Source organism: Anser cygnoides, chromosome 8, assembly GCF_040182565.1.
Source record: "Anser cygnoides isolate HZ-2024a breed goose chromosome 8, Taihu_goose_T2T_genome, whole genome shotgun sequence".
Classification (NCBI taxonomy): Eukaryota; Metazoa; Chordata; class Aves; order Anseriformes; family Anatidae; genus Anser; species Anser cygnoides.
The window spans coordinates 29,023,836-30,177,268 of record NC_089880.1 but is presented as its reverse complement, the minus strand read 5'-3'; the positions used below and the strand labels follow the sequence as shown (position 1 = coordinate 30,177,268).

The 1,153,433-nt window shown below is 42.6% G+C and overlaps 11 protein-coding genes and 4 long non-coding RNA genes across 72 annotated transcripts; 11 read left to right on the top strand and 4 right to left on the bottom strand.

The window, feature by feature from the left end:
- Positions 1-173,860: 173,860 nt before the first annotated feature.
- On the top strand, positions 173,861-190,915 carry CYP2J2 (cytochrome P450 family 2 subfamily J member 2). The gene is made up of 19 exons (XM_048061996.2): positions 173,861-173,947; positions 174,605-174,873; positions 176,476-176,638; positions 177,247-177,387; positions 178,934-179,094; positions 179,871-180,047; positions 180,573-180,714; positions 180,889-181,076; positions 181,984-182,122; positions 182,739-182,915; positions 186,150-186,352; positions 186,915-187,077; positions 187,320-187,469; positions 187,929-188,089; positions 188,784-188,960; positions 189,218-189,350; positions 189,625-189,812; positions 190,319-190,457; positions 190,740-190,915. The coding sequence occupies exons 2-19, from the start codon at positions 174,667-174,669 to the stop codon at positions 190,913-190,915; spliced, it is 2,985 nt and encodes a 994-aa protein (XP_047917953.2). The 5' UTR covers positions 173,861-173,947; positions 174,605-174,666.
- A 2,150-nt stretch (positions 190,916-193,065) lies between these two features.
- Positions 193,066-194,930, top strand: LOC136791392 (uncharacterized). Its single transcript, XR_010833332.1, has 2 exons — positions 193,066-193,148; positions 193,308-194,930. It is a non-coding gene; the product is annotated as an uncharacterized lncRNA (long non-coding RNA).
- On the bottom strand, positions 194,531-234,789 carry HOOK1 (hook microtubule tethering protein 1). 3 transcript variants are annotated; one of them, XM_048061975.2, is made up of 24 exons: positions 234,718-234,789; positions 233,559-233,618; positions 227,032-227,092; positions 217,946-218,031; positions 216,043-216,115; positions 215,669-215,719; positions 214,054-214,186; positions 213,044-213,111; positions 211,748-211,810; positions 210,614-210,697; positions 207,607-207,773; positions 206,893-207,033; positions 205,908-206,109; positions 205,055-205,165; positions 204,743-204,830; positions 204,598-204,658; positions 203,861-204,001; positions 203,118-203,205; positions 202,472-202,506; positions 201,779-201,861; positions 201,295-201,395; positions 200,860-200,961; positions 199,302-199,370; positions 194,531-198,234 (listed from the first exon to the last, which is right to left on the bottom strand). In XM_048061975.2, the coding sequence occupies exons 3-24, from the start codon at positions 227,077-227,079 to the stop codon at positions 198,076-198,078; spliced, it is 2,154 nt and encodes a 717-aa protein (XP_047917932.2). In that variant the 5' UTR covers positions 227,080-227,092; positions 233,559-233,618; positions 234,718-234,789; the 3' UTR covers positions 194,531-198,075. The 3 variants fall into 3 exon arrangements, with proteins under 3 accessions (XP_047917932.2, XP_047917933.1, XP_047917931.2); XM_048061976.2 differs by lacking the exons at positions 227,032-227,092; positions 233,559-233,618; positions 234,718-234,789 and adding an exon at positions 226,482-226,880; XM_048061974.2 differs by lacking the exons at positions 227,032-227,092; positions 233,559-233,618; positions 234,718-234,789 and adding an exon at positions 224,812-225,138.
- LOC106032987 (E3 ubiquitin-protein ligase RNF170-like) lies at positions 225,149-247,338 on the top strand. Of its 2 annotated transcripts, XM_013176230.3 has the most exons (7): positions 225,149-226,379; positions 231,440-231,497; positions 234,661-234,807; positions 239,823-239,931; positions 244,422-244,495; positions 244,985-245,095; positions 246,177-247,338. In XM_013176230.3, exons 3-7 carry the CDS (start codon positions 234,733-234,735, stop codon positions 246,480-246,482), a joined length of 675 nt encoding a protein of 224 aa, XP_013031684.2. In that variant the 5' UTR covers positions 225,149-226,379; positions 231,440-231,497; positions 234,661-234,732; the 3' UTR covers positions 246,483-247,338. The 2 variants fall into 2 exon arrangements, with proteins under 2 accessions (XP_013031684.2, XP_047917955.1); XM_048061998.2 differs by lacking the exon at positions 225,149-226,379 and having other exon boundaries at positions 231,358-231,497.
- A 1,995-nt stretch (positions 247,339-249,333) lies between these two features.
- FGGY (FGGY carbohydrate kinase domain containing) lies at positions 249,334-529,801 on the bottom strand. 23 transcript variants are annotated; one of them, XM_048061981.2, is made up of 20 exons: positions 529,002-529,295; positions 527,173-527,294; positions 520,646-520,721; positions 477,238-477,302; positions 443,810-443,970; positions 376,910-377,122; positions 374,877-374,988; positions 372,961-373,112; positions 364,304-364,392; positions 336,265-336,380; positions 322,864-322,992; positions 318,301-318,404; positions 295,862-295,969; positions 292,424-292,485; positions 287,215-287,362; positions 285,485-285,559; positions 281,773-281,893; positions 278,367-278,461; positions 250,296-250,357; positions 249,334-249,560 (listed from the first exon to the last, which is right to left on the bottom strand). In XM_048061981.2, exons 5-20 carry the CDS (start codon positions 443,942-443,944, stop codon positions 249,479-249,481), a joined length of 1,803 nt encoding a protein of 600 aa, XP_047917938.2. In that variant the 5' UTR covers positions 443,945-443,970; positions 477,238-477,302; positions 520,646-520,721; positions 527,173-527,294; positions 529,002-529,295; the 3' UTR covers positions 249,334-249,478. The 23 variants fall into 23 exon arrangements, 18 of the variants coding, with proteins under 18 accessions (XP_047917938.2, XP_066857764.1, XP_066857769.1 ...); XM_067001663.1 differs by lacking the exon at positions 529,002-529,295 and adding an exon at positions 527,613-527,741; XR_010833326.1 differs by lacking the exon at positions 249,334-249,560 and adding an exon at positions 253,703-253,845 and having other exon boundaries at positions 250,304-250,357; positions 529,002-529,306.
- On the top strand, positions 476,515-482,155 carry LOC125182583 (uncharacterized). Its single transcript, XR_007162610.2, has 3 exons — positions 476,515-476,782; positions 479,836-480,031; positions 481,110-482,155. It is a non-coding gene; the product is annotated as an uncharacterized lncRNA (long non-coding RNA).
- Positions 493,446-514,655, top strand: LOC136791391 (uncharacterized). Its single transcript, XR_010833331.1, has 4 exons — positions 493,446-494,070; positions 504,726-504,875; positions 511,983-512,133; positions 514,522-514,655. It is a non-coding gene; the product is annotated as an uncharacterized lncRNA (long non-coding RNA).
- Positions 529,802-533,131: 3,330 nt separating the features above from the next.
- Positions 533,132-534,292, top strand: JUN (Jun proto-oncogene, AP-1 transcription factor subunit). Its single transcript, XM_013176141.3, has one exon. It carries the CDS (start codon positions 533,328-533,330, stop codon positions 534,273-534,275), a length of 948 nt encoding a protein of 315 aa, XP_013031595.2. The 5' UTR covers positions 533,132-533,327; the 3' UTR covers positions 534,276-534,292.
- A 2,484-nt stretch (positions 534,293-536,776) lies between these two features.
- LOC125182582 (uncharacterized) lies at positions 536,777-558,454 on the bottom strand. The gene is made up of 3 exons (XR_010833330.1): positions 558,318-558,454; positions 551,061-551,233; positions 536,777-541,682 (listed from the first exon to the last, which is right to left on the bottom strand). It is a non-coding gene; the product is annotated as an uncharacterized lncRNA (long non-coding RNA).
- On the top strand, positions 554,472-557,799 carry LOC106032925 (CARD- and ANK-domain containing inflammasome adapter protein-like). The gene has a single exon (XM_048061972.2). The coding sequence runs from the start codon at positions 554,710-554,712 to the stop codon at positions 556,969-556,971; it is 2,262 nt and encodes a 753-aa protein (XP_047917929.2). The 5' UTR covers positions 554,472-554,709; the 3' UTR covers positions 556,972-557,799.
- MYSM1 (Myb like, SWIRM and MPN domains 1) lies at positions 558,228-577,665 on the top strand. Of its 3 annotated transcripts, XR_010833324.1 has the most exons (21): positions 558,329-558,527; positions 559,578-559,653; positions 559,837-559,907; positions 560,936-561,013; positions 561,143-561,169; positions 561,734-561,812; positions 562,500-562,598; positions 563,198-563,961; positions 564,903-565,033; positions 565,869-565,972; positions 566,947-567,024; positions 568,105-568,193; positions 568,474-568,528; positions 568,614-568,664; positions 569,351-569,425; positions 569,798-569,986; positions 570,295-570,427; positions 571,682-571,787; positions 571,913-571,970; positions 572,513-576,239; positions 577,084-577,665. XR_010833324.1 is itself a non-coding variant. In XM_048061970.2 (20 exons), the coding sequence occupies exons 1-20, from the start codon at positions 558,457-558,459 to the stop codon at positions 572,675-572,677; spliced, it is 2,496 nt and encodes an 831-aa protein (XP_047917927.2). In that variant the 5' UTR covers positions 558,228-558,456; the 3' UTR covers positions 572,678-577,665. The 3 variants fall into 3 exon arrangements, 2 of the variants coding, with proteins under 2 accessions (XP_047917927.2, XP_047917926.2); XM_048061970.2 differs by having other exon boundaries at positions 558,228-558,527; positions 571,916-571,970; positions 572,513-577,665; XM_048061969.2 differs by having other exon boundaries at positions 572,513-577,665.
- Positions 577,666-585,432: 7,767 nt separating this feature from the next.
- Positions 585,433-668,097, top strand: OMA1 (OMA1 zinc metallopeptidase). 4 transcript variants are annotated; one of them, XM_067001660.1, is made up of 9 exons: positions 585,433-585,731; positions 586,391-586,919; positions 587,385-587,613; positions 588,654-588,827; positions 588,923-589,030; positions 590,736-590,864; positions 594,749-594,823; positions 596,567-596,716; positions 597,109-602,297. In XM_067001660.1, exons 2-9 carry the CDS (start codon positions 586,411-586,413, stop codon positions 597,349-597,351), a joined length of 1,617 nt encoding a protein of 538 aa, XP_066857761.1. In that variant the 5' UTR covers positions 585,433-585,731; positions 586,391-586,410; the 3' UTR covers positions 597,352-602,297. The 4 variants fall into 4 exon arrangements, with proteins under 4 accessions (XP_066857761.1, XP_066857763.1, XP_066857762.1 ...); XM_067001662.1 differs by lacking the exon at positions 597,109-602,297 and adding an exon at positions 667,950-668,097 and having other exon boundaries at positions 585,499-585,731; XM_067001661.1 differs by lacking the exon at positions 597,109-602,297 and adding an exon at positions 604,244-607,042 and having other exon boundaries at positions 585,516-585,731.
- Positions 668,098-668,127: 30 nt separating this feature from the next.
- DAB1 (DAB adaptor protein 1) lies at positions 668,128-1,106,797 on the top strand. 25 transcript variants are annotated; one of them, XM_067001657.1, is made up of 18 exons: positions 668,128-668,145; positions 891,808-891,879; positions 981,306-981,418; positions 1,002,619-1,002,818; positions 1,047,922-1,048,061; positions 1,049,962-1,050,060; positions 1,069,715-1,069,846; positions 1,070,423-1,070,542; positions 1,071,133-1,071,171; positions 1,072,410-1,072,475; positions 1,077,194-1,077,253; positions 1,085,961-1,086,017; positions 1,089,302-1,089,364; positions 1,090,546-1,090,654; positions 1,091,858-1,092,406; positions 1,093,220-1,093,347; positions 1,094,278-1,094,376; positions 1,103,485-1,106,797. In XM_067001657.1, the coding sequence occupies exons 4-17, from the start codon at positions 1,002,752-1,002,754 to the stop codon at positions 1,094,359-1,094,361; spliced, it is 1,713 nt and encodes a 570-aa protein (XP_066857758.1). In that variant the 5' UTR covers positions 668,128-668,145; positions 891,808-891,879; positions 981,306-981,418; positions 1,002,619-1,002,751; the 3' UTR covers positions 1,094,362-1,094,376; positions 1,103,485-1,106,797. The 25 variants fall into 25 exon arrangements, 23 of the variants coding, with proteins under 23 accessions (XP_066857758.1, XP_066857760.1, XP_047918037.1 ...); XM_048062080.2 differs by lacking the exon at positions 668,128-668,145 and adding an exon at positions 688,813-688,860; XM_013176237.3 differs by lacking the exon at positions 668,128-668,145 and adding an exon at positions 689,240-689,373.
- Positions 1,106,798-1,110,863: 4,066 nt separating this feature from the next.
- Positions 1,110,864-1,132,549, top strand: C8B (complement C8 beta chain). 3 transcript variants are annotated; one of them, XR_010833323.1, is made up of 14 exons: positions 1,110,864-1,112,336; positions 1,113,689-1,113,842; positions 1,114,624-1,114,765; positions 1,115,925-1,116,066; positions 1,117,864-1,117,996; positions 1,118,603-1,118,800; positions 1,120,827-1,121,067; positions 1,122,314-1,122,442; positions 1,122,826-1,122,989; positions 1,125,196-1,125,349; positions 1,126,532-1,126,600; positions 1,127,936-1,131,645; positions 1,132,187-1,132,267; positions 1,132,363-1,132,549. XR_010833323.1 is itself a non-coding variant. In XM_067001654.1 (12 exons), the coding sequence occupies exons 1-12, from the start codon at positions 1,112,242-1,112,244 to the stop codon at positions 1,128,085-1,128,087; spliced, it is 1,773 nt and encodes a 590-aa protein (XP_066857755.1). In that variant the 5' UTR covers positions 1,110,864-1,112,241; the 3' UTR covers positions 1,128,088-1,131,778. The 3 variants fall into 3 exon arrangements, 1 of the variants encoding a protein (XP_066857755.1); XR_010833322.1 differs by having other exon boundaries at positions 1,132,187-1,132,549; XM_067001654.1 differs by lacking the exons at positions 1,132,187-1,132,267; positions 1,132,363-1,132,549 and having other exon boundaries at positions 1,127,936-1,131,778.
- Positions 1,132,550-1,132,555: 6 nt separating this feature from the next.
- On the bottom strand, positions 1,132,556-1,152,848 carry C8A (complement C8 alpha chain). Of its 2 annotated transcripts, XM_048062076.2 has the most exons (12): positions 1,152,631-1,152,848; positions 1,150,498-1,150,594; positions 1,149,432-1,149,576; positions 1,148,398-1,148,542; positions 1,146,699-1,146,888; positions 1,145,004-1,145,204; positions 1,143,494-1,143,734; positions 1,139,421-1,139,549; positions 1,138,482-1,138,639; positions 1,136,162-1,136,384; positions 1,134,477-1,134,649; positions 1,132,556-1,134,131 (listed from the first exon to the last, which is right to left on the bottom strand). In XM_048062076.2, exons 1-11 carry the CDS (start codon positions 1,152,747-1,152,749, stop codon positions 1,134,498-1,134,500), a joined length of 1,800 nt encoding a protein of 599 aa, XP_047918033.2. In that variant the 5' UTR covers positions 1,152,750-1,152,848; the 3' UTR covers positions 1,132,556-1,134,131; positions 1,134,477-1,134,497. The 2 variants fall into 2 exon arrangements, with proteins under 2 accessions (XP_047918033.2, XP_047918032.2); XM_048062075.2 differs by having other exon boundaries at positions 1,132,556-1,134,649.
- Between the last annotated feature and the right edge of the window lie 585 nt (positions 1,152,849-1,153,433).

The following is a 1,153,433-nucleotide window of genomic DNA, read 5'->3' as shown; positions in this document are numbered from 1 at the left end:
TGGCAATCTTGAAACTGCCGTTTCTGACCATGAGGCTTTGGCTGTCTGATTTGTTGATTCATTATCTGCAAAAGGGTGGTAAAAAGAGATTTGATCAGTGAACATGCGTTGTGTTGCATTTGTGTAGCATTTAACTAATTCCATGCTTTAGGGCTTCTGCTTTTCTTTAAAGCACAAGAAGCTGGCTAGATACAACATTTGGTACCTTGTAGCCTAGGTGTAGCATCTAGTGGTGTGGCATTGAAAGATGTTTTCCTGTTTGCAAAGGTACTTATTTGCTCAAGTTCACTGCTGGGTTTAGCTGCTCAGCTCGTGGGATCTGGAGCCGGTCCTGCTCCGTCCTGCTCCTATTCGACAGCAGATAGCTTTCCATTCTTCTGCAGCAAACACCCAAAGGCTCGCTCACGCTCTTTGGGAGGCGTTTTGTGCCGCATGAAATGGGGGACCTGCGGTCGGTTCTGGCTTCAGCGTCTGTGCTGTGGCTACCTGCAGCCGGAGGGGCGCCGGAGCACCCCGCTCCCAGCAGCTCCCATCGCCCTTCGCCTGCCGCCTCCTGCCCGCGTTCGAAGGCAGTCGCGCTGCGCCTGGCAGATGCCGCTCAGCTAATGGGATCCCTGCAAAGGGTGCCATAACCTTCGGCAGGCAGTAGCACGGCTGTCAGCGCTAGCACGCTGAGCTGTTATTTGTGGTATATTTCGATAAGGAAAGATAGCTGAGGAAATAAGTGTCAAAACTTAAATCATTTCACATTGTAAACTGTTGAACTGCTTTAATCCTACAATAGTTCTGCTTTTTTTTTCAGTTTATTTAAGTTGAGTCACAGCTAGAAAATCAGCTCCTCAGTATTTTTGCAACCACAAGTAAACCCTGCCAGCAGTAAGAAAAGGGTGAAAAGGTGAAGGGTTGAAACAGTAAAGCCTAGAAAATAATGAAATGTCAGCAACACTGTGCTGGTAGCAGATCTCCAGCAAACCCACAAAGAACAGAAATGATCATATTAAACAGCCAGCAATAGCAGATCAAAGAACGCTGGACCTGGGAGAGTACTCTTGTCTCAGGCAATCTCCAGGAAGGTGTGGGCAGACTTTTCTTAGAAATCCAGAGAAGTTGAGAGCAAGTCTAGCTTCCATTTCACTCCTTAGAGCATTTATTAAGGGTATCATCCTGAAGCTGCCTCTCATTTTCTTGAGGAATTCTCCTGGAACAGATAAAACCTTATGCGTGCTAATTTTAAAAAAAAGATATTCAACAGATTCTTCACTGCACTTATCTTGTGTATATATAGGTAGAATTTCATTCCAGCACTGCTCGTGTGTAGAACAAAGTGCTTACATAGCAAGCTATAATTTCCCTCCTCCTGCTTTGGAAAGTATCAGTATCACATGATCGAGGCTTCCCATCACATACCAAGAACGTTGTCTAATTGAAAACATGTGAAACCAAATATCTGGTCATCAACCCTTAACTGAAATGGATTTTCAGAAAACATTTCAACGATTTCAAACAAACAAAGTGTGTTGATAGACAAGTTTTGAGCAGGAGGGGAAAAGTCTAAATTCATCCATTTCAAGCTGTGAATTAATCGTAGCTTGAGAAACAGCTTTTGTCATGCCACAGGTTTGATGTTTCCCTCCCCAGATCTTACTCATACCTTCCTTCCTTTCATCCCGATGATTAGAGCTTCCCTTGGGATGTCTGCTCCAAGACATGCATATCCAAGCAACCACGTTTCTCGCAGTTCCTCTCTCTCCCTTTCAGCCTAGAGCTCCAACATGCTATTGGTAAAAACATCTCTATAAAACTCCATCCAGCTGCCCCCTGGATATTTCATCCTCTTCCATGCCTTGCTTATCTCTTTCCAGCCCTTTACTCAATGTTTCCTTTGTCCATCATGCTATTTCCTGTTTCTCCTAGCTACATATGAGTTGCTTCTGTCATGTTTATAAGCAGGTAATTTAAATTTTGCTCATCTTTGCTCTACTCTCTTCAGTGTTTTTAGGTACATGGTTCATAAAAGTATGCAGTAACATAAAAAAGTGAAATGAAACCTTCAAATAAACCGAAGAGTGAGGCTGAGACCTATTTGCAGATGTTCAATAAAGTCAAAAAGAAGCTGATTTGAGGGGATAAATTATTCATAGCTAATTATTTGTGCTTCTTTAATGCTAAATATCCTACATTTCAGCCTCCTGCAGGCAACTCAAGCAGTGATTCCTGAGTTCTTTAACAGCAACAACCACACAGTTTTTGAAGTGCTTTTGGTCCCTCCGGGTTGACAGGTGCTACATAAAAAGAAGACAGGATATTGTTATTAAGGCTCTTGAGAGTTTGAAGCATAAAGTCCTGTAGAGTGAGCTGAGATTGTATCTTCAAAACACACAGATTACAGCTTCTGCGCACTCATAGGCTCCGGGCTGTTCTTTTGGCACAGGCTTGAGCAAGGAGCGGTGTGTCGGTTGCTCTGCCCCGGGGATTTGTGACTCCAGCTCGGGGCTGCATTGTAGTTCATCATCTGCCTCTGTGGTGCTGCGAGGAGAGAAGATGGGAAAGTAGCACTTGCCTGCACTGTACCACGAGTTCACAGTCCTCCTATGCACATACTGACCTTGCTGTATGCCCAGACAGCTGTGGATGGACTCAAGGTCCTGGCCTTTCTGCCCCTGAGCTGGTAGCAGCTGGGCACAAAGCTCCATTTCCTCATGTAAAGCAAGTTGTAGCTTGCGCGGTTACAACTGCAAGGCTTTGCTCCATATACATATCTCACGTCTCACATTGACCATCCATGGGCCTTTTGGCTATGAATACTCTGCGCTCTTGCCTGCTTTATTCAAGGAAGATGCTACCTCCTTGTGAGCATCCTTGTTCAGTTTATTCCAAGTCAGGGATATAGTTATCCGTCACTGAACTAAGTATGTGGTGTGTTTTATCAACCCATTATACTTGTAGATCCAACGTTAAGGTTACAGTAGAAAAAGACTTGATTTACATTCCTTTCTTTCTTTTTCTTTTTCTTTTTTTTTCTTTTTTTTTTCCTTTTTTTCTTTTTCTTTTTCTTTTTCTTTTTCTTTTTCTTTTTCTTTTTCTTTTTCTTTTTCTTTTTCTTTTTCTTTTTCTTTTTCTTTTTCTTTTTCCTTTTCCTTTTCCTTTTCCTTTTCCTTTTCCTTTTCCTTTTCCTTTTCCTTTTCCTTTTCCTTTTCCTTTTCCTTTTCCTTTTTCTTTTTCTTTTTCTTTTTTTTTCCTTTTCTTGTTCTTGTTCTTGTTCTTTTTCTTGTTCTTGTTCTTTTTCTTGTTCTTTTTCTTGTTCTTGTTCTTTTTCTTGTTCTTGTTCTTTTTCTTGTTCTTGTTCTTTTTCTTTTTCCTCTTTTCTTCCCTTTCCCTTTCCCTTTCCCTTTCCCTTTCCCTTTCCCTTTCCCTTTCCCTTTCCCTTTCCCTTTCCCTTTCCCTTTCCCTTTCCCTTTCCCTTTCCCTTTCCCTTTCCCTTTCCCTTTCTGTTTTTTTCAGACATATCAGCTACCCGAGACTGATGTGCCTTGGTGTAAGATTAGCATGAAGGAAGCTACAAAGCAGGCAGCTACAATGCGAGGACTATTTATATGCATCATTTTATTTGCATTGTAAAAGGCTTTTCCAACGCACAATGAGTTCCAAGTTCTCTGTGATAAGTTTCAGACTGATTACTGGAGTGCACAATATATTTTGTATGTGTATTTATATGTAGATATATACATATAGACAATGTTAGAAGGATATTAGCTCAGCATCTTCAGAGTCATATCAGGCTATGAATGGAAGTCCGTGTGTTTATACAGACACCAAGTAGTATGTTAAAGGGCTTGTTTTTTGAAAATAAAAGCTTAATTTCATTATCATAATGATGATAACATACAGCTCTGAATGGTATTAGTTCCTGTTTACATTACTCATGGTGTTGGTCTAAGCTGCATTTGCCATCTAGACATAATTACTATTTTATTATTATTTTTTTCACAGTTAAGTGGAGCATTTTAGCACAGCTGAATTGCTGCAAGCCTTGGTGGAACAAATCTATTAGTGGTATGGCTTGAAACAATACACAAAAGAGCCCTGTGTGTGGTCTGCTCTACATGCTTTTCACTTCCTTATGTTAAACAATAAATCTCTGAGTCAGCTAGAACTCAGAGACTAACATCCAACGAGAGCCGCATTTTATCTTTTATTCATTGGCAGGAACATAGCTGTAGGAGGTATTCAAATCACACTTTTATTTAAACAAACACAGCTGGATCACAGCCTCTTAATATAGCAATTCTCTAATGAAAAATAACAACATAGTATTTATCTCTTTTCTTTTGTGCAGCTCTCAATTTGCTAAAATTAGGCAGACTTCAATCCCATACAAAATTGGCATGTTTTCATGACCAGAGCTCATAGCAACTAACTGCAAAATTATAATGGGAATGTAATTATAGTAGGGCATGTGAAATACACATCCTTTTGCTGCTGTAAGCTATATGGGGTTATACAATTATGCTGTAATAACATCATTTATCTTAAAGAAGTCAGACAGCTGATTTCATTTATTTAACTTGAGTTCTCCAGTTATGTGCTGTGTCAGGTTAACCTTAATGTATTGCACAAAGTAATAGGGTGCTAGAAGTCAGGGCTTCCCCAAGATGCACTGCTCTCTTGTTTGCACAAGTTTATTTTCCTCTTTATCCCCGCGAGTATTTGGAGGCAACCAAATTGAGTTTCTAGCTCTTTGGGAGCCTTGTGAAACACGCTTTTCTTTCTTTGTGGCTGCACTGTTCCTTTCTTTCTGTGGTTGACATTTGGGTCCAACAATTTGTAATTAATTGCAGAAGGTCGTAACCAAGAGAAGTAGCTGAGTCACTTGGCCACATGCTGAATGAGAGTTTGAAAATAATCACCTTGCCATTTATGTGGTTTAATAATTAGCATTGGCCAAATTCTGCACTCATCCATGGCAAAGCAATTGCACCAAAACCAGCAGGACTTGTGTAAGTCAGTGCCGCCTTTGATCTCCTCAGGATTAAGCAGAATACCCGGAATAGTGTATTTCTACAAGTGATGCAGTATTTAGAGATTATTTTATGCTTCCAGTCGGGTATAACAGACTGCATGTGGTGGCTTGGGGAGGGTTGCTTAGCAGGAGTGGGTCAATCGTGTCACGGAGGGCAGTGTGGTGCTGGGTTCCCACTTGGTGACCTGGGGAGTCGCGTGGCTCTCAGCAGGGAAGGGACGTATGGGGCAGGGAGCAGAGTTACAGGTAAGGCCTATTGTGAATAAAAGTAAATGTAAAAAACCCAGCTTAGGGATGCAGACCGATCTGGCCTGGGAAGCTTTATGAGGTTGAATTGTCTGGGAGACTCTAGGACTGTGGGTGTAGGACTTCTAAGATTAAACAAGGGCTTGTTCTGCAGAGGGGTGCTTATCACCAGCACTTTATGCCATCAGGCTTCCAGACATTTGGATGCTTGTTCCAAAGCTAGAAGCAGATCTACAGCCTATACAGCACCAGTCCAACTGCTTCTTCAGCTCATCGTCTTCCTGTCTCAGCTGATTCATTTCTCAGTATCTGGTGACCGCTGCCAATTCCATTCATATCTCTGGAACTATTTAACCAAGCAGTGGGCACTGGGACATGTATTTCTTTCAAGTCCAGTTCTATATTTGGGGATCACAATGCCATCCTAATGCTGTGTTTCTTTCCCTTTACCTTGTTCCTCAGCAAGTGTTTTTAATAGACGGACACACAGTGAAACATTTTAATTTCAGCCTGAGCTCTTGATGTTTTAGGGGTGTTAAATATGTCTATTGTGGACCAACAAAACACTTTTATTGATGAAGGCAGCAGGTTTGGCTTTCCTCAGCAGCCATCAGATCGCTATACACATGTAGCTCCTGATGCAGACAGGGCTAAACAAACTCTCTGTTCGTTTCAGAAAGCTGGTGTTTAGCACACTTGCTGTAATGGATTTTGAAAAGAGTTCAGCCTGCTTAAAACAACAGCCATATGGTTTTCAATACTGGAGGGCTGGCCAGAATGTAAATGGATATGACACACATTGTCAATAAAAAGTCATTTTACCGCTACACGCACATCTGTAAGTTTAAGGAGAGGTTTGGGTCCAAGTCCCCACTGACCAAATGTATGGGGTGGGGAGATCTGGTGTGGGGTTGAATTTTAATATTGCTTGTTTGAATGGCAAGCAGCATTTCACAGTAAAAATATTAAAATCACGTTTCTTAATACTGAACGTTTTTCTAAGCAAGATCATTTGTATTTATACCTAACTTGTTGTGTTGGCTACTCTTATTTTTTTGAGGTCCCCTTCTTGTTCTGCCACTGTAGATATATCTGTGACATAATATCTGAATTATACCATTCTCCAGAAGTTTTTGTAAGTCCTAATAGTGTAACTGTGGACTGGATAGACAAAAAAGAAATCACGCCCTCACTCGTGTCTGATTGCCAAACTACAGCTCCAGAAAATAAAAAATTACTAATAGGGACCTTTGCTTTTTACTTTTTGCCATGAAATGCACAGTGTAGTCAAAGTGCAGTCCTTTCTACAGTCCAACTTTCTTTAAATAAGTGTACCTTTGTCAATATGCACTTTTCTTCTCTGTTTTGCAAGTAGATTGCTGGAGCTGAGGTTACGCACCATAGAAACATTTCTATGTAAATGCTTATTTAAGAGAAGTGTGGTTCCAGAGGTACAGTTGTACCCACGACCACACCTTTGAATCTCAGAAGCTAAAGAAAAATACAGGGAAGAGTTAACCACAGTCTTGAAACCTCTTCTCAGGTAACATGGAATTTGATTGCACAACAAATTCAATATGGGGCCCCAAGATTATATCAAATAGGAAGTTTAGAGAGACCCTGTAAGGATGAGGAGACCTCAGAAAATTTCACCAATACAAGTGCAGATTCTCAGTGAGCTACCATCTCACATTACGAAAGAAACCATGGAAAAAGACCAAATATTTTGCCCTTATCTCAGAGAGCAGTTCTTGAAGGTAGAGAGGGCTTTCCTCTTCTGTCAATGCGTGATTCTACATTCCAAGCAAAATAGGCCTGTATTCTTTTTAGTGTTCAATTTTCTTTTTTTTTTCTTTTTGTTACCCATCTCTACACTTATTTCTCTCACCCGATGTCTATCTATCATTTATTAGTATCTTTCCAGTGTCACCTGTCACTGATAGTTACCTGTCCCAGTTATCACTGTTACAAATCCTGGAAAATTCTGTAGGAGCCACTTGAGTGGAGTGAAACTTGGAGAAAAAAAGAGTTTATGAGCACAGCCTACGTTCCTGGAGATATTTGGGAAGGTGTGGAATAGACGCAGTAGTTGGTGAGCAAATACTCACAGAAATGCATTTGACAAACAACGCTACTCTTCCAGGGACTGTCCACCCCCAACTCAAAGTGAAAAACAAATAAATTAACCTTGGCGTTGTCCTTGAGGAACGAAGCTCAGTCAAAATGATTTCTTTCTATGGATGCCTTTCAGATCATCATAATGACAAGTAACTTGTCTGGGCACAGTGACAATTTGTGGATTTTGTCTATGGATGTGAAGTTTCACTAAACACAGCACTCATGAGTGCAGATAAATTCCTTTTGGATCTAATTTCACTGTGGTCCACTCCAGTATTAGAGATATGGGTCAGACGTTTAGATGGGATGAAGCACTCAGCTGTTCCAGATGTTTGCTCAAAACTGTTTAATTAAACTAAAGTGAGGTATAGCAGTCTCGGGAGAAACAGCTCTCGGAAGTTGTTTGATGCTTTGTGTTTCTGATTTTACAAAAAATAAATATTTCTAAACACTGTTCAGCTTTTCTTCTTCTATCCATGATTAGAACCAGGAAGTGTGGCACCAGGCTGGAGAGGTAAATGAAATCAAGAGAGGGAAATCAAGCCAATTCTTGATCCCTCACAAGAGCTGTGACCTGATTCAGGTTCTTGGAGTCAGTGAATGGTTCTCCCATTCCCAATTTGTAGATCTTAAGAAAAAATGCAGCACTGTCAATTCACAGGTTCGGTAACATAGAACAAAGTAACATTCACTGAAAGAATGCCCATTCCCCAAAATAAAGTGTGGTTATAGTTATAAAGTCAGCATGGCTGAGCGTAGTGGCAGTATGTTAGTGGATGATGTGCACAGTTTGCACTAAGTGCAGCCTGGAAAAAGCACAATTTTGGCTGCCTGGAAGCCTGTCTAAATGTGCATCTCATGCATTCTTTCTTGCAGGGAGCTCTGTCCTCTCCATTCAGCTTCATGATGAAATTTGGAAAGGGTGTCTTACATGTTTTTCTTAATGATATAGCGCAGAAAAACCTTTTGTTTGCTCTTATGGATGAACATAGAGTTCATCTGCCAGTACATCATCAGCAAACGCAGCCTCGCTCTGTGTTCCAGCTTGTCCGAATTCCATGTGGCTGGGTTAACCCAGCACCAAGCCCAAGTTCATATATTTAGTCACAGGCAGGGCTTTCCCATTCAGGCTTGGCATGATGTTAACCACAAGTCTTTGACCACCTTGGAAAGTGGACAGATTGAGCTCGTGCCTGTGCACAGTATGTCACATAGACATAACTCCCTGGAACCATTGGAGTACTGGGGCCGCTTTCACTTTCATTTACTTATTTGCTCACTTTCTTAATGCATGGTCTTCTGCTGTCCCCCTCCTCCTTCCTTTCAGCAGCGTTAGCACAAGGCTAATTTTGATATAATGCCTGCAGCAACCTGTCAAAAAGTTTAAAATCAAATTTTTGATGTATTATATCATCATGAAGAAGACATCAAATACATTTTATCTAGATGCTTTTGCTGAATTGTTCAACTACTACCTATGTTTTCTCTAAAATTAACTACTGGTTGAATTAACTACTTACCTGAGTACCTACACCAACATTTTTAATGCTTACTCTTAAGCATGTTTAATGCTTACTCTTAAGCATGTTTAATGCTTACTCTTCTATGGAGCAGTGGTACCTAAGACAGAGAATATTATGATGGCAAGCAAGGTTTTGAATGTGGAGTGTTAAGGAAGTGGCTTTAAAAGTAGCCACGGAGCTGGTTCAAGGTGTAGATTAAGTGATCAGCCCTCTCACATGGCTGCAAAATGCCTGAGCTGGTGGTTCCTGAGAAGGTGGAGAAGGGTTTTTGTAGATTCTGTCCATAATTTCTGCTCCACTTTCTCTGTCAAAAGCAGCACTTAGAGTGCCTTGTCCTGTCCTGGTCCCATCACTTTTCCCACCCGGCTTTGTCCCTAGCCCCCAGTAAGAAAAACAGAGAAGAAAGGATCTAAGTTCTGGGATGCAGTAAGTACAGAGATTAGTTATCCCTGGTTAGTTACAGCCAAAATATTACTTTTTAGGCTTCTATTTATAACCTTATTCATCTTCTCACAAATAGCAAAATTCCATAAATCCCCATGTGAGGTGGAGAGCCTTTTTGTTTAGATAAACTTTCTCCAGTTAATTTCTCCTAGGAGCATATGTAAAACAAGGAGAGCAAACAGCAGCAAAGCAAGACATCAGTCAGCCAGACAAGCAGCGCTCACATACTGCTTAGTTCTCTCTAGCACTACCAGCACAGAAAGCTTTCCCTGCAAACACATGTTGAATGCTGCCTTATAGACCCACACAGACTGTAGCTCCATGGACTTGCCTTTTAGGGAAAGATATAAAGAAAAAGTGGGGAAGGGAGCTGCTTCTTTCCGTCCTTCCTGTTTATCCTAGACCTCATTTAGCAAAATAAGAATCAAACAAAGAGACGTATGGAGACAAAATACATGTGTTAGTTTCCAGAGTCTGCTATTTTTAAATGTTACCTTGGATAGAGGAAAAAGTTTGTTCAGAATACTGCCTTTTCACCCAACCACTTCACTGCCTCATTTACTGACAATAAATAGGATTAAGAATATACATTGTTTTTACTTTCCAGTTAGATGTGCTGAATGACACGTCTATGAAAAAGGAGCATAGGGTTCAATTCCAGAAGGCACTTCATTAACAAAAATGACATATAACCCCCCACACACACTTGGCAGCCACCTGAAAAGGGTTAATGAAGGACCTATTTGCCTCCCCCATCTGTGAAAATATGCCAATCAAAAAACAGCTGCTATAAAAGGCTGCAGCCCAGCAGGAATAGGAGTAGTAGGTGGAGAGGTGTTGGAGAAGCAAGCTGTGTGAGGCTAGCCTGCCAAGGAGGGCTGAGGGAGCTGGAAGGGGACTTGGTCCTTTGCTTGTTTGGTGCTAGTGTGGAAGTTGCAGGAGAAGGTGTGGGGGGGGCCTCTGGTCTACAGCCTGAAATGGATTGAGTTCTCAGCTCTGGGAGCCCCGTGTGTTTGGCCCCACTGCTGGACGTGTGACCCTCCAAGTTTCGGGGAGTCAGTCAGATGTTTGTTGCTGTCACTGGGGCTGGAGAAAGACAAACAGGCTGGAAAGAGCCTTCCCAGATCTCTTCCCACCTCTTAGTGAAACGCAAACAGAATCAAAGCTTCTGAATACCTCCCAAATAAAAAGTGATGATTCCTTTGAAGAATAAATAAATAATCATGTATCACTTTTTCCTCTTACCACAAAACTCTTACTTGTCTTCTCAGTAATCCAGTCCTTACTACTATATATTTTGTATGTTTGTGCTTTTGCTTGCTATGAATGTGCTGCAGATGGCTTACTTAGAAGAGGTGCTTGCTGGTTTAGGTTACGCTTCTCTTCAACCCCAGCTATGCAAGAGACATACTATAGAAAAGGAGCTAGAACTTGCTGGGCATTACTGGAGAGGAGAAAGGGGCATGGCATACGTATAGTCTTATACCTCCTATAAGACACTTTTGCCTGTGAGATGCCTTGCTCCAGCCTTTACAGCCTAAACGGGGACTGTACCCCTGTGGGTGTTGGTAAGCACAAGTATAAACCTGGGATCTCATTAAATTTAAAAAGCAGGTTTAGGGGGAAAAAGGTTATTTAAATTAATACTAGCACAAAAACGTGCATAGGAGCTGGGAATAGAGAGGCTTAAGGGAGCTGAAAAATGCCTTCAGCAAAATAAGATGTGATAGAAACGATGTGTCAGCTATCAAAGACATTGACTAGGAGCTGAAAATGGCAGTAGGAATACATTAATAAAACTTGAAAACAACAGCTTAAGGTGTTTGGTTGCTTGTTTCCTTCATATCTGTTGAAAAGATGGAAAGATTATACGAGAAAATAGCAAATATTCCCTAAACTTGCTTATGCCATTCTCCAACAAATCTGGTGTGGACCACGTCAATGAGCTGTTTCTCAAGTGCTTAATTTTGTACTCGTTAACTTTACTTGTAAAACAGAAAGTACAAGAGAGCACCAGCCAAACGGCAGATCCCTAGATATGTTCATTGGGAAACTTCACTTGTATAATTACAATTAATTTTATTGCATGCCACAGCAGTGAACTGGATATTGTAGCTATCTGCTAACCAGGTTAAAAGCTGGAGCCATGAGCCCAGGAAAAAACAGATAGCTCCCCTGCTTGCATGAGGGATGAAGCCAAAGTGCAATTGTCCAGAGCCTTTTTCTCTTGGGAATTGTGATTGCTATAGCTCAGATGGAACTGCTTAAAATGTTCTAGATCCTGTAATTTCGTCTATTCTGTATGATTTTTGTGTCCCTTTGGTATTGGGAGGTGAAGCTGCTGCCTTGTGAGGGCTCCCTGTCTGCAACATAATAATCCCCAAGCCAGGCTTGCCCGCTGAGCTTGGTGATCTCCAAGGCCTGGGTCTTCAGGATCTTGGGGTGCCTGCAACCCAGCTCTGTTTGTGTGCCTCTGTGGAAGAGAAACTTGCTGGAGCTTGTGATCCAGGAGGAAACGGGCCACCTTGGGCAAAGCAAACGTTTATTCTTCAAGAAGAGTGACTCCACGCTATGACTTAAAATTGGGATTCTGATTCTTATCAAAACCGTGTTTCTCCTTGGTGTTCACAAAGAGACAGATTTACAGTTTTGTAATGCAGATGCAGTAGCAAGCCTTGTTTTGGGAATATCTCCTCTGGTACTTAAAGCCTGTGCTGTAGTGCCTTCCCTCTGAACAGGGCTGTGTTACACGTGGAGGCTTTCCTCGGCTCCTCTTCCCAGCCAGCTCAGCACCTTCTAGTACCCTTCCATGGGTCTGCAATATTTCACGTTACTGAACGTGAAGTATTAATGACACGTATTCTGTTAAGCTTATGGCCTTTGCTGTATTCTTAGCTTTTTATGGTGATTGCCTGATGTATTAACAGTGATGGCAGCCGCCAAGCTGCTGTGTCTGAGCTCCTGCTTCCCTTCTCACCCTGCCCTTTTGCCAGGTCAGGGACTCCAAACAGCAAGTTCCCTCTACTCTGTTTAGTATTACATATATTCTTTCCTTATTTTTATTCCTAACTTTTTTAAATATTTGCTCCAATTTCCCTGCTGCCTCCCTTGCTTCCCCTTCCTGCCAAGAGAGGAGAAGTGAATGGACCGTGCGATGATGAACGGGAATTTTAGAGTGGCCTCGGGCTGCAGGATCCCCGTGCCCAGCTGGGATGCGGTCCTTGCATTCAGCCTGGCCCTGAGCTAGCTGTTCAGCTGTCTGGAGAACAGGCAACTTCTCCTGCTGAGTAGATTGGTCATAAAATATGCCAGACTGGATTTCAAAAAGCCTCTTTATCAATTTCTGCCGCAATGCATGGGACGATAGTTCACTTAACCCAGTTAGTATTATTGAACAAAGATAATCTGTCTGGACTATGCATGGCTTAAAATTCGACTTTGTGTGTCACATTTAGCAAGGGTGGTGGTCCTTTTTAGAGCTTGATGTGCTACTCAGACACTTTAGTTATCCATATACTATTACCAGATCTGAATGAAAGAAATCAGGAGCGTTGCACATCCTATAGCACAAGACCAGAGCTGTTGATACACATACTTGGGTGAGTAGATCGGTCCCAGTGCGCACACGGTGCTGGTGGCCTGGATGCCAGGGTGCTGCTTGATACCACTCAGCACTGAGGCTTTACATCTGGGGTCCTGCAGGCCTCACAACAGCTTTACAATGCTGCCTGGGGGGGTATTTTCCTGCACTCACAAGGCCTGAAAATTTTAAAAGCAGGAGCTAAGAGTGACTCCAGAAGCAGGGGGTGAATACGCGACAGAAATAGTGCCTGTGACTTAACGAAGGCTGAATTACTCCATCTGGGACCACTGCTGTGCTGGCTCCCTACGAACGAGAGTCCCGAGGTTGCAGCTGGCTGCTGCCCGAGCAGTTCTCGAAGCCGTGCTCGGAAGCAGCTTCATTATGCTCTGCTCGTCGTGTCTGCACCTCCATCTCTTCAGCTGCCTGGGAAATATTCTTGGACAAGACGTGCTTGACGGGTGGGGAAAATCAAGGAAAGCAAGATGCTGGCCCCTTCCTAAGACGGAAGTGTTACCGTGCTGGCTGGGCTCTCCTGTTGCCATGTTAGCCATACAGGAAAATGGCGTGGAAGGGAAAGCTCGAGTGTAGTCGGGAGTTCTCACAGTCCTGTTTTTGTGTTATTTGTGTTTGCGACAGTATCAGCTTTTTCCACATAAATACCCGGAAGGCAAAATTTCATTTTTTTTTCTGCAAAAGCTCCAATAAACAATCGCTTGGTGCCTGCTCTGCAAACTGACCCTCTTCCTGAGATAGAAATGTGAGGGCTTTGCTTGTTGTCAATGAGCCTGTCATGGTTTTCAACATGTTACTTTGCAAGAAATTCATTTCCAGTGATCAGCTTATAAACCTGCCATAAGGAAGTGTGTTTTCACACTAGTCTAGTGTACTTCTTGTTTTCAAACTCTCAGGGACGTAGAAATACACCAGATTTTTGGCAGCACATGGTTTAAAAATCAGCACCAACGTATCTATTGAACATCTCAAATGGGTAAAGGAAAGGGCAGGTTTCATCAGGGGTCAGTAAACAACGAACATCTGCCTTGCCAATCTTTTCTTTTGCTACAGTTTTGTGCAGTCCCAAAAATCCTTCAGACATATGTTGAACAGAGTTTCAAAGCACCCAAGCCTCCTGCTTCTGCTGATATTTTGGCCAGTGCTTAACCCTATGTAGTGCAGCCTGGATTTTTCTGACTGCAGCTGAATCAGATCGGATGGATCAGGTAGCGTTTGGGGCTGGGAAATTGAGGTCTCTGATCTGCAGCAAGTTAGATGAGGCATGGGCAGAAGTTCTGTAAGCCACTTGTGCAGTTACCCAGGAAAAATAGATGAGTGAAGCATTAACTGATGTTCTTCACCCCTCTTTGTCAGATCTTGGCATATGACACTTAGCGTTAATGTGCTTATTAGAGTTTGTCCCTGCCCGGTGCAATCTGCCCCAGTTGGGCATAATAAATTGTTCCACAACGGTCTTCAGCCAAATAAGTGCTTGACCTAATAATGCATCTTAGCTTTGCCTCGAAGCTCAGCAGTGCCGTGCCGCGTAGGACACACGAGTGCTCTCTGAAGGTCGAGCAGCGCGACTCTGCCAGCAACAAACCACCATCTGGTGACCCCTCGCTTACAGCATCAGCCTTCGCTCCATGGACATTGCCAGCAGATGCATTTAATTCCCAGCCTGGATGTTGCAATGGTGTGCAAGGAGAGAAGTGACCCACGACAAAGCTCTGTTCCAGCCCCTGCAAGGCTTTATCGATAGGCTGACCCCCAGCAGCAAGCAGCAGGTCAGGTCGTGGGCAGTAGCTTACTCGTGCTGCTCTGCTCTGTTGAAGCAGTGACAAACTGGAGCTTGGGAGTAATCTTCAGGGATACTCATATGTGAAATCAGCTGCAGCTGCCCAATGTGGTTATGCTTTGCTTTTAGTCTGTGTAACCCAGAAGGCTACCGTCTCTTGGCTTAATTTCGTTGGCGGAAAATGAAAGGAGCCCCAAAGGCAGTATCAGAGCAATTGGGACTTGAGCATGGTCCCAAGAGCACATTTTTGGTAATGTGGAGGTGTACGTATGTCATTCTGTTCAATCCTTGCTTAATTTGTATGAAACATTAAGCATAAGTGGTGCTGATCTTGGACAGAGGTGTCCACTAAGGACTGAGCAGCCATTCATTGTCCTGTTTAACTTCATTAGAGCATCTCTGTCTTAAAATATTAGCTTGGCCATGGTTTGAAAGATGGCTGTCTGGCCTAAATGAAAGGGAAATAAAAGAAAGAAAAATCCCTTTCTCCATTTCAAATTAGGATCTCAGTAACTTGTCCAAAGCCCTGTAGAAATATAACTACATTGTCTTGGTGGTTTCACACTCACTCCACATGTTTTCAGGCAACTGCACGTTGTAGTGGGGCTGCTGGTTTATGCATTTAGACATATGTTGTTCCAAATGTTGCTAGAGAAAGCAGTTCTGATACATGTATTTGAAATAGAGAATTAGAAATATTACAGATACAGTCAAGTAGGATGTCTGGTTAGATATTCTTGGGGAGAAAAAAGCACCAAGTAGATGAATTTTGGATTATTTTTCCCTAGAAAAATATGGTTCTGTCAGAATTGAAAAATTCCTGAAAGCAAGTCAATTTTAGTGAAATTTCACTCATTTGTATGTTCACTTTTGTGAAGGAAAAAGGAAAATTCTAGCAATGTCAGAATGTTCCATTTGGACATTTGCAAATTAAGCACTTCAGTTATACAATGGAATTAAACTGAAAACGCAAGTGCAACAATTTTATCATGGAATATTTTGATTTGTTTTTGACAGTATTTTTCTTGGAAATTTTACCTTTTACCTTTTACTCTGAGTAAATGAAACAAATCCTTCACAAAGCATAATTTCTCTCTTTGTAGCTCTGCAGGTAATAAAGGGTTGGGCAGAGTTTCTTCTTAAGCAATGATTTCAGACTGGTGAAAAAATACGCTTTATTGTTTAAGAAGAATTTTTTACATAAACTTCTATCACACACATTCAGCTTTCATAAAGAAACCTTTCGGATGCGTAGTGACTCTTATCTCCACGCCAGTCACAGGGCTAAATGTGTAATAACTGACAGCGTCTAGAGGATTTTTGCCTTGGCTTGCTTGCTAACAGAATTTTCTCACAAACCAGGCAGGAAGAATCACGTACTCTTCGAACAGGGAATCACTGAATTTATTCAGCTAACAAGTCAATAAGAAATGCTAAGACATTGACCTACTTATAGCCTAAGTTTTGCTAACTTTATGTTGATTAGAAACTGAAGTGGGATCTCTTACCCCCGTATTCTGGTCCAAGCCAGTTTTCCTTCAGTTATAGCTGGTTGTGTCTGAGGTAAATAGGCAAGAAAAGGTTCAAAATCTTGCATGCAAGTAGGTGTTAGGTGATCAAAATGAGTTCGAGCTCCTTGAATCCTGTTATGGCTGAGTACTCCATGAACATGGATTCAGGACCTGAGTGACTCTTTTCCTGTGATGGCAAAATGTGGATTATTTTTTTCAAGGACTCCCCTTGGCTTCACAAGATCGTGAGAGTCTCTTCCAGATGCCACCACGCAGCAGTGGTACATGCAGCCATTGCAGGTCCCGAATTCCCATCCTCTGGTATTTATTAGCCCGTGATGACTGCCTGCAGATTTGGAAGCTTTATATATTTTGATTAATCCTTGTACTCTGGGGCAATGAACAGGGGTGTGAGAGGCCATTTGTGTGAGAATCAGGTAACTTTTCTTCCTTGGTTATTTGCAATGCAGAGGCAAGACCAGAGGTAGGCATACCATTTTTAGCAAGTCTGTAGTACAGCCTTCACCACAACCAAGATCCAGCTGAACTTTGTGTCAGCGGGAAGCCAGATCGGCTTTTTTTCAGGAATAGCCACCTACTCCTTGGGACATCGTGCAGTACCACCCACAGCCGATGAATTGCGGGACATGAGCGCGGCGTCCTTATGCTGTGATCCTTTTGGATGAAGGTACAACGATGTGATGGTGCTGGGCTGAATGACCCCTTCACAGCTGTCTCACTCCGTACCAACGTTTTCTTATTTCATTACTGATTACAAGGAATCGGATTGTATTTACAGGGTCAAAAGTTTAAGTATCCACTGCGTAATTCTTACAGTACTGTGGTGAGGCAGGCTTGCATTAATACCACCTCATCTTGGAAGCCTTCAAAGCCTGTCAGTATGTCTGATAGTGTTTGGCACTCAGATATGACAGTGAATGGTAATTTGCAAGTGCCTCAAATGGACAGAAAATAGTTTTCATTATTTTTACTCGATTTGGAGTAGTGTCAAGCACCCTGTAAGAGCTTGGATATTTCTAGGGCTGCGTGTTCCCTAATGGGTGACTGAACAGTACAGCACATCCCATCCTTGGTCCAGGGCTTGGAAAATTCCTGTTTCAAATCCTGGACTCGGCACAGCTCTTCTGGGTGACCTTGGGCAGAGGAAGCAGCTAGTTTATTGCCTTTTGCAAAATGCTTTGAGTTACAGATGGAAATGCTATATAGAGGCAAGGCGTGACTGGTGTGTCGATGGGTGCTGGGGAAGCACGGGTTATGAAAAAACGTGTGGAGGAGCAGGGAAGTGGTGGAGAGAGAAGGAAGGGAGGAAGAGGTTGCTCTTCTCTGCTGCTGTAGCACCTGGGCAAGGACCTCTGGGAGCCAGCGTGCTCATGCCCTTGCTACCGGGACTTCTGACAAATCAGCCTGTCTGCTCTTGTGCTGGCTTTCGCTGCATCTCTCTGCAGACCAAATGATGCACTTCTTTGAAGAAGCTGTAATTACAGAAGAGCCCGGCAGCACTTTCCTGTGGTGGTAACGGATATATCAGCATTTCCACAAAGTCCCTTGTGAGGGATTTACAGCTCAGCCATTAACATTAGCTACACAGTGGGTGTATAAGCCGCTTGCCCAAAAGTATTAAAAAAAATAGTTTTAAACAGCGTAGCAAATTTTTGCAGGCCTTGTCTAGAAGCAAACTTGCACTGGTTTGATAAAAAGTGAGTTTAACCTAGTTTGGTTGGAGCATTGCTTATTTGTATGTACATGCTCATATCTGGCTTGAGGGTGACTTATTTCAGCCTATTCTGATTTTAATAAACTAGAGGATATGCAGAAACTCTATAAGGATTCCCTCTTCATGCATACCATCTGCTGTACTGAACAAGTCTGGTAGCTACTGGGTTAAATAAAACAAGCTTCTGATCATACAGATAAGGGGCAACAGAAAGAACGAGCAAGTATTTGGTCAAACAGGTTTTGAACAGTTAAAATACTATAGATTGTGCACAGCCACAACCTGACACTGAAGATGGAAGCAATGTTGAGACTCCAGCTATGTTACTACTGTCACAGTGTTAAACTGAGGGGAAATTTCATAGCCTCTCAGCCTAACATAGAACACAAAAACTAACCTTATATCCTCTCTCATCCACCTCATTACACTGGTTAGACATAAGAAAACATTCTCCTTCTGTTTCTGTGAGTTAAAGATTGCATGCACGCTTACTGAAATAAGCGAAACGTTTGAATGTCAGAGGTAAAGCTGAAGGCTTTTTCCCATGGATGATCTTCAGTGTCAGAATTCATGGTTCAGAAGGCACTTTCCTCTGGTAATGGAGTCTGAGGCAGTGTTAATATGTATGGCTTTTCCCAGCCTGAGAAAATACATTTGGCAGGAGGATGTGGGAGAGGAAGGAGGATGACACTCCTCTAGTGTGGCGATTTCCCTGACAGTCAGGTCTATGAAACAATACAGAAGGCCTTGTACTGTCATCAAAGCATGCTTCCTGGAAAGTCAAGCCAGATCCTGGGATGTCCATAGGATGGTGGCCCTCGGGCAGTGTCCAAGTTCTATTTTCTGTGTGTGCTTTGCAGTCCTTTTCCCTAGTTATGATTTTAGAGTAGAAGCTCTTCTGCGCAAGGACTCTCTTCTCTGCTCCCAAACTGCTCAGTGTGATGGGTTCCACTGGAAACTTCGCTCACCATTAATACCTGTTACTACCCCTATTGCCATCACTTTAAAAAACTGATAGAAAATAGCAAATATTCCAAGAGAGCCTAACAGAACTTCTAGATCACGATACACACTGATGTGTTCCTCACCTCCCTTCTGCTTTCTGTTTCTGAAGATGACGTAAGTTAGGAATTGAAGAAAATGGAGAACAAACAGCTGTATGTCTAAGAACAACTTTTATGGGACATACATTTCTGTTGAAAAATGGAGTGCATGAATGCCCACTTAACTAATTTTTCTAGTCTGTGAAGATGTGTTTTTCCATCTGAATGTAAGGAATAACCTTACTTTAGGAGCAAAAAATATTGAACGGTTACATTAAGATGGTGAATATTGCCCAAAATTACACTGACTGATGTCCTTAAGAATTCCTGCATCTCCTGAGCCATAGCAGCAGCCTTTCTAAAGGAGCTCCTCTTGGTGTTAAGCAGTGGTGCTAATGAACAGCTGGAGGAATCATCTGCTTTTCTTATTAATACAGCAGAAACATTGTGATGACAGCTGAAAAGGCACTTAGGTACAGAGTTCGTGGAAGTGGTTTGGTGCTACAACTTCAGTATTTCATAGCACTGCTGCTCGCACTACCAATACAAGAAGTATAGGCAGGTTTCCCTGTGCTGTAAGAGGCAGTCGTACCAGCATCCATGCAGAAGTCAGCACATGGGAGCTGGTAATTTCCCCAGGGAATATGATGAATAGGGTAACTTTTTTTTATTATTATTATTATATACTCTTACCCCCCAGCTAGCAGGTGACAGAGAAAAGTGATGGGGATGTGTTGAATCCTTGTGAAGATGTCCCAGCCATCTGACTACATCAGTCTTCAGAGGAAGATGTGGATTATCCCAGGAGGCAGGAATTAGTACACAGCAAGCTTGCAAAAAGAGAACCTTCTAAGAAATTTGTGTGTCCTGTGCTCTGGGTGGAAACTCCATCCCCTTGAAAGTAACCCTGGCACTTTAGCTTCGTGTTGCCAGATGAGGTGGTGGAGGTCTCTACAGAGTTTTCCTGTAGTATCAGGACTCAGGGTGCTGCTCAGTGACGTGGTCGAGTTCACACAACTTTATATACAGCAGGATGTTTCTGAAAATTCAGTCAGTCTAACATTTTAGTTATAATTGAATAATATTGTAGACTTGTTAAACACTCAAACCATTTCATATTTAATACCTTCAGAATTAATAACTGATTCAGTTTGGGGTATGATGAATGTCCATGTCAAAGTCTAATCATATCTGGCTTTTGTTCCAGCATATTCCAGAGACAAAACATTCTTTTATGACTCTCCTAGTCTATGCATTTTTAAAAACACAGAATAAAAAGTCTTGGCAGCTATCCAGTCACGAGGATGATATTCATTCCAGGAATATTTTTAAGGCCACTGCTTTCTGTTCATCCTCCTGGTATTCTTCAGTTTCTTCATCTCTTTACAATTGAGATATCTTTTTTGTTTGTTTGTTTTTGTCATTTAAAAATAATATGTGGTTTCAGCTTCCTCTAATAAGACCTAAATTCTAATGATAAACTCTAATTATTTACATATATCTATTTACAAACCATCACAGTCTTTTAAACTTCACTATGCAATTTGGAAGGAGGCTGTACTGTCAGACTATGATTACGTATTTCAATTTTCATCCCTTATGAGATACTCAGATGAGCTACTCATACTCGTATTTCTACAGGGGAAAAGTTTGTCTTGGGGAGAGCTTCAGTGGTGGCAAAGAACCATGTTCTTCTGGTGTTACTCAAACCCAAGTAACTGGTCATTTGCCTACCATGCCCATGCTTGAAGATGCAGGACCACAATACCAGAGTAACTACAATGTAAGATACCCTGAAATGTCTCAGAAATAACTTCAAAGGCAGTGCGTGCATTAGTGAATACTGTGTATGTCTAGCGTGGCTTGGAGAATTTGGCCTACGGCAAAAGTCCAAAAGAATCCATCTACTTTACAGATATTAGGACTTACAAAAATAAACCCATGCAGTTACTTTCTGTCATAAAATTAATGACATTTGAATAACAATACTTGGAAAAAAAGAGAATTTGGTCTTAACAAAATGTGCACTCCTTGAATTTGTTTCAGTTATTGATTGCTAGATTATGGCATTTGCAATAACTCTAAATTCTTGAAATGTTTTAGTCTTTTCATTTTCATGCAGAGATTGCGGAGATGCTTGTTCAGCATGATGTGAAGATGAACTCTGCATCCAAATATGTACATAACTGACTTGGCTTTTAGTTTTTCTGTCATAACTGCTACTTCAATCACTTTTCCTGTGGGAAAAGGTATTCTGACCTTTGGTTTTATAAAGACAAAAATATTGTGGAGATCATCAGCGGTTGGAAAATCTTTCCGTAAGAGAAACATTGAATATTAAGGTTGTCATTTGCAAACTGGCAGGAATCAAATATTTGTACCCATTCTGACATTGAATTGCATTGCGTTAAAGGAGCAATTGCAAGGTGGCAGCTTGTAAACTTGTGGGTTATCTTAGGGCAGGAAGGGTCTAAGATCATCTAGTCCCACTTTACAGGTCATAGAAATTTAGCCATTCTGTTTGGATGTAAGCCTAAAAACTGAGTCTGTTTGACATTTCAGTGTTTTTATTCTCTCCAGGTGATTTTTTCCTGAAAAAAAAAAAAAAAAAGCTTTTTTGGTTCAGGAGTACCACATCATTTTACAATTATGTCCAGTCCAAAGACAATTCTGATTTTGTAATTGCTATATTTGAATGGGAAAAACTAGAAAGTACAGTGACTAACTGTGATCTTTGAACAGCTTATTCAGGAAAGGGATAGTTTTTTCTCATCACTTGTAGGGTTGAAGTCAAGATTTGATATCATTTTAGCTCGGTAGGAAGGCATAGGTATTGACAGTGGGTTAACATGAAGAAATTATGTGGCATGGGTTAGAGAAGAGGATCTGACTTGATGAACAAATGATCCCTCCTGGCCCTCAGACTGCTGAATTACTTCATGCGTGCTAACCATAGTTTACAGTAAATGTGCAGTGGAAATCACCAGCATAATGAAACAGGCTGTAACACTTGCTATATTTCAGGGCTTCTCTTTTATTTTTCCATATGCGAATGAAATGTCAAAAGAACTATACAACAAGATAACACATCACGAATGGTATTACCTGTATTCTTCCAAGACAAGCTTCCCTGAGTCTCTAATTGAGAGGGGAAAAAAGTGGATTTTCCTGTAATGGCTGGTGCATTTGTAATAATTAAGGGTTAAGGTATGTGATCGTTATGAGAGGGGTGTTGATACTGGTGCACTTCCGTGCAAAAATTATGGGTTCCCCTTCCAACTCCTGCCTATTGCTAGCTGGCTAGCTGAAACATAACACTGCATGCTAAATATAAGTGGCTAGATCCTACTGTGGATCCATCTGCAAACATACCACGTGCCAGTTGCTCTAGGTAGGGTATCTTGGCATGGACATCTGTTTACAGGGAAAGCCTTTTTTTATTTTTTATTTTTTTCTGCCCTAATTGTTTCCATGTATTTCAGACTTGGGTTTCTCCCATTTCATGGACATGAGAGCAATTAGCCAAGAACTTACAAGCTCAGCAGTTAGGGGAGTAGTTTATAAACAAATCAAGGTTACTCACAAGGCATGTTTGCTCGGATCCGGTGAAATGGTAAATATAGTCATCTCCCAATTAGTCTGACCAGTGAGGGGGGATGGGGCAAGCCAGATAAAGAAAACACAGATACTACAAAACACATGTAAACGAGTCAATAAGATTGTGTGATAAAGGCATAAAGGAAAAAGGTCTATGATGCTTTTGGCTTAGATTCTTGGGTGCAAACGAGCTCTTGAGCTGGGAAGTCTACACGGCACGCTGATACACCTTACCCCAAGTCTACCACGCATGGCATAAACACATTTCCCTGGTGCCACAGCCCTAAGAAAACTCATTTTTCAGTGGGGGTACTGTGCTCGGGCTCAGGGCTGTGAGGCAGTGCTGCTTCTGCGTCAGGTCTGGCCGGGCTAGACTCTGCCCCGACAGCCCCAGGGCTTGTGGTTATGGGGTCGGTGGGCGTGCAGCCCCCCAGGGTTGTAGATCTGCTGTATGGGCACCCTGCCCCAGGGCTGGCTGGGCGCACTACCTGCAAGGTTTTCCCAAGATCTAGTTTATGAGCAGATATTCTTATATCTACTCTGTGTATTGTTGTTGCTCACCCATACTTCTTTAATTAAATAGCTTCTGTCTGCTGTTCCAATATTATCTACTTGCCAATACTTAAACTGACATTTTCATATACTTCTCTGAGCGCACTGCGTCAAAATTCAGCCTGACTTACACCAGTGGGTTTTTCTGAGCTCGAGCGTCAAAACAGGGGAAGTGTCTTAACAAGAAAGTTAACTCATAAAGCATAACACAACTAGACATACTGTACTATAGAGTGTCTTAAAAGCTGTTGACCCGTGGTCACTTGGTGCTAGTAAACTGAAGTATACTAGTACACTAAATGTCTGAAATCGTAGTATATATTTATTAAAAAACGATGAGAATACTCTTTAAGGAATTGCTGTTGTATAGATTATTAGGAATTCAGCAGTTAGGTTTTTTTTCAGCACATCCAAAAATTTTAGTTTTTTTCAGCACATCAGGTTTGGAACGTGTAAATATTATCTACTCCTGAACACTTAAATATCTACTGAGTTCAAGTTTTGTTACTACACATTTCATTCCTACACTGGAACTTGTGTTCTTAGATGTCTAAAGGTATGCAAGGTTGATGCAATTAAGTACGATTAACTTTTTAGAATGGACCCTCAAGAGTTAAAGCCCTCTGTTCTGAATGGGCAATAATATCTCAAGCTATTTTTCAAAACCCAAGGGTTTATTCATATGTTCTTGGCCAAGATTTTCCCTCCTTTCTGCTGCTGCTCCTCGTAATGGATGCCAGTTTGCCAAGTGATGGTGGGAGTAGTGATAAACGCGTAAGCGTAGGTGTTGCATACGGTTGTAAAGCAATCTGGACCTCTGTGGGTCCCAGGCTGTTCTGGATGGGAGCCTGTCTCTGTCTGGTTACACCACAGGGCTCCCATCCAGCATCTTCATCCCGAGCAGCAGCAATGTTCATGCAGGTAACTCCACTGAAGTCCACTGGGCTCCCAGGATGTGAAGCTTTTGAGAAAGGGTTGGAGAATGAGGCCTTGAGTATGCAATGGGCAAACGTCTGTGGATGCCTGCTGTCTTGGTAAAGTTAAGTTTTCTGCACTGTCACCAGAAGTTTTGGGAATCAAGCCCTTGTCTATTTTGTCACTGTCAAACCCAGGGAGGACAACGCTGATACGCATCCCCTTTGTAAATGTCTAAGGAGTTGTTTTTTTAGGAAGAGCCAGGTACACGTATACTAGTCGGCTCCTTAGCACAGAGCCTCTCCGGCACTCTAACCCTATACTTTAGTCACTACTGACAGGTAGAGGGCAAATTTGCATAATGAACTGTTTAAATATTCAGTTTTATCAAGGCTTCAAGGCACTATTTGTCCTCCGCTTCTTCAATAGCTAGTGACCCTATCTAAATCAACATCATTTGTCAAATCAAATTAGGCTTGTTGTTAATTTCAGACAGTGATGTTCATCTTTTTGATGCTTTCAAACAACTCTGAGGTAAATCCCTGTGACATAATGCTGCTTAGATATGCTAAATGAGTCACTTGTTCAATGCTGCAATTGTCAGAAAAATATGAAACTTAGCTCTAAGGTAAATATTGTTGGGTCACTTGAAATGTATGCAAATTTGACATTTCTCTACTGATTAGCATATCTACACATCAAAGTTTTCTATATATCACATCAGATATTTTTGATTCAGGAGAGTTAAGGTCAGTGGCACTTGGCATAGTCTTTACTTTGCATCAGACAAGATGAGAAATGAAAATCTTCTTGGGGAAACTTTCCAGCTCAAACCTTACTTTAGTGAAATAAGAATATTGCAGAGGAATAAGGGAAGATAGCAGAGGCTCCCCTTTATTGCTATGTTCCTAATAAAGGAACATAGAGATTATTCACTTAACTAATTAGTTATAAAAAGAAAAAAAATAGACAATGTATTTGTGTTCAGAAAGAAGAAAAAGCTTCCCTCAATCTGTATTACAAATTTTTCGATGCAAAGTGTACCTCCACAGATGTTCATTTGCTTTTGAAATGAGTTGTTTTTAATGATCAAAAATAGGAAGTATGTCCTGTTCGTGTGAAAGTTGCACTCTGATTTGCCTCGGTGGGAGTTTTGCTTGTCCTGCACAGTGCAGGGTGAGCCCCCAAACCTGCCTGAACGTGAGGGAGTCGCTTAGCTCAGCGGTTGCTCCATGGATGCTAATATACGTGGTCACAAGTTAATTGTTCACACCTTTTGCACATCAGGCCTGTAGAGATCCTCAATAAATTGTCAGTGGATTCAGTGTCCAAAACTCTGTGAAAATCCATTATGTTCAGTGGCAGACGGTTCTCAGTTTGAATGGTCCTAGGCTGCCACGTACGCCATCACGAGAAGGATAATTCGTGCAGCCCCTTGAAATCCTGGTACCTGAATGGATCTGTGTCCATGAGGGGACAGAAGTACGCAAGCAGCCAGTAGGCACTAAAACTCACAAAGAGCATCTTCCTGGGAATAAACGCAGTGCACACACACCGTGGCTTTCTGTTCTGCTGCAGCAGAGTAATCCGGTCATGTAGATTTTTTTTCTTTCAAAAATAGGGAAAGTATCTCAACTGCAGCATACAGTGAATGCCAGCAAAATTTTGTTTTAAAAATAAAACAAACATTTTTCGAATTATTGGAGCAGAAAGATGTGTCAGACACCACTAACATATGTTTATTTTTCTTTTTCTCTCCTATAACTGAAACATGGCCAAAATCCCTTTCCTTCTCCTTTACATTGTGCGTGCGTGCATATTTATCTGTAGATATAAATTTTATGTTTTGCATGGAGACCTTACATCTCACATTCTAGAAATGACCAAATGGACTTCTTTTACTCCAGAAAATAAGGCGTAGAAATGCTCGTTGATCCATTATTACTGCAGGGCATATAGCACCACTTAACCACATTAGTAGCTGATGTTTGATGATAAATCAATAACAGCTTTTATCTTCTAAGTAAAAGATATTTTATTCTCTTCCGCCTGTCCCTTGATGGGTGATATAAAACCAGGATCTGCGCACACATTCTTAAGGCAAGATTTTAAAACTATTTTGGTGTAAGATTCACATTTGCAAGCTGCCCATGCTTCCCATATTGGCAATGATTTTGACAAATGTAAAAAAGTCACTAATATTTTGACACTTTCACTGCCCAACTATGATACCAGCTGGCTGTGAATTCAGTTATTCATTGTTCTGCTGTATTTTAAAGACTGGTCCAGAGCCAATGTACTGGACCAGCTCCATTCATTCATTTTCAAGATTGAAGTTTCAGCTAACTGTAGTGGCCATTTTTCAAATAGATCTGGAAACCTCTTCCAATTTAACAGGATCATGCACAACGGAAAAAGTCAAGTGTGCGCTTAGCTTTAAAGCTATTTTCTTTACAGCAATTATATATATTTCAGCATAGATCAACCTAGTCTTCACAGGATTTCTGACTGCTCTCCTTTATTTTTAAGATATGACCCGTGTTTTCTTCACGGTGAAACAAGCAAAAAAGTATATATTTATAATGAATAGATGGATTTAAAATAAAATAAAAATAAAGGGAGAACTTACTCCTGAACTCTTAAAACCAAAAGTCACTACACTGGACCGAGATGTATAATAACTCAAGAACTATTTTTAAAGAAACTAAAAAGAAACTTACACATCTTTGGCTCCAGGTGGGCAAATATAACTTTTAAATGGACTGAGATGGAGCTCTCAGAAGTCCTTAATGCATCTGCGGGGCAGACCAGAAGTACAGGCTGCTTTGTAGGGCCAATCCTTCCTGATCTGAGCGTTCTGGAGAGCAGGTACATGTCAAAGTTAGCAGGTCCTGCTGAAGTGCCCTTCTTTAACAAATATAAGAAAAATATGCTTACTTAGTAAGTCTTCTTTATTATGCCTGCTAACGTTTTACAATATTTTCCAAAGCCAGTAACAATATTCATCCCTCTGGCTTGTAACTCACTGATTAAAAAACAGATTGCCAGCAGTCATCTGCTATTGTCTGGCTTCTTAAATTCTGTTTCTGGTTTAATTTACTTGATTGTTCCATGCACTATTCATGAGTTCTATAATATTCCGAACTTTAATTTCAACAGATTAATTCTTACTAATTATTCAACATATGAACCTGCACATGAGAATTGTACTGTATGCACCATCCTGAGGCACGGAATGCAATGTCGAATCGTTTTCTGATTTCAAGTGGAAAACAAACTAATTATGTGGAAATATGATAATATATTGTGCTGCAGGGACCAGCCCTTTGTCTGTTTAGAAATGTTTACTTATGATCGGCTCCCTGTGTTATTTCTTCCAGGAGGAGCTGCCCTTTCTTAATGCATAAACATTATTGACTGGTCCATGATTCTTTACTTCAAGAAAGCTGATTTACATAATTTTATATTACTTCCGTCTGGTGGAAGCAAACAAGACATCCCAGGAAAGTAATAATTGAGCTAGCTGCAGCAATGTTCTGGAAAGATAAGACACGGAAGTCCTTGGAAATGAAGGATCACTTATTTCTTTTATTTCCCCTACTTTCTTTTTTTTTTTTTTTCAGCTGTCGTGCAGCTTTACCTCTGCTGTATTTGATTTGATGCATATCAGCATCCAGCACTGCATCACTGCATGGGGTGCAAATCAACCATCAAAAAACAGACGTAGAACATGCTTTCTCTATTGCTTTTTTTTTTTTTTTTTTTTTTTTTTTTTATCAGCGTGCCCCAGTTGAGGCTTAATTGGGTAATGCTGGGGCTGTGAAATGTTGGGATACTGGATCACTTGTCCTCGGGAGAAATCTGCTGAAGTCCCACCGTGGTCAGTGAAGCTGTCAGCAGCCTGGCCTGCAGTGTGTCAGCATTACTGTGCTAAAAACTGTGGGGACACAGCAAAACCTCACGGTAATGCTGCTCACCAAAAAAAAAATATGATTTAGTCCCATGCGTGAAGTGGGGGAGAAGGGAAATATAAAAAGATGTAATACATTTTTGCTTCCCATGCCACGTGAAATGTGATATGTGCTACACACTGAAAGGTTGAAATATGTTTTCAGAAATTAATCACCAGAGAGAACTCCAGAAACATAAAATAGAGGGATTGAGTTTCATAAGGGACCCTGATCAGTAGTGTCTTTATGTGGCAAGTCAAGGCTATGAAAACTAAATACCAGCAGTGATGGGAGGAAGATAAAATTGGAGGTACATTTTGATAGACCTTGGGTGATACAAGAAAGTTTAACATATATCAGAATATTTTCATTCCTCCTAGAAAACCAGTTCTTAAATGACAAGTTAGTATTTGGTTTTCCATCCTTATATCTTCCCCAATAATTTATAGTTTATGAACTTTACAGTATCTAATGCATTTCACTCTTTACCCCGTTTCCTTTTTCTTTTTGATGGCAAAGCTATTTGCAAATAGTCTGCTTTCTGGTTCGTCTGTCTTTTGTTATTATTTCTACTGTATTTCTACTTGCCTAAAGGCCTAAAGGGCTAGTAGAGGTCTCTGTTGAGACCTGTCCTAAACTCCTGCCCCCAAAGTTCTCACTCTAGGATTCAAATTTTAAAATGACTAGCTTTCACTCATCTATTTTTCTTCAGTAGCTCTAACAGAAGCATGCAGTTGCATTATCCCTATAGTGAAGTAGCAAAACCGAGTCAATTCTGTGATGAGAAGTTATTTCAGTCCTCTCCAAAAGAACATCTTCCATCCTTTGTGCTGCTGTAGTATCTAACTGAATGTTGACTCAGAAGTCCTCTTATGCTCCAGACCCACCTGTCCCAGCCCTGCTGTATGCTGCTGGTTGAGGAGTGGGATAGAGAGCAGGACCAATTGTGGGAGGAATCCCTTCATTTGTTCCAGCCACTGATTTTCCTGCCATGAAGACTAATGGAGGAATCAATATTTCACATTAAAAATGTTCCCAGAGAGACCAGGGCAGCTCAGGAAAGATGTGCAAATTCAACGAGGCAGCGTAGAGGGGAAATTTTAATATTCATTTTAGATCTTCAGTTCGGGTTTGATATGAATCTGAAAGTACTGCTTTAAAAGACTGGTGTGGATTTCCTGGTGTCAGTTAAAGACGGTTTTGTTCACAGTTGGTGCAGTGATCAGGGAGTGGGGAGAAAGATAGGGCCGCGGGGGCCAGATGGTTATTCTTCTTACTTGGGCTCAGACTTGAAGAGTAACTTGTTCCTTTGCTCAGAAATAAAGGCCGTGGAAAACTTCCTTGGGAAATGGCTATAGAGCATCTCTAGGGCTCTTAATTGTATTTAAATAATTGAAATTTAAATATCATTGTAACCCGGCAGACTGTGTTTTCTCTCTGCCACAGCAGTGCTTAGCATGTTGGAAAGGCAACAAAAGGAAGGGAAGAAAGGAGGCCGTTTTCCCAGTCCCACGGTCTGTGCCTCGGATCCTGCTCCAGCCTGCAGCCGCAGCACCGGCTCTAGGCTGCGGTCTCGTCTGATCTGCGGCTCAGCCGTGTCAGATCAGGTCACTCCTTGCCTCGGAGACGTTCCCCGAAACAAACTTGGAGAGGTTTCCAGAAGTGAGAGGAGAGGGAAGGTGTTGCTCCTTCCCCCTGGCCAGCAGGAGGGAGCTTGCTGCCACCTCTGGCAACACACCTGCAACCAAATGAGCAGAAATTGCTGGCAGTCTCGTGGAGTCAGTCGTGCAACACCTCGCGCTACCCCTTACAAGTGCTGCTGCTCCACTTCATGGGCTGGGAATGCTGCGATGAGATGTGTTGACCAGGACCAGGTAAGAATGTTTCTAGCACCGCAGAAACACAAAACCCTATCCTCCTTGTCCTGAGATGCTGCTCTGAAAAAAAAGATGATCTATCTTTGCTTGATCTGTGTGTTTTGAGTACACTCAATTCAGCTTTCATAAATTGCTGCTTTTCCTGGGCATTGTTTTGCCAGAAAGCAATATATATATATATATATATATATTTTTTTTTTTTCCACATGATGAATGTATAGGAATATAAAATGAAAAAGGGAAGGTTTTTCTCAGCCTTGGCTGGAGATCTGGGACTGCTCCGGGTGGCCAGCTGCTGCCTGGACAGCGCTAATGTAGGAGATGCAGGACTTGAGAGACGTGGGAGGACTGCTGCAAAGCCTGCAGTCTGCCTAAGGATGCTGCCATCCTCTTGCCCCTTAGCACAGTTTAAGCCCAGGGCAGCCAGCCGAGCAGCTCCTTGCCCATAGGGGCAGGGTACAGGATCCCACCAGAGGCTCTGCAGGTGCTGGGGTGTGGGTGCTGGTGCTCCTTGCCTCGATCTGCCCAGGCTCGCAGTGCGTGGGCTGCTGGTTAATGCCTCTGCGCTGACACAGAGCAATTTGTTGGTTCCCGGCAGCTCCGAGCACGTGGCTGGGTTAATTAAGTTTTGATGCCTTCTGCGAGGTCTGGTGGAGGCGCCAGGGAAGTTTGCGCTCTACTGCTCTGTCCTACCTTGAGCCTCGGGTGTTTCCTCTTCCAGGCACGAGTGTTTTGGCTGGGATTTGTGATGGTGTTTGGAAATTTTGCCCAAAGAAGCAGTGGGGCTAGAGGCATCCTTGTTTCTGTGCTCTTTCACAAAAGGAGCTGTTTCAAATCTCACCTCTAGTTATATTTGGACTTTTTTTTGGTCTCCCTTCCTATGTGAATGTCTATTTGTGGAAGGACAGATTCTCCCTCTTGCCCCTTTTTCTCCCAGGTAAACCCGATTTCCCAGTCCCCAAGTTATTTACCTTCTATCTCCTTGATTTGTGATCTGGTCCCTTCGCTCCATCAGCTCATCTCTGCAGGCAGGATGGGGATCACAGGAGGTTTTCTCTTAAGGACAGGCTCGTGCTCTGCTGAAATTTGTTATAGTTAATCCACAGACACCCCAAGGAAGCTAAATAATGGCATGTCCTCAGTCTGCAGCCGGGTCAGATGAGCAGGGACATATCTTATACCCACCCATTTGTACCCAGTCCACACCAGAATTCCTGGGTAGAGCATAGCCTGGCTGCTCCATCAGAAATTGCCATAAATGAGGTGCTGAGCGTGCTCAGATTGACTGTACGTGGGTTTTGTGGTGTCTCTGCAGTGGGTTTCCTGGTACCACCCATGCTGGATTTCACTGGAAAGAAGCCAGTCATGGCTAAAAAATTTAATATTGTGTTCTGAGACTTTTGTTGAGGGAATGACTGATCTAAATCTTGTTGAAAAAAAATGCAAATAATAGCCTTGTTTCCAGCAGGCTTTGGGTCAGGCCCACATTCATGATCATAGTACAATGATGTATGTCTTTTTAAATAATTTTGTTAAGAATGGGCTGGCTCATTTTTTTATTTTATTTTTTTTAGCAAACCATAGCTAAGGGGAGTGGGGAAGAAAGGAAGGCAAGGAGAACCACAGAAACTGTGCTAAAGGAATTTGAAATGCAAAATGCATTAAAAATTTAGTATGTGAGCAAAAATGGACTACTTTGCACTGGAAGGGTGAAAGGGAGGAAAATTTATTATTTTAATATGTACCAGGCAAGGACAAGCACAAATCTGATCACGTCTGAGGAAGCAGAGAGCGACAGCATTGGCTTATATTGAAATGCTCTGGCAAATATTTTGGTTTAAAAGAAGGAGTGAGAGAAAGAACGAGCCAGATCTGGCACATCAGCCTGCACCTTTTTGCACGAAGCCATGCCACGCTCAGCTATCCAAACTTTCTGTCTTACTTGAATGCATACGTTTGATAATATGAAATGACATATCTATATTTACTCCTTACGTTATTCAGGGGGTTGTTAAAGAGTTCAGGGGTTTAATACAAACTGTTCTGAAAGCTTCTGCGTCATTCTCACAGAAACAACCTGATGATAAGGGTCCCTCTCTATAAGGCGTGTGACTGCACTGGAAGCTCATGCGACTGGGAGTAACTTGGGGATCTCTAGCAGGGAAAGACAAGGTTCTTGCGTGAGCAGAGTGTGTTGGAGTCCGTGTGCTATGGCAAGACTCCAGTGAGATCCGTTGTGTCCCTCCTGGTCACGCTAATCCCCCTGCAAGCATCAACGTGCAAACCGAGACCCGAAGGAGTGCTGGTCAGACACCCTCCCAGTTAGAGTTCGTCTGCTGGGCTATACTTGAATTACCCACAATTGATTTATTTATTTTCCCTGGGGAAAATTTGTCTTCCAGGGGCTAAGAGTAAAAAAAAGAGAAAATCCGATGCAGCCTTTCAGGGCTCTCTGTATCGAGTTAGTTTCTTTAAGAAACCGGACTTGGATGCCAACAGTGTGTGTATGGAGGCTTCGGAAAAGAGCATTATCATGGAATTTCTCTCAGAAAGCAGTTCTTCCTTGGGTTAATTTTCCTTCTAAAAGTCACTGTACAATCAAGAAGGAGATACATATGTGAAAGCGGGAAGATGCAAATGTGTAAGTTTAGGCCATTCACATTAAACACCCAAGAGGGGGAAACAAACCCCCTCATTTTCCTGCAGGAGTAGACACGAGTAAGAGATGTCAGTGCAGCTATGACATCTGTTTACATGGGGATTTTATGCACCTGTTCACTAGGCAATAACAAATGCTTACCATGGTGGTAGCTGTATCACACGGTACATATGCTGCTTCTGACATACATAACACCTCTTTAAGGAAACACATGGCCCCATATGTCATGAGAACTTGTTTACATTCTACAATACAGTAATGGAAAATATGTTTCATAATAAATGTTTTCATCATTTTTGTGTTTAAGGAAAGAATGGGAGTTTTACACCCTAGCTGTCAATCTGAGTGTCCTCCTTCATTGTTCTCATTGAGAGATGTGTGGCTGTGAACTAAACTTCCTAAGAGCTTTCAAAATTCAGAAGAGTTCAGATCTTAACAGATCAGTTTTAAGGACTAATGTCCATGGAAAACGTACAATATTTTTTTAAAAAATGCAATATATATTTGATGCACGTCAGAAAATGTATTTATTTGAAGTTCTATCACATGTCCCATTTCTGGTCAAGCTGACAAGAATGCATGTCTTGTATTGTGTGTGCCCAGCTCTTGAGATACTAAAGCCACTTCAGAAGGAGTATGCCGTTGGCTCTGCAGTGTCACCTCTTAGTTCAGTCATCCTGGAACTGGGAAAAGGCATTATGTTACTTCATATCCCTAAAAGTAGCAGGTCATCTTCCTCTTGAGCATTGACTAGTCCAGCCTCTTGAGAAATTAATTTCTGGTCTGTAGCTTGGATATTTTTTGGCTGAGATCATTCAGATTTATGTTGCCATTTTAAGGCTTTTCCCTTCTAATTGTTCTTCTGTTTTCATCTGACAGTGTTTCTGCCTTGAAGAGTGCTCATACACAGGAGTTTGAGTACTCGATTCAGTCCTTGCTGCTGGGGCAAGATTTGTCCTACAGTTAAACTAATAGTGTTGTAAGAACTCCAAAAAGAAACTTTTATTTCCTATGGCACAGAGGTCCAAGAGTTAATTCTTATTATAGGGATTTTTATTGATGATATTCACCCTGACACTTTCTGAGATTTAGTTTTGGTTATTCCTTTACACTTTTAACCATAAGTCACATTCGTGGAGTTAGTTAACCGGGTGAAAATGAGACCCTACCTTGTCAGCAGAATCCACTCATTTACAGACAATACTGAAGTCTGAATGTGGGGGATATGTGGACTGACAACTTGTATTGTTTTGATTTAAAGAATCACATGTTGATATATTGTTCAAATACTGCTTTTATCTTTTTAGCCCTTCTTCAAAGCAGTATTCACCACTAGTTCAGCAGTTCCCTGGTATAAAAGAATGAATGAATAGATCATTTATTCCAAAACATAATAGCATAAGCTTGTCAGCTCCCTTTGTGCGTAGATGTAATGCTGTCTAACAACAAAGAATTTTTATAAGTTTCATTGAATGCCCCCCACAAGTACATTTTATTACCGCTACCTCATTTAGCATGTATGTATAAGAAAATACATCTTATTTTCTTTATTTTAAATTATCTGCCTGATAAATTCTTCAGGTGCCTTTAACCACAGTCTTGTGAGAAATAGAAAATAGTGCTTAGCTGTTTGTTTTTTTTCCTCTCTCTCTCTATTTATTTATTTATTTTATTGTTTTAGGTTTTGTTCTGGGCAATGCTTATTCCTCTCCTCCAACCCCCTTCCTAGACTGGGAAGTCCTTGCCTGCTTTGGCCAAGCTTGGATAAGTTATGTACCTCTATATGATCTGACAAACAGGAGCACAGAGAACTTTAAAATCTGCTTATGAAATGTGTCCGTGGTAAAATATCAGTAATAATTTTAAAAGGGTTAAACTTCACTTTTAGTGACGTTTTCTGATTTATACTTTCTTGCTGTTAGTTTCTGAGTTTTTTGTGGCTTATGCAATATGTTAAGGCATGAAGATGCTCTTGCCTGTATGTATTGGAGAACAAGGATGCATATTTTGAGTTACTCTATGAGCTGAGCATGTGTTTTACTGTTTTCTGTTTCAAACATGCTGCTCTAGCATATTTGGAGGATCCACCACATGAAAATAGACTTGCTAAAGTAACTCATCGTGCAGAAAGTCTGAAACTTACTCTCAGGATACTGCAGAGCAGCTCTGACATTTAATCTTCCTCTTGACTCTGAAATTGCAATGTCACTGGAAAAAAATAAAAGCAAAACACCTCCCAAACTGTCTGGTCCCTGAACTCTGCATAATAAAGAGAAATGTGATGTATTCTTTTAATAACTATAGAAGCCTAAGGCCCTAATTCAACAAAGCATATATAGGTCTCATTGACTTGGAGGATGCTTAAGGTTAACCATGTGCTTCATTGCCTTGTTGAATTGGGGCTATAGATACAGTGATAATGTATACCCAATGAAAACCTGCCTAGGTAAAAGCATGGGCTTACCAGACAGTGCTCAGCTTCAATTATAAATAATTCCTCTTTTTTTAAAATAAAGTATCCCTTTAACACACACAGACACACACGCACACACGCAGTGTTTTTTGTTCTTTAAGATAAATTCTCATCTGCTGGAATCATACATAAGATTCTGTTTCTCCCCATACTGCAGCTTGGTTTTCATCCCACAGACAGATAAATACACACATATTTCTAGGTTATTATCATAATTAGGCCCAAGACTCCTTTTATAATTGTACATGGAAGAGAGGGGATAGCAAATCTTGTTTGACTTGGAATTCTTGAAAGTAATTTTTTACTTTAAGATACACTTCCCTAATAATTTTATTCATTACAACCATGTACATAGAACAATTCTGAAAATACTAGGGACGTATTTATATTGTTTCTTAATTTATCTACTTATTTTTGATACCCTTTAGAAGGGAATGATGTTTTCCTCTTTAACTGTGCTCGAATACACAAGTACCACCTTTTAAAACACTGCTGACTGTAATCCTGTTCCAAGGTTTTTTATGTTCAGTATGCTACTGAAATTTGGAACAAAATTTTGCCCATTAATTTATCCTATAAACCCTGCTGAACTGGTCTTTTGGTCCTGTACCTAGGTGCCTTGCTTACAGCAGAGTGCCAGCAAGCAATATGAATGGGAGAATGGCAATATTTAAAAAAAGAACATAACTTAAAATCCCGAAGGAAGAACTGGTTCCCAGCATTTTAGGGCAGCATATGATGTTCCATCAGTCTGAAGCCAACATTTTTTTTTGACTTACTTTAAAGTCAAGAAACAATATGATAACAACCTACAGAAACTTGGCACAATAATTGAATAATCACTTTTCTTCCAGTGACTGATCAAGCCATAAAGAGAAAAATCACAAAGATGAGACAAATTTTATTTTGCTATCGTATGCGGTGAGCAGTTTCTGAGAAATATTGTTTCCTCACTACAGGGAACCAGTGCCTACTAATAGCAGAGCCAAGCAAAATTTCTGAAAATTGTTATTGTAATGTTTACATAATGAGATCATATTTTTTTCCCCTTATGAAGTACAGGTGCAAAATCTAAACACTCTGGTCCCAGAAGTACAGCTTTCCAGCCATTTCTTTCTTAAGCAGTTCTTGCAGACTTAACCAGCCATCTATTAATGGGCTATTTACAATCCTGGTAAATCTTCTCTTTTTTTGCCTCTTGCAACCCTACCAATGAAAAACAAACAAACAAACTAAAAAACCCACACAACAACAAACTCAAAATCTTTCTACACTTCTTTTATTTAATTATTTATTTTCTCATATTCTATTTTTCAAGAGGCAGTCAACCTACAGAAGAGCATCTGCTGGACCCTGAGCGGGGAACAGACATACAGAAGCCTTGCAACCGTGAAAGCCAGGAGGGTCGGAGCCCGGATGGTGTTTGCTCTCAATAAGGAGGCTTTCTCCTTCAAACGAAGGGAGGCAGCACCCTCTAGCACTGAGCCTTTGCTACCACTCCAATGACAGGCACTGCCAAACATAAATCAGAGTGATAACAGCCTCTGCTGGGGATTCAGACCCACATTTTCCTGCATGGAAGATAAAATCTTTTCTGGTTCTTAATTCAATCACATACCCAACTGGCAATCTTGCATATCAAAATGGGAATCCTGGGAGGCTGCTGGAATATGCAGATCAACAGAAGCTAATTAGCATTTACTTGCAGCCATCCTTAACTGATTGGCAGCACAGCTGTGGGGACCAAGCAGAACATGCTGAGTTGCATATTTGTATGGCCACCTGCCATTTGGTGGGATCCAAAATAGTGTAAACTACCACTTCATAATAACTCGGTGACCTTAGTTTTGAAGTAATATTGAATAGACATATTTGGCTAAGTGTATAATTAGTGCTTATTTCACCTGACATGCAGTTCAACAATAGGCTGTGCAGCAGTACCTTCTTAATTTGACATGTTGATGTCTTAATTGAGATTGACAACTTGTTAGGGAGGTGCTCTATTTCCAACGCAGGCTGAGATCTACCCATCATCACTGACTTTCCTATACATATGAAACAATACACTTTTATCCCTTAAAACATATTCCAACTATTCAGAACTGAAAGATCAAACGTGAGTAGAGCTCGCTGATGAAAGCACCAGGTCTACTTCTTGCAGAGTTTTTACCTAAGTACTTTTACAGATTTGCTCAAAATTTGCAGTGAAATGGGATGTGACCCAGAAAATAAAAATATCAAGAAACATAACAAAGAAAATTAAGGGGAAAAATGTTTAGGCAGAAGGAATGTCAGCATTGTAGGCCAATTCACACAATGGTGGTGAACTGAACATGAATGAAAGCCATACCAGATATCAACTGTAAGCCATTGAAAAGAGAGCGGTGCCTTTCATGGTTAAGCAAGTAAAGAAGTTTTATAGCCTGGTTGCATCACCACCCTGATCTGGAATTCTGGGTTACCTGGATCTAAGGATGCCTGTGCCTACAGGCAAAAATAAATAAAACAAATCAAATTTGTGTGCCTATCACACACTGTATATAACTGACCTGTGTAAATTGGCATGTTTTCTTGGGGCATCTGGACTGGCTTGTAGCAACTAGGAATTTGGTCCTCTTTTGGGACCGCATGATAGAGAGTTTAAATATATATGTATGTCTAGTGGTGGTAGGAAGAGTATGTGTAGGATTGCTGATCGATGTGAAATATAAAGAAATACATAAGTGGTGCTATAAAACTTAATGGAAGATGTAGTAGCATGGTGACAGGTAAGAAAGGAGTTCTTGTTTGCATGTTTCCAAAATAGGACCAGAGGCTGTGGGAAAATGAGTCCCTTCAATCAAAACTACATCCACATTATTCCTGTGTCACCTATGGACAGAAGCAACACCTGGAGGTCATCTGCTGTTTCTCACCTGAGGATGTACTATTTAAAAACCTGCTATGCCTTAACCAGTACCTGCCTTTCATGGTGTCCTTGGGATAAATAAGTTCAGACGTACTTTGGGGGACATGACTCTATCACATTTCTTGTTTATTAAAATACACACACATAAAATACACTCCTGATGATGCTCATGAACAGATAAATGGCTAAGTTAACAACAACCCTCCCCTTTGCCCCCGTGAACTGTGTAACGTACAGATGGAAAGAGCCCACCAGGCCATTGAGTTCAGCTGGCCTGCCTCTGCAGGAGTCATTACAAAACTTGCTTGGTGTTTGATCTTTGGATGGAGATCTACATTCTCCATCATTTTGTCAGTGCTCTGAAAGCAGAGGCAGCTGTTGAATGTTACAGAGGGGGCAAAGCGACTTGGTTCTTGAGCCCTGGTGTGAAGGCTTTGTACACATGGCCCCAGAATTGCCTTGGCTCTTTCTGTAGCCACACTGAATCATCTCCTCCCATTTGAGGAGAAAAACCTCAGCTTAACTACTAAGAAGCCCTGCCAGGTGCGTAAGCACTTCTGAGCTAAGGCTTTGGAGGCAATTTGTCACTAGTGCAACCAACGCTGCCACACAGTAAATAGTTCAAGGTGTTGTGGATGTAACCTGCTGGCCCAAAGGCAAATGAAGGGAACAGAAATTTTCCCATTGTTTCAGATGCACTTTGGATCACACCCGTGGTTATCAGGAAATCGTGTAGCTCTGTTCCTGGGTATGCACTTGGATGCCCTCAGGTTAGGGAGGTCGTGTGTGTCAAGAGCCTTGCTTCTGCCCAGTCAGATGTTGATTTCCCAGGCAATTACTTGGATGCCTGGTTTTGTGAGAACCTGAGCAAGCTGGTAGCTGGTCGTAGAACGGAAAAGAGATGGGAGTCTGAGCTGACTGGCAGCTTGACAGCCTGTTGGGCAGGTTGCTGCAGCTCTGGGCTTTCTGTACGTATGGGGAGCCAGGAGCCTGGGAGCATTGGCTCCTGAGCCCCGAGACTCCCATTCATCTGGGACTTCCCATGTTCCTTGCTCCGTATTATGCAGCCAAGTGGAATTTTAATTAGAAACTTATCTAAATTGTTTGATAATTTTTCAAACCTTCTAGAATTCCTTTTTTTCCTTCCAAATGGGAATGAAAACAAACTGGAATATTAAAACCATCCCTGTGCCAGAATTACAGATCTCCATCCAACACTACTTCTAAATTCGTGCCACAATAGGGTTTGTGACTGAGCTATGTCATGTTGTATCACACTCTGTGAATGACAGCCTGACATTATAAGTGCTCATCACAGCGCTGTATACGTATAAAGGATGTTCTAAGTTCTGCCAGCAACCAGGCATGGCCGTTTGGGAGCTATCTGTAGTCACTAAACCTCAGGAGCTGTATTAGGGTGCAGGCAGTGAATTCAAACTCCATCAGCCTGGTACGGCTGTTGTGCTGGTAAGACCTGCAGTCTGATGGGGATCTCCCTGTTTCACTGCTCAGAGGGGGGGCTCCCCAGGGAGGGTCCTTGCCGTGCACCACGTGCCCCAGGCAGTGCCACATCCTGCTGTGAAACTCGTGCGCTTTGACCACGGCATGGCATTTGTGCCATGACCCCACCATCACCTCTCCGATGAAATGGGCACTCTCTTAGGAGGCTCAAGAGACTAACGATGTCTAAAATAAGATGAAAAACTACTGAGCCCTGCACAGGGGTTGCTGGGAGATACTTTGTGCCATCCCTGGTATTGGAGAGGATGATCCTGCCTGCATTAAGATGAATCATATGAATCTCAGCTTCCTGCTACTGATGAGAGCAAGCCCTCTACCTGTTTAGGGGCACATTCTGGATTTTTGCTTCGTGCAAGCATCCATCTCTCATATCCATGTGAGATCCCATGAGCAGCAGGACAGCTCATACATCAGGCGGGCTCAGGGAGACCCCTTCGTTAGCATTCGTCCCAGTCCGTGCTGATGCTGTAACAGGTAATTGGACAAGTTTATTTCCAAAGCCTGTGCTGTAAGCTGAAGTGAGATGCAGTCCTCGGTAAAGACTTTTGCTGCTTTTCTGCTATGCAAAATAACAAAAAAGACTAATCTTAAAACTGCTCTTAATGAGTATAACCAAAATATTAACAGTAGTAAACAAGAATACATTTGCTCATAACTTGTCATATCAGTGTAATAAATTAAGCCAGAAACACATTAACATTTGACAGCTTAAACAATGCAGGAAAAAATACAAACCTCACAGGGACTATGTGAAGCATGTTGGCAGTTTAACAGACATTTTGAGATGTAGATACATATATCAACCTTTCTGAATTTAGTCTTGATAACTCCTTTTCCTCTGTGTGCCAAAACACTGCCGTGTGAAGACTAATGAGTTCCAGATTTGTTTATCTTTGGTGGCTGAGGCAGATTCATGAGCCCCTTGAACCCATTTTACAGCGGTCATGTGATAGCAGCGTGCAACACCAGAGGCAGAAACGTCTCTTTTATGCTGATGGATATACAGCGCGTTAAAAGATCCTGCAAGAGAGATGTGCTTGGCCATCTGATACAAGGGCCCATGTCAGATCTGTTTTGGATGATCTATATGAGTGAATTGTCCTGCCTGTTAGCTTTCATATGTGTTTTATGTTTATGTTCAGAGGTGTAATAACAACTGCTCGGAATAAACCTCGTATACGAAATAGGGATTATTATGTCTAACAGCAAGACTTCGTGATGTGTGCTTAACAGATTTTTGTATGGATGACTGTTTTTTTTTCCAAACTTTTTTCTTTTCTTTTTTTTTTTTTGTATATTGCATAAGCCCTCATGTAAACATCACAGCTGAACAAGACTCTGGTCCAGTGAAACTTCTAAGTGAAACCTCTTCCTCTTGCTTGTCCTCTATTATATATCTACTTTTTTTATTTGGCTCTTAGTTTGCTTTCCTGTTAATCAATTTATGGTGTTTTAATGTTTCCCTATGTTAAGACCTGTGGCTGCTCCTGAGGGAAGGGAGTGTTATGAATATGCGTATCTATCAAAGTTAACATACAGCATTTTGTGTAGGTTTTTGTGAAAGCGGAGCAGAGCACTGACCTGCTGGAGGTCCTGTGTGGTGATTTCTTTGCGAACTAATCTTTGCTTAATTTTGAAGAGAGTGGTTTGGGTTTATCACCCCCTTGTCCTTATGACTGCTTTATATCTCTTGACAGGAAAAAACTGATGCAAAGGCACCTTCAACAGCTTAAAGCAGAGAATGCTACACGAATGTCCCTTGATGATGGCTGGCCACTGCTGTGAACCTGCCTCTCCTGCCATGGTCTGGCCAGAAATGAATTATCTTGAATTTTAAAGTGGTGTACATGTCTAAGTAACTCTGTGTTGGTTTGTTTTTGTTTTCCTGTTTTAGCAGATGCATTTGGACTAACTATTTCAGTACAGTAAACCCTTCTGCTGAGACCGCTCCTTATCTTTCTATTTCTTGTATGTAAGATTTTTTCAAAATTTCTTTGACTAGTCATATATTTTAAGTAAGCAAGCAAGACTTTCTGTGGAAGCATGACCGTTTGTGACTACTGTGTCCTGTGCAGAAGGAGATGTAGCACACGTGTATCCTTGTAGTGCATGACCTGGGTGAGGCAGGAGAAGGGAAGGAGCAGAGGAAGAGTAAAGAAAAAAAAAAGAAATTGAGAGAGAAATTGAGTTATGTATAGGGATTATTTGTTGGGTTATTTGTAAGGAAATCTCATTTGTTATTTGAGTACTTAATAAGTCATCTGAAACCTGAACTAGGAATTGGCTTTTGTTAGCTCTTTCTGATAGAGGTACTAAACCAAGGTCAGAATTTGTTCCATAGTAATGAGAGGTAACAAGAACTTTTGGATTTCACTTCTTGTGGATTTCTTCATCGTACACTGTGTAGAGTACACTCCTGGGACAGCCCAGTCGAGCCTGAGGTCCCCATGTGCTACACATTGGATAAATACACAGGAAGAGACAGTTCCTGGCCTGAAATGTTCACAATCTAAATAGATGTGGCAGCTGAGAGGTGCATAAAGGGGAATTTCCTTTTATCATGAGTGCACATCTGAGTTGCTGAGAGGGGAAGTGATTCAGCCACAGACAGGAATTTTGCCTGCTCTGGGTGGTCGCTGAGCCTCTACTTGCACCTTGGCCACAGGTCACGCTGATCCTTCCAGCTCTCTGTTTCATGATTGTAAATGCAACCTCTTAATTATGATTTTCTGAACCAAATAAGTAAAAAGCAGACAATGCCGTTTCACATAAGAACAGTCGTCCATTTCTGTACCATGAGCAATGACTGTTCTTGTTCCAGTAGAAGCCAGACCTCTTCATAACATACCTTGTAACCTGTTAATTATAATTTCTTTCTCTAACACTTGGATCACACTACTAAATATTTTTAAATATCTATATATGTGTTTTTTAAGCTGCTGGGTTTAGGTTACACCTTTTCCATATGCCCAACCCACACAATCCCATCAACGCTTTCACACACCAGTCAAACACTCTATATTTGTGTGAAACTCACTGAAGGAAAAAAATTCCTATTACTACTACTACTAATACAAATTCGTTTTTCACAACTATTAGTATTTTCCTGAATGCCACTGAATGAAATTACTGCAATTGAATGTCTAACTTTTTGTTGCACTGATTTAGCACAGAGGTTTGATTTATATTTATAATTACTCCAGTCCCATCACCGCATGCCTTATTTTTTTCCTTTTTGCTCAACAAAGCTCCCTTTACAAAACTTAATCACTTTCTGTATGAGCAATTCCCTAATACATTTTATATTCTGTTGTTAGTGTGAATGATGTTCAGAAAGTTGATACACATTGCAACAGCAGGTGTTAAGACAGGCAAGTAGGGAACAAAAGCTCTTAGTGCATGAAAAAGTCTAATAATAGACAATTTGTTCACCTGGCACTGGCTACATTAGCATTTGAGATGAGCTCATTGTTATTTGGCAATGAGCTTTCTGCTGGTCGCAGGGATGAAAATATGGAAAATCCAGGTTGTGGAAATAAAGGTTTGCTAATATTAGAACGGCATTAAATGGTGCATGATAGAACTGGAAAGGTTGAGGGTGAGCTGGGGGTTTTAAATAGTGAGACACTTCCGTAATCAGGAAAGCAATCAATAAAGACAGAGTTGTGTATACACTTGTAATAAAATTACACGTGTAAACATTTTCAATAACTCTACAACTGGGCAAGCTGTTCGGAGCAGGTTTGCACTCAGAAGTGTAGTTCCAGCTTTTTCCAGGCTCACTGAAAACGTGGCCATTAGTTAGGGAAGCTCACCACGAAAAGCAAAGTTAGGCAGTCTGCTCAGAAGGGAATCATCAGTCCATAAAGGCAATTCTCTGCCGCGGCCCCGCTGGGGCTGCCAGAGCCACGGGGCAGTGCTGGCAGCACCACTATGTCCTGCTTGTGTCCTGAGCACCAGGTACGTGGGGTGTGCCTCCAGATCCCGAGCAGCTGGTGTGAGGAAGAGCACGTTGATTCCTGGAAGCGTGTTGAACGCTTCCATGTGTGTTGTTGGGGCCGTGAGCATTTGGGAGGCTTTCTCTTCCAGGAGGGGAGCATGCCTGGTCTGGAGGAGGGGAGAGATGGAGCCTGCACTTGTCTGTGCTTCCCATCTATCCCTCAGAAGGTACAGGGGAAGCAGTGCATGAATTAAAAAGGGCAGCGACACAGTCGAGTGGCCCTAAACCACCTTCTGCTTAGCATGTACACTGCCTCCAGAAAGAGGGCCAGGTGCTCTCTCCCCAGAACAGACAGTGAAATGGGTGTCCTTAACCCTGAAGTGTGTTTTCATGTCCTAATCTAAAACTGAGGAAATCATATTAATTTTAATATATAATAATAATATGTCATCATCGTAGTTTTGTTTTTGGAGAGCAAAAGTCCCTCTGATCTTTTCGATTTTGTTTTCCATATCCACACCATCCCATCTCCTGGCTGTGTGCAGCCAAGGGATTTGGTGAGAGCTGCAGGACCCTGTTCCTATCTACTACTCTGAGCCGTGCACACTGGTCTGTGCCTCGATCCCAGGGACATTAGGGATGGGGACATCACAGATCTCCCTTAGGTGGACCATGGAGATGAACCCTGCAGCAGAGGCCACACTGGTAAGCTCCCTGTAGTGTTTTGTTGTACCAAAACTTTACATTGGCTTCCTTAAGTCACACAGTAGTTCATTGTTAATCAAAAGCTTCTGTTCCTCAAAGTTATGTGTACAGTTTCCAGTGATCTATATGTCAGCAAGCCCCCACCACCATGCAGCTAACTGGGCTAACCTTCCAGACAATGACTGTACATATTTTGGGCCAAAAGCCTCTTCCCTATTAAGTGTAAAGTGCATTGACCATTGTATTACAGCCAGGCAGGGCTTGTTTGACATAAGTGCTATTCGTTAGCATCAGATTTGGTATTGCAGACATCTATGACAATGTGCAATCCGTGCTAGAAGAGGTCAATATGATCATATAGCACCAAAAGGAAAAAAAAATCATAATTGGACTATTGGGTATCGATGATGTTAACAAATAGACAACGATTTTAAAATAGTTGAACTGGTTAATATCTCACACTTTCAAAAGTGAATATGCTGGAGAAGTTCACAAACATTTAGCAATCAGTTCTCACATTGCTTGACCACAGTAGTCGTGCACTGATGGCATTTGTGGCAGTATGTATGTCTGGTTAAGTCCGGGAGTCAGCCCATATACATATCTCTGAAAAGTCAAGGACCAGACAATTAGTTTCTTCACATCAGTTGTTTTTGTCCTCCTTTTTTTTTTTTTTCCTTTTAAAATATCAGGTGGAATTTAGGACGTAAGCCTTTAGGTATCTAAAGGGAGGCCACAACTGAGCACGGATCAGATTGCTTTTCCTTGCTCAACTCCCCCTTTGCATTCCAGCCTGACAAAGTTTTGTTGCAGTTACTTAGTACATAGATAACTAAATGCTTTAAATACTAATTAAAATAGATGATGTTTAACTGTTGGCCTGTGCTATTTGTTTATGATGGAAGACAGCAGTGAACAGAATCATCTATTACCATTATCAGCAGCCTTTCTTTTCTTCTCCAGTTCTTATCCAAGCAATACATATGTCCAGGCACTGACTTGGTTCCCGTAAACAGCCTTGTTTCCAACAGAATCTCTTCCTCCATCTTTCCACTGTCTTATCTTTCAATTCACCCCGAAACTACCTTAAAACAATACATCCTAAGTTCCCTGGGGGTTGTGTACTTGAAACTTTATATTGGAATTGTTTTAGCCCATAATGCATGTAGCCTCATTTTCCGTATGCAGAAGTGCATTGCCATTAATCAAAGGAAGAGCTGAGTAAAGTGGTACAATCCACATTCTTATTTTGGAAAATTAAAAGGCAGTATCATTATTAAAAGGCAATTCGGCTAAATGTTTTCTGATGGAGGGAGAATTGGGACACACTACATTGTCCAGTGACTTTGCCAAAAATATGACACCAAGAGGCACGATAAATGAATGTATAAATAGTAATTGTTCTGAAAGGAGTAGTCATAAATCACAAAGTGAGTTTCAGGACATTACTTTCATGGTGATACTTGAAATGTGATCTACCTTGAATTAAAAGAAAATCAGATTTTCTCCTCTGGTTGCGTTGAAAGGAGTTAGATACTGGAAACCCAATTTCCCTGAAGCAAAACCCTATGCAAAATAGGAAGCTCTGCAATAAACATTAGACCAAGTTTTGCAAAGAGGAGGGGGGCTGTTGAAGAGTGCAAACCAGCAATTTTTTGGAACAAGAGGTTATTAATCATGCAACACTTAGGGTTAGCAAAGTTCTGGCCCTGAATCAGCGACGCACTGCAACAAATTGCATCACTCCAGTAGGAGCAGATAAGGTGATCTGTGAAGCTCTGCAACAGATCTCGGAAGACCTTTTCCCTTGCAGAACAGCCCGTGTTATAATGAAATACAATCCTATTATTTGTTGTATCCATTTATCAGCAGAATTCAGCCTGTCTCATGCTGTCTGTGCAGATATTCTTCCCCAGGTTCATCCAGCCTGCTTTTGGGTGGAGAAAATACCTGCAGCCTACCTTTTCCCATTTTTTCCCTGAACAGCATCTCCATGAATGTGTGCACAACCTGGGAAGCAATAGTGAAAACTGCTGAAAAGCTAAGTCTGAAGAGCTCGTAGGATAGCTGAGCACTAGACCTTACCAAAAGAGGGGTCTTTCTTTCTAGGCATTGATATCCTGTGGACATGACCCTGCAGAGCTAATCCCAACTCTGTTTCCCTTATTAGATCAGATACAGGATTCACAGGATGCTTTACAGCTTGGGTCCTCTGTGTTCCCAGAAATCCTCTGGCCAGTTCCCTCATCTCTTCTGGGTCTCTCTGTGACCAGTTTCTGCTGTGCCTATAAGGAGTGGTGTGTAGGTTGGCATCACTAGCTATAATTGCTATAATTATATTTGAAAGTAGACCCTTGATAAGATTTGGAAACGGGGACCAGCTCAATTATGCAGCTTTGTGATCTAATTTTATTTGCTTTGGTTTCACAGTCTCCCTCTTATCCTGCTTGTTGTTTGTCACACTCCTTGTGCTCTGGTTTACATCAAATGAGCTCATCTATGCCTCCTGCTCATATAGCTTATGATATAGGGACAGCCCAGGGAAGAAGCCTGGAGCCCTGAAACACATGGGTTTGCATGGAGAAAGTCAGTTTGGAAAGGCAGGGGAACAAGAAGCTTGGCAGTCTCGGAGCCTAGAGTAAAGGGGATGTAATGTGGTGCTCCTCACCGGGCCTTTCACTGCTTCACAAGGAAAAATGCAAAAGTTTTGGAGCAGGAATTGTTGCCATCAGCTGCTAGCCACCTGGGGCTATTCAAAGAGTAATGAACTTTTGGTATTCCTATAAATTTGAAGTGGTCAAATGATCTCTGGTTGTTTTGTTTGTTTCTTTTCAAGTATTATTCTAGAACAACAGATACGTGGCAATTCCTGCTTTTTTCACTGGTACCTGGACCCCAGATACATGGTGTAGGGAGCAGAGATGCTTGGGCAGCCTTGATGGTTGTACAGTATTGATGCACTTTTTGATTTAATAACTCATGTTCCTCCAACACGGCAATTTCCTCAGCAGCAGCTAAGAAGCTAATCTGGTTGCCAGACTGACCAACACAAGGCTGAAGTTTCTGAAGCTCAACAGCAGGATTTGAAACAGTTGGTAATTTAGGAGCTAGAGCAGTATGTTTCTTCAGTATAGCCTGCAGGTCAGCCATTACCTGCTAATAAATAGGTAATAAATAACCACTAGCAGTGTCAGCTTGCTGCTATTTATTCTCTCATGTAATATTCCAAGTCTATTTGTACCATGGGAAAAATTACCTGATAGGAAAGCAAACAAGCCACAGCCAGATCTCCCCGCTGAAGCTTGCACAAGCAGAGTTGGTGCCTCGGGCTGTCCCCAGTGCCTGCAGGTAAATCACTGCTGCCACCAAGGGAACCTCACTCCTGCCTCACCTTGTCTCTTGTCTCAGGAGTATCTGCCTGGTTCACCCGGTCCCCAGCCAGACATCATTCTCCAGCTGAGGACTTGGCTTTCCAGTAGCGGTTTGGTCATTTTCTGAGAGCAAGTAGCCAGGCACGATTGCCTTCTTTCTCACTGTTTTCTCCAGTATTTCATGTAGTTTATCCACCCTGCTAAAGCTGGCAAAGAGGTCTCTTTCAGAAGATTGATGCAATGAATTTCACGCTGTATCTTCAGTAAGTGAAATATTTTCTCCCCATTTTTCATCCAGCTCCTGGGGCTGGACAGATAGTTTTTTATTAATAGAATATACACTAATATCAAAACATTTTTCAAGCCAAATCTCTTAATTACTTTTTCCATTACCTGCCTGGCTCTCCACATGAATAAATGAAGAGAAGCAGAGAAGATGGACACATGACAAGATCCTCTATGTAAATCGCTCTGTATATCCCAAACCATCTTCTAGGGCAGTGCTAACTAATTTATGATAGGTCACCCAATAGTTATTAATAAGTTATTGAATTAATATAAAATTAATTCAGTAATATTTCTTGAATTAACAATGGCTCATTAGCCAACTCATGGCTTAATCAGCCTTGTTTTTTGCAAAATATTTGGGAAGTGCACTGATGCCATGGGTGCTTGCTAAAGGTGCACGCAGTGATTCAAAGGTGCTTCCCCTTCACCAGTGGAGGCTGGCTCTGTGGAAATATGTTCTTAAAGCATCCAAGATCCATCACTGCTTTGAAAGTGTCAAAATAGCACTTTCTGTCTGTATCCTCTTTGTGTTTCCTCTTCGTTACGTTAATGGGTGGCCACGTGCTGTGCACTTCGCTTGCCTCACTTTGAGTTTTGCGCTGAGCTTTCAATTAACAGGGCTCAAACCAATAACTCTGGCAGCACTTTCCCCTCCAGAAATCCAACTCTTATTGCACATCCATTTTTAAAAAGGTGTTATTGATCCTTCAGGAGTCTTCCGGGATCCTCTCTGCTGCGTCTAAGGGTGAGGGAAGGAACTCGCTTGCCACCAGGATGAAGCTGCTTCCCAGGGCCATCAAGGCGCGGGACTGCAGGGGTGGCAGACCCTTGCTGCAGCCCCCCGAGCCCAACTATTATCAGGGAATTTAATGAAAGAGACTGGGTAGCATAAGACTTCAATTCAAGCACAGAGAATAGTTTTTTACAAATGCATGAATATTGGGTGGGCTCTCACATCCCCAACTTTGAATCATTTGAAGTTTGCCAGTCCTCATGTCTTTCATTAGTGAAGGATATTTACTTCATTTTCCATCCATTTTTCTTCTTTTTGTCACCTCAGCTTTGCTGCCTTCAAGGAAACAATATATTACAGACATGCTGTTTTGCCCTCGGAGAGCGTACGGCAGCTCATTTAACTCTGGTGCTGTTCTCCTGATGCTGTAGCCTGAAATCCATCCGCTACCTGTCTGCAATCCAACCTATACTTCCTAAGCAAAGTTAACCCTTTGTTAAGGGAATTACCTCTTATTTGTGACGGTGTCGGTCACACTGAAATACACACAACTGTGCTGCCTTGGTGGTGCTGTCTGAAAGACATGCGATGAATTCAGCCACAGTTTCTCTCAGGAGTTCAGCTCAACTTTCTGACCACAGTTATCTGAAAATGCTTGGAGCCTTTTTTTTCGCTTCACGTTGTTTAATGCCATCATTATTCCAAGCTGTTTCTGTACATGTATGAACTTTTTTTTTTTTTTTTTTTTTTTTTTTTTACAGTGCTTAAGCTATGGGCTCTTGGTGTGCTGTTACTGAGGAGGCCTGATGACATGGGATTTGGAGCTGGGTGGAACAGGGTGTATTTTGCCACTTGATTTATTGTCTGGTCAGATTAATTTGCTTTTTTTGTGCAGGAGGATCATTACGATGCCAGGTGTTTATTCCATTTGGACTGTGAATCTAGCTAATTGCCAGGGCACCTAGAGCTTGTGAACAACCTTGTGTGAAAACAAAACAAAACTTAATCTAAAAGTACAAAACCACTCGAGGCACCCTGCAGAACAGCCCTCTTTCGCTATGGATTGGGAGCCCCAGTACAGAACGAAAACTTCTCAAGGCTGGGGTTGTGGAGCCAGCAGCATACATGGAAGCAGAGCTCTGACCCCTGGTACCCAGGCAGGACTTGTCTCAGAGCAGCATCCAGAGGGGATGCTCACCTTAACCTCCTGGTCTCCACATGAGCGCATGAAATCAGTTTTGTACGGGCTGAAGGAAGAAGGGAAACTCCTCGTGTTTTTCTTTTTAGGGACTTTACACAAAGTGTTGCTGTGAAAAATACATGTGAAAAACAAAACACTTTTTTTTTTTGGCAAGCTGAGAACCTGCTTCCTGCCCTTTGGTAAAGCAGGCTTTGTGTGTCCCTCCTGCTGCAGCCTCTAAGGCTCCTCTACCTTCTTTTTATTTACAGCCTTGCTAGCAAGAAAATACACACAGATGATGGGCTCAGGGCTCCAGACCCCCCTGTCTATGGGCCAGCAGGGACCCTGGCTGCCAGGCACTGGGCTGCGGTACAAGCCCTGTACAACCCAGTGAACAGGGACCAGGATGCCAGGGTCCCAAATTTTGTCACCAGCTCTTCCAACAGACAGTCTGCATGGTGTTGTTCAGTATCTCCTCCTGCTCTTGTACAGAGTCCCATTTCTGATGCCCAACAGAAGAAGTCTGTGCATCACCTGGGGTCATTGCCCTATAAATTGCAACCCTGGGGAACTGCTCACCTGCTCATTTGACACACCTTGTGTTGTGGCTTATACAGCTGCTTCTGTTTAAGTAACTGTTGTTATTCTTGCATGTGGTGGTGCCTTTTTTCTTCCCACGTTGCTGGTACAGTTGGTAGATGTCTGAAAGCGGCTGAGCCCTAGGGCCCAGCATGGGGGGATGTCCTGGTCTGTCTCTTAGGACGTGGTAACTTCCCTCCATCTTTTCAGCAGTGATGCAATAAATTATTACCCTGCAAGAGAATTTAATCACACAGTTAAATACATCATTTGCAAGGCTTTTAGCATGCCCTACTAAATTCTCCACTTTTTCATGTAATCTCTTTAGGCCACTGTCACAGTTTCAGATACCTGTACTGATTTCATTCCTGGTAAATGTATCAGCAGATCACAGCAGGAAAAAAAAAAAACCCTGACACATCTCCCCAGAAGTTTTTGCTGCAGCCTGAGCTCCCAGCCGCGTCGCGTTCAATAGGTCAGCCGAGAGGCACTTTGCCATTGCCCGGTAATTACTGTGGAACCTCTAGTCCAGGCCACAAATTCCTCCCTGCCCATAGTCCTTTCTACTTCAGAATGCGTATCTAATAGCAACCAAGGACTTTTCCTATTTTCTCACTTGGAATCTGTTTTGGGAACTTGGAATTGCTATCTCACTGAATCAGTAACATCTGTGACTGCAGGGCAGCCCGAGTGGGAATGGTTAGGGGGTTAGGCAGATTTCCTGCATTTCAAGGCTCTTTTCCTCTGAAGAGACTTCTTTGGGACAATCCAATTGCATTTAATGCTGCTTCTTTCCTTTTTTTTTTTTGTTGTTTTAACCCCATCTTTTCTCCCTTTTTCTTTCCCTCCGCAGCCCCACCCAAGTTGTTTGGGTTTAAGAAGTAAAAATGATTTTAAGGACGCACGCCAGCATTTTGAAAAGTTTCGGTTTCAAACACATGAAAAGAAAAGTCTGAAGGGATTCCTAGAACTGTATTGCAGCTTGCAGGTATGGCTTTGATTTTCCTTTTGGCAGGCTTTCGCCATCCACTCTTTCATTGCCCTTCCAAGAAACACTGCTGGGTGCCTAAAGACCAGCATGCTTCTTACACTTGGCAAGAGAAGATAACAGTAATGCTACAGTTTGGGCTTTGAAAGATTAAAAGCAACATTTATTCCTTACAGTACCTTCAAACTTCCTCAAGTTAATTTAAAATCCATTTTAGAGAATGTTTAACTAGTAATACTGGATTTTTTTTCTAAAATTCTGTATATACTGTACCTGTTATTTAAACCGAGTAAGAGGTGGATTAAAGCAAGCACAGTGCTTTAAAGTGTGTTACATGCTTTGAGCAGTCCTTTCCCTCTGTTGGGAGGAATACCCTGCACTTCTGGGACTGGTCTCTTTACGATATCTCCGTAAAAGCACTGGCAAGAAGTGACTGTACTTTGAGAGCAATTTTCAATTGTTCAGAAACTTTTTGCTCCTCCTCCCCCCTTTTTGGTGGTGACTGACCTTATTGCTAGCCAAGTAGACAACAAAAGTATCCTTTCCCCAGCTTGCAGGGCTGCTGATAAATTATTCATACAGCTAATGAGGATTGTGAATTTTCAGGCATTTTTAAAGGCTTGCATCACTTAGTCAACATTTCTCTCACACCTGCATGCTTCAGGCAATCAGGTGTTTAAAATTACCGACACAGAGCTCTGCCCCTTCTCCTCCTGAAAATGCTTTGTTCAACAGCGGAGTCCTGTGGCTATTTTGTCTGTTTGTCTGCGTGAGGCTTTTTCTGTGCTAATTAGTGTGAGGGGAAAGGGGAATCTGAGAGGACTGCGTTAATTAGCAGAAGGGATCACATACCTTGGCTTATATTAATTTTGAAATGACAAGACACAGGTGCACATTTAGTGGCATTGAATGCATGTTAGCATTTAAGGGCCTATTTTTTTTATTTTTTTTTCTTCCTTCTTCCTATGGAAGGATCTTCCTTTAGCGGGAGTTACCAGGGAAAAAAAATCTCAGAGTAAGGAAGCTCCTGCTGAAGCTAAGAGCTATGCGATGTGAAAGGACTGATTATGTTTATATTACATGGTCTCCTGTGAAAAAAATCAAGCCTCCCAGCTAGCAGGGAAAGAAAGGTCCCTGCAACTGAGGAAACAACTGACTCAGTGTCTTAATTCTGAAGGAAATGAGTCCTTTGTAGATGAGAGGGATTCTTCTGATCTAGTTCAGTGAAAGGCATGCAACTATGAAAATAAGTTTTTCCTGTAGGGTTGGAGAATAAAGCAGAGAATCAGAAGGACCGGGGATTGGAAGGCAAAGAGACTTGCATTTAATCTTGTTTTAACCTTTAAATGTTCCACTGGTGACTGTGCATCACCCATGGTATCCTTAAGAAAAACTTGAGAGTGAAAGATTAACAATAAATGAAATCTTTGTTGTGTGTGGCAGCCTGGCTGCCGTGGCTGGGCAGCAAAGAGTTTGGAGAGACCATCACGGGTCTGCCTGATGGTGTAGGGCCCTGAGGACCTCACATCCCTGCACATGCACGTCTGAATGTGGGGGAGATGGCTGAAGGCCTAGACCAATGTCTGAAGAGGATATTTGGTACTTTGAATATGGACCCGAGCCTGTATTTGAGCCCAGTGTTGCCTTCAGCTCATGCTTTGTGGAGTTGAGTTTGCAGTGGGTTTTGATGAATGTGAAATTCAAGTGTGCATCACTGCTGGTCCATACACCAAGGCGTGTCTTGGAAGGGCTGGCCCCCTTCACCTTGCTTGGACACTTCTGTCTGTCCTGCTTGCCCTTACAGGGGTGTCTCAAGACTGCAAAATCCTTCCCATATAGCACTCATCACAAGAGAAAGTAGGAGAGATGGGCAGCATGAAGCAGGGATGCTTACACAACAGCGTGCATTTCTACAGCTAAGGTATAGAAGACATATTGAATTTGGCTATAAACAGCAAAAAAATGAACTTAAATTTATCCTGTTCCCTTACTTGGCATCATAAGGTTACTGTGGACGTAGTCTGTGGTCTTCTATAGGTGCACAGGAATGCATGTGTGCCAGCAGCCAATTTTTATCGTAAGTTGTTTTGGTGAAAACTGCGATAGTTCTGTGGTGTTGCCAAGGGTTTGGAACTGTGCTGAGAAATCTAAATCCTCATATAAACTGCAACAGCATCGTGAAGTATAAGCACTGTAAATCTTTACAAATTATTGGTCACTTGAAATAGATATACTTGAGACATTTGGTGCGTATGCCAGTCATTCGGTCATTCTTGGGCAATAGTTTTGCTCTGAAATAAATCCAGTTGACTAACTACAGATACTTCATACCTTACCAGCAAGTACAGAGTACACTTAGTGCCATGCTTACAACATAAGTGACCATTTTGAAAAAGCAGATCAGTCTGGAAGTTGATCAGAAATGCAGATACAATAGAGGAATGTTTTTAATGGCTTTTGGGGGAATATTAAGATTTATTCACATAAAGACCTACTCAGCATGTTGCACAAACTCCTCTTAGCGTACTAATAAGTCAATGTGTTACCAAATGTTTAGTCATTATAATTACAGCCACATGTTGTCCTTTTTACAAATAGGTCTGGCTTAATTGCATCATTTTTCAGCAGGATTTATGTGGTCCTGTTTAATCCAAAATTAGTACATGCACAAATGAAGTGCAAACTATTTTCCATCACTGAACTGTGAAATATTCTCCAGAATAGAGATATACCAACAAGTTGCTAAAAAGATGCAATAAGCAGTCAGGCAACTTTGCGATTTCTATGTATGTGTGTGTCTGCTTCTATATAATTTGCTAAAAGTAAGAAAAAATATACTAAAATATACATTAACTGCCAAATGAACAAAAAAGTCAGTAAATGATCTAAATCAAGCAGTCTTTTTTGATCATCCCCAGTAAGACAAAGGATGGGAGAGATCATAAGTCTATCTTGATATTGCTAGCTTTCAGCGTTTATTAAATACAGTAAGAGCTAATGCATTTTATATATCACATCAATCTATCACATGCAAATATATCACATTTATAAGATTATCTGTAGGCCAAGATTGTGTAGGCCTACGTTCTAAGTTACCGTGACTAATATTCCATATAACCTACATAGTTCTGAGGGCTTAAGGGTATATGTAGGACATGGTAGATGTATGAGTGTGGGCTACTTGAACCTGGGCCACATGTAGCAATTACAATACATCCATAATGATTTGAAGTTTGGAACATGTGATTTCCAAGAGCATTGTAAGTTAGACATTAAAATAGCAATGCATGACTGAATCCCACCAGGACCCAAAAGCCTAATGCTGGAAGCAGATGAAATCCTGGTTCAATTTGTGTCTTAAAGGGAAAAGTTACTTCGACTGAAGTAGTGCTGAGGTCTTGCCATCCAGAATGGAAAATTTACTTACTGCTGTGAGGAACTCTGCTGATTTTTAGTGGGCAAGTCAGAAAGCCAACAAAGGGTCCCCAAGTTGCTTAAGCACTATTATGGAAGTGCTAAGGATTGTTCTGCCTCTAAAAATGAGAGTTTCTCTGTCATTTTTGTTTTCTTTTTTCTTCTGTTGTCATCTTTGTGCCAGTATGCATAGCTGCAATGTAGACAAATGCAGCTTTTGAAAGCTACTCAGTTTTGTGCAGTATGTGATTTGGGTAGAAAGTAGGAGAATGGCTCTATTAGTAAAAATATATGAATATTGAATATAGCCCTTGTTTCAAATTCTACTCTCCTCATTTTTATGGCTTGAAAGTATTTTTCATTGTATGTCTTAATGGGCCAAAGTTTCAAAGACTTACTCAAAGTAGGGCACCTCATGACCTGTGCAGGATGATCTTAGCCATGAGGAACGTGCACCCTTGTGTGTATGAATGGGTTAATATACTTGCAAGCAGTAGCTCGCAGGTCACTGCCACTTCTCTCTGCTTCAGCGTGTCACCACAGTAATTCACGCTCTGAAACCTTAAGGCTATATCTGGTAACGTTCACTTTGTGCTGCAAATAGCAGCTTCAGCTGAGCTGTCTCTGAAGTAGCGCTGGTGCTCAATGAGCACAGCGATCCTCGGTGAGCAGAGCTGTCCACGAGCTACCCAAGTGTGGCTGGCAGCGATGTTTGTGACGTGTATGATCCCAAACTGAAAGATCTGATAAACCAGCTCTGATGGTCAGCTGGACTCATCGCTCTCAGCAGCCCCTTAACCTGAATGTCTTGAGATGACAACAAAGGTGCTCCCAGGGTGTTCAGGACTGTACTGAGGCTTGAGCCAGGGTGTGAGGTCTGTCTTGCCAGTTTGACTACCTCCCTGACTTATTCTGCTCATTCACAACTACTTTTCCTAAGAATGTTTGTGTTTGGTTTTGTGTTTTTTTTTTTTTTAAATAGTCCAAGTCAAATGCCCAGACTGAGGGACTTGCTACCATTTGTAAATCAGGAGCTGGACATTTACCTGGTATTTCTCATGTAGACATTTCCAAATACACTTTAATGAGAACATATAATCACTGTTAGCTTCACTTAATAAGAGCAAAACATACACGGGCATCATAATCATACCTGGAGAAATCACAGGTAGAAAAGGATGCTCTGCTGCATTTTGGAGAACATTTTCCTAAGGAGATCTCATTTAATGGGTTCCGTTCACAACAAAATCAGCATTTCCAGAGCTGCATGCATGCTTCTGAGCAGCTTCAGGTAAGCAGCTCAGGACTGCTCCGATTTGGTTGTATTGTTTCTCTTCAGCATGTTCCTCTCCATGAGGAGTGACCTCAGCCTGTCTGTGTGCCAGGGGAGCGATCTCCATCTGTTGAACACTTGTCACATGAACCAGTGACCTACACCGATGTAACACCCTACAACACCTGCGAGCTGCTCAACCGTGGCCGCCCTGGCCACCGAGAGACATGGAGCAAGAAGCACCCGCGACAGCTTGGAAGAAACTGGGTCACTTTTTTTATGTACCTTAAAGACAAAATATGAAGCAAAATTCCTCCTGGTAGCTGTGAAGCTGGAAGCAATTTCGAGCCTTTTTTTTTTAAACAGAAAGTCTGCTCTTGCCTTAGTTCACAGAAATTAACACTGAAACATTAGCCTGTCATCCACCGAGTGCTTTAACCACATAGAAGAAGGCACCTGGACTCAAAAGATCGAAGCTCTGCTCGCTTTTCTCAAGTTGGATATTCTGCTCTTTCTGGTGTGTCTTGAACATGTAGAAGCAGCAGAACTTGTCTCGGGGAATAAAGGCATCGCCACGGGAAGGGGACAGATGGTACGTGTTCCTGAGACCCAGCGACGGATTGATGCTCCTAAGGAGAGCCGCTCCCACAGGTGGAAGTGCTTTTAAATAAGCCGGTGGCACAGAAAGTTGGGGAAGGAAGGAACGCCTCGGGTGAGTGATCTTCTGCGGGGTTTCGGACCCGGTACCCCTCTCCACATGAAGCTGCTGAGGTCAGCTCTTCGGAAGTTGGGAAATCTCCCCAGGAGGGCTGGGCTCCAGGGGGATGGAAAGAGCTGGGGCTCCCAGGAGGCTGCCTCCAACCCTTGCACCAGCTGTTCCATGGGTATTTCCTAATACTTTCTTCACTTTTATTTATTTTATTTCACTTCAAAGTTGTCTTTGAAAAGAAGAGCCTGAACCAGTTGTGTGTTCACTGGCTGACTGTGATCCCGAGGCCTTTTTTTGTCTCCAGAAGCCACCTCACCTGCCTGGGGGCACCGAGGTGGGGCAAGTGCCTGAAGGTCGGCTCTCCGGGACACAGCCTGGTGTCAAACTAGCTTATTGTTTCCAAAAATGGTATTTTTCCCACCTGTTTTTTATTTTACTTGTTTGAAAGTAGCTTTTTTTCACACAAATTCCTGCCAAAAGGCTTAGTAACTCACCTCAGCCTCTGGCCAGCACCAGTCTTTTGATGCAAAAGTGCAAAAGTTGGTTTAGATAAGTTACGTGTTTTGCATGGGGAAGATGTTTTCCTAACCCACACCGGTAGAGTATGACATTCTCTGATTCATGAGAACTTCTAAACCTTTCAGAAATCTTCTGTTCGATTTTCAGGCTTTATTATGGTAAGTTGAGATGTTTTTTTATCTGCAACATTAATTGTTCCTAGTGTGATCATTTTTGCAATTAGAAAATAATACAGATTAAATGATAGTTTCGGTTTTGAGTTTTCCAGGTTGCAGAAGGTGTGCATCTATATTTTTCTTTCAAATTCTGCATTTTAAAAGATTTAAAAAATAAATAAATCAGAATATAGCTGAAGTATTTCTTTATCCCCGATCCCCGTAGGCTGTCTGCAGCTAGTCTGGGCTGAGCATGAGCTTGGAAAGAATACTTCTATGCTCCTGGAATATAAATTAATTGCTAACTTCTCCAAGTTAAAATGGTGATACTATGTTTTATCTTCTAAGAACAAGCAGGGATATCAATTAAAGTGTCACAAGAAAACCCTGAATTGTTGTGAAGTAGCATCTGATTTCCTAGATTCATCTGAAAGGTATGCTTTCAGATCTCAAAAGCCTCTCCTTAACCCCTGTTCCACAAATAGCCTTATGCTGGGATGAAGCAAAGACAAATACACAATAGAACTTAAATATCTGTTTAATAGGAACTGCTGAGGGGTGTGTGCTACATCTTCTCATAGCAACCATAGGCCACATTTCAGAGGTGGAGGCTGAATGGATCAAATGCAATGGTTTCCATGGTTGCACAGGGTTTCGTGTACCCAATAACATTAATATTCTGGTCCTTAATAGAATAACTTGTACAAAGGCATTTTTCCCTCTTTATTTCCTATCTTAAATTATTATTCTACGGATGATTGAATGGAATTAGAACATTAAAGTTATATTTAATCTTAAAATGTTGTTGAGATTGTTTTTAGCATGGGCTCAAGCCTTTAGTACTTAAGGGAGCAAAATTTCAGGTGCCTCCTGAGTCAACACTGTAGGATTTGGCTGGTGAAATAATGATTTTTTTTTCTCTTACCAGCTTGCTAATATCATTTATCTTAACAGAAGTTTGATTGCCATTTCTTGTCTGGCAAAGTCAAGTATATTGATGATGGCTGACTGTTTTTGGAAGAAGACAATGTGAGGCTGAGAGCTTACAGGTGGGATCTCAGTTGTGATAATGTGACTTACATTTTAAGCCCAGTAAGTTGTGCTGGATCAATGAAAAATCCTTTTTAAGGGAATGCCTCCTTTTGTGTTTTATTACCAAGTTGGAGGTGATTATCATTCTTGCCTTTGTTATTATCTAGGCTTCTTGCAGGCTCTTCTCTGCTGGAAATTGTCCACTACCTCATTTTTTATGTCTTTCTGAAAAATCACAGTTCTTAATTTTGGTAGCTATTATGAAAACAGCACTCCAGAATTACACCTTAGCCAACAGTCATAGAAAAGTCCCTGGTAAACAGTGTGCCTGGATAGTTCCACTTGACCAGGACTTTCATACAACTTAAAACCACAAATGCTTGGGCTTTATGAAGGATTCCTTTTAAAGTGCCAATAATTTGCAGGTGCTGCCCTAGTTCTGGGATAAGCCATGGCTGAACGAGGAAAGCTTGCTGTGGGGAAGAGGCATTGTGTAACTTTTCAGCTGATTTGCTGGAGAAAGAAATATTTTGTCAGTTTATGTTTGACATTTCCAGTCTCAGTGGGTATATCCAGCCCTACTCAAGCAGGGGGCATAAGCATCCATCCCAGAACCATAGAATAAAATATGCAGAGGTCTTAAGAGAGCTCTTCAGAAAAACAACACAGTGCTTAAAGAAATTGCCCAAATTTGTGTGACTTTGATATCTCCAATGGCTAGTAGCTACTGAGATGTAATCAGTGCTGACTTCTGGCCTCTGCTTTACAACTGGAAATCTGTGTGAGCGTGTAGAGCTCTCTAAACCTCCCAGTGATTTATCTGAAGTGTTTGTTATCTGGCTCACAGATGTCTATTAAAGTGCTGTTTACAGAGAAGAGCTCAATGTGCAAAAAGGTCGAATTTTTAGCTTGTGTAAACTGTTGTTTGCCCACTGAAGTCAACAGAGTTGTCTTTTGATGAACCCCCAGCAGAGGACCTGGTCTCTAACGAACTTTCAATGTATTGTTCTTGGCTGCCTCTATGAATATTTCAGAGTGTGCTGAAGCTGGGCTCTGAATGCATTCATTCATAAACCACTGTATAAATGATCAAAGGCAAGGCTTCTTGATCTTGAATGCAATAAATCCTCTGCTTTCAGGTTTACTGGACTGGAGACTATCGTAGAAATACTTGTTCCTCACATACAGATGAGGAAGCTGGAGTCAAGTATCACTCACTTTGGACAAATGCCTCTGGAAGTCCCCAAATTGCTTTGCACATCTAACAGATTGGACAGAAGCAGCTCAGCCTCCACAAACAGCAGCGTTGGGCTGGGTACAGTCTGCCTGCATGGATCATGTCTTTGGAGACATTTGTTTACTGCTTTAGGCCTCTTTAGTGGCAGAGGAGAAGGGGTGTTTACCTGAGTATCTGCAAAATGCAAGCAGAAGGAAAGGTGACTAATTTTAAATCAAGCAGTATATGTTCATATAAGCTTATTTTTGAATTTCAAACCTTTTGTTATAAATACATTGCATAGATTATTAACAAAGACTTATTTTTTTTTTGCGTTTGCATCTAGGTTTGTTCAGCATCTTGGAGATTTCTTTTGAGAACAGTGGTAAAGCCTTAGAGCAAAACGGATGTGAAGCAGGTTTTGGGGTCATGAAACAAGTACAGACTTCTTAGACAGAATAGATTTTTCCAGCCATCCAAGTAGTTACATTCACGTAAGAATTGTTTAAAGACAGTATTTTCTAAGGGTGTTTATATCCAGATGATGTTAGAGAAACATGTACAATGAAGACTAAGTGAAAATAAAGATCAGAACTTCTTCACCCTTTCTAGGTTTCTTACAGGAATGGTAATTCTCTCTGCAATAAGGTGCAGCACTGTTTCATGGGATTGGCAATGCTTAAATCTGAACTCAGTCAAAATGAACACTCAAAAATACTGTACAGTTGGGATTTGCTTAACCCCATGTATATCACTGTGGATTTCCCCCATGCTATACAGGCTGAAATTTTTCAAATCAAAACCGTCTTCAGTAAGGACTCCCGTGGTGCATATCTTCCTTGCAAAGGGCAGAGAAGCAGTGACAGGTGGGAAATATAGTCTTGAGAGGCAATATTTCCTAGGAGAAATACTTTTATTTCAGGATGAAATATTTCAACTTCAAATATCTTAACTTCTTTCAAGTTCTTTCTCTACAGGATTGCTCACCTAGTGCTAACGCTGGTCAGGTTTGCCAGAAGCCCTGTGCACGTGCTTGAAGGTACACACACTTCCAGTGACTCTCTGTAGGGCACTGATGTATACAGGTATCTTCATACTTCAGTTCATATTTACACATGTATTACCACCTCCTCCTTTTAGTAGGGATGTTTATCTAGAACTGCTAATTGTCGTAAACAAAGGGTTCATATCAGGGTGGTCCATTAGAAATGCTTTCGCAGGAAATGAGACGTAACTTCTTTAAATGTGAAACAAAGCTCTTTGTAAATTGTTTCCTTTAGTTAACCAAACCAAACTACATTACCTAGTAACAGAGCCTGCCATCCAGAGGCAAAAGAAATATGTGGCATGAAGACTAACTGTGAAGATTTCCTGGCTATTGGTCTATATGATACCAGTACCAACCCCATCACCCAAGATGGGTGACAACCCCATTCTGTTAGAAATTACCAGTAAGAAACAGCCCATTTCAATCAAGAGTGGCAGCAGATAATGGCCGTTTGAGATCTAATTAATGAGTCTCTAGCAAGTGGTAAGGCCTTGCCAGCAGCACCTAAGCTGTACCGGTGTACTGGCCAATGCTGTGCTGCTGGGCAGGAGCTGGATGTTGTGGTTTTCTGGTGTCTGGGCTTGTCACACCTCTCTGTGATCAGCAGTCTGAAATGCCTTCTGTGACTAGGTGATATCAATAGGAATTAGTGGTCTAACGCTGTTCATTGATAGATATAGAGAGTACCTGAGATTGCCTGCCTGAACTTATAAATGTATGTCATTTATAAAAAGTAGGGGGCTTAGCTAACATTTCCTTGCCTGCTAATTGTATCTTCATCAGAAGCAGCTACAGCCACTCCTGCACACAGACAAGATCACTGCTGTCAATTTTGAAAACCCTGTGGGCTGTGATCCCTGTGGAGGATGTACGCACCTTTCCCATTCAGAATTCAGGTTGCCTGGATGTACGAGCACGAGTACGGCTTTTGAAGTTTTCAAGGGCTTATCATTCATGCCGTGTCTTCCTATGTGTAACTGGCATTACTAATAAAAAACAGGGGCCCAAATCTGGCAAATTAGTTATTGGATTGCTCCATTCATCTGTGCTAACCTATGTATCGCCCTTCTTTGTGCAGTTGTTCGAGAGGTTAATGGATAATCCTGCCCTTGTGAATAGGAATGTTGCCAGCAACAACAACTGGGACAAGATTATTGACTGTCTGAGGCAAAGCTTAGAAGATAATTGTTGTGTTTAAATGCTAATTCTATAGTATTATCCCAGTAACTTGTTGATGCATCTAAGAGTTGCTTGATGTCTATCTATACACACCCACACATGTGCACACACTTGCCTGTGGGAATTCACATGCTTCTGCTGATATGTATGCAAAAGATTCACTGTGTTTTCTTATTTGTAAACAAAAAATGATTGGATTTATGTCCTGATAAAGGGAGCTATTCCAAACACACCACCAATATATGACTATGTTCATCTTGCAAGCTGATCAGTTCATCCTTGTGATCTTGCAGCCACGGTTCAAGATGCAGAAGATGCAGAAATGCCACAGGACAAGCTAGGGCTGCATGTTACCAACCCCCCACTACAGGAATACTTCACCCATTGGGAGAAGCATACGCAGACCATTACATCCTTCACTCGGCAGGGTTTGTATGACATGAGAATTGCTACCTGCCACCCAATGTGTCTCATGCTGGGAGACAGGACTCTGAAGTACTGGAGCCTGGCTGTCTGCAGTCAGGGCTGCTGTACTACATCCAAAGCAAGCTCGCCAGTCAGCAAATGCTGCATTAATCTTTTGGGGAGTGTTTGTTTTGCTTGTTTTGCTAGGCTGAGTTTCAAGCAACTGATAATGTGTTTGTGAGCAGTTCTCCTGTTGCAGCCCATTTTTCAAAGGAAGTGCGAAGACCGATGCTCCCAAGGTTTGGTGGAACATGGGTGTGAAGGGTTATATATGATCCTGCTTCGATGTGTGAGCGTACAGTGCTTTCAAGTGCATGGTAATATGTCTGTGCAGGTACATCTGGGATAGTGGAGTTACGGCTCTGTGTGAAGTCTGATGAGTGTTTTTAAAAATATGCCTTGGTCGTGGTTCTTCTCTATGGGTGCCAATTCCGCTCGTGCAGCTACCTCACTGCAAGTGAGATGTGCGTTTGCTTGCTCAGTAATAGTCAAATTTTCAAACTGCTGCAGGATAAACTCTGAAGCCTTCCGAGAATTAAATTAGATAACCACTTTATTGCTTAAAGGTTTATGAGTATAGAAATGCCTGGAATTTCAGGAGGAAAATGACAATGTATATGGCTTGTCGCTACTTGCAGTGTCACTGCTCTGTCCAGCTGCATTACTGTTGTTATAGTTCTCATAGGCACTTAAAATCACATCCTTCAATATATTTATGCATTTAGTTTCTCCAAGCAAAAAGGAATATAAATAACTTTTAGGATTTGGAAAGTTCAGATATGATTCCAGAGCCTCCCAGATGTGTAGGACCATAAAAACAAGAAACATTTTTCAGGACTTTTTTAAGCTTACTCTCCATTGTTATTAACCTAATCTTTCACCTTTTCCCAGTCGCAATAAAGATGATTTCAAAGGCAGAAATGAGAAAAAATATATTCTTTCAAATCTACCAGTTTGGGGGCCTGTTGCACACATTTTTCTGTTTCTTTGTGGTTTTAAATTACATTTCTGCTCTGAAGTCAAATCATCCGTTAACATGTTGGTCTGGAAGGCCCCAAAGCTGCTGCAGACCTGGCATGCAGCAAGCAGGCTGGCTAAATGGGGAAAGCTGTCGCTCATCCTCGCCTGCCGCAGACACAAGTGCTGTGAGAATTCCCCTGGTGCAGGAAAGTGTTGTGGTATCAGACTCAACATTTATTGGTGTAGTAACAGGAGAGTTCCTTCAGGCTCAAATTAACGTTATAAAACTCCCCTTCCCCAGATCAGCTGCTTAAATTGGATTTAAGGGAGGGTTTCACGTCTTGTATTTTTCTGTGTACCTCTTTGTGAAGAGTAATGCCAATCCTTATGCTCAGTCTTCAACAGTACTATGTGTGATAGGGTTGGGCTGCGTAGGACAGTATTGTCCTACCACGTAGGGTGCTGTACAGACTGCTGCTAATGATAACAGGGATGCTGTCCAGCTCTTGGTAGTGGAAGGTCCCCAATATGGACAGACCACAGTGTGAGGAATGTAATATCAGATGTGTGTTAAGGTGTGGGATGCAATCCAGTGCCTACAAAATATAAGCACAATTCCTCTTGCAGAACTTATCCTCATAATTTTCCTGAGCAAGCTTTGATTCTTTTGTGTGTATTCTAGAAAAAATAACAGGAGTGCTTTGGAAAAACAAAAGACTTTCATATGCTCTGGAATTTCTGCAGTGAGAGTATGCAGACTTGAGGCTAGTTACTGAGAACAGTCCAATGTATAGCTGAGGGTGAAAAAATAGCCATGTCACTTCTTTGGAACCTGATCTGAAGTTCACTGAAGTGAATGAAAAGGCTCCTGTTGGTTTTAAGTGGATCCAGCCTTTACACAGTGAACAGAAGACATGTGTCTTATCTGCTTAAATGTGAAAATGTTATTGGTAATTTATGTTGATAGAAAGAGCACATGGTAACTTTCTTCCTGCGTTTATATAACAGGAGGAAAAAGCTTCAAGTGCACAGTAAAAATACATCAAGGATGCAGTTGCTTATGGCCAGCACGATGACTGTGACACAACCGAGGATTAGGCTGTTTTAAGAATATTTGATGGAAGGTAAAACATTAGGCACAGGTTTCCCATTACCATCCTGCCTAAAGATGACAGCTCACCACTCTTGGTGAGCCGTGTCATCGCCAAGCTTGCAGGAGGGGAGATGGTTCTTACTGAAACACTTGTGTGGTGTCTTCTGATTTTGGTTCAAGTGACACAGCATTCAAAAGATTTGAAGGCCATGCAGAAGAATATTGCAGAGCAGGAAAGTGTGCAGGGATGGCTGAAGCCACTCATCAGTAACAAAAATAACATGATGCTTCATATGTGTAGGTCCTGCTTTACGTTAATAATTTGATTAAAATCAACAGACTTGCTGTGGATTTTCACCAGTATTAAATCAGGTGAGAGTAAAAGAAAAAAAAAAAAAAAGCTTTTTCTTTTCTTTAGGTATGCTGACTCAATTTGTTTGTTTCTTGGGAATGCTGAAACAAATAAAGAAAATGAATAGAAATGTCAAGACACTGGATGAAACCAACATCAAAAGAGAATTCTTTTGAACTGATGAGCTGACAGCTGAAATGGTAGCAGCAGAGCAGCATCAGTCGGTGGTCAGATACTGTATGCTGGATCTCCACATTTTTTAGCCATCTTTGAGACTGATGCCTTGCATTACATGATCAGAAAACCAATTGCCAGAGGAAGTCCCTGGAACTACACCACTTGTTGTCAAAGAAACTTGCACCATCACAAAGCATCACCTCCGCTTTCCAGACACCGAGTCTCCAGACAATTAACTCACGTCTGCTGTTACTACGTTGTTTCTCTCACACTTCTCCTGGATATGTATGAAACTGTCGAGCTGAATTACACTTTATAAGGTGATAGGGAAAAGATCTAACATCTATTTTTCCCTCTTGCAGATTTTATAGTGTGGGGGACGCTAATTTTTACAGCCTAGAACCAACCAAAAAAAAGAAGTTCTGCTGCTCCTGAACTGACATCTTCCAGGTAAACAAGAACATCTGACATCACTGGCAATTACTATCACTTTTTTTTTTTTTTTTTTTAATCTCTACCTTCATGAGCATATGTTAGGAAAAGCATAAGAACAAATGACTGTTTATTGAAATCTAATTTTTGACATTAAAATGAACCAAATGAGCTCAAAAGGAGAAATATAGGCCTGGACTGAAGTCTGGCATCACCTTTTCAATCCCATTTCAGACTGCTTTAATGTAGTGCAGCCCCACTGCTTAGGAGAATATAACCTTGGTACATATATGCATGATGCCTTCTGTGCAAACAAATCCAACTGTTGCAAAAAGGGCCAAATTCAACATCCCAGCAGTAGCTGAGGATGACCAAGTTCTCAAGGTATTTATCAGCAATCCTACTTGACAAGTGATGTCTTCTTAATGACTTTCAGCAGTGGAGACAGGTAGTAAATAGGGTTATTTGAAGGACTTGGCTATGATAGGAAAATTCACTGCATGAAGTGTTTTCTACATTAGTGAGATCTTTTCGCCATGTTGCTTGAAAAGTTCTGGTTTGCCATTCCCTTTGCTCTGTTAGAAGCTATGCAGCTTGTTCCACACATTTGCTCCCTGACTTCTTCCCATATGTTTGAAATGTTCTTGCGTTGTGCTGTTTGGTAGGTAATTTCCTGCCAAAGCCAGAGCAGAAAGCTTATGCAGGGTTTCCTTCAAAGTGGGCATTTTCTACACAAATGAGAATTACTCATTGAATTTGTTCCACTTGGGGTTTGTTATGTGTGCGTGTATTCTTTGCTAAGTGTTTTAGTAAATACTAAAATCTCGGGTATGTTAAGGTGATCAGCAAAATTCATGCCAGTATTAAATGAATAATTGTGGAAAATGAGTTTAACTGTGCTACATAAAACCTATAATTCTTATGGCTATGTTCTTTAACTAAATGGTTAAACCCTGCGCTTAGATCAATTTGTCCAGGGTGGTAGGAGAGGAGAAAAGAAATGACAGTGAACAACATGCAACCATGTGAGAGGATTATTTGGCAAATGATGATAGGCAGTTGAGGCTTTGGAAAACTTCAGGAAACTTCATTGCTTCCAATAGAAAACTGTTAATGGAGAGGAAAGCAAACAAACAAACAAAAAACCTAAACCTATTTAATTTTTCAAGTAGCTCTACTAACTTTTGAGATGTCTATCAGGTTCCAAGTCAAAAATGATCACCAATTGAAATGATCACCATTGAAATGATCACAAATTCCAAAAAATAACCATAAAAGCTTAGTAAGAAGAAAACAATGCTGATGCTTCATTAGTAAAATCAGTAGTTAAATTACTATGCTTTTTTTTTTTTTTTTGGGGGGGGGTGTTTTTTAAAACTCTGAACCTATTTTCACTTCTGTATAAGTATTGCAGTTCATCTACACTGCTTTTGTACTTGGTCTTGTTCTGATCTTTCTCAAAGCTCAAAGACACACTTTGTCTGTGCACCTCTGGCTATTAGCCCTGTGGATTTCTTTTAGAGATGAGTTGGAGGCCAAGAGACATGAACTAAACAGCACATTATCCAGTTTTACTTATGGAGTGGACCCCATTTTGTGAGCAGTACAGCAGGAAGAAATATATTGTTAAACTGATTTTCTACTTGCTGCTTGATTCATGGTGGCAGGTCAAAAATGTTGTGGCTCATGTGGCCATTGGAATGACCTTTCATCTGATTTTAGCCCTGATTTAGTCCTGATTTTTTAGGACTCCCATCCTCTTAAGTACAAGCTTTTCACCAGAGGATTGGAAATAGTTACTTGTGCCAGTTAAACTCCAGACTGTCCTTTTAAACTCCAAAACAGGGACTTGCAGAGCCTTTGGATCTGCTGGCATGCATTTCAAGGTTCTGAACATGTAGGACAGAATTTGGGAGGAGGGAGAATTCTCCTATTTCAAGAGCCCAGGTACACCAGGGCACCGCAGATTTGCTGCTGCGCTGGTGGGGTCCCGGTAGGGTCCCTCTGGCTGCAGCGAAGCAAAACCCTGCTTAATGACCCCATGAGGATCTGAAAGCTTTTTCTAATTAAGAAACCTCCTCTGCTTAGGTTCATTGAACTGCATGGACTTGCCATGGAGGAAGGAGCTTTATTTAGTCTTTAGGACTTGCAGGCTTTGAAAATCAGTTCCTGAATTTGGGTTCTTCCTTTAAAAAATCCCTGTTGCAGATTACTCCTTGGAGTTTAAAGAATAGATGTTCTGCTGTGGGATTTGTGGGAAAATGAAGCCTATAACTTATCTGTAACTGCCTAATGGTGTTTGATAGTTCACATTTTTTAAAACTACTATAAAAAGAAGCCTTCTAATTTTGCTAGGTGGAATACTAATGGGGGGAGGGAAGGAGGTCAAGAGGAGCAGAGATCAGGGAAGACTGTGGCATAAGCTTTCCCTTCTGTTACCTGCAGGCACATTTAAACCAGCTGTTGCTCTATTAGAGAGGATTTTAAACATCTAAGATATGCACAGATATACAACACATTTATTCTGTTAGTTTGACCGAGCATTTAGAAACAGCACCCTCTACTTTTAATACTCTTCGAAGGCTGCAATGCCTGGAGCTTTCCTCTTGCCATCTCACCTGGTAAGAGCCCCCCTGGCAGGCAGACCTGGGTAAGCACAGCCATTCCTCCTCGTATGGTGAGGACTTCTCAAGGTTTGATGTCCTGCCCCATCAGAAGCTCTGGCTGGGGTGTACACTCTTTAGGTTACTGGTGTCTCCATGCCCTCATGTTGACACCTATTCTCTTGCCCACCTCTGAATAAAGTTGTGGGACCAGGTGCCCGTGATAGCCATCAGGAAACACCAGTGAAACCAGTGGAGCTGATTGTGCCAAGACCAGAGTCAGGAGCAATATTTTAAGTGGCAGCAGCCAACATGATCTATTGTGAGAGTGGGCAGTGCTGGACCTCCGTTCTTCCCTTGCTCCCCCTCCCTCATATTTATAGGTTTCTAATTTCCGCTGGATAATGAATATCACTCTTCATTATAATTATGTTAAAAGGTACCAGCATGATGATTCAGAAACCCTTGAAGATATAGTCATATTTTCAGCAACAGATGGATTTAACACTGCAGATGGAGTGTTAAGAGTGCAGGTAATAACAAACTCAGCAATGTACTGTACTGAAATATAATTGGAAAGTATTAATCATATATTGGTTACTTCAGCTTCACTAAGTAGATGTTTAATTTTCATCAATCTTTTTACCAGATTCCCGGAAAGGTTTCTGTGTAGACAGAGTGTGGCTTCTAGGTGAAACGATTGCCCAAGTTATTAATGACCAAGGCCTTGATCTCGCAGGCGTGTGCCCATGGCTTACCCAGGCATGCAGAATAAAAATCATTTGTGTTAATAAGGCTGTCAGATGGGGCCCCTTTCATATGGCCTACAGTTTCAGGTGGTGAATAGTCAGTAGTAAAACTGAGACCCCTCCGAACTCAGGGGCTGTGGGAGACCCGCCAACAGGAACTGCTGGCTGCAGATTTGGGGCAGAATGCAGGCAATTTGAAAAGCCCAGTTTATGGAGGTAAACCAGGGCTTTAAATCTTCGCAGAACTGGTTCTTAACATGTCAACAAAACTGGGAAAGACTGTTTTCTTCCTATTCCTTGCTATTTTCTCCAAGTACAGGCCTTTTGAAGTTATCTGCATACGGCGAAATGTTGGATACTCTTTCTGTAAACCCATAATTTTGACTGGTTTTTAAAATGCCTCTTCCTAGGGGTTGCATTTGAAGCCTGGATTACTCAGGGGAGTTTTGGCTCTGAGTGGGCCATGCAGGACTAGGGGAATCAGTGATGACACCTGGTTGCATACCATGACTCTGATTCCTTAATTAACATTATTTATAATTAAGATTTCATGCATAGGATCAGAAAGCAGCCCGTGCTCTGGTTTGTCACCTGGGGATGCAGGGAGTGCTGTAGGGCAGATCTCCAGCTTGCACAGCATAAATCTCCATCCATTTTATGGCAGGAACATAAAACATGCTCTTTTTGGTGAAAGCTGATATATTTTCTTTTGACTACGCTTCTGTGGGTGCTGTACCTCAGATGGTTTGTGTTCACATTCTTTGCTGTGGGTTTTGGCACCTGGTGAAGCTGCATCACGGAGTGGCTGAGGTCAGAAGGGTCCCCTGGGTCCCCCCCTGCCCCAGCAGGGCCACCCCGAGCAGGGCCCACCCCACGTCCAGGCGGCTTTGGGAGCCCCCAAGAAGGGAGATCACAGCCCCTCTGGACAGCCTGTGCCAGGGCTCCCTCGCACTCCAACACATCTCCACTGCCTTCCTTTGTAAGTCCCATGAAATACTCTGGCTGAATGCTTTGGTCTTTAGCTGAGATATTTAGTTTTCTAGTGGTTTTTGGATCCTGAGAATGTAATAAAAATCTGGAATTCTCTCTGGAAAGTTGACTCTCACTTGATGGTACAATAAAATCCTACTTTTTTGTCTTGGCTGATGAGAAAAAAGATCAGGTAACAAAATTGAACATGTCTGGAAATAAAAATCGTCATGACTGGAAACCACAGGTGACCACGCTACAGTGCAGGATTAGTGCACTCTCTACTTTCTGACAGGTATCTGTACCCCTGAGAGATGCAAAGAGGTACTGATCAATCGACCGTGATAATCAAATGAAGGTCTGAGAGCGTAAGTGACTCAAAACGTGGTGTCTCTTTACGGGTACCAGACAAGATGACTTGTCTGTAACACAGGTTCCCACACTGCTTGGTGCTAGCATGTGAAAACAAATAATAATTTTCTTTTATTTTCATTCGCACTTGGAAATCATCCCTCCCTATCCTCCCTTCTTATTCCATCCAGACTATGGGGGTGAGTGCGAGCCCCAGAGCCGTGGCAGGGATCACAGGCAGGGCTGGGTGTCCGAGCCAGGACCACCTCCGAGCTCCCCCTGCACCATGTGCCGAAGGTGGTGGCATGGAGCTGACTGATGTACGTGACAGCACAGCTCCAGCATGGGGGTGATACAAAGGACAAGAGTCGTGGTGGATCGATTGTCCCGACTGGATGCGATCTGAAGACCTGTGTGCATACCGGTAGGACAGACTTTTGATCTTCATGGCACTGTTTGTACTTTCCTTCTCTCTCTCCCTCTTTTTTTCTTTTTGTCCTTTTTTTATGAAAATTAATTGTATCAAAAGTGGTTTAAATTGTCAGGCTTCTTAGCCTTGATTTAAATCATGTGTTTCAAAACTTGTTCTGCATTAGTAGCATGGAGTTTGGTTCCTGTGGAGAGGTTCAGCCTCGCTGTGCACCAGCGGGACAAGGACATTTGGTACTTGTTTGTGAGAAGCAGGCAGATAATGCATTGCATATACATGTAAATAACGTAACTTAATACACATCAAAAAACTGTCTATTTCTGTACAGAAGGTACTAAGAGGCAATAGATCGGCCTTAATAAATCATCTCATACTTTACTCTAAAAGGCTTTAAACTCCAGGGGACTGAGCCTGGAGGGCTGCTGCTCAGACCAAAGGGGACTGAGTGACTGGGTGCAGCTTACATCACCGGGATTCACAAGAACTGCAGAGCTCTGATGTCACCCCATTAACTTTGGGACTTCTGCCTGTCCCTGTTTGCCCTGTGTCGTCTTAGGGTATGGGGTTTGATGGTTCTAATTACTGCAAAGATTTTTTTTTTCCACTTGTGACAAACTGTTTTCAGATGAAAATTGCAACTCAAGCAAAATCGCGAGCCGCTGTCTTTATGAAGGCATTTTATCTGCTAACTCAAGCTGTGTGAAACTTGCTAGATGTATCAAAAAAATGAAGGTAAAGTGTGTCTAGTATTTTAAAACTTGATAAATTATTGACACCGGGAAAATGCCCTGAGTTAATCAGTCTGATGGTTTTGTCACCATTTGTCCCTCGAGGATTCAGAAGTAGTGGATCACACTCTAATGTTGGTCTGCTCTCATCGTTCGGAAGAGAGAAAACAAACATTCCTGTGCCTCAGCTCCTCGTCTGTGTCTGCACTCGAATGAATCAGCTATTGAACTGAAGGAAAGGAAATATAAATTGACGTGAAGAAAATGTTCACCCTGCAGCTGCAGAAGCAGCTATAGTCAAAAGTTGATTTTTATCCCTTCAGAGACCAGTAGTTTGGGGCACTGATCACATCATCTCATTCAATGTTTAGACTTTATATAAAAGTGTGGCTTAAAGGTACTCCTTTAATATGCCTTTCATAATTTATTAAAATAAGTTTAGTGTGTGTGTTAATATCAAATGTGATTTTTGGCACACATTTAGAAAGGCAAATCAAAATTCAACCTACTCTTTTTAAACACTGCTACTGCTTCTTGTTCACTATCACAACAACAGCATTTAATAGTCTGACAGAATAATTTGAAAATAAAAAGAGTATTTGTTGTATTGGGACTTGTAAGCCAGTAGTTTGTATGGCAGAAATGTCCTAGCTGGGGGTCAGACTGTTGCATTTACTCACCTTGGTTTTGCTGGGCTTGCATGCACAACTGTGCAATGACACAGTGCTGTAACTTATTTCATAGGCATCCCAAACAAATGCTAAATAGTCTGCTTTGGGAGTGATTTCTGACCACTTACATTTCCCGGACTGTGCCCTAGACCTCTCAGGCTGCTGCACTGAATTACCTGGAATAAATTCCTTGAACTCAGGTTGCCCTATTATCCTTGTTGTCTTTAGCAGAGCCATCATTTAAATGTTATGTTTTTCTGGGCAATTTCTTTGCCATGTAACTTTCCTGTCTTTACTTTGAAACTGTGCTTAAATACACAATGGAATACCACAGTTTCTCCTTGTTCCTCTTCTCAAGTGTGTTTGGAGTAGTGCAGGAACGTTAAAAGACAGTCATCTTGTGAAATGCATGAGTTGTACAGGGGAGAAAAAATCAGCAATTTATTTGTTGGCATTTTGGGTATGTGTTATCCAGACCAGTTATCATTCAGTTCTCTGCAACAGCAATTAGTCTACCACTGTACAGATATCATAGATGGCAGCCCACTGTTCAAGCCACTGGCCTGGAGAAGAGCTCTACTTCTACACGTTAATCTTTCTTTTGAGGTCAAAACCTGCTTCTCTTTTTTGCTGCCTTCTTGTAGTTATTTTTCTTTCCATCTGTGATGGCAGCAGCTCCTGAGTTGGGGAAGAGCTTTCCTTGCTGCTCTGCTCTCTCTCCCAGCAGCAGTTTCTCGTCCCATGGGCAGAGCAGACTTTGTCCTCGCTGCCAGTTTTGTACTACCCGCCTGAACGCTGCTCCTGGCGGGTATTGTCTTTGTAAGTGGATGCCTCCTCGTTGCTGCTAAATAATATATGTCTGCCTTGAGATCAGCTGCATCAAGCATTTGTGGAAGCTGAGTCTTCTGTGCCTCTCGGATCCTCCGAAACATATTCCATGAGATTCCTTTGGTTCTCTTTGAGCTGTTTTTTTTTTTAATTTTCTTAAAGATGCAGTTGAGTTTGGGCATGACAAAAAATCAATTCACAACAGCACTGAGACCTGCTCAATTTATAGGAGTAAATGCTACATGCATACTTCTTTACTTACATAACTGATATTTCTTATTTTATTACAGTACATACTTTTTTTAAGCTGAACTTTGAAGCTGATCCCTCTGTAATGCTTGGTGGCACTGCCTAGCTAAGTAGAAGCCTTTTGTTAGTTTTAAAGGATTTGTACACTGTCAGATGAACAGATGCTAACATGCACCTGTAGTCTGTCTCCACTGGGAGCTGTGTTCACCACTACTGTTTGGAACCAGTTGGACAATTTTTTAAACCAACTTTATGATAAAAGATTTTTTTAATGTAAAAAAACTTTAGTGAAAAGCATCTGCTTTGTGTGTCTAGTTTTTTTTTTTTTTTTGCTAGAACTAAAAATTGATGTACATCTTTTGACTTGAGAATTTCTGTTCAAAATATCAACTGTCTGTGGAAAAAGGAGATGGAGAAGATTTATCTGAGGACTTGTCAAAATTCTGTCCAGACATGGTGATGACAACTTCTGTGTTTTAGCTACTTATCATAATTTGTTGATGTTTTAGATACTCTTGTTTGATATTTGTATTCATGTGGCTTAAGTAAATGACTTAGTTGGGGTTTATTCCTAATTTTTCCATTGGCTTCCTTTGCAACACTGCACGTAATTTTTCGAAGACATTGGCCAGTTTTGCATGCTTTATTTCAGGAACTGGAGGATGAGGGCAAAGGGGTGGGGAGAGCAAACCAACCTGGAGACCCCTTAGCCTTAACTTTGAGGTGCTCGGTGCTCATGTCTCCAGTCAGTGGTGGGTGTCTAGTATGAATTAAATATTAATGCTGTTGCAGAGCACTGGGCAGGCATCATCTGGGCATACAAGCTCCAGAAAGACAAAGTCAAACCAGAATTAGCATAGGGAAAAACTAATGGCATAATCCAAAGAATGGAGAGTCTACCATAACAGAGTTTGGCTTGTTGAACTCAGCAAAACAAAGCCTGAGAGGGAGCTGGAGGTACCTCTAAGTACCTTGATGCAAACAGAGAAAGCTTAAAATAAATAAATAAATAAAAATCCACAAAAAAAAAAATAGACTATTTACACTAATAGACAGTATCAGCACAAAACCAAGCATGCAAACTGCCATGGAAAAGGGTGGTTTCTATCCAGCAGAGGAGAAAGATTCTGAACAGCTCTCAGATGGAGGCAAGAAACTTCACAATTGGAGCATAAAACATCTGTGAAAGGGGCTTTATGTGCCGACTGTTTATGAGTGCATGGGGCAGAAGGTGACAGCCACATCTCCATGTGCTCCCTCCAAACTTCAGCTGTGATTAACCCTGCCTCCCACCCAGCGAACCCCCCCAACCTGCAGGTTTCAGACTGTTTCCATCTGTTGGCAATAACACAGATCTTCGCTATCTTATTAAGCACTGCAGCACTCTTGCTCACAGAAAGCATTGAGACACTGCTGAAGTGCTCATTCCTTTCACTGCTTTGCCTGTTATCCAAATCTTTGCACTCCAGTATCAGGGATCTGCGTTAGCTGATGGCACTAAACACTGGTCACTAAACAAGCCTGGAGCTGCAGAGGCTGTGTTCAAAACCAGACTCTTTTTTGAAAGCCACATTAACTGGCATTGAAATCAGAAAAGCTAAGTCTGTGCTTAAGTGTTAAATGTTTATAAATACTTGAGCTGTTTTCCAAGGGAAGCGATATTCTTGGAGTGGTTTACACGTTCCCTGTGAGTATGGCTTCTGGACCAGCAATCTCTGATCCTTCCTAGAGCACCGTCCTTGCCTGGACACCTTCAGTCCATCTCTGATGGAGGGACAAGAGCAGCAAATAGTTTCTCTCTTGGTGAAGCTCTTCATCCACTTCTACAACCTTGTGCTGCTCTCCCAGTTTATGATCTGAATCGTGCTTCCCTGCCCATTGATAACCAGTGGCCCAAGACTCATGTGGGTATGTTGTCTAACACAATTTCACTTTCATATTTAACCCAAATTAACATTCCTTTACCACGCTGTTTCCCAGCTGTAAAATCCTTTGTGAGCAGGCAGAGACTGTCACAAGCTGGGCTGCGTGGAGCCAGCAGCAGCTTCTCTTGGAGATGACTCATGCCATTTCAAACTATCTGGCTAATCACTAAGCTGAGATCTGCGGCTTTACAGACAATATATAATATTTGCTTTGCCTCTGTGCATTGCGTTACATTTTGTATCCTTTTCCATTAGGATTTGAAGCATATAGACTGCATCTAATCCAATTTATCCTGTTCATCTTGGCAATGCTGGCAATGCTGACAGCTCAGAGAAAACACTTAATTTGACTAAGTGTTTTCAGTTTGCTTCTCAAAATATTTGAAATCATTAAAGCCAGAGTACCCCTGTGCTGCGATACACAGTCCTGACCTACTTTAGCAAGTTAATTAAAATTTGCAGATCCCACCCTCTTCACTTATGCTGCAGGCTGGATGGGAGTTTACCTGGTTAAGGCTGGGCTCGGTGTTTGGGAATAATTCTCCTGGCTTGATGCATTTTAATATGACTCTTGAGAAAGCACTTGAGCTGTCAGAGCAGAACCAGGGAACATCCCAACCAGGGAACAGCGCGGCGTGCTCTCTGTGCCACACTGCCCAAGGTCTCTATGGTGGGCGCTGGGCTCCCCAGGCAGATGCTCCCCTGCTGTAAGGCTGCTCGAGTCCTGGTATTCATGCTTGTATTCACTGCTGCCTGCAGTGCCTGAAGTTCTCGGAGATGCCAGGAAGCTCTCAGCATTCTGGGTGTTTTATGATCTGTTTTGTCACTGGGATCCACATTTACTGTAGAACCAGTAATGATTCAAAAATGATGAAATAGGTGTCTAATCCCAATTTCGTACAAAGATTGCATGAAAGGAAAATCTCCAAATGGCTCCTTTTGAACTGCTGGATAGGAGCAGCTGATTAGGTATTTTAGTTTGGTGGCACTGGAGCATCTGCCTGTGATGGTGAAGCAACCTGAAATTGCCAGGCAGTGAAGGGCAGGTGATATGATCTTGCTACACCAACACAGCGATCGCTTGCTTTATATCACATCAACGTGATATAATTTTCTTTTGATTTTTTTTTAAAGGATTTGCTCAAGAGTTCCCGTTCAGAGATGCGTGCTGGCAAGTTGCAATACCACTGAGAACGGGAGGTCCGGAGCTGCAGCAGGAGTAAGGAACTTGGAAAATGCAACTGGTGCGGAAGAGCGAACAAGGTCACTGGTGACAAGGCTCTGCTCCATCTGTGCAGGCACGCTCTTGAGCAGAAGCATTCCAGCAACGTGGCGTTTTGTCACATTATTCCGTTCCTTTTAAATTTCAATAGCTAGTTATTTGCCTGCCTTTGGTTGGGAAACAAAGCCCCTCTTTGTGCAGCAACACAACGCGGCTATCTCGTGTAACGGAGAAATGAAATGCAAATAACGCAGGAATTGTGCTTGTCTGGGGAAGAAGGCAGCATTGTCTAGTGACAAGAGCAGGAGAAGGTGGTGTTGCCCAGTGCCTCTGACAGTCAGTCCCAAAAGTGGAAGAAACCACAATTTGTGGAGTCTTCTGATAACACTGACATTAAAACCTCCCATGTCCCCATTTCATCTCTCACAGAATAGGGACAAAAATTACTCTGCTGTTTTGTGCAATTCAGCAAAGCATTTAAAATTGCACTTTATCTTTTTAAGTACACAAGAAGTTCTCCAAATACCTGCACAGAGCAACGTTCACACAGAAGTGTTCTGTGACATTGGGTCCGAGTAATTTGTAAAGGAATTGGAGAAGTCTAAGTGAGAGCCATTAAATTACTGAATTAAGAAACTCTTTTAACCATTTTTTTCCTTTTTATCCGTTTTTTTTCAAGGAAGTGAGAATTTTTAAGTTAAATGTTAATATTTTTCTTTATCCTTTTTGTTCAAGCATGGTGCAAAGTGACTACTTAAAAAATACTGAAGAAAAATCAAACAAATGCTAGGGCAAGGCAAACCTTTGAATTACCACTCAGAAATCCATTCAGAGTATTAATTTCTAGCACTGCCAATCATAAGAAATTAGGATTTTGCTCAGACTTGGGTCTCTTATTTTTGTTTTGTTTTACTGTGTTGCACAATGCCAAATTTCTTACTGGGTATGAATGCCTGAGGATCAGTTCTCAATGGCATTACTGGGAAATGAGAGGTTTTGTCCTGCTTTCAGCATATTCTCAGCATCTCGCTGGATCAGGCATTTTTAAGCTGTGCATACTCTTGCCACAGTTTTTTGTTTGCACCTATTTCTTTTCTGTCTTGTTTTACTCTGCTTTCTCCAGCCCTCACCTCATTTTCTGCTCCATCACACCTCTTTGCTACCTTCCAAGGTCAAATCCATAAGAGACGGGCAGCAAAGGAGCAAGGGGCTTGTTCAGGATCAGCTCCCCCCCCCCCCCACCAAAGAGCAATGCTAACTTGCACTGTGCATATGAAGAGCTATTCAGAGCTCAGATTGGTGACAGTCAGGGGACAGTTTAACCTCTGGCATCAGCTAGAACTGGGCAGCGACACGAGCCAGTGCAGTCGTGCTAATTAATGTACCCTGAGGGGACACAGCGAGGCACTGGCCGGGTCCACCTGAGACATACTGCTGTTGGTACCGAGGTGCCAATTAGAGTGTTCCCTCGTAAAAATAACCCATGCTAAAAAAAATTAAAAAGGCAAAATTCCAACTGAAGTAGATAAAGCAAGACCTAGACATAAAATAACAAAGTGGACTTAGTATTGTGGCTCTGTGATACATCAATACAAGGCAGGACAAGCTCTGCTGTCCCTGGGCTGGGCAGCAGCATCGGTGCTAACCTCCCCCACCTGGCCCGGGCTGGGGGCTGAAGGTGCTCACACCCATCATCTCGGGGCATCCTCCGTTAGAGAGCAGGGATGAACATCTCAGGGCCACAACCTCTGCGGCTGGCACGGGGATGTCTGGGAAAGGATCTCATCCGACACCAAATAGACACCAAATAGATCCACTTCAGAGTGAACAAGAAGTCAGGAGAAGCTTTGGTTCCTCTCCTGCTTCTGGTTTAACACCAGCAGTGCATTGTTGATTGCAGGCTCTCAGTTTCAAGTTCTTCTATGACCAGTCAGCAGTCCTCAAGCTGATTATCACTGCATTGAAAATCAAGCTGTTGTTGGAGTATGGCGGGGTCTTGCTTTCATCAGCTGACCAGTTCTTGATAACTGAAGCAAGGAAGCACTTTGTTCAGACTAGCTAGAGTCATGTTAATCTGCTTTTTTTCTCCGTAGATGTTTTTGTGGTGGATGGGGGATCTTAAGCATGTATGCACTTGAAATATCTGAATGTTTCTGATGAAGAAGACCCCAAGGACCTTAACCTCATGTCAAAGACAAACCCTCAGTGTGCCTTTCTAGAAAATGCTCTTCCTTCAGCTGGATACAAGGAAATCAATTCTGAGATTGATGTGAGTATATATCTTACAATATACTACTATTCCTCTAAAAATTATTTTATCAGAGTTTATATGGTGAAAGTACATAGCTATATGGGGCACTACTTTACAGCTGACTGACTGGCTGGTAGGAGAGAGGAACCATTTGGCGAATCAGACCAGACCAAATGGCATTCATCTGGTTAATCACCAGCTATTAAAATAGCATCAAATCATAGCAACCTATTTGTTTATCATTCAGGGCACAATTTTCTGCACAGTATATTCATAACTGCTGTACCCAAGCTAATTTTAAACGAGCCAACAAAGCCGTTTTTCAGCACTCTCCTGGGAAATGGATCTGTAGACTGATCGATCTCGCTGCTTCTGGGGCTAAGGCCCCACAAAATCAGAGCTGATGACATTGGCGTTTAACTATGAAATAAACTGATGCTTGTTTTAGAGACATTTTTAAAGCTCTGCATGGTTTTAGTCTTTTGCATTACTCCAAGGTCCATTTGACTTCCAGTGTCTCCAAGCAGGCCATACCAACCATGTTCTCTCTAAGCATGAATGTTCAGGCACCAGTGCAGACCACTTTGTGATTTGTATTAGAGACAACATTCAGCAGTTCCTTGATGGCTCCTCTCTTTTTCACCATGAATTCAGCAAATGATGAAATCCTTTTTCTTCAGCTCAGGAATATAACAGTAACTTCGATCTTGGTCTTCAAAGTGCTGATCCATTCCTGAGGGCTGTCACCTCGCTGCTGGAGTACAAGCCCTCAATAATTAAGGGAAGCAGAACACTAGAACTGTGGTCTGTGCAATGATTAAATCAATTGATTTTAGCGCTGAGGTAAAAAATGGATGAGTAAAACCTTCCCCAAATACTTTTTTCATATAAGTAAATAAATGCACAGTTCAAAATTTCTTTTCTGCTACAGTGGGTGTCCTCCTAATCTAGCTTCCTCACTCGTAACATACCTGCAGAGAAACTAGGACAAATTTTGGCTTTGCTGGCAGACCTGTTGCACAGATTCCTATGATGTTCATGCTCTCGGTACCGGCAAAATAGGTGTGTGCTTATTTTTAGGGTGCAATAGGATATGATGAAACCTCAGAGCCGTATTAAGGCTAGCTGAATCGTTGGCTTGACATTTCATTCTGCACGTCAGTTGATTGGTCATTTTATCACCAGTTATGAAGTGAAATTAGATAATCTCAATGCCATATGGTATACAATATTTATAGTTTAGTATGTTTTCCATATATGTGTGCTAAAGCCTGCTTCAGGGATTTGTTACGGTCCTTGTGTTTACAGGATTCGGGTCTTGGGTGAAAGAAGAAATTGACAGTTGCTAATGTTTGACTTAAACTGATACATCGGAGGCCACACAGGCGATCCCTAATTAAAGTCAATTCACACTTTCCATCCTTCGCCAGGGACACTGTCAGGTCTCCCGGGGACCAGACCCCAAGTCCACCCAGCTCCATTACCTCCAACAGCAATTGGGACAGAGCATCCCCCATCAGTTAACCTCCACCCCATCTCCTCTCCCAAACAGCCATGAGCGTGCGGTGTCTCCTCCAGGTCTCTGACACAGGTGGGCTTCCACTTGAAGCATCCCTAACAAGGATTATTGTCAGCATTGGGTTTAATTTCAGAAATTCTTGCCTTCCATCAGAATGCTCCATTCCCCTTGAAATCTTGATAAATAAGGAGCTACAGGATTAATTATGTGGGACATTAGTCACTCAATATGTGTCATTATTTTCTCAAAACAAGACTAAATGAATGCCACAGAAGGGTCTTACAGAGATCTGCTTTTGGAGCTGACTCAAATATGATAAAATAGAAGCATCTTCTCAACCCCAAACATCAGTTGCCTGGTACAGGTGCCTACTCTGGGGACCCTAGTGAGCTGTATGATGTGAATACCCTTAATACAAATAATTTCTTCACTGTTTCTCATCAAAAAAGATCCCCATGCACATCTTCAGATCCAGTACAAGCAGCAGGAAAGCTGTGGTAAGCTTTAGAGCAGATGTGTTGGTCTGCTTGAGACCCAAGTCCCAGCCCTCATCCCTGTCTCTGCTGCCATGTCTTGGTTACTCAACATTGTTGTAATGGCAGACGCAACAGAAACTGGCTGAGACTGGACCATTTTATTTTTTTTAAGTGGTAAATAGTAATAACAATCAACAAACCCTGAGAGAGGAAAAGTGATGTTCAATTGCCCCGTAAGAACCCTGTGAGCATTGGAACAAAGAGGAGTTAATAAATGCTACAGTCAGGTTTTTTGGATGGGATTCTTGCAGAATATGATTTCATAATCCGCTGTCTCTAGTGAACAACAAGACCTCTGTAAACACTCAATATTCAAACAGAAAATTGTTTCTTGTAGGCTTCCATGGCACAAAATAAAAGCTCTGTAAATCTGGGCCTCCATATGTGGTTCTCAGCTGGTGTAAGTCCCTGAATGAATTACATGTGAACAGAGAAATTAATGCTACACACATGGTGGCCAAACTTGAAAGCAAAAATTGCAGCTGAGAATATGCTGCAGTGGATTGTGAAATATTTGAAGATAAATGGAAGCTTGAGTCCTTGCTGATATAATGCATCAGTGATGCATTTCAAGGGATACACAACCATCACAGTGAGATATTACAATACTGAGATCATATTTGGGAGAGCACAAGGACTCGCGCATTAAAATCAAAGACTGAATTTAATCAGAATGCAAAAAGGTAAGTTGGTAATATTGGCTCTTTACTGTGATTTTGAACAACAAGTAATTGGGTAAAAAAATTGGCTTGCTCTTTTTAAAGAATCCCACAATTTACTGTTGCAGTAAATGTGTATCCTATCTAGGTTTTGAAATGATTGTTTTCTAAAGCTGCTTTTGTTAATCTGTAAATGTTGATGACAAATTACCCAAGAGTTTTTGTACTTTTGAAGCAGTTGCAATCTTTTTGTTATAGTTTTTTCAACCCTCTGTAGGCAGGGGAGGAGGAAAGAATGTGCATGTTCCAGTGAATTCTAAATGAGGGCTGTGCCTCCCCTGTTTGTAAAAAGCCAAGCAAAGCAGTAAAAATAATAAATAAAACAAATGAATCCCTCTTTAATCCATTCATGAGCTCAAGTGTTTCAAGTAGACCATAATATTAAGACAAAGAGTTCTGAGAGAGATGGATCAGAGGAAAGGGCTATTGCTTAAACAATGTCAGCCTATTTAATTAAATTACGTATTTGTCAGCACTGTATTTTCCCATGTCCTGGATTCTTACTGTTGATTCAAGGCTTAAGGCCTAAACAGAAAGGGCAACAACTGCTGCGTATTTGATCCTGAGCAAGCTGTGGCCTTTGAAATGCCAGCACTTGACGTTTGGGAGAATGCTGGAGTGCTTTTGGGTAAGAGAGGGCACCAGCAAAAGAGATGATGAATATATGTTCCCCCCATGTATCTGACAGTGCCACGGCATCCTGAAGTGCATGGGGAACCTCAATGAGAATTTTTAAGCTTGGTGTTATTTCTACAACAGTTTACTTGTATTTATCACAAGGACAGTTGGGTCTCGGGTAGAGAACCAAGAACAGGGCCAGAAGCCAGGAACTCTCAACTTCTTCCTTCCTTTGTCTGCAATGGTTTGGCAGGTTTTTCTAATATATAAAATCTATAGTTTAGTCATGGACAATTGCAAATGTTTATTGCCTTATGGTCAACTTTTAAACTGTTTTCATAGCTGGTTTGTTGCACAAAATAGGCGGCTGTGTTTTGCTTCCCTAGATGGGTATCTTCTGCTTCAGACTACACAGCAGGGCTGGAGAGAGCCACTGGGACTTGCAATGCAACAGCTTAGGATGAAGCAGCAGACAAATAAATCTTGCAGGCGTTAGGCCAGAGTACCAGCTCTGTGTGTGTGGAGAGAGCTTAGCACTCAGCCACTGCTCCTGTATACATAAGAACTAATAGAAATTTGAGTATTTTTTCTCTTATGTACCCATACCAGTTTTGTTTTTTAAAAAAAATTGAGGACAGAAAGTGGTCTTTGGTTATGAAGAGCACGATCTGTCCTTTGTCCAACTCTTTGAAGCATCTTTGCCAGTATTTTGTGAGCACATTCCCTCTGGCATGTCAAGCAGGATTCGTGCTGTAGCTGGAGTGAACATGTTGGCAGGGCACCCTGACTTCCATAAGGGTGACATTGGTGACATTGGTCCCTCCTTGCAACTGTTCATAGAAGAGAACTCTGCTGAGTTGCTTTTTTGAAATTCCACCAAGTAATCCGTAAGTCTTATTGGGTGATATTGGCCCAACTTGCTATGTCTGCCTCTTCTTTCACATTTCATTTACAGAGAGCCCATATAACCTAGGTACCTCCTTTTTCTTTCTGTTGTACTCAAAATGCCCATGAAATTCCTCTTTTAAAAGGCTGGATCAGCTCTTCCCTGATCAGTACGAGTGGTACAGATTAACACCTGCTTCTGCTCACACTGATTTTAGTGGCATAAAACAAGTTGAGCTCAGTGCTGTGGGATCATGCTCTCAATATCCTGAATGCTGAGCGCAGAATCTGGCTATTTTAGACTAAATTGAACTTAAATTGTGCTTGAAAGATCATGAAAAATGTGAGCATGAGCACCATATTCCTTGAAATACACCATATATGAATTGGGACAAATAAGGCACATTTTTATCTGCCAATATTGCTAAGTGTGGAACATAACAGAAGCAGTGTGCACTGTCGGCTTTTTTTAAGCTTTCATTTTGGGATTGGATGTTTTACTTGAAGAAATGTCTTAGTCAAATACAGGTTAATAGACTTTGAGCAGTGATGGGGAGAAATTCAGCACTTCACATCTATGCAGGGGCCTGACTTCCTAGCTAAGAGTTTACAGTGCCCCCAAGTACACTTGTCCCTGCTAACAAGCCCACCCATCTCTCTGCCACTTGAATTAGCTTTTTCCAATGAATTTTCCCATTGCTGAAAGAACTGTCTTCGTTTTGCTGGAAGTTCAAGGTGAGACAATTTTTCTTTCAGAACTGGCTCTGTTTCTCCCAAGCTATGTCGAGGCAAGGCTTTCCCTGCTGCTGAACATACAATTTTAGCAGCTTTAAGACTAGGCAATCCTTTAAGTGCTAAAATAAGTTCCATAAATGGGAACTTTATGACCCAGGGAATGACTTTCCCAGGTGTAAAGGTCTGCCCCCAGGCCATCTACCCACCCAGCACACCCAAACTCCCCCACACCTTCAACCTGCTCATCTGCAGAGTTGTTTAATTTTGTAACTCCAGTTCATGTAGAGTTGGACCACACAACCTGCTTGTGGGGCTGCCTCGGTCTCTCTAAATGGCTGATGTGATCCCGCTACCTCTGCACTGCAGCCTTCATTTCATCCTCCCAGCAGGGTGTGTAGGAAGAGAAGTGTCCCCTCTGCGCCTGCAGAAGAGGAATCGGGCTGCAAAGAGGGACAAGGCTCACGTGAGCAGGCTCAGGGATGGTATATTGGAATGGAAATTTCACAGCGCCGGGCTGATCACCACCTTATCCCTCTGCAACAGAGCAAATGGGCTGCGTGGTGACAGTGAAAATTTGAAGGAACTTTTGTAAAGTCAGACTGAAAATCTTTTGGCACGCTCTGGCTAACTGAAGAGGCAAAGGCAAAAACATCTCTGTGAGTTCTAAATATTTCATTTGCCATCTTGCCTAGCTATTTTATCAGGCATTCCATTTAAATATGATTTCAAATAACACTTGAAATGCTTTATTTTAAAATCTACTTTTTTCTTTTTCTTTTTTTTTGGGGGTGGGGGCAGGGTTGCATTTTTTTTTATTGAAGCCTTATTTATAGATTTATCTATTTATTTATTTTTGCGCATCATGCAGTTTAGATGCATTCCTAGCAGTTTGAGCTCTGGCTCTGATGTGTGTGAGGAGCACGGCTGCTCTAAACCCGCCCCGCATTGAAAGGAATGAATATTAACTTTTGTTTTCTTCAGAGTGACTCTTTAATTGAAAATTTAAATATTTAATGAGCTATTTCTAGCCAGAAGGGAGGAAAAATAAATAAATAAATAAATAAATAAAAGGCAGCACGCATGCTGAAGCTTGGCAGCCCTGAGCAGACAGGAATTGGTGCTGCCGCAGCCCGCACGTGGGACGTCTCTGCCAGGAGCCCGTCTGCGCCCACGCTCTGCTCCCAGCCCTCAGCCCCTAGCGCGTCGCCCACGTCCAGCGTTTCAGCCAGAAACTGAGTCCTTGCTCCATCGGGGTGTTGGGGTGAAATTCAGTTCTACGTGGATAAAGCCCGTAATCAAAACAAATGGCATTTCTAATTGAGCCAGGCCCTCGTGGTAATGAAGGACAGCAGTCGTGTAGAGATCGCTGCTTCGTGCTTCTCTCCCCATTCGGGAGACTGAACTAATTTATTTATGAAACCCAAGCAGCACGCCAGATTAGCCATATAACTAGCTATCTGCGTTGTTGAGATTCGCTTGTTTGCTTTCTCATGACATTCAAGTGAACAAGCTATATGTCAATGAAAGCGTTGGCGCTCTATCGTATATTATAGACTAGTTTGAAGTGCAAAAAAAAGATCCTGCAATGGGGCTACACGCAGTATTTTTTTTTCCAGTGAGCATATGCTGCGAGTGGGAAAGAACCGTATAATGTGAACGAAGGTTTCGTTAACGATGACACGTAGCAGCCCCTGGGTAAAAGAAGAGAAAGCAAACCTGGGAACACCGGTAGGCTTCGTGGGCTGCTACCTGTGCAGAAGAGGCAGGTGCAGAGACATAGTGAGGGCAACAGCAGCATCTGCTCTTCCCCTTTGCCTCCCTGCAAGCGCAGCATGTTTGCCAGGCCCAGGCAGCCTGGATGCAGGATGAGTCCCTTTCTGTGCAGTCAGCCTCCAGAAAGTGGTTTTGCAGCCAATAGTAAAGTGCTCGCTTCCTTGGGAGGCTCTAAGATTTCTCTCAGGCAGAAGGGAAACATTTCTGTTGGGAAATATTTTGGCCAGATGTCTCCCACATCCCATGGTTCTGGTTTTAAAGGTCCTAGCATAACCTTTATGGAAATCTTGACAGGTCTTTGTCGACCTGCGGGCGATGGGACAGTGTTGCAAACCTCGTGTCCCACTGAGCTCCTCCATCCTCATCCTCCCCGCTACAAAAAGCACCCAGAGGTGCCGGGGGACCCGGGCTGCTGAGCACAGCAATGCTTCGGTGGGAGCATGGAATCATGGCTTTGCCCTCCCGAACTCCAGCAACACCTGGATAAGGGTCCTGACTAAGGTCCTGGGCTTTTCCTTCGCTCCCTTTTATTCTTTATCTGCTTTTTGCTGTATCAGGGCTTATCCAGGGGGGCAGCGGCACCCCGCAAGGAGGCCCGGCTTAACCCCAGCCCTGCTGCCCCGGGGAGGCCGGAGGGAGGCCGGAGAGAGGCCGGGGCCTCCGCAGGGCTGCGGGCCGCTGTTGGGGAGCGCGGCTTTGTGCGAGCTGCGGATGGCCTCTGCTGGGAGCCGCCGCTCACTGCAGCGAGCCCCGGCCCCCGGCTGCCTCCCCCGGCCCCATGCCGCCCAGCGAGCGGGCTCATGGCCTCCCGGAGGTCGCTGAGGCCTTGGCAGCGGCGGCCACTCGCAATGTGGTTTGTGCCTGGGTCAAAGGGCAAACGGCCCCCTTTCACCTCCCCCCCTCCCCCCTTTTCTTTAAATTTATTTTAAAAAATATTTATTTATTGCTTTCTTTCACCCTCCAAGCTTTCACAGGGAGCTGGGCTGCACGCTGGCCTCATGTCCAGGCCTTGCTGAAGGCAGGGGCACGGCGAGGCGGGCACCTGGGAGCCACCCAAAGGCACCCGCGGCGCTGCAGGCCCTGCGCAGGAGCCAGATGCAGCGAGGGGAAGAAAAAACAAAAGAGGAATAAAAAAGAAAAAATAAATAAAAACAATCCCTTCCGCAGCTTGGCATCTGGGCGGCACACGTGCCAAGCGGTGCGGGAGCAGGGGGAGAGGAAGCGGCTGCGGGCTGGGGGCGATTTGGCACCCCGGCAGCCCACAAACGGTTTGGGTTTGAGCTGAGAAGCTAACGGCTGGCGCTAATGCAAAGGGTGTGTTTGGTAAATTTGAAAAGCCCGTGCTGAAATTAAAAAAACTCCAGCCTGGCGGTTCTGCAGGCTGAGTTCAGCAAAGTCAAAATGCTCCGAAGAAAGGAAGGCTTTGGGGGGGTCGAAGGGGCTGTGTGGGATGCAGGCGCGAGGAGGGGCCCCCATCCTATATCTGTTTCAGTTGTGACACTGCAGGATGCACTGATGGTGTCCTGGGACCGTTCAGCACCGACAGGCAGATCCTACAGCTAACATCCTACTTGGTTGTTTAATGTTCAAGCCTGTACGAGCTGCTTGAAGCAAGATATAAAGCAGGTGTTAGAAGTCTCTGGAAAGTTTGCTGTCAATTACTGTGATTTCCTCTCCCCAACAAAGACTTACAAGCTGAATGGATCTTTTCAGTTATGTAAATGCACTTTTCCATAAATATTTTGCAGCAGAAAACAAAAAAATGTCTGTGGGGGTTGTGTGTGTCTTGTTGCTGATGATGGCAGCCCACTTGCATTGCTGGGGTCACGGAGGTGTCCAGGCTGGTGGCCACACTTGTCAGCTCTGAGCAGGGCTGTTGGTGTCTGACACCCTGACATCCCAGCACCCTGACATCCCAAATCCCAGCACCCTCCCGACCCCCCAGGCACACTCTGTTCGCTTTTAGGATGGGGACAGGACGTGGTTTCCAATTTTGCAAAATCACACTTGAATAAGTAGTGCCTCACTGCTACTGATTTATTAGAACACCCCTCCTCACCCCAAAACCTGAGAAGAATATGTCTGCACGTGTCATATACCAGTAATCGCGATACAGTGGATGAGACTGGGAGGACCAAGCTTGAGCTTTGCTCTCCAGCTGGTAGATGTCTGGTGCGTTCAGCAGGTGATGATGCCTGCAACTGGCAACGTGCTTTTGGGGAGGGGAACCTAAGGGATGTGCTGCTTTTATGAGATACCTGAAAAATCCTTGGAGAAGAGAAAATGGCAAAGATTTATTTTTCTTTTTTTGTATCTCTTGCTAGTTGGCAAGGATGACCTTTATTGAATGAAACTTATTATTTCTAGTAATTTCTTTAATTCCTTTGCAGTTCAAAAAAGTTTGAAACCCTATCTCCCAGTGCTTTCAAGCACTAAAAGTTCATCAAAACCTGGATGTATTTACCTGCATGCATTCAAGGTGACAACTACCTTAGTACCAGCTGAGCCCTTTCCATAAACAGCCTGATCCCATATTGCCTTGCCCCAAAATGGGCTGAAGAGCTGCATAGGGGTTGGAAGCTACATCACATCTCCAAGAGCATTGTTTCGAGTCTTCCTGCAGTCACTGAGTCACTGACTTTCTAGGTTACTTGTTAAATTTGGCTTGTGCCTGCCTGTGCTTTCCGACCACATCGGGGGGTTGGCAAGCTGGGGCCACCAGCTGAGTGAGAAGCACTTGGATGCCATGGTGGCAAGGACTGTGCACGTGCCCATGGAGCGTGGCACCGAGGGAGGGCTCTAGCCCCAAAATGTACTGAAGAAATTGCCAGTACCTCAACTAGTGAGCGAGGCCTCCTATGGGGATGGCTTGGCCAGCTCTCTGCTCCGCAGGTTGGTTTGGGAGGGACTTGCAGAGCCCTGCAGTGCTGCTGCCTCCCCTGTGTTTGCAGGAACAGCAGCGAGGGCAAAAGGATCCACCGAGGGCTGCTAGCACAGGCTTAACCCCTGGGGAGGTGTCCGAGCTGCAAGTCCCTGCAAGCTGGGAGGCCATGGAACAAAAATACCAAAATCCTCCCCTGAGGAATGAGCGGCTGTGGGAGGGAGCGATGGAGATGGGGCACCAGCACCTGGTTTAGGTGCCAGCATTGGGCCGTGGGCTGTATGGGTTTGTGCAGGCTCTGCTGCATGACCTGGCATCAGCATCACAGAGGCAACGAGGTTGTCTTTCAGTGGAAGCAGTTTGGTCTTTCTAGGGCACCAAATGTGTAGTATTTAAAGATCACAACACTCTGGTCTTAATTTCCAGAGAGAGATGGGGTGCCTTTTCATAAATAACATGATCACTGTGTTCTAAGATTTTAGAGGAGCCACGGTTTCCATTCTAATTCCCCCCTCTTTCCTACAGGACGGATGCCACCGTACATGCATGATGACACAGAAAGCCTAGAGGATAGTTTTACCGTGCAGCTGACAGATGGCAAGCGCACAGTCCAAGGGACACTTTACATCTACATCACGCCAGTCAACGATGAAATCCCTCATCTTTCCAGGTTAGCTATCTAAGTGACATTCAGTGCATAAAGACTTAGGAAAAAAAAATGAAATAAAAGAAAGTGACCCCTCTCTCCACAAGCATCTCCAGGCTCACCCTGGTGCAGAGGAGATCATGCTTTCTTCTTCTGTGTCCCTGAAAACTGGGTGGTAGCAAGTAGAGCCCCACGATACCATCCAGCAAAAGCCCTTTGTGCAGAAATAGCTGTTTTGTAGTCTCTGGGTAGAGGCTTGCTTATTTTTAAGTTAGTGGCAAAAGTCTGGTTGTCTTCAATGGGGCTAGAACTGCTCTTTTTTCACACTCTAGGACTCTCTCCTGTTTCCTTTAATCCCTTCTGTACTTCTTCTCCATTCCCTTTAATCTATTTTTAATGGTGAATCTTGTTGGGAAGAATGTGGCATGTTTTGTGTTTTTTTTTTTAATACTGATGGTCCAAAGCCCGTTGAAGGCAGTGTTCATACTCACATTCCTTCCAGGAGAGACAGAGTGCTGCCCCTGGGAATAAGGCTTCAAGCAAAGGTGAGGAGCAGTCTGGCCCCCAGTGCCCATGCTACATGGGAGCTCGTTAATTGTCTCTGCTCACAAAGGTAAAGTCCTTCTGAGAGCCTTTCACCATAAAGAAGTCAGCCATGAGATTGCTGAATGGCATTGCTAGTCCACACCCTGTCACGAGTGTAGAGGTTGAGTTTCTCTATACTGGGAGATGCCTGGCCTGACGATGGGAGATGTGGTTTCACTCACTTCATGGCTGTAGCACACGTTTCAGCCTAATTAGGATTTCTACTCTTAAGAACTCACAAGTTGAAAAAAAAAATAATCCTGTGGAGATGCTGAATCCCTCCAGAAATGCCAGATCTGGCCTAAAAAAAAAAAAAAAAAAAAGAGAGGATTAAAATATTGATTTTGCTGCTTGCCTTTTGTAGACTCTTTAAAAGATTCCCACAAGCCATAGGGGGAAGAGCAACAGTAAGACCAATACTTCGGTGCCCTCTCTGCATGGTGGTGGTAACAGCGTCTCCTTGACTCACAGAAATAGTTCGCAGAGATAAAAATATTTTCTATTCTCATCCCACAAGAACTTTTGGGACTTGAAAAAAAAACACAACTTTTGTCTCAAAGAGAGAGAGAAGAAAAAAACAAGCTCAAACTTCTGTGAAGCATAAAAATAATCCACTCATATCAATGTTAAATTTAGATCAAATTAGCTGCAATGTTGCATCTAAATTTTAATATTTTGTGGTTGTTACTATGGCTATTACTATGCTTTTTATTGTGTATTTCTTTTACAAAATGAAAGCCATCTTTATTCCTCAAGTGAATTTCTTTTTAGAAATTGGCAGAAGAAATATTTCAATAAACTCAGACTCCTTGCATTATGCTGCCCAATTTTTTTGAAATAGGAGATTTGTCCAGGTCTGGCTCTAGCAGGGCTTGAATCCCCATTTTCAGAGCACAAGAAACGTGTTTGATCACAAAATACCTGGTGAACTCCAGTTGCGAAGGTAAGCACGAGCTTTCATTTTGAGGCATACATCAGTGCACATGTGAAATAACACGTTTCTCTGCCTGGGTTGCTGGGGCCCCTTTGCTGGGCTCCTTTTTGCAGGGGGAAGCTGGAAGAAAATGGTGCAGGTCGGCCCTGGCTGGAGCAGAGCAGGGGGGCATCAACGCTCACCCATTCAAAAGGGCTTTGGCTCTGTTCCCAGGGCATCACGTGTGCATTTCAAAAAACTTCACAGAAGTAGTAACCAAGGAGTAGTTTCAAAATGGACACGTGTCCGTGTTCCTACCAGTGTCTCTGCAGAGCTCCCAGCCCCTCTTGGCTCAGGGGAAGCTTTGCCCCAGCCTCCTCCCGCCCTCCTTGCCAGAGTTGTGCCTACATCTGTAGTTTCTTTACCCTTCTCTTCTCATTCTGTTCCCTTCATTGTGTGTTTTTTTTTTTCTTGCACATCGTATTTCCCCATCTTTTCCCATTTCTTGCAGTTTCCCCATCATCATCTATCTGAAATGGCTTTACTGGATTCGTGTGGTTGCTCCTACCTAGTGTGAGCAACCCTATGGAGACACCTCTTGTCTGATCTTTTAATTTCCATGTTATTTTCTAGTCTGTCAGAGGCAAGCTTCATCTCTCAAATGCCATTTACTCCTTCTTAGTCCATAGACCAAGTTGAGGCCTTTCGTTGAAATGGGAGGCAATGCAAGGGCAACAAAAGTGCCAGTATCACTATTTTTTTTCCCAGTTTTTCACTTGGCCATGTTGCTGGGAGCACGCTCTCCTTCTGCACAGAGCCATGAAACCAAAGGACAACATCAGAGAAAAATCCCACGCTTGTAAGTGGCAAAGCTTTCTGTCCCAGTCCCAGGGCAGCATATTTGTTGAACAATGTTTTTTAAAAATTCTGTCTGCTTGATGCTAAGAGGAGCCTGCTCATGCTTAATAAATTGGAGAAGTTGCTCAAAAATACTTCATCCATATGAAAGCACGAGCCCTGTACGGCTGCCAAGAGAAGTGAGACCTGCGGTGTCATGCCGAGCAGGCGATGGCCACACGAATTAGAGAAGCTTAGGTACAGATCCCTCGCTACCACAGTTTACCCTGAGACGTGAAAATGTAACAGGGAAAATACAGCACAGCATCCGATCTTCCAGCCAGATCTGCCTCTTTTGGACACGTTCATGGGCTGTGCACCAGGCAGCATAACAGAAACCAAAATAACATCTTTAAATGACAATTCCTGCAGCACATGCACGTATTGTAAATATCCTTCTCCCCCAGCTTCATTTTTTCTGCTCTTAGTGAGTTCTTGCCCAGCCTCTCGTAGTACAGCTACCTTTTCAACGCCAGCCTGGACAAGGCTGAGCTCGGCTGTGCTGTCCCCGTGTGCCCAGTCTGCAGCTGGAAGGGGCAGAGGCTGCGGGATTGTGTATCTGCCCGTCTGGGGACGAGGGACATCCCCAGGCATCCTGCAGCTCACGGCTTGACTTCACTGGTAGGGTAAGCAGCAGGACAGGAGGCGTGTTTTTATATGAAACTTCCTGCGTTTCGGTGGCTCTGGTAGGTCCCTTGCAGGATTTCCTTCTCGGTTCCTACCTGGGCTTCAGAGGTGCCCATAACTTCTGTACCTGCTGTGGCTGGAGCTCACCCATCACCCTGTGTGGCACTGGGGTGAGCTGGCAGTGATGCCCCAGCACCACTCAGCAGCATCCCAGCCCCATCGGAGCACCGCTCCAAGGGAAAGCTCGGCCCCTGCAATCACTTCTTGCCACGTGTCTCCTTCCACCACCCTTCTCTCTAATGACACATTTTAGCTGACTTTTATATCGGTTTGCTAAGCCACTGTGCTGTCTTCTTCCTTTTATAATTAAGCAACTGGAGAAATCCTTTGAGGTCAATAAATTCTGAGGAGGCTTACATAAAACAGAATATAAAGTGGAGAGCCCTGCCATCAGAAGCCAGTAAAAGTCAGCCTCTTTGTGCGACACCTCCACAAATGGCATTATGTCATTGCATAATATTAGTAAGGAACAGTAAGATTATGTTTTTTTGTTCAGAGCTATAAAAAGTAATGAGTCTCACATAATCTACTGAAGTGAACGGGAGGGGGGAGCACGAGAGGGAAGGGAGGGAGGTGGTTGTAAAAGCGAGCCTCCATTTTTTTGGCATCGTGAGTACATTAGGAAATCTAGCTTGTAACACCCAAATAGACTTTAATGTGCTCTGTCGTGTGGATTTCATTTGTTTTGTTTTGCTTTGCTTGCTGGGAACACACACAAAACCCTTTCAGGAGTCAGGTGGTCTTGCCTGACAAATTTTGTTTCGGTAAATACAGCGTAATGATCAGAAACTGGAAAATGTGGTGGGGCCGGTAAGGATGGCTTTATTCATCCTGGGCTGCCACACAGTGCTGCAAGTGTCTCAGATGCTGCTGATCCCAGCTCAACGAAGCCAACAGTATTATTCTAAATCTTCCCAAACAGGGTGACACATTTCCGGCCCTAAATATTTACTTGCTCCAAGAAGGAATTTAAGTGCCCGGCCGGCAAATCTTTGGAGTCATTCATGTTGGAAGAGGAAGGAAATGATGCTCTGAGGGAGGCTTTGTGCCGTGGACCTGAATGCGCAGGTTGTATGGGAGTTAAATACGAGCTGTGAAGGCTGGGGACTGAGCAGGATGCTTCCCCTGAACATACACAAGCACATGGGCGAGCAGTAATGTGAGATACGGGCTGGGCTTTGGGCGTGGGGAGCCGAGGGCAGTGGGAGATGGTCAAAACGAGAAGCTCGCCTGCTCATCCTGCTCAGTTCTGGTACATGCACATTGGGATGGGATGGCAGGAGAGCACCGTGGACTGAGCATGATAAATACCAATACCTCTCAGGCTGGGGCGAGGAGGAAATATTTTAGCAGCGATACTCTGCAACCAAATGAGAGGATGGCTTCTCTTCACACACCATGACTGCTCACTAATGCATGCATGAACTGACTGTCCTTTCTGTCAAACAGCTTCATTAGCATTCCTTTTCATTCTGTACTGGAGTTGAGAGAGATTACATCGAGAGTTGGCTGCCTATCAGTTGGTCCGATTTTATGTGTTTTTAAAGTACGTGCTTTTTACAGGACAAAAAATGGGTGCGGAGCCTCTGTGTAAGCAGCAGCTACCAGGGCTGGTGGCTGGTAGCTCTCTGGATCACCTTGCGTGCTGTGGGATATTCATCCAAACTACGTGCAAGTCCCCCAAACATCACTGGGCTGCCTTGGCGGAGCTCACCGGGCTGCCTGGTGAGCGGGGAATAGCAGGAGAACCATCAGCGACAGCTACCGTCAGGAAGCAAAATTACCAATATTAATGCAGGGAAGCGTGTATCCAAAATGCAGCAGCTACGGTGGCAGCCCTAGGAGGTGCTTCAGCCTGGTGGGTTTTAGGTGGTTCTAGGTTGGAAAAGATGCAGTTTTTAATGCGCTAAGCTATGTCCTACCCACCTCTGCTCCTCCATGCTCCAGGAACAGTACCAAGATCCCGTTTGTCTCAGGGCACTGCAGTCCTACTCGCCCTGCTTATTTCTCAAGTGATCCCTCTCTACATATTTCCATCAGATCACAACTCTTTTCTAACTTGCCTTCCTGGCACCCTGTAATTTTTCTTACCTTGCGTATAAATCGGTCAGCTTGCGTAGGGCCATCAGAGCTGCTCTCACTCTTTTCTCTTTCTCCTTCCTGAAACCTTATCTGAGGTCTGGGAACTTGGGGATTTACCCCAAGCAGCAAGGCATGGTGTGCCACCAGCACCTCTGATAAAGTCACCAAGGGCTGCCCAGCCGCTAGAAACCCCGCGTGGGTCACAGCACAGGAATTGAGCAGGGCTTTACGGCCTATGCTCGGCTTCTCCCAGGCTTTCTGGTGCTGCACACTTGCTCCCCACGTGTGCCGCAGGTTTGGCGCATCCCGAGGCGTTGGAGCCTGCTCGGACGTGCTGCAGACAGCTGGGGAGCCCCGCCAGCCAGATGGTGGAAAGGCTCCCTGCACCTGAATCCTGAAAAACATTTGTTCTCAAAAAAAAAAAAAAAAAAAAGTAATAATAATAATAATAAGGCTGAGGGGGAGGATTTTGTTTGCAGATGCCCGTGCCGGTTCGCAGCAGCGCGGGGTTAGCCAAGGGGGCTGGTCCATGCCGTGTCCCTTTGCCCGTCCGCTGCGAACGTTGCGGTGTCACCTGGGGTGTGAGGCTTCTGCTCGTGGTGTCTAGACGGGTGATTACTGAAAATTAATTAAACTGAAGGAAATTAGGCTGGAAGGGGAGTAGGCTCCTGGGAGGGGAAAATGGAAGGGAAAATAGGATCCTGGTGTTAACCCTTTCCAGCCCCTGAAATAGGAACAGCTCTTAAATGCTCTCGGGTCAGCCTGACGACATGCTGAGCGTGCTGTGCTGTGATTTCGGGAGCTCTGCTGCGTATGTGAACCCCCAGCCCAGGCGTGCCGAGCACATGGGGTACCAGCAGCCCTGTTCTCCCTCTGCCTGTGCCCCTGTTGCTAGGCAGACCTGCAGTAACTTGCAGATCCGCAGTAGGTTTGAAATGAGGTGGTCTGGTTGGGGGTAAGGTCAGATGCTTGGGTGTAATCCGATAATAAATCAGAGCTTTATGGGGATGGGACTGGAGGCTTTGACAACACTGCATCCTGGAATAGGTTTCGATCAGGAGGATACGGACAGGTCTCCCCGTGCTTTTACACAGTCTCTTACCTGCTCTTCCCTCTCCTAAAGCCTCTCTTATATAGCTTTTCAGCATGGTATCCGAGTGCTTTGTGCCTTCCCCTTGGCACGAAGCCACCGTCTGGCTAGCGAGCAAATACAAACTGTAACACCTGGGTGTCAGCTATGAACATTAGGGTGTGCTACAATGGACCCATCTGTAGTACTTGGCACATGCCGAAGATTTTTATATGTGGTTGGCTGAAAAGCAGGATCAGAGAGAGAGAGGAGGGAGAGCAGGGGAAGAGGGCTCCGCTGGGCACGCAGAGAACATCGTTTTGGCAAAGGTGCCAGTAGGTTTCCATGGGCTTGTCTGCTTTTTCTCTCAGCTCATGCATTCAATAAAAATATCCAGGTTGCTTCTAAGAAAAGCAGGAGTAGATTTCCCCAAAGAACAAGCTTAGAAGCCTTATCCTTTGTCTCCGGAGAACAAATCTAATGCTATAACTGGATTTAATAAGAATAGATATAATGGTAATAGATATAGTAAAAACTGATTTAATAATGACTAGTTCCATTGTTCTTCCACATGCGATAGGTCTTGCTGTCCCAGCTGGGTTTGGAGGGAGGAGGGCGTTGTGCTCAGAGCCAGCCTGGATTTCGGGCCGCGTCGGCTTCGACAGTATTGCATCCAGGAATATTGTTCAGTCAGGAGGAGAGGGACAAGGGCCACCTATGGTATGTCCACACTGGTATCCTGAGCCCAATAAGCCACGATGGATCCCAGTTTTACTTGGTGGATGGAAAAAAAAACATGTCCCCATCTGAAAGTGTCTGGGTATCTGGGGAAACAACAGCAAGGTAGGGAAGGAGTTTACAGCAGTAAAAGGAGCCATGGCTTACGGCACTGGGTTCACCTAAGAGAACACTGCAGTGCACTGACAGAGAGGAAACATTTTTTTTTTTTCCCTTTATGTGGCACTGATGTGTTTTAAAATGTATGGGCAAAGTTTGTAGTTTATTTCCTCCAAAGGGGCCAAGTCCTCCTGGCATTCTTATGAACAAGCTCATTAGAATAAAATCCATTATGCGCATAACTAATGACACAAATTTACAAATCTGTTGACAATTATGACCACATCCCTCATGCATTTGCTTGCAGCTCACTGGAGTGACCAGGAGAAGGAGTTCAATCCAGAAGTTTTACAGCTCACGAGCTCTGAGTGCAGTGATGTGAGATTATTTCCCAACTGGATTACAAAGCTGTCATTAGTCAGGGCAACGCGGGAGGACCAGGGCACGAGACCGTAAACTGTCCTCAGGAGACCTGAAATCATTTTGAAGGCAGGGCGAGATATTCCTGGCTACAGAGACCCTTTTTTTTTTCTTTTTTTTTTTTTTTTCCTTTTAGCTGGGGGGGAAAACACACGCGGGTGCACACAAACGGCGTCTGTTCCAAGGAGCGCCTCGCGTCCTCTGGAAATGAATAGAAATCAAATTGAGACACTGGTGTCCTCAGAGTGTTAAATATTTCCAAGTTCTTGCCAGGCGGGTGTAATTTATTGAATGTAGGTTTTGTGAAATAGTGCTGCTGTCAGGGCGAGATTGGCACCAGAGAAATGAAGGCGGCTAATTCTCAGGGGGTCCTCCCTGGCAAAAACCCTCTATTGAGTCCTCATGCTACTTGTGCTCATAACTGCCGAAAAACCAGGAGTGCCATCTGCAAACTGTGATTCATAAACACTCTGTCAGTCTGCCATGTACCCTGACATCATAAAATAACAAGAAGCAGCATTGTAATAAAGAGAGGAGGTTTGCAGTCGACCAATTAAATGCATCTAATTTATTTCTGTTACAGCTGAGGCTTTATTTATTAGTAAACAGCTGCATTTGTTACACTTTTTTTTCCTTTTTTTTTTTCCTTTTTTTTTTTATTTTTTAGCTAGGAGTGTGCCAACTGGCACTTTTGATAATCCATTAATCCTAAATAATCATCTGGGTACTTCATGGTTGGTAGGAAAAAAATAGCGAGAAGGTTATTAAAAGTTAAAACGTCACCTTGCGAGGAGGCTGGCGAGGGCTCCTCCGCGGCAGCTCTGCGTGAGTTATGGCGAGCTCCAGTCTGCCGGCCAAGTCCTACGCTCGATTTACACCTGTGAGTAAGTGGCGTGGCAGCCAGTTGAAAGGGCTATAAATCCCGAGCAGGATCTGGCCCTTGCGGATAGGTTTTGTTGTGTTGTGTGTTGGTTTTTTTTTAAGGACAGCCTGTTTGCGGTACAAGAGGAGCATTTTGCATGTTTGGTTTACTTGCCTCCTACTTTCTCAGCGCTAACTTGATTCTCAGCAAAGCTAAAAATCTGCTAATTGGTTGTCAAAGTCTAATTAGCTGATATTACCAAAAAAAAAAAAAAAAAAAAAGATAGGTTTGCCTTTTATAATTGGAGCTGAAACCCCCCACTTCCCCTCCCCTCAAACCCCCTGGTGTGTGTTAATTGAGCTCCAGGACTTTTCAGTGTATTTTAATGCTCTCTCCTTTTCAGTGCCCTGGAAAGCTTTGCAGTTAATGAGACAATAATATGTACAATCAAGGAAAAATGTAGTAAAAGCTAGGCGAAGCCTTATGGAACCGGGATGGTGTGAACGTGTGCGGATGTGGGGAGGGCGGGAACGGTTCACCAGCCTCCTCGAGCAGCGTCAGACAGTCAGCACCGTCCCCTTTTATTTCCTTTACCTTCCTGAGCATTTCCTTCACCTCCTAAGGAGGAATATTTTTTCCCATAAAGAACCATTTCAGCAGTTCAGGGAAGAAGGCCGTACTCTGCATGGGAGTTGAATGAACAGGCTACACCTGAATGTCACCTGAACTACATGAACATTGGTGTCTGCTATATTTTAGTGTGAGTGTATGTGTGCATATAGATATGAGCTAAGCCCACCCTGACATCTCCCACACCACCCCTACAGGACCCCAGAACCTCCCAGCAATGAGTTGGGTCAAGGGGACAGCATCCAGCCCCCATGGCCACCTCCAGGCCAGCAGCGTGAGCCACTGTGTTTCAGTAGCTCCATTTTAAAGCCTATCCCCTGCCATGTATTAAAAAAGCAACGTTCAAAAGCAGTGAGCACAGGTGGGTGCTCTATATATGGGTGCTCTTTTTTGATATGTATAATAACGTTGAGTTTACTTACTCAGTCATGTTTTCCTCTTTCTCCTCCTCCTATCTTCCTCCTCCACACCTGCTTTCAATCGATCCCCTCTGCCCCGCCTGTCATCCCATCCTCTCTGCTGCTTTTACCACAAACCCACTAACGTTATATTTCAAGTCAAACTCTCAAGCCCACGACGTTCAAGCGAGTGAATCCAAAACCCGAACGGCTTCGCCAGCCTCCCCAGGCAGGGAGCCCATGTGGCGGCGCGGCCTCGGGGAGCAAGGTGCAGCCAGGAGCAGGGTTTCACCCATCTTTTCATCCAGCAGGAGTCTGTTTTTCCTTTAAATCCGAGACAGCTTTTTTTCTAGTATCTAAAAAAAAAAAAAAAGAACATATTAAGGCCAAACGTTGCTGCTAGATGAACAACTTCAGATGTACGTGTCTTATTGTTGTACGTCGCATCCGCTTAGCAGTGTGTACCCTCAACACGGTGGGTATCTGGCTGAGAAAAAAACAAATAGGAAAGTGCTGCTGCTTGAAGAAGTAATCGGGAGGTCTTCTCCATGTCATGGATTTTGGGACAATCTCCCATCACTGCATCTCTCTGGGGTTAGCAAAAGTCAGGTCCTAGTCTTGAAAAGCTCTTGGTGTTTTTAAGCTTGGCGGACTCCTGTTTACGGTTGTCATTAATGGGGCAATGCAGAGGGGTGGCAGAAAGGAACAGAAAGCTTTTTGAAAAGGAACAACCTAGGTGAACATCGCTCTCCCCTCATGAGACCCTGACACTGTGAGTATCAAAATATTTCCAAGCTGCTATGGGGAACTTGGCCTTTTTTCCACATGACTTTGGGTCAACTGCATTTGTGTGTTTCATGGTCGCCTCCTTACTTTATCCTATTTGTTTGGATTTCCTATTAAAAAAATCAGTCAACATGAAGCGCCATTTCTGCTTAAACAACTTGGGCTGTGGATTTGCTTTACCTTTAAGCAAAATATGCAGCAGGCTGATGTCCTGCATCCCTGGCTGCTTCCAACAGTGTCGTGCCATCCTTTCCATTTCCAGGTCCTCTCTTCTGCTATCCTCCTTGATCTCTGATCACTTTTGGAAATGGTCTGAAAAGGAGTCCCTGTTCACTGAGATCTCATAAAAATTTAGACACCTTCAGAGATGCAACCCAAAAGTAAGAGCCCTCAACTTCTCCAACACGGCATAAATGATTTGTCCAATGTCAGCTGCTCCACGCTGGTGAGTTTCAGTAATTCTTATTGCACAGGTGAAGGGGCTGATAGCTTTTCTTTTTGATGATTTTTCTCAAACACAATTAACAACTTTTCTATATGAAGACAAGCTGGCTGGTATTTATGTTATGAATGACTGTCATGTCCATAGACTAATTTCCTCAGTTATTAGTCGCTTCTTGAATGTATCAAATCTCATTCATGGGTGTCATTTGCCATGCTAGTTGCAGAGGAGAAGTGATGTTAAAGGGTTAATAGCAAAGGTGAACCATCAAAGGGGGTGAAAAGCACCAAAATTAATGCAGATTTTGCTGCAGAAATAAATCTAAAACAAAAACCAAACCCTGACAACCACTATTCTCAGATGTTGCTGGCAGCCTTCTACATTTAGTGGGAACCTGTTGTTTCTGAAAGTCAGTTGGCAACATAATGAGAAGGCAAGAAGCAGAAAAAGGATCCTGCGGAGTCTGTGCTGTACATGCCGTTATTGTGCATTGTCATCAGCAGGTTGACTGACAGCAACCCTAGCTGGTTGTTGTTATCCTCTCACCTTTGCAAAATCCTCAGATAAAAAGTTTGTCCCTGCTTCTGCCTTTGGCTGTTGTGCTGCGGTAGAAGCTGAGGTCTCCGAGCCCGTGCTGTAGCTTGGGCAACCCTCCAGTTTTGTTGTACCATTTATTTGGTGGCCCTCGGGGTGCCACCCCTATTCGGACCCCTTTTTAAAACTAAGTAGACCAGGTAAATCATCTCTACTCCTCTTTGGAAGACCACTCAATCAGTTTTCTAGCAGTTTTAATTATCTGTGGCTACTGCTTTGTAAATGGGAAAACTGCACTGGTCCTTGGGCGAGGCGGTGGAGCTCTTCATAAATAAATCTAATCGAGCCAGAACCTCTGTTGCTGAGGTTACAGCATCACTATTGGCTTAAAACACAGTGCTTGCTCTTAATGCTTAGTTCATTAACGCATTCTGTCCATTGGCTCATTTGGATCTATTAACATAATTGTTCTTTCTAAACAACTGGGTCATTCTCTCTGCCGAACAGAAGATCAAAGCAGGTTTCAATATTTTGGAGAAATCATGAAGCCAGATAAATACAAGTACTCTTCACAAACTCACCTATTAAATAAAAATGTTATTAGATAAAAAATGTATTAGATAAAAATGTTGTGATTCCACCTAGCATCAGCCTTGAAGTGAGAGCACAATGGCGGTTATTTGAAAACAAATATCATAGCTCAGTAGCTTTTTATTTTGTAAATGGTCTGTTTTTCTCTAAAACCTAAAGCAAAAATATTTTCCTGAGCCATTCTGATAACCTTCTTTCATTATTTCTCCCTGCCATGCTCTTGCTCCCTGCTCTTCTCCTTCCCCTGAACTGAAGGGCTGATGTCTGGAGCATAAAAGGAATATTCCCCTTTTTAATTTCTCTCCCCTTTTACTCATTTAATTTCTTTTTTTTTTCTTTTTTTTTTTAGGTGACATTGTTCTACTCGCCAAACCTGTAACTTTAACAGAGGGTGACAGGGTGACCTTGACGACAGATGTTCCTGTGGCAACAGATGGCACTAGCAAACCCGAGAAGCTGCTGTACGCCGTCTCCGTGCCACCTGTGCATGGTCAGATTGAGCACATCAATTATCCCGGCGTGCCCATTTCCAGATACAGCCAGTTGGGTGGGGTGGCCCAGAAGGTCCCCTCCATCCATGACAATAGCCACGAGGCCAGGAAGGAGGCGCTCAGGTGAGAAGACCTCCCCTTTGCACGCCAGCGTGCTTGAAAGCCCTCGGCGAGCTAAGGGTTAAGCTTGCATCTCTCGTGTGGTATTTAACGACCAATATGGTTGTGCAAAAGAGACTGCTGCAAACAGGAACACGATGTAATTTTACCATTACAGTAATTACATACTTTATTAACTGTAATAGTGAAGTTGTACGGCCAAAGGCGATGGGAGTCTTGCAGGCTTAGTACAGGGGTGTATCCAGGTAGGCTTTCGTGATCGATTAGCAAGTGAAATCAAACAGTTTAGGTTCATATAAAGAGTTCGCTGTGCTTCTCAAGGTTGCCAGCAGTGGAAAAGGAAAAAGCAAAAAATACCCATCTGCAACTGTGGTTGCTTTCTGGGCAGTTCTTCCTCCTGAAGGGGAAAAAAAAATAATAATCGTAACATTGTCTGAAATGATCAGGAGAACTTAATCCAGATGGTGGTGTCATTTCTAAGAAAAAGCATATGTTGGCCATTATGATACTTAAATATAATGGTTTTACATTCCTCTAGTGGGCACAAAAGGCACACAACAGAGTTGGCGGGGTTTTTTAATCTTCTGAATGGTGGCAGTGGTGGTGGAGTGGTGGGAGATTTTATCTTCCAAATGGTGCGTTTCCCAGAAGATATGGCAAATTCAATTGCCGAGAGCCTGCTGTAAAAGCCATGCTCCGGTGGAATGTAAATTCGTGCATTACTCTATCCAGCAACAGTGGAGAGGCTTAATTTACTGCCCCCTTTGGATTATCATTATTTTATACATATTCTTCCGGCTTCTTCTTTTACTTTTCCCCTTTATTTTTTATTTTTTTTTTGCTTTAACATGTTTTTCTTTCTGATTTGCTTTAAAAGTTATTTACGCTCCCTTTGCAGCAAAGTGGGCACTATAACTAATTTTATTCTTACCATGATTAACTATGAATAATTTCCTAAGAAATGAGTCAAATTAACAAGGGGAAGAAGGAATCAATAAATCATGAAAGCAGACTATTTCTAAGTGGGGTTAAAACCACCATTAAATAAATCACAGACTCTAAATGATGACCCACTTGGATATGGGGGGGGGAAGGGAAATGTCCATTTAAATTGCAGAGAAAGGAAAAATGAGAAGAGTGGGCCAGCATCTGTGTCCCTAACCCCCCCCCCCCCCATGCCATGCAAGGAGGGGGGCACAGGAGAGGGAAGGACCCCAGGAAAAGCAGAGAAGAGATGTGGCTTCCCTGCCTTCGTCGCTGTGGTCCAGCTGCTCAGGGGCCATAGGGCTGCTGCTGCAGCCAAGCACGGATCAGAAGAGCTCTGGCTTTTGGACACGGAGGCATAAATGTTGTTTAACAGCACCTTCTGCCTCCAGCCCTGCTCTGCGCAGGAGCAGAGGAATGCCAGGGCTGACCCGACCTCACTCAAAAAATCTGAAATGTTTTCATCTTGCTTTGATTTTTTTGTTTGTTTTTCACTGGGTTTCAGTGGGTTAGTCCCAATTTAAAAGACTTGAAAAGGACTGCAGAGTCAGGTCCACTGTGCTTCCTAGCTAGTTTATGTTATATCCTTCTAATCACACATTAAGGATCATACTTGGTCTGATGGCATGGTGAGTGTGGCAATGTCACCCGGGCCTTGATTTTCATCTTTCTTATTCACTGAAACTCGTAGATGTATTTTTTACAAAAGGAATGCCATTGCTTTTGCAGGGGAGTTGCTCATCCATCTTTACGCCCGCAGGTGAAGAACTCTCTAAACTGTAGAACATTGGGCAGGCTTTCTCCTCAAGTTTTCTGTGGGAAAGGAAGGGTCAAAATACTTATTCCTTAGTTTAAAAAAAAAAAAAAAAAGGCAAGAGAAAAGCAGTTCTGCTTGTAACTTCCTATTTGCAATTCTTTTTATGATCTTTTCTCCTCCCTGAACACATGTATGAAATGTAACCAATTCGCTGCTTGCTGGGAAGGTTACCTCTTACGTTGCATTATGGGCCAAAGATTGGCAGCTGGTTTAAATTAGTCTATCTACATTTGCTGAAAGGATGCTGTAGCCATTTTAACTGGCTCTGTGGCTTATAAAGTTAGGTCATAAAGTTGCTGAGAAGGTCTCTTTCCTCATGGTCTTCGTGGTCATGGGAGCTCATCTCCTCTTTTGTGGGACCTGTGAGTATCCCATGGACTGGAGGTGAGGGGAAGCTGTTTGTCTTCCCTCTCTTTTGTCCATCTGACTGCTTTGGGCAAGATTTGGTGAGTTGGATTTTTTATTTTTCAAAACTATGCGCAGCATCAGAGGGTCACAAGGCAAGGCACAGTTACTCCCTGCCCACACCACCTACGTGTTGGTGAGATCAAGCACTTCAGGATATGCTCTGAAAACGAACACGAACCAGCGAAGCCCAAAGCCTTCACCTCTTCCTCTGAGCCAGCATTGAAGCAGAGGACATGCATGAGCATCTTATTCACCCCGGTGTCCTCTGTGGTGGCCTCAGCAGGTGAACCACGCTGCTTATCTAGTGCTTCTGCACTGCTCTTAAATCCTGGTCTAGCTCTTTGGTAATAAAAACTGAACAGAGTAGTATTCACAGACCATCCAGAAATGAAGCCTGTTTCTTCCTAAATGCTCTGTAAATGTGGACGAGCACATCTCCCTAGGACAGATGGCCCTGTGTGGGGAGAACCAGTCCCATGCGATGGCCCCAGAGCTCCTCTCCCTTTCCTGCTGCTGGTGGGGAGCATAGAGGAGGGAGGAGGACGGGCAGGGAGCAGAGGGGCAGCAGTGGGGCAGATTGGGAGTGAGGTGAAGGTCTGAGGGAAGGTTGCAAAGGGCAGAGCTGGGCTGGTGGGACAAAACCCAGCAGAGCCTCTGGCAGTGACCTTTGTCCCAGCATGGTGCCGTATCTGGCTCCCTTCTCATTGCATTTCTTTCCAAAAAGCGTATTTATGGGCAGGTATGGGACTGCCTAGTGCAAGCACATCGGTGGCCAGGTTGTCTCTGAGGAACCTGCAACCTTGGCCTCTCTCTGTAAGCGGGAGATGTATGTGCAAGGGACAGTGTATGAGGAAGCGGAAGGAGAGGGACCCGCTGCCTGCCTCCACCACGGCGATTTAAGGCAGGTCCCTCAGGTCTGCAGGGAAGGGCTGGGGCTGAGGTAGAGACCGATGACTTGTCTGTCAGGCACGAAGGAGTTAAGACACAGAGATTAAAAAAAAAAATCCTTAAAAAAAACACACTCACACACTCACACACTCTCACAAAACCCTGCACCCTAAATTAATTTCTGCTGGTAATCTATATCGGGTTAAATAACGCCTCATTATTCTGCAACACAGCTGAGGCTTCTCAAAATGTTTATCTTGTTTTGTAACTGGTACCTTCTGGCATATTCCAGTGCCAACTCTCCTAGCTCTTGCTATATTTCATTCTCACTATTTTTGGAATGGAGCTGCTGGTTCCAGGTGATTTAATAAATTGCTTTTTTTTGTGTTCCTTTTAACTTACCCATCTGCTCAACACATGCGTAACTTGCAATCTGTCGGCAGTTTGCAGAAAGACAAACTGTCAGAGCTGCATGCATTTGACAACTTTGTTCCCAATTAGATTAGTGGTAATTTTAACAGATTTCAGGGCAATCGAAAAAAGGGATGACATGTTATTAAAGCATCAATTTTGACAGACCCAAGCACATACAATTTCAGTGTAAATTATTTTAAATGCTTTAATTAAAGCTATGAAAGATTTACCCTTTTAAGCGGTAAGTGATTGCAAGACAAATATAAAGGGAAAGTGGATAACAGAGTTTCCTAAATGGTTTATGCTGCGCATGGCAGTCCACAAGTCACCACCACCATAATCTATGACTGTAATGTTGGAGGCATAGTTAATTATTCATAGCCTCATCTCTGGAGCAGACGTGATTAAGAACATGAGGAGCATTCAGAGATCTAAGCAGTACCTATGAAAATCAGAGTTTGAGCATTTCTGAGATCAGAAGCTGATAGGAAACAGGTTAGGAGTATCTTACATGGGAGATATTTTTATAAATATACTTTATTTTTGCCCCAGTTCTGCCCTGGTTTAGATGGCCAAAGCCCAGTGGCCAGGGTGATTGTGTATTTAGAGCAATTGGGGATTTTGTATACTTGAAGACACTTTACAGGCTGTACAAGCCCTGTTTAAAAAAAAAAAAAAAAAAAAAACATTTATTATTTAAACAGAATACAGCACTCTAAATTCGTCACTTCAGGAGCACTGTGCCACATGTGTAGCCCATTTAACCGTTTAAATGATTTTGTGAGTCATGGCCCCCTTCCAGCAGCCTCCCCTTGCTGCGACGGCGTGGCTGGCCATCGTGGCGAGAGCGCTGGGCTTGGCCCCTTTCATCCAGCTCCCAGGTCCTGGCGGCAGGACCTTCGGCCTCCCCGCTCTCACACCTTCATCGTGCACCCACGTGTTGGTCTGACTCGGAGCCCAAGGCTTCCAGGAGGACGGCTCCAAGGGTTTTGTTTATTTTCTGTGTGGCTGGCTGCGCGATGAAGAGCTGTCTCATTTTCAGATTGTTAAATGTGCATATTGCGTTAGTCTATAAAGCATTGGTCCCACAACCTGCACTGAAAGTTTATTTCCTTTTTAATTCAGGGACTGTAGGACTTCCCGATACTATTTAGAGTAACAAGCGACAAGCATGCTGTTCCCACCCTTCCCTCTTCCCTAATACCAAGCTTGTGTGCATCTGTTTTGGGTTTTTCTCATTTCCTTTGGGGATGGGTATGACTTGGCATGACTCTCTGAAAAGCCTGGAAGTTTTTCTTTGGAGGTTGCTGGCCCAAATGTTGCAGTACCAAAATGCAGTGGAAGTGAGAGGAGCTGCTCCAGCGAGTGCTGCAGGTAGCAATGGCAGGAAGCTCCTCAGAGCCCTTGGTCTCGTGCCCTTCCCAGCTGTCTCAGCACTGGAATATGCACAACGGGTAACAGGCACAACAAGCTCAGCAGGTAAGATGAAGTCCTGAAGGAAGTATCTCACCACCTTTGGGACTGTTTAGTCCTGTGAACCAAACTTTAAAGGGTTTTGCAGCTGGGACAGCTCCCAGATCCACTCAAATCCCTTCCACTACTGCTCTTCTTAGCTGGTGTGAATCAGTGAAGCTCCCTTTAATTCAATCAACCTACTCTAGTGTGCACCAGTGTAAGATCTACCTGGTTGTTTTTTGATCAATGAGCACAGACCTCTTAGGATGTCTGAGTTTGGTGTGAAAAATCACCTTCCTTCTTAAAAAGTGAAGGACATTGTGCATCACAGATCAGTGTAAGAGCAAGACTCTCCCAAATTGATGACGCTAGTTGGCCAGCAAGAGGACTGGTCCAAAATAATGGGTAAAATGAGAAGGCAGATAAACATGGGCAACCAGGCCATGTTATTTCAACACTGACCACAGACCATCCATACTCATCCACAGAAAAATGCTTGCACAGCATGGATAATCTGCCCAGAGATCCTCTACCAGGCAGTCAAGCACAGCCCATCAAAACACCTCACACCAGTATAACCATCTGCGCATGTAGACTATTGTACACTGGGGCCAACTTAATAGGGTGAAAATACTCTACTGACACAATGGAAATGCTAGGAAAATGGGAAAATTTTATTTCATTGATGCAGTTAATCATGGATTTCTTGTCCACAGACCAGGAGAGGAGCCAGCAGGACCTACAGTGCAGGTGAGTTACTGTCTCCAGTGCTCTTCTGATGCAACACCAAATAGTATTGAATGATAAGAATGTCACGTTTTACATAAACACTGAGACTTAGCAGGAAGACAGATGGAGAGAACTGCCTCTTGAATCTTGTGGTCTTCTCCTTGCTTAATAGCATTTCCCCTTCTAGCAGAGCTCTAGTTGTTTTGGCTCGAAACATGACATTCAGGTGACTTTAGAGAGTTCATCTTCATGGCAGATGAGAGTTGGTGATAAGGGCTCGAAAAGCTCAAAGTCTGAAAAATCTTCCTATTTTTAGCAAACTTTTTTAAAGGTTGCAGGCTCATTGCAGTTTCTGAGATCAAATCACTAGTGAAGGTAGTCTTTGTAAACTAAACAGAGACCTAAAATTGCTTATTTAATCAAGTCACATACAAAACAGAGCAAAAAAAAAAACCACAGCTTGCATACATATCAAGCTTTGCTGCTTAATCTATTTTATAATGTTTTGCAATTAACAGGAAAATGTTCATCAGCTGATAAATAATTAACAGCTGTTGTTGTTTCTAGGGCATGACGTAAAAGGCTTACATAGGACAAAAACTAGCTTGAGTTGTTTGCCAAAACTCTGACCAAACACACATTTATAGCTCACAAAAACAAATTTCTTTGAAAAATTGCACTTTATGGTATCTCTAAGGGAGTCCTCTTTATGAGCCTGCCAAACATATTAGAAGAAGTATTCACATGCTCTTTTTGTCAGCCAGGTATTGGAAATTTAAGATGAAAGCTTCTCCTTTTTACTGGCATTATTCAGACATATCAACAATTCAAGCGTAAACACAAAGAAATTTTTTTATGATTCACCTACAAGTCACTAGTATCTATAGTTTTCTGACGTTGCACATGGGATTGTTTGATCTGTGTTCAAAATCCTCAGCTCAAGGAGGAGAGGGATCTGAGTTTGGTGAGAAGTAGCCACTCCTCGTGGGTTTGAACAAATGTAGCGGTCCAGTTGTTATTCATCTGAAGTAAAATTAAGCATTGACTTGCTGTTAACTCTGGCTATAAATGGGAGACACAGAAAACAGATCGTTTGGGAATACCCTTTGGATGCACCTGGCTGACTGTCTTGTGGGGGCTCACAACATTTTATTTGTTTACTTGCATCTGTTTTGAGTAAGGGTAGGGTCTGCATGAGCCATGAATTCCAATGAGAGGGGTGTTTACAACCGGATTGTAACTGGTGGTGTGCTCAGTAGTTTCTTCCAAAGCTTTTCTGATTTATTTATTTCTATACTACACACTCATCAAGCAATTACAATCCGTCTTGACTGAGAGGGGGTATGACTCCTGTTTACAGCAAACACAATCATCTGTGATTAAGCAAGTTTATGCCATGCCCATGCAAAAGTTCCTTCTCCCACCTAGACAAGCTTTTCTCCCATTGTAAAGACTTCTACTGCACCAGAGAAATGCAGTTCTTGATCATAGTAATTATAAAATAGTTTTGTGCAGATTCTTGATATTGTAGCTTTAGACCAAGGAGCATCAGAAAGAAAAGAGTCAAAAAACTTGAACAAGTCTCCAAATTAAAAATGTGAAGCTATTGTAGACAGCTGAAGATAGATATGATGTATTCATGTCAGTGCATGTCACTGAAGAGGTTTTCAGTAACATTTTGTACTATTTGGAGTTTCCTAAGTGTTGCAGGCTTCATGCCCAGGTATATCGGTTTGCTGTAATACAGCCAAGTGACCAAGGTGTGAAAAACTAAGGCCAGGTCAGTATCTGCCAGGTTGGGATGCAGTCTCCCAGCCAACTGGAGATGGTTGGAAGTGATAATTGCTGCTATGTGAGAGCTGAATGTACTTGTCGATTCTTCACCTAATTTTTAAGTATGGACTTAATCATGAAAGTGCGCTTTAACCACAAAGTCGTCCAAATTCTCTCCTCTGCATACTGACATCTGTCTCACTTGGATTGAACTTCACCTACCTGTTGTGTGTCTCAGCTTATCTTGACTTAGCATTGGGACCTCATCCTGGTGTTGGCATGATTGTGTATGTTGAAAAATAGAGATGTATGTTTTCTGCGCCTTGCCAGCACAGAGACCACTTACCCTCGGTTGCACATAAATACTGAAAGAGCTGGAGGTATGCCTTGGCTGATACCCCAGGGTGAAGATACAGGCTCAGGCTTTGCTCTGAACTCACATTGCCTCTTGCAGGTAGAACTGGCAATGCCCAGTCTAAGGGGTGGTGTATGAATACAGAGAAGGAAGGATGAGAACAGACCCTCTTCTCCATTGACAGGAGAAGACCTCAGGTATCTAGTGTAGATAGAGGAGGCTTCTTCAGAGTTGGCTGTCTGCTCAGAGGAACAAAGAAATCCTCCTTCCCTGTGTTACATCTTGACTATCTGGTTCAAGGGGAGCACCAGTTGCTTGTGACTCTTCCTCCAAACCGTGGTGGTAAAATCAGGTCTGCTGGCAGCTCCTGTTGGCTGCTTGTCCCCTATAAAACTCTGGAGTGACCACTGCTGTAAAGTGCTCACAGCCAATATTACTGACGGTTGCAGTGTCCTCAACGTTAGCAGGAAGGCTAAATGTGATCCTTACTGCCTTGGATGAGAAATGACCTGAGATCCTTTGCCAGGGTTGGCCTGTCTATGAACACAGAACCTGTAAGGTTTTTCTCTCATTTTCTTTTGGTAGCAACTTAGTTTTCACTCTTCTCCCCCTTTATCTTCCCACTAATTCGGATTGCCCCAAAGCCAGATTGCGCATAGCACTGCAAGAGCAGAACTCAGTCTCTTAGGAAGGACAGATTTTTAAGCTCTCCACCCCAGGGGATGTGTCCCAGCCTGCTGGCAGTGGGGTCCCCCAGCTCTTCCCAAGCTCTCTGGGCCTCCTGGTGTATGCACAAGGCCGGCAGCTCGCTCTGTGAAGGAAATGCTGCGCCTTTAAGCGCCCTCCCCGCAGTGGGTGCGCACTTTTCTGCTTATTCTGAGCTGACAGGTTTAACATGTCGCCTGGTACATCAGCCCGCGTGGTCACCGGAGAGAGGCACCTCTGGCAAAAGTTCAGAAGTCAGTGTTTTGGAAAGATTGGTTTGACCAGCTCTCAAGCGAGAGCAAATCCCAGACCGAATGCAGTCAAATCTTCAACGACATTTAACTGCTGTGGTGCTGCGGCGTGCTGATATCCTCTTAACCTGGAGAGGGGACTGCTTAAAGCTTCACGTTTTACTTATTGTTTCTTTTCTGCTGTGTTGGCAGGGGGGGCCTGGGGTGAAGACAGCTTGTTTTGACTTACTTTTAATTAATTAATTAGTTTGCTTATGGTTCTGGCCCAAGACTACAGGATAGACAAGCAATTTTGGATGTTGCCTTGGTATCTGGACTGCTGTAATACATAGCGTTGCAGTAAGTACATATGTTCCTTATTGCCTCTTCAGGGCTTTTTATTAAGGGATCTTAAGATTTACTGCACGTTGCTTTATAAAATTGCCAGGTCGAAAACTTTTTCTCATCCTTTGGTATTTACGTTGAAGCAAGCAAACGGTTAATAGTAAGCAGTGCCCAAATTACATATTTCTTAAACTCATGGCCTACTTTACTAATCAGTTGTCATAAGATGTCAGATGGAGACCCGTCACTGAAGAATTGCAGAATGCAGCCAGTGAAGCAACTAATTAGTTGGACAGTGGCATGAAGGTGTGCATCCCAGAGGAGCTGAAATGATCAGAGCAGGTGAAGAAAGTTTGGAGAGATCAGTATCTCCGTAGTATACAACCCAACACTTGGCTGAATCGCGGCGATGCTGAGGGTGAGGGCAGCGTGGGTCCTCCACCAGGGACTTGGTGCTGTGGGGGATTGCAATGCTGCTGTTTTTGGAAAGAAGCACGAGTCAGCTGCGTGCTTGAAGGAACGTGACCTGAGATGCGCAGGGACTGGAAGAGCTGAGCAGCTTCTGGGTTTCGTTTGGAAGGGCTGAAGCTGGCTGTCTTGCCAGCAGAGCAGCTTCTGCTGCACCTGAGGACAAAAGCCAGGAGTAAGGGCCTGTCAGACCTCTGGAATAAACGTAAGAGCCTCTGTTGTGAGCCAAAAGATGTAAAAGATTAAAGCTTATAAACTTCTATAGGTGGCCCACATGCTCATTTAGTAGTTTAAATTGTGTCTTATGAGTGCTGCATCACTTTCTTCCCTTTGTACCAACCCAGTGTAGGTGCACCCTGTGGGTGCAGCAGCAAAACAAATCCTCTCCAAAACTCCTCCTAAGGGTGAGCCCCCACCAGGAGAGTGGCTCAGCCTGGGATGCCGGGGTCACTTTCTCAGCAGCAAGTTCACAGCAAAGATGAGGATCGTCCTCAGCTTCCCCTCCTTGGGTACATGGAAAACTCAGAAATGGATATTTGACTTGAGGTCCTTGGTGAAATGAATCTCAGTAGAAAATCTCCGTTTTAGTGCTTTGATTTTCAGAACGTTTTTGCATACTGCTGGAGCAGTTTCACAAGATGATAAGAACCAATGCACTGTATTCAGGATTACACCTAGCTGTGTCACAGGAGTTACTGGGAGACATGTTTCCACTTCTGAAGTCTTGTTCCTGTAATGCTCGATTCAGTGCAGTGGACAACTTCCCTGGGACAATGCAACGCTCAGCCTGGAACAGCGACCGCAGGACTGGCCCTAGCCGAGCAAACAAGTGCCACCAGAGGATGATCCTGCTCCCATGATGGTTTGACTTTGTGGCAGAGGCTGGTGGTTGTCTCGGAGGACACCTCAGACAGGTAGTGCACACCACGTTCCCTGGCAGAAATTCTCTCGGCAAAGCCACGTAAACGCCGTCTGAAGGTGTAAAAGCAAAAGGGCAACGGTGCTTTTGATCCCGCTAAATTCAGGCAAGATACTTGCTCAAGGGACAGATTCTTGGTTCCAAAAAAGCTGCTTCGACCTTTGAGCTGCCAAATTCCTTCCCCCATTACCTCCCATCTTTCTTTCCAGTATAGCACAGCTACTCTGAGTCATTGTTTATCTAATTTAATTAACATTTGCCAGTGCCTGCAACCTAAAACACTGTCTTAAAACATTTGCTTGAAAAGCCTCCTTGTCCCAGAGCTGTCATTTTTTAGCATGATGGATAATGGATAGAAATAATTATCCTGAACAAGGTTAGACAGCTTAAATGATTTGAGTTTCAAGGAATTAGTAAGCTTAGCTAAACATCTTATTTTTCAAGACACATTAATAATAAAAACACAGTGATGGCCATAATGGATCATAAAATCTGCACTCTGCTAAAACACGTGCTGTTTCTTGCAGGTAGCTGTGCCCACCATGCCTTCACCTAGGGAGATTTAAATCTGATATGTCACAAATATATGATATATCATCTGATAGGTCACAAATCACTGCATCGAAAGGACTTCAGGTAACTTTGAATCCCAAGTAAAATGCTTCCAGTGCCAGTGTCTGATTCAGCCTGTCCAAGTAGGAGGGCAATGTATAAATGGGTCTAGGGAGCAGACAAAGATTTTATCCACCAGCCATGCAAGTATATATCAGCAACCCAGGTGGACTGCAGAGATAATTGCTTGTCCAAGATTATGTTTCTACTGCACAGGTTGGCTACAGTGACTCATGGGCTGCCTAAACTACGCTGCCTGCTGAGGTCCATCAAAAAACAGTCCTACAGCCATGTCCCCTGTAGCAGCCCTGGAAAAAGCCAGAAGAAATGAGAAAGCAGAGCCTCTGTGCACACCAAGTGAGTTACTTCAGGTTTACAAAGGTATAACTGAGAGCAGGATTGGGCTCACTGCCTCTGCATTATTTCCCCCGTCCATAATTTTGGGGGAAATGTAAGTTTTGAATTAATCGTTGACCTTTAGCTTTGAAGAAAAACAGAACTTCTGCATGAAATTGCCAAAAATGAGAGTAACGATTTGTAATTGCTTAATTTTGCTCCTAGAAACCCAGGTGCAGCTGGGCCTCCGAGGTGCTTTGCGCAGCGCAGGAGTGGGCTCTTCTCCAGGGAGCCTCAATCCAAGATGATAAGGCAGACAAAGCAAGCACGGAGAAAAATAGGCTCTTGGCGGAGAAGTGACAAGCTGCATGCAACGGGACACAGGAGACGCCCACTCCCTGCCCCGTGCGTTGCACCGTGATGAATGATCAACCTCCTCTGTGCAGCGAGACACCTGGACCTGGTGCTGTTCCCCTGGGTGCGGAGCAAAGGGTCACATCCTGATGCCCGTCAGCTGCGGTGAGTGCTGCTGGTGGCAGCGCAGAGCCACCCGGTCATCCTACCCCAACCCGCATAGTCTGAAGCATCAAATGCATCAGCATGGTGGAGATTTCCACCTCAAGTGAATTCTTTTTTTTTTTTTTTTTAAATTTCATTCACCAAGTTTTATACTTCGGGGGCCTTTAGGAAAATTAAATAAAAACCTTCATCAAAAATTACGTCCCTTTTCACTGCTGAAAGTAAATGAAAATTTCCTGTATAAAGATGGAGAATTTGCAGACCCACTTAGTAAAATCCAGAAGTTTCACTTCAATCCTCACTTTTTATGTTTCTAAATTTGTTTTTTAAAGATCTCTGCATCGGTGTCGAACGATTTAAAATTCCTCTGGCAAAGTACAGTTTTATTGCTCCGAAGCTAGCATAAAGCTGAATGGGTGGCTGTATTTCAAGCGAGGAGCTGTGGGAGAGTGCAGCTTGCAAATGGCAATGGAGCCCAGAAATTGAACTCTAGCCTTTCTATTCAGTGCTCTTTTTATTATTAAGTCACAGAATAAGTAAAATGTTACAGGGACACTTTAAATCTGCACTTGTTTGTACAGCATCCAATGAATATGTGATGGGGTAAGAAAATGAAAAATGTGGGGCTGCTGGAAATAAGGAAAAGATTGGGTGTTGAAGAATCAAGTATGGTAAATTATGGGGTACAGTTAAATCCATAATTCTAGCGTGAAGGAGAAGAACAGGGCTTTGGTGCACTCTTGCGGCTGTGGGGCATCTTTGGGGTAGGTGCCTCTGTTTGGTGGCTCAGAGGATGGGAGGAGGCAGCGATGGCCAGAAGCTGCCTCAGCTGTAGCAAAAGGAAAAAAAAATGTTATTTTAATATCTGAAGATCTCTTGTTCTCTGATTTTTTTTTTCCAAACTTGAAATAAAATGGTCCAGGACTGAATTGCACAAAACTTTTTATCATGCCCGTGAAAATGTTGGGACAAGTGGCAAAGGCATGCGAGAGTGTGGAGCATCAAGGTAGGGCCTGAACCGCACTTGGGTGGAGGACACCTGCAGGCTACCATTAACACCTCTTGATGATAAGAAGCCTAAATGTCTGGCTGATGCATCTGATTTAGACTAATGACTCCTGCTTTGTTTTTAAGGGCCAAGAAGTTTCAGCCAGAGCTGGCTAACGTTCACTGGCAGGGCTACAGTTTAGTGCAGGTGGATTCTGTGCTGTGTTTCCTTACGGCTCTTCTAGCTGTCGTTTTAAAAAGACAAATACCGAGTGCAGTTCTGAGGAGAGATGTGTACGTCCTGTGCTGCTGCACACAAGATGGGCCACAGGAAGGCTCTTCTCTTTGGGCTTTCCTGAGGTTGCAGGTCCCTGAGGAGCTCCCTCTGTGGTGCTTCTCACTGCCAAAGGCAGTCATGGCCATGGCCATGAGGGGGCAGAAATACATCAGTGCAGCTCCCACGCTGGGAGGAGACCCCGTTGCCTGTTCCTTCCTTCGTAAGACAGTGCAGGGGACCCACCACCAGCATTTCCCCATTTTTTTTCTGCTAGGAGCCAGTCTTGGTGAGTGGTTTGGGTAAGCGTCCCTACCCCAACAGGCATTAACATCTCCCATTGAGGAGAAAGCCAGAGGCAGGGGAGCACGACTGCTTTCCCAGGCAAGGACTCTGACCAGCCACCCCAACCCTGGCACTACGGAGGCTGTACTTTTAAGAACAGCCCGCAATTTTGATGTCCTTAGTTGCGGTTTGATAACCCAGGGTAGGAGATGCATATTCCTATGCCCTTGTGAATGGTGGAAGAGAAACCTCCTACAGAAATAAACGTTTCCTGTGGTCATGGCTGACTGGCCAGGGACTGATTTCTGTTTCTCACCAGTGCCGAACCAGTTCCTAGGGGATCAGCACTGGCCCTGCAGCTCCTACGCTCACCTGCCATTTTGTCCAGGCCTTGTGACTGTGCTTCTCATTGCCCAGGTGGGAGGAGGTGTGAATCCTTATTTCCGACACTCTGGGAAAGAGTGGAAAGGGCTGACCCTGCTGCTGTACTTTCTAGCCCTGTTTTCAATGTGTTTCAGATTTCACAAAGCCATTGCAACTATTTTTTGCCCTTCTCCTAGCTTGAGAAAATAACAGTTACATACTATTTATTGCCTGACAGCATTTTTACATGCACGTTTTTCCTGCTATCGAACACTAAGGAGCTGTTACCTGTGTTTTCCGTGGTCCAAATGAGGGACAAATGACCCATGAGCTACCAATTTCTAATGTTGTAAAAAAACATGGTTTTTGTTTTCTGTAGGTCAGAGATGGACGGGTCAGAATTGTTAGGCAGATGGAAGAAATCACCAAAGCAGACAGTCCTGTGAGTAAGAAAAGCCCCTTTTGTTTGTCCCTATGAAAAAAGTCCCTATGTTTGTCTACTACGAAAGTGAGTCCGATGAAGGGGATTTAGATGGGGCACCAAACCAGCCAGCTGGGCAGTGGCTTATGATATGGTGCTGAGAAAACACCATGGAGAGCTACTAAGGCTTGGGCCTACGGTGTAAGGGGAAACATGCCAAGGATGAAATTCTGCTCCTAAAAGGCATTAGCAAACACCCTACTAGCATCAGTGGATGGAGCTCTTGTGGCATCCAGGATCATTGCAGCTCTGCGTTCAGGTTGTGGCTGGCGAAGAGCAGCAATGAGGAAGACCTGGAGGTGACAGGGGTGCTAATCCCCAACCTGCCCTGCAGGGCAAGAGAGAGGCAGCTTTGCCCCTTGGCCAGAAACAGGAGAAAGAAATCATAACACATGATGGGCATCTGCTCCTTGGGTTCGCCTTTCAGTAGCACGGTTGGGTTTTGATGCAATTTGTTTCTCATGCTTGTGGACGTGTAATGGGAGGCAGAGCGTTCATTACTGGGGAGCCACAACCGAGAGATGAATAACACGGCCAGGTGCCAATGTTAGCATTGGCCCCGCGTACCGATCGTGTTGGTAACCTGCATTAATTGCTCATGGCAAAACCAATGGCTCGGTTTTCCTTAGGAACTACTTGGTAATTACAGAGCGAGTCCAATGAAAGCAGTAGTAAAGTATAATTACGTAGTTACTTTTTTTTACAGTTACCAGGTTATTGTTGGATGTATATGTGTAATTAATGTGTCAGCACTGTGTGCTGGGAGGCTGGGGGAAGCCTGGAGCACGAAATAGCTGCAGCTTCCCCCATCGCTGGTGTTTTAGGAGGTGTGACAGCCTCTGCTCCTCCTTGGTGGGAGGCAGCGCTGCTTTGTCCCCTGCCTTTCACCCGTGGTGCTCTGGCCAGTTCTTGGCATGCATCTCTCATCTCCTCCCATCTGCCAGCCTCTTTGCTTCTTGCCTGCCCCATGTCTGTGTGGCTGAAGTGTTTCTGGTTGTCCCTCAGGGGTGTTAGCCAAACACCACAGCAGAAAGTGCTCGTAGTGCATCAGGCAGCACTGGGGAAGTATGGGGAGGATGGGTGTGAGCACCAAAAACCACTCCTAGCACAGCTGTATTTTTTTAAAGACTAAATGCAGAATGGATGCAGTGGGTCTTTTTTTGGTCACGTGCAGACTCTTCTACATTGTGCATGCTGAGGAGAGCAGATTGTGTGTTTTTTATTGAAGGAAAAGGAAATTACTGTACAAACTTAATTTTTCCCTTAGAAAATTTCAAGTTGGCTACTGGAAAATCTGACGGGGGCAATCAAAACGCAGCACTGTGTTCTGGGTTGCTTTAGGGTCACACCAATGTACTGAAATCCACTTGCCCATGTCCAGCAAGTCTCAGGTGAAAGCCATGGTCTGAAAACCTCATGGTGTCCCACTCTAAGTCCCATCAAACATACAACAGTTGTGACTTGATTTTTCTTCTGCAAAGAAAACATTTCAGCATTTGGCTGGAAACAAGTGCCAGTTAGTGTTCATTATATCTATTAAATAGGAAATCAGTGAATATGAATGAAAGAGTGAAAAATGTTCTTTAATAATTTGGGACTTTGTAGATAATAACATAGATCTTTTCCCCCATTATATGAAAATCAAACAACAAGCTAACCTATGAAACATCTAGAAAATCCATGATCTTCTGATCATTCCAGCAGAAAATGTTTAGGTATTTGCAGAGCAGTCTCTAAGGTGGGTTTAGATTTAGGGATTCACTCAAGCATCTGTTTAGGTTCCATTGATGCTGTAACACCCAAATCCCATTCCTAAATAGCAGTGCTTTCCCAGATGAGGATTCAGAGTGGAAAAGTGTCTCCCTGTTGGGTCCATTTCACTGGTCCCTGCAGAGCTGCTCCACCAGGGTAGGTGGGGTAGGACACTCCGCACTGCCTCTCTGATGTGTTTTCAGTGATATTTCAAGGGTCAGTTGACTTTTCCTAAATTTAAAATGTATTTCTATGGTAACTGTGAGGCTAGAAGAATGATCTGAAAAAGTTTAATAAAATACTTAACGGCAGCCAAGAAAATGGCAAAAGAACAACCTCTAATGGTGTGTGGGATATGTACATGTCCTAAATGCAGATGCAGGTGAAATGGAGGTTACACACAGTATTCACCGGTCAGCCTGCATGCCCTCTGCTCCCCTTGCGTGGTGCTGAGCAGCCTGCTGTGCACAACCTGTGGCCATGGGCAGCCATCACAGCCGCTGGTGCTGGGAGGCAATTTGGGCAAACTGGAACAGGAGAATTGAAATGGGATGAGGTGGTCTCAGTTGGAGCAGATTTGGTTTCCCAACCTGTCTTCACTCTGAGCTGTTTTTGTGATCGTTTTATTTTCCCTCCTGTGTAGGTCAGATTGGCTGGGGAAGTACTACAGAGGCTAAAAATCATTTTTGCTCATTGGTAATCACCCCAAATCTCTCTGGTTCCTTTCAATATTCAGTACTGCCCACTGCAGAGAGTGCTGGGTTTCTTCCAGCAGGTCCCTCAGAGCAGACTGGGCGTCTTGCACAACCGAACCTCTCCCTGGAGGGAAATAAAAGCACACGGGGGAGTAAAGCCTGCGCGGCTCACTCGGTGCAAACTGCAGCATGCCCTTGTCTGGGCACGGAGGTCGGCAGTGGTGCAGCAGTGCCTGCATGGAGGCTATTTCCGACTCCCATAAAAATCTTTATGTCTCTGCGATCGGGATTCAGCAATGCAAATTTGCTGTGTCAAAGGAAGATGCTGCTGTAAATGAATTAGTACAAGAAGAACTTCTTATTTAAGAAGTGCTGACTCTGCACTCTCCCCTGTGCCCTCACTTTTAAAATTGGAGTCTGGGTTTGCTGCATGCTATGATCTATATTTAGGCACTTGTAAATGAAGTTTTGCGGTCACATGGCTGCATTCTTGTACGACTTCATGAAGTAGTTTTTTCACATTACTGAGATTTATACGTTTGTGTTTGCATATTGCAGGTGTTTCCATAAAAGCTTGGGATAGCCACATTAAGGAAGATGGCCTGAAAAAAAACAAACATGAAAATTATACTGAGCACACCTAAAAGCACTACCTTGGGGCAAAAGTGTGAAGTCACTGCAGAAACAAGGGAGTTGGAGACAGGTAAGATTGATGGATTTAGACCTTTTTGGAGCTCCTCCTCCAAGCAGAGGGTGGAGTTGTGCAAGGGGACAGCATCCCTTTTGGGATGTATCCCATGCGGTGCCCCAAGTAAGCGGCGAGCCCTTAGCAGAATATTTCAAAATGTCAGAGAGTGCTGCAGTGCTGAGCTCATGCTATGCAAATGCTAGCCTGATGAATTATGTGCTGTACACACTACACACAAATCCTGTCCCAGCCAGCCCTGGAAGAGGAGATAGCATTCTTGCCGGTGTGTCCTCTGCTCCAGGAAACTTGCCAGGAGGTCACACCATAATTCACGCTCTGCTGATGCTTTGTAAAAGTTGCAGCCTGTACCTTGGCTGCTGCGCTGCTGACCCCAGCATCCATGTCACCTGCCGGCCCCTCGGAGCCTCGTGGCTGACAGCATCCCCCTGCAGCTCTCATGGGCAGCACACGCACCCAGTCCTGCCCTGCCCAGGCTCAGCCCAGCAGAAGCTCAGGGGGTCTCTGCTTTCGGGCTACAACCAGAGCTGGCTCAACCCCTGCTTCGCCCTCCTGATTGCAGCAGAAGACAGCTCGATACACAAAAAGGCAGTAATTCATAGGGCTTCTCCTGATCTAAAGAACCCATCCAAAAAAAAGTTACAGAACCCACCTCTGATAAGCAATAGCAACCAAAACCTCGATATTATCAGCACTTAATTTCACCTGGTTCAGGACACGCTGTTAAGTGGTTCTATCACATCTTCCATGAGGCAGTGCTGTGAAACAGGAGGTTTGCTGGAGAGAAGGGACAGCCAACAGCATAGGGGGATTTCAGAGCAAAATGAAATAGTCCTGAAAGGTTGAGGTGGTGTGGTAAAGGGTTGGGGCAGAATGGTGCGAAGTTTGGCAATGGGAGGAGAGGCTTTTCTTCCACTCCCTTTCCCTTTTGCAGGAGGACCCCTGTACAAATCCTTTCCCTGGGAAAGGACAAGACAAGGGCAGGCGGGGGCAGAGGCTGCACGCCCAGAGGTGCCACCCTGCTTTTTTGGAGGCTTCTGGCTTGTTGGGGAACTAAAATCTTCCATTTCCTGCTGCCACAGACAAGGCTGGGCGCTGGCCCAAATGTGGGTCAAGAGTGACACCCTGTGGACAACTTACTCTTTTTCTCGTGTCCTCCAGGATTTTCTCTCCTGCTGCTTTCTTTTCTTTTCCTTTTTATTTATTTATTCATTCCTCCTTCCCCCTTGCCCCCCCGCTTTGCTTGCAGAAACATTGCAAGCACCCAGTCTGCACAGGGGTTGTTGCTGCAAGCTCAGCCAGCCCCAAGCAGTGCGTTTGGAGCAGCATTCCTCACCCCTAAAAAGTGTGGGGTTATAGAAAGAGCCCCAGAACCCCTTTCTGTTCCTTTTTGGTTTGTCCCTGGTTTGCACTTGGTTTCCTCGGTATCTCTCAGGGCCCGGCCGTCGCTCCTGACCCTCATCAGTGCCTCCGCTTTCCCTCTGCTTTTCAGCTCACCCCAGCTCTTCTGTCGTGCAGCTCATCAGCTGGAGCACGGTGAGCTCCTGGGGCTCATAAATCTAGCTGCTGCTCGCAAAATTTGGCAAGTATGACCCCAGGCTGTCTGTTAAACTGGGAGAGAGAAATTGCATGGGCTTCCCTGCAGTCACCCCCCCCCCGCCCTCCCCAAGCTGCCCTGGGTGAGGATTCCTGCCTGAGCACAAGAATTCATCAAAAAAAGGGTTTTATAGAGACTGCTTCTCCTCTGGTCACCACAATGGTCCCTTCCTAATCTCAGACCTGCTGGGGTTGGACCATGCTCTCCTGATGCTCCTGGCATTATCCCCAGTGAGCAAGATCTGAAGTCCCAGAGCAGGCTGATCGACACCCGCTGACAACCTGGACACCCCGTCTCCACAAAATAAAATTAAAAAAAAAATAAAAATAAAAAGGTACAGTTTTACTTTAAGCAACAAATAATTCAGTTTTATATTGGTGAGAAATTCCTCATCACTCATTTAATTATGCGGGCCTAAAAGAAACCATAATGTTCTGGCATGCCTGTGTGCTGGGAGTGAGAAAGAGGGGGGTGTCAGAGCCCTTCCAAAAGTTTATGTCCTTTCTTACCCCTGGCAGTTTAACCCTGCCAAATCTGCACAAACCTATATATATATCCAAAAGCCAAGGCTGGAAGGAGATTCCTTAAAACCCACAAAAGAAGCAAATATAAGGGCAGTAATTTTTTCCAATGACATTTATATGCTGTCATTAACTCTGCTTTAGCTGGTACAGTTTAAAGCTTTCAGAAAATGTAACTTCAGCTGCACCAACTACCACATGTTTTTGCTGACAGGAGCTGCGGGGTTTGCCTGGTCAGCTCACATACCCTCTCTGCCTTTTCCATAGTATGCAAAAGCTTGATGAGGAATAGGCCTTGTAGAGCAAAAAGTCATTTTTGCTGTTATTATGCAGTTTTCAGCAATCTAGGCCTCAGCATGCATCCTTGTCGGAAGAAGAGCTATAATCAGGTCTCAATCTCTGGCATTGCATAGAACAATATTAGGTCAAAAGAGATGGAGTTTGTCTGGGGAAGGGTTGTTATTTTTCCAGACCTGCTCATGACCCTCCATGTGTTGTATCCTGTCCCTTGAGTTTAGGAGGCAGCACCCTGGCAGGCATCGGAGCACTCAGAAGGCACCAGAAAAAAAAAAAAAAAAGTAGAAAAGAATCAAACAAATCTGCATTGTGTCAGGCACTTAATGAACAGCAGGAGTGGGAAGATCTGCAAGGAAAAGAGTGTGGGGCAAGAGCGTGTGGCTGGTTGGGTTGAACTCAAATACGCAAACAAAAATATGAAGATTGTGACAATACTACTGGGCTGTGGGAACGGGAGGTGAGAGATGCCAAGGTGAGCACGAGAAGCTTGTATCACCTCCAAGATGTGGCAAATCTGAAAAATTCCCCACCTTGAGAAACATTTCATCCCAGTTCCCAACTCAATGCAGATTTAGCCACTCTGCCTGCAGAAAGGTGCCTTCAGGTGTCTGTTTCAGTCTTACTGCGCTGTGGGAAGGTGTGCTGTGTGCTGTGGAGCAGGTGATCTATTTCACCACAGAGATGGCTGCAATTTGCAGGAAATCTATTGCTTGTAATCTTCATAATTGCACTGGATGTTCTTGCTAAAGATGTGCAGCCTGGATCAGCCTTGCTACCAGGGCCTTGGGGGGAGCTCTGCAGTCGTCGTGCTCGGATACAACAGCTATTGGCAGAGTTAGAACAGGGTCAGGCCATCACGGTCCGGTTTGGAATTTAAATTTGGTGGATTTGAGGTAAATAACATGGCCCTGCTGCCTAGTTTTCAAAGGATAGTTTATTTTTTTGGAAAGTGTAATATGCTTTTGGAAAGTGTACAGGCAGCATTGGGGATGAAGGGCTCTGTGTAACAATCAAGTTTTTACCTTTTAATTAACAAAGCTTTATGAAGAATTTCAATTCAGAATTGCTAAACAAAGAAACTATACAAGCCCCAGATGAGATCTAAACAGCTTCCAAAAGACATTAAAAAAAAAAAAAAAAAGAAAAAGAAAAATACTGGGCCACATGTTTTTTCTTATGTCTCTTGAGTCCATTTATTCCAGACATCTGACATGCAATTCAAATTTCCAATAGTTTTAGGTAACCATGTCCAATTTAGAAACCACAGCCTTCAGCTAAGCCTACCTACCTCCCAAATCAGTCCAGAAAACCAGAGCACTTGCTGATACTATGCATTTTCAGATTTGCAGAGCTTTGTTATGTATGTGCCATATATACTTGGGCTGAGATTTCTGGCTCCGTGCAATCCATTTAGATATATTTCATAGACCTGTAGTCGGTGGTCACAGTTAGATGAATTATAGTTCTTAATGGAGAGCCTGTTTGTGCTTTCAAAGAGTAAAACCGCTATAAAATTGATCTCCTCTTTTGAGATGCCTTTGACGGCGGTTGTCGTGTGGCAGTTTGGATGAGACGGAAGCGAAGGGCTCCCTGTGGATGAAGGACTAATGAGCTTTATTTCTGGCTTGCAGACTTGGGCTGAATTCTTAACCTTTCTGTGCCTGATTGTTCATATCTTGAAAGTGGAGATTAAACAGGGCCTTCATGAAAAGTAAAACCAAACCACAGAGGAAATCCTAAATTCAGATACGTGCAAATAATGTCCTGCTATGTGCCTTTTCCTAATTCCCCACAGGAAACTCCTGGGTAAGGATTTCAGGGTGTCTGGGATGAGGCTGGTAAGGCAGGGGACACCACAGCTGCATTAGGCACTGGTTTCCACTTCACCCTTCTCACCTTGCTCCATAAAACCTGGGTCATCTAACCCCACCTACAGCAGCAACCTGATAGATCTCACATGGAGAGGTTCCTGTCATCAAACATCCACTCTTCCAGGGCCCTAAGGAAATACTTGGTGGTCAGATGTAATTTCCAAGAGAGCTTGGCTGAACAGAAATTATGGAGCAGTTTCTCTGCTGCTAAACCCCAAAGTCAGCAGAGACTTCGTCAGCCTTGAGCAGTGAATCTTGCTCGGCTGGTAAGTGGCCATCACTTTATCCTGTAATCTCTCATTCATCTCATCTATTTTTATCTTTCCAGTTCTCTTTCCAGTGGGAGCGCTTATACACAGTCACAAACTCTGCTACTGGGGAAAAAATAGGATTTGAATCAAATTTATTGCTGTTAATTTCTTTCAAATTGTTTCATGAATCAGAGCTATCAGTGGTGAAACATCTGTTCATCTGCAGCATAAAGGCAGCCTCTGACATGGTGACTGGGGAAGAGGCCAAGAGTGGAACCAGTCTCTGGTAGGGTTTATGGCTTGGGAGGGCAAAGGGGAAAGTTGGAAAAGTCACCTGAACCATTTTGATATCTGATGGTTTTTCTGGCCATTTCCCCCAGTCTCCTGCTTGTGGAGGTGACATGGGCAGAGTCGATATTCTTTCTTACAAATAAAAAGGAACGAAACAGAGAATAGAGTAAATAAGGAGTTTCCAATCTCATATCTGTTTTTCATGAAGGCCTTTGATCTTCCAGCTAGCTAAATGCATGGGAAAAGAAGAGTGATATTTATGTCCTTCAAAACCAGCACTGCCAATTGCCACAGCCCCATCAACGTGGGGGGAGTTGTGCTGATTTTTATCAGCAGGGCCTTAAGGACATAGCATGCAGAATTAAATGTATTCTGAGCACAGAACAAGTGGCCAGATTATGGCTCTTCAGTGGGAACACAGCAACAGACTTTCTGCATCTTCCTTTTGTATATATACAGGGGCTGAGAAGTAAAAAGGGAAATGCTGAGTCTGCTAAAATCTGTTCAGATTCTTGTGGGTGCTTGGAGAATCTGGTATACAATTATGAGGCCATTCTCTCTGCTGGCAAATTAACAACTTAGGAAAATTACAACAGGGGAGAAAGAGAAAAAAAAAGACATGGAAATTCTGTTAATGAAACAGAACAATGAAAATCAAAGCTAAAGATGGAAGAAACTGAGTGGGCCCCATCCAGTTCACTGCCTGCTAGGCTGGATTTCTGCCTATAGTAATTTATGCCATAGCTTTGGAAGTGAAAACAGATTTCATTTACTACTGAACAGTACTACTCTGTGTAGACAGAGTTCATGGCCTCAAAGCATTTCTGAAAAGGTATTGTGGGATTATTGCTCCCACTTTGCAGATGGGCAAGGTAATGTCACTTGAATTCTTTAATTTAGGTTCTGGTGATGGAAAATCTAATTAGGACTCGGATATCAGAGGGCTGTCCCCTTGTCTTCTGCTGTCACATTGCCTGGCTGCCTTGGAAAGTGTTGAGATAAAGAGGTCCCAGTTAAGACTGGTGCTCATGTGCGCAAGAAGATCATTCTCTCCCCAGTGGTTTGTCACTAAATGGTTTGGTGGCTGAGTTGTATGGAAGATGCTCCTCTACTAAAGCAGCTTTAACTACCCCTTAAGACAGAAGGAAACTTTTGGCGTCTTTTTCTTTTTCACTAGTTTCTAATTTCTAGTGACTAGTTTCACCTCGGAGAATCCAAAGAACAGCCTGCCCTACCAACTAAGATCAAGACAGTGATGGTGGGACTCTGCTTGCTCACATCACCATCGCTACCACAGTTTCAACCTTCCTCAGAGAGCTGGGCCTTGAGAAAAGCACAAGTTCTGTTGCAAAATAGCAAAAAGCAGGTAAAATTAGCATTTGGAGAAAAGTTCCTGTGGAAAAAACTATATGTTCCCCGAGAGCCAAATGAAAAAAAAAAAAAAATCTCAAACTCAAGCTTGCAGAGTCTGCTGTAATTTATGATATACCATATGAATCTAACTATAGAACTTCATTTAAAAATTTTATAAAGACTGTAAATCTACAGTGAAATGTTCTAGGGACAATCTGCTGGCAGAAACCCACACTCTACAGACTGACCTATGGGAGAAACAGTTTGTCAGGGGCTTGATCTGAAGCCCACTGAAGACAATGGAAATACTCTCATTGACGTCAGTGGCCTTTAGATCAAAAAGCCCAAAAGCCCCGCATGGAAAAATGAGTAGTAAGAAGAAGCAAACCACTCTAATCAATAGACACTGCTGTATGAGGGTCTTTAACAATAGCTTAAGGGGCCACGATGAGCCGCTTAGGACAATTTTATTTTGTATTGTATGTATCTTATAATCTTTCTCCTGAAACTTTTAATGGAATTTATCTCACTGGAGAATTTAGGAGAACATCTGCTGCAAATGATGGGTAAAGACATAAGCTGTTGTGGGTGGGGTGAGCCTCAGGAGGTTCGCAGTTTGGGTTTGGCTGCTGCTTCGGATTCTTATCTGAACTATACAGATCTCCTGTGGCTGCAAAAATTGGACTGGAAATCACAAGAGTACGAGACTTCTTGTGAGATTTCCAGCACTTTTCTTATGGTTTTGACTGAACACCAGATGTGGAAAAAATATTTAACAAAACTGGATGCAGTTTTTTTCATGTCTAGTTCTAAAAAGGGATGAAGGTTCAGGAATCTAATTTTATCCTTTCCAGTTTCAGTCATTGCTAAGATTCAAAAAAAAAAAAAAAAAGGTATTTAACCCCAAAATGTAGCTATTGCAATCAGTCCCCAAAGAATCGTTCAGGTAGATGAAACTCTGAACATTACATTGACCATGAACAAAATTAAAACCTTATGCTTTTGGCAAGTGGAATGCAAAGAATCATCAGGGTGAATGGTGACCATTAGGAAACATCCACTATTATTCTTTCCCTTCAAAGATTATTTTTATTTGCTTTCCATGCAAATGTATTTATATTTTTGACCCTTTCCTGCCCACTTCCACTAAACAACCAATCTCTTAGGCTTTACCTAGCACTGGTATTTTTAAGAATACTTGAGCAATTGAGCTTGTCACATGGAAATTTTAAATTTTACACCTGACTGCGAAATTTACTTTTAGTCAAACAGACTTTGCAGGCTACTTGAACAAACCGACCTTACTTTTTCTGTGCAATGCCAGTACTGGGATGCTGAATCACTAAGCAATCGTGAGTTCTACCAGTCCATATGTTTTATGTGATTTTTGTGGACAACTCACAACTGCCAAGGTGAGTCAATTCATTAGTGGTTTACTCTGATCGTACCACCTACTTACACTTGCTTTTAAACTGACAGTCCCTCATCAGAGGTGAAGAAATTCTTTTAAAGCCAAATAGTGAAGATAGCTTAGGAAAGCTCTGAAGTTACAGGAGGAATTCAGGCCATGCATAGATATTCTTGGGTGGTGGAAAGTGATCTGAAGGGAAGTGGGTGATGTATCTCAGAGGACTCTCACTGTGTTTGGATCACGAATGTTGGAAGCAAATGTGAGCAGCAGAAAACCAAATAGATCAAACCAGGACAAAAAATGTTTTAAAGTGACAAGTCTGGTGATGACCAAATTGATTAGAATATTTTATCAGTTGTGAGTGCATTTGAAAACTTAGGTTTCGCTGCAGATGCAGGAGTAAGTTTCTCCCTTTGGGGTACATAAAGACCAGTCTGAATGGAAACTGAGTTGTCATTTCTTTTAAACTCCTAATCTGGTGTGTATTCTCACATATAAATCAAATACGACTGATGAAAAGGCCGGATATTATCCCATCCAGAAGCTATGGAGCAGTGAAACATAACTCCAGTGCCTGAGGAGACTGCCTAGAACTCACCATGCCTTGACATTTTGTTGAATTTTTGGCAATATTGGGGAGTTTTCTTCAAAGATCTAGAGCCAAGCCTCCTGTGAGCCTCCACTGTCTTTTAGCAGCAAATAAACCGATTAATTATAGCAAAAAACAGCTTCGAAGTGTGGACACAAATGCTAGAAAAGGACAGGGAAGAACACCCCCAGTGTTTGTTTTTAATCCTATTAGTTTGGAGGGAAGGAGGGGCTCTGGTGAGCTTCGAAAGATTTTATAGCTGTCTTTTTGGGCCCCTGGAAGGAGCGGTTTGCAGAGCGGGATGTGCCAAGGCCCTGTCAGTGCCTCTGCTCCTGCTGGAGATGGGGCCCAGCCCCGGCAGGCCTGGTGCAGGCCTGGTGCGGGGGGAGGCAGCTTCCTCGGGAGCTGTGTACGGAGGGGAGGCTTGCTGCTTCTTCCTAGAGGGCTAGGAAACATCCACCAGGACGGACCCTCCAAGAAAAATACGGGTTTTAGAAATGCAGGCTGGGGAAGCGCTGAAAAAGGCTGTAGAGAAGGGTGGGGAGGGAGGAGAGAGCCCTCCCACCGCTCTCAGCGTGCTCCTCGCACCGGGCTGCACCTCCAGCCCATGTGGAAGCAGTTACGGCCAAATAACACATCCTGCGGGACTATTTCTAGTCATTTCACAGAAGCCTTATTAAAAAATAGAGACTTTATTAACCTGAGATTCAGGGACTTGAAGTCATGATGGAGGCTGTAAACTCTCAGCCTATGGTTGGGTTTTACAAGGATGATTTGGGGGCTGCAGAAGGAAACCTTGTGGAGAGAGACTTAAGGAGCTCAATTTGGTTAGCGTAGCAAAAAGCAGATCACGCAGCGACCTGACTCTGTGCTGTAAATGCCTTTGCAGGAAAAAATACCACATACAAAGGGGCTTTATAGCCTAATGGAGGAAAACATAACGAGATGCAATGACTGGAAATTTAAGGCAGGCAAAATACAGCGATGGAAAAGAGAGAGGGGGCTGAGTGCTGGGACAAATTGTTGAAGGGGGCAGGGGATTGGTCATCCTCATGCATCCCAAAATCAGAACTGGAGGCCAGCCCAGATGACTTTGGTGAAACATATATTAGTAGGCTCAATTAGTGAGTGAATGTGTGAAATTATTTTCTTGGGGGCTTATATGGAGCATTAAACTAGATGATCTGAATTGTACCTTCCATCCTTAAAAATGGGGGAAATATGCCAGAAAAGGAGCTAGATACCCAAATTGTACCCAAGTGCAATTTCTAGGGTCTCCAGACCACTTTGGAAATGCAGTAAGTGAAGGGACAAGCAGTTTATTGTGAGCTCTGGGCTTATGGAGGGACAGACAGAATGATGCATGCCACCACATGCTGCTAGCACAAACCAATTTTCTTCCTTGCTCCCCCCAGCATGCTTTTCTTTTTTATATTTATTTTTTTGAAACTAAAAATATATCCTCAGAGGCATTAGTCACTCTGCCCACATATTAATAAATTGCATAATGATGCTACCAAGCATCCAAAAACCTTTCAAACTGTTATATATTATTTCTTTCAATAATGTTCTAAAAGGCCAGTGAGGCTTAATGGAGCCACATGGTATTGTATTTAATCCAGAAATCTGGAACTGTCTAAATTCTCATATATAAATTAAGATAATATACAATATGTTTTTTCATTTAATTTGGTTCTCCCCATTTGGGTAGGCTATAACTGAAACTCCATAGGGCTGCGTCTTTTGCAAGAGATTTTTGTCTACCAAATCTTAGATTTGTAGATGCTGTTCTCACTTTTAATTGCTCAAGGCTGTTTGTCGTAATAATTCAGTCGTTTGCCAGCCAAAGGAAAGTTTAATGGAACCACAGTTTAACTGGGCGAAGTTTAAAAATTGTGCAAGTTACAAGAGGTTTCCCGGGACTTTTCCTTATGGTCTCCTCTGTACAGCTCTTTTTGCTTTGCTGCTGAGTATCTCACTGCCCTGCAATCGTAATGGTAAGCTCTGCAGAGCATTTAACACTGTTTAGCAGGTGTCTCCTTCTTTAATCTCCATGGACTCAGCTGGGTATCTGGTAATTACACATGGGAATTTCTAGGAGATGAGGAGTTAAAATAGCCAAGAACTACGGAGTGAAGAAGAGTGAAGAAATCCAAACCCGGATACAATTTTACATGTTGAAAAAATTTAAGGGCTTTAGATCTGGGTTTTGAGCATAAGGCTGGCTTTCATAAATGTCATCTCTGAACAGGCCCACCTCTGCTGTGCAGTGTCTGTATAAGGTGACAAGGGGATTTCATGTAGCCTGGCAAGTCATGGGAGATGTCACAGGCTAGAAGCTGCAAAAGGGTCAGTAAATGCTACCTCTCCCTCCTCCCGTCTTTTCATCGCGTGTTCCCTTAAAGCTTTAAGAAACAATGGCTGTCAATAATCCAGGGTGGAATAAGATCGTGGAACAGGAGCTGTGTCGATCAAGACCAGGATTCATGTATCTTCTTTTTCAGCTCTTATAATTTGTAAATCCAAAGACCCCAAAAATGCACACCCATTCACCAGATTAGAGCTAAAGTGCTTCAGAAGATGGAGGGAGAAAAGAATATATTCTTGGGTATAGTCTGCTCTGCAGTTTGGCATCCTGCAGGAGAAGAAAGCCAGGTGTGGAAACAAACTGAATGAGATGATTTCTTGTCGGCTCAGTGGAGTAGACGCAGAGAAGGTGCTGAAATCTGGGGCATACCTTTCATTTGAGAGAATGCATATGAGAATTAAACACATTCTGGAAAGTAACAGGACTGCATTGTGAGTGAACAGCTTTGGATCGTATGAGCCAGGGTTTTGTTATCACCTGAATAAAATCTCTTTCAGGCTTAAATACTTCTGTTGGTAATTTCTGTGGATTTTTTGTTGTTGTTGCTGGGTTTTTTTGGTTTTTTTTTTTTTTTTTTCAGTTGGCTTTGAATTTTCCCTGGCTTCATAAGGACTAGACCTGACCTTGGATAGCAATAGTCTCAAGGCTATAATCTGATTTTGACAAACTTTTGGTAGAAGCAGGGCGAACAGAGACCCCTTGTCTCCCCATGTCCACAGAACCGATCCGGTTTTTGGAAAGTTATGTGATAGATGCTTACTATATTTACAAATCTCCTTGATTTCTTCCATTCCCTTCCTGATGTCTCACCAGAAGTGCAATCTAAAGTGCAATCTAAAGCTTTCTCATCACTCAGTGCAGTAGGGACAAAGCTGCTTTGCTTGAACTGGCTTGTGTGCCCTCTAGTGCCCAATTCCTCTCCAAACTGGGTTCTACATCGCTGCTGCTGTACAGATACCAAATTGCAATAAGAATAAGCATCTCTAAGTGCTTTATTTAATACCAGATTCATTAACCTGAGAGTTCTCCTAGAAATATCTGGGATATATAACCAGATCTGTGTTGGTCTTCTTACAAACAGCAGTGTGGAGGGCGGCTTGGTTCAGAGCAGGAGGCACTACACACGAAGGAGGAAGGTTATGCACAGAGCTATAAAATTTCATAAGCAGCAGTTGTGAAGAGAAAGACAGGAGCAGGTATGATCCCTCAAGGCCACCACAGCCCCATCACCTCTGCCCAGAAGGCACCAAGGTGTCGTATACACCTTCCTCACCACCTCTGTCCTCTCCTGGCTGCTTTGGGACCAACAATGAAAGTCCAACTTTGGACTTGGGGCACTCTTCCAGGTCTCATAAAACATTATTGTAGGGGGCGAGTGAAAATTTAGTCATTTTTGAGCAGGAGGGCAAGGTAAATTTCTCGCAGTCCAGTATTTCCCTCATTTTTATTGCTGGTGTTATAGACCAGCTTCTCCGAGGTGCTGGGATTTTGCCTATATTGCATCCTTCTTCACATCCGGTTCCAACAATAAAACCCGCACGTTTTTGATCTCTTGCTTTCATGCTTGCTTACACACTTCGGAAAATTTAAGAAGGGCGCAAGGAATGGGTTAGTCACACTTGTTAATATTTATCCCATTGCAGAATGAGTAGGGCTGACCTCAGAGCTCGGGCTTTGGAGAATAGTTATGAGAACGATTCCACCAAGCTGAAACGAAATCTGCATGCAAAGCTCGTTTGGTGCCTGGAAAGAGCTAGAAGGAAATAAAGGTCTTAAATGATATATTTCCGCAGTTAACATTTTGTCCTGTTTACAGAATCTCACTAGAATACTGGGGGTTTTTGTTTTGTTCATATGTTTTTCATAAGGATAAATATCCATGCAGTTTAAACATTTTCATTAGATTCAAAAAAGAAGGCGAAGGATGTGGGGCTATTTTTTTCTTTAATTGTTAATATCTTTTTTTTTTTTTGTGGTTATTTATTTGAATGCTCTTTAGAAATAAAAAGTCAGGTAAATCAAAGGGAAAAGGAAAGTGATTCTCTTTAATTATTCTCAGAGCAATTTTGAGTAATGTAGGCTAAATTAAAAAAATACACAAGTAAGATATTTTGGCTGGGATGTATGTGTAAAGTATGAACAGCAGGAAAAAAAAATAAAAAAAAAAAAAAGCCTTCCTTTCTAAATAGAAAATCTTTGAAAGTAACAGGGGGAAACTGATGGGAAGGGCTGAAGTCCATATATTCCCACCTCCTCCGCCTTGTGATCTCTTAAAGGTGAGCTGCAAAATGCAAAAGAGAAATGTGTTAAATTCAGATGACTCGCTTGGGTGTCAGGAAGTGGCTCGAACAAACACACCAAGTTAACTAACACATTTCCAGTTTTTTTTGTTCCTCCTCCCTCCCCTGCTCTTCCCATGAAATCTTTTTTTGCCGGTGTGGTTTCTGCCTCCACGTGGGAGCGCAGCCACTTGTCCACCCGAGCAGCACCCCCCAGCCCCCCCGGGGCTTGCAGGCAGCCAAGACGTTCTGGGAGGATTTTCCAGAAAGTAAGAGAGGAGGAGAATTTAAGAAAATGTATTCCTGTGTTAAATACCCTGTCTGCAGGAGAAATGACTCAAGATGTGAGGATGGATGTGGTGATCTTTAGGTGCTGTACTATTCACATTTAGTCCAGTCCCTCCTTCTTGGGCCATTCACCTGCTCTGCTGTAGGTCTTCTACAGCAGTGTGGTTCCTGGCATCCACGACGTTAAGCGCCGTGGCCACAGTAACATAAAATTTGTGTGATGCTGTGTTTGCCAGTGAATGTGTTCAGTTGTAGGCACAGACAGAAGCAGTTGGATGTGGGGAATGCTTTTCGAGCTGCCAGTGGCAGAACTTGGTTTGCAATCGGATGTGTGAGATAAGTCTCACTCAAAACACTCTGAAAGTGGATTAGGTCACCAAAAGAAAGTCTGGAAGCCAAGACACCCAGATCCGTCAGTAACTGTGCCCGCTGCAATGTTTCCTATCCAATGGACTGAGCAGAGTCCCACCCCGCGGCAGCCGGGACAGGGGAACGGCACGGATACATGGCTGTTTCTCATTAGCTTCCTCTTTTCCCTCTGGAAATCTTCCCCATGCCTTTCTCCCCCTGCTTGGCAGCAGGTGTGCTAGGCAGAAGTTTTAAATCTAAGTGGAACGGAGTTATCTGATTTACAGTAAGTAGATTTCCTATTTGAAATAGCAAAGCACAGCATTGTGTGCATTACCTTGCACCAATATAAGATATGTATGCACACACCCCACGCATATATGTCTAGAATATAAAAAGATTATATTATTGCAACACTGTCTGCACAGAGCTAATTCACGTACTACAGCATGTTTGCCAAGGGACACTTCATAATTGCATCCCAGTATTTTTTAATTTGTGATCAAGTTGTAAGACTATTAAAACGCTCCCTGATGATTTATGTTTTCTTCAGCTACAGCTTAACCGAATTCTGTAGCAATTCCTGATTTTAGTTTTCTGTCCTTTAATAATACAGGAGACATTTAAATTTTCAGTTTTCTGTTTTTTTGTTTGCTTGTTTGTTTTGTTTTATTTTGTTTTGTTTGTTTGTTTTAAGAACAAACCCAACTACACATCTGAGACTCTTTAGCTAAGGAAAGCCAAAGTAGTTTATGAAAACAATTGCTGCATTCCTTTGTTAGGGCCATTTTGGTTCTGTTTTCCCCTCTAACAAAATTTTCAGAACTGTTTGCTTTCCATTATGGACAGAGAGATAAACTAGATTTGGAAATGTCTCTGCTTAGTCTCTGGAATAGATAGTAAGTAAATTGAAATGAAATGAGAAAGTGAATATTAATTCACATTTCTTCTTTGGAAGAAAGATTTAATGAATTTAAGGAAGAGGTTCTGCTCCTACTGAGTGTTGAATTTGATGAAGTTACCCAGCTTATCACGGTTTAGTGGAGGAGGCTCAGCATTTGATAAAAACATAAGACAGAAATTCAAGAAGCAATCCCCTTGAAAGGAGGGAATTATTCGTGCAGAGGATCTCTACTCCTTCCATTTTTTAGCTCTTTATTTTTCTTTCTGGTGTAAGCAGCTGTCAGCAATGGAGGAGGACAGAAGTTAATGCACTGTTGCGGGGACTTCAGGCCAACTGCATGATATATCCCAGCTTTGAGGCTGTTTTGGATGAATTTCCTGTGTCCTCTTCCCGCAGAACAGCAGTGGGACCCTGGCTTCACCCTCGGGGCTGCATGTCAGTGACACCCAATGGCACAGGCACAGGGACGGGGAGATGGAGCAGTGACAGCGTGGCCAGCTCCAGGTGGGTTCGACAAAGCACAGCCATGAGCCCTGGGCTGATGTGCCAGAGGGTCTGCACACGGTGATGGTACATTAAGCATCATAAAATTGCTACCCTGTGTTCCCTGTTTCATAAAGTCAGAAGGAAAAAAAAAAAAAAAAAAAGGTTTATTTTTCCCTGCTCCTTTCTTTTTCGAGGTGTAACAAAAATTTCCCCCTCGTGTCCTGTTTTGGCAGCCCAGCAGAAAGGTGATAATCTTGTACTGCATTATCTTACCTGAACCTAATAGGCACTAACTGGCCACCAAGGGAGATGAGAAGGTTGTGATCCAGCTAAGCTAAAAGAGAAGGCTTTAATAATGAAGTGCTGGTGCCAACATTTATTCCCACACATAGCTGCAATAGTAGAGCTGGTGCAGGGAAGGGTCGAGGCAGCTGTCTGAGATTATCCTGCATGCACCCCTAAACCCACTTTCACCATGAAAGCCCTTATGATATGAAGTGGCCATGCTGATGGCAAGATGTTATTATCACGATTGCTGCGAGTCCTGTTACCAGCTTTGTTTTTCCACCACCTCTTACCTTTTCCATACTGCCCACCTTGCGGGACAGTGGCTTGTGTGTGGCACAGGGCTGGTTTCTCTGTTTTTATTTATCCCTCTATTAATACAGCACTGTCATGCTATGGTTCCCATCTGGCATGAGACACCGCGTTGCAAGACTCATGTTTACAACACATCATGGTGCAACAACCGGCTCCGAGACGTCCGTTCGTATTACAGCCGGTCACCTTCTCCTTGACACCTTCCTGTGCCATCAACTTTAAAAAAATAAAAAATAAATAAATTACTGGTTATTGAGAGTTTAAAACTTTGTAAGCCACGGTGGCTTCATTTACGCAGCGGAGCTGTGTATTGAAATATGAATTAGTACCGTGCGTATCGGCAGGGAGGACCATCTGCTGTGCTCAGCACCCGGGTTTGAAGCTGGTTGGCTGGCAGGACAGCATGTGTTTACAGAAAACCCTAACAGTTGTAAAGGAGCCATTTAGGTTTATCGTGTCAATTCCTGTAAAACTCCACGAGGAGAAATTCCTTTCACAAACTCACATAAAAAAGACAGATAGACTAGTTTTGACCTCTCTAAAAACATTTGACAGTTAAGCTTGTTGCAAGGGTAAAATATCTAGAATGGTGAAAAAAAAATCTTGTCATTTCCCCCTCTGAAGCATTAGACTCCTTGAACACAACATCCATTCATAGCATAGTTCTTGCATTATAATTTAACTGCCTTTTATTTTCCTTCTGAGATACAAATGCAGGAGTCGTACATGATTTTCATACCGTATTATGCGAGCCATTGTGAAAAAGCTGTCCAGAGTAATGGCTCCATTTCAAAAGGATGCGCGTGCCAAGATACAGAGATCATTTATTTTTCTTAAAAATGAAATGAGGATGGGATTAAAAATGTTATGTTTTGTGTATACGAGCAATATTCCTCTAATCAACCAGTCCAAATGTATTGCCTCCCTGTAGCTTCTCTGTAATCAGAATTGTCCAAGGGAAGGCACGTGCGAGCACACCAAAGGCGCTTATGCTGCCACAAAATTATGTCTTACAGGGGCTGGGTACCTTATAGAGCACCCAGGACAGCCTCACCCACAGATCACTGATGTACTGATGACAGGTATCTATCTATATTGTATAATTCACATGCATATGGGTGCAGAATGAAAAGGGGATGTCCTTCAATGTAAAGGTGAGGCTGAGTTGAAGCCTTGAAGTTGTGGTGTCCCTTGCATGACTTTATTTATATATATATATAAAATAAATAAATAAAAAATAAAATTTAAAAAAGCTTGTTTCTTTTGACAGAAAAACCCATGCAGCAAAATTTATTTTCCTGGCAAGATGAGAAATGGTAGGCTAGGGGAGAAAGCTGCCTCCTGCAGACATGCCCTGGCCAGTGCTTTGTTACAAAGGCCCTGTGTATAGGTGCTTTGGGACTGGTAACACACAGGGGAGCATAAGCTTCACACGAAGTGGATGTAATTGATGTCTTAAATATGAACACAGGATGCTGGTAGTTCACAAAGAGCCGTTTGGCTTATGTTAAGTAGTTAAGATTGAGTAAGGACAGGAGACTGGTGGGAAGAAGAGAAGATTACCCTTACGTAGTTCAGGTGCTGTGTTCCTTAACATCCTCTAGTTAGGTCACATCTTGGGGTCTTAGCTATGAAATACAGATGACTTGGTTTTCAGTATCATGGAAGTTTAGATAATTTTTGCTTGCAGTCTTGTGTGTCTGCATGTATTTAATGCATGTGCCTCCGTTTTTTTGTCTTGAGTTTGTTCTTGCTTTGGTGTACAACCCAAAGCAACACACAGCTGCTTTACCCACCACCTACTAAAAGTGCAGTGACTTTGGGTGTCACATTTCCATGTGCTGTTTCTCTTTTTATTATTTTTATCATTATCATTACTCTCAGGATGCATTCTTAAAACCTGTCTACATCTGCTAGGTGGTGGAATATAGGTCAGACCAAAGCCTGGCAGTTCTTAGAAGAGCAGGATTTTCTGCCTTTTTCTGAGCATCCCTGTGAACCCCACCAACGCCCGCCGATGGGACCGGAGCGCTGAGCAGACGCGCGCCGGCTGCGGGGGCCACGTCATCTCACTGCCTATTTTCAGGCTGTGTGCAGTGCCCTCCTGGGTCAGAGCAGAAAGGGAAGAGCATCATAAGCCAGAGCGTGTGGAAGATGACTCACAGGATTATTTTCTACATTTAAAATATAACCCTTGCATTCTTGCCAATGTATCGATAGAGTCAGGCTCTCTCTCCTGCAGCAAGGCTCATGTGTTTATATTTGTATGTACTACGTAATGCCTCAGTCTATATTTCTACCCATTTTTTATATCTTGTTTATGTTGTTTTTCACGTTTCTTCTCCCAAACAGGCAGTAAAAGATTGAAACTTCAACCCACCCAATGCAATTCCTGTAAACACAATGTACCCTGAGTTTGAGCAGCAATGTGTTTGGGAACCATGATCCTTCCCATTTCAGGACTGGTGAAACTGGTCAAAAATGTGAGTGGTTGCAGAGTGGGTCATCTAACAGGGCTGGGATTTTAGCCTAGACCAAACAGTAGGCCATTTTCAATTGATAAAGCCATGGTACATATTCCCCTACAGAGATCTTTCTTACCTTCCACAAGGTAGGATGCAGGGCATCCTTGCCAGGGTTTAATGCTTCTCATGGACTTGGGGTTGGGAGGTTCAGCTGAGACAGTTGTTACTGAGGAGCTCACAGTAGGGAAACGGTGTTGATACCCCAGCTAAAACCTTCACCATCAAAGCATCCTGTCTCAGGGATCATTTTATTCTCAGAAAGTGGGACATAAATACAGAGTTAATTGTGACCGGAATCCATGGCAATAACCTGTTTATGGGAAAGCTCCATCCCTAGTCTAGAAGAGCTGTAATCTTACTCTGCCATCTAAAATTTGTTGCTTTATTAAGATTACATTCTCTGCCCTCCCCAAAAAGTGAGTTAGTTTGATATGTTTATTGCCCTTTGTCAGGATGGCAATATTTTTTTCTGCTTTGAAAATAGATGTTACTGCTTATATAGCTGTATATTTATCCTTTCTTTTAGCTTTTTCATTACTGTTCCCTTTAATCATTTAATGAGGAGTGTTCAGGTTCCTGATGATTTAAAATTATGACTCACAGAGACACTGGCAATATCTTTGCTGGAGTAACGTTGATCCTCTAACTTTAAGACTTTAAATTCAAACCACATGTTTTTGCCACTAACTCTGAAAACAACCCCTGGAGTTGTGTGACTGTCACTAGAATATAAACCATAGCTATTCTGTAACCCTCTGCAAACAAAAGCCGCAGTATTTAAATTGCGGTTATGGTCAGAGAAGTGACTATTTTAATCATTGCTCTGGTTTACTCGGGAGATCTGCTCCCTCTGCACATTCCAAATATCTCTGCAGATTTTTATAGACTGAAATGAGATTTTACTGCTTTCCACTCCTCTTAGCCCTACAGAGGCCAGACAACGCGGGGCGAGTGAGCCAGATTTGTTCCAGACTCACACATCAACATAGCTGTTAGCTGAATTCCAGCGGCAGGACCTGTGTAACTGATGATGTGCCCGCCAGGACAAGCAGCTACACTTTCGTGTCCCCAGGGAGCTCGCGGGGTGCGTGGCAGTTAGGGGTAAAGAACGAGAACCTAAAACACGGTGTTCTCCCTTACCTATAAAGTAAATTGTTTTGAAATGGGAAAAAAAAAAAAATCCCTGAGGGGCCTCTCGGGCTGAAAGGGCTCTTTGAACGCAGCTACCTGGATGCCACCCTGCCCCAGGAGCAGAGGCTCGGAGAGAAGGATATCATGTTTAAAAAAATGGCATTACATGCAGAAGTTGAAGATGCATAAGTCTTAAAGGGATTTTCTGCCAGGTTTTGAGGAGATAATTCGCTTTTTGAACATCTCCCTTACTCTTACGTGAAGTTTCTTGCAGCCTTTTGGGTGCTGAGCTTCAGCCTCTTGGGACTTGCATAAAGTGGTTCGCTGCCTCCCCCCGCCACTCAAGCCCCTTTTTTCGTGTGTTTGCTGCGTCAAGAATAAATCCCATTTAGAAGGTGGCTGCTTTAACTCACTATCTGCATTTACGATATGTAATATATGTGTTTTGTTCCTGCAAAAAACTCCTATTGCAGTATCACGAATGTTGCTCTGATAAATGTGTATTCAAAATAAACGTTGGTAGGATAAGACCTAATTCATTTTGGATGGTTTTATTAGGCGTCTCTTAACAAATCCCAGAGTATGTAAATGAAATATAACTATACGTACATATTCATCAGTCTGTTCTTGGAATTAAATATGAGCGCTGTGACATTTGGTTTTCAGGAATGACAAATTAACATGTGTGCAGGATGTTCTCATCTTCCTGCTTTGGAGTCCTGGAGTCAGGAAAAAGCAGACAAAACATATTTCCACTCTTTCTGTCATAGTTTGCAAAGCAGAAAGCCTTTCACGACAGCCAAGAACTTCTCGGGCTTTTTTGTACCTGTTTGGTGCTGACACGGGGCCCCTTCTTCAGCATTCAGTGTTGTTAAATGTCATCCCTCCTGTGCCGGGGTGGGAAGCGCATAAAAAAATAACCAGCTTTGTATCTGAACTGCCTTTTAGTAAGAGCACCAACAAGTCACGGAGCGAGGTAAGCAGCAGAGCAACTTGTGGAGCGTAGCCACTGCTGCTGGCGATTTATTGATTTATCTCCCTGCCCGGTGGGGTGGATGCTGCAGAACTGGGCTGAGCCCCGCGGCGCTGCCCGTCCCCGCAGCACCGCGCTGGGGATGCTCTCCAGGAAAACCTGGGCTGGATCCTGTGGGGTTTTTTTGGGCTTTGGTCGATTCGCCACCACGCTCGGGAGCACAGGGCTTAGCTGCGCTGCTCCGGAAACCCAGAGAAAAGCTAACTTTTGTTTTCGGCGGTTCGAGCTGGAGTCACTTTTCTGCGAGAGCAACGTGTGTGCAGGGCATGCACTTTCTGCAGCAGAACAAAATAAAAAAAAAATAAAGCAAACATGATTTCTTTTTGAGGCAGGGAGGGCTGGCACCACGCCACCCCATCTGAGCGTCCCGGAGAAGCTGACCAGAACAAATCCCAGCAGGAACACACAAACCTCTTACACCTTCTAAAAAGCTCCCCATTGAATGCGACCAGGCAGATGGGAAGGGCCCCTTTATTTCCTTTTTTTTTTTTTTTTCCCTTTCTCCGCCTGGGTTCATTCCCTGCCTTTTGGGGAGTCAGGTTCAAAGACATGCCAAATGCATCACAACCTTCCCCATAAAGTCCTTTTCACCTCCCAGTGGAGCTGGGCTGCGCGGGAGCATGCGGGGAGCCCTCAGTCCATCGGGGACTTTCAGGGCTGTGTGTGGCAAATCCTGCGCGCGGCTCCCACCAACAATAACATGAATTGGACACCTAATTCCCTGGAAATTAAACCCCTCAGCCAGCCAGGGACAACAGGAGCCAAAGAGATTAAACAGCGCAGCGGGGGGGGAATCTTTGGGGTAGTTTGAGGGGTTTCTTGGTGTCGTTTTATTCTTGGCAGGGGGTTATGAAGTAGTGGCTCAGTATTGCCTTTACTGTTTTAATTTGAAGCCCTCTTCCCCTTCTAATAATCCTGCATCCTCATTGCCCAAGACGAGAAATCCACCTGCCCTGGCTCCGTCCTAAGGATCCTACAGGTCTGCCCTTGCCGTGCTGCAGTGATTTGTGCTGGGGAAAGCTTGGGCTGGGCACTTTGGGTGTCAGGGAGGGCAGAACCAGGACTGAGACATTCCCATTTCTTTTCCTATCATTTTAATTAACTATTGCAGGCTCTAGTCGCAGATGCAGTGCGCTGGGATGATGTGCTGGATGGCTGGATGCTGGATAAAAGCACAATCCCTGCTCCTCAGGAAGCGATCTTTCCCTGCAGTGCTGCTTTTTAACTGCTACAAGTCAAAACTTAACTGGCCGAGCTGTGGTAATTTTTTTTTTTTACCAAAAAAAAAGCAGTTTCCTATGTATTTTACTGACAAAAGCCTGAAGCTTCCTTTATATGCTTTATTTTCTTTCTCCTCTGAAACGATCATTAGACAAAAGCAGTTTTGCTGCTGGTTAATCAAGAGAGTGATGTGGCCCTGCATTTTAATCCTAAACCAATTAGCAAGATTTGACATCATGCCATTAGACTGCTTGAAACAAAAATCAAGGACAGCGTAATGCAGATACAAAAGAACAATAACCATCAGCAATGCCCTGTCAAAGGGGAAGGAAGAAATTTGGCTGCGTGTGTAATTTCCAAGCAATCCCCCCTTCCCTCAAACCTGAGCATTCAAATGAGGGAGCTAAATAATAATGAGAGGGAAAATGTTGAATCTCTAATCACATTGCTCTAAACCGGACCAGTTTTAAAAGCAGAGCTGGCTATTCTCACTCTGAGCAGACACAGATTCGTTGCTTTTTTTTTTTTTTTTTTTTTTCATCCCCAGGTCTGTTTGATGATTTATTTATCTGGTGCTCCGTGCTTGGCTCTGCAGGGAGGTTGCACGCTCGGCGGTAGCACCGATGCAGATGTACAGCGAGCAACCCTGCCGGGAACACGCCAGCGTTTGGCCTCCCTGAGAAACAACTTCCCGGGCACGTAAACCTTTTCTTTGTCCAAACCACCCAGAGATAACCAAGGAACGAAGCACCTTTAAACATCTGTAGTTTTTGCTGCCATAAATGCATCCTATGGCTCACAGAGTTGCCGATCCTGCAGCGGCCGAGCCGGTGCCAAGGCTGGATCTGGGCAGGAATAAGCTGCCCGCAGGCAGAAATAACCCTCGGGAAGATGCACGGGGAGAACAAAGTGCAGGCAGGCCCCTGGGATGCGGTGCTGGAGGCACGAGAGCCCAGAGCACATCGGGGGCTCTGCGCCCCGCTGCGCTCCGAGGCTGGCAGCGGAGAGCCGGAGCAGAAGTGAAACCCGGCGTCTCGTAAAGCAAGCATATGGACGGACCACAAATGGATGGTTTTATGTCCCGCGCAATATTTTCATTGATATTTATTTTGATTTAATTTGGCTTGTGTGCAGGAGAAAATGAAAACGCGCTGTGCTCCTCGGCATCTGATGGGGAGCTGAATGCTTTTGGAAATTAGCATTCACACATAGGCGGCGATCTTTAAGGTCTGCCCAGCAACTGTGCTTGAAAATCATGAGTCACTCCATGTAAATCACGGGCTGACCCTCGGAGCAGCAGGTTTTTAAGAATATTGAAATGTTTCTATGAGCAGTGCGGTTTCTCGTCTTTCTTCTTCAGCCTTTTGTCCATAGCTTAATTTTCTTTTTAATGAAAGTGGAGTTTCCTGCACCCTCAAACTACTTCAAAGAGAGAGAGTTAAAATAAATATATATATATATGTGAAGATTTATGATCAAAAGCTAAAGGATAGCACTGCTTCTAGTCCCCACGTGGAGAGCAGGGAGCAGCAGAGCCAGGGAAGGCCAGGAGTGGTGGTCACTGATGGCAGGGGGAGCTTGGGCACAAATCTCCGCCAAACACTTCCAATGCAAACCTGGGCATGTGGCATAATTCTTCCTCTCTTGTAACTGCAAAGTGGGGTAAAAACATTTCATTTACTCCACGAGGATCCGTAAAAATACATGCCTTAAAAATACAAGGAGCAACAGCAATGGCGGGGCCATGCATAGGCTGGAGAAGAACACAAAAATAATTCCGTGAAGATGCTGGCTGGAGATAAATCTGTCCGCTCAGAAGCAGCACTCCCAAAGCTTCGTGGCTCTTGGTTTGGGAGGGGAGTAAATTTTGAGAGGACGTTGTGGTGGGTACAGCAAGCAGGGGCTGAGAGGTACCCAGGGCCTCCTGCTGCCAGGCTGGGGTTTTAGTGTCCTGGTTCCCTCGTGTGTTAATAAGGGAACAAAAACCACATTTGCCTCCTCAAGGGTGTTGTAAGACAAAGTTGGTAAGTGTTGAAAAGAAACCCAAAGCTGAGGAGAAAGCCGGCTTTGTTGCCTTCGGACACAGACCACCGCAGACCTTTCTCAAATTTTGCTGTCACGTCTCTTGAATGAAAACATGTTCTCCCAAAATTGCCTGGCCCCGTCCTCCTGACTTGGATCTGCTGCCAGGGTAGTGACAGGAGCTGCAGGTTACAGATCCTCAGGGGTCTTGTGGCAGCAAAATGTTTGTCCCGGGGATTTGGGCTGGATCCAATGAATCCAAGCGGTGCATGGAGAGGCTGTTTAACCCGTCCTGCAGGGGAAAAGAAATCTAAACAAACAAAGAAGCAAAGGGGAAAACGAGAAACAACAGCAAGAAAAAAAAAAAACTTTATATTAAAATAATAACAATAGTGAGGCATTGGCCAGGAAAAAGGAAATTTGGAAAGTCAAAAGGCTAAACTTTACCCTGAATCTTAAACTGAATTGGAAGAAAAGGGGGAAAAAAATCAACTGATCAAAACTTTTACAGTGGGCTTGGGTCTTAAAAAAGCAACCTGCCCTCCAAGGAAAACAGTAGCATCAAACTGCTGGAGCTTTGGCATTGGTGAGTGCACCTTGAGCTGAGATGAATCTGTGATATCTATCATAGAAAAAGGTATCACATAAAAAATAATGATTCTCTATTTATTCTATCCTATGTCTCACTGAGACTTACAAAAATAAAAGCCATACCTTTTTTTTTTTTTTTTCATTTTTACATTTATCAGAGTGAAAGTTTTGTGATCATGACATCTGGAGGAAAATAAACTTTTTAATGGGAATACATTTTTTAAAAATAATAATAAAAAGCTGTTCTAATCTAGAGAAGAGCTGAAAACAATAAAAAAATCTCTAAGCAAATACTTGGGCAAAATTATCACAAAAGGAAGCAAATAAGTTGTGCACACACAGTCTGGTATAGCTGAAGAATGAATTACTGCAAGTAATGCAAGTAATAGATTGAACATGAAGGTGTTTTTCTGCTGTATTCCAGGCAAGGCAATGCATCAGTCAGTGTCTGAGATGCAGAGCAAAAGCTGCAACTACTTGGTGGTTTCCAGGTGCAGGATATATACAAAGTCAGAGATTTTGTCTTTAGGGAAAAAAAAAAAAAAAAAGCCTTTTGGAGATCTTTGGTTTTGCTTATTTAATTCCTCTGAAAACGAACACTTTTTTTTTTTTTTTAATGATGCAGTTATCCATCTCTGGTTTTCAGCTCCAACGTCAGCCTCCTCAGCCTCCTTAGGCTTGCATTAATTTTATGTGCATCCATCTTAATTCAAGTTGATCCATTTTGATCTTGACAGCAGAGTGATAGCAAATGGGAACAAAACACCATCCTGCGACCTCCACCGTACCTGCAAGAAAAACTCAGGGCGTCTCCTGGAGCCAGTTCCTGGGCTGCAGCACAGCAGTCCTTGTGTGTCTCCGACGGTTTTTTAATAGCCAAGCAGTTACCATCATAATGGTGTTTGTAATTTTAAGGGTGCATTATCATTCTGAGGGATGATGATCACTCAACAGTTACAAGAATCATTAATTAAAAAAAAAAAAAAAGTTCTCCTGTCCTAGCAGGGAGAGTGCTCCCTAATCCCCTTTATGGAAATTGGTTAAGCCAAGAGAATATTTCCTTTATAGCGGCAGCTCTTCAGGAAGCCTTTGATGTCCTAAGCCAAAGCAACTACCCATCAGGATCTGAGAGATGTACCCCATGCCAGCTTTTTACTTACTTCTGTCATTTAATTTCCCCCATAATATGGGGGAAAGTCTTAGCCAACATCTTCATTTTCATTCATTAGTGAAACCATCATAAAAATACTACTCTGCACTTAGCTCTCTCCTAGGGATTGGGAGGTGTCTGTCACCACCGGGTGTGCACATAAAGAGCCCTCCATCCAAAAATGACCGGTCAGAAAAGTTTCCAAATATTAAAAAGGTCAAAGCACTACAGGTCTCTGATTATCACTCAGAACTACACAAGGCAAAAAAAAATCACAGGAGTGGGAAAGGTGGAACATGAAGCTGGTTCCCCGGGTATCGCTGAGGCTGTAGACGAGCTCCCTCTCTCCATCTCTGCTCAGGCTTAGCAGTCGCTCTTCTTGCTATTACTTGTTTTTGTGGGGGTTTTTTTGTTTTGGTTTTTTTCCCTGAATAAGAGGTCATTTTGTGTCGTGCCAGAAGGTGCTTTGTGCATCTACTATTATGCTGTCCTTCGCAGCTTTTTTTATCTGCATAGGTGAGCTGCATCCCTAAATAGTTTAAAAATTAACAGAATAAACCCACAACGAAATTACCGCAGCTTCTCTGTTCTAGAAGGAAAAAAAAAATGTCCTGAAGAGCTCTCTTTATTAATATGAGATGGCAAATATTTTTTCCTGTTTATTAAATCATATGAAAGGTTAATTATGGTTAGCGACTGTGGGTAGAAAACAATTCTTGGAAGATGCTTTTGTAACAACAGGTTGGCAGTATGCAGAAGCCATCTGCTTCCTGCAAATGTTAAGGTACAATCTCAAACTTGTGAGGTTAAAAATTACAGATTGCATAGTAGTTTGGTAGAAGGAAAACCCATGTTGTGTTGATGTAAAGTTGCTCAGTCTCCTTGACACGCAGCCTGGAAGGAATGCCAAGTTCCCCAAAGGACGGTGTTTGGCTGGAGAGGACCCTCACACGGGGTATTCTGTGCTCACGCTGGCGGTCTCCTAAGCTAATTAAGCCGGTTTTGCACTGTGATTTGTTTTTCTAATGCAGGAATTGGTTTCAAATCCCGACCCACGAAGAAGAGCGGATTGCGGATTTAGTGCGTGCTTCTTCTAAGCAGGGAATTCGGCTCCTTCCACAAAGGAGAATAAAGCCCTGCCATCGTTATCGAGGTGACGTGCTCCCGAAACTTGTTGCTTCAATCTGCGATGTGTAAACGTAGCCGCGGCTGCAAACCCTTCAGGGGAAGGATTATCTGTTTTAAAAGGAAGAGTGACTGCCCTCATTTTGTATTGTGAGCTGGGCAGAAAGACATTAAGCGATTTGTCCAAAAGCGCGGGGGGAGGCTGTGGCTGATGGAATTAAACCCAGATTTTTCAGATCACAGTTAAGTGCCTTAACCACAAAACCATTCTTCCTCTCTGTGGATCAGCTACTGTAACTTCAGCATTTGGGCTGGGTTTTCAAACATGTTTATCTTCTTCCAGGGATCGAGTTTAATTGCGCTGAATTTTCCACTTGCACAGAAAGCATCGCTCCGTTCTCCCCCCCCCCCCCCACAGCCTGACCTGACTGCCCCCAGCGCAGAAATACACCGCCAGCAAGAGGAGGGATGAGTCTGCCGCTGCCAGGTCTGTCCCCTTCCCTTTTCAGCCAAACAGGGGGAAAGTCTCGTGTTCTTTTTTTCCAGAGACTGAACGTGGGGTGATGTTGCACCACCGCCAGCCCCTTTCGTGCTCTCCTCCCCGTGCCCGTCCCCAGGAACCAGCTGCCGGCTGCCTGCTGAAATGCTGCGATGCACAAGGGCTCGTTGGAGATACCAAATTATTCACTGTGCAATGAAACATTTCGGTCCCTCATTTCTTGACTCTCTGCCCTGAGCAATTCTTTCAAGGATGCATGCGTGTACAGAGGTCTTGTCACTAACACAGCATTTTTTTTTAACAGATGCTTTCCAGATAGACGACTTATTTTTTAAAGCACCCTGTAAAGTGTTTTTTTGCATCTTCCCTCTTTGCACTGCAGCCGGTTACCCACTCTGCTCCGGAAACCTCCTGCCAAGAGCTGTGACCTGGTGCTAAAAGCCCCGGGGAATGGAGGAAGGAGGTGCTGACCCCCTGGGCAGCACTGCAGGATGCCTTCCCATTAATTTGGGATCCTTTGTGGCAGCTCTGCTCCTCACCAGCAGGGTCTGTGCTGCTGATCTGTGTTAGTCCTTTCTGCACACATGGTCCAAGCATGGGGCTTCTGGTGGGCTGCGGGGTGAGGGATGTGCAATATCTGGGCAGAAAGCACTGATGGGGAGCAAGGAGCCAGCTCTGCTCATCTGCCTGTCATCCCGTCAGCAGGCCGGTACCTTTCTGTTCCCCGTGCTCTGGTCTCTTCAAGGAAACCGAGGATGGTTACGGGTAATACCAGTAACATTTATCGGGCTTCCCGGAGCCTTCTGCAGGAGTTGGCTCTTGCTAGCACTGCGTGTGAGGAACTGAGGCACATAGAAATTAGGGATGAGATTTTTCAGTCCCACCGAAGGGATTTGGATGCCTGACATCCATTAAAATGAGTAACAATTCCTGTCCCGCCCTAAATGGCCGGAGCCCAAATTGCTACACGAGCCTGAAACCATCCTGGTTAATGCATGGACACTTAAGCCCTCGGCATCTGACTTCACTTATATTTTATTTCCAGAAAACTTGGTTGATAATGTCCAATGAAGCACTCGTGCACCTCCCGCACCCATTACCTGCTCCCCGACAGCTCATCGGGCCAGCGCCTGCCAGCTCCGCCATCAGAGGAAGGTGATGAAGGTAGCTAATTTGTTTGCAGATTGGTGAGTGATGTAAAAGGTTCGTCATCCATCATAATAAGGGCTGGCGAAAAGGAAAAAAAGAGACAAATGGTCCTTCCTCTCATTTCGCCTGCGCTATATGGGGACATTTTGAAACTGAGGGAAAGTTCAGCCTGGCCATATGTACGGAGGGATGCACACAAATCACAGCTGCTGCTAATTGGATCCAGAAAGCTAATTGGTCCCTGCTGGCTGGCCGGTGCTGCGCGTAGGGTCAGCACGGCGGTACCGCGGGGCCGTGCCGGGGGGCTGCCCCTGGCACCTTTTGCTGTCCCCGACCTGCGGATGGGGCAAAGCAGCGGCTGTGGGGCTGCACGGGTCGCTGGCGAAGCAGGTTGGGCCCCCAGGGGGACTCCGGGGGTGGATGAAGACATAAAATAGCATAAAATAACTCCAGGTGGTTGCTCCAATTAAAGCCTCATCCAGAAAATGTCCCTGCACCAAATCACCGGGAGACACCCAGAAATGTTTCCCACATCCCCTTCCTGCAAAAAGTGTGTGGCAAGCCACTGGTGTGTGCTAAAGGGTCTCAGTTCTTTTTAATCCTTTTTAGATACCGTCACATGCGCCCACTCTGGGCATGGATGCTCCCAAGGCACATGGAGCTGGGGGTCAGGAAAATGGACAGGAGAGCCCAAAAGTTCAGCCCAAAGTGTACGAAAAATCTCAGACCCACTCGAGCCCTGGAGAAGGCTCCGAGTCTTCTTTTTTTATGCAAATCTCCTCAGCCAATCCTAATTTTAATAAAGTTGATTAATCGTTGTGCTGCGGACAAGGACAGTTATTCCCTGACTTATGCCACAGCGTTTATTGAAGCTGTATCCTTAAATGAATTACTGCAGGGATCATTAAATTTTGACTTAAATTGGACATAGTAAGCTCATTTAAAAAAATAAAAAGCTTAGCAAGTTATATATAAACTAGAGGAAAAATGAATCTCTACAAACTATCCACCGTCCCCTTTTCAAGCAGTGACTTAAAGGGCAGACTTGAGTTTTAATTTGCAGGGCCCCTTTTGATGAGGGAACTTTGAAGCTGCATTTGTGCAAATCCTAATTGAATTTTGGGCCCAAAATTAGGTTCTTTATATTCAATCAGCTAAAGGGAGGAATAGAAATACCATGTATATATTATGTGTATTATTTGGGTTCCGCACAGCCACTGGTCCCCAGATTTGGAGTTGACAGTCCCTGTCCCTGTGTAGTGCTGAGGGAGTCGGTGTGAAGCCTGTGTTCCTCTGAGAGGTAAGGACTGCTTTTGAGGGCAAAAAGGGCAAATTGGAAGGGCAGTACCCAATCCCCCATCCCGTGTGCTGCTCCTGGAGACCCCATCCCCGACTCTCCATTCTCCATGCCTCTCTGTATTTTAATTAAAAATCGTAATTAATTTTTCACTTTGTGTCAAAATTTATTTTGGTACAGCTATCAATGATTGACATATCTCTCGGGAAACGGAGCGTTTAGCCAGAGAAAGGAAAGATGCCTTTTTTAAATTACCATTAACTCTAAAGGGCTGCAGGTTACTGCTGTTGTGTGCACATTCACTCATTCATGGTGGGGTCTGTTCAGCTGCTGCTATAACACAAGATTTCAAAGCAGTTAATAATAATAATAATAATAAAAAGTGCAACACACTATGTTCTGGATCTCTAAAAATGCGTGATAAATGCAGAACCATGTATGCATTAAAAAAAAAAAAAAAAAAAAAAAGGGAAAATAATGTAAAACTTCCATTGCTGTGTAAGTGCCCTGTGTTTCCTGGCGGTGGACTCAGCACCCACCTGGACGCCCAGGCCTTCCTCCCTAACCCCAGCACACTCCTCCTCCCCACGGAAATTTCTATTGCATCGCCATCTCGTGGCTTTCTGCGAAAATTGCTGGCATTGCAGAGCGCCTTCCTCGAGCTGCCTGTGCTTCATCGCACGATGGCACCTATTAAAACATCACGTCCACTAGACACGAGGTATAGGGACAATGTCAATTAGCATTGCCTAGGCAGGCACATTAAAAAGAAGCCAGGGAGAGGGCAAAGTGCATTGCAGAGCTGCTTTGCACAAATGCTGGGGAGATTTCGGTGGCCGTTTGTGTTTGCGTGACGTTGCTCATGATGAGCCACCAGGTCGTGGATGGAGGAGGATGAGGATGCAGTGGTGTGGATGGGTGGTGGCATCAGGAGGAGACCCCCTGCACACACCGTGTGCGTGTGCTCGTGAGGCTTTTGCATTTCCAGCTTGTCCACAGACACGTTTCTCACTCTTCTCCATTACACAGGCTTGGGAATACTGGAGAGCTTAGACTTGTTGTCCAACGGGCTTTGCTTTGGCACCTGCAAAGGTGGGGATGGGCCAGATCCTGATGCTTGGGAGGACCAGGAGCAAACTCCTCTCTGAAGGATGAAAGACACTGGGACTGATTTTGAGACTAGGACACAGGGCGCTCTCACATCTACACAATTGCTTTTTTTTTTTTTTTTTTTTAACTTGATTGGTTTTTCACATCATTTTACGTCTCTTATTAGCTTGAGCTGCACTGAAACTGTGAAGGGCAAAAAACAGATTTAGGATGTTTATTGCATTATTATTCTGGCACTGGGACTGCTTTGGGGAACGGTCACTTACTTCAACCTATATTGCTGTTCCCATCTAGACAAAGATGCCATTTTTGTAAAGCCTGTAAGCCTGTAAGTTTAGCCTGTAAGCCTGTAAAGCCTGTAAGTTTAGTCCTGTGGACCCCAAAATGTCTATTCTGATGGGACTGTATGGAAATATGTGGATGCAGTTGATTAGGAATGAAAAAGAGGTGTTTTTAATAATAGACCTTCGCTTCGTCTTGATAGTGTGCCGTAGCCTGCTGGTAGTGCCCAAGAGGTGCCACCAGAGGTTAAACCGATCAGCCCAGATCCTCCTCTCCCAGTGCAGACACCAGAGGATCGAAGCACAGCACCTCTTCTGGCTGGGAAAGAAGCAGCAGGTGGTGAAGCACTCATCCCACTAAGGAAAAGAGGCTGCCGGTATGACCAGCAAAGCCTAGAGGTGCTCCCAGCTGCCAGGCACGGTCAGCAAGAGAGAGCCCAAGCTGCCAAGGAGCAGCTCCGTTGCTGCACCCTGTAGCAGAGGATCTGACTTGCCTCCTCTGCCTGCAGGTTCATTAAACCCTTGCTACTCACAACGGATGCTTTATCCAGCCCCAGACACCCAGATGGGAAGAGAGATGTTCTCAGATTTGGCCAGGCCCTGAGCAAACACGGCCCCCCAGGCTGAAAATCTCAGCTCCCCGCATGCCAGTGACAGCTCTCCCATCCAACCCGCCCCACCGCTCTAGTCAAAATACCCCCGTGACAGTTTCCTCCTGCTGGAAATGGAGCAAGTCCTTCCACGAGGCTGTCTGTGTGCCCCTGGTTTTCCTCAGCGCAGCAAGGAGAGCGGCAATCTTGAATCTCAGCCGGCGGTTGGGAAATTGCCCCCCTCTAATACAAGCCAGACCTGTGGAAGCCCTCCAGGTCTCCAAAGCCCTAGGCAGCCCAATCAGGACTTTGATGACGAAAAGCAGAATAAAGGCGAACAGGAAGAAAGCGAGTTTAAACAAGCCCAAACAAGAAACAGCAGATTTTGAGAAAGCAAATTGAGCAGCTATGGGCAGCACCAGCTGTTGGAGCTGCTCTGGAAAAAGCGGAGAAACGATGGAAAATACCTCGTGGTGAAGAGAACGGGCCCTTCATGGTTCCTGGGCCTCTCCATAGCAGTATGCATGCAACCATGAGCAGTAATGACCAGGGAGGGATACACGTAAACCAGGGAACAATTTTGCTGTTGAAGTCTCCTAGAGAAGCTGGGGTTTTGCTCAACTTTGGGGCTTTCTGATTGCAGCCATCCCCTCTCCCCAGGAAAAATCCCCCTGAAGACATCAGCTAGTGGCCACACACTTCCCACCTCTGGGCCACATTGGCTCTGCTGCCTCGTGCCCATTGCTGCTGGGGCAAAACACACGGTCCTGTCCTCCCTTGTCCCCCTGGCTCTGCTGAACCTCAGACAGGGCTTTCCTTCACTCCCAGCAGAGTGCTGGGGCTTCGCACCGCTTCCATCCAGCCCAATGAATATCAGAAATAAAGCACAGCAGAGCTCATTTGGGAAGGCTGCTGAAGGGGACATTGCCATCACGTTTGGGACCTTTGTGTGCAGGCAGGACAACCTACAGCAGGACCTGGAAAGGTGGGAGCAGTGTTCAGTACATACCACCTTTGGAGGCAGCTAATTATATCATTATTATGCATTTAAGGTATTTGCAGTTCCCAGCTTACATTTCACTCCACCATGGAGTAAGTTTAGGAAGAAATGAGAAACTTGCTGCTCATTTGGATTTCACTGAAATGAATGGCTTCCTTTTATTCCGGTTGCCTCTCAGAAATGTAGAGATTTAATTAATCCCTTGCTGGAAATAATGTACAGCATTAGCCCTAATCTCTAGTGCAGGATATCATTGCTAATGCTCCGCGTAAAGAACAAGGCTCGTTAAACTTACAGCTGGAAACACGACCGTGCCCCGGCGCGGGCAGCACGGACGTTCGCCGACCGGCCTCAGGGTGCTCATGGCTTGGGTGGGTGAAGCATTTGCTGCTGGCTGTATTTAGGACTGTGTTTTCATGCTGAAGCCTTGCTACAAGGGTTGGACAGCAGCGCGAGCCCCAGCTCTCCTGTTCTCCATCTCAGTCCTGGCCGTGCAGCCAGCTCAGATCTCGGTAGCGCCTTACCCGTTGGAGGGGAGTGATGCCATCCAAGGAGGACACGACTGCAGGTGCTGTCAGGAAATGGGTTCCCTTACCTTAGCCCTGCCAGAAATCCTGCAGAGAGGCTTCAGGTGCCAGCTCCCTCCTCCCAGCACACCCCTGGGAAGCGGAGGTGGCCGTCGGGTGCCTGCATTGGGCTGCCTGAGCTTCTTGTAAAGCTTGCAGCTCGCAGCGGCTGCGTTGCCTTGCACGTCTCGGAGACGATGCTTTGTCCTGTTCCTTTGTCCTCCCGGGCATCTAAATGAGGTTAACAGCTCAGCGGAGGTGCTGGGGTGCTTGGATGTGCTCAGCCAGCTTTGTGCTGTAAGAGGATCACCTCCTTCAGAGCAATCCGCCGAGAGGCTGGAGCCTGTGTCTCGGGGGAACGTTTCGGTAGCGGTGGGTGTTGGTGACATCGGCCATCCCTCCATCCTCCCCTGGTATCTCCCAGATCCTGCTGCCAGCTGTCCCCCAGCTCACACACAAAGCAGGGAGCCTGCTGCCGAGCTCTGCCCCAGCCCCATCTACGTTGCACTTCATCCACTTCTACAAACTGCTCTTCTTCCTCACCCTTCGCCTTTGGCTATATATAAAGGGCTAATCCCAAACCCTCTGGTATCAAAGAAAGGGCTGCCTTTGACTTCAGGAGACTACAAAGACCTTAGTTGTTCATTTCTGGGTGCTTTTTTATAGAGAATTGGATAACCAGATGAGAACAGCACAGGCTACTTGCTCCGACACTTTACATTCTGCAAATGAGCCTGACTGTGATTTCTTTTCCCCAGGAGGATGCAAAATGTGAGGGGTTGGGACACGCTGACGCTCACCCGTGTCCTTGGACGGGGCTTATCTCCATATGCATTTTCATAGGTGAGATGTGAAGCGCTGGTGGGGTTTCAGGGGAAGGCTGCAGCAGTTTCAGCGCAGAACACTGAGACATGTGCGCCGGGTCGTCACGCACAGAATCCAACTGGAAAGAATCAAAGGAAAAGGTCTATTTTTGGTTTTACATCTACTAATTACTCCGAACAAATGAGCAATGCATCTGAGTACTCTTTTTTCAGGTTTCCATCTGGTAAAAGTCTTGTAGGTGCTGTAACTTCAGAATAATTTCAAGCCTGTACTTTTCACTGAAGACTCTGAAGTTGGAGTCAACCAGTGAGTAGAAGAATGCAAATTTATTTTTCTGTCACTCATGTCCATTCAGAAAACTACTAAAGCAACACGTTTCAGGGCTGTGAACACCAAAAACACCTACACCCAAAAATGCTGGAAAGAGTGAGATTCATAGGTTGTACAGAATCCCCTCCGCATAGTTTTCATAACGGAAAAATGTTTCCAAGGTTCACTCCTCTGTTCCTTCTGTATCCTCTTGCTGCATTGGCAGAAGACCTCCCTTTGCAAGCTGACCTCACTTCAGGAGAAGGTTTGTCCTGGCAGGCTGAGGACAGACAAACTTCCACGCAGTAACACGAGAGCTGGTTCCTACTCACGGGCTGTCCTCTCCACCTTCCCCAGGGCTGTAGGGGCAATATGCCCGGCAGAGGTAGAGATGTTGCATCTCTGTTGGAGTTCTCCTGGGCATGGTCCAACTGGGGAACTCCAACCACTCTTTCTCCATTTCCAGTGGAGGAAGGTGAAGGTCCAGGAGCGTGGAGCAGGACCTTCCCTGTTCCAATAAATGGACCAAGGTGGTCTTCCTTCCCGTTCCCCATGTCCTGCTGCCTGGCTAGCACTGCATTACACATGGGAGCAGTGCCAGTATGGGCAAGCCAGGTCCCAGGCTAGGCAACAAGGTGCACGAGCTTCCCAGCTCCCCTGGAAATGGTGCATTGGGGTTGCACATCCCGGGGCCTGGGGACTTCCTCCATGCAGCTCTTTTCAATGCAAGGCGAACTGGTGATACCTACACGGCACTTTTCTAGGTCTTTGTCTTCTGGAGACCTGGTAAAGAAATTGAAGCCAATTTTGAAGGGATACAAGGGAGAGAAGCATTAAGTCACATGGCCAGGGCAGAGTCTGACCATTTCATCACCTTTGCAAGCCTTGGTGCACTGGCAGACAATGACATGTCAGGTAACGTAGATAGTGTAAATGCTCTTGCTATTGCAGAACGTATTTGCTATCTATATTTTTATGCAAAAGAAAGAGCAAAAGATGACTGAAAGAAACAAAAAGAAACAAAAGAATGAATGAAAGAAAGAAGAAAAGATTAAAGGGGGTCAAGTCAAAGATGTTTCTGTTTTATAACGTGAAGTTATACCAAGGTGAGCGTTCCCTTTGCCTCGCATTATGCTCTAAATCCTGTTCTGCAGTGACAATAAAATGGCACAGAGGGGAATGAAGAGAGTTGGGGAGGGTAAGGAATCAAGAAGAAGTCAGAATTACTTACTGGATTTACAATGATCTGGTCCTATATAAAAGGGAGAGTCTTGCTATATTATATCCAAGGGGTGCAACATTACTTAAAGAACGAATGTCTCCATCACTCCTTAGGCACAGACGAATTAGCACAGAGATGCAGTCTGGTTCCTTGGGAGGCCAGTGGTGATTCTGGGGTGAATTTCCCAGCTTTCTGTGAAGTTGAGGTTTCACATAATTCGTGAGCGAGTTCCACCCACTGAACCGTCGTGTCGCAGACCTACGGAAAGGAGTGGGAGCAGAAAGGGAGATTTCAGAGCTGTTGCTTTTTAGATGCTGGTTATTGCAGCGTATTCTGTGCATCTTTCTGAATTTGGGCTTGTTTTTGTATGAAAGCCATTGGCTGGAAAGATTGCAGTAAGTATTCCTACTAGTGCTGTGTTGGGAAAAAAAAAAAAGATTCCTTTTTTCATGGAAAATTTTGACTTTTTAACTCAAGACTTGGAAATTTCATCTGAAACCTGCAGGAGCCTTCCCCAGTATGGTTTCTTGTTTTCCATCAAAAATAAAATAGCATAGAGGGAAATGGAAAATTTCTGTTTTCATTTAGAAAACAAGTTTTCTATCAGTTCACATTGCTGGTAGTCTTTGTCCTTGCCTGTCTTCTGGCCTCCAACTTCAGTGCTGCCCTGTGGATCGGTGTTTCTCAGGGGGCAGTGGAAGTTTGCAGAGTGGGAAACATCCCGTGCTTGGCCACAGCTGCTTTTGAGCCTGGAAAATTTCCCTTTGAAGTCACTTTGCCATGGGTCTCCAGCCTAGGCACTGGTGGAGATGAGACACCCATGACTACTCAAAATATGAATCCTACCAGGGTATGACCAAGATATTCAGTGAGAAAGTGTTTTCTAGGTTAAGAAAAAAAAATCTGGGAATAGCAACTCTTTGACCCTCTGCTGTCGAAAGAGTTGCTCAGGAGTCGTGATTTGGGCATTGGAGGCTGAATTGGGTTGGGTGGGAAAGCCAAAGGGGCCCCACACCGCAGCCACGGCCACCCGTGTGTGGTGACACCAAGGGCAAGGCCCCCCCCTGTGACCTTCAGAGAAGAATTACATTTGCAGGGGATAAACTGTTCCCCATGCATCCCATCCCTGGCTAAGGCCTAGCCTGTTAAATTAAACCCATTTTGTTAAGGGTTTTTAATTCTGCTTGCCCATATGCAGAATTATGTCTTTAAAGATTAAAAAATCCAATATAAACAAAATAAATCCAGGGAGCTGAATGCATGAATCATTATTTTAGTACATATTGTCCATTCTAATCTGCAGTCCAATTGTGAAGTCATTCAAAATGCTGCTTCTCAGTAATTAGCAGGAATCTAACTCAGAGCCAATTTCTGATTAAATGTGCTTAAAATCAATAAAACATCATGAGTGATTAGAGTCACGTGTGATTATCCCTGTCGAACAAAGCAGAATAAGTTATGGCCTCACTTTAACTTGTCAAAAAACAGAACTGGGGGTGGGAATGAGGAGGAACAGCTGATATTTCTATAAAGGGTTTTTCCAGTTCTCTGCCTTTCTGTTCACTCCTTTGGAAAAAGTGGAAGGATCCGTTTGTTGTCTGAAAATTACAGGCTGGAGGGGAAAGTTTGGGGCGGCTTTGGCTTCTCTCCTGGGTTTGTTTAAGGATACCCTGGGAACAGGCATTTTTAACCCTGCGTCTCAGCTGAGGGAGTTGCCTGCTTCTCCTGCCCTCACCCTTCCTTCCCCTCCGTCCCGGCTATCAGCAGCAAGAGTGGCCCATACCTGTAGGATAACACATTTTATTTCCCTGGAAGAGGCAAAAAGGAGCCCTCTCCCTCCCTGTGGTCGAAGGGATGTCGTGTCACAACCCCTGCCGCTAACAGAATGGGGGTCCGACACCAGATGCCGCTTCCAGCGAGAGTCTTTTCGGGCAAGCAGCTTTTCACAGCACCCCCTCTGCAGCAGCTCCGGGCGGAGGTGTGCGAGCACCCGGCGCATGGGAAGGAGCCGGCTGCGATCTCGCATCGGGTGCGTGGGGTGGGAGAGCTCCTCCGGAGCCCGGCGCTTGGCAGGACCTGCCAGCACAGCTTCCCCTTGACGTCAAGAGATGGAGAACAGCGTTCATTTATAGCTACAGATTCTTCACGCGCAGCTGTGTGACCGCATCTGCACCGGCCGGGCCCAGGGAGGAAAATCCAGCTGCAGGGCTCTGTGCTGTGGCAGGATCCGGCCCCATGCACGATGCTGCTTTGTTCAAGTCTCAGTAACCAGCATGAAAAACCACATCCGCAACATGGTAGGAGAAGAAGGGAGGTTTGGGAAACGTTGTCCCAAGTGTATTTCTCCTGGCAGTGCCTGTGTTTAATTGTATTGTTTTGTGGCTGATGGGAAAGCATGCTGTTTGTTTCAGTGGTACATCCCCGTGCTCGCTTCCTGCTCGTGGCAAGCCTCTGGGTTTCCACTGAGTGAAGCTTAGGAATTTTTGGCAAAGTCTGATTTTAATTTTTTCTCGTGTCTTTAATCCTGACATGCTCCCTCCTCCAGATAGAGATCGTTCATGGGGTCGCCTGAGACCACCCATCCCAGTGAGACTCTTCCTTCTCCCGTTCCCCAGGGTAAGTTAAGGGCTTGTCACCCCGTGTCACACCTGGGAAATGTAATAAGCCAGCGGGCAAGGCTGTCCTTTACATGGCCAAAGGGCCTAGAGGCATCCCAACCCCACACAGGGAGCCTCCTCCTGCGAGGAGCCCCACGGCCAGCAGTGCCACCATCTCCAGGCACTGTGCTGAGCGCCAGGCTGGCACCTCTTCCGAATGAAAAGGTCTTGCAAACCTCCAGCCAAAATGAAAAGGCAAAGAAAGCTCCCTAAATGGTGTTCTGGGTTCAAAATGAGCCGTGCAGGGTTGGCGAGGGCAGGTTTTCCATCACAGCACGCCACTGGCGGGGGATGTCATTCTTCACCGCGCGCTAACGGGCACCACGCACCTGGCTCTCCACGTGTGCATGTTCTGTCTTTTATGGGTTTTCTTACTGCTGTTCTCACAAGCTGCTGGTCTTGAAAAGCAGAAACAGTGCCGAAACCGAGGAGCAGATCCTCAGCAGATGTCCGCGGCAGGAGCTGGGCTGCCCCCAAATTACAGCAGCTGAGCCCCAGGGGCTGCTGTGCTCCAAGAGATAAATCACCCTGCAGTGACCTCCCGGATCCGGTGGCAATAAGGGACCATCTGCATTGTCCTCGGTGCCACAGCACGTGCCTGGAGCTCTGATGCCCGTTTTGCCAGGCTCAGGGCAGTCGGCAGCAGGGCACTGGGACCGTCCGGCACAGGCTGTCAGTCAGTGCTCCACACCTGGAAATAAAACCCATGGCTGAATGTGGGAATCACATAAATCAGCTAATTATTCCTCTCCCTGCACCCCCCTGTGCATAGTTTGGTGTCTGAGTTGGGGTTTTTTGCTTTTCTCCAAAGCAGCTGGAGATGGGATGTTGAACATGGTGTGTTATTGCTCCTAATGGTATTAAAGAAAAACATCTCAAGTGCTGGTTGGCATGTTTTGATTATATGTGAGGGTAAAATGAGTGCCAGATTTGGCGTGAGGAAGGCTTTTTCCTCCAGATGAGATTTGCAGGAGTTGATGGGGGAGCGAGGAGGGGAAGCGAGGCACTGGGAGGTGGAGGGGGCACTGGATATAATCTCTCTCTTAGAATTAATTTGGTATTTTCACTGCACAAATCCCCGCTACAGAAGACCAGAGCCCTTGGTGGTTCCTCTTCTCTCTTCCTTTGGTGTTACTATTTGTGGCTTTATTTATTTGTACTAAAAGCCTTAAGCTCATTATGGCATTTTGTGAAGTGTTTTTGTGGCTTGTGTTGAGTGAGTGTGTGCAGAGCAGTTGTTCCCTGGACCCTTTTGGATTTAATGTTTGTCATATGATTGCCTGTGATTTCATGACCCCTATGGCTGAAGTGAGCCCTGAGTTGTTTTTTTATGTATGTGCAATTTAGCTTTTAATTAAGGCCTTGTTATCCAGGGAGTTGCTGCTTGGTTGGCTCACATGCCTCGAGGTTCTCCTGGCTTGATGCTGCAGAAAGGTAGCCCATATTTGGAAATATTCGGCTTGTTTCTCTTCTTTCAGCTATCCAAGCTGTTTGAATTAATCTTCAGACTTCTTTTCCAATGTTTACTGAAGAACAGCAGTTTTTTTAACACTCCCTTTTATCACACAGTGTGATCAGCCGAGCTCAGACAATGCGCATTCATGCTGGGGTCTGTTGCTCATTTAGCCGTCTACGAACTCCTAACGAAGTGCAGATGTGCTGAGGAAGAGCCTCCCTCCACGGCCGAAGCCAGGCCATGATGCTTCGAGGAGCCACGTCCTGCAATCTGCAGCAGCTGATTGCAGGGATCAAGGACCAGAATGGTTACACTGGTCTTTAGTGGGACGAATAAGTCCTACGAGGTCACCCTCATAGCTTGCCACATCAGCACAATTAATTAAGCTGGGCTTTATTTTTATTTTTCTTCCTATTTTCATCTATTTTCTATGCTGACAAGGTTCATCAGGTCCCTGTGTTTAGCTCTTAAAATTCATATTATTCACGGGCCTAAGGTCTGCCTTTTTTCCAAGTGAGTGATTCTGTTGCCGTGGTTTTTGGGTGCCCAGACTGTACCACGTGAACAGGATTGATATACAGAGCTGACTTCTTTTTCGCATGCACGATCTCTCTCAGCTGTCTCTAAGATACCCACAGATTTTGGGAGCTTTGGCAGACACCTGGCTGCGGATTAATAGCAGACGACCAGAGCAGATAGGTACCAGACCATCATGCTGTCCCTTCAGACAGACCTGGTCCCCCCCTTCCTCCTGCCCCTCCTCCAAGCAGGGACTGTAAATTCACTTGGCAGCAACTTTCTGAGATGCCACCACGCTCAGCTGTCTTACTAAAGTAACCTGAAAAAGATTACTCCTGCTAACAGGTTTTCACACATCTGTTTTTGGAGAGATTTAACATAATGGGAAATTGAGCTGTGTTTTAAGGCGGTGGCTTGGGATGTAATGCTGTATAACCATATGCCATGCCTATGAGTAATTAGTAGAGGTGGCTCAGACATCAAAACTTCAGGACCAGGCCCAATTTGGAGAAACACTAGGTCTTGAGAAGTTTGTAGCCAGTGCTTTTATTTATAAAATATGCTTTTGTAAATTTAGGATCCAGACTTGAGCTCAGATTTGGTGCATTTTGAAAGTTCCTTGTATGTTAGGTGCATTCCAGCATCTCCATCCTGGTCCAGTTTTAATGGTTTTGTATTTTATACCTAGAGAGTGCAGCTTACTGACACCTTTGTTTTAAAGCTATTGATTTCCCCTTCAGGTTTCTCCAAGCTCAGTAGTGAAACGTCAAGCTGAGTGCTACGATAATCTAATAATCTTTAGGAATAGTTCTGGAGTGTTTAGTATTCGCAGGGTGGTCGAACTCCGAGTTCAGTCAGTCGTAATCATCGTGCTGGAGCATGGTCAGGATGAGAAGTTTGGCCTGGACCCTGTGGCCATCTGGCCATGGGAAAACCAGCTGCCTCCTGCAGTAGCAATGCCCGTCATCCATCATGATAAATCTACATTTCTACCAGCAAACCTTCATTCTGCAGCTTACCTCCCTGTGCATAAATGGCCACGCTCTGCAAATAGCATCATTGAAGGTTGTTTAGGTTTCACGTGGGCTCTTGGAGGAAACTCACACCAAACACCCTGGTGCAGCTGTGGGTAGATGTGCCAAGCCTTGCAAATGTCCACAGCCTTGGTGGTGCCTCCTGGAAAGGAGAATGCCTGTAAATCATTTGGCCCAAAGGGTGTAGAAAGGCACCTGTGAAGGCATGGGGTCCTCCCAAAGAAAAGGCAGATAAAGAACCTTTAAAAAAATGCTCTCAGTGACACAGAATAGGAGCCATCCATCCTGATGCTGACTTCTCTGTCACTTGCTGACTGAGGGAAATAGATGCTTGTGATACAGGAATTCCATTCCACTGAGTTCAGATGCCTCGGGTAGGCCAGATAAATCACGATTTGGCTACTTTGATGCTTTAGTATCATCTCCGCTGATGCTAAAGGGAATCTAGACCAGGAGCTCTCTTGTAGACATCAGCCCCAGAGGCATCTAGCATCCAGGGAGCTGAGACGTGAATCTCAGCTGGCTTGTCTCTGCCTTTAAGCTGCAATCTGAGAAAAAGGAAGCCTGGCTGAAAGCAAAGGCAGCAGAGACATAAAACAGATGCGAAACGTTGAGAAAGATAAAAGCTATGAGATGACCAACAGTCCTGGGAGGCTAAGGGCACTTCTCTAAAAATGAGGCAGCACGAGGAAACAACAGGAGGGAAAAAGGCAGGGTTGGACCAGTGCAGGAAGATGAAAATTTCCTTTCAACACTGAAAGTAACAGTTTCTAAAATCCACCTTCTCTGTCCCTCCCAAAATGTAAATGCTGGTAGTTACCCCTGTGAAAATCTGGAGCAGTTTTGTGGTAGTAAGTAGCAGATTCTTGGCTACTGGAGCCTCAAAGTGGCAGATGGTTTTTTTGGAAAATGACACTTGCGGAGCCCAGCTGGTAACCACAGCTGAGATCTCCCTATCAGGGATCTTACAAGTCAACTGCTGCATCGGCTTTGATTTCACTGGAAACAGCGGCTGGGCTGCTGGAAATTGCACCCAGGTGTTGTGTGAAGAGGTCAGACGTGGCCAGCGGTCCCCAGGCCAAGAACGGACCCACTTCAGGCAATTCCCCACGTTTACCACCAGAAATGTCTGCATTAACTGTGATATTGCTGGAATGTTCGGCAAGTAATTTCTCCTTTATAGGTGATCTGTTAAAAAAAGTCCTCCCCTGGGCTCAGCTAATACTTAGGTCTATTCTGAGCCAGAGCTGGTCTTCCTCTTCCCCTGACTGCCCAAGGCACCTTGCTTTGGAAAGGCCAATCTGCTGCCAGCCTGCTGCTAAACCAAGCCAGAAGCAGGCGTTTTCCACCCCCCGGCAGGAAATGTTGGCATTTCGAAACAGACCCCTTCTGAACCACATGAGAAACTTGGAATATTAAAAGATTTTCCTGAATAAAAGGGTGGAAGAATGTTTCAACTTACACGTGTCAAAATGAAAATCAGTCAACAATTTGCCTCAAAAGTAAACAACACAGCATATGGGGAACTCTGTTGTTGCTGCTGTTGTTATTGAAACCTTCATGCTCCCAGAAAATTTTGCAGAAGTGACATTTTTAGATGCGGGGGGGAAGTGTGTGACATGTATGACCAGTTGTATTTGCTTTCTCCTCAAAAAAAACATCAAAAGGGCTTTTTGACATCATCTCTGCTGGGGGCTGGATGTTGTATCACCAGCACAAATGACGGGGTTGCACTTTTTTTATTATTAATCTCTTGCGCCAGGTCTCCATGTGTCTGACAATAAGTGAAGGACCTCCAAGTGTTTTCAGTGTCACCTGCAAACTGGTTTTCATATCCTAACCTCCCCTCAGATCAAGAAAATACAGCTTTCTTTGTACCATCTGATCTGGATGCGATTTAACCCTCCTTTTCCAATAGTTTCTGTGTCCTCAAACTTTGTCTCTAAAACTTACTTCTTGCGCCCATGCCATATGCACACCCACCTGGATGTGTTATGTGCTATGTTATGTTTTATGCTGTGCTAAGTGCTATGCACACACACCTAACCATGATGTGTTATAAGTAGAGATAGCTGTGGATTTTCCATCCTGTCATTTTCCAACAGAAAAAGCAGATTCAAAAACATCAAATTTCGCTGTGGAAAAACAGAAGTCCTTTTCTCCTGTATGAACAGCCCCCAAATAAAGGGGGGGATTAAATGCAACTAGCAGACAGTACATACTCAAGGGACTGCTTGCATGATGTAGGGTTTGGGAATTACATCTATCCTCTGCAAAAAAAAAAAAAAAAAAAAGTTTTTTTAAAAAGTTTTAAAACTATTTTTTACCAAAGTTGCATTTTCCAAGACAAAAGACCCTATGAACTCTAGCAGCAAGGTTCTCTGAAGGTCAAGATTTACCCTTTGGTAAAGCATAGTCCTGACAGTCCTTCCAGCACCACAGTGGCAGGGCTGCATGACACGGACCATGTTTTCCTGCAGATACCACAGCCAATAATACTTTCCTGTCATGAAGTGTGTTGGGATGTGCTCAGAAACTGATCCTAGTGTCACAGAGGTGAAATACAGTTACCCGGAATCTTCCTGTGACATGGATAATTTGCTGGTTGTTCCCTGTGTTTCTGCGTTTGTTCCCCCTTTAAACCATCCTAGTCTTTCATCTGGCTTTGTAGTCCTCCAGATGAGCCAGTGAGCAGCTCACCAGAGCCAGTCGAGGTGTGCTAACACACAGACTGGATGATAATACACCATAAGAGATTACGTCCCTCCTTTCTCACCCTCCATTTTTGGGGATTTCAACATCTACCAAAGCCAAGGCAAGAGTTATTCAGATTATTTAATGTTTCACCAAATAGATGAGCTGATTGATTGTTTTCTATAAATAATTTCCTTTTTACTTTTAGGCATGCTGGAAAAGGAAAAGTATCTATTCCATAGCTCTAGCCTTATCTACAATCCAGCTCCAAGTCCTCTGAAAATTGCCCCAGCTTTCTGAATGCTGTTGTAGAGCAAACACATGTTACAGCTGCTCTGTGGTGTTTAAAGGACAGAGGCACCTAAACTATTGCTCCCCTGGCTTCTGTTTCCAGTGAGTGAAAAATGTTACGGACCGAACATTGCTGATCACCAAACGCTGCAGAATTGTTGCTTGTTGCCTATTCTCTAACAGGGATGCACCAAAAATAGAAACAGCTGCATCTTTCAATTGGGTGAAATTTGAATAATGTCGCTGTGCTCGAAATAAAATGGGGAAGCCGTGCGGAGTGAGGGGCTCGATCTGATAAGTGCAAAGGAGACCAAATCTCAGCATTCTGTGGCAGATATAATTCGAGATTTTTCTGACCCAAAGATCAAGTAATATTTGAATTTGGGATTCTAGTATATTCTTATGAAGGCAGCAGCATCAGCACAAAGGATTACAGTAGGCTGCTCAGGGAATGGTCTCACCAGCTGATGCTGCTGATGGACAGATGTAGCAGACCAGTGATTGCCAGATGATCTCAGTGAGATTTTAAACCAGGAACATAAGAGAGCTGTTTTTCTTCCGTAACTCTTTGAATGATTTTACTGGTTTTAACATAATTTACTTAAATTGGTGGAATTTTCTGAAGAGTTTAAGTTTTAACCTGACTTGTCACTACCAGCCATTCAAGAGCACCTGTCAGCTGTAATTCTTAGGAATTATACATCTCTCTTATTTAGCAATATAGAAGAAAGCAGCCCCCAAATCCATCCCCTTCTGTGATGCTGCCTTCTGCTGTTCTTGCCTATAAGGCTGAACCCACAGGTGCTCCTCGGCACAGGTGTCGAACCAGTACAGTGCACAGCAAGGCTGATAATTAGTAGGATACTCTGCAACAGTCAAACTGAGAGCAATTTCTGCACGTGAATTGGATGAACAAAGTAATTTAGGTCCTGCAGTACCTAAATATATTTGAAGACTGAGGTGCTGATGTAGGACAGAGGGGCCATGACCAGCCAACGTGGGACTGGTGCTTGCTGCTGAGCTCTGTAGGAGACGAGAGGGTGAATGAGAAGCAGGGCTCAGTCCTGACAGAGTGAGTTTGTGCCTCCAGATCTCCCCAGCACTGACCGAAAGGCTTTTTAGGATCCTTCTTGCCCGGTCTGTTGCCAATCTGTGGTTTTCCTGGGGATCACACCTCTGTGGCTCTCACCCTCCTCTTCCTCCTGGTGGCTGTGGGTCCCCAGGGCCTCCCGCGGGCTGGCCCTTTGCGACGCTTGCATCCTTCACATATTCGAGCTCATTTGTCACGTTCCCCCATTTACTCATTGCACAGTGATGCATATTTACTAATTCTAACATTTCCTCGTTAGTCATTCCCTCCAGGCCCATTAATCACTATAAATTCCCAAACGAGAGGCCACAGTACATCGTTCCTTCCAACAGACAGCTGACACGTAGTAATTAGGCAGCTGAACATAAAAATAATGAGGCTGAGGCTCCCGCAGATCTCCTTCCCCCTCTCGGCACCTCGGGGGCAGCCTCTCTGCAACACGCCTGGCCCCACAAGCCACCGCTCACACCGCGCCTGCACAAGCTGCTCCCGGGCACAGACGTGCCTGTTTCTCCCTCTTTTCCCCAAAAACCTGCTACCTGATCCATTGAAGAGGTACCCAAGCGTTTAGCGTTGTGACTTCTGGCGGTGTTTTTCTGCCCATGACATCAGCCTAGACACTGAATTATTGAACCTCTCTGCCTCCCCTGTGTCCCCATCATGCAGGGACTGGTCCAGCTCCCGTTGTTCCTCTCTACCTGGTGCTCCAGAAACCCTCGTGCCAAGCTGCCCTGCCAGTTTGCCACAGACTCTCCAGCTCAGGGCACACTCTTGGAAATAACGCAGCTTTTCACAATGGGTTTACACGCTGAAATAAATAATATGATTCAGGCGTTGGTTTGACTGCCATGTGCAATGCAAAAATGTTCTGAGAGACCAAAAGGCTTTTTGTGTCCAGCCTAATTTTCCTGTTTTCTTGTATTTTCACTCTTTCTCTCTACGCTGCACTGCTAGGGAGCAGTGCTGTAGATTTTTTTTCTCTTTTTTTTTTTTTTTTTGGTTTGGTTTTGGCCAGGAGGCTTTAGTGCTGTTTTTTTGTTTACCACAGAAATGTCCTGGGAACCCAGTGTCCATGTAGAGGGGCACAGCACCCTCCTGTCCAAACCACACCAGCATGCCTGGCATCACTGGCCAAACAGGAGTTACTGGCAAGTAGGAATAAACTTCCTCTGTAGTTCTTTTCTTCTCCTCGTCCCTTCTGAAGCAATGTATCTGCGCTGCATTTGGCTTAAATAGCCCCTTGATCTGCTTTGTTTATGGTAATTTCTTTATTCCTGTGAGAGAGAGAGGGAAGCCAGCACTGAACTGATATTGTTATGGGACTACAGATGGGCAGATGGTTTGAAAAAATGATTGCAAGATTTCACTTGCACTCTGGGCCTGTCTTTCACATTTGGGTGCAAAGACCAAGTTTGTCTTCTGTCACAGGGAGCCTCGTTTAGATTCCCTAAAACTGGAAATCAGTTTGAAGGCAAATCCCCAAGGTCAGTGACGCCACAGATTTGGAGGTTAAGGATTTGAGGTTAAGAACTGACAATGAGGATGTTGAGGCAAGATTATGGAAATGAGGATCTGCGGCAAATTCTCTCTTGTTTCCCCCTTGTAACCTGCTAATGACATTAGTGTCCGCCTTTGGCGGCCCCTTCTCAAAGGGGAACTTTCTTTAGCACTAAAGGAGCTTCTATGAGTCCCAGAGATACCGGCAGTAAAACATGTGGGCAAATCTGCTAAGACCCAGATATGGGACACAGTCCTTAAAAGCCCGGCACCGACTTAGAAGAAATGACCTGAAACGAGGAGCAGAGCAAAAAAGAGAGCGGGGAGGTGGCCCCCACCGCGGCATCCCCGCACCAGTCCCCACAGCCACTTTCCCCCCCCGCTGCCGCTGAACGTACTCGGCTAAAAACTCAATCTTCGCATCTCCCAGGTGAACTGGAGCACTCCCACTATCCCTTCTTGCACCTGCGAGGCTGAGATTTGGAGGGATTAAAGCCAGGATCATAAAGCACTACCTATTGACACTGCTTGCCCAGCTCACACCACCCAGCTCCCAGCTCCGCGGAGCAATGTGTAATGTGCTTTCGTGTCGCTAATGCAAGTCGCTGCCAGGAGGTAGCCAGACTCGTCTGCTCCAGGGAGAGTTTCTGGACATCTGGCCCACGGCTGGAAATTTCTGCTGTAAGTACTTGGCCCATCTTCCTCTAGGAGCACTGCGCGAGCTGGGCTGGATTTCATGTCTGCAGGGTGGCGGTTCAGTGAATAAAACAAAGGACCCTTGTTTTCCTGCAAGGTCGTGTTTCGTCTCATGCACTGCAGCTTGGCTGCTGCAAGTGAGGCTTCCTCCTGAAGCCAGTGTGACACCACACGTTTCCTCCTTTTTGTCATGATGTTCCCACTCTAACTTCAAGGACAGACGACTGAGGACAGCCAGATAGGAGACATGTAGCAGAAGTGCATTGTTCCACATGAAGGTGGTGGGCTCAGCTGTAGGACTCATTCCCCTGTTTCTTGTCTGAAGGACTTTTCTACTGGTGTTAGTGAGATCAGGCCCACTCCTCTCCTGTGACCAGGTGGCAGAAATTGGGTCAGTTTTCTCCTTTTCTTTAAATATTTTATCGAGCGATAGCTAATGAAAACCTGCAAGATATTTTTTAACCATGAAGTCAGCAAGATATATTCTATAAGGACAGCAAGCTATCCATGTGGATGGAGTTATTAAGTGTGGATAAATAATGTGTGTGCTGTTTGAGAAGCACCTTACGCACCTCTCTAAAAGACCTGCCCTTCTATCGATCTCAGATGTATGAATTTACGGCCCTGTTATGAATTTCCTGATGCCTCAGCTCCCAAACATTGAAGCATTCATTCAAAGTAGCTATAGCTTTACAAATAGATTTTTTTTTTCAGAAATAGTTTTTCCATCTGTTTGTTCCATTTTCCCATCTGTTCCTCCAGCCTCTTAGTCTTGTTCAACCTGTTTATGAAGATTGCTTTTAAGTGGAATATATATATATATATATTTTCCATTACAGGACAATTGTTTCTTTCACAGTGGTTTGATTTGTTCTTAAACTGCCTCTCTGAACTGCTCTGGGTGTTTTTTCTGCTGACCCAGTCACCCTTCCAATGGGTGTTTTAATCCATTGATGTGACCGTATGCTTTGAGGCCACGAGGAGCTATTGTTGGATACCTGGTGGTCACTGCAGGGCCCAGGGCTGGAGCCCTCTGAGACACCCAGCACACCCCGGGGGGTGGCATCAGGGTGTCCTCCTCGGTGCCACAGGGCTCTGACATCAGGACATTTGAGCTGAATCATGCTTATAACCATTCAGCAAAATGGGACACACATACTACCAGAAGAATCAGGGTAGTAGGCAACCCTGCTACTGCTCCCTGCCCCAGTGAGTGCTCTCTGCCCTGATGCCTTTCAGTCATCAGCCTGGGGACATTTCCTGCAAGTACACTTGTCTTATGTGACCCAGGTGTTGCTCACTGGCCAGATATCTTTAAAAAAAAAAAAAAAAAAAGTAGAGGTCCCCACTGAAGATGTTCTGCCACCACCTTCCAAGAGCTCCCTTACTGAAGGACCTGGAGCAGCCTCTGAGAGGTACCCAGGGCAGTCCCCAGCCCATGTTGGACCAGTCTGGAAAAGGTTCCCAGGAACCACCAGACAGTATTTTATTAAAGCTCAATCAGAAGCTGCAGAATTTGTCTCCCTGTAATTGTCTGAGAGACACAAGCGAGCACTCTTCGAGGAGCTATCATTTCTGCTACTAAGAGAGCACACATTTGCGTCTCCCCAGGCCACCCAAAAAGGGATCTTTGATTTGTCAAAATATTCCTTTATGCAGGGGAATGGAGAGCTTGGAAGATATCCAAAAATGTGTTAATCTACACTTTTTAAATTTCTCTTTTTATGTAAGGAGGGGGGGAACTAATAATAAGCTTGTAAATCATGTGGTTAAGTTTAAAGAAAAATGCTTTGGGAAAGTTTTCCAGTCTTCTGTGAGACATTTTGTTTTTGTTCCTTCTGTCTCCACAAGACTTTTGCCTTCTACTCTTTGCCAGCAGGAGGAAGACTGGAAAAATTCTGCTGGTCCTGTTATCACAAGTGACAATGGCGGAGTGCTTTTGTTGTTATCCTTCTCCTTCTGGTAGAATGAGATCAGACCCTCCGTTTAGCTAAAAACAAGACATCTTTTTTGTTCCAGATGTGCTAAGCAAGACAGCTATTTGTAAACAATGCTTTGTTTTGTTTTGTTGTTGTGTTTTTTTTTTTTTTCCCTGTTCAACAAGAAGCTGAAAACTTCCTTGTGTGGTCATAAGTCTTTGTAGGCTGCTGCGCTCCACCTTTCAGGTAAAAGTGCTCACAAAAATCTTGGGTGCAAAGGAGACCCCAACTCCTGGTCACCTGCAGGACTTCTCCAGAAGGACTCGGCCCAAGCACTGGCCTTCCTGTCTCAGTGCAGCCATCCACTCCTTTCAAAGGTGCATGCTTAAGAGCATCGTGCTAAGACACTTATATGATGGGGGAAGCAGCCTTTCGCAGCAGCTTTTGGTCTCGGCAGTGGTTTTATTTTAGGATGTGCTTTTGGCCACTTGGAGCTAAGCAGAAATGACCTACAAATTTACAGCCACGGACAACTCTTTGGTCCTTGGGCTCTTGGGTGCAAGATGCCAGTCCTCCATGTTTGATAGCAAAGCTCAAGGCTTTACAAAATTTAATAAAAAGTTTATCCACCACCAACCTGGGTTGGTTTGGTTCTCTTTGTTCCCAGAAAACAAAGGCTCTGTGTTCACAGATAAATTCCCCCCATATGTGCGTTTCCTTGAACTGGACAAAAGCTTGCTAGAAGAGAACAGTTCTCCCTTTGGGCAATGATGCATTCCCCCATGCTCATGGTACGCACTATTCCCTTCGTTCACTTTGTTACTTCTTGCAGTTCAGCTTCCATACGCCGCTGCTCATGTGTGGTGCCAATGCTGCTGGTGATGAATTTCTCGCCGAGCTGACTTGAGCAATGTCTCTCTGAAGTAATCATTTTCTATCTCCCCAGCGTTTAGCTGAGCACATAGTCTCCAAGACCTTTCACCAAGCATCCATCAGCACTGAGTTCATGCTAAGCAAGACACTACCCTGTTCCAGAGGCTGAGCAAATCACATGCCTACTCTGTAACTAATTATTTCTATTGGCTGATTGCTTTTTAATGCGTCTGTTTTACAGGTAAACAGATTTATCTTAGAAAGGCAAATGTAATAATAATGTTGGGTTTTATTCATTGCCTTCCTTCCGAGACTGAAGGGCTGTAAGCTGAAATAGGTGTAAGCCTCATACAGAATTCAGCTGATTTTCGTACCCATGCAGCATGGATGTCCCAGATTGTTGGGACAGATCAGGAAAGCCTGACAAAAACTGTGGAGCCTCCTAGCAGGACTCCATAAATCGGTGATATTAACCAGGTGGTCTCCAATCCAAAATTCCTTGTGAACCTCCCCACTTGAAAAGGAACTTTTCCTAATTTGCAAATCCCCTGGAGAAAGTGGTTTCTGGTGCAAGGAGACCACCACATAGAGCACCACTCACACACCTCAAGAACATCAGCCCTTTGTGGTATTCAACTCACCCTTGTGATCCCAGTTGCAAATCTGAGCACAATTTCCAAATTGTGAACATGCTTGCACATTGCTAGTACTGCAAAAGTGCTCAGAGATGTCTCAGACCAGACAACCAAAGGAGATCCTAAAAACAGTGCTTGACCCCAAAATCTTGTGACTGAAACATCATAAGGGTGGATGGAGGCACAGAAGGAGACAGCAAAGCACAGCTCAGTTGTACAATGAGCCACAATTAGAGGATCTCGGGAAAGGGAACAGAACCTGAGAAGCTCTTTCAGACTGACAAAATAAGGAAAGAGAAGACATTGGTGAAATTAAAATTCTTGGAGGGATATGTCAAGTGTGTGCTGAAATTGAAGCCCTACCTCCACGGGCTGATAGCACCATCTGGGTGACATCCTCACCCTAGGTACTCCCGCACCTTTTTAAAATTATATTAAAAAAAAAAAATGGGTCTTGAAAATGAAACTTTATGGCCAGAGATATCCAGTAGTGACAGTGGCTGCCTTCTTTTCAGCACATGGCCAACCTCTCCAAAGCACTGGGACTGGGAGAGGGGAGAAGACCTTTACCTGCTGCTCAACGCGGGCAGGGGGCATGGTGAAAAAAACAGGACCGAGGCATCTGGCAGCAGCTTTTGGGGCTGGACTTCGGTTTGCCTGCCAGGCTGGGGTTGCAGCTGGCTGGCCTGATCTCCCTCCCTCCCACTGGCTCTCACTGAGAGCAGAACATGCCTTCTCCTGCTGATTTCTGCTTGCCATATTGATTGCAGCAGGGTATAATGGAGACAAGTCAGGCAGAAAGCCAGCCACCCTTGGGAATGATTAAAGAGCAGGCAGAAAAGGATAGAAGTGAAGAAAAACAGGCTGACACTTAGGACGTGCTGGATTTGGAGCAAATTATGCCCCTTTCTCCACCTCACCCCATCCTGGTACTCGGGACCACGCAGCAGCACCTCTTTTTTCAGCTCTGCCCAAAGAGAGGCACGGTATCGACCCTCATGTATGCGGGGAACAAAATCCCCAGAACTCATACAATATCCCCATTGTGCATGGATTTGCAGACTGATTATTCAGAGCGTAGCCAAGGAAAGGTAAGGCTATGACCCATTGTTTTCGTGCGATCAATTGAATACTGTCATTTGCATTTAAAACGCTCCGAATTCGCACTGTCAATATGCCAAACAGCTGCTCGGGCTTTTCAGCATTCCATGGTGACAATCACACTATCGTACATCATTGGCACCAGGATTTGCAATACTCTCAGTGTCAAAATTTTGTGTTTTTTTTTTTTTTTTCAAAAAAAAAAAAATCCCCCCCCAAATACCCAAACCTGTGAAAAATCCGCTTTTAAAATGATCGTGTTCGATGCTGCTAACCAGGCCTTCACAGATGCCAACATATCAAAATTCATCTCTTTTCTTCCTCTCCTACAATTAAAAGGTAGTTAAGAAAGAGGCTGTTCCTGATAGATCCACCTTCTGTTTTCTCCTTTGTATGCGTATTATTCATTAGCAGTCTAATAAGAGTTTCAAAATGCTCTGTGCCTCTGCCAGCAGGGCATATGTATGTAGACATGTGCTTGTGACAGATAAGTACATAAACAGCATATTGGCACCAGAAAGACATCTGTGCCTAGAAAAACGCTTGTGATATGTACATAAATGACATTTTAGCTCTAGTCAAGTCCTTGTGGCTTTGAGAGGAATATGTGACTGTACTCTTCTCTGTGAATACTGAAAAGGTGCGTCTTAGGAAGGAGAGCGTTTTGAAGGTTTGCTGGGAGCCGAAGGAAGAGCTCTGATGCAGGGAACTGATGCTGGCATGCCGCGAGCACGGCCTGGCACCCCCAGAATCTGACTCGATGAATCCACACAGGGCACATCACTGAATGGGGCTGGCAAAAGCAATGCAGCCCCTGGCTGAAAAGAGAATAGAATCTCATCCCAAAGACCAAAAAGTGGGGGTGAGCTGGGATGTGGGGGCACAGGGAGTGCGCCCCACAGTGTTGCTCCAACCTGCATTTAATTATCTGGCTGACAAATGTGAACAAAAGCCCTTCACCACAACTGCCTCCTATGGTAGAAAAGGGAAATTTTGGTGTGTTACAGAAGGGGACCAAGTGTGCCATCCTCTGGCATCCTTCCTGGGTTGCACCATGGGCCCCTTTGTAGGTGTACTCATAACCCTTGGATAAGGCTCATAATGCCTCAGTTTACCCGCTCATGGTGACAGTTGCCTAGCTGATAGCTGTAATTCATACTGGAAACTTCATTGTGGCCAGGAGATAATGAGTGAGAGGCCTGTGGGAGAATATTTGCATCTGCTCATCGGTAGAAGAAAGAGAAGATGGAAAATTGGAGGCACTTAAGTATTTGCCATGCATGCCCGGCAGTAAATATGAACTGTCCTCCCTGATTTCAGGGCTTGGAGTCAGACTACCGGGGTATTTGAGCCCTGAGCTCCCATGGGAGCACTTATGTCCCAGTGAAGTCACCCAAAGTGAGGAACTTGAGCTTTACCCCTGCATAAGCACTGGGTTCAAGCATGTCATCCAGAGCTTGCTCTGGGAGGTACAGGTGCCCGAGACTCTCAGCTCCTCAATTTCTGCAATTACAAATCTGCTGTAGATTTCACGAGATTCAATAATGCAAATTCTAGAAGGAAATGAGTGTCCAAAGCTGCTGTTGCCCCTGGGTCCGTTAGGACCCACCTGGGTTGGATCAAGAAATTGCAGCTGTGCATGCACGAAGCCCTTTGGGACGTGGCCCTAGCACGCACATTGGGGTGGTCCCTGCTGTTCACCAGCTTGCTCGTGGTGAAAACCCTTACAGCTCTGATGCGAGCAAGAAAGAGCAGCAAAATATGCCGTGGTTCCTTTGACTTTGCTGGAGCCTGTTGGTTGACATGACCCGAGCATGCAGCTCCCCAGGCAGGTGGGGATCTCACACCTCCAGCCTCCTCGAAGCCTTGCAGGCTGCGAGGGGAACCGCAGAGTTGTTACTTGACTGAAAAAAAAAAGTGTTCGGGGGGAAAATTGTCTCCAGTCACTCTCATTTTGCATGTGATTTTTCCTACATATGTTTCTAATCATTAAGAAATTCTGTAGCTTAAATAATGCTCTGAAAGTACGGTAACTGTTGGACTACATTCTGTTGTAACCTTATTGAATTTCACTTCTCTGGAAAAAATAATGGGATACTATATCTTGAAAAACAAATGGTAATTGCATTTTTAACAGAATGTTTCTCTTTGTGTTTCAAAACCTTCTGCACACAGTTAGACATCTAGCCAGGGAAGAAGGTACAAAGCATATGGGCCAATTTCTGTCTGTTGGCTGTTCAAGATGCCTTAATATTTAAGCAGTGATGGGTGTGTGTCCATGCAATATGGCACAGTGTATCTATCTACCCCGTGTCCGCGAGCTCAGGTGAGGTGGCCAAAAAGTTGTGTACTGGGGTCAGAAGAGGCATTCTAGGAGGAGCTGGGGAAGGTGGATTTACGTCTGCTGCCTATTAGGTGTCATGGTACCGTCCTTATCTCACATTAATTCGCATTTGGGCAATTACGAACACTGAAGACTGATGTTCTTGTGCTCATGGTGAGGACCAGAGACACAAGTTCATCTTCCAGGTGACCAAGATGTTACAGCAAAGGGTTCTGTAGAGACTGCAAAAATAGGATTTGTCCAGCACTTCTGCATTGCCCATACACCAAAGTGCTATCACTTCCTGAGTGCTTTGGGGATGTGCACATCACCATGAGCTGATTTGATTAAAAAATGGGACCCAAAACAGCATCGTTGCAATGCAGTTTGGCGACGTGCTGGTGTTGTTGTCTACCAAGGTTAGGAGAGCCGTGGTAATACCAGAATCCCCTTCCCTCATTTTTAGTAAATCTAACATGTTAAGGACTTTGTGAAGAGATGCATTTGGACATGTGAAGCTTCAAGGCAAAGTAATAGGCATGAGGTTTCTGACTGACAAGACACATGTGAGTACATGCAAAATGTGCTCCTCCAGCTAAAAATAACATTTCTCCTGTCAACCACGATGCATCCACCCCCACAACACCACCCAGAAGAACACATTAACACCTTGGCTTTGCACGTAGCCCAATTCACAGCAGCCACAAGTGGTAGAGGGATCTGCACTCTGTGTGCATGCTGACAAATCATATGGCATAGCGAAGAACAGAGGAGTGAAACTGGGCTAGCAGAAGTTGACGCCTTATCATCACAGTCCCTTTGAGCATGCTGTAGGCTGACACCTCCACCAACCGAGTCATCTCCCCGATGCCAGGATGAGGAGCACGAGCCCACTATCCTGATTTAGCCTCTGAGGCTCGGCTCGCCACACCAGGAAGGTGCATCGATGCAGATGGGTGGAGGAGCACCTCAGGTGTGTTGGCATGGGGACAAGCAAAGAATGTCCAACCACTGCTCCTCACAGCCGTGCTACAGTGATGAGTAAAATGCACCTTGTAGACCAGTGATGTGGGATATTTCTCCCAGTACTGCTTCTCAGTTTGTGCCTAATACCATCCAGAAACCTGTAAATAGTATTTCAAACCAAGAAGTGTTGGGTTGCAGATAGGCATCACCCTTGGGAAGGAATCCTACAGTACCTAAGGCACAGGTCTGTCATCCAGGCTGCATGTGCTTCCACTGGCACCACAGTCCAAGGCAGTGGAAGACATGGACAGTAAAGCTTTCAAAAGAGTTAAAAGACTAGAGAAATATCATTTTTTGCCCAAAGATTACTTCCTGTCAAAATCTGCTTCTTTTTTTTCTTATAAGTCAAAGCTTTCTGAAAAGTGCTGAACACAATAAAAAATTACCATGCTAACCTTCTTACCATAATTTCTGGGCAAGTCTTTTTGAAAATCATCATTGACAGTTCAAATTTAGTTTGTTTGCACAGTACAGTTCTTAAAAGGTTAAAAAATGTTGTGAAAATATTGGCAGCTGGCAAGGCTGATTCATGGACACAGATGTCACCATCAGACCATTGCAGTCTTCTCCTGGACAGCACGAAGCTTTACTCAGAGGAGATTTTCGGAAACCCAGGAGATTAAAAAAACGTAAGTTCCAATCTCTCCTTTAGCCGGCAAGCGCATGAGCCTATGTTCTCACTCCTGAAATTAAGCTCCTTTAACTCTCATCTAAGTGGCCGGGCAGAGCCTTGGGCTCTTGCAGCTCTTCCCTTGCCTGAACTTCACCCGACGCCAGCAAAGCCAAGAAGGCTTTGGAGGGCGTTGAAGGCATCTAGCCCTTCACAGACGGTGCTTAGCAGTTAACAGGATCAGCACCTCAGCGACTTGCAGGCTGTCCATCACCTCAGATGCCTTACAGTTTTTAAATTATGCAACGCCCACCATATGTAATTAGCTAAGTAAGCCGCTTTCACAACCTCGAATGTTTGTAATGCTTATAATCCTTGTTGGGTATCTGTATAAAGGAGCTCTTTGTTAAGGGCAGAAGGGAGGAATTTTCTTCTATAAGAAAACCAGGGACTTTTCACGGATGTAAAGCTAAATGTTTGAAAGATCGCTTTTGTTTGGCAAACAGTTGAGTTTTGGGGGTTGTTTTTGGAGGTCCCAATGTTTAAACTTATTTAGCAAGTGGTCTGGCACTAGCCATACATGCAAAAGCAGCTTGCCTATGGTGAGTCCTGTCTCAGTAAGCTATAGGCATCCTAGATATTTTTTCTTTCTAGTCCTTTCTTACTCCTGTTTCAGCAAGTCTAACACCAACATCAAGTCCCTTCCTGGGATGAAAAATTGTGAGTTCACCAGCAAGCATGGAGCTTCAGCTTTGGCCTGTTTTGGTTTATCTGTTGGAAAAGCTGAAGAGTTGGATGCTCTTGGTGATTCTTGTCACATTCCTTTTGATTATTGACTTTGTGAGAAAGAGACGTCCCAGGAATTTCCCTCCAGGGCCACAGCTCTTTCCTTTTGTGGGAACCATTGTGGACTTAAGGCAGCCCCTCCATCTTGAGATGCAGAAGGTAAGGACGTTTCTCCTACTAATAATATTTTACCTCCTCAGTGACTTTTGTCACCTAACCTGCAAAGAAAAGGTAGGTCGTGAAGAACAAGCTATGTATTAACTGTGTATGATAGCAATCATTCTTGGTTTTTTATCCCTTACCACCACCTCCTCTTCCATGGGAGTTGGAAGGTTTGATGGAAAAGAAACTCGTACCAGATGAAAGCCTCCTCTTTCTTCCCGTTGGACCATGGCCATTTTGTGCCTGAGCCCAGGAAGGGTTTGGAGAAGCCATGCCAGACTCAGGGAGGGATGGCATTTTCCATGTGAAAAAACAAATTGTTTGGACAATGAAGATCACGTCCCAAAGTTGTTTTCACTCAGAGGCCAACAGTTTGCCCCATTATATCTGAAATAAACATTAAGGCCCAGAGTCAATCTTCTCCATGGCTTCTTCTGTACCACAGAAAGAGGCAGAGATAGCTCTAGAAAGGTTTCCAGAGCTTTAACTCCCACCAAAGCCAATGACACATGCTGTTTACCTTGTCTGAAAAAGCGGGAGAAAAGGTTCTGACATGCTGGTTGCAAATATCCTTTTAGTGACTTTTTGTCTCTCGCTTTTACTTAAAAGATTGACACCATCCTATCTACCCCAGATTTTCACAGCCCACTAGCATAGCTGTCACCAGGGGAACCTTTGAGGAAGGCTGAGACAGTATGCTCAGGATATTGGGTCAATAATGCACAGTTGTTACTAATAAAATTAATCGCATTAATTTACGCACATACAATGACAGAGTTGACCATTTGACCTCAGGCAGATTTCGTAAGTCACCGTGTCAGTTCAGGGCAACCATGTGTGTCCCTCTTATAGAGTCACACCAAGGAGTACATGGACTGAGACCTTGACAAAGCAGAGCCCAAGACAGGGCATAATTGTCCTTTGCTCTTATACATCAGGGAGTTAAGTACTGCAGAGGAGAGAATAATGCTAGCAATGTCCATGCAAGGAAAATGGCTATAAATTGGCTATAAATGCATTCAGGCTTAAAATTAGAGGAAGTTTTCTAAGCATCAGCAGTTGGAGCCACTTTCTAAGTGTGACAGCTGGAGCAAGAAGCCTCACTACTTCAGACAAAGTTGGTGAAGAGGACTACGTGTTGTGCCCTGCTCTCAGCAGCAAGAGCCTGGGCTTGGACACCCAGGGGGTGCCTTTGCCTCTTGTGAAGAGGAGGGAAGGAACAGGTGCCCATCAGTCACAAAGCAAAAAAAGTCTTTGTTTTTAATAACAATAAAATATTTAACAATAAAAAATTTTAATAATTTTGTTAATTAATAACAGCTGGGTGAAAGCCATTTCATATCTATCAAAGAATATGAGCAAACCATCCCTCCCACACTGCATACAGCTCACCAACATTTTCTGTGCCATCTCCAGCCTTCATGGAATAGCTGAGGTTGGGAGGGACCTGCGGAAGACCTGGGTTTGGATTTTTCTTAAGTCCAACCCATTGCTCCAAGTGGGACTAAATACAAAGTTAGATGTCAGGCCCTCTCCAGGTTAGTTCTGAAAATCTCCATCTTCTCGCTCTCAGAGGGCGACGAACTCTCTCTCTTTCAGCTTTCCGCTCGCTACGGGAACATTTTCAGCGTGCAGTTTGGAAGTCTGACTTTTGTGGTAGTCAGCGGGTACCAGATGGTGAGAGAAGCTCTTGTCCACCAGGCTGAAATATTTGCAGATCGGCCAAATATTCCACTTCTCCAAGAAATTTTTAGAGGCTTTGGTAAGTACAGCTTCCGAGATTTTGCCACAAACGTTTCATCTGTTTGCAATGATAACAATCAGAGTGAAAGAAGGCTGAATTCAACCCTCGGTAACTGTGCCAATAAAAGTTTGTGCACAGACGGCAAGTGCTGAAGTGGGTCTAATAACCTCACAGGTATATATTTGACTCTGTCTGGGGTTTAGGGCTGACGCTGGGATCAAAGTCAGGTGTTGACCTGGATGAAAGACAACACATAAAAGCAAGCTGTCCAATGACGGGCACACTTGAATAGTTTTCCCCTTCCCTTTCTCTGCCCGGGCTGCACGTAGCTCCAGAGGCGGGGTATGGAGCTCCTGCCTGCAGCTCTGCCAACAGCGTGATAGTACTTACAGTATTTTGGCTTACACCTTTTTTCCCACGCAAAGTGATAAAGTAGCAAATTCATAAAGCTAGATCTTTAGCATAAGCCAATTAGTCTTGAATTTTAATTCCCAGGCAAAGCTATGGTTTCTCAATGTCTGCAGTTCTTGTTTGCTTTGGTCTGGGGTTTATAAGACCAATGGCCATTTCTGAATCCCATCACCCATATTCAACACAGAATCTTTGCTTGCTTCTTCCACCCACAGGGCTCATATCATCAAATGGGCATATATGGAGGCAGCAGAGAAAGTTTGCTTCAGCAACACTGAAAAGCATTGCTGTAAGTTTTGAGGAAAAAGTGCAAGAGGAGAGCCGGTATCTTGTGGAAGCAATCGAGGAAGAGAAAGGTAGGCAGCCCACATGCAGCACCGTACCCAAACCTTTCACCTAGCCTTTTGCCAGATGAAGAGAGAGAAGTAAAACTCTTCCTCCAGGAAGTAAAACTCTTCCTCTTAACATGCAGGCTGTTTCTACAATAGCACAAATTTCTATCTTACACTTCCATGCTGTGCCTTTTAGAACATTTTTTTAGACCTTAGGTCCTCAATTTCATTTCTTCCTTATTAATATTAAGCAAATATATGCTAGGTGTTTATTAAAGTTTTCATGTTTATGTGTCTAAGAAGGCCTTTTCTCTACCCTGCGAAGGTATAAATGCAGCTGTCATGATAGCAAGCACGTACGCTCAAAGGCTCTGTTAACCTCTGCCTGTCTCTGGTTTTGCAAAGTATTTTAAAACTTGTTTAGTCAGGCTTTCCTTTTGTATCATGCACAGATGAAGCGTGTGCCTTGCTCTTTTATGGTCCAGCTTTTAAGAACTGCCAGAGGGACATTAGTAAGAATAATTTGTATGTTGGTACATGGGTGATGCTGCACTTCAGCTTTAAATAGAAGCAGATGGGGTTTAGCTAATTCTATGGAGCTATATATAGTAAACAAGAAAGATCTAAATAGGAATTGTGAAATTATATACTGAACTTGCTCCATTTTAATTGCTGTTGCACTGAACAGTCCAAATACTTCATGTTGCCAATTGATTATAGTCCTTTACGGTCCTAATCAATAAACTAATTAAGCTGCTGTTTTGGGCCTTTCTTCCCATTAGTAATGACAAATAGTGATCATGTCCATCACTCCAGTATCTGAGCGCCAGCCCAGCTTAATTACTTTCTCACGGAGTGGAGAGATCAGCAGTCCTGTGTGTGGTGCCTTGCATTTCAACGCGATGCTCCCCACCATATCGACAGCAGCTCAGGGCTGTGCAGGACTCATTACTGATATTAGGCTCTCGTATCACGGCAAGTAGCTCTGGGCTGCCTAAATGTGCCTGAGGAGATGATGGCCTCTGCTCGATAGCCCTCCTTAGGAAAGCAGGTGCAATGAGCATGAGTCCACACATCACTCTTTTAGGAGCCTATGGGCCATAGCAGCCATCTCTGGATTTTCCTTTTTCATTACCTTGTGGTGCACAAAGGCCAGCACAAAGGCATTTCTGCAGTGTGATTTGTCTTGAGCTCCCTGCCCCAGGCTCTCTTGGTGTTTAAGATGGACACCAAAAACACATTGGATCACACAAACACATACCTGCTTGTTTTCCCTGGGAAACCTTTCAGACCCAGCTTCAGCAGCTCTTTGCTAACATCTGTGTGTGCCAGCAGCCTGGGCTCTATGGAAGGGATGTCCTCAGGGAGAGGGCACCATGGCACACAGTGCCCAACTTTCAGGTGGGTGATGGGGTGTTGGGGAGCCCAAGACACGAGGCAAAGCCTCAGCACCACCACTGGTGAGAGGTAGGGGAGGTCTCACCCCAGCTTGACATCTGTAGGTCGGGTACAGAATGTTTTATCTGAGAGTTAAAAGCAAGCTCCGTGGCTTTCCTTTTGTTCCCACCAGGACAACCATTTGACCCTCATTACAAAATTAACAGCGCTGTTTCAAACATTATCTGTTCCATAACTTTTGGGAACCGGTTCGACTACCACGACAACAACTTCCAGGAATTGCTGCACTTGCTTGCGGAAACACTGCTGCTCATAGGAAGTTTCTGGGGCCAGGTAAAGCCAGTCTGCCACTTTTGTAACTTCAGCTCCACGTAAGTGCTTGGAAACAAGTTTCTAAGGTACTGAAGTAATCTGTTTTTCCCTGTAAAAAAGGTCGTGCTATAAGGGAAATGACCACGGGTATTGTTTTACATGAGGCTGGGTTAATCCATTAAATCCTTCAAGAATGCAGGCAAGCAAGTTAAAATTATTGAGGCACATGGAGAAAAAAGATTGTGAGATTGTAAAGCCAACCTTATACCTGACAGAACAGAAAAGCAACGGAAAAATCTTTAAAGTCCCTATATTTCTACCAAAAGAAGAGAAAATATTCACAGCACTCGGTGAAAATTCCCTCCTCCCCCACCCCCTTCCCAGCCAGCCTCTCAAATACTTTTATTTTATGACCAGAAGAACTCAGAGGCACGGTTTATAAGCAAGTAGGCAGCTCTGGGGACTGGCTGCCATAGCTCCTGCATGGCCACGGGCTGGGTCTGTCCTTGCTCCCCCGACACTCATTTCTGACCCCGGCAGCCACCTCCAACCTGCCCTTCGCAAGAGGTGACAGCGTCGGCCACCCAGTGTCAGAGAACTTTATCAGCAGTAAACATCTGCTTGATTCTTATCTTGTTTCTACTTATTTGCATGTGTAACTATATTGACCTTTGTAGCAAAACTGATTTTTTTCCTGATAGCAAGCAGAGCTAATAAATTGTAGTACTGTCTCAACTGTCATGGCCGGCTTTCCTTTTTAACCTAAGAAGTGCTCTTCTGCTCTGATTTCTCACCAGCTGTACAATGCTTTTCCTTTGATAATGAGATGGCTACCAGGGCCCTTCCAGAAAATCTTCAGGCACTGGGAGAAACTTCAGCATTTTGTGAAGGGTGTGATCGCGAAACACAAGGAGGAGTTGGACCAGTCTGAGTCAGGCGACTACATTCACTGTTACCTGAAGGAAATAGAGAAGGTGAGAGGGAAATACCTAAAGCCACCTAAAGCTTAACCCCAAAAACAAGCAGACAAGACTCAAGGCAGTTTTGTTAGAGGGGCCTTCTCCTCCCTACATCATTCACATCCAACTGGAGCAGCAGCAGGAGTCTGATCATTTTGAAAATGCACAGACTTCTTTATTTTTATTTTTCATTTGGAAGTATTTACACTTTGTCTTCTTCCATTTTTCATTCTGTCACACGGTGTAGGAGGTTTCTCAGGGAATGTGTTTAGGTTTCTGTGAGAACTCGCAGGACGGTGCTTGTTGTGGTGAAACTTCACATTTAGAAATGTTACCTGCTTTTAAAAGTTGCTATACAGCAGACTTTGAAGCAGGCTTTGGGGGAAACCTCATACTTTAATGAAAGAAAGGGACCAAAATTTCCAAGTCCAAGCGTGGTGGATAATAAAAGATTCGAGTTACAGACAGATGGTGTTGGATTTGGGTTTTGAAAGCATCCCCTTCCTACTAAGCACTTCCACTCTCTTCTTTTTGCCCAAGTTTAAGGGTGACACAAGCTCTTATTTCCACGAGGAAAACCTGCTCTGCTGCACCCTGGACCTCTTCCTGACCGGGACGGAGACGACGGCGACTGCCATCCGCTGGGCTCTGCTCTACATGGCTGCGTACCCCCACATTCAGGGTAGGGCCACTGATGGGTCCTTCACTATACAGCCCCAAAACAGATAATTGAAACAGAAAATGGAGTTGTTTCCAGGTTCACCATGTTGGACAGGCCTGTGGTCCAGCTTTCTTACTGGGAACTTTTTGAGCATAGATCTTTTTTTTTTTTCTTTTGTTTGTTTGGTTTCTGTAGAGAAAGTGCAGCTCGAAATTGACGCCGTGATCGGCCAGTGCCGCCAGCCCACCGTGGAGGACAAGGAGCACATGCCCTACACCAGCGCGGTGCTGAGCGAAGTGCTGCGGATGGGCAACATCGTGCCGCTGGGGGTGCCCAGGATGTCCACCAGCGACACCACCCTGGCTGGCTTCCACCTGCCCAAAGTATGCCCAGGACAGCAGCCCCCTCCTCGCCCCGCCAGCACGGGGTCTTCACGGCCCCAGCCCCAAATCTCGCCTGGAGACACCAGCCTGCAGGGTCTAATGGAGATATCTCAGCTCTATAGAAAATAGGAGCTGTCCTGATGGACGCTGTAGGGCTGTTATGGGTCTTGCCTCCTTACAGAGAATTGTAAGATCCTCTTGTGTTGGTCATAATTTTCAGTTTTACAATGTTTCATTTCATACAAGATGCCTTCCATGAATTACATGAGCAGAGGCCCAAGAAATATAGGAAAGCAAGCAGCTTGGATTTGTTAATTCCACAGAGTATTAAAAATAATCTATTAAAAGTAGCACTCGATAAAAGCCAAGTAATACTTATTGACGTGTATACATTGTTCTGGCATTATGAAAGCAAATATGAGATTTGGATAGATTGGGTCTCTTCCGTGGACATGATTGGTTGCTTCTTGGTAAATTAAAAATGAAAAATCTGGGCATTTTGCTGCACATTGATTGGAATATTTTTCTTTCTCTGATGGAGGATGCGAAGGTAAACCAGACACAGTTTTAACAAAAAGCACAGTGAAAAGGATCAATAAAAAAATTATTTGGTTAAGTTGCTTCCAGTTCCTCTGGGAACATGATTTTATTGTTTTAAGGTTGGTTTATGTTAACATCACCAGTGACAGCAGCACAAGGTACAGATCAACACCACGGTGATAGTCAGTGGCACATAGAAGTGAACAATCCTGCAGGCTTTCACCCTTCTTCAACCACGTTGGTTATGAAAAACATGTTGTGCTTAGTAGTTTACTTTGTGTGTAGAGCAGAGCTAATAATAAACTAGTCTGACAGCACATCAGCTCTTCTTCTCCATGCAAACTCCTCTTTCCTCCACCTCTTGCAGGGCACCACGGTGATGACCAGCCTGACTTCGATAATGTTTGACAAAAACGTGTGGGAGACCCCAGACACCTTTAATCCTGAACATTTCCTGGAGAACGGCCAGTACAGGAGGCGGGAGGCTTTCCTGCCCTTCTCTGCAGGTAGGAAGATGGATGGGGAGATGGCTTTGCTGTTTGCAATGCTTTCTTTTTTCCCCCCATCAGAGCAGGGGGAACTGCTCCGTGTCCAGCTTTCTGCCTCTAATAGCAGCCCATGCCTGGAATTTCCCACAGTGAAAATCCCCTGGCAATTAATACTGACTGCTCTGAGCCGAAGGGAAATCAATTCTGTTATTGCAGGATGAAAAATAAGGCTTTTTCCTCCTGCAAGAACTGTGTAAATGGGCTCTTTTTTTTTTTGACGAGTCTCCCCTCTTCACCCATCTGAACAGCCACTGCCGTCTGCAGAGCAGGAAACTTCTGGGGACGGTTTCTGTACGATGTGTGGGTGAACATTGCCACCTAACCTTGCTAGGAAGAAAAGCTCCTGCAGCCCGTGCAATCCAACTCAGGCGAGAGGAGCCAGGAGGCAATGGAGACCCCAAACCAGGCCCTTCGGACCCCAGACATCGCCTCCCTCATGTCCCACCGGCCCCACAGCCCCAGCAAGCCCCCATCTCCTTGAACAATGCAACTTCCCCTGCTGCTGGAGCAGCTATCGAGGACGATGCTTAAACCTTGCTCCAGACTCAGAGTGGATTTTTTGCTCCTTTTCCAGGCAAGCGGGCTTGTCCGGGGGAGCAGCTGGCCAGGACTGAGCTCTTCATCTTCTTCACCACCCTGCTGCAGAAGTTCACCTTCCAGGTGCCAGCCAGTGCCAAGCTGAGCTTCGCCTTCATGCTCAGCCTCACACGCTGCCCAAAACCCTTCCAGCTCTGCGCTCTGCCTCGCTGCTGATGCTCCTGAGCCCCCTCCCCGCTGCTTTGGCCCCTCACGCACTGGAAAATGCCCCATTTCCCAACCAGCCCCTCAGATTTTAGGCTGCAATGGCGGGTCACGGACATCTAGCACCCAGCGGCCTTGCTTTACCTGCGGGCAGTGGTAGGGAGGGCAGGAGGGCCACACGGCACACTGCAATGAGGACAGCCCTTGGGACACTTCCCTTTGTCTCCTGCCCCCTCCCCTCTATCAGTTTGACAAAATACATGAACTCTAAAGCCTTATGATTTCATTTGACCCTTAGCAGCTCCCAGGAAGTTCTGGGTTCATGCCCAGCACCATTATGGACACCCAGGTTGCCACAGCAAATCCTGAGCCTCAGGAGGCCTCAGGCCTGGGGCGGTGCACATTCCTCACAACACCCCACTGCTTGTTTTCCTATGGAAAGCCCATATCTAAGCAGGCATTCTTGCAGAGGCAACATCCATTTTTTACTCCCATATATGTGGAAATTTTAAGGAGGTTACCAGGTGGTAGTAGTAGCAGCTCCTACCATAGGCCAGCCCAGGCAGGATGGCACAAGGAGCTGCGTCTCCAGCAGGTCTCCAGAAATACGATATTGAAATTGTACAAGCAGGCAAGGCTTATCCCATGTGAGAAACTAAGTTGTGTTTTTGTGGTAGAACGTGTTTTTGAAGTAGAGTGTGTTTTTGCAGCAGAAAACTAACTTTCTGTGTTCAGAGATAGTTGTGTAGTCATAACAAAGAGAAATGCTAAGTAGATAAGTAGACAGTAGAAGGCCTCACTGTTCCAAAATAAGGTAGAAGACTGAGAAAAACAGGATGAGCAGTGTGGGAACAGTAAAAAAAAACAAAGATCACAAGTTCTCAAAACATAAGAAAGGAGGAAAAAAAAAAAGGAGAAAGGAGAAATTAAAGGGTTGATCAAAAAAAATTGTACATATATGGTACAGGGGAGCGGCGAGTAGCTTGTGAACCTGTAGTACTCTGCCAATGAGGAAACACGGGAGGTGATCAGGCGTCGGGTAGTAGGCAATAAAAGGTTATGATTTGTTTACTATAATGCGCTTCTAATTGGCAGGACGCCCACCATTGCAATCGCGAATAAAATAGCTTCACAGAAGATGCTGTCTGAAGAAAATTATTGAGATTTTTCTCACACCCAAGAGGTCTGTGCTCGTAAAACAGACGACCAGAAAGAAAAGGCCTGGGGCCATGCCCAGGGGGGCCATGTGCCCTTTCCACAGCCCTGGGCTCAGCAGGTGGCCCTGGGGGCCACAGGGCCATGACAGAGACCCTGCTCCTGCCCACACTGGGATCTCCCTGGAAAAGAGCCCACTGAGTATGCGACTGGTGGGGAAATTTTCCAGTTCTGCAACCAGGCATTAATACTTAAAAATCCCAAGCTGTCTCCTATGCACTTTAGTTTGCAATACAGTCACAGCAAAGACCTTTTTCACTCTTTTTTTTTCCCTCCGACCTTTCGTAAGTGACTTTTCTATGTGCACACTTGCAGGACACCGGCTAGCTCACAGAAAAGCTGGATTAATTCGCGTTTCCTTTCCCCTGGGCTGCGGAGCCCTCGCTGTGCAGTGGCAGATCTGGGCCACATGGGAGAGTCCTCTGCTCAGCCCTGCGCGCCTCCCGCCGCTCTCGCAGCCGGACTCTAACCGGTTGCTTTAATCTTACCGTAGCTTTAATTAATGTTTCACGGTTACAGGTGCCTCAGGTGCCTTTTTCTTTTTTTCCTTTTTTTTTCTTTTTTTCTTTTTTTTTCCTTTTTTTTTTTTTTTTTTTTTTTTTTTTTTTTCCTAATAGAGGAAAAATAAAGGATCTGTGGGCTTTTTCCACCTAAGGAGTTTTCAGAGCCGCTCAGGACTGGACACTGGTTTCTCTCCATTTTTATCCACGCCGGTGCAGGTCTGACCTCTGGTGTGTGGGGACAGCTCGTTTTGTTTGAACTGGCTTAGCAAATGTTGATCCCTTCCACTTTAAACTTGCCTTTCCCTGTTACTTTAGTGCCTCCTTCTCTACTCACACTGCTTTGTGGGAGAGAATAAATGGTTGCACTCTTCCTTTTTTTTTTCTTTTTTTTTTTTCCCCCCAATTCAGTGGCAAAAAAAAGGGGGGGGGGGGGGATAAAAAAAAAAGGGGGGGGGGGGTGTAAAGACCCCATGCAATAAAGGCAGGAGGCACGAACTTGTTTATTTTGAGTGGAACATCTCATGTGAGTGAAGGGGAATGCATGCATCTCTGCATGCAGATGCGTAAGTGTGCTTGAAAGCCAGAGGCAAAAAGAGGTTCTCCTCTAAAACAGGCCCTTTCCCCTTTAAGCTCCATGGCAGAGCAGCGATTCAGCTTTTCCAAGTTCATCAGGCGTGCAGGTCACGCAGCAGCTTCGCCCCCTTGCACATGGAGCAGCCCCAGTGGCACTTGGCCACCTCCGTGTTGCCATCGGCTCCGGACGTCCCCGGAGCGAAGCAGCCAGAGCCGGCTCCTCCACCCTAACACACAAGGCATATGTGAAAATGAAGTGTGGTGTGTGCGTGGTCAGACACCCAGATGGCAGCGGGACCCGGCCTCATTAGCGAAAGCAGCGGGAAGGGAAGTCTGCGGGCTGGGAGCAGGGCCAGCGTCACCGCCGGGGCAGGACACAACCATTCCTAGAAGCTGCTTCAGAGTCCAGACGTATTTACGTCCTGCCCTCACCACCCCACAGAGACGAACCCTCGCCCCGTGACTCAGAGAGCTTGTCAAGGGTTTGTGCAACCTTATCTCGTACATCCCAGCTGAACCCGGCTCACTCTGGGGCTGTGAGTACCTGAGAGGCAGTCGCCGCGAACGAGGACAACGAGAGGTGCTTGGACAGGGGCCGGGACCGTCACGGTGAGGGCACGGCGGTGGTGCCAGGAGGGTTTAATCCCTGCCCTGCAAGGCTCGTTTCTGTGCTCTGCAGGAGGAGGCTGATCACTGGGGTTTTGTGAGGCAGCGGTGGGGAGGTGGGAGGAGAGAGGGGAACGGGAATTGCTGTTTTGTGGGTTATTTTTAATGGGACCGGAGTTGATGTGTGAGTTGGCTCAGGAAGGGATTTAATCAAACAGGCCTCACGAAACCCGAGGGAGCAGGAGTCCGAAGGCCGCTTGGAGGCCAGGCCAGCCCCAGCCTCACCGCACGGCTCTGCGTGCCCCCCGCTGCACCCGCACGCCGTCCCTGCCCTGCCGTGTGCTGAGCATCGCAACTACCCATGCTGCGCTTCCTCTGGGACAGCATCTCCTTCCAGGTGCTCTTCATCTTCCTCTTCGTCTTCCTGCTCGTCGCTGACTACATGAAGAGGAGAAAGCCCAAGGATTTCCCCCCGAGCCCCTTTTCCTTCCCCTTCGTGGGAAACATGCAATTTCTGAACCTCAGAGACCCTCAAGCCACGATGCAGAAGGTAAGGGGGGTTCACAGCGTTGCAAGGGGGTCAACCCAACCCAACCCAACCCAGCCCCACAGCCCACGAGGACTCAGAGGGCTCACCCAGAGGGGGCAGGAGCTCGACTCTTGATCAGCAGCAATGTGGATGAAGTTTGCCCAGGTATAAGGAGCCAGACAACAGGCAAAGGGCATGGCACAATGCCACACGTCCAACCGCGGCTGCAGGTGCATCTGATAGGAGCGGAAGGGCTTTGGGGAGGGCGTTAAACAAGAGTTGTTTAGCTCAACTGAGGCTTGCAAGGCCTGGAAAATGCAACCTGGAAAGTTTTACTTGGTTTATTTGAAATGTACACCGACTCCCGAAGACTGATTCAGGAAATGAGGAAAAGAGAGATCACATGCAATCAAGCCAACGCTTGTGCAACCATCCCCTCTCCTCTCGCAAGCTTAGCTTCCCCTATTTGCATTGCAAATCTGCCTGTCCCTCCCTGGGGGTGCAGGACACCAGGGCTGTCCCTGTCCCAACAGACAAATTCTTTGGGAATGAATCCCCTTTTACTTATTTACTCTTTTCCCAGCTTATCGACAAATATGGGAACATCTTCAGCATGGAAACTGGCAGACAAAGGTCTGTGGTCGTAAATGGGCTGCAGCTGGTCAAGGAAGTCCTTGTAACCCAGGGAGACAACTTCTTGGATCGCCCTGAAGTGCCTATCGACGCAGAGATCTTCAGCAGCTTGGGTGAGTTACCACTGGGGACACGTCTGACCCTAGTCACAGCGCTGACCCTGCAGACGTGCCCAGGAGGAGGCTGGGGGGCAGCACCGTGGTTTGGCACTCATGCCAAGCAGAGCCATTGGCACAGGCGAACCCCAGGAGGAAGGGGCAGAGGTCCTGCTCCTCCTTGGGAAAGGCAGAGCCCTCACGCTTCTTCCCCCTGGGGAGGGCACCTGCCTTCGCTCACGGGGGGATGTGTCTGCCAGGGCTGATCTCCTCCAACGGGCACCTGTGGAAGCAGCAGAGGAGGTTCACCTTGACCACCTTCCGAAACTTTGGCCTGGGGAAGAGGAGCCTGGAGGAGCGGATACAGGAGGAGTGCAGATTCCTCGCCGACGTGTTCAGGGAGGAGCAGGGTGAGGACCATGTCCCACAGAAACCAGTCTGGCCCGTTATAATTTCCCCCATGACTCACTGCTTGCTAATGCCTGCTGAAAATACCCCTCTCACACGCAATGCCAGCGCCCTGCCAGCATCCCAGCTTCGTTCCAGGAGTGTTTTGCCCTCAAATTAACTGATGACTGCAGCGAGGTAGCACCCAAAGCCCACCTTTGGCTTACTGTTCCATTGCAGTATCTAAAAAATCTCGTGTGCCTGTAAGCACCAATGTCTCCAATTTATCCAAATGGCATTTGCTCTTCTGCAGGCATTTCCAACCTTCCTTTCCAAACAAGCATCTCCAGTCTCCAGCAGGGTGCCCAGCAGGGGCCACTCACTTCACTTCTACTCGTGGAATGTTTTACCTCTGATGACTATTTCCTTCTCCTTTTCTGTGGAGACTGAAGAGAATTGAACGTTCCCTTTTCCTTCTCCAGGGAATCCCTTCAACCCTCACTTTAAAATCAATAATGCTGTTTCAAACGTCATCTGCTCCATCATCTTTGGCAATCGGTTTGAGTACCACGATGAGAAATACCAAAAATTGCTGCAGCTGATGGAAGACACCGTTAGACTCCACGGGACCATTATGAGCCAGGTACAGCCCTCCTGCCACCAGCACAGACAGCTTGCAGTTTTGCAAGGCCATGGTTGCTTCTCTGGAGTCAACCTCAAAACTTACAGCCTTTTCATCACTGAACGTAGAGGGTAGGTCAAGTCCAGATGTTCTCCTCTGCTGTGGGACCAAGAGGTCTTCCGTGGTGGTTCCTACAGCTGTGTGGCCCCTCTCGCTCCCTGGAGGCATCCTGGTGAAGTGGAGGCCCCACAGATGACAGAGCTGAGCTACCCCCAGCTAGTTTTCACATGCTTTGGGAAGGAGCTGGATACAGCAGAGGGTTTGGGCAGTTCTCCGGGAGAGGTTATGGGACAGAGAAACACAAAGGGTGCCAATTCATTGCCATTCCCCATTCCATTGCACCGTGTAGATTCACCTGTCATTTCTTTCTGCCTGATTTTCAAACAGTGCAATGCTCACCTTGCTCTCTGCCACCCAGCATCACCTTCCCTGCCGACTGGCGGCCAGCCTCCCCGCTGTGATTCCGAGTAATGCACTAGTCACTCTCACAACGGAGACACCAATTTTTTGTAATGCTTTCCTGGAGCTGTTATTTCCATCTACTCCAGCAGTGTAGCAAGTGTGGCAGTGCAAGCTTCTCAAGCTTTGATAACAGAAGTGGTTTTTCAGCCTTTTATTCAATTTGCTTTTTTTTTTTTTTCTTTTGCGTCCAAAGCTGTACAACTTTTTCCCCACAATAGTAAAGTACCTGCCTGGATCCCACCAAAACATTTTTAGAAACTGGAAGCTGATGAAAAGTTTTGTGATTGAGAAGATCAACAAACACAAGGAGGACTGGAACCCCTCAGAGAGCCGGGACTTCATCGACAGCTACCTGGAGGAGATGGCCAAGGTCAGCAAGCAGAGCAAACCCTTCTGCAGTGGGGGTTAGAAGTCAGGAGGGACAAGAAACAAGCCCAAATCCTCCACCTGAGCTGCCGGGGCGGCCATTGATGTGCTTAGGATGGACACCGAGTTTGGGACACCCATCGGTGGGATGGGGCTGCAGGGGGCTTGGGGCTTCTACCAAAGCCCTTGGGGTTGACGTGGCACAGGCAGGACGGGCAAGTCCTCGCTGTTCACGCAGCACTAACACACCTTTTTGTGAAGCCCAACGGCAGCAACTTGCGTGAGGAAAATCTGGTGGCGTGCACGCTCGACCTGCTGTTTGCCGGGACTGAGACCACCTCCACTACTATCCGCTGGGCTCTGCTCTATATGGCTATGTATCCCGAAATTCAAGGTACAGTTAGCAACGGGGCAGTACATTTGCTCGTTTTAGCTCTCAAAGCTCAGTAGGAGACTCTCTTTGAGATAAAAAAACAGGAATCCCCCTGCACTGACACAAAAAAGGTACAAACAGTTTTTTTTCAGGAGTCCCCTGGTGCTCCATGACTAACCTGGGCTGATCCTTCGGGGACCCTCCGGCAAACACCCCGCATTGTCCCCGGGTTTTTTTTTTTTTTTTTTTTAATGTTTTTGCTACACCTTGGCTGACCCTTGCTCTTTCCAAACAGCCCGTGTGCAGGCCGAGATCGATGCAGTCATCGGGCAGTCACGGCAACCAGCCCTGGAGGACAGGAACAAGATGCCCTACACCAACGCTGTCATCCACGAAGTGCAGAGGAAAAGCAACATCATCCCTTTCAACGTGCCCAGACTGACAGTGAAGGACACGGTCTTGGCCGGCTTCTGTGTGCCCAAGGTAACCCCACTTCTGAGCACCAAGGTGCAAGGAGGAGACTCCGCTTCATTTCAGGGGCTGGGTCACTCACTTGCAGGCAGGAGGGACCAACCCGCAGCATCCCTGCCCCTTCCAGAGCTCACTCCTAGCGATCACGTGGGGGTTTTTTTCTGTCCAAACACCATTCTCGAGTGCGGTGAATCGTGCACACCCAGGCTGAAGGCTGTGGGGCAAGGCCCCTGCGCGCACCACTCAGGCACAGATCCCTTATCACGCAGCTGTGGTTTGGATGAACTTTGGCCTGTGGTTGCAGCAAATAGAAATACTGCTGATGACAGAAAATTGTGGTTGTATAATCACCACAACTCCAGCATAGTAGGAAAAACCAGCCACGTGATGGGAGTTAACAAATACTCGCACCAGCTTTGACTATGAATGCTCTTCATGGCAAGAAGGGAGGATAAAAATCCACCTCCTGTTGGCGGTGGCAGAGAAGGTGCAAAGTGGTTTTCTTTTTCTCATCTCAGGGCACTGTTATGATCCCAAATTTAACCTCTGTGATGTTTGACAAGGAGGAGTGGGAAACCCCAGACACTTTTAACCCTGAGCATTTCCTGAAGGATGGTCAGTTCCGGAAAAGGGAGGCTTTTATGCCATTTTCTATAGGTAAGATTTGCTGGATTTAGGTGCTTCTGTACTGAATCACTGGACTGGGTCTTCCAGCTGCACAACGGAGACAGCAAGTCACCCAGGCTGGGGGCAGCCCGTGCTGTAACACCTTGGGAAGCTCAGTTCAGGTGCAAAACTGGTCTTTGAAGAGTGACGTGGGCAAGGCGGTGTGGGCTGGGTGATGCTCCTGCAGGGGGTGGGTGCCGAGGCTTTTTTGGCAGAGAAACCAACGCGGCAGCCAGCGAAGGCTGAAGGCGCGGTGGGTGGCTGTCTCCGCAGGGAAGCGTGCCTGCCTGGGCGAGCTGCTGGCGCGCACCGAGCTCTTCCTCTTCTTCACAACGCTGCTCCAGAAATTCACCATCCAGGCTCCGCCGGACACCACCCTCAGCCTCCAGTTCAAGTTGGGCATAACGCTGGCACCCCATCCCTACAAGATCTGCGCCGTGCCGCGGTAGGGAAGCCGTGGCCACTGTTCTTGTAGAGAGAACATCTTGGCTGCGAGGCACCAACCTCCTGCCTGCAGGGAGAGGCTGTTTTTTCCTTTTAAAGCAATAGCAAAATAATTTCTTTTTACAAACAGACCTTGCACTCTGTATCAGATCAGAAAGGCAGTTAGTGCAGGATCTGCCAAGGCACTTTTTGGGCTTGCAGCACGGCACTGCAATGAACGAGGGACTAAGGAATTTCTTAATTTTATGATGGATGGCCAGAGTTCACCTTTGCATTCTCTAAAGTATTGCTAATTTTCTTGCCATGTTCTCACTGTTAGCCCTTGTTTTACAACATTAATACAGGTAGCAAATGGTAACATTTTTTGCTTTATCTTTGGCAAATAATTTGTAACCAAAAAAAAACAACTAACATCTCTCTTGTGCATCAGTAAATCGTTCCTGAAACATTTTTGCCATAAAGCATTTTGCAAAGCGAAGAGCAGCTCAGGCACTTCCCAGCACTGTCTGTAGCCACCAGTCATGCCAGCGCTTTGGGGGATGGGGACACCCGGGTAGAGGTGGCCGCACAGAGCGGCGCTGAGCTGCGCGGCGCCCACACGCACCACCGCAGCACTGCTCTCCGTTAGCAGAGAGGTTGGCACGGGAACAGTGAAGGCGATTCATGCAGGCCTGATGAATATGAATGACCCCAACAACATGAGTGAGCCAGCAGGAGAACTACAAAAGCCTGTGGCTGGGTTCTGGCACACCACAGTAATTAACGGTGTGACACCCACACAGAGCACAGGCAGTTCCCTCTGCTTCCGACCTCTCTCTATAAAATCTGCATCTGTAGCTACAGAAGTTGTGGGTCCTGCCTCCTAGAACATGCTAACTCATCCCCCTTTACCTGCTCTGCGTTGTAAAGGGGCTGGCATGCACAGGGTGGAGGGGGGAGCTCCGGCACGACGCACGACTGAGCCTGCTGCACTCAGTCCAATGGACAGAAGGGCCCCTGGAAAGCACTGGTGGCAAGTTATCGTTATTTAAAACCACCGCACGCCAGGTGAAAGCGTCCCAGGACTGGCTGAGGGTTAACGCCAGTCGCACATCGGCTCAGAAGGGCTGTGCCCAGCGAGGCCCCAGGCACCAGGAGCCGCAGCTCGCGGCAGCAGGACCAGGATGCCTGGCAGGGAGCCAGGGCGCAGCGCAGCACCACCAAAACATACCTCCAGCTCCCCGGCACCTGCTGAGGAAGCGAGGACAGAGCGATCTTTTCCTGTTCATTTTCCTGTTCATTTTCTCAGCACCAATTTTTCCCAGAGCACTTGTGTGTGCACACGTGTTCCCAGAGGAAGCATTTTTTTTTTTCCCTGCATCTCTTCTGGGAATTCAGTCACCCCCCTGGGAATTCAGTCACCCCCCTAAGAACTTAAAAGCATCTTTTTTCATGCAAGTGGTAATGCCCAGGTGGGTTTTATTTATTTTTTTTTTTCCCCCCACCTCTCTCTCCAAACCTGAGCTTTCTCCTCCACACACGGAGAGGAGGCAATGGGGAACGCTGAGCTGACACTGCAGACCTGCACACTGTACCCAAGCACAGCCACACAACGCAGAAACGACAGTGGGTGAACACCGCTTCTGGCAAGGCTCCTTTGAGCGCAGGACTTGGCAGGGAGGCTCTGCCCCAGCCTCTCATTTTCGGTGGCAGACACAGTCAGGAGGAAGACAACAGGCTGAACTAAGATATTATTTCTGGCACTTGAGGCTCCTGTTTCACAGATCTGTAAGGCAGAGATGTGAGCGCATACAGTGGGAACCAGCCAACCAACCTATTTTTTTAAGATGAAGACTTGACCAGGCGCCTACTAGAAGGATAAGACAACCCTGACCCTCCTCTCCCCACACCCTCGTGCCAGCAGCCCTCCTGTCCTGCTCCCAGTGAGACTCCCGCATCTTCCCTTCACAACAGAAACAGGGAAGTTCCTTTGATTTTCCTGACCTTATGTTCTCTCTTTTCCTTCCTTATGAGAGCAAAAAGGGGAAGGAAGGGTTGAAGTGGGCTCAATGCCTAGAATCAACTGGAAAAGGGAGGTGGGCGCAGTGATGTTTCTCTTGTGCACATTACTCCCAAAGCACTACCAGTCTGCAGGTGTCAGGTTTTTTTTTTTTCCCTCCTCCTTGGCTCAGTTTCCAGTTTCCTTTCCCAGGCTGCTGCTATATACAAAGGCTTCCTTCCCCTCCAGGTCTCCATTTGGTAAGTAAAGCTCTGAGCACAGAGCACATTTCACATGACTGTTCTGCACAGTGGCTCCTTACATGTTGCCCCACACACCCCTAAACCATCTCACACGGGTGGCTGACCTCCCCACCCCTTCTCTGCACCGGGGTCTGTACTGCTGCGGCTCTCTTCCAGGGACATCAATCACCTCAAAATACAAGCCTCCAGCTGCAGCGCTCATCTCTGAAGGAGCTACCAGAAAAGGTGTAAGCAAACAGGGTGCCAGGGCCAGGCAGCCTGACTTGGATGCTGCTTTGGGTAAGCAAGCGCCTGGAAACCAGCCCCCCTGCACACAGCGTCCCTTGCTCTGCTCGTTCCTCCCCTGCTCAGGAAGGCAGCGGGGGCTCCCAGTGCGTGCCCACAGCAGCTCCCCTCAAGCTGAGCCACAGATACTGGCTGAAAACATCCTGCAGCTTGGCTCAGGCTTCCTGTGCAGCTGATAACCCCTTTCCTTCCCTTCTCCCTCAAATAAACACCTGCAGTCTTGTTCTCTGTAAATGTTTTTAAGTCCTGTCTTAGAAATAACACATATGCACACAAAAGAGAGAGTCTTCTGTATCTGGCCATTTGCTTCACCCTCACTGGGACATCTCCACCAGCACAAAGACCCTTCTGCATCAGGATATCCCTCAGCTTCCCCTCCTCATGGATAACAGGCAATACAAGTGTTTGCTTACATGTCAGGCTGCTCAGGCGAAGGATCACAATTCAGAGAAAAGAAAAATCAAGCTCTGTGGTAAAAGCAGGTCTGCAACAAGGCCCCTGAAGGAAATTTGCCACTTGCTCCCTGCTGCTCTTCATGCTAGGGCCCTGAGTGGCTGCCTGGTCTCAGTCTCACTTCTAGGTTGAGGTTAGGGCTCAGGAACAGGGAAGTTGTCCAACTAACAACCTGCAACGCAGACTGAAGAAAGCAGTCAGTTTTCTTCTCCAAACAAAAATGGGCCAGGGTTGTGGAAGCAGGTACCTGTTCATTAGTGTTCTCTGTGGTGTGGCTGAGGAGAGCATGCAGGGATCTGAACTTGTTTCAGTAGCTATAAGCAATTACGTAAGTCATTTGACAGCTCATTTGTAGCAGGCTTTAGCCTTTCCACTTCACCAGATGACTGCCAGCCAGTTGAGGAGAGGGAACCAGCTCGACATAAAAGCAGAACTGTAAGCTGGAACAAGCTGAAAAGACAAGGCGAAGGCAGCACACACCTCAGATTTGCTGCTGTAAGACACGTATCACATAATGGGACATTTGGGACAGTGTGATTGTAACAACATGCAGAATCACTTCATGTGTTGCCTACAAGTATGGATACTTACAGCACCTAGGGACCATTAAAGGCATTGCTTGGAATAAAGACACCAATAAATTAATTTTAAAAATCTTTATGTGAATATAAAAGAATTATTTCCAAAGAAACAAACAAAAAAGATTAAAAATTAGTGCAACTTTTCAGGTTCTATGCAACACAGTGTTTACATTTGTTTTAAACTGACGATGTAGACACTGATACACAGAAAGTCTTAACTCTAGCTTGACTAGTAGGGGGAAAGGGAAAAAAGCAAGGAAGTCTTAAGAAAATCATTTTACTAGACATTATAAACTCAAACAATTGTTTTCATTTTCTATTTCCTAAACTATGGCTACTTAAATAAAACATCGGTATTGCTTATATTACTTATTTCCAAGTAAGTTTATATTGTATAAAATAGAATACCCATATACATATATATTTAATGAAGGAAAAAAAATGAGTTCAGTGAAAATTTTTATCGTTTTCTTAATCCACTACAATACAGCTGCTCCAAAAGTCTTCTCAAAACTGCTGCCTGATCCACCTTAAGAAGAACCTACTAGCGCCAAATTTGTATTATTGCTACAAAACACTTCTCTTCCATAACAGTTATTCTTAATCTCATATAAAGAAAATTATGAGTTAACAAATGATATGTCAATCAGAACTTATTTTTGCTTCTTTGGATCTGTATTACCCGTTTTACCAGAAAACGACCAAAATTACTAATAGTGCTGATTAAATTCAGCAATATTCCATGATTTCAACTCATCATTTGAATCTGTTCTTAACCGTGAAATCTGGATATGACACAAATTAATCCTGCTGCAGAGCCAAGCAGCCTCTTTCTTTGCCCTGCCCCAGCAATGGCCAAGCTTAACAGTGGCGCACGCTGCATCAAACAGCACTTAGATTAGCATCGTTCTGCTGTTGTGCCACGTGACATTTAGCCATAACACAGCAACTCTCGTAGCAGCTGTGTTTGACGTTAATGAAGTTCATATTAAAACGATATTTATTACGATCCTTTCTGCACACCCAGATGAGCTGAAGTGAATACAACAGTATGGCTTATCAAATAGTTATTTCTGCAGATCAGTTCCTCATTCACAGAACGTAATGCAAGTTGAACCAGCTATAAAATAGCCATTCTTCCACAGGTTCTCAAAATCCCAAAGAAATGCTAAATAAGACTGTATTTAGCCACTGACGTTTTATCAGTTTGAAAAATCCCAAATAAGTAAAATCTTTTCTAATATGTGAACACCTGATTCATTTTTGGCATCCCCAATAAGAATCCTGGGGACTACCCTGCCCTGAAAAAGGCTTATCCCCAGTAGTAGTTCAGTATTTAAATTTTTTCATTGCTACTCAGAAGACAAGCTTCTAATTAAACAATAGGGAGGTTCTTGGTCATTTTTGGTCCCAGGGTCTGCAGTTTTGAGAAGCGTACATCAAAGACATTTGCTCCAAGGTTTTCACTATTCAGCACCTGATATAACTACTGACACAGCTCTACCACTGTGAGAACAACAAATGTATCAAGCCTATTAACTAAATGAATACTTGAAGGATGTCCATGAAAGTTTTCATGCTGTAAAGAACAAAAGCTGAGACCCATTTGACACCATCAGTGACATTTTCACATTTCACTAGAACACACCGAAGTACTAGGCTTTAGAAAAGTGAGAGTAAGCCTTAGCAAGATGCTTATGTTCCGCTGCTCACCACCAGCTCCCACACCACTAACGGATTAAATACACAATTGTATCTTAAGAATAATAATAATTAAAAAAAAAACAAACTATCACTGCAGCAGTAAAAGACTTCAAAACCCAAGAGGTAGTCCAAAAAAGCAGAGTCCTGAAGAACACAACCTGACAGCCAAAACTGTCCAACAACACCTCGTTTGCAATATTCTGTTCCTATCACCTTTCACGAGTGTGGCTTTTAAATGCCTCGTGTAGATGTATGTTTTGCAAGGAGAAATTTTCACGGAATGCCTAAACGTTTAACACTGCAAGCCATCACCTCAATTAAGAAGCAACGCTTACTAAGTATTAAAAATGAATACTTCCCTTTTCTCTAGCATTGCATATAATGCCCAAGAAAAAGATTAAGATGCTTGCGAAGGAAGAAATCAAAGAGCAAGCCATACTGAGGGGCATGCAAACTGCAAGACTACACAGAATTCACAATTCAAAACATACTCAAAGTAGCAGAAAATTCTGCAAAAGCAAAGCTGAACCCAGTTCTCAAAAGATGGCCTTAGTGGTGCAGACATATGCTTTCACTCATGCATATGTTTGAGATTTACATTAGGTTTTGGACTGGTACAGCACCCTCAACTACTTAGTGTTAAGTGCATTCATTTAAGGCGTGCTGTAATTTTATTTTGTTTAACCACAGGTATAATGAGATTGTTCTAGACAGTTTGCAAAGAAGAATGGAATTAGCAAACTTCTTAAAAATACAGTTTGCAATGAAAATAAGACACTTCGTAAATAAAGTGACATCATTTTGTGAAAGGTAACAACTTCCCCCACCCAAATTTCAGGTATTAATCCCAATCTCATCTTCCTAGATCTAGATACTGGAACTACTACAGTTCATGCACTCTTCTCCCTGCCAACAAATAATTTTTGCCGCCAACAATTAGCAAAACAATCTTTCATTTGCCTGCATAGCACAATTAGTTCAGAATAACTGCAGTGAAACCACATTTAAAAATGAAGAAAATTAATTTCTATTCAAGAGGTTGTATAAATAGCTGGAAATAAACGGGTTTCCTTCCCACCCACACCAACACTACCTGCGCCCTGGCCTCTCACTCTCCCCCCGCCATAAATGCAGTGTACCAACACTCCAGACTTTTAAAACATAGCCCAGACTTCAGTTAATACAATAGCTTTTTTTTCTCTTAAACAGGAAAAAAAGTCAGCTTATTTGGCTTTGGTGAATTCAACATCTTAAAAGACAGGCTTTCCTTAGTGTATATATGCACAGACTTAATCATTATTTAAATAGACTGAGTAATTGTGCCTCTGACTTGAGATGACAAAGCCTGTCTTCTCTTATACAAGTCAACTAGTACTACATTTTTATTTTTTATTTTTACTTTTTAAATAAATGCAAATATTTTCTTACTTCTAAAACTGTACGTTATATTATTTAAAAAGCATTTTTAAAACTTGGTACTGATCTTTTAAATTTATTTTTAGAAGAGCCCAGCAAAAACGTCAAATATTGCCAGTTTCCTGAAGTACATTTTTGCATAACATCTCCCTGTTACAAAAGTTGACTCTCTAGCCCAAACACTTTAAATAGCTTTAAATATATAGTGCCAATTTTTATATTTACAATATATTCTGAAGGCAAATATAAATCTTAAGTTGTGCTTGTAAATACATACTGCAGTTATTAAATCTACTTCTACTTGGAAAACTATGTGCTACCTTCTAGATACCACTGATCAAATTTATCGCTTCTTGATAGGTTCTGATGTTGAATTCAGATTTGCCCTCCATCATAACCTCCTCTTTCATCAAGTAGTTAAAATGGAAGCTATAAAACATTTAAGGACACTTAAGCTTGTGAGTTTCCCTCATGGTCCTTGTGGTTCAATCAGATGTTGCACCCGGTACTTTAACAGTGAGATTCCTTCTGGTATTGGTGACATGGCGTTGTTGAGCCAGAAAGGAGCGTCCTGGGCCATCTCTGCAGGCACCGCTACTGCCAACCAGTCTAGCTTCCATACCTAGTTTCTGGAGGGTTAGGCTCTGTAAATGAATTAGATAATACTTAACACAACAGCAAAACAGAAGAAAAATGGGTCATCTTTCATACGCAAAACTAACGTTTACTTAACATGCACAAAGAATTGCTTTTATTATGTTTCTAATATAGCCTTGTGGTGCCATGCAAGATATGAACCAATGCAGAAGAACGTAAGATTCACTCATTATATAACATTAATTTTAGTTCATTGTGAACTTGTTCCCTTATTAAGCATGACATTTAATTTTACTTTCATTGTTTGATTTCCCTCCCCAGTGTGTATGAAACTCTGCGCTTTGCTTCAAATGAAAACAAACTATCTCTAGTCCTTTTCATAGTAATCTAACTTTATAAAACCCCTTGCAACAACGCTGCTGTAGGATGGCTCTGGCTTCACTTCACAAACACTGTGCTAGATGCCGCACATCTAAAGCAGGAACGTGAAAATCTTTGGAACCATGGTCTCTCTCAGTCTCAAGCCTAAGAACCTCAACAGTAACAAACAACTACAGAACATTCAAGAATTTAGTTTGAAAAATCCATAAATTCCATAAAGTTATGACAGCAAATGGTACATCATGATGGCAGTCATGGCCTATGACAAATTTTAAGTCTCCTGTTCCAAAGCAAAGACAAATAGAAAAGATTAAAAACATAATTTTACAAAATAGTAGATTGTTATATCATTTTCCCTTTACACTGCTGTCAGGCATGTTGATGCTGGCATTTCCCAAGTTACCTCAACAGTATTGGAAATTCTAGCTAGAATTCATTGAACTTTGCATTCTGGCCTGCAGTCAGGATTAGCAAGTCGAAGAGCGTGATCTCATTTTAAACTGGAACTCTCACACTTGTCTCCTTTTCTTTGTTCAGTGTTTTTAGGCACCAGGCCATGCTAACCTGCAAGCTGGATATTTCAGACAAGTAGCGAAATTACTGGCTTTCTGTCCTAAGCACCAGTTTATAGTGAACTTCAAAAGAAAAACAGAGATGTAAGATTTGACTGCCACACTTAGCAAAATGTGTTTTTCTGATTTCTAAGATACCGACAAATGAACTTTTGACCCACCTTGTTATACCAGGCAGTTACAATTAGCTTTTCCTCATAATCACGTAATTTAGCAAGTTTGTTTTCAGTCTGGAAAGAGACAGAGAAGAATATCAATTAAAACATAGAAATAATCTGCATAAACTTACTGCAGTCCCCCGAGTGAAGTATGCACATGCAGCAGAAATGCTTAAACATGCAAAGTAGCTAGAAGGCTTACAGATGTAAATAAAGATACTTCCTTAAATGACAGAACGAAATTACAGGCTACCTCGAGAAATGCAACTTCTATTTAAAGCTTAGCTGCTTCAACTTCGAAACTTATTTCGAAGCTGGGAAAAAACTGCATGGAAGTCCAGGGTCTATTAGAAAGTCTATAAATAGATTAGCAGTCTTTTTTCACTTTAAAGTGAGGAAAACTCAAGAACAAGAATGTACCCCAGCTGCAGAATATTCTTATTGTATTACTGAATTTCTATTCTGTGTGTCCTCACGTGTCTTGCCCTTCAGACTTCTCACCATCGTTGTTGTCGCCCTTTGGACATGACACAGTGTTTTTATATCCTCCTTATACTGTAGCCCCCCAAACTGCACACAGCAGTTGAAGTGAGGCCACAGCAGCACAGAACACAGGAGGACAGTCCCTTCCCTCACCTGGCCAGCAGTGCTGTGCTTGATGCACCCCAGGGTGCGGTTGGCCCTTTTGGCTGCCACGGCACACTGCTGGCTCGTGTTCAAACTGCTGAACAAAATCCCCAGGCCCCTTTCCACAGGGCTGCTCTCCAGCCTCTCATCCCCCAGTCAGTGCGTACAGCCAGGGCTGCCTGTCCCAGGTGCAGAATCCAGCATTTCTCTTGTTAAGTTTCACCTGGTTGGTGATTGCCCAGCCCTCTAATACGTCAAGATCTCTCTGCAAGGCCTCTCTGCCCTCCAGGGAGTCAACAGCTCCTCCCAGTTTAGTGTAGTACCTGCTGAAGTAACTACTCTAACCAGTCCCATCAGTGCTGCTATAAAACTGAATGCAGCATTTCTCAGTTTTCCTTCACCCTTGGACTACTGCCAACATTCCTTTCAGAGAAGCACAGGCAAGCAAATTTTCCTGCATTAACGGGTTATACTCTTCTGGTTTCAGGCACTCCAGTATACGAAATCACTGCTAACAATGGGTTTATTAAACAAGTCATTGCCCTAATACCTAGTCAATCACACCAACTAAGTTACATTACTACTGAAAGAGGTCAGACTCCACACTTCTGTACAAGTTAGTGTATTGAAACAAAACCATTAGGCTAGTGCAGTTTCACTTGGAGCTTTTCAAAGAGTGTAAAAAGTACTCAAATTAGTGTTTCAGTTGTACACAGGAAGACTATTAAAAAGTAAACTGCCCAGACAGATTCATGCTATGATAAAACGTTAATTTAGCTAAGCTAAAAATCTCTAGGTTGGATCGTCTGCGCAGTTCCTAACTGAATGCAGCATTGAAGGGCACTGGACCATGAAGAAACAGTAACTTGAGTGTCCAATATCTGAGGCAGCAGAACACATAAGAAGTTATTTTTAAATATATGTAAATGTTTACCTCCAATGCTTCGATCTTTTTGTCTTTCTCTGTTATCTGTTTTCTGAGTGACATAATTTCTGCTGATGCTGGATTTAACTTGGGGTCTAAGGTTTTTATCACCTGTACAAGGCAAAACAAATACATTACATGTCAGCTTTGTATCTCATTTGCTCACAGGAAAGATACAAAAGCAGACCAAACTAGTCAAGTAATCACGATGAAAAACAGCCTTTTGCAGTATGAAATAAGATATTAAAACTTATTAGAGAATCATTAATGCATCTCATGGTTCAGGCTGAACGGTATTCTCTCATACATTACACTGATTGCAATTGAGCAATTTGACCAAAAAATGCAACATGCAGCTACTAATTTTAGGGGGGAAGGGGACAGGACAAGTCAACGTGTTCAACAGCTTGTTGGAATGTATATGTTCAGAAATATGCCACTCACATTTCTTGCTTTCTCAAGGTACATTTTATATCTTTCTTCCATTGCTTTCATGTCCTCATCTTTTTTTCGCAAAGCTGCTTCCAGTTCTCCAATCTTCTGGGCTGTTTACAGAAATCATTAACAATGAGATACAAAACAAAAGTAGGCATGGTACTTAACCTCCCCCCCCGCCAAAAAAAAAACACAAACAACTTCAGTTTCTATATAATTTCCTCTCAAAGTTCTTACTTTTGTTTCAGCTGTACCATGAAGTCTTAGATCTGACCCTGAATTCCTACTTTGCAAGCTACCGTTCAACAAAACAATGCCCTCACGAGGCCTCCCTCTGCAAAAAAAGTTTTTTGTTTGTTTTTTTCTTCCCAGTTTCAGGTTTTAGAGCTACACTAGCAAAAAGCCTTATCCTGACAAGTATCCCATAGCCCAGAGGATATGGGAATCATTTCAGAAGAAATGTAACAGTGGGGAAGGAAAAACAACTACTTACGGTTCTGACTGACATCAGGCTGCAGTTCTGCAAGAGCAGCCTCCTTCTTCTGTAACTCATCATGAACTTCACTCAATTTTTCCCTACAAATGAAAGACTATACTAAGGATTAAGCTGACAACTAATACCATGCACAGTTAAAAGAGATGACAGCTGAAACTTGATCATAGGAAACGTTTAAGCAACAACTTTAAACTCTGGTGATTTGTTTGAGTTTAAATAGAAATACTAGTATGTACTTTTGAAGAATAATAGAAGTTGTGACTTTCAAATTGAATCCAGCTTGTTTACCTAAAGCTAGAAGCAAGAAAGTGAAAAAAACATCAGAAAACACTTCTAGCATCTCTTTAGCATAATCTACAATCTGATGGAAGGATAGACATATTTCAGAGGAATTAAATGCATTTTGAGTACAGCAAGAGTGATGGGTTTAACAGTCTGTTATAGAATCAAAACAGTAAACTGCCACTGGCAATGAAGAGATGGTTAAGTGAATATTACTATAACAAGATTATCATGACTGGAATAGACAAAACCTGAATGCTAATACTTAACTCGCTACATGCATGGGTTCTCAAGACAGTGACTTGGAAAAAACAAGGCATCGGTATGAAGATTTAGACAGTTTATGTGCTAAAAGAGTCAAACTATTTGGCATAATTAAGTTATTGAGGATGCATGTGTCATACTTACATATGTGCTGCCAATTTCTGCTTCAGGTTGCTAGACTACGAAAGAAAGTTAAAATTCAGTTAATTTCAATACTTCACACTGCACAATGTTAAAAGTGTTCTTACAGATGAGCCTAGAATACTTAGCACACCTAAATTAGCTAGGCCAAATATAGCTTCAAAAACTGCATTTTTTATGCATTTCCATAACTGCATTCATGGTATCTGTCTGGTGCAAAAACTAACACCAGCATCTTTTTTCTTTAAGCCATCCTTCTCATTATAGCATCACTTAATCCTACAATTAGAAATTTGAAGAAGTAAAAGGTAGAATAGTTAGTTTCTTAAAGAAGGGGAAAAAAAATGGAATCACACAAAATATGGTTCTTTTCCAGTGAAAACAAATGGGTGGTGTATTTTTTTGACATAGAGCAGTAAAGCAGTTTCCAAGTTCGCTTACTCTTGCAACAACATAAAGGTATCTTACACCAATTAAAAAAAAAAAAAAAAACGCACCTACCCAGGATCTTGCCTTCTTAGTATTTATCAGAACTACACATATCCACAAAAAAGAGGCACGTCTAAACAAGACTTGATGGTATACTGAAGGATCTTAAACAAAACCAGAGTGACGAATTCAAGGTCAAGAAGCCTGAGCTTTCACTTACTCCTTCTGTCTTGGATCCCTGCTCCTGCAAAGTCTTTTGTAGATCTTCAATCTGCTGTTTTAACTCTCCAATATGCTCCTCATTTAGCCTTTTAGGTAGAAAAACCAAGAAAAGCCAGTTAATACCTATGTAAATAGATCACAGCACAGTAAGATTTTTCTTCTCCATGCTTAGATGGTAATTTTGCAGAGGGTTTACGCAGCAGCACTTAAGCCACAAAGAAACTGATTTCAAATTCTTTTAGTCTGACTTAAACTTCTGCTGAAACAAACACTTGGCAGCTTTATTAAACATTTTATAATGACAGACCCAGAATCATTTTAAGGTTTAAGCAAGCTTAATTGCTCTGAAATACTCATGTCCTAGTAAACTGCTTTCAGCATTCATTAAGTGATAGAGAAATTCAGACCATATCCCTGCATTATAAAAACATCATTTGTTTGCAGTTCTAGAAGTAGAGTTTATATCCATTCTTGGTCTCCCAAAAATCAGAACTAAGAGCATTCTATGAATAACAAGTTTCTTCATAGCATGCTAGACACAGAACTGCCAAATTTTACAACACATTTAAGCTTTCCTTCTTCTTTTCCTCATTACCTTTTCCTGTTTTTTTCACATTGGTGAAAAGAAAAAGGGTAAATGGCCTCCTGCAGAGTGCCATACTACAGATGGAAGCCACAAGACCATTCTGACGGGCCAGAAACCACATTTTTCTGCATTTAGGATGCTGTTTCACCCATTACCTTTTCTCAGTTTCTAGTTCATTTACTGTCCGATGCTTTTGCTCCAGCTGATTCTGGAGCTCCGTAATACGTTCATTTTCTGATCCTTCCTGTTGCAACAAAAGCATCTTATTTTCATGCTGCAGCCGAATAAACATTTCTCTGAAACAAAAAGAAGAACAAAAAGGTCACTGCTGATTAGGAAATAATCAGAGGTAATATTCCTGTTCTACCTAAATTGAGCAAAGTAAGTTCCCCTCAAGAATATACTCATAGAAATAATTCAATTTTTGATTAAATGTAACTTAAAATTCTCAAACAATACAATAGGTTTTGAAGAGAGATGAGAAAGTTTTAGATTTTATAATTCAAAATTCAAATTTTATTGCATCTTTATGTTTTACTCTGCCAGACTTTCACAGTAAATTAGCTAGCCTTAGCTATTCTGTCTTGCTGTGTATTGTTCATTTGTTTTGTCTGCAAGCCACAAGATGAGAATTGTTTCAATCCTTAGATGGGTATTTTCAACCCAACATTTACATAAAGAAAACTAATTTTTTAAAAAAAAAATAATGCAAATCAATTATATATGGGAAAATAATTATTAAAAGCTACATGGGAGTCTAGAGAAGCATCATGGAGGGAAATCTAAGTGTGAGACAATGTCATGTTGCTGAAAATACTGAAATCTCATGGAGATGACTATTATGCCCCACACACAAAAATCCCAAAACAGGCTCAAGGTTTGTGTGTCTTACCTATATTCTACTGGCAGAATTTCAGCAGCAAGATTATCGGGGCTTTTAACACGAGATGTACCTGAAATTGCATGAGAAGTTCATTTTAACAAACATACAGAAATCATTAGTATACAAATAAAAGCCTCTGAATATAAAGCAATACCTGCTTGACTCAGATGATCCTGCTGCATCTGTGAATACCGGAGCTCTTCATTAGTCTCTTTTAATGCATCACACTGCACTATCAGTCTCTAAGAACACAGAGATGAAAGTAAGTCACACTGCAACATTTTAGGACCAAATAACATTAATAAGGACTCGTACTATGTATTCTATATATATATATATGTATTCTACGTATTCTATATATGCATGCTATGTATATATATATATATCCATAAAACAAAAAATATGAAACACATACAGCACTGATTTTCATTAGATATTCATATAAGTTCTCATTCAAGACACTTACTTCTTTTTCTTTGATTAAAGCTTCATATTTTTCTTCAAGTCGTTTCATCTCAAATGCTAGCTTATCAGCTCTTTTTGATTCTTCAGACAGCTTGTTATGAAGCTCCTGGACCTTTTTATTAAGAGAAGACATTCAGCACATGGAGGTTTCAACACGCTACCTTTAAGAATTATGTTAGAACTTTCACTCATACCCAGTTTAGCTAAAATAAACAGCTGATCCTCCAAACTTTTGCGTGTTTTGGTGTTTTGCTGTTGTTGTTGTTATTAATTAAGAGGTAACGAGCTTTTTGAATGATTTAACAAGTTCAGGTAGCTCCTTTAATTATCGCAGGAACTAAATGTTTTATTATTGAAATAAACGCAACTTTCACAGTTTAAAGTAAATTTCCCTGATGAAAGTTAATATTACAGGCATGTGATCTCAGTAATAGCTGAACAACCTCTCCCCAGGAACACAGGCTACCTTGGTTGAAGTAAAGAAGTAAAACCTCCAAATCATCAACAAATGATTGAGAGGGAAGCTACATTTCAAATTGCTAGCTTGACTCTTTTTCCCAGTTTATTAAAGTAAACTGCAGAGTATGAGGGAGTTTTCACAAAGAGAAAGGTCTAAGGGGACAATACAGGTTAAGTCCACAGCCCATTAAATTAATTTTTGTTGATGTCATCATCGCTAATTAAAATCATTAAAAAAAAAAACTAGTTGCTTTTAAGTCCACAGCCTGTTAGATTAAGCCATTCATTGTTGTTACTTTTTTTTTTTTTTCCAATGAAACATAATAAAAACACTTGCACTTACGATGTTACTTTTTTCTTCAGATATTCTTACTTAAGTATAGATGCAGTCCTACCTGTCTTTTGTAGGTTTCTAACTGGGCACGGGCTGCGTTGGCTTTCTTTAGTTCATCTTCCAGACTGACTGTATTGTGCATATACATCATGTTGGTTTCCTGCAGAGATTTGACTTGTCTGCGGAAGTCATTCAGATCCTGTAGCTTTTTACGATATACCTCAATAGTTGATTCCAGCTTACTTGCTTTGTCTGCAGTAGCCCTTAAAGGATAAGCAGGAATTAGCAAAGTATGTTTCTTCTAAAGATTAAGAAAAGTCAGATTCTTGTTTCACGCAAATTCAAGCAATTTTCAAAAGGTAAATGCAACATGCTTAAGAGCAGAATTAAATCTTACTGCTTTATTTTGCTGACCCTTTGAAACAGTTCATGTAATGTGCGCACCCAGCAGCGCATCCAGTCACTGGATGGACCCTCTCCAGAGGCAGCTAGCGCTCACATTTGTGGCAACACCTGTCTGGACGCGGAGGGTTGAGAAATACTAAGAGTGCCCCCAACATTTATGGACTTGCGTATATTGGCCATCCACATGATACCAAAAGTTATGTCGAAGTTCTAGCTGCACATACGCTTTTTTTTTTTTACATCAGAAAAGGCAGCCTCTTGACAGCATAAGATGTTTTCCTTAGTAAAAATGTCTCCCTTAATAAAATGCACATTCACACTCACACAGAAATGTCCTAATTCATCCAGAACTTAACCTTCCATTGCACATGTAGAACAATATCTGTATTCATCTCATCCTGCTTTGCAGAAGATTTCCATATTGCTGTTATTATACTAAGAAGAGGTTATACATGTAAGCTTGCACTTCATCCCTGCTTTGTCAAAGGGCCTTTTTCAAACATTTATTTTAGATCTTGTTTGGGTAAGACCCATCCACAGAAGCAATACCTCTAAAAAAATTCTTATGAAATACAAACCCTTGGATTTAGTCATTAAATTCTGCCAATGTGGAAAAAATAAAAGCTGTGTATATTATATACCTAAGAATATCATTTTCGTCTTTCAATGCCCTAGATTCTTCTGCCAAAGAGGTCAGTTCATTGTTTCTATGTTGCAGTTCAATCAGTTGTTTTTCTAGATCTTCACAGTGGACACGATAATCATCTTTCGCAGCTTCAAGCCTACCAGATCAAAAACAGGAAGTCTGTTAAGAATCCATATTCATTACACATTTTGCTCATGATGATCCATTTAGTGCTAGAACTATTAAAGTAAGAAAGAAAAGGAAAACCTATTGATTTAAGCACTCAAAAAAGGGTACTGTAAACTTTTGACTGTCTACTTGTTAAATCATGATGGATTCTGTACTGCAAATTTGTGATATGATATTTCAAGGAATCACATGAAAATTTTTTCCATAGGAATTACAAGGAGAAAGACCAATATGTGAAAGAAATCAGTGCATTAAGGAGACTTTTTTTAACACACAAATCACGTTGGTGCTCATTTCTGCTTTCCATCACCTTTTTAAAAAGTGTCAAAGGGCCACAATATTGTGATTACAAAATAACAGCTTTTTTTTTTTTAAGGGTTTTTTTCCATCTTTAAAATAGGTTATGTTGATACAGTGGTAGAAAGTTTTTATAGCAAAGGAAATTAAGAAGGAAAATCCTTAAGGGTTATCGGAAAATCTTGTAATGTATCTGACATGGCAAGCAAGGCTTCTTTGAAAGAAAAATAAAATGGTTTCATACCTGAAGTTTTCTTCTTGCAGTTGTTCTAGTTGCAACTGTGCATGAAAATACTTTTTTGCTACCACAGTATTTGGATCGTCAATAGAGTCATCTAATTGCTCTAGTCTGTCATTCATAATCTCGTTTTCTGACATCAAGCTGTTTTTTTCATCCTGAAGGGCAGCCACCTAGCGTAGATAAAACAGCATCACCACTGTAAGACCTGTCCAGCCAGAAAGAACTAAAGCAAGACAGCAGTATGTCACCAAATTAGTTTATGAAAAAGGTTGAGGGTTTAGAAACTTTAGAATGTAATTTACATAGCATACAGATGCTTTAGTGTATGTAAGTTATGAAGCACTACAAGAGAAGTCCCTCTTAAAAAGACAAATTTTTGTAACTGAAACCATGGTAAAGGCTTACAATGGGATATGGACAGAAGCTGGTACTTTTATTAAAAAGGATACCATGGATGCCATACAAAAAAATAAGTACTGGTGTCAAGGTTACCCTCCATCTTGCTTGTACTTAACAATAAAAAGCAGGATGGCACTGGCTAGCACACTAACACAGTACTGCCGTGCGCTCAGCAGTGGATGGTTGCGCAAGAAGCAGTTTCAAGCGCCATAAGCTAGTAAGCACACACGCAAAAGAAAAAACCTGGACAGCTTCATATAGAGCATGCATTTTTGGCAACAATCAAACAGGTTTGATACTGAGTGTTCACAGCTAAGCAAATGAGAATACAACACTGTACTGAAACAGTCAGTATATTAACAGCCATAAAATGGGGAAGGATTAAGAGGCTAGAATCTTTAAAGTTTTTCTAGTGAAAGCTGTTGTGTTAATTTTAACATCCTGTCAAACATAAGAGCGTGTAGCATGTGTTAGTTAACTGGCATTTAAACAGGGACAATACGCTTTTTGGGTTATGCTTTCCTGAATCATAAAGAAAACCTACCTTTCTTATATTCTTGGAAAATATCAAGGAAGACTGAGACCTTACAAGTGAATTTATTAAGAATTAGTTTAAATGAGAAGTGTCAATCAATATTATGGCTTCAATAAATAAGTTAAAAATATATAAATCGTGATGACATTACTAGATAAAACATCAGATATAGCCTAAACAATGCAACATTAAGAAACAGCTTGTTTGTGATCATAATTTAAAAGTCTATCAAACAGATCTAAGAAACAAAACTATAATTCCTGTACCACTTCATTAGATGCTGGCTTTCTAGGTCCACCCCTTTTTAAATACTGGATATCAACTTACTGTATACATGCATGCACAAACACCTGCGGGTAAGGAGCATATCTGAGCCTTACTCAACGTCCTTCTTACTGTTCAAGGCTCAGCCACTCCTTAAACATACACAGTATTCATACTTTTTGAATACTTTTAGAAGAACACCTGCCCAAAACCTCCTAAAAACAACTCTTTTGCACAATTCAAAGCAAGTTTTCCATCTTTTCTCAGTTCCTTTCTGATAGTTTTCTCTTCTATTACTTCAGCATAACAGAAGTAGTATAAATCACTGGACCTCAAAGTCAACACAAATTATGTAAAAGTATTTAAAAAACACATCACATTATTAAAGAACTACATTGCCATTAACTCATCTGTTTATAATCAGCAGTACCTTTCCCTCAACATCTTTAATGCCTCCACCTGGGCCACACTATGTTATGAGCACCTGGATTTGTTTAACCCAGAATTATTGAATAGAGAAATCTCAGAAGGCAAAACTTGTGGGGGGGTACAGGAGAAAGCTCAAGACATCTCCACTGAGACATACTAAGTCTCCTAATGGAAGCAGAAAGCACAAGTAAATTAGTACCAAAACTTCTAGAAGTGAGAACATTTGAATAGTGAACACAACACCTTGAAAAGTTTAACAACTGTAATCTGCAAGCTCAAGTGTCAAAGCAATCCTTGCACATTTAAAAGAATGGGTTTTCTTCTGCAGGGTTCTCTTCACAAATACTTTTACACCTTTGCTTTCACCAGGGACATGTACTATTTCAAGAAAAATAGAAGTAAAATACTAATTTAATTCTAAAAAGATCTTCCTTTGCATCTGCAATTAGCAAGCAGAGCTCCTTTTCTATACATATTCTACTATTTCAGTTATTACTATCACTATCTGCAAGAAATTTAAAACCGGCCTCTGGATTTATTTATTTTACATAGGTTCGTACAGCCGGTGTAGCACTCTGGCTCCTATCAGAAGATGCCATGCAAATGTTCACTTTGTACAGAATCAAATCTGAATGAACTGCCTTACCACATTAACCTCCTTTTATTCTCAGAGTATAGGGTCATAACATAGAAGTCAAACTTAGGGCTAACAAATGTGTTGGTTTTTGTTTTGTTTTTTTATTATTATTTTATTTATTTAATTATTTTATTTTTAAAAAACAAGTCATCTGAAATGCAAGTTCCTGCTTATTGTTATGAAGTCCTCTCTCTTTCCTCTAAAGAGACTGGATTAACTCCTGTATCCATTAAAAGCAAAAGTAAACCTATTATCAGTGTGGCTAAGCAAGAAATAATGCAAACTAATTGATCCTATTTTGCCAAATATGCTCCGTGTTAAAATTGCATACAAGAAAGAGCTTGTAAATTTTTAGATAAATTTGAATCTTTCATCAACAACTGTTGGAAACAGCATAATTTTCCTATGATTAAATCTAATGACTGATTATTATATGAACTGCTTTTTTTTAGATACAGTTTAAAGGACTAAAGGCAGCAGCGACTAAAAATGGAATTGGCAATTGTTAAATCCATGGTAGGTTTGTTTAGATGGCTATTTGCTACTAAGAGTAAACAAAGATAGAAGACGAAGCAACCTTTGCATTAAGAGTTGACAAAGGACCTCAGCTTACACTTCCATCAGGACGCTATTTCCAGTAATTGTATTCTGGAGAAGAGAATGGCTCCTCTTCCCATAAAGAGACAACTTTCTAAATCTTTAATCACCAACACTACATATTAAATAAGCTGCTTGCTGTTTCTTACCTGCAAATCTAGCTCTTGACATCTTTGTGCCAACTCCTCTTTTTCTGCTAGTGCTTCTTGAAGATCCTCCAAAGCTTTTTTAAGCTTTTAAAGAACAAAGACAGTGAATTAATTCTGGCTTCCACAGTGTCTCAATTGCTTATATAAATTGTTTAAAGAAGGATGTTAGGCATGCACATAGACTTAGAAACCCCCATATACTGTTGGATCAGGATCTCTGTTCGTTTCAGCCACATTTTAAATTTGTACCACTCGTAATAAGTGAATTATTGAAACTCAGAGTAACATTCAGATTCAATACAACAACTTATGCTAGCAGCAAAACAAAAAACACACCCAGAAAGAACTGTATTGTCACAATTTCCAAGTCCCTGCCTGTTAAATGCCTCCTGCTCATTGGTTCGCATATGCTCAGTAACAGAAGCTGTAAGACTCATGTACATGGATGAAGTCTAAAACCCGGTTCCCTGGCTTCCTTCCTCTCAAAATTAAATTCACTGTCAAGACAGCAAGATCTTTCCAAATTCAGGCTTACTGGTCAATCAAACGCTCCTCATTTCAGAGGAGAAATTCAGATGTTCCTTTATGAGCACTTTTACAAACAACTTCATTATACGTGCAGCAACTTGTATTGTTCACATCAATAAAAGTTTTCATGACCTCTTAAAAATAGCGAAGGATTTAGCCTGGTACAGCTGAGTCTTGATGTCCACTTGGCTCTTCTGGCTATGTAGGTTCACATTGGCAGGTTCTACCCCATCAAGGAAGATTACCTAGCTTTCACTTCATATGTTGTAGAGAAGCTGTATTAGAACAAACCTTTTTACCCACTTCTTAGAATTAGCACTGAAACTGATACCTTATTGTATAATCTCAGCCTACACCAGCATGTTGTTCTGCCCTTTGTGAACCACTATGGTTTAATCCTGTCAACACTGATTGGAACACACACCAAGCAGTTTGTGCAGAGAGGAGACAAAGCTGAGATTGTTGAGTGTTTTTTTGTTGTTGTTGTTTTTGGTTGTTTGGTTTTAAAACTGGAGATGAAGAGCAGACCTCTTCATTTGGGGGATGGAAAGATACCAACTAGTGTTCAATCTTAAGCCGTAACAGCTACAAATATTAGGCAGTTACCTGCTGTTCCATTTCACTTGATGTATCACTTGCAGACGGACCCATTACTTCCTTGCTCATGAGCTACAGAAAAAGGCCGCAGGAAAAAAAAAGGTTAAATTAGAGGTTAATATTCTGCAAATTCACTGTCTACTGAATATCAGCTGTATTTTCCATCACGTTGATTCCCTCAATACATCGAAACAGATTAATAATAAAAAACTCATTGTTTGTAAAAGCTTTGAAGAAAATCTAGAATAACAGGGCAGATTTTTTCCCCCTTGATTAAAAAATTAACCAAGTGTGAACAGGAACGTGTTAATGGATGAATATATCCCCTGCTGAACTAATTGCTAGCCCCCAGTCAAGTTAAAAGGGAGCAGACCAGAGGACAGGATTTCACTCAATGAATTTAGTAGTTATCATGCTTCTTTGTGTCACTTAAGCTAATTGTCATTAAGCACAAATGGGAACATTAACACAGCTCTCACTGATCCCCAGAACAAAGATATACATTGTTTGTCAGCAGGTAAAGTGCTTTACTTCTTACTCAGGAATTACAGCGTTATTCCTAGACCTTCTTCAGAAAGTTTGATTAGTCATAAAATAACAAACAATTATTTCTACCAATAGGACATTAACAGCTTTAAAACCTACATAGCTGATTTAAATCTCTACGTTTTAAAGCCTCCTACCAACTCCACTGCTATCTGGAGGGAGGTGCAATTACATGTTACATTTTCTTCAAGCATCAGTTCTTGCCTCCTTGCACACTCTCCTGAGCTTCACAGCCCTGAAGCTCCCAGATGTGACTATAGAGATATGCTGTAAGCTGGATCACTGCAACGATCCAACTAAGAACACAGGAAAATGGCAGGGGGAGGGCACCATGACAAAAACCGATGGAATTCTGCTGGGAGTTCGTAAATCAGGTGCTGGAATGACCTATCAGAACTACACAGCCTCACAAACCGTTGCCATCAGCATAGCCTTGGGTCCGAGACCATAGCACTGGGACAGAAATTTCAGAACCTGACTCGAGTATAAACAGCAGCTGGCATGAGATAGACTTCTTGCGTGAAACAGGAAATATTAAGCATTTATCATCTCCACAAGTTGAACATTTGGGCATAGGAAACTAAAATCAAAACCCTTTAGCTGGCGTCTGAGGTCTCTTGGTTCTAATCCTCCCAGATAACTTAGGCAAGTACTTAGGCTATTCACAGATGTTTCTTTGGATTAAAGAATTCTCAAAAATCAACAAATGGATATATGAACTTCTCAGCTGACAACATTAGGCTAGGAATTATTACTTACCTCTTGAATGGCTGTCATGACAACATGCTGAACAGACTCTTCAAGGGTCATGATATTCTGTATGTGTTCTACGAAAAAAATTGTAGTGACTCACAATACAGACATCTTAATGGCTTGAGTAACATGACAGCTTTTTTTTTTTTTTATAAAGATCCAGAAGTTATTCTCTAAAATGCTGCTTCATAACAGATACTGTTCTTACAGTGCTGTTATTAATCAACATCATTATTATCCAATAATGTAGTAGATAAATTATAAATTCTTAAATGAACAAATTTATACTATGTACAATAGAGAAAGCAGATTTTAAAATATCTGTCTTTCTTCCACAGTTCTTTTTCTAATAACAAATCCATACACATGTATAAACATAAATTTTTGCAAAGGGTGAAAACCCTTGCAGTTGAGTTAATGACATATAATGAAAGATAGTTGTTTCTAGTATCTTCATTTCCAATGCAACCCGACTTAGCATACTTCCTAAGCATTCTTTGATGAAATTATTCCAGACTACCTAGGAATTGCAACTGTTCTACCAACAAAAGCATGCCAAGGATTTCTTAGCCATCAGAGCATTAAGCATTAGCTCCTGTGAGAGGAAACTCAACAAAATTCAGATTTGAGAATCTAAGTTTTGTTATCTCTACAGATAGACAAAAGGCAGTTTCTAATATCAGTTTTTAATTTGATTTGCTTAATTGGCATTTGAATGATAAGTTTTAGGTCTCGGTACTTGTTTCACCAAGTAGGAATAACCCCTCACACACATACACTTCAGACTATTTTCACCCCACCTTGAACAAAATTTGAGTTTTATACACGAAAGCAGAAAAAAATATGGGAAAATGAAGTGAAAGCCAGTTTCAGGTTAAGTATGCAAATGCAACATATTAACAATTGAGACTTTTTGATACATAATAAAGACAATAGTTCTATGTCTCTTCCACTTTATGAATCACTATACCCTGAAACAGTCTGCTGTTTGTTCATCAGATCAAGGTAGCCCATACCTTGTTTCCTTTCACAGTTGACTGCACAGCCTAGAATAAGCTGCATAAGTCTTCCCAGTTCAGTGGGATCTGAATTCTCAGATATCTTATTTAAGTCAGGGATAAGTTCTTCTGAAATCTGTTGACCCAAAAACTGAAAAAAAAAAAATGAAAAGAGTAAGCGGACTTTTGCTTTCAAACAACATGAAAATGTGTTACCGTGTAGGAAATCTGAAGAATGAAGAGGCCGTTAAGAGATTTGTTATGAAAAAACTTATGGAAGGGATAGATTCTAAAGATTAAATGCGGAGATACAAAAAGAGTATATAGTATTAGATCAAGAAATCCATAAAGACCTAAACAAATGTTCTTGTTTGTTACAGGGCTTCATACATGAAACTGAGATGTCACAAAACATCTCTTTTGGGGGCCAGATAAGACAGTTCTAAACTTCCTCTCCTAAATCTTTGTGTGTTGGGGAAAGGGGTACTCAGTGCAGTGCTAGCCAATAACCTTTACCAAACTCTGCATCTATTTGCCTCTGAATAGGTCTAAATTGAATCTGAAGTGGATGGCATTAAACATATACTCAATCCACTCAGCAATTATTTATTGCCACAAAATTATGCACTTTGATAAGAGTTAACTGAAATTGCTCTAGCAAGAACACAAGTTTTGAAAATGTATTAACTGAGCTGTTTTTAATGACCCCTTGCACAAGAAAATAGTGACAGCAGTAAGTTAAAAATTCCTATGATAGCCCTCAAATATTAGAGATTTTTTTTTTCTACCAGCAAGATAAACAAGAAATTAAAAATGTTCCCAAATTCAGTTTCTCCCTAATTCTTCAAAAACCTTCTCACAAGCCTAAATAAATTTGACTGCTGGACTTTCCAGAGCGCCTCAGACCTGGCAATATGAATGGCTCAGCGCTTGGTATCACAACTAAGGCCAGGTGAGACCAGGAAGCAGGAAGATGATCTGGCTAGCTTTTCTACACCATATCCATTGCATAACTGCAGTCACTCTCCACACAAAATTAAATGTTTTCTGTTAGTGGCTTGGTGTCGGGCTTTTTTTTTTTTTTTTTTTTTTGTTTATTTTAAGAACACAGTGTGGCTACCATACTGTCCTGCATAAGCAAGAACAAACGGCAACCGTTCCCGTATCCAGGGGATTCATTATTTATCTACCAGCTTCCAGGTGAATATCAGAAAAAAACTAGACCAGGATCACTAAATGTTCTGTTGTGTAGAAAAGGATTTGAACTTCACCAGACAAGAGCAAATATGAATATACACCCAAAGGTCTGTAGGATTCTGTAGTTCAGCACTTCTGACATGCGCCTGGGCATCGATGGAGACATGGTTTCCAGATTATACTCCAAGTCTTATCTAAAGTAAACTGCTCAAGCATGTGTACATATGATACACACAAACATATCACTTTCATTTGTATCAGACTAATTTTATGTTCATTCAGACCTCCCATTTAACTGGATAATTATCACATACCTTCTATCCAAAAAGCCCTTAAAATAGTTAGCCAAGGGGAATAAAAACCACCCCAAAAACCAGGTTGAAGAGGAAAACATCTGTTCTTTAGAACAATCACAAAATTGCTGCTTTTTCCATACCTCATGATAGTAGTCCATAATTCCTTGCAGTATCTTCTTCAGATTACTGGACTAATAGATGAAAGATAAGGTTACAGGTTTTTATTAAGACTATTAATTTCACTGTAATTAAGTAATTTACAATCAAATGTTTACACAGCAGCTTTATGAGCGGACCACGTAATGACAGGGGAAAAGAAACACTACAACAGAAAATCCCCATGCAACACTACTAGCATGCAATCAAACTATTCATAGACAGTTCAAGTACATTTAAAACAACCTCAAAAAGTCTGCACTTAATTCTGATCAGTAGTTTTTGGACTGCTAGATACACTCAGGGAAGACACCATATCCAACCCCACAAAACTTTCATTAACTTCAGCATCGAATACCTTTATTCTCCAGTTGTCACCAACATCCTCTTTAATGCGATTTAGCCAAGATGCATCAAACCAAGCAACATCTCTGAAATGAAATTCAATGATGAAACATCAATAAGCACACATTTAATTAAATAGGGTACCAGATTCTTAGCATTAAATCATCAGAAAGTTTAACTAGGGTGTCTAATGAGGCATGAACTCTTGCAAATTGCAAATTATACTTATGTCACAGGGAATTTCCATCCTACTGCCTGAATTATGATACTATCTTCCAGGGCAGGAAGAATTTCTGTACATGTTCAAGCTAGCTAAACCTGGAAACACAAGTGTGTAAAGGCCTTTGTTATGCTCAGTTATTATCTTAAAAAGTGATTGCAGTGCTGTGCAGAAACATTATCATTTGAAAAGTGCTGTCATTAAGTTTGCTACCTACTCTTACACATTTAGATTTTTTCTACCTTCACTACAATTAGTCAAAGTCACTTTGCAAGAAAAAAAATAATTTTATCTACTTGCATTTCGTATTTTTTGTATCTCTTTGGCTCCCTTGGGTAGGAATATATTCACTTCACCGGCACAAGTGAGTTGCTGGCAGGGGGGACTTTATATACACTGAACTGCCAAGATGTACAACCACAGCGTACCTAACCGTATCTCAACTTTCACACCACACTGTTTATCCCGTCTCAGACCACCTAATAAGAGGCAGTTATTATCCCCACTTGCATATCAACCACTTGCTCGTAAAGAAATTTGCCCAAGGCCTGTGTCAACCTAGTACCACAAATACATGCTAAGCCAGAGTTCTAGCCGCTAGACTACACCGCTGCTACAGACCTTCGCTTGTAGCACTGCTGATTGTTTCCTATGCTAGCATACTGACGTGGCACTTTGACTGACACACTACTTCAGAAATAGTGGCATCCCACAGGGGCGTGCTAAGCTAAGCCCTGGTGAACAACTGTGACAAGAAGAGCTAGTTAACCGACACAGTACAGAGATGCTGAGAAGCAACCTCGGCGAATCTTCACTAGGCAATCCTCAACCAATATTTGCAGGCTCCAGAGTGGGCTGTCTTTATGCAACACACTTTAAAAAAAAGAACTGTCAACCTGAAAAAAAAGTTTAATTTTTTCAAGTTTAAAAAATAATTTTTAAAAGTAATTCCTTAGTCGAAAACATATTTTGAGCAAGGAAGTGGTAGTTCAGGCTTCTCTTTTATTATGGGAATCACCACCAACAAATGTTGCAGCGATGACTTGTTTCAATAAAAGAATGGTGTTGCAATCCTCTCTGAGGAAACTGCAAATTTCAGAATGAATGTGTCACCCAACCCAGTACCATTTGTCATCACAGCAATAAAACTGGAATTATTTTGCTTTTGTTCGGTCCACTGCAACTACTTTTAATAGTAGTGGACCAGTGTTGCTGAGGTTTCCTGGTTTTTTTCCACACAAATAAGTTAGCATTTAAAACTTAGAACATAAGTCTACAACAATTGAGCAATCCCAAGACAAAGACAGCACAGAGACATGCCTTTTGAACTTTTAGTTCCTCATTCCACAGAGGCACAGATTTCCATGGATACCCGTATCTTAGGTATACCGTCGATAAAAAAAAAAAGATTGTATTTTTTGCCTAATTACTCTTAAGTGTTAATTTAATACTGCAGTATTAGAATATCTGCTCAACTTCTTCTCCATTCTATCACATTATTATTTAACTAGTATATCTTCTCCCAAATAACAATATAAAGTCAGTTTATTTTTTGCTGTAAACCATCTACTCTAAATTTGTAACTATAACATAAACATTTGGGTGGGAAATGTTTCATTTAACATGACCATGCATGTTAAATACAAAAGCCTCAAGAAACTAAATACCTCTTCCTGGAACTTAAGTATCAACTTACATTTGATGAAGTACCTGTGCCATGGCAACCCCATTAGTCAAGTCTTGAACATCTCTGCAAGGTGCCACAGTATTGAACGTCTGCAACTAAAGAGGGAAAAACATTGTGTTTTTTAGTCAGACAGAAGGACAGCAAATTAGTTACCATTTTCCTCTTTAAGACGCAAGCATTTAAAAATACATCTTTCTACTTCAGGCAGCCTGAAATCCTTTTTGAGCTACGCAGCTTTTAAACTAACCCAACTGTCTCAGTATCTGTTACTGCTGATTATAAGCAGTCGCTTAAAAAGTTAGTGTTACCATGCTTTGTTTTTCAACACTAGTCTTTTTATTAGAAATCAGATTATGGAACACTAATTTGGGAAACTAAGTTCATAGTTAACCATTCCTCAGATTACATTGCAACACTTAATTCTGGACGCATACTACCTAAACAAAAAGTGGCATTGGAAGAGGGAATGAAGGCTGATGAGAAATATATATATATATAAATATATAGTCCTTTACTATGTGCATTTAGTAACAGAAGTCACAACACCAATAGAGTGCCCAGAGATTATCTGGGGATTAAGAATGAAAGGAGAAAATTATGTAAAACCACTGGAAAGTTAATGCAGTTATCCAAGAGCTACTGTACACTTTAAGGATACGAAGACAGCTGAGAAAGACTGAAGCATTTGAAGTGGTGCAAGCTGTCAACACAGGAATTCCAACATTGCTCTGAAGATGTTCCTGTTAAAATAGGCAACTCCAAAATATTGCTGTATATCCAAGAAATTTCTATTGTAACATCCACTATACATTTTTCCCAGGTATTCATATATATTTTTTCTGGTATTTTACAAGCATCACACTACCTAGTGTTTGAACACACTGCTGGATGCAAGTTTACTCCATCTACCTATTTCTGCCTGAAGATTAAGCAACAAAGCCCCAGTTTTCACTTTTCAGCTCTATTATAAAACCAGATTACAGATGAAAGTCATTTATTGGAAGTTTACTGATCTATTCTATACAAATTATTATAAGCAAACTTTGCATTCTGCCCAGTGATTCTAGGCACAAGTATAGTTGAAGTCCCTCTGTGCTAGGACTACACAAACTAGGTTCAGTTCCCATCCTAAAGATTCAGATTTATCAGCTTGAGTTTTTTGCAACTACCTTCTCCAAAAGTAACTGCAGGGAAGAACACCTTCATCATTTCTACATTGTTACAGAGCACTGCAAGAACCATTCGCCCACCAGACAGCTCTGTACCCAGTAACCAAGAATCCCATCATCCAGTGATGCACGGGCTGTAACACAAGTGTGGTACACAGCCGCAGGCAGCTCTTTCATCGGGCTACCAAGTTCTGCATGCAACTCTAATAGTTTCAAGCCTTAAGGCACTGAGGTACCCAAGTTCTCAGGTCACTCCACTGACTGTATAAAGCAACCCCAAACTGCCAAATACTTCATCAGGCTCCAGGAATTTGTGTCTTGGAGAACCCCTGGAGCACAGACAGGCTATTTGCCTTTAACAACCCTCAGTGTTGTCTTCTTCCACGAGTTTGGTGGAAGCACTTCTCGTAGCCCCATCTCAGCACTCCCAGCCTCTGCAGGACACCCTTTCTCGTTAGAGCTGCTCATCTGCTGGCTTCACTTCACACCCCCTGCTTCTCATGCAGGAAGAAACAGCGAACAAGGTCTTCCCTGGTTGCATTCTCCAGAAGCTCAAGTCTGTACTGAGCTCTGCCACAGCCACCTCATCCTCCTGTGTCATTCAGGGACTCAACAGTCCTCAGCCGGTTAGCCATTCCTCATACGGGAGCTCTCTCATACTTCCCAGGAGGATGGTCACCTTCCTCTCAGTTTTGTCTTTTCTGCATTTAAGGTCTATAGGATGGGATTACCTCAACATTATACAGTACCCAACACACAGGAAGTATTTTCTTTAAACTACCCCCAAGCTTGTATCTAACATTTGACGGAATTATCTACTAATGACTGCAGTTTTTCATTCCCAAACAACAATCGGCTCAGAGCTCACTACCCACAATGAAATGAGAGAGCTGTTTCCACACACATCAGTTCATCACTTGGTTACTCAGGAAAATAATTCCTGATAAGCTTTATTTTAAGTTCAGCTTCATTTAGCACAATGGATAAAAAGGAGAAAGTTTGCTGTTAATACTGTTAAAAGGTTTCTGTTGGACAGAATGGAAGCAAGAACAGACCTTCATAATCTCTGCCCACTGTGAAAACTGACTTCTGGTATTTACTACGCTCACGATGCCCTAAGCCACCCGTCCATCCCAAGAGAGCTTCCCCAAGCATCTTGTGACACTTCAGCTTCTTCGAAAGCCAACGGTAAATGACTTAGTCAAGTGCATTTGGGAAATGGCACTACTTGGACAAGAGTGGCAGAGAAGTATTGTTTCCAGTTGTGAGAATCTGAAGCTGCTATTTCCCACGCTGTGTTTATAAGAGCGACCAGAGACTCTGAATATTGGTTTGCTTGCTTCAGAAACTGCCTAACTGAGCCCTGAAGAGAAATATACGCAGACAGGTTTTTTTTACACTTGTTTTTCAATTTAAAAAGTCTTTTTAAAATCCCCTATTATGGCAAGCGACAAGTCGGTAATCCCTTGTAGGTTACATAAAGGATTAAGTAGGAGAACACAAAGTGAAGCAGCGGTGACTGACAGCACTGGTTTCTAATACTATAGCAGCCTTAATGCCAGCTCGAGAGCAGGCACAGCAGCTCACAGAAGTCAAGACCGAGCATGCCAGAAGTCAGAGCTTTATGGCACAACACTGCAGCGCTGCCATTTGGATAAGCACCCTTGTAAACTGAAGAAATTGCTAAGTAGGGTAACAGGTTTTCCCATTTCACTTCCCTGATCAAGGTCATCCAAGCTGGTCGAAGCAAACAAAGCCTTAAAAAACCTTGTGACGCACAACGCCGCGCACACCGGTACCTCCGGGAATAGAAAGAGCTAATTAAAATTAAGCAAAAAGCAGGACCAGGAGTCTTCATTTCTCCACGTATTTGAAAGTTACTTAAGTGCCCAGAAATGATATGAGAGTAGAGATATTAATCGTGGGTTCTCCAAATCCTGTGCCAGGCCAGCCACTTCCTCAGAGCAGTTTCTTACTGTATTTATAAACCAACAACAAAAGTTGGGGCATGGGGAGGAGGTTGGCAGAGGCAACCATAGACTTCCGGATTGCAGCAGAGCTATTTTGCTCACATTTAATTAGTTTTTCTAAAAATACGGCCTTAAGGACATGCTGAAGTCCATTTCATGAATCTAGCTTAATCACTCCCTGCCGCTTCCTACTACAACAGGGGCAGATGTTTTTCTCACACACACACAGCTACTAGATTCAAACTATGCATTTGAAAACTTAATTTTCTATCATGCAACACTCCATGCCTTTTCTCTGGGTCTGCTGAAGGTTCTACTGCTGAACAGCTGTACATCAAGCACAAATGTATTCACAGCGTCCGGCAGAAATCAAGAAGCCTACACAACACTTGAAAATGTATGCCCTAAGCCTCACCCAGGAGATCCAGGGCTGCGGTTTCACACCCACGCTACAAAAATTTTAAAGTAACAGTAAACGTTCCCACTCCTAACCCCAGAACTGTAATGGACCAACTCCGCCACAGGAACGTTAACATTACAAATGCTGCTGGTGCCATTTGGCACTGGAGTAAGAGCACAACTGCCGTGGAAAAATCTTCCAGCTCAGAACGTTACCATCCATGTAACACACTACGTGCTGCTGTCAGCTGACTCTCACGTAGCATTCAGTCACATTAGGACAGATGAGCACCTTGACACATTCTACAAGAAGGGAAAAATAAAAGCCTCAAAAATGTCTCCAACAAACACACCAAACCTGTAACCCTGTTCCTGGACCTGGAAAGGATGAACTAGTCCCACCAGACTTTCAAACTCCTTCCTTTCCAAGACACTTTAAAAACTATTTTCTCATGCAGCTTCTAATTTGTGTATGTGAAGCTTTGGGTTATGCTTGCTCAAATGAGATTTCTAAAACACACTTTCAGAAGATCGTAACCACACAGAAACAAAATTTTCCTGTAAACAAACCAGTTAAGTCAGTTTCCATACCAGTGATCGAAAGAAGCAGTTTTTGTAGCGTGGGTCGCTTCCGTGCAAGCAAGATCAAGCCTTTGCCACGACATGATTTTTATTAAGCTTTGGATACAAATAGACTCACGTCACATTTCTCACATTTGCCACCTGTACCTCTTATGCCCTGCACTTCACGTATCCTGGCCCTGATTTTAGTAGAGCAGCGTTCCTGCAAACTGAGCTACGGGGGAAAGAGGCCATCCGGTAACTTGTACTTGCAGTGCCCAGGTATGTGTTTTCCCATCCAGTACCATCCCCCCTTCATTAAACGAATAGTGATTACGGATGTGTGATACATACCCAAACACCCACACGGTGTAACACTGCAGCATATATAAGGTGAGCACACGCCTCACCAACGCTTTAAGGCATTGCAATTGGCTGGCCATACCCCTACAGAGGATGTTTGCAGAACCGACCCACGTGTAAGGATCCTCCTCTAGTTCGGGGGCAGAGACAGAAGACTTGGAGAGGTGCAGTGCCAGAAGACATTCAAGAAACTCTTACTCTGCTGCACAGTACTGCATCACCAGCCCCACTGATGCAACTCTTCCATGCGTCTCCTACCCAGGGATGGAAAACATTCAGGTTTACTTCACATCTAACAACCAGGTTGTCTTTCTGACTTAGAAAATTGTTTCTGCAACAGGCTTGGGAGTTCAATCTCAATCTCAACAGATATTGAGTCAGTTTTTCTTAGAAACTCATACACATTCCCTATATAGTTTAATCTAACTCCATTCCATTTTTCTGTAATGTCCACAAAAATTAAATCCAATCACATTTTTGTTACAGAACCAATAGATAACATACATTTTTATTCGTACTTTCTCTTTCATCTCTGGGCAATGCATGTTTTCTAGTATGAAATTACTAATGTTAAAGAAAAATCAGGATATGGCAGCAGAACACAGAAAGTCACAAGCAAGGGGAACAGATCTTGGTTATCTTGGTTGTATTAAAGAAGAAACAAGCTGAAAAACCTTTACAACTATAGAGATTTACAGAACCATCTTCTCTTCAGACACACGGCACTTCATTCCTCTCTCCCTAAATACCCAACTTCAGAAGATCGATTTTTTTTCCCCAAGATTCAATCTACTATGAAGATCAATTTGAAAGGACTTTTGAAATGTATCTTTATTAATGCTTGGCTTCTACTAAGTTGTAAAGTAGGTCGGAGAAAGAAGGTGTTAGATCTAAAGCCACACACCTAGCAAAGCATCTGCCGGGTGTTGCGTACAGAACGGGAACGCACGGGAGTTGGATGCTGATTTACACTAACAACTCTGTACAATGCCCTTTCTGTTTAAGGCTTGACAAAGTTATTTTAGAATTCTCTTTAGGAACCATTATGTAGTTAGAGGTAAGTACTGTGACTATACTAAAATGACAATTAAACGTAATACATTTTAAAGGAGAAATTCTAAAAATAAATCAGCTGAGCACTGCTGAAAGGATTTTGAGATAGAGTTCAGGACTGTTATTTGCACAAGTTCTTCCGCTGGTTTATTTTGCAACAGAATCATGATAGAGTTATTTTTAACTGATTATCATGAGGAAAAGAAAGTTAAACTGTCCAAAAGGAGAAAGAATAAATAGATTAAAAGATAAGAGATACCTAACTGAAGAGAGGCAAGCATAAGATAACTGAAATTCTAAAAACCAACAAAATGCTAGGGGCATACAAGGGTACCAAAAGGAAAATTGGAGGATGAAATGAAGGCAGAAATTGTTTTTCAGTGTTTTATAACAGACTGAAATGCATTAAAACTGCTGTATTGTCATATACAGAGAAGAAAAGGAAAGTCGGTTCTGGTAGATGCTGCTATCACTTTCGCCAATTTCATTCCTGGATCTCCACAACGCCTCTCAAGCACTCTCTTCTCTCCTCTGTTTATACTTTACATGGGAGAAATACCTGTTATTTCTAGAGAAGCTGCCCACTTAATTGCCACACGAGTTCTGTGTAACAGAGCTCACTCTCTCCTAAAATATTGGCATCTGCAAGACTAAAATTACAGAAAAGCACAGAAGAAACTCAGAAAGGACAAGGGACAAAGCAAGGGAGCCTGACAGCTGAACCCAGTGCTTCTCACACATGCAGCAACACCACGTCAGCATGCTGCACCTGGCTGCGAGCAGCGCTCTGCCCAACCAAAACCTGCAACCGAGGTCTGAGGTTTCCGCTCCTGTCAGCCGAATTAATTTCACGTATTTATTACTATTGTTAATTACGGGGTGGTTTCCCCATTGAAGCCACTGCCGCAGAACCACAGCTTGGGCCTACAGGCTACCACAGGCCCGTCCGGAGGCTGGCAGTCCTGCAGGGGCCTTTTACCGGCTGGAGAAGGAAATTCATCGTGCGGGCCCTGTCATTACAGCAGTGCCTTCACAGCCTCGACCCCGACTCACCATTCCCTGGCCGCGGGGGCCCCTCAGAGCGGCCCCCCCCCGGGCCAGCAGGACCCCTCAGGACCCCCCCCAGCCCCTCACGGCCCCTCATGGAGCCCCCCCCCTCACGGCCCCCCGGCCCCTAAGGACCCCTCAGAGCGCCCCGGCCCCTCACGCCCCCCCCCCGTCACCACAGCAACGGTGCCCTCACGGCGCTCCCAACGGACGCCCCCTCACGAGCCTTCCCCCCCCGACGGGCGACGGCGAGGCCGCACCACCGGCCGGCGCTCGACGCCCCGGCGGCAGGAGGGCCCGAGGCGGCGCTCACCCAGAGGATGAGGCTGTCGCAGAGCCGCAGGTCCGCGGGCTTCGCCTCCATGGCGGCGGCCGGCTCCCCCCGCCGAGCGCCGCGCGGCTGACGTGACAGGCCCCGAGCGGAGGGAGGAGCAGCCCTGTCAGCGCCCACACCCGCCCCTGCCTTCAAACGCCCGGAGTGGCAGCGGGTTCTACCAATCACGGGGAGGAGGTGGCGCTCTCCGAGCCAATCGCCGGGGGGTATTCGCTAGGGGCGGGAGCACGGCCTCTCCCTCAGCGCTGCCCGCCGGCGGTGGTGGTGCGCGGGCTGCGCCCCGCGGCCGCCGGTACCGCCACAAGATGGCGGCGGGCGCCGGCCCGGGGTGACGAAGTGATGCAGGCTCGGCTGCTGGCGTAGCTCAGAGCCGCTTGTGCCCGGGGTGTGGGGCGTCAGCGTGGCTGTAACGGCCTGTTCTTAAACGAGGCTAAAATATCAATAAATAAAGATATTAAATTCCTTTTTTGGGGGGAGGCAAAGGGTGGAAAGTGCTGAAGCACAAGCTTGAGGAGAGGCTTTCAACTCTTCTCCAAAAGTTCTGCCTTCCCCGTCTACATTAATATTTCTCTAACATCTGGTTCAGGATCTTGTAATAGCATGCTTCAAATGCTCCAGAGAAAAGCCTAACTACCTTACACTAAAGCAAAACAATTACTCTGTCCCTCTGCTGTTTCAGCACAAGAACTTCAGTAACTTTTTGCCTCCATTACAAATTCATTTGAACTGTTTTTATTGATTCAGTTTTACAAACATTCTTACAGGCACCTGTTGTTACTGAAATATCCGGGATGACATTAACCACTTTGGTGAATATTGTAAGAAGGGACTACTAAGCAACTTGAGTAATCGCTGTTAAGGGTCTCATACATACTTTTTTCGGCTGTTCTACTTCTTAAGATACATGTTTTAATCCTCTGTTACTGATTCCACTTTGTGTGAAAGATTAAAATTGCAGTGAATGAAGTAGACAGCATTTACATGACTATTTCCCCTCATAATGCTATCCAGCGATGATAAAGGCTATCATTAAAAAATGAATAATGAGTAACAGGTTCTTTGAGTAAAGCCCCACAGACTTCTGTACTAGGTTTTGTACTGTTAAGACCATTTATTTTATTATATAGTTGTCCTCTTTTATAATTTCTATTAGCTTTTTGAAAATTTTTCTTTTAGACCTCTTCATTCGGTTACTGTTCCTTCCTTCTGGTACTTTACGTCCTTTCCCTTCATGGGAAATAACAGTGTCATGTCATTGCTACCCACATCTTTATGCAGTATCCTACTCACTTCCCACAAGCACGTAATTCTCCATGTCTTCCTGTTGATTTCATATGCTTTTTCTCTACAGATTCAGCATCCCACACCTTCACTTTCTTTATATGGTTTCTAGAGACACTTCCTCTTTCCTGGGTTTATGCTACATGTGCCAGAGAACAGCAGAAGGCAGCAGCTTTCCAGGAAACCTGGATTTAACCAGGAACAGAGCCAGCAGGGCAGGGAATGCACCAGCCAGGGCCGTGTCCCACAGTACCTCAGCAGTGCAGGTAAAATGGACAGGTTCAGGGATGATCAACCGTAAATGCAGATTATCAGGCAAGTTCATGGCAATGAGGCAAATACAAGGTAAAGCCAGGAAGGCAACTCACCAGTCAGGGTCAGACACAGTCCCATGATCAGCACCATGACCAGGCAGTTCTGAGGTCAAGCTGGGAATTCATTCCAAAGGTCACAGTTCAGATCAGCAAAATCCACAGCTGAGAGTGAGCTGAAGGCTCAGGGCTGAGCTTAAATAGAATTTCTGGGCCCATGGCAGAGGGTGTAGAGAGAGGTACCCGTTGAGGCCACTAATGCTTATTAGTGCACTCAGGGTCCTAACGACATGCTCTGTTTCAGTGGGGGTCATCTTCCATAAATGCAAAAAATACTGCAGAGAATACTTTTCCTCTAGAGGGCTGTACAGTACTGACAAAAGGGAAGGGTGGAGCTTAATCAGAACCAGCCAAGGCCTAATAGCCCTATTTCAGGATTGCTTCTAGTTCAAAAGCATCCTGACATGAGATGGTTATGCGGGAAAGATGGTACAGACTGTAGAGTACAAGGAGATTGGCTGTAATCTGTAGCACAAGCACTAGTCTGAAAGAAAAGGCAGGCCGTTCGGTTTGGTAATTGGGATTATGTCAGAAGAGATTGGCTCACCCTTGCACTCCTGGTTTTTGCATCCTCTTCAGAGGGCTGACTCCACATAATTGAGTGCTCTCTGAAATAAATCAGTTATTGGCACACTGTGAGGATATTTCCAAGGAATGTTACACTTACAACATAGAAAATTCTACAGAGAACTACAATACCAATCTGTGTAGCTATTTTACATCTTTCCAACTGCAGCTATACATGAGCACATCAGGCACACAGGCACTGTGCTTAGAGTTCAGCTGCGGGGTAGAAGAAGCAGTAACAAAGGGGAGTTACGTAAGTAATGTGGGTGATTTGGGTTTAGTTTTTAAACCTAGCTGGAAATTTCTCCATGAACTGCAGCCCACTTGAACGTCTGTCATCAAATTCTGGTTTTGTGCCAACCAAGGTAAAAGACTACGACGTATGTTAACATTCCATAGACAGGGAAGACTAGCTTGGCACCTCACACCAGGACTTCAGTTCAGTCTCACGATGCCTAATGTCCACTGTTAACAACATTTTAAAGTCAGGCTAAATTACTTCTCACTTATTTAAAATGCATTCACTCCTCTTGATAATGCATCCTTCTTGACAAAAGTGTCTGACAGTTGCTTAGTAAGGGATGTCTACAGTAAAGAATGGCATTTGCTACAATCATTTGAATTGCTAGGCAATAAATAAATAAATAAATAAATAAATAAATCAGATTGTTAAGTCTTTTTGATTTTCATTGGGATTTGCATTATGTCCGATAATATGAATATTTAGTTCAGACAGTACATTTTGGTAGCTTGCTCAAGAAAGTCATATTTTCAGACACTTGAATTTCCCATAGCTCTTGTGGCAAATACACGTCTCTTGTAGTTTAACAATATTCTTGTTCAAAAATCCTCATTTATAGGACTGCAACTAGTAGGAATTTTTTAAGCATTTGGAAACAAATACATTAGAATGAAAAATACCAAACAGTGACACTTGGTGGTTAGTTATGTAACTTGCACATTTATTGACAGAATACATGAGTTGAAAAATGAATCTCAGCTTTTCTGTCATATTTAGTAGCTTCACTGGTACAATTTGTGGAAGTCTACACTTCTCTGCCATCTTGGAAAAGTTTCAGAAGCATCAAGTAAGCCTCTTGATATTCTATGGGACCAACGCATATTTGAAATTTTCAGATGAAAAAAAATAGAAACTAACCAATTGCCAAGATTTATGCAGTTAATTATTACAGAATACAAAATGCTGTAAGATTCCTAATGCCTGCTGTATTTCTTCGACCACACAATCCTTCATGTCCCATCATAATTACATCTTTCTTATATATATACTTCCACTGCCTTTTGAATCAAGTTCGATCTATATTGGAAGTTCTTAATATTTTCATTAAAAAGGCACTGGCTATCTGTTTATTCCCAAAATGTGGATTATAACAACTTAGAAGCTGTTATAATCAAACAAGGATTATTCATCATAACTGAGCATGTAAAAATCATAGAATATGAAGAAAAATCATGGTTCTAATGTGAACTCCTGTTATTTGACTGACTGAAAATTTCATCGATACTTTACTGGTCTCACACAGGTACGTGTCTCCTGAATGCACCAGAAACAGAACAGGCTTCCAAATCTGCAGGTCACTGGCACTCAGCGATGACAGTCTTGTGATCACTGCTTTACCCCCATGGCTTGTTGTAAAGTAACCAGAGATCTGTGCCAACTGGATTAGTCATACCAATCCACTGCGTACTCCTTCTGGGGCACTGGCGTAAGAGTTGAGGGAACAGCTAACTTCATTATTGCTTTCTATCTCACCAGGAACTGCATTTTACAAGAGCAGCAACTCCCAGAGCAGAGAGTGGTTGAGGTTACCTTACCACTATCTGGCTTACCTCTTATTTCTGAGAGAAACATCTTGAGGAGATTAAAAAAAAGGAAAAACAAAACAGAAATGGTAAAAAAAGACAGTCCTGATGACTGGAGTACTACTGGGGTAGCTGCCTAGTCCACTTTCAGGTCTATGCACTTTTGCTAAGGGCAGGAGGTACTGTTATTGGTATTTTACGTAAGAGAATATTAAGAAGACAGATGGCATTTTGGTTATGTCAATATTGCACAGTTAGCCAACATGACCGGCTACACTACGTGCCAATGTATCTTGTGTTCAAAGGAGATCCCAGTAAGATCCCACTTTGAAGATGCTCTGCGATACCTTACAGGTCAATTATGCCCTGAGGGAAATGGGAGCAACGTCATGATTATGAATGTAAATTTTTTCAGTATGTAACTGAAGTATTTATTCTGTAAAATACTCTGAAATATTTTGTCTGTTACAGGAGATGAAAAGCATTATAAATGCATTCATTATCAAAAAAAAAAAAGTAGGAATTCTGGATATTTTACAATTCTGAAAATTAATGCTTTTATGAGAGTATATTCATCAAGAGAGTTTGTATTTGGGCTTTTCTGAAAGGTGGAAATATCTCCACATGGAATAAGCATCTTTCAAATATTTTCATATCTGATGGAAATACTATCATCACTTGAGGCCCTTCTTGGAAGTCATTCAGCTATGAGAACACTTACTTTTAATAAAAGACTGTTTAAGCCAGTGGGATTCCTGGAACTCCTGAGCCATTTACGCTCCTCTTCACACTTTTCTTAGCACATCTTAACTCAATGAGTATTTTCTTTGATCCCCACAGACTTCATGGCGGTAAGAAACTGTAAGTCATCTCATTAAAACTATTGACAGCTTAGGCTGGCATTTTTAGCCTGTCTTACAATGAATTAGTTTTGACTGGAGTAATTTCTGGGGTCCTTGATTACAAAATCGCTGGTATAGTTACCTTAGCCCATACAATACAGTGAGTTTGTACACAGAGTACAAATGCATCTACACATATTAAACAACAATAACATCACAATTATTGTGTTATTATTCTAGTAGGTTTAGTTTACTATAGTAGTGTCAGAAAAGAAAGCAAGTACTTTTAGAAATATTATTTAAAGTTTGCTGCTGATACTAAACTGGGAGGTGCTGTTAACTCTGGAGGGATGAGAGGCCTTGCAGAGCGATCTTGATACCTTGGAGTACTGGAAAATTGTTAATAGCACAAAATTCAATGAGGGCAGATGCTAGGTTCTGTACCTGGGACAGATCGGTGCCGCACACAGGTGCAGACTGGGAGACAAGCGGCTGGAGAGCAGCTCCAGCCTGGGGGTGCTGGTGCCCGCAGCTCAGCAGCGTGCCCTGGCTGCCAGGAGGGCAGATTTGCAAAGTAGGAATCTATTGTTAACCTCATGCACATAAACAGAACCTGGTAGGGTACTCCTATACAGTTTTTGGTCTTTTATTAGATGAAGAGAAGGGAAAAGGAGCTGAATATACAGAGAGGCTGCTTGGACTTGATTAGAAGCAGTTGTGAAGTTGCTTACTCAGTATTCTTCAGTCCTGGGCTCTGCAGAAATGTGGGTTCTTTTCGAACTGTGTATGTTAGTGTGTCTGGCCTGTGCACTGTCTCTAAATTCTCCTGGGGAAAGGAAATTCACTTTGCACAGTTAAGAAAGCAAGACAGACTATACTAGAACTATTTTACCTGATCGCTCCTTAAAGAAATAGAAAAGATGAGTGCAATGAATGACAGATTATCTCTGCCTTAGTATTCCATAATTCCCAATCAAGGGGGCTAGAGGAAATATTGAAATAATGCCACAGAAGCAGAAGTCCCAATATCCCAATAAATTTCATTAAAAACTATACTGGAAACAAAGTAGGTTGGGGTTGGAAAACTAACTAACTAGATTTATAAAAAAGAAAGTGACCAGAGCTTTGTAATTGTACCTTTTGGCTTCATACAGCAGGAAAAATTGGTTAACATCTTTAAGAACTGATCTACACAATCTACCTCAATCATCTCAGGAAAATATCTCAGAATCAGGAATTCTTATGAACAGTGACTTTTGGGGATAAAGTATTTACACCTCTGTGACATCACTTCTTCTCCGCGAGACCTCACTGTCTCACTGCAGCCTTTCTTCCTAAAACGCTCTCTGCCTGCCTCAGTTGTTTTCTTAACATTTGTCAATCTCCTATCTGTCCTTTTCTATTTTAGGCTTTTTGTTTACATTCTCACAGATATCTGCACTTCTATTTTGGTACTCTTATCTTTTTTTTCAGTGGACAAGGTCACACGTGAAAATGGGCTTTGGCAATTCTGGTATTAGCTAGCTGACGTGAATTGACATCACGGAACTGTTTGCACTGTCATGGTAGCAGCTCCTGGCTATGCGAGCTCATACATATTAAATTTCTCAGCTGCAATTTCAGTTTGAGCTAGTAACAAGATAATCAGTCCTAGGACATGAAATATAACATAACTTGTCAGAAACAAATCCACATTCACTTTTTCAAATCCTGTTTCCACAGGTACATTGAAAAGACAGTGCAATGTTGTGACTTCATTTGGCTAAGGAGTATTTGGCAGGTGAGCTTACATCCCAACAAGACCATTTGGTTTGTAGATTCTGATCATTAAAATATCCTTGCTTTTAATTAAAACTGTGCATCAGCTACCTCCAGTTTTCACCACAGTTCAGGACTGTTCTGTGAGTGAGCTCATGAGCTTTTTTTTTTTTTTTTTTTTTTTGAGGATTGAGGGAAAAAAACAAACATAATTTCCAGAAAAAAAGTAATCCCTTTAGACTGATTGTGTGCCAGGGTACTGGTGTGTAGTCTTGCACACAGGAACTAATTGTGGTAATATCTCTCATCTCTCTAAAGACAAAATAATTTTCAGAACTGTATGTGCCGTGGCACCTATTATATACCATTATCTTATTATTCAAAAGCATATCATCAGTATACAAGATTAGTTGAGTGAAATCGTAATAACTGGTTCATTTCCATTATTTTTCAGTTGAAAATTAACAGGTCAGTTATTAAAGATCATTTTTTTCCCTAACATCTATACAGTGGTATAAAAAAATCACTAAAATACAAAGTATTTGAATACAGAATATTCAGATAGTATTCTCTAGCTGAAGAAGAAAGGTCTGTGTTGAAAAACAGAAACACTACATGAAAATGTCACAGCTATGAAGTGCTATTAAATGCCATGGAAATGTCCAAAACACAGTTGTTGATACTCACTATATCATTTACACATTGAATAGAACAAGTTTGCATGCGTGTAAAAAACAAGCTCAGATTTCCTATCGCTTTTATACCAATGTCATTTTTCTTTTTTACTTTGAAAATCAACTTCAGTCTGCCTAAGAATCTTGAACACATTTTATTCAGATTTTTAAGATTCTATGTTCCAGAATGAAAGCCAACTCCTACCGCAGGTGGATTGAGCCTCTTTTTAACAGGTTGTTCATTCCAAGCAGTGCCAGACAGGTTACAACTATTTTAATTGGCATTTTCAACAAAACTACACTTTGTGCTTGGATCATTCTTTAAGATAAAAGTTTTAATAGTCTGGTTTTACTAGCCATTCACTTACATTTCTGTTTAAAGAGATTTCTCTCTTGATTTCCTGATGCAATTCACTGACAGCTGGTCTGATATGCTCTGCTCTTATTTAGGAAGCATGTTAGTAGCAGCTCTGATAACCTGCATCTCCATTTTAGCAGAACACTGTAAAGCCTGTCTACATATTGTGTATTCAGCGGTCAGTCTTCACCACTCTTTTTTCCCAGGATGGAATTAGGTTGGAGCTGGGACACACTGAGAATTCATAACGCAAAGCTCCATCTCAGTCCTAAACCCCTTGGTTTGTGTCAGATATGTCATCATATAAGCCCTGCTCCAAAACACTGCCAGGAAGCGTTATTTCACATCTTTATATGTCTTGATCCTCATTTTTGGTTAGGTAGACATTTGGGAAACAGAATAAGAAATTTTATGTGGAAAATTGGGAATTAATAACGCAATAATACAAGTGGTTGGTGTGAACAGACCTGTTGCCTTAGATGGGACTACTCGACTACGTGAACTGTAATGGTAACTGAGCAATAATAGCTGGAGTGACATAAAGAATGAAAACAAAATCCTGCTTATTCAAACAGTGCAGAATTTAGCATCCAGTTTCCAAGACTGGTCTGTCTGTTGTGTAAGAGCGTAAGTGACTACAAAAGAGACATAGCTCTATGCATACAGCCCCTGGCAAGTAAAAGGGAATCTGGGTTCATTTCACAGAAAGTCTACAATCTTTTTGCTATTATTTCGTTAGGGGGAGTTTCAACTCTGTTTTCAAATAATTCCAATCATATTTTGCGTTAGTACTAATCAAATGCTTGAGTAACCTCGCTAAAATAATTTAATGTGTTCAAACGAAATTTCTAGTGGATAAACATTCCTGTCTAAAAGTCAGAGTCACTGGCAGGAATAACTGACGTCCTTGTTAGCAGCCTTTAAGGATTTAACAAGTTGAACAGAGTAGCTGGGAAAAAGGTGGAGAAAATGAGCTACATTCAGGTATTTGGGGTGTCCTTTGGGGTGAAGCATTTTAATAGAACAGCCCAGGAAGGATGCCACTACTTACCCCGTGTCAGTTCTCTGCGTAAGGGAACATCTCCGGCTTCTGCCTCTGTCAGTCTGGCACCTTTAGTAAGTAATTAAATCACACTGTAGATGTGTATACATACTTAGATAAATAATAAATGACAGCTATCACACTGTCATGCGAGCATGCATGCATACCCAGGGCAGGAAATCACATACAGCATTTCATTTGTTGCCAATCTCTCTCTAACAAAGTGAGGAAGATGCCCTAGGGACTGGTGACTAACAAGGAGCATTGTTTATGCTACAAATCCCATCTGGTTATTAGTCTTTGAAAAGAGCTTTGTTTAGCTTATCAGTGCTTCAGCAGGGATGCCAGGGGCATTACTTTTGTTCTAAGTGTATTTCTATTCCAATATTACCAACTCCCACTCCACTCCTCCATAAGAGGTTATGTGTTACCTGAGGGCTGAAAATTCAGCATGTGCTTCAATGCCTTGCTGAGTTAGGATCAGAGTGGTTAGCTCTGCACAAAACCAAGGCCTCCTTATTAATTTTGCTGCATTTTTTTTTCTGCAAATTGCAGAATACCTTTACAGAATCAAGCCTTTCTAGAGGACTACAGAGCATGACAAAGAATAAATACTTTATGAAGTAAACGTGCCTCTAAATTAAAATTATTTTAACAAGTTAGATCTTCTGCTTAAGTTCTACACTTTGCTTGCTTTATTGGACAATACTGTGTTACACAATCTAATTTGGCACTTATGTAATACCAAAGTATCACAAGTGTCTGGCAAGTTTTAAGCCCATTTCACAACAGTACTTCAGTTAATCACTTGTCTACACAACTGATAGGCTGCTATTTTATCAGGTGATCAAAATACCTGTAGATGCCCTTGATCAAGTTAATATTTAAAAATAGTAATGCACTATTTTTATTACATTCAGGTACCTTTTGATTATGTCAAACACCTTCTGGGGGGAAGAAGATATATTTAGGTGTTTTAGAAAGGTGTTTTTTTTTTTTTTCCCCCCCAGGAGACCTCTGTTTTTTTTTTTTTTTATTTTTTGTTAGCAGACTTGCTTTATTTGGGGGTAAAAACAAATAACAACATATTTCTTTCATAACCATAATTTAGAAAACTTGACAGACCCTTGCCATTGGGCAACGAAGTTAATAATTGACAAAGACGTACAGCGGGCCTTCATGAATGATTCCACACCGTAGCACTGACAGCCCGTGTAACTTACTCAGCTCCTCGCAAGCAGTTCTGCAAAGAGGAATGGTAAGTTGAATTTTGTGTAGGTTTTCTCAACCAGGGTAGGACATGATCATTAGAATGATTATAAATATTTATTTTTATATGTGATTATTTATTTTTATTTATTATGATTGTATATTGGTATATTATTTATTTATATATATTTATAAATAAGTATTTATTTATACTTTTAATCATTAGATTACTTTTGGAAAATTTGCACAAGTCAATTCTTCCCTTTAAAATATGTCATATTCTTATTTTATTTGTGATTTGATTTAATATTCATTTTCAAATAATGAGCTGTCCAGTGTATCCTTGCGGATCATCTTAATTGTGATGTAGATCTCTTTTACTCCTCATTATAGAATTACATCATTGTGATGTAGTTCTCTTTTACTCCTCATTAATGACAGATGCTCATGAAAATATGAATAAATTGTTGTTAGCACTTAAATCTGCTAAGTGCTTTTTAAACTTCAATTTCTTTTCCTCAAACATGCTTACTCATCACTGATGCTTTAAAACCAAACTTCCTAGTGGTAAAACTGAAGGATGTAATGAGCTGAGCTGTGTTGCAGAAGTAAAGGTTTACACCTAGGAGCCTCTGGCTTCACAATCAGTTATATGATTACTACTTCTTGCCTTTCTTTTGCATATATGTATTAAAAATGTATCAAATCTAGTGATAACATTTTAGTACAGTAGGCTTGATTTTGCAGAATTCTGCTAGAATTATTTTCTGAACTGCTCGGCTTTTATTTTAAGACAAAAGATGCATCCACATTTGAAAAGATCTCTCTTTTTTTTTTTCTTTCTCTGAAAAATCTGACTCCATGACACCAGGAACTTCTGGGTTTGAAGAGCTTCAAAACCTAGCCTCTAACCAGGTACCTACATGGAGAGTTCCCTTGGAACTCTGACACCAAAAGCAAAAACACCTGCGGTGCTCACTGAGAAAAGAATAAACATGAGGGCCCAATTGTAGCAAAACTTAAAACTGTATTTAAAAATAAACATGGAAGCTTTCTGTGGTCTTCACTAGCCAGCAGATTTAAAATTTGACATGAAGCTCTATACATCATCATCCATAGTAAACCCTATCGGTATGGCATTATCCAGGCCTGGGATTTACCAAGGTGAGATAGGTGCAAATATCCAGTACAAGGCTATGGAACAGTAACTTAATGAACACTTTCAAAGTTTCTAGCCTAAAATGTTAACAGGAATGACAATTTTAATCGTGTTGTTTCTAGATTACATGTAGAACTACTACATGAGAGGAAGATCCTCAGAAGTCTGGTATTTTGGGCACAGTCACACTAAGTATTTTGTTTTGTTATGACTTTAGCACCATCAAAAACTAACAGGCACAAGCCACAAAATGCTAAGTGCCGTAATTACTACTTCAATCTCTCATTCAGCTAGTTCAAACGTTCAAAGGCTGCCTCAGGACTTTGGAAGGGGGAAATTTATCCTGGCAGACTTACATCTACGTCAGGTTATCATCTGTCTTTTTCTATCAGATCCAGCTGGTCACTATCCTTATAACCAACAATAAACCAACTCAAACACCATTTTGAGTGCTTGGACTAAATAAATCAGAAATTTGATTATGTGCACATAATCTATTCAAATAAATGAAAGATCTAGCATGTTTTTCCCAGCCTAACTGAACTCAGGACAAGACTAAGCCACTGATATCTTTGCTGAAGGTGTCTGCAAGTCCCATTTTCCCCAATATGCTCTATTAATGTAAGAATGGCTACACCAGATCAAACCAGGGCCATCTAGCCCTCTCTGCTGCACTGGATGCCTACAGAAGAATAAAGAAACAGGCAATTATGTGAAGCTTCCCCAGAATACTCTTTCATTCTCTGGCGGTTTATGGTTCATTAACTTGTTCAGTCAGAGGTACTACCTTTGCATTTAATAGCACTTGATATCCAGTACCTATTGAATTCAGAAATTTAGAGCATTCGTAACAAGAATGTCCACTGCTTAATTGTCTGTGTAAAGAACTGCCTATTTCTTTTTCCCGAACCTATGACCTGTCGGTCATATTGTGAGAGCTGGACAAGCTTCCCACCTCGCTTCATTCAGTAAAGGAACGATTCCAAGATAAAAAAAATGCTGCTTCGTGGTAGTGAATTTGCATGATTTTTTCTTCATCTATACATGCACGTATTCTTTACCTGGTGTCACTGTCACAGGATCATTGCCTGGTTCCTTCCTGTGATTCGTAAAGTCCTAACTCAGATGCTCCGAGCACAGAGCTTCTGAACAGCAACTCGCACTTGGCGGCTGAGTTTCCAGCCCTGGTGCTGTACAGCAACACAGCAACAGTCAATTTTCCCATCTTCTGAACAGCACAAACTCTGTTTCTGCAGATTTGCTCATGTAAGTCAGCAGAAGATGAGTCATCTGGAAAAAAGTTACAATCATTTGTCCCCTAGGAATCGTATAGTAAGTTAATTATTGTACAACACATTCTGATACAAAATACACAAGCAGTTTCAACTTGTTGAGGTTGCAGTGAGCGAGAGCTTCTCACAATTTCCATCAGTTACGGTCTGGGAATGCTGGGTTTCCCTTGACTCAGTATCTGTTACATAATCAGAAACACATTTGGTTCGCTTTGTTGTGAGGCAAAGCTAAAGAAATGTGTGTCTTGTTACTTTGCAAAAATAAAGAGCAGATACCTAATCGGTTTATGTAATATATGCCTATGTGTAAACATCAGTAATATGGTTATAAACACACCAATTGAGCACTCCGGGCAGTTCCTCAGCTGATGTTTACTATTACACTTTTCTATCAGTTGAAATCATTCACTTCTGAATCTGCAAACAGCCCATCAGCTTTGCACTTGAAGGCAAAATATAGGGCTGCTAAGTGCTATACGAATTTTAGGAAACATGTCAAACCATGTTTGCCCAGAGGTCATTTGTCAGTGCAGGGGACTCGAGTCTGTCTGATCTCCGTTAGGTTTTAGTTTGCCATGGTCAGTAACCCCAGCTTCGTTGGGCTATTGTGTGGCTGCCACCTTAGCAGGAAATGAAGAGAGCATCTTACTAGTGCACAGAGGGGAAAATCTGAAAACAGCGTAAACACATTCAGCGCCTGAACTTTTTGTTGGGTCTCAGAACCATTTATAACTTCATAAACTGTAAGGAAGAAAGACTTCCCAGCAGTTATGACTTGTTGGTTTAAAACCTCCAGTTCTTTCTTTTTACAGATCCCCATTTTAGGAAGGAAAGACCAATATTAAAGGTGCTGATTTAAAATCACTAATTCAGTGAACTCATTGTTTTAGGCATGGCTATGACAAGAGACCTAGTTTCACACTCATTTATTTGGCAGACCTGTAAGACAACCTCTTTCTTTCTTGGAATTATTAATTAGAAAAAAAAATAATTATTTTTTTTAAAATCTTTGTCTGTTGTCAGATGATCTTACATCTTCATAGTCATTTTGGGTCTTTCAGCATTTGGTATGCAAAATCTAGAATCTGTTCAATTTTCTCTTTATAAAAACTTCCATAAACAGGTCAATTGCTTGGAATTGTATTCACAGATCTGTCATGTAGGTAGGTGCCAATCAGCTATTTGAAAAACAGCAAAGCAATCCCAATTGGGCAACAAGGGATGCAGTGATACTGTAATCTCCAAGTATAGCATCATCACATCTGAATGCCTTATTTAGGTAATGGGAAAATAATACCCATTCCATATAAAGCCAGACCTCTGTGGTCATTAAGAAACACATGGAGTTCATAACTTTTTGATCAAAATGCAAAATAAAACTGTAATTGATGCTTTCTCTTGTTGGACCTCCCTAAACATACCTAGGCAGCGGAGCACAGCCAGTATTAATAGCCTTTAAGATGGTACCTTAAAGTAGAGGACCTTCCTGGGAAGCTCCCTCCGAGTTTCAGAAGAACTCCTCTGTTTCTGGGACTGATAGAAACATTGGAATAGCTTCATCTCCAGAAAGGACACTAGCCACATTATTATTACATTTTCTTCAAAGACTGATCTCATTGTGGTTATGGCAATCGAACATATGGTCAAATATAAGCTTCTCTGTGATGTGCTAAGACAATATAGGCAGGCCCGTTACCCATTATGGACGAGCTAATGCATCATAATAACAGTAGCAAAAACTTCAGATGTGGTGAGGAATCAATACTGAGTGAGAATGGCTATTTTACCTCTCACTGTATCACACAGTCCTGGCAAAGATGAGTATACTGCCAAATAATCTTTTATTGCCTTAAGATAATGACTTAGGAGCAAAATTTAGAAGACCTGCACACATCCTTCAGCCTTTCCCCTACAGGTAGAGAGTACTCCAGGAATATTATAATACAAAGGAATATTATAATACAAATATGCCCACTTTGAATTTTAAAATGCCTCTTTAGCACTACAGAAGTTTACAAAGCTCTTATCTTCCTGCTGTAGAAACAAACCTCAGTTATTCTTAATTATAGAATTTGCTCAGCAAAGGGAAGGACTGTATAAAAGCCATCAAATAACGTAAAGGTGACTTGCAGCCACATAGCCTATGATACACAGTAAGAATACCATTCTGCCAAGGAAGGCAGAAAATGGCCTGGTCCTTATTTCAGTACATTTAAGTGCTAGACATGACTACAAAGAAGGAAGAAAAAGATCCAAAAGCTACTGAGGCAAACCTTGGGTGCTGTCTGACTAATAACGACAGAAAGACAAGCCAGTGGGTCAAACTCTACAGGCCTTCAGAACATAACTATTGCCCCGTGGTATGGGGATTAATCACTGGAAACAGAAACGTGGCATCTTGATCTTAGCTGACACTGGTGTTTTCTGTAGGATTACAGGAATAATTTCTTTCTGCCTAACTTTCCTTATCTGCTGAGGTAACTATTAGTTATGCATGACATCTATGTTTTTTAGCTCCTGTGACTCTCTGCTGTTCATGGGAGATGGTTAATGAACTGAGCATGTCAGCCAAAATACTAATTTACTGAGGACTCTGCACTACTTCTCTTTCAGGAATCACTCCAAATCTGGCGGCCTAGGAACCACAGAGACTTCAGCTGCCCCATCTGTCTCCAAACAGCTACTCTCCCAGTAGAAACCAACTGTGGACATTTATTCTGTGGTAAGGTTTTTGGATTGACAGCACGGTGCTTATAAAGGCAACTAAATGCAGCACGCTTCCTACAGAGATCTCAGGTTCTATGTAGGAACCAGTCCAAGCCCTTCTCCCTAGAATTAAAGTCAGTTCTCTCACTAGAAGCAAGAGTCCCATCTTTGTATCACCAAAAAATCAGTAACAGTATTTTTTATCTGTTCCTTGCCTTTATCTTGACAAGGGGCCACTTTTGAAAAGCAGAATGCAGGAAGTCACAAGACAAGAGGTAACAGATGATTTTGCAGTATACTGTTAAATTACAACACAACTCATGGAATGCTTAAAAGGTCCAGAAAACCACACAATTTTTATTCAACTATGCAAAAACCCTAAGTTATAAAAATCATCAATTTAATAGTCATACAGTTTGTGACTGTAAAAGTTCAAGCTACAACAAATGCGAGGTCTTCTCTTTGAGCATGAACTCACTTCTGGGAAGACAGCTCATCATTTTATATATCAATATTCAACAGCATAAAAAAACAAGTATCCCATAAAATCGATTCAAATTTAATTTACATTGGTAAAAATCAGGCATAAAAGATATCAGGCTTAGGTCTGATTCTGTTCCACAGGCTTGCTTCCCCATGAAACAATTGCCTAAACTAAAGCTGAAATGATTTAGAGCTATAAGGCACTATTATCTTGCTTTATAGTCCTGTAAAAGCTTTCTTAAAAAAATAAAAAATAAAGTGGAAGTTACATACTAAACCATTCAACAAGTGAGTTTCTAGTCATGTACAAACCTTTTAATCCATTTAACTCTTTTTAAAGAAAATCCATGTGGTCATACATGGAAAAAATATTCAGACATCTCATTATGATGTATGCTCAGTAACTGTTTATGCCAGTCTAGGGCCTGTCTTAACAGAAAAGGGACAGATCCAGAGACACTGCCTGGATAAGCAGTGTGAGGGTCCTTCTGTTGAGGCTGCCTGCCGTGTGGCCTCCTGTCCTCAGCCAGTGCAGCTATAGTTGCTGGATAGTCTCAAGTAAAACCATAATTCAGTAGATAAATGTGTCTGCTAAGTGACTTCTTTGAGGCTGCTAAGCCATATGGTTAGGATTACAAAACTTAAATAATTTTTCAAAGGAAGACAAGGACGAAGCACAGAGTAGCGGAGGGAGCTATATTCATAACTGCATTTATAAAGGGGATTTCAGGATTTTTAAGGGCCACATTCTGCACCACTGGAGTCAGTGTGAGCTTTGCACCTGCTCTGAAAGGCTGCAGGATAAGGCCACCAGCATACTTGGCCTGAACGTCACAGTTTTGCTCACACCTCTGACATACATCCTCTGGTGAATTTACAGGCAAAGTTTACAACCTGACTGCCCCAGCTGCTTATCAGGTTCCTGGCTGAATGCTGTCATCACCACTGCACAAGTGGCAGAAAAGAACTGGAGTTTATGATCTGATGAGGTTGAAACTGCCAGTGAAGGTGCTTCAGTGCTCCTGTGCAGCACGACATCAGTCATCTCTGGCAGAGGGTCATGCAGGCAGCTGGCAGTAATATCTGATACTGCAGCACAAGATACATCAAAAGACACTGGTCAGAACCATAAAGCTCCTTCCTACATTTTACAGAGAGCTTAAAAACAAGTGTAAGTTATGTTTACAAGCCAGTTGAACTTTTTTCACCATGTAAGAGTGTTATAAAAAGAGCTAAGCTTAAATGAGAACAAGGCACCGTGTTCTATATTGAAAAGCGCTCTCCCAAACCAGCCCCTCATCAACACTGCCACCATCTCTGTCCTCTGAAACCACAACAAATCAATGGATCAGCAACAGCTATGGACTCTTTGTCTACCACAAGTGACACCATTTAATACTTAAGCCTCTTTTAAGTTTTTGTTACCACTCACTGTTTTATACCACACAGGAAAAGGATGCTTTGAATAAAATTCACTCCAGAACAAACAGTAAGCATATGGCCTCAAAACATGTTTCAAATAACATCACGTAAGTTATAGTTTCGAATACCAAGATAGACACAACAACAAAAGTCATTAACTTTCCACTTTCTCTGGCCTGGTTAGCTTTCCCTTTTCTACCTCTGAATATGACATAATGATTTGGGCTTTATATTTCTTTTGAGATCTGTGGAGAAGTACAAGTTTGGTATATATATTGTTATCATTAACTGCACATATTTAGTTAGGCTTTACATTCCCCAAGTACGTCTTCATATACACTCTAAAGCATAGATTCCAGTGCAATGCATTATCTGGGTTATGACTATGTTTATATAGTAGAAGCGTAACATGTCTGTTTTTCATGTCTTAAACCAATAAAACTTTACATTGGGCTTATCAGAACCATTCTACGTAGATCTAAGCCTGTTGTGACTGAAATCAGTAACAAAACTTCTCTTGTTGCCCTGCAGAACAGAGCTAAGGTAATGCTGAGCACTCTTAATAAATTCCACCCTGGTAAAAGTTTTATTTAAAAAATGTGGTCAACCCAGAGCTTTTAAAGAAGATTAATGTGGACTTATAAAAAATGTCTGATTTTATTATTAGTAGTAATTCATACAGTTTGTCCTGAAGTTTTCCTTTTCAGCTTCAGTTTGAACCATATGTTCAGGAAGTTCAACTGAAAAACGATCCTTGAGCAATATTATTTTTTTCTAATTAACAATAACCACAGAGGTATTTTAGAAAAACCTACAGACTCCCTCAGAAGATTGTGTAGCAGGCTAGATTAAAACAGGATTTTGTCTATTTTATGAAAAAGGCACTGAAGCACAAATAGGTCAACTTCATAGGAGTCTTTCTTTCCTGTTCTACTAAACAAAGGATTCTGCATGTAGCACATTTTAATTTCCACAGGGTTATTTTTTAAAGCCCTTGATGAACTATGGGATCCAGTAGTACCCCACTGTCACCACTGGGACATCGCTGCGTGGATCATGATACAGAATCTGAACCTAAAGGGTCAAAGCTGCTCCTGAAGTCAGGCATGATGTCTGTCAACTGTAAAAGTTCAAGCAAAAGCTTGAAGCTGGCTGCCAGACTGAGTTTATACATACCACATGAGGATTTAGATATAAACATAGCCATGTGCCCAGCTAACTGTTCCATATATGCAAACAAAATAGAAGAGTTAGAAAGAAAAATCCTGCACTCAAATGAAAACAAAAGTAAAACGTACAAGTCAGAGCAAGGTTCATAAAAATATCTTTGGGCCAAATTTATCATCCCTAACATAGGGATGTCCTATAAAGGAAGTAACTGATAGTATCATGAACACTTTTTATACTTGACTTCAGACACATTTCTCCTCTAATATTCCTCTTTTCAGTAACAATTGACAAAGAAAGTCTGGGTGCAGAAAAGCATTGCACTGAGGGCTCCTGAAGACTTCTTGTCATACTACTTAAACTACTTGCTGGTTGTTTTTAGAATACCACTGTTCAATTCAATAAAACAATTCCATCAAAAAGGCAATGCAGTGTTCTGCTGTTGCTTTCACTGTGGTCCTTGTCAAATCTGATCAGTTTACATGTTAAAAGATTTATTTTCCTGACCTGTCACGCTGCACACTGCGCCCGGGAGCTGAAAGTCAAGCTGTGCTGCTTCTGATTAGATGCTATTTATGTTTTGCTGTTAGTACCAGCACTGACATTCATGTATGTCAGCCACTGCTGTTAGTATATGCACACTCTAATCTTAGTGTCCTCAGACTCTGCCCTCCTCCACACCTGGGACCTTAGCACTAAGAAAATGATACTGCATTTGGAAATTAGTTAGCAGTTGTCTTGGCAAGACACATCAAAAAGAATGCAGCAACTCGCTCTTCTAGAGCTATAGAGCTATGCAGTTCCAGAGGGGTAAAACAGTTGAAATACAGAAATTAAAAAAAAAAATAAAAAAAAAGGAAAGAAAAAAAAGGCAAAAAGGCAAAATAGTCCCAAATATGATACTTCATCACCAAGATCTGTGTTGTGCCAGGAGGTGTCTGCAAGACCAAGCTGTCCCTTGGCTGTGAGTTGGTTTATTTGCGATAACGGGCCCTCAGAGCCCCTGAACGCCTTACTGACCCAGAGGAAGTCCACCTTCATGCAGCTGCGCTGCTTTTGTCCACAGCAGCCAGCACAGCGCTCTGCGTTGCACTGTGCTATGTATACATATTGGAAGAGTACCTGTATTTGTGAGTGTTTCAACCACAGTCAAGGGAGCTTCAAGAATAAGATGCTATCCACTGGAATTAATCAAAGTCTCCGTTAATGGGAGGCCCCATGGAGCTGTATACATCGGTGCAGGAGGTCTAAGACTCCATTTTCACACAGTCAGTTTGCCAAGTAAAACCACATATTAAACTGAAAGCAAAGAATTACATTCATTTTTGCAGCCAGTTGTAGAAAGAGGGTTTATTATTTCTGATAACTTCTTTGTAAACATGAAATATCCTCAAATATACTTCATGCATCTTAACACTTTTTTTTTTTTGGTAGGCTCCTGTCTAATCACATACTGGAAACATAGTCCCTGGTTAGGAGCAATAACCTGCCCTCTCTGCAGACAAAAGGTAAAACATCTCCCTTGTACACATCTGCATTATGATAAATACAAAATGACTCGCTTGAGCTCTTAGGATCAACTTTATTTATCCTCTATTTTTCCACTGCATTTCAAAACCCACTTACAATTGAATGACCCTGCAGCCATTCACATTTATCATTTGACACGTCTTATCAGTCAACTCTGTGAAATATTAAACAGGCCTCTGGCATTTTACTTTTGTACAGTTTATTGAGTCTCTTCTGAGATAACATTCCGTAAAAAGCCATAGGGGACTTCCTCATCTCATCTGAACCCTTCCAAAAGCTGCCTGCTGTACTGGTAGGTTGGAGGCAGGTTATAAAAGGAGAATGTTCTTGCTGTCATGGAACTGATGGAACTGGACAAAGGTCAATTTGCTAGGAAGAGATTGTGGAGAGACATACTACAGAACACTAGCCTCTATACTGAAGATTCAAATACACAGTGCTAATACCTACCTTCTTTTCTTATGAAGGTGGTTCTTCTGGATAACATCTCTTGTGAAAAGCAACAGGATAAACCAAGTAAACAAGTTGTACATGACATTAGAGCTTACAACAAGCGTTTCTCAGGGCAAACTCGACCGGTAAGTATTTATAAAGCTACATTTACCTACTTAGTACTGCGTAACACACAGGATTGAAAGAGACCCAACAGTGAAAACTACTTTGTATAAGTACGTGAATTATCTTTTTATGCACTTATTGGTGATATCACAGGGGAAGTCTTACCAGTCACTGCTGGGTTCAGCTTCTCCTACTAAGCACCTACTTCTAGGTGCTTCTCACGAGTTCCTAGCTCAGAGGAATCATTCTGCAGTCCTTCTGGCAGGGAGGAAAAGACAGTGTGAGACGAAACACAGTAAGCAAAGCAGAATTAGAGATGGTCAGCCTGGAACTTTCAGATTTGAACTCCGGGATTTTAAATTGCATAAACGTTTTTTGTTCCAAATGAGATTTCAGCTTAGAAAGCAGCTATTTTTTTCTCTAGGTATTGCCAAATTCGGGCAGTGTACACTGGCTCTGTACTTCATAAAAGCTGGAATCCCATCTGGTGCAGAGATGTGACAGGTAGTGGAACTGATATGAAGGATGAACGCACACACGAGGCCCATTCTTGACAGTGTGTAGAATATCACCAAAGCAAATCCTCCTCTCCTGTCACATCCTGGTAGGGGACCCAAACAGGACTGTGGAGTCTGCTTTAATCTATGGACTATAAACTAAGCGCTGTGGATAAGAATGTTATCTTTCAAAACTCTAGTATTAATGAAGAGCAATAGTCAGTCAGTCCTATGGTTTCTGTCCATACTAAAGTGAGACCTAAGATCTCATTTTCAAGTATTAATAGTCACAGTTGATGCCACATTTTAGAGAGAGGCATATGCTCATTGCAGCCATTAAGGACCAGTTTCCAAAAGCACTCAGTGTCAAGCATAATACTTTCTTTGCAAAGTGCTGGGGGAGTGAGTACTCCTTTTAGAAAGAAGTGTGCTTGTAGATAGTGCAAAACCATTGACCTCTGTAGGCAGACTTGGACAGCACAGAAAGTTTTTGCATTCAGGAGATCTGAATCTAAAAGTGTTTAAAGACTCATTCTTCAACTCAGACTCAGAAAGAAGCACACAAATCAGAATGCAGCACAGTATAACTCATCTGCATATTTAGTTTTCAGATTACCTTTACGACATGCCGTTATTCCTGACTCTTGCCTGGCGAGGAATCTTTACCTGGGGTGGTCTCGTATGGATTTTTTTCATAAGAGTTGTTGTTTGCTCCTTCGGAACAATCATATGCTTATCGTCTCCTTTTGACACGATGCCTGGGCCTCTCTGCAGAACACTTGGGACAGCTGATGACATGGTGGTAGTTTCCCTTCTTTTAATTTGTATGATAAACATTTGTCAGCAAATTGCATCAAACGGGGTAAATATGGCAAGGTCTGCGGCTCAGAGCATGCTGTCGGAATCTTGAGTGACTCAAACATCGATTCTTTGGTCAAACTCCATCAAACAGTGACAGACTTCTTCATTTGGGTCAGCATGTGATGGATTTGTCATTCTGCTGCAGACAAAGGCTGAAGCAGGACTCGGTGATATTTGGCGTGGCCAAGTGATTTGATGTGCAAGTGCTTAGAAGGCTAGTTTTATATACCACTGTATATTTGCTAGGCTCTTTCATGCTTCACTTTTATATAAAGTGCCTGAATTGAAATTGCTTAAGGCTATGAACAGAACCTAAAATTAAAATGCCAATCAAATTGCAGTTGAAGATTTTTAGAACTCTTAAGCTTTGACATTTTACATCTTGGCTTGATTTGAGAAAAATGTTAATCTGAGAATTTAGCAAACTCTGCAATTTGCTAGGTCTCATATAACAAAAGTAATGTTTGGTAATACCTCTACAAAATTGTGTACCGGTACTTTGTGCTATCAGAGCTGATTACACGTCCATTGGAATACAGATTTTTACGGCTCTGCAATGAGTACAGTCCAATTCTGAAATTGGACAACGTGGTAGTAGTACTGGCTTGGAACAAAAAAGCAACTGTAAAGTAGAATTATTACAAGGGGAGAACAGCATTAAAAGGATCATGCGAGAAATGTGAACAAATGTTGGTGTAAGTCTTCCGTGTAAGCCTAAGCAAGGTACACAGCTTTGTTGAAATCTGTGCACCTAAGCTTTAACAAAGTCACCATAAACGTTTGCTTCCTTTGTAGGCTTCATACACTCCTCGTGATTTCCTTGTAAGTCATGGTACTGGTTCAGCCAGACAGATCCAGGCTAAGTTTATGATGGTGATAATAAAGTTTATAGAAAGTCTGCTAAAGTTGGTGGGAGTGGGGGGGTTGTGTTGAGCTGTGAAGAGTTAAAAATGCTGGTACAGTACCAGACAATCCTACACGTCTGTCCCTATACAATCTGTACATTTGCTATGTATTTGGAGTCAGTGAACTTATTTTTACATATGACTTGTATATTAAAATTGATATATTAAAATATATGAATATTTATTGTTCACAATACACTGGTCTCCAACTGTTTTTTTCTTTCTACACATTTTCAATTGACATATTTTATTGTACCCTTGAATTGTATGTTATGATATACCAGTATGTTGCAGTTATTTTCTTGCTTGTTATACTCTTTTTGTTATGATGTTTTCTCATTTTATTCCCATCAACTTTCATTGTCTTTAATTATGTCCCTGAACTTGTAAAGCTGTTTCTCTTAACAATGGGTACTTTGGAAATGGCAACAATTGCTTTTCCATGAACTACAAGGCAGGAAGTGCATTGTTTCTTTAAAAAAATTACCAGATGTTTTTGAATGCTGACTACTAACATAAAAACCCCAGAAACTATTATTTTCCAAGTTCTCTAAGTGTAATTTTGTTATTGTGTAACTTCTGTTTGCATTTAACTGGGAATTACAGCCTATGCCAATACAAAAGAATGGAACTTCTATCAAGCTAAATGTATAAAGATGGAGTCCATTTTTATGAATACTGATGCATGGAGAGGGACTGACTGTAGGTTGTTTCTCTTGCATAATAAAGGCTCACCAAGAGGGTCGAAGATTGCAGTCTGAAGAAAAGAAGGGTTCTCATTAGTGACCTATAACACACTTACAGTTGATTTGAGTACGTTCTGTTCTGTTCCCCCTCACTTCTTAGTCCTTTAGGGGACTCCTTAGGGCCTCTGTTTTTGCTTTTAAAACAGAACAGTATCTTTTATTAAAAAGTAACATACAAATGCAGAGAAAAAGAATTTCTGAGAGAATCTCACTAAAGGCCCTGACAGTGTTTGGAACTTTCAAGATCAAAACAATTTGTATGGTCTGAGGTGAAATGTTTCTGCAGTATACAACCAGAGCGTCCAGCCATGCCACAATCTGGTGGTGTTAGTGTGACAGTACCCTGCAGGACTAACTATCCAGGGCAGCCTTCAAAATCACCTGAAAGCAAATGGAAGCCTCTTGTTGACTGGATTTGGCTAGCAGGCAGCCAGGAAGGTTTCCGAGCACTGACAAATGCAAGTCTAAGGAAGGAGACACTCCCTCTCCTTCTGCATTCTCTGTACCTGCTGTCACTGGGTTTAGCCCTGCAGCTGGCAGGCAGGCTGTGTAGATGCACAAGCTTTGAGCTGGGTCTGTCTAAAGCAACGTGATGAGAATGGCCATGGAGAGCTGGACTGTCTCAGGGCTGACTCCCCGTGAGGCAGCTGGCAGGGTGGAAGGAATGCACCTGCGTTATGAACATATTTTCAGCAACTGTGTCTGCTCAACCTAGTCCTTCAGTATCAACAGTGGGCTGTCTCACATCTGCACAGAGGTTAACGTGTACTGAGGGCGAGCTACTTGCAGAAGACAAAACAGCTCAAGTTATTGATAGCAAAACAACTATGCTGCAAGAGTGGAGACAGAAAAACGAGTAGGAAACAGAAGAAAACAGATAGGGAAGGATTGCACAGCTGCAAAACTGATTTCCAAATATCAGCCACCAAAAAAAAAAATACTATAATCATAGTTAAAAAAAAAAAAAAGAACATTCCAATGGAAGTCACATCTCAGTTGTAGCAGATACCAATATTAAAAGGGCCACGTGTGACACCATTGGTGTGATACCTGTGAGAAGCACAGCAAAGGTCAGGGATTCAGATCCATCCGAGCCAGCGGTGTTGTTCCTCGTGCTACTCTTTCATGTGGCCAGTCTGTAAACACCAGCACCATAGTACCAGCAGCTGGCTCTGTCTTCTCTGATGGGACTGCATGAGTATTCATTGTCCTTGGAGTGCGTGGATTATAGATGGAAAATACCCAGTGCTTCACAGTGTATGCATTTTATTTCTCATTAATAATGAAAATATACAACTTAGATGACAAAAACACGTGTTTACCATGGACAGTACAGTGAAAAGAAATTACCCTGAAATTGCATCCCTGCTGTTCCCAGATTATATGGCTCTGGACTAGAAGCCTTTCATGATGGCGCGATACTCTCTCTGGTGTTCCACAAGTTTCAGAAATACTTCGTATTTCTTGTCATAAAACCTGTATTAAAAATAAAAAAAAAAAAGTTAATTTCCACAAAGCTTGAGATTTTAAGGTTTAAATCCCTTGTAAAACACGTTCACTTTCTCTGCTCCGCACGTCAAGTTCCCCGCAGGGGCCGCAGCGGGCGGGCCGGGGCTGTGCCCGCAGCCCCCGCCGAGCCCCGGCCGCGCCGCCAGGTGGTGCCCGCGCCCCTCCGCGCCGGGACGGCCACGGGCACGGCCACGGGCACGGGGACCGCGACGGGGACCAGGACGGTGGCGGCAGCACCCCGGGGCCTGGGGCAGCGCCGCAGCCGCGGGCCGCCCGCCTGCCTCGGCCTCAGCCCCGCGGCGGGCCCGGTGACTCGGGCCTCGCCGTCACTTGCTGAAAACGCAGCGCTGTGGTAGCCCCCGGCGGCTCCTCACAGCTCCTCACATCCCCTCACAGCTCCTCACATCCCCTCACACTCCTCACATCCCCTCACAGCGCCTCACATCCCCTCACAGCGCCTCACATCTCTCACCCTGCCTGCCTCCGAGGCAAGCTGTGGGCGAGGGCAGGGGTTTAGGGGGTGAGGTGCTTCCACACCACTTGGAGCAAATGTCTTCCTTCGCCCGTGTTGAAGAGGCGGATGCCCATATAATCTTTAAAAAATATGGGGCATAACTGCATTCAAGCAGAGCTAGAAAGAGACAGACCTGAGCTTCCTTTTAGGTGAATTCTCCTAGGTGAACACACAGAAGGCAGGATTACCTTTTGTGCTCGTGGTTAGGCTGCACGACTCGCCCGATTTTTCCCATTTTCGCCATGGCCTCCTAGTAAAAGACAAACACAAGCTGGAAAAGCCTGTTTTGATTTAAAATACTTTTTGACAAGAACAAGATGTTTCAAAACCAATCGGAACATTACTGATGTATTTTGTTTCGACTGAACAGGCCAGATGGCATAAAATATGTTCAATCCCATTATATAGTAGTCATGAGAACAAAGTACTGCAGACCCCTCAGTAAACCAAAATCTGTTCCTCTTTCTTACTGGGAGTCTGAGGCAGAACAGACTTATCTTTTATTATTTACACTAACCAAAGGAAATGTTAAACATTGCATCCCCGGAGGGGAGATTTCTCAAATAAAATGATGCTTTACATGAGATCTCTTAATCATATTCCCAAAGTATTGATTCCCCGTAGCAAGGGAGGACTCAAGCGCGCTCCAGAAGCTCAGAGTGACTTGCAAAGTTCTGTTACGGAGCCTACAGCTGCCCTCACATTCCAGGATAAAGGTGTCAGAGACGATTTTGATCCTAATTTGCTTTTGGCCAAAATAAAGTCAGAGGAAGGGATGTCACAAAATCCCCCCAGAAGGAGTCTCTGGGACAGTCACAAGAGGACTGAGTAGTTTGGTTCCTTTCCCAGTTTCTGAGATTCTGATTTTCTACGGATTTTCCTGAGCAATCCCACTGGCATCAGACATTGATCACCGTTGTGAGCAGAGAAGCAAGCTCAAGCTCTTAGGCCAGGGTGGAGGCAGCAGTCTCAGGCTATTTTAAATGGAAGTTATATCACAAGGCGCATTAAAGCGATAGTTTTCAGATGGAGCAGCATTAAACATAAAAGATCAGGATTCAAGAATCAGTGTCTGACCAAATGTCTATAAGGACTCATAGTTTCTAAGCAGGACCCTAAATCTGTTTTAATATTAGTGCCTAAAGCACAACGCTGTGAGGGTATCAGTGGAGAACAGTCAGTCTGTGCCAAGCTGCTTCTGCTGGAAGCCATCTCATCAAATGCTCCGACCAGATTTGTTAAAGGGCTGGATGCTTTTATAGTCTGTTATATCTGTTGTAGTAAAATCTTTGCTTTCCACTAATCCAGCATACAGCTGAGGAACTCGCAGACCTTTACAATGCCGATGAGCAATACAAGCACAGTTTCACCAACCCAGGACAAGCAGGGAGGCTCTGCGGATAAGCAGGTGACCAGCAGACGTCACATCTTCTGGTTTCCCATTTCCCCCATGTTAAAGAAATAGGATCGCGACCTAAATGCCAGGATGTACGTGGCCAGCAGATCCTGTCTCCCATGCGCAGCAGTGTCAGGTCAGCTGGCACGCAGTGCCTGCGATGCCCTCGTGTGCCAGAGCCGCAGGCAGCCCTCGCTCTGCCTGGCTGGCTGAATCTGTGCTGTTATTACCTGTCATGTTCTGGGTACACTTGCTTCATCCTTGAGCATCAACAAATCCTCTTATACTGCCAATTCAAATGTACTACTCAAATGTGGAACACCTAACTTTCTACATTTATCGAGTTCAGGGGATTAAATGCTGGATAAAACTGTGGCTCTGCCAAAGCAAGAAGCACTGCCCGTGATGGTGGTCAGCATTTTACTGTTAGAGCTTCTGATAGAACAGCAGAGGAGTATTTCTGTGCACTGATATGCCTATACTCTTTCATACGTGCAGAAGTTGATTGTACTTGGACTCCCTAAGAAACACCCTTGAAATAACACTTCCAGTGAGATAGTGTGTTCTCTTCTCTGGGACAAGTGCGCCTGCTGGCACAGAGATCCTGCACAGCAGCCAGATTAAAATACTGGCAGGGAAAGGTTGCTATCTTTCCCAGTAAGAGAAATAAGCATTTATTCTCTGTTCCTTAACAAGTGATACTAGCTCAAGCATTGTTCCTGTTTACAACAGTCCATCGTTTACAACCCCCTTACATGGCCAGATGGATTGAGTCTGCTCACAAAATGAATGAACACAGAAAAAAAAAAGTAAAAGACAATTTCCTCTGATACAACCAGATATCTTTTTTTAAGATAGCTTCCTGTCTTACAGGAGAAACACAGAAAACATAAGACAAAGGCAGAGACCCCGCACACTGCATAGCAAAGCCCCTTGAAGTATTCTTACTAATGGCAAGAGTCACAGTGCTTTCAATTCCCTGCTTTACACCTCCTATTGAATTGCCCCGGTGCTACTGTACACACCAAAAAAAAAAAGTACAATAGGGCCACCTGATAGGGTGCAAATGTCTCAGACAAATCAGCTTTTTTCTCAAGTGCAACAAAAAAGAAAGGGATGGCCAGACTTCCTCCTGGAAGACTGCTATTCCCCCTGTGCACACCAGCAGGGTGTGCTTGCTGCTGGCCCATGCCGGGGAGCGGTAAGAGGACACAAACAGCGCTGATCCCAGGAAAGGTTCTTCTTTGCCATAAATACTCTCCCCTAACCTTGTGTGTTACTCTGCAGCCTCTTACAACTTTCAGTGCTGAAAAATGCACTGACTACTTCTTCGGGAAATAAGCCAGCCTTCTGAGATAAACATATATCCAGCCAGGTTTTATTTTTACACCGTTATTCATCTAGCTAAAGGTCTTCTCACGCTGGTTCAAGAGAGCGCAGACACCACAGTGGGTGCTGTATGGGCAGCGTGGCCCATCCTCGAGCTCCCACCTGTGCCACTGTCACACCACTAGGACCCAACAAAACAGCAGGCACCCACAACACACCAGCTTTCAGACCACAAGTGGTGGTCTTCAAAGAGCCCAACCAAGTCTCCACAGAGCTGATGAAAGCCTCCTAAACTCCCTAGGAGCTGGAGTTTCCACTGCTCCCAGTGTTACGCCAAACTGCAAAAGTTCCAGCAAGTGTCCTAAAACTCTGATCTCTCCCCAAACACGAAGCTTCTCTTTGCATTTAATTTTCCCTCTTCTCCCTGTGACTTCCCAAAACTTGAAATAAGCTGCTCTCAAAGTGACGCAGACCCGTAGCCTTCCTGCAGCCCTGGCCCCATCCCTGGCACAGAGGGTCTGGACAGGGAGCCGAGGGGGAAGCCACCACGCCATGGGGCCGGGAGCAGGACAGGCTAGGAGGTCCCTAAAGAAAAACGGGTTCTTTAAAGCCTGACCTAAATCAGGAAACATGGCCTGGCTGCTTCTTATCTCCTGCTGGCTCACATTTAGCTCATTTTTAAAGCACAGGTAAGGAGGAAGATGCCAAAGCAGTCTCTTCAGTTCATCATGTAAATATTTTGTATTTTTAAATCTGCTAAACATATAGAGGTCTTTGGAAATACACAGCGTTAGGCCTCACAGCAACCACCCCGATAATGTCAAATACCATGTTAAAGAAATACACAGCCAGCAATTTTCAACAACTCACTTGTTCTAGGTTGCTCAAAATATCCTAAATTAATTCCTCTCTTAATTTGCATTTTGGTTGTGTGGTTTTCTTTAAAGTCAGTTTGGTCATTGTTCGTTTGAACAAATACTTTATTCCCAGAGGAGACTCTTTTCAACAATTTTCTGGGGACAAAGAGGAACAGAACATTAAAAATATGAATTTATAATGAAATCAGAAACAAAGGAACATAAGAATCGTATTACTGAATCAGATCAACCTTGTGCACTGTTCTGTCCCTAACAAAGCCTTAAATATAGCAAAATGATAATGCTGCTGTTCAGAAATAGTCTGTTTGAGGGTCAACATCCAAATCCATAATTCCAGTCACCAAGAATTTCACAATCTTAATTTGAATGATGCTCTATCTTCTTTGTTTGCCAGTCTAGACAGTACAATGAATACAGTGATTTAAACACAATGAATTCTCTCTTAAAACAAAATATTTTGTAAAATTGCTTTTTAATCATTTCTTTTCTCTCTTTCCATAAAGGCTATGCTATAAATAAACCCTGAAAGTTCGCATTTGATCATCATTTCTAAAGGCTGGGCAAGAGGCAAGTGAAGGGTTTACACAGAAAAAAATAGAGGCACTGTGGAGCAGAAATAAAGGGATGCATTCATGATTCCTAACCTTTTGTTAGAGTGTCAACGCTGAGACAGATAGAAGCCAGTAAACACTCTGCTCACCACGGAGAGTTAGCCCAATGGGATTACCCTACCCAGGACTGAAGGCAGAGGCCCAGCGAACCAAATTCTCCAAGGCCCGCCGGCATGTCAGAGCCAGGTGCCGTTCTGCTGCTGGCAGGGTGAGCCGGCTGGAGGGGCCGTTGTCATTTGGAGCAATTCGCTCAGCGCTGCTGGCTGAATTCTGCTCTTGAGCACGAGCTGGAGCAGGGGGTACGACACCAGGGCAGCCCCAGGGCAGAAATGGCCCGTGGGGCTGGGAAGCTGGCCCATCACAAAGCCCCCTGAAGTACAGAGCCTTCCCATGACTTACAAGCTGTAGAGCAAACAGAAGGGTCCCCAGTTCTCTAGCACCGCCTTCTAGGGGGATGAAACCCTGTTCTGACACCGAATATAAAACCTGGAAATTTCAACCTTTGCCCCTTTAATAAGAGAAAGGAAAAGGTTTTGACACTACGTGGGAGACGCACTGCAGCAACCTCCTCTGTCATGCCAGGAGACACCAGGAAAGCACGTCAGGCTGGCGTCAGGAGCACACAGGTGTTACAAGGGCTATCTTTAGACGGGAGGACAGCTCTCCTCTGATTCCCCAGTGAAGGGCTGACTCAGAGCACCCGGCACGATCTGGCACATCCCACAAGAGCCGCCCGTCTCCCTCAGGACTACAGAGGGAGCCAAGGAAGATTAGCCTACCTGTGAACGGTCCTTAGGTCTGATTTCTGACAGAGACTCACAGACTTATGTAGCTGAGTATTACCGAAAATTAATGGGATGTAGGCCCTCAAGAGCATACATCACATGAGAGAATCAGATTTACAGACATCAGCCTTAGGTTTAAGATAAACCGAAGAAGTAACTAAATCCCACGGAAATTAATGAGCTGGGAACATCAGTCCCCTCCAGAACTTAGGCTTCTGCTTTACTTAGGTACTTTAAAAATTGTATCCAAAGTTAAATGGATGAGGCATTCAGGCACAAATGTGATTTCACAGCTGTTTTCTTCCCAATTACTCATTCTGAAAATCCCAAGAAATGTCAGGACTTCTAATAACTAGTGTAGTTATTAACAGTAAAAACAGCTATCTGTCATCTAAAGTTTGACTGCACAGTTTCAGTGGCTGAAAGCATTTGGCCTGCACGTATAAAAGCATACATCAAAGCTCACCAAACTGCCCGGGCACACCACGCTTTGGTTACAAAAACAGCGTACCAGCTACTTAGAGGAGGAATCTTTAGGCAATACGAAAACCAAGAGGTGTACTCGAGTGCAAATTCATCATGTTTTCTCTCTGAGTGACGCTGGTTTATAGCTTGTCCAGTGACAGCCGTGGTTCTGTTGCACCAAGAATGACTCATCTAGGAACGATGGCAAGGATGAAAAATAACTGCTGTAAACCAGCTTTGGATCAGAAATTGTAACAGGAGTAATTCAGGAGTCTTGGAACAAGCTGGAATGAGATGCATGGCTTGCTCTCCTTTCCAAGCCAAAGTTGGTAATTCACCTCATCTTAGCACTTAGGCAAAAGAAGGAAATTATACTCACTTTTATTGTAGTAATACAAACTAAGTGATCAAAAGCTGCCATTCTTAGAGCCAAGAGTGGTGAGAAAGCTGAACCAGCAAACATGCTTCATCAGGCATTCTTGAGAATGGCAGGAGTGTTTGCACAGGAGATCAGTCTCAATTTCTGAACCACAGAGAGCTTTAAAATACAAATTTCCCCTTTATTACCTTGACAACATTATCCAGACTCCCACTCAGGTCAGTCTGGACTCTCACGTTTTTGTAGAGCTCTGCTATCACAGATGCAGCATCAGAGGAAAGTAATTTAAAAGTTGGCCCATTTACAATAGACTGAAATTTAGGAGCACTCTTCCCCACCACATTTGTTCTGATTTGTAGAGTTTGACAGGTGTAAGTACCTTCAAAGTAATAGACCAACCTTCTTAACACTTTTAAGTCCTTATAACAAGTACAGTAAATATCTTATATGCAATAAAATTTACTTTCTTCTTTCGTTGAAGAACTCCTTCACCCATCTCCGTTACACACACAAGCTGAGACTAACAGATGCTAGCTAATGTCCTTTTAGGAAGTCCAGTCACAGACATACTTGGATTTGAGGGGAATAAATAGATTTCTTGAAATGCTGATGTCCAAGAAATACTTTCAAAGTGTTTCAAGATTTGTAAGCAAGGCTGCTATCTTCTTACAGGCTTTCATTCAGGGATTGCTTACTCAATAGCATGGAGATGCAAAATTCAGCTTATCTATGCTTACAGGAGTTACATGAACTCATTTATGTAACAGAGCCCTAGCAGAACATTACTTTTCATAGGTATATGACTGCATGAAAAAAGCATGTGATGGACCACATGCAATATTTTTCTAGTGGCTTTCCGCCCCCCTTCCCTTAAATTTGTTTGAGTTATAGGGGCAGACCTTGGCAGCATGCACAAAGCCCAAAATCCGTAACTCAATTCTCTGTGGTATTCTGAACGGAGGGAGCCAAGTTTTAAAACACATTATGGATAAATACTAGGGCCGAGCAAAAATTTCACACCTAAGACCAAAGTGTGAAAATTTGGCTCTTGTTCATTTAGTGAAAAGGTGGAAAATTTCACACAAGCTTGTATTTTCCTTTTGCTCTGTTCCAGCAGAGATGGCTGCATTAGTATCAAACCTCAGAGAGAGAGGGCTGCTGTCTGTGAGTCTACAGTGAAGGAGGGAGAAGAAGAGGATGGAAAGGTGGAGGTGCAGCTAGCAGGACATCAGCTCAGGACTTCAGTTAGAGTCTGTCTTCCATGAAGAATGACTGGCCTTTTGAATCTCACGACCCGTATCTACTCATATGTTAGGTAACAGCATTGGTCCATCTTAAGAGAAAAATGTTAAGCATTTGTTTATTAAAGACTGTTCCTGTGGTGGAGGGGAATCAGGCAGGTAGCACAGATGCACAACATTATTACACCCCAAAAACCTTCCAACTTCAGTCAACAGGATCAATGGGACAGCCCTTGGATGGGGCCTCAGTACAGGGGCAAGGTGGTTTTCTGGTTCAAGCACTGAATCAGGGCACAGAAAGTGCAATAAATTCCCCAAGTTATTTTCAACATGTAATTAACTCTTTTAAGGTTCAGTTACCTCTCCCTAAAATAGGCTGAGCCCATTGTTTCCCTCCAGGCTTGATTTGGCTTGCGCACGCAGCTTGTAACTCTAGGTTTGTCTCTAATTTTGTACCGTGGGTGGCACACGGCGGCCTCAGTCCCACTCCTGCCCTCCATGCCTGATTGAAGTACGTATCACTTGACCTCCCCGGCAGTGTGGGAGGGTGGTTTTCACTCCTTAGCATCGGAGACAAGAACAAACAGAAGAGAGATCACGTAACAGACGAGGCAAGTGCAGATGAGGCCACGGCACCACCTCTACCTCCAGAGCACCTACTCTGATCCCGTTCAAACGACGACGTGGCCGTCGGACAGACCGTGGCCACCGTAGCTCGGTGTCACACACAGCTTGTGCTTTGGCCAGGCTGGCCAGCCAACAGAGCCATAAGAGGAGCAGCAGTGGCAATGCAGCTGCTGTGAAGGGTGGCTTGTCGTGCTTGCGATGATATTAATTACTTATTCTGCAGACCAAATTTAGAATGGGATGAGGGTCAGCTATGATTGTCACATCATCTATCAGCTGGAAACTATGTTTGGGTCTAAGCTCCAGCCACACTGCTACTAAATATAGGCTGTTTTGTTGTTGATCTGACTCTGCACTCCCCCGAGTTGCCTTTGACTATCAAATAATTAAGCAGTTTGCTTTGTGAGGGCTCTGCTGCTGGCAACTCTTCATGTCCAAAGCTACTTGGATGCAGATTTGTCAGCTTAGCATGGGTTTCAGCTTACCCGGGCAATGGAAAGAACCCAAGTGTTTCGCTCCTGTTCCAGTTTCACAGCTTGCTGGCACCGGGTGCCATGAATCAACAGTCTGCAGGCAACATCCACGCAGTCTGCACCAGAGCTGGGGCACAGCTCAGTCGCACGCACCCAGCCGTGAGCTCGCATAGATTATTCATCAAGTTTATGCCCACCGTACAATGCCCGCGGATGAAGAGCCACGACAGCTTTAAATTCGGCTAGCAGATACTGCCAGGATGCAAGCAGAGCAGCACAGAGCTGTGCCTGGTGCCCACCGGGCTATGCCCCACAGCCTGGGGCACACTTTGCCTCCTCACCACACCGTGGGCTACGCCATGTGGCTATACCATATACCACGCGGAGGCTATGCCACTGCTGGCAGCTGTGACACCGCAGTGGAGGCTCCCTGACTACACCACTGGTTAGCACAGACAGTACATTTGAGGTGGAATAGGTTTATCAGCCATACACAGCATCACTGTCGCAACAGACCGAGAAGGTTTGACCATATAAACCACACAAGAAAAGACATCTAGTTAACCCGCTTCTTGGACTTGGAAACGTTATGCTGACAGGCAGCTCTGTGGAACAGGAAGCTCACCTGGGAGTAAAAGATCGGATCCCTACCTCACAGCCTACTGCAGGGGACTGCCACAGAGCCGTGAGCTAAATCAGCCCTGCCCGTACTCATTGCTGCTGGTGATGGGAGCGCTGTTCTGCTGCACAACCTGGAGCAAGTCCTTTTGCTTCTCTTGCTCCCTTCTCGCCCTCTGCTTGCGCTATCTGTCCTAATGCCTTTACGCTCAATTTTAGGTGGGAAAACATCTGGGGCAGGCAGGGCAGGTGTGCGGCTCCGCTCTGAACCGCAGAACAGAAGAAATGAGCTGGACAGAAAGCAGGAGGAGTCGTTTGCACAGGGGAAGGTAAAACAGAGAAGCTGAAGACCAAGCATCCACACAGGATATCCTGACACTCGGCTGTGTATTTGACACAGTATTTTGTTGAATTGTACCACTTCCTTTAAGGTGCAAAACTCAGATTTATTCAGCTGATTTCTTTTCACACACAGCTTTCCTTGCTTAGTTCAGACTTTTATTTGCCATCTGGCAATGGGTTGGGGTTTATGGGGGGGAGGGGATAGGAAAGGGGGCTTTTTCTTTTTCTTTTTCTTTTTCTTTTCTTTTTTTTTTTTTTGCATCTGTATTTGCTTTATGAGCTATGGCTAAGGCATCATTTACACATGGGGAACTTGATCGGGTTCTCTCAATTCTTTCCATATGTTCACTTATGCTGTCAAAACATTTTTTTGATCTAATTAATCTGCACACGTCTCTTCATTCATTCCCCTCTTGGTAAGTTTTCGCATTTGGGGGGTTATCTAGCCGGGATTTTGTCATAAAAACAATTTCTGACTACACTTGGCTTTATGGCTACTTCATCAAGAAAACAAAGGTATATGCATCATTTCATTCTTCATCTAATTATTCATTTGCATCTTTCAAACAGCTTCTGAGGAGACTTTCCTTTTTCCCCTCATCTTTCAAATATATTCTTTGTCATGCTCCAGTGTCTACCTGAGGTTAATGAGGAAAAACCCTGCTGCAAGTTTTGATTTGGGATTATTTTTATCTAGTTAATTTGACGTGTGGTTTAGTATAAAAAAAATTTCAGAAATATGCTTCATTTTACCCAATCTGGACTGCACTTGGGAAATTACTCTGGTCATGGGCTCATAAAAAAACAAAAGTCCTTTAAAAAAAAAAAAAAGTCTTTCACTCCTGTAAACCATTAGAACCTTGAGATGTTAAAGCAGAGCAGAACTACACAAAAATAGGAAGAGAACCTTTCTGGTAACCTTACAGACTTCTACCTGTAACAGGAAAATAAAATATTACTTAACAGGTAACTGGTATTTTAGGGATATCCAGAGTGCACCACGCAGAAAGCAAAACATAAAGAAACCAGAAATCTGCTAAGACTTCAGAACCGGACCGCAGAGCCGTTCCCCCTTGTGAAGCACAGCGCAGAGAAGGTAACTGCCTACTGCAGAGTGCATTTGGTTTCCTTGCTATGATTGCTACATACAAGGATGCTTCTAGCGTGCTGCTCCAGAAAGTGGTTTTCTTTGCCAAATCAGAGACTACCGGTGATTAAATTGAGCAAGAGCTGAAGCAAGGCTCCACCACTGACCAGCTGAGGTGTTGTCTGGTTCTGTTAAAAGCTGCGGCATCCTGTCTTTTCTAGGTCTGAAAAACAGAGGCAGTGCGAGATGAGACGTTACTCACCAAGTGCTACTTGCACTTCTGTCAGTAAAACTCAAGCTATAGCTTACATGCCCCTGGCTATAAACATTTCTTGAGGGATCAAGTGAACAAACACAAGCTGTTCCCTAAGAGGAGTGCTGTTCCTAAAAGGCACTTTTGCTCCACATATTGGATACTTATTGCTAGGAAATTTTAGAAAGCTCTTCCTGATAGCAAGGGAAGCCTGGTCTGATGGATGGGACAGCCAGTCTGTTCCCCAAATGTGCTCTAACAGCAGCAAGGGAGGATCCCAACCTGAACAGTGGGATACCAGCAGGCAGGTGATAAGAAGTGGGGGAGCTCAGGGACATCCTCTATGCAAACAGCAGTGTGCTTTCCTGACAATCTCTGAAAAAAATTGAGAGACCTGCTCAGCTTGGTTTGAGGAGCACCAAGCTGCCACCAGCTCACAGATGGGCTCCTTCCCATACAGCCACGGAGTCACTATGACTATTACAGGAGGATTTGCTGGGCCACAAACAGCCACGTAACTCATTCTTCTCCCAGACCAGCAGTACTAGCCTGTGTGATGTGCATGCTTCTGTGAAACATGATGAACCTCAAGACCTCTTGGCTGAGTCCACGCTACCTGGGCACACTTTGGGTCTTGGTTAATTTCTAGATCTTCATGGAAAATACAGATCTTCAGTGATTTGTATGAGGAAACTGCAATAGTCACATTAGAGGAGGTATACGGGAAGAAAACACAGGAGACAGCCCACGTACTACACCACGTAGATACACCACAGCAACCTACACACGGTTCTGAAGGCCTGTCCCAATTATTTCAGGCTGTTTTCAGCAGAGATGCAGGTGTTGGTCAGGCAGACCCTCCCTTATTCCCTGCACCACTCCTTCCCAGATTCCTCCTCAAGCACTCCGTTGGTTCCAGACATTCTCCTAGCATCCCACGGGACTCTGGCTTCTGTGTCCCCCATCATTTTCCCTGCCCCAGCATTTACCAGAAAGGTTCCCATTTGTTTACAAGGCTGCCCACTGGGCAAACTAGAGCTGGAGGGGAAAGCCTCTGAATGGCTCAGAAACAGCACAAATTGCTCTGTAGGTGTTGCAGGGCAGGAGTACACATCCCACACATTCCTAAGATCGCAGGTCTGAAATCAGCCTTTCTCAAATGAAACTAAAGTGTTTGGAAACTCCTTATGGTCTGCTCCTTTTTCAATATGTGAACTTGTTCAGTTCCGATCCACTTGCTCCTATAAACATTGGCTTGTATCTCTTGGAGACCATTTGGAAACGGCAAATATAGTTCTCTATCATTAAAACTTCTCTGTAAGTAGGAACCCCTTTAAGTACACAACCCCTCTGTGTATTGCAATTACATTTGTTGCACAGAAAAAACCTGTAGGCACCAACTCACGTGAGTGCATTGGGAAGAAGCCATTCTTGTGAGTGTCAAAAGTTACCCTCATCACTACCCCAGCTATCTGTCAAGCCTGGCATTTTTCTGCACAAACCCAAAACCAAGGGCTATTAATCCCCTTCTGCACCATTGCCATAAAGAGCTTTTGACTGCAGTAATGTTACTTAACCTCTTTTAGCGAGCAAATCTAAACCTGCCACCCAGCATTGCCAGCAGGAACGTTTAAAGGTATCTGAGGCATCTTTTTCCTTAGGAGACCTTCTAAGAAAGCATTTGTATTCATTTGGCAAATAGAAAAAGAGCAGATTTTATACTTGACTGTGCCCCAAACAATAGCTGGTTGTGTCTGAAAACACACCAGTTGGAATTAAAAGTGCAGTTAGCGTGTTAGCGAGTGACTCATCGAGAGGCAGCAGAGTCTGGCTGGCTCACAGCCCGAGATCTAATATAGCACCATCCTGCCCCAGGGGTTATCTTTAAAGTTGAGATCGTGCAGAGAAGAGTATGCTAGACAGACCCTACCTTCCCTCCCCCCCGATTTTGGCTAGGTGAGGGGATTGGTGAGCTTGTTTAGAAGCTGTCCCTATATCTCCAGGCCAAACAAACAACTCTGAATCCCCCAGAGGGGCATTCTCACCCTACAACACCCAGCTGGTCACCATTCTGCGTTTATGGGGCTCTCTGCTGTCCCCCCACATGTCCTGTTTTGTAAGAAGCCCCCAGTTATCTGCACCTCGGGGTTCCTATTTCCAGGCAAATCTTGCCCCTTCTCTCACTTTAATGAGAAATTTCTAACCCGCTGCTCCTGAAGTGCGTATGGGGGAAAGCTTCTCCTAGCGCACTGCTGTGACTGTAAGGAGGGCAGTAGGATCATCAGCTCCTGGCTTTTAATCTTGGAAAAGTCACACAAGCCTTCTGCACCTCAGTTTCTCATATATTCCATGGGAATCGGTAACACCACCAGATTAACATCAAACACTCAGGCGGGAAATCTAACCAGTGTAAGGCACAACTGAAGAAAAAACACTTTGTGCTTTACAATTCAGCTGATGCTAAGAATTGAGTCAACTCCTGCTGCTGAGGATCTGGCCTTTTAGTTGAAGACAGCAAGCTGAGAGAAGAGATGAATAGCAGAGGCTCAGATGGCTCATAGAGCTTTTCACTTGTAGGTCACCAAGCAGAACCTCAGCGAGGTCACCAAATGTTTAAAAGTTATCGTGGTATGCAAGCTTTTTACGGTGCCCTTTGCTAAGTGGATTTATTGGTTTCAAATTAATTCCTATTGTACGCAGTTCTCACAACATGAAACACTCCGTTTTTCCTGCTCTGAAGCTGTTAACCCTTTGCAAAGCTACACAAGCGAAGCTGTTCCCACCACCTGAACAGACTCCTTCAAAACTGTATTTGAAGAAGCGTCCTAACTGTGAGCTGAGCCTGGGTGACCTCAGGGAGCCTTTCCTAGGCTCGGGTAGAGGCGGAACCACGACAGGACAAGCTGCACTGCAGCTGCACATTCTGTTCCTTGCCTGTGCATAAATCGGGACAGGCAGAGCCCAGCTCTGCGGGCTCGTCCTTTACTCCCCCCAGGGTCCTGCAGGCCTCACGGGGTCTCCTCATGAGGAGAGATAAGCGTGTGTGCTGGCAGTATCACAGGCCTATTCTTTGCAGAAAGTACTTTCTGCAAGAAAAAAACAAAACAGGAGAAGCAAAAGTGAACAACTATATCATTATCTACTGTGCTGAGATCTCAGCAGAGATCGTTTCAAAGATCCACGTTGTTTACAGCAGCTGATGGGAGTAACAAGTGCTGAAGCTGTGCTCTCGCTTAAAGTGCTAACATATTTACAGTTTTCAATCCTATCCTTGCGCTTATCTGTCATTGCAAGATGAATGCTCCTTTTGTAGAGGCTAATTACTTGCACGAACACCGCACCAGCTCAAAATCCCAGATTTGTTTTACTTTTCCATTAGCAGCAATTTTGTACTTTGGAAATTGCTTAATACAGCAAATATTAAAAAAAAATAGTTTTTGTTCAAAGGTATTTCTTTGGCTGTGACAAGTCTAGAATGGGGGGAGGGAAATTATGTTACTTTTGTCTGATGGAAGTCTTAATTTTACTGTAGAACTTTTGTAAGTGCAACAGCCCATTGTTCTACTCTGGCTTGGTTTCTGGTTTTAGAATAATTTGTGAAGATGTAAAACCAGATTAGGTCAGTAACAAAGTGCTTGAAAAGAAGCTGTTGTCTTATGCTCACCAATCTTCTCTATATATAAAATGTGAGAAGTTTGGTAGAACCCCATCCTACCCCCTCTTCTTCCAACAAATGGGACCTTGAGAGCCTGCAAAGCTGTCAGTCGTTTCAGTTTTACAGGAACAGAAGGAATGCAGGCCGTTCTACAACTCAGTAACTTAATTAAAATAATAATAATAAAAAAATACAACCCAGACACGCAAGAAAAAGGATACAGGTTAAAAAATAAAAGTCTTATCCTGTTTTACATTACATTCATTGGACTACTGGCCTGCCACAAACCAATTTCAGAGACAAATCACAAATGTTCAACAGTACAAGATGCATCTGCTCTTTGTGCTAATCCTGCAGTCAAAAAAGGCTAACATCTGATTTTCACAAGTCTTCAGCAAATAACTTTAACTGCAGTTGGGAAGGCTCAATCCCTGCGCAAAAGGAACATCCACTCTCTCAGTTTCTTGTAGGATACAGCTTTAGATGCCTAAAGCTACAAGCCTGTGAATGAAAATGCTGACCTTGAATTAGCCTTTGCTGTTTCTGAGGAATTGCCATTACAAGCTGTGACCAAATTTGTGCTTTAAAGGATGTGGTCTCCCTTTCCTACCTAAATATTTACTTTAAACAAGAGTTTTGCATATGAAGTGCATTTCATCATAGATGTATAACACAACCTTTAAAGGTCATGAATGCTGTAAATATTAATATTAAAACCTGATACAAACTTCTGAGTGGTATTCATGCCACACTGTATGAGCCATCTTTCATATTATATATTAGCAATGAAAATTACCACATATAATAAACTAGTTACAGTTCTAATGTAAGCTTTTGTTTTCCAGTGAAGTCAAAAGATTTTCTGATTAAGTGCAAGTGGGTCAGCATCTACTCGCCTTTCCACTCTTACTTCTTTTAATCCACCAGAGCAGTATCATTAACACCACCACTCTTTGCACTTTTCATTCTATCACCTTTAATGTTACTATAAAGCTAGCCTATAATGTACTTAAACATTACTAGGTCTACTTCACAAATCAGCTGAATAAAGGAAAAAGTCAAACAATTTGCCCAAAGCCAGAGACAGAATCAGTGGCAAAGCTGGGAATAAACCCACGTTCTCTGATTCTCAAGTCAGGTAACATCTATTGTTTGCTCATTCACAAAATTCTGCTCTTATTTACACCAAAGTAAACTCAGAAGAACTTGGTACTACAGTGGTCTATGTTACATTTGAAGTAGTACAGCTGATAACAGAACTTCACTCAGCATATGTATTATCTCCTACTACCAGGCTGCTAATAGGAATTACATTGGCAAACACAGCTCTTTTTTCCCGTCGGTAAGAAATACTATGCTACAGTTTATATGGTATTTGTTTGATCCATAAAGCAATCCATTTCTTATCTCTAAGACATTAAACAAGTCTGCAGATTTGAGGTGTTTTAACATTTCTGGACATTGGTATCTGCTCATACTTAAGGAGTTACAATATGAACTGGGATGCTGATAAACACAGAAAAGCCCTTCTTCTTTAACCCTTACTGCTAATGCTGCAGAAAAAGTCAGGCACACTTGGGTAGAAAATGTACAGAAACTCTCCTCTCCATCCCTAAATCCTATTCCTGTGTTGCAGATATAAAGTATTATCCACTGCATATTTGCCTGCTTCCTGAAGTCACCATCAAAAAAATTGCAACTGCCCACATTAGGACAAATTAAGAAAGTTACAAAATACAGCAAAAATGTGTATGGGAGGAAAATTTAGGCAGTAAAGTTTAAAGGCAGCCAAATGAAATGCTCATGTGAAACAGATCCTGTGTAATTAGCCACTAGGGGGAACAAGAGTCATGCTGCTTAATTAAGGTGAGGTCACTTTTAGCAGTGGGCTGGAAGGTTATCCTTTCCCAAGCAAGCTGGGGATGCTCAAACACTTTCCCTGTAAACTTTTAAGTGGGACAAAGCTTTTCTGACATTTGGCAGGGTTTCAACTTCCCCTCCCAGGTCTGTGTGGGCCTTGGCACAAGCAGTTAACTAAACGTGAAAGACTCATACACCTTTCGTATTTTCTAGCTGCAGTTAACCTATTTTCCCACCTGTAGCACCTGGTAAAATATTTGAACCAAAACATGGGAACAGAGGGGAGGGGAAGAAGAAAAGGGAGAGGCTGTGTTTTTCAGATAGTGTATGCTTTGGTGTCGTCTCTTCTAAAGTAAAAGGGGAGAAAAACCACACACAGCTCATATGCAAGCTGTGTGAGAGTTGTAAAGCAACGCTCAGTGATATGGTTAGAATAAGGTAGTGGTAAGGGAGGAATTGCCAGGCACCTGCATCCATACCTGTCTGTGTTGACCTGAGAAACTGGCCAAGTGCTGCCCCGTGAAAAGGAGATGAATCTCCTTCCAGAAGGCAAAGGAGGTGCTGATTACAGTTCTCAGCTTCATGTGGCTCCCTCTCATTTTCCTATAGGGAGACGTACTACGTGATGTTCCCTAATCAGAGTGTGTTGCGAAGTTACACCCTAGCCCCTGGGGAACAAACTCTGCTCCACATGTGTTCAAGCTCTCCACTCCCACACCATCCACAGTGACCAGCTTTTTGTGACCCTGGGGCATGGCTGAAGCTGCAGGAGAAAAATGAACGAGGCAAAAAGTAAAAGCCCCTCTCAGGCCACTCTTTGCTGCCGCTGCTCAGGACACCAACCCATTCATCAGTATGGCTGGGACTGAATCACTGGCAAACAATCTTTTCTATTACCATAAAAATGACCAAAAAAGTAATAGTTATAGCCTGTAAACACAAGACCCACATTAAATAAGAGCTCTACGTGGTACGCTGTGACTGGTAAGTGGTACACTGTAACTGGAAGCAGGAGCCCGCTCCTATTAGAGCCAGCTCAGCCTAAAGAGTATCAGATGTTACTCAGGCCTTAGAAGGTCTGAGACAAACTCTGTGTGTAAGAGAAAAAGAAGGCAAATGACTCATGACAGAGTTTGTTTTAATATAAATGACTTTTTCTGGCTCTTTGCTTTTAAAGACTTGCCATTTTCAGATCTTGAACAGCTAACCTAGGCAGCTGGCTTCCCTAACCAGTGTCCTTCATTTTGTGTATAAAACGCTGGCATTTCCAAACTCGTATTCCTCTGGCTAAGGGAGGGCAGTTTATTTTAGCACTGCAATCAATGCCACCATAAATCTTTCCTCTTCCAGTCCAAGAACACTGGCATACCCTAATCAGTGCTATATGGATACGCTGTACCCATAAAAAAAGCAAAATGCACCACAATGCTTAACCGAAGTACTACAGGCCTTGAGAGCAGACCTGAGGAACGAGCACACTGAATGAGCCCCCAACCTCCCCTTCCTCTTTGCTTTTTGCTATGTGAGGATGTGGGCATGGGGCTAAGATATGGAAAGAGTAGAGAAAGTAAGAGAGAACAGAATAGGAATAATATAAAATAGGAGAAGAAGAATCAACAGATGAGAAAAGCAAAAAAGTGAAAAGAAAAAAAAAAGAGAGGCACAAACAAGAAGCTGGCAAGAACACAACAGGGAAAAAAAATCAGAGTGGGAATAGGGATGTAGGCAGAGGGAGATGGTAGGGATACTGGGTATTTTATACCCAAAAAGCCCCATTCTCCACCATAACTACATTCTTTCTCATGTTTCCTTTAGTCTCTTTCCATGCCTGTCCCCTGGGTCTTCTCTGGGATGAGTGGAACTTCCCCATCCAGAAAGCCGCAAGTTTGGCATTTTGTGTCCTATGGCAAATGTGCTGGCTACACGGTGTTTCCATGGGGGCAGAGTCACACAAACAAAACGAAAAGCAAAGCTTGCCTCGTCTCCCTTCCATGCAGTACAAGAATCATCCCTTAGATGGGACCATTGCAAAATTAAACAGCCTTACAACCACAGCCAGTAAATAGTGAGTAATGTGCTTGTATATACAAAGCTTTTATACCAAACAGTCAAAGAAAGTGAGGATAGCTCATCACAAAAAGACCCCATTTATTAGAAGAGCTTCAAACAGCTTAGCATCTTTAGGGCCATTACTCATCTCTTTCACCTAAGCTAAGTGCCAGCTTCCATCCTCGAGGCTAACACATCCAATTTATCAGCTGTAGGACGCTCAAACACAGTTTCCCCCAGTCCAGTCTAAAGATACAGGATTCAATACCTCAACTATTTAATGACAACAGACAGGGAGAAGCCAATCTGGGAAAATTTTGCAAAAATTCTTACCAGACGTTTTGAAAGCAAAAGGAGCCTGACACGAGGCTGCTAGACTCAGAAATACTTTGCTGAATATATCCAAGGAGTTTAACATAGTTGTGAGCTACAGGGCTGGGCAATGAAGGACCTTCCAAATGCAACACACTATCATTCTTCAGCCCCCAGTTCCAGGAGGGAGAGGTTGGGCTGGGTGACAGTATGGCCCTCCATACACATTCTTGTCCTGGAGAGATTCTTCGGAGAAAAAAAATACTGATTAGAAGTCGTTTTTCTTTCCCAGAGTGTTTTGCTTTGGAAGGTCCCCTAGGGACAGTTCTGCTTCCAGAACTCCAGAAGAAGCAACACAGCTGTGCAGGTGAGATGTAACCGTTCCTCAGCCTGCACTGCCACGTCACTTTACTCCGTTCCTCGGCAAAGCAAGGTGCTCCCCTCAGCCCTTCCACACCCACGCTCCTTCCTGAGATCTCTGCCTGGTAAAGGGCTATCTGGAAGCTGCGTGAAAAACAACAACTTTTAGAAGGTTCCCACACAAAGAGGCCCTACGTGGGTCAAAAACATCATGTACTGAAGGTTAGTAATGTTCAGGGGAATGCAACCCCTAGGACTATTACACATGAAGTATATTCCCTATAAATTATTCTTAGCTGAAAACTGCACTTGTGAAAGATAACAACGCAACTCATTTTTGCTGCTTATCCACTCCCATAAGGCACAGCAAGATACGGGCACAGCGCTCCTCCTTATTCATGGTCCCCTGGTGTTTTTCAACCCTAACCTGGAGGAATATCTTTGTGCAAAAATCTGCAAGTTATGCTTTTCTATGCCCAGTTAGTGGTTAGCCTTTCTGCTTATATTTCCTTCAAGAGTGACAATTATGGTCTGCTAATCGCTACGTGGACACTTGTCCCAATAAAAACAAATCAGAACCATACAGCAATTTTATCTGGATTCTCTCTACGGGTCACTGTCCAATTTCCAGTATTAAATTGTGCATTAAAAATATTTAAGCACTGTGGGTGTGAAAAGTTGCTTCAGAACACAAAAGCAAGCAAGGGTTGGGAGTGATCTACGTCTATATCTAAGAAATCAAGGAAGCAAGAACCTATGACTTAGCAAGACGAAGAAAGGAGAATAAGAGCTGGATTCCAACGCTGAAGATGAGGGATGCCAGTATGCTAATAAAGCAACTGGCTTTTCTTGCTAATAAAACTAATAGGGCTTATGGGATCTCTAACACTTCCAATCCATGATTATATAAAAGAGAATAAAGAAATATCTATTTAACATAAACCATAGTGAAATGAAATGCATTGGAAATGTTTAGATGGTAAGAGTCTTATTAAGCTACATTGATCGAGCAAATTTTGAGAAACAAAACCCTCTAGGCACCTTTAGTAGAAAGGATGAGGTAGTACTTACATGGTAAAAAACCATCAGATATAGTATGGCAAAAGTATGTCCAGGTGATACAACCTACTGGCATCAAATCCCGTAAGTAAGTGATCAAGACATTCTTCAAAACTTTACCATAAAAAGACCACGAGCTCTTCAGACAGCCAGTGCACTGACTCTACATGCTCGTGCTTTGCTGCAGAACAGTCTGATCCCCTGCGCTGACATAGCAAGAGTGCAAATCCCAGATGGAAAATTAATCTCACAATGTAGCCAGATTGAGTTTCCAATTCTCTAGTGCATAACTTGAAGGTTGTTCTGCTCAGCTATTGAAGAGGTGAGGGCATGGAGACTTTAACTTGTTTGACATCTCAAACATTATTTAAGCAAGACACTCTGAAAAGGACCTTGCTGGCCACTGACAGTTACAAAGGATGCATGGTATCCTCCTTTGTACTCAAACCTCCCATAAAATATTGCTATCACGCTCTTCCCTGCCTACATGGCCTGGACAGAAGGGGAGTCCAAGGTCCAAATGACTTCAGCCATGTTTTTGAGCATGTGGGTAAAACCTGGCCTTAAAATAGAAAGGAGATGGATCACTGTAGGTTTTACAGAAAGCATCTGTCTACTATAAAGACACATTTATGGCTTCCTCATATTTATGGTTTTCCTCAAGACAAGGCCAGCAAGCTAGAATAACGTTAAGGTAGCAATATTAAAAACACAATTTGTTCTACAAGCTGTTCAGTCTTAGTCTGCTTGAAAAAAAAAATCAACTAATTGTACATAAACTCCACAGCCATGGTCATATCGGGGCTTGTTCCATAAATGTGCAACAGCAGAATCTGAATTATTCTAGTCAGCATATCTTCTCCTGTTTGCCAGGTCTTGGGTTTACTGACAGATGAGAAGAATACTCCTGGTCAAGTAAGAGTCTCAATTGCTGCAGATTAACAAAACGCTGCCTCCTATTCTTTGCCAACATCAGCTGATGTGAGTTTATTAAAAGCTAAAAGGCATGACAATCTAAGTGCTGAGCCCACAGAACAGATTTTATTTACATACATATGGCTGCTTCTAACATGGTCAGCGGGCATGCACAAGCAAGATGTAAAAGTCAGGTGAAGTCAGTGGAAGGACACCAATGTGCAAACCTGACTGCATCTTCAACATAAACACAGAAAACTAAACAGATTTCTTGGGTCGTTCAAGCACCATTGAGGTGCCTTTTCAGTCCACCCTCATAAATTTAAGAATAAGTAATAAAATCTTTATCACCGTTCTCAGACAGAATTAATAAACAGATAAGTCACACTGATATGCCAACACAATGACTTTCACCGATGCCCACATGGAAGGCCACACTTCATGTCATTTCATTAGCACGGTATTTCATTACTCACTTTTAGAAAAATAATATGGCCATATCTTTAGGTATTAGATTTCTGAGATTGTTGCCTCCAACTTCAGTAGTTCTGTGCCAGATACTCAGCTAATGTAAATGGGTACAGCTCTGTTGTAGTCCACGTATCACACAGACTTACTGCAGCTGCCTTTCCTTGTCATTAAAGTTACTGAGAAATTCCAAATCTGAACATTTGTGCACTGGATGACATTTAAATTGGAGCATGCTAAGTTTGCACAGAAAGGACAGCACTGAACAAAAGACACTGCCTTTGTATACTATTACCTATAGCATCCACAAGTCATTTCTGAATGGGTAATAATATGAGCCAATTGCAAGAGCCATAATAGCCTTTATCATTTCAAGATGTGTCATCTGCAAGTGAACTGTGTGTCAGATTCCTGTTTGGGCTCCGATCCAGTGAAGTACTTCAGCAGATGGGCAGTCCTGCTTGTCTTCAGCTGAACTTCTGGCCTACTTGAAAGTTAAATGATGTACCTAAGTGCTTGATTGGATCAGGGCACTGGAGTAAACTGGTGTCAGTCCCCTGCAGTCCTGGAGCAACGCTGATTTACATTAACTGAGAATATTGCATTATGATTATGGACTACTATCATCTGTCATTTTAGTAGCTGTATGACCCGCTACTACAAACTTTGACATTTTCTTAGACAAGTTTTTACCTGTAATAATTTCAAGTGATATAAAATGACTACAAATCATCTAACGTGACAATGAACCAAACACTACCATAACGGCATGTACTAATCTGATAATACATCAAATGTATGACAACATATAGCAATAGACATAGCACTCCACCAAGAACATTTAACAGCAACAGAATTATTTCTCTCAACTCCAATATAAAAAGCAGCCAGCAGGATGATATCAAATGATGGCAGCTCTGCTTCTCATAAAAGGACCTTGGGGACTCCAAGGAGATTTGTGTATCTGCACTTCAACAGCATAGCAATGTGGAAATGTTAAAGTCAGTAAAGCAAACAGTCCTCAAATGAGAAGGGCAACAGATGTCAACCAGTATCACATGTCAGTAAACAGCAACAAGACAGAGGGTACTTTTCTTAGCACTTTTGTGAAAGCATCCTGCTATCAGCTACGGCCACATCTCAGCTGTTTGACTCTCTAAGTGGTGGTGCTTGTATGCGTGACCTAACTCCCACCACGAGAGGATTTCCACACATATGTGAATACTGCCCACTGAATTCAGCTGAAGGAAAGTAAAAATGTTTTCATATATTTATTGTGGCTTTCAAAAAGTGAAAAAAAAATACACTAAATATTCTCAAACTGATTGAAAGCTCATTGTGTGCTTGGCAGAGAGAGACAAGCATTTAAATTTCTCAGCTTTAATACAAAAGGATAATCCTTAGGGCAAAAAAAGAGTCCTGATTCATCCATTTTTTACCCTTAGTGCTAAGACTTCTGACAGTAAGGCCAAAATATGCTAACTAAAAAGGCACTCTTTGTACCATAAACACTAGGCCACAAGGAACTGGACAGTGGCCATCAAATCACCGCCTTTTAATTTTTTTTCTCTCATCTATATTTCTCTAAAGATTTCTGGTAAGAAGGCAGCTGACTCTATACAAAAGCCAGAGGCATTGCCAGTATCTTGGTGGTTTCATACATGATGTATTGAACCTACTTATTTATGCAAGCAAAACAAAAACCAAACCAAAACAAAAAACAACCTGTCAATTAGGCAAAGATGTATTTCAGTGTCAAAATACCATGGAAAGAGGTAAAGGGATAGGTTTCTACTGCTGAGTCACTGCTTTGAGTCCAACCCTGGCTGAAAATATACCCCCAAGTCATTGGACATCTCAGCTGTTCGTTCAGAAAACAGCTTGGTTCTCAGCAAGCAGCACAGTCCACATCACAAACTGTCCCTGACATTGCTTGATAACTTTGCTGACAGTCAGAAGTGAGAACACACGAAATGAATGGACTGTGAAGACTCAGCTGTTTTCACCACCAGAATACTGTCTCTAACAATAGGTATATGAGTTATGCACTGAAATTTAGGGTAATTTTTTTATGGAGCATGTCCTTTCAATAGAGACTGATGATATACTTATCCAAGAAGGAAAGTGAAAGAATTATTTAAATAAAGATGCCGTACCCAGCCAATACACTACAAAGAAAAGCAAAAGCTGTCTCCAAGCCTTGCCCAAGGATGGCCTCCATTGTACCATGGACTCTACCTATACTTGTACAAATGAAGAACTTTTGAAGAAAAGGAATGAAAGATCACAGCACCTTAACACACTCCTTGCGTACGCTGTGGTACCTAAAAACAACCACCTCCTTCCTCTGCATTTCCAGAATACTCTAAGGGAATAGAAGAAAAAAACATCCCAACAGGACAGGAAGGCCTTTAGTAAAAGGTGCATTAATTGGGTAAGACAAGCCAACAAAATGATTAATTTGCTACTCTCCTTCAATATTATGTTTACACAAGTTGATTATAGCACTTAATTACTAATTCACCCTGCTCAAAAACAAGAGTGCTTTAAATTTTTAATGAGATGTGGGAAGGCAATATTCCCTAACTCAACAGGGAGAAGTCATTTTATTTCCTCTTTTGATTTCCCAAGTTATTTCCATTTCTAAGGAAATAACTATCCCCTCCCTGATCTTTCACTTGGTTCTTGCTTTTGAAAATATGGAAATCAAGTAGAACACTTGTATTAATTTCAGTCCATGACCTGACAAGTAATGCTTTGGAAGAGGAATAGAGGATCAGGTCATCAACTGAAGCACGTCCACTGAAATAAGTGGAGCTACACAAAATTACACCAGAGACAGCCTGATCCAGGAAAGAAAATGGCCCCATCTCACCTCTTCCGTCAGCAGAAAACTTGAGCAGGTCCCTGCACTATGGGTGTTCTCAAAAGTGAGAGCTCTGGTCAGCAACTTCTTACCAAGAAGGTATTGCTGGAAGAGGTGCCAGCTTCTCTCAGAGGGGTAGTTCTGCTCAAATGGGGGGTAGCATCTCTCTTACATATGAAAAGACACCAGTGGTCTTGCTGAAGGGAAGCAACATATTGTTAAAATACCATCACCTACTGTAGAGGACTACGCGACCCTAATAAATAAGACAAGGTGACATGCACAAGAGCATGTGTACAACCTGATGGGGTACAAAGGGAAAGAGGCTGGATGCACATCACGCATACGGGACACTACACACAGCACTAAAAACTCACAAAGATGCACACACCCCACACACTGGGGTGTTGACACGTGTACATGCTCCAGCACCACGCGCTGCTGAGCATTTAAGCCGCTCCATCTAACAGAACATCACCACCACGCCCACCTCATTTTTGTCATACATTATTTTTTCTTTGCTGGTATCACTGCTTTGCTAAACACTCTCCAAACATTCCTGATGTTTGGAACAGTGTCAGTGCAAGATGAGGTCCTATGGAAGGAGCATTAGTAGGAAAGAAAACCAGTCCTGCTCAGACCGTAACTTCTAGCTCGATGTTTTACACCAAGAATGCCTGCAGAAAGTTACCAATAAAATATATTGTGGCAGATCATACAAAGTTTCTTCTCTTCCACATTGTCCAGTAAGAACGACCCACGTTAAGATACCAAATCCAAAATAAATCTGGTGATTTGGTTTCATACAGGTAATTTTATTAATTGCTTTAACGTGTAATTAAGGAACAGTCAGTGGGCTGCAGGATTTTATAAGGCAATAATCCCTTTCCCTGGCGTACAGCTTTGTCCCAAAACGTAGGTTATCAAAAAAAGAAAAAGAAAAAAAAAAAAGAGCTGGATGATTGCCAAATCAAACAGCACCTTCTTCCCATTTTCAATTACATACAAGTGAAGCAGAGTAATGAGGATATACTGGAAACTTTGACATTTATTTATTGAATATTTTTACTGAGAAGGAATTGCTGGCTCACTAAACCGGAAACTATATTTTTACTACAGAAACAATCACACAGAAAACCAGGATCCTGCTGCTCTGCATGAAAGGAATGGCTAGGACCAATAAATTGGCCCATCTAAGCCAGCAATGTTACGGTTATTTCATTTAATGTGGCACATATTTCAAAAATCCAAAACCCCAAAGTACAGTATATATTTGTCGTGCAATATTGCACAGCGCTGTCCTCTGTGTCAGCACCGACCCAGGCAGGCTGTGCGGCAGTTCACAGGAACAACGATCAAGACATAACAAAACCACTAAAAGGAAAAGGCTATAGCAGGGGCAAGTGAAAAGATAAACTAAATTGCAAGAAGAAATTCAGAAGATTTTCTCCCTTTTCCGGAGATTCTGGAGACTAAATAACCAAAAGCTGAAATGGGAAATATCTCTCACCACACTGTGTTTTTGTTTTGTTTTGTTTCTCTTTTTTGGATACCAATTGTTTTAATTCCCTTTTACCACAGAGGAAAAAAATGCAGAGAGAGTAAATGAAGAGGAAAACAAGGAAGTCAACATTCTTTGAAGGAACAACATATGGTGACCAGGCATGAGAGATGGAGGTTATAAATCTCTCCTTGATAGAATTACCTAAAGATGAAACTGCAGATCCAAGGGGCTTGAGCTTTTAAAACTACACACATCCAGCAAGTCAACCTGCATGGTTACAAATTTTGCATTAACCTTCATTTCCAGTATCTTTTTGCAAAGGCTCAGCATACTGAGAACGTTGTTACTAATATAGATGTGGTGAACAAAAAGCATGAAAATCTTTACTCCGCAAATCACTCAAAATAAGAAAAACAAGATATGAGAAATGAGAATGAGAAGAAAATACCGCATCCTGAAAATAGCCACTGCTGGGATGAGAAAAGGGATGGAGTCAGGAGGTGTATTGGTGCATGTTTCTTTGTGAGAAGAAACTTATTTAGGGATACCAAAGTATAGAGGAAAAGCTCATTGGTGTTCCAGCTACTATGAACAATTACCCAGGAAAGTGAAGGGTGAGCATCCCATTGTTTCACATACACTGCTGGCTGGGTTCATCATGCAGCGATGGGTTGGTAAATGAGCTCCCTCTCCTTGGAGCAATGATCCCTCACTGTTTCTCTGAAGCAGATACTTTCCCATTTCCAAATTCCAATGATGGAATGCCACAGGACTAAGGATCAGGACCGTACAGGAGTATGAGAGTAAAACAGCAACCACCACGTTCACATATGCGGACGCAGATTCAGGTTAAATCCAGATGAAGATTACCAGAACTGATTTTGAGGGATCTTGGTTTTGGGTGCTATTTCCAAGTATTCCTAAAGATGCCTGAATTTTACAAAATGGAGAACAGCCAAACCAGGAAAACCAGATAGTTTTTTATGTGTTTTGATTTTAACATGGAGCGGAAATATCCAAAAATCATTCTGAGAAATGTGACCAAAATCACTGGGACAAACACAGTAAAAATTCCCCTTCAAACAAACACAGAAATAAGGAAATAGCTTATTGTAAAAAACACGCTTTTCTCCTCTACTGTTACACTGAGCAAACAAAGCTTTGAAAAGCTCAATAACTAAGTACAAAACATCTATCAGAGGACAGATAATTTCTATTATTTGCAAAGACTACAATGCTCCTGAATATTTGCAGCAGCACCTCTAAGAAAGATTTATTTTGCAAGATGTGTTAGAAAAATAAATTTAAGAGAAAGCTATTGAACTGCAATGTTAGATGAACATTTACACCATCCTCCTGAAAAAGACATTTATAAAGTTTCTTGTTTCTTCATAACATGTAGCTGAATTAAAAAAAAAAAAAAAAGGCTGTGTTTGGGAAATCACACTTATTATGCAGTGCAGAGGCACTGGGATGAAATTTGTATTTGTTCTTTTGCTTTATATACTGGTATTCCCATGAGCCAAAAGGCAGGAACCTCCCAACATACTGTAAAAGAGCAAACACTTTTTAAATTAAGAAGTCTATGACATGATGTAGTCTGACTGCAAAAGATTTCTGAAGGAGTGTGCTATGCTGACATATGCATCTATGTATAAAATATGCCTATCTTCTGACATTCTTGAATAAGCTGCTGACATATTTTGGTATGTAAGTGCAGGGATAAAACTAAAGGCAAAGGAATATACCAAAATTATATAAAAACGAATTACATAAAATTTTGCAGCATTAGATTTTTCACATGGATATGAAGACAGAATTAATAAAAACAGATTTGAGATGCTCACTGATTGCCTAACAGTGCAAGATGTCTTAAACTAGGAATGAAATATTGGTGCATTTGAAGGGAGAAGATTAACAGAAGAGTAGAAATTAAATATGAAGTACTATCACCAAAAGCTGCTACTGAGATTCTGAAGTAGAGATGCACATTGCACTATGTATTTGTTCAAATAGGATTCAACCTAATGGAAGAATTCTTATGAAAGCAAGCTGCTCCTCGTGCTAGGAGAGGAAATATCTTATGCTAGTAGAGTTGACAGGTGGGAAAACAAGTTTTGAGCATACAGACCCTTCTTCTCGTTTCTTTATGTTACTATTTTTTTTATGTAGTAGCAGCAAAGTCATGCTTTGGCTGATCCACTGAACGTAAGAGCCTACTGCCACTTTTACAACTGTTAAAGGACTGAAATAACATGAATAAACATGAAGTTCCATTCTCATTATTAACTCTGCATTCACTCTGAGCAAGATAACAAGTGTAGGTGTGTCTTTTTTTTTTTTTTTTTTTACTGTATATATGCTATTTTTCTTATGTTTAAGATTCCTCAATGTGAAGGAAGGAAAGTAGGACAAATATAACTGAGATGAAAGTAGGGCCTTCTTGCAGGAGCAGAGCCTTGCCAAATTCCCTTTCCTGTCTGTAAAATTACATGGTCTAACTTCAGAGAGAGCAGCTTATACTTGCATGTAGCCACAGTCAAAAGACTATTAGATCTTCTACACCCCTAGCAGAGTTTAAAAAAAAGGCTTGTGAGAAAGTGATGCTGGCTCTTGTCTGGCTGTGCAGAAGGTACAAACTTTTCCACTTGAATTAAAGTCTGCACATGGTGCCAAATGTCAAAGTGTAAAATACAAAAAAAAGAAAAAAAAGCAGGTACTACATACCTGTATAGATGCAAAATCCCCAGAAGCACAAGCTCCAAGAATAGCAGCACCCACCAAAACAGACTCCACTTCTTTGGACAGGACAACAGGCTTGCCTATACAAGAAAAAGCCATGCCTCTGTTAGAAAGAATAAAGCAGTACAGCACTAGCAGCACAATAAATAATTAAAGTAAAAATTTCAAATAAAAAAGCAATGAAAAAGGACTCAAAACCATGTTCACGCTTCCATTCATAGTTAAAATCAACTGTAGGTTAATGTAAATATCTCTGCTGTGTGGTTCCAGGCTCCAACAAAAATGCAGAATTTAAATAAAACAATTTCAGCAAAATATTAATACAGAACATAAAGCACACAAAGACCAAACCCCAGATCTTTCACAGTGGTTATTTACCTTAAGGCACCTGGTATAAACCTGTTAACGACACCCTCCAAACCCACCTGCAAATTAAAAGCTGACCTTGAGGGGAAAACAGGGAGGTATCCTTTTTGTTTCTTTTGCAATGAACAAAAAAAAAAGTAATAAAAAAAATGTTTGTGTTTGTTTTTGAATATATAGCCAACAAAGCCAGTCTGTTTTTGCTGGAAGACATAAAAATATGAGTAGTAACCTTTCACAAGCTATGTATGAAATCACAAGAGAAATTTCATCTTCCCAACTGTACAAGATATTTGAAAACAAGATTAAAATCCTGGAAACAACAAAAACACCAAACTTGCTGTATATTTTGAAGTAGAATTAAAAAATATTGTTTCATCACCCATGGGAACCATCAAGAACATGCTTTCCTTCAGTTCACACAGAGTTTTCTGAGATCTGCATTACCAGTGTAAAAAGAGCAGGAAAAAGAATAATAAATTAATAAAAATCTGCCTGCCTTCTTAATTCTCCTTTAAAATCCTAAATAGCACAAGTCTAAATGCTTTTCTAGCTGCACTTCAGATGCCCGTCCTCACTAAGTCAAAAAGTTTCATATTCCTACAGTATTTGGCATATGTCTGAATTTCCATTACTGACATAATTTCATTCAGTGCGTGATGATGCAAATACAGTGGTGGGAGGAGGACTTCCTTCTGTGAATAGCCTCAGTGATATTAAGCCCCCAAAAATGCTGCTCCTGAGAGACAGCTGTAAGATTACAAGGAGCTGAAACTGGAAGGAAGATCCAAAGTGAGCTCTGAGTAACTCCTACAGAGGAAAAAGGCAAATACATGCTTTTGAAAGCGGGAAATAAAATTAATGTAAGAAACAACTATGAATGCAAAGTAAATTCACCTTCCATCCCAGGCATTCAGTTACATGATGCTAACTTCACATTGTTCCACCAGTTAAAGCTGCTAACGATCATTTTTCAGTAACATAAAGGTGCCATGGTCCTTTTTATATAATTTCTTCCTATAGATAGCACAGGCAGAGCAATGGGAAAAGAAAATGAGTACAGCAAGTGCTTGTTTGATCACTGGAATGCCTACTACCAGTGAACTAATGGAATTACAGCCTCTCTTCAATTTCTCTGGATTAAACCAAATGCATCCACCTTAAAAACGTGAGTGGAGGATCAGACACTTGAGCATTCCTCCTGTTAAGATGGACAACGGCTCAGGACTTGGGTCAACTTGGAACAGATGCAGACAACCTAAAGCTAAAGCTTACAGCTCCATGGCTGTTTGCCAGGCATTGAAGCAGAAAGCAATTTTCAGCATGCTCTAAAATTTACTGCACATTTCCTGCATCACCAGAATGAATGCAGAACTCTTACCAGACAAACAAAAAGATCAAGATACTTTTTAAGTGCCCTACAAAATTATCTATTGGATGTCTGCATGGCTGAGTCATGGGCATTTGCAGCTAACAATAATATATTCAGATTTTTTTCTTTTTGTGAAAGAATGGGGGATTGATCCTGGAATGTTAGTTATTTTATCTGATAGGCTCTAATGAGTTCAACACAACCAAGAGCATTTCAGTTAGATGAACTCTGACATCTCTTGTCAGTCACAGATTTTACAAATGGGGGAGAATTCCAGACTGCAAAAAGGCCTTTTTGTACTGGATTGTACTTGGCCATTAGTTACAGTCAAAGAACTCCTGATTACATTTTAATCAGAATACCTTTTCACTGATCTTTTATTTTACGCATCAGGAACCAGCATCCCAAACTTCACATGATGAAATTCACCTAAAACACTTGAGTCATGTAGGGAAAGGTATGCACCTGATAACATTGTTTTTCTGAGTGTCACTCTGACAACAAAGCACTTAGTGAATTTTAAGGTCAACCGGCATTACATTTTTTGCTTCTCCATTTCTGTTTTCATCCTAGCTAAGTACATAAAGCATATTTTCATCTTCCCTCCTGCATCAATGTTATGAAGTGTGGTTTGGTGTTAGGGCAAGTCAGATTGCAAACTAAATGCCCCAAATCTGAGCATTACAACTTTATCCATGGCAGCTCAACTGGTCTTAATTTGAAATATACCCAAAGCACACATCACTTGAAGTTCCTCTTAAGTCCTTCAAACTAAATTCTGTTATTTTTTCCGCATTTTTTAAAGTATATTCAACTGACACACAGGTGTGCTAAGATGTCCAACACACACAGGCTAAGGGGAGACGAGAAGTACTGGGCAAGCCTGAGACCTCCTCTTGTAATGAACTATACCCAGGACCCTCCATCCATCAGGAGTTCTACAAAATCAAATGGAACACCATGCAGGAGCAAGGATCCAAAAACTGTCCCCTAAACTATACTAATGATAAAGACATGGACAATTTGGAAAGGAATAGTTCTATACAATGGAAAACGTCCAGCATGGGCACGAACAGGAAGCTCCACAGAATTCAAATAGGATGAACCTGTTAGAGGTTTTAGTAGAAATAAAACACATCTCACATAAAACACCCTCACCAAGTGTACTCTACAGTATCCTCATCTAATTAAGTTCCTGTAATCTGTCTGAAATAAATAACTTCTACAGAATGGTTAGAATAGATTTATAAAAATCTGATAGTGAGAAACATCCTGGACATGTAATTTATACCTAATAGTTTTAAAAATTCCATACAGATTTTTTTTTTTTTTTAATTCTAATACACTTTCTTAAAAAGTCTTTAAGGCTAAGATCCACAAATCGGACATCATGCTGGAGGACTCTCCAGAAGGCCATTTTCTAACAATATGAATTATGGAGTTTTGTTTGCACCACATTTCTGTGTTATTCAAGTATCTTTAAATTTCAGGAAGCCCAGTTGCGCAGGAAGTAACATTTCATTACAATATTTTTGGCCAACCAGCAAAATACAGTTCTATATAAAGAAAGTATTTATTTTTCCAAAGACAAAGTACTTAGCCACCTAAAATAATAAAATAGTTTACACTCCTTTCCCCACACTTCCTCTAACTTACCAGTAATGTCAGCGTGCATCTGCACAAAGAGAGGGTTCTTGCTCAGCCCACCACACAGAAATAGGGTGTTGAGATGATGCCCTGCAGCCTGCATAGTTTCCAAAATGTGTCTTGTTCCTAACTTCAAAAAGGGAAAGATTTAAAAAAAAAAAAAAAAAGAACAAAAGAACACAACAGATGAGCACAGGAGAACAGCCACGGGAACAGATCTTAAAGAACAATGTGCTAAAAAGTAGGATAGAAACGTGCAGATACTAACTGACCCCAAGCAGTAACCTGAGGCTGGGAAGGGACCTGTAGGGGCATGGACTCAGCTTAGCTTTAGCCAGTAAACGAAATCGTAATTAAAAACAAGAAAAATCGAACAGATGGTGCAAAGAATTGGGAAGTATATAGGCACTACGTATCACACTACATCCTTGGGATGGCTGGGGAATGGAAGAGGCATCTACCAGTCTACAGTGGCACAGGGAAAAGGGGCTTACAGGGAAGTACCTACAAGGGTGAAGGAAGTGATTACGAGAAGAGACTGAAATGGGCACCAGGAAAAACTGACGGCACCGACAAGCAGCTGGTCATCACCATGAGCAGTAGAGTACAGAAAATATTTCCAGACCCAGAACTAAACCCTACAGGGCAAAGACATTCTCACCAAAACGCTTATTTACTGTGTAAAAAAGCATCTGAAAATTACTCTCGATATAGAGATTTCAATTCTGGAGCCAAATGGCAAAACAGAAGAAAAAAATAAAGGCAAATGAAAAACCTGTATTTTCTGTCTTTTCAGCAAAAAGGAAAACCTGAAGAATTTTCTGTTGGCTTAACTATTTCTCTTGGCCTTTGCCATTAGCAAAATAAAATGTTCCGTTTCATGTCTGGATTAATTGAAACATGTCTAAAATGTGGGCATATTTTTAAACTTTTCATTTAGAAGTCTCCATTCTGAGAAACTCAAATTAGAAGATTTCAGTGTTGTGCTCGGTAAATGATGAAAGCAAACACTTTGCCATTTAAAAAATATCTTTGCTTTTCAGGCTTGCTCTGTTTGCCTCTCACTATTCACTGAAGTCAACCTTTTTCCTCTTACAAGAACATTCTCAGTTTCTTTGACAAACTATTTGTCCCCCCAAATTTCCAGCTCTTTATAACACCCTGGAAGTTAATTTTGAAGTAGAAACTTGACAAAATGCCAAATTCAAGCCAAAATTTTACCCAAGCTGACTGTTGGTATGAAGACTCCTCAAGAAACACAACATGGTCAAGTTTTCACAAACCGTTACAGCATAAAGTTTTCTTTATAACCAGGTTTTCTTTAAGCTATGATGCGAGTTCACTAAGAGGTCTGCAGCCTGCAATAAATTCCTCTTAAATAAAAGCTACTGAAAATTGAAACTAGCAGAGTTTCATCAGACTTGAGACATTTACTGTGAACGACTGGCACAACCCAGGACAGGTCTTCAAATATATTTTGGTTTTTAAGGCGAGTGGTTATGAGGAACTTCAGCAGCCGCAACACCAGCTGACTAAATCCATCACTTCCCTATTGACACAGAGGGCTAATTTCCAAATCACACAGCCGCAATTTTAATTATGGAAAAATAAACTACTCAAGAAAGAGTCTGTCTCCTCCGAACTGGCTTGACGGCCACAATTATATCTCTGATCATGTTCTCATCGGTCTAACTGTTGCATCGCGTTTTGGGATGAATAGCTGCAAGGATATTCTCTTCCACTACTTCTGAAATTCAAATTTATGAACAACTTCTCTCACAACATACACATGCCAAAGACCCTGAGAAATGCTGTGAAAATTATTTTGTGTTTACCTGCCTGGAAAATTGTATTCACAGAGCAATTTAAATTAAAGCCAGACTTATTTCACTGTGGGGGGAACTAATTTAATCCTGGATTGGAAAAAATGCAAATTGAGGGGCTTCAAATGCAAATTTTATATAAAAAAGCGTCTCCTGCTGAAAAGAAAACTAAAGATTAACATTCTGTGGGCAGGCCTACACTTTTTACAAGATTTTTGCTTGGGTTTAAAGCCCATCTTGCACCATTGAAGACAGCTAACGGTAAAGGACTGGGGCTGTCCTGAGCAAGAACTGTTTCCATCAGCAAAACAGCTAAAACCGGGAGTAAAATTAAATTTCCTAGGCATCACATCAGCAGTTAGTAAATGTATCAAGTGAAAACCAAGTCTACTTCTGTCTACTTTCTAGTTACTGTTTCAGTAGCGTTTACAGAAAAATCAACTTCTGTGAACTTACAATGAAAAGCAGCGTATGACCTTTTTATATTAAATCTAATGATCAATGCAATTAACTATCAAAATGATCTACAGATGCTGAATTCCGAGTCAAACACAGTGTTCGTGTTTTACAATAAAATGTGAGTTGTATCGCACAATGAGATAATAGGTGACTTTCCCAGGATTTCCAGCTGAGAAGGTTTCCACCTCATTAGCACAGTACAATACCTGAGCACCTGTTCGATACTGGGAGGTTTTGTTTTCAGTTTCTTTCAAGGCGGTATCAGTGGCTGGCATTGTTTAAACTCTCCTACACATTCTTATTTAAATTGGGGGATTATACCGAAGCATCAGGTAAACCAAGCTAGATTTAAAAGGATCAAAACTGACAACAATCAATCCCAGACTCACTGTTATTTGCTGAAGATGGAGGGTTAACACATAAGATGTACAATTCACAGTAAATTTACAGCAGCCGCCCACCCTCCATCCCAGATGGCTGACCCAGCCTAGCAAAGTTGTTGTTTAACCAGTAGAGGAGTTTGGAAGTTTTCCAAGTGAACAGAGTTTTGTCAGGAAAACTCCCCAATTCATCAAACTGTTAATGTTTTGCAAAAACACCTCCAGTTCAACAAGCTTTTTTTAAAAAAAAAATCACAAAAAGGATGTCAAAGGAATGTCAGCTGCAGTCACCAAATGCCTGGGGATAGCACGCCCCATTGCAAATACCCTGCACCAGTGTTTCAAAACAACTTCTTTGACCCAGGTTTTCATTTTAAAATAGAACTTCTTGTGAACTGGAAATCGTGGGTTCCAGAAAGTCTCTCATCTGAGAAAACTAGGGCAGAAAAAAAAGTTTTTCAATAAAATTATCCATCTATGTATGTTAGCAAACATCTGTGTTGTTCTCATAACGATTGTCTCTCGTCTGCTTTTACAGAAACACAGCCACAGACTGGAAATGCCATGTACAAGACAACTGCTTGCCTTGCAACAAAGGAGGAATGAGATCTGGTCCATTCAGTCAGGAGAGCTACCGACTGAACCACTGACCCACTCCAACTTGGCTGCGGTGCAGTTCTGGCTCATTGATCAGGCAACACAGGGAAATCCACAGATTTAGGAACAATTTGAAACTCAGGCATCTTAGGGGAGAGCAAGTTCCACGCCCACGATGTCAACACTGCCCCATATACTATCAGCCTCTTTCCTCACATCTGCATCAGACACAAAGGTTCTGAATTGTCATACACAAACTTCTTAGGGGAACATACTCTCCACGCTCTGTCTCCTACAGCAGGGAGTCGTCACCAATGTGGGTAAACAGTATCTTGCTCCTTTAAGAAGTCCATTAAGTGAATTCAGCTATTATTAGAAATCTGTTTAGCAGAAGGGAATGATCAGTCCGCCACAGAACATGAGACAATTCATTTATTCTTTTATGCACTTAAAATGGCTTACAGCAATGGCTTGAATTGTGGCCAAGTAGATAAGGGCAAGTTCATCCAGACCCCGAGACAATGTTAGTCCAACAACCTGTGCAAAGATAAAAAAATAAAATAAAATAAAATTACAAATCCAGCCAAGGTAAAACTCTTTATTTTCTATGGTTTCTTGTTGTAACAAGTTTAAGTGCTAATTCTAAGCCCTATTTTTGTAAGCTGTACACATAATATTATGTTAAACATGTTATTCCTGATCTGGGGAAGAACCACATAAATTGCTCTTGCCCTTGCACAGAAATAAAGAACAAACAGCATATTGTGTGGGATTAGAGATAGATTAACTCTGACAGTTTTATGTTATGACTCAGACACTGCTTGTGAATGTATTTAATGTAATAATATGAAAATGCTATTACATAAAAATAAGTTTTTAAAAGCACTTCTCCCTCTCCTTTCCAAGCACCCTAACGCTGAAAGACAATTAATAATTAAATACCATATCTTAACCTCCTTTACTCTGACATAAATCAATATTGCACTGTAGTTACTCTGGATTAATATCAACATAGGCAAGACCTGAGTGCAGCGATAAATGTGGCAGAGAAAATGCACTGCTATTACCAATATTTGCGTACAGCCATCATACCAAGAGAAATTCTGATTCTGCTGAAGGCTATGGTTCTTCCATAGAACAATGCAGGTATTAATAGGACCACACAAATATGTAAGCTATCTGTACTTTTTATTGTTTCCCCCATTTGTAGTTTAAAATATGTGGCAGTGCTTACAACTGTCCTTTTATACCTCAGCCTCAAATACAGCAAATTTTGGTGCTGGAAAGTAGCTTGAGATACTCACTTCAAGGACGAGATGACATTTTGATGTATGTTTTTGCATTAATCACTAGGCATTTTGATACCATCAAATTATGCCCTTATGACAGCTTTCTGTTATGACCCTGCACAGTAACATCCTGGCCTGCTATCTAGCCTATCTACCACCATGACGTTCAGCGAAAAGAAACATCCAAATGTTTAAATTGGGGCTGAAAAGCTCCCCAGCAAAGGATCTCTCTGGTTCCAGACTGCAATGCTCTGAAAATTTCCTTGTACAGAACACAACATTTCAAGCCCCTTGAGTTCCAAACGTAGCATTTTGAAAACCACAGAAGATTGGGTTTAGCTTTGAACAAAGACGTATGAAGGACCATGCCTGCATATTTCTTACCATCTATGCCGATTTTTAACAAAAAGCAAAGGAGCTTTTCAGTTTCTGTTGAAGTTTACCACCCAGAAACTCTAATAAAGTACCTTTACTGAACATTTAACTTCTTTAATTAAGCCATCTCTCAAGAGAATGTTTCATTCATTTCCCAGGTAAGTATACTCAAATTTGTGCTAAAACTCATTACAGCAGAGATGCAAAATCAGGTAGGGAGGTGAGTTAACAACAAGTGTGAGCACTGCTAGTCAGTGTTCTGAAGTGTGATTCCTGGGAAAGATACTGGGAGACACACTCCTCATTTTCAGAAAATAAATGCGGCTGTAGTGATATCTGAACTATAATGATCTCTGGTTTTCTACTGAAACATAAGCACACTTCAAAATACAGCAAGAAACCCAAATCCTATGGGATAGTTTAAATAGCTGAGGAGGAGTATGTTCAAAATTGAAAAAAAAGCTTCTTCCAGATTTTTTTTCTTTTTACCCTGTATTGACCTCTTTGCAAAGACAGGCTGTTTCTTACCATGCCCTTTAGTGTCAGATCTGTTAAGGGAGATCTGTTACCATGGAAATCTGGCCAAACATGTAAATCAACAGTGAGGAAACCCACAGGCAAGGATTTCTTAATCAGATCCAGGTGACTGTTCAAGTATGTATATATACTTTGAGCTCTAGAAGAAAAACAAGTTGGAAAAAAAGTGGGGGAGGTTATTCATCAAACATAAAACATTTGTACTACTATCAAATGCAGAAAACCCATCAAAGAATCCCAAATCCCAAAAGTAAAACAAAGGGGGAGAAAGACAAAAGTCTCTGCTTGCCAAGCTCATGGCATTGCAGAGTGCGGGCAGTGGGGCCGGCTTTCTCCATGTCCATCCAACAGATGATCCAAATTCCTCAGGTCTGTAGGATGAGGGAAGATACTAGAAGCTTGTGATCTTGAGTTTGTACATTGTCTCCTATGGGCCTCTACTCAAGACAAAGTAGTCTGATATTTTGTGCTTTGATGCTGCTCGGCTCTAACAGAAAGGTGCTGACACTGAAAGAGAAAGCTGGAGAAAAGAAAGCCGATAGAGTTACGCATGTTTAAAAATTTCTCCAATTAATCAATAGCACTAGGCTTTCAGCTTTCCTTTTTTAAACCGTAATTATTTCAGTATGTGTTATGATTAAAATGCAGCAGTAAGGGTGGAGGAGAGAAACCAAGTGGCTGCTATTTTAGGGAGGAGCCGAACATGGGCCTAAATATGATTGTATCTAAGTTGAGATACTACACCCAGCTCCACAACATTCACCAGACATTTTCCTGGACAACCAGTAATCTTAGGACTAACAGTGAATTCTTCAGTGCTTTGGCTTGCAATAGCTCTAGTGACATTCCATTTAAAAAATGTTGCAATTATGCTCAGAATATTTTTTCAAACACTCATACTATCATAAACAGATTCGTATATATTTTTCAACTCCTTGGAAATCTCCAAGTGGGGCATTTAATTCTAGACATGTGGGTCAATAATACATCTAACCCTAATTACAATTGATTAGTCATTGTCTCATCCACTGTAGACCCAAACAGTGATATTCATTTAGCCTCTACATGTATATTCAATCACACACTAATGAGATCCCTAAGGGAATTTGGCATATGCTTTACTAGTTTGACTTCTGACCTGCTAGCAGCTGTATATTTATACTTTGCATTCAACCATTCAGCTACATGTTTTTTCAATTATACCTTACCATGTGTATGCTATCAGAGGATATCATTCAAACTGAAGTACACTTGGAAGACATTAAAATAACTAATTCACATCATTATTCACATACTTTTAAATGTGCTTTATGTGTCTTCCTGGACCTGAATGATGATAATTTTGAGGTCACAGTCTTTTTTCTTTCTTTTTTCTTTCCTTTTTTTTCCCTTGTGTAGAGGTGGCCCTACTTTCTACATCCCTAAAGACTGAGCTATATGCATTATGTGTAAGGACAAAGTCATTGTATTTCCAGTCTAATCCAAGGTTTGACCGTTGAGAAGAAAAAGAAAGGAAAGTTTCACTCAACCAGAAACCCACTAGAAATCCCAGCTTCCATCTGATCTCCATGCAGCTTGATTACTCTTGCAAGTGTTAGCCATTCGTGCCACTCTGAACCAGAATGCAAGGACTGCACAAAACAAGCTGAAGTTCAACCAGTTATGCTTAGGATCCAGATAACCTTGGAATTACACTTTTTCACACCTTTTCCTCTTTTTGTCTATATATAGGTGTGGGTTTGAGGCACCATATTTGGTCTTAGTGATTGGCAAAATCCTTAATTTCCTGCTACTCCAGTTTCTACCAAGCCTGCAGTATTACACCATGAGCTCTCTGAAGCTTTTTCTATCCAATTCCAGGAGATGGTATCAGTAGCAGCTGGATCTGGTTTGCAGAGCTAGGCACAAGCTACTGCTCTTAAAAAGGAACTATGTTGAAAGTGGAGAATAAGAAATCAATACAAGTTTGCCCAGGGTTATGTTCTTATTAGGGGCATGATTTCAAAAAGCAACTGAGTTTGGTATTTAATCTGTTTAAGAATCCTGGAAGGTGTCAGCATGCATCTTTGAGGAAAAAATCTAGAAATTTTAGATTTTCAAATCTACAAAAAAAGGCTGCAAAAATCTATACATATAGAAAACTGCCAAATATTACAATGTTCTGCTTGAAAGATCCCAGAAGAGCTGACAGATATCGTGTGTTACTTCCCTGATTTTTTTTTCAGGAGCCATTAGATGGGGAAATGGCATCAAAAAGTGAAGGAAAGCAAATTCTGTACCAAAACAAAGCTCTTGACAAACACAGCTCAACACCAAAGGGCATATAATCTTTGATGGCAAACAGTTGGACCTTTTTTCCATTAGAAGATTAGAAACTGTGATTCTAGGAAACATAAGTATTTAAATTTTAAAGCATAAATGATGGTGTTATTTCTTTGATTTCCTACTCTAGACTACATATACTGGATTTTACTGTATGTGATGGGTAGATGTCAGACCAACACAATATATAGAGTGAAGACCAAACGTGTTATCTAAACAGAAATTTCTGCAACTCACTGAACTGCAGGGAAAAAAAAAAGAAAAGAAGCTTTGATGTTCACCGAGTATGTCAATTAGTTAGACCAACTGCTAAATTTACAGCTGTCCGGACAATCCTCATGTAACTCAACCCTCTCCAGTTCCAGTAAAAGAAGGGAAAAGAGAACATGGGAATAGGACTGGGAGGGTTGCACAAGACTGGTCTTCAGCACAAGTGGTCATTGGGAGCTGGCTTCTGGCAAGCGCATCTAAGCCACTCACGCCCTAACAAGTTACCACAAATCAGCTGAAACAATGATAAATGCAGCATGCAAACTCTTGCTCCTGGTATATGCAAAGGAACAGAAATCTGCAGAGTGAGGCTTCTGAGGCCAGCTGCTCAGCAGGCAATTTGACACTGCTGAGCCTACTTGTTTGCAGTGTTGGGAGCCTGAGAGGAAGGAAAGACAGGCTTGGGAAGACAGAAGTAGGCCGCAAATAAGAGGCCTACAAATCTGAGGTCAAAAAATATATTTTTGACCTCAGATGTTTTTCTTTTAAGTGTCCAGATAGACATGTGCTTTTTGTCACTACAAAACCAGCCTAACTCTTCCCAGTGTTGCACCTTGCATGGGAAGTAAAGGGAACATGCAATTGCACACGTAAGCATGGAATTTGTTTTCTTTCAGTGACCATTCACAATTGCGGGACAGATATAAATTTCTACACCAAGAATATACTAAATATAATATAATAAAAAGAGAGACTCTGAAATATTCTGCTGAGATTTCCAGGCACGTAATTTATTACCATCATCAACAATCCTCCAAACGAGACACTATGTTCTCACTAAGTATATGACTTAATGCAAGTAAACACAGTCCGAAGTCTGGGCCAACACTGTTAGCGAAAAAAATGCATCACACTTGTACAGCTACTGCTATAGTCCCTAATATAAGGCTACAGTTTGTGTTCAATATGTAGAAAGAAACTAATACGGAGAACCGATTTTTGTTGATTCAAATTGAATTATTGAAAATTTACAAATATTTGAGAAGGAGAGGGAGAAAGGGGATGGCAGAATTAATAAAAGACTGGTTTACTAAGTTTATAGCTATCAAAACATTTCATTAGGAGTGTAATATCTGGAAAGCATTATAAAAATACATTGAACAAATGAATATTTATAAAAATTTTATAATCCTTTTAATAAAATATTACAATCTTTTTATCAGTGCTCTCTTTCACAGTTTTACTTACCGCAGAAGACTCAAATCCAAAGTTATGATACCACAACCTCAGATAACATGGCTTTCTCTTCCCGATATTCTGTATTTAGTGGCCTATCCGGATCACAATCTAAACTCTTTGCACTATGAAATCGGTTGTGGTCAGTCAGTATCAGACCCCAGTATAGACAAGCAGGCAACCGCATACTCATTTTTTTTTGCAGCACACCAAAAAATGGTTTCTCCTGGCACTAGAGACCAAGCTAATTCTTTGTCTTAAGCTTGCACTTCATATGGGGGTTCGGGGAAAAATGGCCTGGAAGCTAAAATTTTGGAAAAAAACACCCCACAAGCAGTCCAGATCAACGGTTATTCCAACACACAGATTCGTTTCCTGATTTTCTTTTTTTTGAGAACAACAAAGAGAATTCTAGGAAGTATGAATCTATTCCATACTGAATGAAGTCCAATAGATTTCTGGGAATCCTGGTCAAGTTCTTAGCAAACAAATAAGACACTGAAAATTACAAAGCATCAAAGGGTCATCCAGAGAAACCAGGTAGCTTTATCTCCCCAGGAAAGACTGAAAGTAACTGCAACTACCTGAATTTTAATACATATTTCAGGACTGTCACTTGTCTTTTAGACCACAGCGATAAACTGGAGATAAAGTGGAAAATTTGCTGTTTCCTTCTTTGGTCCAAGGAAGAAAAAGAAATTAAAGAGAGAATCAATTTTTCATCCAATGTGTCTAATTGTTCAGTTAAGATCTCTCTGGGAGTGATGTGAACCATGTTAAAAGGAATCCAAGCCAAAATAATCTCAGAACATTCAGATCCAACAGAAGTGTCTGAACTGTCCTCATCCACTTCTAAAGCAGACCAAACTACAATTCTACATCTCTCATATTCGTATGCTCAAGGAATCCTGGAACTCCATGCGAATATCTCCTACATCTTAAGCTTTGTCTGAAAATTTATCCTGGCTTTCTGTGTTCTATTTTTGCTGTCATGCGGGAGTTTCATACAGTGTCTATACTTTCCTTTATATGACCGTTCCAAAAATATTTAATAATCTATTCCTAATTAAGCCCTATCTCATCCATAGAGCTTAATATGTCAAATAAAGACACATCATTAGCTCAAGATGCTCTGCTGAACAGCGCTGATGCTCCGGTACCAAGAAATATGCTGGGTTGGATACAAAATACGCCGAAAAGCAGGAAGTTGGTATCACCACCTAGATACCCTGAAGGTATCCGAGGAGAGGTTAAAGCTTTGATCTCTGAGCAATCGCCTGGGAAGCCTTTGTAAATACTTCCAAACCAGTATCGCTCTGTTGATTCCCATGTTCCAGAATATGTATGCAGCACTGCAGTTTCTCAGTGCTGGGAATAGAGTGTATCATCAATTGGTGAGGCAGGCAAGTTACAAAGAAATAAGAACAGTGACCTGGCTGCGGCTTTTGATTGTAATTCCGGGAAGGCAACATGGCCTCGGACCACATGCTCTATCTGAAAAAGAGGAAAACAACATTTATGGAATGAATACCTCTTAAAAATTCCGTCCTGGAAAAGCGCAATGCAGTTTCATAACTTTAAAAAGACGAGAGCTTCTAAATTACTTATGAGGTATTAAGTCCTCGTGAAGCCGATGGCAAAACTCCCACTGACATTACTGGATTCACAATTTGGCCTAAGAACAGTAAGTAAAAACAACTGTATAGCAAAATAAGGCAACATGCTAAGCATATCGCTCCTGAGTCAGAACAGCAAGCTGAAAGGATGGATTTTTTTTCCCGTCCAACAATATTTGAGAATATGTCCTCTAATCTCTCCTCTTGCTTGTGTGCATACCCTCACTGGAATTCTACCAAGAGCATCTACTTGGCTGAAATCCCTACATCTTTCTATATCACACTGTTAAGATAAAACACAAGGTGTGTTGTCATCCTGATAGATGCTCCATATGCTCAATGCAGGAAACAAAATGTTTCCCCTACAAGCAATTATTGCTATAAAAAATGCTCAGTACAGGCTCTGTCTGTACTAAATTTTAAATCATTCCTCAACTCCAGGATGGCTACCATTATTCACAAAACAAAGTATCAGGTAGAAGTACATGGACTTTTAATACTAATTCAGCAGGTTTTGTGGCCTTTTTATAATATTCCATCAGAGTGACGATAACAGCTAAGGAAGCAAAACTAGAGCTACTCAACTGCACCGACTATGTTTGGCAATACCTACTGGCAGCAAACCACATTAGGTACTTCATTTTTCACTGTATGAGTTTAGACCTTAAACAGTGTAGCAACATTTTTATAATGAAGCATATGCATCTGAACGTAGGAATAAAAATAACGTATGCCTGTTCCTTCTGAGATTTACATCAAAGACAAAACTCAAACATGCAGATGCATTAGAAACAAAGCTCTGGCCTGATATTTTCAATATTGAATAATCTCTGGAGAACACAGGAGCAGCTCATAAATTCAGAAATAAATCTATAAATAAGTATCATATATATGTATGTGCTATGAAAACACTTTACACAAAAATGTTACAGTAGTTATAAAGTTAGACATTTAAATGCTCTGAATTCAAGACATGGCCACATGATGGTTGCATACAGAAACTCTTTTCTGCTATTCTTTATTTTACAGTTTGTAATAATATCATGACATCCTTTGTCTCTGTTATGCCATATCTTTCTTTCTATAAATTAAAAAAAAAAAACAACTTTTTCAAAGCAGAGTTTTCAATTGTCCATTTGGACTCTGTGTGAACCAACGTTCAAAATCCAGCAGACTTTTTCATAGCTATATCAATAAAAAATTAATTAAGAGATTTTTAAAGGGAAGTATATCAGTTTTACTTTTAAATTCAACAGACAGCTCCAATTTCATTAAAATAATTCACCTTTGGGCATAGACCAAGCAGTGAAAAGAATCCCAAAACATGTCCAGAAGGTAAAAGCTTGAGAAAGCAGAAGCCTACAAAGACTATAGCTTTAAATTGTAATGATGCTGAATGTCTATCCTCCACGCTAGTGTGCACAGACTGTTTCTTCCTGTGGCTCCTCATGTGTTTGCTGTACATAAAACCTCAACAAAGCCACATTAAATATTCTAAGAATGTTTCAGTAAGATAGCTTCCCTAATATACCTAATATTACTACAGTTGACTTCTGCTATGCATCCTAACAAGTAAATACATTTTTCCAGCAATTTCTTAAATGACTCAGGAGCACCTTGTTCTCTGGTACTAGAATGGAATCCAATAATTACCAAAAAGGTATTTTGAAACCATCTTTTTGAAATGCCCTAACATAAAGCTCACAGTACATTTTAAGTGTGGAACAACCATATGCCAGCTAACAGAGAACACTGACTTGCTGTATTCTCTCTAGAGCTTAGTTGAATGTCTCCACCCTCTTTGGGTTAAATGCATAGAGACATCTCTGAAAGTGCTCCTACAAAGTAACGCACGAGATTTGCTGTTTTCCCTTTGAAGTGGTTTGTCATGAGCAGTAACTAAATTTTACTTCTGGTTGTAGCAGTTACCAACAAAATGGGACGCTTTGGTTCTAGCCCCAACTCGATCTGAAAAATTTAACACATACACATCCCACCTACTGAGAGAGTGCTTTAGCCATGAGGCTAAGGGTAGCCAGGTGCTGGGATGAGGATCGGAGGCTGGAGGGGAGGAAGAGGCATGACTCTCCCACTGAAGGTGTGACACTGTGCAGACAGGAATGTAAGACTCACGTGGCCAAGGACCGCACACGGGAGGGAACACCAAGTCATAGCTCACCACTTAGGGTGTGTCTGAGCTTCCTGATCCAGGATTATTTCTGTTCCTTGTTCAGTGATTGTTTCATATGGAATGCGTAAATGCAGTGATGCCCGACTCCGCTACTTCCTGGACGGGTACTCGGATCATAAGGCTTTTTAAAAGGTAGGTGGTGTTCGGTCTGAGTAAGACAGAAATTATGCCTGCAATTTGTGAAAGGCCAAACCCACCTGTATGCTTCATGAGCTTACAGAGAACACCCACAGGACTGGGCCCTGCTTCCTGTAGTTTCTCAATAGGAGCCTGGCACCTTGCTGCTCAGGGCTGGTCAGCATTGAGCGAGCAGGGAGCCGCATGGGGAGCTTTAGAAGTTTTTGGGGTTAAGCAGGCATGGAGTTCTTGTTGACACTTCAGGACTCAAGCAGCCAACGTTTGCCTAAATACTGTTTTACACACCTAAGCTTTCTTTAAATTTGACTTCAGTGTTTTAGATCTGAGTGCCTCCCTCTAAATATGAAAATTCACTTTTTGAGGATCCACCGTGTTTTTTTCTTTTTATTGATAAATTAAATTAACCTAACACACTCAGACTCTTTGCACTCAATGGAAGAACTGAGGTGACAATGTATGCGGTATCTAACTAGATAGGATAGCATGTCAATATATCACTACTCTGTCCATACAATACATCTTTCATTTACACCCATCAATGAACAAGTACAATTGTTCTATATAACAAAATGTGTAATTTTCTTTATCTCAAAGTCTATCTCAGCTTCCTGCTAACATAAAGAATGAATGCCTATTTATTTGCCTCTAAAATTATATAAAAAAAAAAATCACAGTCATCATAAAAGGAAAACATGCCCCTAGTGCTCTGTCCTACATATAATTCCCTACCAGTATGAAAATGAACAGGCTGTAAGGACATACTAATCACCTAATTGTTTACTGCTTTCAGCAGCATGGGTTTTCCTATGATCTTGCAAAGATGTTTCAGGCAAAGCTCTGGCTTAATTGGCAGTGAAGCTATACTAAATGATGGCAGTGATGGCAGCTAGCTCCCATCTTGGGGTCTGTGTCTCTACACACTCACCAGTTTTCCTGTAGCACTCTGACCTCCTTCGTTCAACCACAATCCAGGTACCATAGCAGAGAAATAAGGTCCCCAAACACCAGGCACAAAAATTGGTGTTTCACTGACCTGGAAAAGTAAGAAATAGCTTTAGTGACCCAAACTACCTGTCCAAGTCCAATACTGAAAACGATTTTTGCTTCTGCAATGAAGTTACCAACATGAGTGGAGATGTATAAGTAGAGATTTACTCTATCGAGAATGTGGAGAAGTATGTCCCCCGCTGGCATTTAGACAACACAACACAGCTGCAGCTATTGATTGCACAACTCCTATTTCTCCCACTCACACCCATTTACACAACAGCTGGGTCTGGCCAAGCCAAACAAGAAACTTTCAGGAATAGGAGCTGTGTTTTACGTGGAGAGAGAAAATGCCTTGCTTCTCCAGAAAAACACCTTAGCTAAAATGAGCATTTGGAAAAAAACACTCTGTGTTAGACTGTCATCAGAAAATAGAGCTAACATTATCATTAGCCGGTGTTTACAGAGCGCTCCTCCTGTATGTTTTCAGAGTTGAGACGCAAGGGGGAATCCAGCTGACAAAGACAGAGAGGTTCCCCCAAGAGCTGCCAGCTCCCAGGCAGGTGCCTTGGATGGAAACTGCAAACCTGGCCTGGGTAAAAGGGGATTTGCTTGTCCTAACCAACAGGACATATTTGCCTGGATCAACTTTAGATTCTGCTTCTTACTTAGGCTTAGCATTACACGAAACGTTCCTTCCTTCATATCTGTGAGCTCTTTCGTTAAGGCAGGTATCGAAGCACTCCCCTTCAGGAACTGATGTGCTATCCCCACGTACAGCGATGGCTTGTTCCTATACAACACTTCAGTGGCTACATCACTCAGGATGTGGGAGACACTGCTTCATTTCCTTTCTCTGCTTCAGAAGATATCTATTAGCTGTTTATAAGGGTGAAAGGCATTTTCCTTCCTCTGCTGAAGCTGTTCCAGTTTTAAAAGTCTAGACAGATTTTCTAGACTCACATTCTGATCCAGAAATAAACCATGTGAACTGCAGGAGGTTCAACAAGTCCAAGTGCAAGGGGCTGCACTTGGGTCAGGGCAATCCCAGACCTGAGGTCAGACTTGCAGAAGAAAATTGTTCACTATAAGGGTACTGAGGCTCTGGAACAGGTTGCCCAGAGAAGCTGCGGATGCCCCATCCCTTGAGGTGTTCAGGGCCAGGCTGGATGGGGCCTTGGCCAACCTGATCTATGGGGTGGCCTCCCTGCCCATGGCAGGGGGGTTGGAACTAGATATTTAAGGTCCCTTCCAACCCAAGCCATCCTATGATTATATGAATGGAACAATGCTTTTTTGTATTTAGACTTTGTTCTTCTTTAGCAAAATTCTAGACTCCTTAAAGGATGCCTGAGGTTTGCTGTTAATTTCAATAAGGCGAGGATTTCATGTAAAAATAGTTAAGGAGCAGTAAATAAAAATTCAGCCCTGTTTCCGTTAAACTCAATGCACATTCTCCTTACATTTAAATGGGCCAAACTTTAAAGACAGTTTTTGCTAGCAACTGGGGAATATGTGCTAAGATGCAGTTTACTGGCATTTGTGCATCCCACATGTTTAGTAAATATACCAGCAGCAGGGAGGTTTCTGCACAAACAATAGTCTTCTCCAGCCACCAAATTGCATTACAGCTGATTCTTGTCATGATGTTAAGTAGAAGAACAAAGCAATGAAAATCGGTTTCTCAAAACGTATCCCTACAGTTTCAAGTAATCCTGATTTCTCTCTGGAACGTGTCTAAGAAATAGGAGAATCTTGCTCCATTCTCCCCTATCAGCTCTGGTACCCTGTCTTACTTTCGCTACAGATGTATGCATGCACATGTGGCTGTGTCTGCGTAACATTTTGGCTGACTAAACCCATTAAAGAGCAAGAATAGCTGCACTGAATTTAAAAAGGCATTTATGACTCCAAGTGGACAAAGCTACGTCAAAAACATTGCAAAGACATTTGGTTTTGTTTTGTTTTCTCTTAAAACTACAAATTAATACAGCTTGGAGTTTTCAACACCTCTATTGGGCAAGCCTTCTCTTACAATTTCAATAACAAAATGAAGTGCAACAGAAATTATTGACTAAATGTTTCTAAAATTTAAAATCCTAAAATAAACTGATTTTTAAACCAATTCCACATCACTGACCTTACTGAGAACACTACATAAGGTCAAAATTGACGATTGCTATCTGCTCTGAACTGGTGTTGGAACTATGCTGAGGACCCTAGCATCATCTCATTCCCTTCCTACGGCCATGGACACAACACATCTCTCTACAGGTGGGAATGAACTTTTAGAGCAGAAGGGACTTGTTTTTTTGAAGTCTCCTCTCAAAGTATTTTTGATCCAGCAAACTTTGCAGTACTCTATAATCTACTGTGACTTGTGAAGGAAGAATCTAGCTACACCACATGTATCAGGCTTGAAATCCAACTGCTGCATAGTGTGAATAGACCAAATATTCCAGGGATATTAAAGGTACAAAGATGCTTTATGAACACATAAGAAGGCATAAATACCAATAAGGATAGTACACTTAAAAAAAAAAAAAATCTTTCTTCTGTCATTGCTCCACAATTTACCAAATCGGTCTGTGTATCTGATAACAGTAAAAGGTTATACTGATTAAAAGACCAAAGCGCCCCTGGAGCCAGCACTGGCCTGGTATTTTGGGCACCCACAAGAATTTGCCAGGACAGGTATTTCCATGCTGGCTCTTTGCAAATTACACTGAGCCTTTCCTACCATCTTCCTACTGACGTACCATTTGTACACATCCCAGCAAACTTTCAACACGTATGCAGAGCAAACGAGGGAGCTCTGTATTTGATGGACATAGCTAGTGGGATACTAGGTAATCATTTTTTTTCAGCGGTAGGAACTCCCAACCAAAATAAAGAACATTGGCTGTCATGCTTGGATTTATTAGTACTGTATGTGGCATCATTAAATTTCCTATTTCCTCCTTTCACTTAAAAAGTTTAATCCACATTTTGCAGACAACATGACAGGTAGCTTAATTCTGGGTTTTGATGTGCATGGTAAGTGAGAAAATTGGGAAGTAACTGACTCCCAGAAACAGGCACATCCTCTTTGAAAAGCAATAGGGTGAACATTCTTCTGCAAATATATGCGTAAGAGATAGCAAACGGTTTCCATTTCCCCTCCTTGAAATAATTTGGACGACACTTAAGTTTTTCGAGCCATGTAGCAGCTGGCATTTGTATTTTCATAATAACAAGTCTAAATTCTATTTGAGTATACATACCACTCAATCCCACTAAAACACATGACTAGACATAAGCGTAAGGTTGGAGAAATTGTACAAAGTTTGCCGCAGAACCCAGAGTTTTAGGTTTGCCCAGTTTGCCAGACTTGGTTATTTTTGTTCCACTAACACCATGTCCTTTTCATAGTTTTCTACTGCCTTCAGACATTCTTATGATGATATAGATGGATCAATGTGGTGTCATTTCTTTCCTTTAATGAGCTTAAGAAAATCCTTAATCTTTTTAGTAGAAAAACAACATCTGTTTTAGATTTATGGGCAATTGATTTTTATTTTTAAAGCAAATAAGAGATGACATCCTTCTTTGAAAGTTAAAATTTGTATTCAAAAGGAGCCTCAGATTTTCTTCCTTCTATTTAACTTAAATTCATCCTGTAACACACTCCTATTGTGAGGCACATTAACGTTTATTATTTTTTACATATAGAGAAACTGGAACACAGAGAGGGTAAAGTCACTTGCCCTCTGCTAGATGTCAGAATGCACTCTGCACAATTATTGCAGCAGGCATCAGAAGATGGGAGATGAGAAGCATTTGAACCTATGCACATTTTGAGTCATAAGCAGCATCTATAAATATTTCATTTGAAAATATTCACACAGGGACTATTGCCCCATCTATAACAATGCTTACTTACAGAAGTGTTATGCTCCCTGACAAGCAATTCCTCACACTTATTCTAGCTGTGGATAGGGAAGAATTCTTTTGTGCAGGAAAATATCACCTTTCCTTGTCTCCCCAACATGTGCATTCCTACTTGCTTAGCCTTTCATTTCTGTTGAGATGAGCATTAAACAGTTCCAAGATTTCTGTTCATTTAAATGGAAAAAGAGAAGTTCAACATCTGAAAGGGAAAAGAAGGAGGAAAAGGTTCTATCTGGGAGGATTTAACCTCAGTGTGTGCTCTACAAAAGATCATACTAATATGTAAGATATGTAAACATATAGAGCAATCAGAAACAAATGAAATGATGAATTCAGTTTAACAGTATTCAGCTGTGGTGCAACTGCCAGAAGGCACTTTTTGTTATGAATAGATCATTTGGATGAGTTACAGACCAGATTTCTACCCTGGCGTGTGCTAAGAAAATCAATGTCAAACTATCTAAGATCAGAAGGCATCACCAGCACATCTGGCAGCCCACAGAAATGAAAAATGTCTTTAAAATATATAATGGCTATATAGGACTAAGCTAAAGTATGAAAGAACCTGTTTAAATGTCACTAATAAGAGAGCCATAATATATTTAATTTAGTTTAGAGGGAGAGGCAAATGGGAAGGGCTAAAACAAAAACAGAAAAAATCCACCTCTATTGCAAAAAATTATGTCAAAAAAAAGCTCTGCTTTCTACTTATAGGCTAACTTACAGCTCATGTAAAGGAATCGAAGGAGTCCGCGCATTTAATCCAAAATAAGTTCAGCTTTCTGAACTGTCATTCGGGACAAGGAGTGGAACAGTACGCAGACCTTCACAGAGGAGAATCACCTAGGCACACAGCCATTCCATAAAGTGAGCAAGTTGCAATGTGAGATTTGTTTTATTTAGCTTTGTTTTGCTAGACTAGCCATAACGATCAGGCACATGCTTGTGTTTCCTCCTCAGTTCTGTGTAAATGTTAATGGTAATCAGAGACAAGATAAAATAAAACAGGCCGTGCTGGAGGGAGCATGAATTCGAACTATTTTCTTCCTTAGATGACACCTTCTGTTGCTGTTAAATTCCTTAAAACACCACTATTGGAGAACGTGGCTATTACCTGAAAAATAAACTTTTATATTAAGGGTGTACACTGCTATATATATACATCTTCCATTTTCATTTCTTCTTCATAAAAAGGCCATTGGGCCTCTGATATCTGTCAACATTCTAGTATCCGTATCAGCTTCTCTATTTAATTGCAGTATGACATACAGAGATAAAATCAAATTTATGTGGAACTATTCTTGATTTACACTCACCTATCTAAAAGCAAAATTAAGCCTTCACGCTACCGTTGCAATTTCTTTAGAGTAACCATTTGCTAGTGAGAAGCTAGGTCAGAAAATTTGTTTGAAAATCATTTCACTTATCAACTTCTATAGCCAGAAATTCGGAATAACGGCTGCTTTTGTTATGCTAAGGCAGGTATGAAAGAAAATAACAATCGAAGCGAGTACAAGGAATAGCACTGTATCAGTCACCAACCAGTAAATACTCTTTGCATGTCTGGACTTTGATCACTGACAAGTCAAATACTTTCATTAACTTCTTTGCAGATGTTTAACTTTCAAACTTTCTGACTGCCTGTGGGTTGAGAATGCTGATATTCATTCAATTCAGGGGGTTTACACTGATGCATAAAATCCTGTATTAAGAAATCTGTATCATTTTGCTTCTGCTGACAGATGGGTCTTATATAGCTATTTGACCACAACTCTCTGACAAAGAATGAAAGAGATTCATATTAAAAAAAAAAGGAGAGAGAGAATTCAAAGGGAAACCCAAGAATGTTTCATTTCTATGCTTCTGGTTCAAAGTCAGGTCATATTGATAGCTACTGAATGTATGATTTAATAACAGCACTTTCTGGAGACATATATTAACTGGGCAGAGTTGGGGTGTACAGTTTTATTTTCAGAGTAATGATGCCTACTCTACAATTGCCATCCTGGCATTATTTCTCAAGCACTAAATGGGTTTAAAACTAGGTATCCCCATTATTCTGGGGGCAATTCTCTTGGTTGAGATTGCAATGAGTTCAGTCAACTTCTTAAAACATATAGTCATATGGTCTGAATTTTTGGATAGACCTGTGTGGAGCCAGGAGTTGGACTCGATGATCCTTGGGGGTCCCTTCCAACTCGGGATAATCTATGATACATATTATGAGCAGTAATTAAACACAGAACAGCATTCAATCTTTAGCCTGATTATAAAATATATTTAAGAAAATAAGGTCTTGAAACACAAAAGATGTGTTTCAGGAAAATTAAAATTTATTAATATTCCGATTCCTATATGTCATATAACAGCAGTAATTTATTTGATTATATTTCAAGCTTACACCCTCTGGCAATCAGCGTTCTGTTATGTAGCTGCATAGCTTGTGGTGGCACGTCCCATAGCTCTCCTCCCTGTGACAGGTTGGCATTCCATGGGCTGCCCACAGGGATGGAGTTGCTCTACAATGACATTAAGACTATGCCACAACAATTTTTGCACAGAGCTAACTTTAACCCACTGAAAGCATGGAAGTTACTTGAGCGGAGACCACATGCACACAGAACATGGACTTAAGGATTCTGCCTGAACACATCCAACCACAGACAATCTTGGGAATTTGTTTACTGACAATTTAAGTATTTTGGCTTATATCATGAAATCACTTGCGTAAATACCTTGATGAACATAGACACCATCATTAGTTGCCAAGGCTATGTCATGGGTTTATCAAAGTAACCTGGATGATTACTAAACATCACAAATTTGTTTCACAAAATCAAACCAAACACAACCCACATTAAGTAAAAATGACTAGAATCAGAAAGATACACAAAGTTTGCCTGAAAATGCAGACTGGGATCTGAAATTTCTGATGACAATTTGCAGCTAGTACTCTAGGTCAATCCCTGCTTTAATTATTTCCCAAATAAACTTACAATACAACCTAGAGTAGGAGAAGCAGATGAATTTATAGAGACTACTGTGAGCTATTACTCAAAATAGCAACCCATACAAGAAAAGCAGCAGAAGTTGAATGACAGGCACACAGAAATAGTTCTGATTTTCTGAATTTTCCTCAGAACATTGACTGATCTACAAACTACACACCAAACAAGGTATGTGATTAACACCCAGTGAAAAAAAAAAAACACATTCCTACGGCAACTCGACCGCCTCATCTCTGAAAATATTTCAGGTGACTTATGCAATGGGATAATATACTGCTCAACCTGGCTCTGTATCTATCAAGAATTAATTAGAGGAAAACTTCACTGAGATTGTTAAACATTTCCACTGTGAGATTTCTATTCAAGGCCAAATAAGGAAAGGTATTTGATTTTTTTTAATCTTATAATTTTTAATGAAAGAATGCGTTGAATCACAATAATGTTGGTTATTTCAACTTGTACTTAACTTATATTCTTAGGTACAAAGAGAAAGTCATTTGGACCTGGGCTTCTAGCCTTGGGAGCCAAAGCCTCAACTTGTTCAAACCTGCATATTAACCATCAACTTCCACAGAGCTATGCCAATTTACAGTGCTTGAAGATCTAGGCTAACACTTGTAGTTAGACACTCATATGTAGTCTGATTTTCAAAATGCCACATTTCCCATTGACTTCTGGCTCAGGAATACAGAACGTGAAGCCCGTTGGTTAGGTATCCAAATACAGACTTGGGCACCTACCCCTAGGAAGTCTGTCGGCCCTAGCCTTCAAGTGTCTATAACTAGGAAAGCTAGCATATGTCCATACAGGTAAGAGACCCCTCTTCAAATGAAGGACACTGTAGTTAGGTAAGAAAGAAGAAAGGAATTTGTCTGCCCATGTTCCTTATTTCCTAAAATGTAGGGAATAAATGAGTTCCTAAAGACAGCTCCTGCAGTCAGAGCTTTGTCTGTAAGAACTTCATACAACCGCCGTACACACACTTCAGAAGCTGAGAACTGGACATAACTTTATTAGACATGCTCCTAAATCAAGGGAGATGACTACACACTCCTACATTTACTGTTTAAAACTAATCCATCAGCAGAAACTATAAGGCAGGGTTTGGGGTCCCCCCCCCAACCAGAGGAACCTGGTTCATAAACCAGTTAAACACACCAACTAAAATGTTACTTACAACTGATAGTAATCGTTTCCCTCACTTACCCAAAATTTAAATTACAGTTGTTTTGTTCAGCTATATTTTCTTTTACCTTTTCAAATGCAAGAGATCAGGCCCTTGCCAAGAGCTGGGAATGTAAGAGGTCACAGGCTGCACTTGTATAAGCAGCGTTTCTGGAGGTCTGCCACCAGAAGCCAGTCTGAAGTTGTGTTTCTGAGAAAACCTTCTGACAAAGGATGCTGCGGGGCTAAAATAACTCACTGTACTCTTTAACAGAGTAACAGACTTCTCTACAGGGCAGCCCAATTTTAGATACCAGCCAGATCCAGCCTCTTCAGCTGAGCTGACTCTGGGTATTTCATGTTTTTCTCAATATGCCGCATCAGTTTTCAGCCAACGGTAAGTGTGGTATCAGTACCTCTTAGGGTACAGCCACATGAAGAAATGATTATGGACAAAAATAGGAGGTCAGTTGCCTGGCAAAAACCACCTCTACTCATCGTCTTTCTGCAGCGTATCACGGGACAAATCCCAGCAACCTTGCACATTCCAGAGGAAACCAGGGCCAGGAGTGCTACTGCAGTCGCCAACATCGTGCAAATACAGGCTACAGATTATTCAGTTCATTTCTTCACATGTCCATGCTCTTAAAAACTTGATTACAAAAATGTCAATTGCTTTGTCTATGCTGATTTTAAAATAATTTCTCTTTCTTTTTTTTAACTATGAATCTTATAAAAGAAGCTTGCAATGATATCACCCTTCAGAGAATTGTCCAATATTAACCAGGAAACCTGGACAACTGAGATCTGTTTTAAATAGAGTAATATTTTTCACATTATAAAATTCTACCATTTTCCTGAGGGGGAAATACAGTGCAAGAATGATACCTACCTCTCCTGCTGTAAACTTTTGACAACTTCTCTTTCCACTCCAAAACTCAAGGTTGAAACAGTATATATAAAAGTGGGAAAAATACAAAAGTAGGGGAAAAAAAAGAATAAAATGATATTGGAAATAAAATGCTTTTCATTTGCCTTATTATTTTTTTAAAGTGGTGAAATGTTGATAAAGTATCATTTCTCTGCCAGAAAATGTGCTTTTATAAATTTAGTTTTCAGCCAAGAGAGGATGTTAGTTAAATGAGAGACAGAGAGAGAAAAAAATATTCAAGCATGATTAAACCCAATAGGGTGAGTATATATCATCTTATTTTCACTATACATTGCCCACCTGATCTGAGCAAGGCAACTCAGTTATAAGAAAGTTAAGCTTGGCTCGCTACATTTAGGGCTGCATTAAACCTTCCCAGTTATATTTTCCCCTCACAAGGACAAAACAGAGTGGGTGCTCCAGTTCAGAAACAATACTGAAATCCAAACACGTACAATTCTTAACTACTGAACTTTCACAAGGCTACCAGCAAGGTCTTTGCAGCTCCTTCCCATTCAAACAAATCCTTCTTCAAGCTCTGTGTAAGGAGACTGTCCCCCCACGTACTTTGTGATAAAAATACAGGCAGCTTACAAATATATTCTCCTCTCTATGCCATAATAAAGGCATTGCGAGCAGGAATAGAGATATCACAAGCACATTGTGATCCCCAACCCACTATTTAAAAGCAAATGGTGCACCATGGAAAAAATATGCAAGGCAGTGTCAGGAGGTGCAGTGGATCTCTTAGCCACCGCATCTTCCTTTTACCCAGGAATGCTCTGACAACTGAAGCCAAGAGGACCACGTTTGAACAACGTGCTCCTCCAGTCCAGTGTCAATTGTTTGCTGAAATTTGCCAGCAGTTTGCAAAAGATGGGAGCTGTAACAAGACCCGAGTGTCTGGTAGTTGGCTTCTTCAAAGCACAGGCTGGAAAAGCTGTATCACATTACTTCTTACCTGTTGGCACTTTGTGAGACAAGCAATCAAAGAGGAGGAAAAATAAAAATTGTTTAGGAATAAATACAAACTTCTCAACCTTCTACAAGATCTGCAGAGAGCTGGCAGATTTCTGCTAGCTGACTCCTGATGGCTCAGTGATGATTTTACTGACCCACTGTGAGCAGCAGACTCACATGTGCATTCCTGTGGGCGATGTACCCATGAGGCACTACAAAACTCGGGGTCACTAACTTCACATGTGGTGGAAGATGATGGCAGCTTGGAATTAGGCACTATTACTTTGGAAGTCAGATCCTGAGATTCCTGTTATAAAGAGGCAAGTCATGAATGCTATTCAGGTAGAGCTGAAATCCATGAACAGAAGATAAGGGCAGTAAGGTCTGTCCTTGGAATTGAGCAAGAGGCAAAAGGCTAAGAAAGCAGAAAAGGATCCCTGAGAACAACAAACTGGAGGCTGTGATTCAACAGATGATCTTCTAAAAAGATATAATAAACTAAAAAGGTGTTGGAGGGCTAGATGCAACTTTTCTTTGTAGAAGAACGATGCTATTTTATTTGTACAAAGAAGTTTTACAGGGAACAGGCTGTTGGTTGAGACACTTGTCCCAAGACTGAGAACTGACCCCAGAGAGGGGCTGGAGCCAGCTGATCAAACGGCTTCTGTAGCAGTACAAGGAGAGAATAGTTTCAAATTAATAGGTCGTTCAGAGTCATATATATGAGATAGGTCTCCAGAAGATCACAACGGGAACATTGTGAGAGAAGTCTGAGCACAGCAGCCTAACCTAGAACTGTCTTTGCACTGGGTCGCCTCAGACACGCAAGAACAACGCTGTTGTCCTCGACAGAAAATTTGCACCCCTGTAAATTTTTATTCCTTATGTGTGAGGTTAACCTTCTGTGTTTATTCCAGGAAGCAAACTTGGAGCCAAGCCTGGGACAACTTGAGAGTCTCAGCTCTGGAAGAAGTTTAATAAGAATGAATTCATGGGTAATCATTCCAGACTCATTCAAGGTTCACCATTTCCATCTGCCTAAATCAAAGATGCAAGAACTTTTAATGCCTTATCAGGGACTCTAACCGTATGTTCAGCTTTGAAACAAAACCTTTAAACTAGATGAATTCTGATTGTTCCAGGCCTGAATGCTCATATACATTTAATTCCGCCCTTTACCAGTATCCACTAACACTAAGCATATCTTATGTTTCAGCTTGGGTATGTACACAACAGGCACACAGTAGCGTATCATTCTTTAAGTTTCCCAAATTCCAAGGTTTCTCATATAAATTGGAGGAAAATAAATAAATAAATAAATAGATAAAAGCTTTAATCTGTTAAATTGTTTTTAAGGTCCAAAACAGAAAAAAAAAAAAAAAAACACAAACACTTTCCTGATGGATTCAGAAGTTTTTTTGCTAAGCACTTAAAACACTACCAGTAATGCACTGATTTGTTTTATTGTTTTACTTCATGAAATGTCTGGATACAGATATACAGATTAACCTTTTTTTCTTTTTTTTTTGGCTCATATTTACTATGTCGCCTTCCTTGAAATGGGAACTAGAAGTGTTTTGATAAATGGACTGAAAGGTTGTCTGGTTACATGATAGCTTCTGCTTGTGTCCTGTGCTGAAATGCTATTATGTACTCTTCTAAAGCAATGCTGCTCCATGACTCACAGCAGTTACTTCGATGCCTCTCATAACAATAGCTCACTGGGGATATAGGGCTTCAAATGAGCTGGAAATTTATACCACCCATTTATTTTTACTTCTCTTCCAATGATAGATACTCACTGTCACAAAATGCCAGTTTATGTGAAGATTATAAATCTTTCAGCACAGATAACTAATTGCAGACCATTTTATATATTCACTTTATAACACTACAATTTGCTGTTATGGTAAATTAAATCCCTGAAAGTTCATCACAATATGAACTAGCTCTTCTCAATGTTGTAACAACAGAAAAAGTCGAACCAAAGGATCCATATAGCCCACTAACCTGTTGTCAACAATGGCCAGTAACAGATGGCTTAGGGAAAACCACAGGAACAGGGTAAGCATGCAAGTCTTGGAGTTTTTGAAGTGTCCCTGTACTATTCTTTCAGCTCACAGTCTTCCAGCTTCAGTTCTGGTTCCTAAAGAAACATGCCACAGATAAGATTTGCAGCACTACCTTGATTTATGAGACTACCAAGAGCTCACTCCAACCTGAAAGGTTAGGAAACATGCACATGGAACAGCTATCACAAAAATACTGGTGGTTGCTGCACCTCACGCGCCAGATACAAAAACAACTCCACTTCCAAATAATACTTAAAAATCCACTGAGAAGTACTGGTGTAGTGCAAGGCAGGCCCACTCCTTGTCACTGTGGCTGGAGGACAGCAGCATGACATGCCGGGCCAGCATACAAACACAGATTTTCCATAAGAGAGTTTTTGAGCACTGACCTTTTCCCGAAGAGCTGATGGCAGAATTGTCTCAAATTGCAGGCAGATACGGGCTATCCCGTTTCATATCTTTTCCTGTAGATTGTGCCATAAGACCTTTGTCTTCTCTTGAAAAGTATTTTCATTGTCATCTCTAACATGCATGTTAAGTAGTCCAAATCTCGATAGCCCAGTTTGGTCAGCTCATTCTATCAGATGGTGACAATCCTGAAGAACTTGGAGCTTTGTAGATGATGTAACAGAAATTAAGGGAAGAGTGGGAAACCAATCGCAGGTGTGGCATTGAGCAGGTAGCTCAAGTTTTCTTGCACAGATGTATCACTCCTTACTTCATTACTTATGGGGGTGAATTATTCTACAAAAAATGCAGTTCTTACTGCAGTTAGTACAAAACATCAAGGAAAAAAATCTTTTCAAATGAGGTCTGGTTTATTTCCCTACTCTGGATGCCCTTCCCATGTACCTTAAGACATTTCTTATTTATTGCAAAAGGCAGTCCATTTTAAAGATTTTTTTTTTCTTTTTCACTATTATATAAGTATTCCTTCTATATTACTGAAGGCCACTACCAACAATAATATAAAACTTACAGGTAAAACAAAACTTCTGCAATACCCCTGAGTTAATGGAAGCAGATTTACATTACATGGGATATGCCATCACACACTATTTTAAACATGCTTTTATTTGAATAGCTAAATGGGTAAATCCTGAGAACCTTACTTGGTGTTTATTCAGCCTTTACTTACTGAGACAAACTCCCAAGGACAGAATAAACACTGGGAGAGGACCTCAGGCCTTCACCCACAGTTATAAACAATGAACTCAGCATAAACTGTGATTCCCAGCTGACACTGGGAGAAAAGCAGCAGCTAGCTTCTCCTCATTTTGCTTCCAGAATGATTGTATGAAAAGAGATTTACTTTCTTCCTAATAAACCTTGCCACATCTAAGATCCTCACCCCAAAAGAGATGGAGCAGCAACAGGAAACTTGGATGAATAACTACTGCTTCATGAGAGGCTGAATAAAAGTGGGGAAAAAAAAAAAAAAAACAAAACCCTACTAGAACACCTACTGTCCAAATACTGATGAAGTTTGCCTGACTGGGGAAATTGTTGCTGTTCAGAAAAGTAAAAAGATCTAGAAATACTGTTATATCTTATGCCACCTTGGCCCAGGGAGTCCTTAATACCTGGCACTGACATAACACACATTACCAAAATATCTGTCTGCACAACGTCAGTTTGAAGCTCATGCTGTAAGTGGATGAACTGCAGAAAGGAAACAGTCTGGCCGAATCATAAAGCAAACCAACAATACTAAACAATATTTGGGATTCTGACATGAAATCCCACCCTACTCACTGCAAGTACTGCTACCTCCAAAATTTTAAAACCAACAGAAAACAATGAAGCTGCTTTTCATACAACTATTGTATTCCCTTGAAAATTCTATTTAATTGTTTCAGGGCCCAGAGACATCCTAACTGATGACCAAGGATATCATTTATAATCTTTCATTTCATCTGAAGCTTAGTTATTCCTTTACAGTCCAGCTAAGTTCTTATGATAAAAGGGTTAGTATGAGCAAAAGACATCACCTGTCCTTTTGGTTCACCATGAGATCTAGACACACCAAATAAGCAGGCCGCTTAATAAATTCATGCCTACTCACAAAAACAAGGTAAACAAGTCAACTGGAAAGACCATTCATTATATATAAGGATGCTTGTGATCTGAAGAAAATCACCTACCCAGCTCTCCTAGTAACAGAGCACGCCAGTAAGGCACTCAGGTTTGGCTGAGACCTGTGGGCTTCAGGTTAATACCTTCTTTTTGGTCAAGGGGGGGAAGAATCAAAATTGGTTAGCTGGCAGCATCAATGAGATGTTGTACCTGTCAAATCTGGTATCATCACTTGAAGAACATAGAAAACGAAACAGGAAAATCTTGTTACAAAGGAGGGCTGCTGCTGCTGCTGGACTGCTGTGAACATAAACAAGAATACTAGTATATGAAGAATCAAACAGAATTAAGTTGTTTTATCCTATCCCCTACAATCCTATGGTATCTATACATCAATGAAGCAACAAAATTTTGTAATGTTCCTTGCTACAGATTCCAGAATCTAATTTCCTTCCTCCAACAGAGCAAACAAAACCCCTATTAAAATATACAAGAGTTATAGTTCAAGGTACAAGGTGCTAGCCTCTAGAGCCAGGTCTACTAACAGGTAACCTACAATCCCATAGTACTTGCAGTAGAGAGGCCAAGTCAGACAGCAGAGTATTTCTGGCAGACAGACCAGACAAACCTTACCAGTGTCAACAGAAGTAGGTATGAATTCCAGTCTCTTGCTCATGCTTTCTAAGGAAAAGCATGGAACAAGTAGGGATGAAAAGGTGATGAGCCCTATTAGCAGTCAGACCTGGAGGAAGCCCAACATAAGCCTTTACATCCATTGTGCTTTTATCAAATGGATCAGAAAATCCAAGGAAGGAAGAAAACATCTCTGGTTTGTGCATTTATCATACAGTGGAACATAGCATTGTCTGTAGTGTGTAAACACTGTCGTTTCAGAACAGGGAAGTGTCTTGCATGCTCAAACATACACAGCAAAATTTCTCACTCAGATGTCCTGCAGTCCCAAAGCACTGGATAGGTGCAGTTTGTAAAAGTAAAGACACAGCAATTAAAAATCTACTAAACTACAAAGTGCCTCAGTCTCGCACCTAATAAAACCGGAATAACAGTTCTGTCTCTCTTACCCCTTTCATTCATAGTTGCAAAGAACCCTGAGACCACCGAAGAGAAGACACTGCAGAAAGGCTTCGTGTTATAAATCAAATACCCTAATATACGGCTGGGTGTCACACAGGGTAGTTTGCAGTTAACCGCAGTATGAAAACCACTGTGTCTGCTGGAATTTTCAAAGCAAGCATTTTCACTGATGTCTGTAGAATATGAGATGTCTGTAGAATATCAGTCTTCATATAGTCTCCAAACAGAACATTTTTCAAAGCGTTCACTCTATCCACATCTATTCTTTGAGTCTTTGAACTCGAATGATCTGTTCACTAAAGGGAAGGAGAGTTGACTGCAGTTTTCTGGGAATGTTACTAAGCGTTACTTAGTGTCCGTACAATACAGTGACTGTACTGCTTTCAGCTACATTCCCATCAACAGGTTGATTACCTGCAAAGTGATGGAATGGAAAACTTGGATATCTCTGGCAGGTACACACTAAATAGGAACATCCCATTCTCCCAGTCACCAACGCATACCTGAGCTTTGAATTATGTCAGACCAGGAACAAAGGAATCTTGGTCATAACAAAAACTTTTAATAACCCATTTACTGAGAAAACCTTCCTTTCATCTCCGCCAAGCTTTAGAAAAGGCTGGGAGGCAAGCAGAAATAAACATTATACAGACTCACCACTGCTGGCTCTAAAGTAAACTCTCCAACTTCCTATTTACATTTCAAGATCTTAAGCTTTGTGGTTTACTAGTTCTGCAAGTAAGTGCTTTGGGTTTTGGAGGCTGCCTGCACATGATGTCCCACCACTACTGAATTCTTCCTAGCTTTTATTAATATAATAAGGAGGTCAGAAAAGCAACAATCTTTTATATGCCCTGCTAGCAGAAATATTTTACTTCTCGCCTTTTAAAAACAAAACAAAGCAAACAAAGCGTACAATGTCAAATTAATGCCAGCGAAGGGGATATTACAGCTCTGTTTGTTTCTTTTTCAAACCAAGGATGCTAGAAAATGGAACAAGAGAGTCTCATTAAAAAAGGGTGTGGAGGACTTCTTTGAGGGACAAGTAGGAGGCGGCGGCATTTTTATGGATGTGTAACCCTTCGAAGGCCATAGGCTGAAAAGGCTCCGTGACCTTTTCCTCAGAAGGCTGAATTTGTGTACAGAAAGGATGGGCAACCTGTAACAACAGTCGTGAGGAAAATGTGGTTTTCATTTCATGCAGCCCTCCCTGAACGTAAAACGTCTTCATTAGCTAGGAAGTCAGCACTGTGACCGCTGCCAAATACAATATAGAAGCCAGCAGAACTGAACTGAAAGAGGACAGAGTAAGGGAGAGGTTCCTGTGACACTAATTTATTTCTCCCATTTGAAAGACACAGGCTCTGTGATTCACATGTGCAGAACCGGCCTTACGGAAGAGGGGAATATTAAAAAAGCAAGAGGGCAAGCGTTTATCAATTTCAGGAGGCTTGCACAGGTCATTTCAAAAACTTCTCTAGGCAGTCTCTGCTTCCAAAGCTTTGCTTTTGTTTTCAGTTTTTTCCTACCGCGTTCCATCCCTCTCTCCCCACTCCTTACCCTCCCAAAGCCAGCCCCTTTCCCCTGGTCAGCAGCAGGACAAATTGCTGCCTTTGCTAAACCCTGGGTCGCAGCCAGTTGGCACTCAGCTTCGCTGCCGAGGGCTGCTGGCCCTGTCCCCTCGGAGACCGCACGTTTCACGTCAGGGCCGCATGTGCAGCGGTGACTGCAGGGCGCGAGGCTGGAGCGCCGCACGCAGCCTCCAACCCCCTCGCCAGAAACCCATCGCTCAGTGCCACCCGACTGCATTAAACATAGCTGGCAAAGCAAGTACCAGGCTGCTTCGTCTCCGCGAGTTTTCCTCTCATCACAGCTGATTTCAAGCAGCTGAGGAGTCCCTGTGTAGTAATTACTCAAAAGTCTGCTGCTTTAACAACGTGGCATGTTCTGAAGAGGAGACTCGGGTATCGGAGCCAAAATATACTGAATCCACTTGCTGGTCTGGCTCCCACCGAGATTACAGAGATCAGGCTATGAGAACACTTTGAGCCAGCATGTCTCTGCAGCCTCCACTCCAGGATGTACTGCAAAGGACACGTACTGTGCATGCTTTGGGGGTGGAAACGTGCTTTGCACTCTATTTGTGTGAACAAAGCTGGCAGCTTGGGCGGATATTGTGGAGCAACGAAGCTCTATTGTGTTTGCCAGTCATCACGAGAATCAAATGAACAAATTTAGAATAAGCAAATTGGACTGAGGTTCCTTTAGCAGAAAACAGGCAAAGACTAGTCAGGCTTGGTAAAAGAGAGTATGGGATATTCTTCCTAAAATAATCCATAGTAAGCACAGCAACAGCAAAATGAGCTGCCCATTTTGCTCTTTGTGTAGTTGCTCAAGCTCTGTCTCTTAGATTATGTAGTGAATCTGGCAAGATAGAAAGTAAATTACTTGTGCTTCTCAAATTTTAAAAATGACTAAATTATAAGCTTCGAACCACATGCACATTACCACCAGGGGAAAAAAAGCATTGTGCACCAAGCCAGGTGACTCAGTTCACAATGACAAGGATCACAGGAGTAGCAGAAAGATGCAAAGGAAGAGACTGCACCTAAATCAAAAGATGACCTGACAGTCCCCAAAAGGAAGTTTTGCATAGATTGCTGCTGAAGAAAAAGGAATGGCTGAAGAAGCATACAGACCACATCAGCAAGTGAAGATGGAAAAAAACAAACAGAGACCCTGAACAGTACAGAACACAAACATGGTATATTTGGGACTGAAAATGCCAGCAAATTCAGATCTCCCTCTCCCTCAGTAAGCTGAAATGAGGCCAGACAATGTTCCCGTTAGAAGCTGCTCTGGCTACTTCCTTCAGCTGTGAATCCAAAGAGGTGTTCGGGCAGGAATGACAAATATTTTCAAAAGGGAACAACTGTTCTGCAACAAGTGCAAAGCAGAACCCTGATCTCTCACTGCACCTAACTCACCATGGCATAGGCAGAAATAAAAGTTATACATGTTTTATGACCAGGGATATTTTAGGTGGATCTCTTTCTACTTTATTCAATATGCATACATAGCACATAATCTGTACACTTACAAAATTAGTTTTGGGAAAAAATTTACTTAAAACTCCTTTCAAAATCTTCAAACGCAGATTGGTCCCAGTCTGCTAGGTGTAACATAGCTTACTCAAACCTGTAGTCTCAGAAAGGTTAGTCTCATGAAACATTTTACTTTGAGGGGAAAAAAAAAAAGGTGTTATAATGTCAATTTAGTGTCCATGAGAAGAGTGCTATTCTAATAGCATGTATGGGAAATCACTAGATTTATATACCAGTAAGAAGCAGCAACACTGCTGGGTTATTTGCTGCGAGGAAGACTAGGAAATTTCTGGTAAGGGTACCCTTGTTTGTATTACTCTTTTGCTGTTTGCAAGAGTTAACTCAATTCTTCATGGTTTTACACATCTGCAAAAGGGCAAGCATGTTTCTGTTTAGGAGTGGGACATGATAATACAGATGTCTGTACCGAAATCCCTCTGATCACACAAAGGTTTCAGAAGAAAACAAAGGATTTCTGAAAACGTTAAAATATCAGACACATAAGACACTGGCAGGAAGACAGGCTTTTAGGGAAACCAACTGCCTTATTCCCAGCAGTTAAGGCATGTCTGTTAGACCGATGCAAACCACTACTTGGGAATAACATACAAGCTTCTATTTCAATGCCTCAAACCTGCTGCTATTTCACTGTGAGAAACGACTCACGTATTTTGGGTTGTCACCATGGCTACACAAGCAAAGTCTCCTAAAAGTTCCAACACTGAAATGTGGGTGCTGGAGTTCAGAGACCCTTTCTACAAAGTACAGTGACCTGCAGCAGCCCACTCAGAAAAGCCGGCCACTGAGTGTCCCTCACTTGAAAGGAATACCTACGCTGTTCACTGAGATCAAAGCCACAGCAAATGAATCCCAGCCCTAAACTAAGGGACGGACCTTCAAAAGTAAAAGGACAGCTTATTTGCCATTCCAAATGCAAAATTTCACTGATGACTTTTTGCTAGGGCAAAGGAGGCAGCAGAGAATCATGCAGAATGAATAACTGCCCAAAAATATTCCACAGACCATCTTTTTTTTTTTTTTTTTTTTTTTCCCTCTCATGGATAATGGATGAAGCCCCGAGGTGGCAGTGACTTTCAGCAACTACCAGCTTGGACCTGGACGGGGATCAGTAACCTAATTACAACATGCTTTTTGCCTTTTTCATGAGCTAGTCAAGTATCTCAACAGAAACACAATGCTTTGCGTGTGTCTGATCACCCCAAACTGTCAGTGGTTAATTCCAAAAGCGTATCCTCACTTAAAAACGATAGTTCTACCACAAATTAAACTATTACAGCCAGGAGTAAAATTAGGTTCCACATTTGTACTCTCTAAAATATCAAAGGCATGATTAGCAAAGTCTTTTGTTCAAGATCTCCAGAGTCCTTGAGGTAATGAAAACTGGGTCACGGAGTTATTTCTCTTAAAAGTTTAAAGCAAATGCCACGCTCGAGCAATACCTGCTCTGTGACTCATGGAGTATGAGGGCTAGAGAAGGGAAATGCTGTACCAAGACACCCCGAGCAGCAGCAGCACCCCTGCCCCCACCAAGGGGAGGAAGGGGGGGAGGCACAGCAGATGATTTTGAACAGTTTCCTGTTACGATCCCTTGAAAGAAATCCAACCGTACTTTCACCCTGCTTTCTGTTTTCTGAATTTCTCCTGACAGTTGGCTCTTGCGTTTGCCAGAACCACAACAAAGGACGGCCTTGAGTTTCCACACAGGCCATTTTCTCCCTCTCTCTTCTCTGATCATCTCACAAAGGTATTATTGTTGCTGGCTCACTGGGGCTCAGTGCACCTGAGGCAGATCAAAGGCACTTTTTAATGCCCGCCTGACCACACAGGTCTCTCTCCCACTGCATTAAATTAAACTCGATGATTAATCTCTGTAGCCCTGAGGGTCCCTCGGTGCACATGGGGAGAGAAAATATATATTTCTATCAAAACACAAGTATAATATACTTTCATTTTATAGCCCTAATTAAAAAAAGGAACAGCTAATTCCAGCCAAATGCAGCTGCGTATAGGTCTCATTAAAACACAAATACAACTGCTCTGTGTGCTCCACATTTATTTCATACAGTATTTGCAGGTAATAGATAAAAGAGCAGTAAACCAAAACCTTTTCATAGATTAAATCCAGAGAAGTTCAGAATTGGCTTATTGTCTGTTGGCTAGAGATTGCTATACCTCTGATCAGTAGAGTGAAAGAAGGCAGCGAAGGAAATGATTACAAAATGCTGAGTAGTTATATTTAAATAAACCCCAAACTGCACAAGCATCTATCCCCAAGCTTGCACTCAAACCATTAAGAGCCTTAAAAGGTTCTACCTTGCCTATGGCGTGTAGCCTATGCAGGCTTTGGGCTAGCTTTAATGACAGAACAGAACATCGATTCACATCAGCACAGACTTTATCACGCCACTTCTGTTACGTTAGCACAGCTAACAGAGCCACGTCTAACATTGTCATGGAGTACACACACAGAAGGTGCTGTTAAAGTCTCTATACTGACATGCTTTGCTCCATTTTGGCACAGGAAACAAACTGCAGTTGTGAACTGGGTCTACATTGGAACTTACCGATATACATAGATTAAAAATTAATAAATAACCATACACATGTCCTCCTCCAGGGTGAGTTATATTAAAGGAATAAGTTACAGCCAGCTGGCCCATTTCCAGCTGCTCAACGTTGCCCTCAGACCTTTTTGGGAAACTGTCTGAGAGCTCCTTAGCTCATTGCAGCCCAGTAATGTCTCTATTAACCCAGCTTAGTTTAATGATTTAAACTAACTCAGCTAAATGAAACAGGTTAGGAAGAGTTCACACAAACAGATTATTCTGAAGGGGTAGAAGCCTCCATCAAAAGAAGTGGAAATAACAAAAGTAGAGGCAGGTTTGGAAAGGCAATGTTTTCCCCCAGAGCTGGTATCTGCAGGGTGCCTTACCCACACCTCAATAGACACAGAGATACCAATGTGATTTTTCAGAGACAGGGTAAGCTAAGAGTGGTGGAGTTAGAGGTTTGAATCTCTTACTTGGGAAGGAACCCAAATATGTTCCAATAGTTGTACAGGATTTAAGCTTTTGTTAAAAAATGCTCTACTTCACAATACTGGGATTATTCATATCTTTAAGTTCAATCATGTGCTTAAATGCTTTGTTGAACTACAATCCATGTGACAAGACCATTTTAATACATGCTGTTACTACCAAGACAACTTAGAGATTCTGCTAAACCTGACATTTTATTATTGCCTTCCTTTCTTTTTCTCTACTGGATATCTCTCTCCATGAAGCATGTGAGTCCTCTCTAAAGCCTCTAGCACTCCCACTGCCATTTGCTCATTTAGGAAAAAACAAGTTATAATCAGTCTAAATTTAAGAGCAAAATGAGTTTTAAATAAAAAATGTGGCAGAAAAGGGTACTTATCTAAATGGAATGCTTTCAGACTCATACATTTTAAAAAGGTATAAATTTCAAAAGCAGACACTAAATTTTAATTGCAATTTCAGAAAAAGCTTTTGTATTAATTCACTGAGAAAAATTAGCAAAGTGAAAATTGCTTATCGAGGTTTTTCTTTTTAGTCATGATACGGATCATAATTCTATAGATCATGGCAACTTTCAGAGGTAGAACGATTTATATTGATTAAGTGAAGTGGTGATGGAGAAGGGCTGTGACTGGAGACATGTATTCCTTCTCCAAAGACACTATTCTGTAACACATTAGTGACAAGCTTGTCACAGATAACTCAAGCTCAGATTTCAGCCTGCTCTTTAAGCCACTCTAGCATCGCGGTTTTTACTTTTCATGTCATTTTTCAGTATTGATTTCTACTACTATTAAAGTCCTTGCTTAATAGTAAATGCATGGTAATATATAATTAATATCCAAAGTTAAAGATAGAGTTACCAGAAAAAAAAAATCAAGGCAAAAGAAAAGGGTGAGAGGCACAAAGGTCATTTTTCCCTTCAAACACATTAGTTAACTATATTCTGTACAAATTAGGACTATGCATACAACCTACCCCCATGTGGCATGAAGATGTTCCACAGATCACAGCAACTCGTGATGTAATTGGCTGGTTTTCACATGGCAGGTTATGTCCTTTCACATCTGCTCCAATTACTCCTATTAAAATAAAATTAAAATTCAATTTTAAAGAAGAGCAAGCCAACCCTCACAAAACAGTGCTTTTCCACGCACAAATAATTGCCAAATATCTCACGCCGCTACTGAAAATCATAATAAGTCTACTTAGAAAATAAACAAAGCTATAAAATAGCTGATATAATGTGTGAGGTTTTTTAAATTATTATTACAGATGCATGAGGACACGAGATCATTTCTTGTTCATGTTTATCATCATAATCTTTAGATGTTATTTCAACTATAAGCTGACCTTTGGTTATTGTTGACCTCCTAGGCAGTACACTAACATACAGAATAAAAGACTCCCTTGCTAGGAAAGGCACTACAGCAAGTATGTTTATTTGTTGACAGTTTATCTTGCATATACTGTATGATGGGTTTTGTCAGGGGACGAATTGAAAAATTGAATAACTTGGCAGGAGACTGGAAAGACACCAAGTTTGTTGTCTTGCCTGCTGCTGCTGTCTTGTCCGTGTCAGACAGAAGCATCCTCATGAGGAGAGATTCCTCCCTCCCTAAGAGGAGCTGTGCTTGACTATGAGGAGCTTCTGCATGCAGGACAGGGCAGGAAGGACGACATATTCAACAAGCACTCAGCTCACAGCAGGAATTTATACCAGGAGATGCCAGAGAAGAGCCAGGAGCTTGCTTACAGATTTGGGGCAGATCTACAGCCAACTTCAGCATGCATGTTATTATGCTTAGATCAATTAAGGGCAGGCTGAAGTGGAAATTCTGCCCTCTCCTTCTTCTCTTAGGTTGCATTCTTGTGTTGCATTGTCCTGCATCCAGCAAACTGCAGCAGCATGACAAGAAATGTTCTTTGGTTTGTCTTGTTTCTCTTGACCATTACTTTTCAAGCAGATCAATGTGCAGTTTGGTGACTATGGTGCCAATCCTACAAAAACAAAACAAAACAAAAATGACAGCAATCTTTCTCCACACTGTACGAAGATGGCAAAAACATTTGCTGGACATTTTATATTTTCAAAATCAAAGATTTTAAGAAGTGAAAGATGCTGCCAAGTGCTGTGGTTAGGATGCTACATTTCATTAACACCTTCTGGTTTAGGTCACCATTGCAAGATTCTATTATCAAATCAATCTGTTGGGCTTTGTCTTATCAGGGTTGCCATGGTTATCCTGGTATTATCATGGTTGAAAGTTATTAAAATAATCAGAAAATTAAGGGCTAAATTTTAGTGTCTTTCCTTATAAGGAAAAATCTTTCCTTATACCCCTTTATCTTAGCTGGCTTGTGACTACATAGAAGCATAGCTGTCATACACAGAGCTTATTTGTGAGGAACAACAGAAAACTAAAAGTAATGTTTCTTACGCTTTATTTTTCACTGCTCAAGCAGAGATGTGCAGGAGTTTATATTAAGAACTGTGGGTAGAGTTATCTAAAAGGCAGATTCCTGTAGTAGAAAATACTGTATTAAAATTTCTGAAAGGAGTTAAAAATACTGTTCATGCTTCAGAGCGAAGAAATATTAAACTGATTCGTCAGCATATGTTGCAAATGTATTTTCATGAACAATACAAAATTAAAGAGCTTCATGTTTAGATATTTTTTTAATCACTATGAAAACATGCATCTGCAAAATATGCATTCTGCAGAATATGCCTTTTGGGTTTTACTGAAATCAGTGGAATTTTGTCAATGGCTTTAGTGTTTAGAGTTACTGGAGTCTTCCTATTTGTGATTAATTTAAGTCAGATAGCAAATAATAATAGTAATATGAATACGAAAATGTTTTTATTAACCAAAAATAATGTAACTATTTTTAGAAGTTACTTTTATCTTTAATTTAGTTGTGATTTTTCATAATCTAAGGCAGACTAAAATTTTTGTGAAGGTTCTGAAGACAAACTGAGAACAAGTCTGTGTATCACACAAACTCTAGGACAGATTTTATTAAAACAATCAATGCTAAGCATTCATACTTCTGGATCTCTTCCACAATGACAAAGTACTTTAGATACTGAACAATAAATCCTCTAGTTTTGCTGAAACAATGCTCATCTCTTTTTATGAGATCAGTCCCAAAAGACTGGCCTCCCATACTCACATTTTTATCTGTAGACTCTTTTAAATTGGTACAGTAGGTCAAAATGAAAGACATATCTATTTGGCTTTTAGGTTTTTACCTTTCCTTAATAGGTATCAGATGGACTGATTGAGGAGTCATACATGATCTCTACTGACATACGTATTAAATAATTCTTTATCTTTACCTTATTTACTCAAAACTTCAAAGCCTTCATAAACTCCAGGGACCTGTCCAGCAAAAATGCACTTTACATCCAGCCAAAAGCAGATACGAACAGCGCATCAGAAGTTATTAACACTGAAAACAAGATGTCCATCACACTGCTTTGGTTTAGCCTGCAGGATGCAAAAGGGCTGTTTTCCTTACTCTTACTACAGGCTATTTTCAAGACAGAATTTGTTCAAGAATGAGAATAATGGCACCCACTGGATGTTATTGTCCTGCAAACTAACCTGATGTGTACTAATATACAAGCCATATCCTTTACAAAAACTGTAATCCTCAGTATATAATCCTCAAAATACGTATAGCATAAATTCTTCAGAACGGATTTTGTAAGCTTTTTTCTTTTATCTTCTATTTCTGGACTGTAGTCTTATAGAGATTTTGGTCCCAAACTCTAAAGAGGTTTGAGATGCTGCAAACAATTCTCCACTTTTTAATGAATACTTTGCTGTACACACAGTATGAAGACAGGAAGACAAACAGAAACTCTCTGATTAAACATTCATGATTTAGCCATTGCAAAAATGTTTACTAATACATATTTATAGCAAAAGATCTGATGCTATGGTCCAATTAGAAAAAAGTGTAGGTGACTATGAAGGAGTCCATTGGAACACACCAAACACCTGTTTTAATACAATGTTAAATTTAAAAACAAAATTTAAAAACAAGGACCTAATTTAAAATATTTTTCTCAGAGCTTGTTGGCACAATAATATTTGTATTTCAGACCAGCTTATCATTACATCCATTTCAAGAATACAAAACAGCCAACTGCCATAGTTGTAAACACATTTTTTGCACCTATATATCGTATGATTTGGTCAATTAGGATACTAATTGACACAAACTGATTTTTAAATCAGTCTCAATAGTAAGGACTCAACGTATCTACAACTATGACACTAAAACTCAGTCTTCCTTGCTGCATACATTCCTTTCTGCAGCTTGTCAAAACAAAACGCTGGATCCAGAGCTAATTCTTCTGAGGTAATAAGAAAAGCAAGAGATTACAGAAACAAAATTACAGAAGCGAAGTAAATGGACTTAAACATATAAGAAGTTCCAGGCCACAACTTCTAGAAAAATAAATAAGATTTAAAACACCACAAAATATTTGAAACAAAATTGGTACTTTAGCAACTAATCAGATTTCATTTAGATCTAGATAAAAATATTCTGATGAGCAATAGATTTCCATTGAACAGTACTGCTTCAATAACACTGAAACTTTCTGAGGTAAAAATTTTTTCTAACCTACCAAACTAAAAAACCTCAATTTCCTGCTGAAAGTTACATTGAATCACTTTGTTTTTGACTGTATTTAGATAAGGACAAACAGCATAGTATGAAACTGAAGGACTTAAGCCTCACCAAACATTTTTCAATACAGCTGAAACTGAGCATATCAGAATATTGTGCTGAAAAAGAAAAAAAAAAAAAAAAAAAAAAAAAAAGAACTATTAGGCCTTCCACTCCAGCTATGGATAAAATATTGAAAGCCTCAGAAGGGAATTACCTTTCACCAGCCAGTTCTCCCTCCACTCTTGTTTGCTACAAGAACTGCTTATGTTTGTTTGAATACACAGTATTTACATACTCTTACCGCTAGAGGAAAGGCACTGGTTTTGGTATATATTCCATAATCTGCTAGCATAAATGTATATGAAAAAGGCTCCGCTGCATTACTTAAACAAGGGATGAATTGCTCCTAATACTAAAAAGGAAGACCAACTACGAACAAGCCTCAAACATGAGTCTTCTCCCTCTAAACTGAAACTTTTTATTTTTCTTACTTTTTTTTCCCTTATCCCCACAAAAGTTTGAGCAATAGAAGATGTGAACTGTCATCATGTTGGCTTGCCAACCCAATGGTGTCTCAGCTCAGGAATTCAAAGTGGAACTAAAAGAAGTTAATGCACAATTTGGAAACCCAGCTGCAAAGAAATAAACAGTGATATTTAAGGACCTTGCTATAAACAGATATTCAACATTAGTAGTTATTGTGAGGATTTTTTTTATTTTATTTTAGTTATGCTATTTCGTAAGAATAGCATCAGAGCAAATTGCTGGATACAAAACAGGCTATGCAAAAAATGGCTAAAATTAATTCAATACATTCCTGTTTCCAAGAATAGTAAATATGTGACTGAGTACCTAGTCCTCCAGCATGCGCATCAATGAGAGATGCTGCTACTGCAATCCCTTCAGGGAGACCAAGATCTTTTGCAGCTTCTGGTGTTAGACCTTTTCCAACAGACTCCCCAGGAGACAAGACGTGGTTTCCTGGGCAGACACAAGAAAAACCATACACCTGTCAATTTACTAAACAGAAAAACAAACACATATGTTATTACAAGAACTCCCTTCCTCTCCCTGAAGTTAGTGTGGTACATACAAAACAAAAAGTGTATCAAAGAACTCTATCTGATGAAGAAATACGTTTCATTATATGTCTGTATATTAAACACAACCATGCTAGATCAAGCTACCCCATAGTAATTTAAAAGTTCAAAAGCATTCAATGTCCTGTCTAGCCACGGAGAAAGATTGTGCCACAAGCAATTAAATTCTGCTTGGCATCCTTCCAGGAGATATGAATAATTGTGCAGAAATTCCAAGTTCTTGGGGTAGCTGCTGACTACACTGCCTGCAGCCATTCCCTGCGTGCAGCAATGGGATTCAGCTCAGCCAATGCTCGCAACTCCTGTTGCATAAGACAATGACCAAATTTATTTTTCCTTCTGATTTCCACCCTCTCTGAGAGTTTCCACTAGCAATAAGTTGGTTATAACAACAGAAACTCTGAAAGAGAAACTGGCTAAACCAGCAAATTCCTGCTATTACAGCTCTACTCCCTCGTAGGCATAAACCATCCACTTTTGGGACTTTGCTGGAAGTACGAAGAACGTTATGGTCACTCCAAGCACAGTTGGTGCAACCCTTCCCTCTGCCTTGACACCAAGGAGCCTATGTCAGGTCCCGTCTGCATTGGCCTCCACTATCATAACACATTTATTTTTTTCTAGCTGAAAGAGATACTGTTCAGTAATTAAAATACGGTGATAGAGGTAACTCAGGGGTTAGAACAAACCTAAATTCATGAAACTTTCTGAATTTAAGGACGCTCCCACACCCGACAGCCTCCTCTCGGGCAGCCGAGTCTAACCAAAGCCAAAGCAATGAGTGGCAGCTCCTGCAATCACACACACTCCTCTATTTATCTAAAGATTTGGTGGGTGAGAAGCAGTGAAAGGCACAGCAGGAGCTCTCATACACCTTCCTGCCAATACCATGACTTTAAGTCAGAGACGTTGTGCTCATTTAATAGTGCATATCTTTAGCATTACTCAGTTCAGCAAATCTTCAGGGCAGAGTTGACAAAAGTCCTTTTTAAGAAAGAAAAGCCTACTTTCACAGTTGATTCAAGTGAGAATGTTACACCTAAAAAGCATTTTGATGTGTAGAAAGGAAGCAACACGTTGTCCACAACAGAGGTCAATTAAGGGGAACAGCATAGTGTAAATTAGCAGGAATACACCAATGCCCATGAGCATTATCTTCTAAAAACAGTTATGCTACCCTTACTGCTTGTTGAAAAGAAGGTTATAATATTGAATTCACAGGTGGAAAGTGGGTCTTTACTTTTATACATCACCATGGTAGAAGACCTTTGGCTTTGCTGCAGGCGATGTTGGTTCTTCACTAGGGAAGGCGCCCACGCCCTGACTGAAGCCGTGCATGGGGCACTGCGATCAGACAGCACGCAAACTGCTCCGTGCTCGCTGTGCCAAGAGTTTCTGTTCTGTCAACGACCACACCTCTGTCTCTGAAACGTCAGGCTGAATCTCATACTGGAAATTTAAAACAAATATGTATGGCCAAAACTTTGGGTTTATATTCAATTATCAGGCACAGTAACCCAAAGTCATCACTTCCAGCTCTCCACTAACTTATACAGGACGAAGAGATAATATCCTAACATCTCACCAAAAGAAGTCTACATTTTATTAATTCTTAGTGTAAATGCAAACAATTGTGCTAGCTGTTACAAGAGGTGTATCTTTTGTGATTTCTCCCCCTAATAAGTTTTGAGAGCAGGATGTTTCTCTTTAAGAAAAGTTGTGTGTTGTCTTTTGGTTTCTTAAGACACCAGAAAATAATCCAAGTTGTGTGCTTCACCTGACATTCAAAGACCCTGCAGGTGGAAGGAAGTTCAAAAGAGTTCATGCAGCTAAAACCACATCTTTTTCTTCAGAACCAGTTACATGACCTGAAAGCAGACAGATACCTTGTATATACAGCATGAGATGAAAGCAATCTGATATAAAACCTCTTTCCAGGCACTCCATTCCACTGGCAGCTTGTTTGTATCAGTCATACTGGTCAAATATTTTAATGTGTTATTACTATGTGGTTAAGCTCCATTTTAGAGATCAGAGCAACTAAAAAAAAACTTTTTCCTACCAGCTTCTCAATTATTGTATTCCTAGTTAATGAGCACTAAGGGAGCAATTCCAGAGATAAAGAGAATCTGCTGCTTCTAAGGGCAGCAGCAGCGAATGACCCTATCGATGCCTTTGGCACCAGCAATAGATCAAAGTGACCAGCAGCACTGCTATCCCCTACGGGCATCAAGTGGGTGAGGACGTGTCCAGGGATGGGTTCCTGTGAGTTGAAGATACAGCGTAATAATCTTGTATTTTAATAAATAAATTAAAGGTAGAGTTTGGCCAGCCTGTTTTACGTAGAGCTGAGCAATTTCTCGACTGCAAGCAACATTTCCTGACCACCTGGGAAGTGACGGCACGTAGAAGTCACCCATTACCAGGAGTATGAGGAGGAGTCTCCTAGGTCACCCAGGTCAGGGAGTGCAGCAGGGAGGTGCCAGCAAGTGAGTGCAGCAGACAGAATACTGACTCTGCCCCTCTACTTCATCCTCCCAGCTTTAGAAATCCCTGAAAGCTCTGCTACATGCCTATGTTCTTAAGGAGCTTTGTAAAAGAGAAAAAGCAGGCTCTGCATGGCCACTCCTGTCATCACAAGAGCTGCTTCCCCACCCACACGAGAGTGAGTAAGTAGGTGTGGAATGGGCCAAGACCTAGAAGGGGAATTATCACTCCCATGGTTTACTCCTCACCGAAAACCGAGAAAACTCAGCTAAGCATCAGTGTGCCTACAATCTGTAAGTATAAAGCTATGAAATGATAAAAACAAAACAAACAAACCAAAACACAGAAAGCAACCGAAGAGGAGCCACAACTAAAAAGCAAAGGATTTGTAACAGATGTGGTACTTCAGGACTAGGCTAGGAGAGAATGAGGAGATTCTTACTTGAGCAAAAGGCAGTGGCTTGAGAAGTCAAGGGACAGCTACTACAAAACAAAGGCATTACACAGCTACCCAGCAGGACTTCAGCAGCAGGTGCTGCCACGCTTAAATCCTACCTGTCAGGGAAAGAAGCTGTCAGAGATGGAGGAAGGGAAATGAGAACCGCCTGCACACAGAGGCCGTCAGTGAGAGCATTACAGGAGGCTGTGTAAAAGAGGCAGTGAAAGGAACGAGTCTCCTCAAGACTCCTGCCAAAGTAAATGCATCGAGTCTTTTGTTTACAGTAGTCTCCTGTGCAAGTCATTTACCTTTGCTATAATGATTTCCAAAATTAGACCTACCCAAACAAACCCATAATGGCTGAAGCTGGAGAACTTTCTCTTTCACATTCGTACAGCTGTTTCACTAACGCAGTGCCTCCACAACCTTTTCATTTTCTGTGAGACGTACTATTTCTAGCTATTTTTCCCCTATAAAGCAGCAAGTTTACAAAAGGAAAAAGCTGTCTGAATCTCTTCCTCCTCTTTTATCCTTTTTTGAAGACTAATGTTCGAATTTGCTATGATCAGGTTTTGTTTAAAGAATTTATGTGGTACCAGTGACCCTCTACCTTTTCAGGCAGTTTCCACAGCAACTAGCTATTTACCAGACGTAACACACCAGGCAGACAATACATCTTCAGTCAACTTCAGCGATCAAAATTCACTCTATAGTCTTACTAATATTTAACAGAAGTAGGTTTTTTTTCGTACATAGACCTTTTTCAAACAACAAAAGCAGAGCGCAGCAGGGGCCCGGTTGACTCAGCTATGACATACCCGTTCACTTGAGAACAGCTTTCCTTCCATCACACAGAACACGGTTGCACTGCATATGCAATTATATTTGGCTGCATATGTGCATAAAGATACATTAAAAAAAAAAAAAAAGGAAAAGGGGCTGTCCCTTTTCTTCACTAACTTGACACAAGCAAACTTGGAGGGATGTAAAAATCCCTTGTTGAAATCCCTGCAGCCTCAGAAAGAAATCCAGCCAAATGACGCATCGTATCTATATTTTACAAATACTCCTCCAAAACTGGTCAATCTAAACGCTTTTTAATTTAAAAGACAACGCACAAAATAAATATCCCGTTAAATAAATAATTTAGCACGTGGATTGGGAAAGTCATTTGGTTAAATAAAACGGTGCTAAATAAACATCACAGGAAACTGGAGCTTAGTAAAAAGAAGGACCATCCATCCATATGGATCTCATAATAAGTTATGTAAGGGGTTTTTTCCCTTCTCTGAACTGCGTTATTATAGGTTTTGTGGAGCATTTTCTCCAAAGATTTTGTAATACCTAGAACAGCGCATTTAGATGCTTAGTTCATTACAAAGCTTGCAGGCAATCTCTGATATTTGTGTTTTATAATAGCAGCATAATAGAATGCCAGAATTCTGGGATATGCAAGGAACCTGAGTGATATAAATCTTCCGTTATGTCATCCCAACCCTACCTACATAAAACACATTACTGACTATCCCACCCTATTACATACAATACTCACATTTAATTGAGGTGTGACTGACTGTTCTGCAATTTTTCAACCTAGCTGATGGGCAGAAACGGAATCATTAAGAGATGAGGGAAACGGGATAACGATGTGGACTAGAAAATAATATTCACTTTCCTTAGGAGTGAAAGTATGATGGTTAGAAGCGTGTTAGAAATGGTCAGATGTATTTTGTTTTTAACATGGAAATATCTTCCATAAAATTTCTCACGTGGTAGTTGAAAACTTGAGAATTTTCTTTCAGGAAAACCCAAACAAATTGCGATATTATAGGCCGCCTTATTTAAAAGTGAGAAAACCAGTTGATTAAACAAAATCATTTTAGCTTTCTTCAGTTCAAAATTAATCTCTATCTATCTGAACTGCCACAGTAGCTTGAGGCAAGCCTAGTTTGGGTCCTTTCCATCCCACCTTCCCATACAGCTTATGCCTTTCACTGAACTACAGCTCAACTACCTAACATGGAATTACTTAAGGCAGACATTAGGTTGTTAAATACAGGCAAAAGCAGGCAGATCTTGATTCGTTAAGCTGAAAAGTAAATTAGTCTGCAGACCATAGGTGTCTACTTCAACAAATACCATTTCCTTCTTGTCCAAATGAAAAAGGGCTACTTCATGTATAAACGGAAAGCTTTCCTGGTTGAAGGTCAAAAGAAAAAGAGGAAAAAGAAAAAGAAAAAACAACATTCTGCATCACTGGATCATTAGGCATGTACATTGATGGACGTGGTTGGGTTGTCATTACTAGATTTCAGTGAAATAGTGCAGAATGAAGATTCCTCATAATGCATCGTTCGCTACTCACTACACTGACATGCATATGGGTGTACAGTACATGTATTTAGATGGCTACGTAACTAGGTGTAAAGTATTTGCATCCAAACTCAGCTGCCCTACTTCATATTTCTGCTTGCAAACAGTAACTTCAATATGTTGATTATTTCCATTTCTGACACTTCACAGTACAATATTCCTTACAGTCTCTCCAGATACTGTACCTCAACAAGCATCATCAGTGTAGATGACGTGACTATTGCTGTACTTTCAGAGTTGCAAGTAATCAGACTCTGATTTGGTACAATACGTCACTTAGATTGTACAGGCAATTTAACTTGTACTAATTATGGATTACTACATAACAGAATGTTTTTTTATTACTGTATTTTTTTTAGTATAATTCAAATGATAACATCTCCTCTTTGAAGAAATAATTACCCCTTTTCAAAACTGAAAGAAATGACAGACCAAAAATAACCCGATCAGTTACCGAAAGAATGCTTTTGAATCTTTCTGCTAAGCTTCTGATACTTGTACAGTCTTATTCCCAACCACATTCACACGGTATCCACTTCTAATACCCATACTGAGAAGATACTGATGCATTATAAAGGGTTCAGAAATGAATTGAAAAAGCAATTATAGCGATTGAGAAGTATGACAGTTCACATAAGAGTCTGGGTGAAAAACCTTGAGTAGCTCAGTGTTTTTCTTTAGCAGAAAATTTCAGTCTGTGCAGGTCAGGCATGTCACTACAGTCTGGCAGACCAGAGTAAGAAGTTAAAATTTAGATGAAAAAAGAATTATTTAATTAAGTCATTACTTTTGAGCAATGAGAGCAACAAACAATCAACAACCTTTATGTCTGAAGTGGGCTCTGTCACAGAAAATTATAGAGTCAAGACTGGTTCTAAGATACACTTTAAACTACTTAAACATCAATTTTAGGAAGTACAACAGCCTCTGACTTAGAGGATGTCAGCAAATTGTTTGAAATAGCCCTTCTGGTTTTATAAATCCTGACTCAAAGCAGACATCTCTGTTTTAAAAATCATCTCAGCATGAGGCTTGAGCAAAAAATAGGCAATGAACAAATCACGACCAGAGAGATGATGATCCAGGTAAAAAGAAGAAATGACCTACAACTTTTCTGGGAATGGGTGTTTTGGATTTGTTTTTTTCTTTTTTCCCCTCCTTTTGCTTTCCTTTTTTTTTTTTTTTTTATAAAGAATTGTATGAAAAAGCATGTCAACCTAACCGATTTAAATATTAAGCAATCACAACAGGCGCAAAGGCTGCTCAAAGCTTCACCTATGACTATTAAAGTCAAAGATTCAAAGAAAAAGCTCCTAGTTTTCATACTTAATAGGAAGAAGTTTAGGAGTCCACAGTGGGTAGTTTTAAATTATTAATTTATTTTTTGAAAGCTCTAAGCTTTTAATACTAGTCATCTAACCTACAATGAAGCCTGCAGATGAAAGAACACAGCACAGTACTCCTCACTTCTTGCACAAGAGAGGAGAACTGGAAAGGTACAGTCTGCCAGCAGAACCCAACCTGATGATAAAGAGGATGACTGATGGTTCCCTTCCTTAGAGTGGAAGAGGAGTTAAAAATTATCACCCAGGAAAGGCATTGAGATAAACCTGAGCTGTCTTATTCATTTTGAAGCAGTTTAATCCAGCCTATTGAAGAGCAGTTATTGGAAAGAGCAAGAAAATCTCAGGTGGAGAACTCAGCTGACAGGACATTTATGAAATTCAAGAAATGGGCATGCAAAGTCCTGCACTGCAGTGGAAGAACCCCATGCACCAGGACAGGCTGGAGGCTGACAATCACAACAAACAAACAAACAAACCAACCAAAAAAAAAAAAAAAAGGTCCTGGAGCTCCTGGTAGGCACCACGTCGAATACAAGCCAGCAATGTGCACTTGCAGCAACGAAGGCAACAGCATCCTGGGCTGTATTAGGAAGGGCATCACCAGGTTGATGGAGGTGATCCTTGCTCCCTACTCAGCACTGGTGAGACCACATCTGCACTGCTGTGTCCACAGTACTGGAGAAACATGGATGTAAGAGAGCAAGGCCAGAGAATGGCCCCAATGACAACAGAGGCATGTCATACAAGCAGAGTTTGAGAGCTGAGACTAAGCCCAGCGATGAGAGGGCTCTGGAGGAAGATCTTACCAATGTGTATCAATATCTGATCGGAGGGAGTAAAGATGACAGCGCAAGACTCTTCTCAGTGCCACCCAGCAACAGGACAAGAGGAAATGCCCACAAGCTTAAATAGAGGAAACTACATTTAACCATAAGAACAAATGTGTTTACTGGGAAAGGGTGGCGAACACACGGAAACAGGTTGCCTAGACAGACTTTGGAGTCTCCATCCTTGGAAATACTCAAAAAAAACCCCACCTCAATTGGACACAGCCCTGGGCGACCTGCTGTAGATGACCCTGCTTTGAGCAGGGGGGCTGGACTACATGATTCTCGGTGGTCCTTTTAGTCCTCAACTATTCATATGATTCAGTGATGTCAAAATTAAGAAGAAAAAAAATCACAAGAATATGTTGCTTTTCTGAGAAAAAATATTTTTAACATCTTACTGCTGAATCATATATTATGAAATAATGCCTCAAGCTTTGAGGAAGAAGATACCCTAAAACCTCTTTGCACTGTGCCAGTTTCACCTCCTTCACAGTTGCTACAGCTCTTGGACATGCTGAAATGACAGGAAGCCAGAAAAATGTTAGGATATTTGGAACACTCTTCACTTGTAAATTCCATGGATTCTGACAGCGTATAAGTGTAAATATCCTGTGATTCATCCTTTTAATTTTGTTCAAAACTGTAACATGTTTTAATTTATTTGGGATAGGAAAATACGAAAGAAAGATAAAAGGACTCCATACTTAAGAGAAACTTTTTTCTTACTGTTCTCTATTATTTGCATGGCATGGTGTTTGAAGTTCATTGTTACAATCCGGTTTTATGAAGACCTGGCAGTTACAAGCTGACCTGAAAAAATCTGTCTCTCCCAGCCTTCAAGGAAATCCCTCATATGCACTGGAGGATCTAGCATCAAAGGCCTTGGAATAGAAAATTAGCTGAACTAATAGACTGACCATTCCCTTCTAGAGGTCGACTGAGGCAACCTGTGGAAAAGGGAAAGCATTCTTACTAAAGCAGGAAGCATGGGTAGCAGACCCAGAGTGGAATTCAAGTAGAGGGGTGTAGAAGGACCAGAGGGTGTTCTTTCTTACACCACCGTCACCTGCAAAGTCAAAATCAAACATGAAAGAATTCTAACAGCCTTACTCTAAAGCCAATAAAGAGAAATGACAGGTTCAGAGACAAGAAACAGTGACAGAGATGTGCTGCTTGAAGACGGGAATAAAACTGATCTCCAGACTACCTGATGCGAAAGTTTAAGGAAAAAAAATAAATTTAAGAATGTTTTATAATTTTATGAACAGGATTGGCAATGGTAATCATCTACAAAATCCGATCTTGTAATCTCACTATCTGTACGTGCAAGTTATTTTCATTAGTATATTAAATTCAAGTACTCTTAAGTTCAAGACAGACACTAAATTTCCATAAAACCTGTGAGATTTAAGCAATCTAAATACTTCCCTCAGTTCTGCCTCAGATGTTCACAAAGATCTTATAATTATCAGCCGTGTATTTATTCACTTTTGAGGATGTGGCTCTAAACTCCTACTCAGGAAAGGCTGGAAAGTGGGTTTAGAAAAATCATTATGTTGAAGGGCTGTATTTCCAAGAATTATGTCTATTTAATATATATATATATAAATAAATAAAATCAGTGTGCCATCACAGATGAAAGAAGGTAACAAGCTGCTGTTTATAAAGGATCAGTATTTCAGCCTTCAACACACAATCTACAAGAACGCTAAAACCTACCCTGCAGTACCTGCAATGTTCTCTTAGACAAATTGAGCCATATTCAACAAAAATGGGACCTGGCATAAAATATTACCATTCAATAAAAAATCATTATTCGGTCCCTTAAGTAGCCCCTGAAGTAGAGGGTTGTGGTGGAAATTTATCAGGCATTTTCCTCCAAATGGAACACGCTTCGGTACCCTAAGAGGTCTATAGTACATGAAATTTTAACGGAATTGTTAATGTCTTTCTAGGTTTTATAATACCACAAAGAGATACTCATCATGCACTTTCGCCACAGCAGATAAATGCTAATGCTTGTAGTACACAGCATTTTCACAGTGGTTTTGAATACAAGCCATCATCTACTCTCACGGTGGGCAAATTAATGAGATCAATAAATTTTTCAGTATTTCCAGATACAAATCTTTACCTTCACAAAAATGCTCGGTAAATTCACAATGTACAGAAGGGACCACAAACAACTTCTTATGTGGATTCCCTGAAAGGTTAGCCTGCTCTGAGAAATGCAGAATGTCAAAGGCCTGGGAATTTTCATATGTGAACCCACACTTTGATGTGGGAAACGTTTGTGGAAGATGCAAAAGGTCAGAAGTGAGGGTCACCCTTATCAACAAGGTTACATGTTAAGTTAAACTGAAACTACGAGAAGCATACTACCTGGAACCACAAGCAGCGCTCTGATTACAGTAAATATATTTTTAAAGGGCAAGACATTTTAAAAGTGATGTTTAAAAGTGTATTTATCAGAATAAAGAAAATTTTACATTAAATAAGTTTTTCTCAGGTAATTTCCATAAATATTTTCAGTGTCATGAAAGCTAATGCTACTTTAAAAAATCCTCTAGTCATAGAGATTCACTGTCTGATTGGAAACAATACTGATTTCAATTACACAGCTTTTCTGCCTATTTTTAATTGGTAAACTTTCGTTTTTAAAAACAAGAAAATCTCAGCTAATTTTATCTTGTGATTTTTGCTTTGTTTATAATGAAATTATGATTCAGAGCCTAGTGCTGTTAATCTTTTAGGACAGATATGGGAAAAAAATACTATTATCTCTCTTTTCAATGGGAATGTGCAGGCATTATAATCCATCCTTGTATTCGAGCTAAACAAACCTTGAGCAGAGGCATGTGGGCTTGGGCAAGCTCTACAGGAGAACAAAAAAGGAAATTCCACAAGAATTACTTCAGACTTATTAGGGTTTTGTTTTTATTTTTATTTGAGGAGGAGTTTTTGACTATGTACAGTTCCCCTCCAACCTACTCCTACCAAGGTTATCTGTCAATTTTGGGCTCCTTAATCTGCAAGGCAGCCAAGTGCACTGCTGAGGATTCGGGTCTGTTGGGTGAAGCACATTATTATATGCCTCCTGAAAGCACACACGAGTTACTTATACAAAAGGAAGGCAATTTGTTTAATGTGCTGAAGTTAACAGCAGCTGAGGTTGTTCACTTCATGGGACAGTGCCCTGAAGTGGTATTAGAAATATAGCCTCAGCTGAGTTTGTGCAAAGCATAATCCTGTGTTTGCTGTGCTCAGTAGAGTGTCTGCGGACTCCTGGGAGGAAGTCTGTGCAATGATGCTGCCTCACCACCACTGCTGACACCTCTGGAGCTGCTACGAGCCTTCCTTCCACAAAATACAAGACAGTTCTAGCTGCAGATCGACCAGTGCTGCTGGAGTGACTGGCACTTCCCTGGTAGCTGCACCTACACTATCCTGATTAATTTAATCAAGTAAACAAAAGCTGAGCTCATTCAGAGTGCCTTTACCACTCAAGTAACACTGAACACTCATTAAACCAAACAAAAACCCCAACTTTCACTGGAACGATGTTACCACTCCCATACAGTGACACTGATAAGATTTGGGGTGGCAGATTAAAAAAACACTTCCCCAGCACACAACACAGACCTCAGACTTGTGGGGCAGCTTGGGAATGAGTTGGTTTGTTCTGGTGTCTTTTTGTCTCCTTCTGAGGCTGGATCCTACCAAGAAACTAACAGGCACAGCTCAGAAGTTGAACTTGAAGGAAGAGTAGTTGCTGTCTGGTTTCCACATTCATACAGGGAGCTCCTTACTCCCTCTTCATAGACATGTGAATGAAGGTCACTGTCCTGCTTTTAGATTTTATCGCAATTGAGTATAATGAATGTAACAGCTTCCTTTTTGAAAAAAGGCAAGGTCAGAAAAATAGGTCACGGAAATAACCATATATTATACTTGAGGCCAGGTTTCAGAGCTATTATACAAAACAAGAAGCATCTTATACTTTAGATACACCTAAGATAATGAGCCCAAAGATCTAAAAAGGTGAATTTTCAAGGTGCATTACAGTATGTACTCTTCAGAAGGTTCAAGTTCTAGCCTACAGTTTGATGTAATTCTCTAGGTCAGATTCTGTTCCTCCAGCTCCAGCCGACATGTACCCGTGTATTCTATGTGGAGTTTCTTGAAAATCAATGCAATTGCCCAGGGAACTAGATGTTTTGCCATTAACTGAGAAATTATTGTTTTTCTTTCAAGAAGTGCCTGTCAACAGAAGCTAATTTACTGATTTGTTTTGTAAATATTTTTTTTTAAATGTAAAACTGGTATTTGAAGTTCATTGTTTTTGTCTTGCCAAATTTTGAGCCATATATAGATTACTTTTATGAGGCTTCCATCACTACAAAAGGCCCTTTTTATAATGGCTACTGCATCGTTTGAAACATGTATGTTTAGTTACTTAAATGGCAAATTGCTTTGCACTGCCTTTGAAGTACATTGCATAAATATTGAATTAAAACTTTAACTTACACTTCATAAATAATTTATTTTAAAAATACTATTCCACAAGACCATCCGCTGCTGAGATGTTCAATTTTCTGGTAAAAACATGAATTTATTGCAAGTCTTACTTCAATTTATTGTTGAAGATTTGCTAAAAGCCATATGTGATAGATGTTACAAGAATTGTATTCAAACAAAAACCTCAGGAAGCTGAAAGTTTTATGCTCTAGTAGGTTTTAGACCTTTGCATAAGCTGTTTCAGTGGCAGGAGGAAATGCTGAAATCTATTAAAGGAAGCTTTCAAGTACAATTATCTGATACACCTGAAAATGGCTTATAGTACATTTTGTGATGATCAGAATAGCTTATAGATTTCTTTATATTTCATTTCACTACAGTCCTCCCTTTGCCATTTCTTTTTCATGTTGCTGCATTTAAACTGCTGTACAAACTTGTTCAAAGTGCTAGACATAAAAAAAAAAATCAAAGGAAATTTCAGATAATTAACTTTGATGAATGAGCATATTTTAATTCATGTCTGGTAATATTCTTGTTAATGACATGTCTACTTAGGACATCCATTAGAAGTCCATTAACTTAACAGGGAAAGTCTAATAAAGTTATCCTGGAAATTTTCTGGTATATTAACATTATGGACTTTTAATGAATATCTGCTGTAGGAATTGCTATTAGCAAGGCTACCATTCTAATTAAACTTATGCTCTAAGAGAGTGAAGAAACAGTATGAAGATACTAACAAGCAGAAGTAGCACATTTTTGGAAAATTACTGTAAAAGAGATTGGTATAGGTTACAAAACATGCTAATTGTAGCAGATATATATATATATATATTTTTTTTGTAGCTTGCCGTCCAATACACCAATATCAAGTGCTTCCTTCATAGAATCAATTGATGAGGCTCCCCACTTAATTCTCTGTTTTTGAGACTGAGCAGCAATGAAAGGCGAGGACATACAAAATTGAAAAACAATTTTCCATGACAATGCCAAGTAAAAAACTGTATTTAGGAAAACTATTACCTACAGGTATCCAGCCTTGTCATCAACCCATCTGAAGATTCATCAAGGCCTTTCACACTCCTGCTGACAATCACAGTAATATAGCTAAAGGTCTTTATATGTGTGTGTGTGTGTATAAAAGAATCCCCCCAATATACCTATTTTTTCATACTTATCCTTCACCAAATCTTCCAAACCAATGATATTCCAGAAACTGTCATCCCAACCTCCATCTGAAGTGTATGTCCACTTGCACACTAATGTACAGAGGGACCTGAAAGGAAACAACATATGCAAAAAAATCAGGAAAACTAACACAAATGATTTTAAAGTTGTGACTAGAAAGACAGTTGTGCAAAATGATCTCTTCATGACTGCTCCAAAGTTCCAAGCATAATGCTAACTTGAAAACAAAAATTGGTTACTGTTCCGAGTGTATGCCTTGAGATGACCTTAAAAGGACCTTATGTTTAAGATTGTTTCCTGCTAAAACAGCTCATTGTCTTGCCACTTCATTGCATAAAGGAGTCAAATAACAGGTCATGCACATGCATAGAAGACAGTATACCAAGAACATTACAGCTCTTCAGCAAGCAGCTCGGGGGAAGATTCCTGCCTCTCCAGGCTGTACCTAAATAGCAGTGTTTTGCATGCAGCATGTCCTTAGAAAAAACTTCTATTACTTATGTTCAAGCTGAATTACAAGTTGCAGGACATGATGTATGCCCTGATAATTAGATTAAATAGCACTGCCTCAATACCTGCAGGTACAAAATGCCTTTATCAGGTGAATGTGTACGAGCACAATCACATGCAACTACGAGAGCTTCTGTATAGCATGTGTTCAAGTACCACTATCATCAGGTCTGTATCTCAGAAGAAGCTGATGACAGACCAGTGACATGCTGAAATAGCATTAGCCATGATGCAAGTGAGTGCAACATTAAGCTCTTGTTTCAGGTCTCGTTCCTGATAAGATGAGGGTGAACTTCACTGTGACAGTAAAGCATCACAGGGGCAGAATATAAACAAAACACAACAGCATGTGCACAAACTCTATTGGAACAGATTTTTTTTCCCCTCCTAAAGTGACCCATATGCCCAACCTCCCATTTGCCCCAAAACATGAATAATGTTATTGAAGATTTAGTATTTAACCAACCGTTGTCTGTCTGAACACTAAGAACCATCTCAGAACATCAGTATTTAATTGTGCTTGAAAAGTCAGTAAAGTAGAAGGTATTAATAATGTTAACTACTACTGAAAACTTCAGCTATCTTTAATCTTCAGAATACTGTTGAACCACCAAGCACAAGACAGCTGTGATGCATCTCAAAGAAACACAACATCATAACTGTTCTTGAGGAGAAAAGCCCCTTTAAGGGATTAATTCTTTGGTATCTTACAAGATAACTCATTTATGACTCATTTTCAGCTAAGGTGTACTTTCACAGATGTATACTTTTTATTAGGATTTTATAATCTCAACAAGCATCTTCAGCACAAACTGAATTTTACTAAAGCATCTGAACTTATTCTTGCAGTTTTGTAAGAAAATGTTCAGATGCTTTAGTAAAACTAACACAAAAATCCTCTGTACAAAGAATATTTTCTGAGTTAAAGCAAACCCTTCCTTTTTTACTACATGAACTACCTAGGGACCTAAGTAGGGAGAACTAAACTAAAAGTTTCATTGCATTACATATTGTTACATTACCATAACACCCAGGAAAACCAGCCCCGGACAACGACCCCACCACATACAATGTACAAATGCTGGAAGACTGCTGCGTTCAGAAAACTTAAAAATAAGACAGCAACGGAGTTTAGAGAGGTGTCTGAAGTAAGCCATGTATGTCAGCACCTAGAACCCATACCTGTAGGCACATTCAAACCCAACTAGATACTCAAAACACGAACTGTGCAGTCAAACGGAGAGACAAAACATCTGCTAGTAAAGATGCCATTGTACTTCTCCTATCTAGGCAAAGGAGGGCTTCTTATTTTACAGCTGTATCAGAAAAGTATGCAATAAACATGTAAGACATTATCTCTCTCCCCTTGAAAAGGAGGTTGCTAAGAGAATGGAGTCTGCTGCTTTCAAATTCAACAAACACCCCTGGCACAGCTTCCTACTCATCTGATAGAAATACCCTACAAACGATGCGACAGTGCATACCTCTCCTCCACTAAAACCCTAATAACAGAAACAAGGAAAGAAATCAGCAAACAGAACAGAAGAGAAGCTATTTTTATTTATTAGCTGCAAATCAAAACTGCAGCTTCTAGACACTGATACTGTACACATCATACAGCCGAATAAGAACAGAAAGAGACAGCTAGAAAACTTCTGCAACTCAGATTCACCATGTTTTGGGGGTTACAATGAGAACCAAGGATGCAGAAGTAAGGGCAGGATTACAGAATCATAGAACGGCTTGGATTGGAAGGGACCTTAAAGATCATCGACAGCTAAGGACACTGTTCTCAGTCTATATCCTCTTGTCTGACACTGAGCAGAAAAGATCATGCAATTATACGGACTCCGTATCCTCCCATTTTCTCATTCCAGGACAGAAATGTGTATTTTAAATGCATAAATGCATCACATTTTCCTTCATTCTGTTCTTCTGGAGTTACTTTTTTTTTTTTTTTTTTTTTTCAACCAGAGGACTTCTGCTGTTCATTGACATTCCCATTGCTTAAAAAGGTGCATTGCCTTCTCTTTGCAAGAAGCAAATCTTATTGTTAATAAGATCTATCTTGTTAATATTACCTGTCTTGGAAAAAAACTTATGGAGATAACTATTTAGAGCCTTAAAAATACGGTGGAGATTATTTCAGGGTTGCAGTTCAAACAGTGTTGAAGTCTGCTTCTCCTCCTCTTCCCTCCCCCCACTTTTTTTTAAAGCAGTTTAGGAATAGATCAGACAATTACAGTTCAGTGTCTGGTTGGAAAACAGAAAAACATATGACTGTAACTATAGCAATGATAATGTTGATATAAGAAATTCCAATGTCCAAGGATTTAAAAGCCAAACACAGAAATCTAATTAGAACCTTTGACAAAAACTGGGTGAATAAATAAATTCTATGCTGAAGAAAATACTGGGGAAAAAAATGAATATTTTCCCCAAATGAGCTCAAACATCTCATTTAAAAGAAAAATGAAGACACAATTTCAATGAGAGATTATTTCATGACTTTTTAGGAAAAATTTAGACATAAAGAGTGAAACAATAATGCATTAAGTTTTTGCAAATATGGTAAATATCGAATCATAACAATTCATCATCAGAACTGAACATGTATTTTTCTAATTAGATCAATGCTATGAACTGTTGCCACACCCTGAAAAATGCTCTAAGGATGACAGCTAAATGTCACGGCTTCGCACTTTCAAAGACCACAAAGCAACTCCCTCTGAGTCTCTGTGCTTATCCAAAGATAAACTGCTCTGCAAGACTCCAAAGAGCAGGTTTTAAACAAACAGGGGCCAGTTCTTCCGTGCAGCTCACTCTCAGCAGCACTTCATTACATATATTACACACATATACACACATATACATATATTATATAATTACATTACATATAGGCTCACTGAAACGGTGTGAACAGGGGACAGGCAGACTGGCCCCATCCACTGAATTCCAGTTTAATTGGAGTTTTCTTACTGGGTATTGCTGAACTTATAAAAGCGAGCCCGTAAGAGTTTTCATCCTGTCTGTATAGACTTATAAATGCAAAGTGCTTACAGAAAAAAGATAAATAGCTGATTTCTAGATGATTTTTTAATACAATATAGAAAATATGAACTGGGAAGGGCACGTCGTCCCAAATGAATCAGCTGGCATATCTATATAAGTGGAAGGTTTTGATATGAAGGCCAACCGCAAATCTTAGCTACAATCTATCTCATGCCACTAGGTTTTCATTTTCATGGCCACAACAAGAACCTCAAAACTCTTTTTTCGTAAATGCCATACAAGCATTTGTGTTTCTCTGGGATTTAAGGTCCCTATTCCACCCTCGATGCTACTTATTTGCCACAGAAAAAGTATATGTTTAATTAAATAATATAGCTTTACACAAATCTTTAGTATCTAAGAGAAAGTACTGTAATGCAGAAGGGCATTCTGCTCTCTTAGATAACAGATCAAGAAACTCAGTTAAAGGATTTGAGACGTCTGTAACAACAGATAAACTTTACGACATGGTTCAAAAGAACCTAGATGTGTTGGTCTGCCAACCACCTGATAAGGTGCTTTAATGATTATACACAGTTGCTAGATCTGTATAACCTAGAGAGCTGCATACACATGAAGAAAGAATAGCTTATTCATGTTTCTTCACCTTTGAATACAATGGCACAGATGCATATCAGTTTTATTTCCAATCCCCCTTCAACGTATCACCCTGAGGAACTGATAGCTCAAACGGTACCTTGGGAAATCTGGATCCAAAGAGACTGGCCAGTAAAGAGGAAGTTGAGGAACCAAAGCATTTATTTAGCAACTCCTAAGTTTTATGAGATGAAGCACAGACGTTAAACAGTCAAAGTACTGATGTTCATTCTATCATATTCATTTTTTTCCTGATTATTTGGCTGTGCTACCTCAATTATTTGGTCATAAACGACAGGCTTGCAGCAGTCGATCCTGGATGAACCAGGTGCGTAGAAGCCAGTGCCCCCCATACTTCACCACCAGAGTCTGCTGGGTTCAACAGTGCTCAGCTGATAGGCAATAATCCAGGACACAATCCTCTCCTGACTGCCTCATCTCACACAGGGCTTCAGAAGACAAGGAGCAGAACCCATCAGTAACACAGGCTGTATCTAGCCAGGCTGACAGACAATGAATTCGAAACTCTTTTCTTCAAGCACACTCCAAATACAATGAAATTAAAGATTTCCTTTCTCTGTGCAGAACAAAACATTTTGCTCAGCATACTCCCACTGAAAAGCAACACTTTCAAATTGAAAACTTTAATTTAAACCATATTTTCAACAGGAATATGATTATGTTTGAGTTTCTTACAAATTTTAGTCTACAAAGAGCGATACGATCCTCCTTGCATCCAAGAACCTCAAGAAAAAAAATCCCTAAAATTCATTACAAATCAGATTTGGCTGGGCACAGCTTATTACACAATCCTTTCTGTTACAGTCTAGCTTTGAGTTCTTGCACATCTCTTGCTGAGAACTGGCTGCGAATGTGCTGAAGTCCTGTATGACCAGAATCTCAGTATGCCCTCATAAAAAAAAAAAACATGAGTTTCAGTGTCTTCAATGACTGAGCACCTGAGTTGCTTTGGCCATGAGTCTAGTTGCTCTTGATGCCTAACCTTTTGAAGGTTGGTGAAGGCAAATGTTTCTTTCCAGACAGCATTCTGGCATTATCAGTGTGTGCTCCAAGTTGGTTGATACAGGCTCTGCCCCCATTGTCTTCCCATTCTGAATATTTTCTCGCACTCTGTTGTGCTCCTTGGAGAGAATGAAATTAGATACACTTACAGAAAAATGGGAAAGACTGTATGGTCTTAGTTATCTGCATGCAAATGTATCTAAAAAATAAAGGTCATAAAAAACCTTCTGCACAACTTTAATATTACCTACTGAAAAGTTGTCCAAGCTTTCTTCGCAGAGAGAACACTTGCTATCTTTGACAACAAAATACATTTTGGGCCACGTTCTATAATTGCAGTGGTCTTCTAGATGTCATCTGAATTTGGGTTATAGGTTAATTGAAAAGTCTTCTTAACAAGAAGATTTGCAAGAAGAAACAGTTTCTCCCTGAAAAGTGATCCCATAAGGAATTTATACATGAATTTCCATTCAAGATGGTTGGTACAATACCAGTTAGCCTGGAAAGTGCATTGTCTGCCAGCTTTAAAGACAGATACCCTGTCTTGACCATCCTGAGGTGAATGGAAGCTTTGCTCTTGATTCCAAAGCAAAGGGATCTGCTTCATTCATCCTAACGGGTCAGAAATGAATTCAAACTAATTAATGCAATTAATTTTGCAGGCATCATTAAACAATGAAAGGGTTTCAACACAAAATGTGTTAAATGGAGCACTTTAATGAAAAATGCCCCTGCATCCTGGTCTCATATTGAGAGGGACTTGGTGGTGATGAACTAAAACCAACTGCACCTGCTGAGGACTGTACCCAACGCTAAGCCCTGCAGAAGCTAGGATAAAGTACTGCAAGGTCCCAAAAGGAATAGTGTGCAGTAGGATAAAGTAACTTTCTGCAGAAAGTTTCTGTTGGCCAGATTTATTTAAAGCCACAGACAATCAAGAACTAAGAAAGCTGTATGAGGTTCTGAAAGCAAGAAGGAGACCTGAAACAATGGAGTGTGACCATCACAACATCAAATATGTTTTTTCTTTTGTTCTGCAAACTTTAAATTTAAAGCAGATTTCAAATTCAAACTGAAATCCAGGGCTTAGGTTCTGCTCAAATGAACTTCTCCACATGCAGACATCTGGACCAAGCTGTCAATGTCCTCCCAAATTATGCATCCCAGTCTTGAGGCTTTTTACAAAAACGAGCAATTCAACACTCTGTCACAGATCTGACTGTGGTTTTTCACAAAAATGTTCCAGGCAAAAAACTAAGACATAGCACACATACTCTCACTATCCAAGGTTTATATTAAGCAGAACTGTGCATTGGCGCTGCAAAATCCTAAAATATAGCAGAGATTATCATAAAACAATAGGAAAACAGGCAACTATTTTCTGCTCCATTATAGCTGATGTCATATATGTCAATACCTGACCTTTTAAATAGAACCAGATTCTTAGTTACATATACACCACTGTTGTACCTGTCACACCAATGCCTCCGCCTACCTGACGTATTTGGCTGCTTGGGGGGAAACAGGAAAAGAAGAGGGTAATTTGTCCTAAGGGAACGCTTCTCGGTAATAGGAGAAAAAATGTGACACCTAGTCATTTACTCTTGGAGCGTATAAAATGTATGAGATGCTGCCCATGTTAAGTGTTGGCTAAAAAGAATCAAAGAGCTGTGGGTTGAGTTCACAGCAGTGTAAGAAGAGCTGCACCTGTTGTCACTCAGTTACTACCGTAGATCTCCCGGGCAGATTAGTTTTAAACCACAGGGCCAAGTAAATCTGGGTGTGCTCCATTTCACATGTGCTGTCTGCATTTTACTCATTTCACCTATTCAACAGCTCTTTAATTGCATGTACACAAACTGAAACCTGTCAGGGTCTGTTCCTTCCACTTAACTGTGCAAATCCCGAGTTCCTAATATTTACAACACGCTACGTTTTATTATTCATGCCTTTGACCTAAACCCTATGAAATTCCTGCTTGACCAACCCCATTGTCTTAGTACAGCAGTGCAACGTGACTGTTGCCTGACAAGGGTTTGCTTCTAACAAAACATTAAACATGCCAAACAAAAAGACAGGTGGAGAAGCCGGTTCGGGACAACTAGCAGACACATTCCAGTTGCACTCAGAGGCCTCCCCGTCCAGCTTTTTCATCTCTAAGGATTTAAACCCAGGCAAGAACAGCAGCAAGGACATCGTGGTAATCAGCAATACCAGTTCTACTAACTTCATTCTTTCTATGCTCTGGATCACATTTATATTAATAAAAAGTAGTCTGTTTGCCATTTAGACTTTAAAAATTCTTTAAATATCACAGCAAAACCAAAGTTCTCTCCACTGTTTGAAATCTTCACAAAAACTGCACAAGAAAAAAAAAATTATATATATATATATAAAACTTCTTTCTGCATGATGTAATAAAAAGCCAGCATTTGCTAACAGTGAGGTCAATGGCGATTTTGTCATGAGTCACGTGTGAAGTAGGATTTAACTCCACATCTCAACCTTCAAGAGTTCATGTTCCCGAAATTATTTCAATCTTCCTTTCTTTAAGAAGTTTTCATTATCTCACTTTAAACATCTTCAGCATTGAATTGTCCATGAGGAAAACTGAGTCTCAGGAAGCAGCACTTCAGTTTTAAAAAAGGGTCGTTAGAAAAGGCCGCGTTTTACTGCAAGTGTGGAAGTTTGGTAAAAGCTACAAATCCACATAAATCACCAACCCAAAGAACAGTGAACAGCTCACGACCTCTTAGCTGGATACGTTGAAACTAATTCAGATACTGGTATTTGATGATAATAAGACCTTCCCTTACACTTTCAAGCCAAATTCTTTTTTAGTCTTGTGTTTTACTGTTTTTGCACATGCTTTGCTTTAAAATATGTATTGAAAGTATTTGTTTGAATTTCAACTAAGACGTATTATATGCCCTCCATCTTTTTCTTAATGTTGCTGGCTCAGTGTACTTGTATGGTCCTAAGAGATTCCTTCACAACTGATGAGACTAAAGTTTGATTTAAAAAAAAAAAAAAAAAGTGAACTTTTATTCAGCAGCTCTGTTGGCCTCACATCTGGAAAAGTCAGAAGTCTCACTGGACTGGTGGCATAACTTTCATTTAAAAATGCAAAACAGGTCTGTCTGCCTTCCTCCACCATAAATCTTCCTGGCAAAGCGCAGTCCATGGAAGAGTAACGTACTGCTTTATGTAAGAGGAGGGCTCTTAGGGAATAGCAGCTACACCACAGCCCTGGAGGGACCGGGATCCTTTCAAATCTCTGACCAACAAACACAGCCATTACACCAGGATTTGAAAACTTATTGTGTCAGAAGTGGAAATGCACAGGGTTAGGGTTAGGGTAATGGACGACGGGTTTGGTCCAGTTTCCACTGGGGTGAAATGGAGAGTCCCTCTCTGGAGTTTCTGAGGTATTAGCTCAGACGTCATCACTGCTCGGGGAAACCTACACTACTAAGCACACAACTGGCCCCTGTGCCTCCAAGGGCAGCTGTCCCAAGGCAGGCAAAACACCAGATATGGCTACGGCTGCTTTTCTCCAGCATGAAGCAGGAGCTCCGGCTCTGGCAAAGGCCGCGCTCCTGGAAGCAATGCACAAATACAACCTCTGCGCCTGCCTGCCAGCCAGCGCCATTTCAGTATCAGAAGTCTCCTACAACATCCAGGAAGAAAATACTAGAAAATTGCTTGGAGAACCATAACATTGTTTCCTTGCAGACTTTTCCAGGACCTCAGTGAGAGGAGGCGTTTCAAGGCAGATGTCTTACCACGGGCTCTCAGGCCTTGTGTCAGGATGCAGCATGTAGAAGCAGGACTCTGAGCGCACACAAACGTCCATGCACGCCGAAGTCCCACTCACAGCCCTTAGGAACAACCAGAATACAAGTGAGCGGGAAAGAAAGTCTTTCCATTTGTAAACCAAACAATTAACATTATTTCTGTACAGGGGAGAAAAGAGTAATTAACTCAAACCCCACTGTAGGACTTGGTGTTCGTGTTGCAACTCTTAGGAGGTTTTGATTGGCTTTTTAAATTACAGAATTTTCTAAGCAAATATGTTGCTTACTTAAAGGGAAGGATTTTATTGCCTGAAAAATACAATTCACATCTGCAATTTTCTACACCCACATCTATAATTAATCTCCTCTGATTACAGCCACTCCCTGACAAGATTCCATGTTATATTTAAACACTGGATGCCACTCTGAAAGGAGAAAAAAAAAAAAACACACAGAACAATAGGATCATTTTCAAGGACTACATAGCAGCATAAGGTTTAGAATCAGCAAAGTCCTTTAAATTGTGCTATCAACTGACCAACCCCGCCAGAGTGAAGAGTGACCTCCAATTACCACCGTAATGGGCACAGAAGTCTCTTGAGAAATATAAAGTGTAGATGTTTTCTGTGCTCCAGAAGAGGTACGAGATTGATGTTGTATTACACAGATACACTTCAAACTTAACGACACATTGTTGGGGAAAGCACTTCTGTGACACTCACACTCTAAGGATCAGCCCCCCTAAAAAAAAACCTTCACTGGATAAGATATCTTAAAAAGGTAACTTTTGTACATCTTGCCAGAAATCTGAAAGCACACACACACACCTTTATATACATACAGATATTTATTTAGGACTGGGAGGATGTACGTCTGTATTTGTTTGCTGCAATCTATTTAAATCTCTCTTTAAAAAATATAGATAAATGCTTCAAACACTGCAAATGTTAAAAAAGTCATAAAACAGAAGGTGAATCTGTTAACTAAACTAAACTGAGAACTAGTTAACTAACTAAAATGAGAAGATATTTCTTTTACTACTTGTAACAGTGTCCAACTTAAAAAAAAAAAGTGTTTCTCTTTAGGAATACGCTATCAAAAGACTTAAAGCCTTATACTTTTAAATTCAATTTTCCTAGAAGAAGTTATGTCATCAGACCTGAAGGGAAACACCCATCTCAAACACAGCACGGCAAGTCAGATTAATCCCTTGTGTATATCCAGTAATTTTGGCAGGTTCATACCAGGGATGCATTTAGCTAAACATGTTGAGTTGGACCAGAAATTACAAAATAAGAATATTTTATCCACCCACATACGCCTCACCACGTCATGAGGCAAGGGGAAGCAAACAGTCAGCAGACTGCCTGCTTTTTTATTAATTTCATTCTGTATTACATTACAGACACCCAACCAAGATTCAAGCCCATTGTCTTCAGCATTGTTGAAAAACACATAATGAGACACAGTCCTAGACACAAAAATGTATTGTCTAGACAAATCAGACATAGCATGTGGGACTGGAAATATTAATCCATTCCCTCAAAAGATGGCAAATGGAGGAAAAAGAAATTGACAGACTTGGCCAAGGGTCAAAGAGCAAATCTCAGTCGGACCCCTAAAAGGAGTCTTGAATCCTGAGACTCGGTCCAGTGACATAGGAAAAGACACCATTCAGATACCATGATGCTGAACATCTTAACAATCTTCCCGTGCATGGCTACAGTCTAAATCTTTAAATATGAGAGTAAAAAGAAGTGGGTATGTACAAACAACTCCATTTCTTCACCACTTTAAGTTTTAAAACTTTAATAAGCAAAAGAGAGGTTATAAAAAGTCATCCAAAAACAACAATGCAAATGAAAAGCAAAACTGGAAATAAAGCCCATGCATCTAGACAGTCCAGTCCAGCAGTCTGCCTTCTGGACAGACCTCCTGCCATTATGCAACATCAGCAGTGTTTCAGTTCAACAGATTCAGAAAAAATATACTTTTCAACATCAGTATTTCAAGCAAACCAAACTGCAATAGTAAGTAAATATATTTCTAAATACAAACTCTTAGTTGAAATAAATCTCTTCTCCTGTTACCCTTTTCAGACATTTAAAACTATTACACAATTAAACCTGAAAGTACTGGTACACAGAGCCAGTATACAGCTTTCCTTTGAAGTCTAAAATTCCAAAGGCAAATTTACCATACTTCAAGGCTTCACCAGACATTCAATGACGTTAGTCAAAAGATTAAGCAAAGGCTACAAGTTACCAAGAAAAAGGAAGTCAGTTTTCAGACCAGCTCCCTTACTACTCTGTGGTTTTTGATAGAGCAAAATTACTCCCTTACAGCAACATTAATTTCTCCTAATCCAATAAGGGCAGCACACCACTACTCACCCATCCACACGTGCATCACCAAGCACATCTGTCGGTACCAGCTGGTGCTGCAGCCACCAGTCCTCCCATGGCCACATGCATCCTCGTACCTCTTTGCTGTATTATAACAGATTATTATTCAACAGAATTGGCACCAGCAGGGTACGGAAAGGCTGCAGTTCTTAGCTCCATGACACTTTATCCTTCTACCATATGAAAAGTAGATGTGGGAAATGCATCACCAACATCCGTCTTCGTGGAACATAAGGACTTAGGAGGTATTTTGGACTTTTCCAGTGGTTTGGAAAGTGCAACATGATGCTGAGGGCAATGTCTGGCCATCAGCAGTGCAAACACTGCTACTCTACATAGTGGCTGGTACTACAAGTCTCCACACGAGCGATGCTACTCTTCATGATGTGGTGTATGCTTTTTCATAAAATTGTGCAGAATTAGACTCACGGGCAAAAAACAACAACAACATAAAACAAGCAAAAAACCACCACAACAACAAACACACCCTACAACCCTAACACTGATATTTTGAAAAAGGAATATTTTCCAGAATTCTCTTCTCTAGTTTGCTATAGAGACAGATTTTACTAATTCATGAGTAAATAACATATCTATTCCTAACGTTTTAAGTGTTGAGATTCTAATTTCACATGACAAATATATGTATGAATATTAAGTCTTGAAGAAACGTCAGTAGAGTTAATGGAGCTTTTACCAGCTTAGGCAGGCATGTGCTGAATGACTGTGCTGAACTGGAACCCAGGCTGTCATGCACTTGTAGCCAAAGACTAAGTGAAACCAGAACAGAAGCAGGGAAATTGCCAAGAGTGCTGAAATAAAAGAAAGTTTTAGTAACTATATTTTGATGGAGACCGATCAAATTTCACACTCCCAACTACAATACTGAGCCCTCCTGTATTCAGGCAAAACACCTTCAAACCATGTTCGAGTTAGGATGACAGGATTTGGCTGCCATGTGGATGTGAATCAAAAATGCATGTTAGGGATTCCTGCACAGGCAATGAGGTGTGTTTTTACCTCCTGTCACAAAAATCAGGTCAGTCAATTTATATTCTTAAAATCAAAAGTCATTCCGAAATACAAGGTACATTTGGTCAAAACTTACAGTCCCTAATATCATTTTTTTAAGAACATTTCTGATAGTTAGATTTTAATGCAAGGCATTTAAATTATAGGAGAAGCAAGATGGCTCATTTCACATGCATCACATGCTACATTGTATGTTTGTATTTTAATCTTTTCCATGACAGTATCAGTGTGCCTACTTCTAGAGTACATTTGATAGTAAAAATAAAAAAGATTCTGGTTTACAGTCATTTGGAACTGCATTCATGTAAAACAAAGGGTAAACTTCTGAGTAAATCACAAAAGGCAAGATCAACACCAACCTTTGGATTGCTGTGTGTTTGCACAAGCCAAACAAAGAGAACCCCACAAAGTAGGACCACAAGCAGTTCTGAAATGGGTCAGAGAGGTGAGTAAAAGCATAGATAACTTTCCATAAAGTAGAAATGGAAAAAAACAGACTATTTACTTCAGTGGGGAGATGAATACAGAAAATAAGGAAGGCTACAGAGTATATAAGTCAGGTGTGCAGGCTTATTACTCCTCAAAATGCAGCAATCAAGGCATTCAAACAAAACATGCGATCATATCATTGAAAAAGGATATGGGCATTATTGGGACCAAAACCTTAAGGAAAAAAAAGATGACTAGATATATGGATGTTTACACTAGTCCCAATCATAACAACAGAGATCAATAATACAAGGGAATATAACCCTCACTACTCAAGCATGATTAAAAAAGAACTTCCCTCCACTAGAAAGTGAACACATTTTTGTCAGTTCTAGGATCCCTCCCTCCTTTTTCCCCTCAGAAACAAGTACTGCTGCCACTGTAAAAGAGAAGTGACTGGACAAAATGAATCCCCACTTTGCCTTGTTACAACAATCAAATAAATCAACAAACAGGTTTCTTGGAAGAGTAGCTAAAAAAAAAATATGTTATGGTTCTCATTTCAGATGCTTAGATCTTATTACACAAGGAAGGTGGACACCAATGGTTTTTACATTCATTTAAATCTTAAAAACAACTTAATCTGGGAATGAACATCCTCAGCGCTCTCAGGGACAGAGCGAACCCTCCCAGGTAAGCCGGGTAATGCCCGAGCTTGCCTTGCACTAAACACTGTGAAAGGTGATGGTTGAACCAGAAGGGTGGAGTTCACCACTGTTCTAAACTGTAATGAACTCTTTCAGGCAGTTCTAACAACTCTAAAATATTTGTCTTTCCCTTTCCTGATACTTGAATTATACTGCAATACTTGAAGAAAATAAACATGCAAATATTGCAAGCACAGAGAAGAATGGACTTACGGTCAATTTAAAATTCCTATACTGGATGCCAGAAAAAAATATGAATGTTCTAGTCTTTCTTTAGTGCCAGGTATCCCTTTAAAGAGAAAAATATGCAAGAATTTCCACGTTTGTGTGGTTTAACAAATTAGGTGATGGAATTAAGATCATGCTTCGTAGAAGCACTGTACATTTTAATGTAAGAGAAATTAAGAACCAATTTTAAAAATGCAATTTTGCATACTTCTATTTATCCAAGAGCTTGGTCCTACTAAGACTTAGGTATGCATAATCTGACCTGAACAGCACCTTTGACGTCAACTGGAACATTTATATAAGGCAGGACACTTGTACGCATGAGCATCCGCAGGGTTGTGGTATACAGGTAGTCCTTACTAACTCCAACAACTAAGTCAGCAATATCAGGTTACACACTCTGCATGATAAAGTCACTTTCCCTAGCGTAAAGTGTTTTGCCCCTTGTCAAAGACAGCAAAAATAAAACGTGCTAATGTTCTAAGATGGCTCTAGAGGTGAAAGGCCAACTTTCACTTCTGCAAGATGCAGACAGACATCCCGAAGTCTCAAATTAACTGAGTTCTCTTGCCCTGACTTGCCATGGATGGTACGAGAATGAAGAGAAGGGACAGCACAAGATCTGCAGCTCTGCGGTAATCAGAGAGATGCAAGCCTGGACTGCAGTAACAAAAAACAGAAATAAACAAACAAACAAACAAGTAAATCTACTTCTAGATCAAAAATTAACAGCAACTGCCACCTAAAAGGCAGCAAAAAAAATTCTGGAAGGACGAAAGTACAATACCATGGGCCAGACCCACAGTACTCTACCTGAAGATGCCCTTGTCATATGGCAAGTGCTGCCAACCAGATTACTCAGCAGGAGCAAGACATCAGATGAAAACTTCTCTGGGTGAACTGACCTTGATATTTCCCAAATGCATGATTCCTTCATACACATTGCCTATTAATTTCCATCAATAGCCTACAGACTGCAAATTGTTTTCTGTGTCATGCAGGACGTCATACTCAAGTCACAAAGTATCTTTCCTGGGATAAAAATGAACAAAAAGTTCAGAGGAGAAAAATCAACAGTTTAAAAAGAACAGTTCCCCAAACATTCATACAACCAACAGCCTGTTCATACCAACATGCCTGGAGAGCAAATAAAGGCCCCAGCCCAACAAAGCACTTAAGCACATGCTTTAACTTTAAGCACGTGCCTAAGTGCTTTGCTGGACATAGGCCCAAAGAAAAGAATGAACACGGTTAACTGAAAAGCCCTTCAGAATTGGAGTGACTGCTTTGTTTTTCCATTAACTCTAGTTGCTAGTAAACACACACACGTGTTCTCAGCATCCTGCCCGATGTAGTTAACCCGGATCACACAAATAGTGATGTGGTACAAGCGATCTCTTTACGTAGTTCCACGAACGGGAAGGCAGGGACCTGGCAGGCACAAGTGGAAGCAGCACCCTCGTGGCTCTGACAGGCAAAGCCATCGAATGCCCCGACCATCGAACTCCCTAAGTAGCTCGCCACCCACGCCTCGCAGTGTCGTTATTCTCCCACATCAAGCTCTGGAAAACACAGCCTGGAGACCTTACAGAGAAGGCACAAACCGCTGCCCTGGGACCGACGGCTCTCCTCGCCCTCTCCCACGTGAGGGAAAGAAACCCAGGCTTGGAGGAGGTCACGCCGACTTCAGGCCTGGGGACTGTGACTGGCTTTTGAAGAGCGCCGCTCCGGCCATTAACAACATTTTTACACGCATCAAGTTTACCTCAAAAAGAAAGTGAAAGCAGAATTCCCTAAATTATCTTAAGCAAAACACTTAAGTTAAAAAAGACAGGAGAGTCCAAACATGGCCTGATGATTAGGGAGGTAGGTGAAGCTGGAATGAAACAATAATAAAAAGCCTAAGAACACATCGTATATTCCTAGCTCTCGAATCATTAAGGCTCCACATGACAGCTCTCACAAGCACTGGAATGGCAAACTCACTCACTTTTAAGCAGGAGTGAAAGTGGTTAAGCCCTAGGACAAATAAGTTGAAAATTTCAGCACAAGTCTGATCTCAGAGAGTTTAAAGGAATGCAGACTGCCCAAAAACACAGCAGCTGTTTGTTTTTTCTGCCACCTTTCCAAGGTTCATGTCTGGAGTGAGGATAAACAGTTCTGAAAAAAAGTTATGTGGAGTTCAGACTTTAAGAAAATAAAATATCAGACTAGCGTTTCTTGCAGAAAGATTAAAAAACCCCAAACCTTAAATTATTCAGCCCTGGAAGTTTTCAGGTAGAACTCTCGGGAACAGAGAGGTAGATGGCTCGAGGCTTCAATATATTAAAATGCTTTCTCTAAACCAGTGTGCATTTTCAAAAGCTTGGCATGATGTGGTTTGCTTGGGCAATATTCCTCCAAGCGGAGTTTCAAATTTAATAAGGTATTCCCTATTGTATGCACATATGTGCACATGCACTTACACACTGACACACACATACTGGGACCCCTTCAGATAAAACAGGTTAATAAATAAATAAATAAATACCAGACAAAGCCCTAGAGATCTTCCTGAAGTGGTTTCTACCAGCACAGTACATATCGTAGTAACAAGGTAATTTGTGCCATGTCATTTTGGACATTCTCTTTCCACTCTCCCTCCTCCTTCCTCTCCCTTTTTTGTTTGTGCTAAAGCAAATGAGCATCAACTTTAAGTAAATAATTAATATGTCTCTTGATAGGTTAGGCAATTAACAATCCCTTGACACCTAACATTTTTAGTAGGTATAATTTTCTTTTGATCCTCATTTAAAGAGACATTACCCTAGAAGAGTTAATAGAAGATTTACTTTGATAGATTGCTGGTGGAGCTAACCCATATAAATAAGGATTGCCTGTGTTGTTACAGGCGTGTCAGAAATAGCAGTAAATTTCAGGCACCACGTTGAGTTTCAACATCTGTTTATGAACTGTCCTTATACACAAAATGAACAGTTGCTACAGAACAAAGTATACAGAGAGTCTGAAACAAACTGGGATCCATTTAGAAAGCTCTCCCATCACAGTCATACCTGGTGCTAGCGGGGTCACCGTGAGGATCGGGGAACACTGAAGAGCTCTCATTTGTCTGAGACACACACGTGCCCACTCGTCCATTCCCCCCCAGACAAACAACCATCATCCGACATCACAAAAGATGATGTTCATTAAGGAGACTAATGTCCTTGTATACAAGGACAAACCAGCATCAAAATCCCCCGAGTACAGGTTCATGGAAGGAATGGCAAAAGATGGAAGCTACAGGAAAACAGCTTTCTGTACATTTTGTGGGACTTTCTCCCCCCTCACATAACTTTTCACTGAACATAAAAAAAAAAAAAATCCTGTTGTGCAGACCCAGCCTCACCCCTCAGAAGAAGGAGTTCACCTTGGAAAACGAGGATGGAAGGAGAAGACAAGATCTTAAAAATTTCCAACTAGTGAACGAAACTTGGAGTTACTTCCTTCATCCTAAAAGTGTATTACATATGCATGAGCACAAGTGGGTTTGGAGGCGGGGTTTTGTTCATTTTTGGATGGTTGGTTTTGGTTTTGTTTGTTTTTGAGTAAAACTAGCATATCTTTGCACATCCTCAGGTAAGTTTTCCCCAGGCAACCTATGTGGTATGAAGGACCCCAAAACCCTCTTTCTCACTGACAAAAATTCCTTGCACACGGGTGTTAGAGGCCATCACACGGCTCCCTTCCATGACCTCCCTCCTACACTACCACACGCTGGCACGGGGAGCCTGGGGGTCCCGGCGGGGGCCCAGATGTGGGACTGTGAGCTGCCTGCACCCCCCGGGTAACGCAGGGGCAGGCGCTGAGGAATGCTAGCTGTTCCCAAAGCCCCACGCAGCGAGAGCAGAAGGGCACATACATACCGCAGAGCACCAGCAAGTTCATAACTCAGGCTGACAAGTCTGAGATAGCAGATAACTACATGAACCAAAATAAAATGGACAAACATGGGCTTTGACTTAGATTAGCAGCTCCAGAGGCAACTTAAGGCTGAATGTAGGTAATCTGAGATACTAAAATACAACAAAATAATCAAAGTTGCTCATTCCTCTCTCTCTAAAATCTAAATATTCCCTGAAGCCAGCTAATACTGAAAGACAAAATGTAGAACTTCCTCCATTCACTTTAAAATGAAGCTAAAGACATGGCAGAACCTTAAGTTTTAACTATCCTATCCATAGGAGAATTAAGTTTCCTATGCATACAGGGTCTAGCAACCAGTATGTGTAACTCTGGTGCACCATGCTGCCAATCATTCTTGCTTCACCTATTTCTCTCAAGTCAGACCGTCAGAATCCTACCATCGAAATTTAATTAAAGAAGGTAGTAAGAAAACAAACAGCCTTTCTTGGAATGTCTTTGATACTGTAAGCACAAATACATTTCATTCACTGAAAACTGGATTACAACCTCTCATCTAATGAGCAGCTTGATGGAACGGCTCCGGAGTAAAGAGAGAAGGGAACAAAAAACCAAATCCTTGGCGATTTCATATAACACATTATACATGTATATAATACTGGGCTCGCTATCTGGGAACATCAATTTGCTACAATAGAAGTGTTCGCTATCTTAATGTAAGCAGAAGGCACAGCCAGGCACATCGAATCAATAACCAGACCTTACTGAAAGTGGCAGATGGGCTACCACAAAGCAGAAATGGCAGCACACACACCTAAAAGTGTTTGCCTTCTTTAGACGTGTTCTTGAAGGCACTGTACCAGTGACCTAAGATGATTTTTATATGCAGATGACAGGTCAAGCATAAAAGTACACCATTTTAAAGGTTACAGCGCTGGCAAAAAAATCGTATCACCACTATGGACAAAGAATCACTTTCTTTTGAAGTCTGAGCTGTCAGGATATTTACATTTCACAGTTAAAAGGCTCCTCTCTGGACAATATGAATGCTAAAACAAACAAGAGGAAAGGTCCTATGTAAGCTAATGCTACTTTAAAGAGATAATGTAAATCAACCCTGACATCATCAGTGTCATCCTAAAGCACGAGGAGAATTTCCAGTGAAAGTTACTAACATTAAACAGATTTAGATAGCCAGCCAACAAAAATAAAGCAAGCATATAAGTAGACTGCCTTCCAGTCCAAGACTGTTGTTTCAACCATGTATTACAGTGAAAGGGATAGGAGGAACGCTCTGGTGGTGAAAAGCATTTGTTTGGTAAGTCTGGAGGAAGAATTGGTCCAGAATAAATAATTTATAGTATGAACTGTAAAAATACGTATGTAATTTGTAACTGCAAGTTAGCCAGAAAGCTGGACACACAGCTAAACGCTTAGAGAAATCTTACCCTTCAAATTACATAGCTGTATTCCCATATACAAAATAATAATGCCACCTTTTAGTTAAGAAGGCTAGTTATAAGGCTGAACCAGTTAAGACTCTTTTACATATACGATATTACAGAAGAGAATTTTTTTTTTAAAGGATGCCCTTATGGAACAAAAGTTTAAGTGAGTTTTAATACTTTTAAGCACTTTATGTACTCAATACAATGCACAGACTTCATGTTACATAGTTTTCTTTTCCTTCTTTGGATGAGAACATTTTTGGAATGTTATTGTTTTCAGGGGGTGGTTTTTAAGAAGTTCCCGTGAATACATGCATTATACATGTGCTCACTGGAACACTGCTGGGGCTGTAAATGACCCAAGAGTTCCGCAGTACGGCTATTTTCTTATCTGGTTCACATTTAGGCAAGAAAGCAATATTTGCACACTTCTTGCTGAACGGAGACCCAATTTCACAAGGGACAAGGGCCTTGCATGGGGCTTTCCACAACGTTTCATATAAGCACGAGTTCAAAGAAGGTGACATTGTTTATAGCATGTCTTGTACCACGGGGGTCTGATCTGTGATGTTCTCAGAAGCTAAAGCAAAAGAAACGTACACTCTGAACTCCTGGCTTAAAAAATAAGTAAATAAATAAATAAATGAATAAGTAAGGAAAAAAAAAAAGGAAGAAGAGACCTGAAACACAAAAAGCCCTTATGTGGTTTCAGCCTTGTCTTTCCTCAGAATTTTAGGCCCTCAGACCACAACCTCCTTTAATATCCCCCCAGCTTCAGTGAAACACAGTTATGCAGTGCTGCCACCATTACTTAGCAAGTCAACAAGCTGGATCTGAAAGACTCCTAGCCATCTCTTTGCAAACGTTATTAAGGGAAGATTATTATCTGACCCTCCGAGAAGCCAGTAATTACAGTGTTCATGTGTATACTGCTTCTGCACAGGATCAACAATGAAAGGGTTGTTTAAACTCAGCTCCTTTGCCTTGATGGAAAACTTTGTGTGTACCACTCTTCAGCTCAAGTAAATGTTAATGACTATTTTGGAAAAATAAAAGACTGAAACATTTTCTGATGTACCATAGCATACTTAGGCTGCTTATGATGTAGGATGTTGCATTTTGAAACTGCAGAAGTAAGACCTGTAGCAGCAATTAATATATGAACCCCAAATTTTATTTTTAAAAAGTGCTGGCGAATGTCTTAACCATTGCACAGACGCACACACACACACACACTCTCAAACTACCACACTAGGCAAGATCAGAGCTTAACAGCCAACAAAACACACATTCAATCCCTGAGCTCATTTTCCTGAAATAGAAAACTACATATGTTTCTCAAATTTCACATCAAGCCACTGCACAGCCCGAACTGCAGGGGAGACCAGAGCCAAGCCTGCCTTTGGGCTTGGGGGAGTAAGGACCTGAAAACAAGATGATTCCTCCCCTATCGCCGCACTTCTCGGCCACAATCTAAGCTTACAAACACCCCCGTTTAACAGCATTTCTAGCGGGGGTTGCTTATCAAGCAGTCTTTGCTTTGTCAAATTAAGACGCATTGCCTTGGATTAGTGAGACTCCCTGAGTTCAAAATGACTTCATGGTTGGCTCAGAGTTCACTGTCTCTGTGGCAGGGTGCCAGTAATACATCTACTACCGCGCCTGCCCCCAATCCTTTTCTATACTGACCTGGCTGACTCTTTTTTTTCTTTTTTTTTTTTTTTTAGCAGCAAAGGAACACAATAGAAAACTAAATGCTAGATGGTGTCGCAGCTAATTAAGAACCTTAACATCTTTAAAAAAAATAATTGGAGTAGTAAATATTTGAAGATGTGAATTGAGATCTCTGAAACGCGACGTCTCGATGTATGTCAAAGCTGCTGCAGAGGGACAATGCAGGTTTTCTTCGCTGTGCAGATACAGTTAGACACTATGAAGGGCTCCTGTTCTTGTGGAAAACACATTAAGTTTCTCTTGCTAATATTTTGTAAAGGGCATTTGTACAACAACAATAGCTAAAGCTTCCTGTTTGCCTGTATGCTTCCTGGCTAACATTAACGAGACCTGCTAACAATTTTCGTATTTAGCACACAGAGCTCTTTCAGACGACTCTGACCCAAGGACATGCCGTTTTTAAATTAATCATTAAAAAGAAAATATCTAGCAGTAATGGCTCACATTGCACCTGCCCTTCACATTCCTGATCATTTTTGCAGCTACACACTTCCTATTTTCTTACACTGCATCAGTCTGTGTGTCACCAGTCTCCAAAGAACATGTTTTGAATTTATTAAAAGCCTGATAGAAGTGGAATTCTCTCTTGTTTGGCAAAGATACCGTCGCAGGGACACTTGCTATTGGCTTCAGGACAGGAAATTCATGGTACTTTGTTTGTCCAATCCACAAAAACACCATCCCTCCCCTCCCTACCAGCCCTTCAAGATAATTCTCCCTTCTCCAGAGATTTCTCCAAACAAGTCTGCAAGTCTGAAGGCTTGGGTTTCATAAACAGGACATAAAACCCGAGTGCAAGTCAGGATACTGTCACCGTCACATGGACCGCAGTGCTGATCAGGAAACATTCCCTAGCCCCTCTCTTTCCAGAGAGAGGCCTAATTTTTAGACTGGGCATCTTCTGAAGTTGGTACGAAATATAAACAAGAAGTCAAACACCAGAATCCCAGCCAAAGGGTATACATTAGTCACGGCCCAGCTAGGAAGGAAGGGAAGGGCGGCTGGCCCCAGGAATATGGTGTCTGCGCTGCTCCAGTTACCACAGCTCAATAACCAGGATTGCTCAATCCCTTAAAAAGACACAAGCGTCCTTCAGATAATCATTTAACTTACATTAGCTTGTTTCTTCTACACACCTCTAAATATAAGCTCCTCTTCCGAATTCTCTCTCCTTTTGAAGTTCCTAGCCCATCTGGATAAAATGCTTGGTGGGGACTCCACTAATCACAGTGACAAAATCGCTGTGGAAGGAAAAGTGATAAAACAAGGGGAAAAGAAGCAACCTCGTAACAGTATATGTATGCATCAGTTTAACAGATGAAAAACAAACATATGAATGAGTAAGAATCAAATCCTCAAAGGTATACAGTTGCCTAAACACCTGCAAAAATTCACTTCTACAAATCACAGAGGTGACATGACAAAGCAGACTCGAATCTGGGTTCCTGGATTCAAAAGCACCTTCCTAGCTTTAATGTTTTATCACAAGCTCCCAGCACTGCAGTTCAGCAATGGACCATATTCTCCTCCTATTTATCCCAGCACACTCTGCATCAATCCCACTAACATCACGAGTTCTCTGGATTTAAATCAGTACAACAGAGCCATCCTTAGCCCTAACAATAAGCAAGTGGGAAGAGGTTATAAATAAACCTTTAGGACTTAATCACTGCTTAATGTAAAGAGTCAGCTATTTAAATGTACGTGAACCAAGACACCAGCCTCCTTCTCGTAAATGAAGGAGAAGGAAAAAAAAAGTCATGGTATTTTCCTACTGAAAAAATATTGTATATTAAAAAGATACTCCCCCCTCCATTACACACATAAATAGCCTATAACTAGTTATGTGGTTCATCTATTTTTGATTTTTTTTTTAAGAACTACAGCCATTTGTGTTTAAGTTTACAGCCTTCAATTACTATAACAATATGAACTTCTTTCCTATAAAACTGATTTTCTCTGAAGAAACTCATGACTCTGAGATCTATGTTGGATGTAGATAATTTACAAAAGATTTCCCAACAAAACATCTCTGTTATATCATTTTCCCTGGAGTGAACGCTAGCAGTTGAAGACTGACTGGACAAATATTTCCACAGGAGAATCATTTGGGTCAATACTCATACATGAGATGAAGTCTCTACTAGTTAATAAATTACCTTCCCCAACTATTAACATGTTTGGAGTGTAAGCACATTAATAAAATTCTTTTGCATAAATATTCAGCTTGTTCCTACTTTTTTCTGCAACTTTGGGAGTTTCCTTAAAAGAGTTCTAAGTGTCTGACTTCTTCACTCATTCTGGCACTTCTCATTTGCGAACTATTTGCCAACATTTTCTTTAATTTTCTTTTTCTTACTGAATTGTTCCTCCTCATCCAGTGGCTTATTGCACATTGGATACTCTCCACTTCAGTTACCGTCAAGCCTGACATTCCTACCTGTGCTTCCAAAACCTTCCCCACTCTCTTTGATTACAGCTCATCTTGAACCACGTAAATCCAGTAAGGACTACCTAGTTTTCCAGGGAGCGAGTTGCTTGTGACTGGAAGTGTCCTCAAGCAGAATGCTGGACCTCAATGCACATGACCTTTGAGCAATTTGTGTGGGAATTCTACCTGTGGCAACAGCTTAGCCATAGTCTTGTCCACAGAGTAATCCTTCATGAGACTTCAGAAATACAGCAAAATTGTAGAAGTGCATCTCTAATACAAATCCTCCATCCACAACGCAGTAACTTCTAACTACAGCAGGTATGTATTTAGATTTTATTAAGATAGCTTCATCCAAAATACCATATAAAGGAAAAGTTATCAGAGGTTATAGACGGTGGGTGGAAGATAGCAATGAGTCACACTCACCATGAGTAAAAGTGCTGAGCCTCTGAAAAGCACTGCTAACATGTCTGTGAAAAACCAGCTCTCTTCCTCTCCCCAGCAGCACTTGTGCAGTAAGACAACTGAGTACTCAAGTGGCCAAACCAACGCTCACTGCTGCAGCCCTGGGGGGGCAGGAAATGTTCCAAAGGTTAACTAGAGAGACGTCGGTAACACTTCTTAATGCAGAACAGCATCTGGATCATTCAGAACAACCGCACGGTATTTCACCAACCCAAAGGAGCAATAATATAAAATGAGTATTATAATAGGGAATATTGCAGGTGATCTTTTAAGACCAATGGGAATCATCAATTTGGAACTCATCTTTTGCAGCTCATGTGTTGATGCTGTTCACTGAGACATACAGCAATTTCAAGGGGAGTAGGTAAAAATCTGAGTATATTTGAGTCCCTATCTTTCAGGTAAAAAACATTTAGTGCTTACTATATATCCGCTGGAAAAAAAATTCCCTTGGCAACAAGGCAGTTCAAGCCAGCACAATCATCTGAAAGTGAAAGACAAACGATTTCATACTCCAAAATACTTATCAAGAACTGTCTTCAAATACTTCAAATCCTGATCACACACTACTTGGAGCACTGAGCAATCTCAGTGAAGCCAAACAGGCTACACATAGTTTTTAAATGTTAAAAACATACAAGATGTTTTGAACGGACACTTCAAAATGTAAAGAAGCAAGAGTAATAGTTTCGATGCATGCAGAAGTCTCCTACATAAGTGCACCTGCAACTGCTTTGATTCTAGTAGAATACCCACCACCAAAACAGATTAAAAAACTATGTATCTTTTACCAGGGCCATGTAATGTGTGATTCACAATGACTAACACTGTGCCTTGCCCTGTGAATAGGCTCCTTTGTGCTCAAGGGGAGAAAAGGTGGTAAGAATCTTACACTTGTTAATTCCCACTTCCACAGAATTATGAACATATGCAGGATGAATTACTTCACCAAACTACATGGAAATTCTCAAGAAACAGGTGTGCGCAAGGGAGAGCAGAGGATGGAAAAAAAGTAGGTTTAATTTCAACAAAACATTTCTTGTCCTTATTTTCCTATTTCTTCACCTTTGTTACCATATAAGACATTCCACTAGAGCCAAAACAATCATCTTAATGTGGGGGAGCACACATTAAAGCAGCAAAGGAGGATGTGCAAGGAACTATTTTATCCGAAATAGAAAAAGGTTGAACCAAAGGGGGAGATGAAAAACAAAACCAAACACACACACGCCACTTTCTCCAGAAAGTCTTTTCCCTACATTCCTCTCTCCCTTACAACATTCATCAGTACTGTCAAAAACTTCTGGAATAATCAAAATGGCATTTCCAAGGAAATAGACTCGCCACTAATAATTCAGTCAGCTCTAATTTGGAGTACAACCTTCTGCAGTATTTTTTTTTTCTTTGAGAAGAGATTCTCTGCCTCACCTCCAGAAAGCTACAGCTACGAACACAGAGCCAAAGCGAGGTGGGACCAAGGAGCTGGAGTTACCCGCGAGCCCTCCCTTCCACATCTACTTTCAGAGCAACAGCACCTGGGCTTCACTGAGGTCTGAATGCCAGGGGACAGTGCAAGCCACAACTGCTGGACCACATTAAGTGCACAACACTATTTTTATTTCCCTCATCCTTCTCTTCCCTCCCCCAAAACTCACAAATTAACGCTGTCCCTGAATTGAAGGGATCCATAAGGGACAGTGGACAATAACTCTGTTACCATGCTCTAAGCTCCCATGTACCCCTTCCTAACTTCCTTTTAAAGCCTCCTGCCATACATTTTGGTTGCATACAAAAGCTACCGAGGAGGCTGAAAATTTTCATCCCAGGAATTCAGACTGTACCCCTGTACAGGTTAAACCAGCACTAGAGAATACAGTCTTTAGTTCATAAGATCTGTTTGCTCCACCCCAAGTTCCCAGGAGGAATTAGGGTCCTGCAGTGCTGGGCATTGACAACATACCCGAGAAAACCCCTGCTCCTCCCCAAAGACCTCACAGAAATTACAGCCACTGACAGGTACATGCAGCAAACAGATGACAAATATTACACTGGAATAGCAACCACCAGGCATGGCACACCGACTGTGTAATTCTAGCAAGAGTTTTGCAAAAACCACAGCAGGTGGGAATTTTCAGGAATGTGTAAAAGGAAGATGATAAACAGCTTCACTGTCCTGAGCACAGTTATCCTCTTCTCCATCCAGATTCCCCAGTGCTGCAGCATCCGTTGTTAGCAGCGATCCCTTACTTCTGCAATTCAGATAGCTGCCCCGCCAGCGTAACTCCTGTACTTCGATATAACCATTCATTTCCCAACAGCTAAAGAATTAGCTGTAATAACAGCTACATCTTTAAGGCTGCAGGAAGGCACTGCTGTTCTTTTCCATCAGCTCTCACACTAGGTTGGAGATTAAGAGAGATGGAGAGAGAAAGAGAGAACAGAGAGGGGGATTTCTTTTACACATTACAGCTGCCACCGTTAAACCCAGGATGGACAGAGCATGCCATGGGGCAGGGAGGGCTCTGGGAAGAGCAAGAACTCTGTTCATCAGTGCTAGGGATCCCTCTGCTCAAGCAAGACATGAATTCTCTTTCAAGTACATCACCATTCCCTCTGAAACTACCTCGCTTCCTTTAACAACACATTCCAAATGACATTTGACTGCAAGTTCACATGGACTGTACGCTATTTTGGCTTCTTTGGCCATCAGCACAGGGTGATCATTTATTGATTTACCCACACATTTCATCCCATCTATTAACATCCATCTGGCCACAAGGCCAAACTGAAACTGTGTTTGGAACAGTGTTCTAACCAGTGTCCTAGCCAGGTGTAATACAACGGCTCTCCTACCACATGTTGGAGAAGATAAAGATGTTTCCGCCACGTTCTGCTAAACAGAACTATTACAAGACAAATTGCAAAACTCCGTAACCACATACAAGTTGTATTTAGGCATACCTATTTGCCGGGCCATCACATCCCCCCAGCTACCTCAAAAAGGCTCTCTTTAGGACAGGAAACTTGTTTTCTCCCACACAACTGTGCCAAAATTTGAGAAGCACTTGATCTGTAGCACCCTTAAACTGTTTATAGAAAAAAGGCAGTTGCCCTTCTCCACCTAGTCCCCTGAGCACAGGGTGCTAGTTCTAAATCAAAGTCTCGAGTGTTTTCACAATACAGAGGCCCCGCATGGCACATCCTCTGGGAGCCTGGGATTTAACCTCCTGAAATTAGAGTTGGGTCAGGTGAGAAGTCAGCCTAGATTGCAAGATCTCTGGGGTGAGATTTGTTCCCTTGTTACACAGTTCACAGCCACACGGCATAGGAATCTGACTAAACTTGAGATACTATCTTTCAGCTGAAAGCTACTAAGAGTTTACGAAAAACATTTTTTTTAATATAAGTTAAACTTGCACTTTCCTGCTATATAATGCAAAACATTTACCAATAGGTGCCTATTATGGAGACTGACTAGGGAGAAAGAAAGCACTCAAACAAAAAGAACTGTGTCTGATGTGCAGGCATCTTCCACTTCTGGAGACTAAAGCTAGCCTGTAACCAGTTGTCATTTTAGACTAGTTTTCGCACAGTTACAACTCCACAAAGTGCAGTGGAAATATCTGTGAACTGCACAGAGCTGGGTGTGGAATTGGGCCATAAGACTTGTTTTATTTTTTTTTTAACCAATTAACACTGTACCTCACTTTTCACATGGATTTGTTCATCTGCAAATGCATCACTTGTACTGAAGTCACTCTAATCAAGACTTTAAAGGGCTTCTCTCAAAAGGTACTGATAAATTGCTCAGCAAGCGCTCTAGGGAGCAATAGAGCTGCCATGTTTTACACTGAAGCAACCATTTTTAGAAAGATTTTACCAGATGCCCACCATACAGCAAAGTACTTTGTTTCAGTTCTTAGAAAGTCAATAAATTTGTCAATAAAAACAGATTTCAAAGCATATTTCACAGTAACTACAGCAATCATATTTATGTTCCAAAATGGGGTACAAGACCAATTAACCAACAGTTGTAGCAACATACTCTATCTGTGAATTACACTGCTCACAGGAACAACTGTGTTCAGGAATGTACAATGGAAGCAGGAGATGGGTTCAAGATGTTTTGGAGCAGGCAATTACAGACAGATGTATATAACAGCATGTCCAGTCAAAATGAATTAAAGCAGAAACATAGATAAGAAAATAGACTAAGAAGACCAAATCATAATGTTATAATTAACATACCTTGCAGTAACACCTGTGGCTTTCCAAGATAGGAAATCTGGAAGATCAAAGAAGTAGCCTGCCTTCTCCCAGCATGATTCTTGCAAGTTCTAACAAAAAAATAAATAAAAAAAATAGAAACAGATATTAGAGACCAGACATGATCACGTCCTTATTTTAACAAAATTAATAAACCTGCCAGTTGTGTAAAAATGACAATCTTCCCAAATCCAGTATTCTGATCTCTCTCTAGATTCCCACTCTACTCACTTTGCAGCAATTTACTGCCTGAAGAACTGAGTCCTTCCCCCACCAGGGACTGATCATAAGAAAAAAGTTTCCCAAGAAGACTTCATGGAGGCACATGTTTCAGATCAATAACGTGGGCTCTTTCAGTTCCCAGTCAGCTGCTTAATGTCAGAGCAGTCTCAAAATCACAAAAAACACGAATACCTCTGTAAGCACCAGAACAAACCTTTCTAGTCTATCTGGCCAGTCGATCAAAGCTTGCAAGGACCTGTAAGCTTCCAGTGAAGCTGGTTTTCCCCACAGCTAGGACGTTCAGGAGCTCTCAACTGAATGGATGAACCGGTAACAATCAGCTTCAACGCCACACTACAACCTTACAGTTGCCATCAAAGCATACAGATAAATTCACACTAACAACCAACAAAAGTGTGCAAACTCTGCCTCTCTGTAAAATTTGGTTGAAATGAGTACCAAAATACAAAGCAGCATGAATGCCCAGGATCCCAGTTGAGAAGAGGTCCAATGCTATTTCTCCAGCTGAGGGAGTAGGTGAAGATGATTGCAGACGATGATTAGGGGAATTATACCCATAAGCTCCCAATAGCCACACGACATTTGCAAGCTCCTAAAGAACTTCTACCAAGAGAGATCATCTACACAGAGTTTGGTGCTGGTATCAAGAGGATGATCAATGGCAAGGAAGTTCCCCTAAGAGTAACGTCCCGTGGCAGTGCAGCTTTGCCCTGTCCTGCATCACCACAGTAGCACCCAGTGACCACCACTGACCTCAGTGTATTGAGATAACTAGGAAATACCAAAACAAACCAAAGACAGCGCTGCCAGCCACAGGGTTGACGAATCAGACTTCCACGGAAAGAGAAGATTGCTTTAAAAAATCTCCACTGCCTTTTTAAATAACTGAAACAGTGACAAGTTGGCTCACTAAGACCACCACATCCTAGCTGGGGTCTTTTGGGCATGGAGCCCTGCCAGTTTCAGCAAAAACACAATTCAGGTCAACAGTTGCATCTAGCAAGTTACAGCAGAGCTAGAGGGGTACTTCAGAAATGCGTAAGACGGAAAATTACGTGGGTCTTCATCTCTACACAAGAAATCTGAGGGATGATTTATTTGCCTTATTGTCTTTTAGCTTTCAGGTCCTACTGTTTTCATCTACTCTCCGTCAGTTCAGGACAAAACTCTTGCACAAGATTCCAGATGAAGAGCATTTTTTTAAAAAGTGAAAGTATTAAACACTAAGAGTCTCAATAGCACAAGCTTTTGAGCGACAAAACAAAAACCAAACAACCCTGTAAGAATCTGTGGTACACAGCTGGATAGGAGGCTAAACTATTTTAGCAAAGTTTCTAATAGCTTTGTTATTATGATTTTAATTTCAAGGCTTTTTTTTTCCAAATTATTCAATAAATTGTCAATAAGTAGCAATGAAAAATTAAATTATTTGCATTATGAAAGCTGCCATCCATTTTCTGTAGTGAAAGTGAAGGTACATGATGAATTAAAATAAAAGGTAATTCAATTTTAAGAAATACAATTTCCTTTTAACTTAACTCAGATGCTAAGCTATTTCAAACCAAAATCTTATAAGTTCCAGAAAGTTACTAAAATGGAATCTATGAATTCCAAAAACCAAATTGCAACTGGGTAGGTACAAAAAAGCAAAATTTTGTTTTGTTTTGGATCATGAAAAGAATCCATCTTCTTTGAGTTTAGCTCTTCAAAAGCTTCTCTAATTTACTGGCTTCTTACTGAATTCAAAAAATAATGAATGATCCAGTTGCAAACTTTTAACAAAAAACATACAAGCATTGGATGCCTGTTCCAAATCACTTGGGTTTAGCTTATCTGCCAGATGTGTGTTGCTGCTGCTCACATCAAAATTTGACTTTTTACGTGAATGCACAGGTGCTCCCAAGTTTAATACGCAGGTCATTCAGCCTCTTTTGATCATATAAACCATTATGTATTGGTAAATAGTCTTTAAGTAACAACAGAAGTAGATTGGCCTTTAATGTTAATCATAAAAGAAAACAGATTAAGAATAACTGTCCACTTCAAGCAAATCTGTTTTATCAAAGATGTTCCCTGGATCTTTATTCTACTGCTTCAGGAATTCCCAAAAGCCACATGTTAGTGACACTGAAGTATTTTGTTTCATGAACATCCAAATGATTCATTCTTTGCCATCTCGATGCTTTGTCATCACTAATTAGCACAGACAAAAAAAAAATGGCATGTCCTGATGCTTTTTCCAAACAAACTGAAAAGTCTCCACGTTTTCGACACTCACTGAAGTTAATTCTAATTTATTTTCACTCGCAGTCAGAAATTTGTGACCACATTAAAAGCACTGTGGAAAAGATCCAGGAACGTTCCCAGTGCTGTATTCATATCCTGCGACTCACCCTCCAAACTCACTTGTAAAGAAACTAATTCAATCCTTCTATTTTTGAGAGGTTCTCATGGATTCCTCTTTCTTCACTGCCATATTTAAAACAATAAAAATGAACAAACAAACAAAAAACCTACACCTCTAAACAATAACTTTTTGAAATCCTCATAGATGATCTTGAATATCTGTGGGCAGTGAGTTCAAGAATTACAAAGTACAGTGTCTGTTAATATTCCTAAACAAGAAGGATAAAAGTAGAGTGAGGGACTGGCAGAACTGCTATGTAGGGCAGGAAAGGTCTTCACTGTCCATTCCTTGACAAAAGTCCAAAGATCACCACGAAGCCATACTGCACAATTCTGTGTTGTGTTACATGTATTTGTTCACTTCTTCACTGGACTGAAAATACATACATAAGCAGAACATCACGTGAGCTCCAGTATCGAGCAGTTTTTTGGAGATACCTACAGGAACGTTGTGCTTAAGAATAAAGAAAGGAACTTTCACATTTTCATTTGCCTGGTTTGTTGAGGTAGTCTGATTTCTGATTTCTGATTTCTACCGTTACAGGGTACTTTATTTTCTTGTAAAAAGAAGTAATCTACAGATATCTAATGTCAGTGAAAAAGCTTTTTCCCCCCACCAGAAGTAAAATGCATATATAAACACCGAAGCTCTGCAGACTTTCATTATTGCTAATACAGATTAATATGAATCAAAAGAACTTAGATGTTATTACAGACAGCCTTTGCATCTGAACCCTGTTGACCACAGGAATAACTCAAGATGGGCTAGCAGCAAAACAGGATTTAGCACAGGGTATTGGTCTGTATTTCATGGTTACTTGTAAGTCAAAACCCACAAATTCAAAAATCATCCCTAACTGGTGTGTTAGAAACCTAGATTAAAAGGAGGGGGACAAGAAAAAAAAAAAGAGGTTTTTACAGTTAGTGTAAAAAAGAAAGCTGGCATGAGCATTCCAGATCCATATCAGGTCAAGATCTAAGTCATCTGAAAAATCAGAGAAGAAAACATTCACTGAAGAACAGCCTGCTTTTACCAATTCAACCCGAAATTTGAAACGAAATCTCCCAGGCAATCTGTAACAGTAAGCTATGTAGTGTGTCAGTCTCTCTTCTTCTCAGTTACAGAAAACAAACATGCATTGTGTCAAGGAAGAAAAAGAACGACTGAAGACAATGCACACACTCATGAGGATATAAGAAACTGATGTCCCACACCCTACTCCAATTCAGACAAAGCAAGAACTTGGGGCTTGGATCTCCCATGCTTCAGATCAGATGCCAAACCATGCCATAGAGCTACTCTGATACCCAAGATAAGCTCTAGGCAGAAATGCCATCCTTGCCAGAGCCAAGGCAAACTGATCAGTTTGGCAACTACCAGTTGCAGACATAGTAATTGGTAAAAAAAAATAACTAACTGAATTATCAGATTCATTTTAAGGCTGGAAGTGTGTCTTGGGGGTGTGAGGCCACCTTGGAAAGTAACCTGTTGGGTGTATGGCTGGGTGACAGACACTCAGAGGTGCCAGTGTTTCAAACCTTCCAGCTGTTAACCCTTTTTTTTTTTTTTTTTTTTAAGTGTTACTCCTACTTGATTAGCAACTGCAACTAAAAGCCAAACTCAACAGTCCAAAGTACAACCTATGCAACCATGGCTAAATTATGGATTTTGATAACAAAAAGCTGTTAAAGGATTTATAAACAAACCTTATCGAGTTCAGTTCCAAACCCAGCAGCTTGGATCCATTCTCACGGAACATGGAGTTTGAGAGGTTTTTAAATGGTAAAATCTTACAAGTAGCATTGAACAACAACAACAACAAAAAATAGCTGCAAAAGGCAGCAAGGAAAAATACATGCGTGAATGTTGCTGCCAAGCTAATGCCAGTACATCAGCTATTTTTCTCTCATTCCTAGCCCTGGAAAGAGATGTTTTAATTGTTTCTGCAAATTATCCCATTGGCTGTTAAGTTGTGGGTAAGCAGAAAAAAAGAAAAAAAAAGAAAAAAAAAGAGAACAATAATGCATAAAAAGGCATATGTAACTGAAGATGTTAAAGATGTTAACCAGCAACATACAGAATGATCACTGAACAATGTGCCAGAAAAAAATATGAAGAAAATAACTAGAGAACTATCAATTTTAATGATTAATTGCAAAGGAATTATATGCCAGACTGACTTTTTTTTTTTTTTTTTCTAAAGGGAGGCTCTTCTTTGCTCTTACTCACCACAGTTAAAAATGAGGTGTGAAAGCACACTGTAAGAAGACTACATTTCATCAGGGGACTACCAAGCAAATACCTATTCCCAGTTCAGCATCCCCCACCCATTTGGAATATGGTACAGCACCTCTGATTTAATGGGACAAATATTTTTTAGAAATGGTTGATCTGTAATATCATTAGTATGATGAAAATGTAACAAGCATCCTCCTGTTTTGGCACAGGCCGCAGTAAAACTTCCAGCCAGAAATTAGTAAACAAGATTCTTTCTTTGCTACCTCTGGGAAAAAATGCTAACAAGCTAATTCTAGAGCTGAAGAAATAACCACCACAGCTTTTACGTTGCTCTGTTTTAGTTATGTCCTCACTGCTGTACTGTTGGTTTGCCACACCAAAGACAAAAAACACTGTATAGCCACATATGCACTGACATGCATCTGCAGCAAAACAATCTCCAAGTTAAGGAGATGTACCTACGTGTTCAGTTCATAGCACAAATTTACCCACCAGAACTGTCTGTGCTCTCATTCCATCAGTGAACATGCAATTTTTCTAGCCAAAGTCAATAAAACAGAACAAGTGGCTTAAAAAAAGCTGCAAAAAAAATGTACCTGCAACTACAGAGGGGCAAAAAAGAAAAAAAACAACACTATTGGCAATAGTATTTTACAAGATCATTCTAAACAATGAAGTAATTCAAGGAAATCATTGTTAGAAGAGAGAATTTAATTGGTTATTTTGAAAGACCCAGTAACTAAGGGCTATGTTATTTTTCATTGAAGTTTACATTCAAACTTATCTTATTGACTTCAGGAAGACTTTGTCAGAATTATCTTTCCGCTGGTTTCTAAATATTTGTGAAAAGATAATGACTGTTTTTTTCAGTTTCATCTACAGCTGACGTTCTTAATTCAGCTGACCACATTCCATACTGAAATGTGACTGTATCCACACAAATTAGGTTTTAGAAGGTCATATATTCGTTTTGGTTTATATTTCAGATTTAACACTGGACCCTATCACCACACATGGTCCACACGGGCAAAGAAATAAAATGTTCTTTCTAAGTAGGCCACAGATATGCACACTCCAACAAGACGGTCCCATCCCATAGGCTATACAGTAGCTGCATTCAGTAGATCAATTTACTACAAAGAGCTGTCACCTACACACAAACTTAACAAGCAGTGGTGGCTTTGTCATATGAATACCTATCTGCAACCACAAACAACAAGACCATCCAAGTAATTTCATGTAGACTAGCCAGTAGGTGCCACAGGGTAAAATGATTCAGCAGTAATGAACTGAATGTAAGCAAAGACAATTCAAACAAAAGATCTCAAAGACATATAGGCATTTTGGTTTCTTAATGTGAAATCAAAATGGAATAGAGTGAAAGAGTTGGATGACCAGAACATGCTCTGAAGCCTCTACTTTCTAGTTTTTATTTTCTGTACAGTGGAAATGTAAAAAGATTAAAAGAAGTATACAAGATAAAATATTATATGGAAAGTCAAAAAGGAGCTGATGAGAATAACTTGTGATTTGGAAGAAAAACTGCAATATCTCTCCACAAAAAAATACAAGTCATGTATAACAGGAAAGTCATAAGAGACAATGACTAGCATCTACTTCTCGTACAATGAAATCAGCTCCTTCCTCACGGTGAGTGAGGTCATCTTCAACTTCAATTCTAGTAAGAAAAAGATGACAGAAATGGAAAAGCACAGTTAGGTCACCTTAGCCCTCTCCCTCTTCTCTTCCCTCTTCATTACCTCCAATAATTCAGAGTAAATTTGATAAGTTGTATTCTTTAGTAATACCTATAATTGTTTAAATGAAAATTCTGCAAGTAATGGAAATTCAATTTCCAGAAACATGATGGCTACCAAAGGGACAAAGGTCTTACAAAGCTTCAGAATACACCTCAGTTTAGTCAACATAAGCACTCCTTTCACTAGACTGAGTAAAAATCTTTTGCTATATCACTTAAGTAAATTGTCTTCGGAAGTTCCCGAAGTCAGTTTTGATTATGGCCAGTCACATTAGAATACGCCCAATCCATTCTTGCATTCAGAAACGTATAAAGAAGGAAAGGAAAAAAAATCACAATGGTCTATGGTCTTCTGACATCTTGGCTTGCAGTTCTGGCTCCCTCTTCTCTAAGTCTACTGTGGAAAAAAAAAATCAGTACAGAGAAGGGAGATGAGCATGATCAGAGGCATGTAAGCATCTTGCATGAAGACAAATGAAATAGGTGAGTATAATGTGTTCCAGGCTGGAAAAGAAGGGATGGTACAGGGTAAGATCCAAATGGGGTCTATAAAATCATGAATAGCATGGAGAAGTTGTCTGGGGAATGATATTGTCTCATACAGTTCAGTAATTAAAAGACACAGGGAATTTTAGGAGCTTGTTTCAGAATAAGAGATACCTGTTCACACAAAGTACAGGTAAACAGTGTAACTCATTACCACAGGACATGGTAGCTACCGGAAGTGCCTGATGGTTCCTCCCTTTATACTACTGCAGTTATGTCAGAGGGCTTTGAGGCCACTGCCTTACAACTCTGGGTGACCACATCGTGAGACCCCACAACCTGGCCTTCTTAAGTAAGGCACTCACCTGATCTGTCAGCTACTAATATTCCTGACCTTTTGATATGAAAATGTTTCAAACACAATGGCTTCATTTAAGTTTTTTATTATTTCACTATTTACTATTTACAAAATAACTTACATATGATACTCATACCTCAGGAAGCAGAGTACTGGTAGGTTGATATTAGTATTTCTGTGTAGCTTTTACAAACAGCATTTATTATCCTTTGTTACCGTTAATCTGCCAGTATCTGCTTCTACCAATTAACTCCTTCGATTTTTCCCAGCCTGCACCTTATAATATACTGTTTGGTGTGTTACTGTCTGACATTTGTAAGGACAAGAGACTTCAGCTGCTTGAAACTGTCAGAAAGTAATTCACATTTGGGCTTTGTTGAAATGACAGCCAGCATTGAGACCAAATGTAAAAGCCAGACTGGAAGAGGTTATGAAAAATTCAAGTGGCAAGCATTTTTCCTTTTATCTGACAGTTATTATTAAAAAGCTGTATGTCATCCTGTAACACACAAAATTTAAACATGAGACGGAAGCAGAGTTCTACATTATGAACAGAGTGCCTTCCTTCTACAGATGATCTACTTCCTACAGACACTACTGAACTAAATTGTTCAGCCCATTTTTTGGAAGGTTGACGGAGCTCTAACTGAACCATTTCTATACCATTTCTATCCCAGCAGCCAAAGACATCACACAGCCCCTCACTGACGGATGCATTGCCTCAAAGGCAGGACATCTGGCAAGGATACCCAGTGTTGAGACAGCGCTGTATACACATTGCAATAAATCCATCCCAGAAGCAGAACCTACACTCCTGTAAGCACGTCCAGCTACACTGTTTGAAGCAGAAAGAACAGTGTATCACCTGCACCTAAATTCCTATGTATACCTGACCTTAAAATTATGTAAGGCATATGAAATGTTTCAGTGGGGAAAAAACAAATCTGAATAAGATTAAAGATATTTCTAAATAACTGAGAGAAAAAAAAAAAGAATCTCAAAGCACTGGAGATGTTACTGGCCTTACTTTGCACACGTTTGGGTTCACCACTAAGGTTGAAGAATTTTGTTTATGAATCTCATTCTCAGAAGTCAACAAAGAATATTAATTATTACTAAAAATACATCACAATCTTAGAGGTACTCACTTCCTTTATCCACAACAATTTAGGTGGCTGCATTTCCACAGACATCACTCCCCCGACATAGCTCAAAACCCTGTGTTGCGTTGCATTGATGCGGTCTACTTGACTGACTGCACGATGGTCCATCCACATAATAACATTCCTAGAGTTTTGTCCTTTAAAATAAAATAAAATAGAGATTGTTTTAGGGCTGGTATAACTCCACCTAAGTACTATAAGTTACTAGACTTTATGCTACTTCACTTCTCCATAGAAAACTCAAATACTACTTGCTTAAATAATTGACAGTAGATGCCTAGAGATAAAACTCTGGCCAATTTTAAGACATGCTGAGCATGGAGAATGCTGGGTGAAACCAGTCAGGCTTGTGAGCACCCAAGAACTTAGAAAAACCATGCTCTTGTAGAGTGTGTTTCATCCAAAGAACCCACATTTCTTGTCAGAGTGCACATATATTTAAAAGCATAAAGAAGCATTCTGTGACTGAGAATTAAAAATATGACAAAATCTGACCAATTAGATTATAAATTGAAATTAACCAGTCAGCTTGAGTAACAAGGATTCTTTTTCCTCCTCTGTTGTTATGAGAAAACTACCCTAAACCCTTTCAGAAATACTTTCATGGGGGTAATTTGCTGCAATAATTTTATTTTGGATGTGAAAGGCAAAAGCATTTGGCAAGTCTGTGTCACACATAGGAACAAGAAGCAAGAAACATTTTATTTAAATTAACCTGCAAAGGCCATGCTAGACAGGTGGAACAGTAATCCAAGTGACACTTCACATTACTCTCATGCTGAGCACACTGCACACTCAACTTCATGAAACAGCCACTCATGCATATTTCATCTTGAAAACATACTCCAAGACAAGCCAGCTCTACGAGGCACACCAATATTCCTAACATGGATTCAAATCCAACTTAGATCTGCGAGACTGCCTGAAATCAGACCAGTGCACGCTCAGTGTGACAGTATTCTGTCCACTCCTGTCTTTTTATTTAACAACAACATTGTGTGAAGTCAAAGTTCTCGTCTTGTGTATCAGAGAATAAAAAACAAGAACTGAATTTGACTCAACAGACCAAAATAGCCCCAGACATCATTACACATTGAACAGATTGTCAAAAACTCTCAAACTGAAAAATAAATAATCTTGCTTAAATTTAGCAAAGGACATTTCGGGGGCAATGCTGGCTTTTTTTTTCCTTTTTTTTTTTTGGATTGCTTTTTTTGAGAAAGATAGGAGGAGATGACAAATACATCTGAGATAGAAAGTGAACATCAACAGAACTGTGATTATGGCTATGTATGTACTGATTTAGCACACACCTTATCTTAAACAGGATTCTGTAAAAAACAAACAAACAAACAAACAGATTTTTCTTAAGTCTTTCAAAATATCTACTTAAAAAATTAATAAACAAATATTTATTTTAGAAAAAGATACCAGACTATTTCTGAGGTTTAGCACTGTTCTAGACAAAGACAGAACACCAGTGTAATAAAATACGCAAGCTGAATCTCTTGCCTGCAACTCCATGACAGAATAAGCAGTTAGACTATACGAACACTGCATTTTTAGCATTCCTTCAGCCAGTGTGGATGGGCATTTACACACACAATAAAAGCCATGATTAGTAAAGTCTGAAGGGGAACAAACTTGTAGAAAATAAAAAAGAGCAGAGATTTCTGAGCCAACATAAATGAATTCAATCTTAGGATGCCAAACATTTAGCTAAATAAAAAGTAATTCTCATCTCAAATTTAATTTTGCAGTAGAATTAAAGTAGTAAAAACAGAAAAAAGACATTTAACAGAAAAGACATTCTGCCTTCAAGATTCAACCCCGTAACCCTGTATTTGGATGAAACTAAGTTTGCGCTGCTGCTAACACCAACTTCTGTGCTGGAGTCCTACCTTCAGAGTTGACTGCCAAAGGTTGGAACTGCTTATCCACAACAACAAGGGAACATGTAGCATCAAAACCAACCCCTCGAATCCAGCTGGCATCTATGCCACAGACGACTTTCTGCAAATACATAAAACACACTTAAATACAAATATATCCATCCATATACATGAGTGAACCAATGACCACTGAAAGCGAGTTGAAATTTAAATTACAAGCTCAAACTCCAAAAATTTAGAGATTCAGTATTATTTAACCATCTCAATCTTAATGATAATCAAAATCCAACAAATTGCCAAAAATACTTGGTTTTCAAAACTGTATTCAAAGCTCCATTAAAAGCTCTTCAATAGCTTTTAACTCTTACTAGCCACAGCCCTGGATGAAAGCAGGAAGCACAACAATATCAGAAAATAAAACTAGTAGAAAAATAGTAATGCTAATTTTATCTCTTTTCTACAAGCTTTGAGTTAAGCTGCATGAGAAACCTGGACAGAGGGTTAGGGCCAAGTGTTTCCATCAGTTACTTCACTCAGTTACCACCTGTGAAGTGAATCATCTAGAACTGCTCTGGTAATACCGTGCCACAGCTTTTGGCCTTAAAATGGTGAAGGGTTCCAAAAATAAATTTCTGTCAAGTTGGTTAAAACCTGTAGCAGTAATAATACCCCTGTAATGCACTCCTTTTCAAAAACTGCTATTAAGATTTTGGATAGCATTCTTTTTGCAAAATATTTCCCAAAAAATCACTACCCCAAAAGATCTGAACTTCACAGCTTCCAGCAGCACTGGGAAAAAAAGAAAGTCCAACACCCAAATGGATCAAGTGCCAAGTGGGGTTGCAAGACACCTAAAATGTAACACAGTAATAAATTGCCACTTCTCAGCAACAATAAAAATATCATTATCTTAATTAGTACTATAATGACACTAGACTTGCTGCAGTGCCAGTGTCTTACTGGCTCTGTAAAGCTATAGTTCCAGAGACTGTATTTCATTGCTCAAGTAAAAGAGATTGTATTTAAAGAGCAAGAACAAAGCAATATACAAAGAGAAAAATCAAATAAGCAGAATAAAAGACTTGCTCTGCTCTAACATCTATCTGCCCTCCCCTATCACTCCTGTCACGCTGCTCTTTCCCTTCCCCTCCCCTCACCTCGTCTCCTTCATCTCAGGGCATTTCTGCCGAGCCAAGCTCATTAATGTTTGAAAAGGCTGATCAATACCAAGAGAATGGGTGAGCTGTCCATCTGCAAATTACCAAGCATATCATGAATATTTAAAAAAACAACCTTAGATCATGGAGCAGGCTGGGGCTTTATTAAGAGCCATAAAATGGCCCACACGTACGCTGCAAAACAAGGTCAGTAATTTACTTTTACCACCAGCACGTACAGGCTTGGATCAGAGGGTCCAAGGAGATTTTCCTGTATAGTAACGTTTATTTCAGTCTGTTTTTATGCTTAATACTATCCAGAAACATATATAATTTATTTTGGCTTTATAACACTGGACAGATATCTTCATGAGGATCACATGTGATAGACAGTCTCCCTCGGAGCACCATCCACAAACCAGACTGCAACTTCTCTACAATAAATAAAGGAGCTTGTGACTCCAGTGCAACACAGTGCGTGCCTCTAAATCTACACATTATCAAGTTCTGACCAACTTTGTCTCCTCAAAAGAATTGTCCTGTGGCTAGAACATACACCAGTGAATCAAAAAACCCCTGATGTGAATCCTGAAGGCAGTGGTTAAGTCCTTCCTCAGAGCTAACAGCACAAAGAAGGGCTTTAATCCTCTTTTCAGCTGTATCACTCTGGCTTTCAGCTCCTCACCCACCTAACAGACGTTGTGAGGCTACAAGAGCCATACCCTAAAGGTGCCCTTAATGCATACGGGTGGTTACAAGTTAAACAGTAATGCAGCACCTACGGGACTGAAAGTTAAAGGCCAATGACTGGAGGACTTCGAACTTTCAAAACTTGAAGTGCCGCCTACAACACAGATCTCCTTCGCTCTCTTTTTCTTCAGATACCTTGGTGACTGTGCAACAAGCAGCCCATATGTCAGCAGAGGATTGCTCGTAGTGGTCTGGCTGGGGTTCCCAGATTTGGATTGGCTGCTCCGCATGCGCCACTACTGTCCCAAACTCGTCTACCAAAGCCGCACGAACGCTTGCTGATCCAACATCGATTCCAACATAGTATTTCACTGAAGTCTGCTCCTTGCTGTGCATTTTTAATAAAACCTGCGAGGAAAAAAGAAACACACAAAAAAGTGTTTAAAAAACAGATAAAATGAGTAATGATGGAAAGGTGCTGAACAGGACAGGAGAGATGTACAAGTGCTCTGCTTGGTAACTCTTTTTTGCAGCAAATCTTCACATGGCATTTTTAATTACTTTGAGTTTTCAAGTCTTGCACTGTGTGTACTGTGAAGAGGGCCCTGGAGCTGGTGTCTCCCATAGAGCCACCAAGCCAACGAGTGCCACGTTACAGCTGTATGCGACACTGAGTCAGGCTGAATTCTTCAGAATCTGAAAACAGTTTCCTCCTCCCCAAAAAAGGGGTGTCACGTTGGTAATTAAAATAACTAAGTGACATATTACCTACTTTTGAGCCCTACAAAGAAGAAAAAAAGGAGAAATTAACTGCTTAGGTTTTTACGATCTACCCACCATGACTCCACACAATTTTAGACACTCAGAAAATAATTTGCTGAAATTATTTTGTTGAGTTACGAGAGTATCCCAGGAAATCTGTGCCTGCTCTCTCACAACCTACAAGAAGAAAGTGAGTTCAAGTTAATCAGTTTAATTATTCACAACGAGATTCATGCTTCACCATGTTATGTTTAAATAGATGACATTTTATATAGTGACAAATGCACTGTACTTCATTTCTCAGTTTGTCCTTAATTAATAGTTAACATTTACATTTAATCAAGCTGGGAAAATGCTAATTAAGAGCTGATACAAAGTATTTCATAGGTCAGACAAGCGCTTACATGAATCTCCTATCAAGCCTCTGAAACACACAGAACTCAGCTGACACATAGTCTCTGACTTCCAGAAAATGAAAGGATCAATTATCGCTTGATGAATCCATTTACAGAGCACCAAAAGGGCTCTGTAACAAAACAGTCCATCTGTCCCAAAGAAGTGACCTGGATTACATCTGTGTGTGGAAGATGGGTTGTTGAGGAACGTGGGCAGAGGCAGAAAGATTGGAAAAGTACTGCTTAGTAGAACAACAGGATTATTCACATTTTAAACTAATTCTGTACATGATTTTTGGAGATAACTAACATTAGTGGCAAAGTATACCCAAAATGCAATAGAAAGCATTGATACCCAAAACTCTGAAAGCTCTCTTTCTACCTTTACACAGGAACAGCTGATCGTACAGCCATGTAAATTATACTCCATTTTGGAAGCAATGCTTTTTACTTGTTTTACTCCTACAGGACAGGAAACCAAGAATCTACTTTTCTATGAATTATCTTCAGTACAGGTCAAGATCTATCCTTGGGTGTCAGTTTGAACACAGGGCTGGCTGTCCACATCTATGGCTGGCTTCTAACCACTGCTGTTGATGGTTACTACAAATTCGTTATCAGCGAGGGTTAGAGATGAAATAAGGAAGAAAAATAAAGGGTAAAAAAAGGCATTCCTCTGCCTCAGAAAACTAATAATCCATGCATCATCCTGCACGGTAATTAAGCAGCGTAACAGCTGAATTAGGACAACGTTTCAATTGCAGTTAAAACAGCATAAACCAATGGCCTTGGCTAGCAAAAACTGCTCATCCATCCAGCTTCCCTTCATCCCGTCCCCTTAAGTGGTTCTTGGAAATGTGGTTAGTCTGCGAGTTCTGCAGTCACAGCCTGTCCCGTACTATCACTTCGTACTGCCCAAATCTGTCATTGCATGCTCTGACTGCCGTCGCTGTGGGCCCTGAACCATTTTTTTTGTCTGTTGGACGGCACTGGCACCGGGGAGCTCTGGTCCCCCACTAAAGGCCCTTGGCAGTCCAGTACAGTCCAAAGCAGCTATCACACAGCAGTTTGCATGCACTGAGGTAGGCGCATGGAAGGGTTGCGAGAGGAAGTTGTACACATCATTAGTTTTTAATAATACCAGAAATTAGAAAAAAAAAATCAAAGCTAGAAAGTATACGGCAGTACTGAAGGGAACGCTAAGCACTCTCAGCACTCTGATCCTGCCCAGAAGGTGCAACGCACGCTAATCTTGCTAAAGCAAGGTCATCTGCTCAAGCGATGAGCAATCAGCTAAAAATAATGGTGTGCCATGAGTCTAACACCTAGGAATATTGGCAAGAAAGCTCACTTTATTTTCTTGGCCCTGGCTCTGTGACCTGGTCAGACTAACAAAAGCTAATGCCTCTGTCACGGAGAGGACAATTCTCCCGATATCAGTGATTAATACTGCATCTGTCAGCTGGGGATACTTACAGCACTCTGCATCTTCCTCTTAGCCCTTGGCTGTAAAAGGAGTTTTAAGACATTCTTCTCAACAGATGATGTTCACTTCTTAATTTTGCACTCAATCTCCTCAAAGCCTAGAGGGCTGGCTGCAGATGCTGCTAGCAAGAAATCTTAGTTAGGAAGAAATTGCATAGAACTGGTCCTGCTACTATCTCATGAATTTCCCTGTTTTTCCCTAGTTTGGCACTGCCTTTAGCTGCTGACTCATAAAAAGAAGAGAATAAACCACAAGTTGCTAAGATTTTTTTTTTTTGACATAGGCAAATCTTTCTTACTTTTCACAGAACACAAACAGCAAAAGGAGTGCTTTACATCCTGCCTCCTTCTCACACACACAGGATTACTCCAAATTTTTATTTCTCTTCCCTGTATGGCAGCCTTGATTTTAGCTTATTAATGTGTTTTGCTACTTCGAGAATAAACTTAACAGATGTTAGAGAATTAAGCTCATAGTACCTCCTACTCAGCACTTAAAATTATGGCTTTGCATTGGATTCTTCCCACAAACATTTGAAACCTGGAACTCAATCAGCCCATGTAATGTTTACTTTCCTTTTTTCCTTACTAAGCAACCAGGATGCACATGTGTGAGTGAGTTTGTTTCAATGCTCAAGCAGCACATACCAGTCTAGGAACATACATTATTTTATTTCTGTAAACTGGTGAAAAACAAGCAAGAATTGTTAAATGACAGACTTCAAGAAGAAGTACCACAAACCTACTGAAACCGGCATTTCTTTGAGTACAAGTCACCTAGATTTACACAGCAATACTTTGATATCTCATAGAAAAAGGCTAAAAGTAAACATTAAGCTTTTTTTCAGGCCCAGCAAGAGCTCAGTACCGATGCAGCTCAAAGTACAGTGTCTCTAAATTAGGATCTGATCTGTTTGCAGAAACATCATTTGATGCCAAGGGTTTTTCTGGAATACCAGCCCCTTGGTATTTCACCTACTTGTCAACCAGGCCCACAAAAAGCACCGTCATCTCTAGGTCAAAAGTGTCACCAGCCAGGGACTCTGCCTGAAGGTATGGATTGAGAACCTAAGAACTCAGCAGTGAGGCTGGCTGAAAATCTTTAGCTAAAGTACTTTATAAGGAATTTAAAGAGGAATGTTCTCATTCAATTTTGTTTACAGAATATTCCTTTGGCACAAGAGGAGGCTCCAAATCAGAAACGAAGCGAAGGAATGGAGAGCTAGGAGAAGGTCCCAGCACAAACTTGCTGGTTTGGAATCTGGACACCAACATCTATTACCACATGCCACGAAAATTTTGTTGTGCAATAAAACTTTGGTTTGCATTTTGTGCCTGTTAGATTCTTAGCATGCAGTTTCTGCAGTCAGTAGAATCATAAGGAAAAAGGAAAACGATGAACCAGAAGAGCAATTGAAACCAAAAGTCCTAAAGGCCCAGTCAGACAGATCAACTCCTCGAGCACAATATTCCTAACAAGACATCAAAATATTTGATGCATGGATGATACAATGATACTTATGGACTTCCCAGGTGGTGGAATGTGTGGTGATTATACCACTACCCTTTATACACTTTTTTTTCACCCACTTTCTCAGTTAAACAGGAATCTGGTCTATGCCGGCTCCTTTGCCAGACACAACATGAACAGATGATGCCTCTCCACACTGTGACAGAGCAGTGAGGTATCTGAGGCAGAGCAGGCAATAAAAAAAAAGCCCCCAAAACTTCAACAGAGCTTTGTCTGTCTAGTGCAGAATTAGGGCCTCATGTGTACAAGTTATTATTTGAACTTGCAAACAGAAAGAGAAGGAGAGAGGAAAAAAAAAAGAAATTTAAAAAGACATCTCCAGCTTAACCATGTTACGGGCCATGACTACAACCGCTAAGCCAGGACCAGAAGCCAAAATTGCCTCCAAGCACAAGAAAAGCAATGGTCTCTTTCTTTGCAAATCACAGCAGGGACAGAATGGCTTTTCAAACAGGCATTTATGATCAAAGGCCTGCAGCATACGATAAATATTTATATGGCCCATTAAATAATAGTCTGTATAAATATTATCCAAAATGTGCATGCTGGAAACCACAGACTTCCCAGTTTATCCTTAAACAAACGTGCTAGTTTTCCCACATAGGCAATGAAAAAAAATGAAGGGGTGAAATTCATTTGCTAAAACATTTCTTTTTATAAAAAAAGAAAATCCTTAACATCGTTTACTGTAATTTAAATGGAATGACTAAATAACCAGATGACTGCTTCATTACAACTACTAAATTCAGTTTGTCCTACCTTATTTCATGGTTATCAAGTTGCCAGGACATACCTTTCTGTGAAAGCTACAGGACAAGAAGGCTGCACACTCACAAGCACGTCGGCTGAAGCTCAGCAGAAGTATTTATCAGCTGCAAGTATAGCTTTTGGGCTATCGTGAGATTAAACACAAGGAATTATGAAGGACTGGCACGTCTGCTTTAAACTTTGATCTTTGGAACGCTGCAGGCTGCCCAGACCCAGAGATCATGGATAAACAGTATGTTTTGAGTAGTGCAGCTGTGCTTTTCTGTGGATTACCGGGAAAAGATTAACAGGCTCAAATTAGGCTTCATAATCTTGGTGTGAAAAGATGTAAATACTTAAAAAAGAAAAAAAAAAGCTGTTTGTCAGTTGTCGAAAGAAGATAAAATGAAATAAGTGTTTTTGACATTAAATAGGAAATTCAACATTTTGTTGCCTTTCTAGGGTTCCAGTAAACTACCAGAACTGGTGGCAGAAGACTGGCAATCTCTTCTTGAGGAGAGTGAGCTCCTTTTCCTCTTCCAGGATCTTTAATTCCTGTTTGGATCTGAACAAAGAAGGTGGACGTATGTCTGAGAGAGAGTGAGTGCACACAGGGAATTCTCTTGCTGTGTTGAAGGCCAGTACTAATATAGAATAATACCCTAAAATGCCCAAGGGACTGTGCTATAACTACCCACAAACACTTATTTTTCAGCCATCCACCAGCAAACAAAACAAAAACAATGAACAAAAGCACACCTCCCCTCCCCTTGCTCTTCCCAAAACAGAAACACCTACGTGCAGGAGATCTCTGAGACTTCGGAATGTGAGGACTCTGCTAGCAACAACAAAACTGGAATAAAGAAAAAGCAAGCTGGACAAAGTCTGCTCATCACTGTCTTCTTCACTAAAAAACAAACATTCTCCATCAAATATCCATTCTAGGGTAAATTCTGTGAAGCTGCCTCATATCTTAGAAAAAGAGGAAACAGCTGAACGTAGTGGGGCAAAGGCCTAAAATCATGGCCCCAACACCCCATAATACCTAGATTGTTCCTCCGAACCTGCCCAATTTCCCCCTATCCCAACACTGTAACACCGTCTCAATAAATCCTATCACAGGACTGAAAATATTCGACTACTTTCTAGTACCTCCTTTTTTTCCCTCTATAAATAATTCACTATGTACTAATCTGCTGTAATGTCTCTCCTATCCTTTTTTCTTTTCCCCTCTGTGTTCAGGACAAAACCATTACTTCATCACTGCCTTCTGCCCTTTAGTTTTATCATTTGTATCTTAAATACTTTCAGGCCAAACTACTTCCACCTACTCTGACACAAGGCACAACATATCCTGCTTCATCCCGGTGTAACTGAGTTCCGGTTGGAAACACACAACACCAAACCAAATCACTTGAAACAACAAAAAAGTAACACGGGCAGGGAAGTAAAAATGACTAAGCAAACCACTCTAAGAAACGAGATCCAAAATTCATTTATTTTCAGTTTCTTCTGCCTACATAGATCTCTCGTGAACAGCAGAAAGATGTCAGCATGACCACTGTCAACAAATACCAAGCTCATTAGTGCACAACAGAGTTGTTGTTTTTCTCTAGAATCCGCTCTATTATAGATTTGTACTAAAATAGAGAAATTGTGCTCTCCTTCCAGCCCCTCTCTCGAACTCAGGCTGGAAGATGCAGTCCCTACCACTAATCGAGTGAGAGCAACAGCATTTTCTGAACCCTTATTACAGCAGTGCACGGCTGCAGGGGTCAGCTGAAAGGCCTGACCAGAGCAGCCTCCCGCCACAAAGAGCAGAAGCCACAAGAAAAGCACACGCCTGCCCTTCTCGTACGCTGATACTTCCCCCAGGACAACTTCTCAGCCTCCAGCTATCTGCAGTAGAGGCGCTTGCTGAGCCAGAAATTTTATCTTGAGGATTAACAGACCTTGAAGGCTTTTTCCTCTATAAATTTATTTGTGCTCTTTTGGAATCCAGGGAAACTCTTGCAACTGCAGAATACCGTGGTAATGAGTTATAAAGCTCTGCGTCAACAATGCAAGAAAATGTGCTTTCATATGTTCTGAGCAAGCCAGTTCAGAAACCTGCTGGCTTTGTTTGATGTGCCCAACTTCCTGAGCTACACGAAGCAGCCGTTCCCTATCTACCTGCTCAATGCAGCCACGATACCATCAGCACCCCAGATCGCCCCCAAAAGGTTTGCTGCTATCTACAGACCGTGGGTGATGAGTGAAACCCAGGCGTAATGTGGTCAGATCCACCGCAAGGGGTGTTTCTGCTCTCTGACCAAATGACTCGGTCACGGATGTGGCAGTAAGCACTACAACACGATGGTAAGAACTAAAAGATAGCACCTAATGAGCCCAAGGCAGCTTTGGGCACGCCGAGGTACTGCTCACATACGCTCACAGAAGACAAATAACGTGTTGGTGGTAACTGAGAGGAGCAGAGAGGTGCTGCTCAGGGGCATGGAGGCGCCTCTGAAAGGTCAAGGATTTCAACCTGCAGGCAATGCCCAGCACGTTGGCCCTCACGGGGTGTCTAACAGAGGAACCCAGGAGCTCCTCCCAACTGTGTGCTTGGAGAAGACCGAAGGCTCTCCCTGGTTTTCTCTGAAGGGGGAGCGAGGCATCCAACAGCTGCAGTGCGTCCTGGGAGGCTCTCTGCCGCCAACCATGAGGAGAGCCACGCGGGCTCCTGGTCAGAGGCAGTCTGTGAGACCAAACACAGACCGGTTCTCCCTCTGAAAGATCTTCCAACCTGACAGCGTAAAGCTGGGCTGTTCCATTTCTTCCCAAGCCTGCAACTACGCCTCACAAAAAAGGCGAGTTCGGCTCCCTCTCTGCTCCACTGCCTAACACCAGCCCAGCAGGAAACAGCTGCAGGCAGGAGCTCTCAGAGAAAGGGAAGGCTGAGCAAAGAGCCACAGGAACACGCGAAATGGAGACGAGGACTGAAGGCACAAACCACTGGGGAAATCCAAGGGCTCCAATTCTCTCTGGGGCTATCTTGGTCCTGCTTTGACGGGACCATCACTTCCAAAGCAGGGTGTGATCCCGAAACCGCTGGAGTCAGTGGCAAAACTCCCACCCACATCAGTAGTTCAGGATTAGACTCCTGATACTTGTGAATGTTGCAGGTGCACTCTCAAGTCTGCAGGATTTTGAACGCTTGCCATAATCTACAGCTTGTCAAACAGAGGAAATGTTGATCACTCTACGCCAAGACACAATTCCCATGCAGGAAAACCTAAGGAATTAAAAGAGTACACTGCTGCACCCTTTCTCCTCCACACCCTGAAAACATTAGCGGATACAATTCACGCACACCAACCTATTTAGATCCATCCTTGCCTTGACGCTGCAGTCGCATGCGCCCCTAAAGGCTGCTCTAATGATCTGGCAATCCGACGTGTCCCAGATGACACGGCACAATGCCTGAAGCTCTGAAAGAAGCCATTCTTGTTTACACTGGCTGTGAGGGGAAAAAATACCATCTGATTATTACATAAATTGTAGCTGTAACAGCTTCATGGCTAACTGAAAGAAGGTAAGAGGCTCCACAATAACTGATCGATCCCACTGGTTGATCCTTTTCAATGTAATGCTAAGACCTTTCTTATTCATATCAATCTGTCACTCTGACCTAACCCACTCTGGACAGGTAAAACAGGATCAGTTCATTGGCTGTAAAAGACGCACGTTCCTCTACTAATGTTTGTATTTTTTTTAATTCTCTTCTATGTTAAAACAGAAATAAAGAAAAAAAAGTCACGTAGGAAACGCACCCCTAGCATAATAATGTTTAACACGAAAAAAAAAAACCTGCTTAAAATTTAAAATATAGTGCAGAATAGAATGCAATTTGAAAGGCATGAACAGCTCATATAACCACACTCACACTAGGTTTAAACTGCATTACTGGAGCAAACCAGCCTTGGTATCACGAGCTTCAGAGCTGGGTACATAAGCTTACCTGGAATCCTGGGTAAATAAAGCCATTCTGCTACTGCAGATATGGAATTAGTCAGTTTGAGGTTAGTGCTGATACTCCAGCTTTAATCACATTTGTAGTGCCCAGCGCTACATCAAGGATGAACTTGGCCCTAGCTGCGCGATTACGTATCAGTAGATCAGTACAAAAATAATTTGTTCCGAGTTCATAGCGTTATGAAATGACAAAACATCAAAATTAGCATTTTGGCTGAAATCCACTGCCTTTCCCATCAAGGCTTACACATTTAAGCAACATCTGAACCAACTGTCTATAATTACTCCTGGCAGATACTGGAACACTTAGGCCAGTAGTAGATGCAATAGTGAAATCAATTTTTAACGACGTGCTGTAAACCACTTCTATCAAGATGCTCAGCCCAGAAGCAAACATGTCTGTAAGCCGAATCCCGAGTCTACTCTACAGTATTTGTTCACTCTTGCATGGGAAGAGCATGGACTGACAACCCTACATAATCTGTCATTTTAAAATTAAACATTTATTTGGTCTACAATACTAAAATTACTAGCCTTGAAGTTCCTGTCACAACCACTTACAAGCAAGTGAGGTTGCACATTAGGTTAGACTAAAAGAAACATTCTGCACATAACTCAGATATCTAGATATACCTACCACACAAGTGTAACGTGTCTACAACTTTTTTTTTTTTTTTAAAAAAGAATCACATCTGTTCATCTCAAACACGGTGACTTATCTTCCTTCTTCCCACATACAGAGTTTTGGGGGAGTGGGGGTGTTTTTGTTTTCTTTTTATAAATGCAAAATCTGCTTTCTTAATGATCCTATCAGTCCCATAATTTCAAACTCCCACAAAGACACACCTAAATGGGTATCAGGCCAAACCTTCTCTGTAAGTTCCCTTCGGTGACTTTCTCAAAACATCCCAGAAGCCACCAGCTTGTAAACCTGCTTGCCTCAAACAGCTGAGGGTCACACATTTTCCAATTTTATTTTATGAACAGCCTGAGTACTTTCACAAGTGGAAATGCAGAGCACAAACGGTAGGCAGCTCAAGACACTGACCTGAAGGCATTAACGAGAGCCAACAAACAGACAATGCTAGGCAGAAATTCCCCTTTGAAAATGAAACTCTGAAACACATTTCTTACTGAGACTGTGCCACTAGTGTTGGTTTTGCATACCAGAAAATTCAGTATTCCAGTACAAGGGAAAATTTCAACACGAGTGAATAGAAAAACACAAGATACAAACCAGGACCACAGAGGAGAGCTATTCTGATCCCCTCCTGCAAACCTACCAGTTCTCAGGTAGCAGAGCTGCCTCTAACAGAAACGAAAGAAGGCTTAAATGAGAGCTTATGGGAAGACAGAAGACAGACTTACTGAGGAAATAAAAGAAACAAAATATATGAGAACACTTTTTTGGGAAGAGGATGTTTCAAAAGAATTAACACTTTTGAATGATAACTTATGTGTATCCCTGTAAGAAACACACAACAGAGCAACAAAAGTGGCTAAGAACACACACAAAAACTTTCCAGCCTATTACTAGTTTATTTAGTCTCTCCTGACACTGTAAATTAATTTCTACCCTGATTCTTACAGCTGGGAACAGCTGAACATAAAAGAATCCTATTCCCCCTGCTTTCCTCTTCCACCCTCCTATCCCCGTCACCCCTTCCAGGAGAAAAGAAAAAAAAAAAAAAAGACCTTTTTGCCATATCCCAGTACATAATCATGTAGAAAAGTGGGCCATTAATATTTAAGACACTTCAAAATTACAGTACATATCAGTACTGTATTTCAGTCCATTTAGAAAAAAAGTTAATTTCAACAAATTAAGCAAACGGTCTTCCAGGATAAGGGAATACATGAGGATGAAAAACGAGAAGACCACCTCCATGTAACATGTGTTTACTACTTTCCAAGCTCCTCAGAGGAAAGAGAGCCCTCTCCTCTCCTTCCCTGACACTTGTTTCTTAAGTGTTCTCCAGACAAGAAGCACTGTTGCTAAATTTATTAAGCTATCTGTCAAGTCGCAGGCACCTCAAGAGAGAAGAATCCGCAAGGTCACCGGTTCCTGGCTGGTGCCGAGCACGTCACTCGTGAGGCACGCAGCACGAGTAAACTCCACCAGGTTACTGGGGTGGGCACCCTGCCAGCCCCCAAGCTTTACGAGAATACCGGGGCAAGTGTCCAGAGAGGTGACACAAAGGAGCCGGCGCTGCAAAGGTGTGAGAAAGCAGAGCTGCGAGAGGACAGCGAGAGGAGAAAGGAGGCAGCAGTGGAAGCGAGCAGCAACAGGACACCAGTGGCGGCAATGGAATACTGGGCACACAATCCTGGAAACCACCACCTTCATTAAGGGCAAAAAACACGTTTAAGGAGAACTCCCCGGGACCTGAAGGATTAAGCAAGCACCAAGCGATGCACATGTCCCATGCGCCTACGCCAGGTCACTTGGGCGCTGCCATCTGAAGCACGTGAAGGAGCGAGGGGACGGCGGCACAGAAAATGGTGACTCCTGCTGCAGAGCCATGAGAGGAACCGACGGGAGGCGATGTGCAGGCCTAGCTCCTGTGAGCCCCCAGCGCCTCCTCACCTGGTGTTTGGCACCCCGCTTCTGCCCGCGGCCTGTCAGCACTGAGGGGCTGTGAGAGAGGGCAGGCCCGCTCTCATTAATTTAAGTTTTACATGCAGGCTGTGCTTCTGAGAAACGTCAGTAACAGCGGACCTGGGGAAGCCAGGCAGAGAGACCCGAAGTAAATCCTATAATGCCCCCACAGGTACGCAACAACCCCACAAACAGGCTCTGAGGCCCTTACAGCGCACTTTAAATGAGCCAACGCGGACCGGGGGCGCAGCGAAGGGGGCTCCTGTGGGACCAGCCTCAGGGCGGCCCCAGGTTGAAGGAAAAATAATAAAATAAACAACCCGCGGCTCTCCAGAGAGGCCGGGCCCCGACCGTTAATGGCCGCCGCCCCGGGGGCGGGCAGGGGCAGGAGCACCGCGCTCGGCTCGTCCCCGCAGGGCCGGGCCCCGACCGCCGCCCGCTGCCGGGCAGGGCCGCCCCGCCACCCCCGCTCCCCCCGGCCCCGCCGCCCCCCGTCAGGGCGGGCAGGGAGGCGGCGGCGGCCCGGCCTCCCCCGCTCGCCTTCGGGGGCCGCGGCTGCTTTGTGTGGGGGGCCCTGCGCCGAGCTCGCCCGCGGCGATTTCGCAAAGCTCTGCCGTGCGCTAGGCCGAGCTGCGCCGCCCGTGCCCTGTCAGGAATTCGGCCCGTACCAGCGCTCCTGCCTCGGAAAGGAAGCCGTGCTTCTCCTTTCTTTCAAAGCGAATAAAGCACAAGCAGGGGAGGGGTTTGGCTCTCGTTGGTTTGTTAAAGGGGATGTTGCTCGATCTCAGCTGCAGCCCGGGTGCCCTACAGGACTGCAGCAACGTATAGGGGTGTGCAGGAGGGTTTCTGTTTAGCAGCTATGGCAGGAGCCAGGGGAAGAATAAACGCGAGGAAGCAAACCGAAGGTTATGCCTGAAATGAGCATTCCCCAACTTGACCATAAATACGTAATCACTTATAAAACAGATAAAGCAGGACCGCGAGGTGCGAGCCAGACCTTCTGTGCGGGGTTACTCCATTTGAGAGTTTTACCTAAAAAGTTGTTTTAAAAATCCCAGATCTGAGGAATAAACCCTGAGTTTATTTGAGGTTTGCACAAAATGGGGGACAGGGCAGCAGGGTCTGCTCAGACACAAGCGGTGGAGCAGGAGGGAAGGGCCACCAGCAGCGGCGCTCCAGCGGTGGGCAGGATCAGGCCCTGACACCTTCCTCCACCACCCAGCCCTGGAGAGTGGATGGAAACCTTCACCAAACCCGTCTGAAAAGGCCCCAGTCGTCCACCATGGGTTTCTCCCCATACCCTCCTCATCTTCCACGTCTGGAAATCTTTGAACAAAAATCTCTTTTGAAACATTTCCAGAATTTTCCCACTTTGGCCCAGGCAGAAATACTGCAAGAGCAACCTTGCTCAGGGAAAGATGAGTGTTGTCTCGTGGTCAGAGCTCAGGGTTAGTGGTCAGGGGCTGTGGGTTCTCATTCCAGCTTGGCCACTGAATCATTTTGAACCCTTCGCTAGTCACTTCGTATTAGCACCAGTTAGTAATTTTCCGTCGGAATGATTTTTCTGACAGAAAACAGCACTTTACAAAACCGGAATCTTTGTGAAAATTGACTTTCCGTTGGGGATACCTTGCATCTAGACAGGCAGGGAAAGGACGTTAGACCCAAACTGAAATATTCATCGCTTCCTTGTGTTAGTCCAAATGTTTTGCTTTGAATAGATTTTTTAAAAACAAATACCACCCTCCTGGCTGTAACTCCGAGTCAGCTCACTGCGCCGTGGGAGTTTGTGCTCTCATGCTCTGCTTCGCGCCCCGGGAGGTCTGCACCTCCTGTAGCGGGATGCAAATGTCTCTCTCCTGAGCTGTGCACATCACGGTCTGAGTCAGACCAGTCCCAGCATGCGGGACCTGGCCCCTGGGAAAAATTAGCAGCGGAAAGGACTGGTCTGACTGGGGGAGTGGGCCACGGAGAGAAAGTATAAAGTGCATGGACACAAGCTGTTTCACGTTAGTTCAGTGATCCAAAACGAAGTGCTGTGACTGTGGATATACCAAAATGTTTTGTGCAACTGAGAAGCAGTAAAATGAAACCCAGGGAAAAGGACCCAAGTGTTCTTCTACTATCCCTGACAGTCAGATCCTGTAAACTCTTCCATAAACACACTGAGCTCCAGTTTATAGTTCTGGCTCTTCACCCCCCAACTATCTTCCTTCTTTACTGTTTTGTTCCAGAATCCCATTCCTCTGTTCATTAAAAATAAATTTTGTGATTTCTGTGTATTCATAGCTGGCTGACACTTTCTTTTAGTATAAATAACACTTGTTCTCCTCCCACAGTGTATTTATACACACAGTTTAAATCCCTTCTTAGCCTTTGTTTTGCAAAGTTACACATTAACCATTTACATTTTCTTTCATAGCAGCAAGGTTTGGACTACCTAATAATCTTTCTCTGCACTTGTTTCAGTCAGAGTTCATCTTTTCTAAACATGAGTGATCATAGCCTAACATCACGCATAATGTTCAAAGTGATGTCTTGCTAGTGACTTGTACAGTGGTAATAATAATTTCCTATGCACGCTTTTAGTTACAGACAGGGATCAACACTGCCTTTTTTACTCCTATATCACACAAGTATCTCAGTTTATCCAGGTCTTTTTCCTCTCAAATTTATAGGAAAAAAAAAAAAAAAGGATATTTGAAATACATAACATTCCCTTAATACATTTTTACATTTCATTACACTTCTCTCACATGGTTTCATTCCAAGTGGGGTGACAAATGAAAATATTTTCAAGAACAGTTACAGTATCTCCAGTTTCCAAAATCAAAGTCCTGGAAATGCTATTTTTTAAATGAAAGAATCAAACACCCCCATGACCATATGAGACTTATTTCATTACTCCTTTGAAATATTCCGAAAGCTAAGGATTAAGAGGTGTTATATTAGTGCGGAATAATGATGATTAATTTTTGTTTCATTTCAAATGCAGGAAGAGTAGATATGTGTGCTGAGCATCTCCTATAACTTCAAAATCTATCTGTAAACCTGAAAATGTGATGTGGATTTACATACCTTAAATGAAGCACAAGACCATTGTAGTTTTGCTTCAGTTAGTACTGCTTTATACAATCTTCCTCCCTTTCCAAGATTTTGGACAGAATCACTTAAAAGGTATCCTTTTACCTTTTCATTTGAGAGTAACTAATGAAAATTCCGTTTTAAATGAGCTTTCTGTGAGACAGGAATGTTCTTTTTTTCGTGATTACCCAAAGCCCGTATTTCAAGCTACAGCTTCAGGTAGCGTAAATCAGCCTTGCTCTGATATGGCCTGCAGTCCTCTCAACCAGCATCGCAGAACAATTTAGTGTTTATAGATGACAGTTGGCATCTTTGAAATATTCTCTTTTACAGAACTAGACTAGATGTGACACTTGCTGGAGAAGAAATCTTGCATAAATCTGTCTGAAAAGACTCACTTAATCATATTACTTCACTAGCAGTGGTAACCTTTGGAGGCCAAAGTCCAGACAGGTTGAGAAATGGCACATGAGTACATAAAGGTGACAATTCCATTAACTGCAATCAAAGAGGGAGGTGAATGGTGAGATAAAGACAAATGACTTACTCTACAAAGAAAAGAAAATATGTGTGTGAAGGGGAAAGATACAGAACGAACGTTTTCCAGCCTTGTCAAGGAAATAAAGATCCAATCCCGCTCCATTGAGATCAACACAAAAACATCTCTCTGCCTCCCCGAATGCAGGATTTGGCCCAGGATCCCAGCCTGCTGGAGAATGTTAGTGCGACCTGTCATGTCAGGAGCACACGTGCACAAGTGAGATGTCGCAGGAGAAAACTATATGCAGAAAGTCTTACTGAATTGCCCACCATAGCCATGCCGGAAATGCCAACGCTAGCCTAGCTTTGAAGTCAGCAGGATCTTTTGCAAAAATAAGTGGAAAAAACGTTGGCATTTCTGAATGATTCAGAATTCTCAAATGTTCCAGCCACGATCTTTCAGTCCAACTGAGTGCACCCCAGAGGATGAACAGGAACTGCTTTGGGAGTTTCTTTTGGGCCCCAAATCAGAAGGCGTGCGTACGTGTTGGTAACTGAAACTACCACCACAAGAAAATCAAAGTTCTTAGGCGAGTTCAGTGCCAAATTTCAGCACAGATGAAAGAGAGATTGGTGGGATGTATTCTCATCCCATATCCTTCAGTGAGGCCAAGGATGGCATAGATAGCACTGCTAAGACAAGTTCACATTACCCAAGTTTTTTCAGAGGAGGAACCTTAAAGAGAGTAGCCATGCTGGCTACAGAGTTGCTTTCCTACACTGGAAATAAAGCCACAAAGAGATCTGATCTGTTATCTTGCAAACCTTTCTAAACTTATGTCAACGAGGAAATGAATAACATAAATCCACCTATGTATCCAATCTCTTTCTCTTTTGCAGTTTTCCCACTTATATATAGTGTTTTCAGGAATTTCTCTGCAGAAATCCTCATCTACATCCAATGCATTTAGCAAAACAAAACAAGCGGATAAGCAAATGGCTTTACTCATAGAAGCAGAGCTGTAAAAGAACTGGATCTTTGAGCATTCAAAAATTCCGCTTACTTAGGTATTGATTAACATAACAATTGAAGGGGAGAAAAGATTTATAAAGGATCATGTAGCGTGTGCTTGCTTCGGCAGTTTTTACAAGCACCTAAAGTAGTTTTCAATCTCATTTTAAGCAGGATAATACTGGTGTAGGAAATTGAAGCTGGGAAATCCTCGGGATGAAATGCTTACTGAACTATCATATCAAGACTGTTCATTCACACAGGGAAACAGAGAAGTAAAAAGCAACTCAATAATATGTAATGACAAGGGATTTTTGAGTGGAAATCTAAACTCTCTGAAGAGTGTATAATAGGAAAAAAAGGAAATTTCCTTTGGGGGACTTTTTCTGGTTTTAACAGAGATGTTAAGTTACCCTTAGACACTAGAGCAGCCAAAAAGGAAAATCCCTGCTTTCCACAGCTGTAAATATAACTAGCAAAATAATTCAGATTTCATCAATCTGTGACTCATTTGCTCAAGTTTTGGGTAGCTCACCTTTTAATACAAAAGTCAGAAGCTGATATAAACAAGCATACAAGATTTCACGCTCCACCGAAATTCCAGTGTCTTGTCTAGGGCCGGTTCCTGCCTGCTCTCCTGGCTGGATACCAACATCCTTTATTCTCGAGGGAGTCAGCCTTCCAAAAAACTGCTTGGCACTTGAGTCGGTGCTGCTCTGTTTTCCTAACGCTCAGTGCAGGCAGGATGTTTTCAGACTCTGGTACCCAACAGTTAGGCATTCCAGGGAGCTCGGGGATTTTTCTTTTGAAACCACACTGCCAATGCCCTAAGAATAAGTGGGGTTCTGTGATACCGTGTGATCCTGGTGGGAAGATGGGATGACTTTCTTGCTTGTATAGGGATGCACAAAGGGAAAATGCACATGCCACCTTTGTAAACTCTCCTTCTGCGGTGTGAATGCTGATAATTCTGGCTTTAAGTCATGTTTTCATCAACTGGCTCCCCTTTGGGAAGACTGCCAGATCGCCACAGATTAGGCAAAGGAGAAGCCCCCCTTCCAAAGGCTCGGCCAGAAAAGAAGCCCACAGCTGCAGTGTGGCAGAGGGGATGCTCAACAGTCTTTGCACACATTTGTTGCTGTAACCACTCATGGTGCCAGCACGTGAAAATGTCCTCTTTGCTCCCCGGTCTGTGCACACATACAACTTCTGCATATCCCTTTACACTCCTTAAATATCAGAAATATGACTTTATCATTAACATTTATAGCCAAGTATTTCCTGAGGCCACTGATGGCAGGGCCGGCTACAACCATGCAGCCTGTACCTCGTGGGACAGAAGCCAGCCAGCAGGTGAGGGCAGGCAGGTTGCAGTTCGGGGGCAGCACCCGACTGACCCCTCACTGCCCAGGAGCCGACGTACGGCCCTGCTCTGGCTGGCAGGCAGCTTCGTCGGAGCCGTCTTCCCTCCTAACCCTATGGCAAAATCCAGATGTGCAAAATCGCGAAACCACAATGTGTTGAGCTGGAAATGAATTTCACAAGCCAAGCTGCGAGAATCTGTTGAGCTCCTTACATTTCACAATACCTTACATCTCATTAAAAGTAACTAGCAGAGGTTAAATATTTTTCTGCAACATCCTCTCAAGACTTTTGAATTAGTTTATGTGAAGTAGTTCGTTACAAGAGGTGATCTATCATACAGCGATGCCAAAATCCAGGCAGCATGGAGAAGGGCAGAAAAAGGCTCTAACCCTCCGAGCAGCATGTCTTGTCTGTTTCCGTGGCTGGGACTTCCTACAAAAGGCAGATCCTGTTCTGCCCTTTGAATTCAGACGCTCGTGAATACAGCTATGGAAGTCAAAGTACCACCAGCATCTGTTCATTTGTAAAAAACATCATTGTCTGCTCTCCAAGGACAAGACTGTTAACTGGAACCTGTACTTTCCAGATTATAAACAATATGCTGCCTTTCTCCTAAACTCATTGCAAAATGTACAAATGACAATATAAAGCCAGCGCTGTCATCTTTTAAAGGCTGAAATTCAACAGGGGCTCATTCAAGTACATAAAAAGAAGTTTGCAGGGTCATTTAGCCACCTGCAAATCACACACAAATAAACTAAAGAGCACTAGAAACGGGAATAAAATCCCCATATATGTAGCTAGTTCCTATGCAGTTACATTTTCATGCTCTGTACACAACCCAAAACAAATTGTCTGCTTATAATTAAAACACGATACCGATTCCAGAAGTGTTGCCCCTAGGGAAATAATTTTATACCAAAGGGCAGATTCAGCCCTGGTGTAGTATTTCTGATTTCATGGAATTACACCATTAAAGAATTTTGCCCCACATCTTGCCCACACTGATGCAATTCAACTTCTAAGGGACAGTTATGGGTTTCCTCCTAACTCAGGCCAAGTTTCTGGAATAAGGAAAGTCTGTGAGAGAGTCAGCTGGAGGGATGTTTTAGTCTGGGATCTAGGGACATTCACATAGTAGAAAACGTCATAGGATTTATATTGCACTTCTTGGACGTCAGAATTTCTTGCTTTTTCTTCTTTCCTTACAGATTCCTTGTCAGTAGGTAGTCACAACGAAACAAATACCAAAGAAAAGTAATGAAACAATTAGAGGCAGCTGTGAGTAGAAAGACATTTGGGGATCCAGTTAATTCTGCTTCATTTTTGCTACATAAGTCTATTTTCTAAACTTAATGTATTGCCTGAGCTTGTAATATATAATAACAGAGTGTCTGCACCACTCACAACTTTAGAAAAAGATATAAAATGTTAGTTCTCCAACATTTTATGTGACTTCAAATATTTGGGGCATGATTGATCTCACGCTCGTCATAGTGCTTTGGACTTGTGCTTTGCCTGACATAGAAATCAGAATGCACACAGTGATGCTCTCACTGATGTTGAAAACTTCTGACTTCTGAGCAGAATCAGTGAAAAAGAGCTGGAACACTTCCCTCCTCCGGGGGCTAACCTGCTCTTCCCTGAAATCATGCAGCTTCATAGGTCATGGCCCAGAAAACAGGAGTTTCCCCAGCAGTTCCTGTCAGTCCTGCGTGTACCGGGCACCGTGACAGGGGGGCTGCAAACACTGGAATTGGGATGCTGTCAGGGGACTGGGGGGAGACGACTGCATTCTCTCTGCAACTGTTTGAGCTGCCAAAAGAGTGAGGCAGATGCCCAGATTCTTGCTTAAGGCTTCCCGGGAAAATCAACAGTTTTGAAACCATATCAGAACCAAAACTTCAGGAAGATTACTCAAGCTGGAGTAAGAAAAAGATGGTAAACATAATAGAGCCATCAAAGGTACATTTTAAATTTCTCATTCTCATTCTTCACATTAATCTGACAAGCCTAAAGCCTTTCTATAAATCAAATGGAGCAAATGCTATCAGTACATTAAAAGCTGTATAGAAGTAGCAAGGTGGTTGATGCCCCATGCCTGTCGGTGTTCAAGAGGCATTCGTGTAATGCTGTTATTAAAGTGCTTTAACGTTTGGTCAGCCCTGAAGTGGTCAGGCAGTTGGACTTGATGATCTTTGCAGGTCCCTTCCAACTGAACTATTCTAAAATCTTTGTACAGAAGTTAAAAAAGTTTTTGGCACAGAAGACAGCTGCTATTCAGAGCTCCTTCCCGGGCAAAGCACAAGCAACAGAGGGAAACTGTTTTAAGCATTCTTTAAAAATCACAGTACTACATCACCGTTGATAACCTTTGGATTTTACAGGTTTTCTTTCTGAAGCAATGATAAAACCGTCAGAGCTTTAATCAACTTTTCAAATCATTGACCAGTCTGAAAAACCGAAAGTGAAATAAAAAGCAAGACAGAACAAAAATCAGAAATACTGTACGTTCTTGCCATTTCTGCCAGCCACAGCAATGAAGTGTTGCGATGAAGCAAGATAAACATCTGAGGAAGGAAATAAATTGTAGCTGTAGTCGTATTTTAGGCTATTTGATGTCTGATTGTTTTCAAAAACAGGAGGACGAGGCTGCTTGTGTAACTCCACCCTCCCGAAGAATCGCCAGGATCGTTGTTTATGAGCGTGATCGACGCCGCACCAGCCTCCTCACCTACCGTATGTCGCAATCGTGGAAATACCACGGGATGTTTTAATCCACGGGATGTTTTAATCCACGCCTCCTTCCCATCGTCACCTGGTGCGCTGAAATTAACATCTTGGGAGACACAGGACTGAGGAATTAGGATGGCAGATAATTATCCCATGGGCTGCATTTCCCTTGGCCACAGGGTGAGCTGCTGGGAAGCAGGCCCACGTGTGGGGCACAATGCCAGCGCGATGGGCACGCTGCTGAGAGCACAGGGGCCTGCACAGATCCCCCCAAGGTGGTGACAGCGTTTTGGGAGGGAGTCCAGGGGTCAGAGCACCTCTATACGAGCTCGTTAATCCATCCTGATACTGGAAAATGATTGCTGGCAGAAAGAGGCATAACTATCCCATATTCCTATCACTCTGGGAGGGGGATAATTCAACACTAAGCTGTCCATACCTTTTTTAATCTACTGACACAAATCAGTAGATCTTTTCTGTTTTCTTCAAAGGGAGTAATACTTTAACTCTGTCCACTCATTCGTTTGTATATTCTACTGTTATAACTCATTTTCCCCCCAAAAAATCTCAAAGTAAACTGAAGAACTGGGGAGGAAAATTAAGCTTTTACTGAATTAGTCAAGTTTTTCAGAGCAGGAGCTCATCATTTGGATCTTCTATTACAATCTCATTGGCTAGTGCCATGCTTCAAGTTTACTCAGTATTTTTTCCATACTTTATTTTTAAATTGCAGCTGAATATTTTAAATAGTAGCTAAAAACTTAATCTAAAGCTAATTTGTGTGCATTTTTTGCCTTAAAAAAATAGCCATCCAAGAGTTACTTCCACAGCACCAAGCTTTAGGAGGTCAGCTTGATATGGAAGGAAAAGTGTGTGTTACTGTTGCTTTGCTTTAGTATGCTAGTGAAGGGAAAGCCCCTTTCTTAAAAGAAAGACCTCCAGGGCTGAGACTTCAGCTGCTCCACCTTGAGCTAGGGAACTACTTTTCCAAGCTGCTGCCTGTATCGGGCTTCCAACCAAAACTGAATGAATGCAAAGGAGGAAGCATGATGTACAACAGGCTTAAATATATAGAGGCTTCGAGGTTTTTGGAACATCAAACCCTTCACAGTACAAAATATTTGCAATTTGGTATTGCAAGCATTTCCTTTCCCACTGGAAAATTAATTTATCATAGAGGAATATATTGCAGTCAGACAGTATTGCAAGCTGTTAGTGTTCTTGCTACATTAACTTGTTCTCAACCAGAAGAAAATTAAAGTGTAACCCGTGGTGAGGGCAGTCTTTGTGAAATTACTCCCTCTTATATCAAGTTCCTGTATATTCAGGGAACCAACTCAGAGGCTCAGAGCAAGGCTAAGGATCTCAGTGGTATTTTTGGCCTTTTAATTACGGCCTTTTCAAGGTAATCCATATCTTAGCTGTGCCCTAAAGTGTTATATCTCCATTTGTAACCTGTTGCCATATTTATTCCATATGACCTTGCAACAGCACCCCGGAGCCAGTGGGGCTTACTGACTGCAACTCCTCCTAGCGCAGCTTCCAGCAATGCCTCCTGGTCATTTGCAGCTTGTTTAGCATGCAAAAACCCACACTGGTTCTCTGGGTTGAGTAACCATGTTCTTCTTACGTCCCTGTCCTTAATATTGGGTAACAGGAAGCTAGGGGATGAAACAACCTATTAGATTTTGTTTCTAAGGCCCCGATTCTGTAAGCTGTAGTTGTACGGGGGTATCTGCTCTTTGACAACAGTTCCCATATTGTGTTTCAGCCAGGAAGATGGATGTACCTTACTTAAAGTGAGTCATTCACTGAACCTAGGCCAAACTCTGAAGCAAATCTGGGCCAGTTTATTGCCTCAGGAGGAAACCTGGTTTTTGCATGAATTAGATGTGAAAATAAGCAGAGCCTGACTGACATCTTCTCCGAATTCCAACTGCAAGGGTAAAACCCAGCGGGCATCAGCCTCAGGCATGACAAAAATGAGGAGGGGAAAATGAGGCTTCCTGTCTCCCCTCCAAGAACCAGAGACACACATGTTACTCAGAACTTGGAATAAATTGTTAATTATTTATACACTAATTAACCAACGTTTATAGAATGTCTTACACATGTAAATTGCTGTAAATACGCTTACATTTTTCTTGCAGTCTCCAATTAAATGAACTTTCATTCTGGAGCAAAACAATTCCATACCAACTTGTTACACCAGTTCTTTAGCCAGGCACTTCCTACAGCTTTGCAGCTAATGGTCCCAGCTGAAGCTGCTCTATTGTATTTCCCTGCAGAAATTTCTGTGCTGGTTTGTAGCTGCTTTAATTCCATCACAGATCACATTCTGTTTAATGATAATTTGATTTTGCATTGCAAGACCCAGATGTACATTAGGAGGTCACAACCTTTCCATTTATCTCTTAAAGTAACTATTTTTTCCCCAAGTTCCATCAGGTTAAAACAGTTAGCAATTTTTCTCCTTGAAGTGTCCCTTCAGCTTGGCCAAGATATATAATAGATCAGTGTAGCTACGAATGCATTACAACATTAGTCATCAATTAGTTTTAAACCATCACTGTAATATATCATTTATCTAGCTTGCTGTAGCGCTATTGTGAACATTTAATTTTTTTAAGGCATCTTGATTTTTTAACCTGACGGCTGCATCCCCCTTTTGTCTCCTGTACAGACATCTCCTCTAGGAACAATAAAAATGAGATTTGTTTGACCTGCACTCAGGGTTCGTTTAAACGAGATGGATTTTAATTGCTCTGCCTAGTCTACCAGACAGCTTTTATGTAATATTCCAGACATTTACGCACTGTCTTTTCCCTTGCTGTAAGCAGGTGTGTGTGCCCACAAATGCCTGTAAAGCAGCTCTTTCTATTCATTTCACATCTCTGACGATCCTCTGGGAAATTGCTTACTCTGAGGTATCATTGGCATCAAATTAAGGGCCTCGGTCATTGCAACTTCTTTTTTCCTAAGGCTGTTTTCTTTTGTCTTTGAGATTGAACTTTTTGGGTGGCTCATTCTCCAAGGACTTTGCTGAGGACTGTGTTCCTTGTGCTTGCATTGCTGTCACACAGCACAGGTGACTCACCTCTGCCTCTCCTGGTAGTGAGAATGCACACAAAGCCTTACCTGTCGCCCCCAAAATCCACATCGTCCTTCGACCATTTGCAATGCATTTGACTTACATTTATGGTTCGAAAGAGTTTGGAGTGCAAGATAACCAAGGCGGAGAGAAGCATGCCTACGCCGCAGATATTCAGTATCTTGAAGGATCTCTAACTTCAATTAGTAAGTCACGCGAGCCACTTATCACAGCATTGACTCAGGGCCCGAAACACCCTGACTCCTCTGCCAGCTCAGAGTGGAGGCAAGATGAGCTCACATTTGCCCACGATTTGCTGAACCTTATTTGCTCCAGCTGCTCCAGCAGGGAGAGGAGAACCTCATGTAGGGAGTTCTCTCCCTGCTGACTCTCCTCTTCCATGGGTGATACAATCTGAAGATGATGTCCTCTGTCTTTCCTCTTCCCATTCCTAAAAAGGAAGATTTGGCTGTCCCAGGAGTTACCAAATCAGCACAAAAAAATGGGCCTCCTAAGCAGTTATTTGTGCCTGCAGCTGGTTCTGGTCTAGTCTCTGTTGGACACACACATGTACTCAATTCCCCTTTGTGCTGGATGCCTATTAAAAGCACAATCTGCAAGTGAGGAGGGTCTCTTTTACCATGTCAGTGGAAGTGAAATACGTAAATCTCCTGCATGCTAAGGGAGAATGTGTGTTTAAAATGCTTGGGAGAACAGCTGTGAAAAAGAATAAGTGGTTTGTATTATGCTGCACAGTGTCACTGATCCAACGTGCTAAGCTGATCCTCATGTAGTACATTGTGCTTGCTCTGTCCTTGTGTTACACTGCCTACTGCTTCCATGTGTGGGTAACTGAAAATGCACAGCATTTCAGACAGCACAGAAAAAAAAAAGGGGGCAAAACTGGCTTCTTCTGCCACTATATGACCGGCATGGTTCACAGCAGCAAGGAAAAACTGGATTGGAAAGAGCGATTCCAGCTAGAGCCCTGTGTAGTGAAACCCACTCCAACTGGGTTGGAGTGAGGCTGGTGTATGATGATAGGTGAACCACAAAACATTTAAATAAAATAAAGGGTTCTGTTGGGAGACTGTGAAGTGAAGTCCCACTTCCTTTCCTTAGCACCAAAAGCCAGGGAACAACATCAGAGCACAGGGCATTCTGCACAGCTCAAGGGATTAGTCTTTCACCTATCTGAGCCAGCTCCCGAGGCCCAAAACTGCGCAGTTTCCCTCCAAACAAGAGAGAGAAGCAGAACACGTTAGATGTTGATTATGGCATCAATAGAAGAAATTCAGCTGCTACATACACTGAGAGAAATCTTAAAATACTTTAACATGATATAGAAACTACAAACAGAGCAATGACATCAGGAGAGAGATGGGAAGTCCAATGCACTGAATTTGAATACAGATACAAAATTCTTTAACTTCATCTTATGGTTTTCTTCCTAGGGCTTGTATATCCATCAACAACACACCGTATTACTCACTTCTCTGACAGAAGCACTGAAAATCAGAAACCATTTATTTAATACCAAACAAAATCAGAAGTAAGGCCTGGTTTCAATGTTGAAATACAGATTTCTAACCTCTGAGGACCAGGCGCAGCAGAGGTGGAGCGTTGAACAGCTGTAATGTGCACCCAGGAGTCACATTTGTTCAAAAAAAGTCACATTACTTAGATTAATTGGATGTGTCCAGCTCATCCCAAGTCCACTTAAGCCTTGGCAACCCTCTAGCTCGAAGGCTTAACAAAAGTATTAATACAAGTATTCCTTTATATTATCACATTTACATAACAACTCCCACCTTTGCAGCCTAATACGGATTCTTTGGAACATGGAGAACTATTGACTCATAACTGGATGGGGGGTGCCAAAACCTCCCAAATTTAGAGATGTTTGGAAAAAGAGAGTTTAGTTCAGGCCCATCCACAACAGCAAATTAAACACAAGTCATCATCTGTGTGAGTGACATTTTCAGCATGTCCAGAGCCTGGCATGAGCTGACATTCCTTCTCCCAGTAAGATTTACGGAATTTGCACATTGAGAAGTATTGAGATAAACCACGGTCCAAGGGCCAAGTGCATAAATTAGACCTGTCCCCTCCCTTTAGTACATTACATATATACACACTGTAGGTTGGCTAACTATGCTTTTGGCAACTTGAGCAAGTTTCTGTGAGTGTGTGTTAACAGAAGGGGAGTTTGTGTCATACTCATGCATTTACATTTTCTCTTCAAAGACTTTGTTGCAGGGAATATGTTGTACATCATTTTTCTCTCCATTCACATCAGATACTAGATTAAACAGACAAAAAAAAAAGCGTATTATTAAAAGTTTTGGCACATATTGCTCTTTCACAGCACAAATTGTGTCACTTGTAGATCAGATTGGTTTAAATTAGGCAGGTCAATTTAAGGTCAGCAAGAAGTGCCGGGTTAGCATCCTCAGAGACTGAGGTCCTCTCCTGATACACAGAGTAAGTCCAGATCAAGGAGTGTCAAGTAAAGCTTCATGCACAACTCTTCTTCCATAGAAGACAGATGTATTTCCTCAAGAAAACCAAGTGTTCACCCGTTCCTTGAGTCCTCTGTTTATACAGCAAAACCAAATGACCAGTTGGCATGCTGGAAAGGGGACTGACACTACCAAACTTCTCCTTTAAATGTTGTCAAGTTTTTTCTATGAGCTGCATCTTTGCAGTAGTCCATGTACCTGTGAAATATTTGAATCACTGTCTTCCATGTGTCAAAATGATGCCATTTCTGGGCTGTTCCATCTTCCTCCCACAGATCTACCACATTTTAGGTAAATTACATGGCCTAAAAACCCAAATATGGGTTGTAGCTCTGACTGGGTCTTGGTGACTTCTAAAAACGTAATGCAGTGAATGCGACTAGGAAACCCACACATTACCCCAAAGGGATGCAGTTTAGACTCTAGGTGTTCAGCTTTCAAACTAGATTATCTGTGGCAAAGCTTTTCTCTCCTGAAGAACCGGGAGAATTATTTTTAATTGAAGGCTGAAAGCCTCACATAATCAGATGACACAAGAACTAGGGCTTTCTGAAGAATGGAAGACACTGAATGATTTTGGATTAAATCAGGAAAGAACTAAATGCTGTTCCTAAGTCTCCTCCTGAAAATGAATTTCCAGCAAATTCCTCCTCCTTGCAGGCCTCCCAATCAGTTCAAGCCCTCTTCTTGCAAAATTTCTTCATATCCCATCTTCCAGACTGTCTGATGTATCTGCTCCCACTCAACTTCTTCACAGAAAGCCTTTCCTTATGTCCATGGCATTCCAGCACCATGGTGTTCCTTGGTGTCCCTTTGAGCAGCTGGAGGATGCGCTGCTTCACACAACCTGTTGGGGCTCTTCCCACCACGTCTTCAGCCCCTTCCAATGTCTCCTGTGCAGGGTGAGGGAGATGAACAGCAGAAGCCATTGCAGAGCATCTGACAATACTGGGCAGAGGGTCAGAGCTCAGTTCCTTCCCTTAAATCCCATGTTCATCTCTTACCAAGCAGAACAGTTCTAGAAACGACATCCAGAAATTAGCTCATTCCAGAAATACAAGTGTCAGGAAAGGCTTCCGTCCTCCCAGTTCTTTCTAAAATTTTGTCCAGGAAAACAAATCGATCGCTAGGGGATGCCTTTGGGAGTTGGCAGAGCCTAACGAAGGGCAGCAGGGAGGAAATCCTGCATGCCTGTCTGCCAGAGCATTCTGTCCTCTCCTTTCGGCATTGCATGTTCAGCCCCGGTGCAGAAGTGGCCAGAAGAGGGGAGGTGGATTCACCTGAAGAGGGAACAAAAGTGATGACAAATAAAGCAGGCTGTCAGACTCCAGCTAGCGCACGGCAGGAGGACTCGGTGCCATAATGGTGCGCTCTCCATCCATCCCCCTGGAGCACGCGGCCCTACTGCTCAGTGCTGTGCCCACCGGCACCGACAGGGAGGGCTGGTGGCCCCGGGGGATGGGTCTGCTGCTCTGCTGTAGTTGGGGGCCAGAGTCCCAGAGCACCACTGCCTCCTACAGCAGTTCCCTCCTCGGCTTTGTCCTCCTGATTTCGCCTGTGCCTCATCAACAGAAAGAGATTTGCTGCTTCACAGTCCCTTCCCTCCTCTGCAATTAGGACTGCACATCATTAATAGCCCCCAAATATAAGCCTGAATGCAATTCCCAGACATGCCGCCCTGGAGACTCTTTCCAATGTGCATCACATCTTAAAAGAAGTGCTTTCTCTGAAGCCACTCTGTCCTTTTCCCAGTAACAGAACAGCCTGGTAGCAACCACAGCAAACTCACAGTAGGAAAAATAGCATTAGAGGAGCATTCAGTGTTCACAGTAATCTCCTCTACTACAGTTTAGCAGAAGTGTAGCTGGAATGGCCTGAATATAAAAACCAGTCCTTTGAGCATAGCAGAAATTGCCGCCACAAAATTATGCAAATTCCAGACCTGTTTCTGTAAATGAAAATTTTCCAAGGGAGAACATACAGAGAACAGTCATACGCTCTAGCCTGAAGGGCCGTCAGGAAATTCAGGGTTTAGTCCCAGCTCTGGTCGCAGACAGGTACTTTGGCTCACTCTGCTTCCAGCCTCAGACCAAAACGATGATAATAAAAATCACAATGAAAGCAATAGAAAAATATTTGCCTAATTATTTAGCATGTGTTTGCATGCTTTTGGTATGTTAAACATGAGGTTGCTTCTCAACCTACCATCTCAGGACAGATAGAGAGGTAGAAAGTGAGTAGGAGAACAGGAACAAAACCTAGGACATGTAGTAGAGAATTCAGTTCCGTAGAGAAACATAAGCTGAAATGCTTATTTAAGAAAGGCTTAGTATGCAAAGACTCAAAGCCTGCTGGAAAAAGTCAGGGAGTTCATACCAGGAACGTGGGCTGTGACGCAAAAGGAAGCATGGAAATTGTGGGACAAGCAGATACTTGGGTGGACAGGGCTGGAAATACCGGTCGAGCTGAGGGCAGGTACCATGACAGGTGTACAAAGGATGATGATGAAGAATACATTTTCGGTTTGAACGGTGATGAAGCATGAGTCCTGCTGACTAAGAGCGAAACAGCACAGACGGCGACTGTTAGATTCTGCTGCTCCAGGGCAAGACGCGTCGGCCGGCACCTCAACCCAGGCAACACCACCTCGGAAATAACGCAACCGCTGCGAGCTTTATCTGCGGATCTCAGCTACTGCCAAAGCCGTGCTGGGAGCCAGGCACCCGCCTCAAGAAGACATTGCCCCACGACTCTTTGACATGGCACATTTACCAGCAGGTTCAACCAGAAATGCACTGAGCCGTGCGTCCAAGTCAATAGGACAAAGCCACGCAGGAATAACCGTGAGTCACCCTGGCGCAGGAGTGGCACCCCTGCCCGGAGCCGCTCCCTTGGCATCCAGCGAGGGTCTGCCCTAGATCAAGTTCTCCATCTGAAATATCAAACCCTGCCTCATCTGGGACAAATTTACTGCTTTGATCTTTAGACCCCCTCTTCTGTGGACATGCCAGATGAGGTTTCCTAAACACTCAGACATCCGTGGAGACAGAAATATCGACACGAATCAGTGCAGAGGTATGTCACCTTGGCAAATTTAACTTAATACGTCCCCTTTGTGCTTTGGCAACTTTCACCTGAAGCTGGTTGTATGATTTGTCGTACCAAATTAAGTATGATTCAAGAACAAAAATAATATGGAGCTGAAGAGGAACGGAGGTTTTCATACTCAGTGAAGTAATATAATAATCACCTATCAAGAAGAAAATACATGACAGATGCCTCTGGCAGTAAAATTCTTAAGAGCATCATGAGGTATGGGTTACAAGAGAAAAGACAAAGACATAAAGAAGTACAGATTAATTCAGTCATGGCAGAACAGCAAGAAAAGCAGCTGGTTCTGATATTCATATTGACAAAACTCTGGCTGGCCATCAAATATACCCTTCCCACCCAGAAATAATTTGGACTTGAAGGGAGCATAAACATCCCTTATCATTCTATATCATTAATTACCAATTCTACTGGGTGTCCAAATGCCAGAACATTAGTATCTGAATTCCAATATGATGTGGTCCTAATCATCTGAAAGTAACTATACTCTCTGCCCCATGGTATACTGCGTACGGTTCATGTAGGGAGAAGCATGACCTGCCATATGGAAAATATCAGTCAGAATAAAATATTTTTATCTTACGTTAAGAGTCATTCACAGTCTCCCACTAGTGTTTGCCATAAAACCAAGAAAAAGTGAGGTTGTTTAAGCACTATCTAACTCAGAGGCTGTGAATGGATGTCCATCTAGTTTTACTGCAGTCTGGCGTAGTATTTTTTAATGCAACACACGCATTTAGCAGTCTGCAAATTCCATGGATGATTTCAGTAAAAGTGGGAGGTTATGCTACCAAAGGAGAACATGAGCCAGAGATGTTCTATTATCCGTATCCTATTAAAGGTCAGAGAGAGCTCTTACCTCAGTGCTATAATGTGACGAGAAACTTAATTGAAAATATACAAAAAGGTCATTAATAAAGGTTATTAATAAGGAGATGAAGCCATAGTAAATTTAATAGAGCTCAGAGAAGGACTTTTTCTAGAAAGAAAAGGTTATATAGATAGATAGATAGGCCTTTAATTAAGGTGTATTGCTGGGTTAAGTGTAAATTTTCCAAGCAAGCAAGAAGGTAGAAAACTGGTAATTGCTTTCAATTTATATTATAAAAATCAGTCATATTCATTTTGCTTCCTCTGACAGCTTTACTCAATTCTAAGCTTCATTCACTTAATTGGAAGGGAGATTTCTTGGAGTAAAAACACAAGGAATTGAAGAAAGAGACAGACAGATTGCAAGAATTGAATGAACAGCACTTCAAATGAAATCATTTAAACCCCTTGTCCAAGATTCTCAATAGATTCATGTTTGCTGTCCTCAAGAGATATTTATTATCAAAGCTGAGTAGGAAAAGATTGGAAATTATATCAGAAATGGTCTTACTGAAAATTGAATCCAAAGAACTCCCCATTTCTATTACTACAATAAATTGTCCACGTCTCAAAATTAGCACAGACTAGAAACTCACACATTTCTCTCACAGAGACCTCTTGCAATAATGGTACGACTCAGTCAAGTATTACCAAAAGGTACTCATGCATAAAAACTGTATTTGCTTCAAACACATTCTTCTCTTTCACTTGTTCACAGCCAAGAGTTATAGAAAGGAGCATGTTCAAAGAGAGCATTGTTGTAACTATTCATACAACACTTTTTGCATAAATTGGCCTCAGAAAAAATGTCTTATAAATGTGATGAGTCTTTGTGGGTTTGGGAGTTATCCAGTTACGGATAAGGAAACAATACTTGGTGACTTAAGTGGCGAGTAACAAGCGGTAATGATAAGAACTAACGTTTATAAGTGTAGTCCTGGAGAATAATCTACAAGTAATTCACAAGACTAAATACACTGTCAGAATCACTTGCTGACTACTTCCGGATAGTAAATCTACATCTCTTTTGCAGGTAAATTGCCTTTAAAAAGAAGATTAAACTGGGGGGAGGGAGTGGGTATTTAATTTTTCAGTGTGAATATTCACACAGCCTCAGTGATATCTAGAAAACTGCCAGCCCTCCTTCCCCTGACGGTCTTGCACAGGACAGCTGTGCAAGTTTCCACATTTACTGTTTATGGATAAGAGAGAGAATTCTGTAATTATAATCAACCAAGGTACACTGAATTTTAATCTTCCAACACATAAATCAGAGTAAGTGCATCAGGAATACTCCTGGCTCGGACGGTGTGCTCTGCTACAGACAAATGCATCGCCAGTGCAGTGCATGTCTTACTGGGATCCATAAACAACCACTTGAAAAGGATCCACAGCAGAAAGAGGATGGTAGAAGTGGGGAAGGCTGAAGCAAGACTATGATAAGTGGCACAGAGCTAAATCTCTCCCTGTCAGAAGACTAATGATGTTAAAGAAATTACTCCACAGATGGTTTTGGTCTACCATCTTTAGCTTCTGGAGGGAAGTGACATGGGATATTACTCCATCATTAGATGGAAAGAGAAGATTTAAAAAATCCTAATGCTAATCATTTAGGAAATAAAAAATAATCATGTTTTGAAAGTATTTAATACTTTAAGTATTCAAAGTGGTGAGCAAGCCTTAACTAATGAAATAGCAAGGTGAAAGTAAAACCTCAGATGCTAGGTTGCTAATAGGAACAGAGTAATAGATTGGATGGATTATCTTTAAACAATGCAAGGCTAAAAGAAAACACCAAAACATTCCTACGTTAACATGAAAGGAATGAGATCTCAATACATGAAGCACATTAAAGCTAGCAACAATAAATTTTTATCTGTCAGCAGGAAGCGAAGATAGCTCTCCAGAAAGCACATGGAGGATTAGGGAGAACAGCAGACAATCGGCAGTGAAGCAGAGAAAAAGCTGGGAACATAATTGTAGAGTGCTTGAGGAAATCCCTAAATCCATCGGTATTAAAGCATTTACAATGACTTTTCAATTTTGTGGCCAATCTCACTATCGGTAGAGCTCTGTCATCTATGGCAGTGGATCAGTTCTTAATGTCAGTAAGTCAAAAAAGCCTTAGAGAGGTTTGAAGTTATGCCATGAAATGCACTTATGGTGGTTTGCTAAGAAAAATACAGGTAATAGCTACTAGTGGGCCTTAGCTGCGAACACAGAAACAAGTTAAAGAAAGGTAAGACACTGTGAACCTGAAGCATTTCAGGTGCTCCGTAGCAAGCAGGAGCTTCCAGAGCTGAGTGATACCTGCTGCAGCCGCGAGGCTTGGCCCGTCCTCTGCCTCTGCCACCGATGTGCCAGACAACTGCTTGTGGAACTACGTGGGAAACTGAAACAGCACAGGTCTAGAAAATCCAGATAAAAATCAGAGAGAGGGTATCTGTTTTCATTAGGTCGGATTACTTCTCTAATCTAATTTACAGCACGGCTCCACAAGCAGTTGCACAGGCCCCAAGAGGAGACAGTAACCTGCAGCGTGAGGGCAGAACTGAACTTCTAAGAGTAGAAGGAACTTTGTAATGGGGCCTTATTGCTTTGCTTTTGTTTTCAGTAAATGCAAAATAAGATGCCTTCGGGAAAAGAGAAGGAAGCTAACTTCCTTTATCCAAGGGTAAAAGCGAGCATCCAGGCAATTATCACGGACTTGCTGAAATGTTGTGTCTTCACATCCTACTGTACTCTTCTCACTAGCTCTGAGAAGGACAGAGCAAGCACATCAATTTGGCACTAAAACGCAGTTCTGATAAACCTCCACATTTGCTTAGAATTAAGCCCTAAAGAGAACTTTTCTGGTATCTGAAATAGAGCAAGATGTGAAAGACTTGCAAAAGCTGAAGATATATAATGGAAACTCCCCTTGCTTTCAGTAGGGAGAGTAGATAATGTGTAAGAGGGAGAGAAAGGGTCTGTGTTACTTCAAGGAAAAAATATCCAGGGTTCTTGTCCAGCCAGACAGATACAGCTATTCTGAACTGCAAGGACCCCTCATCCCACTCTGTACGAGCTTCTGCCAGCAAAATGAGAGACCTTACACCACATCGCCGTTGTGCAGTGACTCTAAAAGGGTGCAGCATACTCAGAAAAATGCAGCTGTTAAGATCAGCTTCCTCACTCCCTCTTTTACTTAATCCTTTTGCTTGTCCATATGTTTTGAAGCAAACCTGAAGCTCTGCATCCTAACGCTCAGCCAGACACAGGGAAGTCCTGCTCAGCCAACACATCCAGTCACCATGTCACAACATCCTTCACCCATCCCTTCCCCTGCCACCCCCAGTGTATCTTTGCACCTTCTTGTTTGGATCTTTCTCCTACAGTTTTAAACCTCTACTTTTTATCCATGTGCAAAGTCTTTATGCACACAGGGTGGCACCTTATTCTCTGAAGAGCTCCTTTCCTTCATGAAGCAGAAGTCATCCAACTAGCCAACATGCTGCATTTCTATTTAGAGAGGGACAAACTCATTGCTCTCTAAGTAGTTCCCTGAGCACTGGGACAAAATAAATCCACTTCCCACTCTGCCTTTTCTATGTGGACTCTCTGACACAAGGGTTATGTTTGTGTTTCTCTCATAAGGGACATTAAAAGGATCCCTCTTTCTTTAATTGGCCAGATTATATATATATATATATATATAAAATATTATATTTTCACAAAATCTATAACAAGTTTTATTATGTTATGGTTTTGACCTCAACTTCCTAGTCAAATTTGGTTAATTCAGCCAACAACTTTAAACGTTACTAGAAAGGGAATGCCCATGCACATACTGGTCATGAGTCTCGTTTCTTTAGAAAACTTGGCTAAAATGATCCTAGCAGAACTTACCTTTTTTGAGGACAGTCTTCATAAACAAAGATAAGATGTTGAAATATCTAACCACTCTGGTGTCATTGCAAGTTGTGCGTTGTTTTTAGAGAAAACTGTGCATACTAACTAAAGCAAAAGAAAATTTGGCAAAGAACAAAACAGCATCAAAGTACTGTTGCCTAAAAAAATGATACAACCCATCAAAAGCTTGTTTTGTTTCCTGACAGATTTTTTTTCTGTGATTGTCTAATATTTTGTTTTGTTGGCGGATTAATTTCTCATTCAATAAGTTACAATATATTATGCATGTTTTTTACCAGTCCTGTTCATAAAACAACGTTTTTCCAGATTTCTCATTCTAATATAAGAAAAATAAGTTTCCAAAATCAAGTATTATGCAACAACAAGCAAATAATGTAGAACATTTTTGCAATATGGTAATAAATTAAAAAATCTGGACTTTGTTAGGGCCCATCCCAAAGCCCTGTAATGTCTGTGGAAAGACTTCAATCAGATTTGATCAGCCCTCATAAATACAACTATTAGTTCAGACTGAAATGTTGATAGTGCAACTTGGGGCTTTACTTAACCTTTTCACAAACAAGCGTCAGCAACATCAATGAGACTTACGCATGTACAGGCGTGGGCAAAAAGCAAGCACACTGTCGACATCAAGTCACCAGCTTACATAGCAAATGCTGTCCCTAGGTGAAATATCTAGCAAACTGTCAGTTGTCCCATCTGATTTTCTTCCCAAATAACAATTTGCAAGCACCAGGACACAAAACATCACTGAACGATACCGTAGGAAGAAGAGTCCAAAATGCAGGCTGAGACCTCGGGGCAGATCCAACCCTTCCCCTCGCTGACTACCTGTGACAATCCCTTCTCTTTTCAAATCTGGGCTTTACTCCAGAATTATACATTTATCAGTCTTCTGGGAAAAAAAAAAAAAAAAAAAGAGAACTTCTACACTGTCCCCTAAGCCCTTCCATTTTGGTCTGCCTCAACCGTTATTACCCTGACTGTTTCATCTTCATTACCCTTTCTCCTAGGATCAGACAAGGGATGAGTGTGGCCACCAGAAATGAACCTTAAAACAGCCTTTGTGTTTATGGTCCACAAGCAGTTTAGGAAAAGGTTGCCTCATGTCCAACTCTTAAATATGCAAATATATATAAAATCTGCTTCTTAAACTTCTAGCCATATTACCATCGGAATGATATGAAACTGAAAGCAGGAGTGATTTACACAGTCACAACCATGCTAAAAGACACAGCACAGAAGCATTCGTATGCTCTCATGGACAATACATACGGTTGGAGTCCAGAAGCCTGAGCTCATCCTGCCACTGACATCCAGTTCAACCCTGGGCAAATTACACAGCTTGATCCTAGACCTACTGAAGTCATTGGCAAAGGTCCTTTTGACGTAACAGTACAGGATCAGGTCCTGCATCTCCGCTGCTTTCGTTGCAAGGTGTCTCCAGGGTGAAAGTGGGTGAAGTGTTTCAAAGATTTAAAGTACTACAGTTGTCATCCTGCAATTCTTATTCATGCCTGCTAATTTTTACTTGTGGGAGTAGACCCATTGGCTCCACAGTCGTCACTATTCGTAACGTTTCTAGTATTATTCATAACACATCTAGTTTTCTGGCATGTTTTTATTAACTTTAAAAGCAGAACATTTTTAGCATCACATTTTATAAGTTGAATAGATGCATGATATAATTAACCAAAGAAATGTCATAAGAAACATAAAGGAAATATTCTTCTTATTACATTCAATATTTAATTGCCCACAGTTACTCTTAAGTCAAACCTTCTACTGTTCAGAGAGCTGTCACAGATCAATTCTGTTGTTTCATGTTTTTTTTAGTGAGGTTAGATGCCTCCCTTTTTCCCACCCCAAAAAAGTGGCAGTGAGCTAAAAGCTGCTACAAGCGACATCTATAAAGGAAAAGAAAGTTACCAAGACACTGTGAGTGCATGGGCACGTCTGGAACAAGGTTAAATGAAAAATTGCTAGCATCCACAGGACAGTCGCTCTATCCCACATCTGTGTGTCTGTCCATGCCAGTATGACCATTTCCAGGAGCGTTCCCACAACCTGGTTGATTATGTGCAGTTTTGGCCATTTCCATCATTGTTTTCATACAAGTCAGGTCTGGGCCTTACAAGCAGTGTTCTCTTTTATTAAATATGGTCTCTGCACACGGCAATGTGTTAGTGCTAGTCTTTATCTTACCTAACTTTAGCTGTCTAACATCAATCACCAATCATCGTATTTTCTAGAGCATTAGGAAGTGGTATGAGGAAGCAACTTCAAAGGGCAATCCACCTCACCCCAGCAGAACTAACACAGACGGGATGAGTCACCATCTCAGAGTCCCCATTGACAACAGATCAAGAGTTGGGTGGCTTCCTTAGTCTGAAGGCTTAGCTTCAGATGGCTTAAGTTAGGTGAAATGAATCCCACTCAGATTTGTATTCAATATCAAACTCTGCTGCTTCCCACAACCTAAATTATTTTAGTCATCAGGTGCCTTACTCACCGCCTTTCGCTGTTTTATTAAGGAGCTGACTTATGGAGCAAAAATCCTTTCCTACAAATTTAAAGGAAAATGCTTCTTGTGTTTTTAACTGTGCTTCTGTTGGCCAAGTACTTCCTGCAGGATGGAAAAGTGTGGGTGTGGTGAACTCTCTGTGCGTAAGAGATGCCAATGATGCTGAAGCCAGAGTAGGAGATAATTTTCAAAAGCTGCCTGGCAAGCAGTTGGTCAACCAGGCGTCAGAAGAGCTCAGAACCAGCCGGCTTTGCAGCCAGAGCCGTGTTGGTTGGTAGACTTGAAATCAGCACTTTCCAGAGGGCATAATGGAAGCAGATCTCCTGACCCTATGGGACTCCAGCAGCAGCTGGGGGTGTCTGATTGCCACACAGCCCTCCGAAAACCTGAGTGTTGCATTTAAGGACGCAGCTAATGGAACTCCTGGTGACTCAGCATGAGTCAGCCCAATTAAGAACTGAATCAGGCTCTCCAAATATTCCCATGAAGCTCTTCCTCTGAAGACTTCAAAGGGCATTAGGAAGATTCAAAGTGCTAACGAGTAGGATAATCCAATGATGGTATCAATTCCGGCGTGACGCACTTAGCACGTGACCGTGGATAAGCCCATTTAGAGGCAGACTTTTTACAGATATTTGGAAATCACAAATATTTAGAGATTTGGATTGAAATATAATAAAGATTACATCTTAACAATCTTCTCTGTAGAATCCTATAAACCTGTTGTAAAATTTTACAGAAAGATCATTCCTCTAACTATTGTGCTCTGGGGGCTTTCCTATAATAAATACCTGTGCTGCTACATTTAGGAACACAAACTGAGCTTTACTGCTCCGTCAGATCTATTGTCTGAATCATGTAGCCCTAAATTCAAGATTTTGCCATCAAACTCCTGCTTGTTTGATGAGAAAACAGATAAGAGGCAAAGCTGAACAGAACCACGCTACACGTTTTACGTTCGTTGATGGAGCTACAAAATTCATGCATTAATATCACACAGAGTAGCTGTATAGCTATAGGACTCATCTAGTTCTTTCTGAGGACAACGATGAAACCACACACTGGTTTCATTTGGGTGAAGGTGCTGACTGTGTTCTCAGAAAATAATACCGGGCCAGCCCTACAGAATAACAAACAGTTTTTGAAAGCAGTGATTGTAGGAAGAGCTGAGCACGTTCAGCAGCATCGCCGCTGCTGTCACAACGAACATATTGGGGGCCTAAAACTGAACCCACTGAAAACAACCGGAAAAGAAAGTATGTCTGCCCTACATATTGTGCTGATAAAGTATATAAGACATCATACTGTAATACCTGGGGAACACCACAAACACTTGCCCAACATCTAGACAGTACAAGTTATGCTTAACCCACCCTAGCTCCACAACGGTGTACCAAAAGTTAGTGACAGCAGCATCTCAGTGTAACAAGAATGGATTAAGATCGTACTGCTGCAGGTACCCTGTAAAAATGTCCAGAGGACCTCCATGGTCCCTGAAAATCCTGACCACCCTTGAGCTACCTTGGGGTCCCCTGGTTTGGGGGGCGTTCCTCTGTGAACTTGGAGCAGATGTGTGTTGAAGCGCTTAGTGAAAAGTCACGGTGACCTGCCAGTGTCCGCCTTGTTCTCCTGTCCCTGACCCCAGCCAAAACCACCGCTGGCACTAGCTGCCTTCCCTGCTTACAGGTTTCATCTGCAGAGTAAACTGGAGAGGCCCAGGGCACAGGTTTGATCCGTGACCTCCCAAGTGTTTAACAGTCAGGACACAAGGCTGGCACAGCACTGGCCTGTCCCGTTGAGTGCCCTGCCAGACGATGCCCAGACACACGTGGGGGACCGTTCTCTGCAGTCTGTCTGGAGGAGGCCACCTGCTTTGGAGGCAGGAATGGGGGAAAAGAGTTGAATCATATGGATATGAGTCATGATCTGCTACTTTGTGTTTGGGTTGTTCTATTTTCTAGCCATAGCCAGAGAGGCCAGGGAATGAATGGTCACTCTTCCTGAGGCACTGAACTACTCTTCCTGAAAAAAGTTACTTACTGAAAATAGCATTTTGGTGAGAACATGCAAAGAGAAAGCTTTTCACTAGGTTTGCCCTCTGCTGTGGCTAAGCTGAGGCCTGCAGTCTCTTGGGCTGCCATCCAGCTGGATTCAGAACAATTCATTCACTAGAAAATGCAGAAAAAGAAACAGGAAAAAACTATATGAGGTTTCCATGGCCACAGGACTATATACTTTCTTCTGACCGTTATCACAGATTTCAACACTTGCCAGTTTGCCATCCAGACAAGCAACAGATGTCAGAAATAATGTTTGCTTTTAGTGAGCGTTTGTTCCAGATACATCCCAGGGAAAGGTACTGGTTTTGAGCCCAAACAAGTAACACATTTTCATCCGTGGACAAACCACAAAGCGTAGACATCCAGATATCTAAACTCTGGCCCTAGATCTCTTCTTCAATAATAATAATTTCAATGTAATTTCCAAATTATTTTAAATTTCTAAAGTTCATGTTCTTTTGTAATGGTTGTTGATAATACCATGTCAAATGTAAAACAACATAAGGTTTACTAACATATTAAAAATTACAGCATTTGTTGGAGAAATTGCACAAACTTTGACTAATATTATAGAACAAAGAAAAGAAGACAGAAATAAATCAGTTCCTCTGATCAGTGATGCTGGACTATAAAGCAGATTGTCCTGAATTCATTTGTGATATATTCAAGAGCAGCAGGTGGAAGTGCAAGCAGTCTTTCTTCTTCACTCTCCTATGTGCTTGGCCAGCTTATCACTATTATCTAGACAACATAAATTAGTGCTTAAGAGGAAAAAATCTCAAAATGTTCATTAAGCACTACGATTCTCTGTCATACTGTTTCCCTGTTACAAACCCCACATCCTGGTCCACCAGGAATACCTGGACTCTGCATTTGCTACGTAGCCTTCTTCCCTCACTTCCCTGAAAGTTCGTTTCTTTAAAATCCTTGCAGGCTTTACACAATTTAGGACTGAAAGGTTCTGTAGAGAATTGGATATCTCAGCCCAAATTTCAGGCATGTAGTCTAAGGACTTTGCTAAACCAGAATCTCAGTGCTGTCGAGTTACTGTTCCTGTAACTCAAGAGTTTTTTGCCAAAGCGTAATAGATCAAAAAAAAAAAAAAAAAAAGGAAAGGAAAGGAAAGAAAAAAAGAGAGTTTCCTTACATATCTTTGCTGACTAAACGGTCTGCACAAAGCACAAGCAACTCAATAGTTAATAACAACAGGATTATCCCCCCCAACACTTGGTTTGAAAGGGCTACAAGCTCTGAGTCACTGCACAGTTGATTTAAGCTTAACCCTAATAGCTCTGTTATGTTGTGGCTTATTCTTAAATCTTCTTGGAAGCAGGAGAGTGTCAACAATAAACTTGTAAGGTTTAACACTCTAACACCAGGTAAACTGCATTATCTCAATTACAAGGATCAGTACTGTCCTTGCTACTACATCACAGAGCTGTAAAGTAATGCTGGAGCAAAAGCATGTGCCTGCTGGTATATGCCTGAAGAGGTTCTGGGAATTAATTCTGCTTTGCAGAACTATTCCAGTTATTCATGTGACTCAGCGGCTGAGACCGGGATCTTCCTGCACTCACATGCTGGCGTGCTGATTCAGGCTGGTTCGGCAGCGCGGGATAGGAGAGACACCTTATCAAAAGAAAAGCCCTCTTTGGGGACAGGCTCTCCCTGCAGTAGCAAAGGAAATTTTTGTTGCGCTATCTGGCCCAGTCCGGCGGGACAGGAATAGCAAGTTATTAGATCTGGGTGATTTTCCTGAGTAAGAAGGGAACCATTATTTTCAACCAATAAAATATTTCTTAGCGTTGCTGCTATGATGTCTGCCCAGATGTATTTTCAGGGCTAAAGGCTAGCACCGTGTCAAAGGAAAGCAGAGCTCTGCACTTCTGCCTGCAGAGTCATACCTAACTATTTCAGTCACACGTGGTATTCTAGCTTTATTTATAAATGTTTTAGAAAGGATTAATGCCTGGCTAACCCTTAGTATAAGCACGCTGCAGATGGGAACAGTAAATTGTAATTAATTTATCAGCACCCCCTGGACTTATTCAAATTTGTGTATAGTCAGAGAGACATCTGTAGTAGATTAACCCTTTATAAAGCAATTGCAAATAATATCTTGACCTGCAAGGCAATCATCATCCCCATTAGGCACAGAAGACGGGAATTATCTGATTAAATGCAGGCATGGAGGAAACCTTAGCATCCAAGCCAGTCACTCCATGCTCTCCCTAAGGATAACCGAATCAAGGAATTGAGCTGAAACCCCCAACATTCAACATCTAAAATTGGTCTATCCAATGGTAGCCAGAGCATTTCAAGTGACTTGCCTGGGATCTTACAAAGAGACTGTGGCTGATCAGCACCAAGACGCATGTTTCCTAATTCCTGTCCTCGTTCTCAGTCCACACGACTACAGCTGCCCTATAATCACATAATTATAGTGCTGCTTCAGTGAAGCTGTGAATATAATTAATCAAGGGTCTTAAATCTGCCAGCTCCAGAAAAACAGACTTCCCTCAATATTATGCACAATCCAGTATTTTTGTAGTAGCAACTAGTGTAGCATATTCTAGGTCAGCCACCTAAACGCTACAATACACAAACGTACCTGGTTATGTTTGGGGGTTACATCTCACACAGAGTACTATGGTTTCGTGGTCCATGCTGATATAAATAGCAATTACAAAGTATTTTTGCTAAGTATTTCAGCACCTGCGATACCAAAGCATTGTTTCCTGCATTTACTGCTCCTCAGCAGCCTCCCTCCCCTGGCCTTAGAGTTGGATTTTCTCTTTCAAATGAGATTATTTTCTATCTGCTCTGCTGCTCACTTCTCCCACAACAAATGGTACATTCAAGAGGAAACAATACATTTAACCCCTTCAATGGCTAAAAGTATAATCACAGCAGTCCCTGATACATGTCTAAATAAAAAGAAGCCATCTGCTGAAACAGGCCTTGGTAGGTATCAATGGATTGGAGTAGAGGGGAAAAATCAATCTATAAAACTGAAAACAATGATATCCATAACAGAAATGAAAGGGGAAAAGGGGAAAAGAATGAAAGACTCTCAAGATGTTCTCCCTTTCCACCCCAAAGATGTGGAAGACATTAATTACTTGTCAGACCGCAGCTGTCGATGCAGGTACAGCCTCTCACAACTCCCTCTGGAAGTTACAGCTGTAAATTCCTACCAAAACCAGAACCTAAGCGTTTTTATCTACATGAAAAACTTAAACTTCAGGTGCTGAGGCATAAATCCACATGGTATTTGAGGGTTAAAAACCAGAGGAAAATTGTAGCCTGGGAAAACTAGGGGCTTTCCATTCCCGGTGTAATGAAACAACAGATTTAAAGTTCAGAGTGAGAAAAGTCATTGAAAGGAATTAGATTTCAAGCTCCCTGAGACATACAGGCTTTGTTTTTCAAGGCTATTGATAAATCTATCAGTCTCCCGATTACTGTCCCCTCGTCCCCTGAAAAACCTTCTAAAAAGGAGTCTGCTGCCTTAATTGGAAGGAAAAGGGTTTAAAGAACATCCACTGTAAGGCCTCTCTGAAGAAGGAAAGTCCCTGGAGGCAAAACAATAATTGGTTTTGACCTTCCGCAGTTAAGGAGGCGTTGGTAAAGACTAGACTTAAACACAGCCTGACAACTGCGAGTTCCAATCAAATTCAGAAGGAGACGGAAATTGGATAAGCAAATTCCTTTTTGTTCATGACCCCGGTGCCGCTCGCCTTTCCCCCTGCAGCATGACACATCAGAATCTTTCCCGCGTGCCATAAATCACTGGCGAGACAGCAGTAGCCTTTGAATAGCTGTCTTATGTTACGCTCCCATCTCCCAGGCGAGCAGCGGGAGCAGTCCCCGCTCTGCTCTGGAGCAGCCCAGACGTACAGCCCGGCGCGGTACAAAGGCTAGCTGCAGCGAGGAAGGAAGCAGCGTGAGTTCATCGCTGTTTTCAGCACGGTGTAAATTCCCTCGCTTGGAGTTTGGAAGAAGCCTTCACATTAGCGCCGGTAGCAGCTTGCCAATTTGAGGAAATTTGTGTTTGAATGCAGGAACTCACAATCCTCACTCTGTCAGGAGCTGCAGCTGGCAGAGTGCTTTCCTTTCCTTAAATTTGAGCTCACAGAGGATGCTCGATGCCAGCACTACTCCGGGAAGCGTAATGCTTGCTGCGTTACCTTCTGCATGGCAAGTGCATCTTGTCTGGGTGTCCGTGCAAACCCCTGGCAGCAGCTGGAGGCACCTCGGTGCTCCCCGCAGCCTGCGTCTGCCCATACTCATCGCCACCGCTCAGCACCGCCGTGCTGGCCCCGTGCCGTGCAGCTTGCCAAGGCCTCCTCAGACTCCAGGGGTTGTTTGTTACCTACACACTCCACTGCCTCCAGGTAAATCAGAGAACCTGAAACTCATTTTTCTGTTTTAAGGACATCTTAACTTACTAATTCCTCAAAGGCCAGCAAAGCAAAGTTTTTCTTACAATGGCTCTGAATGCAAACTTGCAACCAAATTTTGCTATACTTTCAAAAACGATCACCTATATGCCATTTCTCCTTTCTGGCAGAAAAGAGTCACAACGCAAAGACCACAGACCAAATAAAAGTGCATGAACCTATGGTGAATTTTTCCACCTTAAATGGCCAGCCAGTTTGAGATGGTCACCACTGAAACCCGACTCATGCAATTTGCAGGTATGACTCACAAGAGTTGGAGGTCCAAAAGCAATAAGAGCACAGCTTGGAGACATATCAAGACTTTGGAGACAAAAGTTATTTATTTTTAGGGTCTGATGAGACAGAGGTGAAAGTGTAAGTGGTATATAAGAAGTTAAGCGTGATGTCCAGGTGTTTTCTCAAGGTTGATATGGTTTCACTTTCTCCAGGAAAGGAGCTGAAAGCAGGGAATGGCTTCATTCAGACAGATGTATAGAGTTACGTGCAGTAGGACTGTCCCAGAGTGCCTCCTCCACATGCTCTGACCCTTTCTCAAGTTTTGGGAAAGGTTGCTTCTTTCTGCCTCCTCCCACTGAACCTAATCCCACTTACCATCAGCCATGGTTCTTCCAGCCTTTTTTAGGTGTCGTGCCCGCTGACGCCTGCTGAGTCCATGGAAGGCCTCGGTTCCAGAAGCACTCTCTTGCTCTTTTAGGCCAGAAGCGCCCAAAGAGTCAATGTGACATTGAGTCGGACAGCAAAGCAGAATATCCTGACAGTATCCAAGCCATGCTGCAGCTGCTGCATGTCAGCAATGCTTAGACTCTGACCTGGCACCTTACGTGCTCTCTGAGAGCAGGGGCCCAAGCCCAGTCCCGGTGGGTAGCAATCAACCAGTACAAAAAGCATAACCACGACTGGTCTTTGGAAGGACCAGGTCTGGGACACGTTTCAGGACCACAAATCTCTATCATTTGCATCCTCCCGAGTCTCTGCTACCAACATGCTTCCCCTGTCTCATTCCATGTATGTAATTCTCCCATGTATACCTTTTTAAATCTACCTGGTGATCTCTAAATTTTGCAGAAATAACTTGCCAATTTAAAAGGGATCTGGCTGATTCACATTAATATGGGGAGCTCCAGCAATTTACGACTCTCCTTGCTCTTTATTTTATTCTGTAGACTCAGACTTCTTCTATGCACTGCTCCTGCCCTCAGGAAGCATTACAGACTCCTACCAGGAGGCACAAATCAGGGGGAGATGAATCCTCATCTATAATAATGTTCAAACCGTATGTAGGCAATGGGAATTAATAAATCTGGAACAGGCTCAGCATTGGCACTTTATGTAGGACAATACGTACCTCCTGAGCTGGGTCATGTACCTAGCACGTCCTTGCTGAAGTGCCAGCTTCGCAGAGGAATGCTGACACTTACAGGGTGCTGCTATGTACTATAGTAGAGCAGAGGCTTCTGCAAAGAGCCAGTAATGCAGGTTAGCTGGGAGCATATAAAAAAAAAAATCTATAAATATTGTTCTACAAACGAGGTGACATAAAAGATCTAAAAATACCAAAAGGCCAGTTTGTCAGGGTTTTTTTAATTTGTTTAATTTATTTATGGAGTTCTAAACGAATGGGAGCGAAGGTTTAGTGCCAAATAAGAAAAGAGACAAATCTAACATTCAAACTCCAAGATGCTGTGCACCTTTAATGCCCCTGGAAATCAAAGATGCTGAGTTCCCGTCACAGGGGCACGACCTAGACTGAAAAACCACAGTCCTATACCTTTGCTGACTATTTACACTTGTCAATAGACACTTGCAATAGCGTTCAGAAAGGACGGTCCTTGCTCCCAACAAGTCTCAGTTCAAGTAGCAAGGAATTCTTGCACCTTTTTTGTTTCTGCTTCTTGTTCTTATGTTTCGCAGCGCTTCAAAGTGAAGCAACGAGCTTCAGCCATCAATCTCGAAATAGTTCAGAAAAAATCCCACACAATTTTCAGAAGCCAAAACACAGCCTCAGCACTCTGAAGCAATTTACTCAAGCTCACCGGGCAAGTCAGTAGCAGAACCAGAAAGGAGAGCCCGGTCTTTGCTGTCATCAGCAAGGCCATGTCGACTCTTTGTTCCTCTCCTATTTCCAGCACTCTGAGGTGCAAGAAGCAGAGCCTGTGATGGCAGGGGTGACATTAGGGCAGGAAATGAGTCAAAACAAGTGTCTTGAAAGAGCATTACTTCTGTACAGGGCCACGGCAGAGTTTGCTTTGGTGATCCTTCAGCTCTGTCCTTAACTGCTCTAGTGGTTTCTGTTAAAGAGGAGGTCAGATGAGGATCGGGGACAGACAATTTTCACATACTGTTCCAGCAGAAGGCTGCAGGAGCCCTAACGGAGCCCTGCCATCTACATGGGATCTCAAGTCGGGACACCGTAAGACCTCCTCAATTATCCACGCACAGCTGCTCCAGGAAAACACCATGGTGCTGGGGCGAGAGCATGTCTACGGAGTCACGCCGCGGCACAGTGAGCGGCTCTCTTCACTTGAAGGGCACCATGCCCTACACAGTCTTCTAGGTCACCACATTTGTTTTCAAGGTCTCTCAAATGAAATATATGTTTTTAAAGATCATCAAGGCAGAATCTGCCCTGCTTTCAGCAACACCTCTGCCGAATTCTGCTCTGCTCTAAGAGGGGAGCAACCTAGCTCTTCCCTGCCCAGACATCCCTGCTATGAGAATGACACACCGCCGGTCACACTGTTCACACCAACTGTGGCAGTAAACTTTATTTCAACTTTGACATTTAGTTCCTGTACAGTGACTCATGACCATCCACGATGCTCTGTTTAGGGATGCAAGACTCCAAAGCCAATGCAGGAAAATAAGCAGCAAGCTACAGCAATCAGGAGGCAATTGCCGAAACAATGCACCTCATCATTTTTGTAAACCGTGGGGGTGAAACAATAGATGAGGACACGTTCCAGTTGCTATGTTCTCTTGCAGAGAGAAACTGGCAATTTATATTTAAAGTGCACTTTACTAAGTGTATTTTTACCAAGCGTACTTTTTAAAAACAGTATACCAGTCAATGGCATTAGCAAAGCCATTCTAGCTTAATAAAAGCATCAAGTCTTCCAGTTTCTGGACTTCTACAAAAAATGGGAACACAAAATTGTTTTAGAGTGCTCTGAATATAAAAATAAGGAATACCACAAGCATAGAACACAACTACCTAAATTCTTTGTCTTGTTCAGCCTATTTATAACCCTCCGCAGAGCTGAAGTTGTGCAATGAGTGATGATTTATGTCCCTTCTGACCAGGTCTGAAGATTCTCAGGGCAGGTGGTTGGAACAGCTAACGTGTCCTGTTTCTGATACAACAATGAAGCACGTGGGCATGGGGCTCTGCCACCATCCCAAGGAATCCACCATGGTGGAGAAGCCAAGGCATTAACCACAGCTGACCCAGACACAACAAAAGAGTCCCCTCCGCCTGCCCCTTCTAAATTTACCGTGTTCTGGTCTATTTATGTAGCTGGTGCTGAGAGTGCACTAGGGAAAAATAATAATCCTTAAAATCCTAAATTAACTTTTCATACGTGGGTGTCTAGAATTACATTGCAGATACCACTTAGGACAAATGTGGTTGTATCTAAAGAGTTACCGATTTTGTTTTCACAGGTATTATGGATTGTTCTCTTAGGCTCAGTGAAGACAAAGAAACATACATTTCAGCAATTAGCATTTGCTTAAAATCTATGTTATGTACAAAGACATCTCGCAGGGACGCGTTCTCACTTTCTCAACAACTGAGAAGCACTCCTTTAAATCCTTTAACTTCACAAGGAAGAATTCCTCTTAACTTGTCTGTATATATGGAAACATGAAGCCTACGTTACAGATGAAGCTGAGCTGTGAGGTCAAAGACAGCAGGCAGACTTCTCAAAGCTGGTGTCAACTGGAAAAGCTCTCGATTACTGCTGAGCTATGATGATCAGCTGAAGAACAGCCCAGAATGCCCAAGTTTGCCTCAAGTTTCCACCTCCAGCCATCAAACGCATTACGAAACTCCTGTAGCAGAATACCTGTAAACAGCCAACTGAGGGCATATATGTGTCTGCTGACTGGAAAATATCCAAGTTAACCTACTCAGAAACTCAGCTCCTTTCCCTCATCTTGCATCACAGAATTATTTATTTGCCTGAAGGCAGTTTGAAGCAATTAGTATATTCAAAGGTTGGTATTAAGACTGCTATTGATAGTGGCGTGGGGAAGAAAATTGCAGTGAACGTCAGTAATCTGAGCATTTTTGGACCAGAATAGTGTTCGGATTAGTGAATGTCAATGCTATTTCAAGGTTATGCTTGCTAATATTAGTATGTAGTCAGACATACCAGAATGCTGTTTTTTTTTTTTTCTTCCTTTTTTTTCCCCCCCAATTTTTTCTTAAAGCCAAAGTTCTGACTTAAGACAAAATGTAGCCATGGCAGCAGGAGTGGCACAGGGGATAACACATTACCATTCAGCTGGCCAAGTCTTTTGGATTAGCAAATTTTGGAAGAAAGAGGTTTCAGTGTATTTAATTAACTTGTCTTAGAGTTCTTGATCTTGTTTCAAACCACGTAACCTTTAAGGTCTCTGATGAGTCAATGTTTCTAGACCAAGACTTGCAAGAGAATGTTTGAACGCACCTAAGAGGTTTAGGAGCTTGCTGGTTTGTGGCTGAACTTCTACTCCTGAAAGGCAATTAAAAAAAAAAAAAGACGGGGAATTGTTTGTGTTTTTTTTCAAACAAACAAACAAAGCAACAACAACAAAAAACAGATTGCTTGCCAACAGGTAAGCTAAACTTACTGTTTCACCTTTTACCTAGGTAAGAGAAATAATTATGCTGCTTATTCCTATTTCTAGCTGAAATGAGTTGTCATTTTTTGTTTCCCTCTAACTTGGAAATAATTTTCTAAACTCTAAAAAGCCTCAATATTTGTCTTTTATGTAAGCAAATTCTAAAGGTCAAGCCTAAGCATTTGATATAAGAAAGAAGCCCAAGTTATTAGACACCCTTGCAAGACCAGGCACTAAAATGTGCCCAGACAGACTAGTCAAGTGATACTTATGCAAAGTTATGTTTTCTGTGCCTCAGTCAGACCACCATGGCAGAGATCATGTCAGTGCTTCCACTGTAAACTTGACATAAGGTTTGTAAATGAACCAGAAAGCCAAGCAGAAGCTTAGACATGGGCATATCCATTTCAGTGCAGGGTTGTGTCAGAAGAAGCTTGCCAAGTTTGAGCACTCACGACGAGTAGAAATAAGTGATTCAGGCTGGATTTTGTTGGTTTTGCATGAGGAAGCCTGAGAGAAATGTGAAATGTTGGGAAGGTCCTGTACAGCAGCTCCTGGTGTCCTGCGCTCACTTAACCAGCCCTCAGGAGGATTAGCCCAAAATGGGAGTGAACATGCTGTTGTCAGGATTTACAGTGGTAAAGAAAAGGGTGAGAAGATCATGGATGTTGGTTCTCCTTCTTCTACCTTTCCTTCCCGGGCCTGTCCACAGCTCCCTTTTGTTCACCCTGACAAGCCTTAGACCCGTGGTGCAGGAGAATGGGACAGCAGTTCCCCTTAGGCACTTCTTTTGCTCCTGAGGGGTGAAGTGCTGAAACAGAACTATCTTGCCCATGCCTCGGTTACTTTTCAGAGCAATGCTCGAACACAGGCTTGAGCTTCCCACGGCCAAGCAACCAGACCTCTCTGCCCCTGTACTTCAGGGCAGAGCTGCTGTGGGAGCCAGGTCTCCGCTATTATCGAGTTTCTCTGCCCCGGGGCCAACTGGCTGGCTGGGTTATGACTAGACACAGCCCACGGAGAGGAGGCAGAAGAGCAGCCTCATGAATTCTGCCATTTGGCACAGTCTTTGGAGAAGCCTCAGGCACTCGGTATCACGCAGTGTTGTAGAGAACCCTGACCTTGCTGCAAATCATCTGTTTAACAAACCACCACCAATGCATTTCCAGAAGGAGTTATATCATGAAGATATTTTGCTTTTATTTATAGCAAGGCCTTTAAAAAGTCAGTGTGCCAATAGCACTGCTCTGGTACACAAGCTATCACAAGAGCTTTCTCTTCTACGTGGGAGGAAAAAAAAACAAACATCTTTGCCATAGCTTTGTGTGGTATTTGCAGTCAGAAGGTGACTCTCTGATGGTGACCACCACCCTCATATAACCTATATTACTCTATACACAGATTACATCACACAATCTACATGCTGCTTATTTGCAACCTAGCACTAGTCATTAAATAAACATTAATTTGATAGGTGGGCATCTTAAGCAGGCATACAGAAATAGCACCAGGTGTAAAGAAAACTTATATGTTTGACTCAGTGGTCAGAGGGGCTCTCTGGTACGTAGCATGCAGGCTTCTTCAGAGGCAATGTAGGATTTGGGGAAGTGGGTACTGATTTAAATAAAGATGCTAAAGAAGATAAAAGCTAGAATAAAGCAAAGCAGTAAAAAAGCAGAGGAGAACGATATCAGGGAAACAGAACTCATTGGCAGAGTCTCAGTCATCTCCCCCCTGTAGCTGCACACACAATCGGGTAACACAGAAATGCAAAGTGACTGTTGGGCACAGCAGTCTGCTATCACTGAAGTAAGTAAAGGTGCTTCTTGAACATAAAAGCAAACATCTCACTAAATAGTCCATCAATTCATAGGTGGCTTTTTTTTGTTTGCAGATAGACATAATTTGTGATACCTGAACTCGTTGAGGTTGCCTTATAAATAAATATGGATTGCTTGACAGATGCTGAGGTAGAAGGGGTGGAATGCTTTCTATTGCAGTCTCTGTAGGTTTTTATATTACAGCACATTGTCCAGATGCCCTTAAAAATAATCTATAACATCCTTCACACAAGGCCCTTTCCCCATATAATTTCATCTTATTTCATTTTATAGCAATGCAGCCAGCCCCCCATATTCAAGTGATGATCCTTCATTTTCCTCAACAACACAATTAGTATGGTACAGATGCTCTGCTCTGGGGTCAATTTCAATTCTTAAAAAACAAATTACTCATAGTACGTGTTCAGCTCATTATCCATGTGGGAGTAAGGGAGTGAGAATGTATTACTGTTTACCCACATAACCGCTCTGAAACTAGCAGATTTTCCCCCACACTGCTGTACTGCTTTTCTCCCATCATGACTCCAACAAGATAACTGGCAAATAATATTCTGTGACCAATTCTGCTCAGTAGTAACTTACCTTCAGAGTTAAATAGACTAATGACTACAGATATATGTATAAAAATGTACGTATATGTATACAGGGCCAAACTCTGAATATGGATTCCTATACTCAAATCCAATTGTGTGAAATTCTCACCTTTCTGGCTTCAAACTCAGGATTTCACCCTGGGTACTGAAAAACTTATTGGGCCGCTACTCCCACCCCCCTGAAGTGTCCAGTTTTCAATAAAGTCCATTAAAACCTCCGCTGTAAAGCCAAAGAGGCACTGAAATCTGTTTTCCTTCAACCAGCGCAAACAACAAAGACTCAGAGATCTGATCTTTTCATTGCATGCATGCAACCTTAAGGAAACAAATCTAGAAAGAGCACCACTTATTTTGACTAAATGACTCTAGAAGAAATGGGGAAAACAAAGTGATGGCAGCTTGCCCTGGGACTGCTGAGATGATTGTGATATGATACAGCATGCAGATGTGAGAATGGTCTGGAAAGGACTTCGCTCTGCCTGATAGTCTAGCAATGCAGGGCTTGAGGTATTTTAAAGACCAAGCTGCTGGAAATGAATAGCATACAGCTCTCAAAAAGCTAAGTCTTCAAGATGTTTAGCAGATTTTTTTAAAGAACCTAAGTCATCCCCAAATCACTGGGAGATTCATCATCTAAAACTCCCTAGAGCGTTCTGGAGGATGAGCCTGTCAATACTACGCATTTGACAGGAGTTTTGTTTTTAATGCCATTATAAACACATATTGTCCCTATCTCACATGCTAAATTTTCACTTGAGTTTAAAATTTTTCTCTAAACCTCCCCCCTCTTTTCAATTTGAAGAGGTCTTACTTACAAGAGGTACTAAAACCTGGGCTATGATCTCAGGAATATGCGGTTTTAAATCAGACCTCTCTCCCCCTCTCAGCGTCCCGCTCTGGAGACTCTGTGCCATGAACACCTCCGTGGTGAACACCTCTGCCACCACACAGACAGGCTTTGTAGAGGAGAAGAAAGTTGGCCTTCCGTGGATACCGCAAGCCTTTGTCCAGGTCTTGCTTTCAAAGCAGGAGCAGCAGCATTTCTCCTTTGGCGCATGAAACCACTTTCCTTCCCATGCATAAGCACGGGGTTTGTGGACACGCCGGGAGATGAACGTTAATTTCAGCGCAGCATCTCTCATCTTACTGCCTTTTAAAACTAGGGGAAGACTGTGCTGTTACTGTTCTACTGCCTTTAAACAAGCCCTTTCATTTGGGTGCCTTGTGCAGGGCTTTTTGTTTTGCCTTTGGCTTCCTTTTGACTTTGATTCTTTTGTGAGAGTTTTTATCCCCCTTCTAAATGTCCCACCCACTCAGCATCACTTCAAATGAAAAGATTAGATGTCAACTAGTCTCCAAGTACAGAATTAAAGAGAACAACAAATTCTACCAAGGGGCTCGCTCAGACTGTAAAAATAAAAGATGAGTTTGTATTGGCAAGGGCCTCTCTTGATCTGTTAATATCAAGGAAGACAAAATTATCTGTGTTCTTTGTGAAGCAGCAGTTGTTTTAGTGGGGAAGGAAGCCAAGACAGCTGTTAGATAGTTCAGTACAAAATACTGACAGTGACACACCAACAACAACACCAGCAGTGAGGGGCTCAGCCAAACCGCCAAAACACCGAGTGTTATCAGCGGTGCTGCTTTTAAATAATTTGACAAATTGCAATCATTGAAAAATTTTCAAACAGAGCGGAGGGTACCTTTTCAGCTCGCCTTGGCCTACAGCGTTTACAAAAATACTACAGGAAGAGCAGCAAAATCTCTCAGATACAGAAGACGCTGCTGAGATCAAGGAAGTAGGTCTTGGTCAGCGCTCAAGAAGGGGAGCAGAAGGAGCCGTCCCTGTTTAGCTTGGATGCAGCACTTCTGCTCCGCTGAGGAAGGAGAGGCCGTGAGATTTCAACAGCTTTTGAGGAGTCCTTGGTTCACGCTACTTGAACAAATGGCTCTGTCCACATGACCTGCAGCATGCCCAACCCCATGACAAAGGATTATGAAATCATTTTTTCCACTTCCTTCGGGCAGGATGAAAGACGGCGTGCACCGCGGCCAGAGCAAGCAGAGGTTCCTGGCTGGGACCTTGCTCTCACCCTGTCATCTTGCTCTGGTGACTTGACCTCTCCTGCACATAATTTTCCTCATTCGTTCCAACTTCCCAGCAAGCTTTTAGTTGCAAATCTTCAAGACTTTCAGATAGAGTCAATATCTAAACACAAGGAATGTAACTCCGCTTTCAGTCACCCTTTTCCTGCGCACCACCAGGAATAAAAAGGGTGGCACGATGCACCTAATACACACCGCATGCTAGGCTCAACGGCAGATGTTGGGGAGCAAAGTTTGGCCCATCAGCTCATCAAACACAGCACAAGCTCCAACCACCAGTGCAATGCAAGCTGTTGAAGACTCCAAGAAACTTGCACTCTGGCCTGCCTTGGAAGGTTTCACGTCCAATTTTTCCCCATTCTGGCCCTTGGGTCCTCTGGAAAAGCTTTCTTTTACTCAACTGCACCTTCTACATGGCACATTACTTTTCCCTCCAGCTGCACCTTCAAAGCTTTGCAAACTCCAATTACTGTCTAAATTGCATTTATGAGGAACAAAAAAAAAAAAAAAGTCATTTTCTTTGAGCGCGGAATTACATGTTGGCTGTTTTCTTATAGATTTGGATCACAAAAGAACTTGGAGGAAAAAAAAAATGGAAAGCCCCAACTTGGCTTTATGTAACTGCCTTTGTCCTGCATCAATGGATGGAGTAGAGAGCGGAGCACGATCCATTTCTGCAATAAAGACCAAGACCCACAGCTCTGATGGAAATTAAAGTCCTCCACCCTGCCAACAGAAAGCTCCCACTGATGTTACAGGCCTGTTCTACAACCGAATTCAGCCCCTAGATCTCCCCAAATGCTCACCGCTTATATTTGTAGAGAAGTTATAATGACCATCCTTCTTCACAGCATTACTGACTCCAGCAACCTCCCCTGCAACCCCCACCGCCCCTTTTATAAGGGATGCATCACATCCTAAACTCTGTAACAGATGTTCTTTACAAGGCAAGAATAATTTACAGGGCTTTGTGCACAGGGAACTCATACTTTTGAAAACCCGGGTTTTGCATGGATATACAGCTCGCCTGCAGCACACACGGTCAAACTCGGTGAGAATTCCTGAGATCCTCTAACCTGCAAGTGGGAACTTTCCCATGACAAAAACTGATTTCACAATCCAGTAAGTGAAGAGAGAATTCTTAAAATTCGAAAGCCTGTAGAAATACTTAAATATCCACAGCAAAATTCACTTTCAGTGTACATTATTTCAAATTTCAACTTTATGCGTTTTTTCAGCATTTTTTTTAATTTAAGGGAGCAAATCTCCTTTTCTCAGCAGATTAAAGATGACCTTACCAAATTTTAACGATGTTGTCCACTAATTTGTGGGAGATGAGCGTAAAGTTGCAGCTCAAACAGCAACATCACCTGACAAAGCCTTTGGCACTACATGCCTAAAAAAACTTCTCTGCAATTTCTCTTAGTATTTTCAACAGCTGGATATTACACTGTATTCAGATGCAGGTCCAAATATAAATAGCAGTTTCTCTACTGACCCACATACTTGGCCTATATTCAGAGTCTTTTAAGATGCTTCCATTAACTGCAGAGCAGTGTCAGGTATTTCTCCAGTGTAATCTTATTTATGAGGTTCTGTTTCCAAAACAGGACTAGACCAACTGGAGTTGGGCTCTTTACTCACAGTTGAATGCCTCTCCCCCGCTCCCCCCCCATCCTCCATGGGAATATACCTTTATCCTCAATATCTTTCATGGCTGCTGACATCTTATTTCCAGTTCTTATTGTCCGTCTGCTTCCTCTCTGGCTACTTCTAAATGCTTCTGCTCCCAGAGGCACACCGCGTCCCTCGACAATCCCCACTGCCCACACAGCTGAACTGCAGCCTAGCTGGCAGAAGGCTGTTTCTCTGGGGGTAATGGCTCCTGCTTTACCTTTTCTTCCCCAGAAATAACTTGGCTGCTTTTTACATCTATTCTGAATGAACTACAGTTATCAACACCTCTGGATTGAGTGAAATATGAAGGACAGAGGAGAAAAGCCATAACTGATGAGGAAAAGTGGGAAATTAAGAATCGGTGAAGAAAGCTGAAGTTGAAGCTGGAGCACACGACTGCACAAATATACTTGTGAATATTTTGTAAGTTCAGTTACTCTATGTTTGACTCATCGGGTCTGTGAAATCTCCAAACCAGACAAATCAGAGTAACTGAATTAATCTAAGTACAAAAACCATGGCCCAAATCCTCTGGCCTTTATCTAGGGAACCCTTTTATTGGAGCCTTCAGCTGGAAAGAAACTGCAAGAATTTGTGGCTGTGGAGTGTGCAGTTACAATAAATACATAATTCATCATGGAGAGGTTTGTTAAAACTGTTAGGAATAAAATAAATGTTCTTCTTTCCTACTGAAAAGAGATGTCAGTTTTTCTCTTAAGATTACTCAAAGAGCTAGCCAGGCAGAATAGAGGCTTATTACATTAGAAAGCATATAGAGCCCTTTTATGAACTCTGGCTGCAGCCATTCTCTTTGTGAGACTCTTTGTTTCAATTTGTTTTTCAGCAGCTCTATCTGATCTGTATCTTGCACACTTTCATCCTGCAACAAAACACAGCTGCAAAGTGACTAGAAATTCCTCATCTGTCTGTCTGAGCACATTCGCACGGATGGGACAGGTACCCACGAGAAGCTCCAAACCCGACTTATGGGTGTTAAATGCGATACGTAATTTTAGATTGAGTCACGAGGTCTGGCTATCTCTCTGTTCATCATTCCTGGAAGTATGAACAATAGCACCATCTCAAGAAAGATACAAAAGTTCACCGACATAAAGTGCATGCAATTACTGGCATAGCAGAGTGACCACGCTTGCCACCCCTTGAAAACGGACTTTTAGGACAGAAATACTCTGCTTTCAAATAGAAAACTAATCACTATGTGGTTAATCTAAGCCTTTAATTCTGAGAAATCCTTGACACACAAGTGGCAAGATCACAACCAATGCACAACAATTTCAAGCATCTCCTTGCCTGATTTACAAAGGCATTATCACAGCTGAAATATTGCAGGCTCCCACCACACATAATATGAATGTTAATGCTCCTTTTAGACGAAGATGCCTCAAGACAAAACAGCACTTATGCAAATGCATCCACATCTTCCTTACCAGGTGAGATGAGTTTTTAGAAATCACGTAGGGGTCCACACATCATACTTACACTTGAGGTTTCTGAAGTACCACCTTCCACAATTAGAGTAGGAGAGTAGACCCAATGACATTTGCAAGCTTGAGAGGGGGAATACAGAAGACAATATGCGGGAACAAGTTTTACACAGTAGGGTTGCAATGAATTCAGTGCATCTCAGACACCAGAGGAATATCATGGTCACCATGAATATAACTTCTTCTCCCCACCCCCTTCCCAAAAAAATCAGGAGGGACATGAACATGCTAGGACTGATGGACTTGCCATATCCCCCAAACTATTCCCTGTCCTGAAGTTTCCTCATTCTGTGGTGGAGCCCTCTCCTTCCTGCCACAGGTGCCGGTCAAGGGCTGCTGAAGAATCCCACAGCTGCCAATTGTGATTTACAAAGAGGGAGCTAAGATACACTAACGACTGTGACTCTTACCACTAATTACCACTTATTCAGGCACTAATGGACTGCATTGGCCAGCACAAGTCTAACGCAAAAGCCTTTGCTGCTTGAAAAGAACCATTTTAATTTATTAAACATTGTGGATCTCAGGCACTGATAATGGTAAACATGCCCGCAATTAAAAAAGGAGTGTACACAGAAACACCAGCTGCACCTGCCTGACTGGCCGTATTTGACCTGGACTGCACTTGCAAATTGTACTGGTATACTTACTTTTGAGTTCAAATAAAATAGCAAAAATACTAAACTGGTAAATAGTGACCCCTATTTCAGATATCATATATTCAGATCACTTCCTCTTACTTCCACCATTTTTGTTTGTATCCTTTAAACAAGATTTAGATGCTGAGGAGACCTCATGTCCTGCAGAACTGCTAGAAGCCTCAAGAGAAACCACGAGTTCAGTGCATGAGAAGGAAGTCAGTAACACAACTTTGTTCCCTTCCAGTTTTGCACCCAAGAATAATAAAGCCATGCCTCTTTTGAAGTTACCAGTTCAAATCCAGCCTGCTTGGCAGTGACTTAAAGGCCTTACTAAAGGTAGCCAAAATAAAAAAAAAACACATGTATATATCCCATGGAAGATTCTGACACTGATATTTGCTTTTCTGCTAATCAGACAGAAAAGCAAAATATCAAATGTTTCACAGAATGGAAATTCTGAGTTATTTTTAGCTGAAAGCATTAAAATTAGTTCATTAAGAATTTCTATCTTATAATGTCAAACCATTCATATCTATAATTAATCTTTAATATCATAGTAATTTTTAGAGGCTAGAAAGAGCTTAACTCTAAAACAAGGAGTCAAAATGAAAGTCGCTATTTCATTCTCAAGTAATATCAACATTTCCGTTGAAAACTTCATCAAAATGAACTTCCCCCAAAATTCTAATTCTGCCAAAACAGCATTTTCCAAAAGAAATGTATTCAGAGAGACAGAGAGAGAGAGAAATTGAAAGAGGAAAAGCTAGCTGCCTGGCAGCCTCGACCTCTCTACAAACAACAAAGCCAAGTCAAATCCACCCACCCTCCTTCCCCCTCACAATTGCTGCCTCTCGCAATTTGATTACAAATCTCAGGACATGCTGCGGTTTTGCTTCAAGCTGTTGGTCCTGGAGTCAGGCTGGTTACAGGAATACCCCATGGCTTGCCTACTCTAGAAAGGATTTTCTCAGAAAGAATTTGTTCAGACAGAAATATCAGTAGATCTGTCTTGGCAAACAGCTACGACGGACATGCGGCTTGTTCCAGCAAACAGAGTTCCCCAGGCTGAATGAGCTCTTTCACCAAACTCACTGCTTCGCTGGTAGAAGCCCGTTCCCATCACGGCTTCTGCCCGTGGAGCTGTGCCGCCAACAGGCACGACCTTCGCCTGCTCCTGATGGACAAAGCTGTGGCAGCCGAGCTTTCCAGTGTGCACCGCGGCTCTCATTTAACAAGTGCTTCTCCTGCTTCCAGGACTGAATCTTAAATGAATCTGATAACACCTCGGGACCCAAACTGATTTTTTCATTTGTGGGGTTGACAAAAGGCACGAGTTTAATTAAGAACCTAAATGAAATCAAATGAAAAAGGAGTGCTATTTCCAGAAACTGATTTAAATACTCTTTTGGAACTAATTAATTATGTCTTTAAGCCTAACTTTTTACTTACTTCTTTCCATTTCTACACACGAGTCACATTCAGATAGTCCTTCATATCTGAGAAACCTTCACCTAGCCATTTCAAATTGTGCGAAATCTTCAAAGTTCTTTTGATTTGGTGTTAACATTCCCTTGACACCCCCTCGTCATGGGTGCGATTGACTTCAGTGAGGGGGAAAGCAAAGGAACAAGAAGATGCACGTGACACATCCCATTGGGCTGCAGCAGGTATTTCTCGGCGGCTACACGCTTGCAGGGAGGAGGTGCAGGGGAGGGGAGAAGTCAGGTAACCATTCTGTCAAATCAAAAGGTGTTTCCGGGTCACCAAAAAGTCCCAAAGTTACTCCAACTTTTTTTCTAGCCGTCTTTTCCACTGCGAAGACCGAAACCTGCCCCGTCAGATGCCAGCCAGGCTGTTACTTGTTTTGTTGCGGTGTTGCTAAGAAGCAGGGCTGTTTTTGCTTACTTGCCTCCCTTGGGCTATTTCACAACACTTTGTAATATACACTGCTCTTTTTTGTTGCACATCTGGTTTCGATTTTAGGTTTCAGAACCCCCTCTGAAAACTGAGATATTAGTTTTTCATATCTATCATCTAGACAAAGTGCATCAGCCTGTCAAACTGAGTGCACCGGTGAGACGCGTTTAACCCTCTCAAGTAACACTCAAGTTACCCTCCAAAAAGCTATTTTCATTTGATGTCGAGTTCAGGAGGTGGAAGCAGCTCAAGTATTTTGTCTAATTTGCTGTGTGAAATTAGCTGCAACCACCATTAAATTTTAGGTATGACATAAAATTGCCCATTTCTTGAAGCCATTACACGGGATAGGAAACCCCCACGCCTCACAAACGCTAGCAGAGAGCGAGCCGGCCGGTGGATTAATCGACCATCGCCCCAGCAGATGCTCAACAACCTCTCCCCAAACCTCTAGCCTTTCGTTTTCATCGGAAGCAACTACTCACAGGAAAGCAGCTAACTAGCACGAGGAGGGGTTCTCCTGTGTCTGTGAAATGGTGTCGCTGGATGTCAGAACAACCCTGCTCGTGCCCCGGGATGGCTGCAAACACGGCCTTCAGGCCCTGCAGCGCAGCCAGGCTGAGGTACCCGTGCCTCCGGCTCCAGGTAGGCCACATCCGCGCCTCACAACACACCACCACGGTCAGGGCTGCTCACAGAGAGCTTCTCGACACTCTGCAAGCAAAGCTCTGGCCGAGGAGGTGGGCAGAGCTAGCTGTTTCTTTAGTCTTCACCCGTCTGGTCCCAGCATCATTTAAAGTCACAATTAAAATTTATATCACTAAGCTAAGGTCACTCAGAAAACTTGTGCCAAGAACTACATAAATCTGACACCCTGCAGAGAAAATAAACTGTTTTTGCTTTATCTCGATAGTTTGCTTTCCCCACCACCCCAAAGGATTTGTCTCTGTGCCTTTCTTAAGCCACTCTGGTGACTAGCTGATCCTATAAGGTTTTCTCTCTACAACTAAAGATGGTATTTTTCTTCATTTTTGGAAGGGATAAAGTCTGTTCTAATCAAGTAATTCTGTATCAAGGCTGGACCTCTGCCTTTCAAGTTAGAAAATCATACAAGCTTTGTACAATGGTGTTTCTTGTCTCTGTACAGGTCTAAATATGCAGCCAGCCTTCCAAAACAACGTACAGAAAGCCCCACTCCCTCTCTGGGCCTTCAAACCCATCCGTTCTCTCTCTGGGCCTTCAAACCCACCCGTTCCCTCTCCCACTTGGTTGTTAACTTCCTCTCTTGCTTTGTCAAGAGCTGCTTCACACTCTTCTTCCCCCACTGTGCATGTACAAATACATCAGGGAATCCTCCTTTCCCAATAGGACCAACAGGTTTTGCAGCTCCTGTGCAAGGCCCGGGCCGTTCACTCTCCCAGCCCGGCAGGCTCTGGCACGTGTGGCCCTCCCCAGGAGCACCAGTGCCCGGGAAGCCTGGTAGAACAGCAGGTTTGAAGGATGCAAGTCTCTCTAAGCATCATTGAAACTGTCATTTAAAAAAAAATACCAGATAGTTAGAGCCAGGTCGGGCACCCACACCTGGGGATAGGAAAGCTGCAGGCTGCTGTGGGCTGCCCACTGGGAGCTGGGGTAAGCCACGCAGGACTCACAGGTCGGGAGAGTAACAACTCTTTTTTACCCTTCATACTTGTTCACCTGTTTCAGCAACACCTGACTGAACCCTGTTAACCTAAATCCATGAATTTCTCCCTGTAAACCTTAACTAAGTATACAATTCAAAGTCAGCTTATCACCCATGTCCTGAGACCTGTCCCAGCTGTGCTGGACATCCACATTGAAAGGGGAATTGGTGCCGTGGAGGTTCATACTGTTAAAGGAATTTGGAGAGACACAAATATTTGTTTCATGGACATACCGTCCTTTCCTAAACAGGAGTACAGGATGAAGGTAACAGAGAAGGACTCCACCATGGAGGAGCTGTATATTTTTAAGACTACACAAACTCCAAATCTTACAGATTTTAGAGACCCACTAAGCTCAGGACATGCTACCAGTGGCTGTACCTCAGGGTGACACCCCAGTGTCATGGGGCCTCTTTCCTCACAGGACATTGGAAGAAGCTCAGCAGACGAAGGGAGAGGTCGGAAGGACAGCTAGGGATGTTCTCCACCCCACCACCCCCTTGCCCAATCTTCTCCCACCTACTGGCAGTCACAGCAGAAGCCAGCAGAGCAGGGGACACACGGTGAGCCCAGGGCCAGGCAGCAAGGTACTGGTACGGGGACTCTCAGGTGCTGGCCTAGGACTAATCACTACAGGGTCTCCGTGGTCCACGTAATCACAGGCATTGTGGTCCTGTGGTGGAGTGGAGATTGAGATCATGTGGGACAAAAAGTCTGAGGAAAATCCTCATGATAAAGCATACGGTGGGTCTTATCATTCCCCTTTCACAGCTTTTTATATGTTCCAGGGAAAAATGTAAAAAAGGTAATAACAGTGGTAAGCCACATCTTTCCATGTCCTCGCATCAAATCTGAACCAACCCAAAGCTTGGAGCCCGCATATCCAGTTCTCTCCTCCCACTCCCCTTCTTCTTCTTCTTTTTTTTTTTTTTTTTTTTTTTTGGTGTGGTTGGGTTCTTCCCTCTGCACAGCCTCTCGCCAGTTCAGCCCTGGAATGCTTCAGGCAGCTCCCTCCACCCAGCAAGAGCCCTGCCCAAAATGCTATCCTCCTGCTGGCGTGAGCTCACCGTGACCTTTCAGCAAGGCCCAGCCCTCCGTCCCTCCTCGTGTTTGGAGAGGCTCGTGGAGCAGTGCCTTCTTTTCGGCTTGTGTGCTTCATGCTTAACCAATTAATATCTCTTCCTGCAAGGCAAAACAGTGCTCAGTGCTTTACCAGCTCAGGCAGGCAGCTTGTCCTGATTGATGGATCACGGGTGAGGAGAGGGTTAAGAATATCACAGAGCAGTGGGGACATAAGAGAGCTTGGTCTGGAAGCAGTTTAAGTAACCTAAGGAGAATCTGATACAGACCAAAGACACACAAGTACAGATGCATTTAATAGAAGCCTCTCTCTGCTCGAGATCTACAGCTGAGACTCATGCAGCAAAATGTGCTGTTTGGAACATACTGTGCTCCAACCACGATGGCTATGGGAGGAATTGGAGCCAGTATTATGTGCTGGTGCTGTTAAGTACTCAATGTTCACTTAGCACACACGTTTGGGGAATGTATATTTATGCATACATTTTGGGATGCAGCACATCTCATTGCAAACTTGGACAGCAGCTTGCTCTTCGATCTAAGAACTGGTCTATTAAGAAATCCCAGTATTGTGTAACTATGGGCAAAGCCCCACATGCTGTTCCAGACGCAGCTGAGCCAGGTTAAGAGGTTACCACCTCCAGCCTGCCCACAGCTGTTTATCCACTGCCCCCCATTAGGGGTTACCACCCTTTTCAATGAGCCAAGTAACTGCATGTGCAGACACTCCCAAATCTGGCTCTGTCAGAATGATCCGGCTTAGCTTGAACAATTTTAAGTAGGTTTATTGTTTGGGCTTTTTTTTTTTTTCCGGCTAGCTCATGTTGAGAGTGATAGTTTCTTGACTCAATTCGGCTGCAACTGGAATAGCATCTCTGACCATGCTCCAATAAAACTGTTGCAAAATTACATGTCAGTCTCTTCAATCAAAGCCTGTGGGACTCATTTAAGGATAATGCAGTTAATATTTGTTCCCTAAACATTCTTTTGTTCCCTAAACATTCTTCTGTTCCCTAGGTTTTAGTGGAAATTTAAATATCTCATGGCAAACTGATCACTGGTGCTTGCAGCAGTCTGTATTCTCCACCACTTGTTTAAGGAGATCTAAGACAATCAATGCTCTGAAGAAGCCATCACAAGAATCTCCCCACTGCCTCCGTATTCCAGAGGATTTATAGTTTCCCTTAGGTGCAGAACTGCAAGATTCCAGTAAGTCACTGGGGAACTTTAACAGAGACTGTCAATGCATTTACACTGTTAGCATTATTACTTTACTTCACTTTCAATTCTTGGCATGTGGGACTTAGAAGTCTTGTCAAGCTTGGGCCTCACAAAGCTGTGCCAGGATGCAAAAAAGGTAGTTTGGGGAGACAAAAATATTTGCTTCTCTGACCTCCGTGTTTGGCTCCTAAGGAGTTTGATTTGTATTCACGGCTGTGCATGTGCTCTCAGGGAACACACATAGCTGAGGCCAATTGTATGAGATTGGAGTACAAAGAGAAGCCCTACTTCGGCTCTGACATTTAGCAAGCCAAGAGGTTTGAAAAGGGAGCCAAGTCAATTGCCTGGCTTGGCTGTATGAACCAAAACACAAGCCTCGCCACTGGAATTGATTATATACACATGAAAAGAAAATACATAAAATGATACATAAGGTTCTTGTAACCTCCAGGAGCTGATGCCAGAATATGCTCGTTGGCTTGGTCCTTCCCTGGCTCAATACCACAACTGAGCACTGAGCTCAGCCGAGGCCGTGCTTAAGTTTTCATCAGATTAACTCTTCAGCGCAGGTCAAAGCACCCCTTTTCGCGTGCTCTAAGATCTAAGTTTTCCCTCAAGCCCCCAGGGAAAGTAGTAGCTGACTATATGAATACAGGATTTATAGCCCTTAAAGCTGGTGCAAAAGGTGCTATAGCTGCCCACAAGAGGCAAGTAAATCGAGTTAAATGAGATTGGGAATATACAGAGCAGAGTAACCAGGAGAGTGTTAATGCAAAATACTTCATGAGCCAGCCTTACATAAAGTGCATTTTTCCTCCGATACAGATCCCATTTATCTCTCAACATAAATCGGGGTCTTTGACTATGCATTTCTTTGCTTAATTACACTTAACACTTTAGATAGGAAGCTTAATCCACACTGACTACTACATTGATTTAAACAACAAAAACCAGCAGGCACTGAAAAGTGACATTTCTTGGAAGAATATGGGTTATTAAAAATATTCTTTCCAATGCAAATATTTGTGCCTTTCTGTGGTATCTCACTATTCTCCAGACAGATAGTTTTTTCCTCAGTTTGAAGTATTTGATATGATTGTTTGATATGATTAACTTACCAAGCAGCACTTAATGCTTTCAGGAAGGGCTTGAAAGCAGATATTTTTATTTTACCAAATTTTATTACAATAACAGGGAGACTCAACATTTCCCTGGAAATGAGCAGAGCTAACAAGATGTTAAGTGTTTTCCAGTAACCCTTGTGCCAGGTGCTATTGGAAGCTTTCTGAAAATATCACTAATGAGTTCCTTTGAAAAATGAAAAACGCCTTTATCCAAAGACCTCAAAAAGTGAGTTTTCTCAGCTAGTTTTACTTGTGGATAAGCACCTTTCCATTCTGAAACACCAGACCTAAGGGCTTGAAGCAAATAAAATGTTCCTGCAGGACGGACAGAAGCAAAAGGTAACATTGTGAGAGCCAGTAATTAGTATAATACCTGTTGGACTCATTTCTAATCCCCAGAATTTCTTGGCAATACGCTCAGCCTCAGTGTCTCTCTGCGTGGTCGTATTGGCCATTAACAGCCTGCAAAACTCAACTCGCAGCTTGCTTTCCACAGTAGTGGAGTCTAACGTTTGGGTCCATCGTAGAATATTCTAAGAAGCATGCTGCTCTTGTGCCAGCTGATAGAGGTAAAATGATCTCATCTTTAGGATTAAAAACAAAACTAAAACAAAACACACAAACAAGCAAACAAACAAACAAACAAAAACAAACACCACCACCACCAACAAAAAAACTTTGATTAAATAAAGGAAAATCAGTCATTGCAAAGACAAGCTACATCCAACGCAGCATCCAGGTTGCTTCTTTTCCTTCAGACACTCCCTTACATTTCAAAAGCACAGTCAACACCACAAGAACCTCATCTTCACAGGTGTTAAGCCATACCCGGGTTGTATTCTCCTGCAGAGTAGCTGTAGGATATTCTCTTTACAGCCCTCTCTTTCTTAGACTACTCTGAAGGCAAACAATGTGCTACAACAAGCCCACATCTCAGCACACACTTCTCAGCCTACAAAGAGCTGTGACCAGGCAGAAGTTGCAAACAAAATGCAAAGCACGTTCCACCCCACCTCAACATTCACAAGATGGGAAAAGGCACACAAAGTGTCCTAACTGATGTCAGTTGTGTGCTGGGTGGATTCTGAGCCACTGGCGTGAAGACTGGCTTCCTGGTACTCTGTCCATGTATTTGACTCTGCCATCTGCATTGTTCCTTCCATATTTTGGACAAATTCCTGAATCCCAGGGAAGTATAGAGACCTGTCCACCAGTTAGATGCAAAGTGGTGGGCTACCACTGAAGTTAACGATACTTGCAGCTTCTTGAGTACAGCAAACTCACTTCAGTCAGCTTCACAGGTTTCTCTGACACTCTTCACACACACATTTATTGCTCAAAGCCTACAGTAATTTACTACTACTACTGTTACTCTTACATCAACTTCTCTCCAGATTCCAGAACTCCTGTATTCTGCTAGCAGAATGCAGGAAGAGTTCAATAGTGCATTCAGAGTCTCCTATTTAATAGGAGACTTACTCTCTTACAGTTTAAAGACATGTCATTTCAAAGTGTTTTTGCTTTACAATAAACAGATAATAAACAGATTCTTGGTTTCCTACAATAAAACCAGCAAAGACTATAACTTCAAACATTTAAAAGGGCACACGGGACTGTTCTTTAATTTTACTCTTTGGCTGCGGAATCTGTACTCATTAAAAGTGCCAAGTGAAGATCTGACTAGTATTTGTGCTTTGGAAGTTTGCATTTCTACTCCCCTGCCCCAAACGGAAGGCAAAATGGGCTGATGTGCTCTCACTTTCCATTTCTAGACTTTTTTACTTCCTGTTGCAATGTGGCACCAAAATGCAAAGTTTGGATTTCCTAGAGTGCAAAGAAACAAGGGGCTAACTGCACGTATTTCCTTTCAGAAAATAAATAAATAAATATTTACAATGGTGCTACATTAGAGATATAAAATACTTTCAGTATTTTATAAACTACGAATTTTGACTACTAAGTGGTAGAAAGAATAGTAAAATGGACCGACTCCTTCCTTGTTATGAACGAGCCTGATGTGCTGCTGATCTGAATATGTAATTCCTTCCCTATTTTGCTGTATTTTTTTCTGCAGAAGCATAAGATATATTAGTAATAAAAATAACATAACTGCCCTTACAGACCTAAATGGGGATTGGACTCATAACAGCTAGCAAGAGACGGCCAATGGTCTAACCTGATGGGATGGGAGAGGGCAAGAAGGAACAACAGTTTCAGTCTCTTCATTTTACTGTTGGAAGCAGAAATATGGCACTAAGTATAAAAGGCCATATATTCAAAGATGCTGAAGTCATATACATCTTATCATCACATTAAAATTAGGAGGATTCAGAATATCTGAAAAACAAGATTTGAACATAGGAAGCTGGTACCAGAGCCAGGATCCATGTTTCATGGGTGAATAGCTCTCTGGGTCTCACTGTAGGCGTAACCACATCCACGCAGCATCTCGCTGCTGCATCCCGGCCCCGATGCAGCTGCTGGCCCTGCCCAGGCAGGGGCACACCCTTGCTCCCTCCCGAAGTTTGCCAAGTTTTAAATGTTGAGCTGTTAGTTCACAGCAAAGGAAACCAAAGCCTCACAGCCCATGTGCAAATGAACAGCACATGGACAAGTTTTCTCTGCTTGTCCCCCACGACTTTCATACGGTTTGACTGTGGAGTTCAGAACATGCTGTCTGCTCTCTCCTACAGCTAGGAAAAAAAGTCAGATTTCTGTTTCATAAGAAGCTGTTACTTCAAAACTTGTTTACATTCCTATACAGAACCCTAATGATCCAGCCGACCCTCTCAGTGCAAATACGCATAACGCAAAATGTTCTCTAGAACAAACCGTGCATTTCAAGATATCCCAGTAACGCACATTGCTCGTAAAGCTAATATTTTTCCATAGAATTAGTACTAGAATTAGAGTTAGTACATACAGTTAGTACTATCAGGGTTGCAAGACGTTATTTCCTACATAAAGACACTAAAAATAGAAAGGCATTATGTGTCAACTGAATTATTTCCGTTGGATCAAGTGAATCCATCACATCCTGATTTCCAAACTTAATTCTTAACACTTCTTGAAGGAACCAAGAAATATGTAAATATGAACGATCATTTCAGACAAAAATATGCAGCGTACGTTCTGAAAATATTGACATGAAATGATTGACATTATCAAAAGATCTCTTTGCCTAAAGATATCTGAATGAAATTAAATTGCTTCTGACAAGTTCCTGAGGAAATTTTTAGTTCAAATGAAACCATATTTTCAGAGGAAAACATTTCAGAGAAAAATCTGCCCCCCACACACTTAGTGCAGCTCTGCCCCAGAGTCTCTGCTCAACTCATTAGCAGAGGGGAGCTGTTTGCTGTGCTGTAACTTTCATTCTGAATTTGCCTATTTTTAGTGCCCTGTGTCAGAACTCGGTGGCAATTTGGGGATTTTGCTTTCATTTTTCTGGTTGTGTCTCAATATGAGTCATTTCTGCTGTACGTTTATGTTACTGCTGTTTGTAAACAGTGGATTATGAGCTGTTCCTAAAAACTAGAACAGGTTTTACCAGAAGGCTGCCCAGCTACTGCTTTTCCTTTAGGTTTCCTTTCTGTGTGTTCCTCGTGCACTTAGCTATATGCTCACTTCCACGTATTCTTGTAAATGTAAGAGCAGAATAAATTTAGGAACCACAGCACTTTCAGCAGCTCCACTTCATTCTCACACCAGAGGTTTCTAAACTACTCCTTACAGTCAGCTACTACAGATATGCATGAGCAGCAAACCACCACTGCCTCCAAGGCATGTCTTGTCTGCACGCTTATTTGCAGCATTTTCTCTGGACCAGTTGCATGGGGCAGATTCTGAGTCTCTTTTTTTATTTTTGCAACATGGTTGTACTGAAGTCAGTGAGGTAAAATGCAAAATAGTGCATGATCAATGCAAACAGAACTGACAAGCCAAACTGTTTCACACAGAAACTCAATGATCTAAATACATTTCTGGGACACAGCAGCCAGCCTTGTCAGCCCTTGGGTCAGTGGTGGGTTTGGCAGTCCTTGTGGGTCTTACAGATCATGCAGCCCAGGTAGCTAAAGCACCTGACTGGATGTAAATAGTGTAGATGGAATTCAACTTACAGACTTTGTAAGCTCTCCTTTAGATGTTCTCCCTCTCCTCCAAGACAAAAGGCTGGATGAAAAAATGATGGAGGATGTCTTGTAATACTTGCACTGAGTCTCTAGCAGCAACACTGCATGTAGAGCTTCTCTCATGCTGTATCAGTATTTCTGCTTCCATGCTAAAAACCAGAAGTGAAAAGCCATCTTGTTAGAATAACTCCAAATCAGGAAGAAGTATGGAGCCAGGTTACAAAACTAGGGAAAAAATCAGAGGGAAGTCAGTGACCAAAAATGAGGAAGAAGATGGTTTCTAAATAATGTTTGTATTTGCCTAAATGGATGGCAGAGTTACCAATTAACCAATCTGATGAAAGGAATTCTGCATTTAACTCTATTTCTTATGGCAACACATAGAAACATCTCCAAGTCATTTCTGGCCGTCACTTTCTCTCTCCCCAAAGGCATCCATACCCATGTCATAAGAAATCTATGAAATTCAGCTGGCAATTTTTTGTCATATAAAGGACAGAGCTGAAAAATGCAAGATTATTTCATAACAGTTTCTCAGTAACAAGGTTTTTGATCTTCATAACATTATCCAGAAATAAGACAGATATTTCTGTTTAGCTGAACCCAGCTGGCTGTGTGGAAAACATTTCAAAATCTGCCATAAATCTTTTTTTCCCCTGATGTCTGTTAATTTAGTTAAAACAAACCAATTAGATGTCCTAATTACAACTGAAATATATAATTATATTGTGCACTCCGTTCAGAGCATATTAATGAAGCGATCATCACCTTCTTATTAGTCACTTGAAAACTAAACCCAAGTGGGAGCTGAAAAATGTTTTTCTGTATCTTCAAATAAGGCACTTGATCCATTCTTCACTTGTTTCTGAATTTAAAACTTGAGCAAAACAGGCAGAAAAACATACAGGATCATTACATCTTCTTTTCTTATAGTCAAAATTCAAGAAGAATTATCATACAGTAAGGTGGATCAGCTCACTTATAAATTAGAGACTCTTCACAACACGTATTTTAATCTTTTACCATAAAAAAACCTTTCATAAAATTAGCATAAAGTTAAAAAGACAATGCACAGCTCTTTTTAAATTACTTTGCTCTAATGTCTACCTTGAGGTTGGCTCCTAAACAGGTAGGGCTGGCTTTTAAACAAGTTGTCAACGCAGCCTGCTGCTGTTTATTGACATCTATTGGAGCTGACAGTGCTCAGCCTACTGATCCTCATCCCTGCTGCCATTTTGTAGGTAAATCTCTCAGCCAAATATACATAGCCCTCATGAAACCTACCGATCTGCCTAACCGGGGGAAAAACAGTTCAAAACAAAATTTGCATAACTTACTACAAAAATGAAAGAGTTGGTGAAACCCATTACCAAAGGATTCTCATTTCAACACCACTGCAGCTTTGTCTGATTCCTCTGCTATGAAAAGCCAAGGGCAAGCACACGGGTGCCATCAGAGGAGGTGGGTGCACACAGGAGCCATCTGCGGCCTCCTGAGGTGGCGGTGGGACACGGCCCTGTCCGCCCGTGTCATCCGGCTCCAGGCCGGGCCTCCTGGGCCTGCTGCTCCTCACACCAGCAGCAGCCATGGGCACGGGCATGGAGGCCCTGCACAAATCCCCTCCTTCCCTCCTCCAGGCGCTGCTCCGTGGTTATGGCCATGCCTGGTACTTCAGGCAGCGGCAGCAGTGAGGACAAGGCCAAGAGCCGGGTGGGGAGGCAGCCAGCGGCCACAGTATGGCCCCCAGGAGCCAACTTGTGGTATAACGACACAAAACACGCTAGCCTTAATTCACCACTACCCTGAACCCCCTACAGCCATATGCAGCTGCATAAAGTGGCCACGAAGACTTAGGGTATCAGCTCCTAGGGGCAAAGATTATCTTCTTCATTTGTTACAGTGCGCCACGCAAAAAAGCCATATTTTTCAGCATAACTGTAACTCATGATATATTGATAAAACTGATTGAAAAGGCAGTATTGAGACCCTCTTGCATCACAAAGTGTGCAGCAGAAAAGGATTTGCCCAGTAGGCTAAGAATCTGAGCCTCCTCCTCTCCCCGCCAAACATATTTTTGCTAGGCTCAATATTGTTTCGTATCAGGAACAAGCAGCTCTGAACTCCTCATACTTTGGATGTGTTCTCTGTTTTGGGATTACTAGAGTACTTCATACCAAATCTAATTAGATGAAAAGTATTTTGGGAAGTGTGCTTTGCCTGCCTAAACAGAAATATTATAGCAGCTACTTAAATGGTAATTGATAAATGCATAAAATTACTACCATTCAAACTGCAAATCAGTTAGCAAAATTCAATGAAAGTTTAAACATTTCATTGCATTAATGATATAAATGCATAAATTTACAGAGAACAGCATCCAGGCATTTGGCAGTCTTCCACTGTATTTACTTAAAGGTGGTAATGCATTTAAAAAGCACTTGAAGCAGAATATGTATTAAGCACTACTAAACTTGCATAGATTTATTAGCACAAGCTTTTAGACTGTCTCTGCCCTGAAGCAAACTCTTTTTTATTTCTGGAAATTAAAAAAAATAGAGCAATACTTCATTTTAAGACACATCAGAGAGGTCGGAACGGTAGTTATCTTTAAAATACTGTATTTCTTCATGACAAGTGCACTTTTGTAGCCTTTAGTATGTATGTGACTGACTGATAGGACTGTCTAAGAAATGCTGATATTATCCACAGGATCTTTCATTTACATGTTAGTGAAAAAATGGTAGTTTGGAAAATTCTCCAGCATCTCTAGAGACTAATGATCTGACACCTCTAACAACTTAGAGTGACCTGATTTTTCAGACGGTGTTGAAAACCTGTCCATCTAGAAGAAAAATCAGACGCCTTCAACAGTGCTGCAAGCAAGGCGTTTCAAATTCTCTTGGGGAATTTCAGCTGAAGAACTTTATTAATTCTCACAACAGATATAAGCTAATATGGCAAGAAAATATTTGTGTGTATTTAATGGTATTTGGAAAATATCTCTGTTAGCATTCACTAGATAAACTGCATGCCAAAAGAAATACCCTAAATACTACATATCTCAGGATAAAATCACAGGCTGGATATGTGCCTGCATGAATATCTTCCTTGAAGAGACATCAGTGGAAGATCTTGATAAGTGGGAGGCAGGGCTTAGGACTTCTCTCAGAGTTGGAAGAAACCAATGTAATTTAGACTGTCTGTCAAACATTTGGGAATTGTGTGTGTTGTGTGTCACACAACAGTGACAGGCCACAGCAGCTTGTGATAGACACCCATCTCTTGGCTTCAGGAGCAGGACAGCAAAAAATATTTCTGTCTGAGGAGCTAAAGTCAAGCCAACCTACTCACTGTGAAGAGTTCACATGCTCCTTTCCTATATGTCAAGGATCCTTTTAACGCACCTGGACCTTACAAAGGTCAGTGCCTTCACTTTTGTACAGAGGACACAGAGGAAGGGTGGCATTTCTTGTCACCCAGCAATGGTGCAAGTCAACAGCGTTCATGTCCCCTGATTCCTGGGCTCTCTCTAGGGCCACCTTGCCCGTCTAATTAGTGTTCAAATCACTGTAAGAAACAACACAAATTAGTAAAGATCTGCTGCACAAACCACCACTCTTTCCACCTCCCATTGAGGTCAGAGTTGCTGGCACTGTGTGGCTGCCTCCTGAAGCCAGCACAACTACTTCATCTGCCATGGGAAAAGTGAAAAAGAATTTATTTCAAGTGCCAGTGTAAGATTTTTTTCATCATCCCAGAGGCTTTTTTCACTTGTTGCCTCCAGCACACCGCCCCAGCCTGCCTTCCCCTCATATCCAACAGTATGTGGTCAGCACTGATTTGTTTTAACGTGGGGAGAAACCTATACAAAGAATCAGGAAGTCAGTCCGAGATGGAAGAAGTCTGCTGAGACCATTGTGGCCATTCCTCTGCTAACAGATGAACAGTACCCAAAATATGGTCTTGGGAATTTAGCACAGACAATGGCATTCCCGTTATGGCTAGACTTTGGTCAAAGCTTTGGAGTTTGGAGCTCTGAGCCACTACATCACCCAAGGCAGAGGAAAGGTAGAGTTTCCTTTCCAAGACTGTTCCTGACATGTTAATTGGAAAAGTGAATTTCACAGAGAAGTGCTTTGCACTTTAAATGAGGGAAGAAATAAATCCCCCAAAGAACACCGGACCCTGGTTTTGTGGCATTGCTCTGTTTGTAAAGGAGTGCCCCGGAAAACTCGGCACATCTTCCCTCTCGCATCCTCTGCCGAGGCCGAGTTCCCTGCTGCCTCATGCCTCGTACAGTCAGCAATGCACAGTGCGTGTGTAAACACAGCCCTTCTGATCTGCTGCAGATATACACATCCTGCACCTTTTTCTTTTTTTTGTGTGTGTACTTAAAGGGTAGGTGCCCTTGTCTTGGCTGGTACAGGCTCTGAATGGATGAGCTGGAATGAGCAGATGACAGAGATTTCTTTGCATTTCAATGCTTTTCTGGCCAAAATCCTCTCTAGGATTCATCTCATCAAGATCTTTAAATACAACTGAGAGCAGAATTTGGCTCAGGGAGTATTTCCCCGTTTCATTCCTTGCAGCATTTCATTACCACATTCTAAATCCGTAACGAAATCCGGAGTGTTTTATGGCGCTCTGTATTAGAGCGTTGCTAATAAGTAGCTCCATTAAAAATAGTAAACATAAATCATTTATTCATTTTATGCATTTTTAGTCCACTTGAGAATATCTTTGGCTGAGCTAAGACTCAAGTAAGCGTGTTAATTATTATCTTACTACAGTAATCAGTTAATAAGGCAGTTAGGAGAGATGTTTGTTAGGAGGTTCTGGGATGCCTGGAGGCTACTGAAGTCATTGTCTGGGGAAGAACACCACAGCCGGAGTGAGCAGGAGTCTGATGGCACTCAACCAAAACCCTGAGGCCTCTGTCTGCCGATTAGCTGAAAGGAGAGTGCAGACATCAGGTCTGAGCTGGGGAGCTGTAAACAAGAACAGGTAAAGCTCCCAGCACAGGTCCTCGCACACCAGAGAAATGTCTGCAGCCCCCTCCAGGGAGGCTGGAAGAGCTTGGCCCATGGGGAGGGTGTGGGAGAAGGAGACACAAGTGGATTTGGCTGCCTTCTGCTCCCCCAGAGCTGCAGCAGCCTTTCCTGGGCTCTGCTGTGTCCTTAGGGCAATGTGCTGGGCACTGCACCTCCCATCTCTCTCTTTGCCAGCTCCTGTCCCCTTCCATGGGTAAGGAAAGGCACTAACTTATAAAGCTGAGCACCTTGATGAAGATGCAGCTCTACTTTCCTTGTAGGAGCATCCAAATTCCTTCGCAGTACATTTTATCACCCCTTTAAATCCCCTCGCTGGAAGGAAATAGCTCCTTTATTCATCCTCCTGCTGCACAAGCAACTGGTCAATACCCAGGCTGGTGCAGCAGTGACCAAAAGCCATTGACTGTCTGACCATGGCCAGGCTGGCCTTTGCTTCTGCAGTGTATCCAGAGAGGTCTGTACCATAAAACCATACACAAAACTAGCACCTTCAATCCGGAGGCCAAAGACAGAATGCATTTGAAGATTAAATATTCAAGTTAAGATTCAAGGAGAGCAGTGCATACGGGCATCTTGCTGTCCTTCTGCGTGATCTCTACCTGCTAGGTGGTCAGTAACTTCTCCATTCACCACTGCAGCAGCAGCGATGACAAGAACTAAATACTTCCATTAGTGACTTGCAGAAGAAGGTTAACGTAGTCTCCTGAAGCTGGAGGAAAACCACAGCTGTCTGCCCTCAGCCTAGGGTGTGTCAAGGAACCTGTCCATAAGGGAAGTGTTTCTGGTTATGAATTATAGACTAGAAAATCCCCGTGGCCCTATTAGAGATGCACTTCGAGGTGCTCCAGGGGTAGCCTGTACTAGCTACATTCTCCCTGTGGGAGAATTACAGTAGTTGACAAGGAAGGGAGGAGAAGAAGCCACTTTCTTATGTACTTCAAAGCCAAATAATCTGACTCCTTCTGTCCAACATCAACATCACCTTATTCAACTTCAAAACGCTTCATCTGACTTGCAGCACAGACATCATTTAAAAAACAGTCCCTCTTACTTGTCCTTCCTAATCCAGCTAGCCGTCAAAACAGGACTGTATTAGAGACATCACATTTAACTTGCACTGGGGAGACCCTATTTGTTTGAGACAAAACAGTCCAGAATGCATCACAAATCTGTCTTACTGTCTTACAGTTTAGGATAATACCTGAGTCCTGAGTACAAGGCTGTGACTCATCAGTGAGGGAAACCCTGTCACTGCCATTCTGCAGATGGTAAACTGGGAAAGAAAGGGGTTAAACTGCTTATCCAAAGACATGGGAGAATCTGTAGTCAGGCCAAAAAGTGAACCGAGATCTCTTGGCTTCATCCAGTGGGACTGTTGCTGGGCAGATTACTTTTTTTTCTCTCAAGAGACTCAGCAAAGCTTTCAACAAATCTAGCATGAGTGGCCCAGAGCTGACACTGTCCCGGGGAGCTCTTCCTCCACTGGAAGAACTTACATGGAAAATAAATACTAGATACATCCAATTCATTATTTAATAACCTATGGTGTTTTTTTAAGCTGGAACAGCTTGCTCAGAAATACAACAGGCTTGAATGAGGAGACCAGAACTGAAGCCCTGATATCCGATCTTGCTGCTGGAAGAAAGCTCCGTCTGCAAATATTGCGATTTTTTGCTAATCATTTCATTCTTCTAACCTAGCTCTGTCTGGAGTGCTAACATCTGTCACTGAGGCTGTGATCTCCTTCATACCTCTTCAATACCTAGCATGGCAAGACCTGAGTTCAGATGGGAGCTGCTCTAAAACCGGTATACCACCACTACCACCACCAGTAAGCTTCATTTGTTCCCAGAAGGCAACCTGAAGAGCATCCCTCCCAGGACAACCATCGCCCTGACAGAGCTCTAGCATCTCTCCGCCTGGAGAAACTCCTCCTTAATATACACAGGGAGACATTTCAGAACCATTACACAATACAGATTAATTGACACTTTTAAAGAGATTAAGCTGATTCCCTCCCCTAAATTCAGTAGCTACCCCAACTCCGTCTCATTGAGAAATCTTCATCTGGCAAGAGTCATGAATTATAAGCAAGATAAAATGTTTCATTGAAATACAGATAGGGGGATTTAGGAAGCATGTTCTTTTTTTTTTTTTTTTTTTTATGGCTAAAACCAATTTTGCTTCAAAAGCAAATAGTTTGCCATTTTTCAGGTCACTAAGTTGGATGTTATAAATCCATCATCAGTGTTTCCTTACAGCTATAGTAGCTGACACATCTGAATCACCGGGAGCTAAAAGCATGCCAGAAGAAATGAACACCATCAAAACACATCAGAAGGAGACGTATAGCAATCGCTTCCCTAATGTACCTGGCTGCTGACGGAACAATATTAGCTTGCTTTCTTTGAGATTGGCCATGCGTAAAAATGAGCTCCTAATGAACAAATGTCTGTCCATGAAGGAATTGATTTAAGTGTATCAATTAGAAATTGGCATTGGTATCACTAGAGGGATGTTTTTAAGCATAATTAATGCAAAAAGCATAACAGCATTCTTCTTGAGGTTCAATCAAGAATCTCTGATGATAGTGCATACGCACCACTCCCCGCTTCCAGGGGAGTGTAAATGACTCCCTCTTGTACTGATCCATTTAAGTAGTTGTAAAACCTTGATTTTATCCATGTTAGATGGTTTTCTGGGCAGAACAGGACTGCCCAGAAAATAATTCATCCCTCCCCCATAAAAGATTACCATTTCATTAAAAAAAGATGAAGATGATTGCGCAAATAATCGTGGATAAAATCATTCCCAAGCTTTTGGTTTTCTGGTGAAAAATATGTGTTAAAAAGGAGCTTCTTCCTCAGAAAGTTCAAAGGTCATGTTTATGTCTAGATTCAAGTAAACAAATTTGTTGGTAACATTTCCATCAAGAGCATCATTTGCCCTACCTGATAATGCAAGTTAATTCACAACCAAAAGGAGGTTATAACTTTAACCTGTGCAAGAAGTCCTAAGGATTTGTATTGCAGTATCATTAAATGTAGGATACTTCTATAAAAAGATACATTAGGGATGAGAGTTTTAAACTTGACTAGTAAGCTGAAATACCCTAAAATGTAGGTACCAAAGTGTTTCAGGTCTGAAACTGCTTTTCTCTCATAAAGACACAGTGTTTTGTGGTTTTGTCCCTTCCTGCACTGTGGCATGAAGCTTGTACTTAACGGCACGTGACGCCCTGTAGAAAGAGAAGGGCCTGGAGTGAGCTGTGGGGCATGAGAATAATTCATTGAGGCAATTCAGTTTCCATGTCAGAGAGGTCCCCAGGAATGAGTATGGCAAAGAGTGAGCTGTGGGCTAGGAGAATTGCTCTGGCAATCAATATGTCAGATACCTCTCTCCCAAAGAACCCATTCTTCTCATATTCTTTGCAGAATTTTGTGATACTGCCATGTACGTAAGAAGTCAGAAGTTGTGTCAATGGTTTCTCTAAGAAAGACTAAAACTCAGTATTTCCTTTTGTTTCTGGATGTAGTCTGGAAAGAACTACAGAATCCTGTGGAATTCAGTGCTTTGAAATTTAGATTTTACAATACGTGTTTGGGAGCATTTATATTACCATAAAGGATGAGGACATTCTGCCACTTTAAATGCATTCCCATTTCAGGTATAGCATACCACCACGGTATTAAAACCAAACATCTGAAGAAATGTTTTGGTTTTCTTTTTTTTTTTTTTTTAAAATAAGATATTTGTGGCTTAAAGTTAAATGATGATGTTTAAAGAAATCTGGAACAGTATTAATCATTTAAACTACTCATCTATTTAAATACTAATGTACTGATAGATAAATACGCATCTACTGGTCACATTAACCTGCCTTCACCAAAAAAAAATATCATGTGATACAATGAAATGCTACAAAAATGAATCATTACCATCTAAATCTAAACTAAGACCTTTAAAAAACTGAAACGATGGAAGTTTTTTACAAGCTGTATTGCCATATTTCTGGAATGCCATGCCTTAGTTTTTAAGGCGAGATTTCTTCAAGTATTGAGGAACACCTTCCCACTCTCATTCAAGAGAATATTAAAAAGTCAGTGCTTGATTACTCAGTTCTTTGTGACTTGGGACCTCAAAGCCCTGCGCAACATCAGTGACTGTCACACCAGTAAATATGAACGTGAACTCACGAAGCTTTTTGCTCAGTACACCAGAACTAAACCACTTGGTCTGCACAGGACGAGAACAAGTCTTGGGGCTCGGTTCTCCTTTTCTCAGTCTACAAACCCAAAACAGGATTAGTAGGAGGAATACAGAGGCATCTTTAGGCTTTCAATATTTTCCTTGGTTGCTGCATTATTTTAAACAGTTGTAATTTATACCACACTCAAAGGAGGAATGGGAAGCAGCAATGTGCTTTGAAGCCACAGCTCCTATTTCACATGTTCCACCCAATGCCATTATTTGAAGATTGGCTTACGCAACTTCTCTATTTATTACTGGTTTGCTTTTCTTTTTGTTGCAAGAATCAAGCTGACAGCTGAACACATGTACCTACAATATGAGATCATGCTCTACAAGAAAAAACTAATTAAGACTTTACACTCTTGGCCCATGCCCTGAATACTTTGCACCCAAAGGCAGAAATGCACCACGGCTGCACTGCCCTCAGCACTGCAAGGATGCAGCGGCAGAGCTGCAGGACCCGGGCATTTGTGCTCCAAGAGCAGCCTCCAGGAGCCGGGGTTCAGGCTGCAGTGACAGCTGTAGAAGTCAAGTTCAGGCAGCTGATAGGATGATGGGCATGGATGCGATGATGAATCTGGGGAACAAACAGATCCTTAGCTACTGGAGGGACCGTGGTAATACTTCTGAGCGTGCCTTTTGGGTTAAACGTGGCATGAACTGTGACATTACGATGCAGGCGAGTGCCTTTCGATCCTCTACGTAGCAGGAGAGTGTTCTTGGCATGGCAGGAGCCTCCACCACAGCCTCTCTTCCCAAAACGCAGCCTGCACACGATAGGGAGAACAGAAACACACCACTTCTCATACGGCTTTTTTAACAAAGCAACTCCAGGGCATAGCGCCAGAGATCCTGGTACCAGACTGCTTGCATTCAGCCGATCACACGCTGACCATTCCTTTGGACCTTGCAGTCTCCAAGTTTAGGGTTTTGTACACCAAAGGCTGAGTTTGTCTCCTGCATATCCTGCTCGGGATAATGAGTGATCCATACCACAGTCAGCAGGACTGAACAACGTCTTCCTGCAAGTTTCCAGCACTCCCCCAGCTGAAGGGCTCAGAACCCACCACATTATTGCAAGAAGATTATATTATTCCCGATGCAGTAGGAATAACAATCATTCTGCACTGTAACGTGCCTTTCTGCACTGCAAAAGCCTCCAGCCACAACAGCAGCAAGAATTACTAACCACACTTAAAATGTCCAGATATGGTATATGTTTTATCATAATTTGGCAGACATATGTTCTGTGTGACTTGGATCATTTATTTCCTTTTTGTTTTCAAAAGCTACCACATGTCCCTGGACAAAAATTACACTTAATGTTTTATTTTTTCAGCCCAGTTAAAATCACAGCACTTGTTTTGTACAGTTTTACATAAGAATGTGCTGGTCTGTGTGACTGTTATGTAATTTAATTTCAGTAAACTAGCCTGAAATAATTTAGAAAGTCTACAGAGTTTTTGTGCATTCAGTGTTAGGGACTTTTACACATTTATTGATGTCAGACTTGAAATTTAATTGGAGTGTTGGAGTTAGTTGCTTCCTTGTCTCTATATGGAAATAAAACCCACAATGTGTCACAGGATAAATTCTTCCATCTTCTCCAGGACTAGAAGGGAGGGCTATTACACTCTGATGCTCATCTATTCAAATAAAGAACTACTGGAAAAAAAAAAAAAAGCAAAAAAAAAACAACAGGGGGAAACCTCGTCATATTAAAGGTGCTGACCAAGACCCAAGATACACTGCAGAGCCACGAGGAAAACAACCTAAGTTTCCTCATTTGTTGTTTTGTTTGTTGTTAATATTATTTGACAAACCTGAAGATGTTTTTTTGATGATTCCCTCCCAAATAATGTGTTTCTCTTTGCTTCGCTTTATTCAGCTGTGCCAGGCAATGAGAACTGAACAAGGCTGGACCTTTGTGTGCTTGAATGGGGAGAAACGAAGGGATTAACAACGGCCTTGAGGGTGAGGAACTTGTTTTTGGAAAGGGCAGCACATGTGGCTGGTGTTCCTGAAAGCCAGGCAAAACGCTAGCCCACATAGTAAGGGCAGCATACAAGAAAAACGAGCCTGAGCGGTGGGGTGAAACATATCGCTCGGGTCGAGGCTGAACTAAGGGAGCCTGACCAGGCGCTTGGACACGGCTCTGCTGTAGCAGTGAATCAGAAATGAGACAGAAATGATTCACAAAGGGTGAAAAATTCACCGCTGGCATCCAAGGAGTTAGGAGGCTACACAGGCTGAAAGCCCCCCGGTGTGTTTAACCGCAGGACTAAGTACCCAGGTGACATTAAGAAATGGGAGCTGCATCGCTTTTGAAAACGGCACCTACATCTTTCTGAAACTGTTCCCCCAAAGCTGACTTTGCCTCCCGAGGAAACCCATGGAAAACAAACGAGTTGTCTGGCTCCAAACACTCGAGACTGTATTTCTTGTCTGTATCCTCCCTCGTCTGCTTTCCTTCCTCTTTTCTGCCTCTTCTGCTTTCATGTGGACAGTGTACTGAGCAGTGAGTGGGATTTTGACATCACAGGAGAAATTGGTTGCGACAGAGTGAAGCATGACGAGCACAGAAAGAGGGAAGAGGGCAGCACACAGACGCCTGTCACGTATTCGGCACTGCTCGTCACTTCTGCCTGCGTACGGCACTCGCAGTTTGGATATGACTGCCACGATTGCGTTACTTCGTTCTTGCTTCGGTGGAAGCTATACTGTAGCTATAAAGGCTCTGAAACCCTCAGCGTGCATGTTTTAAATTACAGCTAATTCGTTTCGATATGCCTTTTTCTGGGATCCATAGACAACATGACTGCAGCGGGGTTTTAAAAAATCAAAGGCAGGTTTCCCTGGGAGATACACATCGAGCCCTGCCTGAGTCTCTGGCGTGTTGCAATACAGCTCGTAGCAACCAGGCAGAAATCAGTTCTCCTTTCCATGGTAAGGGCTTGACAAACAAAACAATTTCTTGTATCTTAAGAAAAACAGCTTCAGAGGATTGGTTAAGAGACTTCCTCTGTATTTTTGAGGACGGACCAGCATCAGAACCACAGATCCACCAAGGTCAAGATTAATCCTGCTGCCTGAAGAGATGGTTATTATATTCAGACTTCTATTAAGGTTTCAAGGTAGCAGAGCACTAATTTGCCAGCGAGAGGCAGGGGTCAGGAGAGAAACTAATGAAGTTACAGTGCTTGATTGGACAAATGCAACTTGAGCCTTTTTTTAGGATGTTATCTATCAGCCTGTCTGGCAAATGTCTGTCTGGTAATAATGTATCCGTCTGCTGAAACAAGCCTAAATAATGCAAGGCTATATCAATAATTAATAGGCACATAGGTCAACAAGTTCAAGATTGTTACAGGCGAACGAGATCTGAAGGAAATGGTTCATTTCGGGCAGCTGCCCGGCCCCAAAAGGCTGATGCAGCTTTGCACAGGAAGGACAAGAGCGCTTGCAGCACAAATGCCAGGGCACCACGCAGAGGACACGGCTGCTCCACCTCTGCCTACGCACAGAAAACAGGAACCTGTGGGGTGGCACTGCCCAGGGAACCCGGGAGCGCCCGATTTGATGAAGAGTGGCAGAATCCGCCCTTTGGTTGATGCCCTCATTGAAATTCCCAGATATCCTCTGTTCATCACCAAAAGAAGACGTTGGTTCTAGATCAGGCAAGCAGCTCTAATTATTTCTGCACCTGGTATCACCAAGGCATGTAGAAATCTAGCACAAAACTGGATCCAACTTCTTTGAGAACATTTAACAACCCTACAAGAAAGGCCTGCAAAACAGGTACTGCTGATGTCAGTAGAGGCTGATGATAACCGGAGCTGAGGTCACTTACTGACTAAGAAAATTTCTGTCTGAAGTAACCTGAAGAGTTTTAAAACGGAGGGAACAGAGAATCAACCTTGCCATATGAAAATGATCAGAATAGGAGAGGGTATCAAAATGGAAATATGGAAAATAAAGCTTTAAAATACCAGTGGCTCTCTTCTGAGAGCAGTGCAGAAAGTCAAGGTATTTTGCTAACTGTAATTCTTCACCAGCAGCCAAACCAGAAGGGTGGGCTCCTATTCCAGGCAGAAGCATAATGACATTACTTGGGATCCAGGAACACAAATGCAGGATCCAAGTTCCCACTTGTAAAACAGTGGGACCCCATAACAATAAAACCGTTACCAAAAATCTCAAAATAAGCACAAGTAAGGTGTGGTATAAACATACAAACACATTATCTTGGTGAAGCATTTATACCGTACACGTTAAACTTGCCTGAATGGTAGAAACTTAAATGCATGAGGAATTAGATTTTAGCAACTTTTTATAGCTGGTCCCCCTTTTTTTTTTTTTAAATACAAATATCATAGAAGAAAACACAGCAAACATCACAGCTACATTTTGAGAAAACCACAGCCTACTTACAACTGATGCAGTACAGAAGGGAAACCGAAAGTAGAAAAGAGAAACACAAGCTGCAAAGGCAATTCTAGTAAAAAGTCATTTTAAAAAGCAGATGACCAAGATAGAAAAATCCCAAATTAATATTTACAGTAAATTTTGCTTTTAGAGTTGTGTGATAAGTTAGTTACTGAAGATTCTGTCAAAGGGATTTTCTTCAGAGTGAAATCCTAGAGCATATGGAGGCTGCCTTGTCCTCTGGCCTTTTTCTGAATAAAAACCACCGATTCTGCTCAGGCAAGGAATTCCAACAAACTCAGAGGAGTGACCCCAATTGCAAAGAGTCGATACGTGATCTATTTCTCGAGTACGCTTTTAGAGGAGTAAATTCTATGGAAATCAGTTCCTAAACGCAGAAGCCACATTTTTTCTCAGCCCCTCTGCACAGATAAGGCTGTGCTGCTTTCTTGGCAGCTCCCGACTCGCCGAGGAATTCACCCATGGTAGTGGTTGTGTGGGGCTGCATTCAGAGCACACGTACGCTCAACTAAAGACATTTGCACTGAGCTTTACAGCTCTGAGCTCTCACAAAAATACCAGCACAACTCATTTCTGTAACTTGCCTGAAGACAGAGGAACACAGAGGATGGGCCCTGGTGAGTGCAAGGCACCCTGCATGGCCCGGCAGTGGCAGAGGAGCAGCGATGCAGCACCTTGCTCCAAGTAAGAGCATCGCCTCCGTCCCCTCCCCACCACCTCCCGACTTCTGGGGAGCAAAGGCAGCTGCTTGTGAGCCCCGTCTGTATGGCTGACATCCTGAGGATGATCCTGGACGTGGCTAAAGGGTGAAACGTATCTCTGAGGGGACCAGCAAGTGATGCCAAGACGCAAGGCACTGAATAGGAAAAGGAGGTGCCTGGCGCCTACACGTAGGCGGAGTGTCAATTTTCCAAATTAAAGACACTCCAGTTCTACAGAAATGATCAGATGAGAGGACTCCTGGCAAGAGCTGGTGTATGTAATTTTATAAAGCGCCTTAGGGAGGTAGACACCCAATTCTCTTTCAATCTGAGTGGCTAATGCCCTTCTCCTTTGAACATCTGCCTACGTTACTTGGGACATCACTAGGTTCTCTGCATCTCTCCTGGGGTACAACAACGAAGGCCATTTTTTCCAAGGTATAAAACTGGATTTCCAAGGCTCACTTCTGAAATAAGAGCAGCCACCTCATAATGTGAAAGTAATTGCTTTCACCTAACACGCCACTCCCTCCACTTTGTTGTCCCTAAATCAGAAAGCACGTTTTATTGGTACACCTTATCCTCACCATCTTCTGACTCTTGCAGTTTTATTTCTCTGACCTCTCTTCATGCCATCTCCATTTCCTTTGTAGCAAGCTCCTCCATGCCATGTTGCAAAATACTTTCCAACAATTCGGACAAAAGGAGACTGCAAGAGGTGCTCCCTTCTCCCAGCAGAATTTGGGAGTGCCCAAATTCACATGGTTCTTTCTGTACGTACAGTTACTTGATCCCAACCCCTTTCTCACACATGTGGTAGGACGGATTATTCTTCTATTCATGCCTCTCAGTCCTTTAATGGATTTAGGGCACAGCTCTTAAAAATGTATAAGAGAGACAGGCATCGCATGATTTTGCTATGGATATTTTATGAGCAAGTCTGGGTGCGTGCTGTGTGCTTGAAACAAAAGACTGCACAATTTGCTACCAGGGCAGGATCTGTGTTATGTCCTGTATTCAAGGCTTCTGAGAAGTCTTGGGCAAGAAAAGCAACAAAACAAAGGCATGGAAGAGATACCACAATCTACGAAATGGGTCAAGACAGCACCAACATGCCGCATTCGTTGCTATCAAGAGCTGTAATTCAGCCATTTCTCTGAGAGCAAATCTGATTTAGGAAACAGCAGCTCAGCCCCTCCTTTTTTATTGGCTATTATTTGGGGGTTGCATTGGTCAGTTAATTGACATAAACTATTACCTTGAAGTGATTACACTAGTACCTAGGGGTTTTTTACTCATGCACCTGCAGCAAGCATCATAAGATGTTTTGGTACCAAGAACCACTTCAGCCATTATTTATCAATGGAGTGAGTAATTTACTTTTGGAGCATAGACTTTCACTGCTACCAGACTGATTAAAGGCTTTGGTTAACATTTTTCAAAGCATTCAGCTGACAAAAAGGACATCAATGACGTTCAGGCACCTAAATCCCTTAGGTGTGTTTTTAAAGAAGCTTTCCTGAGGAAGCTGGGCTATGCTCAGGACAAGGCACCTTCCTATTCCCAACGCAGCTGTAATTCCTTCGACTCAACTTGAGGGTAAGATCCAACACCTAATAGACACAACAGGCTGGATGCAACCTCCAGACCAAGAAATCTGGTAACAGCTGACTGCCAGACAGCTTTTCACCTTCTTTTCCTTAGTGTCTATGAGGACTGATCCCCTCAGGACATGGGTAGGGTTGTCCCTTCTCCTAATCCAGCACCATATTTCCCTCTTTCATACTCTAATCGCTGCAATCTGCAGAAGCAACAGAGTGAGCTGTAAGGACGTGACGCTGGACCCAGACCTTCTGTCCTAGGGAGTTTCACACTCCTGTTTCCACTGTACGCAACAGCGGCAACCCAGATTCTCTACAAAATTCAGACACTGGCAGGTGGTGTTTTCTGTGGGTTGTAATGTCATTTCTTGCACTGGGCCTACTTACTGGAAAGGAAACTCTAAAGCTCTTGCAGTGCTTAATCTGTTCCCTGAAAGGGATGGAGCGGGATGGAAGCAGGGATACACGTGCACAGGGCACTGCTCAGCAGCCTTTCCAAACATACTTTCCCTAATCCCCCACTGCAAATACAGCCAACGCTGTTTATATTTGCTTTGTCCTATTTCTACTGTTACCACTAATAGATGCTACAGCTATTTGACAAGGTGCATAAACTACACTTACGTGGTGCATTGGGGAGCTGAAGGAGACTGCAAAGCTAGGTACCAGTAACAACTACGTGCATTCTAACTGCATACGCAGCCAGCACCCCACCTAAAGCTAAAAATGTTAGCGTTTTCCTAGTTACCTTACTCAGAAATGAGTTATTAAAGAATCCGTTCTGACGGAGATATTTGATTAAATCTCCTGTTTTGGTGCCGATTCATCACCAGGGAGGGCACGAAGGAATTTTCACACGTTACTTTTACAACGTCACAGCCTTTTTTCCTATGGGGAGCCTTGAGTCTCTTCTCTGCTGCTAGTTTTCAGTTGTTATAAACATGACAATATATTCAATGGATCTGGGATTTATATAGCAATCTAACAATAATACTTAGAACACAAACGATTTTTTGTAAATATTATCGTATTATAACAAATGTAATAACTTCTATTTATGGGAATGCTTTCTCAAGATGCTTCACAGTAGAGAAATGTAAATACCTCTGAAGTGGTAGTTTCTATAGAAACTTAATTTTCCAGTGAATGCTAGAGTAAATAGCCTAATTTTCTACTTTGCTTTATAAATCTCACAGAAACCTGGAGCATCTTTCAGAAGTGGCAGAAAATAACACTTTGCAACTGCACAGCCATTTATGTCTTTGAAGCCTGCTGGAATACAAACTACTCAAGTCTTCAGGAGTATCCTTAGGCAATATCATCATTATTTCCACTCAGAAGTGGCAGTATAACAGCAGGTCCAAGGCTTTCCACGGAACAGGGGGGTCACTGCCTAGCAGCCTGGCGTCCACTCCCAGTTCCACTGCTGGCTCCACCACAGCCGACAGCTCGCCTTATCCCAGCCCCCTAAATCAGCAGATTCGCTCCCATAAAGATAAGGTTCCTCTCAGCAGTAGCTGAATACAACCCCAAAACAGAGATCAGAAGCAGTATTTGTCAGAAGCCCGGCTGGTTTTGCCCGATGGACGCGTGAGGAGTGAGCAAGTTCGCCTCGGGGCTGGCCGTGCTGCGGCAGAGCAGAGCGCGGACTGGCGCTGCGCGGGGGCTGTTCTGACTCCAGGACTTGTAATTTCAAGGAAGCTAAGGCCAAGAACCCATTCACCCTGGCATCCTCACAGCCTGAAGAAGCTCCCACAAGAGCCACAACGAGGAACTTCTGGCCTCCCCTTGGGCCATTAGGGAACGCTGTTCACATTAGGTTCGTCGAGGAAGGAAGCTGAAGCTCAGCTGGGCTGAGCAACCACTTCTGAATTTTTGTTGCGACACTTCCTTATATCCCAAGGAACAGACGCAACAACACTTAAAACAGCAGTGGCACAGAGCCCTGCTTGTCCATGAATACCTCTTTCCAGTAAGGAACCTGCAAGAGCCCTGCCTGCCCCCAGACCTCTCCCCCTCTGCCTCTGCTCCCTCGGCTGCTGTGGAAAGCTGCCTGGGCACCAGGCACCTCATCCCCCAAGGTGTGTGAGTGCCAGATCTTCATCTGGCTAATTGTGCGGCACATCCCCATCACCGCCAGCCCCAGCCCCGCACAGATGCCGTGCGTTCGTGCTGAGATCAGAGCTGTAGGAGTCGGCCCTCCTCCGCACAGCAGATGGCTGGCTCTGCTGCGTTTGTTTTTGGTGCTTACTTACCTATTTGCTCCTCGACTCCTGACAGTCATGTGAATTTCAGAAGGGAAAAAAGAAAAGACTTCCCCAAGAACTGATAAAAAAAAAAAATCAAGAAGTTTCCTTTCCACGTGTTATCTCAAAACACAGAAAATATACTCAAGAAGCATTCTGAACCTTCTCCGAAAGGAGAGAGACCAAGAAATAGGGGCAGCCAGAGATGAGGAAAGCTCCTTGGTGCCTAAGTATCATGGACAGCTCGGCTGGGGCTCCCACTGAGACAGAAGGAGACATTTTCAGCCCAGAAGACTGCCCAGACTGGCTAACATTTTGGCTGGCTTCCAGTTTCTGCATAACGAAGAGCAGGTATTTTCCACCTGAAGCTTCTCCTTCAAGTATACGAAAAGGTGGCAAATCTGTCTAAATTTAGCAATCAGAATCTATCCGATTTCCCTCTCTCGCTTTTAGGAATGGACATGTTTTGATTTTATCTAAACAAAATAGCTGGTACTTCTGCGGCACCTTTGCAGTAAATAAGCATGTAAATACATAAATAGATGGAAACTAGTGCAACTGAGGCATTTGGCGAATGTGTGAAATCCTACTAACTGTTGTGATTTATACTGCAAGTTGAATGAGATCCAGCTCCTGGAGGTATATAATTATGCCTACATTTTTTTTCTCAAACCCCGACTGCATGAAGGAGCTTGAAAGTGCAACCTATCTGCATGCTCAAGACTTGTAAACAAGAAGGCAAACAGGGAGCACTCTAAGTGATTTTTTTTTAAAGCATCTTAGAAACATCTTACAAAAGCCTACCTCAGATTTGTGGATACTTGACAGAGACGAGTGTGGTGATGTTTATATGGGAAAATAAAAGATAGACCACTTTACCCCCTAGAGCCTTGGACTGTGTCATGGTAACACCTGCACTGGTGGCCAGCTCCAGGTGCTCCCTCCCCAGTAAGCCTCTAGGACAATGACCAGGTCAGGACCAAATCTATAGCACAAGGAGGCAGAAATTCTATCTTGTAACCAAGGTGTAGTAAAGGCAAGCAATGGGAGGCAACAGCTCAGTTCACCACGAAAGGGATATGTCAAAGTATCGGGTAAAAATACATTCATCTGTAACCAGAAAAACCTCCAGCTAACTACACAAGCAGATCTCCTTTCCCTCGATCCTCTCCTGTTGCAGATCTCTTCTACCTCCTGTTTTCGGCATCTTGGCTGCACAGCCAGGGCAGCCAAAGATCACACGCGGGGAGCTGTGGGCCAGGTACCACCGGGGTGGGTTCCCACCGCCCATGCTGCTGCTGGAGCCCACATGGCCATGGCCAGAGGTGCCGTCGTCTCTATAACACAGGGATCAGGTTTGGAACGAACCAGAAAGGCAAGTGTTACCTCAGGCAAGCTGGGTATCCTCAGGGAAAACGTCTGGCTTCCTTCTCCCATCACTGCATTGTCCCCCAGGTTGTTTTTTTTTGTTGTTGTTTGTTTGTTTTTCCTATGGATGGGGTTTGATGTGCATACATTTTCCTTTTCCCCACTGCCATTCTGTTGCTCTCACATCCCGGCCCAATTTAACCAGATCAGTATATGCCCCTGCACAGAACCCCGTTCTCCCCAGCAGTGGTTTCATTTCCTCCCCCACTCGCCCCATTGCCAGAAGCCCTATCTCCTCCTTTTCCCAGTGGGGAGCGCTTTGCTTCCCATCTGATTCGAATTCCTCCCTCCCTGTGTGGGCGATGAATCACTCAGAGTAATGGCATTTTAAAAACTCTACGGAGAAGGTAGGTAGGCTCAAACCTGGGGGAGTGCACAGAAAAAAATGTTAGTGGGTGCCTCCAACACTGAGACCAGAAGTTCCCAAACTTCCCTGGTGTATGAACGGTGCCTAAGGGCTAGATGCCTCCTTCTGCACATAGGTATTGATGGCAACTGCCATAGCCAAACTGGAGCCATGTTATATATATGAATATATAACATCTAATATTTAATCTTATCATTTATCCTTACTGATCATAACATATAATGATATGAAGTCATTATCATATCATAGATCACAGAAAATTCAGAAAAAAAGTTTATAATTAAGGTTACATAGATTGAAAAAATGCTAAAATTGAAAAAAAAAAAAAAAAGGCTGTTTCCATTCCATTTTATTGTTTGGGGGAGCACAATTCTTACCGTGAAACACTTCCATGTCAATAATACAGCCCTTTCAATGAAGAACCACCGAATGTAACATTTTTCAAATAATTGCTTATCAACTACTGTCTTTTCTGATGAAAGTGGACTTTAATTCTTGTTATTCCTCTTAGTCCTGCAGAGGTTATCTTAGCTCATGCATCAACAACAAAAAGCCCCTCTAATTACAGGGTAAATGGAAACAGCGGTCATATATTCTCACTGTAGCCCGTATCTCAGTGACATTCACATTCTGAATCACAGTTTGATTCAAGGCAAGAAATTCAATTTTTACTGCTGGAAATTCTTCAATATTCTTTATCACCTGAGCACATGAAACAGAGAAGCTATAGTATGAATTTGTCCAGAACTTGATGTGCTTAACAAATAGCACGTTGTTTAATGACTTTATTCCCAACACCTACATGTTTTGTTCCTGTTACTTGTACAGCTGTCACGTATGACAAAGAGGCTAATTCTTCAGCTGAGGAGGGAGAAGGAGAGGGAGCAGCTTACGGACTCTTAAGCACGTCTTTTATTTTTTTTTCTGAGAGGCAGATAGAGAAATAGCAATATGGGGCTCCATACCAACCATGTCTCGGTGACTTCTTTTAAACTTGTTTAGCCTATAATTGAAGGATAATTTCTCTGATTGCCAACTCTGCCAGCTCACGCTGACATCAGAAAACCCAACAGTTCTTTCTGGCTCACATTTCATCACCAGTAAAGAATTCTGCAAACTAAATTTTCCTCTGTGTGCATGAGTATGGTCCTGAAAATTATGGCCTTGGTTATATCTGCGCAATCCCCAATACCCTGCAAAATCTTTGTGGTCCATACATACCCCACCAGTCACTGCATATGCACCAGAGCCCTGCTTTCTGCCCTGCCCATAGAGCTACAGCCCTGCTAGCACTGACGTTGCCGAGATTTTTTCCAGTCAGTGATTGATGTCTGACGTTCAGAGCTCCCCAGCACATCTCCCAGAGTCAGCTCTCCCGTGGCTGTGTGCGCCTTTGGGGTTTTAGTGGATGGAAGCTGTGCCTGCTTGAAATTAGCATCTTTTGCTCAGAGAAAGCTGCGCTCCCCATCTGCACTGCAATGTGAGTTCAATGGGCACAGACCTACAACCACTTTTATGTGCTTCCTGACTGACCAGGATGAGCTGCGACAGAAATGAGGAACTACTCTAACTCATACGAGACAAATGTCAAGCCTCGAAGGAGCTATTAAAGACCAGCATTTGCTACACACCCCAAACAGTGCATTATACAACACCCAAAAAGAGCTCAGACATAAAAACCCTACAGTCTGTTACGGGACAGGGAGAAAACTTAGCAGACAGAATGATGTGTTGTCTTTTCTGAAGTCATCTCTTACATTGAAAAATCTATTTAAAACCAATAAAACCTCAGTTTTACTTTGGTCATGCTTCTTAAGTGACTGATCTTGCCACAGTTCAGATTCCCATGGTATAGTTAAAGAGACCAGAAGTGACAGAGAAAACAAAATTTATCCAAGTGTTATACACAGAAGTATTTGGCATAAGAATTCTTCTAAAAACTTCTGTTTGAACAAACTGACATTGCAGGCTTTTTCACTTGGATTTCAGACAGAGGCTCGCAAAACTTAGAGTAACAAACATTTTAGTTCTCACTCAAATCAGAGGGTGACTCAGCACTGCAAGGAAAAGCTAGACTAAATGTTGTGAAGTTTTGTTGAAGCCAGACAAGGAGTGAGCAAGCAGGAGTCCAACTTGGAAGCAGACAGAGTTTGCATCAAGGGAAAACTTTACTGATTATATTTTGGAGGGGGTTGTCACAGGGCTGTCTCGCTGCAAAGCCCAATCCCACGTTTATATTGAAACCAGTGTCAAATAATTCCCTTCTGGGTATAAAACCACTGAGAAGAATTCCAGGAAGCCCTTCCTTGCCCAGGAAGCTATTTCAAAGTCCCCAAATACACGAGAAGAAAATAACTTTCCTTCCAGGTTTCTCAATCACAGGCACCTCTCTCTGGCTCCGGGACGACCCTAGCACTATTTTCAGACTTCTCGTCTTTCACCCGCATCCACAAGACAGCTGGCCCCGATGATCTGAGCGGCCCAGGCTCTACTTGCCTCCAGCCTGGGATAACTTGTCCTGCTCACAGATACTGTTTCTTGAGAGCGAGCCCCGAGATAACCTGCACGCGCGGATAACCTCTGGTCGCCTTCCTGCATCTCCTGACAGATCTGCTGATTTGTCCAGCTTCTGGAGGAGAGGCTCCGAAACCAGGGACGAAGGGGTCAGATGGGGGGTATCCGAGATAAGGAAGATTGAAGGGTCTGGGGGAGGGCAGGGGGAAAGGGAGGAGGTTACGCGGGACCTGAGGCTGGAGCTAACTGTAGCCTGAGAGGCTCTGGGGCAGCCTTCCGGAGTGACCTGCACATCCCTCTGACCAACACAGCTGACAAATCTCATTCTTTAGCTTTCTAATCTCCTCAGCTCCTACCCTTTACATGCAAAAGGAGTAGAAATGTTTTTATTTCCTCTGGGTAATTCTAATACAGATAGAGGCAAGGCGCAGTTGTACGAAGCTGCTGCTCCCTGGTCCCGCTTCACACCCAGTCTCTGCTTCACAGATACCAAAACGTGGACACAGCACGGCTGGGAGGAAACGGGGTGTTCCAGATCCGGGCTGGAACCACCGTCAAAGGCTGGAGGTTGGAGCAGCAGCTGGCATAACCCCAAATCTTCAGGAGAAGCCATCAAGGGACACGACTGATGGCTTCCTCTGCCTATTGCAACACATCTGCTTGGGCCGTGATCCCTGGCTAGGATTGGGCAAAAGGAACAAAATGTCGTCCCCTTACCGAGAAACGTCAGTGCACAGCGTGTGCTTCCGAGGGCTGTTACATCTGTGTCCTACCCGTGCTCGCTCCAGAGGTTCCTTTTTCATATCCTGTTCTGATCGCTCTACATTTATCATGAAAATTCATTTCAAGGGCACAGAGAAAATATTTAAAGTTGGTACGCATAAAGATTGTAAAATATGAGAATTTGGGGTGGATTTTAAGAGACTTCGAAGGGAAAAATTTCTCTCAAACATTGTCCTAATGACAGAAGTTGGAACACGTTGCAGAACTCTGCAAACCATGCTTCCTACCTATTGGAAAGAAATGCTTTATTTTCTGAAAAATAGATCTTTTTGCATCTGAAGGCCACGTGTCTGTGTGGACACTGTTCTATATAATTCAGACTAAGCATTTACCTGCAAGCAGTTTTCCAACAAAAGGGATAAAAAAGGTATCCCAACCCAACAGAGCATCGCAGCTGCTGTCTTCAGCACCATGATCCTAACAACAGTGACCACATCAGGACATCGAGGGCAATCTTCAGCGGTCAGACATGAACAAATCCATGCAACAGAACACTACGTGCAGGTGCTTTGGCTCTGATTTTCATGCTGTAGGCTACAGATGTTTTCACAAATTTATCAGACTTGCAACCAGTTAATAAGCAAGAAGTCCTAAGTAATGTGCTGTAGGAAATACATCTCCCTGAGGGAAATACATTCCCACACCATCTCAAAAGGGAGTGGAAGTCTTCAATGAGTAATATAATAGTCCTACTACAGCCTACTCAAGTTGTCTCTGAGACTACCTATAGCCACTGAGCAAGAACTACAACACAGTTACTACTGGTTTTCAATGCATGAGGTAGAACATTTCTCATTAAAAGACTCTGGTACCAGTTCCTACGCCAAGGTAATCTTCATCGACTAACTGCGTTTCTTATTAGGAGGTGGGCTTTAGGATTCACATGCATTTCCTCTCAGCTTCTCCAAGACAACATGAAAATCTTTTTTTCTTCCAACTGCCAGGATGAGATGTGCCCTAAAAAAAATCTGGATTGTTTAAATACCAACATAGGGATTCTCCCAACTGAAATAAAAAAAAAAAAAAGAGGGTAATATATACAGTATGAAATATATATATCTTTCTGCATCATCAAGTCTTCTTAGAAACTTAGAGAAGACTGTTCGGCGCACACAACAACACTGTCTCTGTTACAGACTTCTTTAAAGACTGAAGAAAGGGATGTTACGAAAGGGAACTCCTACTGGTGAAGCCAGAAGAGACAGGGCCCTTGTGGTTTCACCTTCATCTCTCCCCCTCCAGGAAGGGTTTGGTCAGTGTCACCAGGATGTTCAGGGGTGCCGCATTCCTGAAGCATAAAAAACTTATTTCACTTCTGGCAGAGAGATCCAAGTGGATGAAGTATCACAGAGTTATTTGTGCCTGCTTATAGCACCTCACAACTCACACAATTTGAAGACTGAATATGCATATCAATGCATCTGAGGAACCAAAAAATACAGTTTTCTTGGTCACCAAAAATGCCCTACAGCTTTTGATCTTCATTTATGTCTGTCTATCTACCTCTTAAAAGAAATCTTGAATGTTGCCTATATGTATTGAACTGTTTGAAATTGAAATGTACTGTTAGGAACAGTGAGGAGTTCAAACTTCCCTGAACATGTCCTGAAGGCTTCACATTTATTCAGACAGGAAGGAGCATACCTTTTAAAAGATAAATTGCGTGACTACAGAATCAGATATAATTAATACAGTGTGGCCTCATTCTCCAAGGGAGAAAAAAACGAGAGAGATTATCACCATGAAATACTAGCCACAGATTAGATAGAGTATGAAAGAGAAAGATTAAGGGAGCTCTTGTTCAGATACACATCTTCAGCAGAGTACATTTCACCTAATAAGTCATTTTTGCTCCATCAACCCACCGTTAATCTCTGGTAATGGTGTTCCAAGTTACTGGCTGAGCGTAAATACGTGGAAAATGAATGCACGGTGCAGATCCTGGATACCTGTAGTTGTGACGCTGTTGACACAGCAGAGCTCGGTGTAGTCCTGCTGCAGCCATGCTTCCTGTTTCTATAAACAGATTCTGTTTGAAAAGGGGCTACTATGGGCACACATGTGCAGTTTATAGCTAGTTTTGTGCCAACGTAAATCAAGCCCAGATGCCATCTCAGTGACATAATGTAAGACTTATGCTTAAGGGAGTCCATATACCCAAGTAAGTGGGTTCCAAAGTAATTAATTTGAGGAGTCCACTTACATTTCAATCTCACAACCAGACAGACTGCCTTGTGGTTCTCTTGGTTTTTTAGTGTCAGACTCCCCAAATTTCACTCTTCCATTTCCTTCACTTCCTCACCTTTCAGGGTCAGAGCTTAACACAGCAAAGGGAAATGAAACAGAGAAAACCAAAACAAATAAGCTGCGAAGCAGATTAAAGCCATGTTTGACGTTCAGAGGTACATGGCTCCTTTTTCAGCTACAGGTAAGAAGTAGTGATAATTCTGTGTCCACAGCTCCCAGTATAAACATGGTTAAAAAATGGAAGTTTTCTAAATGAATCCTCACTTTTAAAAATGTCACAGCATTTTAAATGAATTCTATTTTATGTTCAAGTCAGCTGAATTCTATTTTTTTTCTTCTTAGAAATGGTTTGGGAAGTAGACAGAAACCTTCCTACACTTCCCTCAACCATTGGTGCTCTGAACGCACAGCCTCTGAAGGGGAAGGTGTTTGCAGGGCGAACCACAGAAATGTTGTGCTTCTGCTTGTTAGAAGGGATGGATCAGCCCACTCTGCTCTGTCTGCCAAATGTCTTCTCCTGAGTGGGATCGAGAGAATTATCATCAGCCCGTGGCTTCTGCAGAATTCCTGCTCTGGCTGTGCCATTAGGCAGCACACCACATGCCGGTCTGCTCTAAGAAACTAACTTGCTGAAGTCAGGGTCCAAATCCTTTTCCGGGAAAATCAGATTATTAACTCTTACTAACTTCAGCAGAGGCTGGATTAAATGTAAGTCAAGAGACATTCATTCAAATGGCTCATTCAACAAAATGGCTCATCCAGAAGCAGATTCAAGAGGAGAGATGTTTTACGGGAGGTAATTAGCTGTTGCTTACCCAGTTTATATATGCTTCCCTGAGTCAGTGGGCATGAGGCCATTTAGCAATTCATGGGATCAACATTAAACCAGGGATTCCCTTGTTTTCATGGCAGAGAAAGCTGGAACAGGTTCACAAAGCCAATACAAAGGTAATAAAAGGTTATTAGCTTGGTCCCACAACATCTCTTCCTATAATATGCTCACACCTCATTGAGGAGGTCAGAGGGATTACAGCATACTTTTGCAAATCCTGGTCTATCGTTACACTGCACGGATTCCATATTCATTCAGGTGATTCTAGTGCAGAATCTGTTTCTATCAGGCAGCCTATTTCAGTCTGTATGATTTTTATATAACAAAGGACAGTGATAACAAGGATGTTTCCGATGAGATCTCCTCTGGTTCATTTTAAACGTTCAACCTTGCTTTTGGAAAGGATTTCAGCTCTGTTTCTGATTTAGTCCGATGAATGTGCAGCACGTGCCAGGACTACCCTAATAGTTAATGGATGTACCTTGAAGGAGTTCTATAAAGGTCATCATTACAGCATAATTGATATATAATAAATGAATATGAGAAGCGAGTAAGAGGTCAGACTTCATGGGCTTGGTGAGAAATGCCCAGAAAAAGAATATGAAAGCAGTATCAGAGTATAAGAAAGCATGACAATGACTAACCTCTCCTGGTGAACAAGTGTTTACATAGCTAAAAGTTTTATTAAACTACTAAGGCCAAAATGAAAGACCCTCACTCCCAAGTGGGTTATTGCATTTCTTCTTCTTTCTCATTTTGGCTCCTAGAAAATCACATTTCGGAGAATGATGCCATGGTTTTGAAAACTCTAATACAATTTGCTGAACATCAGTAGCTTTTTCTGCAACAGCTTCAACAGGCATACAACACTTCCATGATTATGAAGATCTGAGGGGGAACCCAATTTTTCTTTTTTTTTGGTTACACATGGAATTCTTCTTCTGTGCTTGCCCCGTGTTTGAAGAGATGCAAAGAGAGGGGAAAAATATTGCTAAAGGAGTTATTCAATAAAATAAAAAAGTGCATGTGTGTACTCACACAGAAACAAAGAAAACATGCAGAGTTAAGTTTGTTATAAGAATCTCCTTTATTTTAGAGGAGAAAATGTAATGATTGTATGATTTTAATGTTTATGTAAAGATAATGAACAGGTAGAATAACTGAACAAAGCCATTAAACAAGACTACACTCTCCAGACACAATTTAACTTAATTAATGCTTACATAGGACTCTTGCTCATGTCTGAAGACAATTCTGCCTTCATAAAAATCAAAATAAATGTTCAGAGTTTTAAAGAGTAGGTCTGTAGCTCAGGGGTGAAACAGAAGTAGCTTTTGGACGAGTCATCCCCAACTTAGAACCAAACTCTTCTTCTGCTAGGAGTCAAATGGACGACTCTTCCACCTTGGAGACAAAAGGGTCCTGAAAGAAAACGCCCTGCAGTGATCAGCCACATTTAACACAGCAGCAAATGTGGTGAGAGTGGGGAAGTTAAAATGAATGTGCAAGTAGGATAGAAAGAGAGAGTGGGCTTGAGGCTTATCTAAATTTGTTGAGTTTTAGGAAGGGAAATGTCTTCTGTCACATTCCGTCTCTTGCCTGCAAGATAATTTTGCAATTTCCAAACTTTTACCAGCTAGAAAGAAAACATTCTACTTCACACATGGTGGTAGGATACCTTATACTAATGAGATGATGTTGTATGCCAGATGAGAGATCTCTCCGGGCTTTCTCATATCTGTGGTTGTAACCACTACCAAAATTTAACAACAACAAAAAAAAAGTAAAAGGAAGTTTGTAAAAGGAATAGTTTAGGCAGCTATTGGCAAATCTGCACACGAGGAAAATTTCCTGCATTTTTCAGGGTTCTCCTGAATTATTCCTGATCCAGGTGATGTTTTGTAGCAATTATTTTAAGATCCAGATACCTTCAAAGACTCCTTAACCAACAGCACGTTCTGGACTCACCACCAAGCTCCTGAGACTCACATGCACGCAGTCCAAAGAAGTCTCTCCCAAAATGCAGAGAGGTCCCCAAGGAGGGGCACAGAAAGTGTCCCAGCACCGAGGTGCAGGGAGAAGGGGGACAGAGTGCAAGGATTTCCCATGTTCTCCCAGTATGCTGGTGCACACATGGCCCAGGTCTCAGCTCCTGCCACGGATCCTGGCTGAGGAGGTCTGAATCCAGCCTGTCACTCTTGCTTACCCTGCTGCAGGGAGCTGCACCCACCAGACACTGATCCCGTGAGATGTGCTGTGGGAGCCCACCTTCTGCCTCCCCCCCAGAAGCCAACTTCTGGCTGCTGAGAAGTCCTCCAGCGAAGAGTGAGGCACAAAGAAAGTGGGAGCAGAGGCTGCAGGGACTCCCAGAAGATGTTCTCTTGGGGAAAGGGGGGCAGGGACCCTAAACTGGTGGTTTTAAAATTGGAAGAAGAGGTGGAGCGAGTCTTGGAGTATGCAGGAGGACACAGGAAAGAAATCTGGTGAACTGTGGCTATGGATCCTTAGGTCAGTGTAATCAGCAAAAGATCGTGCAGTGAGCCAGGAATGAAATCATGGCTTGAACATGGATTTTGTGCCACCAATAAAGCCCAGCGGGGAGCAGTCATTTAAAGGGTGGGCTTAGCCTGGGTTTTTCATAGTTAGGAGCACACACAGTCATTCTAGCCAGGGAGCTGAAGGGAAATGATTTATGAGGACAGAGCTAAATGCTTATTGCTGGGTTAAACAACAAGTAAGGGCAGACATAACAGTCTACAAATACCCATGGGAGTAAATGTCAAGGAGTTTGAGGAATTATCTTGAAAAGTAAGATAAATTTCCTAAGGCTGAGGTGCACTGGCTTGTGATACACTTGCCCAAACATCTGGAGTTTTGTTGGTTGTGATTAGCCTGAGCACAGCAAGAGCAAATAAAAGGCAAAGAACAATTCTGCACTGCTGGACAGGTGAAAGGGTTTATTCAAATCTGCCCCACATTCAGGTCGGTTCCACTTCTCCATCACAGCAGAAGGTATCTGCAATGGTAAGCAAGGTATAGGGGTTCAAGACAGCATTCTGGAGATGTGCTGCAACTCCCTTTCCCATCATGATTTTTGTGTCAGCAGCAATTACGAACCTTACTTTATCAAGAAAGTTTCAGGTTGATTGTAGAAATGAAAAAGTCACATAGGTGCTATTGAAAACGAGTAAGCACATACGATCACTCATAGCTAGAAAGACTATCCACCATAGCAGTTTCACTACAATCAACATCAAATTTATGCTACACAGAGGATGTGTTAAAATTATACCCTATTTCATGGCCACTTAAGCCCCTGAGATAGCTCTTAAGTGGACATGAACTTAACTCTGTGCTGAGCACCTGTGTGAGGGGTGAGAACCAGCCCAAGGTTGTGTTTCCAGGAGAAACCCTGGGGGATGCGCCTGATGCCCCTGCTGGGGCAAAACTGCTGGGGGGGCTAATTGAGAAGGAAACCAAGGGGAAGGGAAGGAATGCAAGGTGAAAAATAAACTGGCTGAAAAAAAAAAAAAAAGACCTTTGAACTTTAGTTCACAGCATGGCATTGCAACTGGGGTAGGGTCAGGAACTGGAGGTTACAACTAGCAAGGTGGAGATGGAAAATGGGATTGCCTCTGAATTCTTCAGATTGTGAAATTGTCGCCTAGCTCAAGGAAATAAATACAGGCAAAGGGGAGAAAACAGCTCCTACGTATGCAGTCCTGAATTGAGGTTAAGGGGGAGGAGAAAGGAAAACTAAAACAAAGCAAACGCACAGCCACAGGATACAAATGTAACCCTAAGATACCCTGTATCTCCCTCTTTTCTGGAAGATGCCTCTTTCCCAGCCACTGCAGATCGATTTGTGTGCAGAGAGCGGGCAGTTTCCTTACTTCTTCCTGCCCTGACTGGGGCTCTGGCTCACTAATGTGGGTGTTGCTTACCTCTGGGCTGTCAGGAACGCAATTCACATTTAGCCCCAACTCCTGAAAAACAATCCCAGTGCTGGATGCTCAGTGACAAGAAAGAAGAGACAAACTGTTCCTTGGCCCCTGCGTGTATGAAGAAGGTAAATTCCTTGTGAACACCCAAAAAGCTCTATCAGACGTACTATTTTTCAGAAAAAAAATCCTCTTTTTTTTTCAGAGGAGCCACACGATTGATTCCTGTGGCAAGGGGGGCCTGAGCAAAACCCAGGGAAGCTGGGGAGGAATTTCTTTTGGCTGAGCATCATGAGGTGGTTCAGTTGATGGCTACGTGGTTTCAGTGCATGCACAGGACAAAAGGCATTGCTGACTTGCAATCTGTCTCCCTTCCTAAGGCTAGGAAAGCGCTGACCATCCTAGAGGAAAGTTCACTTAGAGTCATAACAACATTTCAAAGCGTTTTTCCAAAAGAGCATTCGAGTACAAAGAACCAAAATCAAGGAAAACCAAACCAAAGCCAAGGAACCCACCTCCAGCTCCCTACCATTTCTGTCAAAGGTTTACGAGAGGCAGGAAAAAAATTATTGAGGAAGAAGAGCCTTGTAATTAAATCCTTAACCTGAGATTCAGGTTCTTCTTCTCACCATAGCTTAATGCCCATAAAGCATTCACAACAGGAGGTGCCTTATATGTGTGCAAACACGACGTTGCTTAAAGGTACACGATAGACTCCAAAGGTTTGTAGTCCTGTAGGCACACTGTCAGGAGGCTACAGAGGGAACAGCTGACTGACTGTGCAGTGGCATTGTTCCCGTGATAAATATATGTAAGAAAATTCAGTCAGTGTCATGGCATGCAAACTTGTGCCAGGGAGAGATTTTGAGTCTATTGTGTCCACCTCCGTGTTGAAGATGGAAAGCGTGTTCTCCCTTCCAGACTTGTATGGGGCTTTTTTTTCCCCAAGCTTTTCAGAAGAGCAGGAAGCTAAACCTTTACCTGAACAGAGCCCCACAGATCATAAACTTTGACTCTCCCAAAGATGCATTTTCCCTCTTACAGTAAGCTCCAATGAGCAAAACACCTTCTGCTTTTTCCTTTGGTTTCATTAGTTTTGTGGTGTGTCACAACACATCGCACTAATTCCCAAGGTAGGAAACAAAAAGAAGAAAAGAATCTGTTCTGTGAATCTTTACTTTTGTCTGGAATCCTTTTCTGGATGTTTATGGCATCCCATAAAGCTGCTGAAACATGCCTGCTGTATTTTTAATTGTCATTTTAAATGCCAAAACCCAGAAGTCTTGCTTATATTGTATGTGAACAGTGTCTGCTTATGTTCAAACCCTCAGGCGCTTTAAATAACTCTACTGTACACAGAGAACGTTGTTCATTTTGTTTTTACAATTTCTGCCTGTGTAGAAGGAGCTATAATGTCCTGAGAACATAAATGTATGTTCATAACCAAGGAGCGAGATCACAGCTGGAATCTACCTGAGCCTTGGATCATATTTCAGCAGTGGCAAGAAGCTAAAGAGCAGCTTATTTCTCTGTTTAATTTACAAGAGCTACAACTGGAACAGCACATACTAGACTCACTGATGTAACGCACAGGTGAGTGTGTGTTACAGGTCCACCTCTGTGCCCGATCCCTCGGGAATATCAGGCTGTTTCAGCCAGACTTCAGAGCCGTTACTGCTATAGCCCAAGAGGAACCTGGTCTTAACCCTGGCGGGTTAGTAAAGGTGGCAGCTGCCATAACAGACTTCTGGGCAGCCTACAAATTTGGGGCATTAAATGGGGGTCTTTTGATTGATTCCAGCGTGTTTCATATCAAGTGCCCATTGTTTTGTCTTAAAGAGTAAACCATTACAGAGAATTCATGAGCAAATTTGCTTTTTTCTTTCAAGGATTAAACAGGAGCAGATCATAATTTCCTTTAAATACATCTATTATTCATCAGGATTCAATAAGTTTTATTATGGGCTGAGAAACAGCATATATATCTTTATACTCAGTTCCAATCTGCTCCCTACTCGTGTTCTGCAACATACATTTTATGTTTAGAAGTGATTGGCCATGAATGTCACAGGATAATACGTGTTCCCTGAGTAAAGACACAGACAAGGATCTGGCCAATGTTCATTTTTCACGCTAATTTGTTGTAAATAATTTCACATGCAATTTCTCTACTTCCTTTCTGTAGGAAAGGAAGCCTTCCTACCTAACCTTCTCTGCAAGTAGGTTAGCATAGTGTGGCTTGCAGAAAGCTGACATGTAGTATTTATGAGCGGAGAGGAAGTAAATTAATTTCAGTGTTTGATTCAACATTGGAGAAAAGCTTTTTGCAGTATTCATTTACCCACAGAAATAAGAGAAGGTAGTCTCTCCTCTAGTCCAGCCGTGTTACTAGGGTAGGAAAATTCCGGAGTTAGGACTACAGACAAAGGGTTAAAGAAAGAGAAGCTTCCTTTCCCAGCGTGCATCCCATATAGCTCTCCTGTAATAGCCACCATTATTTGTAACATGTGCAGTAGGGGAATATAGGTGGAGAAATGAAGCCATACATGTAAGGTAAACACCCTTTTTTTTAAGCATCCACCATTTTTGTAATGATATGTACAAGGGTCATTTGGGGATTTCCTTCCCTTGAAGTCTGGGTTTCCTGAGAGGAAGGAGAGCTGAAATACAGGAACAAGCGGCTGCACACCATGTCCAGCAGGGTAGGAGACCTTCCTTATTGACACAGGTTTAGGAACCACATCTGAATCTCCAAACTTCCTGATGTTCTCCCTTTGAAAGGAGGGATGATGGGGAAGGAGATGGGTGGGGAAGGTGAAGAGGTGGTTCTGTCCTTTTAAAGGCCTTTCAGGCCCAGCAAAACGGCTCCCATACTCTTAAACCTACCATAAAAAGTAGGTTGCAATACAAGTGGGAAATACAAGGAAATGTTTCAGCTAATAAAATGTGCTGGACTGGCACCAAACTTCTGCTTAAAAAGCTGTTTGTAATAAACAATGATTACTTACAGTGTCATTGCAAGATCATTAGAGGACTCAGAGATCGAAGGGTACCTGGTTCTTCTGGCTGAGACCTGGAAAACACAGTGTCACATATCAGCAAACACCAACAGCAAACAACGTGTTTTTTACGAGGCCTGTTAGAACAGGAGGAAATACTCAAAACCAGACTGCTGGGCCATCCTGTGACCTAATCCAGGCCAGAGAGAAGAAAATCTGCCCTGTTCACCAGTCCACCGCTGATATAAGAGAAAAAATTAAATTCACTCAGCATCATCAGGTTGTCTGGGTTGTGTTGCAGATTGCTTTTAGGCCTCTGAAAGGGTTAATGGGACCCCAGAGATAATAAATACATTATGCAGCCGTGTAGGTGCTAAGAAGATGAATATAGGTTGATTTTTACAAACTTAACCTATGCAGAGTGAGTCATAATTTGCACCTTGCGTCATTCAATAAGTGGGTCTTTAGAAAATCAGCCGGCTGTGAATGGGCTGCCAGCTCCCAAGCACCAAGGGCCCGGCTCTCCTGCCCACAGGCCGCCCGTCGGAGGGAGCAGAAATGCTATTCTCCATCTTACGACGTGACGGCAACAATGGGAGCCAAACAAACAATGACATGTTTGTGGGTTTGCTGCATCTATCTTAAAAGGTCAAAAGGTTTTGGCTGAAACAAATGCGTTTATATCATGAACGATTCATTCTTAATCATAAATGTGCATTATTCTCATCGTAACTGCTGTGTGCCTTGTAACATTGTTTCCTGATTCAATTATGCCTCACAGCATCTTTTTAATTAATACCTTCATTAGGAAAACCTTGAAGGTTTAGATAAATAAGATTTGCTTTTTTTGCATTTCAACCGTAAGCTTCAGCATGAAGGAAATCTCTCTATTTTGTAGTCACCCGAGGAAAAAAGAGCAAGTAGAGGAGGTCTGCATGCTCACAAGGATCTCTGCACTGAGGAGACAGAATAATCATCTTTTGTTGAATACGAAAATAATGAAAAACAAAGTAAACAACACCCTTTTGTTCTGCGTAAGAAAGGCAGGGCTTTAATAGTCTTTAAACGAGATAGAAAATTTCCATCCAAATGGAACCATGGAGTAGGTAGACACATTACAACGTTTTGGAGCTCAGTGATTAAATTTAATACTGTGCCAAACAGTGATTAGCTGATGAAGGGCATTCGTAAATGGGATAGAAACAAGGGAAGTGTTGCTCCAGTATAACATCGGGCCTCCAGTACAGCTTGGTGTTCAGCTTTTTACTTTAATAACAGGGTCAGATGAAAAAAAAAAGTTTAATTTGATTTATTTCCCTAAGGAAACTCAGTGGAATTGTAAACACAGGCTGACTGGTACATATTACTAAAACTTCAGCTTCAGGGTCAGACCCAAGAAAAGGGCTTAGGTACCTACTGAAGCGCAGCAATTTACCCTTTTCTTCAGCATTTTTCCAGCTCGCTAACTCAATCCCCCTGCTCAGAGTACTGGTTCCTACGAATCCCATTACTAGACACTGAACTCTCCCAACACACTGTGCAGGCAAAGTAGCATCCTAATTAAAGCTTCTGAATCCCAGCCTCAGAGCTGGGGGGCTGTGTCCTTTACGGATCTTTCCCTTAGTGCATTACAATCCTCTGCTGAGCCCAGCGCGACATATTGTCCTTAACACTGTAGATACGTGGCTAATGATCCTGGAGAATAGGAGCATAAATCCTTTTTAACTTAGCTCTGTTCTCTCCTAAGCCTGTCCAACCCAGCAAGCATGCGGTGCGCGAAGTCAGCAGCTATACATGAGCCCTGTGCACACAGAAAGATCAGGTCTGTTTCAGCAAACAGTCTCTGGTTTGGCAGAAGAGGACAAGCAAGATCGTCCCCCAGGTCCATAAAATGAGAAATGGCTCCCTGACGTCTGAGAAGTGACCTCTGAAGGAAATAAAAATTTCACTTCCATTTCTGCTAAATGCACTGCTCCAGCCCACACCAGTGTCTGAAGTATCGGTACCTGAAGTCTCAAATACACCAAAAATACAACCAGAATTATTTCGGACCAGATTCTGTTCCTTGCTACATTAGTACAAGTCTGCTGGTTTTTCATGGACTTTCTCCAATGATATTCTGATGTAAGCAAGACCAGAATCTTATTTTGGTGAGAATTCACAGCGTTATGCTACTGCTCAGCATCGGTGTGGGCCACGGATTCTGGTGCAATCTCATCTATGTGGAAGAGAATTCAGAGTTAAGAATTACTGTAATAGCAATAGATTGTTAAAAATGGTAACTTGTACATAATGTCTCAGGAACCACGCTTCAAATTTTAAACCCATTAATTAATTAGCAATAATTAATCACTATGCATGTTATGTGGGCTAAGTTAGCTGCAGCTATCATTACAAAAGATAAAAAAGTCTAGCAAAAACTCTCGCGGAGTCTCTATTTAGCACTTGAAATGAATGGTTGTGTAAGGCTCCTATCAGTATCCCCCATCGCAGGCAACTTCCCTGCCTGCCAGAGAGCCTGGGAGCTTTTCTCGTCAGCGGGAGAAGTGAGTGATTTGCACCTTAGAAAAGTTTCAGGCTTATTTTTACGTATGATTTGTGTCCCAGGTGGTGGTACGAGGTAAATCCTAGAGGCTTTCTCCGCAACGATCGCATGCCAAGAAGTGGAGCAGCTTACTGGAACAGCAGCAGCTTCTGATGTCTTTGAAAGGACAGTTTTAACTAGAAAGGCACAATATTTTATTGTACGTGAAGCTAAGCTAGACCATTTTGGCAAAGAGTCTGTCTGCCTACCAAGGGTGGGGTAGGTATTTACCATCTATCTAATGACTTCCTACTGCAAGTGGGTCAGGTAATCCAAATAACTAGCCAAAACTGCCTTTGGTCGAGTCTGGCAGAAGTCTCGCCTGTAAGTAAATACGTCCCCCTGCTACGGCGTGCACAACCTCCGTCATGTGATGTCTCAGCCGTTTCCTGGTACTGCCCCTCCAACAAACACTTCACTTTATCTCCCTCCGATTGTAACATCGGCAGTTTCACCACCGAGGCTGCTGCTGCTGCTGCACTTTCTAGTGTCAATGGCCCGCTGTGAACTGGAAAAATACCTACTGAAAAAAAACAGTCGAGCTCTTGAGTGACACCAAAGGCTCCTCCTTTCTCTGCTTTATTGTAGCACGCCAGGCAATCATGCGGTTTGTCAGCTCTGCTTGTCCTGCTCCAAACCGAATGCCTCCGAAACCAGCCTGCACAAATTGTCCGGTTTTAAACCAAAACTGCAGCAAAAGATCCGCTTGCTGCATGTGATCGGTGTGCTGCATGGCTTTCCCTCATCCTCAGCCTGGATGCCTGATGTCCAAACGCGTGGGCTGTGTTTGTTCTGGCACTTGGAGTGGGGTAAAACGCAGCGTGTGTGTGTGGTGGGGTGGTAAATCCCAAACTCGGCAAGGGTTCAGAGGGGCTGCCTTGCACAATGGCAAGAAATAATTCATTTCTGGTTGAAATGCTAAAAAAAGTAAGCAACTTGGATGGTAAGAAATGACTACTAGCTCCTACCCAGCTCCCACACTCACGGATGGAGCAGGCAGACCAGTCCAGAGGCAAATCTCACCTCTGCACCGAGCAGAGGCACCAGCCTGCAACAGCCCCGGGGAGAGCTGCTGGGAAAGGACGTATGGTTCTTGAAAAGATCCTACAAGTATTCAGAACACAGCTGTTTGCCAAAAACGGAACAGTAGGTCTTTGTTAACCATAAACATTTTGGGCGATGTTGTTCAAAAATTTTGCCCCGGTTCACTAAATTGTCTAGGTCTGAAAGCGTGTGAAAATTTTGACAAGCTTTGCAGTAACAACTCCTGCTAAGCAAGTCCAAATTATTCCAGCAGACTACAGCTGAACAACAAAAAGAGAGGTCCTGAGGAGCGAGGAGATCCTCCATATACGAATCAGCATGACCAAGAGATGCTACCATGTTTCAGAACTCAGTCCTTCACTGGAAAGCAAGTCAGAAGAACAAGAAGATGCTCACAGACTCCAGTGGGCTCTGGATTAAACTGATGCCTTCCAGGGAACAGCTTAATAAATCCTGGCAGTTTAGAGCTGCCCCCTTTAAACTAAATTTCTGAAAATGAACAGGTTACTTCATAGATTAACCATGTTAACTTATAAAAGTTTTTGCTGTTCTCCTTGCAAAACAAGCACGCTCCTGTAAAGGATGAGTGAATGCCAATATTATTGCTAAATGTATTTGAAAATTAATACTGCAACTGCGTGTCATTTAAAATACCCTGTTTTGATCTTCACAAGGTTACCCCATTTGCTTTGCCTCATAAAATAAACCACAAACACAATACTGAATGAGTCAGAACACAAAGCTGACTCCAAGGGAAGGGATAAATACCTCCAGAGGCCAGCAGACGGGAGGCACGGAGCAAAGTTAAAGGCGCAGCAGTGCGTGGTAACAGGTGAATGAAGAGGGGCTGGGGTGAGCAGAGAACACTTTTCTGTAAAAACTCCTTTTTTCAAGCTCCTGCATCTCCCGACAAGGCAAAGGAGTCTTGCAGGGTCTGGAGCACTTGATGGAGGGAGCAGCGGCTGAACTGGAAGCCGTGAGCTACCAGATGCAAACTCGAAGGGGGAAGGTGGCCCACAGGCTCCGACAGCTTTTGGAAAGAGTTTCCAACAGGTTCATACAAGAAGCCCTTTCAAAAACGCTCCATAAAATGCACCTGAAGAAAGACCGTTAGGAGGAGGTTCGGCTTCGTTCTGCTCTCTTCTGTTTAGCTCAGGTGTTTTTTCACACACAGAAACACATGCACAGACTTAGCACACCACACAATGCCTCGCTAAAGTCATCAAACAGTGGTTATAACTTCATCCAAGATCAACAAGGTCTTTTTTCCACAAGCAATCCTTTGTGTTTGGGAAGCCTTTGCCCTGAATTTTATTGTCTCCCCATCAAGCAGCAGGTGCTCTGCACTCAAACTTGAGCTATTTAAGGGCAACCTGCATAACAGCTTCTCAAGCTGGCATGTAATCCTAAATAGTAGTTAGGGACTGGAATGGGTAAGTTTTATCCAGACAAACAGAAACACTCCCAACAGGAAAAGAAAGGGGGGGGGGGGGAAGGAAAATGATACCTTTCTTGGTTTCCATTTAGTTTTCTCTACGTTGGCATAATAACTCTCAAAGAAGAGAGTGAGGCTCCCAAAAACAGACACCGTGGTAATCTGACATTATACGGTGGTTGTTCTTAAAACTTTCCAGTTTTGTTTTGGCCAACAACAGTATTTGCTGATTGTATATGTTATATTCTCTCCACTTTCATAGATGGCCATATACTGTTAATACTAAAAGCGTATTATTTAGGGCAATTTGACTTCTACTTTTTTTCCCTGAAGAAAGCACTTTGGGGTAGGAAAATAAAATGAAAAACCTCCCTGTGCTAGATGCCAGATGTGTCATTTTTCACTGTAAAGCCACACCAGAATTTTATAAGTCATGCAACTGCTTATTTGTGTGCCATTCCTGTATCATATTTTTAAAGTCTGTCTCTAGGATCAGTACACTGTATGGCACAAAATGTGGTGTTTCTCAATACAAGAGCATTGTATGTATGCTGTTTTTTGCCCAGATGGGCAGAACCACGCTCCCAGTTTATTTTGTCACCCAGGAAAGGCTTCTGGATTTCTACAAATTCATAAAAACCAGAAGAGACTGCTCCTGTTCTTCACTACTGAAGGTCTTGAAAAAGACTTTAGCCAGACTCAGAGGATGTGGGAAAGGTGTCAGTGCCTCAAAGCCCATTTGGATGAGGAAACAGAGAGGAAATGCACTCTGAGAGAACAAAAGGGACACAAACGCTGTCAGAGGGACCCTGTCCCAATTCCCACTGAGGGAGGGGAAAGCACTGACCTCACCTCCCTGATCCTTCTGCCTAAAAACCCTTTCAAAACTGGAGAATCTAAGTAACCCTGACTCAGGCATCTACAGCAGAACATCAACCAAAGACAAAAAAAATCCCTTGGAGTTTTGTATATGCCTCCAGTAACAGGCACTGGACTGCAAGGAAGAATGCAGTGCTTTTCCTTGTCTGCGGAAGGGTGAGCAATAGCCTCCCATCGCAGCGCCACCACAGCACCCCCACCCACAGAGGCAGAGGGCACAGGGTGGCGTGTAGTACAGAAAGCAAGTCTAGTCCCAAGGGGTTTGTTAGCTTGGGATCGCCTACACAAGTAGCGTTGTTGGAAAGAAGTCTTCTAGTCAACAAATGCGTGGAAGCCCTCACGATCTCCTCGATGTATAAAGTCATACTCACTCACTGAGATGCTGTGATGTTACTCAAGAGTGAAATACATCCCTGCATAAGTGCTAAATTTCCAGGCAATGATGGAATTGTATTCTTCAGGAGACCGTGACTTTACTGTAAGTGCCATCGTTTCTGCTACTGCCACGTTTCAGTCAGCATAAGAACAAAACTCTTACCTCTTGTGCACTCTCTTTTCCCCCTGTGCCAATATAGAAGTACTGGCACTGAGCTGCTATTATATTAAATCATAACTATTGATATTTATGGAGTTTGTGAATACATGAGACATGCTCGTAGGCACTGCCAGCTGTGAAACAAGAAAGGCTGTGTCATCGGGAGCACGTCAAACCCAGGACTGGACAACCACAGAATGGCAGCTAGGCCACGGCATCACGGATCCGCAGGCAGATGGACAGTGTCTTCCCACGTACAACGGGACATTTACAAGTCTACACAGATCTCTGCACGTGGACTGTCTCTGAATGCACCAGGAAAGGCATCTCTGGTGCACAAGCAGCTGGTGGCAGAGGAGGTGGCAGCTCGTGTCGCTCGGCGCCTGGCCAGGCCTGCCAGACAGGCCAGGGGTCAGCAGGTGCAGAGCCGTGCTCTTTGAAGCCTTCCTCGGTATCAGTTGTGCAACAGGTTATCGGCGTGGGTTGCTTCCGTATACGGTCACGACCCGTAAGAGTGGAAAAACTTGTTTTGTAGTAGTAGAGGGTTTTTCCTGAACTGAATAATATTTAACGAAAGCCTGAAGTTGCTGGAGCTGCTCTGGATTAACATTAGCAGAGGTGAGATCTGTAACCTTCTTTCATCTACCGCAATCCAGAAAATCAGTGCCTGTTCGTTTTTGTATTCACTCTGTGTTTACACCAGAAACTCAGAACTGGTTTTCTGGATCCCTCGATCCTCCAGACAGAGAAATTTGACAATTTCTCAAACCACAGGAAACTTAAAAATAGCACTTGTTCCAGCACACTTACACACTGTTGTTCTTGAGATCTGGGTTAGAAAATACTTAAGCCTCTAAACGAGAGAGGCCTGAAGAGAAGTGTCTCTGTTACTAAATTCTTTATTTAAACAATTAACTCTGTGAGTAGAAGAGCTACAGAAGCCAGATTTGTTACTGATCTTGTTCCTCGAGACTTAATTCCTGCATGGATTCCCCAGTGTCTAAGAAGTGTTTCACGTCTACTGCAATCATCCCCCGTGGAGAGAGGAAGGCACAAGTGGGAGACACAAACTGGGCCACCGCACTGTATTTGACTTCTTATTTTCACACAACACAGAGGACTTTATTTTCAACACCTCTGCTCTTCTAATTTGATTGAAACTGAAGAACAAGTTGGCAAGTTACTGGAAGAGAAGTTCAGATGTTTCTTTAGCAAACCATGCTGCATAATTCTCTCTGCCCCTCGCGCTTTATGGTGGGGCTAACAATATTGCTTCCCCAGGAAGAGAGGACTCTGATAGACTACCGTGAAGTCAATTCACAGCTCCAGATTTGGACTCGGATGGATGCTACCACGGAGTGCTCCTCCCTAGTAAATACGCCTGCCAAAGTGTTTTATTAGCCCACACAGCAACTGCAGCTGTCTCTTTTCTCCCTACCTGAGCACACTTGCATTTAAGGATCTTCCTTGCCAGCAAAATTAGAGACATTACATGTTCCAGCAGTGAGGGTTTGGAGCATCTAATAAAACAAAGAAAGAAAAGCAATAGATGTGTCACCTTAATCCACTGTAGGGACCTATACTTATTTAATATGCATTTGCCCATTTTAAGCAGTCTCTCAGTATTATACACTTCTCTTCTTGTCCCTTTTACACTTCATCAGCAGTATTTCAACAACTAAAGGGGATAATTTTCACTGCAAAGAACAGTATTTTCAATTATAGTTTGATTCTGAAAGAGCCTACAGCATTCGAACTGAGTAATTCTTCATAATTCTTTTTAAGTACAGACTATTAAGGAAGGTCTGTAAGTGTCAGGCCACAATCTACAGCAAGTGAAGAGGTAGTGATGTTTCATTTCCACTGTAGGTGGATCAGTACGTGCTTGGGAGTAGATCTGCTATCTTTTGGGAATGTTTCCAGTTAACTCCATTCTAACCACATTTGCTTTGCTTGGTTCTGCTTCAGGAACTGAAACTAGCCTGGCTCCAGCATTAAATAACTGAGCAGGAAATAGCAGAAGGTTTACCATATACAGGCTGGGCAGGGGCGGAGCGATGCACTGAACTAAAAATACAGCGAAGATTGGGTTTGGGAGATTCAGATTGGTTCCATTCTAATTAGGAAACACTCAAGCTCCCAGTACTGGTGATTAAGTTATTTTCATTGAAAACACATTCACGTATTCAAATATCACCATGCTTCAGAAAGGGAAGTATTGAGACATCAAAGCATAATGCCCCCAGATGAGGACCCATGCAAAAGCACATTCTGCACTTTGTCAATTTATCTCCAATCCCTTCTACAGCCAGGGTGTCTCCCCCTGCCCCATGCCATGCACAAGTAAGGGGGTTAGGTGACATTTTTAGCTGAGCCTCAGAAAATTCAGCAATAATGCTAACCTGATAGGAAGTTTAATCATGGGAAGGGATAGTATTTATTTTGAAATTGGGGAAAATATAAGAATAGCCTCAAACACTCAGATAGAAAGTGGCAAGCAAAATATAATGCTGCAAATAAAATTAAAAAATTAAAATTTGAAGAGTTTGGCATGGGAGTAGTTGCAAACCAAGTCCCAAGTCATTAGCAGGAGAGAATTAAATACCAAATTATTCTTATAGTCAAGACTTCAAATCCTTCAAACTACTGTCCAATCAATTAACTTGATATAAAGAATGAGCAAAAGATTTTTGTGTGTGTGTGCCCATAGCTATGGCCGATATACACTAAAGTAGCATCAGCACAACCAGTGAATCGAAGGCAAAGCAAGCAGAAATGAAATCCAGTTCCAGACTTGGGTAGCAAATTTTGGGTCTAGGTTTGACCCTATGTTATTCTTTGAACAATAAATACGTTACTGTCTCCCAGTCACATTCTGGAAGAAGGAATCCTACCCCAGATCTTAACTGGACTGCAAAAATAAAATCTAGACAGCTCATTTATTGATACTGTGCAATATCCAAACAAGTAATTTTATTGCTATTAAGCAAAATATAACAGCTGGAAAAATAAACCTCAAGCTGTCATTGAGAGTTCAGCTGCAGAGAAAGTGAAATGGTTGAAACAAACAGCAAGAACGCTTCACAAGGAACGCCAAGAATGGGGTGAGCCCCAGTTGCTCTGATTCCTGGCAGATCGATGTGGCTGTTTGCTTTGGTGGTTGCAGAGATAGGAAGTCGTGTGGGAAAATGCCCCCGTGGAAGTAAAGCTGCATGGTATCTAACCTGTTAGGAAAGAAAACTATGGGAAAAAGTATTTTTGGGGAAGAACAAGGCACGCAAGCCTGCTCCACTATGCTTGCTAACTTCAGAGGAAAACAGGAGCAGAGACGTTAATATTAACACAGGGGTCTCCCCAGCCTGGAAAAAAATAAAAATAAAAAGGCAAAGAAAAGAGTGCCTGTCCAAGAAAGTTACTCCTATCATTATAAGCCTTTCCAGTTCTATTTAAAGACAGCAAAGGAGCCAACAGGAGAAGCTGTGTTTTGCAGCTCCACATAAACACCCGCAGATAAGGGTGGTACCAGGTGTCAGCTAGCCCTGCAAAGTCACTGAAATGTCAAGGATTGTTTTTCCTCTACTCCCTTTCTCTTTCCTCTGACTGGGAACTGCCAATGTTTATTTAAAAGATATCCCTTGTATTTGGCAAGAATGCCAGCGGGGCAGACGTTAATGGATTATTATTTGGAGCTGGAAGCCTGCCAAGGTGATAAGGATAGCCTGCCTACCCAAAGGCCCAAAGCCGTGCCATTAGCAGTGGGAGTCAGAAATGAAATCGTCCTGCCAGATGCTTTGTTATACCGACTGCAGCAGAGACTTTAAAACCGAGCTGCCTCCAATTTCTATTTGATCTGACCTATAAGAATAATTAAATAAGCGAGGAGACAGACACGGGCTGCAATGGGGGACTAACCCAGCTGTAAGCCCCCGGTCTGATTCTTCTCTTCTGCAGAGGCGTGAAGAATTCGCTCAAACCACCGTGAAGCCGCTGCGAATATTTCTGTTCACTTCTCTGCCCTTGAACTAGAGCTCAGCCTGGAAGCCCTGAACCCAACAGCTAAAAGCAGAGCAAGTGAGAGACCTCACTGTACAGCCTCAACAGCAAAATGACAACAAACCTGTGCCTCATCTCCAGCTCTGCCCTGAACAGGAGGAGCGTGTCTCCTTCTAGCTGTTCCCCCAGCAAAATGGTTAATGCCAGCACCCCCCGAGAAGGCAAGCCTGAAGGAATGTGATATTTTGTGTCTGAGATATATTTAGATTAACATTGTTTACTATTAATCTTCTCTGCAAAGCTCTTTCTTTCCCAACAGACGAAAAACCGACCAGTATCGCTCCACCCTTGTTATCATGTTTGGAGGACGACCTTTTCCGTGGCCCATCAGGCAGCCTGCACTGTAATTAAGGTGCTTATAATACAATTTAGTAAAGGCAGGAGCTGGGGCACAGTAGCATTTACTGCTGTGATTGAAAGCCTTAAAGGTTATGTGGAATTTACCAAGTAGTAATTTTATCTGTTTGGAGCTGGCAAAAAAAAGAAACTTTGTGCTCATTTGAGAAGCTGGTCTGCCACTAATGAAGTCGAAGTAAATAGGGCAGCTTTCCTGCTTCTCATGAATGCCTGCAATGAAGTGTTACCCCAGACAGGTGTTTGCTCCTAAAAGAAAACACACATAAAGATCTACTTACTTTTTTTTTCCCTCTGGGGTTCTTTTTTCTCACCTTAAATATGCCTAAACCAACCCCACAGGTTCACACACGGCTGCCCCAGGGAGGGCACACAGCCCACCTTTGCTGGTGACCTCTCCTGGCTCTGCTGTGGACCCCAGGAAAGCGAGGTTCAGACCGTGGCAGCACCCCATGCAGACCACTCAGTCACATTCTTACCGGGGGTGATGGCAAAGGAAATTAAGCACCAAAATAAAAATAAGTTTCTGTACTCTCTTCTGACATTTCACTGTGCCTCTGTGCTCATGAGGTTTTTAAGCAGGTTTGTTCTCGGAAACAGGATTCCACGAGCAGCACAAAATTCAGACATCTGGAGTTGTAGAGCCATCCTCAGTACCAGGGCAGTCATAAGGAAAGTGTCAAGTATACAAGTCAAGAGAGAATTAATCTAACAGCAAACCTGGGGTCTGGAAGTTGGTCTGACTTTTCTGTCTGCTTTTCGTAATGTGCTAGTATTGCAGACATTTGAGACTTGCTCTGTAACTAAGGCAGCACAGCACAGCTGATTCTGAACAACTCTGCCCTCTCCCTACGAACTATCTGAAAGAAAAATAAAAAAGGGGAAAAAAAAACACAACAACAATTTTTTTCATCTGATATTCCTGTGCAGTTTCTACACGGGAAGTTATACTTCCACGTGTGGTTGCACAGACTAGTCTTTCTGATGGAGGTATCAAGAATTAAACAAGACTGAAGTTAACCTACCTTCTGAAAGTTATTTACATTTTAAGATCAATGCCTGATCTGTAATACATAATTTAACAAGCTCTGGATTTATCTTACTCCATAGTCCTCGAGGAGCATCTTCACAACAGGAAGCTGATAATTGCTGAAACTCTACCAGATTGTCAAGGGTGAAAGTTATTAAATCCTTGGACATAACTCTATATTAGCATCAACTCCTGTGGTTATTATTTAATATGGAGGATGTTTGGTGTCTGAGTACCTTAAGAAGGGTAAGTAAGCCATGCATGCAGCACATGGGGTCTCCAGTCCGTGATGGCACAGGCAAAACAGTCTGCAGAGGAACAAAGCGCTGCTACAAAGAAGGATAAACTCAGTCCTGCAAGCCCCATGCATTATTGTTTCTTTACCATTCACTAGGAAACAAAGATTGTGTTTCTCAGCAGCAGTTTTGCCATTACAAACAGCAATCTGATTCCATGGTATCACAGCTTATTCCTAGCACTAGGAGTGGGTGCACCAAGGAAGGACAGATGGAGGCTGTGCCACAATCAACATTCACTAGGGTGTCTGTCCTCACCCACTCATCTGCCTTCTCATTCCTCTCTGGCTGCGCTGGGACTGCTCCGACCCCACCCCTTAAGCTGTTTCTTCCATGCTGTCTCCTCAGTTGTTTTTCAAGAGCTTTCTTGCTGCCCACATGTGTCTCCTCCTCCTCTTGGATGCTGTGTTTTCTACAGAAGCAACAGATTGCTGTGATGTTGTCCTTTTGATCTAATGAGAAACACTCCTACAACAATGATGTGCATGTGTTTCTTTCCATATTATTTAGCAGCGGGGCTTGGAGGCACACATCCCTCCCAGGGTCCTACTTTTTCTGTAGGGCCTATCCTTATTGCCACTGGTCTCTCGGCTTACTAACCTTTCTGCCCCCCAGCCCCAAAGCTGCATCCTTTCCTTTTGCTCTCACCGCGCATCCATCAGGGCCCCCATGCTTTACCTGCCCTCCTGCTGCTATTCTTCCCTGAGGTAAAACCTTTTACACACAGCAAGTGTCAAAACGACCTCCATCTCTCTACGTCAGATCTCATGTGCAGTGCTCACTGAGTTCCTCTTCATCGTGTATTTGTCCACAGCTTGAGCAGACACGGGGCTTTCTGAAGTCAGCCACAAAAGGCTAGGTGACTTCACGAGGGGCAGAATGGGCTCCAGGGTCACTGCCACAACGTCGTGCAACACTCGTCCCTTTTCCCTGCTATCGCACCTCCCATAATAGCTCATCAACAGGATAAGCAGCCTTACATGGATATTCTTTTTCTCACCATCATCTTATACCTGAAGCATAGACTCAAGGATGGATTTAAAACTGCCAATGGTCATTCCTTGTATTGATACAGCCAATTCTAAGATCTCAAAAACCTGTATTCTTACTCAAATAAACTTACCCTTTCAAATCCTCCAGGGGAAATGAGAAATGATTGTACTTATCCTACTACAGACAGCGAGGTAGTTACACATCTGCCAAAAAAACAAACCTTGGCATTGGTGGTAAGAGAACCTAGCTCCCAAAATTATTTTCTAAATCACTCGAAGCATCAGCTAACAAATGATCTGACTCTTTGTGCCGTGGTTACTCTCAGGGCAGAAAGCAGCACTGCTTAGCACAAAAGCTAACTCTCACTGATCAGAGCAGGTACCAAAGTGCATTTTCTTAGCAATCAAGGTTGCTTCTATCAAATGGAATTTATCACAATGGACAACATCAATTCTTTGCCTCTCATTCCCTCCAACAATGTAAGATACCTTGGGATCATCAATTTCTTTTTAGAAAACACTCCTTTAAACGTCTCACCTTCTTTGTCAGCACTTTGCTGGATCGCTTATTTCTCTATAAATTCTTGCCTTTCCAAGTCTCCTGTCCCCCCCACGACAGCACTGGTGGGCCTTTTCTACCTCTGGCAGCGGCACCCTGGGACCACGCACAACTCACTACAATTCCCAGGACCACAGTTTGAGCCCCATAAAACAGCTCCTTCGCTTCTGGAGGCTTGAAAGACGGCATGCCAAGTGCAGGCTCAGCTCCCCCATGCAGACACCCGACGAGGGCCTGTCACAAACTAGTAAGGGACCTGTCAGCAAGGTGCTGAGCTCCCTGGAAGGAGAAGCAGGTCCGGTCCCGTGTGGGAGATGCTTCACTCACAAAGGCTGGCTGCTCGTGCTCCTCTGCCCCACGGCTCCACCACCGAGACCCCAGCGCCAACGTACGTTGTATGTCGTGTGTACGGGGGAGCCCCATGGAAGCTGGGGCCTCCTGGTGCTACTGCGGCCTTCCACCACCGCAAAGCAGGCCGAACCTGGCTGAGAGGATGCTGACACACTACACAAGAGAAGTCTCGCAAGTGTCCATCTGTACTCTTCTCAACAATCAGTTTCCGTGTTTTTTCTGACCTTTGACAGGTTTTTTTTGGTCGTGGCAAGGTAGAAGTGTGAGCATCAATTCTGAACGTGCTCCCTGAGAGCGCAGCCGTGTACTCAAACTGCTCCCATGCGCTTCATTAAATTGGAAAGAACAAAGAGCAATGCTCCTGGAGCTCAGTTAGATCAAATACGGGGTTTCAATTTCCCGTTTGCCTCAATTTGCCGTCATCCTGAAGGCAAAAATAGGGGTTGGGAAGGCACCAGGAGAGAAAAGCTTCATAAATCATTCACCGTATTAGCAGGAGGCTGGATCGGCAAGCCTTGCTCATTTAGCTACCTTAAACTTCATCCAACCTGCTTATCCCCCAGCTGCAGGAATAACAGACCACTTGAAAGGTAATATTTTTGCTATTAGTGAAGAAAGGAAAAAATGTGATCTTTGCTGTAGCTTGGGAATAATTTTTCCAGAGCTACATAGAATGAGCCTGAGTGAATACTGCTATTTTTGGCAATAGCTCTCCTGCTTAGCTCACATCAATAATTTTAATGCTTTATTTGTGGTTTGGGTTGTAAGCAATGGTGAAAGCTTGCGGAGAAAAAAAACGTGGCAAAATTTGCTAAATAATTTTGAGTTCATGACATTCATAAAAATACACGAAAGTTTTCAGAATTCTTAGAGTCCACACACGCTCATAAAGCTGAGCCATGAAGCATTTTATTTTACATATGCAAACATCACTGAATTACTCTTTATGAGGTTTGAATTGGACCTGTAAGGTTTCAGTGGTTACAATGACAGATTGTCAAACATGTTCTTAGACTCCTGTGTCTTGCAATGTCATTAATACATAGAATCTCATGTTTTGTCCCAGTAGCTGCTTTTTTTTCTCAGTATTTTACACTTTTTATATCACAGCAGCACATAGAAGTCCCACTCAGAGATCAGGGCTCTGCCGTTTCAGATGCTGCATAAATAAAGAACTGCAACAGACTTTCAAGGTCTGAAAGCACTTACATTTTATGAGGAGATATTTCACTACCATAATTATAGCTAATGTTGTATCTTCTTGCTTGCACTCCTACAGTGGTTTTGACCCCTGTGTAGGTGGCCAGCCTCTCAGATCTGCTGTGCTCCCTTGGAACATCATTTCTCCTCCTACATGCCACTGCTTACTTTCTCTTTTCCCACATCTCTGATTTGGGAAAAGGAAAAAAAAAAAAAAAAAAAAAAAAAAAAGCAGTACCACTGAACTATATTTGGAATAAGATGCACGATAGGCGAGGACTTGTCCAACCAAAAAATCACATTAAAGCACGAACCATCTCAAAACAGTCCCAACCCACCCAAATATTCAGAATCTTTTAACTCTAAGTACAGGAAGAATCATACCACAGTTGGTGATACCACTCAAGTTCCTATAGTTAGGCATGTACTTACTGATCAGCTGGATCAGACCAGGAAAATATTAGCTGGGACAAATTCTGTCTTCAATAAAACCAAACAACGAAGATCCTACTAGCATCCTTGAAAGAAAAAAGATATTTGCATGTCCTTTAACAGGGAAGCAACGAGATAGAAGCGTCAATTCAGGCCCAGCAGATAGTTTAGGACTGTTGCTAAGTGAGTAACTTAGGCAAGAGAAGGAATAATCATTTTTACTACTCCATAGCAACTCTGTTTTTTCCTTAAAATTACACGTTTAAGTTCTGTGAATTCTGTAGCCAACATCAAATTCCAAATGAACACATTAACAGAGGGGAGAGTAAGAGTGCAAAAGGGGAAATTCTAGCACCTTCCTCCAGTCAACAAATACACACTAATGATGTCAGGTTGAGACTTACACACACAGGGTTAAGTGACCAACGAATTTTTTGTTGTTGTTTTTTTTGAATTGGAAGTTAGCAGGGTAGCAAGGCCATCTGCATCGTGTTTATAACACCATGTACTGCTTGCAATTAGAAGTTGTGGATTTCATCATTAGTTCATTGGTTTAAACACAAATGCATTGGCTGAAATACAGTCATGCTGGGTTTAATAACAGCAATTGTAGAGTGCATTATTTTCGTTCATGTTAGTACTAAGAAAACTTGGGGAAAAACTGCTTGGCAGACAAATCCATCCTTTAAACTCAGTGGAGCAAACAACTGACACGTTGGCTCTTTGCCCCTGAATCAAAATATACCCAGAAAGTACATCTGGACCAGTTTCCCAACCGGGCAGTACAGAATATTCTGGGCTAGAGCCCCAATAAACCCTTTCTGGTTGTAGGTCCCCTCCCTTGTTTGAAGAACCTCAACAAGCATCAAGCCAGCCAGCGAGAATGACCTATAAATCAGCGGCCCTGTGGACTTGACACACACCTCGAGGGCAAGAGACCAGTTCCAGTGAGTGATCCAGAAAACATAATGTTCTCTCTTCAAAATGAAAACCTGATCCTAAAATGTAGTGATTAAGACCATTCCTGGAAGCTGGAGATAGGGGGGTTCAACTCCCTCTGGAGAAAAGGGACCAGAACTCCGCTTTCCTACAGCCTGGGTAAGTACTCTCATTATCAGATTTGCTGGTTTTTAATACTATAAATCCATTATTTTATTAGTGTTTGATAAAAACAGCGGTGCATTCAGAACAGAGAAACTATTATCAATTATCAGACAAATTAAAGCTGAAACTAACGGGGAGAAATAACAACTGCATTTTCTAGCAAAATTACAGCTCTGAAAGATAAGCTATAATTGTAAAGTATAAATGCACAGACATCTTCATCAATTGAGCGAGCCTCCTCTAACATTCACAACCAGTAACTTTGTAATTGCAGCAGGATCTTCGCTTAGGAGAAGACGTGAGCTTTCACAATGTCTCTCAAAGACGACGGGTTATCCTTCACCATACTGCAAGGCATTCAAAACGCATAGACTATTTCCAGCACAAGAACCCCTCCCTTTTCATGCATCTCTTTAAAGCCAGAATTGATATTTTGAAGTAACGTAGCTTTGCTGCGTAACCTTCTAGTTCAGGCCAGCGCCTGGGGCACAGTTACTGTGAATCATTCTGTAGAAAAATATAAGCTTGAGCCAGCAAAAGTACATTAGGAAGACTATCGGTATCTCTGTACCTAAAGCCTGACACACCACAGAGTCACTCCAGTATAACTTGAGGAGAACAAGCAAATTTACAATAGCATAAAGCTGGAATAATAGTGGTTGAAAGGAACTAAATAGGAATCAGCCTCTAACTGATTAGGGACCATAAAGGCACATGTGGCCTCAATCACGACAACGCCGGGTTTTGAGAACAAAAGCTACTTCTCCCTTTCATAGGGACACTTCTTGAATTACATACTCCTACGAGACAGGAGACATGCTAGGCCATGATACGCAGATAACCACTAGCCTAGGCAAAAGACTTCCTTCTGCTCTACACTACTTTAATTATCTTAAGCAGGATTTTACAAATAAAAAGCACTACCTCCTAGCCTCTCATTTAAGTATATTCCACCCGTCACGATATGTTCCAGGGACCACAAACCACATGCCGAATATGCCCTCTGACTTCAGTTCAAATAGCATATGGCTTAAGGGTTTCTGAGTTATTATTTGATAATGCTGAGAGGTATTATAGTGTGTGGTCCATCAAAGGCATCCCAACAGTTCATTCACCCTACAGCGAAGGAAGGTTCCCCATGCTGGTATACTTTTGCCGGCTTGTAATTTGAAAAGGGTGATTTTTAGAGCTGGTTACAATTTAAATCTTCCAACTTTGAGCAGTTTCTGGACAAATAATGTCAACGTTCATTAGGGTGGGGAATACGAGCAAAAAATCCATTTGAATTTAGAAAGTTTTAGACAATTGCATTTGTTTTACTGCACATTTGGAGGGCTTCAGCATCCTCATACGAGCGGTATTGCACAGAGTAAATGCAGCATAGTGAACGAGTTCATAAGAGAAGCACAATTTTATACAGAACCAAATTCATCGCGATGTCTCCTCACACATCAGAAACTTATATTTTAGCCTAATGTGCAAAAGCATTATGTAAATGTGTACATTTCCCCACCCATCCTTAATAACTTTTGAACCAACTAGCAGATTTCAAAGATATTTAACAAAGCAGAAGAGATTTCTAAGATATTAAATGTCTATCAACTGTGTGAAAATAGGTAGGTGGGTAGACGAGAAAAGGATGATTACTGCTTCCAGCAAGGGAAAGGTTGCAAAATGGGCTTGCACTTAATGAGACATCGCCGACTTTTTTCCACACTGGAAATGAGAAGTATGATGCTTTTCCCAGTGGTGAGATATTTAATTACAGTTTTGACCTTATATTCGCTAAAAAATCCAACACAGAAAACCAGAGTCTATGTATTTTATTACTTCTTGTTTGGACAAAACTCCGTGTTTAGATAACAAGGTAACAAGGCAACTTTCTGGTGGTTAAATTGTTAAAATGTGATGGTTGACCTGCAGGTGAAAGCAAGTATGCAGACAAAGAGAAGACAACAGCACCATTTTAATTAAAAAAAAAAAAAAAAAAGGAGCACCTGCTAAATTTGATCAGATTTCCTCCCCTCACCCCAAACTGCAAATATAAACAGATGGGGTGCCTCAGGTAAAAGATATCTGGCAGCATGGAAAGATTTCTTCCCACTGCTAATGAATAGATGGATCATATTATCTTAGTAAAGTAAATATGATTTTTGGCCAAAATTTCAGTTGTATTTCATCCTTTTTTTTCCTTCCATCTCTGAACGGATCACGCTGGGTTCAAGGTGAAATCATTCGGCATGTTTGCTAGGGTAGATCTGTAGAAAATGATGGATTAAGGGGGAAAAAAAAGAACCCAAACCAACAGCAAACGACCAAATGCCACCGCTGTCACACATTTCACTTGGGTTATTCCCGGAGCCTCACACTTATCATTTGTACCGGGCAAAGACCTCCCGATGCAATTAATTCCTTTTAAAGAATTGCAATGACAAGTAATGCTCGTGAAGTTGAGCGCAGAGTTTCACCTTGTGGCCCGTGCGGGAGTCCAGGAAGGCTGCACAAAGCTTTCATTCAGAGAACAGGAGGGCTCACATTGACAGAAACACTTTCCAAAACATTCTTAACTGGAATTTTGGTGGAAGGTGTTACACAGCTCCAAATATTTGTTTCTTTGTTTCCATGGGAACAACAGCCCAGTGGTTTAATAATAAAACAACATCGATCCTCGGAGCTTGAGAGAGTCCCTTGATTTTCATTCTGAGTTGAAGACTTATTTTTCCACGGGTTTCCCTTCTCCCCCTCTCCCCAAAACCAGCCGGTTTCAGAGTTTAATGCCCTTTCGGTACCTGGGAGTGGATCCAAATCATTAAAGACAAGTCTTGCAAAACTTGTATTATCCTGCTACATACTATAAAGCCAAGTGCTGTACCAAACACACTCTAAGAAGTCTGTATTGTAGACTTACTCCATATCAGACCCGACAAATGCAATTGTTCAATCACCCTCTCTCTGCATTATGGAGACTTGACACAATGTCACTGGATGGCAACGGAGTCTAGAAATTGGGGTGCAAAATGTCAGCACTTGAACTTTTTATCCTAACTGCAAAAAAGAAAGGAGGAAGTAAAAAGGGGATTATTCACAAGGCTTTACTTTAGAACTTTATTCTACCTAATTCAGACCCCCTCTCCAGTCCATAGGAAGAGGAAAACTTCCAGAGACTGATTCAAAATATAAGTTTACTTGAAAAGTTTCTGCAAAAGGCAGCTCAGAGTCATCTCTTCATTTACTACACAGGGAACCCAGAGACAGTGCCCTCTTTTGTTAGGCACCTAAATTAAGGTTTAAAGTTGGGTTGCATTTACAGTCCCCAGCAACTGTGTGTAATTTTGCTCAAGGTACTGTATCTGAAAGTGAGAGGTTTATTGTGTAAAAAAAAGGGAATTACGACACTCAAATCATCAGTGGTTTTGAGACTGAAGGATTTATTCCTAATGTGACAACAAGGTATACTCACACCTTTATTTCCAAACCTGATGCATGTATCTGACTACGTACAATTCTTATTAGAGCATCTGAGACTCTAGGGTCATCAGGTGGAAATGGAAATTCTCAAAACATGGGAAAGATGTTCCCCTTGCTTCTCAAAGGGTTTTGGATATTTAGGTATGTTACATGCCTTTGCTTCCTCTAAGGATTAGTATCACTAATACTATAAAAAAGCAGGGAAATTGTGGCCCAGGTAGCCACTCTGCTATAAGCAAACCGCGTGTGACAGGGTACGGAAGAGTATATGGAGAATCTCAGCCCTAGTAAATACTAACCATGCCACTGGAAAATAAATAGAGACTGACAAATTATTGCTGACGTAATCCCTGTGAGAGTGTCTAGACTAAGGGAGTCAAACCTACTGTCCGTAGGCTGAAGCTGGCTCCCTGGAGTCTTTCCACCAGCCTACAGTTCTTGTGCAATCCTCACTGCAATTCAACCGACAGGCACCTGCTTGCTCGTCGTCCGAGAAGGCCAGAGAGTGCAGACAGCGAGGCTGGGAATGAATTCTGCTCCCCAACAGCTGCCTTGTCTTTCACTTCTCTTTCTCTAGCCCAGGAGCAATGCAGGAGTCCCCAAAACATCTACTATCTCTCCATCTCTACACCGGCATCTCCAGATCTAGAGTTCATTTGATTCTCTCAGCCTCCCTCTGCATTCACAGGTTTAAAAGTGGTTACTTTTCCACAAGCAGTGTCTCCCTTTTGTCTCCTGCCAAGGGAGAAGAGAGAGTGAAGATGCAAAGCAAAGATTTTTTTTTTTAAGTGGAGATGAAGAGAAGGGTACTGGGAGAAACCCAGCAAGAGCCAGAAGTGACTAACGTGGAGACAAAGGCCCAGAACAATCAAAGTTGGAGAAAGAGCTGGAACGGAGATTCCTTCAAGAAGCAACTCCTGAGGAATGAGAAGTAAAGCAAGAGACAAAGAAATGTTTCATCAAGGCATTTTCTTCTTTAGGCAATGAATTCTCTCTTCTTTTTTATTTTAACTTCAAATGAAATCTGTAACATTCAAAAATAAATAAATCTCTCAGCAGTGTGACAGGAGTGCAAAATGTGTCTCTTCACTCATCACCCACAGACTTGAACTGAAATAGTAATTTGGCCCTTGCCAAGGTGTACAACCACTTAAATAGAAGCGCTGTAAATCAAAAGGTCCCCACAGTCTCTACACAATCAAGAGTTTGAAGGTCACTAAGCATGATGCAACAGTCAGGCATGAAATATATCCGATGAGACCCGGTACTTGTACCTTACTGTCAATGGTGGGGGGGGGCATCCTATTATCCGTGTTCCTTCACATCTGTCCAGATGGGGCCGGATGAGGCAAGCAGAAGCTTGGAAATGGCTTCAGTGCCCAGTCAGATAGACAACATAGTGTAGTGGCTGAAACACAAAAGGAGCTCCCCCAATCAGGGTGGAAAAGACAACTTCCCCGAGATTTGGCAGACCAAATAGCTGTGGGCAGTTTTGCCATTTCCCTAACATTTAAATCTCTCATCAGGCAGGTGACTTCATTCTTTACACCAAATAAACAATGCAGTGCTCACGCACGGGAGGGAGGCTCTCGCAGTCATCTCTGTGCCACCACATGAGGAGTACCAAAAAATAAGGATCCTTCCTTCCCTGCAATGGAAAGCGCCCAGTGCCTGCGGGAATCCAAAGCCTGATCCACCTCCCACTAGAGGAATGGCTTCATACGGGGTCAAGGCTCTAAGATCCAGCAAAATTCGATGATTCAGAGCACCCAGAGCAACACGTGCAGTGCTGGCAGGGACGGCCGCCAGAGCTGAGCCACAAGGCAAACAGCCTCGGAGTATCCAAATGGGAGAAAGCCTTTTAGGAATAAAAAACAATTTGTTCTCAGAGTCGGCCAGATAGGCCATGAGGAGTAGTTTATTGAGAGGGTCCAGGTGGATTGGGAAGGCTAAATGGACACAAGAGACGTAAAATTTGTTGTAATGACAAATATAAAGAGCATCAATTACTCAGAGCAGCCTTTGGCACTTGGAGCTACGAGTGCCTGCAAGGGAAACAAGTAACGTGGACCAGTGGCAGGAGGACATGTGCATGCCTGGCCAGGTTGCCAGGTGGTGGACCATATCTTGTATCAACTCAAAAATAATGAAATAACAGCATGTTTTGGTCCCTGCTTATTAACAGGCTGCAGGTTATTTTCCGTGGGCTCTGAGCGCTGTGGCTACCGGCCTGTGCCCCCAGTTTTTGTGAGAGGTGGCACAAAATGAAAATCCCCGGACGTGTGACATGCTGGGGACAGTAATGGCAGTAATTCCCCCCAGAGCCCGCTCTGCTCTCACAACTGCTCGGGGCCAGGAGGGCCAGCTGCGTGCACCACTGCTGCGGGACAAACGGGCTTGCTGTTTTCCAGGCAAGCGACTAGTGCTGCCAGTTTGATTAAATTACTGTTGCTTCGGGAGACTTAAGCAAATTATCAAAATGAGCAGAGCAATCAAAACTATTAAACACAAGGAATCATTAACGCTCCTTCAACTCAGGAGGGAAGAGGCTCTGCTGCTACTCCGAGTCCTGGGAGAAAAGCTCTCGACTGCTCTGAGGAAATCCAAATAAATCCAGTTTCCTTGGGGAACTCCTGTCTCATTCTCAGCCCGTCTTTTAGATCAGTCTCTATTAGCGCTCCCTCACTGGACTCGCAGCCTTTGGCTGAATCCCACCACCTATGTGTTGTTTTCCCAACAGAGGAAAAGCAGCTGCTTTCCCAAGGCCTTAGAAGACCCGTCTGATACATCGCGCTGCAGTGCTCAGGGCAGAGCAGGGAACACTCCTCACTCCTGGTGACATTACAATAAATCTACACAAACAGAACCAATCTTTGGCTTTTCTTCCAGCCCAACAATGCCTTTTTTTCTTTTTTTTTTTTTTAAAGTTTCTTTCACCATCTCTGACTTACCAATGACTAGGAAAAAAAAAGAGAAAAATAAAGTACAGAGAAGGAAAAGAGAAAAACAAACAAACAACAAACTTCTGTCAAAAAGCGTTCCTTTTGCCAGAAAGTGTTAGTTAAAAACCTGATTACTGGAAGCCAGTTTAAAGCCTTGCTTAACTAGAAAATGAAACTAATAAAATATGAATTAGCTTCTTCCCAACCTGCAACTTTCTGCTGGGTGAACTGTCCTCCCTGCTGGTGCATCCCTGCTGCACGCACCGCCTGCACCTCCCCTGGCCCCGCGAAGGATTCACTGTGCCGCCGAGGTAAAACTGCCTTTTCTTTTTTTAAATAGATGCCACTCAGCAAGGAAATGCAGACCTTCCCAGCCATTCTGAGCTTTTTGCCTCCTGTTCGCTTACACATCAAACATCAAAAATGTCTCAGATTCTCCCGACTTCAAGTAGACACTGCGAGGCTCCAACTTTCTGCCTTGAGACCTCCAGACGAAAGGCAATATTCAAGTGCCAAATACCACAGATTACCAGAGGTCTCCAATATCCTGAAAATATGTTATTTTTAGTATGTGGTTGGCAGAGAAAGGAAGTGTTAAATCTTGGACCAATATCAAATCTGACTGAAAATTAGCAGCCAGAAACATCCTCTTTGATTATTTATTCCACTTTCCCATATCCGAATAGCCCCAGAGGAATAGTAACGATGACAATCACTGGGAAAACACCTGATGATAGCAGGTTAGTACGCAGCGTTTGCCCAGCTCTCCACGTGAAAACATCCTCGGGTTTGTTTCCTGGCTTTTGACGAGCAGGTTTCTGGCACGAGTGGCTCGGTCTGTCAGAAACCGGCCCCTCGCGCTTCGCCGCAGCTCCTCCACTGAGGCACTCGTAGAAGAGCTGAAGGAGACCAGAAGAAAACCCCAGACGAGCCACCTGCAGGTGCCTTCCTTGTTTTCTCAGAGGTCCTTAGGGTGAGAGAGCAGCAAACTGGGTTGCTTGTATTTACAAACAAAGCACAGCGAGTTCATCACGATTTGTCAGCGCTCCGACAGGCTTCAAGGTTTTTCCTCTCAATACCTGCTAGATTCTTTCTAAATTAAGAAGTGTGATCTGCTGCAGTTTTAACAGCATTTTGATCTCAATGACATTGGCATGGTGCTCCACGTAAATCACTGGGGTGTCTGTGGGCGTACAATCAGAAGTCATTCCCCTGGCCTGCAGGGTGGACAGCCAGAGAGAGGGCCGGTCTAGCAGGACACAGCTCCAGCATCATATTTCTCATTTATTTAATACTAAATCAAAATTCAGTTGTCAACACCACTCTTGCAGCTCTCTGGGCTTGGCCAAGCTGTCAGATGGTAGCCATGCCAATGCCTGCCTCAGCTGCGAGCCCTTCGGCACCGTCCTCAACAACAATCCCGCCGTGTGCACTGCGGGGCAGCCTTACTCGTCTGATTCCTGCCCGCGGTGTCCGAACCTCACAGGGTGTCCCTCTGCCACCCTAAAGGTAGCAGGGCAGCTTGTCTGCGAGACATCAGCCAGCTGCATCTCCACAGGGATGTGCAGAGCAGCAGGGGATCCCTGGAGCCTCGCCACAGCTAGTGTAGGCATTTGTTCCTGATGTGCAGGATGTACGATGGCACCCTTTAAAGAAGCTGTTTGCTAAAGGCAGATAGTGCAAAGCTACTGGAAAACTTCTCCCGGGGAAAGCAATACGGCTCGGCCACCATCTCCTCCTACCTACTGAACCAGCCAGGCTTATGGTCACCATCAGCCTGCTCCTAGCAGCAGAGGTCTGGGATTTGATTCCCATTTTGGCTTCCTTGCGGTGGCAGGGACGAAGCCTTAGCTCCAAGGACCTGCCAGCAGCCTCTGCTGAACTACAAAGCAGCATTCAAACGCCGCTCCTCATCCTCCCAGCCCCTGGCCTGACCCCAGGCCCACCGTGAGGTCCCCAAAGGGCAGACGTGACAGGGCAGGGCACTTCCTCCAGCCAAGGGGCAACACAGAAAACTGTCACCCGTGCCCTGCTCCGGAGGCAGAGCGTGAACAGCGCGGCGCCGAGGGAAGCCTGCAGTGTCGCTAACTCATAAGGTCGGTGCGAACTACACCGGCTCCCACGGGTCAGAACGGATGGCAACGGGAACGTGCCACAGACGGCTGCGGGGAGAATTCCCAGATGGACAGGCAATCTCAATTAAACTGTCCTCCCCTCCCATTCTCCTCTGAATTACTGCTCTAAACCCCCTTAATTATCTAAACTCAATTAGTGTTAGAATATTTGAAGCTTCCTGTTCAGACTAATTTCTCTCTCTTTCCTCGTTCAGAGTGTTTGACTTGCATTAGGGAACACTTAGTGCCTGTGGTAAGGAGAACTTCACAAAGGCAGGTCAGGACTTCGGGGTATTCAGTCTCTCCTCCATCCTTCCAGCGTCTGAGATCATGCACTCAGTCTATGCTTGTATCTATCCAGATGAAATTTCAGCATCTGACTTTTTTTTAATACCTTAAGCCAAACATTTTTGTTACTAGTACCTACTATCATCCACTGCAGCTATTTTCACTCCTAAAGATTTCCATATGCACTTTCCAAAATGATTTGCAAAGCAGTAATTTTCTATTATCGCTATTATTATTCCCGGGAACAAAACCCACGGTGTTCGTTCCGACAAAAAAAGAACATCGGTGGCAAAGCAGACAGCAAGACAAGACAATAGAAGGAAACAGTTAAAAGATCCCCTTTTGTTTCAGTGATGTGACTTCTTTGTACAGACTGAACTTGCACATTTTCATTCAAAGGGCGTCAATTACTGAATTTTGAAGACTCCTACTATCAGCCTCTGCAATGGTGGAGACCCACGTCAAGACTTCTCTCAATGTCTTTCTATTACAGCCTTGTACGAAACTTCAGTTATAAGGTCTGTGCCTCTCCTGAGGTCCAAGTATCTCATTCTCTGACCAAAACATATATGAATACAGGGCCTTCTGAGGTGGGGCTGCCCATAGGATAAGGACCCCAGCAAACAAGGTTGTTGGACCCAACACCTCCAGAGCTGCCTAGAAACTATTGGATTGTTTGTCTAAAGAGCTTGACAAAAGGTAGCGTCTCTTCTTCCAGGAGAGCCTTAAAGAAAAAAATCTTTTTAGCTGCAAACACAGCACACGGACCTCTCATCTTCATTATTTTGATTTGATTCAATTTTTATATACAAAATAAAAACTCTAAAACTTACACTAAAAACTCTAAAAACTTAGAGTTCAAAACATGAACTCTAAGTTTAAAATAATCTGTTTTGCAGGCAAACTCTCAAGGACAGGAAACCAAAGCACAGAAAGATTAAATGAATCGCCCAAGATTAAGAAAGAAATCTCTGAGCAAGCTAGAACTGAACCCAGTCCGAGTCCCGGTTCAGCACACAAACCACAAAGCAGTGCTCTCAGTGCCTACGCGCTGGGTGCTGTGCGGTGTTGGAACGCACGTGGCTTCGCGGAGAGCTCCATCAGGCAGCCAGGCATCTCTGACCGAGGTGCAGTAAGAGGATTACACTTTTCATTAAATGCTTAAGAGAAACTTTTCTCTCCAGCACCATCCACAAGCATGTAGTTGTTCTGGTCCAGAACTGGCTGGAAAACAGGAATTCTATTTTGCAATCTTTTTTGAGGTTTTAGCATTTAGTTTTATTCTTGTGTTGGGATAATACTGAAATTGAAAAATGGAAATTTTCTTCGCAAAAGCCAAACAGAGAAGTTAGTAAACATTTAAGATGAGATACAGCAAACATTTCCCTCTCAAATCCCTTAGAAGTGCTCTTATTGGGAATGCCACACATCCCCATTACGCTCAAATCATAATTGCAATCGTCTTGCAGTCTTTTCCCTCCAGAAGTTTTATCTCGGAGTGAAGAAAGTTTACAAGAGACAAGTTTCTTTGCAATTAATACATTCCCACCAAAAGTTCTTTTATTAGCATGACATTTCTTTCCCAGCTTTAAGAGTAAAATTTTCTTTAAGTATATGACTATCGGAAGAGGAGGCCATAAACCAAATGCAAGTCCTGGGCCTCAAAATGCAGCTGATCATTTTGCATAGTCTATACCTGAAAATGTCTTGAAGGCTTACTAGAGTGGAATGTCTCATTTATCTCTACAGGTCACTTTACAGCCTTTTTTTTTTTTCCTTTATAGCTGTTGAACCACAGTGAAATGATTAAGCTTTTAATTTGTTTTATAATTTTTAGGCTACAATCTAAAATACATTCTTCATATGAACCAGGCAACAGCATAACTCCTCTTTCAGGTGAGCATCAATCCATTGCTTTGTCTACTTCACCCTACACAGGCAATCTTTGGACAGAGTTCAGAAGAAGCAACTTCAGTTCACAGCACAGGTATGTTCTCCCCTTCCAAAATGCCCAGTTGGACTCCAGTAGCTATTGCTGGAAGTGCTGGATTGTCTTTTTATCAGAGCGATTTCTGTAGTGCCAAATTTGTGTAACCTTACAGCCTGGCCCTACAGCTTCCAGAAACGTTTACTCTAGCTAAGATAGTATTGCTTATGCAAAGTATAAAAACTTGTGCTCACTGATTGTTTCAGCACCCAGACAGGGACGAGAAACCTTTTGGCTTGACTCAGGAACAAGCCTCCTTCGTTCACCAGTAAAGCATTCTGGAAAAGACTAAGGGAAAGCTAAAGCTATATAAAACGAAGTTATTCTAACAGCTTGTAAAGCCAGATGAGAGTCATTACATTGTTTATGTACATGAGGGTACTGGGATAGACTGGACTGGATGATTTACCCAAGATCAAACAATGAGTCAGTGACACAGTTTTCTGCTGTCCAGTGAAAACACGGATGTACAGTAAGCTGAAAAGAATTCACTTATTGCCCATATCAAAAGGATAAATGAGAGTGTGTTCCCTCTCCTATCTGAGTCTGTGGTTCCAATAAGCATTGATAGAACTGACTTTGGCAAGCAGGAAATTGGCTGCACTAGTCACATATGCAGAGCATTTGCTGAAAACAAAAATCTTGAGTTACTCAATTAACAACAGTTTTCACTCACCGAAGCCTCACGCCTATCTGACACAGCGGCAATTTACACTTTGCTGCTTTCTTGAGAAGTTAGAAGGATACAACCCATTGAGTGTCCAAAGCACCGCATGCCCAGTCAGGACACTGTGCAGTGCCAGAGTCTTGCCTCATGTTTGCATTCAAATCGCACAAAATAAGTTACTCAGTTTCACTCACCGTCAGCTTAGATGGTGGGATTTTGAATTGTTCACGGATCTGATTTTGCTGGACTGATAGGATCAACAAGAAGCAGGAACAATTCAGCTGAAGGCTTGTCAACCCTCAGAATGCCCTGAAGTGGGCCATATCCTGCCATAAATATTTGCACAAAAATCCTGCTGACCTCAGTGGTGGTTCTCAGCACAAAATGATGGCAGGATGTGGTCACAGTGATTTTTCTAATAATAGGTTTTCCATTGAGATCAATGGACATTGGGCCTCATTTCGTTGCCAAAGCTTGGTTCTGAGCTCTGAAGAGAGACATTGTTTTCCTGCAGCAGGGAGCACACAATTGCCAAATTTACTCCTGGCAAAGGCCGAGGTTTATTTTTAATGCTGAATAGCACCAAAAATGTCTGATGTTAATTAAAAGAGTGTCTTCCTTCTGCATACCTCAAAAAATCTTCCAATGCTGCTGTTGGAAATACACATAGAAAACATAAATATACACGTTTAAAGTCAGATGTTTAAAGTCAAAATAAGCTAAAACCACTTTCCGTGTACCTGAATGCAATTCTAAGGAGAGTTTCCCATGGATGGAAGTAGCAGGTGCTCAGCTCTTCAGAAAAATCATGTCAATTTAATGTAGGTGTTGAAGCCCCAGAACTGCAAGTAAGTTCTCACAGGCACATTCCTAAGTCAGTAGGTAGCACCCTTCACTCCATTTTTCCTGAGCCAATCCCTCCCGCGGTGTTCATTACTGCTTTGATGCCTATGTGCAGAAATCCTTATCTTCAGGATGCTAAAGGATGACTAAATGTTTTCCAGTGTTTTATTCTTTATCTCAGTTCAACTTTAACTGATTTCAATCGTGTGATTCTGCTATAAAGATAAGAAGCAGCCTGCCAGGGAAATGAGCATTTCACAGGTTAACAGCACAACTCTTCTAAAGAGGAAGCAGGTTTGTTTTCTGCCTTATTTTCTGGAAAATGTTAAAACAATAAAATGAATGAGAAGCAGTGGAGAACAAGTTGTAAAGAAGCTAATTTCCTGCTCACAGCAGCTCTGATAAATTTCAATCTTGGATGACAGGGGTTGTGGAGGGAGAGGGGAGGGGCAGCTCTTCCTGGAAAGCCAGACAGGATAGGATTGATTTGAGAGCCAGACAGGATAGGATTGATTTGAGACATCTTCATTGCCAGAACAGCCGGTATTGGCTAATCATCAGAAAACAGACTTCAACCTACAGGAAGCGGAGAGCAACGAAGACGTCTGAATCAAACCTTCAGGTTCCAAATGTGTAAATGAACAAAATAATAACAACAACAACAACAAAAAAAAGCCCTCGCTCGCACACAAGCCTTCCTGCAGACTGACAAATGCCAAAGGAAGTGCCAGTGCCCTGACTAACACAAGAATCCTGAAACGCTGCAGGCTCTGGTGCCAGCAGCGGCAGCACCGGCACCCGGTTAAAAGTGGGTGGCTGCCTGACACGGCTGCTGCCGGATGGACCGGACAGCTCAGCATGAATCACAGGGCAAAGGATTCCGGCAGTCCGGGAGGAATTGGTACACAGGCTGCCTGCTCCTTGCAGTTTTTTTGTTTTTTTTTTTTTTTTTAAATACTCCTGACTTTAAGAGACCAGCCGTTTCCTTCCTGATGTGCTCTGTGGGCGTGCAGCCGGCAGATGACTCCTCGCTGATGGCACCGTGCGTATGTGAGCGAGCGCATGGACGTGGTGGCGAGGGGTGGCAGGCTGAAAATCCCCAGGGACTGAACTCTGCTGGGTAACCCACACAGCCACAGCTGTGACTGGCTACTGACAGGGCAGATCTGCTGCCACTGCCCTCCCAAGGGGACCGTGATGTACGTACACACACACACACACGCACCGCACACACGAGACTACTACAAGTGAATCACACAGCACACTGAAGTCTTTTGGAAATCCTCCCTGGAAGGGGAAATCTCTGCATCTCCCTTGCTGCAAGCCTGGAAGCAGGGCAGAAGGTAACAGAGCTTTCTTATGCCCCTCCAAAGATCCCGGGAGCTCCCTAATTAGGGTTACAGACAAAGCTGGCTTTGGTTTACTGACTCCTCTTGCCCCATAAGAGGGAGGGAGAAATGCTTCTGCTAGTCTGACAGTGTATCTTCACTCCCATCTCTGTCTGTCTGAGAACTATTCAAACCAAGCTATCTGGAGTCTGGGGAACCAGCTGAAATTATTCCTGCTGCCCATTCAGACTTCTGTTCTCTCTATACACCCCAGGTTACCTGTTTTAAAAGGTAGGATTAACACGATAACAGGCTATCATCGCTAAATATTTTGGAAGGGAAAACATTGATCCCACTCTCAAGATACAAGACCACCAGTGTGAAAATGTTGTCCAAAAGACTTGTATTTCAACTCTGTTCACTGCTAATTACCCCTTGACATGTTCCTTTATCACATTTTGGTTTGCACTTTTCATACTGCAGCTCTCCTAGACACATCAGAGAAAGACAGATTGAAAACAGCCAAAGGAAAAGTGATTTTTAATCAGGTATAGACAGATCCAATACTACTGACACCAGCTGGAGTCTTCGCGTTTTCTTCAGGGGGCTCTAGAACACCTCTATCACCCACTGGTCAGCTACTCTGAGAAGCAACTGCTTCCAAAGGTAGCCTCTTACGTGTACTACACGACTGCCAATTTGGAGAGGAGAAACGAGACTAAACCTATCAGAAAAGACAACGCAAGAAAAAAGGTACAGTCAAGCCGGCACCCAGCATCCAGAGAGCAGGAAAGCCACGCTTCAGCCAGATCCTCGTTGAAGGCTCAGCAAGGGGACAGCGGCACGCATCAAACAGTACTCTTCCAGTACTGCTTGAAAGGGATCTTGCATCTGCTCTTTCCCATCAGTGTTAGAGACATCTTGACCAGTTTGTCTTTCTTCCTACTTGTATCTTCCTTCTCTCCCATCAACAGGCTTGATTTTCTCCATATTGTATTCTTTTGTTTATCAGTCCTTCCCTTTCTTTTCCCGTACTCGTCTCCTCACAGTTTCAAAAGGCACTTGCCAAAGTTCCAAATCAATACTCTATCTTCACTCCCTGCCGCTTGCCAGCCAACTTCAGCACTTCTAATCAAGCTCTTCTGGAAATCCTGTCACCCCTTGGCTTAGAGGATTCTTTCCCTTAACGATTCCTCTCATCCCACTCCGATCACTCTGTGCACGTGCTCTAATGAGGAACATCTATTGCCTTTCTGGTTTTCACCTTTTATGGGCCTCTCAGTTCCCTTCTCTTCTACCCAGAGAGAAAGCAGCAAAGAAGAAATCTCATCCGCAGCCACAAAAAAATAAAAATAAAAATTACAGCATCTTTATGCAGACAGAAATCCTTCTGCACTCCAGACCTATCCCCCCATCCAAAACGAAATCTATGTAAAGATGAGTAGAAAGAAAGGTGTTACTTCAACCCAACTTCAAGTTCCATCCACTACAAACACAGGTGCAAACAGCACCAGGAGGTTAGATGTGGCTTGCAAATAAAGAAAGGAATATGATGTTCAAAGAAGACAGCATATCACCTGCTTGGAACCAACTAGAGACATGCCCAGTGCATATTATTGGCCCCATTCTTAACTGATTAAATCTCACCTCTTCAATTTTGTAATTGAATCGCTGACACCTGTGCTTCTGACAGCAATCTAATTGGCCCCTACAGGAATTGTTTACCAATGGGACACGTTTCTACTACAAAAATCTTGGCACTGAGAGAAATCACCTGGTAACCTGATAGTGGCACCAGAGGCACTCAATGTCCCCCTCACTCTCATTCTCACCTGTATGCCACTCGCTTAATGAAACAGCCTGCAACTCACAGTGCTCTTTGTACTCGTGTTTATCACGACAATCAGGTCCAGCAACAGCAGCAAGTTGATATATTTACTTCGGGAAGGGGTGAAAGAACAAGTCCTGGTTATGGTACCCCACATTTGGTCAGGATCCTGCTTGGCTAATGTCAATACTGATAAACTTCCTCGTCTTGCCTGTTCAACCCTGCTGTGCAATGCCTCCTGGATCCATCCAGTGTGGGTAGCTGTGGGTAGGGGAAAGTTCATGGTGAAGTGTTCACTGCTAACAGAAAAATGGTTTGCAAATGAGTTGCTATAATCTCAAAGAAGCGTTTCTATTGCCTGCAATTTTTCACGGTTCCATTGTAGTCTTTAACAGGTGGCTCATTTCCTCTGTGTAGTTCTGATTTTGTTGACAGCAGACTATGCTGCATCTTTGTGGGGTGACAATATATCATTCTTTCCACCCACATTATTTTTCCTTCTGCCCAAATCACACAAAGACGTTGATTGATCAAGGATCCAGTCACTTATGGACAGAAAAACGTGGACTGATAATTTAAATGCAACAGACTAAGCAAAATAAAAAGAAAATTCTTCGCATCTGTATTTCCAGTACATCTGAAAATCCACCAATTCTAATGTGCTTCAGGAGATATGTCCTTACATAACATCATATAAACAATTCTCATCCCGTTTTTGTGGTTTCAAGACTATAATACTCGTATCCTCAGAAGTATCACTTAACTTTATCTCCACACCTAAAATGATTCAGCCTTTGAAAAAATAGTTTTGATCTGAGTTCATCTGACATTTCCAAATTTCATACAAGAGGCTGAAAGAGTGTACTGGCATTTACAACAAAACCACAGCATGGTAGTTCCACAAACCACTCCTCCGGTTTCTTAGACCTGGCTGCCTTCGGTGGACCACCACTTCAAGCCTTAACTTTGCTGACTGACTTAACAATTTGTTCCTGGTATCATGTGACGAGTTTTTGAAGCTCACATGAGTAATTGGACATTTGCCGCTAGTATGAAAGGCAAAAAAAAACTAAAAAATATAGTAGAACATGAGGTTCCAATTGTCTGAAAAACAGAAACATCTGTTGTAGTCATGAGCAGTTGATTAGTGGAGTTCATTTCTAGGGTAAGGCTTCAGTAGATCAGCTCTTCTATCTAAGTATGTCATTGTAGTCACTGGAAGCATTACAAAGAGTTACAAAGAATAAGCAGCAGAGATATAAACAATTTGTTAGGGTGCTAGTATTCTTAAAAGCCAACTATAATGCGTCGGTCTTCAGCACTTATTCACTGCTTTCCATGATATCAGCATGTGAAATTAATAACTGTACTTAAACCTTGCTTTTATCCACAACAGCTAAACATCTGCCAGCCCTTCAGTTATAAACCTGTACTATTTTTGAAGCTTATAACTGGAGACGGCAAAAGTTCTTTCTAAAGATAAAACACAACATACAAGCTGTCAGTCTAAGCACAAAATAATCAAACCAAGTTGGGCTCTGTCTGCCAGTCAAGACAATGACAAAAACATCAGTTGTTTTTTGAGATACTGCTTGGATTTCAAGCCAAAGCTTTTCCAGCTCATTACACTAACATAAGGATTAACACCTTGAAACATTTGTGCAAAAAGCAGAGGTTAATCAGAAATGCTAATTCAGCCCAGGTGCACTGTATAGCTTCAGTGGTATGGGATAGATGGCTGAGCTGTACGCACTACTTTAATTAAGGTTGCTGTTGCAAACCTGTACCCACAACACCACAAGCCTTGGCACCCAGGAGTACAAGAAGCCATTAGGAAGAGGACGTCTTTAAGGTTAAGCCTCTCCTTCATTAGCCTGAATATCTAACCGAAGGTTCAGTAGGAATCCTAGCTTTAGCCCTTGTTCAGTTCCTGATATCAGTGGCCTGACCTAACCTCCAAATTTCCTAGTTCTCCATCTGCATCCACCTGTCACCTCGTGGATATTCCTCACCCAGGAACAGGGTACTGTTACATTAAAAATAACAACTAGGACTCGGTAACACTTTTCCTCTTGACTTTACAGACTATTCTGTTTTTATCAAAAATACAAAATAACAAATACAAAATAACTTATAAGATTGGTGGGTTTTGTCTTCAGGTATATAATTTCATTCAACGTGCTGTGCAACCCTAGCACGACTCTTGGAAGACTGTTTAATTTTATAGCAATTAAAAGGTGTCCCCCTTTTATCATGAAGGGCAAACTTCCAAGAGAATATTAGGTACCTAAGAAAATGGCAGTTACTGAGGGACAGCCAGTGTTTTCAGTTACTACGCAAAAGGAGAAGAAACTCTTCACACTTTTTAAAAATAAAAATTGGATTTGACTGTGGAAACTATTATCGGATGTCCCTAACTGATACTGGTTCCATCTGTACAGATCCAACTCTTGCAAGTATTCTTCCACCTTCCAAAAGATATCGCACCCCCTGAGCTCCCTTCCATACTTTCCAGCTCTCTGGAAGCACCTGGGGGAGGAACACCCATGAGATGCCCGGTGGATGCAGCTGGAGCACTAGGGAACCTGGAGGGTAGGTCTCTTTGAAGAATGTGTTCCTGTTTTCTCTTGTTTTCTGTGAAGAATGTGTGCCTGATTTCTCTTCCCCAACCTCATAATCACCTGAAAGCACTGTTCTTGAGATGCTAGTGAAAGCAAAGATGACCACAGTCTCTAGACAACACATCTGACCATGCTTCTGATCATGTGTGCAATTGACTTCTGAACCTACATAGCACAATGTGTGGTGAGCCTCTGTGGAGCGAGCAAAGTCCAAGCCTCACCCTAGTCTGGCTTTTCTAAGTACACACGTAGTGTACCGAGTGTGCCCCTTTCTGAGAATTAGAGTCCAATTTTTTCATCCAGGAGACTTATGCTGACCCCAACGAGTTGCTTGTAACTTGCACGCATCCCTCCCTGGAAGCCCACCTGGAGAAGCACCCAGTTCACTGTTTAATCCTGGTGGGTTGTATGATGGTGAAAATGCAGCAGAGCTGACCAACAGTGAGTTTAGAAATATTTACAAAACTTCTCTTAAAAAAAACAGAAATCAGCTCTGTGCAGATTACCTTATCTCAGCTTCCTCAGAGCTTTAGCAGATTCCCTGGGCTATATCAGGTCTTCTACGAGGATACGGGATCCAGGCAGGTGCAAGAACTGTCTTCAGAACATGCAGCTCTTTCAGACCAGCTTGCTTTCTGTGAATTACACTGGCTCTTTATCCATGCTACGAACCTCTATTCATTTCTTTTCCCATGTAGCCCGAGACTTCCTGTGTGAGGTTCCCCCTTTGCTTCTCCCACAAATCTTTGTACAGCCCCTTCATGGTATACCTGAACTGTCTTTTAACAACCTAAACTGAACTCACTGGACGCAAGTCAGATGGAACAAACAAAAAATGGCCCCAAACCTGCACGTGCACTGTGCCTAATAAGCCGGTCCAGGCCACAAACTGCTTTAACATGAACAATCATCTCTGCTAATAGAAATAGCTCACACCTGGCTATCTTGACATACGAGCAAACAAAAATGAAGTGCATCCACACGTCCTAGTCACTCCTGTCAGTTCTGGAGACTTCCACTCCCTGGATAAGTGCCACCTTTTGCCCAAAACTGCAAGCACTTTCATGGATTGCCATTAAGATGTAATGATAGCCTTTGTTGCTGCAAACACATTTCATGATACAGAAATTCCATTGCGTCAGCTTCCTAATATCATAAAATTAATTCAAATTTATATCTAAGACATAAGTTCCCAAAATTGTTGCTGCTGCCACACCTCTAGCTCCATGAGTAAGAGGACAGGACAGGTTCTCAGCAAGAAATAAGGGCTGGGATGGAGGATCTCTGGCGAGCCACAAGGTTACCAAAAGCCTTGGGAACTCAGGTATTAGTTTTCCCTCTGCCACGATTTACACACAACAGAAACCTCTAAACCATCAGATCACCGGTGAGTGAGCTGTGGCACAGCTCTGTGCACCTTCGCATCGGGGATGGAAGAAGATGCACTTAAACAGTGGAAAGATAATGAAGTGGGAGACAAAGCTCTGTCCTTCCTCCACATCACCCGTTGTGCACACTCAGTCTTTCAAACTGCTGCTGCCAGCACAGGACCACTGCTAGCACTGTTGCAGGAAACAGGCAAGACTTTAATGAACAGTGGTTTGGGGATTTATCTCACGAGTGGGCTTAGGAAGGATCAACAATAACAACACTCAACCTCCAGCATCTGTCTCATCTTCTCTGCCTTCTCTTCCTGAGAAGAAACAGAAACAGCTCCTGTGGGAGGCTTTAAAGTAGATAGGGCAAAGTGAAAGTACAGAGACCTTCCAGCACTGAAAAAGCCTGCAGGAGGCACAGAGCCTGGAGAGCAGAGGAGGGACTGCTTGGTTTCGGTGTCTGTATCCGTTATGAGTAAGGCAGCGGTGCCCTGACAAGAAGGCCTGAAGAAACTGAGGTGTGGCAGCTCTTCGACGCAGCAAGAGAGGGAGCAGCAGCCTACGTAGCAGGTTTCCTCTAGGATGGGCTGGAGTAAGAGTGAGGGCAAGAGGTTCCTGTGCTGATGCGAGATGGGCTCCAGCCTCTGCCAGAGCTGGGTGACTCACGGCAGGAGGAAAAAAAAAAAAAAGGCAAGACTTGGCAACCTGGGCTGTCTCACACAGTAGTAGATTTTGTTTTCCACAGGATAACCGAGGCCTTTGTGGCATGTGGTCAGACCCTGCAGTAAAGGACAGCTTTCCTTGTCACTCTCTGGTCTTAACAGCAGCAGAACGTATCACTTAACTCACGCCGCATACAACCGTAAGAGGGCTTCGAGTCCTGATTCTCCCTTGCTCCAGCTGCCCAAACAACAGGTAGCAAGAAGAGCGTGGAGAAGTGATGCTGGTGAGACTCAGAGCCTCCTTCTCTTTTCTCTTTTCAGGTCCCAGCAGCAGCTGGACCTGCCCGGCCCCAGAAGCTGGCAATATCCTCCCGGGACAGGACGCCGCTCCCACACAGCACGGAGAAACCAGGGCTGTGACTCACGTGTGGAACCACTTCCTTGGAACAGCTGTAATGGCTCCCATTTCCTGCTCGCTACCCTACCCAATTTTTAAGGTTCCCATCCACACCACAAGAAGCAAAGAGCTTGCACAACAGCTGCTGGTCTGCTGTAGCTTACAGCGCAGCACTTCGAGTTCTTTCTGGCTACTACCTTTAAAAGCTGTGCTGTAAACTGCAGTGAAGACAAGTGAAGGTGGGACGAAAGAAAGCTGCACCCACTTCTTCTGATCAGAGCCCTAGGAAATGCCATCTGCCTTTTTGGTAAATTGTTAGTATCACCATAGTTTGCTTTTAGGGCCTGTGGAAAAATAAATAAATAAATCCCCAGTGTCTTTTGTAGTTATTAGAGCAACTATAATCTCACCAAGAATACTTTACCGGAACTGGCTGTGATTACAGAGTATCTTTCTCCTTCCATGAAATGTATTAAGCACTCTGACACTATTTTATTACTTTGCCTCTTGCAATGCAAATGGTATAAAAATTGTACAACCTGGAGAATACAGAGAAGACATCTCACGTGCCTGGAGATGACGTATCATGTTTTCCCTCCTCACCCAAGTGAGTCCTGAAGCCATGATGTTTAAAAATGGCCAAATCACATACTGCTGAGTTTTCAGTAGGCTAAATCAAATATTCCTAACGAAGCCTTTAAAAAAAAAAAAGTGGATAATACACGCATGGTCCAGCTCCTGCAACACGTCACTGAACACCCTGCCCTCTGGTCACCGCTGCCTCGTGAGCAAAGTGCCACAATTATTTGAGTAACCGTGTTTAAAGGATACTGTGTGACAACACTAACAAGTAAACCGAGCTGTGATGGTTGATTCTGAATTCTGTAAGTTTGATTTTCATAAGTGGCTATGACATTGACAGGTAGAATACACGAGCTTGTATTGTTTATATCAAAATACACTTAGAATGAAAGTGTATTTGCTTACTGACCAAATACACTAACACTAAAATGTTAGCTTTACATAAACCACATACAGAGCCCATCCCTGGAAGTAATAAACTATCCATTAAAGTTTCCTTACCTATTTAGTGACGTTTCCTGATAAACTCCCATTTACAAGTGCAGATTACATTTAATATGCATGGCTATAACAACATTAGCTTGTACTAAAGTATGCTTTATCCTGTGTTACCGGAATTGTCCTTGAATTCCTCATGTGGGTAAAGGGTAAATTCAGATACCTTTAGTCACTTTTTATCCACAAGTCTCACGGAATCAACTGGAAATTATTAAAGAATGAACAAAAGGCTGAGACTGCATACAGGGCTAAAACAAGGGTTACAATTAGACAGTGGAAATTCAGAGCACCTGAGTGATTGAAAGGTCTCCCGCTTTTCTAAATATCCCCGTCAAAACATTCAAATGTTTTAGCTGCTTTGTCAATAAGGTTACAACAGTATAATCTCCTAAGGTGGTTAGATTTATATTGTCTGAAATGTGATTCTACAGTTTTGTTTAATTCACATACTGGAAGGAGAATATGTCCTTGATTTGACTGTGTACACACAAGGAACGCAGTTGGAACAGTCTATAAAAAATATTAACATCACTAAAACTGACAGAGGCGCTTTGCTACAAATTCGTGCATAAACAAGGACTAGTGAGAGCCCCATGCAGAGCTCCTACGTTGTGGACTATGAAAAGCAACACAATCACAGGTTGAGAATGGCACTACTGAGCGTGCGATGGGGGTTGTTAATTCAGGTTGACTGCGGGTCAGTTGCATTAAAGTGCTTTGTGTACATAAAGAACTTTTCCAAAATTCAAAAAAAATCTAAACTTTTCTAAAACATCCAAGACCTTGACAGGTTGGTCTGCCTTAACGACGCTGTATGGGAGACAAGCCACTCTGCACCAAAATGTCTTTTCACTTCAAAAAGTACACGCGCGCACTTTCTGAAACCAGACTCACTGCTGTGCTGCTGGCAGTCCTCTCACCAGCATTTCATGCATGCACTTTCCCAACAGTGTACATCCTCCAAACTCTGGGTCATAAAACCTGACACAGGGTGTACAGAGGGACCATTACCACCAGACAGCTCCAAACCTACAGCTGGAAATGTTTTTTTTTTCTTTTTTTTTTTTTCTTCTCCCAAATTATCAAATTCCATAGCCATTAGGCAGACATGCCACCTCCCACCTCGTCGTATCAGAACTGCAGACAATCACCCTCTTCCTTATTGCCTGATCAATGATTCTCTAATCACCCCCTTCCTTATCGTCTGGTCTTTCTTCCTATATATCTCATTGACCACCAGTCAAATATGCAAATAACACAAGTTTTACCATGTTTTACAAGACAGACATACTAAAAATACCAGCAGGTATAAAAACATTAGAAAATATACAATGGATCTCTGCTAACAATGTGCATTAACTGCATGCAAGGCATTGTCATTACTTTTATCCAGCCCATCGGTACTGTTAACCTCACCTACTTAAGCCACAGGAACACACCTAGCACTGGTGCAAAAGGAAAATGAGGTAGGAAACACCTTGTGATCTCAGAATAAGAGAAGACAGGGATGGAACAACAGAATCAAAGAAAAGCAGTATTTCATCCTTGTAACTGCGGAATCCGGTTTTGTAATAATAATTGTTTGTGCGGCTGACTTCCTTTAACACCTGTGACCCTGCTTGTCCCGGCCTCGCTGCCTGCTGGAAACTTGGCAAAAGACGAGAGAAGAGATATTAGGGAACCAGTGCGACATCCTGAGAGGGGCCATAAAGTCCAAAGGTTGCACAGAATTGCCAGGAGCAGTCTGATAAACTAAGGAAGCATGTGGCTCTGAAGAGACACACTGCTGTGCCCGAGTACATTATGTCCAGCCGCTGCAGGCTGCACCCAACGTCTCACACGCTCGAAAGAGCACGGTAAGCAGGGACCTCTTTCGCTGCCCTTTCCCAACCAACCCCCTTGGAAAAGAAGTGTTTAAGCTCCTTTCTGAAATGAGTATCTGACCACCGAGTGCACTGCACATGCCAGAATTTCACAGATCTTAAATTTGAAAAACACTCCCCATCATTCTTTCAAATTAAGCGAGGGTGATTTGTTAATTTAATAAAAAGAAAAAAATCCTACGTAAATCCCCTTCTGAATTAGCATATTCAAGCCTTTCCAAAATCTGGCTCCAGGAAGGAACTTGTCCTTAAAAATCTATCAGACTGTAACTAAGCTTGTAACTTGGCACATGAAATAAATAAACCAATAATCAGATCCTTCAGAAATTTTCAGTTAAACCTGTAGAAATTTCTAATAAAATATTTAGCATTCGAAGAGCTTTTCTTCAGGAGGAGAGTTTAGCAGCTACGGTTTCATGCTAGGAAGAGTATGGGGCATTTATAAGTAAGCTTTTTGCCCCTCTTTCCTATCCACCACTGGCTCCGTTCTATTAGCACAACTTTTTGTGAAGCCCCACTGTCGAGCTGAGCAGAAAACTCTTTTCTGGCTCTGGGAACAAATCAAACCAAGAACACAGCATGGCCCCCGCAAAGAGCTGCGCGAGCACAAGCGAAGAGGCAGCGCAGGAACGGCAGCCAGGGGAGGGAGGAAAAAGGACATGAATTGCTTTGGGCTCATATTGCTGCTGACTACTTTCTATTATAAAACCATAACCTAATACGCTTTCAAGACTACGGCTCTGAAGTGCCTCGCATGGCGCACCTCCTTCCCTAGGCAGAACCCGACGGGGCTCCATAGCGGCGCAGCACCGTGCCTGTGTGGGGAGGCAGGCTCAGACACCGCGCTCTGTTACACTTTCCACTCTTCATAAACAAGAGGATAACCCCGGCAGCGCTTGTAAACGCTGTTCTTCCTCGAGAAGCAACAGCAAACCCCCGAAGCAGGGCTCTCCGTGTAAGCGAAACGCCTGCCCCGGGAGGGCTGCCCTCCCCGGGGAGCTCGGCTGTGGGAAGCAGGAGCGAGGAACTGCCTTTTTAGGACTCCGGCTGAGCGGAGCCGGCAGGCAGCAGGGCTCCCGCAGCAGCTCCCGAGCCTTTTAAGGAGAAACTCAGGTATTTCGCTATCAGGAGCTGGGCCAGCCCCGCAGCAAGGTGAGGCGAGGCGAGGCCCGCCACAGGCCTGAGGGACCCTCGGCCGCGGCCACCCTCCTGCTGGCTGCAGGGCGACAGCCCCGCGCCGCCGGCCTCCGAGCATTTCCAGTAGGCCTTATTAGGAAGTCAAGGAGCCTCATTAATCGTTTTCCTATCTGTAAAAGCCAGATGGTTTGTGGGTGAACCGTACTTGATTTTAATGTGACATTTCGAGGCGTTCGAGGCAACGTTTTGGAGTGCGAGCCCCTAATGTCAGGCATCTTGTTAACTGCCTAAATAACAGGGCAGATTTTCAGAGGTGGTGAGCAACTGGATTTTCTGAAGACTTCAACAGAAGGGGCAGGAAACTCGGAGCCTCCGAAATCCAATTTATTTAAGTCAATTTTAGGAACACACATGATTAAGACTCCTCCCCATTTGACTAAAAATTAAGACTGCTGGACAGAAAGCAAGGAGATTTTAGCCCTGTTGGTCTCAAATTACATTATTTTGTTTTGCTCTCCAGACAAACATGTAATAAACATGTAATAAAAAGCAATCTACTACACAACAAATCCATCTATACAGGACATATGGGTAAGCACGCTGACCAGGAACTGCCCCATATTGTTCTTTCTACTTCCCTGACTCTAGCCTTCTCAAGGAAGAAGAGGAGGCTGTGAGTAAAACAGGAAAACAAAACAACAACAACAACAATAAAAAACAACCACAATTTCTCCCCACCAATATTTATTTTTGAATTTGTTTTGTAAACCTTTCCTAGAAAATGGCAGCAAAAAGATGGAGCATCCTTGAACATTTTTCTTTGGCAAAAAAAAAAAAGTTATTTTCCTTTAGATATGATTAAAAAAGCATTTATAGAGTAATATTAAAATCAGCCACTACCATCCAGGAATAAACACAGCATCCCAGTTTTGAATAGGAAATAGCAAATTGGAATTCAAGGGATTACCCCTATATTTTGCCATCTTAGTTCCTCAAAGTTAACCTTTGATAACTCTCTAGCTTAAAATGCTAAGCAGTGTAATTTTTAATCAAATTTAGCGAATTTTAACCCAGAGACATGCGAATGATTTGATAGTTTTGATCTGTACCACATTTTAAATCCACAGATGACAAGCACCTGCTCTGCATCACGAACTACTGCCATCATTAGTGCCTTCAGGTAATAACCTCAGCAGGAAGACCAAAACTTTGATTAATCTTGCCACATCCCACTTGCAACATATTGGGAAGAAAACATGGGTGAAGTACTAATTACACATGGATAATCACAGGGCATCGGTTTCTAGGATTCTTTACATGAGACCCATCAGGAGAAACAAGTACAAAGACAACAGGAAAAGCTGCATTAAACGAAAGAAAAATATCTACATACATGATAAACTTATTCAGTATGAGCTGAGCCATTGTGTAGGACTTACTCCAGCTGCTGATGAGGCTGGGATTTCATTTCTACAGCTCCAAAGGAGCACTAGGGTAGGACTATTTTCATAAAAGGAATAAAAGCTTTGACACCGGGTTTCATATTGTAAATTTCTTCTTTAAAATAACTTGCCAAAGCAGTTCAGCTGCCAGAAAGGGAGAAAAGCAGGCAAACTATTCCCTTAAAAGCAATGACTGTGCTATGCTGCGCAGGTACATGAGGCATTGCTCCAGAACTGGGGAACATTGGCTCATTAGGAGCAATTAAAAAAACTCTGAGGGGATTTGAAAAACAACAACTTCCAAAAACAAAACATGCATATATACCACATGCATTTGTTTATGCAGCTGTAATGAGTGATGAAATCCATTTATGAGCTGAAGTCACAAGATTCTAAGCAGGTCTTTGTTTAATCTCAGTAAGTCATGACATTTCCCCACTACTTATAATAATGTGATTTGGATCAACATTTTCAAACTTATGCACCTGGTTTTTAACAGTGCTTACCGATTGCACTTCTCATCTGCTTCACTGGAGACTGAACAGCCAGTCTACTTCTGAGCCACCACTTCGATTAAGCATCCTAAACACAGATATCGAAACTTTGTTTTAGTTTAAAATACGCATGCAATTTTTGAATCCAGCATATATTCTGCAACTCTCACTCAAACTGAGACTCTATGCAACCTGCAAAGAGTGTAAACAAAAATCAATGAGACCATTAGTGGGATGAATACTTACAGCATCAGCCTTTCTATAACCAAAAAGTCTTTTTTTCTGTAACAAAAAAAGTCTTTTGGATGCCCTTAAGAGACTTAAGAACATTTGCTATAGACAATGGCTTTCCCTCCAGCATGTTGCTGTGACTTGGAAGAACAAAATGATGAGAAATGCAGCAGATAGCTGCTTACATCAGTGCAGCATTAGTGCCCTGAATAACAAAGGCAGGACAGAATACGCAGGGAAAAAAAAAATTAACCCTAATAAGTTACTTATATTCCAAGTGTTTATAAACCATGCTAGACTCTAGATTATATAGCTGTAACAGTACAGGAATCAGTAATACTGCATATAATTCAACACCACATTTTTAGCTTTGATATTAAGAAAAACAATATCAAAAAAATCAACAGCTTTTGCCACCGCTGCTTTTGCCATTGCTCTTCTATTACCTTTCCAAACATGTCTGATGTTTTGTGAAGATCAGATCAAAACAAAAAGAATCGAGTTCCATGTTAATATAAACAGACTGACTTTTTTTAATCTTTCTTTTAAGGAAGGAAAAAAGATCAGACTTTTGATCTGAACAAAAAAGAATCTGACTAATGCACAAGAGCAGGACAACCCAGACAGAGAAAAATGTCTCTCAGCCTTTAAGGTCCCAATGAAAATGTTGCTCTCTACACCCATTTCTCTATTCTGTTTCTCATAGTCGGCCTACTCACCTGTTACTCTCCAGAGTCCCAAATTAGCCAGGAAAACAGGTAGATTTTATACCATATCATCAAATTAAGATGGCAGAAGAATATAACGAAAATGCACAGATCTTTCACCTAGAACATTGTGCTCCAAGCAGCCTCTTGTTTATACTCATAAAAGCATAAAGCACGAGACAACTTCAGCAGCTTGGACCCAAACTTGGGAAGGCTCTAAAAAGGCCAAAGCCAAATATGCACAATAAGCAAAATCAATATATCACCTAACTGGCAAAAAGGGAATATGTTCCTGTACCTAGCATTTTTTACGACCTGTTTTTGTTTATTTAGGAAAAAAATATGCACTGTTGTCAGTGTTCTTCCCAATGTGGAAAAAAAAATAATCCTCAAATGACTCTCAGCATGAGGCAGCCAGGGAAGCACGGGGATTGCTAGAATGCAAAGGGGCACCTTTTCTGTCATCTTCAGACACACGCTGGATGTGTTTTTATGTTACACACAAGTATTTGGGAAGACAGACAGTATTTGCAGTAGAATAGTATAAAGGCTTTGTTGGCTTGCTTTTTCTTAGGATGGCTGCATCACTCAAGTGAAAAGGTATGCAAGTCGTATCATCAAGAATCTGTAATATTCTTACTGCCACATCATTTTATATATGCTAGATATTTTCATGGGGAAAAAAAAATCAGATGCAGTATTCCTACCTAAATTGGGATTATATTTTATATTCCACTTTTTCCAGTGTCCTGTTCATTTTCCTTTAGATCTCTGGGATCTACTGTACCAGTCTCCCAGAAAGAAAATGACTGTAACTACTTAAGTCAGAGTGCCAACTGAAAAACACGTATCAGAAGAAAACATTAGTTAATGTGCTCGTCCACATGAACTAAGTCCAGCTGAAAAGCTCTGAAAAGGCACATTAAAAAATAACCGTAAGAGCATTAAGCAAACAGCTCCCTTACTGGATTTGCTATAACCGACTAAAATCTTTCTTCCCCTTTCCACATTAAAGGATACCCCAAAAACCACATTTTGCATATTTTATTAGCTCAAACCTTTTCTAACATGGTTCCCAGGGCAGACCAAGTCTAACAAACTTTTAAAAATGAATCTAGCATTACGGAAAAAAACAGTATTAGGATCTGGTGAAGGGCAAACAACGGGGCTATCAATCGATAAATGTCTACTCTTATTCCCAGACCTTGAAAGGAATTCTAAACAATTTTTAGCCTCTGAGATTCACAATTTATTGAACCTGAAGTAGCACACCAGCTTTAGTAATCAATGTTACCCATCTCATGCTTCTGTCTGCTTGCAGAGAGCATTGCACATTGGGAGAAGAAAAACATTTTTGTGACTGTTTAAATAAATCACAGTCGAAAGTTTCTTGAAAGGTCAGAAAGCTAGGAGTTCTCCTGCTAGAAACAGGATAGCAGGCAGAGGGCAGGTAAGACGGTCAGAGGTGTATGGCAGTACAATCTATCAGATTGATAGCACCACTAAGTATATGGTACAATTATATCTTATCTTCCCAGCCCTGCAACCAAAATAAACCACATCGAAGTCTTGGAGTCTGATTCTGTTGTCTTTAAGCACACACCCCTTAGGGTGGTGACCCAGGACACACCACACATCTTTTACTTCATGTAAGACAAAATCAAAACAAATATAATCAGTATTTTTCCTTTTAGGACTCTCGCAGAGGCTCTTTGATGTGTTTTCCCTAATCGTTTTCTCTTTTTAATCATCACACTCAGGGGTTTCTCTGAGATTATAATGGTCTAGTTTTTATGTAACCTCTTCCATGCGGGCGCATTCCCAAACTCCCAACACAGCAACTGCTGTAACAGTACACAGCAACTCTACACCGAAGAATACCTTGTCCAAATGAAACCAAAAGGGAAATTTAGATGAGTACATTCTGCTTAGGTTGGAATTTTGGCTCAGACACAGGAGTTAACGCTCCCGGCCTTACAAAAAGCAGCTCTAATGGAGATACTGAAAATGAAAGTATCTCTTCTAATTCAAAACTGAAAATCTGGCCACTTCGATAGCATGTTTCTCTGCTCTGGGAAATTTTACTTATCTATATGCATTCACGAAGGGGAAACCCTTGGTTCTGTGAGTTAAAAGGGGTTTGCCATGCCCTGACTAGACCTGAGAGTCGACCAGTAAGATTTAGGAACCACGGTATAAAACCAGTTACATTTCTAATTTCTACCCAGCTACTTGCCAATTTGTCTTTGGGGCAATTATCTTGATTCTCTTTAGCAATATCTCTATTTACACAGAGAATCTTTAAATACATAATCACAACCTTTTCGATATCGTCGAGGAGCTTCACTGGCGTACTACAGTTTTAAACGTTTCCAGATCGACTATTAATAAAATACCTAAACTTAAAACGGGCACTATGCAGAACCTGCACTACTGGAACACCTACAAAATGCCCTGTAAGCAGCTGCCAGTGGGTTCATAAGGTTCGAGAGTTAATTTCCATTTATCAGCTAAGATTCAGTGACACCCCTGCTACTCATTTCTGTTGCTCTCTGCTTTGCTCTGTCAAGATACAGCACACGGAGGAAGCAGGAGCTCAGACAAGAACTGGAAACATCTCCTTCACGCGGGGAGGTGCCCTGCTAAGAAACTGCTTATTGAACCTGACAGTGAGTGCGTAAATAACATTAGAGGGAGTGCTCACACATGTACTCCCGATAAAGGGGAGGACAAGGCGGTGAAAGTCAGAGCTATTACAAGACAAATACAAATTAAAGATACTGGTTTTAATCTCCAGGGTACTAAAATATTTTTGAGAGCTCCCAGTATTAGGGGGAGGAGAGAGGGAGAGAAAAGGGAGTAGGGGGAGCAGTGAGCTCTGCTGAAGATTTTCTTATAGCTTATATCACCGTTTGTGGGGGAAAAAATAACAAAACATTCTAGAAAAAGCAACGGAGGATTTTGAAGCTAACAGCAAAGCACTTGCTTGATAAAACTTTCTAAAAGGTCGCTTGCTCTTTGCTAAAACTTCCCAGGAGGCCTCAAAAAGCACTCTGGGCATGTGCTTTAACAGACAGCTTTGCATATGAAATGCTGTTTGGTTCAGAAAAGTTGTGTATTTTTACCGTGTGGTTATTGCTGTCAATTGTCCCCTGATCACTGAGCTGTGAGAAGCAAAATCGTAGTCAGAGCTACCACAAAGATAAAAGCACAACTATTGATGTTCATGGGATTTTCTACGTCCCCCCTCCTTACCCTGGAACTTTAACCCCTTAGTGACTGCTGACATATATACCGTCTGTTTGCCTGTCCCGTGGGCCACCTGGAAAGCATCGGCACTCTAAGAAGAAAATTGCGATTGCAATTTGCGCAGAATTTCCTTCAAACGAAAGCTCGCTGCCCGCTGCCATTTCCCAGCCAGGTATATTGTTCTATCACCACCCATATCAAATCCAAGCGTGGAGACGTGTTTACAGTACGTGCAGCGGCTCAGATAGGCTGGGCTGTTGCAATCCTGTCGCAATCCTGCGCAGAAAACCGAAGGTTCACGCCGGCATGCTGCTCCCACGCCCTCCCCTTTTCAGGCTTTACATTAACTCGGTGACACCCTGCTAGGCACAAGGTTTATTTACACAACACAAAGTCTTGAGACGAGCCTTTGTTTGACGGCAGCGTTGACAGGCTTATGAAGCACCACTGCCTGTAGTGAAGGTGCACTAAGACCCGACTGAGGACCACGTATGAATGAAACGCTTTGAGAGCCGCCTGATTGAGTTTCCAGCTGCAGCACAATTCTCTTTTTAGCCAGGAGCTGCTGGGACAAGCTAGCAAAGCTCCTGGCTCTCAGGGAGACCAGTGAATTGCACTGATGTGGTGCTTCCACGAGGGCTTTAATCCGGCATATGCTGGCGACACCCTGAATGGAAGCAAATCTCTCCTTCCCCAGCCATTCAGGCTTTTTGCTGGGGTAAGATTGGAACTGGATGCATTTCCCAACGCATTTCACCTCATGGTTGTGTCAGCGCAAGGGAGGGGACAGCGTGGGAGCAGGAAGAGGGCAGGACTGCCTCTTTTGTCAGCAGAGCCGGCCCAAAGCACTTGGGGAACTAATGACGTAGTAAATTGTGCTGATTTACATCTGTTCCTTGGATTTCCTTAAATATCATTGCTATGCATTTTCAGACACAGCACAGACGTAAAAGCATGCAAGAAAGTTTAGGTGCAGATGTGTTGATGGAGGTGTCAAAGGGGCTGTAAGCATCACCTCCGCAGTGATGCCCAGTCATGAGAGCAGGGAGTGGCTGTTGCACTCACCCTCTTCCCCAAAGGGTGTAAAATTCAGACGAGTTCCTGTGTTTCACATGGTATCTTCTCGTCAGAGTTTTGGACTAAGCATCAAGACCTTTTCTTCAAAGACACTGTGCGATTTTGGAGAGGTGTTGATCGTTGTACCTCAGCCATCCCCTTCTGGGAAACTGACATGTAATACTTCCTCCTACACAGCATTTCTGACATTAACAACTCCAAATCATTGTCAGAACCTCTCATAGCAAAGACTCTAAATGAAATGGGGAGGGGAATGGGAAAAAAATAAAAAATAAAAAATAAAAAATAAAAAGCAGATCCATAGCAGCAGGAAGATAGAAGATATTTGGTCAAAATGTCACGAGTGACCAAAGAGTGAAAATGGCATAAAACTCTGTGCCAGTGTATGCTCTACACAGTTCTGGGTCAGATTCAAAATGCATTACAAGGCTGACGAACCAATGAAAACGTCAATGGTTGATATCCTAAAAGCAAGCAGGGCCAGTAACAAATACTTTATACCAGTAAGTTAATCCTAGATATTCTTCCAGATGAAATTCCATTCCTTTTCTGTACCTATTTTCTTAATGCATTTTTAGAAATAAAAGTAGTTCATACCACCCGCATGGCATTTTTTTCCACATAGAGCTTCATGCTTTACTGCAACCTCGGTCTCGTTATACCCATTTTACAGGCAGGCAAACCAAGCCACAGAGATCCAAAAGTGACTTGAGGTCATTCAGCGTGGAAGCAAAACCAGGGAAAGCTGCGGTTCTATCCCATTTGAGTTTACTGGGTTCTCCTGTTTTTCTCTACTGGCACACAGAAAATAAAATTACTTCTCATTATGCTTGTCAGGCAGCATTAAAGAGGTGAACATATTTTTGCTTCACCTTGTAAATTCTTTTGGTTGTCTTGATGGGATATATATTCCCCACCACTATTGCTACAGGGTTAGGTAAATGCTTTGCAGACCAAGAACATGAACGTGAAATATATTGCTCTTCTTATTAATATTTATATAATCATCTAGGGCTGGAATTGGCTATCGTTGAATTGACCTCAGATCTTTGACATAAATGCCTATTTGAAGCACCTGGCAATAGGCTGTAAGCATCCACACCCAGAACTTCTTTGTCCGGGCTTGCAGATTTGCCAGCCACACGCCTTTTCCTATACTGACTGCAAGGAACGCAATAGCTGGAGAACATCGGCACAAAACATGCTTATATAGAACAAGGCTACGCTGTACCATTTCTTACAACACGTGTGCTTAACCTCTCTCACATGACTTACCTGAGTCCGCAGCCCATTCTTAGCTGAACAGAAGTCTCTGCAAATATGTGCACGTTACAGCTGGTACCCAGATCTCTAAATACCATGCAGCCGGTTTTGGAATGTCTTTCTAGTTGTGCTCCCTAAAACAAACAAACAAACAAAAAAACAGCTGAATTTCAATTAGCAGCCATCACAGCCCTTAGGCATTTGCTTTATTATTGTCCTTTTATCCTTAAAACTTTCCTTGATCTCATGAGCTTGTTTCTAATATATTCAAATGTTATGGCTCTTTATATGTTTCATATGTTCTCAACAGACTGTGTAAACAGTCCTGTGAGCTGACCAGCGTGTCTGCCAAGTGCACTGCCTGCTGTTCATGCAGCGTTTCCTCTAGCATGTATGCGAGCAGTGCTCCTGAACCCACTGTAAAAAGCAAGGGCTCAGGTAGGGATCAGTACCAGGCCTGGACAGAATTTTCCCTCTCCACCTCCTCTCTGAAACAAGGGAAGGTACAGGCACTGCAGCGTCGGCAACTGCCTATAATTTTTTCTGAATGAAAGAGGCAAAAACTGCAGTTTTGAGGGTTTTAAGTAGCTTGGTTCTCCTCCTGAGGGGGGGAAGCCACAGGGTGGCTGCTGTGGACAGGCCCCTGAGGGCGTTTCCACCCTGAGGGGGCAGGGCGGCCTGGCCTGGCTGGTAGCAGCTACGCAGCCACCGTGTGGTATGTCAGCTGTGGCCAGAGATCAGGTCGTTTATTACTAATCAGATAGGACTGAGGAGAAGGAGCAGTCTAGCAGCACCTTCTCCAAAACCCAAGTCTTTTAATTCTGTTTGTGTTTTCAGGTATTATCCTACCTTTTCTCCTACGTGCCCTTTCCTCCCTACAGTTGCCTCTTTGGCAACCCTGGCTGCTCCCACACCATGACTCCAACTCAAATGACTGTCATCCAGAGGGAATGTTTCCATTTGAATGACATGAGCAGGCACTCTGTAAACTTCCCCACAGGCTCTGCCACTATAATCCCCAGGAAGGAGCAACCTGCAGGACCTACTTTCACTGTTCAGTGCTTTCTCTGTTTATTGCTACCACTGTCAGAGCGAAAACCATCACTCAGATTCAGACAGGAGTCCTTACATCTGCCGGCCACCAACCACTGGTGATACTCAGAAACTTGCCGTCCACATCCAGACCTGAACCCACAGCACTGGGAAGGAAAGCCTGATTTCTCATTGGAAATTCCTGTGCTCTGTGGTGCTTTACGCTAGGCATTTCTGGTCTCACGCTGACTTGCTTCCTTTCCTTCTCCTGTTGCAAGCACTGCTTTATCCCAGGTTGCCAGGAGCCTACTGTTCCAGCAGCTGCTAAGACAGAGTGAGGTGTCAACTTTGACGGGATGCCAGATTGTTTATTAATTAAAAGGCCAAGCATTCTGTATCGTTCTGAGACCCAAATCAAAACTGAGCTATCCTACCAAGGGCTCTCAGTGGTTAAATCTGGTTATTCTGAGGCATTCAGTCACAATTGGCAACCACAAATCAACGCATTTTGTTGTCTCTGCTTACTTTAATACATGTGTACAAAAATATCAAAATGCCAGAAAGCCATCTTCAATTCTTCACAGTGAAACCGCCTCAATTTGAACCTGAACAAACGCATACTTCCAGTGGGATCTTTGTCCTCAAACACAGCAAATAGCTTTTTGAAGGTGTTCATCTGCCTCCCCAGCACTCAGCATTAGTAGGCTTCTATTTGTATGTTAAATTTTTTTTCGTAATGCCAGCCCACAACGCTGAGCGCAGCCGTCTGCTTCCCATATGCCACACGTCCTCCCTCCTCTGCTGCTTACCTTCAAACCCACTTCACTCTTTGGGCTCCCACTGCGGATCAACTGCCATCCTGCCAGCCTGGGTTGTGCACAGAGGATTCTTCTGGCTGTAAGCTCCACAGGAGGGGAACTTTGCACAGCTCTCCATTTCTCAGAGCACCGGGTACACTATGGTATAGAAGGAATGAACACGGAGGCATTAATGGTGTGACATTTAGGTTTTTAACACCCTAAAACGCAAGGGGAACAATACCTTAGGGTCCCTTTCAGACTCATCTCTAAACAATGTAGCTAACTTCCATTCAGACATTTTTTTCATCACAAATTATGCAAATACACACAGCTGTTCAAATAACAAAAACACAGTTCATTAATTATTTGTAAATATATTTCTGAGTACTTGCAGTGACAACTCCAGTCCTCTATAAAGCTGGCTGGGAACGTAAAAAGAAATAATACCAAGCAATCTAGTATAGATATCTATTGGGTAAACAGGAGGTCACCCTTTCCACTTTGGAGGCAATCACATTAAATCTTTCACTCATATTTTGCTGCACATAAAACATCCAAAGTTTGTTTGAATTGCTCAGACAGCATTCTTAAGAAAACGAAATATATATATATATGTTTTTAGTAGTTCCTCCCTTACTTCTGCACTCTCTCTGTTTACAGTCAGCGTTGCTGTCCTGCCCCAGAGGTAACCCAACAGGTCTTGCAAAGTCTCCTAACTTTGCCCCACCTCCATCATTCACAATCTTGTCTCCCTAACCTACTCATTTTCTTCCATTCCACAAACTAGTAGTTTCAAAGAAATTCAGAGATTAATTAAAATGATTGGTGGGATGAGTAGGTGAGGGGGACAGGCTAAAGGGCTTGACAAGAAGAAAGATGAAAAGGACTAAACGCATATAGCTTGGTTATGCGATGACTAATGGAGGGTGGAGGAGATGGACACGATATTCATTTACAAGTGCTTATGGTTCTGAGGAGCCTTTTTCATGTGCAAAGAGAAGACCAGCTCAAGACGAGCCTTCTGTTTTACAGGGTTGGTTTCGGTGTCCTTCACTTGAAGCTCAGAGCCTCCTTTTTCCCCCAGCCTGTACACTCCCACCTCGCCCTCAAATCCTCAAGTACACGTTTTGAATTCGGCTCGGCTGGCAGCCAGACCCCGTTCCTGGATCTCCACCTGGCCACACGAGCCCCAGCGAGGGCAAAGAGCAGAAGGAGCGGCCGAGGAAGGCGGAAGCTGGGGGCGGCCGGCGGGGCACCTCTGCCACACCTCTGGCGCTGCAGACGGTGGATTTGAACCGGCTCCGAAAACACACCTTGAGGAACCGGGGAGGAACTGGGAGCACCAGCACCTGAGAGTTATTTTTTCCTTCACCTTAACCCTAAGGAAACTCTGCTCCTCGTGCCCTCGCACTCACAACTTCTTGTACTGTGCTCTGATATAGTAAATAAAAGAAAAACGCTTGCTCCTCCTGACTCCTCAAACTCTCCCCTCCCTCAGCAAGGGAGACCTGCTCCGTAGCAATTCCTCAGGCAAGTGGAAAGCAGTGTGAGAAGGTTTACGGATTCCCACTCTTACTCGCTTTGTGCAGAGGCGAGGCAGGATATCACATTTGAAAGCATGAAGTGAGTAAAAAAAAATGAAGAGAATCGTTTATGTAATAAAAATATTGCAGAAACTCCTCTAATGCTGTAATGCATTTAAGTTTAAAAAAAGAAAAACTGCATGGAAGCGTTTTCCTTCTGCGAGCACTGTTTCCAATACAAAAATAGTAAAACTACCATTTATCCTTTTTTTTTTTTTTCCCAAATGGTCTAGAAATAAGCCAAGAGCACTTGATACGGGCCTGAAACAAAACAACCAACCTATTTATTCCTGAACTCCAAAAATAATTTAGATGGACGTAGCATGCGTAAGTTATTTTAATTTGTCCCTGAAAAGCCATTTAATTATTCAGATTATCTGATTGCCTCAGCCAGTCTTGTATTGATTGATTAGAGAACTTTATAAATCAAAATCTGCATTACTGCTGGTCAGAGCATCTGCCTCGCACAGCAACGGAGAGACGGGGCTAATTTCCAGTCCCTACCCACAAGTTAGTTTATTGAGACATGTAAATGGCTACGGTTTATAGATGGGTCAGTAAGTGTTCCTTCATACCACTAAAGCAGTATTTACTTAAGGACATCAGGAAGGGGGGGTAAGAGCCCTAAAGTAATAGCTGATTAATAAATCAGGGCATAGTCACCAAAAGCTCCCAGCTCCCTGGCTAAGGGCCATGAAGGCTTGCTGTCCCCCTGTGCACAGGGCCAAATCCTGGCGAACTATCTGCTGCGCTTGGTGACCCTCAGACAGGGAACCCAAAACCTGATCCCAGCCCGCTCACCACTCGTCCCCCTGTTGGGATCAGAAGGTAGAAAATCCCCTCGGAGCAGCAAAGAGCGTTTGTCTTTGCTTTCAGAGCTCTCCTGCTACGCTCAGCCTTTGTGACCAACCTGTCTGCCTGCTGCCAGCCTCGACCAAGTAACCTCTAAGCGAGTAGCAATTAACATAATGAGTGGACTGATGGGTGTCCCCCATAGCTATGGGCCTCGGTAGCAACACGTCTCCGGCAAACTGGAATGTCTAGTCCTGAAACTGCACTTCTGTAAAAGGAAGGAAGTAAAAAACTAAAAGGGGTGGGGGATTAAAGAAAAAAAAAAGGGCAAAAACCACCCCACCTAAGGGACTTGAAGCGATTATCTCCAGCCCAGTCCAGCGCTCAGTGAAGTAACGAAAAACTTGGGCTGACACCGGTGGGGCTGAGCGGGCCGGGCCATAGGGGCAGTTACGGGGTGAGGGTGGTTAAAGGTGCGCTGTGTTCCTGAACGTGGCTTTCTAGGACAAAACGGAGGCGCAGAGAAAACAAAAAGACAGAAGTCTGAGAAATTGAGTATGTCAAGAATTGATTGGAACAACTTTCATTGGGGTTATTTGTCTGAGGGGACTTTATCTATACAGGATTCAGATAAAGTGAACGGTTTGCCACGGCTTCCGACGTAACAGAAACCATGAAAAAAACAAACTTTTTATTTAAAAATCATTATTAAGAAGCCTCCGTGCAGCAAACTACTTGAGATTCAGGCCTTCCTTTTCTCCCAAGTTTCCTCCTTGCGCAGCCGGGCCCTCGGTAAACACCGGCCCCGCGCTGCCCGATGCTGACGGGGGATCGGTGAGGGGCTGTGCCGGGGAGCTCCGGGCGCACGAGCGGGGCCGGGCTCGCACCTCACAGACGGGGCGCCGGGGCTGCGGGGAGCGCGGGGCGGCTCTGAGGCGCTCAGGCGGCGCGTCGGTGACAAATTCCTGTCACAAATCCTCGGGGGATCTCTGCGAACCCATCTGTTTGTCCCGTGCTGGACACCAGGAAGGAGTTAAACACCACGCAGCGCGCTGAGGGATTTCAGAGGTTTTATTATGCGCGCTCCCCTTCCTCCCCCCTCCTCCTCCTCCTCCTACCCCCCCCTCACGGCCAGGCCCGATGGGGGCGGAACCTCCCGGTGCCCGCCCCGGCCCTGCCCGGAAGCGGCCGCGGCGCGGCGGGGAAGTCACGTGAGCGCTCCCCTCCCCTCAGCGCCGCCTCGGGGCCGTACCACTGCTGAGGCGCGGGGGGGGTGGTGGTGTGGCGGTGTATGATGTGTGGAAATACCGGGCCCCGCGGTGCGAGCGGCCGCGCCTCGCAGCACGCCCCTCGTAACCGGCGGGGGGTCCGAGCGGGGCGGGCGGAGGGAGGGGAGAAGGGAGGCGGCGTCGCCCCCCCCCCTCCCCGTGCCGGCGGCGCGGTTGGTACGCTCCGGCTGAGGAGGCGTCCGGCGGCGTCCAACCCGCGCGGCGCGCGGGCGGGCGGCGGTAACCAGATATTCAAACGCACTACGTCAGCCCACAGTGCCCCGCGCCGGCCGCCAGCATTACCTCATCCCACAGTGCCCCGCGGCGCGCGCTCCGAAGCTTCTAGGGGGCGGGGTCGCCATGGCGACGGGGCCGAAGGCCCGCCCCCCCCGGGGAGAGGCGGCGGCAGCCAATGGGGAGCCGGCGGGGTGACATCATGGGCTATTTTTAGCCGGCGGCCGGCCGCTGATAAGCCAAGGGCTGCACGCCGCCAGCGGGCTCAGAGCGCGGCGCGGGCGGGCGGGACGGAGGCAGGCGGCAGCAGCAGCGCGCGGGGCCGGCCGCCGTGAGGGGACCGTGAAGGGACCGTGAGGGAGCCGGGGCGGGCGGCAGGAGCGGCGGCGGCGGCCCGGCCGGGCGTCGGGCGGGCTCCGGGAGAAGCTGGGCTCCCGGCTCCGTCCGCGCCCCGTTCTATGAGCGCGAAGATGGAGCCTACCTTCTACGACGACGCGCTGAACGGCGGCTTCGCGCCGCCGGAGAGCGGCGGGTACGGATACAATAACGCCAAGGTGCTGAAGCAGAGCATGACGCTGAACCTGGCGGACCCCGGCAGCAACCTGAAGCCGCACCTGCGGAACAAGAGCGCCGAGCTGCTCACCTCGCCCGACGTGGGCCTCCTGAAGCTGGCCTCGCCCGAGCTGGAGCGCCTCATCATCCAGTCGAGCAACGGGCTGATCACCACCACGCCGACCCCCACGCAGTTCCTCTGCCCCAAGAACGTGACGGACGAGCAGGAGGGCTTCGCCGAGGGCTTCGTCCGGGCGCTGGCCGAGCTGCACAACCAGAACACGCTGCCCAGCGTCACCTCGGCCGCCCAGCCCGTCAGCGGCGGCATGGCACCTGTGTCCTCCATGGCCAGCGGCGGCGGCAGCTTCAACGCCGGCCTGCACAGCGAGCCCCCCGTCTACGCCAACCTCAGCAACTTCAACCCCAACGCGCTCAGCTCGGCGCCCAGCTACAACGCCAACGGCATGGGCTACGCGCCGCAGCACCACCTCAATGCCCAGATGCCCGTGCAGCACCCCAGGCTTCAGGCTCTGAAGGAGGAGCCGCAGACTGTCCCCGAGATGCCGGGGGAGACCCCTCCCCTGTCCCCCATCGACATGGAGTCGCAGGAGAGAATCAAAGCCGAGCGAAAGCGCATGAGAAACAGAATCGCCGCGTCCAAGTGCCGGAAAAGGAAGTTGGAAAGGATTGCCAGGTTGGAGGAAAAAGTGAAAACTTTGAAAGCCCAGAACTCAGAGCTGGCATCCACTGCCAACATGCTCAGAGAACAGGTTGCACAGCTTAAGCAGAAGGTCATGAACCATGTCAACAGCGGGTGCCAGCTAATGCTCACACAACAGTTGCAAACGTTTTGAAGAGACTGGCTTAAAAACGCGAACTGTGATATTGTGGTATAACCCAACGACAGACCCGAAGCGGCAGATGCGTAAAGCTAATGGTAAGAGCTGAAAGGCTGAGTCCTGCCTGTGCTCTGCAAAGCGCATGTGTGGAAAGACTGGCAAGCCTTCAGCCCGAGTTGGTGAAGCAGCCAGCACCGCTCCGAGAAGTGCTGTTCCTGCTCAGAGACGTCAGATCTTCGTTTAACATTGACCAAGACCTGCATGGACCTAACATTCGATGATCATTCAGTATTAAAGGTTAAACTGCAATAGAAACTGTAGATTGCTTTATGTAGTATTCCTTAAGAAACAAAAAAAAGTGGGAGGGAGGTTTTGTGGGGAGGCTGATAAACAAAAAAGAACTGTTCTGCCTGCCTTCAAGTAAATCGTGTATGTACATATCTTTTTTTATTTTATTTTATGAAAGTTGATTAATGTCAATAAACTACTTCATGACTTTGTAAGTTATTTTTATGTTGTTTATTTGGGCGCTGCCCAGTATTGTTTGTAAATAAGAGGCTTTTTTTTAGCACTCTGAGTTTACCATTTGTAATAAAGTATAATTTTTTTAATGTTTCTGTTTCTGGAAAAAAAATCTAGAAGGTTCTATTATATTTAAGAAAAAATAAAATACTTAAAATGCATTTCCTCCTCACACTTTTTTTGCCAGTACCTGAGTTGGGAAAATGCCCTTTATGCTGAACTCTGAAGGGCAGGGATTATGTTAAATTTACTCTGTAACTACAGGCATGTCCTGGAGAACGTGTGAGGAGGAGAGGGGGGGGGAAACCAGATCCCGGGCGCTACACAAATACAACTTTTTGAGTTGTCTTGAAGTTGTAGTTACTAATCTTAACCTGAGCGGATCGCCTGCTGTATCCCGGTGGCCCAGCTGAGGCAGCTGACTTAACTCCAAGCAGAGCGCAGAGGGGCGGCCGGTGTGGGAAGCTGCTCCACAACTCTTAGTGGCTGCTTGTGCTTCTGCGTGCCTTTCCCTTCAACTAATGCCCTCAGCAGGATCAGGCAAGAGGCTGTGTTTGCTTTTTTTTCTTTAAAAAACAACAACAAACACCTCTAGACTTCAAAAGCAGAAATGGTCACCTTTATCCCTGCATGTTCTTTCCAAGGTAAGAGGTAATCTTTGTTAATATTTGTGACTATGCTGTTGTCAGCAGTGAATAACCTTATAAGTCTCTGTACCTTGAAATCCCTTCCCTTCAGGTGTTACTGCAAGTCCCAAACTTTTTAGCACTAGGAAAGCTGGGAAAACTGCCTGGCAGGAAATGAAAAGACATGGGAGGAACTTTTCTGGCACTTCCCATATAGTTTAAATAAAAACTTGGTTTTTAGTATAATGATGTAAATATATACCTTAGAAACATACTACTTAACTCTTTGGGGAAATGATTTTGGTGCCAGACTTTTCAGAACACTGTACCTGTTTCACAAGTATATATTTGAGGGGAGATCAGATGTTTTCCTGCTTGATGTTGATGGCCAAAGAAGTAAGAGGAAAAAAATACCATCAAAAGAGAGGCAGAAAATACTAAGAATTATTAGAGAAGTAACCATATTAACTTTTCAGGGCAGGCAGTCTTAATGTCTTTTTTTTTTTTCCTCAAAATACAGATAGGCATAATTTCAACTGGAGCGAGTCTTGCTTAAGGTCACTTCTCCAGATGACTAGGTAACTGTGTATGTTTACCTTCACTGTTACCAAAATGATGCCCTGAAACTTGCAGCTACTGTGTGTCCAGAGACCAGTTCCTTACAGGAAGCACAGAGCTCTCTCTTCTGACAGATTTAATTTGGGGGGGGTGTGGGGGGGTGCATTTTAGATGATCTTTATCATGTGAGGCGTTGTTTTAATGTTTTAACTGTCTGGTGGTAATATCCTTCCACGTCGTAGCCCAAGTGTCAAGGTAGGCGAGCGTTCAGATGCTGTTTGCTGCTGCCAGAGGAATAGGCTTGTAACAACACCAACCAAACAAAGGGTTACTAGGAGGATACTGCAGTTTGCCAAGAGTACATTTTGCTGATGTCAGCAACCCGGAAGGTAAGTTGATTTTGACCATATGTAGGAATAGACAGCAGAGGGATAATACACAGCACTGCTGGGTGTGGTTTTACAGGGATTTAGCAAGTGCCAACTAGCAAAATAAGCAGGGCAAGGAGATTAATTACCTGCAAAGGTGCCTGCTTAACTCAACAGTGCTGGGTTATGGAATAGATGTTACTAGCAAGCATTTTGCTTAATCACCTAATTACGCAAAAAAATAAATACATTATATAAAATACTATGTTAATTAAATACAGCTGAGTGACAGTCTGCTCCACCCCATCCTAATGCGCGCACAGACACTTCGCGTTGCGGTTACGTCTCGTCCCTCTCCAGCACGACGCTCCGTGGCACCGGCACAAAGTCACCGAGGAGCAGTGCTGCTCCCTACGTGGGCACCGGCCGGCGTGACGTGGGCTGCTGGGCTCGGCCCAGCCCGGCAGAGACTCTGCCATCAAGCAAGGTGGGTTTTGGTGCCAACGTGCAGAGCCGCAAGGAGACGAGGGGCACCGGAGCACGAATCCTTTCTTAGACCTCGTGTCAGGATCAGGCCCGAGACGAGGCAAAGAAAAGTTTGCGTCGCCTCCGTCTGTTTTGTACACAGCGTGGTGGGCTGTGAGCCTGTCGCTGCGTGGTTCACTTCAGCAGAGACTAGAATTCAGCGCTCTTCGCGTATTACTAGATGGCTCGGTAATCAATACACATGACTGTAATGAAAGACATGCGTGCGTTTATATGTGGTGAAATGTAAAGTTTTAACACCTACTTAACTCGAGATTAAAATTGCCTAATGCATTGTGCGCCTCGCTTTTATAAGGAAAAGTCAGCTCTCTTTGAGATTCAGAAAGAAACTCTCTTTTTGTTGCCCCAGCTGTACTCACAAGGGAATATTTTGCAAATAACAGCATTGTGAACATGTATTTTGTTTGGCTGTGAGTGTTGTCAACGGATTCAGGAAGTGAAGTCAGAAAAAGGCAGGGTTTCAAACAGGGCAGGCTGTGCAGAAATGCCTAGGCAAAGAGCGGCTAATCAGAACAACATGTTTGGGTTACGGAGATATTAATTAGAATTTGGGTCCGTACTAACAACGGCAAGCGCCTCACACTTCTGTCCCAGGAGCAGAGGTGAGCTGCACTGGGGGTTTGACCGTGATTACTGCTGAATACTTTTAAATCCAAATTACTTGTCATTACAGAAATAGCAGTAATGATCTAACTTATTCTAGTGGCACAGAGTTGCCTACCAGCCAGTTTTAACCTCAGAGCACAGCAGCAGAGCCCTCCGTTGTTGAATCGCCCGGTTCTCTGCAGGTCTGACCTCAAACCATGGCATTCAGTACCAGCCTAAGGCAGCACGTGCCCACCTAATGGCAAAGCCCAACAGCCAAGAGATACCTTGGCTACCTTTCCGTTTTACAGGAACCTGTCACGAGCTGCAAAGTATCCCTCTAAACCTGTGCAGAAAACAGACTGGCAGTTTTGTCCCATGCAGAAGCCTAGGGAACACGTATGTTTAATATCACCCCTCGTGCTTTCTCTGTTCTCCATCTCTTCCTCCCAACCCGTCCCCAAGACATAGGTAAAACTGGAGATTCACCCATACCAAGAAACTTAAACTAGTTCAGGCAAAGTTTGGTATATTGAAAAAAAAATAAAATTGCGATCATACGTGAACACAAAATATTGCTAACAGGCAGACAGATGGCAAGGAAATAATATTTGAAATTACTGTATACAGAAACCCATTACAAAGCACAATCTACTTCAGTAACATTCGCTATGGGTCAGGTAGAAGGAAGGTGGTATTAGCCTTCCAGCTAAAGAAAAAGACAACGTAGATGGGTTGCTTTTTGAGAAGGGATCATTCCAGAGAAGTGCTCGTTCTTTAGAATTACACGCGCTGCCAGCACCGCTGCCTGCACCCGAAGACTGGCGGCAGTCCTAATTCTACACATATACATTATCGTGTGTATCGAACAGAACTGGTGCTTCTTACAAAGAGAACTTGTAGGAAGTCATCATATAATTTACCATGAAAGCCTCTGACTACTTAAACAGTTATAAAGTGGTTTTGCACAGCAGGGCCCTCCTTTCCAATTCTGCGCATTATTCTTTGCCGTACGTTTTTGTTAAGGAACAATGGAACTCCAGAAATCAAATTAGATGTTCATCATGGTCCCTTCTGTCCTTAAATATTCAGAAATAGTAGAAACAGAGTTACAATGGGAAAGCACAGCTTTTTAAAGAGTTAATTAAATATTGAAAATGCTGCTAATTTTCTCAGTTACAGAGTAACAACAGACATTGGGGGGAAAAAAACTAATTCAGAAAAATGAGTGAAGTACATAATCTATTTTTGAAATCTTTAGTAAGACAGAACTGAATAGATTATGACCTGACCTGATTAATCCAAATCTCTATAAAACACCTAGAAACTAACTCTGTAAACAAAAGCAGAACTAACACTTATCCTCCTCAGTCTCACAATCACTTTGTGTTTTGAGCCTCGAATTCTCCAAGCAATTTTTATGTTGATGCCATAAACAAAAGGACCAGCAACTTGCTAGCAATCCTCCAAACTGACCTTTGTTCTTTATTCTCTTTTAAATCTAAAACAATTCCTGTGAAACCTGACAGCTTAATAACACCGAAGATGTGGGAAACAGGACACAATTCCAGCAGATGGAGCTCAAAAACAAACAGTCCTGGAACAAGCTGCACAGATACCTGCAACACGAGATTCTGCTTGGATGGTGTAGTAGCCAGAAAAGTCTTCAGAGGAAAGCTGCTATCATGCAGATGTTTAAAAATATATAAATAAAAAGTTAAAAATGAACAGCTCCACTAAATTCTTCAAATAATCACTGCAATGAGTAGGGACATCCTGCATCACTGTAATCACAAAATAATCACAGTCATTTCAGAGGACCCAAAGGGTTCAAAACCCAGCACCTCTGCCTATTTTTCTGAATTCTCATCCACGATACTAACTTAATGGGGATAACTCCTGTTATCACGCTTTTTACATCTCAGATAACAAGTCACAAAAACAAGCATAATGCTGGTACGATCCAGTGAATGTTGCTATTCAAACTCACAGAGAAATTCACATAGTACCCGGTAATGAAGAAAGTTAACTTCAGAAGCTTGAATCCCCACTAGATAGATTATTGGCAGGTTTAAAAGCACAGCTTAGTACTACAAAAATTGAAGCCTACCTATTTCAAGTAATGAGATTTCAAAGTTGCTGACCTCTGCATGACCACAAATCACAGTGCCTTGGCAGCTTGTGAATGAAAAGTTCATTTTCATCCAAAAGTAGTTTTAGAACTTTTAACAATAGTAAAAATTGTTGGCTGGTGCACCCACCTTACAAGCTCTGGTTGTTCTTTATTTTCACCTTGAAAAGTCAAACACAGAAAGTTCCTCTTGAAACAAAGCCATAACACTTCAAAGATATAGGTAAGGATTTATTCAATTAAGTTATCTAGGTTAGGAGGCACCATGGGTTCCCTTTATAATCAACAGAAAAGCACATGCATCTTCAGAGAGAGGGGCTTGGGTAAACTACAGGGCTAATGGGACGTGCCTGTAAGTCAGCTGTCTCATTCTTTAACTTAAAAGCCTCTACTCCGATAGGATGAAACCTGGCTCTAATGATTAGATTAGATCAGGAGACTATTCCTTTTACTAAACGGAAAAGTTCTGTAAACATCCACCATGTGTTAGCAATGAATAACTTTCCATATGCAAAGTTTTATTCTACTGCATCACACACATAATGTACGCTATTTTTCCCTACACAAACAATAAAGTATCCCCAAACATTAACTGTTCAAAACTCCTTACAACAAGTCATTAAAAACAAGACTCATTACGAGCCCTCCAGTGGTATGTCTGGGCCCCAGTCAAGATATGATCCTTATCATGCTGAATAATCACTAAGTGTCTGACCCAAATACCTAAAAGGGAGAAAAGGAACCCAAAATCTCAAAACGCACCTTTAGTTTTCCTGTTTGGCTTTGCTATCATACAGATCGCCCATTCTCCCTCCTGACTGAACCAGTTAATTTCTAAATATAAATATTCTAATTATTTAACAAATTGCTTTTATATGTCAAATTACATAAAAACTACGTAAAGCTATGCTCTAAGCATAGCTGCCTTTAGGAGTGACATTACAAGAATTTACAGTTAGTCTGCGACAAGATTACCGAACAAAGATAGCCCTTGAAAAGCTAGCAGCAAAGTTTCCTTCTTTAAACGATGGAAAGCAAGCAGAATTTAGTGGTCTTTGTCCAGTTTCCTTCTCCTTTAAACAGAGATTTCTAACCAGTATCTTTCCAGTGCAGCACCGCAGGAAGCAGCACATCTTTATCTAACTTCCCGCAACATCAGGTTTCAGGGCTGTGACCTGTGAAAAAGCAGGCCACTCTTCTCTGTGCACATTCAGCTGGGCTTTTAATATTTTAGCTTGGTTAGAGACTTCTGAATTTTATTTGCCACTTCTGCACTGCTCAAACCATCTAAGCTTGGTGTATTTAGGGAAGTGCTCCTGGCTGAGCCTCAGTGCTACTTAACAGCTTTTACTTCTGCCTAATTTTGCAAAAGTAACAATAAAGTTGACCGATATTTCTATTTTTTCAAAATACTGATTGACAGTTACCAAAAAGCAGCACAACTCCTAAAGATGCTAGACAGAAATACCAGTTCTGGAAATCAGGCCACTGATACATACTGGGAAGGAAACACGTTTAAAAATCATAGTGTATTCTCATGTTGGGTAACAGGGATGTCAGAATCTCTAGCGTAGAAGGAAAGAAAACAAGCAAGGGCAAAACATTTTGTCCCAAGAGACTTTTTCTCTTACCAGGAATTTGCTGAGCCTCAAACCAAACTCCTATCTTCACCAGAAAGTTACATGGCTCTAGCTCTTTAAAACGGATAGTTTAAATTAAAACATTAAAAGATGTACACTCTTATTTCACTGATTTTGATACAACCTGGGGCCTTGCTGCATGATCTTGGGTAGCTTTAGCTGCGGTGTTTTAAGATATCAATGAAATAACTTAGATTTACCTGCCAGTTTGTGGACTGCAGTAGCTGAAGGGTTGGCCACCAGTGCTGCAAGGGCTGCTGCTGCCAGGCAAGCAGGGACAGATCAGCCACCAGGCCTTGATGCACATAAGCACTTTTTTTTCACATCGGTGCCAGCTTGAGCAGCCACCTTCTCCCTCCTTCTTTGCATCTTCTTTTCCACTTATTTATGTTTATGCTGGTGGAACTTCTTAGAATATTGCAGGAAACTGATCGTCTAGAAATAACCTGGCCAAAAGGAAAAAAAAAAAGTGGTTTGTTTTTTTCAATCTGCATTGCTTCCCTTATTTGATTAAGCAGACAGCACCACAAACACTGAAGTTATAGGGGTCATGGAGCAGCAGAACCTCAGTGCAGGTAACCAGCAGTAGGGAGGTGGCATCCTCTGAAAGAAATGCTCATTAGCAATCTCCAAATTACCAGAAATTGAGTCAGAATTCTTAAATTCACTCTTCCCAATTTAAACTGCGCTACAAAAATGCCCAGGCAGCTCTTGCACCAGTTTTAATAACTTAATTTGAATTCACACTTTGGGTTAAACAAGCCCAACTTCCCATATGGACAAACCTATAAAACGTGGTTTGACTTTCACAGCGAACAATTTTCATGCGCCCATTAACTTGAACAAGAACTGGGAGTCCTTAGTGTACCTGCCTATGAAACTGCTTTGTGTGAGATGACTAACTTTGTGCATATATATTTAAAATTATTTAAGAGGGCAGCGAGGTTATTATTCAAAGTCTTACAAATGGAATTTCTTGCACATGCTCCTGACGTTGGCTTCCATGTCTGTTTTGAATTTACTTACAAAATACACCAGCACACCCAAAATTAGTTACAAGCTATTTCCTTGGCCCCCTCTGTTCACTGTTTATCATTCTTATGAGCAGAAATTGCTTCTGTGTTTTTCACTGGACAGGAAATGCCAGACTGGCAATATGAGAAAGGCTTGGTTTTTAACTTCAAGTCAATTGTTGTTGCTTCCACGGTTATGTGCCTGTGGGTTGAACGGGCATCTGGGTTAATGAAATGCTCGTACTGTTAGTATCTGTGGCACCTATTTGCTACTAGCAACACCAGTTACATTTCCAATCAAACCCTAAAGGTAATAACAACAAAGTGACAAAAGGAACAGGGTAATGAGCTCAGGGAATGGAAGATCTTACCAAGTTACTCCTTTTCTGCTAGAAACAGCTCAATTCCCAAATCTGTTGCAAATTAAGAACATAAGCATCTCAGTTTAGGAACAGTACTGCCTGATGTTCTGTAGTCTTTCTCATGGTATTCTCTCTTGAATTTCAATTCTAAGTGTCCTGACATGGCCACAGCCTGATCTAAGAAGGAAAAGCCAACGTTATCCCCTTTGGGAATATGCCATACAGCTCAGCCACAGACATGCAGGCCTGGCAACCTGTGAAAAGCACAGTACTACTGGCCTCATCCTTTCCCTTCCTCTTTAGGGGGCTCTAGCTCCTACAGTGGCAGTAATGCTCTAAGGGCAGTAAGAAGAAACAGAACTCCTTGTCCTGTACCACTGTACAGAAACGGGCACAAGCGAGATCTAGCAATTAACATCCAAAAATAAAACCAGATTCCTCACTGCTTCTGGAGTTCAGCTGGTCTCGCATCAGACAGCAGCACTGTAAGTAGCGAATCTCAGTTTAAATCCCAGGTACAGCTTTACACGGGACTAATCCATAGTCACACACAAGGCTTCTCACAACAGCTCTTTGTGAAGCACAAGGAAGGTCTATGGTGCAGTCCAGGTGTTAGCTTAAAAAGGAAAACCAACAACAAAAAAAAACAACAACAACCCAAAAGTCCCAAATCTAAGAACTGTTTCTAGGCCTAAATCCTCTCTCTGGTTCAGATCTTCAGAATGCTGTGGGCTTCACGGAGATCTGCACTCTGACTTGAATTACCTGAAGACTCAAAGTTACTTGAGACTCAGAAGTGAGTCTCAGAGTTGAAAAGGAGTTTTATGAGTAGAAGTTAAAACCAACAAAAGCTCTCCATGCAGCCAGTAAAAATGCTCACTTTTGCCTATACAACCAAAAATGATCATTTATAAAGATGGAAGCCCCCCAAATAAGCCAAAGGCTGTTTAAATTAATTCATCAGAAGAGTCATAATAGAAGTAAAGCTCTCAAAGACCATTTTAATACCTTGTTATTTCTTTCATTTTCAACCATCAGTATTTGCCTAATCTAAAGCCTATACATTTTGATTCATTAATTAAACTATATTTAAACACTGCTATACTCCAATCTAAAGCTGGAGTACTAGGGCAGGCTTCACAGCACTGATATTTTTAATTTCATTTTCTGAATCTATGCCTGCTGTGCCCAACGTCACGAGCCTCATCCTCATCTTGAGTTTAGGTATTATTTGATACTTCACGCTCTGGGATTCCTTCCTTAAGTCTAAAGCCTCAATTTAAGCCAGCTGTTAAACAATAACTAGACATGTGTGGAATTTTCCCACTCAGTGAAAATGAAAACTAGATTTTATTTTATATTTTTTTTAAGATTTAAAGTCCATTGTGGGATGGCTCATTTTAAATAAAGACAAAGAAACCATCAAGGTTGGTTCACCTGTGTAATGTGAAAATGACCCTGTGCGACATAGCTGCATGTATTATTTCATGCCTCATCCACGTTATGGTTTAATTTACAAAGCTATATTGTCTTTTTTAGCTTCCAATTTTACTGTTACATTATACAGCTTGCTTGAAGCAGACAGCGTTAAGTCTGAACATATTTGTCCTCTCAGCCCGTTCTTTAAGCTGTGACAGCCTTCAGCTGGCACTGAAGTCTGGGTGCAGTAAGCCTTCCCCTCTGCGCTGCCATTCGCAGACAGTCACCTAGCATCGAAGTAAGGGGCACGTGGACTGCTGCCTGTGCTACCTTGCTCCTGCGCCTCGCTTTTACCCAAGACAGCATGTGTCTCTAGCAACAGGATGGAGAACAAACTGCAGTCCATCCAAGTGCTGTGTAAGCTGATATTATTAAAGTACAGAAAATTTTAGCATTGAAACATATAGATTTTAAATACCGCTTCAATCTCGAGAAAATGGGCTCCGGAAAAACACACTGTTCTACCAGACGTGATGGCACGTGAAGGGTTAAAATCGATGAAGAGTTCAAAACTAACAGAATGTTTTCCTGTAAACTCCTTCTATGGTGTGATCTAGGGGAAGGTCCAACTTAAGTGCTGGATGTTCATACAGGATTTCCTATGACTAATGCTGTCAACATTCAAAACTTTTAATTTAAAATGTGGGCGTTCTACACAGATAGGAAATTTACCATTTAAGATTTCTTATTCAAAAATGAATGAAAATTACTCCGATTTTCAGATTCATTTGCTGTACACGGAACGATACATAAAAAAAGGAAGTCACTAAGTGGCATATGCTGGGATCGCCTGCCAAGCTTTTACACAAGTCTTTTATATCTGGATAGGATCCACAGGAAGCTTGTACAGGAAGGCCTTTTCCTTCCTTATTTTTGAAAAGCTTTGTTGGATGGAAATTATGCCAGTGAGTAGAAGAGGAGGAGGAGGGGGGAAGCAAACTACCATTCTGGTGGGTTTGGTGCCAATCCATGCAAAACTGAAAGTCATATTGAGATAACATTAATGCATCCTGTTGTAAAATTGACCGACAACAAGCAAACCCACAGAACACAGGAGATATTTAATAGTTTTTGATTTAAAAGACTCAAAGAAAAGGAACAGAGGTACCAATTCAAAACAGTATGGGAAGTAGAACTCTGGGGTGTAATCTGCCAAAATTAAGCTAAATTTGCCAATATTTCTAGAAAATAGATCATGGCCATGTATAGTCTCTAGTAAGCTTGCTCTGAATTCTGTTGCAAGCTCTGACTAGTTCAGATAAATTTAATAGTGCTACTTTATTGAATTAAGCATGAATTTAATATAGTCTGAGCTGTCACTACAATATCCCTTCTTTCACTTCTTAATGTCACGCTGATCCCATTCTCACAATGCTACGTTAACACTTAGCTGAAACTAAGCTTTCCCCACGTCTTGTGACGAAAGGAAAAAAAGGGTGATTTTCTAGCTCTTCCCTTTACTTATTGTAGCTACTTCACTGTGCAAGAACTTGTTAAAAAAAATCACTCATTTTCCTTAATCTGAGTCTATTAAAAATCCCTAGCAGACATACTACTACTCTGTGTACTATTATGGGATACATATTGAGCCAAAGACTGCTTTACTGGGAACCATAACAGCAGAAAACAGACCTACAGGTAGGCTACAATGGCTGTAGGTACCTCTTCAGCATCCACCACGTCAGCTGGCAGGAGTCCCAGAAGTCTCGGAGAACAGAAATTAACCCTGAGAGTCTTTTAAACCCAGAATGGCTATTTAGGCAGGGAAGGAAAACAATTCTTAAATAGGGAATGCTTCTACTGCACAGCAGAGGAGACAGAAGTTGCAAATTAATGGGTTTGATGACAGAGGAAAAAGGGGAATAGGGGACTTTAAATGTCTAAGACAGTATTCAAAGGAAGACGAGCAAAGTAGTATACAGGGTACAATGGAAGACATCAAAAGCATCATAAAGAATGACGGAAGAGTATGCAGCTCTTGCACAGGCTTTTGGTGGAGGTGTGCAATTCTCTCCAGCTGGACATTAGAACCAATTCAGAGCATGAAAGCTATTATTAAAAAAAAAAAAAAAGAAGAAGGATGCTGGCATGCTGGTGTAATGAGTCAGGCGTGTGCTTTGTCCTCAGAGTAGCTATGGCACAGGTAACAACTGTATGTAATCAGCTGCTGTGAGAAAAGGCATTCCTAGAGGAAAGAAAATCCATGCTGATGTGTTTTCCCTGCTCTTGTGACCAAAGCTAGTTTAAAAAAAGCCTGTTTGTGCAGCCAACATTTCTCTGCTCTCAGGGTTTTCTACAGGAATAAGGAATAAAAAAAATAGTTTAAGGAAAGGGAAGAGAGAAGTCTGAAATGAAAGCTCCGGTTCAGATGAGACTGCACATGATTTGCAAAGCGATGGAAACTGAGGGGGCAGCTAGGTCATGCCTTTCCCCTGCTGGATGAATCACTCTTTGAATGGAAATTTGAGTAGGAAGACATAATGGCTTGGGAACAAAGAGAGCTGCTGGAATATCACAGGTGCAGCTGAACAGAGAAGGATGTTTTGGGATATGCCAAGGAAAGCAAACGCCATGAATCTGGAGGAGTTGTCAGGGCTTTGTGATTTAGGGAGCGACCCAAGTCAGCACGGGTGTCTCACGTGGAGTCAGACAGGAGGAGGGCTGAGGCCCTGATCCAGAGCAGCAGCTAATCACTTCCTCCGTGCTTCAGCACGGTTCTGAATTCCAAAAGATAGAAGCTGCTAATGTTTTACTGAAGTTTTTGGGAATCAAACCTGCACTCCAGTGAAGCACCTCTCTATAGTCGAATATGTACTTACACACTTTCTGATCTGGAGCCAAGGTGAGGCACGGGAATCCAGATGCTGACAAACAAGGAGGCACAGACGGTCTGGGGAACCAGCACAGTCAGCCAAAGCCAGAGATCAAATGAGGGACAGGGGAAGCAGTCAGAAGTGGAATGAGGAGATAACATGAAAGAACTGATGCGCTCTGCCTCAGAAAACACTAGCAAGAGAAATGCTGTGAAACAGAAGAAAAGCTACCAACCAAATTACAGCATTGTGAACAGATTAAAACACTAACAAGAAAGAAACAGTACATGGTGATGATTTGATAGCATTGCTATATACCAGGCGAGTTAAACTTTGTTTTGATGTACAACAAGCATAAACATAAGATGATTTTAACTAGTTGACCAGGATGGAGTTCAACTGAATCACAATAAAGGTAAATGGGAAAAAAAAAAGAAAAAAAATGGAAAAAAAAAAAGGAAGAAAGAAATGCTTCCATAAAATCTTTTCCAGGAAAAAAGGGGGGAAAAATCCTGATTAAAAAAAAAAAAAAAAAAAGCATAAAAATCCCCTTGAATAATTTGAATTGTCCAAAGACTAGAAAAGTGCTATAATTTAGATAGAGTAGTGAAGATCTAATGGTGATAGATATATGAAGGCAGGTAGAAAATAAGTGAAACTTAAATTTTAGCCATTTAATATGAAATAACTGAGAATAACCTACTATTTCTCTAAATATAGAATACTAGAACAAAAGAAAAAGAATAAAAAAGTGATGAAGACAAGCTAAACCAGCATTGCCTGGCTCTCTCTTAGCCCTGAGTTGCCTTGCCTTTCTGTACAGTGGTGAACGATGCTACTGAAAAACTGAGAAACAAAGAAATAATAAAGGAATTTCTTCCACTGAAGATTCGCAAGGTTGCGCTGAATTTTTGACCCAGTGCTTTCCCAGTCCTCTGCAAAACTACAGCAGTAAGAAAAACCTAAAGGACCGACAGTGAAATAGCTACCTGTCCAAGCTCAGGGAGCAGGGAATATGGGAACCATTTTCAAGGTAAACAGGGAGAGAGACAAGAAGCAGAACTAGAATATTAAGAAAAATAATAATAACCAAAGCTTATGGAGGCCTGGATGACAGCTACGGAGAAAGCAAGAGATGCAGGGAATCTCCTCCTACGTACAAGCCCATCAGGAAGACCAATTTGACTCAGCCAGGCCCAATTGCCCTCAGACAGCTTTAAGGAGGGAAATTACCTGAGCTCCCAGTCCCCACTGTCTGCTTTCCCATTTACAAGACTACAGTAGCTTTTTCCTGCTGGTGGTGTTACTTGAACCTAAAATTTACCACCGCTAATTCAGAAGGCACACTGTGTCTTTTACAGAGTAATTACAAAGTAGTTTTTCTTACCAGAATAAAAAAAAAATATTGAGATGGTTTTCCACACTGAATTAAAAAGTTTTATATTTCTTCAGGTTCAGAAAAAACAACTGTGGAACTAAAATAAATGGTTTTGAAAATTCTTTTGACATAATAAATAAAATTTATATACATAAATGGATTCCTCAGAGAGGGGAAAATTTCATTGGGAAGGGGGAGACTTCATTGGCAAGACATTGTTCAGGTAAATGTCTGTACTATGTCTGATGCTTGACATCTAACTGTAATACCTTAATAAATAACAGCAATTAAAACTGGTTTATGATGTGCCAAAACATTATTTCCTTTCAAAGTCCCATTAGTCTCTATTAATCTCTACAGCATTTTATAATCAGTAGGAACAAAATCCTGCTTGCGTACTGGTTTGAATTCAGAGCAGTTTTCCACAAGCTACTGTAGCTCTGCAAAGCAAATCAGGCCAAAAGGCTTCCGCAGGAGATGCGGTGGCACCACCACGGTCACCTTCTGGGAGCAACGCTGCCTGCAAGGGGAGCCCAGTGAGCACAGGGGCCGTGGGGAGGGAGGATCCTGGCCTTCAACAGTTAAAGAACTTTAACGAAGTATTTCCTTCTGTAAGATTTCACTGACAAAGTGTACGTTCCTGACTCAAAACCGCAAGGGCTTGTTTGGTTTAAAATGGAAAAAAAAAATCTGCCTGTTCTGAAAAAAAAAAAAAACAACAGAAAAACAAAACAAACCAACTCGCCTGCTCTCCATTTGGTTTTGCTGATCCCTGAAGATGCCTCAGCATTTAGTAACTTAATACTCGTACTTCATTTACATTTCATGCTAATGACTTGAGGACTAACATCTTGCCATAACTGCTTTCTGTTAGGGTTGGGGTGAAAAGACACATTTAAACACCTAAAATGATAAGGTAAAAATCACAACATTGATACAACTTCAAGCCAATTATTGGAGAATGGTTTCTCCTCATTAGTAAAATCAGTATTAGTGTCCATATGGGTTTAGGAATTAACAGACAAATTAGTTCTTAAATTAAGCTTGTGACAGCGAAGATTTCTGCAGAATAAATGCGTATGGAAACAGACAACTCTTGATAATCACCAGACATAAAAGTAGTTATTTTTCTTTTTTGCCCTTTGCATTATGTAAATTTCAGTAACTAAATGCATATTTCATCATATCATTGCCAACAATTTTTCTGTTTGTTTCAGGGTAACTTTTACCCTATTTATTACGTCTTGAAACAAGCACCTTGCTTTTCCTCAGCTGTGTGAAGCTAAATTAGAACACCTTTTTTCCTTCTACCACTGCTACATTGCTTCTGGGAAAACTACCTGGTGAGTAATTCCATGGAGAATTTGGAAGAATACCTAAATCTAATTACTCAAAAAACCTGAACGGCAAAAAAAAAGCTGTCTAAGTAGTTTGGTCGCTCTTCTAAAACCTCACTAATATATCCACAGTGAACAGAGAAACAATCCTAATCCTCACTTTGGATGATTTATGTAACGTTGGGCCTCACTTCTGCAGTTCGATCCGGATACACAGTCTGCTCTCACAGCGTTTACAGCCATCTGTGGCACTTCACCGATGGGTATTACCCACTTACAATACCCCAGGATGGAATCTCATAAAAGTACATAGTAATCTTTGGAAAAATAACATTTTGCATTGCAGAAGTGCAGCACTTAATAGGATCTTCATTTGTTTATACTTGAGGAAATGGTATTGTAGTGTTAGGATAACATTGTTTGTGACCTGCATTGTAAATAGACTAAAATATCTGAGTTATTATATCAGCTGTTGTATTATTACTTAGTATTTTGAAGGCATCCATGACTTTTGGAGGAGGCTGGGGAGCCGTGCTGTCTGCGAGGCAGCTTTTTAAGGACAGGACCTGGCACGGGGCACTCGGCAGGGGTGGTTCAGTGCTGCCAGCATGCGAGCTGCAGCGAGGATGAGATGGGAGCCCAGTGCGCGGGGTGAGGTGCAAAGCACGAGGCTGGACAGATCAGCTTTCCCCCCTCCAGGAGGCCCCAGCCGGGCCCCCGAGGGCAGGCATGTTCTCGTGTGCCAGTGCCGCTGGGAGGATGGCACTGCTCCTGGGAATACCTCGCGTCTAAATACCAGCCGGGCAGAGGCTTCCCAGTACCAGGAAGGCCCCAGGTCTGCTCTGGGCAGAAATGTGACTAAACACAAACAGGACCGCTCTGTGCCAAAGCTCCCCTTTCGACTTCCCTAATTTATTGTCGTTAATCTTCAGGCAAAACCAAGCACTACACTTTGTCTCTCTTGCAGACGTTCTGACTAGTCAGCTTCTCTTCCACTGTTATAATAAGTCAAGTACGCTCTAATCATCACCACGAACACTTCATACGCTGCTGTTTCTCAATCTAACTATACCTAAATATAGTTCAACCTCAACTAGCCAGGCCACACTTAGATTTCTGGTTATCCAGAACAAAGCTTTATTCCTGAGCCATGTTTGTTAATGACAATGCCTTGATTACCCAGATACGTTTCCCCATCCCTTATGTTTAGATAATGACGTTGGCTTTGCTATCTCGTACAAACTGGTTATTCTACAGTGAGATATGTTTCCAATAAACAGCTGGCATTACTACAAACAATTGTCTTCAGTGAAATTAAAGCACACATTGGGAAACATAAAAATATCACGGTGAGCGAAACCGTGTTATTAATGCTTGGCTTTCCATCAATTTTGTCAAGAAAATGCCCAAGAGAACCCAAGAAGTTACTGGCAGTCACTCACTCGGCTGCAGCACATGCAGTTTCAGCAGAAGGCAGTAACCGCAGCTGGAGGTTCCTCGCTGAGAGGGGGAGAGCCTCGGTGGAGAAATGGTGACCTCTGCAGGTCCCTCGGTCCTCCTCGTCGCAAATGGTGGCTCAACAGCATGCAAGGTGTAGTTTTGGTTGCTTTCATCTCTGAGAAATTAAAATAAAGAAAATTAAACGTCTGTTTGATGGTGGCATTGCAACATAAAATAGGCTGGAAAACACGGGCACGTGTTAATTTAAGAAATAAATGTTCATCTCTGAGAAGGCAGAAAACAATACTTCAAAGGACAGAAACTTCAAAGCGCTCTGGAACTTCAAAGCGCTGCACCACCATTAATAAACACACAGGACATGTCTGTGAGGTAGAAAAAATTTTCCTTTTTTAATGCTTGTGTAAACAGGGCACTGAGATTAAGTGATTTGCCCAAGGACACAAGTAGCAAAACTGAGATTCCACGTACGAAATAACTGGCTCAAGCCTCCTTTCTCCGACCAGCGACAGCTGGGTTAAAATGGTGATTAGATGCTCCCTAACTGAAATTACTCAGCAGAGGCCAAAATGCAGACCTTCTCTATCAATAGCATCACCTGCCCTTTTCCAGGCCTGCTCTAAACCCTGTCATGCCGCTCTCAGCTGACACCCTCCCACAGAGCATACACAGATCTATCCAAATTAGGTCTTTTCTATGTAAATTTACATTTACACAGAGTCTTGCTTCTGTATTTAACAATGACATGAGAGCTTATGGTAAAGAATTTCAGTATATCTGTCAAGATAATCTGCTCACTACAGGCTTCTTGGCAACACCTAATTAAAATACCAGCAGCACACCTATGTTTCTCCGAGGATCCCACTGAAGCTGAACCTGCCCTAGTCCCAGCCAGAAGCGTATCCTATGCCCTTCTGGAGGAAAGCACAGAAGTTCCTCAACGTTTGCATGCTGATCTGCTCCATCTCCATACTGCTGAACACAAAGATCCCAAAGTGCTATGTTACAAAGAAGACAGAAGCAAAATCTACCATTTCCCTTTCTATTAAAAATAACTTAATAAGGAAAAGCCCTTGGATATGTTGAGCTAAAGATCCCAGCAAAAATGAAACTGACCTGTAAAGCATTTAGCAAGGAAAAAATCTCCTTATGCCCCTTAGACAACAGATACAAGTAAAAGATAATAAGGAAGGCCCAAGATCTGCCTTAGTATTATTAAGTTTTGCCATTCTGATTTTTAATGAAGAGCTTCCTGGTGATCCTACACGTGTGTGGTCTCATGCACTTAATTAAAGGATGTGGAGATGTGGAACTTTAATATAGCTTCCTTCCCTAACACACTTATATTTCAAATAAGTAGAGTTAATAAGTTCAAAAGATATAAACAGAACGCGTGCTTCAAATAGCCCATCATGAATATCTTTTCTTCTCAGCTGCTTGGGTTTTTATTCTTTTTTGAGGTCATTACTGGAACAAAGACTTAATTCTAAAAGTACTTAAAACACTAATTAAAAAATAAAGAATTTTCAAATGTAATTTCTGAAAATTAATCCGTACAACCCGCTTCCAAAATTTTCTTGACAAACACGGTTCTTGTTTTAACAGAGAATTTCCTCATGTCACATGCATATAAAGAACTTTTTAAAAAAATATGCAAAATTATGTTTTGAAGCCTAGGATTTGCATCTAGTAACAAGTAATTTACTGCATGTTATTTTCCAAAAATAAAGTCTCACAGTGGCTCTAAAAGAGACCTTGCGTGCATATATTGTTCAAATGTTCCTCCTCAAGGCCAGTTAAGAGTACTGCACCCTGTAATTAGCACAGTTTAGTAGGACAATTTCTGTACTCAGCACATTAGGAAATTACTGCCGTACTACTAGACTCTTAAAGAATATCACAATTTCTGTTTTTAATTTTTTCCGGAGTTTCAAATTTTTTGTGTGCTTTCTCTATTAACGATACTGCTTAGCACTCACGTGACATTTTCCCTTGATAGAGCTCAAAACTTTCCTGTGAGGGAAATCAAGCGTCGCTACCTCTGTTTTGCAGTGGAACAATGACAGTGAAGGCATAAAGATCCCATTCCAGCAACCTTTGAGTAAGGACTATTAATTTACTCAAGACAGATATATCTTCAGTACTTTGTTGAGTCAGGCCTGAAGATTAAATGATTTGCAGATCACAGACTGAGTCATTAGCAGTTTTGGGAGCACAATTCAGACCTCTGACTCCTTACAATAAACTCGAGTTTTCCATGTTAAGTGTTAACAATGATTAACTAAATGACAAAAGTTTTGCTGTTCTTGGTGCAGTGCCCTCCTTTGCATTTCAGAGGAATTATTGGGCTCTTAAATTGGCTGTCAAATTTGCTGACTTGGTAACTGGCTGGCTTTCAAAACATACATTAAAGTCTTGATTTTCCTGGCTATTTATTTAATAAATCTTTATTTTTTTTAATATAGTAATTTTTGTAGTCTTACATATAAAGTCAACTTCAAAAAAAAAAAAAATCTTATCAGTCACATTGTACATACTATTAAAGAAAATACACGCAAAGGTAGCAGGACCCGATAGAAAGGGCACTGAGTAAAGAAACAGATGGCAAAATTTCCCATTTGCTTAAATAAGGTCAAGCTGTCAGTTTTTCAACTCATTTTACTTCTTGCTCTTACAGAATCCTGTCATCTTAATTTCTCTGTCAATTGTTTTCCAAATATGCAGATGATTATTACTGTATTTGCTTCTCTCCGTGAGGGATTTATACACCAATAAGTTAAATTAATTACAGCTAGATTCAAAGGTCCTACACCCATACGGAGGACTATACATATTCACAGATTTGAAGCCTTACTTAATTATACTTTAAACGTTGTGTACTGAATCACACACCTTGATCCACCTCATGTAAAAGAATTATGTTCCAGGCAGGTTTTAAGAATGACAAGCTAAATAACCTTAAAGTCAAACACACCTCACAGACTGAAGTTGTAACTCGTAATAGAAAGGCTGGAACGCTTTTTATAGCCAGCTGCCTTAGACAGCTTATTTTTATCTCGATCTTCATGTTTTCATTTCATTACATTACAGGGCTTTCACCTACATAGCTGGCAACGTGTACTCTTTCATTTAAGACAGTACAAAGTATGCAATCATAGCAACTGTAACTACGCTGCTGATTTTCTTTTGTCATGTCTAAAAGACTGGCCATTTCGGCACCTACAAGAAACAGCTTGGCCCAAAGGAACCTGATAAACCCAAACCTTGTATTAAAACACCAGCTTCACAGAAGCATTTTTTTCCTCCCTTATTTTACATTTAAAAGTCTGGAAGAAGTCTTCCGAGTGGACTATCTTTATAAATCACCGATTTTTGTTTTGTTATTAAACGTCACTTGTTGCTAGGGGAGAACAGAGAAGATCAAAGGACTTCTAACAAAACTGGAAAACTAAAGGTGAGAGAGTTTTGCTTTCTTTCTCATTCTGTAAAGACTTATCACTGAACTACAACAACTGCTGGTTCATAGTTCTATAAAAAAAGACTGCATGCAGTGATGTGATCCCACTTTGCTACTTCGTACTTAACTCCAAACGTCGAACAACAGCTCAGTTCTCTTCGCTTATCAACGTGACCATGCATTCAACCAGCCTGTTTACAAACCCATATGCAATTGAAGTCCTACGAATTAAAAGAGAGGAGCTAATAGAAGGCATAAATGACCCAGACCACCTGCTGAACTGGCTGATAGACAATGGTATTTTTTCCCCAGAAAAAAAGATGGTCATGAGTTTCTACAGGACACGAACAGAAAAGAACTCCCGAGTTTTAGACATACTGATTTCTCAAGGCGAACGAGCCTGCAGGCTCTTTTTTTATCCTTGTTTAAAGCAGGTGGAGCCAAAACTTTATAACGAGATGAGAAAATATGTCAGCGAAGTTAATGAAAGTATCAGAGATGCAAGAAGACAATTGGTAGGATACTTACTCGAAAAAGACAAGGTTTGGTTTGAAAATAGCAGTGAACGGCACCAGGAAAAAAATGTGAGTCCTAGAAGAAAAAAGCAAGATTGGGCTATTAAGACCAGGAAAAGAGAAACCCAACTTTCAAGAGCAGCAAAACCTAGAAAAGGTCAGTCTGATAGAGGCATCTTTGGTGCAGCTGCTAAGGGCTGTCTTTCTGAGTTAGAGAAAACACTGAAAGATAATGATATTAACGCACTAAACTCCTCAAGAGAAACCCTTCTGCATGTTGCAGCCACTAATGGACACCTAGCAATAATGGAATATTTGATCAGCAAAGGTGCTAAGCCAGATGTGAAGGACAAGAAAGGAAGAACACCACTGCACAGGGCTGCTGAGAAGGGCCACGGTGATGCGGTGAAAGTGCTTCTGCGGTGCGGCGCTTCCATGTACAGCTTTGATAAAGAAGGCAAGATGCCGCTTCATGTGGCCGCGCAGAACAGCCACGGTCACATACTGAAGGTGCTCCTGAGAGAAGAGGCAAGAAGCTACAGGAACCAGCACAACTTTTTGCACAGGGCAGCTCTTAAAGATGACAGCAGTCTGGTGAAAATGCTTTTAAAGAGCGGTGCCTCCATTGATGGGAAGGACGGACGAGGACAGACCGCTCTCAGTTACGCTCTTTCTCGTGGGTTTGAAAACACTGCAAAAGTACTGCTAGAGGCCGGAGCCAGGGTTGATTCCAGTATGGCTGAAAGAGCCTTCAACAGCAACCACCCATCCATCTTCAAAATGCTGCTAGGATATTCTAAAGATCTGCCATCTGACTTGATGGAGTCAACTCTTTTTAAAGCTGTACAGAAAAATCTGCACGGTGTTGTAGCGGCTTTAGCTGACCGAGGTACAGATGTGAACGCCTACAACGAAATGCAGTACACTCCTTTACTCCTGGCATGCGAAACAGGCAAGGCTGAGTCCGCACAAGTTCTAATCGAAAAGGGAGCAAACTTGGGAATAAAGACTCCTGCTTCAGACTCAGCTTTGCACTTGGCAGTTCAGGCCGGGGCTGCCCCCATCACAAATCTGCTCCTGCGCAAAGGGATGGAAGTTAACCTTACGAATCAGGCTGATGAAACCCCGCTCCATGTCGCTGCACTGCATAATAAAGCAGCATTAGTTAGCCTGTTAGTTAATGCTGGGGCCAAAGTTAATGCTGTCACTAAAGAGCTGGTGACTCCTCTGCATGTTGCAAGTCAGAGAGGTAACACTGAAGTTGCCCAAGAGCTGCTGCACCACAAAGCCAGTGTTAATGCTAAGGATAGGCAGTCAAAATCACCTTTACATTATGCTTCTGAAAAAGGAGACAAAACAATGGTGGAGATGCTTCTGAATGCTAACGCTGACCCCAACGCACAAGACAAAGAGAAAAGGACCCCCCTGCACGCTGCAGCTGAGAGAGGACATCTCAGCGTCGTCAGAGTTCTGTTGGCTACAAAAGGAAGACTTGGGGTTAAGGACATGGATGGATGTACTCCAATGCACTATGCGGCCATCAAAGGAAACACGGAGATTGTAAAACTTCTTCTGACATCAGGGAAAAATAAGAATATTGATGACAGAAACATATGGAGAAAGACTGCACTGCATATTGCAGCGGAATATGGACACAGTGACTTGATAAATTTGTTACTGAGTTACGGGGCAGCCATCAATGCCTTAGACAACAGCAAGGACACTCCGTTGCATTGTGCTTGCAAGGCCGGTCATTTAAATGCTGTAAATTCCCTCATAAACTGGTCACAAGGAGAAAAAGCAAACCTACTGGCTGCTAACAGTCTCAAAAAGACCCCGCTGCAAGTAGCAGAATCTAACAGAACAGAAAATCAGGCCCAAATTGTCACACTTTTGAAAAAGAAAATGTTAATAACAAGATGAATATGCAAAGCAAACATTTTAAATGCAAATGCAGAATTATTCTTTAAAATAATTTGGGTAGCGCTGTTGCCCAGTATGACTGAGAATTATGTTAGGACAGGCAGAATTAAGTCTGTAATCAAAAGAGGCCACGGAAAAAGCCAAAAGCCATATCTTAAACATAGCATCTGTCACGTTCAGATTTACTACAGCTACTTCTTCGTGCTAATAAATCCTGTCACAAGGCTTGATATAATCCAACCAGGGGAGTGGTGGGGCCCCAAAACTTTGCTACCAGAGTGTTGCTGTCTTCAGGGCACTACTGGGTGCTGCACTAACGTTCAATATTGGCCTGGCCCCTCTTTGCACGTATGTTATACCCTATCTCGTGACTTTAACATAACCTGGGACTATAAAAAATCAATTTTCTGTCTTTCGTTACAGCATTTAGTTTGTTTTTGTATTTTTGAGCAGAGAGAATGAAATCAACCTACCACATTTTCTGTTTATTAATTTCACTTTCAAATTGATTCCAGCACAAAGATGTTCAGAATAAAAAGGCTGCAACAGAATTTATTGGTTCAAGGCAAAGTATTTGTATTGCCATCTCTTGGAACAGAAACATGTTCTTGAGTGTTCTGTGGTCATTTTCTTCAGTGACAGTCGGCCTTTCACGCTTCCCTTCACTACGTGAACAGAAGCGCCATCACATGAAGGGCCAAATGCTTCTTGCAAAACGGAACACGTTTAAAAGCACGTGGGAATAAAACTGGGATTTTTATGGCCACGTTACAATGCTTTAAGGAGCACAACGCCCTTCTGCTGCCATCTCCCAGATGAGAGACCTCATCGCTCTCTACAGGTACCTGAAAGGAAGGTGCGGGGAGCTGGGAGTCGGCCTCTTCTCACAGGTAACCAGTGACAGGACCAGAGGGAATGGCCTCAAGTTGCACCAGGGGAGGTTCAGGTTGGAAATTCGGAGACATTTCTCCTCAGAAAGAGCAGTCAGGCATTGGGATGCGTTGGCCAGGGAGGTGGTGGCGTCACCGTCCCTGGGGGCGTTCAAGGGAAGGTTGGACGTGGTGCTTAGGGACATGGTTTAGTGGGTGACATTGGTGGTAGGGTGGTGGTTGGACTAGATGATCTGGGAGGGCTTTTCCAACCTTAATGATTCTAGGATTCTATGATTCTATTAACAGACGTGACCATGCGGCTGGAGGCGAAAGGCACCTCTGCACCACAACAAGGCCCCTCGGCCAGCGCGCATCCCTTCGGGGCCGGGACTCAGGGCCGGGCAGCCCGCTTTCCCTCACGCAGGGACCCGCCCGGCCGTCACCTCGGCCCCACGGGCTTCCAGCCCCACTCACCCCATCGCCATCTCCCCGCCTCCGCCCGGCTTCTCCTCAGGGCGCGGCTTCACCCCGGGAGCCGCGCGTGCGCCGCCGCCATGCTGCCCACCCCCTCCCCCGGTCCCTCTTCGCCTCGCGAGAGCCCGGGGCCGCCGTGATGGCGGCGGAGGAGCCGGAGGTGGACGTCGAGGGGGATCCGGCGGCCGTGCCCGGCGAGGGGGCTCCGGGGTGAGCGAGGCGGTGCCCCGGGGGGAGGGCTCCGGGGGGCCGCGGCCGCCCGTGGCGGCGGGAGGCAGAGCCGGGGGGCCGCTCGTCCGCCCCCGTTCTTGGCCGGGCTCGGGGGTCGTGGGGTGCAGGAGGGGATTTGGGGCCCCCTGAGGGGTGTTCGTGGTGGTGGCACGGGGCTGTGGGGGGTCGGGGGTGGGCTTCGTTTTGGTGGCGGGGTAAGGGCGTAGGGCTCCTGTCCTGCAGGGCATTCAGACTTCTCTGTAGAGACTTTGATAGCAAGCGATTACATAAATTGGTAGGGAGGTTTTGTGCCGCATTAAGGGAGAAGGCAGTCCATCAGTGGTGGTCTTCTCAAAGTAAAAAACACTTATTTACAGAAAAATTGTAATCTGGATGAAGTCTGTAAGAGCACTAACCACCCTATTCGCTATGGTTCTATTAAACCTTATGTGCATATGAGCACTCCTCTAGAAGAAAACCTTATTTTCATTATAAGGGGATGTTCTTACCTTATGAGTGGAAAGATGGAGAAATGTTAAGTGGAGATAGCACAAATCAATGGCGCTATTAAAAAACGTAGTTCTGTAATTGCCCATAAAATCCTGGCATTGTTCATTTACGTGTAATTTGCAAGGTCCCTCCTGCTTGCAGTGTTTCTGGATGAGATTTTTTACTACTTGGGGTTTCAGTGGTATCTCGTACACCTTAGAGGTGAGATGTTACTGCTGAGAGCACTAATAAAGATGCTGAGGGGGTTATGCCATGTGTAATCATGGAATCACTGGGGCTGAAAGAGACCTCTAGGATCATCTGGTGCAACCTTTAACCTAGCGCTGCCCCTTATCCTTTGGATCTCATGGAGTATTATGAAAGAGTAACATTACACAATGGTCTGCAATGTGTGGCTTTTAGCTTTAGTATCTCATTCTGCCATCTTCTGTTAATGGTTCTGTTACTGAACTGTACGTTTATTTTAACTCTGACAGCATTCATTTTGTTTGAATATATTTGCGTTGTTTTTGAACAGTGGTTTTTTTTTTTTTTTTCCAGAGATCATGAAAATACAGCTTCGAGCTTGCTGCAGGACCACTATCTTGATTCATCTTGGAGAACTGATAACAGTCTTGTAAGCAATTCTAAAATGAATGGTACTTCTAGCAAGGTTATCACAGCTTCTGTTTTCTCTATTCTCTTACATGCTACATGTTCTTGTACATGCTCTTTTAGAAGTTATTATATATTGAATCTTGGTACTCAAATAACAGCATGACAGAATTCAAAGATTAAGAAATATTTGTATTATTTGCAGCCGTGGACATTGGACAGCAGCATTAGTGAAGAAAACAGGGCTGTCATTGAGAAAATGTTGCTGGAGGAAGAGTATCCTTTTCCTGATGTGCTTTTATGTTTTGTTTTTTTTTTTTTTCTGTGTGCGAACAGAAAACTTCTTGTTTTCAAAGGACGCGGACAAATTTGCGTTTTCTTGTGAATGTGACTGAAACGCTCTCACCTTGTAGGCAGATTACAGGAGTCAGAGAGGATCCCTTAATTAAATGATACAGCTACCCCTAGCTTGTGCTGATGCTAAGTCTTTGGCTTCTTCATGGTCTATTGACAATACCTAAAAATAGTCACAGTTACATAAGTTTACTGGTTGGAAACGTAATGTTCTTGGGTAGTCACTTGAGAGGGAGGGAGGAAGAGACAGCTGGAAAGACACTGAGGTACAGGCAGGGATGACTTAAATTACAGAATTTGTAGGCCTTACATAGGTAGCACAAGTTCTTCACTTGCACTGGTTCACTGTCTGTTTTGGTTTTTTTTGGTCTTGTTACGTGTATACTTTGACAACATGCAAGATGAAATGAGTGGAAAACACAGCTTTATTTTTTTTTTTTAAAGTTTTGGCTGAAATATTCTTATCATTAGTAGTGTTTCTGGCATAAGTTGACCTCAGCAATCAAGGGAGATGATGGCAGTACTATTCATGGTCCAGTTTATATTCATGTTCTTTTTGTGATTGAGTAATACTCAGTAATAAAAGAAACAAGAAAATAAAGCAACAGAATGAATTACTGAGGATTAATTTGAAAACGGATAAGGTATAAGTACAAAGAAAAGTACTCAGTATGGTTTCTATGTCAAAAAAGAAAAATTCTGTTGTGGAAGCAGGGTACCTAGTTTGCTCAAAGTAAAGTGAGCATGTAGATTCAGAAATCAAATATCCCTTCCTTCTGTGTTACTACTAGGAGTATGTGAAATAGTGCATATTTCAGTTTTGAAAGCCGTATGTGCAGTTATTTCTATAACTGAATGATTGTGAGCCAGTGTAATTTATACGATTTTTAGAATTCTCACATGTACAGCTATTCTTTATGCTTTGAAAACTTTCTTAATAACAATTTCAGATATTATTTATCTAATAAATCGCTTTCTGAGAAAATATGGCTCAATCAAAAGGAAGCAGAGAAAAGATCTATGAAAAGGTAAGCCGTGTTCTAGAAAAAAAAACTCACATAAGGAACTAAAAGTCCTTCTACAATAAGGTTACTTGCTGAGATATGCAATAGCATCACAATTACTAATTTTAATTTCATTCTGTTTTGTATTTGCAGTCCACATAAGAAAACTGGAAAAGTCATGTACGTACACTTTAATAAGAGTATTATTTATTTTATTTTTTTATTAATTTTATAAATTTTTACACTTTGAGTTACATTTTTCAGTGTGGCTTCTGATTTGTTAAGATACAGTACACAAAAAATAGTTAGTTCCACAAGATTAAGTTGTCTGTACAAAATTATGTAAGGGATCTTGCAGCACACAGAAATGTGTGTAGTAAGAGGCTTGTAGTAAAATACATACATACATACATACATATATATATATATGTTTTGTAGCACAGTGGTCCTTATATTTTAAAAAAAGTGTTGATTCAAGGTGGCTTTCTTGCCTGAACTTCTCTGTTTACTTTTTCTATGTACTCTGCATTGTTAGTTACTGACAAATGTTGTGTTGTTTTGAATCTTCCTTTGTGTTAGAGAAATTGACATAATTCTCAATGTTCAGCCACATTCATGCTTAAAACAATACCCTGAGCTTTACAGGAGATGAGTATTAGTCCTCTTGTCAGGAGTTGTCTTCAGTTACTGAGATTTGAGAATGTTTTTAAGAAACCACTAACTTCGGTTTCCTTTTTGTCCTAGGGTGCGATCGCCTACAAAATCAACTAGCTACTCAGTGAAGTGGACATCGGAAGAAAAAGAACTGTTTGAACAAGGACTGGTATGTTTATGTTTATATGTAATATCTTGTTTAGATGTCATTAATTTAACTTCAGTAGCAAAATAATAATAAGTAAGCTTGCTATATTTATCTGCTTCTGCTTTTACACTTCTAATTTGTTGAAAATAATTGCCACCTACTAAGGGTGTAATGATAAATCAGATTTATACTGATGAATTGCCAAAAATGGTTCTGTTTGTTTACCAGATTTTGTTTGTGTGAGACTGATTACAATTTGAGATCACAAAGTATCTCAAACATGCAGCTTTATGAATTGTATAATCATATTGCTGTAGTTAATTGCATACTACATTCTGTAGTTAAAGCAAGTTAGCTAATAAAGTGAAATCTGTTAGCTAGTATGTCAAGATCTTTAGAGATGTTATGCTTGTACAGTGTTGAATGTAGTAGTGTTTGATTCAGCAAGTAAAAATTTACTTCAGCAGGATTCCTCAAGTTAATAAGCAACATAATTTATAGCATGTCTGCAGTGAGTGAAGAACAACAATAATTCTTACTGCTGGATGTGCTTTTTTTCTTGGTAGAATATGTCTAGTGGGATTCTTGGGTTTAGTTGTACTGTTTGTGTGTTTGTAATGAATGATTGAGTTTCTAAATCCTTCTTGGACATAAAGTGCAATGTCTGTAACATTAGAGGCTGGCTAACTTCAATGTGCTCTGTACTAGGTGAAGTTTGGCCGCCGGTGGACAAAAATTGCCAAGTTGATTGGAAGTCGTACTGTTCTACAAGTAAAGAGCTATGCTAGGCAGTACTTTAAGAACAAGGTAAGCAGTATCTTGAGTATGTTGTTGTATGTGTAGTTTGGTTTTCATCTGTCTTTTTCAGCATACTGCTGTCAGAGTACCTAGTCTATTTCTTTTCATATTCAGAAAAGTAGAACATGCTTATTTGCAGATTTAAATATGAAATTAGACAGGACTTCAAATTCCCAGAAAGACTTCAATATTTTTATTGCTGCTGTAACTAAACAATGTGTAGTATAACTAAGTTCTCATGATGATGATTTTTAGTCTGAAAATACTTGTTTTCTACACTATAGCTTTACTATATGAACTAAAATGAACTACACGTTCATTGTAGATTTAGCTTTAGTTGCATTTGAAACATTAGGGGCTTTTAAGAAGGAATTACTATTGTCTGTTTTTGAACTAAAGTAAATGCTAGTAGACTTTGGCTAGTATACCTATAATGCTGTGTAAAAGTTGATTGCAATGGATTAAAATTTGTTGGAAAGTAAAATTTCAATTTTACAGGCAGAGGGGATTGTTTTCTTGTTTTGTTTTTTTTTTTTTTTGGTTTTTTTTTTTGTTTTTTGTTTTTTGTTTTTTTTTTTCCTCCTAAAAGTATTTTGTACTTTTCTAAGGCAAAAAATGATGAATCTGAAAGAGAAGAGCAAAATCAGCGTGGTAGCAGTCTTCCTTCTGAAGATGGGATAAGGGTAGAAGCATGGTCATCTGGAAACTTGAGAGGCCGTGCAGACCCTAATCTGAATGCAGTGAAAATTGAAAAGCTGTCCGATGATGAAGAAGTAGACATAACCGATGACATGGATGAACTATTTCCTCCTACGTTCCAGCAAGATCCTGGAAAACCTGAATTATCTGTGATTTCAAGAAGCCCAGTTGAAGAAACGAAAGGAATGGAACACGTTTTTCCATCTGTTGGACATGGTTCTGCTATTTCTTTCCCTAAAGAAGATTCTCAGCATACCAAACAAGACACAGCGAATGTGTTGCTATTTCGAGGTGTTGCAGCAACATGTTCTCAGCACACGAACGGTGATAAATGTGTGAATTTGGATTACCAGCAATGCAATAATTTTATTGAGAAAGTTGAACAAGGTAGAACAGTAACATCTTATGGGTCTAGACAAGTTGCTGATAAAGAGCATAATGAGGAGCAGAAAGACCTTGCTGATAATGGATTGCTTTTTCATTCTCCCTGCCAAGTGGATGAAGATCATCAAGAGGAAGCAGAGGACCTTAAACCACCTGATCAAGAAGTGGAGATTGATAGAAGCATCATCCTGGAAGAAGAAAAACAAGCTATTCCTGAATTTTTTGAAGGGCGTCAGGCTAAAACACCAGAGCGTTACTTGAAAATTAGGAATTATATTTTGGATCAATGGTAAGATGCGTTAATTTTGCTTTCTGAAATAAGGGATTCAAATCATAGAATCATACAATAGTTTGGTCTGGAAGGTACCTTAAAGATCATCTAATTGCAACTGGTTGCAATATTACTTGTGTCCTCCTTGGTTGTAGCTAAAGCAGTACTTAATCCCAATAGCTTGCTTCTGAAAATAATACAATTATTTATATGGTAGCATTCTAAAGATTACGAGTGAACAGCCCTGATTATTAATGCTTCTTTTAATTCTTCCTTTTTTTTTTTGTGGCATTCTGGAAGCTAGGCAATGTAAATATTTCGAAGCATTACAGAAATAAGCATTTCGTTCTGGTATAGTAGTTAGTCTGGCTACCATTTTGGCAATGCTTATTTTCCTTTCAGTTTTTGTCATCCAATATATAAGAAAGCATATATGGCTTTAATGTTTCTTCAAAATATGTGATTAAACTTGTTCCATAATGGCGTGTAGCATTGCCTTCATAGAAGGGCAGCTAAAAGGAAGTCTGCACTATAGAAAAGATTCTTGATTGAAAAAACTTCAAATTAAGAATCAATTTGGAGTAGCGCTCGTACATTTGAATATTTTATGTTCCATCTGCAAAGAATCAGTTTAAGGAACCTTAATGATCTGTGGTAGCAGGCTAAACATAGCTTGTTACAGTTTTGGTTTACGTGCCTGTTGGCTGGGTTAGCTTGCTTTTTAGTAGAAAGAATTACCAAGTCTAACTGGGTTCTCGTTGAGTGGCCTTAGTATATTAACAGCTTATTCTAATTTAAATTTGTTTTGTGAAACTTGTATTTTTGCTGCAATTGCTCTGCATGGTGTGTGCATCAGGGGAAAAAACATTTCGGTGTCTCATCTTAACCTCAGAGAAGTCACACGAGTTGCCCCCTTCAATGGTTTTTGTGATTTGATAATGTGTTCTGCTTTATTTTAGGGAGAGATGTAAACCCAAATACCTGAACAAGACCTCAGTGCGTCCGGGCCTTAAGAACTGCGGTGATGTTAACTGTATTGGACGGATCCACACATACTTGGAATTAATAGGAGCAATTAACTTCGGCTGTGGTAAAAAAAAAAAAAATAATATATATATATATTTTTTTATTGGAATTGATTCAAAACTTAAATTTTAATTGGTGCATCCTGAGAGCATCTATTGTTGGGTGTCAGCTTTCCTATTAAAATGAATGTTTTAGTGGGAAGGGTGAACGTGAAGGTTGGTAGATAAGTCTTCAAAAGAAAGTCAGTTCACTTCATTGTAAGCACAGATGACTACACTTAAGCAGAACCAAGGGTACACGTGGATAGTCTTCTAACTTCTCTGCTCCCTGTACTTTAAAAGTCTTAAATAGTTGTTTATTTAGGTTCTGTAGCAGAGAATCTTAGAACTTCATTTAGCATGAAGTCCTGAGACATACTGCACCTGAAATTTTGCCTTCCTTCCACGAAGATAGCATTAGAGCTACTGTTTCCTTTTCCTGCTTTCCCATATTGAATTGTAAGTATTTCCTAAATAAAACAATGTCTTTGCCCTCAACTACTTCTAACAAGAATCAAATACTAGAATACTAGTATGTATACACCTAAAAGTTACTGTCGTTAGTACTCTGAGAGGCTCTATATTGGGTTGATTTTGGTCCTGAGCTGAAGGACACCTAAGAAGAGAGCAATGACCTACAATAAATTTTGTGTGAAGTAGAAGTTACTAGAAATTAATTAACAAGAAGGAAGGAGGTTTTCTGTCTTAAAAATTCTGTGGTAGCGAGAGAAGACTACAATCATTCAGTAATATGACCATCAGGAGATGTCATTTCAGTGTGTTGGGTTCTTCTTTATGGCATTTGCTTATCACTTCATACTTTACTGAAGTACAGCATGTATCTGTTTATCTGTTCTGTAGAACAGGCTGTCTATAACAGGCCCCAACCAGCTGATAAAACACGCTCCAAAGAAGGCAAAGACACAGTGGAAGCATACCAGCTCGCTCAGCGTTTGCAGTCCATGGTACGTTTTTGGGGGCAGGGGAGAAGAAGGTGGGGGGGAAAAAAAAACACTTAACATGTAAGTTTTTTCAGTTTTTATTTTCAAGTCAGGGCATCTCAGGAAACTTCTTTTGTTTGGTTTGCTGTTTCATTAGGATGCCGTGCAATTCAAGTGTTAGTCTTAAGTAAGTCCTAAGTTAGTCTGAAGTTTTGCTTTCTGACAGGTATCTGTCCTAATTTCTCTTCTCTTGCATAAAGATAAGTACCTGAACAGAAATCAAAGATTATGTTTCAGTCTTTTCCACGTAGCCCCAGCTACTTCTCTCCATGATTTATTAGCCTAAATTAGCCAGAAAACAGTGGAGTGTATTGGTAGCGTGTGATTAAGTTGCTTGTGTTTTAATCATTAAGTATATTGTGTATATGATATAACTTCCTGTGTGCATAAGGCTCTCAGTTAAGCACAGTAATAACTCATTCATAATTACATGAGTTACAAATGTTTTCCAGATTTAATTTTCATATTTGCATTTAATGTAGCATTTTTAAGTACTTCATAGCAGAGTAAATCAGTTGATGAGAAGAAAACTAGATCAATCTCACTTAAAAAAAAAATTAATATGAAGAACAGTAGCATACACTAGACGTAAACGTACTGGTTTATAGCTTTGTGTTGTCTGTGCTGTAATTTGCAGTTGGATAATAATGTGCTGTTGCTGCCAAGGATGTTGATGTTCCGTGGAGCGTCATCCAGGTGTTTTTCTTTACAGCCTTTAAAAACTGAAAACTTCGCTGGTGATATTTCATGGCAGATTGCAAGCTACTTAATTCTGCAGAACTCCAGGGTGTTTTTTCATTTCTGGAAATATGTCATAGTGTTAGTAAAACTCATGCAGCAGTAACCTTTTGGATTATGTTCTTATGATTGATTAAATGAAGCAAATGCAGTTTTTTCAGAAGTTTGATCTTTCACTCACGTTGATTTGCTTGCTGCAGCGTACAAGAAGACGGCGAGTGCGAGACCCTTGGGGAAACTGGTGTGATGCTAAGGATTTGGAAGGACAGACATTTGAGGTAACACATGTTTTAAACTCTATTTACAGAAGTAATTCTTGGTAATGGCTAGCAGGTGGTGTTGCATCAAATATTACACAACCATTTTCCTCTTATAGGTATTTAAATTATTGGTTCTGCAACAGCAAAACTAAAAATAATGTAGCAGTTGTTACATCTGCTGATAAATACAACTGTACTTTGGTGTTTACAAAGGTGTTCATGTTGTGAGTGTGTATGGACCTACGTAATTTTATGCCTGTAAAGCTCTTTGCCTTGTTTTGTAGGAGACTTCATGACCCTTTATTTTCAGTTATAGAAAAATTGGTTTTGCTTCATGTTAAATAGAACCTTTGCATGGTGGGAGATAGTGTAAGGCAATGCTAAGGTTAAAATATTGAGTCATCAAGGATCAGAAAAACCTGAAATGAATTTCTGTGCTGATTCCTTTTGCTTATAACCTAAAATAAATCAGTTTTATTTCATTACAAAGTTCAGTTTTATTTGATTTGAAATTACCACGAATCTGGCAGGAAAATATTGGTTCACCTTTTCCTTAAAAAACAAAAAGAATTGCCTGGTTTTTTTTGTTTTTTTTTTTTTTTTATTCTGGATATTTGAAAGCTAAATGAGATGACTTTCTACTGTTATTTAAAAAAATAAAAACACGAAAAACCACCACATACTACAGTTTCATAGTTTACCTTTCTTCATAGTTTCGCTTTCTGCAAAATACAGCTCTGGGTTGAAAGAAAAATTTGAAAACTTTAATCCCTGAAAAGGTGTTATAATAAACTTTTCTCCTTAATTTGCATTTATGTATAGTTTGGGATTGGGCTGCGATTTTTTTTTTTATTGAATTTGGTTGCCTTCAGAAATGTAAGAATTCTCCCTTCAGTCTTGCAGACTAGGTCTCTATCGTTACTTTCAGGCTGTTTGATTCTGCTGTGGCTGTTGCCTTCTATCTTGAGTAGTCCTGTAACACAACAATCGGTGGCATATCAAGAGGACACTGATAGCAATAATTCATTTCGGCCTTGTCTTAGAATCACTACTGAAAGAGCACATAAGACATTGACAGATTAATTTATTTCTTTTTAGCATCTATCTGCTGAAGAATTAGCAAGAAGAAGAGAAGAAGAAAAACTTAAACCTGCAAAATCTTCTAAAGGTTCAAGACAAATAAAAAGGTATTTAAAGTACATCGTGTTCAAAAGTAGATCCAGAAATAAAACAACTGGCTTGTGTGGTGTCAGGCTGGAACAAATAACATGTGTGCATGTCAAATGTTTAATACAGAAATTCACAAGTGTGGGTGGTGAGGTTTCTATACTTGGTGGAAGCCATCCTAATATGGGATGAACAAATCCAGTGAAGAAGACATTCTTCCTACACCAAGGAGACAGTGGGAAACTTGGAAAGTTTCCTGACTGTCCTACATCTTTAGAGAAATTTTCTTTCATTTTATAGTTCCTTTGATCCCTTTCAGCTGATACCATGCTGTTTATTCACTGAAGAAAAACAGGTACGTATCTATGAGTGAATAGTTGAGAATGCTTTGTTTAGTTGTATTACTTTTCTTATACTCATTATTGTGTTTATCATTTCAGGAACCTTTTCAGGTGAAAGTGTCTTCAGAAGCACTTTTAATAATGGATTTGGTGAGGATGAAGTTTTATCTTTCAGAAAGCTATGATGCATATGTGTGTGGTTTTTAGTTTTGTCTTATTTTTAATGGGCAACATAACCTAAATACTGTGCTGCTAAATCTTCTTAACTTCTTTCCGTTCAGACCTAGAGGTGACAGTCCAGTATTAAAGCCCCAAAAAATTAATAAATTTTCTGTATTGTGCTCAGTTTTTCTAGAAGGTAAATGGTTGTGCACTGATAAGAGTGTTAGTACTTTAATCGTAATTTACTAAAAACTATTCTCTAAAACAGTTTGACATTTTGAAAACTTTTGGGTTTGTTTTCTGCTACTCTGGGTGTTTATAGAACGACTTGTCTTTTAATATCAACACATTGCACCAAAGTTTTTTTTGCAGTTGTTGAGCACATCACAGCATTGTTCAGGCTTTGGTGTTTGAAGCTAGCTCACTTTATATGTGGAAGCGTAATAAAGATACGCAGTATCCATGCGAGTATATAACAAACAGATGTAATCTTTCCTGTTTATTTCAAATTGAAGCGCTGGCTATTTTAGAGTCTTTATCTGTCCTAGGTTTTCCTTCTAAATGTCATTGAGAAATTACTGAATTGCAACTGTGAAAGCCAGTGCATTCTATCATGTGCAAATCAAAGCTAGGAGAAATTATACAACTTTAATAATTGTTTAATATCATTTTAGCACTCTCATGTGTCTATGGCAGAAGTAATAGGGTTGCTAGGTGGAAGATACTCTGAAGCTGATAAAATTGTAGAGGTAAGTGTTTATCTTTTCTCCGTTTTCTCTATGACGTTAAAACTTTTGTTAATATATTTATTAATTTCATAGAAACATAGAATCATAGAAAGGTTTGGTTTGGAGATTATCTAATTCCAACCCCCCTGCCATGGGCAGGGACACCTTCCACTAGACGAGGTTGCTCAAAGCCTAAGGGCAACTACTTTAAGTATATTAAAATTGTCCTTCATCGCTATAATCTTCAAATGTTATTTATGTTTCTGTTCAAACGTTGGCTCGTCAGCTCTTTCATGAGGAAGATCTGGTACTGACTCTTAAAATTCTTTAAATGAATTTTATTTAACTGATTAAGATTTCTTGCATTTATCCATCTGGAGACTTTTTTAACAGGTTTGTGCAGCGGAGCCGTGCAATAGTCTCAGCACAGGACTGCAGTGCGAGATGGATCCGGTATCGCAAACACAGGCCTCAGAAACACTTGCTGCCAGAGGATACAGTGTTATAGGGTGGTACCATTCCCACCCGGCGTTTGACCCCAACCCTTCTATACGAGATATTGACACTCAAGCTAAATATCAGGTACTTACTGGTCTGTACATTAATAATAAATAAATAACCGAAAAAAGCTAACAACTCTAAAGCCCCTCTGGTATTTACAACTTTAATGCACGTTGCTGCACTCATGCATATTAAAACTGTGTTCATAAATTGGTTTGTAGCTCTGCAGGGCATGCTAACATACAGGTGGTTTAAATGAAGTTGAACAAGTGTGAATGTTTGCCAGATTTTCCAGTGTTTTCTGACTTGTCTATTCTATTTTTTTAAAATTTCAGAATGGTGTTGTGAAAAAGACTTTCTTATCTGTGTCATTTGTTTGTTTGTTCTAGAGTTATTTCTCCAGGGGTGGTGCCATGTTCATTGGAATGATTATAAGTCCTTATAACCGAAATAATCCTCTTCCATACTCTCAAATGACTTGTCTAGTAATTAGCGATGAGATCAGTTCTGATGGCTCCTACCGTAAGTACTGATAGTTTACCCACTGTTTTAATTTTTCTTTATCGTTTGGATACTAAGGGGAAAATGTTGTGTATTCTTGAACTGGAGCTTGAGAAACGGGTATATATGTGGTGCTAAGGGAGGATTTCTGCTGTACAAAACCAGAACTTTCACCTAAAGAGTAATCCTGCAATCCCTTGATGTTGGGACAAAAATTTACAGCTATAAATGGATTGTTTTTCCTGTATACTATCATAGTATTACCCACAATCTGGTAAGGAAATAGAGGCTGGGGCAAGGGTCACTATTACATACAGCATCCTATGAGTAGCTGAGAAACTGTTTCACATGTATTGCTAAGTCTTGTAAAGCAGCATAGTTTCTAATCCTTTGATAGAGGACACAGAAGTATTATAGCAAAGACTCGGCTGCTATAGTGACAAAGAATTTTTACTCCGCTAATTTAATATACAGAAAGTTAAAAAGTCAAACTTGCCAGCTGTCCACAAAAAAGCAGATATGAAAGACAAATTGTCAAGCGGATCCTAGAAATGGTGTGCTAGCATGAATCCCAACCTAAGATATAAGGTATAAGTTGTTGCTTAAAAATATCATGGGCATTTCATGAAAACAGAATGTCTTTCTTGAATAGTTAAGAACACATCATATAAGATGTATGGAATTTCAAGTGTTGATCAGATACTCGTTCCCTGACATTAATCTGTGGATAATTCCCAGGATAACAGTTTATTGCTGTAGTCTCTGCTTCTTCTCTGTCCTCCCTTCCCCTGTTTTAAGTCATGATTTTTGTATCCAAGCACGAAAGATTCCAATATTTTTGGCAAGGCAGTAGAAGAGACCATGTGACCTGAAATTCCGCATCTTTTTTTCCTGTGGAAGTAAGCAGAACAGGCAATGGAGACTTGCTTCATAGCTGTAGGGGAAGTGAAGTGGTGACCACATCTGTGCAATAATTCTTAAACTAAAAAAAATAAAAGTGGTACTGAATTATGAAAAAAAAAAAAAACTTGATTGATTTTGCTGTTTTTTCTGTTACACTGTGGATTTCTGTGTGCTTTTTTATGGCACGAGGAATTGCAGAGGATACGGGGGAGAGCAGACTTGTTGCCTACTCCCACCAAAATTAAATTTGCAATGAAAAATGTCATACTTCTACTTCAGCCTCCTTGATGTTGGCAAGTAATGGGGCTTATAAATAACACATATTATCTATAGGAACATAAATAGTGAATGTTCATGTTCAATTGATTACAGGCCTGCCCTACAAATTTGAAGTACAGCAGATGTCGGAGGAACCTCAGTGGGAATTAATATTTGAAAAAACAAGATGGATAATTGAAAAATACAAATTCTGTCACAGGTATACATCTGTTTAAATTACAAAGATAGTCAGTTTAGAATTTCTGCATATTTATTAGTGGTGTTTCAATGAAGACATAAGTCTGCTTTCTACCCTTCTACTACTTCCTTTTCCTCTTTCAACAGCAGTGTCCCCATGGATAAAATTTTTCATAGAGATTCTGACCTGACTTGTTTGCAGAAAGTAAGTTTTTGCTTCTTTGAATTTTCAGTTGTAACGTTTTGTAATTTTAAATACTGTTTAAAATACAAATCCGTTTGGTGTCACGAGGTGTCACAATTTTAAAAATTAGAGATGTAGACTAATAGCTATAAATTGGTTTTAAAGAACTTAATTTACAAAATAATACACGCCTTGCACAAAAGAGACTGTTTTTAATCCTTTTTTGTCATAGCTGTTTATTGAGTACTGATCACAAAGTAAGATCTTTAAGTATTGCCCCTCTTTGTACAATTGGTTATAACTCATTGCTACAATGATTGGGTATGGCTCTTTTCCAATTGTATAAGGGGGGGGGGGGGGGGAAGAGGAGCCAAAAGGCCCAGGCTAGAAGAATCTGGAATTTGTTCCTTTGTGGCTGTTCCTTTTAAAACTTATGTTGTTCAGTTAAATGCTTTCTGTAGTGAGAAGAGGAAAAAACAATACCTATGAAATATTCATCAGCTAGAAGGAAACGAAAAATCAGGAATAATAACAATTTTAAAATTTCCTTTTCTCTTGACTAGCTTTTGGAGTGCATGAGGAAGACTTTAGACAAGGTAACAAACTGCTTCATTGCTGAAGAGTTTTTGACTCAAATAGAAAACTTATTCCTCTCCACATACAAGAGTGAAGAAAAGAGTAATGCTGAAGAAAATAAGAATGAATGTTCAAATGAATCACCAATGTGACGGCTTAAACAAAACAGAACTGGACTTTTCTTTTTTTCTTGCTTTCCATTTTCTTTTCCTCCTGGCCCCAATTACGTCAACTTTCAAAATTATTACCCTTTTAATAGTAACAGTCAAAGAATCCCGCATCTTTTTATTGTTATGGCTCAAAGATACCTTGAAAAACTAATGAGTGTGATCTGACTACATGAAGAACATTTAGCAGTTTGCAAAAACCAAGTATCACAGGGTTAGTTAATTACCACAGTCTGCCATTTGAGAAGGAGGAGTTGTTGAGTACTGTGATTCAGTCTTCATGGAGTGTATCCTGTCTTTTCTCAGGTCTTTCAGTTTTGGAATTGTCTTTTTTTTTAATTTTATTTTAATCTTCAGGTACACATCTGATGCTCAGTGAATTTGCTCCTTAATACTTTAGAATTTCTAAGTTTGAATGAATTCACAGAAGAGAAGTCGACCACTTCACTGAAATGAAAAATTGTTAGCTCACTCATTTTGAATTTTTCTGGTATCTGAAATTTTCTTCAGTTTTGCTTTACTGTATCATCTGTTGTCATCTCCCCAATGATCCCTGTTGTCAAGTAGCTTTTTGGCATATTCTTTGCCACCTTGCATCCATATTTGCTGGGGAAGGGCTGGCAAGTTTTTGACTTCTCATTACTAATTGTGCTCATTTCCAGTGGAAATGGTAACTCCTGTTTATTACAGGTTACAGTCTCTGATCTTCCATTCTACGGGAAGATACCTTGTTCTGTTAGATCATTGTGATTTGTCCACTTCTAATTGCCACTGTTTCCTGTGGAAACGAGCTCTTCATTGATGGCAAGCTTAGTGCAACAAGCAGAAAAGTATTTGTCTTTTTGAAGGAGGGAAAAAAAAATAAACCAAGAACAACAAAACAAATCCCTACAACTTTTTAATTTAGTTCTCTGCAATGTGCAGGTCAACAAGAAAACGTACTGGTTTTATCAGTTCTTCAATTATGATCTCATATAAGTGTAAATTCAGATAAATTAGTCATAAACAGATAGATCTTCATTTGAGAATTTTTCTTGATTGTAATTTGCATGAGCTCTGTGAGCAGGTTCCATGAGCTATATCACTGAATCTTCACAGAAAAATGTGCTTTACATTTTGTTCTCTAAATCTCTAAGAGGAAATGTGACTTGTATACAGTTACTACTATTTACAGAGATTTATCTTGGACAAAGTTTCTCGGGTATGTCTGAAATATATTTGAAAACGTAAAGCAAGCAAGAACTTGAGTTTATACCTAGAGGGTATAAACTTGAGTTTGTCCTAGAGGGGATGAAAATAGGCTTGATTCTTATTTGAAAAATATAGGTATATGTATATGTATCTACTTCGATATATATAAGTAGAATTTTAAGATTTTATATGTTTAAATCTTTAACTTCATCTTTTCATTTTTATAAATAGAGTTTGAAGAGCTTTAAAATTGTAGAGTTGCATCCTAACGAGGGAACTCCTTTGCAGAAGTTGAAATTATTTTTTTAATCATGCCTCACGTTAGTCTCCTGTTTCTAAATGGAATTGCAGAACATGATCATATTAAAATATGAGCACTTGATGGTTCTCTCAATGCAGATTCAAGAGCTGTGGTCTTAAAAACATTGGTGAATGTTCTACTTTCTCTTCTCTGTCATATCTGCTTGTGCACAGTTTTAGGTCCCACTTCTATGTATAATTTACAAGCTTGGTGCATCCATCTATTTAAGGCATGTTGGCTCTGTCTGTGTATATTCTAAAGCATTATCTTTGAGACTCCCTAATGAAAAATACTGCATGGCTTTCTGTATTTCTCATTTAGACTGCATTCTTGTCGACAAAGCATTCCATTCCCACTTAGTTTTGGAGCGTTCTACAGTATTAAGGTATTCTGTTGCAGTTTTGCATAGGGTACTGTAGAAAAATCACACAGTATATATGTACTAAAAGCTGTAATTAGTTCCAATTTGTAGAAAGAGAAATTTAAACCTCGTGTAACAGCAGTATGAAGTAGATAATGTTCTTTGTCCGTATATGGTATACTTCCAACCATTTCAGGACGTTACCACTGTTTGGTAACACTGACATCCGATGTGCCAGCTGCTTTTCTGTTTACTAATTAAAGTGAGTTAAAGTAATGCAGTTGTATTAATTGGAGTTAAGTCATGAAAAGTCAGAAAAATCAAGTAAAACATATTTCTGAACCAGTTAGTGTCTCTTGAGAAGAGGACATTGTGTGCGTGTCAAATGCTCAATACTGCAGAAAGACCCCAAATTTCCCAAGAGTGATTCTTGTACCTAAGGTTATCCATTGACAACATTTCAAGGTGGAAGTGGGGTGGAGGGGGAGAAAATAAACTGCTTGTATCACTGTAATCCTGTATTACCACACAGTACTGTATGTGAATTGAAAATACCATATCTATCGTGCTAAGTACTAATTTTGTGGGCAGGAGACCTGGTAAGAAAACAACTAGTCTGCTTTTGATTTTTGACTTTGTGACTGATAATATGAGTTTGGAAGTTGCATGCTTCTGAGAAGATAAAAATCTATAATACTAATACTGTCAGTTCTGCTACAAGGTACATGTAAGGCATTAAATCTTTTTCTTGGAAAACTTTTTTTTTAACCAGCTATTCTTTTTATGATAGCTTTTTTTTAGTATAAATATTGTGGGCTGTTGTGTTTTTTTCTTTTATGTAAGACCACTTGTTATTCCTAGCCAAGCGGTTCCTCAGGAGAGGGGAAATGGTTGAATAGCAACTGGAATGGTGAAATTTAAACTGGAAGAATCAACAGGTGTGTGTATGTGTGTGTATATATATATATAGTGTGTGGGGGTGTGTCTGTATATCTTAGGATATATATTTATTTCTAAGATGTAGCTTTTGGCAAACGTTATTTCTGGGCATTTTTTGGCCAAGTCAAGTTTCGCTATTCCCCTTACTGGCAGTGCTTTTTCACAGATGTTTATGCCTCGTGTTCATGGGGAGGACAAGAGGCTTGCCCGTTATTTTTTGTTCAAGTAACTTTCCAAGAAGTGATTAGTTGAAGGCAGAGAACATTGCCAATAATATTTTTCCCCTTTTGCTCACTACTTTGATATTCCTCACTGGTGGTATACAAAGGTCTACTAATAAAGACTGTATGTTCAGTACCTCAAAAGATGTGTTCCAAATTTGTGATAGCTTCTTGCCTCTTGAACATAAGATCTGGTATTTCTTCGTTCCAAGTCAGTGCCAACAAAAAAAGTGATCGTTTAGGTTTAATACCACTAGAGGGAGCTTGGTCACAGCTGATAGAAAGCAGTAAAAGTAGAGAATATAGTAAACGTGATTGTGGTCTTCAAGTGAGAGCTAAAACTATTCTTACTCATGCATACGAACTTCTAGCTCATGATTAATTTTTACTTTGGGCAGTAGCTGTGTATCTTATTGCTTTAATTTGTTCTTACAAACCCTCTGCTTTGTTCTCCTTCAGAAAATTATCCCGTGATGGTTTGAGGCAAGGATGCTGAGATGGTAATCGGTATCTTCCAAGCTGTTTTCAGATAAGGTGATCCTTCAGCCAGAGTTGTGAAGTAATATGATATGGTTTGGGGGTTGCAGTCATGTCTTCAAATTTGGGTAATGAATATAGCGGTTTGAAAGATCACTGGAGTTGCCTCAGTTGCCACAGGTTAATTCTAAGGGTGGTCATGAAATTATGTTTCAAACCGCTATATTCATTACCCAAGTTTGATTCAAGTAAGTTGGTTCCAGCTCTCTGCTAGGAGTTTCTGGGCTATCAGGTTGTATGTGGGGAGACACACCATGGAGGTGGGAGAGAAGCTGCAGGGAGGCGTACAGCACACCACGCAACGTGCCGCATCTGGTGTGTCCCCAGCGAGTGCTGGGGGAAGGAAACTTGCTGTGCTGTCACTGTGACGCCCACAAGAGAAGTATGGGTACGTGCAGGGTGACTTTGCGTGGCCCCAGAGAGCCTGCGCATGGCAAGTAGCTGGTTGTTCACATCCCAGTGAACACCGTAATCATATTTGATACTGAACAAAGTATTTAATGGCCTAGATAAAAGCATTCTGGTTGTTTAATTGGAAATGTCTTGCTGTTTTACATAGACCTAGTGCCCTATTTTTATGAGATTTAAAATTGTGCAGAGAAATTGTTTCCATGGAAGCAGAGATCACTAAAGAAATAACACACTCCGTGTTTCCTACAGGATTCCTTTTACAGCCTGCTGTTCTAAATAATTAACTCTTGTGTCATTGTAGTTTAGCATGGATTAAAGGAAATGCTTTGTTTTTAGTATCAGAGACGTTATTTTATATATATATGTATATAAATATGTCATCACTTTTTTTATTTTCCTGCCTTTAAAATAAGTCTCTTCTTATTTACAGAGAGAAAAATCCGTCAGTACAAAAAAATCAATGGAAAAGTGAATTTTGGGGGCAATTTATACCACTCTGTCAGGGACACTTAAAATTATTCCTTCTTTCCCCTTCTTTTGCCACTGTTCTACGTTATTTGCTTGGCAATGGTTATGTTCTAAAACTGCTGTTGTACTTCTGGCCACCTTTGAGGGAAGCAGTAATGAATGCAGTTCTTAATTAAGGTAACAGCAGTGAGAATCTTCACCAGCAGGGAAAACAGACCATCTGTTTTAGTTGCCTGTGGTTTTTCTTCCATACATTACTTCTGACAAATCGCTTAATTTTTCTCTACTTTGCTGTACTTGTCTGTGAAAAAGGGGAAACTGTCAAATAACTGTAGGAAGCAGAGACCAAGGCTGAATGTCTGTAAACGTCGTGCAAGCCAAGTAGTGTTACCTAAAAATCTTCATTCATTTGGTGCTTTCTAAGCACAAGGGCAGCTCAGCTCTGCTGCACGGAATTGCCACAGCTCCCTCAAAGCTGGTTGTGAGCTATAACAGCTTATAGCAGTTTAGGATCTGTCTTCCAGTAAAAAAAACTTTAGATCAAGTTTTGGTTTTGTTCTCTCTGAAGTTCATAATATCAAGTAAAGATAAGATGTGAACGTGTAGTTGATAGTTAAATGGATTTTGACTTTGTGGGAAGGATATGGAACTAGAAAAACCCAACAGACTATTGTAGGTAAATGAATGACTTGGAAAGTAAAAATGGCCGAAGAGTTAAGACACTAAACTATTAGCAAAGAATCTACAAGGCGGAAGTTTGAAATACCTAGTTATTTTGTAATAATTTTAGCTGTAGATCACAATTATTTTCTAAGACTCATAACTGCTGTTGTTTTTATCTGAAAGAAGGGGAAGTGGAGAGGTGCCATAATGTGTTACAGGTCTGAAAAGGAGCCGGTAATAATTTGAAGAACTTGTTTTGTCCTTAGTCCCTTAAGTACTGTGCATTTTCATGGCTTATTTAGAAATAGAGTATCTGCAATGTTCAGAATCTGCCCTTTTCTAGTGGTAGGGGTTGTTTACCTCTGCAGCTTTGATTTTAAGTCTATACCATGTTATAAATACTCACTGGCAGCCAGTGTAACTTCGCACTGCTCACGTAGACACAAGTCATCGTTACAAGTAGCCCTGCTAGCAGTGATTTAAAGCAGGGCAGGCCCTCAGGAAAACAACAGTACAGGCAAAGAACTGACTGCGAGGCAGCGTGCAAGTTGTGTGGCTGGGAGAACGGTGCTGTGGTTGTTACTGGTCCCAGAATAATGATTTATAAAGTGTCTGACTGTTTGACAAATCAGCTGAGTGGGACTTGTTCAATACAAAACTGGAAAATATCTCTCAGCTGCTGCCAAAACACATGGAAAATGTAGCTTGTGCTTTGTAGACCATTAGGACACTTGGGAGCTACTGGAGTATGCTGTGAAAGGCATTACTCAAAGTTCAGACTGAAAAATTTCATCAGAAACTGCTAACAACTTTGTAAGGGTAATGAAAGCATGGAAATTGTCATTCCTAGTACTGCCTTGGGATGAGCATGTACCAAAGGAAAGGGGGGAGAGGAGCTTTCTGTGGTGCAAGCTGAGATTGCACTCCTGTAGTCTCTAACTAAAAGAGCCGTCATCAAACTGATGAACTGTCTTTCTGCCTGTCACCTGAATTGACAGCTACTCCAGGGTTCTGTCAGAGCAAACATAAACCCCCAGAAGGCTTTATCTCACATAACTGTGTGAAACTAGAAAGGGGAATGTCCATAACTAATAAACGTCGAGACAGCGGAATGCTGCAGGAGGTGTGTGATGGAAGAGGTAGGGAAAACCAGGATGGAAGTGGAGTAGGGCTGCCTCAGACAAGGAGTGGGATTTCCCCCAAAAGAAATGGGGAATTCCATAAAGATGGATACTGCATAAAAATCCTAAAGGAGGAGAAGGTGAAGGCTTGTGCTTGAATTCATAAAGGAAGCCCAACGTAGCTGTGCTTCGGGTTGGTTTTTGCATCTTTCCTGTTGCTTCCTCACTGAGGGCTGGCAGGCATCTGGGGAATCAGTGCTGCTCCCTTAGAAGTAGTGGATGGAAGTGCGGCTTGGTGACTTCTCTGGCATTTGGGCATGAGAGACCAGTCGTTTTGGAAGGAGAACTTGTTTGTTGGGTCTGATTTTACCTTTGAACAAGGGAGCAGCATGGCAGCATGTAGAAACTAGACTTCCCAAGCAGATTTCAGCTTCAGATATTGCTTGCTGTCACTTCAGACTGGACCCACGCTTTCTACCTGCACCACAGAGGCTGTTTGGAGTTTTGCTGGGTCTGATTCTGGTGGTAGCTTCATTGGTGCAGAATTGTCCACTTACTGTCGCGACAGGTACGTGTCTGGCAGCTGCACCTGCGTGCTGGTAGGTTCAGATCGCGCAGTGGAGTGCTCAACACTGACCTCAAAATGCTGATGAAGGCAGAAATGACCTCCCTGAAGGAGAAGCGCTTCCACGGACATTCCCGTGGGCTGCTAGATAATGATGGCATTCACAATCCAGACTGCAAGGACAGTGGTATCGTCAAAGCCAGGCGGTGCAACCATGCCGATACTTCTGGTGTGCCACCACTGCTGGGGTAAGGAGAACTGAAAAGGCTGGCTGAAACCTGAGGTGCAATGAACTGGTTAGGACAGATGGATCGACATTGATCTGAAGCATAAAGAACCACCTGGTCCCAGTTTAGAGACTACAAAAAGTATTAGAGAGAGCACAATTTAGAAAACTTTTACTAGTACTGCAGGCCTGGTTCAGCTTCCTTAAATATTAAGCTAAGGCTCCCTTTCTGTTTTTACAAACAAGTAAAAAAAAAAAAAAGTCATTAAAGTTGCTGAAACGTCTTTTAGTCAACAATTCATTCCATAAATACTCTAACTAAATAAATTCTGATAAGCTACTCCACAACACTGAAGGCTTTTATGTGTTAGGAAGCAGTACTGCAGTCACTTCCAGCTGCAGAGGTCCCAACTCTGAGTTTGCATTCGGGCAGCGCAGTGAGCTATTGCCCTCTTTAAAAGTTTTCTGCCTTTTTAAAAGGCTCTGACACTTAAAAGGGTCAGCAGAGATCTCTTGATCCCATTGCAAGTGTAAGTTAATCTTGGTGTTCTGCCCAAATTCAAACTCTGGTAATAGCATTCTGTCTGCCTAAATTCCCGTTGCAATTTTAATCAGAGGAGATGTTTTTTAGTGTTTAACAGCTACACAGAAATACTGCACAATGCTGCAGGAGAAGCTGAAAAAGGCTTTATTTTTGTAGAGCTGTAGGGACAATTTAAGCAGTGTAATTACTGGAGCTGGAATTCGGCCAAGACACTAGGACTAGAGTTCCCTGCTACCTATTCATCTACTGCCGTCCTTGTTTGGGAGGGCATATTCACCACAAAGGCTATTTTAAAGAAAATAATGCTAGTTAGATGTAGAAATAGTGGCAGTTATGTTGCCCATGCTGTGTATGGATGTCTGATGTCCTGATCAGCGTCATTTGGTTAAACTGAGAATACTACACACAGGCATCCCAGCAGGGTCAGCTCTTTGTTCTATTAATTAGTCTCAGCATCACTAGTTTGTCACTTTGGTAACAGTCACTACTGTGCCACTTCTGGGGCAAACTGTTAAATTTACATCTCAGGTAAATGCATCACTATTTAATCTCATTGTTATTTACTTACTGGAAAAACTTGGGCTTTGGATCCATAGGATGGGCAGATGCATCGTGTTTCCCCCAAATGAACTTTTTTTATGCAGCTGTATTAGCAATGTTAATTAATTAATATTTCTACACTGTGCTGCTATCTCGGTGAAACTGCACAAAATGAGTTTTTGGCTTTCGCTTTTAATTTTTGGTTAAAAACCAAAACAACCAACTTTAACCACTGGAGAGCTGAGGCCAGTGCCAGCTGCAGTGCCAGCACGAGAGCAGGGAAATGAAAGATAAGGATTCATGGAAGGATTAAAAGCCTCTTAACGCTCTGTTACTTCTGTCCCCCTGGTGAAAATCATGCCTGCTTATTTATGCGAGTATGTACTCATTAGCACACAATCCCTGCATTAGTTTGCAGACGGTTGGTGTGTTTACACACCCATACATGTTCCCACACCTACGCTTAAACATGCACGTTGCCATTTTTTTACATTGGAGCAGGCGAGCCGTAGGGAAAGCTGCGTGGCAGCAGGTCCTACACCTTATCCAGCCAGCCTGAAGCCTGATCTAGCTCTTACAGCGATAAAATGGCCCAAACCTGCTGCTCTTCCGGATGGCAAAGAGAATCCTCTCTTGTCTCGTCTTTCCCTGATTAAGAAAAATCCCTTTATGGTTGCTTAGGCTGGGATTCTGGCCAGATTAGTTTAACTACGTGAAACAAAATGCCACGCCGTGTAAAAGCACCCCACTTGTCTCTCCTCGTCTGGATGGTAAAATGCTAGCGCGTCTCTGATGCTTCACTTCATGATGACTGCGTACAAGATCCCCCCATTTGTGCTTAAAATGTCCCTAAAAAGTATCAGGGAATCACCTTAGGAAAAAAATAATAAAACATTCTATATCGCTGGGATGTTGAAACCGCTTTTTCAGAGAGTACTTAAAGAAATAACAAATTGGCCCTTCCTTCATTTGGCCGTAATTGGACTGGTTAGTGCTATTATACAGATACTCTTCCTCGTGCAGGTATAATTATCCTTTCCAAACCATTTCAATTGATTTGCCTCAGGGTTGTAAGTACTGACATTACCTTTCTCTTTATGCTAAAATTAATCTTGAGTCATTGCAATTACTATCAGAGCAGGAAAAATCAACTTTCTGAAGTTACACAACTATTCAGCAGCTCCCAACAAAATTCCTTGTACAGGGATTTAGCTAGTTAAAATTTCATACACACCAGGCAGCCTGAAAAGATTCACATCTCATTTTCATGATGATCCCTGTTCCCTGAGGGGTAACACTCTTACAGTCCTCCTCCAGCACAAATCAAGTGCCACAGAAACAATTAGGGATACTTCATATTATCTAAATGAAAGACTGAATGAGGATGTATTTGTAATTTTTTAGAGAGGCTTTTACATATGGGCTCAATAGTATTAGTTTTGTTTGAAATAAATGTCCTCATAAGGCCTGCAATGAGAAATCTCAGCGTTTTTGCTCGTGTCGTTTCACCCAGAAAAGCTAAGTGGAGCAACTGTGAAGTGTGTGTGGCGCTGCTGTAGCCATTGCAGAAATGCTCAGCGCTGTTTCCCCAATCTTAGCACAGGTCTGTTGAGTTCTCCTTTTTTTTTCCTGTCTTGTGCTCTTTTCTGTTGTCGGAAATATGCCAGCTTTGTCATTGTCTCAATTCTGAAATCTCAAGTACAGGAAGTTACTGTTCCCTCTCTTAAGTCTCTCTAAATAAATTTTGCATTTTTAGAGATCTAGGAGATGAATTATGTGGTGTTTACTATTTGAACTGGGATTTTTTCTTTTTTTAATACAGCCTCTTAACAGAGGTTTTGGAAAAAAAAAGGACTATGCTCAGTGTAAAAACAACTTCTATAGGAGCAGTCTTGCAGTAGTTTTCTATTTAGTTGAGTAACTTCATCTTCTGGATTGTGATTCTACTTTTTTTTTTTTTTCAATAACTTGGATAATAAGCAGTAGTAGTTATTAACGAAGATTAAATACCTAATAGCATCCACAGACTGGTATGTCAGCGGGACAAGGGAGGGTTAGTTAATATGCGTTAGTACACTCAGTGGATCTAGACAAGTTGCTAGTGAATGACATTTGGAAAACCCTTGATACTAATGAAGTGTTAACTAGTCTTTTAAGTTCATGTGAACTCCTGGGATTTCCGCTGGTCAAACAAGCATAAGTGGCATTAAATCCAATTTATGACTTGCAGAAGGCTGATGGAGTGTATTGTTTCTGCCAAGATTTTAGCCTGACACTTAATAAGCAGATGTGAGCTACATTGAAACTTGAGTGACAAAACTGTCACTTCAGCTAATATTTATTTATTTTTTGCTTAGATGTAAAAGCTAATTTTTTTTTCCACTTGAATACTATACATTTTAACTGTCAACTATTAAATAGTGATGATTAAAAATGATACTAGGGAGACTTTAGTACAAAAAGGTTTCCACCGGTATATAGAGAAAAATCTTTTATGTTTACAGTTGATCTGTTTTTCATTATTTTTATTGGATTTCATATTTGGCTATTGGATCTATCTTTGAGGTTAGCCCTGTTTTGAAGAGGGGATTGGACCAAATTACCTCCAAGAGATCCCTTCCAACCTAAATTACTCTATGATTCTGGAACTCAGAATAAAATAAACTACATAGAATAGTAGTACATAGTCTGAAGAGATTTATAACATTTCAGTGTTCTTTGTAACACACACACACCCTCTCACTAAAAATTGAACAAAAGCTTCGACTCTCTGAGACAAAGACTCAAAACATCAAAAAAGACACTGTGGTATTGCAACTGCTTGTGTGAATAATTTCATACACGTACAAAATCTCATTCAGTTCAGTATGACCACTCACATACAGTGATACACTAATATTAAAGGGCACATCTACACATGGCTTCTGGTCTTCATCAGAAATGCAAATTGCAGTCTTTTCTTGAAGATATGGGGCTAGTAACCAAAATCTCAGCTGCAAAATCAGTATTAACCATCTCTTTAAATCATAGAAGTTTCTCTCGTTTCCTTTAAAAAAAAGTTATACACATATGTACTCATTAAAATTCAAGAGCAACCATGTATAAATGACTAGTTAGATTTTTATTTTTATTTTTTAAACTAGCTCTCTATTTAGGGGAAAACACCACATGAACAGTTGAGCAATTGGATAACCAGATTTTCATATAGAGAGACATTTTGTGTTGGTATCTGATAAAAAGATACTATAATTGCCTGTGCTGTATTTGTTGCTTGACTGCTTTGAAAGCTTAATTATAAGTGATACCACTTGTGGAGAAGTGCAGAATACAATTTTTAGCCCCATCCTTACACACTCAAAATATCCATTGAGTTTAACAGGAATTTAGGTGAGTCAGGAATGCAAAAATAGCTCCAATACCCTCTACGCACAGTTAAATAATGTGATTGGAGAAAGAAATAATGCCCAAAAGAAATATTCAAAGAAAATAACAACAACAAAACACACTTGATTTTCAGCTGATTTGAAATAAAGTGGAGACTCAGTGGGGTGGAAGAATGAAATTTGCTCCACAGAGCAATTGGTAGGAAAGTATTCATTTTTGGCTTAGGAGTGGAGAATTCTAGATGAAGAAAATAGGAAAAGCAGGCAAATATAAAGTCTAAAAAATAAAGACATTAAACATCAGGAGACAGCTGTGAAAACTTCCATCTTGGTTCTTTATTTCTTGACAGCTGGGACGCGCACAGGCCTTAGGTTATACTAAGGGCTCTTCTGCTACAGCTCATCTGCCTTCATGACTGGAGCTGACAATCACAAAAATTAATGCTGTGCTAATTGACTGACAGATTTTACTTATTATGCTCCTTACTATAGCGGAGGCTGGACAGTTCTTAAAAGAATTGTGTCTACTGAAAACAGACTTTCTACCTGTCACTATAGGAGGTTCCTTCTCAGCTTGGACTCCAAAATCTAGTTATGATCTATTTTCTCAGGCAGCTGAAATAAATGGTTATAAACTGTCACAGTAGAGGGCCTTGGTAGTACAAAGGCATGGACAACTGGAGATGTCAGCAAACATTGAATGATACCTGACTTTGTTCAGTGAGTGTATGTGACTGCTGAACTTTACGATCAGGGCTTCTTCCCTTCCCTGTAAAAGGGCCTTTAGCAAAGCCCCAGGACACATAGGAAGCCTGGGTGTCCAATCCTTACCACCCACATTCCAGACTCACCCCTTCATTTGTCAAATAACCTGTTTTTCACATAATTTGCCCGATGCATCCTTTAAGATGTGCTTCTGCCAGCTAGATAGGTAGGCCAAAAGTTACAAAGTGTTAGCAACTTGGCATTTTCTTGGGACTGGTAATAGCCAGACCCCACCTCCCACTGTGGTAGCAGAGCTCACTGCTCCATTCCACAAGCCTGTTAGGAGCTCTCTTGTAGCAGTAAGTACTTTGATGCTTCAGATTACCAAAAACTGCCGCAAAAGAGCCCAAGGCACACCTCACGAGCTCAGAAAGCTGAAGGACACGCTTGGGACCACCACAGTGTCAAACCCTGGGACCCAGCCGAGAGTGGGTGCAGTCAGGGACACACACACAGGCCTCACCACAGCATGGGGGGGGCAAAGCCGGGGGAAGGGAAGGAAGGGTTTGCGAGGGGCTGCCCCAGCTCCCCTGAGGAGTCCCCCCCGGTCCACGGCCGCCCCCCCACAGGGCCCAGGCCGGGCGGCGGCACCGCCACAAAATGGCGGACGCAGGCGCTCGAGGTGTGGGGGGAGGGGCGAAGGCCGCCACCGCCTGAGGGAACGGGACGGGGACGGAAACGGGCGCGGGGCGGTGCTGGGCCGGGCCCGTCCCGTCCCGTCATGTCCTGTCCCTCTCCTCTCCTCCCGCCCCGGCCCGGCATCGGCGGCGTCTCCTCCTCCTCCTCCTCCGCCTGCTGGGGTGGTGAGTAGGGGAGCCCAGCGGAGGAGAAGTTTCCCGCCAGCGGATCCGCAGCACGTCTCCCCCCCCCTCCCCGGCCGCCTCAGAGTGCCACGTTCCCTCTTCCCCCCGCGCCTCCTCACGTCTGCGCATGTCGCGATAGTCGCGATAGTCGGGGGGGAGCCGCTTCCTGAGGGGAGCGGGGCTGGGGCCGGGGCCGGGAGCTGGGGCCTGCCCGGCTCGGAGCTGCTGAGGGGCCGCTGCGTTTGCAGGCCGGGTGAGCCCTGCGCTGAGGAGAAAAATGTTAGCGAAATGCTCGATAAATCCCTGTTTTCCTCAGGGTGTGCGAACGGCACCTGTGGCAAGGAGCCCAGGGTGGAAAGGGGATGGTGCGCACAGAGCTGTTCCACGAGGAGCACCTGCAGGCGTTCTGGTCTCTTTGTAATTAAAGAGCAAGAATAACCAAGGATACTGTTTTGTTCTCAGTGATAAAATGTGAGGCGCTGGGCTTGTTACAGTTGAAGGCAGGGTCATATGTTAGATTTGCAACAGGGTGCAGTTGTAACTGTGACTCTTTTTGCCTGGGCAAAGAAATAGGAGATACCTGCTCAGATGAAGTAACAGTTCAAGGTTTCCTGTTGGGGTGACTTTCTTAATACCTTTTTTTTGTTTGTTTGTTTCAGATTAACCGACCAAAGAGGTTATGAATATCATCTGTGGTCTGAAGTTGCCGGGCACGAGCTGTATTTTCTTTCGTTTGGCTTCTTTGACCAAGCAGGGGAAGTACAATAAGCTCTACAAGTCTTACACAGGACGTTGCCAAATTCAAGTCAGTTCTATACAAGATAGATGCCGAAGGCTGAATTTGAGTGGAAATACTAGAAACTATTTTTTGACTGGAAGCCCTGACCACTATAGAAACTTTCTTGGTAAAGGACAGAGGTGTCTTTTGAACGTCCCAAAAACAGAAGTATGGAAGAATGCACATCACAGTTCAGGACGGTTTTGCTTTCAGTCCTCTCCGTTTCTGGGGGAGAGGATTACGTCCTTCCAAATCAGTTCTGCAGGGCAACACCCAAGTCATTTTTCTGCTTGGAACATTCAAATCATCAGGTTTTTTCACACATCACCATCAATTCAGGCTGCACCTGTTCCCCTTTTCTGGATTATTGTTAAGCCAGCTCAGAAACTATTTGCTATCATTCTTGGCAGGTAAAATTCTATCTTACTTACTCTCAGAGTAAGACTCTATTGTGCAAAGACATGTGCATATGTTCATCGCTCTTTGTAGAGAGTGATAGGTGTATTTGTAGTCTTTTCATTTTAATATTTTTGAAAGTTTTGCAGAACTGGGGCCTAGGCTGACAGTTTGCTCAGTAAGAAATTATTTTCCGTTATCGGAGGTGTTAGATGTGTCTTTTGACCTTCTAATCCTTGCCTATACATGGTAGAGGGTAGAATGCCCCAAGACACTAAGGGGCTTTCCCCCTTCTCTTCCTGTGGGAGGGAAGAAAAGGAAAGGGGGAGGAAAGGAAGAGGGTGAGTAGGAGTCAAGTAGATTATAACCTTTCTTAAGCTCTCACAAGGTGAGAATGCAATAGAGAGTAGAGCAATGGCAGATGCTAACAACCCCCTTTTCAACTGTGTCCTAAGTTGACAGCTGTTTGTGTCTTACAGGAGCATAAGAAATTGGTGGAAGGCACTTCCTCCTAATAAACGGGAACTTTTTAAGGAAAGTGCAAGGAGAAATAAATGGAAGATACTCCTGGGTGTCAGTAGCTTAGGAGTTTTATTTGTCGTGTTCTATTTTACTCACTTGGAGGAGACACCCATCACTGGGCGTGCCCGGCTGTTGGTGTTTGGAAAAGAGCATTTTAGGCAGCTGTCACAGATGGAGTATGATATGGTAAGATTTTAAAGAAAAATAACAAGCACTCAAAAACTGTTAATGCTTTATATTGTTTTAGTGGTGAGATAGGCAAACACACCTAGAGGTATTTAACCTGTAAGTAAAGGCTATAGCTCTGTTCTCTGGCATGCTTCTTGACAAGCAGATTCTCTTTTACCTCTTAACAGGAATGAGGATTATGCAGTACTTTGCTGTACTTTGTGCTCAGTACCCCCCAGAGCATACCCATAAGTTACCCCCTCATCTTATCCCTATCCTTTTTAAGAGTTACCTTCTCACCAGCAAATCATTCAGGGACACGTGATGGTTGAAGAACACATCACATGTATGTAGCAAACATTTCTAACAGTGTTCTTGTAATACAGTAAATACAAAAGTCTGATAGAGGCAATAAAATTATAATACACTCAATTCTACTTTTTTTTTCTTCCATTTGATCAGCTCCTTCTTCTTTAATAGCTGTCTTTTAGATTGCCCATTGTTCTGATTTCTGTGACTTTGAGTTCTGTGACTTGCTATTCTAATGTCAGTGAAACTCAAAACATTCAGCCATATACAAATGTCACTGTATTCATGAATTACAGAGAATGTGAGAGCAGAACATAGCAGAAGTAGTACTAAGACATATTCTGTTACATCTTTGGTACAAGTTTGACCAACTTAGAAAGTACAAAAGAAATACAGAGCTATAAAGAAATTATAAATTCAAATGGGAATTCAGAAAGATACAGAAAGCTTTGCCAAATTGTGATGCCAAGCTTAACTGTGTGTATTAGGAAAATACCAGCAATGTGAGGCTGTAGGAAGCGAGTACCTTATTTTTGATCTGTGGTTAGTTTACTTCCTTTTAAGTTTATAAATCTTTAGATAGTGAGTCTGAAAGCATGAACTCTGCTATATTGGGTTGGGCTATATGAAAGAAAAAATGTATAAAAAATGAGCTTTAAAGAAGTTGTTCATAGCCTCTAAATTAGTTTACCAAGTAGTCATTTACTGTGTGTTTGTTCTGCGTGGCAATCAATGAATTCTTCTTTCAGTGGATGGAGGAATTCAAAAGTAAAATGCTGCCTGAGACAGATGCGCGCTATCAGGTTGTGAAGAGCGTTGTTGGTCATTTATCTGAGAGCAATAAGGACGTCCCACAGGTCTCGGCACTCGACTGGGTTATCCATGTGGTAGATGAACCAGGAGTAAATGCTTTTGTGCTTCCAGTAAGTTGAACCCAAGTAGAAAAATTGTTAGTAATATTGAAAGAGCATTTCATTTATTTACCTTCTACTTAATTTTCACCCCGTCTTGTTCACAGAACGGTCAAGTATTTGTTTTCACTGGATTGCTAAATGCAGTTTCTGATATCCATCAGCTGTCTTTCATTCTGGGACATGAAATAGCTCATGCTGTGCTGGAACATGCAGTAAGTATTTAAGAATTTTACACAGCTTTCTTTAAATAATTATAATCAATTATAATTAATATCTTTCCACTCACTACCCACCAAAATTTCACTGTGACTCTTTCTAATTAATGAAAAACTGACTTTGAAATGAGAGTATTCTGATACAGTTTATTCTTATATTCTTATAACTTAACTTTTAAGTTATTTCTTATAATTTGACTTGCAAGTTATTACTACATGAATAATAGAACTCCATATAAGAGCTGCCTGAAGTCTTCTTTGGTAGTCAGTGTTAGCACAATGTCTGCCAGTGTTTTTTTATTTTTTATAAGTGCATGGATGGATTATGGCTCACTATTAACAGTCATTTAGAACTTGGTCTGTAGATGTCTCTCCTCCTATAGTGTAGACTTAAGAAACTGGAGGCACTCAGCAACTCAGTTTGTTACTCCTAGATTTGTTAATATCTACATAAGTAGATATACTTCAATACCTTCTTCTGAAATGCATAGTGTTTTATTTTAGGGGCACAGTTTTGGAATGCAAAACTCCAGAATGCCCGGAGCTTGATTCTGCATTTAGAGATGATTGCCTTCACAAACTTATTTTTTTTTTTATGTCCTTCCTGTGTTGAAATTGGTAGTTCTTTGCCATTGAAGCACTAAAGAATGGATGTAATCATTCTGTTGTGCTTTGAAGGTGCAACTATGAAAAAGTGTATGGTGTAGAAATAGGGTTCATATTGTTCTTGATTGAGGTGATTTGCTTGAAAGTGCTGCTTTGCATACAAAATGTCTTCTATCTGTACATGTAGTTTAAAAATCAAACGCATCCGTTACCTATCCATCAGTCGAGAAGACATAACAAGGACCTTTTAGGCATAAACATCCTGATGAAATTACAAAATAATCTGGAAATAGGTAAATATGTTTTGAAGGCTGTGAAAATCCAGAACAGTTTTACTGCAACTTGTATGATTTTGGATGAGCAACAATGTTCACGTCGTAGTTGCTTGGGGTTCAGCTGAGTCAAATTAGACTTGCTAAACTTATTAGAAATGTTTTTCAGAATAAAAACAGCTTACCTTCTTTGTATGGAACCTGTGTCACCCACCTGGCGTAGAGAAAAGTATGGCATGATCTGACTTTTCAGTCCTCAGATCAATTTGTTGTACGTCAGATAGAGGTCTGAAAAACAGAATAATTTCAGTTTTATTCTTCAGGATTTTTTAGTTTCTGAAATTAGAAGAACACAATAGACAAAAAAATGTAGAGCTGCGTACTTTCTACTTGTTCCATTAGTGTTTCTGTCTAACTGACGTGTCTTTTCTCAAGTTAATGTAAACAACAGTCTTCTAGGTCTTTATGGGTTTTTCCTTCCAACTGTTTCATGGGCTTCTTACTAAAGAACTCTGTCTGCATACTGCCATCATCTTATCCCAGGCTTTGAATCTTTCCAATTGGGAGACAGGCAAAATATGTTTGTTCCAGCTGTATTTAGGTAGTTGGTGTGGATTCTATACTGAAAGAACCTTGTATCCAAGTGGTTTTGGGTTTTGTGTTGTTTTTTTCTTGTTTTGTTTTGGTTCAAGCACAGGAGCTTGTTCCTGTGGCTGCATAGAATAAAATTTAGCGATTTTATAGTGTTTTGAAAGTATATTGTGTTCTTCAAAAACAAAAAACAGGCGGTAATGAATGAAAACTGAACCATTTTTTGTTACCAGGCAGAGAAAGCCAGTCTGGTTCACTTCTTGGATTTCCTATCACTCATCTTTCTCACTATGATTTGGGCCATCTGTCCTCGTGATAGTTTGGCGGTTGTTGGCCAGTGGATTCAGAGTAAGTTACAGGAGGTAAGCCTGACTATGGAATACTTCACACAACTTATTTGAATACATCTGTTTCTGACATTCATTGCAAACGTGTTGAAATATTTCTTATTATCCTTCTAGAGTTCATGGAAAAACATTTATAGTCTTGGGGAGATAGTACCGCTGAACAGTATGTTTGGGGAAAAAAGCAGAGGAGAGATTATAAGCAAAAATAAATATATCAGTATGTTTTTGAAGGAAATATGTTTTTATAAATATACATCTGCTTTAGTTGATATATATTCTCATTTGTCATCTTGAAAAACTTTAGATCTTAAATAATGATTGGATTTAGTTGGATGGGCCCTTAGCACTTGCTTGCCAATTAAGTTAAATGATTGCCTGTTTGAAATGTATCTCACGTTTTAAAGTTTTAAAATGCCATGTTTTTATCTTGAGTAGTTGCTAAAATGTTTCTAAACAAACTAAAATATATGGAAAGAGGATCTTTAAATACATTTTTGTGGATTTCAAGATAAGGAAGTTGTGAGTCTAAATGTTCTTTTAAAGTAGAAACTATACTATAATAAAACTTACTGAAATAATCTTTACAGACAGCGTACTTCCCATAAAGTAAAATTCAGTGGTTATAGTGGTGCTGTTTTTTCCCTGCTGTCTAGTTTACTGCCTGCTTCTGGACAGTTATCCATTTTTTTTCTTTTTTTTTTTTTAATTTTCTTTAAATCATAAAACTTGAATCTGGAATGCAGTGAAATAGCTCTTTGGTTTCTTTGACTTCTCTTGATGATTTATCTGATATTTCACCTGGTTCTTCAGAAATTTAAATATAACCAATCTGTTTTGGTAGTTATTATGCTAATGGATAGACATGTGGATTGTGAGCATAAATTACGTCTAACGAGCTTGGATATTTCTACAAGTAGCTAAGAAACCAATACATTGATGAATGCTAGTCAGCATTTTGAAGACCTGAATTGGGAAAAAGCAAAGTGTGAATCAATCCTGACACTGCTCATAATTTCGACAGCAAGATTTAGTTCCCTGTCAGCATCTTTTCTCCTAGGCTACTGCAGCTGATGTTCTGGCATTGTACATTGGAGTTGGGCTTTAGATTGCAAATGGAATCTGGCTTTAAGCCCTTCTTGGTCCTACTGTGCTATAGGAGAGATCTATCGTTTATGAGATACTGTACGGTAATGTCTTGGTTTAAAACAGTGGTTAGACTTACCTTAAATAAAACTAAATGTATCCATATGTAATGCTGAGTAAATAAGTGATTATTATTGGCAAGAATGTATTCCATATACAAAAGATGTTGAATAGGAATTTTTGTTTGCTGCTCACCTGTGAGTGCAACATCTGTTTGCTTCCTCCATTCGACATTTTTCTATTGTGCTTACATGGAAAAAAGTCTTTCTACTCATTTTCTCTGGATGCTTCATTTTCTTTTTCCATAGCCATATTTTACTTGTTAATGTTTTAGCATCCCAGTTTGCCCTTATTATCATGGCAATGTTTGGCTCTACTCTGTGAAATGGTTGCTTAGGCCACATTGCAGTGCGCACTTCTCTTTCAGTATTTGTTCTTCATTTATGACCTCAGGTGCTTTACTTTTTTATTTATTGACCATGGTTTGCTTTTTTGTTGTTGACTTTAAGTAATTTCTAGTGACTCTTTGTAGGCTTTTTCACATGTTAGATTCAGCCCTGCCTTTTTCTCCAGTGCTAGTGATTTCGCTTGCCTTGAGTTTTCTCAAAGGATTCGTTCATTGTTGTTCTTTAGTCATGTATTTCTGAACTGAAACATGTTCCCTTTGCTGTTAGAGCAGAAATTATTTTATATGGGAACATAAGCCTGGGAAAGCTACACATTCAGTGAGAATTGTTGTGTGGTATCACATCAGGGTCTGTTTAGGCTACTGCTCGTCTCTGACTAGTAGCTGATGCACAGAGGAAAAGTAAAGCAAACAGCAGCAGATAGAGGGTGATGTTTTCCTCAGATGCATCCTTGCTTCTGTAGCATGGGTTGGTCCTGAACCAGGGATTGCGTTAGCAGTGCAAATAGTAGTATTTATTTTTCAGAATACAACCACGTTTTGGGTACAGTTTTACAGATAGAGGTAAATAGTAATACCCTGCTGCTTAACTGTAAACACAAAGCTGTTTAAGAGGTAGGAGTTTTAAAGCTGATCTTGTGGCCATCTTCTTGCTGTCCCAAAGCTCTCTGTCTAGATGGTCTATTAAAACTACACATGCATTCACACCACCAGTTTCCTAGCTCTCAAATTTACCTTCTTACTTAAAATTGCTGTAAAGCTTCCAGAAAGTGGTTGTAACTGAAGAAGTAGAAAACAACCTGCTTGTGCAAACATCCGTTTCAGTTAATGCTTTGTGCTGTCCTCTTGCCCATTATCAGTTTCTATTCCTCATTGTAAAGTGCTTAATAATTTAAAAAAAAAAAAAAAAAAAGTCGATCTTGCTAACTGAGGAATGGTGCTTCAGGAATATGTGACAGACCAGCTGGGGGTATCTTTGCCTCCAGTAGACTTGGAGCACTTTTCAGGGCAATTAAAAATACATAGTCCACTTCAAACAATGACTTTATCTTCAGAGGATTTAAAAACACTTTTGTAATTGTGATGTGCAAGGTCTGTAAGGAAGTGAAGAGCTTACTTTTTAGTTGTCAATTTTTCAGTGCTTTCTGTCATCAGTGCTTACTTTTTTGATATTTTATATCAGTGTATTTGGCTTGGATATAACTGTAGAGGACAAGCTCTGATTGCTTCTAAGTTTATTTTTGACCTAGTAAATAAAAAAAGCACATTCACTACTTTAGAAAGAAACAAAAAGTTACCGATATCTTTATATACTCAAAGTATTGGACCGTTTCTTTGGTGCTCTTCATCTCTGTTTTTCACTTTTTTTTTTACTGGAACGTGTAACGAAGATCTGCTTCTTTGACCAAATAAAGAGCTGATGAAACCTTTTCTTCTTCACTAACCTTGCACATCCCCATTCTTCTGTTTGTATTTCCTAATCTATGCTGAGATCAGGATGCTTTGACACATTGCTTATCTCGGCAGGAGCAGGCTGTTTTAACAAGTCCTGATTTGCCTTTACTCTAACCTGATACAGTAGGACAAGGCTGCCCAAATGTACATGAATTATATGTGCCAGAACATCCTGGGTTGTATGAATAAATAACAATTTGACAAAGCTACCACTGTCTCTTAGTGCCTGTTAATAAATTGTCAGAACATAGACAAAAGGGAGAGTATTTGGTCATATTTATGTCTTCCAGTCTGATTTCTCAAGGGCAATCTGCACCTTGTGGTGAGGGATAATCATGGCAAATAAGTGATTTTTTTTTTCCCATGAAAATGTTTATGGTTGTATTCCATACTGTGGGCTGCTTACCATACAAAGTAGATTGTACTGGGTTTAAAGAAAGTAATCATATAAGCCACTGGATTTTTTTTTTTTTACATAGTGTTGCTACAGCTAAAATCTTAATGCCGATAAAAGTGAAGTGAGAAAATTCCATTTTGTTCGTAAGCAGCTTGTTTCTTCTGACTCTGAATCTTCCATACAACCCTGACCAGTAACATATTTCTGCTTATAAAGTTTTAAATCAATTAGTTTAAAGTTGATGTCGACCCTTTGGCCACTACAAAATACAATGATGCTGGCTGATGAGAGGGGCCATGAAAATATGTATAATTTGAATGAATTTCAACCAAATACAGGATCCATGTGTTATATATAATGTAATTAAAGGTTGTATTAAGACAAATTAATACTGATTGCACGCAATGTAAACATGATACATAAATACCATTTGTTCTGAAGAGGCTAGAAAAATGCTTTATTTAAAGCATGGAATAGAGCTCTGTGCTTTTTTTGCAGTTTATGTTTGATAGACCGTACAGCAGAACATTGGAGGCTGAAGCTGATAAAGTGGGACTTCAGTTTGCAGCAAAGGTAACTACGTCTGGTTTGTTTGATTAGCAACCGAACAGACACTTTTCACTTTCCATTATAACCAGAGGGAGTTTCATACTTCATGCAGAGGTAAACTCCGGCTGCTTTTTTCCTTTTTTAAGAAATGTAGATTAATGAAGTAGTGGGAAAAAAGCAGTTTATAGGGAAAAACAAAGTCCTTCTAGCTAAATTCTATGTAATAAATTGGAATTTGTAAAGTCGTGCATTATCAATGACACAGTATACTTTCTATATAATTTATTACTACTAGAAGAAAAAGCTATGTATTTACAAAGAGGAGAAAGCCAAATAGTGATCTTTCATATGTAGAATATATTACATTGTACCTGGAGATATAAACTGTACTTTGAACTTCTACCTTTCACTTAGCTTCCACTATTGCAAGAATTTTTGAGGAATGCTTTACTATGTTTTCATGCATTTAAAATATTCTTATCTATAACATTTATTTTCATAACAATACAGTAAAATTTAAGAACTCTGATAACTATGATTGTACTTGATATGATTTCTCATACTTATGAAGTATGTCAACACCTTTCTGGTATTTAACGTTTATTTTAAGTACAGCTGTGAAAATAAGCTATCTTTGCTAAAGTAAGACAAAAATTTGGTAAGAGTCTACTTGAATCTTTTTCCATAATTCATTTTAGAGTCTCCCTTTTTTGTTCCTGCGAGTTTCCGTTCTAAATTCATCAAAATAAAACAGCAATCAGTTCTAGCTAGGTGCAATAGAGATAAATAATTCTTAAGTGTTAGATATCTATGAGAGCAGCACCATCTAGCGTTAATATTTCATAAGGAGAATTTCCGTTTTCTTATTACTTATTAATATTTCTTCAATGCAGAATTGTTAAAATGAACTTCAATTCTGGGACTGAAACTGCATTTATAGTTTAAAGTCATCTAGAGGACTAATGCAATCCATGGAAAAACATAATTGCTGTGTGGGTAACTCACCGCTTTGTAATACCAATGAAGTTGTAGGGGTGTATCAGAGAGAAACAAGCAAAGTGCTTTCTCAGCATTTCTCTGCTTGTGCAGATACAATTTTGTAATAATAACTTCAAGAAATAAAATTCAAAGGACAAAGCACCACTAATACAGTTCTGGGGAGGGGAGTCATTGTCTTATGAGCACTCATCTTTTCCTCTTAAAGAAATGAAAACCAATGTAAGAAATCTTGTTCTTTTTTCCTTCCACTTAAAGTCAAGTATAAAGGAAGTTGTTGGTGATATGCAAGTGCCATTCTTAGTGTTCCACAACTTTCTATAGTTAAATTGGTACTTCTGTAGAGAGAGATAGGAGTGTCATAGTTCTCCAGAATTATTGCTTTTACCTGTTGTGGATTACAAAAATCACCCTTTTAAAAGGCAGTATAATCACATAAAGAAGAGCCTTTGCAGCTTGTTTTCAGATATATTTAAGCGTGAATTATTATCACTTCTTATTTTTGACTCTTACCTTTAAATTTACTTAAATCTGTGCAGATGATTAACTTGTTCTTATGCTATATGGTATCTAGCAAATATAACATGGAACAAGCAGCTGAGTATGTATATATTTTTTTTAAAGAACAAGCACATGACAGAAATTGTGAATCCTATTATTCCTTCTCCTGAATTACCTAATTCAGGTGTAATTTTTTGTTAGAGATCAGTGGAATTAGTGTATCATATTACCTTAAAGGCAGTGGTGTATACATTTCTTTTCTGCTTTCAGGCTTGTGTGGACGTAAGAGCAAGCAGTGTATTTTGGCAGCAAATGGAATTAGCAGAAGCCATTCAGGGGCAGCCCAAGTTACCAGAGTGGCTCTCCACGCACCCTTCGCATGAAAATAGAGCTGAGCACTTGGACCGGCTTATTCCAGAGGTGAGCAGTTGAAGAACTGTAGCTTTTTCTCTGAGGAAGGTTGCCTGAATTAGTTTAGCATCAGTCCACAAGCAACTCTCGTTGCATCATGCTTATCTTTCCCTTTACCCATACAGAAATTTTCTGTCATAAGAATCTTAACCTTCTTGATAATTCTACTAAAAAGGAAACATTAGGATAGTACAAGTAAAATGCAATTAATTCTAGTGGCTTATTTCCTGTTTTCTAATCAAACTGTAATACTTCTGCTTTTTAAAGGCATTTCTAGTATGGATGTGAATGAATGAGACCTGTGTCACTATCTTTTCCCTTTTATGCCATTTTGGAAGCCAGATTTTAAGTTGGATCCCTAAACTGTCTCTAAACTGTCTTCTCTTTCATTGCTTTGGTAGCTAGCCCAAGGCTGTCATCTAGAGAATGCTCCCTACTATCCTGTCTCTCCCACTGATGTGGAATTGAACACACCTCGAATAACAGCGCCTCAGAAGAATGTCAGATCCCCAGTAGATTTCTTAATAGCCCTGGTTATGATAGGTCTCTGTAGATTTTGCAGCCTGCTTTTTTCTTCAAATCTTTCTATTTGTTCCATCACATTAGGGAGAAAATTTTACCCCACTCTAAGGACATTGAGATAATTCACGCGATTGCCCATCCATCTGCAGTCTGTTCTGTTATTTCTTTTGGTTTGCGCCTCAGAAGAATGCCATGTAGATAGCTACTTGGGGATTCTCTTAATTTGGTGTATTATTTACTGGTAGATTAAGCAAAAATTTCTGCTGTTAACCAAGTGCTAGTTCTCTTATTTGAGAACTGTTCCAAGTTCAGTAATCTTAGTATGTTTACTATTTCTTTAAGCAGATTTTCTTTTTTTTTTTTACAGTAAAATAACATGATTTTTTTGCCTACTTATTTGTTAGATTTTTCTTAAGTTGCTGTTTATTAGAGTGCTTCATGACATTGTTTTGCAAACAAGCTAAAGGAAATTTCCTTTCGTATAACAAACTGGCAATTTCTTCTTCTTGTTTTTTTTTTCCCCTTTAAATTCCCAGTCGCTTACCATCTTTCTCAGTTCTAAGCTGCAAAGACAGTTGAAGATTTATTGGCAGAGAGAGCACTAAAATGTTGAGGTGTTTACTGATTTGAAAGGAGGAAAAGAGGAGAATTTTCATGAATCCTTTGAGAACGAATGCAGTAAATATTCTAAATAATAGCATAAATCAAAACAGAGATAAGGGGTAGGAGGTTGGAGAACAGCTAGACTGAATATTTTAAATTAATATACACAAATTCTGTACCTTGCAAAAACGGGCTGTGAGAATATTTTGATGAGCAATATTTTTAGAGCAGCTGAATAGAAAATGATACACATTTCTGAAGCCTTTTTTTTAGTTAGATTGAACATAAAATATTCAGAATCCTTTATTTTTTATACAATTATTGACTGGCTTATAACATGGAAATAAATACCTCCTTGCGTTTTACTCCAGGACTGAGCAAATAAGTTAAATAAATGAGCAACTGTGTAGTCATAGCAGACATATTATTATTTTTGTCTTATCTCTTGCAGTTTAGCAGGTGGAGTAACCTTTCATCTGTTTATCACTGCTCTCACTTACAAGAGCTGTGGAGGCTAGGAAACTTTCTTCCGAAGTATGATAGAGACTGAGATGTTTTCATTTGCCTTCTACCTTGCACATTTTTTGGAGTAGGTTTAGAAAGCAGGGGCTGAAGGCTTCTTTTTAACAAAGGTTGACAGATAAGCGAGGCTGATACTGGAAAAAATGGAATAAAAATGAAAGAAGTTATGTGGAAGTGTTGTTGGAGGCTTCTCATCTGAAGTGTTTACTCTCCTTTGACTGAGAGCTGCCTCCTTGAATCTGAATTTCAGGCGTTTGAAGGGAATCCCAGGGCTTTGCTGTTCAACGTCAGCAGCTTTTTATTTCACCATTCACATACTTAAAGCATTTTAGAACTGTATGTTTACCGTATGTTAATGGCCATTAGATGTTCAGAGCCCAAGAGGAGAAGCTAGATATCTAAAAGAGCCTTTTTATCTCTCTATGAAGAAACTACTACTTAGACTCGGCATCAGATCCATCATAAGCAAGGAACAAAGGCAGGAATCCTAAAGAAAAAAAATTCTGCTGGCTTTTACATTTGTATTTGGTTTTGAAATTGCCCTTTCTCTGAAGATGTGAATTAAATAGGCCAGTTTGTATTAAAGATACTGATATAAATGTTGTGTTTCATATACAGGTGGTTTTGAAGCTGTCATGTTTTTTTAGGACAAGATAATATCTATTATTAGACCAGCTAGCATAGCTAGGAAAAATATGTGACAAGTTTTCTGTCTTCTCAGGATGTGAAGATGTTTCTCTACAGATTTCTGATCAAGCTCACAATAAACTCTGATTATATAAAATGAAAAATTTTTGTTCAGGTAATGAAATAGCTTGTCTCAATGAGGCAACTTAGCAGTCTCAGGAAATGTAAATTAAAGCAGCAATATCACAAGGATTCTCTTTTCACATAATTAAAAGACAGGGAGCAATCAAATGAGTTTTAAAGATCTTGCATCTGCATTTCTGAACAAGTTGCAAGCTACAGCTAAACTAAGGAATTAATAAATAGAGAACTATAAACAGTTGCAAAATAGCACTCTCCTGGAAAGGAAATAGAGAAAATGAAAAAGATTTGTCATGTTTTTAAAGGATTTCCCCCTCTGCCTGGAACAATTTGGATTGTACACCAGGAGAACAGAATATGCCAGCCAAATGATAACTCTGTTAAATAGGAGACTGTATTCTCCTAGAATTCCTACGTGGAAGGTGGTGAAATGCTCAAAGGCCCTATGCATTTTATTTTCAGAAAAAGAAATCTTGAAATAATGTTGTAGTACAGTAGCTTATCATTGTTGTGGAGAGAAAAATCATGGAAGTATAGAGCCAGAGAGCAGCTAAAGGATCTGCTGGTTCATCTCTGAACTTTTTATTTTAATGTTCTCTGACTCACTAAAGCTTGTCTACCTTTTTCCTTGTAAGTTGTCCAAACTGAACACTGTACATCAGCTGAAGCCTCAGCAATACTGAATAAAGCAGAAGGTTATCTACTGAGCCTTTGCCTGTGACACAAAAATTCATCTTGACATGACATTTGCTTTTTTGGCACCATGTTGTTCACTCAGATTCCATTTTTGATTTACTCTAACACCTGTTTCCAACACTTTCTCGTGGAAGTACCGTACTGAAATCATTTCTAGAGTCAGTTACTAAGTTGGGACATGTCATTTCTACTGCTCTCTTTTGCCTGCTAGGCCAATTAACATTAAAAAAAAAAAAAAGCTAAATTAATTTATTTTGGCAAGATTTGTTCTTGTCAAATCCGTGTTGGCTGTTTACTGTTTTTCCTATTGCTTGGGTAGTTATTTACTTTATTTCTCTTTCAGGTGTCTATTGGGGTATTAAAGATACATTTATTTTACTTCCTTTTAATTTCTTTCCCTTGCTTTTCAAAAAGGGGATGGTATATTTGCCCTTTGTTAATGATGTGAAGATTACCTGAGATAGTTCTAGTACTAGAGCATACTAATATAAGTCCTATCAATGTAAGTATTTGTCGGAAAATAACAAAAAATACTGACCTATGTTTCTATCTTCTCCATAAATTTAAATATTATGTCACGATTTTCATTTCCTGTGCCCATAGAATCACTGGAAGATGGGAAGTATTAGCGTTATATGTCAGTTGCTTTTCTTTCTCTATCAAGTAACAAATCTATCCACTCCTAATCATCTTTGTACTGCTACTTCATTTGTAGAACCCGTTGTTGTCTTCTATGCCTGCCAATTGTAATTCAGTTTGCAACTCAGCTTTTCTGATTTATTTATTTATTTTGCTGCATGCTTGTGCTATTCCTTAGTTTTTGTCAGAGTTGCAAGGCCAGACCAGAATTCAGCTCTGCCGAGGTAATTACAGTTTATACAGAGAGAATTTTAACCCTTGGCCTTGTTTGTGGAGTTGAGAGGGTGACTTTTAGCCTGACAGGTAGGATTTGCTCCAAAAGATTATAAGGGGTCGAGATGCAGTTAGCCTGCTTACCTGTGACAGTGGTGAAAGATGAGCACTGAGAGAGAAAAAATACTTTTTTTTCTCCTGTATTTGTCTTGCTGTTAGGTTTTATTTGAAAGCGTCAGGGTGAGGCAGCCCTCCCTAGTTCTTACGCCTTCCCCCCTTTCAATACCTTGCAGGAGACGGCTGCAATTATATTGATAAGAAAAACAGCTTCACCTTCGCTACCTTACAAGCAGTAATTTTGATATCTTATTTGATGTCTTCTGAGCCAGTAAGCATTTAGGTGGTCTTTATTCTGAAGAGTAATATTTCTTTCTTAAAGTTAATCTGAAAAGAATAGCATTACAGTGCTCTTAATTTCCAGGTGCCTCAATGTACTCACTCTAGCTAACCTTGTCTCGGTTCTGTCCATTGTCTTTATTCAGAACATTCTTCAGTATACAGATGATGAAACATTTTCTTACTGAAATTGATATGCATTTGCTTCATTAAGAATGCTTTTACTCGTCTTTTTACCCAAACTGACGGAAAACAATTTAATTGAGCCATATTAAATTATTTGAAGTTTTGAAGATTTGAAGTTGCTGATGATTTTGAAAGTACAGTGTGGCTGACCATGGTTGGCTGTTTTATTTTTCAGGAAAAATATATTGTAAGGTCTTCAGCCAGTTATTGGCACGTTAATGATGCTACAGTGTTGGTGGCACAAAAGAAAAGTGCAGTAGTCAACAGAGCCAGGGAAAGAACACCTGAATAAGGTTGAATATTTCACAGCAGTCACAAACATACATACATACATACATAAATGCAAAGCCTACCTTCATTAGAATGTTTAGTCTTAGATGTTTTTAACAGTGAGACGATACGTCAACACAGCTTTGCATTCTCATAACTGCAGTCTTTTTAATGGCATGTGGGTTGATGGTGTTGAATAGATGCCTCCTTCTCTCTTCGACAGCTTTATGCATAGCAAGAAAACAAAGACACCCACAGGGTAGAAGTGTTAACTCTGAAGTATTGTTTTGGACCTTTGCTGTTGTGACTTCAGTATTTGAGATAAATGAAACCATGGAAATAAGCCAGGCGCCATATAGCAAAAACCCCTGTGAGATTTAAAATTGCTAAACTAGTTTAAAAGAGGATTATGTTGCCCTTTCCAGGATACAGCCTAAATCTTTATATTTCCATTTGCCTTGAATAATGCTGCCTGACGTTAATGTAGTCTTGCAGGAGCTTATGTTCTGTAAGAGAACAAGAGAAAACTCTTGGTTTGTCAAAAACATCACTTTAGAATTTAATTGGTCACTGAGGCAGAAGAGCGTTCAGTGGTATAGTTACACTTGATGAGTACATGGACGATCACCTTGTAGAAAAACAAATACTGAGAGCTTTATTCATGTTCTTTAAAAGTTTGACAAGGGGAATATTTGCATGCCTAATCCAGACTTGCATATGCAGTAATTTAAATGTTACACTTAAACAAGAAACAGTTGGGAAAACTCTTCCTACATTCCTGGAATGCATCTTCTTTTTTTTTTTTTTTTTCCAAAACCAGTTGTTGCCTTTAAATTCTCTTTGTTTATAGCCATTTACATGAAACTCTTATTAGTTTGCTGTACTAAAGTTAGGGAGAAATATGTTTTGGTACCTCCTCATACAAAGAAATTATTTAAGAAGCTCAGCTTTTCCATTTTACAGTCTGCTGTAGTAAGATGTTCCCAGTGTCTCCTGTGAAAGAGTACTAAATTGTTTCAAAGTGATGGGCAAATACTTACACACAGGTGTATTGGAATATTTGATTTGGTATTTCAACCAAATCTAGTGCATATAAAGCAGACTAAAATTTCCCACTCTGTTTTTCAGTGCATCTGTGGAACTGCTATAAAAACCTCTTGCTTTCTTCCTCCTCTTTAATCCATACAGAATTGACACACTTTCTCATAGCTGTCCCTAGAACTGGCAGGAGGCACCTGGCTACAACTCAGGACAGATGTGGTCATTACTTTTCTAAAATATATGGTTATGAAGGAAATGGAATGAACTCTACACATGAACTTATTTTCCCATGAAAATATTAAAAGTGAAGCTGGATGTTACTCTGTCACTAGGTTATGCTGTTGATTGAGGCTAAGATACAGTGAACCTTGCATAAAAGTGACTATCACTGTGGCCATTGATTAGTGCTAAACATCAAGCTAATTTTTGACTAGTTTTATTTGCAAATCTTGAAAAAATAGCTCTCGTCGGAAAAGTAGAACCCTCTAAAATTCTAAATAAAGTTTTCTGTGTAATATATAGAAGCTTGCTTTACTTGGTAAGGCTATACGAGTGTTCTAGGAGAATCCATGGATACTGGTAGGCCTGTGTACGACCAGTTGGAAAGTACTGCATCAAACTGGTTTGTGCGCTACCCATTGCCATCTTTAAAAAAAGCCTGCCTGTTTGAATTGACTAGTTAGTAAGTTTGGCTTCATTAAAATGAACACCAAATTAAGCATCCTTTAAAACAGGACAACACCAAATTAAGCATCCTTTAAAACAGCTGACTTTATCCTGTTTTATACCAATGCTCCAAAATGCCTTTGAGAAGACTCTTCTAGTGTCATTACCTTTCTCAGATTGCCTCCAAGGCAGAATGATCTGTTGACCAGAACACAAAGCTGGAGGAAATGTGCCTGTACTAATGGGTTTCGCTTCTCTGTGAAATCCTTTGACTCCTTTGTGCCTCTACTTTCTAATCTGTAAAAGGGAAGCTCTGACACTTCCGTTATTTTGTAAGCAGGATTAATTAAAGTTTGTCTCCTAGTGCTAATCTCCTAATCCAGATAGATTCTTATATTCTAGAGACATCTGTTTTCTGAGAACACTTGGAAGCTCTGTATTCAAATGTTTCTTGAAGATGAGATCACTTGTGTAACTGGACCTTAACTATACCGATAAACCATCTGGATTTCTCTGCCAAACAGTTAAATGTCTGTTACATTACTGAAGATTTTTCCCTTCTTTTTTTTTTCTTTCCAGCCAGATGCCTGTATATATAATTACTTCAATAATGAAACATAGCTGATGAAGTATGCAGTCATTTTAATTTACATATGAATGTAAATTAGAAGGAAAAAGTTACTGATGTGCACAAATAGCACATAAAATAGTTTGAGAACTTCATACTTATTTAAGAGGTACCTTTTAGATTATCCATTCTTTGGGAGACTGCCTACGAGAAAACATTTTTCATTCTTCATTTTCTTTCCATTGTTTTACCATATTAAAAGATACATTTCTTCTCAGGAAATCTTGGTTTCTGTTGAAAAGTTTTTCGGTAGCAATTCTGACTCAATTTTATACTCATTAAGCTTTATATGCAAATGCAGACCTTACTGGAAAGCCAAATCACTGTCTGAAACCTTTTTTTATCCTATTTAAATGAGCTTGATTTGTTTTCCTATGTATTCACAGGCTCTTAAACTAAGAGAGCACTGCAATTGTCCATCTCTTTCTGGACCTGATCCTCGCCTTATTTTCAAACTTAACATGCAACATCTCCTGGAATCGTCTAAAGTTCAAGAAACTCAAAATTCTACAGAGCAAGCTCTCTCAAAACCAAAACTGGATTTTCCTCACACTCAAAAAGTGGAAGACATACCAGTAACTTTTGCAGTTAAACCTACAACCTAATGACGATAATTATTCCATTTTATGAAACTTGTGGTCTCTGAGGGTCTATCTTTTAGGGCACATTTGTCTTTGAACCATAAAAAAGACCTAGCCGCCTATATTCTGTGTTTCTTTTATGTGATCTCTCACTCAAAGCAATAAGGAGTTGTGCCCACACAAGAAGATCATCATGTTGGAGCAGAAAGTTTCTTATTCATCAAGGGTTACTAAAATAAATGACTTCTCAGGGGAAAGATAATCTCGTACAATCCAGTCACACAGTGTAATTTTCAGCTTTATCAGGCTCACCTTGATCAGAGGACAGATGAGCCAGAAGCGTCCCTAAAGCAGAGGAAAAAGTACAATTTTCATCACTTAACTTGTCTGGTTTATCTTGCTGTAATTTGGGTTAGATCTGTTCAGCTTCATTTGAGAAATAATGATGAGAGCTTACCGCCTGTTCCACATATAGAATGTTTAAAAATATTAAGCTGAGATGCAGTAATAGCCTATGGGCTAGATACACCCCCACTTAATTAGGTGGATTTACTGCTGGGATTTTTCTCCTTTCTAAGGCATTTGAGGGTATGGATTAATTCAACATTTTTCTTCAAAGCAACCTGAAAGGGTTGCACAAAGTTCAATTTAAAAAAATAAGTTAAATTATTTTCAAGGAAGGCTTTCTTCTAAAAAACATTTTATAAGAACCACAATTTTTAGCCCTAGAATGCTTTGCAAGGATAAGTGTGTTATCTTTTAAATTATGAGGGTGCCTTATCAGAGGCCAGTATTACTTTAGAGATACTTGATCTGGATAGATCAGTCTGGATAGAAGTGATTGCTGATGTGGAAGTATATTAGGTAGCAGACAAATACAATTTCTTGACTGCACAGCTTTAGCAGTTGTACCTTATCCAAGAAGGCGACTACTCTGCAGGAAACCACCATCTAATGCTGTGCATATAAAAAAAAAAAAAGCACAAAACAAAACTCACAACCAAAAACCACAACCACACAAGAAGAAAAAACCCTCCAGCCTCTCCTGAAGCCACACCGTTCTTACTGTGGAGACCAACACGCACAAGATAGGTAAAGCTCTGCCTTCTGTGATGGAGTACCTCGTATAGCCAGCATGTTAATTTTTGTTTGCAACTGTCTGAGTTATCGTTGGTTTGCACCTGATGAAACTACTGAATGTTATCTTACAAAAAGACATAGAAAGAGGCAGCAGAGATTGAAAACAAAAAAGGGAAATCCCTTTCTTTTATCTGCTGAGATGTATCTGCTGTTCTGTTGTTGTTGTTTCTCCTTTTGTATTGAAACAAAGATCTGTTTCACGTATGGTGGGATTTTATGTGGAGGGGACATTCAAAACATTTTACAGTGTATTGTATTTTGAAACATTCTTTTTTTATTCGTGGTGGAGGGCAGACTATCATATTTATTCAATTTAATCAGAATGCAAGTTTTTTAAGAAGGAAAAAACAACCTATTCATCGCTGTCTGTGAATATAGTTGGATAAAAAGGTTGTGAAATGAGTAATTTCTTTACTGACTTCAGCCAATGAATTGGGGGTCCTTGGAGAAATGCCAGCAACTACCTAACTTACTTCTGTTCAGAGGTAAGTCGATGTGTCTGTAATGGTGAATGTTGATTCTAGGCCTGATTATATAGGTCTAGATTGGCAGCATATTGCTTACAAGCTGTTTTTAAATCTTTGCCCAGTCCTACTGGCAAGAGGCAGAAGGTCCAGCCTGACCATTATTCATCCATCCATTTTTATTCTTAGTGACAGGAGTTTTTGTAACAGACATTCAGTGATGTGTTAAAGCACTTGGACATTGTCACCTGAAGGTAAACAGAAAAATACACCATTTAGATTTCCCTGTGGACCCTATAGTTTATCCAGCAACACCACGACCCCAGTGCTGCTGCCTCTTTCTCGCTCCAGTGTCAAAGCTTGTTTTGTTACCCAGGGCTCCTGCATGACACGCGACTTGATGTTTGTGTCTGTTAGGACTAAGGAGAACAGAGAAGAGTTTTTATAGCATTCAGGATGAAGTGTAGAAATACACAAGTTTCTTATTTCTACTGCCTGTTCTAAGTGGATTAAGTATTGCATTGGAATGTCAGAGATGCAATTGTAAAGCTCACCAAGGGAGGTTTTTTTTTAATTTGTATGTAAATAGTCTTGTAGCCATGGTGGTGGTGATGAGGAAGACAAGGTTTTGACGGAGAGGTATTGGCTTATATTAGACCAACAAAGGGCTTTTTTTTGTGCTTTTTCCAACAATGCTGATGTAATAAAAGGTATCTTCTGACACAGGTGCACATGCAAACACGCACGTACACACACAACACAGAGTTAGCCCTCTGCGTTAAAGCACGAGAGTTTTACTGTTCAAAACAGGATGTTGAAAATTTCAGTTTTTACTTTACGTATTAAATTATTCCTAACATTTTTCTCAAATGCTTTAGGAGGGGTTTCTTCTTTCTTCTTCTCTTGACTGCCCAGCACAAGAATGCCTTGTGCTCATCTGCATCGCAGTAGGTACTTTTTTCTTAAACTCTTATTAAATACTATACATTGTGTCTGCGTATATTGAATATTTTCTTTTTTCTTGCTTGAACAGATAAAAATTAACAAATATAAATGGTGCTTTACACTGGTTCGAGAAGCCATAGTGAAAATTGCACTTTTAAAATTGGAGAGCATGTAATGATTTTAAATTACTATGAAAGTAATTTAAAAATATATACCTTAGTAAACTAACGGTGATTGCAAGCATTGGATGATCTGTAGAATCTTTGCATCGCAGTTGGGTGACTTAGTATACTACAGGAGAAATAGATCTAGAAGGAATTCAGTACTTGAAAGATGCCTACCATACAAGAGGGAGATTAGTGGCTAAAGTGACAAAAGGTTAGATGGATCAGTAAAAATGCATCTGCATTTCTACTGCCAGTACTGCATGCTGTACTTCACTAGCTTCCCATAGAAAGATTAAGTATATAGTACAAATTGTACTAAAGATCTTAATGCATTTACTGTTGTGGGAGCGTTGAGAGAGATGACAAGCAGGGGAATGTGCATAGAAGGCAGTCCTGGACTGGCTCCATATAACTTTAGGGTTGTCATATTTGCCTTTTTTTTTTTTTAATTATTATTCAGAATACACAAGTGCCAGGAAAGAAAAGTAAACAGCTGTTAGATGCTCTTTGTTCTCGAATTCTGTTTATAGTCATTGAAAGAGAACAATCTTGCAAGTTTTACACTTTTATCATATATCATGCAGGCTGCCACAGTTTATTTTCAGCGTGTTGGTGGTATCTCTGTACTTCTGGTTGAGGAAGTATTTCCCATGTAACAGTCTGTTGTATGAAAGTGGGCTATAATTCTTCCTTCCCCCCATCTTTTCCTTGTGCTGCCTGTGCCTCTGCTAGAAGCAGCATGGGCTGCTGCGATCAGAACCAGGATAAGCAGAGGGGACTCTTAGGTCAAATAAAAGAGAAGGAGCTGAATGTTCTGCCTGCGAACTGCCCCAGCTTTATTGCTGGGGGTGGCAATTGTCAGAAAAGAGAACTGACGGAGTGTCTCTGGTGTCCCTCACTGCTGCCTCCTTGTTTTGGAGGCACCCACTAACTACGTTACTTGATCTCACGGAGCCCAAGGCCCCATGCCACATACAGGCCAAGCATAATATTGCTGGCTACCTCGTTCTGGCTGTGCGAGTAAAGGCTGCTCTTCTTGGTACAAGTTCTTACCCTGATTTATGAATGGAGGCAGAGAATTGTTATCTCCAGCACATAAATTCATTATAACTATTAAACTAGGCTGAAATTGAACCTGTTGACCTGGAAGTGAATGGCTCCATAACATTTCATTAATCCTTTGAGATGTTTAATTCCTGCTAATTTGATATTTCAGATATGATCTTCTCTACAGATATAATGGCTTAATTAGTATACATTACATGATGTCTCTTCACAGTACAGCGTGTACAGTATTTATTCACTAGAAAAGTAATTCAGTAGAGCTCCATTATAATACATTGAGTAGAGCGTAACTGTTGAACAGGATATGTGCAATATTCATTACATTTTAAACATAAACATTTTTCAAGCAGCCTTGTTTGTTGATGACTTGACGTTGAGGACTTATTTGTTGATACCTATCACCTTCTGAAAATGATGTTTCTAAATCTTTTGTTACAGCTTTCTAATATATTTCAATTTAAAATGTGAATCTGAAAGTACTAGATTAATTAGCAAATCATAACCAACGTTTGGTGAGACAACAGTTGATAGAAACCTTAAATGTACTTAGTCACCTCTATAATGTCCTTAGTGCAGTCTTTCTTCTCGTTGGAGACCAGCAAAATGTATGTGAAAATACACATTTGAAAAAAAAAAAAGTTGTTTTTTTTTATGGTTGTCTTCTATATTTTCATTTGCTAAAAACGCTACTGGCTGACAGCACCCCAGGCCCACACTAAACATGTTTATTTTGTGGAATTCAGCTTACAGATCTTCAGCTGAAGACACCTGTTTCAGAGCAAACCACCCCACACAGTTTGGAATAGCAGTTCCAGTTGGAACTGTAGGGAGCGGATAAAGATCATAATAATTATAATAATGACTTGGAATCTGCAGCATTTTGCTGCTGCCTTCCTGTGGAAAGGTAGGGGAGGCACAGATACTAAGAACCTCTGATTTAACTAATGGAAGTGGGGAAAAAAAAAATGGCTTGTGACATGTGCTTTATGATTGGACTTACTACTTTTTCCTTCAGCTTTCAATGGCATGTAGATGTTCATGGAAAGATGTGTGTGTGGTAAGTGTGTTGGAACATGCTGCAGCCTTTTGGTCGTTCTGTCTTTTGTTTCTAATGGAAGGTACAAAGACCGTTCTTCAAGGTGAGTTCCATGAAGGTGATAAAAGGTGGTGGTTTTCTTCTTTGTTAGTGACACCATGCTTGGGACCCTCCTGTTTCTCTTAGACTCATACCATGCTGAACTTTTCTGCAATGTAGAAAATTCATTTGGTGGCAAAACCAAAATTTGAGCATCAAGTCAGTGTGAAAAAAGGTGTAAGGTAATACGTGCATCAGTAACAGAAGATACTGAAAAGTGCTAAATGGACTGAAAACCTAATGAACTTATAGGAAGCTCCAAAATTCTTGTGCACATTTCCTTGCAGATTCTTCATAGCCTCAAAGACTACTAGATCTTTTCAAACAGCTGTTGAGGTTAATTGAAAGGGCCACAACAGATGCAAGAATCTCCTCGAAAATTGGTGGGTTTCTTCTTTTTAAATTCTCTAGAATTACATAGAGAATTGGGTATTTGACCCAATTGTCAAATGAAATAAGTTGTTGAAGTTGGTTTCCTTTGTCAGATCAGCCTGCACAGAATAGTACCAGAATATAGATGATTTTATGAATCTTATGCCAACCCAGATGCTTCCCCACATACAGGTCTCTGCAATGTAAGGCTTGAGGTAATTGAATTTATCTCCTTTTCCCTTCTAACAACATTGATCTATATTGTATATTTGGACTCTAGAGAATCAGAGGTATTTATTGTGCCTAGGGTATGTTGTCTTGAGATTTATTCTATATGTGTATGGAATAAATAATGAAGGAGTAAATGAGGAAGGAATAATGTAGCAGAGTTGCAGCAGGATGATTTGTTAGCCACAAGGTGGCAGTTGGGCTGCCTGAGTGAATCCTGAAACTGCCGCGTTGCAATGCCTTCATTTTTAGTCTGGCTTTGGTAAATTACTGAGGTGATTTTCCCTTTCGGTGTTAACAGCAACGACTGTTCCCTGGAGTAAACTTGAAACATTGTCCTTGTTCGCTAGTGAATCTTACGTTGTTCTGTGGAAGGCTTTCGGCCCTTTTTACCTGGATACCAGAAATGTTTACAGTCGGAGGAGCTGAATGTGTGTCAGCTGGGTTTTGGAGACTGGCAGGTAGAAGATTGTCTTCAGTTTCTGAGCCTGGAGGAGGTTTCTGTGTATTCTTTAAGCACTTAACAAAACAGCTGGGGTTCTGACTGCTTTAGGAATAATTTGCTAACACTGTATTTGGCATTTTTTTTTTCTGCTTTGCTATACCAACCTCCCATTACTTTGCTAACACAGAGGAGGGTACCTGCCTTGTATTTCACCATTTTTTCAGTCTATAGGCTAGAAGGAGCCAAAATCCTTGAAAAGCAACAAGGTCCAATTTTCACTGTCAGCAGTGAGGCCTCTATTCTGTTTGTTGAAATCCCTGGCAAAAGTCCCAGTAGTTAGATTTGGATTTCTCCCTCCTTAAAACAATATTCTTCCTTTTGTACTTTGTCCTCTGCTTGTCAGAATCAGCTGATTATGAGCTCCTGCACAGATGACATTTTAGCTTCAGTAAGCAGGAAGGAGGCATGAATTAGGGCTTAGGAAAAATGCTCAATAATTAGCCACAGAGGAAGGAAAACAACCAAAAAAAAAAGTACACAGAAGGAATTGACTGACTCCATTTGGCTGGGCTGGAAAGTTCAGCTGTAATGATGGTGGTTAAGTTAATGATGATCATTTGGTGACAAGGAAGCTAGTTTGTCCCCAAATGCCGTGTCTTATTTTTTAAGCAATATGAAGAAACTCACCCATTGCTGCTGCTGTGTCAGAATAAGAGATCTCAGGTATTCCTCAGGACTTGTAAACTGCACATTCATTCAGGGTTTGGTGCATGGTGGCACAATTTGATCACGTGCTGATCCTTAGGCCAGGGTTCAGGTAAGTCTGCAGAAGGTTTTAGTGCTTTCTGTCTTCATCGCTGTGAATAACTCTGATAGATGCGGTCCTGGACAGCACGGGGTATTGTGACCCCGGGGCATTAAAAAGGCAAGCTCTTACATTTCAGCTGAAGCTCGGGTGAGTATATCCAGAGGCTGTGCCAGGAGTACCAGCGTATCTTTAGCAGCAACTGTGGTCATGAATGCTGCTGATCCTGCATCTTCTATACCCACACCTCTGATAGAGCTCTGTCCTGCCTTGGCTACAGTTTTAATGACTGGAGGAGTTTGGGGGCATAATTGTTGTAACATCTGTGTTTCAACTGTCCCTGTGTGCTACTGGAGAACTTCTCATGGCTTTCTCAGGGTGCAGTATTTAAATGTGCCCCATCTTCATTTTCTCATGGTTGTTTGGTCTGTTTTCATTGTAGCAAACAACTCTATTTTTGATGCCAGCTAGCCTTTGATATGCAGATCTCTCCTTATCTTTGTGGTCAGTATTGCAAAAGATCATGGCTGTAGAAGCCATTGAGACCTGTGGATGTCTTGATTTTTCTCTGTCAGCAGGTCCCAGTCTATCAGGTTGTCCCTGAAGAGATCGCCATCTATTCATGTTGGACTTTCAGTTTCATTGTTTAATGCTTCCTAGTTCCTGTGGGACATATGTGTCAAAGAGGCATCACAGGACACACAGCCATCTTGATGATTATGATAAGCCGATACATCTATGGCTTCAAGAAGGAGAACCTTAATTTTGATGAGAATACTAAGGTCAGCTAATAAAATGAGCACAACATCAGCAAAATGAAGTGCTCAGAACGTAAAGTGCACTGACACTGTGATTGGTTTCTAGGGGTATAGCACATTCAGGGGTCTTTAAGCAACTTTGCCTTTTACTGCCACTGCTTTGGCATCAGGCTGTAGCTCAGTACCAGCTTCTGCCAGCACAGCTGTTGGGCGTGGGTGTGAGGGGCTATGGTGCTGATGGTCTGAGTGGGCACATCAAGATCCTTTAATAAAAGCAGAACTATTTTAGAGGGGAAAAGAAACAATAATTTGCACCAGTTTTGCTTGTGCACCAACTAAAAGGCATCCTTAGATGCTTTAGAAGCACTTTACGATAATGATTTACAAATTCACCTATATCAGTAAGATGCTCCTTACAGCATGTGGGCTTGGTGTCATTTTTATAGACTGCTTGGGTCTGCTGCCTGGAACAACAGCAGTGAGACGCAGGCATGCAAGCCTCTCCTGTAGAAGTCATAAGCAGAGTTCTTCCCCTGTGACACCTGACAGAGCTGCTCTGTGATCTGGCTGCCTCTAAGGCTTTGCAAAAGCTTCTTCCTTCTGACCTTCTCTTTGCATCTTACTTGCTTTTGTCCTTTAAACTTGGTTGCTTGCGAAAGAGCGTAGGGATAAATCTAGATGGCCTCTCTAGCTACTGCTCCTTTCTGTCTCCCTTAAAATAATACGAAAAGCTTTGACAGCTTCGAGCCTTGGTGAGATGAAGTGGCTTAACCCATGGAGTACAGCTGTGGCTGCAAGTAATGCATGGCACCTTGAACTCTTCCCATAGAAACTTTCACCCCAGGTGCTGATACATCAGTGGCTCTTAATGCGCAATCTATTAGCATGTTTCACTGGAACAGCCTAATGAGTTGCAGTAATCCAGCCTGGAGGTCAGAGATGAAAGGGTTGCTGTTGAAGCTGCTTATTGAACTCGATTCACCTGCCTTTAGAAGGTCAGGAAACTCATCCAGCAAAGAATGACCTTTGCCAGGTCATGGGGCTGATGGGCAGGTTGGTGTGTAAAAATCTGAATTTTGAAACCCGTCTTGGAGGCAGATTGGAGCACTTCCATATTTTCAGATATGGCTACTCTGCCTCTTTGTCAGTTTAAAATGCTAACGTTTAAAAATCCTATTTTTTATGTTATGGGCTCAATGAGATCATGTTTTCATGTGCCTTCTCCAGTCCATCAGACTAACCCAGTGAAAAAGTATGACAAAAGGTGCAACAAATAAACTGTTGATATTGAGACAATTTCATTACCATATTTTGCTTCTTAAAACATGTTAAATAGAGAATCTCTATATATATGCATAGACTGGCAAATCTACAGCTTGCTCAGGCTTCCTGAGACTTCAGAGAATCTGATGTAAATGTACCTCATAAAGGTGTCCATGACTTACAGAAAGGAAGGAGTTTAAAAAAAGGGAGTCTCCATCTGTGCCTCCCACTCCCCACATGTGGGCTTCAAAGACCCCAAAATGGTCACCTAGGAAACTTAATCTTGCAGAATTCTTTCCTTTAGTACAAATAATGCTTTTTAAACCTCAGTATTGTGACCAATTCTGTCAGTGAAACGTGGATTTACACACTGCCTGTGGGACATGAAGTGCCTGAGGTCCCTGCAGGTGAGAAGTTTGCACTTTTTGTTCTTTCAGAGCCAATTAGATTTTGGCCAAAGCTTTGTGGGAGAAACAGAACCACCTTTTCCACCCCTCCTCGTCTCATTTCATAGATTCCTGGGTTTGTTCTCTCTGCTTCCTTTGATTTACACTGTCACACAGACAAATCAAAGCCTATTCTTTATTTATCGCAGCTAGCAAGAGTGTGCTCCAGACTTAATTCAGGATATGGACTCAAATCCTTCCCTGGAGCGGAGTACAGTACTTTGTCATTTGCAAACACTTGGAAGCGCAGTGCTTTAGAGTTCCTGTAAACACAAATAAATTCAAGGAAAATTTTGAATTACATGTGTAGTTGGAATGAATACATTGGAATCAGAGTAGCATGCAGCAAGATGAATCTATCCATCATGGGCATTTAGTGTAAAGCCTGTATTTGCTTTTCTTTACGATCCACATAGATTCGATCAACATAGCAGTTCTGTCATTTGCTAAATACATAGGCTCTGCTCTCCGGGACACCAGCTCATCAGTTACCAAGTGAACAGCCTGTCACAGGGCCTGCACAGACCATTTGTAACTGTCACGCACCCAGAGATCAGAATCTTCCCCCAGTCCGATCCTTTGATGGCTTGGAAATTGGCTGTACCTGCTCGCTGGCCTGGCCGGTTAGAAAGGGTGGAGGTGCCAGGCCTGAGAAGTAGGCATGGAATTGGAAAGTCTGGGTCTCTTAGAGTTAGACAGTAGGCACCAGCCTGCAGCACAGTAGCTTTAAATTTTAGTATTCATTTTGTAGTGATCTCTGAAAACACGGGCAATCGCTTCAATGCCCTGGTTTTGGAATCGTCTCGTTTGCTTTGTTTCTTTACAAGAGCTGCAGTGAAGGCAGGGGAATCATTTCACTGACTGGGGGTAAGGTGTAGGCAATGTGCAGGTGCAACAGACAAATGCTAAGAAAGCTGCATTACCTGGCTACGGAACTGCCCCCTGCTCCAGAATGTTTTATCAAGCTGATTCAGGTACAAAACAATGGTATGAGTTACAGGCTGGGGCTTCTACAGTTTCATTTGGTTTTGGTTTGTTTTTTTCCTTCCCCATTCTTGCTGCCTGAAAGATAAGAATTTGCATCTTTTTCCTAGGTCTGCTTATACATTCACTTGCACCGTTTTCTAGTCCTTACTCTGCACCTGCATCAGTTATGGTCAGGATAATCATTTGCGACCATAACTGTTGTGGATCTTCAAGGGCTTTTTTGGGGGGGAAGTGATGTGGGGAGAACAGGGGCAGATGACGCAGTTCAGTGTTTTCATCTCCTGATGATGAAAATCATCTGTTCTCACCCTTTAAACACGTGCAGATGACGCTGCATTGTCACTTACCTGTCCCTACCCACATGGCCTCTATTCAGACTGGCCGCCTGCATTACTGTATCATTATTGGTTTTGCATTTGAGTTTCTGAAAAATGAGTCAAGGCCTCTCTGCGAGTGTGCTAGAATATTCCTTGTTGTGGGGCACTGTATCAGGGAGCTGTTTCAGTAGCGTTCCCCGCTTAGCAATGAGCTGCCAGGCTTCTAGGGTGTCTTTGCCTTTTGCAGCTTAGGTCGAACCCTGCCTGAGCACTAACATACTTTCCTGCATGTTAATTTTAGTTAATAGCTATTCAGTAAAACAACGCGTCCAGCTCAAGATATATGACACAGATTAATCTGAACGCCCAAACAAATTCAGCAACAGGCCCTGGCCTCGGTGGGCTCTTTAAGGCCGGCGTAACATGCATTTACATTGTTTTATTTCTCTCTCACACTGTAACTTGCTCCCTGTGGGGTTACATTGAGTTTGTTTCATTTTCACATCGTACTAACGCCACCGTAGTCTTGCATTTAAATAGTCTCATTTAATTTTGATATCGTGACGTCACCTCCACAGCGGTGCAAAGAGGCTGTCTGGAGATCTCGGTGATAACGCCAAGGCAGAGGGCAGCAGCACTTCCCAGCCAGCCAGGTGGCTAGAGGCATCCCCGTCCTGCACAGTAAGCTGAGCTTCCATTCCTGAGCCCGGTCTTGTTCTCTGGACTGATAACGTGATGTACTTTTATATCATTTGAGCCCAGTTCACTCACTGCCAGCAAGCAGATTTGTACAGGATGTAAGGTCTCTGGGAAAGCTAACCGTGTTCATCACATGCAGCTCAGCAGTAGCTGGGAAAAGGCACAGGCAAGGCTGGTTCTCTTAGGGCAGTGTTTTGCCATGGCTGTAACCACTTCTGTGTGGTGTCTACTGGTGGTTATAGCTACCTGCTGGACAATCCTATGGGGAAGCAAGGGAAGGGTGAAGCCATCCTTCAGGTGCCACAGAATATGGGCAAGCAACCTACCGCCTGGCTGTTGGGCTAAGAACAACTAGCCTTTAAGGCTCAGATGCCATCAGTCCTCTGATGGATGTGTGCGCACAGCTGCTGCGGTGCCCCAAGCACCCTGAGTGCCATGGTAACACAGAGCACTTCCAGCAGTAAATGTCAGCCTCCTAATGGCAATCCCAGTGCTTCTGTCTGCATTTCATAAACAACTCACAAGTTGCCTCCTGCTACATAAAAATTTGTGCTAGTCTCCTTCTCCCAGCTCAACACAAGCCACTTCAGGAAGGCAGGACCCAAGTTTCAGCTGTTAATAGCATGTTTTTTAGGCAGGGACACAGCTCTGGGACTTTGCCCTGCACCCTCAGCTCCAGCAAGCATTTTGACTCCACATGGCAGCAGAGCTGATACCGCAAGTCAAGGCACTTTTCAAACTTTATTTATTGAGTTGCCATTAAATAAGTCTAACACAGTCATACAGTATTTGTGGTAAGATTAGACACATGACTGCATCCAAAGCAAATAGATTGCTGCTTCTTGGTAGAATATTCATTTAGAAGGGAAACCCTAGCTTTAATGTGCATTTTTCTCCCTACTGCTGTAAGATTTCCTGGAATAAATTCAATCAGGCTGCTTGACTCCACAGGTGAAGTCTTTGTGGTTAGTGTTTTTCTTTTAATTATTTTGTTTTAAAGTAAATGAGCTCTGCAGCTGTTGAGCTTGAGGGTTAGTGGCTTTTTTAAATTCTTCTCTCCAAAAGCTGAGACTACTTTGCACACACCGACAAAAACAATTCTGTGAAGCTACAAGTTTTAGGCATTTCCAGAAAGATGCAAGAATAAAACTATTTGTTAGAGCTACCTCTGGGATCCAGTGCCTATATACATTTGTCAAAGGATGCAGTATTGAATGCTTCATTTTCTAAACACTAGGCCAAGATAAATTATATCTGGGTGTTGAGCCTTCCTTATATAAATCAGTGGTGTATCAATAATAGGATTCAGCTTCCCCCTGAAATTTTAAAGTAAATGTATTAGGATCCTTGTGGGAAATAGGAGGTTTCATTTTGTGGACTGCTGTAGGGGGTGTTGTCAGCAGAGCCTGCTTTTTAATGCGGTCAGTAGACTAATGGGAAAGTAAGTATAAAAAGACAAAACTAAAAGGAATTGGGATGATGCTTTGGAACAGGTCTCCATGATTGATAGAGCTGTGAGGACATTCAGAAGCCCATATAGAACTGGTGCAAGTTCTTTAAGGTTAGAGATGAGGAAATGAGCACTCTTTAAAGATCAGATGAATCTTGGAAGTTGAAACGGAGAAGGAAGACAAACTGTGTGTGGAACTGAGTGTTTATTGTACTAGTCTGATTTGAGAGGCCTAGGGACCAAGGCTTCTTCTAAGTCTTAAATAACAATTAATTCAGTGGTTTGATTCCAATTTTCACTTCTCACATCAGGCACAAGTGTGCTTCTGAAATCTGTTTTTATGATTGACATTTTATATTGATCTTAAAGTGCTTTTGCTAACTTATAAGGTCCTCAGTAGCACATTCAGGGACTATCTTTCATGGCTGGCTCTTCACTTATGCTCTCTAAAGAGAATCTGCTAGCTTGCTATGATATTCATATTCATTACAACCTGGAAACAATTAAGGCTTGAGCTTTATGCCCTATGGCTTTGAAGTAGTCATTCTCCTTAGAGCACTGAACCTGTGTTTTTCACTACAATCCTTACTTATCCCTCACTCAGAAATCCAAGATGCAAAGGAGAGTTGGGTTGGTCTTATCCTTTGTGTATTTTACACATCAGTAGTAGGTACCCAGTTGTACATTCTGCACATGAGCAGTAGGCACACAGTTTCTGCACTTCTGCAACAGCGAGATGCCATACAAAGATGTGATGAGAATGCTGAAAGAGAGACAAGAGAGGAAATAGAAAACAGGAGGAAGCTCGGAAGGCAGAAGTAGTGGCAATAGGTATTAATGGAGAAACAAACAGGTGGAAACAAACAAAATGGAGAACTTGAACAAAGACTGAAAACATGACAGATTAAGATGTATGCTGCAGTGCAGATAAAGCGTCCAGTAACAAACCACAATAAAATCCTTCATGAACTGGGTTTCTTTTTTCTCCTCTAGAGACTATCAGAGGAGTAGACCTCTCTCCCCCTTTAATCCCAAAGTGGATGAACAAATAGGTCAGAGGCCAGGGACTATGCCTAAGAGTCTTAGGTTAATTTCATTGCTTTGCCACAGACTCGATGCATAACCCCAGAAAATCAGTTCCTTTGGTTGTGCTCCAGTCCAGCAGCAGTGATCTAATTGCCTCTTTTCCTCCAAAAAAGATGAAAATGCAAGTGTTACACTGCAGAGCTGATTGATGCTGACAGGGACCAAAGAGTGTTTAGTGATATCATGGTATTGGTCCCTTGCTATTTGCATGTAACTTTTTGTTCTTTTTGATCACGAGAAGGCAATGTTTTGGAAGGAAGATGCTGGGACACAATCTTGAAATGCTGTGATTGAGCTGAGAGAAGCTCCCATACTTGAAAAGGTTTTTCCATCAGTTCCATACAAATATTTAGACTGGACCCACTGATTCCTAAATGCTAGGTTTCTTTGTAAGTTAATATTTCACTTGTAGCTGCCTGTCATACAATGTGATTTAATGCCAGCCCTCAGTGACTCCACTTTTATTTACTCTCCAGGGTTTAGTAGATTGTAGGATTATAGAGTTGAATGCATCTAAGTAAAGAAAAGAGAAATACTTTTTCTAATCCTGCAAAATGTTTATGTAGCTGCATGCTTCTACTTTTACAGTAAACATTGTTTAATTCATGATTATAATATTTTTCCTGGGTAATAACTCACCCAGTACAAGGCATCAGCCTTCTGTTTCGTATTTAATTATATTTACATTAGTTTACTGATGGCAAATACTTTCAGAGATGAAAGTAGATGAAAGGAATAAAGGAATCAATCACAGAAGATAGGAAGAGTACGCATTAGCAACAATCTCTTGTTTATGAAAAACTGGGGCAAGAACTTATAATACTTCCTGGTTACACTTAGTACTACTACTGTACAAGGAAGCAGTGTAGGGAACAGAACTCATCTCTGCCTTCAAAGCTTGATAGAAGGAGCAGACCTACTAGGTTCATTCAAAGGAGGTCAGGCTGGGAGAGGAAAGGTTGCATTGCTCTTTGCAAAAGTCGTCCATGCCCAAAAATGCAACCTGGGTAGTCAAATGTCTTCAGTTTAAATAATCTCTACAGTCAGCAGCAGCAAGTTCCTAACAAATGTGGATGTGACAGTGTTCACAACATAGAAAAATTAATTGTTTTATGGATTTTGAACGTCTTGGCCATTGCAGCTTCTCTTTAATGCTTTGACTTATTAAATCTAGTTGTCAGGCTTTGTTAAAACGTTACAATGGGACCAATCTCACAGCTCATGTTTGTTCCAGATCTTTAATATTATCTTCCATTGGGTTTTTACAGGTGTTACCTTTGCAGCTCTAAAGGCTTTAAATCTTGACACATATATATAAATATATATTTAAAGGTATCAGTCATATAAACATCATTGTTGTAGTATATTTGACCTTAATGGACATGTTACGACCTGTAAGGCCCTCATACACCTATAATATGCTTTATTATATACATCTGTTACATACAATCAATTCAGTAGATTCCTTGTAAGATCTGCCTCTCTGAAGCCAATAGAAAACTCACCAAATTTAAGCCATCTCCCATTTAAAGGCTGGAATAAATGACTAAATTAACTCTCTCACATTTGATTGAGAGACTGGATATCGTACTAAGGTGTTTTTCACCTTTGACATGTTGCTGCAGTAGGCTGCACTTCAGTAAGCCCTTATTAACCCCAGCTCTTTTCCTGCTGTTGGTCAAGTGCTTGCTAGTTTGCAGTATTTTAAAAGGGAAGCTGTAGGAACTGGTCAGCTTCAATTTCTGTTTGTCATTTAGATGTAGATGCTGATGAGCATCCAGGCTGCAAAGCAGTCTTGAAATTTGTTTTACACATTTTAGGCTGTATTTTATATTTCAATAGATGTATTGTTTTCTCAAGTATCCATAATGGGATAAAAAGAAGTCTGATTTCTCCTCCTCCCCCCCTCCTCCCCCCAGTATTACTGTTATTGATTGGTCCTTACTAGTGAATAATGGCTTTCTTAAAGTGGAAACAGATTACAAAGTCAAATCCAAGAGCATTCAGGCCAAATTCTGCTTCCATTGACACCCGTATAAATCCAGAGGCACTCAAATGGGTTACAGATTTACACTGGTGTAACCAAAAGCAGAATTTTGCCCTTGGTCTTTAAGAACTCATTAGGGATAAATAGCCTTTTAGCTAATGAAAATGTAGCATTTTTGTTAACAGCTTCATAATGATATACACCAAGTGCTGCATTGCCTTGATAATTGGAAAATTTACTCGCCTTTTTCCTTACCAAAGGAAAAACATCAACACTGTTCTAGTTGTTTCTTAGTAAAATAATTGAGCCATAAAACCCAGACTCCCAAACCATGCTCATAGCATTTGAGGATAAGCAAAATGCAACTACAAGCAACAAAAGCCCTGCTCAAAACTGACTGAAAACAAAATATGAGAAATTGTAGTGTTGAGTTCCCCCATGACAGGCACTTCTGTACAGGTAATTTTTCAAAATCTCTTCCTCCATCCCAAACTGGAATTTTGAGTGTCAGAAAATAAATAGTGGCCCTTGAAGTGAACCACCATGTAAGGAGCGTGAATGTTGGGTTGGATGTGGGCTGGAATTTTTAATTGTTTTTAATCAAGTGAGTAATTTATTCTACAGGCCTGCCAACTGTTACCAAACATTAAGATTTCAGCTGGGACTGGAACCATCCCCAGGGAGCTCCAGCCTTGATCCTGGGACAGTTGTGCATTTAGCAGCTGTCCTGCTGTCTGGGCTATGTGGCAGCTCTCCAGCTACGCCCAGATGCATCCATCCTTCAAACCTCTGCCTCTAAAGGTAGAGGGGAGCAAACACAGAGCTGTTCCTGACATCCATTCCTCCTGCTCCTCAGCTCATTGCTGAGCCACAAAGGTAAAGGAGTTCAGAGCTCCTGGGGCCATCTTCAGTCTAGAGGTGTGACCAAGTTTCAGTCACCTCTCTGCCTGGGCATAAGAGATGCAAAACCCCTGGGAAGAGAAGATCCAGAGGGGAAGCAGTGGGTTTGAGCTAAGGCTTAAGTCAGTGCTGAAGCCTCAGACGGAGGGTTCGTGGACAGACCGCACAAGGAAAGGCAGAACAGATGCTTTGGCTTGGGAATAAAACTGGCTCTGAAAGCAGTGGAGTTGATGAGAAGGGATGAGGACCAACGTGAGAACTATCAAAATAAAGACGCTATTCCCTAGCTAAATTTTGCAACATTAACTATCTTAAGCACAATCAAAAGCTGCAGGTTTGCCAATCTACAGCATTTCTGAGCTGAGTTCCAAGCTTTTCTGGACTGCCCGGATTCTTTTGCCTCTAAGCAATGACTTTTTTCCGAATCCTATTTTTACTTTTTGCTTCTGATCAGTTTTCTTCATCTTTGCCACATTCCAAAGAGGAACAACATTCTTTCCCTTTACACATGCAACAGAACTCAGGTGTTGCCTCTAACACCTGTCTGACTCAGCAACTTGGAGTATCTGTCCTATAAGGCTTTTAACCCATAATGCCAAGACTAGAGGGAATATGTTTTGTCTAAAGGGCTCTGGGGCTGAAGTTCTCCACTTCCCAAACTCTTCTCACATCTGGGGCTGTTGACAAAAGCCACCTGTCTTAGTTACAACCCATCTGTTTCCAGTAACCATTTCCACTTAAACACAACTAATGTGCTCACGGCATTTTTACCTGCTGCGTCAGGAAACAGCAAGAGTCAGCAGCTCCCTGAGGGGCGTGGAGACAAGAGCAACCACAGCAAGCAGAGCAGGGGCTTCACCAGCTGAAGGGTCATCCCACAGCATCCAAAGAAGGCAAACAGGACAGACGCAGAGGTGATAGCTGGGTCCAAGCACCATGAGGCAGGTCTGAAGACAAGCCAGGAGGTCAGCCCACAGGTGAGGATCAGCGCTCATCCCAAGCCACCAGGCAGTGCTAAGGCCAACCTGGGAAGTCACCCTGCAGGTGATATCTGGGGCAAGGAGCAGCAAGGCCAGAAACACCAGAAACAGGCAGGGCTGCAGCTCCATCAGCATCCAGTGCTGCTGCCACACAGCTTAGGAGGGAGTTGGGGCCAAGGCCTGGGCTTAAATAGGGTTCCTGGTCTCACAGGTGTGGGTGGAGGTCCCAGGTGAGGCTTATTTGTGCTCTCAGAGGCTTGATGCTCTGGCAATTACATGATATGGTCTCTGTTAGGTGATAGTAAGTTCCACGAGGAAATAGTAAATCCGTACATTGTGGCATACCATGGTTCAATAAATCTAACAATTCTAAACTGCCACGTGCAATTCCGACGTTATACTTTGATTTCCCAAGTTGTCACAAATGATGCACCACACTGGTGTGTGGTTTCTTTCTGGCTGGGGCGAATCACATCACCTTTATGATGCTTTGATTTCTCCACTGCCATCTTCTTCGCTTCAAAGTTTGTTGCTTTGGGGATTAATTCTAGCTGTGTCTTTGGAGCGTTTAGTCAAAAATCTTACTGAAAATACTGTGTGCATCTGTACTACAAAGCATAATTTGATAGTACTTTGGAGAAAACTTGATTAATATATTTCTGTTGGGAAAAGGAGTTTCTGCTGCTTTGATTTACCGGCTATTCCAATTAAATTCTTCTGTTTGTTTAGGTCTGAGTAACTGAGCTGCAATATTTACAGAAAGCCCATGTGTTTGGCCTTTAGACCAAGTACAATTCATACCATTGTGGAACGCCTCCTCCAAGTAGTTAAGGAATATAGCAGTTAGATGAAATATGTATGTCTGTCTGTTGATAGGACTAGGTGAGTGTGTGTTACATTAACTGCCTTAAAAGCAGTTTTTACCCAGCCACTCACTACTCCCCGATGGCATAATACAGATGTTAAAACACTGAGGGTGCTTTGCACGCGTTTCCCTGGGTTTCAGTCTCTGTGAGTTTTGCTTTCCTTTTGTTGCTGTACCATTAGGTATGGAGACAGATAACTCAAAAAGCAGAAAAGCGATCTTGTTGTCCATTTCTCAAAATCTGCTTATTAGTTTAAAGTCAAACATTTCTGCTTTCTATTATATTTACAAAAGCAAAAGTAATAAATGTTGACAACGCTAAACAGCCTCTGGGAAGGAGCAGCCTAGAATTGCTATGCAAACCTGCTTTAGAAATTACCTACAGACAATACTGCTGCATTAAAATAATAATCCAAATGAGAGTACTTGCTTGAATACTGCTTGTTTTGCTTCCCTTTACACTGAGGAATAATGACAGATCTTGTGCTAGTTTGAATGAAAATATCAATTGGGGAGTGGATTTACATAATAAAATTAATAGAGCATGGAAAGCTTTCAGCATCACTTTCTGATTTTCATCTGTGTGTCACAGAAGTTATATTTAAAAAGACAGATGACTGCAAGTTTGTTTAGGAAAACAAATCCACTAGGCTGGCGTGCGTGAGATCTTTATACATGACAGCTGGTCCAGCTCACAAAAAACTTTGGTTTTCTCCTTTTCTGTTCCTGTAAAGAAAACCTGTGGTTGCACAGAGTGTCACAAATGGGTCAAAATCCCATAATTTGTCCACTTATTCACTAGCCTGATTCTCTTCATACAGGGGGTCCTCCTTAGTTGTGCTCTCTGTGGTGCACCCACCAAAGAGGAGATGGAATCAGACATCTGTTTTCAGTCCAACACAAAATTTAATTTCTTTGAGCTCACAAAGGGAAGTTTTTTCAAATAGATAATTGACTGTCACACTGGTTAATCATTTCATGGTTCTTGGTTCTTGGCCTCCCTGTTACAGCAGGTTAAACCTAGCAGTGTCTTTTTCCAGCTGTGCAAACCAGGAGAGCTTCTTCCAGAGGCTGATGGGAAAGGGACTGATGCTGCTGTTGCAGGACCTAGGTCTGGAAATCCTACTCTCTCATGGGTCATTAGGGCTGTGTCACAACTCCGCATTTGTCACTCCATAAAATGGAAAGGAGGTTTGTGTTGTTGAGCCAACTGGCTGAACAATGACCTGCCTAATCCTCAGCACAGAAATAGTGGGAAGAGGAGTGGTTTCAGCATCCATTCCTCTGCCTTGTTACACACAGACCCCTTGATTTATTCACCCTTGCATCACAATCCCTCTGGAAAAAGATACAAAAGTGTTGCGTAGTCCAGTAGCCAAAATGTGTCTTAAATTCATGCCTGATGCCTGTTTTACACTCTTCTTTCTTTATCTTGTAATGGTGCTGGTGTGGGGTTGGTGTTGAGTTGCTGCCTGTGGCCTGCTTCTGGCCCTCCAGCTGGGGATTTTAGGTGAGCTATTTGCACTCCTTTGAGACCAAGCCCCTGTAGTTGGCAGGCAGTTCACTGTCTGCTTTATGAACCCTCTTTTAAGGCTTCTGAGAATTCAATTGGAGCTCAGACTGAATGATGAGCAGTTTACTAATTTTGGGGCAGGGACAAGTTTGCAGAGAGAAACTTTGTGGTGCCCTGAGGGTGACAGATCAAGGAAGGTTTAAGTTAAAAAAAATGTTTTGGGGTCTGTGATAGAGTGAAAACGTGGTTTCTTAGATCCCACTCACTTCCGTGATAAACCAGATGGGCAATCTCTGGTTGGTTCCCATTATTTCCAGTCACATCAGTAAGGACCTACTTAATACTCAAACCTTGCTGTTTTGTTATTCTTACATATAAATTCCATTTCATAACAACAATATTACTTTCCAGGCAGCTCATTTGAGGATGATTACTCTACTTCATAGGTAGTAAAACCCACTTGGTCTCATTACACAATTCAAGGTATGTGAAGCAGACAATTGCCTATAAACATGCCGCCTGATGGGTGTTAATGCTTCATTATATTTACTGTTTTCTTTTCATTGCTCCAGGTAGCATGACAAACTTTTTCCCCAGGAAAAAGATTTGGAGAATCTTTCACTTTTTCTTGGCAGAGCATTCCTTCTAGTCTGGCAATAAACGTGCGTCAGATATTCTCTAAAAATTGGAGAGAATATCCTCATCTTCACACTTGGGCTAGATGCTTTATGGTGTTAAGAAAAAGGTCTGTTTTGTTGTTTATGTGTGAGTATCTTTACAGAAATGCTTAATTTATGCTGAATTGTTTTAAATTGTATGCTTAAATTAGGCACCTAACTTTAATTTCATAGAAAATGTTCCAGTTTACATCAGCATTTAGGCACGTGCTGAAGTATCTTCCTGAAAAGACGAGCAATTTTACAGTTGTTCATAAATGAGATGATTATCCAAGTCCTCGAGTAGACCAGCCTTCGGAGCCAGAGATGCTCAGCTACAAAAGAGTCCCTGCTCAACTGGCTGCATTTGAATGTAGATGCCTGGATTAAGACATCCGTGGCTGAATATTTTGGCCTTCATGTTTTCAGTGCTTGTCAGTGACAGTTTTAATTATTATAATTATTAATACAAAAACTGAATACACGACTGCTTCTTCCCCACTCCACAGTCATTATCAAGAGGTTCAGCGCATCTGCACTGATTTAAAAAGTGAAAGATTACCCTAGCAAAAACATCATCGGTTTTGTTCCTGTTTAGGGGTTCTGCCTCATCCTACCTGCCTATTGCAGAAATATAAGTAAGTAGTAAGATGGAGTAGAAGTGGTAAATGTTGCTGGCCAGCTGTGCTGACCTTCTGCAGCAGAGCACATTTACAATGAGGGTCTAAGCTAACTGGAACAGGCTGCTAACGGAGAGGTTCATGTAACGAGAGGCACCCAGTGGTTTTGACATTTTGTGGTCAGGGCCTGCTGTCTCACAAATCTGTCCAGGATGCCGGTGCTGTCGCACAGAACATTGTGTAACTGAGATATCCTCCATTAATTTCTACTAGTAGTAATCTTTGGCTTTCATATCTCTTTTATCTTTTTTATCTTACACTTTTCTATTGGGAGTATGATGTTGAGTTTTCGTGGAGTGCTGTGTTCCTTTGGAAAACAGGGCTGGGAGAGATTTCCTAAGTCACTGAGTCCTGCCCATTGCAAGTACGGGCTATAATCCCATTCATAAATAGCTGGGTTTCTTTTTTGCCTCCACTGGAAGTCTTCCAGACCCTTGGTCCTCTCATGATTAGAAAACTTCTGACTAGCTTCCTAATTTTGCTGGTGGCTGATTTATACCAACAGTTTTAGGGCTGGTCGTGCCCTTTCATTTCATGCTTGCTGCTAATGCCCTTTCACTTCATGCTTCCTCCTTGATGTATTTTGTCTTTCTGAGGTATTTAGAAAAAGCATTTGTATCACTTTGACTGTTTTATAAAGCACTCCTGGATCTATCTCCCTAGTGAATCTATCCAGCTTGCCTACCTCTTCTCTTCAGCTGTGATCTATAGTCACCTGCGCCACCCCTCGCCCCTTCTTTTCATTTGCTCCCTTCCGGCAGAACTTTTTCGTGAGAAGGATCATATAATCTAAACCTCGTCTGGTCACTTTCTACCAAAGCTTAAATAATTGAAATGTCAATAACATACCATTTAAAATCTATTCTACTTAATCTCCCAGAGTGGTGTGTTGGCAGATGGTGAATGTCACACTACTGATGAGCAAAGGACTTGGATAACTGCGAGCTTCTAATCAAGAAATTCATCTAAAATTATATATCTGCGTAAGAAGAGCTGGCACAGAAGGGTAAAGTATTCACTAAAAGCAGTTGGGGCTAAAGTGATTACTAAAGCAATTCAGGGCATCAGGGACGTTACAGAATATAGGTCTCTGCAATGATTCAGCTCTCGTAAGTCTGTCTTATTCTTCGCTGCTGCAGCGCTCCCTAAAAGAGGCGGCGTTGCCGCATTGTCCTCAAGTTTCGTGCTCTCTGAATGGACTTCACGAGCAGCAGAGACCCAGAACATACTCTCCTGGCTCAAAATTGTCCATGCAGGTTAGGCTCACTGCACTGTTCTGGTGGTCAGAGTGGGAGTGCGCTAGTCCTCTTGATGAATCTTCAACGTAACAAGTCTTCAAGCCGTGGATTTTCACTTCTTTCAGGGTTTTTGTCTCAAGATATCTGCAAATGCAGAGGGGCACCACCATACCAGTTGCATCTAGAATATATTTTCAGGATTTTATTTTCAGTTGTGAAAGGTTTGAGATTCCAGCCAGACATTCAGTAATGCTATTTTAGAATTTTACAGTTTATTCCAATGATTTGAATAGTGGCTGGGATAACAGTTTATTCTAACCATTTGAACTGCACATCAGCATGGTAACTGAGAATTTATTAATAATGCTTAGAGCTTCCATGTTGCATTTCAAAGAGACTTACAGACTAGATAATTAATAGCCTGATGCCACTGCTCTGTCTATAAACATCAGTTCTTCCTTGAGAAGTACAGTTACAGTGGCTGAGATCTAAAGCACGGCTTCACAGAAGACCTCTGATGTTTCTGCAGGTAAGCAGAAGACTGACTGTGGCCATAGGACTGTGGCCTTATGAGAGCTGAGGAAGGCTGCCCAATCCATTATTTCATATAATTCATGACTTCTGCTTCAAGTCATTAGCTTCTCTGATCAGCAAGCAAAGGGAAAGCTTCTTAGTAGGTTTTCTGTCTTTAAGTGTTACCTGTCATGAGCAGTTTATCCCCTGGGCTTGGAGAGGCAGGCTCCTACTACAGGAGCCTACAGGAGCCAGGACAGGGCTGCGGCACGGCTCCTTGGCAGCTGAGTGCTCAAAGGCCCGAGCAGGGGTGACAGTAACCCTTCCTTCTGTGCGAGTGGATTTCAGCACCGTCCCTTTAGCACCCTGTAGAGTAGCATAAAACCAGGCCAAGGTATGCCTGCCACGGAGCAGATAAAGCCCTGAGCATCCCCGTGTTCCTGCTCCGGGGCTGGACTCCCGGTGATGGACCTGCAGAGGGGTGGGTGATGCTGGGGAGGTTCCACCATGCAGTGCAGGTTTAGTACAGTCTGGTACTGACAAATTTTGGAGTCCCGAGTAAGGAGCAGCACTGCCAGTGCCAGAAGGCAGAGTGACACAAACGGGTTGTGGAAGAAGGGTACCTTATTCCCAGAGTCAGAATCTTTCCAGGATTTATCAGTGAAGTGAGACGAGGCTCAGCCAATATGTGGATGAGAGATATCTTCTAACACATGTGAGTTACTGGCATCACTAGTGTGCTGTCAAAGAATCAGAGATTCGGGCCTAATATTTTACTGCGGTTTATTTTCCCAATTGTTTCAGGAACTATCTATCAGAGGTTAAATCCTGTCAGTGTAGTTCAAGGATGTTCTGATGACTTTGACATCTGAGTGTGGGTTATCCTTTCCCTGCTTAGAAACTTTGGTGGTCTGGCCATTCAACTTAGTGAGTTCCCTGTACAGTTACTCAGTATAAATATTCACGTTTGAAGATATGGTAAGTGACCTACCAACGATCACACAGGAAAAGCAGAGGAGTCAGGGATGGTAGCTTGGCGTCCTGTACTCCTAATTCTTGGCTTGGCAGTGAGACTGACTTTATCCGATTCCCTTAGTTGTTATAAATAAGTAAACCAAGTCAACTTGGGGGCTGTCAATGAAAAAGCATTCTAAACCACAGGTAAAATTGGTAGCTTGCAGATACCTTTGATTATCATAAATGGGATAAAAATCTTTTTTAAAGAATGGTGGGAAGTAGCTTAGCACACTTGATTCCTTAAGTGCATAAGGAAATGTCATTCTTTGCAGGCTCATGCTTTTTCATCTGATAATTGCTAATACAAATTACCAGTAGAATGTATAAATCTACACTGGAGTTCTTGAAATTGGGGCAAACAGTAAATATTTATTGCAAATAAATATTTATTCACTATCTATCCACTTCAGTCCTGTAATGCAGAGTGCTACTTTCGTTCAGAAACACTTGGTAGACATAGTTGACGTGGGGCTGTCACAGATGGACTATCACAATGTTATTTCTTAAAGTATTTTTTAACCATTTTTCATTTTGCTAGGTGTGAGTGTCCTACATGTTGAGAGTGTAGGACAACAGAATCTGACCTCGGTGTGTGGTCTGGGAAGACGGAAGTTGTACCTGGGGGGAAAGTTCCGCTCCTTTTCAGAGAACATTTAATAAAGGATCATTTTGGTCCTCTCCTGTAGCAGGAGACAGTTACAGGAGAACATAACGTGGGGGAAGGGAAACAAAGCAACACTGTGGACTTATTGAGCTGAACGACAATACCCTCTCTTGCATTTCAGAGGGAGGATTGGAGAGAAGTTGACGTTTTAATATTCTCTAAATTACTCTGCAACATGTTTTCGGATGAATCTAATCTGGCGCCTCTTCAAAATTGATATTTCATCCAAGAATGTTTGGGCAAATATGTTATTAAGCTGGTAATTTAGATTTAGCAAGTTTTACATTTCAGTACATTTTTAAAAAGACAACCTAATTTCCCGAGTTAAAGGAATAGGGCTCATAATTTCCCATGCATAGAGTTAAATTGTTTTACTAGCAAAACTGTATTGATTTTCATCCTTCATCTCAATATTGAATGTTGTTTACACTGAAAAATGCAAGAGGAAAAGTAAGCGTTCAGAAGGCAGTGTATGTAAAGAGCCTTTAGATTGTGGGAATAAATTTCCTACCCCGCTGAGTCACTGAGAGTGGCTCGCAGTTGCTGGGGTCACTATCTGAAAGCCCATAACAAAGTAAGTAAAATAGTTTGTCAAAGTGGTCTTGGTGATTCTCAGTAATTAATGAAACTGCCAGCTCTTCAGATTTCATCTGGAGCTCTTACGTTTTGGCCTGTGAGTCTTGTTTTCTGCTTTGGGGAAACTCCCTATTGAACAAAAATGAATTGCATAAATCCTTCTTGTCTCTAAACTTCAGGTGACTTTGATGAGGAGAAGAAATCTCTCCTCAAAAGGAGCCTAACTCTCAGTATTCATCCCCTCGTTCATTGCAATAAGCTTGCAGGTGACCTTCAGCAAATCATCCATCTCGTGGTCTGTTGGCCAGAGTTTCGGGTAGCAGCAGTACATTTAGGAATCCTGAGGAGCCTGTTCAATCTGTATGGCTGCGGGGAAGTGAAGGAAATGGGTGATTGCTTCTGTTCTTCCTGGTAATTTAGAAGTGTTGATGAATAATACTTCAAATCATAATGAGTGCTGGAGTCTGTTGCTTTTGATTGAAATTTAAAATAAACTATGTCTGCTGGAATGTGTGCTGCCCTACTTTGTAAAAAATCTCAAGTTTAATATTTGTTTATAAACATCTCCTGCATATGCTGAGAAAATTTACTTCTAAACAACAGATACAATTTTTCACCCTTACAATCCCACCAGCTTTATTTGAAATTATGTTTTGAAGCTGGGCTTAAATTCATTCAGACAATTTCTCTGCGGAAACAATCTTGGTCTCCACCATTTACCGCTATCACCGCTGCCTTTCCAGTATTGATGCTGATGGAAGAAGTAGAAATATTACATCCTCTTTTCTTTGTCTTTGCCCACGTTAAATTCCTTGGCACTTGACAAACTATTGTGATTTGATTCTTCAGGACAGCTGCTGAAATGGCCAGGTCAGGAGGGAGGTGAGAATTGTGTTTGGGCTACATAGGATTATTTCTAGACATTGTCTCAGTGTTTTTCAGGTATCGGTGGCTGGTAGCTGAGTCTAGGGCTGTAAAAATGATAGGTTTTGTAATATCTGATTTAGAGTTACCAACGTGCTGGCTCTGTAATGCCTTTCATGACATTCGTTCATCAAAGGGACTTTGAAACCCATCAGCTGACAAGGGGGAAAATAAAGAATGGCTGAAAGACTTACAATCTGCTTTGCACCACCTTACCTTGTTGTTAGCCAAGCTGGCCTTGTTTGGTTATGCAGCAAGCTAAATTTTTCAGAGGCCTGCCCACTGACATGTCTCCATCTGATGGAAGAGAGCTGGGAATTTATTAGGCACTGACAAACAGTGGGCTGAGGAAATGTCTCTAGCAGTGGGCCTAGCACCACATAACATCAGGTTGTGTGTATCCCGAGTCAAACACACGTACTGCTACCAAGCAGTCAGTCACTTAATTCCTGAAGAAATGAAACAAAAAGCTCTTAAATGTATCCACAGCATTTTAATCTTTTCTTCGGCCTCTTCAATCTTTCGTCTTTGAGGCAGACACACTGTACGTCTCCTTTGTCTAGTGCGTCCCCTTTATTTATATTGGAGTCCTAACGCTGTTAATCTGCTCAATAATTTATAAGACAGCTGACCTCCCCATTAGGTGAGCTATTGAACAAACATCAGGGAGCGTTAAATTCACTTTAGGCACTGTAGAATGAAAACTCCCTCGGAGTCCACAGGCTCCACTAAGTGCACAAAAGGCGCGGAGCAAAGAGGCGTACCTGTGCTTCTGCACATCCTTGTCTTCAGTCCTTACCCAGCTGATAGATATTTAAATCACAGACCTAGGTGGGTGGACCACTTTTTGTCCTATTGTCTCCTCTTTCACTTCTGTGGCTAAAGGTATAATCTTTGCACGCAGACCCTGTTTAAGTACTCTGTTACTAAGGAAACAAACTTGTCAAGCATGGACCATGTGGGAATAATGGTGATTTATTTAGAAAAGGAAAGGTTTGTCATTTTAAGCTCACTACTACAAAATTGCTTTTTGATTACCTTCAGGCTTATTGCATTGTCTTGTCACAATAAACTATGGGAACAAGTGGAAAGGTTAATAATTGTGGGCTTTGTTCTTGTCAGTTATTCTGCAAAAGATCATACGGGAGACCTGTACCCGTAGCTCAGAAGGAACACATTTCAGTAAAACTGGAGCAGGAGCCTGGACTCCAGTTTCTGTTATTGTTATTGTCTATTTATTTCCTAGCTGCCTCCAAAGGCATCGGGGCTGAGACACGCAGACTTGCAGGCTGGCTCCAAGAATGGACTCTGATATACTGCTGAGGGTAGGCAAGGTTGTTTACACATATTTTTCAGAGAAAGAGAAGGATTTCAGCAGAACAGACAAAGGACTGGGAGATTTGAGAGTGTTTTGTAAGGTCTGAACAGTAATACATTTCCTGAGCCCCATCATGAGGGATCCTTGTGTGTTGGGAAACAGCAGCAGTTACCTTTTTTTTTGTAGGTAGTCAATTCAGGTTCTGATAGACAGGTAAAAAACATCTAAATAACATCAGTGTGCTTTGAGCTAGGTTGGAGCTTTTATTTTTCAGCGTAAATTATTATTAAATGAAGAACTTCCTGCTGTAGAAAGTGGATCACGTTGTTACCTGGGGGTATATTCACCAGGAAGCACTGTTCTGCTGGGAGATGCCTAAGGGGTGAAGTGTTAAAATATTTGAGGAAGAATAGAGTGAATAGATTCAAATTTTTGCTCAGTTTGTGAGTAATTTAAGGAACGATTGGCATTAACAAATGCCTAAAACCTTCTGTATTTTCAGACTACGACAAACATTTAGCATGATGGAAAGTTTTTGAAGTGGAAGAGCACAACTATTTTCATGATAAACTTTGGAGTAGAAAACTAAAACTGTTAACATAGAATACTTTTGTCTATGTTTTTGTCAAAACTAAAATATCTGGAAGTACTTCCCAATACAGGGAAACTATTCCCTACATACTTGTTGGCAATCTTGCCACTGTGCCTCAGTAACAGCAGGCTTTCCTGCTTTCCAGAAGCCCTGAGGGCTGATTGGAAAAGGGGAAAAAAATCCACTTGTTAATATCCATCCACAGTCTTTTCCCATGTGAGACTACTCGCCTCATATTTTGCTAGAAAATGAATAATACAGTAGTAAAGTACGCAGCATAAAGTATTTATGGCAAATTAAAACTCATCTCCAGGATGATTCAGGTAATAGGAACATGGACCACACCTGTTCTACTCTTCACAGGAGTGAACTTTTAAGGAATTATTTATCATCATAAGTTATTTTCATTAGCTACAAATATGAATAAAAAATAAATTAATTGTGACATAACAGGAGTTTTATGTTGTAATTATGACCAATTTGGCATTATTTGCTGTATTAAAGTCAGGTTGGGTAGTGCTTACAGTTAATGAGTGAGTTCATGCCATTGTACTACGGAATCTATATCGAGACATTATATTGAGGCTATGAAATTGAATGCATTGAGATTTGATCAGTAGTTTTTATGCAATGGCGATATCAGGCACTAGCATATCTTTATTTGTAATTTGGGAATGAGTAAAAGTATTTTAGGATATTCTGTAGGAAATCTGCAGCCCTGTTCTCCAGCCCTTCCTTAGCTACTGTTATGGATCCACATTTCTAAAAAAGGACTTAAAAAATATGATAATATGACTTGAGCTTTTGAATTTTTGTATGTCTCTGTTCTGACACCAGGCTCCAGATTAAAGCCCGTGACTGATGGGCTTTTTTGCTACTTGGTGAGAGCTACTCTTCTGAAAGCTGGAACCAGAAGAATAATTGAATTCTCAACTTTCCCCTTAAGAGGAGAAAGGAAAAATTAGTTGAAAATTGTCAAGTTAGCCAAATGATTTGCCTTTTTTAATTTAAACATAGATAAATTTGTTCTTGAAAATACAATTTTAAAAGGGAAATAAATAAAAAAGTCATTTTGAGGAGGATGATTAGTATAATGGAAGATTCAGTCCTGGACCTGGGTGTTTGTGATGTCCCTGCATTGTGAGAAGAACAGAGACAAAAGGGACGTGAGGGATTTGTGGAGTGAGCCCATGGCTCCGTATTGCCTCTTCCAAGCTCTTCCAAGTTCTGCAGCCTTATTTCTGGTAGCATTGGCAGTACGCTTCCATTGCTAGCAAGAATCAGCTTCTTAGCTCTAGCACATGCACTTCTCCAAAGGTCTCTTTTCTACGCATACAGGCAGAAAATGTGTTATCTTCCCTCAAGAAGTGGCTAAACTTATTGTCTTGGGAATGGGAAGCTGTCTGCAGAAATGTTGCTGCTACAAGAAGATTTTGCTGTGGTTTCGCCTTTGCTTCTGGGGATATTGCTTCCTTCCCATTATTTCCCTGTCTCCAAGGATGTGTCTGACTCTTCTTAGCGTCGGCAAACAATGAAACCACTCTTGTGCAGGCTTCTGGTCTTGTCTGGGTGTTTGAATGTGTGAGCATCCAGTCCTAACCAAAGAGCTTTAAGTGGAAGCCTTAGAGAAAAGAGACCTGCTCTCAAAAAAAACCCATACAACTGTTTATCAGCTCTGTATACCATCTAGAGGGGACAGCATCTTCCAGAGAGAAGTCTCTTCAGCCTTTGGCCGCGTTCCTACAGCTGGGGAAGAAAAACTCCTCTGTGAAATGGGCTTCCGCTGAAGATAAATTCTAAGCAAAAGGTACTGCGTAGGTTTGTTTAATGCATAAAGTAACTTGAGATTTTGTTTATGGTTTTGTTCAGTCTCAATGTTTTCCATATATTTTGATTTTGGCAAGTAGCTGTTAAATGCAGTTGTGGCAATTCTACCTTTGCTTTAAAATGCACTGGCAGAGGGGATAAGGAATTAAAAAAAAAGATTTCACTGACATCCTTCTGAGCAGTACTATAAAACAGTCAGGTATCAGTCTGCCTGCCCTCCAGTCTGCTCGATCAATACCTGTATAAATATCTCTTCCCGAGAGATGAACGCAGGACCCTGCCTTGCTCACTGCTGGAAGCAGAGCCAAAGCCACAGCAGCGGGGTGAGGGCAGCAGCATTCAGAACAAGCCACCAAGGCAGAGATTCCCAAATCATTTATCCATCTTCACCCAAAGAGCCTTGTAACAAGTGTAGCGGCCACCAGCATTAGAAAGCAGAGTGCATTTCAATAAAAGAGCACAATAAAAAGGATGAATGTTACTTGCTTTAGTGGAGGAAGAAACCCCTGTTTCCAATCTTTATTTCGTGACATTGCAATTGATTTCTTCCCTCTGCGGTGGGGACCTGGCATGGCTCCTGAAGTCGCGTCTGTTGCCTGCAGGTCCCCCGGCTCTGATCTCTCCAGGTTACTTTGCAGCTTGATGAGGTCCTGCTGGGGGCGTGTTACACCTCCCCACGAGGGCTGGCACCCCTACTTTTGATCACAGCTGAATTCCAATTGTAAGAAACACCCAACAAAGTCATGTCATGTAGGGAACAGAGTTGTTTGGGCTCCTGTTGCTATAGCTACGACAGCTAAAAAAGCCTTGGGAAACCCGGGCTGGAGTTTAGCAGGATGTGACACTGCTTGCAGGCTGCCTCGTTGGGAAGATGGAAGGAGACCCGTGAGCCCCTAGTGACCCCTCATAGTCCACCTGCTGAAAGGGACCAGTGTCCAGATCTGAGAATCCCACCTGTTTCACATACTTCATTTCAATTTCATTGAGCTCATTATGCAGTAAAGAGTAGAAGTGCAACATTTTCTACTGATGTTTTCCTGCCCTGTCTTCAATAGAATCTCTTTAGTGTGGGACCGAGGACGTGCTGTTTTCAAACTTCTCATTAAGGTCTTCAGTCACCTTTTTGAATTCCCTCTAAAGTCAGTGGAAAGAAACCGGCAGCTCTGCGCAACAGTTCATCCCACTCATTTTAAGACTGTGAAGTGTTTTCGGGGAAGCCTCTCCTCTCATCGCTGTGTACAGTGAGGACCTAGACAGCTCATTTAGACTTAACGCCCTGCTGGAATTAAGCTAAAAATATTAGGTGAGATAAATCCCACTTGAGTGTATGTGCTAGCCTGCTCTGTCAGCAGCTTCATCCGCAGGGCCAAATCCTGCCCCGTGCTGTTCATGGCCTCACTTGCTCAGAGAGCTGGCGTGTAGCTTTAGCAGCCTGCTTTCTGGATCCCCTCTGACAGCAATAATGCCATTTGCACTCAAGCAGCTCAGTTTAACGAGTCAGGGATTAATTTTTTCCCCCATAATTGGAAATTTGAGTTCCTTGTTCATGCATTACAGCTCTGTGCTTGAACCTTGTACCTTTTTAGAAGCTAATGCAACATTACGCTGCAGATAAAATCCCAGAAAATACACAATCATAGAAGAATATAGCTGGAAGGAACCATGAAAGCTGTTTTTCCTGCTCCAAGAAATACCAACTATACCTAGAATTATGCAGATGCTATCAGCCGAGTTGGAAGTCAGAGTATTATCACCACTCGGGGTCTCAAGCGCTGCATTCACACAAAAGCATTGTGGCTGAATACCCAGGGGAGACTGCCTGGGAGCTCAAACAGATCGCCTCCATAGGACTGGAGCTCACTTCTCTAAAACCATACGTTCTTTTCAAGTTTCTCTGATTTCCAGAGCCGTAAATTACTTTTTGGGCCTTTCTAACATTATAGTTGTTACCTGAAGACTAGACGTGATTTATTGAAGAATAAAAAAGTCCATCTTCATGAAGTGAGCCTCTGTAAATATCTTAGACGGAATTTCATAAAGGTAGATGGCATCATTTCAATTTTTCTCTGCTCAGGTGGCAGTAGGCCCAGCAGAGTGCATAAAAGGAAGGAGATAGGGTGTCTTACAAATAAATCCAATTAAATTTCTATATGTGAACTGATTGTATTTTATTTACCTAGCCATAAACCAGATTTTAGATAATCAAAGCTTTGGCTTGGAGCACTGTATTCAGTTATTTTCAACAAGTTGTTGTGTAGGCGGCACATTGTACACAAACCTATTCTGTAACCTGTTTTGTTTTCCTCCCAAGCCAAGATAGAGGAAATAGCAAAAGCTGGGTGTTGCTGAAAGGTGCTCTGCTAGGATGGCTTGTCCTACAAGGCAGCATTGCAGCTGCCATCTGGGGGTGCCGGGGTCCTTGAGAAACACAAACTGTAAGCTTCGTGTTAGGAAGTCACCGTTAGGTTGAAAGGTGAGTAACGTGGATATCTGACATTTTTTTGTGCGGTAATTGAGTGTAACAGAAGTTCTCTCAGGGGCAGGCAGAAAGACCAAAATGAAGTTCTGGGCTTTGCTATTGCTTTCTCCTACTAGTTCAATGCTTTGCATAAAGAGGCTTTGGTTTTAAGAACTGTATTTGTGCCTTTGGCCTTAAGGTGCAGAATTAAATCTACTTCAGGCAAGAATGTGACTGAGGGGTTGAAACCAGAAACCTTTTTTGTTCTAAAGTAAGGTGTGTGCTGGAAGGAGGGGAGGAGGGCAGGGGCTGGGAGGACCGGCAAGGCTGGAAGTGGAACGGTTCTGACACTGAGTTCTAAATCATCTGTGATGGTCTGAATGGACAGCTCATAAAGACCTTAATTTCCAGATGGGTTCATACGATGGCTTTTGTGATGACTCAGCTGATTAACAGGATCACATAGATTGATATCAATTTGACTGCTATTTCATGAACACTTTTCCTGATATTTTAACCCTATTGCTGCTGAAGGTCAGTCTTGATTCTAATGCAACATTTAGTTTGCAAGAAGATTTGAAATGGCTTTTATCTACCTCACAAGCCTCACGTTTCTCTTATTCCTTCTGTCCGTCCTTGCCTACAATATTAGCTTATTTTAAGTGGTACCATTTTGCTTTGAAAATGCACAAAGCATTCTCATTTTGGAAATCAAATTAATGTCTTCCCATTGTTTCTCCTCCTTAAGCACCAAGAAAAAGCATTTCCTATATTGTAAGTGGAGTCAGCACATAAATAAACAGAGGGGTCTCATTAGTGTGTATCCTCAACTGTCAGCAATGTCTGACACTTGCAGCTTTGTGTATTATAACCTACTTTATTCAGCAAGGGTACGTCAGGATGCAAGGGCTATTCCCTGTGCTGCTTGAAAAATGCCAGAACACCTTTAGCTTCCAGCTGGAAGAACCACCAGAGACTCGCAGGAGGAATCTGAGTTTAAACACCTCATTTGAAGGTCAGAACCTCTAACAGTGTAGCAAAAGTACATTGCAGTGTCAGCATTGGTTATGAGCCCAGAGCCTGAGACAGGGCTCAAAACCGTGACCTTCTGCACCAGAGGCAAGAATACTACCAACTGAGCCAATCTGACATTAATTAAACCCTCATTAAAAGCGAGGGCTTCTTTCCTGGTTAGAGAAGTGATTTCCTCTGCAAGGTTTTATTATGCATATCTTATTATGAATTTTAGCAGGTGGACTCTAGACCCTGTTCTGATCCTTTGGAATCACAGTACGTGGCATATGTTTCATGCAGATGGGAAGCAGAGAAGAGATAAAAATATACATATTCATCCATTCTGGTTTGTAAGATAGGTGGCTGTGTTACGGCATTCAGGAGCAGCTTAAAAGGTGAAGTTTATTGTCTATTACCACATACTGACATGGGGAAATATCCCATATAGTGCTAATGGAGCATGAACACACAAACTTGGCAAGATTTAAGTTACTCTACGTGTGAGTCCTCGGTGTTATCCAGTGTTTGAGTATCACCTGGCCACAGGAGCTGGGAAAAGTCACAAGCCCTCTCTGCTTATTCTGCTGAGTGCCTCTGGGAAACCTGTTTCACCGGCAATGTAAGAAACATTTTCCTTTAAACCAACCAAGGCTTAAAAATAACAAGGAAAGCACAGCAAAGCAGAATGCATTATTAACAGCATCTTCATTTCTAGCAATATCCAAGTGATTTATCAGCATCACTGTAACTTTCTGCCCTGGTGCTGCAGGGACTACCAACGTCTGGCTGTTTGGGTAGAGTCTAGGAGCTAGCATGCCTGGGCTAGTGTTAGTTTTGCTGTTTATTCTGTGTTTAAACTCCAAACTTCATCCAGTATTGAACTGCTGCCCAAGGGAGCGCCCTCCCCTCCTGCTCTGGCACAAAGTTACCTCTCCCTGTCACAAGACTTTCTCTTTCAAACATTAAATCAGGGACTCTGACGCAGCTGGGCTGTGTGAATTACTTCCAGCCAGCAGAGGACAGCACTTCTTCCAGCTCTGCTCATCGCTTTGCTGCCAGCTGGGTGTGGGGTGTGAAGAAAGCTTGTGAGCCTGTGATGTGGTGTCCACAGAAAGTACCTGCCTTAACTAACAATGCCCTAAATAAATACACAAATACTTGTCACTGTACCGAGTGGTACTCTTTTTAACAACACTGACCTCATCAATCTGTCTTTCCCTTGCCTGGATATTTTTTCATTTTCTTCCCCCTTAATCACAGCTTTTCAGTTTCAAACATTTTCACATTTTCCTCCTTTTTAAAGACACACTTTCAGTTCTTCCTTTCTCAGAGGCATCTCAGAGCCAAACCTCTGCTTCTGTCTCTTTTTCTGAAAAGACAAGATTCATCACCCAGGATTTGTTGACCTGCTGAGGAAAGAAGCCGATCTTTCTTCCGAGCTCTGTGGGAATCCCTAATGCCAAGACACACTTCACTGGGAAATCAATATAAATAAAAAGCAGTGAAATGTCTTTGTTGTGAGGCAACCTCTTTGCATCGCCTGTGAGCTCACGCAGAGGGCACATCCCAATCGCCAGCCTAACTGAGCAAGGAGCAACACCATCGATTCGGAGTCCATCTTACTTCACGTCCTCTCCTGCACATTGATTCGGCCTTATTTCCCTTCTCAGCTTCTTCCCTTTGGTCCATTGATTAATCATCAATATTACTCACTAAAGGCAGCCACAATTAAACAGACATTAGATGACTTCCCCCTCACGTTTAATAACACCGAGCTCAATCAGATACCTAACACTTTGCCTTCCTCACAAAATTTTAAGCAATATCCAGTTGAAATGAAATTGTGTAAATTCGGTAGAGCAATTGATCGCTGACAGGAAGAAAAGCACAAAGATGCGGAGCATGGAGCTTCCAGAACACGGATCTGTAGGGTAGGTTTCTGTCCGGAGCAGCATTTCAGTTCTTGGAACCCCCTTTGGTTTAATGGTGTTATGTAGTATAGCACTATATAACATAATTATGATAGAAATACATAATCACATCACCCACAGCCTCGGTATGTCATGTTGTTTCTGTATATCATGCTGTCAGCACGGGACAGCAAATATTTTATTATCAAAAGCCTATCAACAGTGACTTCAGCTCATAAAGACGTGCTTGAGGTAGCCCTAAACGAACCGGTCCTCTGCAATTAGCAAAACCCACTGGTGGGGAAGGCGGCACCCGCCGCACATCCCCGCTGAGCGGCTGGGTGGTTGGGCGGTTTGTTAACGCTGGCTTTGATCATCTCCCACTGTCATGCTATTGACAGCTCATCCGAGAGCTGCCATAACGGAGAGGTGTACGTATCTGGGAGCAGCTCAAAAGAATTGTCTTGTGATGTAAAGGAAATATTTCATACAGGGACAGAAATGTGTTGCGTGGAGCAGAGAGAGGAGAATATCCACGGGAAGGCTTGAAGTCTGTCAGAGGGGTGGCTGGAAACCAGCAGCATCACCCACGGCTGCTTTATCCCGAACAGGGCAGCCTTAACTGGCACACACTTCCCAAACAACCTTGCTTCATTCTGTGGGCTTCCCCTGGAGCTACCTCAAGTCTGATCAGGGTTTAGATGGCTGAATTTCTTCCCCCCCAGGGATACCAACCGCATGAGTTCCTCCGGCGGCTGGCGTTGGGTTCAGACATGGGCTGACACGGCGCCCTGTTGTACATCTGCAGAGAAATAGGTGCGCTGCCTCAGACTCTGGCTGCATTAATTCACCTGTAGGTTATAAAATGCCCCTGCACTCCTACCCTCTGCTCCCTGTCGAATGGAGGTATTTCGTGGAGCCTTTGGCTAGGTGCAGAGGGACAGGTGAGGTGCAGGCTGTGCTAGCTGGGAGCTGTTTTGTTCTCAGTATTTTGAAGCCTCTGGCGCTTCCGCAGACTGTTGCAGGTACATGGCTCGGTGTAAAACAGTACACCCACTGATTTGCTGCAGATGCTGACATTGTGCCTGTTTTACCCATGGGAGGGTAGCACTAATCAGTTAAACTTCGTAGTCAATTGATACTAAAATACTTGAAAAAAGAGCACAGAGAAATATAGAGAAAAAAAGTATTTTTAGATGTGAAGAAACAGAGAGACTTGTCGTTATCATAGCCTGGTGAAAGATTCTTTTCTTGCATGCATTTATCATCCAAAGACTCACTGTTTTTATAAATTTCGTGCCTGGCAAGTTTTCCATCCACAGATTTCTAAGAGGGTTGAAGCCCTAGAACATATATTTAGCGCCTGCCGACAGGTCCCTAATTATGGCTTGATTAATCACAGCAGTGCCTGCACCTGTCTGTGCAAAACATCTTCATTTTTGCTTTGTGACCCGTGCAGGATCTGGGAACACATCTAGCGACGGCTGGGGAAACACCCAGCTTTGTTTTCTTCCCTGCTGCGAGTTGTGCTTCTGCTCGGACCAAGCGATTTCTGTTTGGGGGTGGGGGCTTCTTCCTTGTGGGTGTTTCAGGGAAGGTGGAGGGCACTTGGCAGCTTCTCCCAGGAATAAAAGAGGGCTAAATCCTGGTTGCACTGAGGTAGTTTTTATACACCCTTCCCTCCGCAGAAATGGTTTCCCAACAACCCCAGTGACACTGGTGGAAAAGTGCACAGAATTTCCCCTAGATGTCGGCAAAATGTCTTTGTCTTTTGACAAAATAGGTCTTGAAGTGCAGCAGGGTTATGGGGATATGCACAACTTTGGCTTTCATACATTTTCCTTCTTGAGCAAATACAATAGATTTTTTTTTTTCCTTTTTCTTTATTTTGAAAAGGTCTTAAGGAATTGTTAAGGGCAAAGGAGGACTTTCTCCAGGGTGTAGGACTGGGTAGTTTGCTCAGTGTCCTGAGTAAGGAAAAATTCATAGGGCACTTGAGGGGAACGTGAGACTCTAAGACATTTCCTGCTGGGAAATACAAAGAGAACACACAGAGGATTCGGGGAACTGACTGTGCTGGGAAGGGACTCAAAGAAGAGGTTAGAGGATAGCTTTCTGCAGAGGGTCCTTTTTCATATTTCAGAGAAAGACTGAAAAATGAGAGACTCTTGGAAGAGATCCAGAGAAAACTGAGAAAAAGTCTTTTTACCATTGAGATGAAAAGACCCAGCTGAAAATCCTCATAGTGAGGAATGGGAGAAAAACACAAGATTTCACCTAAAGGGCCGAGCAATTGCTTTTCAATTTGTCAACCAAAGAGTAAACTTGGAGGAAGTAAATTTGGTGTGGATCAATCCAAAGTAGATCTAATGTTTTTCATCCTGAACTGAACACTAGGAGGTTAGTTAGTGTAACACAAACCATTCTTTCTGATCTTGGACTGAAATGTTTTCTTTTCAGGATCTTGTAAAAATAGTTGAAGAAATGAAAGGTTTCGTTGACCAAAGTGGAGGAACTTTAGCATCTCTCTTTTATCCTGCATTTTTAAGACCCGATCTCTTGTCTGCCTGCTCCAGGAAAGGAAGGGATGCAGTTCTGTGTACCTGGCCGCACAGCAGCTCTCTGTTCTTGGTAGGGATGCTTGGTGTTGGTGCTGACCTTCCCAGGGATGGTGCTGGCGCCCTTCTTTTGACTCAGATGCACCATAAATGTTTCCCCTTCCTTTTCCAACATAAAAATGCTGTGACAGAGCACAGGTTTAAACACAATTTTGGATATACAAGGAATTAGGCTGCACACCTGCAGCTCTACTGCTAGAAAAATCTCTGTGCCTTGTTACCTTCATGTTGTAGGAGAGAAGAACAATTTTTCAACAAAACCTACCCGCTAGCGTTACCTTTGCTTCCAAACAACATAGGCTGTTGTACTGCAGCAAAAGACTTCTGTAGATAGAAAACATCTCCACCAGCACCCACTTCAAAAATAAAACAAAAAATCTTTTGTGGTGGCACTTCTATTTCAGACAGGCTGAGGCACTTTGTTCCTTGGAATCTGTGAGGCACAGAGAATTTGCTCGGTGTAGGATGGAACAGGGATGCCTGGATTGTCCCAGGTGGCACACGGGGAGCAAAAAGGAAGGTAAGAGAAGAGAGGCTCTCTGTAGACTGGGACGGAGCTGCAGGCACAGCACTAGAAAGCTGTTAAAGCAGAAGTCAATGAAACGATACACAGAAGGAGCACCAACTTCTGACTGATGGGCAAAGCGGGACGGGAGGGGAGGAATCCTGGATCTTAAGCAGGCTGTAAGGAAAGAGCGGGCTGTGGTTGTGGAAGAGAAGTTCTGAAGCTGTGAGGATGAAAAGGGCATAGGCAAAGTTTGACTTGATGTGACTGAATGAAAGGGTCAAATATCACGGAGAAAAGAATTCACTAAATCTTGTCAGCCGGCACGTGAGAAGGAGGTGGCAGAAGAATAAAAGGTAGTGCTGACATTGCGAGCCTGGGAGAAGGGGAGGGAGCAGGGAGGGAGGAGAAATTAAGGAAATAATGGAGAAAGGCAGGAAGGGGGAGGGTGGAGGTTATAAGAAATCAGGTGCTCAATTTTGTCCAGGTTGCCCTTGAGCTGGCAGGGGGGTTATCCTGGGTGATGTGCTGAAGAGATTTATGGACATGGGGTAGGGTTGGAAAGACAGATTTGTGAGTTGTCAGCTTAGAGGTGACAGCGGAGCAGCAAGAGAGAACCTTGGGACTGAGCACTGAAGGGGAAGGGAAGGGAGCCCAGGCCAGGCTCTCGGGGGCTTCCAAAGAGGAGGAAGGAACAGCACCACCGGGACGGTCACCGGCCTGCAGGACGTGCGCCAGGAAGCAAGTAGCAGGGGTACCGAGAGCCTAGATAAGAAACGGCTGGGCAGTTTGGTGCATGGAGGGAGCCTGGGCATTTAGAACTGAATCTGGGGAGAAGTCATCAGCGTCGTAGATAAAACTAATTGGTTTTATGACTCCCATGAGTCTCGGAGCACGTCTTTGTGTCCTTCACAGACCCGGAGCTGTACAGTGGCCAGAGGCTGTTGTACTGTTAGGTCTGTCCAGGTTTTCTTGCTGCTGTCAGGGCACAGCTCCACCTGGACAGACCCAGAACAGCATCCTGCCGTAGCGCAGCTGTGAAATAGGAAGGACTGCACCAGGAGGTTCATGTGCAAATAACAACCAGTTGTCATTTGTGAGGAGCTGATAACGTCATAGCTCTGATTCTATGTGCCTGCTGTATACAAATGTATATAAATAACCACAGGATTGTTTAATATTCCCATATTGTAGCACAAAGTAGCACCACTTTTAAACTTCTAGAGGCAGAGAATTTAAGTGCCTCACTTCCATGGTTGGGAGAAGATGGTTGTGAGGCAACTCAGGTACCACCTCAGGGTATGCAAAGGTAGGTTTTTTAAGGATCATTCCGACCTTCACTGGTTCCACCAGGAGACGTACACCCAGATTTTGTGGAAAGTGAACGCTGGGGAAAGGAACTTCTGGGGAACTTCATTCACAAGTCCTAGTTTTAAGAGGTGCCGAGCGATGCAAATACCCTGCAAGCAGTCAGAACAGTGTGTGGAAACCACTTGGGTGGGAACTCGATGCCTAGGAAGTCCCGGTAGGCACTTCTCCACATCCTTAGGTACCTAAATACCTTTAGCCACCTGGCCCTGGGCAGTAAGGTCTAGCAAACCATCAGGCAGATGTTGCAGTTAGGGAATTTGATCTTGGCTAGGATACAGACGGTGTGATTTCAGATCATGGATTTTTTAGCTATTTTCAATAAATAGTTTTTTATTTGACTTTTATTTTGAAGCTTCTGATTTTAGGCTGCTATTTTAAACCTCTCTCAGCTGGTGACTCTGATTGCTTTTCAAACCTTCTATTTTATAACCTTTGTACTCTTCTGCATGAATCTAGGCCAGGTTCCCGCCTCCTGTTTGCTTTCCAGGGTCTTTGAGCTTTAAGCAAAACGCAGTTTGGGTCTGCTGAGGCTAGGAACCTTAGGAGACCCCACTGTTGGTTTTTTAACTGGTACATATTTGGGTGAGTCGCCATCCATGTGAATCGTTCACTACACTGTGTCTAGTTTAGTCAAGCCCAATTAAAATAAAATTTGGATGCATCTTTGCCTCCTTTGGGGCAGGGCTTGTTCTTGAATACCAATGGAAAGCAAAGGTGGATGCTGTCACATAGCAAGAAGAAATTAAGAAAGGAGCAAATTTTACAGCTCTCCTGTGATCATTGTTCAAGGGAGAAGTCAGGGAGAGCTCCCGTGCGATGAGAACGAAGGTCTAATTGATGGCCTGATTCTCCATGGCTGTGCAGCCATCCTTTCCTTCTTTGCTTCTAATAAACGCTCTCTGAGTTCACCCCCACATGTGCAAGAAAAATCCATGTGACCAGATAGGGAGACCTTTAAGAAAAGACCAATATTTGCATATCTATTATGGTTATACTCAGTGTTATACTTGTTTCATTAAAATTTCTATTTGGTTAATATGTAAGGTCAATACTGTCACTGTTCTGGAAAATTCATTTATTTTAAAATTGAAGCTAAATGCAGCAAGTATGATTCCCCCCCTGCCTCCATCTGTATAAATCCACTGAGCTTGACAGAGGAAGTAAGGGAAAGCAAAATGGGGCCCCACATGTTTAGAGATGGGGGTCTGCTGTGTGGGAAGAAACATGCTACTTACACAAATCCTAATTTTCAAGGTAAATCACTTGGTATAGATGCTCTGAGTTCCTGTTTTTTTATATTCAAGGGATGGTTATTATTTCAGCTGGGTGCCTACTGAGGTCCATTAGTTTTTACACACCAGTTAAGGTTGTCAATTGCAGGGATTAAAAATATATGAAGGAATACTTAGGATCACTTAAAAGTCCTGTGCTTTCCTAAGGCTGCCAGCTTTCAAACCATAAGCAACCATTTTCAAACAAATTTGCCTGTTGGGAAGGCTGAAGATGGGAGTTCTTTTCCCAGAAAGGAGGAAGAATATAGCTGCTTTCAAAGTCAGGAGTCAGGGGGTTCTGGTATCTTTCTGGCTCACAAATGTTTTTTAGGGCCTTTCCTTTGTCTAAGTTTTCCCAGAGTTTGGGGTCCTCTGTGTGGTCGGTTGTTTTTTGTGAGTGTTGCTTAACAATCCTAAACGCAGCGTCTGCTTCAATTCTCAGAAATCAGGAAAGGGGAGGAAATGATCTAGGACAGCTACTGTGGAAGTCACCTTTAAAGCCTTACAAAAATGTATTAAAACCAAAAGCTATTTTCAACATGCATCAAGGGAAAATGCCTATTAAGATGGATCTGTTTTAATTTCAGCATTTCTGGTGTAAAATCACAGTGTTTCAAAGATTTCATTCTGTATGCAGGAAACCTCCAAGTGTCTGTTCAGTCCTGCTGGACTTAGAAACCTGTTTCTGGGATGGCCGTGTTCGTTACATCACCATCAGCTGGTTACACCAACTTCCACCCTTAAGGCAGCCGGCTCAAAAGCACTCAGATGGTGCCTATTGCCATTTCCCAATGTGGCAGTGGTCTCTTCTATGTCAAATGAGCTTGGTGACTCTAATCCCTGTCCTAGATGTCCACACCATGAAGGGCAGGATCTCGAGCAATAATCTTTTTGTCAGTCTCAACAGACAAAGCCCAAACTCCATTCACCCAGGGGAGCCAGTGGCTTTATTTTCAGCAAACATCCTGCTCCGGCAGAATAGAAGGAGAGTTTAAATTGGTGCTTACAGAGCTTAGTCCTTTCTCCAGTGCTATTTCTGAACACGACTTCCATTTGTAGACGAGGGACTAGATGAAGTGGAAGTCCAGCAGGGAAATATCTAAAACCACCTTTTTCATTAAACTATGTCAGTGTGCAGTGTGCTGGTAGTAAGTCAACACTGCTGTTTTATAGGAGGAGACTGGTGCACAACGGTGGGATTCATCCCACTGGATCTAAGCATCTCGAGGCTGGCTGTTGAAATCTGCACGAGATCTTCAGGTGCCCTTTGCAGTTAATGAGAAGGAATTGGTTTCTCCAGAGGGGGAATTGGTGGCAGATGAATTTATTTTCAGAGACTGTGGCAACTAACTTTTAAATACCTAAAGGCAGGCCAGGTGAAAGTCACCCTGCCTGACTTTGTCAAGGCCAGATAGAAATCTTTATCAGGGGAAAGACAGAAGCTCAAGAATCCCAAGTCCATAGTTTGACTGCTGGACCATCTTCTCTTAAACTCCCGATCTAGTAATCGATCCAAGATGTGCAAATATCTTCATGCAGTGCTCAGCACCCTGAGTGTGTTCTGCAACCTGGAGGGAGCCCAAAGCAGCAGAAACTCGCACCCTGCCAGTTTTTTGGTACTGTCTTTCCGTGAGGTTGTGCTGGGGATGCCCCCGAGCTGTGATGTGGGAGGTGGCAGTCTTTGAAAAATTCAGGTCTCTGTTCAAATCTCGCAACATGAACTCAGTTCTTGCGGAACTTAGGGCCAGAAATGACTGCTTCAAATATATCTTAAAAGTGCCGTTAAATGGTGGCTGAATGTAACTGGCAAAAACATGTAAAGAAAACCAAACACAAACATTTGCTACTGAGCTGAAGTCAGGCAATGCTTATTTTAGTGTTGTAGAAATTTTCCCTTTCCCTTTAAGCATTTTAAATTATTTCTATCATCAAAATTTCAACAAAATATTTATTTATCTCATGCAAAGAAATGGATTTTGCATCCACCTGTGTGTGTATATGTATTTATCATCTAGTTAGAAATGATCAAAGTGGTTTTTGTTCAGCGTGGTAAGTGCCAAGCTCTAGGAGAGGCCCGACTGATGGGCAAATGATATCGTCACTTTAACATCAGTGAGCTGGAGCTATTAGAGCGGTCATTTCTTTTCAGTGCTTCACCCATGAGTTGAGAAATTCAATCTCATCCTCGTGGTAACCGGTATTAGCGCGGGGGAACAGAAGGGAACATCTGGAGGCAGAAAATCCAGGGCTGTGACCTGGGGAGGTCAAACTGTGATCCCGGCTGGGATCGGGGGCAAGGAGGTGACAGGTTAAAGGCCAGATTTGAATCCTGATAGATTAAATGAAGCTCAGAAAGGGACTCGGAGAGTAATAAGGAATTGGTAACCCTGCGAGCCGAGGGTTTCTGTAAGCCCGTGGCTTGATCGTTCCTCTGGGTCGGGAGAAGAAGCTTTGCTGATTAGCATGCAAATGCAACAGCAGTGTAAAAAGTTCCAGATGAATTTATGACTAAGCATTGCTGCGGGGAACAACATTTTTGACAATATGCATTAGGAAAGGAGAGGGGAATGAAAGTAGGTGTCAGCCTCCAGCCAGCGTGGGTGGGGAGGAACACGACCAGAGCTGCGAGGACAGGGAACGTGAGAGAGAGTCCTCAAGCAGAGCCGCAGACAGAAGGGGAAGCCCCCGCTGGTTTTAAAAGGAATACGAGCCTCATAAATGCAACTTGCTGCTTGGCACTGATGAAGCAGATTAATAAGGCTATAGGAGCCCATATGGCCACGGAGATTTCCTTCGACTAAACAGTGTTAACGGATGTTTTCGGAGAGTGGGGTGTACTTCCAGGCGTATGGCACCCGTGGAGCGGCTTAGTGCGTGGGGTAACTGCGGCGCTTTGCCTCGTGCATCGGACACATCACCTCTCTGCAAAATGCGTGTTATTTCCAATCTGCAGGTGGGAAAATTGAACTGGGAGAGAAAAGATCAGCATTTGCAAAAGCCTCCGCTTACACCAGGCCTTGGTTTCTCAGGGGCTGAAATGGAAGCACCACTACTGGGAGCAGTGGTGGTACGAGGCTGCTTGCAGGTACAGCTGCTGGTGCCAAACGCCACCTAGTATCGACGGTGGGGTGGCTAGAAGTTTCAAGAACCAGGTCAGAGATTGTTAAAAAACAAAACCCAAACACTAAAGTATTTGAGTGACAGGACTCTGGCACAGGTTGCCTTCGTCATGTACCTGTTTAACTCCAGGAGCTTTACAGGCTTGGTCTCCTGACACACTGGCTGTATCTTTCTTGCCCAGCACTTCTGAAATCCTGAAGGCAGGCCAGTCACATTTAAGTTCAAAATTATGGCCTGGCTGCTTGTGTTCAGGCAATCAGATGTGAAAACATGCTGATTTCATCCTTCAATGGAGATTCAGTTGGCTGCTTATTTGCTGAGCAAACAGATCTGCAGAGCTGAGGAGCAGCAGCTTCAGCCAGCACGCAGGGCTCCCCGATCCACTTTTTCCTCTTGGAGGTCTCTTGGCTTTCTGTCTCCACATGCTTCCTTGTCACTTTGATCTCTGCATCCCTACGTACAGCTGGGATAAATGGCTTTTCTTTCACTCTCTCTAGAAACATGGATCCCTAAGCCCTACGTCTCTCTGAAGATAACTCCGTTGTAATCTTTCCTCAGAGATTTCTAAAAGTTGTTGGTCCCGGCTATGCAATTTAGATCAAGTGTGTGATACATATCCAGACTCTGTTTTCTTTCAGCTGCCTTCATGTGAACTGCTTTGTTAGATTTTCCGTATAGTGAAGTACTGAGTGAGCTCAATTCCCTGCCACAGTGTTAGTACTAGTATTATTTGTCCTGAACAATTAGGGGGAATTTAGGTCAACAACAGCACGGGTGTGTTTATATCTGTGTGTGTGTACACACACATGCACATGGATGTGTGCAGCCTTTCGGAGAGAGCTCAGCAATACTCCCCAAATTGTACACGAGCAGTGTGAAGGGCAGGTAAGAGAAAGGGAGGTGCATCAGCTGTCTGCGAGGCAGTTACGCTGTGGAAGGAGGCACACCAGCACAGCAGGTAGCAAATGTCTTCTTCCAGAGCTTGGAAGTAACTGGTGTGTAGGCAGACATGAAAACAAAACAAACCAAAACCCTGCCTTACTTTTATTGTCAATCTGCCTGTCGAACTGCCTTGTTAGGCAGGGACAGTAGGATGGAAAATAGGCTTATATTTGGCTTCTTTGTGTGTGTATGTGAAGGTTACAATACTTAGAAGTTTTTTTTTTTTTACAAAAATGTGCTTGGTAGTGCCAGGAATCAAATGCAAAAGTTAAGACAATACAAAGAGGAAATGTGCTTGGACTTTCTTCTCAACCCAGGGCTGCTAGTCCTGAGAGGTTTGTTCTTTCCGTTCTCAGCTTTGTTTGAACCCTTCCAGGGAGTGCCTTATTTCCTCATGGAAGAGAAGAATGTCTTCCACGCTCAGTTCCGTGCCTCACTGTGCTCTCAGTGCAGGACAGCTGGGAGTAAAAGAAAGATAACGTACCAGGTAAGGGAGAAGAGAGCTGGAGCAGGATGCTGAGTGTGCTTTCTGTCCACCCTCCCATTGCTACAGGACAAGAGAGGGATCGGAAAGGAGAATGAATCCTCCAGCGGTACCAGCTTTGCAAGAGGGGTCGCTTGCTTTTCCTGGCTGCGTGTGAATGTCACTTCTCTTTGTGTCAGGCTGGCAGTCCTCTTGGGCAGGGCGACAAGGAAAACATCACCCATGCCACAGGAAGATACTCTGATAAGCACAAACTCTTGGATGGGAACTGGTGCTGCGGTGGCACTGCTGCTGTGTGTGTGGCCCCGCAGCTGATCCAGGACTGTCAGAGTCTCACTGTGCAGTATGGAGAGACTGAAAAATATTTTATCATTAAATTACATTTGACTAAGGTTGGCTGAATTAACATATCCCAGTGCATGAGAGCCACATGATAGGAATTTGATTACTCCTGAGCTTCTCATTATTGCAAAGGTTCCTTCCAGTGCCTGTTACACAACTGAGGTTAGGCATTAGCAGTTCCAGTTGCTGGCAGTGTTTGCACAGCAACTTTAATTCTTCAAATATTTCATGCTTATGGCAGTTGTTGGACCTTCTGTGCTTTTGGTTTGGTGTGGTAAATACATCTGCTTAAGAAGCTTTTCTCTTAAAGATGAACAGTAATGCAAAAAAGCCTTTTGCATCTCTTATAGACAGTGGGTAAAACATTTCTGCAAATTTTGAAGAAGATTTGTGTTTTGCCACTTTTTGACGTTTGAAACAGTAAGTCTTGACTTATTTTTTATTTTTTATTTTATTTTTCTGAATGAGTGGTTGAGGCCATCACTGCGTGGCAGCAGGTTGTGATGAAGGCAGAGACAGGTTAAAAAAAAGGTCATGTTTAGTGAAATAGTTTTGAATTCTGCTAGCATTTAATACTCACTTGCCTACCTAAGCATCTCAATAATGTTCATCACCATGATGCCCGTGTCCTCAGACATTAATAAGTGCTTCCTTGTCTATTAATCTGAGACAGCACCTTGCTGTTCTAGTAGGGTGAGGTTTTTGTCACAGAGATCAAAGAGCAGATTCTTCAGAAGTGTCAAGGTTGGAAGACTGATAATTTTGAGTTCTGAAATAAAGTCCATAGCTGTACATCTACAGCCACGTGGGATTGTCATGTCTCTGTATCCTGCAAGTCCTCTTTCAGCTCCCAGACCGTGTGGTCAGCCTCTTTTCTTGTGCCAAAGCGTCAGAGGGGAGCATTCTCTTTGGGGAACGTGCAGCATCCTCTTCCCTGGCGGAGGGGATCAACCTGGCTGCGTTTCTGTTCCAGTTCTGCCAGTGAGCAGTCAGTGAATATGTGACAGAAGCGAAAATATGGCTGGGACAAGCTAAAGAGATCCCTTTTATCAGTTTCCCCTGTACCTTAGGAAGAATTAACATCAATCTGTCTCTTTAAGGAGGATAGCAGGAACAGGTTTATTTGCATTTCGCCTTTCACTATTGGCAAGAAGTATTTTTGCATTAAGCATTTGACCATTTGAGCAGCCCATTTTGCTAGTATCATTTAAAAGGAGGAAAATGTCATTAAAAACCCCTCCTAGGTTAAAATGGACAATAAATACGGGTAAGAGTTTGCAGGGAGGAAGCAGGCTGCCCAGTGCGCATGCACCCAGCTGGGTGCCCTTGTCACAGGTGCTGGGTTTGTGTCTGGTTCCCCAGCGTGCTGGGGAATTTCAATTCTTTTCTGCACACAGCATGGACAAGCTCTCACACTCATTTTACTTCAGGCTCTTTTGCAAAGGCAAATGGCACTGCTGGAAACTAATCAACGTAATTTTTTACTCTTTGCAGAGGTCTATTAGCAATCATTGCTGCAATCTTGGTCTGTAAATGGGGATGGCGTATTCCTAAATTCAAAACCAGAAATGTTTTGCATTTTTTATAAAATATTATTGCCTTGTCCTGTCTCTGGACAGCCTCTTTTGAGGCTTTTTGTGTATTCCTCTTTTCCCTAGATGCTGTAGCAGGCTGTCAGACAGGGAGATGCTGCTGAGGATATTGGAAAAGCTCAAATGGTAATGAATAGGAAAAAAATACATCACTGTTACTGTAGAAGCCTTGCACAACCTCTTCCTATATACATGCACTGGAAGAAAGTACAAATATTACTTTTATTAAATGAGACGCAGACACTTAGTTCTTATCTTGTCTGACAAAGGAGAAGAAGAGACTGACACGGCTTTCGTGGTGTAAAATCCCAGCAGAGATAAAGGGCTGCGGAATTATCCTGGCTAAGCTAAGCAAAGCTGTCTTTAGGGCAGCCTTAATCTAGCTGTATTTCTACAGGAATTTTGTTGGCCCAAATTTTGCATTCTAGGAACTACTTTGTGTTAAGGAAACAACTTCTTCATGATGTGAGAACACAACCTAGGTTGATTTGCCAAATCCCATGAAGGTGACTACAGCAGCCACTGAGTCAAATTTCCTTTTCCTATTTAGTATTTACACTGAGAGCAGTTACTTGATAAACACAGGTTTGATTAAAAGTTCTCTGGGACTCAAAAGGAAGCCATTTGGTTTCCATCCCTTGCCCTGGCTTCTCCGAGAGCCCGGGGATGAGGGCTGTGGTTTCTTTCATATATGCAGCCAAAGCGCTTCTCTGTGCCTGTTTGGGAAGGATTTAAGGCTAAAATGAGTGTGAAAACGGAAGTTCTCATGTACTACAAGAGCTTGTCCATTTATCAGAATAAAAATTATAAGGATCATTAATTTGTGCATATGTAAATTAGGAACTGCAGAGGATTTCCTGATAACCAGCAGTAGCATGTGATGTACTCCGTGGCAGTCACGCCAAGGATGAAATGTGTTGATTGCCTCCAGGGTTAACCCTGCAGCTTTCATGCCGCGCAAAAGCAGCTTGTTCTGCTCACCATGTGGCACTGGAGCACAGGCAGAAAAGGTCACACGAGCAATCAAGATCAGCATATCCCTACTCAGGTAGGGACCCCCTGTGGCTGTAGGATTAGCTGCAGAGCCTGAGCTGCCTTTGAATACATATTTGCTTCTAACTGTCCTGACTCCGTTACAGACAGTTTTGATTCATTAATCTGTGACCGTATTTGCCATGAACTTGGACACGTAGTGGAACAATGCTTGCCATTTCTTGCTGTTTGCCTGGTTTTCTTCCTTCCTGGGTTTTTGAAACATGAAAACAGAAGAAATTAAAGGCTAGATTGTTTGCTTAATGTGTCTCCCTGCAGGAGTGAGCCGTAGTCTGACAGGCTGCTCTGAGACCTTTGCTGATGGTGTCGCTTCAGCAAGGGTCCTACAGGAAAACTACTAGTAAGCATCTGCAATTAGCAGATAATATTTTTCAAAATATGACTGATTTTTTCTGAAAGTTGGGGTTTTAGAGTCATGAATTGAGTTAGGGTGCAAAGGATCTCTACATCTAATCCCCTTGCATCACATAATAAATCTTGGTACAGGAATTCCAAGCTGAGACTTAAAGGCCAGACAGAATTTACTCTCCCCATTTCCCTCTACTGTTCCCCCAATATTTGGGAAAACTGTAAAAGCACATTTGCTCGAGCACTTCCCCCATGCTCTCACTGCCAGAGAGCAGCACTGGAACAAGGGGCAGCAGTGCATACACGCAGGGCTGTCTCCAAGGCAGATATTTGTCAGGGAGAAGTCACTGACCTCCTTGTTTCCTTAGCCCTGGAGATCCTTGCACTCTCATTGCCGAGTCTCCCCGGGGAGGTGGGGGTGCTGATGCCTACCCTGGGAGGAGGCTAGCATTTAATCTTATCATCTGTCTCGGCTGACATCCCTGCTGCTGCTGTGGAAGAGCTCTGGGGGCAACCCCCAGACAGCAGTGCAAGAGATGTCCGTTCCAGGGCATCCTCTAAATGAAGCCTCAACATTTTCATTAAAAAGAGATGCTCCTGCTGGGCAATTATGGGTTGTGACTCTCCCGTTTTTCCACAGGCAGAGAGCTTATGTAAAAACTGACTGACATTTAAAAATGCCAGCACTCTTATTAATTCTTCAAGGAGGCTTTCTTGGGGCTTTCTGTGTGGAGTGCCAGTCAGAGGACAAGGGTGGTGCGGCCAGGCTGACAGATCCAAGCTCTTTACACAAATGCTGGGCTCTTTTAAGTCTGCTTTAAAATCGTGTTTACCACGTAACTTCTGGCTAACTCGGAAACGCACCTGGGAAGTTTAGGGCACTCAGCGCTACTGAGAGTCCCAGCTGGGTGAGTACAGGCTCTTTTGGGCTCTGTCCCGTGACTGACCTCTCTCTGAGCTGGGAAGAGCCCTTCTGCAGGAATTAAAGCAGCTGTGCTGCCTTCCTGCTGGCTCAGAGATGTGCTGCTGTTCTTCCCTGTAAGCAGAGGGCACTACGGTGGATTACTGCCCACCAGTAATTCCAGCAGCACTGCTAATGTGTTGCCCTTACTCCAGGATCACAAGTTAAATTCAAACCAAAGGACAATATGTGTCAGGGCTTTTCTCTGCTGGCCCCCGAAGGATTGAAAGGCCAAGCACATTAACATGTCTGCTTCTCCTTCTTGCTTCCTAATCTGGGGTACCTGGCACTCCAGAGAGCGCTTGTCTGAGGAGACCTGGGTTCACTTAAGCATCCACCTGAAAAAAATACCACCTTTCCCCCACCCCACTTTTATTAGTAGCTACGTGCTGAGTTGCAGTTATTTTGTCTGCAGTGGAGGCAAAAGGAGCTAATTTCCAGTGAATGGATTATTCTGCGAGCTGCCTTTGTGCAGCTCCCTCTGCCTTCACCCATAGACAACACGCTGCTGCCAGCTTACTCCTTTATCTTGCGAGGAGAGCGCAGTGCTGGGATGGCGATTCAGAGCCCGCTGGTTTTCCACACCAGTTAAAGTGTCTGGGGTCGTGTATGTGTGCTCACGGCCCGATGTATGCGTGTTTTGATGGCACATTTGTTATTCTCTATTGGAAATCATTCTCCCAGGTCGGTAAGTATATTGTTTAGTTAGGTGTAAATCTAGCCATGTGCTGCACATGTAGAATCAGAGCCAAGGCTGCTTCACTTCTAAATCTCCAGTGACCATCCAGTAAATAACAGCTCTCACAGTCCTGGCCGAGTCTATTGGCAGAAAATACCTCCGTAGATCACTCTCAGAGGAATGACTCACTGCGGCAAGGCTATGGAGAAGAGAGGGAAGAGCTCTGTTTAGTTATGTGCCTGGGTTTATTACTACTGCATTTGCAACTATATTTAGAGTCAATGACAAAATCGGATGCCTGCCAGGTCCTGCCATTGGTATGGAGCTGCTTTTTGTTGAAAAACACAGGGATGTGTGAAATCATCTCAGGATAAGAGGTTACGTGTGCATTAAGTTGACAACCAGGTGATATGAGTTGAGCCACCTGTAAGCCATGGGTGCTGGCCCCAAATAGCGAAGACACTGACTGGGTCAGCACAAGGTCTTACATCCTGCTTTTGAGAGCTTTTATTGTTTGACCTGATTCACTGCAGGGGAACGGGTTTCCATTTGGAATAAATTTTAACCCAAATGACTGAAAGTGAATCTCACTTTATTTTACATAATGTTTTATGATAATGCAATTGCGGTGTGTTTCGTGTGGGGCATAGAGGCCAACAAACTACAGAAGCTGACATTTTGCATGAAAGGAGCCAACAAGAGGTCCTGAGTTTATCTACTCAAACTGATAGCAGCATTTGAGAAACTGAACCTTTTTAATAATGGCTTTCTCTCCTTCGTTTACTTTTTTTGGGGTGTCCCTTGTAGATATTCATTTGTGACACTCAACAATTACACTATGTGCAGTATGGTGTAAGCGAACTGAATAGTTTTCTAGGTCAAGCAAATGCAGAAGAGATCAAACCAAACAGGGTGAAAAAAAATGAATTGTAACAGAATAAGTGTATGGCAGGTCAAGTGCTGCTTGAACGAAGCGATGCGGTGATGTAAGTTGCTAGATACAAAATAGTTTCCTTCTTGGGGAGTTATCAGAAAAAAATGCAGTCAGTGAACCGGAAAACTGTGAAATTGTTCAACAAAATTAATCCTCAACTGTGATTAGCAAAAATGTCAGGCTTATTTTGCATCTAGATTTCCATCCTAGCAAATATGATTTTGTCCCTCAATTCTGTTGTCTTGGTCTGAACATTTGCTCTGTTGTACTGAATATAGTTCTATACCCAGTCCATGTTTTCTTAATAAGTGTTGAGTTTGAATAAAGAAATAAGAAAGCATGTTTTCAAACACGATTTAAACTCACGACATTTGTGTTTAGATATATCGTCAGGTGGAAGTCAAATGATTTCATTACATGTCCTTATAAATCTGATATTTACTTTCTTGTACTTGTCTGCACAATCTTGTGCCTTCCACAGGGCCACTTGTGTTGTGGAGGGAGCACCTACGGGGGATAAGAAACAGAGGAGGGGATGCAGCTTGCTGGTCAGTGGATGGTACGTGTCTGTGCCCAGGCTACAGAACGTCTGAGTCTTCTCAAGCCACGAAGACTAAAACCTTTCAGCCCTAAGCTCTGGGGAAGACCATAGTTCTTAGGAAGCCTTCTCCTGATCCCCTGGGATCTGCAGGTCTCCTCTGTAGCGCTGCGAAGGGAAGGCAGCGTGCCTTCACTGTCACGTCCTATGCGCATTGCTTCCCTGGTGCTTGTAAGAACTTCGGTCTGCAGGCTGGTTGGGGTACTGTTGTAGCTTTGGGGCTGGACCTGAATATTAAGGGATAGGCTTATAGGTGTTCACGCTTATAAGCTGCAGAAAACAAGATAATGCAAATACCAACGCAAGGAGAAAATGATAAGGAGCTCTTGGAATCTTAGAAACTGATAATGAGTTGTATTTGTTTGCTCCTCTAGAGCTATGCCCATTCTTTGATCCAGAAGATAAACACGTCAGCATCTCACTCCCCTGCCACGGTAACCTAAAGGAGCATGTTCTCTAGCTGCAGCTGTATCGGAGCTTTGCAAACAAGTTGATGCTGCTTTGCACAGTCAGCCTTCATCCTTCCCATTAGCCATGGCGTCCTCTGCTCCTGCCACAGGCTGGCAAAGCAGCCTAGCCTCCGCCAGTGAGCAATTCAGTTGTCTGCTCTGTTTTCACTGGTATCTCCAAATCCCCTCGTCTTGGCCTCCCCTAGCCACCACCTTTAAGACAGTAATTTCTTAGAACATTTCGTCATTGGGATCCTGAGCTCACGCTAGCCACGCATCCAGCTGCAGTGCTGTTTGGAAAGGAGGTTGACAGCGACATCCCTTTGTGCTCCTCCATTTTTACCAGATGTGGGAATTTCTGTCTTGTGCTCCCTTTGGCAGCACTGGCATCTCCAAAGTACAAGGGAGTTTCTCCTTGGCTGCAGCTTGTTTTTCTCCTGAAATATTTTCCTTGTGAGTAGCCAGAGCAATTGCAGTAACCGGCATACGAAGGGACCTTGCTTCCCCACTGACGGAAAGCAGCTTTTCTGTTATCTTGCCCCTTCCTGCATCAGAGCACGTTCTTGTTAGGCAGTGGCCACCCACATAGTGACCTGCACTAGCCTGCTTGGCTTCTCTGTCAGTGCTCAAGTGCACTGCATCCGAAGGGGCACCCTGCATTTGGTACTGGCAGGACTGGAGGACTGGCAGCTGCCAGCCCCATTACCTCCTCTCACGGCCCCTTTCAGAGCTGAGGCGACCTGTGTGCACGGCTGGACTCTCAACTCTGGTGGCAGGAGCTGAAGCTGTCAGCGCTGCCTCTGTTGAGCTGCTGGAGCAACCAGTATCAACGCTCACGTTCTCTGTCCCAGCTCGAGCAGCTGCCTTTAAAATTCCTCCTTTGAACTCCCCTCTGCCTTCTTTTCCCAGGGTGAAACCATCGCTGGTTTCCAGTCAATGTCAAAACGCCCCATGAATGAACAGAATTAGGACAGGCTGAGGAAGGAGTTATTTCCCTGCCTTCGTGGCAGTGGTTTGGGACTGAAACCATCAGTGCTCTTTGAAAGCCGAGTTATTTCTGTGTAGATGCCTTAGGAGTTCAAAATGTTATTAGAATATGCATTATTATTTTGATTTTCACCCGTCAGTGCTGACATCGGTGACAGCAAAGGGCACAGTACCGGAGATGCGATCCCCTCGCTTTTCCCCAGCATGATGCAGCACAAAGGCAGGTGGTTGTTACACTCCGCTTTTGCTTGGTAGCTCAGTCCCAAAGGGATCTGGATTGCTCAGTGACATTGTGCCGGAGTCTCTGTGCTTGATTTTATTTTGAGTAAGTCTTACCTCTTTATACATGGATAATGAACCCTCCGCGCACCTGGTACAGGCTGCACAGGGTTATTTAAAATGTGAGTGTCTGAGCATGCCTGAAAGTGAAGTTCCCTCATAAGTATAAGCTGCAAACCCTAATTCAACATTAAATCAAATCAATGTTAATTTGTGAACTAATTAGCATTTCAGGCTTTTTTTCAGCAGTGTGGTGATTTTGTATATAATGCTATGTGATTGTACTGAAGTACATAATTATGGAGCTGAATACATTGTCTCCTGCTGACATGTTGCAAAAAGATTTTCTCTCCGCCAAGGATGCTTGCTACATCTGAATTAAAGATACACATCTAAGTCCCGAGCAGCTAACCTACAGCTGAATTTAATTGATGTGATGTCAGAATGTAGGGGCATTCCTGAATGAATGGGTTGACTATATACTAACTCAATTTATTCATTCGTATCTCTATTTTAATGAGGAAGATATCATTTGGTGGGAGACAGATGATGTGAAAGGTATTCTGAGTGGGGAATATGCATCAAGGAAAACCAAGTGGCTTTAAAGAGATTTATTTTAAAGAAAGTCTGAAGTCTGAGTGCTGAAGCAGGGGAACTGTCAGTACTTGCTCGGCTCAGTGTTCATTCTCACCCAGAATTCCCGTCCTGGCAGCGGCCAGCACAGGCAGCTGTAAATGGAGCGAGGAATTCCATCAGTTCTACAATAACTACCCCTCTTACCTCTCCTGCAGCAAAGCTGATGTAAGTCTCCTCTACATACGTACCCGGAAACAAACATTTTCACTTAAAAACCACTACCCACACTCGAGTTTTCTTTTAAAAAATAGTTTTAATAATATTGATGTCCTTCATTATCTCTCTCTCGTCTTCAAAGACACTGATTTTTATAAGAAACATGGTTAAGATAAAAGATTTTTTTGTGCCATAATGCAGAAAGTACACGCTGCACCTAATACTGATACATGAAGTAGTACTGCAGCCTCACTTAGGTGTACAGTCAGTAACCTTGTTTAAATACCAGACCAACAAAAACATATAAACTGTAAAAGATTTCTGCGAAATTGAAGGTGAGCGTGTACATATCGTCCCCTATAGGATCCTGAGTCAATCAGGAAAGTTTTGTGTCCCTGAATAACCTTTTTCCAGGTGAGTTACTGCTCAGCTGCTCCCAGGAGTCAAGGTATGATTGATGGTTGTGCTGGGGCCTCGCTGGTCTCCTCCGGCTGCCTTTGCCTTGATGGAGGCAGGAAGTGTTCTGGGTGTCGATCCTTTTGGGCTGACAGGTCATTCTTGCACCAGACTGGTTCAGACTGAATTACTCAGAACCGTGGTTCAGACCTTTCTTCATTATCTGAAGAATTAAACACGTAAAAGTGTGGGAATTTAAATGATCAGCTCTGGCTGTCTGGGTTAGACTCTGCCTGAATTGACAAAAGAAGCCGTATTTCTGTTGCTTTGGCTTTTTTTTTTTTGGACTGTTTTTCTGGGTTCTACTTTCTTCCTAGGTCTGGGCTGACTGAGTGGAAAAGCTGAGCCTTTACTTTTCAGTCTAATGTTCTATGAAAATGAGGCCTGGTGGGTCTCTCTACTTCTATGCATGATCTATTGGTCTTTGAAAACTTTTGAAGCCCTCAGCCAATTTCAGCCAAACCTGACAGGCCGTTAAGTTCTCTCAGATGTCATAAAAATAGGTTGCCTCTGGGGAAAGCAGAGCAGCATGGGCTCATTGCCATGGTCGATGTCCAGGTTCTGCAGGTAACCAGGCTACCTTGATTCTCTAGCCCTTACAAGTGCAGTTACAGAGCAAGAATCCACAGGACCTGACCGACTCGTCGGAGAGGTACCAGAAGTCCTACTGCTGGGTAATAGCTTTCTCCAAGTCCTCCTTGTGAAAGTCAGTAGCCTACAGAACCAAACACAGCACTCACGACAGTCCAGCACCTTGCTTTTCTCATGTCCTTCAGTCCAGCAAGTCGTGTAGCTTCAGTGATCCATCAGCTCTGGTAACACTGGGCCTATTGAGACTCAAACCTGTTTATTCATTAAACCTCTCTTAAACCGGTCAAAGTATAATCTCTATTAAGAGTTAATGAAATTAAATTTTTGATTTTTACTTTAAAAGGCCAGGAGCTCTAGCAAAAAGCTAAAAATATGAGCAAGTTTAGTGTGCACTGTGCCCTGTGTGGATCTCAGCCCACCCAACACCGAGCTCCCGTGCTCATTCAGGACATCCGCATGCTTAGATGCAAACAGCACGGGAGGAGAACTGGCCTTGATTTTCAGCTTTTACCATAACCTTCTTACATTTGTACATTTAGGGCATTTAAAAGGTTTAAAATTCCTTCCAGTTCCATTTTATGGTTGATTGTACACAGTGCCAGCCTTGTACAAATACCCAATAAGCCATTATTTTCAATGCAAACAGCAGAAAGTTGAACTACTTAGAAAAAATACAATTCAGCCCAAGAACCATGCTAATTATATCCTTGGTTATTTTCACACTGAGGAATATTTCAATCTGTACTCTGTGTTTATATGCTAAAGATGTTTCTTCTTGTCTGAACTAGCAAATATACCTCGGGGAGCTTTATTTTTGGTTACGCATTTAATGCAAAACATTATTTGCATCACAGGAAGATCACATCTTCCCCTTGCCCATTTCAGCTTTTCCATACCAAACCTCAGGCTTTCCTATTATTTGTAAAATTGCTTTTGTTTCCAGTTGGGATCAGATTTAGAAATGGAAAGATCAGGGCATATTAGAATTTGTAGCTAGGGGAGAATTCTGCTCCAAGTGGAGAATGCTAAGCCATGCTGGGGAGAAGGGAGGCACGAGACAAAGGAAAGGGTTTAGAACAGGTTTGTGGGTTTTTTGGATATCTGATTGCTATTATCCTGCAAAAGTGCAAGAGATAAGGAGGGAAGGAGTAAGGTGTAAAAGCAGAGAAATGGAAATATACTTTTAAATGATGTAGATAATGACTTTATACTTCCTAAATTTTGAGGTAAGTGATCTTGCCTATTTGGGAACAAAGCTGGCATTGGTTTCTTAATCACTTAGAAACCCTCAGGACATGTTTCAGGGAGAAGGTGCAGAGAAAATGTTCATTTTTAGATATTCATGGAGAAATTGTAAGAGAGTTCCAATTTGTGCAGCCAGCACCGATCTGCTTAACCATTTCCCTGTCATCTCCCTGTTTGTACTGAATTTACACATGAATTTTTAATTGGATCCTACCGTTAATAGCAATTTTCTTCTTCTATTTTTTTTTTAATTCCAGGCAAATATCACAAAATGAGTGGCAACTCTGCTCTACTTTCTAGCAGCAGCTGCAATATCCAAAGGGTTAATGCAGATCATCGAGGTTTCATCTCCCTGCCCTCTAAGGTCTGATTCATAAAGCTGAAGAGATGAATTCAGAAATTTCCAGAGACAAATGGGAGAGAAAATCAAGATATATGAAAAAGGGGGGGTGGGAAATGAAGTTTTGTGTCAGTGCATGTGGTTACCAAACGGGGCCTGAAATTCACTCAGGTTCTTGTGCAGATAAGGTGCTGAGATGTTTCCCTCAGCAAAAGGGCAGTCTGCAGATCCTGGGCCAGTTTTCAGTACTGGAGCAGATCAGTGATCCATTTAGGCTCCATCAGTAGCTAATGCTGAGAAGAAAGGCAGAAATCCGTGATGGTGCATCAGCAGTTTAATACTACGGAGGTGGCATGGCTGCCAGCCCCTAAGATATGAACACTCCTGCCAGGCCCTGTGGTAATGCTGTTCTACCTCCTGTACCTGTGCATGAAGTTGGTACTAAACATCATACGGAATTGTTACTAAACATCTAGTTGGGCTTTTCTAAGTGCCATGCCCTGCTCTCAGCATCCCATGGATTCCATTTCTGCTGACTAGTTAAACATTGTTTAACTACCACTGTCCTTAAGCACCATCTTTCTATTCATTTTAATCTAGCTTCTCTCTAAATAGTCATATGAATCTTTATAAAAATAAAAAAAAAAAGTGAAAAATCGATATAGTTCTAAACGTTCCAGGTCATGAAGTGCAAGCTGTAACACACAGTTACACTTGAATCTTCTTAGCTCAAAAGAAACAGAGGCAAATTTCTACTGTCCCCACTGGGACAAGTATATGGCAGCATCTGGCTTGCACTCATCAGGTTTTGCTTTCCACACTGAATGAAAGAATTCCAAAATCCTGTAGTCACCTTGCTACAGCCTGGGATGTTGCAGGTAGTCTTGAAAGCCTCATAGGGATCACTGATGCCTCCTAAAACCAGGCAGATGTGTCTAGAGAATGCTTTGCAAGGTCTGAAGGCTCAGGAAGAACTTCCCTGTCCGGTGGAGAGGGGAGCAGCTGTAAACAGTTTAAAATGTTTGGGTTTGTTAGCTCGTACGTTGCTGAGATGCTGTCATCAGATCCCTGTTTTATTAGCAGAAAGAAATTCTTTCTGTTATTCTGTTCTTTGAGTGATACATGCCAGCAAATTCTAAGCATAACTTGGAGATGGCTGGATCTCTCCATAAAGAATTGATGAACGGGGATGATAAACTGCAGCAACATGCCAGAAAAGCCTTCTTCACTGCAGCCCTGCCCATAACAGCTGCCTTCAGCAGTTAGGGGTGGTCTCTGCTTTCTGTGTGATGGCACGGCTCGGTTACCGGGCAGTGTACGGACTCAAAGTAGTGCGTAGGGAAATGATGCCCTATGCCTGTTTCCTCTCTAGCTAACAAAAAAGTCTTTAGCACAGGGATACTCCTAAATGTGTGAGGCACCTCCAATGTAGAGGGATCTAAATGACTTGCTTCCCATCCCATTTCTCAGGTCTAGAAGAAATAAAATCATGATATGGGTTTGTAACGTGTTGAGGGAGGGATGCAGGCACACAGAATCCAGCATCAAGTTCTGATAGCATCCAAAGCTGTTTTCATCTCTGCATTTGCTTTTTGTTGTGTGTATGTGAATCCACGTAGTTTTGTAAATCTCCTCTTCCAGATGCGTATCTCTTGTTCTTTAAGGAAGAAGCAGCTAGGAATGTTCGTATCGCTGAATTGACCTAATCACATGCAGTCCACAGCCCCTAGGAAGTTAAAACAGAAAGTCGTGGAGCACCTGCACAGCTTCTTGTTTACTTAGCACAATCTTAAAGACTTAATAACAAATGTTGTTCTGCTTTATTTCGGAGCTTTCTGAAACCATCCTTGCAGAGAGAAGACCGTTCAATGCACTACATTTTGAATTAACAAGTTAATCTATAGCTTCTTGCTGAAAGTGAGGGGAAGCAATTACTGGTATGCATTAGATCACTTTAATTTCAGGTATACGTTCAGATATATCTTCATTGGCCCAAAGAAGGACCGGGGTTTGGACAGAGAGAGAACAGTGATTAGCCAAAGCAGCCCGGGCTCCTTTTTGTCATGAAGTTTAATCAGTTACTTGCTTACATGACATTTTTCAAAAGCTATTCATTACTCTTAAAAGATGCTCGATTCTGTGACAGTGCTAGCTGTGTTGTCTACTGTTGCTGCTTTTCTAGACCGGGTGGTACTCACTTATGTGTCATATCCAAGAAGATCCTATTAACACAAGTCCCAGGTTCAGTAGTTTGATGCCCTCCTGCCTTTCCCCACAGAATTTCGCAGTGCTGCAGGGCTTTTTCAGCTGCGTGTCTGAGTGCTGCTGGAGCTGCTACCTCATTTGGCAGGCTGGTGTCCAGACCTGCAACCCATTATCCCTCCCGGTCCCTTCCCTCCCAGCACCCTCGGAGCTCTGCAGTTTCTGATGACCTCCTGCCTCCTACCTCCATCCTCCTTTTGGCTCTGAGGTCAGCGGGGAGGAAGAGAAATCCATAAAGACTCATTCTAAAAAGAGTAGGAACTGCTAATTTATGTGTTGAATAGCACTATGTAAATCTCTAGGCGTTACCAACAGAGGGGACAATTTGTTTTACATTTTTTTTGCAGATCTGCGGGCTACTTTGGGTGCAGATATTTCCCCTGGTTTCCTATTGCTCTGTTAGTGCATGTCCCCCTCCCTGGTCCTCATCATCAGCTCTAATTTATCTCACCGTGCCATGCCATTACTGAAACCTCTTAGGTGAGGTTGAATTTAGCCATTAGTTTATAAATTCCTGAGGTTTCTGGCTGGGTGAAGAGTCTTATCATGAAAAGCATGAATTATTTAAACATGGCATTTAGAGAGGGAGCAGGTAGAGAGCACCTGTGAGTATGAGAAAAGCAGAGTGTCCTCCAGCTGCACTGTTTGGAATATTTTTTATACCTTTCCAGCATGTGGGAATCACTTGGTGCATTGCCATGCAGAGTCACTCGGGGGCAAGCACCAGGGCAGAGGTGTTGTGTGGTGCTGGGGAGGTGCCTTGGGAGGGGAAGGGGGGTGCTGTGTGCTGGGGCTGGGGCACAGCGAGGCAGAGCCCATCCTAGGTGGCTCTTTAAGTGTGTAGCCTCCTTTTTCTGCACCCCGTATTTACCAGTGCAGAAATGAAGCTCAGGCCGTGGAGGCGGGTGATGGAGGAGCCGCAGTCTGTGGAAATTCCTGGAGCAAAGTAAAGCAGGTATGGAAACAAGGAGCTAATGGGAAACACTGCGCCTGCTAATGAGAGGCAGAATAGCGATGAGGGAGCGTGAAGGGAGATTATTACCAAAGCAGACGCAGTCCTTTGCAGAACTCCTGCTTTTATATTCAGATTGCTTGATGATATGCTGACTGCAGGAGTTTGCTGAGTTACTCTTTTCCATGGCATGAAACTAGCAGGTAATTTTTTCTCTCTTTCTTTCCTTCCTCTCTTTAGCCAAGAGTTTCCAAAAGCTGCCTTTCTTTGCTTATAGTAAATGCCCTAGTTTTAAATTCAGCACCGTGAGGCATCCATCTCCGCCTTTTGCCCCTGCCTGCACACTGAACTGTGTGCTTTTTGATGTTGGAAAAGATAGCTCCCCCAGATTGCCGCTCGCAGTCGGTAATGAGGAGGAGTTACCGGCACCGTGCTATTCTCACGTCTCAGTATGCCTCCTGTAATGTGAGAGGATTATTGCTGATGTTCTGCTGGCTCTATTCATTGTTGTGAATGAATTATGCTTTTAAGCTGGGCATTAGCGTAAAAATACCTCCAGTGACTTAAGTGGGGATTATTATTACTGATCATGTTTATGGTTGTTCTTAAGAGCCCACCAAGAGCGGAGCCCCATTGTGCCAACCACAGCACGTGAGATGCTCCCTGCCCCAGCAAGCAGCTGTCTGAAAAGATGTGTTTAGGGAAGGGCCAGGGCTAAAACACACAAACAGGGTGATTTCACACAGCAGATAGTTTTCCGCCAAAGAGTACAAGAAAGATGGACATCTTTTTTTCCCTAATGCCCTGGTTTGTCTGAAGAAAGGAGAGGGTATCTCCCCTCGGCAGCTCAGGGTCTGTGTTGCCCGGGGCTGAGCCTTCCCACCAGACTTTTTTACTCCTGCTTGGCTCTTTCTGCTCCCACCAGTTACCGTCCTGCTATGTGTGAAAAATAATTCCTAGTCTTGGCTTACTGAGCATTTGATTCTGGCCGTGCATTTCGCCACAAACAGAGCATTTGAGAGAAGAAAGTGAGGAGGTAGGTCAATTCAAGGCGCTGCTGTTGGACGACTTATGGGGATAGGTGTCGGCAGGAACCAACGCAGGGAAGTTCACGTGCTTTCTCATTTGCAGAAATTCAGTGACTGGCTTATTTCTCCCATCATAAAATTGTCTCTCTGAGTTTTCCAGATGGGTGAATCACAGGGGTTGGAATGTAGCTTGACAGGTAGAAATCAAATGCAGCATGTCTTAGTGATGCTTTGTCAGCTGTGAATAACAAGGGATGTTTGGGGGGTTGTTCTGAAAATCCAGATGCCATCCGTTGTTAGCTCTCAGCTTCTGCTGCCCTGGGCAAACCTGATAATATGTCACTGCAGAACAGTTGCTGCCGTGTATTTTGCCTAATCCGTCCGCATGGCAACTCTAAATCAGTTGTCAGCTTCCTTCTGGAATGAAATCTCTATTGCCCCTGTAATCTGAAATCCAGAGGACAAAACTGAACGTGTTGTGGCTACAGGGATGGTTTGTGCTTAATTCCTAAGAACTGATGTGGCTAATTGCAACAAGTCAAAAACCAAACGCAAATCCTCTAGAGCATTATGTTTTTGCCTGGTAATACCAATGAATAGCTGACAGTGGAGAGGATGAGACCTGCAGGGTATGTCAGGGCTCCTCCCCACCCCCATGGCAGTGAAATCCTGGTGCACACAGAGGCAACCCAGCCCTTTTCCAGCCAGGACTCAGTGCTGGTACCACCTGTGAGCAATGGTCTAATGTACGTTACTCTGCTGTGCTCGTGTGTGCTGACGTGTGCAGATCTACCTGGAGTTACTGAGCCTGAGGATATCTGTTTGATACAGGGATAACAATATATAGATCCATACCTTGGAATCACAGTACTCGTGGTTTATGCTGCAATAAACTTTCAGTTGTACCACTGGGTATTAAAAACTACACCATGTTTTTGTTTGACAGTGTACTTCGTAATATATTATGGGAATAATATTTTACCAGCTGAATACCCTGTGATACTCATTTCTTCTGTTTCTGCTGCTCTTTATTTTAAACCTCTGAACTCAAATTGCAAAAGGGGCAGACTTACCACTGGACTCTTAACTGGGCTTAGAACAGGCTCTGCTCACCGGGCAGTTAGCTCCTGGTGTTTTAAATCCAGGGGATACCTCTTTAGAGTGGTCACAAAACAAAAGTTTTATTCTTCATAAGTGAACTTCTGTATCATAATCTTGTGGTAAGGTGTTAATTAAAGTAACCTTTCAAACTCCAGCCTTCAGCTGATAAGAATGGGAGGAAAAAACACACAGTGAAATCCAGGACAGTGCAATGCAATTGCTCCCAATAAAGATCATTAAAGTTTCTGATACGACTTGTACGCTGAAATGCTGCCTCACTTGTGGTAAACACCCAAGTGAAGCAAATACTTGGCCTATCTGACAGGCCACGAACGCTTCCATTAGCATGGCATAATTGTAATGCATTTAGCATGTATGTTTAATGTTAAATGCATTAGCACTTAGTGTCAGGAGCTCCAGACCTGCTAGAGTCAAGGGGTTAACACAAATTAAGAATTGCAAGAGAGATTTGTCACTCTTTATAGCTTTATGTTAGACGTCCTAATTTCATTACCGAAGCTTACTCTGTAAAGAGAGAGTATTATTTGTGCGTTAGGCTCTTTTTCCTTCTTTCGCAAGTGAAGACCAATTACCCTGCTAACATTTGCTGCTGCAGTAACACCTGCTGAGAGGCCCCGCTGTAACATCGTGTAAGCTGAAGTACTGTAGTAAAACCTGCAGAATACGTTACCTAAGAACATGCAGCTATCCAGTTTAATTAACAGACTGACATTACAAAATCAAGCCTGTAACAGACACCTATCATTGAAGGTAGGCTTTGATTTTTTTTCTTCTCTCTAAATCCAGAACATTTTGGACTTCATTCGCATGGAAGAGTGAGGGCAACGTGTGAAATGCAGCAACCCTACAGCTACAGAGCCTTCCCTCAGCATCCAGCGTGGGTTAAGCAGCCCTTAACCTTTCCACTTGACCTTGCCCGTCTTCGTATTTCAGCACAGATGGTGGCACAGCTGTGCAGTGACCCTCACCGGGGATCAGCCAGGTGAGGAATAACACGGGAAGGGAAAATGGTACAACAGAGGAGCCAGCTCAGAGGCAGGAATGGGCATAAAGGGTTGGGCACCAGTTTTGCCACATTGCTGCCGATTATTTAACTGCTCAGAGATTGCTTCACTGCAATTCAGTGTGGAATAAGGAAAATGCACCTTGTCTCTTTTATAGCACCACAAAGCCATGATACTTTAGATTCAACTGCCTTAATAGTAATTTCTTTTAGCAGTTGTAATGTTGGAGTCATTGGGACTGCAAATAGAGCATAAAGAACACACCAGTCTCTGTAGAGTCCGGATGAAGAGCTGTTACGCTGAATGACCTCAAGAAAAAATGATTTGGGAGTTTTTTGTGTGAATGGGATTTATGCTAACTGGCGCTTGTCTGTGACCCTCACTCTTTAAGAAGTTTTAGAAATCTTAAAGACATCAGCTTCAGCCAGACCGTGCTTAACTCTTCCTCACAAGAAGGCAGTGAGGGAGACATCTGCTCACCCATCACCAGCGTGCCAGGGCCCGAGAGCACCAGCAGCCCTGGCCAGGGGCTCCCTGCAGGCACCAGACGTCCGGGGCTCCATTTCAGCTCAGCCCCAGTCCTCGCGGAGCCGTGCCCGAGGTGAGTCCAAGGGGGAAGCTGAAGTACAGAGGCAATGTGGCAGGAAAGAGGGCTGCGTCTGTCACTTGGCTCCTGTTCAGAGACCCTAGCTCTGTTTTTCCTCAGGGCAAGTTCTCGTGGTTGCTTGGTAACTTTGCTGTGCGTAGAGTATCCTGGTACCGAGAGCAGCTCGATGTGCAGATAGACTTCACGCAGCCTATCTTGACTTGCAGCTTGTCGGCCAGGTGCAGCCTGAGGAAAGTTTTTGTGCCACCTTTTTCCTGAAGGAATAAGCATTCCTCTAAGTCAGACATCTCCTCCTGCACCCTTAATTCTCATGTGGTGATCTGAAGGTGGATCTCAGAAGGTCTGATCCAGTTCCTGTCCCTCTGTGAAGGGTGGCCTCAAGATCCCAACAGTTTCCTCCTGTCACTTGCAGTTACTTCCCCCCACAGCATCCCTCACCTCTGCAGTCACTTTCTCCAGCGCACACGTGCACCAGTAATGAGGCTGGGGATACAACTGAGGCTTCAGAGGGGACTAAGCATTCATCTTGCTAACTAAAAGGATAATCAGTGTATTTCCTTTCCCTTTTCAGGCATGCTGTGATTCTTAACCTTTTAAAGCATTCCTAACATCTGCTCCTTTCCATAAGCACGCGTTTTTGCTAACAGGCCAGCGCGCTCCTGGGGTTATGGCTCTATGAACAAGTTACTCCAGGGAATGCTGGAGAGGGGTCGTGGAGCAGCCAACATGCTGTGAATGTTCCTGAACCCCGCAGCGGTTTGTTCATGTAGCCGTACCCTGATACCAGCCTCATTAACCCTGCCGTGCCCTTGGAGCACGCTGCTACCAACACACACAGCCTAACAGCTTCTGCGTGCGAGGGTTCAGAGTGGTTGAAGGAATTTCCCAACCTAGTCTGAAGCCCTGCTGTCTAATCAGTTATAAACCGTGTTGGTTAGGATGCCTGGAACCTGGGCTGTGTCGATAACCTAAACTGACCATTGGCATCTTGTGAGCATTGACCATTCCCCTGCTTGTATTAAATTGGTTGCAAGGAATCATTTAAAATAAATAGGAAATCCATTTAAAATGTATTCATGGAGGAAATCAGTGCAGAGTGTCTACTGTTAAAGTGTACTGTGGTATTTTGCTGGAGGGGTGTGTGTGGGACACCAGCAGTGTTAAGTGGCTAAGCAGCAGAAATTATATGACGAAGTTGGCTTTGTGCTGCATTTGTTTTGGGGTACGAAGTCCGGGTAAGAGAGCTCTGTGATTTGGCATGCAGCTTGTGCTGATGATCGTGTGCGGTCTGAGAGACAATTCAGGCAATTTTGAGTGAGGTGGAAATTAATTAACAGCCACCAACGTGCGTGCCTTCCCCTTGAAAATGTGAGTGGTGAAGTAGGCTGAACCTCTGGCTCTCTCACCAGCTGGACTGATATAATGACGAGGAAGCGAGGTTAACTGCTGATAGGAAATGAGACAGAAGGCTGAAGCTAGCGGGAGGTTTATTCCCATTCTCTAATAAGCTCTGTGGCATCAACAGGACATCTCCAGGACTGTCCCTTGCAGCAGGACGGAGGTGAATGGCTAGGACACGGAGGTGTAGGTAGAGCTTATTTTCCATCTGTGGCTTCGTAACGATCTCTAAGGGTTTCATTAGGCCAGTGCGCCTGGCCTCTGGGAAGTGCCGTAACTACTCGTGGCTGGCCAGCAGCTGAGATCTCTGCTTTCCCTCTGAGTTTCCTGGACCTTGGGCTGTATTTGGGTCTAACCGTGGCTGTGTCTCCATTCCCCTGGTATCTGGCTCTGACCAGCAGGCCGCCCTGCTTACGCCTCGGCTGCAGCGACACCTGTCCTGGTTGCCTGGGCTCTGGGAAGCGAGACCTGTCCTTCCTCACACATCCCTGTTTTAGCACATCTGGAAACTGAAGAGAGTAGTAAGTGGAGCTCAGGCTGTATGCTGGGAGAAATTGTGGCTTTCTGAACAGCCGTGCATGCAGGCGGGGGATTTTCCTCTGTCCTTTGCCATTTTGAAGTGTCACTTGCTTGATCTGAGCACTTACATTAAAATCTTGTATTTCAGTATCCCTTGTTTATTAGTCTATATGGCATTTGTATACTCCAATAGTAACACATACTAATATATACTCCAAGAGTAGCATGTATTAATATGTTCTTGGCAGAGCCTTCCTTACATTTGTTGAAATACTGGAACACTGAAGAAGGAAAAAGAAAAGAGTTCCCGATTTCTTAAATGCTTTTCTACAGCATTCTTAAATGCTGTACTAGGCCCTGCTTAAATAGTCGTCTGTATTTAGGGGGGGTTCATCTGTGATATCCCCAGTAAAAATTTCAGTGGATTTATTTAGATCTCAACACAAAAACAGTTGCTTGCTGTTTATAAAATGCAGATATTTATGTGTTGTAAATGAGTATAATGGATGTAATCTAACAACACTACTATTGCCAGGATCACTTTCTTTTTGCTTATTAAAATTGCATATTCATTTAAAATAGGTTTATAAGTACCTATTTCTATGCCTGAGCAAAATCTGGTATCTTAGTAGCCATGCCTTTCATAGTTAAGACATCCATAGTTTTTGAAAGTTTTTGAAAGTTTTGATACTTTCTTTGGTTAGTGGAAACGGGAACTGTGTATTTTGAAGGTTCTTATTTTTAGCATCTCTAGCTGAAAACGTAGCTGTTCAGGTATGTCACTGCCACAGTTGTCACTTATTAAAAATACACATAGATTTAAATCAGAAAAACAAGAACCAGAATCTTTAATTTTTATATTTACAGCAAAAATACTGCCTCCAACTTCCATTTTGCTTCTAAAATTTGAGTTCATTGGCTGGCCAAGATAACACTAAGTTACCTGGGACTTGCAGGTGCTTGTGACTCGTGTGCTTGGCATCGCCAGCTCTTCCAGCATGCCTCCCTCGTGGGCTGCTTGGTTCCCCTGGTCACTGCCAGCACTCTTGGGTGCCACTGTTTGTCAGGGACTAAAAATGGGGGGCAAATTCTTAACCCCAAAGCAGTTCCAGCATTAGTTCATCTTTATACAGAGTAATCTTTTTATGCATCCATCTATTTCTTATGTCACTAAGTGGTTAAATATTTTTATTTATTTGCTGAGTGTGCATGCAGACCTCATTTTACTGCAAGCACTGTGTTCAGTGCATGCTATAAGCCTTTGGGTGCTGCAGTTGTACACCTCCCAGTCCGTGCCCTCCCTCCATTCAACACCACCACGCCCTGTGCAGACCTTTGTCAGTCCCTGGCCAGCTGGGGTTTGCCCCGTTAGCCTGCCACACAGCTGTTGATCGGTCACTCTCAAGCTGCTTTTTTATCAGCTGCACCACGATTAGGCTGCATATTCTTAAGACTTTAATGGGATTGTTCTAACAGGGATGACCCAAAGAAATGGTTGGGACCGTTTTCTTCCTTGATTTCAATAATCTGTTTGCGACATACGCATCTTTGTATGCACAGGTCTTTTTGGGGTCAGGGCCTCGCTGGTGTCTTCCAGGCTCATGCAGCATCCCGTTGAATGAATTAGGGCTTTGTGCGATCTCTGAGCGGGGAGGGCGGTGTGTTCTGGCAGAGCAGAACCTCATGGGCAGTAATTAGACTCAGCATCTGTAAATTATGTTGCAAACCACATCTGAAAGGTGCTAAAGAAGCACCTCTACAGGGATTATTAATGCATACAAATAAAATGAAATTTTGAATGTTAAATGACGAAACAAAACCCAAAGACAGATATGAAAGGTATTCTAGAAGGACTATAAATCAGCTGCAGCCAGTAGGTTGGAACCGAGTGTGGAAGCACTAGAAACACATCTATCACCAAGATAGCTGTAGCGAACTTATTTCCTGGCTCCAGAAAGAGAAGCTTTGATCACATCTGTCACTGAACTACTAATTTCTTAAAAAAAGGAGTTAAAAGCCAATATAAGGTTTAAAAATAGTGGAGGATTATGGCTTTGAAAACTTGTTTGTAATGTTGATTTTTTTTTCTCTGTCTTGGTAAAATATTTTAATGAAAGTAACTTGAGGCTCTTAAGGTTTTGAATTTGTAAGTTGGTTTCATCCTTTTCTTCTTGCCTACCTGTCGACCTCATTTCATCAGCTATCTTTCTTTAATCAGTGAATAGTGACTAACATCAGGGAACTGGAACTGCTCAGATTGTATTATGTAGTGCTATAAATCAGGTCAACGCAGTACCTGGATACAGGAGAAAGTTCTGCCTGTCAGGCGGGTGTTTACCCCGATGTTTTAATTCAGGTCAGCAGTAAGCTTTTAAGGTAATCTGTCATTCAGTGCTCTGTGGTTCTTGGAGTGCACAAAGTGTATTTCTCTCATATGAAACTAAATCAAAGGAGATGCTGGAGGAGCGTACCCAATCTCTCTGCTCAAGGACACCCAGCCCACTTACCTCAAGGTAGGGATAGTGGGAAGTGACTGCCCTAAAACTCAGGGCCCTCAGCACAGCTGCCACGCTGTGCAGGTCTGCTCCTCTCACACTCACGTGGCCGGTGGTCCTGTGCTGCATGCTCTGCCTTTCACTCTCCTGTAAAAGAAGATGTTCAGGCTGCGGGATGCTTTCCCTGTTGAGGACATGCTATGAACCTGTGAGATTTGATGGCATTTCAGCCCCCTGTGAAAAGGGAATGGGAAGGCATGGGGTTAGACGAGGGAGGGGGAAGAGGTTTGTGTTTATTCCTCCCTCTGCTGGCTCCAGACAAGTCCAAAGCATCTTAAATGGAGTCAGAAAAGGCCTGCTGTGAGGAGCGTATGACTGTACTTATTTCTTCACTTTGAAGTAGAGAGAAATGATTTAAGAGCTGACTGTGAAAGTAGACACAGACATAAAGATAGACATAAAGAAATCATTCTGACACTGCTGCTTCTTAAAGAGGAATGGGAGCTGGGAGAGAATGCTTTAAAGGGTCCTATAAATTGATGTTGGGTTTTGAAGCTCTTCTTCAAACTCTTCTGCATTTTTTGCCAAGGCCCTGCACAATAAACAGTGCACCCACAAGAAATGATACCTCGGTGGAGCATTAGCAAATCAAGTGACCAGCTTTAGTTACAAACCACCTACAGCTGTATGTGGGATAGCACCCATCATTTGTGTGAAGCTTGTGTGGTAGCGGCGATAAGCCAGGAGACGAGGATTATCCTCACCGCATCCGCTAGCTTTTGTGATTCCACTAAAGCATCGTGAGGGAAAGGGGACAATTCGACCACAGGAGAGAATTTGATGAGAAGCATGGAGAAATTGGGCTGACCTCTGCTGTGCCTGGGTGTAACTCTGCAGCATCGCTTCTTCCGAAGCTGCAGCCCCTGTGTCTGTGCAGAGAAGTGTCAAGTGAGAAGCCCAGCGTGTCACGTTGGCTGTGTGTCTTTTGTTTTAGCGATCACCAGTGATAATAAAGAGCGGTATTAGGATATGTTGTTTTGAAACCGAGATTTTCAAATCTTCAGAAGGAATTTTCCACTGAATATTGTCTTGAACTCAGGCCAGTATATCATTCTGGCTAATGTGTTAAGTGTTACAGCTCTTATCAGGATGTCAGACCTGCTAAAGCAAGCACATATCTTCGGGATTTGAATATGTGTGAATCCCAGATAATGCTACAAGTGAATAAATGTAGGGGAATCCATCTTAAATGACATCTCATTTCTGCCGTTCACTTAGTTAAAGCCAATAATAGGCTGGATAGGGAGCAGATGTAAGCTCAGATATGCTGTGTTAGTACTTACAGTGCTTATTCAGTGGTGCCAGTTATGTGATATGTGAAAGCTCTGCGCGGTAATACACGTGCAGGTTACCTGCTGTCGTACCCTGATATGATAGCCACGTATTCCGATATGATAGCCGTGTATCTTCAGAGTAGACCTGGTAGTAGAACAGTGTTTCTATCCACTGTGGGGTGTGTGTGGAAAAAGCTAAGCCAAATTCCCAGAGATTTGGAACCTCCTCCCATTTCTATCCCAGAACAAATAATATCCTGACTGATTGTTGGGGTAACAGATTTTATTTTATTTTTTTGACTATTTAGATTTCTATTGTTTTTTCTGTTGGGGCAGAATTACCAATTGAAAAAAGTTACAAAGCCCATGACTCCTCAAGCTTCTACTGCTGTATGAACCACTCTGATGGTTGCTTTGTAAAGGGTAAAAATGCTGAGGGAACCTAGTAGCAAGATGTACAACATGGATCTCGTGTCTTCTTCAGTGCATCATTACTGCAGCAGTCGCTGCGTGCAGCTCGGCTAGGGCTTTGAACTATCGAAGCAATCCTGTATTGTGCTGCCATAGCCACAACTCAAAATACAAATCTGTGCTTAATAACGATAACTGCTTTTATATATCCTGCATGATGTTTCTGTGCTGTAAATACAGGCTGGGAGACACCGGTTGCGGAGAGATGGGAATGAAATTTTCTTTGAGAACTCTGGTTTTTATGTTTGCTTGAACAAAGGGGTTTAGCAAACACCGAGAAAGGGAAATTGCCGTTCCTCTAAAGATTAGAGGAGTCAGCATTTGTTTAAGCAATCTATCCTGCTATGCTGTAAAAACCCTGTGCCCTTCAATTGAAAGGAACGGGAAATGAAAGGTTTGTGTTTTAGGATGCGCTCCGCCGATGTTACCTGAAATGAGAAGAAGCTGGAAGAGCAGTATGCTCTACTGAAAGAACTCACCCCTTTGAGCAGAATGCTGGACTAGATGGCCTTCTGAGGTCCCTTCCAACACCAACTGTCCTACATCCCAATAAAAATATCACCTGGTGACCCTGCCCCAGAGCTCCTTCCCTCTTCCTTGTAGTTTTAATTCTGCATCTGTTGATGTTAGAAGCTACTGGCTCTGCAGGAGCAAAATTTCTGTGTTAACCTGAAGATCTGGCCTTGCTTGAGATACTCGGCATTTCTTTATCATTATTCTAAATTAGATAGAGTGCACAAGTGGACCTCTACTCTGTCTTAACAGATCACTTGCATTACTGGAAACATCCTGAAATTCAGAATATGCTGAGTCCACGTTGCTCTGCTGCCCCTGTGAATATACATTAAGCTGTATTGTATGTCAACAAGGACATTGCTCTGAGTTTGTCTTCAGGATTTTCATTTCTATTTGTTTGCTTCCGAGTAGTTCTGCCTTTTTTTGATTCCAGCCTTGAAGGGAGGGTTATTTGGTAAGTTTAGCAATAGCTGTGTAAGCTTTATTTTTACTTAGCTGTGTTATTTCTTTCTTATGACTGCTGCGATTGCCTGCCATCTGGGGGCTTCTGGACCTGCTTCAATAAATTGTATTCTCTTTTCCTGTTGCTCTGAGGATTTGCAAAAGGATGGAAAACTGGATGGGTTAGGTAGTGGGCTGCGAGCTGTGGAAGGAGCATTGGATATATATAACTTGTTTTTGCGTATGTAAATTGTTGTAATAAGCCACCACAAATGACAGCTAAAGGAAACATTGGTGGCAAAGAAATTGTTATTTGCCATTGTGAACAAGGAGCTGCTAACCCCCTTTCTTCTTTGCTGATAGTAGAGCATTCTTGCTGACCTTTATGAATGTGTGTATGCTCTTGGGTGGATGAACCCACTGTCAGGAACCCTGCTTGAAAGTGGTCCCTGCCCCAAATGCCACCTTCTGGAAGTGCAGGCAGCAGCAGCTGCGCTGGAGAGAAGCTTCCAGGGGACTACAGGTACGCTGGAGCCAGATGCTTCTGGAAATCCTTGCAGTGGAGTTCTTTCCCTTAAAAATCAACTCTTCCCACTTGCACATTACATCTGTGGTTTTCATAAATTTTGTTTACACCTTTCTTAGGAGTCCTTATTTATGAGTTTCTGTGTGAAGCCACAATATTTTGTACATCAGTTTTTGTTCACAAGAGACTGAGAAGTGACTCAGACCACCAGCCTTCTGTGATTCCAGCATCTGTATTTATGAGCCAGGGGATGTTTTCGATGCAACATTTCATTTTACTTTGCTTTTTTTGTTTTATATACTCACTTCCACTTGGCATATTACTCATTCCTCTACTTTCTGTAAATATACCAGTGGTGTTGGTAGCCCCAGCCCAATTTTTACTTTCTCTGCTCTTTTGCCCTGACTGATGGTCCTGCTCAAGTCATTCCTGGCCTCGTGGTTGCCCTTGGTCTAACTGGCACGTCGCAGCTCTCTCAGCAGTTCTCCGTTTCCAAATTGCCGTGTTTAATAATAGTAGTTTTGAGATTCAGCATTATCAACTTTGACTGTTCTCTTGACCTCCTTATTTTCCTGGGAGGTTAGTGGGATAGATATACAGTGGCAGAATATGCTAAAAGAAATACCGTGGCATTCATTACTCTTCTATGAACCTTCATTTATAAATGCTGGTTCATGGTAATGTAGCTGCTGTCCAATGTGCTCTCAGTTAGCATATGTCATGCATGGAAAAGAGATGTGTCTGTCGAGCTTAACTGCAAAATAACTTACCGACTGCTGCCTATTAGCAGAGGAGGGAGAAAGAAGCTGTCCTGTCCCCCTTTAAAGTAATAATGCATTTATTATGCAGGTGGATTAGTTCAAGTGGTTGGGTTAAAGAAATCCCTTTGCAAGTAGAAATAATCGTGCTATGGACATGATTAGCTTTTGCTTTTGTATTTAACGAGTTTAATGCCAGGGTTTTGTCTTTTTGGCCTTTTTAAAGAAACATAGGTATTCCAGACATTCTCCAAGTATTTTTATAACCTCCCTGACATGGTGCTGATGCCTTCTTGGAGAGCTGGAATTAACGCAGCATTGGCTTCAGTTGGACCTTAAGAACGATAAACACTAGAATCAGGTGACTTCAGGAGTCCTGACCTCTAATGGGAAATACCAGCCGGATGGTAGTGCGTGTTTTAAATATGATAGTGTTCAACTCTGTAAGAAACATTTCTCATTTGTACCCATTTTTTGCACACAACAAGCAATGGGACCTTAATTCTTTTGCCCTTTTTGCTTTTGTGGTTATACTGAGATCATCTATGAGCGGGTTCCACTGTACAGTAGGGCCAGCCTGTATCAGGGATTGTTCACAACTCCAAAGGCACCTGCTGGTAGGCTATTTATAAATCTAGTCCATATTGAGTGAAGTCCTTGGGGATGAAAGAGCTTTATATATGCAAAATATTCATTTTTCTTCTAAGTGGGGTAAAGCTGTTTCGATCTCAAGGGATGAAAAAACTGGGAGTATTCATGGAATTGAGCCCAACCTTAATGATCATATCAGCTGAGTTGCCAGGCTGACATTTGATTATCTCAGAACAGTGTAGTGGTGCATTACCACCTCTCCCAAATGGATGTTGGATTGCTTATCCATGCCTTTTGCAACACCCTGGCTGAGTTAATTCCACTATCCCTGGAGTGCTTCCAGCAGAGAGGATTCACTGGTGTAACAACTGATCTAAAAGTTCCCCTTGCAGGGTTTTAGCTCAGCCTTTGCATATTTTACTTGCCCTGGGTTGTGTCGTGTGGACTCCCACGATAACAGAAAGCTGTTTTTCGCTTTGCAGTGCAGGGGTTAATGCAGTCATTTTTCATTTCTCTAAAAACAGAGGTCTAGGCTGGCTTAGGGTCACGAGTAAAGTGAGTTCGGTGGCCCTGACCTCATCTCTGGTGGATGTTTGTCTGCAATATAAACCAACCACATGGGCTGGCACAATTCATCACCACTGGCGGTCGTCTGCTATATGAGATCCAGGGAAGCACTACCTGCGGGTGCTAAAGGCCACAGCTGGGGTGAATTAGCAGAGTTATGTCAAAAGCTTCATTACTTGGCGCACCTCGTCTAGTTCGGCTCCGACCCGCAGCAATTCATTACGACGAATGTTAAGCAGTTACCAGCCTATTAGAGGGACCTGAAACAAGAGAAATGACATTGGTAGATATTGCTGGAGTTTTGGGGGTTAGTGCACCTGTAGCATGGTGCTGAATTTTTATAAAGGTGCAGCAGTACTTCCACCTTTAAACTCTGCTGGAGTACTTTTGTCTCTGTAGCTCTCAGCTTTAGAAGACCGTGATAGCTGTTTACTGACATCGCAGTAGGTCTTAATGCCCCTGTGGCTAGGTTAGGGTCTTGTCTGCATTTGGATAACTTTCACATTCTATTATTAATAGTCTGAACTGTGTAGCTCTGCTTATGACTAATATGATGTGAATGTGGTGCACCTGTTGGGAAGACCTTCAGTACTTGCAGGGGGAGCACGCATGAAAACAAGCTTTGCATCAGCACACATCCCACATCAAGAAGCCTGGGATTGGATCCAGTTTCAAACTTTACGGCTAATGCTCCTGTCTGGATTCTCATTTGTGTCTCTGCCATTTCCATTGGCAGAGCATCAGGTCTGAAAGAGCCTCTGACCCAATAAATGCATGAATTATTTAAGACGTGAGTTAATTTTCTTTGGGCATTGTAACAGATTTAGAAATGATAGCAGCAGAGAGGACTGCTTTCTGGAATTCCTTTCAAGTATCTTTTAGACATTTCTAATATATTTGCATTATGGTCAATTAAAAGGAGCTGAAACAATGCTAATAGTGGATTTCTTATTACTAATGCTTTTAAAATTCCTAGATTTGTGCTTCATGCTTGAGGGTATAACCCCACCTCTGACTAATGAGCGCTAAGAAGCAGCTTCCCTATGGGCAGATTATTCCGTAAGCGCTGTATGGCTGCTGGCTTGTCTCCCCAACTAAGGACGGGCTAACATCTTGCCAAAGCCTCTTCCAACCCCTTCCCTTAGGGCATTGTTTATTAATTCAGACAAAAACCTCTGAGAGTACTGCAATACAAAGCTGTTCCCTGAACAGCACAGGCTTTGCTCTCTGCCCTCTTTATCTCTGTGCTGCGGGGCTAGTTGCAGAGGAAAACTCCTTCCTGCATGTTCATCTCCCTCTCTCTAGGTCTTATTTGAGCATCAGCCATTCCCTTTCCAGCTGGATCCCAAAACTGCATGCATTGGTCTTGGCTAAAGTGGGCAGGATTGTGGACAGACAGCCCCTCAGACTGGGCTAGTACGCTGATTTTAATATTTCCTTTGAAATTATCAGTCACAATATTGAAATGAAATACCACAACGAAGGCACAAAAATGCTTCAGAGATGTTTCAGCAAAAGCGGAGAGAGGTGGCTGCCTATCCAAAGGCTCATCCACACCCAGCGTCACCTTCGGCTGTGAATTGTGCAGTCCAACGTGTGGTCTCACGAGGACAGCCTGGCTACGGAGCCTGCCTCTGAAACACCACGCGATGACTCCAGGAGAGTGAGTCGAGATGGCGGGGGAAAGTCTGCTTGTGTCCAGCCGGCAGGATTAGGAAGAGCAAGTGGCAGATCTGGAGCCTCAGAGCAGCATTTTGGTCCGGCAGCCAGTGTGCAAAGTGTGCAGTGAGGCAAGCTAGGAAAAGTATCTCTTAAAACCCAGAAATACACACAATGTCTCAAAATCTATTTTCGTACAATTTTTTTTTCAAGTATTGTTTGATAGGAAGCTTGTTTCCAGCCAGGGATCACATTTGTAGCAGGCACTCATGTCTGAAATTATCAAGAAAAAGAAGTATAGTGCATTCTAATCTAATTGTATAAATAAATTAAATTATTTATAAGGGCTGCTTCAGATCTCTGTTCTGAAAGACCTTTACAGACTGCATGTGATTTACTATTAACACAGCTGAGATGCAGACGGGACATTAAGTGCTTCTTCTAATTTTTTTTTTTTTTAAACATAAAGAAGTCAGTAATTGACTCTTTAATAGTCCTATAACTGTTGATTTTTAACCTTATTTCAAAGCATGTTTTGAATACAGAGAGCAATTCAAACATTCTTGGGAGCAGCAGTTTTAGCAGCTACCATAGCAACAAGTACAGCATCCGAGCCCTTTCTCCCCACTGGGGGCTAGAAAATCCCTGAAAGGACAGGAGCTGCAGACATTCCGGTGTAGTTCTGCTAATGTTGCCTGCGTTAGGACAAGTCACTCGGAGAGCACTTCATTATCAACCGACACATATTTGCTTGGAAAACACTGAGGCATCCTTCAAGTGGTGGTGGCACTGACTGAGAACAGGGGGGAAAACTTTGAAAAATAACACTCACTTCCTAATATAATTTGCGTAGGTCATGCAATGTCCTAGTATCTCCTAGTTTTGTTTTAGTCTCTTCTATCTTATCTTAATAATGCTTTCCCTGTACGTTGCTTTATCCTTACGATAATGCGGGGGAAGACCGGGGCAGAGCTCTGAAAAAGCTGCTTGTGTTTTGGCAAGAGGAGTGTTTGCTGTAGCTTTCTGCTTTAGGTCCCCCGAACTTTGAGGTTTTGGAAGCCAAACAGAACTGAACTTCGGAGCTGTCCTCATCTTCACAGTAAGCTGAATCGGAACCCTGGATCTAAATTAACATTTTTGCATTTGGAATTATTTTTGTGAACACAATAGAGCTGATTATTACTGAAAGCCTCTTCAAAGAAGTTAAATTAATCTGATAAATCAATGTGGCTGATGCAGATAAGTCTTGTGGAGCATTTTCGAGCTGTACCATGATCTGTCAAAAAGAGTAATGGATATCAGATTTCTAAATGTACACATTTTTTTGGTGAAGGAATAAGATAAATGACACACATAAACTTCAATAACTTGCATGCAGGGTAATGTGAAGATGCAAATATGAAAATTAAACTGGGTCAGCAGAAGCAAACTTGAAGACAATAATAAAGAATGCTGAGACTGTTCTGACTGAAGACCCTAGGATGAGATAGCAAAGAATGGGAAATGATGTATGGGAGCAGTGGTGTGACACTTGTGCTCCTTCACATGTAGCCAACTCAATAATACTAATAATCCTGCCGTGAATTAAATTTCATTCCTTGTCACATCCAAGTGAGAAGCAGCACACTGGAGATAACTTGGTAGTCAACTCGGTGTAAAGCTGAAGACATTCAAAGGCTTCAGAGTGGGGCTACCGCAGCACAGGATTGCGAAGTGCCAGCCCCGCGTTTCCAGCAGACATCGGGGAGGTTTCCGGGGAAGGTTCCTACCACTCCGGGGGAAAATTTTGCTTCTTATTCACAGTGCCAAGGATCACATGGCAGGTGGTTGCGGATGCCAGTGATACTAAAGTGGAAACATAAGATACTCAGAGCAACTCTTCTTATCAAAAAGTGCAAGCGATCAATTCCTGTTGATAGAAAGACTTTTTTTTTCTTTTTCTTACACATGAAAAATAGAAAAGTGTTAAATAAGGAGACGTGTAAAAAGGAAAAAAGCCTAGCCAGAAATCAAGAGGAAGAAAGAGGATGTATCTGGATTAACAGAGAAGAGGAAATGGCAAGGTATTAGAGGAAATTTAGTATTATCCTCCCAGCAGGCTCTGACTTGGAGGTCATCTCCCAGACCTCCACCGGTGTCAAATGCCAGGCCTGACTGGCCTTTTCAATATTCTAATGAGCCTTTCTGACATTAAAGGATGGGAGATAGGCTGCAAAGCACTTAACAAATTAGTACAGGATGTATTGTGTGCCCGCATGGAGTGCTAGCCCTTCGGATCACTTCTGGGCTACTGTTCTGGCCATTACCACCGATGGACCACGTCTTTCTCTTGCTGCCCGTGGCTGACTCCTGCACGAGGTTCAGGAGGTTAGGTGATGTATGTTAGGTAGCTCTATGTATTTAGATTCAGAGGTTTGTTTGAGTTTTATTCTTTGTAGTTTTCATGTTCGCCTAGCGTTTCAGGTTCCAGCTGAACTTTAAGCAGAGAGTATCAGAAATATCACGAGAGTTTTTAGTCTCAAGACTTTCAGTCCAAGGCGTTTGTGTACACAGCAGATTAACATCCAATGTAAACCTTTTGTAAGTCAGCCCTCTCTGTTCCCTAAGGTCAGTGAATTCCTAGCCAGGAAGTAATGAATTTCTTGCCTGTGCCTGCCAGCTTTTTGGGAATAGCTGTGCTTTCTGTAAGTATTTCTGCGATGTAGGATGATTTCTGCAGAGATAAAGAATCACAAGGGTACCTGCGTAAGTATTGCATGGAGCAATTCTCAGACTTGGAGCTGGAGGAGGAAAACTGCATCCTCTGAAAGGTGTGGTGCTTTTTCTGTCTTTGGAATTAGGGGACAGAGTATGAGAATAAGTAACTTGTTTACAAGTTCTCCTTCTCTTTCAACTCCGAGCAATTTATGATATCTTTTTTCAGAGATGATGCTGAGACAGTCTTGCCAGCAAGAGTTGAAAGATAAAATAAAACATGAAGGGTGTGGAGGGAGGGAAGTGTTCTCTTTTTTCCAGTTCTATACAATGATATAAAAAGTGGGTTATGAACTAAAATATTGAATCACAGTTCTTCAGGCAGTTTTACACTTAAATCATAGTCTTGTCAAGTCTGCGTTTGATATGCTTTAATTAATGCTTCCCGTACTTTGTGTTTGATTTTGATGCGTATGGGATAGACTCTCACAACCTGAAGTGATCAAAAAGAGGCATTTGTCAGTGTCAGAGCCTGCGTTAAGGTCTCAGTTGGCTCCGTCTACACCCTAGATGAGGAAGGTGGGGATGGGTTATTAGAAGAATGTGAATCAGCTATTAAGAAATCACCTACGGTAATTGAAGCTAATGCTGTTTTCGTTAGGCTGCATGCAGTACCAGGGGCAAATGAGTTTGGGAAGCTAAGTCAGACTGAGTGTGGCATCCCCCGTAATGCGGCAAGGGGTTGTTCTCAGCCTGTAGGCTCGCGCTTGTTTAGTGAGGCTTCTTCATTCTTCCAGTGCCAAATCCTTATTTTCAGCAATCTCCATCCGAAGGTCCTAGCTTTTTGAGACAATTAATATATGCAAGCACCTTTATTATGTGAGACAAGCCAACAGAAAGGAAAGGAGACACAGCATGTAATTGTTCTGGTGGGGACTGGTAGGGAGATCATGCTAACAGCAGAAAATAGAGGAAGGAAGCTCAAAAGTCATGTAGTGGGGATTTGCTCACAGATGGAACTGGCAGTGACGGCAGACCCTGGATCAGGTTCAGCCAGCGACTCTGCTTCTTCTCCTGTTTTCCTGGGTAACCTCCTTCATCAGTCAGGATGTACAGTGGCATGTCACCTTCTGTTCCTGGCTCTGCCGAGTGCCTGGCGATGTTTCAAGCACCCTTGCCGCTCTTCACTTCCTTAAGTGTTAATACAAGTAATATCTAGTATTTGTAAGGTAGTGCTTGATGGGATAAAGTGCTTTGAGGAACTCATAATTATATGGTTTCTTAGAATTTGTTGACTTCCTTCACAGCAATAGCAGGATGCTTCTAACGCAAGGCCTCATTCTCATGGTGTCACTTGACATAATTCCACTGATTTCATTAATTTATACCATCATTTGCTCCCCCCCCCTCCTTTTCTGACTCAAGTCAGTCACAATGATTGACTAGGAAAAATGGTTTTATCATCCTTAGTCTTAAAATTGAATAGCTGCAGCAGTTGGATTATGCTAATCCTCCCTTGTCTGACTTGCACTGCTGAACAGAACCGCCCTCCTGTCCCCCCAGCTCTTCCCACAAATTAGGGGATTAAGGGAAGAGGTGCTTTAGCGCAGCACTAGGTTGGTGCACGTGGTTATGCAAATTGTGAAGCCACGGGATTCTTGAAACTTGGCTGGAATGCTGGAGTGAGTGTTGGGCATCTTCAACACGAGAGTGTGTGGAAATAGCAACAGAAAGTGAAACTAAGGCTCGGTTAGAGCAAAAATTCATGATCTTGAGCCCACTTTCCTTAATTCTGTGCTGGGACAAAAATCTCATGCTGTACAACAGCAACCCTGTCAGTCTGTTTTCCTGCACTCACTGTGCTGGGGTGGGTGGTGTGGTTTGGACGTGCTGCCGAGCGCACCGGCTCCTGACTTGAATTCCCTTTGAGTGTTTTATCCTGCTCGGTAAGAGGAAGAGCTCTGCAGGGAGACACGCCTGCTGGCTATTGGGGGATCAAAGAGATGTGGAGTCGTGTAATGGTCACATCATCCACGAATGCCTTGCAGCCTTAGGTCTGTGTACCCCAGTAAGCAGGTGGGGGGCAATGGGTATGTTTTAAACACGGGCAGGAGGCAGTAGCATGCGTAACGCACACAAACATTAAACAAACTATATCGCTTCCATATGTACATGGCAGGTGAAAGGCGGAACAAAATGGCTATGTAGTCTACCACGGGCTGCGAGGGAGACTCAGTGTGTGATTAAATAATGAATAAAATATCATCGCAAACGATAACGTTATATTGTAAATAATTCCATTTGTTTACTCTACTGTGGCATTGAAGTTCATCTCCCTTGGAGACTTCTTTGACTTTTGATGCTGTTTTGCTCTGCATATGCTTGATTTTTTATTTCTGCTTTCCACAGAACCTTTATAAAGGTTCAGTAACTGACAGAACCAAGTGAATAATTCACAGCAAATAATTTCTTGGCTGAATTTAGCATCTTTATTTCTGCAAAATATCCATACGTGTTATGCATGTTTTGCTCTAATTTATCATTAAATTAGTTTTAAGTATGACTTCCCCTCTAGCCACCATCTTTCCATTTTTATGAATAGGACAATAAACTCTAGTCTGGAAGTAGTTAATTTTTAAAATCAGTTTATTTGTAACTGGGGAAATATGCATTGTTTCTTTTTCCTGCTTGGATGACTACAGTATTGCTACTGGTATAAATTCCTCTGCAGATAATATTAGGTAATGTGAATCTCAATTTTAAAGTTTATTTTTCTTAAGTCGTATTTAAACTATTAAAGTTTGATCTCTGAAATGCTTTAGAAAGGGAATACGGGGCATTCAAATAAAATCTTCTGTGTTTTCCTCTAGAGCAATCATCTGGAGTAATGAGAAGGAAGAGGTAGTGCAATTATTATTTATTGTTCTTCCTTGACTTTTACCTTCGAAAATAGTATTTTTGGAGGTAGCTACTGCATAAAAATACTGAATTATTTTTTCAGTATTCCACTCCCAGCAATAAAAAGAGAAATACCCAGAAATGAGCTGCTCGGGGATGGGGGGAACTTGGAGCACTGGCAGTAGCAGGGACAGAAGGCACAGCGAGCCAGTTAGAGGCACCCAAGGACTTGGAGAGTCTCTCGCTTCTGATTGTTGAACACAGGGTACTTTTTACAACAGAGGTCAAAAGGAAACCTCTAGAAAGAAAGATCTTATTTGGAAGAATCCAGCTAAGGATCTAAATCACTCCAAGGTGTGCTACCTAACCTGCTTCCAGAGAGCGCCACTAGGCAGCCAGCAGCCACCTCTCTTCTGGTGTCTTTGTGGTAAATTAAGGCAATGATTCCTGCACCAAGCTCCATGAGGCCCACACACAGCAAGTGCCAAAGTAAAAGCGTTGCACCATAACAAGTCGGAATATTTATCTATATGTATGGGACTTGTGGTATTCCTGGGTATGTATTTGATTAAGTGGCTCTGTCGTGACTGGAATAGCAACCAGAGGGCTCTTTTGTCAGGCGCAGCAGAAGTGTCTTGCCTGAGAACGCCGGGAGTTTCCGAAAGTCATAGAAAGAAGGGAAAAAAACAACAGAATGTGATGAAGGGTGATGACAGGGCAAGTCAAAATTCTCTTTTTTGGCAGCAGCAAAAGTTTCCTAGACATTTGCGTTCATCCTTGCCTGGCAGTTACACGTCTGGAAGTTTTCAGGGTTAAGTACATGAGTGAAGGTGGGCTTGGTTTCCGCATGGGAATTTTGGGTTGAGTAGGCGCTGTAACCCCAGGCGTTCTTGGCCATGCCTGATGGCAAAAGGAAGCAGTGTATGACCTCTGCAGCTTGGATGTGAGGCCTTTGAGTTCCCATCTCTGGAGGCCTTTGCTAACATCATGGGCAATATTTTGTTCCCAAGCCCATATGGATGAGACCTGTGCGAGGAACTGATTATTTGCTCTGCTTTGAGTACACAAGCCGAAGTCCCTGCAAGCAGAAAGACCTCAATATCAGTGTCAAGATGTGAGGGTAAAAATAGCTTTTTCTTAATGTTTCATTACCATATGGGACATTTTGAGTAGCAATTAAATGAACCTCTGAGATGAGCTGCATAACAGCTAAACAAAACAAAGTCCACGCTGCATGCTGCCTGCTTCCCTGTTGTCTTAGAGCAACGTTTACTCTAGCTGCCGGGTAGTGTGACAGGGAAATCTTCCCCTCATTTCCATTTCAAACTCTGCCTGCTCTGAGATGAGGATAATCGGTCCCTCACTGCAGTTGTGCACTGCAGCATCTTCGCTCCTGCTCCCTCTCTCGGGGCTTGCTCCTTTGCTCGCCCAGCTGTTGGTGGCACTCTGCCTCCCAGCTGACGCAGAGGCGCCGGAGCTCCGGCAGCTCTGCGCGAGCACTCCGGTGCTCTTATTCAGAGGCACTCGCGTGGCTTTTTGCTCAGACATCTGTGTTTGAGGAATGGAAATTAATCTCACTTGCATATAGATCTGTCTCAGTCATCTTTTACAAACATTTCCTGATTCTCTCTCTCTTTGTTTGGATGGCATTGCAGATAGGCACGTGAATATTTGACGCTCTTGGTACAGACACGCATCCTTGGGCTCTCAATATGCCAGTCGAGCTTCCCAGAGCTCATGGAGTTGGTTGTACCAACAGCCACCTTCATAATGCAGCAGTTTCACTAAAAGCAGGCAGGCCCCGTACTGGAGATGGAAGCGAACCCCAGCTCTCTTACATCCCACTCCGCACCTGAACCACGCACCACAGCTGTGGCTTAAGGCAATTGCAGTGTGAACCTGATGGATTTCTTGCCAAACTTCCCCCAAAATGGGCAAGAAGATGCTAAGAAAACTGCAGGGGCCCAGAGCCAGAGACACCATAATGCTAGAAGAATGCAGGTCTTGAGATTTGACAAATATATATATATATATATATTTTTTTTTTTTCCAAGAACTGTATTCCTCACAAGGACACAGTGGGACTGGAGCAGATCAGGCCGATCCACTGCAAGTTCAGCACAGCTCTGTAGGCACGGTTGCTCTTTCCATTCTCACCCAAACCCCACAAAAGAAATAGAATGGAAGAAACTCGACATGAGAAGGGCAATCAGGGTACATCTCAATCACATAATCAATAGGATATCTGACAGCTTTATTCATCTTTTATCATCCACCAGTTAAGGATAACAAAATGTCTGAAGCAGGCAGTGTCGGATGGCTCCAGGTTTGCATCAAAGCAGCCTATTAAGCAGGAAGAGCTATTACCGCTGTAATAAAGACGTGACACAGGAGTGCTGGTAAGAGATTGGGGCCAGGAAAAATGGTTTAGTCAAATGTGTGGGGTCACACTGACAGGAGGTTAACGCCTTGCCACAAGGCACGTGTTGGTAGCCACTGGATCCAGTGACTGTTGTCTCCATCATGGCTAGTATCTGCTCCTCTGTGGGGCACAGGAACCCCAAGATGCTGTAAGGATCTTGCTAGGAAGGGGTATGAGCTGCAGCTGGAGTCTTGTTCTGTAGCTGCTATGAGCTCAGTCTCCCAGAATTAGACAAAAACTTAAATCACTGTCTCACTTCTGCAGTTTGTGAGCCGAGCAGCTTGCTTCTCACAGGGGAATCGCTCCTTCCTGGGGAAGGTGCCATCCCTTTGGCAGGAGGGCTTCGTGCATACCGCTTTTTGCAGTCACCTGAGGGCCTGAGCAGCTTGGGGCACAGCCCTACAACAGGGCTGCGATCAGGGAGGAAAGTTTGAGCCACCAGGGCTGTCGGCCGCCTTCCCCGGCCCGACCCTAGCGCGGCAGGAGCAGCCCCCCCATACCCCACGGGGCTTTCATGAGGGAACCCCTGCCTCTCCGCGGGACCCCCGCGCCTGGGGGCCGTGACAGGACGGAGGGGAGGAGCGGGGCGGGCTGGGGAGGGGGCTGAAGGCTGGTTTTTCCCCCGCTATTGGCGGCAATGCGGTAACGGGGGGGGGGCTGCGGGGGGCCGGGCCCGGAGCTGCTGGGCCGGGCCCGCTCCGCGCCCACAGCGGCAGCGCTGGGGGGGGCCGCGCCGCGCAGCCCCCGCCGCCAGCCCGGGCTGAGCGGGGCCATGCGGGCAGCGGCGCCGGCTGCAGGTAGGAGCCGGGGGAGGACGAGGAGGAGAGGGGGGACCCCAGGGGGGAGCCCGGAGGGGGGGAGCCAGCCCCTCGCCCCGCTGCGGGCGGCCCCGGCACCCCGCACGCCCCCTTTGGGCTCGGCCCCGCAACGCCCAAACGTGTTTCGCTGCCCTTCTCTCTCTCTTTTTTTTATTTATTTTCTCCGCGCCTTCTCGGCAGGCAGGTGACCAGCCAGGCGGGCTCGCGGCCGATCAGGCAGAAGCCGGGGGCTGGCGAGGCAGGGCGGTGCGGGACGTGCCCGCTTCGGGGGGCCGGGGGCGAGACCCGGCGTGAGGGCAGCGGGCTCCTGCCGCTCCCCGGGGGGCGACGATGGCCTTCGGCGGCGGTAAAGTAAAGCTCGCGGCTCCGAAGTGAGACGGGGGAGGGCTGGAGAGGGGCTGCTCGCTGGGGCTGCGAATTGCAACGCCGTGCTCCCAGAGCGGCCGCCTCGGAGGAGGGGATGGGGCTGCCCTGCCCGAGCATCCTGACCAGGTAGGTCTTCGGGGGGGAGGTTTTAGCCGAGCTGCTGTGGTAATGCCGGTGTTAAATGAGCGCAAATTGAAGCAAATGGGCTTTTTTTTTTTTTTTTTTTTTTTTTTATTCAGCGGCCACAAGTTGTTTCTGGGCTACATTTCTTTTTATGACTGGAGAGGCTTTTGCACTGCAGTATTACAATACAGCCATATTAAAGAGGTCCTTGGAGCAAATAACCCTCCGACGCTGCGGCTCCGCGGTCGGAGACTTGGTAGTTCTGTGGGAAGTCATTATGTTGGATTTAGGCAAATCTGAGCTGAACTGGCTGTGTCCTCTTAATTGTGGTATTAAACTGCTTGTAAATATTCATGTGATTGGTAAGTCTCAGCCAAAAAATCTAAAAAACCTGCAACAGCAAAAAACAACCACAAAACACCTGAGGCTTTGATCTGAATTAAATCATTATTTTTTTTTACAGGTTATTCAGGGTTTTTCTTTATTTTTAATAGGAAATTAGTTTATTTATTTATTTATTTTACTTAGTTAAGGAAATACATTCAAGCAGAGTGCAGTTTCGGTTCTGGTGCTGAGCAGTGCTACACGGTACATTTTCTTCTGTGTGTGGTTTACTGCCTGATGTTACGAGGCTGAAGGATGATGAGGCTGAAGGATGATGAGGCTGAAGGATGATGAAGCTGAAGGATGATGAAGGCAAGGAAAACTAGAGATGAAAGAGAAATACCATCTGAGGCTGGTGGTATTAGCTATTGGATAATGATGGTTTTTTTCCAAGAACCCCAACAAGTATAGATGGCTTCTGTGGGACGTAATGCTGAAAGCACAGACGAGGTCGGTGCGTATCCTTCAGCGGTCTCGCACCAAATTCTGTGGTGTACTTGGAAGGAGTGAAGAGCAGACACGCAACTAAGCTGCTTACCTTCTAGTGTCAATATTTGGCACTAAAAAATGAATTTGGAGTGGAAGATAAGCAGGTTGCTTACTTCACTCTAGCTGCAGCTCTTACTTCATTACTGCTTTTTGTTTGCTTTAGTAAACAAACATGTATCTCTTAAAATTGAATTCAATGTATAAACTGCCTGAAGCAGAGAAGAGAGAGAGGACTGTTTGCTCTAAGTAAGAAATAACCCCCTGAAATACCATACCACTTACTGGCTGACATGCAGCATCGGTCTGACGGCTCCAGTAGTGCTCCGAGCACCCTTGTCACGGGTGGGAGCGTGGGGGTGCTTGGGGTGACTGGCAGGGTGACGCTTGCTTGACTGGCAGATGCTTATTGCAGTGGCACATGGTGCTGTCTAATTTTGCCTCTGTAATGATTTCCTCCAGCGAGCTGACAGAGAATTAAAATGTTTACAGTCAGGTTTTGGAAGGGTTCATCGGGATGCAGAGGGGAGGGGAGGTAAATCCTTCTGTTCTGAGGTTTCTCTAATCCAAAGCTTCTGTTCATGTAGACATGGTAGTTTTTTATTGATTGTTGTGGTAGTGACTGTTGTGTTTTAGAGCACGGTATTTCTAACATTTCCACTCCAGCTAGAATAGTCCTTGGGGGTGGGCTGGGAAGGAAGGAGGCACTGAAAGAGTCATCCTACTCCAGTCCTTTTTCAGGACGTTCGTGAAGCTGAGGCCATTGATGAGCAGCTATATACTTTTGCAATTAAATTGTGATGAATGGACTAAGCTTTCAATCCTGCATTCACTGTAGAAATGCCAGGTAATCTTCAGTACTACTTATCGTAAGGATACACGCTCTGGTGTCCTCCAGCTCAACCCATTTCTCCAGTGGGAGAAGCTGTGGGAGGAGATGAGAGAAGGTTGATGATGGGTGTCATTTCCCATGTTGATATCAGCAAAAGGAGATGAGCTGGATTCAAGACTGGTACCCAGAATGATAGAACATGAGCTGCAGGAAATTGAGTCAGTCACTTTTGATGATCAGCTCTCACCTTACCAACCTCTTATGTGTGCTGTAGATCTGGAACGTAGTCTGTGCGTCTTTAAGCATCTGATTCTGACATAAAATTCCTTTGCAGATCCATCTGTACTCATCAGATGAACCTAAGTCTTGCTTGCTACTGATACCCATCCTCTGTTACCAACGTTTAATTTCACTGCTCAGTTCTGTACCTTAATAATGCATTTGCACTGAAGTAGGATGCCTTGGAGGTCCCGCATCGCCTCCTTCCACACCTCCCGTAGGGGTGTAAGCATGATGCTGCAGCTAACCCAACGTGAAGCTGGCAGATGTGGATGCTTTCACAGTGACCCCTATTAAGTGAGTTCACTGTTTACAGGGAGGAATGGAGGAGGGTTACAATACTCATGAGGAAATACCAAAATAATTATATCTTCTGTGTTTCTTCTTCCCCTGATGGTAGTCTGCCTTCGATTGCTCTCTCTCAGACTTTTAATGATGTCCTTGTACTATCAGAGCTTTAAAACATGAAGTAGGTGGCGTGTTTGTGGTTTTATGCTGTACCAGGCATGCAGAAGCAGGCTGGAAATGAAAACGAGCTATTTTCAACTGTTGATTATAGTTCTTGGAAGAGGGAATGAAAAGGATTCTTCTGAGTAACCTGGAAGGCAGATGGAAATGACCCCTTAAACAGTGTCTATAAAACAACATTTTGGTTGAAACGGTTCTATTACAAGAAATGCAGAGGGTGAAAAACCTAAGCAATCTTGACAATCATTTTGGGATTGTTCTACAAGAAGATCAAAGGCTTGCCAGATTTTGCTTTTATGCACATAAATCACCTTTGTTCCTCCTGTTCCATAAAATGCATGGGGTCAGGACGTCTCAGTTTGCCTCCACAGTATCACAGGTACTCACAGTAGAGTACACATGACAAATACCAGGAGATAGGTGTTACACAGCACTTTAATTTTTTATTGATATGCCACATTAGAGACCTCCAAAATTCTCTCAAAATAGCATGAAGATTGTGCGAGCCAGTTAAAAGCAAGAGCGTGTGTTGATATTCCTCTTGTTTATCTGCAGATTGATGCATTCAACTGCAGCTTCTTTGATTCTTGCAGCACTTAAACGTGACTGACTTGGTGGAAAAATACTGTATGAATGTTTACTCTTATTTTAACGTGGCAGAGTTCTGTTGAAGTCAGAGCAACTGCTGCTACTTAAGCTGCAGATATGGCCCATCAAAGGGCTGCGCTCATTTGCAGGAGGCTGGCTTTGCTGCCATTACGTGTGCAGGGCAGTATTTTAGAAAAAAAAATCTTACCAACATCAGTGGGATTTCTCATTTGAAAAGTTAAATACTCCTTAGCGAGAGGTAAGGGTATTACTCTGCCTCGCAGAGCGTTTTCTCTGACTAATGTACACAAAATGTATGTTGGGATTGCCCAGCACTGATAATTCACGTACCTCTGGAGTGGAATCCAGCAGCCATTCTGGGCTAGAAACATTACGCAGGAGGGGTTTAGGGAAGAGAAATGAAGAAAAACTAATCCAATTGAAACTGCAAGGGGAATTTAGGAAGCAGAATGCAATTATCCAAGTTGGATATTGGCCAGGACATGTTAGTTAACATTTTTACTCTTGCAGGAATTGTCATGGGATCTTTAATGACGATGAATGGTCAGGGCTCTGTTTTACATCTCATTTGAAAGCCACAGCTGAGGATGGAGTGACTGTTTTGCCTTCCTTCAGGATATTTTGCTGTGGTCAATGCGCCCAAGGCTCTCTGGACACACCTGCCGTGCAACTCCACGTGTTCAAGGGTTGCCTTCCTCTTGCTAAGCTGAAAGGAAATCCAGACGCTCAGCATTATTTGATATTTCCTTTCTACTTCTCTGTCCTTCCACAAGAAGGGAGGTTAAGGTGCTCTTTCGCTGTCACTCCTCCCTGCCCTGGAATTTCGTCACGTCAGCAGTAATCTCTTTGCATGAATATTATTAATTGTAGGCGCTTCTAAGTGGTATCAGGCCCAGCTGTGGCGAGTGCTGTATGACACTGCGCGCCTTTGTAACTCCCAGGTGGTCTTTGCAGCGGGTTGTGTCAACACATGGAAGTCACTGCAGTTGCTTGGTTCAGGACTAATACGGCATTAAATGAGCCCAGTTCTGATTTAGATTACTCCAGTCTTCCTACTGAGAAGTTCCCCTTCAGCTCAAGTTGGATGTGGCACATTTCCCTCTACTTCCTCGAGCTCCGGTGTGCTTGCCCTCTGCCCTGTTTTCTGTCCTTAGTAAACCGAGGTGATGAATCTTACTGAGAAAAAAATGGTGTTTTGTGGTGGTTTTACCCTGCTGGGCAGCTGAGCTCCACCACAACCACTCTCTCACTCCCCCTCCTCAAAGAAAAAGAGGAGAAAATACGACGGGAAGGGCTCAGGGGTTGAGATAAGGACGGGGAGATCACTCACCAATTATCGTCACTGGCAAGACAGACTCAGTGCAGGGAGATTAATGTAATTTATTGCCTATTACTAACAGACTGGAGCAGTTGGAACTAAAAACAAACTAAAAGCACCGTACCACGGGGTCCATCCATCCCCCAGGAGCAAACTGCTCCAGCACGGGTCCCCCACGGGCGGCAGCTCCCCCCAGACCCCCTGCTCCTGCGTGGGCTCCTCTCCACGGGCTGCAGCTCCGGCCCGGGGCCTGCTCCTGCGGGGTCTCTCCATGGGCCGCAGCCTCCTCCAGGCCACATCCACCTGCTCCACCGGGGGCTCCTCCACGGGCTGCAGCGTGGAGATCTGCTCCGTGTGGGACCCATGGGCTGCAGGGGGACAGCCTGCTCCACCAGTTGCCTCTCCCCAGGCCGCAAGGGAACTGCTGCTGTGTGCCTGGAGCACCTCCTGCCCTCCTTCTGCACTGACCTTGGGGGCTGCAGGGCTGGATCTTACCCCCCTCTCCCAGCTGCTGTAGCACAACAGTTTTTTTCCCTTTCTTCAGTCTGCTCTGCCAGAGGCCCAGCCAGCCTCATTCATGGCCCAGCTCTGCCCAGCAGCAGGTCCCCTGGAGCTGGCTCTGCTCTGTCATGGGGCAGCTCCTGGGCTTCTCTCACAGAGGCCACCCCTGCAGCCCCCCCCGCTACCGAAACCTTGCCACATAGACCTAATCCATGTTTCAGGAGGAAGAAGTTGATGTCTAAAACTATTCTTGTCTCTGTAATCATGGCTGTCCATTTAGCTGTCTGAACTTCAATCTTCTCAAATAAAAATAGCAACTCTTTCTGGTGAAAAGTAATTGTCCGGTTATGAATGTGTTTTAATGGCAGTGCCTTTGGATATTCAGGCTAGAGAAGGAGCAGGATGGCAGTATGCTGCAGGGGGAGAAGAGGTGTCAAGTTAATTCGGAGGTTTAGCGGTGCTGTATGAATTGTGTTTGAGTCAAGATATGGCTCTGGAAATCTAGAGGGTTGCTGTGTATCTGCTGGACTACCTCTGGTCCATTTATCAGAGTGCTTGCAGCTTATCTCAGAGGTCATGAAGCACTGGCAGATGCTGAGCGATAAAATTAGATATGCATCCAGACTTTAATATATAATCTTATTTAACACAATGTGAAGAGCAATGTAATGGAGGCTACTACTTTTTTTCTTTCCTGTTGGAAGATCTGTCCTGAGATTTTGTGAGTGTGTGTTTCAGCTCCCAGGAAAATAAGGAGGCTTCCAAGTTATCCATCTCACTTGTGTGCAACACAGGTAATTAAAAGATAACTCTGAAAGGTTAATACTGTCCTTGTAGCAAAGATTTTCCTATTTCTGTAGAAGTATCTTCCCCAAAACTGTCATAATAACATCCATGTCAATAAATTTAAAATGCTTTTTCAAGGTCACTCAAAATATCCCTAATGTATAAAGTGATACATTTTGCATCCAAGGATTTCCTTTCTGTGTTTGCATACTCGTGGACACTTTAGTTTGTTTTGTAGTCCTTGGAAGGATGGGTAAAGCCAGTGTCTGGATCCATGTGTCCTGACCTTCTGGTTAAAAGAAAAGAATTGACTTCTCCAACCTGCGTTATAAAGGCTTACGTTGAGTTTTCTGCAGAATCTGGGATTTCATGGCGTAGTTGGGTGTGCATTAGAGAGCCCAATCATTCTGCTGCTGTCTCTCGGAGCTGCTTTAGCATACAGGTGGGTATTAATTGCATTCATCTGCTCTTAGGCTGTGAATCAAAATCCGCACTCTGAGCATTTATAAGATGTTCTGAGTGTGTGGAATATAATATTAAAGAACAAATGAATCTTCTTCATCATCTGGAAGCATGGGAGAAAACCATTCTTCCTTATCTTTGTAAAGCAACAGCATCTCTGGTCCAAGGCTGCTGAGATGACTGTGTAAGGCCAGATTTTGTCTGCCATAAATAAAGTGAATGGGCTTAGGGACTTCACATGTAAATAAAGTGCCCGTTCCATCTGTCTCTGTGCGGCTTGACCCACAAAACAACAACAAATGCTTCTGCTCGAAAGAATTTGATGAATATGTTATGTTGGCCAGGTGTAAAGCTGTGATCTGTGACATTTCATGCCTCGTGTGGGCACTGCTGTCGTGTGGCACAGCGGGCTGCATTAGTAGAGTCTTTGGGGACAAAGAGAGAGAGAGAATATGGACAGAAGCTGTTGTTAAGCAAAATAAATTATAGAGTAGCTCATCCAGTGTGGGAAGGATTGTGAATGATGTAGTTTCAAACATCATTTTTTCAGTAATTGTGCTGTTTGAATTGTGACCTACTTTAATAACATTCCATCGTTTTTAATATTTCTTTATTCATTATATTTTATACACACTCAGGTGGTTTACTGCAAGCTGTGTGGAAATTACAATGAAGGTCAAGTGCTCTTTGAGAAGATAACTTATAACTGAAAATATTAACTTGTTGTCATTATTGTTTTCCAACGTGAAATTTTATTTGTCTGGCGGATGAAGAGATGATGTCGGGCTTGTGTTAAAGTGTGTGATTACTGCCAATAGACTAAAGTCCCTCCAGTCATAGGTCCGGGATGTACATGATCAGTGAGTAACTCCCGCTTTAAATTGATTTATTTTTCCCTACACTGGTAAACTGGTGCAGGCCCTTATTGGAAACATCTTTCAGACCAGGACTGGCTTATATAGATTTAACATTTAAAAGCCTTCACTTAGCTGAAGCTAAACTGAAAATTGCAACTTTAATATTGAAATAACCATGCCAACACATGGTTTTGCAGCTTAAATGAGCTTAAATTGGAGCTTAAATTCATGCTTTAAATTATATTAGTTCAATTTTTTTCATGTGGAACAGGCTTTGTGGCTTGCTCTGTGGCAGGACTGTGCGGAGTTGCAGTCAAGCCTTGGTTGGAGTAGAGAGGATGCTCTTTATTGCTAGTGCTGCTGTCACTTGAGCTAAATCACCAGTTCTCTCTAGCAGTTACCCATACAAATGACCTTCCAGCAGCTCCTCCGTGGGTAGTGGATGTGTAAATTGTTGGGAGAAGTGTGTCCTGGGATCGGGAAATCAGGATCACCGGCTTCTCAATTCATAGTCCCACCTTGGTGCAGTGCACATACTACTTGGCTTAGAGCTATGAAAAGAGATTCCCCTGGAAGAAGAGAGCTTTTCAGCATGCCTGTTATCTTTGCAAAGCGTAGCAGACGTGTATGATACTCACGCATCGCTTCTTCAACATTACCGAAATAGAATAATTTGATATAAAGGTCAGCTGTGCTTAGTGTCTGAAATGTTCCCGGTTTTATTATGCATATTTAAGGTCACTCTTAGGAACCAAGTCGTGGAAACGCAGAAAGAAAACAAGGATTGCAATGAATGTTCACAATTTCGGTTGTTGCAGTGGGTCAAGGACTGAAGTCTTACTGTCTTTCTCATTGCATGAGCAAAATTCTGGCCTGTTGGCTTGCTGTGGTGGACCTAAAGGTTTCCTTGGTCCAAAGCTGGAGAGATCTCAGCTTGGACATCTTTGGAGTCTAACTTTGGCTCTGAGCTGTATAATCTGCGTGCTGAGTAGACACGAATATAGAAGAAACCTGGAGTGGTTGGGTAAGTTTCCTGCTTCTGCAGGTTGAGGACTGCTGTGCTATGACTGGGGAGGGCAAGTGAGTTAGGGATGCTAGAGGAAATGATTGAGGCCTCTTAAAATCAGGAGGAGAGATGAATAAGGAATTGTTCTGTTGCATAAAATAGGTGAAGGGCATCACAGGAAAAGAGCAATCAGCGGATTCAGAACAAGTGAGACACTTCACACGATCTGGTGTTAAGCAGGAAGGCTCGCTGCCTTGGGATGTTGTGGGTGCGAAAAGCTTACACAGGCAAGAAAACATCCTGGAAAAGTGTGGGAGAACAATCCGCTGAGGAGTATTGTGCGTGGCGATACTGCTTCTGGCGCAGAAACGCAGCTTCACAGATGCCTGGAGGCTGGAAATGTGTCCTGCTGCAGTACGGCCGTGTGTCCTGCCGGGAGCAGGGGTCCCCGAACGCGGGGCCAGCTGCAGCTGTGCTGGGAGCCAGCGGGGCTCCTGCTGCGGGGGCAAGGCAGGGGCCTGAAGGAGTGCAGAGCTGTACGTACGCTGCCGCCTCGCCCCTGCGGCCATCCGGGTGACCCTCGAGTTGAAGGTGTTTGAGCTGGACGAGAGCATGGCAGGCGGCGTTAAGTTTCCAAAGAGGTATCAGTGCAGGAGGCAAGTGGTAGGTTTGAGCAAGGCACTCAGCCATTCCTCATGCAGGCAACTTACTTTGCTGTAGTTGTAATCAGCAACTTCTGTTTGAACCTGTTATTTCACCTGTTTGGTGGAGCAGTGGGTGCTGGTGTACCCCGGGCACCAGTAAGTGGAATAAGGCAATGCACCTGCGCAGCTTGGCCAGGCAGCCCTTCCAGCTCCTGGCGTAGTCTTCCAAACATCACCTTTTCAGGTTAAAAAAGGTGCGGATTTAAGCATATCTGTGTTAGGGTTTATTTGCTTTTTTGAGTTTAGAAACTTCTGTTGCATTTGGGTCATGTTTTAAGCCTTGTTCCACCTTCGTGAGGTGGAAACTCTCATTTTCATTACTATTGGAAGTGGGATTCCTGGGTAATTGCTTGACTCGAGGAGTTAGGGCTTAAGAAAAACATTAAATATCATGAGACTCGTGATAAAATCTTAAGAGTCGGCAACACTATATAAGCCACTGAACAGCTGTCAGATTGTAATTAGGTTTGATCGTTATCAGCTAGAGCCAGATTTGCACAGGTTACCTAGACATTAAGCGGCACGTACCCCATTAGGATTCCGTGAGCTGCCCCGTCCTCCAACTGAACACCTCCTCGCTGGCGGTGATATGGAGTGATCAGGTGTTTTTTTTTCTTTCCTTTGCATTTATTTTTCCTCTTTATGGTTTGCTTTGCTCAAGCTCAGGTTATCTGGTGTCTAGTCCTGGGGGAGCAGGCGCTTTTCCCGTGCTGAAGAATGATCCAGGCTGAATATCGCTGCTCATCCTGGGGGTCACAGTCTGCCCTGTTCATTCTGGCTCTGGAGATCAAGGACGGATCTGCGATTCTAAATGTCTTTCTTACTTTGAAATAGGTTGTTTTGAAATGCTCGTCTGTTCCTGTATCTTTCTGTGTACGAATTCTGAAGAAACAGAGTATTACACTGGTAGGAAGAATATCGTCAGTGCAGGGTTCCAGGGTGTGCTGTCATTCGTTAGTGGGAGGGCCTGGACTAGAGTTTAATGACAATTTTGCTTATTACAGGCTATTGCCTTCAGAGTATTACTGCAAGTGCAAATACAGAGTGCAGTTTACATGTGGCAACATTTAAAAAGCAGGGTTCAGGTTCTGTAATTGTGGAACCGAGTCAGTTGGAATTATCTAATAAAAGAGCTGCACAAAAAGGTTCCTCTTACTCTAATTTCATTAATAATGTATTTTGCAATTGGCTGGAGACATTCGGCTGACAACTTTTCTTTCAGTATGTTGTGGAACAAACCGGTAACTGAGATTTCAGCATTGTAATTGCGCTGTACATCATGGCTGCTGAGAATTTCGCAGCGACACAGAGGTCATACAGCTCCTATTTCAAAAGGAGAAATTAGGGAATTGAATGGCGTTTTTGACTTGCCAGCGGATGTCAACAGATAGGAACAGAGCTCGGGCAATTGTACTTTTTGAAGGAGTGGCATGTCCATCAAAGCTAGTCAGTCCATTCTTCTGATACGTATCCTGACTATTTTTCCCCTCTTTTTGAAGAAGCAGGATAAGTGCACGCTCACTAATGTGCGGTTCGGTATTCTGGAGAATTTCAGGAGGGCAATTTAGGAAATAATCAGCCTTTTTTGCTGGTGAGCTTTCCCTTCCTGCTGCCTGTTAGTTGCAAATAGCTCATGTTTTACCTTGCAGATGCTGGCTGCTGGCTCTCCAGTTCTGCTCACCTTTCCTTCCCCTGCAGCTCCTCCATCTGATTGGGCTCTCGGCTCCGCAGCTGCCTGGCCGACTCGCTTTCTGCCTCATTTACTCCCCAGTGGCCGCTGAACGATGTTTCCCTGAGTTCAGGACCAGCTCAGCCCCGTGACTGCCTGCCCAGGATGCTGCAGAAGCTGTGTGGTTAGCGACTTAGGTTTAGAGATGCATAACCATACATCTTCTGAAGTGTAGAGCTAAATTTCCGTAGCTTTGCTGGAGGAAGGTTTGGTCACTCAGGCTGTTGTGAGGGAGCCCAGCTGAATGATTCAGCACAATGGAGCTGGTGTATGGGTGAGTATGGGTACGCTCACTGCGTGCTGTAGGGAAGGAAAACAAGTTAGTGGTTACCTGACATGTCCTGAACTTTCGCTGCAAATACCAAACTCAGCCACATGCTGAGTCATTTCTGCTGTTTGATACTTTGCACCCGAAGAACTATGTGCTGAGCTTTTGGCTAGGTAATTTCTTTTTTTTTTTTCCACTGAGCTGAGACCTGCTTTACAGAGAACCAAAGGTACCTCGAGACCACTGACATTGTTGTTTTTTTGTTTTTTTTTTTAAAGCGAGTATTGAGCTGTTTGCAGCCTGATAGTCACAGTGATGCTGCGATCACCAGTTAGAAGTGTGAGCTGTGGGGGCTGTGCCCCATCGGTTGTGTTTTACTGTGCTGTATTGTATATTCAGTCCCTGGTGGCTCAGAAGTGAGTGCCTTGGACAGATTCCCTTCTCACAGGCACATCTGCATCTTTGTGGGCGCCTCATTAATCTGGCGATTGCTGACTTTAAGCCTATGGAATGATGAACTCTCTTTTTTTTTTTTTTTTGAATGTTTGGGCTTAATCAGAGCTATTTCAGTGGAGTCTTGTATAGAAAGATTGTGTTTTTTTGTTCCTTTCTTCCCCCCCCCCCCCCCCCCCCCCCCGCTTATTTATAATGTCCTTCTTCCATTGTATTTAAGTATTTAAGGCCCTTTTTAAATCCAGAGGTGGATGTACTGTGATGGTATCATGGGACTGCCTAATTTTTGTACTGTCTCAAAAAAAACCCCTACCAAACCACAGCCTAACCCTTTCATATGTATATTTTGTCCGTTGTTTTTGTCAAATTTCCCACCTAACTAGCAGTTCTGTTTCCGTTTCAGAATCCCAGATTCTTCAATGTTTGGAAGTTGCTGGCGTTTTTGCCTTAAAGGTCCTATAAATACCATACTAACAGCAAAGAAACAAAATGCTACATAAGCTCCAGTAATTTTGACTTAATTCCTTAGCTAATTGGGCCAACTCATAAAGATGGGCTGAGATGTAGCATTCATGCGCTTGGCTGCGTTCTGCAGACATCTGACTTAGGGTTTTAATGTTGGTTATCTTACAGGTGGGATTATTTTATTGTTTTAGAGTTCCACATAGAGGCCAGGTAGCTGCTTATGCGTATTTCCGGAGGAAGGGAGAGACAGCAGAACTGGACAGGGATCTTGCTCTTCTTTTCCCGGAGGAGGCTGAATTGGAGACAAACGTGGCACTGCTCCATAGCGGGGGAACTCGCAGTGATGCTGCAGTTTTGTTGGTGCCCTGCAGGCACAAAGGCTAAAACAAATCAAAATGAGCTGAGAGGAGCAGATGGGGCAAGCGCGAAGTTGGAAACCATTCAAGGTGTTCGACACCGAACCGTTGCCGTTTTCCCGAGACAAGCGGGTGCTGTGGCACAACACGGCTCTCGTTGACACTCAGCACACGTGAGACTGTTTTGGAATAAAAGCTGCATCAGGTGGTCCCTTTCCAAATTTTCCTGCCTGAGGGAGAGCGCCTGCATTTGGCAGGGCTGGCTGTAAGAGGGGAGGGGGAGTGAAAGCAAGCGTACTGAAAAGCAATCACTCCTTTCGGGTGCTTCGCTGACCACTCGAGCACAGTGTGACTGCACAAGACACGGGGGAAGTTCCTCTCTGCAAATTCTGAGGCCAAAATGGGAATTTTAGGGATATCACAAGGCAGTGGAGTGAAAGAAACCAAACAAACATACCTCATTTCTTCTGAAAACGTTGTCTTGATTTTCATGTCCTCTCTTTATTTTATTTATTTTATTTTTTATTTATTTAGGATTGGGCTGCTCGAAAGAGTAAGCACCTCACTTTGATAAATACGAAGGCTGGAAGTTTGGGCTTCTTCCTGCCAAACCCAGGCAGTGACCCTCAGAGTAGCTCCGTCTCCGAGCCCTTTCAGCCCTTACTGGTGGTTGGCCTTACGCTAGCAGTGATTTTTGGGTGCTGCCTCACCAGAGGCTCAGGTGTGACCATCACAGCGACCTTGCACTGGAGGCTTTGTGGGAGGACAGGTTCCAATGCCACCTTCCTCTGCCCCCATGGAGACTTGATAATGCTCCTGCCCAGGTTTAGGAGTACTTACAGGTACTTGTGAAGTGGAAGAACAGAAGACAAAATGAAATGGCCTAAGCTTTGTGTTTCCCCTGCTCACACGGTTTAAAAAAGCTGCAGCACTAAAGGGTGTAGAGAGTGGGGAATCCTGCAGATTCAGAGTGGAAATGGTAAAGTCCAAACCTGCATGCTCTGACAGCACCAGCTCTAGTGTACTCTATCAAAAATGGATCCATGCAAATTCCTCAGAAGGTGGTCTTTATTCCCCTGGGATATTGCTCTTCTCCTTAAGATTCTCCTTTAAGGGAATCTTGGCTTCTTTTAGAAGTAGGGAACTGAGATATAAAGAATTCAGTTCCCATCTGGTAATTGCAGCCTAAACACGATTTTGCAGTATTTATTGTTTATAACTGCATAAATAGACTGTAGATAATTCATGCTTTAAATGCTGCAGGGCACAGGGAAGTTGGGTGTAGGAAAAATATGTATGGTGAGGCAAAGCTCCAACAGGAAGAAAAGGAGCTTGAGCAGTTGGATACTTTCCATCCACCTTACAAAGAAGAAAATTGGTTTGCAGGAAATATAGGTCACGGCACTGTTCTGGCATCTTGATGTTGCTGTTTTGTAAGTACAGTATATTGCTAGCAGCACAGTTTGGGACTCCCATTAGAGCTGTTCTTTGCTGTCAGGCTTAAAGGCCATTTAATATCCCTTATCTGATCTAATGCACTCCTCACATAGACAAAGGAAATTTAGAAGGTGGCTTCTTTCTCTCTCTTTTTTTTTTTTTTGAATTAAGTTATTGAAAGCCACTTTGGACTCGATTCTTGGTGTTGCACTCAGAAGTCAGCCACTTTCTTATGGACCCAAGGATCAGGGAGGCAGCACGGATGGGGCAGTGAAACTGAGTTATTCTCTCCATGGCAAAATACAGAAGAAAATGAAATCTTGTGTTGCTGTGCCACAGGGTTTTACAGATATAAGCTTATTACTGGAGAAGAGCTTTGGCTTTTTGAACATGACATTCGCCTTTGATTATGAGATTAATCTAATTTCTTTGTGTTAGGAAAGATATTAAAGGCAGCTGTATTGTGAGAGTCAGGTTGTCTGCGCTCTCCTCCGTTTGTGTCCAGCACCAGGGTGGTGTCTGGTGTCTGCAGGAACAGGAGAAAAAGGGTGGCAAATCTGCGGGGAAGGGAGGCAGAACTGCTCCCATTTTACAAACTGGGGAACGGAGAGGTGGAGAAAGTAAATGATTCTTCTGCATAGCTTTGTTTGGCTACTGTGAGCAGTATGAAGGCCAAGATGAGAACAGACTTCTACCTACACTGTGGTTTTTGCTTGCTTGCTGTAGGTGCAAGGACCAATGGCATCAGCACGGGGATGCGATTAGCCCCTTGGGACAGTGCTTCCTGTCCTCTCTCCTGCTTGTACCTGTCTGCTGGTGAATCAGAAGTAATAACGTGCAGCTTTTCATACGACATGATGTGATGTACCTTTTTTTTCCTGTTTCACAGTTGTAAGTTGGTTTGAGATGCTCTTGATGTTCTCCAGCTTTGTAACCTTGGGTCAGCCCTGCAGTGGTGGGGATGCCGGCAGCTCCTCGGACCCATCCCAGACTGCTTCTGTAGCTTTAGAGACTGCGCTGTGTCTAAGTACGCCCAACTTGCTGAAACTGCTTTGTATCCACATGTATTTTCTTTTTAAATGTTTTATCTCAAATGAGACCGGAGGCCAACAAATCCCCAGCATCCAGTGGAATCAAGGTCAGCCTTGCCTGTCCCTTGTCCCATCCCTCGTCTGCGTGTCGCTGGTGCCCACCTCCCCAGCACGCCGTGCTGGGTCAGCCTGCAGGGAACCGAACCCCTTCCTTTCAGCTGCAGCAAGTTGCTGCTCTCAGCCTGGATGTTGTCAGGCATGACAATGATGTAAGAACGCAACCGCTGTTTTTTATTGCTGCCCCAATGTGTTTCCAGCGCGGCGTTATTACTTCGGAGTTCATTAGGAGCGAACAGAGCCAGTGGAAAGCAAACTGCTCGGGGTGCAGTGCGGCACAGCACAGCGCTCCCTCTGCTGCCTGCCGACGTGGCTGAGCTGGGGAATAAGCAGGATCCCAACAGTTTCCTGCAGCTTGTCTTAAGATTTCCTAAGCCTCTAACCTGCTTCGTTCATTATAGACTGGTGCCCTTGGATAAGAAAGAGGCTTTTTTTTAAAACAAACAAACAAACAAACAAACAACAAAAACAGGCAATCAGGAAAATTTCCGATGGTGATGAGTAGGTTTTTCTTTTGGGTTGATCTAAGTGCTAAACCAGTCTTACTGTATCTTAGCTGCTTGGTTTCTTAGTTTCTTATCATTTGAGGCAGGATTTGAAGGACTGATCCTTTGCATCCTCAACAGGGTGGGTTTTATTTTTATTTTTTATTTATTTCTTTGATCAAGAAAAAGCCATGTTTTACTCCAGCATGGCTATTTCCTGCCTCAGTGGGAATGTGGGATACACTGAAGTGCTGGACCTCACAGGAACATGCCCACTGTTGCTATTTGAGTCATCTGATTTGGATGGCATCTAGAAAACTGAGGTTAGAAGCCTGAACTCCTGAGAGCCATAGGTGGGGAATAAAGAAAATAGAGTTTTGTGGGAAAAGGACGGCAAAGGATGAATAAGGACGATGGCTGAAGACATCTCTTAGTGAGTGCTTTTAAGTACCTACCATTAAAGTTGCACGTTCTCATGCATAGCTTTTTGAAGCTGTTGCAGCATTATGAAGAATGTAAATATATTTTTTTTTCTGGAATTTTAAAAAACAAGCATATCTTTAAAGATGCATTTGTTTTTAATGTAATTTTTACATAAACATGCAACAATAAGCAAACAACTCTAGTGGTCGTGTGAATCTGGTTGAAATGCATACATTCTTATATATATTATTATTGCATGCAGTTGTATGAACAAATAGAAAAGCTGAGCTTAGGACCCCTCGAAAATAACCCATTCCTGTTAGACATGCATATCATTTAGATATATGCTCGTCTGCACAATGTATAATATTTTTAAGTGGCTCTTTCAGAGGTAATTTTGGGAGGTGAAATGTGCCGTGTGAATATGGTGCTTCACATTGCGGAATGCCTCCATGAAAAAATGCAGGATTAGCCTGCAGATAATCTCCTCAAAGGCCCTATTACAATTCTGAACTCTCAGATGGCTTGACTAGTCTCTGCTATTGCTTTAGAGCGACAGATAATGTTAAAATCATTTACACGTACCGTCACAAAATAGTTTTATGGGGTTGATCCTGCCTGACAGGATGCTTCACAACATGATGGAAAACTCATAAATGTTTTCTTCAATTTGATGCTCAAGGAGCACTTAAAAATGCTCATTTCTTTAAGAACTGCATTCTCCCTTTATGTCCGATTCATAGATTATGGTCAAGTGCTCATTTTTATGGTGTTTACAAGAAATCAGTTGAGCCAGCTTGCTCATAACAGCCCTCCCTCTCCCTCCGCCCCCTGCCCAGACGCCTCCTCGCAGCATCGGGAACAAAGAGATTTGAGATTCTGAGCCAGCTCGGGTTTGGTTGAATAACGCATTTCCCTGTAGTAAATTTTAAGAGGCTGGATTGTTCATGGTCAGAGATTTTAAGGTTACGTCCATTATACTAAAGACAAGATTGATGGTTAATAAGTTTTTTAAATGGTTTAATATTTTAATTGGGGATGAGATTCCTGGTCGTGCAGTTGCAAGTCGTTTGTCTCCAGGTATGCGTTTGTGTTTGTCCCTCTTCAGTGAAGCCACCGACGCCTGACAGAAGTCTTCTCTTCAACTTCACGTTCTTTTAGTGGAGATCATCCCAGTTCCTCTTTCAGGGACTGGGATCTTGTCCGAGGTAGTCTGCCCCAGGCACTGAACTCTTGGAAGAAGCTCGGATTAACAGGGAAATCTCTCTAACCTATTCTAACAGCATTGTCTTTTTGGGATGAATCACAAAAATTGAGTTGTGCCTTGGCATACCAGCTACAGTCTTAAGTCTGGTTGCAGAAAAGGACATGCTGGGTGTTGAGGCTTTCCCTGTCACTGCAGGTGCTAGGTGGAGTGAAGGCTGGTGGCGTGTTGTCCCGAGCACGGACGTGGAGCAGTCGCGGTGTTGTGCCTTCAGGCTCCGTCTGTTAACCCCATCCCAGACTGAGTGTGACAGTGAGTGTGTCGGGTGTGAAAACTGCACGGTGATCTCTCCAAAGTGGGGTCAGGGACTTCCTGGTAGCAGTTTGGAAGGCTGTCCTCTGCTGGACTAGTTGGCTAGTTAGTTGGCCATCTTGATCGACTTTTTCAAGTGGCCTTTTCAGGAAGCCCTGGTCTCCCCAAGACATTCCTCCCTGTGACCAACGGTCAGTGCTGTCCGTTGCTCTCTGGAGGTGGTTCGTGGCTGGTATTTTTGGCAATATTTAGTTTTATTACTTTTTTATTTTTCCTCTGGTCAGATGTTGTTTCCACAGAGGAGGAAGATCTGCTGTGGCTGTTCCTCGGTTTTGGTGTATTTTGATATTTCAAACTTGCACGAAAATGCCTGCAGCTCAGGGTAGGCACGCTTTAAAATGTGTGTTTATGAATTTAAAATTGCAAACACTTTCTTTTTTTTTGGTTTTGTTTTTCAAATAAGCCCTGTAACGAGTTGATCCTTCAAGTCACCCGCAAATAAGACAGTTCCAGTGAGAGAGGCTGTTTTACGGGATTCATTTTGGAAGCTGTTCAGGGAAATTACTGTAGGCTTTTCGAGCAAATTAGTGAGAGCGTGGAAGGACCACAAAAAGGCTTTTTCCCCTAAGATTTGTAGGATCTTATGAAGGGGGGGAAGAAAAAAAAAGAAACATGGTAATTAAAGAATTTTTTATAATGAAATAAAATTATGCAAGCTCTGTTTTTGAACTTGGACAAATTCTTAGCTGTTTTTGCTAATGGAAGTTTTATTTTAAATTGGGGCTTTTAGAAGGGAAAGGAAATTTCTCAATCCTTGCTTCAAAAGTGTGTGTGTGTATTATATAGGGGCATGTGTGTATCCCCTCTGCAAGATGTGTAAGAGTTTGGATTTAGGATGTTGGAACAAAATGCAAACTCCTGGGTGAGAAATGAGCAAGGCTGTTGGGTTGTGGGGACCTCAGGAGCTCAGCTCATGATGAATATAATTAGCTGAGTTCACCTGAAGTGTTTACCCTGGGAAAAAACAGTGAATCAAATCCCTGGGTCTCTTACGGGGACTTTTCAATTATTTGAATTGAAGAGGGGCATTTCTTGTTGCTTGAAGTAGGTTAATATTTTGTGGGTGTGCTGCTGAGACGGCGACAGTTCAGGGCATGGGGAACCGGGGGAACTGCTGGCGGATCTGTCTTGTTGAATACAATTCTTTGGCTCTTACTGTGTGTGAAGGGAAAAAGATTCTTGGAATAAACTTAACCTGGTTCTTGTAAATTCTTGGCACATGTGGACAGTGTGATGTGGACATGCAGCAAGGAGAAGAGCCGCTGTGGCTGCGGGGGATCCCAGCAGCATCTCGGGAAGCTTCACTCTAAATGGCAAAGAACTTGGAAGTGTGCCTCATCTGCCTCATCTGCGCGTGAGGCTGATTAATTTATACGCCACTCAGTCTGTGTGCGTGGTCGTGTTTCAGGTGCTCTTTGGTGTCCGTGTCTGGAGTAATTCAGAACGGAGTCCAGAGGAGGTGGCTCTTCGGAAGGGACGAGGCCGTGGCAGTTTGCGGGCGATGGGGACTGCGTACCCCTGGCAGCAGTATCCCAACAGAAGCTGGCGGAAAAGCCTTGACCCTCAGTCCTGTTCTTTGAGATCAGAAGGTCTCAGGTCTGGCCGTGCTGTTTGTCTGCTCCGGTGAGATGCTGAAATGCGAAAGCAGCAATTTCATTTCCACGTGGTTGCAGTCACATCTGGCTAACGCGGCTGCCCAGGGACTCCTCGGAGCACGCCGCGCACTCTGGCCCTTGAGATCAGACAGCAGCCAGGCTGAAGCTGTGCCAGTCAGTATTTGAGGCTTTGACGTGATTTTGCATCAAAAGGCAGCGGCACACTGTGTGTGTGGGTACCTTGCATAACTGTGGATATAAACCCGAGACCACTGTTACCATTTTATTGTAAATGCTTTTAAGTGCCTAATTGCTGATTAACTTCAAGCTGCAGTGACAACTCACCTGAGGTAATGCGGGGATGGAAAAAGTGTGTGTGAGTGCTGGGAGCTGCTGGGGCCAGGAAAGCATTTTCTGTTTCCAGTGACATTTTCAAAGCTGTGCTTGCAGCTGCTGGCCTGGCAGCGCTCAGTAAATCCCACGCAGCCCGCCGTGCTGGGAGCAAAACCCTGGTGCAGGGAGGGCAGCAACCCCGCTGTGGCTTTTATCCGGGCCTCTTCAGCCTTGCCAGCATGTTGGGGTGTGGATCAGGAAGAAGGCAGATTGAACAAAGCGTTTTTTTTTTTTCCTTTTTTTCTTTCCAATAATGTCCACAGTAGGTGTCAGCAGGTTCGCAGGTGACCTGGATGGACAGGCGCTGCCCGGCTTCATTGTCTTCATCAGCGTAGATCTGCCGCCCATGGTGTCAGTGCAGGCGTGACTTACGTGGCAGCTCAGTCAGGGTAACTCCCTTGGTCAGGGGAGTGGTGGAAGGAACCCCGTGCTGCGTAGTGCATCCTTCTCCTTTGGCGTGCCGACATCTGAGTTAGTTGTTTCACGTTTCTCAGATTCAGTACTTGAACTCCTTCCTGTTTCTGCATGACATAAATTTCTGCACGCAAGTATATTGTTTCTCTTCTCCCCCTCTTGTCTCCTATCCCCAGCGTTAGCTTTCTAGATGGGAACAGCATCTTAGCCTACTTAAAAAAGTCCTACCACTCTGAATCACCGAGTTTGTCACAACAATTAAGTACGGTAGCTACTGTTTTGGATGCATTTCACCTGCTAAGGGATACTCCAGTCAGCGCCATATGGTAGCCTTTTATTTTTTTCCTTTCTAACAGACTTAGAGCAGCAATTTGCTTCACCTGTGAGCCAGCACCACAGCATGCATTGCTTAAGAGAAACAAAGTAAGACTGGTGAGCTTTTCAATTTAAGTTTTCAAGGAGCATTTAGCTGAGCTTCTTCAGAGCCTGGTTTCTGCACTGCCCTGTTTGCCCTGTGACTTCTGATGTACAAAAGTGAGCTGCTGAAGGACAGAAGGGCTTCATTCTCTTTCTGACCAGAGACTTCTCAGTCCTTCAGACTTAACCCTTGTGAAAAGTATGCTAATATTTACCTGCCTCCCAGATTTATTGCTAAGCTGTGTTCAATGTCCGTATGCCACCCTGCGCTTTTGAAAAGAAAATGGTTGCAGGTATGCAAGATGCTATTTTATTCGGCAGGCGGACTGAAACTGCAGGTTAAGTTACGGTACGTCTGTGCTGGGAAACACCGGTGCAGGATCCCTGATCTACTTCTGAAACAGGGAACAGCATTACAGCACCGTGGTGCTGTCCCCAAGGGCCTTATCCTGAACAGTGCTGTGATAATGTGTCGGTGCTACTCTGAACTATATCTCTGTGGCCTTGAATAGCGTGATGTACCACCCCCGTGGGTCTCAGAAGCTGTGATCCCAGGGGGTGTGTGAGAAGTAGATAGCCCATTTCAGACCCTGTCACCTCCTGAGGCACAAGTCGATGCGGGTTGTGCTGAGGCCTCATTCAGATGCAGGCGCTGTGGTTGCGGTGCCGCGCATCCTTCTCCCTGCCTCTTAATTGGTCCTGGGCTCGTGCAGTGTGTGATGGCCAGCTAATTCTGGATCGATAGCTCGGGTTACTTTGGTTATATCAGATAGTGGTGATAACCCCGCTCTGCAAGCCTTTCACTTGGTGATAACCACTTCCTCTGCTTAATTAGCAATAGCTGCTTATAAATAAGATATGTATCTGGGTGAGATGCAGCTTACAAATGGTTGCAATTAAACCTTGTGTAGCAGCTTTCCTACATCTTGCCCCACTCTTTCTTTCTTTAAAGGATAAGAGATGCAACATTTCCAGAGGGTACAGGTTTCCACTCAGAGCTCGAGGTGGTCTGAAGTTAGAGTTTGAACTGTCACACATCCAGCCTCGCTCCTGCCCTACATCCTTGTGTTCTTTGGCCGGAATATAATGTACTTTTAATTTCACAGCACTTGAGGAACACTGGGGAGCTCGGTGTGATTTTTCTTTTTAAATTAACCAGCTTATTTGGAAGTGTGATGCGGCTTTTTGTGGGGGAGATTAAAAAGTTATTAAAGCAGCACCCAGTGGTGCTGCAGCCACCGCTGAATCTCTGCCAGTGTTTCCCTTAGACTTGCTTTAGACAATGCCGGACTCGAGAGCGGAATACAAATTGTCAGCTTTGCAGCTAATCAGATTGTCCTGGTTAAAATATGGACTATTTCACTGGGAGAAGGGACCCGACTTGTCATCAGTGCTATGATTTTTCTCAGTTTGGGAAACCAAGCAATGCTCCCTGTGTCCCCGTGGCCAGGGCAGGCGGCAGCGGGAGGGAGCTCGGCACTTCCCAGTCCTAAATGCAAATGTCTCTTTCATCATGTACCCAGAGTTGCTCTACGCAAGGGACGTTTTCTGTCTCAGTTTAAACAGTGAGATGGAAAGAAACATACCTGGCACGGGTGTTGTCTAATGCGATGTGGGAAGGTAAGCACAGGGGAGGGGCCGGGAGCTATTTGTCCTTCTCACTCGCCAGCTCCATGCATCCTTGCTGCTCGCTGGTGCTCACATACGGTTCAGACTGGTTTCCTTTGTACGTGTAAATGCACTCGCTAATGTTCTCATTTTAGCAATGCCATATTGAAATACTGATTAAAAATATCACCTAGTGATTTTAGTCTGTGGGGGATAAGCAAAAGAAACAGTGGATATGCTTCTTTCCCAGTACACCTCTGTCACAGCAGAACTTCAAGCACCAAGCTGGAAGATGAAGTTGCTGTTTTGGGGGAAGTCTGGAGAGACTCACCTACTGGGAATAAAGCAAAATGGAAACATTTGCTTTGTAAAATAACAGCTGGGGAGTTCTGTACTCTTCCCTGCTGGAAAACTGGGCCCTGCATTTCGGGCTGCAGGGCAGGGAGCTGGGCCCATGGGCAGCTCCATCCCGGTCACCTTGTGCCAGGTGGCCGTGGTCCCTGTGAGCGTGGCGTGCTCAGCAGCCTGCTGCTGGCTGTCCAGAGCATTGCGTGATCAGGACCCTTCTGCTCGGCTGTCAGCGGAGCTAAGATCTGCTGTTATTTACAACAGAAAGGGTACTGCACGTTTCTTTTGCTTGCAGTTCTCAGAGTCAATATTTGTTTAGCAAATGCTGATATTCTAATTTGTTTTGCAATACCAAAGCCCTCAGTAATCCAAAAATTGTTCCCCAGAGTACAAATAAAGGCGGGATTTTCTCTTGTGGGAGAACAACGTTGTCAAGTGTCCTATTTGGTCGTGGCTGGGACGTGTCTCCCGCAGCAGGAGATGCTTCAGACTTGACACACATCAAGATACACGGCTTAGATGAACTTGGACTGGGTCAGGTGCAAAAACCCCGTCTTGCTTTGGTATCCTTGCCCTGCAGCTGTACCTTACACGCAGTGTGTTGGAATTGGGATTCGATAGGCACCATCCCCTGTGGCCGGGGACTACCTAACGGGATCGATTGCTGAGCAGCTGAAGAGAGATGCCAATGAGTACACAGAGAAGGGACTCGCAGTTCCAGTGGATACTCCTCCGCTGCTCCCTGGGGCAAACATGCACAGCATCAATTAGCACACACCTGAGGGCACTTTAAAGGAGAGAGAAAATCAAGACAGCACCTTATTATTACTGAGAAAAATGAGTTGTATCGTGACCTTACAGCAGAACCCTTAAAAAAAAATCTCATTCTTTTAGTTATTCAAGTCAAAAATAAACCCAGGGATACAAGTGCCCACAGCACTGGGCCCTTAAAGAAGAAATCAAAACAAAGCAGAAGGGGGAAAAGGAGTAAGAAATACTTCATTTCTCGCGGAATTTAGTGAGCTTTCTGAAGGTAAAATTTGTCCTGTCAGTATCTTCCATTAAAAAAAAAAAAAGGGAGAGGGGAGAGAGGAATGAGTCAATGTACGCCAACACTAATACCAGATGTATTATTTCACATATGGAATTATCCCATAATTGAGACAGATTACTCGAAGCATTAAGAAAATCCCAGAAATGCTGATGTGGAAAAGACCTTGGGAGGTAACTTAGTGGTTGCCAGCCTCTTAGGCAAGATCAAGTGTACCTGTCTCACCTCCAGAAGCTGACAGTCTGTCTAACCTCTTTTTAAACCTTCAGTATTGATTTCTCATCTTCCCGAGACAGCCTGTTCTGGGTCTTCACTACTCTTAAAATTAACAAGACTTTCATTTTTCTAATATCTAATTCTTTCTACCACTTGTCCTCCTGTCAGTTGTATGGGGAACAGCTGATGGATGTCCTCTGCTGTTACTGCCTTTTTGGGCCTTTTTGGATGATGCTTAGCATCTCCCTAACTTAGTCTCTCTCTCTCTTTTTTTTTTTTCCTTTAAATTTATTTTGGAGAAGATGAAGAAAGGAAAACAAAACAAAAAAGGAAAAAAAATCTTGGCTTTCCCATTGACTTGCCTTTCTTGACTTTCCAATTGTCTGTGTTTTAAGGAGAGGCACTCAAACTGGAATATCTTCTGGGATAGCCAATGCCCTCCTTGTGCAATAGGAAGAGAAAAATAATCTCCTTGATACTGGCATCTGATGCTTTGGCCGCACTTCTCTGATGTTTCTGTTCCTTCAGCAATACTGCATTTTCTACTCGTATTTGGTTTGTGGTTCATTGTAGCTCACTGAGGAACAGATACTTGGCCTGTTCCCACCTCACACTTTCTATTTGTTCCTTTTATTCTACCTTCCAAATGTGGTTAGAATGCTGTGCTGTGTCAGGTCTCCCCTTTCAGACGTTGTATCCTGTTTCCCAGCTCGTTCATGATTCGTTATTCCTGTTCTCGTTCTGCTCACGTTTCTTGGTTTGGTGTCACCAGTTGCTCAAATGTTCTCGCCACATAGTCCTTCAAGAGCAGCGGCACCTCTGATATTCCTGCTGATGGTGGCTATTGTGGAGACCATTTATCAGAAAAGAGACTTCAGGCCTTGAGCTACTTTCTCAGCAGAGCTTTATAGGAGCCTCTCACAACGTGCAACCCTCACGTGCTAAAGGTTGGAACCAAGCTGTAGATTTAGGGCTGGTCGTCATTGGTTTTGCACAATTTGTACACGGGGCTTTAAGTTGTAGAGTTGTTCAGAGCTGATCTCCTGAATGCTGTTAGGGATTTAGACTTTTAGCACCTGCTGAAATGAAAAGGATTTGACAATGTTATAATGTTGTATTAGAACTATTTATTTCTGGCTATGTGTTGATGCTAGCATCAGCTGTACTCCGATGAGGAGGAATAAAAGCAATTGCTACAAGACCTATGTTTCACCCTGCCCTTGAAAAACGCTCCCAGTATTGTCAGGTGGCTCAGGTAGCTCTCAGGAGGAACTTGTTAGTCCATACCAAGCCACGTAAATGTACCTGCAATATGGAGTTGTAAAGTAGTTACAAAGCACCCTGAGATTCTCAAGGCTAATAATGTTATAGTTACTAAATGCTTTCAAATGCAAAGTGACACTAATGGATTTCATTTAAACTATCATTACTTTGGAGTTAATTCTACGCCCAAACTACAATAAGGAAAGCACTTTAAGAACTGTTTGGGGGCATTGCTGCGTTATTTGTAATTACTTGGAAAAACAAACAGAAGCCCTCTCACATTCTGAAATTCCAGTATCTGAAAGGCCTTTGTTTGTGAAGATACTGTTGAGGACAAAAAATCGAAGCATTTTTACAGGGAACTGCATTTATTCCCTTACATGAGTGCTCCTGATGATGTTTACCTCAGTCTTCCCTGCACGTCAGTCTACATCTTCCCTGGCGCTGCTCTGCCCGCCTGCTACGTCCGATCAGATGGCTTGAGGGTATGACTTAAATGTCAGCCTAACTTTTTCTCTCTTCTAGCCTCAAAGAGGTGCCATGAAATGGAATTTGAACAGCACAAAATTCACTTTTGCTTGGAGATGTTTAACCTGCGCTTCCCGGGTGGGCGCTGAATCCCCACGCGCCGTGCCTCCATCATCAGTGGGAGCAGCTCCCTCCTTAGAGTCTGTCCTGATCAACACAGGCCCAGTCTAAAAGACTGGAAATACAAATGATTGCTTCAGGTGAGCTAATGACACTGAGGGAAGTCTCTTTTCTTACATCTCAAGCCCCTGTGCTGCTTGCAGTGTGCTGAGGTGCTAGCTCGGGGTAGCACTTTCTGTCCCCTCAGGATCCGACACCGGGTAACGAGGCAGTGGCTGTTCCTGCACCTCACGTCCCTGCTGGGCAGCTACTGCTTAATTCTAATTTATTTAACACGGGATGTTTCAATAGGGACAAGACGGATCATAATGAGGTTCTTCTGAAAGCTTATTGGGTGTAATGAATAAATAAAATAATAATATAAAAAAAGGCTGCGGACACCTGCCGGTAGGCGTGTCTGCCCAACTGTGACCAAGAAAATAAGATGAGTGAGGCAGCGAAACGTGCTCGACACTGCAGATCAATCCAGTGATGGCAGGCGGGACCAGCCTCACCGGGGACCAGCGCGATGGCTTTGTTCTGGGCAGAAGGTTAGGAAAGATGAGCAACTTGGTGGTACAGGGCCATGTGGACTTTCTTTGCCCTTAGCCGAAAGCTTAGGAGTTAAGAGGCGGAGGCGGCGATGGCCTGGTTGAACAAGCTGCCCTGACACAGTGCCTGTACTGCATCACCGAGCCCTCTCTTGTAACTCAAAGCTCTTCTTTATTGCTCTCCATTGCTCACAATTGCTTTATATTAAGATAAGGATCGCTTTTTTTTTATTTTTTTTAACAGAGACTTAAAGTAGCCTCGGAGAAGGCAGAGCACTTGACAGGGGCAGTTCCTTGTACAGTGAAAAAGACGTTGCTACACTAAATACAGCAAACAAACCAAGTTCAGAAGGAAAGAGCTGACATTTGGGAACAAAGTCCTGCCTTACTGGGCTGTTGTTCAGGCCAGTATTTTATTTCAAGTGATGTCCAAAGGCCCCAGCCTGCCCAGGCCCATTGCCCCGACAGGGGACGCTCTGTCCAAGATGCAAGTGGGGCTTCAGCGACTGCGGGTAACCACCTGTAGGGCTTGTCTTTCTGTGTGTTTGACAGGCAGCAGCAGATGAAAGTAGAATTGGCTGTTGATAAATATATCAACATGTTGATTGCATCTGGTATTGGGCTGTTTGGGGTGTTCTTCCCTGTGGATCGTGCTAATAACATGATGGAGGCAAAGGCAGAGAGTTCTGATAATTAATCTGTGTTTGATTCCTGAAGATAAAAATGGGGTAAGTTAATTTTTTTTAAGAACAAGTGCTTTTGTTTTCTTCATCCATTGAACAGTGTTTCTCAGAAGAGATAATATTTGACAAGTGAAAGGATCAGGGAAAAAAGTGTTTCTAAGAAAGAATGAGAGAATTTATTTTTGCATTGCACATTTAGCTTGCTTTCTCCTCCATGCTCCTCAGAACATTTTGATGAAAATCTAATAAAAACAAATAAGAAATGTATATGAAAATGCTGCTAGTTCTTACTTGAAAAATAAACATGACTTGCAAGCCAAAACTTGTATTTTAAAAACTGAAAGTTAAATTAACATGAAATTGTGTGAAGGGTTTTGGGTACCTTTTTTAGGTACCTCTCTTAGGTACCTCTCTAGGCTTTTGTACGCTGGTTCATCTGGTGAAAATCTTCAGAAATCTCACTTCTAAACACTCCGCACAATTCTTAACTGGATGCTCCTCTTGTGTCATCATCTTGGCTGTTTTCAGGACCCGATCACAGCTAGCAGAGCCTGAACTGGGATCTTGAGAATTCTTTGCACACAAGACATTGAGAAAGAGACTTGAAGCATAGATTTTGTGTGTTGACATTTTAATCCTGTCACATCTGAAGCTCCGTGGGGAAATCATTTAAAAAGGCAAATGTGTTTGTATCAGGCCAATTTTCATTTCCCCCTTTTTCACACAAACTCACCCTCCTGAAGATTTGTGGTTATCCAACGTCGGCTGGCTAATCCGCTCTCCTTCCTTTCTCCCAAACAAAAAGAGAGACCTGAATGGCTGGCAGAAAACAAGCACGTTTGCCTTCAGTAAGCAGCTTATGCCTAGCAACAAAAGAAAACTTTTGCCTGTTTTCAAATGTCAGTGGGCAAAAGAAGCGCCCTGGGAGCATGCATGCCTTTTTCGTGCTCTCTTTATCACCTGAACGCCCCCGAGATGAACTGTCTGGTTTTGTGGGGCTCGGTGTCCAACCAGACAGAAGGCAGTGCCAAGTGGTGAGGGCTGTGAACAACAGCGGTCTGTTAATGGATATTGCCATGATGAACAGCTTTAAAAAACATAATTATGTTAAGGCAGGCTTTTCCAGAGTCAGACCGTTGAGCAGTCTGTGGTGGAGAGGAGCAGGTTGGTGTTGGACTCAAAGGACTGTGAAGGTTTGGCAACGCAGGAGTCAAGATGTGCTCCTGTTTCTGTTGCTGACGTTGGGTGATAACCTTGACTTGTGAGTCCTTCCCTCTCCCTTCTCTTCATTAAGCATTTTATAGCTGGACCGTGCCTCTTGACTTGTGATTTTTTTACAGCTACCGCTTCTGGTCACGACGTGCAGAAAACATGCCTTCATGCTGAGTAGCTCAATTTTGGCATCTTGCCTCTTTAGGCTTTCTGCTAAGCTCCCTGCGTGAGAAAAGTGAGTCATTGTCAAATTGGAATACTTGTTGGCACACTGCTTTTTGTACACTTAAATCCCATGGCTTATTTATTTGTCTCGCTATCATGCATAGGAACCTTAGTTGTGGAACAGGACTCCGTTGTGCTTGTTATATATAAATACTGAAAGAAAAGAAGTCTCTCCCCACTGAGAGCTTGGGAACACAATGAGGGACTTTTGATAGACTTCTATGGACACGTGTAAACAAATGAACAAAATGAATCGCTCTGAGAGCTGGTCAGCTTAGCATGCCCACTGCTCCTGCAGGCCCCTTGTACAAAGCCTTTTGTAAGGCATTGCAGTGAAAGGCACTTACAAAAGATACGGAGGTGATTTTGTAGAAGGCTGTAGAAGTTCCTGCTAACGGCATGGATCGGGTGTAGATGAAACGTGTAGGTTGCAGTTTGAAAATGTAACATGTAAGAAATATTTATTGATCTCAGATAGGATCAGTTCTCAGTGTAATGACTGAGAAATGAGAGGTGAGGTGGAAAAAAAGATCTAGTGAAGGGAGTTTGGCTGAAGATAAGCCACATTGACAGGCCTGACGTTGGGAGCTTTTGGGGTTCTGTTGGGGACCCTTTGTTCACCACTTACCAACGTGCGATGCAGTTTGCAGAACTGACATTTCTTTAATTTAGGCTGCTCGTTTGTCTGATCATTTACCTTGGGCTTTATGGATTAGCATGCAAATCATAGCACACCCTGGTATTTATCTTTCTGCTGTGTATGGGGCTTATCTGTGTATTTTCCAGAACACTCGGTTCTTTCTGCACCGTTAAGGTCAGTGGTTCCTAGCTGCATCTATCCATCTCGTCTTAACTCCGGGCCGGCCGACGTGAAGCTATTTGTTTAACCATTTCAGTATCTCTGTCACCCTCGTGCTCTTGATTGAGTCTGCTGAGGAGCCATACGTCTCCACGGCCACACTTGATTTGTCGCAGGTGATTTTTCCTCCCTGTTCAATTCTCCCCTGTCATCAGTTCCTGCTTCATCTTAGCAGCGCTCTGCCTTCAGCTTGTGTGCCGACCTCCGCTGGTGCCAGCCGCTCCAGATGGAAGCAGAATTGTGTGCCCGTTGTGCCACTGATCGCATCGAGGCCCAGGACAGAGCGTGCCAGCTGGCTTTGAAGGTAGCATTTCATGTGTCCTCCAGTTGCCATTGGTTTGGAGGATAATTTGGCGTGTTGATTTTGGTCAGAAGAATTATCTGTGCATCTGTGGTAAGCCATCTGCTTTGTGCACGGTCGGTGGCGTGGGGAGTGGGATGGTTGCACCTGACCCTCTTCCACCCTATCCCCACCCCGACTCTGCCTGCTGTATGCTTACATTCACATGTCTCTCTGGCTGCCAGTGAACAGTAAAAAACCAACCAAACAAAACCTGTCCTAGTGCATGTTTCAGGGAGAGCATCCAGTTGCCTTTTCAATTACAGGCACTCGCCTTTGCTTTTCCAGGATCCTTTGAAATAATGGCTAAAAGCTCAGCCTTGCGCTGTCCTGGTGTCGCACCACTCTGCAGGAGTGGCTTGCAATTTAGCATGGGTTTTTCTGCTACAGTTTACTATTGCTTCCAGTGACTAAATGCACATTCGCTAAGATGCTTTGCGTAAATTCAGCCTTGGATCCTTCTGTGTGTGTGTTCTTGTGCAGCTAGCAAAATGTGCTAGTAGTGAAACACGTTGGTACCGTGCCTTTCCTGCTTACGTTGTTACTGGTGGTGGACGAAGACAGACTGACGCCGTGTTTGAAAATACATTCCTACACATCTCGCTGTTACTTCTTGGCTCAGCCTATGCATTTCTTTGGGAACAAAGCCAGAACGTGGCCCTAATTTTGCAATATGCAACCATCAGCTTGAAAATCAATTAAATCAATTGCTAAATCAATTAAACGTGGCCACACCCCAGATGCTTCCCTGGTCTGTGCATGTGTTAGTGGATGCTGGGTGGAGAACAGCGCCAGAACCTGGAAAGCGTTAGTGCTGTAAGCTATTGCATTTTATCTCTCAGGAGCAAAGTGGTATCGTGAGTGACTTGATTGCTGGCCGTGATGTTCACAATGCTCTTTGCTGACACCATGTAAATGCTGACTTTGGTTCCTCCTTACCTCACTTCACAAAGTGGTGCCGGAAATAACTCAGTACCTCGTATTTGTGTCCGCACAGAAACGCGCTGGCACTGCCAAATGGGAGGTTCAGACGTTGGACGTCGGGATTTGGTGCTTCCGTCTCAGCAATTTCATGCTCATCAGTGCTGTAAAGTCACTCTGCATCTGAATGGGCGAAGTAAGGTGTAATTCGTGGTACTGTCATTTCTCGTTGTTGGGAAAAGCAGACTCAGCCAAAATTACCTGACTCTGTTCTTGAACAAGAGGAGTTAGATGAAATATATTCCTAAACAATCACACTAAATTACATGTGTTCTTTGGCAGACTTCAAATAAGTGACATTGATGAATCCTTAAAACTGTGACCGCTAAGTCAAGCCCAAGCTTTGATACCATTAATGAGGAAATAATGTTTTGATGTACTTATCTTTATAAATTCTGACACTTCCAATTGTCCTCGAGTAACAAAACACCGTTGTCAGCTGCAACAATGTGCTCTTTGCAAATTTTGCGTGAGCTACATAAAGCTGGGCTTTTTACGGTGGGGAAGGTAAAGGATTTCTTGTTTGTGCTTTTATTTCCCGTTCTTTGGTGGCTGTGTCTGGCTGTTTAAGCCCTCGGCCGTGCTTCGAGGTCTTGTGCCATGACAGTCGTGTGGGTCAGGGAGACCTGAGCTGAGCCTGCAGAGCATGCGGCCCCGTGTTGTGCACTGACTTAGCACATTGGTGTACAACCGCCTTTTTCTAGCCTCCAAAAGGGCTTTAATGCTACTTCTCCTTTGTTGCTATTGCCTTTTGTTCCCGTTACAGGGAGGACAACCCCGTCTGAGAGAGATAAATTTCCCAGTTTGTCTTGTCAGGCTCCGAGATGGAGTTCTCTGTTCCGCTGGCCGGGCAGACAAGCAGTGGTGCGCCGTCCAAGCGTGGGTGGCTGTGCACAGAGACCCTCGCCTTGTTAACAGGGTCTGCGTGCTCACCTCCCACAGCACCCACCACAGGTGCCGCAGGAGCTCGCACCTCCTTGCCTAGCCCTGCTCCTACCCACCGACGTGGCTGAATGGCGCTGACGCTACCCTCAGTAACTCGTCTCGGTAAGGCATCAATTATTCAGGTGAAATACCCGCTCTGTGCACTTGCGCTGCTTAAGGATTCATTACGCTGCCTTTTGGTTGACCTGACAAAGCTCTTCAGCGCCTCTCCTTCCTATGCAAAGTCCTAGATTCAGCTGTGCTCCAGGGAGCACAGACACTGGCTCTGGACAACCTTTCGTAGGAAGGGTGGTTGGGACGAGCTGAGAAATTAATTTCTGGATAGAGTTAGAAAAAGGCATTTAAGAATATTTTGCTTACTCAAGAGGGAAAAATAGCCGTGCTCATGTTAAAGGTAATAGGAGTCTCGTTCGTGTTTTTTGCTGCCCTTTCCTGCAACATACAAATACATGGTGGAGAAATCCTTGAGCTACGCTGCCATGTTATTGTTGACCTATTTTCCAAACAGCTAATGGCTAGGGCTGAATACGTATTACCGCCATTCTAATTGTTAAATTTTACCTCGCTGCACCGGGAATTCTGTGAATATTGTGAGTCTGGCCCAGAGCACTTCGCTAATCAAACACGAATTAAAACCAACCCAACTGACTGCTGCAAAAATCTTGGTGCACTTCCCTCGTAGATTTACAGTTTTGTGCACTGAGAGCTCCGTGACCCTCTCCCAAAATGGAGGAGCCATGCATTTTGCAGAGGATGAAGATGAGATGCAGCGAGGCCTCTACCTTGCAGGCACACAGCAGACGCCGACTGGCTGCTCCTCCTTGCAGGCCGTGAGCTCTGCCTTGGTACAGAAGTAGGCGTTAGCCAGGTTTCCTTCCAGAGTTGTGTGTGTACGAGGTGATTTGTGCTCTTGGTATTGCATTTCCTGCTTCGATAAATAGCTGTTTTCTGAACGCTGTATATTTCAGGTTTGGTGCCAAAAAAGACCATTTCAGGTTTTAGTGCGATACGTTCAAGTGAGGAAATACATTAACCCGTGTTTTTCCTTCTCTTTAAGACCATCAGCCAAAATCATGCAGTTCTAAGGAAGGAATAAAGGAAGATATCCCACATTTTACTGAAAATGTACATTGCATGCTGTCAATTGCCATTTTCCTTGCGCTGTACTCAGCATGGCATCCTATAGCACAATGTAAACAAAATTATAATCTTATCAAGCAGGCTTGCTCCTACAGTGATGACAGCTACTTAGATTGCCAGAAGCAGGGCCAGGAAAACAGAGACCATTTTAAAGCAGCTGACAATTTTTTTTATTTATTTTTTAGCAGTGTGGGCTGGAAGAAAATTATAATAAAGATTTCATTACACGGTATTCAGAAGGGTCACCGCTAAATCTCCAGCAGACCTCAAGGCCTGCAGCTGCCGTGGGGTCGGTGTCCTGAGCCCAGCAGTACCTCGTGTGCTAAGACGAGGTCGGAGGGCTGGATGAGAGCGCTGTGGGCCCGATTCTTCCTGGGTGCCAGGTGTGTTGGGAGCATTGCACCATCCTCTTGATGGGATGGAATTACCCTCTGCATATTCCAAAGCTGACTAGGCTGCTTTGGACTGATAAAAGAATCAGGAGGAGTATCTTCAGCTGTTGTATTAAATAATAGATATGTCCTTAACTCACCTGTGTATTGATCCACTTCTCAAAATACTGCTTCAGTGCGCATCTGTGGTGTAGGGCTTCTCTATTTGCTTACTGCAGGAAGCCCTGCCCTATCAGGTCGCAGCACTGTGCATTTTAAGGGGTTTTTAAGGTCTCTTCAGGATAATGAGCCATTGTCTGGGAACCAAGATCTTTCAGTGTATCCCCAAACTTGTAATGCCTCCATAAAGATTTGCTGTCCCGCTCCATATCCCTTGTGTTTTCGGGCCCAGTACCTCTCGGAACACCTGCGGAGATGGAGTGACGTCCTGCTCTATGGATGGCAACATCAGCTTAGCATGAGCTCAGGAGATCTCTTCCATCTTGTACTGTGTTAAATATATTACATTAAAGGTCATGGGCCCAGGGCCTTTTGTTTCTTTAACAGAGCTCTGTTTGAAGGCTATATAGCCTTCTTTCCAGATTACAAAATAATGCAGTCCCTATATGTTTGCAGTTATTCATGAAGTGTATTGCATATATAATTAAAGCATTAATAAAAATAACAGCAGGAAGAGTTCATCAGCAATTCAAATACAAATATTTGTGAAAATCTGTCTTCTCCAACATGTTCCTTTCCCCTCTGACTGTTTTTTTTGGGGTAAAAATAACAGAAGCAATGCTGCTTATCCATTTTTACCACTCCGATATCTCTGTAGGACAGTAAATTAATTTAGCTTTTGAATTAATTTACCACAGATAGTGCAAGCTCGTTATTGTCCTCCACTTCAGAAGCCATCAGCTGCACATTGAGTGCAGCCAAGGCTCCTGCCTGCCTTTGTGGCCGCTCGCACTTGGGTGCAGGGAGCTCACCCGGGGCTTTGAAGGCGAGGGTGACCCTCCCTGGCAGCTTGGCACCGCACAGAGCACCGGCATCTTTGTGATGTTAATGGCCTGCAAGCGGAGGAGTAGGGCTTGAAGTGCTTATTTGTGGTTCCTGGTTTTGTATTTCTGCAAGGTGCCTTTGGCTGCTCCCTGAAGTACGAAGCTGCCAGTTAGGCAGTGCGGGAGCCTTGGGTTGGGCTGGGGAGGTCGGCCAGCAGAGCCTGCCTGCCATTTACCATCATTTTGTTGGGACTTGTGGACTTGTTGCACAGTCAGCTCTGAAATTCTCAAGCCATGGGTTTGTCTTTCTAAGAGGCTTTAAATCCTTGCAGCATGTATCTACTTTCTGAGCTCGTAATATATCTTTTTGAAGAAGGGCTGTGAAATGAGTTACACTTTCCTAATTCTGGGTTATTAAATTTCCTCGGGACAGAATCTAAATTATACTTTGACTCTTATTACCGTAATCCACTGTGTGTACATAGCACTGCTGTATTCCTGAGCAAAGCGTTAGGACACCCCGCAGCAGGGGTGCATGGCTTCGAGTAAGGACCGCGGGATTCACCCAGCGGATGCGACCCATGCATCGGGGCTGTGGTGTTGGCTGGATGTTAAATCCAACAGCAGATTTAACAAAAAAAAGGGGGAGAGGGGTTGGCATGAAAAGGAGAATGGCTGATACAGGGAGAGCACTTTTCATTTGCATAATTAAAGGGCCCCCTTTGTCTGAGGTGTTCACATTTTTCTGCTTTTCTGCTTCACCTCTCGGTTTTCTTCCAGCACGTGAGTCCGTGGCTCTGGAGGGGAAGGAATGGCTTCAGAGAGGGTTTCTCAGGGGTCTTACTGCAATTTCTCTGCATCTCTTGAATCATTTAGCGTTGCCCTGAGTTGCATCTTTGGAATACTCAGCTGTGAGGAGGATTTTTGCTTTAGGAATGAAAAGAGAGGCTTTAAAAACCCAGCTGAACTCCAGTGCTGGCAGTTCCTCCTTTGGGTTATCTCCTTCCCTGTCTGTCTCTTTGAATGAGCACTGGGGACAGGTGAATATTTTTTCCCTTGCATTTCACTCCCAAACCACCCAGGTCATATTAAAAGACCTTGCAGTGAATCACCTGCTTTTATTGTTTAAAAAAACCCACAAACATTATTTACTTCCAGCCCGGGAACCTTGTAACATCTCCCTGCAGGCCAGTATGCCTACCTCTGCAGAACCAGCGAGGAGACAAGTTGGTACCTCCGGAAGGAAAGCAGTTTTATTTCTGTTCCTCTGTGTGCTGGCTGACGCTAATCCCATAATTGAAGCTTCCGGTTTTAGGATTAAGTTGATATGTATCAGCAAAAGCCAGCTGAAGAAGAGCAGATTTGTGGTAAATGGTGATTTAGACCAACTCTGCCTGCTCCTCCAGCATGCATCCAACTTTTCAGTATTGCTTCTTCGTGTCTCTGTAAGCCCACCGAGCCGGGCTGCCGCACGTGCTGGTTGGATGCTGCTGCAGTCAGCTCGGCGTCGGGGGATGCGTTGGGTTGAACAAGCACGGGCTGGAGGAGAATAGCCTCTGAAACAAATGCCACCAACCATAAATTCAGTTTGTGATAGAACAAAATCCATTTGGGGAACTGAGGTGACACAAGCTCGTACAATGAGAAAACGTGGCTGCTGTATGAAGCTGAAATTCCCCGGGCAGCAGCTTGGTGCGATGGTGGTGATGGTGGTGATGGTGATCAGAGTGCCAGAAGAGCAGTGCCGTTACCGCCGGGCTCAGATGTGAGGTTGGTTTGTCGGTAAGACCGACCGGCACCAACAATTTCCCAGGTGCAGGTAATCCAGCATGGAAGCAGCCGCTTCTTTCCATAACTGCAGCAAAACCAAACCAAGGTGGAAATCTTCCTACCGGCACCTCCCCGAGCTCCGTTTGGGGCAGTGACAGGAATGTCAAAGGAGTTATCTTGGAAAGAGCATTCTCTTCCCTTTTTTACCAACACCTTTAATTTGGCATGTGACACTTGTTTTTGAATGTGCTTTCTTTATATTTTCATATTAATGCTTTTCCCTTTGTTTTCATTTCATTTTCATTGTTTTCTGATTTTTTTCCTCCTTTTTGGCTTCAAAAGGAAGCTGACTGTGTGTAGTGAATTATATTCTAAAATGGAAAAGAAATGCTAGGTGGGTGATGTACAGCTTTTGTTAAAGGAAGGGTAAATAGCTTCATTCACTTGATCTTGCAGTACTACAAGGTAATGGCCTATATCCAGAAAAAAAAACACAAAAAAACCCACAACCACAAACATGCTTTGCATAAGAGCATAATATTTTTATGTTTCTGTTAGAGGCCGTTAATGTCTTCTGGAGATTTGTTGTTCTAGAACCCCTGTAACAAGCAGCAGGATTTGTGCTTTGAGGAATATCATCCATTAAAAACTGGAAAAAAATAATGGTTTTTTATTTGTTTTGTTTTCTGTATTATTTTATCTACCTTTTTGCAGGCAAAGCCTAGGACTGCTGTACTTTAAAGAAAAGGGAAAGAAAGGGAAAGTAAATAAACCTTTGCTTTTTGATTTATTATGTTCATTTCACAGCTGTTTGGTACAATCTATTTTGCTGTTTTAGGTAGTCACTTGGAAAAACAAGTTTAAAAACTAGGCAAATGTGATTATAAAATCACACACAACTGAGAAACCTACAGCCCGAGGAGCAGCTGAACTGCCTGAAACTACTTACTGGGAACTATTTTTGGTGAATTGCTCAGTCTGACTCACTGGGAGAATGTCACGTCCCATAGCTGAGTTTTATCTCAGGCTGTCTGTGTCTCCTTTTCTTTCTCTTTTTGTTTTAAATGTTTCTGTCCAAGTCTATGGATTGAAGCGTTTGCTCTGACGAGCATGGCTGGCTCGTCCTGATGGTTTCCTCCTTGGGTCAGGCTGGCGTGTTCGATGCCCAGAGTGTAGGTGTGGAAGGCCAGGCTGTGTCTGGGCTCTGTCCCCGTTGTCTTCTTGTTTGGGGTAGCTCATAATGAGATGCTGGTCCTAAGCTAGTGCTTCGGGGTGGAGGGGGGCTGTGTCCTGGTGTCGGGAGTTAGCTCCGTTCTGGGTGCGTTTCTGGAGCTGGTTGAACGCTCATTGTTCATCAGACAAACGGGAACAAAGGCATGCAAACATAGCAACAAATTTTGCCAAATGTTCTTGAAATGATCTGTAATTGAGTGCCAGGGAATGCGTGTCAGAAGAAAGTAATGGGAGGGAAATGCTATCAGAGAGTATTTTCCTGATGAGGAATGGCGGTGCTTGCCAAGCTGTTACGTGTGCCTTAGGAAAGCAGATGCAGATAAGAAGCCTGCTTTCCCCGTGCTCTGCTCAGCTCTTCTGAACGTGCTCCATGGCTTTCAACACCTGAACAAGGCGGAGTTTTGACCTCAAAGGCAACTGTGGGGAGATAAAGGTAGCATTAAAGTCTCAATACGAAGCAGTTATTGACTGATTTACAAGGGATCCTTGCTGCCTCTCTGAATCATCCTTTCAAAACATTTGATGTCAGCGTGAGATCCCATGGTGGGAATTGCCAGTTTTAACCCCTTTTAGCTTTTCAAAGCTGCAATGAATCACTTCTGAATCCTGTGTCTCTCCTGAAGTACAAGTGTCAGGGAAGTTGCAGAGGCAAGTCATGTTGATGGTTGTGGTGGTTCTCAGTGCTTGTGCCCTGAAATAAGGAGTGAATGGAGGGTAACAGCCCCCAGTTACACCAGATGCCATCAGGAGGTGAGGAACAAGTGATTCAAATAATTCCCGTCTTGGATTTACGTTTTCAAATGAACAATATTTCATTTTTGTTTGAGAGGGAGGGGAAGAAAGAGAAGCAAGGTTGAACAGAAAATCCCAACAGATGCTTCTACTTCCAGCACTCAATAAACAAGAAAATATGAAATGCCAAATAAAATATCCATGCCCTCTTCAATAGCAACTTCTCTTGGAAGAAAAGAAAATACCATTTCTCCTATTTTGTTTATGTCATTGTCTTTTTTCCTCTGCCAGAAACAGATGTTGCTTCTAAGTACAGCGATATACAGCGATACACAGGTTCGGTGCCTTCAAGGATAACTGAAGGTTGTGCAGATGTGGAAGGGATGCGAGCTGAGGGCAGGTGGGTCACCGAAAAGGGTGTGCGTTGGCACAGCTGTCTGCATGGTGCACGATCTGCTGCTTCTGCAAAAGCTGCCCCAGCATGGACCCGTCCCGCAGTGAAATCCCTCCCGGGTAATGCTGTGAGCAGGGAGCTGGCAAAGCCCCGCTCGCCTCCCTGGGCAGCTGGCACAGCTCCTCCTTTCTGAGATGGGAGCCGGCTACAGCTGGCTGCCCCATGTTACCAAGCCGTTTCTTCCACGTATTTCCTTTCCTTTATGATAATTGTTGTATCACAGCCAGCATTGTATGTCATTAAGATTTACTGTCTAACGCAATTCTTGAAGTCATGAAATTAAAGGCACCGAGCCATTCCGATGAAGTTGACAGACTTGTTGTTTGGGATAGGTTTCTTACTTCAGAAACGGCTTTATTTCAAAAGGCTAAACAAAACCATTGTAATTTAATAAACTCTAATACATAATTGTTATTGGTGAATATATTTTTTAAAATGATCTGTCTTCAAAACAAAAATGTGCACGTAGAGGTGTTGCATGTTTCTGGAGTCTGAAAGATTGCCAGCGGATTGCCTCTGCACTGAGACAGGGGCTGGCTGGGGGCTGTGGAGAACAAGGGGCTTACTCTATTTCACGGCATCTCTCAAAGATAGCAAGCTTGTTTTCATTCCAGAATTTGGTGAAAAGAAAACCATTTTAGCTAGAACTGGATTGTTACTGCAGCCATTGCTGCATCACTTGAAATGGGTGCGACTGGTGGAGGCACTGCCCGACTTCCAGTCGAATTCTTCATCCTGCATCGGCTGCTCTGCTGTCTCCCAGACCCCAGCCCTAGCCACCAGCCCAGAGTTTGTGCTAGGAAACAGCTGCTTCATTCTCTTACACAGAAACACATCTCCAAAAATGTTAAAACATTTTGGCTGCCATACAACAGGAGCTTGGACAGAAATCCATTTAATCGAACATGTTCTCATCAGCTGCTGTGGGCAATTTATAGGTTTCTCTCCGATGAGCTGTTGCCAGAGCTGTTGGGGATCAGCCACTGCAGGCTGCAGGCACCCAGTCTGCCTGAAAAAATACGCCCAGACCTGGGATGATGCTTCTGTCCAAAGCACGCGCGTGCCACCTCCTTCCCTTTGGCAAAATCACTGTAAACAAGGGAAAATGGAACTTTTCTTCAAAAAGGCACTTCTTTCGGTTCTTAAAATCTTATACCTTTACCTTTTTTTCTAAATTTCCTAAATTGCCTTTTCAAATTTTTGTTTTTGATTTAGTTTTCTGCTTTTTTTCTTCAATCTGACTCTTCTCTTCCTTTTCATATATATATATTTTTTTCAATTCCTGCCTCTGAAAAATCCTGGTAGGAAAAGAGCCTAGTAAAAGTGGAAAGTGGGAGGAAAAATCTAATCAGCTACTTGTTTTTTTCCAATCTAGTTGGAAAAGCAAAGAAAGAAGGAAAAATCCACGAACTTTTCTGGATTAAGAAAACATTTTGTCCGAAGTATTCTCATTTAAATACTTTCATTTGCTTTCCTGTTGTGCATAACTATCGCTCGGCAGGGGTAAATATTACCTTCTGAGTCCCCAAGGGACCAAGGAATGTTGAATTGAACCTGCGTTTGTTTTGTGGCAGAGCAGAGCTCGAGAGCTAAGTCTCTGGGCCAGGCCTACAGTGCTGCTCCTACAGATTTCAGGAGCATGCTAATAGGATTAGGTACTACAAAGCTGTCTTGCATTCAGAATTAATATCAGAGGGAAGTGCATTGTGGAACAGAATTTCTTGCGAAGAGCGCTGATCCCAGCAGCACAAAGTAACTGGAAGATTCAGCTCTCGAGTCACCACTTGCTGCTGTGAGCTTTCTGTCCCATCACTTTGGATTACTGCTATTCCAGAGGCTCCTCCTGTTCACACCGCTCTTTGGTTTCACTGAAAAGATCCCCTTGAGATGGGCACTCAGGACCTCAAAAGGATGCCTGTACGTCAGGGAGTTTTTCTTGTGGCTGTGAGGATGATTTCAAATTCGGGGGTTATTACGGCTGGCAGAGGAAGAACTGGAGCAGATGTGTAAAAAGCCTGTGCTTAGTTTCTGCAAATAGCCTTAGCTGACATTTTCTCCCAAATTGAGTAAGTAGGTGGCCAGAGTCTGGTAAGCGTTGTCCCTCGAGTGGTGGGAGCTCAGGTCAGCAGGAGTCTGAAAATGAACAACGTCTTCCCTCTGCCACTCTCCCCCTCCCTTGCTTGGTTTTAATTCAGTTTGCAAAATTCCACAGCAACGCAACCAGAGATGTAAAAGCAGCATTTCAACATACATTGGATTAAAAACAGAACAAAAAATCAAATTCCTGCAAAGGGACACGAAGCTGAACTTCAGGTAATTGTGTTAATTCCACTTGCAGGGGCCAGCCCGCCGTCCTGTCTCCAGCAGCGGCCGTAAGCAGAGAAGAATATGAAGAGGACAAGCACACGTGGTCCTACCCCCCGATACTTTCCTGGCTCCAGCTGTGTTCAGCTCAGGGACTTTGTGCCAGGAGTGATTTCTGTTAGACAGTAATCATGAATAGATTTTTTTTCTTTTGTGAACTTAGTCTGCTCTCCCCTTAAGCCAAAGCTCGTGGCATCCACAGCTTCCCTTGTCAGCTACAAAATCGCTCTGGTTTGTTTGTCTTGGACATGGCTCCAGTTTGGTTTAAGAGCTCCTTGGGCCTGTGTCGGAAAAGTCCATGAACAAGCAAGTCCCCATCCACGCTGTGCCTGCTGCAAAGACCCTGGAGAAGCATGGTGTAATGTCCCTAAGTTTTATTTGTTCTAATGATTCTGAACGTCATCTAACTTTTTTTTTTTATATTTTATTTTCTTTGACAGTTGGGAGCACTGGGCTGACATTTCTGTGGGGCTGTCCATTGTAAATCCAGGATGTCACTCCTGCGTAGTCATGGTTGGCTCGCAGGCCATCGTTTCATATGTGGAGTTGGGATTGTTTTTCCCACATGCATATTTGACATTTATCTCTATTGAATTTCATCTGCCATCTCATCTGTCATATCATTTCAGAAGGTCCTGCTGCAGTTCCTCAGTCAGCCTTTGTCCTCATTACCCTGAATAAATTGATAGCAGCAAACTTTCTCATCTCGCTGCTCCCCACGCTTGCCAAGAGCATGCTGAAGAGTTCCCTGACTTGACCCGTGCAGGTGATGGGCTTTCAGTCCTGCACTTCTCCATATCTCCTGGGTTAATTGGTGCACAGCACTGCGTTAAGCATGCTGTGAAATGAATATGGATGTGTCCTCTTTGCTCCGGTGTTCTTGTTTACAAGGAGCCAGAACAAGCTATGGGAAAATGAGAGCTAACAGGTTTTGGCTTTGTGAGTATCCTGGTTTCACAAGTGTTGATGTTACAGAAATTAGGTTTAATCAGGACTGCTGCATTACTTTCCTTTTTCTGAAAGAGGAACCCAGTAGCTGGTGAGAATCCTCTGAAGTACAACATCTCTTCCTGCAAGTGCTTTTGACAACCTTCTCTAATGAACTTGAATGCTTCTGTCGATAGAGAGGTAGGTGTGAACAGAAGGATCGGGTCGGAGGTGCGCGTGTAGAAGGAGATGAGTGACTACCTGAGCTGAAGGGACCTCCTTGAAAACCTTGCTGGTAAACACGCGACCGGTGGTTGCACAAACTCCCCGAGCTGAAAAAGCGCAGCTGCCATCATGTCAAGTGGCCTCAGTTCTTGGGCGTGCCTCAGTGCAGGAGGACAGCCCGTGCTGCATTCGGGGGTTGTCGCCTTCGTGTGGCAGTTGGGAGCTCGTCTGTTGCACTAGGGACAGAAAACTCCCAGTGACAGATCCTGAGTCCAAACCCGAAAATGTTTGTGTTGATGTTTGCCTTGCATGCGTGCAAACCTGTCCGGAGCCAGCACACCTCTGCAGGGGGAGCAAGTCCCTGAGTTGGTGAGAAGGAGATAAAAGGGAAAGAGGTCTAGGAAGGACATCACATACGTATTTTTTTGGAACACTTCCCAGTTTAATTTCTGCAGTTAGCTTGCAAGACACCAATAAAACACATGAAAGAAATGGAAGACTCGATGGTATCTCCTCAGATGATTGCTAGGTGGATAACTTGGAAGAAATCTGCAGTGGTGCAGTAGGCTGCTCCTCAGAATGGGGAAGGTTGAAGTTGTGGCAGAAACACAAAGACCGAAGAGGATCCACGAATACACAACCACAAGTGAGAACACGCTGCCATACAGCTCCTTTGCCCTTTTCTCTTCTGCAACAGTAGCTCGTGGCAGTGGGCTTTGGCAGCGTTTCAGGCAAATCTTCAGATGGGGATGAACTGGTCTTGAACCAGATCTCCAAAGGATTTGGCACAAGTGTGCTTTCCTGCAAGATGAAATGTGGATCTTTGTTCAGTATTTGTATTTGAATAGGCGTTAATGAACGCCTAAAGAAAAATCACAGTCTCTGCTTTTTCTCTTGTTGTTTGATTTCCCTTTGTGTGCTCAGTGCTTATGCAGATTGTAGAGATTGTACTGGCACATCGTACCTGGCGTCTGCCTCGCTCCTGGGGCTGGGGAGTGACAAGTGGGAGACTCCTTGGGTGTAGCCATGACACAACACTTACCCCTTGAGCGTTCCTGTTCACAGACAGATGGCGATGCCGAACAGGAGGGAAGTCCATCTTATAACCTTCCCTGCAAGTCTGCTACCAATACCAGAATGCCTGAAGTTGCTTTATAGGTATAATTAAAAGTAGATAGGTATCAATTAAAAATTAGTGCATTTGCTATCCGCTTTACTAATATGAGACCACTCAGTTCCCATGTTTGCTCATCAGGTAACGATCGTGACTGGTTATAGGGTGCAAGGCCAGCTTCAACTTCCAGATATCGGTGTGCCACAGTGACCCCGAGTGCTGTACGATCTGAACGCTGTATTCAGTCACTTCGTAGGAGGGAAGAAGGCTAATGAGAAAAGCATCAGTAATTGTCTTCTTTCTGTAGGAAGCCCACTGCCTTCTGTTTATCGTATAATAACTGAAATGAGGCAAGAAAGAAGCTCAAGATGATAATTTGTGAGCTAAATGCAATGTCTTGTGTAAACAGATCCACTGCATGACTGGAGATCAATGTTAAATTTAAACTGAAATCTCGAATCATGCCTGTGAAGTAGCTGACATCACAGGATAGCTAAATGCCTCTGACCTTTTTCTGCTTTGCTGGGTTAGTAGATTTATTGCACTAGTATATTCTTTAAGGGTGGTTTTTATACACCACTTGTCAAATTGTAAGCCCTTGTAACAGATTAGCCCTTCAAAAGGTATGCCCCCAGTTTCCCATAGACTTTTCACATTGCACTGAGTAATGATTCTCTATTAATGAAAAATTGAATTTGTTTCATTTACTGTCACGTTTGAAGCACAGGTATATATATATTTTTCCCTAGGACTGGGTACATTTTAATGCATATATTCAAAATGGAAGTCCAATATGAAATGACCTGTGTCAGCTGTGATATAGTCAGTGGAAAGGAAAGCATCAGAATGTGATGCATTGCACAGTATTTCACAGTCCTAGGATAACAGCATCCTTGAGTTGATTTTGTGCAATACATACATAAAATATTTGACTTTGGTGACAGGGTCTGTAGATGCAGTTGTACTTGTCCATGCATATATTTTGGCAGTGATAACATAAGCATTGCTTTAATTCTGGCTACGAAAAATATATATATTTTTTCTTTTTTTAAGATGTGATTAGGAAAACACAACTGTTAAGGGTCAGTGCAATTGCCACTAATTACTTTTTAAGGGTTTAATTAATGAATGAATGGAGAAGAGAAGAGATGTTGTTATGCACCAGGCCTGCCATAGCAGGTTTCAGGGCATTGTGCTGATGAGGCTAGCAGACATGGCAGGTTCTCAACTCGTTTATCAGTGGTCAAGTAAATCTTTTACTAATCTCTTCCTGCAGTTGCAGTAGGCTGTCAGATACGTTTAAACAAACAAACAAGCAGTTTCTTTGACAATTAACCATGTCTGAGTTGTGTCTCAGGAGGTGGCATGAGACCCTCATCGGCTGGTATTTCAGCCTGAAGTGGGAAGCAGAAGAGCAGGCAACAAGCGGGCGATGGAAGCTGCCTCTCTGCTTCTAACTCCTCCTTCAAATGAATGGAAATGCGATTTTTGTGCGCAAATAAAAATCATAAAAAAAAATATTTATCGTATCAAACCCATTCCGACATTTCCCTGAGCTCATCAGGATCAGAGGAGAGAGCTTTGTAGCTAAAATGAGCCCCTCAGCGGTCTCCTGAGCAGAAAGGAGATATGAAATGATCACAAAGTAAAAGTCATAAAGGGAATTTCTGACATCTCACCTTATTAACATGCAAGCATTAAAAGTGATGTTTGAGGGTTACTTAAGCCATCTGTAAACTCTAGGGCACGCTGTGAACCCTTGGAAACCTCGTTACAAAATTATTTCATGGTAAAAACACATTTTGTGGCGTGTTGAACTCACACAGTTTTGAGGGAGAATTTTAAAACTTTCCAAAGCCAAGAGAAATGTCAGCTCTGGAATAATTCGGCTTGTTAAGCTCTGAAGAAGAGGTCTCAACAGATACCGGTCCTCTGACCCGTTCACTAGCAATCGACTGCCCAGCAAACAGCAATTGACTTGGGACTTTCCCCCCTGTGTCCCTGGCTCATCCTTTAGCTGAGTTCTGGGTGGCGGAACCTCTTGCCATTGGAAATCCAATTACAGTTAAATAAAGCTTCACCTCAGTGCCTCATGGAAGGCTTTGAAAAATGTTTTGCTTAAAGACGCTTCTGTCCACATCTGTCTAGATAGGGAGGCGAGGTTTTCTGAGTGTTTTAATGTGTAGCACTCTCCTGTGAAAAAGGATATTGGCTAATCTTGGCGTTGGTGCTAGCCATGACCGGTCCCCTTTAGAGCTTCAGAGGCAGGGCAGGTCACACTCCTGCTGCCTGTTCACTCGTGGCATTGGCTTGGAAAGTTGACTTCATTAAAAAGAAATGCTTCCCCTTCTTTTTTTTTTTTGTTACTTTTTCTTTTGTCTCATTTTCTCATTGTGTCGTTTGAGCCGCTGAGGATTTAAATATTCAGGATTTTCTCTTCCTTCCCTCTCTGCACCCCTCTTTCAAAACGCAGCAGGTAGAAAATCGCTTCGCGCAAAGCTGAGATTCTCCGTCCAGCTCTTCCAAGTATGCGATTATATGAAGTATCAAATACTGTGAGAATTGGATTAAAAAGCCATGAGGACCGATATGGAGACAAATGATAATGAGCAGTGGGAAAAGACAGTGCGGGCAAATACGGTAATGGATAGCAGATGTCAAGAGTTCAACGTTCAATTTTATTTCTCTGTTTTTTATGATCTGGATTTTTATTATATATGTGATGGGGAGTGTGTGCGGTGAGGGAATTGCTGCAAAGGAGTGTACAGGACAGAAAGAGGGATTAAAGGTCAAGACAGAAGTGGGGGATGAAGAGGACTGGGATAAAGGCAGGGCAGCAAGCATCGTTAAGACACAGGGGAGTGGGCTGGCAGACTCCGTGGGTGCCACTTCATTTCCCCACGTCTGTGTTTGTTGGCTACCCCAGTGTTTGCAGAAATTTCGGAGGGTCACTTCAGCACCAGGAACGTTGCTTCGGGGTCAGGTAGAGGTGGGTACCCAGTGATCGTCCTCGCCTAGAGGCAACGCCTTCCCAGGCAGCAGCTGGGTGTGTGCAGCTCCTCCCAGGGAGCTGGCTGGGCCTTGGGGGTGAGCTCTGATTTGGAAGATCGGGGCTCAAGCACAGGAAAGCTTTTCACCCTATTACAGCAAAGAGAAATGTTTTTCCATCTGAGAGGAGTGTCAGAAAAGCAAAGATGTTCCCTAGCATCCCTCTAAGCTGTAGACTCCACCAGTGAGAAGAATATTTATTCCAAAATTTCAAGTGGGCCGTTTTCTAACGTTGGGTTCAGCATCTGCCTCTGCAGATTGTGTTTCAGGAGCACGGGAACCGTTTCCAACCTGGATATGGCAAAGTCAACTGTTTCAGTCGTTGCTGTGAGTAACCAGGCTCAGGTACTGGGTTCTCTCTGCTCTGCGATGCGCTTTTGCCATTTCTATCGGGCTGAAGTCCATTCTGCCTTTCTTTTTCTCCCATCTTTTTTTCATTTATGATTTCCAATGTGCCCATATATTTGCTCTAAAGCTTATTCTTGCTTAATTTGCCTGAGGAGGACGGAGGGATACAGTCATGAGACGCTGAACTCCTGCCCTGGAGGTAACCAAAGCGGTGCAGGAGGTGATGGGCAGCCTGGGCTGGCACGGAGGGTTCAGAGCAGCTGCTGCCGTGCTCCTGCCGCTCCTCTTGGCCGCTCTCCTCGGCCGCCTGCCCTCTTGGCAGCTTCAGAAGCGCCGCTGCCTGGTGCTAGATTTAGGATTAAAACTTGTGGCCCTTTCTTAGCCTTTGTCCTGACAGTGGTGGAAAGGAAATGCCCTGCGTGTTCTTTGAATTAGGCTTTAAGGAGCAGGGTGGAAGTGGTACGCCCAGGGCATGTACTTAGCGTAGAGTATTTCATTTTGGGTTCGTACACAGAGAAGGAGGAGGAGAGCTCCTTGCTCAGGTTTGAGACTGGAATGATTGAGCATTGTGGATTCCCTGGCATGAAGGGAGGCAACTGCCTCACGGTGACATCCGCACCGAAGCACGCGATTGCTTTGAGAGTGCTCCCAAGCTCATCTGCACAGGGTTCCTTAAAGAGTGGGTACGCTGTGAAATGTGGCACTCGTCAATATCACATCTCACTGCCTTGTATTTATTCTTGCTCCCTCAGTGACTTCCTCATCAAATACGGCCCATTTGAAAAATCAGAACGAGATTTTTCTGAACTGCCAGCTTTGCAACGGCAACCAAGACATCAAGCTGTGTGCTGTCTGCTTCAGCAGGCGTTACAGCCAGCACTGCCGGCAAGGCTTTGGGGTAGAAAGTTAGCTGGCAATTAGGCAGGTAAGCCACAAGGCAGCATGGAGCATGTCTTGTGCTGCCAGTGGCTCTATGGACTCTGCGGTGCAAACAGTAGGGAAAGAAATTTGTTGGCTACTTGAGATCAACTTGTGGCCTTGTACAGGGGTTAATTTTTCTGATTTTTGGTCATAGAAAACATAGAATTAGCCGTATCTCTCTGCACTTGAAAACAGCAGTAATTTTTTTTTTTTTAATATATATATATATATATTTATTTTGGAGGGGCAGCATTTTGAAATGGATAGCTTTGGCTTCCCTTCCTAGCACTTCTGGTGGGGCACTGTTGCGTTGTCTTGTCACCAGCAGCCTCGTGGACAGCTTAGACATTGCAACGTGTCCCCTTTCCCCTGTGCTGCAGTTATAAATTGCAGAAGGTCTCTAATTACCATGTGAATTCTTAGCACACGTTGCAATATTATACAGCCAGTGTAAGACTCTCAACGGGTTGGAGCCATCGTACAGGGCCGTCGGGTTGGTGAACTAGATGCCAGTCCAAACTAATAAGCCCTTGGGCAAGCCCTACGAGTGCAGGTGGAAGAGGAGGAGGAGTGGAACGAAGGCTTACAGCACTCTGAGATACAGCAAAACTTTGAGGGGAATCCCAACAGTTATTGCTGGGAAAAGCCATCAAATCAACCAGCTATTTCTGTTTTTGCAGGCCTGCATATAAAAGCAGAACCTGTGATATTAAGATCTGCAGTAATTTTGCACGATTATTTCCTTTCCCTAAGTAGAAATAAATTAAGTCATGCTGTGAGCAGTATTTTGGTCAGTGCATCATAATGGAAAAACAGCAAATAAAAATTACTCCTCCAGCAATAATTTGTTAATGTTCTTTAGCACCAAATAAGTTTTTGATCGTTACCACTGATGTATTTTTTTAATAATTGACTGGAATGCTTAATAATGCTATGTATAATTTGAGAATCCAATTTATTGACAAAAGCGGAAAGAAACCACCACACTAAATAGACAAGAAAATCAGTTTAATAAAACTCATGGGGAGGACTCCTCACTTCACAGCAGGCAAAATACAATAAGCACTTCTGGAGCCTTTTAAAAGAAGGACTAAGTGCAAAGCATGCCAGGCTTCCCAGGGTGGAGCACGGGGCTGTGGAAGCTTTGGAGCCTTCCTCCACTGCCTGTCAGCTGTCTCCTGACACTGAAAAGTCCTGTTCTGTTGTCTGCTACTTTGCTCTTTATCTTTCACTCTAGCTGTCCTCATTTTCCTTTTTAAAATGTCTTTTTGTGTACTTTTAACGGTATATTTGAAAACCTTTCCTTCCCATTGTGGCTGCATTTCCTTGAATTCTGTTAATCTTTCCCTCAGCATCCAAGTCTATTTAGCAAGTGTATTAATTGCCATAATAGGTTCATGATGTGAGCACCGCATTTGGAGAACCCCCCCGGGGAACTCAGCAAATACACAAATGTTTGTTAGCCAGAATCTTTTCCATTTGGTTATTAGCATTTTGATGCCAAAGACGCTATAAAGTTAAGGTAGATGGTGCAAGTTAATAGTTAGAATTCAGTTACGGCCAGGTGGTCTGTAGCTTTTGTTTTGAGATTTTTGTTCTTTTGTTCTTCCCTCTCCATGGGCAGTATGGCTATCACCTGTACAGCCATGGGTCATCGAACAGCCAGGAAGATAAATCTCCTCTTCTGTCTTGCTGGTTCGTGCTGCTCCTTGTGTGGCACCTGGCTTGGCTGTCGCAAGTCAAAATATAAAGGGCCATGCAGTTAAATGCAGTTCTCAACGTCCTCACTTTGCAATAAGGACATGATAATAGGCTCTGACTTGGTTTAGCACAGGTAGCTGTGCAGTTTAACCCAACATATGCAGAAGATTCAAAAGTCAAATAAAGCTGTGAATTGAGTAGTCCGTGGCTAGCTTTAAAGTTAGGTGAAGATGATGTGTGGCGTTGTGCTGTCTGTTGTGTTTGAGGAGGGCTGAATGCAACGTGAAAGGATCTTGCAAGTCCTTCTGATGCAAAAATGAGTAATGACAGACTAGCTAAAAACCTCAAAGCCCAGCAAACTAGGTCAGTCACAGTGCCCCGGACAGGTCAGGGCTGTGCCCCGTTTACAGGCTGCGAAAGGCCCGGGCAGGTTAGCTCACTGGCAGCAAGTCAGAGACCCAGCTTCCCTCCGGCCTGTGGACGACAGCAAAGTGTCATCGTCCTCTGCAGCTGGCTAATCCCCTGCGGGGGCACCTACCCCAACCCACTTGCTTACCTTCAGGGAAATCAGCCCCAGGTGTTTGGGCTGAGGTGAAGATCTCTGGTCGGAGCCTTAATTTCCCTCCTTGGTGAAGAGCAGAGGTGAACCATGGCTCACCTCCTGCATCACCCTCCAACCTCCCAGCCTAGCTTTTGAAAACCAGAGCAGACAGCTTGAAAACCGGCCTGGTGGCTGGAGACCGCCAGTGCCTCCTCTCCTCTCCTCAGCAGAGACGTGGCACCTACACGGAGCTTCTCTGGGGACGCTTCAGGCTGAGTTTATTTACTGTGTGACACGGCAGGTCAGTGTGATTCCTGCTCGCTGCCTAATTAGTTCCACTAACCTGTTAGGAACAAACCTCCTCCCTTTTTGCTGAATAACTGGACTGTGGTTTCTGTGAGAACCTACAGTCGCCCGTGTCTACTCCCCATGGCTTGCTCTACGCTCTCTCTCGCTGCGGTCGATGAATAACCATTAGCTCTATAAGCGCCGCACCTCAGGGATGCCCAAAGGCCCTTTTGGAGCACCTGGGGTAGAATTGGTGTAGCAGAAGTTACCGTGGTCCTTTGGGGAGCTGCGCACACAGAGCTGTGTCACTGTGACTAGTCACAGGAGCACGAGGGTCTGAGAGCCTGGCCTTGGGAGAGGAGGCACAAGATGGTGGCAGGGCTGACAAAGGGACCAAATGCCCCCCTGTCCCCGTGCTGGTTGGTGGCAGAGCACCAAAAATGTTGGATTAATTTCGACAAGTGCACAAACATCTGTGCGCTACCCGGCCCTGTGACAAGAGGATGCCTTCAACGTGTGATATTATTTCCGTGGGTGTTTTTAATGGCGGTACCACATAGAACAGCCTCTTTTTAGTCATTGTTTACCCTCTGTTTTATTTCTAACAGCACAATCATGGACCACGCTTGACAAACACGCACATCTGTGCTTCTCTGTCTGTGTCCCCAGCTGGCTGTGTGTGGCTGCCGGGAGCAGTGCCCGTAGCACCCTGGGGGTAACCTTGGCTGCGCTGCGATAAGCAATACAGGCGTCTATAGGTGCTTCCAGCCTAACTTTATTAATTCACTTTATTTCTCCTACTTTGCTAATTAACTTGAGCTTAATATAATGTAATTTATTTATTGGCCTTAATTCAATAAGACCATTCAGTAAGATAAATCAGAGATTTTTTGTATACTTTAACTTTCTTCTCGTTCATATCCTGCTGCCTGCTGACCTGTTCCCTCCTCCCTCCCCCTTTCCAACCTTGCTTACTGCCTTATTTATTACCTTTAAAAATAATGTAATTACCTCAAATGTATGCCCGCTGGTAGCTAAACCTCCGGTTTGAGAGATGTTTGTACAGAACCAGACCCGGTACTGACTTTCCCTGTGCACGCTCCGTCCCCTGCCGAGGTGGCTGGCTGTGACCGCCGGGGTTTCGGTGAGCGGAGCAGCGCACAAGGAAGCGATGGTGCAGGTGCAGGCAGTGGCTGCACAGCGTGTACAGCGTGCGCACCATCTCCTCGTGAAGATACGTGCCTGCTTGTGTTTGAAGCTAGGACTGGGCAGCAATGGCTCGGGAAGCCAAGTGCCAGATAGAAGTGTACGCATGACCTGGACTTAAACTTTTGTCACGTCTCCTTTCCAGAATTTCTTCCTTCGTTTTACCATCACCATACGCGTGGCTCGGAGCAAAGGGCCACAAACACTTTCCCCGCTTGCAGTTTCACCAGGCAGCACAATACCTGACTCCAGCCTGCACTGTGCTGCTGCAGACGTATTTGGCTCGGGCAGCCAAATGGTGCTGTTTGGTTTGGTGTAGCTTCCTCTCTTTGAAGTCTCCCATCAGGATACGGTGTGTTTTGAAACTGTTTTCTAGTGAAAATGGCCTTTTTGTTGCAGTAAAGACAACTTTTCCCACTTTCCTTGGCTGATGAGCTGGAGTGAACTGCAGGCTTCTCTGTGAAAGCTTCGTGCTTGTGTGAAAATAGAAGTGAAGTAATCAGGCTGGTAACAATGTGCCATTATTTATGAAGCCAGCCCTTTTCTAACTTTCCCTTTATTTATGCAGTGTAATTTCAATGTCATAAATACTAAAAGGTTTGCTGCTGCGAGATGAGAATTTCCCTCATTCATCTCTGCAATTCAAGCTCTTGTGCCCACAGTGCCTTTTTCTTTTAACTGCCTTTTAGGATGGAGTCCAGAATTGTAAGAGTTTTTACTGACTTTTTTTTTTTTTCCTTAATAAGGTCAAAGAGTTTTTGAGGGAATTTTGAATGCTACTTCATTTTCAGTCTTTCATCTTTTTCATTCCCATTAGCAGAAAACTTATTTTTTGGAAGGAGCTCTCTTTTTGAGACTTCTTGTAATTTTGAGATACTAAATCTGAAAGCAAATCAAACCCAAAAAAGCAAAATGTTCTGTTTTTTTTTGCTGAGAAGTGCTAAAATTCTGGATAGGAGCTTTTTAAAAGAGGTGCTTGCTCTTCAGCCTTTCTCATCACATAGTCAGTTCTTGCTTGCGTGACGTGCTGAGGATGCAATGTGCACAGGTTGTGCTGGTGGTGGCTTGGCCCTGAGGTCAGCAAGAGGGACTGGGGGTGGCTGTTTGCCCACTGCTGTTCTCCCCAGAGCCTGCTGCAGAACATACAGCAAGCAAAGCCAGTTCCGTGCATGTTTTCTCACTGGTATTGGTGGTGCTCTTCCAGTCCTGCTGTCCTCAGGCTGAGGGCTTTCTCTGGAGCCCAGTTCTGGTCTGGGATAGCAGGACTGGGATGGACTCTGCTGATTTTGCCCAAGTCACTCTACTGTTGTGTTGCTGCCAAATGAAGGAAGAGTGTGTTGCCTGAAACGAGAGGTGAAAGAGGAAACGTTGATGTGGTTAATGGTACATAGCAAGGAGAGTAATAGACTGCTGGAACTTTGCAGATTTGGTCTTTATTTTCAACACAGTCCTTTAGTTCCCGAGTGACTTCAAGCGAATCCTTTTCCCTTTCATGTGTCTTATTTTCACCATATCTCTAAAGGGGTGAACCTGCTTACTGTCTTTAAATCCTGCAGTGCTCTGTGTGAGCTACTGTAAAGCAAGGTACTCTCGCTATAATAGCTTGCCCGTTCCCTTTCTTTGTGGCACAATGCACCACATCTCTGGGCTTGTCCTGGGAACGTGTCACACAATGACAGATACCTTAGGCAAAGGAATCCCGACTGGGTTTTTCTGCAAAGAGCGAGGAAAGTTGCTGCATGAGAATCCTGAGGAGTCTCATGTGATGCTGGTATGGCTTGTCGGACAGATGGTGCTTTAGTTCCACTGACAGAGCTCCCTTACTGTGGGTTGTTTCCAGGCCGAACTGGCGCAGGGGAGAGGTATGTACATTAACGCATTTAAAACTTCCCTAGAATTAGCAGGATGTTTTACTGAAGTGCTGACACTTACATTCCTACATACCTGTACAGACTTTGGTATTCCCTGTATTTCAGTAGTGTGTGCAAGACCTCACCTGGCTAGCAAGCTGCCCAAGCACACCCCGCTGTCCTAAATGCGAGGTGGGCACAGGGCAGGCTGTGCCTGCGAGCTCCCCGCGTGCCCCTGCCTGCAGAGCCCCCCGAGCTGCTGCTAGTTTTACTGGGAAGGAGGGAAGGCCCAGTGCAGTTCTGCACCCAACCACTCCTTGTAATGGCTGTTGCTGTGTTACCCTTCAATATCTGAATTCCTTCTTTCAGCATCAGCTGCAGATTTCAGTAGATTTTTACCAGGAGGAGGAATGTGAAGAAATTCCATGGTCGCTGTAGAGCTTTGGCTGTTGGAAGCTGTAAGTACGGTTTTGCGATAGTGGGAGTAGCTAGCATGCATCAACCTACTCTCATTTCAAACAGCTGTTTAATGAGAGCTGCTTGTAAGATCCCCCATTAAGAATGGGCTATAATGAGTATGATGAAACCACCTCATCCTTGAAAACAAATTCCTTTTCATGGCTTAATTAAAAGGGCTCCTAGTACTTCTGTGAGCATACATGATGACTTAGGAAAGACTCTGTTTTAGTTTTCATAAAATGTTCTCAATTAAAAAGCAGAGTAGATAATATGCTGCTTTAATATTGTACAGTAAAAACCAATCATATTTTTGTGCTATTGTTATTTCCCAGTCAAATACAACGTGTGTTGTAACAGTTTTTCCAAGAGACTGTCACGACAGCTACTTACTTGTAGGCTTCCAGTTGTGTCCTATCGTGGAGGAAAACCTAATGGAGACCAGAGTGTCTGACCTCATTGGGCAGGGCTTATTGCTGAAATTTGGGGGGCAGAAATTTACGGATGACTGAGCCTTGCAAAAAGCGTTGGCATAGATTTTCTGGAGGCAGACAGTTAAAGTTGGCTGTGCAGTGGGCAACAACGCAATTTGTTCAAAATTCTGCCTTAGTGAAATGTGCCATGGGATGGGTTTGTGTTAGAAGGCTTTGGTGAGAATAAGAAACTGGGTCAGCAATAAGAAACTGGATCAGCAATCTGATACGGACAGAGCAGGTGTCTCCGACCTGCCACTGGTCTGCTTCAGGGAACCCTCTGCTGCCCCAGGGCAAGCAAAGCGCAGGGGCAGGAGAACATCGCCTGCTGCTCCCCACCGCTGCCAGTTCCTTGCCTTCTCTTCATCTCCTCACTTGCGTGGCAAAACTCTGTTTGCTTCCCTGTGAACAGAAATTCCTTAAACGGGAAAGATGCCAATTAAAGAAAGAATTGTTGATTTGAGATAAACTTGCCAAAAGGAGCGTTGTAAAAGCACAACTGTCTCCTGACATTTGTCTGAAGTCGTTCTCCCCTTGGGCAGAGCGTGAAGCTCCGAGCCCCTTGTGCAGGGACTTCCCAGCCGTGTTACGGGGAGCAGAGAACTGAAAGCCAGGTCGCTCCCATGCCCTGCCCTTCCCTGGGCTCTCTCCCAGGACACTGGAAAACAGGTGATGAAATGGCATCTTAGGGCTTGAGGAAGCAAGGCTTGTGTGCTTGTATGTGATATGGATTTTTAAGGCAAAATTTCCAGTGTTCCTGTTTTCCTGACTAGTATCTGATGCACTTGAAAAATCTTCTACTCCTAAACTTTAATTTCATGATGACCTAGAATCTGATTTTATGCACAGAAAATGAGTCAATGGACTTATAACTGCATGGATTCACCATCTTTTTAATACAGGATTAAGATCAGGACAGATATCATTAGCAAAAAGATAGCTCAGCAAGCCTCGCAGCTACGAAGGCTTTGTTTTCCTGTTCACTTCTGTTTTGTCTTCCGTGCCATCAGGCTGACACCTGTGTTGCTGACCCTCTGTTCTCCATGCAGTTTAGGGCACAGCTAAAACCTGATCTTCTTTCGCTTCAACCAACATTGCAGACTATAGTTTGCACCAATTTTTGTTTTTCCTTGCAAATCCGTCAATCACACTAAACAATTTAGGTGTGATCTGTCTTTCTCATGCTCTCCTTCACACATCGCTGCCTCCCAGCCTCTTCTTGCTGGATTGCTGCAGTCGGGTTTGCTCTCATGCTAGGTGGGAGTTCAAATTCTTTAGCAGCACCACTGCCCCTAGTAGCATTGTTTGCAAGTTTTGTTAATTGCTAGCTGATGGTGTCTTGGTTTGTTAGTCTGTTGTTTCCTCTAAAAAGAGGTATATTTGCAGCACCAAGGAACGTTCATAATTCCCTTCCTACTTTGCCAGAACGCTGCTCGTGAGAGGCTGAGAGACTGCAAATGTCAGGCATGGTACCCAGGAGGACAATCTACCAGTCAATGCTGAAATGATTTGAACTAGTGAACTCTTGTTAAAACTGTTAATTGCTTTTTTAAAAACACTTAATGGAAATTGCCACGTTTAAGTAGTCCATAAAACTGTGATGACACCAGCTTTAATCAGGTGTCATGCAAACACGCACATTATGAGCTACCTGGCCTGATAGCTTGGACGGTGGAAACGAGTCACGGCAGCCTGGTGTTTACAGTCCTGGGGCTCTGTGGAAGAGAAGAATCACTTATTTATTTTATTTATTAGGGGACCTCTCTAAAATGTACCTTAATGTTTAATAAAGCTTAGGGACGAGGATGACCCCAGTAAACGTGGAAGTCAGCAGGGTACAGTCAGGGTGCATAATTTTGAATATTTCATGCAGGAATATGCTGATTTGTCTAGCAACCTTGCTGCGGACTTGAAATAACCACGGCGAGCTGAATGAAAGCCACACTTGTCACCTGGATTGTGTAGCCACACTCGTGACTCCTCAGGAAAGCTCTTTAAAGAGAAAAACAGGTGGGTCTGAGCGTTGGGTTGAAGGTGTTCACACGGCCAAGGACCATCTAGGTCCTGCGTATCCCATTCACACGCAGACTCTTGACGGCAGCTGCGGGCAGCCCTCTCAGAGGCTTAGGGCCGCGGGCTCGCTGCCTCCCCAGTGCTCCTCTCCTCCAGCCTTCTAAAAAGGGCATCGCTAATTGCAGTGCTCGGCAGCAGTCTCTGAAGAGGCCCTGAAAATAGAAGTGGCGTGATGAAGTGACATACTTTCTAACCCTTTGCGATGGACCCTTTTAGGTCACAGCATCTTAGAGCTGTGCCTGAAGCGTTAGGAACGTGTTTGTTTGGTCCTGCTGGTGTTCAGATCCTATCCCTTTGCACCTTTGCTACACATACCGTACTCACATGTTTTTCAGCACACTTTTTTGGAACATACCTGTAGTCGCTATCAACTTGTTTTCCCACTTGCCACTAAGAGATAAATTGAGTTGAGCTGTGGGAGCAGCACTATTGCCAGGATGGACTGTTTTAAGTAGGGCAGGAGTGATGAATTTTGGCATCAGAACGCTAGGAATCAGCAAGCCCTGGGTTTCCACCTCTGTGTCTTGTGGAGCTGTTACAGGAGCATGATGATGTTTCCTTTTTTCATGCTTAAGGTTTTATACTGGCTCGTGTCACGGGATTATTTGAGGAAACTTCGGGCTATGACCTTAAATTACAGCAATCTCCCTGAAAAATGTCAGACTCTTCCACTTCTTCTGGAGTAAAAGTTGATTTTATTAAACAAATTTAATTTACTGCTGCTGGTGGTTTTGAGCAGAGATTTGAAGGAACATGGAGCTGCAGGTGTTCCGTCTTTCTAATGATTGTCTGTTTTCAAGAAACAAAGCGTCACTGAATTTCCGACGGTTAGCAAGTGTCTCCATTCAGCTCATCTCAGGAGGTTTTTTTAGTAGGGAAGATCTGTTGACAGCTGATGCCTTCTCAATTTGAAGTTGCTTTTGGTCAGAAGCATTTGGTATTTTTAGGTTAATGATGTTGTATCCAGCCTTGCACTGAGGACAGGGGCTCTGTTCACTCTTGGAGTTGACAAATTTTATGAATAAAACCTTAGAAACAGTGAAATGTAAATGATAGGTACTTTTACTTCTATTTTTTTTTCCTTTTTGGTTCCAAACTGCAGTTTCAGAAAACTGAACATTGGAAAATATGCAATTTTGGAGGACTGAACACTGCCACATTTTGAAAGTCTGTATTTGTTCATCTCTAGGAGAAATTATTTTTCATATGTTAAGATTTGTTCTTGTTTTCTTGTCTATTGAGAGGGTAAAGAACAGTTTATGGTGCTGATACAGCAAAGTATTTTATAGGGCTGTTGGAGACAGAGAGAGGTGCTAACGTGTCTCCTGCAGAAGCAGGTTTGGAGATGAGGCATTACGAATAAATGGGCTGTTGGTTTGGACCTCTGCTGGCAACGTGCTGAACTTTCACAGGGTTGCTGTGCAGAAACTCCTTGCCTCTATGCTTATGAAATCACATAAATAAAAGTATTCAGAAATAGTTTTTTTATTACACTTATGTGATATTTTTTAAACCTTGTTTACCAGGGATCCTGACATTCTCTACCATTATCATTACTTCTTTAAAATACAAACCCTTAATAGAGTAGACAGATTACCAGAGGAGTTTAAGGTAATTTAAAGCAGAAAATTTACAGTAGAACTTGAAAATTACTTTTTTTTTTTTTTTTTTGAGGCAGCTGTTCTGAATGATATGATCTTAGTCTTCCTTCTTCAAAGGGAGATTTTGTCTCTTTCCAGTCAGGGCAATAAATAAAGGTGAAAGAACCACTGTGAAAATGTCACTGAAATATTAATTTGCCAGAAACATGGTCTCAGAAGGAAAAAAAAACACACAAACAACCCCCTTCATGGGATGTAAAATACTGATTATTCACCAAATGCAAAAGGACCTGCACAGGTAAGTAGCGCACCTGGACCTTCAAAGCCAAGATCAATGAAAGACCTGAACCAGATTTTGAGATTTTGAAGACTATATAATTTTTTCTCGTAGGTAAATTAGTGATTTATTTATTTTTTTAATATATCTAGCTCAAGGTATGCCTTCATTTTAATTCAGATGAGGAATACCTGTGTTATAAAATCAGGGCACTGCAGGTATCCTGAGTTACACGGTTTAGTTTTGATATGCACAGGAAAAGGTTTCCATGGCAGTGCTCGGCCCAAAGAGTTAAGGTATCCTTAACTATGCCTTAAGGTATCCACATATCCTTTAACTTGGGATATCTTTAAAAATTAAGGGTACAGAAGAAAGGTGAAATATTAACAGTGGATCGTTTACTATACCACAGCAGTTCAATCATCAGTGCTGGAAAGTCAATATTATATTAACTTCTAAACAGTCTATGTTTAAGTTCTCCAAAATGATGGAAATTCAGCAGTCCTTGTTTTCTAGCTGTGCACTTGGCTGCTTATGGAACGTCATATAAAAATGATGTTTTGGTAAGAAATCATTACCTCTGTTCACCCAAAGGCAGCAGTTATATGTTACATCAAGTTTGATTTCAGAATAGAGTCGCTACAAAGCATGCCGTACAAATTAAAATAATACGGTCATAAGGTAGTAACGCAAGAAACAGGGCTTGATGATGCCTATTGGAAATCCTTTGAATATCTCACATGGAATATCAGCAATAACTTCTGAGTATCTGTCAACAGCTGACTTCCCAGAAGGTGTTTGTTTTCAGTCCCGACCGCAGAGGAGGTTCATTACCCCCGGTACAGATTATTTCACCGGAATTCCTCCTGTTGCATCGTGGCTGTCTAACTGGCAGCCATACAGAGCGTTTTAACACCTGGATTAACAAAGGCCTTTGTCTGCTGTTTATAGAAGATAAAAAGAGATTTAAGCTTTTATGAATGCAAGACATTTTACAGGACTGTAACAGATGAAATGGCCATAGCCTTCCTGTTGTATAAAATGCAGTTATTTTCCACCAAGAGCTATAGGGGTGTCCCTCCAGCACTTGTTCCCCTCCTGTTAGGCAGTCTGGGATTTTGCCAAGGAGGTCAGTCCCCCAACTGCTGAACCCCCAAAAAACAAAATCATTTTATAGAAAAGTAGTATGTTAGCCTGAAAGTTTCTACATGGCAGATATGTACGTTGCTTCATTTGGCATTTCTACATGGCTTTGTTTAAGTGCTGTGGTTTTTAGTCCTTGTAGATGAGCATCATTCCCGATCTGCATTTCTGAAGGCTGATGTCGTGCTCCTACCTGATTCCAGTATTTGTATAGTTCACAGGGATGCTTCAAGGGCTTGTTTGCTCTATGTTCATCTGGGATGGAGGGAGTGTACCATGTAAAATAGTGTCTCAGCTCCTAAACTGCATGTACAGCAGCGAGATGTGAGCTCATTTCACTTTTATCACAGGACCTTGAATCAGACTTGTTCTGCCGCCAAGTCCCCGAACGCCTTGTTGCAGTGTGCTTGGAATTCGCTTTTGTGGAATTGTTGGGTTTTGGTGCATATTTGTGCATTTTTTTCAGACTCTTTGTGAGTACTGCACAAACGAGAGCAGGGGGGGTGCAGTGCCTGGGGCTGGGAAGCCTTTGCATTTTGGGACCTTCCTAGCAAGTTCGGGGTGGGATGCAAGGTCTGACATGAACAAAATATTGTAATCAGTGCTTTATGGGATGTGCTGGGCTGTTCTTGCTTCCTCTGTCCTGCCCCATGGGTCCTGCTGTGTGGCACATTGATTTTGTGCGGGCCACACGCGGTGGCAGGAGGTGTCCTGCCGGTGGGCACGGGGCAGCAGCAGGCTCAGAGAGGAGAAAAGATGCCAACAGCCTGCCTTCTTTTTCTGCTCAGCTCCTGGGCAAAGGGATGGCTTCTGGCAGCCTCGGTCCCAGGGAGGTGGTTGGAGTGAGTGCAATGCACACAGTGAGTGCAATGACACAATGAGTGTAATGCTCCTTTGTGCACGGCGTGGCAATGGCTGGGGAACGCGCGTTGAGGAGGGTTAGGAAATTTATGAACCCAACTTACCCACAGTGGACTTAGTGGGATATGTAATTCCTTTCACTGTTACCGTTCACAGAATGACTGCTCTAAGTCACAGCATCTTCTTAAACCTCTACAAGCTCCCTGTTAATCACGTTATCTTGCTGGGAACGGCTGTGGTGTTGGACAGCAGTGCGGCTGCAAATTGTTCTCCTCTCACCAGCTCTCTCCAATAGCTGGTTTGCGGTGCCTAGGAGCATGTTTGGCCTCTCCTGCCCCTCTTGTTTCCTTGGCAGAAGGATGCTTACCTACTCCCAGGCTGCTGCATTGCAAGATGATACGAGCCGTGCTCTGAAAGGAGCCTCTGTGTTGTCTCGTGCACTGGCGGGGAGCTGACTTGTTATTTTGGTGCTCTTCCTAGCCTCACGACAGCTTGTCAGAGAAGAGAAGTTTTGCTTTATTTTCTTTTCCTTTCATCGTTGTTGACTAATTAGTAGCCAAACAGACAGCATTTGTTTTTGTTCTCAGACTGGTAGCAATTTAAGAGTTGGATGCAGCCCAGAGCCCCCGAGTCAAACCATGAACTTTGGGGATGGTTGGGTGGGGAGGGGACGGGGGTACCGGCTGCAGCATTTCTTCCTGACAGGTTCGTCCACAGCTGGGAGATTTCCCATCCCTCGGGAAGGTTTTTATCTTCTGGAGTATATGAAAATGATCATGATTAGTTTTGAAATGCCATTCGAGGTAAGCGATAGTGCTGTAGAGTCAAGAAGGATTGGGCTGAGGGGAAATGTGGGACCCCGTTCTGTATCCGTTTACACAAGAGGTAACCTGTGGAGCAAAGTGCTTTTTTGTAGATGCAAGGTTTGTTAGAGAGGATCAGAAGCGAAGCCCCTCTCTCTGGGTGTCGTCCCCTGAAGATGAATGGCTGTCAGAGCGTGCGTGTGAGCCCCGCGTGGCTCTCGGGTGCCAGATGAGCCGTGGCTGTTGCGTGTTCCTTCGCACCGGGCTGCGGCCAGGAAGCCCCTTCTCGACCAGGGGACCTGTTTGTCCAAAGGAGTTAAACAGTCATGCGTTTGTGTCATTTCGAGAGTAACCAGCGCCCTGTCATTTCAGCTGGAGATTAACGGTGCAGAGCCGTGGGTGACACGCGGCCATTTCTCACACCCAGCACAATTCGGGGTGGTGAGACGTGAGTCCCGACCCGAGCGGCGATGGAGAGCGGCCCTCCTGCCGGCAGCTCGCCCCAAGCCACTCGCCTCATGCAGCCAGGCTCCGTCACCTTCCCACAGCGGGACCAGATGTCCCAATGCAGGATGCAGTGCTGCAAAGAGGGGAGAAAAATTAGGTTAGAAGCTCTGAGAACTAATCTCCGCTTCTGTTGAACAGTTGGGCAGCTCCTGGCCATGGCGTGTCAAACCTGACAAACTTCCCCCGAAGTCACAGATTTTTACATTCCATTTGGCAGTAGAAAATCTTCCAAAGCATTCAAATTCTGTTTTCCTTCCTCAGCTCCATTGGGACGTAAAATAACTCAGAGTAAGGGATTATTGTGTTTCACTCAGGCCTGGGAACAATTAACCATTTTTCTACAAAATCCCCCTTCTAATTTTTTCTTGCTTCCTCCTGGCCGTATTTGCCTCACACTGGTGTGTGTTTGCTCCCAGTTTCACGAAGGCTAGCCATCTTTGGGAGGCTTGTTTAGAGTCAGACCTTTGCTATATAATTCTCATTAAAGTTAAAAGTCGTTGAGAATTTCCTCTCCGCGCATCGAGGTGATTATCCGTCCCCGCCGGTACCGCAGTGACAGGCTTACACCCTGCAGCCTTACCGTGCGTGCGTATCAAGCACGGCTCTCCCACAAGGTAGCAAGCAGAGCGTGTGTTTCCTCTGCATTATTTATGGAATTGAAAATGCATTCTCTCAAAAATTGTTGTGGACTCTGCACTTCTCTGCGATGCAGCTGGAAACGCGGGGGGCTCGGGCGTTTGGAGGGACGTGGGGTGGGCACTCCTCAGGCTTGCACCTTGCACAGCCTGGTTTAGTTCACCACAAGGGTCCGTGGAGCTGTTTTAAGAGCTCAATAAAAAGATAAAGAACACCTTATTTATTGAAGTTGGAGGTCCAGTGAAGGAAGATTAAAAAAAAAAAAGCATGCCAGAAGTATATATGCACAACAGCAATTCTAGAAACCTCTTTTTTTTTCCCACAAAAAAAAAAAAAGGTTTTGTTTTCAGCTGTTAATATTTTTTTCACAATTAGATGCTTTTCACAATTGTGCTTGCAGATGCAATGGTTTGCCAGGCAGGGCATGTTATCACATTCATTAACCTTTGGTCAGACTTGCAAATGTGCCCTTCAAATTGTGTTGGCCCCCCATGGCAATGGAGAACAAAGGTGAGACCCTGTGCGAGCAGGGACTTGCGCTGTCGCTAACACTCTCATAACGGTGTCCATACAACCTTTATCATTTGTACTTGTCAATAAGCCAAAATCAGGAAGATTTCTTTTTTTTTTTCCGTGACATTTTTGCTCATCCAAGCAGTGTGTTGTTGTCTGTACTGTACACAGCCCCGTTCACGGGCAGGCAGCAGCACCTCGCTTAATGCTCTCGGCTGTGCCGAGCCAGGTGAATTATGAAGCCTTGTGCTGTTCTCTGCAGTAAGGAACTGTTAATGCTTTGACCCAACTGTCTTCTTGATTAGCCTGAAAACACTGAGAGCCAAGCTTTAGACTGTGCAGTGGCTAACGTATGATTAAGCTCAACCAAAGAGAATTATATTTGTACAAGGAAATTTAGGGCCTGTTCTCATGGCTGCTGGAGCTATCAGAAGTTTCAGGTACTGATGTGCGGGCAAATGTATTTGCTCATTAATGGTATGTGTCATCTGCAAGGCAGGAGAATGAATTATATAAATACTGACAATCTGCAGCCAGCATTTCCACGTGGGTTTAGAAGTTTATTTTACCGTGGGTGCTTTATTCCTACTGCTAAGATGCATGCTTGGAGATAGCCTACCTGCAGCTAATGCACACAGCAGGTTTATTATTTGCAGGTAACAAAGAGAAATACAGCAGCACATTGGAGACATTAAAATGTATGGTTTCTCCGTGGCCTTTAATGAGGGTTTCAGGAGTTCCAGTGCTCTACAAAAAATACCTGGATTTTTCTCCTACTTTCTTGCAGGGTCCAAAAAGAAAGGGAGAATTTGCTGCATATGTGGTTTGAGGATACCGTATTTAGGATAATCACCATTTTTCGCTAGTTTTTGACATGTGCCCAAGCATGGCACTAGGTGAGGTGTTCAGTATGTGGCATTCTGCGCTGGTGCCTGAAAAGCTGAAGTCCCCGTGTCTGTACTTAGCAGCCAAAATCAAAGGTGTGCTTCCCACAGGCACATCCGTGTTTGGGTTGTTCCCTTGCACAGATCTTGCACAAATGTTCTTTTGGATAAGGAAGTGAATCAGCTTTAGTTGTTATTTCCTTTCTTATTTATTTTCTATAAATGTACTGGCCAGTAGGCTTTCTGGCTGCAATTAGCACTGGCATAGGATTGAAAAATGTTGCCAGAAAGAACATTGTAGGTAGGTAATTGTGACTGTTCACCCTCTAAGTCTGACTCTGAGATTGTCTTTTCCAGTCAGGGACCAGACATGCTGTGTGACTTACGCCTTACCAGATCCACCCAGGTATCTTACACAGTCAAACACCTGGAAGCATGTGACAGACTGGGAAGTATTCACAGAAAGTATCTAATGAACAATCTCAGGTAATATCCAGTGTCTGCTGTGATAAAGTCAGGACACTCGTGACTTGGTCACAGGCAATTTGCAGAAAGCAAAGCGGCCGATGTACATTAGATATTCCTTACCCGTTCATCGTGCAGTTCTAGCTACGGTGGGAGGGAAGTCTGGGATATTATTTCGCCTTTTCCTATCCACCAATTCCAACCAGCCGTGGCATGCGCACCTTCACAGCTCCTCTCTGTCAGGTGGGGCGCAGCATCTTCCCGAAGTGGTGCATGCTCAAGCTTTAGTCCCCTGAGAAACGGCAGCTCCGAGGTGCCCTTTGCAGCTCACCTGACTTTCACGTCCCCCCTCTAACAGCACCGGGTGTTTTGGGACATCTGCTCCCCCCTGGGAAGGTGGCAGCGGGTACCAACACGAGAGCAGTTAATGATCCTAGGGACGTCCAGGCAATCTGCCAGGCTGAGAGCTCAGCCTTTCTCTCCCGTCTTTTTTTTAATTTGTCAGAAATTCAAAGTAAAGATATTTTAGTGAAGAGGCTCATCCAGAAAAACAGCACGTTAATTATGGAAGGCAGATTCTTGGCTATCAGTTGCTGTCCTGCACTGATTTCTATTTTTAATGCGGGAAGACGTTGGAGTCTGGAGCTACTGGCTTTGCTTCTCGTGGTTTGCCATTGCTAGAACCGTTCAGTGAAATCTCTAACAAAGAATTTTTGGAGGCTACAGTCTAGAAACACAATTTTCTCTCTGTTCTTTGCCATTATTAGTTTCACCCCATCAGGTCAAATTTTCAGGTGTTTTCAGAGAGTTGTGTGTCCAAGTGTCTAATAGGTTTTGCAAGTATCTACAGGTGCCAGGGGCTAGAAACAAAGCATCCCTAACAAGTGTTCAGTGTTTTGTAATGTACATCAGGAGAATTAACAGTATTTCAGAAATAAGGTCCATGGTTATAGGTTATATGCCATGATGCAAATCTGTGGAAGAGCAGAATTCAGGAGGTTTAAAAATCAAGTTCTTTGGATAAATTATCATGGCAGTCTCGGACCTGCAGTTGCTGAGTGTCTGTGTAACCCAGGACTCGGTGCGCCCAGCGTATGCTTCAGCACTTTGGCCTGATCTCTATTTGCTGAAGTTTTGATTCACTGACATTCAACACGTGAATAGAAATTGTGATGGGGGGAATGGGGAAAGGGGCTTACCCGATATTTGACAAGTCTTCAGTCTTTGATCATTTTGCGGCATCTTTTTAAGCCTCAGACTCAAGTCCATCAGCCAAACAGGCAACTCTCCTTCGTTCTGCGCTAACCCTGTCCTGAATACTGCAAGTGGAGTGTTTTGCCCTGAGAGGGAGAGACACCCTGCAATGCCCACTAAAATACAGTTGTCTGCTCTCAATTATACTTGAAAAGAGCTCAGGGACTGCGGTGATGGATGACAGCATACAAACCCAAAGTAGCTTTGTTTAGTGTGTTTTGTGGTATGATATAGGAGAGATAATTCTTACCCGGTATCTTTTAAAGGAAATCCTGAGGGTGAATCAATTACCTTTCTTTTCTGAATCAATAGAGATGGGATGTATTGCAGTTACTTTATGCTTTAGCGAGTGCTCGAGCACAAAGGATGGCTGTTGATGATAACCATTGCAAAGAGTGCAGTGCCATTTTTTTCCTTTTCTTCTCTTAAGGACACTACAATCCCCTTAGTTCACACACTTCATCACTCCTAGTCACAATCTTTTCTCAACAAAGATTTAAGAGCAGGAGGAGGAAGTAGGCTCTCAAAACATAAAAAGTCCTCACTGGAACATGGCTGGTAGCACTAATGACAGCGCTTCCCCTTCCTGAGACTCTCCAAGCCCTTGATGCTTGTGAATTTTGACTCAGGAATGTTCAGATTTAGGAGATGGAGTAAGGGGGAATGGGCTATGAACTGACACTGCGGTGCTAGCTGAGGTTAAATCAAGTCATTGAGGCTCAGCCAAGGATAAAAAGACACATTTCCTGGATCTGTGGTTTTAAATCAATTATGCTTTTTTTGCAAGACACTTCAGTGTATCCCGCCAGGTATACTCTTGTTCAAGAAAAAGTAGAATACTATTATATGGAAGACCTGATATTTTAAAATTTGTTTGATTTTAAAATTGTTTGATAACTTACTGCCTTTATAAACTTTGTCATTATACTCTCAGAATAGTGTTAATATGTTACAGTATGATTTAGTGAGAGCTTCCTGAGTGCACCCCAAATGATAACCTGAGGATACCATGAAATAGCAGTAATACAAAAGGAAGCATGGTTTAAGTTTTTGCAAAAGGTACCGTAAGACAATTGAGATAGTAGCTTCCTTTTTTCCTGTTTGTATCTCCAGAGATCCAAATAGATCTGAGAGGTCTGTCTAGGTCACTCTCCTTCTCTGTATTGTCAGACTGCTATCTGGTGAGACAGGAGAGGGGAAAGCAGATGAGAAGGGGAGGCTTCTTAAGCTCCTGCCTTTCTTGCCTGATGCTGAGGTCCCAGGAGGGCCGAGGCGGTCTGAGGCAACAGAGAGCAGCACTTGGCTTTTCTCTCTGGTTCCCTTGATCAGGACCTGCTTTCCTTTTCAGAAGCTGAGCAGAAACTAAAGGCACTAAAAAGACAGCGAGGGCTCTGTTGGCTGCTGGTCCCCAAAAGGAGGCAGGCTGTCTACTACAGAAATCTATTTACTTGTTAGGAGAGGGTCCTGGTCTGTTGCAGGCATTGCTTTGTCCTCTGGGCTTACATAGCAAGGGATTTTAAAGGAAGGGAAGAAGTAAAAAAAGAAGGAAATTTATAAATGCTTTTCTCAATGAGGAGGAAAGAAAATTCTGCACAGATGGGGACAGGGTGGAAGGGTGGGCAGGAAACGTTGACATGGCTTCACCGTTGTTTCTCCAGAGGATGCTGTGCAGCGGTCACCTTTGAGTGGTGGACGGGCTGGGCGAGAGGGCAGTCTGGACATTTGGAGTCCAAGTGGGGTGGTCAGCAAGGAAGCCAGGCCAGCCGTGGTCTCTGAGGACCGCAAGTTGACCTCCTCGCTGGGTAACGCGTGCCCGCGCTGCTTCCCCTAATGCGTTGTGGGTTTCCAAGCTTGCAATTTAAAATAGATTCAAGAAACACTGATGAAGTTTCGTCTGGGAGCCATAGAGGTAGTATTCGCTCTGTGCAAAGCCCCCTTTTCTCCCCTGGAACGCAGCATTCATCTGTCTGCACGTAGCTCGATAACAGAACAGGTTAACAAATTAGGTGTAACTCAGGAAAGAAAGATGATTGTGCCTGAAACTGAATTTTCTGGGCGAATAACAAAACAGTTCAGATATAATTCATTTTGACTGAGTACCAATCAGTTTAAAAGGGGCAACAACAAACAAAAATGTTTCAAGGGTATTTAAGGTGTCGGAAGGGCTTTATATAAAAGTTACATTTCCGTTACCTGCCAAGCCTGCCTCTAAGAGCTGGATCCTAGAAGTGCTGCGGGATGCTACGGGTGGTGCCAGCAGATACGGGTGCAGCACAGGGGTGTTTTGTGAGTTTGTGAGCCATATTTGAGTGCCTGTGCAAGCTTCTAGAGCCTTGAAGAACACCTTAGACACTTAAGGTAAAAATTAATTCTCTCTATGACTCTGCCTCCATACATTTTTGAAAGAGAGGAAGAGCAGTGCGTTTCACCCAGAGTATTTCTTCCTTCTCTTTTGCTGGAAGGGATCCCTCTAGAGAGGAGATCCTGCCAGCTTTCTTTTATGTTGCCTTCCACTGAGTTATTCCCCTTGGTTTCTCCTTGCGTTCTTGGAGGAGAGAGGAACAGCTTTTGTACCTTCAGGGTGTAAAACCTGGTTCTGTTGGAGCCAATGGAAGTTTTCCTTTAAAGACGACCAGAATTTCACTCGTAGCGTCTGCTTGGGAAAACCAGGGGATTTAATCTGAGACATTGCACATTATAATGATCACACATAAAAGAACAACATTAACCTCGATGCCACATACAGAATTATTTCTGAGTGGAAATGAACAAAATTTTATAGAGTAATATTATTTGCAAGGCCTTCTCAGTAAGAGAAAATGTTACAGATGATGGAGAGAAATAAGAATTACAGCTTGAACTACCGAAAACCTCTTTTTGACACTGTCTCTTTAATTAGAAAAAATGAGCCTAACCAAGATGTATATCATCATTGATTTTTATAATAAGCTTTTAAAGCAAACACACGTGGTGTCACTCTGCTATTTTATAACATACACTGCTAACCATTTATTCTGTCATATAACAGTTCACCAGCAGACATATTTTATTATTTTTTCTGTGTAATAAAAAAGGTAAAATCAATACCTATTATATGGCATACCTTCAAGGTTAAAAAGTACTAAATCTTGATGCTAACATCTTTTCCTTGTATGCATTAATTTATGAGCAATATAAATTCAATACAAATACATTTTCTATCTATTTGATTAAAACTAGATCCTAAGTATAACAAAGGATTCAGTCAGTCTGAAACTAGCATCACGCTAGACAGGGTGTTCACATAGATTTTTAAACTTTGCAGGAAATCTGACTGAAAACCTGAGAAAGCTGGTACCTGAGAAAGCCAAACGCACTTGGAAGCAAAGGTAACGTGGTTTCACATATTTGGATGTCGTTTTTGATCCAACAGAAACTCATCTGGCCTGACAATCGCATGCCAATTAAACGTCTTTATTAGGTCAATACAAAAATTGAGTCATTCTCCTTGGCTCTGTCGCTGGTAGTCATTTAACAACAATTACAGGGTACAGTTACTTTAATGATGAGAGGCATCAAAACTGAGAAAGTGAAAATGAAAGTGTCAAAGCCGTCAGAAGACTTGTCTCTTCTAGGTTATGGCTAAATTATGGGGATGTCTGAGGGGGAGGCAATATGATAATGTTGCAGCCTTGTACTGTGCACTTCGCCAGTGCTTCACGACAACATCAAAAAAAAGAATACCCAACACCTCTCTCTCATTATGAGTTAGTTCAAGATCTAATGTGATTGCAGTAGTGGTAAACGAAGAAGGACACCTTCTCTCTCTCTGTTATTAAGCAGCTAAAGCTTTTGGGTTTCTGATGCAATTAAGAATTCGTGGCAGGTGTGAAGCCAAGTGATACTTGTTGGGGATGTGACACGCACAAAGCGTGTGCTTAATATGTATCTTGTTGAGTGTTAAAGTAGAAATCTTTTCTATTCATTACTGCTTTTTCACCACTCAGCAATTAATTGTGTGTTGAGATACTTATGAATATGCAATGACTTTTTCCTGCCTGTGAGCAGTCTTCCCCTGTATGCATGGGAAACAGTGGCACAGAGTTAACTAAGCAGTAGCTGAAGCTCCCCGTGTATAATAACATCCTTAACATGCAAAATGCAGATGATGCTAGAAACGGTAATGAAGAGATTCATATTTATGGGACAAAATTCTGCCCCTGGCTTATAACTCGGGGAGGGCAGGGGGATTGCCTGGGTGCCAGCCCGCTGAGGAACCTGACCCCTGGTGTCGTGCTGCCTGCAGTGAGCGAAACCAGCTTTCAGGCCTGAAGAGAAAAAGAAGTGGGTAACACCCGTTAATACCTCTTATCCTGGGAGGCTTGGGTTCCTGTTTGCATCGGGATATACGCAGTATTTTACTCTTTACAATATTAAACCATTTATTTATTTATTATTTTCCCCTGCTTGGCTTTAGAGCTGTTCTCAGCATCTTCAAATGGCAGCTTGAAGCTGGAAATATCCTTCCCTTCCCTTTCAGTAACAACTTTAAAGGCTGTTTTACTGCTCTATTTGCATGACTTCATGGTAGAACTTCTCTCTCCTCCCAGCCGAGTGGCAGAAGCCCCAGGAGCAGCCCAGCCCATCTTTTCAGAGTACCCATCACCAAAACACATCCTCCAAGACGTGTGACTGGAGTTTTGTCAGGGGGATGAATTCATTGACATAGCAGGTTTTCTCAATTTCTTGGTCATTGCAGAAGGGTTCCCTGTTGTGGCCGATGGGGAAATCTCTCTGGGAATCTCCACACCAGCTATCAAATTGCCATCGATTTCTGCATTTCTTCAAACTATTCACTTACCATTAACTACATCGCTTCCCATTTACTGAATTTGAAGGAAAAGTTCTCCAGTACTGCAGTGGCTTTTTTTGAAGGCAGCAACTGTTTAGTGAACCAAATAATGCTCCACAGGCACCTTCTTTTTGTGCATTGGACAGGTACTGGCCTTTATTTTTTGACAAATCTTTTCCAGATAAAATTCCATTTTGTTTAGCCCTGGTTTAAAACATCTTGATGGAATTCAGCTCGCTTCCAGCAAAAATAGTAGTGGATGCTAATAATGAAATATAATTTATAAAGAAATACACGTTTTGTTGTTTTTTTCCCATCGTTTGGTGAGGAAATAAAAGGCTAGCTGATATATTAAGGCCTTATGCAGTAAGTGTAAGTTGGAGAGGCATTTCTCTGGCAAGCTCTAAGCTTCTGGATAAGAGGAGATTATAAGGGAAATGCTCATGCAACCTTAGCAGCATTACAAACAGCACCGCCACAATAAGAGAACAGGCTCATTGCAGTGATCTAAAGCCACTGCTGTTTTCTTTAAGGCGAACATTGTTTTTATGCCCTACAGATAAATCCCATTATAAGCTTTGATCAAAGCAAACACACTCACTTTGAGGCTTTGGGCACATGTAAATTGCTTTGTTATACACATGCATTTGCATACATTTGCAAGGAGACGGGGTCTACATGTAATGGTGCCTTTTCTCGTCGGTGGTGTGTTGAAATTTGAGGAACCCGTGGTTTTCCGCCACTGAGATGATTTCTGAGCGAAGGAAATGTGTAACAGGAGTTTGGAGGTGAGCACAAAGCTCGGTCACTGCCAGAGCAGCCAGGGGAGGCCGTGCTGGGAATGGCCTGAACATGGGCGTTGTTATTTTATTTATTTTGCTGTTCTTTGTGGTAAACAAATGTAAATGAGGTAAGTTCCCAGACAGGGACATTTCTCTTGTTCGGCCACTTCTGGAACAACTACGCCAACGGTGTACAAAACGTGCAGGTTGCCAAAACATTGGGTATCCGTCTTTGTTAGACTCTGCCGCTTGTTTTCTTATATATTTCTCCACTTAGTTGCTTGAATTAAATTGGATTAACTCGCTCTCTCTCCCAATTAATGCTGTTAACAGTAATAACAGCCATAATGTGTGAACATCTGGCATTTCAGTACACAGCAAGCTTTTAGAAATACCAGATATGAATCTATTGAAATCGGTCTCTATAGTGATTTTTCCAGCGTTTTGCGGCTTAGACAATGAATTCTCCTTTCCTCTCCGGTTTCCTTTCATTATCAAGGTTTGTTAATTCTTTAGATGCCGGGGTTAGATAATTAAATACCCCTTTGTAATTACCGCGGTGCCTGTGGGCTTGAGACCTGCAGCTCATTAGGCGGCACGCTGTCCTTCTCAGATAGTTGAGGGAAATACTTTCGTGCTCATCAAAGATCTCTGTGGCAAATTAAGGTCACGGCTGGCTCTTTGACAGGCTCAAGTCTGAGGTTTCGTTTTTGTCATTAGTTACCACCGGGGCAGTTCGTATCAGAAGCAGCTTTTTGAAGGCAAATATTGCCCGGTTGATTGTTTACAACTTTGGGGCTTTTGGTGGCGAACACATTGGCCCAATAAATTACCTGTGGCTTCTTCACTATAGTGAACAGGGGGATTTTGTGAGGCTCCCCGTGCCTTCCTGCAAGCCTGGTGGAAACATCTCCACTCTGGGCTCAAGACTGGCCTTACAGTGTCTTTCTTTTGACCCCGTGACAGTCCTTGTTAGCGATTTGTGCTGACGGGTTGTCTTTTTAGGTGCTTTCCCATGCCCTCTGCACTGTGCTCAGGCAGGTCTGAGACTACGATGGGGGAACCCATGGCTCAGCTCGTGGCTGCTGTTTTGTTTGGTGAAAGCTGATATGATTCGATGTCTCCTCGGTAAACTAGGAAGGAAAATACTTCATTATTATAAAAGAGTATTGCAAAGAGACTGAGTACTGCAATGGTGAATGATGCAGAATTGCTTGCTTAATGAAAACCGAGCAAATGGAGCCCGTGAACTCTAACAAGAAAACCCCAGAGGTGCACTAAAAAGGAGCAATGGGAGATGGATATGGCTGGTGTAGGAAGTAAACCTGGTTTTAATCTGCAGAATAGTAGGAGAAGAGAAAAAAATCCTTTCCAAACATATCAGTAGGGGTGCAGGTGTAGCAGACAAAATGGGGTAATCGTGTCCCCCCATAGAAGCCTTTCTCTTCCGCAGTGCCTGGAAAGTGGCAGCAAGGTGGGCTGGAAGGTGAGCAGGACTGCAGCACCCAGAGGAAACCTGTGCTGAAGCTTCTTCAACAACCCTACGGAGACACGGTTAATTTTTGTGTGAGGCAGAAGCCGACTCGCGAGCAGCAGAATGCGCTCAGAAGGGAGCCCCAAGACGTTTTTCCCCACCGGAAAATTAATAGTGAGTAGCAGGCTGCTCTTCTGCTGGCTCGAGGCGAGCGTTGGGAGGAAGGGCGTCCCAAAGCCTGCCCTCACAAGCCTACCAGCACGTAGGGGGAAGGGTGTCACCACGGATCTGCCAGATGGAGCATGTTAAAGGGCAGCCTGCTGAGCGGAGAAGGCAACGAGCTTGAAAAGCCAAGCACATCGAGGAGTGCACCGTCTCCCCTAGGAGAAAAACAAAGCTGCAGACAGTGTTTGCAGCAGCATCGCGCTGATTTGTAGAGGCAAGTTGGGGGGTGCAGGTGTAACTCATTTATGGGGTTGTATTGGTAAGTGGCTGTGTTTGGTAGTGGCTTGAACCAAAATGCCAGCTCCCCAGCTTCAGGGCTGTGCCTGAACCTGGGTTGGAGCCTGGCCCAGCTGGGCTGCTGGTAAAATTCCTATGGAGTAACGTGGAGCTGAGGCTGCAGTCGCTGCGTTGCAGGGGGCATCCCACCAAGAACTCCGTCCCACCGAGACATCCCACTGAGCACTCCAGCATCCAGAGTGAGGGCTCCGGAGGATGAGAAGCACCTGAAGAATAAAGCAAATGCCATTATGCCAAGCTACATCCAGCTGTAAATCTCCTGAAGAGCATTATCATCTCTTCTTCTTTTTGTGTCTCTGTGATTTGTATTTTTTACCACCTACGAATCCGGTAACCGGCATCAGATCAAAAGAAAAGCAGGAGGCTGTCAGCTGGGCTTCGAGTGTGCTCTGCCTCACATTGTCATCTCCGGTGCTGGGCAAGCTTTGGGAACTTTGCCTTCAAGACTTTTAACTCCACAGGTATGGTGGCTTTTGCTGACGTGGAAGTTGAAGGCCATAAATAACGCTCTCATTTGCCAAGTTTCCAGTTTATAGTGTGCTAGTGCATGGCGCTACGAAGTAGATTTTCATAAATCTTCTCTTTTTATCTCGGCTGATGGTTCCTTTTTAGATCTTACCCTGCCAGCAATTTTCCACTTTTCCAGACAAATGAATGCATGTAAGCAGAACGTCTATGGCAGTTGAAAGGTTAATGGAAGGAAAATGTAGTGACTTCAAAGTAAGTTTTATTAAGTGAAGCTTTGATTTTCTCCATTATTGGCTCTTTTGTGTGAAAAAAACTTATGTTCTATATAAAGCACACAGGCACAGGCTGCTCATGAACAGAAAGCAAAAGAGTACAGCAAAGAATATTAAATTGTTGTTTTTCTATAGTTCCTTCCAGCTGAAGGTCACAATGAATACATTATATTTCAGGCTTCTCTCCTCTTACACGTGTGTTAAATATTACCAGTCCTTTGTCACAAACAAGTAAGAGACTGTAGCACAGAGTCACATCTTTAAAGATGAGAATAAATGTCTAAGGGAGCCCTAGGAGGAGATTTTGGATATTTTGGTTCCTGGTTTTGGCCCTTACCCACATGAGAATTGCCTCTTTTTAAGGCTTTTCTGTGGAGATGCTGGGCACAGAGCTCTGTCAGCACTCACAGATACATAATCGCAGTTGCACCTGACACACCAAATGTATTTGAGAAAACTTCTCCTGCTGGCAAATACAGATCCCATGTCTGCACACCAGTGATGAGATAACTCCCTTTGTGAAGAAGAGAAAAGCCTATTGTTCGGAGGGTTTCTCAGAAAATTATACACCTGAGAGAGGTCAGTTGCCATTATACTTGCATAATTTCAGTTATCTTAAAGACGCACTTAAAAAAAAGAAGAATCCTATAATTTTCTAAGTTACAAAAGGAATTCTTCTCTTTCTCATGCTCGTTCCACCCGGTCTAGCTGCCGTGCTGTTAGTGCTATGAGGTTTGAGTCTCTGCAACGTGGAGGCAGGTTTCAGTTCAAGGCGAAGCGCGGTGCTCGTGTCCTGTCGTCTTCATGCGGTGCGTGTGGCTCCTCTCAGAAAGCCATCAGGTTTTGGGGCCTGAAGATAATGGGCAAGATGAAGTCGAAGAGCAGAGGAAGGATAAGCAAAAGGCAGGAGAGGTTTCGAAATGTTGAAGGGGTGATTCCCCCCCTTCAGTGGTTGGGGGGTGGTGGTAGGTGCAATGGGGTGCATCATGTTGGGGAGGGACGGCAGAAACTGCACGTTACAACCAGCATGTGTTTTTTTGTGTATTTTTTAAAGAAGTACACTTGACCTTTTTGTCAGTCACTTTCTTGAAGAATTTCATTGTATTGTTTTGCCATGGAGTAATACGAAAGTAAAAAAATCCTTATTGGCACATGAAGTATTTAACTAAAACCGTAAGCAATGTTTGCCATGAGGTTGTTCAGCTGACAGTACACAATATATCCATTCAACCCTGATGAAGCCATGTTAGATATTATTTTTACACTGTTTTGAGAGGAAGAAAAACAAGGTTTTAGTATATCCAGTGATAGCATGTAGTACCTCAGTGATGTAGTTCCTTCTAACTGCAGATTTTGCAACGATACACCGGTGCGTTACGGGTCCGATTCCCTTCACCCTTTGCCTCATGACAGCATCCATGGCAGATGAGACGTGCCTTGCCCGTGAGACTCACACTGAGTGCTGGTGTCTTGTCCGTGTGGGATGCACCGTGGCGGGGTAATCGCCCGTGTGCCGGATCCCACAGTAGGGATGCTGTTCCCCTACAGCAGTGCCATTAAAAAATGGTGATGGAGAAAAACAAAGGGAGGCAAACCAAAGGAAGACAAACCCACAAGGATCCGAAATCCCCCTGAAGGTCACTAAAGCTTTAGCCCAGGAGTTATTTATATCCTTTGGTAAATGTTACCCTCTTTTTCTGGGTGCAAAGTGCAGATTATCAGTGGAAGGCTGCCTGAGCACAGCGAGCCTTGAGGGGGAGGTTTGGAAGGAGATAACAAGGCCACTGGGGAAGGACGCGATGCAGAGGAAATTGTCTTGGGCATAGCAGAGTGCTGGGTACAGGGGCTTGAAGAGGAAGGTGAGAGTGGGGTGGGTTTCTTTTTAAACTGCAAAAATTTCAGGTGGCTGGCATAGGTGATTTCTGAAGCTGTCCTGTCCACCAGCAAACTGCCCGGCACAGTTTCCATTTCAGACAAAATTTCCCATTGCATTTCCCATTCCATTTCCATTTCCCATTGCAGAAGAAAGCAAAAAAATATATATTATTTATTAAAAAAATACTATATATTAAAAATAAACCCCAAACTTTGAATGCATATTTTAAATCCTTCATAGCAAAGACTTGAGCCAGGCATTTTCCTCTCGCATTAACCCCCCTCCATCGCGGAATTTCATTCTGCTGTAACTGATGAGTTGTTTTAAGGCTGCGCAGAGTTTCATGGTCAAAATGGAAATGAGTTGAAGAAAACAGCGTAATTAAGAATTCTGCAATTTTACGTATCAGTTCCCTTATGATAATTGGCCTGCAACATGAAATATTTAAAAACACAATCAAACTCTGTCTGTATACACGAGGCTGTGTTTGTGTATCTGTATCTGTTAGCACTGCGCCATGTATTAGTTGCTTGCAACTAATTAGTTGCTAGCTACTCACGGCATCTGTATTGGAGATCCCGTGGGATTCTAGGGAATGTGACCTTATTTTAATGCTTTTCTGTGCTTTGAGAATCACTCCTTTGTATCTGCTGCTAGGACGTGGGTTGTTGCTTTAATAACAATAACGCTTAGCACTCTTTTTACGTTTAGATCCCAAGGACACCTACAAAAGTAGACAAACATTCTCTCTATTATGAAAGTGCATCTCCTGCTTTAGATCTGGGCACTTAGAACCAGAGCTGACTGTTTTGTTGTTGGGGGCTGCTTGTGGAGTGGTTCCAATAAGCCGGGCTGGAAACGCCAAAGGTGGGATTCGGCCCTGGTCCCAGCTGCACAACTCCACTGGCTTCCCTCCACTCCTTTTACACCGCCTATAGCTTTACTCCATGCCACCAAGGGGGCATCTGCCCCAAGTGGCTGGCTCCTTGAGTAATGGGGCGCTGGGCTCCACCAGAGAGCACGGTGGGAAACGGGCTGCTCCAAGTACATCCATTTACGTGCGTGGTGACTTGTAGTAGAGATGAGATGGTGGTATCTGTCCAGACAAGGCGAGAGAACAGAAATAATGGCTGAACTTGAAACAAACGACATGTATTTTTAGGGCTGTCTGCCTAGCAATAATACCAGATCTTGAGGTTTTGCTCTGCTTTCCCTAAAACACTTCTATCTACAAGGCTGAAGAGAAGCTTGAGCTCACTATTACAGATTTATTTGCACAATAAAGAAACACATTGATGCTCTTCAGGCCCGGGAAAGTTTGATTAAACATATTCATTAGACTTTGTCTAGAATTTGGTATAATGCTTGATGTGTAGTTCTTAAATATGCTGAAGTTTGCCAAATCAGTACTTAGCTTGTGTTTTTATGGTGATGTTGTTTGTGTTTAGTAGATAATGCAAGATATATATATATATTTTATTTGGCACTAGAGCCACATTAAAATTGGAGCTTGTTCAGTGGCTATTTTCTCTTTAAAAGGCCACGCTATATAGGATGCAGTGCTCTGGGATCTTGCCACTTGTGTTCATTAAGGATCTCATGGCACTTCTGGCAGGAGCTAGGTGGCTGGACTTCATGTCCTGGCTTGTACACCAGTTTGCACTGGCCAAAGTCCAGTTTGAGTAATTATATTCTGCATGCCTAAATTCCCCCAGTAATTTCAATTAGAGTTAGTATTGTTTTTCATGCCTGATCCTAAAATGTTGTGTGGGGTTGCTGTGTGATTAAACTGTTGCGACATTCCATCCCAGAGGTAGGTAAAATGGTCTTGGCTTCACACTTTGTAAAGCATTTCCTTGGGATGAATGGGCAAAACAAGCGTAAAAGATCATTACTGTTTATCTGAGAAATATTGACGGCGAGGTTTGCTGCCTGTTTGTTGGCCTTTTTTTGTACTAAAGCAAGAAGGAGTGTTTCAAACTCAAGACGTGACCAAGAAAGTATAATTAGGCTTGTTGCTCAAGGTGTTTTAAAGGTTTTAAAGCAAATTAAGATAATGTACCTTAATTGCATTTGCATAATGGGCATAGTTGAAATCAGGTCCCTTTTTTTTAGCGTCTGTGACTTCCTCGGCAATGTATGCAAGACCAAGAGCCAACTTTCTACCTGTGGCAAAAAGGAAAATTGGAACTAAATCTGGATGGAGTTTAGTATGTGAGCAGAGTTCAAATGAAGACGTAGCTGTGCTTAGTGCACAGGGAGGCAGCCATCCTTATTCAAAGTGATCACATGCTCGCATTTGGGATTTACGAAGTCCTTGATCTTTGAGATACTGAATGAGCTCATTCCATCCGACTGCACACTCAAATCAAGCCTGAATTGCAGAAGATAAGACGTGCTGCAGTCTGCATACATGTTTTTTTCCACCCCACTATTCACCTGGCCCCACGATGTCACACCTAAGCTGGATTAAAAAAGGCTTTGATGACTAAGAAGCATAAATAATATTACAACAGGCTCCCGGAGTCGGAGGACTCACTGCACAAGGGCAAACAACACGTATGTTGGTTCCCAAGCTGGGAACAAGCCTTGAGGAACTGAGAGTGTGCACAAGTTACCTTCGTGTGCCGTCCCAGATCAGCTGAATTGGCATGCTGCTTCTTAAGCCTACAAACCCAACTCGTCCCTGGGAGTAGATCCTCAGGGGAAAAAAAGGAAAAAAAAAAAGCACACTCTTCCTTGCTCCAGAAATTGTCCTTGGTATCGGATGTCAGTGGCTCCCCCTCAAGCAATCTCAGCAAGGCTGAGAATAATCAACAACTGTGTGTGAGCACATTAAAATACCATGGAAAGCACCGTTAACTAAATGAACTTTTGTGGGTGCCGGGTGACATTTCAGAGGAAAAGGTTGCCCTCCCGGGCTGGTAGCACAATGCTTCCCCTGACCCCGTGGCTTTCGAGGTTGGTAGAATTTTTAGGAGCAGTGCTTTAGGCGAGTTGTTTTTCCTGCTTCTTTTTGAATTCGAAAAGTTTTGAAAAATGCTCCTGAGCTGCAGTTTCTCAGCTTTAAATAATTCAGGACTGAAATCAGTGGTCCATACTGAGGCAAGGCTCTTAATTGAAGTCAGGTTGTTTTGCTTGAGCAGGTCAGACTCGGCTCTGAAATAAAACCCAGGGCTTTTGATAGGAAACTAGCTTTTTTTTAAAACAAAACAAACCCCACAAAATACTATCAGTAACCATTCTTTTAATAAAGAAACAAATGTCCTTCCAGTAAGGGCAAAATCACAAGAGCTCACGTAGCACCGGGATGTGTTCAGAGGGTTTTGAAGACGACGCTGCAGAGGCTGCGGGGCTGCCGGGTGGTGGCAGGAGGCTGGGCTTCTGCTTCCCCTGGGTGCTTGTGCATTGCCACTGGTTTTTGTGCGATGTGTCACCATGTGTACAACGGCAGAAAAGCTGTGCCAGTTTTCCTACACGATGCCTTCAGAAAGCAGGTTCCCCATGCAACAGCTCTGAGCTCTGAGGCAGGAGCTTGGTGGCGTACCAGCAGCAGTGCTGGTGATGTCCCGGAGCTGTTCACCATAAACAAATTACCTGAGGAGTGTGGCCTTCTTTCTATTCGAAGAGCATCTGTCAGCTGTATGGAATTTCCTGCTTGGCATTTCACTCTTCACCTGGCGTTCAGAGAAGCTGAGGGTTTCTCCGGTTACAGGGTACTGGTGGTCCTCCAGAGCGAGGGTGAAAGCAGCGAGCTGTGATCTGGGGGCAAGTCTGTGGAAACAATTACTTGTTGTAATGTGTGTAGATAAGGACTCACACGGAGAATTAAGCAACCTGATCTAGAGCAAGATGTCCCTACCCATGGCACTGGGGTTGGACTGGGTGGTCTTTCAGCGTCCCTTCCAACCCACACCATTCCATGACTCTATGAAGAATTCTCTTTAGACAAAACCTCAGCTGCCCTCTCAAAATGCAGATACAGACAGGGTGATAACATGGGTGAACTAAACAGAAGTTCATTATTGCAGCTACATTTCTCACAGCTGATCTTTGTTAATAGAAGCTGCACTTCAAAATATATTCCACTAAATTGGTGTATATGTAAGGGGGAAACTGTTCATACAGAAGAGCCAATGACTTTTTTCTGAGCATTCATATATACGTATCCATATAAGGCTTAAATTTCATTTTACTTAAATTTGCAGCTTTCATATTTTATCTGTACTTGTTTGAAGAGGGGCAAAAACATTTTGGATAAAGTTTTTTTTTTCTTCTGCCTTTTGAATTTTGTTGTTCCCCCTAGAGCCTTTTTTTGAGTATGATCTTTAATAAATTGCATTGTTTGAGTTCTGCAATTGCACCAGATGTGGTCAAAGCATGGTACCCTGTGAAAGAGTAACATTAGGCATTATCTGCTCTAACGGACAGTTGTGATGATTTTATTTTCAAAAGTGACTTGTGCAGAGGGCATGCTGTGATTTGCGGCTTGGTAAGTAATTGGCAGTGTTGATTCTTAAAACGTCTATGTTTCTTAAAGAAAATGATCATTACTGTATTGAGACTACAGCTGTAAAGCACAGGATCTGTTCTTGTGTAATTCAGTAGGTGTTGAACATGCTCAAGCTCAAGTCCATAAGTTGAAAATCACATGTGATGGTGAATCAGTTTCAAAAAGCATCATAAAAATACACGTTGGTGCATTATTCTTTCAGTGTTTAACTATTTCTGGGATATATCTTATTTGCCTGGTTATGCCATCTGTTTTCTTTCCAGGTTTAGTATGATTAGGTTACTTACCCATCAGACTTCGAAAGTCTTAACCACTGCCTCGGAAGTGAAGAAAGTTGGAGTCATTGCTTTCTTTTGGCTTTCAATTCCACAGCTTCTAAGTACAGAACAGTGCATTAAAATAGCTGCTTGAAGAAAACCCACAACTACCACCTTGAAAAGGAAATTGGCTTAATAATCATATATATAATAAACTAACTTCTGTATGCTGCAGATGTGAATTGTCAGAGGAGAAAGAAGATGAAGCAGTGTATCATCAATAGGAGTAGATCTTAGATCATGCTGTGTGTGTAATTTGCATAGCAATGAAAGACAATTATACTCTTAGACTTCTTTGTAAGCTCATATGAATCACCTTCAAAATAATGTAAAACACACCTATGGAAGCAAAACCTGTATAGTTTTACTGATGTTGAGCTTGGCGATGTCAGCCTGACCTTCAGTCATTGTGGATTGTTCTATTCAAGCCGATCAATGAGAACATTATTAGTTCTGTAAGTGATCACTTACGACAAATCAGTGCAATTGGATTAAATTGACAGTGCAAACATACGTGATTGCAGCTCGAGGTGCAAGAAGTGGCCCAGTGCACGAATACTTACATCTGTGCCATGGACTTAGGCGTGCAAGTATTTCCAGACACAAATGCGCGGAAGGGGTGGCAAACAGCACCAGAGATGAGTGGGTGGCTTGTTGGAAAAGCTGCAGGTCAAACTTAAATGACACAGGAGCAGCAATAGCAACCTATGTTCCAGGTGGCATCTTTAGGTTCAACTCCAGATTAAATTCAGGTCTGCTTCATGTCATCAATTGCATGTTCCCGCTGCTGTCACAGTTAGTTTCGCCGAGTACCTTGCTGCTTTTCAATGTGTACTCAAGCTTTGGGTTACCTATGGACAGAAACCTCTCAGCACTGTCATCTGGGCAAGGAGGGACAGAGCCTGTGCCTGAGCTGCGAGGGGGACATGCTGCTGGGACAGGCAGCCTCTTGCTGAGAGCATGGGCAGCACCTGCCTTCTCTGAGCGCTCACCAGCCCGAATCCAGCTGGAGATGGGGCTGGAGGCATCCAGCTTGACAGGTGCTTCCGCGAGGCGCAGGGCTGAGCGCAGCTTTCATATTTCTCCTGACTTCCCCTCCCTCCCCGAAGTCTTTCATCTTTTAGGACCAAGGAGGTGAAAAGAGAAAGGAGGGCTGGTGGCAGTGCTGTTTCTGTACGCGTGTATGGTGAAGGCTAGTAAATATGGAAAACAGTTGTCCAAAGAGGGGAAAATCATGAAAATAGAAATTTCATCTAAAACCTTCTTCTTCCTTTTTTTTTTTTTTTTTTTGATTGAGCTGTCGTAGGCGGGTCTGGATCCAGTTTAGGATCTATTTTGGTTCCTCCTTGTGAACAAACACTATTTCTGGTGTTTGTCTCGATCAGGATGCGTGCCAGCCCTCCTGCTGCTCAGCTTCTCGTGCTCTGCTGTGCAGTGGAGTGCTGCTCATCTCTGGGAAGGGCTAGGGGTCATGGCTTACGCTGAACCCTCAGCGCGTGTAAGGCAAAGTGAGAGCCACCTCAGTTGCTGTTCTGTTTACTGACAGCTAAAATTAGAGTGGGCCCCTTCCTAAAACCTAGTAATGCATAGCTCTGTGAATTCAGGATTTGCCAGGGATCGGTGCACCAAATACAAGAATTATACCATGGATGAGCTTGGACTGGGTGGCACCGTGTTTTGGGGAGAGCCAGAGGAAACAGTGGCACTATTTAGAGCACTGTCTGCTTTTATGAGTATGTTCAAACAGGTTAAAATCAACCCCTGCTGATTCAAAAAGGGTGCTGTGTCGAGTTGCCAGGAAAGTTGACTGTAATGGCTAAAGATTGCATAATAATTTAATGAGTTATTTCATTTTTTTCAGCTAAGAGACCCGTGTAAGAATTTAAGACAGTATGTCTATTCTTTTTACAGACAAAAGAAAAACCTGGAGTTTTTAAGTGTTACCAGCAAACAGCAGCTTAAAGCAGGATTGCCTTGCCGTGGCTTGCTATAATATTACCAAGCTCTCAAAGCTGAAAAATTGGTTTAAGAGATAAGTATCCTACTCTTACAAACTTTTTTCACGTACTGTGTATTGGCCCAGCCAATGCAGAATATATTAATTAGTAAAGCTGTTGGTTTTCTACTCATCGCTTACCTTCCCATCCTCCGTGCCTGATCCCCACCTCATCGTCCCTGGGAGCTGGAGAGGCGTTTGCCCGCAGGCGCAGCATAAGGGTCTCTCTTCAGAGCAGTTATTTTCTCCCAGGCATTGGCTAACCTTTGTGCCCTGGTTTCATGCACTCTCACCGTTATCCAAGCTGCTCTGTGCTTTTTTCCACAAGTACTGCTTACTGCCATTGCATTTCCTTTTACTACTTGAAACAACACGAAACAACCTCCGCCTCCCCACACCCCAGGTTTCGCCAGCAGGTCTCCTTCCCTATTCCCTTTCCTTTGCTGTGCTTCACTCCAATTACACGGCGAACATGGCTTCCCTTTGAAGTTCCCTTGCTGCTCGGCTCTGTGTTGACTGTCCCCCCTCGTTGTGTATCAGCAGCAGATCTGACGGGTTCACAGCTGGCTTCGCTGCTGCAGTCGCTGCTGATTAAAAACCAGAGGCTTCCCTGAACCTTTCCCCTCTACCTAACTGCTCACCCGCTCCCACAGCCCCAAACCCTCATCGTTTCCTTTGCAATGGGGTTCCTTACGTGGTTTTTTTGGTAGTAGGCTTTGGCTACTTCACCCCAAAATGACCAGGGGAAGAGGTTTGCTTTCAATGCTCTCGAGGATTGCAGCCCAGCCAGCCAGTTCTGTGCGTGCACACACTAATGCACCCACCCATCAAACAAGAACATTCCCACTTGGTTTGGCAGTTCTTTTAGACCATTTATCCCACCTCCAGTGTTATCTGTGCTAGAAAGCGTGGACCTGGGGGGCCTGCAAGAGGCAGGTGCCGTGGCGGAGAGGTAGAGAGGAAGGGGCTTGGTACCTGCGTGCACCTTCCCTGCTTGGCAGGTCGCGTGCAGCGTGAGCAACCCTCACGCTGTCAGGGGGAGGGAATTTATTAATTCGCTGTGTTTTTCGAGTTTCGGTTACTTTGCTGAAACTGTCCACAAGGGGCCAGTCTGCTGATGATTTGGGGGTGTGCTTCTTACCCGTGGGGAGCCGGAGGGAGACCCGCCGACTGCCGTCATACCTGCGGTACCTTGCAGCAGGAGAAGGAAGTGTCTGCTCCTTCCTGAGCTATACTGATGTTTAGGAACCCTAAGTGGTTCCTTGAAGCTGCTGGTCTCCTATACCATTGAGTCCTTCCCTTATTATGTAGCTACTTCGCAGTTTTAATTAATATTATGATTATACAGCAGACACGCTTCTATAGCGTCTGTTGCTGTGGCAGCTAGACGCTTTAATTACAGAGATTAAAACACAAATCAAGAACAATACGGAGTTGTTATGATATAATTACCAGAGCTGAATATTTGTTGAAAACTGGCCGCTTGAGCCACAGAGGTTAATGTACAAACCTGTGCGACCCGGTCGCTTCTTGAGACCTGTGGCCAAGTGGCCGGCGGGGACAGGAGAGGGCGAGCATGGAGGGCGCCGGGGGCTTGTCACCTTCCTGACGTGTTAGAGCTGCCCAAAGAGCTGCTACTTCCAACCTGCGAGGTGTCAGATTTGCTCATCCAGGATCAGGACTTCAGTCTAGAGCTTCGTTTATTTTATTCTATTCTTTTTTTGAAAAATAACCTTTGTTTAATCCAAAATGAAACGTTTTCTCATTTCTCACCAAAGTGAAAATGACGGAGGAAGGATTTTTAGTATTGACTTAAAGAAACCTTGAAATTAAAATTAATTTTGTAATCTGAAAATTGAAATAAGAATTTTTAATTTTTTTTAGAACATGAGCTGTTTGGTGGGTTGAAACAGTTTCATGTGCTCAACCCAAATTTGGGAATATTCTGGTCCGCCTCTCTATACATTTCTGACCCCAAGGCGGGGAAAGATTGCTGGAAGTCATCTGGCTTTAAAATCACCATATAATTTAGGCCTGTGGATCCAGCTTTCATAAGGCTTAAGAATACTTGCCAGCCTCAAAATATGGCTAAAATCTTTGTCTTTAGTTATTTTTATTAAAAAAAAAAGGCAAATGGGAGATCTGTATTTCAAAAATCTTTATATATCGCTCTTGTCAACTGCCTTGTGTCTTGATACAAGGGTGTTTGTGTGTCTTCCACTAGATTTTCTGCTTGCTTGCTTGCTTGTTCACATACTCTTTAAATAGAAGGAACAGAATACCATCTCCCCTTAATTCCTGGCCCAGAGGTCTGTAACAAATCTGTCGTTATCTGGCAGTTCATAGCTGTCAGTATGCTCATGCAGTGGTCACTGGGAAATGTAAATGCTGCTCCTTTGAATGCAAAGGACCCCGATACTTTGGTCGCACACTCCCTGATTTTGCCACCATTCATCCTCCTACTTGATGCCAAATCCCACTTGTCTCATGCTGTCACTCTGGCAGAGAACTGAGAGTCATAATCATATTAGAAACATGGCAGGTTAAACTCAGAAAGAAAAACTAAAAAGGGCCTCTCCAGAAGGATTTCTGACTGTTGAAAAATCTCCAAGTCATCTACTGCCAGCACTGCTAGACACCAGGGGATTGTCACCTGCAGCGCAGTAAGGGAAAACATTTCTATTTTGAAAGACTGCACCACCATATTCTTCCTTAACTAGGCAGAAATAAGGGGCTACCAGCAGGAGCTAACTATAAACCTACAAAGAGTGACAAATAAACCAAACAGCAGCAATAGAGTATACGCGGTCGTTGGCTCCTCATTTCCCCGGAGAGCTGTACAGATGCTGTGTGTGGAGGGGGAAACGGCAGCGAGCGCACGGGCTTCCCCTTCCCGTCACCCTCCCTTGATGTGCAGCGGCAATGCCTCCTCACCACGCTCCTGGCTCGACAGAGAGCTCAAATGAAGCACGGAAAGTGTTTCCCAGCCCTGTGCCCTGTTTATACGTGGAGGAAGGAAGCCAGGTCTCCAGTCGTTGCTGTGATGTTTTTCCCCATGGATCCTCCCCGTGAAACAAGCTGTGTCCCGGGGGAATTTCCCTGTGAGTGCTTTCAGTAGGGATGGGTTTTCACTTGCAAGGGAAAGAAGACGACTTTAAGGGTCACAACTGGTTCGTTTCCAGTCTCTCCAACAGCACTGTACAATTACCCAGCAGACAGTGAATGGTCTAAATTAGAGCAGAGTACAGGCATGGGATGGGGAGTAAATTAAAATATAATCATAAATAACCGAAAGAAGTAGAGCTTGCAAAGTAGGGGCAAAGAGAAAAGCCGTGTTTCGTATCAAGTTTCATAGAAGAAGGTATCACTAAGCCAAAGAGATGGAGATCCTTTGTCTGTTGCAGAATTGCAGAACCTAGACCAAACGTTGTGCTGTGGGTAGAAGAATGGTAGGAAGCCTCGTTGGTTCTCCTGTCTCCTTGTTGACCAAGGCAGAGAAAGGAAGGAGTTTTCCAAAATATCGAAAGACGTTCAGTCCTGTGGCTGGGGCTCATGCTAATGACTGAATTACCTTTTATCAGCTGAGCAAAAGTGTCTTAGTGCAAGCTTTCACCTTGCAGCAAAACCAAAATTATTCTGCTTAGTTTCACTTTGCAGTGAAAAAAGTTGTGTGCACTTCTTGGTGTCTCAGTGCACAGTCACTGGTCTGTGTGTGCGCAGGGGGCTCGGGTCATGCTCACTGTGAGCTGAAATCTTGAGAGTCCAGGATAATGCGCCGAGGAGGGTTGTATGGTTTGTTTTTAGAGGGGAGATAATTTTGAACCAGACCATGTTAAAGGAAAAGGGAATGCTGTGCAACAGCCCGCTGGACTTCTCGGTGGGTTGATCGGTTGTAGGGCTATCAGCGCAGGTAGGCTGTGGGAAGGCTGTGGAACAGCAGGTGTAAATACCAGACTGAAAACAAGGCTGAGGTGCAGGGGAAGGATTCAGCAGAGATGTTGTCCAAGTAGCCTAATGCAGACTTTTCCAAAATATGTCCAAGAAATAGGACATTATTTTTTTGTACCTTAACTGAGTTTTCCATGGCATGCCGTGGCATTTTGAATGCACTGTTGGCATCCCTGGCTCTGGGACTTGTGGAGCACACTGATATTTCCTCTTTGCCGAGAGGACGGAGAGGAGCTGGTAATAAACAGCTCCCAGGGGACCGTGCTTCAGCTCCTCCATGCACTGTCGTAGCTCCTAAGTGTGATGGATCACTAATCATACCGGTGGCATTAAACTGATTAATAACAGCAAAACCAATAAAATGTTTTTGTTCCGCTGACCTCAATAGAGGCTGTGTCAAATACTTTAGTAGCACTGGGATTTCATCCTTATTGTTTAAACATTTAAAACATCTGAATTGCAGTTTAAAACTGTGTTAGTTAAATGCTTAACTAATCCAGGTATTTAAGATCAGGAGCTGTGTTGTGTACCTATGCACACTGTGCTCCTGTGGATGCACACTGTTAGGTGAATTCATACGTTACGTGAGATGTGTATTATTGTGTGTATCCAAACCTGCCTACAATAACTGCTTTGCTGCTGATGCTGACTTACTTGCCAGACACCCTTGGACAGCGTCATTCAGAGCTTTAGCAGTGCTTTCTTTTCATTAGCAGTCTGGTTAATTTGGGAGGCTGTTGTCATTAGAGTACGGTGTGAAAACAACACACTTTGTAGCTCCAGTGTCAGAGAGGTTCTTGATGCTTTCAGATCCCCAAATCGGTCTTAACCCATCAATAATCCCGTGCCACGGGGTGCTGATGCCCACAGCTGGATCGCTCCCTTTATCCTCCCTGCGAAGCCAGGCGTTACGGGGAGCCCTGCCTGCGGTAATGTCTCCTCACACTACCTTTGGCCTTGTGGCATACGTAAAATCAACTAATTCTGAACTTTACTGCTGGCTTTCAAGACTTTTGCTCTGAGGAAAACCAGTCTAACATTTGCTGCTCAGGTTTGGCTCCAGAAAATATGTTCCGCCTGTCCTGAAATGGAGTGCACCCGTCCACAGCGTGTGTGAGGGGAGAAAGTAGGTGAATCTTGCACTCCAGATGTACCTTGTGCTCCAGCTGACTTTGTGATCCAGCAGCCATCGCATATGCCTCTCACTCAGATCCCCTCAGCCCTCTAACAGTGGTGAGCCCTAATTTCACTAAAAGTATGTCATTTCTTCAGTGTTTTGGGGGTTTGAATCTAGGACAAGAGTATCAGCAGAGAGCAGCAGGTACAGATATTCAGCCTGTATATCTTATCAGATATTCAAGAATGCAGTAAGAAATGTCAGGGAGAGCTTTCTACGAAATATTTAATTAACAGCAACAGCTACAGAAATGAAAAACAACATCCAGGCAATTACAGTGTTCAATAAAGCAGCTCTCAGAGGATGGAGCAGCAGCGGATTAGTGACTGACTGGCATTTAAATACGTTATCAACCAGTTAGGGAGACCAGAGTAAATTTGCTCCCCTGGGGATCAGGCTAGTAGAAGTATTATAACTATATTATTGTTTCTCAGGGCAATCAATTGAATTATATGGTGCAGTAGTCTAAGACGTTCAGCTGTTATTCCAGGAGCTGCTTACAGGATTTTTTTCACTGGACATTAATACAATGTACCAGGCGAGTTACCAACGTCAGTTTGCAAATCAGAATTTTCCTGTTTAAAAACAACAATGTGTACGCTCCAGTTTTGTATTTTAAATGCAGAGTATGCTGGAAACTCTATAATTTATACAAGTGGTGGAATATGCTAATCTTTGGACGTTAAAATAGAACACAATAAAGAATTTATGTTATCTTTACCTCCAGGGCCAAATAGATGCTGAGAAGGCATAATTAGTCTGCCAGTTGTAGTGCCTTCTTTTCCTACAAAAATGGGGATAGTTTCACTGATTGGGGATTTTTGCTGTTACATTAAAAAATGGAAGCCTTTGTATAAATAACTGTACTTACAGTCTGATGAATGAGAAAATTACATGAACTGCAGCCACACTTCAGTACAAGCCGATACATTCCCTTACGCACACATACAATCCTGAGGAAGTAAAAAAAACACCCCATTTCATGATGAAGTTGTACAGGAAAGGCATACTCCAGTGTACGTAGATAAGTGTAGTTGAGTTTCTGATTACATCTAGTGTTCGAGTTCATTGCTCCTCTCTTGGTCGAGTACAGGGATGAAAAGGAACTTGGGGAGTTGGCAATTTGCAAACTTGGATGTAATAAATAGGGTTTGTATTGATTTACATTCGATATAGACCAATTTGGCAAGTAAATTTAAATGAATCAGTTTCCTTGCAATAAATAACCGTTCCAAAACCCAGAGTGGGTGAGCCAAAGGGTGGCAAGCCAAACCAATTCAGGAAGGGATCTCCATTCCTTTGATACTGTTCGTTCTTTCCTTATAGAAGCAAGGTTGCCCAGGACAGCGTGTTAAGCCAGTATTACAACAGACTCCTTCTCATAAGGAGACGCAGAGCAGCAGAGAGCAGCTCGTTGTTTTTGTCTCCCGTTGCATTTATATAGGTTCATTTCCCACCATCATCCCTTTCTTCTCAGCTGCTCTTCCAGAGGTGAGAGCAACCTTTGCTCCGAGGACACTGGGAGCCAATATCATGGTCCAAGGCAGAGCAGCTGCCAAAAGGGACACCGCTGGGAATGATTTCTTTCACTGTAAGTGCGTGATAGAGCTGGTTGGAAGTGAGGAACAGCCTTGGATTAGTCAACCTGTTGTAAACCCAGGTGTCTGAAGTCCCCTGGAATGGCTGAGCAACTTCCCACTAATTATATGCTTAACTTTATGAGAAGAGACTGCCATTAAAATACACAGTAGGCTAAGTACCTTCAATACAATTATAAAAAAAAAAAGGTATCTAAAGACTGTGAACCTCAGAACATTATAGTCAGCAAAATAATACATCAGCGTGAACATATTCAGAACATCTTCGTGTTCCTGAGCACAGTTACAGACAAGCCTGTAGTGCTGGTAGAGCCCACCGCGAGTTGTGGCGTGTGTAAATCAGTTGTCCCAGACCATGCTGATTACATCCAAAGCAGGTAAATGGGGTGGGGTGGCCTGATCCTGATCCCACAGGCACGAGAGGAACTAAAGCAGGGACCCCTTGCTCGCTGCTGAAGAGAGGGGTATTGCACATCGCCTTACCTTGCAGAAGCCGAGGGATAAAAACGCATTACTGAGGAAGAAGGCACGGTGTGTATTTCTCACTGAAAATTGTGAAGTGCTCCTCTGAAGCTGAATATTATAGATCAAGTTTTTTAAGCTCACGTGCTTTCCCCCATTACCCTTGTAACCCAGGGAACTGAGGGGAGCGGAACGACAAAAAGAAAGATGTTCTGAGTATCAGAAGCCTGAAGTTAATTAATGCTCAGAAAGTGGTTTGAAGATGAAAAGCACTACTGCTAAGTGTTATTAATAGTGGAGTAACCCCGCTGTTAATTATAAATAACAATAATGCTACGGAGCACGCAACATGCAAAGATCTCAAAGTCCTTTTGAAATATGAATCACTGATTTATTCTGATATTATTAATGGGAAGAATGAGACACGGAGGGACATAACTTGTTAGAGGGATGCTTTAAATACCTAAGTAGAGGAGTTGAAGGCTGCAATCCAGATCTTAGGCTTGCATTTCACTGGTCTAACTCCTGCAGCCTCTTCCTTGGCTGTACAAACACTGTGTAGTGCGAGTCCAACCTCTAACTTTCCTTGAACTACATAGGAGAGTGTAATTGTACAGAGCATTTCCAATGAATTTAGAGGATATGTACCTATATTTGTGATTTCTATAATGTTAGGAAGTGTAAGGAATTCATGCAAGGAGCCTGAGGCTGAACAGAGTGGACACAGCAATCCAGCTAGATGCAGAGATTCCCCTGAAACCATCCTTGGGATCCCAGTCTTGCTGTACAGGTGAAAATAAAAACGTACAGTATTGCTCCTCCTTGCCATCGCTTTGTTATCAGCACAGTGATGCTAGTCAGACTGGGGCTTTCTGACTCCAAACCTGTAACTTATTCTGGAATTGTCCAAAACAAAGCATACAGAATAAGGCGACTCAACTGGGGCTGAGTGAACAGTGACAGACTTCCAATCAGAGATGCTAGCCATACCTGAGGACCCCCTTAGTTTTAAGGAATAGCACTTTGAAAGCAAAATAGAAAGAACCGGCTCGTGCCATAAAAAGAGCATCACATCTAGGTTTCATTCTCTTGTTTCTTGTGGCTTATAGGAGTAGGCTGCCTTATTAGCTTGTCTCTGTTTGAGCAGTCCCCTTCTAAATGAGGATTTTTAGTTCTCAAACTAATCTTTTCCTGTGAAGGAGGCTTCATTTGTATGCTGTTATTGTCACTACCAGTGTAATCTTCAGTCTTAATGTTAGTGTGTCTATTTTGTGCTTCCTTAGGGTAGCTGTGAAGTACTTCTCCACTAACCCATGAGTGCCTCTGGTTTCCCATCTTACTGAGGACTATTGTGTATTGTGATCATCTGCTAATAGAGGAGATTAGCTGAATCACAGCAGTCTCTCAAGCAAGAGATATGACACTTTTTTTCTCTTCAGTTGACGTTATAAGCTTGTCTTTTCATATTGGGAATAATCACATTGTGTTGTTCTTTTATTATTGCCATTTCTGCTATAAGATTTCTAACTGCAGAGTCCTAAAGCGCTTCCTTGTTTCATCTTCATGGCCATTCAGTGTGCTTAACGGGCTTACAAGCAAATCAAGACTTCCATCTTCCTTGAATGGAGCTTTTGTTGGAGTCAATCTGCTGTCACAACTGGGATCACAGGTGTGTGCAACCTTTCAAGTGGCGGTTTCTTGTACTCCAGACCAGGTTTGCCCAGATGTTATTGCCAGAGCAATCAGAATTATTAACGTATAGTTCAGCAAAATGTTGACAGAGTACAGAGCATAAAACACCTTGCGCTGAAATTCCGAGCCCAATTAAATGGGCTAATTCACCTACTGCTTAATTGGCTGTGAGCCATGTGAGTAATTACGCCACTGACATCTTCCAAAATTATATTCTTAATTGTTACGCTTATTTGCATCACAATGAAATCACCACGTCTCGGCTCAGCACAGCTCAGCTCCCGGTACAGTAGCGGCTTCACCGGTGGAAGAAGGGAGGAAGCACTTTTGTGCGCCGCAGGCTTCCCTTCATGCAGGCATCAGTTGGCCAGGTAGCAAAGCGAGGCCACCGGGGAGATGGGGCAGGCAAATGTAAAGTTGTTCTGCTTCTTCTTTAACATATGTACCCGCTTGTTGTAGTACACGGCGGCTCTTATTGCGGTGTGCTGTGGAAGGCTCCTTTCTTTTCCTTTTTTTTTTTTCCTCTGTTATTGTGTACGAAAATGTATGAATGTGGCAGCGTGATGCTGTATTGGTGGTGCTTGCAAACTGCAGCATAATATCACACTCCAGAGATGCAGTGTTTCTATTTGCTATCATAAATTTAGTTCGTATTTTCTTTCCTTCATAAAAAATACCCCTCGTTCTTTATACAAATAATGTCATTCCAAGGAAAATGTATGCAGAACCACTTTACAGAAAACCTCTATAAGCACTGTTTGGTCTTGCTGTGTAGATCTACTCTCTAATTGCTTTGAATTTACTTTATTGCAAGGCTGGGGATTGCTTTGAAGTGATTATGAAAGAATAAGCAGGCTTCTGCAAAGGGAATTTAGGAAAGAAAAAGCTTTTAAGAAATCCTATTTTGAAGTTCCAGTTCCAGAGGGTCCCCAGTTACTAAAATGTAATGCCAGTGCATTCCCTTCCCTTCTCTCTCTTTAACGGTGCACTCTTCTTCATTAAGAAGTCTTACCCGGGCATGAAAATTGTTTCTTGAGATCATTTTACAGCCATGTCATTTTGTTGTAGGGGGCTGTGGGATTACTGTATTTATTGGCTTTTTGGAAGTCTTTTCTATGCATGCAGGACTATTTTCATCCATCTCACAACAGCTTTACTCAATTCTAGCCCTGCTCCAAGACACAATAGCAACATGATGGGTTTGCTGGCTCTAAGATAGCTTCCTTCTGAAGTGCACGAGTTAGGTACAAAGTTCACCCAAGTGTCTATTGCACCAAAATAAATTGAATATGGAGATTGGGACTTAGGAGAAACAGGTTAATGTTATTTAATATATATATATATATATGGAATAGTGGTAAAGAAAATACAGATTTAGATACTTTTTTTTTATGTTTATCATCAGCCAGGAGACCCACACTCATGCTTCTGCTCGATGATTTTCTAAGAATAAAAGGGGAAGGGGGTTCTTTTTCACTGTAAAATCAGGTAGAGATTTCTTTCAAAACCCCAAAGCAAATCCAGCTGTCTTTCTGTCCCAGCATGGACCTTGGAGGATGGGGAGGAAGGAACAGAAATCAGACCCACGTTATTTTCTCTGCCTGATGAGCCCAGAGCGCCTTCCCTCCTTGAAGCTCCTTGTGTTCGTTTTAGAATTGTTCATTCATCAACAAACTCAGACCTCCCATGTGTGGGAGACTTGTTGGTTTTCTGATGAAAAGCTAATAATGTCTGCTTTTAATTACACATTAATAGGAACAACCGGCTGCCTGGCAGGTTTCTGTCCTGTCAGTCCGCGCGGTGCCCGTGCGGGATGCACGCTGAGGAGGGCCAGAGCAGGGTTTGTGCTCGGGGGTGTGTTTGTTTGGGGCTGATCTGATACCGAGTTCAGTCTCGCTGTCTTGCAGTGACCCCAAATTAATAGTACCTGGTTTTAGGTCCTTTTTGCTTTTAACTGTCTTTGAAATAGATTGGGAAAAATGTATAAGGGGAAAAAACGGGTCTGCTAATAAAATAAAATAAAAATTAGCAGGCATCTCTAACAGTCCCGCAGCGGATAAATAAAGAGAATAAAGCTTCTGGCCTAGAAGGAAGTGACAATTTTTATTCTACATTAATCGAGCATTAAATTAATGCCAAGTCTTGGGTTCCTTGGGTCTGGGCGCAGCTTTTCAGAGACCTGGCACCTCTTCCCCTTGCCGTTCACAGCCTTCCTCCGCAGAAATCAATCGCATCGCCTCACCTACAACTCACTTCAAACGCTCCTAACTTCAAAAAGACCAGTTCAAAGAGCCCTGGTTTATTTGCTGTTTTCGCAGCAGTTACAGCCTAAATAATTAGCTAATACCTTTTAAATATGTTTTAAAGATTACGGTTTAAATCCCTAAGCTGTGTCATCTTTTGGAAGCAGTCTTCTTAAAAACTGCCGAGCAAGCATAAATTATAGAAGAAGCTCCAGATGGCCCAGTAGTTCGCTGTTTATTTACAGCAAACCGGCTCCTTCCCCTCAGCCTTTTATCCCAAAAAGCACAATTTGTGGACCAAAGGCACGGGGCTCTGTGAGCTCTGTACGGTCCCTGAGTTGTTTTACCAAGGGCGGTGTCACTGCCTGCCCCAGCTGGCAGCATCCCAGTCACATCGACCCCGGCCCGAGGGAGCAGCCGCCGGTTGGGATCTGTTGCGGTGCGTCCCTGGTTTCATCTCTTTTATTCTTTATTTCGCCCTTGCTTGTTTGTTCCTGAGGATCTTGACAGCAGTGTTTTATTATTTTACGATCCGTGACTTTGAAGGTGGGAGTATAAAAGAGGTTCGACTGAAATATTTAGGGTGCTCGCAGCTCTCACATCTCTCACATGTGGCTCAGTTCTGCGTCCTCATCGTTCCCAAATAGCCGAGGTTTCCACTGATCACAGGTGTTGGCCCAGCTGGGAAGGAAGCCCCGTTGTCCATCTCTGGCGAGATCTATAGGGAACGTCTTTTTGGGTCTCCCAGTGCATTTTTTGTCAACCATGTTTTCCTTGCGTGCTTGTTTGTGCTCCAGCCGGGCCTTCCGTGCCTCACAGAGAGCAGCGAGCACAGGCAGCGCGGTGCGTTAGTTGTGAGGAGAGACGCTGTCGGATCTCACTCAGGTTGGAAGGGGCTTTGCTTTCAAATAATTAGGGAACTTAAATTTATGTAGTGCCTCTCAGGGAAAGTGCCGTGCCAGGCGGCGGTGTGACCCGGGCCTGCTGGTTCTCTGCTGAACACCAAGCAACTGGGGTGGGGGGAGCCTGGAGGCCTGCGCTGAGTGGGGGGTTATCTGGACGGGGTCTCCAGCAAGAGAGCTGGCCTGAAGCACTCTATATAAAGGGTGTTGGGTGCCTACGTGACCAGTGTGGACAGTCTCAGTTTCATTTGTCATCTGAAAGGTTGCCCAGTGGCTGCATAGCTCCCTCCACACGTCAATTTAGCGCTCTGACTCCCGGACCACAAGGCAGGCCCGGGGTGAGCACTCGTGTGCTTTGGGGCTGGATGCCCCGTGGGGGTAATGCGAGTTCACTGCAGCCTCTCGCATCCGTGCTGTTCCACATCGGGGCTCTTTGTGGCTCCCCGGGTTTAGCCCAGGACACGGCGTGGTTCTGGCTTCTCAGCAGGGACGGGCACAAGCCGCAGTGTTCTCCAAGGTTCGTTTTGTCGGGATGCTTGTAACATATGCTTGCCTCTAGGAACGCATTTGTTGGAAGGAGGAGATTCTGGAAGGATGAGAAATGCCCATATTTTAAGCATACAGCCTAACAAAGAATTCACTCAATTTTAGTGCATTTGCAAGTGGAAAAAGAGCTCCGCGCATTCGCAGGTTGGCACAATGCAGCACATCAGTTAAACAGTTTGGAAAAGTAGCTTAATTTAACGGAGGCATCCCAAGAGACACCCTTTTTCTTTTTCTTTGGGTAAAAAAAAAAAAAAAAAGTTTTAAAAGAAAGAAGGGAAAAAGAAAAAGCCCAGGCATGCCTTGAGCCCTGAGTAGCTGTTTCCCTCTGCTCCTGTGTTGGCACAGCTCTCATGGGGGTATGTGACCAGGCTGTCTTAATCTGATGTGGTCAAAATGCATTTGGTTACCACTTTTTGAAGACTTGTACGCTGTCACTGATAGGATAGGTACTGATTTAAGGTCTTGAGAGACCTTCACGTTGGGTGCAGCACAAAGAAATGCGGGGACAGTTCAAGGAGATAACGCAGCACGGGCTGGTAGCTTCAGGCTGAGAAGATGCAATTTTGAAAGCTGGCTAAATGAGCTATGATATTTGTGTTGATAATTTGTGATCAGATTTATAACTAGTGGCTTTTTAAAGCATACAAAACTCCCAAACTCTGAAAATTAATATTGTACTGATGGACCTGCTTGAACAAACATAATAAAAAATGTGCTCTCTGTCACGGCAAGCTGAAAAAGCAGATGGCAGTCGGAGGCTGAGCAGCATACAGAAGTTTGAAATTTTAAATTAAATCAATTTGAAGCTTTGTTTGTGCCTAAGGCAGGCTTTCCCCTCAGATGAAGGAGAGTGGCTAGCTGAACTCTTTTACATGGGCTCTGTGTTTGAAAAGGCTGCTGAAAGGTTTGAAATGCTCTACAACCTGCGCCATGGCTTTAGTCTGGGCTAAGAGTGGAGCAGAAATCGGAAATTCAGGTTACTCCTGACCGGGAAGCCTTTCCAAAAATGTAACCTCCTGTAATGAGATGGGTACAGAAGAGGGGCTTCTGCTTTTCCACAGCGGGCCATAAATATTCAGATTATGTCATATGTTTCCTGTGCTCTGAAGAGATGCTAAAAAAAAAAGAAGAAAAAAGAATCCTACAGCAGACGTACACGTCGTGTTGTGCTGCTACAACAAATCAGCCCCTGCCTTGATTTAAACATCATGAATTGTCCTGACTTTTGGGTGAGCTCGCAGGAGATCAGGGAGTGAGGCAGGGAAGGTGTTCCCTGGGCTAAATGTTGCCATCTGCGTCTAAGAGTTCATTAGCAACATGGACTGGGCTGCACCCTGAGTGAAAATCCTTATTTTCACTTACTCAATACTCTCCCAGATTTTAATGAGAGCTTTACCTGACTAAAAGCTACATTTTATTCCAGGCCAGCGATGGGAAGATTGCTGTCTTCCGCAGAATCGTAGGCCTTTTGCTGCCGTCTCCTAGCTCTTTGCTAATTGTGTCTGCTTTGTAGTTACCCAGCATTGTGCAGGGACCCTCGGAGCAGGTCTCGAGGTTCTGCTTCTTGGCCGCTGATTGCAGCGTTAGTCCGGTGGTGAAAAGTTGTTTTATTTCTGCTGTTCTGGTTTTTGGCCTCTCCTTTCTGGAAATCATCACTTCAAATTATGGCTCTACCCATCTGTTGCCTTGAGCTCTAGGAACCTGCTGCTGCCTGCTCGTGTGATTGCTGCCCTGATTGGCAGTGCCAAAATCCCAGTCCCAGAGATTTTGTTAGCCCCTGAACTCTGAGACCTGCTCCACGGTGGTGGATGTGCAGCTGCTTTTGAGAGGATGGATACATGCATGGAATGGAAATGCTCGGTTTAGCAAAGCACAAGAGGCAGAAGACATTAAAGAAAACCAGTTTAATGGCTCTTAATTTTGCAGCAAGAAAAAATAATCAGGTTTCTTGAAAGATGGCTGAATTCTCAGCCAGCCTTTTAAATAAATGAGTCAGTCTGTTCCTTGTCCCTTCATTAGGGATGAGGGTCTACTGTTAATCTGCTCAGCGAGGATGAGTGGCTTGTGCTTCAGTAGGCATTCACCTGGAGTCCACTGTCAGTACCAACCATAAACTCTGCCTATACCCAGAAGTAGTTGTTGAAGTCAGGAGAAACGTGACAAGCTGATGTATATCAAGATGCCGGGCGGTGTTGCAGCGGTTCTGAACAGAAGTATGAAGGGGAAGAACGTAATGCCCAAACGTCCTGCCCCGTGTTCTGACAGGTCAGAGAATAAAATCAGCGTGGCTACGGGATGAAGTGAAGTGCGAGCTGTGCAAGGAAGGACCTCGCAGGGCCTCCATCAAGCACCACGCTGCTGCTTTGTTACTGATGACTGCTCTGCTCCAACCTTGGTGCAGGCCGAGCCGCTGTAGGTCAGTAACGTGGCACGGAAAGCATTCCCTGAGCAGGGAGGCTGCAGCAGCACCGGTGACCGTCGTGGCTGCGCGCTGCCTGTGAGCCCTGGCCATCACACCCAGCTGCCTGCTTCAGTGTTGGCTTTGGCAGTGTGCTGCCTGATGCTGAAAGCCTTGCTGCAGACGACAGGTCACCACCACTATTAACGCTTTTCTAGTGCTTAACCACTCTTTTGCACCCTGTAGGTCGGGGTGCACAATGCAGAGAGCAGTGGACCTATTGCACGGCATCACTGCCCTGTTCAGCGCGTGCTTCCCTGACCGCTGGTTATTGTCCTTGCTAATGCCCACTGTAACGAAGCGCTCAGCATCGCCGCCAGCTGCACTGCCTCCCACCCAGCTGGCAAAGGACAGGGAAGGGAACTGAGAAGGGGAGTGAGACCACACTGGGAAGCAAGGATGTTTTATACCCAAGTACATTCCTTGTGTCAGCAGGAGGCAGAAGGCCTGAGTATAGCTCCAGAGAGGCCAGTTTGGTTTTTTTGGGGTAATAGTAAATAAATAAATCTCATGGACAAGACAGCAACGGAGGTGGAGTTTCCCTCTTGCTCTTTCAGTAACTTCTTTTGCCCCTCCAGCTTTTTGGCCATTTTTTTTTTCTCTCTGTAGTCCCTGATGTAGTCCCAGGTACACAGCCATGGACTTCTGACTTCTCTCCTTGTCTCCAACACACTACCGCCATCAGGTCCCAATCCAGCTGGGGGACCGGTGTATTCTAGCGGAGCGTTACAGGGACATCGTTGGCGTGTGGTCAGTCTGGATTTACACACGAGGGAGACCCGCTGTTGTAAAATCCCCCCGGCCTCCAGTGGAGCTATACATCTCACCTCAGCTGAAGATCTACACTGTAATAATGGCCCAGGCTCCTCCAAAGGCTCTTATACAAATCTGATCTTTGATTTAGGTTTATCTTGAGTATAAAGAAGCAGAAATTAGCTCTGTCGTTAAGCTGGACATGATGTTGCCTCTGCTGCTGGGCATTTCTGTGATGGATTAACCCAGCTGATGCAGCACTGGGCACCTGTGCGATGCTGTGTCACTGGCTTCGGGGGTGTAAATGTGCAAACGTGGCAGCCAAACTGCTTAAATCTTCAGTCGTGTTTGTGTCTGACTAGCCTTGGATGTCCAGATTTAATTATCCTCAGATAATTAACAATAATATATCAATACACTGCAATATGAATAAAAAAACAACAGGGATTTGGGAAGTCTCAGGCACCTCTATTGTACCTTGACAGATGTACGTGCTGCACGTCCACGTGTGTGCCAAGCCAGCTCCGAACACCCGGGTAATGATGTATCATGCTTCCCATGTAACAACTCCCCTGTCCCAAAAATGGTAGCTATTTCTTCTTTCTTTTGTGTGTCAGGAATATGTGATTTTGTTGTCAGCACATTTTTTGTAATGAAAAGCAAATGGTATCCAATATGTCTTGGAGAAAACGTGCAAACAACAGCAAAATTATATGTTGTTAAAAAAAAGATATGTAACTTGTTTGCTGTCAATACAGCTCTTAATGACAGAGTACAAGGAAAATGTACCCAGTGCTCACTGCATGTGTGCAGCGATACGTGTAGGGCTGGAATATATATCTATATGTTTTATAGATAGATTTAAAAATACCGTGAGAAATTAAGTTGCATGGATTCGATGCGCAGCTGCAAGGTTTCACAGAGTTAGGAGTGTTTGTGGACTTTGTGAATAAGGATTGTAAATGATGCACACACTGCAAATCCCAGGCAAGGCTCTTTGGAGAGAAGACACCGACAGCTCCCTGAAATTACTGCTCTGCAATTTGCTGTAATTTGAAGTTCAGACAAGGACAGCAGTGCCCTAAATCACATGGCTGAACAACAACAACAACAAAAACCCCAAACACTACATTTGTGTGTGTGTACATGGATGTGTAGGTGTAGACTAGGTAAGGGAAGAGCCATCGCTGTACTTTTGCACAGGGTCCCACTGACTTTGTCCAAGCGAGTAGCCACTACGTAGAAATTTCTAAATTATCCTCAAACTGGGGTTGATTTTAAGCGCTTGTGTTATTCAGTGCAACTTGGGAAATGGATTTTATTCAAAAGCTGTCTCATTCTATGAAAGATTATGAATGATCTGCTATTCCTATTGCCAGTAGAATTGTTTGTTCTGGCTTTGAAATCACCTAGGAGACATCTGGGGTAAAATCTCAGTGTTTCTGAAACACGCTGCAAAATTCCCATGGACTTCACAAATGTCAGATTTTCCCCAAATATGAAAAGTTACTGCTTGAAACCCGTATACATATTTTACGCTAAGATCTCATCATGCTAAACCTCACTCATGCAGTGAAATTCTGCAAAAAGTGAATAAAAAGGAGGGTGAATACTTGAAAGGAAGCTCATGGGCCTTGCTTGAATGGCTGCCCATAAATATTTGATGCCAATATTTGTCCTGCTCTTGCTGAGACTCCTGAAGAGCATTTCCTCTGTGATCTTTACTTAGCTATTCCTTTCTCCTTTCTTCTCCCCATTTGTTGAGTGGCTTGTTTCCATTCCAGTTGCGAAAATGTAAGTCTCAAAAATGGAACTTCCTTTAGAAAATGATGAGTTACAAAAAAAAAAAGAGGAATCTATTTTTTTTTTTTAAAGGCTGTTAAGCTCTCTGTGTCTGCCCTCCACAACCTTATTTATACGCTACTAATATTTCTCAGTACAGCCAAGTTTCAGATAATTTCCCCCAAAGCTGCCTGGTGTTTCACAGACATCTGCAGGCTCCTTGGGGTTGTGTTTCATTCCTTGTGAATAAAAACATGAGGGGATGAAAATTTCTCTCATCATCCCTGCTGAAAGCCAACCTGTACATGTCACCCCCGTGATAAATTCAGTTGGGAGAATCCAGTCCAGCTCATCTACAGGGTACTCAAGGTATTGGCTTGTTTCCGAGGCTTTTTTTTTTTGTAACCTGTGTTTCTAATTGTGCCTGCGTGCAGCAGAGCCCAGCAGCCCCTAAATGATTCCCCAGGCACTTCGCGCAGCAGCATGCATCCCCCAAAGTGTTTCATTACAGGTATCTGTAGTAAGGAGTTAAAAAAGTGAATTAAGGAGATTTGTGTAAAGATTTTGTTTAAAAATATTTATTTTCTGATTTCAAGCATGACATTCAGCCTAGGAAAGCCAGAGTCTGGCTGCTGGTGCTGCTCTTTTACACAACTGTAAGCCTTTACCTTCAGTACGGGCACTGCTCATTTGCACACTCATGGTGTGTGCTGGAAGCTGTAGACAGTGGGATGATGCTTGGCTGCTCCTTGCTGCCAGAATAAACTGCTTAAAAGATGCTGAAACAAATAAGCACAAAGGTAGCTACCATCAGTGAGGGACCGATCTTGCTCGTTCGAGCTTCTACGCACTCAGATTTTGCTCGGCTGAGCCCTTATACACACACGGTGCTCTGTTGAGTGGCAAAAAGTAGGAAATGAATAATTGCATAATTGCAGCTAATATTTTTCTGCAGCTGTGAAATAACAGTGAGGGGCACCAACTGGGATGCGGTTCCACTTCTGCTGTAGCAAGGATTGGCCTCCCAGCTCCCATTAAGCTAACCAGAGATGCACACCTAACGGTCCATGCCCTGTAATTGGTAAGATGCAAGGGGGAATTAGGATCCAGAGTGATGGAGTGAGGTTTTTTTTTAAAGGCATCCAAGGATTGCTGCTGTGTATACTTCTGGGGAAGTCAGGGCTTTTTGGTAGGGTAGTTCACATGAAATGTTAAAGTGTTTAATGTTTCTCTAGCATGACTGTTACAGTTGGTGGTCTTTCTAATCAAGAACGACATTAACTAGGGAGCTGGTTTTAAGGATGCACGCCGTTTCCCAGTGAACTGAATGATATCTACACACATTCATTTGAAATGTACAAATGCAAAAATGTGAAAATTAATTCAGAATATCTTTGTGATCGTTTTTGAATAATTAAAAACTCTGTCACAGGCCCTTTCATTTCTCAATTCCACCATTATGACCACTTCTCTTCCACGGTAAATTGTACAGAGACCTTAATCTGTGATACTGAAAGAATAGACTTTTAAATCAAAATAAGCGTAAGGAAAAAAAAAGAAGAAGCATATTAATTGCTCCTTCTTCCTACAGTTTTTTTCTTCTCTTTCCTTCAGGCATTCCTTGCATAAAAATATCCATTCACCAACTGTTCACCAACTGTTCCTCCTCTCATTGCCCTACCTTAGTTTTCATTTTCAGACACCAGTGAATATTTGCTCTTCAGCCTCCCAGTCTTTGAAGTTGTCTTTAGGTTTTTAAAGGCGGCAGTTTGAGGAGATACCGAGCGGCAGCAGCGAGTTAATGAGCGTTTTCTGGAAAGGGGCTTAGGTGCTGTTCCACTCGCGCCGTTATGGAACTGTCACCAGGAACCTCGCACCGACTGACCGAACTGGCAGCAGCGTATCCTCACCTCAGCATGATGAGGTACAAAAAAAAAAGAGGAATCCCGGGGACGGACGGAGCCCCAGCGGCGCGTTCGCTTCATGTGCTATGCATGGCATGGGACGTGGTCCCGTGCAGGAGGAGCCCCCAGAGCCCGTGGTGTGCAAGGAGCCCAGCGGCTGCAGCAGATGAAAAATCCCACTTTGCACCCTCTTATTTATGTCCTGTTTTCCTGTGGCTATTTACATTATTCTCCCCTTTGGAAACTGAGAAGCAGATTGAAAACTCAGGCTGCATCTATACCCATTAAAGTAGATGTTCAGCCTGTACCAGGGAACTCATGCAACGATCTACTGAATTATGCACCAACACGCCAATTCCTCATAGACTGTGGACGAGTGTAATAGATATCTCCTGTTTCCAGCCAGGGGGTTGACTCTGCAGTTTCTTCTCTCGTTCCCATGTGGTGGGCCAGCTGGCCTTCTCCTGGAAGGTGGTTGAGATGAGCAGGAAACTTGGGAGGCGGCATTATTTATTTATTTCCAGAGCTCTCTACCAGAGTTTTAGGGGGAAAAAGTTATCAAAAATGAAATATGCTGCATACAAACCCATTTGTTTTTCTTGGGAGCAGGGCAGGAGTCCTAGTCTTAAAAAGTACCAAGCCACGCAGTGTTACGTCTGTGATTTAGAAAGGAGGGGAACAGGAGCAAATGCTGGCTGAATTTCCCGCTGCCTCATCTGCTTTTTGCTGCCTTTTCATTTTTAGGGGCTCTACCACTGTGTAGATACCCGTGACAGCTTCTCTTCTGATAGTAACACAGGCACAGGAATTGAATGAGACCCAAGGTCCATCTTTTCCAGTATCTTGTCTCTGACAATATCCATTACAGTCTTTTGGGATAAGTGTAAGAGCCATGTGGGAGGGAGATAGGGAATAATGCAATTCCCTGCGTGGTCTCCTTTGGATCTATAATACTTAGAGACTGACCTAACCCCTGAGGCAGAGGGTTTAATATCCCTTCAGTTTTTTGCTGTCATTAATTATGACAGCGCTGGATGTCAGGAGTGGACGCGTTGGCTCTTTCGGTGGGTTTCCTCCTCCTTCAGTCTCCTGAGACATGTGATCCTGCATCTTGGCTGTCTGAGCAAAGCAGGATGTGCTCCTCACAGACAAATGAATTACAGGCGTGTGAAGGGACCCTGCAAAAGGTCTAACGTGCCCCCTCCTCGTCATTCTGTTATCTGATTATAAATAACCTAGCTTTTATGGTTGAGCCCAGAAGAACTTGCAAATATTCAAACATTTTTGTTGTGTCTTTTAGCTCTGAGGCTTAGTTTGGCCAATTTCAATATATTTGCTTCTCTCTCTTGTGTAGGGTTTTTTATAGAGCCCCTCAAAGGACCTGTAACATGCTCCACATAGAGATTATTTTATGTGCAGAATGAAAACCCTCACACCTCTACTTTTTCATATGTTGTTTTTAAAGCACCGATATATATGGGTAATTTTGGGAAGCTCTTTAAAGGATAGGTGGGATTTGCTCATAAATCAGCTGTGCTTTGACCTGGTAGTTTGCTTCCTTAAGGAGCCCTAAAACGTGATAATATTTCAACATTTTTTTATTTTCCCCTGCCTCCCACTTTCATGAGCAACCTAGGTATGTAAGAATCATCAGGTTTTATTAGGTGAATGGTTCAAACTTCCCTTCCAGTATTTTTTTCCACCTTTTGATTAGCAATGCTTCGATGTATCTGTGTCGAGGTTTCAGGTGCACCCCATTACCGAGCCATGTTCCCTCCTAATGAATGCAGTCACTTGAGTTCTCCATGCTTAAACGTGTAAGTGGCAAACACAGCCTCTGTAGTGAAATGCAGAAAATGTTGCTGTAAGACTTGAGATGCTTCAATTTGGAGAACAGAGCAGAGGATATGGAGTTCTGTTTTTATTTATTGTATTGCTCTGTGCTTGTTCCGTGAGCCTGGTAGCAATACACTGTGTTTTACCACTTTGATTTAGAAGATTCTTTACTCCAGGAGTGTAATTACCCTTTCTTTAGCATTAGTTCATTCACAGCGCACAGGGAGCTGTTCCCATATTTTTTCTTTTGTCCTTGTTGGTACTTTCTTATGTGACATTCTCTTGATTCATATGATCTCTGACCCTAGTGATGCACAAGTGGCTTCTGAGTCAAACTACAGATGAACCCTGTTCGGAACAGCTGCAAAAAATACTCTTTGTTTCATGAATTGTTTGATGCCATACTCCCTAGGGAAAGATGTTAGTTTCCCAAAACAAGAAAAAAATCTTGCTGCAAACAAAGGAGAGAAATTATTGAGCATCATTTTGCCACTGACAAAGAATAAAAATAATTTAAGCCTGGACACGAGTGACTTCATCAGAGCATAGCTTATTTTTCAGGGTGAGTGTGCATTCTGCAATTCAAACCACAGTTGAATATTCAGACTTTTTTTATCCATGATTTCAAAACGTAGTGAATGTATTTATTTTTTTTTAAGCCAAAAAACATGCTTAACAGTACATTTTCTAAGGCTGTTGTTGGCTTCTAACGGGGAGCCGGTTTGTACTTTATCAGAATAGCAACACATGGCTAAACTAACAGGAACTCCTTCGACTGTCTTACGCGTGCAGCTGCTCTGCTAGCGTTTGTGTTGAATTGCAGAGAGGTGATAAGGACCCGGCAACCGTTTCATCCAGGTTTCCATTACGGAGTTGGGTTTCTGCAACATCCCTCTTCCCTCACGCTATTCCCTTGTAACCTAAAAGTAAAAAAAAAATAAAAATAAATTGTGCTTCAACTCTGGTTGACCGGATCCTTGCTGGCAAAGAGCATCCTTTCAGATAACCTCAGCAGAAAGGAACAGGTTCTTTAGAGATAGAAAGCCTCCTCATTGGTTCTTTAATTGTTATTTTTCACTTCTTATTTAATGCTCCTGTGTCCCCTCCTCGCAGCCCATCCAGTTACTCAGTTCTCTCACGTACGAATCATGAACAGATGATGGCTCCTGCCATTCCAATGGCATCTTCCAGGGCTGGGTGCAGACACGGCGCGAACATCCCCCCAGGGAGCGTAAGATGCTCCCGATTCATCGCTGAGCTCCGGGATGCCATCTGCGGTTCCCAGCACTCCGTGCCCTTTCGGGGCAGCCACACATCCAGCACGGCAAGTTAATCATGTCTGTCTGAAACTTTCCTTTCCCAAGTCAGTAATTCATTACTGTGGCCCACAGAGTTCAGCATTTTGGCTGGGAGCTGTTTTGATAAATTAGTGACGGACTTTATTTAGTAGTTGTTTGAAAAGTAAGGAAGCTTTGTGCCAAATGAAGAAATTTCAGCGCAGATACGTGACAAGATGCATGAGGACCTAATGCAAGGATTATGCTTGCTTTGGCTGTTGACTTTGCCTCAAAATCGTGCTTCTTGCTGATCTTTTAAAATTGTTTTTAGAGGGTGCTGCTGATGTGAAATTTACTTGATTAAACTCAACTGCAGCTTGCGTGTTTTGGCGGTGTAATTACAAGGCAGCAGTGCCTGCGTGCGCAGCCTGCCTCTCTGGTTAGGTACCTGCCTTTTTCCTTCTGGCTGGTCCGTAGTGAGATCTGCTGGGTGGCCACAGAGCTGACTGTCACTGGTGGGCATCCCGCTTGCTGCTTTCTGGGGTTGCTCATTATTTCCCTTCCCGTTCTGCTGATACTCGCTTTCATTAATGCCATACAGAACCAGACAATCGTCTCAGGGCCCTTTTGGTCATCCCAATAAAAATGAAACCATAGCAGTGATACAATCCAGTGCAAGGTGGTGTGACTGCAGTAGGGAAGGCTGCATGAACATGCCTGGTCCATAATGGCAAAGGGCTGCACTGGCCATCAGGAGCCTCTGGTTTGCTTCTGTGTTGCAGGGAGGGATCGTTAGAGTTTCATGAATAATGGAAATCAGAGACAGAAAAAGCCTATTAGGGTATTTTATCTATCTTCCTGCCAATATAAACTTCCCTTTCTTCAGTGCATGCTCTGTGGTTGTGTTCTGTTCCCCGACAAAATGCCTGTGCTGAAATTCCCGAAGAGCTGCGTGGGGTGCGATCCAAGCGTGGCTGGGATCGGCGGCAGGGCTCCCACTGAGTTCAGCAGTAGTTGAATCAGGACTGGTAAAACATGAACACATCTTGCCAGGTGGCTTCTAGCAAGTGGGGTTTTTATCTGTAAATCAGCAGGAGCCATATGGGGTCTCTCCGTGCAGGTACTGTTGCTGCAGAGCATTCTCATGACTGGGATGTGCCCAATCTCGGTAGCTCGAAGGCAGATGGGCTGAAAGCGGCTATGCCCACGCTCCCTGTTGATAATTCATTTTTCTTTCACCTTCAGAAAATATTTTCAGATCTATTCTGGTAGAAGGGCACCAGAAATGTGTTTTGGTTACAGCTTGGCTCCACAGCTGTGGTTTTAGTTTTGACTTACAAGGAGCAGGCAGTGAGGCAGGAACAGGGTCCAGGGTGCAGATGCCTGGCCCATGTCCTGTTCCTCTGGGGACACCCAGAGTTTGAGGAAGGTGTTAGAATTTCTGCAACATCTCTGGAAAATTTGTCTGAAAGCAGGGCACTCTCTGGTAACTTGACACAGGCTGGAATGAATAAGGACGTTTTAAACCCAAAAAAAAAAAATAATGTTAACTGCAGGGGACAACGTTGGGCTGTCCATCCTGCATGGAAAAAGCCACCTATGGATGCTAAAGTATGCAAGAGCGGCAGCAGATGTCTGTGATTTAGAGATTTGAATAACTCTTCTGCTTGCCAATAGCTCTTATGTGCGGGGATTATCCACCCTCATGGATAACAGTACGGTTTATAGGATGTTGAAGTAGGGAAGATCAGGTAACCTTGAGCAGTGCTAAAGCTCCCGAGACAGGGGACAATAGACGGTTTCTTTGGTTAACTGCCCAGCCCTCTCTTATTAGGGCTGTGCTCACTTTCCAGATTCCTCAAAACCTGGCTGGCACAGCAGCCTGGCCACAAACCGTGCTTGGTACACAAAACATCCTCTGACTTGGAAATAAGTCCACAGGCTGAGCGGCTATTAAGTTTACCAGCCCAGGTGGCAATTCTGCTTCCACACCGTGAACTGTGGGCATGTTGTGTGGTTGTGTAGGTAGACGTTCTCACTAAGGTGATAAATAATTGATAGATGCGCAAACAGGAGCTTTATGCTGTCAGATGTAAAACATTATGGGCTATAATACTGATATTAGGCTTTTTGGCTGAGATCAAGCACAGTGTCAGCTTTGGTTTATGTATCTTCCAAAGCAGCCTCGCAACAGACTCGGTAGTTGTGAAAACACATTCTTGTGTTGTTTCTTTACTTGAGTATTTTAATGATTTTGTCAGAAAATGTCGTTATTTAAAGAATTATAAGAGTTTATCCTTACTATGCTAATAAATTGACATTTACAAACAAGAGACATACATGTCAGTAATGAGATCAGTAGCTGTAAAATAATTTCTATTTATCTCGTCTACTAATATCGCTCAAAGAAGGCCCCGGGCTGCCAGGCTGCAATAACATAAATACCAATTGAAGAGGCCCGGTCAATAAAGCTCACTGCACACACACTCCAGACGTAATTAGTTACTCCTCTCTGTTCCCTATGGATTATATCTATGGACTGGGCCTTCCAGAAAGGTTTCTCCCCTGCTCTTTTCCTCAGGGAGGTCAGAAGGTGGCTCCCACCCATGGGTGGGGATTGCCGGCCTACCGGCGTACCTGCTCCAGTGGTCACTGCCGCCCCGCTGTGAGGCCTTTCCCCGGGGATCCTCCATGGCCAGGCGGTCGGGTTGGTCCCCATATGCCTGCTTTTTTACACCCGACCTCGAAGCAGCACCGCTGGCTGTCCTCTGGGGGATGCAGGAAGCGTTTGAAGGGGATTTCGGTGCGCTCTAGTACTTATCTGAGCACCCGGAGAGAGATCTGGGTATCCTATTAGGATAACATACAGGAGTTGGAGTCATACAGAGATTACTTTGGAGCTCTCGCTCTGTCTAAAAAACGCAGAAACCGATTTCTAATGACGTTCCTCGCGTGGCGGGGTTGTAGGTTTTCGGCAGCCAGACAGGGAGCGAGGCAGCGTGAGACTCCCCTCCTCCCTTTGTAGTGTGCTGACGGGGGATGTTGGCCTCCTGCTTCTCCCTGCTATCAAACTTGAGGCTAATTATCAACGGGGGTCCGTGTTGCGTTTCTTTCTAAAGCAGATTTCAAGGCCATTAAATCCAACGTAGCGAGTAGCTGAACCTTAAAGGAGGGAAAAATAGACGATAAGGATTTGTACCGTAAGTTTGATTTAGCAGAAATAGGGCTTTCAAGTTCTGTTTGCTTACCTTAGCAGACACACACGAGCAAAAAGTACACAGTGGAGTGCGAAAATAATGAACTGAAAAAGAATGTGCCATTGAGGGGAACGAATAGCTTGAATAGGAGCGAAAAAGTCTCTGTTTTCTGAGGTTACGGCTGGTGTACTATGTAAATTTAACATCTTTGGAAGTGGAAAAGTGTGAACATTCTGTGGTACATTAGACCAAGCCTTATAGGCCACATTAGCTCATTTTCAAGTAAATTTAATTGGAGAAACTTTGGCAAACCATACCCTGCTGACACCTGCAGCTGTGTTGAAACTGAAATGTCTTAATAGAACACAAACAGTTTGAAGGTATGATTTATTTCACTGTAAATCTGAGGAGTGTAGAGCTAAAAAGCTGTGCACGACTCTGCAAAGGAGTTGTGGGTGCCCGGAGGAGCAGCCGGGGCCGTACACCTTGCCGAGCAGTGGCTGTGCCTTTGCAGGACAGTGCCGTGAAAGCAGCGAAATCAGATCCAGGGCTACTGTATGAAATCAGCTCCTATCCTTCTTGCTCATTGTCTGCTGGGACACCCTGAGCTCTGTCCACCCACTCCAAATGCCTGAAGCTTGAAGGCTTCCATTAGATTTTTTTTTAGACTGTTTCTTAAACCAAATGGCTGCGGAACTGAGCAATTAGTCCTGGCATTATTGAAGTGCCTCTGCTTGCTTGCTTTCATTTTCCCTACTTATCACCCTAAATATTAGGATAGTTTACAGGCTGGTTTGCAAAACAGTATGAGAGATTGTAAGATGATAATTTTTTAATTGGTCTGAAGCACCTCACAATTCTGCCTAGAGAGAAGATGCCTAGGAGGGAATCTGCGATGGATGCTATCGTTCCAGATGGTGGAAATAGCTTCCAGAGAGTCAAAAAATAGTACGGAAATGTTGGACTTTTACAGGGAATGCTTTCTGCTCCAGGCCAGTGCTCCAGCATTAATTCTGCAATGCACGAGCCGCGCATTTCCATCCCCAGCCCTTCCTTCTGCGAGGAGATCCACATCCAGGAGGCCTGTGCGCGGCTGGCCCGCTCTACCTAGCGCTACCTGGAGGCTCTTGTTCCCTTCTGTCAGCACAGGACTGACCTTCCTCGGGATCCTTCCATTCCCCGGTACGTTTTAAAACATTAATCGGCGCTCTGTGCCAGGAAGTGCTACAACACAGGCTATTTGCGCCTAAATCTACACTTGACAGAAGAGCAGCAAGCAATATATATCCTCATGTAGCCGCACACGTGCACACTCACACCTCCTTTGGCTGAGCTGGTTATTGCTCTGTTCCTGTTAGCCTGCCCGGCTGTTCAGTTTAACAGCTGTACGCAGGAAATAATAGCAATAGTGAATATTTTGCCACTTGAAGGACCCCTCAGTAGCAATTTGGGGTGATCCCGTCCCAGCACCTAGCCACGTGTGGGGGTAACAGCCGCTGCTGTCCAAAGGCTGTCGTCCCAAAGTGCACGTGTTGGCACTTCATGCCAATTCAGATGTTCCTGTGGCAGCTCAAACTTCTTGCTGCCGCTGGAGGAGCTCTCAGAAGTTGTTTCCTTGTGTTGTTAAATTTAATTTCGGTGTTTTACTGTGCCACAGAAGGCGTTCTCTGCCTTCCTGCCGGGGAACACCTTCCTGTGCAGCGCTGGCTGGCTGCGGGCGTCCCAGGGTGAGAGCAGAGCTGCAAATCAGCCTTGTATCTCCTGACAGGTTTTATGAAGAGAATGGAAATCTCAGTCCCTCGATCTCCCTCTCTCTCCTTCCCTTCTCCTTGGACAATGCACCTTTTTTTTTTTTTTTTGGCAACCGGAGATCCTTCCTTGTGATTTATCCCCGAGCCTGAAGGCCTGTGTGGTCACGTTCTTAAAACCTGAAATATCTCACAAAGGACTTCGCAACGTGTCTGCAAATCCCCTGCTGCTACCGGATCGGTGCAGCTGGGGGCTGGCAGCGGGCTGCTGCCTGCCTGCCATGGGTCTGCCCCTGCTCAGCCCGGGAGCCAGGTCCTGCTGAGCACGGGGCCAGGGCAACCCCAACATCCCAGACAAGCTTCATGTAATGCACCGATGAAATGCTCCGACAGAGCCAGCCAGCTAATTCAGCGTAACTAAGGTGTGCTGAAGGGCCCTGCAAAGTGTGGCTTGCCTCTAATCCGCTGGCAACGTGCAGAGACCTCGTAACTCTGGGAATTACGTGGGAAGGGGGTAACAGCCCCATGCTGGGGGAGGCTCGGAGCTGGCGCCCGGGATCGTGTGGTTTGGAGGGTTTGGAGAGGTGAATTGCTGCACATGAAGGCAGGGCCCCCAGAGGGACATGGGGATGAGATGCTCCCAAATAGCTCTTGGTGCAGAGCACCCAGCCGAATGAAGCAGGCTGCCGATCTGTGTCAGCCGAGACCAAGAGATGAAATATCCCACCCGGGCTGACGCTCCCTCCAAATCAAGCGTTTTCTGCTCTTTGTCCAGACAGAAAATTGGAAAATGTCAGCTTTGTTTTCCGATGAAAATTCATTGTCTGCCAGCTTTCCTGAAAGCCCTTGGTAATGCCTAACCCAGCCTGCATCAACGGGAGTCCTAAAATACAGCTTGTGGGAAGAAGAAGTGGCAAGGATATCAGCTGCTCCCTTCCTGGAGGTGCTATTACTCTTCCCGCCCCCCTCTGGGTGCCGTACGCGAGTGTGGCAGCTTCTATTGATAAAGAACGCCGTTTCTCCCAAAAGAAGAGGAATTTATTATTTTTGCTACACGGGGAACCTGGCGTCTGACAAGTATTTCCTCCTCCCAACCTCTGTTCTTCTGTTTTGTACATAAATATAGTGCCTGCGCCCTTCCAGATGCCCCAGCTTCTCTGAAAAAAATACCGGGTTGTATACATCAAATTGGCCCATGCATTTTTAATGCACTGCTATTGACTGGATTCGGGAAACATAAGGATAAAACAAATCGCTGTACTACGAAGGAAAAAGCCATTTGGCCAAGTGCATCTGCTCACCTTTGATTTATTTCCACAACTTTCTCCTATATTTTCTGTCTCTTCCCTCCCCTTAAAAATAATCTATTAGTCTTCTAGTATTTTGGCATTTGCATCTGCAGTCTGCTGCTCAGCCTGTTCCATATTCACATTCCTTTGATATATACATAGGAAATAATGACCCAGAGCTGAAATACTAGCTAAACCTGGTTTCTGATATAATCCCCGTGGTATTTAATTTTACTTTCTTAGGCATCTAAAATGATGGGTTGTGTGATTGGTATCTAAATGTGTAGCAGTGTATCTTCGAGGAGCTAAACATTGTGCTCAAGCTGGGAGCGTGAAACCAGGCTGAACAGAGCCCTCCAGCCAAACGAGCTGTGTGCTGCTCGCTCGGCGCAGGGGGGAGAACCCCAGCCTTAAAATGCTGCTCGGAGAGATGCTGCGGAGAGAATGCAGAGATCCACGTTGCAAAGACCTGCTGCCTGCCGAAGCCATCCAGCTGTGGGTGTACGACTGTCCAGTATGTGCTATGGGACATACCGGGGAAAAAGGAAAGTTTGGAAAGGTTTTTTTCTTTTTTTTTGCACATTTGTCTGATTTGGGAGGAGAAGAGATTTTGATTTTTCAACAAACAGGTCCCCTGTGCTGTCTTCAGGCAGGGTGGGTGTGATGGATCATGGTAGGTGGGTGTGATGGAGCATGGTCCTGAGAGCAGCAGCGTGAACATACAATTCAGAGACTTCTGGATGAGTTTAATCTTCTGGGATAGCTTTTGCAACACGGGCTGCTGTGTTAGCTTTCCACACGTTGCTGTTAAGTACTACAAAGCCGGGGAAGCCAGTCCATGTCTTCCAGAAGCCAAACTAGCTCCTCTGTAACGGAGCAGAACAGACAGACGGCACCTCTCCATTGACATCCTGACTCTGCTAAAAACCTCTGGTAAGAAGCACTTGTCCTGATGAGCTCTCCGTGCGAGGGAAAAAGCGTGAAACACAAATCCCAGTAATCCTTGGCACTCTGAGGTGGGCAGGTAGGGTCCAAGTGGCTGCGTCGCTACACCAGCACCCTGTGTGCCTGCTGGCATTTTGTGTGAATTACATGTGTGATTGTTAATTGCTCAGGCAGGAGCTCACTAGGGACGTGGTGATGAGGTCCGTCTGAGAATGGGGCCCTCACTGGGCTGATGACACGAGGGAAGCAGATCTCCAACACAGCAGGGAAGCAGATCTCCAACATACCTGTCCTTCCCCATAGCTGTTGGTGCAGGCAGGTAAGGTGGATAAAGGTGAGACAGGGAAAGAACAGAACGGGGAATAAATAGCCTTGTGCACATCAAAGCCTGGGGACAACAGGTCCTCGTCTCTCCAGTCCCATCCCAGTGCACTGTCCCAGACCACATGCTTTTCCCAGGAACAAGCACGAGGATTGTGTCTTCCCATCTCTAAATAAACACAGCCAGCTGTTCCCCTGTGTAGTGTTGCTGCTATGAGGCTGTGAGGCTTGTGCTCCACGTAACATTACTGTCAGCAGCGTAATAAAGAGTGACAGGCACAGCCACGTCAGCCCCTGTCACACTACACCTTTTTGTGGTGGTTGTTTAAATCCACCAACAATATTGCTGCGACTTCACAAGATAATAATGCTTTTAAGGCTGATGGGAGTGGTATGGCTTGTTTTTAGCTGCCTTTTAGGAGCAGATATCAGCACTGTGGGGTTGGAAAATGGGCTCTCGGCACTGTGAGCATGGTGCTGGCATGGGACTTGTGTGGGATCCTGCCCTGGGAGCCATTCTGGGTTTAAGTGATGGATATATAACTCTGTGGCGTCCTTAAAGAAACATATTGTGGCTGTCCTTAGTGTTGACCCAAAGCCAAAAGAGAGAAGGGTTTTGGCAGATTTTTGTGTCCAGTAACTTCAGGGAATAATGCTCTTTAAAATATTTCTTTTAATAAGCTTATGCGGAAAAAATCGAAAAACATCATTCGTACTTTGACGTCCTAAAGTATGAAATCTGAATAGCTTACTAGCGACTAAATTCTCTTCCTTGACCATGGAAAGAAGCAAGATTTAGGAACATCTTCAGATCAAATAAAATAGGGTCAGCTTTGTGATGTAGTGGTGGTGCCGTGCATTGGCGTGGAGGGGCCAGGAGTTCAAGCTCCGAGCTGGGCATTTCTCTGACAAGCTACCATTCCCACAGGGCTTCAGGGCTCATATTTTAAACACAACCCTTGGGAGAGGCTGCAGACCAGCTGCAAGGGGAGGCCAGTGGTTAGGAAACTTCCCCAGGACTTGAGACACCTCGATCGGAGCAAATTAAAGCACAGCTTTCTCTGCGATTTAACTCAGGTACTTCTGTGAAGTAGAACTAAAAGCACTTCTGCGTCTCAGGAAGGTGTTTTGAGCATTAAAGACACCCCAGATCGGAGTTTAGGAGGTGTTTAGATGCCTGAAGATTCAGTTAAGCAATTTGGAAAATCACCCAGGGTTCCCCAGTGCCCAACTTGTTGGCTTCGCCGAGCGTTTCATAAGCTGCTCAGCCAGTATCGACTGGCACACCCAGACACAGGGACCCGGGGAGATTTCCTCTTTATGGAGTGATTTTCAGAGGTAGCTTTAAAGATCCTTCATCTGCGGCGGTAAAAGGAACATTTGGGAAATGGCTGTAAAACATTGTTAGACAGCTTCTGCAGCTTATTAATATTCGTTATGCTAATCCACGTGGAAAAAGCTCTGAAGATACCTGTTTAGGAGCCTAAATACCGACAAGAGTGCCACAGACAGCAGGAAACTGGGTGTACGAAATCTCTGGCCTGACCTTTGAATAACCCTAATGCTGGAATATTCAGCTTGTTGTACACGGTCTGCTTTAATTCGGGTTAGAAGGAAAATGGTGTGTCCCCGAGCAAAAACCAGGCCAGGTGTGAAGGGCTGCAGCTGATGCGTGTCACCAGCTCGGGCATCTTTGTTCCGAAATAAGCCCATCGGGAAGGCGGCTGTGAGGCACGTGGGATCGTGGACGTTCGTATGCGTTTACCAGAAAGCAGCTTCTGAACCTCACAGAAACCAGATGATAGAAAGGATGCGCTAAGCCTTGCGGATGTAATGATTTGGCCACAGTACTATGATGGTGATACTATTGCTACACAAACTATCTTATGCTGAGGAGACATATTAATCTGTTCCCACCATTAAGACATTAACATTTATGGTGTATTCTGTTTGCCTTTGGCTTATGTGCAAGGTGCAAAGGAGATTTATTAAGGCAACTGAATTTCAGTAAAGAATCTTCACCTTGTTGGTTATTATCCATAGGCAACAGTCCATCCTTTGTGTATAGCTGACACCCTCCAAGCCTTGCCTGCCTTCTTTGAAGGCACTTGGAGGAAGATGGCCTGATCTTTTCCTGGGGAGGAGTGCTTCAACCCACGGCCAAACGCCGTGCTTACCCAAGGCAGGACTGTGCTTGGCCAAAATTCACCAAAATGTAGCTTGTGAAGAGGAAGAGACCCCGGCACCGGGCAGAGGGATCACCTCTTTCTGCTTCAAGTGGGCCAGCTGAGCTCCCATCTTCCAGGTGTGTCAGGTCGGGAGGAATGCACCCAGGTCTCACATGCTCGAGGGAACGATCCCTTTTTGACACTGTGCCACGAGGCCCACCTGTGCTTCCTTCACTGACGTAACTCCGGTGGCTGTGGCAGTAACGGGACGGCACAGCAGGCTTTACTGCAGGCCGTAAAGGCGTTTCCAGCATCCCTGGATGCGTTTTTTTGTACCTTAATAAGCCTGTGTACCTGTGTTTTTATTGCTGCGGGATGCTGCTGTTAGAGGAGTGCTTTACTTCTGCTTTTACACCTTGTCCATTGCATCTGCTCTTCAAGTATCTTTATGACCAGACAGACCTACAGGGGTGTGCGCGGAGTGCGGCATTGAACCTGTCCCCTCATCCTTAGCCTAGGCAGTGGGCCATCCCCCTTCTTACTTGCACATGAATTACGTTATTTTTCTTTTATTCATCAAAATGGACACAGAGAAGGTAAGTGACTTGTCTTGTTCCCGTCTGAAGCTGGAATAAGAACTCTCTGGCCTGTTTGCTAACCTGTAGCCATCCCTCCTCAGAGCTCACAGAGCACAGAAATATGAACACTTCCTTTTTTCTTTATGGCTTTAATTATTGTGTACACTGGGCAAGGTGATAAGTGGATATCTTTGTGTTAAAGCAGCTAATTAATGTGTGGAACTTAGTCTTTTGTTTATTATAGAGCTTTGCATAAAGCTACTCTCAGCTGTAATGGAGTTCATAAAATACGTGCTGTAGATTCACCATTTTAGAGACAAAAAGATGAGGTGCTGCTAAGGGCCATCCGTGCGCGTTGACTTCTTTTGGTCCTACATACATCAGGAAAATGAACTAAAGCCCGTAGCCAGAGGACTGATTGCAGCTGAAGAACGTTGTTTAATCTCACACGTTCAGGATGTCTTGTGAGCCAGGAAGGCTATCAAGATACAGCTTTAATTAACATTTGCTTTTTAGATAATGTGCACAGTTTATTTTGGCAAGAGTTCATTGAATATGAAATTCCTATAATTAAGATACTTAAACCTGCAATATTTTGTTTTCTGCAGAATTTTTTTTCCAAAATGGCATAAATTCGGCAGCGTTTATTACCCAGCAGACAACTATTACAAGAAATAGCAATTTCTCCCACTGCTTTTTTTAAATCTGCTTCTAACCTCTTGGTTTTGATGCCTTCTTAGGCAGTATTTCCTTTCCAAAACTGTGCTTGAGCAGTCACAGAATAAAAATTAAGGAGAGAAGATATAAATGTTAAGTGCCTATTCCTAAGATAATTAAATACAAACCTTCTATTAATACATTCTAATACACACATCTGAATTGACTCATCCCTGTATCATGTGCACAGCCCACATGGTGTAAATCAGCGAGTCATTGCCGGCATGAAGCAGCCAGATTCTTACAATGATTTTACATATTTAGAGATACACAAATGCTCCTGTCAGAGATATTGTCAGCCTCCTGTAGTAGAGGGAACAAGCAAAGACAGGTATGAGAAACCTCTCTGGGTGTAGGTGGGGATCTAAAGGAATTCATGATTCTTGGATTTCTCCTTATTCCTACTGGTGCCTAAAAAGAAAGTTTCTGGAAAACTTCATTGTGCTTTACGTTTTGCTGTCACAGATCCTTACGGTGAGGCTAGGAAGCTCTAAATTCCAACGGAAATGGTTGGTGAAACAAGGAGACCTCATTTCTTAGCTCTGTACGTCGACAGATTTTTCACAAGAAGCAGCGTTGTTAAAACAACGTCAATAAAAAGGGAGAAAGCCTGGTTGTATTGGGAGGGGTTAGGAGAAAAGAGTGGTAAAATCGCCGTTCAGGATGATTGCTGGAAAAAAGTGGAATTGCTGGAAAAGTGGATTATTGGAAAAAACTCAGGTGGCTGCTTCTTGCCTGGGCTGTTAAGTAGCTCCAGCTCCCTTCTCTGGAAGGAATTAGCCTGCCCCCACTGTCTGCACCCACAAGTTAGCACAGATCTGATTTTTTTGGGCAGCTTAGCTGTTACGTTGAGCTCTGAGATAGGTGAATGAATCTGGAATTGTGTCCCCTGAGCAAGGAGGGGAGGAGCTGAACAGCCCCTACGTGCAGATGCAAACCTCTGCAGGGAGCAGGCAGAAGGGAGGCTGTGGATTTATCCACACCGGTGCCAAAATTTTAATGAGGGTCCACAAATGGAAATCTAAACTGCCCACCAAAAGGCTGTGGGAATTATTTTTCTGCTGTCAGCGTGACAGCTAACAGGCCTATAACCAGCCAGGGAGTATATGTTTTTTTAAATGACTGTCATGTATTGTTCGCAGAAAATAATGTGGTCTTTTCACAGGTTCCATGTCCCTAAAGTATGCGTTTATCATTAGCTGCTGCGACGTACATAATCGCCCTTTCATGTTGGGGTCTTTCCTTCCATTCATTTTGTTTGTTGTACATTAGAGAATATCTGAAACTGTGTACTTTTAAATCCAAACAACAATTGCTCCTAAGAACACAAGAAAATCCATCATTTTGTTTGCTGCTTGGAAAAATGGTAGTACAAATTCTTGATGCCTTTGCCAGGTAATTCTAGCCTTTGCGCTCTCGCTTTACCCATATATTCACGTTCTTGCTCCGTTCATTTTTATCTGTATTAAGTGTGTTTACGTTTAATTCCATTACAGGCTCACCTAGCTGGCTTGCTCGGGCTTTTCATGGTGCATGAAAAAGAGCTGTGCTCGCCACATTTATCCGTCTCCAAGTGGGTGGACCAGGCAGGCAAGACTCGGGGAATGAGAAGGTGGATCGCTTATAAGCTAATGGGTTAATCACGGCCGCGGACTGTGCTGTCTCTATCAAGCTCCGTGCCTTTGTAGCTCCGGCTGGGAAATTGTACAAGATGGGTTTGCTCAACCACAAACACGCTCACACAAAGGAGACAAAAATGAAAACCAGAGATAAAAGAAGCAGTGTATTAGCTTCACAGAATGCCGCGATACAAAGGTTTCAGGAAACCATATTTTGAAGAATTAAGAAATTTTTAGGAGGTAAAGTGGGATGGCTGGAAGGGATATGTGGAACAATCGGCGGTTGCTGTGCCTTAAAGAGGGGCTTCTGAGAGGCTGAGGCTGAAAGTGTGTGTTAAAACAGCCAAAGTAGTGAAAGAGGAATAAAAAGCTGAGTTAAATGAGAAAGGACAAAGATAAGCTAGAGTTCGTGTCAGCAAAAAGAAGAAAAAGAAGCTCCCTTAGAAATAATCTGTGGAGGTAAAGGAGGCTCAGAAAGGAGAGCAGGCCTGTGATAAATGAAGAGAAGGGGCTGTTAAAATAGTAATTGGAATGGCTAAGGTGCTAAAATCCTTAAACATTTCCGTAACAAGGAAAAGGATGAGGTTCTGGCTCCAGGGGTTGGTCTCAGTAGCCCTCGGGTTTTGATGGGCCAGCGTTTCTCCCAGGCGGAGTGGTGACATGGGGTTATGGCAGCAGCAGATTTACTGGGAAGGCTGGTGGTGGTGAATGGGGACGTATACGACAGCAGGTGAGGAAGAGCATGGTAAGAGCCCTGCAGCCTTTGCGGCGTGCTGTGCGGTTGCAGGGACCGAGGAGATGAGCTGGTGACCCTCCGTGGAGCCGGGGCAGTGCTGATGCTCCTGTCTGGCTGTCAGAGGGCAGCACTACCAGCCTTGATCTAATTAGCACCTTCTGAAGCGGCAGCCGGGGCAAGGCAACTGGGTGTCTGTGTTGGAAGTAATTGAGAGAGTCTACAGGGGTGCTAAAAGTGTGACAATACGGCTAAGGTGGCTCAAAGGGGGGGGGTTCGACTGAAGGGTGTAAGAAAACGGGAGGACGTGTGCCTGCTGCAGCCCGGCACGCTCAACCGATTGTGCTTGCTCTTTTATTTCTCGTTTTTTTTTTTGTTCTTGAATGTAAAAAGAAGCCTTTTTCCCCCATTTGAAATAAGACTTTAAAGACAGACACACTTGCATTGGCCTTCTGTAGAGGAATGAATTTCACCTGCAGGGATTTAATTAGTAGTCACCGTGTAAACAAAATGGGGAAATTATAGTAAAGTGGAGCTGATAAAATTGGAGAAATTGTGGGTTACCTGGTGAAAAACTAATAGACTATCAGTTTGAGAACAGTATGTAAAGTGATTCTGGCAGTTCCATTTGAAAAATAACTTTTATCATTAGTAAAATAAATGGAGCTAAAATCACTAATGTTAGAAACCTAATGAAAGAAAGCACTAAAAGAACACAAGTTTATAAGGAATAAATCCCACTAAGAAAGTGTGCTGCGGTTTTAAACAGAATCACGCCCATTTTGGCAGCAGGTAATGCAATTAATGTCATAAATTTGGATTTTTCCAAAGCACTTGATATTGTATTTCAAGAAATCCACTTGACAAATTAGTTTAGTGAGGCTTGCAATGTGAAACATGGCCAAGAGACTGCGCACCAGAAGCCGAATGATGGATAGCCAAGTATTGCATTCAGGAGAGGTATCTAATGGGGTTTTCTGGGAAAGGTTTCAGGTCCGGTTTTATTTAACCTCTTCATTAATGAGCTGGGAGAGGGAGTAAGCTGCAAATTAATAATCTCTGTTTGAGAAGATTTGCAGATAAAAAGGAACAGAAATAAGGAACGTGGGCAAAAAGGTAACAAAATGCCTTCACCTTAAACGCAGCAATGCAGATATTTGGAGAGATCCACATGGCTAGTTGTGAATGTACAGCTGGTACTGAAATAATAGACCTAGAGGGCAATAGAAGGAAACAAATTAGACGTGTTTGCAATGAAGTGTGCCAATATGAAAAATAAATATGAATTTGAGTTGCATTTGGCAGCAGTTTGTTGCAGCACAGAGGATATGACAGTATGAATCTAATCACTTAGGACGTTGGGTGGTGAGATGGGAGGAAGTATTAAATACACATCGTGAAAAATAGTCTTACATTGGCAGGCGGATGGACAAGAGGGTGTGGTGGTCATTTACCTGTACTCTGCATTTCTCTAAAGCCAAGCAACAAATAGTTTTAGGCAGGGTTTGTTATGGCATAAAGCTACAGAAAATGCAAATCAGAAGATAAGTTATACAGATGACAAAAAGAATGAAAAGGAAGAGGAAGAATCACAAAGCTTGATGCTTAACACATGCAGTTTCCAGCTCTAGTGAGGAGAAAAAACAAAGACTCACAGAGGGTTTATTCCTATGATTGCACTTTGTTTGGTGCTTCTGCACTGGTGAGCAGTGGGATGCGATGTCTGGAGGAGCTGGGAATATGGAAGGAAAAAAATGACAGGGAAAAAAAGTCAAATGCAGTCTAACAGTAATATTTGGGGGTTCTTTTAATCAGGTTGCAAAACCTCTTTGTATGATTGCAGAGGGTGCAGGGTTTTCTGTGAAACAGGTGCTCATTAAGTTAGGCTTGTGCAGAGACAGCCTTGATAGCGAATTTTTTTGGAGGGGGAGTGGGCAGGGATAAAATGAACTAACAGTTCTGGGTGATTGTTAGCTCAGAGTGCCCATCAAAGCCCAGAAAACATTATTTTTAGTTGCAGATGGCCAGAGAGAGAGAAGGGAGTGAGCTCCCCTTGTTCTCTGCGGAGGGGCCGGGTGCTAATGAACACGCTGCTTTCGGAGGATGGAGAAACAACAGCCAGCGCGCTCCCTGCTTTGTACTTCCCAGCTCTTTTCATCAGCAGGTTGCAAGTGTTTATCCGGATACTTCATTAAGTGCAGTAATCTGTTGAGCAGCGAGCAAGCTTGCAATTCAGCTGTCATCTTTGATAGGGACGTGAACAAGCCAACAAGAAGGGATCCCGCTGTAGGTTTTGTGACCACAGGGGTGAAGACTGAACAAATTCAACCTGGATTTTCGCTCGGAAGATATTTAGTTGTTCTTAGAGCTGCTATGATTTAAGGTTAGCTGTATTTTCTTTGAGGATAAGTTATTCAAATTCAGGTATAAGCTATCCTTGCTGTTTCTGGTCTGACACATGCAGCTCAGTCCTGGTTTTGAGAATGGATTTATAATTTCCATGTATTCGGCAGACACCACGGGTCTGCTTTGGTCTGTAAGTGCTGGTGAATTGTTCACTCGGTGTAATTTATGATGTGCAAATGGCTCCTTAAGTCTCCTGGCAGTGCTTCTGTTCCCTCCTTGGAGAACTGGGGTTTTTCTGTGTGTGAGTGGCTTTTTGGAGCCAGGACGTGTAGCTCGCAGTCATTTCCAAGCAATTTGAGGCATTTCTCACTGACCCAGACTTGTCACAAGCGTACTTTGCTGGTTTCATTTGCTGTTTGTCTGTGCTCGTCTCCACCATGTCCTGGGTGATTTCCCATAAAAAGGCAAATGTCGAACTCGTGCCAAAGTTACGGGAAAAGTTTGTGCCCGTGTGAGGTAGAGCTGCCCCTGCTGGTGGTGGTCCCCTTGCAATGGCTCCAACTTCCACTCCACCACCACCATGTCACTGGTAACAGGAGGGTGAACTGTGCCGGGGAAAATTTAGGGTTACAATTAACTTTTTCCTCTTAAAACTTTTTTCTTAGTAGTTTTAGCCTGGCTCCATTCCCTGGGCTGCGTCCCGAGGGAGAGGTGCGGGGAGGAGGGAGGCTGCGAGGAGCGGGACGGTGACAGGAAGGATTCCTTGGGGCCAGCAGCGGCTTGGCCATCCCTGGGATGTAGTGTGGGGTCTGTGTGTGTGTATTTGTGTGTGTGTGTGTGTGTTTGTGCAGTGCTGCACCTCCTCTGTGCCCCACGCCACGGGCTGTCCCTGCACGTGCCGTTTCCCTGTGTGTGGCTGTGTAACTGCTTGGCAGGGGAGCGTGCCGAGATGCATTTTCCCTATCTCGTGCTTCATCTTTTCTCCCGCTACTGCATTCACTTATCATAATCTAGTATCACGTACCGGTGCACATATGCTGTGTTTGCCCTGCCGTTTATATACACGCAGCCCTCTGTGTGGATGTCACTCATGTGGAAACGCCGAACCAGCCCTGATACGGCCGGGCTGTGTGTACAGGGTCCGATAAGGCTGCTGCATCCGGGAGGTGCGGGAGGGTACTCCTGGTTGCACACGAATCACCTCCCCGATCAACTGATGCAAAACATTCCCCTGATAAGAACAGGAAGGAAGCGGCGTCCTTAAATAATGCTTCATTTTGTACGTGCGTGCTGCTGAGCCGGAAACCGAAGGAAATATTGATGAGCATTAATAATGTGTGCCTTTTTTAAAAAGCAATGCCTGGCTGTGCACTTGCATTTCTGTTTGGTAATGTTCGTAGGTGCTGGTGTTTTGTTTTGCATCGTTTGGTGCCTTTCAGGGCAGCGAGGTGTGCCCTGGGATGAGAAGTGGCTCCTGTGCTCAACCCCGCTGCCAAATTACCGGGGGACCTGCGTGCCATTCGCCTGTCCATGGGGGGAAATCCCAGGTGCCCCGGCCCAGGGAGTTGTGGTCCTGTTGCAGTTGGATACGCTTGGTATTACTAAACTGAAGATTGTGTGAAATCAATTGGGAGGGGAGAAAAAAAATCAATGCCTGGTTTTTCAGGATGAAAAGGCAAGATAGCCACACAATTAAGCACTGGAACACATTTTCCACACTCTTCCTGTCATGTTCTCCTGATTCTGTGTCTTGGCTGTTCATCAGAAATAATTAAACTCTCTCCCATGGGCAACAATTACTTGCTTAAAATATTTGAGGAAAAAGAATGCATTTATAATTACCTACCCTTTTTGAAGGTGAAAATGGAGATTATCTTTTGATGAAATAAATGTGTGTGGAGAGACTTCCTGACGGCACCGGAGCATCGCACCCCATGGCGGTGGGAACTGGCTTCATTGTTGGGTGGGATGCGCTCGCATCGGATGTCCCCAACCCTCCGGTACGTGTTAAGTGTGAAGAACGGGTGGAAAGGTTTTGATTTCAGAGCCAATCCCAGGCCTCCCCTGCCCATTGAGCGAGAGATGTTTATTCCTGCAAATCTGCATACGGGCTTGGCATTTTTAAGCAGCAGGAATGAAGAAGGAAATATATCCAATTTGTACCTATCAAATATCACCCTTTTATTTAGTCATAGCGTGTCTTCCCTTTTCATGCTAAGAGTTGTCTTTGTTCCTTTTGACTAATGCTCCCAGGGGAGCTGGAGCTTTGAAAGTGTTTCATGTTTCAGAGCAGCCTTCTTTCCCCCTCAGATTTGTTTACTGATCCATCCTTGGTGAGACCTTTTAGTGGATGTGATAGGAAGGTTATTAAAAATAAAATATTCATCAGGAAATCAGCCATAAACATGGGGGCTGGTTAAAATTCAATTCCTAATTCTTTCAACCTTGACATCATTTTGCTTTTTGCTTAATATCTCTGTATACAAATTGGTGAGGTAATTTATTTTATAAACTTGCGCCTATTTCAGTTGTTCATACAACTTGCTCTTGTCTGCTTAATAGCATCAAATAACGTGACAATGGTAAAAATGACAATGACAAACGGAGGATTGTGACAGATTGGCTGAATTTGAATGCCTCTCACTGAGAAAAATGTTTCGGAGTGCCATTAATTGCTTTCACAGCAATGAGTTATGTTTGTGCATCTTGTCTGTCACTCGGTGCTCGTTCTGCTCTTCGCACGGAGGGGTGCCTGCCTAGTCCCTGTCATTGTGGGGACAAACACGCAGGGAAGCCGAGGGACAGAGTGTAGGGATACAGGAGAGGAAGCAACACACGTTGGTCTGGGGCAGAGGGGGGAGCTGGGTTTATCTAGATCATGGACTGCAGGCATGGATGCAGCTGGTGGCTCTGGCGGGTCACACCGTCACCGCCGCACGGTTCTGCCCAGGCTGAGGCTATTGATGGTGGTCAGTCATGAGCTAATCGGCTCTGGCCGGTTGTGTTCTTCATTTTCTAGGAAAATGGTTCAATATCTCCCTTCTTCCTGCTGGGTCTTCCTCTACGTCTTGTCTCTTCCAGTGCCCTCCTTGCTCCATCCGCTCCCCATGGATGCGGTTGGGCTGAGGAGCTGCACGCAAGCGCCTGGCTCTCATTTATCCCAGAGCTGGGGAGCTCATACGGGGCTGGAAGAGCAATCCCTGTTTCCTGGGTCAGCATATGGACTGAATTTCAGTCCCACATTCGGTACTTCTTTATGGTTGCATCCACCTGTCACGGAAGGGTTCGGTAATGTACAACCTTATTTGTCAGCTCCGGTTTCAGGTGGTGTATGCACGGATTTTTGACGTCCTTTAATTAGATAAAAATATGCTTCAATCTTTTGGACATCTTGCTTGGCAAATCAGCGACTGCAGCCAACAGTTGCCTGTCAGCTCGCAGTATGTGTGATAATTGTAAAGGTCAAATGTGAACCTGCATCACCAGAGAGCTCCCGGCGCTCGGCGCGTCCTCAAGGACTGCGTGCTGCCGGCGTGCCGACGGAGGGGATGCGCAACAGCTCGGCGGGGGAAATGGGAGAAAGAAGAGCAACGGGGGCTGAAGTCGTACCTCTTGGAGAGCTGCCGTGCTCGCCAGATGCTTCCCACAGAGGCTGGGCCTCCATGGGTGGCTTTGGGCAGTCCCCGTGGTCCTCGCCACCAGGGGTGGGAGGATGGAAGGCAGCCCCGAAATCATCGGTCTCGCGAGTGCGGCTGGGAGAGGGACAAACGATCTAGGCATTTCATTTCAAGTTTCATTTTCAGCATGATTCAGAACGCTTCCTCAGGGTGACCGATGTGTTTTGGAGCCCGAGGAACGCTTTTAATCTTGGAAATGTTTATTTTATTAAAAAAGAAATAAAGGATGACCCTGGAAGGGCTCGAGTTACACACGAGGTGCTCATTTCTGAGCCTCTCCCGAAGCGCTCTTCTTCAGAAACAAGACTTTGCCGATTCCGTTTCTGACCCAGGTGTGTCCCTGAGCCTTACGAGAGGGTTTGGTGCGCTGAGGAAGACAAAAATAATTATTTTTTCTTATTGCATGCAGGTTTTCTGTGACGACTTCTGATTCCCTTCAAATCTCCGCGTTAAATAATCAGGAGATAGCAAAGGGCAGGTTTTGAAATACGTGCACTCGGTGCTCAGCCATCTTTCGTAGTGGAAATGATGATTATGCTTTAGAGCCGAGATTGATTTTCCTCCTTGACCTCATTGTCTTTGATGAGAGGAGAAGACGCTCACCAAGCCCGCATAAACTCTTGCTCTCACCTTCAGTAGGGGTGAGCATTTTTTAAGTGTTTGAAAGCCTTGTTGGGTCATGAAAATCTATTCAGAGGCCTAAAGAGCTAGGGCTTGGAGCAAAATACCTTTTTTGATAAATCTGCCTCTCTTTCTGTCCTTTCCTTCAAAAGGTCACAGCTAATGATTTCCCATACGGTTGGTACAACAGAAAATACAGGGCAGAGTATCCGAGTTTGTTTACTACTACTTTGTATATCAATATGATGAAAAAAAAAACATAAATAGTTATCCTTGCAGGCTGATGCCTGGGGATTTGAAATCAGGCAGCAATTTGCTAGTCCCGGTGTGTTTGTGAATGTGCATTTCTGTCTGATGGCAAGTGTTAAATCGGCCTTGGAGTCAGTCACCCACCATAAACTTTCCACATCCTAACATGCACAGAAAGGTATTTGCATCCCAGCAGAGAGAGGATTTTGAATTAGCTTTAACCAGGCGGTGTGTGAGTTTTACTCATGATCTGCAAAAAGAGAGAGAACAAATAGGAAGTGCATATTAGGAGATTTGATGGACAATGAGAGATTGAAACGGGGAGCTAATAATGTATTTGCTTTCCCTCTTATCTGTAATAGAAGTACAGGGGCAGCAAAGATTTTCTTCTTCCTTTTTACTTGAATGGGGGCATTTCTTATTTATCTTGTCGTGCTGTAGAAAATAGGACTTTTCCCTTAAAATATAAACATATATTTCTCCTTTTCAGATACTTCCTTCTGAAACCAGTTGTTTTAAAACCTGATAATTTAAGGACCAGATATGTTAACAGCTAACATTTCCTGATTTGTAGGTACTTTTTTTCCCATCGAAACTGGTTTTGGTGCCAGTGGGGACAGATTCTGAATCAGTCACTAAAGAAATTCTTAAAAACCGGACGTCCTAATTGACTTGAACAAGGTTACCAATGAGAGTTGAATTTGCAGCATCTGGACCTTGCAAAACGCACAGACAGGGGATGTTTGTCTGGCAAAAGAGTGAAGCCACTTTTCGGCCAAAAAAAAAAATTGGGGATTGCTTTGCTGATACAGAAGAAGGTTGTCTTTGTTTCTGAGATCAAAGTGGGATCCTGTAGTTGAGCCTGTAAAATGCCCAGTGCCTCCCCCTCCTCCCCGAGATGCTGTAATGCATTGATTCATCAAAATCAATCGCACTTTCATGAATTAGTCATTCGGTTCCTCGCTGCATCTGGACAAATTATGTACTCCTTCCTGCGCGCTGATATCTCAGCTCTGGTCTCTGAAGCAAACGCCGCTGACTGGCGTGTTTAATAGGCCAGGCTGCTCCTGATACGGAACCGGCTGACAGCAAATAAACAGTTATTTTGTAGGATTTTGTTTGATCACCTGCAAGAATCACCCCAAACATCTGTGATGAAGGGACTCGGTGCCTTCCAGTAGCGATGGCAGTGAGAGGATTTTTCAAAGGCGTAAAGCTCCTGTGCTATTTGAGGACGGATTAAACCCTGCTTTATCGCCGGCAGCTTTATCGCCGCGGAAGGCGCGGAGACGTGCCCGCTGGTGTGGCAGGTTGCCCCGCGGGCCGGGCCAGGAGCCATGGGGCTGCCTCCCGGGCCCTTCAGCTGCCCACAGGCCTGTGCCCACCCTTTTAGGACCCTAACCCTGTGCTGGGAGAGGATTTGAAGGTGTCAGGGCCGCAGGATGTGCCCCTGGGGCAGGCGGCGGGGGTGGCTCCTGGAGACAGGCCTTCTGCATTCCCCCAAGCCTTGTACAGGGCACTGAGCCCCAAAGAGTGCCTGACGTGGCTTTGTTTGGAAAATGGGACTGTGCTGGAAGGATCCCTGGTTAACAGCTGGGCATTCTTGAAAATAGTCATTTCTAGGAACAGGCCGTGTTTTCTTTGTGAAGCCCAATGGTGCTGTGTGAGGAGGCCACACCTGAGCATCAGCGAAGGCGTCTCGCCACCACGTGCAGTGAGGGGGTGTGAATCCTTCCCGACTCGTGGCGTTCCACGCTCCGAAGCATGAAATGTAATCATCATTACCTTACTGCGCTCTCATGTCCCTTGGGTGCTGTGTTCTATCCTGCCCGCGTGGCACAAAAATCATTGCTCAAAAAATCCTCTCGCCTTTTTAGATCTAGCTAGAGCATTTGACTTGATGGCCTTCTGTGATGGGAAATTCTTCAGGCAGGCTCTGTGAACAAGTATTTCCTTTTATTCCTTCCAAATTTACTGGCAATTATTGACTGACCCCTTTGCTCTTGTGTTATGGGATGGTGTGAAAAGAGAGGGATTGATCAATTTTCAGTACACTGCCCTGCAGAGTTAACGATATTTTATTTTCCTGCGTTAGGGGGGAGAGAGAGAGAAAGAGAGAGAGAGAGATCCTTTTTCATTACATGTCTGATCAATTCCTAAGTTTTTCAGGGCATTCAAGTTCCTGAACTTTACAGATAGTAGAGAATAAGATGAAAAGGCATAGAGTTGTTCTTGAAATGATCATTGAAGAAGATGAAGAAAAATCAGCGGTTGTTCATTTGCCTTTATTGCTTTTTGCCTATATAAATTAGAATCAAACGTGTCCAGCTAAAGAAATGCAGGCCTCTGCTGTCTGCACTGCATAAGATCTTCAGGCAACATTTATGGAGTTTGAAAATAATGTTTCTGGTAATAAATGGCAGAAATATTCTGTTTTCTGCATCAGCAGATATGAGGATTAAAGGATTTGACCATATTAAACAATTTTGCACAGCTTTGGCTCCCAGGGCTTGCAGGCTGCGTTATCAGAGTTCATCTCACGGCATTTCCAGACCTGATTTAAGAAGAGAATATGTTCCTGCTTTGCAAGTTGTCACTCCCTAATTTAGCCCATCTTTGACAGAATTAAAAAACCAAAGATAAAGAGATTATTTTTCTTCTTTTGAAAGTGGGAGGGCTTCTTAAGGTTCCCCCCCACCCCAATCAGCCGTTTGAAATGATGGAGATAATTGAATTGCATTGTTTCTCCATCCTCCCCCGAGCTCTGCTTATACTGGACTATCACATTGCTATGGAAACTTGAAAACGATAGTAGCTGATCTTTGTTTGGGTGAACAGGAAGGTTCCTCTGCTATTTGTCATCATAATCAAGCGAGACTAAGAGTATGACAGCCTGCCCCATGGTTTCGCTCTGGCAGGTATCTCCTACTCTCCTTTTTCTTTCATTTCCAAATTTAAAACAGCGGAATATTTTGTTGTTATTTTAGCTGTTTAGCGTGAAGACAGCACGGGTAGCAAAATAAGACTAAGATGCCCTCGAGATGTCTAGGCTTGAAATAGATCCTGAGCATCCTCCTGCCGTCAGGGTTTGTATCAGACCGAGGAACTTGGTCCCTGTTGTGCTCCAGAGGGGATGCTCCTGCCTGCCTCTGCCCGGAGTAGGATGGGGCAGGTATGAGCTTATCTCACTTAACCAAGTGTGACTTTCTTTACATGTTTTCCAGCTGCTCTGGGTCCAAGTACCAGACACACCACAATAATACATCATCACCCATTTGTATAGCACGGGTATACCGAGGAGTTATTTTTAAGATCCAAAGGGCGAGCTTCTACATGTTGTCATGTTACACTTCACATGTGGTTTATCTGATAATCATCTAATAGAGAGCCCTGGAGACTGACTGTATTGGAAAACTATATTCTTGCTTTGAAGAATCATTACGTTTTAGGTGAAAACTTAGGTAGATACCCATTAAGCTATGCCTGAATTGGCCCACCAGCTCCTGTTTGGCTCATCCTTCCTCATCTTCCGCATCAAAAACGTGAATTTCAATCATACAAGCCCTTTTTTGAATTTCTAGCAAGCTATACTGTCTACTGCAGCATTAAAATTCTCTCCCAGTGCTGCACGTCACGAGCCCTGTTTTATAAAGCTTCTTTACCTTTATCAAAGAAAACTCTTAGAACTTTCAAAGTCCTGAATGCGGATACCTGCTCTTGTTGGCTCTTGCTGCCTGCATGGGATTAATCAAGGCTGTCACACATCTAGTTGTAAAACCTTTAATAGTTTTAAACGGTTTGAAGCTGCTCTATTTATCATGTGCATCAAGGAGAATAAACTGTTAAACTGCTGTATCAGTATGAAATAGTTTTAGCTGTTGCAAAGGAAGGCAGAGATGAGCCCCAAATGCTAGACACCTAGGAAAAAACCCCTCAAGATACGAGGATGAGATGCTGTTCTTTGAATCTTTCACAACTATTTCCCAACAAATACTCATGTATGCAAATTGCATTGCATTCAGTGGAGTTTGCAAATGGAGGCTGGCAAAAACAATTATTGGTTCCTCTAAACAGGCAATAAAAAGGGCAGTGTGTCCTTCACTCTGCTGGTAAATACCTCATTTTGGAAGAAATCCCATTGTTGACTTTGTCAGGACAAGACAAATCTATTTTGGCATGCAGCTTCTGATAATTGTGCACAGAACAACAGAAGTGGTCTGATATATTTGTAACAGCCCGTGCCTAATGCAAGCATCATAGGGAAGTCTGCAATTTTCCTTTGATACCTCTCTGGAGTAGCCCCCTTTGCAGCCTGGATGTTGGAAGGTCTCCATGAGAGTTCAACCTGGAGGTGAAAAGACTTTTTCTGCTTTGCACTTGAGTAATCACAACCCAACAAACAGCGATGATGGCTTCTCAGCCCTCATTTGAAATTCTTGAGTCTGCAAAGCTAAATTGGAAGTGCCACAAAGACAGATGTTGCTTTTCCCTTAATTCTATACTTCAGCTTTTAGCTTTGCTGGAGATTGGAACAAAAGAGAAATGGTGGCGAAGAAATAAAAGTACACCATTGCTCCTTTTTGTCTTTGAAATGGGTCTGAGAATGGAGAAAGTTTGGATAAGTTTACTTTTTGCCTATATATATTCGTTGTGTGCACCCACATGCATGTAGGCATGATTAGAATCGTGTAACGCCCAGTAAAATACAGCACAGGGTGAAATGCTGGCTGTACGCAGCCATTGATTGTCTGCCCAGAGGACAACTACACTGAAATCACATATGGATCCCAATGTCTGGTATCATACACGCAGCTCCCTGCCCATCACACTCGTGCCAGAACAAGAGGGGCTTTGTTCTGTTCAGCTACAATGCTTGGGAAGGCAATGATGGATTTAAATAAGAAAAAGCTGGTGTCAGACCAGTACTGGGTTGTCCCAGATCTCCAGGTTGAGTTAAAACCACGGTGGTGTAAGCAGCAAAGTGTGAGCACTAGTACTGAGCACTAGGTTGTACTTTGGTGCCCCTGTTATGAAACTGGAGTGATTGTAAGTGTTCAGCGAGTTGTAAGGGGGCAGATCCTGAGAAGTGCTCGGCATCCTCTGAGAGCTGCTAAACAATTTAATTCCTCCTGGCTGCTGTCAGAGCTGAAGATGCTACACGCTGTATAAGATGAGCACCGACGCGATTATGCATGGCTGGGACACTTGTCTCTCAATTTTCCCATATGCCTTTCTTATAATTGAAGCATTGCAAAGGCTAAGTTGTCAAAAAGGTGTCCAAATAATGATGGCGATTACATGATTAATTAGGCATGCAAGTGCAGTTGCTTTATTTTTTTTTCAACAGTTGGTGCTTAATAGCAAGGAAACTGTTGTGCAACTAAATAAACCCCCAGAAATGATCGGGTGGATTTGGGGGCAGGTGAGTCCATTTAAGTATGGAGCTGCAGAGTCGCTGTAATTAGTTGCCTAATTGTGTGCCCAAACTTATTTGATGCACTTAGTGTGTATGTATAATTAATGATGATTTATTGAAAAGCACTCTTACTGCAAGTGCCTTCCTTATCATTTCCTAAAAATCAAATTGCTGAAGGAAAGATTAGAATTTGGTTTAATATATATGGATAGAATTAGAATTTCTTACTGCATTTTCTTTATTAACTTAAAGCAGATGAGTCTGGAAATTATCTACAGATAAACTCTCATGTAGGAACGCACCCAATGCTCTTAAGGTCAATCGCTTCCGCTCATACTGGTGGTTCAAATATTTTTCTCAGTTCACACAGATGAGAAAAAGCCGGGTTTTTTTTTGGAGGTAGCTTTAAAGTGTGAATACTGTGTCTCCTTTCATGCTTTCTCTTTTCCCCTGGAGTGCCCTGGATGGTGCTGTGCATTTGAGTGGGGGTTAGGCTGAGGAGCATCTGCTCTCTTGTTGGGTTTGGGGCGACTTGGCTCTGAGCCTCCTTTCTTTGGGTGTAAATCTGTTGGGCAGTAACAACTTTGCCTCTAATGGAGCTCCTGTTTTGTGGAGAGGAAAGTGTGACAGCACCCTAAAGAGGCAGCTAACAGGGCTGGTGCTGCTTGTGGTTGTCTCTTCCTCAAGTCTGGAAGCTTCATAGCTGCTGTAGCCAAGGGTGGAGAGCTTTAGGAGCTCTCAGAAGTCAGGCTTGCAAAGCCTTTTCAGCTTCATGTGGCATTTACGTTTAAGCTGTTTCTAGTAGCTTGGGGTTTAGAAGAAGTCAAGGGAAAAGCAGGAATTTTGATATGTTTTTCCCTGTAGAATCACCCTGTGTAGCTGGGGCCCCTGACCTGAACACAAGCTGGCCGTCAGACTTGCTCCTAAGGGGGAGCTTGAAAACAGGGGAGGACCCCAAACTGAACTTCAGGGAGGGCCTCCCACATCCACTGTCCAAAACCAAAGCTTCAGGTGAGGTGGGCCATGGATAGTAGGTGGCGGAGCAGCCTTGACAACGAGGGCTGCCCCTCTCAAAGCCATGGTGCAGCTGAGCTCTTCCCTCTCAGTGGTGCCCCCCTGGTCCCAAGATGGTGTCCGCATACATCCATGGTCCAGTGCTAACTGTGTTACACACACCCAAACTGCTCATGTTCCTTTCTCTCCAGTGTTTCCTTTCTGTGATGGGCAAGCCTCATTTTCTGAACATTTTCTGAGAATTTCAGCCAGGTTTGAGAGCCAAGTGATGGAATTTCAGCATCAGTTTCTCCAGGTTTCCTAATAATCTTGGCACTATTACCTCTTTCGTTCCTATGGTTTACTTAACACAGCACAGATCTGTCACTGCCCCTTTTTCATCTTATTATTTTCAGCCTTTGGTTTCCTGCCTTGCTGTTCTTGATGGGCTCAACACGGCTTCCCCTGCTCTTCTGTTCATCTTTGTTTTCACTGACATGCACAGATCCTGTATTTGTTCTGGCATTCAGATCTTTCCTCATTTCCTTTCTATCTTTTAACAGTCTTCTCTCATCTCTTCAGATACAGCTTCCAAGCCGTCTGGCGGCTTCTTCTTCTAGCTACCTCATCGTACGAGGACAAGCTGTGTGTACTGTGCGGCAGGTCCAGTGGGGAAAAGCAGGGCAGATTTATGCACAACAGAGATTGCTTGTTATTTATTTATTTAATTATTTTTATTTCTTAGTTTTCAAATACTGGTTTAAATGACAATGGGTTTAATTGCTTGAAAATACACATAATCAAAGTAATACTTTGAAGATCTGAAAAATACAATTCTGTTCTATGAATATAAATTAAAACACATCATGTGTAGGCTGTTTGTTGCCTGTTATTCTAATATTCTAATTCAGTTTGCTATCTCTTAGTCTTACCAGATTTTTCTCAATGCTATTTTTAAAGCAGATTTCGCAGATATGAGTTGTGGAAACAAAAATAAAGTGTGAATTACTACAGCAAGGGATCTGGAAAAGGACTTAAGTCCTGATTTTCCTATAGTATACTATATTCTACTAAATATTCCGGTATTTATACCTCAGTATTCCGGTGTACAGATAAGAACCTCACCAATTTCAGAATGGCTTCATGTGGAAACAGCGATGTGGCGAGATTTGCGCTTTAATTACCACTAGACTCCAAACCAGTCTGGAAAGTAAGAATCAATTAATCATCTCCCTTTTTCTTAAGCTTTGCCTAAGTTGGCTCCACCAAGACAAGCTGCGATAACTTTCCCCCTAGCCCATTAGGGTTCTTAGCACACCTCGGTGATATGCAGGCCGTAGGTTGACTGGGTACATAAAAATTAGTGCAAAACATACCAGTAGTAATGCTTCACATCTTTGAAGCACTTTACAGACATTAACTAATGAATTGTCACAGAAACCATATAACATCTACAAGTGTCTTTGTCCTCATTATACAGATGGAGAAAGTAAGGTAACAAGGATAAATCACTTGTCCTGGGCCCCAGAACAACTGACAGAGGAAGGATTTGTAATGTAGGAATGTAGGAAGGATTTGTAATGTAGGAATTTCTTCCCAGACTGAGATTTCGCTTTCTCTGATGAAAAAACTCTCCTACAAAAAATTGCCAAAGGTGGGTAAATACCATCCTTTTCCTTCCTTTGGCAAATTTTACTGCATCTCGCTCTAATATGTTTCAAAAAGGTCTGTGTACAAATAAGTTGGGGGAGAGTGTAAAGGTCAAAAATTGTATCTTGGAAAATGGTATTTTTTTGAATTTCCCAGTCTGATGAGTCATTCATTGCTATGACATATTGTGTCTGCTTTTGTTAGTCATGTCATATTAGAGTCAGTGAGTGAGAATGATCCTGCCTATTCCAGGCTGGCTGATTTCATGAAAAAACTTAAATTGAGAGTGACACTAACGCGCAAAAGAGTAATCTGAGGGAATGCAGTTAGTTTGCTTCAGATCTTATTTCTTCTGTACATTGGGCTGACATGAATGTTTTTCTTCATAACCTGCAGTTCACAACCAGCTGAGTTCTCTAAGATTATACACTCTGCAGAAGTGACACTATTTTATTGAATTAAGTAAACAATTTGTCACTGCTGAAACTCGGTGTTAGTAATTTATTACAAATTACATCATTATTTTACAATACAGGACAAGTGAGTCAGATGAAATGCGTCTAGCTAATTCTGAATTTCGGGATAATCGATGAAGCCTTTGTTAGATTAAAATATGATATATTATCTAAAGCCATTTAGCTGGGCCTGGGCTTGAATTTAAATATTTCTATAACAAGCGGACTCTTTTAGTTTCAAAAACAAACACGTGTTTCCATTAGTACTTTGAGAGAGTGTGTCATCACTTTCTGATGACTGAATCCATGGCGAACGTGCTTTATTCTGGCCTGTTCATCATAGGGTTGTACTTTGTGCTGTGATATTTGAGGGTTTCTAGCAGAATAGGACATTGTGCGTAGCCCTTTTCCTTCTCATCCTCTCCCTAGGAGGAGATTGAGTGCGATATTTTGGTTTTAATGGACATGCTGCCATATAGCATGTTTAGGGCAGGGAGCCGCCTCTCCCTGCCCGGTCCCATCCTGCTGTAAGATCAGCAGTAAGATCTTAGTGAGATAGGAAACAAGTTGTCCAAACATGGGAAAATGTAGGAATTTTGGAAATGTTGCCAGGTGGCCATAAAGCTGAAGCCCTTACTATTTTCATTAGCTGAAAAGGAAAACAAAATTTTAGGCAGATGTCAGTTGAATGAAAGGTTTCCTTTCAAGCTATTTTTGTAGTAATTTGCACGTATGTCTAAATGATGAGTAATATGAAAACAGATATAATGATAGTCAGTATGAAGTACTTATTTTTTTTCAAAACCAGTTAATAAATTCATTAAAAATGATTTTTTCCTTCAAAAACGATGTTTTAATAAATCTCTTTTTTCTAACTGCATTCAGAATTTCCCAGGAATCCTTTTTTTTGCATTTTTGCCCAGTGTTTTCTGGGTCAGCATAGCCTTACTTGCTATTAGGAGAGGAATAATACATGACGGCCAATAGCAGCAGGCAATTTGTACAACCCGAACCAAGCTTGTACGTGTAGGGAAGAGAAGCACTCTTCTAAATCAGAGCGCAAACGTTCAATTATAAGGCCTGTTCTGAGGCCGCGGCTCCTGCTGACTTCCTAAGGGGAAGGCCCTCTTTCTTCATAAAGAGTTTCTTCCTCCTCCCCTTCAGCCTGCTGGCAGTAGGAGTTGGATTTCTTGCTGTTACACAGTCCACTCGTGGCAATGGATGCGCTCGGGATACTCCTGTGATTAATGACCCTGGTTAAGGGCCTGTTACCGACCGGAGCTCGATTCATCTCACTTCACTGGAGCATTACACGGCGTGCATTGTCATTGGCCACGACATGGCCTTTTGCAATTAGGGTAGGTAAATTCTGTCTACAGGTGGTGATTCCTTCCTTAGCTTCCTCCCAGGGACAGAGCTGTGAAGTAGCCCCAGCTGCTTTGTCTGAGAAATAACCCGCCTAGATTTTGTTCTGCTTGAGTACGTGGCTTTTGTGGGGTACAGGGCTTATGCTACTCTATACAGGGAGATTTTGAGGCACAGGATGAAGAGTTAAGCAGTTGCTTTGTAAAATTTAGGGAGAAAAATAAGAAAAGTAGTAACCCTCTCAGCCTTTATTTCTTGGTTTCCATTCTGTCCCTCTGCATCTTCATTAGGTTACAGTTTTCCATGCGTGGTATCTGCCTGGAGTGAATTGAAATAAATAAACAGCATTTCAGATACCTTTTTACAGGAGGAAAACAGACTTCCCTGACTACTAACGATTATTTCCCGAGCAGTTGAACTATCCCCACAGTCACAGCTGCAAGAAGTGCGAAGTGGGACAGGGAAAGGAAACAAACTTTGGTATGAAATGCCCCGTGAGCCCACCAGCAGAACAGGGGCTGTGCTCCTCATTTGCCACCAGGTGAGGAAGGGAATGGCAAAGGAAGGCCGGTTTGCCTGAGGCATGCTGGTGGCACAGTGCTGTTCCTCGACCCGTGCCCAGTGCACCGCTGCCTTCTGCTCCCTGTGTGAATGAGGAGAAGCTCATATATACGTCCTGGCTTAGGCACTAGATGCCTTGATAGCTTTTCCAAGGTAACTCTTCAGCAGCTGTAGTCTTGCTGCAGTTCCATGTGCAAAATTACAAACTTTCCGAACCTCAGTGTGGATGTAGTGCAAATCCGTTCGCAGCACCTCTTTCTGCAGAGCTTATGGCATCCCTGGGATGTTCAAGGGACCTCGAAGCCTGTGCGTCAGATTAGCAAATAGTCTGAGCTGTATTTGTTTAGGTGACTACTGGGTTGCATGGCTTCTTGATGGCATTGCCTGGCATGATCTAGGCTAGTTGCCACACGACAGACATGAGTGACATCCTCCTGTCTCAGCACATCCCACTTCGGATCGCTTTTAGGTTTCTACCCCTTGTAGTTCAATAAGCAGCATGAGCTCTAGCTCAAGAAAAAGAATTTATGAACTGTTTTATTTGAGATATTGCCTAAAGTTGCTTTTCAAAATGGTTGTTAGTCACCTCTGTCACGTTGATGCTTTTCAAAATTGTATTTCCTGTTCAATTTCTCACTTTGTCAGACAGCAGTAATTAAGGTTTAGCATGCAGAGTTTGAGCCAGAAAGGAGTCCCTGTGCAAAAGATGTATGTGGGCACTGGGGATTAAATTTAGCAGCCTCCTAGTTGTAAATATTTTATCACTTTATCTCTGAGATTATGACCATGATACACAACGGGAGTTGGAGATGTGACTGAAGATGGAAATGCGGCTGTCCGCTGAGGGTGTTTGTTCACCGGCGGGCAGCGCTAGCTGGTTGAGCCTATCTGGCTACTGGGTAAGTGTTAATTTATATTCATCAAAACCCTAAGCCTGGGAAATGAAAGGAAAGCTCTAGTAGTTCAGTAGCTAAGGCAAAAAGATCCTCTCCTGAAACACCCAGAACTGGTCACAGGTTTTTCCTGTCTCTCCCTTTTCTAAGTCTCCGGTCTTCACATAAGAAAATATATTTTGGTTTGCAGAGGGAAGGATGGCAGAATCACCAGGCTTGCATTGGCTTTGGCAAATTAATATTGAAGGCTGAGGATGAGTAGTCAGCAGCTAGACCTATAACCCTTGCCTGGGCCATGGGCTGTTCTGTATCGTCAGGAGCAGATCCAGGTGAATGGCGATGGAGATGTAACTCTCTGAAGGCAATTCTTCTGAAAATTTCATTGCTCCGAGAGAGAGATGAGGAGCAGATCCAAAAATTGTCATCCAGACCTGGGCTCATACAAGCCATTGATGCCGTAGGTTGTTTTGGTCAAGTACCGGCTCTGTCTTACTATGCAGAAGAGGAATTACGTACTGCTTGCCAAAGCCTGGACTGTATTTAGGGTGCACGTTCTCTGCTGGGTAACTCCAGCAGTGCTTGGAGAGCTAGATAAATGCAAAGAACTGTGTATTTGGATTTCACTGTGCTTGTAGTTACAGCTTTAGTTCAGATAAGTTTCTAATTAAAGCCAAAAGATTAAAGTACTTTTTCAGTAAGGTATTACACGGTTAATTCTGTTACTCCTTCAGTTGCATGATAGAAATGATAGATGAAGCTACCAGATAATTTGTACTTCTGGCATATGGGTTGTTTGTTTTTTGCAGCCGAGCAGAGTGACAGCTCTGGGCTTGCCACTGTGCCGAGTGTTATAGATTGCATTTACAATTCCTCCATCATTCCGTATTTGCATGGACATTTTAGTGCCTCTGGACTTCGCACAGTTATCTCCCAGGATTATCAATAGAATCCCAAAACATTAATGCATCCAATCAAGGTAATTGAAAGAGAGAGGCTTTATTAAAAAGAAATCTTGGCAAGGCCTGTAGCTTATATAATAAGATTGTTCTATAGAATCTCTACATCTGAGGCAGAATAGCCTCTTATGTGCAATACAAAGCAACTACGCCAAAAGTAGCTACTACAACTGAGATCTTGCTGTGTTTGGTTAACCTGTGGCTTTGCAGCAAATAGCAAGGAATGACTTGAATAGTTTAATTTTCCCCTCATTTAAAGCATAAGTTGTGTGTACAATACCAAGTTATGTAATACCATCCAGAGGGCATGTTTCTAGCAGTTTTCGGGGTCTTCACTTTGAATTTATACCACTTGTTTATATTCAGCATGAATCGATGGCTGCAGCAGCTGCATTAATGGAACATAACATCTATCTGAGCGAGTCGGTGAAAGGCAGCACATTTATTCACCATAGATTTGCTAGCTGAAGTGTAGGTAATACAACTACGTCTCCGTCTCTGTTTTGATTGGGAGCAGTGTGGCTGTGAGTCCCCTCGTTGCCCCCACTGATGGTGTGCTGATTCAGTTCTCCCTAACGGCCCCAGGCGTGCGCCAAACGCATCCCGGCCTCTCATGGAGATAAAAGGGATGGGTTTTGAACCACATGCGTGGTGGGCATGTTTGGTTGGGGGCAGCAGATTAAATCTAGTTCCCAGTGAACATCAGGATATGTATGTATGTATATATATACACATGCGTGTATATGCATGTATATACACATGTAGAATATAGAATCTATGTATATCTACATTGTATGTAGTGTCTACTGTTGTTGTCTGTCTACTATTTTTGTCTATCAAGAGCTATCTTCCCCAGTGTCTTAAAGAATATGAAGTTGTGTATGTATTGATCACCAAAGTTAGCAGACTTAAAAAAAAAAAAGAAAAGCAGCAGCTGGCAATCTTACCCTGACCTCAGGGGGGCAGGCACGTATCTGATGGGGTATCGGTGGGTGGAACATCTAGGTGTGGAGCTTCCCGGGAACTCCAGCTATTTGCACTCTCAGTGTTTTGATGCCCTATCAGATAATGCTCTCTGCCTTGGAAGAAAGAGGTCTCTCAGCCTCTCAAGTAAGACACATTTTCTTGTATTTACACTTATTTATACTGCATCTTTCCGCAACACATCACAAACTGATTTTCAGTCTTCAGTTGTACTGGCTGGTCCATGTGTGTCTAAGTGGCAATGCCTTCCAATAATGGTTGGAAGATGACCTGGTTGTTGCAGTTCTTGTAGAGGTTTTTAGCTCGGCTGTGTGACGTTTCTGTTTTTCAACAGATGTTCAGGGCCAGGATTTTAGTCCCAACCAGTATATGTGTGCATGCTCATGTACATTATGAACCACGCTTTTCGTTGGCTGTGGTCAGTAGACAGACTCTTTTGCCACAATATAGCTTGGAGTTAATTGTATGGAAGATGGAGAGTAAAGCAGAGAGAATGTGTATTACTGGTGTAAACTTGTCATATTTCACCGGGAGACATTGAGCAGACCCTAACAAAAACCTGTCATGTTACAAAAATGCTGTAAGATGTGTAAGAAGATGTGAAGCACTGAAGTAGAAAACATTCTCACCTCTTTATGCACTGTCTTATATTAGTAATGCCAGAAGGATATTTTAAGATTTTTATTTTCTTTTTTTTTACCACTTGTGCTGTTCCCTCTTTAAGTTTGATTACGTAATTCACAAATTTCACATCCCATTACTCATTTATTAATGCCCTACTGCAGGGTCATGGCTATTCAACAATGCAGAAATGTATCTGTAGAGGTTTTTTTTTTTTTGTTATTTTTTGCACTTGTTTCTGACCATTTCTTTACCTTTTAAAACTCGTACTTACAAATCTAAATTTTGGACCCAAATGAGTTGGAACTATACCTTTAAAAAAAAGACCCAACCCTTTATTAAAGTTACCCCAATGTTGCTGTGTCAGCATCAGCGTGATTAACCTGCCATACAAATGTGGGTGCTATAAAATGAACTTGCTCCAAGGCAGCTTTGATTTGCATGCTCAACACTTTCCAAGTGTTGCATTTATAAATCAGTACTTTCTGTGTGTGCCTGTTCTGGGTAAGTGTTTTTCCTTCATTCTCCCTTCTGTCCTACAGCCCACTGTGTTTACCATGACCACGGGAGAGCTGCACAGCTGATGGATTTACATTGAGAGGCAGTGATTCTATTTCTTAGATACAAGGGAAGACTGACCTATTCCCCGGGCTTTCTAAAATTAATACACACATCATTAATTGCTTGTGAGGGGAAAAAATTGAAGAAAGGAAAAAAAAAAACAGAACACAAAAACCTGACCTGCCAGTGCATTAGATTAGTAGGCAGTGCAGCATTACAGAAGGAACGTGTTCCTATCCGTTGTAGCATGCAATGTGCTACGTTCATCACACCTGAGTTCATATAAGCAGAGCCACTAGCAGAACACCTCTAAATTCCTTTTTCTTCGAAATTTTGCATTTCTTCTCAAACAGCCATCTCAAACAAACCTAGCCCAGCCTTTCACTTCCCGACTGTACTGGTTTTTAGGTAGCGCCTCTCCTGGGTGCTGCACTTCTTAGCAAACAGCCCGAGTTGTTTGTGGGGGGGAGTGTGGCTGGCTCTGCCCAGACACTACGGATGTCAAGTTCATTTAAACTGCATACAGTTAATTCACTTGTTGTGGAATGGGATTTCATTCTTCCCTTAAAGCATGTGCAATATCCCTGTTCGATGATACTGATTGATAGATTTTCAGTTCCTGCAAACTTTCTAGGCATAGCGGTGGAATCCTACGAAGTGAAAGAGGTTACTCTGGGAGAGGTGGAAGGCCGATCTGGAGCAGTAGTGCATTTTCCTTTGTTTTACCCATGAGAATTTAGCACCCCTAAGAACAGCCTGTAACTTCTGATTCAGCAGAAATGCCAGCAAGTGTCACTTTCCATGCATCATATGTAGGAACAATTTCAATAAGAATAATAGCTCATTTCAAAGGACTTCCAATATTAGTATTTATTTAAGTACTAATTCTTTCATTTACACCATTGTTTCAGAGAACACGGGAGAAGAGGTTGAATAACATGGCCTAACAGGCTTGAAACAGAATAAAGGGGATTTTTTTGTTGTTGTTTTCTTCCATTTCTTTGGTATTTCACCAAAGTTTTTCTTTGACTTTGCTGCTTTTGCTACCGTAATTTTTCACAACAAATGTTACACCGCAGGATCTGCAGCTCTGCACATCAATACAGAAAGCACCACGTGGGAAATAGCCAGAGAGTGCCAATATTTATTACCCCAAAGATAGGGATTTGCTCTGTTGGTGTGGTGGGTTTCTGCTTTTCTTTTTGGGGGTTGGGGAGGAGTTGTTCTTGGTTTTGGTTGTTCTAATATTACTCTCTTGTCTCCAGGCAAGAAAGCAATTCTCCCTTTGCCTTAGAAACATGTGGTGTAACCTCATGTCTTTCTGGTAGGGGATTTAAAACCACCACTATAATTTACATGATAATTATGTCATATTTTTTACTTCCCATACAAGTTCCTCCTTGTTTGAGACTGTTCTGTCCTTTAGCAAATAGTGTGCTTACCTTGGCTCTTTGGGGAGTTCTCTGCAATCTTGAATAAGTAATATAACAGAAAAATGGCTCATCTGGTGATTTCAAGGGGATTTAGGGAAAAAATCTGGTGGATGGGACACGGAGGAGAATTGTCCACAGTGCTACAGGAGTAGAACAAATATTTAATCTGGTCGTCATGGGCTTGCCCTTCTTTTAGGGCATCTTATGGTGTGGTTTTTGCTGCAGAGGATGAGAAGGAGAGCGGCTGGAGAGAAGTTTGAGGAGGAAGTGGTGGCCATGCAGAGAAGATGCTGGTGCAAAACAAGGCATCTTCTCTGGGCTCAGTAGGATGCAAGCAGCTTGCACATCACAAGTCCATCTTCTGCTTTGTGTTTTAAAGGGGATGGCCAAGCTGAGAGAAGCATTACAGACTTGGCCTGAATGCCATATTTTCCTAGTCTGGATGTGAGGATGTGCAGCAGGTCTGACAACTGTCCCCACGCTGGTGCTGCACTAAGCGCAGTTTGCCAGGAGCCGCAGTGTTTGTCCTGCTTGGAGAGGAGATTGATCGTCCTGGCCTTTGCACGGCTCCGCTCCTCGACGTTCGGCTTTTCCTGTTTGAAATACAAATGGTAGAAATTAATATATTAGCAGGAGGCTGCAGAATGTAATTGTACATTGACTGAAACGCTCCTGATGGATGGACCTGGTGAGATGACATCTCGTATTTATGGAGAGGAGAGCACAGGTAGTTGATAGATTTGACAAGAGCGTAGTGGCAAACCAAATAACACTAAGCCAGAATGAGAATGTATTTCCTAATGGCCTCCCTCGCAGCTGTATACACTGATTTAATCTCTCCAAAGCACTCCATTGTTTATGAGGCCCGTGGGTACAATTTTATGCCTGACTGAAGAGGTTGCTAATAGCTGCCATATTTGTGTTTAAGGACCTGCAAAGGATTCAACTAAGTATTTTAAAGCAATGAGCCATAATAAAGTAATAATATATTGAAAATAATAAACAGCTTTTTATTCAATAATTGGCTGCAAAACTGGTGAACTTTAAATGACAAAACTACTAATTATAAATGCAATTGCTAATCATATATTCATTAGGGAATGCAAATTAAAACCATGGCATAAAGTCTCTATATGTGCCAGAGGCAACAAGTTGCGGAACAGGACCGTAGACTCTGTTTAAAAAAAAAAATAAATAAGAGAAAACAAAATATTAATGTAGGAAAAAGTTGTGGTGATAACTCGGGATTGCTTTGTCAGGGGATAAAGCTCTCCTGTGGGGAGGGAAGTGCCTGTTCTTGGGGCGAAGGTGTGATGGACCGTGCTGGGGCATTTGGCGTCTCAGCCAAAACGAAGTATGAACTGTGGGGTAGGTTTCGGTGTGGCTCTGGATGTTGGTATGTCGTCCAGGAGGTGACGGAGCAAAGCGCTGCTTCTCCTCGAGGCAGCCTGTGCTGGCTGGGTCGCACCTGAGATCCCTGCTGGATTCGCAGTGGGGCTTCCCACCTGGAGCAGCTGTGCCTAGCAGGATGAGAAATGAGGAGGCACACCTGGATCTGAGGCTCCTCTAGTAAGATTTGTCTCCTGTTAACACTTCACAAGCAGATTTCCCTTTCTTAATGAATATATAAAATATAATGTATATTAATTTCCTCTTAGGAGCCTTCGGATTTCCTTTAATGACTTGTGTCCCTCAAGGAGCTCGCAGTGCTGAGTGTATACAGAGATTCCCGGGGAATAGCCTAGGGGATGAACATCACAGCACGTGGTTCGTGCTCTCCAGGAAACTGCAGGTGTGGGAACAGCCCCAAAGTCTTGTCAGGCCACCGAGGCAGCCGCGGCTCGTCGTGTGCAGCCCCAAGCACAGGCTCCCCCAGCTCAGAAACCGCAGGAGGCAGAGCCAGCTGTAACAGGGGCACTGGGCAGCCTGCGGTGCCACGAGCTGTGGGTGTTGAGCTCCCTGGAAACATGGATTAGGTACTTAGACACTTGCATGTAAATTTTAGGTCCTCGCCTTAAATATCCGTGTTAGAAATACCTTGGGGGGGAAAACATTTATCAGGCAAGACATGGTTGGAAATAATCATTTTTATTCTGCTTCCTATAGATCCTACCTTGATTTTTTATGTTCTTATTTCCCTGGCATCAGCAGGCTGTGTTACGTGTGCCTTTCTAGCTAAATGGAACAGCTTCTGTGCAGGTTTGTGAATCCCCGTCCATTTCAGATGCCATTTCAGGTCAGATGGCCCTCTACAAAATGTGCAGCCGGAGGTCAGGCTTGACACAGAGGCCACCAGATGAACTTTGGGCACAGTTTAATGCAGGAGATTATTTGTGGTGATGGGGGAAATCTGTCCTGAAGATATTTCCAGGGTGGTCCCTGTGTGTCTGTATTACAGCAGGACTGGGTGGGTACGGAGGCTGCTGGGGCACCCTGGTCCTTGTTGGGAGGGGGGAGGCAGCCAGCAACTGAGATTTGGAGTTACAGGAAGTTAATTTTTCAGTGACCACAGGAGAAACCCCCTTTCTTTTTATTTTTCAGTGTTAGACTTCAGAGAGCGAGAACAGAAGCATGCAATTTGTCTAGCTACAAAACCAATTAGCATAGCTCCGCTGCACTGAATTGCTTGGGAAGACTTTTCAGGGGGAAAAAAATGAATAAGAAGAAACAATAACTTTATGAACATTGTAACTCATTAAAAGACAGCTTTTAGAGTGTGAAGGGACTGAAGTCATTGAATAAATTATTATCGCTGCAGATATTCAGCCCTATGTAAATTACAGAAAATGTGTCCAGATGTGAGATCCCCTCCATCAAGCTGAACTGTTGGCTGCTCAGTCTGTGCAGCTGCCTGAAGCGTGAGGTTTCTCTGGGCTCCCACCTAGTCAGAGATGTTTGAGAGGACAGATGTTTCCTTAAAACAAATCCCACTGAGTTACAAAGGAGGAACAACCCCCTGGTTCCCTGATCCCACAGCTCTGGGGGCTGTTTTTTGGTGGGGGTGGTTACTAGCGAGTGGCCTGGGTACGGGTACAGGTGCTATCAGTCACGCATCGTTTGCAGGCAGAGCAAACGAGCCATGTGCAAGGAATAACCCCTTTTGCCAGCTCCTTGTGAGGGCTGAAAGTCAGCTGTGGTCTTTGGGACTGTGCAGTGCCCAGAGAAATGGGCTCACTCCTACTGCAAGCCCTCAGGCACACCTCGGCAGCCCCCAAAGGGCTGTGGGGAGAAAGGGCTTCGGGATGCATGAGGCAGAAGAAAAACTGAGCTGCTGCTGTGAACTGCTTGGGCTGATGATAGAGAATTTTTATTCTTTCTGGCCAAATTCAGTGGTTTGGGTGCTGAGAGTGGGAGTGGCTCTGCGATGTATAAAGGTATGTTCTTCTCTTAAATGATGTACTTCTGTAGAGTATAATCGTATAGACGTGCAGATGTCCTGGAAACAAGGTCAGGTGTGTAATTCTGTTGATCTGGGGGAATTGTGGAGCTATCTGCATGCGTGTTTGCATCAGTCAGCTCTGCAACAAAGCTTTTTAAGCAAGCTGCTTTCTGGATGCTGTGTTAAGTCCTGAAGTAACAAACAGCTTCCTCATCCCCGCGGTTGGGGCGGTGACTTGGAGGCGCCTCCACTGCTGTGCTGGTGGGGAGAGCTGGGAGCTGAAGATCAGAGTCCTAAAGTGAGGATGAAAGTTGCTTTATCTTTTTGTAGTCTGTACAACTCAGCGTTACCAAAGCTCTGGATTATTTTGTTGTATGCATTATGCGATGTTTATAGGGATAAGGTGTTTGTAACATCTTTGGCCTTGGCGATCAGCATGAGGCGTTTGTTCTCTCCGGACTAGCAGTTGCTTTGCTGCTCTTTTCTGCTTTGCATTACCTCCCTGTGGTGGTTGCGTGGCCCCAGGGAAGTGGATGTGGATGTCACCAAATGGTTCCTGCGCTCCTCAGCTGCGCGATTTAATTTTTACCACGGTTGTTGTAGTAATACGTTAACAAATTTACAGACAAAGGTGGTAGGAGTGTCACGGAAAAGACGGGTTTAATAACTACTTGTAGAGAAAACAAAAGCAAATCCAGTGACAGTCCTGGCAATTCCCACCTCTGTTATGGCTGACAGACAGAACAAGAATAAAAACAAGCGGGTTTACATGCGCTGACACTAATATACAACCGGTGGTGATGTCCTGAAGGAAATGTCGGCAATTAGCATGAACGCTGCTGCAGTTACAATCCAAGATTTGGCTATGGAAAGCACGAGGTTTAAAGACGAGCCTGGGAGCCTTTCCCCCAAATGCTTCCCTCTCCAGACACGTGTGGGGGGTTGTGAGCCAGCTCAGATGAACTTCATGGTTGGCTCTTCTGCGCTGCTGAGGCTGTTCCCCGTGGGGCTGTTCTGCTCCCAGTGCCTGCGCTCGCTGGGATTGAGGTGGCGCAGCGCTAGGGTGGAAACAAATACGCTAGGGAATGTGGGGTGCGAAATAACGCGATTGCGTGGCAGCGTTCAACGCTGAAAAAGTCTTTAGAACTGAAGATGGGAAGGATGAGATGTGCGTCAGGAGATGGAGCAGCACAGGGGGGCAGCTTTCGGTGCGCTCTCCAAGGCGTCTGAGAGCAGGACAAGGGTTTGGGGTTTTTCACTTTGCATCAGCTGCTCAATCCCCCCTGCTTAATCTGAAACCGGACAGGGAAAAATAAAAGGGGGGGGGGGGGGGGGGAACTGCCACACCATTGGTAAAAACTGCCACGCCAATTTATGCTGCGTTAAAAACCTTTCCCTGAAGCAATGCTGTAATAAGATTCCTAGTCAGAAGTCAAACTCTGCCTAGTAATTCATTCTAAACTCTCATAATGCATTTATTAGCGTGGAAACTGCAGAAGTGAAGTGACCAAATTTGAGGTCCGTATTCAAAATTAGCAAAACTCAATGTCATTCTGAGTGAAAAAGGAAGGAAAATGAGTGCTGTAACATGCAGGGTGATATCCTCTGCATTAGCAGAAGGCTAAATGAGCATTGTTTGAAATAACGTTTTATTAGGTTTCCTTAAAGTGGATACTCAGTCTGATAGATTATTTTTTTTATCTCAGATAAGGTTATTGAAATGAGAAATGTTCCATTATAAAGGAATTTGTTGAAAGATAGGGATGCACTTTATCATATTATAGCTCTTGCATCGTATTAAATGGTACTTATGTGTTTTATTGAAATCCAGACCTCTTGTGTAGCATTTCTTTCTCAACAATACAAAAGCTTATGATTCACAACCTTTTACATAATAGATATATTAATGAATTTCTGCATATTTTATTGCTTTGTATTATTCTAAAAGCCATTAATCTATTTTTCTTGATTATCAGTTATGGCAAAGACATCGTAATTTTTCTCTGAATTTCATTGTGCCAGCTGAGTTCAGGACTTTCCAAACTAATTTCTTTAGCTACCTGTTGGACTCATTAGACCCGATTCTTCTTTTCTTCCTTTTTCCTGTTGAAAACTGAATCTAGCTGAAGATCCAGCATATTTTTTCTGAATACAGGAGGATAAATTCTCCTTTGGGGTACTTGCATGTTCTCTCATTCAAGTAGATCAGAATTGTGCCTATGAATCTCAGGCCCTAATTATGTGTCTAATAATAGAAACTTCTTGCTATAAATACACGACTCATTGAAATCTTTCCTGCTTGTTTAGGCTGCAGACGTGACTTGTGCATATTCATTAACCTCTAGTGCTCCACTTGAGAGGAGGAGATGGAGGATTAGTGGAGGGCCTGCTAGGAGGACAGGGAGCGGGGCTGTGCCACCTCTCGGGGAATGAAGCTGTGATCCCGACCTTATATATGTGGATATACATTTAAACTTAGTTTTCTATTTGATGTAAATGATATAGTCTGGATGTCTGTTTCTAATTCCTTTGTGGACAAGCTTGAAGTTTTTCAGAGATCTGTGTGGTTCGTAGGCACGTAATGGGGAGCTGGTGCACGTAGTGCAGCCCAGCGTTAGTCGCAGAGAACATGGTTTTGCTCAGGATCACTGGCTGCACGGCCCTGAGCAGTGGTTTGCATGAGAATGGGAAAATATGTTGTACATACTGTGTGCTGTGTTTTTGACAAGGCCACATCAGGATATTTATTTGTAGATGGTTTTCATTTCCTCCTCCATGGCTTCAGTTACCTTCACAACAGGACATTAGTGATTAAATAAAAAGACCTTTCATTCCTGTACGTAAAAACAGATGGCAAAGATGTAACTTCTGTTGTGCAGAAGCAAATGTGTGGACCACAGACCCCTCAAATCCCACGTAGCCTGCCCCGTGGGGCTGAGTGATGCCCAGGTCCCGCAGCGTCCCCCACTGAGGGCTCCGTGTCACCTGTGGGGAGCAGCCTGCTGTGAGAGCAGGTCCTAGTGGCGTGGCTTTAATTAACTAATCCCATGGATACAACGTGGCAGAACAAGCTCTTGTTTTATCCCGACAATTATTGATTGATATTCCCAGAGTGACAGCAAGCATTTTTATTTTTACGTCCAGCAACAAGTTGTCATGGCAACTTCATCATTGGGCAACATTCCCATCACACCCTCGTCCCGAGCAAAAACCCAGCAGGTTCGGAAACTCTTTAAAAATGATTACGGTAATAAATTTTTTAAGATAAGTTTTACTTCTTGTCTGCTTTCCTGAGGGGAGTAATTTATGTTCCAGGAAGGTAATGCATGAATCTTCTCTATCTCCTGCCAGCATCCATCTCTGTTGGGCAAAGCCTGATGCTCCCTACGAAGAGGGATGGAAAAGCTTCGGTTTTGCTTTCTTTGACCCTTTGTTTAAAAAAACACAATACAAGCCAAACCCATTGCTGAATCATCTTTTGAAGCCCACAGCCTGGCCCTGTTGCACACGAACCAGTAGCAGAGGTTGCAAAGTCAAGTTCTTGTCTTCCCGTGGCGCCTGGAGCATAGCTCTCTTCCTTCCCAGCCTCGCTAGAAGGTTGTCTTTGTTAAGAGGGAAGTCTCCCCAGAGCCAGAGGTGAGCAGGCTTATTCTGAAGGCCTCTTCCAGCAATTTCCACGTTTTATGTTGTGACCAGGAGTTGCTTTTTTCCAAGTGCACAAGCTCCTGTTGCACATTCCTGTACCCCTGCTCTGTGAGGCTTGCTCAGCTGTGTGCTGCCCTCCTGCCATCTCTTGCTACAGGGATCTGTGTTGGGATCATGTGCTTAAATTACGCCAGTTTTCTTCTGACAGTGCTGAAATGCCTGTTTTCACAGGCAAAGAGGGCTAGCTAAATGGCATGCATGAAGAACAGGCTCCTGTGGGAGCAGCACTGGGGTGTGTGTGATTTCCCTCTGAATCCTAACAACCAGGGTTTGCTAAGACAGAGACTTTTACATAAAACAAGTGTCTCGTTCTTAGCAACTATTTTCCACTGTTATTTCTGCCACCTGCCTTGAGGAGTCCCACTCGCACAGGTGCCAGCACTCTGGTGGGTGCCTCAGGTGAATACTCACAGTTTTCACAGCCCCTGTGGCCTCCTGCCATGCTGGGGTGCCCCATAAAGGCTGCTCAGCTCCCTGCTTGCCTGCCCACCATGGGACAATCATCATGCCTGCTTCTCCATCAGTGCGTCAAAAACAGCAAGAAAAAGCCCCCGCTGCTGCACCCAGCTCTGACTGGCTGGAATTATTTACCGTTAGTACATCAGGAGGTATTTCCACAATCTTCTCTTCTTTTTTATTTTTCATCTATCTCGGAAGGTTTAGATATAATTAAAGGGAGATTGACTGACTGAAAATCAAGTTTGGTTTATCTGTGGGTGACCCAGCAAACCACATCTTTTTAATTTCATGCATCAATGAGATGATACGTCATGCTTTGTACAGTGCGACAGCTTGCTACATTGCATAACTCAACATGCTGATGCAACCAGGCATGCAAAATTAACCTGATCCTCCAGCCCAGGGAACGCGAGACAACAAGCAGCTTCTTCTGCAGCTTCCATTGTTCAACAAACCTCACTCCCCATCTTCCTTCTTACTCCATTCTCATTGAATTTACAGAAGAGGAGTACTGTGAGGGTTATAATCATGTAACAGTTATAAAATGTGAATAATTCCAGTCTGGGCAGGGGTTGAACTAACACCATTTCTCTGTGAGGGGCTGCTCTGAAGGATGTGCTTCTCTTCGACTTTTGGGTTAGCTTGGGAAGGATTGCAGCTAACTGGGCTTCTTGCGGGGACTGTGCCTACCTTTCTGGTAAGGCACACGGGTCACCTCATCTCCTTCCCTCCTGGGGAAGGGAACAGCAATATTGCTTGCTGCTGTGGGGACCCTCATCAGCCCCACGTAAAGCTGCCAGCAACCCATGTGTTGTCTTGCTGTGCCCCACATGCAGCGTAATGAGCAGCTGCAGGGAGAAGAAAAGGCTGGCACTGGGCATGAATATCTTTAGAGTCAAAGGCCATGGCATGCCACAGGTAAGCTTGTGCATCCAGCACTTTGCTTGGGGCAGAATTTTTTCTTAGTATCTGACATCTGTCAGTGGCTCTTTGCGTGCTTGTGGGGGAAGTGAAATAGAAATTCTGCACAAGTTTTTCATCTGGTTGTGGTAATGGGAAGCCCTGAGAAGCCATTCTTCATGGCTCTGCTTGAATGTGTGGAAACTGGGGAGGGTTTTCTGTGCAATCTTACCTGTCTGCTTGTGCCCGTTACTGCAGTGTCTGAGAGCAGCTCAGGAAAGTCCCTGGCCACAGCGATGAGTGACATGTACCCACCTGAACAGTGAAAATCCCAGCAGAATGGTGCCGAGTGATCTCTGTGAGGATCAGACTCAGTGATGGGATGATTGCAGTGCCTGCGGTGGATTGTGGAAGTGGTGACAGTGCCATGGTTTACCTGTGAATGACAGCAACCAGAACGTGGGGCTGGATGCTTCTGGGCGATGAGTGGTGCACAAATGCTGCTCTTCTGCTTTGGAAAAGTCTTTTCGAAGCAGGAGCTGCTGTGTGTTTGGGTAGCACCTGGTGCATGGAGTTCAGCTCCTTCAGCTCTCCTTCTGACTTCCCTGTTTTTTTTTTTTTAAAAAGAGGAAAATGAACTGCCAGGAATCCATTCCCCGCCGTCAAACCCATATCAGCAAATGGGCTCCTCTCAAATGAAGAGAATTAGCGTGTCTTGGAGAGGTAGAGGAGGGCCATGACAGTTTGGAGTCCTGAGATGTTGTTCTTGCTTGAGTTGCTTTGCGTTTTCTCAAAGTGTACAGTGCCCTCTGGCACAATATACATATACACTGCATCGCTAAGTGCTGAAACTTCACATCTTAATTCCATGCGAGTGGTTTTCTCTCGAGGCTGTGTGCCTCTGTGGTAGGGAGCCTGATCGCAGCACGGAGAAGGTTACGCATTATGCAGAAAAATGTTGATGGCGTTTTAAAAAATATCTTCACTAATGTCTCTATTTTTGTTTTTGTCATGTACAATCATATTTGAAGTACATGCACTTTGAGGTTCAGCGAGGAAAAGCCTGTTTATTTGAAGCTGATGGAGATACTTCAATAGAGGATAACTGGGATATAGGGCTCTGGGATAAATTATTCCACTTGTATTTTCTTTTTTCTTTTTTTTTTTAATCTGTAATGCACATAAGCCATACAGCAATATTATCATCACTTTGCACTTTCCTTAGGATGTATCTTAATATTCCATAATCCTCTTTACTACAGAATGGGGACTGAACTAAGATGGAATTATATTTTAATATTTTAATGTAATTCCTCATGAAACAAAAGGGGGCTATGTTCAGTAGCTGGCTAGATATATGGCAAATGGGAACTAGACAAGCTGTGTAACATCATGACCAGTTTCTATGGCAACAAAAATGTCAGCTATCCTTTTGGCTGATTCTATTAATCTGTGGTAGAGGCACTGATACTGACACATTCGGAATTTATTTAAACAAGAAGGTGAAAAGATAACCTCAGTGTAGCTTATAAACAAGGGGGAAGTTAAGCCACTAACATAATGCTATCTGACATGTATATAACTGTGTAACAGGCAAGTAAGACATTTCCAAGCCAGCCATTCTGAATTTTATCAGAGAAGTGATTAAGCTATTTACCAGGAGGAGTTACCCACTATTGTTTTGTCTTCTGACAAAATTCCACACTTGCCTCTGGGCTTCAGAGCGGTGCCTGCTGTACCCAAAACCGCTACGCCGTGTTAGTGCAAGCACTACTGAACCAGTGGCCACGTGGCGCTAAACCCACCGAGCGCCATGAAATCTGTACCCCTGGGGAATAGTGAACCAGTTGACTGGTTTTGGGGGGTTCCCCTCACCCCATTTACTGTTTCCCTCCTGGTTTTGATTGTGTAGCTGGAGCAGAGCGGCTTGCCTTGTGAATACTGGAGGTGCTTGTCGATTAAAATGCATGTCCTGGGCACTGCAAAATGGTAAAAGTGGTTGCAAGGAAACAAACTCTGTTCTCTGTTCCCTCTATGTGGGTCAAATATTTTCCTAGGGATACTCAGAAATGATTGTGCTGTACTATTTCCCTTCGGTACTTTATCCTTTATTCTCTTGTTATTGAAATAGCTAAATGTTTTCCTACTCTTCAATGTACCATGACAATACAAACTGTACGGTGATGTTGGAGCACAAAATAAATATGGATGCAGATACTTGTCATTATGATAAAACAACATCTTTTCATCTTTATCTTGGAATTACAGGCTCCTCAGGAAGATGACAGTGTCTTGTTATGGAAAATGAATTTTCAGTAGTAGAAAGATATCTCTCAACTTATTCTTGAATTCTTCCTGTTTGCCAGAGGCATGTAGAAAAATTAGCTTCTTTCCCAATTCTTTTGCTAGTTTTATTAAAATTCATAGTACAAAAAGTGCCATATAAATGTGTTTGGTGTGTGACTGAAAAAGAAGAGCTGGAAAATGCATAGCTGAAGTTGTTATAAGATTATTAGTTGTCTGCTGTCTGCATTTTTTTAATAATAATAAAAAATAAAGTAAGCCCTCAACATCCTCATTGATTTCTTCTTATGCTTGTAATGTACTGAAAGTAATTGAATACAGTATGTTTTTTAATGTATATATTACTTTTTTTCCTGGTTTAAAAAAAATGCATTGTCAAATTCCCCAATAGAAAATTTGTCAGAACTGTAACCACAATATAGCTCCTGGAAACAGAGTTTATGCAAAGCTTTTCAAATTCAGAAAGGCTTTTTGATAGCAACAGTGCTCAAACTTATTCCGTGCTTCTATTAGGCAAAACCATGTCCTTCCTGCTCCTACACCTTGTAGATCTGCCTCTTGTATCCCTTGACTGCTGGCTTTGAGCAGATGTTGGATTAGATTGTTCTCAGCAGTTGGTGAGCTGCAAAATTGTACACGTGCATTACGTTTTGAGCTTTTACTGTGTATAATTGTAATATTACATTATAATAAAGTTAAAAAATAAATATGTAGTGATAGTACCTGATATACAGCAAAGATGGCTTTTCCCAGTTCATAGTCCGAGAGCAACAGTTATGTCAAAGATGAGTTTAGTATCAACCTATGTATTTGGCATCATCCAACTTGTGAAGTTCTGCCTCTGCAGCTCCCATGGGAATTATTTCCTCTGTCAGTGTTTCAGTGTTTCTTCCTCTGTTTGTGATGTAGTAGCAGAGTTACGTAGGTCACATCACTTGATATTACAGAAAATGAAGTAGATGTGACTAAGACTGCATCTGAGAACTGGAAGTAGCATTGCTCTGGCCCCCTACAGGGAAAGTGAGGATGGAGCAGTTCATTGGAACACCTCCCTCCCACATCCATTTTCTGTTTTTGAAAGTCCAGGAACTTTTACCAACAATGATCTTGATTATTTTGCTTTTCTTCCTGTTCTACAGGAAGTTTTAATGAACTGTTTTTGGGGAGGTTTCTCTAGTTCTGGTAAAAGTCAAAGAGTTCATTGGGTTTCTTTCCTCTCTCAGCATGCTTTTAAGTGTGCCTGTGCCTCCTGCTGGAGATTAGTCCCTTTGTACACCTCATTTAAGAATTACTTGAACTCTTGCAGACTGGGCACTGTCCAACCACCAGGAAGCTTGTTAGTCTAGATCCACAGGAAAGAATGTCACTTTTCACCTGAAAAATAGAGAAGAACAAAATTTTATACCTTTTATAAATAAATAAAGGAAACCTGTTCTTTATCCTGTGTTAATTGTTGCAGCAAAAATAGACTTTATTCTCCAAGAAGGTCAAATCTCTTATGAGGAGAGAAAGTGGGGAAGAAGAAATTTCTCCTAATTTTTATTATTCTTGAGCAGGGCTGACATTCAGTATGCAACAAACATAACTCTTAATTCCAATTGAAAGTCATGCCAGACACAATTGCGCGAGGAAAGCAGTCTTTCTTTCTGAAGCTATTGACTTGGAAAACTTGCACACACAAGAAGGCTGACCTTTGGAGAAGTCACAGGCATTAACTTTTGATTAAGTACTGTATTTAATTTCAGTGAGCATCTAACCTGAGGGCAGGCTCTAGCTTAGTGTACTTTGAAGTCAAATGCGTGGCTGGTCCTATCATGATCAAAACACATTTCTGAGTCCTAGGTATTAGCAGGGAAAATACCTCTGGTGCAAAAGCAGATGTATCTTGAATTAAGTCTTTCCTCTCTGAGTTTGAAGGCGTTATTTGGGATGTCTCCCTTAGTGTTTTAAAAATAAGGACCCTTGTTTATTCTTTGTCATCTTTGTTCAATAAGCCCAATTCTGATCTGGCAGAGAGGAGTGAATTTGCTGCAGTTGCCTGAGTCGCCATCCCTGCATGCTGTAGTTGAACCGGCTCCATGTTGGTGCACGTGGATTTCCTTGGCTGCCTTGCCTTCTGCCCTCCAAAGATGCAAGCACTGATTTTTACATGTTTATGTATATTTTATATATATATGTGTGTGTGTGTGTGTATATATATATGATGTGCGTGTGCATTCATAATGACATATTTTGAGTATCTAGCCTTGTGTTTAAAATCCAAGCATTCCTCATCAATAACATAGCAGTGGCCTGCCAGATATCTGTCTGGCAAGCCAGATGTTGCTAGAGAAGCTCTTCAACAGAACCTGCCAGAGGACTATAAATCAAGTTGCTGGCTCTTGGCAGACTTTGATGTGTGCCAGAAGTGGGGCCTCAGGTACGTTATAGCAAGAGGACTGATGTTTTTGGGATCACATCAAATCAGGTTAGGCCAGAGGTGGAAGGTAGTTTGGACTGGTTGGACTAGCAGAGGGCTGGCCTGGTGTTCGTTAGCAAACTTCATACATGATTAAGTCCCTTATTTGACACTTCTAAAATATGGATGCACAGATGACTCTGTGTGTACTTTCACCTCTCCAGGATACAATCAGAGCCACTTCACTGTGAGCTGAAGGGCTGTTGTCTGGGAGTAACCAAAGTTGGTTCGCCATCTCCTTGTGAAACAGATGACCTAGTGGTAAAATGGCAAAATCTCGTAGAAAGATGAGACAGGGCAAACTTCACATTCTCCCTTTCTTCCTTCTTGCTCACAGCCTTTTCGTCCCTTCCCCAAACCTACCCAGCCTTGAAAAGTAATGTGAAGGCTGGAGACTGATCTTGGAGTTTTTTCCTGAAACATTACGTGGGTTTTCCTTAGCCCTGAGCTCACATTGACGGTTTTGGCAAGGGTTTGGGCTACTGCAATTAAAAAGGCTACCGCTTGTTGGTAGCTGCAGCTGCCCTCATGAAGGCTTTTAGACCAGCTCTGTTCCTCGGGGTGAAACACATTTGCCTGAGTGGTTTGTAGAAGTGCTCAGGTTGACCAGAGAGGCCTGGCTGGGGCTCCAGGGTGTGCTGCGCATGCCTCAGCCCGTGAGGAGGCGAACCGCAGTGACGTGATGGCTTGCGGCAGCCTGACGCTGCCTTGGAGGAAGAAAATCCATTTTCTTGTCACCAGAGAGGTCTGATCAGCCTTGGGGTGCAACGCAGGGAAACCCATTAATTTCAGAGCTGCCATGTGTTCGCTTCGAAATACGCACCCTTTTGAATATAAATCTGTCAAAGAAAGGAGTCTACGGTGCCCTGTTGATGGTACTGTTTCTCCAAAACACCCGGTCTTCCACTGGTGCACAAGGGGAACAATTTTGTGACCACAAGAGCTACCTCAGCTGCTCTGTGGGGAGGACCCCTCGGCAGTTGGCAAATTCCCCTGACGGCCCACAGAGGCCATGGGTGAAGGCCTGCAGGTCGCAACAAGGCCTAGCAGGAGATTCACCTGGGCCAACCTGTGAGCAGAACGAAGTCTTCTCTTTGTGCAATATTTAAGAAAGGAAATACTGATGTGAGAGGATATTGCCTTTAATTAGGCTGGACATGTGCTGAATTCACATCAGAAGTGTCTGTTTCTCGTTAAATCATGCTGGATTATGGCCTCAGCTAGTGCAAACTGTTGGGGACGTGGTGCAGACATGCTGATTCACTCTTCCCTACGTGCGGCGTTAATCGTTCCTCCTGGGTACCAGCCTAAAAACGTCCAAGACGATGCAAGACTGCGATGCTTAACGTTTTTCGGCAATTGCTGTTTTTGTCAAAACTGTCTGTAGCTTTTCTTCTTCAGTACAAGATGGTGAGTAATGAGCTATCGGAATAATGTCTGCTTGAGACATCCATAGCCATATGGCAATGTGGGAGGCGAGGATAAAACAGGGATCAGTCACAAGTGTTTACTTTGAAACATGAAACAAAAAGTTTTGTGCTGCAGCTTGGTTACGTGTTGGATTAGGTACTGGAAATAGAGTAGTTTTTAATTGTTTTTTGTGTTTAGTGAACTTTAAAATCCCAAGCACTTAAATCTGTTTTTTATTAGTCCTCCTGATTGCTCTCTTTAGACCTGTATCAGGAAACAACAGGACAAACGGATGTTTATTTGAAGTGAAACCACAGCTGACTAATCCATATATACATTACATGTATGTGTACATTATTTACGACAATATAAGCTGAATTTTAAATTGCTGAAAACATTGCTTAGGAAGGCTTGTAAAAATGCTTGGCTGCACTTGCAAAACAGCTTCAGAGGGTTCTTTTTTGTTGCTTTGAGAGCAGTTCAGGACCCCCTGGCAAGCACTTGGCTGAATAGTATGATTTTTTTTTTCCCAAAGAGCTGAAAAACTTCCACTGCTTCCTGGGGCGAGACGCAGCTGCAGGAAGCAGAGTCCTTTGGAAAAGTAGGTGGGTTATTTTGGTAACTGAAGTGTTTTTGGAAGTGATAATGCCTAAAAAATATCTCTCTGGAGACGAATCCTCATTTTGTCTCAGGGGGTTATTCTCATTTTTTTTTGGGAAGTCCCCGAGTTGCCTTGCCTGATGCTCCTGCACTCAGAGTGGGAGGCCCAAACCTCAGCACTGGCTCCATCTCGGGGTTTCTGCCTCAGAAACCTCTCAAGAGGGTGACAGGAAAGCATCCATCAGGGAGGCATTTGGAAATGAGTGTTATTAAGACAGTGTTTTGGTTCAACAAAGGGAGCCTCACACGGACTGCGTGCATTTCACGTTTAAAATACCTCTATGGATTAATTAGATTGATGATCCCATTTTGTAGGAGGTGAATTTGTAGGTGAAGAGGAAACTTACTGCATCAATATGGTCTGGTAGTTGCCTCCAGGAATACGTTATTGACTGCTGAACAACTTAGAGGGTACTCATAGTTTTTTTTGAACAGCAGCCTCAAACCCTCCTGAATTTCTAAGTTTCTCATGTGCTTTTAGCACCAGAAAGTTAAAACGATTTCCCAGTGCCTAATTTTATGAAAATGGAGTGTTTTTCTTTGCTAAGTAGAAGCACAGCACAGATTAAAAAGAAACCTCAAACTTTGCTAATACTGTGTGGGCTTTTGATTAGAGAGCACTCTGTATTCTAATTGAATGTTGTCTTATATTAGCATAATCTTGGGGTTATGGCTGGTCAGTGTTAATGATAAGTGACAGAGACACATTTCAGAAACTCTTTTTCATCAGATGGGAATTATATCCTGTAAATGCAAGCCCAGATCATAATATTTCATCTTTGTGTTGATTTATCCCAACCTTAGACTATTTATATTGATTTTCTACTAGAAAACATATCATCTAGTGTGTGATCTATTAATTGCATGCATATGATACAGCCATTATCCACAGTATAAATGTATAAATATAAAAATTAGGAAGACTTCTTGAGATGTACATAACTGAATTCTAAAATCAGTTTGAAAATAACATTGCTTTATAACGCAAACATTTTTTTGTATGTTTATATGTATAACATGTACATAGCTGTTTATAAATTTTACAGCCGTGTTTAGTGTATTTGCTTTAAGGTTGTAGGACCATATTTCTTAGGAAAGCATGCTTGTAATTGTTCAGAGGATAAGTATTTATAATTGCTATGATTTTTGCACAATTACTGTAAGTAGCTGTGCATCAAAATGGGCATTTAGAGGATAAACTGGCATGTTCCATGTAACAAGGACTTTAAAAATAAAATAAAATCCTGGGAAAGTGGCTTTGTTCTACCACCGACGAGGTAACTTCACTAAACTTAAACAGAAAGACAACCAGCATCCACCCATCAGTTTTAGTGCTATATACAAATGTCTTCACAGCTATTTGCACTTGAAATGCTTCATTTGCCAACTCAAATGTGGCATTTGCAAATGCAGATTAGTTATGGGAACGCTGTTGGCTGCTGCTGCTTCCTCCTTTCAGATGTGGCTCCGACTGGACATTTCCTGCCCAGACTTGTAGGCAGCAAGCATATGGCCTGGTAGATAGTTTGTGGAATAACTTGCTGGGAGTGCTTCAAGTGTTCCAGAAATCTCACAGGCGAGGATGCATCATTTCCAAACATAAAATTCAGCTGAAATGCCAAAGTTAAGATATTCGTTTGCTCACTCATATTGTTGCATTTTGTAATGAAGGCACAGACGGAGATAGATGGTGGATTAAATTAAGAGAGAAATCTCTGCCTTTATTAGCTGTTTGTTTGAAATGCAAACATTTTGAGGGGGTCTGCATTACAAGAGAAACTCCTATATCTTAATAACAAGTGAATTCCACAGTGCCAGGAGCTAGCAACAGAGGAATTGTCTGTCTGTCTGAGATTACAGTTTCTCTCTTCACGCCGTACAGCACTTCTGTTTTATCAAATATACTCAGTGCCTGCCATCACTAAGGGAACTGTCTAATTCTTCCTTGTACTTCTGAACTGTGTCAAGTGTTCTGGGAATCAGGTTCCATACAATTTTATATTTTCATAGCATATGGTAAATGAGTGTAGCACACCGATTTAATATTGTCATATTTCCTCTAAGATCTTTTCCATAAACACCCTGGTATGTGGGATGAGGATTCAGTTGATGAAAGTTACTGTAGCAAAAAGACTTTGATTTCAATTGCCTAGCAGTGCACATTTATTTATATCAGCTAATCTTAGATAAGGATTTGAATTCAGACTCTGCCTAAATGCGATGTTTAATACTCTGAAATGTGACGCAGAGCCATGCCTGCTGAAATGACTCACCATGTTCTCCTTCACGTGGTGTATTTCTGCTTAGGTCCTCTGCAGGGCTCATGGCAGTGCTGCCCGTGAAGTTGTGGGGAGACTGTGGGAGATTCAGGGTCCTTAAAAAGTGCCATTAGAAGGGGAGATAGGAAAGACAATATGACTTCCATGTGAGGTTAGTAGGGATTTTTCTTTCCCTCTGGTTAACTCCTTCGCAGTGGCTGAAACCACGTAACTTAATTGTTCTGCAGCCTTTCTTCCTGAACACTCATACATCAATGGAAACACGACCAGAGGTTTCTTTTCCTTCCTCTCCCTTCGATTCTTCTTTGAATCATGGCAGTACTTTCCCAAAGGAGGATCAGGGAGTGGGTCTGGGTGAGGAACGGACACAGTCATTATGGAGTTGATCAGGTAAATCTGTGTTGTGCCTTTCAAGCTGTAAACAACCCTGCTTCTTGCTCGAGCTCTCCAGCCCATTGGGTGCAGATGGGAGGCTGAGAGTTGGGGCTGAGGCTTCAGTGCTTTCAGATCAAAAAGTAAAGGTGGCTGTATATAAATACATATTTTTCAGGTAGCTGGCTTATTCACTTGATTTTTACGTGATCTCTTTGACTACTTTTCTCATCCTTCGTTCCTCTGGTAGCCTCTTCTGGCTGGCGGTGTTTGATCATTTGATCAGCCCAAGGTTGATTCCTGTTAGATATTTTCAGATAAATGCATAACATGAGGTTTAAATTAACTTTAGTTTCAAGTGGTGTAGTGGTTTAAAGGCGATATTAAAAAAAAGTTGAAAACCATCTTTGTCTTTTTACTGGGTAACTTGTGATGGTGTAGCTCGTGTGAGATGACCAAGAGCACTGCATTTATGCTTACAAAAAGGATGTGTTGCCGAAGGGTGAGTCCTCCTTTCCCCAACCCATCTTATTTTATCAGTTTAAAACAAAAGGGAGGAGCCACATGCCTCCTTCACAACATTTTCAGTGCTGGTGTTTAGGTACTGCAGTGTTTGGTACCCTGGGGACCTAGCCCTTGACCAACTGGGTTACTGATATTTCTAAATTAAGCCCTTCCAGTCCCAAACAAAACGTTAACAAACTTTGCATTTCTTTTTCAACAATCACATCATAGGGTAAGTAGGGAGGAAAATCAGAACCTATTCAGTATTGTAAATACAGCAGATTATTACCCTAATTTGTTATCCAGCACTAACAAGCTAAATAATTCAGCACACTTTTAGGGCTCTATTCAATCTGATGAGCTAAAATAAAAACTGTTGATTAAGCTAAGTGCATACCTCCGAAGATGGATATTACTGTTTTCTTTGGTTTGGCATTTTCCGAATAGGGGAGATCTCGGATAAATATACAACTCTCATAAGGCTTCTCAGAAGCTGTATTCCTTTGCTGTCTTACTGTCTTTTTAGTGTGATCACTTTAAACTGGTGTTACAAAACTATTTTTTTTTCCTGTCGGAAGCTCGTGTGCTTATGATGGGTTTTATTTTTAATCCTACCTCACTGCTGGAGTTCAAGCATCACATAAAGAAAACCTGGCTGTAGGAAGATGATAAAACATAAGCGTCAGCTTCTTGTATTTTCTTGAAGTATTTTGTAATTCAGAATGAAATCTTTTTGTTTTACTTTTCCTCTGCTGCTCAACCCCCTAAAGATCCCAGGGTTTCTAGAAAATTCAGTGTTATTATCCCACCTGACTAACAGGTCTATATTAATCAGGCCAGCTCTCCCCGTGGGGGGTGCTTGTGACAGGGAAAATGGTCTCATGGGGGGGCTTTGGTCTCTGAGACAATGCTGTGAGGCATGGTTTGATGTTTAGGAAGTCCTGTGTGGAGCTGTCAGTTGACCCAGCGATCCTTGTGGGTGCCCTCCGTCTCAGGATGTTGTATGTTTCCGTGATTCTCCTGGACTTGCATGAAAAGCGTGACCATACAGCCCCTTTGGGAGCCGTGAAGGTGGCCACGCTGCTGCCGTGCTGCGCTGCCACACCGCAAGCGGGGACTTGGCAGAGTAAGGAGGTGCTTTCATCATAAATAACCAACATCCTGGGGTTGGCCCCTTAGCAAACCAATTTACAGAGATATAACTGGGTCAATGGACCTAATATTTGACCATTCAGCCAAGTTACTCTGTGTTATGTAGCTGTTTTTGCTTCCTGTGCACCAAGATCCTTGTTCCAAGAAGTCCTGAGCAGGTTTAGTTGTTCCATTCTCATGGAAATCCCCGCTTGAGGTAACTGTTAAACATGGTCTGCGTATGCACTAGCCACACCTTTCCATAACCTACCTCTTAAATACCCCAGCTAAGGCTAAATAAATAAATAAAAATAAATAATAAATGAAATAATAAATGAAATAATAAATGAAATAATAAATGAAATAATAAATGAAATAATAAATGAAATAATAAATGAAATAATAAATGAAATAATAAATGAAATAATAAATGAAATAATAAATGAAATAATAAATGAAATAATAAATGAAATAATAAATGAAATAATAAAGAGAAAAACAACAACAAAATGTTTTTGAATGGCTCTTTATCCAGTGCAGTACATCCACGCAGGTAGATGAAGATAGCTGTCAGTCTCCTGAAACAAACAAATGTTTCTTTGGGAAGTTAATTTTTCAGAATATGTGGTACATGGATGGAACAATGCTATTCCTACTGAAATGAGTTATCATTTCTGTAGTTAACCCTGTGTTAAGGATGATAGGAGATCACTCCAGTTTCAAAGACACACAGATGCATTAGAGGCTCTACTCCCAGAAAATTGATAGAAACATCTTTAATCTTGGCATCAAGTATTTAGATAAATAAACTTTCCAAATAAACTTTTATGGTGTTTGCCTAAATTAGATAGCCAATGTTTTCTGTTTAAAAAAAAAAAATGTTAGGGAAACCCCCCATGTGTTCAATTTATTTATTTTTTAATAATATGAATGCTTGAAGTATGAAGCGGTCAGATTTAGATCTCAGTTTTCATTGTGGAGACTGTCTGTGGAGATATTTGGCTTGCACCACTTCAATCAGTTCAACTGATTTTTCCTTCTCTGTCAGCACAGCTACAGAAAAGCTGTTACAAAATTATCCCTTTAATCCCGCACCATTTTTATCTGCTGATTAGAATCGGGGTAATTTCAGCCCGTGTTGAAGGAGTTAATCTTCCTGATGGAGATGTGAAAAGTAGGAGCCATTTTAAATCTCAATACCACATGCTGCCTTAGGGATCACACTGTGCTAAAACCCAAGATAAAAAGGCCTGACAAAGATTATTGACGGTTTACCTTTTAATGAGCAGCTTGGATTGATTTTTATTTCCCTCTGGGGCTGCTTGCTTTGCCCTGTTTCCACCCATGATGTCATGATTAACAAAAACAACACAACAACAAAATTAAGGCTTCGTATCTGAATAAGTGCAGAGAAATAAAGAGTAGCCATGGCATTAAAAGGAAATCTGTGCCAAGTCCTGTTGAACATCCTAGGAAAAGCCAGAGCACTGTAGTCAATGGTTTGGTACTTCTCCCTTTAGAGGAAACGCACCTCGGCCAAAAACCACCTCACGTCTTCATTTATACGATAGGTTATAAATAACATACCATTCCACAAATCAACAGAAAAATGACAAGAAGTCTAAATAAAGACAAAATGCCTTCAAATACATATTTTTAATGTTATTGTTCAGTAAAGCAGTGATTTCTCTTCTTCTGCCAAGCCCCCACCCCTCTAAAGCCAGCACTGAACAAACTGCCTCTGGCTACGTTCCCATGATTTAGTTCAAATCCTTAAGCTTCAAAAGAGCACAGCTCTACAGACACAAAACTATCATCCAGAAAGCTCTTAAGCTCTGACATCATCTATTCTGTTTGAGTCCTTGTGTACAGACCTTGCCAGAAAATGGAAATCCCTTTTTCACACGGGAGAAAGGGCATGTTTAGAAAAAAAAAAAAAAGAAAACATAACAAAAAACCCTCTCCCATCCTGCATGAAGATGAAACACATCCCCCCCCCCCCCCAAAAAAAAAAAAAGGGAAAGAAAAGAAAAATACGTTTTTCCCAGGCATTTCCAGAAAAACCCTGTTTTCAAAGACCAGGATCAAGCAAAGCCAAAGCCTTCCAGGCAGGCAGATGGGAAGCCATCATTGCAGAACCACTTTGCAAAGCAGAATCCTTCCCGTGGAAACCTCCATATCCATGAGCAGGAGTTGGTAGGAGTTAGGACATGGGTCCAGCCTTCAGGGCTGGGTTGGACACCCCGTGATTAGAAGGCAGGTTTTTGGGAGCCTGCTGGAATGAATCACAGAGTCACAATGTGTGCATGCAACCACTTGAAGGTGATAGGGGCTGGAAAAATGCCCCTCAAAGCCAGTTTGTGTGAGTTGAAGGAGCCTGATGACACGTAGGTGTTCCTCAGAGTTAGGTTGGGTGGAGGGGTAGCTGTAAACGTGATGGTTTGGAGTGCTTGAAGAGCAGTGCTTGCGTGAAGCCATGGGAGCTGGATGCTGTGTAGAAGCAGTCCTTACTGCCCTCCTCCTGCTGCAGGAGGGATGCTGCTGAATGGGGAGGGGAAAAAAGCAAATGTGAAAGGGGAAACTGCAGGTTAAATTGCTTTAACTATTGCTAAAACCCTCTTCTCAAAGTGTTTTGTTTTTTTTTCTTAGAAGAAGAGTATGTTGCGTAACTGCGGGCTATTCTCAGCAGTGTAAAATTTCAGTGTAGATTTCAATTCTTTAAAACACATTCTTACCTATCAAATTGGCAGGCTTGAGGAGTAGTTATTCTGCTGCAACTTCAAATCACCGCTTCAAAAATTGATCTGGGCTTAGGTATGTCTTTGTGTGTCCATGCTTATTAGCTTCATGTTGTGATTAACTTAATGGGCTATGGAATTTTACATGTACTCTATGCAAATGCAACTGAAAAACCAATTATTGAAAAGTGAAAAATGAACTCTAGGAGACAGTCATTAGACTATTAGAATCCCCAGTTCCTTTGGAAACTGTATTTGGGTAATACGTGGTTTTAATACTGAATTTCAAACCCAGAAAAAGCAATTGGCAATTACATTTTTTAAAGCAGTATGAAAACATTTTGACAGGTCTGCCTGCATGGGCTACTAAGACCCACTGGGCTTTACAAGTTGGAAAATTAGTCACAGCTTCAGTAAAACATTGTAGTCGACTTAGTACCCGATTTTTGACATTCTTAGATCTACAAGCATCAGGGAATTCAGGTTGGGTGGCTGGTGAGTGTCATCTGTGTTAGCTGGGCTGGGCTCAGCGTCCAGCTGCAGTGGTGCTCCCTGGCTGCTGCTTTGCAGGACTGGCTTCCAGCGAATGTGTTTAGCACTGGTGGTGGCAATGAAAAAGCTCATCAGGTAATTTATGTGCCGAAGTGGGCAGCCTGTGGCAGCATCTCATGAGACGAAGAGTGCATTAACGCTGTTGTCGTCCTGCTGTGGGGTTGCGGCCTGGATGGCCCTGCTACTGTTCACTGGAGAATGATGCTGATGATTTTCACCCCTCTGTAATGCCTCTAGTTTTGAAACATGTTCCCGTTCATATGCCGAAGGTGCAGCAGGTGGCTGTCGATTTGCTTTGTGGTGTTCGCAGGCCAGTGGCGCCCAGTTTGGTTAGAAGCCTCTTCACAGAGGCTGCTGGTGGGGGCCTGGCTCTCGCATCACCAGCTGAAGTGAACTGAGTGTGGTGATGCCCTGGTCCTGCAGCGTATTGCTGATCTCGTGGAGGGGTATTAATGCAGGCACTAGTGTTTGGTGAGCCGTGCTTTTTCAGAGGGGGGAGCTCATGTGGTTGTCTGTAAGGGATGGAGCTCAGCGGAAGCCAAAAAACTGATGCAGGCCCTTTGTGGAGGGAGTACTGTCCTAGGATGTGCTTGGACCAGCGTTGTTGTGCCATCTTCCCTTCTACTTGGTGATCTATAACTAGTACTCAGCATGCCAAGGGGCATGTTTGGACACTTTGCCCTCCCTTGCTTTATTCTTCCATCATAAATTTGCCTGTTTTTCTACGGCTGCTGTTTCCACCCTGCCTCTGCCCCAGGCTTTGCAGGCACCCATGTGGTAGGCCATGAGCGCCGGTTTAACACGCGTGCATACGATGCCTTGTGCTACGGGGAGCACAGGGCGCGATCCAGTTCTCCACTTGCCTCCCTTCATCTGGTGTAAAACATTCTCACTATGGGCTCAAGGAGCTCGTGCAGGAATGAGTTGCCCTGGGCTCCCAAGGGGGCTGTGCGAGTAGAGGAGGGGCAGGCGCTGGCCTTACCTTTTTCAGTAGTTCCTAGGTGCAATCAGATGGAGAGGCGAGGGGGTACGCAGAGAACACCGGCTGTAATGTAATCGGGTGGCATTTAGGTGTGCTGTGATGAGGGTCTTTAAATGCTGCGGATGGATGGATATCAGATATGAGCAAAAGGAAGAGAAATAAGGATATAGAAGTTCCATAGACCAAAGTTGGGAAGAACGTAGTAAAGACCAGATGGACAGGAGTGAGGAGGCATGCTGAGTATAACGGAGAAGCTAGAAGCAACTGGACGTAAAGCATCATATGGTGTAATGTAGGTCTAATCAAGCAGGCAGCTTAAATACACTTAAAATACCCTCTGTATAAATGAACAGGGGAGTGTAAGGATAACCAAAGCACAGAGAAAGCACGTATCAAGAGTAAAACATGGTGATAAGGGAGATTATGAAGCAAAGAGAAAGAATAAATATGGTCTGGAAAGCAGATGTGAAGACTAAAGGGAATGTGCATAAAAGATAGATGTAAATAATAAGGCATTTGTCCAATTCTTGAATGTAAAATGTCAGAGCTTCAAGAACTTGTAAAGGTTATTTACTAACCGAGGCCACAGTGCAACACTGTTTAATACGCTGATGCAAGGCAGACGTGCATATATGCTTTGCTGAACAGGGCTGGTGTGATTACTTAGTGCCTAAATAAAAAAAATAGTAATTCTTTGTTGCCAGGAAAATAGAAGGTAAATGCCATAAGAAATAAATGTAAATTCCTGAGCTTTTAAAAGAAAGCAGAAATGAAAACTGTGGCAGAAAGGTGAAGAGAAATCACACCGGAAATCACAATGCTTAAATGTTGAAATCTATATTGGAAAACTTAAGAGTGAGAATTAACAAAAAGGACTTAAGATTGAGGAAAACTGTAGTGCTGCATTGTTTTAGGTGTAGAAAGGCATTTGATAAATTTTCAAAGACCCTTCAGGAATGCATTCATAAACAGGACCTAGAAGAGTCTGTTTTACGTCTAACATAGGAATCAGTAGGAGCCCCAGAAATTCTCTAAGAGCCCAAATAAGGTGTAGCTTGGAAAGCTCTTTTAAATCAGGATAATTACTATTCATTCAAAATTACGTAATTCCATGCAGAATCTAATTAACTCTTTTTAGGAACCAATGTCAACAGCCAAAAAAAGAGAGTCACAATGTATCAGGAGCTTGATAAAGCTGTCTTCTGACCATACAGCATTCAAAGGCTGCTTTTCCTCTGTTAGCTGAGGACAAGTGTCTTTAGGCTCCTTCAGAGACTAGGATTTTGTTTGGTAGACTTGAAGTCATTTTGAGTTATCAGCATAGAAACAACAGAAGGAATTGTAATGTTTCATATGTTAATGACCTGGAAAAGGGAATTTGCAGCAGGTAAGAAAACATGTACAGGAATACAGAACTGGGAAACAAAGAGAGAGCAGAGGAGGTAAGCAACCTATAGTACTTCTGAATACATCACAGATTAAGAGCACAGACAGATAAGCAGGCTACACGATTTATGGTAAAGCAAGATAAGCCTATGGACAGACAAAGCAGGAAATATAAAAAGATGCAGCAAAATAACCTCCATGGCTGCACACTGACAAGATGGAAAAAGAACAGATGAGAAAGGTAGTTGGATGGTGTTGCCTTCATCACAAATGTTATCATCAGTGCATTACAGCAAACAATATGTTAAAGTACGTGTAGCAGAATGACATTTAAATCAGATGAAATAACCTGACACCAAACAAAGGACTGGGGACTACCTCTGCAGCCCCATGTACGTGGCTTTACTTGGGTCTTTCTTGGCTATAGGCCTAGACAGCATACAGCAGAGGGCAGCCACATTTTTCGTCTGAACTCCTGAAGCATTTACAAGTACTGTTCTCACATTTACATATACTGTATTGTTAGACATTGTATTGAGCATGTTCATTAAAATTAACCAATTTGTTGTAATGGCTTCTGGTTACTTGCACACAGCTGCCATAGTCGTGTGAAGAGAGATAGTATCAAGAAGAAATGCTATAATTACACTCAAGACCTCTAGAATGAGATTCCTGTACTCGCTGGATGTAAATTCATCCCCCAGATAGTTTCTCTCAGCTATTTATCCTTTGAGAATCTATTAGTTGTTGCTATTTCTATGCGGGTAGTAGGATGACTGTTTGTAAAGAGCTGTGTAGATAAATCAATAACATTTGCAAATCTGATGAGCTAGGACGTGCTGCAGGGTGCTGCGACTGGGCTGCTGTATAGCATAAAAACAACTCACTTGACTCAGAATCTGTTCCCAAGTGCAAAAATAGTGTGACTTTCTTTGCTGGTCTTCTCATCTGACATACTCTTTCCTCTTTTCTTTCTGGTGAAGCAGCTGCGAATTGTGGCACAACTGTGAGGAGGGTGATTTCCCTTCCTGAGACCTCTCACCTCTGTCCTGTTCTGATGAATGATGAGGCAGAGTCCTGGGCACGCAGTGAAGGTGATTTTTGGATTGTCTTGGCTAGGCACCTGTGTGGCTTACTTGCCATGTGTTTCAGATCCTGAAAACCCAATCCCTTCTGCAGATCAGTGATGGGAAGCATCTGCAGTCTCCACTACATCTTGCCCCCCTTTCTTACCATCTGGAAGACATAGGCTGCTTGGGTGCGTCCTTCACGGAGGTTGTCCTTCTGCTTCCTTTTGTGCAGTTGTGCTTTTCTAGGTATCATGATATAGTCGCACAGTGAGCAGGGTTCACATCCTTGAAGTAGAATCAGCCCTGTTCAATTTTATGCACATGGACTAAATTATCAGACCTATAAATCTTACTTCTATGGGAAGCAATCCTCCACTTCTTCGAATGTCTGACACTGTGGATTAGTGGGAAAATGCTGCTGCTTCCACAGAGATCATTTAAACAGCGATGGCATGTGGATCTGATGTGACCCACGTTGGACATGCAGCTTTCAAATCTAAATCTGCTAGTCATGGAATGTTTGGGTCATCGGCTTTATTTCTCTGAGGATGAAGAACACAAAAACTGATTCCTAAATCCTCCATACGTGTGATGTAGCCCATCTCAAATAACCCCAGAAGAATGTGCTCTGTAGCTTCCCTTTGTCACATACCTTGAGTTTAATGACAGCTCCTAATCTCACCATCCTGTAGATGTTCAGAGGGTTAGAGCAGTAGTGGCTGTGCATGCTGTACTGGTTGCGTTTGCCTCTGCGGTAACAGCGAAGGAGAAAGGTCTTTATTCACCACAAGATCAATGACTCATGCCAAGCTGTAGAATTTGGAGCCGATCCAGCCTAGAACATCTCCAATATTTATGGTGTTTAGTTGCAGGATTTTGCAATGTATGCATTTCTCTAGTCCAAGTAGGGTTGTGAAGTGTTGAAGCTAACTCTCAAATACTTACCTTGCCGTAAGAGGAATAATCAGTGCAATAACGTAAAAAGGTTTTAATCTATGCACTTCGAATAGTGGTTCAATAGTCTCTGAAGACGTCCCATTTAATTTGGAGTTAATTCCACCTTCATTGCTCCATGGATGCACTTGAGGTGCTCTGTGGTGTTTAATTTGGGTTCTTTTGAATGCCAGATGCAGAGAATTAGAGTAATTATAGTGTGTAACTCAGCTTTTAAAGGCTGTTTCCTTTTTAGAGAGTATAAAGAGTATATAAATTGTTCTAAACGTTTTAGTGAGTATTGATGTCCTGGAAGATTATCCATCTGGAAATAGAATGCAAGGTCTTTGTGTTTCTCTATCCAAAGATAACATCACCGTTTCTGGCTGCACTCTTAAGGAGGGAGAAAAAAAAAAGAAAAAAACAACAACCCTGCCTTGGGAGAAAAAAAATAAAGGCACACATCTGCATGGGTGTGGTGCTCATTGGCAAAATATGGTCACCTTGATGGCAAAAATCATCATGTAGCACTACCCATTATGTGTTACCTTTACGGTAGGGTCTAGGAGACCTAGGCATGGACTTGCAACCTACTGCAATGAGTACTCTTCAGACAAACACAATGCCAGTATCCATGTTCAAGGAACTATTCCATGCCACTTCCTATGAGCTGTATGTAATGCATGGGGATAAGATTGCCGTATGCATCTGCAAATAAGAAAACACTTTTATTTCTCTTCTGAAAACTAACCTTTGTTTCCGTGCCTACGAAAGCTTTGTAAATATTAGTTTTTCCTTTGTTCTAGTGCCTATCGTGGAATATGACCCCACTATTTGCATGTGCTTGCTCCTGTGTCCCACCTGAAGCTGTGTCCTGTCTGGAGCAGGGGCTGTCATGTTTTTTACCTGTGGTACTGCAGCACCTGGCACCAACAGACATGAAAACACAGCTTTTGATACTGAATTAGCCCTTGTAAAGTCAAGAAAGAAAGAAAAAAAGTAAACTAACAGCAACAAACAAACAAAATAATCAGAACCCCAAACCAACTACCCCCAACTCTCAGGGCTAATTCAACTCTTAAGCCATTCTGCAGGTTAACTAAGATGCGGAGTCTGGAGCTATTGACCACTGTTTTGGGAAGTTTTAAGGTGTGCTGAAATGTAAAGACGAAGACAGTAAACCGCAATAAAATGTACACATACTTATGCTCATTCCCTTCAGGCAGTCATGACTGCAGGTTTTTAGTACGGAATAAAGGCAGTGGGGAGAGGCTTTGTTTTCCTTTCCAGTAACCGAATGCGATCCTACTGGCCTTTCTGGTGGCTGTGTTTTTTGGGTTTGGCACGTGCAGCACCACGTCATTGCACCACCGGCCATCCAGCAAGGAGCCGCCAACGTTGGGATTGTCGCTGCGCCGAAGGACCCGCTCTCAGGTGCAGTCGTAAGTACTCTGCACATTTAATCAGCTCTCCCAGTGGGGAACTAAAACAAAAGGAATATATGTACTGCTAAACCTAAATCAAATTTCCTGTGAAAATGTGAATCTGACACTCCTGTATGACCTATTTCAGAGCACCGTAATTCAGTCAGGCAAAATGCGGTCGCAGAGTTGCCTCCTGCGAGGCACAAGCTGTGATGAGGAGCACCATCTCTGATGGGGGCTTTCCAGACAGTGGCTGCGCTGGGAATTGTCTGACAGCTTAATGTTTCAGTTTCGACTGGCCATACTTACAGTAATGAGGTTGTAATATTTTGTTTTAAACTCTGGTTAATGCAACAAACATATGGTCCAATAGCTTAAAAAATTATTTTGGGTAGCAATCCTTAAATACTTCCTGGCAATAAAACAACTAGGTTTTTCCCAAGGGAAAGCACAGAACTTCCCATAGAAGCACCACGCTGGCAAGTCTTTGTTACTGCTCTTCTGCCCTAGGACGAGCTGTACCTGCTCCCATCTTGGGTTTGGCTGCGAGGTTGGATGCTGTCATTGCTGTCGGCAGCATGTACTTGGCTTGCTGTCACCTGGAGGAAAGCAGAGCACAGTCAGGTCTCTCCTTGTTGTGTGAAGAGCTGCTGTGTTGTGACAGTCATTCTAGATTTGATTTACTTTTTTTTTTAATGATTATTTCTATTTTTTTCTTTGGAAATTGGCTATTCCTATGGTCACCATCCGTGCAAGAGGAAGCGACTGATTTGGAAGTGTTGGGAGAGTTTAGTACCAATCTAACAAGACAATAAAACAATGAGCCATTTCTCCAACACGGGTGATTATAAAGCATGCAGCTACTGAACACTGGAGCTTGAGAGCATGGTGCCCACGAGTCTCTGTAAGGTTTTCTAGTCATCCCCGTGTCCAGGGCTCTGTGCAGTGCAATGCACAGACCTCGTTTTCTCTTCCCACAGAAATGGGACGTTCCAGTTGAGGCATACGGTAATGAGTCTGTGGTCTGCGTCTGTATGTCCTTAAGGCAGGTTACACATATGCTGCTTCCTCATTAGCATGTGAAACTCTGCCAAAGAGAGCGAGCACGTGCCTGGGATCCTGAGTTCTGCATAGTGACTGATTTCTCCTTCTCTTTCTTGTGCACAAAATAATTTCTGCAGCAACTCTGATGTGGACAGCGCTGTTTGATGCACGAACTGATGGACAAGTTTGTGTCCTGGTGTAGCTGCAGGGGCTGTTCTGTTCAGAAGCAGAAGGGATCTGGTATCAGGTGAAAGAGCAAAGTTCAGTGATCCCAAATAATATCTTTAACAACATTTATAGATTTATGGGGCCACGGATATATTGTCTCAGCCCTGAATGAGTCTTTTTAAGTGAAAACAAATCTAGCATGAGCGGTCCTACAACCAACCTTATTTTCCCTTGATGGAATTCCCTTGTTGGAGCACGTTTCCCAGGATTGTCAGTGTAAAAGGTATGCTTTGAAATGAGGCCTCTGACCTGCTCTATAACGCAGTGGTTCCTGGAAGCTCTGCTTTTTTGAAAGATTTTCATTTTAAATGAGCAAAAGAGCAAAGAGAGATGCTCTGTGAAGTCAAAACCAAAATTTTTTTCCTCCTGTTTAGTGTCTACTCATGGAAGTCAGAAGGAATTTGGGGCCCAAAGTTAAGTGCTGAGGTGTTGCTACAGGGGAGAGCTGATGCCTTAGTGTTGTATCCAGAGTAGCATATGCTTGTGTACAGGCAGGTTCTCTGGTGTCCAGTCCTTCAGCATTCACAGCCCTGACCCCTCTCCTGTGCTCCACATTTACAGTTATTTATTGGAAGGTGGAGCCAGTTTCACTCTTTTTTTTTCCTCTTAAAGCATGCCTGGAAGGGGTAGAGCCGGGCCTGCTACCTTGTGTGCAGGGCCATTAGCACTGAAGGCAGATCCTTGGTTCAGAAATGGTTGCTGTATGTTGCATTAAGGGCTCAGCGTACCAAACGCAAGCCGGGTGTCAGAAAGGTGCGTGGGGCTCATTCTGGCTCCGTGCCGTGCTGTCCTCCACCTGGGCTGGCTCCTTCCTTGCAAGAGCTGGGTGTCAGAATGTCATCTGCAAAGCCACCGCGGCAGGAGCTGCCATGCCCAAGGGAGGAATGATGGTGCGAGTCCTCCTGGGAGCAGCAGGGGACTGAATCCAGCCTTCTTCATCTGGTGGACAAGTGGTGGAGGCTTCTGACTTCCTACTGAAGGAGTGCTGGCTCTGCCTGTAGCTCGCAGTGCTAATGAGGACAAAAAGCTAAAGAGCACAGACACGTTATTTGATAGCTTTGCCAGGAGTTAGGAGGCAATGGAAGCAAGTCAGGTATCAAAGTTGCTTTGATTTTTCTGACTCATGAAAGTGACAAAAGGATTTTTCTTTGCTAATAATTGACTTCAAGTTTGGCTTCCCTTCAAGCAAGGAACGTGACTTCTTTTTTTCTCTGTGAGGATAATAAGGTGGTAGTGGAACTGTTTGGTTTTGTGGCAGGCAAAATGAAAAGGGGCAGCAAGGTGAGAAAACCCCAATATTAGTTTTCCCGTCCTTTAGCTGATGATGTTTGTCTTGGAGAAGAAGCTCTCTCATAAATCCACATGTTTTTGTTTTGAATCCATTCTGCGGAAAGACTAAATGATAAATTGGATGTAACAGTAAAAAAGTCATCTCTTCCTCTGAAGTAATTCGTTTATCATGTGATGTGCCACTGTTACAGAAAATTACTCTAAGTGCCTATTGATTTCACACAGTTGTGTGCGAGGACTTACCCTGGAAGAGCCTGGGTTCCTCCCGGCTCCCCGAGGCTGCCGGGTGCGTGGTACCCCGGTGGAGTGATGCGGCGCTTTGAGGGAGCTGGATCCCAAATTCAGCCAGCTGCTGGGTCAACTCTTGGTTCGTACATAACAGATCAGTTCTCAGAGGCTGCTTTGGGGTTTTTAAATAGTGTATTGAGCAATTTGCTAATTGCTCGTTCATTAGTTCCTGGGGAGAAGGAAGGGACCTTTATTGGGCAATCCAAAGGGAAGCAGGCTCAGGAAAGCAGGTACGTTGCAGGTGTTTGTAGAGTGCCTGCCAGCACAGCGATGGGATCTCTCCTTGTGTTACAGTCTCAGCTGGGCCATGTAATGCCCATATGCCACAAGAGGAAGGTGCTAACAGGAATACAAATACTCCCCTCCTAGATCTATACCTGTAGGTGTGATGTTGGGGAATACAAAGTCTCGCTGGCACTTCTTGCCCAAGCCAGAAGCTGCTGCTGGCTTTGGGCTGCAGGTAATAAACCATGCAAATCAGCCAGGTTGCAACTTATTTACGTGTTTCTGACTGTTCCCTGTTTTATTTAACTTTCTTGCCACAAAGCAAAGCTGTGGCTCAGCCCTGCATGGGAGGCACCCCCTGTGCCCTTCAAACCCTCAGGGTATTTCAGCAGGCATCAAGTTAGTCATGTAAAGTGATTGCAAGAGCAGGCCTGATTTAGATTATTAACATCTCTCGAACAAAAAAAGGAGACTCTTCTATCATTCACAGCTCCCGAAATATCACTAATTAGTGTCTGAGGAATACAGACTGCGTGGGAAGTTAGACATTCACCGGCCCGTTCATCTGGGAGCTGTCTGAGGAGCAGCTCTTCCACGCTGGACATCTGCAAGATTAACAAAAATAAAAAAAAAAAGGAAAAAAAAGAAAGAAGAAAAAGACACAGTTCATTAACCAACAACAACATTACCGTAAAGCAACTGGGAAAGCTAATCACTGCCACTAAATCTTACTCTGTTTACCATCAATTAATATTTAGTCTCCCAGACTTGGAGCTCTTTTGTTCGTGTGCCTCGTGTCATGCACAGTTGCCACAAATCTGGGAATTGCGGCTGGCGATGGTTTGCATCAGTATGCCCCGTGGGCTGTGATGCTCTGCACAGAAGCCTTCAGGGTGCTGGTCTATTAAAGAGATAATAGCACAGATTTGAGAGCTTCAGCTGATTAATTAAATGCAAACACAAGATTGTACTTGCAGTCCCTTTCAAAGGACTCAGAGACCTTCTCTGAAGTCAGTTCAGTCTTGACCTGAGTAAGTCCTTGTGTGGAAGATTAGAGGCGACCTGTAAAGAAAGAAAATGGATTTGTGTTGTTTTTAAACTTGTTTTGTATGTTGTGTAGAGAAGATCTATTTCACCACACGTGCATGCCACACGTGTTTTGTATTTCCAGATGATGTGGAGCGTTAGGGTGGCATGTCAAAAAATAAAACAGATAAGGGAAGTGTTTTCTGTTGGTTTTGTGTAGCACACTGGCAAGAAGCAAGCATGGCACTAATTGTGTTCCTGGTGAAGGATGACTTTTTTGTAAGATGTGGGGTTTTGCAGGAGTGTTGAGGGTGGTGCGCTCGAGGAGAAGGCATCTGCTCTGCTGAGCCTCGCATGGGGCCAGGGGCTGAAGCCATGGACTGCTCCTGGGCCGTGGGTAAGCAGCAGCGCCGGGCCCTGCTGTCTAGCTGGGAAGCACATTTCTATCCTGGAATTTAATTTGGGAAAATGCTTTGTTTAAATTATTTGAAACTCTTTCAAGGCTATTAAGATCAGACCGTTGCAGGAAATGTTGAAAGACTCGGGGATGAAGAAAGGGTTGCATTTTTTGTTTAGCCATTTAATTCTGGTTGTACTTTTCATTTTGAAGGGTTGAACTGTGTGTTTAGCATTCGCTGAACAGCGTGAAAACTTGTGAAATATGTGACAACATGTCTTGGGAAAAATAATGCAGTGGACATCATAAATTACCTCTCTTCAGTTATATTTCTGAAGCTCTTAGAACAACCGAGACTTGATCTTTTCTAACTTGAATTGAACCTTATGAATTGCAGATTACTATTACTTTTTTGATCAGAGCAAAAAGGGTTTCCATTTTCAGGACGCATTCGTGGTTTTCTAGTAGCTCTTTCCTAATCTGTAGCTGTTGTAACCCCTTAGACTGTTTAATTGGATGTTGCCAGCGAATACACAGAATTATAGTGTTACCAACCATTGTACCACATTACAAAGCTGAGTTCATCCAAGTGTCCAATTTTTTTCTCAGTAAGTTTGTCCCTGCAGAATTCTCTTTAAAGTTACATTTGTCCTTGACAGTGTGAGTATAACAGAAGCAGTAGAAAGGACCAGATGTAGTGTTATGGAGCTTCTTTGTTCTTCCCTTCATGATAAAGCATAAAAATCCTACATAGTTTAACAAAACTCTAGTATCTGGTCCTAATTGCTGTAAGTAAAGCATGTGTGATCTAAATGTTAATCAGATTTCTGCATTTAATGAGGGAAAAAGCAGCTATTATATGAGAAATGTTCAGGAGCAGGAGCTGTTCGTGTTCCAATCAGGTGATTGTGCATTTGAATAGTATTTCCATTTAAATAGCTTTATCGCCCCGCTGATTCCTAAGCACTGAGTCAAAACAAAAACTAACAGCTAAATTGATATTATTACTAAGGAGGAATGAATAATAGGCAGTAAATCCATACCTGCTGGGAGTCATCAATGTGTTCACGGACTATGTAGGTGTCGGGGTGTGCACCAACTTTAGGAAACTGTTATATTTACAGGGTGCATCGTGGGGATGTAATTCTGTCCTACTGAGTTCAAGTTGCGCTTCCATTAAATTCTTCCTCTGCTCCTTTTACTATTGATTCTCATGAAAATGCTTGGTCATGCAGTGGGCTCCCTTCCCAATTGCCAGCATTTGGAAGAGCCAAGCCTTTCAAGCCGATGCATTGAAATTCGCAGAGGTCCTGAAGGACGCGTCCTCATTTCCCCAAATCACGTTTGCAGTCAGAGCGTTTCCTGGGACATCAGCGCGACTCTATTGCTCTGGCCACCCTGGAACCACCGTATCTCCTAATGCTTCTGAAAGGATTATTTATAATCTTATCCTGTGAATGCAACAGCTGTAAGCCCAGATAAATTGCATTCCTCTAGGGAGAGTGAGTTGGGACTCGTTTTAACTGCATTCTGGTGGAGTTACATCATCTGTAACGTTAAATGGTATTTGGCTGACTGTGATTGCGGTTGATTCAATGGAAGAGCCACCTTAGGATGTGCAGGCCTCTCTCTGGTTTATATAACAGGCTGGTTCATGCTGATGCTGAAACCAAGCCACGAGCTCTGATGTATTTGCAGTGGGACTGCCCTTCAAATAATGGCCACTGGGAGAGTGTCATGAAAAACACATTTTGTTTTAAATTTGGCTGTTCATCTAGCACATGCAACTGTCATGCTAGGCTGGGTACAGATACAATTAGACCTTACGAATGTTCAGAAACTCTCGTTCTTTCAGGCTACGCTTCGCAGCTTCCCAGATGGTAAAAGCCAGATGAGGTTATATCATGATCATCGCGTCCTGCCTCCTGCACAGCCCGGGCCAAAGGATGTCACTCAGCAATCCTTTCATCAGGCGCGGTGCTTTGTGCTTGAACCTGAGCACTTCTTTCAGAAATACACTCAGGCTTCAGTGAAATGGTGGAGAATCCGCCTGCCCTGCTTATCAAAAATAAAAAGGGGGGAAAGCCTGCTTTTTCGCCCAAATGGGAACCCTCATATGACATCCAATAAGCAAGTGTGATCACAGGGAGAGACCTACGTAAATGTGATTCAGGGCAACTTGCATCTCTGTGTACAGGCTTCCTTTAAATGTTGAAGTGGTTTACAAGGCATTTCATCCTAGCTGCTCAAGAATTTGCTCCTGTTCCAATACATGCACTTGTTCCTTTGTTTTCTCTTCCGGTTCCCTTTGGAAACGCCAAGTGTTCCTATTTGCAGAACACTCTTCTGCTCTTGATATTGCTGTTTCAGTCAGCCTCTGCTTTCTCATCACTATGTCTTTAAAAGTTGAGCCTCCCTGTGCATACACACAAAGTAGATAGACACTTCTACCATGCTTTGGGTAGTTTCTTAAAAATAATGCTTAAAAAGTAGCTATTTCCTCTTTAGGCAATTTCAGTTTTTCAGCAGAAGGGTGACTTATTTCTTTCTTCTTTTTTTATTTTTTTTTTTTTCATTTTCTAGTCAAAAATAATGAAGAAAAAGCAGCTATGGTGATTGTTAACAATGAAAGCTCTGAGCACTGGAAGTGGGGACCACACTGTTTCAGAAATTCAGTAGGAAAGAACACAGCAATTTCTGTGGGAGATAGGCTAAGCCCTAGTGCTGCAATATGCCACACAATACAAAGATAGACAGCTGCTATCTGTCAGGCAGACTTCTATGAAACACTTTTTTTTCCCTGTATGTATGCATAGAAATGTATATATATGTATGTGTGTGTGTGTTTATGGAAAGGTCAAAGTGTAGAGCATGTAGGTCTGATAGAATCTCAATTTATGATTATGAAGGTGATGCTCAAAGAGGATAAGTGCTTTGTGTGGGATAAAGGTCCCCAAATCTTCTGAGTACTGGTTTAGTGTTTTTAAATAAAAATTCTTCCTTCCTTTCTACCGTACATGCAATTATAATAATTACATGACAAATAACAGGCTGCCTTTGAATGTTGGTTCCTAATGAAGAAGGCTCTATTCTTGAAAATATGGCTGAAAGTATCAGAGATGAGCAGGGGAACTCTGATCAGAAAAGCATACGTCAGTTGAATGAGAAATGCGTACAGTGATGGTGCAAATGTATTTTGAATACACGTTTGGGCTGGTTTTGCCACTGGGTATTTGGATTTCCGTTCAGATTTCCACTGGGCTTGGTAAAGAGAGGGATTTGATTTCGACATTACAACTTAACACCTGGAAATCAATTCTTATACACAGCCTCTTTCAAAATGTTAAATGGAAAATATTTTCCTGACATCTACAGAAGCCACACTTTCAATGATTAAGATTGGAAATGTTTACTAAAAAATTGAATCAATGGTAAGTCAAGATGAGATCTGATTGCAGGTCTGAAATCTGGGATGGATGCCTTGTTATTCTCCCATTACTAATGATTGCATTAGTAAAGAAAGAAATCAATAGTGTGACCATACTGGGGAAGTAGAATAAAATGACTGAATACCTGGCAAAAAAGAGTTCAGAATAAAAGATTCTTTGTGCAGGATGAGCATCGTACAGTAAGGAGCAAGTGAAGTGTTTGCATGACAACTGTGCAAAATTCCCAAGCTGGGAATTTCTGCATGTCTAGCTCAGTTTATCTGTGGGAACACTAGAAGGTTCCCCTCCGGTGCCAGGCTTAGGAAAAAAAATAAAATAAAACCCCACAGATAAGAGTCAATAGTGCTGAATTGCACTTAGATTTATGTTGAAGTGACAATTTTTGCATACTTTTAATGAGAGGCAGCCCTAGGCCAGAAACTTCATTCTGGGATGCCTCTTGCATTCTGCCCTATTTTGTTTTGTGTCAGTCTTAGGCTGTTTTCATCACTGACATCTGAGTGCCATCCTGTAGTGCATTAAGCAGCGGGACTAGCATCTATCATGTGGTGTTTATTCTGTCATCTCTCCCCAGGAAGAGAAGTGTGAGCAATGGAGTGTTTTATTTTAATAGCATTTTTGTTTGGTTGGTTTTGTTATTGTGGAAGTTTTTTTTCCTCTGAAGCAAGAGAGGAGTTTCTCTTTGTTTTTTAATGCATCAGTTGTTGTGTACTGAAGTTAAAGCAGGGACAATTGAGAACTGTGTCCTGCATTTGAAGCGAATGGGTGTGAATTTTTGCCTAAGCTTGGCAGTTTATTCTTCAGCCTTATGCTTGCCTTCAAGAACATCTGCCTTCTGCCTGGGTAAGCTTTAACTCATCATGCAGAAAGAGTTCCCAAAGGATGGCCCGTGGGCGCACACACTCTGCAAAGTCATTCTGTGTAACTCACAGAAAGACTTTTAAATAAGATAGTGAGTTGCAGATGAATTTTGGAAGGCAGACACCAGTCTAGGGTTCTGTCTTCATCCCAGGTCTTTCACATACCGTGGGTCAAGATCATGGGCTACTGTGATAGGCAGGGACAAAGTTGTCAAAGGATGGCAAAACCATGAATATTCCTGGTCATCATTTCATGTTAGTGTCCTAAAAGAATGGAGCTGGAGGAAAGCCTTTCCCACAGAAGATGAAGCGAGAGCACATCACTATGAAAGACCAAGAAAAATGGTACCTTGCAGCAGGAATAGCCGTTGAACACATTGACCAGCGTGGGTATGAATATTTGAATGAAAAGCATTTCTCCATGGTGGTGTGCACTCTGGAACATGGTCTCGATCCAGCTATGCAGTCTCTGTGCCTCTGTTGCCCCATCTATGGAATTGATTTTATTTCTTTTATACTGCTGCTGAAGCGTAGACCATTGTGTCCTACAAAGTGCTGTTCAAGGTCAAAGGAAACTGGTTCACAAATCAGAATTAAACAGCTGGAGGTGTAACCAGGCACAAAAATGGGAGAAAGGGAGGAGGAAGTGAGCACATCCTCTTAAGTTCTTCAGCAGCTACTGGTGGGGGACAGTCTTGGGAATACACGGTTTCTAAGTTTCCACTCAGAAATATAAATGTATCACACAGAAAATAAATGTATCTGGGTTTTATATTATAAAGCAGTAAAGTTCATTGCAGCTGGATATGAAGTTGAGAGGATGAATTCACAGGGGAAAAAAGCATTAAAGGTGAGTTATTGAGCAAAAAATGGTTAGTTAGCATGACATTTGATAAGGAAATGACTAATCACTCTTACTATTAACAAAATGAACCTGTGAAAGTAGAAGATGATACAACTTGAACATGTGAGGATAAGAGAAATTAATATATATATATATTGCTTTGTAGAATGCCTTGAAGATGATGAACACAGTAATAATGCTAAGATTACTTTTGAACACAAAGTGAACTCTATAGTCCCCCACAAAACCCCTAGCCAGCCCAGATGTCTGGGTCAGTAGAAATTAAATCAGCACTGAGCTCCAGATAATATCTGCTTGTGGGTTTATGGCTGGATGGATGGCTTCTTTCTTGTTTCCTCATTATGACTGATTGCAGTCACTGCAGAAATCAATAGGCTGGACTTGGCTGGGAACTGAAACAGTATTAGGCAGAAAGGCAGTGTTGTGCAGGAGCTTTCTTGGAGGCTTTACAAATCCTGGTACCAATCCTCCAAGGTGCCAGTACCTTCTAGCAGGGACTGAATGGAGAAGATGTAGAGCTCTCAGTCTTGCCTGGTCAACTGGGCAAAATAGCTCTTTGTATATTTGTAAGTCTATAGCATATACTTTGTCATGGCACTGTAACTCCTCCCTGGATGTCATACAAAGTATTTGCAAGTCCAGCTGGGTGGAGGGAGGCACTCCTTAGCGTGACCCAAAGCTTGCTGAAAAGTTCTTTTTCGCTGCTGTAGTAAACAGAGAAAGAATCAATTATGATTTTTACTGGGGAAATAAAAGCAGCTAAAGGCTTTGAGTCTGTGCCCTTGGTGTCTTTCCTCTGGTCTTCTGTGAGCAATAACTGAAATTAAATGATAAAACTTTGCTATGGCTTTCCAGTAAACTTTTAAAATACAAATTTAGATTAAGAAAGGTTGTTTAATTCACCACATGCTCAGTTTTATTACTTCATTGTTCTTATCTCTACTTTGATTTTTGTGTGGTATTTGTGAACAGCAGCAAAAATGTTACATTCCTGTAAAATTAATAAGGAAAATCCACTCTAGAGGAGGTGGCTTATCATATATTAGTTGATCACTAGCATAGGCTTTAATGGATTTTTAAATCAGGCTTTCAGTTCATAATTCATCAATCTGCATACCCATGGATTTTACAGGCAATGTTCGCACAGAAGCTGGACTGGGTTATTGTGTTTGATTTCTGCAGAGTCCTGTGTGATACTAGTGCCTTGCATTAGAATTCCTAGGTATACCATTAAAATGCCAGGTAATCCAAAAGCTTGTAGCATATATAAGAAGCTGATTTAAAAAAAAAAAAAAATCTGTAGCAAGGTAAATTACAACATCATTCACCATGGTCCCTTTTTGTTGTAATGTTGAAGTTCAATGTTGAACTTTTAATGGGGAATACATGTTAGGCTAAATGTCATGACTACATTTTTACTTGGTATTTTTGAATGTAGATCTAGATCTGACCCGTGAAGTGGCAAAGACTAGCCAGGGGGACAAACCCACCCATACCCTACATGGGATGCCACAGGAGAGCCAACGCTCCTTGGGTCCATGACGTGTAGTCTGTCACCGACATCAATGTCCAGGGACGGTTGGCTACCCTATGTATTATTATTCCCTGTAGAAACTGGGTTTGGGGTCCAAGTTTGCTTCCTAAAGACCCTGTGATGGCTTGGGTCTGGGTTTCCATTTTGACTTTGCTATATTTCAATATTCAGCAACTTTTGGGATATGCCATGTGCACCTTAAGCCTAGGATGAGTGGAGGCTTAATTTGTTCCAAGTGATTTTCCACCCTTTTTCCTATTGTTTATTATTTATTCTGCTTTAATTTATTCACAAGATTAAGTGGGTAAACAACATCACAACTACTTACTGCTGCACAGTCCAGTAAGCATAATGATGCCAGTTCTAAATGCCGAGCGGTGCTGATTAGAGCTGTTATGCTAATATTCATTTGTTTGTTTTACCTTTACCACTTTGCTCACATACTTCACAAATTAGGGTATTATCCTTTTTTTTTCTCTTACTGTTTTTATCGTCAAATGAAGGTAATTTACCATTTTTCCATTTGAATTGTAAAACTAATTGAACTTAATGGCTTTAGAAAAATCAATAATTTCCTACTGTTATTGATATAATGAAGCGCATGTAAGAGATTAGCCAATAAAGACACAAGCCACTTAAATGAAGAATTCAAATCCACGTTGAACTATTTAGTTTCTCTACGTGGACGATTAAGAGGAGATACGCAGTATGTCGGAGAACAGCGAGAGTTTTAGTGTGTTAAAAGTTTTGACACAAACGGTGCAAGTCCTGGAGGAGGCCACCGCGGCATTCGACAACCATCCAGTTCTGCCTAGAAAATGCATTTAGTCAGTTCCTTTGGTCGTTGTATCCCGCACAGTTTGCGAGCTCTGTCACCTCACACCCTACTAACCGAAGTCAATATTCTCTGGGTAGGACAATGAACATCTGGTGGGTTTGTGCTTGTCCCCTGCAGCTGCAGAACGTGGGCCTACCCAAGGGGCTTGTGCTTTTTGTGTGCGCTGTCTGTAGGGAATGGTGCAGAATTTTCCGTGTTGTGGTATGAACTGGTGAAGTGGGAGAGGAGTCACCAGCCTGCCAGTCAGGGTTCACCCTCGGTGGCCACCATGCCAGCCGGTGGTGTCTCAGGGGAAGCAGCCCGCATTGCTTGGCTTCGGTGGCCAAGGGGACTGCATCCAAGAAATTAGTAAGGATTGCTGCAGCCATAACAGGGCTGGCTTTAACATCTCATCTGCAGCAGCTGGGTTTTTGTGGTTTAATGTACTCTGTTTCTCATGGCTGGTTTTAGAAAGTAATCAAGATCCTGTATTGAAATGTGCCTGAGGCCACACAGCCTCCCACGAGACGGGTCTGTCTGCCAGGCCCGCTGCTGTGGGTGGCAGCTGAGGAGGCTTCTGGGAGGGCTGAGGAGGAAAGAAACGGGTGACAGCGGGCTTCAGGAAGTGGAAGGTGTTGAGGTTTCTTCCCCAGTTTAAAAATACATGTTTATTTGGAAACTACCATTAGAATCATAGAATCATTTTGGTTGGAAAGGACCTTCAAGATCATCAAGTCCAACCATCAACCTAACCTGCTGGCTCCCATCACTAAACCACGTCCCTTAGTGCCACATCCGTACATCTCTCCTATACTTATAGGAATGGGGACTCCACCACCTCCGTGGGCAGCCCGTTCCCAAGTTTGGCCACCCTCTCTGTGAGGGAATTCTTCCTAATGGCCATCTAAACCTCCCCTGGTGCAACTGGGAACTGTACCTTGTGTCCTCATTCTGGCCACAGTTTAATGAATCCTAGGAGAATATGCAAGAAACTCCCAAACAAAACACTTCTAAACCTTTAAATTTGGATCAAAACCATTAAATCCCCAAATGACACAGGAGACATTAAGGTCTCTTATTTAGGGTTTAGTGTAGTAAAAAGGCAATGGTAAATATGAAACTAATGACATTTAAATTACTGCTTCATTAGAAAACAATTTTGCCACAGTATTTTGCTGAATTTAGGATACTCAGAGATCAATAGCAATTCCCTTTATTTAAGACACTTGTGATGTTTACTATGTGATTTATTTAAATTTTTTTTTTTTTGGAAAGGGTTGCTATTTGTGAAAATGTTCTTTCTGAAATCCTGGTGGAATTAAATGCATCTTTAATTGCACTGTAAAGCTGTGCTAGTTTGGCACTTGAAACTTCTGCATTAATTCATATGATGAATGGATATCGAGAATATAGAATAGAAAATTTCTGCTGGATTTGCAAAACAGGGAAGGTAGACTGGAGTTGGTGCAGCTCCCAATGTGAGGGGATGATGAAGAGTGTGTGCTGTACAACGGGCTGCTTTAGCTCAAAAAAAAAAAAAAAACTAAATGCTAAAAAATGGATTTTTTAAATTTTTCCTGCCCTCCCCCCAGTTTTGGCTTATAGGAGTCCTTGGTGATGCTTCTGAACACCACCAGGTTGTCCATACTACCTTCATTTCATTCTGCATGCCAGGACCACAGGACTGTCCTCCTACAGAGTGTGGAGTCCCCCATCAGCGTGATGGGAGGGGTTGCATCCCAGTGTATTTAAGCCTGGACTGTACTGGAAAATAATCTCCGTGAAGTAATCCAGTTAAACCCCCCAGAGGCACGCAGGGAGGCTGACTAGTGGAAATTCAGGAGGGAGGTACCAGGTATTATTGCAAAAACGTGAAAGGTTCCAAGGAAAATGAATACCCTTATGGAAATTGCCAGTCCTCAAAGCTGCATTTACAGAAAAAAAAAAAAAAAAAGAAAATAAGAAAATTAAGTGAGCTGTTGACAGCCAGCAATAATTGCCTGAATGCTCCATGCATTGACCATTTGATGTCTGATAGTTTCACCTGCACGGTGTGAAGTGAAGGGCACCATGTCCTGCCATGTAAAGTGCCTGGACTTGAACACGCTGCAGGAGGTTTTTCTCAGATCGCAGTCGAGGTACTTCTCCTCCAGTGCTCCCCTTCACATTTGCAGGATGACACTTATGGGCGTGGAAAAAATGACAAAGAACAGCAGCAAGAGCAAACCACTCCCCTTCAACGCTGTGAAAATTGTGGCTATTACCTTCCCAGCATCCTCTCAGCTAATGGCCTGAAACAGGACCAATATTTGATTTCTACTTGCTGTATTTACTTTATAAATAGATACTTCATGGGTTTCATTCTTTACTGAGATTGAATTAGTGGGTTAAACAGTCCGAAATATTTCTTACCATGGCATACTGATCTCTTGGCATCTTGCACTGACCTGATAACAGGCTAGCAGCAGAGTAAACTTAATTATTTTTTAAGCGAGAGACTGACAATAGAGGACACTGAATATTTCTGAAACTGCGATCTTCTTTTCTGTCATTAAAAAGCCTAGAAAATCTGAAGGGAGCGTGAATTCAAGGCATATATCACTGAGATTATTGACGAGTTTTCAGAGTGGCTTATCACCTCCCAGGCGTATTTACCTGATAAACTAAAGCCTTATGCTTCAAAAGCCCCAGCTCCTCCAGCCCGGTGTGGTAGCCACCACTTTATGAGGAGGAGCTGAGCATTAGGGTGTCAGCAAGTGGGATGTCCTCTCTCTGCTTTTTGTTGCAATTTGCTCATTAAAAAAATAATAAAAAACACATAAAAACACATCATCATCATCAACAACAACAACAAACTCTCCATTTCATTATAAGCAATAACTGCGTTAAATAAATAAATAAATAAATAAAAGCATGAAAAGATGTCTGGGGGGCTTTGCCTCCCCCCTTCTGGTCTTTGAACCCAGCTTCTTCACCCATAAAGGTGACAGAACAGCTGAAGTGGCTCCTGAGGGTGACCAAGGCAGATCTTTGCCAGCCACCAGGGCATGAGATGGAGATCTAATTTCAAGTGGCCTTTACCAACCTTGGTGTAAGCGGTGCTAATCTACGGAAGCAATAGCTACCCTTTGTATCCTGCGTGGCACCAGAAAGCCATTTCTTGCCCTGGGGAGGTTTTGTGAAGTGCTGCCATTTCCCTGTGCATCCTTCAGAGCGTGTGTTGCCGCTCCTTGGCTGCGGAGCCCACTCTCCTGCCTGCCATCGGGGCCCCGATGCTTAAACGTGCATATTAATCTTGATTCTAAAACATTCCACGGACGTCGCATGCAAATGTAGCAAGTGATTCAAATTGGTTTTCTCTGTTTGTAAATGTAGTGTTCTGTGACTGCTCAGGGGCACTTCTAACATATGCTCCTCGATATCTGACATTTTTCAAAATTTCAAGCAAGGAGAGCGTTCGCAGCACAAGCACACGTGCGCTGGTTGTGCTGCCCTTCCCCTGCCGTGCGCACCCCAGAGCCTGCCTCATATGCGCGAATTCAAATCTTTAAACAAAAGGTTTTTCTTTCTCAGAGGGTGTGGGATTTGGGAGGACAGCATGCAAATGCTCTGTGATATAAGCAGAAAGCACTATTGCCTTCCCAGAAATTCTGTTACAGCAAAGTCTATTAGTGGGCCGATGTGCTGTTTGCTCACCTCACTGCAGGGACGGTGCCCTGCGGAGAGACGACAGCTTCGGTCACCCAAACCCAACCTGCACGCGTTTGCAAGCCAACACCACTTGATTTCTCTGGATGAGAAGGCCAAGGGTCGCTGGAGAGAGGTGGCGTAGCTCACTTGGGTCTGTCTGCAGCCTGTGCCTCGTGCAGGAGGTTTGCTTGTGGCAGCCCTGGGCTGCCCAGCTGGGAGGTGCCACGATGCATCCGGTGAGAGGCCATGGCCGTGCCGGTGCCACCGGGACCAAGCTGTGCCCGCCAGGCTCTGGGAAGCCACAGCCTCGTTTCTCCAATGCCTGGCTGCACCACCAGGCTTCAGGCACCCGTTTCAACGCTAATTCCTTCCACTGAAGGGGAATAAGTACTCTAACAGTTAGTTCGCTGCAATAATTAAAATTCATGTTTTCTTTCTTCAAGCTCAGAAGGCTCTCTGTTGTCAGCACCTCTGGAGGTCCTAGTTTAGCTACTTCTGGTTCATTTAATGATGTAACAGTGAGAAGTAGAGATATTCCTTTTAATGTTGATGTGCAAGGTTTAGAATTAAATGTCTCTGCTGGTTGCTGGGTACTTTCTGCTACTGCCAACCCCATGAACTCTTTAAACGTATGCTAATGAGCCTGACTTGTTCCCATTCTTTCTGTATAATCCATGAAGGAAGAAAAGTCAATCTTAGTCTTACTGCCTAATGGCCTCTATATGTTGCAGTTAGCACAAAAACACTGTGAAGTGATGGAGATCAAGAGTTAAATGCATGAATTAAGCAGAGTCCCTCCAACCACACTCCATTAGAAGGGAAGCTGTCTCTAGGGAGATGAAACAAGATTTCTCTTTATATATACATTATGAGAGTCGCCCACTGATCCTCCAGGCATTTTGAAACGTTACTGGCACCCCAGCGATGTGGACAGAATATAATTTATCAATATTGCTCCAACTTCCTACCTGAGGTGTTGCTGGAATACAGATGCGGGTTTGAAGGCATCTGCAGGTGGTGTGTACCACCACTCGCTATCCGCTACCTGACTGCTCAGCACCGGTAGAAGTCTAAAAGGTTTATTAATAGTAATTGCATTTATTTCAGCAATCCGTACTGCTTTTTATGTTTAAAATTGCTTTTGAACACCTGCACACGGTTTTCTGGCTTGGCCAGCAGCTGGTTTTGTGTGATTTGCTCAGAAAATAGAGGGGGAAAGTTATCCGGCAAAGCTCCTGTGATGGATTAATGCAACAGAATTACAGTGGCGAGCCTCGTGCGATGGAGCAGACCGCTGCGGCTCAGCCACGGGACAGGAAACTGTTCCACGGTTGTTTCAGCAAAATCTTTTCATCTGGAGCAGCTGGGGAGAAAGCAGTCACCGTAAAAACCTGCCTGCGCTCCAACGCCGTGATGCTATTCTTAGCGTTGTTATGATTGATTACGGTGTCTTGCACAGTCATTGTGTAAAAGTGAGAGATTAACAGACCTCGTCCCCCGCCTCTGGTCCCTGCAGCTCCATTCAAAATGCAGCTGCCGTAATCAGCTTCTTACCTGACGTGTTTGATGAGGATGGGGGCCAGTCTTCTCTGCTGCTTTTGGGTCTCAACTTCTAAAGCTATTCACAGTTTATTTCTCTGCATGCGTCATACTGTGATATTCCTCCTCCACCTCTCACTTCAGGCATTTTTCCTATAGCACCTTTCCCATCATCGCGCTGTGTCCTGGGCTCTGCCCATCGTCCTGTGTACGTGCTGCTCCTGCCCCCTGGGCCTTCCCAGGCCTTCCCCTGGTGCAGGCTGTGAGCTGCTGGCTCTCCTTGGTGGCAAGTCTACAAAATTTCTAGCCTGCCCCAGCACCCTTCCCCACTTCGGTGCCTATCACACCCATGGTAACCATGCTTCTGCAGCCATCTCTTGATTCCTGTTGCCATTAGGAAATCCAAGAAAAAGTATATCTTAGCAGGTTTTATATATTGTCAAGTGGAAGCAAGCATCTTAACAGGGCTTGGGGTGGCTTTCTAGGTGTCTTCTTCTCTAGATGGAAAGGTGTTACTTGGGTGTAGGAATGGTGCTTTATGGAATGGGGTTATACGATTCCTTTGAGTTATTTGGACGATGTCTTGCTAGCATCCCTCAGTAGATACTGTATGACCTTTCAGGAAAGGGTCTACCATCAGCTGGGCTCTTCAGTAGAGTTGGCTGCCGGTACCAAAACTGTGCTAGCTACTTTGAGTGAAAAACTTCAGAGAATAAAAGAACAGAGAGAGTAACCATGGAAAATATTTATTTTTCAAAGAAGTCTGGAAAAATGTGGTAGGTCTGTCAGAGTGATTTAGGCGGACATATTTGTTTCTGTCACTCTTTCAGACTCCCCTTCCTGGCTTTCAGAAGCATTCTCAGGGTTGCCTCAGATCTTCCACAGAATATTTTAGGATGTTTTAGCCCTTCTAATACATTAATTCAAAGGAATCTCTTAAGTTACGGTCAGAGACCCATTTCACATTCTTTGTCTTCCTTTATACACCTTAACATGAGCAAAGTTCTTCAGCAGTTGGGTGTGGATGTTTATGATGGCTTCAAGATTTCCATGTTGCAGTTGCCTGCGATGGCTTTCAGAACAGAAAAATATTCTTTTTCAAATGCTATTTTTATCTGGAATTCCTTAGCCATAGACTCTAAAGGCATTTATTAGGAGTAGAAGAGCTAAGGCTAAGTGGAGTGTGCATACTTTTTCTGCCAGATGTGACTTAATGGCCTGAGTCCATCCAACTCCAGTGTCAACTTTGTGAAATACTGGGCTGCAGGAAAACAATGCGTTTGAGCCTCGAATGTCACGTAAGGCTGTACAGCTATTTTCTTTCCTCCCTGGGTGCCAATAGCCGTTGTTGAGAGAAACCAGCTGGAAGAGCACTCCAGTAATCCTTACAGAATTTGTGGGATCCTGGTTTAAGTATTCCTTTTGCTGCTGCTCTCTTGAAGACAAGTCCTTACAGCACGATCAGTGCCATCAGATGCATTATTCCTGAGGTTTTGTACAGGACACGCAGCCTTTCTTTAAGCACTCACACAGCACGTGTATAAAGCCGTTGTGCCAGGAGGTGAGCTTCCAGACCCCCATTGCCTTTGCCTTGAAGTTGGTCACCAGGCAGGCCGTGTGCGGCACGTCCCTTCTGGTGCTCACTCACACTGTAATGCCACAAATGCATGTGTTCTGTAAAGACGCAGGCTTTGATTTAGTTTCATAATATTGCCACATTTCTGGGTTTTGCTCTCATATTATTTCTTCATGTTCCGCCCTCCCCCATCAGGTGTTTGATTGCGAGCTTCGTAATAGAAGAGCAATTGCTTTGGGAAATACGATGCCTAGCTACTGTCCGATCGTGGCTATCAGTTTATGGAATTAAGCTGAGACCCTGTCCATTTAAAGGCTCCATGAAGAGAATTTGCTTCATAGAATTCAGCTTGCATATCATGACTGGCTTTGTCCATAGCATTCAGAAGCTCACTCTTCCTTTCTCGTGATGTGCTGAATAACGACAGTTAGCACTCCCGTCTGCAAATCAATACGCAGGCTTTAGCTCAGGACTGTTGTGAAAGTTGTGTTATTGTGTTAAACAGTAACCATTACCTTTCGTGCCCATAACTGATCATTGTGTTGTGTATTTCTGTCAAATTCAACAACAATCACCTCCTGAAGCTCTAACAAAAGGCAGAAATTCCCATGGTGCTTCTGGCAATTACACATTAGTCTACACAGAGACAGAAGATTACTTGCTGATTCCTGTTTGCGGATTCCATTATGTATGCTCCAGTACATAATGTTTTGCTAATCCTTTAAAACAGCGTAGCTAGAAATAGTCTTTCAAAATCGTGCTATTTTGCTTCTATTAAAAAAAATGTATATCAAAACCGATGAATTCCACAGAGTGTCTTGTAACCACAGGGTTTTTTAAGATGAACACTACCAGGAAACTTACCATCCTGATAGCTGGACTGTGTGCTACATGGTTAACTGTTCCCTTTTGAGGATATTCATTTACTTTCCGTCAGTTTGAAGTGATATGCTTGCCGTCTTGCCATGCAAGAGTAATAGCGGCGATGAAGACAGCTTGGTGTTTTATTGTGCTCTAAAATAATTCCATTAAGATCTAGTCTCTTTTCTTGAGATGAATTTCTGTTTTTTCTTTGCTGGGTTTGCTCAGCTGCAGGCTTCACCCGCGATACTGTCCTGACAGAGACCTGCGTCATATTTTGGGCCTATTAAAATCAGGTTTTAGACTCTTATTATCTGCAGCAGGGTTGAACCTCACCCTTGCTTGCAAAAACGCAGTGCCACGTAGTGCTGTGCTCTGTGAAATGGGATTAGGGCTGGGAAAACAGGATGCGATTAAAAGTTTGGCCATGCTTTATACTGCAAACCTGGCCTGCCAGGCTCAGCCCTGCCCCAACTTTGGGATTAGCTTTGCAATGAGAAGCATTCATTATGGAAAAAATCCCTTCTGTAATTGAAAGAAATTCTCCATTCCTAAAACACTAGGTGCTACGTCCAGTAGAGCCTTCTCTCCGCTTTCCTCTCTCTCATCTTAAAACTGCATGGCAGAGAGCAATATTATCCGTCTTTCGCAGGTGGGGAAAAGAGGCGCTAGGAGATTAAGCCCAAGGTCGCCCAGGAAGTCTGTGGCAGGACCAGGGATTGAATTCAGCTCTCCTGGGTCTTCGTCCAGCGCCTTAATCACAAAAACCCGCCCTTGCCTCCCTGCTTTTCTATTATTTAATAAGCTGAAAAAAAATGCAAATGGATTTAATTAAAGGAGAGAGCAAATTTCTAATTTCAGCCTGGATTCATTCTATGGTTATGGAAATTTTGAAGAATGGATAATAAACATCTGTAATTTCTTTGCTCGACAGATGTGTTTTCATTTACACAGCTGTGCAAAAATGATATTTATATATGTTGTGATGTATAATTTTAGCCTAGAAACAGATCTCATGTTGGACTACCAAGAGGTGTCATTTTCTGGCTCATGGAATAATCCTATTTCTGGCAAAAAGTCGGTCATTTTTCTTCCCGCAGACATGGTTTCTTCCTTTAAAGTGTCTCTAAAAATTATTTTATACTTGATGAAGCAAATCCTCCAAAGGCTTCATTATTCTGATGGTAGCATCATCTGATTGAATATTTCAATCATAATGTCCTTTGGAGAATTTTAGCAGTTTACCCTTGGGATTTGGGAGGCTTGTATTCGTGTGTGTTCCTGAGGTTTTGAGGAACTGTTGTAGGAAATGCAGATAATTTCAGATGCACAGTGTTCATATGGGGGGTAGATGTTAATGTTTACTCTAGCCATTGGTTGGAATACATTAGATTGCCTCCTTCCAGTATGAAAGACACAAACGTGGCTGCTTTGGGCCCTGCTCAGCAAAGCAGCTAAGCATGTGCTTATTTTTAAGCGCGTGAGCGTTGTCTGAGTGATGTTCCTGCCGTGCGTTATTAGTGAATTGCAAAGGTTAATGCAATAACGTGTCACTTGTCAGATCTGACTGCTGGGGACATAATCAAGAAAATGCATGTTTACTGATGCCAGGAAAAGGTTTAGTATTTGTTCTGTGCTTAAATACCCCGCGGAACGGGATGCTGGCTCTCCTCTGTCCTGCAAGGGTGGTGCACGAAGCTCTCCCCGTGCCCCTTTGTGCCGTGGCCGGGCTGCAGCATGCTAATCTCTGTCATTTATTCATATCAGCTGGCAGGCACGCTTTTGATAATCCACGATTCGGTGGGCTTTTCATGCACGTTCCTTGCATTTTTCCAAAAGCTTGAGCCAAAAACTCGAGGTGGATGCAGTCGCACGGCTTTAGTGAGCCGTGGAGTGCCGGTCCTGCTCTGCTCGGCTGCAGTGCCACCACTCAGCTCCTCCCGTCCCTTTGGTCCTGCTCCCCTTTGTGCCCCGATGCTGCAGGCCTTTGGGGCCACACCTCGCTTCTACGCACGGGTACGCTGGATGTTGGGCGTTTTGCAAGGCTGGTGAGCCGCTGCGAGGGGCTGAGGGGGAGGGAGGGAGGAAGTTTTTCTGCCTTCCCCCTCAGTGCTCGCTCACTGACAAAATAGCCTGAAAAAAATTCAGTGTTTGTTTTGATAATTGAGCTCCTGCAAGGATGCCGATTTGAGAGCTTTCTGTAGGACTACTACAGCCCTCGGTACCTCATGGCCTCGTCTCTTCCCCTCGCATCCCCCGGCAGGTTTATGAGAGATTTTGGCACCCACCTTTGAAGGAGGAGCTCCCCAGGCTTACATTGCCGCGTCCGAATTGCCGCGTGGCTGAGGACTACTTGTTAAGGTTGTTCTGCTTATTTCTGGCGCACATTAGGTTTTATGAACTTTAATGAACAGTAAGTAATAAATTCGCTGAAGAAATTGGGTTAGCCTGTGATTAACATTCAGAGTGATGCAGATGAGTGTACCAATGATGGGAACATGTGCTCACATCATGATGAAATGCAGATGAGAGGCCCTGGAGCAAGCCCAAGGATGTGGGCCAGCGCAGTTTCATCTCTGTCAGCTTTAATCTGATCTAAAGTGAGCACGCTACCGGCCTGCGAAAGGAATCGCAAACCCTGGAAAGGCCTAAATCCAACTTTTGTTTTCTATTAGAGGCTATTAAAACATTTTCTTTACAATCAAAGCGCCACCACATAAAAGAGCGAGAGCGCTGTATCTAAAAACAATATTTCTAGCAGTGGGGAAGAGAGGGGAAAATGGTTGGTGGATGCCTCTTGATTTGGTTTAGCTTTTATAACATGCTGCTTTACTGAGCAGTCATTTTAGTCAATTGAAACCCAGCTGAGCCTCATCGTCTCGTGGCAGCGCCGTTGTAGAGAACAGAGGAGAAATCCACCCCCCCAGTTTTAAATGAAGTGCAAAGTAACGCTGGAAAGGGAAAGAATAAATCAATTGTAAGTGGTAATCTATGAAGTTGGACAGAAAATGATGAGAAATGAAGCAACTGGTCATAGGAAATTGACCTTGAAAATGGTGTTTATCTTTCGGACACAGTGGCTGTGGAGGTTGAGGTTTGTGCCTGAGGGGTGGGGCCGAGGGGGGAATGTACACGGGAGCTTCTTTGCGTGGAGTCTCAGCTGAGTTTGGGGGAGTTCCTTGCAAGACCCTGTACTCTGGCAGGGTCCCCAGCGGTGTGACAGCACCTGGCAGGCAGCGTTTGTGCCTTTGTGCCAGTCTCGTATTTCGCTACGCTGAAAGATCCTGTATGTTTGGGACCAGTGATTGCCCAGGGTCAGGAGAATTAGCCATGACCATGTAATGGATGCATGCACAAGGAAAGATGATATTTTTACCCAACTTTACTTTCCATACAAATAAACACATTAAAGCAAGTAAAAGGACGAATGAGTAATGTAAGTCACCTCGGCTATTTTAAACCGTAACACCTACTTACACCAGGAGGATGCTTATTGTGGTGCTATATACATCTTTGTTTCCAGTAAAGGTACAGAAGGGTGTGGGAGATGGAATATATTGTGTTTTAACTGAAACACGTCAAGCAGAAATCAACTGACAGGCAGGGATTTCAATGGTTTGTACCTTTATCCGAGGGCAGGTGGTCAGCGGTCCTGCAGCCTGACTGAGGGGCTCATTCTGCCTGGTGCAGCAGGCCGTGATGTGGTGGGGCCTCTCCTGCTCTCAGGCACCTTCCTGGTGGGTGTCTCTGTTATCATCAGCTGAAAAGTGAGGGTGCAAGTTCACTGTTGTGATGGCGAGTAAAATAACGTGGTGTTGACACACACTGTTGTGCCGCCTGAACAAAAATCCTTTGTTTTTACGTCGTTGAAACGTTACAAACCTAGGTCAGTGTCAGTGTAAATCCGCACCACACCGGTGGGCTATCTGGTTTGCTCAGCTGGCTGGTGTGCTCGGTCACCCCGTTGCCAGCCCAGATTCTCTCTCTGTGTAAGTCAGACAGCAGGCACGTGTGTGGGAAGGTCACCAGGACCAGGCAGAAGCCCTCAAATTCCCTGTGTTTTGTCTGCGGTAGATTTTGACTTGCACCTGAGCTTCTCAGCGGCAGGAGAAACTGCTTGTGTTAGCCACTAAAAGGTGTGGTCCAGGAAGTGTGTGAACATAGGGGTTGGTTCTGCTTGCAGCAGCAGTGCCTTGGCTCTGTGTCTGTAAGGACTTAAATTCTCAGGTGGGACCATGTCGGGTCTGGAAGTGCTCCAGCATCCAGCTGGGAGCCATTCCTCAGCCGTTCGGACCCGCATGCCTCTGCTGGGATAGGGTCTGGCCTGGGAAGCACGTCTAGAGCAGGGGCATGGAAACAAAGGAGCGATGTGGGCAGTGGGGATGCGTCCGCTGGTGGGAGGAGGAGGGGGCAGCGAGGGGAGCCCTGCTCAGTATTGATCAAGCGCCGGTGACATTCGGGCTGCTTGTATTATTACAGTGCTTGTGCTCGGTGAAAAACTAGCAAATAATAAATCTAAGCAATGTTATCAGACTGCAAAAATTAAGGATTTTGAAGAAAGCCTCCTCCAGATATTTAAAATTCAGCAAGCTTTTTTTTGTCCTGGGTCTTGAGATGTTAATGACTTTGACTAATTGTCAACACCACCAATTACTATGACTGATACCTTATCATTTCCCACAATGAGCAATGCTAATTAAAATTGATTGTGCTGCTGTTCTGGCACAGCGGCAAGTTTCCTTTTCATTTTTTGTTTAAACATGAGCTTATTGTGCCGATTTGGTGAATTAAATAAGGAAAGCTCATTATTCTGATGTTTATTTTTGAGCAGGGGTTTTAAGCCACATTGGAAGCCTGTTACAAGTGTCAAAGAAATAGAAGAGCTTGAATGAATTGCTTTTTAGGAGTACCAAAACATACACCTAATAATAATATTTAGCACTTTTATACCACAGTGCTTTCTACATGATCACATTTCTGTACAAACTGAACTACTCCGATTATCTCTGTGAGGTGGGTAAACACTATTACTTCTGTTTCACAGATATTGAAGCTGAGACACAGGAGCTTTGATTCTCTAATAGCACTGCACTTCAAGCTATTGAATTAGATTACAGATAGCTGTCTGACAGCACAGCGAACTAGGAATCAGACCAGACACTGGTTGCGATATGATTTGCAAGACTTACTTGCTTGAATTTTGTACAAACTTGGCCTTTTATTTTGCACTTTTTTTTTTTTTTTGAAAGTCTGATTTATTTTTTTTCTCCTAAAGTTAGGATCAAGTCTTCCTTTCTGCTGGCCCACCTTGTGCTGGCTCCTGCCCTTAATTTTTGATTACACACATGCAGGGTGCAGCCGTGGATAAGGACTGGATTTGTGCATCCTTGCATTCTCCTCCTTCGTGGTGTTTGCTTCATCAGCTGAATCTCCTCCTGTCCCAAAGGGCTGTTCTTCATTGTAGGAAAGCTGCTCACAGGCAGCAGGGCTGGCTGGCTTATGGCATGGGATGGTTCCTTGAAAGTATTTCAAATTCAGCTGGTGGGGTTTTTTTTTTTTGTTTTTTTTTTTTACATTAACTTTTCCATGGGGAATGTTTATGGGATATGTTATCAATAGTACGTGTGCTCTTTGAACTGTTCTGCTGGTATTCTCTTCTTAAGTGGCTGATTGCAGTTACTAGCACAAGTCTATGACCTTATCCTGCATGAGATTGATTTAATTGGAACAATTGATTCCTTTCACGATCAATATGTAATGAGTTAATATGTAATGAATATAAATGCATGGAATTGCCCTAGGTATTCCTTACTTCCTGCTACTTAGTCCAGAAAATGTGTCAACTGTTTCACGTGGCAAATAAAAAAGTCTTTTAAATAATTCTACATGTTTGTAAACAAGATCTCTCTGAGGTCTTGACAGTAAAGGAACCCAAGTTTGCCTCCCCACTATCTTGCATGAGCAGTTTTAGAGGAGTATGTCAATCAAAAATGTTTATATTTATTGGGCAAAAACTTGTATATGTCTTGCATTTGAAAGCAAGATAAAAATATTTTTATCACAGAAATATCAGTAGCAAAAATCATATCTGAAAAAGTAAATATTTCAGTCCTGAATGTTATTTCTTGATTATTTTCAGCTACATGAATTTCTCTTGAGCATTGATGTCTTTCCTGATCCTGATAAGAGCTAGGAACAACCTTATAAATCTGTAGTGCACCTTATGTCACAGCACCATGATGGACACCAGTACAAATCCTGCTTGCTGCAAAAACAGGGAGGTCCTGCCTTGCCCACCACTCGTGGTTTGGGTCTCCTGCTCCATCAGGAGTGGCTGTGGGGACCCACATCTGGCTGAAAACTAATCCAAAAAAAATGATTTTGGGGGTGATCAGTAGTTTTATGTGTTTTTCTCAGTGGTTATGTGGCACCAGACAGCTGGGGCTTGGGTTTGGGATCCTGCAGCAAGACCATCTCCAGCGCAGCAGCATGGTTTGGAGCCGAAATGAGCTGAGCCTACAGCGAAGCCCCGTGCTGTCTCTCTAATGGGGCTCTCCTGAGTGTCTCCACCTGTCTGAGTTTATTTTTGTTGGGAAAATGCTGGGAAACGGTGCTGGAGAAGGGTAAAGTGTTCTTCCTGGCCATAGCAGGGAAACAGCTGAAAAGTACTGGCATGTACTCAGCTGACACATGCTGATGGCACCATTATCAGAGGATAACGTGCTGCCATTAGCACGCAAAGCTGTGAAATAACATGCCGAGTATGTCTTTTGAAGCACATTGGACCTAATTCTCCTCTCATCTGTACTGATGTCTCTCAGTGGACTACGGTGAAGTTGCTCATGATTTACAGCGTAGAAAACCAGAGAGGAATCACGGCTGACTGCCTTCCTCAGTGTAGCTAGCTGTACGTGGGGGCAGAAGATTTCACTTTTCTATATCCAAATGTCCCCCGGAGTTTTGTTGTGAAAAGTTGGTTATAAAAATTGAGATGGCGAGGGGGGGAATATGTCATTTGGGTTGTGAATTGCTGTTAATTAAACTTCAGTGTGACACATCCTTTATGTCAGGGGATTCCTGATTCTCATCTCAGTGGCCTGGTAGAACAGAGGAGCATCTCCATTGAGATCAATGCTCATTATTATTTTCCTCATTATCATCATGATCCTCATCAGTATTTGTTCTACAACACTGGCTGTGGAACGGAAGCACGGGGAGAGATGACCCTTGCATGTTCCTCTTCAACACCCTTCATTTTTAACAGACAAGAGGCTGGGAGGGGAAAACAGCAGTGAATTCTTCACAGAGAATTAGACACAACTACACGGAAGTCAAAATCAGCCTTTTTTTCCCCTGTAAATGACACGGTGAGCTAATGAGTTGTCATTATTTTCATCAGAGTGCAAGCACTGGCACAGGGGTTGAAACGCACCACACACGACAGGGGGCGGACATTTTGAGGCCTTGTTGGTGCGTGGGGCTCATGCATCTGTGCCAGGGAGGGACCGAACAGGAGATGGAACGGAGTCTGCCCAAATAACAGGCGAGACAGCAGGGGAGGGGGGTCACATTTGATATATGTTCCTTGGAGAGAGAAGATCTGACATGGGAGGTAAAGTCTGCAGCCGTGGCCTGCTCATACTTGGTACTCCAAGTGGGATGTTAGGAACCGTTCTTCTTTCTCCTCAGCCGCAAGGCGTTTGATGACCTGACCACCTTGCCTTGCTGGGTGACCTCCTGTACAACCAGTAGCAGGGCCCACAGAAGAGAGGTGTTTCTTTGACTTAAGGGCGTGGACCTTTCTGCTTAAAATGCTTAAAATTGGTTCTTTTGGCCACTCCAAACAGAAAAGACTCGTGTCAATCGGGCAACTTGTTTGGTTTGTGGTGTATGAGGAGGGGTGTGATTTGTGTGAGACATGTTCTTACAACCAGCTGGTGATCCCCCAGCTATCCTCTCTGTGCCACTTTCTCTTTCTGATGCTGGAAAGTCATCTATTTTTTGGGGTCGGGGAGCGGATGGGGCGTTAAGGCCCTCTCGCAGAAGCGGTGGGTTACAAACATGTTCACGTTGTACGCTGTACTATGGGAAAAGCTGCAGCTATCTCTCTGAGGAAAATCACAGCTCGGAATGTAACACCTATTGAAAGCTTTCGAGTCCCTGGAAAAGATCAAAACTAGTCAGGATCAGCCTTGCTTCCAGCTTGATGAAAGAGGTGTTAATCCTGCTGCTCATAAAGAATTTAAGATGATAAATATATGAGCCACAGCCTGGAAGATTGGAAGAACACTTAAATAAATGATAGAGGCTGGATTGACAGAAAGGCTGTCATGCTGGGATCAACTTTGCCCTCTTCTGGGCTAGCCAGTGCCAGACTCTGTGAGCTCGGTGGTGATGGTGGCTTCAGGATCCAGTGGTCCCTTTTTTGTCCCTGCCTATGGACAACGTCTTGTCATTCAGACACTGTGTGCAGGTCCGGTATGATGCACTTAGCTCTCTGGGGGACGCTGGTTTGGAAGCAACTAAAACATCCTTTTGGGGTTGCCTTGGCTGGCTGCCCTGCATCCACCCAGACCCTCTCACTCCCCCTTCTCAATGGGATGAGGATGGGGGGCCGAAAATGAGATAGCTGATGGGGGGGCCACACTGACCCTGCGCATCCACATGGGAAAGAGTCAGGTTTGATGGCAGTTCCAAGACACCAGCTGTGCCTTGTGTTTTTCACCTGGTAGCTGTTATCTCCCCTTCTGGGATTTGTGGTGAGGTGCAAACATAGGTAATATTTTTTTGTAGTTTTTCAAGCTAATTTTTTTTGTTAAATACTCATGTAAGGGATTAACTATATTTCTGAATATCTAAGTATAGGTAGTATTGGTTCATAAAATAGAGGATGATGCTGATTTATTGCAGAAAACAAACAATAGCTTTTTTTTTCTCAAAATGGAAAAGATATCATTGCAAATTATAAAATTAATTCATCACTCTTAAGAAAACAAAACAAATTTTCTTCCTTCCCCCTCCTGTCCAAGACAGCTGCAGTGTTGAGGGTCTGCTGAGGTTTCCCCTCCTGCCTTGTGGGAGCAAGCACGCTTCACTGCCTGCTTTGAGCCCTTCGTCACCCCAGCACGTTCTGGAGGTTTCTGTAGGGACCTGGCCTGGGGAGATGTCTTGGTCACACCAAAATGTTTTGTGGGTCAACCTTTGAAGGTGAACTAGTGTCACATTAGAGTGTTTGCTGGGTGTAGGAAGAGGTTTGGGGCTGTTAGGGACCTGGAGAGGGTGGCAAGCTGCTCCCTCTCACGTGAGCAGTATAACCTGGTGTGTTTGCATAACACGTGGGTTAATGGGCCGTGGCTCAGGCTTGCCAGAAATTGCCCATGACCGTAGCACTGTGGTGATGTTTGACCTCTTCTGGCCCTGAGCCAGAGCTGTGTCCCCTTTGGGGGAGATCTCTGCTGCTCTTTGCAGCAGGGCTACATGTCTGAAGCTTTTTATGCACTTAAAATGGCTGCTGGGGAAAGAATGCACAAAATATTTTCCCCTTGTGAAAAACCCTTTTACGGTTATAGGTATATGTTAGCATTACAGATTTTCCTGACATGTTTTGTTGAAAGGCAGCGAGATTACCAATGTGCATCTGCACGTGCTGAGCAGCTGCGGGCGTACAGAGCTGGGTGTCGGGCCGGCTGCGAGGCTTGTGTGCGGTAATTTGCCCCTCTCGAGCACGGCACAGCTAATGAGCACAGTCCCTCCACTCACAGGAAGCACACAGACACTCACCACGACAGATCGGAAACAGCCACTGCTGGGGACTCATGAAAAAAGTGTATTTTGTGCATGGCAAATAGCAGGATGTTGCATATCTTTCATTATTAACTCTGAATCCATTCAATTAGCAGTAAAAAATAATGTTTTTTTATATGTTAAGTGTAGTGATAAAGTAATACCCAAGGAAAATACTGATCCCTACTGTAACCTCTCTCTCATAAAATAGGAATTTTCATTGTTTCACTGGTTTGTCTGTGAGCTGCATGTGCTGGAGTTCACAGTACATCTTGTGTGGATATCAGCTCCACCGTCCTGTTCCCTTCTCTTCCTTCCACCAAGACTGACCTCTTTTTCTTCCCCTTCCTGCGGGCGGTGAGCAGTGTCTGCTCGATGGATAGAAAGAACAAAATGCCTTCTTGTGACACTGGGAAGAAAATGATCCAGGGAGTTACAGACCACTAAGCCTTTCATTTGTACCTGGTAAACTGGTTGAAATGATAAGAAAAAAGAAAACATTTGGGAGGTGTTGATAAGATCAGGCTTATCCAGTAGAAAGGTAGTGTAGGATATGGTTGGAAGTGATAGGGAAAGCCTAGACTTGATGACCCAGCAGGTCACTTACAGGCTTTCACTCTTAATCTCTTAGAAGTCTTTGAACTTGTCAATAAGAAACGAAGAGAGAGGAACTGGTTTATCTCACTTATTTGTGATATTGAAAGGTAAGGCCTTTGTAAGGCCTCTCACAGAAAGCAGTCAGAAATACAAGGCAGGTAGGTGAAAGGGAAAAAGTATAGTAGTGAATCAAGAAGTGAAACAAAGATAGGTATAACTGGGTAATTTTCACATGGCACAGGGTTAAACCAGAGGTTCCTCGTGTGTTCCTAAATCCTGTATCAGGTCTTTGGTCTGGGATGGAGAAGAGGTGGAAAGGTAGCTGGATCTGTGGGCAGATCCAGTGAGGTTGGTCAAGTCCAGGGAAGACAGTGAGGAAGCTCAGAACGACCTAAACAAGCTGGTAAATATATGACACAACATCCAAAAAATATTCAGTGTTAATGGATGGTGTTTACCTATCTTGTGGTTTCTGCTTGAATTCACTATAGTGAAACAAGAAACAAAGCACACCCTTCAGAGTTGCAGTCCCTGTAGGAGAAGGTCTTGTTGGGGCTGTTAATGGGATAAGTTATGACCTGTTCCTTTCACTGATAACCTCCCCATGAGGGTCTGCGTTTCAAGAAAAAACTGTACTGGTGGCTTCAGACTCCGATTAATGATCCTTTTTCAGAAGTACAGAAGGGTGAGACAAACACATACATGGTATTATCTGAAACCAGCAATGGCTCTTTGTTTCAGGGTAGTCCCACCAGTGAGGGAACCCAAATTCAGAGGCTTCACGTACCAGTACGAATAATATCCCAAATTACCCCTGGGATTTAAGTTAGCTTTTCTCTCTCCTTTTAGGTACTATATCTCATTTACTTTAAACAGCTGTGTCTGTGTCTTTGTTCTACACAGATATTTTGAATAGGAATTAAAAATATATTATTTGTTTGCTTTGCCTGCTGGTCTGACTGTTTCAACTGAATGTTTCCTGTACCACGGATTTAAAAAACCTCTGCACCTCTGAATTGGTGCAGAATTGCCTTGCCATCCCTTCCCTTCCCCTTTCCTTTTCCCTAACACCTTTTAAAGCTAGATAAGAGCCACTAGATGTCCCTTTCAAAGCAAGGAACTGAAGCCCTGGATGTTGGTAATTAGCAGGGAGAGCCATTTAAGGAATTGAAAGGTTGCATTGTTATGATTTGGGAAACAAAAGCTGAATAAGAAGTGTAACACTTAACTATGGAATTCCACTTATTTTTCTCTAATGCAGGCTAAGCTGCCTTACAGCAATCTTTTAAATGTAATGATTGAGACTATTATAGGAAATACTATACAAAGCAACATTTTTTGCAGCCTAAATAATAAGTAGGGCAAGGTTTTAAATGAGGCTAGAGTAATGAATGCTGTACAATAATTTTGATGATAAATTTCCCCGGAGGATAAAGTGGAAGAACAGAAGCAGGCTGTATTTAATCATGCAAAGTTAAAGGAATGCAGACCAACAAATATTTATAGAGATGTACAGTTTTTTCTAACCTTTCCTGAGATACTCTTGCCCCTTTTTACCTGAGAACACCAGAAAATCAGGCCTTTCAGGGTGTAATAATTAGGAGGAGGAATTGATCACATAGGGTCAAGTGTTTCTTTGATGTGGTGCAAGGAAATTCCCATTTCTTTGCATGCTGGAGGACTCAGACAACAGGACACTTGTTTTTCACTGCTATTTCATTCATCAGTGAGCCTGAAAAGCTTTTTCTGAGCAGTTATACAGCATGTGATGACGTGCTCTGCAGCTGCTCTTCACCTAGTGCTGACCCAAGGGGATATCCCCACCATTCAGCAGAGCGCTCTCGAGGTACTGACTTTGCTCCCAAAAGCCACATGGCTGCCTCCTCTCAGTGCTGCATGCAGAATAACCAGAAAGCCTGCACATTGTGTTGTGGAGATGAGATCTGGGCTTCCACGTACGGACCAAGCTTGAAGACTTTGCCACGTGCTCCATCACCCGGTGTAGACCTGCCCTTCCCCTGCCCGTACCAGTGATTGTGCTCCTCAGAGGCTGCTTGTGGTGCTCCTTGGCTGTGGTTCCTTCTGCTCTTTGCTCTTTGTTTTCAGGAGGCAAGCACAACTTCAGCAACTAAGAGGCGGTAAAAAAAGTCACCAGAGATGTTTGGGTTAGCGTGTTCCTGGTTGTTCTGCACGGACACGTGTGCTTGTGCTAGGGTTGGGCAATCGTTCCTTGTAGCGTAAGGTTGGGGTATTTTGTTTTATAAATCTTAAAATTAGGGTGGGTTTAGTCTACTTTAGCTCAACCTGTAATGGTATTCTCTCTGCAGAGTGGAGATCTCCGTATGGCTGATCAATACTTAAAGCATATATTGATTTCCAATTTAGATGTTAACTTTTTAGCTCTTAGAAGTGCTCTTTATATCAATTTTCACCTTGCCTGGTATTCATTATGAGCTGAACATTATGACAGTAAACGAGCTGGGATCTCCTTTGGCAAAACGATGAGTTCTAGTGACTTCAAGACAAACTTGCGAAGATTTACTTGTCTTGTGAAGCACTATGGTAGCATGAAATATCTGTGTTTAAGGCAATGGCCTGAGGAGTGTATTTATTCTGGCCTGGCATACACTTCCTCTAGTGTTTCTTAATCTGTGTAGTCCGTCCCTGAAATGATATAATAATCTAATTAATAGTGCTGTTTATTACGTTCATGTTGTTTTCTCATCGTAATTCATTGGAAGTGAGCCGGAGGACCACAGCTCACGTTGCTGGGTGGCTGGACTTTATTTAAGCAGTAGGGCACACATGACAAGCAGAGCATTCCTATGTGATTATACCTCCGCTAGTGTTAGGAGCCGCAAGGTCAAAAGGCTCAGTGACTTTAACTACCTGAGAAGTGCCATGTAATCCCCAGCAAATGGGCTGTCTACAATGTCTTATTGCTGTATCAGGGAGGGAATTATTTCTTTGTAAAGGCAGACACATGAATTACCTCTGTGGTTGGCACAGGTATGACATCACTGCCTGCCAATCAGAAATCCTCTTTGTCTTGGGTTTTAACACCTTAATTTCAAGCTCAGATCATCTGATTTTATTAAAATTATGCTTTATTCTCTGTGTGCTCTGACCATCCCCAGTGCTGCTCATTGATGTGCCTTCGTATTGCTCCAATGCAGAAGTTTTTGCTGGGGTGGCAGACAGAGCTCTCTATTTAGCTGTAGCTTGATGTATGTTGCTTAAGGTTATTTTAAGTGAAAGCTTGTGCCTCAGTAAAAGCATCTCAAACATTATTAAAACTTAGGAACTCGAGCGATCAGGGGAGCAAGGGGAGGGCAGACAGCAAGGTAAGCACTTCAGGATCCAGGCAGCATGGCTGTGATTTCAAAATCGATGTGTAGCTATCAAATTCTTTCAGCCTAGCACTGCCTTTTCCTTTTTTTATTGACAAATATAACCCCCAAATAATAAAATCACCCTGATTTACAATTATTGTTGATAAAATAAATACACATGGGTTGCAGATTCGCTAACCTGAGCAGATGAGGAGCAGACCACGAGGAGGATGCTATTTGTCTCGGTGGTGTTGGAAGGACCGTCAGCGGTCGCTGCCACGTTGCTGCTGCAGCTGGCTGGTGCTGCAGTGTCACAACCAGCTCAGCCCATTCACACCCAATGCAAACCTCAGGAAAGATCAGAGTTTGCAGCGGTGTTTTTATCTGGGGCCATGAAAAGTTGCTGTTCAGCTGTGGAGGATTTGGGGGGCAAAGCAAGAGGACTCATCATCCTGTCAGAGGGCAGAAATTTAACAAATAGTTTTAAAGGCTTCAAATAAATCTATCTCCATAACGCGACTGCAGTGCTTTTTTCCATAGGTGTGTTATAGAGGTAATGATACCTCTACAGTGAACTCAATTAACCTTCTGCAGCCTTCCGTGTGACAGGGAATCCTAAATCTTCTTTTTTATGAGTGTGTGTGCAAGATTTGAAGCTACTTTGAACTGAGAATTAATAAATGCCATTTCCTAATTGGTGCCCATTTGTTTGTTTTTTACAGCGAGAGAGACATGGTGGCCGTGAGCGGGATCTAGTGTTCATGGTTGAAAAGAGCTTTCTGCACAGGAGCGAGGTAATTTTACTTTTTTTATTAATAAAGGTGCAAATCTGTTGCTTGCGTGGCTGCCGTTTGGGAGGTTCTGTTGCTTAATGATGTTAGGAGATGATCCTAAGAAATTCAGCTCTGTGTCTCAGTGGTGCTTTGTGTTAACAGGCATTGATTGCCAGTGAGAACCATGCGACTCCCCTCTGTTTGAGACCTGGTGCATGTTGAGAGCCCCTTGGAAATGCCATAGAACAAGGTTAGGTAGGAAATTAATGTATTTAGGTGTTCACAGCTCAGTTTTCCTACAGATTTTTCTTTTGCTCTGTGATACATCCCGGTAGGTGCACATCGCATCAGCCTACTTGGTAGCGTACGCGCCTGCCTCGCCTCTGAGACCTTCAAATGAACACATTGTGCAAGGAGCCGAACGTTTCGTCTGGGAGGGAGGATGTCAGCAATAAATGAGAAAACAAGAGAAATGGATGATCCCCCATAATGCATACCCTATAATATAATCATTGTTGTTTGATAAAAGAGACAATTCTAGCACCTCTCCGTGCCCTGCTAGGTATGTCTGGATTTATTATTCAAAAAGGCACAATCAAATCTCTTCATTCAGTTGACAAATGGGAACTATTCAATTCAGTATCTGCCTCTTATTTATAGCGCGTAGTGGGGTGATTTATACGCTAGCTGCAGACCTTCCGAAACAGTTTTAATTAGCAGCATTGGCTATTAGTGAGAGTCCTGTAGCTTCCCTGTCATACGCGTCCCCTTAAAAGTGAATAGAAACCTTGCTCTTTGCCAGGCGATGCTCCTCTTTTTTTTTGTGCTGCCAACAGTGAATGTACCTGTGCTGGAGCAGCGAGAGGGTGCTCCGATGGGGCAGGCAGGGGGAGGTAATGCTGTTTATTGCTGTGCCTTGGGGAAACAGGGCAGTCCTTGGGGCATTGCCACTGACATCACACATGGGTTTGCAAATGCCATCGCTGACCTCTGTTTTGAGAACAAAGCAAGCAGGGGAGATGCCCCAGCCAGCTGCTCAGGCTGCTTGCGCAGGTGTCTCTGGATTCTGCTCTGGATTTTGTGCTTGGAAGATGATGGATCAGATCAGGCAGGAGCCCTCATCTAAGTGCGTCCTGTGCTTGGAGCAGTCACTACATTAGTCTTCCTGCGTGCACTGTCTGATGATCTAAGTGAGTATTTCCCTCCGCCGTTCCCTTATCCGCAGAGCTGCTCAGGCTCGTGGTCTAATTGGTGCCCCCGAGGTAGGGAGCAGAGGGAGGCGCGGCGCAGAGGTGAGTGAGGAGAGGCACTAGTTTGAGGCTCTATTATTTTCACGCATCTGGTAGGAATGTAATCCCTTTGAGACCTCTGCCTATCTGTCAAACCTGCGATCAGCCAACAGGTTCAGAAGTTATTTGGGGAAGCAGTGACTGACAGAACAACTGCACGGCTCTTGTTTTTTTTCTTTTATTTTTCCAGGAAACCAGGCTAAAAAAGCAGAGAAAACATAAGGAGCATTCTTTGTGTTTTATGTGGTGTGTGTAGCATGCAGAATGGTCTGTTGTTGTGCTTCCACTGATTCCTTTTTGACATGAGCAATGCAGTCATTCTGTCTTTGGATCAAATAAGCCTTTGTACTACTTGTCACCATTGTGCCGTGTCTCCCTGTGTGTAAATTCTGTGTTTGCTACAGCCCCTCGTGTAAGCTCTGCTGCTGCCTGCGGTGGGTGGTTCTGCTCAATCTCTTCAGGTTTTCTGCAGCAGCTCGCTGTCACTCAATGACATTTACTCTGGAGAGCAAGTAAGCCTTAGAAAAATGTAAAGTTTCAGGTTGACAATAATATGAACAGAGAGGCCGTGAATGTTGGACCCGATCGCAGATGCTTGGTGTCTCTGCATATCCTTCTCTTGAAGAAGGCCAAGGAAGCAAGCCGCATTTGAAGGAGGTAAGGCTGGCAAGAGTTCGTTGCTGTCCAGCCAACGCTGTGTTTTTGGTGTTTAGGAGACTGATGGGAAAACGAGGAGATAGGAGGTGAGGACATACAAATTCTGCTACAGACAGAGCAGCCTGAAATGAACGTGGTCAGAAGGAAGAGCAGGCAGTGAGTGGAGCAGCAAGTGGCAGGGTTTCCTGCGTTTAGCCAGAGGTGATGGGCTCTGCAGCCAGGACGGAAACCCAGCCTCGAGTACTTCACAAACCAGCTTGCTAGCTATGGAAAACTTGAGGTCCTCTGGCTGAACACAAGCTAGATTATTATTTTTTTGTCCAGGGAAGTTCTGGTTAGGTATTTTTATTTCCTTTACTGAGTGTATCAATAAAACACATGGTTTAAGGAAGCCGTCACGTTATTAATACATTTGGTCTATGAGCCAAATGATCACTGGTAGGTGAGCTGTCTGCGGGTATCACACTAAGTGCTTTTCTACCGCACTTCTAATAGAGTGCAGGACTGAATTTGATAGTGTTACCTGTTAGTGATTGGAAAGTGAAAAGCTTTCAGTACATCCGTGTTGTAGAATTGGCTTTGATGGATAGATTGGCCATTATGCATTTCATTGTGTTTAAATTTGGCCTTAAATTAGCGAGATTTCCTCTTAAAATTCCTCTTTTCCCCAACATTTTGAAAACATTTATAAGGCATGAATTGAGAATGAAAAGAAAGAGGAGAGGGAACAGTTCTGTTCATAAACACTTAAAGATTAAATAATGCATTAGTCAGTGGTACAGACTGAACTCTGCCTGAGAAAGGTACTTCTAAATTACCAAAATATTAACACTGTAATTATTGAGCATGGATAATAGTTATGAATTATGGATCAGTCAGGTTAGCAAAATCACAGCCGCCTACCAGAGAAAGGTATGATGGGAACAGGAGGGAAGATGACTGAGGGTTTAATTCCTCTTAATATTTTTATATGCTCCCTCTGCTAAGGAGGTTGCTGCAAGAGCTGACCAGGGGCTGGAGCATCCCTGCCTAGGGAGCAGCTGCTCCACAGGGGGACAGTCCTCGTGCCACCAGGGCATTTCCATGGGCCAGCCCAGCTGGAGGGCTTTAGGTGCTGTGCTTTGTTTGGCACTGTCCCCAGCTGTCATCACTGAGAAGTGCTGGCGTGCTTCAAGGGGAGTCACTGCCTCTTGTCCTCCCCGGGATGCTGCGGAGGGCGGCAGCGATGCTGGAGGGGTTAGGGACCGTTAGGGACCGTGCTCCAACTTTGCTGATGACCTGATATCTCATCTGGGGAAAATAACTTCCCATCGCTGCCTCTCACTTCCCCTGGCGTAGAGTGAAGATAGCATCGTGTCATGCCTCTGCAAAGTGTTGTGACATCTAGCAAGGAAAAGTGCAGCCTAAAAGCACACAGAGAATATCCTATTACCGAGCGACTCCAGCAGGACCCCCAGGCATATAGGATATATAATCTTAAATCTGTGACTGGTGAGCCCTGGAGGTTGCTGCGGCAAGAGCTCCTGCCCTGTCCCTCTCCATTTTACAGGGGCAAGTTGCTGGTGGTGTCAGCACGCAACTGCTCTTCCATCAGCTAGGTGGTATCTGGCCAGCTTCTTGCCTTTTCTCCAACCACATCCATCTTCTTCAAATGAAGGCAGTTTTGCTTTTACTTCACTTTTTTTAAGAGGATGTAGTAACGTGTTTGATTGTTTGGAGTAAACTTTTGAGATGCAGTGACCTTTGTTAATCAGGAAGGGTTTTTTTTGAGGTCTGCAGGAAGAATTAATCATATGTATACTGTTTGCTTTAAAAAGTCTCTCAGTGAATTTGGGATTTCCCAGGTAGCTGTCGAAAGGTCAGAAGCTGGAGGCAGAAGCTGGGAGCAGCTTGGAGGGATACAGCTGGGGAGCAGTGCAGCAGGACAAGCCATCCCAGAGCAGCTTCAGAAGGAGGGAGAGACCTGTAGGAACACAGGAGGACAGGGCTGTATTTAAGAGTGGCCTCAAGCAATACTTAGACAAATTTGGAGCATCTAAGGAAACAATATACTGACTAACAGCAGCTGTTGGACCAGGCTCATGTTTGCTTGCAATATTCTGCTGTTTCAAAAGCACGTTTTTGTGCTTTCAACAAAATGTCCCCTGGCCCTAAAAGAGTCGAGTTATACGTGGCTCAAATAAATGATGAGAATTTTGAGGTCTGCAGTCCTTGCTAAGGAAGGTCTTTCTCTGAATTTTACAGTGTTTAGTGTGTTCAAGCCCATCCCTTTAACGTAGTTTTAATATGTTTTGCTGTATTCAGTAGTGGTTTTCACCTGTGAGCCCTGGCGTGCTGCTTCTCAATGGAGATAATGTTGGTAGATGTCGCCCAAATTAGCTTTGGTGCAGAGAAGTCTTTAATTTCCTACCGTGCTGCTCTACTGTTACCCCACTTAGTGTCTTCAAACGATGCAGTGGAGCTTGTTCTCAAACTTACTTTCAAATTTTTATCAAGTCTTGGAGTATGCCTGCATTAGTTGAGAGAGGGAAGCACGTTTGGAGACTCTGAATCATAGAGGCGCATTGCATGACAGATGTGAGTTTGCACAACTTTTTTAATGCCCATACAGGTGCACCTTGAGCACCCTAAACCCTTCCTTGCAGTGTGGGCTCTTGCTTTGGGATGTATTTGGGGCCTGACTTCTGCCAGTGGTCAGAGAGAGCTTGCTCCCGGCAGCCTGGGGGCTTCTCAGGGCTCGTCCTGGGGCAGTGGAGCGTGGGCAAAGCTCCTTCTGCTGATGGTTAAAGAACAGAGCTTTGTCTTTACCGAGTTCACCCCTCAAAACCATTAATGGAGAAGTTATGGGCTAGAAACGTTTCAGTCCAATCCCGAACTCACAGGAAGTCTGGATATGAATGATTTAAGGACTGCAGGAAAGCATGAAGATGTTGAGGTGAATTTACTGCTTTGTTCGGTGCCACAGACTGTGTGAGGGCTCTTCAGCATGAATTAAAGAAAGATTCCAGTCATGAGGTATTACTGTTTAATTCAGACGTCAGTACAGTCAGGGAGAAGACAGTAATGGATTTGTACAACCAAATAGGATTTTCCATACTGGATTGCACCTGCGATGTGTCTGGTCTTGCTCCTATACAGACAGTGCTGTGCGTGTCAGGAAAACCAGGGTGGTGTGGGATAACAGGCAGCTGCGGAAGGATTTACCTGGAGCAAGCTCTGCCTGCTAGCAGTTGGCTCGTATCCCAGCCCAGACTGCGAGAGTTTGTTGTAGAGAAGTCCTGTCGGACACGAGTGAGGATGTTCTCCTGACCTTCATCAGCCCCGGTGCACACAGGGCTCACCGATGCCCGCGCCACACTTGTGTCCAGCAGCAGCGAGGCTTGGGGGGCAGTGCTGGATTTAAAACCCCACACAGCGTTTTGGCAGGGCACTTTGCAGTGTGATGTTTGCCACTGTCGTCCATCCCCCCATCGCTTTTTGTTCATCCCCCCTCCAGCTGAAGGAGGTACCAGTTTTCCCTGGTGCTGAAAATACTTAAAGCTGGAATCTAAGCTTTTTTGCTTCTTTTTTCTTTCCTTTCCTTTTGTTTTTTGAGGTCGTGTGTCCCAGTGTTTTGGTCGAGGTAGGATATGCTTCGTGCCTCGATACTTGAAGTGTCATTTCTTGTTCCAGTCTCTCTAGATCTTCGCTTTGACTTTCCGACCGCTTCTGTTCACAGACCTGTGACTTGCCTGGAGCTTTTATTTCTCCTGGAAAACATGGAGGAAATAGCGGTGACTGAAGAAGACCTATTGCTCTGTTAGATTTTTTCTAACAGCTTCTGGAGGCTGTCTTCCTCACTTACGTTTTTGTCAGTTTAAGAATCTCAAGAAAGGGCTCAGAAGTAATCCCCCGTGCTCTGTCTCTTTCCATTTTTTCGGCTGTGTGTTACAGCTGCACATCAGCGGTCCGCCGGGCGTTCGCCGCTCCCTTCAGAGCAAGCGCTCGTGGCGCCGTGCAGAGAGGAGCGGAGCGAACAGATGGGCCAGGAAAGTGCCTCGCTCTCGGTGGGGCTGGAGGATGAACTCATTATACAGCCAGTGGGCTGTCACACCAGCCTCGAGCCTCGTTTACCAGCGGCTGGTGTACAAAAAAGCCCCGGAAAGCGGTGCCTCGCAGGGTGGGGGTGCACCTCGGTGTCATTCGGTGGGGATGAGGAATAGGGGAGAGGCCAGGAGAGGCAGAGATTTTACAAGCAGGCATCAAAAAGCTTTGTAAAAAAAATGACAAAGTCCGGCTCTTGGGGATCAAAAGGGAGCACAAAATGTTGGGTGGGGACGAGCCACACTCCCAGCTCTGGCTCTGCAGTGTAGTCGCACCAAGGTGAAGGTCCGATTGCCCAGGTGCTGTGTCCTGCCAAGTATTCCCTGAAAAAGCCAGAAAGTGTTAAGAAAATGCATTGAAAAAGCACTGTGCTCAAGCAAATGAAAAGGACCCAAAGTCCCCAGGCTGTGTGCTACATTGGCCAAGGGACTGGACGGCTTTGCATCTTCCTTCAGAAAGGGAAAGGTGATGTTGTTTCTTGTCTGCTTGTTGGGGGGAGCAAGGTGCTATTTCAGAAAGACCTGGAGAGATGAAACTCTGGGACTGAGCCACAGAAATTGTTTGGAAGTTTTGGGGTCTGGCTTTGTCACTGTGACCAGTGTGAGCATTGCAGGAGCCCTCAGTAGATGCTGCTTTGGTTGCTGTTAAAGATAGGGAAATTTTTGGCACTGCTTTACTCAGAGGAATATCAGAAATGTCAGTCGGCAGCAGTCTTGGAACAGGAATGCGCGGGGTGGGAATGCTTTTGTTTATTTATAGTAAAATCCATTAGGAACAGGGGGGAAATTGTTATCTCTGGGTTCCTCTGTGGGTTTGCGAGTGCACGGCTGATAGCATGTTAATATTTTTAGGCTCCCTGCTTCAATAATATCATTTGGAAATCTGGCTGAAGAATATTTGGCTGCCTGTTTAATGCCAAGTTTTATGCAGGCACGGCACATCGCATCCACCGCTGTCGTGTGGAGTGGGGTCCTGCGCCCGCAGCACGTCGGGCAGGCACCTTTGGTCTGCGCTGGGAAGGTCTCTGTGCAGGGGCAGGTGGGAGGATACTTTCAGCTCTCATTAAGCACGTTATCGTGTGTTTAAAATCTATAAAGAGGCCGAAAATATGTCTAGGGTGTTTTTTTTCGTTGTTGTTGCTGTTGTTATGATTTTTTTACAGCCAGTACCTGGCACAGCTGGCATCGTGACGGTGCGTAACCTTTACCGTAGGTGAGCGGGCTGGAGGCAGACAGATGTTCCAGCGCTGCTGGCTGCGGGGTCTGCATTCTGTGCCCACACGTCGTGCCCAGATGGTCCTTTGTAGAAACGCGGCAGCCTCTGCCTCCTAACACCCCGTCCCACCTGTTGACACGTACAGTATGTCTCAAAAGAATAGCCGAGTTACTGGGGAGAGGAAGACAAAAAGATGCAGCAGCACTTCTGGCTGTGAAACAAGGCAAGCTGTGTTGTAGTGCATAGCAAGGAAGCCAACAATTATGGATCTCTCCAAAGCAGAAGGCTTTATATAAATAATACATTCTGGTAATTTACCAGATTGCGGCATGTATGGAAATACAGAGGAGTTTTTTTTTTTTTTTTTTTTTTTTTTTTTAATGAAAGGGAGCTTCTGTCCTGAGAAAAAGATGAGTCGGTGCTGAATTGGATTCGTTTCTCTTCCTGCATGCTCAGCGTTATGTAGAGAATAAAAAAGGGCAGAGAAAAACAAATTGACTCTGGAAGCCACCTCTGACAAGTCTGGCTTCAGTCCCGCCAACCTTCCTACAGAAACGAGCCCCCAGCATGTGTCCCTCAGCACGTGGGGCTGCTCTGCTCCCCTCGCCTTGATAGTCCGGTGAGTCCGGTGGGCAGGACGGTGAGCAGGGCAGGACAGCCCAGCGTTAGGGACACCGCAAGTGCTGCGCTGATTTCCAGCAGTGGAAACTCAGGCAGTTGTGCCTGCGAAATAAAGCACTTGTTATTGTTTCCTAATAAGTTATTACTGGCATTTACAAAACTCATCACTGACCGAAGCTGAAACTCGGGCTGTTTTGGTTTGTGTTGGTTCAGAGCTGGGAGTTTGTGAGCTCACACATCATGCACATCGTTCAGCTGCTTAAGCAACAATACCGTGTTGTGCAGAGCATTTTGCAGGAAGGCACTTTGCAAGCTCCAGCAAGTGTTTTACAGATTCTTCTGCAAGGGAAGTTGTCACTCAGTAGCACGGTTTATTTATTTTGCTTGGTTTATTTGGTTTATTAAACATGTTTTATTTATAGAGAGTGCTTTCTAGAGAACCATCTGCAGGCACGTTCTTCAAGAAAACATGTGGGACCGCACGTCTGTAGATGCTGGGCTGCCCTGTGAGTTGTGTACTGGGGCAGCCGGGGGGGGACCGAGGGGTGCTCCGTCCTCTCGTCCCCGTTCCCTTTGGGCAGGCAGGGAGCCCAGAGCAGGGGGAGAAGGGCAGAGCTCATACTCAGCCATCACCTGGAAAGGTGTATCCCAAAGGGTCTCAATTTCCAGCCGTCCTGGAGTGAATGCGCAGCCTAGGAGCTACGCCAGCCAAAATCTGTGCCTGCCGTGTGCTCTGTGCTCAGTCCTCGGCTGCAGACCTCTGCTGACCCCTTGTCCCCACCACGCTGCTCCTCACCTGCTGGAGCCCTTCCACAGCTCAGTTTAGTGGCTAGAACGACTCACTCCAGCCATAATCCTTTTAAGCATAAGCGTGGAAGGATCTTGCTAGTAACCTCGTGTCATAAAAAAAAGTGTGAATTTGTGTGTATGTGAATTTTTGCACCATCTGTTCCCTTTCCTGCAGCACCGAGTGAGATTTTTTTCTCCTTTGCTCAGTTCCAAGCAGGTACGTGTGATACCGATGGCTGCTACGACGTGGTACAGATTGCACAAAGTTTTCCTCTAGAACGTGTTGATACATAGTCATAGGTGTATCAGGAGGTAGAAAGCTACTGTGATAATAAACCGCCTCCTGCCTTTATCTCTGCTGATCATCCTCCCAATTAAATTGAAATTCCTGATGAAAGTTATATTCAGTTCTCTCCTTTTTTCCCAAGTAGAAGGAGCTCTGTGCATAGCAGTGTGGCCAGCTGGCAGAGCTGTGCAGAAACACACTTCTGCTGGGTGCGTTTTGTTCTAGCAGTCTACAGCCAGTGGGCAAGGGAAGCCTGCTCCAAGGAGCAACTTGCCATGATTCTTAATGCCCTGGAAGCTAAATTCAGATATTGTCTGTCTCTGCCACTCACACTGCTTTGACACTAGGACATCACAAGGAAAGAGAGGTGTAGTTTAAATTATACAGTGATTGTAAAGGGGTTTGAGAAAACTGTTATCAGCTAGAACAAAAGTCTCTGGTCTGAGTCCTAGAATAAATTTAAGACTTTTCCGCTCTCGGTCTAACCCCTCGGCTCTGTAGGATTGCTCATCTTCATGCAGCAGCTAATTTCTCCAGAGCAGATCGTCTGCACAAACCTTCCAGCAAAGTCTGAGATGTGGCAGTGACAGTTTGGGGTGTCAGAGGGTCTGCAGACACCTGGCTTCATGCATCCAGCTCGTTCCGCAGCCTGCTGCTGGGGCTTCTGCAGCTAACTGTGCGTCTCTTGGCAGTCTGTGATATTCGGGGAGAAAAGACTTACATCTGGACCTCCGTCCTTGCAAAAATGTGGCAAAACATTTGCTTAATCACCCAGAGGGTGAGACAGTGATGTGCTCTCAAGGATGGGGCCCTGCTCATGTCTTCTAAGCCTTGTCCAGTGCCAAGAGAAAACCCAGCTCGTGGGGAGCCGATGAGAAGGCAGGCACATCAGAGGTGAAGCCAAATCGCTGTGTGTCGATGGCAATTCACACCGACAGCCCAAAATTTGCTCCCAGGTTCTTCCTTTGTCCCGAACACCTTGCTTTTCCTCATCTTTACCCACTTCTGGTGGCCATGTGGCGTGCTGTTGGGCAGCAGCAGGCTGTGCTGCTGCTCTCCAGAAGCGCTGAGCGTGCACTTCTGGGCTGGAGAAGCCACCCTTTTGGGGTAGCTCTGGCGTGCTACAGCTCCGCGCGTGGCTGCTCCTCTCAGCTGCACCGAGCGAACCTCAAGTGTTCACGAGTTAAATGGGCTCCCGCACCAACACCTTGCGAGCTGTGCTTTAAAATTTCATGTCTTCCAATTGCATTACTTTCTCAGTCGCTGCCGCTGCGAACAGAAGCCCAAGTGCTCTTTTATGCGATCATTGATCAAATCAGGATGCAAATGAGGTCCTAAAAGTAGACATATAACATGGGGAAAAAATTTACATGTATAAATGAAAACCTTTCAAATTAGAAAATTTTGTAGCTCAGGAGATCATAATTTATTAAGATCAGCTGTAAATTTCATATGGCAGCATAATTCCAAGTTTCGCATTTTGGCGTTTCAAATAATTTTAATTAAGCAATAGATTTACAATTTATTCCACAAGTAATACAATCTGCTTAGATTATGCACGTTTTCTATAGTTTTTCTTTTTATTACTGTATTCATTTAGCTGAGCAAATTTATAAAACTAATTAAAACAGAAGTACTTTTTTGATTCAAATTGTAAATGAAAAACAATGATCTACTGTGCAATGATGCTTGCAGAGAAAATAAGATCAGTTGCAACTCTATAGGTATTTTATAACTCCATCCTTAAACTTAGAGCTATAATTTTTATAGCAGGTTCTTGGCACAGTCTTGCATGTTTTCATATTTCGGGATGCTAAAGGAATGAGAGTTTAGGATCTGATTCAACAACGTATTCAAACGTATTATGAAGCTGGGTGATGTCCTCACGACTCAGAACGTGGTAGTGCTGCGAGAAGCAGACAGGTAGGTGTGGGTGTAGGTACAGACACCGGTACAGCCGCACATATAGGCACTGGTGTTTTCCAAAGGTCCTTGCCTTCAGGCTGAGCAGGTTTGGTTCCAGGCTTGGGGCATGCAGAGGGGACCGGCTTTCCCCTCGTCTTCGGCGTCCTCCTGTCCCCAGGTTGGTGCTGCCAGCCGAGCTTTGGTACGGCACGGAGAGCCAGGAAGGCGTAGCGTTGTTTGAACTGGTTTGATGACACGCCGGCGCAGGTTTAAACACCAATTATCACGTTTCGAGTGACAAATCTGGAGGGGAAAAAAGATGATCATTTAATAAATTTATTATGAAGGCAGATGACTCGTACATAAATCAAACTGCTTCATTAAGGGAGAAACTCAGTCAGCTAAATACGGAGGTGACACGGGTTAACTCCGCAGTCGTGACACCGGCTCTTGTGTCATCTCTGATGGGATCCGGCGGTGAGTCATTGCTGGGGGTGCTGCCGTCCGCCGCTCCTCTGGCAGGGCTGGCATTTCTTGCCTCACCTTTCGCGACACTGAAAGCAGTCTAAATGTTAGGAGAAATTACTGATCCCTGCTTCTGACAGAGGGGCAATTAAAAACTTTTCTTCTTTTCTCCTGCGCGCGTCTCTTGCAAGCCGCTGAGCTTCCAGCGCCTCCACGATGCGTGGCTGCATGCTTTGCAGTAACCCTCTCGTACCTCTTGTGTTAGTAACACCCCTGCTTCAGCTGATATCCGTACAGTGCTGTCAGCCCATGCCTTCCTCTGAACTTCCTCCCATGCCATTCCATGTTTTCTCCTCTTGCTCCAAGCCTGGCATTAGCCCACTGTGCCCAGGCAGTAGCCTGGCTGATCTGTGCGTGATTTGTAGCAGCTAATACAGACAGAGATGGCGGGATGCTCGCGGGGACACGTTAGCCATCTCCATTTCTGTCAGCATGTTTACAAACGCCATCCGATTCTTTTATGCCCAGTGCTCTGTGCTTTGGGAGCTGGTGAATAACGGTGGCGATGATGGGACGTATCACAGCTGCAGTGAGAGCAGGAAAAAAGCGCAGGAAGGTTTTGGCCAGCACAATGACTAAGTGTGATAATTTTTTTTTGGTGCCTCTGGAGCTTACAGAATTGATGAAGACCTGCGGAAGATTTTAAATAACCCTGATAAATAATTTACGCATCCTTCCAACTCCATACGGTCCTGCTCTCTGTGACGATCTGTTCCCATGTGCGGAGCGACTCTGCCTGAACTCACTCACACCTTGAGCGAAACAGGGCAGGCAGAGAAAGGCAGCACAAACACCACCCCACCATATGTTGTTTCTGAGGGTTTGGAATAGGGGGTGTGCGTGCTGGTCTGCCAACACACCCCTCAGGCCAGAGGCCCGTGGCACTGCAGCTGCTGTGCTTCATTTCCCTCCTCCCTCTGCCCTCCGCTGCTGAAATCAGGCTGCTGTTGCTGTGATACGCTTTTGGACGCAGCTCTTCTGCGAGGATGGAGTTGCCCCCACGGATATCCCCCGGAGATAACCCAGCCCTGCCAAGTGGCAGGGAGTGCTGCTGCAGTTTGGGGATTTCAGGTTCCTCCAGCCCCTGGCACGAAATGCTTCTGTTCTCATTCGTGCAGCCGAATCCATCCCAGTCCCCTGCCTTTGGGTTGGTCACAGCACACTACTGCTTTTGCACATCAATGTGTTGCAAGATAGTGCCTAAAATGAGCGATCAGAACAGCCGGCGGAACCGTGTCATCACCCTATTAGTTCATATTTTTATAAACCGGCAGGAATTCAGAATATAGCTCCTTTAATGTCTCATTCAAGCAGACAGCAACATCGAAATGCATTTTATTTGATGCCCAAGAGACACATGCTAGCTTTTATAGTGACAATAGAAATCTGCTTGTATTCCAAACTCTTGACGAGAAACATTGATAGCTTTATTCGAAGTAATGTTGCTCAGAATTTCTGAATGGCGCTCCCATCGCGTCTGTCCTGGAGGAATGTCAGTGTCACGTGAAGGCAATGCTGCTGGCATTGTCGTCATATTGCCGCTAATTAAATACTGCCTGAGTGAGGCGTGAACGTGCTCAGGTCTGTACCACGGGGAGGGGATGAGCCTGAGAGGGGACGTGCGTCAGCAATGGTCCTGGCCCTGCTCCCGTCACCGTTTGCCTCTCCCATTTTCGTAATAGAGAAGTTGTCACCCGCCACGAGTCACTCAAGTTTGTGAGCTCGGCTGGCAAGGATGCTTCATAACAAGCAGTAAGGTTAGTTGTCCGTTGAGTGAGTACGCCTTATTCAGCTGACAGAGTTTACTTGTTGTATTTTTTGATACAGCGGTGAATTATTCCGCAGTAGTGAAGCCTTGGGCATAGGTGATCTTGTGGTGAATCTTGGCTGTTTCATTTTGCTAAGGGTTAAAGGGAAGCTCATTTCATTTTTATAGGAGAACTCCGAGGTCTCTGTATTAGCTCTATAAGAAGTGGCAAGATTCTGCTATCACATTAAATATAAGACCTGCTATGTGTTAAAATAAAGTGGAAGTCTCTGCTAAATTGGCACAAGCCAGAAATTACCCTCATATTCTGAAAGTGGCACTGATACCGCATGGAAAATAGTCTATTTAGAGATCATTCTGCTGATATTTTTCTCCACTGTATCTTTTTTTTTTGGAGGAAAACAAGCTCTTGGTGGCTGAGGAGTTCATTTTCTCCCGCTGCTGCTTTTTCCATTGAAGTCATCATAATCCTCCATTTGTGACATCAGAGTTCCTCGCTAGCGAGATAATTATGATTTCACAAACTGGAGATTATGACCTTCAAATGAGGAAGGCACAGCAGGGAGGACCAATTCCTAAGCAACAGCCATCAGATATTTGTGAAATATTTGTGAAAATGTCCTTGCAGTTTAAAAAAAAATGAGGGAGAGAGGGCAGGAGGGAAACATCCAAAAAATATTATCAACAGAATGATTTGCCAGCCAGCTTTTTTTTCCAGAGTTTTCCATTTGGTGCCTATGATTCTCTAACCTGTCTCATTTAGCCTTAATGAACACGAGACATTTTTTTAGCGTGCCATATGTGCTGTGGTCCTTAAGAAAAAAAATGCATCCAAATAACTTTTTTTTTTATATGTTCTGATTCTACCCAATCATAATTTACATTTTGCACAGTTTGATGCCCATCTGCAACGTCTTTACCATCAGGAAAGGTAATAAGAAAGGGAGGAAAAAAAACATATGAACATGTTGAACGACTGACACTGGAAAACCTAGCTGGAAGAAAATCATTTTTGTCCCTACATAAATACCCAATGCTGAAATGGGTTTAAATCCCATATCCTGGGCTGGGGCCAGAAGTCCAGCTCCTGCACCAGCAATGCCTCGAGAACGAGTGCCCGGCAGTCGTCTGTGAGTCCTGGGGAGCTGGGGCTGGATGTGGGGCAAAGCTGCCCTTGTCTTTACGGGGGGGGGGCGAGGGGTGGGAGGAGCAGCCACGTGTCTTGGAGATGAGCCTGGCTTTTTGGTGTGGATTTTTCTCGATACAGAGGAGCCGTGCCTTGACCGAATCCAGCTTTGTAGTTACGGGACATGGCATTGAATGACTACAACTCTCCTCTCTCCGCAGCTCCTTGCAGGCATTTCCTCTCAGAAAGGTGGAAGGCCTTTAAAGGACTTCTGTTTCTCTTCAGTCTTCCCTGTCCTCAAAATCACTGGAGTCATGTATTTTTGGTTTGGTGCTGGGCAGGAGGAGGAGAGGAAGAAACCCCCCACCAAAATGGAGGCCCTAGGCCCGTAGTGCCAGGAGGCCACGGCCTTGTTGGCTCTAAGAGCACTTCCAGGACTGCGGGCTTTGCTTGTCCTCGTGTTCTGCCCGGTGCTACATGGGGCCTCATTCTCAACACCTGCAACAAATTATGGCTATTAATTACATTTAGAAAGCAATTACATTTTTTTTCAAACAAAGCTCCAGCCTTAATCATCCGAATCAGTCAGGTCAGGCCATGCGAGAGGCCTGGCACCTTTCCTTCCCTGCCACCCTGCAGGAGCGGGACCTGTCACAATTCTCATTTTAATTCCATATCACTCCTAAGGTTTATTTTTCCCTTTAGTAGCCTGAGTCAGGAAATGCCACGTGTCTCTTGTCTGCAGTGGTATGGGTTCAGAAATGGTTCATGTTGATCCCATGAGCTGGAGGGGGCTGCTGCAGGCCCGTAGGAATCTCCAGTTACTTTGGCCCAGATTTTACAGATTCAGAGTTCACAAATCGGATGCAGCAGTCAGAGTGGTGCTTAAACAATTCTCCAGCTTTTGCGGAAGGCCAGTCATGGATTTATGACTTGCAGACTCTGTAAATTTAGCAGGTGATTTAAGTGGCAAAAAAGCAGCATTTCTTATTTATATGACACACAGAAGAGAAATTCCTGGTGTTAATCTTAACCTCTGATGGTGTGCTGGGCTCAAATAGAGGCAGGAGGCAGGGGACACCCTCTGACCTGCAGGGCCACCGTGCACAGTCAGACACATGGACGAGGCTGTCTGAGTGTGAAGAGAAAAGGGCTATTGACGTCAGGTTTCAAAGTCAGGGTTTCTCCATACCCCCAGACCTCCTCCAGGTGGCTAAGGCCACCTTTGACGCTGTCTTCCTTTCTCTAAAATAGGGATGTCCGTAGCTCTGAGATGCAGAGCAGGAGGCTCCCCCAGTATAAACGGCATACTGGGATGTTTGAGAGGGATCGCAGCTCGGGGAACTTCAGCGTGGCTACCTGAGATACCCCGGGTGTTGTCATGAGGTCTCTTTGGAGAGGCAGAGGAGGAAAGCTGTCTCCAGGAGCAAGATGTATCCAATTTGCAGTCAGAAACACAAATCCAGTCCAAATCCAGCAGTCCCACTTGAATCTGCAGCTAACTGCTTGTGATCAAGATACAGGCTAATAACTATTTGTATAAAATATTTAGTGACTAATTTCTCATTACAGATGCTTTGGGGAACACTGTAAGCTGCTTGCAGACAATTGAAAAATGAAAAAAAAAAAGAGAGAAATTATTGAATACGTTATTCACTGCACATGATTTGACCAGCTTTAGGAAATGCAGCGTTAAAACACAAGACAGGACCCTGCAGAGCATCTGGAGTGTTTTTACCCCCTCGTACAGAGTAAAGTAACAGAAGCAGCATGCCAGATAGCGCAGGAACGAGTATGTATATTGCAAAACAGAATTCATTTAAAATTGCAGCTTGAAAACTTTGTGGTTTGGGTGAGAACTGAGTGCAGAATTGAACCGTTTCCCTCCCTGAGCCTTCCCCCTGTGATTGGCACAGCTCAGAGCAGTGGAGTATATATTTTTTTCTAGTTAATGAATAAAAACACAGTTTACTCCTTCTATTTCAGTTTTGCTGAACGTGGATCCATGGCAATGAACTGAAAAAAAAAAAGCAGCAGAATAAATAAGTACAGACAAATACATGGAGGAGTTCAATTATTATTTTCCACTATTGAAACTGCTTTTTAACAACTACATCTTCTGACTGACAGCTTATTAATACTAATTACATTAGATATATGCAACATAACTAATGCACTGGTACTTTCAATTATCTTCCCTTGTCTTCATCCTTTCCCCTGCTCTCCCATCCTCCCCTTTCATGCCCTGTGACTGCTACCTCGGGCTGTGGCTCGAAGCAAATGGATCTGGCTGTAAGTGAGCAGAAACCTTTCATACCTTGCACTGGGGAGAAATGCCCCACACCCTGGCATGTTGGTAGTTACCGAGGTGTAGCACAAAGGGTGCTTCCAGTCCAGGCTGCAGGAAACGCTGGAAATGCTTTGGGTATGGAGGAATTTCTTATGAATGTCCCACACCATCTGAGGATGCTGTGGCCTCTGGGTCTGATTTCTATAGCTGTTTTCATAGCTTTTCCTGAGTGCAGTGCGAACCCACTGCTAATCCTCCTGAATTTGCAGTAGGTGTTTCGGTGACCTGAGCTTGAAGCAGCACTGATTTACCCTTTCCTAATTATGAGCCCTGCAGAGGGACTCTGTGCCCTGGCTGTTTTCTTCTGCAAAGTCCCAGTCCCTTCTCCAGGTCCTTATTTAGACCTAAGTCCCTGGCACTGTCTTGGCTTTGTTTTTGTCTGGTGTTTTTTCATATCTAATGAACTGTCAATCACTTATGCAAATGAGGGCAGAAGAGACATTTAAAGGTTATTTATAACGCCTAAAAACAGTATGAAATCAATCATTCTAGCTTTTACAGCTCCCCCTCTTCAAGTGTCATGTAGGTCTCTAACTTTTTGCATTATAATGCTGTAATAGTTTACGTAAGAAGACAAAAACGTGTTGTTTTTTTTAATATAAGCTTGCTGATTGCTAAAGCATCTATGACAGCTGACATGGAAATAAGGGAGGTTTTGATTAGGCTTTTCTGATATGTAAATGTTTGTAAATGAATGGTATATATATCTTAAAGGATCCATTTAAAAGCAAGCAGTAGTATCCCAGAGCAGTTAAGCTTTAAAAGGAAGAGCCTGAGATAAGCATTCATGTGAGTAATGTGTATTTAAAAGAACTACAAGGGTGAGCATCTGTGCAGAAAGTTAGTGGAGAGACCCTTTGGTGCTTACCAGATTTTTACACCGAGCTCTTATACAGTGGCTGTGGCTTGGCTGTAGTGTTCTGTAATTGCTCAAAGTTAGACTAAGGCCATGGTCAGTCACTGAATAAAATGGTTGTCCAGTAAAAAACGTGATAAAATTGGACTTGCCAGTGATTTCCAATACCAGGTCCTCACACAGCAACTGTTAGGGCTTGCTCCTTGCACCGGTGGTGGCAAGTGGAGAGTCGGGCTGCGCACAGCAGCTTTTGGTCCTGAGTGGTGCTGGAAGGCCACTTGGTAAATAAGATCGCAACACCCCTACAGATTTACCTGAGTAATATTTTTCCATGGAGCACATCAGTATTTTTTCACCTGGTGCACTGCGGGGGCCGTGGGGGGCTTGAGATGCTGCAGGTGGCAGGCAGAAGCCCAGCGTGCGGTCCTGCTGACCCCATGCAGGCAGTGGGGTGTGCATCGCTCGGGCACTTCGTGGTTGCAGGGCTTTTCGGCAAGAAAGAAATCCAGCTGGGCTACAGGTGATGGCAAACCCAACATCTGTCCTCCGCGGAAAAGACGAATAATTTGTGCTTGCTGGTTTAAATCAAGCTTTTGGTTCCATGGGCACGTAGGGTCTTCTGTGGGGTGGGTACATATCTCCTGAGCTTTTAAACTGAACTTAATTATAGGCAGAGCTGTGCTTTTCCTATGAGCTAAGATACTGGTTAATCTCAATAGGAGTTGTGCCCCAAAGAAGAAGGGTTAAAATCGAGCCTTGATTTATTTTTTTCTGATGTTTTGAGCTGGATGCTAATTAAAGCTGAATCTTCCCTAGTCTCAGTGTTTTGAGCCCATTAAGCTTTTGGAGTGGTTTCCAGAGTGTGAACACGAGACTGAAAAGAGGAATATAGTTCAGCGCTGGGGTCCTCATTAGCTCTTCTTACAGTTTCAGCCTCAAAAAGCAAACCTGATGTTTTCAAATAGCAAGTTTGCTCTTGTGGAGCATCTGCTGTCTTCTGCAAATCACGCAGCTTTGGATCAAAGTACGCATGAAAACCCAAGATGCAGGAGGTTGAATCCAAACCTCGGCAGCAGTGGGGAGATGTGGCTGGAGGTTCTCATCGCTGGCCCGGCTGCAGCGTTGAATCTCGCATTTGTGTTTTGCCCTGCTGGCATTTCTGTTCAGTTTGATGGAGCTCTGTTAATTCACCTGCTTTCTTTCATCTCTCAAAGTAAATTAGCAGCTATTTTAGCAATCTCACGGTAAATCTGCAACATTTATTTTGGAAAGGAAAAAGAGCTCAAAAGATTACCTAGGTGTCCAGCTGTGATAATACTACCTGCCTTACAGAGTGCCGGAGGTGACTTTGAAGATGTAAAGCAAATTGAGGATTACATTAACTTCCTTCTGATTTGTTAAAATTATTAATCTGCTATCACCAGCTATCAAATAATGTAGGGTTATTACTTTGTTAAGGATAAATGCATATCTGTGTTTGATATTGCATGGCTAAGTGCTGTCAACAAAACCTCTTTTGATTGTGTCTGTAGCTGAGGTTGGCTGGTGTCTTTTGGTTTTGGTTGGTGCTTTCTTTGCAATACAAGATTATTGTGGCCTGCGTTCTTACTCAGCCTAAATAGTCAGAAAAGTGAGTACTGTCATATTGTAATATGACAGTTCTACCTTGAAGCTTCCCGAATTTTTTTCGATCTCCACCTCACTGCACGGCAGATCTGTGTTACAGCAAAGGCCATGCTCACACCCACTGCGAGTCGGCGGCTGAACTGGGACCACGGTCCCCCAGATACATTCGATATATACAACAAAACTAATGCACTGGTACTTTCGTTGCCTTGTTCAGCTCTGACGTATCCAGACAGGCACATTTCATTTCTCTAGTGGAGACCTGGGCTTGTTCATTCATTGTTCCTTGACCCTGATGCACCAGAGCAGGGAGTAGAAAGAAAAGGTGGGAAAGGCTTGGAGCAGTGTGTTCCCACCACAATGTCACGGCAGCTTTTGGTGTGGCGAGCCTCACCGGGCAGGGAGCCTCACACCAGATGCAGTTCACACATCACTTAGAGAGGGAGGCAGAAAGGGGAACATAACGTTCTCCCAACAGATTTTAAAAATATAAATATCTGCTGGGGCAGGATCCTGAAGTGTATTACCCCCAGAATTAATACTGAAACTTTCTTGCCAGCCTAGATTCCGTGTTTAGTTGGGTTAGGCTAATCCACATTTCCAGGGCAAGATGTCAGCCACTGCAGTCAGTGCTACAGTTACATACCTGCACGTTCTTTACCTGCATGTCCTCTGCCGCTGATGCTTCCAATGCAGTGAGATCACTCTATAAATCTCCTTGCCTTTTCCATTAATCAGGAACAATTTCAAATCGTAAGAGTGCTCCAGCACTATTAATCAGTAGCTAACTAAGCTGTTAATTTTCTACAGATGTATTGTTGTTCTTCAGTGTGCAGACTGAAAACTTGTCCATCACCTGCAGTGATTCTGCCCAGCTCCCATGCAGGTTGGTGGAGGAGAGATCTCCCTGGGCTTCAGTGAATACCCCGGGATGCCCTGAGATGCCACCAACAGAAGTGCTAAGGGTTCCTACCAGAAAAGCAGGAACCCCAAAGCCCCCCATATCACTGCTGTTTCATTGCTTAAAGGTTTTCGAAGCAGTCCTAATTGCAATTAATCTTGGCAGTCGTGAGCTGTTTAAGTTTTAGGCTTCTTTGAAGATACATTCTGTCTTTATTTTACTTGATAGGTGTTGATTGGTAAATTTGATGCAAAACTGCTGCCTCAACTTGGAAAGGAAATAACTGTAACACTAAAATACTTCAGATTGGTATATGGTATGTATAGTAAGTTTGGACAGATACCTCTGACTTGTTGGGACCTGTAGTGTATGTTTTTCCTCTGCCAGTGAGTATCATTTCTATAGTAGGAGCAAGAAGAAGGAAGCACCCACATTTCCATACTCCCTGCACTTCATTGTGACATGGCAGTGAATGCCCACTTGTAACAGCTGCATTGTCCCACTGAGGTCTGGCAGAAGACCTCTGCCAGAGTCCTTACCAAAGGGTCTTTCAGCAGAATCTGCCAGCTGGAAAATTTACTAGCTATAAAATTTAACAGTAGCAGAGCTCTGATAATGAGTTTAACAAACAATTAGCTGGGGTACCTCTTTGTTTTATAGAAGTGCAATAGTTGATGAACTTGCTATGCCACAATTAGGAGCTCATTAGCAAACAAAATTCAAGGTTAACAAATACCTTAAGGGGATGTTTGTTGGAGTATTCCATGAAAACAGAGGAATGAGAGTCAGGAAATGGAATTTTTCTTCCCAGCCATGCTACACTCTTCCTGCAGACTGGGGAGAAGGTGGGATCTGGTTCCAACAAGTCAGGACTGAGGCTCACCTTATGTGCCTGGGTTTTCACTCACTGACAAATTTTAGGCCTCTCTGTATCAACGCAAATGGCACTGTACCCCCTGCTTATTTTGTTTACTTCGCCAATCTTCTAAAATCCATATTTTCTTCTCTAATGTTTAATTCGATTGTTTTCAAAAGAAGAATGCATTCTTTTTGCTATTGCAAGAGGACTGCCTCTCAGGAAGAGTTGTTTCATTGGTTTTGATGCTTTTTAATTTTCAGTCTCATTGGGGAAATAGTAATCCTAACAAAGCTGGCAGAAAACATGCCCTGGACTGCTCACACAACAAGAGGAGTTACCTTCCATGAAGCCATTTACTCTGTCGATAAAGGGTTCCTAGGACATTTTTGACATTGTTTATACACTTATTTGAAGATGTCATTTTCCATGGTTAACTCCACCTCGTCTCCCTCACTCTCTCTGTAACAGATAAAACAACAGGACAAAGAGAGGCGTTTTTACCCTTGTCCTGAGAGAAACCTTTTAGAAAATGCTAATGGGCTTCTAACAAATGGGAAAGCTGGTTATCACTGGGGAGAATTAATCTTTGACTTGAGCGAGAGTACCTATGCCAAATTACAAGCTATGATATCCATCTGCTTGCTGTTAGCCAGCAATATAGATTTATTGTGACATTTTGGAGAAGGAGTAAGTAAACATATGAACGACTGTTTTGGTTCATTAGCCCCTTATTGGTAAAGCATGGTGCTCGGTGGTGTTAGAGGTACACAAAAAGACGATCGTTCAGCTGAAATCAGTACAATCGTTGCATTTACAGGGCTGCGCAGAGCAGCCCCAAGGACAAGCTTGCAGAGAAATGAGCTGCTGCTCTGTGTTGCTTGGCTGTGAGATCATTTTTTTGGTTGATGCTGGAGGGATTCAGCCAGTAGCTCCAGGAGATGGTGGGAGATGTTGGGGTACGTCCAGAGCCCTTTGAATACAGCTGCTTGGGACAGCAGCCTCGCTCATCCCAGCGGCAGGCAGGCAGGCAGATAGAACAACCTCATCTTTCCTGGAGCTCCTTTACCACCGCCAGGCTGCCCTGCTCTCTCGGAGCCAACTGGTCAGATCCAGGGCGGGCAAAGCGAGCAGCACCAGCACAGCAGTTCCCTGCACATTCCTACTTCGGTTTCACAGCTGTGGTTGCCATCGTCATAAGCCCTTCGTTCATGGCAGGTTTCTATGCTGGAAAACCCATCTGTGTCGTTTCTCACAAGTATTTAGTTTTAATCAACTGCACTGGGCTATTCCATGGGTGCAACCACGTAGGCTGTTGATTTGTTTGCAATTAAGGATCTCAGAGTCAGGATGTTAAAGCCTTCTAAGCCAACTCCCTTTTCATATGGGAGAACTTTTAGAAATGCACTTTAGGTTTATGACACTGGTTTGCCTTAATTTAATTTACTCTTCACTTGACTAATTATTCAGAATACCAGATGTAGCAGACAATAGATTCGGCTGAAATATAGAAATAAACATATAGAATATGCTCTCCATATGTGAAGGCACTGAATGTCCCCCATCCACACCCCAGAGCAGTCAATTTGGTTTTGAATGAGTGGGGAAAAAAAAGGTTTCTCGTTTCTTCTGTACCCTTTGCAATAGCTGATGTATTTAAACAAAGCTCTGTTGTGTGAGATGCAATGTGTACATCTAAAAGGGCTGGCAGAAGAGGATTTGTCGTGTGTTAAGCATTTGTTCTTAATTATTTACTGATGTTAGGCTAAGTGATTCTGCTGGCAGCTTTAATAAGCACAGTAAAGGCGGACGATCAAATGGTGGCAGAAATGGGGAATGTCCCAAGTTTTTAAGAGCGCGTCTTCTGACGGCTGAAGCGGTCTTTCTGAAATGAGAGGTAGGACAGAACAGCATTGGTAAAAGCTGTGTGTAGGTCACAAACACTTGCAGACTGTCTGGTCATTAGTACATGAAAACCTTGAGCTACTAGTCTTCAGAGGTGGCATTGGCCATGGGGTGGGAAGGGAGAGTTGCAGCAGTCTGCTGAGGCCTCCCTCCCACCCAAAGGTGCACTTGCCCTTTGGAGTAGGAGGATAGCTTGGTCATCAAAAGAGCAATAGAGACATGATTATTTCCAGGATTACCTCTAGTTCAGCAAGAGACCTTGATTCTTTTGGAGAAGGAAGCATCAGATGCCCATCATCAATGCTTCTGAAGGTTATGGTCTGAAGGTCCTACATAGGGGGCAAGACCTATCCAGGGTACGCACCTGGGCCTTTACTATTAAAGAAAGATTAAAAATTAAACTTTCAGTAATGCAAGAACTTGAACTTCGAACTAATACGATCTCGGCAGTACCTGATAAAGTCAATCTGTCTTCCTTTGCCTAGTTAATTTTTAATCATTTCTACAGAGTGGGAGGGCTGCGGTAGGTGAGGCTAGAAGCCTGCCTTACCATAGAGCCTAGATCTCAGTATTGAATGGGGAACATCATGAACTAATACTCTATTATTATTTATATTCTGAAGTATACCCTGGTTTATTTATCCATTGTTTGGTAGGTAGGTGTGTGCTCTGAACTTAGTCCAAGGGTAATAGTACAGAAAAATATCCACCAGTGTGTCCATGTTCGTGAAGCTGTCAAGTTTCACTGTCAATGGGAACAATATTTCCTAGGTGTACAGGAAGGGTTTTTAGCAGTGCTAACTGGGAGAAAAGATTAACGTGATCAATAACTAAACCACTTTTAGCTCCAATTTTGATGTGATTCAGTGGGATCTTGGGGTATTTTCCTCAAAAGTTACATAAATGTTTTGAGCTAACTTTTAAGGCACTGTTTTAAGCTAATATTATGTTTTTGCTATTGGTGATTTTTGCGATATTTCTGTTGTTCTGCATCAGCACTTACAAAGCATGGAAAGACGTAAAGATTAATGCCTTGTGTCTGCACAGCACTTAACATTTGCTGAATTTTATCATCGTTGTAAAGGGAGGGAACACGGAGATTTTAAAGCACATCTCCATTACATGGACAGCCCCAAATTACAGTGCTGAGATAATGACAAGCTCAGGCTCAGACTGCTTAAGCAAGGGCCACCTTAGCAGAAAACACCCTAAACCTTCCTGTGCTTGCTCTGGCACCATCTCACTGCTAGTACAGGACAACTGTAGTTGACTTTTTAGTGCCATTGACTTTTTTTTTTGTCCGGGCAGCTCCCATGAAGAGACCAGCAAAGGTTGACAAGACCTAAAGGTTCTGGTGGCAGCCAAGGGACGTGTGCCAATGCTGGCTGTAGGCACGTTTGAACCTCAGTAGGAGTTAGAGGGTCCTCAGGTGGCCACAGAAGGTAGAAGGGGAAATGTCTTCCCTGCTCCCTTAGACGTGGACTTTTCAGAAGCATTTTAGTGCCTAATTTGCCCCAAAATCAGAGCTGTCAGACAACTGAAGGCCTTTCAAAACCTACCCCTAAATAACTGGTGGTAGAAAAAATCTGAATCGTCTAGAAAACTTTAAAAAAAAGATGAAGTAAGATGCTGCAGATGAAATACAGAAAACCGAAGTGTGCACTCCTATCACTAGATTGCCCCAACACGTTGATAACTAATTTTGGCAGTGGCAGCCTCTAAAAGTGATGAATTCCCATTTTTTTCCCCAAGGCAGGGTGCATAGGAGAATTTTGTTTGCCTGGCCTCTTCTTCTCCCACTGTGCCTGTCTGTCCAGTGCCCTTTAGGGGAGCCAATTCTGTCTGGCAATTTTGGAGGTGACAGCTCAGTGCAAACAATTAGCAGAAATGCAAATCAACATAACTACGTTTCTTAATACTTCACGCTTGGAGCTGTGCTAAACTTAGCAGCTATGAATAAACAGCATCAGTGTTCCCCTCTGTGAAAAGATGAAGAGCCTGCTGGTATTTGGGATGGAGCTGGTGCATTTGCTGTCTCAGTGTAGCCAACCCTAACCATTCAGTAATGTGAGCAGGCCCTCAAAAATTGCTGAGATTAATAAATGTTGAATGTTTTCATTTCCGAGCCTTGAAGGTATACTTAGCTAATATCTTTTAGCTTTTCTTTGCAACTGAAAAGCTGGGAAATTACTCCTGGTTAATGAAAGTGGGATTCTAATGTAATCACCTTACTTCAGGAGCAAGGCTTTTAAATAAACTCCAAGAGACTCATGATAAAATAGCAGGAACTGGCAACATTGAAATATGATCTTCTATCATTAAACCATTCTCTCTTAATTAGTTTTTATTTGCAATATTGATAGCTAATCTCCTCTCTATTACATGTCTGTGACTTCCCAGTGAACGGCACAGCAGAGTATGTAAGTAGCTGAAGACATAATTTGGTCCTCTCCGTGTGGGATTTGCAAACCACACTGGATTTTTTTGGTAAAATTAAGGTGTCTTTGTAGAAGATGCGGGCAGAAGTCTGTCATTCAAGACCTGACCTTGATTTCTCCTGGTTTAAAGATAAAGAGAGAATGATGGGATCGGTGGCTAGGTGCAGCCCAGTGGCCTGGCTAAAAATGGGTGGGTGGTGGGATAATCGTGCCTATCTTTCAACACCACCCAATTTTTAGAATCAACAAAATACACACATATATATATTGGTTTCAACAAGGTGACATTTGATGATGTTCACTAATTCAAGAGAGACTGATTTATGCATGTTTAATCTTCACTAATGATGACTCCAGGGCAAGAAATGAAAATAAGTTCAGTTAATAATATGTGTATATATTATTAACACCTTTACTGATGAAGGTGGTTCTCTTCTTGGTAGACAAATGTACAAGCAATTTGTAGAAGACCCAAATGACTCAAGGGCTTTCAGAATGTCTCTCTAACTTACCAAAATGTAGAGAGTAGGAATATTTGGATAGTAAAATTCTCAGCTGATCAACTGTTATTCCAAACTTGTATGAAAACTGTAAATACATACAATAAGCAGCCCGATCCCATCTGGTTTATGGTGCTGTATAAAAACAAAATTATATGTATCACTGTTACTATTATACCCTGATTGTGGCTGGCTTCCCCTCCTGCCATACAAATACTAAGAAGGATGCAATCCTTGAATTCAGTCTATGTGTTAACAGACAAAACTTATTGTGAATATTAATGTGCTTGGTTTAATCATTCTGCGATTTCTTGTGTAATTTACTCAGTCAGGGAGTTGGAATTCCCTCCTAGCTGTTACAGACTCAAGCATTTATGCAAAATCTTCCAGTCTTGAGATTTACTGTGGAGTACCTACAAATATTTGAATACATTAGCGCAGCCCTTTAAATGCATTCCCTTTATTTACATACAGAACAAATAACCAGCGATTTGAATGACAGCGTGGTAATTCCATGAAGGAGCGCGTGTCCTGAGAAACCAGGGAAATAAAATGCTAAGACACCCGTGCATTTGGAGGAGCTCCATGCTGGAATTACAGCTCCATGACCTGGATTTCATTCATTTGTAATATTTTTAAAAATCCATGTCCAGTAGAAGCTTTCCAGTCTCTTGCTCCATTTGGCAGTGGTGACTGTCCCTGTCTCTCACCAGCTGTACCCACAGAGGGCTTCACCGAACATCCTCATACAACGGTTGACTCTGAGCTGCCACTGCACAATGTTTCCACCCCTCCCGCAGCTTTGTTGGCTTCAGGAAGCTGTGTTCTTCCATGCCACGAGGTAACAGCTTTTACTCATCTGCTGTTGCATTGCCACCTTTGTGCCTTCATCACCACCACCTTTTCTGTTGCCGTCACAGCTCCATTTGCAACAGCAGCTGTTTGGCGGAGAATAGTGGTAAATGGCCAAATTTCATAGATGGTGGAGCTGATGTTGTGTTTGTAAGACAACAAAGCCAGAAAGGGGTGTGGGCGACACTCTCTCCTCTCATCCACCTCTACCCAACACAGCGAAAAATCAGTTCTGTCCTTGTAGCAGCAGATCAGAGAGCAAACACTGGATTCACGTTAAGGGAGACAAGGGAAGGCTTACTGCAATCGATGGTGGAGGTTTGGAGAGCTCCTTTCAAACCGACACACCTCGGCTCACTACGGGCTATCCTCCATCGGTGACTATTTTATGAGCTTCTGCTGTTTGCATTGATTTACGAGGCTGCTGCACTTGCGCTCAATTGCAGATTATCGCAGTACACGGGTGGGTGGATTGATGAAGACCAGCCCGGGCTTGGCTTCTATTCCGAATCTTCCTCCTGGAAGGAAGGGATGCTCGGGAGAGAATAAAATCAAACCCAAAGACTCGCAGACTTACCTCTGTAGTAAGAGAGATGGGTTCCTGTCGATCCCAGAGGTAAAGCCCTAACGGTTTCCACGGAATAGTCAATTATCTGTTTCATTGCACAAGCCAATATCTTTTCTCAAAAAGATGTATTAGACTGTTTAGCCATTCAAGTGATCCATCTGGCTGAGCATTCTTAGATGCTCTTTAACTTGATTTATCAGGCCCAGAAGTGGTGTCCTTGATAGTTTCTGGGCCTGCATGGGGACTGCTCATGCTTCTGCTTCATAGCTATAGGGTCTTATGACCTTCAGTGGAAACATGGCCTGTGCCATCCTGCTCCTTGGTCAGGACAGCCTTATTTCCTGTTACTGCACTGTGATGGTGGGATTTAAAATTTCCCATTGAGGATGGGGCCAAGGGGCCACCAGATGCTTCCAAGGAAAATTCAAGGAAAGCTCCCAGGCAGCAGATCCCTGATAAGACACAGGCATCTTCTCCAGCACCTACTGGAGTCTGGCTCAGCCCCTGTGGCATGAGATTGCATATCCCCTTTAAATCCCCTCCGGGTACAAAATGCACATTACAGCTGCAGCAGTCACGTTATCCCCATCGCTGTTGGGTGTCCCCAGTGCCGTTAAAATGTGTCACTGTCCGATTTCGGGGCAAGTTAACGTCCTTGGGTTCTTGCTGAGCTCCCCCGTCCCTGTCTCGTTTCGGCAGGGGCCACCGAGGCTGGGCACAGCTACAGGAGCAGACCCCAGCAAAGTGCCAAAGGCAGGGCACGGAGCGGTGCTGCAAGGTAGGAGCAGCCACCGGGAGGCTGGGCGTGATGTTTACATCCACAAAGTGTATTTCAAGGCGGAAAACATTTACTGTAACATAAGTAAATTGAATCAGCGGTGTAATATTTTAATTACTAAAAACTTCAGGCTAAATCCTACGTATTTTCTTCTGGGCTATCATCCAGCTTTACAGCAAGTTCTTTAAAGGTAAATTATTAAATTAAATTAAGCTTCAGTTCCTGATTGCTACTTTTTAGAACAGAAAAATGGCACTCGGCGATGCTTTGTTCTTCTTCCCTTTTCCTTTTTCTTAAGTGAGGATTGCAGCAAAGTTTATGTGTGAGCACATTTTGGAGCAAGTGGAGTTATATATTTAATTTAATCCAAAACAGATTGTCTACTCAAACACTGCTCATTAAATGAACTGTCTGCAAGTGTGATTTACAGTGCAACGTGGTCATGTGAATGTCTGTGTGTATTTAATAACTGCACAGTAATAGCTTATTGGCAGGAGTGGTAATTTGATTTTGGAGTTTTATCTTATTTTTGGATTTCTGGACCGTGAAATCCTGCTGTCTGACACACTTTTCCATTGGTTAATCTCCTGAGATTGGTGTAAAGAACAACAACGTACTGAAGATCCAGTGCCCTGCTGTGTATTTTTTTTATTGCAGCCTCCCCAGCGCAGCTGTTCACCTATACCCACGTCAGATTTATAGGCTCTGAACCACAACACAAACTGGAGTAATAGGCCAAAGTATTGGCATTTAATGAGCTAAGACCTCGCCTCAGAGAAGATAAAATCTTCTGGTATTGCATAAGTGCAAGAATTTTCAAGGATCATTTTCTGCATAATCTCTTGTGTTTTTTATTTAACTTTCTGAGCTTTTCTCTCGACTTAAAGTCAAAACTCTCTTATTTAACGTACCTAAGGAACTAAGTCGGTAGTTCTTATTCCACATAAAGACTTGTGAGTGGGCTCCTCTACTGATGGCTTGCAAGTTCAGCAGGTCAGCCCCTGAACCAACATGGATGCTGCAGTGGTATTTGCAGAAGGCCTTGAGAAACAGGTTTAGAGCGAAGTGTTGTCATTGTCCCTTTGTACGCTGCAGCTGCCCTCCCCAGATCATTCAGCACCCCAAGGGGCTCTCCTGTGGCCCTGCAGAGCCTGGAGGCCTCCCGGCAGAGCACGATGAGGGTCTCTTGGGGTGGCATTGAGGACACAAAGCTCATGGTCCCATCATCGTTAAGGAGAAGGGGACCTTCCCGTGGGCACAAGGGTGCGGCAGCCCCACACTTGGCTCTGCCAGGCTGACGTAGTTATGGGGTAGGGCACATGCAGTATTGTCTGATAGGGAATTGGTATTGAATTGCATTTTTTTTATTGTCTGCTTTTGCCATAGCTGCGGAGAATGATGTCTCACAGCCAGTTCAGCTCCTACCTTCCCCCCCGTCTTTCCTTTCTGGTGAAAAATGCGTGGCACGATTGAACAAAATATTTTGAGTACCCCTAATCAACTACAACACCGCCTTCCGAGTCAGTCATCAGCGTAACGGCTTCATAAAAGGTTCCGGGGGCCCAAATAATAGCAAACCCCTCCTCTTATGTGACAACAGAGGCATCAGCTGTCATCTCCTCACATCAGTAACGCAGGTTTTTTAATTCACTTGTCATTATTTTAGTGTCTCTCTGCCTAGTGCAGTGCTATTGTCCCCATAAATACATGTCTGAGTCAGCTAATTATTCATCCTGGCTTAGAGCTGAAATCCCTGCTTTTAAGGCTAGCTCTGCCACTGAAATCTTACTGAAATAAGATTTTAATTGTTTTAAATCATCTATAACTTGTTTCAAGTGTTTGATCCAATTAGCTTTCAAATATGCTTGACTAGTGCAAATCTGATGGTAATATATATACATATACATACATATATATGTATATTTATTTTCTAAAAAATAGATCTTGGGTAATTCCTGAACCTGTAACCAGCTTGATATTTCAGAGGGAGGATCACGAAGCAGCTACCCCTACAAAAGCGACAGCCAAAATTAAGGGGCCGATACAAAGCCTTTGGAAATCAGCAGATAACTTTGAGTTAACAGTGGACAGCAGTTTTACTTCTATTTCGTATTTGTCACGAGGAACCAAACAGAAAAAGTAAAGAAAACAAAATGGGAGATGTTTGCATCAGCTTTTTAAGCAATAACCAGTACTGAGGGGCAGGACCTCGAGTGTCATTGGAAACATTCCAGTTATTTTGAAGGAAAGGTTGAGCCTGAGAAGTTTGAAAACTTTCTGAATAGGAAATCGTGTTGAATAATTGTGATTTTGTTGTTGTGCCCTGGAATATATTTTCACATTGCTGTTTTCTCAGATACATTTTAGAGCTTCATATCATATTAGAACATTAATCCTCATATGTATTCATAGCGCATACATATGTGATCTTGTTTTATGATTTAATGTGATCAAAATTATCTTTCACTGTCTCAGTCTGAAGCACTTCCTCATTATTATTGGAAATCTTTTGATTGCTTGAAGTAAATTATTAATCCATTTTTATTGTACTAGAAAGGTTGAACATGAAGAGAGCTTTGGTATTCAGGTCAGAGGCAGCTCCTACTTGAAGCAATCTGAAGTTTAGCAAAAACAACAGCAAAGCAGATGCAGAAGGTGTTTCAGGAAGGTGTTTTCAATTGGCTTTTGCTGGCCAGCTTTTCTCTCCTTGAAATCGGTGGTGAGGCCCCAGCTGCTTCCATCTGACTAGAACAAGCATCAAACAGCTTTGAAAACCCTGGTTCAAAATGAAGGAGGGTTATTAGAAGAGGCGAGGTGGTTTTCAGAGCCAGTAGAACTCGTGGTCATCACATAAATGCACAATTTTCTTTCTTCCCTTCAGGAGGAAAGTTCATAAACACTTGTATGCAGTTTAAGAGACTAACATTCACCTTCTCTTCTCCTGACTAAGTGAACAACTGTATGCCATAAATGTAAACCCGTGCACAATGCAGATCACCTCCTATATACACTAGTCTTTTGGTAACCAGAAAACAAGGCAAGAAAGGGAAAAAACTGTAACTGGTGAGTCTGGAGCAAAGGCAAGCTGGTGTGGACAGCAGCAAGGAGTGTGTGTGGCACTGCTGACTTGTGTGGAATTTGGTGACCTCTGTGCTCAAGGATTTTAAAGATTGTCTCTGAGCTTTGTGGTTATTTTTGTTTTGTTTTTGGTTAAAAGGTATGGTAACAAGAGCCAGAGAAGTTGGTGAGTCTGAAGCCGCTCTCTGTGCTCATACTGTTTTGTGGGTCTCAGCTTCTTTTCTTTATAGGTGCGTGTGTTCGTATCTTATCTCTTCACAATAACACTATCTAGCACAGATATCTATATAGTGCCCATAAGTGTGTTATCTGTATGCTCAGGACTTTTGTATCAAGTAAGCTAGTGCAGACTGTAGAAGCTTTGCAAAACTAACGTCTTCGATAGGGAAACAAAGAATTAGACTGCTTTCCTACTGCCTACACCGCTACCATGAACTGAGGCTGTCTTTGAGGAGTTCCTGTCCCATTAACTCATACTGGGTTTTGCTGCTCTTAACTAATACACAAGTGTGTCACCATAGGGTTCAAAAACATTTAGGCTATATGGCAGCACTGAAGACAGCGGTCAAAATCCCACGCAGCCCCTGTAGTAGCAGTGACCCCTGATTTACAGTGTTCAATCTACAAACCATGTAGCATTACCATGATGCCTTCTGTCATCAAATGAAGATGCTTCTAGTTACCAGCTCCTGAGAATGAGGTAAAAATGGGAAATAAAAGTTTAAAAAGCTGAGCATCATGAGCAGCACCTCCCTCTTCTTCTGGCATCCAGGCACAGACCAGGTTTGCTTTTTAACTGGTCACAAAATGAATCCAACAAAAAAAAAAAGAAAGAGAAGCAGAACAAAATGAACTCCAAACTGATGGGTTTTGCTCTTGTGCTATTGATAAATGTGGTCCCTACTCATCCCCAAAGGACTGTTGTACATGCTCACGCTGTTGCTGCCATGCCATAACAAAACCCAAATCACTCCTCCTCGCTTCTCCATATCTCATCTGTTTAGGCCTCTCAAATGTTCTTATCTTAATGGAATTTTGCCTTACAATCCAGAGATTGTACCGCAGGGCTGTGCACATCCTGAGCAATGCTTTAGTATGCATATTACAGCACTGCATTGTCATATGTTGCTATAAATAGCTCCCACAAAGAGTCCATATTTCTGCGGAGATTTGCCTGTCAGCTCATAACAATGGTCGTCGTTCACAATGGGAAAATAGAATACCAGCTCCATCAACCTTTGACAGACTAATAGGGGTTATTTGACTTTCAATTTTTCATTATCAGGTTTGGCAGCCCCAATCGTCATGTTGAGAAATACAAACTGATCCGCACTCCAACAGGAGAGTGCAGAAGAAGCTCCTGTTCCTCCTTCAGCAGGTGCCTGCCATGCTGTGAGATGTGGCAACAGATAAGACAGGACAGAAACCCAGCCTGTAACATACCAGCCCTTCAGAGATTCCAGTGTTGTCCTTTATTTTTTTTTTTTTTTTTTTTCCCCTTGTGATAGATAGAGTAGAGCCGAAATGATCTTGTATTGCTGCAAAACCCCCATACGTCTGAAGCTGATGGCAGGACACAGACCGCTGTGCAGGGCTGTAGCGCTGACCCGAGGCACATCACTTTCTCTTTGGCCATTGCAGCCCTTCAGTAGGTCCCCTGCATTCCCTTGTCATGGTGTGCTGCGTGCTCATGTAGAAATTGCTTTTTTGGGGGAAAAGACATTGTCACAAGGCAGCTGCTCTGGGCTGTGCAAAAGGTGAATCACTCAATAAACATTTCAAATTTAGCTCAAATTTGCCACTGGCAAAAAAACGCCACATGAGAGTTGGAAACATAAAAGCTTGTATTTTGTTTGTGATGTGAAAAGGCATCTTTTTACACCAGGATAACTCTCTGGGTATAAAATCAGGCAGCGATAAAGGACAGTGATCTACTTGAGGTCACTGTTTTTACCACAGAGCAATTAGTCAGGACCAGCTTTATAGCCCATTAGGGGACCCAAACTGGCTGTTCAGAAGGAGAAATAAAGCACTAACCTTCTTCCTGGGGAAGATGTGGGCTGCATGTCGCACATTTCAGTAAGGTCCCCTGTGTGCTCGGGCTGCTTCGCGGGTGTCCAGGCCCTGTCAAGCAGTTGGTTGTCAAAGCCAGGTCAGAGTTTGGACAAGAAAATATGTCACAAAAAGAAGGATCTGACCGGTTTCAATCATACAGGTGAAAAGGGTTAAACTGGAATCAAACCATATATAGTTGCCCCCAAAAAAGATGAGAAATCTGATGTGTGTCGGTGATACCTGGTGCTCCACAGCCACTGAACACGGGATGAGGGCTCCCCTGGAAAGCTGCCCACAAGGTTCCCCAGCCTCCTGAAAATACAGTGCCCTAGGAAAAAAATCTGAAGCGGGGTTTTCATGTAGGCAGTGCTCCTCTAATTACTTAATGATAAGCACCAGCAGTAGGTAGGTCTTGTAGCATGAATCTCCGGGTAACTCTGCAAGGCTAAGAGGGGGCAGACCCTGATCCATTATCCAAACCTAAATCCTAGTGCCTTTGTGTTGAAGGGCCATCCAGCGCATCTAAATATAAATGACTGCATAAGTCTGTTAGTTCAGAACATGGCGTAGCCCTGGCTTACCTTGATAAATTGTAAGGGCTTACCCTTAAAAATCACAAATTACAGGAAAACCTGCTTTAATGGGAACCACAGTCTAAAGTACTCAAAGGCTACGCCTGTCTACAGACAACAGTGGGGTAGATTAGTCCCAAAGGTTAGAGAAGGAAAATGTCTTTGTTTCCATCTGCCTCTAGCACAGCAGCTGTGGGGATTAATTGAACTCATGAAATCTATTGATTTTCTGTAGCTGTTATTAAAAAAAGAAACAACACACTTTTGCACCCTGTGAAAGGTATGGCTCGCACTGAATTGTGTGCAATAAACCAACAAGGCTTCACTCTGTTGAGAAAGCCAAAGTCACATTAGTATCCTGAATTTTATTTCAGAGCACGCAGGCTTTTATTATGTTCCTGAAACTTCTGAGATGGTCCTGCTGTGTCGCCAGCATTGTTTCAAAGAAGAAATCTTTCATGGGCCCCACAAAAAGCAGATCAGCAGAAGAGGTGCTGACTTGTGGGAAGCGGTTGCTGGAGAAGCCACCAAGGCTTGTGGCAAGGAGGTTGTCACTTTGGCGACTAAAACCTGCCCAGCATCAAGACTTGTGCATTCTGCATGATCAAATGGTTGAGGCATAGAAGTGACACTCATGTTCTTCATCTCCATATAAACTCCCATGAGTACTTCAGGAAAATGAATTTCATGTTAGAAGATTTAAAGTATTCCACTTGAAAATGTGAAGTATTCCTCAGGAAGTTTTTTATTACTGACCTCCCTGTTGATAGCTTAATGAAAGGAGAGCTGCTTTCACCAAAGCAACGCTCAGCAAAGTCCTATCCACTCAGGCCTCAGATAGTTTCCAAGAACTGTGTGTGTTTACAGCATTGAAATAATAATTGCAATTTCTCTGCTGATAACAGGAATGGAACCAAAGAGCATGGCTTGTTTGGGGCTCCTTCTTCTTTATCACTCCTGTTGGTTGATAGTTGGTAGATCCATAGCACTTGACATAGAAGTGCTACCACAAGCATTAGTTTTCATTTTTAAGCACACTTACATTTATATAAAGCCCAAGTTGTATTTCAAGACCACACCAAAATCCAAAGACAGCAATATAATGTTTGTCATCTGAAAAACATGTTGCTTAGGTGTATTGTCATTTGCTTATGTGTATTGTCATCTGAAGTGGTGCTTGGTGGTGCTGGTTGCAACTTAGCTACTGCTTGAAGGCACTCATAGTTCAGTGACGAGGTTATGGATTGTGTCATCACTATTGAACACGGTGGTTGAGTAAATCTCATACTCCATTCTCTGTAGACTCTTCTTGAGTCTTTTATTAGTCATGTGCGTGATAATGTGTAATGAGCAAAGTCTTTTATGCCTTCTGCTTTAACTAGAAGGGGTTTTAAAGCATAACTGTTAGATATGATTTTCCAGATCATCATATGCATATAGGTTTTGTTTTCTGCTTTTTGGTAGTTGTTAGCTACCTTAACTAATGATTGGAAGGTGCTTTGCAAATGAAAAGTACAGAATACTTGGCTGTGTGCTCATTACGCAACAAAGCTTTTAAAAAACACTTCTACTATGCATAGCTCTCAGGCCTAAGTTTTGCAGCCAGTCTGGGTGTTGTATGAAAAAATATGTCAGCCTTTTGTTTAAAGATTTCCAGGTTGTATTTCTGTTGGTTTTGGTTAAAGAGTACAATTTTATTTCATTTAATTTAATGTAACGCATAGGAAAGTCTTCTGTTCTGTTCTGTTCTATTCTATGCTATGCTATTCTATGCTATTCTATTCTCAAAGTTTATTAAGATTAAAGGTATTTCTTCTTGCCATTCGCTAAAGACTCCCCTGAGTGCAGGCATGTAACTCTTGTTACACACAGTGAGATGTTTGCCTGTACACAAAGAGGAACAAATAGACTTTGCTTATGTTGGGATATGGTGTGTGTGTGTTTGTGTGTGCGTGTCTGTGTCCCCAGCACAGGAAGCATCAGCCTTTCAGGACTGCAGTAATTGGATTCTGTTTTTAAACATTCCCTCTTGGAGTCACTTAAACATATGGAGCCTTTCCCGTTTCTCACTGCTGCTGGCAGCAGTGCCTTTGCAGTTTTCAGAAGTTGCCCCTTTCCTAGCGTGGCAGGTTGTGTCATAGCTGCAGAGCACGACAACGGTGCGCAATTGTCTTGATGAGACGGATACCAGAGAGTCAAAGGCTTAATGAGGTGCTCTGGTGCGTAATCATCACCACTAATGGGTGCTCGCTTGGAGTGCATTATTCAGCGAGGATATATTGCGCTCTGCGCTCCCTGCCTGTAAATAATATTTGCAACATCGCACAATTTGTTGACCAGTTGAACGAGCTTTCAGTGAAAACCTTTAAAATTGTGTTTATTTTCAATAAGTCTGCACTTTTCCGTGCAGTACCAGTGAACGAGATGCTTTCAGAACCGGTGTGGGCTGTGTCGGGCTGGTTTATTTTGCTGTGCCAGAAGGACTGCGGGTGCTTCCCAAAACCTGCACGAGGCTTGAATGGGCTCAGACTTGGGGCCAAGGGACAGAGGGGGAAAAACTTTTTCAGAAAGGGGAGTGTTGGCCAAATGGTGTCACTGGGGAGGAAAAATGGATGGAGATGAGGGCAATCCTGCACTGCCGCGGGACAGGAGCCTGAGGGAAGCGTACCTCAGGGGGCAGAATTGTCCCCTGCATGGCAGGGCGCGATGAACTCCTGGGATCTTTGCTCCTAAATTGCCCCATGCTCTGGTGGTCCCTTGTGCCGAAAAAGGTTTCTGATGACATGTCCTTCTACACTGCAGGCTGCGACTGTCCCACGGGAGAGTCGGCTGTGCTGGTGTCCCTGTCCCCTCCCGTGCAGCTCCAGCAGACCACATCCAACTCCTCCTCTGCAATAGCGCGTTGCTAGCGAGAAATAGCGAGAAAACACCAAGGCTGTCTCAGGTTTAATTACCATTAAATTAAAGCAGCAGTTATAGCTTTAAATTGCATACTCTAAATGAAAGGAGAGTAGATGTTAAACTCAGCGACCCGAAGGAAGCCCTCACGGCCAGAGGTGAAGGCACAGGGGCTGACCCGGAGCCCCGGGGCTCGTGCAGCCAGTGGGGACCAGCCCCGACCTCCCGCCCAGCACCTGCTGCAAGGCCGCCCCAGTTAATCCAGCTGAGCCGGGCCGTGTCCTTCAGAAAGCATCCACTTGTCAAATGCAGCTTTTCGGTGTTGAAGAACGCAGCTTAACTCCCGATAAATCGTTTCCAGTTGTTAATTACTTTCACTATTAAAAGCCAGCATCTCATTTCAAGTCAGAACTTGCCTGGCTTAGTTCCCGGCTATTGGATTGTGTCGCAGCTCCGTTTGTTTCATAAAGATGCTTCAGCTATTGAGCTGCTTATCCCAGGTAGGTATTAGTGAGCTGTGATAGCTCATGCCCTCTTCTCTCTGATACACTGCATAGATCAAGCTATATACATGATGCGCTTAGGACGTTTACTCGTCTTTTAATCACTCTTGTGGCTGTTTAATGCAAGACCCACCATGGGGACAGCACTGCTGTGTAGTGCTGTGGTTGTACCAACGCACATTAACAGGGTGGTACAATCTTTCTGTTCCTGTGTGGCTTTATTCTGTTAACACGGTCAGGGGATGCATCAGCCCCTTTGCTACAAAGGCAACTCCTCATCACGATTTCCAGTTCTTTCTGGTTTTTAGCTTCTGCTTTCCAAAACAGAGTTCTCCAACCTGTAAAAGCTTCCTGTGTTCTTTGCTCCTAGGATTCAGTTTACCCTAAATCCTAATTAGGATTTAGGACACATTCAATATCTGTACTGTGGAGCACATAATGTTTGCTGGTGTCGATCTTATCAGGTTGCTTTGAATCAATACCTTCTCCACTTCATTATTTACCGCTCTTCTAATCTTTGTCAGTCATTTGACATTTTTATCAAATAATGTTTTCGTATTTTCTTCTGGCTTGTTGATAAAAATGTTGTATAGCTTGGGGTCAATTACACAGGGTCCTTGCAGGATCTCATTAGAAACACACACCACTCCATGATTCCTGTGTGGAGTGATTGAAAGGAAGTAAAATCAAATGGATTGATTAGCAAAATGATATAGGAAACAGTGGCAATTAGGAAACTGCCACATTATGCAGTGCTGTGATGATAGATTTTAATGGCAAACCATTTGGTGGCATTGTCTTTTAAAAGAATTTTGCCTATCTCAATAGAGAAAAGAACATCTTGTTATAATACAAGTGTTCTGGACTGCGATTTTTAAGGCGAAATTTTTACATTGGAAGAAGCTTCAGTACTGGCAGGATTGTAGTTTTTAAAGGTTGTGGTTTGTGTGAGTTTCTTTTCTTTCTGTCCTAGTTTTTTCCTTGAGGAGCCAGTATGCATTTTGGCTCCGAGGAGTCCCCGGCTCAGCTGCTGGCATCTGCTGTGCCTGCTCCGCTCCTGCATCCAGGATGGGCTCTTCTTGTGCGAGCTGGTTCCCTGCTGTAGCACAAGCACCCATGTCCCTTGGCAAGTCCCTTCCTTCCCTCATGAATTGAGGCTTATCTGTGCCACCAAATCCCTCCCGACTAGCCTGGTGGGCTGAATCCCCAGTGGAGAAGCAGTAGAAGAGGTATTTTGCCAGTGTAGCTGGCTGTATCAAATAAGTAGAAGCAAAGCTGATGTCAACCTCATTGCATTTACATCAGAAACTTTGCCTATTTCAGTCATGTAGATTGTGGGAAGTGATTTTTCACGCTCTGTAATGTCAAGCCAAACCCTACCAACAAAGCTTTGTTGCCTCAAGACTAATGAGGTTGTAAAACTCTATCCATAAAATCAGAATAATAGTATTCCCTTGCATCACAAGATTGCTGTGGGTACATATGTATATTCTGTACTCACGTGGTCTAACGTTACATGCTACAAGAGAACAAAACTTCATTTATTAATGCGAAGGACAAGACCACTATTGCACATGGTTACAGCTAAAATCCCAAGGTTTTCCAACTACATTTTACTATGTAAATAGAGAATAACACTAATATGGTTTATTTTATACAGTGAATAATGTAACATCAATTATTGGTGAAATCTTTATTTGTCTTTTCATGCAGTTATCTGCTATGGTTTCTTTCATATGTTCCCATTTGTTTAATTAAATTACATTTGGTCTTTTCAGAGCCCTTTCTGTCCCTGCTTGTTGTGGACATTAATTAATAGTGTCACTTGGTTGATAGTCTGCTAATTTTAATCTCGTCTGAATTTGATTATCTATTTACACTTCAGAGATTTTTCCCTGAATTCAGAAGGACTTGCTCTTTCTTCACACTGTTACGCGAGGCGAGTTGTCACGCGCACTCTGTGTAGGTGCCGTAATGGCACTAATTAATTGCGGAGCAGTGCAGCAGAGGAAGGAAAACATTACAGCCGAGTGCAGCTAATTTATATGCCGAGTGCCACGACTGACCCGCGCTGGTGCTGTGAAGGGGCAGTCCTTACTCTGGCATTACTCACTGAGCAAAGTCAGAGTACTGCAGGAGTAAGGCAACTGGGATCACTGACAAACATCTTGTGGCTACTCTGTGGCACCCACCCGCAACGCTTTAGGTTGTTCTAGGTTTTAGAGCACTAACCTCAAGAGCTGTAGGTGTCTGAAATCTCGTGACAGTGGAGTGTAAGTTCTTGGAGAAATCCAGGCACTGCTAGGCACGTTCAGTGCAGTGCAGTGTAGCAGCATCACGTTGATGTTTAAATGAGTTTGCCAACTCTCCGGTGTCATTACTTTCTCTGGGTACCAGGTCTCAATCTTGCAGCTTGCTTGGGTTTTAATTTTCTAGTGCTCATAGTTAATAGAGAAAAACTTGAAGTACTCAAACACTCTGCTAAACCAGAGACAAGTGTAAATGTAAACCCTCAGATGCGTTACTTCATAACTCCATGATCTCAGATCATTCTCAGAAGGGCTGAGAAGGGGATGAAGGGAGCCAAGGAGCAAGTAGCTGAGGATGGGCAAGCTAGTTTACAGACTCGCTTGCAAGGAGAATTGGCTCTCGAGTTGGACTGTGGGCACGAGAGATGTCTTGGGGACCAAGCTCTATTGGTGCTTCCAGGAGTAGCTAGAAGTTTGTCGGGGGTGATGGAGCACAGGATGTTTGAGTTTCATTTATCTGGAATTTGCTACAGGGTGCCCTGGTGTAGGCATGGACTCTTGCACAACATGGAGAAGTTCCTCTAGGTACAGTTTGGCTTTTCCTAAGTGCTTTGGTCACCAGGGAGCACAGGAAGAGCAAGGGACACTTTCTCTAGCTGCTTTTGAACACACAGAGTCCCCTCTCCTTGCTTATCTAGTTTTAATGGAAATGATGCAGGCAATAGACCCAAAGCAGGGAATGTCCAATGGGGTAGAGCCTCTTGGGTAGGAGAAGGATCGGACACAAGGCATGTGCCTCCCTGACAGCTGTGAGTGGTTTTTTGCTCTAATAATTTCAGTTATCTTAGAATTCACTGTTGGTTCTCCTTCATCCATATTGGAAAGTTAAGTACCTCATTTTTAGCTCCAGATTCCTCTGTGGAGTTTAGGAGTTTAAGTGTCTTATAGCCTTAAGTATTGTTGTCCAATTAATAAAAGTGTGGTTTTTTTTGTACCCTACCAGTGAACAGAGGGAGAAGCAAACAGATCTCGGTACCCCCATCTATTCAAACAGAGAACGTGTAATTAATAAGAAGCGCTGTTGCCGTGTCTCCTTTCTGTCTCACCATGGAGGCACGGGGCAAGGATCACACACAATCACCTTTCCTCATTTTCTCTAACGAGGGTGAAATTCTGCTGTCAGGCATATTTTCCAGTTTAAGTCGTGATGTACAGCAGATTGTTATGCATGATTATAAAGCCTAATAAATTTCTCACCATCTCATTTCTTCCTGGCTGGCAGAAGGCAGGGATGAAGTGCAGCCCTGCTGGCTGGCAAGGTGAGGCGAGGTAGAAGGCTGCAGTCCCAGCTCACATCTCGGGCTGCATCTGCCCCTTAAACTCCGTGTCAGGGCTGTGCCACTCGTGTCAGGTAACGTGATGGAGGCAGCACATGTTTCATAGCTTCCCACCGGTCTCGGGAAGCCACTGAGCTGGCCTTGGGGGGGCCGAAGCAGGCAGACGTGCAACCAAAGACGTTTGGTTTGCTGTGAATACAAGATGAGTTTCTTTGGTCACTTTGTTCCGTGGTTAGTTCTGACTTCACATAGGCATTTGATAATCTGGTGAATGTTAATGTCTGTGTGAGTTATCCTGAATATTTGCTAGTGCCTTAGCCAGGGCCACGTTACTCTTCTAAAATTAAATTGAGATAAATGCAGCTAGCAAAATGGATGAATTAAGGTTTGCGAGTGCGCTATTAGCAGGCTTCTCTTTGAGTGGTGTAACCCATACCGGTGCTGGTTTTCATCATGTGGAACAAAAGCTTTAGTAGTTATCAAGTGGGTTTTCTTATAGGAACGATCTGTCTGCCTTCAGTGTTTTGGCTCCATCCCTGTGGTGACTTCTTGGCTCGTGGAAGGCAGCGCCTGGTGGGCAGCGCTCAGCACCACCATGGGCAGAGGGAGCACGTCCAGCGGGAAGTGTTAGAGACTGCTACACCATCAGCTCCAGGGAAAACACTAAGGAAAAAAAATAATGTGATCTTTATGTAGCATAAACTGTTTCAAAGGCACTTGAGAGTTTTTGGCTCCTTTTAGCTTCTTTGCCTTGTGAAAATGTTAATTGAGCATCTCAGAGGGTGACTAATAAGTTTCTGGAGTATAGCATGTTGTTAAATTGCTTATCTTTGTTAAAGATAGGGATCCATAATGCTAACAAGGGACAGGCTACGGCTGGTATTTTTTTCTGCGAAGTTCTCAGCATGGACAAGCAGCTTTCCTGATACCTCAGAGGAGGCTGCCTTGGCTCGACTCAGCGCTATCGGATTGTTTATCTCAAGGGAACTGTCGGGGAGACAGGCGCTTCCCATTATTGCTTTCCTAGTGTTAAATTTGATTTGTTCTCTTACCCAGTTCTGGCTACAGAGACTAATCATGCCCTGATTTATTTCCCTTTTTTTTTTTTTTTTTGGTTACACAACCATTTGGAAAGAACTCTCCACCTGATCCATCCAGCTACAGGCTGGCACAACTCCTCTGAAAGGCTGGAGTCATTTAATTGACTTTTTTATCTTCTCTCTCTGCCTGTTTTCCTCTTCAGATTACTTAAAACTTCAGCAAGAAAAATGCTGCTGCACCAGTAATGACTGGAAATAAAATTTCTGTTTAAATAAATACATGCATCGTACTGTGCGTTGATTTTTGAGAATTGTGTAGAACAAATCAATTTTAAGTGGAAAAGTGAGGGTTCTATATGGGATGGTGGCAGAACTGGGGTACAGCTGGGTACAAAGATGGTTCCTGATGATTCCTGATGATTTCTTGGGTCAACAGCTGAACTGGAATGCAGTTGGAGTGCAAGTGGTGGCAATGAAATAGGAACTGCGTGGTAATAAAATGTACTATTCAGTACATCAAGGAAAGAAAAATGCAACTAACAAGTCAAAATACCCATATTTATGGCCAATACTCACAAGCAGGAAGTTGCTATTAGAATAATTTGAATGACCCCAGTAGAGTAAGGTCATTCTTCCCATGACTTTCTGGTAATTGTATGCTACATGTGATTTTCTGAAATACAATTCCCTATCTATACCTATAAATTTCTTAAAATTATCCTCCCTTATTATTTCATGTCCTTATTAGTTCAAATCAGTTCCTGGTCACTTAGATTTTTTCTGTACTGACATGCTGCTATCTTGCTGAGACGTGTTTTCACTTCAACCACCTTTTCTAAAGATCCTGCATGTCTGAGATTCTCCCCAATTAAAACTGCGAGTGCTGCTGAAATAACTAAAACACAAATTCATAAACATGAACATCCCAAATGCATTTTACACAGCCTTTAGCATGGGTAATTTTTGTTTTTTAAGGGCTCGGAACGGAACAGGGTGAGTTTTAAGGCAAATCACGAAATGGTAACATCATTAGCAAAGGAAGCCTGGTAATTGATGGGTTTGAAAGGGAGTAGCTATTTTGGTTCACTGATCCCTATAGATTTATTGGGAAATGCAATCTAATCATTGCTTGCAGTGCAGTTCCAAAAGGAAAAAAAAAAAGAAAAAAGAAACCAAGCTTTTCAGGGCTCAACTTTATTTTAATAGGTTAGACCAGTGGAAACCTGTGCGATAGTGTTTCAGATGAAAGGACTTAGATCTAACAAGTCTCCTTTCTGTCAAACTAGAAAGGACATGAACTATTATCTTTGACATGGTGGGGAAGTAATCAAATATTTAGGTCTTTTGTTTTCATTAACGAGAACAGGAGGATAAAAAATAGATACCAGAATATTCCTTTTGATTTGCTTCAAGAGTAAGTGAGGCATAGCTATTCATTCTTCTTCATTTTCTTTAAAAGATGAAAATCAAGAGTAGTGCTGTCCTCCCGGTGCGTGCTCCAGTTTATTGGGGTAGGAACATTTTCTGTCAGCGGAAAGTGCCCATACAGAGCACTTTGTCTCTCTCTGTCTCTCTTTTATTTATATGGATGGTTTTGCAGCAGAAATAAGTGCTTAAGTGCTAACTTTTTTTTTTTCCCCCTTGAAGATAAGATGAACTGCATGTCAGTATATACAGACAATGGATGAAAAACAAACAGAATTTGTTTCAGAGGTATTTTCTTTTACACATCCTCGGAGCTTGATGTGAAAGCGCCTTTAAAAATGCTGCAGACACACCAACTGTTGTGCTCTAAATGAAGACTGAAATTCTTTGCTTTCCAAGAGAGCCATTTGAAAGGATGAAACAACAATCATACATTGATCCCTCTATAGGAGGGTGTTTTGTGAAGATATCCCGATCCCCGTCCTACAAGTGGAGAAACAGAGACAGGCAAAGAGATTTTTGCAGGGCAGCGTGCCAGAGGGCAATGGCAAGGCGAGGAGCATAACCCAGCTCTCCCGAGTCACAAATGAGAGGCAGTTGGATTCTCTACAGCAGCCTGGACTGTAATGTAAGAATTTATTTAGGGATTGCTGGGACATATATTGCAGTGTGTAATCATTTGCATGGACAATTGTCCCACAGGCTGTCATTGAATGATCCTAAAGTATGGCTTGTCTGCTCAGCAGAGAAACTGTAAATGGAGTCTTTTTTTTCATTCCTTTTGTTCCGAAGACCTTTTTAAGTGGAGAAATCATCCTTATGATGTCAGCAGGGAAAGATTAACCCAGTACATTATTTCCAAGGGTGAAAAAAAACACTGAAAATTGCCTTAAGAAAATCTCATACTACGTCCTGTTAAAAAGCCATTGATGCCTAAGAGGTTGGGAAAAAAAAAAAAAAAAAAGCTGTTGAAGTTTCAAACATATTGGACAATTTTTCCTGACATTTAAAGGAATGAGTGTACGCTAATTATTTTCTTACTCAGATTGGCTTTTGTAGGTTTGGTCCAAAATTTCTTGCTTGTGTGAGAATTTAAACATTGTAAGAACATACCACCTTTTTCTTTCTGCAAGCTATCCCAGACAATTTCTCATGAACAGAGAATTCAGTAGCTTACAAATCATGTAATTAGAGGATTAAAATCTAAGTGTAAAAGGAATTCTGAGACATGGGTCACAGCTGGAATGAGCAGGTTTTCTTTACAATGTCTCTAGGGGGTTGTCAGAATTTGGACCCGTCTTGCTAAGGAAAGGTTTAAGTGCTGGAGCCGAGGGTTTTTCTTCCTGCATGCCAGGGGAGAGGACCCCTTTGATTTAAATCTTGGTCACGTGGATATTGCAGTGGAAGAAAGTTTCTAATAGAGCCAAAGTGTATTTCATATACGGCTTCGTGATTCATATCAGCACTCTGACTTGCACTCGGAAGCAAACAGGGTGCATTGCATTAAAAAACTGACCAGAATAGCCCATTATTGGTTTGGAAAAGCTGGACTATCTGGTAGAAGTTTTAAATCTACTATTCATGGGAAAGGGTGGGAGAAACCTTGGAATAAATGTATTTTAAATGTCTGCCGCTGATGTTATTTTCTGATAAGCTGACCTTCATGCTAAGAAATGATGGAAGATTGGCAGCCCTTTGCTTTCTCTCGGACTGAAACAAATATCACCAAGATAGAGGTTGGTGCATTTGAAATGCGTTTTGACAGCAAAGTTGATGAAGAATATTTATTTTTTTCTCTAAATTCTGAGCCCTTGCACCATGAAAAACCCGTTTCCCTTTGCGAGGAGAAGTAGGCTTCCCATAACTGGTAACATGTAGGGATAAAGGACCAAATCTTCTGTTCCTTGGGCCAAATTTACCAGGTTGCATCTCCCCAGACCCCAGTGGCTCCGGAGCAAGAAAGCACAACCAGCTGCCAGCGGTTCTAACAGCGACTGCCCCCTCAGCTGAGGGGCACTGCCTGCTCGTGTCCACCCTCCTGGTCCTCTGCAAAGCCCCGTGAAATGTCTCCGCTCAGCCTGCCGCTGGGCTGAAGCCTCTTCTGCTGCACCTTGTGGTAGGAGCATGAGCATCCCCGCCTCGCCGACTGCTTCCTCCAGAGGAGGCAGTTCCTTAAGCTGCTCTAACCACAGCTGATGCCTCCAGGCATGTCCCTGTCTAGACCCATAATTGTTACGGACATGATTCCAGTCTTCAGACCCTTCTCCGTTCTGCAGTAAAAGAAGACATGCGAGCATAACGATCCACAAATCCTTCCTTTAATTGTGTTAGTACAACCCATCCAGTGAGTTCAGCAAGTGCCGGGTGAGCTCTGCCCCAGCACATTTTGATGTGAATTGCTGATTAGCCCACAATACATATTTCACTTTACCTCCGCTCACACCTTAACCTCACTTAAAAAGAATAATGACAAAACAGCCCAATTATCTGTTCCCAGAGAAAAAGTCCATTACCGAGGGGGAACCAAAATTACCCTTTCTGTTCAAACAGCCCAGTTCTCTATTACATTTGCATTAAAAAGGGGCCTGAGATTAGGTTGCCTTTGTGCCAGGCACTGTACGAACACATAACAAGAAATAGGTCCTGGCCCAAGGAGGTTACCATGTAGATTAGTCAGAAGAGAAAAGAAAGGCAGTGCCTTTTTTTTTCCTCCCCCCCCAGGGGGAAATGAGGCCTGGAATGTGTTATGTAGCAGAAGTGCACGGACTTAACTGTGAATGAGCTGGAAAAGTCCAGGTCCACATGTTACACTGCCAAAAGGTGAGGCACAAAGCGCTCTGGTTATTTGGCTTCTGGAATCAGGACTCGAGTGATATGGGGGCACAGGCACTTGTTTGAAGCTCACGGCAGTGAGAGAAGCTCACTTCTCTCCCATCATCGTGTACTGGGAAGCACTGAGCCCCAAAATTTTGGGGTTCTGGTGGGGAGTCCAGCACCCCTGCACTGCTGTCCCTGGCTCCGGGACTGCCCATGGCAGTGGACACTGGAAGTGTTGATTCCCCAGCAAGACAGCAAATGAGCTTTTGGGAAGCAGGAGCACTGAAGGTTAAAGCATGTTAGTGTCAATAAATCAATGTTTTTCCCTGGAAATCTGTGTTGTCAGAAGTTTGCTGATGAGCACTGCTAAACGCCACCTCTGTCTCTGTTTATCATGGGAAGTTCCTAAGGGGTAGGCAGTAAAGGGAAGGTGGGAAGAAGCCAATGATAGTTTTGGCCCCCCAGCTGTGTCCTGCTCCTCCTGCCAGGGCTTCTTCTGTGTCTTTGTGTGTGGGGCACTTCAAAGGAGAGCTCCAGGACTTGCCCTCTGCACCTCTGCTTGGCCTTCAGCTGAGAGGGTGAGGCTGAAAAATAGCACTTTGTGCTAGAAGAGCAGCACTGATTCTCCTCCCTTCCTCCCTTCCTGCCTCCTTTCCTCCCTTCCTTCCTCCCTTCCTTCCATTTTCCCCCACACCTCTTTTCTCCCCTTTTGTGTTTTCTGGCTGCATTTTCATGCCTTACATGGGCTTCCTATTGCAGGGAGGATAATAAAGCCCTGAAGTAATCATTCATTTCAACGCCTCCCTATCTGTGTCTGTCGTTAGAGGTCACTTTTCTGACCCTCAAGAATTAATTCTGCATCCTCATCAAATCTCACCTTTCACTTAAAGTACAGTTGTCGGTCTCATCTTTTCTTTTTGCCTATTCGTATTTTTTCCCTTGCAAAATCCACGAGTAGAATCCTGTTTCCATGAATTTATTGGCAAACAGGCCAACAGCTCACCTCGTGTGTTTGGGAAAAGACCTTTCACAACTGCCGCAGGATGAACTGCCCTCAGACAAGAGCTCTGAAGAGTCTGGAGCACAGCCAAATGGGGAAACAAGGTTGTTATTGGCATGATTTTAATCATGATAGACAATTAGCAAAGCTTAATTATATTGAGAAAGAAAATCAGAGCAAGTGGCAGTAATGAATTTTCCCAGAGAATCTCTTGTGCTTCAAAATAAAGCTGGCTGACCTATAAATACAATGAAATTAGAAGAGGTGCTTGCCTGCACGGCTTAGCTCTGTGCCGCTCGCTGATTGTTCTGTGAGTGTGGGTTTTGCTACGAGTCCCTGCTTAAGCATCTTTCTCTTATGCAGTAATAATCCTAGTATTGCATTTTAGCCATTTAGATCAGTCAGTGTCAATATGTGGCAAGAGGAAGCTTTTTTTTTTTTCTGTAGCTGAACTTGCTGGCATTAGGAGTTAATAGGATTATAGAGGCAGGGATTTTTAAAATACTGCTGTTAGCTAAAATAAATGTTATTTAGAACTTAATAAGTGGGTTAGTTTTTAAGGTTGTGGAAATCTTGAGTATTTCCAGAGGAATTTCTGGCTAAAATAAAAGTGCTAAATTGAGTGCTATCAGCCTTAAAAGATTTCCAAGAGGATTTCTTGTGTTTGTGTTAGCAGCCTGTGGGTCTGGTACTTGGTGGGGAGAGAAAGCATCTGGCTTAAATCAAGAGCTCTATTTAAATCATTAAACCTTTTAATAGTCCCGTAATAGTGGAGCTTTCAGAACAAGGAAGCTTCTGGTGAAAGCAAAGAAAGCCCTGTGAGTAGGTTTATGCTGCACATCTTTAAATGGAAGCTGTCCTTTGTGGCAGTGCGAGTGGTTCTTGCTCTTACGTGGACACCGAAATGGATCTCACTGGCCCAAGGCAGCCAGGTGAGTCCCGCTGCCTCTGAGCGGTGCCGTGAGCATGAAGTGACCTCGGGGAAAGTCCAGCCAGCTCATCTGGACTGATACGATGGCAGGTGACCGAGGACAGAGCTCATCTCTGCTCGTTGCCCTGTGGTACGACTGCTGGAGGCTCCTGGCCCAGCGATATCTTTGAGTCTGGGTGGCCCAAATGCATCTCATGTACGGACCCGTCTGTTCCGTGGGTGGCGGTGCCGTAGTGAAGCTGGAAGCCCTAACAGCCCTCTCCGATGGCACAAATGAGATTTGCTGTTTTGCAAGAATGTGCATGTGTGCAGAACGACGATTTCGGTGGGATTAATTGAAGGAGCGGAGTTCAGTGGGGTACGTTTTCAGCATCTATGCCCCAAGCTCTCTCTTCCCTCATTTGCGAAGCACACATCTCCAGCCTGCGAGATGAGATGAGACGAGATGAGATGCCTGTCACTGCCAGGCTAATTTGCACTGCTCTGCGTGCTCCTCGGCAGCTTGCAGCACAGCTGGGTGCACGGGAGAGGGGCGTGCTGGGCCCGATGGGCACCCAGCATGAAGGCACCTGGTCCGGGATCGCGCGCTGCTGGTCCTGCGAAGTGTCTGCGTGTCGGCGTCCCCACGGAGAGCTCCGAGTGCTCAACTTGGTCGGAACCAGAGGAGAAGCAGGAAAAGTATGTTCGTGTTTTTCTGGCAGTCGTGAGGATGTGCTGGGTTGTTTTTCCTCTTCGGATCAGCTTTTCTGTTAAGCCCAGGTATGGATTTTCATGGCGAGGCACCTGCGATAAGGTCAGCACAAATTTACCTTGAACTTAGATTTTCAGACCCAAGAAATTTCACCTCCAGGGCTTTAGTGTGGAACTCTTCTCAGTTTGGCTTTTTTAGTCTCACTTCCAGGCTATTAAAGGAGATGTGACTGAAGATGTGCTCATGCTGTCCTTCCTTGCAGGGATCCTGATTTTGACTGTAGAGACTGGTAACTGTATCCCAAACAGGACAGAAAACCTGAGAGAGCATCTCTTTCCAAACCGTTTCCAAAACCCAATTAATTCACTGGATAATCCGTTACTATTTAGTTAGACCAATACCCAATTAACTCACTGGATAATCTGTTACTATTTAGTTAGCAAGGATGCAGAGCGGGATTCTGTTTTGCGTGGAAAGACTGCAGTGTGAGTTGTGACAAATAAGCTATTGCCTGTGGAAAAATCTTTTAAAACTGAAAGAAAAATGTTTTAGCATTTCAAATAGCTAATGCTCTGAGATCAAGTGAAGTTCTTTGCTTTAGGAAGCGAAATGAATCTGTTTGACGGGATATTTTATTAATCGGTTTTAAGTTTTAGCAGTTTAGTTTTACATTTCCATTAATATTGTAGTATCATAGGAATTCGAGATAATATTATGGGGATTATTACATGCAAGTCGGTAATAGCAGAGGAAATGTAAAAGTTCATTACCGTCATTGAATTTTAGAGCGAAGTTAAGTCAACCTAGTTATGTGTGATTTGTGCGTAGAGCTACATAAGCTGAAGGAGCTCAGAGCCTTTCATGTGCATTTTGTTGTGTTCTTGAGCCAGCAGGATTTCAGTCCTGCCAGCGTTCGGCCAGCTTCTGCTCCGTGTTACACCACTGTAAGTCCCGTGGAGCTACCTAAGGTTGAAAAGGGACTGGAAGCCAACTTGTCCTATGCAGCGTATGTTGAGTGTTTTCCGTCTGGAATTAAGAACACAGAGAAAATGAACAAAGTCCCATTTTTATTATTTGCTTAGGGCAAAGTCATGCAATTAGTGGAAGGAGAGGTTGATATGTAAAAAAGGAGCAGCTTGCGTCGCTGTCTTTTTTGCTGTTCAAGGATTGAATTTCTGGAACCAAATTAATGCTGAAATTATGAAAGCAAGAAAGGGGAAAATACATATACGGCTCTGGACATCCTCCTTAGCTGGACTGTTACAGCTTCACTGATGTCTGCAGCTATGTCGCTATTTCACCAGCTGAACAATTACACATCAGGGTACACTAAAAGCACACAAATATCTGGAATAGCACCTAATAAAGTCATCATTTGCTCTGGTTGCTGAATTTAGCCCCTCTGAATTAAATTACTGCATGGGCACCAATTCTCTTTCTTTCTATGAAGTTGCCGTTCTGATACAAAGCTGTATTATGTAATTGCAGAGAAAACATTTACTCAACGGGAAGTCTGCGCCCTGGTCCTGCCATTGTGCAATTGGTGAAGTGCATTTTCCTCCTATAGATGCAATGATAGGAGCAATTGAAAGCGAGGTGTTCCCATATCCTGTCTTTTAATGGCCAGACTGATGGATCTGTGGTGAGTGTCTGCCTCCAGCTGACTTTGCGGAGTGGGAAGATTTTGTGAGCAGCACAGAGAGAGCCTTTGGAGACGCAGGTGAAGGGGGAAAATGTTTTTTTGTTTGTTTTGTGATAAGTATCCTAAAATATTTGCGACCTTTCCTTTGTAGATTCTAGCACCTCTGTGCTTTGGACTGCACACTTAAGAGCCAGTCACTGATTTTGAATGCCCAAGCCGACCTTTTATCGGCTCCTCATCTATAAAAGGGGATAACACATTCTCTTCTATGGAGGTTAATAAACACTTGTGGGAAGCTGCACTCCATAATGCTGAGTGCCCAGAACAGTGTGTAAATAAAGGAGCAGTCTCTCTTCACAGCTGGCCGTGAATGGCGTGCAGTAAGTGTGGCGTGGGATTGCGCCGTGGCCGGGCAAATGAAGTGCTCTTGCCAGCTGCTTGCTGCACGAACAGCCCTTGTGGCCACTCATGGTGTAACTGGCCCATGACCACGAAACGAGGAGGTGTATCCAGCACAGAATGGGGTGGAATTAAGGTTGCATGAGACTATGTTGGGTTTCCATGTGAGGTTTTGGGTTTTTTCCTTGTCCTAGCTGCGGTGTGGGAGACCCAAACACAAGGGAAGGTGTGCGTAATTGTTTGCTAACCTGGATTTATTCAAGTGCACACGGGGAAAAATCCCTGCTGCTCACATATGCTTGAGGTCGCCCAGATTCCTGTGGTGGAACCAAACTGTGTGATCCCGCGTGTGGCAGGTCAGCATGGGTGGCCCCGCTGGTGGTGGAGAAAGGACTGAGGTTGGTGGAGCAACCCAACTCATCTTCTTGCAGAATTACACAGCCAAGACAGGGGTGACGGTCAAAAGCGTTTCTGCACCTTTATGGTGGTAGATTTTGTGCTACGCATTACTCTGGTCTGTGTGGAGAGGTCTTAGTTTTAGTAAGCCTTTATTCTGGGGGCAGAAAGCAGACTTGTGCTTGTGTCTGTAGTAGTTACAGAAATGAACGCAGAAACATCATTGCATTTAAAGGAAAATCAGTGGTGGGAGGAAGCAATGGACCATCTATTCTATTCCGGTTTTGTCAGTGGTTAGTGACTTTAACTCAGAGAGAAGAAACTCACTGTGAAATACTGTGCCTGTAAGTGCCAGGCTCCTGTCAGGTTGTGGTTAGCACCTCAGGATTCCCATTTTTTAGAAAGAAAAGAGCCGTAGCAAACGTAAGAACAGTAGCAAACTCATATTATCCTACTATGCTTTAATGCTTATCAGGGACTGTGGCAAAGAGGTCCATAGGTTAATTATGCATTGCACAAAAAAAGGAATTTCCTTTCAAGTTTTTTTTTTTTCTGAATTCCACAGAAGTTATTAAATAAATGGCTATATGCCTGCATTGTACCACTCATTTCCTGCCCTCTCATTTCCTCTCTGAACTAAACAGGCTCAGTAATACAAGCTCAGCATTTTGAGAACGCTCTTTGTGCCACCAACCCCACAAAGCAAGCGCGTGTTGTCCCAGCAGCCGCGGGGCAGAGATGCCACCGAGCGACGACGCCTCTTTGGGGCCATTTTGGGCTGACCCAAAGGGTGACCACAGCTTTGGGTGGCCTGTCCCGCCTCGGGGCAGTGCCCGGGCATCCACCCACGGCATCCCTCGACACGGTGCCTTTCCCTCACCTCTGTGGATGTGGGTCCCTGTCCTGTTCCTTCAGCTCTGTGAAATAAACCCGAGGTAGCGCGGCCTGTGGCGGGGCCCACCCCTGGCAGGCGGCGCAGGCCTTGCTCACGTGGGGCTGCGAGAGCGGTTCTGCGGGCTGCCAAACCGGGCACCTTATTTTTAGCGTATTCCCAGACGGAATTATCAGCAAAGCACTCTGAGGTAACGACTTCGGCGTATTTGATGATTGTTCATTTTGAAAGATGTCATTTTAAGAGTTTCTGGAAGTTTCAGAGCTGTCCCCTGGGAGATCTGTTCCATGCCAAAATGTCATTTCAGATTCCGAACTACATACTCCCTCGTACTTTCACTTTATAAATGTTTCACAGCACCTGCATTTTTTATCATTGCACTTTCATGTGACCTATGAGTTCCTTGTAGCTAACCTCTGAGGGAAGTAATATATATTTTTTAAATTGGCTTTTTCCTCCGTCAAGAGATAAAACCACCGCCCAACTGTATCTTCCCTGTGCATAGATATTTGTATTAATATTTTAGCAAATGGAATGTTTATAGTGTCACTCAGAGCTCTGGGTTATATTAAAATAAGTGTGTCCTGGAAAGTGAATGCTTTGTTTCTTTCCTAAAAGTTGGTAGAATCAGGCCTTATTTCTTCAGTAGTAGATCAATCTCCTGATATTTTCTGCAAGTCATCAAACTGTATCCGCAGACCGTAATTGTGTGTGAAATCCTGCCTGATCACTTTGCTGGCAACACTACTGCTCGGTGCATAAAGCGAGCATAAAAGTAACCCGAGCCAACGTTTGCGTTGCTGTCCCGCGTACAATGAGCACCACTGGACCATTAATGGGGTTTCCTTCCAATGAGCTGTCAGTAAGGGGAAGGGCAACGAACCCTTTAAACATTCCTACAAAGGCTTGTAGCATGGGGAGGTAAGTGTCAAGTGCAGACATGCGGCTCTAAAAATGGAAATGTTTATTAATAATAATACAAAATTAGATGAACAGCATGTGCAATAACCTAGATCGAGCAGTTCTGTGCTATTCGCAGCCCTCCCAGGGGCTGGGAGCTGGTGGTGAGGATGGGCCCTGACTGGGAGCGGGAGCCTTACCCTGCCCTCCTGCAGGCCACGCGGAGGAGGGCTCGGCCACGGGGCTGCAGATTTACTCTGTTGCTTTTGATCTCTTCTGTTTCAAGCTCTTCCGCTTTGTAAGAATTAATATTCATGGAGCTAAAGGCGGGGGAATGAGAGTGAATACTTGGGCTCAAACATGGGAGGGCATGAACTTAAACCTGGGTTTCTCTTATCTCAGTCTCTTTCATGGATTTTGATCAGAAATTTCATCCTAGATCTATGAAATCTATGCTATGAAGCTATCCTATTCTATTGCTACGAAGCAAAAAACAACCAAAAACATTTTAGGCAAACTGATTTCTCCCCTGCCTCCCACAAATGCAGCATTTTTAATGACCCGACTTGTGCTGGTGAGGGTGCAAACTGCGCAGGAGGGCAAACCTGACAGGACTTTTTCTATTAATGTGCCAGTCACACAATGAGCTTAAGGTTGTAAATTCCCAGTTTTGTGTGGGGTGTCTGTACTACACAGCTGGAAAGTTAAACCTGCCCCTTCTATTTGTTTGGGTTTTGCTTTTTTTTTTTTTTTTTTTTTTTCTCCTCCACAAAAAACTTTTCTGGGATTTATTGGTTCCCAGAGTCCTGTATTGGATTTTCCCTTTCTAGTGAGTTGTGCATGTGATGCTAATAATAAGATCTGATGGTTATATCTTTTCTTACAGCTACAAAGTCATGAACTCCAGGGTAGCATTTCCACCTCACAGCAAGCTTCAGTGCAGCAATGGTAATGCCTCTGGCAGCCTTGCGCTGCTGTATTAAGAGGAACACTGTATGCCACCCATGGTGCTGATTTAAGCTCTAAAGTTAAAATTATTTTTAAGGGCTTGAGACACAGAAAACATCTGAGAATAACTGGTTGCATTTGTGCTCTCCCCACAGAGCTGACACCAAGTATCAGATGTCCCGGCCAACTTTTTCAGGCAGTATTGGTTAAAATGGTTCAGAGGTGTCCCAAAGAGCAAATAACTGTTTAGTTAAAATCAAAGATAAATCCTGGAAGATATTCCTCCATAATTTAACTGTCAGGAGGAAGAGACTCTGGTCTCAGAGGTAAATAGGGCCTGTGAAAGAATGTTATTTTAATGCTGAATATGTTATTTTTATGATTCTAAAGGAAACTACAATCCTGTAATGTCACCCCTGCTTCCATTTCCTTTCGTTGCTGGCTGATGAAGAAGCGTGACCCTTCCCACCACACCCTGCACCCCCATTTCCCCAGCCCCCCTCTGCTCTCATGAGGATGTTTCCACAACCAGGCATGCCAGTTTATTTCCAACAGCAGCAAGGTTCACGGGCAGTTGGCACAGATTGCCTTGTCCAGGCCTGTAAGGATCCCTGGGGATGAGGGACACCTCCCAGCCATCCTCCCCGGGGACATGAGGGGACACTGCCCAGGTAGCAAGGGTAGCTTGTGGTTAAAACAAGCTTTTAACAAAGCAAAGAAGTCAAGAAATATGTTTTTCAGTAGCTGAAAGTGGGCTCCCAACAGTAGGGAAGCAGACACCAAAAGGTGTAACGTTTCCAGTGGCTTGTAAAGCTTGGAGCAAGAGCACTGGCTGGAAAATGATGTTGTGTTGATGATATCCCTCTGTCAAGAACAGATCTGGAATTCCAAAAGACAACAGGGCTTGTTCTAAGGTTAACGAGCAGCTTTGCTTACTTTATGTTTAAAATATGTCTTTTTAAACAGTGAGCACATTCTGTGTGTTCAAGACACAAGCAGTGAGGGAAGTGATGAGTTACTGCTTCTGTTGAAAGATTAATTTAATTTGCATTCTTTTTGAAATTAAAACATTAGGTTAATATATATGTTTAAAATGCACTGTCACCAGGAAGTGGCTCAGAGGCTGTGCTTTACTATGTTTATATGAAGTATTTATAGTCTAATTAAGAAATAATTAAAAATACGCAGCTCAAGAAAACTGGAGGGAGGTGGGTGACAGGAACAGACAAAGCTTCCTACTGGGTTTGCAGTGAACTTGTGACTACAAGGGGAAGTTTGAGGAACTTAGGGTAATTACTATATACACTACTCTTAGTCTTTCCTACAAACCCATCTATGGCCAAAGTTGGTCCAACCTGCTATGGCCTTTTTTTTTATTTTCCACTCTTCAAAGTCAAGTCTGCATATTGCTAACAAACCAGGCGGCCTAGAAGCCTCTTAAGTGTGTAAATCAGGAATGGGGCCGGAACAAACCCAAAGTTGTTTTCGACTTGCTTGTTTTTAAAACTGGTGATGAATTTATTGTGCATAGGCCTGGGCATGTAAAATCTGCGGCTGGAAGAGTTTGTGCTGTGTGCCCATGCACGAGCCGTGCTGGGGCCTGGATATAAACTTGTGGCTATCAAAATACGTGTTCCAGGGACCCTTTCAGCCAAAGATTTTGCTGCCTCCATATGTGATCGATGGGCTTCTCTGAGCACAGGCCCTCCCGACCTGTGTTTTCTCAGTTTCTAACAGGAGAAACTCCTACTGGGCCTGCGGGGCCTGATGCAACAAAGAAAACCCTGTACTTGTTCGTGGTGCGTGGCCTGAGGGTTATGTGTTTAAAAAAGAAGAGTAACATCGAATTCCTCAATGTGAGCGTTTAGAAAGCACATGCATGGGTGAAGAAAGTTAGGCCAGAACCTCTGCCTTTGGGTTTGTAGCCAGTATTTGAGAATGCAAGCTATGGGAAGACTGTCTTTCCAGATACTTAAAGGGATACAGAATATCTAAAGTGGTTATTAATACGTGTGAAAATACGTAATAAATCCAGCGCTATGGATAAGACTCCTTGTTTTCCACTTGATCTTTTACTAGAAACATAAGTTATTAATTCCTGTTACTGAAATGGAAACATATTTAGCAAGCTCTTATTCAGAAGGCTTTATAGCTTCTAACCTTGTGATTTTTGAAAGTCTTTCAAGTATATTCAGATTCCATTCTTTATGAACCACAGCTTCTCATGTCCTAAAAAAGAACCTGAAAAAAAATCACTGATCACGTGCTCTGTAAGGATTCAGGTGGAAAAGCTGGGAAAAGATTAGGATGACCCTTTCAACTACAGGAAGTATTGCCCATTTAATTTTAGAAAGGGGGGAAAAAATTAGCAGGCTTCACTAGCATTAGTCATTTAAAAGCTAGTACAGAACTATCTCACCAAAAAGACTATTTTTAGTTATGCTTACAGGATAAAGTAATATAAACAAGAAAACAGTTTGATCAGATTGGGCAGATTCTTACACAGCTGATTCTGTTGTGAGGTGATCCAACAGGAACTCGTTTTCCTGCAGTGTAAGTTATGTTTATTGTACATTATCCCCATGCTGTATCATGTACCTCATATATTTTGCTTTATGGGACAAATCAGATAACAGTTTAAGGCTGAGTGGTAGCTGACTATATATATTCCAAGCTAGTTAAACTGCTGGTTGTCAATGGGCATCTTTCATGTGAAAGGCAATTTCAAGGGGATGAGATTCTATCTAACAGAAGTACTTCAAGTACATTTTTATACTTGCTCACACACAGTATTTATTTCATAGCTATCTATGCGGAAGATAGATGTGAAAGATACAATTACTGAAAATCCCTCAACTTGCTTGTGTCATGTGATTTTTTTTCAGCTCAAAGAAGGGTTTCAAATGGTTGTCCTGTAAACAAAAATGCTAAAAATGATCTTGTGGTTATTTGTAAAGCAGTTTTGTCTATTCTTCAATTTCATGTTGCTGGAATGGATTTCATAGTATATGTGCAAGTGTTTCTTTATATTTGATAACCCATAAGCAGTGTGACAATTACCAATTTTTGTGGGATCAATTTCAGCAAAGAGATAATAATAGATTTTGGTTACTAATGGCTTGTAAATTTAAGATAATTCATCAGAAGTCAAAAATATAAATCCAGTATCTTTATGGCTTTTCTGTACATGTTTAATTGGATGTTGAGAAACCAACAAACGTATTTACAGAATAAAAAGGTCTCATAAAGAGAAAATTGGCTGAAAGAACTTAATCTTTTAATCCATGTCTATGGTGACTTAGAAAATGTGAGGCTGTGATGTTTCAAGAGTGATTTTGTTTACTCTGTTATATTGATATGAAATTATATTGATCGTATTAACTTCTGTGTTTAAAATGTTCTCCCTCCTGGCTGTTGATATATGTAGTGTCTTTCCTTTTTTAATTTTCCGTTCTTCACATTAAGGGATGAAAATAGGGCAATGTCTATTCCAGTTCAACTGTCTAGAGACGCTTCTGTGTGGATTTTGTGTGCCTTCCAGAATAATAATAGTAACCAGCTTGCCACCAGATCTGCAAGGGCAAGATACTATCTCATTATTAACTGCACGCTCCTTTGGAGTTTCTCAGTGTGCTTTCCCAACGCTGACTCACCAAAGCTTGTAGTGTGGAAACACTCCCATACCCGACAGAATAACGGAGATACAAGTCAGTAAGAGAGGAGCTTGGCTTTTAGGTACTTTAAGGCATGCTGATTTTGGCAACTTTAACCACTTTTAAAAGTTAAACCTTACTGTATTTTCTCAGGGTCCTTTACAGTGAAGATTACAGCCTAGATCTTCCATGGGGACTTTATCATTTCCTGCGCCCCCTTTGTGCAATGGGAGAAAAATGCACTGCAGCAGGAGCATAACTAGAAAGTTCTGGCCTGCAAGCTGGTTGTCAAAAGGAGGGCTGTTTCTAAGCTGCCCAAGTGTGAAAAAAAAAAGGCAATGATTTGAAAACATGACATTCTCCTTTGTTTCCTCAGAAAAAGGTTTTATAGTGACATAAGTAATATATATTTCTGTAGTACTGGAAGGTGTTAGATATGCTGGTCCATAAGCAGTATTTTGCTGCATGCACATCCAATACTGCAGATGTTTTCCCTGTGAACTTATTCTATAACCCTGTGCTACTCTGCATTCTGTAATTATACTGATCCATAGTGTACTGTTTTTTTTTCCCAGCTGACCTTTGCTTTTCACTGACATTTGCAAAATGTGACTAAATGAAACTAGACTAAATAATGTTAACAGCAAAATCTTTTTGCCTCTCTTCTATTACAAAAAAAAAAAATCTATTTCCTGAAACTGCAGAATGGGAGGCAAAATGCAAAAGTTCAGATATTTGCTATTACTACACTACATCCAAATGCAATTAAAAGCATTGACCACTTGCTTATTTTTATGTGCTGATTTACACAGATCTATTCTAAGTAATGAAGGGCCCAGCTGGTACAAATCGTTACCAAATGCCTTTCATAGCCACCTTTAGCTGGAGAACATTTGTTCTATTTTAACTGAGAACAAATTGTTTCAAATCGTGCCGGAGTCTCTCCAAAGTATTGAACACGAGTTTATCAACTGTTTGGAAAGGAGAAATTAATTTACATGCTTCTCTACTGCCAGATGTGGGCTCTGACAGGTTGTGGTACTACAGATCCCAGTTTCTCAGTGCAGTCCCCCCAGCTTTTGGGTGGAGGGGACATTTCCTTGCTGGGTAAAGCAACCTTGGCAGCAAAAGCTGCTCAACAACCTATTTATTAGTATCTGTACTCCTCCCCTGCTGTTATATTAATATAATGAATTGTTCACAGGTGCTTCAAATGAGGTTTAGATGATCACTGGGAGCTTTGTTACTCAAACAAGCCAAATTGAATGGAGCAGATGCAGTAGCAACAGTCCCCTAGCAAAAGTACAAAGTGTGACTTAATGAAGGTCATTTTGCACATTTTGGCCTTGATGACCCTAAGAACAATAAGACTGTCATTATTTCACTGCTTCTAGACAGAAAGGTGATTGCTTCCTGCCCACTTGCCTTGTGTTTTTTTTTCAGATGTCTTTATTACATCATTGGGAGCCCTTAATTGCATTTAATCCTACTCCCTTTTAGCTGAAACTAGATGGTTCCCAAAAGATTGTTGTTAAACTGTGCTCTAAGTCATGTTTGAGCTTTAATGTTCTTTTGTGTGGTGGTGTTTAAAACACAGTGAGTATTCAAACGTTAGCTTAGGTGAATATGTAGTCAAATGGACATTTTCCTCTGGAAATGCAGGCCATGTAAAAGAGAGGAGTTAGAGGTCATGCCAGACGTCTGGCCTGAATGCTCCCTACAGCTGATACTTGCACTGTCCGAAACTTGCCTTTTTCTTCTCTTCTGTTGCTTTGTAACAAACACAGAGAAACTAACAAACTGCCATTATCCCAGAAAGGCCTGTGTATGCAATTAGCTTTGTGAATGCTGATTAACTGGTCTACAAGGTCTCTTCAAAGGCTCTGCGCAATGCGAAAGAGCTGCAGTCTCTGGAAGATGAGCTCTGTGTCATAGATGAGTGGTTCTGAAGCGAAGGCATCAGACCAGCAGTTGGCAGAGGCCTGCGTCCTCCCTCCTGGCTTTGCCACAGATTTCACTGTGATTTGGGGGGAAAGCTTGGTTATTCTCTGAGCCTCCTTTCCTTGTTATGGAAACGGGAATAAAGATGTTTTCTTACCAGCCTTTTTCTGTGTTTATGCATTTTTGAGATAAGGCTCCTCTCTCGCTTTATGTCTTTCACTGTTCATCATAAAGGGATTCCAGTCTCAGCCGAAGGCTCTAGGGTCTATAATAATTGCAATAATGTGAAGGCTACTGTACCCAAGGAGCCACTTAACTCCCTCCTCCCCCAGATAGAAAAGAGAAGAGGCTCTTTTCCTTCCCTTTTTTTCAGATGTTTGAAGGGAATGCAGCGAGGTCATAATGGGCATCGCTTGACTATCTACATGCCAAACTCTCTAATGCGTACGCTTTGATAGGTCAGTGACAGATATCACCGAGGAGAGAGGACAGCGTTTTAACCTTGAGTACACATTGCAGGAGAAAATTACACAGAAGAGCCATGCACAACTCCTGTGCAATGAGCCGGAGAAAAGGATCGTCATTGGACTTTCATCTAGAGAGGGCTTTGGAAGGAGCTGCCAAATGCTGTCGTTCTGTAAGAGGGGGGTTACAGTGTGTGCACTGGCTGCAAGTGGGCAGTGATGGAAGCACCACCAGGACACCATTCCTGCCAGGAAATATTATCCATGAGAGCTGAAATAATACTGTACAATATGGGCACAATACTCTTTGCTCTTCCCAGAAGAGCCATCATTTTGTTCTTTCTCCAGCAGTTATCTCCTCACCTCCTTCTTAGCTACAGCAAATAGTGTATTCATGGAGTTCAGGATTAGATATATCCTAACCCTTGGGTGGGTTTTAATGTAAAAGACATGTATTTGGATGGTTTCCTGCTTGTGTGTCACTAGACTTTTATAAACAAAGTTTACACTGGACTCCTGGGGTAGGTGTTTCTTTCATGCTTATTGGACTTTATGGCAGAGTCCATAAAGTGGAGCACAGAGGTTATTGTTGAAATTCAACCATGAAAACTACTATTATTTGGTTTGTCTGTGACATCTGTTATATCCTGTTGTGCAGGTGATGAGAGGTAGATTTTGTTTCATTTTGAAATCTGTTGGTGAGTTTGAATAGTGTCTAAAATGGTTGATGGTTCATCAAAGCACATACAAAGTACTTGCTTCCCGAGCTCAATGCAAAATCATCTTCTAAAGGTGTAGCAGATTAGTGTTCTGTAGAGAGAGGGATTCAGTTTCCAGACTATCTTAGAGGCCAAGCAGTAAGTAGCTGTGTCAGCTGTGTGGGCAATCTCCCCCCTGCATTAGAAAAAGGAAGATGTTAATAGAATAGACTAAGTTGGGAAGGCAGATTTATGGCTACCTGGATACAAATGTTAGCAAATTCTTGTTTTGTTTACTGGTACTGTTTAATTTCAGTGCATTTTCTCATGGGTTTAACTTCCTCTGATCCAAGTCATCCTCGTGTCCTCATGGGAAATGACACCACACAAATACAGGCAGTGCTGCGCAGGGCTGGAGCGCACGTAACTGCAGATCTGAAGTTAGCAGAAGGGCATGAGGCTGAGGAAGCTGTATGCTTCCATTTTCTCATCCATTATGCACCCTTGCATATGTGTTCCTGATCATGCTGTGAATTTTACGGCGCTCTTTCTTCCTCATCAACAGGCCAGATGGATCTAGTCTTGCTTACCACCCACTCCTGAGCTGTATTATTTATTGACATTTGTCAGTCCCAAACACTTACATTTCAGCAGGCAGTAGCTGTTCAGTTGAATGCTATAGATCTTTTGTAATCCATTATCTATTTAATCAAATTTGGAAAGATTCTATTCCTTGCTAAAGACCATGTCTATGATGCCTTTGACATCCAGAGTTAACGTGCTTACAGGTTCAAAAGCCTTGTTTTTTAAACAACATGGATTTTTCCTTGCTCTGAAATCTGACAGACATCTTGATGTTTTTATTCAAATTTATTTTTATGTTGAGGAAATAAACTCCACTTTAAAGGAAGATATACTTAGGCAGATGTTAATGAGAAATGAAGGAATCAGAGGGGACTGGGTTATTCAGCTTAACAATAACTTGGATTTCTTTTCAGTCTGTTTATAACTGATTCAACATAACTTCTCTGGATACTGACACTGCTGTTTCTGTCACTTTTCCTAGAGGTATACAGATTGAAATCTTTGATGCACAATGTATATGAAAGTAAGCCTTCCTAAAGTTGCAATAGTGCCTCCTTAGCATCTAGAATTGGAATTTGATCCTCAGATTGGGTTGACATGGCGGGGGCGCTGTATTTTCTGATTTGCTGAGTGTTACTCTGATTTAGAGATGTACCACCATAGTAGAAAATCTGAATTACTATAGAAATGCTAGATAAACCACGAATCTGGAAAACTGTCATCCCTTCTCTCTGTATATGTTGCATAGTCTCAAACTGAGCCTTAAGCATATGACAGCCGTCAGTCTTTTAAAAATCCAGGTTGTTAATGATCTTTGAAAATGTCATGTTTTTGTAGCAGTGGATGAAGCCTTCAAAACTGGGTTGTGTAGGTTCTGTCTTGGTTCTGTCATAATTTTCTATTGACTGTAAATAAGAAAACTAAGAAGAAAAAGTGACATAGACATTTAGGAACCTAAACTGCGCCACCGAATGGTTTTCTTGTATCAATAAATAACGTGCATTTGAGGTGTTTTGTTAAACCTCTGTGGTTTTTCTCAAGCTAATGTAATAATCTCTTTCAAGTGAATGATTGTATTTTCAGGTAAACTGCAAAACCCCTTTAGAAATGAAGCCCTGATCTAGTTGACATCTATAAATTTATGACAAAATAAAAGTACTTCAAATATCCTTCATTCAAATTGTGATTTCAACATTTATATTATTGGAATGAGTTGCTAAGCTGGTACTTGCAATTTACATTTCTACCTGGAAAGCTTGAAGAGGAAAAGAATATAAATATGAAACGCCAGAAAGAAGTGATTTCTCAAGTGTTGAAATATACTGCAGAAACATCAACTTAGGCAGATGTGTTTGGATGAACCTTGGCATGCTGTCCACAGCTGAGGTTCCCCCAGACCTCTTGTAAACCTTCACTGTGCAGCAAGCCTGGGGATTGGGAGCCCCAGTGTCCAGCCTCCTTGCTGGACCACAAGAAAAATGACATCCCAGGGGCTAGTACATAACTCCTTGGTATGTTGTAGGGTACCAGAAGCCCAGAGATCTTATATTTGAACTGCAGGCTGACTGCAGGGCCACGTGCACGGAGTCCTGGCTTTGTAAGTGAAGCCACACTTCTCTTAGGTCCTCGGTCCTTGGTGCAACCTGCTCCACAGCCTGCAGCACCCGTGAGGTTTGGGGGTGATCCTATAGAGCAGCTCCACTGCTGCTCATCACGAAGGAGCCGTGGCAAAGCAGTGAGTAATCAGCAGCTGTTGAAGGAGTGTATCTGGGCTTGGAAGTGCCAACGTTGGTGCTGAAGAGGCAAAAGGAAATGTCTTTGATTTGGTATACAAGAGCTGAACTGGAAGCTGAACACCCTGAAATGTAATGAGACACTAACAGGAAAGGTTGGTAATGTAGACAGAAAAGGCAAAGAAATGTAGACATGTACCAGTTTCTATTTAAATAATAGATTGCTAGATTTGTAATTTTTAAAAGGAAAATTATTAAGAATTGATTTCAAAGCTTCAAAGATAGCTTGACATAGTAGTGTGCTGAACTAACTTGGAAATGGGCTAAGTGGGCTTCAAAGAAAATCGTTAGGAATCTTTTTCTGGAGCCTACCAGAAATAACACATTAAATCTAAATGCCTTGTTCAGCTATCACACATAATACCATGCTGAGGACATTTTTCAGGATGAGTCTGAGGTTAAGAAAAACACCTATTGAATAACTAGTGCCACTTACTTCAGCACTCGAGTTTTCCTCAGAGGTCTTCCATCCAATTACTGACCAGATCCAGTGATATTTAACTTATCAGATCTGACAAGAGCTGAACCCAAGGTAGAATGACTGCTTAAACATTTATTTGTGTCAATGACACGTTTAAAACTCTCTGCTCTGTCTAAATATTTAAAGGAAAATATAAAGAGGAAAATGTAATGTGACATAAGAGGAAATGAAAAACCACCTTACTTGTTGAGGACATTCACTACACACAATTGCTGTCTTGTGAATAGCTGTTATTTTGGCAGAAATTGAGGGGAACGCAATCCTAAGTATCGTGTTTGTCTGTCTCTTTTTAACAAAAAAAAATGCTTTTTACAATGGCAAGCAGATCTTTCGCTGTCAAAATCACAGAACATGACAACAGCCAAGATCTTTATGAACCTCAAAGACTGAAGTCTTTGTAAAGCTAACATCTAAAAATAATAATAATAAAAAAGATGAAGATAAATGTATGCTTAGGAAAAAGAAGTTTCAGTATTGTCCCAGTTCAGAGAATTTAAGTGTGTTGACTGGTTGTTAGAGTAGAGTACATCTTAAGGACGAGCTGCAATAAGCTTTCTTGTTGGGGAAGCGCAGAGTGCACGCTGTGTAGCTGTGTGGACGGAGTGAGGAGTGAAGGGAATCTTCCACAGCTTAGAAAACAGGCAACTGCTGAATGTTAGGACCAAGATGTGAGAACTAACTAATGGACAACATAGTTTTGACATGAAAATCGGGTGAAGTAATGCTTAGTTAGTATTCAACACTGTGTTGGTCTTTAGAAAGCCTTTTAACAATTACCTGATGTATGCAGTCAGATGTTCATGTAAGCAAATGTGTTCACCTGGGAATACAGCGGCCTGATTTTGTTGTTTTTAACCTGTGCAAGGCATTTTAACACACTTCCATCACAGGGCCCTTGGGGACATCCAGATCAAGCTGTGTGTGTGCTGTGGTGGGGATCTCAGCAGCACGTTGTGGATCCTTTCCACATTCCTTTCCTGTAGGAATGGACGTCAGGGAGGGGGAAGCTGCAGAAGGGAACTGGCAGGCACCCAAGGCTCTCTCTGATGCAGAATGCAATTGCCACTAAGTGAAGTGCACGGGCTCCTTGCGCCTCTACAGAAAATGGAAATCTTTACAAGATCTGGATCACAACTGCTAAAAGTTTACTTGGGGGAAAGGGAAAGATATCACGAATTAGTTAAGTTGTACACTTCATGCTTTCCATTTGGTACATGAATTTAAATTTTATATAAAGCAAAAATAAATTTTAAGTATTGCAACTAAATGTACAGAATGACACAAAGGGGAAAAATTCCTAGTGGAGAGATTCAAAGAAAGTCTTCAACCCCCCTTTTACTCACTAATTCAGAATAAAGCCAAATTTCAAAGTTCTTTTTAAAGCAGATCTTCTGTATTTTTCACATATAGATGGATTTTCCATAGGTATAGATTTCCGTAGTAGATATCCTTTACTGTCAGTTTACATGAGTTAAATTATCATTAGCACTTTCCAAAGTAATACAGAACATGTGGGCTTTCAGTATATAAAAGATGCTGGAAATTTTCATCATCCCTGAACTTTTCCTAGAGAGGAAATTAAATTCAGAGGTTTCTGTGTGTGGATCATCAGTGATGTCTGGAGGGGATGATAGAACAATGGAAACTCAGAATGCATGTGTATATCATGTTCTTAGCAACACACTCTCTGTTGGAATCTGACACAATGTTTGCAAAAGCAAACCTATTCTAAATTAGTTTGCAGTTAATTGGCTGTGAAGGGAAATGCACCTTGCCAAAGAGGATTTGAAATATGAAGCAGTCTGGATTTGTGAAGAAGTTGATCTCTGTACTTGAAGAATCATGGGCTCTTTCATGGGCATTTGGGAAATAATATGGTTCATAATCTTCAATGCCTTTGCAAATTCCATTATTTGGCAAAATGGGCATCCACTTGCTACCATTTGCTTGAAGATTGATTTTAGAGGGGTAGTCTTAGACTGTGTGTTTATTGGAGCTGTTCCTTTGCAGTTGGGGGAAGAGGTTTCATTATGGTGATTTCAGAAATGTTTCGAATATGTGGTGGAGAAAACCAGGAACCAGCAGATCCTATAATGTAAAGATCCTTTTTCTATTTTTCCTCCTGGGACTCGAGATGGAATGAAGGCTCCCATCCACAGCAATGGTTGAACTCTATGTAGTGTTGAATGTTCTTGCGTGTCTCTTTGGTCTTTCCAAACATAAGTGGAGAAAGTCTCACTGTAGACCTGGGAAATAGGTGTGGTAGGATGGACATAGAAAAAGCATAAGTTGATTTACCCAAGGTCACGTAACTAGTCAGTGACAGAGCTGGGCTTTGAACCAGGTTCCTGAAACCTTTTTGTGCGTCAGACTACGTGATTACACAAGCTTTTTTGAGGTGCATGAAAGGAGGAATTCCTTCAGTGACCAACCTGTAACACAGTAGGAACATGCACTGCTCCATCTTCAAAAACCAGTGGTAAGAGGCTGGATCTTTAAAGATTTGTTTCATTTTCAGAATGTTCATATGCTGGCTTTTAACAGATGCCTGTGACTTTTCAGGATAATACATCTGTTTCACTAGATTGCACTGTATAGTAAAGAATTACCATAACCTCTCTCTGATATGCCACTGACAGAGGATAGAGGGCTTCTCATTTTCTGTGAAGGAGCACTGCCTTTTTTCTACATAGACTTTCTGAAGGACAAGAGTAGCTCAGCAACATACTCTCTTCAGCCACCCATTAGCCAAGCAGGTATCTTTAAGGAAATAGCTCTAATGGGAGTTCTTTAGTGGAATGAGAGAGCTGAAATAGAGAATTATGTTTCTTTCCATTTGAGAAAATACAGGATGAATACCAAATCACAACTAAATCCTCTGCTACATGGCTAAGGAACTAACTGTGTGACTACAGTGGTAAGAGGGCTACCATACCTACTGATAATCCAGCAGGTATTATCTCCAGTCAGTGCCTAATGGCCTTAGATGAACTTATTAACCTGGAGCCAGTATAGTGTCAGGAACGATTCACATAGAGTATCTCCAGAGTGATCAAGATGATCCTGCTGTGGGCTACAGTATGTACCAGCAAATTCCAAGAGTGGCTTGGTGAGTAAGCCGACATTTTGAAAACTCAATTGGCACGGGACGGTCTGCACATTGTTCTGCATCTTAGGGAAATGCTAATAGCAGAAATAATGACTGATTCTCTTGTCAGATATTTCAGTACCCACTGAAAGAATCACACTTTGTGAAGTGTGAAGTGTAATAAATACCCTTCATTCCTAAATTCTTTGAAAGCATAACCTGGAGATCCTTCTCTAACATATCTCAAAATTTCTCTGTAGCACTGTTTGTTAGCCCTTTGTAATCACAACTCAAGATATATGAATTAGTTTAGGAAAATAGCACCTGTTTTTCATCTCAGAGAATGTCCAATTCTCATTAATACTAATGGTTGTTACACACATGCACTGACAATAACCTTACAGGTTTTATGGCCTAGTGATTTACCAATTATGCAGGCTGATACTAGTTTTATGGTGTGGATGCTATCTTAACATTTCACATGATAAACACACAGGCTTGCAGCTGGACAAAACACAGTGGATTAAATAAAAGAAATCTTTCTTCTTGCCCGGCAGAATGCTAAAAGTTTGCACCAGCAGAGCAGATTTTAGGAAGGGAAGCTCTGGAGACCCATCTTTCAGCAAATGTTCTTTGTCTGCTCTGGAAGGAAACGAGCTCCATCCTTTGCTCCGTAACTCCATCAGAGTTACTTGATGCTGATTAACTTACATAGGAGATGAAAGCAGGAAGGTATTTGAGTACCATTCTCCTAGGGAGTCAGATAACATGGTTAGGAAGATCTCTTGTAAATTCTCACCACCAGGTAAGTGTTCTTTCTTGGTGCAAGGTGGCTTACAGGCAACTGCAGATCTTACTCTAAATTGGGTAATAAAACAAATTACTTAAAAGACAGGTGTGTAGGTAATGATAGTGGGTATTTTAGGGTTATTTTGAGCTAATTCTTTAAATAATGTGTACAGTGCTCTTGGTAGTAATATTGAACTCATCTCTACCTCAGACATGTACCAGAACATTATATAGCTTACAATCACTGCCCTGTTAGCTCAAATCTAATCAAGAGCTAAGAAGGTGATACTACTTTCCCTTCAGTTATTTTAGTAGGTGCTAAGGGACCGAGTGCTGCAGAGGAAAACTGTTCAACACATTGGAAAATAGCTTAGATAACCACTTTTTTAGGTTCCTACCTTTACCTTTTGCAGATAGTCAGTGGTACAGAAAATGAGATCTTTGGCCTAAAGTTGGGGGTTTATCAATTCATCTGTGATGGTATAGTACATTGTCAGACAGGAGAATATAGGAATGCTGAGTTTAAGTAAACTTCACAGGTGAAGACAAAAGAAGACTGTGCAGACCTACCCAATTTCTTGCTCCTTTGCCTCTTGGTCATGTTTTTCAGTTGAGAGGAAGAACTCTGACCATATAGATGCTCTCTTATGAGAATCTGTATGGCAAAATTATGGCCTAAAAATATTTTACGTGAAAACAGAGCAAGTTGCTTATGGCAACTCCTGCATAATGAAGAAGCACAATGAAGAACTGCAGTTCATATTACTCTTCAGGTCTGTTCTGTTTTCATAGGTGTTTTTTTTTTTTTTTTTAAGTAGGAAATTGCATAGTATAATTACAAGTTCATTTGCATTCATATTACAAGCTGTGAGCTAGTACATACTTTTAGATTTAAAAAATACTGTTAGCAAGTGTGACTTGCATCCATAAATTTCAGAACTGGGAATGGAGTTTATACTTACTGAAAGTTCCTTCTCTTGTTAGTCAACAACCAGCACCCTTCCTGTAAAAAGTGGCACTTTGGGGAGGTCAGCAACATGGTAAATGCAACTTCATTTTACCGTGTAACGGCCAAAGGCGTAGAGCAGTTCAATATGCCTTTTGAGAACAGAGGATCACAAACATTTTATTGGACTTAATACTTATAGTCAAGCATAGCCAAATGTCATCTAGGGGATACTATTTTTCCCTAATGGAAAGGTGTCTTCTATTGCTTGATTTTTTTTCTTCAGGACTGTGTCATCTTGAGATGATAAAATCCTTTCCAATGGAAAATATATATTGCTGCAATTAAGTTTACTACTAGGACTTACATTTTTTTAACCATATTAGAATAAATGGGTTCAATTGATAATCCCACCTTTCATTTCTGTAATAAATGGAATTGAAGAAAACAGTTCTATAGCAGGTCTTCATTCCACCAACTGCTTCTATAAATGTGGTATGACTTTTGAAATGCATTTTTGTTACGTCGTAAAGGTTATTAGATGACTATATCTTTTATGCTTAGTACCTAATGTGCTATGCAAAGAATAATTGAGGAAGGTGAAATGGAAAATATCTGAGAGCGTTATCAGATCTCTGCACACTCTTTCAATCGATCTGTTTGCCCAGCCACTGTTGGATGGGCGCTCTCTGCCCTCCTGCCTGTCGGGTAGAGGGAAAATAACCTGTCAACATCTTTCTGCCTCGTGAGCATCTTGGCGATCACTCGTCGACTGCTGTCTCAAGGAGCAGAGGTCAGCAGCTGGGTTTTGGTGTGCCCAGTGCCACATCTCGCTCCTGATTTCTGACAGGCCTGGTGCCCCATGCTGGGGCCCTCTTCCCAGTCAGCTGGAGGAGGCACCATCACACAGGTGAATTGCATCTATCTGGCGGCCACAGAATGCTTTTATTTTAGTAATTTACCTCAGCGAGAGCCCAGCTGCTTTTATGCCTTGATTGGAGGTAACACTAGTGAAATTGCAATAACCTCACGAATGTACTTCTCTTCTGTATGTAAATCCTTTCAGGAAGTGCATGACAGCCTCCGTTTTCTATGGGTCTCCGTTTGTAAAGAAGCTGTTATCACAGAATAAGTTTAATGGGTCGTGAATTTTGTGTTGAAAGGAGAGTCTCTCCATGACTTCTGATCTGCCTGCAATAGACCTACTGGCTCGGCAGCAAGTGCATTAGGCTAAATATGCTTCCTCCATTGACTCTGAAGGTAACAGCCCTAAATGCCTCATTAAATTTTCACGGGTGACTGAGAGAAGCCATGAGAAAAACACCGCGTTAGCAGCGGGGGTGACGGCGGCTGTGCCTCCCCCCCCCATGCCTCGTGAGCTCCACGGGGGCCGTGGGCCACCACCCCACCTCGGGGGGCAATGGGGAGCAACGTGGGGCAGCCCATCCTCGGGGCTGTGGGGATAGGGAGCCCCGAGGAAGGGCCGGGAGACCGCGTTGGAGGCTCCACGGCCGGGTTTCACGCGTGGGCAGGGGGCAGACAGACCGACTGACAGAGCGACGGGGGCTGCCCCGGGGCAGGCGGCGTGTTGGGGGCGAGCTCCCTCCTCCCCGCTCCGGCCGTCCCCCTTCTCCCTGCCCACCAACGGCACCGAGACCCCCGGCCCTAGGAGAGGAGGGGAAGGAGGAGGAGGAGACCGACCCTCATCAGCAGCTTTCCTCCGCCGCACGCCTCCCCTTTTCCCCTCCCTCTGGCCTCAGCGCCGCGCTGGCGGGGGCCGGCGAGGGCAGGCGACGCGGGAAGGCGGCTCTCAGCATGGACGAGCCATGTGTATCCTAAGGAATAACAGCAGCTGCTGCGCCCACGATGGGGAGCAGAGGAACGCCAGGAGGAGAGGGCTCGCTGGGGCAGGTGAGGGCGCCGGATCCCTTCTCCCCTCGGCGGTCGGGGGCGAGCGGGGTGCCCGCTGCCGGGGAGCCCCTCGCAGGCACGGGGTGCATAGGGATGGGAGCGGGGGTCTCCGGAGGAAGTTTTTTATTATTATTATTATTATTTTTTCCGTTCGCGCCGCGTCGAGAAGGGGAAGAGGCTGAAATCTCCCTCAAGTCGCGGCAACTTGCCGCCTTGGTCCACCCCCCTTTCAGCCGAGTCTCGGGGGCAGAAGCAGCCGCACGCAGCTGAGCCCTGCCGAGCCCGGACTCTCCGTCCCCTGGAGGGGGAAATACGGAAAAAAAAAAAAAAAAAAAAAAAAAGGAGGAAAAAAAAATAAGGGGCTCCCCGGGGCTGCTCCGTGGGTTGCTGCGGGTTGCTGCGGGCTGGGCGCGCTGCCTCAGCCTCGAGCCGCTGCCGCCCCCCAGCTGGGGAGCGCCGACCGCGGCTCCGTTGCTGCTGTGCCCCGCTCGTCCTGGGGGTCTCCCCCCCGCTCCCCGGCTCCCGCAGCCTGTCAGGGCCAGCGGGCAGCCCGGGCAGGGCGGCTGGGCTGTGCCGGGCAGCGCCGCGCTGCCTCGTTCCCGGTGAGGGTGCAGCCGGGGCGGGAGACGCCGCGCTGAGGAGCGGCGGGGAAATGGCGCCGGGAGCCGCGGGGCCGGCGGCGGGGCCGGGCTCGCCCTGACGAGCCGGGGGGCGCCTCGCTGAGAGGAGAGACCCTCCCCGGGGAGCCCGGCTGGCGGCGGGGTGCTGAAAAATGCTGCTGGGGAGCCAGGGGGAGAGGGCTGGGGGCGGCTGCCCCCGAGTGGGGGGGCCGGGAGCCGCATTTGCCCGGCCCGGGGGGCTCCCGGTGGTCCCCTGAGGTGCCCGGGGAAAGGGGGCTGCGGGCTGGGGGCTGCGGGCAGCGCTCGCCCGAGCAGCACCCAAAAAAGCTCGGCCCTGGGTCGCAGCCTCCCAAAGCCTGCAGGTGAACGGGCAGCCTTCGGCTCCGCCGCCAACTTCGGCTTTCTTGGCGCGGCGAAGTTAATTTTTTAGGTCTTTCCTCGAAGTAGTTTTAAAAGCGAAGTCCTTGGGATGCTTTGCCATTTGTCTAAATTCCAAATGCATGTCTGAATCGTTTAATCATGTTTATTGTTTTCAGCCACTCAAACGGAATAAAAATTACTTATCGTTGATGAAGCTTGTCTTGCAAGCTGTTTCACAGTATGTTTCTGTTGCAAGACACAGCGCTGTGGTAAACTACTGACAATTGTATTGTTTATTGTTCGTTCCTTCTCCATCCCCACCCCCCGTGGTGCCAGTATCAATCTGGTCCTTACTACTTGCCTCAAAAATAAAAATGGGAGCGGAAGTTTTCACCAGTTGGTTTGATATTTCCGTTGGTATCGGAGGTTTGCATCTTTTATTTTTGCTCCTAAGGTAATTTTCATCAAGTGTGCTAAAGTCAGATGATAAATGTAGAAAGGAATTAAGACACTAAGCTAAAATGCGCTTTCAAACTCCTGAAGTGGAATTGTAGATGGAATTAGTGCTGGATTCACAGTCATTGTTTGTTTCTGAGCCACTTTCATAACACCATCCCAAAACACACAATTCCATGCCCCCCTTGTCATCACCACTTTGTTTCATTACACATTTAAAATGCACTATTCACATTGGTTGAGAAGTTCGTATTTATTGCTTGGAGTGCTCTGATATAGCTGCTGATCTTGGACTATACCTCACAGGCGGTTTTGCTGCACTTTAACAGTGTCTCAGCACAGTGATGGAGGACACCATCATGTTTTCTTGTAGGATTACCTTTGGGACTTCAGTGACTGCACACATCAGTGGTTTCATCTTAGGAGGATTGAAATTGATTTTTTTTTCTTTTTTTTTTTTTAGTTCAGCTAGTGAAAGACCCTGTCTGTGTATGTCCTTTGACCCATGGCCTCACATGATGAAGTGACACCAGCAGTGGAGGATGTTGACTTGAAGCAGCTGGTGCTAGGGCTTCAGAAGTAGAGGTACCAGAACAAACGTATTGTTCTGGTGGTCAGCCTGCTTTGTTCAGTGGGCAAAGCACTGTTTCTGACGATATGTTGGAAGACCCCTATATAAACATATCAAAATAATTTTAAACCATGAACCTTGTGATTCTTTTTCTGTTCTATTGAAAGACCCAGTCTTGATGCAGAATGCAGGAAGGTTGACCTTACCATCTCATCCTCGTTTCTGACAGGCCTGTTTGCTTTTAAACACTTTGAATTTCAAATTTTGCAAGATGTTTGTATTGAATTTAAGAATAGCCAAGCTACTTGGTTAAATAGTGGTTAGGTGGGAGAACTTCTATTTTTACAGTTGTGTTTACATTTCAAAGTGATAGCAAATACCAGTAAAGAGGACCAAGATTTTCTAGACTTTATAGTTCAAATAAACTTTCCCAGTCAATATTTAGTCAAGGTCTTGATGGTTAAAGTTAACTGTGCAAGTCAATGTTTAGTCAAGGTAATGACTTGATTTTTACAAACACTACCCAAGCATTCTTGCAAAATTAATCAGTTTCTGGATCACAGTAGATTTCATCAGCCAATTATTAGGAATAAAAATAGGCTATTACTTGCTCTCATATGTCCTGTGCTAGTTGGTGTTATTTCAGCACTGCTTGCCACCGGCCCTTCTGTGGCCTCATTTGTATACTGTTAGTTCTACCTTTAAAGCATATATCTGCACACTGGATTTTTTGAGATAAAATAAGTCCTATACTGTCCTGTTTTTATAGGTAGGAAAATGAGCTATGGTAGGTCAGGTGCTAGCTCTCAAAAGGAGTGGTGAAGCCATACAGCGCAGCAGCAGAAACCTTTACATAATTAGATCCAAGTGAGTGTTTCAGGAGCCTGTGCTGGGCACCCACCTCCGCATACAGCATGCAGGATGAGGCAGGCGTTTCTGGTAACGCAATCATTGGATAAAATATGAAAACAGTTCTGGTGTCTGGGACAAAAGTGATGTAATGGAATATGCTGACATTGGTACTTACAGTGCGTGACTCAAGTGTGTTGTGACATGGGAAAGAGCTGGAAGACTCTACTGCGATTCTTCCTTTCTTGGGAAGAAACTGAGATCTTCATTATTACAAGTTGTCACTTAAGTCTCTTCAACCAATGCGAAAATCACGGTTTGGACTTCAGTTGTGCCAGATTCTTTCTTTCTTCCTTCCTTTTTTTTTTCTTCTTTTTATTAATTGAACCACTTGCAAATGCATTCCATGCAATTACATGGATATTAGAGTAGATATTCATTAGGATTTTACTAATCTAAACCTCAAGTGCTGTTCTGCAAATTTGCCAGCCTTTGTAAGGGAGTGCTTGACTTCATCAGTAGCAGTGTTTTATTATGAGTATTTTGATACAGTAGAATGAAAAGCATATATTCTAAACCAAGTAATTAATCAGATTTAAATATTTTCATTTTCATACTTTGGCTTGACACATGGAGAAGCTGCAACTCTGTACTTTACACATAATAGTAGATTTTGCCCAGTCTAGCTCCAACAGAATTATATTTCATGGCCCAGGTTTAAGAATTTAATCCACAAATCAATGTTCCGTTTCTATTTAAAGGCAGCAGAATTGTTCCTACTTAGGAAAAGTAAGTAAACCCAGTAGTGTTGGTTAGAGAAAAGCCGGCATGTTATTGTGTGCAAAGTCATCTGTGTATCTAATCCTATTTTCAAGTGTTGCAGGTATAAGCAGCACTCGTTTGTTTTAACTGTGAAGTATGGAAACTTCCCATTCTTTTCTTGGAAAGAGCTTTTTATTGTTTAAGCACCAAGCGTTGTGAGAACTTGTGTAAAAACAGCAGCAGTGAAAGTTCTTCATTGTCTTCTTATTTTTTGTGCACACCAATCCTGCTAGACTCTGGTGGCAGGAACCTCGCTGGTTCCAGTGGGGTCTGTGCGGTCTGTTTCCAGATTTGCCCCAAGATGCCGTTTTGAAGCACCAGATCAGAGAGAGACCTTTAAGCTTCCATCTCTTAATCTGTATGTGGCTTCTGGAGGCGTTGGGGTGAAGCTGGTACCCGGGATGACCAGCCGTGTGCCGTGCAGGTGCTGTGGGCTGTCACGTCCCAGCCATGGGGGAAGCGGCTGCCAAGGAGCAGCTCTTCGGGCTCAGCTGCCTGCTGTGGAGCAGTGGGATGTCTGAAGGGCTACCTCTTGTGTCTTGCTCCAAGTTAGTCCTCTGCTTGGATATATGAAGTAGCTGGCACACTCGTGCTGGCACCTTAGAGGTGTGAAGATCTATTCAGGTTGCTTGTGGGATCAGAAAGCATGGTGACCACAGCAAGCTTTAAAAAGCGCAGGAGGAGTGCCCCAGACAAGGCTTGGGGCAGTTTCCAGTTTGAAATCATTTGCTCTTTCTGTGGATAGCACTTCTCCCGTCATTCTGTTGCTGCTGGTTTAGTGAGGATCCATAAAATATTACTTTTCTTCAAGGGATGTATAAGATTAAAAACACCTGAGCACACAAAAGCACTCTCACAGTTCTTCCTGTGTTGAATTTTGTGTATCTCTGTGTGAATGGGTGCATGCATGTATATGCAAAGGTTTATTAGCTCCTCTTTTTGTTTTACAAAGGTTGCTCAAGTCTCCCACTAATTTCAGGCAGCTGCACTGAGTACTTTTTTTTCTTTTTCCCCAGCAAATAGTGATTACTCTTGTGAGTAGAAGAATATCAGTTTCATGAGAGTCTTTGCAATTCCCCAAGCCCGAAGGCAAATGAATAGAAATTTAGTGGACCACCTAGTTCTTGACATAGAATTCTCCATAGAGGAGTCTGACCTAATTTATATTGTATTGAATCAAATAATCCTATCATGCATGTGTGCTTGCCATTTTTGTTTTTCTTTAGCAGGTGTATTGCTGTCTTGCAGAATCTTCAGATTTAGATGTTAGGCAATGTCCTTGCGGTTTTAGGAGGTGCCTTTCCTCACTGAGTAGTTACTGGAAAATTACATTTAGAGGACAGTTGTGAAAAAGCAGGTAATCAAGACACAATACTAAGGCAGCTAGAATTATTTGTAGCTGAATGTGGGTGTATCATTGTTTAGCGCTGAGGGTAATCAAGAGTCCTCCACTACCAAGTCCTCCCATTATTATTAAAAATGGAGCTGGAATCCGCCCAGAATGCATTTTGTAGCAAAAAGCAGGATAAATATCTTTGTCATCAGCGTGGCAGGGATAGGGGTAGGTGTGCTTGCTGTGTGGGATTGCTGCATTTCTGCTTTGCAGAGCTGCTGCTAAGTGGTATTGAATGTGTTTGTTGGGTCCAGCGTGCTTTGACGTTAATTGGGAGCTGATTAGCATCCAGGCACTGTAGTTGTGGTCTGCTAAAGCAATTCCTGGGATTTAAAATCATTTTCTAGTGTTATTCTCCAGGTAATAAGACCTCGGTCTATCTGTGTTAGGTCCCAAGATACACTCTGCAGCTAACAGTCTCTCTAGGTGTATTCATATTTTGGAAAAGAACTTCTTAAACCTGTACAGTTGTGTTCTTGGAAAGCTTAAGAAAGCTGTGGATCTGCAGAAATTCAAGATCATAACAACAGTTACATGGAAACTGTTCTTTGCTTTTAGAGTGAGTTGGGATCCTGGCTGTAGGGCTCCTTTATGCTTATTCAGTATCTTTTAGGTTTTGCTTAAATCTCTTCTGACAAGAGTTGCTTTTCTGCTATAAAAAAAGTCTCTCTCTGCTCTTTTTAAATGCAGTGTTTCAAACCTTTTGGCTTTCCAGTTAGAGATTTATTTTTTTTATCCCCTCCGCTTTTCATTTTGGGACAGCTGAACATAAATGCTCCTTTAGAGCGGGTGAGTGATTAGCAAGCTAATAGGTTTGACAGGCACCAGATGACTCTTCTTGATTCAGGTCCCTGTAAAATAAGAAAGGCCTTAATTCTTCTCCAGCTGTGGAACAAATTTTATAAGGTTACACTTGTCTTGGACTGTGCGTGGTCTATACCAGAGAGAGAACAGCCTAACCCACCGTATGGTGTTCTTAGCCCATGTGCGTGGTGTCTGAAACCAAACAAGGTTCTTCAGCAGGTCACATACTCTCGTTATTCCTCCAGGGTCATGTTGCTGTGATTTTTTTTCTTTCCTGATTATCTCCAAGATTCACAACATACATAACCAGGAAGAAAATCCACAACCTGAAGGTGATTTGTTACAAAACGTAAAAATAATTAAAAAACAGAAAAGGTGTGTGTGTGTGTGTTGAATAATGGGTATGAAGAGTATCAGTTGGTTTAACTTCCAAGTAGCATTAACTAATTTGAAGTAGATACTTTTCAATAAGCACAAGGAATTTCCAAGTCCCAGTGGACTCTACAGCATTGTTTTACTCAGGACATGGAAGAATTTCTCTTTCTGTTATATCTGATCACCTGGTGTCATAGCTGCTTGCATACCAACTGCTGGTGGTTGAAAGTTGACTCGCTCATGGGCAACATAAAGTACCTTCTTAAATGTGTGCCTATCTTAGCCGTGCATACAAAACATTTTGTCGATCAGTTGAAAGGTTTACATGAGGTTATTGGAATTTCCAGCTTCACATTTAGATGCTGAGACTAAATGTGCCCATCTGAAAATCAGGAACTCAAATTACCGGGAATCCAAATGGTGCAATAAACATATCTTATCATCTTTGTACATAATGGTCTTCAAACCTACTAAAAAATTGGTTACTTAAAGAATAGCGGGAATCATATTTGGCGTTTCTCGACCTGGAGGATGATATTTTTTTGTAGTATGTAAAGTGATTTATAGGAAAAAGCGCAACTGATCTCTGTACAAAAAAGTTGTATTTCTGCTCACAGTCACCTGAGACACAGCTCTTAATGCTAGAACAGCAAAGAGAAGTACTTCAACTTGCTTAAACTTCACCAGAGTTATTCAGGTGCCTCGAGTAGCTCCCGAGATCAGTCCCGAATGAAGAGATGCAAGCCGGCAGGAATCGGCGCTCCCGCAGAAGCAGGCAGCGTGTCAGTGATCTGACAGCCTCTCCGTGACCCGTCAGTCCCCGCCTGGAGCCCGGCCATAACAATTCAATTGGCATCTGCTTTCTGCCGGATTAACGTGGAGTAGGTCGCTGGAATTCTCTCCTTGTTGAGTTCATACCTTTCAATGGGGAGACCGTTTGTTCTCTGGTTGCTCTTAAAGTTATCAGCGATGGTCTGCTGGCACCCTGATAACTTCTGCGCCCGGGCATTGCTGCTATGGAGGGTTCAGGGTTGGGATTTCCAACTGGGCTACGTTGTTAAGTCAAGCACAAAGATAATTATGGATTAAAAATAAATCTATGTAGTCCAGCTGATATTCCTTGAAATGGTACTACTGTTTAGTTCATCAACAGTCAATGCAGTGAATATTAATATTTCAGTTTTCCCATTCGTTCCTTTATGTAGCAAAATACACAGTTAAGCTGTTTTCTTACTGCCTTTTATGTCAGTTTTCTTCAAACTCTGAGGCATATTAGCAAATTCAGACCTTTCAATGACAAGATTAGATGATCTGATCGGTTACAAAGGTTTCAACGTTACAAAGGTTTTCCCATGCTAAGACTTTCCTCCCTACGTTTTAAAATTTGGTCAGTGCGCCGCAGTAGCGCTGGCAATAGCATTGGGAAGCGTTAAGGCCCCTGTCCGTTGTTTCTAAAGCACCTGGTAGTTGATTGCAATGAAGCCTCCCCCTTTTAATTGCGCTATAATTAATACAAAGCAAATCAACAGGAAGTGCTACTTCACACAGCATGTTGGCAGTTTGCTCCTGTTTAAAAACAGTAAAATATGTCCGTGAATTTAGTCAGGATTATTTTATGAATGGCTTTCTGTGGCTGCCGAAGCAATCGACTCTCAGATCGTGGCTTCAGGACAGTCGTCCACCCATCGGTCCTGTGTGACAGTTTTCATATATTTAGACCCATTTTTCTTCCTTCTGAAAACAAGAGAAATAAAATGCTTGAGATGTCCTAGAAAGGATAACAAATTGAATTGGCCACTTACTGTTCCAGGCACTCAGGTTTTATGAGCCTTACTTCCCTGGTGATCGAGCTATTCACAAGCACCGTGTGAGAGTTACAGCTGATGAAATTTGGTGAAGTTCTTTTAAATCGGAAGAACTACACTGATTTACATCAAATGAGGGCTTGTCTGCTGTTGCTATGTTACGTTTGTAGCAAATGCTAATTGATTTTGGTGCATACACATCCTCAGAGAAAAGTGAGAATTGTTATTGAATGAATCCCACTGTGCCAAGCTTCAGTTTCTGGATTTTAGTGCAGGATGATCCTGGAGAGGACATGAAATCCTCTTTATGCTGGGAAACAACACTGAGAAAAATAGCCCTGCCTCGGCTACAAAACAGTTGTGAGGGTTTGGCACTCCCAGTTTTGGGGCTGACAAAGAACAGCAAGGGATTTTCATAAAGGAGCTCTCTGTGCCGCGCTGTTTCTGCGGCAGGACTGTCGATCCAGCACGCTGCTTGTGGGGTTGCCCCTGTTGGCTGTAGCATTGCTCGTGTTTCATTCGTTTCCTAATTCCTTCCCTCGGATAAGGCGAGGAGATGGCAGAGAGGGGACTCTGCTTGGGATGGTTCAGTCACTTGCTGCTCACTGTAGGAGAAGCTTCATTTATTAGCTGAAACGAGATGGATGCCTGGTCCTCAGCACTAAAATTTAGGTGAAAAAGTCCTGTTCTCTGACACTGAACTCCAGTTGCCTTGCTTTTTCCAGACACCAAAGATCCAGAGGAGCAGATCCTGTTGCAGCCTTGCCAAGCCTGTGCAGAGAGCCGGCTCCATTTGTTCCTGACGAGGATTTCCTTGGTTGGGATGATGGGCTGGAACCGGCCCCCACCGCTGTGGGCGGCTGATTCGGCTCATCAGGGATTTAGGGGGAGCTTTTTGGCAGGGATGGGAGGTGGTACAGCACGGAGATGGGAAGCAGTCCAGGTAGATGTCACAACAAATGAGGGACAGTCGTTTGTTCTGCGGGCCCAGGAACGCAAGAAAAACTGTCTTGATTAATGCAGCGTTGATTTTCTTCTCTGTGGCTGGAAGCGTATACATAATTTGCATGTAGACGATAAGTAGAACAAATACAACATTGTACTGTCTGTAATGGGCGACCACCAGGACATAAGTCCCCCCAGCCCCCATTTTGATGGACTGCAGTGCATTATCACAGTTATTTTTGGATCTTGTGTAGAGAAGTACTGTTTTATTGAACAACGGCGAATGTGTTTCATTTTCAAGTGTGGACAGATATTTTCATGAGAGAGACTAACACTGGATTTTTCCAAGTTTGCCTAGGGTTTGATTTGTTAGGGCATCAAGAAAGCTGCAGGAATGGTACTGGTCTCTGAGAAATCCAGGTATATACTGTTCAGAAAACATTTAGAACATCAATATAGGATTACTGTTGTCTGTTCAGAAAATTTCTGGGAAAAACAAACTGGAACACCATGATCTCTGAGAATTTCTTCCAAGTTCAGACACGAATGTTGCAGATGTTAGGGAGAAAGAGCAACTTCAGTCCATCCACAATTCAATTCCATCACAACATAGGCTGAAGGACTTCTGTAGGACTGCATCTTTAGTGTTTTCATCTCACTGCATGAGGTAACAAGATAAATACATAGTGTTTCATAAAGTCTGCTTACTAAGTCCTTCCCGGAGACCCGACTGCTCCAGCAGTTAGCTCCTGCGAGGCGCTGGCTGCAGCGGGCGCACTCAAGCACGGGGCTAAATAGACCAAAGGGTGCATCCAGATCTGCTTCAGCTTGTAAATGTGGCAGAAAGTGGAGGCAATGTTGTCCACCTGTCTTGATATCTCAACCACAGTTGCAACTCTTGACAATTAGTTATAGCACTTTTATTACTCTTAGTAATTTACGCTTTTAGCAGAAGACAAGCACAGGGGTTACAGAGGAGCACGGAGAACAAGGGATTTTTCATGCTGTCTCTAATATTTTGAGAACAAATGACTGCTTAGCAGAACTACTTGCGTCATCCTTGCAAGTAAAAGAGTAGAGTTTGTCTAAATAACACTAAATCTACTGCATATTTTCTTTATTGTTTTTATATATCTATACAAAAGCTTGAAAAGTAGTCATGGGAGACTAACGCTTTGCAACCTGGAGCAGAGTTCACAAAGTGCTTTTCGTTTTTCAAATTTTCCTTTAAATGAAAAATGCATAACTGGTAATGTGTCTCCACACATCTCCATTGCAGGGGTGTGAGAGGGAAACTTCCCTGCAAAGAGCTCTGAGCTGGAGGTGTCACGGAGCCTCATTCGCAGGAGCAAGTACGGCGCAGAGGGCCCTGCAGGGTGGAAGGTCTGCCTGCCCCTGCGCTGCCGGGCTGCGCACAGGGCGATCGATGCTCCTGAGTGCCTGTGGCATGCAGCTGTCTTGCATGAACGAAGCAAGGATGTTTGTTCTCTCTACTTGAAAGGTGTTTAAAGCTTAATATATGTGATATATAAAAGCTTTTATAGAAGTAGGAATTGTTACTGAGGTCTGTTTTATGGCTATGTAGTAACAAACCACACTTAGAAACTCTTTCCTTTTGGGACCCGGAAACATCTTTACCAAGAGTTCCACCCATCTCATATGTCAAATGTTACCTTTTAAAAGTTAAAGAAAACTATTAAATCAATGCTACAGTGTACCAAGCCTGTTGCTAAAGTAAAACGTGAAGAACAGGTTTCTTTTCTGTACTGTGACTCTTTCCTAAAAGTAGCATTTAGAGGGATAAGGTTATCAGTCAGGGTCTCCCTTTCTATTCATTGAGTAATTGTGTTTCTAACTAGCACCTGGTAAACCAGGGTGAAGGTCTGTTAACCAGCTGGAGTAAGATATCTAATGGTTGGGGTTTTCGAAGGAGTAATCTGCTGTCCCACTTCTCTGTCAGGAGCATGCGTACATATAGATGAACATTTTGTGTGTTCTCACAGCCCGTTCTTGTAGTGCAACAGCTTGCGTATTTCTGGTGCTCAAAAACGTGACCTAGTCCTGAGTCCTCTCCTGCAATGCTTCTGATTGATCAGTGATGCTTTTAATACAACCTGCAGAAAAATTCTTAACCGAGATATATTTCTGTCACATGCTATTTTGAAGGAGTGGAGTTCACCTATGTTCACGAAGACCTACAAAACTGTTCCTTGTAAATCTTTGCTATGGTTTTAAGTCAGACAATGTGTTGCAATGGGGACTTCAGCCTTCATAGTGTATGAAAGCTTTTCCACTCACTTCTTTTTGTTTTGTTCTTGCATGATTTTTTGGTACCTGTTGATGTCTGGAAGTTCGTTGTCACATTTCATTGTAAGGGGCTGGGTAGAAAACAGCTCTCCAGTAGTTAGTGGTTAACCCTTCTGAAGGTAGTCGGAGATGCTCTTCCTGCCACTAGGTAGTGTTCATAAACTGCCCTTGATTCAGTTGTGTGGAGGAATCTGGTCTGCTTACCACCAAAAATGTTACTTGCACTTGGTCTTTATGCTGCAGGAAAACAGACATTCTCATGCTCTTGTGTAATGCTCTACGCTGCTGTAAATCTTCCAGGCAGGGATGCTGCACCCGGGGGTTTGGTTTTCCCTTGTACCCAAGAACAGTAAAAAAAGCTCCTGCTCTGTACAGAAGCCTGTAACTCTGTAAGCTCTGCTCTTCTGACTTTAGTGCTTTTGTATGTACTGGATGTGAGCTGAAAATTGAATTTTACTTTCCAAAATGGCCATCATAGATTTCTAATCAAACATTTGGATTTTTTTTTCTTTTTGTGACAGAGTTTAAATATTAAGTATCACCAATAATGTTTAAATTGGTGAAGTGTAAGACCAGTGAAACAGGTTACAAGTAAGGGAAAAGAAAATATTACGAACCATATTCCCTAATTTATGCCTTCTTGGAAAATTTGTCTAATGAAATAGAGTATCTGAAATAATTCAGTTTATGGCATTCAGCAAGAGGTGCAGCAGTAATGGTTGGGTGATCTTTTAACGTGGCAAATAAAATACAACTCCCATCTTGTCTTGGAGAGGAAGAGTTACGTTTTGCTGTGTTCTTTGCATAACAGACAAGCGAGGTGTGTGCTCTTCGTGTGAGGTCTCAATTTCCTGGGTGCTGTGAGTTTCTTTCCTCCTGGCCCCTGGTCTGGACTCAGCACCTCTCTTCTCCACCCAGCCTAATCCCGTCCCTGCCCTGAAGCCTTTTTGCCTCTTGACTGCCAGCCTAAACCTCATGGGTCTTCCATCGCTGAGCAGTAGTCACGTTCTGCTCTCGCAGTCTTTGCAATATGAGATCTCATGTCCAGGTCTATTCCTCTCTTCTCTGGTCTGATTCTTCTACAATCTACATTCGAATCCAGCAGCTCGCTGGGTGCCTTTCTGGAAAGATGAGCACCCCACTGTCAGTTCCAGCGCTCTGGGTCATTTCGGTTCAGAGCATTCATTGCAGGGACAGCCCATCTAGTGGCGCAGCGCTTACAGGAGTTCACGTGCACGTCTTCGTCCTTCTGGAGGCTGCAGGAGGGCTGACGGTGCGAGGGGATTTCAGTATAAAGGAAGAATCATCGGACAAGTACAAAATTTGCAATAACTTTACAATTCGGGTAGTTGTGTGTGTTTCTTTGTTTTTGTTTTTTGTTTGTTTGTTTTTAGGATTAGCGAAGAAAAACATGATCAAAACACTGCGTTTCCCCGTAGTCTAAATCTTGGAAGGGATTCAACTCCCTCCTCTTCCCTCATGCTGCGAACACCACCCCCAAGCAGCCACGTTTGACGTGTAAAACTGCAGCCTGAACAGTTAAAGTCTGGCAAAGTGGCAAGCAACTGCAAGGAGAAGCAGGGTGGGAGATGCCAGGTGACCTCAGCAATAGGTAGTGCCTCCTGCCCCGGCCTCAGGTGGAGAAAATGGGTGCAGGTAACTTGCAGGGAATTATTTAGCCGTGTTGCTGTGCATAGCAGCATCGTAAATAAATGGCTCACACCTTTTAGTGAAATATCTGACCTCGAGATCAGAGATTTAAGAAGTAATTGGAAAAAAGAATTGCGGACAGATTACGTGCGCATTAATGTACTCCATGTCTGATCATCTCAGGCAGACAACGGAGGGCAGACCTGCCTTTTTGTCTCAGCACACGAGTGGCAACCCTGAGAGCACGAGGAGCGCTGCGTGGTGGAGCACAGAGGTCACCAGCACCGGGGGTGCTGCTGACTCCCGCTGACCGGATTTGGGACAGAACCTGCACATGTAGGATTACATCCCACTCTGCTCAAGTCACGCTGCAGGAGTGCAGAATTTAAACCATGCTTGTCTTTGGGTCTTAGAAGCTTTAATGCTACCAAGCTACCCTGCAGTGAGTCAAACGTGGCTTATTGGAGTTTTCCTAGCAGTTGGTGTGTCACTAGCAAGAACACCCTGCCATATGATACTGGGGCTGGCTGTTGTCTTCACTTCTCGAAAGCATATGGAAGTACTCCTACCTCTACCTTTCGTGTTCAGAAAAACTGTAGGATTTTTAGTGGCTGTACATGAGCAGAACATTTTTCTTAGGAGAAAGAGTAGGGGATATGATGGAGGAGTTTAAGAGGGAGGAGAAAATATGAATAAAAATATTTCTGTTCTTGTGCCCTCATTAGAGAATTGAAGAAATGCAAATACAAGGTGTATGAGTGGAAATGTAATTTTTTATTTTTTTGAAGGAAGACATGCTAGGACTATGATAGAAGTGCTGTATACGTTAAGATATCCGAGTTACAAAGAAAGCTTGTAGTTCATGGAATTATATCTATGAGCCTTTTAATATACTTAGGTTGTTCTTTATCTCCTACAGAGCATTGCAGAATATGTTTCCCTGGAGGTGTCTGAAGTAAGGCTAGAAAAATCCTACCTGATCTTTAATAATCCCTCACAAGCATGGTAATACTTCAGAATTGTACTATCATTGTGTAATTTACACTTAAATCCTTTCATTTCTGTGATATTGCCCTCAAAAAAAAAAAAAGGGGGCAAAAAAAAAAAAAAAAAAAAGCTTTAGAGTTATAGGGAGCCAGTGACTGCATACTTGAAATACCTTGGCCTTGTTGCCAGTTTAGACTCACCTGCTTAAATTGATTTATTGTGTTTTTTTTCCCAGGGAATAGGACTGAAAAATACATTTCTCCTATTCTAGTTAATAGATTCAGGAAGTAATTTGCAGATCTGGAAACAATGGATCTCGTATAATAAAAGCACTGCCTAGGTAATTCATAAGGAAGATAAACTTGTATTGTTAAGCTTGCACATTCTGCTCTTATTTGTAGACCATCTATTGCTCTCCTGTGCTTTCCACCATTAAGCAGTAATGTTATTGCATTAGTAAGAAAACACTGCTACTTGGACCGGCTTTCAAAACCATGCACAAAATCAAATAATCTATTTTACTGAATTGTGAAGAGCTGTGTTATTTGTTTATAACCGCTCACTTAGTTATTGCTCTCCGTGCGGCGTGTTACAATTTAATCACTGCTCTGCATCTCTTGTGTTCGTGCAGGCTGGCGTGAGGCAGCAAAGGGACAAAGCGGAATGACTTGCAGCTAAGTGTTTCAATCAGTCGAGATACTGATTTATTTCTTCGAGTAGGAGTGTAAAGGAAATGAGAGTGGCTGTTTTTTGTAAGTGATGCACTGAATAGCCATCAGTTAAGCTGTGGAGGTCATACGTACGAGCTGAAATAGTTCTTGAGGAAGATAAAAACACTGGAGTGTGTCTCGTCGTCTGCACCGCGCACAGTCCTTGTGAAGCTTGTGACGTTTGGCCTGTCCTGTAAAGGCAGCACAAAGGAGAAGTTTGGAATCCTTTTAGTTACAGGGGTTTCATTTCAAAAGAAGTTATACAAGGAATTAAAAAGGAGGGTATTAGGAATTCCTGGCATCTCTCTAGTTAATATATGCAACTGCAAAGTTTTTAGCTGTGTTCAAGACGATTTGCGTTGATTCTGCAGAATGTTTAAAATCAATTGCTACTTGGCTAACAAATAATTCCCGTCTCGAGTAGGGCAGGTGGTATGGGTATCTGTGAAAATGGATCTGTTTTGAAGTACAAATTATGACTTCTACAGCAAAAATTGGAGGGAAAACATTGGTGGAATATTATAGGAATGCTTTAAAAGTATTCATGTGCATGCCTGGGATGGAAACAGATACCTTAGTTTTTCTTGCCAATTTTGACATAATTATACATTTCTCTGTTTTCTCCCTAGGCATAACTTTGTCCTTTAGTAACAACTTTTTCCCCTTACTTTGAAATGTTATTTTTTAATCTGAAAAGAATCCTTTTTACAGTCAAAACAATATTCTGTAGCAAACCTGACAGCATTAGATTATATTTATAGGACATCTTTTTACTTAATTCTGTATTCCATCTGAACTTGTACAGATCCGGAGAAAGCAAGTGTATACTTTTGAATGAAATTAGGTCTTTCTAAGACTTTAAATCTCTAGAGACCACTGAAAATCTGTGCTCAACAATCATTGCTTGTACAGAAGAAAGATCTCCTACCTATCAAGAGATTGCTTTAGTGAGCTATTCCCTAGAAAGCCTGCTGTAGCCAAGCCTATGTTTGATGTTCCTTTTCTAACCTAAATCCTGAGGTTTTTGAATAGTTTCATTAAATGTAGTAACATTTTTCTCAAATTTTAGTGCATACATTAAAAAAAAAAAAATTAAAAATAGAACTACTTGAAGTGAAATGTTTGGTGCTGACAGCAGAGAAGCTTTTCACTGTCTCATCTCAAAAAGACATAGATTTTGAGACCATTTTTGTCTTTTCTCAGAGAACCTGTGGGAAACCTAATGATGGAAGTATGGTCATGACAGTTCTGGAAGAAGGAAGAGGGAAAGTGCTCTGAGCAGGCAGCGGAGCTACTTCAGCATTTCTTTTCCCTCCTGCCCTCTTTTCTGAGCTAACAGTCCATTCAGTCTGAACACAGATCTATTCGTAATGTGTTGAACTGCATTATTTAGCCCACCACTGCAAGCCAAATTGTTATCCCTGGAGATAAAATTGCTAACTTGGTTTAACTTGGTTTAACAGGGCTTTGTTAATCTAGCCTTTCATTTACACCTTCTCCTGGATATTTCCATTGCAGGTTCTTTGTATTTATTAAGTATGATTTTGACAAAAAGACACACATACATTAATAAAAAGCTATTTAGCTTCAGTGCTTGGGAGAAAGCTGTCGAGGAGAGTCTTGTCATGTAAGAAGCACTTAGAACCTATGTTAAGGCTGCAGTGCCTGTGTTCACAGTACATCGATCCTTTAGAAGTGAGACACTGAAGAAGAAGATCTCTATTAGTTCCTTGGCAGCAAGTAATTACTGAAAAGTACAGAAAAGTATATCCGAGTGTTTTATTCATAATCTACTTTGTGGCTCCATTCCTTGCTGTTGCATGTTTCGAATGCCTTTTCCTAGAGCAACCAGTTGAATGTGCAACCGAGCACCGGCTAAAAAGGTCTGTAGTGGTTAAAAGTACTGCAGGATGTGTTTGCCAAAAGAGAGATCAAACCAGTCCTGTGGAAGATTGTGGATAAGGATTACATAAAATAGAGGATTTGCAAGTGGAACGTGCTTTGCCTACAGTATCAATGCCCATTTTCTGTGAAATGACTTTCAATTTTTAGGTTATTTCACGTTTTGATATAATCTCTGAGATGGAGATCAGATTTGAGATTGGAAGTCTGAAGAAGTTGAAGTGATTCTTGATGATGTCTGGAATATTTGTAAGATTTTAGCAGCCGAAAAAATACAGATGAGTACAAAAAGAGTAGCATTTATAATTCATATGGCCAAGCCGTTCCCCAGAATTATAGAAGTGGACTGGTGTCCCTCTTTTCTTCATTTTTTTTCCCGGTGGTGGTAAGGTGTTGTATAAAATAGAAGGAAAACAAGAAGATCTCTGTTCCAGAATGCCTGATAGTAGTGACTAGTTATTTCATTTAGGAAACACCAGAAGTTTGGGACTTGTTGGTTGTCAGCTGGCCAGTGGTGTGCTCAGACGTTGATATCTTCTGTTTCTTTCTATTTTATGATGAGATTTAATAAGTTTTCAGATGAAATGTTAACAGCAAAGAATTGGTTTTGTAAAACTTTCTGGTACTGCTTTCAGAGGGCAGCCCAGGAACTGCCCCATGAAGGTGCTTCTTTGGCTGGAAAGGGTGGTGGTGTACATAGGGAGGGTCAAACAAGTACAAGTTGTGATAGTGGCTTAAGAATATGATGTGTGATAAAAAGGGTAATCCCGATGTTCTCCTACATTAAGGAGACATGTGATGAAGGAGGCCACTAGAATGGTTTCTGCAGCAGCATTTGGAGTGGATTGTGAGTGGAGACGAGAAGCTGTAGTAATTGACTTGAGACAGGTAACAACTCACAGGCAGGCTGCCTAGCATTTAAACTGATGTAGTAATACTCTACTGAGAAATTGTCCTAACTGCTCTAACTTTGTAGCTTCCCAGCCTTCCAGCAGTGCCTTCAGCAGACCTTTCCAGGTTGAGTTTCATGTGCTGCCTGCTCTGCTGCTGCTTCCCGCGGGCTGCGCCTGCCGAGCGGTGTAAGTGCCTCACCCCATGGGGCAGTGCTTCTCTGACAGGGTCCTGTACAGCCAGGCTTCTGCTTGCAAGAAGCTTACCTGTGAAATGGCGAGCCCTTAAAGCTTCCTGCTTGCTAATAGTTGCCTGGTTTACATTTATTCTCCCATAAAAAATCTATTCTTTCCTAAATTAGTGCAATCTTCAGCTAAGCGTGAAGGCAGATTGGCACCATCAGCTGTGCATTTTGGGTCTCGAAGCTGAGATTTGCATTAAGGAAAGCGTGGTGAAAGTCGCCGGTATTGCCATGTTTGCCCATAGTTCGTGTATTTCTTTCCCATTAGTTTCAAAGGATTTCTTTCTAGTCATGAGTTAAATGGACCTGCTCGGTGTTTACATGTATGCAAATGATCGTTGTGTCACTACGATTGCAAGATTTAAGAAAAAAAAAAAATCAGACATTTTACATGCCTTTGAGTACTAAAGTGATTGCAATTACCTACATAAAAAGGGTTGTTTTATTAATTAATTGACTCGGAGAAAAAAGGCTAGTGACCCTCTGAAGGAATATCAATAACCGAAACATTAATTATGCAAATAAGAACTGTCTTTACTGTTCATTATTCATAGCTTAACATGAAAATTGCCTGTTAAAATAATGCTTCATTCATATATTTTGATAAATACCTAATCTGCAGGGCTGTCGTTGGACCTCAACTTGGAGGCAAAGCCCCCGCGGTGAGGCCGGTGCGGGCAGAGGCTGCTGGCACCCGGTGGCACTTGGGGCCAGTGCTCATCTGCTGGCATTCAGAGGGCCCTGGTGCTCAGCCAGTTTCACTGAGACAGTCACTACATTTCACAGGTGAAGGAAGGGGGGAAAGAAGCAGTAAGACATGCGAAGAGTTTGTGATTTCCTCGTGGTTTCAAAGGGAGGCCATAGCAGAGCTGTGAAATCAGCCCTGCTCTGAGTCCCGATTAGTGTCACGGGTTGTCTTTTTCTTCGGTGGGTCAGTAGGGGTAGTACCGAGGTGAACAAATGCCATGAGGAAAGCCAAGTTGGGTCACACATTTGATTTCTCTGAACTTAGGCACTCAGTCAACATGCTGGTCCTTCTTACCTCTTGAAGGTGTGATTGTGCTGGTTGTCTCTGCAGCAGACGATCAGTGCAGGCTTTGAGAATACTTTCTATGGGAAAAGCTCTGCCTTCTGTTTTCTGAAGTTTCACAGAGTGTTGGCAAGTTCAGACTAAGGATTCCTGTTGGATTTTGTTCCTTTTCATATCCCTGAAGACAAGTCAGAAGTTTCCTGGTCTCCTTCTCGCTCAGGTGTCTAAAAGAGGACAAGAAGAGAGGGAGGAAGAGCTGCGTTTCCTTCTCCATCAGCTGAAAGGCTGTGCTGCAAATAACCACGTTTCAGTTTTCAGTATGCACACAAGAAGGCAGTTAGGCAGTCCCAGAAAAATCTTTCACTCCCTGAAGATTCAAACATATGTGTCTGAAACGAAGGTGTTAAGATTTCCCCTTTTTTAATGCCTTGGAACTTGTTATGCCAATAGGAGAAAGGGCCGACAAAGAAATATGTCCCCCCCTCCTTCCCTGGTAGCGTGATGAATTGTGGAAGTCCTGATTGAAAATTCTAATCACAGCCTTGCAGTCCTTCAGATCACAACCCTTGACAGTTGATTCACTCCTTTTCATGCCTGCTGCCTCTCACTGCTTCTGGTGCCTCTTATGCATGAGTCTATCATTAACACACAAAGCATGATGGATTGGTTGGGGTACCTCTCTCCTTAGAACCTGGGAAATGCTTCTTTTTCAGAATCAAAGAACCTGTGTGTGACATCGTCATGAATGAGAGAAGAAAGTAATACAGTATTGGATGTGCCTGTTTGCTGCCACTGTTTAGAGAGAAAATGATGCATTATGGGGAATGTAAGTATATGGCCTGTTTTTTTGTTTGTTTTTTTTCCTTTCTTTTTTTTTTTTTTCCTCCCTACTGGCATGCGATGCAGAAAATCATGGATCTTAAACAATGCCTAAGCTAAGTCTGGAAATGCATCCAAGTTGTAACACTTTTTTGAAACAGAACTGTAAACACTTAGAAAATTTTACTTAAAGATTGGCCTGTTCGTGGAGTCTTTTAACTTCTGGTGTGATCTGATGACCAAAATGATTAGGAATAATCGTTTTTGATACTGACTATGGACTTCCATCACTTCTGTGGGTTCTCTTCCATAGACCCTTTCAACAAGAAACTTTTGCAAATAATTGCATCTGCAAATGCAGATGTTAAATTTGCAAATGCTTTTATTTGTCTGTGTGACTTGACATTTAATGTTTCAGTGAACAAGACGGTGAAGTTTTGGCTCCAGTGAAAGATTGATAGGAACAATTTTCAAATGTGGTATCAAAACAAAGTGAAAATATGTCATGTTCAAATACAGAGCTCTGATGCATCATGTGGTCTTGTAATAAATGAAGTAGCTCTACAAAGCTGACAGATCTGCAAGAGAATGTTTTTAAATTTATGATGATTAATTTTCAAGATGAACCGCAATAAAAAATGTGTTAGTAGATACTTAAAGAAGGTAAGGGGAAGCGGCTTTCCGAAATGAAAACAAGCAGGTAATGATAAGGCTGCCTTCACTTTTATATCACGCTTTCTGAAATTTGTGCAGTGAGCAAATTGGTATTCTGACTGCTGCAGCTGGCAATAACAGCTACTCCTGCAAGTGTAACGTTTTGTGGAAGTTCCACCTCCTGGATTTGTGCTGTTGCTTTGTGCTGGCTGTCTCAGAAATGCCACTGCTATCCCTGAGCTGAGCACAGTTAGGAGTAACACAAAGCAGAATTGAAGATTTCCTTCCAGGACTGGTGATTCCCTCAGAGCCATCAAAATAAACCAGCACTGAGTCTAGTGAGAAAACAGAAGTAGCTCTGTAGGGCCTAGAAAGAAAAACAAACTCTTCTGAAACTCAACATGTTAATTTCTCTTGAGCATTTGCCCCTTGAAGACTGACTCTTTTGCATTAGGAAAGTTAAATGCAAAGAATATCTTTCAGTAAGATATATAAACTGATTTATTTAAACGTAGGTAGTGTTGGGCCAAAACACGCCTTGATATCATTTGTACTTTGCAAGAAATCAGCCATACGTGCCAAGTGCTTACGTTTTATTTGTATTGATTTGGGTTTATTTTTAAAGATAGGGCTCCTTGCTTCACTTCTTTCCATTTTGTTGTGTTTGCACAGATGCCTTGGCAATCGACAGGTGCAGAATAGCTTTATGCACCCATTAGTACAATGTAGGTGCTGGTAAACATGATTTAATGAAGTGAAGGAAGGAATTATATGCTGGGACACATCCTGAATCCAGTGTAAATTTGCTTAGCTCCGTTGGCCTCATAGAGTTGTTCTGAAGTTTTGTTCCATGTTGTTACTGGTAAGACATTGGGTGACAATTTGTGTGCTCACTCTTGATGTTTAGTTTGATCAACACTTGATTTTTGAGTTAAAAGTTGCCAGTTGAAGACTGTCTTCAGTAGATAGACTTGCAAAACCACGCACAGTCTGCTCTATAAATAATGTATTGAAGCAGTGGCATCATTTCGGTCCTTACTAGAGCATTTAGCTTTTTTTTCCCCACTGCAAGACCTCTTTGTTGTACCTAATGTCTATCTTGTACTATCAATTCCTGCCAATATCTAAGAGGTAAAATAGTCTCACGGCCTAGCAGTCAGCTTTATTTGTGCACTGTGCATTGCAGCGATGACCGATATAACTTGTTCGTGTTAGGATGTCTGCCCTTCTAGTCAAATCTATACAGAAATGTTTATGCACAGGCACAGAATTGGTGATTCAAATGTTTATTTTAAAACTAGCCCCCAAAATAGATATATTTATGCATCTAAGTAAGTGAAACTGCTACCAGTGGTTCGCTCTTTGCTGGGACCCAGTCGTGCTCAATGTTTCTTCGTGTTGGGTGTCTTTAACAACTGAGGGCACCTTTCCACGCGGCGCTGAGCTGCTCCTTGCTGTTGAAAGGGCAAGTCTAACTCCTACACGTGCCAAACTATGAAGTGTGTTGGGTGTCTTGTTTAGCAGCTAACGTTTCTGTTAAAAGACACGAGAAACTTTTTGAAAGGGGGTATTATGAAGGAAATCAGATGCAGTGTAACTAGAGCATGAGAAAGAAAGGAACAAGCATTTTATGGTGTGTTTGGATAGAGACTTGACATGATTTAGTGATGCCAAAAGTGCGCTTTAAAGTTGGACATGAGGGGAAGATGCTTCAGAAATCATATAAGCTGCAGGAATTCAACAACAACAAAAAGCAGAATGAAACGTATATGCATTTGTTATGTGTGTGGTATATTGTGCTTGCTGCCTCTAGTGCACTTCAGAATGGCTTTTGAGTGCAAACCACTTGCTTTGGTCCTCAGTCCTTACTGTCAGGATTCGATTCTGTCCACTGGGATCCCCAAAGCCTAATCAACATCATGCTGAAATTGCATCCATTTTTCCTCCAACTAGTGCCAATATCTGTGCTGGGAAAAAAACAAAAACACAAAACAACTGTTCTCTGCAGATGCTTACAGCTGTCTGTTTTACCAGTAACAACAGATGTGTCTTGTGCTTCTCTAGAAGGCTGCTTTTCAAAAGGAATCAATATTTTTAGGGGGAGCACCTTTCACCAGCTCACCAGCACATCGGTATTTTCATGTCTTCAGCAGAGATCAGCATTAATTAGACTCTCAAAATTAAAATACATATGGAGGCTGGACTACGCTAGGCGAGGTGGTCAAATGACCACAGGAAATTCAGCCGTGCTTCTCCTGTCATTTGTATGCTCTGCTTTGAATGTCAGAATCCCCATACCTAAAACGTGTCGGGTTGTGTGCTGTACCTTGCTGAAAGACGGGGTAGCCTGTTGTTAATGCTTACTAATTGCAAAGTGTTATACAGTGCTTCTACGGGAGCTTGCTTCTAGCAGGGACATCTTCGTGCCCACTGAATGCTTTGTCCCTGCTCCGGAATTGCCAATTACAGCACGAGCTTTGTGCGAGGGCGCTGGTACCTACTTGGAGCATGAATTAGATCACAGACCCGCCTCATGCATTGTGCAGCTGTTAGCTGGGAACTGGTTTCAGCCTCTGCTGACAGGAGGGAATGAAATTAGTAACCTGTAGAAGAGCTCTCTAATCCATTGACCATTCGCTCTCACCAAACCCTGAATTTTTCATAATCTTAGTTCTTTTTAGAAAAGAGAATGCTCTAGAAGACTGTCATGGTCATGACGGATCAGTTACACTGTGGCATTTACATTTGGATAGAATTCAAAGTTTCTTCAGCATAAATATTCACATACATATGATGTCTTGTGAAAGTGGTGTTTAGTGATTCTGATGTCTGTTAGCACCTGACATGAGATGACCGGAGAAGTGTATCCATTACTTTCAACAACAATTGGATTGTATCTCTTTTGCAGTTTCTGACAAGTTTAGCGATCAAATAACTTGTAGTTATTTACCATCTGAGCTGGTAAGTTCTGGACATTAGTTCTGAGAACATTTGAATTGTACTTCACACACCGAAGGAGAATTTCCATACGTAGTAGGCTGAATTTTGTGTAAGGGTGTAAAGCTTCAAGACCGTACGCCTTTCCAAGGAGTTTATATTGTCTCTAGTCGCACATGTATTTATTTTGTTTTTCTGATAGATAAAAATTCAGGCTGTGCAAGCCTGCCCCTCACTTCTGGCCATCGGGGCACACTCCTCACAGCCTTATCTCGGCTAGCTCAGGGTCTGAGCTGGCTGCGTCCCCACAGGCTGCAATCCGATTATTTAGGTTTACATGGAGATGATTCTGATTGCAGCCGGAGAATTTAAGTACGAGCTCATCAAATGTCAATATCGACTGAAACTAAGCTAGTTTGCGCGTTGCTTGTGTGGCCTTGTTGTGATCCTGTGAGTTAAGGCTCTCACCGTGCCTCTGACTGCCTGCGGACCCACCGACAGCGGTGCGTCCCTGTTGGGTCTCATTGGTTCATCTGCAGCATTGCGTGATACTGGAGCTGGCTAGAAGAGAGTTGCAAGACTTTTTGTTTTTAAAGTATCATGTAGATAAGTTGCACTAAATAGTGTGGGTTCTGTTTTCAAATTTTAAGGAAGATACACTGTGTTTAGCCAATACAGGTTTCCTGATGTCCATTGCTTGGAGATCTCTGTGAAGGAGGTTGCTTGCTTACAAAATTAGATGCTACTTATGAAAGCATGCTTTTTATGATGCTGCAATGAAAGCACGTAACGTCTTAGCACAAAATAGAAAACATTTGTAAAGCTAGGTTGATATTTGACATGAGTATTCTGAATCCTTTAAAGAAGTACCTAAGTGGTATCCACCTCAATGACTAACACTTTGACACTTTCAAATGGGCCCTTGACTTTTTGTATTTCAGTAGATTCAACCTGCATGTCCTGGGCTGTGAAAAAATCTGGAATTTGAAGCTGGACTCCATCTGTGCATGCAAAAAAGGAAGGAAAAAAAAAGTTATTCATGTATATTTAGTACTTCACTACGAATACCACTTATGTTAGAAGATAGTACCCATCTGTGATGTTAGAAACCACTCCTAATATAGTTATTAGTTTATTATATTTTTGAGTTAATAGAATGTCAGAAATGATTTGAATTAACGAGTGGTTATGAGTTATAGACCTTACGTAAAAATCTTCTGGAGTTGATGGAAAGACTCCCATGAAAATCCCTTGGCTTTTGATGTGGCTGTATGTTATTCCCTGATACCGAATGCTGTGGTTGTGCCGTCTGTATGCATGAGCCATGTGGTAAACACAGGGCTCAGGGTTTGTCAAGTATTCTGATAGGTACTTAAACAAGATGAGCTAAATTCTTGGCGGGGATTTTATTTCCTCTTAAATTGAAGGAGCAGGTTTCGTCACCGAAGCCAGAGTGTGGAGTGTTTCAACAGGTTTCGAATGTGCTCAACTTGCCTCGTTGTATATGGAGCCGCTCGTGTTTACCTCCTGTACTCGCCCAAGGCGAGATTTGAGTGCTCCCAAGTTTTGTGAAGAGACTGTTCAGAAAGTTGACTGCATAAACTCTGCCTGTGTTTAGTGGTAATTATTCGAAAAGTGCTAAGAAAGCTGAATTTCCATCCTGTTCTGCCACTATTTGGTGGGAGCTGCTGAGTCATTTTTGTATTAGGTAAAAAGGCAGCTGGAAGGTTGAATTAACTTCTGCCTCCACAAATACAGGCAGGCTGATCAGGAGACGTTGTCAGATTACACGTGAAATCAAGATTGGTACTTTCCCAAGGAGAATATGGATTTCTATATGGACCGTTTTACAGTCCAATACCAGAGTTTATTAAATATTAAAAAGTGTTTTATAATCAAAATTAAAGCAGTGTATTGATAATCTTTTAAGCAATAATCAGTTTGACTTGTCTTAAATTGTCTAGATTTCCATTTTAACATCTAGTGATGAAGTGGAAAGGCCGTACAAATGTTTGGTACTTTAATTAATGGGGGCAATATTAAGCTTCGAAAGTCCTCTGGAGCTTTTGTCTCTGTTGGAGCATTCTCTGTGCTGTGAATCTTCCCTAATAGTTAAAGCAAATGAACTAAAATAGCCTTTGGGCTGTTTTGTTGCACTGTGTTGTTGGAAAAAAATTAATCCTGTGCCATTTTGCATTTGCTGTCTGTGAATCAAACTGTGAAAGTTAATTTAAAAACTTTCACACTTGGCTTGAATGAGGACTGTCAGTGCTCGGAGAATGTTAAATTGAACGCAATTAGCTCAAAGTGAGCTAGCTTGGATATATCCATCAGCCTCAGAGTGCACAGCCTTAATGACTGCTCTGATAAACTAACACAGAGGTTACAGGAAAGAGTTCAAAGGCACTAAGTTGCTGCTAAGAACTTGCTACCTATTGAATAGATTAGGATTTGAAACCAAAACAGCTTGTACACCGAGGGGCAGGGAGGTTGCGAGGTGGAAAGCTGGATACAGAACCATGCTGCATCGGTGAAACAACTGAGGGACCTGCTCAAAAATGTTCGAGCTGCTGCTTTTATTTTTTTTCACCTACTTTTCCTTTCATTTTCCTTTCTTTCTTTTTCCTTTTTTTTTCCCCTAGCTATTACAATGTAGTAAGTGACCACTGAATTTCCCATTGGAGAAAGACCCCGATAGTAAATTGGAAAGAGCTGAGTCTGTAAATCAGCGCTTTACATGCCGGCCCTTCTTATGTGGGCAGCACAAGTTGTGCAGACAAAAGCTATATTTTTGGTTAACGAACCCCACCATGAGCACCATTCCCATCTAATGTATTTACAGGGGGTAGCATACAGTCAAAAACTTCCATTAATTCTTCTTGCATGAATTTTGTGTGCATGAGTGCATACATTTATGGGTGGATTTGTATAGATGTACGCACTATTAGTGTGCGCAGTGTTACAGCATATATAGTAATTCAGAAGGAATCACTGAAGAAGTTTCATTATGCATGTAAATATATTCAGCAGAAGACTTAAAAATAACTTTAATGGGGGAAAAAAAGAAAAATTATGCCATTTGACTTGAGGAATCTATTTTGAACAGTAGTGTATGTACAGTCTGTTTTCTGCCTTTCCTTTCTTGAAATTGTTGCCTGAAATATTATGGTGGAATGCAAGGGCTTTGCTTTAGTTTTAATTTGCCTTTTTGCTGGATGCTGTCAGGATATTTTTAAATAGAGAGTAAAATTGGAGCTTGGTAATATTTGGCACTGTGTTTCTGTAGAATGGCAGTCAGGATATGACTTTGGGCTCATAAGTAAAATTAGATAAAAATCACACATCTTAATGATGATTTTAAAATATTTCCAAAACCATGTAAATGTAAGTTCTGCCTCAATTTGGGTAGTTATGTGGGCAGCAGGGGGGATGGTTCGTAACAGCCATATACATATAAAGCCGTGAATGAACTTTTTCAATCTGTTTATCCAAATGTTCTCTAATGGATAAGAATAGAATCAAATAACCGCACATGTAAAAATCTGGGAGTTAATTATTGAGCTTCGTACAGATTTGTTCATCAGATAATATTCTGAATGCTCAGAACTGCCTCGTGGTACGGTTGTTTGCTGCCAAACAACAAGGTCTGCTTAGATGTGGTTGCTTGTGCTTTGACACCAGTTGTTCTTCAGAGGCACCTTGGCCCCGACAGGAAGGCAAAGTCTTACTGGGATGGGGAAAAGGCTTTTATTAGTACCAAATGTTGACTTTGAGAAGGTGTCCAACCTGTTAAAGCATTTGCTACCAGTATGACTTTTTCTTAACTCATGGACAACTTCTTGAAGGTTTCTGAAGGTTTTTGTGGATGTGTCAGTTCTTTTCCTCGCAGTGTTTCCAAGCCGTTCAGCTCTGGCAGGAGAGAGTCCCCCAGCCTCGTGGTGCTGACTCCCATGCAGGTCCTTCCTTCTGCTTCGTCTGTTTTTGCAGCTGAAGCTCCTTGGCAGAGTAAGGCTTCCATCACCACAGGACATCCCTCTTGTGGGTCTCAAGGCATGCGTTCCCTTCAAAGTCATCAACCTGGAGAGAATAAAATGGGAAGGAGAAAGCCCTGTCCAAAACACAGACAGTTGCCTTTCCTTGTTTCTGGCCATATTGCAGTTGTTCCGAACCTGCTCTCATGACCCCTTTGTCACCATCCCGCTGGACAAAGTTACAAGGTTTTGAGTTACCCTCCTTATGGGAAACTAAACCAGTCAGCCAGACTGCTCCTCAACGTGTGCTGGTGCTGGGTAGGCAAAGCAGCAGACTTCTGTTCCCTGCTGCGGAGTTTGCTGGGGCCAGCCCCGGCGGGTTGCTTTGCTGTAGCTTGGGGACCAGCACCCCGCTGCTCTGCCCTCCTGCCGGTGCTGTGTTTGCAGGCTGCTGGCTCCGGAGTTACTGCCGTGCTCTGCTGTGCGACGTGGTGGCAGAGAGAGTGCTGCTAGCATTCAGTAGCACCTCGGTGGTGGAGAGGAACCAGGGAAATCGGATGCTTTTTGGCTTGGCTGAATGTCACAGTTGGTAAGGAAAGCCCTTGACTCAAAGATGGACCGCTGTGCCTTTGTGCATGTTGTTTGTTTTGTTACCAAAGTAGTCAACTGCTCAAAATAATGGGAGCTCTGTGAGCGTTCAGGGCCTCAGCACTTCTTTTTTAAAAGTACTTTTTGATACTGCTTTGACACAAACAGACCAGAAAGTCGCAGTCACAAGCAGACCTCCTGTTTTCTTTCCTGTCCTTCTCTTCCATCCTCTTGCTGTGAGGTGGTCGTCTCTGCTGGATACTCGTCATGTATTGCTAAGTAACGTTTTTGAGGAGTAGTTGCTGAAAGATTGCAGCTTGCAAGCAGGATTCAAGAAGATGCTGCAATATGGTTGTCATACACCCAGGCTGCCTCTTTTTACTGTATGTTATTATACACATAAAGTGTAAATTACTGTTGAAGATTCAAGTACATCAGTAAAGAAACGCTGAATTTAACATTGCATTCTGATCTCTTACATTTCAACAAAGTTGTGTTTGAATTGTGCTGTAGTCGCACAGTAACTCCTTTTTTCCCACTTAGTTTTTGTGCAAAAGAACAAATCTGTGCTGGGGATAAATCGGGTTTGCATGATAAAGGCAACCACCCTCTGAAGGAAACTTGGGTTCTGAGCAAGGTGGGAGGAGGAAGGGACGATCTCATGCCTCAGGGCAGCAGAATGAGGTCTTGAAGATTGAATTTATCACTGCTTCTGCTGTGTGACATGGAAGATTTCAGCTCTGGTAGATATAGTTTGATTTGGTAAAGTTAAAAGAAACTAAGAGAGCTCAAAGTGAGTAACGTCAGGCAACTTTAGCAAAAGATGATGTTACCAAGTCCAATGTAATTAAACCAAAATACCCTACCAGCATCCAAAATATCTATCTATCTATATAGAAAACTCTACAAAAAATAACAAGAAAGATTGTAATAATTTTTTGTGAAATATGTTGGGTTTTGACTAAAATTTTGTTATTGCATTTTAGGCTACTATAATTTGCATTTCTTTGAATGGATTTCTTGGATTGATACATTACATATCATAAATTATACTTGCTACTGACCTTATACTTCTAATTTATAAGTACTTAAAGTGTCTTCTGCCACTGCGGTTGGAAGTAAATTCAGAAAACCCCTATAAGCTTGGATTGCAAAAGAGAAGCAGTATTTTTAGACAGTGACCAAAACTTTTTGTTGCTGATCTGATACCATGCCAACAGTCATTTTGATTGACTTCATTGCCAGGCACTATTCTATATTGTTACTATTGTGAGTGTAATGATTTATCTGCCCTTCTTTCTGTGTTTTTTGGAAAAAGAGGGTCTAAAGATGGGATCTGGTATGCATGTTTCAAAAACTAAGCAAACAAAGCCCCCACCCCCTGCTCTTTTTTAAAATTAAAGAATATGATGCATCTTGGGCTTCTTAAAATCTAATTAGGATGAAGAATTCGCTGCAGATGAATCTGTGGAAAGGCTTTGCAAGAGGAGGGCAATCAAGTAGGGATAATTAGAGTTACTATTTAAATATGCAGAAAGCAAAAAGCGTATCTGGAAAAGCAGAGTGAAGTTATATCAGCGTAAGACTAATGTAAGAATGATTTGTAAGCAATAAAATCACATCTCCCTGACTTTGTAAGTACAAAATAATAAGCAATATGGAATAATGGAGGCTGTAATAGTCTGGGTTATAAACCTAGTGATATGTTCTTTCCCCATTAGATTTTACCGAAAGGGGTTAGATTGGCTTAACACTGATAGCGGTTGAGCTAAGTGAGGATTACAGGTATTGGAAACGTGTGGGCAGTAAGGGAGGAGAGTAATTGCTCAGGATAATCTTCTAGTGGTTAGCTTGGAATAACGGCACCAAGTTGGTGGGACGCTGGGTTAACTTCTTCCTCCTGCTCCTCCTGAATGTGTGAAAGCCTCTGGAGGAAGGAGACACAAGTCTTATGCGTGTGTCGATTAAAACAGTTTGATGAAGAACGTGCTGTTAAGAGCAAACCCTCCCTGGCAGGGAATTGGGTAGGATGGTCTTCAAGTTCTTAATCATCTCTGATTCCTGCAACTCTGTCGTTATTTTCATTAATTAACTTCAGTGGGTAACACAAACGTTGCACGTCTTCCAAAACTAATATTATTGCTGCCTGCTATTTAGTTGTGGAAGTGAAAACAAAACAAACCAAAATGTTAGTCACACATAGGCAATAACTTCATCGAGCGCTTGTTCATCCAAACAGCTCTAATTGGATGCCGTGTGCAGTCTCACACTGGAGTAGGTGTTCTTCACCTTTCGGCTTTAAGCTCAGCTGCTGAACCTACGAAGGTTTTCATTGTAGCAGTCTTTATTTAAGATTAATTTATATTACCCCAGAACATAATGTATGTTGTTTTAAGTGTTTTTAGGTATTTTAGAAGAGCCGTATACAAGGTCAGTCAAAATCTTACATACTTTTAATTGATTTTCTTTTCTATACTGAAATGCACTCATTTGATGGCTACTCCTGATTGCTCTGTCAACTACAATTCTTGTTGAGACTGTGTAATCAAAGACACTTTAACACAGCATCTCAGATCTCCACTGCATCCAGGAAGCCCTCTGTTTGCCTGCGTGTGACTTCCATCTCACTTGTGTACTCACTGAAATCAGGGGCACCCCTGGAAGGTCAGACTTGGGTGCGTGTTCAAGTATCTGCCTGGCGTTGTGGATGCTTACTGCTTTGCAGAACCAAGCTCGTAAACAAGGGGCTGTGTGCTACCTCACTCTAAAATACAGCTTGGTTTCTGGTGTGCCAGTAACTTCTGTTGGGGTACTGGAGCTGAAATAATTTCTCACTGTGTGCTGTTGCACAGTGCTTTGAAACCCAGGCTGTGTTGTTGATTCGTACTGTGATTCTGCAGAAATATGGATTGAGTGCAGATACACAAAAGATGTACAAAAAAATGAGGGTGAATGCATGGTTTCAGTCTGAGAAGTTAATACGTGGAGAGTTCAAATCTTTGGTATGGATAAAATTCAGATTAGTTCACTTAACGGTTCACCTGGCCCTAATGATACCTAAATTTAGAACTTGCAAGCACCGCTGGCCTGTAATCAGAATATGTTTTACCCTGCGTAAAATAGAATTACGTTAGTCAATTCGAGTTAGCCAAGTCTGAATTCTGTGTCTGGTTGGATTTAGTTGCACTCTGCTGATGACAGAGCTCTGTTTGGCTTTCTGTTTGACCTGGATGTGTGTGCCTTTCTTAGTCCTGCCAATCTTACATTGTTCAATGTGCTCCTGTTACTGAAAATCCAAGATCCATAGACCTTTATTAGATTACAGAGTATATTTCTTGTACCTGTAATATTTACCTTTGGGCATTAGGATTTTTCTTCCTGGAAAATAAACCGGTACAGGATTTTGTGTGAGCTTTACTCTAACCTCGCTGAAAACTCCTGAAAGAAGAAATGTATGGGACAAGAAGACATCCAGGTTTATCTTTACGTGAAAGTCTTTCAAAAAAAATTGTAATGAGCATATCCATCTCTTTTTTTTTTTCCCCCCCCCCCCCCCCCCCCCCCCCAGTTGAGGAGTATATTCCTTGTAAGTAATTACACAGAAGCCTTTTAAAAAAGGAAGATCCCACCCGTGTTATGGCCGAATAAATGTGCTTTCTATAGCGGTCTGTCCCCTCTCTCTGTATTAATTCCAGAGGACTGCTCTAAACTGACATAAAGCTTTTTCATAGTGGACTTGATTTTGCTGGTATGCAAAGAGGGAGGGTAAGCCCAGCATCCTGCCTTTCATCCTCCTGGATGAGGATTAAGCATGATCACAGCTGCAGAATAATGCAGATCCTAGCTGCTGGGCTGGAGGGGCAGGGGCGGGCGGCGCGGAGCAAGGGAGGCAGACTGCCTCTGCCCTCGGAGGCACTGCACTTAGCACAGGAGACACAAGAAGCACGTTCTCACAAATCGTTTTCCTTGACCTAGTGGATCTCCTTGCATTCCAGTTTATGCTCGCTGTCTGCCAGAAGCCTTCCGTGACGTGGTGTGCGCCGTCCCTTACTGCAGGGTACAGCACAGTACTGTCTTTGCTAGATGAGAGCACTTCTTATTAAATAAAGGCACAGGTTTGCTGCTGATTCCATCTCGCCTTTTTTTTTAAATAATTAATTTTCATGCATCTTCAGTTTTTTTCATTGGATTGAAAGGAATGCATTAAGTTTACTAGTAAGAAAAGCACGCATGGTTTTTGTACTGCCTGCTGCTTTTCTTGATGATGCATTAGGCAATGGATTCCGAAATGCTGCTGGCTTTCCCAAAAGCTTGCAGATTTACACCAGTGATTTTTACTGTGTCTCTGTAGATAGCCCATAAATGCCTTGCAGGTCAACAGTTTTTGAAATGGATAAAAGCGTGCTAATTCCTTCAAGGTAAATCAGAGGGATTATGACATCTTGGAAGAAGAAACTGCCAGACGGCTCATGAGCAATATAGCTCGGACTGACCCAGTAGCATCTCTAAAGCTTCCGATAAAATTGCCTGAGGAGTCTGCCAAGAAGCCAGATGCTGCTGCTGGAAAAATACCTTCTGTAGCTTGGCATTTGTCCTGTAATTGCTTCCAAGAGAGAATAAACTGTAGCATGACAGTGGAAGGTGAATGGTTCCTCATTGCATGCTACTTGGGTGATTTTTAAAGATGTTTAGAAAATAAGGACCGTTTTGTGGTGTGTTACCGCTCAAGGAGGTGTAGTTTACTTGTCTAGCTGCTTAACAGTTCCCCATCCAGAATAACCAAGAACATCTTTTTATTTTTTTTTTAATTTTTTTTTCCTGACACTGTAGCCTGTCAGTGGCTTGTTTTTTTTTCTTCCAAGTAATTCCTTTGGCAGGGTCCCTAACCTGAGCACTTAGCCTTTGGTCCCTCAAGTACCTGATGGGGTCCCGTAGAGCTTTCCAGCTGCATGGGTAGGGCAGAATGGAGACCGATTCCCCCATACAGAATTAGCGCACAGAAGTCAACAGCCCCCCCCCTCTTCCATCGGTTACATTGCTGGCTGTGGGCTTCGTTTTTTTGTTTTTCCCTTGGTATATTTTCCAGCAGTGGGAAGTGCTGCATGTTGTTATATAGAAACACGGCTGAACATTGCCCTTGAACAGAGAATGCTTAAAGCCTGACTTTCTATGGGGCTGCTTCTTCGCTTGTTATTTTGGTTAACATTCCTACTGACACAAGGGAGGCGTCTGGGGAGCTGTATGCAAGGTACTCGGATACAAGGCGCTGCGAGCACAGACTTGATGAGAGCAGAAAACTGAATTCAAGAAAAGTTATCTGAAATTTCTCTGGTAAAATCTAGCAGCCATTCCCAAACACTCCTGTTTGTAATCGTTCAGAAGGCTGCCTGATGTCCTCCGCAGCTGTCACATGAGCAATGTTGCAGGTTTGAATACTTGAGGGTTTACATGCAATTGTCAAAAGTATTTCTTAAACTAGAACTCACTTTCTGACATTTTACAGTGCAAATTCATGCTTACAAGTCCCAGAAAGCTTTTTTGCTTTTCCCCTCATCTCTTGGCTAATCGGTGAACTTCAGTAGAGGTCTGGTCACTGGGTTTGGTGTAATTAATAAATCAAAAATCCATTCGCAGCAAAGTGAAGCCCGTTGATTAGTTTTCTTAATACTTAACTGTCAGGGAACAAGGGTTGGGTGTTGAAAAATGGCAGTGAATAAAGTTGCTAGCATAGGGGATTTTGTTGTTGACATTAAGAAGGTTTGTTTTCCTTTGCTGTAATGTTAGGAAGCGTTCAGAAAATCAAAGGGCACGTTGTATAGGTCAACTGATGGGACTGAGAAAACCTGAAAGGAACCTGAAAAAGTTGGTGCAAATTCACCTCCATTTGGAAGGCTGGCATAAAGCATCACTTCGAGATCTGCTTTAGATTTCACAGTATAGCTTGAGTTGGATCTTGTGGAGGTATTGGGCTGCATTTTGACTAAAATGAATGGGAAGGTGAGTCCCAGCTCGGTCTTGCATGCCGTATTACAAAATTGATCTTGAAATTAAAAAAATAAAATAAAACATAAAAGGCTGAATTGAGACAGTCCCATAAAGGACGGGGGATGAGTAAGTTGCCTTCAGCTGTACCCCTTTAAAACCTGCTGAGCTGTCCAGAATACGAGACATTTAGTTCCGTAACCTTTTCTTCAATTAGAAGGCACAGATTCTGCTTGTGAGGGATTTGCATTTAAATATAAAACGTGGTGTCTCTGACATTGCTGTTACCTTCTCCCTGGTGATGCTCCCGACTGCATACTTCCCCTTTTCCTTCAGCGTGATGATTGCACCACTGTGCTTTAGTAATCATTTAACAGCTCTAATTACAGAATACTGTGATCCCAACTGTGTACTTTGTCCTTTTTCCCTTCTTAGTCTTCCCTCTGTTTCTTTGGTGTCGAGAGGATCACAAAAGCGCCGTTCTCCTGCTTTGGAAAAATAAACTCCAAAGACCCTGCTTTGGTAACGTACAGACCTGCATTTTCCTGTTGCTTTGGAGTTAGTGGCAGTGTGTTTTAGTCCTAGAGGGGGCTGGTTGGTCTGGTGTTGTTTACATCAGTCACGCCGGCATAACTTCACTGCCCCTAATGCAGATACACTGGCATAAAACTGGGGTAACTCCAACTCCATTAAAATCAATGGAGTTACGCCAGTAGAAGTCAAATGTAACGTGATTGATCTTGTGCTGGTGGGGCTTTATTGACTCGAAGGGAGGCGCTTTTCTGCTCGTGGGGGTCGGACGGCACCAGGCTGTGCCGGTAGCACTCGGGACTTCTGTTTCTCGGTTGCTCTTATCCGATGTTAGCAGAAATTTGTGTTCTGTTCTGCTTCGGGGCCAGCAGTGTGGTGATCTGGGGGTAGAAGAGTCTTGGCGATTCCCCTAGGAAAAGCGTTTGGGCGCTTCAGTGTCACTGTGAGCTCAGTTAATCTCTGCAACCCGAGCGACTTGCCCCGCTACCAGGTAACATCCTGGCCCCGCGGGGATCTTAGGTAAGAAATACCCTGCAAAAGCTTGCCAGCAGCACTGTGAGAGGAGTTGTACGCCTCGGAGCAGGGAAGTACGTGTACAGGAACGACGTGCGCTGTGCTCATCCCCCAGCAGACAGGTTTTCTGCTGCTCGCTCTCAGCTCCCAGGGCTGGAGTTGTGTTCCCTGCTTCCCAGGTGAAGGAGGAGGAGCCCAGGTGCTGCTGCCTTCCTGGGGCTGCTCTTGCTTGTGTGCTTTCTCACAGAAGTAAAGGCACACAGCTTTTACTAACTGTCACTTCCATTTCAATTTCCAGCCTTTCATTTTCTGTGGCGATATATTTTTTTTTTTTCATTCCTAGCAATGCAAGCCCCCTGCAGACAGCGATGCTCACCTTGCCCAATGATGCTCCCAAGTTCCTCTGGCCCAGGAAAGGGGCAGGTGTTCCCAAAGCCCGTGGGAGGGCTGTTAGCTCTTAGCTGTTGCTTCATGGGGCTGGAGCTGATACCTGGTTGTTGGAAATGGGGCTGAGACTAACAGGAGGGAGCAGAGCAGGGCCGCGATTGCGTGGCGCAGGGTGGGACGGGGGCACGCAGCGATTTCGGGGTCTGCAGTGCTAAGTGTTCGCACTATGGTCATAGAAATTCTTTTAAAAAGACAAATTTCATGTTCAAAGCACTGAAAGATAGAGTACAAATATTTTTCTATTGTTCATCCAGCCATTGGCTCAAATCTAGCTGTTTTTTCTTTCTTAAACGTACCTGAATATCTTTCCTTCAGGAAATTGTAACCTGCCAACATGTCGTTTTTCAGGAACGCCAAGTGGCATACACTTTGAAAGTGTATTTCACAAATTCCTTCATAGCAAAGGCAGTGTCTTCTGCTTTGCATTCTTTTTCAAGAACGCTATCCTCTGTACTATAAAGTAGAAAATGTAGTATTCAATAGAAATCTCAGTGATTTTCCATTAAAAATGGTGATGAAGTCAGTTCATGCCTGTGAAAAATGCCTTTTTAATCCACTCAGCATTTTCTATGAGAAGGGAATTCCCAGCACTTCTTGTGAATAATTGGTGAGGTGGAGTGTCGCAGTCGCCACTACATGGAGTGATTTCCAGGAGGAATTTCAGTAATTATTCCTGCTGTCATTGGAATACTAATAAACATCTTACTTCGGAAATATTTTACAGGTCAGTTTTTTGGTGAGATGCTCTTCTGGTGGTAAATCAGCTGCAGTGGTGTTGTTTGCCCGTCTGAGGAACGAGGTGACATGCCTGAAAGATGCCCTGGAGATAGAGCAGTGAGGCAGATTGTGAACCACGAGAAACGTAATAAAATGGGGTAATGCCCTTAGTTGTATGAAGGTATTTTCGAAAACAGGCTTCATGTTTCCAGGAGATAAGAGAAGTATTTATAATTACAACTAAACCAGTAGCAACCGTATACAAAGGACAATTAATTATTGTTATGGTTTTGATGCTAAGCAGCATTCTGATGGTTGAAGAATTAAGGGGTGGTTGTGAAGTATTGTTCTGGTATCTTTCCACAGGCATAGCATGGACAGCGTAATAAAACGCATTAATTTTCCATATACTAAGGCTGAACGTGTTGTTACAGACTTTGCTTTAATGAAGTACGTACAGAGCCATCTCCCCTCGTTTGCTTTTCTTTTCCTCCTCATTTTCTCCTCTGCGTCAGTCTGTTAAGCTCCCTCTTTAGCCTCGTCTTCCTCGTTTTTTGGCCCTTCGTTAGAGGCCTTGCTAGCTGAAGGATTTCAGTGGGTTTTGACCTCAGTCTCTTGGGTTTCATTTGATTATTGTGGTGCCCTCCATGAATGGTTAAGGCTCTGACACCAAGGGGCTGCCCGCAGGACGTTCGCCAGCCTTGGTCATGGAGGAGCAGCAGGAAGAGCTGCAGGGGGCGGCACGGCCCCTCTCACTGGGGGGCATCAGGGGCACCCATGGCACAACGATGGGTTTTTTCCACCATCTTCGTGCAGCAGCCCCTGAGCTCATGTGCCGTCCCTGGGAAGCTCTCTGTGTTCGGTTTCTGTAGTCAGAGGCTAAGTTTATGAGTAACGTCTATCTCCCCGGGAGCCGTCCTTCATGCTTCAACTGCCCTCAGTTTTCCAGGATCACGGCACTTTCTAAATAATTCTGTTACTCACATTTTGCCCTTTCAGTGTTTCAGGTTTTGCTTAACACAAAATCTGCACGGGGATGTTCCCTGATGGCTGATTGTGCGGGATGCTTTGGAGAAAAGAATTCCAAGGCCTCAGGGGTATGAAAGCAAGAGCTGAGGATGGCAGTATGAGGGTTTTATTTTTGTCGTGGTGTGGGAGGTGCTACCCTCCTGCGAAGAACCTTCAAATCCCACTTAGGGGCTGGGGAGGACTTAAACACCTCGGGAATGCCAGGGCTTAGTTACAAATCCTTCCTGTGGCTGCTTTTCCTTTACATAAGCAGATGGAAACTGGTTGCAGGGGAGGGAACTTCTTAAGTTTTGAAGCCCTGAAGAAAATTAATAAATTAATGTATTTTGAAGCCAGAGGGGAAGCGTTGTGGTCGTGTTGTCTGACCTCCATACCTCGGGCCAGGGGAAGCTGCTTGATGATGCCTTCATGGGCTCACTCAAGCGTACTTGAAGAGCCAAATGATCTGACAAATTGTTGGAAATGTTGGTTTACAAATGAGTGGGGAGGCGGACGGAGCACGTGATGAATTTCATTGTGCATGGAAAGGTACAACTTGTGCTAATCCCGACCGCAAAGTGAATTTCCAAAACTACTTCCTCACTAAGGCTTTGGGTCTTACGCTGGTGTAGGAGTAATACAGAATGCAGGCTTAAGGCTTCTCGTGGAATTAAAAGCCAGTTAATTCCAAAATGCGCTGATTGTGTTCCTGCCGTATCCACTTAATAAGGGAATAGAAAATGTCAGTATTTTGTTAAAACGAAGAGCTCTGAATCCTCTTTAGGAAAAGCTGAGGCACGCACATAGCATTGTAGTGGCTGGAGCAGTAACGAGGCACACAGGAAGATCATTAGGAGCGGGTACGTGTAAGACGAGAGATTTTGATTTTCTTTTTAAACACAGCTAACAAAATTTTGTCTTTGGAGCAGGGAGAGAAATGTGGCAGAGCTGATCAAAGATAATAGCATCTCATTGATAAAACACGTGCCGCGGTACTTGCCACAGTTGGAAGACCGTAGTATTTAACAACGGTGACCTAGATTGGAGGAGACAATAAAAGCTGTTGCGGTGAAGAGCAGATTGACTGCCGTTCTCATCTGGGTAATAAACAACTGAAATATGGACAGTGTATGGGAGTTTACTAACGTAGCTTACATAAAGACCTATGCTTTCGGAGGAACTGTCGCTGTAGCAAATTCAGTTTGAACTGTAGCTTGATCTGACAGATGTTTATGTGCTCCTATTACAAAGATCCCTATTACTTTATTCAAGAATCTATGAGCCTGCGAGAGAATGACCTGATTAGGTTTTAAAGTAAATCAATATGTGAACCTGTCCGAAAATAGACATGCATTTATTTTTAAAAATATTACTCAGTGGGATCGCCTCGAGGGAATATAGCCTTGCTATCTCATTTAAAGCTCTCCAGAAGTCATACATTGTTATTTTAAAATATTCAGTGCCATTCAGATGCTACTATTTCAGCCATCCTGTTGGAAGAAGCTGACAACGGGAGATGAAATTCTTGATGCTTTGTACCCAAACACAGTTTTTTAAGACACTAAAACTTGCTTAACTCTTGACCCTGTGGGTATTTTATATTTCTTTTATTTTTTTGTTGTAGTTTTATATATGTTGTTGTTTTATATATGTTTATATATGTTGTTTTATAAATGGACCTATTATAAATTTTTTTAAGTAGTTCCTGTTCGTGCTTCTTGCAAAGCTATTCAGTTACCCTTTGGGTAAAAATAAATCCAAGTTCTAGAAAAATAAACTGTCAATCCAGCTGTGACTTGAGAGATGCTCTAAGTAAGTGCCATTGAGCTGTAAAGACTGATGCATCCCCACTGTGCTGTAAAACCAAATATTAAATTGGGTTGCGTGCAGGGGGAGGGGACGGGGATGTGGCCTTGTGGGGGACATCTGTTCTCTGCTGTGCTTTCTCTCCCTGTTTGCTGGGGGGATTTCAAGTGTAAGTTAAGAGCAGCTCTGACGACAGGATGGTTCCCTCGCAGCACAGCAAGGGCATTCATCTCTGCTGGGTCCCAGGGTGCTGAAAGGGGAGAAGGGGGCACACTGCGTCTCCCGTGGCCATGGGTCTAGTCCAAGAGCACTTCGCTGCCTGGGAGCTGTCGATTTTGGGGTCATTGCCTTCCTCTCTTTCTCTCGTTGATCAACCTCCACTTGCTTTTTCCTCTTCTATTGTTTTCTTAACTAATAAGAACGTTAATTGAAGAGCTTTTAGTTTATTCAAGCATTCCAAGAAGGTGTATTTAGCAGGCACTACAGCTTTGGTTTGTAAGTTGATTTTTTTTCCCTTCCTTCCTTTTTACTGTGCTGTACTTATTCAGGCTCCATGGAGGAGGGACAGGGAATTTTGTATTTCAGAATCAGTTCAGCAGATTTTGAAAAGCTATCTTTGAATATTCTATAATACGCATACAGATTTGAAGAGCTTATTAAAGAAAACCCCTGACACACTTCAGCAATATTAAATCACTTCAGATAGCGCATGGCAGTGTAATGTTACTGAAGCATTTTAAAATGTGAAAAGATCCTGGATTTGAAAGTACCAGTGGCTTTGCAGCCCTTGCTGCGGAAAGTGATTTCAACTGTCCAAATTATTTCAATTTTGGAAGCATATTACTTTCTTAAATTACAGAGAGATGTCATTAGCAAATGTATTTAACTGTAGTTAATCTGTGGCCAGCTAATCAGCTGATATGCTGGGTTAATTTCTTTATTAAATGCTTATTTAATAACTGGGCACCTGTTCAGACAGCCCAGATGGACTTCCCAGTAATTGCACTAATAACTGAGAACTTTCTCACAAAAGGAAAGGACAAGAAGGTGATGCGTGCAGTGAGGGAGCAGCCTGAGAAGTGGCTTCAGAGCAGTGGGGTCCTGCCGTGAGCGGGCTGGCTGGAGCAGGCTGCTCACCCTTCGGAGCCAAAGGGGCCAGCAGTAAACCTTGGAGTAATAGTTTGTTCTTTTTGTTTCTTCAGTGCTTATTGTTTGCCTTTACAGTCCCTACATCCCCCAGCATTACAGCCTGCCTCCTTCCTGCTTCCCCAGCACACTTCTGCAGTTACTGCTGTGGCCTCGCAGCCGGCATGTTTGTGCACCTGGCCAACAAATAAATATAAGTTACGTAAAGCTGTAGCTTGTGCCCTAAACCTTACCATCTTGCCCCTCGTAAGCAGTCCCATCACATTTGAATCTCGTGGAAACTGTAAAGTTTAATTAAGTATATTTCTGAGGATATATATTTGCAGGAAAAATTGCTGGATGGGTGTTAAGAATTACAGCTTTGTTACACAGAAGCAGATCCTTTTCTGCCTGAAACATGCATGTTATCATAAGCAAGACAAGTGGCGAAGTACCGTGTTTTCAGTATGGGTAATGAATACATTTTCATTTGTCTTTGTTCAAGTAGAAGAATGAAAACATTTGAAAGAGCATTTGAGGAGCAAAAAATCTGAATTTAAGGTCTGGCAATGTGTTTTTACCTTGTTGCATTTAAGAACTACATCCTTGCGGAGTGTTTTGCTGTTCGTGACATTGCCAACTACTTCCCAGCTTGTAATCTGTGGCCTCCAGCTGCTGGTTCAGTAGTACAGGTCTTCTGTGCATCTCTAGTCCTTGGAGACATCTCAGATATACCAAAACATCTCAAACAGGAATAGATGTGTGTGTGTGTGTGTGTTTCGTCACCTACAGTCGCAGGCAACAGAATCAGGGGTTCTCTGTCTGGAAACAGAGAATTTCATAGGTTTCTTCCTCAGTAACACCCCTCCCCACCCCGCCATGTTTTAAACTCAGAAAATGACTTACTTTTTGTTTGTTTCTTTCACAGCACACAAAAGGAGCGAATGAGATGAACTGTTTGGGTTATAGAATCTGAAAGGCTAAATTATTTTCTTGGAGAGACGTTCTAAATGAGCCTGACCGAGATACTGGATCTGTGTGAAGAGGACTAAGGATATAGGATGTCAACTGAGACAGAACTTCAAGTGGCTGTTAAAACCAGCACAAAGAAAGACTCCAAAAAGAAAGGTAGTGACTAATTTCTCTGTATTATTACACATTTTCTACTCTAATCAGCTATTATATCAACCGCCTTTTATGCTTCTATGATTCTTCTGTTGCCTATGCAGTCAGTGAAAGTAAAATTTGTTAAGTCTAGTGGAAGTCTTGCCTGGTCAGGGAACATGGGATTTGATTCTCTGACACAATACATTATTTAGATGTATTTTAAATGTAAGAAGAAACTTCTGTATTTCCCTTCGATAATTTTTACTTCTTTGCAGTTGTTTCAGAAATGAAAACACACTTTAAAAATTACTTTTAGCAAAAGATAGCTGTTTTCTCTGTTGATAAATATTTTCTTCTAAAGGCTTTGTTTCTACTTTGTTTTGGAACTTACCAGAGCTTAAATGCACTTTCTGTTGCTGAAGATTGAATCTTGCTGACATTTTGTGAAGCTACAGAGAGCTCTTTAAATGTCTGTAGGGAGATTAACTGTAATCTAGTAAAGGAAATAGAAACAAGGAGGAGGAAAACCCAGAGAAATGAGAAGCTCTGAATAAATGCATGGCTAGATGATTTCAGATTTATAATTACAAGTTTGCATCAGATTGTAGGGCAGTTATTTGTGCAGATAAGCATGAGAAACGTAATTCTGTGAGTTGGTGTTTCCTGAATAAGAGTTCTGTTAGATTTTGGCACAGATATTTTTTCTTACATTTCTGTGGATGGTTTTTATTGCTTGTGTTTTCAAATGCCATTGAACTTGGAAACCAAAACCTTGAACTCTTGTGTTAATTTATGTTGTTCATAGTAGCTGTCCGTGGTATTTTAAACCTACAGAGATAATGAAGTTAAGATTGAAGCTGAATTTAATATATATTACTCAAACTAAAAGGAAAAGGAGTAAAACAGCAAAAAGAACCCTTAAAAACCCTTTAGACCTCCATGTGAGCTTTTCAATTCATCATTCTGTTTCTTTTTGCTCATGTATAATTTAGCCATTTCCTTCTGAGGATTTTGCATGTTTTTCTAGATGAGGATTTTGCTCATTTTTGCTCATATTTATGTGTGTGTTGCAAATGGTACTGTGTGCGTGTTGCAAATTACACTTGTGCTAGGTACCTGATGATAACCTGTTCATCTTCTGGGCACATACACCTTTTACTGTGGTCATTCTACCGACCTGGTGATTAAGTTCTTGTGATTGCTGTAGCCTTTGTATCAGAGATCTTTACATTAGGTTTTTGTAAAAGCCACAGCAATTAAGCATTTTAAGCACATATTTGGGAAGGTGGTTTAGTGTCCTTATTACTGCTCTAGGCCTAAACTCACAAGGAAGAAATGGTTCATTTAAGATAAAAAGAAGCTGTGCTTTGGAAGACCAAAATACGGGAACTTTGATGTAAATAGGAATGTGATCTGAGAGCGATGCTCATCAAGGCAAGTAAAGAAAGTAAAGCTGGTTATACGATCAGCATTTTTGGGCAGGCAGGCAAACTCAAAAATCTCAGTTCTTTGCGATACAGATAACATCTTTTTGATGTCTGTCTTCTGTGTTTATTTCTTCTGCTGGAGGGTGATACTTCTGAAAACAGCAAACAAATGTTTTAGAAACTTGCTGTTTGTTAATAAAATATTCAATATACGTCTTACAAAAACACTGTCATAAATCATAATAACTGAATGCTGCTCTGCACAAAATCTGATTCTAGCCCCCAAATGGAAATTCTGAGAATTACCTTCATGGCTGAGAAAAAGTATAAAATATGTCCAGTGGCAGCGATCAGAGCTCCCTGCAGCACGTAGAAGTAGCTGAAGAACTGGAAAGGACAGTGCGCAGCAGCAGCACATCTCCAGAATTAATCGCGTTCTGTATTGTGTGTGCATGTCCAGTCTCATCCAGCCATCCAAAAGCCTCGTGGTACAGTGATTGCTTTAGACAGACAAGGTATACAATTCAGACAGTGTTTGTTATTCAAATCCCATGTAGTGAAAAGTCAAAAGAAACTCGGTGTGCTCATTTACTCGTCGCCGAATTGTATATATTTGTGTATATTTCAACAAATGAGCCCTCCTCTCTATAGCAGGGATGATGGACATGTGGAAAAGCATGAAGCTTTTTTCCAAGTTCATTAACAGCAAGCACTGGCAAGTAGCAAGTACTAACATGAAGTTTCTAATGTTTCTAATCAATGAGTTTGATTATTCAATGGAACTGAGTATTCCCAAGAAATTAGTCCTTGCTTTATAAAGAGAAATTTCAGTCTTATGTAGTGAGTCAGGTTTCATACCTCTGCAAGAGCCACACAACCACGTCCATACAGCAGCAGGGAGGGAAGGTAATAAGTTTGATAGTAGCTTCCTGACAGAATGACTGTCCCACAGATCTGTCCCATGCTGAAGATCTAGGGTGACTGAAAGGGAATGAGGCTTACTGTAGAGTTACAGCCTGGGACAGCGTTCCTCCTCGATCTCAGCAGAAGTCTACTGCGTAGCACCAGCTAAATCTTTAAATCTCTGCACAGCTGTATGAGGATATGCTAAGGTAGTGTTTCTTACTTGAAGTGTTGAGATAATACAAAGCGTAATTCCTAGGATTTGTTAGGTATGTGAATATAAAACATGATAAAATGTTAGGTAAATGCAAACTGCTATTGTTACTGTAAGTACAATGGGCAAAAAGGAAATGGTTATTCAGGTATGTGATCAGTACATTTGTGGTGTAGTGCCTATCGAGAGGTAAAGGCTCCCTAATACCATTAATCAAACAATTTTATAGTCTGGACAGCTTAAAGGAAAAGTCTGGAAGGAGTTGTGTGATATTTAGTGGTGGCAGAAGTACCATCCTGCTGCTGGGATGGGCTAACTCCTTGCAGCAGGGTGGGAGTGCCTGAAATTCTTTCATGGTTGCTTATAATGGCTTTTAGGTGGTATCACATAGATTGCTGCAGCAGTAGAGAATGTGCCAGATTGTGTTTGTGCCATGTATGGCCACTTAAAAGGAGAAAAAAGTTACAGCATGTGCCCTTCACTGTTTCCTCTTTCCAGAAAATGAAAATGGTGCTTGTTCTGCCGGCTTCTTCAGTAGCTGCAGGTTAGATACGTGTAAACTTCCTCGTGCAAGCTCTTAATGAATTCAACTTTTGATGTAATAATTATTTGGTGTTCATTCAGAATTTGTGACTTGCAGCACTCAAATGTATTGATTTATACATGTTGGTGGGAAACAGACACATACCCTTCCTATCTAAGAGCAAAGGCTTTTGGTGACAGGGAAATGGTTTGATTGCTGCTGCAGGTGGAGCACATGACATTAACTCTCCTGCACAGTTACAGATTTTATAGGATCTTACTTTTAGAACAATTATCTCTTTCTGTAGTCATATGCAAAGCAATTCTCTTACAAGAGATTATTTAAAACATTTCTCATTAGGCACAATGTTTTTACAGCCACAGGCTTTACCGTCCTTCATGTAACTTTGGTCTCTCTGTTATCACCAAAGCTGGTTGGTAAGACAATGTTGTTTGATTGTTATGAGAGTTACTGGAAGGATTGTCACTGAAGTTGAAACAAAAACTTATATATGAAATCCTCTCACTTGTTTAAGTAAAATCAGGCTGCAAAACTCTAATGTGTACTGTAGGTAAGTTCAATACTAACATGATAACATCAAATTGTAATTTCTAATGTTAATGTTATCACCATGGATAATCTTAAAAATAGACTGTTAAAAGCCAAGTACTAATTTGGCCTTTTATTCAGCCAGTATTGATCTGATGGATAAATACTGCAGAGTTGGATGGGATGTTCTAGAAAAGGGACGTGGTCATGCTCCCAGCACACAGTAGGAATTTGAACTGACTTGAAGAGGTGAGCCAAGATGCTGCTTTCCTTCTGAATTGTTGCTTTGTACTCCTCGTACTGTCAAGGTGCTCAACAACCGAGGAGCCATGTTTCACTGTGACCTCCACAGCCCTCCTTTCTACACTTCACGCCACCTTATGAGCTTACAGCGCCGTAGCTGTTACTAGAGGAGACTGTATTTCTGCAGCCCTGACCTCCAGCACTAATCTTTGTGCCACTCATCTGATATCTCCCAGTAACTCCGTGTTGTTACTCCTGTTTGTGAGAACTTGCTCAAAGTCTAAAAGTTTCCCTGAAGAGTTATCCGACTGTTTTGTAGAATAGAATCACACAAAATTCTCAGGAGCTCTGTTCTAGGACTTCCTTGGTGTTTTTTTTGTGTGTGTGATTTTGCCATAAATCATGGGTCCTTTAAGAACACTGTAGAGAATTAATTACAAATACACTTCACATTAATTACAAATAACATTGTTAAAGGCTGGTTGTTTTCCACTTGTTTATGTCGTCTGGTTCATTGAGAGGTGAATAAACTTTACATGTTTGTAGCATTTAAGATAGGAAATCGGAAGTTTTTATTAGCCAGAGCTGTTAGAAACATAAACCGTTATTGCCTTCTAGTACATGAGGGTGGGGAAAGTCATTTTATAAACATGTATGGATTAATGAATCAAATTGAAAACAGATTTCCTTAAGCCTATTGGAATTAAAATTGATTTAGAAACCTCCTTGGGGGAAATGTGCTGCATTGGTGGTGGATCCACACTGATCCACCTTGGAAAATCCCCTCTTTTAAAATCTAACAAGAAAACTGAAATGAAAGGTTTGTAAAGAAGCGAGCCAGGCTATCAAATTTGAATGCAGATCTGCTTCAGCTTGTGGGAAGCCAGGAAGCTTTTCTAGGGATTTGATTTCTTCCTCTTGCACTTAAATTCTGTAATTATTCTATTTGAGGCTTAGGGTTTATTTATTTATTTGCGAAATCAACTCTTGTCAATCCCCTACACGGAGTCTGTTTTAAGACTTGATTCAATTTCCAAACTGGCAGGGACTTCTGAAAACAGAAGCAAGACAGGGAAAATAACTCGGGCATCTTGACAATCATCCTAACAATCTTTGATGCTAAGGATCCCCGTGGGCAAAATTCCTTTATTTAATAGGCTTCCACTGCAGTGCATGGGAAGCACGTGGTGTCCGGCAACAGATTTCGCAGGAGGCGTGCCGCTGAGCAGGGGATTACCTTAACCAGCCCGTAAAACGTGAAAGCTAGAGGGGCTGTGACGCACTGTGGCTCTACCAGAGCTAGGTGCCTTCTTCCAGCCAGGACTCAGGCACCTTTGTTTTAACTGGATGAAAAAGCAAGTTCCACAGCGGTGCTTCAGGAGGGAAAGAGCGAGTGGACTTTGCTCAGGGCACTTCCCAAAGCAGGTGGGGAATCGCCCTGCTTGCCCCAGGAGGAACAGAGGATGCTGCCTGCCAGTGCTTTCTTGGTGCTGGCAGATGCGGATTTGGACCTCTCGGGATCAGGATTGCAAAGAGCATAAGCGTCCTACTTTGTGTGTGCCCGCTAATTAAAAGGAGTGCCATGGCTCCAGGACCACTCACGTGTGTCAGATTGGGCCGCTGGCAGATCACATCAATTTCCTGGGTCTTTTAAAAACTAATGAGGGTCTGGAGTCTATCTAACCATCTAAAGGAAGCCCTTTATATTCCCAGAAGCTAAACTGTAGTCACACTAAGATCAAACAGGAGGTTTCTAGTTCGTTTAGGAGCCTCTGGGGATAAGCAGCCCTTAAACAAGGTTATGTTTTATCATTATCAGTTTTGATCATAGGTGTCTAATGCAGCCCAAGTCCTGCTTCGGGTTTCTTAGACCTCATTCGAATCTTATCTTTAGCCTGATCACTACTGAATTTGAGAGCAGGGTGAAGGTTTCTGGTTGACATGAAAGTTAGGATTTTGCTGATACACAGAAATCAGTTTCTGCAGCTTCATCTCCAGGTTAGAACTTCAGTTTAAATGAGTAAGTGTTATGACCAATGACAGTTGGTTTTTCCCCCATGTTACAATCAGCTAACAACTATTAAAGCATCATTGCTGTAATGAGGTATTCCAAGTTGTCAGATTTGTCTTAGGTTCATTTGTGTTTCTGATCACCTATCTAAGATTCGTGGAATACAGCAGAATTCACATTTGATGTAAAGAATAATGTAAGAGGAGCACGATCAGGAGCTTGTTTCATTGACGGGGAGTGGATTTGCTTTGTTTCCTTGCAGTAGCTATACGAGTTCTTCAATAATTTATAGATCAAGTAACAGCAACATTAATTGATATACTAATTGAGTCCACATGCCTGCCTTTAACAAATCTCTTTTGTGAAGTGGTTACTGACAATATTAATTGCACATCTTTTGAGTCTTGTTACAAGTTATGAATTCATTCTCAAGTTGAAAGAGGGTGGGAAAATCATTAATTTTGACATTGTGTAGTTGTAATTAACAAGAGTTATCCAATAACCTATCATAAATTAGAGAGCTCATGAATTATATTTTAAATACCGCATTCAACCAAAGGGGGTCCATGGTTGTGTTAATTGAAACGTTCTTAGAGGGAGATGGATGTTGTCTCTTGCTGCAGTTAAAATGTTTACTGTTATTTTTAATTGAGAGACAGGTCTGCCTAAATGGAGGTTGGAGATCTGTTACTCTGCTGTTCCTCAGTGGAGGAATCAATAATCTGTTGAGTGCAAGAATAACATTTCCTGAGTGCTCCCGTTCCGTTATCATTTCTCAATATTTTAACAGTCGTCAAAGCATTTCAGTTGAAACCAGTAATTAGGAGCTTAGCGCAGCGCGTGTTCCACGGAGGATTTGACTCATGAAACAGTCATTAAACATAGGTAGGTGTTACTGTGCTCCAAGGCTGTCTGTACGGTAGGAAATCTGCTGCTGGCAGTGAGCATCACCCACAAATCCAGTTCAGCCAGCGCTGTACATCACTTCTGGCTTCGTCCACTGCACCATTAGGGTACGTCCGACGTGTGGTTGAAATACAACAGGTGCTGGGGCTAGTCAGGGGGTAGCACTTCTGCATTTGCAATCACTGAAAAGACTCCAAGAGAAGCTTGTGTTAGGACCTCTGTGAATGAGAAGTGTTATTGGTAGGGTTCAGGGAGGAAAATTATATCATGATGAATGCAACGGAGGAGGAATGACTTGATTCACCCAGATTAGTAGCTAAAATGCCTCTAGAGGTTTGGATTAGTAAAAGTTTTCTAATATTGCTCACACAGAAGTACTCTACAGGGACACCTATGCTGCTGCTGATAATGCTTTTATATCATTATTCGTGCAGAAATATTTGCCTAATAAATACCAATGAATGACATTTCTGTCAGTGTGTTGCATTACATGTATTCGAACGTTTCTACTTTTCTTGAAGACTGTGCCTTTTCCATTGTTAGTACGGGAAGTTCTGCAAGCAATAATAAAATAAGTCAAAGTGCGCCTCTGTAAAATACAGGTTAGAGAATCAGGCATCTGCTGCAATGCTAACTGGCTCCATTTCGCAGAAGGGAAATCAAAGACAAGTAAATCTGGGAAATTTGCTTGACCCCAGCAATCGTGGAAGCATTATGTGGCTTCCAGGTTTTCTCTAAAATAAACATTAGTATTATGTCACAGAAACCATAGCTGAAAAATCATTGCCCTTGGTCTTTCATGTCACAGGATTTTTGAACACTGGTCACTCACTCTTAAGAAAAGCTTGCCTGCAGAATCGCCAGCCTTTTGACATGGACTGTGGCTGCATTTGTAGGCCCTTCATTTATTCTTTATGGCGTATTTCTGCTGTCAGAGCGCAAAGGGAATCACACAGCGGATTTGGCCAACAGGCCCAGGCTCCCAGTGGTATGTATGTCAGGCCCAGGAATTCGCTGTGCTCCTCAGGAGTAAAGGAAAGATGTGCCTATGATTCTGGTAGACGATGTATTTTAGCTATATAATCAATAGTCACATTATTGGCCATCCGGAGTAAACTTCATATGATATATAAAGTGTTTGTGTTGTCCAAAGACAGGTGGATAAATGTGCTTAACTGTACCATTCTTCTTCAAAATGGATTTTTATTACAGATAAGTGTTTTCAGAAATAATTACAGATAATCTGTATTGTTTCTAACTAATCATTGTTACATATAATAGCTAGTGTTAGTGTAAAAACAGGAAAAAAGGCATTTTTCTGCTTTTACCGTTGTTTGGTTTTGCAGATGAGATCACGTTATTTAGTTGAACTACGTGTTTGTGTGAGCCTTTGGCATGAAAACAAAGCTGAATAAAAATCAAATTTTTTTTTCTTTTATTTATTTAACCTAGGCCAATTTATAGTGAAATCATTGGTAGGTATATGCACTTAACCGGTATTTTAAATTTAGTGGTAGTAGTACAATTGTTTCAATGTGTATTTTACTGCACCTCTCAGATGCTCAGATTTTAATGTATATCTCCTGATTTTGAGCAGACATAGTATGAAAAAGAGTCAAGGTCCCCTGCAATGTAGGCAGTGTAAAAATCCTTTTAGAAATAAGCAACCAATACTGAAGATGAGTGAGTGCTTTTGGTTTTGCAGCAAAGGAGAAATTGGGATACTTCTTGGTAGCTTTCCTCCTTTCCCAGGAACATCCGCTAAATGACCTGGGTAGAATCCTGGAGTCCTGCTTGACACTGGTTTTGCATACGGAGAAAGATGTCTGCTTTACTTAGTAACTGTACGGGGACTGTATTTTAAAAAACTACAGCATGGCAGTGTTAACAGTCTTTTCTACAATACCAGAAGGAACAGCTTTTTCTGGAGTCAACTTGTTTTTAATACCTGCCCCCATTTTAACTCATAGCAAGTGCTGAGCAGCTAATCTGTGATCTATAATTGCCTCTGATTCTTTTAGTTTAGTTAGAGAAGAAGCTGTATAATGAAAAGGATGATTCAAGGAGTGAAATGAAATTAAGCGCAAGTCTTTTGAGGTTAGATGTTAATTTCATTTTTAAATATAAAATTGCCATCAAAGTAATAAGAGCGTAATGCTCAAACATCACAATAATGTGGACCAGCATGCTGCTAATTAGGTAGAAGGCAAAAACATCAGTAGCAGTTTACTGAATTAATCCTTTTTCTTATACTTCATGTAGCTGGTATGAATTGTACATTGAGCTCAAATGTACAAATTCACGTCAAGTGAATTAAATACATAGGGGAAACTGGATGTACGCTATATTTGGGCACACCTTGCGTGTAATGTCGGCATGGCTATGTGTATGCGTTTAATATTTACTACATTTGCTAGGGTAAGGATGTTTATGGATTGCGGTCTTCTCCTTAATGCACAGACTCTGAAATGTCTCTTTAAATATACCGTGCTATCAGCACTTCTCCGCGGGACTGGATGGGGAAGAACACAGCCTCCGCTGTAGTGAGCGTGTCAAAGAGATGGCAATTCTACAGAGACGCCAGGAGATCAAAATGAAAGCTACCTACAGAGTTCTTTATCTGTCTCACCTATTTTCCTTCTCTCTGCTAGACTGTAACTAAAGCAATATGTTATACCTATGCCTCTATATTTAATTGCATTAAAGACATGCTGGGGCTGTAAGGTTAAGCACTGAAATTCTAAGGAAGTGCAGACTCAAAGTTGCCTGGGTAAGCCTAATTTAACATCCCTTCAGGATAGACAATTTTTAATGAGCTGATCTCATATTGCTGTTTCCTGGAGACCTTTGCCCTGTTCAGTGAATGGAAGGCCAGTGGTCAGGAAACGTGCTCCATTTGCTGCCTTCTGCGCTCCCCAGTCAAGGTGCAGCTGCCTGCTTTGTTTTCAGGATATTCCAACCCGAAACTGAACACATGGATCTGGATGAGAGCACCAGAAGATCTAAATTCTTTATATGTTAGCAACATTCTTTCCTTACCTACTGCTTTATTTAAAAAAAAAAAAAAAAAAAAGTAGGTGATTACTTTTGAATATTTTTTTTTTCCAACAAAATGAGCAGATCTGTTACCAGAGGAGCTTTTCATAGACAGGTAGTATTTTCAGCTAAGACTTCGTTAAGGAATTTGCCCAGATCCAAGTAATGTTTCAGAAGAGAAGCTTTGTCTCAGAGTAGTTGGGATTGCTTCACATTCACAGGGGTGGAAGAAGAGCTTGATCCTCAGGCAGGATTTCTGGGGGAAGTCTCATTGTGCAGGTGATATCCCTTGGCCACTTTGATATGTACAGGTCTCTCACTGTTTTCTTCGTCTTTTCTTCCTTAGTTTGCTTTTGCAACTCCTTTTTCCTTTTCTAGAATATCAGAACAGGAAAAAATCTGAATATTTTGAATGTGGATATTTATTTATTTATTAGCCTCTCTTAACTGGAAGAAGGGAACAATAAGTGTAAAATGAATAGGCCGAACACCTGGAAATGAGTTCAGGGCTTCAGAGGGGTGCAGTCAGAGCAACATTCAGGTTCATATATATATATATATGTACGTATATATATATATATTTTTTTTTTTTTAATGTAGGGACACATTAACAGGAAGGAGAGCAACAAGGATTTTGGGGGGTGGGTGAGGTGAGGATCTTCTGAAAGCAGTGGACCTTCATTGTGTTTAAAAACATTTTTGATGTTGGATTTATTTCATTATTCATTCATTTTAAATTATCTCATAACCATTTTCAGGGACATGGTCATTTCAGCAAACAAAGATAAAGCAAATATATATCCCATATATTTGAAAAGCTAGTAAACTCTCTGAAATAAATCCTTAATTCAGTAATTCCTCATATTCTATTCAATGCATAAATACCAACATAGTGAAAAGATTATGAAGATCATAAAGGGAGGTTGTGGATGGTGTTGTTTTTTTTTCTTTTTTGTGGTGGAACTAATCACATGTGGAGCTGAATGTTCTTAGAGCAATTGGTTACAGGAAATTTTATTAAGTGAAATTATGGTGTGCTTACATGAAATATTTTATGCACTAGTATTGAACACCCCAGTTCTTGAGACAAAAGGTAATGTTTTTTAAAAGATTTCGAGGAAAGATTTTCGTCCTTTTTGTAATGAAGCAATCGACACAAATTTAAAGATGCACTAAGACTTTCATAAACATATTGTCCTACAAAAAAGTGTTTGGGATTTTCTGTTGCCTGATGATCAGCTGTTAAGATAGGTGAATATAAGGATGTCACTGCTAGCAAGTAGCCTGACTTGGTGAGTCTTTGTTACTGGTGGCCAATTTTTGTAGTGTGACTTTTGCAACGGAGGAACTTTGAAAATTGTCATTTTGCAAAATCAACTTCAGGAGTTACTTTTCACCTCTTACCTACTCAAAGTTCAGCTTCTAGGAAAGTCAAATCCACATCTAATCTATTTTTCAGTGCTTTTAATGAGACTGCAGGGCCTGTTGGTAACATAAGGCAAAAAGACAGCTTTTTATCTGCATCAGTTTGCAATTTAAGGTCTAACAGAGCATGGAAAAAACTTGTGAATGCGTTTTTGTGTGGCCAGAGTTCAAAAGACAGAAGGAACACACGGGATGAGGGTGGTGGAGTTCCTTCCTCCTGAGAAGCTCTCTCATGTAGAGCTGATGGCAAACACAAAAGAGTAAGACAGAGCTACGCCTTCATGCAGAATTATCAGAGGATGTTTTATTTAAAAAATATTAAATTTGCATGCCGTATTAGACATTTTTTCTCCTGCTGAGTTGTAGGGGAATGCACAAGTGAATTCTTTAGAGAGAGGGGTGGGGAGAGATACCCAAGGTGCATTTCTTGGTGTGGTTTTTTTCACAGATGTGAAGATAGCTTTAGAAATTGCACTTTAAACATCCGTGAATTTACTGACCATCAGATGAAATCTTTGTCCACTGGGGTCAGCAATGCAAATTCTGCCCTTTCTCCATACACCCTTCCGTACAGTGGTCTCCAGCAGAGAGGTGTAAATCATTACACCGTCATCTCTTGCTAATGCTCTGTAACCTCGGCAGGCCAGATCCTCTCATTTCTGTTACCACACTAATTATATCCAAACACACGTTGGTTTTTTCAAAGCAGATGATGTTTGGAGGAGACTGAATTCTCTAAGGTTAGTAATGAAATTTCCATTTGAAGTAACCCAGTTCAAAGGGAAAAATTTCCCCTTTAGGTTTAGACCAAAGGTTCTAAAAGCCTGAGATGTGAAAATAGAGCGGCACCAGCTAGAAACGCCTTTCAAATTATGTCTCTTTAGACTTGCTGAAATGTGTGGCTAAGCTGCTTTCTTGCTTCTTTAAAATATTCAAGGTTATTGGCCTGCATTAAACTTTAAACCCTTTAAATACCATCTTAGTAACCAAGTTGCTCAGAACTGACAAGCTGAAAGATTTAGGAACGTGGTCTGTGAGGGGAAAAAAAGCAGATTTGAAAGATAAAACTGGGCATTTTTTCCTTTAAAAAAATAATAGTAAATACAAACAAAAGTAAATAATTTTAAATACCAATAGCAGCTGCGTAATATAACCAATTCCCTATTGTCAGTAGTGCTTATGTAAGCCAAGCATCCCTGGAGTACCAGTATTTAGTCAGCCAGATGTCAAAATAATGTCAAAAAAAACACATTAATATAGTTGTGCTGATTTGACCAAGGCAACAAATTCAGAGATTCTGAGAAAATTTAGCTTTTGAAGTTCTTTTGCCAGCATTTACAGTGGGATTTTCATTCGGTCTGTTGTGTATGGGGGCCTTTGAGGTATGAGCCTCACAGTGTGTTTCTGTACATCAGGTTTTCATTGACTTAGACATGTTAACTTACTAGTCTACTCCCCTCAAGCCTAACAGTAATATTAAAGTTAATTCTTAGTCATAATTGTTGGGAGAAACACTTATTTTTTTCTTTAAAAATTCAATTTTGAATCTGGAATTGCACCCTTGGAGGTGAGAGGTTGGAGTCCCATGAGGCTGGGTTGGGTCTTGTCGATGATGGTGACATTTCTCCAAGTGGTGTTTTCCCTCTCCAACTTTGGGATCAAGATCTCAGGATGATGTGAAAAAGGAAGGTTGTGCCACAAGCTTTGAGTAACTGAGTTTATCGAGCCATTGTGCCCTGAGGATTTTTATTTCATATATCAGCTGGGGGTGTGGCTACAGCTAATGACTCCTCTGTAACGTACTTAACCTTTGTACCAAAAGCATTTTTATTCGTGTTAGTTGATAAGTATGAAAGGAGGTTGGAGCAGCAAGCCGTGGTGAAACTCTGCAAATTCTGTAATCGTGGTATTAACCTACTTCAAAGACTTAGCATCGCACTCGCTTTGTGAGGGTAGTTAAGGGTGTTTTCATCACTCCCGCTTCTCTGACAGATTATGAAACCAAATCATGTTCATTTTACTTGTGTCTGGAAGCAGAAGGCTACAGTGGAAATGGTCGTTCAATGTTACGTTCTGCTTACAAGAGTAAGAGTTGTTACAGTTTTCTGTGTCTGAGAAAATTTTTATTTATTTATTTATTTATTGCTGCTGTGCATCGATGCAGAGACTTCCCAGCATCCCATCCATCCTACCTGGGATGTTGTTTTAGAGAAGGTAACTTTACTTGGCATATCCCAAAGCAATTTGCCTGCCAGCTTTGGATTCCAGCTTCCAGGAGCCTGAGAGCTGTCCCAAGCTGAGCTGTTGTAGCTCTTGGGGCACAAGAAGTGAGTATCGGTGGCAATGCTCATGTACACCACGTACAGACTGGCCAGCATGATTTGGGGAGTACTGCTGTATGGGAACAGTCCTGTTCCCATGTATCTTCTGGGGAAGTAGCCTTCTGGATAAATAACTAGCTATTGTGCCTTTCTGAATTAGCCCCACAGAGCTCGGTACGTGTTCACAGGACTGCATCTCCGATGCGCCTCGTCTCCTCTAAAGGAGCAGAAAGACTGACGTTTCTAGACAGTCTCTGTTTTCTTAGCAGATAATTTTCAGCGAAAAGAAACAGCAGCCAGTTTGCTGCCTTTAACCCCATTCATAATAACAGGAAGGGGGAACAACAGTGAAGAAAGGAAAATTCACACCTTTGCAGCTAAACAGTTTGTTCTGAGCTGTGTTCTAATTATAAAATGTCACTTCATTAATGAAATGTTCTCCTAGCTGGTTTCAATTAAGATTTGTTTTAAGAAAGGAAGAATAGCTTTTGATAAGGCTCAGAATACATAAAAGTACTTCATTTTGACTTTAGTAGAACAAAGAGGATTTTCATATGGTTTTACTCTTTTAACTGTGGTGAAATATTGAATAATAATGAAATATTTCAGTTCGATCAATATACAGTATTAAGATGGAACTGGCATAAATTTTACCATAGATTTAAGTAAGAGAGTGAATGCTTAGAGTGATGTAGAGGGCTACAAACAAACAAACAAAAAGTAACCAACACCACCAACAAAAAAAACATCACAACAACAACGACAAAATAGCAAATGCTAGTTGTATTTAAAGCAGTTTTAAAAGCCATGGAATGGAGCAGAAAGCATATAGGAATAGCGGTGCATTTAAAAGGATTTGCCTTAAAAAACTACTAAGGATGTGTTGAGGAATATACAGAAGTTTTATTCTGTATGAACTTAGTGATGAACAGGAGGATCATCAGCTAACATGGATCTTGGGAATATAACATCATTTCTCTAATCTCCTGTAAAAGTTTTCAGTGACTTTGCAGAAAATCTCGAGAAGATATTAAAATATATTAATTTCTGCAAGAATTTGGTGAGGATAAATTGGTGAGAAGATAGAGGCTCTGAGCCTGTGTTAGAAGAACCTTGTTGCGATGGATGCCTGTAGACAGTACCCCACTGTTGACTTGGGTTCTTGCTGGCCAAGTCGCCCCTTTTCCTGGCGAAGGTCACCACTGACCATGGATGTTACCCTTCCAGACACTGAAGTTCTCCATCCCAGATACTGGAAGAAAAAGTCAAGCCAGCCTCGTGCTTAGGGTTCCCCTGAACATGGAGACTTCATGACTTTATGCACACAAACACGGACTCGCTTTATGATGAAGGATTTTGCCTTAAAGGAAGAAGCTGCTTGCAGGGACTTCTGAAGTTCCAACAACACCAGCAAAACAACTACAATTTGACAATTTCTTTGGTAGCAAAGAAGGCACAGAGCTTACAGAGTGCAGGTAAACTGGAACTTCACTAGAACTGTCATTTTTGTACAACTGGACTGAAATTGTTACCGAGGAGGATGGAAAAGCTGCCTGAGCAATCAGCCTGCTGTGGGATTCAGGGCTGTGTATATACTGCTTGCTTGGTGGTGGTGGAAGCTCTTCGCTGTCACATAACGTGCCCTCATGCACCAAAATAAACCTGTTTTTCACTTGGTTTTAGACCTATTTTTTTCCCTCAGTCTCTGACAAGTACACACAACTTTCTGTAAAAGTATACAAGTCTGTAAATATGTTCGCCTCCTGCAGGTAAAATATGCAGTGTGACATAATTAAAATATAAAATTATTCATCGTATTTCTTTAAGCATTTTTTTTTCCCTTCATTTGACAGCACCTTGCCAGGCCAGTCCTTAATGACTCTGGTCTGCAGCACAGCAACAGAAGCTGATTTCTTCCCAGTTTTCCTTTATGAGTTAACAAAGGGAGAAAGTAGGAGAAGTGTGTGGATGGCATCGCAGGAAATGACAGAAGGCCTCAGGGGCAGGTGTTGCCTCTGCACAGATTTGAAGGTGTCAGTGCCTTAAAGCATGCTTTGGACTCTGCTTGTATGAAATCGAGAATTCTGCCCAAGGCAGCTAGAAAGGAAATTTGGGTTTGAACAACTTTCGTAAAAAATAACTTTGGCAGAAAATCCTCATTTTTTTCAAAAGGCTCACAAAAATCACTGCAGACTTGTTTTGTGAGGTTTCTTTTTTATTTTTCTTCCATTTCTGTTCGGCTGTGTGGCAGATTTCGGCTGTATCATGCTTGAGTTTTAAGGAACTTCTGACAGTTTCATATTTGACTTGTCTTCCCTTGAGGAAAACTGTCATGCTGAGCTGAAATTAGACATAGCTGGTCTGTAATTTCAGGTCTTTCTTTAAAGTATTTACAAATATTATTGGAGCATAGCATGTATTTCTAACGCTGCGCTTTTCCTGAGCTGAGTGATTACTTTGAAAATACCCGCATAAATTTAATTATCTCTTGATACTTACATCTCCCTTTATGCCAAGATACTGTTGTAGTCTGAGTACACCCAGATGGGAATTTTTCCAGTATTGCAGATGGGATTGTATGGGGGGCAGTGGGGTGGCACTCCTGCAGCCCTCTGGAGTAAAGGGGCTGGAGGCTGCACCCTCTGAGAGCAGCTGGGCTTAGAGCCTGCATGGTTTTTAACCTTCCTCCACAGATGTTTTGCTTAATAATTTGTTTATTCTGGACAGAAAGTGAAGTCTGATGAGGTGGAATAAGCATAGCAGCTTCTAACCTTGGTCAGGACAACCAGTTTGCTTAATGGCTGCTTGTTGCTTGGGCAGCATCTTTACAAGGGGTCCAAAGAACAAATAAATAAATGCTATGTATTTCTATGAAATACATGTGAATGTTACGAATGTGACACATTTAATACTTCAGATTTCTTGAACTCTTTATGGTATGGATGCATATCAAATTTTTTCTTTTCAAATCGGATTTAGGGGAATATTCCTGAAAAGGCTCCATTCTTCCTGGCCCCCCATCGAAAAGAGCAGCCCAGCAGTAGCCTTGAGAGTATGGGACCTGCAGCATTTGGGCATACATAGGCAGGAGATGTGTCTAGTACAGCTGTTAATCTGTATGGTTTTACCTTTGTAATTAATTAACCGTAACTCTAAATGAAAAACTGTGGTGGTTGGTTTGGCTTTGGGTTTTTTGTGATTTTTTTTTTCCCCTGAGATAAGATGGTCTGAAATATAGCATTTCAAGTAAATTGTCTTTCAGTGTCTTTACAATTTAATTTGTTTCACTTTAATTACTGCTCTTTGGCATCATTACAATCTCGTTTCCATTTCTGTCTAAATATAATGTTTCTGCAATGTTTTGCTGGAGGTCGCAGGTGAACAGCAAAAACAGTGATGCTGAGTAGCAAATGATAACGCATAACTGTCTCACAAGGATGAGATGGTTAGCACAGTTCATGGATAAGAGCCAAAGTTTAACTTTTATGGATTGCTGGAGGAGGCATTTTATAATCATGAAACAAAACCTCATGTGATTATTGAGTTCAGAACCTAAACACTGTCCAGTCACCAGTCATGGCAATATATTCATTTCAAGCGTGGAAATAATCTATTTTCCCAACTTGACAGCAGCTACAATAATCTGCAACGTTTATTTTCATTTGCCTTGTCCTGATAGTCTTTTGGGCCTCCTGTTGCTGGGATTTTCTCCACCGACTTCCTGAAACCACTCTCCAGGAGTACCCAGGGAGGCACTGCTAGCCAAGGGCAAGGATTGTTTCCCTACCTACATCCTTGAGGCCCTCTGCAAATCTGGCTCTTCCCTTGACCTCTTCTGTTACTTCTTCCCTCATTATATGCATACATCCTGACACCGTGAGACTTCTCCAGTCCTGCTCGTGATTTCAGCCAGCAGTCTGAGATGTGCAATGAAAAGCTTACTCTGTGCGAATTCTTCCATAATATACCTTCCGTAATACACCTTTCCAGAATTAACCTATTATTTACAATAAGCATCCTCTTGTTACTGTGGAATTGAAAATAACCCTATAAAAAGATCCCGACAGTGGTTTCTGTTAGTTGAGCTCATGCTGAGAATAATTTTCAGGCACCACTTAACAACAGCCACGATTTGTCACCGTTTGAAGTGTGGCTTTCTGCAGCCTCCCCTTTCTTTTGCACATTGTCTAGGAAACCAAAGGAAGGTGTGGAGGCATAAGCTAATGCTCTGCTTTCTGATTTGTCTTCTGTTTATGTAGTTCTGAAGATTGAATGCATGCATGACTGTAGTATTTGGGTTCGACATTGAAAAAAAAAAAAAGTGAAGCAGTTTGATCAGGATAGAGAGCTGTATGCAGGGGGTGACTGCAAGACCACGTTACTTACACTGCTGCGCGTTCTGGCACTGAGCTAAAAAGCTACAAACCTTTTGCAGTTAGAGTAGCAAAATCCAGAGCAATGAGATCACAACTGCAGAAAAAGGAAGATTTGGAATAAATGTCAGGTGTCAGATCCAAATGATCGCAAATACAGTGAACCTCACCTGCCTCTGACCCCTGGGGGGTCTGATCTCTGCTCAAGTCACCATTTGGAGGCTGTGACTTGTGACACTGGTGTTTGTCCATTGAGTGTGGGTAAGATAGGGTTTGCAGAATTGTTTCTCTTTGAGTTCTCACTGTTGCAGTAAGTTATGAAATACTGGAGAATGCTGTGGGGGAACAAAAAAATGGAATGTTTTTGCAGAAAGTTTTTGAAAACTTTGAAACATTTTGCCTGATATAAACAGAGAGGTTAAGAAAGTTTCAAGCTAACCTTGACAGTACAAGGACGATAACACAGTGCCCAGGAAACAGTAAGGAGGGATTAACATTCAGATGCCACTGTGCAAAATCAACACACTGCTGTGTTTAAACCAAGAACCTTCCAGCTGATGGTGACCGAGTGTGCTACAGCAGCTTTGCATCCTCGATGCTTGACATGCAGGGTACAGGCGAGTTGTTTTCTAATTCATTTATTTTACTGAAAAAAATAAAATAGTGTTTTCTTCCCCCCTTTCTGTAGAAAGGAAAAGGCAGATGAATAGGCTGCTAAATGTTGAGCCTCAACTGCTACATTTAGAAAATGTTCTTGAGAATCTGCTTTACAAGAAGCTACTCATGCTAATGTACATTTTGAGTTTTCCATTGCTGGATGTATTTATAGCGTGTTTGAACACAGAATTAGTAGACGTGCTATACAAATCTATAAATACTGTCTGTGGAGATAGAGCTCCGTCTTTTTTATCCTAAATCTCATAGCACTGTACTAACTTTAAAAAAAATAAATAAAGGAGTCACATTAAACTGCCTGGAAATTGGGGGTGTATTCTGTTGTGAACAGTGCTGTTTTAAATTTTATTTTAGAGCTACTTTTAAAAAATGAAAATGAACCTGCATACATCAGTGATGGGCAATGAATGCTAAAATAATAAAGCAATCAGCCACTGCTGAAATGCTGCCACCTCAAGAAATGACAGCAATTTACTGCAGGCAGCAGTGCAATGCAGCATCATCCCTCATTTTAATATTTGATTTTGAAGATTCATGTTTCTGATATTTATGACAGATGTAAATCTTGGAAATCCAGGGGCGTAAAATTATGGACTCTGTGCCCAGAGTAAGGCTTTTGTGCTGCTTTGCTACTAAATAACATCAGAGCTAGAGGCAAAAGGATGTGCCTCCTCTCCCTACGCCAGTCTTCCCAGACTTCAGGTGGTTTCTTCTGGCGTTTTGTTAGTGAGTTCTGTGCCTCAGCCTATATATCAGAGGAGGGTGGATACACTACATTGATTTTACAAAAGGAAATGCTGTTTTTCTGTATTAAATGATACCAGCAAAACTACATTTTATCCTCAGTGGAGGCATCGCTCTCCAGGCTTTTGTGTGTTGCTGGCTTAAAGCGTTCAGTGCTGGAGCTCGTACCTGCGCCTATGAAAAATCACTGTCATTGGGGCCAAATGAAGTAAGGTTTTCATTGACTTTCCAATCTGCAGCTTGAGTTAAAAGCTGCATTCTACCTCACCGTCACTCAGTTTTACTGTTGTGAAAAATTCAAAGCTCCATGAGCCCCTTAGGTGACGGTTTCAGCCCGATGCTGCCCCGCTCAGAGGTGTCACGCTTGATTCCATCACTGTGCTGGCACAGAGTGAAATGCACGGGGTGTAGGGTTCTGCTTCTCTTTAGTTCTTGTTTATCAACCTTGTACCTGTGTTAGTTAAATTTATATCTTCTTACTGCAAGCCATTTCTAGGTGAGACATTGGACACTAATGACTGAAATGCTCAGCCTGGTTAGATCATGTCCTAGTAGTGATACCTTCCAGGTTGTGAATGCTTTGCTTGGAGCTGAAGTGACTCAAGGAGAAGCATCTGCTTATCGCAAAGTCTATTAAACTATTCAAAATAAGAAAAATCTGACCTTTTGTTTACTGAGTGACATTCATATGCATTTCACTATGCCTTTATTGATAAGAGCTGAATGCTTAACCAGTATTATTTCTTTGTGCTATGTTTTGCCATGTCTGGTATTTGTTTATTTATTTATATAAAGAGTAGACTTTTCTGTAGCAAGTGAGCAATTTGTATTGTAGAGTAGACATTAAAACCTTTCAGCCGGGCCAAGTTGGTTGGTACTGAAGCTGAAAGTGCAGGAGTGGGTGACGATCAGATGAAGCTGTGCGAAGCTGGCTGTCCAATACACCCAGGTTTTGGGGGGGATGTAAACTCTGTGTTTTGTGGCTCTATTAGTTAGTTGATCTGTGGAGTGAGGTTGAGCCTGACTACCTAGGCTGTTCATCTTTCTTCTTGATTGAGAAAAAGGTGCTAGTAGCACCGAGCAGTAAATAGCACAGGAGGGGAGAAGGCTCTAAGGGAGATGGATGATGCTTCTGGCAGCGCTTGGGAGATGGGAGGTGGTGGGAGCACCTGCTGTTCTGCAAGGGGAATGGTGGAAGTTTAGAAAAGAGTAAATAAAAAGAAAAAGAACAGAATGGCAAATACAATGAAAATTTCTTCTATTTTAAAAAAAAAGTTTGAGCTGTAACTTTCTCATTGCTGTGACTACAGTTAATATATACAAACATGTGAAGTACTTGGAAATGAAAGTGAATGTGATGTGAGTATTGTTTCTCATTTATCACTTCAATATACTTTTATTTTCCAATGCTCCTGCTTTTGTACATGCTGTGAGAATGAGGAGATAATTCTGCAGAGGGTTTTCAGGTTTTACCCTTGCTTTCCAGTGCACTGTAAAAATTGTCCTTGCAGCTTTTAGTCCCACAGAAGATCTTGAAAAATCACTGGGTTTGGTTGCTGTTGCCTATCGTCCAGGTTATGAACTGACCAGCTGTGACAGCAAAAGAAGATACGAGTAAAATGTTGAGCAGCCTGGGCAGGTGGGAGGTGTCCCTGCCCATGGCAGGGGGTTGGAACTAGATGGGCTTCAAGGTCCCTTCCAGCCCAACCCAGTCTGTGGTTCTGTGAGTAGTTCTCTGTTAGCTGAGTCCTGCTTTCCCCTATGTGGCTTATTTAGCATTAATAACAAGATTGAAGTGGTACAACTTTTCTTTCAGTGAGAACACTTCATTTGAATCCTTCCTCTCTGACTTCATAACTTCATATAACCTATAGGAATGATATCTTACACTTTTTTTTTTTTAATTCCATTTTATTTAGTTAGTAGTTCAAATCATTTAAGCAGGAGATAGAAGTTTGGAAGTCATGTATCTTAAGAAAACCAGCTTACAAAATGTAAGAATGGGTAAGGGATGAATGACAGAGCAAGGAAATAATAATAATACAAAACAAAACAAAAAAACAGTAAATCCCGTTGCCTTGTAAACTGGCAGTTTAATAGAGAACATATGGTATTGATGGTGCCCGATGATGAACAGCCACGGCCATATATTTCTCCCCTACAGGAGCATAATAGAGGTCTTAGGTTAGAAGACAAACCACAACGACATTACTTAAAAATACTCTAGGGAACTTTCCTATATGTGGGGCAAAATACATAACTATATATTTACTTTTACATGTTAAATGTGTATTTACTTTTACGTTAGAGCTAGCGTAGTGGTTGGGAAAATCACGGTGAGTAATTTCTATTAAGAAAATAAAGTGAAAAAACATTATTCTTTTTTTGGCTCAAGTGAACCCTATGCTGCTCAGTGAGATAATACTCAGCTTGGATTCATTTTTCACCTGAAAGAAATACGGCAAACCGATGCTAAGGAATAGAAAGAATATCCCTAGAATTGATGACTCCAAAGGATGGTTCCAGGAGAAGGGCTGAAGATGAATGCTGTAAACTTTTGACTCAGTCATGGATGACATTAAGTTTGCAGTCTTCAGATGAAAACATTTTGACTTTATAGGTTCTTCTAAGAATTTATATATTAAGCTTCCTGGCAGCTACGAGAAAAAATTACAAATGCTTCCATTTATCCTACAAAATCATTACTTTAAAAGAATTTAAATGATAGTAGAAAATGAATTTGATATAACTTAGTAGTATTATGGGTCTTGAAAGGCCTTGAGAAATCACAGAGGTAGGATCTAGACCACGCCAAGCAGAGTTTTGCCTAAGCTGCTCTTAGAAAAGCTTTAATAAACAAGAGAGGTAGGTATTCCTAAAGTCCAGGTGCAGGATGGAAAGTTGTCCTTTCTCTCTGCCCTAAAATGTAAAAGTACGTGACTTCTTACCTCTTCCCAGTGACTGTACGAAGAAATTGTAATTGCCTATTGACAAGATCATAGTCTGTCTGGATAATGGAATAAATAAATAAAAACAACCTGCAAAAAAATCTGTAATGCTTGAGTGAAGAATAGCCAAAAAGAGGGCAGATAGGGAAAGACATGAGAGACTTGGGTGGTTAGTGCAGGAAATTAGCAAAGATACATCAGGTGCTTCATGCTAATAGATCAAAGAAGTAACACCTGAAGGCCAGCAAATTTAAATTAAGAAAAAAAAAAAAAAGAGGAAAGTGTGCTATCTGCCCCATGGAGCTCAGCACTGCAAGGTAGGAGTGCTGGTGCTCCTCTTTAAATGGCGAACACTTACTTTGAATGCCTGGGTAGCCTGCTTTTTCATTATTATTATTTTTTCCTGGAACAAAACCCCATCCAGTCACATTCAGAGGAGACTTTCTGATAATGGATTTTGCAAATCCGCTGAGTGAACTGAAAGGTGAACGACTTAGGCGTTAGCCAGCGAGGCTCAGAGTCAGAGATAGGAGAGCTGTAAATGTTTAGCTGCTGCGCCTCATGGAGCTGTTAAATATTGCTCTCGGAATCAGTAGGTGGGTGGGGAAAGGTCACCTCTGCTACTTCATGCTGGTGGTAGGCTGACTGCGGAGGCACGGGATGAGCACAGGCAGCAGAGATTGTGGTCGAAGGAGAAGAGTTTGTGATTAGAAACACAAGTCTGTGGTTCTCCTGCGTTGTGGTCCTTCCCTGGGGCCTGTGTGCAAGCGGAGGTGGCCAGCAGCAGCACAGGGTTCGTGTTTTTTCAAGTTTTTCCAAGTGCTCCTTCCACGTTACAAGCTGTTGTACGTCAGGAGACACCCATACCTGGGTAGGAGTTTCTGCAGTTGTTACAGAAGTCATTAAACTTCCGTCTGTGTAGCGCACCTCTGTGCTTCTGCACCTTAAAGCAAACACGTGTGCCTTTTTTTTGAAACATCTCATTACCATTCTCTTCTCCTCTGCTGTCATTTTCATTAGCCAGCATTGTTGGAGTGAAGCTCTCGAACGCTGAGGCCTGATTTCAGCGTGCTGAGCAGTGACAGGAGGCCCCAGGAGAGCGTGAACGGGGCCTCAAAAACCACACGGAACCAGCACCGAGAGCGGAGGGAGGCTGGGACTTCTGCTCCTTATCCTCATTAGTCGGTAGATCTGCAATCATTATTAATAAGCTGGCCTGTGAGTCCTGTTTGTAAACAGAGACCTGCCAAACGGGTGGCTGTACGGTATGTCCTCCTGCAGTCATGGGGCTGATGGACAAGTATGAGCTTAGCGTGTGTGGTGAAGTATGTGAAAGTAAGAAATAGTAAAGTTTAGCTGTCCATCTTTAGTGATTTTTCTCCGGTTTTGCTGTACTATTCAAAGAATGAGCTTGTGGAAGATGATAATGACACATCTAGCCTTGCTGTGAGGAGATACCCTTCTCTAAGTGAGTGCATAGCTCTACTGCTTTTTTTTTTCCGTCAGCTTTGAGGAATATTGAAATGCCAGCACTAACGCAAACAGTATTAAAAAGTCTGCTTTGTTCTTCTGCTGTGCTGGTGTATTTATTTAGGATTGTGTTCCTCACTTTAATCACAGGTGAGGTGAGGAGGTGGTGGTTCAGAGAAGATTATGTAAAGGTCGAGGCTACGGCTTCAGATTTGAGGTCAAAGACCTTAATTGCTGCAAGATATGATATCAAGAGCTCCCGTCTTAGTAATTCTCGTGGGACAGGCTGGCCTGCAGAGAGATCTTCACCACTGGTATTTCTCTGGATCATAATTAGGAAAAACTGGGCTGATACTGCTTCTCTGGCAAGGTCACACAGAGCTCTTAGCGCTGCCTCGGTTTGACTTTAGTGAAAGGTGAGGGGATGGGCCCATGAGAAGTTAAGAACTTAAAATATCTGCTTTCCTTCCATGCCTCCCCCTAATTTATGTGCTAGCTGGAAAAAAAGAAAAAAAGTTTAAATACTAAGTTCCTAAGTTTTTAGACTAGACAAGCTGGAGGTAGCAGACATCTTTGCCATACAGATTGAGGAAAAAATAACTAGTAGCACATTACTTGAAAGACCCAAGGAGACTACTTTGGTTTTCTTTTAAATGAGTAAATAGATGACCATGCTTAGGGGGATTGCTGTGTTAATGTAGTTGGTTTTTACATTGCATAATAGATTGTGGGGGGATTTAGATTGCTTTGTGAGAACATGTGACTTAAACACTCCAGCTGCAAAGGCCCTGTTTGTCTTCGGGGGGGGGGGGGGAATTTTGGAAGGCCAACATGAAGTGTATGTGTCTGAGAGCCAGGAGGAGAGATTCACTTCTACGGGTGTTTGTGGTTTGTAAGTATTGCATTGGGAAGGCCTTGGAGTCCCTGAGGTGGCTGACGCTGAGCTCCTCGGGCACTTGCTAGTGGCAGTTGGGAGGTGAGGGCCGTGCCACGGAGCGCCGCCACCAGCGCTGTCCTCCGTGCTGCCCCAGGCAGGCCGCGCTGCCCCGGGAGGCTGCTGGCTGCGTGCAGGTAGGCCGGAGGCAATTCGGAGAAGGCTTAAATTAAACTCGATCAGGCACAGCAGCCCGGAGCTGGAGGGCCCTGTTCTGTGCGCAGATACACGCGCTTCCATCGATGGGATTTGAGGAAACATCTCCTGGTTTCAAAGGAGCAGGAAGCCTCTTTTCCATCCCTTCTGTGTTTAATTTCTGGCAGTCTTTTTTCCTCTCTCTTTTATATCAACCATTTCTTTTCTCTTTGAAGACTTTTTCATCGGATCTAAAATCTCAAGACTTAAACCGCATGTGGGTATAATTATGTCTCTTCATATTTACTTAGGAGGACATAATCCTGCTACTCGTTATCCATACAATATTAGCGACGACACATTTTCCTGTGCAGGGTTGTAAGCGATGTATTTTCATGAAGGAAGGGAAAAAAGGATAGATTTTTTAAATAAAACATCTCGTTTCAATAAAAGTGAGAAGGTGCTGCATTTAATATGTTAACCCCCATTATTTGAACTTGTTTTATAGTCTCTCTGTCTTGAGATCTTAAGGCTGGAAAGGAATTAAGGAGACCAAAGAAAGTCCCTCGACATGCCCATGTGCTGAAATAACAGGCAGGCAATCCTGCTTTATACAATGCTGTCTTCCTGTGTAGAACAATTAGTGCTAATATGGTAATGATAATCGTTTCTGTAAATTATTCTTAATTAACTGTTTATGTAATAAGATACTTAAGGATCTGTATTTAATAGTTCTGTGCTTTTTTTTTTTCCCCTGCTGATTGTTTTCCCCATATATTTCTTTTCTGTGCTAGTTCCTGTCTTCTGTTCAGTATTAACCATGTTATACCCAGACTTAAAAGTTGGCGTGGATGGTCTTTAATTACCACGAAATGCTGCATAGATGATCTAGTAACAGGTGGGTTCCTCCCTTCAGCAGTGTTGTAATTGCTCAGTGCTACTTTTTCAGCGATATCCTCAAGCTCCCTATATCCAGATCGTGAAGCCAGCAACCCTAAAAGTTATTGTCATTCCACAGTTTTCAGCAAAGGAAGAACCTGCTAAGTCATGTGCTTTCCAATTAGCTCCTATTGATCTGCTTTGGGCTTTTTTCATATTGGTAAGGCTATCTGCTGCCATCATTGTTTGTTTTCTTGTGTATATGTAAAGCATATACCAATATTTTATGTACGTAATTGGCCTAAGTTTCCATGTACTGCCTAATACAAAGTGCACATTTTCCTTTTTACTGTGGTTTATGTTTATTGCACGCGCTACATTGTTTTATGTGCACAGTGTGCTTATTGAATGTGTGATGTAGTCGGAGAGATTTTATATTCTATTCTTGGCATCATTAGTGCTGTTTTCCGAACTGATTTTCATCAGGCTATAGTTTAATTTAATTCACTTCATTATTTTGCAAAGCAGTTCCTATCTATTGGATTTCCCTTCTGTTGCTTTTAAAAACACCAATGTCTCAAAACAGTGAGAACCTAAGTATTTTTAGCTTTGTTTTTCTTTTTTCTTTTTTTTTTTGACATGTTCTGAGCATCGTAGGATTTCTGTAAGGCAGCCAATCAGTTAAAGACAAATACTGATAGCTTTACAAGTTAATTAGCACCTCAATTCATCAGTAGGCACACTCAAATTAATACTGAAGTAAGCATATCAGAACCTCATCCTTCGTTTGCATTTAGTGAAGGTGATTTTGCAATATGTTAATTTGTATTGTGTGCACAGAGATTGTAATTTTCATTGCTCTTATTTTTAGACCTGTTTAAAATCAGGGTCTAAGATCTGACAGGAATTGGCTTGCTTCAGCTTGTTTAAAGAATACTGAAAATTCAGTCAACTGCCAGGATTTATTCTGATAAGTAACACTGGCTAATGTCTTTTTCTGTTCATTCACTTACGAGTTAGGTATTTCTTTCACTATGTTGGTTTCTTTTCAAGTATATGCAGCTTAGGGCTTTTGATGTAAATAAATGTAACTACATGACTAGAACAGGAAAAATAACTTCAGCCTAATCAAGCTTTAATTGTCTGGATTAGTAAGACCTACAATAATTAAGATACTTTGCGAAAGTAATAAGCTATTCATATTCACTCCATTGCATCCTTACATTTTCGCTACATAGGCTTTTCTTTCAAAGACTGAAAGAAATGGTGGAACGAAATATTTACACTAATGGTGAGCTGTAGTATACATGAGAACAAATAATTGGAATTTCAAGACTTGGTATTTTGGGAATAGTACAGATAATTACTATTTATTGTTGTCCCCTCAGCTGCAGCATATTGTGAAAAAGTAGCTAATATAAATTACTCTTCCTTTAGAGATGATTACTCTGGGAACACTTCATCAAGAGTAGTCTGCACTGCTGCAAAAGCATCCATCCAAGTGCTGTCGGTGACCGAATGAAATGAGCAGAAAGCCAGAAGCTCTGCAGCACTCCTTCCTGTGCCAGCCCAGAGAAGGAAAGTCCTCTGAGCTGAGCCCATACGTTACCCAGATCAATCATACCAGCGCAAGTCTAATTTTACAGTGCTGCTTAGGGCTTAATCCGATGGAAATGCATCAGTATTTGCTATGCTAGCTGAATATCCATAGTCTAAGCAAGTAGTTATTCCCAACACTGATGTGTTGATTTGGAGTATATTGAAAGCAGAAATCAGGACTGTATCTCTCAAGAACACCGCTCCTGTCTGTGTTCTGTTTTTTAGGAGTATTCTTCAGGGTTTTTTAGCGTATGTACTGTGTATATATACTGCACGTATACTGTGCCATCATGTCTTCCTTTGGTTCTTGGGGAAGAGCTGAAGCAGAGGAAATCTGAGTTGATCCTGTTTATTGTAAGCACGCTAGGCAGAATGGATTGGCTGCCTGTTGGAATAGACACTTCCAGCAAAAGTTCTTGAACAATGTACAGGTAAATGTTTCTTGTAATCAAGGCTGATTAAATTAACGATCAGAAAGATGTCCCTGCCCCCTCAGGCTCATCACAACCTTGTTCTCATCTCAAATTCTTCTAGCCTTTCCAGAGAGGTTTTTATTAGCTCTTTCTAATCCCCAAATAATTACTCTAGACAAAGAGCTATTTGTAGGGAACATCTTGTCCAAGGAAAAGGGATCGCAAGAAATCACTGTCCCTAATAAATTCTCCTGCGCTCTGCGACACGAGATTTTCTGGTTGTCCTTGATCTTGAATCACAACTGGGTCGCTGAAGCTCCTGGGGGAAGGTTCCTCTGTCTACAGAGACACCTCCTTCCTGGGCAATGGGGTTGAAATTTAAATCTTAAACCATGTTGAAAAAGGAGCAAGAACGTTTTGAGCAAACTCCCAAAAGGGAGAGTGGACTTCTTGTAAGAGTTTGTTTGCCCCCACGCCTTGGCTACCTAGGTCCAGGCTGTGCAGCTACATTTACCTCTACTTAAAAGACCTGAGTCCTCCAGGAATGCGCACCTTTTCTTAGTGTGTAGAGCAAGGGTTCCACCTTCCTTTTAAATACTGTCACCACCAGAAAAGGGGGATGATTCTGATGATTGTGCTGCTGCCCTTTTGTAAAGTAGTTCGGTGATTGCAGGAGTAGGAGGTGAGAAAACCAACAGGATCATTAGTTCTTTAAAGTTCCCATTTTTTTCCTTTATAGCTGTCTCTAAGAAAACGTTCTGAATTTCTTGGCTATTATTTCAGAAATCATCAGTTTTTGTGGGGAGCTTTACAGCACTGACAGCAAAAATAAACAAACAAAAATAACATAGACTGTTTTATATACCTAAAAATAATATATTTACTTGTTAGCAGAATGCCCACTAACACCGAGACTATCTGCCCACACCTATCTCTGTTTTAAGGGAACATGTCTTTACTACTGAAAACAGAGAAATTAATCATAAATGGCTTGTTCTACAAAACACACTCCTAGGGATAGGGAAGGTCTGATTTTTTTCCCCTTCAAATAAGGAAACTTAAATTACTTAAGGGACTACTTAGCTTCCACTGGTGCAATTAGATTAATGTAGGAGGAATCTTGATTTATTTCCAGAGATGAGTGTATGTTTCTAGGTCAGTAACTCTATTTAGAACAAAAGATCTTAAGGTTTTGTAAAATAAATCAGACGTAGGGCTAGGTGTGCTACTTCCCACTTAGATTTTGGTTTAGTGTTCATAGGGTTATTTTTTGCCCTTTTCTTGAGAAGTGGCAAGAGTCTAAGTGTTAAAGTTCAGAAGTAATAAATGAATTGGGAAAGAGGGGAAGTAGCAATAAAACCATGATCTTCATTTGCTTTGTCACAGGAGTGATGTCAGTCATTCTGAACTGGTACCAGAAGCCAGGAAGGGGAGAACTACAGAGGCAGTGAGGTTTGTTAGCAGTACAGTACTGTCCAAAGCAGCAGAAACGAAAGTGGAGGACTGAAAGATACAATGATACTGAATTACTGGGCAATAAAACAGCAGTGCTGATGATATAAAGCGATGGACATGGAGAAAAAAACAGTACTAAATTTATATAGACACAGGTGGGCTCTCATTTCTCAGTCACCATTTTGGAAAGACACCCGTTAAGTTTATTTCTACAAAAATAATGACCATGACACTTTCTGTATGACTCAAGTAGAGATTTCTGGATCTGGCTCCTTTATGTAACTTAAAGAATATGTCATAAAGGATGCAAATTTTATCAAACAAAACAAGGTCAAATGTACAGCATGTTGCAGTATGTACTACTGGTTTGGTAATGCATCTGCTGACATACTTCAGAACACAATTATTAAAACTTGACTTTTTGGAGGAATGAAAAATCAAAGAATTATTTGAGCCTCTCTGAATATACGAGATGCCACACAAGACTGAAAATTAACTAATGTTTCTTGTGGAAAAATATCCTCTGGCAAACTGTTAAGTGTAAATTTTGAGGAAGTTTTATGTCTCTATGCTAGTTAAAAAAGAATCTTCTTTCCCATTAGATGCTCGGTATAATAAACTTTCTTCATGATAGCTAAGCTACCCAGGGGAATTTATGGTAAACGTTGGCTTAGAAAACAACCTCGCTCCTAAAAAAGCCCCAGCTCTTTCTCTCCCAAGGATCCCTTTCTTAGTCCTTGAACACTAAACTGTGAACCAGTCTGTTGCCCATCTGCTGGAACCTGCTGCCATTTACAACCACTTTTGAGTGCAGTTGCAAAGATTTGTGACTGAGCTAATTACCCGACAATATCTGAGTTTACAGCCTGATAGTTAATTATTCTGTGTATGCCGTGTACTGTAGTCTACATGTAAACAGTCTCTGGCAAGAAAAATAATCCTCCACCATAAAATGGAGAGTGTTCTGAGAAGTATTCTCTGTTTGCATCTCGGGAACAGGGTGCTCTCTATCGTGTTTCAGCTTCTTGGGGTATTTTATGGGGTATTTTATAAGGTGACCGGTTACGTATAAGCATAGTTTATCCCCATTGGTAATGATGCATATGCAATTGTAGTCTGAATACTAATCCTGAAATATAGTTTAGGCTCCTTTTGTATTCATGATAGATTTTATGAACCTTTTTCATTGCTGGTGATGTCAGCAGAATCTTTCTATTGAATTATGGATTAGACATTTAATCAAGGTCTGTGCATTATTATACAAGTCTCTTCTCTGTTTTCTCCTGAAAAATGAGATAAAAAATGAGATTCACAATGGAATCAAGTGAACACCTGATAAATAAAATTCAACTTTGCATCTCATATCTTTGTCTAACAACAAGCAGATAGAAAACAAGAGGTGTATGTCCAGCAGGCATTTCTACTGAAAGCCAACGATATTTTCTACATAAGTAAGGAAGGAATACAAAATACAGACTCATTTTTGCTGACTCTGATGCACTGCTTTGTGGTCGCTCCTGCAGGTGTTAGTTTTAAAGCATATGTTTGTCCTGGTGCTTCTTTTCTCAGCATCTTGAATCACAGTTGAGAAGTGGCTACATGACCAGTTCAGGACTACCGGGCTCTCTGGTTTAGCAATTACATCAGTTTATTTCTTCCAAATTATTTGTCCAACTGTCTTTTAAAACCATTTCCATGAGTTGCTAGGATACATTTCTATAAATGGAAACTGTTTACACAGCCTCAACATGATAAATCTTTGTATTTCACTTGTTTCTTGCCAAGACTTCATTGTAAGGCACTGCTGAAGTTTACCAAGCTCTGGAAATTGTCATATAATCCTGCTTCTTTGTTTGTTATAATCAGAGAAATACAGAGCTGATTAAATGAATCTTGTTTTGTCTACTATTATTAACTCCTTTGATGAGCTTTACAGCGACATTATTCCGAAGGATGTTCAGTCTGCTCAGCCCTGACCAAGGCACCTCCTCACCAGCTGATAAGCAAATGTTACTGGACAAGGTAGTTATAAGCTAAATAAGCCTGAGAAGTCTCACTTTCATACATTTGTACATTCACACACATGCTTTAAAAATGAAGAGAACAAGAGCTCTCAAGCCTTCTTGCAGGCTTGGAAAAATATCTGTATCCGTTGATTCTTGGATTTTTCAGAAAGAAACATGTTTTACTGGCTTACGTGCGGAATCCTTGGAACATGCTAAGACTTTGATCTTCTTGTACTCTAGAGTTTGTCTTTGAATTAATTCTAGGTGGCATCAATTTTCTTGTGTCAGCACGGTTGTAGCTTGGTCAAAGGGTGCAGGAGCTGGATTTTCCGTTCAGGAGGCCACTGCCTTTTTTTCCTGAGATTTGTGAAAAGGTGAGATCAGATAGCTTGAAACAAAGTCAAACTCAAAAAATGTGATCCCAAGAATCAAATTTTTCTCATACCATCTGCTGTAACTTTCCTTGTGCAATGCTAATGTTAGGTTTCCTAAAATATAAAGTTTTTATATATCAGTAATCTTTTAACCATAAAATCTGTACAATACAAATATTTTTGACATATGAATTCATATTTTAATCTGCCGTTTCAGGCTCAGTGTTGATGTTTTTAATGTCAAATAGATTTTATTTTTGTGGTATCACGTAGGAGGGTGGTTGAAGAAAGAAATGGCATTTAAATTTTAAAAGAATTTTTCTGAAATGGTTGGTCTGAGATTAGTCGTATTAGCGACTGGTGTGATTCTTTCAAGCCAGTCCAATAGGCAGTTAAATAATTGCTACGGACATAATCAACAATCAGATTATATTGAATGCCTGCAGACTCCACCAGAAAGGTCTAAGGGAAAGCTATTAAAGATGAAACAAAACATAGCATTTAAATCCTAGCACGAGAAGCAGCCAGACAAAGGGAACACAGATCGCGGTTTGATTACCCCTGCAGAAAAATAATATTTGGTATTGGTAATTGAAAGCGTTTAAAAGTATGAATACTCTCTTTTTTTGTATGTCTAAAAAGGTGTTTGACAAACCATAGCTGTGTGCATACGTGGTACCTCAAGGAAATGTGGGAATAATGGCTGTAACTTGTGCAGGTCTTTGTATGGATCCTGGAGGTGTCAGAGAAGGAAACTGTCAAGGGCAGTGTACAGCTTCTTAGTATTTCAGGCTGGCCAGAAATGTGGTTGTTTTTCAATATATATATATTTTTTTAAAGCTTGTAAAAGTAGCTGCATGGCTGACGCATTACAGAGTTACATCCCCTAATGATTTTTTCAGATGCAGCCTTTCTATCTTGGTTGCTTAAAGGCAACCTGAAGATCTGTTGATATATGAAGGTGAAAGAGTATCAGAAGGTTTTGTGTATCTTTTTCTGTTGGCCAGGAACAACTTCTTAACTGCAGAAAGTTAAAGCCATTCTTTCCTCTCTATTCTAGAAGCAAGATTCCTGTATATTATAGAAGTATATATGGTATTTCATACGACCTAGGAGGAGAACCTGCATGTGGCCTTTATGCCTTTTGCCTCATGTTGTGGTCATTGCTCTAAGGAATCTCTCGTTATTTTGCCTTACTCAGACATTGCTAGAATGGCATAAAAGAAAACATAGTCAATTGAAGAATTATGTTCATCATATTTAGCTTAGATATGATAGCAAAATACATTTTTTCAGTTGCATTTCCTGGCAGGGTACTGGGAGATGAAATGTAGGCTTGGGCAATGTGTAACTGGGGAGGAAAGTTAAAGATTTTACTTCTGCTAGGCCTAAGGTTTAGAGGGTATTTTGTGTGGATATGGTTGGTAAAAAGTGGAATCCAATGTGTGGCTTCTGATTAAAGCAAGTACTGGTAGAGGCAAAGGAAAGCCCCCAGACAGTGTGGATGCTGCAGGAGGGTGCAGTGGAATAAGGACAAATGTGAGCAAGGAGACCTTTTCTTTCCCTGTAATAGCACTGAAAACCTCCAAGCTGCTGTTTGCTCCTGTCTTTATATGATCACCTCGTAATGGACGGCCTTGGTGGGTACTGAACTCTTCTATCTCCCAGTTACTGCAGGAGCGTTACCTGCAGCTTTTCTCCCAGCTTGGTGTCAGTCCGAATCTCTCACCAGAACAACAGTTTCCTTGGGAAACTGACTAAAAATAGTAGCAAAGAGGAAATAAATCCAATTCTGTTAATACCTAGTATCTTACGAGGGAAAAAACATTATCCATGTCTCTGGATTACCAGAGTGTTTGAAGCTGCAGCCATAATTTAGATGTATTTTATTTTATTTTCTTACATAAATGTGACTTACTCAAACTATGTTGAATTAGGAAACTCATGAATAAATATTTTGACATAATCAGAATTATATGGCTAGAAATTGACCTACTTTGCATGACAGATGCTTGAGAGTCCCCTAGCTAATAGCACACCAACCTGGCAGAGCAATGCCCTACCTTACAATACACGAAGATGCATACAGACCTTGAATTACTTGACTGTTGGTTGGTTTGTTTGTTGTTGTTTTTTTCATGGAGATTAGACATGGTCAATTTTGTTTGTAAATGGGTAAGTTGTAGGCAAGTTACTGAGAAGGCATTGGGTTGCAGTCCAAAGAGGACTTGTGCATCATTTGATCAGTGCTTTCAACACAGTCTTGCAAAATACTGTTAGTGTTAGAAATAGCCAGAAAAGCTTCATGATACCAGGGATCAAATAACTAGAGGATCTCACTAAGTAGACAGATCTTACACTCTTCAGAAGATGATCAAAAAAAAAAAAAAAAAGAAAGAAAGAAAGAAGCACTGCACAAGGAATAATAATGTTTTAGAAGTCTGGCAATATTTTAATGATAGATTCTATTTTTCTCCCCAAGGCTGTTCTTAATGCCTGTGTTGATTTTGGCAGACTGATCTTATCTGCATGTCCTTAAAGCTAATATTATAAGGGTTTTGTACAGGTTAACAAAACTCAGACCAAAGAATAAAACAGTCTTCACCTCCTTTTTAATTTATATGTATTTTTTTGAAGTTATCTTCCTTTATTTTAAAATAACGACACAGGCGATTTAACAGTTTAGGTGCACTTTGCGCATAATGTAGTTTTCAGGCTTCATAAATTTTTCTTGTTCAATTCTACCACAAGACACAGTAGTGCTTTCTATTTTGAAATAACATTGCTTTTTCTTTTTAATGGGAGAAAGGTAACTTTGTCTTGTCCCTGTTTCCGGGAACAAAACCATCTCCTCTTTTGTATCATTCATGCAGTGAAGAGTAACATCATATTCTGCTTCATTAGCTCCTGTTTTCCCAGCTGTTTTCTCCATTTTTGAAGAACTTCTATAGATGAAATCAACTTTGTGCACACTTCTTCTCCCCCAGCCTTCAGCAGAAAATGATTTTGCTCCCCTGTAATGAACCCTTATTACCACAAAGGTAGTAGAAATGCATGTATAACCTTGGCAAATGTCTTCTCTTTCAACTCTCCTCCTCCTCTTCTTCTTTGATGCTGAACTTTATTGGTAGAGTTTTTCAGGCAGCGAGGGTATCAGTTTTAAATAGGTGAGGTTTGGAGGACACCGATTTGCAGCCTGGGGTCTTGGGAAACTCCTCCAAAGAGCAAGGGACAGAAGTGGTTATGTGGCTGGTCGTTACCGTCACCCTTTTCAAGAGGTTCTCTCTCCCATGCTGGGTGCTTTGAAGGAAGGTTGTTAGTGATTTCATTCTGGTCATGCCATTCCTTCACCCCATTCTGTAGATACCGGACTGGTCTTCATGGCTAGCAAATTTGTTAAAATGTTTAACTTTATACAAATTCTGGTAGCACAAAGCGCTTGGCTTTGGCCTTTTATGCTGTTTCCACTGGCAGACCAACAGGCGGCTTGGATTCAGCCACCACAGGTGAGCTTGGCAGGCAGCTCGGTCCTCAGGCCCTTACAGCTCAACCTCTTTACCAAAGGTCTTGAAAAATCACTCCAATTTTTCCCAGTTGAGTGGTTTCCTTTCCGGTTCCTTGAAGTAATCCGGTGGGTTTTGGTGGTGGTGATTTGGCTTTGTTGCATTTTACTACTTTTCCGACAATGCTGTTTCATTCTCAGTTTCCTGAGTAGCACCCCAAACACTGGCTCCTGAGCAGCTGGTTCCAGAAACCAGAGTTATCCTGATGTGCTGGTCCTCCGTGGCACACGAGGAGCTCAAACCCCAGTCTCTTACCTCTGGAATTTGTTCTGGCGCAGGGGTGTTTCACTTCTTATTAACGTTTTGCCCAAGGGTGATTGCCGGCAGTAGTCTTTTCATTTCTGCCTCCTGCTGCCGCTTTGACAATAGGAACGGCAGCAGGAGGCAAAAATGAAAGGACCAGATTGAAAGAAGCACTTTGCCACTGTTGTAATTTTGAAATTGATGGCGTTTTTTAGCCCAAAGTCTCAGGAAAAAAGCTGCTTTTCTCTTTGCCTCCTATTGTTTTTCCAACAGGGAGAGACATTCTCTGATGTTGCAGAGGCAGTGGGAGGCCAAAATGAAAATAATTTTCTTCCTGAAACATTGGATTGCAAAAAGTGAACAATTTCAACAGGGATCTAGCGCTTTGTTTTCTTGTTGACTGCCATGTGGCGAATACTGGTATTTCTGTTTGCCTGTAGAAAACAAATAGCAGCTGCTTCTCTTATTGAATTAACATCATCATAGGATGATTTTGATAAATCTACTTACTGTGAGTTTTTAACATGTCATTTTCATTCTTCCCCTTTTTCCTGCACCAGAAGAGGCTTTGTAATGTGGATACCTAATTCCCTTCCGAGGGAGCCAGTCAGGGAGCAGAAGCATGGGCTTTGCAGGGCAGTTTGCAGATATTTGCAGCCCTCTCCATGGACAAAGAGGATGGCTCAAGGGGAAGGGTTGCATCCCGAGGTAGCCCTAGCACACAGCCCTGATTTCATCCGCTTTGCCCCAAGTGCCATTTCTGTGGGTGCACACAGCACCAATGCATTGGGAATCCACAGTGTTGGCAAGAGAGTAAAGTTTAAATCAATGAATAATGCCTTTGTCCACCTGCTTTAGTTGTTTTGGGCTATTGCTCTTTTCTTGGGTGACTTTCATATATGTAATTAGTTATCTTGAATAAAAAGATTTTTCTTTTATTGAACATGTGAGAAATTTGGGAATGCTAATCGGAGCATAACTTTTTCTTAACTTGCTCTTTTTGCAGTCTCGGAGAATTAACATTTATCATAGAGCAGCACAAGAATTTGGCCTTTGTATGAAGTGAACTGATTCTCCACCCTTTTTCTTTCTTTATACATAACAAAAGCTAAATTATTTGATAAACTCATCAACAGAATATATTTGTATGCTTTGAAGTATTAATTGTGAATTTACGTGTCTCACTGTGATTTTGGGGCACTGCGTGTAGGTGCAGGAATGTATGAGATGTGGATTAAAGTCTAATTAAAATTGTTCCTGAAAACTGCAGTCTTAAAGCCAGATAAAGGTAGATACATAGAAGCAGATTTATTTTTTTCAGAAGTTCTGAGTACTTCTTGTAAAATTGAAGAGAGTCAGGGGGATTCAGCAACAAGATTGCAAACTGATATTTGGTCACATACCAAATTTACTCAGAGTCCCATCTTTAAAAGCTCAGCTTGTCTGGTTTTGGCTACCTTTTCAGCTGCTGCAGTGGAGTTTGGAATACGAGGCAATTCTAATTCACTTTCCTCTTCTCCAGCTGGTTCCAATTTGGTTGGCAAATGACACATTCTGGCATAATTTAACACCTCCATTTAGACTAGCCTCTCCTTGCTGCTCTGGAAGTCCTTTCTATAGATTTTTGGCGGCAGATGATATCTGCTGGTTGTTTTGCTTGGGCATATTAACGCAGCCGTAATGCGTCCCTTTGTTTTCAGTGAGTCTGGGCTTTTACTGTGCGCCTGAAAAATTCTTTTTGCTTATTAGTACTAATTAAGGATCACTGTAAAATCAAAATCACAGAAATGCAGAGACGGAGTAAACATTTTTCAACCACCTTTTATCAAAATCATCTCTCTCAGAAACACACAATTTCATACTGAGATCAGGCAAGGGGGTAAAGAACGAACCGGTCGATGACCCTGTTTTCCCAAGGGCCACACTTACTTGACATTTCAATGTCTACTTGATTTAAACATTTACCTAAGCTTTGAAACGCTAGCTGGACAAAGTTTGCTGAACTGTCTTCCCTCTTTTAAAGAGGAAAATTTGCAAAAAAAAAAAAAAAAAAAATTTTCTCCCTTCCCCTTTAGTTGCACAGAAAACATAATTTTCATTTTTAATCTCCTAGGCAGAAAAGGGCCCACCAACTGTTCCGTGTTTCACTTTTGTTTGTTCCCTAGAGCTTGCTGAACAAGGCCGGTACCCAAAACGAAGTTTTATTGCAGTGTCTTTTTTCAGTTTATACCGTTGTAGAGCCTAGGATTTTGGCAGCTTCTGCTTCTGGCCTGTGGAAAGGCGCCTTACAAAATGGCTCTCAAAGATTTATGAAGACTTGCATGGAACAGGGGCTGAAAGGAAGTTTAATTACATTCAGCTTCTGGTCATTTCTGCGTCTGACGATGTGCCCGTGTACTGTCATCTCAAAGACTATCTAAGAAAATAAAATTGATCAGTGAGCCTTCTGGCTAAAACTAAAATGAGTGCTTTGTCATCTGCCCACGGAGCGTGGGTGCTCAGTCACTGTCAGCTCCGGCGTGCTCGCCCTGGACTCTCTAGCACTGAGATTTGTCCAGAAGTTTAATCAAACATTATTTTATACTGAGGCCTTCTCTGTAAATAATTGAATTCTTCTTTTGACATACTCCCACGTAATTCTTTGTACTATAAAGAAATAATTTAATCTATTCCATGCTTTGCTTTGGAGACGGTAAAATGTACGTCTTGTTTTGTCCTAGCTCATGTAGAGCACAAAATGTTAGGATAAAAACTTGACAGCTACAGTTGCTGTCACCTTGTGAATGACATCTCTACTCATAAAGCTCTGATCAAAGGCAGCAAATAATATGGAAACCTCTTATTTATATAGTAAACTCGGTTCTGAGAGTGAGACTGTGTAGGTGTCTTCAAGTACCGTAATTCACAGGCTAATAATGCCAGGAGCCATAAAATCTCTCAGTTGGAGGTTACAGTGAATAGCAGTGCTAACAATTGGGAAATACTGCTGAGATGATAGTCTGAATGATGATTGAGTTTTCCTGGAGAGCCCTTATTGGTGTTTAAAATAGTAGGTAATGTTTTTAGCTTTAACTGTAATGGATGTTCCTTGAGCCTTCAGAGCAGATTTTGTTTCACCTCTTTAAACGGTTTATCATTTTCCCAAAAAAATACTGTCTTAAAATATTTGCGTTGCTGTCAAAAGTGGGCATTTTACCTTTTTCTGAGCAGAGGACTGTAGCACCAGTTTTCTGATGCTACAGGACTTTAGCACCAGTGGAGCAGGAGGGAGGCTTCCCTCATCTGGCTCCTCTTAGGGGCTCGTGTGCTCCTGCTGGTGCTCCTGGGCAAGGGCAGCTCCTAGGAGGAGGTAGGATTCTTGGTAGGAGGATGTTTAAAGGATAGTTTGCTGAGGTTTTCTGTTGTACCATGGAGACACCACTTTGTTAATGTAATAGACCCCAACAGAGTTCTCTTGTTGACCCTACAGCACGCAGGTAGGTAAGGTAAGCTGAAGGTACTCCGGTACTGCAGGCATTTCCAAGTATCCCTGTGGGGTGGCGAAAGGAAAAGTTTCCATCACATGCAAGTTGCACTCATACACTGTTACCAAGAGTTTTCTGTAGGTTCCTATAAAAAAAAAAAATGTACTTACTTCCTTGAAAATGGCTAATTGTAAAAGAAACTTACTTAAGGAACAATGTTAGAGGAAGAGAACCCAGGTGGTGACACCAGAAGTTAAACTGGGTGCACGTACGCTGCTAGATATTAGGTGTTTTCTCTTCTAAAATCTGTTATCTTAAAAAAAAAGTGAAAAGATATTATTTTGGTATCAGATTCCTAGGTGCAGCACAGCGTTTTTGGGCAGTTGTGCTCCCAAAGTCTTCAGTGACAAATAAACAATCTGACAACTTGGGGTTTTCTACCCTTAACAGAAAAGTTCAAAAACGAGATTAACAGCTAGGAGGATTTGGATTTTTGTTGTTGTTATTATTATTAGTTTTAAGACCCTGTGTAGACATACTGCTCTGATATTTGTTATGCCTATGAAAGAGCAGTTGTGCTCCCAAAGTGTTGTGATCTTGATAACAAGATCCATCCCATGGTGTTTTGGGGCCCTGGGCATCAGACCTGCGGTTCTGGGCAGCCATCGAGAAAATGGTGCCAGCAAGGGGAATAACCTGGCTGAGCTATTCCTGATTCCTTCAGGAACTGCTTTTGTACTGAAAGGTACCTATAATTATGTATATTTTCTCTTTAACACCTGCTTCTGTACTTTTTTTTCTTTCCTGGGGAAATCTGTAGTTGATTAAAATTACCGTGAATTTTCTTCAGATAATTGTTACCAAACGAAGCCGTGCACAGCGTGTGCGTGCATCTGTGCAAATACATAAAAGTATGGATAAACATATATGTGGATATAGGGGCATATATAAGCACGGCTAAGAGGAAATCTCTCTTATTTAGCAGTTAATCCACTAGTCCTCAGCGTGTGCGGTGCCTTAGAGGTCACGCTGCACTGCAGTGCTCTGTTCGGTGTTCTCCTGCGCGGCACTGCTATAAAAATGCTAATTGTCCCCATGAAGATGTAGGCTGTTTGTAAGTGTGTATATGATTGTTTTGCAGCCTGGCGAGATGTAAGGCGGTGTTATTTCAGGTTTATAATTTGAATGTGTGATGAATGCAACTTTGACAGTTTATTAGTTAGAAAAGGGGGGAAAAAAAAGACGGTGCTGTGTCGTTCTTCAGTGAATTGATTGCCAGGAGCATGTTATTGACTTTGGTGATAATATCATTATATATTTTACGGTCATAAAATCAAGAAATTCAGATTATGCCTTGAGGGCTTTACACATTTAAATAAAGGATATAGCCATTTCCAGGGCTATTGGTTTAGATTGCTGGATGCTGTGAGGAATGCGGAGTGTGCTATGAGAACACGCAGAAAAAGCAACAGTGTGCTTACTGCTGTGACACTTTGGTTTATTTTCTTTTTTGTGTTTATGAAACACCCTCACTTACAATCCCCCTGGGAGAATGAACAGAGTTTACTCGACGTCTTAGCATATTAACGCACTGCTCGCTCAGTGCTCTGTTGGGCCAGGAGCTGAAAGGAAGCGCCATCCTTGACTTGTACCAGGAGTGAGGGTAAGGCTTCCTGAAGCCCCCACCGAAATTCACAGCCTTGGAAGGAAATCTGGAGTGATGTCCAGTCTGCATTTACATTGGGTGGAGTCAGCTAACCTCATGCAAACGCAGCTCTCCAGCTTCACACCGCGGCTGGTGGCACCGCTGCACCAGCAGCCCCAGGCCCACGACTGGTAAGGAGAGCCCAGCACAGGCCGCTTGGAGCTGGATTCGCTGCGGTGGCTTATTTTCTTCTTGGGCTGTATAAGAGGGGTTTGAGAAGTTTTTTTCTAGTCACATCTTGGGGTTGAAGGCACTTGAGCTAGTTGGGTTGAGTACTCGGAGTTCAGGGTACAAGTCTGGCTCTAGCGTGATGAAGGCATCTTAAGGCAGATTGCCTTGAACAAAAATGATTGAATGCATTTAAAACCTCGTTTATTACTTTCACAGTAGGTTTATTGAGATAGATAAAATACCCTAAACCTAATTGTGATGATAAGGCTCTCTCTACTTCAGATGGAAGCTCAGAAGAGCTCTGGGGTTCTTGTGCTCGTCGGGGCTGCCGGAGGTCCAAACGCAACGTTTCAGCGCTGCAGCGAAGGTCATGTTCTTCCACATGGGCATGAGCAGTGGCTCCAGCTGGAATGCATATGGCTTGAAGGGGAACGGTGACATATACAGAAGTAGATGAAATAATTAGTCATACATTTACATTTACAGGGCCTCTGAGGATTATAAATCTATATGCGGCAAACCAAACATTTCTTTGCCTGTGTCAACAGTGGCATGCTTTCTAATTAGAAGCCATCACCTTTCTAAATAGAACTTGTGGGGCATTGGCGTTCTTTTTGCCTTTATATTTTTTCTCAGTGTGGGGCACGAGAATCAAGTCTGGTTTCATTTTGGATAGTAAGGTGCTTGTGTTCAGTTGCAAACAAGTGCTTGGGATATGTGCTTTGTGAAAAGCGATTTATGAAGGCAAATGATTAGAGCAAATGATTGCAAAATAGCTATTGGTCTTGAAGTTAAAGTTTAATAGTAAAAAATAATTTCCACTCGTTTCAGAATGGGTTAGTGGTGCTGGTCATCTGATGAGGAATCCTGGGCAGACCCCTCCTGCACAGGGCATGGTGGGCAACTAAGATGGGCATCAGCTTCTTGCCTGGTGTGGCTTCAGCAGCTGTGGTGGTCTCTGTGGTCAAGAAATTCTAAAATGGGATCTTAGGAAATATGTGTTGTGGAAAGAAGTACGTGTCATTAAATACATGTTCTAATTTGCTCTGAAGTGTTGTCTAGTAATGATATGAGACCTCAAGCTTCAGTTTTCCTTAAAATCGGCGTAGCTGGTTTGTGAATTCCTACCTCCCTGTCCTTGAGAAGTTACTTCTGGTTTGAGGAAGGCAAGCTGAGAGCAAAACCCCAAGGTTTTGAAGTGCAGCTTCTCGGTGTTGAGCTAAGCTAAGTTCCAGCGCACGGTGCAGCACTGGCAGGAAAGGGCTGGTGAGCTGGTGTGCCAGCGGGTCACACCAACGCAGGGTCTGCAGCCAGGAGAAGATGGATCCCCCTTGTTACACCAACAGAAAGGGGCAGCACTTTCCTGGATGGGTTTCTGGCACATACACAAACCACGGTCTGGTGGTTTAATGTTAGCACCCACCCTCCTCTAAAGCTTAAGAAGAATTACAGCCTTGTAATTCAGGCATCTCTTATTTATAGTTTCAAACACAGACAGGATCTTGTTCATGAACTGCCCTTTAAAAAAAATTGTTTTTTATGATGAGACGTTGATGAGAGCCTGGACAATCTGCCTTATCAGTGTCCAGTGCGCAAACGAAGTGTCGCTGTATGTACATCTCATATCCTGCGAGGGCAATAAAATCAGCTACACTGATGGTGTTTGTCACATGGTGATTTACCAAGCAGGGGCAAGTTTTTCAGTGCAAGTTGCAGTACCAGTATTTGGAAATCCAGTATGAACATAGATCGGGGGAAATCGGGACATACACTGAGGAGCAGCAAGTGTTGCAGATGGCTGGCTCGTAATATAGGGCAGTGTGCTTGAGCGTTGCTTTTTCATGGGACATACTGCTCTAGGGTTTTTATGGCTGAATTTGTAGTCTCTAGTAATTTGCAGTTTCCACCACAGTTTAAAATATTGACATCATTTTCAGGTTGATGATTTTTCCCAGTCATTTATCCCAAAAGCACTTTATCCTACTTAATCTGGGTCATAATTGACATGGGACTTGTGCATAAGCAAACATAGCCATAAGTCGTATTTGAATGGGCTATTAATGTCATGGATTTACTTTCATTCTGAAAAATAGATCATAGGTTGGAATAAGTATAAATGTTCAAACAACTGGATGAATGCAAGCCGGTTACCGTGACTCAGACCCAGGAAGCACTCTTGAACACTTACGTACCCCGAGTCACAGCGATACTAGTATTAGCTAACAGCTGCCTTCTGCTATAATGAAGATGTAAGGTTGAAAATTGTTGGCAAGAAAGCTGTTGGAATTGAATTTTATTTACTGCAAAACAACAGGATATCTTTGAAAGTATGGAAAACATACGGAAAAGTCCACTGTTATCCTTGTAGTTTGTCGTGTCTCCAGATGTTCTCCCTCCTGCCCCACACTGGGGGCTGAAAGTGGAAAAGGTTTTGTCATCGTTTTCAGCTGGCAGTGCCAACATCTGCCTCAGCATTTCCCTGAGGCATTCTGTCAGTGTTACTTCGAGTTTTGGATTTATCATTTTTGTCTCATTTGTAGGTTTTTGTTTGTTTTATGCTACTGATACTTTTAATGAAATGCCATGTATGAAATTTCAACCTCTGTTTAATTCCTTTCAAGGGACAGGACTGGAAACAAATCAAGGGAAATGGCTGGGTGACCGCTGAACTATGTCAGCAACACTCATCAGCTGCCTTATTTTTAAGGAGCTCTAAATAAAGCATTAAGACATTGCTCTGAACTGATACTTGTCATTGAAAGAAATTGTGTTTGCATGCTCAAACACACCCAAAGACCTCAATGTGCTTAAAATAGCTCTATTTTTTAACGTACATTTAGTCCATCCCTAGTTCACGGCATGGGCTGTGCTGTCCTCTGGGTGAAGGAGAGCCAAAGGAGTTTCTTCATTTGGAAGAACTCTTTATTGCTCATGCACACTCTCTAGTTTTTCCCATGATGATACTGTAGAAATTTCAGTTCCATAGTTTTGAGCCAAGTTTGTTTATCCACTTGGTGTGTATGTAACACTAGCAAAGTTGTCCCAAGTGTTAGCAGCTGCCATAGGTGCTTTTAATAGAAATGCAAAGCAAAATAGCTTTTTGCTCCAAACTTCCTTTTCTGCTTACCAAAAACTATTCACTTGAAATCAGATTTTATTAATGTTTTGTTGTTGTTCTTTTTAAAAGTATTTTTCTGTGCTTAAATATGACTTTCCAAGTAGGAAGAAGCTGAAAAAAATGTGGGCCAAAATTCTCAACTAGAGGTGTCTAAAACTAGATTTAAATTTGGTTCAGTTATGGGACAAAATCTGTGACTAGAGCTCCAAGGTGTTACTAGTAGAAATTTCCGTAACTTTGGTCCATGGCTGGGCAAGTATTTTGGTGGAATGTGTTGGGGCCCAGAAACTTGAAATTCTTTAGGATCTCGCACTTGCTTGTTTGTGCTCTGGGCGTTGGTTTGGCTACTTGTTTGCTTGCAATTATTCACAGTTCATTGCTGGTGTTTTGAGATCCTAGCAAGAATATGTGTAATCAATTTTAGGAAGACTGATTACCTAACTAACATTTTTTCCAGCTAACACACAAAGTGAACTCCTCTATAGATACTTGGGGAAGGGTCAAAAATCCGAGAGGTGCTTATTTCTCTACAGTCGTCTTACAAAACTGTAGCTTTTATGGATTGCTGTGGTATTGTCGTTATGTGGTTCAGTTTAGTCTGGACTGTGTAATATATGTACATTGACCCTAACAGTAATGTGCTAGCTTAACCTGTGATTGCTTTTTTATTGAGAAACATCTCGTGCCGTTATTCAGGTTCCCAGGACAAGCCTGTGAGAGCCAACACTGGTAGTGTTGTGGGTTCTGTGTATCTTTGTGAACAGAAAGAGTGCGACAAGGAGATGGTATTTATTGTGCAGGTTTTAGAGCAGCAATATTCTTCAAGCAAATAATATCATTTGTTTTTTCATTATTTAAATGGTAATAGTGGGAATATTGCTGATACGGTTAGATAAGTTGGTATCCAAGGAAATAGCATCGTATTTCTCTTAGAGTTTTGTCTGCAAAATGAAGAATTCTCAAGTGTATGGGGATTAAAACAACCCGTACAGATCAGAAGTTTTCAGATCCATGAGGTCTGATTCAGGCTTATCTCGTATTTCTGTAAACCTCATTTGTGTGCAAATTTCGTGCAGGAGATTTTGTATGGCAACAATTCCACTGTGAATTCATTTGAGGTAGTAAGGTCAAAAGGTTTTATTGAACTTGTACATTTCTTCTAATTTTATTCAAATGTTCGCACGCTGAGGTGTTGAGCTAGGAGTTGGATCTAATTTGCCACTTAATTGGGAGTATTTATTCATTTATTTGCCTTTGCATGCCTGCAAATTTCCCTGTTTCCCTTATGTCTTTTCAGGTCAGGATCGCAGCGAAGCCACTTTAATAAAGAGGTTTAAGGGTGACGGTGTCCGATACAAAGCAAAACTGATTGGGATAGATGAGGTTTCTGCCGCCCGAGGAGACAAGTTATGCCAAGACTCCATGATGAAGCTCAAGGTGCAGTGCCACTTTTAATCTTTAACATTACAGAGTCAAGGGGAGCAAATTTCAACCTGAACTTTTACTCATTCTCTTTTCCTGACACTGAATCACGCTCTGGTTAATTATGTATCGAAATCAGTCAATTTTATATGAACTTCTGGCTGGTATTGCTTATCCCAGTTTAATTTTAATAGGTTGTCTCAGAGTTCAGCAGTTGTTCATGATTGACACCACTGCAATTTGTCCACAAATTATAAACAACACATCCACAAATTGAATAGTTTTAGTATGCAAAAGGGGAGGTAAACCACTATGAGCAAAAATAATACATCAGAACACTTCTTATGACAGTGCTAATCAACTACAGCCTTACCTTGAGCTATCAGCTCCTGTGGGGACAGGCAGGAAGGGGTGAGTGATGGTGTGGGGTGTAGGAATTGGTGTCCTCAGTGAGAGGGGAAAGTCTTGTACCCGTAACAGCAGGACTGAGGGGTTACAAAATCAGGAGGTCATGCCCTGAGAGGACAGAGCAGGGGTTCCAGTCCTGGGGAGCAGGTGAGTATAGGTTGCTTATTCATGAGCAAACAGCAAAGAGTGACACACATCCCATGGTTCAGCAATCTAAAAGAAAGATCTGGTAGATAATTTATAAATCAGTTGCTAACATTTCATGTCAGGCAAAAATTAATCTGTTCTAAAAGGTGTTCTACTGACTTACCACATCTGTCACAATATTTGTGTCTGTTTTGATTGCATGCAGGGTATTTCACATCCTTCCATAGTTCCTAGAAGCAATTTGGGGGACTTGTCACTGCTCTCCTGGGCAAGCCTTTTTGTTTCTTTCCTCCATGGATTACCATTTTCACACCTCCAAGATGCCAGATACCTGTTTGCTTACTGGCAAGATTGATCTGAACAGTACTGTGAGATGACTGAAACTATGAAGGGAAGGGAGCATTAGAAATTCTTGTTTGTATGTAAGGCACCTTAGCACTAGAAAACTTAAGTGTCTAACAGCAGGAATTTTAGGACCAGGAATAATGTTTTGGGGTAGCTTTTGACAAATCACTCCATTTTTCTCTTTAATTTTCATGTCTGTGTAATGGGAACAATGACCTCTGGAAGGTCTTAAAACGTTTTGAAATTGCAGAGCATCAGATAAAGGCTAAACACTTTTATTTATTTGCTATTTGCTCTTTAATTTGATTACATTTCATCTTAGTACAGTGTTATTGATCAAGGCAGCCAGGCTCCTGAGAAGGTGGAAATAGGAGATACTATTATAGCTATGCTGTGGAAGGATAATATATGAATTGTGTATCAGCAAGTTCACTTACAAAGTAAAAGCCTAAGATCATGAAAAAAAAATACCTCTGTATGTCAGTGTTTTTTTACAGTAGAGGTGTAGTTTGATTTAGTAAAGAACGTTTTTCTTCTATTAAAAGTTCAGTTTGCTTATTCCAGGTAAGTGTGTATCCATGAAGTAAGCTAAAGGCATGGACATTTTTTTCCTTCACTGCTTGTTCTCTGTTTTTTGTTGTTGCTGTTGGTTTTTTTTTGTTGTTTTTTGTTCTTTTATTTTTTTAAGGGAAAACAGAACAGCTTACAGCCAGAAAAAGTGCTCTAGAAATGACCTTCAGCTTCCATGAAAACAAATTTCACAGAGGATTAGCTAGTATAGGGATTGGAAGTGGGAGCACATTTGAAATGGTCTGTGGGTAGCATAAAAAGGATGTGCTACCTTGAAAAAAGGGAGAAAGCCAAAAACAAGCAGCAGTTCCTGAAAGCCCTTAAGTATTCCCGGAGAGGCGATGAATCGTCCACAGGCAAATCTTTGTGCTTTGCTGTGGGCACCTATCAGAACACAAAACTAGGGGAATAATGAAACCAGCCAACCTGTTCTTTGTTTCTGTAGGGAATTGTTGCTGCGGCTCGTTCGAAAGGAGAGCATAAACAGAAAATCTTCTTAACAGTCTCCTTTGGAGGAATCAAAATCTTTGACGAAAAGACAGGGGTAAGTAAAATGATCGTACAAAGGAACAAAATTGAATGTTTTCATGGTTGTTCCTTTAAAAGTATTTCCTAGCTGGGCAGTAATATCTCACCAGTGTAGGCACACATAAAGCATCTGACAAGCTTGATAAGGGGTTATCATATATCAGAGCAAGCCATTAGATGACTGAGGTGTAAAGTGTAGCATGGGGATGTGGTTTATTGTAAAGCCTTGTCCTGGCTACTTCTGCAGAAAAAATTACTTGAGTACACAAATGCTCCTTAGGTGCATAAACATTTGCAGTTCTGGGTCCAGAAAGAGGCAGGAGAGGATCTGTCTTCCTTCTGCCAGATCACAAAACTGCTCCTTGGAGACATCATCTCCCTGTTTGGAAAAGACTTCAGCAGTCCCAGTTACAGACTGGTATCTGTGCCCGTATTGGTTTTCTTGTCCAGCCTTGGCCACTCTTCTGGATGCTGCTCTAAACTCCTCGGCAGTACAGGGCAAATGACTTTTGAGAGTCTATTGACAAGGGATTAGGATTGGGACTGGCTTGGATTGAGGCCTTTGTGCCATGGACTGGGACAGGGAGCTGTGGGCAAACCCAGGAGAGTGAAGCTTGTTTTTCCCACTGATGCCAGAGAAAGAAGGGCACCAGGAGTTGCACACTCATAGCTGGGATTGCCCCTGAAGTGTCCCAGAGGAATCGTGAGAATTTCTCTCAGATCTGTAATTCCAGATCAGTGTGGTCATCATCACCACAATGCACTATACTGTTAGCAGCAATGACAGTCTTTTGTCAGATATGCAGCAAACATGAGAATTGACACGTTTTTATCATCACTGGTAGAAAATCCTATACAATATATTGTATGGGATCGGAGGTACAAGGTCTCTGAAAATTTGAGGTTGCTGTTTGAGGCTGCCAAGTAGCGACATGCCCAGGTCAAGGAAGTTGCAGACGACTATGTCGCATGCATTTTTTATATATTTTTTTTTTGGCACAGAATTAGCATGTCTGATTTTTTTTTAAACTGCTTTGAAAGAAGAAACCTAAGCAAAACATTATACTACTTAATATAAAGACACAACACACAAACTGTTTTAATCCTAATTAGGAAGATTTTTACAGCAGTTTAAGCTCTGCCTTGAATTTTAAAAGGCTCTTGATTTAATCTTTTGAAAGATTAACTATTTAACATGATGCCAGAAATAAAACCCTACTGATGATAGATGAAATTATCTTTGCCAGTTAATTTATATTATTAGAAAATCAATGTCATTGAGCTCACTGATACATAATACAAGCAGTTAGTGATGAAAAGCTCGTTTGGAAAGTGTTGTGTACAGCATGTGCAAAGTATGCATACAAAAGCAGTGTTTAAGAGAACATTGCTGAGGTTACAGCCTGTGCTCAGAAGATAGGAAATGTCAGGATTAGGCTGCCAGTGCAGTCGTGGCTGGGTCCTCTAATACGCAGGCATTACAATAGTTTTTAATTATGTGATGACATAACTTCCTTTTTTTGTGTGTGTTTTATTAGAGACTATCGGTTTCACTCAGTGCATGGAACAGTGTTCACGTTCACTCCATGAACAGTATATTCATATTTTGTTTTCTTTTTCTTCCATGTGTAGCCTGCTGCTTTACTGCACTCTGTGAAAAGGGCAAAAAGGCAACAGTTACTTTCTTTTTAGTCTTTTCTTGGGGAAATAAAAAAGAAGAAAGAGAGAGACTCATCCTGCGGCACTGAGCTCTGAGTGTTTCACAAACATTCAGTTTATTTTCATAAGATGGCACTGAGAAAAGGCGATGTGTTTAGAAATAAAGGTATAGTTCATCCAAATTGCCTTTCCTGCAGTGTCCCACACACTCTCATATCTGCGGCTAGTGAGGTGGGGACATGACAAGTCTCCTTCGAAGATTTCATAACTTTGACACCCTGTACTCTAAATCTGACATAACTATATCATCCTTATAGCAACCCTGTCACTCACTCACTGAGGCATAGGCTGAAAGCTTTAAATCCACCTTCCAGATGTCTGCCCCTGAGCTGCTGGAGTGATGTACAGGACTATTGGCTTGTCATTCTTGAAACAGGACCGTGACAAAGGGATGCGGGGTGCTTTCGCCATCAGGTTTATGTGGCTTTTTGAAAGCAGGAGAGTCGTGATTTCTGTTCCAAGCCTTTGAAGCCGGCATGCATGGACGTCTCTGCCAGTCCCTCACAGTCACCATCCCTTCAGCTATATCCCCACTTTGGGTTTCTCCGTGTCCAAAACCCAGTTTCATGTCCCTGACCCACTCTGCCCATCCAGCCCGCAGTTGCCATCCCGTTCTTGTTCCTGCTGGTAGCCACGTGCAGCCCCAGCATCTCAGACATGTTGGCAGCATCAGCAAGAGGCTGTGCTGGACGCTGGCAGCTCTCTGCTCTCTGAGCTGCTGGAGCGCTCGGGATGCAAGGTGCTTGCTACAGCTTGAGGCACGTATATAGGGGTGATGAGTAGTGTCTCACTCATTTGGCTTTAGTTTGTTGTGGTGTAACGCTAAGAGATGCGAGCTGTTGTAGCAATAAATAAGACCATCTGCGTAGGCTAACTTTGATATTTGGATGCTAACTACACCCCCAAAGAAAGCTGCATTATTGCTATAATGTAGAGCTTCCTATGAGGAAAAAAATAAGGACAATGCAATTGGGCAGCACAGGGCACTGATAATCCCATTCTCGACTTAGAAGTGATAGGGAAGCTCTCAGTCTGGTGAAACTGGGAACGGATGACTGCTCAGCCTGACTCTTTGTGGGAAGGAAGGGAAAGAGATTGCAAAAAAAGTTGTGTTATGCTCTCGCAGATTTTCTTATATCCATGTAAACTTGATAGTTTATAAAGTTGGGAGACTGATGTTGAGATTTGTGCAACATAGAGAAAAATACGCCCTTTCTAGGCAATCATCCTGGGCAATCTTATATGTGCTTTCTCCTCCTTTAACTGCCCTCCAGCCCTCTGCCAAGGCTTCCTCCCTTAGTTGTGTTTCTGTAATTTTGGGATTCCCAGAAGAATGTTTTGGGTCACAGTGCTTATTTGTTGTTTGTTTAGAAGGGCTACTTACCGCTCTAGAATGCCCTTTCTTAGTTTTTATCATTTTCTATTGCTATCATGTCTGCCACAGTGGCAGTCTGATGTGACATAAAAGAGAAAAAAATATTATGAAAAAATGTAGGCTTCTGTATGTTAGTGTCTTGTAGGCTACTATTGGATTTTAATTTATCACAATAAAAAATCAATTTGTAGCTCAAAACTAGCAAATTTTTTAAAATTGGCAATGTCATAGCTGACTTCATACAAATGATTTAGGAGAATTGCTCCATAATTCATTACAGTGAAGGTCTGTACTTGGGTTACTACTGAAAATCATAAGCATGGTTTTTCCCCCTGTACGTTACAGCTCTGATAGGTTGCAGTCCTAATATTCATCAAATAATATTGATTTTAATAATGCCATTATTCCAGCTATCAGGAATTCTGCCCTTTGAGTAAATTTTCCATGAAGGAAGGTTAGGCTGAAAATGGAATAACATTTGGGAAGAATTAATCTCACCAAGAAAACCACAAGAAGAATTTGCTATGAGTTTGCACTGCAGACACAAGGCAACTTAGTACATCTATAGCACTGCAAAAGGAATTCCCTAAATAATATTAATAACACTCAGCTCATATACTCCTTGATTCTGTTCCATGGATTAATCTAAACAAACCCCTTCATACACTTTTCAGATACTAGTCAAGGTATTTAGAAAGTGATAGGCAAGGCTCTGCTCAGCAAAGCTTACCCTGTAAGTCTGCAATTCGTGCACCCCATATGTAGACTAATTCAGCTCCTGGAGCAGCCTGCTCAGTCAGATGCAAAAATAAAAAAAGCGTTTTGGAACATGTTCCATGTTCTTCTGTTTAAAAAAAAAAAAAAAATCCTTCAAAAAATGATGATCTTATAGGAAAAAATCAGTGAAATTGAGCATTAGCAATAAATCTGGTCTGGCTTTTAATCTTATGACAAGGAGTGAGGAAACAAAAGGATGACCATCCCCCCCTGCTCTATTGTTCTGCTGTTAAATTTCCAAAATTAGCTGTGTAATCCAAAGTTGTATTTAGTTTGACTAACAGGATGTTCTCCTGCTGCGTGCTAAAAATAGTCCTTACACATGGGCTTTGACCGTTTTTTTCTTTTTTTCTAATAAATGTACCCTTTTTTCTTCTATTGCTTGTTGGCCATCCATGCCATTTCACTTCTCCAGAATCCGTTTCCCAAATATGCACATAATTTTAAGGGAAGATATGATCTTATTTAAAATTTAAAAATCCACCACACTTATTATTAAATCCAAACTTTTTCTACCCTGTGCTACTTTGGGGATTTCACGACTGCAAGTTGTATGAAAATAATTTTTGCCCATTTTTTCTGCTATATTCCCCCTACACCCTGGTGCGATCTCAAGATGTCATCTTTCAACCACAGTACCACACAAGGTGAAATGTATGCTACGCTCGTTGGCTTTCATAGGAGTGCTTTTATATTTTCAAAAGGATGCTCTGCAGAAGGCAAAAATGCAAATAGTTGCATTATGCTATTTAATATGCTCCTTTTCAGGGTGGAGCCTGGCGGTTAATGTGCTTCTTAGAAAGCAACAAACCCCATAACTCTCCATATAGCAGGATATGCACAATTTTTAAAGGACCATCATTGTTCATTAGCTATTTATGAGTATTATTTTGTTAATCACACACATCAGGCTATCTCCCTGTGATAGCTTAGTAATGCTTCATTAGACGTGCATGACTAATATGTTCTCTGTAAAGAGGCTGTAATTGTCTCATTGTTTATTAATGTAACAATAAATCTTTGTTTACTGTAGGTTACTTTACAAAAATGTATTTAAGAACAAGAATTTAATTCTATAAAATACTAGGGAAACCATTTTCTTCTACGTTCATGTAATGAGGTATGCTTTTAAATTCATGCTCTAAATGCAAAACTCCGTTGACTTTGATGGAAAACCCAGACACTGTAAAAGAGAAATATGTCAAAAGGAAAAATTTACAAATTGGCTTTAAGAATTATTTCTGTTGAAGTAAAATTCTGTCAGTTTAGGGGTATGCAAATTACCCAAATATACTGCAGTATATGTCTCTATATAAGCTACTGTTACAGATGAAATATCTAGATGCTACAGTCATCCAGTCATCCTATATCAGTACCGCTTTTGTTTGTGAGAAATACTGTAAATATGTGGATTGTAACCCAGTCTATGATGACGCCAGTCACTTCACCAGTTTTTCTTATTTTCTCATACGCAGCACCCCAAGAGTGAGTTTTATTTTCATTCTCTGTTATACACTTGGGAGTATCAGTTGTTCAGAGATGCTGACCCATATCTTTATGAAAACACAGTGCTTGGCACAGCCTGTGGGTTTGTATCATATCTGGGAAAACTGTAGATGTCTGATTGGGTTACAATTTCGCAGGAAAGTGTTGCAGTGTGTTACTCATGTTTTATGAATTTAATCTGTAGCCATTTTCTGCCAGTATGAAGTTCAGGAAGGAAAGCTGTGTACATATATATTTATATATATATAATTTCTCATTCTTCTTATCCAACCTTTATTCTAATGTATCATCTTTTAAGACAATTATGTGAATCTCATACAGAGCAGGCTTTACCTGCCTAAGTGTTACTCTATGAATAATACCTCCCTGTTTGTGCTAGGGGACCAGACCTTGTCTGTAGCATTTTGTACAAAAGCAATGAATTTGCCTTTTCTTGCTGGCTGCAGAACTAGCAACTGTGCTGAAATGCTAAACAAGGAGGGGTGCTTCTGCTTTGAATCTTCGCTACATCCAAATAAATGCACCTGTAATGGGTGGTTATAATCCTCCTGGCCTCAGGTTGTTATCTTATGCTGAGTTTTTGTTAGGGCTGGGATATGACCCAGTCACTATTCAGATTTCTAGATCTTGCCCACCTTCCTGACCTCATAGGCTCTCTCGACCTTATACTACACAGATTTTTTAAAGTTGTTTCTGAGGCTCCTATAAAGCCTTTTCCAGGTTCATCAGAGACAATGGCAGTTTTGTGCTGATAACCCCAGTATTTGGTGCTCTCCTCCATTTGATGAGAACAGTGTTAATTATGCTGATAGATTGCTAACAGGACAGCTAAAGTTGGCTGAAAGAAAAATTTAGCAAGATTAAAATTCTTGCTGTTGGCAGAAGATCCCTCATTTAAAATATACCAAAGGTACTTCTTGACTTTACTGGAAATCTGTTGGTTCTGGCATCTTTGACCAGAAATTGAGGTACGATTATGGCTCTGTAATTATTCCTTGAAGCACATGTGCTGGAGCAGATGAAATGTCAAACTGTCAAGTTTCTATCACTGAACGTCTCCAAATATTTAAAAATAGAAATAAAAGAAGGAACTTGTTTTATCTGCTTTGTACTTGCTCTGCAGTGAGCAGGAGAGAGGGTATGATTAGTTCATTGAATTTTTGTGTTTGCCAGAGCATGGTATGTTGCAGAAAATTGCGAGTGTCCCTGCCTGAAGCTCTTTCCAAGTCTAGACCAGAACCTTGTGGAGGTGAATTTCATCCCCTTCAATTCCTTAAAATTGGTCTTCCCCAGGTTCCTGCTGGCCTCTTTGTGATCGGCCTCAGCTGCAGCACTGCATTAGCATCATTAACTTATCAATACAATTTTGAATAAAGTTCTTCCTCCTGGCCTCCGTATCTCTTATCTCTGGGTATTACTCCTGTGTTTCAAATTTTACTTACTCTGTCCTGCAGTTTTCATGTGGGATTTCCTGGGCTCTGTCCTTGATCTCTTTTTCTTCTGCTGCTATGCTTTTTAACAATATTTACTTGATTTGCAAATACAAATTCAGTTATTGTGTCAAACCAGATGATGCCAGCCCCATGTCCTTCTGTTCAAATGTTGACCTGTCCTTCCAGCCCTCTCCCTGCATGTTTAGCCATCAGATCAAGCTTAACATGGGTAAACCAGGCCTTTTAATCCTGACTCCCAAAGGTCTTTCTCTGACCTTCTTTTCTGAGTGTGGAGGAAAATATCAGCATCATCTATTATTTAGCCCTGTAAACTCAGCAGCCTGCTTGACTCAACCTTGTTTTCGATTGCCACATCTAGGGCAACTCCAGATCTTACAGATTCCCGGTAACTACTCTGAAATACAGTGCTTATTGCCGTGCTTACAGTTAAAATACAGTTCTGCCTCTCTTCATCTCATGTCTCAATTGTTATCCTTTTCTCTGTCCTTGACAAATGTGACTTTTATTTTGGAAATCTGTTGTGACTGCCAAGATTGCTGTCTCAGCTTATTCTTTTGATCATGTCATGCTTCTCTTTGTATTTCTATGCTGAATCTGCCTTGTCTGTTTTATCAACCCATAGCCTGTCTGTTTTTGTTTCCAGGCTCTTCATGGCTCCCTTTACTCTTCATCCTCATCCAAGGAGCCATTCCACAGTGCCAGCTTTCATCATCCATTTATTCAGTTCTCAAATAAACAACTCTGAGCCTCTACCCATCCTGTCGATCAGACTTTGGGGAAATTCTTTGCAAATCTTCATCCGGTACTTCTGTATTCTTCACATTTCTCCTTAAAGCACTCCTGTGCTGGAAACTCGTTAAACTCCACGTCTCAGAGGTGCATCAGGCACTGCACTGCCAGCCAGCCAAGGGAAGGGGTTGTCCTGCTCTGCTCTCTGCTGGCGTGGCCTCACTTTAAGTACCCTGCAGTTTTGGGTGCCACAATGTAAGAAACACATAAATTTATTAGAAGGTGTCCAAGGCAGGGCTACAAAGATGTGGAAGGGTCTGGAGGGCCAGATGCATGCGTAGCTGCTGAGGCCCCTTGCTTTGTTCAGCCCAGAGCAGAGGAGGCTGAGGGGAGGCCTCAAGTGCCTGGCACTTCCCTGTCTATGTGTAAACGTGAGTACTAAGACATAGCATTTACTGTTTTACATGTAGTAAATAAATCTAATTAGGATACAGCCCAGTAGGTAACTTAAAAACCCTGCATATTACTCTGACAAGGTATTTACAGTCTCATGATATTTTAAAAGGGAAACAATAATACATTTAATAAATAACATCTGACAGTTAGCAAAATGTAAATGTCAGAAGAACCTACTTCTATAATTACATCCCTTATTGACTATTGTAATTCATTTCTTATTGGCCTTCCCAACAGTGCCCTAGACAGTTTAGGTAGTTCAGAGTGCTCCACAGGGATTTTTAATAGCCACAAGCTTGTAGAGATACATTGCATACATGCTCAGTTTGCTGTATGAAGACTATAAAAGCCTTATATATTATGACAGCTTTGTCACTATGGAAAAAAAAAAAAGAACCCAAAAGGTAAAACTCAGGTGTGATTTTGCACATTATGAAGTCTGAGTGTTTTTGGATCTGGTGCTTTGGTTTGAATATTGTCTTTCCTACTAAAATAAAGAGTAAGGCTGAAATTTCTGTCCCTTCCCTCATTTGGAAATGCTCTGATCTTCAGCTAAGCTCTGCCTTCTTGTAGTGAGTACCCACAGGAACTGCCTTCACATTTTTGACACCATCTGGCACGCAGATAAAATAAAAGCTATTCAAGTCATTTTATCTAAACTGAAATAATTTGTGGGAATTTATTGTAATTTTATTTTTCAGTGTGGAAAGGATAAAAATTTGATTGCTTTCAGAAAGGCAGAAAATCAGATTTTTATGACTTATTGGTGGTCTCATTTGGCAGTATAAGTCCTCCTGTTGTTTAAGCCAAACACCCAGCAATAGACTTAAAATCATCTGGTTTTAACGTTTGGTATGCTAAAACAGAATTTGGGGGGAGTTTTACTGAAAACTGTAAAGTCAGCATAAAAATGTTTGTTCTTATGGATCCTATTATGTAGTGGAGCTTCATTGCATCCTTCCAGTGAGGATGCATAGCAAAACACTCAAAGTCCCATAGCAAAAAAATCAAAGTATAGAGTTATGTTTTTTTTTTTTTTTTTTGTCTGTAATCTCTAGCCTTCCTTAAATCAGATAAATTAAGATATGAAAGTCACGTAGTAGTCTCATGGAGTCCAACAAAGCTGTATTCCTTTTCTCCAGCTGCAATTTGTCTTGTAGGAGAGCACCCAAAATGCCATTGCTTGTGAGGGGATACTTGCAGGTACTGGTATTTCAAAGCCAGGTTAATGCATTACACACTAGAAAAAAAATTGCAGTCCCATTTTCGGCACACGCAGAATTATAATGGCTGAATTTCAAACTGCTCAGAAAAGGATTTAGCGAGAGAAATGCTGACATAATAATAGAGCAGGCTGCCGAGATGCACTAAAACTGCCCCCAGAGAGCGGTGGGGGACCTTCAGCGGGTGCCGTAACAGAAAGTTATGTCCCCCTTTGAAATCCTCGGTGCCTTCCTCTTTGAGATGTCTGTGAAGCATTACACCCCGGGTGTGCCGGTGATTTTCCTTTCTATTCGGTGCATTTTAGCCGGTGGGCTGCTCTGCAATTTTCTGGTTTGCCCTGGTAATAGCAATACTGCGGGCGGCGCGTCTGAATTTCTGTGCGGACTTGTAGGCTGTTTAACCTCTCCTATTGCTGGTGTCAAACGCCCGGGAAACAGATGACCTTAGCTGTCAGCGTAATGGGATAGGAAGCTACAGGAAGGTTTACTTTTAAAGTTACCTGGAGTTTGCGGGATGATAGTAATAGAGCTCTATTGGCAATAAAATCGCTGGATGATGTTCTGCCCTCGGGATCACATCTGTGTTTACAGGGAAGTCAGCAAGAGCTTTGTTCAGCCTGATAGTCCAGGGGGACAAGTAAATGCCTTTTCTTCCACCTAGTTTATGTAGTAAGTGTCCCTGTGGAAGGAGAAGAGAAGAAGGGATGCTGGCAGCCACTGGATGCTGATGGTTGTTGACAGTTACCCAACACAAATACTTTGGTTGTTCTGGGTCCCTCAGTTAAATAAGTAATACCTTTCAGATACCAATAGATCTTTGATTAATATATAAATAACTGTTCATAAATAACTTCCTAAGTGAGATAATTATCCTCACAACTTTCCATCTGTTTTATCCACTGTATCCTCAGCATGCATGCAAACACATAGTGCAGAGCCTGAGGGCTGGAGCTACGTCTCCCAGTGTGCTACCCAGTACCTGGTGGCAGTGTGGGATTACACATCCCGGCATTGCAGCAGTCTTCTGGAACAAGCAGCATTTAGTGGGCTGTCTCTGCTATTAATACTTTTTATCCTTTGTGGTTCCCGTCCTAACTCAGCATCACTGTACTCCCAGCAAAGCAAGCAGCAGCGTTGTGCAGACTTGGAAGGGAGTGTTGTGAAACAGGTGAGGCAGAGCACTCATTCATCTGAGTGCCTGGAAATTTAAAGAAAATGAGAACTCTGTGTGTCTGAATATTGCGCGTAGCTCTTAGCCTCTGATCCATAGCTCAGAACATATTCTTGTTTTTTGGATCTGAATCAGATTTTTTTAATTGTGTCCTAGCTTTTAAAACAGGTGAGGGATTTAGTAGAAGGTGTTATAACCTTCTTGGATCTTTAGTTGGACAAGTGCCCTCCAGTGAATGCTACAAGAGTTTGGAAGTATTTTGAAGTGTTTAGCATGTGAGAATGTAACTGTACATGCATAAGGTTTAGCGTTGGGCAGTGCTGAGACTGAAGTCATGAGGATGTTTAGCTTTGATTAGGAGAAGGGAAGCAGAGTTTGTACTGTGCACAGGAGTTGTAAAGGACGGGGAGAAATAAAGGACAGGAAAGAGAACAGCCTGTGTAGCTGAGCTGTGCCCCTCTCTGGGCCAAGGCTATGTGCGGACTGATAAATCTGAGTTTGCTTTTGGAGATTTCAGTTAGGAGAAGACTAAACCTAAACATTCAGCCTTCTTTACAGGAAAACAAGCAGGGGAGAAACAATTCTGGGCATGAAAATGTGCGAATGGGAGCTTTGGGACTCTTTTGGATGGTGCCAGGGAAGAACTTGTAAAATGCTTCACTGCTTGAATTGAAATGTAGAACTGCTGTAACACAACGGGACAAGCACCTACCGAGCATGACTCCAGAAATTCCTACCTCTGGATAATGCAGGAAAAAACCACCCCAAATCAAGCTTAAAATTACACAAAAGGTCTTTGTTCTTTTTAAAGTCTCTTTGAGGCTTGCCTTTCAGATTTTATTTAATTCTTGCCTTCAGAGCTCCAGTACTACATGCATTCACATTAAGTTACTCTGGATGTTATATCCTCAGTTAAGTGTCTGTTGTGGGACCTGAGCAAAAGGAAGGAGCGGCTTGTTTATGGGATTATCTGGAGTTGGTTTATACATGCAGTTGTAACTCACAGAAAAAGGTATCCTCTCTTTCTTTGTAGGAAGACTGAGTATAAAATGTCATGAAGTGCTGGCATGGTGTTTATGACCTCGGTAGGTAGTTAGTGATACTGTTTCTGAAGTCTAAAGATTTTGCTCCAGTCACTTGTACTGCACAGATACGTCTTAGAAGTTACTGTCACTGTTTGCTAACCTGCAGGTACACCGAGTTCACTTTAACCACAGCCATCATCATAATACTTTGTGTTGGTGCATCTTCAATTACGGAATAATCTGAGATCTTACAATGTTGATAGAGGTTGCTTGTTAGTCTTTTCAAGGATGCTGCCACAGTGTTGCAGGCCAGTTCTGCATCGGGAGGAATGTCCAGCAGCTCAGACAACTGTGCTGGGAACCAGCAGGATCTCTCACGATAATGAATTATGTCAAAAATAGTATAGAGAAGGGTGACCCCAGGAGCGAAAGCTTAACTTTTTGGAGTATAGAAGAAAAGAAACTCAGATATTTCTCACATGCAAGGCTGTATCTGTGTTAGGGAACATTTTAGTCCTTTAGCTGGTACTGTGTAGTTGTATGCTGGCTGCTAGAAATTTAAGCCATGAGTGATGAAGAGTTGAGCTGAGTGGGTTTTGCCCAGTCCTACACTGTGCCATTTGAAACCAATCTGTCAGTGTCGAATACGGGTAGGATTTCTTGCTAGTATGCTTTGGTTTATTTCTAGTTATGAAATCACTTTTACGTTTGAAAGAGATAAAACATTGCATGTTATAAACTACTCAACTTTCCTTGCTTTCATTTTTGGTTGGTTCAGGGACATGACGTATTGGTTATATGCAGTTCATGAGTTCATAGGGTCCTTTCCTATTCTTATTTTGTGTACATGTGCTTTCCCTCAGCCCTGTTTAAAGTCTTATTATATTGGTAAAAGTATTTGGCATATGGACAGATAAATATAAAATAAATTCCTCTTGTCTTTTTCTCCTATTCCAGAGGATTTAATGATGTTATGGAATTAGATTTATGGTTAAAGAAAGTTTCTGTTTGATGACTATCCATTGCAACTTGAATTTTAGTATTGCCAATGTGAGTGGGATTTTTGTGATCTTTGTAAGCTTTGCTTCATAGAGTTTGTGTGACAAATCAAGAGCATCCGAGGCTGGTTTTCAGCAACAAGCTTTTCAAATCACAGTCTACAAGAAGAGAGTAGCTCATAACACTTACTAAATCTGAAGCACTTAGGACTCGAGGCAGTTAAAGTCAAAAAATACCTGCAAAGCTACTAGGAGTTGTATGAAGAAACGTCTTGAACTGTTCATATAAATCAAAAGCATTTCAGGAGGTGAAAGATATTGGTGTAAAGAAACAAAAGAACTTTGTAAAAGCAGAGGTTTCTCTGAAGGAATTCACAGGCTGTAAAGATGAATGCAATAAAAGTACTGAGATGTTCAGTGACACTGTAACAAACTGTCTTATTATTGAGTATTGTGCTCCCTCAAATTCCAGATTTCATCAATAACAGTCTTACAAACTTCAGAGCATATCAGGAAAGAACACAAGTTATGGTAAGAAGTGCTATTCTTAGGCTGTGTGCAAGCTTTGGCTTGAGAGTAGAGAGGCAGTGCTGGTATATTTATGGCTTTATCGATCTAGTGATGAGGTGGGTGCTAACAGGGAATACAGTCAAAGAGATGCGTTACAACCTTGGAAACACAGCAGTGGCCGCTGGGCCAGCTGCCATTGCAAGGAATAAAATAATGTCCTAATAAGCAAGTATTGCGAGTTGTACACTACATTGAAATAGTGAAATGGCAAGGTAAGGCAGCATATTATAGTCTGTAGATGGTCTCAAACAGCTGAGGTGCTTATAGAACTTAAGGGATATATGCAACCTAAAGGGGTATTGAGGATCACATCTCTTGCTTCTCGATATCCCTGTGCAAATCATCCATTGTTTTAACCATCCTGGTAAAACAAAGACCATGTCTGACACAAAAACAATAAGAAAATAGTGTAAGACTCATGGGATGTCCAGCAGCACGGCTTTAGTGTAGCGCATTTGTTGTTCAAAAACTCTGTAGAAACGTTTCCTTGCCCTTTAGGATTTTATTTGTCCTGGAATGATGTTTGCAAGTACATATTTTAAGTATAACCCAGGGATTAATGGTAATTGGACAAGGGCTTTATATTTAGCTAGCTAGTTTCACTCCTGGTACAATAAGAAATTGAAAAGCTGTTGAAGTGAAGATAGGAAATTGGCCATGTGTGCATTCCAGTTTTGTTTTGTTCCTTTCAGAAGTTCATATATCTAATAAATGGATCTTCTGCATGAGCAACTTAGCATTTGCTTTCGAAGACAATGAACAATAACTAAATTCATATCTGGTCTTTGTCAGACATTATTACAAATTATGAGAGCCAGACAGAAGTTTATTACCTTAGTGGTGTTCTGTTTCACAAATTAGGTTCTTTGAATATCCAGCTAGCTCAACGTTGTGGATCCATTCATCACAATTAGACCGCTGTGCTGGCAAAGTTAAGTCCTGCTAACTTAATTGACTAACGGTACACGCTGCGGGCCGTGGGTGAGGACAACTCCAGGCAAGTTGAGAGCATCACGGCACGTGCGTCTCGTAGAAAGCACAAACAAGGACGCCTCCATTTGCTCCCTTAAGAATTTGCTGCTCTTACATCCCAGTTTACACACAGGTGCTAGTAGTAGTAGTAGTTCTTTGTCAAGCCAAAGAAACGGTAAGGATTAGCTCAGACTTTAGAAGAGGCTGAAGCACACTTTTAAGCCGTCTTCTTGAGTCCAGCCAAACAGGCTTTTACCTCAGGTACTTTCACTAAGTGCTTGTCTTCACGTAGCCCGAATTGAACTGTGCGGATTGAGCCTAGTACAGCACTTCACTTGAAGACCGGCTTATCTTTAAACATACAATTATGCTCGCTGACTTTTGTCCTTCCTGACTCATCAGCAGGTTGCCCTGTAAGCTGGAGCAAGTCACATTACCTGGTTTTGCTTCAGTCTCCTTGGCTGCAGGAAGAGAATGGTTCTTATGAGATTTTTTATTATTATTATTAAGAGGAAATAAAATTTACGCATCTTTTGGGTGCTTTACATAGACCAGGCTTTGAACTGCATGTAATCTAAAAGTGTGCTTTTCATGCCATGTGTTTTTGTTGCAAAGCTTGTGCACTGAAATGCCTGTTAGAGGTTGGCACTTGGAAAAGTCTTTGTTTAGGTTATTGTCTGCAAAATCAATCTGTATGGAAGAAGCACAGGGATTAGGCAGACTTGTTCCCGTCTCATTGTGAGGACATGCTTCAAGGCTGCCATCTGAGAAGTCCAGTCAGGCTTGGGGTACACTTCAGAGCTTCCATTTTCCTTTCTAGCTCTTCTTCTTGTATTTTTCAGGCAAAAAGTCCCTAACCTGTTGTTCACCTCAAGCTCCATGAGTGGCTTTGTATCGAAGGGATTTAGGGCTGGACCATTCATTCTCGGCTGTGTAGCAGCTTGCATGTTTTCAGTCTCTTTCAGCAGAAGGGTACAGTCACGTTCACACTCAAACCCCAGCTTCCAAAACCTTTCTGCAGTGTGTGCTGCAGTACCTCTGTAGATTGTTACCTTGCTCATTATATGCTTTTTCTCACCCCATGCTGGTGTGTTTGGTTTATACTCTTTCATTTGCCTGTGAAAAACTGATTGTCGTAGCCAGTGTCTGGAAGTGTCCCCCAGTCCTGAGCTCTCTAGAACTGCAAGAGGTGTTTCTAGTGGGTTTTGCTTTCCAGGTGTTCATATATGATGTTGTTTTTTGAAAGCTGGCCCCTTTTCTAGTGTATGGCCTGGGTGAACTGTTCCTCTCTTGCCTTTCTAACTAACTGGAACAAAATTCAAATATTTGTATTCATCTTTGGAAAATGGGCCAAAATAATACAGAAGAAAAACAGTCGTGCAAAACAGCTGTCCAATTGCTAAGGAAGTGGCCATGAGTAGCAATTGACAGAAGTGCCATTGCAAGCACATCTTGAGCACCAGCAGTGAACACGACCAGCTTGTAGGTGTAGCGGAGTAACTGGTGGCATGTCGGTACAGATCCAGCATGTCTGGCAGCAACGAGATGAAACTCATCTGAGAACCACTCACGTGTTTTACAGTTCATTGTTTTAACTTAACGTGTTGCAATATGCAATGGTAAATGTGCTGTTACACTTCTAGCTTGCTAAGCTTATTGTTAAGCTGTTGCCGTAATTTTCCATGTTAGATTCAGGTCCTAGGGTTTGTTCAGTACTCTTCCTAAAGGTATAAGGCCTGTTTTCTTAAAGTTGAGCAAACACAATGTGAGTTGGAGTATGGGGGAGGCAGGCAGCCACGTGAAAAAAATATACGGTCTATAAAATTATTTTATTGTGAATCTTTCAAGGATTTTGCAGTTTGATGGGTAACGTTGTTTGAGGGGCTTGGTGTGACATGCAAAATGTGCTCATGCTTATTCAGATGGACTAAAAGGAAGAGCAATGCAGAGGATGCCTGGGATGTCACGCAGATCCCAGCACTGATACTGGGGCGATGCTCAGCGCGGAGCAGCTGGGTGAGAGCACCCAGCTGAGGGCAGGCTCACCGTAACTCAAGGCGAGAGGCTGTGCAGCTGAAATCCCAGTGCAACTTGTCCTTACGGACGTAACACTGGGAATACAGATATAAAGTGGTACAAGCGTCCTGCTCTGGGTGGGGCAGTGCGTGTAGGAGGCTTTGTGGCTCGCAGATGGTTTTTGTTGTGGCTCTTAACACGGCGCCCCAGGCTCCACTAAATAGACAACCTCATTAAAAGAGAAATAGCAATGGTAAAGCAGTGACTTTCTCATGCCATCTAACTCACATATTTGACATGATTGCTGGGCCTTCCAAGTACTTAATTGATTGACTTAATTGATTTAGTGGCACTGGAGGCTACAGCATGGAAATAAAGGGGCAAGATGAGGATAAGGGGTGAAAAAATTTATGGTAGGTGCCAAGCAGCCTGAGGGAAATTAGAAATGCTACAGATCTCAGAGGTAGCTAAATCAATTCAGTGTGATGTACAGGGGGCGTGCGGGGGGAAGAGGAGAAGCAGGGGATGGAAAGAAGAAGAGGAGAGAAAATAAGCGTGGCTGGAGAGAGCTGGGCGAACGGACAGGGAAGAGTGCGGTGCTTGCAGGTGCTGGGGCTGTCCCCAGCGCCATTGTGTTTAGCCTAAAAAGAAGAACTGTTGCACCCCGTGACTGGCTTAGTTGTCCGATATGAGGCTTTATCTGCGCTTGCATTTTAAAATCCTCCGTGTTTTCAGCAGTGACTAAAGTCATGTGAGACCCAAAATAATGTGGAGGAAATACAGTGGATTTTTTTAACAAGTGAAGCTTAAATGTTAAATTACTTTCTAATCTGTGCAATATTTAATTGACTGTATTGAACCATAATACAAATTAAGTCTTCTCTGTAATTTGTTCTGCCGTACTGCAGCCCTCCAAACAATCTGATACCTCGCTTAAGACTTGGCGCATGGCTCCTAGCAGCACTCAGCAAAGATGCAGTAAAAACATCAGATAGCATGTGGTGGAATCCATCAGCCTGTGCACATGGGGGTGTCATAAACATCTCCGAGCTATGAAATACTTCTTTTATATGCTTTTGACCCACTGGAGACAGGATTAAGTCATGTTAAAACCTTGAAGATGGAAAAAAAAGAAGAGGCCGGGGAGAGAGAGGCAGATGAGCTTGTGAATATTAACTGCTGAGTGCTGACCAGCAGTTCTGCTGTAAGCAATTTTATGTGGTTCTTGTTTCATTTCCTTCAGAGGCTGGTGAACAGCTTGTCGAGAGGGTGGCTACGTGTAAGCACTTACAGGCTGAGTGGTAAAGAAGCCATTTCTATCGGTGGGCCTCATTTTGCAGGACAGATTAATCCCTGCGAGTGCACTAGGCGCAGATTTAATCAAAACATGCAAAGACCGTGTATTTATAGACTGGCTCAGTTGTAAGTCTCTGTTGGATGGCTGGGTGAGACGAGACGAGGCTGTGCTTCTCACCATGCCGTCCCTTCTGTTGTCCTTCCGTGCACTGCTTGCTGATGTAAGGGCTGTGCAGGGTATTAGGCAGGCTGCAGCCCTACAACATGATTTACAAAAATGATGCAGCTCTGATCTGGCGTTTTGCATTGGTAAGTCTCTGCTGACTGCAACAAGTGTCATTTCTGCTTCACGATGAGCAGAGAACCAGGCACTCCTTAAATAATATTTGGAGGTATTGGAAAATGTAGAAAGGACACAATCGATGCATCAAGGTCTGAAAGCCCAGGTTCAAATAAGTGCTTATTCCTGTATTTCAGTGCAGATGTGTATGCAACATTACATTTTATGTGTATGTTCCAACTCAGTATCCCTCAAACAAATGAAAAACTCTTTCTAAACACTTGGTACAATGAAATACTTGAAAGGATAATGTTGCAGTCACCTTTACTTAATCTGTACATATATTGATACAATATGTGAAGTATCATAACCATTACAAACGTAATGATTTTCAAACAGTTAATGAGGGTTCCCAAATAAATTGGAGCTTCTCCATCTGCTGTCTTACATTGTGGGTGATATTTTTCCATGGTAGAACGCTCTTCAGATGTAATTCCACAAGGAAAGAATCTGATCACAGTTTAATTTCAGTGCAAAATGCTGTCTCGCAATCAATAAAGCAATGTCAAGGAACTTTCATTTAATAGGAGCCAGAGATAACGTTCCCTGTTTTATGCAGAATAGAGAGATGGGAACATTTCATTTCATTGTAAGCATGCAAGCTGGCTTTCAGAAAAGCCTAATAAATCAATATCCATGTATTACCTAAGTAAGATCCCATCATTAATTTTAAACACTTAACACGTTGCAGAAGTCTGGAGCACACCTTCGGCTTAGCCACAGCTCAAAGTCAGTGGCAGCACTTCCATTTCCCTAAGAACAGGCAACCTTGTTCTTGGGAAGTTAGGAGTTGCTTATTGAGAAATTAAAAAGAAATATGTCCAGTCTTTTGTTTTCTACATAGTCATCTGCCTCTTGCGTTCTGCCTTCCCTTTTAAATTTCAGTCTGTGTTCTGTGGGAGTCTCGTCACTTGTCACTTGCCCTGCACGTGTGTAGCCTTTTCTCTTCTACACACACGGATCCTCTCTGGTTTTGAATTTTAAAATGTTTTTTAAACTCTAAAAATAACTGGTTGTTTAGAGATTGCCTGGATGCCATGCTGATTTTCAAAATGTGCTTTTCTCCAAACCAGCAGGAGTCTGGACCTCAAAAGAATTCAGTGTGAGGCTTTGCTTGCTCTCAGAAATGGCATTATCCCTAGATTATAAAGGAGCAAGCCAGTGTATCAGAGGGTAGGAATTCAAACTAATAGCTTGTTTTAGATAAACTTTTCAAGAACGTTATTCTGAGTGGAAATACTTAAGCGCTACTTTGGTAATGAAATACTAATTAGGCCACAGTGAGAAGGATGCTGGCACTCTGCATTGCTGTCTGGCCAAACCATGCTTAGAGGAGTCTCAGGTTCATGTCCTGGCTCTGGGGAGAGTTTTACTCACGTATTTAAAAGGCAATTGGATTTTTTTTTTCCTAATTATTATTAGTCAAAGTAGGATTTTAAATAAAATGTGAATATTTGCAAATAGCATTGTTTTAAGTTGGATAACCATGTTTCCATGAATTTTCTGGGAAAATTTTTGGAGTTTTTTTTACTGCTTAAGTGGAATATCACAACACCGCTTGCTTGCTGATGCTTACTGCTGTAGAGATAGAGCAGCCCTGCTGCTGATTTGTAGAGATCACATCTTCCACCTCTAGTCCTACAACCCCTGCAGATGAGCCTGTCCTTAGAGTCACCCTGTAGGAAGCTACAGGAGGCTGCTGCTTTCTCTTTTCTATACCTATTAATATGGATTCTGCACCTAGGATACTGTCTGTGTAGTAAGTAGGTAGTCCTATTTTTTAATTGAATTTTATCTCACCAGAAGATACTGAGAAAATTATTCAGTTGAAGGTTTTAGTCAAATTACTAAACTAAGTCAAATTTGGCCAGATTTTGAAAAAGGGATGGGCATAAAGAGTACAGAAGTTAATTGATTTTGACACCAGGGAACGCTTATTTTAATTCCATAGGTGTGCTGAGATCCAGGTGAAGCACTGGTGAAAGGAATTGATACAGCTTTAGTGGAACATTTTGATGGATATTTCTTGTTGTTTTTTAATAGCTACTACAGCACCACCATGCAGTTCATGAAATATCATACATCGCAAAGGATATCACAGACCACCGAGCGTTTGGATATGTATGTGGAAAGGAGGGAAATCATAGATTTGTGGCAATAAAAACGGCCCAGGCAGTAAGTATTGGACCATTGTCATTTTCTACAGTGTAACTCAATTGAAAAGTCATGTTCATAAGAAGCTGGTCAAGAGGCCAGTCTGTATTGGTTGTGATTGTGCTATACTTGTCACAAGTGTCTGCTTACATGTTCCTAAATAGCAAATAAATGAAGCCATCTTGGCAAAAAATGAATTTATTTTACTAGTTCCAATTTTTCTTGATATATATATATATATATATATATATAATTAGTTAAAACTTTGTGTTCTAACTAAACTGGTTACTCTATTTGAATACAGATAACTTTGGGTATATTCCTATACTCATTTAACAAAATGTTAGAAACCAATTAGCGACTTTGCGTATAGTCTACCATAATTTCACTGTATAAGAAACTACTAATAAATATAAGTGCTTTTTATATTCAAAATTATAATTATCATTAACCTTAGCCTGCATGCTATGGCAGAAATTAATTCTGTATGAAGTTCTCTCTGTTTTGGAGTTAGTATAACTGCTCTATCAGCAGGATGGGATAAAAGGAGTATCTCGTGCCATCTAGAAACCTTTCTCACTCCTTTTGTTTCTGCAGGCTGAACCTGTAATTCTGGACTTGCGAGATCTGTTTCAGCTCATCTATGAACTGAAACAAAGGGAAGAAATGGAAAAAAAGGCACAAAAGGACAAACAGTGTGAACAAGCGGTATACCAGGTACATGCATAAGCTTAGACTACTGCCAAGAAACATACGGCTTGAAGTATCCCCCAAAACTGCTCCAAAGAGGCACTTGGTGTCCTCAGCTTTTGTTAACAGCATCGGGTCTGAGTGATGCTAGCTCGAAATGGACAAATATGAGCCTAGCAGCTATTGTTAGCTCAGAAGCAGGATTAAACAGTGATGAAAGCTATCACCTGGGATAAGATGAACATGCTTGGCAACTTGAAATGATCCATTCATTTCCAGCATAGTGTTTCTCCTAATGCAGGAGGAAAACTTTAATGAAGGCTATTGTGTTGTAAGTCAGTTTTTTAACAACATCTTATGCTGTAGGGAAGTTTCTGTATACTTCTGAATGTTTGTATTTGAATCAAATCAAATAAGGTGCAGATTGTTAAACTGATGAGACATGAATAGAGTTACTTTGTGTAATAATTAGGCTTTATCTGCATACTAAAGAAAAAAAAACTATATGCTTACCTGCACATTTTGCTTATTTCTTTGCTGTCCTTTAATTTCTGAATACAGTTCTTTTATCTTTACTGTTTGTTCTTTGCTTTTACTTCCTGTCCTCTTTGCTGTAGACAATTTTGGAAGAAGATGTAGAAGACCCTGTATACCAGGTAATTTCTGAAGCTGTATAGGCTGGGAGTTTCAGAAATGGCTAGGTACATGCTGAGATAAATATTTTCAGAGACTTCTAAGATTTTTACAGAAAGTAGCATATTTAGAGATTAAGCTGTAAGTAAAAGAACAGTATATCTGTATAGAAATATTAAATATTTCTTAAAGTGTGGTTTGTGAGTCCAGAGTCAGTTTCCAAATGACATTTGTCACTGTTTTTTAAATGAACAGTCTAACAGAAAAGGGAGTTAATTTGAAAATACGGAAGGTGTCATCTTGTTTTCATACTAATAAGTTGATGTTTTGCTGTTGGCTTCTGTGCAGCCAGAATTTCATTCAGAGGGTGAATATTTAGGAAAAAAAAAACAACAGTAGAATTGACGTTCTAATAGTCTCCCTTGTTGGTATTTGGGCTATGATTTAATAATAGATCTGTAATTTAAGTCTTGTTTCATCCAAGCAAAACGTCTGGGAGCAAAGATGATTATCAGAAATATGTCAATATATTCATGTCCAATATCCTACTGAGTGTGAAGAAGAAAAAGATGTAATTTCATTCTCATGTTTTTGTGCTGAAACAAAACATGTAGCAGTTAACTTTTTTTTTTTTTTCTGGAGATTTTGTTTTCTTCCAGTGAGGCATAGTAGTTGGAGACACACTGAAAGAAACTGATTCAAGCATTAGTGATTTTTGAGCACTGAATAAGGTGTTTCCAGGAAGATGATAAGAATAAGGAGGCCCTAAATTACTGTTCGGCTTCTGTAATGTCAGGAGGTTTACTTTATGTGCTCTCCACAATAAAGCAAGAACCTGAAGATGAAAAGTGACAGCCTTTCACCATGTGGCACGTTACAAGAGCACCAGCCTGCTCTCCCTGTTTGGATTTAGCTTTTTTATTCACAGCTAACAAACACATGTGGAAATAATTGCCATTATGTAAAAGAGGCAAAATTCACATTGACTTCAGAAAATTAATATTGGGCTACAGGCAGTATCCCTAGTGAGAAAGAATTAGGAAGTTGCTCTAATGATCATTAGAGAAGATTTAGGTCTATTCACTATCAGTTTATGAAATACGAAATAACCTTACTCTGCTTTCTAGCAAACCAGTTGGTGCCAGCCTGTACTTTGAACTTGTTTCTTTAATGCCTGCGTGTGTTTTTATGTGGAATTCCAAATTGCCTTTTTCCCTCTGTTTCATCTTTGACTTTTCCTCTCTGGCTGCTGGTGTAATAGTACATTGTGTTTGAGGCTGGACACGAGCCAATCCGTGAGCCTGAAACAGAAGAAAACATTTATCAGGTATAAAATCGCCGCTTCTGTGTTTTCATTGCAACAATTGCAAGCATTTAGTAAAATACATTTCATATATAATTCACTTTTATTAGTTTTCATTCATCACAAAAATGTCTGACATTTCATTCTTACGACCTTACATGAATAATCCGCCAGTCTCAGTGTGATTTTTCTATTAATTTGTTTGTCTTTTCAGCTTCTGCAAATTTTATTAGCTTTATCTTTGTCAATTTATGACGGGTCTTAAGCTTTTGGTACACCATGTAAGGTGATAAATGGTAGATTCTCTTTTTTTCCTGTTAATTCTTTGAAACTTTTTACAGCTGTTCTAAGAAACAGATACTAAAATCTCATGGAGGACAGACCATCTAAACAGTTCCTAGAAAGGCATTTTGATGGTGCTGCTCTTCTTTCTGGCTAACCAAGGAGAATAACTATGCAAAACCTAAGAGCTCTCAGTGGGTATCCCCCATACTGGGGAAAATATTTTCAGTGGGTATATATTATGTTAGAACCCAAGCTTGCATTCTTTGCACTGACAAAAAAAGGAATTGCATTGAAAGCAATATAAAATAATCTTTTGTCATTCAATTTATGCTCAAGGGATCTGTACAGAGGGTTTATTAAAATATAATGTAATTCGTTTTGTATCACATACTAGAGGTAAATCTGGAGGTAGACAAACTCTTTATGCCGTAAGAAAACTGTGATTTGAGGAAACTATTCAGTATGGAGGGGAAGGAGATTCAAGAAGTGGTTAAGCATTTCATCTAGCTGTACTAGAAGTTGATCTGCTAATAGGAAAAGCTTTTTTTAAGGTATACAGGAGCAGGGATAGAATAAAAAAGATGAAAAGTGATTTATTTTTTTTTTGTAAGTAACAAGAAAAAGTAGGGAGATAATAGAATAAAATGGAAGGGTAGAGCAGCTGTAAACCAAAATAGAAAGATGCTAAATGGGAAAGGGAAATGCAAAATAAAAATTAGAAAATAATCTTGTAGACACCATCACAGGGTCATTAAGGTAAGATTCATTTAACCTGTCTATGGATTTCCTGGCACCTCCGCCACGCACAATAGCATACGCATCCTTCCGCTTCCCTAGAGCAAGGCATTCAAAGCTCTCAAGGTGAGAGCATGCCTCAGGTTGAAAATTTTCTACCACGCAGTGTTGAAAGTTTGACTATTTTCAGGAAAGCGGTCCTTGACTACTCTAGTTGTCAGTTTTATGCTAGAAACAAAATTCCTGTGATAACTGCATTCAGACAAAAAAAATCTGATTGCTCTTCATCAAAGTGCAAAGCTTGTAGGGACGTTTCAGGGAAGTATCAGTGAAAGCAAGCGAAACTGGGTCATCATTCCCCGTGTCTGGAAATCTTAGAGCAAACTCTGGTGGTAGAGATAAGACCTGTGTTCTGAAGAGTTGCCTAGAGAACAAGAAGGCTCTTTGGATGTTTTATTTTACTTAAAAGGGGCATAGAAGATGGTAAACAGGTAGTGAGTTACTCATCTTGAAGTTCCTCTGTTACTGCCCTGTAAGTCACGAGAGAGTTGCTCAAGGCATCATTTGATAGTATCAGGATGTGAAGAAGTGTTTTGTCCCACAGCACTGCACAACAAACACCTGTTTTCTGATAAATAATGCACCATAGTCTGGGCATGTATTTGCTATAGGCAACACCCTGAATAGGGCAAATGCTGAGACTAGGTGCCATCGAGTGGTAGTCTGTTGTCTACTGCAGCTGGCAGATGCTGAAGTATGGCTACCATAGACTTGCCCAGAGCCACTGGCTTCCTAGTTCCCACCTACTTCATGAGCTCTTGGATTCCTATAAATCTGGGACCCCACAGCTCTGATCTTATAGCTCAGATCACCAGAAAAAATGTTTCTCGTACAAGATCTTGATGAACTCAGAACTGTCCAGGCTACTGTTCAAAATGAAATTGGAAAAGGTCTTCTTGTGGGGGTTGTTTTTTTTGTCGTTTTGTTTTGGTGGTTTTTTTTGGTTGGTTGGTTTTGGTATAAATTGCTGCTAGTTTCTATTATTTACTACGAAGTCTTTCCATACTACACTGGAAAATGTGTGTCTCCTCAGTTAGCTCATGCCTCCTCACTTCAAAGTCTTGAAAAAGGGTTGAAGTCATTCTCACCTGCTCTGCTTTTTCAGCCAAGAGCTGGTGCTCAAAAAGCTCATTTTTCCCCATATTGGAAGAGATTCCTACCCAACAAGTAACTGAAGATGGAAGATGCATGCTGAATGTGATAATGCCTAATTCTGTTTAATACACAACTTTCTTTTTAAGCATCCTCTCTATCAGCTTGCTTTGATATGTTATCCCAAAGTGTGTGTCTGTTTGTTCTTTTAATACTGTCTATGTAAGCTGCTTTAATGCATTAGTTAGAATGATTTAGGTTGTAAAAGACCTTCAAGACCATCAAGTCAACCATCACAGATTGATCAATGAGCATGATTTGATCACTGAGCGTGTACCAATCCTCTCAGCGAGTGTTTCTTAATAACATCTCTTCTGTCTGTCTATTGTTTTATGATAGTGAGGTGGGGAGAGGATTTTGCTATGTGTTTGTTGTTGTGTATGTAGCAGCACTGGTCTCTGTATAGAGGCATGTTCTCTACTGCAAGGAGTTGACAATCTAAAGGGGAGGGAGTTGAGTTGTGGTGCTTATTTTGCTGGTAAGATGCAAGTCCATCAAAATGGTTTGCAACCTGTCGCAGAGGCAGAGCTGTCAGCAGCACTGGTGCTGATACCACTTCGCTGATATCGCCAGGCAAAGATTCACAGATTCACAGATTTTTCTAGGTTGGAAGAGACCTCAAGATCATCGAGTCCAACCTAAAGAAAAACAAACAGGCAAAATCTCTTGCAGACCCCCGGTCTAAGTAGTGATGCAAAGAAATCTGGTGCCACTTGGCAAGTAAGGACAATAGGAAGACAGGTTGGGAAAGAAAATACCTTTCAGAAAAGCTTCTCTGTCTTGCTATTAGAAGCCAGTATCTGCTCTTCTCAAATGTAATTATAAGCTGGAGTAAAAACAGTGGAATCGATAGTGCAGGGAAACAGTCATTACACAACCAGCTGTGGGCAGCAGTGTGCAAACGGGGATGACTTCTGGGAAAAGCTGGGAGGGGGAAGCCTTCCAGGGAGAAAGTAAAAATACTGTGCTGGTTATAGTATAGGTTATCTCACAGCATTTGCCCTCTTTTAAAGGAAGACTAAAACTTTCCAGTGACTTATGAAATGGTATTCATGGTTTCTGGTTTTGTACAGTCGCTTACAAGTCTGTAAGGAGAGAGTGGTTTTTTTCTGTGAAATTGAATTGTTGACTTACTAGTCTCATGTGATAGGTGGTCTAAGTGGAAGAGACTAGTACCCTGAGAAAACCAAGACAAACAAGTCATTCCCAGGATAGTATTAGAAGAGAAATCTTTTAAAAGTGCCTATAGTAATAAAACATGTTCAGTTTCTCTGAAGGTTCTGCGTTTATGCCTCTTGAGTGCTCTTGAAAAGCTTCTTCCATGTGCACCACATTCAAGATGTGCACAGTTTTGACATCTAAATGTGAACATGTGAGTGTTAGAACAGTACAGAGAACTTTAGGTATGTAATACAAAGTAAGAAATGATAGCGCAGTTTAATGAACAAGTACCATTCCTTCAGCTTTCCCTGAACTAGACCTACTCTTGTATCAGAATTTCATATCTGCAATATTATTTCTGCTGTTTACCTTTGAGGTTTCATAAATGTCTGAAATGTAGCCTTCTTAGATTGAATGTCTTTGTTCAATGAAAAAGCAGCACCGGTTTACTTAGAGTGTGCATGTCTATTTAGAGCCTGTGTTTTTTTTTTTACCGTTCTTTTTGCCTATGTCATTTGCAATAGACATTCAGTGCTTTTAGGAAGGAAAAGAAATAAAATCACAAATTATAAATACATAAAGCAGAAGTCCTTAGGCACATTCAGCCCAGTATTACAAAGCAAATGAATTTACATGAGTAAGATATAAATGCCCAAGGTGTAAATTACGACTGTTGACTCAACTAAAGACTCACTCAAAGTTTATTTAATTGTATTATCATCGTCTTTATCCATGAGAGAGGCTGTTGACTTCAGCTCCCTGGCTGTGCGAGTGGTTATGCAGCCTCAGACCCTTACAGGATGGTAACTCCTTAGTACAAATTGTAGAATTGTGACCAAACATTGGTTAGAGCAGCTGCAGAGTCCCATCACTGCAGGGATACGTGTTGTGACTTTACTTGACTTAGGTTATTAAATAAATTGGAAGGAAGAAACCTAATGCCATAGGCCAAGTATCTCTCTCCTTCAGATCAGTCGCTCTGCTCTGGTTCTCTGTTACGGAGGAAGATGACATACTGACCTGATCGTGCCTTCCATGGGCACTTCTAACTGCCAAGTAAAATGAAAAACAACCACTTTAGTAGGCTGGAGGTCCACACGCACCTGATTTTCATTCAGCTGAACCTAACCAAGAATGAAAATCTCAATTCTGAGCACTATTGAGCTTTAGGATTTTAAAAATTCAGATAGATGTTTTATTTCTTCAGTATCATCTCCATTAACGTTACTGCTTGAATGAAAAGGAAAACATCCTTAAATGACTACCCTGTACTTAAATATCAGTTGCAGATTTCAACTTTTCATCAGACCTGCTGGGGTAATGACCATCGTTTTCATTTGTTGTTGCAGGTTCCTACCAGCCAAAAGAAGGAAGGTGTTTATGATGTGCCAAAAAGTCAACCTGTAAGTGTAAGTATCTTCACTATTTATATGCAGTCAAGAAGGTACGTTTCTTAGCTTCTGTGACTTTCATTATTGTATGCAATGTTTGGTACATTCCATGTGATGCCTATTTTATCAGTGATCTGCTATTGTTGGGTTGGTTCAGGGTAACCAGGGTTGTAATGTCATCTATATCCATCTCATTCATTACTTAGATCTCCTCCTTTCTGTCTTTTCTGATTGATTCTTCAGGAAGTCACAATTTATAAATGTGGCATCTGGTTAAGAGTTGACAGTGAGCCTTCTGCATGTTAATACATGAATTTTTGCTGTATCTATCAGAAGTGTTATTCTACTACCTGAAGCTACACAAGGCTCTATCACCCTCTGTTTTTGCTTCAGTCACATGGCACACGCTGACCGAGCATGGCTGTGTTTTCTCCCCTGTGCACTCCATCAGAGCTGTACTTTATATATTGTGCTCCTTACGGCTTGGTTTAGTAGGACAGCAGTGGAAGGAAGGTCTGAACAGAGTGGAGGCCAAGAGAAGTAGCATTAGGAACAGCTATGTCAGAACGTTTTGTATGACCTCTGCAGTTGCTTTCTGCAGCTATCATGTCTGTACTTCTCAGAAGGCTTCCGTGTGAAAACAACATGCAAGTAGGTGAAGATTTCAAAAGAAGCTTCAAATCATATGTTACAAAACATTGCAAATTTGCATTAGAATTACTCTTCTGTCATTTGAAAAAACTTATATAAAAATTCTGCCTAACATACACCATGGAAAAGCAATTATTTTTCCAATAAAACCAACTTCTATGGTAGCTTAGTGTTACGAGAGCTGTACAGCTGTACAGTTGTAGGGTAGAGATACATGTAATTGCAATTGGTTTAAACAGCCATGGGAAACTCTGAAAGGAGCTACTACTCCAAGATTGTGTGTGAAAACACCTCACTCAACAAATTCCTAAGTGGCAGAATCTTTGCTGTAAGTAGTGCATTACTTTGCTGGTTATTACAGGCTGTAGTCAGCATGGAGAGATTTCCTCCTAGTTTTGCTGTGTTATTTCTGTAGTGCTCAAAGTATTTAACAGGTTGAGTATCAATGAAGGCTGAAAACTGAATTCTTTCTGCTCCATGCCTTGCATGGACAGTTGATTTTGTTCAAAAAGAAGGGTAAAATACGCTGTTCTATCCAAATGGCACCATTCCCTTTCTGTGTACGAGCATCTAGAATTGGTGAAACATTGATCTCCAGAATGTGTAAGGAATGGTAACAAGTGGCTGAGAGGAGAAGTGCAATAACAGATGCCTTAGCAACAAGGCATACATTTGCTGAAGGGTGGGTTATGTTGTTTAACACAAATTTAGGCTATAAGTGAAACAATACCTTGAGGAACTGTCTAATTGTGTTGGTTACACAGAAAATTAGTATTTCCGAGGATTTGTGTGAGAATGGAGAAAAACTGAGGCAAAGGTCAGGAATTTCAGTTTGCTGTAAGCGTCGGAAAAATGCCTGTGTTCAAGGGAGAGAAAGAAAGGCTCTTCTCACATAAGGATATGGTAAATTGCACAGCTTGGGCTGAGCACAGAGACTGAGATGCCAAATAAAAAAGATAAATGCTGGGGAGGGGTTGGATGGGGTCTGAGTTGTGACACTTCTGTGGTTTGCACAAACAAACAAAACTTGCCATAAATATTTCATGATAATCCACTAGGAGGAGGGAGCCATCATCTTGTTGGCTGGGAAAATGTAGTAAGATAACTCACGTTGCATAGCTAATTAAGGTATTTGTGGACCAGGAATAGCTGTAGGTTTTTCACTCATTTCTCATGTAGCTCAGTGTTACAATTTTTCCTCTGCACATTTCCAGTGACTTTTTTATTATTCCTTCAGTGATGTTTCAAATTTACTCTGGGTATAGTCTGTAATTTAGGTCGTTGCAGTATGACTGTGTGTACGGTACACTTGCAATCATGTCTGCAGACACTTTGGTATTAGACTGTCCTGGTAAAGAGCATGGCTGTGAGATGTAAGGCATATGGGACCTACTCTGTAATCATCAAATATACTTAATCCGTCATCTCCATGAAGCTTGTTGTAGACTTATTTTTTTGTGTTTTTTTTTTTCTTGGTTGTATTTAAAGTGATTAGACCTTTTTCTCCAAACAAGTTGTCTACTTTAATTTATAAAGGAAAAAAAGAAAAAAGGGAAGAGGGAGAAATATGTAGCGGAGATTTTGTTTTACCTTTTTATATTAACATGTATTAAAAAAAAAAAAAGCAGCAATCGCTCTTAAAATTAGCAATTTAATATTCCACTGCCCATCTGATTTATGGCTCACCCTTCCACGTGTGAGACTCTTTGTCATTGAGACACTTGCCATAATTTTTTTTTCAATTTATAGCTGTCCTTATTATATAAACCTCTAAAATTCAATCTGAGGGCAAATAATCTAGCTCATCTGCCTGGTTTAAACTTAAAAGGACACTTTCTTTATCAGGAGATCTTGCTTTCATTAATTTCATAATGGATGAAAGGAGAGAAACTTTTTGCAGCTCCTAATAGGTTTCAGGCACCATGAATTCTCTCCTGTGACAATAAATACAACACTTAATAAAAATGCAGCAAGTTTTGCTTGAGTTCAGACTGAATTGTCCACGTTCCCTAGACAGAGATCGATTTTCCATCTTGGGATTGTTTTCCTCTGGTGTGTTCTGAGACAAATTATCCCTAGCCTCAGCACATAAAAGTGAGGGATACGGAGCTAGTCATCTTGGGGCCCTCCACACTTGTCTCTCAGTAGCCAGAGGAGAGAAATAGGTGCCTCCGGGAGGATTTCCTCCTGTCTGTCATTCTCTTGTGGCTGTGGATGGACTTTAAAGGATGTGAAGGAATAACTTGACTTTTAGATGGTTAGACTTTTAGGTGGGATGAGTCCTACTATACTGTAAAAATTAAGAGCCAGAATCCCTTTTTCAAAGGTTACTTTGCAGCTGGGAGGTGTAATTCACACTGATTCTCAACAAGATGTAGCTTCCTATGAAACCAGGACCAGTTTTGGCAAATGCTGCTTTCTCTGTGTGTGGGGGATCCCACTGTGGCTGAGGGTATGAAGCATCTTCGTGGTGGTGTCATCAAACAGACGTACGTAACACTGCATACAGGTCAAGATGGCGGACGCACTGACTCGATGCTGGGTGGTTGTGGGAGGCCGCTCGTCAGAAGGTGTCCAAGGGCTTTGTAGTGTGACTCCTCATAGTCACAGTGGGGTCTCTGATACCAAGTAGTGTAAATATGGTGCAAATGAGCCCTAAAGGAATGAGGATCTCAGAATTTGAATGTACCGCTGAACTCAGTTAGGAGTGATGGCTGGTTGGCCGGTCACCTCTCTGACACTGGGATGAAAAGATTGCTTACTCAATACAATTTATTTCCCTGTTTCTTTGCTGCTTTCCTTCCCAACAAATCCTACTCTTCTGGAGATTTCCTCTGTAAGCAGTGCAGCTCAGCTCCAAACACACCCTTTTCATGCTTTCCAGTTTCCTTTCAGTATTTACATCTCCCTTCCTCTGTATCATCAACTCACTCTTCTTGCATTCATTCCATTTTCTCTTTGTTCCTTCCTTAGACAAATTCTCACATTCCCCATTCACTGAGAGTAGACATCAAACAGACAAAGAAAGCAAGCTTACCCCAAAGAGCGTGTGTTAAGTGGTACATGCACCATCCACTTAGAAACTGTAGCTCTGTATGGGAAATTAACTGTTCTAAAAAAGTGAAATGTCTAATGAGCTCTTTTTGTCATAACTTCCCATCGTCTCCCCATTATACATACACATCGAGTTCTACCTGTCATGGTGTTTTTAGTAATAAGAGTCAGACTGTAAATACCCTTCACTGGGACTGTCAGTCACATCACAATAAACCCTTATCTTCTCATCAAAATGTCTAAACTATCTGCTTACAATTTTATGAAGGCTTTCAAACAACTCATCTTACTGCTGTATAAAGATTCAAAGCATTATAGCTGATGCCTCACGGTACAGGCAGTCATTTGGCTAGTACCATCTAAGTGGAAAATACTCACAAACCAGCAGGGAATGGGCAGGGAGTAATTGGCTTATGGTGAAGACATGGGAGGACCAACAGCCATCCACAGGAGGATACATGCCAGGTCCTTGGTCCCATATAAAGCTGGGCTGGACCTGAGCCCACCCAGGTCTAGGAACCACAAGGGCTGCCTGACCCTTCTGCCCCATCTAAGAAGCTGTGTTTGGAAGAGCTCTGTTTTAATTCTGGCTTTAATTCTACAGTGCCATTTGCAGGTCTGATTTTTCAGGTCTCATCTCATAGGAAGCATGCCTGCAGGCATCCGGAAGACGTGGGCAGCCCCGTCTCCAGCAGCTCACGCAGAAAGTTTGTCCCTGGATTAATGGCATCCCAAAATGTCTGGCAATAAAGCAGTTCAAGCAGCTCTCCAGATCACTCTGACCATCCTCCGAAAACTAAATTCTTTCTGTGACTGTTGGTGTGGAGAAAAGCTTAATAACCGTTTCTTTTCCATACGTTTGCATCAGTGGTTTAAAGAAACAGCTTGCAGCTTGGTGACATTCTTCAGCCATTAATTTCAGCCTCTGCTGTCAGCGTTAGGCTTTCAGGATCCACTTTTCTTACAGGAGAAGAAAGAGATTGCACAGACCAGTCTCTGGCCATTTGTGTCTACAAAGCCTTCCATTTCTACTTCCCTTTGCTGAGAGACTCCTGTGCTCAAATACCCTGCCTCAGTTACATTCAATGCAATCCCTTGTATGAGGCTTCACATTGCAATGTGGGGCATGCATTTTTAACAGGTACAGCTAGTTGTGGCAAAGTTTGAAAATACATTAGTTTGTCATGATAATGTGTTTTTTTGGCAGAAGTTTATTTGATGATTTGGACGACATTTGCTGTTGTTATAGATAGAAGTGGATATACATACATACACGTGGAGTAGTCATTGCATTAACTGCTCTGATTTTGTGCAGAACTGGGAACATCTCAGTGCTCCTCCTGAAAATTTTCCTTTTGTTTTAACACCAATAACTCGAGGTGGAGACCTGGCCGAGGCTGCCCCTGAAGCTGAGCCAGCTACAGCAAGCTGTTGGTCCCTGCTTTTCCTGCTCAGACACCTTTCTTCATGCCGAAATGAAATTCAGTGCAGGCTGGCCATTGCCACTGCATCAGCTGAAATGTTTTAATATTCCCCTTCGTTTCCAGTTTAATGTAGAATGGAAAAATATGTTTCATTTTAATATCTTTGCATTGCATCTGCTGCATACAATAAATTGCACGTGTTTGTGAAGGTACCGAAATCTCAAGCCAGGCTTGTGTTTCTAGAGGATAGATGTCAGGGCCTGCTAGTCTCTAGTAAATGTAAGGTACAGCAGCTTGCAGTTCGTGTCAATGTTTTAAACAGTTCAGTGTTTTTCAGTGACACAGTGGTATTTCTGGACTTGAAGCATTTCTTCTAAATACGTGTGATGTGACCAGGTATACCATGCTCACTGAGCCCACCCTGTGGGTTCTGGAGGGGGTATGGTGGAGGCGACCTTATGGCTGGGACCTTGCACAAGCACCCACAGTGCTCTGGGACCTAAATTTTCCCAGGTGCTGGGGTGGCTGCAAACAGCATGGGTCTGGCTTCAGGGAGGAGTCACCCTTCTGGACTCTTGATTTATTACAGCCTGTCAGAGAAAACAGGGAACTGAAACATTTTCCATACTATTTTCTGAAGAGTAAATACCCAAGGTACACAGGGAATTCAGAATTAAGTTCCCTTCAAATGAGAAGAGAAAATAAGCAAGTGAGTACGCATGTGTTTTGATCATATGAAGAGATCCTTAATTTGAAGGAGGCTATCAAGTAGCAGTGAGACAGTTCTTCAGTGTAATGTCCTTAATGAGGAAGGAATTGTGCACTTCTTTGTCGAGATCTCATGTTGCTCCATTAATCCAGCAATACTTCTACGGGAAAATGATGCGTCTGTTGGATATTTTCTGTGTGCCTCAACCTGCTAGCTGTGGTTTGACTGATTATTGGTTTACTCACGATTCTGCTGTGCTCCTTCGTTATAGTTCTAATTGTTTTTTTAAGAATGAATTATAGTTAATTAGCAAGCTGCTTGCAGCTCATGATGCTCGTGGTAATATCAGGATTCCTTCTGTATAAGGTTGTGCAAATAACTGAAGCTTTGCTGAGCTAAAATAATGATTTGAGCCATCAGAAAAAATATTTGACAGACAAAATATTTACATTTTCAACTAAAATTTAAAAAAAATCAGGTTTGATATTAACCCTTTGGCTTGTAATTAAACTTTCATTCCCCCCAACTTTTCCAGGGGGATTGGTAACACAGAGAAGCAGCGTGGCTGGATGAGCCCTGGATGAGCCCTCTTTTGTGTACGGGGCCAAGTCCTATGACACTTACCCTTAGTACAGGAAAACAAGTGTAAATCCCTCTGCTGTCTTAAAAGACTTGAATAGCTAATAGCCAATACAAAGGTTAATTACTAATTGCTGGTTAATTACTATATTTAGTATCCTACATACTCTTTTTAGCTTGCTGAGATCTGTATCAGAGTGCAAGTTAATTACTGTGTCTATTTTTCATGTTTTTTGAGCACCATCTCTGTGTAACTCTTTGAGATTTCAGAAATGTGTTTTGTGAGACCCTGCTTTTGTCATCTCACTTGCAAAAGTACAGCAATGTTAAGCAGGTTTTCTCCTGTTGTAGGTTAGTGTTGATCCATTGCCTTTGGTAAAACCAGGCCGAGTACCAGAAGTTGGCTATTCTGGCTCTTATATAGATAGGACTGAACCAAGTAAGGTGCTTCTCAGGCTTAGGAGACCCATATGCCTGTCTTAGATTTCTCTTTTAAAATCCAAACTTTCACACTGCTTAGAAAACATATTTTTCAGAGTAGTTGGCAATCAGAGGGAATACCGCAGTGGAGGTGGATCATTTTCGTTTCAGGTTTATGAAAGCTGCAGTTTATTTACCTCTTATCAGTGCTTTTTCCCAGCTCTTGGATTATATGTTTTTCTTTACCAAACAGTGAAAAGCATCACGAGGAATTTCATTACTGGCTGGAGTGGTTTAAAAAGCTCATTGCTGCTTTAAGAAGCCAGATTTACATATTTCATGTTTAAAAGATTTACACTGTGTCTCACATGCCTATATAGAAAGACGGAGCTTTCATTACAGGTTTAATGTCACCAAGATACAAGGATTAATTCTGTTTCCTCCGCCTCGGTCTATGTGACCGGTCACAAACCACTCGTGTTCCTGCTTGACTAAGCTGTAGGGGTGTTCTCACGTTCAAGGAGCATCTTCTCAGGCTTCTGGTTGTTTAGTGTCGTGCCCTGGAGGAGGAGGGAGCAGATTGTTAACTCAAATCATGAAGGTTAATCTGTGTGCATTGAAAAGCCCAACTGGCGGAAGGCTCAGAGGCCAAATTCTGCCCTCAGTAGATGCCTTGCAACCTCACCAGGGTTGCTGGTGAAGGCAGTCCAGCGCTCTGGAAGACACAGGTATTGCACCCTCAGGAGGTGTCTCCTCAGCAGCGTGAGACGCAGGCCGCGAGCTGAGGGAAGAGGCAGCCCGATGCTGCACGATAATTGGGCACTCGGGGGTGTGCTGGGATGTGTCAGGAAAATGTTTTCTGCTAGGTTCCGTGGCACACAGGTGGGAATTTCTGATGGCCCGTTCGTTGACTGCTACTCACACGTCCCCTCCTTGCAGAGCCACAGTTGTTTCCCTGCTGGTTCCCCAGAGCCATCGGGGTGGCTGGGGGCTGTGGCGAGGGCACAATCTGCTCCTTCAGGGTCTGAGGTGAGAGGGGGGGCAAGAGGGGAAACATTCTGGGCTGTTCCTGAGACTTTTTAGCTTGTTTTAAATTCCTGTGAAGCTACTCAGTCATCTAAGGTTCAGTTTTCAATGATTTGCAGTTGTGTTTGTTTCTTAAGAAGTAAAGTCTCTAACACTTCTGTAAGTGTTGTCTGAAATTTAGCATTCTGAGGACACTTAAGTCATTATTGATGTTAAATATGTAGATGGATATAGATACATATGTGTGTGTGGGTATGTGCACAGTAGACTCATATTTACACATACATGCAAGCAATTTAAACATCACTTGAATTGACTTATGTAAGTAATTTTAAAAATTGCTATGGAAAGGAAACTTGCATCTTAAATATATTTACATTTATTGTTCTCCTAGTTAAGAGAAAGCTGTGTTTTTCCAAAAATATTTGCTTTTAGAGCTTTTGTTGTCCAAAACTGTTTTGCTTTTTTTTCCCTCTGAGTATGTTAAGTCCTTCCTTTCACCAAGCCACTGACAAGTTCCAGTACCATAAGCAAGATTAGACCTCACTATGTACGCTTATTGTTGAATTAATAAATATCTGAAAAAGTAAATAGTTATGATGCAAGCACTGACATTGTTGTATGCACCAGAAGACTAGATTTAGCACAGATAAAGCCTATGTTTACCTGTTGGCCCCCATACCCTAGCAGCATTTTAAATCACCATTTTGACTGTGATTCCATATCTGTACTCCCTACAAGATTGAAAGGGTTTTCATTTCAACAGTGAAGTCAATAATTATGGAGGTTATCATTTTCATGCTCAGAAATTCATGTCATTTTCATAAATCATTCATTTCATTTCATAAATCATGCTTTACAGCTGGAGAATGGAAACTTATTGCTGGACATTGATGAAAATCTTGTTTCAGTCACTCAGGTAAGGTCGTGGCACTAAAAATGTTTTAAGGAAATATAGATAAAGTCAGCTATTGGAATAGTGCAATTTGAAAATGTTCGGCTTGGGATTAACTTCACTAGGACATAGCTAATATCAGATGTGAATAATTCAAAAAAGTATAGTGGGTGCGCTCAGTTCTGTAGCGACACTGAAATCACAAAAGTAAAAGATGGTCTCATAATCTCATAAACTGGAAGTGGATAAAACTTTGTTTGTGTCAGAGGGGTTGTGTGCATTTACATAGGCTGAGAATTGGATTGTAGAAGCAAGCTAGACTCAGAATCCAGATCTGAACCATGTGAGACTAAAATCCCACCTCCAAGTGCTGCTGCTTAAGGTTGTGTCTAGTAAGTAAATTATGAAGTTGCATTCCGAGTAAATTTCTGTTTCCATTTTCTAACGTAGTTCTGTAGCTCCTGTTGCATATAAAGTAGCTATTTGGTGAGAAATAATCCCCCTGTAAATATATTCATTTTCCTTGGGGAATATTGTGAACAAGGATTTATCTTATTACAATAAATACCAAAGTCAGCTTTGATATCACTCTGTTCAGCTGCCTGTTTAGAAATCCATCCACAGAGTTTCTTCCAAGAGCTTTAACAGAATTATTTCTGTGAAGGATTTCCCAAGATCCGTCACCTTGGAGCACTTTGGGAAGTATTATTGTTTCTATTTCACAGAAGTATTGAGGCAAAGAGATCTGAGTTGCCTCCTTCCGAGTACATACCATATAATCCTGAGTTCAGAAGTATATTCACAATTCATTTTCAGAATTGTTACGAAATGCATAGTGTTTTTCCCCAAAAGACCTATAAGTTACGGTCTGTGTAACCACATGTGCCCTGCACTTTCTCACCCCCTCTGATCAGCTCTCCTGCTCCCTGACCTGGGGTGGAAGCCCTGCGGGAGCCTTTGCTTGTGGCCTCCTCAGAAGGACTGAGGCTATTACACAGCGAGTCATAGAGGAGGGTACTGGGGACAGCTCTGTAGAAAGCTTCCTTATGCAGCAAAAGAGCAGCTGTAGGACTGCTGCTGAACAAGTGATTTGGAGAGATGAGAAGAAAGTGACCTCTTCTGTGATGTGGTGTCACTTAGCATCTCTTGAATCTGTAAAGCCTACAGGAGGCTTGAAGTGATTTTGGAAGGAACGCTGCTGTTGTCATTATTCCAACTTGTCTGGGCATTTTCACAATGCTTGCCTAGTGTGTGCACACCCTACAGAAGTGATTTATGGGCTTTTTTTGTTTTTGCACAAGTTACTTCAAGCAGTATTTTAGTAATATACTCTTGAATCAGTGTACCCTGAAGAAAATGTAGATTTTCATCTTTTTTCCTCCTTCCATCTCCACACAGATACTTGCAGGGATATATAGGCCCATAAGAGGAAAATATATTGTCATATCACTAAAGCAATGTGATCTATTTAATATATGGCATGAGGTGAGAAAACATGAAATAATTCATCCCTAGGTACGTTGTTAGACATAAAGTTGAGAATCATCCAAGCTGCTCTACAAATTCCAGGTGAAAGTGATTGTAGCATTGCTTTTGTAAATGGGAATAGAGATTGGATTGCAAAAATGTATAAACCTTTGAAATTATTACCTTTTGAATGATAGTCTAATTTCTTGAAAGATCATTTATGAAAGAAAATGGGGAGGAAAAAAAAAATCTTTGGGTGCTTTTTCCCCTTAGGCTTTAAAGCTGTTAGGACTGATGAGCCAGTGTGGTGGTTAGCATGAGGGCTAAGTTTCAACTAGGTTTGCAGATCAAGACAGCTGAATTTCAAGCCTGTATGTGATAAGGATGCAAAGTTTATGTGCCTAAGATGAGTTGGGATTCAATGAACTGAGTTGAGCTTTGCATTAAATGTCATTCGTACCAAGAATTCTGCCTTCCCGTATATGTGGGAATGACGGAATAGAATTCAGGGGAGAGGGAAAGCCTGTACGCAGAAGGAAGGTATTAGAGAAGTAGTCCTTGAGCTGCCAGCACAGCTTTCCTGTCTAGCCACCCTGGTAAGGAGGGTGGATGGATTTTAGGTTTCCTGTGGAGTTTTGAGGGATCCGTGCTCTAGTGGCCCTGGACTCCACCTGAACTGATTTGCAGCTGGAGAGCAGCACTGAGAGAGAGCCCCCAGCTGAAGGGGACATCTTTCCTGGGTGTGTTACTGCTCCTGCTGCCTTCCACCCAGATCTGTATGTGGGCGTGCACAGACTCTGTGCTTATTCCTCTCCTTATGGTTCAGCCATGATCTGCTTTCTAGTTGTAAAAACTGGCCACACTCTGTAGCTGTCCCTGTAGTGGAAAACCCCATTACCTTAATCACAGTGTTTGTTAAAATAACGGCTAGAGGGTGAGTGCTGGAGTCAGGCTGTCCTGAAATGGACCCTTGGAAAGTGAAACATCCCTATAGGGGTCCTTCAGATTGTTATATGAACCTCAATTAATATCTCACTCTAATTTATAGTTAGAATATGAGGTCCTTTATCCCAGCAGTTTGACAGGGTGGTGAGGTAACGGGTGGAGGAGAGCAATTTTATTCCAGAGCATGTGAAGGAGGTTTGATTATGAAGCCACTCAAGGTGCTCCTCATTATCAAAGTGCTTTTCCCTACTGGTCCAGTTGCGTGACACCTGTATGGGTGACCTAATTTGAGATCAAACTGAAGGGTGCCCTTAGAAAACATTTCCAACATGAGTTAAATGTAGAGTTACAAACTTAAAATAACCCAGTTATGCATCCTCCTTCAAGTCCACTTATCCAGGTCACACCTGTCCCATGGGCAAGGGGAAATCAGGCAGTACTTTAGAAGTCCTTCCCTTCTGTATCCTTCTGTCACTTCCACAGTCTGCTACTGGGTTTTAAGACCTTGAATTGGGGTTTTAGAAAAGGAGCCAGGGAAAAAGGTCTGGCGGTAAATCGTGCTTGGTGTTTACTGATGTTAAGGGCAGAGCAATAATGCATCCGATCCCATTCGGAATAGTTTTTTCACACTTCATTCATTTTTTAGGGGGGAGAATTCCCCACAGGATCAGTTTATAGGGTCAGTTGCCACCTATTTAGGTCCATCAGCAATATCAAAATCCCACAGCTTGAGCCTGTGTACTTCCTCTATATGTGACTGGACATTCGAAGCTTACATGGCTTTTTTATTAATTTATATTGATAGCTGTAACTAGTTAACTTTACAAGTTATTACTAATTAACTTGTATTTTCTTCTCCTCTAGAGATAAATAGAAATGTTATTTTATCTTCACAGGCTGTTACCCAACTAGAGCTTTTTGGGGACATGTCCACTCCTCCTGATGTAACCTCTCCCCCGGTAAGTAACCAGGGAAACTGAACAGTGTCTTTTTCTGCATCCTATTTTCAGCACATTTATTGAGCACATTTACAATTCAGGTCATTGGCCCTTGCAGTAGGGAGGATTTCAAAGTAGTTCTTATGTTGTGAGAAAATAAAAGTGAAGCAAATTGAATGTGGAATCACTGCTTCTTGAAGAAGTGCAAAAATATCTTCAATTTTTATTTATCTGATATAGGGCTAGGTGTCACATAAGATATAATCTGAACTGCAGATCTCCTTCCCTGGTGTTTATCAGAGCTGCATGCTTCACTGCTCTCTGTCTTGAACTCCCTGTCTCTCCACTGCACTGCAGGAAGATCCAGTTACAGCCTTATATATCACGTCTCCTTGGTTCCACCAAGCACACATCCCAGAACTGCTGTTAAAGGAAGGAAGACAAAAGACTGGAGAGAGGCAGGGCTGAATGTGTTTTCAGAGGAAAGAAGATTTTTCTCAACAGGCTTTTCTGCATCATAGAATGAAAACAGTTATTTTCTCATTATGTTTTTGAACCATACTTTTAGGCTGTAGGGAATATGAATATTCAGAGAAAATTGAGGTGCTGGGAAGTCACCAGCCTCAGATCTCTAAGGTATTTGGGGTCGTGTCTGGGACTAGATTTTCAAAGTCCTGTCTCCTCATCCTTAGCTTGCTCAATTATACTGTCTTTCTCCTTTAACGTAGACCTATGGCTCTGGTCCTGTCGGTTAATTGGAAGCAATATTTATTCACCTTTCCATAAATCTTGCAGATGTTTCATTTGCCTTTACTATTTATTTTTTTTACATTAATGCCTGAGTCTGTAGCTTATACTGGTTGTCACCTAACGCCTAGAAGCAGAAGTCTGCATGTTCTGGAGAGAAAAATCATGTCGATATTTGCATGAAATATAGTCCAGGGAAATTTTGTTTTTATTTTTCCTCTAATACAAAGTCTCTCTCATTTTCTTTTTCTCCTGTCTCCAGCACATTCTAACATTCTTTATTTCTACTGCTTCTCTCCTTCTGTGTCTTTCCATTCTTTTTTCTTTCTCTTTTTTTTTTTCTCTGCAAAACTGTGAGCTACAGAGAATGTTTAGCATTCACAGCAAAGTATGATGTGCAGCAGAAGCTGCAGCTGACATGTCAATTGTTGTGTTTTATTCCCGCCTTACTGCAGACTCCTGCTACTCCAGGTGATGCCTTTATCCCATCTTCATCCCAGTCACTTCCTGCTAGTACAGACATGTTTGGTTCTGTACCTTTCAGCACTGCTGCCGTACCCTCAGGTAAGAAATCTACTGGAAATATGGGTTTGACTCAAATTTGGTCATCAGTTCTCAGGTCAGGCTTGCATTTTAGTATTTGTCATTAATTCAGTGCAGTGGAAGTAGGAAGGATTTTGAGGACAGTGCTGCAGGGTGAGGCAAAACAAGTCATTAACAAGCTGAGAATACATTATTTAGAATTTACCAACATTATTAAAAGCAAAACCCAAAAACTTCACTCGAAGTTCAACCACAGTTCAGCCATCTGGATAACATACCTTCTAGGTACCGCAGCAAGAGAGAAAAAAGCAGTTAGTTTAGCTTTGGTTTCTTTGCAATTGCAATGAGTTTCCTGTGCTGTCTTCAGTAGAGGATGAAACATGAAGATTTTGATTATATTTCAAAGATATTCCACTTAGTCAAATCCTGATATTTCCTCTAGACTTTTCTGCTTTCCTCAAAGTGCTCAAAATTCACGATCTATGTAACATTCTGCACAGGCACGCAAGGAACGTGGTTTTAACTGATGATCTCTCCCTGGGATACTCAGAGCACTGCGAGAACAATGCTCTCAGCTCCAGTTAGGAGGAAAAAGAAAGAGGAGTGCCTTGAATCATTCAACAGTGACTTTCTAATTGGTTAACTCCTTGTCTGATGCGGAATCAGATTAGCCACTGTGTCTCAGAAAGGTTACGCAGATGGTGAAGTGTTCAGGGATAATGTCAGATGAAAACCCTCACTGCTTCCACAAGGTTACAGTGGGTGCTAGATAAAAGGGCACCTGGAAAATACATCATAGCCACCTATTAAAATATGATGTGTTTCAAAGTTACTGTTCCTTTCATCACTCATTAATTTAGTCACATGAAGCTCTCTTTCTCTTTTTCTTGGGGCTCTCCTGAGCCCCAAATAAGGGAGCTGCCAGGTGGCTGCTGATGAAGTCCGTGCAGATAGGTATTCACAGACACACGGGGTAGTCTCTGAGGAAGAAGAGAATAGTGTTCTGTTCAGAGAAAGATATTGCCAATACGCACCAACCCCTGTTTTTATATACAAGTATTTGTTTATTGATATGAATTCAACCACGTCTTTCAGTTTTCTTTTTAAGTGTGCTGAAGCTCTGGGACCACTAATGTAGCTGCGTATTTCTGATTTACTGTGTAGCTTTCTGCGTGCTCTTGACATTATCATATTTTTTTTTCCCGCTTTCTTTATTCTTTGAAGGTTATGTTGCCATGGGAGCTGTTCTGCCCTCGTTCTGGGGACAGCAACCACTTGTTCAACAGCAGTTGGCCATGGGTGCTCAGCCTCCAGTTGCTCAGGTGATGCAGGGAGGACAGCCGATAGCGTGGGGCCAACCCGGTATTTTTCCTCCTACTCAGCAACCGTGGCCATCTGTAGCTGGTCAGTTCCAACCAACTGCCTTCATGCCAACACAAACTGTTTTGCCTTTACAAGCAGCCATGTTTCAAGGTACCATTGCTCCTATAGCTACTGTTCCACCCACAAGTGATTCCAACAGATCAAGTCCACAGACAGACAGGCCCAGACAGAAAATGGGAAAAGAAATGTTTAAAGATTTCCAGATGGCTCAGCCTCCACCAGTGCCATCAAGAAAACCAGATCAGCCTTCCCTCAGTTGTACCTCAGAGGCCTTCTCAAGTTACTTTAACAAAGTTGGGATGGCACAGGAAGCAGATGATTGTGATGACTTTGACATCTCTCAATTAAATTTGACTCCTGTGACTTCCACGACACCATCAACAAACTCACGTGAGTACTCATATCCTTTCTGCCATCACTTTCCTCAAATATGGCTGCTCCTCAAAGCATTTCACTTTTCGTACAGTAAATTGCAACACAAATATGGACTGAGAACCTTTATGCACGGTCTGGCTTATTAAGTGTGTTCCAGCCATAAAGAAAAGTGTTATAGAGACCATTGAAATCAACAACCCCAATAGTTGCAGTCTGAAATTTAATTGTTTATATGACAGTAATATATGTTCTGTGCTAGGGACATGCAAGCTGGTTGGAAAATGCCTATAGCATTCAACCCTACAAATGGTTTCTCTTATGTCCCATTCAAGCCATACGTGGTACAAATTAGGGGATGGGTATTTATTCTAATAGCTTGATGTATTGAACACGTGGGGAAATTCATTAAACAGCTGAAAAAATAAGCTTATTGTGGTCATAGCATGAAGACGGGATTTTGCGGATTTCTGAAAAGGAATTCATGAGGAGATTTACCAGAGGCCACTCAGAGACCGTGTGTTTTGCTTACCTGCTATAGGGCAAGCAACTCACACGTTCTTAATGTGATGTTGTGATGTCTCCCTGGTTCCTAAAGACATAAGCCAGATGCAGCCAAACTTAGTTTGGAAATCACCGAATGAAATCAAACTTATGGAATTGATAGTGACTTCTGTTTAGATTTACCTCTTACAGCTTTTTGCTAAAAATAGTTTTCAAGGGTAATATGAGTTGAGGGCTCTAAAGCATGAACAAATTTTGTGTTGCTGTGTCCCTCTGAACAAATTAACAGATATAAATTCTGTGGCTGTTACCTTAATCTTTGTTTAGCTCCAACCCCTGCACCCAGACAGAGTTCTCCATCAAAATCATCAGCATCTCATACCAGCGACCCTGCTGCAGATGACCTCTTTGAAGAGGGATTTGAAAGCCCAAGCAAAAGTGAGGAGCAGGAGGCTGTGAGTAGCAACAAGGCTTCTAAATACTGATCACACTTCTTAGCTAGAAGAGAGAGAGAAGTTACTTAAATGTTGTTTGGTAGTCTCAGAAATAACTATTCTAGTAGGACAGGGTGGAATTTAAGGGGAAGCTGCAGACAGGACTCCCTTGCAGGTTTGATTTTGATAATTGACAACATCAGCATGGTATTTATGCTGATACAGCCTAATACTGCATGTGAGGAACCAAACTCAGAATTCATATGTAAAGCTGTAAATGTTAACTGTGTACAATGCCCTTTTTAGCATACCAGCATTCACTTACTGATGGTAAGGGAGTCCAATGACATACGTGCTGAGGATGCAGAAAGAGATATGGGAGGTTGTGTGTTAAAAGTTGATGGTTGACGTTGTCTTGCACCTTCTGGCATCCCAGTTGCTTGCCTCGTTGCATTCCTCAATGTTCTGGCCCTTGCTATTTCTTTGCCTTAAACTCAGTGAACCAAAGCAAGAAATGGTATCAAAAAGAGATGACTTCAAATCACAAGGTATCTTAGGCAGATAAGAGCCTAAGTGAACCAAAGGCAAGAAGGAGTCTGTACAAATAAGGACCCAAAGGTACAAAATGACACAAGCTTGGACTCTTTCTGATTCATGTAGATTCACTGCTTTTCAGGGCCTTTTGCAGTTCTGGTTTATCTAATCCAGTACCTTTGAAATCTGTGGCATCTCCTGCATGGACTCCCAACAGGTACTGGTGTAGTCCTTTCCTGTCTGCATCAGCTACAGAAAAGCATTATGGCTTTTGAGAATGTATCAGTGGTGAGGTCTCACTTCCTGGTTTTCATGAGATAGGATGTACTTGTTATGCCCACAGCATGAAAATAACCTCGTGTTGACTTTTCACTTTCTATTGTTGAGAAAAAAAGGTGTTATGTTCTTGTATTCTAGCCTGATGGGTCTCAGGCCTCATCCAACAGTGATCCATTTGGTGAGCCAACTGGTGATACTATAAGTCCACAGGTCGGTAGCTAGATAGCGCAGGTTGGGGTAGGTATCTGTCCTTTTTTTTCTCTACACCCTGAGGTGCTCACTTATTCTTCCACCAGTGCCCATTGCTTTCATGGATGCATGGTTTGCTTTTCCTTTTCATCTCTTCCTTTTTTCCTCTCCATTATCCACGGTGTATTCCTCATGCTCAGTGGTTTGCATGGCTTTTGCCATTCACTAAGTGTTGCAACTTATGCAAATATGTGTTTCAGCTGCCTGCATGCTTTAAAGAAATGTAGACTTATTTTACTTTGTGTTCCAATTCTGAGGGGAAATAGGAAATTTGAGCCATTACTAACAGTATATTATGCAGAACATTTTTTTTATTAAACCCAGTCTGGCCTTTAGGCAGATGTAACATATTAAGTGGAATAAGACATCTTACCCATAGACATAACAAACATTAAGTTAAATTATGTAATGATACATGAACACCTCTACTCTAAATCAATGTGTAAATCAGCAGAAGAAACAAATGTATTATCTGCATGTAAAAATTATTGAAATGGGTTTGTGTATTTTTATCTCCAACTGCAAATTAAAAACATCTGAAAGTTATGATCATTCATATTAGCATTGGCATACTGATATTTTCAAAATTACTCATCAAACGTAAGTCATTTAAATCCAGACAGACGGGAAAGATGATCTTTTCATCTTCTGTGTTACAGAACACATTGGAAATGTGTTTGCTAGTGAATGTTTTGTGATTTGCTTCAATACAGTATATAAGTTCTACCAAAGAGACAGTAAAGCTACAAATTTTTATGTGTGCTGAGCATTGTTATTCCATCCAAATACACTCTAGCGTTACTATTTGAAGGATACGTTTCATTATCTTCTCCCTGTCTGCCATTCATGTTTTGTATTACCCAAATACGTGATCTGGTGCTGTTTCTGTGCTTCAGCACAGAGCTCCTGGAAGAAATCCATAACAATGGTAGAACCCGTTTTACTTTTGTACAGAAATCACACTGTGTTTACCAGTGACTTATCTGCCCTGAGCCTAGGCAATCTGGTTTCAACTCAAAATTAATAGTTTCATTAGGAGTCACTTTACTTTGTACACTAAATATGGTTAAGAAAAAAAGATCTTATGATAACTTAGCTTTGATCTACTTGGCAGTAATAAGATTATCTCTTAATAATATATAGTGCCAAGAGAAGGGATCTCCCCCTTATTCAGCTCATATCTAGGGGGCTGAAGCAAAAGTGGCATTAAGCCTTGTGTCTCCTTGAGTCTAACAATGACAGTATATGGATATAGTCAAGCTGGGCTGACTCTTGGTGTGGCAGGAGCATCCATTGGTTATAGTACTCCATCAAGAACTGCTTCTTGCAGATTGATGATGCCACACAGCAATTTGGCTTTGCCTTCGTCTGACCCCAGCCAGCACTGATGAAGCCAGCTATTCCAGCTTCAGACTGTTTCAGGATTTCCTTCTTAGATCAAGAAAAAGGATATGACCTTTATCTGAAGCCTACACTCTGCAATCCTATGTGCATTTGTTTATTATGGTTTATCATAGTCGGGATATTTCTGAAATTCATCACAGGAAGAATAATGATAAAATCTCTTTCTAATTTTCTGACTGTCACAAAGATAGTTAGTATCATTTGTAAGCTAGCATCACACACATTTACCTATCAGGAGTTCTGGAAATATCTTGTAACAGTAATTGAAGTCTGTTGATGCATACTACAGTGTAAGACAGTCAAGTGAGGGACATCTTTTGTTCTGTTTTTATATAATGCTTACTAAACTACTTTCTTCTACCTGTCAGGGGTCTCTGGATGCTACAAGAATAATATTTTGCCAGTGACTCCATAGGGTGTTTTTTCTCAGTGTTTTCTGTTAATGTTTTTACAATCTTGCATCTATACAATCTATATTATATATATATAGTTCTCAGAAATGTATTCTGGGAAGTGTTAAATAATGCCACTGATTATCATATTATAGTAATTCCTAAGAGCAGTAGGCTGGAACAGGAAGCAGGACAGAAAGAAGCATCTCTCCAGCAAATACACTGGAGATACACGAGCATCATTGTGCCTCAATGCAGTGCCATCTAGCAGTCTGAGGGAAATCCACTTGCTAAGACCAGCCCATCGAATTCTGCAGCCTGGTACCATCAGAGTAATGGAGAGTCTAATCTCCATGGAAAATGATCAGTTCAGGACTTACTACTGGGTTGTGTATTGAGCCTGTGTTTGGAGAGAAACGTAATGGAGAGAAACATGTAGTACAAAAGAATCACAGCCTGCTTAAAAGCCATTTTTGTGTGCAAGATGGAGATTACTTGGCTCTTTCGGAACATGGTTCTTCACACCAAGATCACCACAGTGTACAGTTCAGATGAATGGACCTCTCAGGAGCAAGACTTAGTATTGTGTTCAGAAATTTCAAATGCTGTTCCCGGCATTTGTATAAAATCAGCTGTGCCCATACAACATCTTTACTTACCTTGTCTCGATGTTTTCAGGATACTCACCTGCCTAGTATTTTGTGCCCTGATCTTTCAATGTACCTTATCAATTTGATTTCTTCATTCCTTCTGCTATCCCATATTCTCATTTAGATATAATTCAGCAGCTTCTAGCAAGTATCTTTGTTTCTCTGTGTTTTGTCTCTTCCTTTTGTGATCTTCAACTTAAGCTTTCAAAATCTCATCCTAACAGTAGCCATTCTTATAAGTAACTCTTCTATAAATGGCTATGGGTTCTTAGCAGGTAAATGTGACATTATACAGATAAATTACTTTTTTCTCCCTTCATGGTTGGAGATAAGGAGCAGCCTATGAAAGGCCTGACTTTCACAGGTGAAAAAAAATCAACTGTTTGCAGAGCTGTTCATAGCAAGATTTGTATCTAGTTGTTTTCCCTTTGTTCAGGAGCAGTGTCAAGGATGAGTAGTGATTTTCCAGAAGAAGTGAGAAGAACAGTGAATAGTAAGACTGCCATCTTCAGCTGATTAACATTTAATTCCTGATACTGCCTTTAGATTGTGTGGTGGGTAACTACAGTGAAAGAAAAAAGGGAAGGAACTGTACTTAGCTGTGTTTATACTGAATGTGCTGAGCATTTCCCATTATTGACATTTCTGATTAATCCAAGAAGTCTGAAAAGAGGAGTTTTCACCTGGTCGCCCCTTTGCCCTGGTGCATGCAGTGACCATGATGTTAGGGGTGCTAGGTACAGACCTTCCTAGCGTGGATATTTCTGTTCATGGGGCTATTTCAGCCTCAGCCCCTAACTCAGCCTCAGCAATTGCACTCTGTGAAGCAAGGAAGCACTGAAGCTTTAGAGTTGAAAGCTTAGGAAAGTCTGTAGGAAGGGGAGTCTTCAAGCATGGTAAGAACAAGGAAGGAAAGGAGCAAACTTTGATTCTCTGATGTCAGGCTTCTGAAGATACCTGCGGTTGTGTTGGCTGGCATCTCTAACATCCTGATCGTGGAAAGAATATCATAAGCCCTGAACACTGGGACTGGTTATCAGAAATGTGGTCTGACTCCTTATGGATCGTACAAACTGGTTCTTGAAGGCAAATTAGCAACAGGGTGAAAATTCTGAAAGCAAATAAAGGGGGTATTTGGTACCACAATTAATCCAATAAAAGTCATTTAAAATGCTGGAAGAAATACAGCTCTATTGATATGCTGCCCAGCTCAAGACTTGCACTGGCAGTCATTCATGAGAGATTTTCAGGAAGCCTTCAAAACATTTGTGGCTAGAGCATATCTTCCTCAGAAAGTTGTTTAGTTGTTCTGTGAAATGTGTGCAGACAATTAAAAGCCCTCAAAATATGTCGCACCCTTCATGATGCTATCAGCGCTGTCAGGAGAGCAACAATTCCTTTGAATATTTGTCTATCAGCTTTTGGTGGTACTTTGGTGGCCTGCTGCCATCTTCCATCTCGGAGCCTGTGCCATTCTTTGTGATGAATGTTCCTAATCATTTTAGTCAGCTCCAGAACGGACTGCTTAAAAGTCTTTATCTGGGCTGTTACTGTGAAGTTGACAGAAAATAGCAACTTAAGGACAAAGCACTGGCTTAGTCTGAGGATTTTGTGAGCCTCAGTAGGGCATATGAAGCTGATTCTGCAACCTGCTGTTACTTTCTGGCCCCTTTCTGTTGCATGAGGAATCAGAGTGGGCTCAAACATTGAAGACTGTCTTTGCAGGATCTGTTACTGTCATTCATCCGTCTCAACAGGAACTGAACAGAGCCCAAAGAGAAATTCATAATGATTTTAGGTGACCTGTTCTTACTGTAGGCCCTAGTGCTGTTGCTCTCAAACTGAAGAAACAGCACTGAGCAGGGTTATGGACCTTAGAGAGAAGTTGACAGGGTTATGTACTTGGAAAGGGATCACAGTTTACTGCTTCCTTCCAGAGAGATCCCCAAATTGTCATTTCAGGCCCCATTTTCCTGCTTATTTGTTCATCAGTGTATTTCCTAGGGAATCTGAAGGAATAAGAAACAGAGAAATCCAGGCTGCTCTGTGAGCAGAGGCACCCTACAGATTTGCCTTCCTCTCACTGCCACAATCCCCTCACTTTCCCCTTCTGTCTGTTTTAATATGACTAGCTCATACACAGGTTTCACAGCTCTTCCAGTGTCTGCAAGCTCACCTGAAGTAGCCAGTTCCCTTTCCATTTCTCCAACTTCTTCCTCTGAACGAGAGACAACAAACTAGGTGGCTTGTCTACAGCCACGCGCTTGCTGATTGGAAATCCAGCAATTCAATTAGGGCACGAGCTCTCCTAGCTTTCTCTGTAATGAGGTCGTTTAAAAGTTCCCTGTCTTCTGCACAACAACTGATTTTCAGGACACTTGCGGTAATTTAGTATCTTTGAGACTTCTGAACAATTTGCTTCAAATTGGCTATTGGGTTGAAAAGTTATTAAGGAAAATTGGCAGTTACATAGACAGAAAGCATAATTTAATGGCTCCTGTTTTCTTAGGAAAGCAGCCCAGAAATAACAGGCGTGTTTCTATGCTGCAACTCATTATTATTCCACAACCAAGATTTAGCAGAGTTCATCAATGTAAGTAGTTCTCATTGTTTTTTCAGGTTGTGGTTGTATCGCATCCATACTGATACGTAAATGACAAAGACTTGTAAAATGCTAGCAATCAAACTAGGTATATGAGACTAGGAGATATTCCTGGGCAGGTTTGCAGTAAGAATAGGGGCACCCTTCAGTCACAATCCTTAACAAGAAGGTTGCTATATTCATGCAGCTGATAGAGGCTAACTGTAATACAAACAAACAAAGAGAACCCACAGGCTGTTAATGGCTGAATAGGAATTACATGTGTTTCCACCAAAGATATTTAATTTAAATACTGCTTGCCAAGTTTACTCTGTCCTATTTTATTGCATCAGAATGCAATAGAGAAGATGCATTGCACTCCCGGTTCCCTTCACTTGCATCCCCAGCACAAGATTCTCATTTTGGCTGGTGTTCCAGCACACTTATTTCATGAAACTCTATCATTTGAGCCTAACCTTTCTGATCAGTCAGCCAGGAGTAAAACTGGTGCTGAGAATCTATTGTAAAGGGCAAAGAAATCTATGCGGGCCTCACCTCTACAACTCAGTACATCTTGCCTGAAGCTTTGCACATAGCAGGGTGCCTTGCAATGATGAAAGGACTGCCAGTGTAAAAATAGTTGCTTCCTAACCAAGTCCTGTGTTATGTTTTGTGAGTGAGCTCACCTGCACAAGCCCAAGTAGTGCTGAATCTGGTGGAGGTGTTCTCCAATGACTAGTACTGCTGGGGAGCAGATGTTAATGCCTTTAAATTGAGGGGAGTGTTATCAAAACCATTAGCACCCTAGTTATCTCATGTAGTAGTGTTCCTGAAAATGGGAAGAATTAACAGATTTTAAACAGGAAGTATCTCTGGAATGCATAAATATAACATACAAAGGGAAAATTTTCTCTTCAGCGTTTTTTTTCAGTGAATTCCAAGAGAGTTCATAACTCAGCATTGCACAACATACTTTTAGATTCCTAAATATTTCGATGTTTAACTTAAGACAGGTATATTTAGACTTTTCTGGTCCCCTCCTGCAACCTGCCTCTTCAGTCAGATATCTGATCTGTGATTTCATATCCTTTTCCTGCAATATCTTGTAATTTAAAGGCTGCTGTTCAGCATAAAGAGCCACATTAGTATGTGAAGGTGTAGCTAAACACTACTTTGATAGCTGCTTCCAAACATAAAGGAAAACATTTACTTTTTAAATGTCTATGAGAAATTACATACCCCCAAAGTTGATAGAACCCTTCAAGTAGGATATAGCAGCAAAAAATGAAGCTGCCAGTTGTGATCTTGGTTTATCTCTGCAGGCTGATGAAAGCACGTCAGAAGAGCTTTTGGGCCAAACGTATAGAAAGGAGAACACTTTAAGATTCAAGGGATTTTTGTGGTTTGGAAACTTTGTATGCTATTTTATTTGTCCCCCCCCCCCCCCCCCCCCCCCCTTTCTGACAATGACTGATTCTTTCATTGCTTCCCTCTGAGTCTGTTTCTAATGCAGTGGTAGAAGGCAGAACATGTCAGTGAGATAGGTCTGATGCTGTGCCAACAGTTAGGCTCTCCTGCCTTGTAATGGTATTTCCTGTGACTTTTAAGTGGAGTACGTAAAAAGAAGTGGGGTTATTTCTGCTTCGAAGGCCTAGCAAAATACTCCTGCTGAAAACTCCCCTGCCTGGCATTGTGAGAGAAGGGATCTGTGAAGTCAACAGTACTGAACTCTCCTTTTGCTGCTTTTCTGTCCTTTACTGCTCTCTTTTGCTCTCCTGAGTATCACTATACATTCTTTACAGATGCCATTTACAGTGTTGAGCTATAGTCAAGAGGCGCTGTTGAATTATCTCAAAATAATATTAGAAAACAAGTCCCACCCACTGACTAAAAAAAAAAAGCTGAGAAGATTGCACAAAATTACAGCAATCGATTTCTCATTTATGCATCTGACGGGGGAAATCACCTAGAGGAAGATGTAAGAGCGCACTTTTCATTCAGAATGCTCTGATCTGTGTGAAGAAAAGTTATTCAGATTGTTGAGAAAGGCATATCTTTGCCACATGCAGTGTATGTTCATATTGGGTATGAATAAAAGTTCAAATTTTCTTCCTGAAAGCTCTCCCTCATGAGTTGTTGGAAGTGCTGATGACTGATGATGAACTCTCCCTTCTCTTCCAGTGATGCCAGGTTCAGTGACACCTTAGGACACCTGTTACCTCAGTGTCTCTGCGTGTCTTATAGATATTGGAAGAGAGCTCTAACAAGCACATTCAACATTTTTAAAGGCTTTTATATTCCCTAAGGCACTCAAAATATCGACATCCTTTGTTCCAAAGTGATCTTCTCCCTCCCTCCCTTTGTCTTCCCCTCCTTCCTTTTTGCTTCCTGTCGCAATCACCTCAGGTTCAGCAAATGCCTGAAGAATGGCCTGGTGTGTGTCGGGTTCCCACATTAATTAGTTCAGATTTTCTCTGAACTAGCTATGATAGATCATTCTGCCAGCCTCACGTCTGCAGTACATGAAAATTGGCGTAGGTAGAGTCAGCACACAGTATGTGAGATGCAGTTATTTACTCTCACTCATCTCTTCTGATTACCTTTGGTTTCTCAAGGTCACCACATGTATTTGCTTCTCGCTGTGGATAATTTCCGCAGCCTTTATTTAATCATTCTGAGAGATTTCTCTCATCCTCTTCTAATGCTCGTGGTGTACTCAGGGCTTCTTGTGGGTAGGAGATAGGGAAGAGGAGTCTCCACAGTCTCCAGAAATGTGGTTGTTTGATAAGAGATACAGCTTTCCTTGGCACATAGGGAGCAGGCCATATTTTGGAAGGAGGCTCACGGTGCTGCTTCATTCACCAAGAGCTGCTCGGTGAGGCAGGTTGGGGCACTGCCTGCACCTCTGCCCAGACACCCCCACACCAAGTACCTGCAGCCCCTGTGGGGCTGGTTTTCTGATCAGCAGCACCATCTCTAAAAGCAGCGATTAAAATCCAGTGCCGGCTCTCGCCAGACATTTCTGGGTCCGCAGTGCCCAGTGATTTGCCAGCCTTCAGTTTTTTTGCTTGAAGCCAGCTTCTGCTGACGCTGCTGTAACGTGAGTTGGTTCTAGCTTGGTGAAATTCAACGGCGTGGTATTTGAATATTTATCAAGCTGCGGAGAGTTAATGCAGTATGGCATTAATTAGCCTTTCTGCCTGTCTTGTTCTTTTTTTAGATGTCATTCTTAGTTTAATAAATTAGTTTCTGGGAATGAAGTCGGGTGGATTCCGGGGCCCATGGATGGTTTGCTTCACGTTGCAGCCAAGACGAGCATAGCATTAAGAAAACGCAGAGTGTCAGCTATGAAGGAGCATTAAAGACATGGCAGCTTTCCCCCCCCGCTTCCCACATCCAGGAAATTCCCAAGAAAATATCTGTTAGAAAATTGACATGCTTTCCTCCCAGCTTTAATGATTGTACTAATGGCTACACAGCCTCCTAATCAAACTGCACGGAGCTAGCTTTCCTCATTCTTCATAGGCAACTCACACCACATCTCTCTGAAAATACTGTTATTTTAATCCCATCACAGCTTCATTAGTTCAGCTTTCAGCAGTGGTTTCTGCTTGCAAGTGGTTTTTTTTTTGTTTGTTTGTTTTTCTGCATGAGTTGTGTAAAACCCACAGCTAAGTGCTGTTGTTGCGCTCTTGGGGTGGGATTCTCAGCCTGATGCAAGTTACAGCCTTTTATGCCAGCTACATTTCTGGCCCGTAAACTTCAAATCATCTAGTCATATAAATATCATTCCATTTCTTCGTATGTTTATGCCCAGCAATACCTCCTGAGGATCGGTGCACAGCCAATATGGAAGAGGAAATTGATTGTAAGCATGCCTTTTCTGAAATAATGTCACATTTCCTTCACAATCCAACTGGGGTGCCATGATCACTCAAAGCAGCACAGAAAACAAACACTTCCTTTGGGTTTTGACTCACGAGGTATTGCTGTTCTCAAGCAGATGTTCTAAAAATGTTCTAAAAATGTCTGGAGACATCTCTGCTTATTTTATTTTTATCATCCCCAGGAAGCAGAACCTCTCTACGCCCAGATCAACAGACCTAAGAAATAGCATTGTTACAGGCTTGTGGTGCTCCGAGACTCAAATGAAACCCACCAACCTGGCAGGCCTTTGGCTTTCATGCTTTTTTCCGATTGATTTTGGCTGGCAAGGATAGATGATTGCCCTCCTGGACTGGCTCTGCGGGTGTTCCTGATGATTTTTGGAAACCAATGGCAGATTCCTATGGCAGCACAAAATAAAAACTCCCTGCTTATCACACCAAGAGTCCAGCCGTGTCCCCACAAGTCATGGGTATCCAGACTAGGAAATCTTGCTCCTCGGTCTTCTTTTCAACATTTGTTATCTTCTGTATGCCACATATAAATAACGAGCATCTGAAATTTACTGAGTATCAGACATTCCTTTTCTTTTGAGCAAAAAGCAGAATCTGTATGTAGCAGTGGCATTATCATTCAACAGCCTTTTGGGCACAAGTCGGCACTTTTTATGTCACAGTGACATGTTTTTCATCATCATTTACATCAGGCTGATCCTGACTTATTTTTTTTCCCTTGTGTAGGCATATTTAAACAACAACAACAAAATACTGGCAGTGTCATTTTTTTTGTATTTCTTATTCTGTAGTTTTGTATGAGTGACAGATCTAACAGCAAAACACCTGCAGAAACAATTCCTAACTTGAAACCACAGAATAAAACTCGGTTGTTTATCCATCCTGACTGAAAATGTTGCCAAATGTACCTTTAAGTTCTAGCGCATCATGAGGAAGAAATGCTGCTTTTCTGTTTGAATACTCATGTTGTGGGTAGAGGAAGGACATCAAGTCCCACTGATGGAAGAGATGAAAGATTCACTATTTCCTAGGAAACTCTAAACGAAGTACAGAAAAGGAATATTTTTATTTCTTCGATATCTTGCTGCTGTAATGCTATGCAGACAAGTGTTTTCTTCTCTGTGTGCCATTTTTGATGAAAAAAAATCATTTGCCAAATAATACTGGTATGATTCTGGTTTAGGAAGTTGGATGGAAAGGACTTTACAAATGGGACAATGGTGGCATGGATTTTGGAATAACGAACTGATTCTGTGATCAAATCGTTCATCTTTATCACTTTTTGTACATCAGAAAAATCAAATGGGATTTTTATTTTATAACTTGAAAAAAATCTTACTGTTAAACTCTTTAAATGTTAAAGGGGAAATGGCTTTAAGGAGTTCGAATGAAAATTGCCAGTTTTTTTGTAAATATAAATGTTATGAAAATTCTTTTACTAATGCCATTACACAGTAGAGAAGGTAGCAAGTTGCAGTGCTTGGGAGGTGTGGCAAACCCAGTTTGTGGTTCTCACATCACATACGTTTTTTCACATGCTTACGATAATGGGCTGAAGCTCAAGTGCATTTGCCAAAAGCAGTCAGCTTGTCAGCAACTAGTGAAATTAATGGGAACACATGCTTTTATGATCTAGCTTTCTCACACAGGCATACTCCACGTATGGGAAATCACATTTCATTGGCATTCCTTTACGATTCCAGAACCTCTGCATAGAAGTCATCAAACTGTTTACACATAGAATGAAAGAATTAAAACTTCCGTTTTTTTACATTTATGAAGCAAAAGTGCAGTGTTTGGGTTCATATGTTTAGCACATGATTTTCATAAAGAATCTATATATTTTTGCCCTACAGAGAATTGTTATACAGGTCAAATGTGTTTTCCTGATGTTCCTATGCAGTTACAGTATATTGAATTTAGTGGTTTAACACTAAAAAGAAAAAAAAGAAAAAGAAGAAAAAAAGGAAAAAAATAAAAAAAAGAAAAAAATAGAAAAACAAAAAAGGTTAAAGAAATTAAATGATTAATCTGTTTTTAGGGTTATTGTGCAGATTTTGTTTTTAAATTGACACATTAGGATTTGCATTTTTGTCATGATTAAAATAGGCCTGGAGTTATAAATATTTTACTTTCTTTCATCTCTATTATAAGCTAAAAATGGTTTAGAAGGCAGAATACCTGGGGTGGCAATTGTGGATATGTACAACCAAATCTCACCACATGATTCCAGTCTTTTATTTTGAATTAGAGAAATTAGAGAAACGTGCGTTACAGAATGTATGTGAATGAAAAATTAGCTGTGAATAGACCTAACGAACCTGCAGAGAAGAGAACTTTTATCCCCATCCACAGTTGTTTGATGCTTATTTCTTAGACATGTGCAAGCAGTTTTGTAGCAAATGTTATTTTCCCATCAGAAGAAAGGTCAGTTTTCTAACCAGAGACACTGAATTAAAACTTGGTGAGTTGAGTGTTTTGGGATTAAAAGCAGAGGTAAAAATGTTTCTGAAGGACATTGCATTAAGTATATTTTCCTAGTTTGCACAGTGGTGCTACCTTCTTCAGTGGCTCCTTTCAGTTTTGTCCTACATACGGAACCACGAAGACAGTTTTGATTCACTACAGACATTTGAGGTTTAGTCTAGTCAGCGCATTCCCAGTTATGGGGTAAAATGTTGAAAGGAAAAGAAGAGATTTATGTCTCAGAGGATCCATTGACAACATATTTGTAGGAAGCAGATCATTTACATAGTCCTTGCAACAAATAGGTGCAGAGGGAAGGAGGCTGGGATTTTAGTGTTTTGGGAGAGACAGCTGGACCATCCCCGTGGACCACTGTCGTACCTTTGTCAATGATACTAAATAAAACTAAATTCTGAATTGTCGTGTCATACAATTAGATCGTCTTTGTCATGACTGAGATGCTGATTTGAGAGGATTGTAAGGCCTCTGCACTGTACCAGTATTGTAGATAACTAAAATATCCAGCTCGTGCAATTGTTTAATCCCTCGTCCTTCACTAGCACTAAATTCGTCACTTTAAATTTAAAAACCAGGGAATCCCACCAGCCATCTTGTTGTCATCCCCCGTAGATTCTTGATCTTTACCTGTCATGAAAAGATATTTTGATAGATCGTAGTCATCCAAGTGTCTGATGAAACCTTTCATCTAATAACGTACTGGGCACCTTCTTTGCAAAAATGTTTACTCCGTGGTTTTCATTCATTTTTATTTCTGCATTCTGACACATATTTTTTTAATAAAGATGAGAAAGATAAAATGACTGTTGCAGTACATTTCTAAGCCTACTTTAACTTTACCTCAGATAATGACCATTTGTTAACACATACGGACACATTATTTTTAACTTTATGTATAATGCATTCAGCAACAACAACAAAAAAAATTTTTAGAAATTTTCCATTAATTTCTGTAACACACCATGTAATACTGTTATGAATAAAAACATTTTAAAAAGGCGTCATTTCACTACGTTTGTTCCATAGCTTTTGCTCTTCCTTGAAAATTCTGGCGTTTGTACAGTGCAATGTGAATATCTGTCATGGCCAAAATTTTTGACAGGTACTAAATAATTGGGAAAGAATATATGAGAAAAATAACTGCCTCTATTTGGAGAATACCTCTTCTTAAATACCCTAGTTGTTGCTTATCTTGCAGAGGCTTAACTTGCTACTTTACATGCTGCCTCCCCATTTTTGGCCTCTTTTGGGGTATAGGAAACAATAACTTTTGGTCACCTCCTGTAAAATCATGTTCCTAGGAGAAACCGTGCTGTGTAATGCTACCAGAGCTGGAGCAACTCTGTGGTGTGAGAAGCTGCAAGTCATTTTGCTCAAGTAAGATTTAAAATGAAAAATGTGCATTTAAACATGGCAGTTTTGAAAGTTTGTAGTAAAACACCAGAACGTATTATTGGTCCCCTTCTCTTCTGGCGGGACTTCTCTGCTGGCTGGGGCAATGTGTAGGGTAGGCTGAAGTGTTTTGCTGGTGCGAAGCTCTGAGGCCACATGCAAAATGCAGTTGCTTGATTTTCAGATGAACTGAGCACTGGATCTTTCAGCCAACATGAAGAATAATGGTTTTTGCCAAGAAATAATGCAAATATGCAAGAGTCCACATTGAAATTTCAGGGTAAGAAATATGCATCTATATATAGGAAGAGAGAGAGCAGTATGTATGCACATATATTTAATTAAATGTCTACTTGCTGTCCCATTCCTTTTTCATCTGTTGAAAGTGTCCAGTAGGTCATGCTGCAGCATTAATTATGTCTTACTGTAACTTAGGCACGGTAGGAATCTGTTGATTGTATGTGAAAGTATCCACCTCAAATGTAAGTAGGTAAAGAAATGATCCTAATTTAATTAATGTTTATTAAGGCCACAATCTCCTACAGCAACGAGAACTTACTTAGCAAACAATTTTCAGGATCACACTGCAATTATACAGAAGCAAGGACTCTCGGCAGATCTCTTTTTTCCATGTCAGTGACTTCTGTGAATGAACTGTTTGTACAGACTGGGAATACTCAATTTGAACTGGTGTATGTTGGATCAAAGGTAATGTTGCTTCTTTTTCCAAGGTTGTGGTATATATTTCCATGCACCATTTCCTTCTTTCTTTTCTTTCTGAACAACTCATGTCCTGTCAGGTTCATGGGTATTAATTTTCTGGTAAATACCATTCTCAGTCAGAATATCATTTCCAAGCAATGAGAGGGGATGATTGGTGTCAATTTTGCTCCAGAGGTTTGGATTAATTGTCTACAATTGTCTTGTTAAGCCAACATGGAAAGCACAATGGTAAATGAACAAAGTAAAATCCCATATGGCAACCAGAAAGCACAGGTTTTTGGTGAATGTGTGACACTGGCCATCTATTCCACTCAAATATTACCACTGTTGCTGACGCTGTCTGTACTGCCTCATGCAAGGCTCCTGGTGTCTGGTTCTGCTTCTGTATGGGAAACCAGTGGGACTCACACCTGTTCGTGGCTGTGGCCTGATGTTATTACTACAAAAGTCATGATCTGTAAGAGTTACTCTGTGTACTCTTGTAACAAGGTCTTGCACAAGCTGGTCTTCTAATTCACTTTTTAGGATCAGCCCTGTAAAGAGCCGTTTTTGAATACGTCAGATAAAGCAGAGAGGTGGCATGGGGAAGGGAGACGGGTGTTTTATTTCTTGCTTCACTGGCTGTCTCAAAGTATGTGGGAACCAAATTATACATTTCAGCATGACAGTGAGGAATATGGGGAGATGTCCTGATACGATTTCCTGATTACCTGTTACATTGCCTGTCTCTTTCTAAAATTATCCTACTGGAGGCAGGAAATAACAGGTCTATTAGTGAAACGATTGTCCAGCTATTAGTTTTTAGAGCTTTAAATAGTCTTATCTCAATGTACGTGCTTGCCCTGTGGCTCATCTATCACCCCTAAAATGTTTTATCAGCACCTGAAAAATCTCAGCAAGAGGAATAGCCTCAAATGTTACCCATTCAAGTGGCTTTCAGATACAGGGTATATTTTTTAAAGGTCTTTTAAGATCTGATGCAATTTGCTAGCTTTTCAATCCCATTTCATAGCTCCCGCAGCACCACTTACGTAAATACTCCTAACCAGCAAGGAAAGGATATCACAATAGATTAAACGAAAAACAGGTTAACAGGCAGCAAATCAATGTCCATTTGGCCTCAGACATTTGTGAAAATAAGGGATTATGAAGAATTATTGCCAGGTACTTCAAGTGTGAAGACTTTTGTGCCATTTCCGTCTTCCTTAACAACAGATAGTTGTTAGGAGCTTGAGAAAAGCTCTCAGGGTCAGAAGCATGTTGTATCAAAAATAAGCAGAAGTTATAAAGCTTTAAGCTGTTGCAATTCTCTGTAAATTTTGTACTATTTGACATATTGAGATGATGAGAATCTTGGTTTTTCTTCAAAATACATTGAGTTTCTAGTTTGAAAATGAATTTGTGTGTGTGTTATCTTGAAGTCCAGTGGAGATGAGATGGAGATGGTGTTTTTTTCTTTCGTTGTCTACTTGATACTGCAACCACTGCCATACAGGACCCTAGAAATAGAGCTTTCAGTGTAGATGTACCTTTACCTAGTTTGAACCAAGCCATTATGAGGCATTACTTTTTACTAAATCAAAAGGCAAAAACAGAAAATAAGCTTGACAAGGTGAATTTTTTACGTCCATGACTTTACAGATACCAGCTTCACTACCAGAAAACAACTGTATTAGTAACAGAAATTATGATGCAACAGAGTCAGTTTTAAGTAAACATCTGAAAATATTCCTTGGGGTTTGTTATTTGTAAACTTTATGACGTGTTTGCCACCTTATGCTCTTCACCATTAAAATCTGTGGGAGACCCCCTCTTACCTTTGAATGAGACAATTGCGTTCTTCTGCAGAAGGAAATATGAGTTATGAAGCAGGGAATGAAAAGATCTTTTCAGAAAAAGAGAAAAATTGTTTTTGACCAGCATAAAAACTTCTTGCTCCCATCTAACCTTTTCCACGGAGGTCCTTTCATCTCCAGTATGTGTTAGAGTTTTAATTTGGGCAAAAAGCATCCATTTAAATTTAAAAAAAAAATCACCTTTGGTGAAACTGTATGGGTTTTATTTACAGGGGCAAGAGGTTAGAAACTTTCGTTGGTGTTACGAACCCTACAAAGGATGCATTGCACTTGAAAGCTCATGATGAACACTTAGTGAGCCTTCATTTTCAAGTGTGATAAAACCCACTTCCAGTGTCTTAGAACATTGTTAGGGTTAAATGCTTTGGGATTTAAAAAACAGCTCAGCAGACAGCTGGGGCTATTACACTCAGCAATGAAGAAGGCACAAAACTGTGGGAAGAGGACACAGGCAGTGCTACAGGGTGACATTCCCACTGATCCACAGACCTATTATGCCTCAAGCTGCAAGGAGGTGGAAAACAAGCAGTGGTTGTCATTGTGAATTTTGCATGTTAGACCTCCCTCTTGTTAAGCCACGGTATAAATGATGTGGAAAACGTGATTATGCTTTTCAATTCTCTTTGAACAGTATGTTAACATATAGGAAACTCTGCCTCCTTGGTCCCTGCTGTGATTTTAACCTAACATCTTCCAGCTAATTAAGGAGAAGGCATGATCACCACTAAGATGTGTGTGGAAAGAAGGAGTAAAACGGAGATGAGCAGCATGGCAACCAGCAGTAGCAAGCTGCTTGGGGGTCTTCACAAACTGTGGCACTACCGTGGTTTGCAGTAAAACACAGAGTGTGCTCTGTGCTTTCAATCTTAGCTTCTCTCTTGCTGCTATTGCAATATTGGATTTGTACTGCATTTCTCAGCCAGCAAGGGTCCTGCAGATGGAGAGGTCTTTCCTGTAAGTGGTTGTTTTGTGTTTTTTGGTTTTGTTTTTTTTTTTTTTCTGTCGTGCATAAATAATTAACAGTAAAATCAATCATGTCAAAGGTTGAGCAAGCTGTATCAAATAGACACACCTTCGTCTTAGTCTGGGGTCAAAGTCATTTGACACACACAAAAAGTAAGGCAAAAAAGGCAAACAAAAAGCCAGTCTCAGCCATCTTTCCTAATACTTTGTCCTCCATCTCCGGAGATGACAGGGCAGCTAGTCACTGACTGTGTTCAGTAACACTCTGAGAAACCGGCTGCCTGAACAACAATCCTCCTGTTCTGGTCAAATTCCTACTGGACTTTGTTAATGTATGAGTTAATGTGCTTCTCTGTGTTAAATGGTTATCATCAAGTTGCCAAACTAAAAAAGCAGCAGCCAGTTACTTCTTTTTCAGAGACGGTACCATCTGTGAGGTGAGTACAACACATTTAAAAGGTGCCACACTTGTCCAGGTCATTACACCGAGGTTGGTTTGGGTTTGTGTCAGTGAATATGATTAATTTTATGTACAGCATCTATCATTCCCTTAATGAGCAATTTAAAATTAATTTATTCCTTTTGTCATCGGAGCAATCAGATCCTTGGCCCAGGGCAAGAGACTGTGGTGCGAAGGCCACAGGGCAGGGCCGCGTCTCCTCAGAGAACCCCTCTGCTTGGTCAGCCAGAGGGAGGCTGGGAAAACGACGATATACATCATTTTGCACAGGGAAATGCAGATTTGGAGAACTTTTACCCTCCAAAATGCTTGTGGTAGGTTGAAGAGGAAGGCCTTTGTGTCTCAAGAGTCAAAGAGAGCCATACCCGAACTGAGAAGCAGCGGGCCTGTGCCTCAACAAGCAACTGAAGAAATACTCAGTAAGGTTTTGAGGATCCCGATCTGCCTCTGAAAGCATGACTGAGCTGCTGGGAGGCAGCCCTTGGTGAATTCCCTGCCCTATTTATGCCCACGTAGGTCAATACCCTGTCAGGTCCCATGCCCGTGGCCTCAGGGCTTTGGGCATTTTGGGGAAAGGCCCAAGCCCCGGTGAGAGGTAGTGCCCAGGATCTGTGTGCAGGCAGAGGAACTGCCCGGCCTTCCTCCGGGAGACAAACAGGCATTAAAAGCAGAAATAGATGGATGATTTCGCAGTCTACGCCTAGAGAGCTGGCTTTGGTTCACTTACTGCTTCCTTTTTGCCAAGATTTGAGTAATTCATTTGTTGAAATATTCATTTATTTCTGCCTCTTGAAAGGAGCATTGCAAATGAAAGTGTAAATTGCTTCGGGACGGATCTCTGCTTTCTTCCCACTTGCCTGCAGAAAGCTGTGTGTTAACAATTACAAAGTTTACCTTGCAGATTTGCCAGGTGGTGGGTCATCTGCTGTTTACTGTGTGGAAATCCAACGAGCCAGCAGTTCGTCCTTTTCTGCTCGAACCGTTTTCAAATCCTCCTGCAGACTGGGAGTGGAGCGGTGGTGGTTTTGAATCACCGACAGTACATTGGCATGATGAGTACGGTACAGACAGCATTTGCTCTGTACCCCGTCAAACTGCTGCTGCTTTGTGCCATACTCGGCTTCCTAAATGTTCATTGCTTTGGGTAAGTGAACTTTTCTGAAGGGATGTCCTTGGGGTGATATGATAAAACTGGGAAAATCAGCACCAACTGCCTGCTTTTACTTTCTATGGGGCGTAATTGCTGTCTTGAGCTATTTCTGTGTTTCTAATGAATAGTAAAAGACATTGTTTGGAAGTTAACGTAGTGCGTTGTGTCTGACTTGGGAAAAGTAATCCCATCTGATAAATCTGGTACGACAAATTGCCCCGGTCGCATTGTAATGGAGAGTTGTGTTTGCAACGTTAAACCTCCTGATGTGCCAGCTGCCCAAAAGTGTGCTAGAAGGAAGAGGTTTCATTTTCTTTGAGTACATAAATGGCAAAAATCTGCCTGATACTTGTTTCTTTCTCTATCAGCTTAATAGATTTTGCTCTTTCAAGGGGCTGCAGTCGATCAGTGTCTGTAATACTTATGGTCTAACTGCATTTTTCCACTGTTCTCTGAACTTTGAGCTCTGAATTCATGCCTCAGTGAGCTGATGAGTTTTTGTAATTCCTTTATTCCATGTGATTTTTTAATACGCAGTAATGAGAGCCCCTTGTCAGGCAGTAAATCATACAGCTTCAGCTGGTGCTATTCCTTGTGTTGGCGGAGGAGCTGGGAACACAGCAGAGGTAGTTTGGTTGTCAAAGCGGTATGAAAAGAAACTCACTGTCAATATTTTATTTGAGCTTTCCCACTTAGATTAGGTGCTACAAGGAAGCCATTTGTCTGGAACGAGGATTTAATCAGAAATAGTGAATCTGCTGAAAGAGAAGGCAACATTTTGGCTGCAGCATCATGGAAACCTTGGAGACAGTTGTATATGGTGGGGCAGAAGAGTGGAGACTCACGCTTGGGGTTCAGATTCATCACTGGGATGAATGGGATTAATGGGTTAATGACTCTATTGAGAACTGAGAATAGATAATAGTTTTGCCCAGCTTGAGAAAAAATCACCTGCTTGGCAAAGGGAGGCACTTAAGCCTGGTTTTCAAAAATACGGAGTGCGTGTAAGCTGTCCTTTGCATTGCAGCTGGTGTTTGTTGTGGGGTGCCTGGCCCTGGAGCTATTCATCACGTACAGCAGCCAGGGACCGGGTATAGCAAGAGCAGGGGGACAAGGGCAGGAGCCGGTGGTGCAGATTTTCCTGCTGGCCACTTTGCTGGGTTATTTTGTAGGGCTCGAGCAGCTTGAGATGATGCCCAGGCTGCTGGGACGAGGGTTGTGTTTCCCATGTGGTGCAGTCTAACAGACGTTAATCCTCTTCGGCATGTAGTTTTGCACAGGCAGAGGCTGGGTTGTTCTGGCCTCGTTGTTTTCACCCGCTGAAGCTCTCGTGTTGTTGAACGCAGTGGTGGTAAGGAGCCCCTGGGGCTGGGCGGCACCAACAGCAGCGTGGCCAACAGCAGGCGGCCCCGGTCCGCAGGAGATGTGCCGCGGCCACGGGACTGCATCCTCTCCACCTGGTCCTCGTGGAGCAAGTGTGATCCCTGCCAGAAGAAAAGGGTGAGTGCTTGTGGCCAAGGCACAAAGCCCGAGAAGGCACCGTCCCACTGATGGTCCCCTGTAGGACCTTGGAACAATCAGTGCCTGTCGCTTTTTGTAGTCTGCCAACAAACGTTCCCTACCAGCGAAGCCCATCAGATGAAGGTAATGACCCCGGTAGCATGAACAGCAAAATCCTCGTTGCTAGAGGGAGCTCTGCTAACAAGCTGGAGAAGTGTTACAGGCTTAACCAGGAATAACCAGTGAAGTGAGTTGGGAAGAGTGAAGCTTTGTATCAAATAGTTAATCTTAAAAGCTGGGGAAAGAAAAAAAAAAAGGAGGGCTAACATATTGGACGGAGTAATTGACTGCTTCACAGCAGTGTTGTAGGCGGAAAAAAAATCCCTAATGATATAGAGGGCCAAGTAAATACACTGACAGAAAATAACAAGGGATGTCGTTACCAGCGCTAATTGAAAGAGAGGAGATGTAACTGAATCCTTCCTTACTCTTGCAAATGCCTGCACTCCCCTGTCAGGCACATTTAAACAAACTGTCATATAAAAGCAAACTTTCCATTATCCCTTCCAGTTCTCAGACCTTACTTAGTAAAATTTAAACTGTCCCAGATCAGAAACATTTGAAATGAGGTGTGTTAGCAGTGTCACGCTTCTTTGCCTACACTTTTTTTTAATCACTCTGCTCTTAGATCTCCCCAGCACAAAGTTTGTTTTTGAACTAGGGAACCATAAAATTCACAATTTCTGTACGCTCCAGTCAATATTCTGTTATTTCATCACAGTACAGGTTTGCCCGCCTGGAACAACCTTCTCAGTTCAATGGAGAGCCGTGTGATTACTCTGACAAAGAAACTGAAGACTGTGTTACGAATAATCCTTGCAGAAATAAAGTCAGATGTGAAGGTTTTGTATGTGCAGTTACAGGTAAGGATTCACTGCATGGTGACATCTCTGACATCACCACACTCAACTTTCTTCTTCTACGTGCGTTTGCCAGGCTAAAGAGATGTCAGATGTTGACCCTGGCCCATCTATGCTTGTGGTGTGTTTGCATGAGTGATTTTGAGTGACTCTATAATAGTCAACATCTGCCAGTCTAAAGCATGTCTTTAAAATCTCCAAAAAAAAATCCAAATAGAAGTTAAAAGCTACTGATATAATATCAGCAAAATCCATAGCACAGGTGGTTACGATGGCAACAGCAGAACACGTACCAAGCATCGCATACCCAAGAGCACAACAAGTTATTATGGTGGTCCATGTGGCCTTTCTCTCCATCCATGTGAATGACTAATTAGTCGGGGACTCTCCAAAGAGTGTAGGAAAGCAAGGCAGGTGTTAGCCATGTCCAGAATTTGGACAGCCTCTGCTTTGTGCCTGCTTCCTGGCAGTGAGGAGAAAGAGTGCAGGGAGCAGGGCACTGTGGCAGAGGGGAGGTCAGTACAGGAGATGGGGCAAAGCTGCTGGGCTCCATTTTGCTGCTCAGGGGTAAAGGAGAAGAACTGCTGATCCAGTCTTGTACCCAACGTGTGTGTTTTGATGAGATTGAAAAACAAGAATTCAGTAATGATGGACATGGGAAGAGAAAATAAAAAGTAATACCACGTCCTGTCTGCAGAGCAATCTCCAACGTAATGTTTTTTTCATAAAATATTCTAACCTTTTTTTATACTTATTTCGTTGTTGATTTTTTTTAACCTTAGATTGAAAAAGTCATTATAAGATTTTGAAAGTTTTGAGCAAAATTGAGTAAATGGAATTTGGTATTAAAAATCAGAGGCTCATGGAAGTGGTTGAGCCACCATCCCTGGACGTATTTAAAAGATGTGGTGAATGGGGACATGGTTTGGTGGTAGACTTGACAGTGCTAGGTTAACAGCTGGACTTGATAATCTTAAAGGTCTTTTTCAACCTGAACGATTCTATGATTCTATGAAATATTTTCCAGGTAGTTTTGAACCATATACTACAAGAGTCTTCTATTTTTCTTCTAGCCTCTGAGCTGGGGGACTGTGATATTGCACTATTACCACTAAGCATGACAATAGATTGTTTTCTGAGTAATGTACATATTGCAACCTAGGGAGATGCATTATGCGGAGGCTGCTTTGTAATGGGGATGATGACTGTGGAGACCAGTCAGATGAAAAAAACTGCAAAAAAGTGTTTCAGAAATGTGACCGGAAGATGGAACAATACTGGGGAATAGAGAATCTGGCAAAAGGGTAAGTCCGTGATCTTCATGAGACGTTTTATATAAGGGTAATGGCTTCAGCCACAAACGCTGACCCAAGAAAAGCTGTAGCCGTTGCTGTAGCCAGGAGTTACAGTCACACAGCATTTGGAGTCCTGATCCAAAGCCCTGTGGGAAAATCCTTATTGACTGTGTGTTGTGTGAGTCTTTCTGGGAGAGACATGGTGAGTAAAGTCCCAGGTGTACCCAGGAGTACATGTGCACCCTGCAGAGTGCATCAGCTCAGCCTGCAAATGGCTACTGCAAGAGCTGCAGTGTGCTCTTTGTATTGCCAAAACCTGGGGAGTGAAAAGAGAAGTGTAAACACCAAACACTTCCCTTGTGTCTACAGGTATTTGCAATTAAATCAATCAGTGAGAGAGATTCAGTGTTCCTTTTTTTTTTTTTTTTTTTTGCACAAGTGTCTTAAACCAGCATCTTGGGTTGCCTAAAATCTGAACCAGTCTATGGAGTTGTATTGTTGCACAGTGTATTGTATTGTATTGCTTGCATGTTAGCAAGCCCCAGCTTTGTGCGGATTCAAATCCGCATCTCAACTCATTCATCTTTTACTGGCTAAGACTGCGGCAACTTTCTGTAAGATCATACTGTGTGAAAAGTCTTTTTTTTTTTTTTTTTAATTCTGCAGGAAAAAAAATGCTTTTTACTTAAAAAAAAAAAAAGAAAGAAAAACATTGTGGGAAAATGATAATTTCCTACTTACTCTCAGGAGATATGGCTGCTGTTCATGTCATTGCTAATGCTTTGTACTTCTGAGTTTAATCAAAATTTAAAATAATGTTGGACAATTATGGGAACATGCTTCTCATCTCTTTGAAGCTACAATTGCTCAGTAATTTGCTTTTAGTGGACTTCCCTCCTTCTCAGTTTGTTCTAAAATTAGAGTTAATATTTTACAGCTTCGGTGTCATTATCATGCAAGTTTCTCTCCCCAAAACAAGGAGAGGCAGGTCTAGCAGAGGCCTGGAACAGTAATGGGAACACAACATGGACTATAGTAACTTATTTTTTGGGGGGAGGGGGTGTCCTCTAATGACTCATTACTATTTGATGATGAATTTTGGAGATGAGTAGCATGTCCTCATCTGTGTGCCACAGGGGTGCTGTTAGGCTGTCCTGACAGTGAGTAACAGAAAGGTTTTTACTGCAACTAACCCACCAGCAGCAGTGGGAAAAGCAGTGAGCCTGGTTAAATTACTCCATGAAAAAAGGTTGCAGTGCTGCATCCTTCCTGGGCACAGGTCACTGTCCTTCATCTCTTGTAGTCAAAGTAAAGCTTCCCAGTGACTTCAAGGAGCTGTTAAAGGATTGCTTGGCTACCTAGATCTTATTCCCTGACAATTTTTACTTCTTGTCCACTGACCTGTGGTTGACCAACACAGCAAAGATTATGACTGATAAACTAGAACAAAGAAAATGTCAATTAAAAATTAGTCTGGACTGATGACATAGGCATTATTCTCCCAGTGTTATTCCTAGTTGGGTAGATAAAACTGCCTTTCTGTAATTGATATCATATTCAGCAAAGTGTCAACATTTGTCTCTGTCTTTTGTTTGTTTGTTAGGCATTGAGGTTTTTTGGAGGGTTTGGGCTGATCAAACAGTGGAAGAGACAGAGTTTTCTGTTGGGGTTTCAGGATAAAGAAGTATGCAACAAAGAGCTGTCAGCCAAACAAAAAACCCTGTTGCCTTTCTCACCCAACCCATTTGATGTGTACCCCTAAATCGATGGTAAATTTAATATTTTGCTGTTATGCTTCATATACAGGTTAAATATCTTCACTAAAAACTTGGAAGGATTAGTTCTTGATCACAGGTACTATGCTGGGGGATGTTCTCCCCATTATATTGTGGACACAAGATTCAGAAAACCATACAATGTAGAAAGCTATGTGCCAGAGGTACGTGTCAGATTCTTCTGCAGCTAAGCATACATAAGTATATTCCAATACATTTAGTGCAAAATACTGATCAAGTTTCATTACTAAATTATTTTTAAGGAATTTCGAAACTCATGCAATCAAATGGGATGAGACTGAGTTTAGCCCTACTTTTAGGTTAATAACCCATGCAGTAGATGGACTTGGAACGGTGCCTTTATATTAAGATCTGTGTGCACTGGAATAGATGGCAAAGTTCCCTTGAACCTTCCCACTGCAAAGCCTAGGCCTTTTTGACTGTTGTCCATCAGGAAACCTTTTCCTCTCAGGGTTTCTACTTCCATTGCTGCCCATGTTTCACCTTCTTTGCGTAAGATTGACATATTCAGTAAAGGCCCGAGGTCCGTGCAGTATGGAGGAGATAGTAGCTTCCCTGCTGCTGTAAATCAGGTATTCCTGAAGAAGTAGTGTTAATAATAGTAATGCTTTGCAATTATACAAAGCTTTTCATCTTCAAAGTGCAAGCATTAATTCACAAGTACATTTGTATCTGTTCTCCCTTTCCATGCTTCAGGTATACGATCACTACGCAGGAAATAAAATGTGTTGTTTTTGCTTTCTGTTTAGACCAAAGGCAAATATGAATTTACAATGACTGAATATGACTCCTACTCAAGTTATGAAAGAAATGTCCTCAGGCAAAAACTTTCTCAGTCTAGCTTCGGCTTCGGTATAAATATATTCGGACTGTTTGAAATTGGTTACAGTCAAAATGACAACAGGTTCAAGAAGTTCATTCAAAGGATGAAAAGCTTTTCTTCAACAGTAAGCACTGCTCCGCTTAATTCTCTGCTAACACGTTTTCTGTATTTGTGTGTCTGTTGATTTCATCCCCATCGTCAGGTCAGCAGCCATGACTAGGATGAATGAAATCTTTCCCCCGATTGGATTTTGCAGTTTGTATTGGTCAAGTGTTTATAAAGCCACAACACCTTGGTTTGTGTTTGCAGCACCCAGGAGCTTTTCTATTCACAGACCTGCCAGGAACCAGGCTGCCAACCTTTAAAATTAGCCACAATCATGTACAGTCTGTCCAGTCTACTGCTGGGTATCCACACTTGGGTGTTTGGGGTGAAATCACTTGCAAAAAATGAAACTAAGAAGCAGGTGCAGAAGGCCTCCCCTCCCTGCAGTAAACATGCTGGTAGGAGATGGACAAATGGGACCCTGAGCAGGGTCTCCACGTGGGTGCAACCAGCAGAGGCAATCTGTACAGGTAAAACTGGGGTTTAGCTAATGAACCCGGGAGTCCAGGGTTCCCCCTGCCCCATGGGTGGGTTACACTGAGTAATGGAGAAATGTTGGGTGAAAAAAGGGGCAAATAGGATTTTCTGCAGTTCCAGGATTTCTGCACCTGTAGACGGTCCAGAAAACACTCTGTGGTGTGGACAGCTGTTGTCTGTGTGTTTGCTACAGGATAGCATGTCACACATGAAGGGCCATTCCTCGTTTAGGTGGCTTCAGCAAGGCAGGAGCTGTCACCTGGGTAAGTGATAATGCAAACAGCGAAGCCAACCTATTCTGCTGTAGGCAGCCTTGACAATAACATGGAATGAAAACTGCTAGCAGGCCTTCTGTGGGTTTAATTATAGACTAACACATGCCATTTTACTTCAGTTGATGTGATCTATCTGCTGAATACATCATTCATCAGATAAGGACACACACACCACAAAATACAGACGGCACAGTCAGTTCCAGCCTCATCTTCAGAGATGTGGTCACAGCTGTGATCTGATGCACACTTTAAGCTGGCTGGAGATGCTTTAATCTATAACTCCTAGGACTGCTTTATGAGATTCATTCTGAGGCTGTGTGCAACATCATTTGATTTCTTCTTTTCATCTGTTATTGCTGTAAACAAACCTAGCTCTTGTCAGTGGTTTAATAGTACTGCTGATCTATGTCTCTTCCCTCAGTATACAGTGCGCTCAGCAATGGCAGGGTATTCCTTGTTGCTATTAAACTTGCATTTGCTTCCTGCAAAGTGACATTTCCCATGACAAGATCAGAGGTATATGAGAAGCATTTGCAGTGATATCCAGAAAGAAACCCTGTACTAAGTCCTTATTTTATTATTTAAGCTACAGAGTTCTATGTTGAAATGCCTTTGATGTGGTATTCCTGCTGGCCCAAACTGGACACAAATTCTTTGGACATAACAAAAGACCTCAGCTCCTGACATTTATGCCAGGAAGGGGAGATATAATATATACCCACACACACATATTTACACAAATACATACAAATGCGCATGTATGCAAGTGTTTGTGTTTTCCTCTTTCCGTGGAGTTTTGGTGATAGCATATTCTCTGTAAGACAAATATAAATATTAATTTGGATCAGCCAGAGAATTACTGACTCATGTATAAATCATCATGATTTCAGTTGTTCAGCTTTTTCACGAGAAAGTCTGTGGAAGCAAAGGCTGGTCAACAGTATTACAGGTAGAGCACTCTGTTGGGATGCTGTTTGTGTCCTTGCATCTGTCAGAGCAGAGTCTTGATCCTGGCTTTTCCCTTGTTGAAGTTGAACACCTGAGCCGTCACCTCTTTGTATTGGGTGTCCCCCTTTCGTCCTTCTCCTCTCTCCAGTCCTTGTCAGAATCCCGATTTTCAGAAACTTTACTACTAAAAGGCTTGGTTTTACTAAATTAAAATATTTCCAGTTGAAAATTGTTAAATTGATAAGTGCTGACCAGTATAACTATGTAATGGCAAATACCTGCACGTTGTGGCAAGAACGACGATGCTCACTTCTGGATTCTCCTGTGTTTCTGTATGCCATGTAGTCCAGCAAATTCATTCACGCCCGTTCTGAGCTGACTGTTGCCACTTATAAGCTGAAGCCCCGAGCCCTGATGCTGCATTACGAGTTCCTGCAGAGACTCCATCAGCTCCCACTGGAGTACAGCTACGGGGAGTACAGAGAGCTGTACAGAGACTACGGGACACACTACATCACCGAGGCTACCATCGGTGGCATCTACGAATATACTTTAGTCTTGAACAGTAATGAGCTCCAAAAGGCAGGTACGTGCATATGAAGCTTGTGAAAAGGCCAGACCTGGCTTTTCAGTGGGAAAATCCCTCTCCAGGTACCCAGTGATGGTTCAGATCTGAGGACAGAAAAGAGAGGCTGTGGAAGAAGGAGCCAACAACATCTCAAAGATAGCCCGTAGGAAATACGGGAGTAGCAGTGTTTCATGGCAGTGAATAAAGCACCTGGTTTTCAAAGAATGCTCAGCATCGTGGGCTTCGTAGAGCTCTCAAGCTGTGGGTGCTGCCAGTTCACAAAAAGGGCCCTGGGGCAAGTGTTTTAGACTACGCATTCAGGGGGCTGACACGATGTTGAGATGAATGAGAGTCATGTAGCTTAATGCCTTTGTTAGCTTTGAAAACCTTCGCCTAAGCTCTTTTCCCATTGCCTTTCAAATGGCAGTTTTGAAACACCTTTAGCCTCGAGAGCTTTTCCAGCATGTAGGAAACAGTAAATAATTTGCTGGGTGACTCTTGTGCCTGACACTGCTCGTGCTCTTTGACTCTGGCTTCCTTTTTTGCAAGAAATGATGATTGTTGTGTAGGGTAGAGAGAGCTGTGTGACATTAATCAATAGCTGCACTCTCTTATTTATTCATTGGCATGAGAGTGAGGAACTGCCTTCGCTGTCTATTTGTGAAAGCATTTAGTGGACTCTGCTTTGTGCGGCACTTGGTCTGTTTGCTCTTCTGCTGGCTAGGAATGTGCTAGCTAGGGCTGTAGCAGGTATGGCCCAGAGAGACAGACTTCAGATTCAGATTTCAGATATTCAAAAAAACAGCAATTTCTGAGACGTTGGCGTGGGTCCGTCATGAGCAAACTTGTGTTGAACTAATGTATATTGTTGTTTGCATTTGCATGTTGTTTGCAAATGCTGCCTGGCAGTATCTGCAGAACTAGATCAGGAGCCTGCAGTAGAGCTCAGGGTAGTAGTGCTCCCTCGTCTGTGGGAAAGATGGCAGTAGAGAGGACTGATTGTACCTGATGCTGTGCCAGGATGTCATAAAACAATGGTTCCTACCTTAATTGCATATGGACTATAAGCATTAATAAGGGCTGTACTGGATCAACCCCAATATCAGATGTGTGGGAAGACCATGAAATCTGTTAATTATCCCAAAGAAGGCTTCATCTTTTTTACCAAAGAAAAATCATGTATCAACTTATATTTTCTGCATATAAGGACATAAAAAAGGGGCTATTTTATTAAAACACTGCAATCTTTTGCTGTTTATTTAAGGTTATACTTTGAGCGATGTCCAGAAATGCGCACAGCATGGCTTTAAAATTGGTGGAACTATTAAAGATGTCCGCTTGAGTCTTGGAATAAACGTAGAAGGCTGTAATGCCCTTTTAAAGGAGATCGGAGGTAAGCAAGAAACACTTTGGTGATTTCATTTCTAGCCTATGTCACAGTGAAAAATCTTTTCTTCCATCGTGGTGGAGAGAAGCTTCAGGCTGTGGAAGAACTTCCAAGCATTACAGCTGGCCACCCGAGGGAAGAAATTGAGGGGGCAGGTGTAAAGGACAGGAGGATTGGGGGTATTGCTGCAAGGCAGCAGGAGAGGCACAGGACACACAGTGTAGGAAACCAGGCTGCAGGTGTGAAGCACCCGTGGCCTTTCTCCTTTGCCTTCTCTCAGCGGGATGGGTCATTTCCAGAGGTGCTTTGCTGTGAGCTTATGTCCCATTTCAGTCCCCAAAGAAATAACTGTGCAAAGCTGACTGCTTTCTGAATGCATTTTTTTGCAGACAGCACCGCCAAAAAGCAGTACGTGGAAGATTTCATCGCCCTCGTTCGTGGTGGAGCAAGCGAACACATTACTGCACTGGCCTACAGAAGCCTGCCGACTGCCACGCTAATGCAGGAGTGGGGAGATGCTGTACAGTACAACCCTGAAATCATACAGCTAAAGGTACTGTATGCTTTGCTTCATTCAGCCTCACTTAGCTGAGTGCCTCAGAGAGCTCTGTGTTTGAAAAAATGCGATTTTTTTTTTTTAAAAAAGGGCAATTTCTAGGGCAACTGATAGAACTATATGGTGTAGCATCATTGCTCTGAGAATGGGTGATCAGGAAATCAAAGTTGTGATGCATTAAAAAGTGTGGTGTAGCTGAAAGGAAGTGAAGTAAACAGCTTTTACCCTTCGTAAGTTGTCCATGCCGATGTGATTGCTTATTGCCCACCTAGCAGGTAAGACTTTCCACTTCCTCTTTTTCCAGTGTATCACTTGTCAGCATATATTTTATAAGGACTTCTTTTGCTTGAAATTTCTTGTCTTCCATGAGTATCAGTGACTATTTAGCAACAATTCTCTCTGGTTCAGGAGGTCAAGTTCACCATACATATTTGGATGTTTGTGCAGATTAGCTAAATAAAAACATGCCCTGGGTTTTGAAGGGTCAAGGGTTTTTGATCCCAAAGAGTTTTAGAAATGCAAAGTGCTGTAAAAGTGAAAAGTGAGCAGAAGCATGTAATGATTCTGCCTCATTGTTTTTAATGTCAAAATAAGCTCCTTCTGAGAGAATATTGATTGAATACCATAGGCAGAGGAAAACATCCTTTTAAAGCAGGAGTTTGGACTGTCAGAGGTGGAAATTGGTTTTGTTATTATTATTGGTCTTCATTGTGAAATTAATTTTAGGCAAAAATATTGATATTTGTAAAAGGAACTTGTTTCTCATTGAAAATTCTGACTGTTAAAAAAAAAAAAAGTGAATTCTAAGCAGTCTGAAGCAAAGAAAATATCAGTAATCTGGAAATACTGCCAGTGCCCTTCCAGTACTTGCTGCAGTGCATTTTTCTTTCCCATGCCCCTGGTGCACAGTGGACAGAGCTTCAGAAATGCACTGGGAAGTTTCCCAGCAGGAGACAATGTGAGCACAACGCCCTGCACAGATCCCATTTCCAGAAAGTTCTCCCACAACCAATTGTGGCATCCTTTGTCTGGCCTGGCATCAGTGGCCAGGCTGCTCAGTGAAAACCCCAGATGGATGTAATTTGGATTTGGTGTCTGTGATCCCTCATTTCCATACCAGAATCCCTGTGGGGTTTGAAGATCAAACATACCAGCAGAGTCAGCCCAGGAACGCTTAGTTAGGGAAAACTGAAGCAAATCAGTTCATAAATCAACTGCAGAAGGGCCTTGGCAGGTCACTCTTAGTGTATTTCCTCGTATGTATGATCTGAATTCAAAAAGCAAAGTATGGATCACAGATAATTGATGAAGAGGGAACGTACAGCAGCAGGAAATGAGCATTCTTTATTAAAACCTCCGACTTCTAGCAGTTTGAGACTCTTAACAGCAGCACAGGGACCATTCATGCTTACTGAATTCAGTAAAAAGTATCCCTACAGCAAGGATGGGAATCTGGGAAGTGTCGTCTGAGGAGAGGCACCAGCATCATCCCCCTGGCTTTAGCAGATGACTGCCAATATATAGGGATACCTTAACTTCCCCTCCTCAGAAAAAGGAATAAGAAGGCCAAAGCCTCCTTGTTTCCTACAGCACGTTCACTGTGCCGTGCACTCTTATCTTCCACCACTGGCCTTATCTGTGGTGCTTGTATTTGAAGATCACAATCCTCTCCCTTTTGAAGGTAGTGGAAACCCTTATCTTGGCTTCATAAGCAGAGAAATCAGCCTTGAAACGCAGAAGTGGTTGTGCTGAAAGTGCAATGCGAATGCCCATGGCTGTGCTGTGCAGCTGTGTGAGGAACGAAGAAGATTTCTGTGGGTGGGTCTGGTGGGGGTCCTTTTCAAATTGGAGTGAGAGAGCATTCAGGAAAAGTAAATTTGATCAAATCTGGTCTCAAAATGTTAAAATCAAGAAAATGGTAAGAAAGCATTGAATGAAACTGAAACTTTGCCTGTTTTTCAACTGTGTGGCTGTTGAATCTCCTTATGCGTTTGCAGTGCCTTTGGTGCTGTAAACCAAGGGGAAGACTCCTGCAAGGATTCGTGCTGCTGCTGTTCACTAGGTTGAATGAAACGCTAATGGGAAACCTGGAGCACGTGCCACAAGGCCTTCATTTCCCTCCCCAGCTGTGCTTCCACGGAGCCATGCGTTGCTCGCACCATCTTGAACAACAAAATGAGTGCAGCTCCTGCCCTCCCTCTAGGTGCAGCCGCTGTACCAGCTGGTGACTCCGACTGACTTCGCTAATGCAATCACAATAAAAGAAAATCTGCGACGGGCTCTTGATGAGTTTCAGCTGGAGACCAGTTCCTGTCGCTGCGCTCCATGCCAGGGCAATGGGACCCCCTTTATGAAAGGTAGGAGGATTTCACGCCTCTTCTCTGGCTTCTGAGAGCAATGAGCAGGGAATTTGTGGGGAGGGAGGAAGCTTAGCGAGTAATCTGCTCTTTAGTTACTGCTGTCATTTCTCTACCAGGTAATAAAAAAGAAATGAAATAGCTTTTTTAGAAGATGGTCTATTTGTAGAGTGCCACAATTTAGTAAACACAGTAGAGTCACAGAATGCACCTTTTTAATGGGAGTGATCGTCTGTATCAGTTCCATGGAAAAATTTGATCCCCTTTCAATTATGTGTTAAAAAAAGCAGCAACTTGATGTCTCCTCCTTTGCTTTTAAGATTGCTTCCATCATCCTGGAGAAGTGACTACTGTCTCAGCATTAATTAGTGTTTGTAAAAGTGTTCTGAAGATGAAAAGCACTACATAAGTGCCAAGCACAGTTATCACCATCACCTCCCCCCATTTCTAATAAGAAGCTGTCCTCCTTTGTAAGCAGACTGTGATTTAAAAATGAAGGGGAAAAATAATCAAATTGAATGAAAACCACACTGCCTAAACAGAGATATATGATGTGATGAGAGCTTCTAACAAAGGGACCATTTTTTTCAAGTGCCTAATTCCAATCTGCATCCAGAAGGCCTGATGAGGATCGTTATCATCTGAATGTGCCTGACGCAGAAACAATTGCTTCAGGTACCAGCTAGATGATTGTAGCACTTAGAGGATTTGTCTCATGATTACCCTTGTTTAAATAACTTCTCAGGATCTAAGTCAGGTTAGCATTTCGTTTAGGATCTTCTCAAGGAGAGGCTTTCAATGCCGGTTACTTTCTGAGGTGGGAGCTCTCACCCTGGGTCCAGCTGTGGGAAGGAAGCGTACTGTGGCCCTGGGAAGCTCAAGTGGGGTTATGCAGGTGTCCCTCCTGCACAAACCCTTCCTCACCCACTGCAAACAGTTTGCTCCCCTCCCAACACTGCCAAGACATCTCTGGAGAGGGGCAGGGGACTTGCTGGAGAGGCAAGTGGGGCGGCAGCATACTCACAGCTTCCCTGCTTTATTGCTAATTTATACTTCCACCAACAGAGAAAAATGCTGACGTAATTTCTTCCTCCCAGGAGAGGACTGAAAAGGACTGGGTGTCTGCAGGGAAACGAGACTTGAAATGAAGTCTGTAATCCCAACATCTCTGCTTGCTTTCAGGGACAGAGTGTGAGTGCTTGTGTCCCCTTGGCTACCGCGGCACTGCCTGTGAGATCACCAACAGGAGAGGTAAGCGGCCCCCAGCCCTGCTGCTGGCTGTCCAGCCCCATGCACAAGAGGTTGGGGTCCTGCAGAAGTGACAGGTACCCTTTGCCTGCTCTCTTCTAAAATTCTGAATTTCTTGGTGCTCGCCCAAAAGTGGCTTTACTTCTGCAGTTCCAAGCCACCCCCACCCACCTTGCAATTACATCAAAATAGGAACTCCTGCCTGATTTACAACCCATGGCAAGCCTCGGGGCTCCTCCAGCAGTTCTGTTCCCTAAGTTTTCCCCTTTGATACAGCCACTATGTTGCAGACTGTTTTCCTCTAGATATGCTACCATGCATTTTAATCTTAAAATCTTATTATGTTGTTTTGAAGCATTTACTAATGCTTCTTGGTCACTTTGTGTCACTGCTGTCTTCTGACTGATGTTCTTAACTCCTTCTAGTTTAGGATGATCTGTGACTTTAATCATTTTGTTTACTTCTTCCAGCTCATTAATTTAGATGCTAAATAATCCCAGATCTCAGGCACCCAGAGCTCTGGCACCATCCCACAATTTGATGCACAGCATTTATCACTGTGCTTTGTTTACAGTCTTGTAGCCAGCTCTCATTCTGCATGACTGTGTCCTAAGCAAGCCAGGCTGAAATACATTTTAAGCCGAGATTTCACCAAGCAGAGGGTCAATTTTGTAGGTGTTTCTAAGCCAGTCCATTCAGCCTGAAACCGTGGAATCACTTACACCTTTTTCCAGTCTGTTTACTGCACACATAATCACATCCAACCCTCCCAAAGACTGCATCCATCCGCTTGTCAACATACAACTTCCTTTCCCACTCCCCTTTCCTTCTTTTATGTGTTGCTTCTGTGTTCGGCTCTGTGATTCTTAGGATGCTGAATTTATGTCACTCACGTGCTCAGGGTCCAGAAGAAGACAATGTAATAGGCAAAGCAGTGGTTAGAAAGCTGAATATTCAAGCTGTTGTTCACCAAAGAAGAACACGCTAACATTATCCCTGGCACCTCAAAATGTGGCTGACAATTTAGTGCTCTTCTTAGCAGGGCTTGGACTAGGTCAGGGAGGGAAACACCCAACAATAAAATATAAAGCTAATTGATGCTTTTTTCTTGTCCTTGCTGAATAAAGGTTAGTTAGAACAAACACGAGGAATGCTGAACAGAGAATTAAATGTCTTTAAAACAATCACTCATTGTTAATGACTCAAGTATGTTGTTGTTGGTATGGATGGGGCGGAGCTGTTTGTATTTATATATGATTCATGGAAGCTGACAGCTCTCCCCTTGGAAAGAGCTGCTTTATTTTGACACTCCTTTCTGGCTTGTTCTTTCGTTTTCAGATACTGCTATTAATGGAAATTGGGGTTGCTGGGCCAGCTGGTCTCCATGCTCAGGAGGTCAACGAACACGGAAACGACAGTGCAACAACCCTGCGCCACAAAACGGGGGTTCGTCATGCTCAGGGCCAGATGCTGAAACAGTTAATTGCTAGAGGGAATCATTAAGAACTCGCACAAAAACGATGAGCAGGTTGCAGACTGAGTGGGAAGATGTTACCTGACTGGCTTGCTAAGTTGGCTTCTCTGTGCTTATGGGTCTCATCCACGTGCGTTGAAGTTGGAAAAAATTCTGAAGGCTTTGGGAGTACCACACCTTTGGGCATGCTTTTCAGTTGTCCCATGCAACTGAATGTGCTTACTGTTCTTAATACTGTTCTGTGTCTCTATTGCAATGGGCTAATTGCGACGAGCTCGATCTCCTGCCTTATTTAGTAGCAGTAGATTTTAAGTTTCTTTTATTTTTGAATGTTTCTTTGAGATGAGAAAAGACTATTTGATCTTACGTGCGCCAGAATGTGCACTAATATGCAGCTTCTGTGAAGACAGCTGTGTCATGTGGAGCAAAATACAGCATATTAAAGTCTAAATCTCAATGAGCACGATAGTATCTAGCATGACATTTAAAGCCGCTGTGCCTCACTACACCAGTTTCCCTACTTATTGTATTTAACTTAAATTGTCTGTCATACCAGAAATTGTCTTGAAGGAGTGAAAACCAAATTGTGAAGCCGTCTGGTGACACCAAGGCATTGTTATACGACTGAATAGCAGTTGTGTTCTTACTGCAGAGGCGAGCTTCCTCCTGCGCATTGCTGAAGTAGAGCAGGCACACTGAGGCTCACATGCACCCCAGTCCACTCAGATGCTCTGGTTCTTTGGGATGCTTCTGGGATGGGGAAAGGCTGTATTTCAGTAGTTGCATTGCTAGTCCTCTCAGGTTAGGACATCTGAGATGGAGGGAGTTTGCTATGAAAAAAGTCAAAGCAAAACGAATGGTTTGCCCTTTGTTACTGTCCCTGAAGCCATGCATCACGAGCTGAGTCAAACAAAAGAGGAACTTGTACTGAATGCCGCGTGTGGTTCCATGACTCACCTGAGAGGGATTGTTCCAGGGACTTCCCTCCTACAACCTCATTGGTGCCTAATGGCTTTTGCAAAGACATTTGTTGGGGCATGCTTTAAAATTACTAAAGACAGCTCTGTTTGGGGAAAATAGTGCAACCAGTGCAAAGTTTCTCCTAAATGTTGCGAGTCTTCTAACATCAGCAAGGTCAAACACTCTTCCAAGGGCTTTTAGCAGTGCTGGTGATGATGGGTTGGTATCACCAGTTTCTCTTCTCTCAGACTGACGTTGTCTAAATGCACTTTTTCTAAGAGCGACTCAGGCTCTCTGACATCCGAACAATGGAACATGCATTTAGTTTTAGCCCTCATGCCGCCTCCACACTTATTGACAAGGTTTCTGTGACAGCTTTAAGAAAGGAAGAGCACATTGCATATGTGCATATGTAAAATAAGCACGATCTGTAGTCATAATGGGCTACGTAATTGAGCTGCCAACCCAAAACATTTCCCTTATCTACTGTATAACCCTTATATCTTTTGTGTGATAGAAAAGCTTCATTCAGGGTCATGGTCAATAAGGTCACTGCTTATGCTATATGCAGTATTTGTCGATGCTTTTTAAAGAGGCACTGCAAAAGCTGTGCAAGAGAGAACCCCGATCACCAGCTTGGTTTGGTTCATGGGTGCCTGTGAGAATGTGCACTGCAGTGCAGTTGCTTGCCCTTGTTGAGAAGCGTTGATGTGATCGGATTAAGAAACTTTCTCAGATGACTAGAGCTGCTTTTGTAAATTTGACCACCTTTCCTGACCATCAAGGTGGAGAAAGCACTCTGACACATGGTCATGGTGCATCTGTCCGCTGCTGCCACGAGCAGTGAAACAGAGCCAAATACAGCAACCTGAAGGCTCTCCCTGATCAGAAAAGCCCAGATTTTTTGAAATGGCAGTGCCTGGGTTTGGATATTTGGGGTTGGGTTTGGTTGTTTTGCTGTGTTGTGTTTTGTTTGTTTGGTTTGGTTTGGTGGTTTGGTTTTTTTTTTGGAGGAAGAGAGAAAAGATTTGACGGTCTTCAAGATGAGCAGGATAGTCTACCTGAGGTATGATTTCAGGCATGGTTGCACATTGAGCCTGTAGGCTCTGGAAGCCTCCCATAAAGGACATAACTTTATCTTGTCCTTGTGATGTTGTGCTTAGATTTAACTAACTAATGATTTATTATGATCTGGAGGGTAATAAAAGGTACTATGCTGAAGCTTTTATTGTTTCATTTTGGTACACATTAAATTTTGGTACTGTCTTTTATTGGTGTTTCTCACTTCCACTTTCTGTGCAAGTTTGCATTAACAACCCAGGTATGAAAGCAGGAGAAGGCTGCAGACACGACGTGTGCATGTTCTGCACTGGTTAAGCCCATTTCCGTGGCTAAGGCTCTTGTCTCAATGAGCTTTATTGCACCCCTTATTGCATTCCTACCCTGGTCCAAATGTGTCATCTCAATATGGGCTTCTTTAAACCTGCAGTAGTCCTGTGTTGTAGGTTTTGTCACCTGTGTCTCACCACAGATCTGCAGTTAACACCACGCTGCTGCTATGTGTAAAAACCAGTGCTTCACTCGTTATAGTCAGCATGGCTTAGGAAGCTCCAGAAATGGTATTTTGGGTCAGCTGTAACTACCACATCCAACTTTCCCAGCACAAAACCATCTCGGCTCCTGCTGCCCCCAACATCATCAGGAAAGGGTCAGTCAGCCTGGTTTCCAGCCGGGATTCACTTGTTCCCTGCCTTTTCCTCTCAGGTAGACACTTACATTGACCTGTGAGGCTGGGACATGGTCTAGGCTGTGACTGGGGTCTTGTAACCCTGTGTTGTAGCCACAGGGTTTCTAAATCAATTCCCAGGTTCCTATTCCTCCCTGTCAGGTGAATGTAGCTGTTCCTCCCTGTATTGTGTTACTGGCTGCAGCGGCCTACCCGCGCGGCCTACCCGCCAGCCCTTGCAGTGGTGGGGCCGGAGAGCTCAGTGGCAATATCAGCGCTCCTGGCATCCCCACCCAGGTCCCTGAGGGCATACAGAACAGAAATCTGCTTTACAGAGAAACTAATAGACACAGAGACAGAGAGAGGTTGTTGGAAGCAATCTGGGGAGTCCTGGTGGAGGTGTTAGCAGTCCCCACATTGCCAGCTTGGGGTTCTGCTGTGCTTGCTGCAGAACCCCGTAAGCACCCAAAAACCCACCAGCTTTCAAGGCAAATTACACCTGCAGATCTGTCTTCCTTTTATACCTCATTTTAACACCCTCATGTTTGCGTAAATCAACAGCACTAGAGATGCAGACAGCAATTATTACCATTATGGACATTTGTGCTTTACCTATCAGTAGTGCAGGACTCCAGGTCTCACTGTGCTGGGTACATTGCAGCCCCACAACAAATGCCAGCCTCTCTCAGATCCGCCAGGACCCGGCATTTCTTTTGGTTTCTGTAGGACCGGATGTTTTCTTCCTTCCCGTGCCTCTGCATTAGCGCTGGACGAAAAGGGAGGCGACAATTTCAGAGCTGCTCCCGGTGGGCAATCCTCGGCTGCTGTAAAATCGCAGGCTCGAAGGGACGCAGGCGTTTGGGCACTCAGCGTGACATTGACCCCGAGGTAGGAAACAGCCCTTATCTCCTCTCCTGTTAGCTGGTTATCTGGAGCCTGCACCTTGCAACCTCAGGTGTATTGTCATCAATCATTTGCTATTTTCTGTTGCGTACTGGTTCCTCGCTGCCCTTCCTTTGTTAATAACCCAGTTTGCCTATATCCATAAAAATATCTGATTGTGATACCATTTATCCAAAGCACCATACATCCATCATGTACTTATGAGAGAGATAAACAAGGTCTCCTGGGAAATATGCCGCAAGAAATATATAGGATAAATAACTATATCAAATGTATGTCAGTGTGCAAGAAGGGAAAATCCATTCATTAAAGCCAGGGTGGAACTGCAGTGTTTTATTGTACCCTCTAAGCTTTTAGTTTAAGTAAGAAACGTACATTTTTGCTGCTTATCTCATCTAGCACAGCTCTCATGCTGGCCACTTCAGCAGGAGATATATTAGCTTCTTTGACTGGCATTGTAAATGTGTAATTGCTCATAATCTCTCTTTTTTCCTTTTTTTTTTTTTTTTTTTTTTTTATTTAACAGACCTTACAGACAGCTTCTCCCTCCCTCTGACTGCAGCTTCCCTGTTCCGGAGCTGCTGCTGGGAGGACGCCTGGGCTCTGGGTGAGCTGGGAGCAAACCTCAGGGCTGGTGGGATTCCTCTGGTATTGTCCCTTTAATCTCCTGTGTTTCCTGTTGTGGTGTCGGCGATTCTCCAGCCTGGCATTTATCCTTCCGGAAAGGTTTCCGAAGCTGAGGCTGCAGGCATCCTCCTCCCTCCCCAGCCTCCCAGGCAGCAAGTCTTCCCCTCGATAACTTCTTTCCCCGCTCGCAGAAGAGATACGCTGCTCCCTAACCTACTCGACATTCGTTTGCTCCCAGGCTTTCTCCTCAGCCCTGCCCAGGTCCATGTACAGGTAAGAACTGAGCCCATGAGCCAAGCTAGCTGTGGTTGTAGGAGCCCTGTCTCATGTTTCTACATAACGTGCCAGCCCCGTGCCAAAGAGTGTTGATAAAACCGTGGCTGAAAACTGCTGCTCTGATCCCACATTTCACATTCCTCTGGGCAATTTTGCCCAAGTTCAATGGGTGCTTCATGCCGCTGCATTTTCCCAACATAGAAGACATCAGATTCAAGCCCATAGGAGCAAATTTGTCTCTGGACGAACACAGCCTTTACCTGGAAAGGCAGGGTTGGCAAAAAGGCCACAGTTTTATCACCCATTTGCCCATGTCTTAGAAATATGTCATAGTAATTTTTCACTGAAAAATCAAATCTCAGTGCTCGAGACAATATGGTTTGTTGTTTTCTTATACAAAAAAAAGAGCCTGCAGTTTCATTTTCGAGCAAAAGAGAAGAAGCAGTGAAAAAATTGTCTTTTGGCAAACATGCACACAAAAGAAAATATGGGGCCAGATCTTCAGGTAGCATAAATCAGCTGCGGTGAAGGAGCTACACTGATTTACATCAGCTAAGTGTCAGACTCTAAATCACTACTGACACGCTGTTGAAAAACAAGCATTTCCAAGAATCAGAGCTGTAGCTGAGCAATTTTTTTTTCACTAAACCATGGTTCCTTTCTACTCCCTCTTTCCATTCAAATGCATATAGAAGTGCTCCTTTGTGCTTTGAGGTTTTGTTGCTAGTGTTGCTTTTCCTAATGCCTAATTCCTTCTCAGGGCTTTTTCTTTTCTCTTTTTTTTTTTTTTTTCCCCTTTCCTTCCTTGCAGTGAAAAGCACAGTGAAATGAAGTGCTGCTCACCTTCTGCCCACCCCGTGTTTTTGCAGCAGTTCATTAAGAGCACTGAGCTGCAGGCTCTGGCCACAGTCTCTGGATGCAGTTCAATACCATGTGTATTCTTGTGCTGAGATTTACACCTTACATTCAAAATTAAAAAAACTTAAATCAAGCAGCCCATGAGCATCTTCTCTGGCTCTGGGTGCCTGGGAGATAAAATGCCCATGTGCCCATACTCAGTCCATCACTGATCTGAGAGAGGAGCAGCCTTCACGTGTGCATGAACACCCTCTGCAGAATAGTTTCACTTGAGCCTCTCTATTTATTATTTTACTTATTTACATAGGATTCCTCATTAGTTCGAGTTCGCGTTTTGCAATGGCTCTTTGGTGTCTTTGGGCTTAAGCTTCCTCCCGTACTGATCAGCATATGGCTTTGCTGAAAACGCAGCCCTGTCCAATATGCTAGACTTAAAAATCTGACAGTGCCAACTTATAAAAGTTTCATGGTACATATGTCAATACCAACTGCATAAAAATGCAAGGATCGCGGGCTTTTAATTTGTTTTCCAAAGGCAAACATAAAAATTTCTGCGAGTGAAGCTTACTTAAATAAACAGTTTTAGTAAATGTATTTCATGAGCAGCGAGAGCCCCGTGGTCATGCAGCAGCAAAGCCTCCTGTGCTGGTTCTCCGCCACCTCCTGTGTTCTGGCAGCATGGCTGTGACATGGTGGGGACACTAGTTGACCTGGTGGGAACACCAGTTAACACAGTGGGGACACCAGTTGACACAATGGGGACACCATCAGACCTGCTGGAGATACCAGCCGACCCAGTGGGGACACCAGAGGACCCAGTGGGAACACCAGTGGACCTGTCCAACCAGAGCACTGGTGGAGCAGGGTGCAGCTAGACATGCACGCAATCAGCCTGAGCAATTTGTCTGGACAGCAGCTGGGTTTTGTACAGCAAATCCAGCTCATCCCCCTATGTGTGTAAATGCAATGCTTTGTCCCCAGCATAATGCAGTTGCAGAGTTATGCCTGCCGTGTTTATTGCCCAGCACAGACACCAAAACACCTCGAGCACGTACCGTTGGGGAGCAGTGCTGATTTTAGCATGCTTTGCTCTGCACGCTCGTCCCCACGCAGGGTGCCCCGCCGTGCTGCGGGGCAGGGTTGGTGCACTGCCGGCTGCGCCTCCTGGAGCCCGCCTGGCAGGGAGCCCAGGGTGACCAGCAGCTCCAGCGCCCGCTCGTCCCAGTGCCTGAAAAAGCATATCAAATAAGAGGCTGAACCAAACTATAAAGTAAAATAGAATAATTTTTAAAAGTAATATAAAAGCAAAATATAAAATAAAATAAAGTAAAATAAGATAAAGTAAAATAAAAGTAAAATAAATAAAATAAAATAATACAAATAAAATATACTGCGAACTCTTTCTTTCTCTCCTCTGAAGAGCTGCCATTTGACTTCCCTTTCCCAAAGGGCTGCTGATGGCTCTCTGCACTAACTTTCCCACCTCCAAGCAAGGGACAAACGTCTCCTAACGTCACTGTCATGGAGCTGTTCTGAAAAGTCTGCCTGTCCCTTTGGAGACAGGTCATTTTGAGGCTTTTTCATTACAGGACAGACTGAGTTGTCAGGAGCGTTCGATACTATAGATCATGGTGGCACTCTTGAATGATGGGAGTGCTTGATGGCTGTCATTTACTGTCATTTTTTATTTACTCAACTGGCCTTCATTCCTGGCTTGGGCACTTTATTAATCCAGACAGTAAAAATGGATTTGTGTGCTCTTACTTAGTGCTGGATGAAACACTAGGGTTTCTGTCTGCTGAAACATCGGTCTTTACAAAACTGCTTTTGGTCTTAAATGTGTGTTGAAACTAAAAATCTGCTTCCTTTCCCATAAGCTGGAAGCTCCCCCCAGCACTGCTAAAAGCAACAACGCTCAGAGCAGCTTGTCTGGGTCCTGAGCTTTCCATGTGCCTCATCTCAGGCAGATTCCTTGGATTTGGAGACAACTCAAAGAACTTGAGATTTTTTTAAAAGAAACCCACTTTGGAGTCACTGAACCAGTGCTTTTGAGTTCAGTTTCATAAACCATCTACCCATCTCTGCTCTTACTCCTTAGCTCATCACAGTTTTGATTTTCCAATGGTGAGACCCTAAGTAAGAGCACATAGTTGAAGGCCTGGAGCTCTGCTTGGTGGAACTGGTCTCAGGATGAATTTATTTATTTACTTATTTATTTATTCTGCCAGCTTCAAGTGCTGATATTGGGAAATGTTCGTCATCACGAATCAGGACACAAATGTCTAGAAATAATCCTGGCATTTTTTTTGAAATAAAAGAGCGTGTTCTGAGGTTAGCTTTTTATTGCCACCCTTTTCATTTTTTAGAACAGAACATAAAGTAATAAAGCATAAATAAAAGCCTGTCACTTGGGGACTGACACTTTTTTTTTTTTTTTTTTCCCAGATAGATAGTTTCCTCTTATTAAAATGTTTCCCTATCTGGGGAAGCCTGGCAATTTGGCAACTTTTTACTGAAACGTCAGTTTTGGTGACACTTCACTGGAGCATCACTTCCCAACCACGTAGCCTGACCCTTTCAGCCTCCCTTCCCTCCCTGCCTGACGGGGTTTGCACTCCTGCCCTTGCAGCAGGCATCCACATCGGGATGCCCCAAGTGCTCCAGGGAATCGCCGTGCCCAGGATGTGCCATGCCAGTCAGCAGGGACCGGGTGACAGTCTCATTCACACAGGGGCCTTACCTGGGCGCTTGCTCCGCTCGCAGGCATGGCCCTCGTACCCCGGCTGGCACTGGCAGACACAGGTGTCGCCCACCAGAATGGGCTCGCCGTCATTCTGGCACGGTCCGCAGCGGCAGGCGTTGAACTCCAGCAAGTAATCATCCAGAGCCCGCTTCAGGTGCTGCCGCTTGGTTTCCATGTTGCTGAGGTCGCTCCTGCGGAGAATTTCGTGGATGGGTTGCAGCTGTGCAGGACGGAGACAAAAAGTGGAGTTTGGAGATTTCATCTAGGCATAGGCCCAGGTGCTGCCAGGCTGCAGTCAAGGAGCAGGGAGGTCGCTGAATAAGCTCGGGGCTGAGCAAAAGAGTTTGTCTTCTTTGATAGCCCCATGTACATCACACAAATGCATTACCACTGATAGGCCCCAGTAGGAAACCACTGGCCCAAAACTCTTCCCATCTGAGGGGTTTGTGCAGGGTTGGCTTGCTCTGGAGTTTCAGTGTGGATGCAAATGATAAATTCAAAAACCGCAGAAAGCCCACTTTTTGATTAGTTTCTTAGTGCTACCATGATGTCAGAGATTCTCTCATGCTTTTTCCCTTTTTGAAGCAAAACATTTAGGTAAGAGCTTTGGACTGTGGGTATCATCAAAACTTAACACCGACCTACCACTGATGGTGACCAGATTGTGAACAATCCAGTAAAGGCACAGCATGGAGACTTTTACCTGCCTAAGTTTTACCCTTTGTTACAGTGAAATAATACTGAGCTATCTACAGCTTTAAAAACAAGCTTGTAATATTTCCAGTGGCAAAATGCAATTCTTGTATACCATTCAGCAAAAATAGCCCAATGTGGACAACTGTAATTGTAACCTGGCTTCTGCTTCGAACCTGTTATACCAAATTGATTGGATTAGCTGAAGGGCAACAGGCCCTGATGCTGGTGGCACCGTTCTGTCTTTCAAAATGTATCTCTTTGGGGTGTTTTAGGCATTCAACTATGTTTAGAAAATGTCTCCCTGAAAAATCTCAGCCCTTCCAGTTTTGCCAGTAATAAAAATGAACAATGAAGCTGCGAGCTCCAGGCTGTTGCAAGGACATATTTGTACGTCCAAGGTGCGCCTGGCTGGGAATTGGTGGACACTGGTCCCAGGGCAGTCCTGGGCATCACCTCATTGCACAAGCACATGGGGAGTGATTCGTGGGGAGGGTCAGCCAGGCTTTGGGAAGGGCTCTTAGACAAATTTGCACAGGCCTGTTTAACAAATGAGCGTGAGCTGCAGATAAGAGCGGCTGAAGTGGACGTGGGTGCTTATCACCAGCCTGAGCTGCTGCTGGTTGCACAGAGGTTGCTGAGCTCCGAAAGCAGCCAACAGACAGGTCAGCATGTGGTTTACTGGAAAATTGCAATAAGCTTTGCCCAGAATTGATGGGAACTTGTGAAGAAAGGTGAATAACCTGCAGCATGCATTCAGCTGTAACTGAAAGCACTTGTACTTTAACTGGCCTTTCTGCCACCAGGGCGCTGCCCAGAAAGATTCCCATTTCTCACGACAATAACACAGAGCCTTCCCAATTCCACCTGCCCATCTCCTTTCTTCCACTGTCTGGCTTTCCTGCTGGGTGCCCACAAGTGGTGATGAGAAGGATGTTCATGGCAGTGTGTCCGTGCCATGACTGAGGGCCATTCCCTCACACCGCGAAGCCCTGTGGGATGCTTCAGCAACCTTCCCATTTTATGGGATATGCGATAAAATAGGAGGCAGGAAGAGAACTTTGCTGATTTTGATCACCACAGACCCTCTTAGCAGAGCATGGAGAGAGACAGGACCCACCTAAGAAAGTGGGCTCCCCTGCTCCAAAAACTCCTGGAAGCACCCAGAGCGAGACGCACCGTGGTGTGCAGGGCTTAGGCAGAGCCACTGTGGCTCTGAAGCACGTGCAGTGGAGGGGGGGGGCATCTGTGCAAAGCCTTCACTGGGGGGGGTGGCTGCCTCCCCTATGAGCCCCCTGCTTATACAGGAAGGCAGGAGCATTACAGAGAATAATGGGGATGGCTGCAACTATGGAGAGCCGTTCATTGGCAAGCTGCTTGGGGACACATCAAAAACTTAACTCGGCACTAATCCAGCATTAAGCTCCTTGTCTGTCTCCCTGCTGATGCTGTCGGTGGGAGATGTACTCCCCATTGTGAAATGAATAAGAGGTTACTAGATCAGTGGCCCATTACATTTAATCTTGTTCTGTGATGGGATCACAATAAAAATACGAAATGATCTGCTCGACTACACTTTCATTCGTTATAGCGGCAGAGTTTCTTCAACTGCAGAAAGCCTTACCTCAAAATCAATAATAGCAGGATTGTATTTTAATGATCTTCCCCAGCGACGATACATGTTGCCGTCCCAACTGTTTAAGAGCCCTCCGCTGCTAGCAGTATCTCCACCTTTAATCCGGGGAATAATATCTTCCACAATGGCGTTGTGGCTCTGCTCATCTGAAAAGTTGAATTACACCCATATATTTAGTTACATTTTCCACACCTACTCTGGAAACTGAGGTGAGATCACTCACGAGAGGGGCTACCAGAGGCACGATGCTGTGCTCCCCACATCAATGGGTGCTCCGCTTCCCGCTTCCCCCTCGGCCTTGTACAAGGCGATGGGTGACGAGTTAAGCATCCCAAATGCCCTAAAACACTGCGACCCAAAGGTCCTGCACGGCTCCAGCCTTTGTTTCTGGTCATCACTTGCTAAAGTGATTTACAATCTGGGGCTTCCTAACCTCTTTGAGTTCTTTTTATGGCCAGATTTGGCTCCTTTAATCGTCACCGATGTTGCCCTCTCTGGGCCAGTGTTGGAACCACGGGGCCCAGCTGGGGCTCTGCAACATGTTTGGTCCATAGTGGTGGCACATGGGACACATGCAGGAGGGACCAGAGCCATAGGGCATTCCCCTGTGGTGCTTGGAGGAGTCTCGGACCTGGTTTTAGTGTTTTCTCCCAGGTTGCTCACTCTCGGCCTGGGGTGGCTAAAGGGACCGGAGCTCCCCAGTCACCCATTCACCCAGCAATATATATTTCTGTCCAAATGCTGTAACTCAAGTTTCTTTCAAGAGGAGCCAGTACTGCTGGGGACTTGGCCCTGAAGACATATTGGTCCCCACCTTTGGGCCTGAGCTGTGTCTGAAGACGGCACCAGAGCACCCTTTTCACACCCTAGTGTAACCCAACTTCTGTCCCCGGGCCCGGTGGCCACAGACCTATCCCCCCAGCATACCCTCTTCCAGAAGTTTTTTATTGTCACATTGAGAGTATGACGCGGATGCTTCCCCTTTCATCGCAAACTTTTTGACTGAAACGCCAGCTGAGAGGCCAAAACAGGCCATGACTTCTTCAGAGCTGATTTCTGCAAAACAAGGAGACCAGTAAAAGCAGTGGCTCGTACTGAGTGGAAGATGTTCATTTTCCTCCTGATATCTTTTATGTCTATTAAGAAAATATTCATCTACTTGCATGGTCTGCGACTTGAAGAATTATTCCATGGCAAAAGACAGGCTTTAGTCTTGTAGTGGCAAAGCCAAACTTTTATTGGGGTATGTTGGGCCTACTGCACAAGTGAATAGGGAAACTTCCTTGACATAAAGTGGTTTCCTCAGAAAGTATTATAAGAAACTGAATATCTTAACACAGGGTTTCAAGCATGTATTTCATTGTTCAACCCATTTATTTAAAAATAAAAACGTTTTCACACACTAACTCATAACTAAAGCTGGGAACAGCAGTTGAAGTCAACAGATCCTAGCTAATTTCCTAATCTGAGGGTTTCACCTGTGTATTAGTGGTTTAAGTAGCCTCTTCAAGAAGCAACCTGCAAAAGCTGTGTGCTGAGAGCTGCAAAGCCCTGCAGCATGCTGCTGTGCTGCTGCCACCAGCACTGCCGCATACATCACCCGAATTTGTAACTGGAGACCCATGAAGTGACTGCAGAGGGGAGAAGCGAGCTAACGAGGTGGCTTCACTGAGGTAAGCAATGCGCATATTTCACACAGCCTGTTTTTTGGTTTTTCTTTGTACACACCTCAGCCTCCTGCAAATATAAGGCCATCTTCTGGAATAGTTAAAAAAATCCATTGATTTCAGTAAATACAGGTATTGTAAGTAATAGGTAACTTTCGCGTTGCTCTTTTTGTGAGAGGATCTTAAAGTGATTTACAAAGCAGCCCGGCAATCAATACCACCCTGTTGGAAGGGAGGCACAGAGGTCAGCAGGATTTGTGCATCGTGGCTTAGCAGTTTAATGATCAAGGCTGGACCCGGAGTGCCGAGCTGCACTGCCTCACCCAGTACCAGGGATCAGCACCTCTTCTTGCTCATATTTAAGACCCTGATCTTAATTAGCTCCTGTAGCTCCTGCTCTGCAGGAGGGGCCAGCTGGAGCCATGTGGGCACGGGGCTGCTCATTGGCTTGGAGAAGGTGCTCAGTGTCCCAGGAAAGGGACTCCAAGTCCTGGAGCCAAAGTGGTGGGACCTGAAGCATGCTCGAGACTTCATGGGGAATTACATCCCATTGCAAAATGGGCCCCTTGAGGAAGATTAAATGTGTAGCACTCAATTACTCGTCGTAAGCTGTTCAACAGTTGTAAATGCAGTGGATAAAGTTCATTCACCCAAAGCACCATGAGTGATTGCTCATCTTGGTGTAGGAATGCCATAAAATTAAACTTGAGGAACACCCTGATTAATTGATTTGCCATGGTTCCTGTTGAGTAATTATGTTCAGCAAGGGTCTGTCAATACAATTTGCTATTGGTTGCAGCAAGATCAGATCTTGATAAATGAAAAGTGGTTATCACTGCAAAAGGGTGGTCATAGAAAATATTGGCACTTGAGTGGGGAGCCCTGATAGTTTTTTATAAGATATAATTTGCGATAGTTGAATGTGCTCAAGTGATAAGATTTACTGCTGCATTTTGAATTAATCAGAATATATGAAAGACTCTTTCTAATTTACTCTGAGCATAATGTTTCTCCCATAAATGTTCTTGTAATGTGTGAACACATTATACTGTTTTCTGCTAAATAATAGAACCATAACAATCTATTTTAAAAACAAGTAATGAAAAATATTGATGGCAGAGCAACAAGGGACCTCGTTCTGACATATGTATTTATTTCACTCATGACCACATCCATAGAAGCCCTTGCAGCCTGAAAGCTAGAAACAGGTCTGGCTGCAGAACTGCCATCCTAAACTCTGCACAAGTGGGTTGTGGTCTCTTCCTGGGTGTCTAAACCCAGAAGGTGACTTCATTTTCAAAATCAAGTTTTTTTTTTATATGCTTAAAGTCCAGCTCATGCCTATGCCTAGCTGGATGCTCAGTGACCCCCCCAGGTATCTTTCACTTAGAGAGGACTCAGCCTGGGGACTTTATTTCCTGAACACAACTGGCTTAGTCACCAGTCTAGGGAAAAATAAAAATAAAAAATAAAAATAAAATAAAAATAAAAATAAATAAAGGAGCATTTTCTCTTCTGAAGCGTTTAACATGTAGCCTCCTGGGCTAGGTGGGCTCTCAGGATGCATGGGTGGATCTGAAGCTGGTGCTGTGCTGCTCAGCCCTGCAGGGGCTTAGCAGAAAGTCTCCAGGCATCTGCAGAGGTTCCAGCTCAATTTCTGAAGCTCTTGTTTGCAAGACTTGAGCACGTACACTCTGATCCTGACCGTCCCTCAGGGGACGTGGCTAATCCTCTTGCAAATACAGCCTTCAAGCATGGTGGTGATCGCCAATGGAAAGACATTTTTTTGACTTGACAAATGTGGACTTTCTAGCAGAGTCTGAGTTAGATGAAAATTACACAAATGTGCTACATTAGAATAAAAATTACATCTCTACTGGGGCACGTTTTTGTCTTTTGCTGAATTTCAGCATCCTTCTTTCCTAAAAGAGGGCATCTTGTAGCAGTAAATCTCCTCAGATACACAACAAGCACAAGATAAAGTAAAATAATAGCTTCCCTCCACATGCTCTTGATTCATTCTTCCTCTGAAATTGGCAGTCTGCTTCCTGAAGACTTGCTTGCCAAGATGTTATTCTTGTTCTATATCACTCATTCTTCAAAGTGAATAAATTGAAGAGGCATCATGTTTCCAAACATTAGTAGTTCAGGGACTTAATGAAAAGTCTCTCAATTGGTAGTGCCTCACAGGAAAAACTGGCATGGTTAACACTCACTATGGAGTGTATAGTTATCCTAGTACTGATGGTACCCAACCATTTCAGACTGGCAGGTCCATGGCAGAATTTGGGGCAGACTCATGGAAATCAATGGAATTATAGCAATTTGCACCAACTGTGGCAATTTGCACCTGCTGTCCAAGGTCACAACTATCTTTTGCATAAACATTCAGCCTGAAGTTACCGAGCTGGAGTTACCCTCAGAAGATTAGGATGATGATGTTTAGGCAAAGTGGGATCTATTGCACTGTCAACATCTTTGCAAAAGTCGGCAATCTGGTTAGTGTACTGAAGTACCGTATTATTGTTGTTCTGCGTCTTATGTTTTTGATTAGGAAAAATGCTATGCTTTAGCTCTCCAGTAATGGCTATTCTTGTAGTCCAGATATCTGGAGCGGATATTTCATATAACTGAGATTTAGAGGTATGGCTTTCCAGTCTCATACACTCTAATTTGTTGAGAACTGGAGCTAACAGAGCTCTGTTAGTCTTCAGATATGACACTAACCAGAGTAAAGTGGCAGTGGTATTGCCAAGTGCAAAGCGTTATTTCCATTTACAGAAAATTGAAACTCTCACTACCAGCATGCTAAAACATCAGTGGGCTATTATTCTTTACTCTGGCTGAGTTTGCAGTCTTTGAGCATTCATAAGGATGGGCAGAACAAAGATTATAAGCAATAAGAGAAGTTTAGAGAAGTCTAGTAAACAGCACTGAAAAAAAAGGGAGAAAAAGTTATTCAGATTCCTTCCTAAACTACAAAAATATTACCCAGATTCTTCTGAAATTAGCTCAGGAAGTAGTTTGTGATACTTGAGCTTCTCCCTTGCTATGCAGTGAGTTGTGCATTCATCTCATAAAGAGCACATGGATACCTGTACCCCCTGCCAACTGTGCATTTTTGGTGCCTATCATATAATAGGACACACCAGCTAGCTTGGCAAGGAGGGGCTGATGAGTATCCACCCTCCCAGGGCCCAGGGAAATGATGGGTGTGGGGAGCAACCAGATGAATTATTCAGGTGGGCTGGACCCACTCCATGGTCTCCAGGTGGGAAATGCCTGGTTTAGAGCAGAAAGTTGTGAGCAGAGAATTTTGTGCATTATTCTAACCTTTTCGCCTCATTTCCTCTGTGTTAACAACAAGGATGTACTCAAAGACACCTCCCATAGTGCCGGATGTCATGAAATGGGTGCCGTAGTCATCAATGAATTTGGCATACATGCCGTAGTTGTATGCATCTGGAAGCTCTTGCAGGGAGAGGAGCATGTCTTCATCCAAAACGATGTTGTTCCTTCTCATCTTGAAACGGGCTGTCTGCACCTTGGTCACAGCTCTAATGAATCCAACCTCCTGTGGGCAAAGACTGCCAATCAATATTCACTGAAGGAAAAAAAAAAAAAGTAATTTCTAGTCTGGTTTGCAGAGGAAAGCCTGAATCTGTAACTGTCACTGTATGTTAAGGGCTTGAAAAACAGGCCAACTTTAAAAGAAATCAGTGGCAATTTTTTTTTCAATGTCTCTTTCTAACGTGTGAGGTGGAGGGCAGAGTCATGGTGTGGGTGCTTTGGGTTTTTTATTGATGTGCAGATTTCTGCTATTTCTGGTTTTTGTTTCCATGCTGCTTATGCCTTTTTTTTTTGTTTTTTGTTTTATTTATTTATTTATTTATTTGTCTATTTTGACAGCCTTGACCAGTGATGTGGGACAAAGCAGCAGGGGGATTCCCTGGCTGGGAAGGTGCTGACCCAGGAGGATTTCCTTGTTCTACCACCAGCTCAGTGGCTTCTCCTCTAGACTGGCCATTGCCCCAGGAAAGGTGCCAGGGCAACAGGACCAGCCCCTTAAATGATTCCTCCAATAATTGATCATTGTTCAGCTGCAAATGTCGTGTGAGTCTAGACAAGTGCACAGTAAATACTCTAATGGTGCCAATTTCAAAGAAGCTTTTAAGGGCATTTCAACTCGGAACACCATCAAAGTAATTATTCTGTATTGTTTGCTGTCAGCAGCCAAGAGAGAAGAGAAGACAAGGAATGGTATATGTGGGAAATACCAGTCTTCATGTTATTAGTTGGGAAAAAGCACCACAGCTACTCCATGATGTAAACTCATGAGAAATAAACCTTTTTAATGGAAGCTCTTTTTTTTTTTTTTTAAATATATATCATGGTTTTTTAACCTTTCTTCAAAAGTAACATATTTCCCTATCACAAGGCAGCTTGTATTAATTGGAACAAGATATATTTTCTACTGGAAATCATTCCCCGAGGACAACTGTTTTGATCAACATCTTGATATTTCCGCCTCCCTCATCGTCACTTTAAGCATTTTTTATTTATGTGCTTAACGTAGCCATGAAACAGGATGGGGTGAGATGACATGTGTTGTGGTACTTCGTAATTCAATTTTATTCCCACTCCCTGTTTGCTAAAATGTAATAAGAACAACAAACAGGATTACTAACGATCATACATTTGCAATTACACGAACAAATTAAGGTACAATTGCTATGTGTTAAAAAATGCAATTAAGAGAATAAACAGACGTAAGTTACAGCCAGACCATGCAATGCACAGATGACATGATTGGAGTATACGCGTCGCTGATTTTTTTTTTTACCTTTGCATTGTATTCTGTGAAATTCTTCAGGGATCCTTTGCCACGTGATAAAGAAAAGCCAAGGTTTAGCATTACAGGTACTGATTTAGGTCCAATCCCAAAGGTAAAACCGCCTCCTCTGCTTTTACTACTTCCAAGGGCATTAAGCAGATCTTTTGAATCTTCATAAAATTCAAAAGAGAATCCAGAATCAGCATGAGCCTAAAGTAAAAGGAGCACACATTAATTTTTCAGGCATTTTCCTTCCTTTTTAATCAATATTTCTGTAAGGAGCAGATCGTACCTCCATTGAAGCCAGTGGTGCTCCTGATGGCACCAACACTGACTTCAGTGAACACAGGATAAAGAATTCAGTCATGAGCCATTTCATTTGGAAATATGTGAGAGATGTAGATAAAGCCATGCATTTTGTGTCATCTGTCTCCAGACAGGGGAAAGGTTTTTGTTTAGCCCCAGAAAGCAATGCTATTACAGGCAGATCTGGTAACAGTGTCTAGTAAGCTACCTTGACACTTTCCATTATAAAGCCTTCCTTCCTGTTCCCTGCAACTCTGCCAAATCCTGACTATTTGGAATGATTTTTTTCCACTCCTGCCTGCTTCTGGATGAATTTATTAGGAAAAAAATTCAGCGGTGATCCAGCCACTTACAAGGGCAACATCAGAAAATAAACATTGTTCTGCCTGTTTTAGAGAAGTGACCTTTCCCTTGACAGCTCTGCTTTGCCAGCACGTGGAATTTAGCAGCCTTGCCGAGGCTGGGCTGTGCCATTTGCCATCTCTATAAAAAGCCAGATAAATTTCCAACGCTGAAAAATGGCATCTCACGTGGTCGTGAGTGTCTTCCTAGACCTGGGCAGGTACAAACTCCAAAGTCAGCCTAGATGTGGGACATTCTTGAGCATCCCTCCCCTTGTGTCCATGGTGCAGGTGTGCTTCCACCAGCAGCAGCAGGTAAAAGCGGAAAGAAAACATTGCTGGTGTGGTGGGTCTGTCTGGGTTCAACTGGGAACTTAAGGGGATTCTGCCTGTGGGGAGAGTCTATTGCATTGGGCTTTTGGCTGTAATATTGCCTTGGAATAATGTTTATTTCATTCATCCATTGCAAAAAGCATGACAGATGCTTAACAACACCTACTTACGACACGGGACACTCAGCTTAAGTCCCCCCCTCTAATAGGTTCAGTTTCCAACATCCAAAGTCAGATGTCACCCCAAAGCACACAGGCGTTGTGATACATGTTGTGATGGCTTTCGGGATCTTTGTCTCACTCAGAATTCAGATTTATGTCCCTTGTAGCCATGCCATAGACTTAAATGCTTCCAAAGATTGAACTGGTAGCATTGTTCCTATTTTACACATGGCCAATTTCATCCCTGGAGAGGCAAGTGGCTCGCGCAAGCTCTACAGCTCATTAATAGCAGAATTTAGTAAAAAAACATTTATCTTGGCTCTGACTAGGCCAGAATAAGCAGTGGGGATGCCTGGGTGATAAAGCACGTTAGTGCCTTGATGTGCCATAAAACTGCATTTATATCACCGATTGCCTGTTGTCTTGGGGACAGCCGGAGGAAGGTGCCTTGAAAGACAACACGTAGCGAATTCTCCCCCGATAAAATGCGCACAATACCTTTATAACAAGTCGGGCCCTTAGCTGGGAAAACATTGCCGAATTTGACCACCCGAGGTACTCACAAGGAACTGGTACACGTGGAAGTTGTAAGGCTTGCGGAAATACTTCTCGTCGTCCCTGTAGTAGAGGCGTTCACAGGCAGCATCGTACTTCAGCTCCCGCCACTCCCCGTTGTAGACGTACTCGTAATGCCCCCCCCCAAAATTAGGATCGTACACATACTGCTTCTCCTCCTGTGTTAGGATGTTGTATCTTTGAAAGAAATAACATTCAGAAAGTTATCCTATGTTTTTTTTTTCCCCAACAGACACTGTCCCTATTTTTGTTCTCCTGACACTACAGCACTGCACGTAATCTATACTCAGGTCTCTGGCTTGGAACTGGGATAGCAACTGTAACCTGAGGGTTGGGTCTGCTCTCTCTTTGCTGTCTCCTTCCCAAAGCTAACAGAGGCATTGGTTCAGACTCAGATCCTAGAAAAAGAAGAAATCGGTTAAATTGTCCAGTCCATCCCTGTGAGCCCAGTTGTGAAAGTCCGACAGCACTGGGATTTCTCCAGTCCCAGCCTAAGCTTTCGCAGCCTGATGCATCTCCCTGCCACAAAGGGTTTCCTGGCAGTCTCTGTAATTGTTTCCTATCTTAATTTCATCTCCTTCCTTTTAATAGCGGTCTCATTTCTCAGTGGAGTTAGCACCCTCCCTAGACTTGAAGCCTCCTGTTTTGCCAAGTCACTTGCTTATTGTTTCCTTACGCCTTTTTCCTTCTGCTTTCCAGCCATCACAGCTGCTGCCCTCCCAAATCCCGCCTGTTACTTAATATTCCCTGTAATTCGATGGCTCAAAATGAAAGCATTATTCAAACTAGACAGCAGCATTGCTCCTCACAACAGGGAATCATCTTTAAGACCAGGATAGTAAATGCTATTGCTTTTGTGTGTTCTGTGGAGAAAACAAATCAGAGAGCAGTATTAAATGCGGTGCTGACTGCAAATTAATAGATGCCTTGAAAAACTTTTGACGGACTTTCCCAGGCCCTGGGCCAGAGATGCATTTATCTATCTCATTGACTCAGGAGAGTGTTGGAGAGGAGAATTATTCGATGACTGGTTACATTGTCATACTGTAGCTCATGCTCTCCAAATGAAACTAAGCAGTTGTGTTAAGACACAGGATTTAAAATAAAAATTTCACAATAGGAAATTTGCCTTTAAATTCATTCCAGAGTCTTCTTTTCTATATTGCATAATCAAAATCGGAAGCTGCATAGCCTAAAACCTTTTCATGCATAGAAATACTTACTTCAGCTTATTTCCATTTGGTGCTCAGGCTCTCTGCCCTCAATCTATGCTCCAAAGTCCTAAATCCTGGAGTCAAATATTCTCAATAAAAATGGAAACCACCAGAATGCTGCACCTCCAATGCCTACAGCTTCCTTCAATATTTGCTTCCATCAGCTATGGAAAGGACACAGAGAACTGAGCTATATTGTTACATGAGCATAAAGAGTACACTCACAAGTACCGAGTGGCTGAGAGAGGTCAAGGTCAGGCAGTAAATCTGAGAAGAATTTGAAATAAAAGCTGGGCCGAGCCTTCCAGCCTCTGTCATAGCTACCCATGGCTGTGTGGGACAGTCACTCTCCTTTGGGTTTTGCACAGCATGGTATCAGTTCATGGAGCACTGTTCTTACTAAGGAGGAGAAGTATGAAAACCTTACTCCTGCTTTGATTGCTAGAGTAGCAGCTATTGACTAATTACTCACCCCTGTGCTGCTTTTTCAGACCCTGGGATTGGGAACAGGTCTTCACAGGGGCTTTCAATATCTTCATCCTCGCAGTTACTCTCGTCAGACCCATCTCTGCAGTCTGTCTCGCCGTTGCACACGAGATGTCGTTTAATACAGCGACCTAGAATGCACAGGGACAGGAGATCCCTTGGCCACCTTCAGGAAAACTTTTTGGCAGCCTGACTTTGCTGCTCTGCACACGTATTTCAGTGCCACAGGAAGCCATGCTGTGTGTTGGACACTGCACTGCTCCATCAGGAGCTTATTGCAATAATCGTAGCTCAAGAACAGATGTTTGCAGGAATCACAACCTGAAAGGACTTTATTTATTTTTATTTTTTTTTAATTTCTGGGGGTGAGGAGAAAGCCCTGACATGGCAGTCATGGAGGGAAGTGGTGGAGCTGCTGTCCAGCTGATGCCCCCAGAGCTGCTGTGCAGATTTCATTAGGATTTTCATTACATGCTCAAGGTGGGAGCTCAAGCCACTCGTGCAAAAGCAAAGATCTGCCAAGGTGAGTCAAACATCCCGAGAACAGCCATATCATAGCCCAGTCCTCAGAGCTGGGAATGGCTAAAAATAAATAATTCACCCCAACAGATTGCTGGTTGGGTTCAGGACTGAGCTGCGTTTTTCTCAGGGAGAGGAAGCGTGTGCTGGGGGAGCGCTGGTGCCCATGGAGGGGGATGTGAGCACACAGCACGGCTGTTGGAGCAGAATATTTCTAGAATCTTTATTCCACTGAAAAATTAACCTTTTCCATGTCACACATGCCTTCTTTTCTCTCCAAATCGAAGTGTAACATGGAAGGACTTCGGTAAAAATGGAAAACCCCCAAAGATGGGGAAATCTCATATTTTTCCTTGCATGGTTTCACCATCCTGCTGGCCAGCCTGAATGCGTTTTGGCAAAGATCTACCTACGGCAGATGTCATTCTGTCCCCCCAGTGTCTGACTCATTTCCCCTGGGTCTATCCACCCGAACTGGGAGTTCGAGCCCCGTTCACTCACCGGTCTCCTCGCACCGAAAGTCCTTCCCGCAGCTGGGGGCCCCGGTGCAGGTCTCCCCAGCGTGGCAAGCTTGCTCCTCCCAGAGGTCCCCCGCGCAGCGCTGCCCCGCAAACCCCGCGGGCTGCACCAGCGTCCGGTACCGGTGCTGGGTCATACAAGAGAGAAACACCTAATTCGTGTCCCCGTCAGCATTACCTCCATGGGCCGTAACGCAATTATATCTATAGCTTTTACCCGAATTGTTATTTATCTGTGCAGTCCTCGTACACATAGCCTTGTGCATAAGTGGAGGAGAATCAGCAGAGAGGTGGGAGCTCAGGAGAACTGCCCGAAGTTCAAACAAATGAATTTTGGGGGGGACTGGAATGACTGTTTTAAAATCTCTTCCTTATTTTATACCTTGGAAGCAATAAAGAATTTTTCTAATCTCACATTTTGTACTGGGATGTAATGGGTTCAGATGGACCTAGACACTAATTGCAACACTGATCCTGAAACATTTCCGATGGATTATTAATGAGGATTGCTGCTCTTTAAACCAGGGGAAAAAAAAAAAAAGAGAACAGCCAAATTGTTTACTGATTATAAGCACAGGAACAAAAATACAGGGATATAAACTAAGTAGAAAGCAAAATTATGTCAGGTATTTGAAAATAAATTCTTGAATTATGAAGATGTGAAATTATATCGAAAATTGAGAACAGGAGCTGATGAATGAAGGTTGCTTTTAATTTCTTTTCATTAGAATATTTGCATTAAGAATCAGGGGATACTTAATTAAATCTGAATTTGAAAAGGGAAGTCTTGGCCAAGTATTCTGGCCTGATTCTTCCACCTTTTGCCTTGATTTTGTGTTTTGCAGCTCTGCTGCCTTAAACAAATTTATTCCGTTTACACCAGGGAAAGTAAAAGCCTCTCTACGAGAGGAGCACCTCCATCATATTTGGATGAGTTTACGGGATGCTTCAGAATGATGAATATGTATAATATATATATAATTAATGTGTGTACATCCTCGTTGCAGACACATCTGAAGATAAATGAATACATAACAGTAGAGCCTTACTTTTTTCCCTTGGCAAGGAAAGCAATCAGTCCACGCTGACCACTGGCTCAGCTGACAGTTGACAAGAGCTGGGGAATTAACATCTCTGCTGCTTCTTCTGAGGAGAAGAAGAGAGTGGTCTAAGGGCTTTGAAGCTGTGCTTTAAGAAGGGTTGGAGGCCAGCAGGGAGAAAATGACCTCTGTGTTTTCTTCTATTAGGAATCTATTTTGTAGGAAACGGAAGCCAGGGCAGACCCTTAGCAGGGGTGGCCATCCTACCCTAGCCGCCCTGTCCAAGAAGTCTACCCTCAAAATGTGGTCTGGGGCAGCAGGTGTAGGACCTGAGCATTTTGCCTCTGGTTTCCTGCTCTCCTGGGAGATCCTAGCCCTTTCCAATAGGCAGATTGCAATAAAATTGTGTACACCATACACGAGAGGCCAAACACACTGAGAGACAGAAGGAATGTCCAGAAAATTCACATTTTAAGGAAAAGCTTCTTTGGGGCTTTCTTCTCAGGAGCACCTCACAAACTCCAGGGTTAGTGATGTTTGTCACCTGGTTTGAAATCAATCAATTTCACTTTTTTTACACCATTCTGAACTTATCAGTATTTTTCCAGACAGGGTTTGATGCCCATGCACACGGTAGTGGGAATGGATGCACCAATGGTGCTGAGCAGCAAGCCACAGGGCTGTGCTGACCACGAGGATTCATTGGCTGACTATTTCTAAAAGGAAATACCTAGATTCTGTGAAGGGGGAAATGTTAAAAAAAAAAGTATAAAAAACAGAAAATGGCAAGAGCTGTGTATCACAGTGGTTTCTGCACATACATTGAATATCACTGTACAATAGCAAGCAAATACTTGTCTTTCCACCCAGCCCTGTCATTATGATACCTGCGTTTCTGTCCCCACTCCTACAACCTTCGTTTTTACACATTTCTTTGTCTTGAGGAGCAGTCTCTGGCATAAAGAAATGACTCTCCAGTTGCCACAGCCTTCAAAGCATTTTAAGGGGTTATTCCAAGCCAAAACATTATTATCATTATTTTGGCAATTAACTAATGAGCAGTCTGTTTTACTTACAAGACTGCAGCCCAAAGAGAAATCCCGATAATTAGCGGAGGTAGGGAGCACACTGGGCATTCATCAGCAAGACCACCAGACGAGAGGCACAGCGGCTCGGGCAGGGAGCCCGTGGGCACTCATCACCCGCCGGGAGAACAGCGGGATCCTGCAGACACGCACGGCGTTGGAGGAGGCACCCGTACCGATCCCTCCTGGCTCTGACAGGAGGTTTTGTGGGCCGTGTCCTTCAGCACTTCACCAAGCACTTAATTGGCTCACCTTCGACTGGATTTCATGTTTACCTCTTCATTATTCTGCCTTGTTTGATAAGTTCATCAAACATCAAAAATCTCGTCTTTGTTCATTTTCAAAAGGGATTATCAGAATAAGCCTTCATAATTAAGTGTATCACTACCATGATTTTTTTTCCCTTCTGCCTTCTCCTTGTCTTCACGTTCCAATTATCAGTGATACCTTTTCTTGATCCTTCTAAATCACATTTGCTTTTACAACAAGCCTGAAATTAATAACTGTAGGAAAAACAAACAAACAAAAAAACAACCCTTCTCCTATCATGACACTGTAGGTTTAGAAAAAAATAACTTGTATATCCCCTTCCTTCAAAGCTTGAATGACACTTGTATAGGTTAATAATATTGTTTAGAGAAAAAAGAATAGAGGTACATGCTTCTGGCTTGGATTGAAAATTGGGTTGTGTACATGCACTTGTTAAGTGTCAAATGCAAAATAATTATTATGAGAATGAATATGAAAAATATTTCTTTGTAAGTCTTCCTGTATAAGGAATTCACTCCAAATGCCCCAAAATAATATGGTGATTTTGGTAAAGACGTTTAAGCAGGCTTAATAGTCATCTGTGAAAGAAAACCCATTGTGCAAACAGTTCATATAAGAAGGAATTATGATTCCTCGCTTGGGCTTGGATAACGGCCAACATATTTTTTTTTCTGGAAGCTGTTTACAGAGAGCACAGTGTGCACATGCCTCAAGTCAAGACGAAATTGATGGGCTGACTGACTGGCCCGCAGTTTCTGTACGTAGAGCTGGGTGGAAGCAGACTTACCTCTGGGAAGGCGCCGCCACCGGCTCCCCGTGTGCCGCAGCCGTGCCCTGACTTGCTGTTAGAGACAGTGAGCATACAGCGAGAATCAAAGGAGAAACCTGACGCTGGCTCCACCACATTGTTTTTCCATATGTGAATGTTTGCTATTAATTAGCTGCAAGCAAAAGCTTGAGGCTTCGGCAGGCCGTGGGGCCAGTGTTGCTGGGAGAAGCGCGGAGCCCCCCGGCCCAGCATGCTGCGGTAAATCATTGACGATGGCACCCATCAGATCACAAAGAATCAGGACACGTCCCGGAGGCCTTTGCCCTTTTGGAGACAAATTCCCAGTTTTCTGGCAAGGGAGTATATTAGACTGTTTCCACATGGAAGTCAGTCAGGCCCGATCGAGGCAGTTGTGTTTCTTGCCCACCCTGTACCCTCCAGTTCGTTTGAAGGAAGAAAATCATTTTATTTCCCACAACACCTGTAATTTTGGTGCACCTGGTCACTTCCCAGCACAGCGAACTGAAGATTCTTACAAAATTCTGTTATGAGGGACACACACCACCCAGATACAACATGGAGATGTCAGTTCAGCTTTTTCCCTTTGCCATTCCCATAAGGTAGTGTCCCATGTCCAAAGCCACTGGGAATTATCACCTGGTTCAGAAGGGCTTTGGGATGGTCCTACGCAGTCACTGCAACTTGGGGATCTAAACCCTCATTTTTAAAACTGGTTTGGGATGAGGAAGATGCCCCTTCACTCTGAAATTGTGCCCTATCCCAGCTGCTGTGTGAACCTGTCCATGGGTGGTGGCTTTAAC

Coding starts and splice junctions, on each gene's coding strand:
- C8B (XM_067001654.1), top strand. CDS start 1,112,242: ATGATGAGTACGGTACAGACAGCATTTGCTCTGTACCCCGTCAAACTG. Junction 1,117,997..1,118,602: donor TAGAAAGCTATGTGCCAGAG/GTACGTGTCAGA, acceptor CTTTCTGTTTAG/ACCAAAGGCAAATATGAATT. Junction 1,126,601..1,127,935: donor TGAGATCACCAACAGGAGAG/GTAAGCGGCCCC, acceptor TTTCGTTTTCAG/ATACTGCTATTAATGGAAAT.
- FGGY (XM_048061981.2), bottom strand. CDS start 443,944: ATGAGAGAAGCTCTACATGCAGTGTTGCTGCTAGAGACTCAGTGCAAG. Junction 374,989..376,909: donor CTTGTTGCACAGTCACCAAG/GTATCTGAAGAA, acceptor ATGTATTTGCAG/AAAGTCGTCTGTGGCATAGA. Junction 322,993..336,264: donor GGATAAGTATGAAAAAATAG/GTATATTGGGGG, acceptor GTGTCTGCCCAG/GAAACCACGTCTTGTCTCCT.
- OMA1 (XM_067001660.1), top strand. CDS start 586,411: ATGAATATCATCTGTGGTCTGAAGTTGCCGGGCACGAGCTGTATTTTC. Junction 587,614..588,653: donor CACAGATGGAGTATGATATG/GTAAGATTTTAA, acceptor TTCTTCTTTCAG/TGGATGGAGGAATTCAAAAG. Junction 588,828..588,922: donor TAAATGCTTTTGTGCTTCCA/GTAAGTTGAACC, acceptor TCTTGTTCACAG/AACGGTCAAGTATTTGTTTT.
- JUN (XM_013176141.3), top strand. CDS start 533,328: ATGAGCGCGAAGATGGAGCCTACCTTCTACGACGACGCGCTGAACGGC.
- C8A (XM_048062075.2), bottom strand. CDS start 1,152,749: ATGTGGTGGAGCCAGCGTCAGGTTTCTCCTTTGATTCTCGCTGTATGC. Junction 1,149,577..1,150,497: donor TTCCTTGCCAAGGGAAAAAA/GTAAGGCTCTAC, acceptor TGTATGACCCAG/CACCGGTACCGGACGCTGGT. Junction 1,143,735..1,145,003: donor TCACAGAATACAATGCAAAG/GTAAAAAAAAAA, acceptor CTTTGCCCACAG/GAGGTTGGATTCATTAGAGC.
- MYSM1 (XM_048061969.2), top strand. CDS start 558,457: ATGGCGGCGGAGGAGCCGGAGGTGGACGTCGAGGGGGATCCGGCGGCC. Junction 558,528..559,577: donor CCCGGCGAGGGGGCTCCGGG/GTGAGCGAGGCG, acceptor TTTTTTTTCCAG/AGATCATGAAAATACAGCTT. Junction 569,426..569,797: donor AAGCTGATAAAATTGTAGAG/GTAAGTGTTTAT, acceptor CTTTTTTAACAG/GTTTGTGCAGCGGAGCCGTG.
- CYP2J2 (XM_048061996.2), top strand. CDS start 174,667: ATGGAGCTTCAGCTTTGGCCTGTTTTGGTTTATCTGTTGGAAAAGCTG. Junction 187,470..187,928: donor CGTGTTCAGGGAGGAGCAGG/GTGAGGACCATG, acceptor TTCCTTCTCCAG/GGAATCCCTTCAACCCTCAC. Junction 189,351..189,624: donor TATGTATCCCGAAATTCAAG/GTACAGTTAGCA, acceptor CTTTCCAAACAG/CCCGTGTGCAGGCCGAGATC.
- HOOK1 (XM_048061974.2), bottom strand. CDS start 224,862: ATGGAGGCGAAGCCCGCGGACCTGCGGCTCTGCGACAGCCTCATCCTC. Junction 199,371..200,859: donor AAAAGATCGAAGCATTGGAG/GTAAACATTTAC, acceptor GTCTCTTTCCAG/ACTGAAAACAAACTTGCTAA. Junction 198,235..199,301: donor TAACTGCCTGGTATAACAAG/GTGGGTCAAAAG, acceptor ATTCATTTACAG/AGCCTAACCCTCCAGAAACT.
- DAB1 (XM_067001657.1), top strand. CDS start 1,002,752: ATGTCAACTGAGACAGAACTTCAAGTGGCTGTTAAAACCAGCACAAAG. Junction 1,048,062..1,049,961: donor ACTCCATGATGAAGCTCAAG/GTGCAGTGCCAC, acceptor TTGTTTCTGTAG/GGAATTGTTGCTGCGGCTCG. Junction 1,077,254..1,085,960: donor CAAAAAGTCAACCTGTAAGT/GTAAGTATCTTC, acceptor CATGCTTTACAG/CTGGAGAATGGAAACTTATT.
- LOC106032925 (XM_048061972.2), top strand. CDS start 554,710: ATGCATTCAACCAGCCTGTTTACAAACCCATATGCAATTGAAGTCCTA.
- LOC106032987 (XM_013176230.3), top strand. CDS start 234,733: ATGATTCCACACCGTAGCACTGACAGCCCGTGTAACTTACTCAGCTCC. Junction 239,932..244,421: donor CTGTGGACATTTATTCTGTG/GTAAGGTTTTTG, acceptor TTTTTTTGGTAG/GCTCCTGTCTAATCACATAC. Junction 244,496..244,984: donor GCCCTCTCTGCAGACAAAAG/GTAAAACATCTC, acceptor TTTCTTATGAAG/GTGGTTCTTCTGGATAACAT.